Source organism: Acinonyx jubatus, chromosome B4, assembly GCF_027475565.1.
Source record: "Acinonyx jubatus isolate Ajub_Pintada_27869175 chromosome B4, VMU_Ajub_asm_v1.0, whole genome shotgun sequence".
NCBI lineage: Eukaryota > Metazoa > Chordata > Mammalia > Carnivora > Felidae > Acinonyx > Acinonyx jubatus.
In genome coordinates this window covers 108,096,877-109,250,309 of record NC_069387.1, presented here as the reverse complement: position 1 = coordinate 109,250,309, position 1,153,433 = coordinate 108,096,877, and the positions used below count along the sequence as shown (strand labels likewise).

Below are 1,153,433 nucleotides of genomic sequence, written 5' to 3'. Positions count from 1 at the left end.
ATAATTTCTTCTGTTCCCTCTACCTATAACTCAAGAACGTTACAGCCAAACACTCACTGATTTATGCAGTTACTATTACCAAATTGCCAGGCTAAACAATACGTCCCTCAAAATGCTTTGGCTAAGGGGCTCTATGATTATGGAAATCTATTACGGATGAGGGCACTTGTTATTTGCTGTAACAATTGCTGTGATATCCCCAAGACTGCTTCTACACACTGCATAGGCTAGCAGCCTCACTAAATCATGGAATATGTTGGCTGGAGTTTTATCAACACAGTTCTCATTAATAGAAATGGGAATTGTGTGGGCAGGAACCATGGCCCTCCTGGGCGAGCATGTGTGCACCAATGAGAACTTTTCACACAAGATACCATTTCTCTTTCCTTTATCTCAGAAGCAAATTAAAAATTTACGGAAGTCATCATTTCACTTTGAGATCATCTGTGGCTAAAGACGGACCTGGATAATCGGGAAAATTAGCATAGTCCATTTCAGGATGCAGGTCTGAATTTCTTTTCCATCTTTCTCAGCATCTTCCCTTTTGACTCACCGTAAGGACAGCATTCAGGGAGGTGAGTCACACTGGCCAGCTTCTAAACCATTCATCCAGCCTCTGTACAACTTTTCCATTTTTTTATTCAACTTCCTACTCTATCTCCTTTGCTTTTCTCAGACTCATTTGCTGTACACGTATGCAGAATACGAGTGACACATTCCCTCAAAGGTCAGGGGAACTGGAATGAAGAGTCATGATAGTTTTCTGCCTTGATTCTTATTCTTTCATTGCTTTTTCTTTTTTTCAGGTGCACCCATAAAAGGAGACACTTAAGATCAGTCTATTAGTTGGGCTATCGGTTCTGTTGTGAATAACAGGAACCTCCATATATCGTGGCCGACATGCGACATGCGTTTGTTTTTCTCTGATATAAAAGTATAGACATAGAGGCTAAAATGATGGCTTCTGAGTCATCTGGAACACAGACTGCTTCCAGCTGTCCATCTCACCCGGGTTGATGAACTGGATACATGACCATCATCCTCATGGACGGAACACAGGTCTTACTTTCTCGTTCCATGCAACAAGATAGAGAAATGAGGAAAGGCATGTTCCTTACCTTTAAAGACACATCTCAGAAGTTACATACGTCATCTCTGCCTACATCTCATTGGTCACAGCTTAATCACCTATCTATACCTAGTTGCATGTACCTAGCTAAAACTGTGGACTTCTAATGATGAGGAAGGAGTAGAGAATGAATTGAGAGATATTCAACAATTTCTACCATGGTTTGTCCAGGGGGAAACCTAAATAGCTATGTGTATCTCCTCCGCACGCTTAGACTATATTTACTCTCTTTCTCAAGGGATTCTTTCAAAACCCAGTCCAGTTATTGCAGTAAACTCAAGGTTTAGGGTGATAATTGGCCCTTCTATGAGGTCAGACTAGTGTTCCTTTTAGGTCCATAACTTCCTTGTTCCATCTCACCCAATAGTCTTCAGTGGGGTAGTAACATAACAACTGTAGCAAAAACTCCTTTTTGGAAAAGGAGGGAATGCAAATCCATCTCAGTCATGAGGCTGTGCTAGTTATCAAATCCTGCTGGACCAGAATGGGGAGGGGGTGAGGGGGATTAAATCTTGTGTTTAGCATCTGTCAGCTCTTGGTTCTGACTCTCTGGGAGGACCTCTCTTCTTCTGTTATCCTCCCTGACCACATCTGAAGCAGCCCTTGGACAGTTTGCCCTCATTCTCAGCCTCCTTTCTGCTGGTGGGGGATCTGGGTTCCAGGGGTTGCTTTAGGGCTTGAATGATCACAAGGTTTGTCAGGCTAGGCCTGTGGTTTCTTTGGCAATACAATTCCTTTACAAAACTAGTAAGTATCTGGTCTATTGTTTCCAGTTAGTACTCCTTTGAGTAAGCAAAGCCCAAGGACTCATTTACACGTGGTTTTTAAATCTGAAGACTTTGTCTTTTACTTATTGACTGTTGTGTTTTGCTTACTACTCTGCGTACCTATATCCGTTTCCTAGGGCTTCCATAGCAAAGTACCACAGAGAGGGCGGCCTAAACAACAGAAATTTGTCTTCTCTTAATTCTGGAGGCTAGAAGTCCAAGATCAAGGTGTCAGCACGGTTGATTCCTTCTGAGGCTTCTCTCCTTGGCTTGTCAATGGCCATCCCCCTCTGTCTTCACACGATCTTCCCTCTGTGCCTGTTTGTATCCTAATCTTTTCTTCTTATGAGGACACCAGTCACATTGGATTAGGGCTCACACTAGTGACTTTAATTTAATTACTTCTTTAAATACCCTATTTCCAAATTTAGTCACATTCCGAGAGGACTTCGACATGTAAATTCTAGGGAATACAATTCAGTCTATAACACTATCCTTCATGGTTACCTAGAACACGGGCTTGGATGGGAAGGCAACACCTTGAATGTGATCTTTGTTGCTAGGCTGGTTCCCATGGTCTGACAGAAGTCTCATAGGGTAAAGGCTGAAAACTGGATTTCTCTTCCAAGTCTACAATTATACAATTTGCATTTAAAAGCGTTCAGTTTGGATATAGACACAGTTATCTTTTTTGTTCTTAAAAGGCTCCAAATTTAATAGGCTTTTCCAGTAACTTAGATTGCAAACCATAGACAAACTGTATTCACTCCCATTTCTGCAAATGGTTAGTACTAGCTGGAACTAATCTCTTTCATGATTATTTATTAGAGGGGATAAGAAGCAATAGTTTGAAGTTTTAGACATCAGGCCTAGGGCTACAGATTGGTTGGCTGGGTAGGTTGCGTTGGGTTGCTGGTCTCCAGTGTCTACATGCTTAACACTTGGTATCACAATTCTACGCTGATGCTAAACATTAAATGTGTGTGGCTATGACAAACAGATATTCAACGTAAGAGTGACTTAACAAAATAGAAGTTTTCTTTCCCTTTCTCTTTCAAGATGTAGGCAGTTCACTGCTGTTATAGCAGTACTATACTACAAATATCTACAACCCAGAGGGCTTCAACTTTCCACTTCACCATCTTTTGGGTGTAGTTTTTACTAGTCTTAACTGGTGCTCCCACAATTGCATGTTCACAGTGAAGACACTAAGGAACACTAGGATTCTGAATTAGTTCTGAACTTCTAAAAAATCAAACTGTATTCAGAGTCATATTAGGGCATATTCTGTGGTATTTTCATTCCAAACATTCATTCCCAACTCAAAAAAAAAATGACATAGATTATTAATCCACTTTCTTTGAGAAGGAAAATGGGGGTGTATAATTGATATATTTAGGACATAAGCCAACACTTGATGCTACTGTTGAAGTGTTGGGTTATATGGATTTTAAATGCTGCAAGTGCTTGAACACTGACAAGGCAAACTTTCCTCTAAACAGGCATTTACTAAGTGCTTGAAGTGAACAGACCTCATCCTAGGCAATCCAGGTAGAGATGACTACCACTTTTTTACCCATAAGGAGATTATGATTTGTTGCAGAGAAACAGCAAACAAACCAATAGTCCTAATAGGCAGAAATGAAGGGGGTACAATGGAGATTCAGAGACAACAGAATGGGGTGCATTAGGGGTTGGCATGAACTCCCGTGGGCTCACAAGTAGAAAACTTCTCTAGCGAAGACAGTGACGCCTTCCCAGAGAAGGTGAGATTTTAGTCAATTCTTAATAATGGTCGGGATTTACAAGGCAGGCAGCAAGAGAATAGGGAAGGTAGGAAAGGGGGGAAGGGTCCTGGCCACCTGGTCCAAATGTGTAGTATTTTTTTCTGAAATCCTGCACATACTCTACGGCAGCTCTGCTCCCCCTGCAGAGAAGATGATGCCTTTCTCTTTGCACAAAATTCCCTTCCGCTTTCTGAATCTGGCCTCTGGAACTGCATCTGCCTAGAGGGGAGGTCTACTGAGAATTAGCACTAATGTTTCCTTCTAGCCACAAAGAGACCCTGGGACCAACACTTTAGGTATTGGAGGCAGCACTTGCAAAACCATGGAGGAGTGCAGTGATCACGGCATACCTTGCCTTCCATGCAGTGGAACTTGTGGACTTGCCAAGTACTGTCTGTCACCTGTAGTTTCGGAAGGGCCCTGGGGGCCATGTAGAACATGGATGGACTGGCACTGGAGGAGATGAGACTGGAGTCAGGAGTTCACTGTAATGTCATTCTAGGGCAAGTTTAAGTTAGCATAAGTGTAATCAAGACCAATGCCATAATTAGCTTTAATCCTTTGAAACTAACGTTAATGGGGAGCTCACCTGTTATAAACATTTTACTGGCAGCAGGATATGAATCATAAATAATCCAAACTTGGAGGGATCCAAATAATCCAAGTTGGAAAAGGGATCCAAATACCCTCTTGGCACAAAGAATCAATAAGGTGACACATGCATCTCTAAAAGCTAGAGAGCTTTTTAAAAGACAGTTCAGTTCTTTTAACTCTTTTTTCTTTTGAATTTTAGCTTTTCAAGATGGCTTCAGAATCCGGATTTCCCCCCAATTGCTGGGGGGAATTTATCATCACTAAATTTGTGTGTGAAGTAGGAGAAAAAAAAATATGATTCTGTGACATTTGCGATGTTGGAATTTTTTTAAAATTCAGTAACTAGCAGTTTCATAAACTCACGGACTATTAAAATTAGAAAAGACCTTTGAAATATCTTTCAACTTCCTGATTTTACAAATGAGAAATTTGAAGTCCAAAGACATTATGGGATTTGCCCAAGTTCACAGTTAGCTACTGGCTGGCTGATCTGGGACCCAAACTGAATTTTCTTGCTTCTTAGTCCAAGATTTTTTCCATCAGAAAATGATTTTTATTTTTTTACCTAAGAATTGAAAAAACTGATAGTGGTTGTTTATTTTAATTTTATGGCAACTTTCCCAGTTCCTCTATTGAGCAGTTTAAGGGATATACTTCCTCTTAGTTGTATTGATTTTAAACAAGTGATTGGGGCTGATCTTTGGTTTGTTTGTGTTTTGGAGGTTTTCTCTTTGTTCTCGAAAGATCGAAAAAGTCCTGTGTCGTCTCTTGTTCTTGTTGGAGAAAAATGGGGAAAACTCCCCCTTTGCAACGGATGGAGGTGAGTAGTCAAAGAAGAGAAGCAATTGTTAACGAAAACCTTCATGGGATTAAGACAGTCTTTTTAAAAAAGTTAATGGACAAGCACTTAATGATAAAATATTCTGGATTTTCTGCAGGAGTGGAATAAATGTGAAGTTCAGACAATGAGATCAAGTAGCACACTACAGCCTCTCAAGTGGTTTCGAAAAGTTTTCCATAAGATTTTGCAAAATGGCATCTGGTAAACCCATTCTTGACTGCAAATAGGAATTACTATTCTTTGGCCCAAGAGATACTTTCTCACAGTCAAATGGGGGGTGTTGTCACTTCATCTGACCTGGTGTTTCATAAACCATAAACTCTGCGTCAGAGTGGGGCTCTTTCTTCTTTTGGAGTTCCTAGGCTAGCCCAGGCTTGTTCAGGGGGCCCTCCCCATAACTTTTGAATTTTTAAAAGATTGAGGCTAAGTGCTGTCATTGTTCCAACACAGCTCCTTTCTCCAACTCTTTTCTGGGTCAGCATATTCAGATTTTCCCAGATGTAGCTTGGCCTCAACAAGACTCGATGACTCAAGTTTCTGTTGTATAAACAAAAAGGTTTATACTAACTGCCTCCATTTATGTTGCTAGGGTCTTTACTCATCGCACTTTATTCATCCCTGGTACACTGAGTTTCCGGTGAAAAGGTAGATTGTCTGTACTTCCAAAATTTAGATGGTCTTCGAATAAAGAGTTAAATTATCCATACAACTTTCTCTCCTTAATTTTATGAAGCACACACTGCTAATCGTCTTGTTCCCATATTCATTATCCCTCCCCTCCTGAGATTTTACTGGGTGCGTGATTTCCCCAACATCAGGCTGCATTTCCCAGGCTCCCCTGTAGCTGGTGTGGCCACGTGACTACATTTTGGTCAATGGGTTGTGATCTGAAGTATGTGTGACTTATGGGTTTAGCAACTAGAAAGGTATGTGGTATGCTCCCTGGTCTGCCCTTCTCACTGCATGGAAGTTGCCTTGGGCCCAGAGATGGAAGCTGTGTCTTGAGGATGGGAAAGCTTTCCGTTAAACCCTGCATGACTTGCCTCTGAACTACTATATGAGAAAGAAATATTTTCTGTCTTATCTATTACCTATCTATCTATCTATCTATCATTTATCTATTTATTATTTATTTATTTATTTATTTATTTATTTATTTATTTCACCATGATAAGTGTACTCTTCAATCCTCAATCCCCATTTCCCCCATCTCCCCATCCATCTCCCCTCTGGTAACTAACCATCAGTTTATTCTCCATAGTTAAGAGTGTGTTTCCTGGGGCACCTGGGTAGCTCAGTCCACTAGGTGACTGACTTTGGCTCCAGTCATGATCTCCTGGTTTGTGAGCTCGAGCCCCGTATCAAGCCCCTGTATCGAGCCCCGCATTGAGTCCCGCACCGTGCCTTGCATCAGGCTCTGTGCTAGCAGTGCAGAGCCTGCTTGGGATTCTCTCTCCTCTCTTTCTCTGCCTTTCCCCACTTTCTCTCTCTCTCCCTCTCTCTTTGTCAGATAAATAAATAAAACTTCAACAGAAGAGTCGTTTCTTGGTTTCTCTCTCTCTGCCCCTTTCTCTCTCTCTTTTTTGTCTTATTCAGGTCACTGTTTTTGGAGTGTTTTTGTTATGTCAGCTGATCCCTGCCCTAATTAATGTACCTTGCTAGAGTGTTTAACACTATTCCAATCTATTCATACCTGGATGGAGAGAAGGCAGTGGAGACGTTTGTAGCAACCACAAGGAATTCCTGTGACCAAGAATGGGGCTTCCGTCAAGAGTATGTGGAGATAGCAGAACCATTCTCAGCACAGCAGCTGAGTGGGAAAATTTATAAGAAGCCACTGACGGAGCTGAAGTTTGTTTGCCTCTGTCAAGTTCCATCTTTGAGGAATTTGTTACCTAAAATGAAACCAGGCCATATTGTGGCTTTGTTAGGTATGGAGGGGCGCATCTCCCCCAACCGTAAGGGTCTCAGCTGACAATGGTGTGATGATTTTAGCTTCTGGCAACTGGAGTACATTCAGAAGCACAGTCTGGAGGAGACTGAAAATCAACATGGCACACGGTATGCCAGATGCGGAGATTAGCCACCTCACAGACATCTCCTTGCATTCCCCCTATGGCCCCATTCATGTCGATGTTTTCATGACTGTCTGCAGATAATGAAATATACTATCAAAGGGTTTCAGAAGCTTGTTCAAAGTTACATAGTAAGAAGAAGAGTGGAGGCTTGAACTCAGGGCTACAGAGTTCCAAGGCTTATGCTTTTTCCAATAGTAATAGCCATCTATGGAAAGAAAGAGATCTCCTGATGAGAGACACTAAAAAATAAATTTGCTTGATACCCAAGGCAGTCAGCAGGAAAATGACACCTCTTTAGTCTCCACCCCTGACTACCCTGGCTTACATGCTCTATTACTAGTGTTATATTCCTATGCTTTACTTTCATGTAGTAGCTTCTCTCCATGTGCAGAAACACAGGGTTAATTAGGACCTTGAAATATCATTCTTCAAGAACACTGCCTCTAGATAGAATGATACCAAAATGATCCCTGGTCTTTGAAATCCCTCATAGTCTCTAATAGAAAACGATCCATTTTTTTTTTTTCACAACGTTCACTAAATACAGATTTTTCCTTCTGTATGACATGAGTCCTTTATGCTGTCATTTGGATGCATACCATGGCCATCTCACTGAGTAAGAAAGAACAGCAGAAATACTTATTAATCTCTGGGTAACAATCGTGTCTATTTTAGGAATTTGTTGCATTACTGTTTTCCTCACTCTTTGGAATAATAATCCGGGTTCCTTTAACCTGTCCTCATCTGCTTCATTTTGGATCTTTGTGGGTTTTTTTTTTTTTTTTTGGACATAGCACACTAAGTTTTACATTTTTATTTGTAGAACCCCAGACTGGGGCTGTAGCCATTGATAATGCTGGTTACTTTGTCGGTGCACAGCCCTGCACTGTATGTCATTGTGGTACAATTGCTTTATTTCATCCTCAATCACCGTTCTGTTGGCAATGTACTATTATCAGCTCTGTTCTACAATGGAGGAAACAGGTGCTCAGTGAAATTAAGTACTTTATGTGCTAAAATATAAGATGAGATCCTTTTCCAATCCTATCCCTCAGAAAGGAAGGGATCAGCTGCAGTTCAATTTTTGTAAAGTCTCTTGAATTCTGTGACTTCAACTTTTTTAAAGCTACAGAAGCCTGAGATGACCTCAGAAAGTTTGTGTCTAAAGCTGATAGAAGTCACCTTCATAATGCCCAAAAAAGGAGGCAAAAATAAACGACAAAGATTTATTCATTATTCTGGTGATGGGTGGGGTGGAGTCATGACTTCACAATTGCAAGGGTTGGATGTCATCACAAAGAGCCTTTAAAAGAGGTCTTTTAAAAGCAAGGTATCAGTGATTATATTGCATTAAGTGAACACAACAGCGCAAATATTCACCTACAGGATGAATGAACAAAGCAGTTGTTCTAATGTGATGTGAATGGGTAATTGTGGTTTGGGCAACAGTGTCCCGATGACAGCATCAAACAACCCACCTGGAGGTGAAGGTTATATGCCATGAAGACGACGTCAAGGGGCACTGATGTCAATGCTGCATATTAAGAACCTGAACAAAAACAGTTTCCTGAGATGTGAGAGTGAAGAAAATTTTTTCTAAATTGATATGTCCGTGATTTGATGTATGTATGTGACTAAATTAATAAATGAAACACTGTAAGTGCACATTTGGTTAGTTCATCTACATTCCTGAAAGTTACATAACCCTAGTAGGTAGGAAAAGTTTTCAATCTTCTTTGGAAAATGGAGGATTTCCTCATATTCAGGAACCTCCAGCACTTATCCAAGTTTATGGAACCAAAAGTGGGATAGCTGGGCTGCAGCCAGTCTGTCTGATTCATGGGCTCAGAGTGATTGCATGATATGGTGGACTTTTATAAAGGTGTGTTTTTTTTTTTTAATATTTATTAATTTATTTTGAGAGAGAGCGAGACAGAGAGAGCAGGGGAGGGGCTGAGAGAGAGAAGGAGAAAGATTCCCAAGCAGGTTTTGCACTGTCAGCACATGGAGCACGATGCGGGGCTCGATCTCGTGAACCATGAGATCATGACCTGAGCTGAAATCAAGGATCGGGTGTTTAACCAACTGAGCCAGCCGGGTGTTCTGGGATGATGGGTTTTTGGAATCCTGGTTCTGAGGGCAACTTTCTGTGCCCTCACAGAAAGGATGAGAGCATCCTTTGGATGAGAGCTAGGATGAGAGCTCCAGTGTGTGCTCACTAATGAGTGTCGAGATTATTATCCCCTTTTTGTCCTTCTGTTCAATAGCTCATTTTTTATTATTACTTTTTAAATGTGTGTCTTTGAGAGAGAGAGTGAGGGAGAGGGAGAGAGAGAGAGGGAGAGAGAGCATGGGTGGGGGAGGGGCAGAGAGAGAGGGAGACCGAGAATCTGAAGCAGGCTTCACACTGTCAGCACAAAGCCCCATGTAGGGCTTGAGCTCACGAACCACGAGATCAGGACCTAAGCCAAAGTTGGCCTGCTCAACCAACTGAGCCACCCAGGCACCCCCAGGAGCTCAATTTTTTATGTTTAAGGAAAAATACTTTTTTCTAGAACAATTTTTTATAGCCTCGATATACAAGAGGGGAAGATAGATCTGTACCAGACAATTTTACCTCTGGGAATATTTCTGACCCTCTTGATGTGGGCTTAAACAGATCATACAACCTCCCTGCCCTGGTTTCTTCATTCGGAGAACAATGACACTGATGATTTATACCCACTTCTCCTCCATTCTGCATCTCCCCACCCCCAATCTCTACACCCCGCCCTCCCAATAACCTGGAAAGATATTTGGAATGATGCTTTTGCAATATCCATCTCGCCTTGGGATGAGTAATTATACATGATGGAAAACACATGAAAGTATCTTGTAAGGCTGTTAGTTTCCTCCCCTGTCATCCACATAACCCTACCATCCCCCCCCCCCACATCTTTTGTTAAAAGCTAAAAGCAACTGTCAGAAATTATGTGACACAACTTCTTGGTCTAATGCACCAAATATTTTATTCCACTTATTGCCACAGGCTACTGAGGGCTGCCTTTATTTCTTTCTATAGGAAGCTGACTTTTTCCCTTCCCCCTGGTTGAACTCTCCATGAAGGAAGCCAATTTATGAGGCCAGTGGCAGTTACTTGGATGTTGGGACATATGGTTCACAAACTGCTTCATTCTGTTTTAAATCAATTCCTCCTGATGGGCTCCATTCTCTCTGCCATTTATGCCACAGGTGAAGTAATGAAGATGCTTATTGTGGCTTCCTGTTAATATTCCAAGGCCTGAGGCTCTGAACAGCAGGATGTCTGTTCTCCAGCTGTTTCTCCAACAGGAAGAAGGGATAAAGTAAACAAAGCGTACACAGTAGTCCATTGAAACCACAGGTAATCCACAGCTGCAGTAAAAACAATTCAGTGTTACCAGACTGGTCCACTGTCATAGATTCCCATCAACAAAAGCAGTGTCCAAATACTTTCAGACTAGGTGATAGTTTCTTTCAAGTCTTTCATATCCAGAGGGCAGCTAACCAGTAAATCCAGATTTTGATAAATGAGTCCTAACATTTCTGCCTTTTTAATGATTTTTAAGTGGAATTCTATGGGATGGAGAGGGGGCAGTCATGGTATAAACATGCACAAATTACTACCATCTACTCCTTTGATCTTAAATTCAAATTTAAAATATGTTTGATTGAACAAAACCTTCAAAACTGGAGCCCGTGTGACAGTCTTGCTAATATCTTGCTGCTTAATATTAGCGAACATTATTTCCCCCAAATGCTGAATGTAGTCCAGCCTATTGAATATGCAGAGTTCTTGTTATGTGACTTGTCTTTTTTAGTGATATAGAAAATGTGGATAATATAAAAGCCTCATGCGAACATATTTATTGAAGAAAAACCCAGAACCTCATTCCTGAGCCGGTTGCCATATAAATGTGTAAGTTTGGAGTCCAAAGTTAATTTCTCCGAGGAAATATCAACTTACCTCTTAGTCATCTATAAGATCTAAATCCAGAACTTTTGAAATGCTGCCAGTGAATTCCCAAAGACTTTTTTTCTGTTGAATAAGGTGTGTATTTACTCATCTCATTGAAAGCAATCGTCAGTACAGGGCCAAGTATGATTCAGAATGAAATTTAAATTGGATTAAACAAACTAAGCAAAGTCACAGGCTTAAATGGGCACAGACATTTTTAATGAACCCTGGTGGTACTGAAATGGATCTACCAAACGAGTCACTCTTTTCTGACTGATGGTGACCATGGAAAAAGACTCACGTACTATTTTATTATAATCACTTACTATGTTTAAGACTTACTTGCAACCTTTTGGTATTATTTTTATTATTCTTTTCCTATAGGGAAAAATCAGTCTGTGGATAGCATCGTCTGAGAAGTCTGATGGATGCTTAGTTTGACTTAAAGATGAAAGGATGCTTGAAACTGTTTGCCCATCATGGTCTTCAATTCTGTGAGTATTTTGAGACTTATCTTTTGTCAGCCATAACCAAGATTTATGATAGTGATATCAATTTGTTAAGAAAACAAACAATATGCTCTTCAGGTTAAGAAACTGATGACTGGGTTAAAGATGACCACATCATCCCTGCTAATGTTATGATATAGTAAAAAAAAAATGACTGAGCTTGGAGTTGGCAGGCAAAGAGATGAATAGTGCCCTGACCTTCACATAGCACCAACAAATATGGATCAGGAGTCCAGTCTCTAAGAGGTTATTCGTCACTGACTCTGTACCCAACAGTGTATGATATAGGGATGAAAATACACAGTCTTACTAAGAACACAAGCAGGAAAACTAAGGACTGAGCTGTAGTATGATGAGTGAGAGAGGGGTCCAGCATGCATTTCCTCTTCCACTCTATTCCAATTTCTTTTGGGGGAATTTGCTTTCTTCCATTGTGTATTAGTGGGAGAATAATTTCCAATGTAGCCACAGGCTGGTCAGGCCAGTAATGGAACCTAAGGCTGGCCATTCAAGCCTTCTTCTGAGACTTTGACACTAAGGTGGAGGGAATACTGTCTCTGATTTTTGGGTATGAGGCAAGTGTGCGCTCTGCTTCTTGCCTTTAACTCCCTTGGATTTGGGGCATTTTCAAGCCTGCCACTCCAACTACTGTTGAGCCCCTGATGTATCTCCAGGAAGTTCTTTTTTTATTAGACTTTCTTCAAGTCAGTTTCTTTTTTTTTTTATCTTTTTATTTTTTAAGCTTATTTATTTATTTTGAGAGAGAGGGAGACAGCACGAGCAGAGAAAGGGCAGAGAGAAAGAGAGACAGAATCCCAAGTAGACTCTGTGCCGTTAGCAGAGCCCAACGAAGGGCTGGAGCTCACAAACTGTAAGATCATGACCTGAGCCGAGATCAAGAGTCAGACGCTTAACCAACTGCACCACCCAGGCGCCCCTCTTCTAGTCAGGTTTTAATGCTTGCGGCCAGAAATCATGAAGCAGTGTCATAATCTAAAGAGGGAGTAGTAGTAGCTTTGACAAAACATTAACACATGAACTATGTCTTTAAGGACAGGAAGGGGTTTCCTAAGTGAGGAAGTGGGAAGACGAAATAGCACATGTAAAGACTCAGAGGTTAGAGCCGCTGAGGCAAGTACAGTCAGAGGAAATGCAAGCGCTTTGGTGGTTGCTGTGTAGCGTATGTGTGTGTGCGGTGTGAAACAGACCGATGCTGAGAGCTGAGGCCTGCCAGGGATAGGAGACAATCAGCTCTCTCCTCTATTGGAATAAGCTATGCCTTAGTCATTACGATGGTACCTAAAACAGGGGCCGGCCTGGAGAAAGGGCTGAGTAAATGCTTAGTGAAATGTAACAGTTGAGTTCAGTTCCTCGGAGATACTTTCTCCAAACTTTTAGAGTTGGAAAGACTCTGTCAGACCAAGTGTGCTCTGAGTGCCAAAAATCTATGTGCCATCTGGATACTGTCCCTTAAAATTATATTCGGTTGACCCTTGAACAACACAGGTTTGAAGTGCACAGGCCCACTTATACATGGATTTATTTTGATAGATACATTAGAGTACTGTAAGTGGGTGTTCACTTCTTTATGATTTCCTTAATGACATTTTCTCTTCTCTAGCTTATTTAATTGTAAGAATACAGTATATAGTACATATAACCTACAAAGTATGTGCTAACCAACTGTATATGTTATCAGTAAAGCTTCCAGCCAATAGTAGGCTGTTAGTAGTTAAGTTTCTGTGGGAGTCAAAAGTTTTGTGTGGATTTGTGACTGCCTGGGGGGGGGGGGGGTCAGTGCCCCAACTGCTGAGTTGGTCTAGGGTCAACTGTAATTTCATCCTTGCCTGCATGTAGGTAGTTTTGCACATGGAGCATTCCAGACAGTTGGAAATATTTCTTATGTTTCTGTATGTCTGGGGAAGGAAAGCCTGAGGTGTCATTTCTGTTGGATCCTTCAGTGTTTGGCATGTTTTCTTCCAGAAAGTTCCTCCCTATCTAACCCAAGTCTTCTGTGCTGCAGCTCACCTCACTTCCTGTTGCTTTCCCCTTTGAGGGTACGGACATCACAGGCTTGTTACCCTCCTTGGTAATAACAGCCTTTCACATGCGTGACGTCGATTACTAAATTGCCTTTAGCTTTCCCTTCCAGTTCTCTTAGTCTGTTTTCCAGCCTTTAATCATCTCTGCGGGTCTCTTCTCAACCTTGTCCAAGTGCACAAAGTGCCTCTTGAAGCACTTTCCAGTTTCAAAACAAACACCAAAATTTCCAGGCTTGTTCAAACTGGCAAAATGAGATGACTTTCTAAGAAAAAAAATATAAAAAAAAAAAGATATTTCAGATGTTCCTGGAATATGAAATGATACTCCAACCAGTTAATGTAGGGATAAATCTTTCAATATTTGTCTTTTCAAGCTGATGTCACTTTTGGACAGATTCTTGTTCCCTAAAAGAATCAGACAAGGTCAACATAATAAATGTTTATAGAGCGCCTACTATGTGCTGGACATTTTGTGTGGCACTAAGGAGCAAAAAATAAATGAGACATGGTTCTTATTAAAGAGTTCATAGGCCAGTAGTTGAAGGCAGAAACAAACAAAACCCATTCAGTGGGACAGATACAATAGCACAAATAAGAGAATGAGGAAGAGTAGAGGCAGAAGGAAGGAAGATGGCATCTCTAGCTGATGAGGTCAGGCTTGAGAAGATTCTTCTTAAAAAAAAAATGTTTTTTTAATGCTTATTTATTTTTGAGAGAGACAGAAACAGAACGTGAGTGGGTTAGGGGCAGAGAGAGAGGGAGACACAGAATCTGAAGCAGGCTCCAGGCTCTGAGCTGTCAGCACAGAGCCCAACGTGGGGCTTGAACTCATGACCCTCGAGATCATGACCTGAGCCGAAGTCGGAAGCTCAATCGACTGAGCCATCAGGCACCCTGAGAAGATTCTTGAAAGAGGGCTCAGAGCTTTCCGGGCTGGATGGTAGGTGAGGAAGTATGTTCCTTTTCTGGGCAGAGAACTGAAGGTAAGAAGACAGGAAACAGAGGGGTGTGTTTGATAGTCAGCACAGGACACCGGGAGCCTATGGCAAGAGATGAGGGTGCTGAGGATGAGATCACAGAGGGCTCCATTTATTGGTCATAGGAGTTTGAATTGTGTGTGGCAATAGGAGCCATTAAGAGCTTGTAAGTAATGTAATAATTTAGGAAGAGCCGGTGTACGGAGCAATCGCTCTGCTAAGAAGATTGTATGAGAGAGGCATGGGTTGAAGCGGGGTTGGCCTGGAGACAGACTCAGGAGTTAGGAGGTGCTTGCAATAAACCTATGAGAAATGATGTGGGCCCTGGTGGCGTGGGGGGGGGGGGAGTTGTAGCGAGGAGGAGACAAAGTGACTGATTGAAACTCGGCAATTTTGAGGAATTTCCGTGAAAGTTGGGAATGAGCAAAATAAGGCAGATGCTATAGGACATGGTGGGTAAGTCAAATGCCAATCAGTTCCTCCATTTCAGTTTTAGTTTCCAGAGGCCAACTCCACTAGACTTCAACTACGAGTTGAAAAGCTAAGATGTTACCTTCCAGAGCCATTGGGAAGAATATTCCTGAATTCGTGTTAATCTTGGTATCATAGAATCAGACAAGAAACTCAAGAAAATTAGACAATTCAACTGTGACTACATCATCCAAAATGTTACTCCGGGAGGTAGGGGCTAGGCAGGGGAATGTAGCATTTAGTAATCTAGGTCATTTACATACTCAGGGTCTGCATAAGATACAAGATACAAGAGGTAAACTTTAGAAAGTATGTATTTCAGATGCAGTTAGACCAGGTACTTTACTTACCTAAAGAGTGAGAACAGTGGGTGACAGGTGAGTTAGTGTGCAGTTGCTGTGATTGCCAAGTTGGTTGGCATTTTGTCAGATGGTGGCTGCTGTGGGGGAAAAAAGTCCCTTCTGCCTTTCCCCTCTCTGGGGCCCCGGTAGCCGCAGGAATGAGGGCAGGATGTGTTTGAGTAAGTGCTGGGGAACAGTCAGCATGACTGAGGGTGTGTGTGTGTGTGTGTGTGTGTGTGTGTGTGTGTGTGTTGGTGGTGGGAGGGGGTGATGTGGGCAAACTACTGAGAAGAGGGGCAATCCTTGTAAGTGGCCATGACTTAGGCATAGGGACCTCAAAGGGACCGTTCATTAAGAGTCTTGAGGTTCAAAGGGTGAGGGAAAATGAGGGCAAGCTAATGAACTTTCTGCCAGGAGTAAGTTCCTGAAATTCATTTGGAAGTTTTCATTGTCAGTGGGTTTTAGAATGCTTGGTATTGACACTTGATTACTTTCTTGGAAATCTATCATTATGAGAGGGACAAATGAGACTTATTCTAGACAATTAGTGAAGCTGAATTCTTAGGATTGCATTAGGAATGCTGGCTTCACCTCTGTGGTTACTTTCTTTAATTCTCTCATCTAATAATAGTAATAGCACCAACAGCAATCTCTAGGAGTCTGGTGCTTTACATATATTACCGTACTTTCTGACAACAATGCTGTAAGGTAGGTATTATTTTAGAGATAAGGAATCTGCAGGCAGGGAGGCTCATGCTATGTCCACAGCTGCTCTGCTATTCAGCACTCAGAACTGGAGCTGCCTGATTTTGAAGGTTTTGCTCCCCCCACTCCCTCTTTCCTCTCAGCTTAACCCCACAGGGAGCAGAACCGGGTAGATCTATAGGCACAGCTTAAGGCTTTGTCAGCCTTTGTCAGAGTTAGCAAAATGGAGTCTGTGGTGTACCTAGGGGTCCCGGCCAGCAACCGAGCAGTGTTCTTCTGACTCTGGGCTGGCAAGTGATTCCTCTCAGGATTCTGACTGAAGCAGAGGGTGGCGACATCAGGGCCCGAATCGAACTGCTGCCTGGCCTTGACTTCAGAGGCCGGCGTTCCTGTGATTGTTTTCTCGGGTTTTAATTTATGCTCCTGCCAAGTTGCAGACCTGGTGTCTAAGCCAGATAGAAAGGTGCATATTGGGCAACTGGAGCATATCAGGCAGCTATAAAGAAGCCTGTTTGGTCAAGGGCACCTGAGCTCATGTGGGTCAGGCTTTCTTCTTTGTGTGCTCTCTCTGGATGGGCACCTGGTGCCATGTCCTGTCAATCATACATGATATGATGTCCCTGATAGGGGATGAGGAGACTCTGCAGAGCTTAGGCGTTTCTAATTGGTATCGCTTTAAAAGATTGGATTATACGGGAATTTCTCTTGGCTCAAAGAATAATCTTGGATTATAGTCATTTGATAGATAGTTTTTGGGTAGTCAGTATATTTTAAGCACAGTTCTACGTACTCAGGTTATATCATTGATTAAAATAGAAAAAAGTGATTGTTCTTGTTGAATTTGTATTCTAACCGACAAATGTTACTCTTCGAGGGACATAGTCTTTCTCTTTTTGTTTTTTTAAGTTTATTTATTTTGAGAGAGACAGAGCACAAGCAGGGGAGGGCCAGAGAGAGAGAGGGGTATGGAAGATCCGAAGTGGGCTCTTCATTGACAGCAGATATCCTGATGTGGGGCTTGAGCTCACGAATCCAGGAGATCATTCATTTATTCATTTATAAATGAATAAGAAGTTAGACAGTTTGCAGTACTCTACCTAGAATAAAACAAAGCTGCTTGTGAACATAACATAAAGCAGAATAGGATAAATTCCATAATATAGATATTAAGGAAGTGAAGTGGGGGTTCAAAAGCAGAGCACATATTTTGATACCAAAATTAGGCCTCATGGGGAGGGTGGCATTTGAGTTCTGTTTTAAAGGACAGGTAGAGGGGTCCCTGGGTGGCTCAGTCAGTTAGGTGTCCGACTTTGGCTTAGGTCATGATCTCACAGTTCATGGGTTTGAGCCCTGCATAGGGCTCTGCACTGACAGCTCAGAGCCTGGAGCCTGCTTCAGATTCTGTGTCTCCCTCTCTCTCTGCCCCTCCCCTCACTTGCACTCTGTCTGTCTCTCAAAAATAAGTAAACATTAAAAAATTTTTTTAAATAAAAATAAAGGACAGGTAGAATTTTGGCTGGTGTAGATTCATTGGAAAATCATATCAGATGGAAAGATGAACATAGTAAAAACATGGGTGTATCTGGGGAAGATTGAGAAGGCCAGTTTGGAAGATGAAAGCTGGGAAAGTAGCTTGGGTGATATTGTAAAGGGCAAATAAATAACTGGGTCTTGTTTTTGTAGAAAATGATAGGTCATTTGAGGTTTATAAGTATAGAAAGGACATGATCAGAGCACTTTCTTAGGGGACGAGTCATTGATCCTTTGAGCAATTATTTGCTAGGCACTTTAGCTTATATTGTTTTAAATACTCCTGAAATGAACCACCATTTAATGGAGCAAATTGAGGATTAGAGGGTTTGGGAAAATTGTGCAAGATCACAAAATCAGACAGAGATGAAACCAAGATTGAAATACAAATCTATCTGGTTGTGAAAATTTTTCCCCCTAGTAACAGTGTTTGCAAAAATCCAGTTGAGAAGAAACAAGAACTTGTACTATAGTGGAGGCAGAATAAAAGGAGTTGAATGTTTAGGAGGACGGATGGGAATGGTACATTGAAAGTGGGTCTTAGAGAACCTCTCAATGGAATTTAAGAATGGATGGAAGGAAGAGATAAAAGGAGGAAGGAGTCAATGATGATTGAGAATTTTACATAGTGGGAAGAAGGAGTCAATGATGATTAAGAATTTTACGTAGTGGAACAGTGGCACCATTAATAGAAGCTGGGAAGCTGTGTGGAAGAACTGGTTTTGTAGAGGAAAAGGATGAGTTTGGTTTCGAGCATGTTTGCTTTGTGTTGTTGGAGAAACATCCAAATATCTGGCTGGAAGATAACAATGAATGTTTGATCTCATGACCAAAGAACTGGGAGCGATCCATACAGAAGTGATTATTCAATTGGATAATATCACTAGGGGAAGAGATAATTGGACAAAAGTAAAGGGCCAAACCAAGATTAGAAACTGGGTTTCAGAGTAAAAGGAGCCAACAAAGGATTCAATTCTTAATTTTGCAAATATGACCCACAGAAAGGGAAATTAGTAAAGAGAAAACAAGTGTTAGGCACCTGATATCTAGGAAACTTAAGGACGTGGATTCTTAAATACTCCACAGTGACTGCCATGTTATCTTATATTTTGTTTGGATAGCTTTTGTGTCACTTGTATGAGTGATCTAGAATGCCTTCTTGGCATTACGGTAGTGTTGTCCTGAGTTGATGCCTCAGTCCCTCCTGTCTATGGGGCTTGGGGCATTCTTGGATGTGTACTAATAATTCAAACATAGGCACTCTTATTTGGGAATGTTTGAGCAATATCTCCTTAAGCCCTGCCCTTACTGGTTGTTGTCCTACAAAGGAATGCGTATATGGCTGATTTTGTACCTCCATTCCCATCTTTTCCATTTAATTCCTGTAGGAGAACACAATGAAGACTGGGTTCTTGACTGGGAAGGTACTTGGAATAAGCCACAGTTAAGACTTTAATCCCACTGTCCCATGAAAGCGTGAATCTATGTCTTTCTTTTGGTAAAGAACTGGAAAGGCAGGGAAATGCACTTTTGAAAGTTTATGGAGGAAGACCAATTCAAGCAAGTGATTCAGAGATTACAAGTATCATGAAAAACAGGAAATGAGGAAGCAAGACTGTAATGAATCCTTATAAATGGTAAGTAAATTATGCCCTCACATGTGAAACGAATTGGCTGTGAAGATGCATGGTGTCCCTTCTAAAATGTCAACATTCCTGAATTTATGAAGTGCTGGTTCATGTTTCATTTGCTTGAAGTTTGCTTTTATTTTTTTTATCCACATTCTTGTGTCTTTCCTCAATTCACTTGTTCATGGGCTTTGTTTCGTTCACTGCTGAATTACCAGAGCCCAGAGTGGAGCCTGGCATACAGTAGGCATTCAATATATACGTGTTGAGCCCATCATTCCATAAATCCACTTCTTTGTTAATTCATTGATTGATTGATTGATTCGTTGATTCATTCACTCATTCTCTCATCAGAGATCTATTATTTATTATGTACCAGATTCTGTGCTAGGTCCTGGGGATAAAAGGGTAAATCAGAAGTTGTCCCTTTCCTAATGGAGCTAGGGCCTAGTGGCATGACAGTGACAGAAACAGAGGTGCAATTCCACTGGATAAGTTTGATAATAGACCTATGCACACTTTACCCAGGCTGTAGTGAGGAGGATGGAGAGGAAGAGGGGTAGGGAGAGGTCAGAAGAGGCTTCCTGAAAAAGGAAGCCTCCCTTCCTGTAGTTCAGAGATCTCCTGGTATTGATTATTTTTTTGCTCTCTCTTATCTCAAACCTCTTCCTCTCTACTGTGTCTTTCCCACCAACCTTTAAATTTGTTCAAGCCTCCACCATTTTAAGAAAAACAATTCTCCTGAGCCCAGAATCCCTCTAGGTACTTCCCTTGACTGCTTTTTTTTTTTTTTTTCTTTTCTCTCTTGTCTTTCATCTCAAGTCCTTGGAAATTCAGCTCTCATCCTCCCCTCTCCCCCAGATTGCTCTCAGTAAGGGTAACAAATGGCATTTTGGTTGCTAAATCTGATGCAGACTTTCTAGAACTTGTCTTATTTGTCTTCTTGGTTGCATTTGTGTCTGTTGACCCCTCTTTCACAATCCTCCTCCTCCCTTGGCTTCTCTGACTCTCCCATTCTGCTGCTGCTGCTTCTGACTGCCCCTTCTCGCTCTGCTGCAGGCTCTTCTCCCACAGATCATCATTTAGAGGTTGGTAAATGTTGGAATTCCACAGGGACCTTTTCTAACTCTGTATTCTCTTCCTGAGAAAATTGATCTACTCTTATGATTTGAATACTATTTTTATCCTGATGATTCCTGCATAATTTCATCTAGCCAAGATCAATCTTCTGAGCAACTGACCTTCATCCTGCATTTATTCATCTACTTAACAAATATTTACTGGTTGCCTACATGTGCCAAACACTGTTTGAGACAGAGAGGGAGAGAGAGAGAGAGAGAGAGAGAGAGAGAGAGAGATTCAGCAGTGAATAAACAAAGTCCTTGCCTTTCTGGTACTTCTATTCCACTTAAAAAGACAATGACACACACACACACACACACACACACACACACACTCTGTCAAAAAATACAATGGAGAAAAAGCAGAGTAGGGAGTGCTAGAGCGTTCATAGGAGATTTTGCTTTTTATTCAGGGTGATCAGCAATCTCCTCTAATTAGATGATGTTTATTTAAGTAGAGACCTGAATGGAGGGCAGGGTGAGCCATACAGATATCTGGGAAGAAGAGCTCAACTCACAGAGAAAACAGCCAGAGAAAATGGTCGTTATCATCATTCTCCATTATATTTGCCTATATTGAGTAAGAAATCCCAGATGATGAGAATCTTCTCCCTTTGGATCAGAGATGGGTAACTGGGGGAACAAGCGACTGGTGCCATTTCTGTATTTTTCCTTCTGAACCTTATACTCAGCAAGCTGGGCTTCTTTTCTTGCTTAATGTAGCTGAATCATACAGGTGGGCTAGGAAGAATTGAAATAGTCTCTGTAAATTAGTGGCTATCCCAGAAGCCATTTGGCAATAATTATCTTCCCCCACAAAACCACTCTTCCACCCATGTTCTCCCATAGAGACCAGAAAGAGTGGTTAGGAGGCTGTTACATTCCTTCCTGGCTCTGCCTTAAAATATGGTTTTGCATCCCAACTCCTAATATTAAATTTTATGATAGAATTCTAAGATGGCCCCCATGATTTCTGTTCTCTAGTGTTACTTTGTGGTAATGTTGGGTTACATGGCAAAAGAGATTTTTGCCGATGACATTAAGGCATTTATCAGTTTACCTTAAAATAAGGAGATTATCCGGGTTGGACGAGTCAGATCCCACGGCCTCTTTAAAAGCTGAGTTTTCTGCGGCTGGTTGCAGACTTCAGAGAGAATTGAAGCCTTATAGGGATTTGAGGTGAAGGGAATTCTCTGTTGCTGACTTTGAAGAAGCAGGGATTTTCAACAGAAGAAACTGAGAGTATTCTCTAAGAGATAAGAGAGGTACCTTGCTGACAGCCAACAAGGGAACGTGGTCTCAGTACTACAACTATGAGGAAATGAATTCAGCCCACAACCATGTGGACACTAAGGCAGATTATTCTGTCTTAGAGCGTTTAGACAGGAACTCAACCCAGCCCACACCTTGATTTCAGCCTTGTGATACTTGGAGAAGAGAACCCAACCATGCCTCCCTGGACTTCTGAATATATAATTGTGATCTAATAAATGGGCGTTGCTTCAAGTAGTTAAAGTTGCGGGAGTTTGCTATGGAGCCACAGAAAACCATATATATTTCAGCAGGATACTCTTTTACAACTATTAGTTCTTCATGGAAGAGTTTTAACGACATTTTCTTTTGCCTTGGAACAATTCTTTTTAGACTGAATTGTAATAAAGGAAGAGTTAACAGTAGGGCCTCACAGAGTGCCAAACGTGCTACTCAACACTTGACATCTCATTTAAGGCCTACAACCTGCTCATCTAAGAGGCATCATTGACGATCTCCATTCTACAGAGGAGGGAACTGAAGCTCAGAGAAGTTAAGTAACCCATACAAAGTCCCTCAACTAGCAAATGGTAGAGCTAGAACTTGACCTCGCGCTGCCTTACTCCACCACATAGACACACTTGTCAAAAGGTTTAGCGACTCCATTTGTGCTCTAACATTTAGATCTGAGAAGGATTTGTGACCCACGTAGCTCTAGATTGTAAACTATAGGGCTGGACAATAGGAAACATTTTCAGGTACAATTTGTGCACTGTTTGTGGTTGCAATAGATTAGGGAATCGTCTGGGGCACAATATCAATGGACACCCATCTATTTTTTGTTGTAATTAGACAAGGAGAAGGAAAAAGAAAATGAAAAGTAGTTGGAGGGAAATGGTTAGAACTAATAAAAAAAAATGGGCTTGATGTGGGTTTGAAGGTGGTTGGTCACAGATGTATTCAATTTAGCAATCCCCTGTTTCATGTCCATTCAAGCATGGGCAGGTGTCCTTTTTGCATGTGTTGCTCAAAGCTTAAGGCTGTCTGCCTTGTGCCAAGAAAAAAGAAGCAATTAAATATTTTAATATTTCCTGCCTATAAACTGCTCCCTGTTTTATTACTTCAAATGCACTGGATTTAAAAGGAGGTGTGAAAGGCTCCTGAGCCATTAATAAAAGGCTGCAGCCACTTGAGAAGAGTGATGCTATGCATTTTTCAAAGGCATGATTTCGGTCTGAGTACCTCACTCCACAGACTGTTGATTTACGATGGTCCTGAAACTGATACAGAAGCATGAGGCAAACACTTACCGTGCTTCCGGAATATATTTGGGTAGAACACAGACAATGAATTCTTTTCCTTGGGGAAAATATAAAGGAATAAAGGGAAGAAATATGAAAGCAGCAGTTCAGAAGTTATGGTGCAAAGTAGAGTCAGCGTAAAAAAAAGCGGATCTTTTCCTAGACCATTGGTGAATGTCATGTGGTTAATTTGTGAGATTTCTGTTCTTGGATGGACAGAATAAACAGTAGAGGTTTAGTGATTTCTTTGAGTCGTTGAGGGCTTCAGACAGAGACGTGGCCTAAAGTGAAAAGGTAGGGGCCCCTGCGTGGCTCAGTCGGTTAAGCATTGGACTCTTGATTTCAGCTTGGGTCATGATCTCACAGTTTGTGGGTTCGAGCTCCACGTGGAGCTATGCTCTGACAGTGCCATGCCTGTTTGGAATTCTCTCTCTCCCTCTCTCTGCCCCTCCCCCCACCAAAAATAAATAAATAAAAGGTAAAAACCAAGATGTGGTTCTATATTTTCTTATAATCAACTAAAAAGAACCAAAGTTCTAGTTCCCAGAGGTCTTAAACATTATTAAAAAAAAAAATGTTCTCTTTCCCTTTTCAGGGATGGTATGTAACAGAAGCCAAAGCATGAGGGATGTTGGAAATTCAGTTCAACCCAGCAAGCTTCTGTTGAGTGCCACTACATACAAGTTCCTGCTTGGTGCTGGGAAGGTTCAAAGAAAGCCAATGCTCCTGTCCTTTGTCTTAGGTAGACAATTTGGTCTTCTGTATGGACATGTTGAAATCTTTTAGAACATGCTGGAAAGATGTTTCCTAAACTTCAGTCACTCCTCTGCCACTTCTATAATTCCCACTGTGAGCTACCTTTTATTTGTTTGTTTGTTTGTTTTAGCCCAAAGGTTACTTAAATAAATTTAGCTTTATCTTACAGCAATAATATCTGGGAAATCATAGGTGTGATATGCGGGTTAAACCTTTCCAAATGCACCTTCGAATAAACAAATCTTAACAACATCCTACCTGAAACCACTGGGTTCATAAACATTTAGAAATTTAGAGCACTCTTGCACATACTATATGTTGTTTAGCGTCACCATAGGGGTGTAGGCAGCATTGCATAATCATTCATTTCCACAGCGAGACATATAAATATTTGCACTGGGTAGAATATGGAGTAAATAAAGCTATTGAATAGCTTCATATCAATTCAGTTCAGTAGGAAAACTTAGGCTTTCATAGATTTTTGGATTTCATAAGGAATTGTGGTAAGTGCCATTTAAAAAGCCTGTGTACCACAGAAAACAGAATCATTGGTAATGTCCAAGGTGTGAATTTAACCTTTCTTTCAGATATATAGCTGGGCTAAACGTTGTTTTGTTTTTTTTTTAAACAACAAGGTTGTTATTGAAGTATAAATATAAATACATTGAGGAAGAACTTAGAGAACACTGATCTTAAGCACACAGTCCAATGACTTTTCATATATACATATATCTTTTTGAACATGTAGGAATTCATATATATATATATATATATATATATATATATATATATATGAATGATACGGAGAATTAAGAGCTGAACGACCCAAGATAAATTGGAAACTCATTTGCTTGGGTTCTCCTAAAGAGTTGCACTGCATTCTTAGCCAAAACAGTAGCAATGGATGTAGAAACACTCCCTCTCTCTCTCTCACTATATGTGTGTGTATGTATGTATATATATATATATATATATATATATTTCCACATAACCACCACCCATGTTGAATACAGGACATTTCTGGTACCCAGAAGCTTCCCTCTGTCCTTTCCTGGTCAATACTCCTCCAGCCCCCATACCATGAAAACCACTGTTTTGAGTTCTATACATGGGTTAATACAAATAGAATCATACTTTGGCTTCTTTCACTTAGCACAATGTCTGTGAGATTCTTCCACGTTACTGCTTTATTAATGGTTTGTTCTTCATTGATGTGTACTATTCTCGTGGTAGCTTTTATGAACTCTTAGAATGCTACATGCAAATATTTTAAGTTAATACTTTCTTGGGATTGAAGCGTTCTCTTTCTCTTCGAAAGACAATCACATATAGAAAGCTTTTGTTGGGAAATTTTATGGTCCCCCTTTCCGCTGATTTAGAAGACACAACTCATGTTGTGATATTGTATGTACATGGAGGTTGTATTCAATTCCCATCCCGTTTTTACCACTTTTGATGAGTGGATGCAGGCTGCTAGCTTCATCATATAAAAAAAGAGATCAGGAGATTCTGAAGAATCATATTGATTTAATTTTTGGATAGGGTAATACTTTAGAGAAGGAAATTAAAAGCCCATATTGTTATACAGCTCGATTATGATAAGACATGAAAGACTCCTTAAAATAAATTTTATACTAAATTTGGGATGGTGCTTTATGTTCAGGCCAGCTGTTTGTGAAATGGAGTGAGCAGGCATGAGTTGGGAGCGATCACAGGGAGTTTTTTCACTTCCTTTTGCGTTCCTTCACAGCCTGGCTTCATTGAAAACATTTGGGTTGGTGTGGATTACTGGAACATGAGAAGCCCTCGTTCTCAAAATACAAAAACACATTCCAGAAATGAATAGCAAGGAATTGTCAGACCTTTGCCACTTTAGACTGATTTGGAGAATTAAGAGCTGAATGACCCAAGATAAATTGGAAACTCACTTAATCGGGTTCTCCTAAAGAGTTGCACTGCATTCTTAACCAAAACAGTAGCACCGGATGTAGAAACACTCACTAGTTTTACAAAAAGTATATATCCGAGGAGCTAAAATACATTTAGAGCTCTTATACGTGTATTTCACCCACATTATCTGATGAGAGACAAAACAGCAAAATAACACGCGGGTTTTCAGATCAGAGAGACTCGATTTTAGATCCTCTCCCTGTCATTGAGTAGCTAGCTATGCAATCTCAAGGACATGAACACCTCTGATTCTCAATCTTGATTTCTCTCTCTCCCTGTCTCTCTCTTTTTTGTAGTATTTGCAGTATTGTTATAAGTGAACCATTTCAGAAAGGACCATGCCAGTGAATTTTAAAGTAAGAGCTAAAAATGATTAAAGAGGCTTTCATTTCATAATATAAGAAAGCCCAACACATAGTAAACTGACTGATACAGTATGTTGCTACATCTTTATTTAGGTGCTTAAGGCATATATGCTGTGAACCATGAATCTTCCTTTGTTCAATAACAAGGTCTATTCTGCTTAGTGGGAATGATTTTGCCAAGAACCCAGCAAAATGCCAACAGAACTAGCCATATGATTATGTTTCCTGGTCATTATTTTTTTGGTGGAATATGGCCATAGTTCATAGAGAGTAATTGTCTGAAAGGTTGAGTATGTTTTTTTCCCTAAAGGGAGAAAGGGGTGGGGGAAAAGAAATTCAAGTGAGTATTCATTACATGTCTTTGAAAGCTAATTATCTCTTCATGGATAACTACTCTCCAGAAAAAAACCAGCCAAACCACTTGAAACCATCCACAAAGCTCACTGGCCAGTTAGGACAATGATGCTGAAAACGATTGCCATGCTTAATTTATTTGATTATACCTTGTTTTATAGACTGCCTGATGATTAGTGCAGGTTCAAATTCAGAACCAGGATTTACTTTTCAACCAACAAATTATTTTTCTCTGCTCCCTTGCACAAAACTAAGAACATTTATCACAAGAGGTATGTACCGAGGCTTCAAAAGATATCGTTAGGTTGGAAGCAAAATGAGCTTAATCTTGGTCTTTGTCAAGAATTGCTTAATTCTATTGGCCATGGTCTGGGAAAGGCAGGTAATAAAATGACAATCTGATTTTAAGGATACTTCTTGGAGATGAAGGGGACAGCTCCTCCCCTCCCCCACAAATATTTTCTATTTGTCCTGATACCGAAGAGAACTTTTTTTTTCCTACAAACGAGATTAAAAATCCAGATTTTCATTAAAAATTCTGAGAAATTTCAGATTTAGCAAATTGTTTTCTGATGTTGGTAATAAGGACTCCCTTGCTCCCCAAATACTTGGTGACTAATCTTTATTCTGATTCTTATTTCTCCAATGGCAGATCGCTTCACGCCAAATTCTATAAATATTTATTAAAAAATTAAAATATTCAGGCACTGTGATTGGTGCTTCATGTATAAAGATGAATGTGATCAAGCTGTACTCAAGTCCTCGACTGATCAATCTTCCTTTTCTGAATGTTGCTTCCTTAAAACATTTTGCACCTTAGCCAAAAAAACTATGTTAAAAAACCGGGACCAAGGTAAAGAGGGATCGCCTCACTGTCCAGTTTCAAACTACACGAACAACGTCTCCTTTAAAATGTTGAAATGGCAGAGTGACTTTGTTTTTACTAAAGGTATATTTTCCTCTCCTTTTAAAGACATATAACAGTATTGTTTTTGCTGTAAAAGAACGAGTCAGGTTCTGGGCTTTTCATGACCAAGTTAAGTAACTCAGAGCCTTGGTGCTAACAATGAAAGTAAGATTCCCTTTCACGGAAGGGTTGGCCCATTTGAAGTTGATGATTCTAGTCTGGCTGATTCAACAGGTTTTTATTTCTTAAAGCTTTGAGCACTGTGAGTCAGAAGGAGAGGAAGAGGGAGGACATGAGCTCACTACAGAAAAGCTGGTATTAGAGGAGAAGGGAGGGATTGGGTTTTGGACCCAAACCAGAGAAAGGAGTGGCTGTTACTGCAGCATGAAAATATGAGCACTGTGGGGGAGTGGCTGAGCTGTTTGTGGACTTGGCCTCAGGGCCTCGAGGCTAATCTTCCACAGGGAGCAAAGTCATTGGTTACCAGCCTAAAGAGTGAGCTGGTTTTGGAATCTTTTCGCTCTTTGCCTTCCTTTGCCTGGAAACTTGACTTGAGAGGAGGGTCTTGCCTCTGCCCTTGACTCACCTACACCGCACTTCCTTTCGTTTGAATGCTCCCCGAAGTGAGGTCACACTGGTGAACTCATCTGGGTCCAGGAACCGGGAAAGCAAAGAAGAGCTTTCACATGTGAGGATCTGCCTATGGTGCTCACCATACTAGCCACTGGATGCCATGCTGCCTTTGTCATGGTGCCGGAGATGTGTACACACACTTTTTCCTTCCACTTCTTACTCTCAATGTCAGTCGGCTAGTGGTTCAGATTCTCCTAGAACTACTAAACTTTTTGCCAGATTTGCTAATCAAAAGAAAAATGGATGTGGCTAAGATTTCATCTTTCTATCCTACTCTTCATGGAGGGATCGTGAGAGGGTCTGTAGTAAGTAGGACCCTTTTCATACAAGTGACAGAAATGCAACCTGAACTAGCTTAAGCCAAAGGGAAGGACAAAGGATATAGCTGGGTCTCCAGGATCACTGGAAACAGGGACTCTGATATTTTCAAGTCTCTCTTCTAGCTTTCATTTCTACTCCTTTCAACATGTTTTCCTATAGGCATCCTCCACAAGGTCACCAGGATCTTAGATCAGAAGGCTTGACACCACAGAAAGATCGTCTGTCGCTTTTCCTTAAGTTCCAATTTGTGGAAGCTTCGGGAGAAACCAGTGCAGGTCACATGTAGCCTCTCTGGCCAGTGGATGGGCTCCAGGTAGCTTTCACCTGGAGTGTGTAGTGTGGTGGGGGAGGAGTGTTTCCCAAAAGAAGATGGAAATAGGAAATGAGAGTGGGGTTTGCCAAAAAGGGGAAAGGTGCTGGGAAGATAAAAGAATATATCCTTGTAACAGGACATAAAATGGATGGTAAGATATCAGAAGAGAAATTTTAGTTGACCGCTGGGTCTGGAAAATCCATAAACTTACATAATTAAACTTAGAGTTGATGGTATAAATTTATGACTAGATCTCTTTGGTTAACTTTTAGCCTTTCTTCTGGGAGGGAATATATAGCACTGAATGTTCATTTCATGATGAGATGAAAAACAAAAGGAAAAAGACTTGTTGCCCTCACATTCATGCCCCACACCAGAGTCCCAAAGTAAAAATAATTTGGCTGATTTCTTTTGAAAGAAAATGCAGATCTCTGATGACTCAGTGCAAGCTTTGGGTTAATTCCAGAGGTATCTAACGCCCAGAAAAGGAGAGTCTTGCAGCCTCATTGTTCTGGATTCTCTGAAGATGGTTTTACCCCTAGAGGGGTTAATCATTCAGGACTTTTATAAAACTTTACCAAATTTAATCACTTTGAGGGATGCTTAAAACTAACCCTACAAATGGGCAACATAACATTTCATCTCATTGTTTTTTTCTGAATGTTTATTTACCATCTATATAGTCTTTATATATTTTTTTTATTTTTTTAAAAAAATTTTTTTTCAACCTTTTTTTTTTTTTAATTTATTTTTGGGACAGAGAGAGACAGAGCATGAACGGGGGAGGGGCAGAGAGAGAGGGAGCCACAGAATCGGAAACAGGCTCCAGGCTCTGAGCCATCAGCCCAGAGCCTGACGCGGGGCTCGACCTCACGGACCGCGAGATCGTGACCTGGCTGAAGTCGGACGCTTAACCGACTGCGCCACCCAGGCGCCCCTTTATATATATTTTTTAAATGTTAATTTTGTTTTTGAGAGAGAGAAAGAGAGCGGGAGTGGGGGAGGGGCAGAGACAGAGGGAGACATAGAATCTGAAGAAGGCTTCAGGCTCTGACATGTCAGCGCAGAGCCCGATGCAGGGCTCAAACCCAGGAACTGTGAGATCATGACCTGAGCGAAGTCAGATGCTTAACTGACTGAGCCTCCCAGGTGCCCCTAATCTTTATATGTTTTAATGGCTATGTTTGCCTAAAAATATTCCCTAATTACTTCCACTAAAGAAAAACGGTATTGTCATATCCAGGGTTTTCAGTGGGAGGAAAAAGCCTAGGTCAAAGGACAGAGGAAGATTGTTTGAAACATTTAGTTGATTATTGAAAATGTCTAGGTCCAAGAGTGAGAGCAATATTGAGGCCATTTGGGAAAGATTTCTGGGCTTGGATGAAAAAAAGGTAGAATGCAGAACATGGAAAAGTTCTTCTTGTACTGGTGAGCAGCAGTCTCAGGGAGCACTGCCCAATCCAGACCATGTGTGTTCGTGCTTCTCATAGTGGTGCCCTGTGTGTCCCTGTACCTTGCATCTGACCTCTGTGGTCTTGATCATGGCTTCATGTGAGATGTGCAATTGAGAAGCATGTGGCTGACATGGAAGGCAAATTATTCCTAATCCCATCTTCATACCCTAAGGGAAGTGGGTCTGGTTGTCTGAGTCTTGTCAAGTTTAGGGCAAAGTAAATAGTTGGCAAGCTGGGAGGTGTCCCATAGCTATAGAACCTGTGGGTTTAAAGCAGGGGGAGGGGAATATCCATAAAAGTCATGTATGTCTGTGAATTGTCTCTGCACTGGGAGCTTGTTCGACTGGGCTATTTAATAGTTGATTTTGAATGTAGGCATCAGCTGTTTTCTTGTTTTTTTTCTGGTTCAAGCACCTTTAAAAGTTACCAAAAGGGTTATTAATGCAAAATTGTTGATTAAAAAAGAAAAAGAAAAATAATTAGTTGAGAACTAAATGTGCACTAAGAAAATAAACATTAACATATTTTTAGTTAAGCTACACATAGACCCATAGAGTAAATACAAAGAATTATAGGCAGATTGAAGCATAGTCCTGAGGTAATCTTGCCATTGCTCTCCCTTAGGACAGGAGTTAAACCATTAGCAGATTTGTCTAGGATAATGTCTCTTTTCTGTCCTCATGGCATTGTTTTCCTTTGATGACACTAAGACCTCGACTGCTCAATTAACAGCAAATATATAGTATTTTGCAGCAACCCCTAGTCTATCTGCAATTAACTCCAGCTTTAGAGTGCAGCATATTCTGTTCCACCTACTGAAAACAACTACTTTTCCAGTGCCATGCCTTTTTTTATTCTGTTGTCAATTGCTATTACACAAATATATTCAAAATAAGTTGAATTTGTTAGCAATTATACAGGAGCCTTCACACACTGATCCAGCTTACTCTTCCAACTTCTTTTTGCAGTCTTTCACTCATGCAAATGGTTACCTACCATTACACTCTGAAGTTTCACGTTTCCATTCCTGATCTTGGCTTTGTCTTCCTTGTCAGCCTTGTGAACTCATATATGTGCTTCTAGGCTCAGTTTAATTCTCGCTTTCTCTCTGAAATCTCCTTCATGGCTCCCAACATCCCTCAGCTAAATTATGTATAAGCCTTAGAACATTGCACTATATGTTGTTGATGATAATGTAGTGGATTTGAATTGTGGTTCAGAAAGTTATTGTGTAAAAAGCACTAATTTATTCTTTCCTTTCCCTCTCTCCTTCCCTCCCTCCTTGCTCTCTTCCTTTTGTCTCTTTTTTCTCCTTTATCTCTTCCTTCCTTTCTCCTTCCCTCCCTCCTTTCTTCCCTCCCTCCTTCCTTCCTTCCCTCCTTTTGAAAGTTAACATAAACGACAATCTCTTGGCTTTTATATTCAGGGCCTACCCAATACCTCCATTTGAGTGTTTAATAGAAAATAAAGTCAGTATGTTAAACAAGGATGTCTAGATCTCCCCAACCCTTCCTCCCAGTCTGTTTTTTCTTCAGTCTTTTCCAGATATCAGTTGGTGGTAATTCCTTCTGATTGCTCCAGTGGAAAAGTCTGGAGTAATTCTTGACTACCCTTTTTGTCTCACACACATCCAGTCTATCAGGAAATAATGTTGGCTTTACCTTCAAAATGTATCCAGAATCTGACCATTTCTTATTACATCTACTGCTACCACCGTGTTTTCTTGACTAGATTACAATAGCCTTTAAAACATTGTCTTTATTCTTTACTCCATAGCCTTTTGCAACTTCTAACTACAATATAATTTACTTTTTTTTTTATTGTATAATTGTTTATGGCTACCTCCTCAATTTAGAATGTAAGTTCCAGAGGGCTATTTGTCTTTTTATCCCTGCTGAATCTCTAGCCCCTGGCATGTAATAAATATTTGTAAGTAAATTAATAAATCCGATTCTTAATGGAATGAACCTATCTTGTGTGGCTTTTGCTTCCCCACTCCAGCCCTGGGGGAAGGATTGCAGTCTTCATTCAGTGGTGATACAATGGAGGGCAATTCTCATTTGTTGTCAAGCCACTCTAGAACATTTGAGGGTCCCAGTTGGCATGATTTCTTCATGACTCTGCTGCTTTTGTTTCATGTTTCAGACACAGGAGTCCTGGGTGTGGTTAGAGCCTCTTGCTGAGGGCCCAGCCTCCCCATGTGCTTCCTACAACCCTGAAATCTGGCTGTCTTCCTGGGAAAGCACACCAAGGAGTCCCTGATCTCCGCCACCACTCACCTGTTGACATCTGCCCCTTTCCAATGTGCTCTCCTTTCTCTGCCTTCAAGGACACTTCTCCTCTCCAAGAAGTCTTCATCTTCACTTTGGTGAACGCAGTTCTTTCCAACAAGGAAAGCCGCTTGTGTCTTTAAGCCGCTTGTGTCTTTTCCTCTGAAGAAAACTTTGGAAATGAGTCCCTGAGACCCAAAGTATGTGTTTGAAACAGGTCAAGAGAAGCCTTAATGATACACTTTTCACACACAGGGCTAGAGTTTTAATTTTACTGTTCTTTGGCAATTACTGGGTATTAGCACTGCAACAATCCTTGTGTGCCTGGTGTAAATTCTCCTTTTTCATGGTGGATTATGCTTTTCATACATATTTGACTTTTATTTAAGAGTTTTGCATTTATGCTTATTACTATTTGTCCTCAACTGTGTCAGTAGCAGCAGCAACTTGTGTGTGTGTGAGTGTGTGTGTATGGTTTGTGTAATTTTAGTGTCAGGATTATGTCACCTTTATAAGGTAAATGAGGAGGGTTTGTCTTTTTATATATCCTGAAATTGTCTATGTAGTGCGGTATTTCTTAATTTTTTTCTTAATCTTTATTTATTTTTGAAAGAGAGACAGAGTGCAAGCAGGGGAGGAACACAGAGAGAGGGAGACACAGAATCCAAAGCAGGCTCCAGGCTTCAAGCTGTCAGCACAGAGCCCGACATGAGGCTCAAACCCACAAACCTCGAGATCATGACCTGAGCCAAGTCAGCCACTCAACCAGCTGAGCCACCCAGGCGCCCCAATGTGGTAGGTATTTCTTAAAAGAAAAGTAGGTTAACTCTGGAGGTTTGTTTTTTTTTTTTTAGAACTAGTTTTTGAAAAAATAAATATTTCAATTTATTTCAACTCTATTAAGTCTATTTAGACTTGTTTGTAAGTTTTCCATTAGCAATTGATTAAAGTTGTGTATTTCGCTGATATTCTAAAATTAAAAAAAAATAAAATAAAATTTAAAACATTAAGTGGCACGTAAAATTATTTCTAGAGAGTGATCTCCTTTGAAGTCTTTCAGATCAGGTTCTTTTTTCCTATTTCTGCCCTAAGTTATAGACTTAAACTTGGTTTTTCTTTATTCATCCTGGGACAGAGAGAAGTCTCTTTTTTAACTTAGTGTGTATGACCAGTTAGGGTTTGTAGATTGTCTTTGGCTTTCCTCACTGACACTTGGTCCTAGATGAATTCTCCCTTCAGGTCAAAATTGGAGAATAATTTGATTATATTAGGTAATTGATGGGCAAGCCTTCTTATCCATCCCTCACAATCAGTCAGACATTCATCTAGGGTAGTGTCACGTACAGAAAAGGGACTACTACTTTCTGCTTTTCCTAATCTTTGAATAAGCTTTCCTCAATGTGTTTTCTGAAAATACTTGTTATGTAGGATATTAAGAGTTATGTGAGTCAATTTTTAATCCAGGCCAAATAATTTAGGCAATGATGGATACAAATTTAAACATGATGGTTTCCTGTAGGGAATCTCAAAAAGGTTACATGCACTGTGAACATCCGAGAAAGGGTTATGCATCCTTCCTCAAATTCTTTGTTCACAAAGCTTCCTGGAAGGCCATTTCATAGTGCTACTCTTCTGTGAACCTCATGTAGGGAATTCCTTTGTAATAGAGCAGTGTACTTGGAGATTAGCAATGCCAAGAACAAATGGCTGGAATGTTTTCTGTACCTCTTCATTTTAAGAGTGTTCACCTATTTTTCTCTTAGAATTAATCTCTGACTGGTTGTAGAATGATGCCGGGTTAAGAGCTAATTTTAGCTGCCTCAGATGCCATGCAGTAGTGGGACTACGGTCTATGCATCTCTAAGAGTGAAGAGATTAGAGGAGGAACAAAGAGGATTGCTAGGGACTCCTATTATTTTTTTATTCATATTTTTCAGTGGCTGAGATATTGTCTTTCAACAAATGAAGCATGAATAGGCTTCTGAATTTCTTTTTTAAAAATATTTTTAAATTCAATTAATTTTTTTATCGAATAATTTATTTATTTTTTATAATTTACATCCAAGTTAGTTAACACATGATGCAACAATGATTTCAGGAGTAGATTCCTTGAGCCCCTTACCCATTTAGCCCATCTCCCCTCCCACAACCCCTCCAGCAACCCTCTGTTTGTTCTCTATATTTGAGTCTCTTATGTTTTGGCCCCCTCCATTTTTATATATTTTTTGCTTCCCTTCCCTTATGTTCATCTGTTTTGGATGAACATCAAAGTCCTCTTATGAGTGAAGTCATATGATATTTGTCTTTCCCTGACTGACTAATTTTGCTTAGCAGAATACCCTCTAGTTCTATCTACATAGTTGCAAATGGCAAGATTTTCTTCTTTTTGATTGCTGAATAATACTCCATTGTATGTATATACACCACATCTTCTTTATCCATTCATCCATCAATGGGCATTTGGGCTCTTTCCATAGTTTGGCTATGGTTGATAGTGCTGCTATAAACATTGGGGTGCATGTGTCCCTTCGAAACAGCACATCTGTATCCCTTGGATAAATACCTAGTAGTGTGATTGCTGGGTCATAGGGTAGTTGTATTTTTAATTTTTTGAGGAACCTCCATACTGTTTTCCAGAGTGGCTGTGCCAGTTTGCATTCCCACCAGGAGTGCAAAACAGATCCTCTTTCTCGGCATCTTCACCAAAATCTATTGTTGCCTGAGTTGTTGACGTTAGCCATTTTGACAGGTGTGAGGTGATATCTCAATGTGGTTTTGATTTGTATTTCCCAGATGATGAGTGATGTGGAGCATTTTTTCATGTGTCGGTTGGCCATCTGGATGTTTTCTTTGGAGAAGTGTCTATTCATGTCTTTTGCCCATTTCTTCACTGGATTATTTGTTTTGGGGGTGTTGAGTTTGATAAGGTCTCTATAGATTTTAGATACTAACCCTTTTTCTGATATGTTGTTTGCAAATATCTTCTCCCATTCCATTGGTTGCCTTTTAGTTTTGTTGATTGTTTCCTTTGCTGTGCGGAAGCTTTTTATTTTGATGAGGTCCCAATAGTTCATTTTTGCTTTGGTTTCCCTTGCCTCTGGAGGCGTGTTGAATAAGAAGTTGCTGCAGCCGAGCTCAAAGAGGTTTTTGCCTGCTTTCTCCTTGAGTATTTTGATGGCTTCCTGTCTTATGTTTAGATCTTTCATCCATTTTGAGTTTATTTTTGTGTATGAAAGTGGTGCAGGTTCATTCTTCTGCATGTTGCTGTCCAGTTTTCCCAGCACCATTTGCTGAAGAGACTGTCTGTATTCCATTGGATATTCTTTCCTGCTTTGTCAAAGGTTAGTTGGCCATATGTTTGTGGGTCCATTTCTGGGTTCTCTTTTCTGTTCCATGGATCTGAGTGTCTGTTTTTGTTCCAGTACCATACTGTTCTGATGATTACAGCTTTGTAATACATCTTGAAGTCCATGTTTTTTTTAAGTTTATTTATTTGAGAGAGAGAGAGAGAGAGAGAGAGAGAGAGAACATGAGTGGGGGAGGGGCAGATAGAGAGGCAGAACGAGAATCTCAAGCTGGGTCCATGCTGTCAGCACAGAGCCTGAATAGGGGCTTGATCTCATGAACTGTGAGATCATGAGCTGAGCCAAAACCAAGAGTCAGATGCTTAATTGACTGAGCCACCCTGGTGCCCTTCAGCTTCTGAATTTCTTAAAATGCAGCTTTATTCTTAGACTTATTAGAAATCCCTAATAGATTCTTGCAAAAGGCTACAAATTTTGTTTTTGGAGATGTAATAACTTTTGTCTTTGATCATTTTCTGTGACCCCGTAAGTATTTTAACAGGGAGTTAGGGTGGGCTGAAAAATAAATTTTAAATCTATTTTCTTTATAAATACTCCTTCAAGTCCTGTAAATTAGCAATTATTATCTGAATTATCAGAATTCAGGAAACTGAAGGCTCAGAAAAGGAGGATAAACAACAGAGAGAGGGGTAAACTTCCTGCTACCTCTGACGTGGTCTCTGCAGTTTTCACACATCCCGTTAAGCATGCTTTTTCAACTGGACTTGTAGTTTTTTGTTTTGTCCTTCTTCGTAACTCTCTAGACAGCATCCTTTAAAAAGGCAACTCTCTTGCAAACAGGCAGGCTCTAAGCAATATCTTTGTAGTCAGTCCCTTGCTGAACCAGCTTTTGGTGTCAGCATCCATTAGACTGAATACCATAAGCTGCCCATCACCAGCAAACTGCCAACGAATTATCCTCGATCACCTTCATCCACCTTGTTTGGTCCTTGTCGTGAACCTAAAAAACAGAAAAAGTCCAAGAGTTTTGGACCAGTGCTACTCAAAGTGCAGCCTCCAGACTGGCATTGGAGTGGCTTTGGACTATTTGTTTGCAACAAAACAAGTATGGAAATTGAGAACAAGCATTCAGAAACTTTTATGGCAATCTGACATTGCCCTGAGTTCCAAGTGTATGCTCAGTGGGCCCTGCCCTGCTTGCTCTCAATTGTACAGAGACACTTTCCCAATCTCTTTTGTCCTTGTCCCAGAAATGGCCCATGATCTGAATCCCAAATACTCGGAGTCTGAGAAAGACCCATTAAGATGGAGAAACAGGGCTTTCTTCTCCCAGGTGCTCCACCAAGACTTCTTTCTAATGATAGTGACAGAATAGTTCATGTCTTCTCTAGCTCATGCCGAGTTCAGGTTGTGTTAAAGCAACATGAGCATGAATTGAAGCTTCTCACTCAATGTCATAGAAATGCCAAATCTATCTCTAGGTTGCAATTAAATTAGGAGGCCAGGCTGTTCAGTTGTGGCCCCATATAATGTGGCATAAGCCAGGTCTCAGAGATGTGATAAGTTATTTAGTGCCATCTGCTACAATTTCACTTATGGGACTGTTAAAATAATTTTTTTTTTCTGAAATTAGGGAATTTATTTTTTTAAATTCCCCAGTTGAATATCTTTTATGTAATACCTTGTGTGTGCTGTGTTCCAAAGAGTAAGCTAATGCATCCAATGAATTTACTTTAAGAAGAAGACTTACATTGTGTGTGCATGGGTGTGTGTATGTGCTTGTCATGTGTGGTAGATACATTAGTATTAAAGAATACCGGCTGTAGTTCCAGACTTTTGTTAAATTGAAGAACTGAACTGGTGAAGGGCAGGGCAGGGTACAACATTCTTTTTTTTTTTAATTTATTAAATTTATTTATTTTTGAGAAAGAGAGAGACAGAGCACGAGCAGGGGAGGGGCAGAGAGAGTGGGACACAGAATCGGAAGCAGGCTCCAGGCTCCAGCTGTCAGCATAGAGCCTAATGTGGGGCTCGAACGCACGCACCATGAGATCAAGACCTGAGCTGAAACCGAGTCAGACGCTTAATCAACTGAGCCCCCCAGCTGCCACCAGGTGCTCCCAGGCTATAACATTCTTAAGAGACTCAGGTATTAAATACAATCTGTTTCCAAGCTCTTAAAACATTGTGAGATGAATAGTCTTTTCTTCCTGTTCACATATCAAAATCTTTTTGGTTTGGACCCAAACCACTGTTTACAATGTCTAAAATTGTTTCCTTTCTTAGCCCATCTGCCAACACTGATTCTTAGTAGTTCATTTATTTATTCATTTAAGAAACACTTCCAGGGCTCCTATTGTGTGTCCAGTATTGTGCTAGAGGTAGGCCCTTATCTTTACAGGGGAAACCCACAACAAATCAGCGATGATAGCAGATTGTACGTTGTGGTAAATACTTTCATAGATGGGATATATGGGAGCATAGAGGGTGACACATTTAAATCGGAAGAAAGGAAATTAGAAACAAACTTTGCAGGGGAGGTGACATTTGGGTTGAAATTTGAGGAATAAGAAATAGCTGCTCAAAGAATGTCTTCCTCATGGGTGTGTCCTTGCACGTGTGTGTGTGTGTGTGTGTGTGTGTGTGTGTGTGGTTTGCGTCTGTGGGAACATCCTCAGTAGAGGGGTGACAGCATGTTAGAGGGCACAGAATCATGAGTGAGGAAGATATCCCAGAGCAAGTCTAGGTAAGAGATCCCAAATCTCCCTACATCCTAAGTGCCACAAAGAGGGACTCTTTCATTCAGTGATGTACTCCCAGAGCTTGGCTGGCACATAATAGGAGCTCAATAAATATTTGTGGAACAAACGAACAGCCTTGAGTACTAAGTAAGTCCAAACTTGTTTGCAAATATTTATATATATATATATAAATATGTGTATATATATAAATATATATGTATATATAAATATAAATATACATATATATACATATATATATATATATATATATATATATATATATAGTAGCACGATACTAGCAGTTGTAGCTAGCCTTTATTATGCTTTTATGATTTTTTGGTAGTATCCCCAAAGGGAAAGACTCTGCCATATAACAGCTGTTCCCATCCATTTATTCCCATTAGAGTCACCTGTTGTTACTTTGCCAGCAATTACTGATCTGACAACTCTCTGGTTGTGTCAAGCATGGTCAGGGCTCAAAAACTCTCAAATGCTCCTTCAGATAGTAATCCATTGTGACATACCCCTAATAAGAGGAGCTTATAATATTTTTTGAGGCTAAAGCATACACGGGAGGGTCAAGCAAGTAATAGGAATATCTTTCTATGTCAAGATGCTTTAACGTGTATGCATGTTAGAATTAATGGCTAATATCAAGTTAAATCGTTAAGTCACAGCATTAAACCATGAATGTGGATCCTCAGAAAGCTTCTTTGCTCTCATAATTAGACCACAAACTAGGAAATCTGTGTAAGTCCCATAAGGAGAACTTGAGCATGTGAAGGCTTGATTCACTGAAAATTGATAGTTAGCAACTGACCAGAAACTAAAGCGTCAATTGATTTTGGAATTAAAAACGGCAAAACTAATAAAAAAATCACTTTTGTTGAATTGAAGGGAAGGTGGGTTTCAAAGCAATCTAGTAATTATTTTTTTTTAATTTTTTTTCAACGTTTTTTATTTATTTTTGGGACAGAGAGAGACAGAGCATGAACGGGGGAGGGGCAGAGAGAGAGGGAGCCACAGAATCGGAAACAGGCTCCAGGCTCTGAGCCATCAGCCCAGAGCCTGACGCGGGGCTCGACCTCACGGACCGCGAGATCGTGACCTGGCTGAAGTCGGACGCTTAACCGACTGCGCCACCCAGGCGCCCCAGCAATCCAGTAATTAGAAAATCTTTATTCGGTTAGAAGATACTGCATTTAAAATGAAATTAATTTTAAGAATGATTTATTCTGTGAAAGATCAGGCTACTTTATTGGCTTGCTTTGGAACTCACTTTCAGTGGTTTTCTTTTTACATCTCTTTGCAGATATTTTCCTAGATAAATGCCTTTCTCACTGCGGGCAGTGTCTCTCTTCTTTCCAAACTTCACTCGGTTCACGTTCTTCGGGAGGGCTCTTCGGTTAACCTGACCCAGCTCTGATTGCATGACCCAGCTCTGACTGCAGGCTCACTGTGTTTCTCCCAGCCCCACCCGTGTTGTTTTTAGATTGTTCTTTGCCATTATCACACGGATCTGTATTAATCAAATTAATCTCCCTCTTTCATGGTCTTATGTTCAAGGCTTTTTAGTTGCAAGAGGCAGAAGGCCATTCAGACTATTTCTAGTAAAAAGAGAGTTTATGGAAAGGAGACTAGGCATCTCTGAAATATCTGGAGGCAGGGAAAAAAGGACAGTCAGGCCACAGGAAGCCCTGGATTGCAGATCAGTACCTGAGTGTATTCCCTTCTCTCATTGGGTGACTGGCCTCCTGGGTCTACTTTCTCTGCTCATTTGTTCAATTTTGCTTGCCTGTTTACCACTTTGTTGTTGTTGTTGTTGTTTTAACTTTTTGGTTTTTTTTTAATGTTTACTTTTGAGATAGAGTGCCAGTGGGGGAGGGGCAGAGAGAGAGCGCGCGAGAGGGAAACAGAGGATCCAAAGGGGGCTATGTGCTGACAGCAGAGACCCTGATATGAGGTTCGAACCCATGAACCATGAGATCATGACCTGAATCGAAGGTGGACTCTCAGTCGACTGAACCACCCAGGCACCCCCATATTTGCCACCTTCTCCATGGCTGCCCTATTCCCCCTTAACCTCCGCCTGTATGTAGCTTTTGCTTATGGGTCCAGACATGACTTTCATTCTATAGCTGTCAGTATGTCTCTCCACCCCTACCCCAGGCAACTGTCACCTTACTATCTCAGCTATTAAATCTAATGCTACATTCCTATGTCAGAGAATCTGATTTGCTCAGCTGAATTATAGTTGGTTTCTCCTCAGGGCAGCTGTTTACGCATCACGGTTAATGGTAGGTATCATTTGGTACAAACAGATGGATTCTCTGAAAATAGGTCATGGGCAGCAGACAATGATTGATATCTCAAGTCCAGCATCCTCTCTTGGCATACTGGTCAGTGTTCTCGATTGTTTTAAGGGCTACCTGACAGATTGTGACCAATGTTAGTGACTCAGAACTTTTGGGCTCCAGTGGTCTTCACTATTTTGGGTACCTACTTAATTAAAAATATTGCTATTTTATTTCTAACTGCCTTATTTTTCCAGTTTGCTTTCATGCTAGGGTAGGAACCAAGTTCTATGGACTAAATGATTGTTTCTCCAAACTCCCAATGTGATGGTATTAGGAGGTGGGACCTTTGGAAAGTAATTAGGTTCAGATGAAGTCATGAGGGTAGAGTCCCCATCATAAGATTAACACCCTTATAAGAAAGGACACCAGAGAGTTTGCTTCCTTTCTCCCTCTGCCCTCCTGCCACACACAGTAAAGGTCATGTGACAACACAGCAAGAAGGTGCCCATCGACACATTAGGAAGAGGGTTCTCACCAAGAATCAACCCTGCCAGTACCTTGATATTGGACTTCCCAGCCTCTAGAACAGTGAGAAAATACGTGTTCAGGCCATCCAGTCTCTGGTATTTTGTCAAAGCACAGCTTGAGCTAACTAAACCACCAAGCATTTATAGTTTTGCTTCCATTCATAGATATAGCCCCTGTCAGTAGTTAAATCATAGAGTGCTCAGGTCTCCAGGAGACAGGATTCAAAGCCCAACCTCTCTGGACACCAAAACAATGCCCTTCCAGCATTGTTCTCTGCTCTGTGTCTCTCTGCCTTTCACCCCACATTTGTAAAACAAACAAACAAAAAACACCTCTAATTTCAGCCAACCAAAAGTAAGTTTCAAATATTCTCTCTCTTAAAGATTTTATTTTTAAGTAATCTCTACACCCAACGTGGGGCTCAAACTCAACCCCGAGATCAAGAGTCACATGCTCTACTGCCTGAGCCAACCAGGCGCCCCCTTGAATATTTTCGGCACGTCAAATTATAGTGTTTAGTTCAGTTGACAGAGAACCTTAGAAGACTTGTTTCGAGTTTATAAATTAGTCACGGAACTTTTTCTTTTGTATTTTTTCACTGGCAGAGCTTCTATTGTATGCCATAGCTTCAGCCTTTGACATTACTGTTATGAAATTCAAAAATAGGGTTCATTTAAATTTTGTTTTTCCTCAAAATATACCTTGGGTTCTTGCCATTGTCACAGGGAACACATACAAAGCAGCTTGGAAGTGTGCTTTCTTCCAAGTCTCGCCTATCTTTTGTCAAGCTCTTGGGTAACCAGGGGCCTTTTAGAATTTCCCCAATTAGCATTTAACTAGATATGATAATCTGGAATTAGGGTTTACTGACTTTAGAGATGCAACAGAGGAAGGAGATCCTAATGGGAGTCTGGAGACCAGAACTGCAGGTTGGGCTCTACTTCTTAATAAGTTATTACTATGTGACCTTGAGGAAATCCTGTCTGCTTACCCAGCCTCAATTTCTTAACCCATGAAAGGGAGCAATCATGCCTCAATACCTCACAAGAATGTTGTGAAGATAAAATAATGTATGGGAAAGCACTTTGTACACTGAAAGGTAATATAGAACTGTAAGTGGATATTATTATTTATTTTATGAGCCAGTAGAAATCAAAGCCCTGGTTTCATTGCCAGGAGGATTTTCCTCACAGATCTAATTCTTAAAGCTTGGCTTTGCCGAGTTAATGAGTACTTTCCAAATAAAGATCCCTTTTACTGCTTTGATTTTGGTGAACTTCCCTTTACTCTGATTCAAAGTCACATGGGAAGGAGCTCTTGTAAAGCCATTGTTTAATTTAGACTTTTCATACTGCGTGTATGTCCGGCTATTCTCTGGTTTCAGTCTCCAAGGAGCCTTTGAGGGCAGACCGTGCTTCTTTGCCTTACATATAGTTTGGCAGCAAATGAGGTGTTTTCAATAGGGAGGAAAAAAACTCACAGTATGTAACCTGTCACCTCAAGGAAGAAGCACATCCTGTTCTAAAGAAGTTGCTTCAGAGCCGGCCCGAGGACCATACCAGTGTTTTTACTTATGACTCAGGCAATAGCCTGGGATGATGTTTTAAGGAGAGAGTTGTTACATGACATTGTAATAACAATGTGAGAAGCCATCATACAAAGCTCTTTATTTTAGTAACTTAGACTTCTGGTCAATTCTGTTTAGCATGCCTACAACTTTCCATGCTAATACACAGGAGAAGTACAAAAATGACGTTTAAAATATCGTTAGATAAAAGCAGATATGCCTTTAATTTTAGCCTTAGATGTAAACGGATGCAAGCAATGGATAGTTGACTTGCCTTTCCTAAGTTCACTTGAACGGTTCCAATGGAGATAATTGTTCCAAGTTTTTGTGTTAAATCTCACCTGTTAATGATGCTTGAATCCTGTTCTTCCTAAGCTTCTGGCATCCAGTCATTAGCGCTAGGGAATGGAGCAAGAAGGAACTTTAAAGAAATGAATGGCTTTTACAATCTTTATTCCATTGTTATTGTCTGAAGCTCTATAAAATGTGGAAGAACCGAAAACAATATCCACACATCCCCTGTCCCTTGCCTTTTGTGTTGTACTTTTACCAAACTCTGGGAGAATAGTTTTGCTAGTTGAAAGTTTATTCCCATCCAGGCACCTCAGCAGAATCCCACAGTGCCAGGTCAACAGGCGAAGCTACCGAAGTGTCCCAATCTCTTGTGATTTTCTCCTCTTCTCTCCATCCTAGTGCATTATCTGGGGTTGAATTTAAAGTGTCAGGCCACAGAATAGACAGATCGTTCACGTGGTAATATTCACTTCCTGAAACTCACATCTGGGTGGGAGTAAATGCAGGACTGAGATTCTAATATTATAACTCATGGTTCTATTTTCTGCCCCTCATTCAGTGGCTTCCTTTATGAGTTATAGATGAAAGTGAAAATTAACTACAATTTTAAAAATATGAAATTTTGGACCTAAAGCCAAGAAATCTTAGTATGCTAATAGCAATAGGAGCAGGATTTTGTTTTTTTACCGTAAGTCCCAGTTTTCATTAGTGTCATAATTCTGTATCATAAGAAGCCCTGGGAGATGGGGAATGTTCAATAATGTGAAAGCTATCATCCACCAGCCATGCTTTTAATGTGGGTAGCTCTTTGCAAGATCTATTGCCGGAATTTCTGGGATTCTCAGATGGTGTTTCACACGAGTGCATGAACAGGTACAGCCACTAATGAACTCTTTGTCCTAGAACTATTGGAAATATTCAGAGAACAAATGATCTAATATCAGGCTTTATGTAGACAGGGCTCTTGCTTTGAGTGTGAAGTTGGTTCTTAAAATTCTAAATTTGTGAGATCATCAGGAAAGTTCAAGAAATATTTAGGAGATAATAGTCAGTTGGTTTGGCTGGTATAGAGCTTCATGGCACAGAGAAGTTAAGGACAGAGATGGAAGAATGTTTTGGTTTCTTATTAATGTCATATTATTCCTAGAGTGAGTACCATTGTAATCTCTGGATATACTGATGATAGTTATTACAAAAACATTTGAAAAATATGTATAAAAACTTAGAGTCTCATTGCGGTGGGGAAGTTAACAGTGACACAGACTTGTGTTTGAATCCCACATCTGCCAGCTGCTAGCCAAGTGACTTTGGACATGTTAAACATTATTAACATTTCCTGATCCAGAAAATGGCAGTAAAATATTAACCTCAGAAGTTTGTAAGAATTAGGTAATAGTTTATGTAAATATGAAATATATAAACTAGTTCTCACGTATATAAACCATGTGTGGAACATGGTGAACAATAAATTTAAGTCCTCATTTCCTCCCTAGATGGTTGAAGTAGCCTCCTTACTCGTGTCCCTGCTTCTGCTCTGGCTTTGCCTCATTCTATTCTCAACATGGCAGCCAGAATGAGCCTGTTACAATGTAAGTTGGATGGTGTCATTTCTTTGCTCAAAACCTTCTGATGGTTTCTGGTTCACTCAGAGGAAAAGCGTTATAAATGCCTGGTATTTTTTTTTTAAGATGTTATTTTTTAAAGTAATTTCTACACCCAACATTGGGCTTGAACTCACAAGCCCGAGATCAAGAGTTGCATGATTGGAGCACCTGAGTGGCTCAGTCGACTAAGTGTCTCAGGTCATGATCTCACAGTTTGTAGGTTTACCCTGCATCGGGCTCTGTGCTAACAACTCAGAGCCTGGAGCCTGCTTCGGATTCTGTGTCTCCTTCTCTCTCTCCTCCCCTCCCCTGCTCATGCTCTGTCACTCTCTCTCAAAAATAAATAGACATTAAAATAATAAATAAATGAATAAAATAAAATAAAAAAATTGAGTTAGTCCTTAAAAGAAAAAAAAAAAGAGTAGCATGCTTTACCAACTGAGCCAGCCAGGCACCCTGGTATGTTTTTAATTTCACCTTCTTCTCTCCCTTTGACTGTCTGTTGCAAACACACTAGCCCCTCCTTACTGTGCCTTCAATATTCCAGAAAGTTCTCCCCACCACCTAATACTCTTTACCTGTGTCCACTGTTTTATTTTCTACAAATCACTTATCACCAACTAACCTTCTATATATTTTACTTGCTTATAGCATTGATTGGTTGTCTTTCCCTGTTACAAGAGAAGATTCAGTGGGATGAGGATTTCATTTTGTCTGCTTCATTCATAGCTCTATCCCTAGTGCCCAGAACAGAGCTTGGTACATAGAACTTCTCAACACATATTTGTTCAGTTAGTTTTGAAAGACTGAACTAATGGGAGCCATTATTAGTGAATTAGTGGGATCTCTTAGTAATTAGTGCATGTACATGATTATTCACCCATTCAACAAACATTGGTGAAGCACATAATATAAGCCAGCATTACATTAGTTGTTGGAATAGAGCCAGAAACAAAAGACACATGGCTCCTGCCCTCTTGGAGCTTATGGTTTTAGTCCTGCAAGAATTGCACTGAGTAGATACTTCTAATTGTGAGAAGGTGAAAGATTTTTTTTTCATACTACTTAAGTATGAACTTTATTTGAAGTTTTCAGTATCTTTAAACATTACGTTTGAAAACTTCGAAAACTTACTTTGTTTATCATTGTTATTTTCAAAAGGAGTTTAAGGTAGAATTAGAAGATTACATTCTAACTTTTTTTTATTCAAGTGTAATCAACATCTTCTAACTTTGTTTTTAGGACTGTGAAAGAAAAGAGTTCTAGACATCCCCCTGGCGATTGGCTTTAAGTCTTAAATATTTGTTCTCATCCTCATGATCAGATCAGCATTACATTTAAAAGCACGTATGATAACTTTTAGATCCACTGCAATGCACGTGACTTACTGAAATGTTACTCCAGCTTCTACCTAATTTTAATTCCATATTTCACTTCATGATAATTTGATATAGGTCTCTTCACAAAGCAATATTATCTTAGAGTTTGCAATTTTGTTAATCGCTTGGTGATTAGAATATATATTTCAAACTTCTCATTTCATTATGCTGAGCTCTAGCTTAGATTTTAAAAAATGATTACCAGATTTTATTTTAAGATTTTCCATTCTCTGATGAAGAGAGTAAGCTATTAAAGGTCCATTCAATCAGGTAAGTCAGTGTCATGTAGGTTTTTAAATTATTCTAAATTAATTCATCTTTTACTTTGAATTTGTTCAAAATAGTCTCTGCTACTTAGTAGTTTTGATTCAAAAAATCACCCTTTAGCCAGTCTGATGCTGGATATGATTTCAATGAGATCCTCCTTCACAGTATTATTTCTGTGAAGGCATTGCATCAGCTTGCATTGGTCACACTGAATTTGCCATGTTAAATGCAAGTAACACAAGCTTAACCCATGCAAAGGAAACCGTCACAGTTCAGAGTAATCAAGTGGAAGTTTTGAAATACTCCCTTTTCTAATCACAAGAGGTTAACGAAATTGTAAACTCTAAGATAATGTTACTTTGTGGAGAGACCTGGGTCAAATTATCATGGGTAATTCTCAAATGGAATTAAAATTAGGTAGGAGGAAGTTCCAGTTGATTGCGATCTGGCCAATCTCAAGGCTATGATGATCACCTGTTTCGCATTTACTAGGGTCATATTTTGTCCTTGCATGGGTATCATTGAAATCAAGGCCGGGGCGCCTGGGTGGCGCAGTCGGTTAAGCGTCCGACTTCAGCCAGGTCACGATCTCGCGGCCCGTGAGTTCAAGCCCCGCGTCGGGCTCTGGGCTGATGGCTCGGAGCCTGGAACCTGTTTCCGATTCTGTGTCTCCCTCTCTCTCTGCCCCTCCCCCATTCATGCTCTGTCTCTCTCTGTCCCAAAAATAAAATAAACGTTAAAAAAAAAAGAAATCAAGGCCTCCGTTTGGGAAGCATACAATAGTTCAATAGCATCTTCTGCCTATTTTCTTAACAAATGGGAAGCCAGATGCACCACAGAGTGGTGAATAGGAAAAAAAAAATGTAAAAGCCTAACTTGTTAAAAACAAATAATAATGATGAAAATTGATAACACAGGGCTTGAATGAAAAATAAGAAAAGAAATTTTCCTATAATTAAATTGGAAAGGTGAAAGACTGAAATGGAAAAAAAAATATTTAGTTCTAAGATCTAGCCTGCACTTAAATTTTATTTTATTTTATTCCTATAGAAAGAGGAAACCAATCATTCTCTCTCAAGGGGTATAGAAATTGCCACTTTCAAATAAAACTGACACAAAGAACAGTAACTTTTACACTAGAAGACTGTAAGTTAGAAAATACATTTGAAAAGTCCAAGAAAAGGAACATTTTTTGTGTGTGATATGTTCTTGATAAGATCCCAGACAGCCTTTAAATAAGATTCCTCCACTAACTTCAAAATCCTTTAGTGATGAGTATTTGATTTCTTAGTAGCCTGCATTGTAATTCCATTGTATTCAACTAACATTCACAGAGTGCTTATTATGGGGTAGATGCTGAGAACACAAAGACAAATGTGCCCCGATTCTAGATTCAAGGAACTTCTGTAGTGAGAGAGAGTCATGAGAATATACAAGGAGAAAGCTAAAATTTGTTCACCACTGAGCTATCTGGTAGACCTTTTTAGGGCAGTTACATACTTTAGTACTTTTAATCCTTATGGAAAAATTATAAGGTCGATATTATATGGACTAGCCATTTTATTACTGAAGAGCTTGAGGGTCACCCAGTGAGTAGCGGAGCGAGAATTCAGCGTTAGGTCTATCTGCTGCCAAGGACTAATTCTTTCCACCCTGGGATGCTGAAAAGAGAAATATGTATACATATATACAAACAATACATATATTTATACAGATATAGATAAGTGAGTGTATATTTACATATACATGTACATAAACACAAATATATATAAGCCCACATTTCTATAGGAGCCATACATAGACATACAAGGGCCTCCTTTGTTATCTAAATCACATACTATTTTATATTTATATTTTTTAAAAAAGATTTTTTTAGAGCAGTTTTATTTATTTATTAAAAAAAATTTGTTTAATGTTTATTTATTTTTGAGATAGAGACAAAGCATGAGCCGGGGACGGTCAGAGAGCAAGGGAGACACAGAATCCAAAGCAGGCTCCAGGATCTGAGCCCGACGCGGGGCTCGAACTCACAGACGGTGAGATCATGACCTGAGCCAAAGTCGGCCACTCAATCGACTGAGCCATCCAGGCGCCCCTAGAGCAGTTTTAGATACAAAGCAAAATCAAGGAGAAGGTACAGAGATTTCTTATATACCTCCTGCTCCCACACATGCATAACCTCCCCATTATCAACATTTAGTATGTTTGGTACATTTGTTACAATTGATAAACCTATGTTAACACATCATAATCACCCAAAGTCCATGGTTTACATTAACTAGGGTTCACTGTTCATGTTGTGCATTCTACGGGTTTGGACAAATGAATAATGGCATGTATACATTGTTACAGAATCATACAGAGTATTTTCACTGCTCTAAAAAATCCCCTGTGCTCCAACTACTTATTACCCCCTCCCCAACCCCTGGCAACCATTGAACTTTTTACTGTCTTTTTTACTGTCTTTTTACTGTTTTGCCCTTTCCAAAACATCATATAGTTGGAATAATATAGTATGTCATTTTTCCAGATTGGCTTCTTTCATTTAGTAACATGCATTTAAGTTTCCTCCATGTGTTTTCCTGGCTTTACAGTTCATTTCTTTTTAGCACCAAATAATATTTCTTGTCTGGATGTATCACAGTTTATTTATCCCATTCACCTACTGAAGAACATTTTGGCTGCTTCCAGGTTTGGGAAATTATGAATAAAGCTGTTATAAAGATTCATGGGTAGGTTTTTGTTTGGACGAAGGTTTTCAACTCCTTTGGGAAAATATCAAGGAGCGCGGTTGCTGGATTATTTGATGATCAAGTGCATTTTTAATGTGTTACATAAGGTTTTGGTAAATACAGCCCACATTTCATTGTTTTCAATGGAAAAAATAATGCATTACTAGAGTGCATTGTGTTTCTCCAAATAACACTATTGCATTTTAAGTACTTACAATCTCTAAGGGATTTCTTACATAATATAAAGCATTTTACAAAACCGCTGATCTAATTATTTAATAATTAATCAGTCATTAGTGCAAATGTTTGAATGCAGAATGCAATAACAATGTGCAGTATCAGATACGAATTATAATTTCCTCCTGCAATGGCAAGCACTATAGTGTAGAGAAACCATGATATGATGTTTGAGTTACATGAGGAATTCAAATAACAACTAGCAAAATAAAATAAGTCCATTTGAAAACAGTTATTGATTGAAGAGTTGCTGAGATTGAAGAGGTTGCTGGGGTGAAAGGAGAGGAAAAAAATAGAAAGGTGGTCACTATTGCTGTTTGCTGTCGGTGAAGGGGAAGGGGCACTGTGCCGGTAGGGGAGTGAGTGGGACAGGAAATGCCTGAGATTTATCTATGTCCAGGTCCAAGAAACTGGTGGACAGAGACTGTCTTTCTTGATGTTCGAGTCTCCAGCAGCAGATGACTATAAACCACCATCTGAAGCCTTAGCTGAAGCAATGGGACAAAACAACAAACTTAAAATGGACATATTGATATGGACACCCTGCAATACTATTTATAACTGCATTTTGGAAGATGATGCTTTTAACACTTGTCCTGGCCACATTCATTTGCAAGGGCATTTAATTTAATTTAATTATTTTATTTTATTTTTTGTTCTTTTAAAGTTTTGGCACTGAGAGTGTTCATGGCTCTTCTTCCTGTTTCCCCTGTCAACAGCCAATGATGAGCATGGAATTGAATGAGTTCCTTGGGTGTAAGTACTGTACCTGCGATGCTAAGGGTTTCTCATTATCTTCACTGTCCACTAAACCCAACTGCTTTAGCATGGCTTGTGATGTTTGCTTTGTACCACTTTCTCAAAACCTTGCAAGTTAGTGACAAACGGCCAAACCAGTTTGTAAACTTCACTCCTTCTTATTCTGATTTTCATCTCCCAGCCTGACTGATGAATCTGAGAGCCTGATGAATCTGATATTGCATGGGACACATCTCATGTGCCACCTCAGAGTCTCTTGTCATTTCTTCCCTCTCTTGGGATACATCATTCTTCTGCTTGAAGCCAACCAGCCACATGTCTCGATAAGAAGTCAAGACTTGATAAATATGATAAAACGTTATGGAGACGGGTGATGAAACCCAGAAGTCCACTGGGAAGTAAGAGACAGGAAGGAACTGGAAAAAGAAGTTTTAGCTCCCTTCTTCTTTCCAGTGGACTACTCTAAGGCATGGTTTCTCTGTATAGCCTAAAGTTGTATTATGTCATATCATACATACCCTGTGGCCTAAAGGAGTCACCTGCCTACCATCTGCATGTGCCTTCTTGAAATACAGTTTATATCAGCGGCCAGCAAGGTAACACATTATCTTGTATTCCTTCTGGTCCTTCACTATCTCATTTCCCCTTTCCTTTCCTCATGCTTCCCTGGTGTTGTACATTCATTAAAAGTATTAGAGCTTAGTCTGTGCCACAACTTTGTTTTCTAGGTAATCCAGGCCAATGCAGATCAAAGCAGTGTTGGCTGCTTTAGTCCTCTGCACGAGATATTGCATGTTGAGATGGTACATTGATTTGACATTGTTTTTCATCTTAGAGCCATTTTGATGCATGGTGTATTAGTCAGTAGTAAAAAATGCTTCTCAGATATAATCTAGAAGAGAAAGTGTTATAGTATCATCAAATATTTTGGAATTTGGCTTCATGACAAAATTTTTATGACATCATTGAGAAAACAGAATTTTAATAATTGAGAAATAGCAAATGCACTCAGGTTAATTAATGTTTTTGTATATTTTTCGGCTAGCATTTTGACATTGACTATCCTGTTGGTCAATGTTTATGCGTCTGTTTCATCAACTAAATTTGAAGTACTTGAAGGTAAGGAGTGTGAAATAATTGATAAATACTTTGAATTACCTTCCAACAAATGACCATACAAAAATAAATGCAAAAATTTATATACTTTTTAAGTGCTTATGTACATGTATAGTCTACTCATGGACACCAGATAGGGTACCAGGGGGCTCATAAATCCCTCCCCCTAAGAACTACATTTCAGAAGAGACTAATGGGAAGAGAGCTTTGGAGTGTGTGGGTTTTGAAGGGTCTTTGATAACAGACTAAATAGAAGTAGGGGAAAAATAGAAGTGGAAAGATACTCAATTTTAATTCAAAAATTGCCTTTTCCCCTTTGATCTTTTTATCTATAGAACAAGGACAATAATCATACCTTTTAGATTTGAGATGATTAACAGTAATAGTGATATAGAGAATATACTATACAGTGTGTATATATTTATTGCACGGGAAGATAAAAAGCCTAAAGATTTTTAATTAACAAGTAAGATGGTTAAAATGGGATTTTAGAAGAGAAACTCATTGGCAGTTTTCACAATGGAGTGAAAGGAAAAGAAACTTTAATTGCTGGGTATGGAGGAGGGGAGAAATACTGACGTACAGAAATGAGATGAGTGGGCCATAAACAGCACTCTCAGTATGGGTAAGAGCAAGACTTTTTTTAAAGGGAAGAAATGTCATATGAGGAGCAGTTAGCATTTAAAAATATTTCTTCCTTTAAGAGGTCACTTTCACAGGAACTTACTCCCACTTAGTAATTTAGAAATGCGTGATTGCAATCATCATAAATGTTCACTTAAAATATTCAAGAAATAACTATGACTACAGTTGGTAGACTGCATGATAGATTTGCTGAGGGAATAGAAACCTCTTTTGGAGAATTTCGCACTAGATTACGTAGAGAGATGAGTTAGGATGATGTTCCCAAGAGTAATGCCGCATGTTTGATTTCTATGTGGGATGATTGGCTTCTTTCTGTTTCTCTCATCCTTAACCTCTTCCTTATGGCTCATAAGGCAGATTGGTACCAATTGGTCTACAGATCCTAGAACTGATAGGTCTCTCTTCTCTTTGTTTCTACTATACTTAATTCGGAAATTTTATCTTTCCATTTGGATATTCCATTAGCTTCTTAAAGCAACTCTCTGCCTCCAAGCCTTTCTCCATTTAACGTGTTTTCTGAAGTAAAGCCAGAGTATTCTTTCTGAAATACAAAGATGGTCACATCTCTTCCCTGCTTTAAACTCTTCACTGATTCCTCAAGTCCTGCAGAATAAAGTTAAGAGTCCTTAGCATGACTTACAATCATCCTCATCCTATGTCCCCAGGCTTATCTCCAGTCATTCCCACCCACATGTTCAACCTCTGTATACGTGGCAGTTCCAGAGGCTGCCATGTCTGTTGAGAGGCCATTGCTCTTTTTCTTTCCATATAAAATTTTCACTCATTCTACTTTAAACTGAAATGTAATTTTTAATACATGAACATAGATTAATCATGCAAACCATATTACAGTTCTGTCCCTGCTTTGCCCCATGAGCAGGGACAAATGTGTGATTTCCAGAGGCAACCAGATTCGATAATTAGTATTTCTGGTGCTTCTCATTCTTTCTTTATCCATTTGTCTAGCTAGCTAGTTGTTACTTTTCTGATTTTAAAAATTTAGACATTAAGGGTGCTTGGGTGGCTCAGTCATTTAAGTGTCTGACTCTTGGTTTCAGCTCAGGTCATGATCTCATGGTTTGTGAGATTGAATCCTGCATCAGGCTCTGCACTGACAGTGTGGAGCTTTCTTGGGATTCTCTCTCTCTCTCTGCCCTACTCCTGCTCATGTTCTCTCTCTCTCTGTCTCTCAAAATAATAAGTAAACTTCAAAAAAAAATTAAAAAAAATTTAGACATGATCTCAAAATACTACTATAGAAAGTTAGAATTTAGCTCCCTTGAAGTCTTTTTCTGCAATATTTGTTTACTTTCTGTACTGGGTAAAAGTCTTATTTGCCTCCTCAGTTTCCCGGGTGATGTCCAGCTCCCAGACTGTGATACTGCTCCCAGGAGATAATCAGTCATTTGCCCTGGAATCTTGGGCCCTTCCTCTTGGCTGCCAGAAGCACAGTTGGGCCAACTAACACAAGGTTTAACATTTCTGGCTCTTGTTACCACATCTGGATTTAGATGAAATTCCAGTGCTCGGAATGTGAAATTCATCTTCCCAATGGCTGTTGGAGGGACCAGATAACCCAACTCAGAAATGAAGGAGAATTATATCTGTGGGTAAATTTTGACCAATGAGAGGCCAACATGTAACAAATGGCCTTTATTGCTTACCATCATGTTGCATTGCTTTATATACTTCTGTCACTCATTGACCTGGATTTGTACCTCTCCAATAAAATCTCACTATTAAAATTTCTTTAAATATTTTATTTATATTTGAGAAAGAGAGAATGAGGGAAGGGCAGAGAGAGACACAGACAGAATTTGAAGTAGGCTCCAGGCTCTGAGCTGTCTGCACAGAGCCCAATGCAAAACTTGAACTCATGAGCTGTGAGATCATGACCAGAGATGAAGTTGTACACTTAACCAGCTGAGCCACCCAGGCATCCCAAGCCTCACTATTTAAATTCTTTTGTCAGACCGAGACCCCATTTTTCCAGAGCATTCAAGGCTAAGACACTTTCCTTCCCCAGTGTGTGTGTTTGTGTTTATGTGTTTGTGTGTGTGTGTGTGTGTGTGTGTAGACAACTTTTAGTTAATTCAATAATCAGAATTTAAATTATCATGGTTCTATACATGCTACATATCCCAGCAAAACCAGCAAGATTGATTTTACTTTTCTCCCCCTAAAGCTTTCTATTTTTCCTGGAGTTTAAAATAACATAGATTTTTGTTGTTGTTGTTCACTTAATTACTATCCCAATATAGAAATCTTCCCAAACATTAAAGTTCCTTTAATACGAATAAAAATGTTAGGTAACCTAACAGTTCTTTTGTCTTTGAGATTCCTACTGTAACCTTGTGTTGTCTTGTTCCAATTTGAACTCGTTGACCTTTAGACTTGCTGTTCCGCACTATTCTCCAAATTCTCTTTGTATTTTTTTTTTTATATTCTTTATTTCCTGGATCTAATGCCTTACTTTCTTTTGGTTTACAACCTCATGTTGGTGAAGCACATCCTCCAGTAGCTTCCTAAAAAAAGTACATGGGAGGTAATTTATTTTAAAATCTTAAATGCCTGAGATGGTCTTTTTTAACCTTCATATTTACATAATAAATTATTTGGATAAGGAATTTTTGATTAGAAATAAAATTTTATCAGAATTTTAAAAACACTCCATTTTTCTTCTAGTATATTGCACCACTTCTGAAAAGTTTAATGCTAATCTAATTCCCAGTTCCTTGTATATAATCAGTTATTTTCTTACAGGAAGTTTTAGTATCTTTTTCTAAATATCTAACATTTTGGATTTCATAACGTTGTGTCTTATTGTGGGTCTTATTTTGTTAATAAGGTACCAGGTGTCATTTTGTAAACTGAAGTTCTTTTTAAAAAATTTTTAAAAAATATTTATTTATTTTTGAGAGAGAGAGAGAGAGAGAGAGAGAGAGAGAGAGGAGGAGCAGAGAGAAAAGGAGACACAGAATCTGAAGTGGGCTCCAGGTTCTGAGATATCAGCATAGAGCCTGACACAGGACTCAAACCCATGAACTATGAGATCATTACCTGAGCTGAAGTCAGACACTTAACTGACTGAGCCACCCAGGTGTCCCTATAAACAGGTTCTTAAGTTTTAACAAATTATTTCTTGAATTCTTTCTTTAAAATATTTATGGCTCTTATTTCTTAGCTATTTCATTTATCAATAAGTGTCTTTGTGAGATTTGTGAATTCTTTTAGGTTCTTGGGGTATAACTGCAAAGACTAAAAACCCTATTCTCATGGAGCGTACCTTCTAATGGTAGAGATAGATAAGTTAAACAAGTAAACTAAAAAGTATGTTAGATAGTGATAAATGCTGAGGAATAAAAGGCCAAGAAGGGAGTTATTATTTGGGGTGTGTGTGAAATTTGCAATTTTAGATATGGGGTCAGAAAAAGCTTCACTGAGAGAGTGAGGTTTAAGTTAAGACCAAAGGAATCAAAAAGTTACCTAGGTAGATCTCTGGGGGAAAAGCCATTTAGGTAGAAAAAATATAAAGTTTGAAGTACAGATGTATTTTAGGAATAGTAAGGAAGCCAGAGTGACCAAACTAAAAGAAGCAAATAGGAGAGTGGGAGGGAATGAGGTTAAAAGCAATTGGGGCCCAAATTATGCCTTGTAGGTAGAAAGGAGACCATTAGAGGGTTTTGAGCAGAGGAATAGCATTATCTAACATATGTCTTAATGGAATCACTTTGGCTGGTATGTTGGGAGTCTGAAAGAGGGCAAAGACAGAAGCAAATGTACTATTTCGGAGGCTGTTGCAACAAATCAAGAGTGAAGTGATAGTGGCTTGTACCAGAGTAATGGCAGTGAGGATTATGAGATGTGGTTGAATTCTTTATATGTTTTGAAGGTAGAAGTGTCATGTTTTGCTGACAGACCATATCTGAGGTGTGAGATAAAAGGAAGGAAGATGACTCAGGATTTTGGCATGAGCCTAAAAAAAGAAGTTGCCAAAAACTGAAAAGGAGAAAAGTACAGGAGGTGAAGATTGTTTTTATCTTTATTTCTGGGAAGAGGGAGGAAAATATAAGTTAGAAGTTTGGAATTAGGCACTGGAAGTATGAGATGTCTGTTACATACCCAAATAAAGATGTAAATTGTGAGTTTGATATTTAGCTCTGCATGTTGAGGTGACATATGTGGGTTAGAGAGATATAGATGTAGAAGCCTTCGGCATTCAGGTGGTCTGTATGACCATGAGACAGGACTAGATAGCCCAGGGAGTGGGTGTAGATTTTACACTGATTAGAGGGGTGGAAATCTAAAGGTTGAGTCTGGAGGCCTTGCCCACATTTAGAGATCAGGTTGATGAGTAAGAAACAGGAAAGACAGAGAGGAAGTGGCCAAGGTGTAGGAGGAAAGCAGGTATGTGTGTAGTTCCACAAGGAAAAGAAAGTTTTCCAAGAAGGTGGGAATCATCAACTCTGTCAGGTGTTACTGATAAACAAAGTGAGATGAGGACGAACCAGTGAAATTTTTTTTGGTGATCTTGATGAGAATAGGTGTAGGGAAGTGGTGAGGTGAAAACTGGACTGGAGTAGATTCAGAGAGAGAGGAGGGAAAGAATTTCAATTAGTGGGTGAAAATACATTTTTTTTTTCAACGTTTATTTATTTTTGGGACAGAGAGAGACAGAGCATGAACGGGGGAGGGGCAGAGAGAGATGGAGACACAGAATCGGAAACAGGCTCCAGGCTCTGAGCCATCAGCCCAGAGCCCGACGCGGGGCTCGAACTCACGGACCGCGAGATCATGACCTGGCTGAAGTCGGACGCTTAACCGACTGCGCCACCCAGGCGCCCCTAACATTTCTTCAGCAGATTTGCTTAAAAAGGCAATAAGAGAAATAAGATGGTATCTTCTTATGAAGATGGTCCCAAAGGTGAAGATGGAAAACTCTGCCCCTCCCATAGCCAAAGCCAAAACCAAAGCCAAGGCTTTGAAGGCTAAAAAAGTGGTACTGAAAGGTGTCCACAGTCACAAAAAAATATCCATATGTCACCTATCTTCTGATGGTCCAAGACACTATGTCTTTGAAGGCAGCCCAAATATCCTCCAAAAAGCATCCCTAGGAGAAACAAGCTTGACCACTATGCCACCATCAAATTCCCCTGACTACTGAGTCAGTCATAAACAAAATAGAAGACAACACACTTGTGTTGTCAAGGCCAACAAGCACCAGATCAAACAGTCTGGGAAGAAAATTGATGACACTGATATGGCCAAGGTCAACACCCTGATCAGGTTGGATGGAGAGAAGGCATATATTCGACTGGCTCTTGACTATGATGCTTTGGATGTTGTCAACAAAATTGGGATCATCTAAACTGAGTCCAGCTGGCTAAATATAAATATAAATTTTTTAACCACCCACCCCCCCAAAAGAAGAAAAGAAACAAAAAGAATAGAGATAAGATGGTGGCTGGAGCTTTACTCTGTATTTTGGGAACAAAGATTATTCAGATGTTGAATATCCTAGATTGATTCTCTTATTTTCCTTCTTCTATTTTATATTTTCCAATTATTTATCTTCCTGTTCTTGCCAGGAGAGTCTTTGATTTTTGTCTTAAAACCCTCTGTTGACTTTTTTTCTATTGTCATTTTAATTTCAAGAGCTGTTCTTTATTTTTGGGTTGTTCCTTATTCACACGAATTGTGAGCTCTGTTCTTGTTCCTCATTTATCAAAAGTTCTATTGAAGATATGAAAATTAATATAATATAATATATATTAACATACATAAATAATATAATATATATTTTTGTAAGTAATAAAGCTTTTCAATTTTGGTGTAATTGTGTTTTTACAAAAACAAATAAAGGAGATTTAAGATTTATAAATATGATATAAATGATATAAAGTATAATATAACAAAATCCTTATGCTTGAAATACGACTTTTTTTCAGTTACTTAGTTTTGTTTTATAAGTTTAGTCTCATCCCATCTTCCTAAAGTTACTTATTAAAGTTTTTTTTTCCCCTTAAAGCCTTTTCCTGCTCACCAGTCTTCTACTTTTTTTTGTTTGCTTTGGTCTATATTGCATGTTAGAGGGCTTCCTCAAATGTTTGGAGATCCTTGACTGTCCATGTGTAGAGTGGGTCCCGAAAAACTAATTAACAGCTCTGTGTGCCAGGGCAGCACTGGCTGGCCGCCAGCTTTCAATAGAGATGGGAACCAGCTCTTTCCTTGTAGACCTCTATTATCAATGTCTATAGGTCTTCCCCCAGGACCATTCTGTTTTTCCAGAGGAGGATCTTGCAACTTTCTGCTTAGAGAGGTAACTGCAGACTTGAGAAAGGAGTTCAAGAAACCTCACTGGTACAGAGATTTTCACTTAATCTTCTATTTCTTATATGACACCTTGCTCTTGACCTTAGCTGTGTTTGGTGTTTAAGAGTCTCTCAGGTTCAGCTTTTTCTGGAAGGAAGTCTCTTGTCTTCTGTGCAGAGTTCAAAGGTATAGTTCACTGGCTGTGCAGACTGGTAGAAGGAATAGGAGACTTCGAAAAGCTCCAGATTTTTAACCAGTCCTTTTCTTGTTTCATTCTGAATATTGGCTCTTAGAGGCTACCTGGTGGTTCCATTGTCTGAGTCTTTTTGGTATCTTATGGAGCAAATCCACTCAACTCGTACTGGGATGCCGCCTCTGTAGGCAATAGATTTCAGCCTTCTTCCCTCAGCTCAGTCACTTATCACCTCAATAGCTTCTGTCCGTCTCTCACTTCCTCACCAATTCTCTTTGTTCTATTGATTTTAAATTTTGGGGTTAAATATTTACATTATGTAATTTTAAAGAGGTTACTCAGAGGTAAGTATGTATATTCAATGCCCCATATTGACCTGTGACATCACTTACTACTCATTCATTATATTATTCATCATTCACATGTGACCTTCCCAGAGAAGACACTCCTAGACTGAGAGAGCCAAGTTCCCCCGGGAGCTCTGACACTACTCATGGTAAGTCTCCTATGTTATCCATTGCTTTGTCTTTTTCCAGGACTATAAGCCCTAGGAGGCAAAGACAATGATTTATTTATCTTCAGAGCTCCAAAGCCCAGTACAGTGTTGAATGAATGGATATCTGCAGAATTTACCCCATTAGCCTTTTTGCAGATACATAGTGTGGACTATAAGGGCAGCATGTACAAAAGTACAAGAGTGGATAAGTAAAATTATATCACAGAAAAGTGGTTTTCCTATTAAATAGCTCTGTGAAACTAAGCTAATTACCCTCTTTCGGCCTCATTTCCTCAGAATTGTGACAGTAGTAATGGCCACTACAGAGACTTTATTGGGGTAGGGGGACTAATTGCTTTAATGTATGCAAAACATTTAGCCAAGCGTCTGGCTCATTATAAGCACTCAATTAACTATTATTACTTTAATTTAAATAATAATTTTGGGGTATGTTCTTAGAGATGTTATAGGGTTTTTCTTGCTTCCCCTCCCCCCTCCCCCCCATGGAATTGCCATAACCAAAGAATTTTTTTAAATATTTTTTTTAATGTTTATTTATTTTGAGAGAGAGAGAGAGTGCAGGGCAGGGGCAGAGAGAGGGAGAGAGAGAATCTCAAGCAGGCTCTGCACTGTCAGCCCAGAGCCTGACATGGGGCTTGAGCTCATGAACCATGAGATCATGACCTGAACTGAAATCAAGAGTTGGGTGCTCAGCCAACTGAGCCACCCAGGTGCCCCACCAATGAATATTTTTGATACAATATTAAGAACTAGGCCAGGGGAGAAAAGAGCCTATATTTGAAGCCCTGGGAAGAAAAGACATGGTTGGGGGTTGGGTCTGGCCTCTAGAGTGAGCTACTCTTGTTCCATTCTTTCCAAAACTCTAGGGAGATGAGTTCTCCCTTTCTTTCTATCTGAGGACACTGGAAAGTTTCAGTTTTCTTTCCTATGGAGAGTAGTTTGAAAAGGACAGATATTTCCTGATTTGTGTAATTCAAGCTTAGTTCAGCTGAAAAAAAAATTAGAAGGAAAGTCAGAAATAATAATAATTAAAAAAAAGACATTGAGTAAGTTAAGGTGTGGAATCAAGGTTTTTCAAGCTACATGAAGCATGGGATTTTTGTTTTTCTAAACTCTTCAGAGTTTAGAGTGAAGGAGGGGCAGAACTTGTGGCACTGACTAATAAGAAAATATACGTAATCCCTGGATGTTCAAAATTTGCAGGATTTTTAAGCATGTTAATTGCTTTGACACTTAAAGTAAACCATGAAACAGTATTGGTCGAAAAGAATGGAAACTAACTTAAGTGTTGAAATTGGGTAACTTATATATTCATTTTTTGGTGAGGGAGTAGAAACTGAAACTATGATGGCGAGTAAAATACACATAGTTCCTACTATGACTGAGCCTCAAGACTAATGGAAAAATAAATAGTCTTTAAGGAAAACCCTAAATATGTAATTGTAAATTATAGGGCATTTGCGAGCTATTATCAGGGATGGGAGGTTGGTAACACTGAAGGAAAGACAATTTCAGAACACGATAGGAAGGAAGTATTTGGTGGGTTTGGCCACTACAGAGTCCTGTCAGGGTGATGTTTGTTATTAGGAGAGGGTAGAAGAGTTGGTGGCCACAGAAGCCAATGAAGACCAAAAATAAGCACTGCCTTGAGAAGCATATGAAAGGACATTCTATGTTATTATCAGGGCTACTAGGAGCCATTGAATTACCTTAGCCAAGGAACAATTCCATTCAGGTTTAGTAAAAGATTACATTGGCAACTATGAGGAGAAGTGTTTAGAAGAAGGCAAGAGGAGCCTATTGAGAACAGGTAGGGAGCTAATGTAGTGGTATTGCAAACTAGGGTGCTAGCAGTGGAAATAGAGAAAAGAGGTTGCATTCGATATTCACTTTTGGGGAAATCAGCTGGATTCCCTTGACTGATTGGATGTGGGGAAATGAGGGAGAGGGAGATGTCATAGATGGCTTTTGGATTTCAGAGGGCAGCTGTGAGGAAGAAGAGGCTTGAGAAAAGTGTCATGAGTCAGGGAAGAAACATAGCATGGCATAGTCAAGAGCAGTTAATAAATACAGATGGTAGCTGATTTAGGACAATTTGGCTTATGGCTTTTTGACTTTATCATGGTGTGAAAACAATATACATTCAGTAGAAACTCTACCTTGAGTTTTGAATTTCGATCTTTTCTCAGGGCAGTGATATGTGCAGGATACTCTCTGGTGATGCTAGGCAGCAACAAGGAGCCACAGCTTCCAGTTGGCCACGTGACGTCGAGGGTGAACAACAGATATGCTTGCAACCATTCTGCGCACCCATTCTCATTTTCAGTACAGTATTCAATAAATTACATAAGATAGTCAACACTTTATAATAAATTAGGCTTTGTATTAGACGACTGTGCCCAACTGTAGACTCATGTAAGTGTTCTGAACGTGTTTAAGGTAGGTGAGGCTAAGCTATGACGTTTGGTAGGTTAAGTGTATTGAATGCATTTTTGACTTTTGATATTTTCAACTTACGATGGGTTTGTTGGGATGTCACCCATTGTGAATCAAGGAACATCTGTAATTAGTTTTTTCCTGTTAACCAATCCTTCCAGTTCTGGATTATGTCTTGACTTCATTAAAACTTCTCTGACCACCTGAGGCACAAATCAGTTGGCCATCACCTCACATCTTCTGGAGTACTTGCGACTCACCTGAAGTAACATGCTGCCCCTTGCACATGCTGTCCCTTATTCTGCTGACCTTGGTACATGACGGTCTTCTTTTTACACCTAGATTGTAAACTCAGTGGCAGGGGACCTGTTCTTATACTCCTTTGAATACTCAAAATCATTTATTAGCATTTGTACATAGTGGGGTCTCAATAAAGATTTTTTGACTATTTAATAATTGGAAATATTATCACTTTGAGAGAAATTTTGAAAAGGACGTGTTATTGTTAGTGATTCTTCTCTCATATCTCATATCTTCTCTCATATCTTTGTTAGTGATCTTCTCTCAATATCTTTGTGAGGATGCAATATAAAGAACTATAGAAATGGGGGCCTGGGTGGCTCAATCGGTTGAGTGTCCAACTCTTTTTTTTTTTAATTTTTTTTATGTTTATTTATTTTTGAGAGAGAGAAAGAGATAGGACATGAGTGGGGGAAAGGCAGAGAGAGAGGGAGGTTACAGGGAGTCTGAAGCAGGGTCCAGGCTCTGAGCTGTCAGCACAGAACCTGACACGGGGCTCGAACCCACGAGCCGTGAGATCATGACCTGAGTTGAAGTCACTTAGCTGACTGAGCCACCCAGGTGCCCTGAGTGTACAATTCTTGATCTCTGTGCAGGTCATGACTTCACAGTTTGTTAGATCGAGCCCTGCTTTGGGCTCTGTTCTGACAGCATGGAGCTGCTTAGGATTCTCTCCCCCATCAATAAAAAAATAAACTTAAAAAAAAAAGAACTAGAGAAGTATTTATAGCAGCTATAGTTTATTGTAATCTATAAGTTTAGTAAAGAGAGACTGAGGGAATCCTGCGTATTTGTTTTTAAGTCTCTGTATTCATTGTTCCTGTTAGAGGTGATGGGTGCATTTGGAAAAACAAGGTGATGGTGGGGTGGAGGGAGGAGGGGATGAATGAGGGCAGGAAGGGAGGTGAGAGAAGACTTACTAAAATACACACAAAATGTGTGTCTGTGTAATCCATGAAAAATGTTGCAATGAGGCCCAAAGAGTGCTCTAAAATGATGCCTATAGTGGTACAAGTCACACCCACTACCTTCTATGCCTCATGGTTAGTGGTGAATGTAGGACAGGGCATGCTGACCCTGTGGCTCTTTGATGGGCTTCTCCAACTCCTCGTTTGTCTCAGACTGCTTGTAAAGCAGCCTCTTACAACTTCCTTTGTCCATCATCCTTTGGAGTTTTTTAAGTGAGGGTGGGGACAGATGATCACTGCTGCCACTTATCTATAAGCTCCTGCTGTTATTATTAATCATAGTTTGCTCTTTACTAATGTGAGCACTTACATGGAAATAAAAGGCATTAAATGAATAGCTCATGTATGGTAGGATTTGGGGTAGGCAGCTTTGAAGACATAGATATGAAAACAAACCCCAAAATTTATGATCTCAAAGAGCATACAGTAGCAAAGTCCAGTGTGTACATAGACATACAACTTTTCACTATGGTAGTAGAGATTTTTTTTTTTTCTATAGAAAGCTTAGCTATTGGTATTTAAGGCTTTAGAAATCAGGATTAGCAGCTTTATTTCTCCATGTGTTAGCTATGTGATCTGGGCAAGATACTTAATTTTTCTGAGCCTTATTTAATGTTTATTTATTTTTGAGAGAGAGACAGAGACAGAGACAGAGCATGATTGGGGGAGGGGCAGAGATTGAGGGAGACAGGATCTGAAGTAGGCTCCAGGCTTTGAGCTGTCAACACAGAGCCCGATGCGGGGCTCAAACCCACAAACCACGAGATCATTACCTGAGCTGAAGTCATACGCTCAACCCACTGAGCCACCCAGGTGCCCCTCTCTAAGCCTTATTTGCATTAGTCCCGAAATGAAGATAGTGACACCTTCATTCTAGGGTTGTTGTAGAAATTAAATAAAATAATACAGTCAAAGCTTCTAGTGTATGTATTATACATGTTGAGTGCTTAATAAATCATATATATGCAAACATGAAGATCTATTCCACTTGTCTAACAAGTGCTTTCATATTCATTTGTAGTTCTGGTCTTTCTTTTGCAAAGACAAAGTTGATGATAATGATCTATTTCTTAGGGCTGAGTCAGACCAGTTGGCCCAAGGACCCACTGTTTCTTCACAGCCCATGCAGCACCCTTCCATGGTTTAGCCTTCCGCCCACTCCACCCTTCCTTCTCCCTCCTAATTGCTTCCCACCCGCCCTCACAGGACTTTCCCTTTCTCCCACTCCAAATGATTATGTAAGAGTCAGGTTGCTCTTGACAATATATACTTATAAGAGCAAAATTCAGAATAAATACTTGGTTATTTCAAAGAATGAAATGAGGCATCTTGTCTCGCACTTTACCCATGAGTCAAAAAATTTATGGGCATGAGTATCAATATCATCTTCACCGATCTGAAATAAACTTGATAAGTTGTTCGCTGTTTCTTGGCTTCAGCTTTCTTGTTTGTAAAACAGATGATTGTGAAATGGGAAGGTTGGGTTGCCTCTGGTGACTGGAGATGTGTTATGGTGAGCAGCACTGGGAAAGTGTTGGGCGAAAAGATCACTGTCAGAGAAATCAAGAGATCCAGATTCTTGATTTTAGACTGGAAATTAAAGTATGGGAAGAAAAGGAAAGACCTGACTTTTCTAAAATATTCTGACACTAATCCATCTTATACTGGAAATGTTTTGGTGCTTCTTATTCAGTTTAAACATGGAGAGGAGTAAAAGAATGCTGAGAAAGGAATGGGAAGAAATATCAGAGATCCAGGGTGTTGGTGCTGGGGATGGGATGGTCAGAGTTACTGTCAATTCAACCCCAGGACTTTGCTCATATAGGCACCAAAGGATATTGTCTTCCTTGTTTGTCCCCAAGAAAGATAATTTTCCAAAGTTAAAGGATAAGCACTATATTTAGTTGTTCACTAGATCTATTGGACAAGGGTTTATCCATCGCTTTCTGGGATAAATGTGTATTTTCAGCCAATATTATATTTTTGGGTGCTTATTTTCATAAAGCAGTAATTTTTTAATTTTTATAAGGGATAGAGAATTATTATCTCTGAGATGAAGCTAGAATATCACTCCCAAAACTGTCCTCTTCTCAATCCATCTTCCCCACACAAATTTAAATTGCTCAATGTAATTTCAAATCTTAGATTTAAAAATAAGAATACAGACTTCCCAGTCACTGTCTGCCTGAGATATTATTGCCTTGAGATGCTCAGAAGTCAGGAGAGCATGTTATATATAATCATTAGTTCATTAAGCTAGCCCCCTTTTTCCATAAGTAACAAACCACAGTGCCACTTACACTGTCATTCCATTCATTAAAAAAAAAAGTACCGACTTTTCATTACTATCACTGTGACAGGTTTAACATATTTTCTTACCTGCAGAAACTAAAGAAACCATTTCTGACCATTAAGAATAAAGTCATCCATCCAGAACTGAGCTTTTCTCTAAAATGGTACTCGTTAGGCAATCCTCATTTGCAGGGAAGGAAATGAAAGAATTATATGACAGAGAGTGACTGTTTGGAGAAGAGAGACAGGAGAAACCCTACATTCAATGTTTAGGGGAAGTAATATTTGAGCTGAGAACAGAAGGGTAACAATGACAAATGGTCTTTAATCACTACGCATTTAATTATATTCTAGTCATTTACATACATGAATTCACATGTCCTGGGACTCGTGCTCCCAATTCTGCTTTAAAAAGTCTCTGCTCTTGTAGTTAAGTTCCATGAAGAACTGGAGAAAACCATTTCAGAAAAAGCAGTGGCAGGGGGAAAGTCTCTAAGCTGGTATGAAGTCAGGTATGTTGAAGAATGGGAAGAAGTCTAGAGTGGCTTGTGCGGAATAAGCTAGGGGAAAAAAATATTATATATGGGAAAGTGTGTTGGAAACCAGAGTAAAGAATTTTGATTTTATACTTTAGTCTTTGGACTCATTGTCTCAATCACTATTTTAATAATTTGAAGGTCAATTTGCTTTTAATTTGTACTCTATGCAATAATCCTGAGCATACCAGGACAATAGACACGAGAGGTTTTTTTTTTAAAAAAATCATAGTATTTTATGCTCAGTATTATACAGATAATTATTGAGTGTGAGACTCTTTAGGTAACAAATATTTCTACTCCTTAAAATATCCAAGTGTAAATAATTCACCACATTGAATAGTATCATTTCCCATAGTCCAAACCAGGTCTATTGACCACTCCAGCAGATTGTTGCTATTAGGTGCAATTTCCTCCTAGGGCATTCAAGAAAGTATAAATATTTAACATCTTTGAGCAATTTGAGCAATCATAGTTTGCTCTGATATTAAAAATGCAATAGCAATGAAAAGTCTTTCTAACAGAATACAAATCCAGATCTAAATAAATGCAGCATTCTTGTCTATAAACTTTTCAGGAAACCTTGCACATCTTCAATGGCATTGTTTCAGGTTAGGCTTGTCCTTTTAACACACTGAGTCTCTGTTCGGTGATCAGAGCTGTCTGTCTAGCATTTCATCTCACTGGGAAATTGGCTTCTGGGTTTGATCACGCTTAACAAGCAATGTCCACCACGTAAGCAAGGACAAAGCTCTTTGTTGGTACCGAGGAGGTTAACATTCTAAAATACCACGATAGGTAGAAACAGAAATGACTTTTATTCTTCTGTGTAGAATTAGAGAGCTGAGTTCTTTTAGGATGATGGAGTAGATATTTTGGAAGTACCAAATCTTACAAGAATCCTCCTTGACAGAAACAAAAGCAAAAATTCAAAACGGAGGGTAGCCTAACACTTAGGGTATTAAGAACACATGAAAAAGAAGATTGACCATGAGGTTGGTGAGGATTGTTTTGGGTCAGTTACTAAGGAAAGGACAGAAAAAACTTGATTCAGATGTAGGTACTAAGTGTTTATTATTTGAGTCCAGAAATGGATGGGAGTGGGTAAAAGGGGATGTTCCCTCAGTAGGTTGATGTTTTTGGCAACATTACAACTGATGTTGCAAGAAGGGAAATAGTCTCAAGATGAAAATCTCTTACAGGTTGGCATTTGCCCAAAACTGTAATGTTGACAGGGAAGTGTGGGCACACCCAAAAACATCCTGATTAAATTGCAGGTGTTGTGCAAAAGCAAGTGGGAAGAGCAAATATTTTATAACTAGTAAGCAGATTTTGGCAGTTGCCTTATATATAGTGTGTGAGATTATAAAATCTTAAGGCACAAGGTAATTCTTTTATATTTCTGTTGTAAGAGAGTTTTGCTCAGAGACTCATACACTATTTGATTTGGAAAAGACTTTTCAGATCATCTCTTCTAATGGGCTTTTTATTTTTTAGCAGAAATAACTCTTTTCAAATAAAATTTTAAACTGAGCTCTGCTAAGGGCTCCAGTGTGGCTCAGTTTTAAGTGTCCGATTCATAGTCATGATCTCCAGGTTCTTGAGTTTGAGCCCCACATCAGGTTCTGTGCTGACAGCTCAGAGCCTGGAGCCTGCTTCAGATTCTGTTTCCCTCTTTCTCTACCCCTCCCCTGCTCGCACTCTGTGTCTCTCTCTCTCTCTCAAAAATAAATAAACATTAAAAAAACTTAAAAAAATAATTTTAAAAAGTAAATTGAACTCTGCTATATAAAAACAGATGGGGGCACCTGGCGGCTTAGTTGCTTAAGCATCAGACTCTGATCTCGGCACAGGTCATGATCTCACGGTTTCGTGAGTTCGAGCCCCACATCTGACTCTGTGCTGACAGCATGGAGCCTGTCTGGGTTTCTCTCTCTCCTCTCTCTCTACCCCTCTCCCACTTGCTTTGTGCCCCCCGCCTCTCCAAATAAACATTTAAAAAAATTAAAAAATAAAAACGGATGGTATTTTATTAGTAAAAATGACCTTAGAAGTTTAAATTGAACATATTTATTCTTTATATAGTGACCAAATGGACCTAATGGAGTTGTTTTGATTAATACAAAGGCTTGGAATCAGAGCTACTGTGGGGCACTTGTGATTTCATGAAATCCTTAGCTTCTCATTTATTTTAGGATTTTTGTGTGTTTGCACATGATTAAAAAAATCCCGATTTCCGCAGACAGCTAGCTGCAAATGGGAGGTTTCAGCAGATCCCTTTGTAATCTCAGGATATTCTTGGAGGAGAATCTTTTATCCTGAGGTCCACTCAAAAATGAGTCAAACTGGAAACACAAGTTAATGCATTAGTGGTTTCCAATGTGCTGACATCTGGCATATAACTCCTTGGAGTGTTCTAAATATTATGATATTTAAAATGTTTCCACACTCCTTAAAATGCAAATTGAGTCCAATATCTGTTGAGCCCTTTCCACAGAAGTTCTTCCACAGAAACCCAGGGCTCAAAAGTTGTTAGTGGTGGTGTGGTAATTATTTCAGGCTTTCCTGAACTGAAGTGTGTGCAATCCAGCAAAATAAACAAGCTTAACACTGTTAAATAAAATAATTCATGTTCTAGCGAGGAAATGTCACAGTCGAAACTAAACCCTGAGCCTCTTGACTTCCTTCCTGTTTCATGTTTGTGGAGAATGAATTGAACACAATATAGTAATGGTTCACTTATTGTCAGTTTTATTCACTTAGCACTTTAGTTTTATTCATGAGGATATGCCTTATGGGCTCCCATTCCATCTTTTTAATAGGTGTTTCACCGGCTAGATTGAAAGTCCCTTGTCCAAAGGAACTAAGCCACATATTTTTTTATAGCCACCAGTGTCGTGCGTATAGAGTAGGATATTAGTGACCTATTGATTATGCATTCAAGAAAGATATGAACTTATTCTCATATAAACATCTATTATTGATAATTTAGTTGATGGTGAAGTGTTCTGTTGATGTTTCAAGCTGTACCATTTTCAGTGCATAGATGAATCTGTCCACAGTTTTGTTTAAAATTTCATGTAACATTTTTATGTACTGTTAGTGAATTAAAGGGGGATATACCGAATAACCACTATGTCCCCAGCAATTGGTATAATTCCATGGACACAACGGTAAGTCTTTTGTGCAACTATTTCACATATCATAAATACAAACAGGTGTTCAAAAGAAACCATCATGCCAAATTAGCAGCTATCGTTGTTGAGTTTGACACTAAATTGGGTTTTTAATTAGGATGATTGGTATTTTCTCCTTCTTTTACTTGGAATGGTAGCATTCAAAAACTGAAATATCGTCAGATCTGGTTTTATGTTGTGGGAAGATTAAAATTCCTTCTTCGGAAACATCCTGGCTTTGTTTCACATTATTTCTTATCTCGCTCCTCATGGGAGGGTTATTACCCATCCAAGTAGAAGACCTGTTTAGCTCCTTAATGTTCATGGCAAGATTTCAATCTTATTTTTTTTCTAAAATGTTAGATTGAACTCAAAAACTTGATGTTTTGTAGATAAAAAATAATTGAAAATTAGCAGTTTCACGTGGTTCCGCTAAGTGTATGAATTCAACTGAAATCAAGTTGTTTGCTATCCAGCTCTTATCAAAAACTCTATGGATAAAAGTGATAATAATAGAGGTTTGGCTTAAAGCAGAGGTCGACACACTTTTTCTGAGAGGGCCAGTTAGGAAATATTTTAGGCTTTGTGGGTTAGTCTATAGCAACTACTCAATTCTATTGTTGTAGCATGGAAGCAGCCATAGACACAGAGCAAATGAATGGCTGTGGCTGTGTTCCGATAAAACTTTATTTATAAAAACAGGCACTGGGCTGAATTTGGCCTGGAATCATAGTTTGCTCACTTCCTTGGACCATGTTCTTTCGGTATGAATCGCCTTTGCAGAATTACCTTGTGGTGGTTAGCTTTTGTGGGGGGAGGAGTTGGGAAACAACCATAAAAAATTCTTTATTACATTTGCTCTGGGGATGTTACACAAAGATATTATTCATATGATTAGCCAGCATTCCGCCTAATATCTAGCTAATCCCTAGAATAATCCCTAGCTAATATCTAGGTAACGATTTGTTTCTTCTCTTGCCTAAATGGTTTTTATGATAATAAAACTCTGGCTGTCTCCCTTTTTTTGCTTTTGTTACCAGGAATAGCAATCCGAAATGCATGCTTCAGCTACAGCCACTATGTTGACATTTATGTTCTGTAGAGGTGAAATTCCCTTCTTTCTTATAATTAGCCTTGATTTGACGATATATTTAAATTGAATTTTCCCTAACTTTAGAAATTTTGAATTGTAATCTGCTACTCTCTTGCATGCTTCTTTGTTGTGAACAGGCTCAAATTCTTCTGGATCATGTTCGAGAGTAAACATACAGAGTAGGTACCCGATCCATGTTCATATCTGAAAGTCAATTTCCTGTAAGCTTTTAGTATTTAAGGTACACAAGTATATACTATTGAATTATTTTAATCCAACAAATAACTTATGCATATATATTCTTCTGCTCTCAAGAAGTTTATAGCTGGTTGGGGGAGACATACATATGAACAAATAGTGACAAAGCTACAAGATAATTGTCCTAACGGAGGTACATGTACCATGCAACCTGGAGCTCGAGTTTTGGGGAATGATGCTGTTGCAACATCTTCCTCCTTGGCGCGATGAGACCAACTATGCCAAAACAAACCTTTTGTGAATAGTCATTATTTCTTACAGAAAAGCTTAAAGGCATATAAGTAAGATGATGCTTGATGTTTTGATTTCCTGCCTTAACAAGCTTAAAACACTCTTCTACAATTAATTGAGAACTTATGATTTATACTTCAGAAAAACAATAATTTCAACCAAGTTTTATTAAGTGCTTGTTAAAGACATTAGTTCCTTATATCTAAATTAATCCCCGAGCATTTCAAGGGTTTGAGTTGATATTTCAGTCCACCAGCTTTTTTCACCAGAAAAGCCAAGATATCCCTTCGTGTTATTTGAGACATTAGAAGTTGCTCTATCCTTTTTCTACAAGCGTGTTTATGCTCAGTGAACAGAATGAGAATGTTCTCTATCTGGTAATGGACTATACTTGCATGACTGTCCAGATAGAGTGGTGTGAGAATTCGGACAAACACATGGTTAAAAAAAAATTAAAATGCCTTTAAATTTTGTTTCTTAGAATAAATGATCAGAATTGAAATTTCTAGGTCAATTGGTATTGAGTATGTTTGTGGTTCTTAATATATGACTACACTGTTTTCACAAAGGCTATCCTGTCCAATATACTTAGCCTTCCATGAGCATCATTTAAGGTTTATCTTGCCAGCCTGATATTAACAATTTTTTTTAACGTTTATTTATTTTTGAGAGAGAGAGAGAGAGAGAGAGAGAATGAGCGAGGGAGACGCAGAGAGAGAGGACAGAGAATCTGAAGCGGGTTTTGTGCTGACAGCAGTGAGCCCAACGAGGGGCTCAAACTCATGAACTGTGACATCATTACCTGAGCCGAAGTCAGACACTCAATTGACTGAGCCATCCAGGTGCCCCTTGCCAGACAGACATTTAAAATACAATATAAATTCTTGCCTGTAAGCACTGTATTGGAGACTGATTATTTAACTGGCCATCTGCTGAGTCTGTCTAAAGGCACATGCTGAACACCTTCATGGATGATCCAGTCTAAAACCCACAATAGAGCATGTAGCTTCCTTCCCTGGGGCAGCCCTCCCTGTGTATGTGACTATTCGACCAGCCTGTGGATCCTGTATCTTCCCTGTAAACAGATCCTTAGCTTCTAGGTAACACTGGCAGCCACTCTCTGGAAAACTCCTACTACCACTCCCACGCATTGGTTAAATCCTTGATTACTTCCTGTGTGACTGCAGAAGGAAATCTTCACTAAGAGAGTATCAATTGTCTATTGCTACGAATTACCCAGAAAATCAGTGGCTTGCAACAAACAATAAGCATTTATTTAATTCATGAGTTCATGGGCCAACGAGTTAATATGGATGAGTACTCTGGTCTCTGTTAAACTTGGTCACATATGGCAGGTGGCTGGCCGTTAGCTGGGCATGACTGAGCGGCTGGGCTGCTTTCCTTCTCTAGCAGACTATCATAGGTGTTTTCCTTGCATGGCAAATGTACAAGAAGTAGAGGAGCTTCATAAGAATTTGGGTGGTTGGGAGACGTGTAACCTGACTTTGAGGCCTCTGTGTGATTGATAAACAATTGTCTGTTTTTCAAGGGGATCCTTTAATATAATTCTAGACTCCGGAGTCAAAGTCTCTGGATTCAAATCATGGCTCTACTAGGCACTGTGTGTCCTGGGCCAAGTTATTTAACCCCTCTGTGCTTTTGTTTCATAATTTGTTATCTGGGCATAATACTAAATTGTACCATGGTGGGTTGTTGTGAAAATTCAATTAATGAACATACGTAATATGTTCAGAACAATGGATGTAATATGTTCACATAAAAATGCTAAGGAAAATATTACCTGTAAAATACTTCTCTCGTATGTCACTTTTATTGGTTTCCTCAGAGATCTCATTGCTTGGAAACTCAACTCCATTTCTGTTGATTTAGACCAGATCCTTCAACTGTCTGCTTTTGACATCCCTTCAGGGCCTCGGCTTCTCCCAGGTCACCACCCTGCTGGGTGGCTCCACTCATTCAGACATCCTTTTGTGTGGAGTACATTCCAAGATGCTGTGGCACTCACAGTGTGCACTCAGAGGGTCCAAATTTGTGCCATGGCACAGTACTCTGAGAAACAAAGCCTTGGAAACAGCTTTGTGTCTTTGTTCTATTGTTAAGCAGTCCATTCTAGCTAGCCTATTTTTCTTTAACTTTTCTAGCAAAGCCACCTGAGACTGACTTTTTCTCTTAAATCTTTCTGCTAAGGCTGATCCTAGAGCAGGTCAAAAATACCAGGTAAAGAAGGTGTGGGATGTTGAGTGGGGGAAAGAGAAGAAACCGGCCAGGCCCCAGGTCTCCGACACAGGTTTCACAGCCCAAGTTAGGCCTACAGTGGGAAGAGGAAACAAGCTTCATCTGGGATACAAGTTTGGATCTTTGATGTCATACTGAGTTGGATCTTTTTTTTTTTTCCCAACGTTTATTTATTTTCGGGACAGAGAGAGACAGAGCATGAACGGGGGAGGGGCAGAGAGAGAGGGAGACACAGAATTGGAAACAGGCTCCAGGCTCTGAGCCATCAGCCCAGAGCCTGAGGCCGGGCTCGAACTCAAGGACCGCAAGATCGTGACCTGGCTGAAGTCGGACGCTTAACCGACTGCACCACCCAGGCGCCCCCTGAGTTGGATCTTAAAAATTCATTTCAGTTCCTACTGCAAGCAGGCTCAGGCTTCATATGCAAGAATACACTTATTTAACAAAATAAGCATTATCATCTAATAGGAAAAAGACCCTCACACTCATGGTCACCAGCTTAATGCTAAGGTACAAGGGCAACTTTATCGCCTGTCCCCCAGTTTCCACTCTCTGGTCTTCTCAACTGATTAGTCACCTCTCACATAGTAATGATGGGAAAACAGGTTTCAACCCACAGTTTTTGGAAATCACTTAGCACCCATAGCCATGGTAGTTTTGGAATTGTTTTGGATGAATTGTATTGTTGTATTCCTTAGATGAAACTGGGATAATGTGGAAAGTTGCATTTAAAAACCCTATTTCATATATATGCGGGTGTTTTGTGTTTCATTTTGTAGGTTGGCGTTTGCATCAGTATTGCACAATTGCATTATTTTGATTGTTGAAACCATGGGTTTTCTAAGATTTCTGCTTTGTGTATTTCTCCATGTGTAAATTATGTGTGTTTCACCCATTATTGAAATTTTCTATGCACACGTTAAAAACTTAAATAAAAACTTGCAAATGAAAGAATTAAATAAACACATTACTCATTTATCTCAATCTTATGGCATTTTCACTTCTGACTCCAAATGGTTGGTGGGAGAGAAGATAGATGTCTCCTAGTTTAAAGCAGCAATCCCCTGCCATACCCTACCTTACACACACAGTCTCAGTCTTAGAGGGATAATTGTGAACTCTGAAACTACTGTTTTTAATTTTGGGGGGTTAGTAGCATATGAGTGATTAAAATGTTTCTATGACTAGTCCTTGATATATCAATTTTAGACCTCTATGCACAATCTGCTATGGCAGCTAAATCAACCTCTCACTCTTTGCTTTTCCCATCCCAGTATAGTTATATTGTTTTTTTTAATTCCTCTATTTGTGAGTTTGTAAGTTTGAATAATGTATCTTAACATTTATACCTTATTCTATTGATTCCTGAGTTTTGACTTTGAACGATGAAGGTTTTAGCCTCTCCATTCTTGCTTTCATTTCATCTCCTCTTTCGCCTCCTCACTTCAGTCAGTCATGGGTAATTTTTACATTGTCAAGGTAATTGACAACATTGTCAAGAAATGTTGATAATACCTCTTTATTATTTTGTGACCATAATTGAACTGTTAGTGCACTGTATATGGGATGTATTGAAACTTCAAAAGCTGTGGAGACCAGGCAGGCATGCGTTAAAAACTGGTAGACTTTGGCGAGCTGGTGAGTGTATGCTGAGTGTTGTTTGGATGAAAGTGAACCCAGTGATGCAAAATATCCCGGTATTTTAAGAGAAGCCTGATAATCCAGATTTTTATGTGAAATATTCTGATTTAAAAATGCTGAACCTCATTAAATTAAAATACACACACACAGTCAAATAAAACACTTCTGCTGGATGGAGCCCATTGGGCTACCAATTTGTGACTTCTGGTGTATAAATTGTGTCTAAAGTTTATAAATAAGTAAATGTTATTCATATTTTTATAGTTTTCAAAAATCATTCATAGCATATCAAATGCTAATTTCCATTCTTTTTAATTTTTTTTTTATGTTTTATTTATTTTTGAGAGAGAGAGAGAGAGAGAGAGAGAGATTGAATGCATGGGGGAAGGGTAGAGAGAGAAGGAGATTGAATCCGAAGCAGGCTCCAGGCTCCGAGCTGTCAGCAGAGCCCTACTCAGGGATCAAACTTGTGAGCTGCAAGATCACAACCTGAGCCAAAGCTGGACGCTCAACTGACTGAGCCACTCAGGCACCCCTAATTTCCGTTCTTAAATAGATTTTTTTACCCTTGCTTTTCTTAGATTCTAATTTATATTGTCTCCTTTTCATTAAATACTTAAGGTCTTTCAGCTTACTAAGGAAAGTACCAACTTCAAGTCCTTATTTTCTCTGGGTGTCTCTGTTCCATCTAGACTGATCTTTTAGCTTTTTGCAGTTTTCATCCAAGTACTAATTCTTGGTTTAGTTTTGGTTTGGTTTGTCTTTTGTGTTGGCATAGTTCTCCCATTTTTTGGCTTGAAGTTTTTCTTTCTTAGATTCCTCCCTTGTTTTCATGGAAAACATCCTTAAGTAAGTACCTAAGAGAGGATGTGTAGGAAGTAAACATTTTGAGTCTTTGTATGCCTGAAATGTTTTTATTCTACGTTATATTTGACGGCTAGTTTGGCTAGATATGGAGCTGTAGGTTTAAAATTATTTTCCCTAATTTTAAAACCATTTTTCTTTCATTGTGGCTGCTGTTTTTTAAAGCGTTTTGTTAACTACTGGCTTTCAAACATATTAACATGTATAACTTTGCAATGTTTTCATTATTTAAAGAGAATAAGAAAATATAATCATTTATATTAATGTTAGGAGAAGAAAAGCAAATCTAAGGAAAACAGAATAAAGAAAATAAAGTCAGTGGGGCGCCTGGGTGGCTCAGTCGGTCGAGCGTCCGACTTCGGCTCAGGTCACGATCTCGCGGTCCGCGAGTTCGAGCCCTGCGTCGGGCTCTGGGCTGATGGCTCAGAGCCTGGAGCCTGCTTCCGATTCTGTGTCTCCCTCTCTCTCTCTGCCTCTCCCCCATTCATGCTGTGTCTCTCTCTGTCTCAAAAATAAATAAATGTTAAAAAAAAAATTAAAAAAAAAAAAGAAAAGAAAGTCAGTATTGCTTTTGTGAAATCTGATAACAGTCTTAGTCCCGTTTGCATTTTTCTTTATATAGAAACTTTTAGGATTTTCCTTTATCCTTCATGTTCTAAAAAAATTTATCATGATGCGTCTAAGCTGGAGCGTTTTTCCTTTATTGTTTGAGGCACTTAGTAGAAACTTTTTACTGAAATGTTCATGTTCTTAGTTCTGGAAAATTCCTATTATGAGTCTTTTTTTTCTTAATAATTTTAGTCCTTTTCTTTTTTTTTTCTTTCTGATTTCACTTTATAATATTAATGGAAGCTGCAGTTTGAATGTCTTCTGGAATAGTGAACCTTTATGAAACTGAATCTAGAAAGGGACTCGGTTTTACTTTCCCATTCTATTTTACCTGTTTTATAATTGTCTGTTTTCTTCTCTTGACTTTATTTTCTTCATTATGTACATGTTTAGAAAGTCAGTAAGACTTACTTTTAAAAATATCAGTCATCTCCTCAACTCCTCTCTAGCCTGAATTTTCATTTCTAAGTTCTCATACTTATTACTTCTAGTATTTGCTTCCACCATTCTAATAACATGCTTACAGTGACTTTTTTTTTCCCTAAAATGATGCTACTGATTATTTTTTTTTTTTACCCTGAAGCCAAGGATTTAATTTTGTGATACATGCCTCTCCCCCTCAATAGAAACACTTTTCTCCCCCATTTTCCAGATAAAATCTTCTCATTCTTTCACATGAAATCAATATTCAGTGTTTATATTTTTATAACCACGTAGACTTCATTCACAGATGAACTGGGCAATGGACTCTCATTTTGTTTCTTTTCCCATATAAATTTTATTTTTCCTGGAGTCATCACTGTCCAGCTTTTTTCTTTTTGTTTCATTTTCCGAGTACCAATCTCAATTCAACTCCAAACTTTTTGCCAGATTATAAATCCTCTCTCAGTGCATTCAAACTTATCAAATAATTTCTCGGTTTCAGTTAAGAGCATTGAAGCTATTCCTCCTGGATGGGTAGATTTGATGTTCCCTAGTCTAGCTGCACTGCTTTGTCTTTGGGATCCCCCTTCATCATCACCATCATGGAAATTCCCTTCAGCTCTCTCCTGTGTTGGAGACTGTTTCCTGGTTCCCATCTCTTGGTTCCTCTTTCTTGGTTTATCCTTTCCACTAGTTCCAGAGAAAAGGAACATGGGAACTACAGTTTTGAAACCTTTCAAGCCTATTCCCGCTCTTGATGAATAATTTATCTCGGTATAGACTTCAATATTAGATGTCATTTCCTCTTAGAATTTTCAAAGCATTACTTTCTCACCCAGATTGTCTTCAGAAAATCAGGTCTGATGTCATTTTGATTCTTGGCTTCTGATCTGCTTTTCTTTCTGGAAAGATCTGAGATCTCTTCACTCTTGGTATTTTGAAGATTCATGATTTTAAACCTTAATGTGGAGTTTTCTTTATTGTATTGAGAATGTGATTGACACATCATATTCTTGCCTCTTCTTTTCTCCATTCTTTTTATCTAGAACTTCCGTTGGTTAAATATTGGGCATTCTGGACTGTCTCTCTTGTCTTCTGTTTGTCTTTTGTCTTACATTCTAGATGGCTCTCTCCACTTTACCCTCCAATCCCACTACTGCATTTTAAACTTCTAATATCAGACTTTTCATTTCAAGAGCTCTTTCTTGTATTCTTAGTGTTCTGTTAAAACCAGCATCTTTCTCACTGTTCCATAGCTGTAATATCTTTTCTTATCTTTCTGTAGATATTTGTTTGGAGAAGAATTTTTCTGTCTCTACCCTGTCTCATCCCTCCCAGTCTCTTTTACTGTTTGTTTTGGTTGCTGTCCCTTATGCTCAAAGTTTTCCTCAAATGTCTTGTGTCTTCTGGGTGTCCGTCCATATTTACGTTTAATGCACTAAGAAGCTGTCTGGAATCTCTGATGGGCTTTATTCCAGCATGATATGATTTGGATATTTTACTGGGCAAACCACAACCATCAATAGTTGTAGATCTTTTCTCACAGTCTGGTCAGCTGAAAATTTCCTTCCCAGGGATCTAATTTGGATGCTGGTGCATTCTGGGGACTGAGGACAGGAGAGGGACCCCACTCTTTGATATGTCCCTTAAATGCTTTATTTTCAGAATGTCACTTTGACTTCAGCCGTTCACAGTATAAGATTGTCCTGCTTTAATCCCTCTAAAGAATAGTTTTCCTTGGGTGGGGAAGGGAAACTTCTCTGGCTGAGCAGTTTGGGCAAGGTGAACCTGGGCAGGGAATGGGTCTAATTGTTTTCGGCTATGATCCAGAATTTGCTTTCAAATCTGTTTGAGCCACACCTCTATGTCTCTTTTAGATAAAGATGTCTTTGATTTTGAAATGTTCCAGGGTTCAAGCTTATTCCTGACTTTATTCCACTGCTGGCATATGTTTAACTTTTCCCCTTTTTAATGTTAGTCATCTTCGTTTGTTGGCTTCATAGATTCCAAATTTTGATGCTGTCATTTTTTTCTCTGTCCTCATTTTCCTTGTAAATTTATTGCTTTTTTCCCCTTCCATATCTTCTGTGAAGATATCATTCTAGTGAAGTGTGGGAAAGGAATGAAGCTCAAAATGTGTCTTTTGGGGTGCCTGGGTGGCTCAGTTGGTTAATCATCTGATTTTGGATCAGGTCATGAACTTGCGATTCGTGAGTTCAAGCCTTGCGACGGGCTCTATGCTGAGAGCTCAGAGCCTGGGCCCTACTTCGGATTCTGTGTCTCCCCCTTTTTCTGTTTCTCCCCCGCTCACACTCTGTCTCTTTCTCTCAAAAATAAATAAAGATTAAAAAAATTTTTTAAATATACCTTCAAATTGTCATGTTCAAACAGAAGTCTTTTATTTATTTATTTATTTATTTATTTATTTAATTAAAAAAAATTTACATCCAAGTTAGCATATAGTGCAACAATGATTTCAAGGGTAGATTCCCTGATGCCCCTTACCCATTTAGCCCCTCCCCCTTCCCACAACCCCTCCAGTAACCCTCTGTTCTCTATATTTAAGAGTCTATTATGTTTTGTTCCCCTCCCTGTTTTTATATTATTTTTGCTTCCCTTCCCTTGTGTTCATCTGTTTTGTATCTTAAAGTCCTCATATGGATGAAGTCATATGATATTTGTCTTTCTCTGATTGACTAATTTTGCTTAGCATAATATCCTCTAGTTCCATCCACGTAGTTGCAAATGGCAAGATTTCATTCTTTTTGATTGCCAAGTAATACTCCACTCTGTGTGTGTGTGTGTGTGTGTGTGTGTGTGTGTGTGTGTGTGTATCTTCTTTATCCATTCATCCATCGATGGACATTTGGGCTCTTTCCATACTTTGGCTATGGTTGATAGTGCCGCTATAAACATTGGGGTGCATGTGTCCCTTTGAAACAGCATATCTGATCATCCCTTGGATAAATACCTAGTAGTGCAATTCTTGGGTCATAAGGTAGTTGTATTTTAATTTTTTGAAGAACCTTCACACTATTTTCCAGAGTGGCTGCACCAGTTTACATTCCCAAGAGGTCTCTGTTTTTAATTCAACATTTACCTTATGGGATATCAAAGTTTGGGAGGATTTTAAACTAACAAAATCTACAAATTCCATTACTTTATTATAACTACTTCAAAATTTATTGTTCAAAAGCTTACATATTTTATAATCATTTTGCTCATACTATACATACTTGCATTGGTGATTTCATTTAATATTTCATCATAAATATTTTATATTTTCCTATAGAATATTCTTATGTGTGACCTTATAATGTTTTATTGTGCTGATGTCACATTTTTTATTCAACAAGTTTCTAATATTGGGTCCTAAATTTTTCTTATCATTCATAATATCAAAATGAATATCTCTTTACTTTTTTGCCTTCTTGAATTATTTCTCTAAAAATATATTCCTTATCATACAGTGACTGGATCAAAGAGGAGGATCATCTTTATGAGTCTTATCAAACATTTCCATATTGATTTTCCAAAAATTTTATACCCAATTTTAATACCCCTCAATGACTGAGGAGATAATACTAATGTTACCAAATACTACCCCTCAATGACTGAGGAGATAATACTAATTTTTATTAACAACTTGGCCCTTCCAAGTGCTTTCCCAAAACACAGATCTTGTCCAAGAGAAGTGTCTTTAAAAAAAAAAAAATTTTTTTTATTGTTTTTGAATGAGAAATAGACAGAGCCTGAGCAGGGAAGGGGCAGAGAGAGAGAGAGAGAGAGACAGAATCTGAAATGGGCTCCAGGCTCTGAGTTGTCAGACAGAGACCGATGTGGGGCTCAAACCCACAGACCATGGGATCATGACTTTAGCTGAAATTGGTCGCTTAACTGACTGAGCCACCCAGGCGCCCCCAAGAGAAGTGTCTTTTAAACTATCTTTGCTGTATGCATGTTTCTGTGAATCTGATTAAGACTATGGACATTGTCTCCCACCTCCACAGCTGAATTCCCTCAGGTACATGGGGTTATATGCATGTACACACACACACACACCTCTCTACACATAATTTCAGACATTTGGAGGAACACCTTTGAAGTGCATTCTATGGACTCTGGTATAAGACTCTAATCTCTAGAGAAAGCACCTTTCAGAGCTGTGAACATCAAACTCCTTTGTTGTCAATAAATTCAAACTGAGATAAAATTGGAATCACTGAATCACTGAGGACCCCATAATCTGGGATTCATGTGGTTCTTTCCTTTACCACCATGATTATGGCTAAATCTAGGGCCATGGACAGTGAGGAGGAGCTAATTCTTATGACCTTGGTCCAATTTCTGTCCCTGAACTTCTCCACTGCTTTGTATTTATTGGCCAGAAACATGATCACTATATATATCGGGTACACAAACTTTAGTCAAAAAATGAGCAAAATAGGAAGCTTAAGTGGGGATTGGGTGTGAGAAACTTGGAGAAAAATAATAGAAAGAGCATGTGGAACTAAAAGTGGCCTATTCTGAAGCATTGTACAATCTTACATGATAAAATGCATATTGAGGAACTGAAATTAGAACTCTTGGTAACCATGGGAACAGCACTGTTATGGCTCAATTGTTAGAAAAACAGTCCTGGGATTTCTGTGAAATGGAAATGATTGTTTAGATAATGATACATCTCCAGTATGAGGACTGATAGTGAATTTCCAGCATTATTGGAAGTGGTAGGCCAAAATATGAGGAACTTTTCAAACCAAACTTTCCAAAATATTTCTTCTTGAAATAAACACAATTAAGTTTTATAAGGAAATTCTAGCATTTGGCATTTTGCAATGTGATTTTGAAATTTTATAGCCATCATTTTCCTATATGTCCATACTTTTCCATATCCCTCTTTTTTGCATATTCTATACTTAGCAGTTTTGCAGTAGCTGGCTCCTGGAAAAATTTTGTGTGAGAATTCTATTATTCTAGTCTCAAGATCCCAGAGTTAATTTTAGAAAGAGAATTTAGAAGTTAGACGCAGAGTAATCTTAAAAGAGGAAATTTATCTACAAGTAAGGAAGTAGTAAGATCTGTGAGATCTTTGCTATGGAGAAACTATATAGTAATAAAATAATTAACATTTATTTCAAACATAACACGTTGTACCAGGAGCTACACTTCTTGCTTACAAAAAAAAAAATGATGCCGACTTGTTTTTTATTACTCTCAATGTTTACAGAGTGTTAAAGTGAGGCTCAGGAGGATGAAGTAATTTCTCTAAGGTAACAGGATTGTAGGTGACCACATGGTGACTAGACCACACTCTTCATTCTCTATGTCTTTTTATAGCCACGCCTTGTGCTCTTTCTACTACTCTGTGTGGTCAAGATCTGTATCTGCTCCATTTTTGTAAATATAGGGATATGTGTGTTGCTTTCTGATTCTCTGAAAAATTAAGAACTTTTATTGCTGTTCCTAATGATTGATAAACCCTTCCCCTCAATCATTACAGCTACCTGGATGTTCATGGCTCAATTCAAATGCCCCATCCTCATAATACACTTTTTTTTTTAACCTACCAAGTTGTACCATCTCTCCATCCTTGACATTTCCACAACTTTTAATCTTACATTTCTTACGTTCCTTTGCAACCTTCCCCTTCTGTTGTGTCCATGTTTGGTTTAGCTACTTGAAGGTGTCTCACATACGACAAATGTCCACATGCTGCTGCTTCATTCATTGTTAAGCGACTAGTTTTTGTCAAATGACCAATTGCACTGATCTTTGTATGTCTTCAGGTGACTGGACAAAGAAGAAGGTGAAAAGTAGAAGTGTAGGTAATTATTAAAAAGAATGTTTTGTGGGGCACCTGGGTGGCTCTGACAGGTGTCCAACTCTCAGTTTTGACTCAGGTCATGGTCTCACAGTTTGGGGGTTCCAACCCTGCATCTGGCTCTGTGCTGACAGTGTGGTGCCTGTTTGGGATTCTCTCTCCCTTTCTCTCTCTCTCTCTCTCTCTGCCCTGCTCTATTCCTCTCAAAATAAATAAAAATAATAAATAAATTTATTTATCATAATAAATAAAATAAAATAATAAAATATGTATGTTTTGATCTTTCCTTCCTCCTCAGGGAAGTTTCTGTAAAATGGATAAAAGCTTGCCTGAAAAGCAAGCTTTGGAAAAGGACTGAAGATAATTGCAATTAGTTCTTATTTTATTTTATTTTTAAAAATTGTTTATTTTTTTCCCTATAATTTATTTATTTTTTATAATTTACATCCAAGTTAGTTAGCACATGGTGCAACAATGATTTCAGGAGTAGATTCCTTAGTGCTCCTTACCCATTTAGCCCATCCTCCCTTCCACAACCCCTCCAGTAACCCTCTGTTTGTTCTCTATATTTAAGAGTCTCTTATGTTTTGTCCCCCTCCCTGTTTTTATATTATTTTTGCTTCCCTTCCCTTGTGTTCATCTGTTTTGTATCTTAAAGTCCTCATATGGATGAAGTCATATGATATTTGTCTTTCTCTGATTGACTAATTTTGCTTAGCATAATATCCTCTAGTTCCATCCACGTAGTTGCAAATGGCAAGATTTCATTCTTTTTGATTGCCAAGTAATACTCCACTCTGTGTGTGTGTGTGTGTGTGTGTGTGTGTGTGTGTATCTTCTTCATCCATTCATCCATCGATGGACATTTGGGCTCTTTCCATACTTTGGCTATGGTTGATAGTGCCGCTATAAACATTGGGATGCATGTGTTCCTTTGAAACAGCATACCTGATCATCCCTTGGATAAATACCTAGTAGTGCAATTGCTGGATCGTAGGGTAGTTGTATTTTTTATTTTTTCAGGAACCTCCATACTGTTTTCCAGAGTGGCTGCACCAGTTTGCATTCCCACCAGCAGTGCAATAGAGATCCTCTTTCTCCACATCCTCGCCAACATCTGTTGTTGCCTGAGTTGTTCATGTTAGCCATTCTGACAGGTGTGAGGTGATATCTCACTGTGGTTTGGATTTGTATTTCCTGGATGATGAATGATGTTGAACATTTTCTCGTGTGTCAGTTGGCCATCTGGATGTCCTACTTGGAGAAGTGTCTATTCATGTCTTTTGCCCATTTCTTCACTGGATTTTGTTTTTTGGGTGTTGAGTTGGATAAGTTCTTTCTAGATTTCAGATACTAACACTTTATCTGATATGTCATTTGCAAATACCTTCTCCCATTCTGTTGGTTGCCTTTTAGTTTTGTTGATTGTTTCCTTTGCTATGCAGAAACTTTTTATTTTGATGAGGTCCTAATAGTTCATTTTTGCTTTGATTTCCCTTGCCTCTGGAGATGTGTTGAATAAGAAGTTGCTGCAGCCAAGGTCAAAGAGGTTTTTGCCTGTTTCTTCTCTAGGATTTTGATGACTTCCTGTCTTATGTTTAGGTTTTTCATCCATTTTGAGTTTATTTTTGTGTATGGTGTAAGAAAGTGGTGCAAGTTCATTCTTCTGCATGTTGCTGTCCAGTTTTCCCAGAGCCATTTGCTGAAGAGACTGTCTGTATTCCATTGGATATTCTTTCCCGCTTTGTCAAAGATTAGTTGGCCATACATTTGTCAGTCCATTTCTGGTTTCTCTTTTCTGTTCCATTGATCTGAGTGTATGTTTTTGTGCCAGTACCATACTGTCTTGATGATTACAGCTTTGTAATACATCTTGAAGTCCGGATTATGATGCCTCCAGCTTTGGTTTTCTTTTTCAAGATTGCTTTGGTTATTTGGGGTCTTTTCTGGTTCCATACAAATTTTAGGATTGTTTGTTCTAGCTCTGTGAAGAATGCTGGTGTTATTTTGATAGGTATTGCATTGAATATGTAGATTGCTTTGGGTAGTATTGACATTTTAACAATTTTTTTTCTTATTCAGGAGCATGGAATATTTTCCCATTTTTTTGTGTCTTCTTTAATTTCTTGCATAAGTTTTCTATAGTTTTCAGTGTATAGATTTTTCACCTCTTTGGTTAGATTTATTCCTAAGTATTTTATGGTTTTTGGTGCAACTGTAATCCAGCTACTTCTAAAAAACTAAAGAAAACAGAACAACAACAAGAATAAAATAATGAAAACTGGCCTTTACGCAATTTCATTAAGCTGAATATTTTATAATTTAAAAAATGTGCTCTTTTTAGTGGCTGTAAGACCTCAGAAAAGTACAAGTCTATCAATGCATATGACACCAATGATGACCGCAACCAATATGAACCCAAAACATTTAATTTCTCCAAAGGAATTTCTAGATATGCTCACTTACAGATACATTCATTGCTTCCTTCTCTATATTTGAAACATCCTTTTGTGGAAGTGGTCTAACTTATGGCAAACCCAATGCTTAAAAACTCATTTGAGATAAGGCCATCATATACAACATGGATGTGTTTTATTTGAATCAATTATTGATTATTGAACATTTTTTTAAAAATTCTAGCAATAAGGGGCACCTGGGTGGTTGTCGGTTGGGCATCTGACTTTGGTTCAGGTCATGATCTCCTGGTTTGTGGGTTCAAGCCCTGTGGAGGGCTGTGTGTTGACAGCTTGGAGCCTGGAGCCTGTTTCAGATTCTGTGTCTCCCTCTGTCTCTCTCTCTGCTCCTCCCTGGCTTTCACTGTCTCTCTCTTAAAAATAAATAACTATTAAAAAAATTAAAATTCTAGTAATAAGAGATGGCTAAAAGGAATAACAATAATAATTCTCATAATATAGCTTCAACTTGGATAATAGTCTGAAAACTAAAAAGAGCCCCCAAAACAAAGACATGAATTCCAAACAACTAAAACTAACACAAAATTCTCAAGCAATATGCATGTATCAATGTTTATAATAATGGCAATATTAGTTTATTTGGAGTGCACATAATTTATAGTAAGTGTTATCCTCAAACATTAAGTGTTATTCTGGTAGGAGTCTCTTATATGATTTACATGTTTGGTGCCATTCTATAATTAATTAGGCTGCCTAATTTAATGACAGATCATACTGGCTTGTTAGGCTTTAATCGAAGCAAAACAGGACTTCAGGGGGTGGTTTTAAGACCCTTTCCCTGAAGAGTCTTGTCTATTTCTTACTGGTTACTAGCTCATACATTTCTGTTTGGAGAATTCTACAAGGAAATGCACTTTTGGTTAGGTGAATGTTTGTAAGAGCTATTGGATTTTTCTTTTTCTTTTTTTTTTTTTTTTTTGAGTGAGACTGCTACCTCCAATAGGCATAGTTTGTGATTTTTCCCCTAAATTTTTAATTCAATGTTAGTTGAAGAGTAAAGGAATTAGCTCCTTGTGTAGAATGTGTTATATTTGGGAAGTTTTTACATTACAATATGTGCTGAGTAAAATTATAGTGAAATATTGGGTATTATTATCATCAGGCTCCCAAATTTATTGATGGCACACATTGAAGTGGAATGTACCTCCCCAAAGCTGCAGTAGACAGAATGTCACCTCCCTCCCCAAAGATGTTCAGATGGAACCTGTGCATTTGTCACCTTACCTAGGTGGGTCCAGTTTAATCACACGAATCCTTAAAAATGGAGATCTCTTACAAGCTGGGTGAGAGGAAGAGATGTGATGATGGATACATGGTCAGGGAGATACCATATTGCTGGCTTTGAAGATGGGAGAAGGGATCCAGGAACCAAGGGATACATGCCATTTCTAGGAGCTGGGAAATGAAAGGATAGATCCTCCAGAAAGGAAATAGCCTCTGAGACCTTGATTTTAGCTCAGTGAGACTCATGTGGGATTTCTGACTCACAGAACTGTAAGATCAAGAAATTCATGCTCTTTTAAGCCATGTTGATTATGGCAATTTGTTGTGGCAGCAATAGAAAACTAATATAATAGCTGAGATAAACTTTCTCATGAGGTCCCATTCCTCTGGCTAGCAGGAAAAACAATGTGAACCCATCAAGTAAAAGTATTTCAACCCCTTCTGCTTTAAACTGTTGTGTGTTGAGGTCACTTGTTCCTTTTTGGGTAAATGTTTGCTCTGCCAGAGTTATTTTCCCTTTCTCTCTTTTTGCCAAGGGGACACATAGGCCAGTGGTGTGGAAGGGGGCCGTATATCTTCTTGGGAATGAGGGAGAGGGGGCTTATCCATAAGTCTCTGGTTGTGGATCTGTTTCCACTAATCTTTCCTTGTTGGTGTCTGCTAAATGTGCTGCTGTTATAGCTGGTCCTTCTGACCTTTGAGTATGCACTAGGAGAATGGTCCTTTGGGGAAAAGAAAAGTAAGATGCAGAAAGAATTCTTTCCAGAGAGGAGGAAGAAGTAAAAATCTAGTCTCTTCCCTTGCTACCTACAGTAGACACTGCTATTGCCTCTGTCAATGAGGTCCCATCCCTAACCAGCCCTGGACTCTGCTGACCAAGTGGTCTTAGCATTTCTGCAACTTCTGGGTGGCCATGTGAGCACTTCTGCAACTTCTCTATTCTGTGCGAAGTGCATGGGAGGCTATAAACCTTATTTTAGGTCTCCTTTCACCGAAGCTGTGCTACCAGTCTTGGGCTTCTTTGGTCTAAATGGCTCAGCGTTTCTTCTCACAGCTTTGAGCGTTCCACTATACCCAGACAAACGGGGGACCAGTTCTGACATTCTTAGGATTCTTGTGCTTATCCAGATGTATCTAAAGCATTTCCCTCATACTGTGCATAGTGTTTGCCAAGGATTTGTAGAAGCTGGACACCTTATCTCCTCAGACCGCCTGTCTTTATTCTCCTTCTAAATTCTCCTGGGTTTAAAAAGGTCTGGATTTTTATTTCTTTTCCAACTCTGGAAGGTACTTTCCCTGCATCTCACTTGACTTACCCAGAGTAGCCCAACCTCCCTTTTTAACAGTAATTTTAAGAGTACTAATAGAGAAGGATATCCCCTTCACATTATAGAAGAAACTATCATCTGAATTGACCACGTTTGTTTCTTGATCGGGTAGCTTCAGGACAAGGATACATAAGAAACCGTGAAGACTGAAAATACACTGGTTTAATGCATGGATCAGCACAATATAGCCCACAAACTGGCTGACTGTTTTTGTAAGTTAAGTAGGAATACAACTATGTGTAACCATTTACAAATTGTCTCTGACTGCTTTTGGGCTACAATGGCAGAAACGGACGAATGCAGTAGACACATTGCAAATCCCCAAATATTTACTAACTGGCCCTTTAAGAAAAGTGTCTGTTGACCTCCAGTTTGATGTATTCATTCTCTATAAATATGTAACAACCCCCAAATCTGGCAGCTTAAAACAACAAACATTTATTTTCTGATGTTTCTGTGGGTCAGAGATCTGGGCTGCCTTGTGGGGAATTCCTGCTCAGGGTGTCTCCTGAGGTTGCAGTCCAGCTGTTGGCCAGGACTGCAGTCATCTGAAGGCTTTCCTGGGGGTGAAGAATCCACTTCCAAGCTCATACCAGGAGGTCGTCAGCAGACCTCAGTTCCTCACTGGCTGTTGGCGTGGAGACCTTGGTTCCTTGCCACAGAAGGTTCTCCATGGGGCTGCTCCACATGACAGCTGGCTTTCCCAGGAGTAGGTGATGAAAGAGAGAGAGAGAGAGAGAGGATGAAATGGAATCAGCACTCTTTTATAGTCAAGTCTTGGAATTGATACACTATAACTTCTACAGTATTGAATTTGTTCGAAGCCAGCACTAAGTCCAGACCATCCTCAAGAAGGGGGGACCATATGAGGACACGGAGACTAGGAGGCAGAGATCATTGGAAGACATCTTAGAGCCTGTTTATCACATTTCATAACCACCTCCCCCCTCATTTTCACTTTTTTATGTTAGCATGATGCATATGGATTTCTATCCGCGTTGCTCTGGAATTTAGGACTGAGGACTGTGAGAACCAAGATAAGCCAGGTAGTGGTGCTGAAGCCATTTCAATAAGCCATCTCATTCCAAGACAGCCCTAAAAGTTGGTAGTCTGCTTGGAGCTGGTGGGCCATATCCAGGCTAAACTCAAAAGGTTAGAAACACTTGGAAGCCTAATAAAAAAGAAAATGGCAAGGATTTAGAGAGCATCGAGATTGGTTGATTCAGTCAGGCTGACTTTTGGCCAGGTAGGCACTTAAGAGGACACTTCACCAACAATAAGCCTCTTTTCTTTGTTAATTTATTCAGTATTCAACAAATATTTGCTGAACTCCTACTAAGCTCCAGGTGCCGTTGAAGGCTTTGTGGATACAGCAGCAACCTGGAAGCAAAGATGGCCTCAGGCAGGAAACATCTTACAGCACGTGCTTCCTCGGTGTGTTGACAGAGACAACAAGTGACTTCCCAGAATTTGACCCTTTCAGGATTTATGGGCAAGAGAAGATATTTATATAAAAAGATAATAGGTAGAGTGGCCCGCTTGCATCCAGGGACGTGAAGGGAGATCCTGGAAACGTTGTAATGTATTTACAGTCCTTCCTGGTTTGAATGCTTTAAAAATGCTTGTCGCCCCTGAGTCTGTGAGTCCAGACACCGTCATGATGGAGTGACAGGGTCTATAAAAGCTACAGACTGTTGAAAATATCAACATGCTGCCTTTTTTTTTCTTTCCTGCTTTATTTAGCCATTTTTAGTATATCCATATCTCTCACTAGGCTCAAACTGCATATGTGTGTTTAACAATCAGATCTGGAATTGTGCTCAAGAAGCCTCTATCAAAACCCAAGTCATTTTTCTTCCTATTGAGATGGATGTACACAGGAGAAATTGGGGAAGAAGGGAGAGTGTTCTTGGCTGATCCATAGGAAGTCGGGTTCACTTGGGGATAAAGTATAAAGGTCCCATATCTATGCTTGCAGGGTGAAGGAGGTAACCGTGGTGGCCCTGCCTCTAGGACACTGTAAAAGCTTTTGACCTACAAATGAGGTTAATTTCTTCTATGTGTGTCATTGAAGGCCAGTTTTAGGATTCCATTAGACACAAATATTCCATTGCCTGTACTTGTATCAATGGGTTATTGGTGTGGAATTTTTTTTATGGGTCTCTAGAGAGCCTGACGCTAGGGGCTCTCTGGAGCTCGTGAGAATGTTTATTGCAGTCATCCACATTTCAAAAGGGAGGGACTTGGAGGAAAAGATAGCCACAAAAATGTATTGTTTTGAGTCTGAATCTGTGAGAAAAATAGAAATGTAATTTTAAAATGAAATACTAGCAAAGAAAAGATTAAGGTGCAATGGATAGCCACAGTGATTCCTGTGACCATGAGTCCTTTTCCTTGGTGATTGTAATATCTGATGCCAGACACACAACATGTTACACTTACTCAGCAATTAAAGGTAAGAGGTTGTGAAACTCTAAATGAGCCAGAAAAAAAAAAAGGGGGCAAAGGGCTGAGTTTGAGTGAGTAAAGGAAGATAAATCAGATGAGATTGCATGTTGATGACACTGACCAGGGTTGCTCAACAGCAATATCTGACAAACAGCAAGAGAAAAAGGAAACATTTTGGCCGAGTCAGCCACCCCCAGCATCTCTCTTCAACACCCGACGAAGAAATCCCCACTGCTGGATGAGTTATTTCCTCTTTCTGCTGTATGAGTACAATGGGGGGAAAAAAACCAGATCCTAGAGCTGAAATGTGAAGTTAGGAAACAGAGGCATGAGTAATAATGCAATAATGAATGAAACAGAAAGGCCCAGAGGTGTGGATATTCCATCTAGAGGACTTGCATTTGGTCAGGTCTGTTTTGGTGCAGTGGATGTTTCAAATGTCTTATGCTGTCGCACTGGTGTCTTGTTGACAACTGCCTTCGTTACCCTTGTTGTTGTTGTTTTTTAATTTTTTAACATTTATTTATTTTTGAGACAGACTGAGAGAGCCTGAGTGGGGGAGGTACAGAGAGAGACGAGACAGAATCTGAAGCAGGCTCCGAGCTGTCAGCACAGAGCCTGATGCAGGGCTCAAACTCACAAACCGCGAGATCATGACCCGAGCTGAAGCTGTATGCTTACCTGACTGAGCCACCCAGGTGCCCTGACCCTTGGTTTTGTTCGTTCCTTCTTCCTGCCTGGATTCCAGCAGAAATGCACCTCCCCTCACCCTTTCTTTGGCTTTGCCATATCTATCTGCCATAGAAACTCCTGTTTTCTTCAAAACACAACTTAAATCCTTTTTTTTTTTGGAAAAATCCATTCTCCCAGCCCAGAATTAACTTCTTTCTCTTTTCTCCTCCTAATATGTTCAGCCTTTTATTAAATTGGTCACGCTGTCCTTTATACACAAGTTGTTTATACATTTTCTGTTGTCTATATTGAGTTGAAGAGGGCAAAGGGTTTACCATGAACATCCCTATATTTTCTATAATATTACTCAGTGATAGGAGGATATAAAAAGCCAATATAATAAGTCAATGTTTCTTGGCTTAAAGGATAGACTAACTCTTAATAATTTGAACAAAGATTAGCAAGATCCTAGGCAAAAGTCCCTTAACTTTATACTGTAGACAAAACTAATTAACCACTATTTTTGCCTGCCTTGTTATATCACATTCTGATAAAATAAACAAGGCTGTTCATTTTTTTTTAATCCCGGGGAAGTGACTTTATTTTTATTTTAGAATGTTTTAAATTAAAAATTAAAAAAGGAATTGGTTCCATCTATTTTTGGGTTCCTTGGAGACATGATGCCTGTGGTCGCCTTGTCGGCTTCAGATTCGAGCTGTAGAAGGTTCTAGAATATTTTAATGCTTTCCCCCTTTGTAGAAAAATCTTTTAAACAGAGATCCATGTTGTAAAGAAGAAACAGAATGACCATCAGTAGATCCTATGGCTCTCTTCCTTTTCCCTTCTGAGCCTCTCAAAGGTACAGTTTATGCCTGTTTGCCTTCACTTTCTAGACATGCCTTCGTTTCCTAACTCTTTGCTATTAACTGACTTTGATCATCACACATCAGAAAGAGTTCTCTAAACGGTCAGTTGTAACTTCCTTTTTGTCAAAGTCTCTCAGCAGCATTAGTTGTTGATAACCTCCTCCTTGTAACTGCCTGCTGCTGTGGCCTTGACATTGCTCTGCCCTAGATTCTCTCCCAGGGGGAAGGGAAAATGAATTTGTTAAACACACTTGCTCCTGCTAGGAGCCTTCTCTGTATCATGGTAGGTGAGCTTCAGGACAACTTTCTGAGACAGGAGATGTTCTTGCACACCATCACTAGAGCATAGAGGTTTTGTCTTGTCCCATTGGCCAGTTATTTCATACTGGGGTTGGTCTTGTGCACCCCAGCTGGTTGCAGTTTTCTTGAGAGTGGAGTCCACACCTTCTGCCTCTTCTGTATTACTCACAGTGCCTGGCACAGCAAATATTCTCAGGGTTTAATAAATATTTGTTGACTGATTACAGATGAAAGTACTCAGACCTTGAAGATAAAGACTAACATAAACATTGGCCAGTTTTTTGTTGAATCTATGTTTTTCCAAGTTCTGAAAAAGACCTTCTTTTATATACCATTTTAAAACACACACACACACACACGCACACAGACACACACACACACACACATCAAGCCTCATTCACGAAAGGTTTGACACTGAGATTAGAAAACCATTAGCAACCGTCACAGGCCGGCCGGAGCGGGTTTCCTTCCAGTGATAGAAGAACCGCTCGGCTGGGAGTGGCCATGCCTCGGAATTAGATCAGGGTGATTGTATTTATTTATGATTATGTATTAAACTGGACAACTTGGCCCGGTTTCTGAGTCAGATGCACTGAGTTTGTACTTTCTGACACATCACCCTCATCCCTGTGAAATGAGAAGCAGTCGTGGGTGAAACGGGACAGGGTGGGGGAGGGGGGCGCTGGCAAGGCTAGTGGGTCTCACCCTCTCCATTTCCTCCTCACGCCCTTACTCGCCTTTCACTTCCTCCTTTCCCACCAGGTGCCAGAGGGGTTCTGCTTCCCCATACTCTCTCTAGCCCTGGGGGAAGTGGTGGGCACTAACTTCTTTTTAAAAGTGTGCCTACTGTGGAGCCTGCACATTGTTGGGCATTCAGAGCCATTGCTTCATTTGCAGTCTTTTGGCCGCTCCGTGAGGTAGCTTTTATTACTTTTATATCACAGAGGTGGAAACTGAGGCTTTGAAAGGGTAGGAAATGTGTCCCAGTTACACAGTTTGTAAATACAGAGGTGGAATTTGACACTCACCTGTCTGACTCCAAACATCTGGGCTCTTTTATGTTGTACAAGGTTGCCTCTTCAGAAGAAAAGGGCTGCTATAAAATTGGTTCCCATGGAGGGCTTTGTAGTCTATGGTAGAGAGACCAGAGTTTTCCCAATAGAGTTCCAGAAAACTTTCCGTGACCAGAGGGCCAGGGTGTTTGGGGTGGAGAAGGCTGTTTGCTTTACCCAAAGGCTGATTTAGGGCAGGATCCTCTTGTGCTTACGTGTGCCTTGTAGTATTGCACCTGACCTTTCCAACTAAGCATCCTTAGCCACCTGAGGCACCTGGAATTCAATGGTTAGAGACTTTTTTCTTTGATGGATGTTCTTTCATGAGTCCTGGGAAAATGAAGTTAGTGTGTAGGTCCTTCCTTGTAATCAGAGGAAAAGCCTAAGTTACAATAAGTAGCAAAACCCTCTCATCAGCACCAAGTTAATTGACCACGGATATGTGGGAGCAACATTCGGACGACTCCTCTGCACTAGCTGCAGCCATAGCCCTCACCTGTGACTTGATGGGTGATGCAGCCTGGCAGGATTTCAGAAGCTTCTTCAGGACAAGGACCATGGCTACAATAGCGAATGGGTCTTCATTATCCGAGGAAAATTACTAAATATATACATATGCATATTTAAATATATATCTTTAAGTCTCTTGAAAATGAATCGACTTAAAATATTTTTTTATAAGAATAATGAAAAAGAAGTATGATTGGTTCTGTGCCTTCAAAGGGAAACTAGATCTCCTGGTGATCATTTGTTTGTTCTTGCTTATATTTAAATCAATTTAAGTCAAATTGTATTTAGCACTTTAGAAATAAGTCAGAGAAAGAAAACGACATATGATTTCACTTAGATGTGGACTCTAAGAACAGAACAATGACTAAACAAACAAAAAGCAGGATCAGACCCAGAAGTACAGAGAACAAACTGATGGTCGCCAAAGGAGTGGGGGATGGAAAGATGGGCAAAATGGATGAAGGGGAGCAGAGGTACAGACTTCCAGTTATGGCACGAGTAAGTCACAGGGAGAAAAGGTACAGCATAGGAAAGGTAGCCAATGGTATTGTAAGAGCCTTGTAGGGTGATTGATGGTAGTTACCCTTGTGGTGAGCAGAACGTAATATACAGACTTGTTGAATCACTATGTTGTACACCTGAGACTAATGTAACATTGTGAGTCAACTACATTAAAAAAATTTTTTTGATAGATATTGTCAAACTATTCTCCTAAGTACACTGTCCATCTTCCCCAGAACCTTGTTAATGCTTACCATTTTCATTAAGTTTAACATGGCCAGTTGAAGAAAGAGAAAATTGTATCCGTTACTGGAAAAAAACTATATTTAGTATTTTAAGAAAACAGAAAGGAGTCAAATACTGATCATTCTTTTTCAGCCTCATTTTCTAACAAAATGATACTACAGCAATATTGAAATCTTCACTTAATGGATGCATACATTTTTGTATTACAATCAAGGTTATTTTTTTGCCTTAAGTAAGGGCTTTCTCAATTATCCTAAAGGACTCTGTTAATCTCTTTTATCAAATAATTCTTTTTTTTGCCATGCCTATCACACTCATATCTTTTTTGATTTCCTGTTCATAATTTTTTTTAAGTTTATTTATTTTGAGACAGACAGATTCAGAGGAGACTGCACTTGAGTGGGAAAGGGGCAGAGAGAGAGGAAGAGAGAGAATCCCAAGCAGGCTCTGCTCTGTCAGCGTAGAGCCCCACGTGGGGCTGGATCTCATGAACTGTGAGATCATGACCTCAGCCAAAATCAAGAATCAGATGTTGAGCTGACTGAGCCACCCAGGTGCCCCTCCTATTCATTAATTTTTAATAGATTCACCTCTGCCAATTCATTTTTTCTGTGTGTGATCCAAGGAGTTTTCCAAAATCACTTTCACCAATCTTATGAAATACTACTTTTGCAATGTTTGTCATTTTCCTTGGCAATCTAGTGCATTGCATTTGCATTGTTTGATTAAATGTCTACAACATCTAAACTGTAAGTCACAGTTGGTATTGATGTGATGGGTGGAGATATAAGCTAGGGCCAAGTGAAGGGTAAGTGGCGACTGAGTATTACAAGAGATCAGTCTGCCCCTTTGTGAATATTTTTGTGGGATGGTGCCTCTGTGCTTCCCCAAGCGACCAGGTAACTGTGAGATGGGGCATAATGTAGGTTTAAATAATAAGGACTCCCTCGGCTCAAATAATTGTTGAATGAAATGGAACTGACTTGGCCTGGATCTGCTCTGACCCTATAAATGTAGCAGATGTTAGGAGCCTACAGGCTTGGGTTGCACTGAGATGAACTAAATCCTTTCCCAACCATTTTGGTGTGCATGAATAGAGCTGAAAGCATTCCAGAACTACTGGAATGTTAAATCTCAAATTCAGAGATTTGCTTGAAGGCCCATAATTATCTCTATTGTGATGCCTTTCAACAGATCTAAGAAGTTGTGCAGTTTTGATTCAAGGTAGGTTACGCAGAGGGTAAAGCTGAATGAGACGTAGGTTCTAGGCCTGTACTATTATACCTGTATTATGCTTTTTGAGATGGTGGTGGAGGTTATTGGCTTCAACAGACTTCAGTGCTATGATCTTCGTTTCTTTTAACTTCACTTATTATTATATTCTGTGTGCATGTAACTTCATAAATAAGAATAAGCTTTCTTTCTTGTAAGTATTTTAGATTCAATAGGCCAGTGGCAGAGGACGCTTGGTAGCCACCCTTCTCTAATTATGTACGAATGACCATATATTTAAGCAGTATTATTGGCAACGTATCAAAGCATTTCAAAGTAATAATAGTTTTTTTTCCATAAGTAGAGAGGATAAGTCCGTCTTGCATCTTCCTCTTGGCTTCTTTAACATGCTCTTTATAAGACATTTCTTTTTTTTCTTTTTCTTTTTTAACACGTGTTGTAATGGGATGAGGGGGTTGGGGTTAATTCAGTATTTTTCTTCCCAGTGGACTGCAAGTTTCTTGAGGACAAAATATTCATCTTATTTTGCTTCATGTCCCCAGGATCTGACATTGGACTCCAAAAATGTCTGTTACATTGTTCTTTAATTGCAGTAGAAATAGAGAAGCTGACTCAGAAGGAAGGAAATGGTAAATGATGGTGGTAGAAGTGAAGTAGGTTATACTAACTTTGCAAGGACAGGAAATAAAGCAAAGGTAATTGGTGGAAGGTAGGACAGAGGGCAGGTTCTCTGTGGTATGCTATGAAAGGAGGAGAGGGCAAAGTACAATACTTATTCCACTGGAAAAGCAAATAAACAAGCTGGAACATTCTTGCCTGAGTACATATAAACTTGGAGTCTGTGAGCAGCTAGATGCTCTATGGTAGTTCTAGTGACGAGGTTTATGAAGCCATCCGCATTGTCTCTAAGGCCTTTTAGTTTATGCTCTTTCAAAAGTGCTTCCCGATAGGAAATGACACTTTCTAATGAAGTGTCAGTGAAGTGTAGCCAGTGATTAATACAAGGTGATGGAATCTCCTTAAAATGGAGATTAAAAAAAAATCTCCATTTTAAGGAGATTCCATCACCTCAGAAATTTCCAGTGACCAACAGAAAGAGGGCAAGAAGGTTTTCTGGAAACCATATGTCTGTTCAGTGTATCTGCAGACCTGTGAAGAAAGAAGAGCTTAATTAGACAGATGAGCAATTTCCTGAAAAGGCACATGCAGGCGTTGGATTACATCTCATTTCCTCTGAAAGAGGCGAAAACCATGATGATTAGCAACTCACTGTTTTGGAGCCTAGCCATTCTCCAGTTTATTTTCACTTGGTGGGAGTGAAGGAAGGTGATGCTATTGCTTTTGAGTTGGGTTCTCTTAGTCATGAATGTTGGATTTCTTTTATGCAGAATTGTGTTAAATTGAGCTCCAGATTATCGGAGTGTGTGATTCTGCTTTGTGGCACGCCCTTGGTTAAACAGCAATCGCTTTAGCCAGAAGAATGCTCTAAGCCATCCTCCCTTGTTTTCAGTGGCTTAGGAAACAGAAACTAATTTTCATTTCAACTAATCCAAACTTGATTAGGAAAGGAAATATAATGTTACTACATGAAAGCATGAGATTCCTTCCAAAGCCAAACATGTACAGTAGTTGAAAAAAAATATTCCACTGATTCTTTCCCATGTGATGTTTCTGTATCACCTCCATCTTTCCATTTCAGAGTGTGCAACTGAGAGTTTGCTGGAGATTAATAAATTATTTCACCAGTATCAGAAAACTAACACTGATTGGGAAGATCAGAGAGCTGAAAGCCGTTTCTGGATAATATAGAGTTAGCTTCCATTTCTCAGTACTTCTGTTTCTTTGAAATAAGGAAGTTGGTAGCTCTTAGTTTCCTTGTGCTTGCTTGTCTTTCCCCTACCCCTTTGGTGTTGTACAATACTGAGTGATTGAAACTCTTCCCATTTCACCACTATCCAGATGTGGTGTAATTATCAAGAAAAGAAACCCTTTTATTCTTGTAGGCTGTCAGAAATCCAGGTTATTGTCATTTCAGGTCATTGATATGAAATGCTTTGACATTTTTTTTAAAGAACAGTTGGCACTGATTAGGAATGGCTGTTCTTGCTAGAGTTGTTCTTTCGGTAGTTAAGTGTAGGTAAGTATTGGACCAACTGAAATTGAAAAAAGGTTCAGTTAAGTACCAGCTTTTACTAAAATATATTTTTATAAAGAAGAATTATGAACATGCTCCATTTAAGCCAAAAATTAATTAAGGATTTAAAAATGTAGAATGTTGGGAGTGAAATATGGTGAAGATGAGATTTTGATAGTCACCATATGAGGCAATGAAAGCTGAGACGCAGGAAATCAGCAAACTCCCTGGGTTGGCCAGAGTCAGTCTGGTCTGCAACATTTTTACTCTGGTTCAGAAAAGAACCTGTATTAGTCAGGGTCCTCCAGAGAAACAAAGCTAATAGGATATGTTTCTCACGAGAAGTTGGTTCATGTCATTATGGAGGCTGAGAATTTCCATGATCTGCCCTCTAGAAGCTGGAGACCCAGGAAAACTGGTGATGTAATTCAGTCCCAGTTTGAAGGCCTGAGAACCTGGGTAGTGGATGTTCAAAGGAAGAAGATGAGATGAGACATCCCAGCTTCATCAGTGAGACAGGAAAAAAAAAGGGGGATGGATTCCTCCTTCGTCTTTTGTTCTATTCAGATGCTAAATGCATTGGATGATGCCCACCCATATTGGGGGGGAGGGTCACCCACTTCATTGATCCCATCATTTCAAATACTAATCTCACCAAAATACCAAAATATCTGTATTAGACAGGGTTCTCCAGAGAAATATAATTAGGATGGATTTATGTATTTATTTATTTCAGAAATTGGCTCATGGTTTTCCCACTTATATTGGTGAGGTTCTTTCTTTACTCAGTCTACTAATACAAATGTAATCTCTTCCAGAGACACCGTCACAGACATGCCAGGAAGCAACATTTTACCAGCTATCTGGGCATCCCTTAGCCCAGTCAAGTTGACAGAAAACTAACTGGCATAGGACCCCTTCTATCATCTTCTATCAAGTCAAGCAATTAAGCTGGACACCAGAATTGGAGCACACGGAAGTAATTTTGCCAAGTTCTTCTGGTGGTTTTGAGAAGTTTCGAGCCACCAAAACTTTGTTAGATATGATGTCCTAAATTAATAAAATCTATCACAGTCGATTTCATGAAGAGGGGAAGTTACTATAAGAGCTCTGAATGATCTCAATTAATTTATAATTAGAGGTTATAAATTATTTCAACTAATGAAAAGAAGCAAGGCAACATGTGAACTCAACTTCTAGTAGACCTAAACTTTCACATTCTTTTCTTTTCCACTTCTCCTCTCTGTAGGACATGATGCCCTTGATTTCCTCACCACCACCACCTCCAACCAACACACACATACAGACACACAAAATTATTTTAGGGTAGATATTTAGTGGAGGCCCAAGCAAGAGTACACAAGGCACGTCTGACCATCAGATGTGTTTTGTTGGACTTTTCAGAGTGCTTATAATTGGGAAAAAAAATTTTTTTTCTCCAACGCTAAAGCATAAATCTAACTTTCTGAGAAATTGAGAAATGGAGAGGATTGGTCGTGCTGGACCTGTATTATCTGTGACTGGAGTTGAGGAATGAGCTTCCCACGCCACTTCCAAGGGCCATGTGCTGTATCTGACACAGCTCCCTCCACTCTCCAATGTCTCCTTGACATTGGGACTGAATTGCCACTTCGGGTCCAGGTTGGACGGTTGTTTGTCATACAGTAAAGTTAAGGTATAAGTACAATATTTTAAACATCAGTTTCTCTTTCGAAAGCAGGCAAATGACAGGTTGGGTTGAGACTTTGGGATCTCAGTTTGTCTAAAGTCATTTAAGTGGTAAAAATGAATTTTGAACACAAGGCTGAATGGAACACGCCAAACAAAGGTAAGATTGGCCAGACCTGCTTGTTTGTCTTTCCTTTACTTTTTGTCTACTTTGCTCACTTTTGACACAATACCTGACATAGGTTTTCAACAGATATTTGCTGAATAAATGTGAGTGGAGCTAGTGTCCATGTTCTTTCCAATATACCGTGAGGCATTTGGATAAAGGGGCTAAATTATCCTTCCTGTAATGTTATTAGAGAGATTTTTTCCCCTCCAATGAGACAGACAAGGCTTCAGTCATTATTTTTATAATTTAAAATCTCCTGAATGGATTATTGAAGCTTATGCTGGCTGTTGGAGAGAAAGTTCATGAAAGATTCTTTTGCTCTGCTCTGGTTATAAAGCCTTAACGGGACTAAACCAAAAATTGTATATGCTGTGATTTAAAAACAATGAGTATACCGTACTTTTCAAGTTAAACCTTTAAAATGAATTAAGTTGTAGGCTACAAAATTCACTTATTTATTTTAAAAAATTTAAATGTGTACTAAGTACTTATCACTGTGCTAGGTACTAGGAATATTGTATTTGATATCATGTCTCAAACATGAAATGGATTTCAAAAGAATAGTTCAACATATTGTGATACAAAATGAAGTAAAACTCTCCTTGTCAGAAACGTTTGCTAGAAATCTAAAAGCAGTTGCCCATTTAGGAAAATTGCCTCATGTACACACCACTGATAAAGAGTATATTGTTAACACACTTGAGGCAATTCTACTTCTCTGATGTGCTTCTTGAAGACAGTAAGCCAACGGCCAGATGAAGCAACTGTTCTTTTTTTTCTCGCCCCCACCGCCCCTATCTGTTCTTTTCAAGTTTGTTTTTATTTATTTTGAGATAGCAAATGAGAGAGGGTCGGAGAGAAAGAAGGAGACAGATTCCCAAGCAGGCTCTGTGCTGTCAGCGCAGAGCCTCATGTGGGGCTTGAACTCACGAAACCATGAGCTCATGACCTGAGCCAAAATCAAGAGTCGGACATTTAACGGAACGAACGTTAAATGTTCAGGCTTCCTGAAGCAACCGTTGAATAAATGTATTATTCAATTCGGGCTCAGCAATCGGTTTTATTTTCATCTAAGTGACAGTTGGCTAGTTGCTTTTACATCACATCTCACATACAAGTTATTTTTCCTTTATATACTGAATTTAGTGCTCCTTGGTAAGTCTGGTATTCACTCTGAAAAAGACAGGAAAAAGCAAAATAAACAAAATTCCCCGGAAGACGCAGGTCTTTGAACAAGTTCTTTGCTGTGTGTGCAATTACGCAGTTTGAATTGTCTGACTTTCAAGCGTATTCCCTATAGTTATGTACTTTAACAGCATATTTACTTTGTGGATAAGTCTTAGAAAAATTTGTTTTTTTCATAGAGGAGAGAAACCCCCCTAGAAGATGGATATACATGCATGGAATTTGAGAAAGAAACTGAAACAGTTTTGTTTAAGTTTATATCCACCAAATTAGCAGTCTCGAATTCCTTTTATAAAAATATTTTCTAGTACTTGCGAGATTCTTTTTGATTTGTAATAGAAAGACAATGAAAACAGGCAGATTAGGACAATAAACCAAATGATCTAAGAGGATTAAAAGATTAACGCCAGGCACAGGGAGGCTCTGCTCTGTGTGCTCAAGGTTATACAGATACAGAGCAGGCCACATTTCTGCAAAATAGAGACTCTTTCAGAAAATGCTCTTGATCAGTGAGAGCGTAGCTTGCCCTTGACCATTTGGGGCATGTGAGGTAAATAGTTAATGGTTGCCTGTATAAGAAACAGAATAGCACATTACATCTTTCTTACTCTGAAATTGTAGGCCTCTTTCAGTTAGAAGAAGAGAATACTAGTGTTACCCTAAATATCAAAGTCTGCAGTTGCACTCAGAAAATAGAAACCAATTCAATAAGCTACTTTCATAATGCCCTGCATTGATGGATCTTCAGTCCTCAGTTTCTGGGCTAAACAGGCTTCTTTTTGTGGCAGAACAGTTCAAGTTTCATTATTTATCTTTGTACAACTTCACCATGATTAGTTTAAGGACTAGATACAGGCTGGGACTTAAAAACATTTCTTTATTACATTAGGCTGCAGATGTAACGAAAAAATATTTTATCTTTTGCAGGCTGTTTCAATGCCTGGTTAAAACTGAAGCAAATTTGATATGATAGTTTTAACATCATAGTGAAGAAATCATTCCAAAATGATTGGAAAATAGTCACGTTACTGGTTGTGTATGAATGTGAGATGTTGATGATTAAATTAAAAATGAAGGAGGCCAGTAGACCTAGGAAAAGGTGCTCAACCTCATTAGCAATTAGAAAGATGAAAATTGAAATGGTAATGATATACTGACCAGATGGGCTAAAATTAAGATGTAAAATCCACACTGAAAGAAAGCTTAGAATTATAGAGGAAAGCTGAAGATATACATACCATATGGCCCAGCAATTCCAGAATATACCCTAGAGAATTTGCCTATGGGCCCCAGGATAATGGATAAATACAAGGAATGTTAAACAGTAATGTAAATGAACAAACAATAGTTACAGGTAATATCATGGAACTTGTCACAATTATAAGGTTAAACAAAGGAACCATGGCATAGAAAACACCTCCATTATGATTCTCTTCCTATAAAATTCTAAGCCAGACAAAACCAAACTATATTGTTTAGAAATGCTTAAAAAAGTAGTATAGACTATAAGAAAAACAAGAAAATGATTAACACAAGTAAAGATAGTGGTAATCTCTGGGGGAGAGGTACACACAGGGGCTTCTCCGGAGCTGATATATCGTATTTCTTAACCTGGACTGGACTGTTTGTTTAAGTAATTGTCAGGGCACTAGGGTGCCTCAGTTGGTTAAGGATCTGACTTCGGCTCAGGCCATGATATCGCGGTCTGTGAGTTCGAGACACGAGTTGTACCGACAGTGCAGAGCCTGGAGCCTGCTTTGAGTTCTGTGTCTCCCTCTGTCTCTTCCCCTCCCCTGCTCATGCTCTCATTGGCTGACTGTGCTTCAGGTTGGGGTTGTTATCACACAAAAGATCCTGTGATAAAATCCTGCTTGATTCGATTAACCTCACTCAACTAACTCAGAACTACCCACTCAATCTTGCCATTTGGTTTAGAGGTACAAACCATCCAGCATTAGTAGAAGTTAGATGAGAATTGGTTGGGAATCTCTGAGAATTAGTCTGGGCTCCTTTATTTTCATTCCAGTCCTGCTTTCTTTCCAAATGACCCACAAATTCATTTTCGTCAGCCTCCTTTTACCTCAAGTGACACAGCCTGTGTTCCATAGATAGCAAAGGAGAAAATACACTGCACGATTTTTTATCATCTCTAAACACATTAGCAAAGGAATATCTGAAAGGTGTTTTCATCTGACTAATTAGGTTAGAAATCTCAGGAGAACAGTCCTATTTGCTATAGTTTTGATGGAAATGTTTCTGTTTCTGGCTGAGAATCTTGCAAGAACAGATTTCTCCTTTGATATTTCCTGTTGGAACTTCAAGGAGCCAAAAAATAAAGCACTTTTTCTTCCTCTTCAATTGGAAAACAAACTTGGATTGTGAGGGCCTTAGGTACGAGGGCCATGACTTGTGAATTTGTTAAGTGGCAAGGAGTTGTACAGAGTGCCAGGAAATAAATGCTTATTGGTGATTGTTGACATATGTTGCCCGCCCCCCCCACCCCCCAACACAAATTTGGCTCTTTCAGGGCAGTATTCATAAAGCCTTCAGATTTTGGTGCAAGCAAATAATAGAACATAAAACACTTGTCTTTTTACTTGCAACTTTTTGTTAATGGATTATGAATTTGAATACTTGGAGCCAATTGTTCTTTCATTCTCTCATTGCCCTTTATTTGTCTGTCTTGTCTTCTCAATTGCTGGTAAGTTCTCTGATGGAAAAAGCTATTTTTCCTTTGTGTTCTCCATGCCATTTGAACTTAGTGCTGACAATATAGTAGGTGCTTAATAAATTCCTACCACTTTTGATTCCATCCCTTTTTTAATTTTTTTTTAACATTTATTTATTTTTGAGACAGAGAGAGAGCATGAACAGGGGAGGGTCAGAGAAACAGGGAGACACAGAATCTGAAATAGGCTCCAGGCCCTGAGCTGTCAGCACAGAGCCCGACGCGGGGCTCGAACCCATGGACCGCGAGATCATGACCTGAGCCGAAGTCGGACGCTTAACCAACTGAGCCATCCAGGCGCCCCAATTCCATCCCCTTTTAAAAAATAGATGCTTTCAAATGCATTCAAAATCTGTCTTGACACCCATACTCAGCATGATCAGAGCCAGGTAACAAGTTTTAAGAAATGACTCAGTTCTTGGTCTCTCCAAATGTCTTTTGCTACATATTGTAATTGTGAGTGATAATTGATGGAAGTGGCTATTATTAACAATAGGGTTTCTAAACAATTTTTAAGATATATATGCGTGCCCAAGTATCAAGGGATGATGCAATGTCAAAGGATGTAATAATAATGTATGCAATGACAAGTGGAAAATAAAAAACAGAGATAAGCCAAAGGCAAGGAAAACAAAGGAATTATGATTTTAGTCTGCCAGGTTCTTTCCCCCCCTTATCAGATGCCATTTACATTCCATTAGAAAGCGCTATAGATTCCAGTCAGGAACATAAAGACCAGTATTTGTGATAGTGAAAGAAAAGGTGTCCTCTTTAGAGTATTTCCAAGGTTCTAGTGTTTAGTTTTCAATGTTCAATTTCTCTAAATGACTCTAACAGAATGCAGTGGAGACATGCTATAGAAAACAGACCAAGGATTCCTAATCTGCAGTCCATGGAAGGGATTCAAAGGCTCTGGGCCCTTGATGTTGTGTGTGAAATTGAGTCTGTGCACATCTACAGTTTTCTAAGTATTTCGGCCTTTCATCTAGGATTCCCGACTTCTCCCCCGACGTGAAGAGTCACTTCTTATAGGTAACTCTTACATTTACTGTATGTCCTAGAACAGCCATATGAACTTGACTGGACAAATGGATTGAAAAAGATCATTCCCACAAAGACTCAAATGGTGTTTGAAAAAATGACACTTCTCACCATGCTTCAGTTAGGAATGTTCAGGGGATCCCTTTCCAGAGTTCAAGCATTGTGCTGAAAATACCAGAGGCTATTAATACTGCATGTATATTTACTTTCATGACTTGGCAAGGATATGAGCTGCAATATGCGGTCTTCTCAGAGATGATGCTGTGAGGGTTGGATAGCAAGCAGGCAGATGTCTGGGGTTTGGCAAGTAATGCACTCCTCCTCTTCCTCCCCCAAATGGTCCACCTACTGCATTTGTATTTCCATTCTCTGTAGCTCCAGTCTTTTATGAAAAAACAAACAAACAAAACCCCCCAAACAAGCAAACAACATCTTTGTGGAGGTATAATAGATATACCGTAAGATTCAACTTTTTCAAGTATATAATTCAATAGTTTTTAGTATATCCACTGAGTTGTGCAACCATCACCATGATCTCATTTTATTTATTCATTTACTTACTTATTTTTTTTTAATGTTTATTTATTTGGAAAAAGAGAGCAAGAGAGTGCGTGTGTGTGCACGTGAGTGGGGGAGGGGGCAGAGAGAGAGGTTGAAAGAAAATCCCGAGCAGTCTCTATGCTCACTGCCAAACCCAATGCGGGGCTCAATTTCACGGCTGTGAGATCATGACCTGAGCCAAAATCAAGAGTCGGACACTCAACTGACTGAGCCACCCAGCCAGGTGCCCCTCCATGATCTCATTTCAAAACCTTCTTAGGAGTCTTTTCTAATTATATTCTTCTAGCAGCTCCAGAAGAGCACTATGTTTTATTTATTTCTTAAGAAGGTTTCTGCTCTGAAATTACACCTGTCGATAATCGGCAGTCATGTATCTTAAGGGGGGGAGGTGGTGTGGTTCTTGATAACATACAATAGCTCCATCCTTTCTAGTGCCAGGATTCATTCACTCTTTGTGATTCAGTGTTTACAAACACAGTGCTGGTCAGTTTTTAAGATGCAGATGATACCTCCTAGACAAAAAAAGAAAAAAGAAAAAGAAGAAGACCCTTGGGGCCATTTAAATTTGCCATTTTTGCAGGCCAAAAGCAGTGAATCTCTGTAATTTCACAAGGTTCAACATAATAAAACTTCAGTTAAGTGCCACTCCAGTGGCATTGCAAAAATACTATGTTTTAGGTTCATTAAAAGTAAAGCAACTTGCCGCTGCTTAAAATACAGTTAAAATTTGTGTTTCTTTGTAATCATACACAAAGAGTTAAAATGTTTTCATTCTCAGTTTTTATTCATCCCATCTCAACTGTTTACTAAATATTAATATTTATTAAGTGAAGTGGTCAGAAGAAAGATACAGGCTCACCCTTAAGGATCACACATGTTTGCTGTATGCACCCTCCTGGCGTTCTTTATTAATCTACTATTTGATAGCTATGCGGTGTGTTTGCATTTCCATCTTCAACAAATTCATTAACTCATTAACTCTTGGGCCCTGCTGCTTCATAGTTTGGCCAAGCCCTCCCTTCCGTCATGCACTCGAACTTCAATTACACAGATGGCTTTTTTCCTCTGTAATTCCCAAGTTCACTGAGTGGACACAATCTCCTGTCAATGTTGCAATGTTTCCACATTGTTAAAGGATGTAATTTTGTGGTTTTCCCAAGTGTAATTACTACCTGCCTCAGCCGTGGCTGAATGCCAGCGATTCTCGATTCTTAAATTTTGGAAGTAGATTAAAGCATTTAATGAACACACACAGAGGATCTTGACGTGTGCAAATCTAGTCCCTAACGTTCAAGTCCCACATATGATCAAAATCATCAATGATAGACACATACAAGTAATTTGTACATATTTCTAAAATATTAGTAATTTCCAATATGTTGTATATGTTACGTATGGCCTTTCAGATATCTAGAGGATTTCACCAGTCTTGAATTAAGCTGGAGTATACTTCTGGACCATTAACTCAAGGTGGTGAACTGCATGAATCTTTTGGTAATTTTCCATCGAGGTACCGGTCCTAAGTAGAGAAACAGAATGCTAGAAAAGTTCTATCATCAGGTTTATACTAAAAAGCTCACGATACTCAGGAAGCAATATGGTGCTAATCAGGGATAACAATGTTAGTTTTGTCCCGCACTGATAGAAAACAGAATTTGTGAATGTTGGAGAACATCTTATCCCATTACTTCATTTTACAAATGAGGAAATGGAATCCCAGAAAACTTAAGTGATTAAAGTTACTTAATTATTAGTTCAAAATCCCACATTCAGATTCAATAATTTAAATTTCCAGCACAATGCTCTTTCTCCTAATGCTTTCTCCATTTCATATGGGAAAATATTTAAAATTATATTCTGACATGAGCCTCCTTTGTGATCAAAGCTCAGTTTCTTCAATTGTCTTTTTTTTTTTTTTTTCTTACACTGCCACTATTTTTCTTAAGCCTTATTTAGCCTCAGCTAGGGTCAGTCAACTTGTATCAGTGGTCCTCAAACTTGAGCACACATCAGAATTATCTTGTGGCTTTGCTAAAACAGATTCCTGGGTCCAAGCCTGAGATTCTGATTCTGTAGGTCTGGGGTGTGTGCATGCAGGTGAGAATTTGTATTTCTGAGAACTTTCCATGTGCTGCTGCTGCTGGTTGGGGACCATATTTTGGGAACTACAAACTTACACGCAACAGGCTTAACAACCCCTCTGTCCATACGGTTTCTAAGACTAGCTCCCACTGCTTACTCATTTAGCCTCTGGAAGTATAACAAATTATTAAAGCACTACATCCAAAAGCTCAGTTGTGCTCTGTAGTCTCACAGCATTGGTTTCCACATTGAGACCAGTGTGAAAATGACTATGTGTCTTTGCAGAGGGCTAGTGAGTCAATTTGGAAAGAAAGCAGCTATTTAACATTTCTGACTAGCACAAATAGCATCTATGACCCCATCTCCTGACTAGTGCTTCCTTCTCTTTCCCTTATTATTATTAAAAAAAAATTTTTTAATGTTTATTTATTTTTGAGAGAGAGAGAGAGAGAGAGAGAGAGAGCATGAGCAGGGGAGGGGCAGAGAGAGAGAGGGAGACACAGAATCTGAAGCAGGCCCCAGACTCCGAGCTGTCAGCACAGAGCCTGACACAGGGCTCAAACCCACGAACCGCAAGATCATGACCTGAGCTTAAATCAGACGCTTAACTGACTGAGCCACCCAGGCACCCTTCTCTTTCCCTTATTAAAATTCCCTTATTAAAATAATTAATGTTAAATGTGCCAGTAATAAGAAAATAGCCATAGCAAATAAGTTCTAATAACCTCATGTCTTCAATCCTTACAGAGGCAGAGAATTAAAATAAAACCCTGATAGTCAGGATTCTTAGTTGCAGAAGTAGAATCAAGGTTAGCCAGCGTAAATAGAAGGAGATTTAATGTAAGGTATCAGGTAGCTTACAAAATGTGAGTGGGCTTAGAAGAACCCGGGTCCCATGCAGAACCCTCTGGGGAATGTGGGGTTTAGGTTTCTAGCCTTTATTCTACAGGAGGGGAGACTGGAATTGTTGTTGAGTGAACCAGTCTGTAGTATCTGCCACAATTATCATGTCCAAAATGTGGTTCATTCTTCATTCTCAAGCTAGATGCTGGTAAGATACCAGGTATTGGCTTTACGTACTCACACAATGGTTTGTGAATGAGCTCAGTGTTGAAAGAGAGATGTGGCAGTGAACTAACCAGTAAAGTAAAAATTTTGTAAATAGTTCTGTTAGTATACTGGTATCTAGTGATCTCTGGTCCTTGGTTCCTGGGATTTCCAGATTCACAAAGATTATTTATTTGAGTAAATGCTTTTCTAAAGACAGTGTGGTGGGTAATGAAAACCCAACACTTACTTTGTTACTGGTGGCCCTAGTGTTTATATTTTATACCACGTTTTCAGTCTATACCATTTCTGTGAGACCATTTATTACAATCGGAATTCTTAAGAAGTATATTTGGCTACAATACATTCAGGATGAGGATTCATGATACCATTATTTTACAGGATATATCGGATTAAAACACATCATTGGTCTTGGTAATTATCAAGTCTTCTTATGAGCTATGAAACTTGAGATGCCTTAGATTACAATTAATCACTACTGGTCACTACTGAATAGAATCTAAGTCTGAAGCATCCTGCTTGGATTCTTCATTTTTATTCCGTGGCAGCATTCACTGAGGGTTGTACCATTGGGTGAACCATCAAAGCTGTGAAAACAAAGACACTCACAAAGTCATTAGATTATATTTTTCTCTTATGTGCCTGTCCAGAAGTAGGCAGTGCAAAATGGGTATATTAATTCTGTTATATATAACACACAGCTTCTGTCTCAGTCCGTGTTGGCTACAGGGACTCTCCCACAGACATTAGGAAGGAAAAAATAGGAAGTGGAGGACACATCCCTTCCAGTTAAGGGTAAAACCTAGAGGTTATACACACCACTTCTGGCTCATTTGTCATGAGTCAGAACTTAGTCACAGTGCCACACCTAGTTGCAAGGAAAGCCAAGAATTGTCATTGATAGTTGGAAGGCCTTGAACCCAGTGAAAATCTGTGTGGGGGATTTTAATACCAGAAAGAAGAAGTGAATATTGGTGAATGGCTAGCTATCTTTGCTACAATTGCTCACCTGAAATTGTAGGTTGGTTTTCTCCATATCAGAGCTGCTTTGTGAGTGAACTCTACTGTGCCTCCTGTGCCAAAAGTGAAGCTCCTTGAGGAGGTGAGTAAGGGGAGTGTGTTCAACTAACTTCCTGGTAAACAGATCAGAGAATAATAGAATCTCAGTGTTGAAAGGACTGTCAGTCATCATCTCGTTCAACCGCTCACCTGAAAATCTCAACTTCCTTTTAGACTTGCCCAATTTTACATGTGAAAACCGAAGACTTACCCAGAGTCACAGAAAGAGTGGTGACAATCAGGACTAGGATCCAGAGAACATGGTAAGTTTTATTTTCCTTTGACTGCTCCTGGAAGAACCCTTTTGAGCTCTGTTTCTATCACGCTGTGATCTGAGAAGAGATATTTGTGTTAGTTATAAGCTATAACAAGCTGTGTATTTTTAGAATTCTATTAAGTGCCATAGAATCACTGAGCTGCTATATTGAATCGTAAGGCCCCCTTTTAGTTATTGAAACAGTGGAGTCTTGTTAGAACACAGTTCATGATTACACATATTTGGATGCCTATGCAAGTTGGTGAAAAGGGTATTGAAGTGGAATTCAAATGACATGACCTAGTCTCAGCCATCTACTATCTATATGCCTCCAGGAAATCATTTAACTTCTTGGAGACCTGATTTATTTTTAAAATAAGAAATTAGACTAGACAGTAAACTACTTAGCTGTTGGCATAAGATAGGTTTCAAGTAATCAGAATCGATGCCATTCTTAAAAAATTTATCTGGGGGAGCTGGTGCATTCTGGAAGAAGGTCACCCAACTTGTCGCCCTATGAGTTTTCTCTTGAAACTGAATTGCACACAGTAAAAAGGTGCCGTATTAGCCTACATCATTAGTGCTCACCCTCACCTGTGGTACTTACATGACAGAAGGACACACTGAAGCTTCTGTCTGATAACTAGATGTTACTCTTCAACCTCAAGATTCAGATGAATATCAGAAAAAGCAATAAATCTTGGTAAGACTGTTCTGGAACAATGAGCTAGCATTGTGTATTTAGAAAACCCAGAGTTTCCCAGGTCCTCCTGTAAAATAAATTATAAAACAATGTAGAGACTGGCTTCTAAGATGGCAAAGAATCCATTTGGCAGTTTGTAGAGCTCAATTCAAAAGGCTGTCACATTTCATTACATTGGACCTCTGCTCCAAAAAGATGACAATTGTGAGCCAGCAAGTGAGCCTGAATATAATCTTTAGTAAGGTCTAGAGATAAATGTTGCAGTGAGAGCAGTTAGAATGAATTGGACAGAATAATTTTAAATTATGGCCTTGAAATTTCCACTTTACTCATAGGAATGAGATAAGGTAAAACACTGCAGTTAATGGAACATGAACCACAGATTTTGAAAAAGACAAAAGGAGGGGAGTGCATTGCTCTTACATGAAATGAACAATTTTCTTCAGTCTCAATGCTGACATTGTGATACTGTGTCAAAGAAGAAAGTGATAGGAGAGGCAGCCTTAGATCAAAACAAAGAATAAAGGGAAAGGAAACAATGGCTCTTATCAGTTCCAAAGGTGAGTTCACCTTCCTGGCTTTTAACTGTCTTATTCATTGACATGGCTCCATGAGCACAAAATTAAATCTGTTCTCTCTTCTCTGCATGTGTGTGTGCATGTCTTTTAATCATTCGTAAACGGTGTTTCCTCCTAGAATTTTTTCCTGGCTCGTGAGAAAGCAGCGTTTCTCTTCCAAATGCATGAACGTGGAACTATCATCACAATCTCGCCTTATTTACATGAGAGTGTGGAAAACAGACACACGAAGCACCCTGGCTGTTTGGAACTGAAAACAAGTATTCTTCTATGACTGGAAAGCACTAAAGGTCAAATGACTCTCAGAGCTGGGGCAGGCACTCTGATCTCAGAATCCCACAGAGAGGGCGGCGTCCGGGGATGTGGGGCCCTTGTCACGGCAGCTCTTCTTCCCGTCTTCCTAGCAACCTTCACACCACCCCTCCCCCACTTCCCAAGGCTCTTACCAGGCCTGTGCTTCTGTGGCCTGTGGAAGAAGTGGAAGCTTTTGTAGTCAACAAGAGAGAAGGAGGTGATGTTCCACCATGAGCTCTGGCAGCACTTTACTTAGCTTTCTTTTGGGACATCTAGAAAATGGCCACTCGGAAAAATCCTCCCCTAAGAGGGCTGATTTTCTGAGACTTTTTTTGCTCTGGGCCAGATAAAAAGAACTGGAAAAAGAAGACAGGCCTTCGGCTATTATGTAACCAGGGTGTCTGGCCTTGTTCATATCCTGGCTTCCTGAGGGACGTCACTTCCTTTCCCAATATCCTTTGGATGTACCGGTAGATATGCGGGGTCTTGTGTTTCCCTTGCAATTCTTTTGGGATGAAATGATCTTCTTTCTTACTGTCTCCTTCCTGTCCCTCCTTCTTTTCCTCTCTTCCTTCCTTCCTTCCTTCCTTCCTTCCTTCCTTCCTTCTTTCCTTCCTTCCTATGCATTTTTCTGTCAGATTTTCCTTTGTCTTTTTCCTGAACATGCCACCAGGAGAAAGTCATGATTGTCTTGTTGAGTTCCTTCTGCATTTTGGAACAGTCTTGGGAAGATGTGTTTTTATGAAGCAACTCAGGAACTTGAGCTATCTGCAATGACCTCCCCCCCTCCTCTGGAGTAGACCTTCACTTCCATAATCAGGATGGCTTTGGATCCTTTTCCTAGATCACTCTGTTACATGATTCTATACTACATGTGATCCATTTTGCTAGGAATGAACTGATATTATTATTATTATTATTGTTTATTTATTTCTGAGAGACAGACAGAGAGAGACAGAGAGGGACAGAGCATGAGCAGGGGAGGGGCAGAGAGAGAGGGAGACACAAAATGTGAAGCAGGCTCCAGGCTCTGAGCTGTCAGCACAGAGCCCAACGCGGGGCTTGAACTTGTGAACTATGAGATCATGACCTGAGTCAAAGTTGGATGCCCAACCGTCCAATATTATTAACTTGACCTTTAGGTGGTAGGGTAACAATTCTGTAGGATAATGAGGAGAGGCTTTTAGAACATGCACAATGTAGTAGAAGGGTAGAAAGAAAGAGAGCTTTGGGATTATTCCACCCTATGTTCAAATCCCAAGTTTGTCACCTGTGTGACAGCAAGAAGGTCACTATAACTTTTCTGAACATCAGTTTCCATACCTGAAGAATCGAAGCAATAATATTGCTAACATTATGGGATTATTGAAGGCCAAAGTCTTGACTTCAGAAGATGCCTAATGAATGTAAACACCTCAATTTTCTTGCTGATAATAGAAGAGCAGACCCTCCTAATTCTCTTGTAAACATTTTTCCTATTGACTGGACCTACCACTTACTGAGGGCTTACTTTTTGCCAGCTCCTCTTCTTAGCATTTTGTTTCAGTTAATCTTCATTACAATCTCATGACCTAGAGATACTTTGAATTGACCTGTGAAAAGCTGTGACTTTCAAGGGGGCTAAATGACTCACTTGAGGACACCCAACTGGGAAGCAGCTCAACAGTAGAGCTGGATTCAGCTTCCCTCTGTCAGGCTCGTTCCAGAACCCTCACGTTGAACTACCATGCACACTGCCTTCCAGTAGCGTATATTTGGGGCAAGCATTTCCTTTGGTATTTCCAAAGCAGGAAGTCCAATGGGATAGCCAGACCTTTCATAGAGACATAAGAATTAAAATAACTCGGCTGTGATCAATGGGAAGAGGTGTTTCACTGAGACCTGCTGTTGAAGTAATCAAGGACTCATTACTCGAAGAAATTGTTTTCAGCTTGGATTCGCTTTTTGCTGCCGGGTCTGGGCTCGTCATCATGGACAGAAGGCGTACTTGTTAATGCTGGTGTGTTAAAGTTGAACAGTGCCCAGAGCCAGGCACCTGCAGTAATTTCTCCATGTATTAAAGCCTTGAGGCAGGTCTTATGAAAGGTGGTAATAGGCACATCTTGGAAAAGACTGTTTTTTCGCAGATTGAACAAAGGTTTGGAAACTAAAAGCCACTTTCTTTTTTTAAAAATGTAAGATCTAATAATATTTATAAGAAAAATAAAAATGTCATTCTGGTGGGGGGCGCGGGGTGGTTAAATCCTTTTCCTAAACTTTCTCTGCTAGTGCATTTCTTACCCCAACATATGAGCTGATGAAACACAAGGTGTGTACCTAGTAGTTGCTGGCATGTAACACAGTATATGCTAAAAGATCTGATTTCAGAACTACCACCTACATGGGTAAAAGCAACAGCAATGATCTGTAGGCAGCGGTTTAATATGGTTCTTAAGGCAGATCGCCGAAATTCAAGTGGAGTCCAGCCAGCTTCCCCACTGTGCCCCATAGTATGAATTCTCTTCTCTAAATTTTCTTTCCCAGGTTCCCCCAGAACCTCTGTGGGAAGACGGAGATGAATTTCTATGTGGTGTACGTATGAATGTCGTGTATGATGTGGTGTGGATACGTGTGGAGTGCACGTTTGTAAGTGTTTGGGGTGTGCATATGTGTGTCGTGTGTGTGAATGTGTGTTGTGTGGTGGGGTGTGTGTTATGCATGTGGTATGTAGTTATGAGTGTGGTGTGTATATGTATGTGGTATGTGTATGTATGTCGTGAGTGTATATGTGGTTTGCGTTTGCGTGTTGTATTCATATGCGGTATGTGTGTGGTATTTGTGTATTTGTGTGTACCATATGGGTATGTGGTATGTGTGTGTAATATGTATTTGTGCACAGGGTGTATATGCTTGTGATGTGTATATACGCATATCTGCATATGAGGTTTGTGTGTGCGCTTGCGTTGTATGGTTGTGTGTGATGTGTCTGTGTGCGTGGAGGTGTGTTTATATAGGGTGTACAGGTGTATAAATTTAAGTGCACATTTAATTGTGTGCATATGTGTGTGGTAAATTTGTATGTGGTGTACGTATGCTTGTCGTATGGGGCGTGAAATGTGAGATGCACTTGTAAGAGGTAGGGGGGTATGTCTTTGTTTGTTCTGGATGTGCACATGTGTGTTATGTGTGTATATGTGTGATATGTATGTGTATATATTTGCATATACATTTGAAGTGGTGTGCATATGTGTGTAGTGAATTTCTATGTAGTGCATATGTATTTGTATGTGGTGTGTGTTTGCAAGGGTTATATGTTCATGTACATTGTGCGTGCATAGGGGTATGAAATGTATGGCGTGTATGTAATGTGTATTTGTGTGCATTTGTATATGGTATGTGTGTGTAGTGTCTATATGTAGCCAGTGTGTACATGTGTGTGGGGTATATATATATGATGTGTGTATAGGTATGCTTGTGGGGGGCGGTGTTTGCATGTGGGATGTATTTGTGCGTGGTGTCTCTTGGTGTGTGTGATATGTTTGCATGTCGTGTGTGTGTTATGTATACGGTGTCTGTATGATGTCTGTATATGTGTGTGTGGACGTGAGAGACAGGGGTATGTGCCATAGCTACCAGTAGCCATTTATGTGTCTCAGAATCTCTGAAGAGCTATTCAAAACTATTATGGCAATTGGTTCTGTCTTTGAAATAAGCTAAATACAATAGTAATAGAAATAACTGCTCTTTTTTCTCGGTTCTTCCAAAGTGATGATAGGTTGCAGACAGGAACGACTAACCAGTTCCTTCCAATAGGCCTCCTTTGCCCATGATCCTCTGGGGAGCTGTTGCAAGGGACATGGAGGAAGAGGAGGGCGTGTGGAAGCGTTAAAAAGGCGTAAAATCATTCATTGTTCTGTATATGTGTTTCCTTGCAAGTCAGAGACATTAGATCTACATCGGCAATTGCCCTTCCTGCAAGTGGACTCATACTTCAGGTTGACTTTATTTGGCTCAAATCGGGTCTTAAAAATTGGACAAGGTCTTATTTTTCAATATGAAAATAAACTTGTTCATCTGCAAGTGCATCGCCCCCTCCCCACCACATAGCCTCCTTTGAAGCCTCCTCATCTCAGTATTTAAAAATAAAAATCATTTCTTCTGGCAGTTAAAAACTCCACTTTCCATTTTTTCGTATCACTTTTTTATGAGATTTCTGAAAAATCAACCTGTCCTGGATCTGAGGCACAGAGACAGAATCGCTAAACATTCATGCCATGTGTCCCTACATGCACTCTATTCAGAGAGTCGGTCTAAAATGCAATTTGGAAACTGAAACAACAAATCTTTTCTCAGAATCCTCTGGCAGAAGAGCCGAGGTTGCGCCAGTTAAGAAGTGCACCAAATCTTAATTGCTCCCCCGGAGCCAATCATTAGGTGAAAACCTGCATAATGTTCTATCTCCTGCGCGATGCAGACGTTGACATATTTCTCATTTTGTTGTTTCCTGCCATTTGGAGATGTCGCTATTTGTCACACGCCGAACAGGAGGAGAGAACAGCAAAGTGCATTTCAGTTACTGGGGCAATTGTTACAAATAACCGATAGTTGTGGCTGTTTTGAAAGGCTTTCCTCTGTGGCGGTGTGAGGTGAGGCTGCCTGGCATTAGGGCTCTGAGCCTCACTGGCAGTGAGCTGCTCAAAGGGGCTGCAGTGGCCATGCCTGGTATTTGGGTGATGAATGGCTGGGGCTTAAACGCTACCCCCTCCAAGCCCCCCCAACAAGTCCCCCCTACCTTAAACAGAACAATTTCACTTAAATTTTTTTTATATTAGGGTGTTTTATAACATTTAATTAAAGAAAAAAGGAGTAGATAAGCCAACTGCACTATAACCTTAAAAGGGATAGAGACCCTGAGTGATGAATGACGGCCTCAGACACAAGAATGGCAGGTGGCCAAATTTTAAAATATTCTTAACCGTCACCAATCCACCCTGTTCCAGCGTCAACAGCCATTGATCTATAGGAGAAGTCTCTGATTCAAAATCTCCATGCTGCCTTGGTTCTTCCCTATCAGAAACATGATTAACTGACTATGAAACTGGAAAGGCATGCAAGAGACGGACGATGAAACGTTTTATAAGCCAGATTAAAAGGATGGATTTTGGGGCGCCTGGGTGGCGCAGTCGGTTAAGCGTCCGACTTCAGCCAGGTCACGATCTCGCGGTCCGTGAGTTCGAGCCCCGCGTCGGGCTCTGGGCTGATGGCTCAGAGCCCGGAGCCTGCTTCTGATTCTGTGTCTCCCTCTCTCTCTGCCCCTCCCCTGTTCATGCTCTGTCTCTCTCTGTCCCAAAAATGAATAAACGTTGAAAAAAAAATTAAAAAAAAAAAAGGATGGATTTTATCTTCAAAGTCATAGAATTCCATAGATGCAGTTTCAGCAGGTTTGAGTTTTACAGAGATCATTGTAGCTGACGGGTGGGAAATTAAGTGAAGAGTGGGCAAGACTAGAGATGGAGAGACAAATATGATGTGATTGATTTTTTTCTTTCCTCTCTATTTGTGATTAAAAAAATGTATCTCTGTGATGGACAATAGGGTAAGTAAGAACAATGTCAATAGAGCACTTGTGAAATAAAGTCATTTATTTATTCCTTCAGGTATTTAATTTGCTTATTCATTCAATTTGTTCAACAAATATTTGAATACCTACTCTATGCCTGGCATTGTTCTAGGTTTTGAGGATGAAAGCTTATTTTGTGGATCTTATAGTCTATAATGGAGGAGACAGACAGTACACAAGTTAAATATATAGTATGTCAGGGGCTGATAATAATGACTAGGAAGAAAAATAAAACAGATGAGGCAGGCTGGGGAGGTTGGAATTTCTTTTTTCCAAGAAATTTTTTTAAGTTTGTTTTGAGAGAGAGAGCATGCATGCATGGGGGAGGGGCAGAGAGAGAGAGAGAGAGAGAGAGAGAAAGAAAGAATCCCAAGCAGGCTCCATTCTGTCAGTGCAGAGCCTGACGTGGGACTTAGTCTCATGATCTGTGAGATCATGACGTGAGCTAAAATCAAGAATTCGACACTTAACTGACTGAGCCACCCAGGTGCCCCATAGAATATGAAGGCTTAAGGAGGTGAAAGTTCGATAAGGACCCAATAAAGGTGATGTGGGAGAGTTAACCGTGTGGTTACCTAGAGAACATTTCAGGCATTGGGAAGAGCAGATTCAAAAACTCCAAGGGAGCATCAAAAGTGGAATTCTTAAGGAAAAGTGAGAGGCCAATAAGGCTGGAGTTGCATAAACAAAGGGAATGGACTAGAAGATGAGCTCAGAGATGTTGGCAATGAGGCACATAGCAATGTAAACATGGTGGCTTTACCCTGAGTGAGGTGGGAGTTGTTGGAGGGCTTTGAGTGGGTCTAACTTACGGTTTCACATGGTCTTTCTAGCTCCTGTGCTGAAAACAAACTTTTGGGGGCAAGAGTAAGTCAGAGAGAGCGGTTAGGAGGAAGTTGCAATAATAAGGCTAAGAAGTGATGGCGTTTTAGACAAGAGGAAATGGGAAACGGAAGTAGGATTCAGGATGTACATTAAATGTAGAGCTGACAGGATATAGTAAAGGATTGGAGTTAGGGTAGGAGAGGAAAGAAGAGTCAGAAATGGAAGACTAGTGTTGCCATTTATTGAGATGGGGAAGACGGAGGGTGGGTCTGATTTGGTGGTGGGGAGATTAGAATCCAGTTTGGAATGTCTATCAACTTGAGGTTTGAGACATGTTAAGTTTGAGATGTCTATCAGATAAAAAGGCATTGGATATGCTTGACTGAAGTTTAGCAGAGAGGGCTGAGCTAGAGTTATAAATTTGGAAAATCTCAGCATACAGGTGATACATAAAGCCACAGACTGGAGATGATCGCTAAGGGAGAGCATGTGGCCAGAAAAGAAGTAGAAGTGGACCTGAATGATGATCTGATGCAATCAATGTCTCATTTCTTTGATATCTCCAGAAGACCTTTCTCAGGAGCTCCACAAAACTATTTCCTTCATTTTTTCATGGTCTTGTGACTAATTCTTGCTTCAATGCAACAGGTTTCTACTGACTCAAAATATAAATTAATATCATTTTGCTATGTATCTGGCTTAAATAGAATTCACAGGTAACTTAGGAACCTAATTCACTTTTCAAAGATGTTTCTATGGGAACATATATTCTAAACTCCAAATAAGTGTCTTTCAAATTACTTTTGGAATATTATCCAGTTTCAATGCAAACTGCCTATAATTCCAGTGTAGAAGAGAACATACATTTTTATCATCCTTTATATCTCACCATTTGATGATATATTCTTCATGTTTAAACATGTTATCATCATATTTATAATGCAACCAAAATATTTATGTCTTTGAATTTTAATATAGTACTAGTATTTTCATTGTCAGGTTTCTTTTTTTCTTTTTTTAATAATCTCCCTTCCCCTCGGCTTTTGTGTAACCTCACATCTGCCTCCACTGATACATATTAAGTACTTTAAACTTTATTGATAAAATAATTCCTAGTTTAATTGCTGACTACTAATTTTTATGTTATGAAAATATATCTACTTCCTCCTATTACATGCCTTATTTATTTCAAATTAATTGCAGACCAGACATGATCAGGGCAGTCTTAGGGTGATGACTGTTTCCTGTTCTGTCATGAGTTCCAGATTGTTCATGACTGTGGGGAGAAGGAAAGAGGATGAGCACCCATTGAGGTGATGAAAATTGAGTGAAGCAGCAACGTAATTTGTTTCAAATTCTTTGTTCAATTTTCTGGAACTGCACAAAGACACCCCATCATTTCCTCTGGCTGAGATTCTTTTACACAAGCACTAAATTGTATCACTCCCTAGTCTCCACAGGCACACGAGTTCTTTTTGAAACCCTTCATGGTACATTTCAGGGATGACTTTTCTCATCATTGTGACATTTTGCATGGAATGGCCAATCTAATCAAGAGGCTCTTCCAGATTAGATTTTTTTTCTTATTAATCAGAAGCATGCTTTACGCTTATACTATTAGAAGTAATCTCTTTGAAAAACATTGAGTTTCAATATTTGCAAGGCATGTCTTCTAGTCACATCCTTTCCGTTACACCATTCACTGAGTTAATCTTTGGATAGGGTGAAATGTCATCAATTTCACCAGAGGATTTCTCAATCTCTTTCATTTGTTTCAGCCAACAGTTTTCCTCCTGACTGGGGTAAATGATCACTAGGTCCTGCAGTAAAATTTGTTGGCCTTGTGAGCTGGAATGCTTTGATTTCTATTTGCACTTCTTGTTCACATTTTCTTTGTCATTATTCTTTTATATTTTCTGAGTTGGAAAATATGGCATGAAGGTATTATTCTGTTGCAATAGAAAGAACATATAACAAGGCATCTGAAGATTTGGAATGTAGCCCTGTAAATCAATGGACAAATAGCCTCTTCCTGTTTCAGTTTAAGTGGGGTTTGCACTGCTTTCTCTACTCTCATTATGGTGTAGGTTACTTCAGGCAATTCAGTCTCACGCTTGGAAGAGTCTTAGGGGCACTTTACTGAAATCTCCACAGTAAGATCCACTTTAAAACATTTTTCATTAGTGGTTGTCTGCTTTTGCCTGAACGTCTTCAGAAATGAAATTTTCTATTCAGTTTATAAAAAGCCATAATTGTTAATTGCTCATTATTTTGAGGAGGGAAAAACTTAATCCAAGATGGCTCCTCACAATACACTTTGAAATTCTTTGAGAAGCCAACCACCAGTGTAACCCAATACCGTTTTCACTGACTGAAGGTCACCACAGATGGTGGTGATTTGGGGAAGATTTGAATGCTTTTTTTCCCACAGAAAGGTTCACTCTCCACCATTTGTGCAACCAGGACTTGGCAGCATTTTTCTCCCTATTATTGGCACATATACGTTTTTTTTTTTTTTTTGAATCTGTGGCATCATATGGAGGTAGTGGTTCCATTTTCTAAAGGCAGAGATTTCTAAAGTGAGTAAGGAAAATTGCTGGTGAAATTTTTAAAAAAGAGGAAGGAGAAAGGAGGGAGAAAAGGATAACAAAGAAAGAGATGAAGAGGAAAAAGAGAAATATGTGCAAAGAAAAAGAAAGAAAAAAAAAACAGAACAAATAGGAAACAACTAAATGCAATGTTTCACATATGCCAAGGTGGCCCCTTCCGTCAGTGTTGCAATGAGGAACACACAGAAAAGCAGTTTTCTGTTTGACCCTCTGCTTTGAGGGCTACGCCTCTCTGTTCAGTTGTGCAAAACAAACAAAGTAAACAAACAAAAAACAACGACACACACACACACACACACACACACAAAACCCCTTTCTTTCCAGGTTACTAAACCTTGGTATTCATGAATCTCACCTCCTCTTTCTTGGACAACAGGGAGTGAGCTGAGGGACTCTAAGCACATTCTTCTCTGTCTACTCCTTTAAAGATGTTAACCTTCCATAAGCATGTAGCATGAAAAGTGGCTATAATGAAACAAGTCACGTTTTATGTGATAAAAATGAGAAGGCATTTATTTGAAAATGTAATACATACATTCTGGGAAATTCTGCACACTTTTCGTGGTTCCATTGCTAGCCAGAATTATTAAATTCCATAATCACTCTGTCATGAAAGGAATTGGTTGTTTTTTGACAGAGTGTTGATGAGCATTTTACTGGCACTGGTCATTTCTATTATTATTATTTTTTTTATAATTTATTATCAAACTGGTTTCCATACAACACCCAGTGCTCATCCCGGTCATTCCTACTATTGACCATTTCTCTTTTCTGTGAATCTTTGTGGGTGGAAGGGCTATTACATTTCCTATAGCTCACTTTCCTGGGGAAGTTTCAGATCGAGGAGTTACTTTTTCTTAAGCAAAATCATTTAGTTATGGCTTAAGTTACCTGGTGCTATATCTATCCATGAATCATCTAAATTTACTTCTCTCTCACTGCTTTTCAAAAAAGCGTATGACGTCTTTGTTTCTCTAAGCTTATTTAGATATGATTCTTCCATATTTTATCTATAAGGGTTTTATTTACAAGGATAGTCTGCTGCTTCTCTCCTTTGTTAACATGATCACTATATAGTTCAAACTTCTTTGAGAAAGCACGGTTCTTTCTGATAATAAAGGAAAGAAAGAAAGAAAGAAAGAAAGAAAGAAAGAAAGACTACATAGAAGACCAATTTGAAAATATGTTAATGGGAAAATATGTTTTAATTTGTCTTATTGGGTCTCTAAGATATGGTACATCTTAATGCTTATTAGCAAATTCTGCCATTGGGCTGTGTGTTCTAAGACTTCAAGAAGGAATGAATGAAGAAACTAGAGTTTTCGTAACCACTGTAAGAGGTGCTAGGAACCTATAAAGGTAATTACAATTGATGCTTATTATAGTCTTCTGAGATACACTTATTCTTTGACTTTTAGGAATTTGGTCAGAATGATGCTCCAAATTAAATGTAGAGTTAGGAATTAATTTCATGTCCACTTGATTCCAAAGCCTGTGACCTCTCCTCTCTACTATCTTGTCTCTTGTGATTTGCTCCTGTGTCCCTTTTCTTGGCAGATATCATACGTTTATTCAAATCCTTACCCCTGGGGAGAAGATCACATCCATTGCTTTTTTGATACATTAGAAATAAGGTCAGAATGAATTAGAAAATTAAATGTAGTTGTAGTAATTAATGGAGGTATTTACTATATCTCAATAATAAATGAGAGGGAAAAACAGGTAAAAGATATTAGAATGTGTAGGAAAAAACAATGAGCAAGCGGGGTTAAAAGCCCAGTTTACTCTGTGACAGAGGAGGAAGTTAAACAATCTCTCGGAAGTATATCTTCTTAATTGAAAAATTAACATCATCTGAGGTACATGTTTGACATGAAGATTAAATATGATATATATGTGGAAATGGCTGGGTCAATAGATTGTTTCTTTCCTTTTCCTCTGAGCCTTGCCTTCCTTATCTAAAGTTGACAGAAATGAACTAAGTATTCTCTCAATCCCTTGCCAGATCTAATATTCTTTGGAATGGCACCATAAAAATCATCTAAGTAAAAGTAAAAGTGATTTTAGGGATATAATTCAGTGAAAGTTTTGAGCAAGTGTAAAATTTGTGCAAGCTTAAAAAAATACTAATTTTACTTAAATCATTCTTTAGTTTAATATATATTTATTGACTATATTTTATGTCCTAGAAAGCTAAGATACAAAGATGGACAAGGTATGTTTTGTATGTTTAAGGAACTTATTGATTTCATGGGGCAGTGGTGTGAAAATTGTTAGTTATGAAATAATATGATAAGACTATTAAAAAAAGTGAGCACAAGATGCTATGGAACACAGGAAAATAATTAACATGGCCTTAGAGTGAAGATTTTACAGCAGAGGTGACATAGAAGCTGGGATTTGAAAGATGAAGGATTTTCGCTGATGGACCCAAGGCATAAACGGCTTTCCTGGAAGAAACACCATACCTAAAGGTATAGAGGCAAGAGAGAACATGATGTGTGTAGAGAAAGGCAAGAAGGATGTAGTGATTGAAGTATTGAGTGCACATATAGATGAAAAATGAAACCTGGCTTTTTATGCTCTGTTGAAAACTGGAATCTTAATCTTATAAGTAATAATAAACTATTAGAGTAATGAAGAAACATTCTTTTATTCAAGACAATGTCCTTATTAGATCTGTGTTTCAGAAGGATGATAACTGATAGTGTAGAAGATGAAATGATAGGATAGGCTAAATAGCTCATTTATTAGTTACTATGAATGAAAGACATTGAAGACGGAATTAAGGTGGAAGCAATGAAGGTGGAGAGGAAGAGATGGATGTAAGACATATTTAGAGGGGTGGCCTTTTTTTTTTTTTTTGAGAGAGAGAGAGAGAGAGAGATTGAGGGGGGATGGGCAGAGAGAGAGGGAGACAAAATCCCAAGCAAGCTTCATTCTGTCAGCATAGAGCCCAGTGTGGGGCTTGAACTCACGAACCGAGAGATCATGACCTGAGCCAAAATCAAGAGTTGGACGTTTAACCGACTAAGCCACTCAGGCGCCCTGAGGGTAGACTTTTTTAATATAGGTAGTGGAAAAGAGGGAGGGGATGCCACTTGACTACCAGATTTCTAATTTGAGCAATGGGAGTGAGTGGTGAGTAGGTAAATGAAAATAAGAAATACACGTGGGTATAATTGAGGAAGGATAGAGCTGAAGTCAGCCTTGGCTATATTAAGTTCAGAGTGTTGACTGGATATCTAGGTGGAGATGTCCAGGAATTAATAGTTTTATGCATTGCTTGATTGCCAACCCAAGCTCTCTATTCATCTTCTCCATTAGAACCACCCTTTTATCATCACAAACAACAGCAAATGGTTTCTTGGAACTTAACTATTCCTTTTGGTCCTTGATGAGCACAAAGAGGAGGGCTCCCAGAGCTTCATCTATTTTCAGACCTCTTCTCCAGAATGAGGATTAGCAAGGGCTAAAGCCCTATGAAGGGGCCATGCTCAGAGGGCAATATCAGAGTCTAAGGCTTATGTAAGTGTATTCTAGGAATCTGAAGATCTATAAACAAAACATTTATGTAGTAGTTTTAAAGCACGTACACAAACCATTTGAAACTTTTTCTATATAACTGTGAAGTCAAATCTCTTCCCCTTGAATGTAGGCTGGCTTTAGTGGCTAGCTGATAGCAAATAGGAAGTAGCAGAAGTGAAGCTGTAAGCTTTCTGAGGCCAGATCATAAATGGTGATTCAGCTTCTACCAGGATCCCTCTATGTCTCAAGACATTTGTCTTGGGAGTCCCAAATTAATATGTAAGAAGTCTGGTAATCCTGAAACTGCCATATTGGAGAGATCATGTAAAGAGTTCACATAGACAAACAGAAGCTAAAATCCTGATCACCAATTCTGATGTGCGGGTTATTTTGTTCCCCCACACCGCTAAGCAATTCTGTGACATCAGCTGGGTGTCCTACAATTCAACTCAGTCCTGACACCACCCAGAGATAACTTCAGATCCCACAGATTAAGGGCTCACTCCTACAAGATGACCTCTTCAGATGCCAGTCACAAGTCCAGGTTGTTACCTATGCTTCTCACCAATTGGCCATAGATCAGAAGTTCCAATGACTCCCCCTTTGCATTTGGTTAATTTGCTGGAGTGGCTCACAGACCTCAAACATTTTGCCTTCTAGATTACTGGTTTATTATAAAAGGATATAACTCAAGAACAGCCAGATGAAAAAGATGAATAGAGCAAGGTATGTGGGAAAGTGTGTGGAGCTTCCATGCCCCCTCCACATGCACCAGTCTTCCCAAATCTCCCTGTTTACACCAACCTGGAATCTCTCCAAATCCTGTCCTTTTGGGTTTTTATGGAAGCTTCATTACATAAGCCAGATTGATTAAATCCTTGGCCATTTGTGACTGAACTCAATCTCCAGCCCTTTTCCCCTCCCCGGATGTCTGGGCTGGGACTGAAACTTGCCAACCTTTTAATCACAGTTGGTTCCCCTGGCAACCAGCCCCCATCCTTAGGTGCTTCACAAAAGTCACCTCATTAACATAACAAAAGACACCTCTATATCGCTCTCATCACAGGAAATTTCAAGGATTTTAGGTGCTCTGTGCCAGGAAAGAACTGGATGAGAACCAAATACATATTTCTTATGTTAAATTACAATATCACAGAAGCCCAATTGTGCTAACCCTCTCTTTGAGTTTTCCAGCATCAGCCATCAGACATGTGAGAAAGACTATGGATGACTCCAGCCCTTATCTTTTGAATTTTCCCAGCTGATGCTGTGTGGAAATAGAGCAGTTCTTGCTGAAACTGCCCAAATTACAGTTTCATGAGCAAAATAAATTTTGTTATTATTTTAAACTACTAATTTGGGGGTGATTATATTTCCTTTGATAATCAAACTCTACAAAGCCATGATCCATCATAATCTAACTTAAGATGTATTTTATTTTTTTGGTACAGGGTCAACATTTATTTATTTTGCTCTCAAACTTTCAAAATGGTCCAAGATCTTAATCTATTCCAACTCATTGAAATCTCATGTTCTCTTTTATTCTACAGCACTAGCCTAACTCCTGGCTGCCTTTCATTCTTATACTTGCTTATCCACATTGGCCTTTCCTCATCCTTTGGCCACTTAAAAGTGTTTTTAGATACTAGGCATGCTGACTTCTAAAGGATCCAGCCCATATAATATTGAACATAATAAAATGATACAATCCATGCCAAACATCATTTACATTCTGTTCTCAAAAAAGTTGACAGAGTGATCTTTTTAAAGCCTAAGTTAGATGGAATGTTATTAAGAAAATTATAAGGAAAATACATTTATTGCACTGTACTGTATTGAAAAAAAATCCAGTATAAGTGGACTCGTGCAGTTCAAACCCGTGTTGTTTAAAGGTCAACTGTATTTTCTTAGCAACTTTCAAGTAATATAGCATTGTTAACTATAATCACCATGCTGTACATTAGATCCTCAGAACTTATTCATCTTATAACTGGAAGTTTAAACCCTTTGACTAAGATATTCCCATTTTCCCCACCCCTAATCCCTAGCAACCACCAATCTACTCTGTTTCTATGAGCTCAGGTTTTTTAGATTCCACGTATAAGTGATATTACACAGTATTTGTCTTTCTCTATTTGACTTATTTCATTTAGCATAATGCCCTCAAAGCCTAACCATGTTGTCCCAAATGGCAAGATTTACTTTTTTTTTTTAATTTAAATATAGTTGACATATAATATTATATTAGTTCCAGGTGTACAACATAGTGACTCAACAATTATACACATTAGGAAATGCTCACCATGGTAAGTAAAGTAACCATCTGTCATCATATAGAGTTATTACAATATCATTGACTACATCCCCTGTGCTATATTTTTTTATCTTATTTATTTTATAACTGAAATTTTGTATTTCTTTTCTTTTTTTTTTTTTTTTTTTTTTTTTAGAAAGGCAGACTGCCACATGCAGCGCCTCATTTGGATGTGTCTGGAGTCTTGGAAGCTTGACTACCCTACGTTCTCCTACAAATGGACCTTGAGAGATTGTTTGGAGGTTCTAGCAGGGGAGCATAGCTACTCATATACCCTTGACCGAAGAACGGTCCTCCTCTATCAGGGAATGTCATCCTCTTCGAGCGTGCAGCTTCGGGAGGGACGCACATGGAGCGGTGAGGGAGGAAGGGGACACCCACCTAGCCAGCCAGATCAGCCGAATCAACCCTGGAGATCAATGGGGTGACAGATGTCGCAGCCAGATCGCCCTCACATCCTATTAATCACCCTATTTTGCCTATCTCACCACCCCAGTCTTCTCTGGCAACCACCAGTTTGTTCTCAGTTTATGAGTCTATACTCCAGTTCTATTTTCTTATTGTTACTGTTTGTTCTTTTTTTTTTTTTTGAGACTTCACACATAAATGAAGTCATATAGTATTCATCTTTCTCTATCTGACATATTCACTTAGCATATACTTTCTAGGTCTATCCATATCATCATGAATGACAAGATTTCATTCTTTTTTATGACTGAATAATATTACATTTTGTGTGTGTGTGTGTAAACTCTTCTTTATCCATTCATCTATCAATGGACACGTAGGTTGTTTTTATATCTTGGCTATTATAAGGGGGTATTCTGGGCTAAATTTCACACCATCCCCACCTCAAATATCTTGAAGTCCTAAGCTCCAGTACCTCAGGAAGTGACTGTATTCGGAGATAGGTCTTTATCTAAAAACTTTTTAAAAATTTATTCATTTTGAAAGAGAGGGAGAGCAAGTGGGGGAGTGGCAGAGAGAGAGGGAGACAGAATCCCAAGCAAACCTCATGTTGTCAGCACAGAGCCCAATGTAGGGCTTAAACTCATACACTGTGAGATGATGACATGAGTCAAAATCAAGAGTCGGATGCTTAATGGACTGAGCCACCCAGGTGTCCCTGGAGATAGGTTTTTAAAGAGCTAATTAAGGTTAAATGAAATCCTTAGGTTGGGCCCCAATCCAGTCAGGCTGGTGTACTTATAAAAAGAGGAAATTCGGACACAGGCACGTATGGGGGAAGACCAGGTGAAGACACAGGCAAGGAACTAGGTCTTGAGAAGAATCCAGCCATGCTGACATTCTCTAGCCTCTGGAACTGAGGAAAACAACTGCCGTAGTTTAAGCCACCCAGTCATCGGTACTTTTTTATGGGAGCCCTAGCAAACGCATGCAGGAAGAGGACTGGGAAAGTGCTAAGGGTGCTTATAGGTCAATGAATTTGACAAAAGTAGGGTGAATGGACTGTGTGCTGATGAGAGCTGCCAGAAAGGGTGCTCTCTTGGACATCTCTGACAAGATCCTCTTATGCTGTGTTTTGGGCTAACTAATTCTGTAAGGGCCTGTATGTGGGAATAAAGAGTGAGGTGAAATGAAGGAAAAGCCATTGACATGTCTTGGGAGGCACAGACGTGTTTGTGTGTGTGTGTGTGTGTGTGTGTGTGTGAGAAATATGTTGACCTTATGTTACTTTAAGTTAAGTACCTTTTCATCCTGTTTAACATTTTATTTGACTAAGTCAGAAAGGTCGGGTTGAAAAGAAAAAAAACATACTCTCAGGTTTTTGTAGTTAATAGAAAGGAGTATTTTTGTCTTATTTACAGGGGAATATAATTTTAATACTTACGTGACAGAAAATGGATGAAGGCATCGTTGGTTCACAGTAAATGACAACTAGCTTTTTTTTTTCTTCTTATGATCAGATACACATACGTATTCAAAACAAAATTGTGTGTGAAAGGAGGGTGCATAAGAATAATTAAGAAAGAACAGAATACATAACAGATTGCCTTTACATAGTTCCAATTATCTCAAGATTGTCAGACTCTTTATAACTCGTAGTGTTTGTACCACACCCCAATTTGGTTGCAGAGTGGCCCTGCCCTCCACTATCAGTTGGTGGATCTGAAAGATGGAGGTCAGATGGGTTGGACTAGGAAGCAAGAGGGAGACTGTCATTAGGAAGAAAATACATAACTACAAACTCCCAAGAGCACTGTAACCTCACGTTTGAGCTGGAAGGTTATTATCCATCTGGCTGTGTGCTCTGGGAACGAACTGAGAAGGACAGATTCATTTCCCCAATTAAGTGAACACCAACAAAGAGGCAGGGCACTAATATTCTAAAAAAAAAAAGTGATCTCTTGAGCATGTGGACTATTTCCAATATGGACAGGTGTTTTGATAATAATACATCAAGTTGAAGTAGGGGGGCAGATGGTAAGGATAAGGCATCATTATTCCAAAAACTGAATGGCAAATAAAGTGTTATTTTAGTCAGTTGGGCTGCTATAACAAGATGCCATAGACTGGGTAGCTTAAACAACAAACATTCATTTCTCATTGTTTTAGAGACTGGAAATCCAAGACCAAGGTACCAGTATGGTCATATTCTGGTGAAGCCCTTCTTCCTGGTTTACAGACAGCCATGTTCTCATTGTATCCTCATATGGCAGGCAAATGGGAAGAGCTAATTCAATTTAGGAGGGCTCCATCCTCATGACTTAATTAACCCCACAGACCTCATCTCTAAATACCATCACCTTGGGGATTTGGGTTTGGGCATATGAATTTTGGGGGACACAAACATTCAGTCCAAAGCAAGTCTTCACTAACTGAGGCACCTGATAAAGTGTATATATCCTATTGGGTTGCATGGGTGGCTGAGTTGGTTAAGCGACGAACTCTTGATTTTGGCTCAGGTCATGATCTCATGGTTTCTTAGATGGAGCCCCGTGTTGGGGTCTGTGCTGACAGTGCAGAGCTTGCTTGGGATTCTCTCTCTCCCTCTTTCTCTGCCCCTCCCCCTGCTTGTGCTCTCTCTCTCTCTCTCTCAAAAATAAATAAGTAAACATTTATAAAAAGGGTATATCCTGTCAACCATCTACTCTATGGAAATCTATAGATCCCTTAATCTTCTCAGTATCTGCAGTCATTCATGAGTATTGACTATTGACTGTCCCTCCCTCCTCTGTGTGGGGGAGAGCACTATTTAAAGATGCAAATGACAGAATTCTGATCCTTTAAGCACTTTAATTTGGGGAAAGAGCATACTCACCCAAGAAAAGCATTCCATTCTCTTTCCGGATCCTCTCCTTTCTTCCTCCTCCTCTTCCAACTTCATCTCCACCTTTTCCTTTGAAGCGATCAAGGATTATAAGATGCATTTAGCTTAATCATCCAGACTTAACATTATTCATCTAGTTAACATAGATTGGTTAGAAATTGTGTTTTTTCTTTCTAGGCCATTTCCAATAACACAACCTATTGCACCACATTGACTGACAAACCCAGCATGACGAGAGAAACCTGAGACTCACTCTTGATTTGCACTGACATCAGTCAAGAGTCTTAATTTTGTGTTCATGACTTGCTTTGGAATTGCTTTTGAGCCCTGTGCTCATTTCCAGCTCTTCCTAGAAGCCAGTTATTTTACAAGAATGTAATTGCAGGTAAGTAGCTGCAAGAAAAGAACATTTTGGAAGGACTAGGTATACATAAATACCTGAAAGAAGCAGGTAGATGAGGGGAAATGTAGCTGCTATATTTGTCCAGAGGTATGTGTAGGCAAACATCTAGACATTTTACTACTCTGATTGTCTTAATTACTGGAGAGAGACAACTACTTATTTTCTTAGAGGGAACGTGAGCTGGTGGCACACTATTTATCTAAGAACACAGTTCCTTCTGGTGAGTATGGGATGAGCTGCCTGCCATTGGCCTTTCTTGGGCACTGGAAGGCACACATGATAATAATTTTGGAGCTTGTTTCTGAGAATAGAGGTCCTGATCAGTATGTTTTCGAGGATCAGGAAAAAGGATGAGAAGTTAGTGTTTATTGAACTTTCATATCCAGACCCTTTGTAAGGTTTTTTTCACATAGGTTATGGAAACTTCATAATAATACCTCCCAAAATACACACGTTTAGATTCAATCTTACTTTGCTTTTATGTAGGTCAAAAATAGTTGACTACTGGCAATTTTACATGCTTCACCCTAATATTATTTCATTTTTAAAGATGAAAACACATCAATGTACACTTGTTCTGTTTCTTGTCTGCTACACCAGCCCTCTACCCAAGCTTACCACTTTGTAGCATAAAGCAATCGTTCTCAAACTTTAAAGGGCAGGGTTCACCAGGAAACATATTACTGATCCTCAACCTCAGAGTCTCTTGTTCAGTAGGTCTGGGGAAGGACCAGAGATTTTGAATTTCTAACACATACCCAGATGCTGCCCCCCACTGCGGGTCCAAGATCACACCTTGGGACCCACTGGTATAGAGGGACAATATCCCAAGGATGCACCTTTAAGACTTACTTCCCTCCCACTTTGGGTTCCAAAACAACATTAAAAAATTCATATTTCCTTTAAAAATATAGTTCAGGGGTACCTGGGTGGCTCAGTTGGTTGAGCATATATATAAGTAAACACCTAGGTCATGATCTTGTGGTTCATGAGTCCAAGCCCCTCATCGGGCTCCTTTTTGTCAGTACAGAGCCCACTTCATATCCTCTGTCTCCCTCTCTTTCTGCCCCTCCCCTGCTTGCATTCTCAATCAAAATAAATAAATGAATTAAAAAAAAAAAAAGGTTGGTGGGTGTGTGAGATAATGCAATGGAGATTCACACATCCTGTTTGAGGTTTTATTAGAAGGTCTCTCCTCGAGTCCTTCCTCCTCCTGACATTCTGTGAGCCAACTCTTGAGCTGTGAATGATTCTCTCCACTTTATAGACAAGGGAAGAGATTTAGAGGAGGAAAATGACTTTCCCATGGCTGAACCCAGTTAGGGAATGTTAAAAGATAAACTGAGGCATATTACATATTTTAAGAGTTTATTTGAGAAAAGATCGATTCCAATCTGGCAGCCGCACGCTGGAAGTGGTTAGGAGTGTGGTGCCAACAGGAGCAAAGGGAGAGACTTTTATAGAGAAAGTGTGGAAACAAAGAAAGGAAATTATTTGACTGGCTGGAGCTTGAAGCCTCGCTGGCTGTTGGCAATTGGTTGTCCTTAGATTTTGATTTCATAACCTTGAGGCATTTACAGGCTCCGATTTTGGGTTGCTTACATAGGCCACTATGGCTTAATTAATTTCACAGGGGTTAGGGTGAACCTCAGAGTGGTGCCAGATGGGGAACGGAGCATGGGAGATGGGTACACATCATATATTTTGGTCTAGTGCAGAGGAGGAAGTCCTCCTATTCGAATTTCCTCTCACTTTCATCTATATTCAAACATATACATTAGGAGCAAATATAAAACTCCACATTAATCTTGATTCATCAAAAAACTCTAAAATCTTGGTGCGAACAATCCAGGTAGCCATCAGACACTCTTGCTATTTGCTACTAAACCCTTGTGTATTCAGAAACACCACTGGTTTTGCCCAGACAAAAGGGCATCTTCCTTACTGTGTGCTTTTCTGGACTTTCCCAAGGACTCGAGAAGTCTGTTTTTCTTTGTTTCCCTGTGTCCTTGGACTTATCTCTTCTACTCTTTCTTTATCTAGCCCATTTTCTTTGTTCCAGCCTTTATCACACAAGCTTCTTTTTCTACCTGATTTGCTTTAATCCACCCAGCTCCTTTCTCTGTGTGTTTTCCATTTCAATGAATAAGAAATGCTTTCTTCACTCATCAGAACTTTCCCTGAGGGTTTTTAGTAGGCTTTGCCCTCAATGAGAAGGGGTGTAACTGGTTTTGCTCATCCTGAAGAACTCCGGGAAATGGCAAAGAGATATCAATACTATTTAGCATTTACAAAGGACAAAGCAGTCGGAGAAATTTATTAGTAGGCAATTACTTATTTTTTAAAACTTAGACTGATCTCAAAGATCCTTTTTCCTGGAAGAACTGACCTGTACATCCTGGACAAGTTACAGCACGTCTGTGAACTCTGAACTCTGGTTTCCTTACCTATGAAAAAAGGTGATGATGATATCTCCTCGCAGAGTTGTTATGAGGATAGAGTGAAAAGTATGCCTCGATTGCCTGTTATTATGATCCCCCAAGCTCCCCCCTTCATTCGTTCATTGACTCACTTAAGGATGTGTTAGTCACTGTAAACACAATAGTGAACAACACTGGTCTTCGACCTCATGGAACATATAGAAGAGATAGACCACAACAAATAATCGTAAAAATCACAAACTGTAATAGGGATGGCAAAGGAAAATATACAGTGCAACAAATTTAGTGAAGGAAAACTATATTGTGTCACGGAAGTGTGTAACAGGGGATCTGACCTAGCCTGTCCAAGTGGGTGATCCAGCTTCTCCACTGAAGTGACATTTACGCTGAGGTCCCAAAGATGAATGTGGGATTGACTAGACAGTAAATGGGGAAGAGAGGGTTCCACACAGAGGGATTCGCAAGTGCAAAGGCATACAAGCTTCAGGAAAGAAATTGACAAGGGTAGGGAATTCATGAGAGGCCCTTAAGTTTGTAGGTTTTTAGAAAGCAGGGAAAGAGGACCGTGAGGAAACGTTGCAGAAGCACGTGGGAGCAGCATCACCCAGGGTCTTGTGGGCCACCTTAAAGACGTCGTCCTTTCCTCCAAAAGCATTTGGAAGGCTTTGGAAGGCTTTAAGCTGGAGACAATATATATTTGACTCTCGAACAACCTGGGTTTGAACTGCTCAGGTCCACTTATACACAGAGTTTTTCCAACAAATCCAGTACAGTGCTGTAAATTTATTTTCTCTTCCTCATGATTTTCTTAATAACATTTTACTTTCTCTAGCTTGCTTTATTATAAGTATACAGTATATAATACATGTAACCCACACAATATGTGTTAACTGGCTGCTTATGTTATTGGTGAGGTCAACAGTAGAATATTAGTAGTTAGGTTTTGGAGGAGTCAAAGGTAAGTTGCAGATTTTCGACTGCATAGTAGTTACTGCCACTAACCGCTGCATTTTTCAAGGGTCAAATGTAGTAGGTTTTCCTTTCGAATCTGTTGGGCTAGAATAGATTGGAGTAATGCAAGAATGGAAGAGAGATCTGTTAGGAGGCTCCCAGAGTTGTCTAAATAAGATACAGTGTCTTAGATTACAGAGCTGGGAAGCAGGGGGGGATGGAGCTTTAAGATATTTCACAGATATAGTTGTTGGGTTTTTGTGAATCATTGAATAGGAGTAAGATGTGAAGATGAGGATGATTAATGTGATTTCCAGGTTTCTGTTTAGAGTACCTGGTCATTCTAGTACCATTTACTCTTAGAAGGAACACATTTGAAGAGGCAGTTCATTTGTTCTGGTTTAGATATATTGACTTTGAGATGCTTATTGTAAAACATCCCCATAAAAGTGTCTGATGAGCAAACAGTCCCATACATAGATCTGAACAGGACAGATAGTATGAGAGTTGATGTTTTTTTTAGAGGATGTTCGAAACGTGGGAGCGAATGAGATGTCTGGGGGAGAAGCACCAAGCCAAACCAACTAGACCAGAATGATTGTGTTTCAAGCCCATAGTTAACATGTCTGGGGATAGGGTGAACCTGGGGGTTGTGTGAGTGGCCAAAATGGAGGGGTGAATGTGTCTGTGTTTGCAGGAGTCATTTTTGCTTTAAAGATGTCATTTCCGGGCTCACCACAATCCTTTGGGTAGCTTATTTAGGGTAGGGTTCAAAACCTCAGCCTTGAAGGACCCAGACTTTGAGCTGTTAGTTTTCAGATAAGTTGGGGAGAGGGAAATATAATCCTTTCATACTCCCCTTCTCCATCATTATATATCAACACACAAATGTTTGCATATCTTGAACATAGCAAATTTAACATTCTATTTTAAAACAGGAGAAAGGTAGAGTTAAATGTAACCAATAATTGCTATTTAGATACAAAAAATTAAAGAATTTTTTTGTCGTTTTGATTGCAATGGAAAAAAAGGTATTGATTAGATAACCTTCCAGGTTTGCTCCTCACTGAACACATTTATGTACTGAGTGGAAAACTACTCTGATACCTCATGTGTATTTAATCATGATCTTCATGCTTTTTGCATTATTGTCTATGACTACAGATAATGAAGGACAATAATAAATGTAATAACCTACCAATCTACTCACCCACCTACCCATCCAACAAAGGCAATATAATGTGGTAGTTAACAACATGGACCCTGGAACTAGTCTATCTGGTTTCAAAGCCCAGCTCTGCCCCTCACTGGCTATGTATGCTTGGGAAGTTCACTTAACCTCTCCACGCCTCAGTTCCCACGTTTATAAAATGGGTGTCATAGTAATTTCTATCTCAGAGGAATCCATGAGGATTAAATGAGTTCATATACATAAAGCACTTACAATAAAACCTCAATAATACTAAAAGCTTTTTATATTATTAGTATGTACAGTGACTCTGACATCGGCCATATGGGTTGTCCTCAAGGAGCTTATGGTCTGAAGGGGAGGTCAGACAAGGAGATACTAGAATGAGGATAGGACAGGCCTGACGAAGGTACAAAGGAGGGGAAGCAATGGGATTCAAGTCCCATCTGATTTGAGCCCTGAGGGATAATTTGGGGGCAAATAGTTTCCGAATTCCATAGCAACTTTTGGCATACAACTCATTCACAGTCACAAAAAAAATATTTATCTTGTGCTTTGCAATTTTCAAAGTGATCATGCATACCCTAATTTATTTGATTCTTTTATCAGCCTTATGAGATCAATTTTGGAGCACTTTCTCTGAGTCACTTGTGGCGGGGGGGAGTCTTATAAAAACAAGATATATTTCATAATCTCAAAGGATAAAGCTTAGTGGATTTTTTTGGTCACAATTTTATATAAGAAGAAATTGAAGTTTGGAGGAATTAAAAAGGCTTTCCCAAAAGTCAAACAGCTGGTGCCACAAAAATGTAATGAACTCCGGCCTCTGGATTGTGTTAAGGTTTGGGTCCTTTTATCACATATATGGTGGTCCTGAAACAAGATAAAACCATCCACTAACAAGCACAGAATGTCTGAGTTCCTTTCCTCAAAATAACATAAGAAAATTACATACTTTGGTTTTAGAATCCCCAACATACCATGATTATGTGGAAGAAGAATAAACAGGGCTTTCTGAATGTGTTTTCTCTGGCTCTGCAATGCCACAATACATCACTCACATCCTGGTAGAGTAAACGAATCTCTCTGAGCCTCCTTATCCGGAGAGCTTCCTGGGCTACAATGCCAAGGCATTTCATAGAAACATAAAGAGAAAAGGTTGGAGTAAGTCAACTGTGGCACAGGTGGCTGAAGTCACTACTTAGGATTTGGAGCCAAGGGCAACTATCCAAAGCCAAAGGTGAGTGCAGGTGGCAGGCAGTTGGGGCAGGCTGGCGTTAGTCACGGGAGGGAGCAGCCTGGGCCTTGGAAAACCAGAAATCAACTTCCGGGAGAGAGATTAGCTCAAGGGCACCTAAAGTCAAAGAGTCAGAGTCAAATTAAGGCCACAGGGAGTAGGAAAATAAAAGGTGGGTGAGGGATCAGGCGGGGCAATGCAGAAGGACAGATCCCTATCAGGGACACTCTTGAATAGCCTTCCTGTTCCTACTTCTGAGGCTTTCTTCGGCAACGTTTCTGTGCCAGTCAGTCACAGCTGGTCTAGACTGCACTGACCAGAACAAGCAACGAGTCTAGAAGCTGCAGGGAGGCAGGCCAGCGTGGGGGCCAGCTGGGCTCCTGGTGAGTCACTTGCAGACGGAGGCCCTTCAGCCATGGCAGCCTCAGAAGGACGCGTATACCACTGAAGATTTGTACTTGGCCAAAACATCACATTCAAAGGAAAAGACTTTTAAAACTGTTTATGTTCCTGAAAGTGGCATAGCAGATGAACACTAAGTGACTTTCAGCGAGGGGAGGGGAAAATGAAGCAAAGCAAATATCCTTTTCAGCGAGCCAGAAACATTCACTGCACTGTCTTTGAGAAGTGCGTAGGTCTGAAAATAAAGGGCCGAAAGCTTCCAGAAGCTTTTGTAAAACTCAAATATTTGGATTTCTATACCACTCCCTCAACTGGAAGCCAGTTTGAGATGTTAGAATAAGAGTAAATTTGCGCTTGTTACCCTGAATTATGAAAGCTTCAAAGATGATAGAAACCCTCACATGGTGCTTAAGACGTGCCAGCTACTCTTGCGAGCACCATATATGTGCTCATCTAATCCTTTCAGCAACGCTCGCAGTGCTGTTATTATCACTATATTACCACTGAGGTGACTGAGACAGAGTGAAGTAAAGTGACATGCTCCAGGCCACGCAGTCTGAAAATCCTAGAATCCTGCAAAAGACAGAAGTGGTATGTGCATTTCTTTTTCTGCAGTCATGGATCCAGGAGCATTTGGGGGGAATCATAGCTCCTAATTTGTGCTTCTATGTAACTAAGAGTCTGTATCTCCATCCAGTAGTTAGCCTAAAATATGGGCGTACTTCGTGGCTAAAAAACATGATTACTGTGCTGAGCAGTGAAATGTGTAAAACCTTCCAGGCTTTAGTGTCATAAAGGCAGGCATATATGTGTCAGACAGAATAACCCCTGCTATTATTTTGCACCATACTTTCTTCCCACACTGTTACTGGGTTGGAGTCGGGGTTAAGAACAGAGGTTAGAGTCAGACTGCTGGGATTAATTCCTAGCCAAATTTACTTGTTATGCAACTTGGAAAGTTATTCGTCCTACATGGGATTTACGTTTCCTTTTCTCCACAGTGGGGGTAATAATTGTCCCCACTTTCCAGTCTTGTTGGGGAACTTAAATATGGTGCACGCTAAATGCTTTGCCTAGGGCCTTGCACTTAGTATGTGTTCAATACCTGCTAGTTATTACAGTGGTTTTTGTTGCCCTGAAGATGAAACCAGAAGACATCAGGGGGAAAGGATCTTTAAGGTTCTTTATATCTCTGGTTCTCTTCCCTCCGACTTTCAAAATTTCCACTGGGGTGCCTGGGTGGCTCAGTCCGTTAAACGTCCAGCTCTCCATTTCGGCTCAGGCCACGATCTTACAGTTTGTGAGTTCGAGTTCAGCGCTGGACTCTGTGCTGATGGTGCAGAGCCTGTTTGGGATTCTCTCTCCCTCTCCCTCTGCCCCTCCCCCACTTGTTCTCTCTCTCTTTCTCTCTCTCAAAATAAATAGGTAACATGAAAAAAAAATTCACTAAAGACGCAGCTAGCACTTAGACACTGTTAGGATGGGAAAGACCAGTTTAACCTTTCTCTCTTGCCTCATTTGTTTAAATGAGCAGTTTCTTACTGGATTAATGGGCCCACTGACCTTGGGGAGGACAGGAGAGTTGATGAACAGAAGGGACAGGAAAAGGTGCAGTGATTCATGCAATTGAGAGAAGACATTTGGAGGGAGGCTGACCAGGAAAAGAGTAAGGAAGTAGGGACAGTAAGGACTTGCTTTAGAAGCTTAGAGTGGTGTGGGGATAGAATGGCATAATATACGTTATCATCATTCCCAAGTTCACCATGGCCAACTTACCACCTCCCTGATTCCTAGAGACATCCCATAGTGATGTAAAATTCAGTAAACAGTTTGTTAAAAAAAAAAATTAAGATAATGTACCATTTTAAGCAACAGTTTGAAAACAATGAAAAAATGTGATGGCAGCAAATACTGGTAAAGAAGTAATGCAACCTATTCTCATATGTTAGCGATTGGAGTGATAATTAGTATAGCTGATAAGAAAGATCATTTGTTAGTACCTATTAAAACTCAACATACACATTCCCTGTGCCACCCAGATTTTACTGCTGATTGTCTACCCTGGAGAGGCATTTGTACATGTACAGAAGGAGGACATATAAGAATGTTCATAATGGTGAAAAAATTGGGAAACAACCTAAATTTCCATTGAAATAGAAATGTTGAAATTAATTGTGGAACTTTCATACTGTGGAATTCTGAGGAATTAAAAGGGATGAGTCAGTGATATTTGTGGCAACATGTTCAGATGTCTAAGCCCATTTGTTGAGTGAATGACCCAAGTTGCTGAATGGTGTAGAGGGGATGCCATTTATTAAAAAAACAAAGGAAAACACTTTTAACATCCTTAGTGGTAATGTTGCCTCATTGTGATTTAATTTGCTTTTTTCTGGTAATTGGTAATGATGAACATCTGTCGATAGGCCATTGGACTATCTTCTTTTATGCAGAGTGATCAAGTCTTTTGCTCATTCTTAGTTGGGTTGTCTTTTTTTCTTTAGAAAGAAAATAAAAAAAAAAAATTTTTTTAATTTTTTTATTTTGAGAGAAGGCGATAGAGAGTGAGCAGGGGAGGGCCAGAGAGAGAGGGAGACAGAGAATCTCAAGCAGGCTCCACATTGTCAGTGCAGAGCCCAACATTGGGCTCAAACGCATCAATGGTGAGATCATGACCTGAGCCAAAATCAAGAGTCAGACACTTAACTGACTGAGCCACCCAGTTGCCCCTTTTTGTAAAAGTTTTTGATGGTTGAACTGATTTGTAGTTCTTTCTCCAGCAAGTCTTTTGTCAATAACAGAATCTTCTCTCAGTCTATGAAAACTGTTCACTCTTAATGTTAGCAAGAATGTAAACTAACTGGAACCCTTACATGTTGCTAGTAGGATTATAAATTGGTATAGAACTTTGGAAAACTGTTTTGGCAATATTCATAAAGCAAACCATGTATATCTTCTAATTCGGCTGTTCTACTCCTGGATGTATGAGTGGAAGACAAATGAGATTCACTAAAGACATGTGTAAGAACACTTACAATGCTTCAAAAGCTCCAAACTGGAATCAGCTCAAATGTCCAACAGTAACATAATGGATAATAGAATGTGGTATATTTGTACAATGAAATATTACATAGCAATGATAAAGAACAAACAAGTATCATATACAAAATATGGATGGTCTCATGGCTATAGTAAGTGAAAGAAAGTAAAAGAGTATGATTGTATGATTTCATTTTTATGCATTTCAGAACCAGGCCACACCAATCTATGATGATAGAAGTCAGACTAGTGGTTACTTTTTTTTTTTTAATGTTTATTTATTTCTAAGAGGGAGAACATAAATGAGGGAGGGGCAGAGAGAGAGAGAGAGAGAGAGAGAGAGACTGAGAATCTCAAGCAGGCTCCACACTGTCAGTGCAGAGCCCTATGCAGGGATCGAATTCACAACTGTGAGATCAGACACTGAACCGACTGAGCCACTCAGGTGCCCCAACTAGTGGTTACTTTTGAAGAGTTATTGGTTATGAGGAGATAAAGGCACATTTTGGAGATCCAGAAATATTCTGATGTGGGCACATGCATATGTATATAAGTAATGTAAAAAGCTTTTAGGTTGTATACTAAAGATTTATGCAGTGTGCTTTGTAGAATTTATACTTCATAAAAAAGTTTTTAGACTTCTAGAAAAACCTCATGAAATACTATTATTATCCACATTATACAGATGAGAAAACCGAGACAGAGGTTGGGTAATGTCCCAAGTTTACCCAGATGGTATTGGAGGTAGGTTTTCCAACCCAGACTGACCAGAGGAGCAGTGTGCTGTGTCACTCATCAACTGCCACAATAACCCTGCATAAACAACCACATGGCCTCAGTGGCTTATCACAAGGAGCATTTGGTTACCTTACAAGTTTACGGGACTCAGCCGATCTGGACTGGGCACCCTCATGTCAGGGAATTGTTTGTCTTCAGCTGATTTATGATGGCCTCGGTGGGACCACTGAGATAGCACTGCTCCTATTTAGAACACATGTGGTCTCAGGCCATGACAGATGAATAAGAACAGGCAAGCACAGTCGAGGAAGTACTTTTCAAGTCTGTGTCATCTCCTTGGCCAACACAAGACACATGTGTCTGAGAGCAACATGAGGACAGGTGGGAACTGTGGAGTTACATGGTAGGGACAGAGACCTAGGGATGGGTAAAGATTTGGGAGCCATTATTATAATTAATTTATCACAGGCATGAGTTAATCACAAGTTGGAGTTTGGCAGACTTGGCCCAGGGTCCAGCCAAGCCTTACTACTACGTGATTTTTGTAACAATTACTTACCTTTTTGCTTCATGGTTTCTTTTTTTTTTTTCTTTTTTTTTTTTAACGTTTATTTATTTTTGAGACAGAGAGAGACAGAGCATGAACGGGGGAGGGTCAGAGAGAGAGGGAGACACGGAATCTGAAACAGGCTCCAGGCTCTGAGCGGTCAGCACAGAGCCCGACGCGGGGCTCGAACTCACGGAGTGTGAGATCGTGACCTGAGCTGAAGTCGGCCGCTTAACTGACTGAGCCACCCAGGTGCCCCTGCTTCATGATTTCTTCATCTGTAAAATGTCTGTCATGACCATAACAACAATAATAATGCCAACAAATGAGATAGTCGCTGAGGATCAACTGAGCTAATGTATATAAAATAGCTCCTGTGCCTGACCCAGAGTAGATGATCAGTAAATGGTAGTTATTTTGGAACAGATTATGTCCCAGGTGGATGAACGGGAACAAGCCAAGTGTGTGGAATAGGGCCATAGCATGGTGGGACGTTTGGTGTGCCTCTTTTGCTCTCCACTAGAGTTTATGGGCAAACCGACTTCCGAGTTCTGATGTTACACACCCTAACAGTGCAGACCAGGTAGCCAAAAGCAGCCCCTTTCCAGTTCCTCAGGATGCACATGTGATGGATGGAGAGCCCCTAGGCAGTACCTTTTCCTCTCCACCTTTGGCCTCTCTTTATGAGGCTCGACTCTCCCAATCTTCTGGAAACCTACACCTCTCTTTGGGTTTGGGTCAGTCTGGCCTCTCATCTGTGGGTCAGAGAATGAGGGAAATTAATAATTCAGGAAATCTCTATTGCCCAGCTCACCACTTTAAGAAATGACTGAAGGATTTTCTGAACCATCCAAAGTGTCCCACATCTTTTGCAACCAGTCTGTTTTATTGTTCATATTATAATTCTCTGAAAATACCATAATCACAAACACCAGTGATGAGGAGGTTCTTTAGGCCCAAGAGTTGATTCTGATCTTAGACAAAACCAACCTATGGTAACGGAAGTGAGAAATGTGGTTGCCTTCAGGTTGGGAGATGTTGACTTGGAAAGAACTTGAGGGAGCCTTCTGGGGTGTGGAAAGTTTTAATATATTAATTGGTATAGTGGTTGCACATGTAAAAATTCACTGAGTTGAATTCTTAAAATGTTGTCTGTCTTTTTGTATACTGCATGTAAAATTGGGTATACTGCATGTAAAATATACTTTAAATCTAAAACAAAGAAAAAACCGAAACCCAAATAGTAATAAGAAAATAATACATAGCAACAAAGTAATAAAATAATAACAGGTAATGAAAATTATACACCAACCTGGAATAATAAAAATCAAACTTCTAACAAGTTCCCTATGGAGGGGATAGAAAGAGGAAAGAGGACAGAATGTGGTTGGTGGTTAAAAAAGGAGTCTTACCTTCCTAAACTTCCTTGTAGTTTATACTTATTTTCTACCCCCAAGAGAGAAAATACTATGTAACATATATCAAACATGTAGACTTTGTACTGCACACAGGCACGGAGGATTTCCTGATCTTTTCTTCTGTCAAATGCTCAATCACCCTACTGACAACCGCTGACAAGATTTTGTACCCGTAAACACACTTACTCCTCCACGTGTGGTCTATCCCTTAGGCATTTTTCTCAAAACTCCACTCATTGTACTGACTTTGACTTGGTCATGATACAGATATAGGTTCCAAATACAGGCAGGGCATATCTTCAGTAGAACATGTTACTTAAATCTGCCATAGGAGCAACTCTATATCCAGTTCCCCTTCAACACTGGAGGGACACAGAACACAGTGATCTCCTCTGCCCTGCCCTTCCATTTATACAGTAGCTATTCAGCAGGAAGGAATTGATTGAAAGAAAACAACTCTTTCAGCATTTCTTTTTGTCAAAGTTAAAATTTGAGAACAATTATTTTATAAGAAATCAAACCAGCATATGTACATTTCATGAACGACTGCTTTTTAGTAAAATAAATGCCAAGAAGACATGGAGATAATGGAACATATATTCATAGTTTTGAATTTGTTAGTTATGGTTTATATTTGAGAGTTGGCTATGAGTTCTATAAGCCATCTTGAGTTTTGAATTGGAGAATTAGGGTGAGTGTGGAGAACAATACTAGATGCCTTTTGTCTTTTCTTCCCCCAGTGTCTGGAGTTTCAATAAAATAAGTTGTATATATTTTAAATCTGAAATAGTCTGTCTTACATCAGGATGGACATCAGACATTCTACTCTGAGTTTGGGTCAGAAAATGTCATCATGATAGGCATGGAAATAACTAAATTAACTAGATTTTTCCAGATTACCTCTTCTCTGTGCATAAGACAATGTGCGTTAGTGCTCAGATACTTCCTGTATGAGCTATAATAATACCGTAGACAGAGGTCAGGGCTCTCAGCCTATACATGCACGTGGTGGAATGGGTCAGGTTGCCAGCCTGAGCTCCGATGGCCACTAAGGAGGAATGACTGGTTCTTAATTGCACAAGGCCTCTCATGTTCTTTATTCTTCTTTCCCTATCTTTTGCTTCCTCTCTTTACCTTTTCCTGTTTGTTTGTTTGTTTGTTTGTTTTTTCCTAAATAGACTTTATTGTTCAGAGCCATTTTAAGTTCACAGCAAAATTGAACAGAAGGTGCAGAGAGTTTCCACATATCCCTTAGCCCCCATCCCCCCCGCCAGCTTAGTCTCCCCCATTATCAACATCCCCTACCAGAGTGGTGCATTTGTTACAATTGATGAAGCCACATTGACACATTATTAGTGTTCAAAGTCCATAGATTACATTAGGGTTCCCATGGTGGTGTACATTTTATGGCCTGTTTCCACTTAAAAGATCCTCTGGTGCTTTATGCCTTATACCTAATGGCTAAAAAGTTAGAAGATCCTGGTCTTCGACTATGCCAGGTATACTGGAACCAGACACCTTCTTAGAAGGCCATGATGCTTGTGTATGATCCCATTCTGATCTTCTTGGAGGGGCCCCCATGGGAAATACTTGCATTTTGCCACTGCTTTCCCCTGAGTACACCCTAGATCTTGAAGCCTTTCAGAATCTCATTCACTCATTCCTCAAATGTTTAATGGTAATTGGGGGCTGAGGATATAATGGGAAAAAGAAAAACAGACTACTTGGCCAAACGGAGATCACATTCTAACATTCAGGCAGCCAAATAAACAAGCAAATACCCTGCAGAGTGATCAGTTTTAGAGGGTCCTAATTGGTCCCTCCTGGTCTGACACATAACTGCCAAATGAATAAAACACGAGTTCTCCATCAATGAAATGTACAGCCCCAGATTCCCATGTTGCTTGGCAATTCCCTACAGAATGGATATTGAGATTTTACTTGTGTACTGAAATGACTGTAGAGCTCTACAGTTAAACTGGAAGCCAGTGGGATATGGGTGTAAGTCTTTTGCAGACCATCAAAGTAGGAAGATAAAAATGATGCATTTTTCACATAATGTGACTCATTTGCGTCTCTTTCATTTTCAGGGTGAAATGGTTGATCAAATATAAGAGCTATACAAACTTCTGGGCTCTCAGAGGAATTGAAATTCTCAAAAGCGCTATTCAAGTTACATTTACTTCTGTCTAAATTACATTTTGGCTGCTTCCAGGCTGCTTCCAATGATCACTCTTGAAGTTTTGACTGTAAGAGGTAGTCCTTTCTGCTTTCTGCAGTCCATTTTTTTTTCATTGGACCAGCTCATCTTTTTGAGCCAAACATCTTTTAATGGTTTATGACAGGATCACTGGTCATTCTTATATATTCTTTTTGAATCTGAGAACTACCATGGACTCTGGCAGCCCTCTTTCTCAGGACTGGGCTAGAGAATGCTCTTTTTCTTACCTGCCGATGTGCATATAGAGGTGATGTAGGGAGGATGGGAAAAATACCAAAGGATTTGCACTGGGATACAGGAATGGCTGTTTTGTTTTTGCCTTTCCTGGTTTCAGCTGGACAGCCAAGACCAGGATGTTTATGTCTCATTGTTGGAAGGACACATGCATGTTGAAAGAAATGTCTGTGTGTGTGTGTGTGTGTGTGTGTGTGTGTGTTGGGGCGTAGGATTGGAAAGAGTTTTTAAAAGGGAAATTAGAAAAAGTCCTTCAGAATAGTGACATTCTGGGGCACCTGGGTGGCTCAGTTGGTTAAGCATCCAACTTCGGATCAGGTCACGATCTCATGGTTCGTGGGTTCGAGCCCTGCATCGGGCTCTGTGCTGACAGCTCAAAGCCTGGAGCCTACTTTGAACTCCGTGTCTTCCTCTCTCTCTGCACCTCTCCTGCTCATGATCTGTCTCTCCAAAATAAATAAACGTTAAAAAAAATTAAAGAGAAGAATAGTGACATTCTAATCCAAACCATGTAAAGGTCTTTGTAATTATAAGAGGGTCTCCCCAAGGACACATGCACTGAAGGAGGGTCCCAGAAAAATATAGTGGCCTATTTTGACTGTGAAGCTACACTGGTTAAGTGCGTAGTCAGCTGGAATGATCAACATAGCATAGCAGGGGCTGGTCAGCAAGATTAGCTTTGACAGTGAGAATGGCCCAGACTGATGTCAAGCATTCCTTGGGTAGAGAGGAATCCCTCAGTTGAGACCCTTAGCTTATGTGACTCAAGTACAATATCATGCACAGCTCAGGTTGTACATTAATGTTTTTAGTTTCCTGCAACGGAACTTCTTTCTAACAAAATCTCCCAAGTGGTGGCAATTTAAGCTGAGTAAACTCTAGGTAGACTAAGTAAATGTGTGTTTTTTCCTTCCTATTTTCTTCTTGATTTTGCATTTACATTTTGGAGTCAAGCATAATATCAAAGCATCAGGGAGCAGTTCTAATGCTCCCTTACTCCAACCGCAGAGCTGGAGTATCCTAGCCCATTGCCACCACATCTGTGTGGCTCTTGGCTGTGCACCATGTCACCCTGTCAGGGGGGCTTGCAGGGCCTCTTCCTGGAGACTCATCCGCTTCCACATCACTCACAAGCATTGAGTGCTTGCGATCCTCGTGCTATGCTGGGGTAGCTCCTCCTCTGGGAAACAAGGCACCTGCTCTTCTGCTCTCAGAATCCCAAACAGACTTCGTGTTTTTATATTGTCCTCTCACCACCCGGCTTTGGGTTGTGGGAAAGGGCCAGATATGCAGCCTTTTCTCAGAGGCACTGAACAGCATGGAAGCATCTTACTTTTTCTTCTTCTCTTGTACCTTCCTCACTCTGTAGGATTTTATCTCTCATTGGGATGGGGTAGAAGCTGGGATGGATGACTTACCCTCATAAAAAGAATCATTCGCACACATATTTTCATTAAGAGCTAAAAATATCATGCCAATATCATGCCCTATTATTCAGTTGCTTGATTTTTTTCCTTATACTATTGTCTCTGTTGTATCAAACATGCTTTTTTTTCTTTTGAAATTCAGAAGTCAAGAATTGAGTGTTTTGGTTTGTTGAATCATCGTCCACACAAAAGCTTAGAATGCTCCAGTTACTGCCTGATAGGCACTAATAGACATTGCTGGGAATGAACAACACATCCGTGAATGTACCAAATGCAATCATGCTACACAGGCTGTGTGTGTGTGGACATGCACACCTAAATACCGTAGTAAGTGATCCCAAGTCAGTGCTCAGCGAATTACCCCTTATATTCCCCAAACTCTAAGCTGAAGAGCCAACTCATCTATTACAAATTAGTAATGGCTGAATTTGTGCCATTAATTGCCTGGTCACCATCTTGGTGCTTGGATTGGCATGCGGTATTGCCAGTATGCCAGACTCTCAATTGTAAACAGATCTTAGAGGCCAGTCCGGCTGTGGCTCCAGTGTGAGTGCCCTCCACAGTGCTCTCCACTGGTGCCAGAAGACAACTGGCCATCTCTGTGGAACCAGTGTCAGGTGCTTTGGAGAAAACTGGTCATGCACACACAGGTAAGAAACCTCCTCCTGGTGAGATTTGCTTAAAATAGTTTTGTTATGTTTCCTGGTTCTAGAATAATATTTTCCCATTGCAAAAAACAATTTTTAAAAAGTATGACATATAATCACATCGTCCATATACAACCCTGTTAATATTTTGTTGTAGATTTTTTGCCATGCATAACCTGGATGTATGCATGTTTAATATACTACATATGTATGTACATATTTCCATTACATAATGGAAATTTCCATATGTTTCATAATACATATTTCCATTAAACAAAATCCAATCATGTTCTGTGTATTGTCTGCAATCCCCATTTTCCCTTAAACTCTACATTGTGAACATCCTTACATGTCAGTACATAAGGATATATACCGTGGTTTTTTTTTTCATGGGAATAACAAATAACCCAACCAATCTCCTATTGGTGGACATTTAGGTTGTTTTCAGTTTTCACACCGAAAATGGTGCTGTTACAAAAGTCCTCAAACATTCTAAAAGTGGAATTTCTGGGTCAAAGGAATGGACATTTAATATCACCAGTCTCCGGATAGTTTGTATTAATTTTGACTTCAATCAACAAGTCCCAATGGCATGTTCCACACTGTGAAATCTGAAGGTCAAGCCAATCTATCTAAATGTCAGCATAATCATTACCTGGCATGCTCATTTTCCCCAGCAGCCAGGCATTACAAGTTCACTAATAAGGACCTTACCAGGGATTAGAGTTTTCTCCAGGAGAACATGATTGAAATGCATCAATGATCAGGATAAGTGGTTTCAAAATACTTACATAACAAGCCTGCATATGTTTGAGTGTATAAGAGTGTGTGTGTGTGTGTGTGTGTGCACGTGTGCACCCATGTGCTTAGGCACATACCTAAAGGTATCCCTACAGGGAGTGATTACAAGTATGAGTATAGTACATAGGTATTCAAGATTTTTTAAAGACAATCTTAATTTTATTATTTCCTAATAAAATGATTTAATTTTTAATAGATGTATTTATAAAAGATGCATTATAGAATCTATTTATATAATTGCATTTGCCAATTTACAAAGTCTGCCTTTTTAACTCAGGAAATACCATTACTGTGGTACAGCTACTGTCCTGAAAGAGTGAATAATGTCCCATCTCAGGAAGGTTGGGCATGCCCCCCTCCATGAAATGAAATCCCTAGTTCTGGGTCATCTGGAATTTTTTCAGTGGAAACAGCCTCCTGCAGCTGTTGCTTCCTCTCCCACTCTCTGTGTACAAGGATGTGGGCCACCCCGTGAGCCCTAGTCAAGGCTCCATCTTGCTCTGAGAGAGCCTTGCCCCATTTAGTCTCAGGTCAGTCTCTCTTTATTTCTCCCTTTTTAGGGTAAAGTGTGGGAGTAAGGAATTGGAAAATCCACCCTTATCCTGGAAGTTGAGTGGAGACTTGGGGATGTTTTTGTTTAAACTTCACTAATCTCTTCCAAACAGGTGGCCTTAGGCTTTCTCTCCCATATCCCTACCCCACCCTGTCCTGCTGCAGAGTGTGTTTATTGTCACAAATTGCCTGGCTTCTTTCTCCTCTTTCCTTCATTTAAAAAGATATTCATGTCCAAAAAAGAAAGAACCTAAGAAGCTCTTATTGTAGGTGTGAAGGCTGTTGATAAGTCTTGAGATGTCTTCTTATTCAAGACAGACCTAGGAACAGTGCCAACATAACATGGCGGAGCTGTGCAGTAGTGAGAAAAATGAAATATGGAGAGAGGGGGTTAGAATGATGGCAGCTGGGAGCTGGTGTGACTGAGGGGCTGCCGCACAAGTGGTTACGCCCAGGGAAGGAAGGGGAAAGATGACAGTGCCCAGTATTGATATGCAGGATAACGCATGATCCTTGGCAGGGCATAAGGAGTGCAATGAAGAAACAAAGTTCAAAGTCGTTCTCCAGAGACAAACTGAGAAATTCTCTTTGGCTATAATCATTTCCAGAAGTTTTAAGTATCTTTTAAAAAAAATTTCCCCTTTATTTTTTCAACCTACCTACAACAAACTAACACATGAAGGATAATTTCATTGTGTGCCTTAATTTCTAATTATGTCTGCGGTACTGAAGGGAATGCACGGGAACCCCAGTCTGGCTTTACTGCTGAATCAAGGGGCACATTTTCATTGTATCATCGATGAACTGACAATGGGCATATTCTGCTGTTCATTTGTCATAGGCTGCCTGTGTCAACGAAACGAGGGAAAATGGTGATGATTTAGAGCTGAATTTTGAAACTGTGGGAACTAGGATGTGACCTTCCCCCAGAGCTGGACCCTTTCAGACTTGGGAGCTGCTGGAGCCAGTGCTGGGCAGAGAGGGGCCTCCCACGAGGGTCCCAGAGGAAGGTCGAAGAGCTGTTCTGCTTTTCTGTGCTGGCAGCAGCTTTATGGTGTCATCCATCAGTTCTCAGATTGCCCCCTCCTTGCCTTGGTTGCATAGCATTGATGAAAGACAGCAGAAGGAAGGGTCACAGTGAGAGGAAGAGCAACTGTACATACCTTACCATGTGTCATCCTCAAAACAGCGTTCCGGGGGTAGATATTATAGCCTCCCCTCATTTGCTAAGTTCAGGAAGGTAAGTGACAAGCTTGGGGTCACCGAGATCACAAGGGAGCAGACACAGCGCTAAAACCCAGGTATCCGACTTCAAGTCCAAAGGTCTCCAGTATATCACTTGGTGTCACACCAGTTCTTACATACAATTGTACTCAGTTTCTTGGCAATCTAGACTGTATTGGCTTTTGTGCTGTTATATTTCAAATGTCTCCAAGGCAAGTTTCAAAAAAACAAGGAGAACTTGAAAGGGTAAAAGAACTAAGTTTACAAATTCCCAGGCATTCACTATTCTTATCACCAAACTGAGCAGATAAAGACAAAGGGTTTATCATGCATGTAGATTGAAGCACAAACTGGGGTCCAAATTTAAAAAGAAAAAAAAAAAAAAGAATTGAAAAGAAAAGATACCAGTCAAAGAAAGGGATGGGATGTGGTTGGAAGAATATGAAAATTTGAGAATTTCGTTCTGGAATCAGATTACGGTAGACCCCGCCCCCCTACCGCCCCGCCCTTGTCTGAAGTTTCCGTTTCTGGGGTTTTAATTACCTGCGGTCAACGTGTCCCGGAAGCAGATGATCCCCCTGACATATAGTAAGAAGGTCACTAGTAGCTGATACTGTCACAATGGCTGTCATTGACCTCGCTGCATCTCATCGTGCAAGCATTTTATCACCCATATCATCACCAGAAGAAAGAGTATAGTACAGGGAGATATTTTGAGAGAAACAGACAAACCACATTCACATAACTTTTATTAAAATACATTCTAATTATTCTACGTTATCAGTTATTCTTGTTAATCTCTTACAGTGCCTAATTTATAAGCTAAGTTTTATCATAAGTATGCATGTATAGAAAAAGCGTAATATATATAGGGCTCGGTGTCAGGCCTCCACTGGGGATCTTGGAACGGATCCCTAGCAGATTCGGCAGGGAAACTACCACACCTGAGTTTCAAACCCAGCCTCCTTGCTTTCTAGCTATATGACCTGAGGCAAGTTGACTCACCTCTATCAGCCTCAGTGTTCTCATCTGTAAAATTGCGGCGACAATAATAGTATTTACTTTGTGAATATTAGATGAAATAACCCTGTTAGACCTAGAGTTGACTGTGTATACATGATAGGTATTATTTTAATATGAAAGGGCACGCGGGCTCTCTTTGCAAGAGCCAGAGCCCACACCTTCCTTTCCATCTTGGTATATTTGTAGTCTTGCAGGCAAATTCTAAGGGCTTCTCTTCAGGGATGGGGGAAGAAGTCACAGTAGAAGGAAATTCTTGGCTTTTAATGGAAACAGTAAAAAAGAAATAAATCAGATGGACATATGGCTCTGACTTGCCCTGCCGCCAAACAGGTGATGCCCTGGGGTGGGTGAAAGATCTCAGAAAACAAGTCCTTTCATCATTCCCCCTCGCCCCGCCCCAGCAGCTCACCCGGGAGAAAGGAGGCTTCTGGCTGCCACTGTGATCACCCGACCTTCTGGCGCCAGGCAGTTGCAGCCTGTGGATCCCAAGCGTCCTCCCTTTGCCTGCAGTTCATTGAACAAAATCCCCGCCACCTGCAGCTCACCCGCAGCCTGAGGTCTATTTTGCCCTCTGCCCAGCACGGCTTAAGCTGCAACGCCTAGGAGGCAGCTGCTGTTCAAGTGTCTGGGAGGGCAGAGGCCCCCAAACAGCTTTGCTGTGCCAGGTCGATGTGGGGCTGGGGGCGGGTCCGGGTTCCCACCTAACCGGTCACGGTTACCTTCCACAGCCTGCTGGTCTGTCCGCTAGGCATCTGCTCCTATACATTGTGAAGGGGAAAAGGTAGGGGCTAAAAGGCAAGCAGCGAATGATTTCTTCCTGCTCTCAAGATGAGCACAATGCACCCTAGGAAGCCACTGAATTAATTATTCATTAAGCCTAATGGGGTGGTCGCAAGGGAGCATTGCTGAGATGCAATTAAGTGGTTCTTTAATTTTAGAAATATTTGCTGGGGTGTAGTGTAAAACGTTCATTCATATCTTTCTGAAAAACAATTTAATGGTAAATAAGGAAAAGACAAACCCAGAGCAGTTTGTAGAAGAGAAGCCGATTCCGTGATCAGCGTTCCTCAGCTGCTGTGGCTGCTGGCCTCTGCCTAGCATCCTGATGTCTGGGATCGATTTTGAACAAAGCAGCAATAAGTAACATTTGTCAAGGATTGCTCGGGCCCAGAACTGCATTAAGCACCTTTTGCACGCATATCATTAAATACTCACCCCAGTGCCATTATGCAGTCAGAATCTCTACCACGAGACCTCCCACTGGTCTGTTCCAGTGATGTATTATGCTGATTGGACCTGGTAAGAAGTAGCAACTCGTTGGGCCACTTGGTAAACACATTTGCCTGCTAGGAGGTAGGAAGTAAATCCCACAGAAATTCAGGGGCCTCCCAACTCTGAAATTTCTAGGTGCGCAATGGTCTGAGACATGTCAAGTTACCCCTTCTAATGTTAAGTTCTCCGTTCCTGCACCTAAAAAAAAGTAACGTATCATAGGCCTCTTTGGATTAATGGCAGCAAGATATACTTCATTTGAGTGTGCTATAACACCTAAAAAGATGCTGGTTTTGAGTGGGGCCAGAACAAGAAAGGGCTCTGCAACAGGTCTGGACCATTGTGCAAACTTTTCTGCCACTGTCTTCCCAGCTGGACCGTGAGTTCCATGTTGTGTCCTAACATGGGGAGAGATTCTTTCTTTGTCCACCGCTGTATTCCCAGGGCCTCAAACATTACCAGGCACAATGTAAGCACTCAAAAAGTATGTGTTGAGTGAATGAACACCCTTTGAGGTGTCTGCTTCTATCAATCCCATTTTAGTAATTGAGAGACGGAGATTTTGACAGGTCAAGTTGCTCAAGATAGTACAGAGGTAATGACAGAACCAGGTACCAAACCAAGGTCTGTTGGATTCAACAGGACTTTCATTTTCAGCCAGAGAGCAAAGAGAAGCCCACACACCTTCCCTGAGATTATGCATTTACTCAGCTCAGGTTCAGAGTTCATCTTGGCTCTTCTGGATCAAAGGCCTGAATTGAGCAAAACCTGGTATTTCTCCATAACTCATCTGCCCTACAGAAGGTGCTGGATGTAGGCAAAGCTGGAAAATCAATGACAGTACCCGTGATCCTCTCTGTGTTTTACTTACTCATTTTTTTTTTTTTTTTCACCCTGGGCTCCATTTATTTATGTTACGTTGCTTGGTTCTTAACAGAGGTAGGAATTTTCCATGTTGCATTGTTTTCTTTAGAATATTTTTATTCTAAAGAAAATTCTTTATTATTTCCATATATAGAAAATTATTTCTAAAGAAAATTCTTTTTATTCTAAAGAATCTTTTCTTTAGAATATTTTTCATGTGCTTGGTACAGTACTAGATGCTTTCCATATATTTTCTTATTTAATTGAGGAGAGTCCAAATAGGCCAAATAATATTTCCAAACCATGGTGTAATGAATAGTATTAAACCAGACAGGGCTCTGCTGTGTCTGGAGAAATGTGGGTATTAAGGTAACTTGCAAATATGCATCCATGTGTCACACAGACCCAGCTCATGCACAGATGAATACTAGAGAACATGATGGTTACTTGACTAAGGATGTCTCAGGTTTTCTTGTTCCCTGATCCACATTATTTTATTTTAAAATGCAGGTTTGGGGCACATGTCACCAGTTTTATTATCCATACTTGTTAGAGGATTTAATTTCCTAATCACTTTCCCTGATGGTTACTATAATGACTTTGAAAAATCTGTAGTGTATGAATCAACACAGTTGATTTTTATTTCTTTATATGAGAACAGCTCACAACTCACTTTGCTCTAAAAAGCTTTTCCTATTTCTCACCACCAACTTCTTATTAGCATCCCTTTAATACCTACATGCTTAATAATAATAATAATAATAATAAAACAAGTTATTACATAGTGCCAAATACCATTTTACCATTATATTACATATACTAATTCATTTAATACATCTGGCACCTCCGGGATTATAGTTTCTATTATTGTCATGCTATAAAAGAGGAAACTGAGTCATAGATTGAGTAGCAGACTGAGCGACACCTAGGAACTTATGGGAAATAGAAATTCTCCATCCCTGCATCAGATATGCTGAGTTAGCAACTCTGGAGTGGAGGCCCAGCTGTATGTGTTTTAATGAGTCCTCCCAGTGATGTGAAATTAGGCCAGTCACGTGGAACCATTGGCCTGCATGATTTGCTACAAGCCACTCATTTGGCACTCGACTGGTTTCCTAGGGCTGCCGTAACCCAACACACAAACCAGATGCCTCAAACAACAGAAAGGTATAGTCTCACAGTTCTGGAGGCTAGAAGTTCTAGATCAAGGTGTGGCACGGTTGGTTCCTTCTGAAGGCTGTGAGAGAGAATCTGTTCTATACCTCCAGCCTAGCTCCTAAAGGTTTGTGGGCAATCTTTGGCATTCTTGAGCTTGGACAAGCATCACCCAAATCTCTGCCTTCATCTCCACATAGTATTCTCCCTGTGTGTCTGTGTCTAAATCTTCCCCTTTTATAAGGACGGTAGTTATATTGGATTAGGGACTCACTCTACTCCAGTATGGCCTCATCTTAATGTAACCTGTTACACCTGCACTGACCCTATATCCAAATAAGGTCAGTTTCTGGGGCACTAGGGTTGGGATTTCAACATATGAGTATTGAGGAGGACACAGCTCAACTCATAACCCCATTGTTCTTGGTAACTGATTTGTCTGATTGATGTAGAGGACTGACATAAGCCAGCTGTTCTCTGGTAAGTAAGGGTCTTTAACTCAGGCATTCAGACATCTTACCTGATGTCCTATATATAGCCTACGTCTGAACTCATTTTGTCTTACAGATTGTCAATTCTTACCATAAATACGTTTCATCTTTTTTATACTAAATTATAGTCAGATCATAAAATGGTTTAAAAGCAAATATACTGTCAAACATTGCGGATATCCTTGTTTAGAATCTCGATGACAGTAATAACACTAGATAAGATTATTGCGAGCTTGCTATGTTCTAAGAAGTCTATTAAGTATTTTATGCCATCTTTTCCTTATGACAATTTTATGAAGTTATTATATCAATTTCGAGAAGAGGACACTGAGGTTTAAAGTGTTTAAATAGCATACACAAATCATACAGCTATTAAAGAGTATTCCTGAGATTCAAACTAAGCTGATCTATCAACTGTTCATCCAATAACTGGGCAATACAGCTACTGTGAGTAGAATAAGGACATAAAGATGGTCCCTTATTGCAATGTTTTGTGGCTTTTACAATTTTGTGTGGGCGCGTGATGACCCACATTTGAAGTAAGTTGACCCTGTGGTGTTAATTAGAATGTCAAGTGAACATGCTGTACCTGTCTACTTAAAAACATTGCCTCTAGGGTCCAACATTACATTTCAGTGATGCACAATTAAGTGTTTAAAAAGGCACCCTACTCTCTGATTCTAGGAGTTTGACTTTTTAAGATTCCACATATAAGGGAGATCATCCAGTATTTGTTTTTCTGTCTGTCTTGTATCTCTTAGCATAATGCCCTCAAAAAAGCTATAAAAAGTAAAATAAAAAATAAAAAGCCACCCTAACTGGTGGAGATATGATAAAACATATGATGACCTACATTAATTGTGAAAGAAAAGACACAGCTGTTTTGTGATAGTGTTAAAAATATCACAAAAATTTCATTATAATTAGTTAAGGCAAACAAAAAACAATGAGGGAGAGACTTCATTGTATGTTGAATTATGCAAACATCTGCTTTCCCCTCGACTTTAACCACCTAAACCTCTTCACCTTGGCTCAGATCAGCTATCAAGTTGACATCATCCTCTTCCTTCCACTAAAATCAGAAACACTATTAAGTTCTCCAGTGGGATAGTGACACTACTTAAAATTGCTGGGACACACTAAGGAGACTTAGTTACGAAGGTCTTCACTCTGAGGCTTTCCCCAAGGATGTTTTGGCAAATTTTCCAATAATTGGCACTAAGGAGGTCAAATCCTTTGGACTGATTATTTGGGACTGAGTAGACATGTTCTAAGAAGCTTCTAAAATAGTACCTTAGAGCAGAGCTTCTCAAACTTAACATGTGCTTTCCTTGCCTAGGGTTCTTGTTAACATGCAGAATCTCAGGTTTTACCCCAACATTGAGATCTGCATTTCTAACAAGCTCCCAGGGGATGCAGATAGTGCTGATTCATAGACCATACTTTGAGTAGCAATGACTTAGAACAGTGGTTATCAAACCTGTCTACACATCGAAATCTCCTGGACAATAGACACTTCACTCATCTAAATGGTACAATTCAATGGCTTTAGTACATCTGCAGAGTGGTGCAACCCTCAATCACTACAAGAAATTGTAGAGTATTTTAATCACCCTCCCAAAAATCTTGATCTTCATTAGAAGGGCATTCCGACCCTCACATCCCTAAATTTTAGGCAGCCATTAATCGACTTTCTGCCTCTATATATTTGCCTTTTCTGGGTATTTTGCATAAATGGAATCAGACAATAGGTGGTCTTTTGTGACTGGCTTCTTTCACTTGGCACAAGATTCATCCACATCGTGGCATGTATCAGTACTTCCTTGCTTTTTATGGGCAAATGATATTCCATTGCATAAATAGACCACATTTTACTAATCAGTTCATTCTTTGACGGACATTTGTGTTGTTTCCACTGTTTGGCTATTATGAATAATGCAGCTATGAATACTCATACATAAGTTTTTGTCTGGGCATATGTTTTCAGTTTTCTTGTGTATGTACCTAGGAGCAGATTTATGGGTCATAAGGTAATTCTGTGTTTAAACTGCTGAAGAAATGTCACTGTTTTCCAAAGCTGCTATACAATTTTACATTCCCACTAGCAGTGAATGAGGATTTCAGTTTCTCCATATCCTTACCAACTCTTATCTTTTTGATTATATGATAATGGTTGTGACACGGTATGTCATGGCGACTTCGATTTGCATTTCCCTGGTTACTAATGATCAGCTTTTAAAAAACGCTTATTCTTAGATTCTACCCCAGATACACTAGATCAGAATCTCTGAGAATTTGGATTGGGAGAAATCTGTAATTTTTACTAAATTGTTCGGATGATTTTGATAATTACCCAGCTATCAGAATTGTTTCCCATTTTAGCTAATCACCTCAAGGGAACTGTTTTAGTCCTAAAAGAAAGTGATCTCAGTGTTGCAGATTTCAGAATTCTTTGTGTCCCATGCCTTGATAAAGTAGATTAGAAAATGTATATATTTTTTAAGTTTATTTGTTTTGAGAGAAAAAGAAAACGTGTGGGGAGGGGCAGAGAGAGAGAATCCTAAGCAGGCTCTGCACTGTCAGCAGAGAGCCCAATGTGGGGCTCGAATCCATGCACTGTGAGATCATGACCTGAGCCAAAGTTGGATGCTTAACTGATTGAGCCACCCAGGAGCCCCAGAAAATGTATTTCTTTTAAGACACATATTTAACAGATTGTAGATTTCCCAAGTGAAAACGCTGTTAAGGCCACAATTGATAATTTTCCTGCTAGTGTAGGTTTTTCAGCATTGTGTATTCTTGGTAGAAAGTTGATGTAGGGGGTCTTCCTTGAGTATGATTACAGGACTTTATAGTTTATTCATTTGAATGGCTAGTCTGTAGCAGCTATGATTTGGATGACTACAGAATCCAGAAGCAATTAATTGGTAGCAATTTAAAAAAAATAGACAATATCCAGGACACTGGGATTAGTGGATGTGTTCAGGAATTGAGAAATGAGAATTCTTGTCCTCGCTCTAATTTATCCCATTAGGCAAGTCACTCTCTCTTTTGTCAGATTTGCCTCAGCTAGTGAGATAGAAATAAATCACAGAGAATAAAATACTGGCTTGCATAATCATCCTGTTTATGTCCACTTTGGGAAGCTACCACTAAAATAAATACCATTTATTTACTTAGGGTTTGCTCTGTGCTGGATATTCTGTTAAATGCTTCCTACATTTTTCATTTAATCCTTACACTACCCCAGGGTAATTATTATTACATCTACTTTATCATGAAGGAAATTACCTTCTTAGCAGCTAAGAAATTTGCTGAAGTATATAAAACCATTAAGGTGTAGTGCTGGAATTTGAATCCGCTCGTTTTCAGACGTGACTTTTAGATTCCTCAACTTTTCTTACAGAAAATGAAAACAAAAAACAAACAAAACCAATAACCAATCACACAAAAAATACTTCTGAGAAATGTGTAAAGACAAAAAAATTTTATGTAATCCCGCTATCCAGAGAGAAATGAAGTTCACTTTTATTGTCTTTCTGTACTGTCTCTTTTCTATTCTAATACACATCTAGCACCTAGTAGTAAAGCGAGTTGTAACTAAATGGAACCAGTATAGATTTTGAAGTCACATCAGATGTTTGAAACCTGCCTCAGCTTTGTGATTTTGGGCAAATTAACCTCTTGGGGCTCACTTTCCTCATCTGTTAAATGCTGGTCACAATGCCTACCCCACGAGCCTATGTAGCAGTTACAAATAATGGCTAAAACATGTACAACACATAGTAGATATTCAATAACTGGTAGATAATAATGTTTATTGACTGAGATGTAATACAAGCCCTGGTCCATTAGGGACAGGTGACATCCAGTAGCTTAGACCAAAGATCTAGCAATTATAGTTATTTTTCCTAGCAATTATTTTTAATTGCTCTCTTTCCCTCATAACCTGTATTCAATCCATCACCAAATACTGCCAGCTCTGTCTTCAGAATATGTCCCCAGTTGGACCACTTCTCATCTTCTTGGCTAGCACCCTAGAGCAAGCTTCTCTTACCTTTCCCCTGGAATCCCAACAGCTCGGTTTCTAGGCTCTGGTATATTCGCCATGCTGCTAACTGAGAGATCTGTTAAAGACATAAACCAGCTTAAATTGGTTCCTTTATTAAAGTCTTCTAGGGGTTTTCCATTGCTCTTAGCAGGAAACCCAAACTCTTTATCCAGCAAACATGGCCCCACACAATCTCCCACCACCTTCTTTTCTGCCTTCACCATTATCACTTCCTCCATCATGTGCCACCTTTCTTTTTGTTCCTCCCAGGATCACTAGTGAGTTTCCTCTTGGGCCTTTTTGACTTGCCTCCTGGAATGCTGCGCATCCCCACCCTCCCCAGCGTGTGTGTGGCTGGCTCCTTTGTTCCTTTCAAATGTATCCTCCTCCAGGGTGTCTTCCCTGATTGCCCATTTAAAATTTCACTCCCACCCTGCTCTCCCTTTTTATCCATTAACGTGTCTTATTTTTTCAGACCACATCTAATATTTTTTGTTCATCGACGTATTTGTTTACAAACATTTGAGGAACAGTTACTTGTACAGTGCTAATAACTAAGGAACAGAATAGTTTGAAGGGTCAATTAAGTGTACAACAGAAGTTGGAGAAGGGAAAATCCAGTGGTCTAAAGTCTCACATTCACAAGGGGCCAGGTTCTTCAGGCCGATGGGAACTGCAACAGCGAGGGGAGGGAGACAGGTCAAGATGAGCCAGTGAGGCAATAAATTCATGGTTAATGAGAGGCAAGAAGAAGCTTAATGCGTCTGGAGAAGAGGACCTGGTTTGAAGCAATGAGTGCAACACCTAGAAAGGGAGATAGAGACAGGTGGTCAGGAGCCTCAAATGCTGACAGAGGTAGTTACAAGCACCCTGGTAGCAAAGGGCCTTGCTGTTCCCTGTTTCAGCCGTCTTCAGTTATGTCATGGTCAGCTTCTAACACGCCATCCCACAGGACAAGCCTCCTGTTTAGAATTGCTTAAATACCCGGCGGTTTGCATTGGTGATTTTTAGCTAAATGTACTTTCTAACAGTAGGAGAATAGTCCAGCCTGCAGACACAGCAGCCAGGTTGGGCTCCTCTGAGATGGAAAGTAACAAAAGCAGCTGGGAGAAGAACCACAGTGTGGTGTCATGTTTGCTTCCGGACAGGGGATGCCATTCTGCAGTTTATTTTTTATTTTATTTTTAATGTTTATTTATTTTTGTGAGAGAGAGAACAAAGTGGGGAGGGGCAGAGAGAGGGAGACACAGAAACCAAGCAGGCTCCAGACTCTGAGCTGTCAGCGCAAATCCTGATGTGGGGCTCGAACTCACTAACTGCGAGATCATGATCTGAGCCGAAGCCAGTCGCTTAACTGACTGAGCCACCCAGGTGCTCCCATTCTGCCGTTTAAACGAGGACCTTTCCAGTTGCCTAAGGAGACTTACACTTCACAAACACACTTCCATGAATAATGTTATTATCCTAAAGGAAGCGACGAGTTTTCTCTTTGCAGATGTAGGTCTGCAGTGCTTAGCCCAGATTGCTCTGATCATTACGGGATTATTTGTGGTGACAGGAAAACGTGAACATCTTTAACTCCTTCCCTGACTCTCTCCTTTCCCTTGGCAGAGGCAGGTTTATCCTTTTCACATCTAATGTCTTGAAGAACCAAAGTATATGAAAATCCATGTGCCACGGATGAAGTTTTCCAAACTTCCAAGACCAGGTGCCCTTGGGCACGGAAGGAACTGCCTGCCACCCAAATGGTCCCAAGCATGTCCCTCTCCACCCTGGCCTCCTCCCAGCAGGCAGGTCCCAGGCTGTTCAGTGTGTTTGGAGGGCATTTGGGAGCTAAAACAGATGTCTTACCAGAAGTGTTTCTTCCTATTTGGAGGAAGAATGAGGGAACAGCGTGGGTTGTTGAACTTGTATGTTTGGAGATGGAAGGATGTTGGAAGCGACTGCCAAATCATTTCTTTCCTCAGGCACCCGTCTGCCGTGGGCCGGATCAGCTTTTCAGCCTGGCCTTGCAAATCAAGTTTCGACAACAGCCAGCCCTCTTTGCTAGAAACCTGCTCTGTGTTTTTAATTTTAATTCTCTTGAGTCTTTTTGGTTATGCTCTGAAACACTGAAATCAGAGCCAGTATGTGTTGAGTAAAAGGAAGGGCAATATTTGATATACAAATAGGTGTGTGTATATGTGTGTCTCTATATAAAATGTATATATAACTTATAAAATATATGCACCCTCATACATATGTATACATGCATACTTGCAAATATATTTAGAAGACATTATGTGTGTTACGTATTAGGTACATATCTCTAGTATATGTATATGCCAGGTAGGTATTATGTATATGCATATTTAAATGATTCTCCATAACCCTTTGGACTGTCCTGTGGTTTTCCTCTTTCTCCTTCTGTTTTTCCACCAGTTCCACTGAGGTTATTTAAGTGGGGATTCTCCAACTCTTCCCCTGAACAGAAAGAAGGGCAGAGACGACTGAGCTCTGGCTGTTCTCCCAGCGGCAGGGCAGGAGACACTGCAACCTACAGGAAGCTTCCTTGCTGGAGAAAGACAGCAGAGTCCTGTCTGAGGCATTTCCGAAAGGGTGGGCTGGCTGCCCACGAGGCCAGGAACGGCAGCTTTGACTTGGCCTGAGTTCATGGACATCTTTCCCCGGTTACCTAGGGAAGTTCTGCTTCCAGTTCAATTCAGTAAATGACTTATACTCTCTTCCCCCAAACCCATGAGGAGTTGAAGATGGGGATGCTACGTTTTGCACCTGGTTCACTTGCATGGGGTCGGAGGTGTTCCTTTGATTTCTTACACTACTGCGGATGTCGTAAGATCCCCTTGACTGGGTCTCTCTGGAGTTTCTCCCTCTCGGAATTGTTCACGCTGAGCCTCCAGCAGTTTGTCAAATGCAGTTCAGGTGTTTCTGCCCAGCATTGTTTCCCGAGGTGGTTTCTGCTCCAGAATCTCTCTCCTGTAAGCTGTGACTCTGTGTATGTGCCTGTGTGTCTCTCCAGGCTTGAGGGCAGTGGTCTGCCCTATGTCCTCCCCTCTCTTACAAGACGAGAGTTTTCCATCTGTTTAGCTTTTTCTTGTTAGGACAAAATAGTGACTTACAAGCTCCCTCCAAGGAGACCTAGAAACCGGAAGTTTTACCCTGTTATACCTGTACGTTGACTATTTCAGCTCATGGTAGCAGGCTGAAGGGAGACAAGGTTAAACTTAAGCTAGGCATTTTCCTCTAGTTAACAGTGACTGGAAAGTTATTTATGGATGAGGAGGAGGAAACAGTGGAAATTGTTGGCTAAGGGACGCATTTGGGTTAAATTGTGGATTGTAAATTGTGAAATATGCAGAGTTCAAATGTGACTTCAAACCTGTGGATTTGTTCCTTGTGGATAACTGAGGTAGGCAATGACAATGACCCGTAAAAGAACTAAGAGAAGCCAACTTTTGTTATTTCCATTGTCGATTTTTTTTTTCCTCCGTAGCTGATTACTTGGGAGTTACGCAATTCTCCTTGATAATGAGTGTTTTTCCTACAGCTGGTCACATCCTTACAACATGTGTTGGCTGGTGTTCTTTGGTGATGTAAGGATCAGGGAAAGGCCATTAGCTATGTAAGTTGAAGACGACAGATGTCCCCTTTGTCCCTGTTGATTTTTCATATGTGAATCTCAGTGTTCCGGAAGTCTTAGCAGAAAGTTCTGGGAAGTAATTCTGGAATAAAGTAAGTTTTAAACAATGCTCATTGCAAACACAAGCACACTGTAACTAAACCAAGTCTCCCATTTGCTTCCCTTTTAGTCAAAAATCCATTTTTTCCTCTTCTGGATCTTATCGGTTCCCTCTTCTGGGACGTGCAGTCTGTAGCAACCTTGGCTGACTTGACTTATCTTTAGTCTTCAGCTAGTCTTTCTTCAGTCATCTGGCTTTGCTTTCACTCTCTTAGGACATGTATTTCTTCCTGAAATTGAGGAATAGACATAGAGTGTTCTTTCACCACTTTGGGGACAAGAATGGACAAGTAGCAGAGTAATCCACTGGGACAATGGTTCTCAAAGCCAGGGGTGGGTTGTTCTCAATTCTTTTATAGTTGATGAGGCTCTTTCAGGTGACACCCAGGTTTTCCTGGTTTGATTTGTGTGTGCTATATTATACTTTGCATAAGCCATTAGAGAGGAGCTCCCCCAAGCTCCTTTACGAAACATACAACCTACCAGCACCTATGCCTATTTTTCCCAGTTGTTAAAGCAAAGGGGTATTCCTTAAAATTGGGTCCATGGATCACTTGCCTTGGAATCATCTGGGCTGAATGCTTAAAAAAGCCACTTATTAATTCAGAAACCCAGCAGGTAGCTAGGGCATGGGAGTCTGAACTGTAATGAGCATACCTGTTGAATCTCATGTACATTCTCCTGATATTTAAGAACTACCATCCTAACCTATTGATTATACTTTCTCTAGTATATTCATCCCCTTCTCTGTTGTTTGTTCACAAACTCCTTGGGAGCTCCCTGAAACTTAATCTGAATGATCTGAAACTTGTCCCCAAACATAGAGGGCAGAGAGAGATTGAAGAAAGAGGCAGGCCACTCTTTCCAGATTGGTAGGTGGCAGGTTTCATAAACAAGGGAGGTGAGACTTGTCTGGGGTGACCACAAAATGAATAAATCCCTGCACCCATTCACCAAATCTTAAAAATTTATGTAGAGGCCTTAACTGTCTTCATCCAGATGGTCTCAATATCACGTCACTATCTCAAGGCTACATCCTTGGGAGAAGGGAAGGCAAACAGAACTTACAGTCCAAGGACAGGGGAGGGGGTGAGGAGCTTCCAATTGCCAGAGTTCAGCTCACAGGTCAAGTGGCAGTTATGTCCTTGTGATGACCTCCCCCAGTAAAAAGATAGAAATAGGATTCCATACTGGTTAAGATCAAGGACTCTGGCATTTACTATCCGGGCAGTTACTTAAATTTTATGCTTCCATTTGCTTACCTGTAAAACAAGAATAATAAAAATGGCCCATCCCCAGAGGTGTATAAGAAGGATTGAATGAGTAAATATATGTAAAGCATTTAGAATATCGTCTTGCATATGATCAACAAGATATGTGTTGACTATGATGATTACTGAATTCTTCCTAACAACAGTGAAACACGCGCAAGATTCTCCTATTTAAAAAAATCCTCTGTAGACCCTTTGTCTCCCTCTGGAGTCACAATAATATCCTCTTCCTTTTGTATTATTTTCCCCAACAGGTCCTGTTCCATTTCCCCTACAGGGCTTTAAGTACAGGATGAGATGCTTTACTCAACACTACCCTTTAACCTAGCTATTTTCTATTTATTCTTGCATGGTGAACTCCCTGGTCCCTTTTGTAGGGAAGCTTCAGACTAAGTAAATGCCCCCATTACCTGCTTTAAAATCCCACGTAGCATTTATCACAGTTGTAATTTTACATTTATTTGTACAACTATCTGATTAATGCCGATCTCATCCACCGAACTGCTGATTTTTGTCCACAAGTGTTTCCCCAGCGCTGAGCACTGGGCCTGGCACATGGTCTTTGTTGCATGAATGATGAACAAATATGAATATACATGAATATCCTCAAGAGAGAGACATAGCAATGCTGCTGGGAGTACTTCAGCATTATTTCAAGAGTCCAGCTTTGAAGTAAGACAGGCTCAAGGACCATCTTCATTTTGCCAGGTGCCAGCTGTGTTATCTTGGACAAGATTCTTAACTTTCCAAGGTGCTCCCTTTCCTCATCCGTAATACAGCCATCCCAGTCTAGGGAAGCGCAGTATTCTACCATATATAGTTGCTATGCAGATTAAAGAGATAACGCGTATGGAAAATTTAACACAATGCCTGGCTCAAAGCAAATATCCAATCAATATCCATTGCGATGCTGATGATAAGGACCCTCCTCCCATTAACAAAACTCCTTAGAGGTCCCCAGTCTTCTCAGTGGCTGGTTTCAAGAGTGCAATCATTTCCCAACCCATCTTTACTCACAGCAAGGAGAAAAAGGTGCCTCAGATGTCTCCTGCACATGCTGGTCAGAGACTGTTTTACCTCTTTGCCTACTCCTGCTGTCTTCCCCTGCTCTGAGCTGCTCAGTTTTCTCCTGTGAGCACAGGTGTATACCTCCACTTACATTCATCAATCTCCATGGCCTTTGCCAGAGCTACTCTGTCATCTTTGGCGCTGCCCCTGGCACTTCCTTTCCCCAGCAGGGTTGGGATCTCTTTTCTTTTATTGCCTTTGGCACAACAACAAAAAAGAAAATTAAGCTGACCCCCTCAGAGTGAGAAGATGGGTGATCTCTGAGGCATAGCTTTTCTAATATGTCCTTTGTGCTTTGGGGTTCCCTCTCTCCAGGACATATGTGGGAGGGCTGGAGTGAGCAATGTTGTGGTATTCCCACAGATTCTAGATGGTGACCCTCTCACTACATCGGTGAGACTGGGGGCAAGTGACAGTGATACAGACAAGCAGTTGAGTCCAGGAGACTTGGAGCTATATTCTTTCTAGAATACATACCTCTTTTTTTCTCCCTCAAGTTCTTACAAGATTTTTTTTAAGTTTATTTATTTCTTTTGAGAGAGAGAGAGCACAGGTAGGGGAGGAACAGAGAGAGAGAGAGAGAGAGAGAGAGAGAGAGAGACAGAGAGAGACAGAATCCCAAGCAGGTTCCACACTGTCAGTGCAGAGCTCAACATAGGACCCGAACTCCCGGATGCTCAGCCAACTGAGTCACCCAGGCACCCTAATCTTCCTTAACTTCTAAGCCAACTTTTTCTCAGGAGGAAAATTCTCTTTCCTTTTGCAAAGTAGTCTTGTCATGGTCCTTGGGCATTTTCAGATCAGCTAAGACCATTCATGTGTGCCCTGAGCATTTTTAGATAGCTGAGATGACTCCTCCCCTCCCCAACAATAAAATAATTTTCAGGCTATATTTTTGTTTTTTACACTATGGGACATTTTGTTCATCTCTTCCTTTGGCGCTTTATCAGCAGCAATACTCTTTTTTTCCCATTCATTTGGTGAAGTTATTTTTTGTTTTGTTTTTGTTTTTTTCCAGTAGCAATTGGAGTAGGTAAGACAGGTAGATTATATGATCTCTTGCCTCCCTGAAGTGACCTTGAAAAAGCTTGAAAATCATAGTTTGAGGAACATTCCAGGGAAGAAAATTCATTCTTGCCAGTTCTCCTGTGAGGAGTAAATAGAAACGTAAGCAGTTAAATGATCAGTGTTCTAACTAAGCTTTGTTAATCTTTTCCCAAGGTAAAGTACGTACATTTATTTTTTATATAATGTTTTCCTGATTTTTCATTCAAGAACAAAAGATCTGTAGTCTGAGCAGCTGGGTCACTTCCTCCCACTATTCTGTCCTTGGAGACATTTGGCCCATTAAAGGGAGCCCACGGATTCCATTTCAACAGATGCATCTCACATTTATTCAGGATATAAGTGATAGGGTGACTCATTGTATTGCTAATACAATTACAGTCTTTGTTGTTTAAGAATTATATCTTGATTCCACATAGGCAAAGAGATTTATCATTGTACTCTGTTGTAAGAAAAGGCTCAAAGGACAATATATGTGAAACAATGTCAGAGAAACTGGAATGCTCTTACTTGGGAATAAAATGCAGTCTGTCATTTGCCTCATAGCCTTAGGTGAATGCATATAGCATGTGGGCTTCCTGAAATTCAGTAAAAAGTCATGGATTTGTAACTTTGGAAAACCTATCATGAGGTGCTCTGGACAGCTGGTTGCTGGGAAATAAAAAAGAGGGAAAGAACTCTTATATTTTACACAAATTCTCTATGTAAGTAAAAGGTTCTGACAAGTACAGTATTTGAATTTTACTTGTGATCACCTTTGGGACAAGATATACATAAATGTAAATTCTCCAAAGAAAATTTTTGAAAGGACTTGATTACTAAGCTGTTCCTTCTTCAAAAATGTCTGTCCCCTCTACTTTTTTTTTTTTCTTTTGTGCTACTTTCAGCTTCTAGTTTGTGTAAGGTTTCTTCTAGCAGGAAGAGTGAGCAGACTGGAATAGGACAGCTGTTTACTCTTTCTGAAACTCTTTTCCTGGGGTTCAAAAGTACACTCAGGTAGTGATAGAAAAGAAAGTACTACCTCATTGGTGGGTTTGTCACTGATCAGTAGGGAAAATATTCTTGCAATTTTTCTCTAAGATCTGAATTTAGAAATCATTTAAGATGTGAATGTGAGTCTCAGCTCAGCTACCTATTAATTAGATGGTCCAAAGCAAATTGTTCTAACCCTTATTAAGAGAAAGTTTCCATACAATGGAGATATAATAGTACCTATCTCATAAGATTATCAAAGGATTCTGAATGATGTCACTGGCACATACATAGCATGAAGTAAATGTTATGTATTCTGCTTGTTATACTATCAGGCCTGATTTGTAGCTAAATACATGAGAGTTATGAACTATTTGGAAATCAGCCTCAGTTAATTGAGTAAGAAAGGACTGGGAAAAGGTTTTGACATATGGCCTATTCTTTGATTACTGGTAGCCAAGTATCTTCAAATCTGAGGAACTATATTATATTCATAGGATTGGGTTTTGTTTAAGGTCATATTGAATATGACTTGATTGAACCATGAGCAGAGAATAAGATCATGTCATAGGTAAAATGAATTAGGAGGAAGTAAGAGAACTCTTGAATTGAGTTGGGCAAAATACTGGTCTTTTGTGTGCAAGAGGCAGGATTGTGTAACAGAAAGATATATATTTTGGAACTAGAGGGAACTGAGATCAAATTTCCATTCCAAGAGCTACTAGTTGTGTAAATTTGAGACAAATGTTTTCATTTTTTTCTTTCCTGTTATATGTGGCTAAACATACTTTCTTTGAATCACTGAAAAGATTGAATGGATGGCCCATTTAAAAATACTTAATACCATGATTGGCATATACTAATTTCTCAAAAAAAATAGTTCTATATTCCTTCCCTGTTCTCTTCCTTTTAATGATGGATAAAGCTATGATTTCATACTAATTCTAAATTTAGCTCATACACTATCCTGAAAAGTGTTTTCTCTACTGGATCATGATCAGCTTTGGTCATTCCTGAAGAGTCCTCCCTCCTGCTGGTTTTGTTTGCTTAAGCTTGGCATAGCCTATGTTAACTAAGTTTCAGAGGAAGGCAAATTGTTGCCTCAAATAAATTTCTAAGTGATGTCATATAATTCTACCTAGAATTGCATTGGTTAAGGAAGTCTTTTCAATAACACCACGTAAGTGGCACAAAAACAGACACTCAGATGACTGGAACAGAATAGAGAACCCAGAAATGCACCCACAAACGTATGGTCAGCTAATCTTTGACAAAGCAGGAAAGAATATCCAATGGAATACAGACAGTCTCTTCAGCAAATGGTGCTGGGAAAACTGGACAACAACATGCAGAAAAATGAACCTGGACCACTATCTTACACCACACACAACAAATAAACCCAAAATGGATGAAATACCTAAATGTGAGACAGGAAGCCATCCAAATCCTCGAGGAGAAAGCAGGCAAAAACCTCTTTGACCTCAGCTGCAGCAACTTCTTACTCAACACGTCTCCAAAGGGAAACCAAAGCAAAAATGAACTACTGGGACCTCATCAAAATAAAAAGCTTCTGCACAGTGAAGGAAACAGTCAGCAAAACTCAAAGGCAACCTACAGAATGGGAGAAGATATTTGCAAATGACATATCAGATAAAAGGTTAGTATCCAAAATCTATAAAGAATTTATCAAACTCAACACCCCAAAAACAAATAATCCAATGAAGAAATGGGCAAAAGACATGAATAGACACTTCTCCGAGGACGACAACCAGATGGCCAACTGACACATGAAAAAATGCTCAACATCACTCATATTCCGGGAAATACAAATCCAAATCACAACGAGAAACCAGCTCACGCCTGTCAGAATGGCTAACATTAACAACTCAGGCAACGACAGATGTTGGCGAGGATGCGGAGAAAGATCTCTTTTGCATTGTTGGTGGGAATGCAAACTGGTGCAGCCACTCTGGAAAACAGTATGGAGGTTCCTCAAAAAATTAAAAATAGAACTACCCTATGACCCAGCAATTGCACTACTAGGTGTTTTCCAAGGGATACAGGTATGTTGTTTTGAAGGGGCACATGTACACCAATGTCTATAGCGGCACTATCAACAATAGCCAAAGAATGGAAAGAGCTCAAATGTCCATCAATGGATGAATGGGTAAAGAAGATGTGGTATATATATGCAATGGGGTATTACTCGGCAATCAAAAAGAATGAAATCTTGCCATTTGCAACTATGTGGATGGAACTAGAAGGTATTATGCTAAACAAAATTAGTTAGAGAAAGACAAATATCATATGACTTCACTCATATGAGGACTTTAAGATACAAAACAGATGAACATAAGGGAAGGGAAGCAAAAATAATATAAAAACAGGGAGGGGGACAAAACCTAAGAGATTCTTAAATATGGAGAACAGAGGGTTACTGGAGGGGTTATGGGAGAGGGGATGGGCTAAATGGGTAAGGGGCATTAAGGAATCTACTCCTCAAATTATTGTTGTGCCATATGCTAACTAACTTCAAAGTAAAATAAAAATATAAATTAAAAAAAAATAACACCATGTAGGTAAACCTGTATGTGTAAATTCCCAGTGACACCCAGCTTGGGTTCTTTTTGAAATTAGATGAAGCATAAATCATGAATTAATAACATACTCTGACAGTGAAGCTGCTTCTGCATCTGGCTCCATAGGCATGGCTAAGAGAAGTTAGATCACGTTTCAAAAAATTAGTAAACTTTGGCTGTTCCTTCCTTTCCCTCTAAGTTCAGGTAACTTTACATGTTCTAGAGCAGGGATTGACACATTACAGTCTGTAGGTCTGCTGCCTGCTTTTAAAAGAAACTTTTATTGGTGCATGGACACACGCTCATTGACACATCGCCCATGACTCCTTTTAGCCTACCAAGCAAGAGCTAAAAAATTGTGACAAAGACTAACATTTGGCCTGTGAAGCCAAAAGTATTAACTATCTAACCTTTTACAAGCAAAGTTTGCAGACCCCTGTTGTAAACAATTTGAAAAATATGTGTTGACCTATGCTTAGGTTCTCTTTAGATGAGGCCTGGCTTCTAGAATAGCCAACAGAAGGCCTGTGACAAATGTCAACTGAATTAAATACCTACAAAGCATTATTGCTGCAAACTGTTATTAGCAATTCTTGGTGTAATGTGACATAAATATTTGCTTTTTATGCTTGTTTAATTTGTTTGCACTGAACATTTAAGAGTGAACTTTATTGTTGGGGTGCCCTGCGTGGCTCAGTTGGTTAAGTGTCCTATTGTGGCTCAGGTCCTGATCTCGTAGTCCGTGAGATTGAGCCCCGAGGTAGACTCTGAACTGATGGTGCGGAGCCTGCTTGGGATTCTTCCCTCACCCCTCTAAACAAACAAACAAACAAACAAACAAACAAACAAACAAACGTTAAAAAATAAGAGTGATCTTTATTGTTAAAGAAGTGTTGGTATTACTGAAAGTGGATACCTTCATGAATCTAGTTAGGGCAAAGGAGGGGTGAAAACATTACAGCTAGAAATGACCAAGGTCCACCCAACTGGTGTCAGGGCACTCTGAAGAATTTCTCATGAATAGAAATCCATCTACTTTTTTTCTGCTAGCAAACCTTGAAGCTTTCTCTCCTTCTTATATCCAAACATCTCATTTTCCCTAGGATTAGCATGACTCTTGCCCAGTCCTTTTCACAATATTGTGGCAAAGAAATGGAAAAACTATTCAAGTAGAAAAATTATACCAACTTGTATAATTTAGTTAGGTCAGTGCACTTAAAATGTCACACATCTGTAGTTTCGTTGAATGACTTTATTTATCCAGCAGGAGCTCCAGCCTCTGTTCTAATGGGGCTTTTGCAGCTTACTGTACCCGGCCAGAGCTGTCTGTGTGACTCTTTGAATGCAGTTGAACCCTCTCCTGAGCCTGGGAGTGTGGGAACCAGTACCTGGCCAGAGCTGAGCCTAGACCACCCACTCATTTCACACACCCATTAAACGGTTATCATATGATGCTACATTACTCCTCCTGTTGACCTTGCCCTGGATGGCTATGTGTCGAATTACTAATTATCCCTACAGCTTTGCTACATAAATGACATTTAATTTCCACCTCCGCTTTTGGAAGCCACACTGCTCAGATAGCCACAATCTCAGATGCTTGCTGTTGCTTGCAGGACTGGGGGATGATATCTACCACCACTGGTAGCCACTACTACCAAGACATGTTTTCTTAAGTATAAAACAATAGGTAATGAAAAAGAAGAAGAAGAAGAGGAAGAAGAAGAAGAGAAGAAGAAGAAGAAGAAGAAGAAGAAGAAGAAGAAGAAGAAGAAAGAGAAAGAGAAAGAGAAAAAGAAAAAGAAAAAGAAAAAGAAAAAGAGAAAGAAAAAGGTCCCTGAATTTGTCATGAAATTTGCACTGTTCTTTACCATTCTCGTTTCATTCCTGGTCGACATTGGACCCTTGCCTATGCTGTATGGAAATAACAAGCCACCATCTGGGGGTTTCATCATCTTACTCTGCAGCAGGAGTGTCTCTAAGGATTATACTTTGCCTACTTGGCAAGGAAATCCTGCTTTAGCTTCAGTGATTAGGAAACGTAGGCAGTGATTTCCCTCAGTCTAGACCCCAAAGGCTAGCTCAGACAGACATAGGAATTCCCATGAAAACCTTCTAGACTGCAGGCCATTATTTACCTTATGTTGTTGTAATATTTTTGCTAGGTTATTGCTAAGGACGATTTTGCAATTATTTTAATTAAAAATGACCTATTAATCTGGAATTACCAAGTGCTAAAATCTCAGTCATACTTGAAGACGAAAACTCTAGAGTTAGGTCAGACAGGAGTAGGTGATGATGGTGGGGTGGAAGAAAAATTAGAAGGCTGATAATCATTATTTTGATTTAAGTATAGGATTATTTCTGTGTTAAAATTATTTGTAGCCATCAGAAAATAGTGAGGTATAGGGACCTCTCACCAAAGGCTAACTTCAAAAGGTTTTGATTTTAAAATCAGAACCCAGGTTTAATTGATTCTTTGTCAATCAACACTAAAATCAAGACAAGGGTCTTAAACTAAGTTATGTTTGCTGTTGTATTATGTATTTAAATAGAACTTGTATTGGTGAATTTCTTAGTTGGCTTTCAAAGGGCTGACATATATTTACCCACACCAAAAAATAAACAAAAAAAGTTTGTTTTTATCAATATGTAGGATAGTATTACTTCATGCATTTCTTCCTTAAATATTTATGGGGCATCTGTCTCATACCAGGCACTGTGCTAGGCATTGAGAATATAACAGTGAGAAAAATAGATTCAGTTCCCACCTCGTGAGGTTATAGTACCCTTTGAGTATGATAAGTTAAATTAGAATGGATATAAATTCACATATCTAGCAAATAGCAAACACCCTCCAGCTTAAGACTATAAATTGTTATCTACCTTATTGCAATTTCAGCAGCACTTTTTTTCCTGTCAATTTCTTTTCGAATTAGGAAATAACTTTGTTTTTTGGAGAAGATGGAAAACTTTAAAATATTTTCTGTTTGGAAATACACTTCCCATCATTAGCTTTTTTTTTTTTTACTTTTTTTTTTAAGATTGTTTGTTTGTTTGTTTGTTTATTTAGAGAGGCTGCGAGAGAGGGAGAGAGAGAATTCCAAGGAAGCTCTGCACTGTCAGTGCAGAGCCCGTTGTGGGGCTCCATCTCATGAACTGTGAGATCATGACCTGAACCAAAGCCAAGAGTCAGACAGACGCTTAACTGACTGAGCCACCCAGGCTCCATCCCCATCACTAGTCTTTATTTAAAAACTTTTCTATTACTATTTAAGTCATACTTTCTCCTACTTTTCTGGCCTTATCTCTTACTTCTGGCCTACTCTTCTACCTACTTTTCTGGTCTTATCTTTTACTATCCTCCCCCTCTTGCTCAATACTCTACTTAAACCCAGCAGCTTTTATTCTACTAAGATGTGCCACCTTCTCCCATCTCTCTGTATTTGCTCACTTCATCTCCTTTGCTCGAGATGTCATTCCTCCAACATTTCCACCTACCCAATCCTACTCATGTCCCAAGAGCCAGGTTTGATGGCATCCCTTCTATGATGATGTGCTTGTGGAGAAGAGTTAAACTCTCTTTGCTCTTCTGAACAATGATAGGAATTTTAAATACTCTTCAATCTAAGCAGTAATGCAGCGAAGACTATAGTATTTGAATATATATATATATATATATATATATATATATTTTTTTTTTTTTTTTCTATTGGAGTGTTAGCTTACAGAGAGCAAGAATAATATCTGTTTAATGTCCGTGAAGACATGGCGTAAGTATTTCTTCAGAACTTTCTCTGTGTCAGGTGCTATGCAAGTCTCTGGGGATATAGATACCCCCTCTCCCTAGCCTTATAATGAGCATTAAACACATGAATGTTATAAATATGGTACTTGGGAGATATCCAATTCATTCTCAAGTACCCTTCAAATCTGACTCAATTCTTGATTTTATGTTGAACTGGAGGTTCCAGGGGCCATAGGGGGCAGACTTATTTAGGAGTTTACATGCTGTTATAGAGTTTATTGTAAGTAGCATATGGCTCCTTGTGGACATCACATGATAGAAATTTGGTCAGATGAACACTGGATCACAAAGAGAGAAGAATTGGACATCTCTTCAAACTAGCAGCTGCATTTGTGAATAATCAGGCCCAGGAGTTCAGCTTTTTCTCTCTCACAGGTGGTCTGGCTGACTTGTTCAGTCAGGCAGTAGAGTGGCAAAGTGGGAAAAGTTAGGCTGCTTTGGTGTTAGGCATAACATCACCCAGAGCTAGAAGGGAAGCTTTGAAGGGTGTCAGCTTCATCTATAAAATAAGAATAGTAATACCTTTCTCAGTGAGGATAAATATAAAGTCTAGACCAGCGTCCATAAACTATGGCCTTTTGGATAAATCTGGCCTGTTGCTTGTTTTGTAAATAAAGTTTTATTGGGAAGCAGGGGCACCCATTCATTATGTATTGTCTATATATCTGCAATATATCAGCAGAAGTAATAGTCACAATCAAGACAGTATGGATCACAAAGCCTAAAATATGTACTATCTGGCCCTTTAAAGACAAATTTTGTTGTTCCCTGGAATAGAACATAGCCCTGCACCTAGAATACTCAATAAATACTATCACAATTATTCTGTTTCTCACCAGACCTGGGTGAGAGTAGAAAAGAAAGGATGGAGAAGAGTTGGCAAGAGAGGGACTAGGGTGGCCAATGGTGTCTTTCCATTAAATGAAAGCCCAAAGTGTAATTGAACTTGAGTCTATGACTGAAACTTGATAGAGACCTGAAGAGGTAAAATTTCATATTTTTTTCATAATTTAAAACTGTCACTGGTCCAAAACCTTTTTTCCCCCTCCTGGAAAGCGCTATGAGTCACTGTTGAAGTTAATAGTTCATTCTTGATAATGGTTGTTATTGGCAGAGGCCATGAAAATATTCCATCAGAGCACAGTACTGCCATTCCAGGCAGTTTTGCTTGTGTTGGTATTGATTTCAATTAAAACAAGTTATCTGAATCACTGGGCTTCCTGTTGGCCGCTCTCATTGTCCAATGATGCAAATGGAAAGCCTGTTTCAAATCTACAATATCTGGTTACTTACAAGGCCCAGGCAGCTAGGGTATAAACAAAACCCAAGCACCAATCAATGTAGAAGGAAATGATCTTCATTTGTCCTGAATGATGTCATCCATCTTGGGCCTGACAATTTTCTGACAATTATTGACTGTGAGGCCAGGCAAATCTTATGAATTCATCTTATTTCTTATCAGGGCAGGTAGTCAAGCGTATCCCAAAACATTTGATTTGGTTCAATTCCTTGTGTACATATCCTTTCACTTCTTTCCTTCTGTTTCCATTATGTCAGCCTCTGTGGGAGGAGTTTGTGTGTTTGCACAAAGCGTAGCATGATGGTGTTCTGTGTCCATGTGTTTGTTCTGTGGGTGAGCATTTGAATGACTATTCTCTTCTACCTGTTCACTTATAAGTAGCCTAATTCAGGGATCGGACTCCTTAGTTTCAGGTAATGATTCAGCAGTTTGTATCAGAATGGTGCTTTATAATAGCAAAACAGACATTTGCCATTGCAAAGCTACATAGCACTTGAGGACAGATGTACAGAACATGCTGTGATTTGTGATTTTGTAAATTCACATCTTTGAATCATGGACATTAAGGCTTGTGTACTGCATCAAGTCACCTAGCTAAAGAGTGAGCCTAGGTCACTGTGGTACAGATTAACTAGCTTTTTCCCCACTGCCTCCCTTTTGGCACTCAGCGAGACTACATTTCTCAGCCTCCTTTGCAGTTAGATGCAGCTTGGTGTCAGAGTTGTGGTCAGTGAATCTGGTGGAGGTGATACACACTCTTTCCAGGCCTAGGTCTTAAAACTGTCCTAATTGTGATCCTTTAAGCACTTTCTATCTCACATCTGAATGGAGAGGACTCCAAGGATACAAGAGAGTAATGTGGCAAAGCGGAAGGAGTCTGGGCTCCTGAATGAGTATGTAGGGCAGAACTCTAGCCCCATCCCCTTGCCACTATCAACCCATATTTACACTGTTATGAGAACCCCGCCCCACCCCTCACCACCAAGCTTCAATGGATGTGATGAGAAGACGACATAAATATTTCTTATGTTAACTTCTTGGTATTCGGGGTTGTTTGTTTTAAAAGTCTAGCTTGACTTTAGTACTGCTGTCATTCTTCTATGTGACATTGCTACTTTTTTTATTCATCATCTTCACAAATGTAGTTATTTTCATGACATATTTAGATATATTTTATGGAACAGATGATATGCTATAAAGGTGTTTGGAAATTTGAGGATTATTTGAGGAAATTTGAGGATTATTCATTGAGAATATGGAGGCTCTTAATGTAGTTTTTTCCTCCATATCATTCCTGTGTTGGAGGTAACATGTTCAATGTTAAGGTAACAATGAGGGTTTGATATCTTAATTACATTTTATAAACAAAACTTTTTTTTTTTATAAGAAATCTCCACTTTCCCTGGGTGGATTCCCTACTCTATATTAATTGAGCCAACTGTATATGAAACTATCAAACAATTATTGGGTGAAAAATAACAAATGGCATTTTGGTTTTGCTGGGCTGAACATTGGTACATGAGGGGAGGGGCAAGCATGACATTAAGAGGAAAGTATGAAGAAGTTATTTTGCAGACAAGGAATCTGCAAAAGCTTTCATAGCACTGCAAAAGCTTTCAAGCTTTCATACCAGCATGGCCTACATGAGGCTGCGTCTTTAGCCTTAGTCACAGAACAAGGAGATTGCAAAGCGTAGCCTCAAACTATGATGGACATGAACATGAGCAAAAAATAAGCTATTATTGTTAAAACAATGAAGATCTGGGGGACATTTGTGTCTGCTACTTCGTCCAAACTGACTGATACACAAACACTCAGAGTTTAGCTAATTTGCCTAAGATATAAGGGTAATAAGTTCTGGAGCCAAGATTTGAATCTAGGAAGTCTAATTCCAGAACCTATGCTTATAGCCACTGTTGTGTAGGAGGCAGAATTTCCTGGATTTCATGTGCAGGATAGACTGGAAGAAGGAGAGACTAGAGGGGAAAAGACCATTTAGGAACCCTCTAACTACAAGGTTACAAGAATCTGGAAAAGGATGCCTATTTAGGGACTATGATTTATGTAGAGTAGGTGCCTCATAAATAACATTTGAAAAGGTGAATGAATGAGTTTTTCTGACTACAGGTGCCAGTAAGTGTTGCTGTCACCACAACATTCCGAGCAGTCATTTTCTTTACTGTAATTCTTTGCTTAGCCCACACATCATTGCTGGCAGAGCCACTGAGTCACAGCTTCCTTGAGGATGGCTCCCCCCCCCCCCCAAGGGATGGCTCAGTCTGCACTGTCCAAACAGATGGAGGGCAACCTGCCCTTTCACCAGATCCTCAGTCGACATTGTCACAGCTCTTACCGTCTTTCCCTATCCTCTCCTTTTCAGGTTTGCACTGTCAACTGCAATTTTATTCAATCCTCCTTCATGCTATTTATAATGTCCCAGAAGAAAAGCATCTTGGTGCTATATTTTTCCTTGCCCTTTCCCTCACCACCACCACCCCCCGACTTTTTTTTTTTTTTTAACTAAGGATGGTATGGGGGGGGCGGTCATTGAAAGATAAAGAAATTCTCCAGTTTTACAAATACATTTCTTTCATTATTTGGTATCATTTAGGACCTGGGAACACAAGTCCACATTTCCAATCTATATACTACTTGCTGCCTAAGCTCTCATGCTAGAAAAGGATTTGGTAAACTTAATACCCGTGATTGCTCTACGTAGACCTAAGCAAGTCCTATATGTCACTGGCATTTGGAGAATACAAGGGCAATGGAGAAGAACAGAAGAAGGAATAATGGTAGGACAAGAAGATGGGATGAGGAAGAAAAAGTGGTGAGACATAAAATATGTCAACCTTTTTAACTTGCACTAAAAGCATACACTATCTCTAAGATGTCCATTTAATGCCATTTCTTTCTTTCTTTCTTTTTTAAAATTTTTATGATTTATTTATTCTTGAAAGAGAGAAAGAGAAACAGAGTGCTAGCAGGGGAGGAGCAGAGAGGGAGGGAGACACAGAATCCGAAGCAGGCCCCAGGCTCTGAGCTGTCAGTGCAGAGACCGATGTGGGGCTCAGACTCACCAACCGTGAGATCATGACCTGAGCTGAAGTTGGATGCTTAACCGACTAAGCCACCCATGTGTTCCCAATGCCATTTATTTTTCTTATTGTGTGGTGGAAACTAATTCCATTTTCTGTGGATATTACTGGTATGATATTCTTGAATATAATTTTTACAGGAATAAATAATTTTGTAAAATATCTGACGCAGACTTGTATAACCAAGATAAATTTATTTATTTTTTAAATTATTATTTCTTATTGAAGTATAGTTGACACATAATGTTACATTAGTTTCAGGTGTGCCACATAGTGATTTGACAAGTCTGTATGTTATTGCTGTGCTCACCACAAGTGTAGCTATCTTCTGTCACCACTAACCAAGACAAATTTAAAATAAAAAAATGGTGTAGGGGTGCCCAGGTGGCTCAATAGGTTGAGCATCCAACTTCAGCTCAGGTCATGATCTCACAGTTTGTGAGTTCGAGCCCCGTATTGGGTTCTCTGCACAGGGCCTGCTTTGGATCCTCTGTCCGCGCCCCCTCTCCCCCCGCCCCTCCTCCACTCATGCTATCTTTCTCTCTCAAAAAGAAATGAAGATTAAAAAAAATTTAAAAATGGTTTAATGTGAAAAATCTATTTCTGGTAGATATTATTCCTCTTATAATGTGGTCATCTTATAAATTACAATAATTGACCTGGAAAGAACATTCAGGAAGTGTGAGTGAAGTCTGTGAGATCCCCAAAGCTGTAGTGTCCTAATGAACAACAGCTCTGTTTCATACATGTTTACTGAGTAGCTACTAGATTTAAACCCATGCACTAAGCCCTGGGAATACAATGACGAAAGAAATACAGTCCTGCAGCGAACGGGGACTTCATACAGTAATTCAAGTAGAAGAGAGGTAGTGTTGGGAATCCTGAGAGCTCCTGGATGATGTGAAGTATGTAGGGTGTCTTGAGTGACTAGAATTTGGTCCTAGAAAAGAAACATTGCAGTCAGGAGAAAGGAAAAGACTCTGAAGAACTATGGATTGTTCAGAGTTGTAGAGCTTAAAATGTGAAGAGGGGGATGGGGAGTGAGGGTGGAAAAGAAAACAAGAAGCCCTTGCTACATTTACATGACTATTTAAATATTATATTATTCGATGGCAAGGTCCAGCTTCAAGAATATTTCAGATAAAACTCTAAAAGATTCTTGATAAACTATCAGCACGTTTGAGGGCCTATTCAATGCCACCCTTAGCAAATGGTATTTCTTACATCCTTGCATATAAGTGGTGAGTTTTAGTCATTTAAATATTTACTATCTGTGTAGTATTTGCACGTTAGAAAATACAAGAGAGGAAGTACAAGGGTAGTATATATTTAAATATTAAATAGAAACAACTTCCTATGGATTCAAAGGAAGGAGAAAATGTTTGGAGGTTGAGGGATGTCCATTCCTTCCTGTTGTTCTTCCTCCCTTTCTTTAAAAAAAAATCCCCTCCTTCCTTCTTCCCTCTCTTTCTTTTCTCCCACAATGAAGTCCTGGTCTCTGTGTGACAGGATATATGCCAAGAACTGGGAATACAGTGGTTAGCAAAAATAGGCAGCTATTAAACAATTACCCCCCCCAACACAATTATAATAGTAGTAAGTGTTCTCAAGAAAGCACTCCATAGAAGGCAGGACATACACAAGACTGAGCAGCATACAGGAAGGTCTTTCTGGAGAGTTTGTTAAAGCAACACCTGAAGCATGATGAGGAGAAGGATTCCTGAAGGAGTAGGTGTGGGCAGATGGTGAGGATCAGGGGAGGGCATGTGAGCCTTGCCAAGTAATGTGATGAAAGACAAAGACAGGAAAACTCCCAAAGGATAGCACAGAAGATTCATCTGGTCCATAATAAGAGCATCAGTTGCTACAATTTTTCTTGTTCAATTAATCCATATAAAAGTCTTTTCTGACATTAAAATCTATCCTTCTTATCTTTTTTATTTTAGTGATTTCAGTAGGATCTATAGGTGTTTTGTTTTTTCTTTTCTTACTTTCCTTTTTCAGGTAATTAACTTGGGCCCCACTTATTTGGAAATTATTTGATACAATTTAGGCTCACATAGATAAATCGCAGTACACCTGGAAAGAAACACAAGTTCAGTTCTTTCATTTATTCTATCATTTGTCTTTAATTCAGATATATCCTACACTGAATTAATGAGCCTGCACTTTAGCTCCTGAAACAACTTTGGCCTACTAAATATGGTTATTTCTATAGCAACTCTTTCCAATCAGCAGTGCGTATGTGGCTATAAGTCTGTTTCTTACTGGATGCACTGGCTAGTTGGGCCAAGGATTTGGACATAACCTTGTTACTACTGCAAGCAGCTGTCCAGGAACAAAATATATTGATGCTGCTGTTTCTCCCCTTCTATATTTACCAGATGGGCTTATTGAACTTCCTTCAATGCCCACTAGCCAATGAGCAGGAAACAGAAGATGATAGGTCTGGGTTGAATCATAAAGGCTATTATAAGGTTGCAGGACTCTTCCCTGCCTTACCCTTGCCCAAACCCAAGAAGCAACTTTGATGGGGAAAATCACAAAGCCAAGATGACTGATTCAGAATTCAGAAACCTCAAGCATGAACTGAGGATTGCTCAGGAATTCTATTAAATGTCTTCCTCTGTATGAGATGACTATACCATATCATCTCCTTTTTCCTCAAACCTCCCACACATCCTCCTCCTACTGATGACCCAGACTCAGACTTCATTGAGAAAATAGAAGTCATTGGAAATGAACTCACTCATCTTCCCACCACAAAACCTGTCAACTTGGTGCATCTGCGTCCAAATACTTCTTCCTCCACAATGAAGGAAGTGTTCCTCCTCCTCCTCCAAGAAGGGATATCTCTCCACTTTTTCTCTGGATTCCATTGCCTCTTGAGTTATCAAAGACTCTTCTCCTTGACTCACTCATGCTTTCCCTCAGCAGTAACACTTCACTCTTTATTTCATCATTCCCACCATCACATAAACATGCTCTAGTATTTCCCATCTTCCAAGATATTTTTTTTTCACATAACTATACATATTCTTTCAGTTCCTGCCTTATTGTTCTGTTCTCCTATATAACCCTATTCCTGAGTGTCCAGACAAACCTTGTCTGCCTTCTCATCTTTCCTCCACTCTTCGACGCAGTCCACCCAATATGCTTCTACACTTCTATCGGTAACCTTCTTTGGTAAGATCAACAACAACCTTCGGGCTTCCAAAACCAATGCATTTCTTCCTTCCTCATCCTACTTGGCTTTTCAGCAATATTTGTTCAAGTTGACACTCTATTTGCTTTAAGTATACTTATCTCTTAGCTTCCAGGATTTTTTAAATTAATTTTATTCTAACTTTCAATCTCCTTTGTTGGGTCCTCTTCTTAAATGTTGGCTTTTCTCAGAGCTTGTCCTATGTCTCTCTCTCCTGTCTTTTGCCTAACTTCTCTTCTCCCTTACATCCTCCATTTCCACTGTTTTAATTTTATGCATTAAGTTCTGATATCTCCTTTGATCCTCAGAATTGGGTATCTAACTTATTTCTTATACCTTTGCTTGCATAAATTATGAACATCACATATTCAAATGCCCCAAATAAAACACTGAGCTCTTTATTCTCATCTGACTTGAACAACTCTTCATCCAGCTGATAAGATAAAACCTAAGATTTATTTTTCCTTTTTTAAATTTTAAATTCTATTTTTTAAAAAGAATGTTATTTTTCTCTTTTTTAAAAATTTATTTATTTATTTAAGTAATCTCTGCACCCAACATGGTGCTCGAACTCATGACCCTGAGATTAACACTCTGAGCCAGTCAGGTGCCCAGAGATTTACTCTTTCTTTTCAAAATTATATTGAGGTGAAATGTACATAACATAAAATTAACCAATTTAAAGCAAACAATTTGGCAGCATTTAGTATAATCATAATGTTGTTTCTCTACGTGGTTTCAAAATATATTTCCTCACCCAAAAGGAAACCCTGTACCCATTAAATAGTTATTACCCGTCCTCTCCTCCTTCTAGCTTCTGGAAACTATCAATATGTTTTCCATCTTTATGAATTTTCCTATTCTGGATATTTCACATAAATATAAACATATAATAGGTGAACTCTTATGTCTGCCTTCTTTCACTTAGCATAACATTTGGAGATTTATCTACATTGTAGAGTGTTTCAGTGTTTCATTCCTTTAATGCCTAGATAATATTTCATCACATGTATATACCGCAAATTTGTTCATTCATCCATTGATGCAACATTTGAATTGTTGCCACCTTTCAGCTACTTTGACTAGCTTAAGATCCATCCTTTACTTTCTCCTCACTTTCATATCCAATCTTTCAGAAAGTCCAATTTATTCATTCCGAGACTATATCTTGATCCATCTCATTCTCACCATTTCCACTTCTGCCCCCCTATTTTAGGCCTTCAGTTATTTCCCGCCTACATTACCAAATACATTCTCCTGATGGGTTTCCCTGCTTCTACTTTTCTTGAACTTCATTCTTTGTTCACACAGCAGCAAGAGAAATGACCTTTAAAAAGTTAAAATTATTTTGCGGCTTCTGGGTGGCTCAGTTGGTTAAGCCTCCGACTCTTGGTTTCAGCTCAGGTCATGATCTCACGATTGGTGAAATCGAGCCCCACTTTGGGCTCTGCGCTGACAGCATGGATTCTCTTGTCCTGCCTCTTTCTCTCTGCCCCTCTCCCGCTGGTGCGTGTACTCATTCTCTCTCTCAAGATAAATAAAATGAACATTTTTTAAAAAAATGAAACTTATTTTGTATACTGTCTTAGTTTGGGTTGCTATTACAAATTCCCATAGACTGGGTGGCCTAAAAACAAATTTATTTCCCACAGCTCTGGAGGCTGGAATTTCAAGATCAGGGTGCCAACACGGTCAGGTTCTTGTGAGGACCCTCTTCTGAGTTGCATACTGCCACCTGCTCATTGTATCCTCACATGGTGGAAAGGAGAGAGAATTCTGGGGGGTCCCTTTTATAAGAGTGCTAATCCCATTAATGAGGGCTCCACCATCGTGACCTAATTACTTCCCAAAGGAGGAGCACTTAGTACCATCATATTGGGGATTAAGATTTCAGCATATAAATTTGGAAGGACACAGTCAGTCCATATTGTGTATGTGTATATATATATATAGTTTATATACACACACACACACATACACACACACACACACATATATATATACATATAATAGTGTTGTATATGTAACTAATTTTGTCATGTATAACAAAATAATTTTGTTCTATTTAATATATACTATTCATTATATATTATATATAATATATATTTATAATACAATATATATTTATAATATAATATGTATTTTAATATAATATAAATATTATAATATAATATATAATATAATAATATATTATATATGAAATATATTATATATGAAATATACATATATAAATATAAAATATAAATATATATGGATATATATATGAAATATATAATATATATTATATATGAAATAGTGTTTTATATGTAACTAACTGCTCTTGAGTACTTACTATGTCTTAGCCACTGTTCTATGGGTTTCCCATGGAATAGTTCATTTAAACTTCACAATAAGGGAGTAAATACTATTATTATTGCTCTTTGCACAGGAGCAAACAAAGTAATTTGCTTAAGGTCACTCAGCTAACACATGACTGAGCCAGGATCTGAACCTCAGTAACCTGTCTCATGAGCCTGTCTGCTGATATGCTAGATTGTCTAAATCGCACCTGCTTTCTCCTTCTAAAAGCTATCCAGTCGTTTCTATTCTACGAACAATATGAATCATGGCCCTGCATGCGTAGGCTCTTAGCTACTTTTCCACATTCATCTTTGCCTTCTCCCCACTACTCACTCTTCTTTAGGCCCCTGTCACACTCATTTCCCACCTGATTCTGGGTCCCTGCACACATCCTCTTCCCTCAGCTTAGCGCTTCCCTCTATCTACTTTTCATATCTCAGCTTAAATGAGCACTCTTTCAGGTGACTTTTCCTGCACCAGATACCCTTTCCTTGTGATTCTCTCTCATCTTTCTTTTTAAAGCTTAAAGCTATTATTTTAATTTGTAATTATGTTTTGTTGTTGTTGTTTGCATGTGTATGTATTTTGCTGTTTTGTTTGTTTACTTTTTAGCTTCTTAGAATATAAGCCTCTTGAGGTCAAGGACTATGTTTGTATGTTTGTCCTTGTCATAATTATGTCCCCTGAAATTTTCAGTTCCTAGTGAAGTTTGGATTAATGAGTGAATGGTTCCAGTCCTATAGATTATGTAGGGAAAACATGAATTGAATTACCTATAATTTTAGTTTGGCCTTTTTATAGCTTTTTGTATACCCCCTCTGTGCTTTTTTACGGCCTTCTGAGTGGAGAAAAGGAACAAAGAACTGCCCTTAGTTCCAGATGTTGCTAAATAATTGTCAATTTCATTGCCCTGGGCAGGCATTGGTTGAATTCCTCACTCGATCCAGGGAAGATAGGCAGAACTTGTCCAAACAAAATATAGTCTAGCAACATTTGGTCTCTTTGTGGTGAGGTCTGAAGTGCTTGCTGGTTGGTGGCTCCCTGTTTTCCCTCCACATCTCTATTTTTTTTTTAAAGTAATAACATTTGGAATTATTAGAGCAGACACCTGGCACAGTGGTCAGGCGGTACAGCTTTACCTTATAATCAGCCCATCATGGAGATGCAAATAACACCATGCCACAGTGTGGCAATTGTAAGACTGCAGGAAGCAAGACAATACCCAGCCTGTGATGACAACCCACATTCTGCCAACACTATAGAAAATGAGTCCGCAAATTGCCTACTCCAAGCTCTCCCACATGAGTCTGTTCCCAAAGAAATACTCGCCTCTTAATTCTAAGAGAATGCTACTAGGGAGATGAAGCGGCAGAGCTCTGTGAAATGTCCCGATGCGTAGCTTTGTGCTACAGATTTATCTGAAAAGTGCACAGCCACTGCCCCTTACAATAATCAGGAAAACAGAGAGCTCAGAAATAATGACAGGTGTCATTCATTGACTGCTAGAGAATTTATATGAGATTATTACCATCTTGCAAAGTAGGAATTACCTTTTTTCCTCATATCAGATGAGGAAACTGAAATTGCAAAACATTATCCAACTTGTCCTCTGCCATTTAGCAAGTAAGTGGGAAACTAGAATTCTTACCCATATCTGAATGACTATAAAGCCATGGTGATACCCGGATGCCACACTGCTTTCCAGATTAGGGCTATGACTTTTAAATGTCTCAAATACTCAATATATGTATTGGCAAAAGTTAAATTTCAAAATTGGACACGTTGAATATCATTAGCAACAGTCCATTGTGTCTTTCAAATGTGTTTGAGTTCTTGGTTAATTATTTCAATCATGATATTAATTGCATGCATTTATTGAGGGCCTTCTCTGTCCCAGGTGCTGTACTACATATATCATCTTCGTTATCTTTATGAGACAAATTTGTCTCTATGAGACAAATACTATGATTATCTTTCTCCTACAGGAGAGAAAGCTGACTTTAAAGAGGTTAATTAGCTCAACCGACTATAAAGTGGCAGAGAATGGAGAGCTGGACTCCCAAATCATGCTGTTAACTGGCCTTGCATGCATTAACTGTGATCCTGAAGCTTTACACCTACTTTTAGAATTTAAGCAGATGTTATCTGAAGATTTTGGCAGAGTCAATACTGATGGTTCTACAATTTCTTGTCACTCTAGCAAGATCTATACCTCTTTCATCTAGCCACTTCAATGGCAGGCAAGTCGAAGGTAGTGGGATTACAGATAATTTACCACAGTAATGGAATATCTATTGGGTATGATGCACAAGAAGCAATTCACTGACAAACAGAAAAGATTTGGAAATCATGGATCCTATTCTCAAGCAGTTTAGTGAGGAAATACTGTAAGTGTGGAAGACCCGGTAAATAATTAATAGCAAGAACTTAATTTCAAGGGAGTATATGGGACTCCCTTGTTCAATGTATAAAGGCCTACTGAGTGCAAAACAACCCCACTGTCCTCTAGGAGCTGGCGCATGAGTTTTAGTCAGGTGTCTGAAAATTGTAAGATGCAGATTATTAGAAATGGAAGAAAAGTTGGAGAGGAAGCCAAGCGTAAATAAGAGCACAGATGCAGGATGTAGCAACTTGGTTGGCAAGCGATGAGCATGACGAGAACCGGAATCTGTGACAGGGAGCCAGAGAAGGGAAGAGAGCAGGTTTTTGGACAAGCTGGCATGACCTCAGAGTTCTCAGGGGGGGCTCTGTTCTGTAAATGACCCAAGGCATTGTTTGGTGCTCTTGTCGCTGTCTCCCTCTGTGTCTCATCTCAGGCTTTCTGTATGTCTTCTCAAACGTGAAACAGCTTTCTCCTCTGGTCTCACACAACTGGTTTATATTTAATCCACAGCCTTCCTTGTCAGTCAGTAACTAACTATCTTCCAGGTATGCCTTCCCAAGTTCAAAGGAGTCTCTGCACAAAAACTGGTAGATTTCCAAATTATGGAAACATCATGTAATATCAACCAGACACTGTTCATCAGCATTTAAGCCATCAACAAGCCATTACTGAGTTCTTGATGAGCAGGGTATGAGTCTAGGCACTGTTCCTAAAAATTAGGTGTTGTATAAAAGGCACTCACAATGATTCAGAAATTTATTCTTCTTTGACATAAAAAAGAGCTGAGTGAAATCTTTGGGCTTTGTTGAAGATGATAGAACTTGGAACTTTTCAGACAGTGAGTGTGGGTGTTAAAGAGGGTTTTCAATGCTATTTGATTCATCAAACTTATCTTATTATTTTTGTCTTTAAAATTAGTAGGATATTTGCAATGGGGGAACACCTCCTTTATTTTTCAGAGTGTTTTCAGTTTCTGAAAGCAGAAATATCGAAGAAGAGAAAAGAACCAATGGTAATGCTTCAAGTAAGTCAAAGGCACGAGGACTTTATAATGTGGAAGTAGCTAAATACACGTGCCCTCATGATGTGCAGGGGTGATATTTAGCCCAGCAAGTGTACAGAATATTTTCATATTCAAATCCAGCTGTGCAAACTACCACTGCAGCAAGTAGTTCACTCTGACACTTCCCCCCGACCTTAATCTCCAGCCCACTTTAATTTGCGCCGTGATTAAGAGCAGGGCTTCTGCCTCGGTTTATATCCTAACTCTGCTACTCACTAGCATATCTCATAGGGTTGTTACGAAGACTACGTGAATCAACATGCATAAAAGCTGCATAATGCAAGCACTGTATACATGTTAGCTAGTAGTAATCATGAAAGTAAAAATAAAGTAAAATGACCTCGTTCCTCAGCTCTGGAATTATAATACTAACTTTGTCTTTGCAGTAATAGACTGGTATTTTTTTTTTTTTTTTGAGATGCAAGTAATGATGTCAACCATTGTGCCTGTGTTATATTTTGTTTTAATCCTCACAATGAAGCCATCCATGAGTTGGTGCCATCACTGTTACTCTTACATTATAGTTGGGGTCAAGTGATTTGCCTAGGATCACATGGGTGGGCAGTGGTAGGGCAGAATTTGAAACTAGGCAGTGGAATTTCAGAACTTGCAGGAAAGTTGACCTGTAGTCATTCTGCTTCACTGTCTTTCTATTGTTTCTGATTGTGAAGCCAGTTTCTAATGTCCAGTTAGTTATTCTATAAGCTTTGTATAGTCTCCAAATAGCCTGAAAACCCAGGACAGCAGCTCCCACAATGAGCTATTTGTATACTTTCAAAGGGCTGAGATTACTCTGGTTGGCTTTTGCTGGAAACCAAACTTCAAAGATTTGCACTACCTTTAACTTTATCTAGAGATTCACATTAAATATACAGTATACTTCTTTCTTTTACATTTTTTTTCAACGTTTATTTATTTTTGGGACAGAGAGAGACAGAGCATGAACGGGGGAGGGGCAGAGAGAGAGGGAGACACAGAATCGGAAACAGGCTCCAGGCTCTGAGCCATCAGCCCAGAGCCTGACGCGGGGCTCGAACTCACGGACCGCGAGATCGTGACCTGGCTGAAGTCGGACGCTTAACCAACTGCGCCACCCAGGCGCCCCAGTATACTTCTATCAAACTCTAAAAGTTTCACAAAAAGCCGATGGGGTAGGTCCCATTATTCCCATTTTATAGATGAAAACCTGAAGCTCAGAAAAACTAAATAACTTTCCCAGGCACCTGGGTGGCTCAGTCGGTTGAGCGCGCCTGACTTCGGCTCAGGTCATGATTTCACGGTTCGTAGGTTCGAGGCTGGCGTAGGGCTCTGTGCTGACAGCTAGGAGCCTGAAACCTTCTTTGGATTCTGTGTCTCCCTCTCTCTCTCTCTGCCCCTAACGCCACTCATGCTCTGTCTCTGTCTCTCAAAAATAATAAATAAACGTTTAAAAAAACCCAATAACTTTCCTAGAGTCTTATAATTAGAATGCATCAGAAACCTCTTGATTTTGCATTTAGTGTTCTTTCCATTAGAGGTATGACTGAATTAGAATCAAGATTTGCTTTTCCCCTACCACACGTGATCTGGAGTGGCTTGATTGCTCTCATTTCATAGCAACACTCAATTACAAAGATGAACTTTGAATTGATAATCCCCTGGGTCACTGAAAAAGGAAAAGGCCATGCTTAGCTTCTATTTTGCTGTATATTTTTGACTGAGGGAAAATTGGTTTACTACAAGAGCTCTGAGTAGAGCTCTGTGAAATTTACATGCTTACTGTGAAATGACCTTTGAGTCCATGTTCTGGGACTTTGTTTCCCACCTACTTGCAGGGTGATGAAACTGGACAGCTGCTTCCTGGGGGTAAGGTGGAGATGTAGATCATCGGCAGCCCCTTCCAACCACTGCAGAAAAATTCTACAATAGAACCAAAAGACCCCTCAGCCTTCTGTTCCACTGAGGGCTTCTCGATGTTCTGTTTGCACATTCTTTTCCTGCTTGGTAATTAGCACCAGCTGTCTCAACTTAAAAGGAAGGAATCCCTTTGAAATCCTCCCTATCCTCCGTGAAATGTGCTACTGAAACGTGCTAATTAGTAACTGGACTTAGGACAACACAGACATGTGTTTCCTGTGAGTGTTGTAGAAGGAAGAGGAGGAGGGGTATGAACATCTGTTGAGTTGCATATGTGTATATGCTTTTCTAACTTTCAAAATGACATTTTTGATGACAATCTCTCTGCCCAAATGTGATCAGTAGCCAGTAGCTAAGTCCTGGCCCCCACGCCTGCCCCATGCGTTGACTTCTCTTCCTGCTCAAGCTCGAGTGTATTCCCCAGGGCAGAGAGCAGAGCCAGTGGAGCACTCCCCCTCTGCCTCAGCAAATTGACTTTCTGTCAGCAGCCCCTCACTTTTCGCCATAGTAGCAGGAATCAGAGGGCTCCAGGGAAATAAAAAAAGGAACTCCTCTTCCTTTGGAGCCCACTGTCCCAGAGTAAGGCAATAGCCCAGTCGATCTGTAACAATTAGCACACCCCGGAATGTGGGGAGAGAGCATAGAAACATAAGGTAGTGTTGTGTTAAACACACTGAGCTAAAGATGGAGGGGCCACTGGTTTGCTGGTTTAAACCACGATTGTGTGAAAACTCCGCGTCTTCACAAACAATTCTGGGCAGCAGTTCCAGGGTTTCAAGCTGACCTGCTGGTTTGGGAGGCAAGAGCTACTCATGAAATAGAAGATAAGTGAGCTGATTTTATGGGAGCACTTAGGGATTTATTGCTAGGATGAAGGGAGTGCACAGGGTGCTGGGGAAAGGGTGGGAAGGATCTTCCTTCTCCAAGGCCATTCTCCTGGGGCAGTTGCTGCCATCAGAGCGGCGTTTCTTGGTACTGCAGAGGCGGCGGCTGCAATAATTGGCACCCCAATTGTTTTCCCATTTTCACATCACTGGCTCACAGACTAAAGTCTTGGGGTGAGTGTTTGATAAGTGGAGCTTAGGTCACATCACTACTACCTGGCTGTAAGGTGCGGCGGGACAGTAATCCAAAGAGCTGCCCTGTCGGTGGGAAGTTCCGTTGGAGTTTGTCATTTTCCCCCACGTCACATACGGTAGTGGAAGGATAATGCCCATGAGGAAGTCAAGTTATTCTTGGCAATGAAGTTTGATAAATATCGTCCACAGAGACCTACTGAAGGGGGATTCTGCTTGTCCGGTGTCCATGATTTATGGACACATGCAGTTGTGCATGATGGATGCTGTGAGAGGCCTGCCCTGTAGCTCTGAGCACCCGGCCCAGCTGGTCCTGCTCTGGGAAATGATCAATAACTGAGAGCTTCTGCTGCACCCGAGAACGTTGCAAACCTTGGAGATGATGAAGCAAGACTCATTCTAAGCACTCCGTGTGTCTCTTAGGTGCTAGGTCTATGTCAGTTTTTTGATTACCTGTCCAGCACCATGTTCTCGTCCCATTCCCAGATGTCCTGTCCTTGATGTCTGTGGGCTCTTGGGCTTTAGCTTGGCCACCTGGCTTCTCTGGGTCTGTGATTTCAGGCTCTGGCCAGCTGAGTAGGCCAGATAAGAATGTGGGGCTGCTATTTTTTCTCCCAGATGTTTGCTTTTCTGACTGCATGAGGCTTTGCTATTTGGACTCCTACAGCTGTAACCGATAACACCATTCTTTTTCTTTTCTGCTTCTGGATAGGGGCGAAGTGAAGAAGAGAGAACAGAAAAATCCTTGTGTATTTCTTCTGGGGACAGAGCAGATTGGCACATGTGATCTGAGGGCTCCAGATCACTGGCTTACTGTGGCTTACTCCCCAGCTCATAATCCCTAACGATCTCTGCTGCCTTCAGAATGAAGTTCAAACTGTGAGGCAGGCAAGTGCATTCCTGAACCCTTTGCTTCATATTCTAGGCTCAGGCTTTGCCAAGCTACTTTTAGCTTCCCAAGCAAGCTGTGTTCTCTCACGGCTTCAGCCCTCACACAGCAGGTCCGCCTCTAACATTCGTAGGGCTGGGGGCTTGAGTACAAATAGAGGGTGCAGGCTGTATTTCTGAATTCTAACACGCTGTTATATAAAATATGTTCTATCCTCTTTTTTTTTATGTTTATTTATTGTTGACAGAGAGAGGGAGACAGAGCATGAACAGGGGAGGGGCAGAGAGAGACAGGGAGACACAGAATCTGAAGCAGACTCCAGGCTCTGAGCTGTCAGCACAGAGCCAGAAGCGGGGCTCAAACTCACAAACTGCAAGATCATGACCTGAGCTGAAGTCGGACGGTTAACCGACTGAGCCACCCAGGCACCCCTAACCTCTATCTTTTTTTTAAAAAAAATATTTATTTATTTTTGAGAGAGAGATAGAGCACATTAGGCCAGGGAAGGGGCAGAGAGAGAGGGAGACAGAGGATCCGAAGCAGGCTCTGCACTGACAGCAGAGAGCCTGATGTGGGGCTCGAATTCATGAACCACAAGATCATGACCTGAGCCAAGGTCGGACGCTCAACAGATTGAGCCACTCAGGTGCCCCCTCTATCTGTTTTTATTTTTAAGTTTATTTATTTATCTTTATAATCTCTACACCCAATGTGGGGCTCTAACTCACGACCCTGACAAAAAGACTACCATGGTCTCCTGACTGAGGTAGCCAGGCACCCCTCTATCCTCTATCTTTGACAAAAATACCTTCATAACTCCCTGGAAAGCTAGGTTTCAGTTTTGAAATCTCGGACCCTTCCGAATTCCACATGAGAATGTGGCAGCACAGGAGAGCGATCCCAGCACGTAGCCCACCCACCTTCTCGGCACATGCCTTGATCTGTCCTGCACCACATGTTTTGCATGTGGGTGTGTGGACATCCCAGACTGCACATCCGGTGCATCCACACCATCTGGAAATGGCCACTCCTTAGCAGCAAGCACATAAGCAGCTTGCCCCCCTTCTTGGGAGGATGTAAGAAGCCATATAGATTCTGCAAGGGGGTCTGAAGCCCCTGGGGCAAGGGCCTCCAGGGTCTCAGTTTCTAGAGCATGATCTGGACTGCAAGGAGTGGGAATGGGCTGTGGGAGGGCATGACACTTGGCACTACAGACTCCGAACCCGTGGGGAGGGGCCCGGCCGGAGGAGCACCAGAGCAGAGCTCCTACTTCTGGCTCCAAGCTGGTACTGGCACACGTTTTCCCCATCCTCCCAGGATGTGCTTCTTGAGTCAGTTATTGAATTGACTCATGTTCATCTCTCAGATGTCATCTCATAGTCCGCCTCCTTCTTCCAAGTAGTCTTCTTAATTCCCCCAGGGCGGGTTGCTTTTCCTCCTAAACTCGCTAGAACGTTTACTATGTGATTTAGCCTCTCAACACCTCAGATTACTGCAAAGCTATCATGAGGATGAAAGAGTTAAAATACCTGCAGAACTTTAGAATAGTGCTTGATTAGCAATAAATATTATTATATACTCACCTAGCTTGCTGTATTTCTTCCCTAGACATATTTCATACTGTTTTGTCATTGTGTGTTCTCTCATGCCTTTCTTTTCAAGAGAGAGCATGCTTCTATAAAACATGGAATTAATTTTGTTTGATTGCGTATTTCTAGCACAAAACCCAATCTATATAACATAGTAGGTGCTCCATAAATGTGTACGGAGATGAGCTGCCTCAAGGGGGGTTGGGATTTACCACTGGAAGCATTCATGCTGCAGCCTGTTACCATCTATAAGAAAAACCACTAGCAGGCAGAACTCAATTGCTCAGATCCTTCTGACCCTAGGCTCTTAGAAGGTCAGATGTAGATGGTAGAACTGAATCAGAACCATGTCACAGGGTGGCATAGGAAAGAAATATTCAAGTGATGGTCCTACCCAGGAATTAGATATGCTTATACAAGACACTAACCCTATGCCTTGGTAAGATTTACCACCCAACATTCCATTATGCAATAGATGTATCTGTCTTCATAGGAGTCAAAGGATCTGTCAGGCATTCTCCCAAGGGCTTTGGGACCACATGTCTCTCAGCATCCGTGATCTGGGGAGTATGTCCCTGTTTTCTTTAATTGGACCTGTTTATTCTGATGCCTTGAAGATCAGCAGAGTTCAGGAAACATGGCCAGGAGAAAGTCTTTAATGATGTTTGCTTGATTACAAATTGCTTGATGGAAACTGCTCTACAGAATCTTCCCCACTATTTACTCAAAGGTTGCAGAGTAATTTCTTAGCCCGTCTCGCAATCAGAATGAATGGGCCGGGCTGCCGGTTGGTCAGGAAGCTGTTCTGTTCATCACTCATTAGGGGTTGTCCTGTACTGTGATTTGATGTAGAAATGCTTTGCACAGAACCTCCAAAGCAAGAAATGAAGAAAAAGAGAAAATCCTCCTAAGTGAATGAACCTTTTCCTTTTTTTTACTGTTCTAATTACTTATAGAGCCATTGCATGTAATGAAAGTATAACTTTTTAGTGCTTAGAGAACTACAAATAGGATTTTTCAAAATTAATTAAAATAAAAACTGAGCATTGAAGATTTCTCTCATCAAGTAATTATAATTATAACAAAATAATGATTTTTATTGTGACAAACACCTGTATCATGTTAGTCATATGCCGGGCACTCAGTGCTGTGTCTGTATTCACTCATTTGATTCTCACAATGACCCCATGAGGTAGAAACTATGACTGTCCTTATTTAACAAACGAGAAAATGGAGGCATAGAAAGTAAGGGATTTAGACTAAAGTAATATAATAAGTAGTGACACCAAGATCCAAACCCCATCCATCTGTGTCTAGGGTCTGGTGACTTCACAACTTTGCTCCATAAAGGCAGGTGTAAAGAAGATGTTAAGAGGTATTTAAAGCCATGTTTCAACTGGAGAGGTCCTGTTGAGCTAGGTATCAAGAGAAGGACATCTAAAGGGAATAACATTAATATACACATTGTGGTACCTATTTTCAGTTTTATACATATTTAAAAATTTTATTTCTGGGCAGCCTGGTCTTGCTTTCATGGTACGTTGATATAATATAAGGCTGATTGTGATGTTGGTTAGTGAGTTTTCGCTAATGACGTTACTCTCAATATATTGAGCATATATCTGACATTTTGGCTTTTTCAGGATTTAGGACTGACCTCCCCAAATGAAGATTTTTCTGAATGAAATGTAATTGGTTGAAGCTGAATAAAGTGAAGGGTGAGGTATACTCCATGCCCCTGGAACCAGCCGCGTAGTCTGACACAGAGGTCTTGTTTCCATGGCAACAGATCAGGGTATTAACTATTGCGGGGCTGACCTGATTGATGGCAAGATTTAGTTCTGGGTTTGCCCTCCATTCTTCTTCCCTCTCTCATATTCCCAACTTTCTATTTCCTCTTGCATCTGGTCCTAAAACAAGTTAATGATAACCGGTTGTTACAGGAGGAAGAAACAAATTCAGTATCTGGCGAAACTTTCTAGAACCTGATAGTAGGCAAAAAACGTTGTTCCCATTAATTCACTTGACCTTTTCACAGGATGCCTCACAAAGGTTTTCAGAGGTTTCTTCTGGTGCAGAATATGATAATCCTCATGCCTGGCTTGAAGGTTGGTGATTAAGTGGAAAAATAAAAATAAAAAAGAATGATAACGTCTACTCTCTCCCTTGTTTGCACATTTTGCTTAGATCTGTGCTGATAAAAAAAGATGGAGTGAGAGGTTAATGGGGGGATGGAGAGGAAAGGAAAAGAAAAGAATGAGGGGCTGCCTCTGTTAATTCCGTATTTCTTTCCATATTTTTCAAGGTTCATGAAGTCCAATATGTTCAGTCTGTTGCTTTAATAAAAAAGTTTTAGTGATACTTTAGGAAGAGAGGGTATGTCCAATTGAAAATAGAATAGGTATAAATGTTATCCCTTGGGTTGGTATAGCTATTAAAGGAAATGATAATTAACGGAAAACATGCATACAGAGTTAATATGTACCAGGCACTTTTCTAAGTGTATACTTATATTCACTCATGTAATCCCCCTGTCAACCCTATGAGATAAATTGTGCTATGATATTTGTAGCCATTTTACAGTTGAAGTATACACATATAAAATCATATTCCCAGAACTTCAAAGGTATCAGCTGGTGGAGGCAGTTTTCAAACCTAGATAGTCTGATATCAGACCTGTGCAGTTAACCCTATGTAGTATCCTGAAGTCTGATCTTATTTAGTGTGATACCTAAACATTTCTGACCATTCATCTTTATCCTCATTCACTGGATTCGATAGCATCATGTAGCTTTTCAGTTCCGTGTCAAAATACATAGCATTTTTGGTTATGTGTGTGTGTGTGTGTGTGTGTGTGTGTAAGTTAAAGAAACATAGGGGCGCCTGGGTGGCTCAGTTGGTTAAGCATCTACCTTCAGCTCACGTCATGATCTCGTGGTCCATGGGTTTGAGCCCTGCGTTGCGCTCTGTGCTGACAGCTGGGAGCCTGAAGCCTGCTTTGATTCTGTGTCTCCCTCACTCTCTGCCCCTCCCCTGCCTAGGTTCTGTCTCTCTCTGTCTCTCAAAATTATTACTTTTTAAAATTTTTTTTAATTTTTGAGACAGGGAGAGACAGAGCATGAACAGGGGAGGGTCAGAGAGAGGGAGACACAGAATCTGAAACAGGCTCCAGGCTCTGAGCTGGCAGCACAGAGCCCGATGCGGGGGTCGAACTCACGGACCGTGAGATCATGACCTGAGCCGAAGTCGGCCGCTTAACCGACTGAGCCAGCCAGGCGCCCCTGTCTCTCAAAATTAAATAAACATTTAACATTTTTAAAAAGAAAGAAAGAAAGTTAAAATTATTTTTGAACAGAATTTTGCAATCTTTTTAGAGATAATTAGGGACAACTTAGGATGTCACAAGAACAAGGTGAAGCACTTGCACAATATTTGTATTTAAACTTTTGTTAATTTTTAGTTGGAAGGAAAAACAACTGACACTCTGCTCTTTAAGATAATTCTTTAATTCTTCCCCTGCAGAGTTCCCTGTAACTTTTCCTCAGTGTCTCCATTCCAAACCTGAGTGTGTGAGATATATCTAAATATTTATTGATGCCTTAATATTTTTTTTTCAGTCATTCAGGTTTTCCTAATGCAATATTTTCTGACCATGATCATTAATATTTGGTTTGTGTTTGGTTCAGGCTTCAACAAAATAATACTATTTATTTTAACTTGGAATTCATATTTAGGTTCTGATTCCTGTCTTAATTTTTGCTTAATTCCTCGTAGGCAAGATCATATATAAATATTTGATATGATTTAACTCACAGCATAACCAAATCTTCATCAAAGAAAGAATTTTACCAATATGTGCGTAGAATATTATCATAATAGCATCATTCTAATAGTCTCATGTTTTTAATCACAGCACCCATAGTCATTTATTAGATTTCCATTTAATGTATTATATTGAATTAAGTTACTACCATACTTTACAGTTTGGGGATGAGGACAATTAGAATAATACCTTGAATCAGCCCTTTAACCTGTGTTCCTACAGAGGTGTTCAATAAATGTATTTTGGGTTTTTAATTTAGGGTTTAGGGATAATTTAGCATTTTATGAAGATTTTCTTTACTGAGAAAACTGTGAGGAGTCTGGCACCCAACTGATTGGTGGTGTTTCTATACCCTCTAGTGGTCTGATGCAGAACTAAAATGGTCAACCCAAGAATGTCCAAGGACAATTCCCTGGCAATTCTGAGGTCTGGGCAGCAGTATTTGCATCTACCTGGCCATGAATTCTAAAAAACAATGGAAAGAATCGATCGAGGTCAGGTCTCTAGAGTGGGGCAATGCGAGCATAGATTTTAATCTCTAAGCTGATTTTATAGGCATGATGGAGGGAGTGATAGTGACTTTAAAAAAAAAGAAAGAAAAGTTTCCCCTTTTAATTTCTTACTTCTGGAGTGTTGGAGTTTGTAGTATGTTGAAATGAACGTTCTCCATCAGGGTTTTTCATCAGTGACTTTGTTGGCACTTGGGTTCAAGAATTCCTGCTGTAGGGGCTCCCTATCGGTGCTGTAAGATGTTTAACAGCATCCTTCGCTTCTTACCTATGTAGTAATACCAGTTGTGATAACCAAAAACATCTCCAGCACTGCCAAATGTCCTCTGAGGGGAATCATTTCCTCTGACTGAGAATCAATTTAACAATTCCTATTAGGTAATTTGAAAATAGTGTACCAATAAAAAAAAATGTCATTGACTATGATTTAGTAGGAGTCAGGTCATATACCTGTATTACTTCATTTAATCCTTATAGGAATCCTCAGAAGTAAGTCCTGTTATTACCTCCATTTTACAGATGAAGAAACTAAGACTCAGAGATTTGAGTACTTTCATGACACCATGTAGACAAGTGGTAGAACAAATATTAAAATCCGGGTAGTCTGGGGGGACCTGGGTGGCTCAGTCGGCTGAGCATCCGACTTCAGCTCAGGTCACGATCTCGCAGTTTGTGAGTTCAAGCCCCGCGTCGGGCTCTGTACTGACAGCTCAGAGCCTGGAGCCTGCTTCTGATTCTGTGTCTCCCTATATCTCTGCTCCTCCCCTGTTCACGCTGTTTCTCTCTCTTTCTCTCTCTCAAAAATAAATAAACATTAAAAAAAACATTAAAAAAATCCAGGTAGTCTGGCTCTGGAATCTGCTTTTGAAAACACTTTGTTACAAAAGTATAACTCCTTATCAGGCCCCCAAGTGGAGCGAAAAATGGAATCACTGATTTCTAAGTAATAATAATACACAGATGGTAATTTATGATACTTTTCTGACTTGACAAAACAGAAGGGAAAGATAGTATGCTGATATTATCAGAAGATTTATTTGTGTTTTCATTCATCAAGTGCCCACTCTTTCTACACATACATAGATGTATAAAACAAAGCTCTTGCCCTCTGAAGCTTACTTACATTGTCATAAGCAATAAGTGAATGAACATGTCCAATATTTCATATAGCATACGTTATAAAGAAAATAAAACATGCTACAAGGAGGGTAGCATGAGATGGGGGGGGTCTGAGATGGGGTAGAGGGCTGCTATTTTATGTAGGGTGGTCAGCCAGGGTCTCCTTGATCAGGTGACATCTGAGCAGACAATTAAGGAATAAGAGAGTAAGTTAAGTGGAGATGTGATGGGAAAGTGTTCCAGATAGAATGGCAAGTGCAAAGACCCTGAGGTAGGTCTATATTTGAAGTGGGGGCAGGCTTACTAGCACAGTAAGAAAAAAGCAAAGAGTCATTGGAACTAGAGCCGAGTGAGTAAGCAGGAAATGAGAGCGTGAGAGATAATGATGATGGAGGGAGAGGACTGCAGATGTCCTAAGGTCTAGAAGGCCCTTCTAAAAGGACTTCTCGGCTTTTACTTTGAGAAGAAAATTTATTGAAAAGAGAAGTGCCATGATCTGACTTAATTTTTCAAAGGACTATGCCAATCTTCTTTCTTTGTTTCGGGAAGTAGTTTATCATACTGGTTAAGACCATAAGTTCTGGAATAAGACTGACCTCATTTTAAAGGATGTCTGTCTCTAAGAACTCACTCCCCGTGAGCTTTGGGGTCAATAATTTAACTTATCTGAGTCTCTGTTTTCTTATCTATAGTGGAGAGGCGGTAATATCCTAGTTAATTGAATCTAAGTGCCATGAGACATAAGATGCACCATAATTTTATGTACCACTAATAAAATACAAAACAACTCTGCTAATCATGTATGAGTCAGTCAAACTAGGCTTTCCAAGTTTGGAAATGCCCTTAAAATATTCTTGGGAATTTGGCCATTTGTTCTGCCTTTATTTGCATGGCTTGACATGTAATAGGCAATTATTTTGTATAATTTTCAGTGATGAAATAAAGCACAACTTCATCTACTTGTTGGTAGCTTCATTTCTTAGGGTCCCATAAAACATTTGGTTCTTGCTTTAAAAATATATATGGAATCAGGGTCTTTTCTTCCTGTGATGAATATTTGCTTTACTAACAGCAAGTTTAATCTACTTCCTTGCTTGTTTTTTTTTATGCCATTCTGCTCGTATAATAACCTGCTCATATAATAATCTTTAGCTTAAATACCGGGTCATGGCATAAAATATTTTAAATAGCAGTTAAACCATATGCAGTGCCAATGATGTGCATAAGTCAAGTGATATGAGTGTAACACATTTAAAGACAGTGACAGAATCATATCATGCCTGCCCTTTGATTTCTGGTGATTGTAAGGTGACACCAGTCCTGTATTAAATCCTGCATTAAGTGTTTTATATATGTGTGTGCATATGAGATATCTATCTGATATATGATATATTTGTGTGCTATATGTATGATATAATGGTATTTCATATATGTGTATGTGTGTTTTAAACTTAAGTATATAAAATATGTGCATGTTTTATTTTAGAATTGGTGGTATATGTGGTAGTGCCTGCCCTCTAGAGTAGAATTATCACGGGAAGTTCCTGGCACACAGTAAACCCCCAGTAACTGTTATCATTCTCATCTCTATGAAGAGCTCATTTTACATGCCTCTGTCTCTTTCTATAAGATTCCTTAACTTAATTTCATTTCCTCTGTTTTTCCTGAACTCAAGTCTTCCAATTCTAATTACCCAGGTGGCTCCCCCTCCTTCTGCACTTTCTACTCCCAGAAGGAAATAAAATTACGAGTCTCCAACTCCCTAAACATTCCTTTCCCAAGTCATTAATCAATGGCTTATAGTAGGAAAAAAAAAATTGCCCCAAGTCTCTGGAGACCTGTTGTAAGGCATAATAGATTCTTCCTTATTTCCTATCCTCTGAGTAGCTTTTAATTCAAGATAGGTATTTGTCTTGCAAGTTTTTTATTCCCTTCATGATTTGAAAAGCTGAACAAACATTATCACTTTATCTTATCTCTTTCCGTGTTTATTATTCAGTCTGCTTTAATAAAATGTTGGTTGGTCAACCCTTCTCAGAAAATGTCATGGGTTAACTGATAAGCTGCCCCCATGCTCAGCATCCTGGTTTATCATTATAGTTGTAATACCCTATGAGATCATTTTTAAAAAGGCTGAAGGTAACAACATTCCTGATTATTACCTACTCTCCCACCCCACCTTTTTATATCTTCCTGGAACGACGTACTTCTTGACCACCTGCCTCATCAAATTAAAACAAGAATGAAAATAGATGGGGTCGGGGGCCAACAGGCCGGGAGAAGAAGCAGGCGGAAGCTCGTCTCAGGGATCATCTTGCTCTTTGCCCTCTTTGCAGACTGGGAATGGCCGGAGTGCTCAGCTGTGCTGGAATGTCAGGCAAGGCAAAGATGTTGTCAGTGTCTATCAGCCCCAGGTGATTTACAGATTCTGAAATTTTTTAATTGCTTCTAGGTCTTTCGGAGCAGGTGGTGTGCTCAGAGCTATAGGCTTGTGTAAATGTCAGAGAGGGGGACATGTCTATTTGTGAAGGAGGATGGGTAGCTGAAAAGGGCTCTTTATTCTTAGTTGACTCCACTTACTTAATCTGGGTAAAGCGTAATAAAGCCGATGATTGGGTCCCTTTAAAATTACTGACTGTAATCTAAGGCAATATATCTAAACTATCTATGGAAACACATTCTTGATCATTAAAAGTGCTCTGAGCAGTTTAATTCCACTTGTGTTGGCACCTGGATTGGAATGCGTAAAGAGTTTAGTGTCCAGATATTTGCCCCAGAGGTCACTTAAATCCTAGTTGATTTTCCCTGAAGTTGTAAAACAACCTGATATGTTGACCCTCCGATGCTTTTGACAATCAGCTCCCAGCTGACTGTCTCAGTTGAACATGTTTTAGCATATTAGTATTTCTTTGTTTTATTCTCAAAGTTCATATGAAAATGAACCCTGAGGTATTTTAACAGTCCATTCCCATAAGAATGTCTAGAGTCCTGCTTTCCCCTAAAAAATTTCTTTTTTTTTTAAGATTTAGGAACCCAAACACCTGCAGGCTTTAATAGGTCTCCCTCTTTGCTGTGTTTCAGATAATGAAAACAGTTGTGAGGAGGGAGAAAACATTCTTTATGATTTGTGCTGGCTCATTGATCTTATCCAGTAAGGACCTGACTTCAGATGAGAAATCTACAGTCTAGACAGGAAGAGGGAAGTGACAGGTATCAGGAAACAATAGGCAGAGCAGAGGGCCCTGTGGCTCTGTGGATTTAACCTCTAGACAACCACATACTATGGGTGTTGGCATTTGAAAAGGATTAGTAAAGCTGAGGGAACTAAATAAATATTAATGATCACATGCAAACGACCTATCTCTGCTAAGAGTCTGTTATAAGCAAAGCATTCTCTCTAAAAGGAAAGAAGGTTGTATTTGAGGATTCTCATGGCTCGTATGTAGACTTATCTCATACTCTATTAAATCAAATCAGAATTGGATTGGAAGAGACTTAAGCTTTTTTGAGAATCTGGCCTAATTACCTATCTGATGCTACAACCTTTTGCTACTGAAACATCTTCAATTTTATTTAATAAGAATATTCTGGAAAATATTCTGTTAATAGAGACTTTGGGAGGATCTGATTTTGTTTGGTCAACCTAAACAAACCTACTGAATATAATTTTGACATTACTGTTTGCCTAGTTGTTAAGTATGATGACATTATTAAAAATGTGGTAAATTGCATAATTGGCCTCAATTTTTCACCTTGTCCCTATACCATATCATTTGTTGGGTGACTCTGAAGTTCATCTTACTAAGAGAGACATTGAGTGACCAACTGGTCCTGGTTAACCAAGGACTTTCCTGATTATAGCATTAAAATTTCTGTGTCTTGGGAATCCCCTTTGTCTCAGGCAACCTGGGATCATTGGTCACCCTTAGTTAAGTATATTTTTACATCCTTCTACTTTGGGCTTGGCTATGTGACTTGCTTGGCCAACAGAATGAAGTAGAAATGACAGTGTGTCTGTTCTGAGCCTAAGATGTTAAGACTTTGCATGTTTGTGCTGTCTGTGCCTTTGCCATCATTATGAGAAGGACACATCCTGATTACCCCATTGGTCTAAGGAGGATGAGAGATGTGTGGAGCAGAGCCAAACTCAGCAAAGCAGCCCAGCCAACCCCGGTTTATATCAGCCCATCCATGGCAAAGCTATATTTGCATGAGTGATAATAAATGGTTGTTATTTTAAATCACTGATATTTGTCATGCCTTATTACACAACAATAGTTGACCTATATGATTCAGTTTTATTAGTATCAGAAAGTGGGATAAAAGTTTTACATAAATCAGCTCCTGCTTCCATGCCATGATGTAGTGTTATTATTTTACGGTTGGGAACACTGATACATAGAAAGATGGAGTAAATGCCCAAGGCAAATCATGGTGCTGATTCCAATCATGTTTCCAACATAGTCCAATACCTTGAACCTCTAAAAACTTATCAACTGGGGCTCCTGGGTGGCTCAGTCAGTTAAGACTCTGACTCTTGGTTTTTGCTCAGGTCATGAGCTCATGTTTTATGGTTCTGAGCCCCATATCGAGCTCTGTGCTGATGGTGCAGAGCCTCCTTGGGATTCTCTCTCTCTGCCCCTCCCCTGCTCTCTCTCTCAAAAATAAATAAACACTTTTAAAAAATAAAAAATAAAAAATGTTAGCAACTAATATAAGCTCACTGTGAAAGATTGAAGCAAATTAGAAATATAAATCAGAAAAAATCTCATTCTTCCTCTTTGAAGGAATCACTATTAATCTCTTGGCATGAATCCCTCTGGGTGATTTTCTATACATTTTATAAACATATTTCTTTATTAAAATTTTTATGTGAGTGGAAATTACATATTGTTCTGCAGTGTCTTCCCCTTGGATTAACTTGGAGATCTTTCCACACTAATTCACACAGAAGCACTTTCTGCTCTCATAACAACTGCGAATCACTTTGTATAATGGTGAGTTTTCTCTCGACAATAAACATTTCAATTGATTCTAATTTTTCACTATTCGAAACAATTATTCCATGAATTTTCTTTTCATATGTCATTGTGCACATATGTATTTATATATAAAGAATTTTAGAAACTGATTTTGCCCAAAGCGAATTACACATGAGTGTTTGATAATTGTTTTTGTTGTTTAAATGAAATACTGTATGCAAAAACAAATGTAGACCAATACTTGTCCACCATTAGGAAATATTCCTCGGATACGGAGTTCTTTCCTGATTGGACTTCCCTTGCTGGAATCATTTTGTAAGGCATTTATGGCAGCCTGTAAAGTGCATTAGCTGTACCTATTTGTCCCCAGATGAAGTGGGTTGTGTTGCTATCAGCTGTTGAATTTGTTGATCTCCCACTTTACATAGCACGAGTGATTCTTTGGAAGCTTTACCCACCATCTTAAAAGACTCCATCCCCTGCAGGTGTGTGTTGCTTAAACAACAGGTTGGTGATGAATTTCTTTCATGGAAACATGTGTCCCATTAGAGAATGAAATCATGGTATGCACTTGGGATGCAAAGTCACTTTAAGGTAGGTGCAGTCACTATTTCAGATTAGATGGTTTAGACTTTTCAGTTTAGACTGTTCATAAAGGGTCTCATCTGAAAAGACTCAAAGTCTTGTAGCTCATGTAGGTTCCTCTGGCTGGAAGGAAAAACTGGAAGGAGGAGTTTGAAAAGGGGAGGAGAGAAAGGGATGGAGAGGGATGGGATTAACATGTATAACATGCCTCCTATGGGTCAGGAATTCTTTCTTTGACTCAGAGCCATTGAGAATCATTCATGTGCCAGACATAATACAAAGCACTGGGGAGACAGAAATAAAAGAGGCAGTCTCACATAGCCTATGGTACACTGGGGAGATACCCATAAAAGGCAACAATCACTATGAGAAAATACTCAAAGCAACACGAGTACATAGAAAGGGTGCTAATGTTCCCAGGGATTCTGGGTAGATGTTCTAGGGCAAGTGGCCCCTACGCTAAGTTGGGGTGGGACATCCTTAGTGTCCTTCCTATTGAGACTGGACTATATGACTACCATGCTTCATGCATGACTCTGAGGATAGAAGTTGACAACTAGTTGGGGCTCATCGGCTGCTACTGCTCGTTATCTGATGAGCCCCTATGACATGTGGGGAACATCAGCAGGTGCTTGAAACTGGACCGTGAAAGAATCAGGGTTTTACAAAGAGAGCACTGCCATCTTAGGTAATAATGACAGCGACGACACAGCACTTGCTGTGTCGTATTCTGTCCTGGGAGTTTGGTGAATATTGAATTATTTAATCTCCACAACAAGACTATCAGGTAGGTTATGGTTTTTATTTTTTTGAATATTTTTTCTTGAAGAAAAAAACATATATGATACATATAGAAAAGGGCATAAATCCTGAGTGTACATTTCAATGAATTTTCATCAATTGAACATTCATGTGTAATTGTAACTCAGATAAAGAAGCAGAATATTGGTAGCATCCCAGAGGCACCCCTACTTCCAGTTATTGCCCTCCTCCTCCTTGAAGCTAATCACTATCTTGTCATCATAGAGTAGTTCTGCTTGTTTTTAAACTTTCTATAAATGGAATCATATGCTCTTTATGTACATGGGAACCGATACTCTTCTGTATCTGGCTTCTGCAGCCTAATGTTATATTTGCGAGATTTATCCACAGTGTTGCATGTAGCGGTAATTTATTTATTTTCATTGCTGTCAGTATTCCATTGTATAATTATACTGCAATTTATTTATGCACTTTTTTTAAGTTTATTTATTTATTTTGAGAGAGAGAGCACGCAAACAAGGAAGGGGCAGAGAGAGAGGGAGAGAGAATCCTAAGCAGGCTCTGCACTGTCAGCACAGAGCCCAGTGTGGGGTCTGAACCCATGAACTAACTGTGAGATTATGACCGGAGCTGAAGTCAGATGCTTAACTGACTGAGCCATCCAGGTGCCCCTACACACTTCTTAACGTTAAAAAAATATAAGCGCTGTTTCTAGTTGGGGGCTAGAATTAATAGTGGTGTGACTTCAGTCCAATAAGAAATATGTGAGATTATATATATAACTCACATATATAAACTAGTATGTTGATTTCTGTTTGTTTCTATACCTAGAAGTGAAATTTCTAAGTTGTAAAGAATGTTGATGCTCAGCTTTAGCAGATGCTGCCAAACCATCGTTCATAAAGGTTGTGCCAGTTATCCTCGGCATGGGCATGGGGAGAGCTATTCCTTACCCCTTAGTCCAGTGCCTGCCACTCTTCTTTCCCACCCTTGGTCTTTCCTGCATTGAAACAAGCCTAACATGTATATATAGGCTTTGTCGACACAGCCACTCCTTGGCCACCCCTAGGAGATTTGCACCTCCCAGGAATTTGATCTTCTTGAAAAATGGGCTTAAGGAAGAAGCCCATGCAGGCAAGAAATTCTGAAATCCTGGGTGTCTGGACTGTTGTCCAGGGGAGGAGAGGACATGCGTTCTGGGTGGGTATGTTCTTGGGCTCCACAGACTCTTACACCATAGGTAAGAGCAGAGCCAGAGTGCATCCCTCTCAACTAAGTCTGAGGACAGTATTGGGAGTCCCAGTAGTTCCACTTCTTCATCAAGACTTGATCTTGTTAGTCCTCTTTTTGTTAGCCATTCTGCTGGCTAAGTGGTGTCATTTCATTGTGGGCTGAACTGATGATCTGTGAGGCAGAGCATTTTTTCCTTTAATTTTTTTTTTTTTTTTTTTTTTTTTTTTTTTTTTTTTTTTTTTTTTACCATTTGGATATGCTCTCTTGTGAAGTGTCTGTTCAACTGTTTCCCACCATTTTCTATTAGGTAGTTGGTAGTTGGTTATTATTATTATCTGAATCCGAAGCATAGAGAGGAAAAATAATTTCTTCCAAGGTGCCACAACTAGAAAATGGAAACAAAGCTGGGTTTGAATCCAGGACATCTGACTTCACAATCTACTCTCCTAATCCTCTCAGCTGGTCAGACAAGGAGCCCAAATTGGAGTTTTTCATCTGTTATGATCCACCGATATATTGTTAGGACTTCTCCTAGCTGAGGAAAAGAGTTGTACTCAAGATGCCCAAGTGGAGATTACTTTAGATAAGGTAAAATTACCACAAACTCGATGGCTTACAATGACAGACGTTTACCCTCTTAGAGTTCTGGAGCTCGAAAGTCCAAAGGAGGTTTTATGAGATTGAACGCGAGGTTCTCTCTGTGGAGGCTCTGGGGGGAGTCCTTTTCTTTATCGGTTCCATCTTGCGCCTTGCTGCATTCCTTGACTCATGGCTCTTTGCTCTATCTTCAGGGCCAGAATCTTCTAGTCTCTCTCTACTTCTTCACCATCATCTTCTCTGTGGTTACATCTTCTTCTGCCCACTTCCTATAAGGACGTTTGTGATTGCCTTTCAGACCCACCTGGATAATCTAAGGTACTCGTCTCATCTCAAGATCCTTAACTCAGGGATCTCTAAAAAGACACTTTCTCTACACAAGATACTAGTCACAGGTTTCAGGACTAGAAATGAGATCTCTTTGGGGACCATTAGGAGCCTACCCTATCCCTCCACCATTTTAATTCTATATGTTTGTGTCATTTGTTTTTGCCTGTGAAGGTCTGCACTTGGAAAAAAACTGGTTTATTGCCTGATTCACGTATGGTCACTATCCGCCAAACCATTCAGAACACATCTGCTCAAAAATTTCTGTCTTTGTGGTTCCCACAAATCCCTTACTTACATAGGATCTGTTAAAGTGTTCTAGGCAGGCACAAGGAATAGTTATAATTTATGTCTTATCTCAGATATAAATTCTATAGATGATTCATGGGGTTTCTTACTGTAAAATCACCCTTCTTGGAAGCTTCCCCTTCTAGGAACCTAATATGCTTTCAAATTTTCTATTTAAAAAATGCCCTCCTGAGCCACTTCTGTTGTGTTCCTATAGCGAATCCTAGTCAGCAGTGACAGGAAGTTCACTTCCGTGCGAGGGCTGGCTGGTCCTGGGACACCTGTTGTGCCGTTAGCGAACACGAGATGTCTAACAGGTGCTGCCTGGCCCCCTGGGTGTCAGGTGGAACCTCAGCTGCTTCTTAGACCCAGGATCTTCATGGCTTTATCCAGAGGCCTGGAGTTCCCTCTCATCCTGCTTTTCATCTTCCACATGATTCGCATTGTGTGTGGTTTAAATCTGGGTCCCCAGGAGAACATTTTTATTCTGTAGCCATTCATTAGTTCATTCAACACATGTTCGCCAAGTGCCTACTTTGTACGTGCCAATTTGCTGGATGCTGCAAATGTAAGAATGAGTGGAGCATAGATCCTGCCCCCAGGATATCAAGTTTGTTTAGTTCAAATACGACAATTTGCCTATTTTTTTTTTCAACAGCAACTGACAGAAACTAAATGCACACTGACTAAACATTAAAGAATACATTTTGATTTAGATACTGGAAAAGTCCAGGGATGGTACTCTGTGTCAGTCAGAGTCTAAACAAAGAAGAATTCAGTCAGCAGTGGGCACATGTATGCACATATACACAGACACACAGTAGAGGATTTATTAGCAGAATCCAACCAATGCCAATGTAGAGGCTGGTTAAGCCATTTCTGTAAGGCCGTGGTCTTTTCCAGTGCTGGAGCTTAAAGACCTCAGGGCTAGCTCTCAGGCAGGGAAGCAAAGCATAAAGTGGGTTACAGGAGTAAAGTGAGTGCCTGTGACCACGAGCCGGAACTTACCAGAATGGTCTGGAACCCGTGTCAGTCTCTCACTACCCCCAGACCATGCCGGATTTCTGCGAGGGTCCAGCAGAAGGAAACCTGGTGCCCTTTGTTACAAAGCTAAATCTGCACGTGGTCCCGCAGTTGGTGCAGCTGTAGGAGAATGCGGGGGGAACGTGGAACAGGTGTAAATCTGGCTGCCGCCCCACAAAATACAAAGGCAAGTTCATAGATGCTGTGCTGCAACAGCATTTCATGCCCCTGCCTGACCCCTTCAGGCATAAAAACGATATGACTGACTTCGCATCTACCTTCCAAAGCCCATGCAGAATGTCTTCGTGTTACACTCTAACCGAAAACATACAACGAAGGAGATGCTGGGAGATGTAGTTCATCATAGCCAAGGTGACGCATTTCCAAACAACTCCCATCCTGGCATGAGGAATGGCTGGCTGGAGGGGTCCAAACAGTGTCCTCAGAAATCTCTCAGCTCTGTTTCTTTTCTGACTTTTCTTTCTCTTTCACGTTAGCTTTATAAGCCCAGTGGAAAGAGAGCTTGTCTTTCTCAACTGGTCACTTGACTTGTTTTATCAAGTCTTGGCTGTCACTTGTTGTCTGATTACCCCCAGGGAACGTAGCACTCTCACTGGGCAGCCCTGGGTCACTTGCCTTCTCCTGAAGTCAGAGTGTGGGGTCAGACTCATTCTACCTCCAGGCACTAGGGATATAGGAGGGGTGGTTCTCCAAGAGAAAAGCAATGTATTGGTACTAAAAACAGCACACTAAGCCCCAAACCAAAGTTCCCTAACAGAGATAGAAACTTAGGGAAAGGTGTTGCCACGGGACATGATTGCATCAGATATGTAAGCAGCTGGCTACATGAGAGTAAATCCTAGGCTGCAATCTGAAAGCACATGGTGTCTCTATTGTCTCTCTTGTTATCCAGCTGTGTGGTCTCGGGCAAGTTGCTCAACCTCCCTGGAGATAAATTATCTCATTTGACAAGGAGAAAATTTAGCCTAGATTCATTAGTTCATCCATAAAGCAATCATCAAATATTTAATCGTATGTCACACGCTGTGATAAACAGGAAGCCCTTAAGGAAGTTTTCATTTCATGAGAGAGACAGACATGTGTTGTAAAGTTACAACACATATAATGGATGCAGAACAGGGAGAAAAAAGTACCTGTCTGGGGCAGAGGGGGCTGGAGGCTTCTTAGGGAAGAACATCTAAAGAAAGCCTTTTAAAGGACAAGTAAGTTTCTACTGGGGGATAGGTTGAGGGAGCTCATTCAGTTAGTGGTAGATATAAAGGTGCAGAGCTGTGGGGAAGCATGCCACATTAGAGGCAAACTTCAAGCCTTCGGAATGGTCAAGTGCAGGGCCCTTGTGGTCAACTAGCAAAAGATAAGTTCTCTGCTGAGGATGCAAACAAGAAGAATATTCTATGACATGCTAAGGAGCATGGCCTTCATCTTACAGGAGGTGAGGCTCAATGGCACTGTTTTGAGCATGGAGTCTCATGAGTGATATTTAAGAAATTAGGTATCATTGAGAAAGAAAGAAGTGAGAGCAGAACAGGAGATGGGTTAGGAAATAATTTCTAGTATTCAGGTGACAGAGGCTGCAAGCCTGGACATGGGAAGAGGTATTCTGTTTGGAGTTAGGGGGTATTTAGGAGGCGACCTGTCAGGATTTACAGATATTCAATTGTGAAGAGAGAGGGGAAGAGAAAATGCCAATTTCCAGGTTCACAACCAAGATGAAACGGTGGGGCTACAACCATTAAGAATTGGAAAAACTGGAGGAGGAAGCTGGAAAGAGGTGGTGGGTGTTGAGTTCAGTTTGGAGTGTGCTGAATTAAAATAGCTTTCAGGATGCCCACGTGGAGAAATCGATGAGGACCAGAGCTTTTAACTTTAAGAAGCCTTGATTTGATGTCATTTCAGTCATGTAGCTTTTTGAGCTTTTCTTATCTACTCATAAGGATGTAAGGATATATATCAGGAAGATATAAGACCTTGAGAAATGTTTGGTAGATATAATCGGTGTGTCTTAATGTACTATTTCCACTGTTTAGGGGGAATGTACAAGCTGTATTTTATGATTCATACACTAAAAGAACTAAAATAACCCATGTATTCCTAGTTTCCCTTTAATTCCATCACAGAGGAAAATCGTAGAATAAGAAAGAAGAAATCTTTCTTTTTGATGATTCTTCATAAAATGCTTTCTGCACTCCTCATCTGAATTGACAGTCTGTGTGACAAATTGTTTTTGGTAAAGGAATAGATTTTTGTCTTCAAAGTTATGGTAAGTAATGTATTATTACCATTCTTCACTATAAGAATGGAAAAGATACCACATAATGAGATCTTTACACTGCAATAAGAAGACAATCTACAGTCCTGTTTCTAAGTAGTCATTTTCTTAAAAAAATCTTTTATTTATACAATGTTGCATGTAGCTAGAGACAGTATGTTTGTGCTGAGCCACAGGAGTTCTTTCTAGAGTTGTGTCAAACACTACTGCATTTTAAAATGATTGTAAAAGTAAATTTGCCCAACATTTTGGGGGCCCTCTGTTCAATTTCAAGCAACTTGATGAAACACATACAAATGGAACAGATTTGAACATGATTGCACTTTGCCAGGGGTGGGGGAGCGGGGGAAGTTCACTGAGGTTAGGGTTCATCTTTTCTTCTAATAGAGGGAAGTTCAGAAGACTAAATCCAATCTTCACATTCCTGTAAGTTTTCTTTTTTTGGGCTCAGGAAGGCAAAGGAATCACTACAAATGTACTCATCCATGGTAGTGTAGGGAACATCACGTTTCCCCCTTAACTCTTCCTTAAATTGGATTTATTGGTTTAACTGGAGCCAAGGTTCAGTGACTTTTGACATACTGAAAATTTGGATTCTGCTTGTTTATTATGAGCACCCAGAGTAGTTCATGAAATTGGCATTAAACACAGACATGATGTGTTTAAAAATCACGCCTGACCCACTATTCTGCCTACTGCAATGTGTAGCATAATGCAAGTGCTAATTACAGAGCTACTTAAGGTGATTGTTTTTGTTTTTTGCTAAATTAGCCAGTATTTGATTCCTGATTAGGATTTTAATATTGTTAAATTCCCATCACGTTTAATCTGACTGAGAAATTGTCTGTATGAGACTATCAGCTCATTAACCCATCATCTCACTAATTTAATCATTTACTGCCTTTCAAAAGCTATTTGTCTCCTGCAGGAAAGAGATTCTGGGAGGTGGTGGCAGAAGTGTAAACTACAGGAAGGAAGAACAATGCAAGAAGACGAGAACTGGAAACTTCTAAATAACATGAGAACAACCTCATTTCTCATTTATTGAAACTATTTTAGTTATGTGCTTTGGGTAGATTTATATCTTATGCGGTCACTGAAGAGTTGGAAAGAAGTTCCCTTTCCCTCAAAACCTACTTGCTAGCGGAGGAATCTGTTTGGCACATACTATCACCTGTGGTCCAATGACTCCTTTTGGAATATTTTCGAAGACAGGACATCCTGCTCACTGCAAGCTGTCTTCGGAAGGTGCACAGTTTTCTTTCCCTGGAATCAGTCTTCCTGCTATTTCTATTTGATCTTTCTGCTACCCATTGGAAAGACCAGGAAGGGAGTCTCCCTCATACCTTTTTTTCTTATTTTAGCAAAATATCTTAGTTCCTTCAGTCTTTCTCCAAACAAAAACACTTGTTGGATGAACGAAGGTAAGTAGGCCATTAGTGTGCTTATTTTATAGACAAGAAAGTTGAGACTTGGAAAGTTATTGATTTGCCCAAAGTGCATATTTAGTAAAGGACAGAGCTACAGTTTGAGGAAAGACTTGTTAGATTCCAAAGCTCTGGATTCTCAGAAATGATATCTGAATAAATTTAATAAACTATCAAGTTGACTCAGAGTATTGTGGAGAAGCCAGGCCAGATATTAGGTGTGGAACTCCTGAGTTTTGAATATGGAATGGTTTATATATTGTTTTTAAATAAATATACATGGGAGATTTAAAAAAATGATGAAACAAGATTAGGACCTGAGGGATGTGGAGGGAGTGTTTGACGTTTCCCATGTCTCAGAATTTAGGACCTAGAGGAATATGAGAGATCAATTGACCTGAAGTGTGATTTTTTTAATTGCTCTTTATGTACATCTAACCATAGCCCCTTCTCAGTTCAGTTTTTATTATTTTTATAATTTTTTATCTTATTTTATTCCAGAATTCACAGTTTTTAAAAAAATCTTATTATGGAATAGGTATTTGTGATATTTTTTTCTAGTGAAGACTTTGGGCTTGTCATTATTCTCGTTTGGTAATTTCTACCAGATCTTTGTGAGAACACCAAGGTTAAAATGTACTCAATATTGAACTCATTGCTCAGTTGTGTCTTTTCTCAGTACCCATTACAGTGAGATACTTAATTTCTTTTATCTGGACCCTATGTTCCTATTAGTATAGCCTAAGGCTATGTCTGATTCCCTCTGCACAACTTCAGGAGGGTTGGGAGATTACAGTTGGGGTTTAACCTAGGTGGTGGAGTTTTGGTAGATTCAAGACTGACCCAATCTGTGGGAACCATAGGAATTAAAAGGATCGTAAAAAATCAGAGGTTGTGTGTGTGTGCATGTGTATATATGTGCATATTACGTTTTATGTGCTTTAGAAGTTAAGTGAGGTATGTAAGCCAGAGTAGCCAAACAATCTCCAGAAGAGGAAAACTTCAGAAGCACACATGCCAACCTAGAATACAGGCCAAGGGATTGAAGTCCACGACAGATTGTGTCAGTAAAGATGGAGTGGGATAGGGGCAGAGAGGATTCTTTCACATTAATATGTTGTATGCAACATGATGATTAATGATGATTATGATGATTGGACCATGATCCCTGCCAGAGTTCTGGAATAGAAGCCAGTACCTTGGGGAAGGTGCTGCCAAGGTTAGTTTGACTGTCAATTTCCCAGACAGGTGGTGCTGGGACTCAGTGCAGGTTGAACACCAGTAGGAAAATGGGAACGCCAATCCCAAAGTCAAAGCTCAAGTCAAGAACAGTCAGCGCCAAAGGTTGGGAGTTTGGGGAGGGCATAGCTTAGTGCAGTCACACCACCAAGGCCCTCCAGATAACTGGCTTCATGGCCTCACAACTAATGCCAAGTCCTCTCCAGAAAATCCCAATGTGCTTATTTCCCAGTGAAGCCTAGCTCAGTGGAAAAGGTGGACTGATAAGAACTAGCCAGAGGACCTCAGTACCTGCAGTTTGGTAAATGGAGAAGGCAAGATCCATGAACAGAGCCCGTGGGTCTATGCCCAGAGCTGTCTCATAGCTCCCTGGAACCACAACACTTTCACCCTCCTCAACTTCTCTTGTTTGGGTATCTCCTGCCACCACTTTATTGAAATTCCTTCTTTGAATATCGCTAGCAGATTCCTGATAGGTAGATCCAGAAGTTTTTTCTCAGTTCCCACTTTTCTTCCTGCTTTTAACAATTAACTGTCAGTCAATCCCTCCTTCCAATGCTTTCTTGTCCTATACAGCTCTGGTTAATGACTCTCTCTCCTAGGAGAGCTCTTCTTCCTTGTTCTTGTGCAAATAAACTTGGTAGTTCCTATGACTCTGTTCTTGATCACCCGCTCTTCTCCCTTTTTACTGCCTCCTCCATGATTTCAACTATTTTCAGGGCTTCAAATATTTGTTCTATATGCATAATTCTCAAATCTGTATCATCAGGCCTGACTTTTTTGTTTCAGCCCCATATAGGAACTTTCTGTTTGGGAGCAAAATAATGACTATAAAACATGTTGAAATTAGTATGTTCACATTTGAACAAGAGGACCTGATTTCTGGGGAAAACTATGCTCTAGGCTAAAATAGGCACAATGGTGACATTTACAAAGAGACCAGTTCAACACAACTGGTTAAGAGATACTAGAAGATAAGGGCGCTTGGGTGGCTCAGTCGGATAAGAGTCTGACTCTGGATTTTGGCTCAGGTCATGGTCTCAGGCTCGGGTATTGTTCTCATGGTTTGTGAGTTCCAGACCCACGTTAACTGTTCAGTGAGTTTGAGCACCATGTTGGGCTTTGTGCTGACAGCACGGAGCCTACTTGGGATTTGTTCTCTTCCTCTCTCTCTCTCTCTGCCCCACTGCTGCTGCTTCTCTCTCTCTCTCTCTCTCTCTCTCTCTCTCAAAAGAAATAAATAAGCTTTAAAAAAGATATACTAGAAGATAAATATCTGGGCTTTTCCATTTTAAAATAAATGTAATCTCAGAAGCATGATATGTGTCACCTCACAGCAAATTCCCCACAAATTCAGTTTAGTGTTACTTTTATCAGTATGCAAGAGTTTCCCTTTAGGCTCCCCCTTAACCCACCTATTTGGTTTCCTCTGTTAAGGGGCAGGGTATCAAGTATTTAGGACAGTTACATGACAGGTCTACAGGAAATGAGTATGAGTCACGCTCTAAGACAGGGAGGGCATCTTCTGTGCCCTGTGTACTGTGCTGAATCAAGCTCTTTTCCCTCCAAGTCATCCTCCTTGTCCAGAAAATAGCATGGAAGTTCCTCAAAAACTTAAAAATAGAATTACCGCGTGATCCAGTAATTCCACAACTGGGCATTTACCCAATGAAAATGAAAACACTAATTTGCAAAGATCTGTGAACCCCTATGTTTACTAGAGCATTACTTACAAGAGCCAAGATATGGAAGCATCCCAGTGTCCAGCCATAGGTTAGATGAATGGATAAAGAAGATGTGGTGTCTGTATACAACAGAGTATTACTTGGCCATAAAAGAGTGACATCTTTCCATTTGCAATAGCATGGATGGATGTAGAGGGCATAATGCCCAGTGAAATAAGTCAGAGAAGTAAATACCATATGACTTCACTCATATGCAAAATTTAAGAGACAAAAGAAAGAAAGAAAGAAAGAAAGAAAGAAGACAAACAAAAACCAGAATCTTCAATATAGAGAACAAACTGGTAGTTGCCAGAAGGGAGATTGGTCTGGTGATGGGTGAAATAGGTGAAGGGGATGAAGAGTACGCTTACCGTAATGAGCACTGAGTAACGTACAGAATTGTTGAATCGCTATATTGTACACCTGAAACTAACATAACACTGTGCATTAATTATACTGGAATTAAAAATATACATAAAAATAATAAAATAACAAAATAAAATAAAAATAAAATCAAGTTGCTTCTCCGCTTTCTCTCTTCTCCCTAATGTCATCCCACAGGTAAAATTCCAGCCCTGAAACAGTGTGTCTTAGTAGGAAAACTGCATCTGGTGCTGAGGTTGGCAATTCCTTCAAATCTTTATTTCTGTTTCAGTGTTGACTAGGCGTATTAGTGTAAGAGAAAAAACACAGAAAAACAAGGCTAATATTTCAAGGTATAAACCTTCCACATATGTTTTACTTTTACACACACTTGGGAGAAAACTATCAGAGTTATCACCAAGAAGGAACAGCAGGGGAACCAAATAAGACTGCCTGGACCACTGGACCACCTTAACATGTTACAAGGACTTGCAAGTATCCGGAGATGGGGGTGCAGACCTAGTTTGAGCATGGAAGTAGGCGATGTGGTAAAATTGCCCAGGGGGTGGTAGTGGGCAGGAATCTGAAAGGATTCAAAATAACAAATACAGACTGGAAGGAAGAGTTCTGGGTTTTAATTAAACATATAACAAAACTAGCATTAATTGAGCACAGAATGTCAAGCACTGTTCTAAGTACATTGTAGGTATTAAGTTATCTAATCCTCATAGCAATCCTCTACTGGATAAAATGTATCCATTTTACAAAGGAGATATTGAGGCAGAGTAAGTGGCAGAGCTGGGTCTCTGAAACTGAGGCTCCAGAACTCATACTCTTTTTTTTTTTTAAATTTTAAGTGTATTTATTTTGAGAGAGAGAGATAGAGGGAGGGAGGCAGGGAGAGAAAGTGCACATGAGCTGGGGAGGAACAGAGGGAGAGAGAGAAAGAGGAAGAGAAACCCATGCAGGCTCCATGCTGTCAGCAACACAGGCTCAAAGTCACACACCACTGCAGTGGGGCCTGAACTCACAAAGTGTGAGACCATGACCTGAGCCGAAATCAAGTGTCGGACGCTTAACTGAATGAGCCACCCAGGTGCCCAGGATCTCATAATCATAAGCATCACACTATGATGCTTGTAAATCAAAGTATGAAAGTTGGATAACTTTTGGGGTTCTTCGCCCACTGATTCTGGTGAGCGCGCCATCATTAATAAATTATGTGACTTTATTTTCTCATCGTATGATCTATTTTGCATGGTTGGCACCACGGTCTGGAGGACCTTCTGGACAGGGAGAAGTCAGAAACTCAGGCTCATCTATCTGATGCCATAAGCAAGCTGACTCAGAATCGGAGCCATGCGAACAGTCTCTTGCTTAGATTTCCCTCCGTGTCCTTCACATCATCTTGGAGAATTGGAGCCACCTACGGGAGGGAGAAGACTGGGGTCACCACTGCTCTCTTGAAATTTCATGTAAGTAACCAGTAAACTGAACACATATGACTCATGAGAAACTCAAAATGCAACATTCTTTTTATCTTCCACCATTCTTTTATCCTTTATTTGGTGGAGGCGATCTTTCTTTGTTGATGGATGAAAACTCCAGAAGGACACATGGTCTGTTCATTTTTACTTAATGAACTAATTGACTATGGTCCATTTAAGTTGCAAACAGTATAATTTAACTATTTGGAATGTCAAACCCCATATTAGGTAAGACTGCAGTGTATCCCTATGATCTGGAAGAGAACATCTGACACTATCATAAGAGAAGCATTCCTAGCAGCCAAAGACGGGGAAATGGGTATCCCTGTGGGGATGAAGGATCTCCCTTTTGGCATGGGTCCTGGGGATGTAGCCCTTGGGTGCACGCAGCCAGTGAAATTTTTCTTTGATTTCTTAATTTTAATTAAAACTTTACATCAGTCTTTTATTTACTTCCAGAACATATCCATATTAAAGAATGTTAAAATGTTTAACATTATTTACTGGGGAAATCGCTATCCTTCTCTTTTCCCTACCTCTTCAGTCTCTAAATAGAGTTTAAAGAAACACCTGATGTTGATCCCCTGCAACATGCTGCCTGCTTCCAGCTTGGCAATCCCAGGCTCAGCCTCTAGCATCCAGATTCAAACTCAGGCCGTTAAAAAGCGCCCAAGGATCAAGCACATGTGCCAAACTTTAACATTTGCTTAAAGTCTGTGGTGGACTCCTGGGTGTCTGCTATGTAACGTTCTACACTTTTTTTTTATAAGTTTGAAATCTTTCATATTTATGAAACGCAAACAAAATGAAAATTAAAGCAAAATCTAGTCTCATTGTTACCTGGGGACCCAGACTTTTCTCCTTACACGTCTCCTACCATTTCCTGAACAGGATGTACAGATCTCTAATTTCACATCTTAACATATTCCATTCCCCAGCATGAAAATTTATTTTCATTATCTTCTCTGAGTCCCACTCCTTTTTGAGGAGTTTAAATTTCCTCTCCCACAGAAATTCATGCCAAGTATCCTTGTTCTTCATTTAATTACTGCCTCCTCTAAACAGCTGAAATACCTGTGACCTGGCCGATTCTTGCATCCCAATCAGCCTATCATGGTTATTTATCTTTTTCCTGATGTCCCTTTTTCTCCTCAGTTAATAAGTGCCAGCAAAGCACTTAAAAAGTTATTTGTTGAAAAAATAACCAAAAGACATTGAAACGCATTTACAAACAGACTATGTATATGCGTATTCATACTTGCCATGTGTTTGCCAACACATATGTGAAGAATTATAATTGCATGGAAAAACGCTTATGATGTAATGCAGAAAGAAAAGGTCAGGATGCAAAACCTTTCATACCATCTGAGTTCATTAAAATTCTGTACAAGTGCGCCTTCATAACTGCATGATAGCTCATCATTTGGATGTGAACTGATAACCTTTTAAGAAAGAATGGAGCCGTTCTTAATAAATTCAGAAAATTCTCTCTAATGCAGAATGATGGAAGCTTGTCTATTTATTCATTCTCCTCCTTATCATAATGTCATTTCTTTTTCTAGCACTTTCCAACACCCAGAGAATGTATTAAGGAACCTACTGCCTCTATTTACAGAGGCTTTCGGACTGGATCTAATAGTCAATATTCAGAGTATTAGCATCAATATTCTGAAAGAAAAATTGGGAAATGTAGACATTCACAAACTTCTTTCATACAGTTAGAGCTTCAAAAATTAAAACACTTTGCACATTTGTTCTCCAGTGCCTGATAACAATAGCGAGACACCTATCTCTTGGCAATGGCATTAGAGTTATGATTAAATATTATCTTAGTCCTGAGACTCTGTGATTTCCTAAAGCCAGTGCATAGATCAAAGTGGCTGAATAAAGATACCTGGAGAAGCTTTTAAGAAAAACAAGCAAACAAATAAAAAGAAAACTGATTCCAGGGCCCTAATTCTAGAGTGTGGCCCAGAAAACTGTGTTTTATAAATTTCCAAAGAAGTTCTGATAAATAACCAGGTTTGGGAACCACTGCCCCAGGGAGCTGTAGTGTAATGCAATTATTTTCTGGCAGCCTGAAGGAAAGAAGTGAAGGTAGATTGTGATTTATTGTGAGAAACATGGATTCCCCAGAGTCTCTCCCTGGAAGACATTTTAAAAATCTATTTCAAGATAGTTATTTCCCGGGGGTGTTTTGATTGTCATTCTAAAGCCGTGGCAGAGATTTGATGAACTTTGCAGGTCACTTCCAACTGTCCAATTTTATAAAAATGTGCTTAGTTTTGTAAATGTTGCAATGATCTTTAGAAAAGATTTTCCCTCTAGAAAAGAGCGCATTTACTTCACACCCATTAAGCTAAGTGATCGTGACATGTCCACACCGCTGAGCACATTTAGTTCTTGATAGAAAATGAGACATTTACTGTGGGCACATAAAGACATTGGAGATTTTATTACGGCTTTCATTTCTCAAAAAAAAAAAATCTATGTTAAACATAAAACTAATATTTATTTCCTTCATTTTGTAGATAATTTTCTTTGTAAAGAATATAGAACAATTTTCTCAATTTCACACAAAAAATGACTCATTTTCAACAGATGCCTCATTCTAAATTTTTTTTAACGGTTATTTATTTTTGAGATAGAGAGAGACAGAGCATGAATTGGGAATGGTCCGAGAGAGAAGGAGACACAGAATCTGAAACAGGCTCCAGGCTCTGAGCTGTCAGCACAGAGTCCCACGTGGGGTTCGAACTCACAGGGTGTGAGATCATGACCTGAGCTGAAGTTGGAGGCTCAACCGACTAAGCCACCCAGGTGCCCCAACAGATGCCTCATTCTAATCCAATCTTATGGTACTCTCTTTAGTGATTTTTTACAAAAAAAAAAAAAAAAAAAAACCCACATTTTAACCCAAGATTTAATGTATTTTATAACGCACAAAGCACTCTGTCCCAAATTTTTAGCTTTCATAAGATCCTACCTAGAGGAATTATTACAGTAGTGGAAAATTGATATTTTTATCTGGACACCATCCTTGTGTGCTATGGAAATCTGCTATTATCCAATGCAAGTGGTCCTGGTGAGTTGGCCAATGACGATATCTGCTCCTTTAGGCTCAAGGATGAACATGTGATCCCAGGTGGGCCAATTATGATAGTCTGTCCTTCCAGGAGCAGTGATTGACTTAGGAGTGAGCATTTGGCCTAAGAAAGACCACTCTGGGGGCAAATGGGTGGCACAGTCGGCTGAGCATGGGACTTTGGTTCAGGTTATTCATCTCAGGGTTTGTGAGTTCAAGCTTCACATGGGGCTTGCTGCTGTTGGCCTGTCAGCATAGAGCCTGCTTTGGATCCTCTGTGATGCCCCCACCCCCCTCTACCCCTTTCCTCCTCATGCTCTCTCTCTCAAAATATAAATAAAACATTAAAAAGAAGAAGAAGAAGAAAAAGAAAGAAAGAAAGAAAGAAAGAAAGAAAGGAAGGAAGGAAGAAAGAAAGACCAATCTGGTGCTGAGTGGTATAATTGCTGCCTTCCCTTTCCTAAACTGGAAAAATGTGATTCTGGGTCAATTAGAAGTAGTTTTTCCTACCAAATGATGAGGATTTGTTTGCATAAGAAAGTGAATCTTTGGGGAGAGATAGAAAAGAGGGATGGGGAAAGAGACTTAAGACATTCTGGATCTAATTGTGTTGACTCTTGAACTTCTAGAATGTGGAGTACCTGAATTTGTTCTTTGAGCTATCTTGAATTGAGTTTGAAAGCAAAATGAATTGCAGACAAAAAAGCCTGACTAATTCAATTATTTTCTGTGTTTTCCAGATGAGTAAAGTGAAGCCCAGAAAAGTTATGTAACTTGACCTAGTTGCTAAGTAAATCAGACCTGAACTCAGGCACTAACACTCTAAATTCTGTGTTCTTTCTACAAAACTGCCATTCTTAGCATCTATTGAAGAGATCTTACACCCAGGGAAAAAGTGATGTAAGAACAGGTCAAATATGACTGGCTGAGAAGGATATTACACTGAAATACTAGTATAACTAGCTAAATTGCTTTTGGCCCAAATTTACAGAAGTCTTTGCGTAAATTGGGAGTCTAAGGTGTCAAATATAAAAAGTGAATCTACTAAGTACCAAAAATAAAATTAGAATTTAAACCTTATATTACCCAAAGATAAGCACATTTTGTTCGAGTTTGCAAGTATTTTCAGTGAATTTTGTTAATCATGGGGAGAAGCAAGTTCAGACATAAATTCCATCACGATGTACAAATCTACCACAATGTTCTGAAGACAAGCAGAGATCGTCTGTTTCAAGTTAAAATTTTAGAACTGGCAGGACCTTATAACTTAACCTTACAATGGCAGGCTAGATTGAACAACCAGAACCTGTGATTGTTTTCCAATCAAAGTAAAATTAATTTACCATCTAGTGACACATTAAAAATTGTCTCTTCAGAGTCCCATTGTACTTGGAAGGGTTCTTTGATTTTCCTCTCCTGTTCCTATTCTACTCCTGTCCTTCTTTGACAAAATGCTATTCTACGAAGAAGAATCTGAAGAGCATGAGGTCTAAAATCTGTATATTTAAGAAACTACTAAAGAAAAGAACATGGAATACACATGAGAAGCAAACTGCTAACATGCCTGAATACATACTATTCATCTTTGGATTTAATTTTTCTCTTTTAGAAGTTGTGTTTAAAAAAAAAAGTTTTTTTTAAAGATGTAACAAATGATGCATAAAAATCACAGTAGCATCTATATAATCTAGTAGCACAGTACTAAAATGAGTACCTAGGAATCCACCATTGATCTCAAGAACTAGAACTTGATTAATCCTTGTAGCACACCAAATGTAGCAGAGACATTCTCTGTGCCTCCTGCTCAGAGGCTACTACTTTCCTGAAATCATTATTTAATTTATAGTTCTTGTTTTTTTTTTAAGTTGAGGTTTCCAAAGCAACATATTGTTTGGTATTTCTTGAGTCTGAGCATTTTGAGCTGTAGGTAAGCACCTGTGACTTGTTTATTTCATTTCGCATTACATTCTACAATGTAATTCATATAATGTAATTCATATACTTCCAAGTAGCTACAGTTCATTCCCTTTTAGTCCAAATAATATCCCATGGTGTAACTTTAGTAATTCAGTTAGCACTTTCTTATCCCTGGAAATTTGAGGGGGTTTTCCCCCATTTTTTTGCATATGTGAATAATATTGTCTCAAATATTCTTATTCATGTCTCTTGTTGTACATGTACAAGCATTTTTCAAGGACGGATATCTAAAAGAGGAATTGTTTGGTTTGGGGGTATAGAATATTTAACTTAATATGAAGGTGTCAAACCTGTTTCCAAAGTGATAAATCAGTTTACATTTTTACCAGCATTATATGAATATCCATTGGTTCAAATCCTTACAAATATTGATCAACGTCAGACCTGTATTTGTGTACACTTAGTGGTTATAAAATTGTATCTTATTGTGGTCTTAATTTTCATTTCTGTGATTACTAATAAAGTTGAATGTCTTTTCTTGTGTATGTTCAGCATCTGTAATTCCTACCCATAGAAAACTCTTTATTGAGGCCCCTGGGTGGCCCCTGGGTGGTTAAGCATCTGACTCTTGATTTTGGCTTAGGTCATGATCTCACAGTTCTGAATTCGAGCCCTATATCAAGTTCTACACTGACAGTGCAGAGCCTGCTTGGGATACTCTCTATCTCTCTGCCCTTCTCTCACTTGCTCTCTCTCAAAATAAATAAATAAACACTTTTTTAAAAAGCTCTTTATGACTTTTCCCCATTTTTTTTTCTCTTGAGTTGTTTGTCTTTTTTCTTGTTTCTTACAGATGTTTTTAAATACATCCTGGTTCCTATTCCCTTATTGATTCTGTGTGTCAAAAGTATGTTCTTCAAGTTTATGACATTATTTTCCTGAGGTTTTAATATATTTTAAATTTTAATATGGTCAAATTTAGCAACGTTTTCTTTTATTATTCATGCTTTTATGGGGGGGTATCTTTTCAAAGAAAATCTCAAGAATATAATATTTCATGTTATCTTTCAAAATTTTATTTCTTATATTTCAATCTGGGCTCGTTTATTTCTTTTTATTTTTTTCCCTTACTGAGAAGTTGGGGGGGGGGCTCTGGGGCACAAATTGTTTGACCAACCTGCAGAAATAATTATTTATTGTCTGACTAGACCATATAGCCAGTAGTCTGTGAAAAGTCCCAGGGATGAACCTCAACACTGAAAGCTCTCATAAGAATGGGCTATTTCTGGTGTGGAATGCTAATACATCCTTGACATTTACATCAAAACCTAACACATAGTAGACACATGTATTAGTGTGTGTGTTTATGTATGATTGTGTGTGTGTGTGTGTGTGTGTGTGTTTGTGTGTCTGCATGAGAGAGAAAGAGAGAGAGAGAGGACTTAAAACAATTTAGAAAACATAGTTTAAAAAACTTTCCTTAGACATGATCATTGTTAATAATTAGGTATTTCCTTTCTAGACCTTTTCAATATTTCTATGTATTTACATATTTAAATATGTGTACATAAGTATTATGCACATACACAAAGAGAGGTTTTTTTTAAACGTAAATAGTATCTTACTTTTGTTATAGCTCTCTTACTCTTTTCCTTACACTTAATGTGTGTGGGAGATCATTCCATGTCCTTATTTAGAAATCTATAGCATTCTACTTAACACCTGCATAGCATTCTATAGTATGAATGCCTTATGATGTAAAAATCATTCCCCATTAGTGGCAATTTTTGTTCTTATAAGCCATGCTGCCCTGTACAACCCTCGACCATGAATCTTGGTGCAAGTCTATGTCTTTCTATAGGACAGAGTCCTAGAAAAGGGGTATGCTGGGTTGAAAGTATATGTGTATTTAAAGTTTTTGATGAATATTCCCAAATTATTATAAATACAAAAACTTTGTCTTATGAATTAAGGCTAGTAAGAAATTTTGACATTGGTATGTCTGTTTATTTTTGAGAGGGTGTTTGAAATGATTCCAAATTGTGAAGCCAACTGAATTTTCTCCTTTCTAATCAGCTGTTTGAACATCTCACTGATACTGTTTACATATGCTGGCCTGAAACACTGGCAATGAGAAACACATCTGGGGTTGTTTTTCCATTTATTTTTCCCCCTATGGAGAATTCTAAGCAGGAGGGAGGTCCCAGGGCACTATATATCTAAGCTCTGAGTGTACTTCCTCTGTGGATTCAACTGGTTCACAGACTTGCTGTGTCCATATCTGATATATTCCTAGCTTCACACAGTAGTACATGAAAAAGATTTGTGTGTGTGTGTGTGTGTGTGTGTGTCACTAGAAATTAATACATATTTATTATAGAAAATATTAAAAATGTGTAAAAAGTATTAAGAACACTGAAATCAGCTATAGTTTTATGACCCAAAGATAACCAAAATTAATATATTGCTGTATATCTTACCAGATATACAGTTTTTAAACAAAATTGGGACTACACTATAATACTGTTTTGCAATCTGTTTTCTCTCTCCACCTAATAATATATTATGAACTTTCTGCCGTATCCATATAATGTCACTTCAATGTTTCACTTACAGAAAGCATAAGCATTTAAGACTTTAACTGACTCTAACAATTTACAAATACATCTGTGGTGTGTCAAATTCCATGCTGTTAATATGCAGGTAATAGTAATGGACTGCATTTAACTTAAATGCATATGACCCAAGGCCAATAAATCCTATATGTATTTCTATATTTTATCTGTCACCAATTAGAATAGCTAAATATTACTGAGTACCTACTATCTACTAAATGTTTTGCAAAGCACTTGACAAACACATTATTCCTAATTGTTACAACTAACTTTGGAAGAATGTGTTATCAACATTTTGCAGGAGAAAACAGATTCTAAGAGACTAAGCAATTTTGTTAAGCAAGGTCACATGGTTGGAAAATGGTGAGACTGAGTTAGAAATTAGGTCTATCTGCTAGTAAAACTTCTGCTTTTCTACCCATCATTACTGTTTTGGCCCCACTAAAAATTTTCATGTATGACTTCTGTACTCAAAGTTGCTGCTTTATAGTCACTCTTATTTTTATTTTACTTATTTATTTATTTATTTATTTATACATTTATTTATTTTTGTATATACACTTTATGATTAGGCTGTAATTTCTAAGGGAAATTAAGAAACATCAGTCAAAGTTTCTAGCCCCATAACAGAGTTTTAAGGACATGCGTTTAATTTCGTTCTTAATGGAAACGGAGACCTTTGTGTGAGATAGTCTGAGAACTTCCGTTACAATTGAAACTGGAGCGCCATCTGTTGGCCATGGAGTTAGAGACACTTAATCCGGGAATATTATAAAGTTATCATCACTATTGCTTTCCCCCCAAAATACTCTTAGCATCAAACTTGGACCAAATATGAAAGGAAATTAGAAGCTAGTAGTATTATCTCTTATTTTTAAAAAATAATTTGAAGTGAAATTCACATAACATAAAATTAACCTTTTATTTATTTATTTTTAATGTTTATTTTTGAGAGAGAGGGAGAGCACGGGGTGGGGGAGGTGCAGAGAGAGAGGGAGACAGAGGATCCAAAGTGGGCTCTTCCCTGAAAACAGCCCAATGTGGGGCTGAACTCACAAACCATGAGATCATGACCTGGGCTGAAGTCAGATGCTCAACTGACTAAGCCACACAAGCGCCCCTAAAATTAATCATTTTAAAGTGAATAATTCAGTGGCATTTTGTACACTCACGATGTTGTTCAGCCACCACTTTTTTCTAGTTCCCAAACATTTACCTCACTCATAGACAAACCCACTATTCATTAAGCATTCTTACCCTGTTACCCCTTCCCTACAGCCCTTGGAAACCTCCAGCCTGAATTCTGTCCTACGGATTTGTCTGTTTTGGATATTTCATATACATGGAATCATAGAAGATGTGATATTTTGTGTTTGGCTTCTTTTGTGCAGCATAATGTTTTGGAGGTTCATCCATGCCCCAGTGTGTATCACTACTTTATTCCTTTCCACGTGTATATACCACTAGTTGTTTATCCAACATCTATTGATGGACGTTGGGGCTCTTTCGACCTTTTGGCAATTGTGAATCATGCTGCTGTGAACACGAGTGTCCATGTACTTGAATACTTTTAATTCTTTGGGGTAAACACCTCATTAGCCTTGTCATTAGCCAAGTCATTAGCCTTGACTTTAAGATGAAGACGTGTATGAGAGTACCTGACAGTGGAGTGAACACTGTTATTTAATGCAAAATGAAACAAATTATTTCAACAGGAGGAAAAAAAATGATGAATACATCCAAGAATGGACATTTTCTTATGTTTGTCTTTCAGAGGCCTTGCCCACCAGAGTGATTAATTAAAAACGGTCAGAATGACCTGAGGTGCTTGTTTTAAATTTTTTTTTAACGTTTATTTATTTTTGAGACAGAGAGAGACAGAGCATGAACTGGGGAGGGGCAGAGACAGAGGGAGACACAGAATCAGAAGCAGGCTCCGGGCTCTGAGCCATCAGCCCAGAGCCCAACGCGGGGCTCGAACTCACAGACCGCGAGATCGTGACCTGGCTGAAGTTGGACGCTTAACCGACTGCGCCACTCAGGCGCCCCAAGGTGCTTGTTTTAAAATACAGCCTCTGCTTCATTGTCCCCACTCTCATTTAGCACCTTTGGGTGTGGGAAGAATCTGTTCCTTTACGAAGCTCTCTGTGATGTAGTGTGAGGGTCCCTGGAACTACACACTGAGAAGCACTTTCACCACTCGCTAGCTGCATGGTTTGGGCAAATCAGTTGCCCTTAGTAAACCTCAGGTAACTTATCTTTAGTATGAGAACAATATACCTCACTTTATAGATTTATTTTGAAGGTTAAATTAGAAAGCCATGCTTTGCACAGTGCCAACAAATGTCAAGTGCTTGATAAAGGTCAGACTTCTCTTTTGTTCCTATCAGAAAAGCTGATTCTATTCACCTGGGATTGGGTGTGCTTTCACAACAGAACAGTCCCTGAGTAACAAAGGGGAGTTGAATGGAGTGTCGATCTAAGGCGTTGCTTAGTGTGATGGCAACGTTGTACATTTTCTCCTTGGTGGCAGTGAATGAGAATTTAGTGTTTCACTCCTAAAAGGATGATTATATTTTCTGTCTCAGGAGGCACTCCCCATCACTCTGAAGGTGATCTCAGAAGCTCTTCCGAGATGTTTGGTAGAAATTATTTTTAAAAGCACAAATAGGGGCACCTGAGGCGCTAGTTGGTTAAGCACCCAACTCTTGGTCTCGGCTCAGGTCATGATCTTGAGGTTTATGGGTTTGAGAGACCCGTGTCGGGCTCCGCACAGTGTCTGCTTGGGATTCTCTGTCTCCCTCTCTCTCTCTGTGCTTCCCTCGCTCCCGCTCGTGTTCTCTCTCTCAAAAATAAATGAATAAACATTTTTTAAAAAGTACAAATATTTTTTGTCTTTAACATATCAAACTTTCAGATCCCAGTTTTTAAAAATGTAATGTTCATGCAAAGGAAACGCAAAATTGTATTCCAGGTGTTTTTAGTTTTTAAATAAGCCTTTGAATTCTTGCTGTATTAGAAAGTCTGTGTGCCTAAAAGAAATCATATTGTCACAGCTTAGCAAATATATTCTGACCCCAGTTTGGGAAAATTGTAGTTGTAAATGATTAAGGGAAAAGCTTATCTGTGACTGAACTCACTTGGTAAACATTTATTTCCAATTCCAAAGAGAATTAATTTCAGTGTTTCAAAAAAAATATACATATCTGTGGTGTGTGTGTGTGTGTGTGTGTGTGTGTGTTTGTGTGTGTATGTGGTTCTCCATGTATATTTGTGCCTTAAAGATCAGTGTCTTTATAAGTGGCAAATGAGAAAAGCTAACCATTAGTTTAGAAAGAAAGAAGTATACACAAGAGGCTGTAAAGAACATAGGACAATTAAATGAAATTTGATGTATTTTTCTAGAAGGGCAGGGCAAGAGACAAGTGGTTGCCTCCAGAGATGCAACCTTGGCATATACTGGAACACGTGTACTCCACCTTGAACACTAGTCACAATGCATTGCACATTCAGTTTATGCCAGTCACTACATTCTTCACCTTCTTCAGTCAGGACACCACCTAGTCACATAGGTTAGGTTATATTATCCTTAATTTACAGATGAAGAGACTGGGGCTTCGAGAGATTAGCTAGAATGCCTGAAGTCCACAGTTCTTTAGGTGAAAAAGTTGATATTATCAGAGTCATTTTGACTCTTCACCAATGTGTCTTTTTTTTTTTTTTTTTTTTCATGTCAGGGGAAAAAGGAAACAACTGGCCAGTTCCCCTTCTGATCTGGAAAAAGAATCCTTCTTGTGGTTGTCATCTCTACTCTTCCTCCATCAAAACTTTGCTCAAGAGAATCGTAGAAGTGGAGAGAGACTTGGAAATCATCAATTCCTGACTCAATTCCTTCATGCAATTTAAACCTTCTTTGTAAGGGATGCTGCCACTTCTTCTAATAAAGCCAGATTTGAGGAGTTGACTACTTTGTAAAGCAATGCATCACATATTTGCAGCTGCAATTGTGAGGAAATACTTTATACAAGTCTTTAAATGACCAGTTTTGCCCAATAAAAATTCAACAATGCTTGTTAGTTGTTTCACTCATTAATTGTTCCTTTCTTTGTTTACTCATTCAACAATATTGATTAACCCAGTTTTTGTCTTATTTAGCTTTGGAATTATAGTCCTAGATAGGCATGAATGTGTTATTTTTTTCTGAAAAATCCATTGGGGCTAGTTTATATCAAATTTGTAGGTGATTAAAATTCTTTGTCTTTCTACAATATTGTTGCTGCCAGGTCTATTACATTCTTTACCCCTGAAGTTTAACTTTTCCCTTGAGCTACAGCATTGGATTTTTTAGTTTTGACCCTCTCTGAGCGTTTAAGTTCAGATTATCGCCAAAGAAATCATTCCAATTTTCTGGTGTCTAAAAAATTGCTATCTACCTTCTGTATCTTACTTTTAATATTCATTAAAAATATTGGCTAGAAGAAGACAAGTTCAAAACGCTGAGGCTCCATACAGAAATCTCCCCATGATTTTGTTACCTAATGCATTACTTAATGTTTTTTGGGTGAATTTATTCAATAAAAACAAGCCCAAATATGCATCCCTAGCCCACAAGTCTTAATTTTGCCTATAAGTATTCATGAGAAGTGGCTAAATGCCTTGCTGAAATTCCTGTAAAGAAGAAATCTCACCTTCTGGTGTGATAGTTTCAAGGATTTCTTGTTGGCCAAGGATCTAGCCATTAGGCCTGAGCCAAAGAGATAGGGTCAAGTTTAGCGGCTAAAAGGTACAGCATCAGGGGAGATATAAGTAGCTGTCTTCCAAATGGAAATGAAGTTCAGCTCCCATGACTTTATTTTTGATCAATCTGTACTACCTGCAGCTATCCACCATTTCATGTTTGGAATATCCACAAACCATATTTTGGGCATAATCTTCTAGAATTGTCCTTGCAATAAATTACTTTTCCCAGGGAAAATTTTGCCACGTCTTTTCTACTCCCTCTGTGCAGCTCTATGATCCTCAATTTTATTATTAATGCTAAAGCAATAACTCATAAAATGCCAGCCTCCTAGAGGCTAATTTATCTGGGTCAGAAACTTGGACAGATTTTGAAGAGCACATTGCTGTTTATTATTTTATTAGTTCTTTTGAGTTAAAATTTACTCTTTGTTAGTTTTAAGAAGTATGATAAGGATTGATTTATGGGAGCTAAGTTTGTTAATTTGTTTTATCTCAATTTTATCTTGTTTTAATTTGTTTAATCTCTGTCATTTGCAAATAAGAGGACCTCTCATTTCTTTAGAAAAGTGAAGTGCACCCAAAAACGTTCATATGCATTATGAAGATTACATCTCGGGAGATCCGACCTGGCTCTTCCTTGCATGAACATTTGTCATGACCAGTATATGGACATTTTTTTAATGTAAAAGGTAAAAAAATTATTGAGGGAACTCCTTCAAAAAGTTCAAATGACATCTCATTCTACAAATGTCCATTTAGGCTTGATATTTTTTCCCATGGTAAATTACTTATTCTCAAGTGATTGATCCCTTTCCCAAAAGGGATATTTCTTTAACTTTTATTTCCTGGTAACATCAATTCTGGTCCCTTTATCAGCTTAGTCATTTCCTCACTTCGCCTTTCATTCATTCATTTAAGACAAACTTATTGATCAATAACTATGGTGGGTATTGTTTACATGTTATGAATACAGTGTTGAATAAGACAAGGAGGTTTAGGCCTCAGGGAATTTACATACACCCACATATGAGCAAGCTGTGAGGGACTGATAGTGCTGTTTGGGCAAGGCACAGAGTGGGGTGATAAAGATGGACTGGGGTGAGGGTGGGACTATTTCAGATGGAGTGGTCAGGAAAGATCTCTCTGAGGAAATAAAATACAATATAAGCTGAGATCTAAAGGGTAAACCCTGGAGCCATGTGAAAATGCAACCATTTCCATCAAAAGTCAGCCTTAGCAAATGAAGGTTATCATATAAGAAGTGTTTCACTAGTGGCAAGAGTTGGCAGGCCAAGGCCCAGTTCAGACCCAGCCAGCATGTCAATATCATTAAAAAGAGACCGTTCATCAAGGAGGAAGCTATTATGGTAAACCAATGTTTTAAAGTGCCATTTCAAGTGCCAGACTCTCAAAACTGGGAATCACATGGCTCAATGAGGTTTGAAGGCACGTACTGATGCATGACCAAAAACATCAAGTCCCATTTAAGTGGTGTGGTCGTTCCCAATTATTATGGGAGTATCCACAGACTAATTATGGTAGGCATGTTTGTTTTAATAACAAATGCAGCCAACCCACTATCTAGCTATTGAGTAAAATAAATTCATCCTTTTTCTTCCAAAATAACAACGTGCTTGGCTGAAATTAACTGAAACTATTGTTATTCAATTGTGTACATAATGTCCTGAAGATCATTCTGATGAACCTTTTTTAGTTTCCTCTTCTGCTGGCTAGTTCTGTTCCATGTTCATGGGGATGCACATGAAGACACAAACACACACGGCCTAAGAAAGAAGTGTAGTTGATGAGACATTTATGCTAGTATATATATAACTTCAGTGTATCAATCTAGTATTTTCTCAAATAAGCATGTCACTAATATATTAGTGTTTATGCAGAGGCAAGGCTAGCAGGTGTTCTCATCTAAGTCTTACGGACCTAAAGAAAAGGTGGATTTCAGGCTCTTGGAAAGAATGTGGTGGGTGGTGAGCAGAGCTCTAGATGCTCGGGAATATCCTAAATGCAGGGCAATTTTTCTAAGTAGCAACATGAATGACTGTCTTCATGGAGGATGTTCTCCAATGTACTTTTTCTCTTATTCCCTTTCACTTTGCAATCTTGACTCTTGCCATTAAAATATAAGTTTTATATACGTTTTTATAATATGAATTTCAAGACTTGCCAGTTGTCTATATCTAATAAAGGATGAAAATTCTTACAAAAATCTGATCACATTACCCCCTGATTAGAACCTTCCAATGGTTCTCTATTGTTTTTGAGGTGAAGTCCAAGCTGATCAGAATGACCGTGTAGGTCCAGTGCAATCTGTCTCTGCCTCTCTTCCGAGTCTACTCTATTCCTCCAGGAAAAAGTCACATGACTGAGTCCCGCTTGCTGTGCCAATAACTTTACATGGATTTTCTCATTTACTCTTCAAAACCATGTCCCGAATCACCATGCTATTCTCACACTTCCGTGTGTTTGCCCAGGTGTTCTTTCCACCTGGAATTCCCGTCATGCTTTGCCTGGAAAATTGCTTCTGGTCCTTGAAATTTCTGCTTACGAATCTCCTGTTCTGAGAAGCCCTCTTTACTTCCCCAGAAAGAGCTCGTCACTGCCTCCACTGCGGTGCTCCATCAAATGAACCATGAGATCATGACCTCAGCCATTACAGTTCTGCTGTAATGTCACAGCACGTACGACTGTGTATAGTATGATTCCAGTGTCATGTGTATCTTCTCCACCAGGCTGTGACTTGATTAAGGATGCTGACCAGGATTTCCATCATTGTATGATCAGCCTAGGGCAGCGCCTGGTGTGTGCTAAAGGCTCATTATTTGACTGCCGGGTAGAATTAAATTGAAATGAGGTAGAGAGATAGATAGACAGGTAGATAGATGATAGATGTGCGTGCACATATATATATATATGTGTGTGTGTGTGTGTGTGTGTGTGTTTGTATGTATATATACGTGTATATATATGTGTGTATATATATATATAGAGAGAGAGAGAGAGAGAGAGAGAGAGAGAGATACATGTGTATATATACACACAAATACATCTTTCTGTGGATGCCAATGTTCTATAGAGCAGAGTTTTGGATCTCTAAGACTAAAGACTCTTCTGTATTGGAACACAGAATATTTGGAAGAGGTGTAGAGGGCGTTGTTCTAATATGTACACAGGAAACTGCCATGGGCAGAATAAAATGCTTCTTCAAATATCTAGTGTTTGCTTGGCACAGCTTCTGTGGGGTTTAGCTTCGCTAAATCTTCCCCAGGCTGTGTTTTCCTGGTTGCCATGGAGCCAATTCACTTCTAAAGGAAAGCTGGGGCTGAGCCTAAAGGAAACAATTGAGGAATTGAGTGACTGTGCTTGGTCTCCAGGTGGACAGAGGAGAACAGCCAGTTCAGCTTGTAACTTGGAAAACTAAAGTTTGTTTTTGGTGTGCTTCCTCCTCCCTCTGCGGTTATTCTTTCTGCTTTAACCTCTTGGAATCAGTCTTTCCCAATGTAAGTCAGAGCCCAGTGTCTCATGATGTAGCTTGGTCTGGCTTGGTTGTGTAAGAAAGTAAAAGCATCTACAATTGTTCAGGCAAACTTGTAGTCATTTATGCCCAAGGCAAATGACTACTTTCTGGGAAAACCAGAAAGTCAAAGGATTAAGAATCATTTAGAATAAACTGGAATGATAAGTAAATTCTTGGGCAGGCGGTAGGGAAAGGTGTTTAAAATATAAAGTGTGAGAGAAGTGAATACATTTGCAGGATCTAGTTTAGTGGGATTTAATAAGTTTTGCAAACTTTAGAGGATATACTGGGAACACATTATATAATCCAATCTCCTGGAAATCTTTAGATATAAAGAAAAAACTATTTTTTTTAAAGTAGGTTTTCTGCCCAGTGCAGAGCTCGGTGTGGGACTTGAACTCATAACCCCGAGATCAAGGCCAGACCTGAGATCAAGAGTCAGAAGCTTAACCTACTGAGCCACCCAGACACCCCGAGGAAACTATTCTTTTTTTCTTCTTTTAAATTTATTTATTTATCTTGAGAGAGAGAGAGAGAGAGAGAGAGAGAGAGAGAGAGCTCGAGGAGGGGAGGGGCAGAGAAAGAGGAAGAGAGAATCCCAAGCATGTTCCACATTCAGCACAGAGCCCTACATGGGGCTCCATTTCATGAACCGTGAGATCATGACCTGAGCCATTATCAAGAGTCAGACACTTAACCAACTGAACCACCTAAGCACCCCATGAAAAAGCTATTTTTAGTAATTAGGCAAATTTAACAGAATAAGTCTGAAGCTACTGAGAAGAAACGTCTAGAAAATTCTAGAAATGTTATTTCTGCCAATAGCTCAACTGGAAGGATTCCTCATGGTGTGTGGCTACAAAAGGTTATTTTTCTTCCTAAAATTCAAATTATGTTGTTTTGAACCTTAAAGATTTCAAGACTGTTTGCCTTACATTAGTGCCACTCACAAAGAGATCTTGATTATTTCTGGGTACCCCAGATGGGTGTCTCATTTGCTCACAAGTAAGTTGGTCAGCTGCAGCCACCTCATTTGCCTTTTTAATTCTTCCTATTCTGATTTGACTCTCACTTGTCCACATCTTCTGCCCACGAAGCTGAATGGGGATAGCTTTTTAAAAGTTGCTGTATCTTAGGGCACCTGGGTGGCTCAGTCAGTTAAGCGTCTGACTCTTGATTTCAGCTCAGGTCATGATCTCACAGTTGTGAGATTGAGTCTCGAGTCAGGCTCTGTGCTGGGCATTGAGGCTGCTTATGATTCTCTCTCTCCTTCTCCTTCTGCCCTTCTCCTGCTCTCTCTCATATGCTCTCTCTCTCTTTCAAAAATAAATAAATTTATAAGGTTTCCTTAAGGGGAAAAAAACTTGCTATATCTTGATGCACGAAAATGTTTCTGTTTGAAAGAAGTTTCTGAGCACACATGCAAATAGACCTTGGGGTAAATTAAGGAAGGCAGGGAAAGAAAAAGTGAGAAAGAAATGAAGGTATTGGATATATGTACTGGCCTCTAATGCAGCAAATACTGAATGGTTGTTTTCATAATTTATTGCAATCATGACATCATACACATATAAATGTGAACACTCCTTATCCAAGAAGAAAACTGATATCATACTTCTTTCTTTTTCTCCTTCCTTCCTTCCTTCTTCTCCCATCCCCTCCTTTCCTCTCCCCTCTTCTTTTTTCCTTCCTTCCTTCCTTCCTCCTTCCATTTTTCTTTTACACAACAAATATTTATTGAATATTGACTATGTGGCAGGCACTGTGCTAAGTGCAGGGGGGATAGTTAACAAAATAGACAGTCTTGACCCTCACAGAACCTAGAGTCTAGAGTGGCACAAAAACCATTTGTAAACAAAGAATCATAAAAAAATTAATAACAATTTTAAGTATTATAAGGAGATGCTGATGGTATTATTATTATTATTATTATTATGTAAGAACACTTAACATAAGATCTACCTTTGTAACACATTTTTTAACACCAAGCAATATTGTTGACTACAGGCACAATGTTGTACAGCAGATATCTAGAACTCACTCATAGTTTATAACTGAAACTTTATACTTGTTGAACAGCAATTCCCCATTTATCTCCTTTAAAACCTGGAAACCAAAATTCTACTGTTTCTATTAATTTGATTATTTTTGATATCTCATATGAATAGAATTACCCAATATTTGTCTTGTACCTGGCTTAATTTACTTGGCATGATGTCTTCCAGGTTTATCCATGTTGTCGCAAATGGCAGAATCCCCCCCTTTTTTAAGGCTAAATAAATATTTCATTGTATGTGCACCCCACATTTTCTGTATTCATTTATCATGGACACTTAGGTTTTTTTTACATATCTTAGCCATTGTGAATAATGCTGTGAGGAACATGAGAGTGCAGATGTCTCTTTGAGATCCTGATTTCAATCAGAGACCCAGAAGTAGGATTAGTAGTTTATTTTTAATTTTTGAGGGACATCCATACTGTTTTGCATAGCAACGGCATCATTTGACATTCCTACCAACGGAGTACAAAAGGGTTCTCTTTTCTCTACAACCTCATCAATACTTTTTGTTTTGTGATAATAGTCATCCTAATAGGTGAGAGGTGACAGCTCATTGTGGTTTTGATTTGAATTTCCCTCATAATTAGTGGTGTTGAGCATTGCTTCATATAGCTACTGGTCATTTGTATATCTTCTTTGGAGACATGTTTATTCAAGTTCTTTGCCCATTTTTTCAATCATACTCTTAAGAGTATATAACAAGAGGGACAGACCTTATCTGGAAGTATATGTAGTGTTGCCATACTGAGAAAATAATAATACAGAACATCCAGTTAAATTTGAAATTCAGATAGACAATGAATCTTTCAGTGTAAGTGTGCCTCACAGAATATCTGGGATATACGTACACTAAAAGCTTATTTGTTGATTATCTGAAATTCAAACTTAACTGGGTTTCTATATTTTATTTGACAATCCTATGTGTGGAGTAGGGGAGAGAGTAATTAAGGAAAATTACTTTTAGGAGGTGATTTCTGAACTTAGACCTAAAGAGTAATTGATATTGTCCAGGTTCAGAGGTGTGGGGAAGAAAATAGAGGGCAAGGGTATACCAGACAGACAAAAGGAATAGCATGTGTATTGAAGTGGGAAAGATCTGGTAATTTTAGTCACTGTGGGCATAATGTAATGAATAGAGGGAGATCTGGCATTTGTTCATGCCACAAGAGACCACAAGCCAGAGAAATCAGGGAATGAGGCTAAGTATACTGAATATTAAACACATTGGGGATGGATATTAGAAACCTGGGCTCTGGTCCTGGGGCTACACTGAATAGCCTGCCATCCTTGGGCAAGTCAGTTCACCTTTCTGGATCTCAATTTACTACTCATGGGCCAAGTACATGTTAAGCTGCTAACAAATGAAATAGTGGAGCACAGATCTGAAGGGTCTATTCAGAAAGAAAACTCAAGGTTATCTAACATCAAACCCTCAAGGCAGAGATGACTCTGAGGCCTGGGCAAGGTGTTGGCCACAACAATGAAAGGTGCAAAGAACTCTGAGGTCAGACAGTCTGAGATTCAAAGGCCAGTTCTGTCACTTTCCTGCTCTGTGGCCTTGGGTAGGCAAGTCAACCTTGCTATGAGCCTCCACATCTCTCATATGTAGGGCAAGATTAACAACATAGTCCTTCCTAAATAGTCATTAAGACTCATGATAGCATAAATAGAATGCTTGCCACAGAGCCTTATGCATAGTAGTTACTCATCCAATAATTTTTCGCTCAGTTAGGTGGACTGTTCATAATATTAAAGAATTCTGGAAACCTTTGGTGAAGGAGAAAAGAAGCAAATGATTGCCCTAGACACACATTATGTACATTATGTATTTGCCTATGGACATTCCTGCTTTTTGGAAATAGTTAACCTGTCAATTGGGAGGCTTAGGGAATGTGGATTCAAACAACAGACTCTCAAGCTATGAAGTATCAAAGTTCAAGAGACACAGTGGGAGAAACAAAAAAAGACTATGAGTTTTAACATTTCCTTTATTTTCTATTTTCTCATCCTCAATCAATTAATTAAGCAAACATTAATGAACACCTTTCATGAAGCTATTAAGCAGCTTATAATCTATCTAGGGGAAGACAGATAAATTTAAAAAAATTGAATAGGTACATGAATACATGTTTAATGATTGTCCCAGGGGACTGGACTTTATTAGTAGGAATTTCATCTGGTTAGGAAGAAGATAGCTCTGGAGAGACCTTGGAGCATCTCTCAGAACACACAATGGAGGCTCTCCCCGCTCTCCAACAATGGGACTAGGTCCCTTCCCTTGCTCCTGCCCAAAGTGTACAGCTAGTTAAGGCTGCAGCACTTTTTTTAAAAATCTCATTTCTCAGTTCCCTCAAACACACTGAGAACAAATGGTAGGTACTTGCTGCGGTAGGTTAGTATTTGATAAATGTTGGTTGGATTGAATTATTTACCTAACGGCCCAGTGCCAGGTAAATGGCCAAATATTTAGTAGAATCTTTCATATGTTGAAAAAGCAATGGAAGTACATGCTCATTGAGTTGTTAATTTTTTCAGCAAAGATGGATGTGTGTGAATCCATCCATAGCTGACTCTAGTCCATGCTTTTGCAAAGCAATTGGCCATATTAGGAAAGAAGCTGGTTGCTTGGAATAGACATGCTAATCCTTTAACAAAGGTGATGCTTGTGACTCTAATTCTCAAATGTAGCCTGAAAAAAAGAACCTGGAATGAACAGATTATAAGCATTTACAATTTGGGGCCATATGAAACGTTTAGTTTAAAGTGACCAGGGTGTAATGCCTCTCGAAAGTTGTTTGTGTGTGTGTGTGTGTGCGTGTGTGCGTGCCGCCCCCCCCCCCCCCCCCCCCCCCGCCTTTGGAAGATAAGAAAACCATCTGGTATAAAGAATTAAGTTTAAGAAGGTCAGCCTCCCACACCTTTGGCAGTTATGGTTTGGGCAAAGGAAACTGTTGTTCCAGAGGATGTCCCTCAGGCACCAATCTTCATAATCACCAAAGAAAGGTTCAATTGTGTTCAGAATGGCTGCTTTTCCTCACAGGAAAAGGAGTAGCATGTTTTAGAATTATTGCCAACTACAAGAGTTGAGATGAAAGTATTAGGACTCCTACTTAGAATAGTCAACTGATATCCAGCCCTCCAGTGATCACAGATTTGGGTGCTAGGAGCTCAGGGGCAACTGAGAAAACCATGCCTTTTAGGAGGATACAGTCTACATGAAAAGAAAGGACCAATAGTGGTAGAAAATACATAAAACCCAACTACTCAACTAGTGTGAAGATGTGCATCACTTATACACAATACTTTTTTTTTTTCCAACTTAACCACTGAGTTTGTGTTATTACTCCTTTGTGGGGCTACTTCTTTTTTATTTAAAAAAATTTTTTTTTGCAATTTCTTTGTAAATGTGTGAGAGCCACAGTGATGCTTATCATGAGCCTTATTTTCTGACCAGTTTAAGAGTGAAATGTACTTATGACCTGCTTTTTTGGTTCACATCAAGACTTCACAACCATAAAAGTTATGAGGATTCTCTTCTGACCCACGGAAAAACTCTAGAAATCATTGTTTCTGCCTATTGGATTGAAAATAGGTTCAATTATATTAGAAGGCTACTTTTTTCCATACTTGTGAAAATCCTGAAGCAATGGACGCTCTTTGACCCAGTCATTCCATATATAGAAATTTATCCTAGAAAAAAAAAAGTGAGGTTGTTATGAAGAAAATATGTATAGTTTTCTTGAAACAAAATACGGTGACTTACTTGTCCTGACTTTCTGAGGACTTTCCTCTTTTTAGCAATAATTCCTTTACTGCTGGGCAAGTCCTGACCAACTTTCTGGTGGCTACCCTACAGCAGAACCCTCCCATTTGCTGACTATTTTGAGATGCTGCTTGAAAAAAGAGGAGATACAGTCATCAAATTGCCTTCTAAGGCATTGGGGTTTAGTTAACTTCAAGACTTTGGTTTTCAGAATGAACATTCTAAGGTCAGGGTAGAGATGAGTTCCTTGGAGGAATTAAAAGCAATTAGGAGAGGCTAAATGAGGAGAGAATTTTTAAAAAGTAATAGACCGGTGGCCTGTGGCCAGGGAATAAAGTTAAAGAATTTGAACCAAAGAGGGATGTTTGTAAAGTTGTTTGCTATCATGTGCATTTGACCTAAAGTTTGTGTTTCTTCTTCCCATTCTGGCTGATGTTTAAATCTGATTGATGAGCTAGAGATTAGATACAGGAAAAGATAGAATAAGTCAACAGGAAAAGAGAGCTCTGCCCGCTGTCCCTAAAAAACCCGCCTTAAAATGCAGGAGACAAACAGCTAAATATATATATATATATATATATATATATATATATATATATAGCTATAAAAATAAAAAACAAAATAAAGAGAATTAACAACATATATAACTGATCTTAGACTAGCGTTCAGAATTTTTTAAGAAGTCTTTTGTAAATCAGTAAGAAGTCAAGAAAAATAATGGAAGTATAGGCATAATATGGATGGGCAATCATATGAAAGGAAATGTGGATGGTAGTAAACATGAATAAAATTCAACTTCATCAAGAAAATAGAAATACAAATTGTCATACTGAGATATCATTTATACCTAGTACATCGGTTTTTGTGTGGTGGTGGGGGATTGTTTCTTGATTTGGTTTTTGTTGTTATTGTTGTTCATAATATACACCTTTGGCAAAGATATAGATCAATGGGAACTTATATTCTCATAGTGGAAGTATAAACTGATTCAACCATTGTGATCAACTTAACAGCATATATTATGTAATACTATAATATAACCCAGCAAATCCTCTCCCAGGTATATTCCAAGGATACTATAGTACACACTATTTAAGAATATAGGTATAAAGATTTGCATTGCAGCATTGTTTTTAATAGTGGGAAAAAATGGGATGCAATGCATTGTTTATTGTTAAGTTATAAACATTTATACCCTTGTGATAATGTTTTGCTCCAATGGAGCAAACATTAATTAGCACAGCCTCTCATGTTCTCTCCACAGGAAGAAAAACAAATTATTGGTGAGTCTGACGTACGGAAATGAACTTGCATGGCTTGGCTCCTTTCTCTCTCTTTCTTGGGGGTATACCTCCATGCAAAAAGTACACATTATGCTTTGCTTCCTTCCAAAAGATTTATAGTCCTGCACTGCTGGTGTCGGGTAGATTGTGCTAGGTGATTGCTACCTATGACTTAGGTTCTGGGTTTCAGAATTAGGAAGCCCATTTACCCTCAGATATAAGCCATATTCTCCATCCAGTTCAGTTTTATCAGTAAAAAGGTGATATTCTGACCTCACTCTGCTACCTTCTTTTATTTCTTAAATGGGTCAGTATAGATGTATGGTACTTATTGGGTCCTTTGAATATCAACACTGAGAAACACGAAATATAATTTGGGAGCAAAGAACATATGAATAAAGAGGTGCTTAGATGACCAGGGTAGATGGATCTTTGCTTTGAGGATATTATGCTAGGCTGTGGCCATTGGGGATTTTCACCTTAGTGGGTTTCTTCAGCTTACAGTGGCTTTGTACATACCATGCATATGATTGTTTTTAGGAAGGCAGGGCTACACACATGAGGCCTAAAGCAAACATCATCTAGCCCTGCCCTCCATTGAGTAAAAACAACTGTTCAGCAGGCTGTATGCTTCAGCAAAGACAGGCCAGGGTGACATCTTAATCAAATGATGGGGGGACTTGGAAATGCAGATTGCCAGCTTCACCTGGGCCTACACCTGGACCAGGTATCAGAGATCATGGCTCTTCTAAACCATTTTTGAATAGACTGGCTAATTTTAAATTGCATTGCACATGAATTATAGAACACTAGCAGAGATTTGAGCCTTACACTTTTAGCACTAAACCTAGGTAGGTAGCCCCAGATCACTGTTTCCAATTCTATTTTGCTTCCAAGACCATAAGAACTTCAGAGGAGCTAATATTGGATATCTTGGATTTATCTGGAGTGTTCACAGATAAAGGAGCCACCCAGTGGTGTGCTAAAGCTAGCTTATGTAACTCAAAAGAGCTGATTGTTAAATTTTCAGTAATTTTGCCGGGCAATTGATGTCAGATTGGTAGCTTGAAATTGGCCATAGTGGGAGAATTTATGCTTCTGAAATCAGTAATCCCTACATATTAGAGTTCTTCATCCCTACTCCCAGCCAATTGTTACTTTTTCCACCATGTGTTTTCATATTCACTTTGGAGTTGGAAATTACATGTGTTTGGACCTGAATTGAGACTCAATCTGTGGTAGATGCTATTATTCTTAAACAAAAGAAGGATCAGAGTACCAATTATGAAGGAATATGACATTTGGGGGGAGGATCGAAGTAGAGAACTCAATGAAATGATTGTAGACGTAATAATTAGGAAGACAACAAAAGAATACCGTGCTTGGTATAATCTGTCTTTCATAGACTTCCATAGACTGGACTGCATAGGGATTTAAGTTACTGAAGAAGTTTGAAACACAGAGTGTAGTAAACAATAAAAACACAATGAGCAGAAAGACAGGTTGACTAAAGAGAAATTGCTTCAGGAAAATAGTGGAGACTTTAGAGAATAGGCAAACTTTTCTAAAAGGGAAATGACAATTTTAAGGGTGGGACATATAAAATATATTAAAAGAAAGCGAGGATGCATTTCAAACTAAGTTTCTTGGAGGCCATTGGAAGAGGAGGGGGAAACACCACCTTGGCTGTTGCTCTGTCAGAAGCTTTGACTGGGACCCAGGAAAGAAAGGTAACATCTTAAGGAACAAACTGGAAAGGTTGCCCCAGGGATGGCCAGAATCCAGGGCACAGTTAAGAGGCAAATTTTTAATGTTGTTTAGAAAAAGCAACTTCCTATGGTCTTGTCCCTTAGATGGAGTCATTTGAAATATTACTTTGGAAAATTTAAATATTGGATCCCCTTAAAGATTGAAACAGCTCTCTTGAGTGGTGGCAGAAAAATCTGGACAGATTTCAGAGGAGAAAGCAAGGAAGATCAGCATTATATTCAAATAACTTTTGGGAGAGTTTCAAGGGGCCAGTTTCTGCATGTGGAGACACAGGAATTGCTTGTTCTAAGAGGGAACATGTGTGAGAAAATTAGAGAATTAAAACTCTAAAGGAAGGCACAGGAAAGGTAACAGTTTAAAGAAGCAATAGGCAGGCAATGATAGGTTGACTTCAGCCCTAGTTAAAGGTTGAGCTAAAGGAGACGTCTTTCAGCTGACATTATTCAACCAAGAAAGGTGAAAGTGAACAAGGTGTTGAACAGTGGATAATTTTGACAGGCTTAGAACAAACTGATTCTATATCTCTTATTAAGAAAAAAATGCAAAAACAAACTTGGAGGAATACGTTAGAACACCGAGTGTCTGGGTCAGAAATTAGACGGTAAATTTAAGGAAAGAAGACATTCAGGGCTAGCAAAATTATAGTCCTTCATGAGGTAGACCTGGAAAGGGAATAATTAAGACACCAAAGAAACTGCTTACACACCCTGTCGAATCTTCTGCAAAAATGTAGAAGGAAAGTGAAACTAAGCATTATGGGATTATCTGTCATTGCAACACTCACCCCCTCACACACTACACACACACACACACACACACACACACACACGTGCACATGCACAGCAGAAAGAAATACTACCCACAGCTAGAACATTTAAACAGAATAGACAGTCTCTTGTGGACCACATGAGTTACTAAATCTTGCTACTTCACCAGAGGCACAGATTTCAGAATAAGCAACTGTATTCAATACAGTATTATCAACTACAGTCATAATGCTGTACATTAGATCTCTAGAATCATTCATAACTGCAACTTTGTATGCTTTAACCATCTCTTCATCTTCCCCACCTCTCTGCCCTTGGAAACCACCAATCTACTTTCTGCTTCTATGTATTCAATGTTTTTAGATTCTTTATGTAAAATCATGCAGTTTTTTTTCTTTCTCACATAGATATCTTTGTATGTGTGTGTGTGCACGTGTGATGAGAGTACTTAAAATCTATCCTTTTAGAAAATTTGCCCTTGTGTCTCATGTGCTTTATAATGATTAATAATCCATGTGAATTGAATAACTTAACTTGGTCTGTGAGGTGTTTTGTTTGATGGCCTCTAGGATAGCTCTCCTGGTGGTGTACCTGGAGTCTTACAGTGTATTAAGATAATTTACCACGTGATAAAATCAATTCTCAATTGTTTCAACACTCTTTTAGAGAATGGGTGTTACTTCCTGGATTTTTACACCTAAACATCCATTAGTAAATGAATTAAAGTGTGATTTATATCTATAATGATATCTATACAATTATTACAATGACTAAAATGTATTTGTATGTAACAATAGGGATAAATATAAAAACATGCAACATTGAATGTAAACATTTTCATTCGTTTACATAAAGCAAGAAAAAATTTCATTAGGATACATACAACAGGAACAACTTAATATAAATGTTAAAACATACCAGTGACTAATTGTTACTCATGATCCAGTTTACTCTCATTTCTTCTAATGAAAGAACAGCTCCTCACCCAAGATTCAGCAGATTATATGAGCATGTGGCCACATTGCTAGATATTTTCTAGCCTCCCTTGAGGCTAGGTATAGCCATGAGCTAAATTCTGCACAATGTGATGTGAGCAGAAAATGTGCACAACACCATCGCCACATCCTTAAACACGTAAGGCTGCTGGGCTCCCACCACTACCTCTCTTTTCCCCTTCTGATGATTGAAATGTGGAATACCAACTTCAACTATGAAGACACCTAAGACAATGATTCAGCACCAGTAGTAGGGACCTAGGTCCTGGATGACCTTATGGGTAAGACCATCTAGCCTGGGTTGTTAAGTCTATCACTGGATTCCTCACTTAAGCCATGGTATTTTTGAACCATTGCACTTTGCGGTTGCTTTGTTATGGCAGCGTCATATGTATCCTAATTATTATACCACAAAGTGATGTATTTATTTTTAAATACTTACACGATAAAATATAAGATACAGTAAAGCCTTAGTTTGCTGTCATAATTTGTTCTGGAAACACGCTTGTAATTCAAAGCACTTGTATATCAAAGCAAATTTCCCCATAAGAAATCATTGAAACTCAGATTATTTGTTCCACAACCCAAAAATGTTTATATAAAGATCATTATGATGCTGTAACATAATACAAAATAATAAATAAAATACAAAATATAAGGAAAAATAAACAAATTATCCTGCACTTACCTCTGAAAACCTTTGCAGCTGGTGTGAGGGAGACAAGAGAGAGGAGTGTACTGTATTCCAATCACTATTGGAATCACTACTATTTATTGGCTCAATGGAATCCTTTTTCTGCATGGGGGCCATCGTATACTCTCACACAGATGTTGACTACAGTGCAGTATTAATAAACTCTTGTCATGTACTCTATTTCATGTAACTGGCAATAAGGCAGCAGAGGAAAGAGTCTATACCTGCAGGCAGCCTGACCTAGAATGAAGCAAGGCATTCCTAAGCTTACCCTTGTATGGAAAAGCAAAGGACTGTCCATACATGGTTTGAAGTGACAAAAAATACACTAGTGCCAGCTGTGGACACCTTCCAACATTCTGAAAAGTCACTGATTTCTGCTGAACACCATGGCCTGAGATCAAGCAACCGAGCACAGGAGACAATCACCCACAATCCCGCAATGAGATAGAGAGAGAACCATTAGCTTAGTTGTTATCAAGTGACATTTGGCATTAAGTACTATTTGTATTGCAAGACATCGCTAGCTTATCAAGTTAAATTTATTAGAAATGTTTGCTCGTCTGGCAGAACACTAGCAGAACAAGTTACTCACAATCCAAGGTTTCACTGCATTCGTGAGGTGACACACGTCAACTTTAGGATCATGGGGAAGCACATGGGAAGCACAGACGAGAAAGGATGGTGTAATGCAAAGGAGGTGATTTATAATTAGTAATATGAATCCACAAAGTCATAGGAATCCAGGCTCACTCTGTCTTCTTTGCTCACTCCCTATGTGTCACTTCCTTCCTCAAAGTCTCAAGATGTTTGCTGGAATCCAGACATCACATTTTTATTCCAAACAGAAAGCAGTAGAAAGGGGGAAAAGAAGAAAGAGATCCATGCCAAATTAAGCTCAAGTGATGTTAATTTATGTAAATCCCACCCAAAAACATCTGCTTACCTCTCCTTGCAGTCTTCCACCCTCTATTTTATGCTCTATGCTGTAACCAAAGCAATCCTCTACTTTATGTAACAATAACTTCCCAGCCCTTAGGATTTTGTTCAGACCTTAAATCTGCATGTGATTTCCTTCATAATCTATTATCCTCTCCAGCTCCAGCTCCTGCCCTGCTTGCAGATGCTCTAAACGAATCCAATGCTTTTAATTCCTGAAAATCGCTGTGCTCTCTTGTTCTTCTGCCTTGACAACTATACTTCCTTCTGTTTGCAGCCTTTCTTCACATAGCTAACTCCTATTTTTTTTTCCATTAAGACTACATCCTATATGCCCCTTCAACTCTGTAAAGTATTCCTGACCTTGGGTCTGAACCAGGTATGCTATGAATAAGATTCAAAGACAATTCTATGTATATATACATAATATATAACACTTAACACATTCATTTAAATTGCTTATTTAATTTTCTATCTCTTCTAATAGGTATCTAACTCAAGAGCAGATATTTTCTTGTATCTCTAGGGCTTAGCATGCATGAGTTGCTTAATAAATACAATAATTATATAACTTGCCTTCCAACCTGGAATGCTATTCATCATTCCATTGGGACAACAGATGTAAGATGGGCAAGCTGGAACATATGATCTTCCTATTAATAAATGTTTGCTTAATATATACACACCATTGGGTTGGTATGTATACATCATCAGAGTATATATACCATTGCATTGGAACTTGTACAAATTTGGCTCCTTTATTAGACTTTCAACTTCTTAATGACTTCAGCACCCAGAATAGCTCATGGCACACTGTAAGTGTTCCATGAATGTTGAATAAATCGATCAGGATATGCTACCACCTACCACCTTGGTCAAGCATTTACCCTTTTTGTACTAGGGATATTGGTAAAGATTGAGGATTAAAAAAGGCAAAAAGAGTGCTTTCAGTGGCATGTGCAAGAAAATGCTTCAAGAGGTAGTATGGTGTTTTCTACCACCAACCTTTACTCATTTGATTGGCTTGCATGAGGAGGATTCTTTTCCCTCTTGTCACACCTTTGTGATATCTCACAGTCCTTCCATCATAAATAGTAGCTGACCCCTGAATAAAATGGAGGTTGGGGTGCTAACCCCCCCAACACAGTTAAAAAATCTATATATAACTTTCGAGTCCCCCAAAACTTAACTACTAATATCCTATTGACCAGAAGCCTTGTTGATGACATATCAGTTGATCAACACATATTTTGTAGGTTATATGTATTATAAACTATATTTTTACAATACGGTAAGCTGGAGAAAAGAAAAAAATGTTATTGCGAAAATCATAAGGAAGAGAAAAAACACCTACAATAATGTACTGTATTTATTGAAAACAAAAATACATGTAAGTGGACCCTCACAGTTCAAACCCGTATAGTTCAAGGGTAGACTTTATTCATCCCCCAGAGCCCCTGTGTTTGTTGGTTATACCAGAAAAAGGGTCACTGTGGACAGAACTGTTGAGGGTGTATACACAAGAAAATGTGAAATGTGGAACATATTTGAGTAGAAGATCAGAAATGCCATAATTACTTCATTCCCACACATTTCTTGGCTACAAATTCAGTAGCCAGTTCACTTTCAAGAGAATATTTCTTAGTTCTCCTTCCTTTTATCTTTCAGTATAGTTTTTATATTACCTACCTCTAAGAATATTTTTTTTTCTCTTCTGTAGGGGTTTTCTGCCCACAGGACAATTTTGTGTTAAAATTAAGAAATATTTTGATTGAATGATGAAAAGCAAATGCCTAGATCATTTGCCAAGATCTTTAAGTTCTGAATTGAAAACAATTACTCTCAGACATACTCGTTACCCAGTCACTGTTCTAAGTTTCTGAAACACAATTAAATTTATCTAAAAAGTATGAACTTGTTGGTACACAGTTATTCTGAGACACAGGCAAGAGTGTCAAAACTCAGTTGACACTGAGGAATGCAGGGCTCTGGTGACTGGGTTCCTGAGATGTTTAGGTACATGGATAGAAGGAAAGGAGTTTCATTCTGTTTTAGCATCTCAAGTGTCCATCTACTTATTAAATAGTAACTCCATAAGAAAAGTTTCAATGACATAAATGGACCAACATATATACATAACACTGACCCCTTTTCAGAAGATTCAAAACCAGACAGCAACTAAGACAAATCTCTACCAAAATTCTTTAGGAAGACGAGGGTGTAAGGTTCCCAGTGCTTGAGCATACTGGTTATAGTTAGTCTTTGCACAAAGAACCAAATTCTTCTGAACGACACCAAAGGAAACTGAGCTAATTATTTTATACTTCATATCCACAGACAAAGAAAATTTGACCTAAGAGAGGCTACGTATTAGACAGAGACCTGGATCTGCCACTCAATAGACAGGACAGCCCCAGTAATTAGTTCCACTTTTCCTTTTCATGACTTCATGTTTCCTCAATGATAAACCTAAACTAAATGATCTGTAATAAATATAATTTCAAGTATTTGATTCCATGGATTCAAGGCATGAGAAATGAAGTGACGAGTACAGCTTCTCACCACTAGTCGTCCTTCTTGTGCAAACAATGAGGATGGTGGATTGAAGTGCTTTTAGTTTATTGGTCATTTATCAAAAATAGAAAACATTATGCCATCAAAATCCTCAGTTTTGTTTTCCTATTATCATTATGTTTCCCCTAGGTCTTTTTTTGTATATGGATGTAGAGCTCTGTGTTATGAAGAAGAGGATATTTGAGAAAAGCTAGTGGTGGGGATTCAGTATATTAACTGTTTACCTTTTTTCTCAGAGTTTTCATTAATCTCCATGTGAAAGGCTCTGAGATCTTGTAGGGATTTGACATGGGAGACTCTACAGTTTGTAAAGAGAGACGTTTTACAAAATGCTGCCTTTGCTTGGGAACACATGTGCACCCCTTACATCAAGGAGAAAGGGCCAGAATTCTATTTGTATGTGTAGCTGTCTGTAGGAGCAGGGATCAGCCTTGCATTGATATGGTCACAAATCTCAATGCCTCACAATGGCTTTTGGAACAAATGAATGACATGTGTAATAAGGGGCTGTATCTAGGTTTCTGTTTTCAGGTAGTAAGAATTCCTCAACTGCCAGCAGTAAAAATGTCGTGTTCTTTCTGAAGTAGTTTCAAACCAAAGGAGATTCAAATACCTGCAAAATCACAGTGTAAATGTACCTACCACATGTAAATTTAGATGAAAGGTATTGAATGACAATGTATTCTCCTTTAGCTTTATGGTTGAAATATTAAATGTTTGTGATCACTTTACTATTATCACTTTAATTTTTGTACAATCCAAAAGTCAAATTAACAGCTCTCTCAATGTCTCAATGATGTCTTGATGTCATATGTAGGGGTATGAATAAGGGAATTATAGTAATGCTTATAATATTATAGGCATAGTAATATAGCTATTATATACACTATATTATATACATAGTATATATGGTTGTGTACATGGTATATAATATACTATATGCTATATTATATGTATAACATATATTATATTATGTTACTACCATGTAGTAATTGTTATCGTACTAATATCTAGCATTTCCGGGGATTATTTTGTGCGAGGCACCACGCTAAGTGTTTTACTTAAGTTGATTTACTTGATACGCATGTGAATCTATGTGAGTTATTATTCCCTTTTTGCCCACCAAAAGGTGAAAAGGAGGAAACTAAGGACCATAGAGGAGCCCAAAAACACATAGCTAGTATACAGTAGAGACAGTACTTGTATGCATACCGAAATTCCAACTCCTGCACTTTATTGCTAACGACCAAAAGTTTATCAGTGGCCACAAATTTGGAAAAATTATTTAAAAATTAATATCATTTCTGTTTAGCTTTTTATTAGCCAGATATAACTTTTGTTGATTAGAAGTTTAAAAAATCATATTTGCTAAGACTGGATTCTTGTTAGAAAACATTTGTGAAAGTAAGGTTTAACTGTGAAATTGAAACACACTCTATTTTCCTGAGGGTGCACTTAAGGCCACTTTTACTCGTGCAAGCTAACAATTACTCCCAGTAGGTCAGAGGCATTGGCTAATGAGTTATTCGCCACTGGTGGCAGCAATGATGGGGAATCTGGTTTTATAATCTAATCTTTCAGAGATCTCAGGCAAGTGGCAAGAAAAGACAGAGAATCTGTTTTGTTAAACTTTTTTAAAATGTTTATTTTTGAGAGAGAGCGAGAGAGCATGCACACATGCAAATGGGGGAGAGGCAGAGAGAGAGACACAGAGAATCCGAAGCGGGCTCCAGGTTCCAAGTTGTCAGCACAGAGCCCTATGGGGCTCAAACCCACAAACCATGAGATCATGACCTGAGCCAAAGTTGGACACTTAACTGATGAAGCCACCCAGGCATCCCTTGTTAAACTTTTTAAAAAAAGTTTATAGTTATTTATTTTGTGGGGGAGGGAGGAGGGGGCAGAGATCGAGAGAGAGAGAGAGAGAGAGAGAGAGAATCCCAAGCAGGCTCCTCACTCAGCACAGAGCCCAATGCAGAACTCAATCCCACAAACTGTGAGATCATGGCCTGAGCCAAAATCAAGAGTCAAAGGCTTAACTGACTGAGCCACCCAGGCGCCCCTGTTAACCTTTTGAAAATTTGTTTGGCTGTTTGTCCATTTGTGAACTTAAGTTATTTAAGGAAATATTTCAGTCCCTTTGGAAAGGAGAAGACACTTAGATGTGGACAAGTGTGTTTTTGTCTGTCTTTAGTTTTGTTTGTCTTTAGTTCTGTCTTTAGTTTTGACCCACGGCTGATGTTGTGCAATAAGTTCTCTGTGTTTCTAAGTGACTGTGTTTGAGAAAAGCCTGAACTTTTTCTTGACAGACTGTATCTTCCTCAAATGGCCACAACAGTTTCTCTCATCCAACATGTTCTTGGCACTCCTCCTTTTGAGAAGTGAGGTCTATGTTCTGCACCCTTAAATTTGAGCAGATTTGTACTATGGTATGACATCATATGACTTGTAAAGCTAGTTGATAAAAGGTGATATGATATGTTCCTAAAATGGGGCCCACCACCATGCTGTGAGAAAGCCCAAGCCACTCATGTAGAAATACCCACATGAGAGGAACCAATGTCCCAGCTCTCAGCCCTTGTTAAGCTCACAGCCAACCGTCGCTTATCAGCCATGTGAGAAGTGCATCTTCCAAACCTCAGCCAAGCTACCCCAACCAACACTGCCTGCCAAGTTCTGCCCAAATTGTAGATTTGTGATCCAGATAACTAACTGATAGTTATTGTCTCTAGCTGCTATGTTTTATACTGGGTTGTTAAGCAGCAATAAATAAGTGAAGCGTCTCTAATCATATGAATGTGAAGTATCCTCCTGTCTCTAGAGGATAGTAATCAATTAAATTCTAAAGTCTCAAAATAAAAGTTCTCTGTTCTGATTGGGTAATAGAGATCCACGAATGTTTATATAAATCTACTATTCCCCAAGCTCCACATTTTTATATTCTCATATCTTATATTTTAAATAATAATCCAAATTCATATAAATAAGGTGAATCTTAGGACAAAGTATATGGATTTAATCATTTTGCTTTATAAAATGATTTTGGGTAGTGTCTTTTCTGGACTTTATCAATGTGGAGTAGAAAACAAGCATATATTTTATTTCATATGACATTTGCATTTTTTAATTGAAGAAATTACTTAATCTGGACTCCTTAACATTCCAATACTGTTTTACCAATCAGATAAGCCCACATTATTTCCTACTGCTACCTCCATATAACATTGAAGATTTTTAATTTTTTTTAAAAGTTTATTTATTTTTGAGAGAGAGAGACAGCACTCCCGGGATGCTAGTGAGCATGGTGAGGGGAGGGGCAGAGAGAGGGAGACACAGAATCCGAAGCAGGCTCTGGGCTCTGAGCTATCACCACAGAGCTCAACGTGTGGCCAGAACTCACCAACTGTGAGATCATGACCTGAGCTGAAGTTGGACGCTCAACTGACTGAGCCACCCACGCACCCCTACACTGAAAATTAAAAAAAAAAAATGTAAAATCATGTGTTCAACTAAACTGAATTACACTTTTAACAAATGTTTTTTTTTTAATTTTTTGTAACGTTTATTTATTTTTGAGACAGAGAGAGACAGAGAATGAACGGGGAAGGGGCAGAGAGAGAGGGAGACACAGAATCGGAAGCAGGCTCCAGGCTCTGAGCCATCAGCCCAGAGCCGATGCGGGGCTCGAACTCATGGACCGCGAGATCGTGACCTGAGCTGAAGTTGGACGCTTGACCGACTGAGCCACCCAGGCGCCCCAACAAATGTTTTTATATAAATAATTATATTCTGTAGTCTGTCAGCTTAAATAAAATTTCCAAAATCTGTAGTTAATTAAGTATTTTGTCAAAAATTCTTTAAGTAGTATTATACCAGGGTAATTCAAGGAAAATCTTGGATCCATAGATAATTTTTAAGTAATGTAGAATACTAAAACATTGGCCACCAAACATTGTTTTAATACATATATTATTTTGCCATATTTTTATTTTTACATGTCATGGTCATATTGATACATTTTTGCTTTAAAGAAGGTATGAAAGGAATTGGTGTAGGGACACCTGGGTGGCTCAGTTGGTTAAGCGTCAGATTCTTGGTTTCTGTTTAGGTCATTATCTCATGGTTTGTGAGTTCAAGCCCCACATTGGGCTCTGCACTGACAGTGTGGAGCCTGCTTGGGACTCTCTCTTCTGCCCTTATCCTATTACACACTCTCTCTCTCAAAAGAGAAAGGAAGGAAGAAAGAAAGAAAGAAAGAAAGAAAGAAAGAAAGAAAGAAAGAAAGAAAGGAAGGAAGGAAGGAAGGAAAGAAAGAAAGAAAGAAAGAAAGAAAGAAGGAAAGAAAGAAAGAAAGAAAGAAGGAAAGAAAGAAAGAAAGAAAGAAGGAAAGAAAGAAAGAAAGGAATTGGTGTGGCCATAGGGAGTGGTATTATGCTATTCCAAGAGAAACTTTTATTCCTCTCCATTCATGAGGCTTGTTAATATGCTAAAATGCTTGTTTATGACACACAGTTATCAATTACCTATCTCCCAGGTCTTTCGGTGGCAAAGTAGTTCATCTGGCTAAAACTATAACTAATATGGGCAATTGTAAAGGAAAACCTCACTCTTCGTTCTGTGTTTCTCCTATTACTTCACACTCCACCACACTCACACCACTTGTGACACCAGGTATATGGGCTTTTTTTCCCCTACACCGTAGCAATTCTCTGTGATATCAGCTGGGCATCCTACAATTTGATTCAATTTTGACACTAACTGGAGTTGGGATAGACACGAATTCAGCCCCACAGGACTGCCCCACTGGTGCAAGTAGGAGGTCCCCAGGTTACCCACAACTTATGTCTGACTTGGATACAAATCAGAGTTTCCCATGACCTCCTTCTCCCTGGATTTGATTATTTGCTAGAACAGCTCACAGAAGGCAGGAAAACACTTATGTTTACCAGTTTATTATACAGTAAAGCACATGGTAAGAGATACAGATGAACAGCCAGATGAAGAGATACATACATAGGGTGAGGTCTGGAGGGGTCCCAAGTGCAGGAGCAGGAGCTGGGGTGCTCCACTTTTCTAATATGTAGATGTTAGAAGCTCTCCAAACTCCATCTCTAGGGATTTTTATGGAGGCTTCATCACATAGGCATTACAGATCATTAACTCAACTTCCAGCTTCTCTCTGGAGAATGGGGGGTAGGGCTGAAAGTTTCAGGCTTGGTCTTTCCGGCATTCCTTTAGGAGCCCACCAAGAGTCACCTCATTCGAGTAAATGACACTCCTATCATACAGGATATTCCAAGGAATCTAGGAGCTCTGTGTCAGGAATCAGGGTCAAAGACCAAATATTAGAACAAAAAATGCCTTAGTGCTCTTATCAGTTAGGAAATTACAGGGGTTTTAGAAATTCTGTGCTAGGAACCAGTGGCAGAGACCAATATATATATTTTCTTTTATTTCACAGTGATCAAGATGATGTTAGAAACCATAATGACAAAGGAGCACAGCTGTGTATCAATGTAATGGATGTGCCTTGGTTTATCAAGAGTAAAAGAGCATAGTTTTGACTCAAAGTCAGGTTATTCAGAATATGAAAGAGGACAGTAAAAGACAAAATTTGCATGGATATAGGAAGTTATAGAAGGCTTGTAGAAAGTAAATTTTACTTCCTTGGTTTATAATCTCTAAAAATAATGAACCTGAAAAAAAGTAATAGAAATGCTAAATTTCAGCAAAATTTATTTAACTTTGAAGGAGTTATCCAAAAAATAATTTATAAAAATGGAGCTTGTGTATCTTTTACTGCTAAACATTATATTCATGCAACACTAAAATTTGGTTTTCTCGCTTTGAAAATTATGAGTGTGACTTGGCATATTTTACTCTTTGCAGGTGTAATAAAAGTTTTTCCTTTACCTTTCATGCAATTTCCTCCATAGATATTCTGTATCTTGCTATTATTAAAAAGCAAAGAGCTCTTTACTTAAAAGAGCTAATGTTGCTTACAGTTGTGTACTTAAAGTATATTATTGTTATTCTTTTTTTAAATTTTTTAAATGTTTATTTATTTTTGAGATAGAGACAGAGCATGAGTGGAGGAGGGGTAGAGAGAGAGGGAGACACAGAATCTGAAGCAGGCTCTAGGCTCTGAGCTGTCAGCACAGAGCTCGACACGGGGCTTGACGTGGGGCTCGAACTCACGAGCTGTGAGATCATGACCTGAGCCGAAGTCGGAAGCTTAACCGACTGAGCCACCCAGGCACCCCTATTATTGTTATTCTTTATGACAAATAGCCAAATGTTCCATGATTTATGTTTTACATATCCATGATCCTAACTTAACCAAGTGACCAAATCTATTTTTTTCCATGATTCTTTTCATTTTATTTATTTGAGAGAGAGAGAGAGTGCAGGGAGAGGGGCAAAGGGAGAGAAAGAGAGAGAAAGAGAGAGAAAGAGAGAGAAAGAGAGAGAGAGAGTTCAAGCAGGCTCCATGCCCAGCACGGAGCCTGACATGGGGTTCAATCCCATGACCCTGGTATCATGACCTGAGCTGAAATCAAGACTTGGTTGCTCAACAAGCACCCAGATGCCCTGACCAAATCTATTTTAGTAACTCCTTTGTTTTGTCTTCCAAGACAAGACCCTAAATACAGGGCAGGGCAGGGGAAATTCAATATATCTTTTACACTTGAAATTATATTGAGTCCTCCCAGGGAGTATAAGAGCAATCACTAAATTCATTCTTTTACCTTATAAAAAGAGGGATGCTAGAAATGATTAGCTTTGTTCAGTACATTCAATATTTCTTAAGTAGTTCAGTGCTACAGTTAAGAGCTATAAATTGTCTTAGGAGGGAAGAATTATCAACACAAAAGAGAAGCCCAATCCCAGGCTTCTCTACGTCTCTGTCAGGCCGGGAGCATGAACAAATACTGGGACCTTGATGAGAGAGGAATTCATCCATAGGTATAGGTACTGCAAATGAAACTTATAGAGATAAATTTCTCAGGGTTGGTTTTGTAGCCTCTGGATCAAGGGCAAACAACATAGAGGCTTTTCAAAGTACAATCCTAGATTCCTTATACATATTGTCCCATGAAAGGTAATTCTCTGGCATTAGTAATTTTTTATTTTTAAATTAAAACAAAACTATTATTGAAGTATAGTTGACATACAGTGTTGTATTAGTTTCAGGCGTACAACATAGTGATTTGACAATTCAGTAATTTCTTAACACTATATGGCTTTATACATTCAAGGAGGCTAACATCATGTGTTATATCTATGTAAATGGGATAGCCAGAACACAATAAGACCATCATTTTGTGTGTGTGTGTGTGTGTGTGTGTGTGTGTGTGTGTGTGTGTGTGTTGTATTCGTGGCTAATTATGAATGATCTTTGGAGATTATTCATGATCATAAAGGTATCTGCTAAGAAAAATGATTCCAAACTTGAAAATAAGAAAAATAGGGGGAAGCATGTCTGTCTTTTCAATACTATAAGAGAACATTCTTTAACAGGCCTACCCCCAAATCATTTACCTAATATTTAGGCAATTGTTAGACTTGCTATTCACTTTTGATTAAATGTCCAGATTTTGTGAATTTACATGTTCACTTAGTAAATAGAAAAATCATATAATTTGTCTTCAAAACCAGGATGCTATTAATCATTCCACAACAGTGTCCGGTGGTGAAGCAAATGATTTCTGAGTCACAAAATAGAAAATCCCAAAGATTATCACCCTGGAGGATATTAATTAATTTTGTATCTAACTTAGCAAGTGTATTTAAATTTTTTTAATGTTTTTATTTATTTTTTGAGAGAGAGAGAGAGAGTTACAGAATGCAAGTGGGAGAGGGGCAGAGAGAGAAGGAGACACAGAATCTGAAGCAGGCTCCAGGCTCTGAGCTGTCAGCACAGAGCCCAATGTAGGGCTCGAACTCACGAGCCGTGACATCATGACCTAAGCCAAAGTCAGACACCCAACTGACAGAGCCACCCAGGCGTCCTGCAATTGTATTTAAATGAGTAAAAATACCCACTTCAAGTGCTCTTCAAACCAATTTCACCATCTGCTGTTTCCTTAATTAAAGTGTTGAATATATAAACATCATTTTTTTTAATGTTTTGAAATTATGCTTTGACAGACATTTTACAAAGTGTATCCTGGGGTATTCCAATCCCAAGAGGTGTTTTATGGGGAAAATGATTCCATGTACACCCTCTTGCCTCTGAGGACATTTCACACACACACACACACACACACACACACACACACACACACACACCTGCATTTCCTAAATGTACTTGACCCTGGCAGCCCTCTCCTTTCTATTTTTCCCTTTGGTTATTATGTATCCGTCATGTCTTATTGGCATTTTCTCCAAAATGCATGCTGAATCGATCTACCTGTCTCCAATCCCAATAACCCCATCTTACTTACAGTCACTATTCTCTCTTGCCTACGTTCAGCAATGGTCTGAAACACGGGTCTCTGCTTCTGCTTCTCTTCCACACATTTTTCACAGTGGTAAGTGATCTTGCAAAAATAAAATCATGTCACGTTTTTACTTCTTTAAAGCTTTCCGCTTGCTTCCCACTGCACTCAAACTAAAATCCAGGCGTACTCCCTGCCACACCCTGCATGAGGTGCCTGTGCTCGTCCCTCTCTGTCACCCTCTGTACTCTCTGTCCACCAGCCTCCCTCCTCTTCCTAGGGCTCTCTGTGCTTCTTCCGCTGAAAGGTTTTGCTTGCTATGATGGTCTCCCTCCAGATTTTACAGGATGGTTTCTTAGTTTAAAAGTCATGTCCTCAGAGAGGCCTCCCTGACCACCTAGTTCAAAATAGACCCTCCATTTATACAAACAAGCAAAGTAAAAGAAAAGTTAAGGGTGCTGAAAATATGTTGTGCTCTAAGCGTCTCATGTTCTTTACTGTAGGATCACCTGGAAATCCACCATTCAATCTTTTGAAGACTACTTTTGTCCTCTTGAAATACATGAATTCCTAGAAGGATTAAAGTGAAGATGGGTGGGAAAAAACTTGTGGCTGGGAACAGGAGCTGGGCCTGTAGACAGGCTTCATGTGGCCTAAACAAGCTAAATACTTGAATTATTGCCAACATTTAAACATTCAGAGGTTTTCAAGTGACTATCTCTGTTTGTGTTGAGAGCAAGCCGACTTTCTTCCTTAGTGACCATGCTGAGAAAGGACAGCACTGGTTGATTCGTGACACTCTTAGAAGTTCCCTGCCTGCACTTTGCCACCCCTCATGTTAGGCTGCCATTATTGCATATGTAATAATGGATTCACTGAGAGCATTGTGTGCCTAGCAACTTGGGCAAGACTTCTGAGCTTTCTTATAGGTAGGGAGATGGTAATAAAAATAATAGGGTTACAGTTAATTACAGATGTACAATCTGAGTCTTAGAAAGGAATTTAGAGACTATCTAGTTACCCTCCCTCTCAATGGAAGTACTATTTAATCTTTATGATCATGTTTTGAAGACAGTAATATTATTCCCTCCTGGATGAGGAAAGGGGTCCTCAGAGATCACAAAGCTAGCGAGTGGCAGAGTCTGGCCCCTAACTCACAGGAATGCGTTCCTAGTCCAGAGTCCTTTCCACCATATTCCACTGCTTCCCTACATGAATGTGGGTTTTGTGTGTAGGCAGTGGGAGAAGGTGGCAACAGCCAATATGTATCTCTGCTCAGTTCTCAGGGCTCTAGATCCTTTCTCCAGACTTTGACTCCAGGCACACTTCTTGACCCTCTGTGTCACTAGTTTAAGAACCATGTAATGTGCCTGCCCTTGATTTAAATTGGGATCTTCTGGCTCATGTTTCTCTCTTGTTACTGTTATTTTTCATTCTGCTCACTCTATGTCTTTTTTTTCCAGATATTGTTTTAGTCAATATAGATTTTTCATTGATTGTTCCAACTTCATTGAGATGTAATTGACATATAACATTGTATAGGTTTAAGATATACAAATATTGATTTGATATGCATATAATGCAAAATGATTTTCACAGTAGCATTAGTTTACGCCTCCATTCCCTATCATAATTATCATTTCTTCATTGTGGTGAGAACACTTAAGGTCTATTCTCTTAGTAACTTTCAAGTATACAATATTTTTATTTTTTAAATTTAAATTCAAGTTAGTTACCATACAGTGTAGTCTTGGCTTCAGGAGTAGAACCCAGTGATTCATCTCTTGCATATGACACCCAGAGCATATCTCAACAAGTGCCCTCCTTAATGTCCATTACCCATTTAGCCCACACCCCCACCAACTTCCCCTTCAGCAGCCCTCGGTGGGTTCAAGTATATTGTATTTTTAAAGTATTTTTAAAAAATGTCAGTACTTCTATGTAGTTAGCTAATATACAGTGCAATAGTAATTTCAGGAGTAGAACTTAGTGAATCATTACTTACATACAATACCCAGTGCTCATCACAATTAGGGCCCTCCTAATGCCCATCACCCATCTAGCCCATCCCCTACCCACCTCCCTCCATCAACCCTCAGTTTGCTCTCAACAAATATAAGAGTTTCTTGTGGTTGCTTCCCTCTCTTCTCCCCTCCCCCAATTTCCCATATGTTCATTTGTTTTGTTTCTTAAATTCCACATATGAGTGAAATCATACGTATTTGTCTTTCTCTGACTGACTTACTTCACTTAGCATAATATTCTCGAGCTCCATCCACATCGTTGCAAATGATATTTCATTCTTTCTGATGGCTGAGTAATATTCCGCTGTATATGTACACCACCTCTTCTTTATCCATTCACCAGTTGATGGGCATTTGAGCTTTTTCTACAGTTTGGCTATTGTTGATAATCTGCTATAAACATCGAGGGTGCATGTAGCTCTTCAAATCTGTATTTTTGTGTCTTTGGGTAAATACAAAATAGTGCAATTGCTGGATTGAGGGTAGTTCTATATTTAGTTTTTTGAGGAATCTTCATACTGTTCTCCAGAGTGGCCGCACCAGTTTGCACTCCACCAACAGTGGACAAATATTCCCTTTTCTACATATTCTTTCCAACACTTGTTATTTCTTATCTTTTTGATGACAACCATTCTAATAGGTGTGAAGTAATATCTCCTTGTGTTTTGATGTGTATTTCCCTGGTTATTAGTGGTGTGGGGTATCTTTTCCTGTACCTGTTGGCCATTTTTAGGTCTTTGGAAAAATGCCTATTCAGGTCCTCAGCCCTCTTTTTAATTGAATCCTTTTTTCCCTCTTAAGGTGCATGAGTTCCTTAAATATTTTGGGAATTAACTGCTTATCTTCACAAAAATTGTATAAGTTAGATTTTTTTTATTATGCTTTTTTTTACAAATGAGGAAACAGAGGTGCAGAGGTGTTAATTAACTTGCCCAAGGCCATAAAATAAGTACATGGTAGAGCAGGTCTTTGATCCCAGATAGTGTGAATAGCACACCCACGCTCTTAACCACAGCACTGCATGTGGAATCAATGTGAGAAAATGATTCTAGGTATGAGGAAAAAAGGAACTCAATCCATTGTACCCTACAGTCCAGATTACTTAAAACAGTATATAAGAAGTAATGGGGAAAAAATGGGTAGCTATAGAATTTCTACACAAAGGAAAATCTTGGGTGGAAATCTGGTGAAGTAGTTGCTAAGGATTTCTTCTTGATGTCTCACTTACATAGTGAGCACTCCATTTTAACTCAATATATTATATTTGAGGTGGCATGGCAGCAGTGGAAGGGGCAGGCAAGAGCCAATGAATAGGCATGAGTAAGGGCTCCCAAAGCTAGCTCTTTCATTGTCAAATCTGGAAGATTTAGCTGGGGCAAGAGCATGCATGGCCTTAGATGTTGAACTAGCTAAAGTAAATATGACTAATCTGGGGTTTGGGTGCAGAATAAATCGGTATAAAAGGATAATGAAGGGTCATGAGGGGAAGAGAGGGGAATTGGGGATTAACTGTAGTAGACTAATAGGTATTAAGAGCTCAGCTAGAGTAGGGGCCACAAGTATACAAAGGAAGAGACAGTAGAAAGCTGTACCTTATGACTGACATGGGCATGAGGAAGTGGAACAAAGTTGACTCTAACATTTTGAAACTAAGGGACTAGAAGTTTGATAGAATGATTAACAGAAATGGAAGCACATGACACCATGCTGATTTGTCTCAGGGTCTCTCATGAAGTTGTCATCAAAATGCCAGCCATGGCTACAGTCTCTGAAAACTTGACTGAGACTTCCAACCTCACTCATGGTTATTGGCAAGAGGCTTTAGTTCCTCACTGGCTGTTGCTTAGAAGATCATTACCAAGAGGCCCCTCTTGGAGGCTGGCTACCACTGGGTACATGGAAGTACAAAGAAAGAAGTCTTACTCACCTATTTGGGGTGGGGAAGTAGGCTGTGGTAATACATTACATTGTTTTTCTTAAAAATATCCGTGGTAAATGCTTTTAAAATCAGTAGCTTTTGGTGAGGCATCAGGGCACTAGTACCTGAAGGATAGAAAGAAGTCTCTCAAAATATGATGAGTTTTCCAAAATAAAATGTTGTATTACTGGACAGCCCAACAAGAGCTACAACTTAAAGTTATTGCAATCTGGCTTTTAGGCTCTTTGACACACTTGTCATAGATTATCTGATCAAATGTCTTAGTGAGAAGAGCCATTCTGAAATATTTTATTTATGTTTAGTAGAATACAAATGATATATTTACTTATATTATTTCCTATTTTAATGTTATTTATTATATTATTTATCATATATATCTTATATCTTACCACCTTTTTTTTCCTACTCTCCAGTCCAGTATTTCCAAAAGAGTGGCCAAAAAAACATCCCATTAGCATGATGACCCAAATGAATGGAATTGACAAAGTTACTATTTTGGGATGGTGGAACACACACATCAGTATATTAAATATTCTGAAAAGTCCTACAGTAAACAAAGTGACCTCAGTTTATTTGGCTACAATTTTTTTTTAACATAATACATAATACCTTAATATTCAGCTGAATTAGTGTTCCTTAGGAAACTCTTTGGAAAAAAAAAAGACCTAATCCTTCCCCTCTCTTCAACTTTTTTTTTTTTTAATTGGGTGTATGGTTGATACTCAGTGTTACATTACATTGGTTTCAGGTATAAGACAGTGACTCTTCCTTAATTTTTGTTCCCGTTATGTTGCTGAAAACTACCACGGTAGCCTTCCCCCGGGTCATCTGCTTTTATCCTTCCTGCCCAATCCATTTTTTTAATGTTTATTTATTTTTAAGAGAGAGAGAGAGAGGGAGGGAGAGAGCACAGGCAGAAGAAGGGTAGAGAGAGAGGGGGAGTCACAGAATCCGAAGCAGGCTCCAGGGTCTGAGCTGTCAGCACAGAGCCCGACACGGGGCTTGAACTCAGGAACCGTAAGATCACGACCTGAGCCGGAGTTGGACGCTTAACCAACTCAGCCACCTAGGCACCCTGCCCAATCCAGTTTTAAATAATCAACATGGTTGTTCTCCTAAAACAAAATCTCATCATAACTCTCTCCCTTTTAAAACCATCTGATAGCACTTAGGACCAGGTGCAAACTCTTTAACCTGGCTTGAAAGATCTGTCTGTTGCTTCCCAGTCTGGAATCCTACTGTCTTCCTGGGCAAGTTCTGCAACAGCTATATGAATTCCCAGAGCCCCTCAGGTGTAGCATGTTCTCTCACCCTGCCATGGTTTTCTTCCTAAAAAGTCTCTTCCTCTTGTCTTTACTTGGAAAGATTATTAGCTTTTAGCATTCTTTTTTTTTTTTCAATATACGAAATTTATTGTCAAATTGGTTTCCATACAACAGCCAGTTAGCATTCTTTTTTATTTTTATTTTTTTAATAATTTTTAAATTTAATTTGAGAGAGAGAGAAGGGGAGGAGCAGAGAGAGGGAGGGAGAGAGAGAATCCCACACAGACTCCATGCTGTCAGCATGGAGCCTGATGCAGGGCTCAATCTCATGAACCATGAGATCATGACCTGAGTTGAAACCGAGCTGCAAGCTTAACTGACTGAGCCACCCAGGCGCCCCTAGTTTTTAGAATTCTTATATAGTTATCTGAAGTCTTTTTGCACTGCCCTTGCTGGAGAGATCAAAGGTTTTAAACTTTTGCTGAAAGTACTGAGAAAGAGGCACACTTTTTTTTCAGGAGTTGCTAAGTTGGTGAAGTGCACGTCTATGGCTACTGGGATCCAATACACAGAGAGGGTGTATGTAAGCAGGGAGACGACAGTGAGAAAGGAAGAGGTTAGAAATAGCGACTTGCCTGTGATGTCATCTTAGTACCTGTTCTCAATCTCATTTGGGATTTTCAATTGTGTGAGCGAATTACTATTTTTGCCCTTAAGTTAGTTTGAATGTGATTTCCGTCACTTGGCATTAATTAAAAAGACTTAATAACAAAGGAATTGTTTGTATACACACCTTATTGCCAAGTAATTTTTAAAAAATACTTTTCAACCATAGCTCCTGGCATATTATACCAGGTACACCGGTCTTATTTCTCATTGTATGAATCAATGAGCCTCCATCATAAATCAAGTATGTGATTCCCAAGGTCAAAAGACTACTGATACTAAGAATACCATCAAGCATCAAGGTTTTTTTCTTTCTTTTTTTTTTCCTGGAGTAGACAAATTGATTATAAACTTTATTAAGAAAAATAAACAAGTGAGAACAGCCAGGAAAACAGTGGGGAAGAAAGGGAGACGGGGGCATCTCTAGATATTAAAACTTACACAAAGCTTCTATAATTACAAGTGCTATATTGGCACATAGAAAAACAGACTGACTGACGGAATAGAATAGAAAATCCAGAAACATAACTAAATTAATTCCTAAATGTAGTTTACAATAAAGAGGATGTACTAGTTTCCCATTGCTGCTGTAATGAATTACACACATTTAGTGACTTAAAACAACACAAATTTAGTAGTCTTGCAGTTTGTTCTATAGGTCAGAAATCTAAAATGGTTCTCAGTGAGTTAAAGTCAAGGCGTCTGCATGGACGCATTCCTTTTGTAGGTTTTAGGAGAAAATCCACTTCCTTCTCCAGCTTCAACAGAGCTCTTGTATTCCATAGCTTATGGCTCCTGGCTCCTTCCTTTACCTTCAAAGTCAGCAATGTAGTATCTTCAAATCTTTCTCTGACTCAGACTTCCTCTTCAGCCTCCCTCTTCCACTTTAAAGGATGCTGTGATTAGAGGAGCCAACCTGGATAAGAGTAATCTCCTTATTTTAAGGTCAGCTGATTAGCAAACTTGGTTCTATCTGCGAGTTAATTACTCCTTGCCTTGTAAACAAATTCACAGGTTCCAGGCATTGGGACATGGACATCTTTCTGGGGGGGAAGGCATTACTCTACCTACCACAGATGGAATCTCAAATAATGGGAGAAGATGAATTTGTAAAATAAATGATAACAAGGTAGGTTATGGAAAAAGATATATCTGAATTAATTCCCCAAACCATACACTAGGATAAATTCCACATGTATGAGATTTAAATATAAAAATATGAAACCATACATGTACCAGAGGTAATATGTGTGAATTCCTTTATAAATAGAAGTGGATAAATATAAGCGGGTAAAGTCCTAAATATGACTGTACATCCAAAAGCAATAGGGTAGATAAAAGTGTATTTTTGTACACATGTATTACATATGTATATATGAATGCCTGTACATATGTCTATATATATATACATATATATATACACACACACACATATATATATATATATAGAATTTTTTGAGATGCAAGAAAAATGACAAACTTAAAAAAATACTTTCAGTTTATCTCACAACCATTCCTAATATATAAAGACCTAGACAATTAAAAAACCCAACAATTATATAGAAAAAAATGAGCTAGAAAAATGGATAGTTAAAAAATGTAAAAGGTTTTTAAAATATGGAATGATGATCATACTTGGTCATAATAAGAGAATTTTAAAATATGGAATGATGATCATACTTGGTCATAATAAGAGAATTTTAAAATATGGAATGATGATCATACTTGGTCATAATAAGAGAAATGCATATTAAAATTCACTAAGAGGGGGCGCCTGGGTGGCTCAGTCAGTTAAGCATCCGACTTTGGCTCAGGTCATGATCTCAAGATTTGTGAGTTCGAGCCCTGAATTGGGCTCTGTGCTGACAGCTCAGAGCGTGGTGCTTGCTTCAGATTCCGTGTCTCCCTTTCTCTCTGCTCTTCCCCTGCTCACTCTCTGTCTCTTCATCTCTCAAAAGTGAATAGACAATAAAAAATTTTTTAAAAGCTCACTAAGATAAAATTTCTCACCTGTTTTATGGGCAAAAATCCAAAAGTTTATCAACATGCTCTCTTGGCATGGCTGTAGGAAAATAGGTACTCTTATACACTGCCAATGTGAATGCAAAATGATACAATGTTTATGGAAGGAAGTTGGAAACATCTAGAAATTACATATGCCTTTACCCTTTGACCCAGAAATTCCACTTCTAGGAATCAATCCCAAAGTTACACTAGCACAAACTGAAAAAGCATCTGCTCAAAACTGTTGAAAGACTTTTTATCTTATCAAAATACTAGAAATACCTCAAGTATACCTCAAAAGAGGAGTGGTTGAGTAGACTATATCATAACCATCCAATGAGGGCATTAGTCAGCCGTTAAAAAGAATGGAAAAAATCTCCAAGCACTACTATGGATATGTCTAAAATATATTGTGAAGTGAAAAAGCAAGGAGGAGAAAATGTGTATGGTATACATTTATCTTAATATACTATCTAGATAAAACAATGAAGAAAAAACCCATAACATTAAAAAAAAAAGGTTACCTCTAAGGGGAGAAAATAGGGTGGAGAGGACAGAGATACAAACTGGACTTCTTTAATATACCTTATTGGTATATTTGATTTTGGAACTATGTAAGTATTTTACATAATTAAACATTTTGGTTGATTAAAAAAATCTATTCACTGGAAAGACAAAAAAACTCTAACAGCCCCACATACATATATTCAGTTTGTGGTGTAGCCATACAACGAAGAAGTATTTCATTCCACATGACTTTAAAACCCAGGAATTTGAGTGTATATACCTAATGGGGTATGCCCTATGGACAAAAGAAAGTGTAATCAATGAAAAGTTTTTAAAAATCTTAAGCTGTTATCAGTAATAATTGTTAGGCATAGTGTTGGCATTTTATTCTAAGAATATTATATGTTAATAATCAGTAGTTATGTGATGACTTAATTCAACTATCCCTGTGTCCTTTAAAGTCAGATTGTTATCCTCAGAATAGGAGACAGGAAATAAAAATATAAGATAGGAGAGATTAAAAGCCCTACAGTCTCTAATTTAAATAGGAAGATACAGTAGGTATCTTAGTCCATTCAGGCTGCTATAATAGAATACCATAGACTGGGTGGCTTAAACAATGGAAATTTATTTCTCATACTTCTGGAGTCTGGGAAGTCCAAGGTCAATATACTGGCAGATCTGGTGTCTGATGAAAGCCTAGTTCCTTATTTGCAGATAGCTGCCTTCTTTTTATTATTTTTATTTATGTTTTTAATTTAAATTTTAGTTAACATATTGGTTTATATTGTAATATTGGTTTAAGGAGTAGAATTCAGCAATTCATCACTTACATACAACACCCAGTGCTCATCACAAATGCTCTCCTAAGACCCATCACCCATCTAGCCCATTCCCTACCCACCTCCCTCCATCAAAACTCAGTTTTTTCTGTATCATTAAGAGTGTCTTGTGGTTTGTTTCCCTCTGTTTTGCTTCTAAATTCCACATATGAATGGAGTCATATGGTATTGTCTCTGATTGACTTATTTCGCTTGGCATAATACACGCTAGCTCCATCCATGTCATAGCAAATGGCAAGATTTCATTCTTTTTGATGGCTGAGTGTGTGTGTGTGTGTGTGTGTGTGTGTGTGTGTGTGTGTGTTCACCACATATTCTTTATCATTCGTCAATCAACAGACATTTGAGCTCGCTCCATAGTTGGGCTATTGTTAAAATTGCTGCTATAAACATTGGAGTGTATGTATCCCTTTGAATCTGTATTTTTGTATCCTTTGGGTAAATATCTAATAGTGCAATTGCTGGGTCATAGGGTAGTTCTATTTTCAGTTTTTTGAGGAACCTCCATAGTGTTCTCCAGAGTAGATGCACCAGTTTGCATTCCCACGAACAGTGCAAGAGGGTTCGCCTTTCTCTGCAACCTCACCAACACCTGTTGTTTCTTGTGCTGTTAATTTTAGTCATTCTGACAGGTGTGAGGTGGTATCTCATTGTGGTTTTGATTTGTATTTTCCTGATGATGAATGAAGTTGAGCATTTTTTCATGTGTCAGTTGGCCATCTGGATGTCTTCTTTGGAGAAATGTCTATTCATGTTTTTTGCCCATTTATTCACTGGATTCTTTGTTTTTTGGGTGTTGAGTTTGAAAAGTTCTTTTTAGATTTTGGATACTAACCCTTTATCTGATATGTCATTTGAAAATAACTTCTCCCATTCGATTGGTTGCCTTTTAGTTTTGTTGATTGTTTCCTTTGCTGTGGAGAAGCTTTTTATCTTGATGAAATCCCAATAGTACATTTTTGCTTTTGTTCCCCTTGCCTCTGGCAATGCGTCTAGTAAGAAGTTGCAAAAGCCAAAGTCAGAGAAGTTCCTGCCTGTTTTCTCTTCTAGGATTTTTATGGTTTCCTGTCTCGCATTTAGTTCTTTCATCCATTTTGAATTTATTTTTGTGTATTGTGTAAGAAAGTGGTCCAGTTTCATTCTTCTGCATGTCACTGTCCAATTTCCTCAGCACCATTTGTTGAAGAGACTGTCTTTTTCCCATTGGATATTCTTTCCTGTTTTGTCAAAGATTAGTTGATCATACAGTTGTGGGCAGATGGCTGTCTTCTTAGTTATATATTTATGCGGTGAAGACAGGCTAGAGAGCTCTCTGGGGAACTACTAAGGGAACTAATACCATTCTTATGACCTAATCACATATCAAAGTGGTACCCTGCCTAAAACCATCACCTTGGGTGTTAGGATCTCCACATATGAATTTTGAGGGACATAAGCATTCAATCCATAACCATAGCAATCTTGATGTAATTTATCTAAAAACTAAATCCTGGCTTTGTGTGATATTGTAATTTATAATAAGAATATATATTTGGTCTTTGTCTACTGTTCCTGGCACAGAGTTCCTACAACCCTTGGAATTTCTGAAGTGGTAAGAGTGAGAAAGGTGTCATTTGTTGTTATAAAGGTGACTTTTGGACCTTAACTAGGGATGGTGGCTATTTGCCAGGGGAACCAACCTTGTGACTAGAGAGTTGGGACTTTTTAAAATTTTTTGTTTTTAATCTTTATTTTTAAGAGAGAGAGACAGAGTGAGAGCAGGGGAGGAACAGAGAGAGAGGGAGACACAGAATCCAAAGCAGGCTCCAGGCTCTGAGATGTCAGCACAGAGACCAATGCGGGGCTCAAACCCACGAACCATGAGATCATGACCTGAGCCAAAATCGGACGCCTAACCGACTGAGCCACCCAGGCACCCCAAGAGTTGGGACTTTCAATCCCACCCCCTCACCCCAATCCGAACCTCCATGGAGGGGAGTGAGGTTGGAAGTTGAAACAATTGTCAATGGCCAATGATTTATTGTGCCTATGTAATAAAGCCTCTATAAATTCCCCAAAGGACAAGATTTAGAGAGCTTCTGGGTTGGTGAACCTGTGCAGACTTGGAAGAATGGTGTACTTGGAGGGGGCATGGAAGCTCCAAACTCTTTCCTGTACCTTGCTCTATGTATCTCTTCCATTTAGTTGTTCCCACATTATACCTGTATATAATAAACCAGTGACCTAGTAAGCAAAATGCTTCTCTGAGTTCTCTGAGCTACTTTAGCAAATTAATCAAATGCAAGGAGGGGTTGTTGGACCCTGTAATCTTTAGCAGGTCAGTCAGGAGTACAGGTGATGACTTGGGCTTATGAGTGGTATCTGAAGTATTTGTGTTGAGGTGCAGTCTTGCAGTGTAGACTCTGATGCTATCTCTAGTCAGATAGTGTCAGAACTGAGTTGAATTATAGACACCCAGATGGTATCTAAAAATTAATTGCTTGTTAGATGTATAGGGGAACCCACCCCTTACCCCCCTGGTGATATTGTGTGCAGAACTTTTACTTAGTCTAATGGAAAGGCCTAAAAACTATGACTAACCAAAGAGCAATGATGCCCCTTTCACTCAGTCTTTTTTCTTGAAATAGCGTTTCCCACTAAAATAAACCAAAGTACTTGGAACAAAAAATATACCACATGAGTTTGAAACATTTTACCATATTAATAAGCAAGGAGGTTATCAAACACTATGAGGGTCATGTTAAAAGGATTCAGGAATTAACATAAAGAGGATCCTACTGGCAACAGATGGTACAATTCTAATAATACTAGAAAAAAATGTATAGTCGTTTGAGCAGTGTTTCATATATGCTAGTATGTAAACTGTTATTTTCAAAGTTTCTTTATATTTACTGATTTTTGTCTGATTATTCTTTATTTTAAATTTATTTTAGAGACATAGAGAACGTGAGTAGGGGAGAGGGGCAGAGGCAAAGAGAAAGAATCCCAAGCAGGCTCCACACCCAGTGTGGAGCCCAATGCGGGGCTTGATCCCACGGCCCTGGGATCATGACATGAGCCAAAGTCAAGAGTCAGATGCTCAACTGACTGAGCCACTCAGGCACCCTGCCTGATTATTTTTTTAGTTAACTGTGCAAGTAACCATACATAACAGTAAATCAGTAAATCAGTAAAAAATCAGAAAATCAGTAAATCAGAAAAAAAAAGATGAAATGAGTTGATCATCAGTAAGGATGCAAACTACAATAACTTTAATACCAAATACATTTAAATCAATGGGTTCTTAATAATACTTAGAAATAATACTTAACAAAAAATAAGTCAATAGCCACCAACAAAATGTATTGGTCCTAGAATGCTAGGAAACCTACTCTCATTTTTAGAACTGGTTAGAAATAGGAGAATAGAGTGGGTTCAAGCATTTACTGTGCCTTTCCTATTTCATACCTTTGGGTAACCAAGTGGTAGATGAGGGGAAATTTCCCTTTATAGAAATATTCTAGGAAACAAATGAAGGAATGATAGAATTGTGGTGTTATCTTTTTCACTGTCCCTTGTACCCCATTGATCCCCATCAGTGATCCAGACTTTGAGCATCATCGGCAGCTTATAAAATTAAAAGAAAGACTGTGTACCTCCTTTTGTTTTAGTTTATTTATTTAGAAGGAGGGTCAGAGAGAATCCCAAGCAGGCTCTGCACTGTCAGCACAGAGTCCACAAACGGTGAGATCACGATCCCAGCTGAAATGAATAATCAGTCACTTAACCAACTGAGCCACCCAGGTGCCTGAAGACTGTGTACCCCCTGATGGAAAAATACATCACCTATAGAAAAGTGTAAAAAAAATCAAATCTAAATTTGACAGAGAACACGGGAAACTACTAACTATACCACAGGGATACAATTACCAAAATCCAGACTGAGGAAAAGTCTAAAGTCAAATCCCTCAATTTTTCCAACAAGTAAATATTGAGAGACTAAAATGGAGGAGGCTATCAATGAAAATAGATTGAAAAGATTTATCAACCAAATGTAATGTGCCAAACTGGTAAATAAAGGGAAAGAATCAAGCATTAATTTTGTTTTCTATTCAAACTGCGACAGCCCTTTCCCAGCCCCTAGCCACAGTGCCTGCCATCTGATCATCCTTTTCTCTTTAAAAAAATTTTTTTTAGTGTTTATTTATTTTTGAGAGACAGAGACACAGAGTGTGAGTGGGAGAGGGGCAGAGACAGAGGGAGACACAGAATCTGAAGCAGGCTCCAGGCTCTGAGCTGTCAGCACAGAGCCTGATGCAGGACTTGAACTCACAAACTGAGAGATCATGACCTGAGCTGAAGTTGGACACTTAGCCGACTGAGCCACGAGGCACCCTTGATCATCCTTTTTTCAATCTGTGTTTTTGAACATTGTAGGTACTTTATTTTTTAATTAAAAAACACTTTTTGTTTATTTAATTTGAGAGAGTGAGAGAGTACACATGCTGTGCTAGTGGGGAGGGGCAGAGAGAGGGAGAGAGATAATCCCAAGGAGGGTCCTTTGTCAGTGCAGAGCCCAACAAGGGGCTCCATTTCACCAATGGTGAGCTCATGACCTGAGCACCAAAGCAAGAGTCAGATACTTAACTGACTGAGCCACCCAGGAACCCGTTAATGTGGTTACTTTATTATTCCTATTTTACATATGAGAAAACAGAGGCTTAGAGAAGTTGAACGCGTTTTTCATGGTCCAGCAGCCAATGTTTAGCTGGAGGCTTATACCTGGGGACAAGATTCCCTGTTCAAGGCTGTTACTTTCTTCAACCACTTACTTTACAGGAAATGTAAAGGAAGAGATGACCTTTTTGGTTACATGTTCTCTTACACTGTAAATATAGTTAAGTAAGGGGCTCCATAGACTTTACAATGAAGAGCACGAATAGGAATTACATTGAAATTTGTACCCCTTTTATAGCTGAGGGATCGTGCCTTTGCATCTAGACTGGAGTTTTGCTTTAAATGGATTGCCGTTTCAGGATTGCTTCAGGGACCAATAGTGGTATAGATAAATGTTTTAGTCTAAGAATATTAACCTGAATATAAAAAAAAAATGTGCTATCTAGGGACATAATGTACTTTTGCACAGAAAGTAAGAAAGAAAAAAAATTAAAAACTAGAGCAGAGAGGTATAAAGGTGAAGAGGAAAATAGGTTATGGAAATGAGAAGTCGGCTGGGAAATAAGCTTAATGAATAATTAGTGAGAGGGGCTGGGGGTACATTTAAGGTTGGACTCACTTTGCAAACTGCATACTTTATAAAACTTAGAAGGACACCAAGTACTTTGTAAAAAATATTGATGACAGCAATTCAAACATTACTCATATGTCATAGAAGCCTGGGAGGCTACTACATGGATGTGGTGATGATGTTTATCTTATATCTACTTAGCATATGACCTTTATGTTTTGCATTCAATTAGGGCTCATTGAGGACCATCTGGGTAATGCTGGTAATTATCTCACACTGCGTAGAATTTCTCAGTGTTGTACCAATATTCTGTCACTGAATATGACTATTATTATAAAACAGGAATGAGTTGGAAACTTTAATCTCCAAAAGCCATTCTTCAATCTGTGAACAACCTAGCCCCTGAAGGAAGTTTGGCAAATGGATTTTTAAGTTGTGTTTCACAGTATCTAGATGAAGTTTGGGTATTGTTTTTTTGTTTTGTTTCATAAAATTGAATATTAAATCTTATACTCACTGCACGAAGTATAGAATAACAAAGTAATAATGACAGTATTTTTAGCATGAAAAATGCGAGCTCAGTAAACTTTAAAGGACTATGGACTCAAAGTTCAAACAATTTCAATTTAAATCTTCCTTGGGGCGCCTGGGTGGCGCAGTCGGTTGAGTGTCCGACTTCAGCCAGGTCAGGATCTCGCGGTCCGTGAGTTCGAGCCCCGCGTCAGGCTCTGGGCTGATGGCTCTGGGCTGATGGCTTGGAGCCTGGAGCCTGTTTCTGATTCTGTGTCTCCCTCTCTCTCTGCCCCTCCCCCGTTCATGCTCTGTCTCTCTCTGTCCCAAAAATAAATAAAAACGTTGAAAAAAAAATTAAAAAAAAAATAAATCTTCCTTTGTCACATGGCTCACATGAATCTAGCTCCCTCAGTCCACCCCTCTGTCATAAATTCTGGTATTTTCTCATATCTTCCATTAACAGTCAGACTTCAAAGCACAGAGATCACAGAATTGTGTTTCCTTTACCCCTATCTACTTCTTTTCCAATAATTCTGCATTCATTGAAGTCTGGTATGCTCATTATCACAAAGAAACTTGAGTTATTCTTTAGTTCTCCATAAATAACAAAAACAAAAACTGATAACATTCTGTAATATTTTTATTAGTTGTGGATGAGATACTGGTTTGTGTAACTGGTTGATAAAACTACTGATCCCAGGGATTAACAAAGTGCACTGAATATGTCAGTTGCTCAATTAATGAAGTTTAGGACTTGATCAAACATGTGCCCCATTCTCAGAACACATGAAGTTTAACCCAAGCAGCCATTATTTTCATTTTGGCTCTGAATTAAGGCTTGATTAACTTGCCTGGCTTGTTCTGCAGAATAACAGGGCCCCACCCTGCAGTCCTGCAGCCCCTTATAGTATGGGATTTCCTCTCTACAAGGCCAAAAAGTCATTGCATTTGCTATTGTGATGACTTATTACATTAAGAACTCTCCACCCTGTAAACAAGATAATTTAAAACACATTGACGTAAATTAAAAACAAAAATAATCTCATATAAATAGGAGAAACAATAATTTATCAGTCTGTTAAAAAGATCTCTGTTTATTTGTGAACCTGAACTTGAATTTTATACATAGCCTTTACTTTTGTTGTTGTTGTTCTCAAGTTTATTTAGACATTTAATGTATAAACCTCTTTGACTTTCATAAACGGTTGTATTGATGACTATATTTTCTTCCTTCCTACCTGTGTTATAAACAATATAAATATTTAACAATTCATCTATGCTTTAATTATCCAATCTGAGCTATCCAATATGCTAGACATTAGTTATATGTGACTAATGAATACTTGAAATGTGGCTAGTGTGAATCGAAATGTGGTGTAAATGTAAAATACACACTGAATTTCAGATGCAATACAACAAAAAAGATAATAAAATATCATCAATATTTTTGTGTTGGTTATTACATATTTGAATGACAATATTTGGAATATGTTAAGTTAAATAACATGTATCACTAAATTAATTTTGTTTCTGTTTACTTTTTGAAATATTACTACTAGAAGATTTTGAATTAAATATGTGGCTCACTATGTATTTCTATTGGAAAGAACTTTTATAAAGAATACAGATCATTATTAATGTATGCTATAACTGGAGTAGAGAGTTAATGAACAAAAGAGAACTTGTGTAATCATCTACAGGAAACCTTATGGCATTGGCAGGCATAAAAACACGATAAGGATCCAAGTATTCTTTCCTCTAGGAAACTGATGCATTCAGTGATAATCTTAGGTGCATTTCTGATGTCATACATATTCCAATAAGGGAAAGCAGAGTGATTATTTTCGTAAGGATCCAGACAAATTCTTATCCCAAACTGGGGGTACTTAGCATTCTTCCTCCACCTGGAGCACTCTGGCTGGTCTCTCATTTGCTCCCCAACACATTGTGTGTTGTGTTTAGTTTGCCTTTCATTATTGTTATTGGTGTCTTAATAAAAGTGCAACAGTTTGAAGGTAGAGGCCAAGACTCATTCATCTTCATATCCACCACAGTGCCTGGTACACAATAAGTATTTAATAAACGATTGAGAAAGAAGAGAAGAAAGGAGAGAGGGAAAAAAGGAAAAGCACTCACTGGTAACATTTCAAAGGCTGGGTGGGGGACGAGTGAGAGGTGTGATGGATGAGGAGAGGCTATGGGAGTATTTCCAAATTCCTATTCCATTTGAATATGTCCATGTCCTTTATCTCAGTCCTTCCTCCCAACAATCTCCGCCCACCCCAACCAACTCCTTGTTTGAATGAACAAATGTTTTAAAAAATTTTATCATCACTAAACTGTTCTCTGAGCAAAGGGTTTTCTAGATACTGATTCCAAATGAAACTTCCTAGATGCACATTGGAAAATGTAACTAAGTGAAGCACATTTATCAATCCTTTGAGGATACAAATGGGTATTGTTGTTGTTGTTTTACATGTCTGTTTGGTTTTGATCTTTGTACCAGCATACATTCTTTTCTACTGCACTTGTGATATTTACTAAAATTAATTCACACTGAGCCCTAATGAAAGCTTCAAGAGATTTCAAAGGATTGGTATACTACGGGCCACCTTCTCTTACTAAAATACAATCAAATTACAAATCAATAAAAAAATAATTAGAAGTCTCCTAAATATTTGAACATTAGGAAACTCATTTTAAATTAGACATGAGACAAAAAAATGAAAGCAGGAAGTAGAAATATTTAGAACTGAATGGTTACAAACATACTGTATATCAAAACTTGTAAAATACAGTTAAAGTAGTACTTAAATAAACTATTATAACTTGAATTTCTTTAATTAGGAAAAGAGAAGAAAGTGTGAAAAAAATGAACTAAGCATCTATTTTGGTTAGTTTGTCTATGGTAACCAACAATCATGAAACTTAGTGTTCTACAATGATAAAAATTTCTTCCTTTCTCACATTATATGTAGCTTGGGGTCAGCTACTGCTTGGCCCCAGTGTTGCTCTGGCCTCTGGCTCTGCTCCATGTGTCTTCTCATTCCAAGATCCAGGCTGACAAGACCCTCTTTGGGGACCAGTTTGTTATTGTTTTTATGGCTAAGGTGAGGAACCAGAAAGCTGGTGGGAACTCATTTGTACCTCAAAGCTTTTACTCAGAACTGGCATGTTGTCAAAGCAAGCCCATGCCCAAGCCAAAAGTCAATGGATTGAAAAGCATTACAAGAAAATATATTACTGACTGCTATCTTGATAAAAAATATTTAGTTTCCTTCCTTCTGCAGTCCAACTATATTCACCCCCACCTCTAAAGAAGAAATCCTGAATGTCTCATTCAGTCTCAGCAAAAAATCAAGACCTAGTGTCTGATGATAGTCTTTCTATTGGGTGGAGATTTGGAGATCTTTCAAATGAAACGCACTTACCTCAAATATATAATCCTGGGGCAGTGACTGATAGCTCAACAAGCATTCCCAATGGAAGGAAATGTTACTTGATTAGGCCTTTATTTTGCTCAGTCCAATGTTTTCCTAGGTGCTGAAATTGTTTCTCTGAAAAAGCCTTCTTTTCTATTATCCTCCTAGACCACATCTCATAAGAGCACTGGAATAATACGCATCTTGAGAAGCTGAGTATCTTGGTAAGCTTATATTTTTCTTTGTAGGCAAGTGGGGATCCCAAAACTGTTTTATCCTTTAATAGTAAGCCTTTTTTAATCCAGCCTATTGGCACTTTTGGTAAAATATCTCTTTAAAATGTGGGTTTTAAAATTTTATTTAATTTTAATCAGCCACATGTGCAAATAGCTATACTGCTGGTCTTTTGAAATGTGGCTTTCTTTCTAGATTTACAGATAACCTAATAGGCTTTAAGGAGACTATAAGTATCTCTTTTTTACTAAGCCATTTTATTCCCACTATATGATATTCTAGAGTTTTTAACAAAGATTATGAATGTCAATGCTCGTTTTGGGGCATGGATCTTCATCTGAGCCTTAATGATGTCTTTGTTGCTCAAAGCATTTCTGTTTATCTTTTACTAATTAGAAACAGGTCTGTTTTTCAACTTTGCAATTCCTATAATTCCTGGTTGCTCTCATTTCTGTTTTTCCCCTGCTTGTAAAGCAGTCCAGTGCTCTTCTGAGTTCACCTAACAATCCTGGGGGCGAATAATAACCAAGTCATACTAGTAACATTCTATTTTGAAACCTCTTTTCCCAAAGCCACTCATTCTTAAGGAGATTTTCTGTTAAGTTATTGCAGATGAGAGTCTGCTAAATGCTTTGCTACTACACACTGTGGCTCACTACTTTTCCATCCTCCAATGATCGTTCCTTTATGACTTGTCTTTTGGTCCCAAAGTTAACACACAGATTTCTGTTGTTGTTGTTGTTGTTGTTGTTGTTGTTACAGGAGCGCCTCACTTTAAGATACCAGTATCTGTTTTAGTCAACTTTGCTATAGTAACAAATAAGCTCAAAATCTTAGTGCTTATAACAAAAATTCATTTTTTGCTCATGTTGCACAGAATGTTGGGTCACCCACAGTTCAGCTAGATGCTTTAAATAAGACGGGCTCTGCTCTGCTGTCTTCCCATTCTGTGACTGAAAGTTCGGCTTCTGTGCCAACAATTCTCAATGCCTCTTAAAGCTTCCACCCAGAATGGGAAGTAAAAGAACTGGCACCCTGTCCCTTCTGCTCATGTTCCATTTTCTAAAGCAAGTATAGAGTTTAGACTACAATAAGTGGACAAGGAATTACAATCCTTTTATAGGGAAGGGTGACAGGAATGGTTGCAAATAATAACAGAATTTACCACACAATTCCATCTTAAATGATTTGAAACACAGGATAAGCCACCCTCATAAAAATGGAAAGAAAAATTTAAAAAATAGAAGAGAAACATCAAAAATATATTAAGTAGGGGCGCCTGGGTGGCTCAGTCGGTTAAGCGTCCAACTTCAGCTCAGGTCATGATCTCACAGTTCATGAGTTCAAGCCTCGCATCGGGCTCTGTGTTGACAGCTCAGAGCCTGGAGCCTGCTTCAGATTCTGTGTCCCCCTCTCTCTCTGGCCCCTGCCCTGCTCACACTCTGTCTCTGTCTCTCAAAAAGTGAATAAACGTTAGCAAAAAAAATTTTTTTAAAGAATATATTAAGTAAACCAAATCCTTAAAAAAATAATAAGAAAACTGAGAAACCTCTGGAAAGCTTGGTCAAAGAAAATGAAAGAGGCTAGAAATAGAAAAGGAGGCTATAACCAGAGATATAGCAAAGATTTTATCAAACATTCAAGGAACAAAGGCTTTGATCCCATACGAAATATGGTAGAGAATATAAAATGGAAAAAGAAATCTTCCTCAAAATAAATTCTAGAAAGCTAAGTTAACCTTGGGTACCAAACCTGGCAAGAACAGAAAGAGAAAGACAATATTTAGAACCATCTTATTCGTGAACATGATGTAAAAATTCTATGCATAATACTAGCAAAAAATACTAGGAATATATTAAAAGGCAAATATATTGTGAACAATTTTATTCTAGCAATGCAAGCCTTGTTTACCATAAGCAAGTCAGTGATAGTAGTTTTTAATATAAAAGGCTTAAATTAAAAATATTAGTTTATTATCTCAATAGAGAGACAAAAAGCTTTTGATGAAATTGAACACCGGTTGATAAAAACACTCAGTAAGGAATAATAAACTCTAATGAATAAATAGCATCTAGACAAAATACTCAGAAAATATTTCAATAGTAGAATATTAAAAATTTTCCTTTTCAGATAATAAAAGACAAGTCTGTCTTGAAGCACCCCTTCTGTTCAATTCTTTGATAAGGCAAAAAGGCAGGAAAAGAAGTGAGAGGTGTAAGAATTGCAAAGAAAGAAAAAAACATATTATTTGTAACATAGAGCTTATCAATGTTTCTGGATACAAAACCAAATTTAAAAATTACTTTTCTAAGCATAAGCAATAAAGAAGAAGAAAATGTAATAGTAATAATAGTATGGCACGTATAACACCCTCAAGAAATATTAAATATCGAAGAATAGGTATAACATGTGCCAGACCATAATAGAAAAAATACAATTTTATTGAAAGATATTTTTTAAAAACTTGCATAGAGAGATATATCACTTATGAATTCAAAACCTCAATACTATATGAATTTCAAAATCTCAGTGGATATTTTTGTGAAACTTGGCAAATTAATTTAAATTTCAGATTGAAAAGAAAAGCCTGAGAAAAGCCAGACTTCTCCTGAAGAAAAAGATCAATGATTGATCTTCCATTATCAGTTTTCAAGACTGATAAATTCTTAATAATTAAGATAGTGTACATTGGTACAGAGACAAACAAATGAACCATTTGGACAAAAAAAAAAGTATACAGAAACATACCTCTAACAGTATGGAACATTGTTTTATGGTATGGATTGTACTGAGATCCTTGAGGAAAGAATATGTTTTTTATTAAGCAGGGCTAGATAATTGGTTTTTCATATAGAAAAAAAAAAAGGATTTCTTACCCCACAGCTTACAAAAAGTCTTCTCCTTCCAAATAGGCATTAAATTGATAGGGTAAGTTCACTTAATTTTAGATGAATTAAGGATCTAAATGTAAAAGTCAAACAATAAAACATTGAGAAGACCATATAAGATACTCTGACTTAAGAAATATATATTAAATAAGATATTCAAATTATCCCTACTCAATTAAATACAAAGTTGACTATATTATAATTAGAAGTTATGCTCAGTGAAACATGCCATAAGAAAAGAAAAACCACAGATTTGAAAATGTATTTGCACAACACAAAATGCAAAATGGATGTATACCAAAAATATAAATAACTCCTACACACCACCAACCCCAAAAACAATCCAAAAGAAATGAAAAATGGACAAAAGACTTGAGAAGACTTGATGTTACAGAAGAGGAATTATAAATGACCAGTAACTTAAATAATATTTATCCTCATTAGCAACATGGAAAATGCAATTTAAATACTATCTCTAATGAGATAGTATTTCATGTCTAGCAACTAAGAAAAAATGTTGGGTATTGGTGAAGCCATGGAACAACCAGAGCATTTATGCACTGTTTGTGAAAGTATTAATGGGTATAACAACTTTGGGGAAAAGGAAACATTTTTTAGTAGGATGAAAATGTACAGACCCTATGATAGAGCAATTTCACTGTTCACTGTTTGGTATATAATCTAGAAAAATATTTGCATATATTCACTAGGAGATACTATTTATAAATACCAAAAAAAACCAAGCAAATAACAGCAAGAACTCAAATCTAGAAACTAACAAAATACCCATTATTAGTAGACATGGTAAACACATTCTGACATCTTCCTGTTACAAAGTACTATGTACTTGAGAAAAAAATTAATAAATTACAATTATTCACAACAATTTGGATATACTTAGGAACATAACATTTAATGAAAAAATAAATTTAGAGATGCCAGCATAGGGGTGACTGTGTGGCTCAGTCAGTTAAGCGTCCAACTTCGGCTCAGGTCATGATCTGGTGGTTTGTGAGTTCGAGCCCCATGTCAGGCTCTGTGCTGACAGCTCCGAGCACGGAGCCTGCTTCGGATTCGGTGTCTCCCTCTCTCTCTGCCCCTCCCCAACTTGGGAGCATGCGCATACGTGCACGCACGCTCTTTCTTTCTCTCTCTCTCCCCAAAATAAATAAACATTAAAAAAATTAATTAGAGATGCCAGTGTACATGGTAAAACTCTAAAGGTAAGAGAGTGATAAAACAAAATTCAACATCATGCTCCCCCCATGGGAGAATGGGTAAGGTGAAAGGCAAATGGGAGACAACCGTGACAAAAATAAGGTGTAGTTCTTCTTATTGAATTGGGTGGTGGGTAAATTGGAGTTCTTTCCATTTCTTATGTACATATAAATACTTTGTAACTACTCAGTACTCCATCATGAGATAACAATGAAGTATGCACAATACTGAAGAGTTAGCCACACTTCAAGGGACACCAGTATGTTGATGTAGATGATAGACTTTTTTCAGGCCAATGGAGACCCAGAGGACAACATGTGGACAAGAGCTCTGCCCTGACACTGTGAATATAATGAGCTTCTCCTTTAGTATGCCATCTGGGGGAAGAACAAGTCCAGGAAGACCCCTCCTTTTGAGAAGGCAGACACAGCCCTGATACAGAACTTGAGCTTTGTACTGACAAAATATTTTCATAAAGAAAACTATTTTGAGCTGAAAGAGGCTGAATTATCTTCGGTTGACAAATTTCCTCCCATCCCACTATTATCAATAAGAATAGGAATTCCAGAGGTGAATAATATAAAATAAAATGGTATTTTGAGACAGCTAAATCATTGGGTATACTCAGTATTGCCCCCATTAAAAGTACTGCAGGAGTAAGCTCAAGGTGATATTGCAGCCGGTAAGGAAACTGTCCCCAATCCAGACTTGAGAAACAGGACATCAGAGAGGGCTTCCTGAGATCATTGGCAAAATGACACCAAACAGAATAGTCAAGGAAGTTTTCTAGTCAGAAGAAGAAGCGCATGTAAGAACCACCCTCCTATCTTCCACCTACCCCAGTAATCATTGATAGATGTATGTGGTGCCCTACTTCTCTATGAATTAGAGTGATAATCTCTTACTAAAGGCATATTAGGCCCAGGAGAGCTCTGGGCATCTATTTTCTAGTTTCACACAGCCCTGTGAGCTTCTTACCTCATAGCTCTTACCACTATCTATTACAACATTTTCCTTATTTGTCTTCCCCTCTAGGGTGAGAGCTCCTGGAACATTTCTATTACTTTGCCTGTAATGCCCAGCTGGAGGTTGGCACAGAGTGTCAAACAATGTTTAATAAATGTTGAAAGAATAAAAAACAGGACAGAATGATCAAAGGGAAAGGGTGTACCAGTGAGCCGAATACATCCAAAAGGAAAGAAATCTAAGAATGTGCAAGAAACCAGTTCAGAAGCAAACTGGAAATAAGATATGTTTTAATTCAAAGTCCTTTTAGTCTCCATTGACCTCTTGCTATTTAATCCATCAAAGAGCTGTGCTATCCTTTAGTAAATCATTACCAAATGTTATTGGTTTATTGGTTCTGGGAATCAAGACAGGCTTATCTAAAACTTAATCAATATTACATTGAAGTTTGATAATGTGATCTGATTCTAGAGAGGTGATCCAAAAAGGTGATGAATTTTCTATATAGGCTAGCATATTTAATTGTATTAAATTGTACTGTTAAATTGGTGATTCTTATAACTGAATTAAAATTATTGTTACCACATTAAGCAGTTCCTATTGTTGCGGGTGGCACAACTCTAACAAATCTAAATGAAAAAGCACACCACAATAAAATTTTGGATTACCTTCTGGGCTTGTAAAGAGTGATATAATGTAACTCCAGGGGTTTGCAGCAGGTACTATTATAGCAGCTTATTACTGGGCTCTAGCTTTGAATGGACCTTGGGTTTTCCTTTTAAGTAGGAGCCTGTATTATAGGACAAAAGAGCTTTATCTCTTGTGACGGGAAGGCTAAGAATAACTGTTCTTTATGAGTCATGCAAACACATTCCAAAAAGGGCTTTCTTCTATTCAACATCTGTAACAGCTCTTCCTGTCCTTTCCCACCACCTCAGCCCAGGTAGAGCCGACAGGCAATGGATAATGGGCAGCGGTTATTTTTACTCTATTGAATCCCAATAAAGGAACAAAAAAATAATTCACGAGAACAAATAGTATTTCAGTTCTCTGTCTTCAGAGACAAAATGTGGCCAAGAGTGACCTTTGGGGGACCGGAACTATAGAAGAATTTTTTTTTAGCTCATAGTTGGTGCCAATTTCTCACCAATAGAGAGAAATCTAGCTCCCTGGCTGAATACTCATTTTAGCATCTTTTGTGGAGATGATCACTTGATGTTTGGAGAAAATGTTTTGCCTCAGGTAGCCAGTCTTACCCAGGAAGCTCCCTAATGCCATTTTTTCTTCAGAAATGAATCTAATTTGTATTATTTTAGAAAGCTGACATGCCACATGAAGATACTGTTTTCATATATTTAAAAATCAGAAAGGAGCTTTATTTCTTTTTTTAACAAAATCTTAGACTTATCTATTAAAAATTGACCAGACAGACTACTCTTCAACTCCAAATTCAAAGCCAGGGCAGAGGGTAATAATTTTTTTGATGACGCTTTTGGGTGAAGAGTTCTCCTGCCCTTCAGCTGGGGGAGGGAGGAGGCTGGCTCTGATGGGGTCTTAGGTACTCATCTTTGACATAAAACTGCAGAGTACTGAGGAAGGGATATCTGATTTCACATTTCCCAAAAGCCACTGTGTTTGTTCATGTTTGACTTCCTGCACTAGAGGCGGAGTGGACACAATACTGTGTAGCTATATAGTTCAGAAGAAAGATTTGCCTCTCTCTCTCTCTCTCCTTGCTAAAATTCTGAAAGTAAAAAGCAGAGGGACACCTGGATGGCTCAGTTGGTTAAGCATAGGACTCTTAGTTTCGGCTGAGGTCATGATCTCGTAGTTTTGAGAGTTTGAGCCCCACATCGGGCCCCAAGCTGTTAGCATAAAGCCTGCTTGGGAGTCTCTCTCTCCCTCTCTCTGCCCCTCCCCTACTTGTGCTCTCTCTCTCCCTCTCTTTCTCAAAATAAATAAATAAACTTTTAAAAACAGGAGAGAGATGGTATGTATTTATGTGGATTATAAATAAAAACCAGTATACTAGAAGGGACCAGCTGTGAGTGTTTTTCACTTAACTTAGGAAAAAAGAGATTGTCTCACAACAAAGTTTTCTCCGTGAAATGGCAATTGTGCAGAATCATGAGTTCTCTCATAAAGTAGTCAATGATATTTGTTGAATGAATGAACACCCTTCTAAGAAGAGAAACAAATATTCAAATATTCTCCAGCTGGATATTTATGTTCCCTAGTGGCTTGACCTCAAAGTGAAACAAACAAACAAACAAACAAAAAAAACCCCACCTGGCTGGGATATTATAGTTTCTTATATCAATGCAGCAAACCAGCACACTTCGGGCAGCTACTGTGCGGAATAAATAACAACAGCTGCTTAATGAATCCTCAAATTACAGATTTTTTTTCCCCTTACATCGCAGCACGGTGGAGCTAATGAAGGGCAAAATTTACACAAATAATTAAAATGATGCCAGCTTGTACAAGAAAGAGGAGGGGCCCTGACTAGTCAAGACTCAAAAGACCAGCAGCTGCAGATGCCGATTTGAAAAGACACAACCTTTCTCGCTCTTGAGGGGCGGGCTTCTTGTCTGACAGCAACGCTTTCAGGGAATGAAAACCCTCTCAGGCCCAGAGAGTGAGCCAAACATCGGTAGGGCCCTTCCGTGGCAGTTGTACTGGTTGCCATGATTTTCTAACTGGTTCCAGTTCTTTTTGTTGTGTTCTGGTGCTGCAAAGCAACAGAAGGAAGGAGAATATGCCTGCAGGGCTTTTGATGGCGCACAGAGTTTTTTCTCAGAATGTATTTCTGTTGCCATCTGCACCAAAATAACATTTTTTAAACATTAGTTTGAATGCCTTCAATTCACACAAACAATTCACATAAATAGTTTAATGTCCCTCATTTTCCACCTCCTCCAACCGCCCCACGTTCCCCAACTAAACACATATTCTCTTTGAATACTTTATTATTTTTACTTATCCATGTGCCTGCCTCCTTCCCTTCTCATCCTGATGTCCAGCAGAGGGAATCGAAAAAAAAATTTTTTTTTTGCCAGTTATAGGACTGTCAATTTATTTTTAGGCACTGTTTAGGTAGACAGGACCACCTTATAATGATCTCAATTTCCACAAGAACTATGAAATTTGAAAATTGATTGAAAAGTATATTTTTTTCATTATTCTTTTCACCCCATTAGTTCCCATTATAAAGTTGGAAAATACTGCTTTTGGAGAAAATAATCAGTCCTGGAAGGTAATTTTTTAAAGGTCATGAAAGAAGTACTTTTAAAACCAGAAGCATGAAATTCCCCGTTGTCACGGGAGGTATTACCTTGTCTGAAAATTCTTATTGACATAGTTAATAAGATGTTCTCTAGTGTGCTCAATTAAGTACTTTGTTAAATCAGCTATTTGTTTCCTTTTATAGCAGCTGGAAGAGATGGCATTTCAAATGCAAACAATTTTCCAGGCCCTGGGAAAGTTATGAAAAGTAAGTTTAGGTTGTTTGAGATTTTTCTTGCTTCTGGACATAGGCCTATATTGCTATGGTCTTCCCACTGAAGGAATAGCTTTTCCTGTGACTTTTTGTGACCACTGCCATTTTAGGCTGACCCTTACATTGATCTGTACAGTCATGCAGTCCTAAGTGGTGAGCTCACCTAAATGGTGACCATGATAATGAGGGTTGGGTGCAGACTATACCCCTCCATCATCATGAATCTCTGTGCAACATCTACTTGTTGAACATCCACTGAGCTCTACTGAGGCACCAAAATAATATGCGAAAGGGGTGCTCACCTTCAATGTCTAGCTTGACTAAAATATGATAAGCATTTATACCAGTTTCAGTTGCAAGTGACAGAAAAATGCAAAGTAGCTTACACTAGAAATAAATCTATTGATAAATGAATGAAATCTATAGGAACAGGACTGGCATCAGTCTTGGTTGGATTTAGGTCCTCAAACAATATCAGGTGTGTTGAATTAGTTGTACTCTTTTCTATGGGTTGACTTTCTTCCTAGACTGACAAGATGGCAAGATGGTCCAGAAGCTTTCCATATCACATCCTCTTGGGTGGCAAGGAGACAATATTTCTTACTGATAATTCCTGCCCAAATCTGGGAATCCTTTCTGATAGAAACAACTCTGCAGGATTCAGCGCTCTGATTAACCAGGCCTGGGTAAGATTCCCAGAAAGGGAGTTCAGTGGCTTGATTGGCCAGAAATGAATCACATGTTTCACCATTTTCCTCAGAGTTACAAGCCAGTCTCCTGGACTGAGCTCTGGAAAAAGTTATTCTCCAAAGGAAATTCATATCTCTTCAGAAAAGAGAGAAATGAATAAAAAATATACACTATCAGTATTATACTGGCTATTTAAAAGGCATATTTAAGTATTTACGATGTTCTCAACGTAGTGTTAAGCATGTATATGCCTCACTTCATTTAATTTGTTTCTTTCATCAACTTTATGAGGTGGTTACAACTATGATCTACATTTTATATATTTAAGAAGTCAACAGTTTCAAAATTTAAGTAACCTGCCTGAGGTCACACTGTTACAAGTAGGTGAGGCCGGGATCTGAACTGCAATGACTGATTTTGGAGCCTGCACCGTGAAGCACTGGGACATACCATCACTGAGAAAGACAGTGACAACTATAACATCTAATGCTTGTTGGTACTTACTATGCAAAGGGCTTTATGTCAATTAGGAGCAAAGTGCTGCACCCAAGCAGTATACAGCAGCTTATCTTCCTAGAAAGGCTTTACACAAATTCAGAAATGGACACAAGAGTTTACACTCCCCCTAGAGTAAAGTAAGCCTAGGGAAGCAGTTTGCAGTGGGGGAGGGGAGCTTGGGGGAGAGGAAGTGCTATGCCTTGAGGAAGCTGTGTTCAGTAGCAGAAAGATATAAGCATGTTTATAGGCTGAAGAGAAGCCAAGAGAGGCAACACTTGATAACGCAAAACGATAAACCAAAAACAAAACCAAACAGGAAATCGTTTATGCAGCAGAGTCTCAGGAGAGGTGGGAGGGAAGGAGATTCCAAGCTTTGATGGAGGTGTTTAGGTTTGGATAGAAGGGACGACACCTTCTATAAGATAGAGGGCAAGAATGGAAGAGAGGGACAAAGGGAAATCATAGCTTCCTTGTAAAAGAAAATTCATTTCATTACAGCTTACCCAGCGCTTCACATGAAATAAATAGAATTCTACCCTTAATTCTGCTTTTATTCCATCTTCCGTTGGGTCAAAACTCTTTTAATAGTGCCAAATCACCCACTTTGGGGTTAGTTTTATACAGCATTTTGAAGGCATTTAGCATATTCCTTTATGGAACTCCTGCCAAATTTGCTTGCTTGTTTATTTACTAACTTTGATTAAGCAGGTTACAGGTGCTTTCCCTCTGTCATTCTGGTGTTTTTATGGCGAATGTCCACAAAAGGACTAGTCACATAATTTATTATGGAAAAACATATAACTTGTTATTCACAAAACTTATGTATATAAATTAATGTAAATAGGCAAGGAATCTGTTTCCATGAGAGAGATAAGGCTAAGCTAAGTAATTAGCTACAGTTTGCAATGTAGACAAATTGGCAGCTGGAAGGGACAACCCATTACTTTATAATTAATTGACTTAGATCTTTTTAAAATTAATTAGTTGGGAAGTACAGCTGGGCAGAGACTGATGTACAAGGAGCCTTCCGTACTCCCATCAGAAATCAAGGTCAAACAAGTGTTTATGGCGATTTCACCTTTCAACTACTGTTCAGCAGTAATTCAATCAGGTAATTATTGCTTAGATATTCCTTAAGTGTCTTCTCCAGGTTCTACTGGGTCTTTCAGTAAATCCACAGGTAACTGTATTTTCTAAATATTGACTTATCCTAATTATAGATCTATTGTTCTGTAGACATTAAAGAAATGCATCCTGTATTGAGTGCTTACTACATGCCAGGGCCCATGATGAGTCACTTATATACTTTATTTCAGTTTTCCTCATAGGATCCCTATGAATTAGGTGTTCAAAGAGGTGGTATAGTGTAATGGTGAAAGGTGAGATTCAAAAGCCTGACCACCTAGGTTTAGATCTGGCCATTCAATTAACTGCTGTGTGATGCTGGACAAATTACTGAACCTCTCTGTCTCTCAGTATCCTCATCTGTAAGATGGTGATAAGAGTACCTTCCTCATGAGTGTATATGTATTAAATTAGTTAATCTGCATAAAGTGTTTACAGTGAAACCGGGCCTTCACATAGTGCTGTCGTTATTTTTCCCATCACGCTCTGCCAGTAATGATAATAGGCACATTTCTGAGTACTTACCTTCCTCTAAATAGTGTACCTGTATTAACTGACTTAATCCTCCTGAGAATCCCATCAGGTAGACATGACATAAATCAAATGAATCCTCATTTTACAGATAAGAGAACTGAGGCACAGGGAAGACTAATAACTTTCCCAACATTACCTAATCACTTAGTAGAAGAGCCAGGGTTTACTTTCAAAATCCGTCTTCAAAACTCATGCTTTTAACTACTCTGCCATAGTGTCATATTCTTCCAGAATTATCTGGAAGACATACCTAATGGAATGCAGTTCCCAGAAGGAGCAATGTTCATTTATGACTGTCATTATAGGTGCCCTTGGCCTGGAATGCTCTGCTTCCCTTGCCCACTGTTGAACACCCTGTTCCACCTTAAATTGTCAACAACAAAATCTTCAGAGATTCTTCTCTTAAGGAGAAGCCATCTGTGATGGAGTTTTCTGCATCTTCCCCTGTGGACCCACAGAATCCTATGCTTATCTCTTTTATAACATTCTTATACCATGTCAGTCTGTTAGTCAAATAATCAATAGATATATTTATAAGTTCATCAATGACTGATCAATGAGTCCCTTTTCTCAAGGAGCATATGTCCTAGTGGAGAATGATAAATTTTAAACCTGTTGAAAAATTTAAAGATTAAGATAATTTCAGATGTTATGATGGGTTAGTGTAGAAAGGGGCTGGCTGTGCTGGTCCAACTCGGTTGGAGATGAGAAATAATGGCCAGTAGCCAGGCACATACAAGTCAGTGTGGAGAGCATTTCAAACAGAAGGACCAGCAAGTGCAAAAGCCCTTTTGTGGGATCAGTTTTGCTGCATTTGAAGAACAAAATGTGCAACTAAGAATAACATTAAGATATGCATAGTCATTATTTATTTACATGTTTACCTTCCTACCTAAACTGTGAATGCTTTCTGGTTTAGCATTCTGTTTAGCAGATTTCCTGGACAATGGTCTTTTTTTGGCTAATTGGCTGAATAACATCATTGACACAAGTGAACTGTTATTTAAGGTAACTAATTTCTTTTTTTTTTTTTCTCTTCCTCCTGCCTTTTTTAATACTTGCTACTCTTCTGAAATGATTGCCAAAATTCTCTCCCTCTTTTTTTACTAGTCCCCTCTACACATTTCTGTTTTCTTTTGGTTCTAGCCTCCCCTACATCTATTTCTCCTATCTTTTGATTCCCCACCACCCCTTTTTTCCCCTTGATCCCTTTTGTTGTCTCAGGTAATCCCCTCTAGGCTACAGGGGTCTGGAAGGAGGTATACTCTTTGGATGGGGATAAAGCTGCTTATACATATCTTAGCTTCTTTACTCTGAATCCTCTTTTATAGACCTTGAAGAATTCCTTATATTTCGGGGTCAACACCAAAGCTCAAAACATAACCTCGTCCTGAGATCCTCTTTTGGTAAATGAATGCAAGCTGGTTTTCTTTTAAGCCATTGTTCTGGATGCAGCCTTTAGAAGAGGAGAGAATAAGGTGAACCACCTTGATGCTTCCAGCTCACCTGGGGAGAAGTTTTGATTGCTCTTAGAAGCTTGATTGCTCTTAGAGACTGAGGTTAAAGAAGTTTAAAAAGCAAAAAGGAGAGACCAATTTTAATAGTTAACTATAAAGGATTCCTAGAGTTCCTTTTCTTCCATCTGATAGAGAAAAGAAGCAACTCCTGTGCCTTTGTCTTGCAGGAAAGCTTTCTTCTGCTCCCCAGGAGTTTATACAGCTATTCAGGAGTAAAAGATAACCAAGGATGAACTCGGACCTCCCCTGGGGCCTTAAAGGCCATCTCTTTAGTTGCTAATCGGCTGAACCCACACATCTTAGATATATAAATTTTAATCAGCTTCCCTCCCATTTCTCCCCTTGTCTTCCAGGGACTGGGTTCCACCTACAAAGAGTATTGGAATCGATTTTGAAAATATAGGGATCAGCTTCTTCTTGCCTGTGATTGTTCTTGAGATGCCATCTAAGATGACCTACTTCCCCTCACCTTCTTCCCAGGCACTGTGGGGATTTCTGTCTGGCCACTGTCATTTCATAGCTGCAAACACAATGCAACCCCATGACCTTGCGTTGCAAAAGAAAACCTGGTGCTTTTTTAAAAGCTACATTTTAGTGTTTGCTTTAGCTACTAATTGAAATGGCCTAGAATACCTTTAATTATTCTAAGATCTTATACACCAAAGGATCTTGGTGTACAAATGTCTTACGTAGTAGGGTGCTTTCCAGGAATCAAAAGATGGAGAAACAATACTGTACAGATTCTACTCTTGGGCTCTGGACTCAGACTGGGTCAAATACCTGCATCAACGCTTAGAGCAGTGCCATGTTTAGAGTTATTTAATATCTCTGTAGCTCAGTTTTCTTATATTTACAGGAGAACAACAGTTTCTAGGGTTTGGAGAAGGAGTCAATAAGATAATGCATGTAGAGCACTGAGCATAGTGTCAAACCCAATATAAACATTCAATAGAAGTGATGATTATTTTGGTCATTGGGATAAAGGAGTAGAAAGGGAAGAGATAGGCTCTGAATCAGAGTGTATGAATTCTAGTGGCCTCGACTACTCATCCTCAGCTGGATGTCCTTGCTTGTGTTCTCAGCCTCTGTACCTACCATAACCATAGCTGTATAGGCAGCTCCATGAATGGTCCCAAGAGGCACAGAAATTCTAATTGGTGAGATTAGCCATGGTTTTTTTTATTTGCCAATATCAGTAAAATGGTGAATTAAAAAGAAAGCATTCAGAATTACAAGATCATCGATGGGGGCATTACGAGAAAATAAGAAAGAAACCATCAAATCCAATTGAATTGAAAAAGGTGCTATGCATCTAGTATTGTATGGGGCTGTCTTGGGAGACTGGGGGAGGACAGGAGGAGGGGAAGGAGACCTAATCACTTCCCTCAAAATTACAATACAGGAGTAGTCATTAAAAACAAAAATTAGCACGTCATCTGCTGAAGGGCATATAGTTACTGAGAGGAAATGGTGCACCTTACTCTTATGTTCCCTAGACCTTCTGGTGTGCTGTAGAGTGCAGGCACAATGCCTAGTAACATTTACTGTATGGTTGGAGAGAATATGCAATTTTTAACGTGGAGGAAAAGGTAAGTGGCATCACATCCAGACAATGAGATAATTATAGCAAAATAGTCCAAAGCATTGACTCTGGAGACAGAATGCCTAAATTCAAGTCCAGACTCCCTTGCTTATTAGCCGTCTGATCTTATACAATTCATCTTAACCTTTCTATGTGCTTTAATTTTCTCATCTCTCAAGTAGGAACAAGAATAGTCCTCCCCTACAGAGTTGTCAGCATTAAGTGAGAAAATGCACATAGCCCCCAGCTCAAGAACTCAATGAATGGTAGTTTTTATGATTATTAGCAAAGAGTACTTTTGGTTTCATTGGATCTTTCTTTGTAAAAACTCATTTCTTTTTTACCTGTTCACAGGTATGAATGAGATCAGTTTGTCTTCACCAAATCACTTTTAGGTGCCAAGTTACCCACTGAGACAGCAGAGTTAAGACTGACATATTGGATGGGGCTCTTGAAGTTTTCCAACAGAAGTCAATTTTTTTGTTTGTTTGCTTCGAAAGCAGAAGCGGATGTGTTTTGCAAACATTTGACTCATTCCTCACACGAACCTCAGTATTGATGTCCTCACTCCACATAATGTGCAGCCATGAGGAGATGAGAGGTGAGAAGTGTTCATGTCTACTAGTTAAATAGATAACCAGACATTATAAACTGAGAGGCCATTTCTGCCTCCACCGGCTGGCTGGGCAAGTCACCTGACCTCACTGAGACAGCTTTATCCAACTTTAAAATGAGGATAATGGGATTCCTCTACCCACACAGGGATGTTGGGTAGCTTAGTTATTTGATGTTTGCAATATGCTGGGAGATAAAAGGCAGTATGGAAATATAAAATATATTAAAGAAGAACAAAGTGAGATGTTAAAAGTGATGGCCAATGCAATAGAATGAAGAGACTGGGCAACAGAACCTGGAAGATAATAAAGTTGTTGTAACACTAAATCATAATATTGATACTAGGGTTTTGAAGGGCTCATTCAAAATAGCTCTTTTGATATACAATAGTGAATTTCTGACTATTGCAACACTTTCCTTCTATTCCAAATGAACACTGGCTTAAAAGAAATAAAAGGTGCTTATCTCAATCAAGGTTAAATCTTTCCTATATTCTTCCGTGAATTAATATGACCTTGTAATACTAATCCTTGGTGTTGAGCATATCCTCCTAATAATACCTATTTTGTTTTTATGGCATTTGTCTTAGATGAACGGTCAGAGACCGTCTATCCAGGAAAATAAGCTAGATAAAAAATTTTCAATAAATAACTTACAAAGTCATTGTTTCTCATCTCTCAATTCAGTTCAGAAACCAGCTTGACCTTTTTTCTGCTAACGGCAATAAAAGCTGACTGGATCAAAGTGACCTTTTTTCTTCTTCTTCTTTTCTGTTCCTATTTCTGAGCCATCTGGTTTGACAGCCGCACGAGCTGAAATACTTTCTTTTGCAGTCTTTAGAAATGCCCCCTAGAGGCAAATAACCATTTGGCAGAACCAGCAAATACAAAGTATAAAAGAATATTTCCTGCTTGTTCTTTTTAAGGTCGTGTGTGGAGGAGTCAGGGCAGGGGGTGAGAATACCCTCTGCCTGCTTGGCAGGTTTATAGAGCCATTTCAGGTGGGAGATACATTTTCAGGCCCAAAGGAATTTGATCTCATTTCTTTTCTACGGCCAATAATGTAATAGCACCTTGGTATTCAACCATAATGTGTCAGCAACCTTGGATAATTTTAAAAGTTTGCAGAAATCACCCTTCATGCTAAAATACATGTGTGAATACTGACCTAAAGTTATTGCTGAAATCCCAGTCCATGCTTCTTGATAATCACCTTTACCAAAGTCCTTTGGTGATTAAGGACATCCTGAAAAATAGGACTTTTGAGTGGCTGGGGGCTGAGATCTGAGTAGCAAATACAAATCACCTCACTCACTCAAAAATGCAGCTTTGGTTGCTTGGGGCATGATTATCTTGTCTTGATGGCATTGTATAGATCACACATTGTTGTATTTTGTACATTATGTACTGACCATGTCTCATTAATCTTTCACATCAATATCTCAGCGTTACAGAGATCAGGCTAAACCAAAGATTAATCAAACAGGAGATATTTGAGCTTTTGCTTCCTTGGGTTTTGCACAGAAAAATTGGGGATTAGTTGGAAAAAGCAAGCCAACTAGCCTTTCATCAAAATTACTCTGGGTCAATATCAGAAAAAGACACTGGAGAGACAGGGAAAAACATACTAGCAAGGAGGGGTTTCTGGTTTGCCATTCCCTTGGAACAGTGTACAATATATTAAAGTTGTTTTTAAATTTGCTTCAGTAAAAGTGCCTGCCAAGTTCATGTACGAGATCTCAAGTTTGCCATGAGGAGTTAAGTTATTTCCAATTTTTTCAAACAATAAGCTATAAATAGCACAAACAATGACAGGATTGTGTTGATTTCCTCCTGACGTATGCTGGCTAAGGGTTTTGGTCAGAATCCTGAGGTGGACAGCAGGAATTCTGTCTGAGCTACAGGGTGATCCATCGCTTTTCTGAGACTAGCCAAGGAGGCAGCTTTCAGGAAGCGTCCTCCTCTCCAGTCACTTGCTGTGGGGGTTCTGAATTATTTACTGTGTGAGAGGGCTCCTGGCTTTGAGCACAGGGAATGTGCTTCTTCAGGCTGCAAAGGCTTAAAATAGGTGCCTTCTCACTATTTATGTACAACTAAATTATCCATCCCTCCTCCTCTCCCCCAGACATGTTTTTTTTTTTTTTTTTTTTCCTCCTGGTGGCAAGGGACAATAACACTTAATTTCTACTTATTAGGAGTTGCTCTCAGGATGGTTCACTTTCCCAGGGGAGGGCTTGTGTAATGGGCGATGCAGAATCACATTCATAAATTCATCGTGATTTATCTCAGTGCTATTACAAATGGCAGGTGCCCAGAAATTAGTATGGCATTTAAGCACAGCCACATAACTGGAAGATTGCTTCTGGGCATGCTGCATGGCTCGTGATTTTTCCATGTTCCTAAAGCGTGCGCCTTAATGATTCATTAATTAGAAGTTTTTATCTGAACCAGCTGTCCTATCATTAACTGGTGCATGTTTCACCCAGCGAACTGAAGGCAACTGGTGTTTTACTCTGATTCCTTGGGTGAATACTGCATGATATGGACCCTGATTGCCTTCTTTTCCTCATGACTATTCAGCCAATCCTTTCGTCTGGCCGTGTCAATGATGGTAGGCCTGCATGCCCTCAGCATAATGGGAGATCTTAACTGACCTCAAGGGAATCTGGGAGGAAAAAGAACGATATCGTGAGACCAAAGGAAATTATGTCTACTTCCATTTGCCTTGCACAGAGTAGGAGTTTAGTGAATACTTGGTTTTTGTATAGTTTTATTATTATTTTGTCATCAGATTGGAAAGTGGTGAGAGGTCATGGGGAAAAAAGTCTGGGAAAGTTAGTATTTTTCCCTAATTCTGGAAGGAAAAGCTTCAACTCATTCGCTATCAATTCAACAACTCAGGCCAAGGTAGATCCATCTTTGCCCTACCTGAAACCCCTATGTTTAGCTTGGTTTAAAGGCGCTTATTGAACATCTATCACATGCTGTGCCAAGACTTGTGCTGTGTGCTAGGAATGGAAAGATGATCCCTTGAGGATCCCATTGTCTTAAGGAGAGTCAGTCATGAAAATATACAATCTAAATATGCCAGGTGTGCTTCCATTAGTGCTTCCTAGAGTTGCTGAGGATATAGTTTGCTCTTGGATATGAAGAGAAATTAGCTGGGCAAAAATAGCTTTTGCCATGTGTGCTGTTTGGCCTACTTTTCAGACATTATTGGATTGACAGTGCTTCAGAGTTAAGTTTGATTTTTACTTCTCAGTGTTCCATTTGGGCAGCTTCCTTGAGCATGCAGATAAAGGACATCCTTAAGTAAACTTATGTTTACTGACTGCTACACCTCATTCTGTTGAAAGGTAGACTCAAGTACTCTCCGAAAGGAAGAATACCCATGGGTTTAGGGCAGTCTTTGGGGTCCCACCTGGACCTTGTCTAACATGCTTTCTAGGTATTCAAAGTCAACCATGGTCTGTATCAGGGGTTGCCAAATTTTTTCCATAAAGGTCAGATAGTAAGTAAATATTTAAGGTTTTTCAGGCTGGGCAGTCACTATTACAACTACTCAACACTGCTTTTGTAGCCTGAAAGCAGTTATAGGACACATGTAAACGATGGATGTGACTGTGTTCTAGAGTAACTTTACAAAAATAGGAGAATGCTGGATTTGGCCCTTGGGCCCTAGTTTGTTGAGACTATAGCATTAAACAAATATATCTGGCTATTACTTAGTCAAAAAATATTTAAAAATTTTAAGTAAATATCTGAAATTCAGATATTGAACATTAAAACTAGGGATCTAAACTCATTTTTAAGTTCTTAGTGCCTAGTTTATGTAAAAAACTATGTAAGGTTTGAGGATAAAAAAATAAATGAAAGTTGGTGTTTAATCTCAAGGAGTTTATAATTTATCAGGAAGACTTATTTTGCAGATGTAGAAACACAGACCCTCAGAAATGACTTGCTCTTGGTTAAATAGTAGCAAAGCCAGGACTCCGCATCAGGCCTCTGTGAGCTCAGGCATCTTTCCTCAACAGAGCATTTTGTTTGATGGGTGAATATCTTTGGGTCAGAATGAAGTCTGAGGAGGAAGAGAGGATGTATGATTCATCGAGGCTCCCATACTCTTGAATCTTTGCATCAGTCATCTTTTAGAAATAACTAAAGGAAGAGATGGAAGCTATTTTCTTAAGAGTGCTCAGTCACATCACAGCTCATGCTAACCACAGAATTGCCTGACTTTCCTTGATGCTAAGAGCTCACTGTGCGTTCACCATAGGCATCTAATAGACTTCAAAACAGTTTTGTTCTCATTTGGCCAAAGGATCTCATATATTCCTCAGGTCTTTGTAATGCTCATGGGTAGAAAAACAGTTATCATTGCTAAACTGAAGATGTCATTGAATTATTCTATAAATGAAATACAGCTAACAAATCCAACAGTCATTTTGCAATCTCATTCCTAGTGATATCTCTGCAGCATTTGATAGTGTTGTCCACCACCCTCTTTTTGGGAAATTCCATGACATGGAACTCTCTTCTCCTAAAACGAAAAATTTCCCAAAGTACACTCCTAAACCCTCTACATTTTGCATTATTTATCCTCTCCTTCAGGCCTTCCTGCTTTTGGGGCTTTAACTCTTACTTCTAATAAAGAAAAAGGAAAGGAGAAAGAGAAAATATTTATTTGGCACTAAAATGTTCTAAGGATCTAGAGATAGAAAACACAGATCCTTCCTTCAAGGATTTCATAGTCTTAGAGAGAAAAAAAGAAAAGATAATAACTCTATAAATTGTAGATGCTAGTAAAGCTGTGTACTAGGGGGTAAAATGTGAATACTTGGAATGTGGAAAGGTGACTGTGAAGGCTCCTCAGAAGAAGGAAGAATCTGAATATAAATTATCAGGGTGAAGAAGTTTGACCCCTCAAGACTGAATTCGCTGCTTCTGAGTTTCTCCCCAGACTGTGACAACTTGGACTAGCTTGCTACTACCCATTTCCCTATTGCTTCCCTGACTAGAGCAAAAGCATCTGGAGGTCAGGGATGAGCCATGTTCATTCATCATAGTGTTTTCAGCATGAGGACAGTGCCTGGCACCTGATAGGGGCTCAGTAATTGTTACTGAAAGACAGAGATTATTATTCCTACTTTATCCCTGAGAAACTGAGTGTTAATAATTGAAAATGAATTTATGCATCATTCATCAGGGAAATGCAAATCTAAACTAAAATAAGATATCATCTCACACCTGTCATAATGGCTAAAGCCAAAAACACAAGAAACAACAGGTGTCAGCAAGGATGTGGAGAAAAAGGGACCCTCTTGCACTGTTGGTGGGAATGCAAGCTGGGGCAGCCTCCGCTTGGAGGTTCTTCAGAAAGTTAAAAATAGAACTTATGTATGATCCAGTAATCATACTACTGGGTATTTAACCCCCAAATACAAAAATACTAATCCAAAGGGATATATGCACCCCTGTTTATTGCAGCACTATTTACAGCAGCCAAGTTATGGAAGCAGCTCAACAGGCATTGATAGATGAATGGATAAGTGGATTATGTATAATGGAATGTTATTCAGCCATAAAAAAGAATGAAATCTTGCCATTTGCAATAACATGGATTGAGCTAGAGAAAATATAATTCTAAGCAAAATAAGTCAGAGAAAGACAAATACCATATGATTTCACTCATATGTGGAATTTAAGAAACAAAACAAATGAGCAAAGGGGAAAAAAGATAAAGAAAGAGACAAATAGAGAACACACTTAAGTTTGGGAACAAACTGATAGTTACTAGAGGGCAGGGAGGTTAGGGAACAGGTTAAATAGGTGATGGGGATTAAGGAGTACACTTGTCATGATGAGCACTGAGTGGTGTATGGAATTATTGAGTCACTATATTGTACACGTGAAACTAATACAACACTGTATGTTAGCTATACTAGGATTAAAATTTTTGAAAAATGAATTTATATATATGACTGAACATTGAGTATTAGGAGATGTTGATAGTTACACACGGGCCTTGATGAGTCCTTCACCATTTTTGCTTCCTTTCAGCTAATTTAACATCTCAGGTCCTACCTTCATTCCAGAATTTCAATTCCTCCCTCCAATTCTTTTATATATCTATATCTATATCTATATCTATATCTATATCTATATCTATATCTATATCTATATCTATATCTATATATATCTATATATATAGATGTATATATCTATATATCTATATATAGATATATAGATATTCTCTTTGAATGTCCCACCTCAAACTCACATCACAATAGAACTCCTTATCTTCCTCCTGGGTGGTGGTGATTCTCTCTCTCTGTATGACATCAATATATATGATATAAATACCCATTTTCTTGTTGTAGTCTTAGACTCTAGCATGTGGGATTTAAATGTGTAAGAAAATAGAAAGTAGGGATCATTTGTCAGACAGAGCTTTAGAGAATTTTGGCACATGGAAGTTCCCATACAATGATAGTTAGCCCTCAACTCTGAATAAAGCTGACTTCTAGACTAGCACCATCCAATAGATATGAAATGTGAGCCACAAATGTAAACTACCATATGTAGTTTTACACTTTCTCATACCCATATTTAAAAAGTAAAAAGTAATAGTTAAAATTAGTTTTAATAGCATATTTTATCAACTGCTCAATAAACACATATGACTAGTGATTATTATATTAAGCAGTGTAGTTCTAAAGGGCCTTCCAAAAAATTTTAGAAGCTACAAAATAACATTAAATTCTAAGTCTTTTCCCATCATTTGCATCCCATTTTTTATTCAAAACCTTTAATATTCAAATGCAATTGATTGGAAGGCAGGTGGTGGTCATGAGGGCAGGTCAGTAACAATGCTGGGAAGGGAAGCTATCAGGAAAAAGAGATTAATGCTGCAATTATAACCCTTTGTCTTGATGTATATTTGTTCAGAGAAATCTCAAATATATTTGACACACATGTTTACAGAGGTGACATCCTTACAGGAGTGATGTATTTACAAGAATACTGTGGCCCTTAGATCTCTAGTCTAAGATCTAGAGAATATTTATTTAATAGAAGTCTTCTAAACCAATTAGGTGGGAAGGGAAGCCATGATGAAGTCTCTGACCTTTCAGTCACTTTGCTTGGGGACCTTCTCTGGTGGTGAATAGAAAGGATTGGAGAAGGTTAAAAGTTTCCTGCTCACTTTGCATTTACTGCTTCTTCCATTTCACTCTATGTGGTTATTAATCAATGTCCTAACATTACCTATTAATCATTGTCTTCAAGCTATTTCCCATCTCCTAAACTCAAAACCATAATGCTCTCTGAGTCTTTCCTCTCTCTCCAATTAGATCCAAAGTCTGTCAATACCTTATTCATAGAGTTGCTTACATCCTCATCCTTCTATTTTATCCTTAATGTCACTTCTGATGTCTCCAACTCCATCACTTCATAGTTTGACCAATGCAAGGATCTCCAAAATGATTTTTCTCTCTTGAGACTTTTTGCTTCCCATCCCCTCTCACCATCAAATTTTTTTTTCTTTTTTTTCTTTTTCTTTCTTTCTTTCTTTTTTTCTTTCTTTCTTTCTTTCTTTCTTTCTTTCTTTCTTTCTTTCTTTCTTTCTTTCTAAATCAGCTTCTATCAAATTTATTTTTCTAAGACTCTACTCAGAAAGCACTTCCCTCTCTCAAATTCCTCTTTGCCTAATTAAAACGAAAACTAAAACCTCTGATTACCACACTTTATAAATGAAGAAATTTAAATGGATTAATGGTAAGCTATTTATCTAGAATCACACAATTTAAAAATGGAAGAGCTGGATTTAAACCCAGGCTTCCTGACTTTTAATAGTGTATGCTTTCTACTACACACCCTACCTGTAGAATAATGTCCAGGGTCTTTTATCTTTATTCCAGGCTTTGCCCAATTTAAATCTTTTATAACATGTCAATCTTCTCTTTACCTCCCATACTCAAACCCATCAACATGTTATTCTTTAAAGAGACATTCATTTAGCTATTGTATGACTATTTATTAGGCATATCATGTATACAACATCTGTTAGATACCTAAAGGGATTAACCTTATAGGCTATGTGAGGGATAAGGTTGGCAAAGTAGGCAGAGGCCAAAGTACTGACAGTGTTGAAAATCAGTCTAGGAGTGTAATTCATTAGACAGGGTAGTGCAACAGACAGCTTCTGATTAAGAATGTGAGATGACAAATTTGGCTCAGTATGCATAACACATTAAAATCAGAAGAGCTTGGAACAGCCCTGAGGTTGCAAAGTATTAAGAATAAAGGCTACAGATATTTTTTGTCTGACTTACATGCTGGTTGTGTGTGTGGGGAAGGAAATGCACCAGTTTGTCAAAGTAGGAATGGGAGAGATTGGTGGAGTGGAGGGAGATTATTTAAACTCTTTATAGATCTTTGTAACGTTTTAGTTGTTGTACTTGTATGTACTCCATTATAATTCATAAAAATGAAGGAAACTTAAAATAAGTTATTCATTTTATACCCAGCCAGAGTTTCTCACTACTTGCCCCATAAAGCATGAATTTGTCTATTTAAATGAAAGAAATACCTCATCAGGCTTACTGCCTATACCAAGCCTATTTGTTATTCTTCCTATAGTAAATTTCTCCCCTAAATTACCAAACACCTTAGAAACCCTGTCTGGAAGGTCTTACGATGAAGCAACATGTGCAATAATGGCTAAGTGCATGGGTGCTGCCAGTCCTTGCTGCCATTCTCATAACAGACATGGCCAACCTCACCAGCTGTTGCCACAGATCCTGCTGTAATCTCAGAGTGCTTCTCAACACTGGCCTTAAAGTTGTTGCTACCAATCAGCCAGAATGAAAGGAAAAATGATACTCATTTTCCTTTCCTGGTATAGTAAAAAAGAGCACTTATCTGAGTTTGAATCTCATTTTTATTACTGTGTGACCTGGAACAGGTTAATAAGCCCATCTGAGCTTTAGTTCCCTATAAAATTGGGCCTCGTTTTGTTGATAGTTTTCTTATGAAGATTAAGTGAAATCTTATGCTGGCTGAAAGAGCCCTTTATCATCTTTCTATATTTGCTTCTATCTAGCTAAAACTTTTGGCTTAAAATGCTTACTGTTGCTCTTATTTATGCTTGGCCTGGATGTACCACTGAATGAAAGATATTGATTCAGTTTGATTGGGAAATCAATGACTTATTTTCTATCTGTTGCCTCTAAGGCAAAGGCGTGAGGGTCAGCTCTGATGCTTAGTCTCCTCTCCCAAGACTCATGGTCTTGAGCCAGTCTCATCTGCTGTCATATTGATGCCTTTTTCTGGTCAACTGTCATTCAGATGTTATTCTCATATTACTTTCATCTTGGGCTTTCTTAGCAGATTTTAAATTCTTTAAGCCTCTCTCTCTCTCTTTCTCTCTCTCCCTCTCTCTCTCTCTCTGTTTTTGTGTGCACTATATATACAAAGACTTTGGCAAGTGCCTAAAAAATACCATATAGTCTGAATTCTATGAAGGGTATATGCTATCAGGGTTGATCAGGGATATGAACCAGTCCAGAATAGAACCTAGAAAAAGTCAGCTTCCCATCCATCCATCCATCCATCCATCCATCCATCCATCCAATACTTATTGAGCACAAACTCTGTGTTAGATCCTGGAATAGCCATGGACATTTAACAGTGAACAGGCTCTATTCTGTTCTCTCATGGGGTTTCTAAATGAAACAAGATGAATGAAAAATAGTTGTCATCAAATAAATAAATAATATGATTTTAGATATTGCCAAGTGCTATGAAGAAAGGTAGAGAGCGTCTGAAGAGAAGACTGTCTGGAAGCCAGCAGGTGAAATTGCTTGAAAGCACTGGTTAACTAAGAGGTCTAGTAAGCCAACAATATTTGGAGGAGTAATCAGATCTCTGGTGATTGATGATAAAAGAGTGGCCAGCAGAATATATCCAAAAAGGCCAGATGCGAAGGGATGTCTCCCCTTTATCTCTCTTTTAGCTTCTTTCTGGGAAAGAATTTCTCTCAGGAGCTGGGCCAAGTTGGTGGACGTGAGGAAAATGGCTGGATCTAATTAAGAGAAGACTGCAGAAGCAGTAGGAAGGATTTTCTTTCCAAATTGTACTTAACCCATTACATGTTTGGCAGGTTTTCATAATTGTCTTAATTTCAAAGACAGATCAAAGATCAAGTATGATTATTGCACAAAAGTAAAAAAAAAAAAAGAAAAAATCCCATCCTTTGGAGGTGTTAAAATGAAGCCCCCTTACAAAATCTCCACACAGATTACAGACTTCAGTACAATGCTTAGGTGGATGACTAAACTACGGCAACAAATTAGGTGCAATTAAATATTTTCAACTTTCCCACATACCTGAAACCAAAGCTGTGAAAAAAAGGCCTATCTCAGGTAATTAATTGCCATGAAATATTTAATAACCTCTCCTCTGCTACATTTAACATGAGGCATGAGTGCTTTGTTTGGACTTAGTCACAGAGTTCCCTGGAGCCATGGGCATGTTTCCGCAGCACACTAAAGGAAACAACCTCCAAAGCATGGCTTATTTAATTTGCAACTCTTGCCCCACCGCTTCACACCCAAATTCTTTATCCTTCGGGCACACATCATATAACCACAAGGCACTGCAGTAACATCCACCTTATAGGCAGGACTTTCATCTACCCACAGCTTCCTCCTTTTTTGTGAAACCATTTGGCTGTCTCGAAATGACAGTAACCAAGCTTCTCTTTTTGTAGCCTGACATGTCAAGGACCCTGCTGAATTCAGGAAAGAGATGATTTTATGCACCATTTTGCTCTAATAACAGAGTGGGGGCTCCTTTAATGTTAAGATTCTTTAGAGAAGGACATTGAATTAAAAATATTGACCCTTGGGGTGCCTGAGAGGCTCAGTCAGATGACAAGTCTTGATTTCAGCTGGCGTTGTGATCTCATGGTTCTCATAGTTCATGAGATCTCACAGATTCAAGCCCAGTGTCAGGCTCTGTGCTGGGTGAAGCCCGCTTGGGATTCTCTCTGCTCCTCCCCCACTTGCCCAGCACTCTCTCTCTTGTGCCCAAAGTAAATAAATACACTTAAAATTTTTTTTAATTAAAAAAATAAGTATTGATTCTTGAGCTAGGTGCCTGGTGACTTTCGAAGTGTGTAATGCTGTGTGCCAGCTCTCCCCCAGTCCCCCAATTAAAGTATCGAAATATGTAACAGACGGGATGGTGGATAAATGTCGATTGCAGTTGCCAAATTTGCAAAGGCAGATCTCATTGGCTTTGGATTTAGCATGCTAGATGACAGTGGAAATGGGTAGTGTTATTTGCATCTAAGAAAGTATTTGCTGAGCCAGTTGGGTTAGGTCTGAAGGTTTTGCTGGTGAGGAGTTTACACATCCAATTTCTCACAGAAAGGAGGTTAATACCAGCTTCAGGGGTGGGAGGAACCTTTTAAAACCGAGCTTTTCCAAATCTAAACTGAAAAAAAAAGTTGCCTTAAAACCATAAAAAAAAGAGTTGAATTTTATTTTATGCCTTAAGATAAATTGCATTTCTTCATCTCAATTCATTTATGTATAAGTCTGAAAGCTTTTTGTTATCCATTTGACTTAAAATATATAACAAATACAGTTATAATATATATACTTTTCCTTAGCACAGCTGGCCAGAAAGTGACAAATTCTTTTATTTTGCTGGTGTTTTGTTTTCTACTCCATTTACCAGATTTTCTGGCTTTTCATTTTGCCCACCTGCTGTTGCCCTACTGTGTACATACTGAGCCTCTCCTCTCTGTTCTAACACAACTTCTCTCCAGAGACATAGATCTATCATTCCGTTTGGTTTCACAAACCTTCAACACCACCCCGGTTTGTTCTGGTCTTAGCCAGGAACTGATTTTTGTGTTTTGGAAGTACCCCAGCCACGAAAAACCTTCTGCATTCTCCAGAAGAGATATCTTTCTTTCTCATTCCTTCAGAAGCATATCTGGGAAAGTTCAGGGGAAATGATCAGTGCTCTCAGAGCAGAGTATCTTAGAGAATTGAATTTGCAGTCAGTGTCCGTTTCCCAGAATGGGGAGGGGTGGTGGGGTGGGAGGGAGGTCTCTTTCGTGTGTCTTAGGTTGTATGAGGAAAGGGGAGTTTTGTCAGTCAGCATTTAAAAGCTCAGTGAAATGTACATGAAAAGAAGCATGTAGAAGAGCTATTTTTTAAGATGCCAGGACTGCTCTTTGTCATTAAGACTTGAAATTTTCAGGGGCACCTGGGTGGCTCAGTTGGTTGATGTAGGCTCAAGTCATGATCTTGCAGTTCATGAGTTCGAGCCCCACGTCAGCCTCTGTGCTGACAGCTGGGAGCCTGGAGCCTGCTTTGGATTCTGTGTCTCCTTCTCTCTCTGCCCCTTCCCCACTTGTGCTCTATCTCTCTCTATCAAAAATAAATAAATGTAAAAAACAAAAAGACTTGAAGTTTTCATGTCTTCATGGCTTCGCCAGAGAAATCCAACCCATGGGAGCAGAAGGAAACACTTTCTGGAAATTCTGAGGGTTCCCAATTGATATTGAGTTTTAGAATTTGCAGCTTTGTGTTTCAAAGAACACCAAGTAGTCGTACTGGGTTATTTCTTGCTCAGGCTGGCTCTTCTGGGCTTATCAATTTCAAAATCCTGACTGTATAAGGATTACATGGATATTTCTTTAAGACTATAGGTTCCTTGCCCTGCTCCCAGAAATTGTAATTTGGTTGGTCTGGAATAAGGCCCAGAAACTTATAATACAAACAAAAATTAAAAAAAAAATCCCTAGGTGACTAATGCTTTGCACAGCCAGGTTGGGGAGGCCATCGCTCTTGTCACGCTAACCAGCTTGTTTTGGAACTGAACCCTGACCTCAGCTTCATTAGTACCACACACTGGATACCACAGCTAACTGGTTCCATTTGGGAATATATAACCTTGTCTCTGATCTTGCTGGAGGGCACTGATGTGAGGAAATAACCCTTACAGCTATTTGCAAGCATAGCTCAATGTGTGATTTCAATACTGCTCTTTAGTTCCCAACTATACAATTTCAAAAAGTGTTTTAATCTTCAAGAGAATATCTACATTTGGATGGAGAAAAAAGGAAGCCTGAGCTGTTTAAAATGCTTTTTCCCATTAAGAGTGATTTTACACATTTTAATGAATGACCCTCTCAAAAATTTGTATTTAAATCTTGTTTTTTTCCAAGCAAGAATTACATTGCTTTTAATGATTTATCATAATTGTGTTAGAAAGAAAAGTTCTTATTATCTTTTACATTTTTTCCCCTCTAGGTTAGGATGAAGGATAATAGGTCCTGGACAAGGGCTATATGCAGTGTGTGTGTTGTGTGTGTGTATAAATGAAATCATTAAACACTGATTGTTCATTATTTTATTCAAAGGCAGGCAGACCTGATCCACTGCAAGGTCATCTCATTATTTGCGATGAGCATGTTTCGGTATGCCGGGTTTGTTTTGGCATTTCTTTTAACCATTATTAATAGAGAAATTCAAAGAGTAGAGGATTCAGTTTGTACCAACATGAGACTTAAGACCAGGATAACAGGTCAAGAGAATAACTTAAAATTCAAGGGGCGCCTGTGTGGCTCAGTCGGTTAAGCATCCGACTTGGGCTCAGGTCATGATCCTATTGTTTGTGGGTTCAAGCCTTGTGTGGGGCTCTGTGCTGACAGCTCAGAGCCAGGAGCCTGCTTTGGATTCTCTCTCTCTCTCTGCCCCTCTCTCTTTCTCTCTCTCTCAAAAATAAATAAACATTAAAAAAGGAGAGAATAACTTAAAATTCTATCCCTTAAAGAGGGCAAAAGATTTTAATGGGCCAATTGATTTATCTAAGTCTACCTGGAACACATTAACCAAGATGGTTTACTGAGTAATCTCTCTCAGGCAGGAACATGGTAGACATTCTAAAAAGAATTTGGGAGCTCAAGAAATCTCTGTGCTCAGTGAAGCTGAGCCAGGCCCCAAGCTCCAGATGGGAGCAATGCAGACTGATTAGCATCAGTGCCAAGAGAGATAAGGAAATGTACCTAGGTGCTGTTTGGCTGTGCTCTGGGTCATTGGTTCTTCAGTGTGCATAAAAATCCCCTAGGAAGTTTGTTGAAAATTCAGATTCCTGGGTGCCATCCACTGAGATCTTGATTCATTAAGCCTGAAACCAAAATACTACTACTACTACTACTAATAATAATAATTTGAATTAGCTAACTCTGTGATTTAGATCACACTTTGAGTTACACTGCTCTAGATAATTTTTATGGTGAAAATAAAATCAGATTTAAAAGTAAATATTTCCCCTATTTATAAAAGGAATGCCATGATTATTACAGAAAATATGGAAACGTCAGAAATACAGAAGAAAACAACTCTTCAAATGCCCTAACCTGAGCAGAGTTGCTATCTGCTAAGATCTCTTCTTCCCTCTTTCTGCAGACCCCAGTGGGTTCCCCTCCCTCAGCTTCCTGACTTAGCACCTCTGTGTGGAAGTAATTCTCCATTTTATTTTATTTTATTTAAAAAAATTTTTTAAATGTTTTTATTTATTTTTGAGACAGAGAGAGAGCACGAGCAGGGGAGGGGCAGAGAGAGAGGAAGACACAGAATCTGAAGCAGGCTCCAGGCTCTGAGCTGTCAGCACAGAGCCTGACGCGGGGCTCGAACTCACGGAGTATGACATCATGACCTGAGCTAAAGTTGGACGCTTAACTAACTGAGCCACCCAGGCACCCCAGTAATTCTCCATTTTAGTATGTTCAAATGCTAGTTCTCCCTTTAAGTCATATATCTCCTCCTTTGATTAGTCCCACTTAGATATCCTACTATCATTTCAAACTAAACACTTCTAGAACCATCCCATTTTAACGATAAAAACTAGCTCCGTTCCTTTTTTTTGTTAAGAGGAAAATATTCTCCCCAATATATGCTAGAAACTTCTTTAATATTTCTCTCTTTCGCATCATTGTTTTCTAAGTCCTTTTAACTCACTTTTCCCAAATGCTCCTTGCAATCTTCCTTTCTATCCAAGGCACACATCAAGCGGTGTGCACTTGAATGGCTATACTGAGTTTGAAATGTTGAAATATTTTCTTCTACCCCTGCCCTGAATTCTCTAAGTACTCACCACCACCTCATCACCTATCCTTTCTCTTGCCGCCCCCCCCCAACAACCTTGCATGATCCAGCAGCTTCAGATTTATACCTGAGCCTGTTTTAAGGACCCCCCCACAACCCTCACTCAGCCAGCTTCTCTTCTGGCTGGTCCGTAGCCATGCTGCACAGGTTGCTAAATTTGTTGGTTATCACTTTTGCTTTAGTTCATTCCTCTACCCCATCCTAAAAGGACCCTCTGTACCAAAAATACTATAGCCATGATTCATCTACATTTCCTAAATTCAGTCTCTCAGAACTTGAATTGTTTTATGCATCGCTACCACATCCACCTTCCTAAAAAATCTGCTGTCATCGTCAGTCTCCCTTGCTTTGAAAACCTTATTGGAGTGCTTACCTAATTCAATTCCATAAACTCTCAAGAGCTTAGTGTGTGATAAGCACTAACCATTTTAGGCACTGAGAAGTTACAAAGATCACATTACTTGGCCACTAGATAGAAAATTTAGGAGGTTTAATATGAACGCCAATAAAAATTGGAGAAGGCATAAATGTGATAAGAGAAAAGGCACAGGACTCTATAAAATTCAGGTGGACAATTTTGTTCTGAATATTATCTGATGTTCTTGGGGAGATGGGTGCTTGTTTTACTCTACAGCTTGAAAGTCTCTTTCTTATCTGTTTTTCCACGGCCTCATGCCTCCTTATGTCTCAGTAACAATCCTGACTTTCCCTCCTAGTTCCATAATCTGACCCTTTTTTCTCCCATGGAAATGACCACGTTTCAACGACCAATCAAATTTCTTAGACAATAGGGAGGTTAAAATTTTCTTTATCATCAAACCTTCTTGTCAGCTGTAGTGGGTATGCAGCTGTGGTATTTTAGAACTTATGACATATTGAAAAAGGTTAAAACTGTTTTTTACTTTGCTTTCTCCATTATACAAATAAATAATTTAAAATCCCCTTTTTCCCAACAATAAAAAATACTACTTGCATTTTTAATCTATTTTAAATTTTATTTCTATGAGTATTTCTACAGGTATGAGACTACAAGAACATATCTTATTCATATTAAAATTAACATTATAAGAATTTTCCTGTAATTAAAATTGATTTGTAAATGTAATTATTGCCATCATAACATTTCCTCACACTCTAATAACTTAGTCTCTCCTCGTTGTATACTTAGGTTGTTTCAATTTTTGCTACCATTATAAATGACGCTGTATTATCTACAGTAAAAGTAGTACATAAAACTACGTCTCCTATTATTTTCATTATATATATTCCAAGAAGTGGGTTTATGGGGGGCATTTAAATAGTTTAAGGTTCTTATAGAATACAGTCAATTCCATTCCAAGGGATATTTTTAAATCAATTTTTATTACTACCAGTAAAAAAAAAAATACTTTACCACATCCCCTTCACAAAAGTATTACTTTGATGCTAATTTAATAGGAAAAAATTCTGTTTGTTTCTTTGGTTACTATTCAAAATTAGTATTATTTTTCCTGTTTGGTAACCAGTTGTCATTTTTAGAACACTGTAATATCAGTACAAGTGCTAACAATTTTGTCTTGAACCAAGGTTGAAAATGAATACTTAGTGCAGTTGGAAGAGTATGTAGCTCAAAGTCAGGAGACAAAAGTCTTTTTCTTTAATGCCAATTATTAGCTGTTGACCATAGATCAATGACTTAATCTGTCTTTGCTTCATTATAATATGGTAATGATTTATTATTATAGATGTTATGAGGTTAAAATGAAGGAACTGCTGTGGAAGTGTTTGGATGTAAAATTAGAAATGACATAAAAATAGAAACTGATACCCTTTTTGCCTTTTCCATTGGTTGATTACAATAAATATCACTGGCCCATTTTGGATAAGATTTGACAGCCATATTAATTCTGTTTTCACCAACATCTGTTGGTACCAACTACATGCCAGTGACACAGTAGTTACTGATGTTCCCAGAGGTGAGAAAGATAACAGAAATGAAAGGACAAGATACATACACACAGATACATACATATTCATATATATATATACATATACATAAATACAATGTAATAAGTGTTATCATAAGAATATGTAAAAATATGTGAAAGCAGGGAAAGGAAGAACAAAAAATTGGGGGAGGGTTTCCACAAAATGAACATTTATGTTTAAGGTAAATAGGAATTCATTAGGTAAAGAAAGGAGAGGAATGACACTACAGGAATGGAAAGAACAAAATGCAAAATGGCATTGAGGGGTGAGAGAATAGAGGAATAATGACATATTGGTATTTTTGGAGTATATAGGGAGTCCGTAGGAGTGTAGAGACTAAGAAAGCTAGAATGTGGTTACAGAATTTGTACCTAACAATTTTGTATTTATGATTAACACTTCTAATCACTATTTCAAAATGGCAAATATTGGCCAAGACATAGGTATTCCTTTCAAATAATAATTAGTATAATTTCTACTTTTCAGGTGGGAGAGTCAAGATGAATGCTTTATTAATGACGGTCTCTGCTTAAGTTCAAGAAACAATCACTAGTAAATATTGATTCAGTTAGTGTCTGCTACGTACTAAGTACTGGAGATACAGCAAGGTTATCATCTCTTGATGAAGATTACATTCTAGTGGAGAAGACAGTCATTGAACAACAACAGCAACAAAAAGTTAGCAAGAAAGGAACTGTACTAAATTCCATGAATGAAATAGATGGAGATCTTTATTCAAATAGATTTTGAGTGCCTAAGCAGTGTCCTAGGTTCTGGCAATTTAGGGATACACATAATAGGCAAGGGTCCATATGCTCATAGAGCTTTCAATCTTTCCAGCAAGTGATGAATTTAGAGAATTAATAAAATAAATTTAGACAAAGTGTTAAAAGGAGGTCCCTCTACAGAGAGGCTATTTAAGCTAAGATCTGAAAAAATCAAAGAGCTAGGGAAAGAGCATTCCAGCCAGGGGAAAGAGAAAATGCAAAAATTTTGAAGCAGAAAATGGCTTAGCCTACTGGAAGAACAGAAAGGAGGCCAGCATGGCTCTAGTATAGCGAAGGAGATGGAAAGTTTAATGAGATGAGGTAAGAGATGCCAAGAAGTTCACTCAAACTGCTCAGTAGAAAACTGGCTTATAGAGAAGAGTTAGAAGCAAGAAGAAAGTTTAATTTAGTAGGCTATTGCTATTGTCTAAGTGAGAAGTAAGGTTGGCTTAGAGATGAATGGATCTGAATGCATTTTAGATCTATATATGGTGTGATTTCCTGATGAATTCAATATGGGAATTGATGGAAAGATAGAAGACATGGGTGTTTCCTACATTTTTAGACTGAACAGCTGGTGGATGCTGGTGGCATTTAATGAGATGTTGAAGACTGGAGAAAATAATAGGTTTTATAAGCGGTTTAAATACATTTTGAGATGCATATAGATATATATGTGGAAATTTCAAGTAAGCAGTTAGAAACCTGTATTTGTTACCCAGAGAAGAGATTGCTTCTGGAGACATAAATTTGAGGAGTCATCAACTTCACAAGTAAATTTAAATTTCAGATCTAGGAGAATTTTAATCAACAGCTAGGAAGAGGGGATGAGTAGAGAAAAAAAAGGACTCACAACAAAGCTCAGAGTTGAACACTGGAGGTAAAGCCAACAAAGGAGATTGAGAAAGAACAGGTAGAAACATAAGAAGAAAAATAAGAGAAAGAGTAAAATAAGAAAGAGAAAAATAAAAAAAAAATCATTGTTATAGAAGCTATGGAACTGCGTGTGTTTGTGTGTGTGTGTGTGTGTGTGTGTGTGTGTGTGCATTTGAGTGTGTGTGTTTTCTAGATTGACTATTTTCCCCTGCATCTCAGTCAGTTCAGCTCAGTGGGGCTAATTCTCTCCTAACACACCTGACCATCCTCATTAATTTTAGGTTGGAAACGGCACCAGGCTTGTTCAGTTGAAGTTTTCCCATAACTTGCATTAACACTCCCAGGAAAGAAGCATGTGTCCCCCCTGCCATCCAAATTAAGACCAGTAAAGAGAAGGATGATTGACACAAGTGTATAACTGCCAATAGCCTTCTTTTGTTGCCATGTGAGGTGAAACTGCCTAACAAACAAGATAACAGACGAAATATAAGGTGAGAGGTAGAGGAAAATAAACAAATTTCTGATAATATTGTTTGAACTTCTGGATCCAATGGTGTCTTAAACTAGAATTATTCCTTTAACTTCTTGGATAAAGGAGCCAATAAATTCCTTCTGTGTTTAAACAAGTTGGTTTGAGTTATGTTCCTATTACCCGCAAGCAGAAGAGACAAGGCTATTATAGAAGCCTATGAGAGGAGGTGTCCCAAGAAAGGCAGATTGGTAAACTGTGTGAAAAGTCATTGAAAGTTGAAAAAGATAAGAGTTATTAATTGGATTGGGCAAGGATTGGGTGACATGGAGTTATTGGTGACCTGGATGAAAGGTGCTAGTGCCATAGTAAGATTGGAAGTCTATCTGGAGTGGAGAAAACACTAAATTGGAGGTAGTTAGGTGGGGACAGTGAAGGTGATAATTTACTTAAAAAGATATGCAAAGAAAAGCAAAGAAATGAAGTGATGGCTAGAGGGGATTATGGTGCCTAAGGAGAAGCAAGGGATATCTGATATTTATCTCTGATCATTCATTCATCAAATTTTTGTCATAGGATTCTATATGTTAAGCTACCTTGGCCCTTGAAAAAATTTTTAAAAATCTACCATTACCATTCCTTGTTTCCGAACTAGAGTATTGATGGTATGTCTTAAACAAAAATTTTAAAAATAGTATAAGGAAAATCCACACAGGCAGCAAAGATGTATAAAAATAAGGTCATTGTTATCTGACTTATAATGTTTTGTATTCTGCAAAATCTTTCCCCCAAATTGCTCAAAAAAATTTGGGACCCACGAGGCAGACCAGTTTCTTCCAAGGAAAGAAAAGATTTTTGCTTATTTTAAGAAGATACATGTCATAAAGAATTATTTGAAGTCGGTTAGATCTTCTATCAGGTCAGGGTTTTTTTTTTGGTAAGAAATGGCCATAAACGGACATAAAACCTCAGTTCAAGAAAAATGAAAAATAGTGCTTGGGATGTGCCAAATACTATGCAAAGTAGTGAGAATAAAGAAATGAAAATAGTCTTTGATACCTAAGAAATTAGTATCCAGTGTGGGGACAAATAGCAATTTAAAAATTTGATAAGAATCATCACAGAAGTTAAGAAAAGACTTCATAAAAGGGATATCTACATGAGAGTACAGTATGAATCTTTCCAAAAGGAAGTGGAGTTTAACTGAGTCTGGGTTGGTGAGTAGGACTTGGAAAGACAATTGGCCTCTCTTATATGGATTACTTGCTTCTATGAGCATGATCCAGCCTGTTTGCATGCAAAGCTCTTCAGATAGTAACATGTAGTAAAAGCTCAATTAGGGGTGATTTACCTATTATTATTAGTTGACTCCTATCTGTCTATAGACATACACAAGTAATAAATTAATGTTGGTTAGGAAAAGGCAGGAAATTACGAGTGTGGAAGGAGCAAAGCTTTGGAGTTTTGCAGATCAAATTTGAAATGTACCTGAGCTTCTTATTAACTCTGTGATTATATTAATTTACTAGGGCTGCCATAACAAAATACTACAGACTGAGTGGCTAAAACAACAGATATTTATTTTCTCACAGTTTTTGAAGCTAGATGTCCAAGAATAAGGTGTCAGTCTGTGGCTTTGATTTCTTCTGAGGCCTCTCTCCTTGGCTTGCAGATGGTTGCCTTGTTTCTGTGTCTTCATCTGGTTTTTCCAGGGTATCTCGTTGTGTGTCTAAATTCTCTTTTCTTAAAGGATACCAGTCAGATTGGATTAGGGCCTTTCCTAACAGCCTCACTTCAACATAAACATCTCTTTAAACGCCCTATCTCTACACAATCACACTCTAAGGTATCAGAGGTTAAGGCTACAACAGATGAATTTCAGGGGGATGCAATTCAGCCCATAAAAATGACCTTGGAAACTTACCATGGTAATTACTCTGAGATTTAGTTTCTTCATCTATAAAAAAAAAAGGGCGGGGGGATAGAGCAGGGTGTCCTAGCTTATATCTGGATGGGTTTCAGAATTTGGCTATTTGTAGGACTAGTGGGCTGGTGACCACTTCTATTTTCTACTTTCATAAATTGATATGCTTTGGTATTTTCTGGCAAGTGGTGGAGAAGGAGGTTTATTGTTATTTGTTTGGTTTTGATTTTTCAGCTTTGTCATTTAAGAACAATAAAGGAGCTGAAAGCCAGTGTCCCTTTGAATTGACATAAAGTCCTAATATAAGGGCTGAGTGATTTTTTTGAGACTTTGGGTACATTCAGTCCTCCTTTGGGACCCAAGGGTAAAATTCTATGCAGCCCTGGGGAGAAGGTTATTCTTCACACTTTTGTAACCAGTATGACACTGTTCTTTTGTTTCCATTAAATTCTTATCTATTAGTTAGCTTTGTTGCTGTAACAAACATCCCCCAAATCTCAGAGGTTCACAAAAACATGTATTCCCTGCTTAAGTTACATGTCAGCATTTGTGGGTCAACTGCAGCTGCTGTGGCTTTGTTTGGCTCTACTTGGCTCAGCTCCATGTGTTTTCTTATTTCAGTCCCTTTATGGGACATGCATTTTCATAGCAGTGGAAGAAAAGCAAGAAAGCTGGTGGAGACAAGTGACATCTGCTTCTACTTCTGCTCAAATGTGGCAAACATCTGTATACTGCAACAGGCCACTCGCCAGAGCAAGTCTAATGGCTAAACCTGATGTCAAAAAGGCAAGAAAATATATAATAACTACAAAGAGGATAGCAATGAGTTGAAAGAGGGAAAATAGGGAGAGAGGAGGTAGATATTGTAAACAATAATACAACCAATCACATGCTACTGTTTGCTGTTCATTTGAAAAAGCCTAGCCTCTATCCACATAGAAGAATTATGCTAGTTCATGTGGTAAATCATGTTGATATATTTCCCCAAATTGTTGATTTATTGCCCCGGTGATTCTCTTCTTTTTTCCTGTCATTTGGAGCTATGTAAGTGATGGGAATTTTCATAAGGTAGAAATATCGTATCAATATGCCAAGCAATCTTCTTCAGAATCAATGACACATTTACAGTAAAGTTCAAACATAGGCACAGACATGGCAGGAGAAATTTTCTGCCAAAGTCTCAGAAAAGTCAAACTGGCAGCATACATTTATAAAAAGTTGTTTAGATTGTCTTGAATTTTGATAAATAATGCATTTGTGTGTTGCATTTTAAAATTAATTTTTGGAGAGTTAAACACTGAATTTGATTTTTAAGGTTTCATATCATTACATGTTTAAATTACATGACTGACATCTTCTGCTTTCTTTTTATGTTCACCATGGAAATTCTCAGTTATTCATTCACATATGCATTCATTCTTTCATTCATATATTATTGAACATATATTAAACACTAAGTAGGCACTGACTGTATTTGGTGTTGGAGAGACAAAGATGAGTAGTCATATTCCAGTCTGGAAGAACTCACAGTCTGGTAAGGCATATAGACATGTAAAAAATAATTACACTATGTAAGACTAGTGCAAAAGGTAGCCGAGTGAAATGGAAAAGAATGTTCTCTAGAGCCCAACAGATCTGAGCTCAAATCTCAACAGTTACCAGGTGTGTGACCTCAGGCACTTTATAAAAGCTCCCTGTCCCCCAGATTGCTTATCTTTAAAGATTATTGTACCTACTTTATTGGTTTTTATGAGGATTAGGCATAACATGTATAATACAACAGCTATAGTTTCAGAACATAATACATGCACAATAGAGGTGATGTTTATTATATTATGATATTTATTGGACAAGCTACAGGAATGCAAAATAACTCGGTTTTGAGTGAGACTACATCTGGAAAAATTTTTCCAAAAAGGTGACATTTGAGAAAGAAATGTATTCAAGGCAAGGGGCAAAATAGCTTATGGGAAGATATAAACAAAATGCATAGGGGTAGGAAGAAACAGAAGAGCTGTGACAGATCATGACAGGGGCAGGACAGATCATGAAGTTTATGTGCCATAGTAAAGAATTTGAACAGATGGGGTCTTTCTTTACAGCTATAGTCACCAGACTGTCTTCCATCCCCCTCCTCCACTTCAAACTACCACCTATAATTTGTGACAAATAGTTTCAAAAATCTTTTACTGTGGTCATTAGGAGATTAAATGTTATTGTCCCTCTCCCTTCCCCCACCCCAAACATTCCTACCCTCCAGTCCTACCCACATACATCTCTTGTCCAGGTTCTCTCTCACCTCTGCCCTGAGAGTTCACACTATCTCTCCCAGAATGATACATTCTTCATGACTTCTCTGTTTCATCTTGAGGTTTCTATTTCCAGAAGCTAGTTAAAGATCTTTTTGATGAGCTCATCCTAAAAACCAATTATTTTTATTTTGGAAATATAGACCTCCTTTGAAATTGTTTTACAAAATATTCTGTCTCTTTGATGTCTTCCATTGTATCATTTCCTTCACCACATTCTATCTTGGAATGGCTTATTTCCATTTCTGAACATTTTTTTCTCTTCAGCGAAGCATTTCATTCCTCCAATCCTTCAACATGGGCAGGTGGAATTTGAAGCTTGTCTTTCAGTGAGCATTTCCTGCCTTTAATTCTGAAACAACCCCCAAACTCACTCAACTGTAAAAGTACTAAGCACTGTTTTATAATGCTTTGTCCCCTTCTGGCACTGGTGGAAAGAAGTGTTCTCTAAAGTGCATCCTGCTGTTTCAGGAAAGCTCAAGAACTGTGCACATCAAGGAATCAATACCCTGCCTCTGGAATCTTGCATAATTAATATGCAAGAAAACAGCTTTAGAAGCAGCTTTGCAAACCTCACTATGTGATAATGCTGAGATCCCTTTGTTCTCAACATTATCATATTCTCCCTCATATTCTCATCCTTTGTTTTCCCCATTTCTACTGTTCAATCTTTCTATCCCTTCTCTCTCACTATTTAAAAAAGTTTTTTTTTTAATTTTTATTTATTCTTGAGAGAGAGAGAGAGAGACAGACAGACAGACAGGCAGACAGAGCATGAGTGGGGGAGGGGCAGAGAGAGAAACACAGAATTTGAAGCTGGCTCCAGGGTCTGAGCTGTCAGCACAGAGCCAGACTGGGGCTTGAACTCATGAGCTGTGAGATCATGACCTGAGTCAAAGTCAAATGCTTAATCAACTGAGCCACCCAGGCGCCCCTCTCTCACTATTTTTTAATTGTCCTACTGCCAAAATTTCCACGTGTTTAATTTTCCAACTGGAACTTTTCTATTCATGTAATTTTCCTTTGTCTCACATTTTTATTTATATGGTCTTCCCATTATGATGTCTCCAATATTTTTGGAGACCTCAACATTTCAATAGCCTGACATTTCATTTTAGACAATCTCAGGAACTTTTAGGTAGCACATTTATTCTTCTTAAATTCAACTTTTTCGAGGCATAGTTAACATAAAATAAAATTCAACATTTTAAATAAAGGGTATAATTTGATGAATTTGGACATGGGTATACATCTACGTACTCACCTGTGAAGAGGTAGAACATTTCCATCAACTCAGAAACTTGCCTGCTGTCCCTCTACTATCAATCCTGTCTCTCTGTCAATGACGTGTGTTTTAATTTTGCCTTTTTGAAAGTTTTACATAAATGGAATTTACTGTGTATGTTTTTTGTGTCTATCTTCTTTCACTTAAACTAATACTATTAAAATTAATTTATTTCACTGCATGTATCAGTGATTTATTCTTTTTTATGGCTGAGCAGTATTACATTGTATGGATATACCACAATTGATTTATCCATTTGCCAGCTAATAAACATTTGGGTTGTTCTGAGTTTGAGGGTAATATAAATAAAGCTGTCACAATCATTCACATACAGGTTTTTGTGTCACCATATATTTACATTTCTTTTAAATAAATATGTATGAGTGAGATTGCTGGGTCACATAGCATGTCAGTTATATATTTGACCATTTTCTCCCAATTTCTAGCTAATCTTTCCATTTTCTCAAAAATGTGTTTAGAAAATACTTAATTTGGGGAAACATTATTTTTTTCTTTTACAGTTTGTGCTTTTTGTGTCTTATCTAAGAAATTTTTGCCTAACCAAAGGTCACAAAGACCTTTTCTTGTATTTTCTTCTGGCAGTTTTATAGACTTTGTTCTTGCATTTAGGTCTTATGCTCCATTGTATAATATGGATTATTTTTCTTTAATAAATATAAGACCCTTCAGAGTTTCTATTTTTCCCTCAGTAAGCTCTGATAGTTTACATCTTTCAAGGAACTTGTCTGTTTCTTTTAAGTTGTGAAATGCATTAGCATAAAGTTGTTCATGATATCCCTTTATTATCTTTTACTATTTATAGGATCTGTTTGGATATTGGGAATATATGACTCTCTCTTTTTTCCTTGATAATTCTGCCTAAAGCTTACCAATTTTACTGCACTTAACAGTAAGAAATCCAGCTTTTGTTTTTGCTTATTTTTCTCTATTTTTACTGATTAGAAAATCAGTTTCACTGACTCTTACCTATAATTGTAAAATGTGAAAAATTTGAATTAATATGATAGCTTAACTTCCTTTTGTTCCACTTGGTTTGTTAATTACAAGGGCAGTTTAGACTTAGCATATTACTCTTTAGACCTCTAACCAACTCAACAATTTAGGTGCTTTTCCTCATTACTTAAGTGGTAATAAAACTTGCAACTTACAGCAATTTTTAAGATGGTATAAATTGCGTTACATCAAAATAATCTAATAGATTTGGCATAAGAGCACATGCCAGCCTTGAGCATGAAGATAACTTTATAAGCAAACATTGCTACTTTGATCAATTCTAACTAGAATTTTACAGGCTTCAGACCCTACCAATGAGGTTCATAAGAAAAGTGTATAAATACCCTAGAGACATTCTTGTCTTACAATTTTTTTTCCAATTGATTCTTATCTGAAGGACTCAATTTGTTTCATAGACTCCTGTTAACTTACTTGTGGTCTCTGGTTAGGTCTGATTGACAAGAGCAATATTATAAAGTGGAAAGTGGGACACATACATTTTTCTTAGCTTTACTTTGGTAAAGAGATTCTAAAAGGTAATAGAATGACAGATATGTGGATCTTCAGGGAATAATGGAAAAGCTGAAATATATTATTATCACAGAATAGATTTTGTGTCATTTTTGGTTCTCACTACAAAGAAAAGATGTAAAAATGCGATTTGCTAACTTCAGTCCTTCATAGTGTAAGACATTCTATGTTTTAAACCCCAGAGAGGGTTTCTTTCTTTCTTTCTTTTTTTTTTTTCTTTTGATACTTATTTCATAGACTCTGAAGCCTAAGTGATTATTAGATGAAAACTACCTTTGATCTATTATATCAGAATCTCAGGAAAAAGCCACTGACATATACTGTCATAGGCTGCTGAATTCAAAATGCTATTTAAATTGTTGCTGAGTAGGTTAATTTCATAAAGTCAATTTTAAGTTGTGGCTAGAGACAAATCTTGACAATCTTTGATTGATATGTCTTTTTTTCAAAACCCACTTTGCCCCCAAATTAGCCTGTTTTATAATTGATAGCTGTATCTCAATCACTTTTAAATGGTATGCATGAATTTTTTAAAGATGTTATATCTTTTATCATCATATAAGTGCCTTTCTTGGGAACACTTTGGGACCATAGTATGCTTTTTACTTCAGGGATATGTAAAGCAATACTTCCCATACTTAAATATCCAAATTGCTGTTACTCAACACATATTTGAAGTAACCCTTAACTGGGCTTGTGTGCTTTTGAAGAATAGATCCTAGGCAAATAACATTTACATTCTATCTCAGAGTTTGGAGTCTAGATCAGTGATAAACAACCCAAGACTCACCTAGCAAATTTCAATTGCAAACTTTTATCTCATATAATAAAAATTCCAGAAATTAATTTTATGTTTTTGTGTTTTTTTTTCAAGAAGCTATAGATTTCAGGGATTACCAAGTAGGAGAGTCAGCCCCATACTGAGTCCTATAGCATGTTGAGGATTCATTGAGCTAGGACAGAGTGAATCAACAGTGAATCAGTAGAGTGAGTCAGGATGGAATGAATCTCTAGCTATCTAGGAATGTAGTGACCCTTTGTGCAGTTCTGGGTTTAGAACTTCCCTGCCCACTGTGGGCAAAGCAGAGGAAAAATCCTACTCCCATGGGAGGAAACTAAGATGATGACTGGCAGAGGTCCACACCTCATTTGTCTTTGTCTCTGCCATAGTTTTACAGGGTCACGCACAGAGTAACATTCAGTTGTGGTGAATGGAATGAACTAATTCTAGCCCACCTCTAACATTAACTATTACCCCAAGACACCCTGGACAACTCAGTTCAGCATATTGAAACCCAGTCTGAATGGAACTGGAAATAATAATTCCTACCTTAAGAGGATATTTTGAGGCACTAAAACATAACACATTTATAAAAATTTATCTTTCTAATGGGACTCAAAATACTTTTATTTTATGAAAAGAAAAGTTTTGGGGCCTATACATTGTATTTATCTTGATTTGGACTACACACACACACACACACACACACACACACACACAATCTAATTTCCAAAAAGTATAATCCCTAACAATACTCTCTTGCATTTTTTACTACCCTTTATTTTTTACATAGCTGTGTTTTACGTATGTATCTTAGTTTTATCTCTCAGTAGCCTTGTGATATAAATAAAACCAAGGTGTCTCTGTTCTCCAAAAGATAGAAAAACTAATGCTTTTTTTTCGGGAGCTTCAGAAAAAGAAATGGTTACAGGCTGGACAGATGAACATGTTAGGCTCTTTAAGCCCTATTTGCACCAGTGGCCACAGCTGGCGTATGTGAGAGGACAGGTCTGGAAGGGAAATGGTGCTCCTCAGAGTTGTGTATCCTCTGAAAATATTCCTGCCTCTCATATGTAGCAGACAAGAGACAAGCGTAGGGGCACAGAGAAGTAACCTCAGAACTAACCTTAGTGGGGTTAAGTACCTATTAGCTTTAACATATCTCGTGTTTCCCTGCAATCTAGCCTCCCCTCTGTAGCTGGAAAGTGATCTAAAACTCATACCTGACAGTATTGCCCACCTCTGTCCCCACTCTCCCTCCACCCAGGGCTTAAGACTTCACTTTCTTATTGTCCACTTAATGACATCTAAATTGCCTGGCATGGAATAAAAAGAACTTTATTACCCAACTCCTGACTCAGCCTTGCAATTTCCAAACCCCACCCTATCAACAAACATACCCACACTACCCCAAGCCAATTTATGCTCATGCATATTGAATTATTTTTAGTTTTGGGAAAACTTCCTTCTCCATATATTCCATATACTCCACACACTCACTTAGTCCTTTGTTCCTTGGATCAGACCTATTCATCCTAAAGTTCCAGCTCACATGTCATTTCCAACTGGAATACTTTCTTGATTGGCTAGGACCCAGTTAGATGTCCCTCTATGTATTCCTATAATTCATTGCACTTATCTTCCTCATACGGTCCTTTCCTACTATATGGAATGTTTCCGTTTATATATCACCTTCCTCCAGAAATGTAATCTTCCTGCAGGGGAGGATACCATTGTATCTTAGAAACCTAGAACTGTTCCCGGTTGGTCATAAATGCTTAACTTGTGTTGAGCAACGGATGGATAACTGAATGCATCATTAGTTGTAAGTGGTATCCTTGGAAAACTGTGAGTCTGTGCTTATAGGTCAGCAAACCAAGGGATCAATTTTAAATAATTTCTTAATATCCCATAGGTTGTACAAAAAGCAAATTATGTTTTATTTTTTGAATGATTTCAGGTTTCAACGATAAAAATAGTTCTGTATCTTTATGGCTACACATTCTAAGATACATCTTGGTGAATTCAGAATTAGCAAGAAGTGCTACAAAACTGGATAAAATATGAACATGTTCAGTGAGACTGTCTCCTGTGCCCCCCATATTTCCTTTCATAGAATTAAAAGGCTTTATCATAAATATTTACTAGAATTCTAGAATTTTTGAGCTGTATTATTTGGAACTGCATTAGATTAAAATACTTCATGTTGAAAGTAGGTCTTTCCCATCACTTATGAACTAAATCCAGCTGACAAACGCTGTTTTTCAAGAAAAAAAATATGACTAACACTTCAAGATGTTCGAATCAGAACAAATGTGTATGAAAAAAATCCACAAAATGGTGTGTTTGAGTAGATACTGACAAAAATTAAGAGAACACAGTTTGCTTAGTAAAACTCATTCAACACTAATAACCTGTAGAGGTTATTAAGAGAAATAAATTCTCAAGAAAATGATAGATTATAGAAATATTCGTCAATATTACCATGACTGAAAATGTCTTGTGAGCCAAGAAGCTGTTGAGTCCCAAAAGGGAGTATTCTCTGAAAGTATCAATATGAGACCAAGAATATATTTACTAAATTGATTCAGGGGCAACCAGAGATAACCTGATTTTGGCCTCAATTAGAGAAGAAAATAATTATGGAATTTTGACCCAATCTATAATTTGCTAGCTAGGTGCTTTGAGTTGCACATATAAAGGCTCAGTGTTATCAGTACCATGGATATTCCCAGAGAGCTTTCTTTTGGGAAGATGCAGTACATTCAAATAAGTGCATGTAAAATTATAGATATACCAGCAAATTCTTTAATGGGAAGAGTCAGAGTACTTTGCTTATGGAACAAGTTGTCTTCTCTGCTAATTGCATGCTATTTATGTTTGTTTTAATGTTTCCTACCTGTTAGCTCTTCATGATCTACTCATGAATAGAATCTCCCCAGAGAACAATCAAGGAATATGAAATCCCCTGGATATTTTGTTTTAAGGGTGACCAGTGACTCAGAAGAGGAGTTTGAGGGTATTTTTTCAAAAGAAGTCTTTGTAGACTAATGATGAAAGGACAAAAGCAACCCCATAAATTTTAAACGGTGATGATCATACCCCATGAGGACACAGGGGAGTTGACTTGCTAGGTATTTTAATAGAGTCCAGAACAGGACTATTCTAATCTCTGAAAATTTGGAATGATTATAGCAGAAAATTTTGAAATTAACTCGAGAAGGTTATTTTTTTTCCCAGTCCCAATTTGAATTGGGTGTCTAATAATAGTAAACCAAGGCCCCAACAATTACCATTAAGCATACACTTTTAGAGTTTTAATTAAAAAGAAGAGGTATTGTAAAAATAAGATAGCAAATATATGCAATACACTTTTAAATAATTGGAATCTCATCAAGTTAAGATAATTATTTCATTTCTGTATATTCCCTATTAAATTTTTTATTTTACTTAGGTGCAGGTATTTCTCATTCTTCTTTTTAAAAAAAATATATTGGGGCACCTGAGAGGCTCAGTCAGTTGAGTGCCGACTTCAGCTCAGGTCATGATCTTGCAGTTCGTGGCTTCGAGACCCGCATCGGGCTCTGTGCTGACAGCTCAGAGCCTGGAGCCTGCTTCAGATTCTGTGTCTCCTCTCTCTGTTCCTCCCCTGCTCATGCTCTGTCTCTCTCTCTCTCAAAAACAAATAAAATTTTAAAAAAATTAAAAAAGAAAACCATATATTGATCAGGGGCGCCTGGGTGGCTCAATCAGTTAAGCCTCCAGCGTCAGCGCAGGTCATGATCTCACAGTCCATGAGTTTAAGCCCTGCGTCAGGGTCTGTGCTGATAGCTCAGAGGCTGGAGCCTGCTTCAGATTCTGTCTCCCTCTGTCTCCGCCCCTCCCCCACTCACACTCTGTCTCTGTCTCTCAAGAATGAATAAATGTTAAAAAAAAAAAACTTAAAAAAAAAACATATATTGATGGGCCACGTGATTGTGTGTGTCAGATACTATTTTAGTCCCTAGATTTACAGTGCTGATCATTCAGCAAATGCCTTTTCTCATAGTTATACACCAGTGGAAAGACACAGACAATGAGAAGTAAATGAATAACAAGATAAACTTAGATTATGAAAAATAATATAAAAGAAATTAAAAGGGTGATACAATAGAGTGATGAAGAATTAGGTTTGGTGATAAGAGACATACCTTCTGAGGAGCAGCCATTTGAGCTGAGCCCTGAAGAATTAAAGTAGCTGATTATGCAAAGACAGTGGAAGAATGTTTCAGGCCTAAGGGTGTCTTGGGAATGCATTTGGTGTGACTGAAGAAAAAGAAAGAAGCCAACGTGTAGAGTTTTTTCCTAAACCACTCCTCAATTTTTGGATTTTGAGGTAATTCTTAATTTGGAAATGTTATAAATAATGCTGTAATGAACACCTTCCTATATACAACTTTTTGCTGTTGTTGGACTATTTCTTTAGGTTCAAATAATTGAATAGGTTTATGATTTTTCATGTTAATTTTTAAAAAGAATTTCATTATTGTTCCTGAAACTGCTAGTGGTTATTCAGATCACTATAAATTCCTAGTAAGTATAGGTTTAGCCATATTTCAGAACTGAAATATAGAGACAAATTTATCAGGGTTTTCTTTTAACAACACAAATAATGCATATTATTTCTTAAAGAGCTAGAAGATAAAGATAAACACAAAAAAGCCACAATCTCACCATCCATATATAGCTAACCACAGGTAAATATATGTACTTCTATTATCTCTTTTTCTGTGTGTATGTCTCTCTGTCTTTCTCTCCTTCTATTTATTGATGATTGTAGACAAATTTGTCCACAAATTATATATTCACATAAATAGAACATTTGTTTGGTTTTTATACTGAAGTGCAAACTATTTGAGCACAGAAAATATAATAATTTTTTGATTCCTAAAGAGATTATCTCAGTGTATCAAAATATCTATTTTTAAACTATCTAGACATTGGGCATGAACATTTGGAAATGCAATATTGTGAAAGGAAAATTATTTTTATTAAGCACATAACCATAGACTTTAAGCCTTTCAAATACTCTAATATTTCAACGTATTTGGAGAACTATTCATTTTCCTAATTGTTAAGAGCTTTATTCAAGGGTAAAGCAGATGAAAATTTGGTAGTATCAGTCTCATTTATTATGACAACCTTACGGAGCTCTTTATTTTTATTTAGAAGTTATGCTGATGAGCATATATGTTGTCAAATTCGTGAATATTGTAGGTAATACACACACACACACACGCACACACACACACACACACACACACACACACATTATGCTAAGTGAAAGAAGCCAGACAGAAAAGGTCATGTACTGTATGATTCCTTTCACATGAAATATCCAGAATAGGCAAATCCATGGAGATAGAAAATGGATTAGTGATTGCCAGAGGATGAGGGGAATGGGGAATGATGAATGATTCCATAAGAAGTATGGGATGTTCTCCTGGGGTGAAGAAAACTTTGAAACTAGAGAGAGATAGTAGTTACACAATATTATGAATGTATTGAATGCCCCTAAATTTTACACTTAAAAATGGTCAGTGTATGGTACGTGAATTTCTCCTCAGTTAAGAAAAAACTCTAAAGAAATTCCAACGTGCCGGTTCTACTATTTAACAGTAATACAATCAGTGCAACAATAGATTCTGTGAAGACTAAAATATATAAGTCAGTCTCAAGAAGTGCTTTCAGAATATTCAATCAGATGATTAGCAACCTCTGCTCTAATTTCAACTCAGTCACAACTTAGACATCTGACATTGAGAAAAATCTCAATTTCTCTGAGTCCATTTTCTTTTTCATAAAATAAATTGAGTGAATCAGATAATTTCTAATAGTAAACTTCAGAAATCTATGATTCTTTTATTCTGCATGTATCAAAACCACAATGGGATCTTACCTCACATTTGTTAGGATTCTTTAAGAAGACAAGAGATACTAACTGTTGGTGAGGATGGGGAGAAAAGGCAACCTTAGTACACTTTTGTTGGGAATGTAAATTGGTTCAGCTGCTATGGAAGACACTAAGGAGGTTCTTCAAAAAATTGAATCTAGAACTACCATATGCTCCAGTAATTCAACTTCTGGGTACCTACCCAAAGGAAATGAAAATAGGATCTCAGAGAGATACATGCACTCCCACATTTATTGCAGCATTGTTCATAATACCCAAGATATGGAAACAACCTAAGTGCCCATGAGTGAATGAATGCATAAAGAAGATGTGGTATATACATATTTACAAGATAATATTATTCAGCCACGAGAAAGAAAATCCTGCTATTTGTGACAACATGGTTGGACCTTGAGGCCATTATGCCAAGTGAGATGAATCAGACTGAGAAAGACAAATACCATATAATATCATTTTTATGTGGAATATTAAAAAAGCCAAACTCATAAAAGCAGAATGTGAAATGGTAGTTACCAGAAGTTGGGGGATGGAGGAATAGAAGTGATGCTGTTTAAGGGCACAAACTTAGAACCAATAGATGAAGAAGCTCTGGAGATCTAATGTACAATATAATGATCATAGACAATAATATTGTATAAACATCAAACTTCCTAAGAGACTAGATCTTAGTTGTTCCCACAACCAAAAAAAAAACAAAAAACAAAACAAAACAAAAAAACGATAACCATGTAATGTGGTGAAAGAGTTTGCAAAGATTACAATGGCAATCATATTACAATATCTGAATGAATCAAGTCAATACGCTGTATACTTTAAATTTACACAATATTACATGTCAAATAGACTTAAATTAAAAAAAAAATTCAGTGATTCTGAAAACAAACCCCAAGCTCTCTTCCTTTGAGTTTATCTGAATTTGCCCCTATTTGTCTTATCCTGCCGCCAACTGAATGGTCATGATTAATGCACCTTTAAACAGGAGCTTCTTGAAGCTCCTTTTCACTACCTCAGGGGCAGCTGCTCCTCAGTGATGTCATACTTCCTTCCTGACCTTGCGAATGCCATTTAAAAGCAACCATTTCCAGGGAGTAAAAAACACAGCTTACGAGTCTCAAGTCATGCTACCAAAATAGTCCATTAAAGTGTGCTTTTCAGCTTAGTTACCTCATAATGAATCAGTCTCTTCTCTGGACTGTGTTGATGACTTTTCCCCACCTTTATAAATTTCAGTATAAACGTGCACCCGCCAAAGGCATTAGGAGGGAACTAAGGAAATCCTATAGCAGAACAATGACAGGAAATTGACATAGCCATTAAGAAGTCTGGAAAAATTAAGTTAGAAGAAAGTGGGGCCTGGCTTATTGCCATTTTTGGAATAAGGAAAGAATTGCAGACAGGAGTGGTTTTAGAAAAATAAACATAAAACTTGAAAAAATTAGCATGGGTGTGACTAAGTGTATTGAAATAAAGGTTAATAACTTGAGAAAATAAGGAAAATGGTAGAAAATCACTTTTCGGGGTAGGTCATAACCATTGTAAATTGAAGTTCTAATTTTTTTGGTGTTTTTAAGACAAGGGGTTCCCTGGGCTTGGGACCAAGGGATGGTCAGGTTTCTCAGCACAGAGCTGATTCACCAAATCAGGGAATTAATGAAAGGAAAGGTTTGTTTTTCTTAAACATCTGTAAGGAAATATGTTGTTAAATATTTATGGGTCTAGAAGCAGTCTATAATCACAAATCTTAGATAAATAAGTGCAATGTGTTAGGATCTGACAACTTGGAAAAAATGACCTCATTCATGGTATGATACAATGGGAAATGATTTTTACATTTATTTTAAAGGAAATTCATCAATGATTGTTTTGACCTCACCTCCATGTATCAGATGCCCATATCTAAAGTCAATTAGGGAAATGAGTAATAATGAAAGAAAATCCTCATGAATGACTGGATGAGGCATGTGAAAACAGATCATGCCTAAATTTATCCTTGTGTTGTTAAAGCTCTTTCTTGCTTTTGCCTGTTCATTTTCAACTATTTTCTGCCAGACTGAAGATTATACATAACAAAGCTTTATCTCATTAAAGAGTACTTCATACAATAAATCAGAGAGATTGTTAACTTCATAAATTTTCAGAGTTGGGAGAGACCCTCAAGTCAATCAAACACAAGTCTTTTCTGCAGTTAAGAAGCCGAGGCTGAGAGCACTTATATAACTTACCTGAAGTCACACATCATTAGAATAAACAGGCCTACATACCAGGTTTCCTGATGCCCTGTCCAGTGCTGCCAGAGAGGACTTATTGGATCAATAAATCTTTACATTTATTAATTAACTTTGAATCCTATAGTCAAAGAATGTGAGTGAAACAGCCTATCATTTATTGTCCCCAAAGCTATCGTGAAATACACGCTTCATGTTAAGCAGACAATGGCTAATTCTCCAGAAGCGGAAAAAAAAATGCTGCAAGAGACATATTCTTGAGACTGATAACCATTACATAGTCAGATCGTCAACCCAATGGACACTGGCCATGATCCCTTGTCACGGATTCTATGAGCCTTGGAGCAGTCAACTGTTTCTGCCTGATTCTTTAGTCAGCTGCCTCTTCCACTGTCCAAGCCTTTATTTAGATTTCAAACATGTATAACATAAGTAAAGAGAAAGGTTGAAGTCCAGATTAAAGAAAGGGAACCCTGTAATATGTTAGGTTCACCCATCTGCCCCATGCAAAAGGGAGAGAACGAGGTCATTTTTCTCATTTTCTGTGAGATGAAGAAAGACCCAAGGAGCTCCTAGTAGTGGTATTACTTTATTCCTGCATCTAGAACAGGAGCATTCCTTATCTGTTTTTCTTAGGGTCAGCCAGACCCAATTTAATAATTGAGTATCTGACTGCATAAGTTCATGCATTTATGCATTTATGGATTGAGTGTAAGATATTTAATCTTTTTAAGTTCTGGGTTCCTTCCCTAAAATAAATTAATAAATTTACTGAAATAAAATAATAAAAATAAAAAGGGACATTGTTAGGACTGGCTTCAACCTCATGATGGTTGGATGAGCACTTGGATGCAAAGCTTCAGGCACAGTGCCTGGCTCATAGGAAGTGCATAAATATCAGTAATGGTGATACTGAAGAAGAGGAAGATGAGGAGGACAATCACCAAGTTCTATTCCAGTGGCTAACAGAAGCATTTATGACCTTTGGCCACAATGCATTTTCCATAAAGAAAGCTTCTTGTCATGGCAGGAGAAGGGCAGAAGTTTTTTTGATTATTTAATTTAGAAAATCTTCACAGCAGACTTACTGGAGGGGGTCTGCCAATAACTGAAAATAAATGGATATGAATTTTATAAAATAGTTGAGTCCAGGATAGATCTTATTATTAATAAAACACCCATTTCCAAAAAAGGATTTGAGGTAACCTATAATAAAAGATACAGGTCCATGGCATCATTACAACAAAGATTCAGGAGTGAAGGCCAAGTGATGTGGAAAGATGCTTGAACCAGAAAGCCTTGGTTAGGGATGATTACTACAGTGGCACATAAAACTTACCACAGTAGTTCCTGGCAGTTAAAATCAAAGCACCCAAATAATTCTCTTTATAAATAAAATGAAGCATGTCAGTTTATATTGGATACATTTTTTTCCTGGCTTTCTGCTGTGAGGGGAAATTGATCATGTACACATTGTCCACAAGAGTAGTTTTTATTAGATGAAGGTATCTCTTTTATAAATTTCCATAAAATTTGAGGACTTAGAATTTAAGATTTGCATTCTTTGAAGGCATTCTGTGTTTCCACAGGGAACAAAAGTAATCAAAAGTGATACAGTCCAGGAATTTGGCTTTCTGATAATTTAAGAAGAAAGGTTTACACTGATTAGTGAGAATATCACTTAAGCAGTACAGTCTCTGTTGGGTATTTATTCACTAATAAATCTTAGATTTTACTTGAATTAGGAGAGCAACCAACTTGAGACTGAAGTCATCATATGTGCTTAAAATGTAGGTATTCTTAATTGCTTGTTAAAGGACATCCATCGGCTTTAGATAAAATGCTTGGTGTGTGTTTGACCAAGTCACCTATTTTGTTATGAAAATTAATTAGAACAAGACTTGATTCTTAAATAAATTGAAAGGTGACCTTCACAGGTGGGTTGCAGGTAGGCAAGTGGGCCAGGGAGAGTAAAGAAGCCTCCCAGGAATCTATCTGAATCTCAAGTGCTTGAAGCTCCTTCCCATTGAGCAGCAGTTCTTACCTAGGGGTTCACAGCAAAATCACTTAGGGAATTTTTTCAGAAGACTCTCTTCGCCTACCCACCAAATTTGAATCTCCAAGAATGTGGCCTGGATATGAATATTTAAAAACAAAGTCCCTAAGAAATGTTGGTGCAAATCCTCTATGGGAGCTCTGGCCCCTAGAATATCAAGAGATATTTGGTCTGAGGGGATAGATATGTCTACTGTCTAAAGACTCCTAAGGTGCTTTTTCTAGAATATTTTGTTTTGCAGAGAATAGAACTTCAGTAGTTCTAATAATGTGAATTAGTTGCAACATATACTGCAAGACAACTAAATGGATTTTCTGTAGAATGAGATTCATTTAGAATTATTAATCAGTTAATTAATTAAAATGTATTAATTAATTTAAAATATATCCTTCTGTATGTCAAAATACGCCAAACACCTTTGGTTTGATAAAAATGATATTAAGCTTGGTAATAAGTTTAGGTTATATTATTTAAGGCCACTCGTAGAATGTACAGTCATATCACATAATTGGGCCAGAAAAGATTGTTTAACTTCCCACTTGGCAAGGCAGGAAGGCACACATCCTCTAACAGATGACTTACATTATATATTGAAGACCCATTCCACTAAAAAAAAAAAAAAGAAAAGAAAAAAAGACGTGCAGTGGGATACAAATTCTTCATAACAACTTGAATAGGAGAAAGGCTGGGATAGAATATCCTATTTTATCCCATTTCCTTTTGGTATTTGATCCACCAAAGGTACACAAAAGGTACATTTCTATCCAGTTTAATTCCTGTGCTGGTTTGAATAGGAAAGCCTTCTAGGCTCTGTCTACACTCCTGACCTTGGGATCTTAGCTAGACTTTCAAATTTACATCTTCTGCCCCCAAACTGCTTAAGATCTCCACACAGATATCTAATAGGCAAGTTAAACTTAACATGTTTATGACAAATCTCTCGATTCCTTACTTTTCCCACCAACCCATTCTTTTTCTACTCTTACACATTTTAGTTGTTCATTCTTTTTTTTAAAAAACTATTTTATTGAGGTATTATTGACATACAAAAAGCTGTACATATTTAATATATACAACTTGATGAGTTCAGAGATAATGTATATATACGTGAAACCATCACCACCACCTATGCCATGAATATATCCATCACCTCCAAGATTCCTCCCACTCTCTTTATTATTATTATTATTATTGTTATTATTATTATTATTTAACAACACTTAACATAAGATCTACATTCTTAGCAAATTTGAAGTATATAATATATATTATTCACTATAGGTGCTATGCTATACAGTTGAACTAACTTACTTATCTTGCATAAGTGAAGCTTTGTACACTTTGCCTAATATGTACCTATTTCCCTCTAGTCTTGGCCCTTGGCAACCATAATTCTACTCTCTACCTCTGTGCATTTGACTATTATAGATTTCTTATATAAGAGTTTTCATGCACTGTTGGTCTTTCTGTGTCTGGTTCATTTCACTTAGCATGGTGTTCTCCAATTCATCTATGTTGTTTCAAGGGCAGGATTTCTCATTCTAAAATCTTCATATTTGTCCTACTTCTCTCCATTTCCTTGCCACCACCCTAGGCAAGCCACTACCATTTCTCACTTGGTTCATTCTAATAACCGCCACACTAATCTCTCTGCTTGCATTCTTTCACCCTAGAATTCATTCTTTACAAAGCATCCCTGGATATGCTCTCATTAAAGCCCTGTTGATTAATAGCCTTTCACCTAGAAGATCCTTTGAGAAAATCTTTAGCTGCTACACTCATTCAAATGCATTAAAGACTAACATACCCCAGTATTGGTGAAATAAAAAAAATACATGGGAGGTAAGGCGAGTTTTGTAATCAGCAAATCATAGGATGAATGGAACAGATCAACAAAATTGACATTTATGAGTAGCCCACTTCAATTCAAAACTAATGAGAGTTGATTTGCAAACTTTAAATGGAGGTCATCAGTGTAACAAAATGTGTAAAATATTCTGCCTCATTAAATCACAATAGCACCATAATTTTTCAAGAAGGGTTGAAGGAAATGGTTCAGAAGAATAGTTGTTTGTTAATTCAGTCTGTTCTAGAAGAAAACGTTTCCTAAAATTCCTCTTTGCTGTAGTGTATGTATTTAATATCTTTTTATTTTTTTCCCTGAATCCTTTATCATACATGATACCTCATTTAATCATGCTGCCTTAGATGTGCCAACCCCAGTATTTGTAAGGAATGAAGCTCCTGGGTTGGTGCATGGGTTTATAGTTCCCTATGGCTTGCAGGTGAAGTGTGAAATGGGGATTGGTGTCAGGTGGGGCAAGGGTTAGGTCACATACCTTTGAAACTACCTTAAGGAGTTTAGAATTTATCCTGAAGGCAAGGAGAATAAATGGACTCCCACTTCACTTTAATTTATTCTTAAAAACCTTGTTGCTAAATGAAAACCCATTAACTGAAAAGAGGAATTCTATTACTTTTAATCTGGACATGTTGTTATGTGTTCCATCCCAAATCAAAATACATAAATGATTTTTATATGAGATAAATATATATCACTTGAACACTGAAGATTTTCTGTAAGCATATAAATGGATAATTCTGATTCCAATTTCCAATGTGTGTTCCTTACACTAACAAACAGTGCTCTGACACCAGCTAAGTGTCCTACAATTTAACTCAATTCTAACAGTGTCTATTCAGAGATACCATCAGATCCCACAGGTTAAGGGTCTGGCTCTATAAGACTGTCCTGTCCCCATGTCAGATGCCAATTGCAAGTCCAGGTTATCACCTGTGCTTCTTACCAACTGACTATACGTCAGAGGTCCCCATGACCCCCCCCTTTGTTTTTGATTTTCCTAGAGGGGCTCACATAACTCAGAGAAACATTTTATTTACTAGATCAGCAGTTTATTATAAAAGAATATAATTCAGGAACAGCCAGATGAAAGACATGAATAGGGCAAAGTATGTGGGAAGGGTACAGAACTTCCCTGGGTTCACCAACTTAGATGCTCTCTGAACCCTGTCCTTTTGGGTTTTTATGGAGGCTTCATAACATATACACAATCAATAAAATCCTTAGCCATTGGTAATTAAACTCAATTTCCAACCTCTCTCCCCTCCCTGGAAGTTGGGGGTGTAGGAGTGGTGGAGGACTAAAAGTTCCAACTGTAATCACAAAGTTGGTTCTCCCGGCAACCAGCCCCATCCTCAGGTTACCTAAGGGTTTTCCAAGAACCATCTCATTAACATAATAAAAGACACACCTGCCCCCATCACTGGAAATTCTGAGGGTTTTAAGAGCCATAAGTTAGGAACTGTGGGCAAAGATCAAATATATATAAGGAATATATTTTGATCATCTGTATGACTAAATATATATTTCTTATAAATCATAATATTATAATATGATAATAAATATAATCTGCACATACAATATATAATACAATACTCTGAAGATTGATTGCACTTGCTAAAGAAAGGACTTGCATGTGAGTGGTGGAAGAGAATGTGAAGGGGCATAAGATTATCTTGTAATCAAGCTACACTAATAATGAAGTTTTCACACACACATACACATGCACACATGTATCAGCTAAAAGCTAAAGTAAAGGCTAACATGAAAATGATACATACTCCATACCTCTTCATCTGGCTTATGTAAACAAAAAAACATATTTTAGATTTATCCAAAACTTGCATTCACATCAGATTTGTCATCCTGTGTCAAGTAAATGTGTAAATGTAAATGTAAATGTGGTAAATGTGTCTTTGCCTAAAATTGTAATGTCTAAATACTACCCCATATAGTGTATTCATTTAGTGTGTTTGGGGGTAAAAAATAAAGCTGTTACATTGAAAAATAAGTTTTCTGAAAAATAATCCTAACTCTTCAAGAGCCATTATGGCAAATAGTCATTAATAGTCACCGTGGGATGTACATCTTTAGCAATGACAGAGGAAGGAAAGGACCTAATCAGACTTGGTTGTTATGAGTAGAACTGATTGTAGGCAAGCACTTATATAATTGAAAGAAATGAGACAGAGAATGGATGGATTGTAACCCTTGCTGGATGATAGATTTAACAGGACTTGCTAATGTGTGAAAGTGCAGAATGTCAAGAGAAAAGATTTGATGGGTGGTAGGTAGTGCACAGACTCTGAAAGCATCTCAGGAACAGAAGCAGCATCAGGGTACAGAAAGAGCTGACAAAATCTACTTCAGACTTGTTGGTTTTGAAGTCTCCAGAGGAAATGTAAGTGGAGATGTCCAGTAGGGAGTTATACAAGTTTGCAACCCAGGAATGTGATCTTGGCTGAAGCTGGGGGTTTGATAGTCATCATCTCAAATGGTATCTGAAGCCAGATGAGTAAATGGGATTGCTTAGGGAGACAGAAGAAAAGGGAAACAGGGGAGAACCTGAGGGCCACCAAATTGTAAGGGATGGGAAAAAACAGAGTTGACAAAGAATATTGAGAAACAGCTGCTAGAGATAAAAAGAAAATGTAGAGAGTGTGAGGTCACAGAAGTTAAGGAAAGAGAGTTTCTCAATGAGGAAGGGTCAAATATTGAGGGGTCAAATATTGAGAGGTCAAATGGGATAAGACTAAAAAAAATGTATGTTGGATTTGCAACAAGATCACAAGTTATCTCAATGAGAATGATCTCAATGGGATGTCGGGAAGAGAAACTATTTGAAATGTGTTAAGGAATGTGTTAAATTGGGGAAAAACTTGAGAAAATCACCTGTAGAGCTGACATCCTTAAATACAGAAGTTGGAATATTTATATTCAGAAATTCCTTCGGGAAGATTTCATAGCACCAATTATTCCTCCACAAACTCCTTAGTTGCACACTGAGAGATGAAAATAGCTCCTACATTTATCTGACTTCCTCTTTTATTTCCCCCTATAAACAGAGACTAAAATGGACTTTATTTTGCAGTATTTACTTAAAAATTAACTTGACTTTTGGCATATTCTAGATTCATGTCCCAATTCAACAAATCTTTTTGCATGATTGGAATATTTTAATTTTAATTTTAATAATTTTAAGTTTAAGTTTAATATGGGGAAATTGGCCCTGTCTTCTGATAGCTTCACACAAGTTGATCCTGGGGGCACCAGGAATTTCTTAATCATCCAAAGTCATGTTAGTGGTCATTTGACCAGAATTTAAACAAAGATGCCAAATAGTTTTTAAATCAGTTCTAAAGAGTCTTAACAAAGACAGAAAGTATAGATTTAAAACAAACTGTTGTTTGGGAAGACTTACTTTTTGTTGTTATGGTGGTTTGTTGGTTTTCTCGTTTACTATCAAGATCATGTTCCTAGATTAATTTTGGCTGCTTTCCAATGTAATTTATAGATCACTCTACCATCTGAAAAGTAAATTTTGTTATGCTACTTTATTTTATTCTTTCAACAACTATGTGAAGTTGATGTTATCTTAAGTAATTTCTCCATTAGTAAGTGGAGCCAGAATGAAAATCTGAGTCTTCTGATTCCAAGTTTTCTGATGTTAAATTTAGGAACACCTGGACTTATAAATAATAGCAAGATAAAATAATTCAAAATAAATAAGAAAGAAGATGAAAGGAGAATTAAGGGCAAAAATGTTTACAACAATTTTAGGTCATTATATCAGCAAACTTCAGTTTCCTGTTGAAGAAAATGAGGTCAACTGTTGAATAATTTGCCTGAGGTCAGACTGGTGCTTGGTGGTGTTATCGAGGATGCCAGCTCTGTTCATTTCAAAAGGTAAATCATTTTGTTCTGTATTACTTTGCGCAACCAGAGTTACTCTGACTACTCAAATATCTTATCCCCCTGGAATTACATGCTTTTATTAGCCCATAAAGTTTTAGAAGTGACTTTATTTGTATTTGCATTCTATTTTATATACTGACTTATAAAATCCAACTGCTATTTGATCGAGACTCACTGAAGTTGCCGTGGAAAAGTTCTTTCATAGGTGGGGGTAGTCTAATTTTCTGAAAAGCAAGTCATACAAAACAAGACACAGAGAGACAAAAAAAAACCCACCCAACTATTATAATAAGTGAAGATGAGAAAGAAATTACTCCCAGGTATATGCTTAAATTTGGTCTTCAAAGTAACACCATCTAAATTAGCCCTACAATTAATCTCATAAATTCACTTCCACTAATCATCTAATAAATACTTGGGGAGAAGAAGAAAAGGAAGCAAAGATAATTATGCCTAAAATATTTTAGAAGTCTGTGCTCCTTTGTTTCTTATGTTTTCCTTGTTTTTAGTGGTTTTGTTTTGTTTTGTTTATTTTTGTAATTCAATGAACAAGCCTTTCCAAGGCAAGCAGTTTGTACTCTTGCAAATTGGTGCCTATATCCTTAAAAGTCTTTGACTTTCACATTCATTAGCCAAAGCAATAGCTTTGATTGGTATCATGCATTAAGATTTGCAAAATCCCTTAGGTATAATATCATCTTTGTCCTTTTAAGAGCCTTGGGTTTAGAAATAGAGAAGTTAGGAATGAGGTTTCTGCTACCAGATTATCTAGGTTTGATTCTATCCCTTGTTAGCTGTGAGACTAAAACACTTATTGTCTTTTTGCCTCAATTTCCTGGGAAATAGGGATATAGACATGCAATACCTATTTCACTAGTTTGTGTTTATATAGAATGTAAGTGAGTTAACACTTCATATTAAAAATTACAATGATCATCTAATTCTGATCAACATTTTAGAATATTCTAAGTGAAAGATATGATTTCTCCTCATGTTGTAGATTTCAACTAGGTAGTGAAGTTTTTGTAATCAAAGTATTGAACTGCCTCCTCACTTCCTAATAAACATTAAGAAAAGACTCCTCACACAGGGATCAGTTACTCTGTATGGAATGGGGGCTACTGGGGAAAGTTGCCCTGAAGAAAGTTGCCCTGTGAAATTTTATTGTGTGCTTCACTAATATGTATTAATTTTTGTCACTTCTTCATGTGTTTTATATACCCAAATGATAGCATAGTTTTATTTTAAAGCACAACAAGCAGAATATTGACTAATGATTTCTTTGGAAAAATCTAATGATGACTGCTCTATGGATAGCATATTATAAGTTAGGATTTGCTCTCAAATAAATTATTTTATATACTGTACATAACTTGATACATTCTTCTACATATAAGGAAAATAAGATCCATAAATTTATTGATCTCTGTAAGTTTATACAAGGCATTTTCATACTCATCACAGGATATTAGTTAGAATGTAGGTCCAGTCATTGGCATTTGTAAGTCCAAATTTCCTTGTCTGTAACTAGGGATAAAAAATACCCACCTACTTAGTGAATTAAATTGCATGTAATGAGAACCATTCTAGGCACATAGTAGATGATAAGTCAATGTTAGTTGTGCTAATTTCGGATAGTTGAAAGAAATTCTTTTTCATTTCAATGGAACATTAAGTATATATCACCGATATATTAAGCTGTGGCTATGATTTTAAAATAAGTAATCTAAGTTTTTTTTTTTTAATTTTGTATTGGTAGCCCAATGAGTTTTACTAACATTTTTTTTAAATATGTCTTTCCCAAAATTGGTATTTATGATAATTTCTGTCCTCATAGTTTATGTGACACTTTATCAGAATCCAAAACAAGCCCCCCACATCCATTTTGAGCTATAGTAACCTGATTTAGCAAGAAAATTTGCATGAGGTAAATTTCCTCTTTTGGGGGAAGAACCAGTTCATAAAAAATACAACAAAGCAATACCTTCACTGAAGTAAGCAACAATATGCCCAGGTTAGAAATACACTGCATTTTTGGGGGGGCACCTGGGTAGCTCAGTCAGTGAAGCATCCAACTTCAGCTCAGGTCATGATCTCACAGTTCACAGGTTCAAGCCCTGCATCCGGCTCTGCACTGACAGTAAGGAACCTACTTGGGATTCTCTCTCCAACCCTGCCCCCACTCAAAAATAAATAAATGAAACTTAAAAAGAATACATTGCATTTCAACCTAATACAGAAAGTGTGAAATATAATTTTGAGTTACCTTGGCAAGATGTGACTGGATAACTCAAAGATAAAAGGTATAAATGGCTTATAAAATGGTTCAAAGGGATTATGGAACATCAAAGAATTATTGCCAAATAAAACTTGATTGAAAATGAATCAGAAACTTCAGAGCTAAAGTTACTTAAAATGAACCAGGCTGTGAATTTTTTTTTTAATGGCAATGGTGAGAAGTGAAGATTAGACTGGTTTTTTTAAAAAGTTCAGAGTCAAGGACTTGGTAAATACAAACCTAGATTTAATCCAATCCTGCCAGTGTTAGAATGCAACAATGAGGTTATATGTAGTATCATTTCTAGGGGTGTCAGGTGAAGACTGATTTTGGTCCATGATCTAATATGTGAAGTTGTGTGAGGTCAGATAGGGTTGAGTAGTCTGAATTAATTGGTATGTGCCAAACTAGGAAGACACTAACCAAGAGGAAAAGTTAGGTTCACAGATTTGAAAATTCAGCTGCACAGAAATGGAAGAGAATCTCATAGAAATAGTTCCAAGGGTGATCTGAATAATTCTCTCAATTGGTATTTTTTCAGCCTGTTCATAGTTTACGTACTAATAATTAAGCAGCATCCATTCAAAAACACACATGCAGCACTCACAATGTTTCAAGCACCATACTACACCATGAGGATACAAGGTCAAGCAAAATGTATTAAATAAGCAATACTGTTGTACTGAGGCAGAGGGGGGCAGGAGACAGCATTGCACTGCATCATGCTGGGTTTTGATCCCGGTCTTGAGCTTGGGTGGATTAGGTGCCCTGAGCTCAATTTCCTCATCCAGATAATGAGGATGATTATATCACTTGCTCTGCTTCCTTTGTACGGAGTGGATGTCAGGATTAGAGGAATACATTAAAAAATAAATCCTGAATTTTAAGATGTTCCATAAATGCTAGATAAATGGGAAACAGCAGTTAAATAACACTATATGTTTAAAAAGAATAATACATTTCGAGATTTCACTTAAAACAAACAGAAAGTAAGTTGTATGTCTTTGGAAAAGCATGTGTATTATCTACTAACTACTGCTATCTATTATTTATTGATACATAGCAAACTGCTCCCAAATTTACTGGTTTAATTTATTCTATCATCATTCCATGGGTTAGTAATTTTGTCTGCATTCGCTAGTACAGTTCTTCTGCTGTTCTAACCTGGAGTTATGCATGCAACTGCAATCATCTGGAGATTCAACTGGAATTGGTTGGTATAAGATGATTGTGTTTTTGGTGGTTACTACTGGTATTAGCTAGTGGGTCTAGGGGACTTCAGAGGGTATTCTTGCTCCATAAGGTCTTTCATCTTCTAGTTGGCTAGAGCAGGCTTGTTCACATGGTGGTCTCAGCATGGTGGTGAAAGAGAATTAGAACAGGAGCTATAAGGTTCTTTGGAGCCTAAACTGAAAAGTCCTCTATCACCATTTCTGTTGCATTCTGTTGGTCAAAGCAAGTTTCAGACCAACTGAAATTTAAGGGCTGGGATGATAAACCCTGTCTCTTGATGTGAGGAGTAACAGTCATATTACAAAAGCCCACAGGGATGGGAGAAAATATTGTGGCCATTTTTGTAGATAGTTTACCACACCATTAATCTGCCGTTTGATACTAATCTTTTATTTTTATTTATTTATTTTTTTTTGAGAAAGAGAGAGAGATAGAGATAGCAAACACATGCACGTGAGCAAGGGAGGCATAGAGAGAGAAGGAGAGGGAATTTCAAGCAGGTTTCATGCTTAGCATGGAGACTGATGCTAGGCTCAATCTCACAACCGTGAAATCAAGAGTCAGATGCTTAACTGACCAAGCCACCCTGGCACCCCTGATTACTGATCTTTTAAACTATTGATCTGGGAAGGATAATCCTTGAAGAAGGCTCAAAGGCACAAATCCCAAAGAAAAAGTCACATTTTCATTAAAGACACTTCATTAAGAGTGGTGAGTCAATAGCAAAAGTGAATTCACTGGAAATCTGTGAAGGAGTTCATGTAACAAATACAGGAATGAGTTAGGAAAAGGCAAGGCAGAAATCATGATCAAGACAGCCATGACTAAGAACAATGTGATTAAACCAAAGGAAAGTAGCATTTAAGCCATGTGATAGAAATAGTCATTTCAGGGTAGAAATTTAGAAACCATAGAAATGGGCATCATTGGAAAGAGTTTTAGAGGAACAGATAATATAGACAAGAGCTCTCTCGTCTGGTCCCAAGTAAGATTAAGCAGGGTGTGAGTTAGGGTATATGTGGCATCATTTCCAGAGGTGTCATGAGAAGGCATTGAATTTGGACCATGATCCAATACATGAAGTTATGTGAGGACAGATGGGGTCAAATAGTCTGAGTTAATTGGTATATGCCAAACCAGGAAAATGCTAAGCAAGAGGAATAGTTAGGTTCACAAATTTGAAAAGCTACACAGGAATGGAAGAGAATCTCATTAGAAAGAGTTCAAGGATGATCTGAAGAATTTTCTCAGTTGGTATACATTCAGCCTGATAGTAGTTTATACACTAATAATTTAACAGCATCCATTCAAAAATACATATTCAGCACTCATAATGTTTTAAGCACCATATTATGTCATGGAGATACAAGATCAAGCAAGATGCATTCAAGGGCCCCTAGACATGATCAATACAAGTAATAACAGTTATAATAACACAAAGTCTAGGAGTCACAGAGGGGAGATCTCACTCAGTCTTCAATACAGGGCTGGCTTCCTGGAACACTGATATCTAAACTAGGACCACAAACGTGGGAAATTATCATACTGGGGACAGGAGTGGTGGGCAGAAGATACAGTATGCCTAAAGGAAACTCAGGTCAAGAAATGGTGGGAACATTTATAGAAATCTATTGCCTGACAGTTTTGCTTTCAGAATTATAATAACCACAATTACAATTGTTATCAAATACTAAATTCCTCCTACACATGCTGCATATTGTACTAGGCACTCTATATATTATCATTAGTTCAAAAAAACAAATTACATAGAGTATTTGTTCCATTGTGTACCCCCCCACCCCCAAACACACACACGGTTAATTAGGTTACCAAGATATAGAAAGAAGTTGGTTTCTTTCCAAACCATAGCTTCTTACTATAGGGTACATAGTCTTTTGAAAGACCATGGCAGACAAACCAGGAATTGTATTTACAATCTTTGCTACTCTCAGAAAGCCCATCAATTAATTCCAGCTAAGGGACTACCTATTTCTAAAAACTTAACTTGTGCCTTATATTTGTGTCTCAAATTTTCGGATTTTTTTGACAAGGAAGTAATGGTCATATTCAGGTACTTTCAATAAATAGGTAGATGTGGCTATTTAATAATGTTTTCTTTTGAAAATTGAAAGCAGTGTTTTTCAACAGGAGTGTGCATATTTCAGCGTCTCTGAAGGGATAGCTTATTAGTTTGCAAATAAGCTATTTTTCAAATTAAAAAAAAAAGCAGACTTATTGTTTTTACACTGTTAACAGTAGAGCACCACAGAATTTTCTGTGCTGATAGTGGATAAGCAGATGATATTGATTCTGTGAGGGTCAGTGTTTGGGAGAGGAGAATGTGTGCCAGTGTATCAGAATTTCAACATAGTGGAAAAGATGAACACTTAAAACACGCACACACAGAGTCCTTAATAGAAGACAGGAAATATTTATCTTGCAGAAATAATGGGCATATCTTTTTGGATATTTTAGTATCTGCTGATTGTATTAGAGTAGGAATTAGTTGGGGTGCATTTGAGTCCTGATACGGATCCTTATCTCCATTCCTAAGCTTTGCAGCCAATCTTTCAAAATATAGTACTGACAATTTATGAGACTGACTTTGACTTACAGTGGCCCACTTAGTAAGAAATCTTAAACTAAATTATCCTGATAGCAAATTTATACATTCTTAGTCTTTGATAAGTTGGATATAAGAATCTTTTGGATTTTAGCCTTTATTTGTAAGGTTGCACTTGAAAACATTGTAATGAAGACAGTATCTCTGAGAACCTGAGTATATTTAATGAGAACAAAAAAATCTGTAGTTCACTTATGCAAGCAAAGTCCCCAAGATAGAATTCTGTATCCAACAAGAGAATAACATCAGAAAAATTTCCCTCATCCTTGGTGCTTTGTGAAAGAAGCGACTTTCCCACTGAGAGTCTCTTCTCATGCTTTTTATGAAAGCATCTGTTTCACCTGTGCCCCCAGATATAGTCTATTAGATCTCAACAATGGCTTCTGAATCTCCAGGAGTCACACTGGTCTCCATTTCAAAAGTATATTGTAAGCAGGGCAGTTGGTGGCAATCTGCAGAAATAAATTGTTATGGAGCAAATCCATTTGGCTCATTTTTTTTATCTTGTCAAAATATAAGTCTTTCTTGACTATCTGTTTCTTTGCTTTTTATTGTGGAAAAACTATGCATAAGAAGTGAATTCTGAATTTTAAAAACTCATGATCTTAGAAGTAATATGTGCATGCATCATTGCAATATAATATCCATTTAAAACAATGCACATGGAACATATAACAAACCACCATACTCATAATAAAGTTTCCCTATTATTATTATTATCATTTTTTGTCCATGATACAAAATGCACATAAATATTTTTGTGCAATCATTTGTTTTTAAATGTTTTCTTCTGCAGGTATATATTCTTATTAAGAGAAATGAAGAGGGGTGCCTGGGTGGCTCAGTTGATTGAGTGTCTGACCCTGGATCTCAGCTCAGGTCTTGATCTCAAAGTTGTGAGTTCAAGCCCTGCTTTGGGCTCCATGCTGAGTGTGAAACCTACTTAACCAAAAAAGAATAAGAAGAATTTTCTCTATATTTGACATTAATGAATTTTTCACTTGTGTAATATGACAGCCAAATACAACAATCTTCAAGCGGCTGACTAAATTGTTTTTGTTGTACTATACTGTCTAATAATAAACATTGTTTGAAAGAAAGGAATCACAGTCTGTGAAATAATTTTGCCCTTTGCCATGCTGTAATGTATAGTATTTCCCTGAGGCTAAAGTGAATAAAGAAAGGGGAGGGTTAGACACTGAGGATGATAAAAGATAGCATGAATTTAACAAATTTTGAAAATTATCCATTAAAGAAGAAAATACAACCTTGGAGATAAAACAAGTAACAGTAGTCCCTTCAGTTTAAAATGACAAAAATAAAAACACTATAAAAAGAGAATAATTTATTCAAACCTGTCACATGATAGCTATAGTAGATAGTGTCAGTGGCAACCCCCATCTCTCCACTTCCTACTTCCCACTTACCCCCAACCTCCTTGTAGGTCCCATTTGCCTGGCTGTATAAGCATTAGCTGCTAAGGGCTCCTACCTGTATATATCTCTGAGGCGTGCCCTCAATTGATGAGAGCCTCCTCACCAGGAGAAGCTTGGAAGACCATAACCACAGATTGATGAGTCAGGGATGTAACAGCCCTCTAGGCAAGATAGTCTGTAGGATGCAATCTAAGCTCCAGAACTTCCTACAAGGTTAAGAGGTTAGACATCTAAAGCGCCATTACTGCCTAGCTTTGTCCCTATCTTATCTTGCTCTTCTCAAATTGTTACAGGTTTCCTATAAAAGCGGTTCATCAAAAAATCGCTTGTATAAGAGTCCTCATCTCATGTTCTGTTTCTAAGGAGCCCAACCAAAGACAATTACCAGTATCACACAGTTATCCCGTTGTGTAGACAAGAATTTGAAAGGTTTAGTGTTTTTTTTTAAGTTTATTTGTTGATTTTGAGAGAGAATAGGGCAAGAGCATGAGTGGGGCAGAGGCAGAGACAGAGAGAGGGAGAGAATCTGCGCTAACAGTGCAGAGCCTGACATGGGGCTCCATCTCATGAACTGTGAAATCATGACCTGAGCTGAAATCAAGAGCCGGATGCTTAACCGACTGAGCCACCCAGGCGCCCCATACACTAATCTTGATTCAATCATTTATTAGCCATGTGATCTTGGTCAAATCACATAAATTTTCTGAGCCTCTATTGAATATTTTTTAAATCATTGTTGTGATGAGTAATATCATGATAATGTAGACAACATGCTTAGAGTAGTATCTGGCATAGTAGGTGCTCAGTGAATGATATCTTTAGCAATGAAAAATGGTTTAATGACATTTGCAGATGTCAGAAAATCAGTTAATTAAGCCTATGTTTGCATTCACTCTGCTTCCAATATCTTGGTCGGTTTTCTTAACTGATGATGGATGTTTTCCAACAGGACCTGCTTAGAAGTTTTCAAACTGGACTTGTTTAACCTGGATCATAGTATGCATGTGAATATCCTAAGTGGAGCCTGACATTACAACTGTAGCAGATAAGAAAAGGCTGGTATTGAAGCCCCAAATTGTAGGAATTCTAGGCCAAAAGAAGTTGTAAATTGATGACCCATAGAAAAATCTGTCATCCAGACAAGTTTTTTTTTTCCTGTGAAGTAAATAAAGAGAAAAAAAAGACAGTTGAGCTAATGTTAAATACTGGGGGCTTGTACCTAAAAATCTAAATCCAGCTTCCTTTTAAAAAGCACAGATTGGGGCGCCTGGGTGGCTCAGTCGATTGAGCGTCCAACTTCGGCTCAGGTCATGATCTCACAGTTTGTGAGTTCGAGCCCCACATCAGGTTCTGTGCTGACAGCTCAGAGCCTGGAGCCTGCTTCAGATTCTGTGTCTCCCTCTCTCTCTGCCCCAACCCACTTGCATTCTGTCTCTGTCTCTCTCAAAAATAAATAAACATTAAAATTTAAAAAGAAAGAAAAAAAAGGAAAAAGCACAGATCTTCCTACATGACAGTAATCGGCTGGAATCAAGTAGAAGCTCCTTTCTTTAGGAAAACATGTGCCCTCTATTTTCAGGATAGCCATATAATTTATCATCAAAGCCATCATACTTTGAAGTGACAGGGGTAGAATCAATAATCGTGCCAGAACAATAGGCATAAATCGGAAGTGACCTTGGGCAAACTGGGATATAATCTTACCATAGCTGGTGTCCCTTTTACTCCCTACTGCTTCTCATACTGAATCCCTTTATTCTACTGGATCACTTGACTTTCACCTGTAGGTATCATGAAATTCTCTTCGAGAGAATTTTATCCTTTGAGTGAGTCCAAGAATCAGTAAATTAATTGATCTGGTTCAGCATTCTCATAAGTAAAAAGAAAAAAAAAACCTAAAATGAAATCTGATTGGTAACCCCAAGATGATATATACTGTTCAAATATTTATATTTTTATTGACAGTTTTCCGTGAATTCAAAATACTTCATAACTCAAAATATATTTTTAAAAATGTATGCAGACTTGTACCTAATGAAAGTAGCAAGAAAAAAATGGCTATTTTCATGTCATTAGAATATCAATCATTTCCCCAGCTCAAACAGTTTTGTGGATATTATCAAAGAACACATTTGCTGTGCATGGAGAAACATCTTTTGAAAAGAATGATGGGTGACTAAAGAAAAACAACACATATGGAATACAAAGTTGGAGATATGGACACGGCCAGCTTATGCAAGTGTATTTCGAATGGACAGCAGGCTTTGCAATCTGTTGCACTGGAGTTTTAGGGACTTACCACAGACAGTGTTTGTTATTGCAGAACATTTTGCTTCCCAAGAGGAAGGAAGATTAACCAAAAGAAATACAACATTAAAAAATACACAGATGATCCAGCAAAATAAAGTCCTAGATTATAAACCACAAAAGGACCAATATATTTCCTTGGGAATTACTTGAGTGGCCCAAAATCTAATGCTTCCATCCTAAGGATGTTTACTGAAAGAGAAGATTGAGTAATGCGTGCATTGGTGTTTTGGCAAAGCCCCTGCTACCACCCCGCACACTCCCCACTCTCCTGTGGCTTCTTGGACAGCTATAATTTCCTTTTGGCACACTTGACTTTTTGTCTCCTAAAATCTGGCTTGCCTGTGGAATGTGGGTCAAGAAGCAGGCCTTATTTACTCATTGGGAAACTGACCACTAGTGTAGATTGAGTTGAGCATACCTGATGAGAAGAAAGACAAAAGGGCCACATTCGCATCCACCCACCATACGGGACAGCCACTTCTGGGTAATGGGCCATTTTACTCCTAACATCACAATGAAAAATGCATGTTTGGCCAGTTGGTGTCTCATGCCTAGAGTAAGCCGGTTAATTGGTCTTCTAGCCAAAAATCTTCTCTAAGTTCCAGAAATTCCTTCTTTGTATGTTAAGATGTCTGACATTCTTCTCTCTCCCTTAAGAGGACAATCCCTTAGGGTTGTTTGAGAACAATTTTGCTCTTTATTTCAACCACAGTTGAGATGGTTAAGTTAGTGTATAAATAATGTTTTCTATGCCATTTAACCTAGTTTCTTAACTCAGTAATATTTTCATTTTTATGTATTCTTTCTGGTATAGTAATTCTATGATGGAAGGATAAAATATAAAATAGCCTTATTTCATTATGGCTGAAGGAAATAGTGTTATTTTTCTTTCAGATTCTTATTTTATAATCTTGAATACTATGATGGTAAAAACTGGAACCTCATCTGTTGAAGTTCCTACATGTAAACTAGCCATTCCCATACTTCCATCTGGCTCTCCACAAAAACAACAACAACAGCAGCAATAATAAAAAATATATCAAATGAAAATAATAAAATTGAAAATTCTAAATGGAAAACTTATAATTCCTCATTGAATAGCTTATTATTGGCCCCTGATTTGTTATTATGCAGCCAGTCTTTATAATATCAGTCAATACTTATTGTGGGTCTACTTTGTACCAGGTGGCTGACTAAACATTTTACATATATTTTCACATTTAACCAATATGACAGCCCTTTGAAGTAGTACTAATAATATCTCTATTGTATAGATTTTAAATTGATGTCTTAGAAATAATTTATTGAGGTCATGTAGCTTACTAATGACAGAACAAGGATTGCAATTTATATTGCTGTTTGACTCTAAAATCCTTAAGTTCCTCAGCCACTGTTATTTTGCCTCTACCATTCTTAGGCTCTTGGACAAGATAGTTTCTCTGATAGGTTCTCTTTGATTTTAAGTTCAACTAAATTCTACTAATACCTGTTGAACACTTACACAATCACAGGCATACTTCTCTTGAGAGAAGTATCTTTGGATTTCTATTTTGAACTTTCCTCAGTGTAAATAAAGATAAGAATACTTACCTCATAGGATTGCTGAATACATTCTCAGTAAAAGATAACTATTAATATTATCATTATTTAAAAATAAGTTCTTGGCATAAGGTGGGTAATGAATAAGTGTTGGATCAATGAATGAATGAATGAATGAATGTGGAAATGAGACAGGGTCTTGTCTATAAGATGTTAATAGTTTCATAGTAGCAGCAACAGAAATGCCTAGCTATCTGTGCTTCGATGGTATAAGTTTCATATTAATGGAACACATAGGTTCTACTAGTGCAAGAATGAGCAAGTAATTAAACTTGGGCATAAAGGATAAGGCAGTAAATTCACAGAGGCTTTGCAGAAGGAGGAAAGGGAAAGAAAGTAGGAAGGCAGGCAGAGAAATGTGAGGGTGGCTCAGGGGTTAGAGTGGGAGAAACAAGAAAAAAGAAACACAAGGAGGACATTATTCAATTATTGTAATTCTTACCCCAAAAGTAAAAAAAAAAAAAAATTGAGCTTGGCAGTGACAGAGAATGAAAAGATAAGAATGAATTCCAGAAGCATTTGAGTGGTTGGCAAGGCTTAGTGACTGATTAAATGCAGGAGGTGGAGAAGGAGAAGGAACTAGGTTTCTGGCTTGTTCAACTGAATGGATAACACTGATGTCATTGAAATGAGAAATAGAGGCAAGTTATTATCTTCCTAATCTTTATTTTCCTGATCTGTAAACTTAAAACAGTTGTAGTCCTTATCGCATATAGTTTGGGTGAGGATAAAATGTTACAACATATGAAGAAGAGCCTAGCACAATGTCTGGCACTTAGTAAGTGCTCAATACATAACTCTCTTACTTTGTGTGGGATTGGCAGTAGGAAGGGGTGGAACAGAAAAGAACTAATATATTTAGTGTTGGAGTATTTGAATTTGAGTTACTTATAAGTCATTCTAGGTCAGTATGTGGAAGTCCTGAAAGAACATCTGGTAACTTGTAAATTTAAGGAAAGATACACCCTATTGGTTGAAATCTGCTATTTTTAGTGATGTTTTAAATTTAAATCAAAGACATAACAAAATCACCATGGTCCTTCCTGACACATGGTGATAGGGTTGGCCAATAAGGAATGACTAGGGAGAGTCTGTCAATCCCAGTAGAAAACCAGCTTAGGACTCTTCCAGCCACTTATAACTTTGTGACTCCATCTTTGAAAGCAGACTGTGACTGCATGTTTCTTGAATTCACCAGTCATCACCCAAACCCAGAAAACTACCTTCCTTCCTCCACATTGCACATAAAGGCTCATAATCACTCTTGAATTACTTTATGGGGGGGGCGAGGGGGGAGAGTTGATCTACTTTTAATCCAGATTTAATTTGTTATTAGCCATGCTCAACCTATTGCTATTTAATATTTGAGCACAGCTATTTGGTATGTAATCATTTCTCCTATTTTCTGCGTACATATTTTTGAATGCTTGAAATTGACTTCTTAGTTTAATATTAGCAATTAAAATTTTCTCATGGTGTTGATTTTTAAAACAACCTATGGTCTTAGGCTCTTTATGGGTAAGATACAATTATATCTAGCTTATTCCTTAGTGAAACATCCTCTAATCAGTAACTGGAGTGGAAGGTGGATATTCCTGTCTGTACTTTATGGGATTTCTGGTGGCTGAATATATTTGAAGAGTAAGTGAATGGGAAAGATGAACTCTGTCCATACTAAATCTAAACATTTAGCACTCAGCTTCCTAAGAAAAGAAAATCCATGATATCTAATAGCACTGATCCAAATCAGTGAAATATCTGGCTCTAGGATTTTTATGTCATTTTTTATGACAAATAACTACTTGTATATTAACTTCAATTCCGAAGTTATCACATAGAAATGTAAATGTATTTTTTCATTGTTATGCAGACTAACTCAAGTTACAAAATGCATATAATTCAGTTTCTTTATGAGGCAAAGTGGAGCACAGTTTAAAAAATATATATATGAACTTTCTGAGGAAAGTAAAGCAGAAATATTTCCATGTTAACAGAACACTTACCAAATACAAAAAAATAATTTGAAGAATATTTTTGGCTAAGGACTTTGGGGCAACAGATTAATAGTACAGCTTGTTGAGTCTTTGCCTGACATGTATTGTGTATGCAAAATGTTGCCAGTGGACTCATATCTTAATTCACCCAACACCAAATGCAGCACAGATTGTTTATATAACCTGAGGATGCACTCTACAAGTGACTTTTTTTCTTGAATTAGCATTTATGAAGCAAAGTACTCAACTATTCACGGTAAATAAGTAAACAGACGTTTGAAACCTTCCTTCGATATGGAAACTATTTAATTTAGAGAATCGAATAAGCTTCAAATTTGTTTATGAAAAAGAACATCATTGACTTTCTTCTGCAGTCTTTACTAAGGCACAAGAGTAGATTTCTGATTAGACTTCACACATTTTGAATACTTAAGAGTGCTTGTTCATTTTTATTTGTCAAAATCTCAATCCATTTTTTATGTTGCAAGATACCTCATTGAAGATTTATCTTGTAGATTTTTTCCCCCTTTTTCTTTCTGTGACCAGAAAGCCACCTTGTTGTCTTTAAAATGGTAAGCCATGTTTGCGAGAATAAATCAATTTCTTTCTGACTCTGTGTGTGTGTGTGTATGTGTGTGTGTGTGTATGCATGTGGACAGGTGGTAAGGGGAAATTATAAGGTTCTCAGAGGCCATTGGAATTACCACTCCATCTGGTTAAGCAGGTTACCCCCACAGCAGTGTTTATTTGCTGTAAGTGTGATCCCCTTTATTTTTCAAGAATAGCTAACTGAGACTTGGTGGTGAGACACAGCAGTGAAAGAGAGGGCACAATGGTTTTAAGTTTGCAGATGAACACATCAATTAATTCTGACACTTTTGAGGCAGCTGGCATTTTTAGAGATTAGCTTGAAAGAGTCATCAGTTGAAAGCACCAACCTGAAAGGCATACACCAGGCTAGGCTGAAATTGGCTTGGGAGAAAATTCATGCTTCTCTACAAGGACCTGGAACTGGTGCACATCAGCATCATCTCTGTGACTATAAACAGAACCAAAGGCAGTATTAGGCTCCTCTCCTTCCGGGGTGGAGGTCAGAACCTCTCCCTATTCAGGCTCCTTGAACCATGGGCTTCCTATTAAATCTGGTGGGTGAGATTTTGACTGGTTTTATGTTTTGTTTGTTTGTTTGTTTAGTAAGTAACAGTACCTTAATTTAAAATTGGCATAGCAGTTCACAGTAGCTTTATTTCGTGTGACTTCAGTATTTTTGCTTCTTTTGCAACATACACAAGCATTAGACACTATGCTCTAGAGTTGGAGCCAATCCCATTTTCAGACATGGCCATGAACTGTTTGTTCACTACAGTATGAACTTGATCAGGGATGATTTGGGAAATCTGCAATGGACTGTGAAGAGACTGAGCTTACCAGGAGGGTATGGAATGCTTTGATATCTGGACAGCAGAGTAGTCAGATGGAAACAGGTGACAAATTCAGATTAATCACTTGTTTTCTACAATTCTAAATCTGTTTTGTCTTGAGGAAACTACCTAAAAGAGAGGCATTGAAAGTAATTTGCAGACTTTATATTTATTTTTAAAAAGAAAAAAAATATTAAACTTCTTTATGGACAAAAATTAGGGTTATATCCTGTCAATCATCACCAGAGTGGGCAGTCCTAGGGTCTAAGAACAACCTTAGTGGCCTAAGACAAAGAAAGCCATCAGTGATACAAGTACCAGGTTAGTGTATGGAAATACAAAATAAGGAGCAGAAACTAAGGACATTTTCTTTCTTCCTTTCTTTCTTTCTTTCTTTCTTTCTTTCTTTCTTTCTTTCTTTCTTTCTTCTTTCTTTTTCTTTCTTTCTTTCTTTCTTTCTTTCTTTCTTTCTTTCTTTCTTTCTTTCTCTTTTTCTTTCTTTTTTTAATGTTTATCTTTGAGAGAGAGAGAGAGAGAGAGAAAGAGAAAACGTGAGGGGGGAGGGGCAGAGAGAGATTGGGAGACAGAATCTGAAGCAGGCTCCAGGGTCTAAGCTGTCAACACAGAGCCTGATGCAGGGCTCGAACCCATGAGCCACGAGATCATGACCTGAGCCGACGTTGGGTGCTCAACCAACTGAGCCACCCAGGTGGCATGAAGGCATTTTCCTGAATACAAATTCCCACCTCACCAGATGATAGATTTATCCCTTGGGTAATCCAGACTGCTAAACTGTCTCTAGAGTGGCAAATAACAGAATAAAATAAAGATAGCTAGGTGATAGCTTATGTGGTTCTGTCCTGGAGGTGACTGAACTGCTTTGAGAGGCAAGGCCACAGCTACTATAGCAAGAAGTTTCAAATACAGGTCATACTGGTTAAATTTCTTAACCCTTACCAAAATATAGTGAAATAAAAAATATATATCCCCTAATCTAACATTTCTACTATTGAACATGTATCTTAAGTACTGATAGTACTATTATATGAAAAGAGATATAAATATAGGGAGAGATGAAGATAGAGATTTGTATATTAATTTACTGACATAATTACAGAGATGTTTATGACAGAATTGTTTGTAGTGGGAAAAAAACTGGAAAATTGAGAACAATAATCAGGAGGGGAATATTTAAACACATTTTGGCACATTTGTGCTATGCCAAAATTAAAACAGTGAATTTTTTACTTTATCAAGAAAATGACATTAAAAAATATATATCTACTATCAACATTTTATAGAAGAAAAGATATTAGATACAAAAAGGAAGGATGTAGAACACCTGGGTGGCTCAGTCGGTTAAGCGTCCGACTTCAGCTCAGATCATGATCTCACACTCTGTGAGTTGGAGCCCAGCATCAGGCTCTTTGCTGACAGCTCAGAGCCTTAAGCCCGCTTCAGAATCTGTGTCTCCCCCTCTCTCTGCCCCTCCCCTGCTCATGCTCTATCTCTGTCTCAAAAATAAATTAAAAAACATTAAAAAAAAAAAAAAGGAAGGATGTAAGCCAGATGTGTTCTTTGCAAGAAAGGACAGCTGGAGATATATAAATAAACACATGTAATGTTACTCTTATTTTCCTCATTTCAATACCAGCCAATGAAAATCTGATCAGGGACCAAGTTTATGACTCATTTGTTTAGTGGAAAACACTATGCTCAATGTCAGGTCACCCACATTCCAGCCACTCACTTCTTCATCTGTAGATAACTTAACCCCTCTGGCCTACCTCATCAGGAAGGTACATCAGATAAGTCTAAAACCCTTTTGCCTTGTAACATCCTATTATTCATGATGATTTCACTTCTTAGTCTCCATAATTCCTCTACTCCTTGTTTTCATTCATTTATTTAGTAAATGCTTAATCAGACACCTATGTATATATCAGGCATGGTGATCACCAAGGGAAGGAAGCCATGAACACAGTAGGTGAGGTCCTTCCTTTTGCAAAGCTTTTGTTTTCTGGGGAGACAACAATAAGCAAGCCAATGAGTACATGGAAAGAGAATTACAGATTGTAGCAAGTGTTAACGAGGAAATAAATGGCCTGATGGAATGTGAAAGTGGAGAGTTTAGGGAAAGGTAATCTGAACTGAGTTTCCATGGAAGGCCTTTTTGAGGATTGGAGCTGAGACTTGAAAAATCGGTAGGCAACAGCCTTACCAGGAACTGTGTAAAAAGAATATCAGACAGAGATAACAGCAAGATTTATGAGTTGGTAAAGCACTTGGTTACTCAGGGCTAGAAAGGGGTCAGTAAGGCTGAAATATAATGAGCAACTGGGGGTATGGTGTGAAGGAGTAGGTAGGTAAAAAGAGGATAGAAAAATAGGCAGCAAGATCATGGAGGGAATGGCAGGTATTTTAAATTTAATATAAATGCAACAAGAACCCATTAAAAAGTTCTAAGCAAGGGAATAATATGATCTGTGTTTTAAAATGACCACTGGCTACTACATGAACAATGGAGGGTAGGGATGCAGGAAGCAGGGAAACCATTTAGAAGCTATTACAGCAGTCCAGGTGAGAACTAATGCTACTTTGGGTTAGGACTGGGATGGGGAGAATGGAATGAAGTGGAAGAATCAGAGAAATATTTTGGAAGTCAAATACGCTGAATTTCTGGATTGAATGCAAGGGATAAGGGGAAGGAAAGAAGCAAGGCTCACCCCATTGTTTTTGAGTTGGAAAACTAGATAGAAGGTAATACCATTGGTTGAGATGGAGAGCACCCAGAATGTAACAGGATTTTTTCCCCCTTATTGGGAGTTGGGTACAGGAATCAAGAAATGTGAAGAACTGAAACTGCTGAGTAGCCATCCACATGGAGATGTCACCTAGGTGGTTAAGGGGCTCAGGGGAAATGCCAGGGCCAGAGACACTGTTTTGAGATTTATCAGCATATGGGTGGTGCTTAAATTCATTTAAAGAGGAAAAAGAGGGTATTGAACATCAAGCCCTAGGTAGCTCAACATCTGTAGTTGATTTCAGGCCTATCAGCCAAGCTAACTAAGAAACAATGACTAAATAAAGTAGGGAGAAAAATCAATAGCATGCTACAAAATCAAAAATTTATTTTAAAATACCTCAGTGTAGACATTGATATCACATCATGTGTCATCCATTGCCTTAATCAGGAATTCACAGGGAATAGTAAACTCAACATTTAACCAGAAAGGTCACACTCTAGGACGTCTTAACTGACATAAGAGGCTTTACTAATATGGACATGATGTCTCATTGGTGGGTTAGTAGTTTTTTAATTAGCATAAGGAATGTTTAAAAGTGGATTTTCATTATTGAAATTAGTTTTACTTAAAATATATGAGACTTACATTTATAAGGAATTTGTAAATGTGTTTGTAAGAAATACATAATTTGTAACTGGCACATAGAAGGTATTCAGTAATTGCATTGTGTTTGATTCATTAGTTTGAATCCAAGATTTTTCCAAAATTCCTGATTTGCCTGTAATGTTTAAAAGTGTTCTTCAACTGTTACAAAACTGAGAACAAACTGAGGGTTGATGGGCGGTGGGAGGGAGGGGAGGGTGGGTGATGGGTATTGAGGAGGGCACCTTTTGGGATGAGCACTGGGTGTTGTATGGAAACCAATTTGACAATAAATTTCATATATTAAAAAAAAAGTGTTCTTCAATTGCTCTCTTACTCTGGTACCCCTACTATGTTATTCACCCTCTTTTTAATGCACTTAAAACAAATAAACAAACTTTTGCTCCAAGGCTGGCACCAGAATGGTTGCCATATGGTTGACATATCTTTATAAATCACTAGAATTTACACAAAGTGTGTATATGTATATGTATACACTATATGTATAGTGTATTTTTCCTCCCAGGAGTCTATTACTGAACATTTAAAATACTGAAGGAATGTTTAGTGTTGACTGTGGGAGAGAAAAACTTAGAACAAACTTAAAAGAGTGAAATAGAAGGGGAGGAAAAAAAGAAAAGAAAAAATAGTTTGAGGGAGAAAGAATAGAGGGCATAACTCATGTGCGTGCCAAATATGAAGTATTTCTGTCAATGGTCATTTTTGGTACAGAGCCACAGAAATGGACCACATAGTTCCCTGGAGATCTTTAGCCGGGGTAAGGAAGATGATTTGCTGATATTTAGCCACACTAAAATATTGTCCCAGCAGAGCTTGTTTTTGAAATTTGTAAGAGATCCAATCACACTGTGGTTTGTGATTTGAACAAGCTGCCCCTAAATGAGCTCCGAAACAGCCCAAGTATTGCAGCCTAATTCATGTTCTGGCTAAAGTACTAACAGTAAAAGACGAGCAAAGTACCCCAAATACCACAGAGTGGGCCCTTCAGATAACACTATTTTACTAGTGGAAAATATAAACACGTGTTTGTCCAAATTTCCATTGTGATCAAGGAAATTTGCTGAGGAAACAGAACTAATCCACAGAGAATTTTGAAACTGATGAGAGATTCAGATTACCCACAATTTGCCTTTGAGCCAAAACAAATGTGGTTATTTAGAAGCTCTTTCCCACAGGTACCTAAGGGAAAGGGGGAATTTTCACTGTGATAGAAATATTTCCTTTAGGAAAAGGATATCATGATCCCGATAAGAGAAAACATGTTCTTAGTCTGTGTAACTGGAGTACTTAACATGGGATGAGCACACTAATGAAGTATTTTTTTCAACCTAAAATAACTCTCTACCCCATATCAACTATCTGCAGGTTTTCTAATTAAACAAACTGAAACAATTACTTAGCCATACTCTGTGCCCAAGTATTTTACTGGATCTCTTGGCAAGAATTTCTGTGCAACAGCGTGGTTAAAGAATCATGTTAAATATTTAGGCCATAAAAATAAAACTACTGAACCTATATGGGCATTCTATGTACCAATATAAACCTATCTGCTTCTCTTGGAAATGATCTTGCTGCCTTATAGAAATAGTCTAAGGGTAAATGTATGCAAAGTTTTATACGAAGTTACAGGTTTATTCAAAAAAGAAAGGATACAGTTTGTTTGTTGACACTGTTGACATTGGACAAGCGTTATAGGTTCAAATTAACACAGACAAACCCAAAGGCAAATAAAAAGCAAATGCTCTTTTTAAATATAGACTTTGAGGAAGACTTAGTATAAATACCTCAAAACAATTTTAAGATTTATAAGATATTGTAATTCACACATATATAAACATACTTTATAACAGAGCAAATATTAGGGTTCGTTTTTACAGTACTCTTCCTGGAGGTAGTTAGTGAGATGGTCACATTTCTAAAGAGAAATGCAGCCTGTGTGCAGTTTTAAGTTTGTGTGGAATCTTTTTCAAAACTATTTTTTGGGGTGAGTCCTTTTGGGAAGCAGCACAAAGTAACAGAAGCACAGACCTTGAATTCACACTGTCTTCCTATCCTAGGTCTATCACCTGCTCACTGTGTGATATCGGTCATTACTCAATCTGTCTGTGCCTCTGTGTCTTCTTATCTATACAACCAGAGTTACAATAATATCTAGCTGTTAGAGCTGCTTTGGGATTAAAGGAAGTCCATCCCCTGAGGAAATTTTATTTTTAGAGCAGATTTATGTTCACAGCAAAATCAAGAGGAGGAAGGTACAGAGATTCCCCATGTAGCCTCTGACCCCAGACATGCAACAGAGCTTCTCCCATTTGTAACAACTGATAAACCTACATGGACACATCATAATCACTCTAAGCCCATAGTTAACATTGTGTTTCACTCTTGATGTTGTACATTCTATGGGTTTGGATGCATGCAACATGTATAATGGCATGTATCCATCTTTACAGTGTCATGCAGAGTTGTTTCATTGCCCTAAAAACCCTCTCTACTCCATCTAGTCAAACTTCCCTCCTCCCAATGCCTGGAAAACACTGATATTTTTATTGTGCCACAGTTTTTCCTTTTCCAGAATTTCACACAGTTGGAACCATATTGCATGGAGTCTTTTCAGATTAGCTTTTTTCACTTAATAATATGCATTTAAGATTCTTTTGTATCTTGATAGCTAATTTCTTTTTTTTACCTCAATAGCTCTATTGAGGTACAAATGACAAATAAAATTGTAATATATTTAAAGTGTATAAGATAGGGGGGCCTGGGTGGCTCATATGTTAAGTGTCTGACTCCTGATACCGGCTCAGGTCATGATCTCACAGTCCATGGGATCAAACCCTGCATCCTACTCACACATCTGATCAAACTCACACTCTGTCAGTGTGGAGTCTGCTTGGGATTCTCTTTCTCTGCCCCTCCCCCACTTGTTCTCTCTCTCTCTCTCTCTCTCTCTCTCTCTCTCAAACTATAAATATTAAAATTTTTTTTAAAAATTAAGTGTATGAGATGATTTGATATACGTACACATCGTGAAAGGCTTCCCACAAGTTCATTAACACATCCATCATCTCACATAGTTACTTTTTTGTGTGTGTGAGTACACTTAAATTCTACTTCTAGCATAAATTATATGTTACAGTATTATCAACTATAGTCACCATGTCATACATTAGATCTTCAGATCTTATTCATCTGATGTAACTTTAAGTTTGTACCATTGTACTTGGTATTTCTATGAGTTTGACTATTTTATTTTTTCTTTTTAAGATTCCACATGCAAGTGATCCCATGCAGTATTTGTCTTTGTCTGGCTTAGTTTACTTAGCATAATGTCCTCCAGACTCATCCATGTTGCTGCAAATGACAGGATTTTCATTTTTCTCATGGCTGAAAAGTACTGCATTGTATATATACCGTATTTTCTTGATTCACTCATCTGTTGACAGACACTTAGGTGGTTTCTATACCTTGGTGATTATGAATAATTATCCAATGAACATGGGATGCAGATATCTTTTCCAGGTAGTGTTTTCATTTTCTTCAAATAAGTACCTAGAAGTGGGATTGCTGGTTCATATGCTGGATCATATCTATTTTTAATTTTCTGAGCAAACTTTGTGCCATTTTCCACAGCAAATGTACCCATTTACATTCTACCAATGGTGCACAAGTCTTTCTTTTTCTCCACATCTTCTCCACATCTTGTTATTTCCTCCTTTTTTTTTTTTTTTGGCAACATACATAGTGCGAGGTGATATCTCATAGGTGTTTTGGTTTGCATTTTTTGATGATGAGTGATGTTGAGCACCTTTTCATGTTTCTGTTGGTAATCTGTATGTCATCTTTGGAAAAATATCTATTTAGATACTCTGCCCATTTTTTAAAACATTTTTTTCTCTGCCCATTTTTTATAATGGATTTTTTATTTTTGTTTATTGATTTGTATGAGTTCTTTATATATTTTGGATATTAACTCCTTATCACTATATGATTTACAAATATTTTCTCTCATCCCATAAGTAGCCTTTTCATTTTGTTGACAGATTTTTTGCCATGCAGCAGCTTTTTAGTTTGACATCGTGCCACTTGTTTATTTTTGCTTTTGATGCCTTTGCTTGTAAGTCAAATCCAAAAAATTATCCCCAAGACTGATGTCAAAAATATTACCACCTATATTTTCCTTTAGAAGTTTTATGGTTTCAGGTTTTATGTTCAAGTCTTTAATCCATTTTTGAGTTACTTTTTTATATAGTGTAAGATAGTTGTCCAGTTTCCTTCTCTTGCATGTGGCTCTCCAGTTTTCCAAACACCATTTACTGAAGAGACTATTCTTTCCCTATTATATATTCTTGGTTCCTTTGTCATAAATAAACTGACCATATATGCATGGGTTTGTTTCTGGGATTTCCATTCTATTCCATTGATATGTATCTGTTTTATGTCAATACAATACTGCTTTGATTCCTACAGTTTTGTAAAATGGTTTGAGATCAGAGAGCATGATGCCTCTCTAGTTTTGTTCTTTATTAAGATTGCTTTGGCTATTCAGAGTCTTTTGTGGTTCCATAAAAATTTTAAAATTGTTTGTTCTAGTTCTGTGAAAAATGTCATTGGAATTTTGATAGAGCCTGCATTGCATCTGTAGATTGCTTTGGGTATTATGAACATTTTAACAGTATTAATTCTTCCAGCCTATGAGCACAGAGTATCTTTCCATTCACTTGTGTATTTCTTAATTTCTTTCATCAGTGTTTTATAGTTTTTAGTGTACATGTCTTTTACCAAATTGTTTAATTTTCCCTTAGGTATTTTGTTCTTTTTGATGAGTTGGAAATGGAGACTCTTTTCTTAATTTCTCTTTCAGTAGTTCATTATTAATGTATAAAATGCAACTGGTTTTTGCATATTGATTTTCTATCTTGCAACTTTACTGAATTCATTTATTAGTCCTAACAGTTTTTTGGTGGAGTCTTTAGGTTTTTCTTTATAAAATACCATGTCATCTGCACATGGTGACAGTTTTACTTCCTCCTTTCTGATTTGAATGTCTTTCATTTCTTTTACTTGCCTAATTGCCCTGGAGAGGAGTTCCAATTCTATGATGAATAAAATTGGAGAGAGTGGACAGTCCTGTCTTGTTCCTTATCTTAGAGGAAGAGTTTTAATATTTTCACCATTGAGTGTGATGTTGGCTGTGGGCTTATCACATACAACCTTTATTATGTTGGAGTGCATTCCTCGTATATGCACTTTGTTGAGAGCTTTTACCTTCTTCCTCTGTGCTAAGCCTGGGTGTACAGCTTGGGGGAATGCCCCCATGCCCACTTGAAAAACTGATTCTTTGTTTGCTATCATATCTTAAGACTCATGAATGCAAGCCCCATGGACTCTAAGAGCTATGAGGTTGAGGCCTGTCTGTCAGGTGGTAGTCATAAAATTTAGGACACTAGATGTGTGGACAAGCTCCTTCTAAGCGAAACTGGAAACTTTTGTTGTTGTTGGAGCAAGCCAGAGGGGGAAGGTGAGGGAAATGCCTGCCAACTCTTTCAAGCTCTGGGAAGGATCCCAGTCAGCAAGTAGATATGGACTAATTAGAAACCTGACTGTCAGCAGCAGCTGGGAAAATTTGCTATCAAACCCCTCCAGGGCTGACTAGTGTGAAATAAAGAACCTAGTAAACTGTATATGGCTAAATAGTGCCATGTGATGATGACAGAGGCAATAGTAGCCAAAGAATAATGGAGGGCTGCATTTCTTACTGATTTTACTGAAAGTTCTATACTTCACTCTTATTAATGCAGATCAACATTAATCCAGTGCCACAGTCTTTCTTTCCACATAATAACTATTAAATCACAGTACCTGTTACCTAAGTTTTCAGAATACCAATACATTCACCGAACAGAATTAGAAGAAACCAGAAGTTCCAGTTTCTGCCAGTTTATTGTCAATCAAAGGAAACTGAGAACATTGGTATTTGCTTATCTGATACAACATGCACTAAAACATCTGCTATATAGAAAAGAGAACTGGGGTTGGATTAATATTTTGTCTAAATATGGAAACAAATAATTTTTGGGGGAAAGATAATTCCTTAGTTTTTATTTGGAATAATAAAATGAAAATAAGGTGTTATATTCATGAACTTTTAACCCATCAACAATATAGGTATTCATATAAACATATCAATAGCATATGCATTCATATAGCATCCTGATTCTAAAATACTTTCCAAGTGGCTAGATATCATTTTTTTCAAATGTTAATAGTACAGTTACCCTATATTTTAAACACACTTACCGATTTCCAAAAATTATGGGACAGCTATAACAGTTTAAAATCCCCTTTCAACTGGGTTGATAAAAATTTGTTTCAAAAGTTCATGTGAAAGTGTATATAAATTAGAATACCAAAATATTTTTAAAAAGAATGTTTGCTATCTGGATATCTAAATGTATTACAAAATTATAATATTTCACAAAGAATGGCACTGACATAGAAATAGACTGATAACTGTTAAAATAGAATAGAGAAACCAAGAAACAGATCCATACATATTCAGGAATATATTGACTGACATATTCAGGAATATGCTGGCTATACTAAAAGTTGCATTACAAATCAGTGAGGTACAGGTGTGTTATTAAATAAATAGCATTGGGAAAATTGAATATTCTTCAAAAAGGATGGAATGTTTGACCAATAACTCATACCTTATATAAATATGTCCCACAAGATGGATTAAAAAGCTAAACAATTTTTAATTGAACAAATGTGTTAAAGGATATATAGAAATCCAATGTTATGATCTCTAGGAATGAAAATATCTCCTAGGCAAGACACAAAACCCAAAAGCCAAAAAGGAAAATATCAGTATGTTTGCCTAAATATAAATAACTCTTTATTTAAATAAAGCTACCATATATAAAGACACCATAAAGTTACATAATGAGCAGCAATCTAGAAAAAATATTTGCCAAAAAATAACTGAAAATAATTAATATCCCATATATGTAAAGAGTTCGTACAAACAAAAAGAATAAGAAAAACCCTTTACAGAAAGTTTGGCAAATCACACAAAAACAGATGAGAAGAAGAAGAAGGAGGAGAAGGAGGAGAAGGAGAAGGAGAAGGAGGGGAAGGGGGAGGGGAAGGCGGAGAAGGAGAAGAGGGAGAGGGAAGGGAAGGAGGAGGGGGAGGGAGGAAGGGAGGGGGAGGGAAAGGGGAAGTAAAGAGAAGGGGAAGGAGAAGAAGAGAAGGAGGGAGAGGGAGGGGAAAAAAGAAAAAAAGTATTGTCAGCATTACTTGTAATTAGGGATAGGTGTATCAACATATCTATTCAATTAGAATAAACTTAAAAATCGGTGAAAACCTGTATTTCTATGGACATAAGTAAGTAATTCCTGTCATGTACTCTGTGCAACTATAAACTGACTAAGCTTTTTTGCAGGGCAATTAGGAAGTATCTTTCAAAATCCAAATAACATATATCATTTGCCCAAGAATTCCACTTCTAGGAATCAAACCTAAAAAATAATGCTAATAACATGCACACAGACATATTTCTATGAAGACATCATTATTTCTTCAAACCTTTTTTTGCAATTCTAAAAATTTAGAAAACACCTCTATGAAGACAGGATTAGATCATCTGTGATTGACAGAAAAAACCGAAACAACAGTGTAACACTGGTTTAAACACAGTTACTTCTCTTTCATGTAAATGTTTGGTATAAAAACTCAAAGATTATCAGAAATCTTTCTCTCTTGTTGTGGTGCCATATCCTCAATATGTGTATTTTACCTGTGATCCAATGGAACACATTCCAGCTGGAATGTGATGATCCAGCTTCAGTCATCTGGTGCATATTTGGGTAGGAAAGAAGGGAGAGAGGAGCATGTCCCCTCCCTTTAAAAACATTTATTAGATGTTGTTTATATCACTATCATTTACATGCCACTGGCCAGAACTTACCCACAGCCATATGGCCACACCTAAATTCAAGTGTAATTATAGGATGTAGTTGTCATATTGGAGTCTATGTCCCCAGATAATATTTGAAAATCTATTCCTAAGCAAGAAGGAAAAATTGAGTTTGCAGGACAACAGTAGCTTATCCCTTAGTCTGGCCATTCGTCCACCCAAATGTTCGCTCATAGCCTTCTTTTGACACATAGAGCCTTTTCCAAGAAAGATAGTCCCAAAGTTCCAGACAGTGATGATTGCATGACTGCAGTATCTCTAGATTATGTGTAATCTCATGGTCTGTCAATTGCTAAAATAAGACGCAAGCTATCTGCTCCCAAACACATGCAGTATATCATAGTGCAGTAGGAACCAGGTAAATATAATAAATGCCCCCGTTTGGAAAAGAGGAAAACAAGAATCACAGAGTCATTGGACCAGAGAAGCAATAAAATCCTCTGTGACAGCAGACTCTTGGCTTCCTGCTATGGCTGTTGTTACTTTTCTCTCTTGCTATGGCTATTACTTTACATTCCCACTAACTGCTTCAATTTTTAGGTTAAAATAGTCAGCCTTCTTAACACTTCAAGGAACCACATTACTGCACCTTCAGTCAACCTAGACTGTAGACCTAGGCAGAGAGCACCTCCTGGGTGTATTGTATCCTCCTGGGTGTATCAGTCCCCAAAGGGATTGTATTTCCTTCCATCTCTGCTTGCAGACTGGCTGGTTTTAGACTGCGTACCTGACTTTCCTGTAGAACTCTGTTTAAAGGTGAAAGAAGCAATCAACACCCCTAATATTAAGTGCCTCTACCATTTCCCTAATTGCTATAGTCATGGTCAGCAAATTGTACCACAGGAAATAATTTTATTATTTGTTATCATCAAATAGCAAAATGTATCATTCTTTTTAGAATGCAACAGCGGAGTCCTTCCTATCTTCCATGATTGCTAAATCAATGCCAAATATATGGCTTCTGTCACACGCAACCTTCAATTTCAGTTTCTAAATTCCTTTGCACTTAATGTTTAGTTACAGATAACAGAAACAACGCTAGCTAGTTAAAAACAAAAAGGGTTTAGAACAGAGAATTAGGCATTTCAAAATTATTGGAAAGACTAAGTCGGCAATCTTTATGCTGAATCTCTAGAAAGGACTCCCAGAATACCCCCACAGAATTATGCTAACAAGCAAGTTTCTATCTCCATCATGATCAGGAAAATCAGGGAAACATGTTGTTACAAAAGTGTTTTGAGACTCAACTCCCAGTGTGTGGTGAAGAAGGATTCCCCTGATGTTCCCCTTGAATAAACAGTTCTTGGGACGCCAGCTGGGTGTCCTATAATTCAACTTAATTCTGACACTATCTTCCTGAAGATAGCATAAGATTCCACAGGTTAAGGGCCCAGTCTTATAAGAGTGCTCGCTCCCATTGCAGATGCCAATCACAATGTCAGGTTGTCACCTAGGCTTCTCACCTACCAGCTATAGATTCAGGGTTCCAACAACCCTACCGCCCAGAACTTCAGATGTCAGTCACAAGTCCAGCATGTTACCTGCACTTATGACCACCTGGCAATAAATCAGAGGTTCCTATGGCCCCGTTCTTGAGTTTAATTAATTTGCTAGAGCAGTTCACAGAACTTGGAGAAATATTTTACTTAACTACATCACTGGTTTATTTTAAAAAGATTTAACTCAGAAACAGCACAATGGAAGAGATAAATAGGGCAAGGTATTTAGGAAGGAGTGCAGAACTTCCATGCCCTCCTGGAGAGTGACATTCTCTCCAGACCTCCACATGTTCATCAACCCAGAAACTCTCTGTACCCTCTCCTTTTTTAATTTTTTAATGGGGGCTTCATAATATAGGCATGATTGATTGAATCATCAGTCATTGGCAACAGATTCAATCTCCAGCCCCTCTCCTCTCCCCTTCCCAGGAAGTCAGGAGATGGGATTGAAAGCTCCAACCCTCTAATCACATGATCTATCTCCTGGCAACCAACCACAGCCCTGAGATGCAGTCCAAGTATCACATTATTAACATAACAAGAGACCATTTTTGCTTTCTTCACAGGAAATTCCAAGAGTTTGGGAGCTATAAGCCAGGAATTATAGATGAGATCAAATATGTATAAGAAAATGTACTTTGATCATCTAAATGACCAAATACATATTTCTTACAAATCACAATATTGCACATGTCCCATGTCCACATTTCTTCTACCACCACTACATCCAGTTCTAGAACTGCTCTCACTTAGATAAGATTTAGGCCAGCAAAATGATGCCAAGCACCCTGCTTTACAACACCCATGCACAGGCCAATAACTACTGTTCCATGAAATCAAGCACCACTACAACTGAGCTCACTAGCAGAAACAGCACAAGTACCAGACTACATTTCCAATATATGAATGTGTCTGCTCATTGAGAGCTAAGCCCATATGGAACCCAAGTTGTTTGTTAAGCGAGTCTGAAAAATGTAGTCTGTAACTGTTCAGTCCCTGTCACTCAGTCAAGCATGCTCCAAGGTACTTGAAATGGATTGAAGTGAGTCAATGTGTAATACCTACCAGAGGACCTAAAGTCCATCAAGGGAAAAAAGAGCTAAGTCAACTATGGAACATTTATGCTAATAAATATTAACATGCTGCTCAAAAGAATACAAACAACAAAATAGAAATTTTATAGTCTTTCTTTTAAGGCTTATAATAAAATCAAGTGTCAGAAAAACTATTACATTATACTTAACTATACATATATATACTATTATATATATATATATATATATATATATATATATATGGGGTACATAGTTATATGATGTATAAATACAATTGAAAAAATTTAATTGTGTAGAAAAAGACCAAGGTTTGCATGACAAACTGTTTACAGTGTTGCCTTGAAAAAGATGGTATAAGAGGGAAAAAAGTGGCCAAAATGACAAATGCACATTTTTCTATCAATATTTCTCTATTATTTAATAGTAGGTATAAAATAATTGTTTTTAAATTATAATTTTAAGGAGGGAACCTGTTGGGATGAGCACTGGGTGTTGTATGGAAACCAATTTGCCAATAAATTTCATATTAAAAAATAAATTATAATTTTATGATGTATATCTATGTACTGACATGAGGAGATGTTTATAATATATTGTTAAACCAAGAAAAGCATACTGCAAATTATTATATTCAATACAATATCATTTAGGGGAAAATCATATCTACTTCCAGTTATATTTGTGTGTTATATTTCCAGTTATATATTCATATATGTGTATAAATATATATTATATATGCACACATTTGTATGTACATATATGTGTACACACATATACATATTTATATATACTTAAATATTTGTATATACACTGAAAAAATTATGGAAGTATACACATCATTTAACAGTGGATATCCCTAGAAATTGGGTTGTATTGAATGAGGAAAATTTCCACATTTTTCTACCTACACCTTCATGTTATTTGTCTTTTTACAAGCATGTAATTTGTTTTAGATTATGGACCATTAGTTTCATAAAATAATACAAGCTTGTTATTTACAAAAAAAATAAAGCAATGCATAAAGGAACAAAATGAAAAGTAAAAATTAGTTCCAAAGTCTATTCCAATTCTTACTCCTCAGAAACAAATAACAAAATTTGGTGGATACCATTCCAAACATCTTTATATGCCTTCATCCATAAAGGATAACCATATGGGTGGGTAAAAAGGTAGGAAAAATGGACTCTATTTCTGCTGTTTAAATAATATGTTCAATTTTGCTTTACTTGATTTAGAGATGAAAATTAAGACTTAAGGTAAAAACCAAAGTAATTTTTATACTTCTCAGGTAACTTTATCCATAAGCATCACTCTCTGAATAAGACAATACTGCATTGGAAGTTATAGCCAGTCCATAAAGACAGGATAAAGTAAAGACTGACTGACTGGCTTAAGGATTGGAACAGAAAAAATGAAAATCATTATTCCTAATGTATAATATGATTATCCATATGGGGAGCAGATTCTCATCTAAATAACTAGAAATAATCAAATTGGGTAACTTTGATGGATATAGTATCAATATAAAAGTCAATTAATTATTTGTTTCAGGCTATAATAAACAAACATGGACCATAAATACTCTTTTACCATAAATAATTAGAAAACTGGACAGATGGAGAAAAAATTGTTTTTATTTAGTTTTTAAATGTTTACTTATTTTGAAGGAGAGAGAGAGACAGTGCCAGTGGGGAAGAGGGGCAGAGAGAGGAAAGAGAAAGAATCACAAACAGGCTCCTCACTGTTAGCACAGAGCCTGACATGGGGCTAAATCTCACAAACCACGAGATCATGATCTGAGTTGAATCAAGAGTCGGACACTTAACCAACTGAGCCACCAAGATGCCCCTCCCCAAATTGTTTTTAGATATTGAACAACAGGCAGCACTAAGCTGTTATCCATGAGAGAAAGGAAACAAGGTAAGCAACAATCACCCTGCCTTTCTGGCTGGAAGTAATAACCAGACCACGGGTGCAAGAAAGGAGAAAACACAGCTTGGCACTCTCATTTAGTTTAGCAGATGGAGAAGGGAATTCAGGAAAGTTGAGACAAATGGAAACTGTGCAGCAGAATTTTACAGAAGAAGGAGATATTAAGAAAAACAGTTTCAAGGGGCACCTGAGTGGCTCAGTCAGTTAAGTGTTGGACTTCGGCTCAGGTTGTGATCTCGCGGTTCATGAGTTCCAGCTGTGCTGACAGCTCAGCGCCTGGAGCCTGTTTCAGATTCTGTGTCTCCCTCTCTCTCTGCTCCTTCCCTGCTTGCCTGTTTTCTCTCTCTCTCTCTCTCTCTCTCTCTCTCTCTCTCTCTCTCTCAAATAAATGAACATTTAAAAAAATGTTTTTTAAAGAGAAAATAAAGAAAAGCAGCTTCCAAAATTGTCATTGAGGCTCCTTAGTCCTTGCTATGTACTAGGCTGTGCAAGTGAAATGTAAAACTCAAATGAAAACCAAGCAAAGGGTTGTAAAATGAACAATTCTCAGATTTTGCACAAGGCAGGCAGGCATTTGAGCTTTGACCAGCCAGTGTAGAAATTTGTTAGTCATCACTAGGACATTCAAGAGACTTCAGAGGGTCATATTTTGGTAAAGGAATTGAAGTATGCCTGCAATGAAAACTACTCTAGACATGCTACAGAAATGCTTAAAAATAGGAATTAAGTGGATCAAAATAATATTCAAGTAAGTTAATTGCCTACCAGAACAAAGCACAATACTCCTTAAACTTAAAGCAAGACATCAGATTATAAATACTCAACAATTTAACTGCATGTCTAGCATATGATAAAAAAAATTACTACACATACAAAGAAGCAGGAAATTATAGCACATAACTAGTAGAAAAGTCAGTCAGTAGAAACAGACCAAGAAATGCCAGGGAAGATAGATTAGAAAACAAAGACAGTTACAGTAAATATGCTTAATATGTTCAGAGATTTAAGATGATGAAGAGTGAAATAAAAGATACAGAAAGTAAATGAAATGACTAGAGATGAAAAGCAAGGTATGTGAAATAAAAAAAATTCATAGGATGGGGTAAAGAGCAAATTAGAATACAGACCCAGCAAATAGTATCAATTCAAGTTGAAGCACACACGGAGAGAAAAAAAGACTAAAAATCAATAAATAGAGCTTCAGTGACCTCTGGAACAACAGCAAGCCATCTGTCTAGCATATCTACATTTGGAGTCTCAGAGAAGCAATAAGTGAATTAGGCAAATCACAAGATACAAAGTTAAGACAAATTCAATTTAATTTCTCTACACTAAATGGTTGGGTGTTTAAGTTTAAAAAATTATTTATCAAACCATAAAAATGTGGACTACTTAAAAATATATTTAGCAAAAGATGGATACACATTGCACATTGAAAGTTATAAAATATTGCTAAGAGATATTTAAGAGACCAAAATAAATGGAGAGGCATGCCATATTCATGAACTGGAAGATTTAATCTTATTAAGATGACAATTGTCCTCCATTTTCTCTACAGATGAACTCCATTTATATGCAACTGGAGAAAAGACAAATTTATTCAAAATGGAGAAAGCCAATCAATGATTATGAAAATTTGGTAGGACTTTTGGCAAAGGGCATAGGATCTTATGGTTACATGGGTATGTGCATATATCAGAACTTATAGAACTGAACACTTGAAATGGACACATTTTCTTATATGGGTAAATTATACTGGGTTTTTATTTCTGTAATAAATTTTCTTGTCTTCAGTCTCTTTTTCATAATTTACAATCATGAAAATCCTTTCAAATATTCTTACTGTCTTATCACATTTTGGCTACTTTATTCTTTGATATTCTTTTTACTCAGGTTAATATGTTATTTTGATGTCTTTGATTATGGAGAACAATGTGTGGGAAATCAAATAGCTATGTCCTGGTTAAGGAGATTATAGGGACTGCATTACACTGCTTTCTGGCCCTGCTGAAAACAGAGGACCAGTATCTAGTTAGTGTGTTTATAGGGGTTGAGTCCTGCCTGTGCTCATTAATTCCTTAGACCATGTTATCTATGGAATATCTTATCTCATTCTCCCCCATGCTTTCGGCATCTGCTCTTTTGTAGTCTTGGGAACTACCTGTTTTTTTGCATGCTTTCTATACGTTTCTACTGGCATGTAGCCACTGACATATTGCACAATGTTTTCCCGATAATGTATGCCTAATAAATACGGGAGCTTGATGAGACTTCCCCTCGCTTTCTATCACCTCTCTGGACTTGCATGGAGTCTTGAGTAATCCTTTCTGCCACCCTCGGCTTTGCTGGACAAAGCCAAAAGCCGAATCCACAACGATGGATGTGAACTATTTTTGTCTTTATTTTTCTGGGTAAATATTTACATGATATAGATCTTCCATTTCCTTTCACTTTTGTACACTTCTCACATTTATTTATAGCATTTATGTTTAGGTACTGTGTTTTTTGGGGGGAGGGATTATTGCTTATTTTAAGATAAAATACAAATTATGTATTTATATTTACAATATATTTTATTTATATAATTATAGTATATTATAGTATAATAATTGTTATATATTATATTATAAAACATTAAATAGGGTAAGTGGCGTGGGGCAAGTAAAAAGGGGTAGTTCATGTTTTTTTTCTGATTTAGTATTTTGAAACCATCTCACCAAATGTTTTATCTCCTTTGCTCTGATAGCTGATTTTTCCTTAGTGCTTGATGTTTAAGAGTTTAAATAGCTTAAAACAAAGCCCTTAAGTGACAGGATTTTGATGCTAAATTATAGCAATTACTGCCCCACCTCCATAATTTAGCCCACTTCTTGTCAGGAAGTTTCTCTTGTCTAGGGTTATAATTCATAGAAGACGTAAATGAAGAATAAATATAGTTTCTCTTCCAGATCTACATCCTCTGCCATTATGCTATATCTGAGTTTATATGATACTCCTTACTTTTGTCATGATCCAATCACACCTCAAAATCTCATCACTTTAATCAACATATTTGGATAGGACTGAACTTTTAGGGAACTTGGTTTCCTGCTCAAATTCTGAAAAAATATATTCCAGCTCTCTGTTTTGTCGGTTCAGTTCAATTTCAATATAGTTGGACAAATTATTTTATACATTTTAGTATGTAGCTAAGTTCATACTAAAATGTATAAATAAGGGTGCCTGGGTGACTCGGTTAAGCGTCTGACTTCAGTTCAGATCATGATCTCCTGGTTCTTGAGTTCGGGCCCCAGGTTCTGTGCCGACAACTCTGAGCCTGGAGCCTGCTTCAGATTCTGTGTCTCCTTCTCTTCTGTGTCTCCCTCTCTCTCTGTCCCTTCCCTGCTCATGCTTGTCTCTTTTTCTCTCAAAATGAATAAACATTAAAAAAATAAAAAATAAAATGTATAAAGAAACATATATATATATATATATAAATGTATAAATGAATAAATGCCTCATTCATTGATGACAACATAAATTTTCCTTCTACCTGTCATTCATTTTTTTGTGTCTGAGAAAAGTAAGTGAGATAAAAACGTCTCTTGTAGTATATAGTAATTAAAAAAAATAACCAACTTCATAAAAAGAAAAAAGTATACCAGAAATGAATTTACACATTAAATATAAAGAAAGGGAGCAGTCTTTCCAAATTAAATTAGTTTCTCTTAGTTGTATCTATCTCTAGATTATACTGCTTGGAAATGAGGTTCTTATTTATACGTACTTTTTATTTAAAAAATTTTTTCCACTTCATTCTGCTCTTTATTATTATTATTATTATTTTATTTTTTAATTTACATCCAAGTTAGTTAGCATATTGTGCAATTATGATTTCAGGAGTAGATTTCAGTGATTCATCCTTTATGAATAACACCCAGTGCTCATCCCAGCAAGTGTCTTCCTCAATGTCCTTTGCCTATTTAGCTCATCCCCCACCCACAACCCCTCCAGCAACCCTGTTTGTTCTCTATATTTAAGAGTCTCTTATGTTTTGTCTCCCTCCCTGTTTTTATATTATTTTTGCTTCCCTTCCCTTATGTTCATCTGTTTTGTATCTTAAATTCAATATATGAGTGAAGTCATGATATTTGTCTTTCTCTGACTGACTTATTTTGCTTAGCATAATACCATCTAGTTCCATCCACGTTGTTGCAAATGGCAAGATTTCATTCTTTTTGACTGCTGAGTAATACTTCATTATATATATATATATATATATATATATATATATATATATACCACATCTTTATCCATTCACCCATTGATGGACATTTGGGCTTTTTCCATACTTTGACTATTGTCAATAGCGCTGCTATAAACATTGGGTGCATGTGCCCCTTTGAAAGAGCATATCTGTATCCCTTGGATAAATACCTAGTAGGGCACTCGCTGGGTCGTAGGGTAGTTCTATTTTTAATTTTTTAAGGAATCTCCATATTGTTTTCCAGAGTGGCTGCACCAGTTTGCATTCTCACCAGCAGTGCAAAAGAGACCCTCTTTCTCCACATTCTTGCCAACATATGTTGTTGCCTGAGTTGTTAATTTTAGCCATTCTGACTGGTGTCAGATGATATCTCATTGTGGTTTTGATTTGTATTTCTCTGATGATGAGCAATGTTGAGCATTTTTTCATGTGTCTGTTACCCATCTGGATGTCTTCTTTGTAGAAGTGTCTATTCATGTCTTTTGCCCATTTCTTCACTGGATTATTTGTTTTTTGGGTGTTGAGTTGGATAAGTTCTTTCTAGGTTTTGGATATTAACCCTTTATCTGATATGTCATTTGAAAATATCTTTTCCCATTCCATTAGTTGCCTTTTAGTTTTATTGATTGTTTCCTTTGCAGTGCAGAAGCCTTCTATCTTGATGAGGTCCCAATAGTTCATTTTAGTTTTTAATTCCCTTACCTTTGGAGACGTGTGGAGCAACAAATCACTGCAGCTGAGGTCAAAGAGGTTGTTTCCTGCTTTCTCCTCTAGAATTTTGATGGCTTCTTAGGTCTTAGGTTTAGGTCTTTCATCCATTTTGAGTTTATTTTTGTGTATGGTGTAAGAAAATGGTTCAAGTTCACTTTTCTGCATGTTGCTGTCCAGTTTCCCCAGCACCATTTGCTGAAGAGACTCTCTTTATTCCATTGGATATTCTTTCCTGCTTTGTCAAAAATTAGTTGGCCATACATTTGTGGGTCCATTTATGGGTCCTCTGTTCTGTTCCACTGATCTAAGTGCCAGTATCATACTGTCTTGATGATTACAGCTTTGAAATACATCTTGAAGTCTGGGATTGTGATGCCTCCAGCTTTGGTTTTCTTTTTCAGGATTGCTTTGGCTATTCAGGGTCTTTTCTGGTTCCATACAAATTTTAGGATTGTTTGTTTCAGCTCTGTAAAAAATGCTGGTGTTATTTTGATAGGGATTCCACTGAATATGTATATTGCTTTAAGTAGTATCAACATTTTAACAATACTTATGTTTCCAATCCAGGAGCATGGGATATTTTTCCTTTTTTTTTTTTTTTTTGTCTTCAATTTCTTTCATAAGCTTTCTATAGTTTTCAGTGTATAGATTTTTCATCTCTTTGGTTAGGTTTATACCTAGGCATTTTAAGGTTTTTGATGCAAGTGGGAATGGGATTGATTTCTTGATTTCTCTCTGTTAAAAAAAATTAAGTGTTTATTTATTTTTGAGAGAGAGAGAGAGAGAGAGAGAGAGAGAGAGAGAGAGAGAGAGAGAGAGAGACGGAACATGAGTGGGGAGGGGCAGAGACAGATGGAGACACAGAATCCGAAGCAGGGTCCAGGCTCTGAGCTGTCAGCACAGAGCCCAACTCGGGGCTTAAATCCACAAGCTGTGAGATCATCACCTGAACTGAAATTGGATGCTTAACCAAGTGAGCCACCCAGGTGCCCTGATTTCTCTTTCTGTTGCTGCATTATTGGTGTATAGAAATGCAACTGATTTCTGTGCGTTGATTTCATATCCTGCGATTTTGCTGTATTCATGGATCAGTTCTAGCATTTTTCTGGTGGAATCTTTGGGTTTTCCACATGAAATATCATGCCATCTGTGAAGAGTGAAAGTTTGACTTCTTTGCTAATTTGGATGCCTTTTTATTCCTTTGTGTTGTCTGATTGCTGAGGCTAGGACTTCCAACACTACGTTGAATAAAGTGGCGAGAGTGGATATCCCTGTCGTGTTCCTGACCTTAGGGGTAAAGCTCTCAGTTTTTCCCAATATATACTTTAATGAAAAGTTTCCACACACAGGATATTCCTTAACAATGGGCAAGAGCAGTGACCAGGTGATCTCCAGAAAGGAACTCTAGCAGAGACACATGACAGTCAAACCAAATTGAGAATAAATATTAAAACCTCCATATTTATTTGAATAGAAACCCACTCTACTTGTGTTACTTTTATTTCTTCATATGTTATTACCTGGAGTGATCCTCAAGAAAAATTTTCTTCATCAATATGTGCCAAAATAAATGAGTATACCCTTAAAATGATATAATTCATTTAAAAAATATTTATAAATGTTCTATATAAAAAGGAGTTAATGTCCAAAATATATAAAAACCACATACAACTCAACATCAAAAAGACAATCAGTCCAATTCAAAAATGGGCAGAGGATAAGAATAGATATTTTTCCAAAGAAGACATACAAAAAGCTAACAGACACATGAAAAGATGCTCAATATCACTAATCATCAGGACTACGTGAATCAAAGCCACAACAAAGTATCACCTCACACCTATCAGAACGGTTAATATCAAAAAAGCAAGAAATAGCACATGTTGGTCAGGATGTGGAGAAAAGGAAACCCTGTGCACTGTTGGCTGGTGCAGCTACTATGGAAAACAGTATTAACGTTGCTCAAAAGATTAAAAATAAGGATGCCATACAATCCAGTAATTCCTCTCCTGAACATTCACCCTCCCAAAAAACAAAAACACTAATTCAAAAAGATAAGCGCCCCTATGTTCATTGCAGCATTATTTACTATAGCCATGATGTAGAAGTAATCTAATGTTCATCAATAGATAATGGGTAAAAGAGTAAAATCTTGCCCTTTGAGACAACATAGGTGGACCTAGAGGATTTATGCTAAGTGAAATAAGTCAAACAGAAAAAGACAAATATCTTATTATTTTACTTATATATGAAATCTTAAACACAAAAGAGAAACTGATTCATAAGTGAGAGAAAGAACTAGTAGTTGCCAGAAGAGAGGTGGGTGGGAAAAACAGGGGAAGGGGGTTAGGAGGTACAAAGGTCCAGTTATAAAATAAGTAAGTCACGGAGGTATATAGTATAGCATAGAAAATATAGTCAATAATGTAATAACAGTATAGAGACAGATGGTAACTACATTATGAATTATGAATATTGTGTAATGTATAAAATTATTGAATCACTATAGTGTACACTTGAAAATAATATAACTTGTATGTCAACTATACTTCAATTAAAAATAAATAAATTATAAAATAAATAAATACATTCACACAATGGAAAATTATATAGATGATAAAGAGGAATAAAGCAGCTCCATAAGAGTGTCTTTGGTATGGTCTCCAAGTTACAAATAAATGGAGCAATGCTATATGAGTGGGTATGGGGAAATTTCCAAGGTATAATATAAGAAGCAATACGTAAAATCATGTGTAAGTATAATACTACAGTTTTAAAAAAAATTGCTTAATGAGAAAAAAAAGAAGCTGAGCAAACAATCAGATGCAGTTATTTACAAATCTAGATAATTCACATAAATTCAATATAATTCATTTTTATAAGAAATAACTGATGTTACCATCGTTAGCATCTATTTTTCCCTTGTGGACCCCCCTACTTGCCATTTATAGGCATTCAAGTACCCAGACTGAAAGAGTAGCCAGCATCTGTAATGCAGCTGGAAAAAAAAACAACAACAAGAGTTTCAGAGGATTCCAAATTAGCTATTAAACGTTTGGTCCAGAAATTACACACATCAATTTTGCTCGAAAATCACTGACCAGAACTGGTCACATAGTCTCATACAACCATAAGGGGAGCAAGAGTTTAATCATACCATTGCCCACAATGTTGAAAATTAGCCTTAATGAGTAACACAGAGTAAATACCCCAGGAAAAGAAATTATATGAGATTATTCAAATATGGTGAAATAATTAGCAAAAATAATGCATTCCCTAAACTTCCTGAGGAGACTAGTTATTATCACACTGAGTCAGTATTATAAAAAATAGGAAATAGTAACATAAGACAGTTACATGAGTAAGTAAAGCTTTAGATTTCCTATGAGGACCATTCAAAAACTTAATTATTTTTGGTTATATTATATATTTTATGTAAAAAAAAATTCATTGGCAGAGGCAAACACTGCTCCCTGATGTGTTCTGCCAAAGTTATGACCAAGTTAAAGAGGGACAGGGACTCTTGATTGTTTGTTATTTTTGGTGACAGTCATTCTGGAAAGGTACTTCCACATTGAAACCAATGAAGATTTATTTTTATTGTTATTTTAAACTTTTATAGCTTTAGGCGATTTGATCTTTGGTCAGTCAATTTCTCCTTCACAAATGTCTTTCACAAGTGAAACTTGTTTATTTTCTGGAGTTTATAAGATATCACATTATTTAAGTTATTTTTTTAAAAATTTGTTTGCTATGCCATGGTGCTTTTAAAAATTAACTAATTTATTTGAAGTTTCTGTTGATAAGTAGTTTTATACAGATAAACATGGTTCTAATGACTTTGATCACCACATTTGTTTACTCCAGTCCCTGCAGTCAAGTCACCCTCTGGTGTGCCTTCGGGAGCCTTCTCAATATTCATACAATGTCCAATGAAGAGAATTTGAAGGCAACACCTGAACCCTGAACTTTCATAAATGTTGGAAAACACATCGCCACTTTTGGGACTTGTTTAAAAACAATCCAAATGTGTAAAAAGATAGTCATCATAAATATTAGCAAGGTAGCATAAAGGTGAAGTTCTCAAGGGCAAAGTCTATGTCTGTTCTATAATTACTCTATGCACATAGCAGACATACAACAAATATTTGTTTATTAAATGAATGGTTGAAAAGTCCAGCTATAGCATAGTAGTTGTTGGGCTGTTTGCAGAGCTCCAAGACAGATCAACTCTCTCCAATGACTGTGAGGCCTGTATTTGTCATAGCTAGCATGCCATGGAAGGAGGGGGTAGGCACGAGAATATTCTTAAAATACCGCCCTTTTGTTAGTAAAGTTCAATAGCTTTTTTTAAACATTTTCTATTTTGTAGTAGGCCTGTGGTTAACATCTAGAGTTCTGAAATGGTTCATTTTGATAATTTTTGCTACTATATTTTTGTTGCTCTTATGGAGATTTACCAAAGTTCTCACTCTGCCATTCTGGAGGTTCTGCTTCAGGCAATTATTTTTATTGCTTTGCTTAGAAACTAACTCTTGTGGCCACAGCCTATATCTTTCTTCACCATCATATTGTGCTTATCTTATATATCTTCCCTAGTTAAACAGATAAACTAACCAATTTTAATATAGTCATTCTTTTTTTGTTTATTCGATAGTTTTTTTTTGAGCAGCCACGGCATACACAATTCTTTGCTATTTGCTGTGGGAGATATTAAAGAAACCTTCAGACAACTACCTCACCCTTTAGGACCCTGCAACTAAATTGAATAAGATAGGTATAATATGTATGAATACAAAACCTTGAATTATGTAGTAAGTTCCATAAAATAATAAAAATAGTTAACTCAAACAGCTCTAAGGAGTGATAGTTTACCTATAGGCATCATGAATGCTTCATGAAGTCATGGCATAAAAGTTAATATATTCATGGATGATAATATCTCATTCTAGTTTCTAAATGTATATTTTTAATAGGTCAACTTATCCAAAATTTTTTATGAATGTAGTTATTTTAATCACTAACACAAATCAGTAAGGAGACATATTGGAGAAAGCAGGTTTTTAATGCCCCTCAAATCATACTATATCAGTGATATTCTATTCCAACTGTTCTATGGCATAATCATCATCAGTTATTTTCACTTTTTTTTCAAGTTTACAAAACCATGCACTATTTGCCTGTGTCCATTATTATCACCCATTTGAAAGTTATAATGGGAAACACATTTTTGTTGGAGGAAAGGTTAGTATCCCATATAACTAGAGAAAACTAAAAGCACAAAGTCCTAAATTAACAGCCCAACACTGCAGATATTTACATGATAAGAAAATGCTAGCTTTTATTTCATCTGTGAGCAAGCTGGTCGTGTCCATATTTGGTACACTAAAAGATGTTGAATGAACGACTGGGGCATCTGTGGACGCCCAAAGAGAACTAACATCTTCCAAATAAATGTCTAGGCAAAAATAAACAATCAAAGAACAGGTCTGTTCAATTCCACTGTTGGCTCTAAAAATAGTTATATATGAAAATAGAGTCAAGTGTTTTACAAAGTACCTTGGCAATAAGAAGTGCTATTCCAGTGAGGTGTAAGTCTTAGGAATTCAAAGAGTTGAGCACAGCAACTAAATGGCTAAGTTATAAACACAGGGAGAAGCATTAGTAATAATGACATGCATGGTGGGAACCCCTGTACAGAGCACCATAAATCTGACTAACTAACGTCAGCAAGACACAAAACAGCAGCTGAAACAAAAGGTTTGAAAAACTTGCTGAGAAAAGGTCAGTGGGGGACTGTGAATAACTTAGCAGGAATAGTAATGGACAATACCAGCCAGTCTTTCTACATGATCAGAGCATTACAATTTGAAAGTACTCAAATAAAGATGAAATACTAGATGTTAAAATGCATTCTGTGTGTTTACTGGAAGGTTGTTCATGTTAATCCTTTTAAATCTCTGCTCAGTATTAAAGCTTAGAGAATCCTTCATACGGCAGCAAGGAGTCATTTTTCAAAGAGGTGTAATGGAAGGATAATCCTAATATTTGTTGCTTGATTTTTAGTCCTCATTCAGTTCATGTGAAAATGGGACTCGTTTTGCAGGTTGATTATAAAACTTTATAAATCTCAAAATTTAGCCAAAACATACACAATTGAGTTCCAAATCATCCATCAAGTGAAGTAGGGCTGTGGGGATGTTGAAGTTTCAGCTCCATTAATGATACTGCCATTTTCTATTGATGTGCTACTTTCTGGACACCTTACGCTATAAAGAATTTTTTACAATAACATTTATTAGACAGAATAAATCTGAATACCACAACAAAGAATACTTCTTGAGACTTTGACTTCTGCATTGTTCCCATGGGGACACTTTGTGTGGAACAAAATGGCTCAGCAGCCTCCAGGTCACATAATATGGTACAACAGCACTTGAATTAAAAGCCAAGACTATTGATGCTAATCTGTAATTCTCCTAAGCATGCCAGAGGTAGTGGCTAATTTAATGTGTTGACTAGCCTGAAGCAATGAGTCTTTTTTGGTTAAAAAATCAATCTAGGTGGGGCTATGAAGGTATTTCTTTGATGTGACTAATATTTAAATCAGTAGACTTTGACCAAGGAAAGTTACCCTCCATAATGTGGTGGGCCTCATTTAATAAGTTGAAGATCTTAGGAGAAAAGACTGAGGTCATCAGAGGAAGAGAGAATTTTGCCTACAGACTTCCTTTGGATTGGAGACTGCAACATCAACTCTTTCCTCAGTCTCTAGCTTGCTGGTTTGCATGTAGATTCTGGATTTGCCAACCCCTACAATCACATGAGCCAAGTCCTTAAAATAAATCTCTCTACTCTATCTATATACACACATATGTTATTGGCTCTGTTTCTCTGTAGGACATAGATTAATACACCATGCTAAAGAGGAACCCTCTGACCTCTTCCATGTTTGTCCATCAGTGTGTCTGAATACCCATAAAGCTAAGCATTTCCCAAGAAATGCTGAAGACTGTGGTATAGACACATGTTGAATAGAATCCCTATAGCTATTGACTTGAAGTAATAGGCTTTCCCTTAACCTTGGGGTGAATAATATACCTCTGAATTCTTGTGTTTTCCAGTTGCCTAGTAGAATTGAAAGCAATTTATTATAAGCACTGAAAATTGAATTGCAACATAAACCTGCTGGCTTTTTGCACAAAAAAATGATGAGTTTATTCCAAAACCAGCATGAAGTATTTTAATATGGTTTCCTATTAGTGGTGATGTCTTGAGGTATGCTGTGTCTCCACATTTCTTAGATCCCATTTTTTGAGCAACAGTAGACAATAAAAATATACACAAATTCAGGGCATCTGGGTGGCTCAGTAGGTTAAGCATCCAACTTCAGCTCAGGTTAGGATCTCAAGTTTGGGAGTTCAAGCCCTGCATTGGGTTCTGTGCTGACAGCTCAGAGCCTGGCCCCTGCTTCAGATTCTGTGTCTCCCTCTCTCTGCCCTCCCCCACTCACTCTCTCTCTCACAAAATAAGTAAACATTAAAAATATTAAAAAATATATATGTATATAAAAATTCAACCCACTTCACCTCAATTCAAAAACATTTGCTGAAGGCTCACTATGTTCAATGGTAATGATAAAAAGAGGAAGCACAACTCTGCCTCAAAAGAGGTCACTACTCAGTAGGAAGACAACATATAAACAATTTTTTTAAGAATGAAAATGTCTGATTAAGGGAATGGATTCAAGACATTTTTAGTCCACCCTTTTACTTCAAACCCCATCAAAAAAAGAAAATAAGTAAAAAGAGAATCTTCATTAAGACAAAGAAATTGCTGTAATTCCCAATCTTACATTATGACACACACCTGGCCCGACAGAAGAAAATATGCTTAGTACCAACACATGTTATTTCAGATTTTGAGCCAGAAACAAATCTCCCGCCCCCAACTGTCACATTCTAAAGGACACATACAATAGTGTATATTTTTATTAAAATGCCCTGTTAGACTGACTTAGCTCAGAATTATGAAGCAGGCACGTTAAAGGAAAAATCATGGTAGTGCACATGTCATTTCTATTGTCCATGACCTAGCTTCTCTGCCAAAGGAGACAACTCAATAGAAAGGAAGATTGAAGAATTAAAAAAAAAAAAAAAAAAGATTGTTAAGGCCAGGTTGCTATACTTAGCAGTCTAAGAAGACATTTGTTCCTCAAGTAAAGGAAATAACTTGATGAGAGCTGTGTTTGTAATAAATTCCAAAACCATCCTTCAGCAGATCACACCACCATTCAAAGCCCAGTAATATTCAGAAAAGATATTATCGTGGGAATATGCCTGAAAAGAATAGAGAAAGGAAAATAGACTAGAAGCAAGAAGGAAAGAGGAAGAGAACATGAACAGAAAGCAACTGAAAACCATAGGCATAGTTAAATCACATAGTTCTACATGTAGAATTGTAGAGAATGATTTATCCTTTCTAAAGGAAAGGGGTCAAAAAAGTTCAAAATAATCATAGAAGCATATGAAAAGTAATCACAAGACCATGGAAAGAGATGAAAAGCATTTTTTCCCTTTTTAAAAAAAAATTATTTAAATCCAAGTTAGTTAACACATAGTGTAATAATGGTTTCCGGAGTAGAATTTAGTGATTCATCACTTACATACAACACTTAGTACTTATCCCAACAAGTGCCCTCCTTAATGCCCATCACTCATTTAGCCCATCCTCCCACCCAACACCCTTCCAGCAACCCTCAGTTTGTTCACTGTATTTAAGAGTCTCTTACGGTTTGCCTTCCTTCTGTTTTTATCTTATTTTTCCTTCCCTTCCCCTGGGTTCATCTGTTTTGTTTCTTAAATTCCATATATGAGTGAGATCACATTTTTGTAAAACTTGAGAATTAAAGGAAGACAAACAAAAACATCATAATCATGAAAAGCATTCTAGAAACAACCCCCAAAATGGGATAAATGTAACTGAAAGAGTCAGATGAAGAGTAAGTTACAGAAAATGTCACAAAAAGAAATGAACAAATAATATATGAGGAATTTCAGAGAAAATAATTGTGGAGATCAAACACACACAAGATGGTTGTTTCTGAAGAAGAGAAAAGAAGTCAGAAGGGCTGTTCACATAGATTCTGATTCTCCACTCATTCCAGGAACATGACATGATGGCAATTCCTCATTCCTTTGATAGCCATGTGACTAGATTGGGCCAAAGAAATGTGAACGATAAGGGCTTTAGGAGTTAGTGTTTAATTTACTACACTTCCTGTTCTTCACATTTGGCTCAACAGGAAAAGCATGTATCAAAAAGGAGGCTTCAATACTTCCTGGTATTACCTAAGTATGATATCTTTAAAGAAAAAAAAGTCTTAACTCTTTTAAACAGAAAGTAGAAAAGTGGTTGCCAGGGGCTCAGGGTTAGGGGGAAACAGGGAGAGGTTGATAAAAGGGTACAAACTTTCAACCATAGGATGAATAAGGTCTGAAAATCTTCTGTACAATAAGGTGATTATAGTTGGTAACACTATTATACGACTGAAATTTACTAAGACAGTAGAACTTAAATGGACTTATAAAAAAAAAAGTATCCTTTCACAATGTATATGTATAGCAAATTACCATGATGCACGCTTTAAACACATCTTGCAATTTTATATGTCAATTATACTGCAATAAAGCTGAAAAAATAAAAATGAAAAAGAAGGGGGGTTCATTACCTTGGGTTCTTCAGTAACAATAATAATCAGACCGCTGATGACCCTTGTTACACTTGTAGTATTAGCAAGAAATAAACTTTCATGTGTCAGGCCACTAAGATTTTAATTCTTCAGCATAACTTATACAAACTGGTATGGAAAAATCTTTCAAGAAAAATAGGCTATCTTGAAAGTTTTAGAACAGTTTCAAGCTTAAATAAGTTCAGAAGTATGAATGATCTCAACTTATTAAAAAAACAGTATTTGAAAGTTTAATTATCGACATTTCCTCTATACTTATTTATTTTTGTTAACCTTACTAATACATTTATTTTTGTTGTTTCTTTCAGTATTTCCCAACTTAAATCAGAGGTAATAAAAGACTTAAAACTATAAACTTTTGTTTGAAATTCTCAAAACTAAATAAGCATAAAAACATATAAGTGACTTTCAAATGATGAAGCTGGTGAGGAGTTATTTGCTTCTCTCTCACTAGTTTGTGAGCTACTTGAAGCAAGACTGTTTTTTCTTCCTCTCTCTGTCTCTGTCTCTCTGCCTCTTTCTCTCCATCTTTCTTCCTTTTTATTTTCTTTTAAATATTTTTTTGAATGTTTATTTGTTTTTTGAGAGACAGAGGGCAAGTAGGGGAGAAGCAGAGAGAAAGGGAGACACAGAATCTGAAGCAGGCTCTGCGATGTCATCATAGAGCTGGACGCGGGTCTCAAACCCACAGACCGTGAGACTATGACCTGAGCCGAAGTGGGACCTTAACCAACTGAGCTACCCAGGTGCCCCCTTCCTTTTTTTCTTTCTACCAAATATGTTGCTTGAAATTGTATAGATGTTAAACTTTCCTGGAACAGAATGGAATTATTATTGCTTTCAATATTGGTGTGTAGATCGTTCAGGCTGATTTGTTTGACTAAGAATTACGATTGGAACCATTTGGAATCTACATACGTATGCATGATTAAAAAGATTTCTAGAGGTTCCTTACTTTTGATAGCATGGCTTTTATTTAAATCAACTTAGCTGAATGTATTGTAAGTTAAGTTTGGGATTGAACAATTGTAAAAGATGATTGATAGAAGTCATTATATAAGTATGTCAAAGTAATTCTTCATAAACTGGCTTAGGAATGACATAACAGCATTTTACAATTAAAATGAAGTTCAAATTGAGACATCTGAAAATGTAACTGACAGGGTTTTACTCTTTCTGTCTTTGAAAGCAAAGTGATCAGTCATGTTCTGGCAAATTAATTACATGCATGAGACTTATCTTTAAATATTTAAAATATCTCAGTTTAAATCTCTTTTTAAAATACCGTAATTCTTCTCCACTACACAGCCAACTCTATTGAGATAATATATGTGGTCCTGAAAAACCTTTGAAGGTCTTTCACCTCTATCTTTAATACAGAAGAGAGGTGGTTAAAGGAATTTGTTTCAGGTAAGTCATGTAAGTACAAGTAACTATAATCCCCTCTGGCTCACTCTTTAGTTCCACTCCTTGACTAAATACTTGATGAGTCTGTCCTAGATCTCCCCTATGTCTCCTGTTATTACTTACTTTCCTAAGCTGACTCTTCTTTCTCCTCTTGTCCTTTGATTGTAGATAATTTACTGAATTCAATTTTGAGCTCTACAGTTTTGCTCCCCTTAATTTCTTCAACTACTATGACCTAAAATATCATCCCCACACTGAGGATATCCAGCTTAATCTCATAAACCCTAACAAATTCCTGAACTCCGTATCTTCTTTCTCAATTTCCTCCCAGATGTGCCAACTGGAATTCTCTGCAAACTCAACATCTCTAAAAACTGATCTTACTATCCCCCCTGGGCATTTCTTAATCAGAGTATATATCAATGGTTCTCAAGTTTTAGAGAGGGAACTTGGGGTTGTTAGGAGGTGAGGTTGAATCAGAATCATGTCTAGAGGCTTGATTTTCTGGGGCACAGAACTGAGGAAGTGGACATAGAGCAAACAAAGCTTATGGGTGATTTTGCCCAGCCTTAATCCTCCATTACCTCCAACTGGCAAAGGCTATTGAGCTTGTGGATACGCAAACTCCTTCTTCCTTGTCCATCCTTGCAGTTGCAATTGCCATCACCATAAGTGACTGAAAGAGAGGAATTTCTTATTTACACCAGAAGGGGAGAAGAGAAAGAACAGGGGCTAGGGAATTCTGTGGAATGGTACTAATTCTGAAATATTTCCAACATCTGTTTCATGTTCGTTACTCTCATTCCTTCTACAACTGCCTTTCTTAAGGATTACCAGGATTACTCTGACTTTTACAATGACCTAATAAATGACTTCTCTACCTTCAGCCTTTTTTTCTAATCCCATCTACTCTATATACTGCTACCAGATGTATAAACATAAGTTATGTTGGTGTGTGCATATGTATTATATATACATATATTTATTATACTTCAATAACATATATATTTATGCTATAATTACATATGTAATAGATAATATATTATTTATATATTAAATATATTATTATATATTTAATGTATGGTATTTAAATGCAATAAAATTAATCAATATTTGGTGCACAATTGGATGAATTTTAAAACTGCATAGTCATGTAACCACCATGACCATCATGGTATAGAACATTGCCATCACCTAAAGAAGTTGTTTCTTCATGCCTCTTTGCAGTGTATCTCCCAACCTCCAGCCCATGTACACCACTGATCTAATGTAGTTTAATTTTTTTATAGAAGCTATTTCAAATAGCTGGAAACATACATCATGTACTGCTTATGTCTGGCTCCTTTCATTGAGTACGGTGCTTTTAAGATTCATCCACATTATTGCATTATCAGTATATTGTTTCTATTTATTGCTTAATAGTTTTTTCAAAGTGTACCTATATCACAGTTAATTTATCCATTCATTGTTTGTTGGGCATTTGAACTGTTTCCAACTTTCATTTAATTTTAATTCTACTATTAATGTACACTTATTTTTACATTCTGTTAAATAAATATATAGGGGTAAGATTGCCTTTTCCAAAGTAACTGTACCATTTCATATTTTCTCCACCAATGCTTGGACATTTGTTCCGTATCCTTGCCAACATTTGGTATTGTTAGCATTTTAAAATTCAGCTATTCCAGTGGATGTGCAGTGGTATTTCACTGGGGTTATAATTTTCAATTTTCCTGATGACTAATGATGTTGAACACTTTTTCTTTCTGCGTTTATGACACTTATGTGTCTTTCTTTGTGAAATCTCTGTTGAAATCTCTGTATTTTTCAAAATTTTGTCTTCTAATTATTAAGTTGTAATAGTTATTTTTATAACCTGGATACAAATATATTTCAGATATGTTTTATATATATTTTCTCCTACCCTTTTCATTTTCTTAACAGTGTCTTTTGAAAAGAAAAAGTTTTAATTTTAATGAAGTCAAATTTAGCCATGTTTTTCTTCCATGGTTCATCCATTTTGTGGCATATCTAAAAAAATCTTTGCCTAACCTAAGACCACAAAGATTTTCTTCTTTTCTTCCAGAATTTTTATAGTTTCAATTCCTACATTTAATTCTTACAATCCTTTCAGATAATTTGTGTATATGAAATAAAGTAAGGACCAAAACTCCTATCATTTGCATAGACATATCCAATTATTCTAGCATTATTTGTTGAAAAGATTGTTCTTTGACTATTAAATTACTCGGGCTCTTTTGTCTTATATGTCGATCCTAATGCCAGTATCACACTGTCTTGATTACTAAAGCTTTATGGTAAGCCATAAAATCAGGTATTATAAGTGTTTTAATTGTGTTTTTTCATCAAATATCCTATTTTCATCAAGAATCATGTTGGCTAGTCTAGGTACCTAGTATTTCCATTCAGATCTAACAATTACCTTGTCAGGGCTCCTGCACAGCTCAATTAAGTGCCCGGCTTTGGCTCAGGTCATGATCTCGCTTCTCATGGTTTGAGCCTTGCATCAAGTTCTGGGCTAAAGTTCATAGCCTGAAGACTACTTCGGATTTTGTGTCTCCCTCTCTCTCTGCCCCTCTCCCATTTGTGTGCATGCTCTCTCTCTCCCTCTCTCAAATATAAACTTTTAAAAAAATAGAAAAAAACTGCCTTGTCAAGTTCTACCAAAAAAAAAGCCTGATGGATTTCTGATTGAAATTACATCAATTCTATACATCATATTGGGGAAAATTTGAAGTCTTCATACTATTAACCCTTTCAGAAAATTGAATATCTCATTTATTTAGATCTTATTTAGTTAATTTCAGCAATCTTTTCTACTTTATAGGATTTGAACACATTTTGTTAAGTGTGTTTCTAAGTATTTCATATTTTATGCTATTTTAACTGGTCTTTTAAATGTCATCTTCTAGTTATGCCTTGCTAGTATATAGAAACACAATTGATTTTGTATGACTTTGAATTTGCAATCTTGTTAAATCCATTTATAAAGTTTTGTGGCTTTTTGTAGAATACTTAGGATATTCTATGGAATCAAACATGCCTTCAACAATTAGGATAGTTTTATTCTTCCATTCCTATTTATATGTTTTTATTTGTTTGTTTTATTTGGTTTTTGCCTTATTCCCTTGGCTACATCTTCCAGTACAATGTACAAAAGAAGTGGAAAGAGGGAACATATTTAGCTCTTTCCAAACTCAGGGGGAAAATATTCAGTGTTTAATATTAAGCTATCATGTTAGCTGTAGGTTTCCTGTAGCTGTCCTTTGTCATATTGATGAATTTCTATTCTATTCCTGGTTTACTGAGAGTTTTCAATCAGGAAATGATATTAAATTTTGTCAAATGCTTTTTCTGTATCTATACAGATAATTATGTCATTTTTTTTCTTTATGGTCTATTAGTAGGTGAATTTCACTTAAGAGTTTTCAAATGTTTGAACCAACATTGCATTGCTCAGATAAATTCCACTTGGTCATGTTCTATTTTTCTCTCTATAATGCTGGATTATGTTATTTTTGCTAAACTTTGCAAGTTATAATTCAATTCATTTGATCTATTTCCTGTCCAATAGCTTGCATTGTTTCTGACAGTGCTATCAGTCTTATTTTTGTTTCTCTGTATGTAATTTTTTTGTGTGTGCTTTTAAGATTTCATCACTCGCATTGATTACTATGCACTTTGGTGTAGTTTTCTTCATGTTTTTTGTGTTTGTGGTTTGTTGAGTTTCTTTGAACTGTGGGTTAACAGTTTTCATCAAATTTAGAAAATTTGGGCCATTACTTTTTCAAATACTTTTTCTATCCTTTCTTCTGTCTCCTACCCTCTAGGGGTTCCAAATACGTGTAGATTAGGTTGTCTGAAGTTATCACATGAGTCTTTGATATTTTTTTTCATATTTTATATACAAGAACTCATATTTCTTACCTTTACTAAAGTTTATTATTCAGCAAATATTTTTAACCATCTAGCATTATGCTGGACACTGGGGATACAGAAGTAAATATGACATACTCCCTGATTTTTTTAAACTTTTTGTTATTATAAAGAATTCCAAATATATACAAAATCAGACAAAAGAGTATAATAAGCCCCTCATATCCATCACTCTGCCTTAGTAATTATTAACTAGTGACCAGTATTATTTCATTATGTCTTCACACAATCCCTTTTCTAGCTACTATATACATTTTTAACATTTTATTTTGAAATTATAAACTCACAAGAAGTTACAAACATAGAGAACGCATGTACCCTTCAACCCAGCTTTCCATAATGGTTATATTTATAAATATATATTTTGTAATGTTTATTTATTTTTGAGAGAAACAGAGTATGAGCTGGGGAGGGGCAGAGAGAGGGAGACACAGAATCGGAAGCAGCCTCCAGGCTCTGAGCTGTCAGCACAGAGCCTGACGTGGGGCTCAAACTCGAACTGCAAGATTGTGACCTGAGCTGAAGTCTGGCGCTTAACCGACTGAGCTACCCAGACACCCCCATAATGGTTATATTTCATATAACCGTAGTACAATATCAAAATCATTGACATTGATACAATGTGCATATGGTGTTTTGTTTGTTCGTTGTAGTCACATATTGTATTCATTTAACTATCACTGCAATCAAAATACAGAACTGTTTTATCACACAAAGATCTCACATGTATTATCCCTTTATGGGGTAAAACACTCATCATCTTCCTCCCCACCATCCTAACCCTTGGAAATCACTAGTTTAAACACCATCTCTATTATTTTTTCTTAAAACCATACTAAACTGACCACAAATGGATTTCTTTTTTTTTTTTAGTTTTTTCAACGTTTTTTATTTATTTTTGGGACAGAGAGAGACAGAGCATGAACGGGGGAGGGGCAGAGAGAGAGGGAGACACAGAATCGGAAACAGGCTCCAGGCTCTGAGCCATCAGCCCAGAGCCTGACGCGGGGCTCGAACTCACGGACCGCGAGATCGTGACCTGGCTGAAGTCGGACGCTCAACCGACTGCGCCACCCAGGCGCCCCAGACCACAAATGGATTTCAAAACTGGTACAGGGGTGCCTGGCTGGCTCATGCAACTCTTGATCTCAGGATTGTAAGTTTCAGCCCCACATTGGGTGGAGAGATTACATAAGAAATGAAATCTTGGGGCACCTGGGTGCCAGTTAGGCATCTGACTTTAGCTCACGTCATGTTCTCATGGTTTGTGGGTTAGAGCCCCGTGTCGGGGTCTGTGCTGACAGGTCAGAGCCTGGAGCCTGCTTCAGATTCTCTCTCTTTCTCTCTCTCTCTCTCTCTGCCCCTCCTCCACTGTGCTCTTGGTGTCTCTCTCTCTCTCTCAAAAATAAATAAATAAACTTACAAAAATCTTTAAAAAAATGGTACAAGTCAACAAGGACAATGTACACAGGAAAAGGTAATAACTCTTAGAAACTGAAAGTGAAATGAATAAGTTATGACTGATTTAATAGACCAGAAAAAGCTAAAGCTTATTCAGAAAGGTGAAAGTCTCTGAGGCAAGCTAGTCACAATGTGTAAATCCAGCAAAGCTTGAAGTGGGAAACACCAGTTACACTGAATTGGGGTAGGGCACAAGAGAGTCTGAAAATGAGAAGACTGTTCAAAAAGCCATATAAATAGTAGCTCAAATCCCAGATCCACTCCCATGCTATGCTCAGGCAGGAAAGACTCTATGCCCCAGCAGAGGATTAGAGTTCATCTTCTAGAAAAGTTGAAAATGGGGGACACCATTACAGATGAAGACAAATATATCATTATAAATATAGAAAAGCAAAGTAAAAGTCTGCATATCAACAGTGGGCCCTCTTGGCTCCTTTAATTATAAATGCATAGTTAGTAACACATCTTTTATACTCTCCCGACAGGACAGTGTAGGATTACTCTCTAGAAAACTGACCAACTTGAGAAAAGGAATTTTCAGATATTGATAGTCTTCAAAATGGTTCTCCAAAGAAACAAGTCAGCCAGATGACACTACAGTGAAATCCAGAAGTGGAGAAATATGCAATCTGCTTTTCGCTCTCTTTTAAGATGAATGGGAGAACAACAATCACCAAACACGAGAGGAAATCCTCTGATATGAAAGCAGAGATAAAAATAAACAATAAAATCATTGAAACAGAGATGATGAAAGAAATAGGAGAAAACTTTCTGTAAAATTTATAAAGAAATAAAATTGCATTATGTAAGAATAAGAGGCAGTAAGATTCAGAGAACAAAGCTAGCCTTGAAAATTAAAAAGATAAAGGAGCAGAAATAAGAAATTTAAAGGAGAATTTGGAAGATAAATTTGGAGAAAAAATATTAGATAAAACAAATATCTAGGCTATGGGAAGTAATAAAACTGATTATCCTTATAAACCTTTCACTTTTTAAAGTATGTAACAGGTTTTTAAAAATTGAATGTGTAAGAACCAGGCTGGAAATTGCGGATTAAACCAACCAGATCTGCAACTTCTTAAGAAACTGTACTACTTCCTTGGAAGAGAAGAGAGTGTGTAGTGGGCAGATGGTAACTGATTAAGGACTACTATCTTGACTCACCTGTGGAGATAAGATTCTATCTAGACTATGCTGGTGAGGCTGGTTTTCAAGTGAGCATTGATTCTTTTATTTGAGGCCATGTGCTATCAGGTACTAGAGATATTGCAGAGAATGATAAGGCAGAAAATCTGTAGGAAGGTTTCAAATTGTGGTTATAAAATGCCAATAAAATGTAAGAGGGCTGGTATCCTGCTGAGATGGGCTACATCACCACAATTATAGAAGGTTTTCAGCATATAGGATTAGTAATTGACATGGTCTCCAAGTTGTCAGTGCATGAATTTTGGTAGCAGAAGGATATTTATTTATTTTTATTTATTTTATTTTAGAGAGAGAGAGCGTGAGTGGAGGAGAGGGGCAGAGTGGAGGAGAGGGAGAGAGAGAGAGAGAGAGAGAGAGAGAGAGAGAGAGAGAGAGAATCTCAAGCAGGGTCCATGCTCAGCATGGAGCCCAATGCAGGGCTCGATCCCACGACCCTGGGATCATGATCTGAGCCAAGATCAAGAGTTGGATGCTCAACTGACTGAGCCACCCAGGCACCCCAGAAGGATATTTAATAACATAGACAAAAACAGTCAATTAAAGATGTCCATATTCACATTAAACTTTAAGCAACATTTTTAGTGAGCCATGAGACAACAAAATGCTATGGAGCATAGCTTAAGAAATTAGCCATAATTAGAGCTGGTTACTGCCAAAGCAATTGACAACAAAGCTTTACTGAGTGGTCTTAGCTGATATTGAATTATATACATGTGTAGTCCCTTTTCTCCTAAATTATACACTGATTCATTCAACAAGCATTTATAAACCACCAGCAGTTATTAGGTACTGTGATAGGTACCAAAGCTGCAAAGAAAATGACCAGATACAGTCTTTGACTTTGTATAGTTTATAATTCAGTGTGGCAATTGATAAGCACTTCCAAGAAAGGTCATGGTCACCGGAAGGAAGTGGCTAGGGTAATAATGACTTAATCCACTCATAACTCAGAGAAGACTTCTTTGAGAAAGTGAGATTTGAACTGAGAACTAATGGATAAGTAAATAGAAGGGTGGGTGTCAAAGTGTTTTAGGCAGAGGAACAGTATGTGTCAAGGCCTTGGGACAGAATAGAGCATGATGCCCTCAAGGAAGTGAAAGGTCATCTATGGCCAGTATGTGTTGATAAAGAAAAACAAACCTGCTGCAGACTGAATAGTAGGTAGAAGTTGGGTTGTACATGACAAAGAGGTATATTGTGGATCAGGGGCTTTATCCCAAAAGTAATGGGAAGATGTTGAAGAGTTTGAAGCAGAATCTGAGTTTTCAATTCTTGAAATATTTCTCTGACTTCTTTGTGATGAACTGAGGATTGGAGAAAAGAAAAAGTAAATTCAACTGACTGGGTGGCTCAGTCAGTTAAGCGTCTGACTTTAGCTCAGGTCATGATCTCACGGTTCGTGGGTTCAAGCCCCATGTCGGGCTCTGTGCTGACAGTTGGAACCTGGAGACTGCTTCAGATTCTGTGTCTCTGTCTCTCTCTGCCCCTCTCCTGCTCATTCTCTCTCTGTCTCTCTCTCTCTCTCAAAATAAATAGATATTAGAAAAAAATTTTTAATTGAAAGTAAATTCAGGAAAGCCTGTTGGGAATTTCTGCAGTTTGCTAAACCATTCATTGAATTTGTTTCTTATGTTTGGTTCTTTATTTTCCTTAATAGGAAATTAGGTATAGGAAATAGAAAATTTCCTTGATAAGCTTTTAAGATTTAAATAGTTGTTTCTTAGGTGGTCAAGAAACCCAAATCGCTGCAATCTGAAATCATACTTGGTAACCAACAAATCATGGGTGAGGATCAGGTGTGTGTGTGAGCGCGGGCATGCGTGGTGAGGAGAGGTCAGGAAGGGCAGGAAGTGTGAATGCTGGTTCACTCCAGCATCCTTATTTCTCTCGCTATTTGTCCTCCTGTCCTCAGGGATCTCTTGCTTGAGGCAAGGGGCTTGTCATCTCTGATGTTTTGTGTAAAGCACTCAGCTATCACAGAGCAGCAGAACTTCCTTCATGAACTATCAACCTGTCTCTTTTGTAATTTTATTATTTTAAGCTTAAACATGAATATGTAACCTGGGGTTGAAAGGTCCAAATTTTGACAAGAAAATGGATTCGGAAAGTTAAGGTCATGCCCTCATTTTCCCTGATATAAACCGTTTGCCTAATTTTAAGTGTATAATATCAATCAAATTAGTTTAGGAAGTGAAAAGTTTCAAATAAGATCTGAAATTCCTCTACCAGAAAATTGCAAATATATATATTTTTACTTTTATTTGAGACTGACCTACTTAGAATATATTGGAGAGAGGCTTATATAGTTATATAAGCAGAAAACTCAATCTATGTCGATTCAATGTCCATTGTATTCAATCAGTATATGACTGATGGTTCAATCACTGCCTATTCATTCATTTACACAAGGAGTTATGGAGCAGCACTGCTACAAGAGATCTTTGCTCTCAAGAGGTTCTTTCAGGTTGAGTGATACAAATTGCCAATGATAATGTAAACGGCAATTACAGTGGGTAAATACAGTTTAGAAGCCAGCAGGACACCAATAAAGGCATTTAACTCAGACTTGGAAGTGATCTTAGAGCCCTGAAGACCTGAGAGAAGGGTTCCTTTGGGTGCATAGAATTCTACCAGCCACTGCAGGGGAGAAGAGTATCTAAAGCAGAGTATTCTAAAACAAAGAGTGCATGCCCCATTTGAAGGATTAAGAGTAGTTCCATGTGAGAAACTGTGAGGGTTGAGGAAATAACAGGGACTGAGGCTGGAGAGGTAAGCAAGGGCCAAATCATGATGGCAGCCATGGTAAGGAGTTTGGGGTCTTAATTACTCTGTGGGAAAAGGAGAGACATACAAAATCTTAAATAGATTACTATAGTCAGATTTGCACCTTGGACACACATCACCCTGACTATAAGGCAAAGGATGGACTGTAGGTAAGCAAATCACCTAGGAAATGATTAAAGTAATCTAAGAGATAGCGGTGTCCACTATCCAATGGGGAGAAGTCGATGGAATAAGGAAAAATTTAGGAGTAAATTAATAGGACTGAATGATTTATTTGGATGAGGAGGTAAGCTAAGGGAGAGGAAAGAGTCAAAGATCATGCCCCAGATTCCGGTTAGAAAACTGGGTGGATAGATTTGGGAGTGTTGAGTGTTTGGTGTCAGGCAAATACTTAAAATGAGATTTCTAATAGAAAATTACATTTACTCAGTGGGGATGGGTGAATAGGTGAAAGGGGAGTATTTTATCATCAAAAACTCTTTCATTTGTGAATGATATAAAACCTCACTCAAGCAATCAAGGAAATGTATTGGCTCACATTACGGAAAAATCCAGATGTATATTTAAGGTTTCAGACCCATCTGCATCCAGATCCAGAGACTTAAATGAATTAATCAGGATTCCATTTTTATGTGCTTTCCACAGTGATAGCCTCATTTTTCTGACCCCCAGCAACCCTGTGCTTATATCATTTTCATTGCCCAGCAACCTCAGCAGACAGAACATAATTATTCCTTGATGGCTTCAACATAAGTCCTAGCAAAGAATCTCTTGGGCTCTATTTGACCTGATTTAGGTCATGTGGATATCTCTAATTTAACCCCTGTGGCCAGATTGAAGGGGTGAAAATGTCTACTGCAGTGATGTAAGTCACACTTTTGTAAGATAAACATGGGAAAACTGAGAAAAATAGCCAGGCAGGTGGTAGGAAATTAAAGCACTGGGAAACAAACGTGACTATACTCAAGAGGGAGGAAATGGTCAGGTGTGGCTAATGACAGAGTTCAGTCAACTAAGAAAAGAATTTAAAAGATTAGTTTGGTTTAGCAACAAAATGATGATTTATAACCTTGGCAAAGAAGTTTCAATACGCGGTAGGTCAGAAGAGAAAACAGAATGACACACATGAGAAACTGGTAAAGTGGGGGAGGCTGGGAGAATAGACAACTCTTTTGACGGTGAGGAAGAGGTTAGCAGCGGGATGGTGGTCACGTTCACAATTGCAGCTGCATTATTCTGGGAGCAAGTAAACGACCACTGACAGTCAAAATAAAGAGTGGCTGCCACCACCACTCTCAGCATCTCCTGGCTCTGCCTCTGCATTTTTGCCATGCAAGGCTGCTGTCTCATTTTGAGGCAGAGGAGAATGACACTCACCATCTTGACAATAACAACAATAAAAGATAGTCAGTGACAGAAACAATGGCCACATTAACTTCTAACATAGCAGGGCAGAAGGGATTTGAGACTATTTAAGAATGAAAGAATGAGGGGCACCTGGGTGGCTCAGTCAGTTAAGTGTCCAACTGTTGATTTTGGCTCAGGTCATGATTTCACAGTTCATGGGTTTGAGCCCCACATCGGGCTTTGTGCTGTGTCAGCATGAAATCTGCTTGGAATTCTCTCTCCCTCTCTGTCTACCCCTACTCCACTCACGCTCTCTCCCTCCCTCTCTCTCCCTCTCTCTCTCAAAATAAATCTTTAAATTTTTTTTAAAAAGAATGAAAAAAGTATATATGACACAGTAATGACTTACCAGGATTTTTAATGAAGCCTATTCATTTCTAATTTATGAGAATCCATCATTAAATTTTTTAGGTCCATTTATAATATTCATGTGTGTGTCAAAATGGCACTGTAGTTATTAAATGGGCTTTGGAATTAGAGAGATTCAAAAGTGGCTCTAATGCTACCTACTTGTGATTCTTGGAAAAATTATCAAAGTTCTCTATATCTTGACTTTCTCATTGGCAAAGGATGGCTAAGAATAATAATATCCACTACATACACATGCTCTGAGGATTACATTACATAATTTAAGAAAAGAACTTATCACCATATATAGTATTCAATCATGACACATATAAAGTATTCAATCACATATAAAGTATTCAATCATGTTACTACTATGGCTGTTGTCATTACATCTTTTATTTAGTCCCTCTTCACTGTGCATTAACTAATTAGTATATTTAAATGGTAAGTTTTGTTCAACAATACATGATAATAAGTACAGTGAAAAGTTTTTATCCATTTGTGGCATGCAAACTACACTTTTAAAGTTTATTTATTTATTTTTATTTATTTGAGAGAGACAGACAGTGTGAGTTCGGGAGGGGCAGACAGGGAGAGAGACAATCCCAAGCAAACTCTGTGTTGCCAGCACAGAGCCTGATGTGGGCAGGAACTCAGGAAACCCTGAGATCATGACCTGAGCGGAAACCAAGAGTAGGAGGCTTTAACCAGCTGAGCCACCCAGGCGCCGTGCAAACTACACTTCTATATTTACATTCCAGTATATTATTTGGTCATCATTAACTACAATAACAAAATGCAAAAGAGAAAAAAAAAGAAAGAAAAGAAAAAAACAGGATGCCCATTTTCTTTGTCCAATCAGATAACATTGCTTTTATTAACTTAAAACTCAATTTCTATAGTTATAGCATCTATTAGCACTCACTCATTTTTAGCTCTTTCGCTAAATGTAAATCCATGGTGTCCTTGATTCATGTCCCAGTGAATCCTAGATTTGCACTGGAGCTTGGTCTTGATTTAGTAAATGCCTTCAACTTCTTTGTTTATAAAATGACAACCAAAATATTGGCACTTTAGTGATAATAATGAGGTTCTTTTTCTCACACTATAATTTTCTCCTGATCTGTATCAAAAGACTATTAAGTGATTGCTTCGCCAGTACATATACTAAAATTGGAAGCATACAGAGATTGGCACAGCCTCTGTGCAAGGATGACACACAAATTCATGAAGCATTCCATAAAAAAGACAAAACAAACAAACAAACAAAAACTACTGATGAAGAAAAAAAAAACCCCAAATTATGGTTCTGACCGCTAATGATGAATTTACAGCATAGTAGCATCTCACATGGGAATTAGTTTTAAGGTTAGTACTTAAGGTAAAAATGAAATAAAATAAATAATGCCCTTGCAAATGAACTTCCAGTAAAATATCCATTAAATCCAATACAGTTTTCCCTCCGGTCTTAGAATAGAACTGTTTTTTTTTGTTGTTTTTTTTTTTTAAACATTTATTTATTTTTGAGACAGAGAGAGACAGAGCATGAACGGGGGAGGGGCAGAGAGAGAGGGAGACACAGAATCGGAAACAGGCTCCAGGCTCTGAGCCATCAGCCCAGAGCCTGACGCGGGGCTCGAACTCACGGACCGCGAGATCATGACCTGAGCTGAAGTCGGCCGCTTACCCGACTGAGCCACCCAGGCGCCCCGTAGAGCTGTTTTTTTTGGTTAAGCAACAGGCGACAGTTGGCATTAATGTCTCAGAATAAAAGTGTTTACTGCATGTTTAAAAAATGAGGATAACAGTTACTGCAGCAAGATGCTTACACTCAGGTAGCTGAGAAGGAGATAACTGGGGAATTGCAGATTCGTATCTTCCATTTCATGCTTACTGGGGGCTGTAAGCTCATCCTGTGGACAGTGGATACAATTAGCTGATCTCTCTCTCTGCACATGTATAATTGAATTTATTTAAGTTACGGAAGCATACCATGCTACTTCTTTATCATGTTTAGCAGATGACATCAGTATACTAGATCCTTTAACATGTTTGAGCAATCTTTTCATAACCATATATGAGAGTTAGGCAGTATCACTAACAAGTTTTTTTTTTAACGCATTGATTGAAACCAACCAACCAATAAAGAAAAAATACTAACAATTTGGCAGAAGTATTGGCCAAAGTATGCTACAAGTATAACAATGACAAAAGATAAATCATAGGATCAAAATATTTAGACTAGTTGTTTGCTGGGCGCTCCCAGTGTAGCTGCGATGCACAAGAATCTGGAAACATCTTTGTCTTTTTGATATGGGGGTGGAAGAGCTTGGGAAAAGGGGTATTACAAAGCTATATGACCACATGGAATGCACTAATTGGTGCTGCATATGCTGAAGTGAAATTATCTTGGTAATTGAGATAGAAGTATTGCCTGCAAAAGCAGAATTCTCCTACCAATACAGCTTTAGAAGATATCCAAGCACACATTTTACATATTGTACCACTAATATTCCTTTTTTTTTTTTTTGCTAGGAGCAATGTTATTTAACCTATACAAATATACTACAGATGAATAAGTGGTGTGTTGGACTCTACAGTTAAAGTTGAAAGATTAGCATTTTTTTCCCTTTCGGAGGATGGACTCACTCTATGGTCATATATGGATAGACTCATGGGCTTCTATGCAAATAAAATAACAAAGAGTATGTATGTATGTATGTATGTAGGCAAAATGGAGAAATGCATTCTCTTTTTTCTTCCTAGGCCTATACTGACTTATGTTATCTTGATAGGTCCACTTTTTTGGCTATCATTTTAGATAGTTAACATGCTGTTGCAAAAATTTATTTGAGGAAAATGTGTAGACTAAGATTCAAAAAAAAGGAGAAGGGGCACCTGGATGGCTCAGTCGGTTGAGCGTACGACTTCAGCTCAGGTCATGATCTCACGGTTTGGCTCCTGGGTTTGAGCCCGGCATCAGGCTCTGGGCTGACAGCTCAGAGCCTGAAGCCTGCTTCAGATTCTAGTGTCTCCCTTTCTGTCTGCCCCTCCCCCACTTGTGCTGTGTGTCTCTCTCAAAAATAAATAAACATTTAAAAAAATTAAAAAAAAAAAGGAAAAAGAAGGAGGAGGAAAAAAGGAAGAAAGGAAGAAAGAAACAATTAAGTATTAAGTATATTACTTTACTTATGAAAGTTGTAATAAACTGACAGTGAAGTAAAGTCATATGGTGAAATAAACTACAAAATTTAAAAACCACAACAAATTAAATCTAAAATAATAACAAACACCCATTTTTGTCTCTCTGTGTGTGTTTAGAAATGTTAACACTTACTAAATAGAGTAATATTTTGAGGACATCAGAGTTGAGTTTATTTTCCTTTGTAAAATATATGTTTCCCTTACAGAGATGTCTGGAGTGTAATAAATCAGTGTTTGATTATAAAAAGCCCTCAATTCAGAGTAATTTAAGTAAGTCTTAAATGGCAAGTACATAGATTTTTCATGCATTTCTAATTCTGATGTTAAGGCTGAATTATGATGAATCGGGTTTTAATTAGGCATTTTGTAAATAAAGCACTAAAATCTTTTTCACATAAATAAATGGTACAAAAAAATCTCACTACCCAGGGAGTTTTAAAGTACAATACTTAATACATACTCTCTGGACTAGCATACTTCTGGACTAGCCTACTTCTGAAGGAAGGAAAGAAGGAAGGAAGGAAGGAAGGAAGGAAGGAAGGAAGGAAGGAAGGACGGACAAAGGAAGGAAGGACAAAGGAAGGAAGGAAGGAAGGAATTTAGGAATATTTTTTAGAAGTATTCTTCCCTAGGAACTTCACTGAAAATTCTGAAAAACCAAATAAAGTACATTCTGTAATGTCAGTGACTCTATACTTCTTATCTACATTCAAATAAAAGTTGTAATCAATAAGAAATAATTGTTTACTTAAATAGTGACTTATTTGAATATTGCTTGTGTATATATTCTCTCATTTGATATTAAAAAAATTTAAGCTAGTATTACTTTAACCTTCCTTCACCCCAAATATGTAGATGAAACTCTGTTTCAGAAAGTTAAGTAACTCACCAAAGATTATACACTTTTGGAGAGGGTGTTGAGGGAGAGGCCGGTCTCTGATTACAAAGCTCTTTACTCTGTACCACACGGAAACCTTGTTATTTTTAAAAACGAACCATCTCTAGGATTGGTTTCTAGAAGTCTAGATTCCATACTAATATGTCAGTTTTTCCAGACAGATTTCATGGGTTGGTTGGAGGTGGGAAGACAAGAGAAGATGAGGTTCTTGGATTCTTTTATGTTCCACTGCTTCTAGTGTTAGCCACAACAGAGACAAACAATGAAAGTAACAAATAGAAACTGTTCCTGGACCCTGATTTTAAATTGCATACTAGTTGGAGGGAGCACATGTTTTCCGTTTTCCCAAGTTCTTTCCTTAGTCTTTTCTCTCTTCTTCCACTGGCCTGTTCTTACAAGAGGAGGGGGAGGAAGCTGGGAGAGGAGGAGGAAAGATACCTATCTGTGAGAGTGGAAACAGGGATCACAGGGCTCCCTTACTCAGATTCCACGTGGCTTTTCAGGATCTGCCTATCCTCAGGCCTCTCTCACCCGATTCGGTTCCCCTTCTGTTCACCAGGTCAGAGCTGTCTGCCGCACAGAGGCAGGTTGGGACCTTCCTTGTGATCAGTTGGGTTATAGTGATGCACTGGAAGTCAATAGGTGGCTTCTAGATCTAGATTGGAGAGAGGAAGTACCAGAGGCTCATTTTAACCCACCAGCTTGCGTTGTGTTTGCCAGTATACGACTGCTCATTTATCTCTGCTTCCCAGTTCAAAATTCAGGAGGGTTGCCTAGACATCTCCAGAATCCCAAAATACTTGTTTTATTGTCATTGTTGCTACTAAGAAAGCAGAATATTCTGAAGAGAATATATTAATAAAGTTTGGTCCCTTGAAAGACTCTAAGATAATTTTAAGAAAGTAAAAAAATGTGTTATGTTTTCGATTTTCTCCAATGACTGCAATAACTAAAATGGGAATATTTCCAGACCTTGCTTTTGGGAACATATAAATCAAAGGCAGTAATAAAAAAAAACTGGATAATTTTGTAAGTTTCGCAGCCTGACAGTATTCCTTTAAAAACTGCAAATCTTTGACACATTATAGTTTAAGAATATGCTTTCACATGTCTAATTGCTAGCTGATAGAAAGACATGAATCTGCTTGGAATCCAAAGTTTCCATCTGTCTAGCTGATCGCTTCAATGTGAGTTTGCTAATAATGAATTTTATTTTAAAAAATGAACATACTACATTAGCATATGAAAATGTGTTTTTCCTTTTTTCTGAAGGCTTTAGTGTGATTATAACCTGCAAATCACCTAATCCCAGATTCTTCAGCCTAGATTGCTTTCCCTGGCCAGGCACTCTTGCAGCAGAGTGAACCCTCTGCTTTTTCTTTTTTTTTTAATGTTTATTTTTGAGAGAGAGAGACAGACAGAGCGTGAGTGGAAGAGGGGTAGAGGGAGAGGGAGGCAGAATCTGAAGCAGTCTCCAGGCCTTGAGCCATCAGCACAGAGCCTGATGCAGGGCTTGACCTCACAAACTGTGAGATCATGACCTGAGCTGAAGTCGGACACTTAACCAACTGAGCCACTCAGTCTCCCCCAGCATCTGCTGCTTTTATTGCAGAGCCATTATTTCAGTAGCAGTTGGAAAACTACTGGTGTAATCATGGTTGATGGACTGCATCCCTCAGTAGATTGTTGGTTCCATGAATGAAGGGATCACATCTGTTTTGTTCACCATATTTCTGTCATCCAGCATAGAGCCCAATATATGACAAGTAAACTTCAGGCAAAATCAACATATCACATTTACAATGCAGATATTAGAATCAACTCTGTTTAAACCAAACATTAAAGAAATTTGCAAGGGTGGAGGGGTGCCTGGGTGGCTCAGTCAGTTAAGCGTCCGACTTCGGCTCAGTTCATGATCTCACAGTTCATGGATTCGAGTCCCATGTTGGGTTCCGCACTGACAGCTCAGAGCCTGAAGCCTACTTCAGATTCTGTGTCTCCCCCCCCACCCCATCCTCCCGCCTCTCTCTCTGCCCCTCCCCCACTCATGCTCTGTCTCTCAAAAATAAATAAACATTTAAAAAACATTTAAAATAAATTTGCAAGATTGGATAATTTAATCATTTATGTTTAAAGCAATTATCGTTAGGTATAAGAACTTACTGTTGTCCTTTTGTTACATGTTTTCTCTTGTAGATCCTTTGTTCTTTGATTCCTCTTCTGTTGTCTCTCTTGGTGATTTAATTAGTTTTCGTGGAGGTATGCTTTGACTCCTCTATCATAACCTTTTGTGAACCTACTACAAGCTTTTCTTTTGTGGTTACCATGAGGCTTACATAATAAGCTTGGTATAGCCTTTTTGAGGTTCAACCTATTTGGGAATTCAGGAATCTGGATACCTACTTCTCTCCCCATGTTTGCAAAGTTTTCATCTATTTCTTTAAATAGACTTTCTGTCCCTTTTTATTGTCTCCTTCCAGGATTCCCATAATGTATACATTGATTCTTTTGATCCCATGCCATCAAAAAAAGGTAGACTTTATTTTTCATTCTTTTTTTTTCCTCCTAACTAGGTCATTTCAAATGATCTGTCTGAATTCATTGATTTTCTCCTGTTTTGTTGAGTATGCTATTGAAGCTCTCTATTGAATTCTTCAGTTCAGTATTCTTCTTCAGCTTTAGAATTTCTGTTTGTTTGTTTGTTTTTTTACTTCTTTGTTGAACTTCTCATTTGGCTCATGCCTTGTTTCCCTAATGCTGTTTAGTTGTCTGTGTATTCTTGTAGTTCACTCAATTTAAGAAGACTATTCTGCATTCTTTGTCAGACAGTTCATAGATTTCTATTTCCTTAGGGTCACTTACTGGAGCTTTATTAGTTTCCTTTGACAGTGTCATGTCTACCTGATCCTTTGTGATCCTTGTATCCTTGCATTGGCATATGTGCTTTTGAGTATAGAGTCTCCTCTACTAGACATTATAGGTTTGTTGGCAAGGAAAGACCTTAGCCAGTCCTCTTAGCTTGGAGTACTATATGGATCAGCTGGTAGTGTCTGTAAGTCAGCAGGGTTTGCCATTGTGGTCTCTGTGGGCAAGGCCACTGCCCATGCTCTGAGGTCAGGTGAAGAGTGCCATGGTTGGGTTCTGCAGTCAGGCATGATTGCTGTTTGGACTCCCTGACTGAGTGGGGCTACAGCCTGTGCTCCATGATTGCATGGGGTCACTGGCTGGGTTCTGTGTCTGGATGAGGCTGCAGGCTCTGTTCAGCAGTTGGGCAGAGCCGTATGCTAAGCTTCACTGCTGGGTTGGGTGGTAGACTGGACTCCATGGCTGAATGGTACTATGGGCTATACTCTGAGGCTGGTCAGGATCATTGTTCAGGCTCCCTGGTTATCTGGGGCCAGAGAGTATACACAACAGTTGGGCATGGTTGCTGTCTTGTCTCCCTGACCATAAAGCCCATAGGATGTACTCTGCAGCTGCTGAGTATGTGTGACCACTCTTCCCAGAAGGGCTGTCTATGTTCAGCAGTTGGGATGAAAGGCAAATTTGGTCCCCAATCTGGGAAAACACTATTGGTAGGCATGTAAATTAATACAGTTGCTATGGAAAACAGAATTGAATTTCCTCAAAAATTTTTAAATAGAACAATTATTTGATCCAGCAATCCAATTTCTAAGCATATGTCAACAAATAAAGGAAAAAAAATGAAATCACTATCTTGAAGAGATATCTGTACCTCCATGTTCACTGCAGCATTAATTTACAATAGCCAAGACAGAGAAACAACCAAAGTGCCCATCAATAGATGAATGGATAAAGAAAATGTGATACACACACACACACACACACACACACACAGGAATATTATTTATCTGTGAGAAAGTGGGAAATCCTGTCATTTGTGACAACATGGATGAACCTCAAAGGCATTACGCAAGTAAATTAAGTCAGATTGAAAAAAGATAAATACTGTATGATCTCACTTATATGTAGAATCTAAAAAGAAACTGAAATCATAGAAATAATACATTGGCAGCTGCCAGAGGTGGGGCTACATGGAGAAAATGGATGATAGTAGTCAAAGGCAAAGTCAAAGTAGTCAAACAAACTCCCAGTTATATGATAAACAAGTTCTGGGGATCTAACGTACAGCATGGTAACTATAGTTTACAATACTGTATGTTTACTTGGAAGTTGCTAACAGTTCTTCCCACAAAAAAAACGTAACTGTGAGGTGATGGATGTGTTAACTGACCTTATTATGACAATCATAAATATATGTTAAATCACCATATTGTACACCTTAAACTTACACAACGTTATATGCCAATTATCTTTCATAAAGCTGGGGAAAATTACAATAATTTAAAACATTGCTACTCTTCTCACTTTTTTTTTTATTTTGGAAAATATGCTTGCTTTTCATAGTTGTAGGTTAGCTATGCTAACCAGAGAGAATCAAAATAAATAGTATAGTGTCTGCAACAGAGTAAGTGCTCAATAAAGTATTTTTTAATATCACTATTAATAAAATTATTACTATATGCCCATTCTTGGGACAAATGTGAAAATCTACCATCCAAAGTGATTTCAAAAGCAATATGTTTTTCCAGTCTTGTCTACAGCCCCTCTATCTCATTCTCTGCCTCATCCACAGAAAGGTTTTTGAGATTCCTCCAGAACACCAAATCCATTTGACTTTCTTAGTTTTGCATATGACATTTGTTCTGCCAGGAAGGTTCTTCTTTTCCTAGTTATTAGCACACTAGTTATTAGCCTTCCTAGTTATTAGCCTTGAGTTCAACTTCAAGGCTTCCATGTCAGAGTTAATCTCTGTCTTTTAAAAAATTTTTTTCAACATTTATTTATTTTTGTGAGAGAGAGAGAGAGAGAGAGAGAGAGAGAGAGAGAGAGAGAGAGAATGAGCAGGGGAGGTGCAGAGAGAGATGGAGACACAGAATCCAAAGCAGGCACAGGCTCTGAGCTGTCTGTACAGAGCCTGACACAGGGCTTGAACCCACGAGCTATGAAATCATGACCTGAACTGAAGTCGGATGCTCAACCAACTGAGCCACCCAGGAACCTTGAGTTAATCTCTGTCTTTTGGCACTTTGAACATAATACTTTCAGCATATTTTACTTCATATTTTATCTTATTTATTTTTACCCCTTTCAAGTCTCTAAAGCAGCGTCTGGCATATAATAAGCACCCAAGAAATGCTTATTGTGAGAACGTGTGAATGCAACTGAGTATGTTTTCTTTTTACACAACATGTATTCTTTAAATGGTTCTTTAAATTTGTTTCAATTTTATTTTTCAGGATGGTAGGGCTTTATTTACTAAAAATGATTACAGATGTTGTTAAGGATACCCGTCCTATTTTCTGCCAGACTTCACCAGTGAAGGTGTGCCATAATCTTTGTGTTTTCCAACAGTTGCTGCTAGAACTGGCTTTTTCAAGTACAAAAAGATTAATTAGAGATGCTTTTCTCACAGATTATCTAAGGATGAGGCCACTCTCTGGGGTCCCTTGACAGAAAGTCGTTGGTGACTCCCAGCTCAAACTCTTCACAAAGTCCCTTAGTAAATGCTGGCTTTTGCATAGTATGGTAGAGAGGGGTAAAGTCAGAAAGAACTGATGGGACCAGTGGTATGTTTCTTTCTTATCAGCGATAAATTCCTTAATCTCAATTCAGTTTTACTGAGTCCTTTCTAGGCACGAATATTTGGCATACTGAAAGTTACGAAGTTGCTAAGTGTTAAAACAAGAGCCTTAGAATAAGGTTTATTTGCCAAGCTTCCAATGATGGATGTCTTAATTCTCTGCATGGTAACCTCCAGTTGAAATTGATGTTGGGGCAAAGCTAAGGTACCAAGTAAGCAATGTTCATGGTCCACACTGCTATTACCAATTGTCTTGTTCAATCTAGAACTGAAGGATTGCGGGGGATGTGGGACTGACAGTGATGAAACTGGGGAGGTACTGGGCAATATGGGAAGGGTTGGTCTCTCTGGCTGGTTTGTTTATGTCATACTTAGCTTCAGCAGCCAGGAGTGCAAGATTTTATTCGTCTTAATACCAGCTGTGTTCTATTATTGAAATAAGGTAAATAAGTTGTTGTTATGAGCTAGGTATTAACAATATCTATATCTATTTATATTTTGCTTCTGGATAGATGGTATAGCACAAGGCTTAGTGGCTTTGATATTGAAGCCAAGTGCCTGGGTCCAAATCTCAGTTGTACCATTTATTTGCTAAGTACCCTTGGGAGGTTTTTTAAAACTTCTCTGTGCCTCAGTTTCTTCATGTATAAAGTCTCTAATTGTGGACCATACCTCATTGGCTTGTTATTGAGAATGAAATTGGGGTAATACGTGTAAAGTTCTTACAATAGTGCTGATTATACTCACTTTGGCAGCACATATACTAAAATAGTGCTTATTATTGTTGTCATAACTTTTGTTACCACTATTAATTAGCTATTAATTAGATGTTTAATTCTTCAGTTTCTTTATCTGTAAAATGGAGATAGTGTTTCATATGGTTAATGTGAGGATTCAGAGGGAAGAAAGAATATTGGAAAGCACTTAGTACAATGACTAGCAAAATGTATACTCTCAAGATTTTATTCAGGGTCATTAATACTATTATTATTAAAAGTGTATTATTATTATTATTATTATTATCATTAGCTTTCCTTATTCTAGTTCCTAAAGTAGAAAACAGTACTCATGGTTATAGGTAAATTCCTTGGATTCTTGGAAAGCTTTCAATTATCTAATATTTCCTGGGATATTGCCTCATATTATAGCTCCAGAACCCAATAAACTATCCCATAAGGACAACGTTCACAGATGATAATACAACTGGGACAAGTTACGGGCTTCTCCAGGATGATTTGCCATAAGCAGAGGACAGGCACATGGACCAATGCCATTGACAATGGACTGCTGCTTTGTTTTCACGGTGTAGTTGTCAGGGTCCTGGAGAAATTTTACACAAGTGATGTCTGGGGCAGATTACTCCCCTGTTTTGTCACCTTTCCCAAAGTTCTCAGTTCTTATAGTTCAGGGACTGCACTTCTCATAAACTCAAAAAACAGATTAGATTAGATTAGAACTGCATATCCATAAATGTTTCTTGGGAGAGGAAATGAAAAAACTGGAAACCATTTTTAAAGCACACATTTCTGATTAATAACAATGCAAGTGCCATGTTTGAGTTAAGGAAGAAAGAAAGGGAGAGATAAGGAGATGGGAATCGTAAACTAACTGGTAGAGCTTAGCTAAGCCTTTGAGGCTCCCAGAAATGCATTATTAAGCATACATTCCAAGCCTGAAATGTGAATATAGATTCTTTATGTCTCAGTATGGCATGCTGGGGTATAGGCTTTTGTAGCTAAGGGGAAAAAAAACCCAAAAACCAAAAACAAAAGATTGGTTTAAGTATTGAGATTATAACACCAAAGCTTACACAAATACAAATCAATCTTAGAACAACATTTGATATTATCAGACCTATGAACAAGGTAACCATATCCAGCCTCTAAAGTCTCTGAAAAGGTGTGGTATTGAGTAAGAAATGTCTGTCCTCACATGAACTCATTGTACAGTAGAAGGATTTAAAAGTAGCTCTATTTTTAAGAAAATGGGCAAACTCACCAAAGAGAGATATCAGATACTTTCAGGTGGCTTAAGTCCTGGCTCTTACAAATACATTTCAATGCTCAGTTCAGTGACATCGTATGGTTGGATTTGGAAGGCTTTTGCCCAAAACCAAAGGAGTGCAGCCAATATGTGCAACAGGATCAGTTTTACTTCATTTCTGTAATTCAGCCCTGTTCAGACTGACAAAAAGAAACCTGAAAGGTTTAGGCTTACAGTTAAAGACAGGGTTTTAAGCTTGGCTGTCCTATAGCTTGTGATGTGATAGGAAAGTCATAGCGGGCATAGGAAGTGTGCCAAATGAAAACCAATGTGCACAAGTGAAAAGGGACACTAAGCCAACAATAAGGGATAGGCACACTTTTATGTAGGGATCATTTCAGTCTTTCTGAATGCTATGGAAGGTAAAGAAGATTTTCAAGATTTTAGAAGGTAGGTAGACCCATTCTCTTAGTGAGAAGCAAACATGCTTTTAGGAATTCCTAGAAATGATTTTATGAAAGTAATCTTATGAATAAAAGATGATTTCTAGAATTCATTATGAGTTCAGAGAACCACTAGTTTTTAGGGTGTGTTCAGGAAGTTATACTAAAATGAGTACATACACTCATGAGGTAAATTTAAAAAAACATGGATTTTTCTTTCTGAGGAGTAGAGAGTATTTTCTATGAGAAGAGCTGTTAGCCCTTTTAGCTGACATGGAATTCATGAGGACAGGTAGAGCAGTGGTATGCAGAACCTCATTGCTTGTGTCACTTTCCAGCATGTATTCACTTACTTCTCTCTTAGTTTCTCTCAAGCCTGATGCGTTATATAACTTATGCTATTTTACAATAGCTCAACCAGACCTACAAAACAGGACCACTTCTGAAAGACTTTCTCTTGCTATTTATTCACCAGGTTTGGCTGCTTGTAATATTTTACTAAGACACTCAGACTAGCTTTTTTTTTTTTTTTTTTTTAGTATGATAGGCCATGTTTAATGACCCATTGTGTCACTATTTCACTCCCCTCACCAAGGGAATGAAATGGATGTGAAAATCTGGCCAACAGGACTTCATCGTCAAATAATATTTATTAATCCTTTCATGTGTTTGGGGAAGGTGTTCAATATCTATTTTTCAATAATTGATTGATATTTACTATGTCCTTACTACATTTTCAGGCACTTCTAGTAGCTAATCATATGCCTTTCTTTAAATTACTAAGCAATTTATCATCATAATATCTCTAATATTCATTTGTCAAAAACTCATGCATTTTGTATATTTGAAAATTTTTCTCCCATGAGCCAGATATTATGCTAAATGTTTTATGTACATAATTTTTAGTATTCCTCAAAACTTCTTCAGAGTAGGAATTATCACCCTTTTTTTAGAATGGAGATATTGAGGCCCATAGGCACTGAGGGACATACCTTAAGCCACAGATCTACTAGTGGGGAAGGGGCTTTCCAAATCTAAAATTTTGAGGCCCCAGCTCACCTCCTTTTACTAGATCACAAGCTTAGGAGTTGTTGTCAACCATTATTGAAAAGTCTTCATAGGGAAACATAGCTTGGGATTTCACTGACTAGTATGGTGCTTTCCAATTCATTCAACATATTTTTACTTGGTCTTTGATTAAATTAAGATGTTAGTCATTGATTTTAGACAATGAAACAGCAGGACTATGGTCTGGACAAAGAATGGAACTAAAAAAAAAAAAAAACCCAGAGGAAGGAAAAATTATCTGGCAATAAAATCTATGTGTATGTGAAAAGGAAGACCTGTAGACAGATAATACTTGTGACCTTAGAATTTGAAAATTCTCCTTAGTAGGGGAATTATCCAAGGAGAAATTAAATGTTCACAAAGTGACCTGGATTTTTTCCTCTTCCTAGTCTCCTTTACTCCCTGCCTCTTTCTCTCCTTTTCTTTTCCTTTCTTTCCTATCACATTAATTAATTACTGATATGCAAGGGTCTATGTTATATGCTAGGACTATAATGATGAATCCTGGAAGACACACATGTAAAAAGATAATTATAAAATGTACGTGCTAAGGAGGCAAAAAGGCAGTTAAAATTGCCAAGGTAGAGAATTAAGTAAAGAGAATTGAGCAAATTAAATACATAAATATATAATTCATATATATACCTGTATATCTATATCTATATATATAGATATCTCCAAAATTTTAATTATATATGTTGTACATATGGACACGTATAACAAGAATACACACACACACTATTTGCCTTAGGAAAAGAAGCTCCTTGAGAGCATGGACCATGTGTTATATTTAACATTTTAAAGATCGTCCACTGAATTTGTCTCATCCCTGATAACTGATCCTCAATAAATACCTAAACTACTCTCTTTGGTGGATGCTTAAGCTGACAACTTCTTATTCCCTTCAGTTTCATTTTATCTATGAGTTTTAAACTTTTAATTTATGATGAAATTCTACTCAAGACCTCTACTAACAATACTTATATAATGTCTATTGCTTCACAATTTTCAAAGTATTGTCACACAGTAATCTCAGTTTTTTAATTTCTTAAGCAGTCTGGGTTATCATTTTTCAGATGAGTAGACAAAGGTCATAAAAGTCTTTGTGGCTTTCTGGTGGTCATTCAGCTGAAAAAGGGACATCCAAATCCCGGGTTTCCAAGCCCAGAGACTATTACATTAAAGTGACTCTATGAGAAAATATTTAAAGTGAGACCCTCACATTTCATAAGCCTAAATGAAAACAAAAACAAAAACAATTTTCCTTTCACACAACAGAGTAAGTGGCAGTGTGGGCTTTATAGATAGTCAGACCTGGAGTCACTATTTACCAACTTTAAGTCTTTGGTGGAGTTAAAATTAAACTTCCTGAATTTTATAATCTCCATATTTCGAAAAGTGAATAATAACTACCTCAGAAGATCTGTTGTATGGATGGTATGAGATCACATGAGGGACTGGATCACACTAGGCACCCCAAAATGGAAGGTGTTATTATTATCAGAGAAATAATCTACATGATTAAGGCAAATCAAGGAAGGACAAGTTTTGTATATTTAATCTGCTCAAGGAATCATCAAGGAAGAAATGGAAATTAAACTGGCTTTTAGAGAAAGATTAGCTCTATGTTGGCCAAAAAGAGAATTCCAGACAGAACTCTGTCCCCAGAGGGAAAGAACAAGTAAGACAGGAAAGATAATGGTGAAAATGGAGGAAAATGAGATGGCTATTCCAACCAGAGAATACTTATGTTGGGAAATAAAGGAAATAAAGCAAAATAGTGAAATGAGAGGCGCATGTGTCACTCAGCTGGTTAAGCATCCAACTCTTGATATTGGCTCAGGTCATGATATTACGGTTTGTGGGATAGAACCCAGGATCAGGCTCTGTGCTGACAGTGTGGAGCCTGCTTGGGATTCTCTCTCTCCCTCGCTTTCTGTCTCTGCTCTCTCTCTCTCTCTCTCAAAATAAATAAATAACCATTAAAAAAATAGTGAAATAAAATCAGTTTAAGGGGCTTGGATTCCATGTTGAGAAAAGGTGACTCTTAATTTGCCTTCTATTAACTTCTGAGGCAGGGGATAACATAACAGAAGTGATGTTTTAAGGAAAAGAGTTCTAAATCTTAGTACATGTTGGGTGAAAGAGTTCAAACGAAACCATGTCAAAGGTTATTGCAATTGGTAGAACAAATGTCAAATGGTCAGCTTAGCCTAGTGGAAAGCAGACAAAATATTTTCTGGTGTGTTTCCTCAGATGTCCTACTGGAACTTCAAGATCAGCCTTCCCACAACTGCCTCAAATATGACTTCTATCCTTTGTCATCTCTCCTTGTCCCACCAACCACTTTGTTACCCAAATCTAGGAATTATCCTTAATCCTATATTATCCCATCAAGTCAAACACTCAGTCATGCAATCCTGTCAGTTCTGCTTGGTAAATAACCTCTCTTTCAATTTCATGGCCACTGTGAGTATTCACTGAACATCTACTCTGCAGTAGGCACTGGGATACGGGGGGACAATATGGCTTATGGCATAGCACAGAAGGCCAATATTGAGCGGGTATTCTGGGTGTGATCATTGATACAGAGAAGTGTAACATCTTATTGTGTATTTCAGGGCTATGAATCCTGATCTGAAGGGTCAGTGAAACCTTGTCTGGAGAAGTAATATTAAAACTAAAACCTAAAAGATGAGAAGAAGCTAAGTAATTAAAGAGAAGAAAAAAACATCCAGAAAGAAAGGAGTATCATCTGCAGTGGTCCTGACTCAGTAAAGGATATGACATCTATGGGAAAAACAGAAACTTTCATGGAACTGATAGATTGCCTGTTCTGTGTATCTTTCACTGAATGACCAAAATAATTTTCTCATTTTCTTTGCTTTTCTCTTGAACTGCTTTCATCAGTTTTTCAACTTGCTGCTAGAATGACCTTTCTAAAATGCACAAATTCCACAGTGGTTCCCCACTGCCTATTCAATAGAGATCAAATTCCCAGTAAGGTACATGGGGTCTTCCAGTTTTCTTCCCTGTACCTTCCACTGCCACCAACCCAAAGGGCCAATAATACTATTTTTGTCTTTTCAAATGAGTAACGCCTGTTCACCTACATATACTTTTGCTAAACACTATTTCTCCAATCTAGAATGCCTTAGTCTGTTTGGAAATCTCCTACACATCCTTTAATGGAACTCATGTGCCACATTCTCTACTTTTTCTGTTTGTTTGTTTGTTGTTTGTTTTGAGAGAGAGAGAGAGAGAGAGAGTCCATGCACACATGCAAGCAGTGGGAGGCAGAGAAAGAAAGAGAGGGAGAATCCTAAGCAGGCTCTGCACTGGGGCTCAATCAATATGGGGCTCAATCTAACCACTGTGAGATCATGACCTGAACCAAAATCAAGTCAGACGATTAACCAACTGAGCCACCCAGGCAACCTTATGCCACATTCCCTAAACCAGAGGTCATCAAACTATAGTCCATGAGCCAAATCCAATCCTCTGTCTGTCAATGTATGATCTATTAGCTAAAAATGGCTTTTACATTTTTTTAGAAGTTGAAATATATTTAAAGAAGAATATTTTGTGATATGTAAAAATTATATCAAATTTTAATGGCCATTCATGCAATTTTATTGGAATGCATCCATGCTCATTTGTTGACAGATTGCCTGTGGCTACTCAATACATATTTATTAAATGAACAAATGAATGAATGTAATGGGGTCATGGCCATGGAAGATGAGAATGACTGTGGATTGTGTTGAGCACTAAACTGACATTTAATACACACATCACAAATTTGTGATGCTTTCCTTTATGATTTTCAGCTGCATTTTTAAAATGTAATAAAACAAGAAATTATTTGCATTCAAATGCCAGAATATATATATGTAAGAGATATTTGACTAAACAGGAAAGGCTACATTGCATATTAAGGTCTTATAAGCTCCAGTAACTAACTCTGAACTTTTATTACCTGGAGACCATTTCTTGACTTTCATGGGAGCCATTCTGGGCAGTATATTCACACTTGCTGATGCCTTTGTGTGCTCTTGGGCCAACTTCTCATTTCATCTTTTCTTACAACTGACTTATTTGCCTTCTGCACATGAGGCTGCATTTAATTAGGCTGAAAAGCAAGAATAGATATTATCACAATGTAAGAAATGTAAAACAATCCCTACACTTAAGCGCACACACACACACACGGTCCACAGAATATGTAGGGAAGAAATTTTTCTCAGCTGTGAATGCAATGGAGACCTCAGCCTTAATCTAGGAAATATCTATTGCTAAGATTTAGACCAGGCTAGTTATGTTCATTGAAATGCTGAAATGAGATCTCCAGAAATTTCTCTCCATGAAGGATTTGTGAAGCCCTCTGGGAATTAATTCATTCTGAGCAAAAAGAGAGTTGGAAAAACAAGTTTAAGACAGTGGCAGAGCTTTGGCAGTCAGAGAAGAGATGATTCTGAGAACAGGCGGATACTGGCCCTGTCAGCCAGACCAGGCTCCATGGTCTCACGTCCCTAGATGTGAATGTTAAACCCAATAGCATACTTTCTTAGAATCTCCATATGACGTGGAGTCATAAGCAGCACTGCTTTAGTTTGTCTTTAGACAATGTATGAAAAAAAGTGGGTGTGGAGAAGGAGAAAGACCTTTTTCTCTCACTTGGCAGCCTTGAGTCTGGAACATATCCATGCCTCAGTGGCTGTGACAGAGGCACAAGAAATGGTCCTGGCCACTCAAGGAGGCACCTACAGAGAAGTTCTGTGGAAATAAAGTTGTACCTAGTACAAGCATTAGCATAAAGTCAGCACCAGGGCCTGTAGAAACACAGAAGAGTGCTATAAAAATTTGGAGAGTTAAAAGTTTCCTAGAGGGTGGACTAGCTAACCTGAGACTAAATGAAAGAGTGGGGAGGTACAGGAACATCTACTACAAAGGCTTGGCCATGATGAAGGTCATGGCCCATTTGGGAAACTGCAACCCATTTAATTCTGACCACAAAGCTTTAAAGTGGGTACAATTATTATCTTCATGTACAAATGAAAAACTGAGACATAGAGAAGTTAAGAAGCTTACCTTAAGTTACACAGCTTAAAAGTGGCAGATATAGGAGCTAAACTCAAGCAGTATGACCCTAGGTCTGTCATCCTAACCTCTACTGTATAACATTACTTGTCCAGTCCAGGACCTCATTACATAGTAATTATACTGAAGAGAGGTAGTTTTGTTGACTTTTGTTCAGCTAAATTTCAAGTATGCAATTCTTTCCCCCAAATCCCCCTTTAAGAGAAAAGGATATTTAAAAGTACACCAAATGGTTTTAGGAATTTGGTCAAAAGCTAATGCACTCCATATATATAGACTCAGTCCTTTTAAAACATGTGTATTCTATACCTTTTACATTTACTACTTTAATTCTAATTTTTAAGAGCCATTACTGGCATCTCTCTTAAATATAAGGAAGCTAAATGTTAGAGAGGTTAATTATTTTTTCCATTGGTCCCTCAGTGGCAAAGCTCAAAGCTCAGACTAAATCCAGGATACCCAATGTCCTTGTTTGCTCCACTTTTTTCCACTCCATTTACTCAAAGAGCAAGAAATATTAATGTGATTATTGGAAAAGAACCATTCCTTAATTAATAGAAACAGTTTTTGGGTGTGCACTCTGTGGACGTGCCATGCTAGATCCTGGCAATGTAAAATGAATGAGTCACAGTCATGGTCTTCAAAGATAGACATGTGGAAGGGGATGTGAGCACAAATAATCTCCATACCACATGAGCAGCCCCTCCCCGAACAAGATAACCTGTGGAAAAAAGTAAACCCAAATCTAAGGGAGGGAGTCAGGGTAGTTTCTTAAAAAGAGGTAACAGTTGAGTTGCATCTTGAAATGCTATTCATTTCACCAGAGAGTAGGATTCCAGACAACAGAAACAATACAGATCAATCATCAATTGCTCATTTAAAAACCACAATGGGCCAGGGCCATATGCTGCATACTGGAGTACAAGAGTGGGCAAGATAATAAGGTCCTCTGCCTGGGTGCCTCTTTTATTCCACTGGGAAATTTGAAGGGTTAACTATGGGTCATTTGTCTTTTAAAAGCACAATGAAAATGTCTGGTAAGAAGATTTAATTTGGGGAGAAGAGGGAGGCAGAGACACTTCTCAGGAAATGACACTGGAGTTAGAGCCTGGAGGATAATAGAATTATCTACTCTAAGTGGAAAGCAGAAGAGAGAACATTAAAAGGCAATGACTATGCCGTGTCTAGTGGCCCTGGGGCAATAATCAGCTATGCACGAAGATGAGCTGGCTTGGACATAAACAGTAGGTACAGAAGTAGCCTAAGATGGCTCCAGATAGGTAGGCAGGGACAGGTCAAGGAATACCTGTGGGCAACATCAGTGAAGCCATTGAAGAATTCAAAAAGGGTTTGAGTGAAATGATTAAATTTGTTATCTTAAGATTTACTTTGAGTCCATGGACAAAGCCACAAGGCTGTGAAAGACACTGGATACTCAGGAATCGAAGATAATTGTCCGAGGCTGGAATTTAGGGCCTGAGGTGGAGAGTCACAGGAAATGCTGGCTGGAGTCAGATCCTGAAAAAACTCCTTTCTGCCTCAAGATAAGACATGCATTTTATCCAGCAAGGAATGCAGATATCTTGATGGTTCATATGCAGGAGAATAAAATGTTCAGACTATAAGAATTATTCCAAGAAGATTCATGTGCATCCACAATATGGTAATTACTGATACACATAATGGATTGACAGATTTTAGAAGTATTTTATAAAAAGATGGAAAGAAAAAAAAAACTGTGCATTTAAACTAACCCGAACTGTGGGCACCTGGGTGGCTCAGTTGGTTAAGAGTCTGACTCTTGGTTTCGGCTCAGGTCATGATCCCACAGTTCATGAGTTCGAGCCCCACATCAGGCTCCGTGCTGACACAGCAGAGCCTGCCTGGGATTCTCTCTCTCACTTTCTCTCTGCCCCGCCCCTACTTGTTTTCTCTCTCTCTCTCTCTCAAAATAAATAAATAAACTTAAAATAAAAATTTAAACTAACCAGAACTGCCTAGTTAACCTTTCCAGTTATTTGAAGTTTGTTGGAAGTCTTCAAATGTAGAAAGAGACAGACTGAGACATGGCAGAAAAGGGCAATTAAGACCTTGCCATACAATGCCTAGTGGGATGGACTTACTGGTAAACCTATGTGAGCTCCCCAAGGAACTGCCTGGGCATATACCAGAATACAGCCTGCCTATGTGATGCAACCTAATGCTGCCTCTACTTGCTACAATTTTGCTTTATGCCTCTGGGTGGTAATTATAGATTGTTTGATCTTAGTCAGTAAAATACTCTTCAATTTCCCCTGAAGACATCAGAGATGTATATACTACAGTAAAAATATTTTCCCATGCCACTGTTTGAATTTCAAGCATAGATTTCTACTCATTTAATTTCTAGCTACTTACACAGGCTTTTTTTTAACATATAAACTGAGTGCAAATCAAAAATATAAGAACATTACTCATGTTGCTGAAGGTAACGATGGATGGATGTCCAGTAAATACACCTACTCTTATGGAAGTGGCTGTTGATGAGGTTCATGAAGGTTAACGTCTTGGCCAGTCTATACTGCCTGTTTCCCATGACACAGTCTATTTTCTTTAAATTAGATTAAACAGATGATGCAACAGACCCCTACGTTCAGAATTTGAGAAGTAACTGAAAATTCAGTGGAATCCTATTGTAATAATTTTCTCAATCACGTATCTCATACATAACATGGTCCAAATTCTGCCTTTCAATTCACTGTAACCACTCATCTTAGAGTTTCTCTAAAAAACTGGAAGTGATCCCTTTTTTACACCTCCTGTGTCAACATGAAGAGGTGCCATTCTGTCTAACAACTTATGAGGCTGCTGTTGGTAAATGCACTAGTGGCAGTGGTAGACTCAGGACAGAGTCAAAGATCTTGAAATTGTCCAATGATTAAATAATTAAACTTCGCTGATTTATTCACAAGGAATAGGAAAGGAAATCACACCCTGAACTCAGTGTCATTGACACCTTGGAAATGCGAGTCGGTTTGCATCCTTGTTAATTTGATGAAACATATAGCTTTAAATTTGGAAGTTGCATGTTTTCTGCTTACGTCATTATGCTGTATTATGTGGCATTGAATAGCAGGCTAAATAAATACGATTTTTAAATGTGCATGAAACCATTATTGTATATCCATTAAAAATGTCTTTGAAATAAGTGAAAGGACTCATGTTTTGTGTCAACTGTCTTCAGAACACCAGAATCTCTCTATATTATGATGACACGATGTAGGTTTAGTAACGAATATAACTGAAACAGTTTGTAGTAAAACTTGAAGTAATACTCTGAAAATGCATTAGTAATAGTGTTAGGATTTAAATTTGCTCATCAACATAAAAAGCATTAAAATGCTTTGTTTTGTTTTTTTTTTTTTTGGAGAAATATAGAAATAAATCAAGAAGTATGGCAGCGCTACTTTCAAATGGCACATAACCTTGAGGAGAATAGATATGTGTAAGTTAAATAATAGAGGGGTTGAACAGTTTTAGAATAGAAAAAACCACAGAAAAATTGATGTCATGATGCAAATACGTGATTGAATAGGAATCACATTAGCAATAAAGACATCAAATGCTATGAGGTCATATGCTACAGAGTGCAGTTCGTTGGTGTTGTCAAGATTTCATAGGCAAGTTAGAGGTTAAGGGGCACTAAAACACTGCTCGAAAGAACTAGAAAAAGGAGTTTAGGAAGGGAGAGGTGGAAAATAGGGGGTGGACATGAGTTAATAGACACAAGGGTGAAGAGGGAAGGACATCCAATATTAATATCAGGCAATGACTAAATGAGTGGGATGCAATTCTCTAGATTCACATATTTATGAAGGTGAATAGCAGGAAGTAGCCTGAAATGTTAGGTAGAGGGAAGCGTGGGACTCCTTTAGTCAAATTCTCCTTGAAAATCTCCATTGGTAGTCTTCCACTTCTCCCAGTCTTTGGTGTCTGGACTTCTGGTAGATTGTGATGGATGATGTGAATTCCCTTGTTCAATTCATCTTCTCATATTCAGACTCAAAATATGGAGCTTGGTACAAATTGGCTTTTCCAAAAGAAGAATGAAGATGAATGCGAAATCAGCTTCTGGAATGTGCATCTCAGTTTGTCTTTTATCTTAACTGTCTGTTGGGCATTTACACTTTGAAATCCTGCCACTGCTCCCTCTAATCTCCCAAAGTGAACTTATTCCCCATCCCAGATGCCCATCTTCCCTGTATTTGTCAGAGGCACTGCAAGGCAGTTTCATCATCACACCTGCCTGGTCAAGAAACTGTTCTCCAATATATTTAAGATGAGACTATAATTTATCATCCAAATGAAAGAAGTGTTATCAATAACTACACAAGTATACCAGATGTAAATTAGATGGTCCTGAGGAAACCAGGATTAACAGTTACCTTATTTAATCTTTCTATCATTAAGTTCTGTCAATTCCTTATTTTAACTCTCTTAAAGTTTCTGCCTTCTTTTTCATTGCATCTGCACCCATCCACACATTGAATGCTGTAGCACCCTCCTCACTTCCTTGCTAGTCTCAGTTCCTTTCCTTTGTGATGAATATACCTGAAAACCTATTTCTGGAGTCCACCTTGCTTGAGAATCTTTAGTAAATCTTCAGCATTTCTCCCCCCGCAAAAACTAAGCTCCTCTTTCTTGATCTGCATCCATATACCTGTTGTTGTCTTCTACTACTCCTAGCCATAGTACTGAATTCCCTGGAAGTATTCTTTGTGTTATGTTATGGTATGTTATGTTATGTTATGTTATGTTATGTTATGTTATGTTATGTTATGTTATGTTATCTTACGTTATGTTATTTTTGACTTTTGCTAATGAAACTTGGACAGCCTAGAATGTCTACATCTACCCCACCACAACTTTTTATGTTTTCCTTCTAATCCAGCTATATATTCTTTAAGAATTAAATATATATTTTTAAGAATTAAATCAATCCTGCCTTCTTAGAGCCTTCTTTGATACTAAATTCTCCTCCATACTTAATAACCTTGTATCTAATCTTTGATAAACCACTAAGCTTTTGTGTTCACACTCACTTTTGCTACCACTATTACAGCTTTATGTTCTTAAACAAATTTCTGTAGCTAAATTGGTAACTTCTTGAGGATAAAGAATAGGGTTTCATGTACCACTGACATAAAGTGTGTTTTCAAATACTTGATGAAATGTGTCTTTCTCATCAAATACTTACTATTCCCCTCCCGACTGATTTTGACCACTTCTAGAAACAAAACAAGATTTTTAAAAGAAGCTTCTGTTTTTTATTTCATAATTATATACTTGATAAAATCTAAAGTAATGGTATCCTCTTCTTACTAAATGAACTCAATAAAATCTAATACACAGTGATATTGGTAGCCTAAGTCTTCAATGTCTATGCCCAAATAACCAAATCATTCTAGGAAAGACAAATAGCTTGCTTTCTTAGGCATAATGGATTCGTATTTAAAAACTTCCTGAATGGGATTATTCCTGGAAAGATAAATAAATGAAATGAATAAATATGGCATTGTTCCTGTCCTCTTATATCTTTCTATCTTTTGATTTGAGTGCCTTATGTAAACCTAAAGCCAGCAGTGGGGATTCTGCTGAGTCCTCCATTTGGTTCAATGGCCTGACTGTTCCCTCCACCTCAGTTGACCAGACATAGTGGTTCTTGAATCAGTGTCTATGATACATGGAACTGAGGGTGGTTCAGAAACTCTACACCTCAGGAAAGTGGGGGCCACCATTCCAGATTATTACAAGACTGTCACCAACATAGTTTCTACCCAGAGTTGCAAAGGTACAGGGAGGAATACCTTGTTTTGTTCTTTCTCTCAATTCCTAGACCTGTCCTTCTGAGTACTATTCAGGAAGAGAGGAAAACTTAATTTCCTACTTCTGGTTTCCATTTTATTTTTCTTGCTATCTCTCAGAATGAAGAGGGGGTAAGCTCTTTTCTCTCGCTGTCCTCCCTCTTCCTGATTTTAACAGTGGACTGGTTACTCTAAGAGCTGCAGTCCTCAGGTTTGGGCCTGGCATGTGTTAAAAGAGAGAGTATGTCCTCCTTATACATAAAGCCAGCCTTTTATTGCTATTATCTTGCAAAGAAGTTAGTCTTACCCTTCTCTTATTCTAAACTAGACATTGCAGAGAAAATTAAGACCCATCACTTTAATATAATTGAAAAGTAAATATCTGGATTATTTTAATGAGTAAGATAAAATACCTCTATTTTTTTTAACTGATAGAAAAAATTCCTTGCAAAATGTACTCCTTTGTGAAGGCACTGGTTTTCATAGTTAAACCCTAGTAATACATAGCTTTAAAATTATTTCTTACAATTCTACAATCATGGGTAATATATGTGGTTACAAAAATGCAAAGTTTGTGTTTAATGCTCAATGAAATTACCCCACATATCTTAAAAGAAGTTAAAAATACCAGCTTCCTATATAGCATCATTTTGAGCAAATAATTATTATTACTGTTTTTTATTGAAGTACAATTGACATACAATATCTTATTAGTTATTGTTGCTGTTAATTACTTATCTATTGCACACTAAAATTATTCACTCAGAAAAATGACATTAATAATATACTGCTAGAATTTTAAGAGATGAAAGGAGCTTTCTGACTCTTTGGATCTTCTCTCCTTTCCTTTTAATTCAATGCTCATTCATTCGGCATTTATTAAAAACCTATTTTGAACTAAACCCTTCATGCCGTGCAGCAATAGAAATGAAAGACAATAAAATTGGGTCCTCTACCAGAATAGCTCATATACTTATTGTGTGCTAGACATTTTCTTTCCTATATTACTCCTACTTTCATTTAATTTCACGACACAATAATTTCCCAAACATATGGTAGTTATTTCTCTGAATGAGAAGAAAAGAATAGCAGAGTCTAATTGAAGCTGCTATTTTACCTAAGAAATTAATGCTCCGTTCTTCATTCATAAGTTCAATTGGTTCATTTAAATTTTTGTATATTCATTCATTATTCCATTCATTCCATAAACATTTATTAAGTAGTTGCCGTGAGTCAACTGCTGTAGTTGGCCTCTGGACATAAACCATCTATCTTGGCCTTAAAGTGATTTCAGTCTACTGACTTAGTATACACAATGGTGCTATAACAGAGTGCTGTGAATGTGAAATGAGGGCGGGTTGCTTTGGTGGCATGGGAACACTTCACAGGGGAATGGATAAATTGAATTGATGTTAAGGAATAGAAGTTAGTAAAACAGTAAAGTGGGAAAGGGCAATCTTGTCTGGGTAAACTGTATATACACAGAGGCGTGGAGGCTGAGAAAACATAATTTCATTAAGCCTGCAATACAGAGTATGCCAAAGACCCTATTGCAATTTTGTTGGGCCTAAAAATGTGACCAGTTATAACATGACATTTCATGGCCTTCCTTGTAAATAAAGGTGAAGAGTAATGTAGCCCAGGCCTGGCTAATGAGTTAAAGTGGTTGTTGTGGAGGAAAGCTTCCAGGCAAATTCCTTCAAAGGGGAGGAGGCTCAGCTGGATGGGCCTTTGCCCTCTTCCCTTCCTGTTCTTCCGTCCTGGAATGTGCAGATGACGCTCAGAGGAAGAACAAGGCAACAAGCCAGTGGTGGCTAAGGATGGCTAAGCAAGGAGCCTGCAGCCCCAGGGCTGAATAGAAAAGCTCTGTGGATCCTCCACTGGCTATCTCAGACTTACTACCAGAGGGTAAAGTTCCTTAATTAGTTAAGCCATTGTTTTTCAGGTTTATGTTACTTGGGCAACTTGGTGGGATGAATCTAAACAGACTGGGCAAAGCCACCCACAATGAGCTGCCTGCAGTTAGAGTTTGAACTGTATCTGCTAGAGGTTCTTAAACTTTACTGTTTTTGAGAATCACCAGAAGTACCTGTTAAACATGTGTGTTTCTAAGCCACACCCACACAGATTCTGGTTCTGGTTCCAGTCATCTGGGTGGCACATAAACATTTCCACTTTACTTTCTGATGCTAGTTCTAAGACTACATTTAAACAGAGTAAACGTAACAAATAACAAAAAATAAAAACTCTCAGATTTACGGATGTTGAAGCAATTGATGTGTTTGCTGTGGTAAGTGAGGCAGATATTTTTTTGTTTCTCTTCTTCTTCCTTCCTATTTTCCCCACACATGGGAAGACAAAATCGCTGTCCACACTTTACACAATCCAAATCTGGGACATCTATGTTTGGCCATAAGGCTGATGAAGAAAATATTTTGTGTTTAATTTAACAACACTTAAATGGTGTTTACTATACTACAGGTACTGTTCTAGGAACTTAACAAGTATTAATTCATTTAGCTTTTATAAGAACTGTATGCAGTGGGAACTACTATTGTCCCAGCTCATAGATGTGGAAATGAAGGCACAGAGATGTTAAATAACTGGGCCACACAACTATCATGCTGCATCTAATCTTTGGCCATCATAGATTTATTTATACTTCCAACTACTTATCAGGGAGCACCAAAAAAAAATTGCATGATTTATTCAACTATAATGAGAATAAAGACATAAGCACCATATGGCTATTCTGAGACATAAACATCTGGAGAAATGAAGATCTTGTAATAAAAGCATCTAGCATGAATTTGAATCTCCTGGGCTGTGATATTATTTTGACAAGCAAGTTACTTTGCCAGCCTAGCTAATTCCCAAACATCTGTTTCTTAATTCCTTAATTTCTGGGTCTTATGAATTTGAAAATACTCTAGGGTCTGGAGCTGTAACCAATATAAATATTATGGGTCTCCAGAAGCACTTCCTCAAATATTTTTTTCCTTAAACAGTTGTTCTACAAGATGTCAAATTTAAAAAGGCTTCCTGTTTAAATAAATTTGGGAAATATTAGGTTAGCAAAGTCCTTACATGCAGGATTTATCAGAACCTTAATATGAAAAAGCCCCCTATAATTTTCCAAGAGAGAAATATATGTAGTCTTTCCCAAAAATTTGACCTTGAAATCCCTTTTTACTGAGTTTGCAGTGGTAGTATTCTTCCAAAGAATGTAATTTTAAAACTGACAGCTACTGTGTATTCAAATTAAAAATTTTTTATGTTGTACAACTTGAAGTAATATTTTTGGCAGAACTGTTCATAAACGGTTTTACGCAAGCTGCGGGTAACTCATTGGCATGTACAGTTATGTAGATGATTGAACAGAGCAGGAACAAAGAGAACTGAAACACTGCTAAATGTTAACTTAATTTCCTTTGCACACACAGAAAAGCACTGTTTTAGAAATAATTTCTAAATATTTGTATTAGTCTCTTAATCCCTTTTAATGTATTGTAGCATTTTGTTCTCATTTTTTTCTATCCCTGCTTTTGAGAACTTCTACTGTTTTCCCTTTCAGCTCTGCAAGCTCAAGTGTTTTGTGTATTGCCCCGTTTCTTTTTCTTTCTCTAACCATAAAGCTGTAGCTATAAAATGTTACAATGAAAGATTCATATCCATCCACCCAGTAGACATCTTTTTTCATCATCTGAAGTAAGTGGGAGAAGTAATATATGCAGGACAAAAATTAAATCATATCTTTCTTAATGAGCTAAATAAGCTGAGAAATGTTATGGAGAAACTGTGTGGTAAACTGTAAATAAATATGCCTGAACTTCTCTACTAAGGAAAATGCTCTCATTAACGTTGGTGCTCTACTGTTTTGATTTCATTAAACATGAGACAAAATTTTAATAATCTGATTATGTAAACTCAAGTCTCTGAAAGGATTGTTGGATTTCAAAAGGGACACAATAAAGCATTCATTTCAGATATTTTTCAATTAAATATTCCAGCTGATGAAAAAATAAAAACTCGTCATTTAAAGGTGACAAAGAACTGATTAAGCCAACCAATTATCAAAACACTTACTTCTCCTACATTCTCAGTAAAAATATTTCTCAACCAGGGGCACCTGAGTGGTTCAGTTGGTTAAGCATCCAATTCTTGATTTCTGCTCTAGTCATGATCTTACGGTTCATGAGTTTGAGCCCCGCATCAGGTTCTGCACTGACATTAAGGAACCTGCTTCGGATTCCCTCTCTCTTCCTCTCTCTGTACTTCTCCTGTTTGTGAGCTCTCTCTGTCTCAAAAATAAATGAATAAACTTAAAAAAAATACTTCTCAATTGAATTCAGGTTTTCTCTTCTCTGGGGAATATGCATTTCTTAGGGAGTGAATGTTTTGGAGTATTATCCTCATGTTGCTTACTCTGCCTTGTGTGTGGTCGTGTTGTGACTTTTCTTTCTTTCTTTTCCCCACATTTTCATTATTAGAAGTCAGGTCCTTTTTTAATATGTGAGATTTGTGTTTGTTATTTTATTATTTTAAGGAAGGAGATAGCTACATATTAATATGAGTTGAGACTGTTATTCACCAATTCCCAAATATATTATACAAAGAGCATACAGAGGTGAATGAAAGGCACTCCAATTTGCCCAAATTAATGTCCTATCATTTGGGTAGAGAAGCACTAACAGAATTATAAATCCCATCAATAAAATTATAAGATTTCCTCTAATAAAGCAGAGTACTCACTTCCACACTCCCCTCTAACAAAAATTTCCAGTCCTCTTAATTTTTGTGATGGAATAAAAATTAAGTAAAACCTGAACATTGGCATATTTTCCAGGTATCCTATTTCATTTCTGCCTCATATCTTTGTACAGATTTTGCCAACCTGTGGTTTCCAAACAAAAAAATGGTAATCTCACACGAATAATTAATCAGTCTATCAAAATTTTTCAGCATCCTATTGGAAATGTATCCAAGACCACTGGGTAAATCAGAGAATAATGTTAAAAGATCAAAATGTTATAATCCCAATCAAAGGACAACAACATATGAAATTTCTGCTATGTACTTGTCACTAGACATAATGAGTAATTGATGATTGAGGTTAGTTACCATTTTGCTTGACCTTAGTTTGGATTTCTAACCAGAGCAAATTGGCTCATAAATGGACACCCAAAGAAATACAGGGCAAATCATTGTTTTTACCTGGATTTTTTAAAAGGCTTAGATTCATAATCTATGCTTTAGATTTTAAATCTATGTGGCTAATTACCAGTATCAGAGTTGTTAGTGTCTAAAGCTATTCTTTTCAATATACTAGGCACTCGTCATATGTAGTTACTGGACATTCAAAATGTGTTTAAGTCCAAAGTAAGGTGTGCCATAAGTATAAAATATACACTAGGTTTACAAGACTTAATACAAAAAAGAATGTAAAATATCTCAGTTTTTTATTTGATTAAATATTGACACAATATTTTGGATATATTGGGTCATAAATAAAATATACTATTAAGATTATTTTCACTTTTTTTTACTATTTTGATGAGGGTATTAGCAAATGTAAAGTACATATGTGGCTTGCTCACGTTATTATTACTTTAATACATTTAACTTCCAACTTAGAGCTTTATATTTTATCAGTGCTATTCTAGAGCAGTGCTTTGTTTATAAAGTATTTGAAATAATACTATTTATTACTAATGTTTAAGAGGCTAAAGAGTGTTATATGATGGATAACTTTAAAGAGACAAGAAAAACTCAGAATTTTGAGTTTACATTGGAAGGCTTTAATTTTTAATAAATTCTCCCATTTACCTTTGAATTGATGCATACTGAAAAACATTTTTGTTAAATCATCATCTCTACTTAGTTACAATTAAGTAAGAACTTTTCCCTAAATTATAATAGATAAGAAGCAAAGCACACTTTTTCTATCCTTGTATACATATCCAAATCGCTCAAATTATTGGAGTATCTGTTGATATAAAGGAATATTCAGAGAGAAAAATCAACCAATTACAGAACTATTTTGAAAGAAATCAAAGAATTGTATTTACCAATTGCAAGGGAGTCTTCCCCTTGCTACATGATATATTTAGGATGTCTGATTATAAAACCTGCTTTGAAGGCATGCTGTGAAAATTACATGACATGGTGACGAAAACCAAGTAGCATTATGCTCTTCACAGAGTTGATGGCAAACAAATGTTGAGTAGGACAATATCATCTCTAGTCCAATTGCTATTTTACTCTTCATCAATGCTAGTGTCTTCCTGCACTTGTGTGAAGTTGCTACCACCACCGCATGGCCTGGGGGCAGGAGCAGCGAAAAATCAAGATGCGGTGCCAAGGAATACACTCTTCTCCCCAAGATGTCTCTCCAAATCCCAAACTCCGCCTAAGTGTCTGAGAATAATCCCTACTTGCCACGGTCTGTTTACATGAACCATTTCTCCATTAATTTTAGAAAATAATTCATCTAATTAGTGAATAAATGTTGGTTTTATGTGAGCTACTTTCACAGTGGACCAGAAGTGAACTGACAAACTCAATGGGGCACATCGATATTCTAGATCCAAAGGGGAATGGGCAGCTTAATAGGCAGAAAGCAAAAACTGAAGGTGTTCAAAAATATCTTTTTCTGTTTCTGAAAGAAAACTGAGGATAAGGTAGGGTAGATGCCCCTGAGGTTCTTCTCCAATCTAAACATTTTGATTCTATGCTTTTCACTTTGGTATGTGATTAAGATTTGTAGACTTTATAATCACCATTTCCATTAGTTATTTATACACATACATAAGATTTTTATCGACATTATTACTTTTTGTTGTTTTCCTCTTTCACAATGCTGTGTGCCTTTGTGAGCTTTCTTTTTCCATGCTTTCACAGCTCTCCCATCTGACTGGTAGACTTTTCACTACATTAATATCCTTAGTGTGATGATAGTCAAATTGTGGTGGTCTAGAAGCCATTTTTCCTCTTTAAAGGATCTTTTCATGTCCCTCTGATGTGGACCTAACTGCTTGATTCTGAGTAGGCAATCTGATTTTCCTCATTTGCAAGTGCTTAGCAGACTGAGCCTGTGATACTGAAAAATGATAAATTATTGACGAACAAATAATGGCCAGACATTCAGTTACTGTGTTGTTGACTTTAAAGTCCAGACTTAAAGATGACCTATCTTTAAAGTGTTAAAATTTATAAAGTAAGTTTTGACATTTTTTCCCTTAGATATGAACATTATGTAGGCAACAGAAATGAATGTATTTAGTTTGATAAACTTGTTCACATTTGACATTTGGAGCCTTATAATTTATTTTTGCAGTATAAGTATTAGAGCTAGGGGAAGAAAGGAGTTTAATTTAGTAGTCAAATGCCAAAACATTATGTAAAGCTCAGATTAGAAATAGAAAGGTTTTCTTGCCTTTCAACAGCTGGTAGAGGCTCACATGGAAGAAATCTTGGCAGATTTTTATGCCAAGACTACAATTAAGAAGGAAGAAATAATAAATACGGTCCCATATCTCACACACACACACACACACACACACACACACTACACACACACACATACTACACACATACAAATATACACTCTCCATACTTCCTCTGTCTCCTAAGTGATTCAGATTTTCAAAAGAAAAAATAAAACATGAATATAAATGATAGAGCATATTTTCCTCAAAGGTACTAAGATCTGATACACGTTTAAGTACTCATTATAGAACACAATTTTAAAAGCAATTGAAGTAGTGAGTGCTAGAGTGGCACAGTCCGAAGAGATAGTCCTCTAACTTTCCATCTTGCCATCCCTCTACTGAGTTGCTATTACCTTCAGGAAGCCATCTGGCATTTCTGCACAGAATGCTTTTTCCCCCACCCTCCTTTCTTGGATATAGTCATCTAAAACTTGGACTATGGGAGAGAAAGTGGGGGTACTCAAGCACCTACAATTAGGCATCCCTACCTCTACCTTTCGTGTTTTCTCTACTCACATGGCAGTAGGATAGACACTGACAAACCCAAGGAAATGTGGGTGAGAGCAATTTACTTTTACTTTTATTCTTACATTGGAATCAGTTTAGTTGTATATGGCACCTAAATAATTTTCCTTTAGCACCTTGGAGACATTGTTTGCTAGCAGCCTACATTATAGCCAAAAAGTCAGATGTCATTTTAGTTCTCACTTTTTTTTTTAAGTTTATTTATTTGTTTTAAGAGAGAGAGTGTGTGTGTGAGCAGGGGAGGGGCAGAGATAGGGAAAGAGAGAATCCCAAGCAGGCTCTGCATGGCCCATGCAGAACGCAACGGAGTGCTCAATCTCACAAACCATGAGATCACAGCCTGAGCCAAAATCAAGATTCTGACACTCAACTGACTGAGCAACCCAGGTGCCCCCATTTTTAGTTCTCACTCTTAAGCAATCTCTTTTTTCCCTTTGAAATCATGGGAATATGTTTATTATATCTTTTACTGTTTGTTCTCCTATATCTTCTATTCTCTTCTTCAAAAACTCTAATAGGAGAGATACTGGCTTTTCTAGATCTATTCTTTACGCCCCATCAAACCATATAGATGGTATTATGTCTGAGTTATTACTTATATAAAAAGGTTGTAAGAAATTGGTACAATCTATAGAGAAATATCTGGGCATTAATGAATAACATTTAATTTTTTTTTTACATTTATTTTTGAGAGACAGAGCATAACTGGGGGAGGGAAAGAGAGAGGAGACACAGAATCTGAAGCAGGCTCCAGGCTCTGAGCTGTCAACACAGAGCCCAACGCGGGGCTTGAACTCACAAACCGGGAGATCATGACCTGAACCGAAGTCAGACGCGAAACCGACTGAGCCACCCAGGCACCCCAGTAATTAATAACATTTAAAATAAGCTTACAGGGGCTCCTGGGTGGCTCAGTGGGCTGAGCATCCGACTTCGGCTCAGGTCATGATCTCACGGTCCATGAGTTCGAGCCCCGCGTTGGGCTCTGTGCTGACAGCTCAGAGCCTGGAGCCTGCGTTGGATTCTGTCTCCTTCTCTCTCTGCCTCTTCCCCAGTTGTGCTCTCTCTGTCTCTCAAAAATAAATAAGTGAAAAAAAAATTTTAATAAATAAATAAAATAAGCTTACAATTAGATCAACAAATTATCCAAAAGAACTTCTGCCAAAAGAGCTATAAGAATATATGTACAAATATTTAAGCACTTTTTTCTGTCTTTTTCTTACTTTCTCTCTTTCTCTCTCTCTTTCTTTCTTTCCTTCTTTCTTTTTCCCTTTCTTTCTCTTTCTTTCAATTGCAAAACAATGAATGTTCACCAATATAAGGATGGTTAAAAAATATGGCATATATATTCTGTGGAATAGTATATACTCATAAAATGAATTAGATTTAAACTACTGACTACACTACTTTCCTTTTAATACCTATAAATACATTCAGTGATAATGTTATTACTTTTACTTGTTTTTAAGGAAAAAAAAACATTAAAGAAAGAAAAATGGAGGTGCACCTGGATGGCTCAGTCAGTTGAGTGGCTAACTTCAACTCAGGTAATGATCTTACAGTTGGTGAGTTCGAGCCCTGCGTCAGGCTTGCTGCTGTCAGCGCGGAGCCAGCTTCAGATACTCTGTCCTCTCTCTCTGCCCTTCCCCATCTTATGCTCTGTCTCTCAAAAATAAATAAACATTAAAAAAGAAGAAAGAAAAATGGAAAAAGTAAAGGCAAGAAAGAAGAATGTGGAAGAGAAAGATTAACTCACAGTCATATCAAACTTTGACTTTTTCTGATGACAAAGGTTTTATCTGGTACTTTTGTGCCCTATCCTTGTGGGACCTAGTGTTTACAGAGTTTCAAGCTGCTTTCATAGAACTACACAGGTAGGAGAAATAAAATCCTTCAAGATAATTATTAGAAAATTCTATTTCTGTAACCTCCCTCAACAAACCTATTCAGTAGGTGATTATCTCCCTAAATTGGCAGTCCTTGTTTTTCCAACAGCCAAGTTCTGGAAAAACTGCCAAAACTATTATATTTAGGTTTCTGAGATGTGATAAGAGGTTTAAAATAGTATTTAAATGTTATTAGACTCTTAAATAGTTTCTTTTTGGTGCTATTTTCCATAACAACTTGCTAAAATAGTCAGGATTATTATTTTTTAACATCTAGTAATCCTTATCAACTTGGGGCTTAAAGGAAGAAAGGAAAAACAAGACTTTATTTCAGAATACCAACTTGTTGATAGGAGCTAAGAAGAGAAATATCTCTCAAAAGGCACAAGGATGGAGTTTCAGGAACTCTTCATATCATAAGAGACTATTTTTAAGTTTGTAGAATCTTTTATAACAACTCAGTTATATTTAACATTTCAGAGGATTGGACAAGGAAAAATAATCAAGTCCAGGATTATGCAAACATCAGAGGGACACTAAGTATTTGCAGGGGGGGGGCGTATCTTAAAATGGCAATATTAGTAAAGTTAACCTATGAGAAAAATATTAATTTGAACAGGAACATTCCACTTAAAAGAATGACCCATGAGGGAACAATCTTCATACTTGAAAATGAGTCCAGGTAAGGTTCTGGAAAGTCTACCATCTATTGTGACATTCAAGTTCACAGCAATATTTATTTAATCTGCTAGATACTTGGACTAAATGGAATTCACAAGATTGTTGAATTATAGCCATACATCTAAACAAACAACTGGTACTTTGGCAGGAGTATATAAACATTAAAAATTTTTGCATCCATCTTATTTGGGAGTTCCACCGAGACCAAAAGAAGTTCTGTCTACATAATACTGGGAGGTCAATAAGAATCTCTTGATTATAACTGAAATTATAATAGCCAGTGTGCCTTTATTTCTGCCTTTCTTGACTTTCAGCTGTTGGGGGTAGTAGAAAGCTGAAATCATTTTTCTAGGTATAAACCATTAAAACTTAGAAGAAAAAATCCAGTAGAATTGAACTGCTAAAATTAAGTCCCTATTCGGCCACATTGCAAGAGAGGAATCTTGGACCTTGGAAGCACACCACTGGGAATCTCATGCAAGGGAAAATATTCCATGTGGCATAGAATTAAGTGGAGCATAACTGTCAGTTGAATGACTATCAAAACTGGTTCTGTCCTAGGTTGTTGAAACCAAAGTACAACTAATCATAAGGAAAAGTCTGCAGGTTGCTGGATTTGAGCCATCATTACGAACACTTACGCTCAAGCTGTGAAATACATCACAAAACATGGTAGGAAATGCTAATGATCAATTTCAGGAACAGGTATTTGGGTATCTAGTTTGCTTGCAAGATGAGGTTTTGAAGAGGGCAAATTGGGGAGTGGGGGAAGATGATGTGGACAATTAGTGAAGAGGTCAATTGTATAAGTCCCAACAAAAGAAGTGATATCTTAATAAGGTTTTTGCCACATAGTGGAGAAAGCATTAAGTTCTCTTTATCATAGGGAGGAAAACAGAGTAATTCAGGAGCCCAGAGCATCCCTGGCTTATATTAAGATGCATCATAGACTGATAGGGAAAAAAATGAGATAGAGGCCACATTCTCATGAAACTGACATTTTCAGCAGACCTTACGTGTTTTGAGGAGAGGAGTCCAGCCTTAATCAATTTCTACCTAAATCAAATAATAAGGAAAAATTCCTTTTATAAGAGGATTCTCCTATTAGTCTGTCTGCAATGTGGGTGACTCCAGTAGCTATAATTAGAAATCAACTCAATTTTCATTAGCATTAGCATTTGTCCTTTAAAATAAATAAATCCATTGGCTGCCATATTTAAAGCCTATTTTCAAAGGGGGGACTGTCCTCTAAAATGATCAAACCATTCAATCTTTTATTAAACAAATATTTATTAAATACCTACCATGTGCCAGGCATTATGACTCCAATTAAAACTGTCCTTAAGGGTGCTGGGAATATTGTACTCAGGATAGATTAAAAACTGGAGCAGGTTACCCAACTTCTGGGGAAATTACAGATGTCTCTGTGATGTGGGCAAATCTATTGGTCCACTTTTCAAAACAATGTGTATATGCTTAGAGTGGGTTGTACTTTGTCCCTCAAAAACAGTCCAAGTCCTAACCTCTAGTGCCTGTAAATATGACCTTATTTGGAAATAGTCTTTGCAGGTATAATTAAGTAAAAAAAATATATCATGATGAAATCATCCCGGGTTTAGAGAGAAAAGAAGACACAGAGACACAGAGAAGAACATCATGCATAGACAAAGGCAGAGATTGGAATTATGTATGCTACCACAAAGTAGGAAATGTTTAAGGTCGCTAGAAGCCACCACAGGCTAGGAGAAAGGCAGGGAAGCCTCGGAGCCTCCAGAAGGACTCAACCCTGCTGACACTTTGATTTCAGAGTCCTGGCCTGTGAGAGAATAAATTTCTGTTGTTTTAAGCTACCTAGTCTGTGGCAATTTGTTACATCAGCCCTAGGAATCTCATATAATGCTGTTACATGCATTATTTCTTAAAATATCACACCCTATGCATGGGACCCCCCCAAAGGGTCCACGAAGCCTGATAACAACATCTAAATTAGAAAAAGTCCAGGAGACTGTGGCCAAAGGGGATTAAGGGAAACTTGCGACTGTGTCATTTGGGGTAAAGATCAACCAGGAATATTAGCCTGCAAAGGAGATACATGGTAAGAGACTTGATGATTCTCCTTAAATATTTGGAAAACTTAAATCTTTATGGTCTCATAGATGTGTGAACATATAATTTATCATCCTAATAGGGCATTTCTGAGAGTTAAAGGGAGATATTGTTAATAATTATGTTAGGACAACAGATTTAAATAATCCAAGACTGCCCTGAGCAAAGTAGGACATATGGCCACCCTACACAAGGGAGGAAACAAAGATCAAAAGATAGGGTAGAGAAAGAGAGAGAGAGAGAGAGAGAGAGAAATTTGGCTCAAAACTAGAATGAATTTCTCAAGAAAATAATGCAACCTTTTACTAGATTTGTCTAGGCAGAAATTTTTGGAGGAGCAGCATTTTGCATTAAGAAGACCTCTGAAGCCACTCCCAAGTCTTAGGTTATATGTTGTATGATTCTGGCCCAGATCTGAATTTTACCATTTTCAATATATACTCCTAGAATGACAAAATATTGACTTTGGAGTCTCTCAAGAACTGATTTTGAGTTCTGCCTGTCAGTTTTCAATTATGAGGTCTTAGCAAATATATTCAACTACTTTGAGTTACAGTAATATACATTTCAAAAGGTGGTTGTAAAGTTTAAATGACAAAATATATGTAAAATTCAGCACAGAGTCTGACATGTAATAGGTGATTAATAAAATATATTTTTACCATAGTAAATAATAAATATATATAACTATATGTGTATTTCACTACATATGTAACTATATATTTATTATTTGATTCATTGAGTTAATGCTAACCCTTGAATTCTTGAGAAACTTATTGTTTAGGTATTTTTTAGAGCTTTGGGAGTAGAAAATGATGTTTTTCACATTCTTGACGGAAGGGAGGTAAGGAGGAGGGAAGACAGAAAAGAAAGAAGCAAAGAATGAGGGAACAAATGAATTAACAAATAAACAGTAAGAGAAGAAAGGAAGAAAGAAGAGAGGAAGAGGGTGAGAGGAGAGGAAAGAAAGAAAAGAAATTTTAAAAACGTTGACAGCGATCCTTTTGTTACACAAGAACTTCACCATGAAGATTTTGACTGGCATCAAAGGGATACAATCTAGTTCAAAATGAAGTGTATAACTCATGTCCTTCAGTTCCCACCCCTGACAATTCCTGTAATGTTTTGCAAACATTAGTATGTGAATGCCTCAGATACTCTGCAGTGATTTATCCTCAGCTGAAATAAGACATGAATGCCTTAGATACAGTTCATTCTTGTTATGTGGAGTATGTTTTTTAGCAACTTAAACTTCTATCAACAAATCTTGAATCAACAGTACAGACACTAAGGGCTCTAATCAAAACTAGAGTTAGGAGGCATAGATGATAACATTTGTCCTACTTTGCAGGATTCTCATGAGGATCAAATGTGATAATGAGTGAAAAATCTTTAAAACTTTAATTGCTATGGAGTGGAAAATTCTTTTAATAATTATGAGTTAATAATGACAACAATTCTGTTGGAAAAAGTCAGCTCTGTTTGGCAGCAGGGACATGGGGTATACCCTTCTGACCCAGGAGTACATGGAAAATCCAGCTCTGCTCTGAAAATGTAGGGCATCTGGAGAACACATGTAATAACTTTGAAGAAGACTCCCAAGTGGAAAACCAAAAGCCCTGTGGCTACCAATTTGAAAAAGACAAAGGCACTGGGGATTTGAAGTACATAAAATGTAAACCCCCAAAACAGACTGTTTTCAAGAACTAGCAAAGATAACCTGCACCAGGCCTTTGAAAGGCTGCAGGCAAGATAATGTTAAGCATTGTGTAGATGACTACAAATGTCCAAGGTACCGTGACACTTTTTCAACTTAGCTAACTGGGACTTACCTCCTTCCCCTACTGTTTCCCATGGACGATGCCCTTAATGGCAGGATAATTTATTGAAAGGTTAAATTGTGCATGTTGTGCCTATATACTCCTTCCCCTCCCATTTGTAGCAGGCAGCCAGCTTTGTAATTGTGGCTTCAAGGCTTTGAGCAAAGCCAAAGCAGAAGCAGTCAAATATTAAGAGCTCCTTTTGCTTTTCTTTAAAACAAAATCTCTGGAAGGATTATGCCAGAAAGGGAGAAAAAGTGAAGAAGACATTAGGGAAGCCATAAGAACTCCAGGAATGATTGGAGTGGAGAAGGGAGAGGGGTCCAAAAAGCCAGCAAGAAATAGATTCTGCTCTGCAGGACCTTGTAGCATCCCAAATAGGGGAAAGATTTCAAAAGAAGTGTGGGACTTTTAGAGACACATGATCTCAGGCACCAGGGCTCTTAGTCTCTCTGAAGACAGAGATATTTGTGTCCAAGAAGCAGAGTGGCCCAACCTGGGGGGGGGCCATGAACTCAGAAAATTGATATCCTCATAGAAAGTAGCATGGACATAATATCCAATAACTTGAAGATTCTCCACAGCCTTGGGTTATGTAAGATCCAAGGACTTTGCTCAGCAAAGAATAAAGAGCTTCAAAAATTACTGAGATCTAATTTTTACCATTCTCATGTGTTGAGGTTTGGATTATGAATTCAGTTGGTTTAAATAAAAGATTTTACATGTGATAATTTTTGTACATGTAACTGTGTAGATGGAGAATTTTATCTCTTTACATTGATCTCTGACTTCTAAAGGTCATGACCCTGCTTGGGGATTTCACTAAATCCTACACTTCCTGAAGTGTGATCTACTGACCCTTCCCTTGTCTTTGAATCAGAACATAGATATCTCAATGTGGCAGATTCCAGCATGAAGATAGCAGTCCAAGGGACTCTACCATAAGATGAGAATGAATGAACATGAGGTTGAACTTGCTGGAATTTGTGAATCCCTATTCACTTACATTTTTATGAAGAACTTGCACTAGTTTTCTGGAAGCATCTCATCCATCTTCTCTCAAGCTTCCTTTATTTCCTAATGCCTAGTTAGGAATTCCCTGTTTGTTATTCCATAGGAACTTGTGACCATTCCTATCATGAAACCTACCATTGTATGCAATTATCTATTTGCTTCTTGACTTCTCCATCTCCTTACAGGATAGCGTGTATCCTGAAGTTGGGAAATGGGTCTAAACACTGAAATCTCCAAACAATGTCTCAACATAATAAAGTCTTACATTGTATGTGAATATAACATGAATGGTACCTCTTGCCTGACGAGTCAAGCAAACACTTGTGAGAGAATATTGATTCATGGATTAGAATTTTGAATAAAATAAGACATTTCACCAAATGGATCTAGATAGGAAGTCCTGTTATTAATAGCATCTCAATTTGAGGAAATGGTATTTGTCTTTTTGCCTCACATGAAAACCAAAGTCAGACTTGAGGAAGAAAAATTCACCAAGTTCATTCTTTTTTATTTAAAAAAATTTAGGTTATTTCTATTTATTTTGAGAGAGAGAGAGAGAGAGAGAGAGGGAGAAAGAGAGCTTGGGAGGGACAGACAGAGAGGGAGAGAGAGAATTCCCCAATCAGGCCTCACACTCAGTGTGGAGCCCTGATGACTCAGGGTTCGACCCCATAACTGCAAGATCATAACCTGAGCCCAAATCAAAAGTTGGAAGCTTAGCCAACTGAGCCACCCAGTCGTCCCTCATCAGGTTCATTCTTAAACATATGTTAAGCTCACTAAATGTTCCAAAAAGAAGATTAAATAGAAGGAAGATGAATGGGAGGAGAAGGGAAAATGCACAGTATTATTCCAAAATTTTGGATTTTGAGTTTCCGTTTGAAATCAAAATTACATATTGAATTGCAAAGTCTTTAATAAAAACCGTTTGTAGAGCTTCAATAATCAAGCTACCAATCAAATATAATTAATCTTATAACTAAAACATTTGTTTTAAATTAAAAGAAATTTTTTCTGGTGTGAATTTCAAATTTCCAATGAAATTTAATACAAGGAAAATACTTGAAGTCTGGGAATTGAATCAGAATTCAATGATTTTCTTCAGATTATAACATAGTTTTCTAATGCTTATTTTTGTTACTGAATTTTTAGTTCTTATTCAATATGATAGGTATTTTAAATATGTTTTATTGGCATTCACATGTTACATGGATAGTTCGTCTTCCTTTCAACACTAGTAAACTATGGAAAAGGCAACTGATTCTCACACCATATTTGTTGCTATTGTTAAAATTGTTCATTTTCACAGCATTAAAAAAAACCAAAGTGATCCAAGATGAAACCTGGCTTGCAAAGTCACAACTTACAAATGGATTTAAACATAGTTTGGAAGAATCTATTCATTCCTTTATAACATGCGATTCTATGAATCAAATATAGATGTGACAATTTTTAGACCCTTTCGCAATTGCATCACCAACAAATGGTTTGTTTAAAAATATAGTTGTAATTTAAAAAGCACATGTGCTTCCATAATATTTTATCACCCCTTGTCTTGTGAGATGGTGGGGAACCAAAAGAGAGGTCTTTTTTTTTTTTATTTTTCTGAAAAATGCATTCTCTATTTAAACCTTTTTTGTTACCGACCCTTAAACTTTTGCCTAAGCCAATGGTTTTCAATATTTTTTAGGGCAGTGGAAAATCCTTTCAAACTGTGTTTTCTGCAGAAAGGTAACCCCCACAAATCAGATGGAAGCACGGCCACTCAGGTGAGGCTGTCATCAGCATTCACTGCCTCCACCCTCCTCCTGAGGCCTCTGAAGAGAATGAAGAAGGTGCCCAGGTGCTTCCAGGCAATCCTGGTTTCCACTGGTTGTTCCAGCATAATTATTAATACATCCCTCTTTCACATGCACAAACTGTATGGTCAGAATGCCCTGAGGCACTGCCAGATAATAATAAAGAGCTCTGTAGAGCCCACTCTACTACTGGTGGTAGTAGAAAACCACTGGTCTAGAATTGTTATAAAAGATGACAGAATTCTCTTCACTTTTAATTAATATTTTTCTTTTCCTTTTTTTTAAAAAGAGCTTATTTTTAAGTACTTTTAAGTTCATAGCAAAATTGAAAGAAAAATACAGAGATATCTCAAATACTCCCTGCCTTCACATGTGCAGAACCTCCCACATTATCAACATCCCCACCAGAGTGACTGATACCTTTGTTACAACTGATGAACCCATATTGACACATCATAATCACTCAAAGTCCATATTTGCATTAAGATTCACTCTTGGTGGTGTACATTCTATGGGGATATCTCTCTTCTCCAGGCATCTACTCCCCTTATGCCTTGCTGCAGGTGGTAGCTAGTGTTCCACCAACAGCATCAGTATAGTCAGGTTCTATTACATTCTACATCTAGATACACGTGATTTTGACTGTCCAATAGGTAAAATGGAGCGTGTCCAAAATAAAAGTCCATCACCTTCCCTACCAATGTACTCCTTCGGCAATTCAGTGTTTCTACTAATTTTACCAACTTTCCACTCATTGACACCAAAATCCTAGTGAATTTTTACTTCTCCTTCCTCCTTATGTCAAAATCCACTTAGTTGTCAATTTCTATCAGTTCTGTCCCCAAACATCTCTCTCCTATGTGCTATTTTACCTCTATTGTCATTGTTAATAAAAATGTCACTGTTAATGAAAATTTATGTTTGCTCTAATATCTTGAGGGCCAAGACATACTTCCTCTCCCTGTTCCAATTCCTATTTCAAACACGTTCTCACCAATTCCCCTTCCTGCAATCTGCCATTACCCCCACCAAACTTTCCCAATTCCCTTCTGCTTGAAGCAATCTTTCCTTCCTCAGAACATCATTACAACTTCATTCATGCCTCACTTGTGACTCATGCAACTTTTTGCTTTCAGTTTTATGTGTTTGCTTATCTTATTTCCTCTATTAGTTTATCAGTTCTTTGAGGGTGAGATTTATGGTTCATCTTGGTGTTTTTGATAACACCTTGAACTTTGGAGGCTTATGAAATGAATAACAAATACATGAAATGAAATGAATGAACAAATACAAAAACAGGACTTGCTTTCAATATTTTAATTCCTTCAGCCTTCACACTCTGACCTGAATAATGACATGCTGTTCACTCTTTTCCCTATTCCAAACAGGGAAATCTCCCTAATTTGCCCCAAGTATAAGCCACCTTCTATCATTGTTTTCACAAATGACCTACATACAAAGCTTTCCCCTAATTCCTGCTACTCCTGCATGCCCTCCAGATTTTCAAAATTCAACTCAAAATTAAGTGTCTCTTCACCAATAACCTAATTAGCTAGCCCTACCGAGCAACCCTGTTATTTTATATTATTTAACCAATCCCTATTCCCTGGTATCATCAACTTTTAATGATGCAAAAAACATAAAGAACAGGGAAAAATAATTCACATGTCTATATCATGCATTTCTCCCACATTTCTCCCAAGTTTTTGAGTACTTACTACAAACTGGATATATTTTAAGAGTTTTCCTGCAATGTTTCATTAATTTTTGCTAAATCCCTCATAAAACAGGCAATATCCCCCTTTTATGAATTAGGAAACTGAGACCAGAGAGACACGTTGCAGAACTGGGCTTCACATACAGGCAGTATGGCATTATCAACCCCCATGCTTGTTGCTACTACATTTCCCCTTCTCAGAACTTTGAACTCACTGAGCTTAAGGTTAATCATATGGTGTAATAAAAAGCCTTCAAAGTCACGCAAACTGAAATTCAAAGTTTGTATCTGGTACTCAATAGTTCTGAGCCCTGAAATGTGATATATAACTGAGGCCTCTGTTTTCTTATCTCTAACGTTGGGAAAATTTTAGTATTGTGAAAATTGAATGAATATGGATACATTTCATCAAAAGTATCCAGCAGAAGACTTAACATATAGTCTGCTCAATACAGAAAATAAATCAAAATGGAAATTTGTAGCATGATGACGATTCAAACAGAACCAACGGGCCAACTGTCATATTGTTTTCATCCTGGCCCTATGGTCTCCAGCCTTTGCCTGTTCTCTGGAGTTGTTTTGTCTGGATCTAAACCCCAGATCTACAAAATGCTAGCTCTGTGAAGTTAAGCACATTTCTTAACCCAAGTAAGCTTCAATTTCTTCAACTGTCAAATAAGAATAGCAATAGCACTGTATCAAGGATTTTGTGAAGGTTCTGTGTTTAAAGCATAAACAGGGTCTAGTGCATACCAAGCAGCTGGTATTAACTAACTAGACCTTTAATACCTCAGCTCAAATTGCTAAAATAGTTCCTGAGTTGCCTTTACACATCTGGGAACTTCCCTTTACTAACCTGTGCAATACTGACAGAATTCTAGATGGTCCTGTGAACTTAGCCTTTTAGTGTTACTCTTGTGATTGTTTCCTTACATGGCAAAAAGGATTTTGCAGATGTAATCAGGGTAACTAATCAGCTGACCTTAACTTAGGGAGAATTTCCTAGTGGGCCTAAACTAATTACACAATCCTTTAGAGCAGAGCTTTTTCTCAGACTGATGGCAGAATAAAAGAGAGATCTGAAAGCATGAGAAGGCCTCAGTGTTCTGTTGTTGCCCTTCATGTTGGACCATGTGAGAAGGAATGTGGGTGACTTCTAGGAGCAGGGAGTAAACTCCACGTGATGGCCAGCAAGGAAATGGGACGTCAGTACCACAGCAGCAAGGAACTCAGTTCTGCCAACATCCTAATGAGCTTGGAAGCTTATTCTTCCCTAGAACCTCTGGATAAGCACATGGCCTGACCAGCATCTTGGCTTCAGCCTTGTGCAACCCTGAACAGTCACCCTGTGCTGTACATCTATCTTAGAAAACGGAAATAAAGAATGAGTGCTGTTTTAAGCTACTCACTTGGGGTCAAACTGTTATGCGGCAATAGAAAAATGAATACAATCATCTCTCTAGGTGATTGATTCATCATTATCAATGGAATCTAATTGTTTTAACCTGCTATACATGGCCTTCCAAGTGTTATTCTAATCTTTCTAACTGTATCTCATTTTCACTTATTGCTTACAAGTAACAATCACTCACATCAAAAGAGACCATCAAAAGAGACCATTAACTAACTTTGTTGTGCCTTTCATTTTCCAACCTCCTGCTCTTAGTTACTGCTCTGACATCTGGAGAACCAAGACATACCTTTCCTAATACTTTCCATTTCTGGTCCCTTCACAATCAATTTCCTGACTCCTAATGATGAAAAAATTTGGTGATGAAGACATTGACGGTCATGATGATAAAAAGGATCTAACCACAATAATGCCAACTATAATAGCAATAGCACAACCAGTGTTTTGTTTAACACTTAGAATGCCCTAAGCTCTGTGTTGAATACTTTACATTCTCATACTCCCTTCCATCAACTCTGTAAGATAGCTTTAAAGAACCTTAGTTTGTAGGCCAAAGTTTGAACTCAGGTGGTTCAAATAACCTGTCTAAGATTAAATAGGTAGTAAATGATCTATACTTCTATCTATTTGACTCAAAAGTCCTTACTATTAATAAAATGTTTGTTTTCAGTTGGTTTTCGCAGTAGGGGATACCAGGGAATTGAGGAAGGATTCTGAGCTCTACAGTGCCTTGCAAAACAACTATTTTTAGTTGAATTTAATCAATGCTTATTTAAAATGTACTTGTATCAACCCCTGTGCAAGGCACCAGGAACACAAAGATGAATAAGCTACAGTCTCTTCAGAGATTCGCAGTCAACTTGAGAGAGAACTCTTTAAATTGGGACTTAAAGAATGAGGAAAGACTGTTAAATAGGAAGGGTGTTCCTGGAAGAGGAGACCACAGGTGTAATGGTGTAAAAGACTTGGAAGAGCTTGGGAAACAATGAGTACTGGGGTAAAGATGGACAAAGTGAGAGAGGCCCACGTGGCCAACTTAGGACAGAGTACACCCTGCCCAAAGATCCCACTCAGCCCTGAAGCAATAGGGCATCTCTATTGACTAGATGCAAACAGAGTTAGTAATATTAATAAGATAGAGAGCATTTACTGCATTCTTATTGTATACCTGGCATTGTGATCTATGTTTTACATACTTTATATTTACTTATCTTTATAATGACTTGTGATGCAATATTTTAAAGCCCATTTTATAAATGAGGAAAATGGGTTCTCAGAGATTGATTAACTTGCTCAAGTTGAGAGCTACTAAGCGGTTGATTCAAAATTCAAACCCAGAATTACCTGAAACCAAAGCCCATAATCTTAACTGATGGATTTGGCCAGGGCTCAGTGGTAAAGTGGGAATCTGAGGTTAGGACATGTTTTAAAATTAGAGGGACTCATTGGCTAATGAAATAGTTTTGTTTACATATAATGTGTTGTTCATTAATTATATATATATATATGTATATGTATATATATATATATATATAAAGTTTTTACTTTATATTTATTTTGAGGGGGGGAAGGGCAGAGAGGGAGAGGGGGAGGGAGGGAGGGAGGGAGGGAGAGAGAGAGAGAGAGAGAGAGAGAGACAGAGAGAGAGAGAGAGAGAGAATGAATCCCAAGTAGGCTCCACACTACCAGCATGGAGCCCGATGCAAGGCTCAAACTCACAAACCATGAGAGCATGACCTGAGCTGAAATCAAGAGTCAGAGGCATAACCAACTGAGCCACCCAGATGCCCCTGTTCAGTAATTATAAACATTTGCTCTTTTGCCTAAAGTTTGTTCTTATGATATTGCAGTACCAATGAGAGAGTGAGAGCAAGACAGAAGAGAAAGCACTTACTTTCCCTTTGTATTTAAGGATGAATCTGAAATTCCTAATTGTTACACTTCCCCATTATCTTGAGCCATTTAGTTTGAAGATAACATTTTTTAAACGTCTTTATTTATTATTATTATTTTTATTTTTTGAGACACAGAGAGAGAGAGAGAGAAAGAGAGAGAGAGTATGTGCATACAAGCAGGGGAGAGGCAGAGGGAGAGGGAGAGAGAGAGAATATTAAGCAGGCTCCACTCCCAGAGCAGAACCAGAGACTGATGATGGGCCCGATCTCAGGGATCTCAGGACTCTGAGATCATGATGTAAGCGGAAATCAAGAGTTGGATGCTTAACAGACTGAGCCACTGAGGCGCTCCTTAAAGTCTTTAAAGTGATTCACCTTAAAAGCTCATTGTGCACTCAAATATGCATATTTGTAAAAAGTTCCCTTTCAGAAACATACCCTTCCCTAGTAACTTTATGGGTTCTAGATAAATTTAAAAAATGGAATATGAGTTTATCATTAACTCTTTTCAATAAATTAAAAGAATAAAATGTTCCTATCTCATTTAGACTATTCCATACACTGCTTGCTCGCTTTTCTTTGTCAGGTAGAATGGTTCATATCTCAAATACGATTTATTAGGCTGAAAGGAACATAGCTAGAGATTTGATTGAGACATAAGTCATGTAACATTGTGTGTCAACTATACTTCAATTTTAAAAAATACATAATTCCTGCCTTTGGTTGATTTAACTTCCAGATGGGAAGACGCCACACAGTCTCATAAAAAAATTGAACTGAAATGTCATTAAGTAATCACTTAATGAGATCATTAGTGTCATCAGAATGGAGACAAAGAAGAGATTTGAGGGTGATTTTTGAAGAGATGGAGTGGGTATGTGGTCTGGGGCTTGAAAGAAGGATCAGATACAAAAAAAGAAAGAGAGGAAGGAAGGAAGGAAGGAAGGAAGGAAGGAAGGAAGGAAGGAAGATCAGATAATCATGATTTCCTTTGAAAGAAAGAAAGAGAACATTGAAGGGAAGATGATAAGGCATCAGCAAGAGCAGGGAGGTTAGGAAACTGATTTTTTTCTAAATAAAGACAGGAGACCGGGGCTCCTGGGTGGCTCAGTGGGCTGAGCATCTGACTTCAGCTCAGGTCATGATCTCACGGTTCGTGGGTTCGAGCCCCTTGTCTGGCTCTGTGCTGACAGCTCGGAGCCTGAAGCCTGCTTCAGGTTCTGTGTCTCGTTCTCTCTCCGTCCCTTCCCAATTCGTGCACTGTCTCACTCTATCTCTCAAAAATAAATAAATGTAAAAAAAATTAATAAAGACGGGAGACTAATTGTTTAGAGATAAAAGTATGCCTTGAAAAGTAGATTTTAATACTTGGGTGATCACTTATGTCTCTGAGACTCTGATGAAAGCTATAAACTCACTTCAGAAAAAAATGTACAATTGCAAGTAAAGTACATTATCCTATTATACAGAAACAACTAGCATTTTGGCATATATCATTCTAGAGCTTCATCTCCAGTCAAAGGCATATAGGCATATGTATATAAAACTATCTATCTAAAATAAAAAAATAAATAAATGTTCAAATATACATACAAGAAAATGGGAAACATATGGTGTATAAAAAAAATCTACTGGTTTTATGTGTGAATACTTATGTGTATTTATATATATTTCTCTCCCTCCCCACAGTGACTGATACAGAGTTTGGTCATTTGCAGCAACAAATTCAAGTGCAGAAACTGGTATTCATTTTGGAATCAGAAATGCTATTATATTCAGAATTATTTTGTTACAACAAATATCTAGTCCTTTGAACATTTTTATCTTTTCAAAATAAAAATAGTTTTATTCTTAATTATATTTAAGTAAAACTACAAGCTTATAGTAAACATTTCAAGCAATACACTAAAGCCTAAGAAAGGAAGTGACAGTCAGGTGAAAACCTACCAAGAATGGAAGGGTTTTGGAGCAGCAGAATAACATAGTTAATATAGTTCTTCAGTTGGTAATGCTACGAACGATGAGTAGAAAAGAAAAAGCCTAGAAGCCAGAGAACTAGGTAGGTAACAATGCAATCATCTGACAAATAACTAAGGCCAAGAAGAAAACTGTCACCAGTAGTGACAATGAGGGCCAAATGTGTTGAGCATCTAATTTGTGCAAAGCAATACAATGGACACACTGAAGAAAATGTTTAAAAACATATTACCTGTGCCCTCTAGGAGCTCAAATGAGTGGAAGAGACTAGTTCATGTGTAATGGGGGTTCACAAAACATGCTTGGGCAATTTTTGTGAATAAGATTAATTCCTTGAAACTAATATAACACTGTATGTTAACTAACTGGAATTAAAATAAAAACTTAAAAAAAAAGGTTAATTACTGGTACACGTCCTTTTCCTGTGTGCTGTTGTGCTAGGAAACATTTCAAATATGTATTCTTAATTTAGGGTTAGGAAACTGAGCAACAGAGAATTACCATCTCAGGGTTATGGTGATAACAAAGTTTGGAAAACCTTTCAATCAGCATGAATCAGTTGATCTGGGAATGCAAAGAATGATAGATTTGCAGGAAAGAAGGGCTCCAGAGTCAAAGTTGCCTAGAGGGCAGAAGTAATAAGCCCCTTTAAATGTGGAACCTTATAAAACATTTATCTCTTGGTGGCCGTCTGACCAGAAAGGTCAGGCTGGTGTGACATTTGTTAATGATTACTGAGTGTAGAGTTGTTTTGGAATGTATCTAAAGCTAATTTTTAAATCAAAAGTAAGATATGAGAGTGATTAAAAAGACAGCACGAATTATTTAAAAATAAAAGGAAGAACAAGAGAGAAAATAAACAGCCCTACAAGTAGTAGCTGGGTTCTCCCCCTCCCCCAATAACATGGATTTTGTTTTCTGATTATATGGAATATTTCTCATTGAATCCACTTTTTTGCATAAAGCTTGGAGACCCAAAATAAATAGTGTAATTCTTTTATTTTTCATGCATCTGATAAAGATTAGAAATGATATGTCAAAAGAAACAGAGTTAGAAATAAACAGTTAAATCTATATTATTTTGACTTTATATGGTATTCCATTATACTGTAATTTTCAAATGCAATTTCTCTTTTTTGATTATATAAAGAGGGAGAATATTAAAAATAAACTTTGAAAATACACATATAACAATCTTTTCATACTACAATCTGCATCTGATTCTTTTATGGTTATTGAGGCCAGATCAATTTTTAATGTCTTATTAGACATTATGCAATTGAAATTGCATAGTAATATGCAATTGAAAAAAATCTTAAAAGACATGCAAATAAATCCTAATGTAGAACTTACATATAGAAGCTTATATAGATTTTAAGCTGAAATGGCACTGTATATTCCCCATTTTAATTTCACTAGCACCAGACAAATCCTTTTAATAATCTAAACACAACTCCTAGTCTGGGAGGGGCTGCCTTTCAATTTTTGATTCAATTCCAAAGTTCCTTTCAGAGTAATAAAAACATTTTCTAAGGAAGCAGAGGACGACCTTGCTTCATTATTTAAGCAGCTTAGTCTGTTTTTTTCCAAGCTCACATAGAGTTGTCTTCAAGGACGTTTTTCATAAAGTTCTTACAGGAGGGATGATGTCACCATGAAAGTTGTCAAATGTGTTTTCCCAGAGACATTGCTCTATGTTCATTAGGAAGAAGGGGCCAAAAGACAGAAATCCCCAAAGACATTTCTAGGTTTAAATCTAGATCCACATCTTTTCTTCCTTAGGAAAACACTCTGCTTTGAAAGCAATTCAAAGGGACACAAACATTTAGAAGCAGTTACAGTACTTTTTAATGTAAAAAGTACTAAGATAATAATTCATCACATCAATTTAGAAAGAAAACTAGGTATCATTAAATTATATTCCTATTTTTACTTTGTATTTTTTCTTCTGGTAAAGACATCAAACTCACTAAATAATATAAATTAAATATGTTAAAATTATATTGAAAGTAAATGGTCAAATAGTATGCTAGGAAAGGTCTTTAAAATAAGCATATAATTAATTTCCCTATCTTGTCCCAAGTTGATGGATTACATCTTCTAAATTCTGTTTAAATTTCAAGTTATGAGTAAATTGAAAAAACGGAAAGTATAAAAAAGGGCTTTTGCCATATAATTGGGAAAAAAAAGATGACAGTATGGTTTGGGTCTGCATTCTGCACAATGTACTCAAATTATTTGGTTCAGGTAAGCTCCTCCAATTCCTGAGTATTCCTCATTATTTTTATTTTAAAGAATCAGACTAAATTGCCCTCAGTCTTGTCTATTGCTTTCCCAAACTATTCCAAGACACTTGATTATTATTTTTCTCACCTACTCACTCCAGGTTTGCAAAATAATCAAGGGTCTCCAACTGCTTCTGAATTTCTCTCTCTTCCAGTTACTCACCTTCAGACAATTCTGCTCATGATCTCTTTGTACGACTTTCTTAATGTCATGACCTTTGGTAATTCTCCTTGGCCCTCAGCCTAGTGCACCCGTGATCTTCTCAGGCATACTTTACCTGACCCTTCTGTTATGAGGCCCCCACATGCCCCTCAAGTTTACTCCTCCAGAAAACTTTTATTCTAGTTCACTATCTAAACTCTTAATAGCTGAGCTAAGCTAAAAGTTTATTTAGGCTTAAAACCAGTTGCACTTTTTCTTTTTTCATAACCCTCACTGTCAGTATAAAACATCGAAAGGCTTCTGGCAAAAACTCAAACAATAACCAATTCTTCATGTACTTATTTTGACTTAAAATTTTTAAATATCTTAAAAACAATCTACACAGCAGCAGTCACTAAAGGGTCTTTTACCTCTCCAACTTTTCTACACTCACAAAAATTCAGAACTACATTTCAAACTCAATGTCTTCATAAAATAAAAACTGAGAGAGATGAAAAGTCAATCTGAATTTGAAAAGGTCTTTATTTTTCAAAGTGTTTTAAGGTGGATCCTCAATTATGTCATGTTGAGAAGAATTTCATTGTAGATGGTTAACAGAAGAACTTTTGTCAGTACAACTGACAAAATGTGCCTGGAGAATGTTCAGCTATTTTGAAAATAAAATGTCAGGACGTCAGCTATCCATTTCTCTTGCCTCAGGCTATGATTATTTGGCTATTTAACACCCATTTGCACTAGCCTGTATATTTTAACTGCATCAGAAATGTGTAAACAAATTGGAACTGAGTTTCTGCTAACCAACTTCTAATTCTTTAACGTCACACATAAAACAATTTAACTTTGTTTTTCTTCCTTAAGGTTATGTTTTCAGATTGAGCGATTTACTATAGATTTATATCCATAGTCATATAAAAAACAATGAAAGAAAAGTAACTATCACTTTTCAATCATTAATGCTGGTCATCTAAATATGACAAATATAGAGGAGAATGGAGGAGAGATGAAACTAGCAGTCTTAAAGCCTTTTGTATCTCCAGTCATGTTTACATCCTGAAAGTCTATCACTTGCTGTCTTCATTTTGTGGTATTCCAGTGCATTCATAATTTTAAAGTAATCCTAGAATGTTCAAGAGCAAATAACTTTATTTGTATTTTTTAACTTAAATTATACCCTGCAGTAGCATAAAGAAAACGGAAAATACATCCCCAAATCAAATAGTCAATACCTATATAAGATCTCATTGTCCTTGAATATTAAAATTATTCAGCTTAATTTTTTAACCTGCCAGAGAAATCTTTTGGAGGATAGATTAGTGCATATATGTGGAAAGAGGGAGAGAAGTAGAGGTGGGAAACACTGTTTATTTTCTAGCCATGCATTCCTTAACCTATTTATGCAGCTACATATCTAAACTCCATCTTCAAAATTTCTCTAAGAATGTTTATCATGGCATTGTATACAATAGTGAAAAAGTGGAAACCACTTGAATGTCCTACACTAAAAGATTAATTGATCAATAAAGATGATGTAACATAATGTTATATAGCCCTTAAAAGACACTGGAAGATATAATTATAAGAAAATAAGATCAGAGGGGCCTGGGTGGCTCAGTCAGTTAAGCATCCAACTTCAGCTCAGGTTGTGATCTCGGGGTCCATGAGCTAGAGCCCTGGGCAGGCTCTGTGCTGACAGCTCAGAGGCTTGAGCCTGCTTCAGATTCTGTGTTTCCCTCTCTCTCTGTCCCTCCCCCCCCCCCCCCCCCACCGCTCATGCTCTCTTTCTCTCTCAAAAATAAACATTAAAAAAAAAAAAGAAAAGAAGATAATAAAATATTATCTTGTGGTTATAAGATAAATATGTGTATCTATTTATTGTGCATAACATATTTCTATAGTAAATTACGTACACATAAGTATGGAATGCCATGTACAAAAGTAGAAACATGGTTTATCTTTGTGTGATGGGATTATAAACAATGATTAGTTTCTTCTTTTTCTTATAATCATTGTTAAAATTCCCATACTAAACATGTTACAAATATTACTTTTCTAATATAAAGGTAATAAATATATTTTAAGTAAGAATGACAAACCTTAGGAAAAAAGATACAAAACATAACATGCTTACAATGAACATATAAACATATATATGGCTCTGTGTGTATGTGTAGTATATATAAATTATACACGTATATATAATTTACAATTAGATATGTATAAGTTAAAATATAACATAGAAATGTTTCCTATTACAAAATTGCTTCTGATCCGGGATTGATAGGATTGCAAAGATATGATCAAAAAAATAATTTTCATTTCCATTTTTGCATTCAAGCTTAGCAAAAGCAGAAATGAGCTGGTACCTTAGAAATTTGAGTTCCATAGTCTTGCCCTAATCTTGTAGGCATTAATTCAAGGTTGGATACATTTTCAGTTTTCCTTTTTATCAAATCTATGAGCCAGGAACCAGGAAAAGAGATCATACTGAGCTGCAGCTGTAGACCCTTACCTCCAAAACTGAAGATCGGGCGTATCAGGAGGACAAAGTTTATTTAGCCAAAAATAAGAAAGAAAAAAAATCATACGATACAGCACACATAGTCGCGCGCCACACACACACACACACACACACACACACACACGCCCCAGTGTTTCCAAGATGCAGTCAGAATTCTTAGGAAGTATTGTAATGTGAAATCATTTTGTTTCCACTTTCTTTTTTTTAAATCATGTCACCAGAAACTTCTTTTAATGGAAAACAAAAAGAAAGAAAAAAAATTTCCATAGTTCTACCATTCTAATAAAGTCACAGGTGAAATTAGAAAATATTTATGTGTAACTATGATTATCAAAAAACATAAGCTCCATGACATGAGTTTATATCCTCATTACCTCATCATTATAAATCTGAATATTCAAATATATATAACAGGTAAAATCCTTTGAGGTTTTCATTATTTTAAATTTGTCCTCCTATAGCAAATGTGAGTCCATATCCCCTTATTATAATTTCATAGGCCCCATACTTTTCAGGTAAAACATGGATCACAGTTAATATATGTGATTGCATAATTTTAACATAATTGTATTGTTATCTCTCCTCAATAAGATCATAAGCAATTTGAGTACAAGGACTACTCTGGCTTCTGCGCACTGTGGTACCCCTGGCACCTAGCTCAGTGGCACCTGCCATAAACTATCACTACATTATATAATTATCAGCAAATGAATGGCAGTTATCCAATAAATGAATGAAAGCCTCTTCCCTGGATCACATAATTTGATTCACTTTGGAACTTCTATTCTTGAATTAAACATCATTTTCAGTGTTTCCTTTCATTTTTGCTTTGAGTAGTAGTATCTATTTTACAGTGTTATTTTAAAAATCATGCATCCAACAGGGTGTCTTTCTATGAGTGCATAATACTGGCCATTATTGGAAACTCCATCCTTTCTGGAATAAAATTAACCTGGGTTCAAATGCTTATTCAATTACATATCTCTGTGATACTGGGAAAGCTATCTTAACTTTATCGAGCGTCAGCATAAACATCTATAAAATCAAAATGTGTACAATTTAACTAGCCAGGGTTGTAGCTGTGGATAATAAGTAACATGCATAAAGCATCTGGTATGTAGAAGAAATTTCCATATTAGTTCCAACCCCTAACATACTTATAGACATTTATACTAAATAGCAACCAAGTGACTTTGGCTATGCACTTTGTACAGGATTTCGTACCTTATACCTCGTTTAAAAAATAATCAGTCTGAATTAACAGTCCATGAAATTAATGCTGACTATGAAATTGCCTTAGGATCATAGACTGGCTTTATCAAAACAACAGATAATTGGCTCCTAGAAGAATCTTTTTTGTGGAATAAGATCACTTATGCGAAAAGCACTATCTCCAGGGAGAAAAGTGGGAGGCACAAAGAAACTATAGACCCAATGAAAAATCATTAATCGTGGTAAAGATAACTTAGCAAAGCAACAAAGTCCACGTATAATTAATGTGTGTCTAAAGTTTGCCATTCAAAGCAAATGGCCAAGATCCTGGAGTCACCATACAAAGTAACAACATGCTTGCCCATTTTTATGATAGTGTGCTGCCACATCTTTGAATCACTAGAATAAAACATGATTTATTTAGCAACACACTTTGTGACGTATCCAATTGTTCTGTCCAGAATCAGCAGAGATTCATACTTTACAGGTTTTCAACTGAAGTTAATTGGGGTCTCAGTATAAAAAGCAACATAGGGTTTATGTAGCAATTAGACTACACATGTGGCTTCTATAATCATTGACTAAACTTACTTACTTTATTTATTTATTTATGTATTATATGACTATAGTGGACACATATGTTACATTAGTTTCAAGTATCCAACAGTGATTCAATAAGGTTGTAAATTATGACTAAATTTTATTTTTAAAGTAATTTCCTCTTTTACTCTGGGATAATATGAAAGAACATATAAATAATAAATGAAATTCACACATAAAAATCCAAATATCTGAAGCTGAACATCTTTTCCTGCAAAATTAACATAAATAATGAAGCAAGCAATGCTTACTAGTCAATAAATGTACACCACTTTACATGCAACCTCATTTAATACTTAACCACAAACTTATGAGCATGGTTGTGCTATTAATCTCAATTTATAGATGAGGAAAGCGAGGCTTACAGAAGTTGAGAGACTTAACTGAGTTCACATAGTTGGTAACTGGCAAACTCCAACGAATGTACTATTTATCCATCTCCAAGGCCTGCTGTTAACCATTCTCATCCAGGAACTGCTAACAAGACATCACACTAAATGATGAGACAATATTTGCCTATTTTAGCACATAGATGACCAACAAAATGAGTAAAAGGCAGTGATTTGGAGGAAGAAAGGTCAAAAAGCTGGACAGTATTAGATTTTAGAATTAGAATTTTAGAAAAGGTAACTGTGGAGACCACTTTGCCCAGTCTCCTCACAAAAGAGTGAGGCCAAAATAGCAAGATAGGGAAAACTAAGCCCAATCTGGCATCTTTTCATGATATCATTGTGTCAGTACCTTAATAGTATTTCTCCCTAATCTAATGGGAGAAGATTCTCTGACCTCTACCTAGATTTTTAAGAATTCAACAATTTAGACAACGTGCTATGTGGTTTTCCTCTTGCTATTCTGAAATAAATTGCCATGTCAGCAGGACCTATGCTTTAGCGATGGGCTCTGTGGACAAGGAAATGAAACATTCTACAAATGGAGTAATTTTCTTCTCTAATGGAGTGAAAAAATAAGTAGTTGATGAACTGATGTTTAGCATACTCATAGGGTCATTTACATATTGCTTTTGAAAGAGACAACAGTATTCAATCTGCTTGTGGCTGCACCATGGTTTAAGAACACAATTGAACTCTATGATCGACTTTAGTTCCAAAACATCTAGGTGTTTCAGAAAGGGAAATTATGGGATTAACACTTTGCTCCAGGAAAGAAAGATCTCCAGTTTTGTGTTACTCTCACCCTGAGAGCATCCATACCCCCATGCTCTCAGCAATTGGATATTAAGTTCATCTCACTTGTCATCTCTGTGCTTTCTAAATAGACACTATTTTTTTTCCATGGGTTCATTTATTCTCCAAACTGTTATGCCTCATGGGATCAGCCATGCCTGTTCCTTCTTTAGGATATTTTCACTCTTTCGTCCCTTGCTGCAACATTTTGCATGCCCAATTCTAACCTAATTCAGAACAATTTGATATGTAGGTTGCTCATTAGTCCATTTATTTAACAAAGAGTTACTCCGTGGCATGTCCATGAAATTGTGAACAGAGTGTAAAGTATTTGAGAAAAAGGTATGTGCAGTGTGTTACAGAAGAAATCAGCTCAGTTTGTTTGCCACAGATGTCTTCTTTAGAGAAGTAATCCTGAGCTGTGACTTGAAACATTTGTAAGAAAGTTTGTCCATTGCAGGATTAGGAGGAAATAGTGTTCTAGCCAAAAGCGGTAGCATGAATTCTCTGCATATGTAAAGAAAACAGTACCAAAGTGCTGAAGGACAAGGCATAGCTTTAATTTATAAAACTAACAAAATTTTGTCTTGCAATTATTGTCAGCTAAAGTGAGCAATGACAATAGTTTTCAAATCGTAGCACTGCCACATATTGCTCTGAAACCTTGCCCTGGTCTTAGCTTCTTTACCTGTAAATGAGATATACTACCTCAAACCACACAGAGTAGTACGATGGTTAAGTGAGAAAAGCCCATGTTGCACATGAAACATAGTATCTTGCAAAAGGTAATTTAGCTATTAGTAATTAATTTCCAGGCCTAGATCAGGTCATACTGGCAGGAAACTGGAACAATCTGCTAGTGGAAAAGACAGGAGGTCACTTAAATTTTTAAATATATTGAAATACGTAATTATTGGTATGTTCATATACATTTACTTGTCTATATATCCCTGAATACAACAGTTTAGGTTGGCATAAAAGACCAAATAAATGAACCAAAGTCACAATGGTGAGAAGTTAAAATAGGTAAGAAGAGCACTAAATGAAGGAATGCCACTTCTGTGTTTGACCATGACCTGAAATTACTTCTGTTCTTAGAACTTGTTATTTCAAATGGCTTGAAGAGTCGAAGAAGTTGGTATTCCTTTTGTGCCTTCTGCTAAACCCTGGCACTCGTGTCATTCTTCTAGACCCAACTGTATGTTAATGAGTCTGGTCTGAAAAGCATAAGTCTCTGATCAATCTGCATTAGACTTATGTTAATGATGCCCCTCCTAATCCAAATACAAGCAATGTTTCCTTCAAAAAGCCACTGCCCCAGCTGAAGACTGATTTCTTACTCCTGCAAAGGAGTTTTGACATTTTTCTTATAGTCTAAAGAGAAATGTTATTTACTCAAGTATGAGGTAGTTTAGTAATTTGTTTAATGTTTACCAGAATCTGACTTTTTTTTTTTTTTAAGTGAGCTACTCTGCAATAGGCCCAAGTAGGGGATACTCAATGGTTCTGTGTAATCTCATTTTTATATTAACTTACTTATGGGAACAAGTCTTGAGAAGGAAAGATCAATAAGTAAAATGTCAGGTAAAGCTGTTAACTTTATGCAAGCCAATATCTGCAATGCTTTTCCTTTATTTCCTTGGCGTCTGTCAGGTAATTTACTGTGTTACAGAAATAATGAGCTCTTTTAAACTCTGAGCCCCTTAAGGAAAAGGCTGTGTCTTTTTCTACTGATTCCTCTGTGCCTGATACCAGGCCTACCACTGATTATTGGATGGATGAAAGAATAAATGGACAAAGACACACATACATGTATGAACAAACATGAATTATCACTATGCAGTACATAGTTAAATGTGAAAAAATAAGTGGGTAGATATTGTGTCTTTAGTTCTTAGGAAAATACAACTGGCTGCTGATAGTTTGTGGACTCCAAAATAGTATTAACTTGAAATAAGAGTATTATTTAAATTAAAATGGTTGCTTCAATAGAATGGTGTTTACATCAAGGAAACTTAAAATAGCACTGTTTCTATCAAAAAAATATCAACAATGTTATTACTTTTCTATCCTAACATCTAATTTAACAAACACTTATTGACCAATAACATGTCATGTGATTGTTCCTTGCAATTGGCTGGAATTATAGCAAATTTAAAAAAGTAATTCTAGATGTCTCATGCTTGCCAGAAGTTCTGAATCACATAAATGAAATTAATAAAAAATGGAAAATATTTCACTACCTAATAGTGTCCAGACTTTCTAAATGTGGGGTCCACAAAAGGAAGAAGGAGTAATTGATGGTTAAAAAAAAACAACTGGGGGGCACCTGGGTGGCTCAGTCGGTTCAGCCTCTGACTCTTCATTTTAGCTCGGGTCATGATTCCAGGGTCATGGAATTGAGCCCAGAGTTGGGCTCTGCGCTGAGCATGGAGCCTGCTTAAGATTCTCTCCCTCTCTCTCTCTCTCTCTCTCTCTGTCTTCTACTCATGCTCTCTCTCTCTCTCTCTCAACAAATAAAGGCAAGAAACAACAACAACAAAAAAAACAAAACTTAGAATCATGTATTGAATCTAAAAAATTATTCTCTAATGATAAAAATTTCTCTTTAAAAATTTCTATTGTTTTCTGTTTATAATAGTACTGCATACACATTAATTGTTCAATATCCAGTCTAACACTTAAAACATGTAAAATACGATTATGGATTTCCAGAAATGTACAAAAATGTATGCATTCTTATTTCAAAAAGAAATTAAAAATTAGAGAAGTGCATTATGGGAAAGTCTCCATAAAATTGTAGCAAGTCCTAATGCTATGGCAAGAGAGAGATTTGGGGACCAAAAGCTTTCAAAGGGGCTATCCTACACACCTATGAGCGCTGAGTAATCCAAACAAAACACTTATTCCATTATTTCATCCAATCTATAAATGCAAAATTAAAAATGGAATTTCCCATTCTATTAGACATAGCCATCTGATTGGATCATAATAATTGATATGATTAGATCAAAAGTCAAATTAGCTAAAGCAACCCATGCGCTGACATCCAAGATCTTAGAGAGGCTATGATTTTGTTCATTCCACTATTCCAATTACCTGTTGCTGGCACTCAAGAGCACAGAGTAATTCAGCTCCTTCAGAGGCAAGTCCTTTTGGGGAGGCAGCCTTAACGGGAACACCACCACATAGGCTGTAATAGCTCTTTCCTCTTTCTTTGAATATAGGTTTGGCGAGTTTTAATTCCAAGACTGATGTCTTCAAATACCCTAGAACATACTGGAATAATTTGACTTTATATAATATTTCCTCTTGTACAAGACTCATGCTCTCTGCTCCTCTGATAAATGAGTGCTGATTGATCCATGACCATAGTATCATTTTCCTTAATTATCTTTATCTTGCTAGAAACCATACTACAACACTGTCTACTACTACTTTTTTACTCAGAAAAATCCTGTCCTTTTATCCGCAAATCTCAAATCTTCACTTCTAGTTATTCTCCCCCCCAAAATTCCCTTTTTGTTTGTAGTATCTAAAAGAAATCTTTCTTTCATTAAAATAGTCTAAAGATCTCTTCTATTGTCTTTCATAGAAGTTTGTTCTTCTTCTTTAGCACATTTCTCCCAACTTGCAGTTGTATTCTTATTTGTATGTTTATTTGTTTTAATTTCTTTCTCTCAGAATAGAATGGCCTTTTGTCTGAGGGCAGAAACCCAACATGTTTGGCTTACCATTACATACTCATTGTCTTGAAAAGTGCTGTTGCATTGTGGATGCTTCAAACTTATGATGAATTAATTAATGAAGATGCTATTCAAGAAGGAAAGCACAACTGAACTGAGAATTATTTACATGCTGCAAACCAGAACCTCATACATATTATAGGATGAATACCAGTCCAGCTTTCTTGCAATAGTGGGGTTACCCAGGAGCATGGGATTTTCACTACTGAAACCAGGACAGTCTAGAAAATGAAAAGGATTGGCCATCCTTGCACATTAGCAGCATGATTTGCAAGACAATGGAGATTGTAATGTATGACTAGAATAGCACTAATAATAACCTCTACTTGTGTCATGCTGTTCAGTTTTAAACAGAATATTCAACTACATTATCTCCCTGTTCCTTCACACTTCTCTGAGATAGGAAGGTAAGAGACTACGACCCATATGTTATAGATGAGGATCCTGATACTCAGAAAGTGTAACAGATTTCTCTAGTCATTTGACTAATAAATATAGCCATGCTACTGGAAGCAATGCCTTAGAAAAGATGCCTATTACTCCTATGCCTGACCTAACACATCACTCTGTCTTAACAACTCACATAGGAATTAAACCTGTAACTTTGGCCGAATCAACACTACATTCCCAGTAACTAAGAAATCTGACGCAAATAAATATTAACAGTCAACAAACCAGATAAAGACAAACTGTTATCATTTCTATAACATGCATAATATTTCTATGTCAGGGGTATTATCTCTGAACTGGTATTTTATCCAGGTATTTGAAATTTTTTTAGCTGTATGTTTTTAATTTTCAATGTAATGTTGTTATGGTTTTTAATTGTTTCCTGACTGCTATCTCATTATATGTGTGATATGCATACTCTTTGAAGCTCACTTTATCATTTTGTGGCCCTTGTGTACAGAAAGAGCTTAACTAATGATAGGAATATTTTCCTTTATTCATTGTTCAGTTCTGACAGATCATTAAGAAACAGTCAACTGGAAGTAATTAGAAGTTACTAAAATATAAGAAAATATAACCAGCAGGCAATAATATACAATGGCAAGAGGACAGTCTTCAATAAATGGTGTTGAGAGACCTGGACAGTCACATGCAAAAGAATGAAACTTTACCATTACCTTACACCATCCACAAAATTAACTCAAAATAAAGACTTGAATGTAAGACCACAAACCTTTAAACTCCTAGAAGAAAATATAGATGGTAAGTTTCCTGTATTTGCCCTGGCAATAATTTTTTGAACCTGATTACAAAGGCAAGAGTGACAAAAACAAAAATAAACGAATGGGACTACAGCTCTTCCTTGATGTATGTCCTCATAAAACCATCATCAATTGAAATATTGTAAGTTAAAAATGCATCTAATATACCTAACCTAGTGAACATTATAGCTCAGTCTAGCTTACATTAAACGTGTTCAAAACACTTATATTAGCCTACAGGTGGGACATCAAACACAAGCTTTTTTTTTTTTAAGAAAGAATGCATGCACACAAGTGGGGGTGGGGCGGGGGGGGAGAGGGAGAAGGAGAAAGAGAGAATCTTAAGCAGGCTCCATGCCCAGTGTGGAGCCTGACACAGGACTTGATCTCAAGATCCTGAGATCATGATCTGACCTAAAATCAAGAGTTGGGCTCTTGACTAACTGAGCCACCTGGGTCTTCTTATAATAAAGTATTAAATATCTCATGGAATTTATTGAATACTGTGAAAAACAGAATGGATGTGTGGGTATGGAATGGTTGTAAGTGTACTGGATGATTACCCTTGTGATAAACTAGCTGACTGGGAGCTGCGGCTCACTACCCTGCCCAGCATCACAAGAGAGTATCATAGTTCATATCACTAGCCTGGGAAAAGATCAAAATTCAAAATTTGTTTTCACACCGTTGTAAAGCTGAAAATTTGTACACTGAACCATTACTGGTCAGGGACCAGTTTGTACACCGAAGTAAAAAGCTTCTGCACAGCAAAGGAAACCATCAATCAAAAGGCTACCTACTGAATGGAAGAAAAATTTGCAAACCATATATCCGACAAGGAGTTAATATCCAAACTATATAAAGTACTCATATAACTCAATAACAACAACAACAAAAACCCCACAATATTATTTAAAAATGGGCAGAGTATCTGAACAGACATTTGCCCAAAGAAGATGTACAGATGGCCAAAAGGCAATGAAAAGATGTTCAATATCACTAACCAGGGAAACGCAAATCAAAACCACAATGGCATATCACCTCATACCTGTTAGGGTTTGTACTGTCAAAATAACAAAACAAAAACAAAAACAACAACAACAACAACAACAACAACAACAAAAACAAGAAATAACATGTTAGCAAATATGTGAAAAAAAAAGACACCCTCATGCACCACTGGTGGGAATGGAAATTGGTCATAGCCACAGAAAACAGCCTGGAGTGTCCTCAAAGATTTTTAATTAGAACTACCATATCATCTAGCAATTCCACTTCTGCATATTTATCCAAAGAAAATGAAAACACTACTTTGAAAAGATATATGCACTCCTATGTTTACTGCAGCATTATTTACAATAACCAAGATATGGAAGCAATCAAAATGTCTACCAATAGATGAATGGATAAAGAAAATGCTGTATATATACACAATGGAATATTACTCAGCCACAAAAAATAATGTCATCTTGAGTTCTGGTCCAAGATGATGATATGGGAAGACCCTGAACTTACCTCCTCTATGGATGCACCAGATCTATAGAGCAATTTCTCCTGAAGAGCTGAGAGCTAAGTGAACAGCTTCAGCACAACAAAAGCTATAGAGACCACCCAGAGAACAACAAAAAAGTGGAGATACAGTAACAAAGGGAACCACCACTCCTAATATGAACTACAGTGGGAAGGGACAGTACAGGGAAACTGTGAGCAGATCCATCTGCCCTGGGGCACAGAAAAAAAGCTGCAGTTCAAAAGAGCAACTAGATTATAATTTCACCAAATGGCAGAAGAACTGCCAGAACCCTGTCTAGGTTGGAGGGGCTGAGGAGTGCCATGGTTTATGTTTGCCCTCCACTGTGATAGTGCAGTTAACAGCAAGGCTCTGGTTGCCTCCCCAGTAGGTCCTGCCCTAGTCCTGCATGCCCTGGGTCAAAGAAAAAAAGCTGCAGTTTAAAAGAGCAACTATAATATAAAAGAGCCCCAGAACTCCACCAACAGTGGGAAAGCTGCTAGAACTCTCTCCAGGTTGGAGGAGCTGGTGAGCACCCCTGTTTCTGTTCTTTCTCCACCTTGATACCCTGGAGGGGAGCAAGGTCTGGGCACTATAGTGAGATGACTGCCTCAGTGAGCTCTGGGTCCCTAGCCCACACCAGCCCTAGCTGTCCCACCACAGCAACCCCAATGCAGCACATATGAGGACACCCCTGATCAGTGCTCACCATAGCTCCAGCCATCATGCCACGGTGACACAGATGTAAAGCACATTAGAACACTCCAGGCTCATATCACTTCAGCTCCAGATGGCTTGCTAAGGCAGCCCCAGTGCAGAGCACTCTGGGACCTCCTGGTTCATGCTTCAGCTGCAGCCACTCCACCAAGGCACGCACCCTGGTGTGGAGCACCCTGGGAATGCCTGGCCCATGCCTTCTTCGGTTCTTCCTGTATGGAGCATGCCAGGATCCCTGGCTCACATCAGCCTTAGCTCCAATCATCCCACCAGGGTACCCTCTGAGAGGAGAGCCCTTGCACCACACCAGCTCATGCCCACTTTAGTTACAGGTATCCTTCCAGGGCACTGCCTTTTGAGGAGTGCTCCAGGACCCCCCAACCCCAGCCTGTGCTCTACCTTGACTGTAGCTGCCCCACTGAGGCAACTCCTGCACAGAGTGACCCAGGACCCCCTGGCCTGCCTTGGCCAGTCATCCCACCAGGGGCCCTTCTGGCCCAGGACACTCCAGCCCATTTCCACTTCAGCTCCAGCCATTCCATCAGGGAAGTCCTAGCATAGAGTGCCCTAGGACTCCCAACCCATACCAGACACAGCTCTAGCCAGCCAGCCAGTCACCAGGCACATAATCTACACAGGAGGTGACCATACACAAAGCCACTTCTTCAACTTTAGAAGTTCTTTGACCTAATTCAGGGAAACAAACACAGAAAGTCAAGCAAAATGGGGGAGACAGAAAGATATGCTCCAAAAAAAAGAACAGGACAACCCCCCCCAAAATAACTAAGTAAAACAAAGTTAAGCAATATGCCTCATAAAGCATGGGCTGGTGTGGTGCTAGGGCTCTCCTAAAGTAATGATCATAAAGATGCTCACCAGACTAGAGGTAAGAGTGGAAGACTCAGCAATAACTTCAACTGAGAGAAAGAAAATATAAAAAAGAACCAACTGGAATTGAAGAATACAATATCTGAAATAAAAAATACCCAGCAGGAATCAATAGTAGATTAGCAGATGCAAATGAACAGATCAACCATCTGGACAACACAGTAATGGAAAGTAACCAACCTGAACAAGAGAAAGAAAAAAGAGTTTTAAAAAATTAGGATAGGTTAAGGAATCTCTTGGACAACATCAAGTGAACAAACGTTCATATTATAGGCGTCCCAGAAGGAAAAGAGAGAGAAAGGGTCAGAAAACTTACTTGAAGAAATAAGAGCTGAAAATTCCCCTAACCTGGGAACAGAAACAGACATTCAGGTTCAGCAAGCACAGAGAATCCCAAACAAGATGAATTTAAGGAGGTCCATACAAAGACACATAAAAATTAAAATGGCAAAAATTAAAGATAGAGAATTTTAAAAGCAGCAAAAGAAAAAGATATGAACAGAAGAAACCGCATAAAACCATCAGCTGATTTTTAGCAGAACCTTTGCAAGCCAGAAAGTAGTGGGATGATGTATTCAAAGAGCTGAGAGGGAAAACGAAAAACGCTACAAGCAGGAATATTCTACCTGGCACGATTATCATTCAGAATTAAAGAAGAGATAATGAGTTTCCTAGACAAATTTTAAAGAAGTTTATCACCACCAAACTGGTCTTATAAGAAATATTTAAGAGACCTCTTTAAGTGGAAAAGAAAGGCTATATTTAGCAGTAAGAAAATTATCAGAGGACCTGGGTGGCTCAGTTGGTTGAGTACCCCACTCTTGATTTCAGCTCAGGTCATCATCTCATGGTTTTGCCCCTTTCCCACTTGCGCTCTCTCTCTCTCTCTCTGTCTCTCTCTGTGTGTCTCTCAAAAATTGATAAATAAACACTTAAAAAGTAATAAAATCAATAAGAAGATAAAATATGACAACATATGCCTAAAACATGGAGGAGGGAATAAAAAAAAGTTCTTTTAGAATGTATTTAACTTAAATGACCATCAACTTAATATAGATTGCTATATACTCAGGATCCTATATATGAACCCATGTTAGCCACAAACCCAAAACCTATAATAGATACACAAAAAATAAAGAGAAAGAAAGCCAAGCATAACACTACAGAAAACCGTCAATCATGAAGACGGAGAGCAAGAGAAGAAGAAAGGAGCAGAGAAAAACTACAAAAACAACCAGAAAACAATGAAAAAAGTGACAAGTACATACCTACTATCAATAATTACTTCAAATGTAAATGCTCTCAATGCTCCAATCAAAGGACAAAGTGTAGCAGAAGGGATAAAAACCAAGACCCAGTTGTATACTGCCTACAAGACACAGTTCAGACCTAAAGACACATATAGACTGAAATTGAGAGGATGGAAAAAGATATACTATGAAAATAAACATGAAAAAAAACTGGAGTAGAAATACTTATATCTACGAAATACTTATATCTACAAAATAGACTTTAAAACAAAGACTGTAACAAGAGACAAAGAAGGACAATACATAAAATAAAGGGATGGATCCAATAAGAGAATTTAACAAGTATGAATATTCACCCAACTTTAGAGCACCTAAATACATAAAGCAAATATTAACAGATATGAAGTGAGAAATTGATAGCAATATAATAATGTAGGAGACTTTAATACACCACTTATATCCATGCATAGATCATCCAGGCAGAAAAATCAATACGGAAATAGTGTCTTTGAAAACATCTTAGACCAGATGGACTTAACGGATGCATACAGAATATCCCATCCTAAAACAGCAGAATACACACTGTTTTCAAGTACACAGGGAACATTCTCCAGGATAAATCACATATTAGGCCATATAATAATCTCAATAAATTGAAGAAGCCTGAAATCATATCATGCATCTTTTCTGACTACAATGGTATGAAACCAGAAGTTAATAATCCTCATAGAAAAACTGGAAAAAACACAAATGCATGAAAGCTAAAAAACATGCTACTAAACAGCCAAGGAGTAAATGAAGAAATCAAAGAGAAAGTTAAAAATACATGAAGACAAATGAAAACAAAATAGTATAAAATCTTTGAGATACAGCAAAAGTAGCACTAAGTGGAAAATTTATAGCAATATAGGCCACCTCAAGAAAAAAAGAAAAATCTCAAATAAACACTCTAACCTTGAACTTAAAGGAACTAGAGAAAGAATAACAAAGCCCACGATTACTAAAAGGAAGGAAATAATAAAGATTAGAGCAGAACTAAATGGAATAGAGGCAAAAAAAAAAAATAGAAAATATGAATGAAACCAAGACCTGGTTCATTGCAAAGAAAAACAAAATTGATAATTCTTTAAGAAAAAAAGAGAGAGGACACAAATAAACAAAATTTGAAATTAAAAAGGAAAAGTAACAATCACCATCCCAGAAATATAAAGAATTATAATAGAATGCTATTTATAAAAAGTATGCCAGCAAATTGGATAACTTAGAAGAAAGGGACAAATTCCTAGAAACACAAATCTTTCAAAACTGAATCAGGAAGAAACACAAAATCTGAACAGACAAATTACTAGTAATTAAGTTGAATTAGTAATCAAAAAAAAAAAACAAAAAAAAACTCCTAACAGACAAAAATTCAGTACCAGAGGGACTAGATTTACCAGATAAATTCTACTAAATATTTAAAGAAGAGTTAATATCTGTTCTTTTCAAACTATTCCAAAAAATAGAAGAGGAATAAAAGTTTCCAAAGACCCTATAAAACAAATAAAACAAAACAAAATGCGCTATAGGCCAAAATCCTTGATGAATATAGCTGCAAAAAAATCCTCAACAAAATAGTAGCAAACTTCATTCAACCATACATTAAAATAATGATTCACCGGGGCGCCTGGATGGCTCAGTCGGTTGGGCGGCCAACTTTGGCTCAGGTCATGATTTTGCAGTTCCTGAGTTCAAGTCCCTTGTCAGGCTCTGTGCTGAGAGTTCAGACGGTGGAGCCTGCTTCGGATTCTGTGTCCCTCTCTCTCTGCCCTCCCCACTCGTGCTCGGTCTCACTCTGTCTCTCAAAAATAAATGTTAAAAAAAATTTAAATGATGATTCACCATGATCAAGTGGGATTTATCCAGGGATACACAAATGGTTCAATATTCACAAATCAATCAACATGAAACATCACATCAATAAAACAAAAGATAAAAATCATATATCATCTCAATAGTTGCAGAAAAGCATTTGACAAAATTCAATATCCATTCATGATTTTAAAAATCTCAACAAAGTGGGTTTAGAGGGAAAATCCCTTAACATAATAAAGGCCATATATGAAAACATACAACTAACAACAAACTCAGTGGTGAAAAACTAATAAGTTTTCTTCTAAGATCAGGAATAAGACAAGAATGGAAGAAGATAGATAGTACTCAAAGTCCTAGCCACAATAATCAGACAAGAAAAAGAACTAAAAGGCACCCAAAGTGGTAAGGAGGAAGTTAAACTGTCATTATTTGCAGATGCTATGATAATATATATAGAAAACCCTAAAGACTCCACCAAAAGTTGTTATAAATAATGAATGAATTCAGTAAAGTTTCAGGATACAAAAGATACACAGAAATCAGTTGCATTTCTATACCCTAATAACAAAGTCAAAGAAAGAGAAATTAAGAAAACAATTACACTCCTGTATCCCTTGGGTAAATTCTTAGCAGTGCTATTGCTGGGTCATAGCGTAGGTCTATTTTTAATTTTTTGAGGAATCTCCACACTGTTTTCCAGAGTGGCTGCACCAGTTTGCATTCCCACCAACAGTGCAGAGGGTTCCCATTTCTCCACATCCTCTCCAACATCTATAGTCTCCTGATTTGTTCATTTTAGCCACTCTGACTGACGTGAGGTGATATCTGAATGTGGTTTTGAGCGATGTTGAGCATCTCTTCATGTGCCTGTTGGCCATCTGGATGTCTTCTTTTTTTTTTTTTTTTTAACGTTTTTTATTTATTTTTGAGACAGAGAGAGACAGAGCATGAACGGGGGAGGGGCAGAGAGAGAGGGAGACACAGAACTGGAAGCAGGCTCCAGGCTCTGAGCCATCAGCCCAGAGCCAGACGCGGGGCTCAAACTCACGGACCGTGAGATCGTGACCTGAGCTGAAGTCTGAAGTCTGACGCTTAACTGACTGAGCCACCCAGGCGCCCCCATCTGGATGTCTTCCTTAGAGAAGTGTCTATTCATGTTTTCTGCCCATTTCTTCACTGGATTATTTGTTTTTCAGGTGTGGAGTTTGGTGAGCTTTTTATAGATTTTGGATACTAGCCCTTTGTCCTATGTCATTTGCAAATATCTTTTCCCATTCCGTTGGTTGCCTTTTAGTTTTGATTATTTCCTTTGCTGTGCAGAAGATTTTTATCTTCATGAGGTCCCAATAGTTCATTTTTGCTTTTAATTCCCTTGCCCTTGGGGACGTGTCAAGTAAGAAATTGCTGCGGCTGAGGTCAGAGAGGTTTTTTCCTGCTTTCTCCTCTAGGGTTTTGATGGCTTCCTGTGTCACATTCAGGTCCTTTATCCATTTTGAGTTTGTTTTTGTGAATGGTGTAAGAAAGTGGCCTAGTTTCATTTTTTTGCATAGGGGCACTTGTACCCCAATGTTTATAGCAGCACTCTCAACAATAGCCAAATTATGGAAAGAGCCTAAATGTCCAACAACTGACGAATGGATAAAGAAATTGTGGTTTATATACACAATGGAATACTATGTGGCAATGAGAAAGAATGAAATATGGCCATTTGTAGCAACGTGGATTGAACTGGAGAGTGTGATGCTAAGTGAAATAAGTCATGCAGAGAAAGACAGATACCATATGTTTTCACTCTTATGTGGATTCTGAGAAACTTAACAGAAGTCTATGGGGGAGGGGAAGAAAAAAAAAGAGGTTAGAGAGAGAGAGAGCCAAAGCATAAGAGACTCTTAAAAGCTGAGAACAAACTGAGGGTTGATGGGCGGTGGGAGGGAGGGGAAAGTGGGTGATTAGCATTGAGGAGGGTACCTGTTGGGATGAGCACTGGGTGTTGTATGGAAACCAATGTGACAATAAATTTCATATTAAAAAAAAAGAAAAAGAAAACGATTACATTTACAACAGCATCGAAAAGAACAAAATACCTAGGAATAAATTTAACCAAGGAAATGAAAGATTTGTACTCTGAAAATTATAAAACACTAATAAAAGAAATTGAAGAAGACACAGACAGAAAGATATTCCATGCTTATGAATTAGGAGAATTGATACTATTAAAATGTCCATACTACCCAAAGTAATCTACATATTCAATGTAATCCCTATCAAGATAGCAACAGCACTTTTCATAGTAGAGTAAGTAATCCAAAATTTGTGTGGACCTACAAAAGACCCCGAATACCTAAAGTGATTTTTGAGAAAGAAGAACAAAGCTGGGAGTACCTCGAAACCCCAGATTTCAAGATTTACCACAAAGTTGTAGTAATCAAAACAGTATGGTACTGGCACAAAAACAGACCACAGATCAACAGAACAGAACAGAGAGCCCAGAAATAAACCCACACTTACATAGTCAATTAGTCTATGACAAAGGAAGCAAAAATATACAATGAGGAAAAGATGGTCTTTTCAATAAATAGTGCTGGGAAAACTGGATAGCTGCATGTAAAAGAATGAAACTGGACCATTTTCTTACACTGTACACAAAAATAAACTCAAAATGGATAAAGGACTGAATATGAGACCTGAAACCATAACATTTTTAGAAGAAAACATAGGCATTAATTCTTTGACATCAGCCATCATGACACTTCTAGAAATGTCTCTTCAGGAAAAGGAAACAAAAACAAAAATAAATGATTGGAACCATACCAAAATAAAAAGCTTATGCAGAGTGAAGGAAACTATCAACAAGACAAAAAAGAAATCTACTGAATGAGAGAAGATATTTGCAAATTATATATCCAATAAGAGGTTAATATCCCATATATATAATGAACTTATGCAACTCAACACCAAAAATCAAATAATCCAATTTAGGGGTGTCTGAGTGGCTCAGTCGGTTAAGCAGCTGAGTTCGGCTCAGGTCATGATCTCATGGTTCGTGAGTTCGAGCCCCACATCAGGCTCTGTGCTGACAGCTCAGAGCCTAGAGCCTGTTTCAGATTCTGTATCTCCCTCTCTCTCTGCCCCTCCCCTGCTCCTGCTCTTTCTCTGTCTCTCAAAATATAAACAAATGTTAAAAAAAAAATTTTAAATAGGCACCGGCCCTGAATAGACATTTTTCCAAAAAAGACATGCAAATGGCCAACACATGAAAAGATGCTCAGCAACATTAATCATTAGGGAAATGCAAATCAAAGCCAGAATGAGATATCACCTCATACCAGTCGGAATGGCTAGTATCAAAAGGCCAAGAAATGACAAGTGTGGGTGAGGATACGGGGAAAAGGGAACCCACATACTATTTGTGGGAATGTAAATTGGTGTAACCACTGTGGAAAAATAGTACAGAGGTTCTTCAAAAAATTAAAAATACATCTCCCTCTCTTCTCTCTCCTCTCTCTTCTCTGTCTTTCTCTCTACCTCTCCCCTGCTCGTGCTCTCATTAAAATAAAAATTAAGTGAAGTAAAAAAATTAAAAATAGAAACAGCATATGATCTAATAATTGCACTACTGGATATTAACTCAAAGAAAATAAAATACTAATTCAAAAACATATATGCACCCCTATGTTTACTGGAGCATCATTTACAATAAGCAAGATATGGAAGTAACTTAAATGCCCAGCAACATAGGAGTGGAAAAAGAAGTGATATATAATGGAATATTACTCAGCCATAAAAAGTATGAGATCTTGCCATTTGTGACTACATAGATGAACCTGGAGGTTATTATGTTAAGTGAAATCAGTCAGACAGGGAAAGACAAATATCATGATTTCACTTATAAATGTAGAATCTGGAACATAAAACACATGAAAAAATTAATGAAAAGCAGAAAGAGACCCACAGACAACAAACTGATGGGGGTTTGGGGTTGCGGGTGTGTCAAAATAGGTGAAGAAGAGTGGAAGATACATGCTTTCAGTTATGGAATAAAGTCACAGAGATAAAAGGTACAGTATAGGGAAAAGAGTCAATAGTATTACAATAGCATTGTAGGGTGACAGATGGTAGCTACACTTGTGGTGAGCATAACATAACTTACAGACATATTGAATCACTATATTGTACACCTGAAACTAGTGTAATATTGTGTATCAACTACACATCAATTAAAAAAAAAAAGAACGCAATTTTGCCATTTGGGACAACAAGGATAGACCTTTAGTATATTATACTAAGTGAAATAAGTCAGACAGAGAAAAAGAAATACCATATGATGTTACTTATATGTGAAATCTGAAAAACCAAACAGATGGGCAAAATAAATCTCATAGATACAGAGAACAGATTGTCGATTGTCAGAGGGGAGGGGGTTGGGAGGTGGGCAAAATGGGAGAAGGGGATCAAGAGATACAAAGTTCTCATAAAATAAATAAGTCATGGGGATGTAATGTACAGCATGGTGACTATAGTCAATAATATTGTATTGCATATTTGCAAGTTATTAAGAAAGTAGACCTTGTAAAATAAGAAATTATAAGAAAAAATGTTTTGTAATTATTTATAGTGACAGATGACAACTAGACATATTGTGGTGATAATTTTGACATTTACACAAATATTGAATCATTATGTTATACACCTGAAACTAATATAATGCTATATGTTAATTACACTTAAATTTGTTTTAAAAAGTAACCAATAAAAAGGTATTAAAACAAAGAAATAGATCTTAGGTCAAGGATCTAAAAGGGTGGTTTTTAACCAGTCACAGTACACCAAATAGAAATAAAAGTAACTATTTAAAGATTGTGGCTATTTTCTTTAAAAATTGTGTCCTTTGTGACTGCTTAGGAAACCATTCCTCTTTAATTGTCTTCTGAGTGAGATAGTCTGGCAAGGAAGACTAGAGGTCAAAAATTAAGATCTATAAACTGCAAAGAGATGAAATATTAGAATGAGTCAATGCTTACTTGTCTTCATGTTAGAGAACTTTAACCTCTAGTTCACTTGAGGAAGATTCTTACAGTGGATACAAAACCCATTAGGAATTAAACCAAAGCATACAGTGTATGGAGAGAAGAAAATCTTCCACAAATAAATTGGTTAGAGAAGATCTATATCATCTTTTCCCGAATTTAGTTGGAAAAGGAAAGACAGGAAGCGATTGACCTGAAACTGAGAAATTACATTACCGTTGATCTCAAATTTTAGGAAGAAGAAATCTACTTGGATAATCACAAACTGTGAATAAGGAAAATAAAGTTTCTTTCAATGGTCAGCATGCTTGCAGCTTTGGCTGACAAGTGTAATAAAGGTTTTCCAAACAAGAATGAGCCTCTGACCTTGCCCACATTTTCTGTTTTATGCAGATCTGAAGGAGTGAGCCACATTTGGAAAGCAGATGGGGTAGAAAGAGCAGATAACTCCCATTCTAATCCTCTTGTTTAGGACACTTCTCGCTTTTCATGGACTCTTACTTATTTTTATTTCAAAGTACTAAATGTTCTTTAGCTTGCAAAATGATCATTTTTCATACATGGATGAAAAGAAAACAACAAGAATTCTTGTCATCAAGGTGATTTTATGTCAAGTCTGTGAAGAAAAGTTGAAGAATGAAAGGCCTGCTACTAATAAGTGATTTTAACAACCCTCCACACACATTAATCTTACAATTAATCAAAATCAGAAAGAAACAGACTTTTGAAAGGACAACAGCTAGAAAGTGCTTAAATTTGGATAAAGGTCTAGATATCTTCAGATATGGCATGTAGTAACACAGCATGTGAAAATCAGGGGAAATATGTGAGTAATGAGTTAGATTATGCAAGGAGAGAAACATTCCTAGTATAATTTGTAAAGATGATCATAAATGTGCAAGAAATACAGCAGTAAAGAATTAAACTCTCCAAATAAAGCAAAAATAAAAGTATTAACATTAGGCAAAGTCAAACATACAAAGTATTAAAGTAAGGTCATTATTGATTGATAAAAGGCAGCATCAAAACTGAAAGCAAAATAGATGCACTATTACAGATGAATAATATAGCCACAAAAACATCAATAAAAACACTACTAGACATAAGAGAAATAGATATAATTACTATAGTGATAGAAGATTTTAACAATCCATCTAAAAAATGTGATAACCTACAATTATAATTAATTTCATGGACTTAAATATCTCATTAACAAAGTAAATGAATAAATAGAACTCATTAAAAATTTATATTCTTAAATGTTTATTATTTTAAAATAGAGAAAATAAATCAAAATAATGTCCAATTCAAGAATTTTATTTTTTAATTAAGTTTTTTTAATTCCTGTACAGTTAACATACACTGTTATATTACTATCAGCTGTATAATATAGTGATTCAACAATTCTGTACTTCATGACTCAGTTCTTATCATGATAAATGTACTCTTAATCCCCTTTACCTATTTCACTCATCCCCCCCAACCACCTTCCCTCTGATATGCTTTATTTTAAATGAGTACCCTCAGTTAAAAGTATTATTTTTTTCAACAAGAACATTTTTCACTTGAAGCATATTTTAGAAAACATGGTTCTAAAAGATATATATAAAACATTCCATCCATGAAAAATAGAATACACATTTTCTTCAAGGACACACAGAAGAATCCCCTGGTTAAATTGCATAAAAAGAGACACAACAAATATTACAAATTTAGAAGACTGAAATCATACCAAATATACTTTCCAATTGCAATGGTACAACACTAAAGATCAAACATAAAACAAAGCTGGAATATCTTCAATGTAAATATTAAATATTTAATATGTAAATATTAACACACTACTTCACAAGCAATAGGCCAAATAAGAAATCAACTGGCAAATCAAAATATGTCTCAAAACAAAAGGAAAAGAAACACAATATTCCAAAACTTATGGGATGTTAGAGTGAAATTTATGCTATAAATGCTTGTATTAAGAAAAGAAGTTCATATAGACAACATTACACCACAAGGAAGTAGAAAGAAGGATCTTAGCTGAAATTTAGTAGAAAAAGGAAATAACAAAGAAAAATCAGAAATAAATAAAATAGAGACCAGAATAAACAATAACATAAAATTGAAAGTATCCTTTGGATAGATTCCTATTAGTACTATTTCTGGGTCATAGGGTAATTCTATTTTTAATTTTTGGAGGAACCTCCACACTGTTTTCCAGAGTGGCTGCGCCAGTTTGTATTCCCAAGAACAATGCAAGAGGGTTCCCCTTTCTCCACATCCTTGCTAACATCTGTTAGCATCCTGGGTTGTTTATTAGCCACTCTGACCAGTGTGAGGTGGTATCTCATTGTGGTCTTGATTTGTATTCCCTGATGATGAGTGATGAATGTCGAGCAATTTTTTCATGTGTCTGTTAGCCATCTGGAAGTCTTCTTTGGAAAAATGTCTATTCATGTCTTCTGCTCATTTCTTCACTGGATTTTTTGTTTTCTGGGTGTTAAGTTTGGTAAGTTCTTTATACATTTTGGATACTAACCCTTTATTTGATATGTCATTTACAAATAATTTCTCCCATTCCATTGGTTGCCTTTTAGTTTTGTTGATTGTTTCCTTTGCTGTGCAGAAGCTTTTTATCTTGATGAGGTCCCACTAGTTCACTTTTGCTTTTATTTCCCTTGCCTTCAGAGATGTGTCAAGTAAGAAGTTGCTGTGTCCAAGGTCAAAGAGCTTGTTGCCTCTTTTCTCTTCTAGGATTTTGATGGTTTCCTGTCTCACATTTAGGTCTTTCATCCATTTTGAGTTTATTTTTGTGTATGGAGTAAGAAAGTGGTCCAGTTTCGTTCTTCTGCATGTTGCTGTCCAGTTCTCCCAGCACCATTTGCTAAAGAGATTGTCTTTTTCCATTGGATACTCTTTCCTGCTTTGTCGAAGATTAGTTGGCCATACATTTGTGGGTCCCAATTCTGGGTTCTCTATTCTATTCCATTGGTCTATGTATCTGTTTTTGTGCCAATACCATACTGTATTGATGATTACAGCTTTGTAATACAGCTTGAAGTCTGGGATTGTGATGCCTCTAGCTTTGGTTTTCTTTTTCAACATTACTTTGGCTATTTGGGGGTCTTTTGTGGTTCCATACAAATTTTAGGATTGTTTGTTCTAGCTTTGAGAAGAATACTGGCACTATTTTGATTGGGATTGCATTGAATGTGTAGATTGCTTTGGGTAGTATTGACATTTTAACAATATTTGTTCTTCTAATCCATGTGCATGGAATGTTTTTCCATTTCTTTGTGTCTTGTTCAGTTTCTTTCATAAGCTTTTTCTTTCTTTCATAGTTTTCAGGGTACAGATCTTTTACCTCTTTGGTTAGGTTTGTTTATTCCTAGGCATTTATGGTTCTTGGTGCAATTGTAAATGGGATCGATTCCAGGGGGAAAGTCTCAGTTTTCCCCCATGGAGGATATTAGCTGTGGGCCTTTCATACATAACTTTTGTGATGTTAAGGTATGTTCCTCTATCTTGACTTTCTTGAAGGTTTTTATTAAGAAAGGATGCTGTATTTTGTCAAATGCTTTTTCTGAATCTGTTGACAAGATACTATGGTTTTTATCCTTTCTTCTATTAATGTGATGTAGCACATTGATTGATTTGTGAATACTGAACCAGCCCTGCAGCCCAGGAATAAATCTCACTTGGTCATGGTGAATAATTCTTTTAATACACTGTTGAATTCGATTTGTTAGTATCTTGTTGAGAATTTTCACATCCATGCTCATCAGGGGTATTGGCCTGTTATTCTCCTCTTTAGTGGGATCTTTGTCTGGTTTGGGAATCAAGGTAATGCTGGCTTTATAGAATGAGTCTGGAAGTTTTCCTTCTGTATCTATTTTTTGGAATAGCTTAAAAAGAATAGGTACTAACTTTGTTTTCAATGTCTGGTAGAATTCCCTGGGAAGCCATCTGGCCCAGGACTCTTATCTGTTGGGAGATTTTTGATAATCTATTCAATTTCTTTGCTGGTTATGGATCTGCTCAAGTTTTCTATTTCTTCTTCCTGGCACATGTATCCCAATATTTATAGCAGCACTATCAACAATAGCCAAATTACGGAAAGAACGCAGATGTTCATCAACTGATAAATGGATAAAGAAGATGTGGTGTGTGTGTGTGTGTGTGTGTGTGTGTGTGTATATATATATATATATATATATATATATATATATATATATATAGTGGAATACTACTCGGCAATGAAAAAGAATGAAATCTTTCCATTTGCAACAACGTGGATGGAACTGGAGGATATTATGCTAAGTGAAATAAGTCAGTCAGAGAAAGACAAATATCATGTTTTCATTAATCTGTGGAAGTTGAGAAACTTAACAGAAGACCATGGGGGAAGCAAAAGAAAAAAAAATAGTTACAGAGAGGGAGGCAAACCATAAGAGACTCTTAAATATAGAGAAAAAACTGAGGGTGTAAGGGGGTGGGGGTCAGGGAAAATGGGTGATGGGCATTGAGGAGAGCACTTGTTGGAATGAGTGCTGAATGATGTATGTAAGTGATGAATCACAAGAATCTACTCCCGAAGCCAAGAGCACACTGTATATGCTGTATGTTAGCAAACTTTTAAATAAATTATATTTTTAAAAAATGTAGAGAGAAGGGCACCTGGGTGGCTCAGTTGAGCATCTGACTCTTGCTTTCATCTCAGGTCATGATCCTGGGGTTGTGGGATCGAGCTCTGCATCCAGCCCCATGTCAGTCTCCACACTGGGCATAGAGCATTCTTGAGATTCTCATTCTTAGGAAGGCACTTGTTGGGATGAGCTCTGGGTGTTATATTTAAGTAATGAATCCCTGGATTCTTCTGAAACCAATACTACACTGTATGTCACCTAACTCAAATTTAAATGAATTAATTAATTAAAAAAAGAAAGTAATGACTAATTTATCCAAAAAAATAAACAAAATAGGCAATACCTTAACTAAGTTGACTAAGGCCAAAAAAGAAAACTCAAAAACCAAAATGAGAAATGGAAGAGAAAATGCGACAGATAACCACAGAAATACGTAGTATGATAGCAGATTACTATAAACAATTATATACTAACAAATCAAATAACTTAGGGGAAAAAAGAGATAATTCTCAAAAAACACACAAGTTGCCATAATTGAATCATGGATCTTGAATCCAAGAAACAGGAAATCTTAGACTAATAACAAGAATGCAAGTTGAATTAGGAATCAAAAATTTCCCAGCCCAGAAAAACCCAAGACCATGTGGTTTCACTGGTAAATTCTACCAAACATTAAAGATAATAATAATAATTAATGACAATGTTTATCAAAATCTTACAAATGATAGAGGGAACGCATTCAAAATAATATCCAATTCACGAATTTTAAGATAACAAGAAAAACAAGCAGAAGGACGTAATTAACATAAAACCAAATTAAAAAAAAAACAGAAAAAAAGAGGAATTATCAAAAACATAGCCTTCTTTCTCATTTGTCCTTCCCTGCCACCCTTTCTCCTCCACTGCTACTGTCCCATGTTGAGATGGGTAACTAAAAAGTACCCCCACAGTTCTATGTAAAAGGCAGGACATCTACTTTATGGAGATTCACCAGCTGCTGACTCTTAGAAGGGACTGACTATTGAGTAATCCTCAGAAACCCAGTACACTGAACATTAAAATCTCCTTTCTTAGGACACCTGGGTGGTTCAGTCGGTTAAGCATCCAACTTTGGCTCAGGTCATGATCTCATGGTTCATGAGTTTGAGCCCTGCGTTGGGCTCTGTGCTGACAGCTCACACCCTGGAACCTGCTTCAAATTCTGTGTCTCCCTCTCTCTGCCCTTTCCTCACTCACACTCTGTTTCTATCTCTCTCAAAAATAAATAAACATAAAAAAAGAAAGAAATCTCCTTTCTCTATCCCTCTAAACAGGCCCAGAACGCATCATATTGGGATCAACCCCAGATCTCCAAAGAATTTTTAGATCTGGTATAGTGTTTAGGACAGAACAGAGGACTTTAATGGGATCCCAAATCTCTCATTGTCATTCTCCAAACAAACGTATGATTTGGAAACATTGACTCATTTTTTTTTAATTCCCAGATTATGTAATCATCACTTCAGAATGCATAGGCAAAAGATGGAGAAAGGAAAAAAAATATTAACTGAATTGGCAGTTAATGCCAAAATTCTCCTTTTTATCAACATATTAATTTGTTTTTCTTTCCACCTTCACAGTATGAATGCATGATGCTTGATCACTAAGTAGTCAAGGATGTATAGAACACACATACCCAGCAACCTTGCAATTTTAAAAGTAAGTGGAAATTTTAGTGACTAGAATTGAGGAATCATTTCTTGGCTAATTCATTTAGTTTAAACACTGGAACAGTTTGTTTGGCATCTGAACTACTCTACTTGTATAATGAATACAATTCAGACTAAAAAAAAACCCTCCACAATTAATCACTTAAAATTGTAATGATGAGTGTGTTAGTCAAAGAGAATATGCAGCTGATTTAGTCATATCACATAGACATGCTCTTTCGGAAAAAAACCTATGAAATGCAAAAAGCTCCCAGAAACGTCGAAGTCATCTTAAAATCCTCCTTTTCTCTCAGTCTCCTCAACCTGTCATTTACCAAATATTGTCAGTTCTACCACTTTAATATCTTTGCCCCCCGCCCACTCTTCAGTTCCTACAGCCTATGATTTAGTTTAAGCTGTATCACTTTTTAACGTCTACCACAGTGGCTTCATACTTTATTTCTCTTCCTGCCTTCACCTCCAATTCAATCTCCACACCTGCCAGATATTTCTGATCTGATCTGATAATTTTGCAGCTTCCTATTGCCTTCAGAATACAAAATCCAGACAGCTTAGGATAGTATACCAGGAGCTTCACAACCTCATGCCTGCAACTTCCCCTCCTCACCTCTCCCTACTATCTCTTCATTTTATTCTGCTGGCAGCACCTGTGGCCCCTTAAAATTGTCAAGCCTTCTTCCTCTTAGACTTTGTGCATGCTTTTGTCCTTCTTCCTAGAACATCCTTGCTCTCTTTCCTCCCTTGACCTTGCTGCTTCTTACTCATCTTTCAATTTGCAGGGTCAGTAGCTTTTCTTCTTACCACCTCCCATCCTATTCCATCTGAATTAAACTGCTGCTCTCCAGTGGGTTCTCATGGAGCCCTGTGGATATCTCCTCTACTGAGCACTAAAATTGTTTATTCTGATTCTCCTCAGGCAATAAATCCCCACAGGACTGAATGTGTCTTTGTCGTCTTCCTAAACCCAGAGGCTAGTACAATGCCAGGCATAGTAGCCATTCAAAAAGAATTTGTTGACTGAGTCATTCAATAAATACAGAGTTAGTTATTTGGTGGCTGTGTAATATTGAGCAAAGTTCTTAACCATCTCGGTTTCTTCATCTATACAATTGGTGTAATATTACACTTTTCTTCTGTGATTTGTAAACAAAAACAGAAAGAAAGAAAGAAAGAAAGAAAGAAAGAAAGAAAGAAAGAAAGAAAGAATCTCACCTAAATGAGATCATACCACAAAGCTCTTTGTTCAGGAAATATTGTCTAACAGATTTATGTTAATATCCCTAGTCTCCCACTTTTATTGGTAGTGTGACCCACTTTCACTGCATTACCTAGAGCAAATTTAATGATCTTTCCAAACTGCATCTTTCTTATCTATGAAGAATTTAATATTAGTGCTTCCCAATGATTTAATGGCATATGCACATAAAGATATAGCAGAACTTAGTGTATAGTAAATGCCTAATAAAAGTTTGCTATGATTATTATTGCTATTAATTTCTGGTCTAATAATATTAATGGCATAGGTTATAAACAATGCTGACTTTAGAAGTCAGCATCAGGGGCGCCTGGGTGGCTCAGTCGGTTGAGCATCCGACTTCGGCTCAGGTCATGATCTCACAGCCTGTGGGTTCGAGCCCCGCATCGGGCTCTGGGCTGACAGCTCAGAGCCTGGAGCCTGCTTCTGATCCTGTGTCTTCCTCTCTCTCTGCCCCTCCCCCCACTCTCACTTTGTCTCACTCTATCTCTCAAAAATAAATACATGTAAAAAAAAAACTAAAAAAAAAAGAAGTCAGCATCAGAAGGTTCAAAACCTTCATTAGAACTGTAAAGGGATAAACTTTCTCAGACAAAAATTTAACACTTTCAGAAAAACAACATAAGTAATAAAAATTAATTAATTATTGTTATTAAAATGTGGGATTTACTTGACCCTAATGTTAAAAATTATTCTCAAGATTTATATCAGGTTTCTTCCTAGAATTGAAAGAACTTCGATGACAGGGCATAATAATAGCTAGCAATGCACATATCTAGGGCAATATATTTTTGACATTCTTCAACTATTTCAGAACATTAAGCATCAAGGGAAGCAGAAATAGCACAGACAAAAAAGAAAAAGAAATTAAGAATGACTTTAGAGAAAGCAAAGGAAATATGATTTTCATTTGACCTACATTTATACAGGGAAGTTCTGTAACAGAGAAATAATGAGGAAATTTTGGGTGCCCTCAATATATATTATTTAAGTTCAATTTTTGCTATAAATTAGGAAAATTATTAGATTTTTAAAAACCTTTAATTTGACGACTAGTTTTAAAGATCAAAAGGGTCTATTGTAAGAACAAATATTAAAGATTTGCTTACTCAAAAAGGAAGTTCATCTGAAATTGTTGCTTATGATCAGTTTTGACAGAGAACATGTCTGTTAACTGCCACAGCCAGTCTGAGGAATCATTATTTCCTATTTATTTATTTAACATCACTGATAAAGTTGGTATTGCATCAACCAGAGACAGCTTGGTGCCTGCCCTAAGGGTAGGGAATTTCAAAATGGAAAGAGGACACAGCCTTAATAAGTACATTATATTCATCTTTTGACTTCGGCTATCTTTGGCAGCTTCTCAGTGCAAATGTCATTTTTTTTTTTTTTTTTACTGTAGTATCAACTAAAATACTGTAGAAAGGTTAGCAATGTTACTTCTAAAAGAAATTAAACAAGCCATACTGATAAAGCTTTCATTGTTCTCCATTTACCTAAGTAGCTTGAAACCTTTTTTGGAAGAAGCTAGGGAGTGAAACATAAACATTTTCCTTAAGCAAAGCACATTCTTTTCAGAGCAGCACTAGTTACACTGAGATCTAACTTATCTAGATATAATTTTGAGGTTCTTAGATTATGGCTAGAGGGGCAGCGCAGATATATTTTAAATATTTCTTTTTGTGACAAGATTAGGGAAAACCAAAAATGGTAAACCATTGGCAGAGGGCTTGATTTGAAACCGAACACACCTTAGAGAATAAGCTTCTAGTTTTATGATCAGAGCTACAGAAGAACTGGTCATTCCACTAAACACAATCAGGAGGGGTGTATGTGTGTGTGAATGGGGGCAGGGGAAGGCCAGACAGAAAGGACAGAATTTGAAACATAAGCAGAAAGTGGAATTCACTACAGAGACAAATCCTGCATGAGAAAGGTAAGAACGATGAAGAAAATACCATGAACAAAATGGTTGCCTCCCACCCCAAATAGGTCTTCATGCAATTGCTCAGGAACTAAGAAATAGACTTTCTTTTCCTTCACATTTGCATCTCACAATGAGTTTCTTAGTTTTTTACAAATAAAAAAAAAGTCACTTAGTAACCCCTTGGTTATTTTGTATATTTAAATTCCTTTCTTTTATTTTGGAAAATACACTACTGTCTATGAACTTTTCATTTTACAACATCTAAGCATTAGGCTCAGAAAGCAAACTATTTTAGTCATTAGGTATTTCTGTTTCCTGACATTTCATCATTTTTTTTGGTTTGAAACATTACTTATATCTTTTCTTAGCATTTAACTTTTCATCTGCTAGTCTTATAACCCTAACAAGATCGCAAATCCTTGTGTCTTAATTCCCCTGTGTCCTCCATAGGACCGACCCAATGTCTTGTATGTAGATAATAACTAGTTTTAATTTGATCAAATTAGAACAATTTTAGGATGTAAATCAGAAATAAATAACAGCTTCATTTTAAAGTTAACATGGACCGGGGCGCCTGGGTGGTTCAGTTGGTTGGGGGACCAACTTTGGCTCAGGTCATGATCTCACAGTTTGTGAGTTTGAGCCCCGCGTCGGGCTCTGTGCTGACAGCTCAGAGCCTGGAGCCTACTTTGGATTCTGTGTCTCCCCCCTCTCTCTACCCCTCCCCTGCTCATGCTCTGTGTCTCTCTCTCAATAACAAATAAACATAAAAAAATTTTTAAAGTTAACATGGACCATCTAGAAAGAAAATAAGAAATGGTACTAGGAATAGATGGAAAATTAATACTCATTCAAAAATACTGGAATACCTTTCATGTGTTAAGTACTATTTGAGATTTTTGGGACATGCTGATGAACAAAACTGACAAAAAAATTTGCCCTCCATAAATAATATGTATGTCAGAAGGTAGTAAATGTTACAGAGAAAAATAAAGCAGAGGTGTTAGGGGAGTACCAGGGGCAGAAATGTGGGGGAATGGGTTAGAGTTTTAATACGGTAGTCAGGGAAGGCTTCACTCAGAAGGTGGTATTTGAGCAAGACCTGGTGGAGGTGGGGAGTGATCCAGGGGAGTATCTGGGAGAATATTCCAGACAGAAAGAACAAGTCTAAAAAGCCTTGAGATAGAAGCATGTTATGTGTGTTCAAAAAATTGCAAGGCAGTCCCTGTGGGCTGAACACTGTAAATGGCCAGAGTGTTGTAGGAGATAATCTCAGAGAGACAGTAAGTTTGGAGGGAGGTACAGATCATGAAAGGTGTAATGGGCCATTGCAAAGACTTTTTTATTTGGCAGGGAGCAAGATGTGAACTTAGAAGAATTTAACAAGGGAAGTATTATGATCTGGCTAACTTTTACTTTAGGATCACTGTTTGCTTTATTGAAACTAGATTATGAAAGTGTAAGGGAGGGGCGCTGGGTGTTTCAGTCAGTTAAGCATCTGACTTTGGCTCAGATCATAATCTTACAGTGGCTTATGGGTTTGGGCCCTGTGTTGGGCTCTGTGCTGACAGCTCAGAGCCTGGAGCCTGCTTCAGATTCGGTGTCTCCCTCTCTCTCTGTCCCTCCCCTGCTCATGCTCTTTCTCAAAAATAAAAAAAAAAAAATAAAACATAAAACATTAAAAAAAAGAGAGAAAGAAAGAAAGAAAGAGAGAAAGAAAGAAAGAAAGAAAGAAAAGAAAAGGAAAAGAAAAGAAAAGAAAAGAAAAGAAAAGAAAAGAAAAGAAAAGAAAAGAAAAGAAAAGAAAAGAAAAGAAAAAAGGAAAGAAAGTGTAAGGGAAACCAGTCAGGAAGAATGACAACAATCTAAGCAAGAAATCCTGCTGGTCGGGACCAGATTGATAAGCAGCAGTAAAAGTAGTAGGGAGTAATTAGATTCTTACTATAGAAGTTAGAGTCAACAAGATTTGATGATATACAGTGGGAAAATAAGACAGAAATTATGGATGGCTAAACGCACTAAGAAACACTGTCTAAAACTTGGAAATAAGACAAAGGGATGACTATGTGTCCTTTCATATTAGGCCATTACTTCACAGGCCCTGACAGAGATGACTTAAGGCTATATAGGGCATGCACCAATGTTGTTGATTCACTATTTATTATTTTGAAATAATTTCACTACTGTGAAGTTACATGTTCACTTGTAAATTTTTGTCCAATAAAGATGCAAACATTTTCTATCCAGCAGAGAAGATAACCTCAACAGATTTATTGTCCTAAAGATTATTAACCATTATTTTTTCCAATTTAGCAAACTTACTTTTCTTGCTTTCCTGACTACATAATTTCTGTTTTCTTTGAATCAGTTTTATCTCTGTTGAGTTTTTGATTCTTTTTGAATCAGCTTTACCACCCTGCTGTTTCCCACATATGTGAGCTAATACATTTTTGGCACATACTCATTTTATATTTGTATGAGTCATGTTCCTATCTCCTAAAAATTATATTTGATAAAGATTTTTGGTGTGAGCAATTGGAAGAATGAAACTACCATTTACTAAAGTGGAAGTCTTGAAAGAACAAAGTTTAGAGGGAAAATGATAGTTCCATTTTGGGCAGATTAAGTTTAAGGTGCCTATTAGGTACCTGTGTCAAATGGAGATGTTGAATAACAAGCTGGATGGAAGCATTTGAAAAAGGAAAGAGAGCTGTATTTAAGATACAAAACTGAGTGTCATCAGTGCTGCAGATGGTCTCGAAAGTTATGAGACTAAATGAGATCACTAAAGGAGACTAGCTTGAAAAAAACTTTATTTTCCCCTAAGGACTGAGCCTTGAGGCATGCCAGCTTTTAAAGTTCAGGCAAACAGGATGAACAAGAAAAAGAAGTGGCTAGGAAATTCAGGGGTTTATGCTGTCCCAGAAGCTAATTGAAGAAGGTGTTTCAAGTAGGATTTAAGAATCTATTCTGTCAAATGCAGCTGAGTACTCAAGTAAGATGAAGACTGAGAATTGACCACTGACTTCAGAAACATGCAAGTCCTTGGAGTCCTTAACCAAAATACTTTAGATGGAATTATGGGATTAAAAGCTTACTTGGAAAGAGTTCAAAGGACAATGAGAACAAAGCAATGGAAGAAAATAAATATAGACAATTCTTGGGTGCAATTTTGCTACACATGAAAAAGGAAGATTTCTATTCATTTATATGCTTATGTGAGTGATCAAACTGATGATGAAAAGTGGATGGTGCTGGAAAACGAGGGGAAAATGCTTGGAACAAGTTCTTGAGTAGGTGAGAAGGAAGACAGCCTAATGTACAAGTTATAGACCACTTATCTCTTAGTATGGATTGTTCATGCATAGTAAGAGGAAAAGAGGCAAAGTATGTGGGCACAGATCCAGGCCTAGTTTCACTGTTATGCACATGAAGTAAGACTAGTCACCTTGACTATGTGCCTTTCTTCAGTCACATTTTGCCGTGAGTCACAGGTATAGGGTAGGCTGAAAGCTTAAGTGAAGAGCAGTTGGTTTTTGTCAGGAGATCGTGACGGAGCAAAGGGAGGCTCTTGCTTGACTTGAGCTATACAAAGAAGTAATTATAATGATGGACCACAGAATTATACTGGAGCAGAGGAATTAAAAGTACATGAGGGAGTGATGGATAGTGAAAAAGGAAATAATAAGATCTAGTGAAATTAATGTTGAAGTTTGAGAACTCTAAGGAGTAAGCTATAAAAATCAGAGAACTCTTGAGAAGTCTGATTGCAGAGACTGTGCTCTTAATGATACCTTATAATGTCATGCAGTCGCTCAGCTGCTTATAAAGTTGCAATGCTTTTAACTGCCTTACGTTATAGAAATGGAAAGCACTGTAGAAATATTTATTTTGTATACTAGACTGGATGGTCTTCTAAATAATCCTTTAAAGTAGTCATCTTGTCTACTCCCCAAAACAGCATTTCCTAAGTGAACAATACTCACCTTTTTGCCCTTTTACATGAGAAGAGGAATACAGAACAAATCAAGTGGTGGGTGCAAAGAGAAAGGAAAGTTTTTAAAGAAAGTATCCAGGGAAGGGGGGAAAAGTGTGTTCAGGAGAATGAGAAAATAACCTTACATGGCTTTGCATAGGGATCAGAAAGCCTGCATACAGTGATGGAGTACCTCATGGAAAGAATTACTCAAGAATGTATACTACAAGAGAACAAAACAAGAGACTGATGAAACAATACAGCTAAGGTGTACTTGTCCCTCCTGGTTGGTAACTACTACAGATATCCTGGGACCAGGGGAGATTTGGGGTGTTTAAAATTACTTGCATTAACATCATTTACTAGAAAAATATTGCCTATTTGTAATTGATTGTGTAAAGTTTAACTATTGAATAGATTTATTAATCATTCTGTCTACATCATAACTCACGAATAATGAGTTTGTTTGTTTAAAACTTAAGTGCTACTTGTATTAGTAATGCCTGAACCCAAATGACCCTTGGGAACATAAAACTAAGCAGACAGCATCCAGGCTGGGATGGAGGTTCTCAAAGTGGTTCTGCTGATACCTTCTTTCTACAAGATGGGGTTATAGATTTAGTATCTGAATATGTTTGGTTATACAATCATGCCTCTCTTGATATAAACCAAAGTGCTCATTCAAGAATTTGGCTCAACTTTTTTTTAATAGAGCATTAAAAAGATAGCAATCACACCTAGATTAGTATCATGTAAATTTCTGTGATGACAGAAGTGGAAGAAAAATCCAATAAAAACAAATAAAAAAGAATGGCTACGATTTATATTAAATCTGCTTGTGAGGTGTCAGATAACTTCTTAAAGACCTGTCCACACCCTCTTCATGTAAAGGTAATCCCCTGTCACATTTTTCATAGTTTTAAAGGAAAAATATACTGAGAACACATGTTAATTGCATAATGTTCATTTTTTAATAAAGACAAAATGATTTGGGAGTGAAAGGTATTATTTAAACAATTCAATTAAGAAATGATCTTGAGCTGTCCTTAGTTCAGCAAACATGATTGAACATATACACCTTTGTCCTGCTCATTTAACTGGCAGGAAACATTGTTCCTTAATTCCAGTTTACGCATTCCTAGTCATTTTCGTAACAGCAGTGAGAAAAACCAAACAGTACATTTCTAGGGGATTATAGCATTTCTCAGGTACTCCTAATCACTTGAAGAGCATTACTAGGTGCAAGGCTTAAGGCCAAAATATGCTAATTATGCACAATTGCACTGTCTATCTTTAAGGAAGGCATCTGAACAAGACAGAACAGTATCTCCACATATGTTCTATCCTATAAAGATTTTAAGGATTTATAGTTATCAAATAACTTGAAATTTTAGAAAGTATTCTTGATCACTGGTAGAAGAAGCCTTAGTCAAATTACAGTTTCATGACAATGATACTAGAAAACTAGAGTTTGTACTACTCTTTTACCTCCAAAAATGTAGTCCCACTGTCTACCTTGAAGTATAAAATTTTGCATTTCGGACAGTTGAAGGATCTAGGCCCTTAATTCCCTGCATTCTCCACATATGCACACATCCCTTTGCCCACTCATCACATCCTTTGTAGTGTGTCTACTGTTAGTGTGTCTGGACTGTACTTTATCTGTAAATTCTCTAAATCTTGATGAGCATGTGAGAATGCCTTACTCCTAGGCAGAAATCTCCATAAGTCATTTTCATTTCAGGGGCAACTAAGAATATTGGTCTGTTTCACAGACCTTAGAATGTGACCATGGCTTATGCTTGCCTCCTGAATTATAAAGCATCTTAGTATTTCCTTATAGAAAATGTCTGTTATTGCCCTTATTTATGTTTGTCAAATGTTTTAGATACTCCACATTACTTCACATCAATTATTTCTCTTCAATTAACTTTGCAAAAGGAGAAAGTGACCACAAATGTCACTTGAGTTCTCTTTGTTCAGGTGTAGTCTTTGATAATATCTCTTCTTTACTTGATACACAAGTGGTCAGAACTCTGGCAATTAAAAGTGAGCAATGAGCCACTAACACATATTTAAACAACAACGAGTGTGTGCTGAGTGAAGAGAGTTAGTTGGCTTATAGAAACTGGGCATTAACTTCAGATGTGATTAGATACAACAGAATCTGAATTACATCATTAGTGCTCAGTTTCTTTTGATCTCTAAACTGTTTTCCTCCCCTGTCCTCTCCACTCTTAGACCACCTCAGCCCTCATCATGGCAAGACAGCTGCCAGAAGTCCCAAGTATACCATATTTCATGGGACCTACATCATCACTGATTGTAAGAAAATACATTTATGTATCAATAAGAAAAAATGCTGATCCTTTAATAACAGAATAGCTTGTTATGATGTTAATTATAAAATGTACCCCAATATCAGTGATGTTAAAATATGGATGAAAATAGGGCACCTTAGAATCAATGAAATATAAGCCATTTTCTCAGCAACTCCAAGGTAATAGTAGAATTTGTAACCCTTATCAGGTAGAGCTGCTTTTAAATAGGATTGACCCTGGGGCACCTGGATGGCTCAGTCACTTAAGCGTCTGACTTCGGCTCAGGTCACGATCGTGCATTCTGTGAGTTCAAGCCCCACATAGGGCTCTGTGCTGACAGCTTGGAGCCTGGAGCCTGCTTCGGATTCCGCGTCTCCCTCTCTCTCTGGCCCTTCCCTTCTTGAGCTCTCTATCTCTGTCTCTCTCAAAAATAAATAAACATTAAAAAAATTTTTAAATAGGACTGAGCCTATCTCTGAATGGATTAGAGTGGCTGGCCAGAAAAATAGTATATAGTGATCAACCTTATTCAAGTCCCTTGGGCTAAGAGTGGGAAAGGGGTAGTTTCCACAAGAAAAAAGATCTTTTTCAGAAGAGATTGTGACTTCCAGGAGGACAAAATATGACAATAAACATCCAATATAAACCTCCATAATAATAAAACCATGGAACATCTGACTCATTGAATAATTATAAATGTTTTCACTAAATATTTGATTTCTATTGCAAGAAGAATATTTAGAACTCTAGGCATAGAGAAAGAAAGATTACATTTTGGGAGCTGAACAGTGCCTGAAAATATTCCACCTCTTTTTCAAAATGTTTCTCTTTTTATACCCCACCCCTACCCCCAGTTCTTCCTTTAATTGTTTTCACAAAAGATACCACCTACTGTTGGCCCTGAAGCCTATAGCATAAAGGATACAAATAGTTCTCGTTGATGAAACAACATTATGATATTATCCTTCCAGTAATATCTTCATTTGGATAGTACCCAAAACTTGAGCTAAGTTTCACCTTATGTTTTAGTAATGATGCAATTTATAAAGTAATTTAGTATCTGCTGAATACCATATACAGCCCTTTCATCACCAAAGGGAACAGACAACAAAAAGCTCTTCTGCAGCTCCCTGTATCTAAGAGAGTAGCTGGTTACTTTTTACTCAAATCATAGGCAAAAACTAAAAAGTACCATAGATAGGTAATCTGAGATTCTCAGCTTGTTTTTTCTTTCCAATGGATAGGACTGACAAACCTTTACTAGGGACCCAGGCCCTTTTTATTTCAAAAGATGAAACAAAAGATGCTCCCCAGTCTGGCCAGCCAGGATCAGGAAGAGAACTGACTGCAGATCCACCAGCATACAGCTACTGTGCAGCACTCAGTGGGGCAGTGAGTGGAACACCAAGGGAAACTCTGAGTGACAGGCAGCAGAATTTAAGGGCTATTTAAGATTCAATCATTATGCATTGAGTTTCTACTCCGTAGACATTAAGGTGCTTTTGCAATTACCATTCTGAAAATAGACATTAATTCAGTAACTAAAGCAGCCAGAGTGGCAAAAGAAGCAAAATAACCAAGAGAATGTGCACAGACAACATCAGGATATGTGTGGCTCCAAAGAACTCAATAGTGAAAGAACTGTGAGAGGAGAAACAGATTCTTTAAGGATTTGCAGAGAGGGCAGCAAAGTCTGAGTAGAAACATTAAAAACCGAGCACTTTGCCACTCCTAAGAGGGTAGAGTCCTTGATGACACATGTAAAAAGATGACTAGGGGACCAAAAGGGAAGGCGGTGAATATAGTTAAGCAACTATTTTATATATGAAGCATGAAACTAGACACAATTTCATTAGGACTCCACAATAACTTTAGAAGGTAGATATTATTGTTCTGTGTTATAGATAAAAACTAAAGCAAAGAGGAATTAATTTCTTCAAGGAAACACACTAGAAAATTGAGGAAAGCAGAGCTATCTACTAGGTATCCGTCCATAAATCCAACAAATATTTTTTACTGAGTACCTTCTATGTGCCAAGTTACTTATACTCACTTTATCATAAACAAAGTGTTTAAAAATTATTAAAGATATGAAAAAAGAATCAAGAACATAAATTTATGTGAAGAAAGTATAAGCTTATTTAGAAAATAACTAAATACAACTTGCAGAAATGAAAAATATGGCCATTGAGATTGTTTTAAAAATGCAGTGGACAGCCTCAAAAAAATAACTGACATTTTTTGGCACTTACTGTGTACCAGACTTTTCTGAGCACCCACTTTTTTGTCCTTACAATACAGCTTTGAGGTGGGTAATATCATTATCCACATCACAGTTGCACAAAGATGTAAAGGAACTTGCCCATACCCACATGGCCAATTGGAAATGCCAGTATTTGAACCTGGGCGTTCTGACTCAAGAGTCTTGAGTCTTCGTCATCATTTAAATGGCTTAATAAAGATATGAAGATAGAGCTATAATTCACGTATGATACAATTCATCCATTTACAGCATACGGTTCAATGGTTTTTAGTAAAATTTGGAGTTGTACAGTCACCACCATAATCTAGTTTTAGAAATTTTCATCACCCACAATCTATTGACTATCCCCTCCCACAACCGCCCCCAGACCTAGGCAACCACTAAACTACTCTCTAGTTTTGCTTGTTCTGGACATTTCATACAAATGGAATCATACAATAATACAATATGTAGTCTTTTGAGACTGGCTAATTTCACTTAGCATAATGTTTAAGAGATTCATCCATGTTGCAACATGCATCAATACTTCATATTTTTTTATTGTCAAATAATATTTCATTGTGTGGATAGACCACATTTAATTTATTCATTAATTGGTTGATAGACAATTGGGTTGTTTCCACTTTTTGTCATAAGCTGAATAATTCTGAATGAATAATGCAGCTATGAATGTTCATGTACAAGTTTTTGTGTGGACATGTGTTTTCATTCCTCTTTGGTATATAAAAAAGAGTGGAATTACTGTGTCGTATGGTAACTTTTAAGTTAAACATTTTGAAGAGCTATCAAACTGCTTTCTAACGTGGGTACACCAGTTTACATTCATTTATATCCTAGTGGGTGTGAAGTGATATCACATTATGGTATTGATTTGCATTTCTCTATTAACTAATGATACTGAACATCTTTTCATGTGTTTATCAGTTATTTGTGTACCTTCTTTAGAGAAATGTCTATTTAGATCCTTGGCCTATAATGTGGATGCATGTCATTTGTTGCCTTCAATTAGGTCTTAGCAAGGAGTCTCTGGATGGGGTAGTAAGATAAAACAGGAAAAGGGAGATATTCATCGTTAGATGGAAAACCATAAAGCTGGTTGATAAGGAGTTGTCTGCTGTGAGACTTGCCAGAACACCAAAACTGATGGAAATGTCATAGAGGAGACCAAATAAAGGACTGCATGAAAGGTTTTTAAGACAGGCAAACAAAACTGAAGCTCAGACTATGTTACCTCATCCCTCCCCTTCTACAAATAACTCTTCAGCAAATAAGTGGCCTCTACATGATAGTAGTAAGAACCGATAAAACGTCTTTGGGCAGATACAGCTCTCCCCCCACACTCCCTCCCCAACAACAAAAAAACATGGACTAAGTAAAGGATGACTCATAAAATATACCAAGGTATAATTACTCTTTCTACCCATTCCTCCAAAAATGTTAGAAGTCCTACCAACTACTTCTACTGGGTTCAAAGAAATCACAAATAACATGGTCTTTTAAAATGATTTTTTTTAAAAAAAGACAAATATTTAAAGAAATAATTATTGGATAGAAGGAAATGAAAAACAGAAAAGGAGAGAAATGTATAAGAAAAATAGAAATGTTCCAGAGTTGAACGTTACTACAGAATAAAAAAAATAAACATGACTATATAGAGTACGAGACATGGTAGGCAGGCTAGAAATAATCACCCAGCATGAAACAAAATAAATATGTGAAATATACCTTTATGTAAAAGATTGTGGGACCAATGAAAATAAGCATATAATTGGCATTCCTATAAAAGAGAATTTTGAGAGTACAAAAATTATTTAAATCTTTAAGAGCAGGAAATTTTATTTAATAAATAAAACATGCTTCTGGTCCAGGAGGTGTTAACACAGAACTATGAATACAAAAACATGTCTTAGTAAAATTACCAAATGTGAAGAGTAAAAGAGAAAAAATAAAACTCTCCAGAACAGTAAAAGTGACACGCAATAAGAAGTACCCAGAAAGACTTTTCTATAGTTACACTCCATGTCTGAAGATAAGAAAAGCTGCCTATAAAGAGCTGAGGGAAGGACAGGGATGTGACAGTGTTAAGCACAACGAAGTGGTCCATCATAAGAGCCAAAGGGAGCACAGCATTACTGAGCCCTACTTGTAAAATTACTGGCCAGTGAAAACTAGCCCACTGATACATGACTGAAAATAATAACGGGGAGAAGTCATGGTCAAAACACTGACAAAGAACTCTGAATCTATTTAATTTTAGAACTCAACATGGGAATTACAGACAGAATTCACATGTTATCAGCATTAGAAATATATAATTAATAAAATAGTATTTCAAATATTGGTGTTCAGGAAAAGGGAAGCTGGTAATCTGTAAATGCATTTTATATAGATTCTCTTAACCAGTTATTTTTAAAAGAAATGTAAAAGAATTTAAAATAAACTTTAAAGTTAAATTTTGAGAGAGAGAAATAATTCAATTTAGGGAAATGATGACAGTTTCATCATGTGGTATCAGGTATAATTATTGGATTTGAGTAAATATATTTAATTGAATGTTTGTATCACTATTCTATTTAGAGATAAAAAATTAGCTATGGTGATTTAATCAGCATATCTCTTTAAGTATGCATTGATATCATATATTGTTTTCCCCTTCAATTTAATTCAATTGTGTTAATACCTTTCTTGATATTGAGCTGTTTTCACCCTCCTTGAATAATCCAGCTCGAATCATGGTATATTCCTTGATGGTTGCTCAGTTCCCTTGACTTACAATTGTTTAGAATTTTTATATTTATATTCTTAAATATATAAATAGTTTGGGGAGTTTTTTAATGTTATTTTTATTTAAATTTTATTAAGTCAACACACAGTGCTACACCAGTTTCAGGAGTAGAAATCAGTGATTCATCACTTACATACAACACCTAGGGCCCAACAAGTGCCCTCCAAATACCAATCACCTATCTAGCCCATCTCCCACCCACCTCTCTCCATCAACCCATAGTTTGTTGTCTATCATTAAGAGTCTCTTGTGGTTTACTTTCCTCTCTTGCCTTTCCACCCACACCCCACTTCCAATATGTGCACCTATGTTGTTTCTTTAATTCCACATGAGTAAAATCCTATGGTATTTGTCTTTCTCTGATTGACCTATATTGCTTAGCATAATTCATACTAGCCCCATCCATGTCTTTGCAAATGGCAAGATTTCATTCTTTTTGATAGCTGAGTAATATTCCATTGTATGTATGTATATATATATATATATATATATATATATATATATATATATATATATATGCCACACCCTTATCCATTCATAAGTTGATGGACATTTGGGCTCTTTCCATAGTTTGGCTATTGTTGATAGTGCTGCTATAAACATTGGGGTACATGTACCCCTTTGAATCTGTATTTTTGTATCCTTTGGGTAAATACCTAGTAGTGTAATTGCTGGGTCATAGGATAATTCTATTTTTAGTTTCTTGAGGAACCTCCATACTGTTCTCTAGAGTGGCCACACCAGTTTCCATTCCCACCAACACTTTTTTCCCCACATCCTGGCCAACACCTGTTGTTTCTTGTGTTGTTAATTTTAGCCATTTTGACAGTTATGAGGCAGTATCTCATCATGGTTTTGATTTGTATTTCCCTGATGATGGGTGATGTTGAGCATCTTTTCATGTGTCTGTTAGCGATCTTTAAGTCTTCCTTGATAAAGTGTCTATGTCTTCTGCCCATTTCTTAACTGGGTTATTTGGTTTTTGGATGTGGAGTTTGATAAGTTCTTTATAGATTTTGGATACTAACCCTTCATCAGATATGTCATTTGAAAATATTTTCTCCTTTTCTGTAGGCTGCCTTTTAGTTTTGTTGAATGTTTTCTTCATTGTACAGAAGCTTTTTATCTTGATCCCAATAGTTCATGTTTGCTTTTGTGTCCCTTGCTTTTGTTGACATGTCTAGTAAGAAGTTGCTCCAGCTGAGGTCAAAGAGGTTAGTGCTTATGTTCTGCTCTAGGATTTTAATGGTTTCCTGTCTCACATTTAGGTCTTTCATCCATTTTGAATTTAATTTTGTGTATGGTATAAGAAAGTGGGCCAGTTTCACTTTTCTTCATGTTGCCATCCAGTTTTCCCAATACCATTTGTTGAAGAGAATGTCTTTTTTCCATTGGATATTCTTTCCTGCTTTGTCAAAGATTAGTTGACCATATAGTTGTGGTAGTTTTGGGAGTTTTTTACTATCTTATTAAGGAAATAACCTCATAAACCTCAGCCGCATAAACCCAACTAGAGATTTTTGTCTTTTTTCAGGCTTTAAAATGGTTTAAACAACACTGTACTTATCTTTTTTTAAAAATTAGCCTTTTTTAATGGTATATCTTATGTTACCTTCCAAATCTCTCCCATTGTTATTGTCTTCTCAGGTTTTCTATTTTTATTTAAGTTACTTTTGGTAATTTCCTCAAAAATCATCCAGTTCCTTTTGTTAGAAAATCATCCAGTTTCTCTTGTCTTGCAAATTTATTGCCACAGAATTGCAAGTAATATTCTCTCAAACTTCTAATATCTTTCAAATCTTTTGCTTTATTTCCTTTCCTACATCCCATCCCAACACATAAAGATAAAATCTTTAGAAGTCTTTTACTGCCCTACTCCACAACCACCATAAGATCATTAGAATAAGAATTCTTTAATCCCTGGTTTGGTGATCTAACATGGAGGTGCAGTTCGTTCAATTTAGATTTCAAGTCATGAAATTGCATGCAGGAAAATTATCTTTGATCATCCTTGACAACAAGATGAAGCCATTGCTTTGATTTGACTAGCCATGCTGTTGAAATAATATGTATCCATAAGCACTAGAAACCTTCAACAGTAGAGAGACACACTGTCAGAAGCATGTGCAAAATGCTGCTGATGGAAGGAAGAACAGGGTCATATATTTCATTTCATATTCACTCAGAGCTATCTGCTTATTAAGTGAAATGAGGGATGAAATTAGTAGCAGTATTAATTCTCTCTTATGCTCTTTCTCTCCCTCTCTTCCTCCCATTTCTACACCAAAAAAAAAAAAAAAATAGCTCAAAGCAATTGCTGAGTTTTTCCATTGCAGAATGAATATATCATTTATTTCAAACTTAATACTTAAAATATATATAGGCAGAACATGACCTTCACTTTACTACCTATCACATTTTTCTTCTTGAGATCTTGAGTTCCCTGGTTTTCATTCAGCTAGAACACAGATTCGAACATATTTTTCAGATAAGATATAAAGTGGTATATTCTCCGACCTCTTGAATTCCTGGAAATGGTCTTTCTTTGTCTGGTTAGAGAGATGATATCTTGGCTGGGTATATGATTCCTGATTGCAGTCTCTCAATCATGTATTAAAGTATTCCCACTGTTTTCTATCATCCAATATTGCAAACAATATGCTCAATACTGGAAAGCTGCTATTGTCTTTCTAAGTTATCTATTCTCTGTAAACCTGTAAGATTTCCTTTTTATTCTTGAAATTATGAAAAGTCACCAAAATAAATCTTGGCATTTGGCTTTGTAAATAACAGATCTTCCTTCATTTATGATGGGGTTATATACCAATAAACCAATAAGTTGAAAATATGATAACACAAAAATGTGTTTTTTAAGTTTATTTATTTATTTTTAGAGAGAGAGGGGGGCAGAGGGAGAGAGAGAGGAGAGAGAGAATCGCAAGCAGACCCCACACTGTCAGCACAGAGCCCAATGCAAGGCTCGAATTCATGAACTGTGAGATCACGACCTGAGCAGAGAGCAAAAGTTGGGCACTTAACCAACTGAGCCAACCCACGTGCTCCTCAAAAATGCATTTAATATATCTAACATCATAGCTTAGCCTAGCCTACCTTAAATGTGCTCTGAACAGTTACATTAGCCTACAATTGGGCAAAATCATCTAACACAAAGCCTATTTTATAATAAAAGTGTTGAATATCTCAAGCAGTTATTGAATACTGTATTGAAAGTGAAAAACAGAACTGTTGTATGGGTCCAGAATAGTTGTCAGTGCATCAATTGTTTATCCTTGTAATCATGTGACTGGCTAGAAGTTGCAGCTCACTGTCACTGACCAGCAGTGAAAGAGAGTAATGTATCATATATCACTAGCCCAGGAAAAGATTAAAATTTTAAGTATTGTTTTACTAAATGCATATTGCTTTTGCACCATCATAAAGTGGAACATTTTAAGTCAAACCATTGTAAGTCAGGGACCATCTGTAATTCTTCCTAGTTCCACGAGGGTTTTCCAATCCCCAGACTTAAGTCCACTTTCAACCCAGTCAATTCTTCTTGAATTATTTAAGTTATTACCACTATGTTTCTTCATTTTCCTCCTATGGAACTCCTATTATTCATATGCATGTTTTCAGGATATGTTCTCTAAGACTCTTACCTTTTATTTAATGATATTCATCACTTCATATTTTTGTTCTGTGCTGTTAGAATTTCCTACCACTTGAAATTCAGAAAAGGAATTTATTTCTTCTCATTGACTCTTCATTTTAGTAGACACAGAAAGGTTTTTTTGTTTGTTTGTTTTTGGCGTGTGATTTGTTTGCAACTACGGATTTGTTAAAATTGTCTTGTAACTCTTCTATTGATTCTACCACAAAGGAAGTCACTTATTCTTCCTCTCAGTAACTGGGTCTCCTTATTAGGTTGCTATTATTCTTGTTTTTGCTTATAGATTTATGTCCACATAGCACATGTACAGTTCAGGCAGTGATGGTATCTTTATCAATGCACATTATCAAGTTAGAACTATAGTACAGAGAGTGGCAAAAAGCACAACATTTTGCACTTGATGGTCAGTACTGAAGGTGTTGGTAGCTGTTAACACTCTGATGAATCACAAAGGAGCAATTTGGCTTCCAGTCTCCTCCCAGTGCCAGCAGGAGCTCTGTCCAAATTGCAGAGCCAGGAGAAATCAGTGGACCGTGCAGTTCACCTCCAGGCTCACAGGAATTCCCAGGTTTGTGTGGGCTATTCCCAGAGAAAACACAGGAATTGGAAAGGTGTTGCTACTATCCTGAGCAAATGTAGGTGCTCCTTTAGTGACCCTGTTAGAATCCAGGAAAGCCAGGTCTTCCTCCTAGGCTCCATACTTCTCTACTACCATTACACTCTGGACAAGGACAAGTAACACCTGTACCTGCATAGGCTATTTGACAGCTACTAAGTATTTGTTAAATTAGTTACTTAATATTACATGAAATGGTCTGACAACCAGAGAAATAAAAATGTTCTCTCTGCTCTTGGTCAAGTGACCTTTTCACTACAGGCTGTTTCTTCTTTTTTCTTTAATTTTTAAATTTTATTTAAATCCAAGTTAGTTAACATATAGTGTAATAATGATTTCAGGAGTAGAATTTAGTGGTTCATCACTTATATATACCATCCAGTGCTCATCCCAACAAACGCCTTCTTTAATGCCCATCACCCATTTAGCACATCCACCCACCCAACACCCCTCTAGCAGCCCTTGGTTTGATCTCTATATTTAAGAGTATCTTATGGTTTGCCTCCCTTTCTCTTTTGATTTTATTTTTCCTTCCCTTCCCCTATGTTCATCTGTTGTGTTTCTTAAACTCCACATAGGAGTAAAATCATATATTTGTCTTTGACTTATTTTGCTTGGCATAATACACTCTCGTTCCATCCACATTGTTGCAACTGGGAAGATTTCATTCTTTTTGATTGTCAAGTAATAATCCATTATATATATATATATATATATATATATATATATATATATATATGCGCCACACCTTCTTCATCCATTCATCAGTTGTTTGACATTTGGGCTAACAACAATAATCCATTATATATATATATATATATATATATATATATATATGCGCCACACCTTCTTCATCCATTCATCAGTTGTTAGACATTTGGGCTCTTCCTATAATGTGGCTATTGTTGATAGTGCTAGTATAAACATTGGGGTACATGTGCCCCTTTGAATCAGCATTTTTATATCCTTTGTATGAATACCTAGTAGTGCAATTGCTGGGTCATAGGGTAGTTCTATTTTTAATTTTTTGAGGAACCTCCCACCAGCAATGCAAAAGTGTTCCCATTTCTCCACATCCTTGCCAACATATGTTGCTGCCTGAATTGTTAATTTTTGCCATTCTGAAAGTTGTGAGGTGGTATCTGATTGTGGTTTTAATTTGTATTTCCCTGATGATGAGTGATGTTGAGCATCTTTCATATGTCTGTTAGCCATCTGGATGTCTTCTGTGGAAAAATGCGTCTGTTCATGTCTTTTGCTCATTTCTTCACTGGGTTATTTGTTTTTTGGGTGTTAAGTTTGATAAGTTCTTTATAGATTTTGGGTACTAACCCTGTATCCAATATATTATTTGTAAATATCTTCTCCCATTCCATAGGTTGCCTTTTAACTTTGTTGATGGTTTTCTTCACAACAAGCTGTTTTTTCTTAACGCCATGCTGTTGTCCTCATGGTTAAGGTCATTAAACTAACTCTACTTGCTATGCTGTGATCTTTCTTTGCACACGTGTTGACATCCATTTGTGACTATTCAATTGATTTGCAGTCACCTCTAGAAATAGGATTCAGCCTTCTTGTGCCTCAGTTTTTCAAAATAAAATGATTATAAAATGACATCTGTTTATTAAGGCTTTTGATCTTATAAATGTGTGAAATGTCATTACTTTAATATTAGGCTTTCTGGTTGTTAAAAATATAATAACACTCTATACTCCTTTAGTGCCTTTCATCTGAGAATGTCAAAGTGTTTCATAAACTTTTACTAATTAATCAAGCCTCCTAGCACTATTGTAAGGTAGGCACAGTTTTATTATCTCTATTTAATGAGTTGAAAACAGATCACTGGGCTAGAGAATGAAGGATGGACTCCAATCAGGGAAATGGCAGAGCAAGAGCAAAGGTGGCCTTTTCTGGGCTTTGTTCTTAAGGATGCCTAGGCCATTTGAAGGACCTCTCTCTGAATGACAAATAATTATGCACTATACAAATTCTGCCCTGAAGGCAGAAGAAACTATTTCCTACTTATTCTTCCTTTCTCCTAAAAGTAATGTTGGCCAAAGGAAAAGAAGTGGAAGACTCTCCTCAGCTCTCTGTATCTCAGGAATACAGATCTTCTAAAACTGCAAATGAGAAAACCATAGAGAAGATGCTCACAGATTTTTGAGTTTTTATAGACATAGTTTCTGTGAAAACTCATTATAAAGCAATATATCTTAGTAATATATTATTTTTTAATAATGAAAATGCTCTCATACATTCATTGATTCAATATTGGCATCTACTGTGTGTTCTAAGCAATGGGGATGCAGCAATGAATAAAACGAAGTCGTTACTTACAAAAGCTCATGCTTCAAAGGGAGTGGAAGTGCAAAGAGACAATAAACAAAGAGCCACATATATGGTAAAGAAAAGAAAGAAGAAAAGTAAAACAAAGTAGGGAGACAGAGGAACAGGAAGGCCAGGCTATTTTATAAAGATGCAGGGGAGTTGGCAATTAACAGAGGCATAAAGGAGGTATGGGGACAGTCTATGGATAAGTGAGAGGATATTTTTCTGGCAAAGAGAACAATAAAGGCAAAGGTCTTGAGGAAAGAATGTGCTTGGCATATTTCAAGATTAGCAAGGATGCCAGAGTGCCTGGAAAGAAGCAAGCAAGGTAAAGAGATGAGACGAGATTAGAGAGGTGGGGCACAGAATAGAGAGAGTAACACTCAGATCACATAAAGCCTTATTGGTCAATGGGAAAGGTTTCCACTTTTATTCTGTATGATCAATAAAGCAATTTGATGCTTTTGAGCAAAGGAGTGACATGATCTGTCTTAACATTTTTTAAAAGTCACTCTAGATACACTATAGAGAACAGGCCACACGGATGGAAGCAAGCGGTTGTTGCAATACTCTAGACTTGAACCAGAGTGTAGCAATGAGATCCGAGCGGGAAGATTAAGGAGCAGTTGAATAGATGACTCTTGAATGACAGATGGAGGGTCACGCTGGGCATATAGATGTGGGCCTGAATGAGATCACCAAGTGAATGAATGCAGAGCGGGTGAGGAGTGCAAAGCGGAGGTCTGGGCACTTCAATGTGTGTAAGTGGGAAATGGAGGAAATCCCACAAAGAAGAGGAGTGCCCAGTGAGGTAGGAAATGAATCAAGACAGCAGTTTTCTGGAGGCCAAGTAGAAAAAAAAATGTTTCAAAGAAGAGGGAATCACCAATTGCATGAATGCTTCTGAGTAAAATTAGGCTTGAAAATTGAACATTAAATAATGTAACATGGATCTCACTATAGATCTTTAAAAAATGATTTCAAGAGAATAAGAATGAGTCTGTACCATGACAAATTTTCTCTGAAGAAATTTCTTTTCTCTATGTTATTAAATTCTATAGTACTTTGGTCTCTTTCTTTCTTATCAGAGAAATTTTCTGCAATGCAGTATTTGCACAGCTCTTATACTCCTTATGATCTTTTTTCTTTCTTTCTTTCTTTCTTTTTTTTTTGCCTACTGGCAAGGAGAATGTTATTTTACATTTCACTCATCATTCATTCAACAAATACTTATTCAGTGCTTGAAAAACACTTTCTTGAAGGGTTGTAATGAATTTTATAAGACAATATTTGAAAATTACTGGCAGATAATAGGTATTCAAGAAAAACCTATTAGTAGAAATGTAATGCAAAATATATAAAATGTCATAAATCCTTTTTCTTCAGTTATTATTCTAGTTATATTATTATCTTGATGTGTTATTCAATCCTATTGTAGATATTAACCTCTGGAAGCACAATTTATTGCAATCAAGTGGCTACAAAACACTCTTGGGTTGAGCAAACTTCGACAGCAAAAAATCTGTATGGGCCATATAACCTTTTCCTTCTCAACACAGATTTACACATTATAAAACATATGTATTAGGTGATAGGAAAATCAATCTCCCAACCCTTCTTCAGGTACTTAACTACTATGTAAAACAATTATGGAAGAACTTAGCCAGGAAACTCCTACTAAAAGATAGTAGAATGTCATGACTCTTGAAGCCATACTGCTGAGTTGAATCCTGGTTCAATTACCATCTGGATGAGCCTACATAAGCTGTTTAAATTCTCTGTATCCTAATTTCTTTATCCATAAAATGGAAATAGTATGTATGCCTAATTTATAGGGTTAAAGACTGGTTTTAAATCAGTTAATAGATATAATATCCTTAGAACACTGCCTGGTACATAGTAAGTGCTCAATAAATACTGTATCTAAGAAAACGGTCTGGATAAAATTGGAGCCGAGATAAAAAACACTGACCAATTTTCCAATAGTATGTGAAATCAGATTCAAAGATTAACCCTTCTGATGAAGAAAATATTTTTTTTAATCTTTCAAAATGAACTTAACCAGCTGGAAAGAAATTAAGGAATTCCCCCACCCTCGCCAAAAGCAAAGCAAAGCAAGAGCCCAAAGGGGTAAGTGGAGCACAGAAGCTGATTTTCTCTGTGTCTTAGCTCAGATTCCCTAGACACAGAACCTGAGCAGGAATCTGCCTGCATGGATATAGTCTCAGTTAAAGTCTAGTCTAAGTCTGGTAAGGGGACAAGGAGGGGATGGGAGGTAGAGCATAAATTTCACTGCAGTATTATTCCCCACCTTGAGACAGAAGGGCAAGATTTTCGAACCCCTGTATCAATCAGTTATTGTCTATGGGCCAATGGAGGCAAACTTCTGAATGAGTCAGCTTCCATCAGCCCTAACTGGGCAGGTAGCAGCAAACTTGCATCAGCTGGGAGATGGAAGCACGAGCCCAGTAAAGAGATCTGAAGAAGTAACTCTCTGAATCACCACAGAGACTATTACAGCTCACTGCTTGCCCCACTCAGCTGCAATTGCTTTTAACATTAAGTTCTCTGTGTCTTTAGAATATTATGATCATAGTTCATGGAAAAACTTAGGAGGGATGTATTATTGGAACGAATAGAGTCTGCACTGCTGTAGTTGCTCTCCAAGACAAAACTGATACTTATCTTCTAGCATTCCATCATCCTAGAATAGCATTTCTATAATCTAATATCTTGCCTAGTGAGGTGACCCAGACTCTCATCCCTGTAGTTGAACGAACCCCTGGTTATCATGGCCTTATCCATGCCATGATTGTTTTGCATGCCTATATATAATTAAAATGGAACACAGATACCCCAAAATGCCCCAGTGGTTCACCTTTGTACCAAACATTCTATCCAGCCTCCATACAAAAAAACCAGTCATACCTGCTCATGAAGATCGGGATTGAGTATACCCTTTCTGTGCTTGCTCTTCCACAGACAAAGGAACCCACAATCATCAGATGGCAGCTGCATCTTTAAATTTAGGCAGACTTTTACTCTATCCTTTCATGGAAGCACCTATCCCCACTACTAACCAATACCTCCATATCCACTGAGCCTAAACATGTGGTGATAGGAAACACAACTCCTCCCAAGTAGCTCACTAGGAAGAAGAGTAAATAGGGCCACTTCTATTTTTACCCCTTGGGTTTTGAACCTATTTATTCTATCTATTTGAGACAAATCATAAATAGAGATTGTTGGTTTATGGAGTGTACTGCATCCTATAGGATAGCCCTATAGTGGAGGCCTTGGTGCCTTGGCCAGATCTTGGCTGATTACAAATCACATACGCCCCATCATTAGAGAGTGGTCTTCCACTAATAGGAACCACCTGACCCAGGAGGCTATCCTCTATCTTGAGGAGTGGGAGTGGACCTTAGCCATTGACTGACTGACACAATGTATAAGAGGTCAGCACCCTTGCTCAAAATAGAACTAACTCGGTGATACAATCTGTGCTCCAGATCTCTGTGAAATCATTTCTATGCATACAACAGATGTGTCTTTAAGAAGCCAAACCACAGCCTCAAGAGCACTGAAAACACCACTGACATGGAGAACAATGGAAATATTAAATATGTGGATAGATATAAAAGATTAAATAAAGATTATAAAAATTTTTAAAACCCATTATCTATTTAAAGCAAAAATTAATATTTATAATGTATTACGGGGTTTATATATAGAAGAAATATCTGACATCAATAACACAGTGGATAGAAGAAAGGTAGTTAAAATTATACTGTTGTGAGATTCTTATCCATGGTAGTATAATGTTAATTCAAACAGACTTTCATAACTTAAAGATGTATATTGTAGTCTCTAAAGCAGTCACTAAAATAAAATACCAATAAGTATAGCGAAATATCTATCAGAAGAGCCAGAATGGAATCCTAGAAAGTCATTGATTAAATAATTGTCAGACTAGTTAAAAATCCAAGGCTCAATTAGATATTTATGAAAGAGACACACTTTATTTTTTTAATATAATTTATTGCCAAATTGGTTAACATACAGTATGTACAGCATGTTCTTGGTTTTGGAGGTAGATTCCCATGATTCATCGCTTACATACAACACCTAGTGCTCATCTCAGTAAGTGCCCTCCTCAATGCCCATCACCCATTTTCCCCTCTCCCTGCCCCATCAACCCTCAGTTTGTTTTCTACATTTAAGAGTCTCTGATGGTTTGCCTCCCTCCCTCTCTGTAACTACTTTTTCCCTTCCCTTCTCCCCATGGTCTTCTGTTAAGTTTCTCAAGTTCCACATGAGTGAAACATGTGATATCTGGTTTTCTCTGACTTATTTCACTTAGCATAATACCCTCCAGTTCCATCCACGTTGCTGCAAATGGCAGGATTTCATTCTTATTGCCACATAGTATTCCATTTATAAACCACATCTTCTTTATCCTTTCATCAGTTGATGGACATTTGGGCTCTTTCCATAATTTGGCTATTGTTGAAAGCGTTGCTATAAACATTGGGGTACATGTGCGCCTATGAATCAGCATTCCTGTATCCGTTGGATAAATTCCTAATAGTGCTACTGTTGGGTCGTGGGGTAGTTCTATTTTTAATTTTTTAAGGAGCTTCCGCTCTGTTTTCCAGGGTGGTTGCCCCAGTTTGCATTTCCACCAACAGTGCAAGAGCGTTCCCATTTCTCCACATCCTCGCCAGCATCTGTTGTCTCCTGAGTTGTTCATTTTAGCCACTCTGACCCATGTAAGGTGGTATCTCAGTGTAGTTTTGATTTGTATTTCCCTGATGATGAGTGAAATTGAGCATCTTTTCATGTGTCTGTTAGCCATCTGGATTTCTTCTTTGGGAAAGTGTCTATTCATGTTTGCTGCCTATTTCTTCACTGGATTGTTTTCTGGGTGTTGAGCTTGGTTAAGTTCTTTATCGATTTTGGACACTAACCCTTTATCTGATATGTCATTTGCAACTATCTTTTCCCATTCCGTCAGTTGCCTTTTAGTTTTGTTGATTGTTTCCTTTGCAGTGCAGAAGCTTTTTATCTTGATGAGTTCCCAATGGTTCATTTTTGCTTTTAATTCCCTTACCTTTGGAGATGTGTCAAGCAACAAATTGCTGTGGCTGAGGTCAAAGAGGTTGTTGCCTGTTTTCTCCTCTAGGGTTTTGATGGTTTCCTGTCTCACATTTAGGTATGAAAGAGACATACTTTAAATATAAAAGTGCACACAAGTTGGAAATAAAAGAATGGAAATAAACATACTATTCAACCCAGAAGTCTAAGAAATTTAGTGTGACTAGATTGTTTCAATACAAGAAGTATTACCAGAGATAGAAGGTTATTTTATTATGATAAAAGGATTTATTCATCAGGACAACATAATTATAAATGTGTACTTATTTAATTACAGAGCTAAAAATATATGAGGCAAAAATGGACAGGACTAACAGGAAGAGTAGACCAATCCACAATCATTGGTAAAGATTTTATGTATCGAAATAATTGATAGAATAGCCAAAAAAATTAGTAATGATATAGAATATTTTACAGGAATACTAGTGGGCACATCAATATAAATCCTGTGGATATTAAATAATAATAAATAAGTATTATGAACATCTGTATACCAATAAATTTAATAACTTAGATAAGCTGGACACATTATTCCTTAAATAATATAACTTTCCAAAACTGACACAAGTAAAAGTGAAAATCTGAATAACCCTAAGAAATAGATGTAATTAAACACTTTCTCAAAGAGAAAATTCCAGGTTCTAATGACTTCACGGTTGAAGTCTATCAAATATCAAAGGAGATACCAATCTTTGCAAGCTCTTTAAAAAAACAGAGGAGACAGATGCTTCCAAGTTTGTTTTATGAAGCCAACAAAACCTGGACACAATATTATCAGAAAAGAAAATTATAGACCATTAGCTCTCATGAGCATAGACACAAGAATCTTTACAGATTATAGCAAATTAAATCTACCGCTATATAAATAATAGAATACATCACGGCTAAGTAGAATTTACTCCAGGAAATTGAAAACAAAATTATATGGCATTTCAATAAACACAGAAATCATTTGATGTAGTAGTACAGCAACTATTTATGCTAAAAATACTTGGAAACTAAGAAGAGAGAATTTCCTCAACTTGATATAATATCATATTTAATAGTGATTAATCCCCCTTGATATTGAGAAAGGCAACAATGTTTGAATTCACCACTTCTATTTAACATTGCACTGGAAATCTTAGCCCTTAATAAATCAAGAAAAAGAAGTAAAAAGCATCCACATTGCAAAGGACAATATGACTCCTTATTTTCAGACATCATTGTTTATGTATAAAACCCTAAGAAATCTACCAAAAATTCATTAGAATTAAAAAAGTGAATTTAGCAAAGAGTATAGAATATATATATATATATATATATATATATATATATAGAGAGAGAGAGAGAGAGAGAGAGAGAGAGAGTCAAAGAATATATATATATATATATATATATATATATATATATATATATATCACTTAACAGAGAGAGAGAGAGAGAGAGAGAGAGAGAGAGAGAGAGGGAGAGAGAAATATAGAAAGGCCAATCAGAAAATTTAATGTAAAAATGTTTTACAATAGCAACAAAAACACAAAATATTTGGAAACACATCAGAGAAAAGATGTGCAAGTTCTCTACTTTGGAACTATAAAAACGTTGCTGGGAGAATTTACAGAAGAGCAAAATAAATGGAGGAATATACTAGTCAAGGACTGGAAGATTCAAAGCTATTGTCAATTATCCTTAAATGGATGCACTGGTAGAGTGCAGTACCAATTAAAATTCCAGAAGACTTTTTTAAAAGAAATTTACAAGCTGATTCCACAATGATTAGGAAAATGTAAAGTACTTAAAATAACAAAGTTGGAGGACATATGCTATATCATTTCAAAGTATATGGTAAAGCTGTATTTGTCAAAAAACGTGGTATCAGTATAAAGACAGCAGAATAAAGAGTCCAATAGACAAATATTTATATGGTCAACAGATCTTTTCTATAAAGCAGCAAGGCAATTCCATGGGAGAAGGATAATTTTTCTGTAAAAACTTTGGAGCAACCGAATATACATGGAAGAAAAAGTTCAACTTCTACCATACTAAAAACTAATTCAAGATGTGAAATAGATCTAAATATAACTATAAAATTTCTACAAGAAAACATAGGCAAATGTCTTTACAATATGGAGGTAGGCTAAGGTTTCTTAGGACAAAAAACCTCTAACCATTAAAAAAATTAATAAATTATATATACTCTGTGAAAATTAAACTTGTGCTCCTAGAAAACATCATTAAGACAATAAAAAGGCTAAGATAATAATTCACTTTATATATTCCAGTTAAATAGAGAATTCCTCCAATGCAATAATAAAAATACAAACTAACAAAAATTTGCCAAAGATTATACAGATACTTAAGAAGATAATATAGAAGTTTCCAAAACATACATGAGATGATACTCAACATCATTAGTTTTCAGAAAACTTCAAATTAAAAACATATCACTTCACACTAAATAGGATGACTAAAATTTAAAATAATAATACCAACTGTTGAGAATGTGGAATAAATAGATGTCTCATAGGTTGCTGGTGGGAGTGTATAATGAAACAGCCACTTTGGAAAAGAGTTTTCAATTTCTTATGTAAGTTTAAACATACACATAACCTATATACCAGCAATTCCATTTCTACATATTTACCCAAAATAAATGACAATACATTCACAAAAATGATGTGTACAATGATGTTTGAGAGGTTTTATTCCTAGTAGCCAAAACCTAAATGATTTATGTGAAAAAATCTATATGTTCATCAACATGTGATTGGACACATTGCGGTATATTAAGAAAACAGAATACTTAATGACAGAAAGGAACAAACTACTGATATACACAACAACAAAGATGAATTTCATAACCATAAAGTTAGGTGAAAAAAGCCAGACACAAAAGAGTACGTTCTATTTGATACCATCTATATGAAGTTCTAAAAACAGAAAAATTAATGCTATGGTTTTATTTTTTTAATTTTTTTGACATTAATCATTTTTCAGAGGGAGAGAGACAGAGTGTGAGTGGGGGAGGGGCAGAGAGTGTGGGAGACAAGAATCTGAAGCAGGCTCCAGGCTCTGAGCTGTCAGCACAGAGCCCAACACGAGGCTCGAACTCATGGACTGCGAAATCATGACCTGGGCTGAAGTTGAACACTTAACCAACTGAGCCACCCAGGCGCCCCTAAAGCTATGGTTTTAGATACCAGATTATTTCTTGGTGTGAGTGGGGGGTGAGATATTGCAAACTGCATTAGGGAACTTTCTGGGATAATGGAAATAATCTATCTATTAATTGGAATGCTAATCACACAGGTGTACATATTTGTCAAAACTTAATGAAAATTAAAATGTGTGCAAACTGTTATGTGCAAAGCATATTTCAATATACATATTGATTAAACGCATGTTCAAATTAAGAATGACACTTTTTCCATTTGTTTTCTCTATCAATCAACAGCAATAACAACAATAATAAAACTAACTCTTATCGGGCACATGTTCTGTGCGAGGCACTATGATGAATGCTTCATGCATGTTAACTAATTTAACCCTGCTAAGAATTCTGATACTTCATATAATAGGTATGATATTTTCTATCTTCATGTGACATATAAGGAAGTTGATATACAGAATATTGTGTTAGTATGCTCAGTGGTTCACAGTTAAAAGCTGGTGGAGCCAGTCTATTAATCCAGGTATCTTAGATCCAGAGCCTGTTTTCCTCATCACCTTGCTGTATTCCCTTTATTTTCTCTACAGCTGTAATAAGTGAAAGACAAAGGGTTAATTTTTTTAGCGGTATTAGATGACACGAGGTTGAAAGCTCCTGAGGACTACAACACTAGGAACCAGCTAAGCATGTGTAAATCCAAATTAACTTCTCTAGGAGTCTGTGTAACATGAACTCCAATAGGTGTACATCCATCATTTCTCCAGGTGTTGCAGACAGGCAGCCAATTCCTCAAAGCTGGCAGCGTTACCGGCAGCTGGTCAATCAGGTTTGAGCAGCATCACTGTGTGGTCCACCAGAATACTTCGGATGCTTTCTATTCTCCTTCCCATTCCTGGGTTTCACTAAAGGGTCTCCAGGTGTGACCGGTCCCCAGGTGCTGCCAGAAAGGGCCCACTATCATCTTCCCCTTCAACAACTCATGAACTGAACTGAACTAGGAAAGGATATAGGCCTGTGTTCGATTTATCAGTGGAGGAATATCAACATTTATGCTAGAATGGTAGGCGTTTCGCCATCTCTTTATGTAGTGTATGCTGACCTGACAGCCAACAAGTTGGAACATACAACAGAATCTTACTTCTTAAACTAATCTACACTATAATCTATAGGTTTATCTCTACCAAGACTCTTTTTAAGAATTGGATTTCATGACATACAATCAGCTCTTATGAAATTTCTGTGGTGCTTTGAAATCAAACCAATGGGGTAATTTGCTTTTCCATTACATATTTGTGCATAGCACTCATAGTTCCCTTGGAAAGCAAGGTAATGGTACTTCCTTTTAAATCTAATTTTTTTCATGAAAAAAAATGTGGGGCGCCTAAGTGGCTCAGTCAGTTAAGCATCTGACTCTGGGTTTTGGCTCAGGGCGTGATCTCACAATTTGTGAGTTCAAGCCCCACATTGGGCTCTGTGCTGACAGCCCTGAGCCTGCTTGGGATTCTCTCTCTCCCTCTCTTTCTGCCCTTCCCCTGCTAATGCGCGCACGCTCTCTCTCAAAGTAAATAAACTTTAAAAAGAAAACAATTCACTGTTTTGTTTTTGACCATATGGAGTAAACTCATCAATTAAACCTATAAAATATCTTGCAAAAAAGCTATCTAGAACACTTATGTTCACTTTTTTCCAGAATTAGTTTAGGCTAGTGTTTTTCTACACGATCCCTGCATCAGGGTCAACTGAGTAGTCACTTGAAAGGTGGGTTCCTGGGTCCCACCCCAAGTCTCCTAAATCAATGTATTAGCTGAGAATCCTAGGAATCAACATTTTAGCAAACACGCCAGGTGGTTCTTATTTACCCTTAAATTTGGCAACTTCTGCTTTAGGCTTGCTTTAGGAAGGGAAAAATAGCCATCAAACATTTTATTTGTAGGAAGCAATTCCTAAAATGAATGGAGAATTAAACCACAGCCAGAAAAAGAAACTTTTCACATCAGCACGACAGCTACTCTCTGCAAAGGGCTGCTTGCTGGCTTTAAAACCCAGATCTTTAAAACCTATAGCACACTATGCCATTATCTTCAAGTTCACAAAGAGGTTTTTAGATCTGCTACATGAAAGATGTTGTAATAAACCACACAAATGCTACATTGAGCGAAAGCAAATGCAAGGGGAGAATTTAATACCTACAGATATAAAACCTCAGTTTGTTTTTAAAGATCCTTTTCATCTTGAGAAGAAAGAGAGATTTAATCAATCCTTTTGCAGAAGTTATCCCATGTCAGACTTGTGCCTGCCTTACTTTAGTTCAAAGGGGACAAAGGTAGTTTCTTCTTCTAAACCAAGTTGGGAAGGGTCAAGAACTAAAATAAATGAGGACCTACCTTTATTTCCATGGATCAAATGATGTGTAATATAAGAGGCTTTTCTATTTTGAGGAAAATGAAGAACCTGGATCCTATAGAAACCTAAATGTAGTTGAGCTATGGTTTCTTTTCTGGTTGTTTGTTTTTTACTTTTCCATGAAAATGAAAATAAAAATTAATGAATGAATAAGTGAACACATATTTTTAAATGATCTGATTGAACTTGTTTTATGTATTTCCTGTTCCTTGCATGATTTTTCACCTGTGACCGGAGGTTGCCTGAGTATTACAAATGGGTTTCTCCTGCCTCCTGAACCCTGGCTGGCCTCAGTAAACCTGACAAGCTAAAGAGCAAGGGAAAGGTCTTTGGAAACAGGTGGCTCCAAGCAGGACTTTGTCCTCTCAGAGCAACTCATCCACTAGCATCTGTAAAAGACTGGATCTCAGTGTGTTACTTTCTCCCTCCAGGCTATTGTTATCCTTGGTAGCGGGCTTTACACCAGCTTCTTGTCTTACTCTTTGTTCCTCTGCACACAGCTGGAGAGTAGCTCTTAAATCAGTTTTGCAAAACTATGATGCAAGACCAGAAAAGAAGCAAACTAGTTTTTGTTTTTTTTTTACAAAAACAAGTACATTCATTGAAAACCTATTTAATAAACATACACACTTAGCACAGACTGCAAGTTCTGGAAGAAAAGAAGAGGTATTGAACTTTTTCTTAGAATGGGAGGGCCATATGATGAAGTATTGAATGTAATTAATATTTTTCTTACACATTCTAAATAAGATGGACACTTCATTTATATGCTGATCACTTAAGTAGATATTTGGGGGTCAGTCTTGGGTGGTTAAAAGTATTGTTGTTGGAAATAAATAAGCTTTTTGGAGAGATGCCGAAAAGAATTAGAAAGCAATTCTGGATTCCTCACTTAATTCGCAAGAGTTTCTAAATTTGCTTTCATTGATATTATTTACTTCCTCTTCTGCCATACCAGGAGCCGTTTCAATTCTCTATCATCCTGAATTTTTTTTATTTATGATATTGACTACGCAGCAATCACCCACATTTTCTATTATTTTAAAATAATTGACCATCAAAATTCCCATGAACATGACATATAGGATTTACATGGATTGGTTTTCATCTAATCTAATTGCGCTGCTTAAGAGGAAAAAAAAAAAACAACAACAAAGCCTATACTAAGATGCTGAAAAAAGTCCCCAGCTACTTGGAATCTTACCATTGTTCAAGGAAAGGTATTTTATGTCATAGGAATTAGAGAATTTCATAAGAATATGTGTGTTTTTAGGACTGAGGGTGATTTGTTCCTCCCATCTCCCCTGTTAACACTTGTTACAGTGATGGGAGTGGAGAGTTACTGAGGCAAAAGAGTCTATGGTATGTTGCAATTAAGAGAAAAATGTATGATTTATGAGGCTCCATCAAATGTCCTTACTTGAGCTGGTTTTAAAGTCCTCCAAAGCCATAATCCCACAACTCCAGGAGGTATGATGGTATTTATAAAATCTCAGGATTTAGACATACTATAATCTGTGTCCTCTGTTATCTCAGGACTTGAAGGGCCTACAAAAGGTAAAAGAAATTAGAGCTGAGGTAGTAGGCTAGTATAGTTAAAATCACTAATATCACATCAATGCCAATAATGGAGGAGCATAGATGATAGGTATAAAATATACCCTCTAAATCTGTAAAGTGAAATATGGATCATCATTCAATGAGTATTCATTGAGCACCTAACACAATCAGTACTGTGCTAAATACTGTGGGGACAGACGCATAAGGAGCAGAAAATATGATGTCTGACCCTGCAGGAGTTTGGATCCAAGAAATGTACTGTGATAATGCTTTATTTCTTCTACCATTCCATGGATAATTAGCTCCTTTGCTGGTAAAAACTTGAATGTATTATTTGCACAGCCTGTTTACAGAAATTCAGTCCCATGAGTGAAACCAAAGAGTTTATCTAATTCCCTGTAGCTTGTTTGTTCTAAATTCACTTCACAGATAATCAAAATTCTATGCATCAAAAAAACAAACAAACAAAAACTTATGCACTGGTAAGAATGCTAAAGGAAATCAGCCAACTGAATATTTGGCTTCTCTCCTTTCAACACGTTCTTTCTGAAATATAGAGTTGTAGTTAAAAACAGTCTCTATAAAGCATACCACCAGTTATAGATTTGAGATTTAATTTATCACTCTAGCAAAGCTGGCTAAGCCATGATGAACATTTTTGGTGTCAGCTAACTTTATATCCTGACAAAATTTGCTAGAGCAGTTGATTAGATCTTAGCTATGTACATACAAATTCGATAAAATCTTCCTAAGATCAAGATTTTTGCTTTATTGTATAAGATGTCAGTTATTTTTCACAAATCCCATAATGGACTAAATTTGTGTCATCTTTTTAAATTCATATAAATATGTACCTCTTTACATTCCAGCCGACACTAATCGTGGCATTTATCTATTACCCTTCACTCTGACTCAATTTTTCCAAGTTTCTGTAAGGATAGAGGCCTTTTCTCATTTGTCCTTGTATCCCTAAGCTTAGCACACAATTTGTCACAAGGTAGATGTATAATAAATATTCACTGAATAATTAAATGATATCTACCCCTGAGAAGATCAAAATTTAGTTAGGTTGACAAAAATGTATATAACTAATAATAATGCAAAGCCAAATATGACAAAGGAGCCATTACTTAAGATTAGAGAGATATATTTGCTCTATCCTTTTACAGAAGATCAAATTATTTTTGCAAATAAATTATAATCACTAAATAAGACATTTGTTGGCAAAATTTCATATAGATAATTTCATTGTACTCTTTTTTCTAAGTATGTCATTTTCCTGATATTTATTCCTTTCCTGAGAAAATAAACTACATATTTCAATTTTAAAATACTGACTTTATATTTTACAATAGTTACTTGCAGAATTACAGTGAACTTAAAGAAAATGAAGAGTTGTCTTCTGTTTTCTCTCTGACTTTGGGTATATTGGGGGAAATGGGTATATCTAAGCTTGACCATAAGTAAGACAAAACTGTGTCATTTATTTCCCAAGGAAAAAAGGAAAGAAGGAAGGAAGGGAAGGAGGGGAAAGGAAAATACAAAAGAAGAAAGGAAGGGAGATAGGAAGGAAGAAAGAAGGAAAGAGGGAAAGGAAAGGAAAAAAAAATTCACGTAGAGTCATGGAAAAGTAATCTCACTGTATAGAAAAGAGCAGCTTAGTTAAATATTTGCCAGATATTAGTGCTTAAGCTCTTCAAAATAGTACTTTTTTTTCACCATAATGATGCTATTATTAAAATAAACACATGTGATTTTTATTTATTTTTTAATATGTACCAAAGATATTTACTAAGTACAATTAAATCTTCAGAAGCTAGGGAATTTTTCTTAATCTTGAAAAACTTGTTTTTATTTCCATTTCCATCATTTCCTCCTATGATTCCACAATCCTGTCTGGTTAATTTTAAACCAATGACAGCTAAGAAGGCCAGGTTTTTTGCTATTTAACGAATATGAATTTAATCCTGAATATTTTAGTATAAACCATTGGCTTCATTTTTATAGAAAATAAAAACTTCCTCCTTTTAAAACAAACCAGAAATAAGATTCTTTTCCAAAAGATTTATTACTTTATTGCTTCAACCTATTGGACTCAAGCCTTCTTTCTTAAGAAAAGTTAAGTTTGCATGTGGTTGATGATTCATGTGACTACTGTGCTTCAAGTTTCATTTGTGCTTTGGAAGAATTCCTTATAATGGTTACTATTGTCCATGGTCAATATACAATTACTTTTTAAATAAAACAAAATCTTTATTTCTACTTATCGTGAAACTTTCAGCAACACAAACCAATGCCAGTTAAGGTTCACAACAAATGAGATATAAAAATAATACTATTTTACAATAAATATATATACTCTGAGAGGACCTAATTTTTTAAATAAATTTGCAATTTGGGGGGACTTTCTCCTGAGTGATAATTAAAAGTATTGACTTTAAATCCTGACTCCAATAATTACTAGTTATGGGACCAAAGTAAACTGACTTAGAATCTTTAAGCCTTAGTATCTCCATTTATAAAATGAGGATGATAATATAATTACCTCATAGGGAGAAATGCTGGCAGGATTACATTAATACATAAAATTATTTGGACTTATCATTGGCACATAATTACCTGACAACATTCAATAAGATGGCAGTAATTTTTATCACCATTATTATTTTTCTTTCCAATTGATACCTATAGATATGAATGCTGTTTGCCTTATATATTTTATCATGTAAATTCCAATTATGAATACCTATGTCTTAGGTTGTTTCCTTAAAATAGATCCTGGGGCAAGAATTTTAGTAGAGTTTATTTGGGAGATGATTTCAGGAATTATCAGTAGAAGGGAGGGAAACAGACAATGGGGAAGAAAGAGGAAGAATCTTGAAAATGTCAACCAAAGCACGTATGAGCTTAAATAATCTGCACATCCTGAGATATTCCTTCAAGTTAGCTTTAGTATACACAAGGTCCAGACTATGAATGGTGTACCTCAAAAGACAAATTAAATGACTAAAAGAGGTACATCTCTTCTTCAGAGATACTATCCTAGGATAGATCTCTGTTTAAAACCGTATCTAAGTAAGTAGAGCTACAGAAAATAATTTAACAATTGCACCTACTAATAAGGTGTCATTTACATGTCTTACTTATTATTATTTAATTATTGCTTAGCATACAGGAAACATTAGGGTGGTCTTATTGAAAGGCTTGTTAAATGTAGAAGCTGAACATCCTAGCCAGCTACTTTTCACATCCTTAAACTCAAGAAAGAAGTGTCACCCGATGCTCTGTTTATTCATATGCAAAATATAAGTTTTCCTATGATAATTATCACTTTATTTATAGAAAACCTGTAACTGTGAGTAACAAACTGCATCTGCTTTGTCAGTTTTCTATAAATATAATAATAATTATTGTTAAAACCAGTGGTTAAGTTTTGAAAATAGCTGACGATGATAAATAAGGGTGCTATTGACATGCTTAAAATGCAAAAGGAGAAACTATTCAGTAAAAAGTCTGTAATCGTGATCTCTTTGTTGAATTCAGCCCATAATTTCCAATGTCAGAATTCTATATCCCTATAGTTTGTGACAAAGCTCATTTTGTTATATTGTGTGCATTAAAACAACAACAACAACAAAACAACAACAAAAACACTCTAATATGACTGAATGAATAAGGACAGGTCTGAAATAATGGAGTTAAAACAGTATTCTCTACTTAAGGAAGTACTACTTAGGTTGAACTATGAGTAGTGCTTTTGGAATGTTGATAGACTTCTCTTTTAAAATATTTAAGAGAATTTTATGGCTCCAGAAATGTATTTTATATATCCTTGCATCTGAAAACTTGGAATTTATTGTTGGTCCCACCACTGGTTTAGTGACAATAGACTAGACACATGTATTCTCTTTTTACTTGTCCATACTCACTTTTTCACAGAATTTTTGGTAAAGGCAAAACAGAAGTGAACCTACTCATCAGTCTCATTTTTAATAAATACAAAATCAGTAACCAAGTAAAGCCTTTTTTCAGGCTTACTTCTAATTTTTAAAACTGATTGACTCAAACATGCTGTGACCTAGTATTACTGTTTTCTATGTGGGACTTTTCACTCACTATTAGTTACCCAATCTTGTAGGTTTCTGATACTACTCATAAGTTATTCACTCACCAAATATGTTTTAGCATATACTATGTATCAGGTACTGTTACAGCTGCTGGGAATGAAAAAGTGAATAAAATTTATACACTAAAATAAATAAAACAGTTTGTCATAGAGCTTACACATTTATTCATTCCTACAAGATTCCAAGATAAGTTCCAAGTCATTGCTAAATTAAAGCAATTTCACCAGGAAATGGTGAATTCTTTGACTTGCAAATGGCAAGTAATAAAATTGAGTACTTGAGAAAGGAAAGTAATTTATAAAGAAACCACACAGTTTCTTGATTATGCTGCTAAAAGTCACGATCCAGGGATAAAGAGCTTTGTTTAATCACAACTCAAGAATTAATAAACATACAAGAATTATACACTCTCTCTTTATCAATGTCTATTTTCCCTTCAGCATACAAATATGCTCAGATTTTTTTCCAATATCTCAAAAAAGAAAACTCACTATAGCCTTCTTCCTTCTCATTCTATACTTTCTTATAAGTATATTTGCAAAAGGAACTGCCCATTCATTTTCACTTCTCATCTCTTAACTCTTCAATTTGCTGCAACCCTCCCTAGTTCACAACTCCTGACATAATAGCAAAGGTAACTTTATTTTTTGTCTCCCATGGGTAACTTTCAAAATCATTTGGGGTACTATCCCCCTGCCTGTTGAGGAAAACTTTGGCCAATCCCATGGCTTCTCTGCTTAGTAGAAGTCATGGATGGCTGTGCTGTAGTTTTATGTCTCAAACTCAGTCTCTATTCAATAGTTAGAATGTCCAAGATAGTAATCAAAATTCCAGATTTTATTTTATTATTAAATATTCTCTCTCCCAGCTAACACCTGCTTCAATCCCTCTTCTTTCTCACATTGTTCCTGAATGTAAGAAGGAAGGCATTGATAGGAAAAAGGAAAAGAGATGGCAGAAAAAGTCTTACTTGAACTTGAACCATCACAAATTATTTTGCACTCTCTAGACTAGCTTGTGTGAAAGCCAATTCAAAGATGGCTTTCACCAGAGACCTCTCCTCTTGCAATTCCCACTATCCAAGCTGATGCCTCTTGATTCTGGATAGTTACTTCAGAGATTACTTGATAAATACTCACCATTAGACCAAGCATCGTGAACACAGAGGCAAGTATCTCTTTTGCTAATATGGTGTCCTCAGTGTCTTGCATTGTACTTGACACATGGTAATCTCTCATTAAATATTGGTTGGGTGAATAAGTGAAAGATGGCTTGCATATAACCAAATTCAGTGATCACTTTCTGTCTTCAACTAAGTTAACCTTGAAACACATTGGTTTCTTGAGAGAGAGAGAGAGAAAGCAGAGAAGTGTGCACTCACTCCTGTGGGGGGGGGCATGCATGCAGGCAGAGGAGGGGGAGAGGGAGAGGGAGAGAATCTTAAGCAGGCTCCACACTAAGTGTCAAGCCCAACATGGGGCTCAATCTCACAACCATGAGATCATGCTCTGAACCAAAATCAAGAGTTAGACACTTAACCAAGTAAACCAAACAGACACCCCAAGAAACACATTTTACACTATGGGTCACACCTCTCTTATGAAATTCTCTCCTCCTTTTCTTCTCTCTGGTTACACTCTCAGTCTTTATGAAGACTTTTCTTCTTTCTTTGACTCCTCCCTAAATGCCAGTGTTCCCTAGGGCTGAATATGTGGCTTTTCTTATTTTTAGATACAGTTTCATTAACCATTTTCTTGGCTTTGTAACAAATCCACAGTTCCAGCCCAGAACTCATTCCTCAGCTCCAGATCCACATATTCAACTGTCTACAGGATATCTGCCATCTCACAGAGATGTCCAGATTTAAATGCATTACCTTTTCTCTAAGATCTATCTAGTCCTTGATTTCTATAATGTGGTGAACAGCATAATTACATGCTCAGTCTCTCAGATCAGAAATCTGGAAACCTATCCTAAACTACAGCTCTCTTATTCAAACTCACATCCAAATGGTTCACCAGGTCCTTTGCATTTGATCTTATAAATAGGTTTTTAATCCATATCTTCCTCTTAACTTCCACAGCCTTGTTTGGGGCTCTTATCATTTTGTAATTCAATTATTGCCAACAGCTTCCTCCTAACTGGTTGCTCAGCCTCTTCCTGTCTTCTGCTGCTAGTGTGATCATCCTAAAACTCAAATTTACTAACAGTACCTTTCTCGAAATAGCTTCCTGCATAGCATCCAAGATAAAGCACAAATTCCTTAGCCTGGATCGGAAGTTCCTTTATGATCTGTCCCTGACCCATCTTCCCATGCTCAATTTTAACCCCTTCCTACGATGAGAACCACACTCAAATATTGTGTAGTTCCCTCAAAGCAGTCACCTATTTTTACAGTGGTAGGCCTGCAGATTTTTTCCCCCTCCTTCACCTTTTTCAGCTTCCAAAATTTCAGAGAACTTACCATTTTATTCATTCTAGAATAGCAAATAGACTTTAGGCTAACTCTTCTCACACTTCAAGGCTTAAGTCAAATACTTCACTGAGAAGCACGCTCTTTTTTTTGCTTGGAGGTAGTTTTTGTTTTTTTGTTTTTTTGTTTTTTTTGTTTTTTTTCCTGTATTGCCACAGCTCCATCTGCATTCCTTTACTTTAGGACTGAGAACACTACATTAGCTCTTTTTTGTTATTTCCCCATATTTCTGGGTCTTCATTGTTGAGCTCAGTAAGGTAACAAGTTAGTGCTTAGAGGTATATAGTGTGAGTCAGACTATGGAATGGAATTCTTTCATTATCACTTCCAAACTGCTGACCCAAGTTAGGCAAGTTATTTATTGTTTCTCAGTTTCTTCATCTGTAAAATGAGTATAATAATATTTTCTGCCTCATAGAAATATTACAAAAATGAAATAAGCCTATATATATATAAAGTTCTTACAACAATGCATGATTCATAACTGCTCTCTAAAAGTTGTCTATTATTTTTATTTTTATACTTATAGAGACAATCTTCAAGTATTAGTTGAGTGAATGGATGAATTAGTCAATGAACATTAAAAATGATTAACTTTTAAGAAAATTATAAATGTTTAAAATACACCCAAATATTTCCTTGAAGAACATGTTCTTGAACCCCTCCACAAAGTAAAATAGGTTACTCCTTTACTCCCGCTCACATAATCCAGGGCTTCTCTTTCATATTATTTATTAGAACTTATAAGAATATATATTTTTAGGGGCACCTGGGTGGCTTAGTCAGTTAAGCGTTCAGTTCTTGATTCAGTTCAGGTCATGATTTCACGATTCCTGAGATCAAGCCCCACAGCGGGCTCTGCACTGACAGCCCTCTTTCTCAAAATAAATGAATAATCATATTAAACAAAAGAATATATTTTTTAATTACAAGTTGCATTTTATTCATTTCTGTATTTCTTACCCAAATTGACTTGATGTCAAAGCATGTCCATTTTCCTTCTCACTGTTAACTAGAACATTGTACAAAATATCCTAAGTGTTTTATATATGTATGTGTGTGTATATATATATATATGTATATATACACATATATACATATGTGTATATGTATATATACACACACATACATATATATATATGTATATGTATCCACATAATTTGAGAGAAAGAAAGAGTGCATATACGCTCTCATGAGCAGGGAAAGAGTAAAGGGAGAGAGAGAGATAGAGAGAGAGAGAGAGAGAGAGAGAGAGAGAGAAAGAGAGAGAGAGAGAGAGAGAGAGAGAGAGGATCTTAACCAGGCTCTGCACCCAGCCTGAAGCCTGACATGGCTCTGTTTCACAACCATGTGATCATGACCTGAGCCAAAATCAAGAGGCAGACACTTAACTGACCGAGCCACCCAGGTGCCCCAATATATTTTAATTGAATGTGTGAAGGCACAGTTACATGAGTAGAGTGCATTTTTCTTAGATGAATTAGAATTCCCAGAAACTGTCAGTGCTGCTGCATTATCCTAATAAGCAGCAGTTATTGTACTACTCACATCGAGTTCTACAATCCAAAGTTTATTCTTGGTTTTAGTGTTATCCATATTAACTCTCAGAATTTACTTAGAATTCAGTTTTCATTATTTAAACTTCCTTCCATTTCTGTTTTGTTAATCATAATGGACATATTTTACTTGCAACAAGTCTCAAATCTGTTTTCAAAGGAAGGCAGGAAAGAAAAGATGAGACAGAGAAAGAGGGGAACAGACTGTTGTTGCTCACAGTGGAAGTGTGAAGCTATATCATTCATAACCTTAGGGACAGCTCACCAAGAAAGCTGCCCTGAATCCAAATGTAATTATACTGTTACTACTACTCGTCAAAGACATTTAATGTTTTACAATAGAAAGTAGTTTTAATACATATTTTCTCTCATCTAATGCTCACAAAAGCCCCAAGGGACAGTCATGAATTGTCATCCACATTTCACATGTGGATCAATTTAGGTTCTGAGAAATTGCCGGACTTGCTCAAGTTCCCATAGCTGTTGAATTGGTCAAGCTATGACTCAGATATAGGTCAGCTCTGCCACGTCCGTTGCTTTTTATAGGATACCGCTGCGCTTCCTTCAAAAGTGAAATTTCTGTGATTGAAAAAAACTAAACTAAACTAGGAATAGAGTTTTAATTAGGATTTCCTTTAGCGTAATAGGCTCTGTTCATTACATTAAATACCAAGAGGAATGGATTTATAGGTACTCATACATTTGAGCTTATTTAAGCTACTGACACAAGCTGTATCAGGAATTTCTGAAATAAGTGATAGATTTTTTTTAATTTTGCATTTTATCAGATGTAGATACAGTGTTTACTATAGCGCTTCCCAAGTGATAATGTCTAAAGCAACTCATTGTTTAATTACAATGAAAGCTGGAGTAAACAACTTGAATGATTTCTGAAAACCTAACCACTGAAAACCGCACCCTTTGGCAACTCTCCTAAGATTCACAAAAAGGAAATAGGGTAGATTGTGTTTAGAGAAAATTTTAAAATAAGCGTTAAGTTCTATGTCAAAACATGGCAAAAGATAGAATCCTAATGGAAACTAATGAAGAAAAGTATGTGAAGTTACATAAAGGACCCTTCTTTTGTTTATTTTTTCAGTTTTTTTGTACACCTTCAACATTTCCACATGTTTTATGATTAATATGTAAAAGACAAGAATCTAAGCAAGGAAGACTTTTCAGCTAAATCCAGTTTAATATTTTTTTACAAGCATAAACTTGAGTCATATCGATGTGAATTTGAATCATACCTGTTAATTATTACTATTAGCTATGAAAATCAAAGCACACAACTTAAGCTTTTTGATAACATCACATAACAGGTTATTATCAGGATTAAACATTTTTTCATTCAGAACCCACTGTGTCAGGCACTGTGTAGAGCACTTAAAATACAGTAGTTAACAAAACAAAATTCCTGTCCACATAGTTTCCATTCTAGTAAGTGCAGTGTAAGAAAGTTTCTACTACAATGGGCGATACATAAAAAGATACACAAAAAAATGCTGACTTTCTTATTTGGTTGCCTCTATCACACCATCTAAAATTCTTAATTCTTTGTTTAAGCCTACAATATTTAACAATACTTAAGCAGTACTCACAGTAGTTACCTCTGAAAGTAGAATAAAGATTCTATTAAAAACAGTAATAGTTAAATGTGTGTTTAAAATGATTCCCACACAATGTTGCACTATATGCTAACTAATTTGGATGTAAATAAAAAAAAAAAGATGATTCCCACCCAGCCAAGCTTATTCCTTTAGGTGTCCTTATGTTTAGAGAAAACAACAATAGCAACAACAAATAGCCCACAGAATGATTAACTCAGTCACCCAGGTTTGACTAGCCTGGTCATCTACATGGACTAAGGGACCATACTTGAAGAGAAGTAATATTGCAAGTAATTGTCAATTCTGTACATTTAATCTTTAATATGAATATGAATCAGGCTATTTCTAGTAATCCATTACCAAGTTTCTGTCTCAAAATGCATTCTTCCACACACTACCGAGGGACAAAAAGAAAAACAAAGGAGGAGTAAGTCTCTGTAGATGTCATAAAGAAAGAAGAGCCCAAATTTGGAAGCTACTTGAAGATATAAAGAAAATAAAAAATAAATATCATGTAATTAGTTAAGAATCTTGGGCTTTATGTTTAGGGTGGGTTTATTTTTATACTCCTAGAGGGAATTTAAGAGACAAGGAGGGGCGCTTGGGTGGCTCAGTCAGTTAAGCGTCCAACTCTTGATTTCAGCTCAGGTCATGATCTTGCAGTTCATGGGTTCGCCCCTGGCCCAGAGTTTGATTCTGTGCTGACAGTGAGGAGCCTGCTTGGGATTCTCTCTTTTCCTCTCTCTCTGCTCCTCCCCCACTCGTGCACCCATGTATACATTCGCTTTCTCTCTCAAAAAAAAAAAAAAAAAAAAAAAGAGAGAGAGAGAGAGAGACCAGGAAAATAACTCTGGGAACCTTAGAACTGCAGGACTGGTTGTGAGAATCACTGAAAAGGGGCTAGGAAATTTAAAAGATGAACTGCAAAATAAAGATGAAAAAAAAGGAAAATTTCTGCCATTAACCTAGAACCAGCAATCAGAGCATGAGAAACAGAATCTGCAGTGTATGGGTCACTCACATTAACCAAATTAATGTATGGTAAATCTAGTAATCATTTTAAAGACTGATTTCAAAGACAGATTATTATTAAACATTTAAAATATCTCAAACTTGGATCAGTTTTCTTTTGGCTGATTTGATTGTTTTATATCCAGATATAAACCCAGAAAGTAAACCAAGTAAAAAGAAGATGTGGGACCAAGGAAACAGGGAACAGAATAAGGAAAAAGGACATTTGAATATCCAATGTGATGGGAAAATATCCCAGGATGGCAGTTTTGTAGCAGACGGGGAGAGCCACCACTCTGATTTGAGCAAGAGAACAGAAACCTCTACAATAGATGTGTCTAAGAAGAAAATATTAACAAAATACCTGCTCTGTTGATCAGTTTGAATGATTCTTGGAGGTCATATGGCAAGAGACACAAGGGAAAGTAAATAATTAGAAATGTGACAATAACTAAATCCATGGAAAATAGAAGTTGTACCAGAAAGAAATGTAATCATAATATACAATATAGCTTATCTGTGAAGGTGTTTACATGGTAATAACAATGTAGGCACCACAGACTTGCCTTACCCTAATTAGCTATATTGAGGGGATAGGAAGAGACATAGGATGTGTGTGTTGTGGGGCAGGGGGCAGTTGGAAGTGGAATGAGGATAAAAGAGACCACTTCTCATCCTTCATATCAGGAATTGCCTACAACTGAAAAACCTACAAGTGTTAATTTACAAATGTAATTTATAGATTTAGGGGTACATAAAAACAGGCATGGTGGGAAGCAGAGGAACCTAAAAAGAGAGCAGGTTACTCCTTGTAGACCTATCTGACTTTTTAAGCAGTATGTAAATGTAATTTAAAAAAATTAAAATCAGAAACAAAAGCAAAGACAAAAGCAATTGAAGATTTGACTACCACTGCTATCGAGCTTATCCAGGTGAAGAAAAAAATGTAAATCTAACATAATCTGGTAAGTATTGTATCAAAAATGACTTTATAAGAACATTGTTATTTGAAGGTATATTTTCCTAAAATGCTTCTTTACTAAATCGTAAACAATGCTATTAAATCATAAAAGTCTATAATGTGAGACTAGCATGTAACCCTAAAATAACACAGTAATAAGTATACGTGTCATTTTGTGATACATGTTCTTATCTTAAGACAAATACTGAGAAAGGCAAAAGACAATATGAAGAGTTTTAAAAGTTTGTGTCAGAGCTAACAAAATGATTGGGCAACTCCATTCTGTCTTTCTCTTAAAGCTGTCCACTATAAATGAGTCTAAGCTAAAATAGATGTTTTTCTCTCACTACCCAAGCCCACTACACAACATTCCCTACTAGATATGCCTATTACTAGGTATACACATATTACTAGGTATACATTAGATAAACACACAAATTTGCCCAATAGAAAACACTTCTATTATGTATAAGTGTTAATGATCCTCCTGAAAGATGAAATTGGGGAGAGGTAGAAACTGCGTAAGTCTTCCCAAGAGGTCTGTCATTTTCTCACACTATGGTGTCTACTTATGAAATATCTGCAAATCTTTGACATCCACAGGCACTATCAATATGACTAATAATAACAGTATTGAAAAATTCTCCTGCACAGCTACATGTAAAAAGATGCATTAATATGATATCTTTTGAAAATCAATAAAACTCTTATTTCTATAGTTTATCCTAATAATAATCAATACTTTGATTTACCTGCAATGCAAATGATATTTTATGATGAGAAACCACACTCTAATTTGTATTCAAAGAGTGGTAATACCCCTAAAACATTCTATTCCTTAAATATAGGTATTTTTATTTTCAATTGTCACATTGCATAGTTAATTACAAAAGCATGGTAAAGTACAAAAACAAAATTTAAGCTTTGTAAATTTTAACAGGGCTGATGGCAACTTTCTACATTTAAAAAAATCAGAGAAGCAAATGTCTTATTCTTTGGAATCCATGTTTTTCACTTTTTTCAATAGCTGCAATTTTCCATTCCTAATGGTGCAATTTTGTTTTTCATTGAAAAACTGCAATCACAGAATCTGAAATGACTCAAATATCATCTCTCAAATTCCATATCTACTAAGGTAAGATGTGAAGGATAGTGTTTGTATCTGAGATAACACTTTCTAAGTAATTTAAAATATTTTATTCATCTATCTTCCCAACTAGTAAAATGATGATGAGAAAAAAAAAAGACTGGTTACAGCATAATGAAATTGTGTGGGCATACCTCCCAACCTTCATAAAAGTAAAAAACATTTATTCATTCATAGCTTTTTTGTTGAAAGTGTTTATTGTTTGTTCTGCTCCCAGTACTGTGAGTGTTTTGGTATTAGTTTCTGATTTCCACTTTACTGGAGCTGTCCTTTCTCCTGTCTTTTGAGACCTGGTTTTCAATCTTTCCTGTCTGTCTATCAATCCTCTCCAAACCCCTACTTCTCTCTTTCTCTCTCTCTGCGAGTCTCTCAGGCTAAATTGCCCAGGTAACAGCATTCTCATTATCCGGTAACTCTATTTTAAATTCTACTCTTTTCACCTACACCATCTCATACACGTTTTCCAATTCAGTCTGCTGGTCTATTGAGCATGGACTTATAATTACCATTTCAATGGACAGAGGAAATTTTACCATGTTGAGAGAACAATTATTAAAATATTCCCTTAGTGTTGGCTTTTTATTGTTTCATTTGTCTGTTCTTTCAGTTTGGCTTCTTTCGATGTTAGTAAATGAAAGAGAAGACCTATCTTTATTACAGCTTCCTTCGAAATTCCATCTTCAGTGTCCACTCTGCCATCTGTTACCACCTGACCTTGAGCAACCTCCTCTTACTGTCTCTGGATTCGTGGCCTTTGTCCTGGATTCCAGATGTACCCCAGCCCTTTTATCAGTGGAGCTGTTTCCATCATAGTTAGCTTCCTAAGGTATAGGGGTGATGGAGCACTTGGGTTTTATGTATGGAGGCATAAGAGCAGAACAGAAATAAGCAAATACAGACAAGACAATAAGCTGTGCACTTTTTTTTCTGGGGAGGAAAAATAATATAGTAACAAAGTTGACCTAAAAACAATTTTAAAAAAATAATAGTGGGGATAAGGATTCTATTGACAGCAATACAGAAAGACATTTTATTTCTTCCAAATGAAACTTGGAGCATATCAACTTGCAAAAACTGAATAGGTTACAATATGGCCAACATTTATTTTTAGAAACTAAAGTATTAGTTCATTTGTCTGAATATCTATTTGGCTGTGATGATTTGGATCAATCAGAGAGAGAGTTAAAATGAATGCTTAAGCTATAGTGCAGTTTGGTTCAGCCACCACATAAAGATATAATCTTCATTCTTTGTGTTTTAACTCCCTTCATTTAGAGCACTATAAAATTTTCAGTGAATTTTCAAAGACTAGGAAACATGCCTTTGGAGATCAATCATTGAGAAATATAATTTGTTCCAACAGATTCCCACTGCTGCAGCTGCTACTATACTACCTGCAGGTATTAAAAAAGACAACAGAGAGTGACTCTTACATTGAGGTACTTTAATCGCCTCTTGGAAAATCAGAAAGATTTGTTGAATACAGTTTAAGGTCCATATTCTTTCACACAATAAAGATTTACTCATTTAGTATAGAAAGATACTTTCTTATAAATTACTTTGGTCTTCTTGGTAAGAGTTTTCATCCTTAGGACAAAGAGTCCATAGGGAAAGTATCCATTTACTAATGAAAATTGCCCAAGGCTACCTTCCTGCCATAGGGTCAGAGTCCGTCTTTCTGAGACATTTGGTGGTATACCGCGTTCCAATATTGGTGACCAGCTACTCGCTAAATGGCTGACTCCCAACAATCCTGCAATTCTTTTCCTCTTTGCTTTTGAACTGGCATAACAATTCTACCTTCTTGCACAAAGGGGAATAATAACATAATAACATAATAAACCCTGTATTTGAGGCCTGGGTCCAAAATCAACTACCCACACAAAATCTTTTAAATTGCTTAAAATCTCTGAATTAGGTCATAGATTAGTCCCTTCATCTGTGAAATGCAGTGTTGATGTCTACCTAATCATGTTGTTATTAAGACTAGGTGAAATACCTTAGCAAATAAATATCCCATAAATTGAGTTCTCCTCCCGTCTCTTCCAAGAAAATAACATTTGTTTAAGCCAGAAAGAAATGTCAGGCAACTATCGAAAATATAAATAGCTAACTTTGTATGTAGAAGCCCAGATAATAAATGTTTTAGGTTTGGTGTACCACAGAGTCTCTGTTACAACTACTCACTTCTGCAATTGTGGTGTGAAAATATCCACAGACAGCATGTAGACAAATGAGTATGGCTGTGTTCCAGTAAAACTTTATTTATAGAAATTGAAATTTCAACCTCAAATTACTTTCACAAACATGAATTAGTATTTTTCTTAGCTCCAGGACCTACAAGAACATGGGGCATGCTGCATTTGGTCTTTGGGCCATAGCTTGCCAATCCCTATTCTAGAAAATCAACAACAAATTAATCAGAAGATTGCTCAACATCAAAAAAGATCCAGTTCAAATAAGAAAGGTAGGGCATGAGGTGAATTAGCATTGTTTAGCATCTCTCCTCTATTTCCATGGTTCATTTTGATCCATAATCATCTCTTCTTTCCCTGACCTCACATAGTACTCATGTTCTGTATTGTCACATGCATGGAATATCCTTCTGCATTAGAACAAAACACAATCCTCCAATATAAGAGCAGAGATATCCTAAACAGAATTTAGTTAACAAGGGCCCATGTGCTTCTAACCATGGTATTTTCATCCTAAACTCCTCCCTAGGCATACTTAGGAGGATTTTGTGTTTAGTTTTTATGTAAGAATGAGAAACTGTTTGGACACTAACTATATTCTCTCTACTGACATTCTATAGTTACCTCACTCACAAACCTCTCAGCTTCCCATGAAGATGGGAAGGACAATGAAACCAGGAACCATACCATAAATCGCTTTGAATTTTTTACCGCAAAAAAGATGTATACAACAACACAAAGGTGGAATGGGACAGGAGGATATACATACATACATACATACATACATACATACACACACACACACACACACACAACTCAGAAATACTTAGGATACTATTGGACACATTTAAACAAGTTTGTGCTTTATCAAAGTTTCCCAGTAAAATATTTTGTGGAATCACAAGGCACTGAACTTTTGTGTGACCTCAGTAACACATGTTTTACTTTGTTATTCCCAAACTTATAAGATTGCAAAGAGCATCCAAATTCATTCTTTTTATTTTTTTTTAATTTACATCCAAATTAGTTAGCATATAACGCAACAATGATTTCAGGAGTAGATTCTTTAATGCCCCTTACCCATTTAGCCCATCCCCCATCCCACCACCCCTCCAGTAACCCTCTGTTTGTTCTCCATATTTAAGAGTCTCTTATGTTTTGTCCCCCTCCCTGTTTTTATATTAGTTTTGCTTCCCTTCCCTTAAGTTCATCTGTTATGTGTCTTAAAGTTCTCATATGAGTGAAGTCATATGATTTTTGTCTTTCTCTAATTTTGCTTAGCATAACACCCTCTAGTTCCATCCATGTAGTTGCAAATGGCAAGACTTCATTCCTTTTGATTGCCGAGTAATACTACATCATATATTACATCATATATATATATACATAGATATAGATATAGATATATAGATATAGATATAGATATAGATATAGATATAGATACAGATATAGATATAGATATATACACCTCATCTTCTTTATCCATTCATCCATCAGTGTACATTTGGACTCTTTCCATACTTTGGCTATTGTTGATAGTGCTGCTATAGACTTTGGGGTGCGTGTGCCCCCTTCAAAACAGCATACCTGTATCCTTCAGATAAATACCTAGTAGCGTAATTACTGGGTCACAGGGTAGTTCTATTTTTAATTTTCTGAGGAACCTCCACACTGTTTTCCAGAGTGGCTGCACCAGTTTGCATTCCCACCAGCAATGCAAGAAAGATCTTCTTTCTCTGCATCCTCGCCAACATCTGTTGTTGCCTGAGTTGTTAATGTTAGCCATTCTGACAGGTGTGAGGTGGTATCTCATTGTGGTTTTGATTTGTATTTCCCTGATGATGAGTGATGTTGAGCATTTTTTCATGTGTTGGTTGGCCATCTGGATGTCTTCTTTGGAGAAGTGTCTATTCATGTCTTTGGCCCATTTCTTCACTGGATCATTTGTTTTTTGGGTGTTGAGTTTGAGAAGTTCTTTATAGATTTTGGATACTAACCCTTTATCTGATATGTCGTTTGCAAATATCTTCTCCCATTCTGTTGGTTGCCATTTAGTTTTAGAGATTGTTTCCTTCGCTGTCCAGAAGCTTTTTATTTTGATGAGGTCCCAATAGGTCATCTTTGCTTTTGTTTCCCTTGCCTCCAGAGATGTGTTGAGTAAGAAGCTGCTGCAGCCAAGATCAAAGATTTTTTGCCTGCTTTCTCCTTGAGGATTCTGATGACTTCCTGTCTTACATTTAGGTCGTTCATCCATTTTGAGTTTATTTTTGTATATGGTGTAAGAAAGTGGTCCAGGTTCATTCTTCCGCAAGTCACTGTCCAGTTTTCCCAGCACCACTTGCTGAAGGGACTGTCTTGATTCCATTGGATATTCTTTCCTGCTTTGTCAAAGATTAGTTGGCCATACGTTTGTGGATCCATTTCTGTGTTCTCTATTCTGTTCCATTGATCTGAGTGTCTGTTCTTGTGCCAGTACCATACTATCTTGATGATTATAGCTTTGTAGTATAGCTTGAAGTCCGGGATTGTGATGCCTCTAGCTTTGGTTTTCTTTTTCAAGATTGCTGTGGCTGTTCGTGGTCTTTTCTGGTTCCATACAATTTTAGGATTATTTGTTCTAGCCCTGTGAAGAATGCTGGTATTATTTTAATAGGGATTTCATTGAATATGTAGATTGCTTTGGGTGTTATTGACATTTTAACAATATTTGTTCTTCCTATCCAGGTGCACGGAATATTTTTCCATTTTTTGGTGTCTTCTTCAATTTCTTTCATAAGCTTTCTATAGTTTTTAGTGTATAGATTTTTCACCTTTGGTTAAATTTATTCCTAAGTATTTTATGGTTTTTGGTGTAATTGTAAATGGGATTGATTCCTTGATTTCTCTTTCTGTTGCTTCATTATTGGTGTATAGGAATGCAACCAATTTCTGTGTATTGATTTTATATCCTGCAGCTTTGCTGAATTCATGAATCAGTTCTAGCAGTTTTTTTGGTGGAATCTTTTGGGTTTTCCATATAGAGTATCATGTCATCTGCAAAGAGTGAGAAGTTTGACCTCCTCCTGACCAATGGATGCCTTTTATTTCTTTGTGTTATCTGATTGCAGGGGCTAGGACTTCTAATACTATGTTAAATAACAGTGGCAAAAGTGAACATCCCTATCTTGTTCCTGACCTTAGGGGGAAAGCTCTCAGTTTTTCCCCATTGAGAATGATATTAGCATTGGGTCATTTGAATATGGCTTTTATGATCTTGGGGTATGATTCTTCTATCCCTACTTTCTTGAGGGTTATCAAGAAACATTGCTGTATCTTGTCAAATGCTTTCTCTGCATTCATTGAGAGGATCATGTGGTTCTTGTCCTTTCTTTTATTGATATGATGAATCACATTGATTGTTTTCAGATATCAACCAGCCCTGCATCCCAGGTAAAAATCCCACTTGGTTGTGGTGAATAATTTTTTTAATGTATTGTTTGAGCCGGTTGGCTAATACCTTGCTGAGGATTTTTGCATCCATGTTCATCAAGGAAACTGGTCTATAGTTCTCCTTTTTAGTGGGGTCTCTGGTTTTGGAATCAAGGTAATGCTGGCTTCATAGAAAGAGTTTGGAAGTTTTCCTTCCATTTCTATTTTTGGAACAGCTTCAAGAGAATAGGTGTTAACTCTTCCTTAAATGTTTGGTAGAATTCCCCTGGAAAACCATCTGGCCCTGGACTCTTGTTTTTTGGCAGATTTTTGATTACTAATTCTATTTCTTTACTGGTTACGGGTCTGCTCAAATTTTCTATTTCTTCCTGTTTAAGTTTTGGTAGTTTATATGTTTCTAGGACTTTGTCCATTTCTTCCAGATTGCCCATTTTATTGGCGTATAATTGCTCATAATATTCTATTATTGTTTTTATTTCTGCTGTGTTGGTTGTGATCTCTCCTCTTTCATACTTGATTTTATTTATTTGGGTCCTTTCCTTTTTCTTATTGATCAAACTGGCTAGTAGTTTATCAATTTTGTTAATTCTTTCAAAGAACCGGCTTCTGGTTTCATTGATTTATTCTACTGTTTTTTTGGTTTCAATAGCATTAATTTCTGCTCTAATCTTTATTATTTCCTGTATTCTACTGGTTTTGGGTTTTATTTGCTGTTATTTTTCCAGCTCTTTAAGGTGTAAGGTTAGGTTGTATATCTGAGACCTTTCTTCCTTCTTTAGGAAGGCCTGGATTGCTATATACTTTAGAAACTCTTATGACTGCCTTTCCTGCATCCCAGAGGTTTTGGGTTGTGGTGTTAATCATTTTCATTGGCTTCCATGAACTTTTAAATTTCCTCTTTAACTTTTTGGTTAGCCCTCATTCTTTAGTAGGGTGTTCTTTAGTCTCCAAGTATTTGTTACCTTTTGAAATTTTTTCTTGTGGTTGATTTCAAGTTTCATAGCACAAATTCATTCTTATTTTATGACCAATAGCATATATTATGATTCAGTTTGCTAGGACAGGTTGCTATGGAACAGAGGATGTTGTTTCATTTTATTTTTATTTTTTATTTAATTCTTGTGTGAAGTATGCTAGCTGACAGAGAAATCAAATGCACTGGTGTGTACTTGGTAGCAATACCACCTAAACCATTGGTCTCCCAAAAGGAGGGAGATGCTTACATTAAAGGCTGCCAGGGTGATCCACTGATGTATAGGGAAAAAATAACAATTTATACTTACACTTACTTTTAGTTGAAACAATTAAGAAGTTAGGGTTAACTAATTTGTAACATACACTTGAAATCGTATCATCACTTGCTATGTTTGTCAGGTAACCTGATGTCAAGTTCATAAGCAGGGGATCCTATGAAAGGATGGGAGGGAATTCTGCAACACAGTCCTTCATTCACTTGCTCACTTCCAGCTTTTGTAGTTTAAATAGGTTTACCGGATTTGCAGATTAAATTATTTACATTTAGTTAACCTAACTTTACAAAATGGACAATTGGCTTAATAAGATTCCAGCAAATAAATTACAAATTGAGAGTGTTGCTACTAACACAACCACAAGCAAACTACAAAAAGAACAGCAGAGACAACAGATACTCCTACTCCTAGAATAGCTGCTCATCATGTAAAATACGGGATGTTTTTTAGAACAGTTGGTTAAGAATAGGTATTAACTCTTCTTTATATGTCTGGTAGAATTCCCCTGGGAAGCCATCTGGCCCAGGACTCTTATTTGTTGGGAGATTTTTAATAACTGATTCAATTTCTCTGCTGGTTATGGGCCTGTTCAAATTTTCTATTTCTTCCTGTTTCAGTTTTGGTAATGCGTGAGTCTCTAGGAATTTATCCATTTCTTCCAGACTGCCCAGTTTGTTGGCATATAATTTTTCATAGTCTTTCTCATGAAAGAATTAACATAAGTAAAAATACACTAACAACTCAGGGCAGGGGGGATACTTGCAATATATGTGTGTAACAAATGACTTATATCCAAATTGTTTAAAGAACTTCTTACAATTCAGGGGCACCTGGGTGGCTCAGTCAGTTAAGTCTCTGACTCTTGGTTTTGGGTCAGGTCATGATCTCATGGTTTGTGAGATCAAGCCCCACGTCAGGCTCTTCACTGACAGTGCAGAGCCTGCTTAAGATTCTCTCTCTCCTTCTCTCTCTGCCCCTCCCCTGCTTGTACACACATGCTCTCTTACTCTCTCAAAATAAATAAGCATTAAAAAAAGAACTTCTCACAAATCAATAATAAAGAAGCAAACAACTAATTAAAAGTGGTCAAAAATTTTAAATATTCTCCCCATAAAAGATATAAATGGCCAACTAGCACAAGAAATGTTCTTCATATCATTTGTCATCAGAAAAATTCAAATCAAAACCTAATAGGATACTCCACACTTACTAGAATGGCTAACATTAAAAAGAAGGCATTACCAAGTGCCAATAAGGATGTGGAACAACTGAGCCAACTCTCACATATTGCTGGTGGGCGTGCAGAATGGTATAGCCACTTTGGAAAATAGTTTGTCAGTTGTGAAGCATACTCCTATCATATGGTTCAGCAATTTCACTCATATATTAAGAGAAAAGAAAACATAGACCCACACAAAGGTTTGTATAAAAACAGTCATAGCAGCTTTGGAAATTGAAAATAATTGAAATACTAATTAACAGGCAATTAGATAAATAAATTATAGTATATACCTAAAATAGTTTATTATTCAGCAACACAAAGGAACAAATTACTGATCCATGCAAATACATGGATAAATCTCAAAAATATCATGCTGAGTAAAAGAAGCCAGAAACAATGAATAGAAGTTTTCATTCACATAAAATTCTAAAACAGGCAAAACTAATCTGAACTAATAGAAAGCAAGTAAGTGATTGTTTGCAGTGCTTGGGATTGAGGAAGAAATTACTGACTACAGAGAGTTCAAGGGAACTTTCTGGAATTATGAAAATACTCTATACTTTGATTAGACTGGCCATTATCAAAACTCATCAAACCATAGAATTAAAATGGATGCATTTTATTGAATATTAATTATACCCCAATAAAGTCAATTTAAAAAATAATCTCTTATGTTAGTCATAAAAAATGCAGACTTAGCATATTTACTTGCTACGTGTTCTTTCGAAACCTCAGGAGCTTCCCTGGTGAAATCTGAAACTGGCCCCTATGTATGAAGGGCAATGAGACACAGAAGAGGCAGACCACTCCAGACTGGGTAGGTGGCACTTTTAGTAAACAAGGGAATTTACATATGAGGCTTGTATTGGGCGTTCACAAGACCATTAAATCTCTGCACCGACCTGCCATAACCTTGGAAGTTTATATAGAGGACTTAAGTAGGTTTAGTCATGTACACCACCCAGATGGTCTCAACAATACATTGCTCTCTGGATCCCTGAAAACGTCTTCCACTGGGGGAATGGTGGGCAGAACATACATTCCAAGGACAGGGGAGAGGGTCAGGAGCCTCCAATTCCCTGGGTCCAGCTTGCGGGTTAACTTGCAGTCACATCCTCACAAAGACCTCCTCCAATGTTAGTTTTCTCATTTATTATCTGCTTCTCTCAGCAAACTGGAAATTCCATGAAGAGATGGGCCATGTCTTTTTATTAACTGTGTATCCAGGGCATATTGTACTTTCCCTGGTTCAAAGAAGGCACTCAATAAACATTTCTTGAATGAATAAATCTATGAATGAGTAAATAAGTAGTCATTTGTATTTCATTGCCTCCCACGCATCCACAGTTTCCTTAACTACACCCACATTAGGCAATTCTGTTAATTTCTTTTATTCTTGAATGCAATCCGTTATAAAATAAATAAAATCTGGATGTCTTTTGGGAATGACTGGACTCTGAGATCTAGACAGAATCAAGGGTGAAAACAATTCATAGGCAAAATAATACACAGTCCAGACCCATCTTAAGGTCTGTTTTATGTTTAGAAACCTACCTTAATTAGATAGGTATCTGCTTCCACAGAGCCTTCTAACCCAGGAACTCTCCAGCCCCTCCTCATTTTTGAGTGAGGAACGTGCTGATTTCCAGACAGAGACTAGTTGATTGAACATTGAATATGCAATAAGTCTAGTCCACACACAAGGGGCCTTGTACGAACATTTTTTTTGATGGAAATCTAATATAGGAGGCTATAATCCATTTCAGGAATCAAAAGTGGTTGCATAATTGGAATAGCAAAACAGCCCATAAACTTACAGTGAAAGCATTGAATCTATGGTTTAAGGAGTAAACAATCAGAAGTGTTTAGGACTCCATCTTGCTCCCAATACCACTGGAGAAATGGTGAAGACAAGAAGGCTTCTGCTATAAATGGTTTGTAGTTGATACGATGGCATATAAATCCCAAAAGTCAGGGCTTCAGCAAGTCTCTGGGCTACATCAAGCATAGTAGATTGTAAGAGAGAAGCCTACTCCTATAGACAAAACCAATGGAAGAGTAAGAAATAGGAACCATGACTCAAAGCAATGTGGATAATTCAGGTAGAAGCAGAGGAGGTCAAAAATTCTGCCTGAATCCTTACATTTAGGTTCTGAAAGGGTGACCCTTAAAAAAATTTTTTTTGGCTTTTATTAAGATTTCATTGGGGCACCTGGGTGGCTCAGTCAGTTAAGTGTCTGACTTCAGCTCAGGTCATGATTTCACTGTTCGTGAGTTCGAGCCCTGTGTCAGGCTCTGTGCTGACAGCTGAAAGCCTGGAGCCTGCTTCGGATTCTGTGTCTCCCTTTCTCTCTGTCCTTTCCACGCTCATACTGTCTCTCTCCGCCTCTCAAAAAATAAATAAATGCTAATAAATAAATAAATAAAAATTTTATTGTTGGGGTGCCTGGGTGGCTCAGTCAGTTAAATGTCTGACTCTTGATTTCAGCTCAGGTCATGATCTCTTTGTCGTGAGATCAAGCCCCACATCAGGCTCCACACTGGGCACAAAGCCTGCCTAAGATTCTCTCTCTCTCTCCCTCCTCCTTTCCTATACAAGTGTGCACTCTCTGTCTCTCTCCCTCTCTCTCTCTCTCAAAAAAAAGATTTTATTGTTTAGAACAATTTTAGATACAGAGATTTCCCATATACCCCTGTCTCCACATATACATAGCCTCATTCTTATCAGTATCTACCAGAGTGTTATATCTGTTACAAATGATGAATCAACATTGACATATCATAATTACCCAAGGTCCATAGTTTACATTATGGTTCATGCTTGGTATTGTACATTCTATAAGTTTGGACAAGTGTGTAATCACATATATCCATCATCTTGGTATCACACAGGTTATACTCACTGCCCTAAAAATCTGTGCTCTGCTTATTCACCCCTCCTCTTCTGCACCCCTGGTGACCACTGGTCTTCTTTTCACTGTTTCCATAGTTTTGCCTTTTTCAGAATGTCATATATTTTGACACATACCACATAGATGCTTTTCAAATTGGCTTCTTGGTAACTTATTTTTTTAATACCAAAGACTGGCAAAAGTACAGTATTAAGTGATACAGGGATATTTTCTGTTGAGTCAAAGTAGTCTTAGGAAATGGGATTAAGAATCAATGAATCCAGGGGTGCCTGGGTGGCTCAGTCGGTTGAGCGCAGACTTCGGCTAGGGTCATGGTCTTGCGGTTCGTGAGTTCGAGCCCTGCATCAAGCTTTGTGCTGACAGCTCAGAGCCTGGAGCCTGCTTCGGATTCTGTGTCTCCCTCTCTCTCTGCTCCTGCCCCACTTGTGCTCTGTTTCTGTCTCTCAAAAATAAATAAACAATAAAAAATTTAAAAAATAAAGAATCAATGAATTCAGGGATACCTGGGTGGCTCAGTTGGTTGAGTACTGACTTAGGCTCAGGTCATGATCTCACGGTTTGTCAGTTCGCATCCCATTTTGGGCTCTGCTCTGACAGTGTGGAGCCTGCTTCAGATTCTCTGTCTTCCTCTCTCTCTGCCCTTCCCCCACGCTCTCTCAAAAATAAACATTAAAATAAATACATTAAAAAAAATAGAATCAATGAATCCAGCTCTGAGGACTTGGGAAAAGCAACGGCCATTTAAACAGGGGCTAGGCAGGAACACCTAAGGGTAATATTTACCATGCTCAAAAAGAGGGGCTTTGAGAGTGAGCAGTGGAACCCGCAGAGGGAAGGAGAATGACAAAAAATTAGGGGAGGTTATAAGGATCCTCAGTGTGCAGTAGAACCTTAAGATTTCAACTGAGAAGCTTAATAAGAACTTTTTTCCCTTCTTCTAAATTCTTTCCTGTCACACATTTCAATTAAAACTAAAAATGGCTCTAAAGTAGTTTCAGGTGTGATGATGACATTTGAAGGAAGTCAGCTGTTGTGGTCTTAAGGCAGAAAGAGAGGCTTTCTCAGCTGTTTTACTATATAGTAAGTCTACTAAAGGTGATTACCTTTCAGCAATAAAAGAGTGACCTAAATTGCTCTAATCAAGATCTTATTAGATTTTGTTGCTTTCAGAGAGCTGACTAACTCTTAGGTCGATTCAAATTTCCTACTTCAAGATGAGCTGGCCTCTTTCTACTAAGCACATAAACTGAATCTTCTACCAAACACCAGGCATCTGGTTAAAGATTTGCTATTTTTAACAGTGAAAATATTCAGTGGATCTACCTATAACACGGGTTTACTAAGTTAGCATTTTAAAAATGCATGACTTCAATAAGGCATGACTTTCAATTAGAAAAATGTAAGAGCCAAGGGCAATAAATATTGTGAGGTTGAAATAAGTCTTTTGGAGTGAAGCAGAAATTGATTATGAAATAGGCATAATTTTAGGAAAAGGTGATCACTCGACTTCAAAATCTATAATAAAGACACAGTGCAAAGTAACAAATAGAATGAATATACGGAACTTACATATTCACAAGCACATGTACCTGGTATGTAATCTTTTCCTTCTGCATCAATACAACTATATGTAAATAGTCAGTAATTGTTTCATTGCCTGACCATAAACTCTACATGCATAAAATCATAATTACGCAAGGTCATCAGCTGTTTGTAAGAGTCATTTTGTTCTGGTTTGGTTTACTCTGTTTGGTTTGGGTTGGTTTGGACTGAATTTGGACAGATGAGCTCTGGAAACATGTACTTTTGTCAACATGAATCAATGTATCTCTGAATTTCACAAGACCGGAGGCAACATCTAAGATTTTCTCTACAGATGCCATTAGCACTATTAATATTATCTTAAATGTAGGTCTGACTCTGGACCTAGACACATTCCAATTATCCTGACTGTAGTCGGGTGAATATGGTCTTTTATATTATCACTTATAGGTTAACAGGTTGTGGATAACTTAATTGCTTTCGAGAGAAAATGAAGTACAGAAGTTCATCTTTTCTGCCCTATGCCCTGGGGTGGAAGTGTGATAACAATTCATTGGATTTAAGCTACTGGGTCATTTCACTCTTAGACCCACTAAAAATAATAGGAAGTACTTGGCCTTTGTAGACCTGGGTTCAAATCCTAATTCTACCACCAGGTGTGTGCCCCTATGCAAAACATGTGACTTCTCTGGGATCCAGTTTCCTCCTCTGTAAAATGAGAATGATATCACCTACCTCATAGAGTTTTGCATGAATTAAATAAACTAGCATAGGGGCCCCTGGGTGGCTCAGTCGGTTAAGCGTCCAACTTCAACTCTGGTCATGATCTCACAGTCTGTGAGTTTGAGCCCCGTATCAGGCTCTGTGCTGACCGCTCAGAGCCTGGAGCCTGCTTCAGATTCTGTCTCCCTCTCTCTCTGCCCCTCCCCCACCCCAACTCTCTCTCTCTCTCTCTCTCTCTCTCTCTCTCTCTCTCTCTCTCTCTGTCTCTCTCTCTCCCCCAAATTAATAAACATTAAAAAAATTAAGTAAGCTAGCATAGATAAAGCACTAAACACAAGTTTTGAAAAATAGAAGGTTAAAAAAAATGAGAACTCTCTTGCCACATTCAAGAAGAATCTTGTGTGATTTCATTCTAGGTTGGTAGGGCCAGCACCTACTATGTTTCTATTTGTTTCTATTCCTCATCTAAATGTTTACTTATTTTGGGGGGGGGGGGCAGGCAGAGGATTTGAAGCTGGCTCTGCACTAACATCAGAGCCCAATGTGGGCTTGAACTCCTGAACCATCAGATCACCACCTGAGCCAAAGTCAGATGCTTAACTGACTGAAATCACCCAGGTGCTCCCCTATTCCTCATCTATAAGAGAGTGTAGAGACAGTTTTCAATGACTGTTTATATTTTGCAGGAGTGGAATTTTAGAATAAAAGACCACAGGTTATGGTATGCACATCCCCTCTGACAGTTACTGGTTCCATACATGTGGAATCTTCTTGGTTCCTTAAGGCCTCCTTATACAAGATTGCTTAAGTTGTGCCCCATTTTGATTTTCAGCTTTAGGCTGTTGGCTTTTCCCAAATTCTCAAACCCTGTAAGCTTCCATTATCTCTCCTCCTCATAAGCCTGTTCTCTTTAATCTCAGAAGGCCTCCCGTTGCAGAACTTCACATACTCTGAGGGTTGATATGGCTCATAGAACATGGCAAACACTTACCAGATGGTAACTTCTTGACAGCAATTTTCCCGTTTCTTAATATTATTTCAGAATATAAAAATGAGATTTTTCAGATATAGAGGCTTAATTATTTCTGATGTAATTTATTTGGAAGTAATATAAGCCATAATAAAGTTTTAGTAAACAAAAATGAATATAATATGTATACATAGTTCCCCTCATATTAGTATAGTAACTGAACGTTTGGTCTATTTTACTTCATTTTTTTATTTAAACCATGATCTTTTTCTCTTTTAACATAATGATAGTCACACATGGTATTTTATATTCTGCCTCTTCACTTAACATTATATTGATTTTTGTAAGGATTAATAACCATACTTTAATATCCAAATTGCTAGCCTAACAAGTAGATATAATTCTATTTATCTAGTATTTCCTTTTTGAATGAAAATTTAGGTTGTTTCCAGGTTTGACTATTATAAACAATACTGTGGTGAACATTTAATGCATGAAATGTATTATTTTCATTTTACAATTTATTTTTTTAGGCTTCTTAGTAGTGACATTAGTGAATTAGAGTGGGCACATTTTTAAAGCTCACAGTGTAGTTGCCAAACTGCTTTCCAAAAGGGATATAAAAGTTAATGCCAGGAGACTAATATGCCTATATCTCAGCTTTAAGGAGCTTCAAGCTCCACATGGAAATTGGAATTAAAGGACTTTTTAAGTGGCTTTTGCTTCCTCCACTCTCTTTCTCTTGGGAATAAACTTGGTGTACATTCCACTCAGCTTTGTCAAGTCTGTTCTGAGTCATTGTTATAGATGCATTTAGCTATCTCGAAATATTTTCTGTAGTAAGGTACAGTATAAATAAATAAATAAATAATACATTTGCCAACCAAGCACAAGGCATGTTTTTGAAATTGTTTTAAAGTTTTGGGGGAACATAGTATTCTGGGTCTGGGCATTAAACTCTAAATTCCAGTTGGTGTGTAACCTCAGACAAGATTAATTTTTTTTCTATCACACCCCTCCCAGGGAAATTTCTACTTTAGTGTTACATACAGTTAGCCCAGTTAGCCCTGTTCATCATAGTACAACCATTTTGAAAAACATACAAAAATAGATTATTAAAAAATACTAATATATTTGGACCCAATAATTTTGTTCTTAAAAATTAATTTTAGGGGTGCCTGGGTGGCTCCATTGGTTAAGTGACCGACTTTGGCTCAGGTCATGATCTTATGGCTTGTGGGTTTGAGCCTCGCATCAGGGTCAGTGCTGACAGCTCAGAGCCTGGAGCCGGCTTCAGATTTTGTGTTTCCCTCTCTCTGCCCCTCCCCACTCACACTCTACCCCCCTCTCAAAAATAAAATAAAAACATTAAAAAAAATTTTTTTAATTAATTTTATAAAAAAATGCCCATTGGAGCTAAATGCTCAAAAACAACTTAAAGATTCAAATGTAGAGAAATGGTTATGTAATTCATGAAGCATCAGGTGAATAAATAATAGTAAAAGTGGACATTTATGATATTTTCCTGCCCAATATCTGTAACCTCTTTTTTTGGTAACAATTCCCAAATTAGCCTTTCCCAACAATTCTCAAATTAGCCTTTCCCGTATCCTGAATGTTTCAGTCAAGTCTTTCCAGACACTATAAAGATATCCTATGCTACATGGAATAAAGGTGTTAAAATGGCATCATTTTCAAAATAGCCAGGAGTAATTGTTATAAATATACACCTAGAAAGAAAGACTTCTGACAAATGTATTTTAGTAAGAAAAAATATTTAAGTATTGAAACTATGAACAAGAGTAGCTGCTCATCCTTTTTATGTCTTGATTCAATATCAAAGAGCATTTGAGCTGAATAAAACTGAGTTAGAACTGAAGCTTCAAAATTACTTCGGTAGAGACTAAAATACCCTACACACTGTTAAAAAATATAGCCCTATTTTCTTATATATTACCTAGGTAAATTCAATATTCATTTAACATTCATAACATAATGTTTTAAAAAGTTTAAATAATTATATAGATATACATATACACTTAATTATTACAATGGAAAAATAAATAGTAATATACCATGATGAAAATATGAAAAATATGATATATTCTCAATTAACTACATTAAATATGTTCTTAGTGATATCTGATTAAACTTTTTTTTAACTCTGATTTTTTTAAGGGCTTCATTCAGCAACATTGCTTCATTCACCAATTCAGTCAGCATATATTTACCACCTACTATCTGTAGGTATTGCTCTATGCTACTTTATTTGTGTGTATTTCCCAATATGTATTCTTCAGGAAGGAAACTGAATTGAATGTCAGTTCAATAAAAAATATAATTGGGAAAGCAAGACTGCAATAAGAAAATCATATAGCCACAAAATCTAAAGTTTAGGATTTAGATAGTCATTTAAATTCCATATATTATTGGATAGTAAATATTATGAATATGCATGAATAGCTATGTGTGAATATGTATGAATAAATACGGATGAATTCCATATATTACCAATGCCCATACCAGCTTCTGAAATTTAATTTTTATAAGCAGTGCTCAAAGACAAGGGGGAAAATACATCACAAAGAAAACTAAAAATTTAAGAAACATTTTAACCCAGGACAACAGAAATCAGGGAAAGAAACCATTCCAAAGAAACGAAACTTAACTATGACAGAAAACAAAAAATAGATCTTATTTGAAATCATATACCACAGAGTGGATTCCTGGCCTAAAGGTTATCCATTTCTTTGGAAAATATTTGTAGAAAAGGCAATGGTGTGACTATACTGAATCCATCTAAACATACATTGCTAACAGATAAGACATTTGTGGAAATCATTGTCCTTGATTTTCTTAGGTCCTAAAATATGTTTACCCCAAAGCCTAAGCACTTTTAATATTATTCTTTTGAAAGAAAAGTTTTGTTTGGTGTTCCCAGACATAAACAGTTCATTAGAAAAGAGTAAAACTCTCAGACTTGTAATACAATGTTATATGGAAGTGCAGCCTCCCCCCAGCCCTCCAGAAGCCTTAGCCAGGCTTGCTAACATAATCTCCCAGTTTATCCTTCAAAGCTGCTCTTATCTTGGCAATGTTTCTTCAAGCAGCTGTGGGCTTTGCTCTTAGTGCTTGGGACCTCCCCCATCTTCATTACACACAGTGAATCTTTGACAAAGTGCCTAGAAACTTTGGCAAAAGTCTCTGTATATGTACTTAAGAGAAGGGGTCAACACATTTCTAGAAGCCTAAGAGCTGATTACCTTTGTATTTGAGCACAGGCAATTAATTGGCGGTAGAGACGGACCAGAATGCACTGAAACAGACAGTAGCCTGTGGTTTAGTCCAGTTCACTCCTGCACAAAGAACAGGAGAGATAAGAAGCTACTTTATGTGATTAGGGGAAAGAAAAATCCATACTTTCCATATGGGAATTTCTCATCTGTTTTCTTAATGACACAGAGAGAAGTTGAAAGAGACTTTTAAGCTGTTAAAACTCTTAACATATTCTCTTTGGGGCTGGGAGAGTATGAATTTCCTAATTTTATCAGAACCATTAATGACTTCAGTTCCTTCCTTTTTCAACAAAGGAAGTGAAGGGATTCTTCACTGCACTATGATTTTGAAAAGCATTAGACAGCAGGAGAAATTATTTGTAAGCATGCTGTGGAAAGAAACAAAATTTTTTCTTCTCACTCTAGAAGTGATTCTCATTGTTGAAATTCTAAAAGCTCTTAAAGGTTAAATAACTTATTGTAATGGAAGATACTTATAAGTTAGCATTACATAATAATTGGGGTGTCATCTTTTCTCCCAGGTTTCTTTCTATAAAGGATGCCTTAGCCTCTATGAAGAAGATTGCAGGTTTTATTTTGACTACAAACTTAAGATAGAATTAAGCAAATGTCAAGAGGGGTACCTTCTCTCCCATGCCCTTCAATTACCATGATTTTTTTAAAAGAATCTTTTCCTTACCCAAATAACTGAGATCAAGAGAAGTAAGAAGTGAAATGTCAGATATATGGAGCAGAACCAGGAGACAACTACTGAAAGCAAGTTAAGGAAGATTGTTCAAAACCCAGGTAATTTGAAGGGAAGCAAAAGGAGGAAAGGACAACAGGGAAAGAAGTACAAGATCCTGAAACCAGAAAGAGCAAGGAGCTACAACCTTGGACTCAAAATGTAGGGCTGCAAATACTTTGTAGGGCAGGAGAGAGAGTGAGCAGAAGAAAGCTGCAGCTATTGTGTGTGCCAGCAAAGCCAGACAGAGACGGATTTAAATTAAGTGATACAAGTACTAGGAATATTTTTTTTTTAAGATTTAGGTATAATTTATTTGAATAAATTAAGTAAAATGAGGCATTTGTTTAATTCTGACCACCTTTGCAATTCATACACATACATGTCTTACAGATATAGGTATATAGTTATAGCATTGAAGAGGAGACAAGCCCTAACATTGTAATGAGATGGGCACTGTTTTACATGGATAGTCCATAAGTAAATCACTCTTTAAACAACAATATACTTGGCTACTTAGATGCTTACTCAAAAACAAAAATCAAATTATTTACCTTAGGGACTTAGATTCATTACATCATAATTATTTATAATAAAATATAGATGCATTTTTCTGTATAGTAATAAAAGTCAGAATGAATAAAAATTTATTATACTACAAAAAATATGGAACTTTGAGTTTTTAGTTTATTTATTGTAGTTGGGATTTAGTAAACTCCAAATAATAGTATCTTTACAATTATTCAAAAAACTAAATCAATGGGTCAAGGAAGAAGCCTCGAGAAAACTTAAAATATTTTGAATTAAATGTAAATAAAGATTGCTAAATTTGTAGGATCCAGCAAAAACAGTGCTTAGAGGGGAATTTATAGCACTGAAACCATGTATTAGAAAACGGGAAAAATCTAAACTCAGCACTCCTTGCCTTCACCTTAAGAAAATAGAAAAAGAAGAGCAATATAAGCTTAAGGCAAACAGAAGAGGAATATTAAAAATTATAGCAGAGATCACTAAAATTGTAAAGAAATCAGTAAAGAAAATTAACAATATACACTGATTCTCTGAAAAGATCAGTAAAATCAATAAACTCCTAGCCAGGCTAACCAAGAATAAAAAAGACACAAATTACTAGTATCAGAAATGAAAGGGTCATTACTACTAATTCCATTAACATAAAAAGAATAATAAAGGAATTTATGAATAGGTCCGTACTCAAAGTTTAATAACTTAGATGAATTATGCCAATTTCTTTAAAGACACAAATACACAAAACACAAAAAACAAAACACACAAAGGTGAAAGATAATTCAAATAAATGTATATCTATTAACAATATTTAATCAATAATTAATAATATTCCAAAAAAGAAAGCAAAGCCTAGATGATTTTTGTGGCGAATGCTACCAAATATTTAAGGAAGAGGTTATACCAATTCTCTATAATCTCTTCCAAAAAATAGAAGCAGTGGAACATTTTCTAACTCATTCTTTAAGGCCAAAATTACACTAATACAAAAACTAGTTAAAGACATTACTATAAAAGAAAAACCATAGACCAATATCTCTTATGAACATAATTATAAAAATATTCCATAAAATACTAACAAATTGAAACCTAAAATGTATTAAAAGAATATCCACAATGACCAAATGGGATTTATTCTAGGTATGCAAGGCTAGTTGCAAAATCAATTAATGTATTATTTCAATAGTACATGTAAGTCAAACCACTGTGCTTTATACCTTAAATTTATATAGTGATGTATGTCAATTACATCTATAAAACTGGAAATAGAATCAGTTAACGTAGTCTATCACTTCAATGGGCTATAAACAAGAAAAGTCACAGGATTTTATCAATAGATACAGAAAAAGCATTTAATAAAATCCAACAACCATTCATGATAAAAATTAAGCTAACTATGAATAGAGGGGAATTTCCTCAATTTTATATGGAATATACACAAAAAAACAATAATTATACTCAATGGTGAGCTTTCCCATTAAGATCAGATACAAGGTAAGCATGTTGCCTCTTATTATGCCTTTAAAACATCATACCTGTAGTCATAGCTATTGCAATAAGAAAAGGAAGTAAGAAGAATATATATTGGAAAGAAAGAAATAAAACTGTCTTTGTTTGAAGTTGATACGACTGTCTAGGCACAAAACCCAAAATTATCAATATTCAAATAATAATAATAATAATAATTCAGAATAATCAACAATCAAACAACAACAAAAAACCTCCTGGAACTGATAGGTAATTATATCAAGTTATCAGGATACTAAGTTAATAGACAAAAGTCAATTGCATTCCTATATATCAGCAATGAACACATGGAATTTTAAATTAAAAACAATTACCATTTACATTACTACTCTCCAAAAATGGGACATTAGGTATAAATAACAAAATATCCACAAGGTATATATGAAGAAAACCACAAAACACTGATGAAAGAAATCAAAAAAGATCCAAATATTGGAGAGAGATTCCATGTTCATGGATAGGAAGACTTAATATCAGGATGCTTGTTCTTGCCAACTTGATCTCTAGATCCAATGAAATCTCAATAAAAATTCCCAGCAAGTTTTTTCATGGATTCCAAAAATTAATTCCAAAGTTTATAAGGAAAAGCAAAAGTTCATAAGGAAAAACAAAAATATTGTGTTACTAACACAATACTGAAGGAGAAGAGCAAAGTTGGAGATCTGGCACTCCTCAACTTAAAGACTTATTATAAAGCTATTTTAATCCAGACAATGTGATACTGGCAAAACAGAAAGAAAGAAAGAAAGAAAGAAAGAAAGAAAGAAAGAAAGAAAGAAAGAAAGAAAGAGAGAGAGAGAGAGAGAGAGAGAGAGAGAGAGAGAGAGGGAGGGAGGGAGGGAGGGAGAAAGAAAGAAAGAAAAGAAAGAAATCAATGGACCAGAACAGAGTCCAGAAATAGATACGCACAGGAGAAAACCTAGATGACCTTGGGAATGGTGAAGACTTTTTAGATAAAACACCAAATATGCATTCCATGAAAGAAATATTTGATAAGCCGCACTTTATTAAAACCAAAAGCTTTTGCTCTGCCAAAGATAGTGTCAAGAGAATGAGAAGACAGGCCACAGATTGGGAGAAAATATTTTGAAAAGACACATTTGATAAAGGACTGTAATCCAAAATATGTAAAGAACTCTTAAAACTCAATGATAAAAAAATCCAACTAAAAATGAGACATGAATCTTAATAGACTATTCATCAAAAAAATTATATATATATACAGATACAGATAAGCATATGAAAAGATGACCCACATCATATGTCATCAAGAAAATGTAAATTAACAAAAACAGACACATAGACCAATGGAATAGAATAGAAACCCCAGAACTAGATCCACAAACGTATGGCCAACTAATCTTTGACAAAGCAGGAAATGTAAAAAAGACATCCAATGTAAAAAAGACAGTCTCTTTAACAAATGGTGCTGGGAGAACTGAACAGCAACATACAGAAGGATGAAACTAGACCACTTTCTCACACCATTCATAAAAATAAACTCAAAATGGATAAAGGACCTGAATGTGAGACAGGAAACCATCAAAACCCTAGAGGAGAAAGCAGGAAAAGACCTCTCTGACCTCAGCCATAGCAATCTCTTACTTGACACATCCCCAAAGGCAAGGGAATTAAAAGCAAAAATGAACTACTGGGACCTTATGAAGATAAAAAGCTTCTGCACAGCAAAGGAAACAACCAACGAAACTAAAAGGCAACAAATGGAATGGGAAAAGATATTTGCAAATGACATATCGGACAAAGGGCTAGTATCCAAAATCTATAAAGAGTTCACCAAACCCCACACCCGAAAAACAAATAACCCAGTGAAGCAATGGGCAGAAAACATGAATAGACACTTCTCTAAAGAAGACCGGCGCCTGGGTGGCTCAGTCGGTTGAGTGACCGACTTTGGCTCAGGTCATGATCTCACAGTTTGTGAGTTCGAGCCCCGTGTCGGGCTCTGTGCTGACAGCTCGGAGCCTGGAGCCTGCTTCCAGTTCTGGGTCTCCCTCTCTCTCTGCCCCTCTCCCTTTAATGCGCTGTCTCTCTCTGTCTCAGAAATAAACATTAAAAAAAAATTAAAAAAAAAAAAAAAAGAAGACATCCGGATGGCCAACAGGCACATGAAAAGATGCTCAACATCGCTCCTCATCAGGGAAATACAAATCAAAACAACACTCAGATATCACCTCACGCCAGTCAGAGTGGCCAAAATGAACAAATCAGGAGACTATAGATGCTGGAGAGGATGTGGAGAAATGGGAACCCTCTTGCACTGTTGGTGGGAATGCAAATTGGTGCAGCCACTCTGGAAAACAGTGTGGAGGTTCCTCAAAAAATTAAAAATAGACCTACCCTATGACCCAGCAGTAGCACTGCTAGAAATTTACCCAAGGGAGACAGGAGTACTGATGCATAGGGGCACTTGTACCCCAATGCTTATAGCAGCACCCTCAACAATAGCCAAATTATGGAAAGAGCCTAAATGTCCATCAACTGATGAATGGATAAAGAAATTGTGGTTTATATACACAATGGAGTACTATGTGGCAATGAGAAAGAATGAAATATGGCCCTTTGTAGCAACATGGATGGAACTGGAGAATGTTATGCTAAGTGAAATAAGCCATACAGACAAAGACAGATGCCATATGTTTTCACTCTTATGTGGATCCTGAGAAACTTAACAGAACCCCATGGGGAAGGGGAAGGAAAAAAAAAAGAGGTTAGAGTGGGAGAGAGCCAAAGCATAAGAGACTCTTAAAAACTGAGAACAAACTGAGGGTTGATGGGGGGTGGGAGGGAGGGGAGGGTGGGTGATGGGTATTGAGGAGGGCACCTTTTGGGATGAGCACTGGGCATTGTATGGAAACCAATTTGACAATAAACTTCATATATTGACAAAAAGTTGAATAAAAAGAAATACAATATCCCTTAAAAAAAAAAAAGAAAAAAAATTTAAAAAAATAAATAAAAAGTCACCTTTCTGGAATAAGTTGAAACTAAAAAAAAAAAAATGCAAATTAAAAGAGCAATAAAATACCACTAAACACCAATCGAGAACACTGTCAACACCAAATGCTGGTGAGAATCTACAGCAATAGGAACTCTCATCAATTACTGATGGGAATGCAAAATGCTACAGCTGGCTATCTTGACTGATTATTTTCAGATTTCATATTTAATTATTTTTGTTCTGTTTTCAAAATGCACTTTTATAGGTCTCCCCCTTTCCCTTTAATTAAACTCCTCAACTAAAGAAGAATTTACTAGATGCGATGGATAAATTATTGATTTTTTAAAGTGAATCAACTTCTCAGAGTGCCTGGATATCTCAGTCGGTTAAGCGTCCCACTCTTGATTTCAGTTTTGGTCGTGATCTCATGGTTTGTGACTTTGAGCCTCAAGTTGGGCTCCGCGTTGACAGTGCCCAGCATGCTTGGGATTCTCTCTCTCCTCCTCCCCACTCTCTCTCTCAAGCACTGGATCTCTGTCTCTCTCTCTCTCTCTCTCAAAATAATTAATTAATTAGGGGCGCATGGGTGGCTCAGTCAATTAAGTGTCTGACTTCAGCTCAGGTCATGATCTCACAGTCCCTGGGTTCTAGCCCCGCATCTGGCTCTGTGCTGATGGCTAGGAGCCTGGAGCCTGTTTTCAGACTCTGTGTCTCCCTCTCTCTTTGCCCCTCCCTGTTTGCACTCTGTATCTCTCTCTCAAAAATAAATAAACATTAAAAAAACTTTTTAATTAATTAATTTTAAAAAAGAGTAAAACAGTTTAAAAAAATAAAGTGAATCAACTTCTCTAAGTAAAATATACAGGGTGGCCATAAAGACTGGCAACATAAATAAACACGCATACTAAATAGTTTATTGCTGTTCTATTACAATATGTAATCTGTCCAATATGTTGTTCCTCATCAACAGTGAATGCGGTACCTTAAGGGAGCATTTTCATCAATCTCTGCACACGCATCTGTGATGTGTTGCTTTAGATGGCTTGTATATTAGTTTGCTAGGGCTGCTGTAAAAGGATACCACAACTAGTTGGCTTAAACAACATAAATGTACTGTCTCCAGTTTTGGAAGTAGAAGTCTGAAGTTCTGGAGACAGATTAAGGGGTTAGCAGATTTGATTTCTTCTGAGGGCTCTGAAGAGGAATCTATTTCACGCCTCTCTCTCAGTTCTGGTATTTTGCTGGCTTTCCCTAGCCTGTAGACACATCATTCCTATCTCTGCCTTCATGTCCAGGTGGCATTTTCACTGTGCCTATCTATGTCCAAATTTCCTCTTTTTATATAGACATCAGGTGATTAGAGCCTCACCCTACTCTGCATAACCTCATTTTGACCTAAGTAAATACATCTATGACAACTCTATTTCTAAAAAAAAAATCATTTTTAAGTACTGGGGGTTAAGATTTCAACATATGAATTTGAGAGGGATGTAATTTAACCCATAACAATTGGTATGTCTAATTGTCATTGAAGAAACCTGCACCTTAAGCATATTTCAAAAGAAGCAATCAAGATGTTTCATCTATTTTTTAAAAAATCTATCTTCCTAGTCTTTGTGGCCATCCTGACTAGTGTGGCAGCATTGAGCACAGGCTTTGAATGTGTGGATTTTAATAGCATCTCAAGCACTTATAGGCAATTTAAATTTTGGCAAACCACGTAAGTGTTTTCCATTTGTTTCCTTATTATAAAATGGGACTAATAATTTATAATTGAACACAGAATTATTGCAAATATTAAAGAAAATAATTTACATATAGCATTTATGACAGTGCTATCATCATTTTAATCATCTCGTCCCAGAAAAATTCCTGATAGAATATAAGTTCTGATTCACAGCTATACCCCAAATCCCAATGCCAATTACAGTACCTACAACACAATCGTGTCCTGTAAAGTCTTTTTGGGATGAACACCTGATTTTTTACTTGACTAATTCATACTGAATTATTGATATTTTCACATATAAACACATACAGACACACACAAAATCTATTCAATCTAAGAGACTTCTACACACAAATCCTAGGATGTCACTGTTTTATACCAGGAATACTCAAGCATTCTCTTAGAAGCCTCTAATACCATTCAAATAGAAACCGTTACTAAACAAATGTAACAGAACAATCAGGGATGAAGTAAATTGCACTTTCTTTTTCAGCAGGCTCACCAGGAAAATAAGAACCATTTTTCTTCCTCCCTCTGTAGAAGGAAGATTTTTGTGTTCTAAAGACTTTTGCTCTTGAATTTAACTAAAAAGAAGTTGGATTATTTTAGAGGCAGAAGGCCTCACAGAGATTAAAGAAAGAGGAGTATTGTAACTTCAGAATGAGATAAGATTCCATGGGACTAGAAAATATTCTGGAAGGAAGCAGTAACCTAATGTCAATAGGCCTGGAATGTTTGGGGACTAAGGCATAAAAACCAAGGCCTTGGAAATGTTATACAAAGTCTGAGAAGCCAAAAATGCATGCTGTCAGCCTCAGAGCCTCCAGCCATCCTATAGGCCATGTAAAACTGACAACAGGTATATTTTGAGGTATATCCCCTCTTAACTCTAAGGGAAGGGAGAATTTAATTTAGAAAAATAAAATCAGTTTGTTTTGGAACAAACATATCTGGAATAACAATGTAACAAATCCAAAGCTACTGCTTGACCGAACCTATTCTGAAACACCATTCTGTTCCCTTTCAAGTTAGATTTACAAGTCAACTGGAAATTTCCAAGGATTCCAGGTTGTCTCTCTTCTGAAAAAAGAGTAAAGAAAAATAAATACTAGGATCTGGTGGTTAGATGGAACACCATCTTATTTACTAAACTGCAGAATTATAGAAAGATGGCATTCTTCAGCATTTAGAAAGGTGGTTTAATATGTTGCCAAAATATTTGATATAACAGGTGGTAAAGCAATGTTCTTTGCTTGGTATATTGGGGATGATTCAGGTAAAAAACAAACAAACAAACATAAAAACAAACAGGAAAGAAAGGAAGGAGAAAAAAAGGAAAGAGAAGAAAAGAAAAGAAAATCAAAACAAAACAAAACAAAACAAAACCCAACTTTGGATGGTACTGGATAAATTCATGATACTAAATGGGAATTTTTGGAAATAAGAAGATAGATGTTTTTCCATACCAAAAGCAACCATGAAGTGGTAGGGAACCTCTCTCTCAATCTGAAATCTCAGGACAGGATAGGCAACTGGACCAACTGGAAACAGCACACATTTCCTATATTTTTGTATTAACTTCTAAGAGAAGATGAGATATATGCCCTCTTGTGGTAGGGAATAAAAGGGAAAAACGGGGGAAAAGCCTTTAGGAATCTTAATCTATTCAGTAGATTGAATCTGACATTGAGAATTTATAAAATATTTAGACATTCTGTGGGGGGAAATTGTGTTTTATATTAATAACAGAAAAAAATGCTGAATGAATAATGATGTAGAAGAAGAAAGAGGTCAGGGGCACCTGGCTAGCTCAGTCGGTAGTGCATGTGAATCTTGATCTCAGGGTTGTAAATTTGAGCCCCATGTTGGGTGTAGAGATCAGTTAAAAATTAAAAAAAAATCTTGGAAAAGTGTCTATTCATGTCTTCTGCCCATTTCTTCACTGGATTATTTGTTTTTCAGGTGTTGAGTTTGGTAAGTTCTTCATAGATTTTGGATACTAGCCCTTTATCTGATATGTCATTTGCAAATATCTTCTTCCATTCCATTAGTTGTCTTTTAGTTTTGTTGATTGTTTCCTTTGCTGTGCAGAAGCTTTTTATCTTGATGAGGTCCCAATAGTTCATTTTTGCTTCTATTTCCCTTCGGAGACATGTCAAGTAAGAAGTTGCTGTGGCAGAGGTCAACTTGCCTGTTTTCTCCTCTATGATTTTGATGGTTTCCTGTCTCACATTTAGGTCTTTCATTCATTTTGAAGTTATTTTTGTGTATGGTGTAAGAAAGTGGTCCTGGTTCATTCTTCTGCATGTTGCTGTTCAGTTCTCCCAGCACCATTTGCTAAACAGACTGTCTTTTTTCCATCAGATACTCTTTTCTGCTTTACGAAGATTAGTTGGCCATACATTTGTGAGTCCGTTTCTGGGTTCTCTATTCTATTCTATTGGTCTATGTGTCTTTGCCAATACCATAATGTCTTGATGATTACAGCTTTGTAGTACAGGCTAAAGTCTGGGATTGTGATGCCTCTAACTTTGGTTTTCTTTTCAACATTACTTTGGTTATTCGGGGTCTTTTCTAGTTCCACACAAATGTTAAGATTGCTTGTTCTATCTCTGTTAGGAATGCTGGTGCTATTTTGATTGGGATTACGATGAATGAGTAGATGGCTTGAGCAGTATCGACACTTTAACAATATTTGTTCTTCCGTTCCAGAAGCATGGAATGTTTTTGCATTTCTTTGTGTCTCCTTCAATTTCTTTCATAAGCTTTCTATAGTTTTCACCATACAGATCTTTACCTCTTTGGTTACATTTATTCCTAGGTATTTTGTGGTTCTTGGTGCAACTGTAAATGGGATCTATTCCTTGATATCTCTTTCTGTTGCTTCATTATTGCAACCGATTTCTGTACGTTGATTTTATATCCTGTGACTTTGCTGAATTTATGTATCAGTTCTAGCCGTTTTTTGGTGGAGTCTTTTGGGTTTTCCATGTACAGTATCATGTCATCTGCAAAAAGTGAAAGTTTTACTTCTTTGCCAATTTGGATGCCTTTTATTTCACTATGTTGTCTGATTGCTGAAGCTATGACTTCCAACCCTACATTAAACAACACTGGTGAGAGTGGACATCCCTGTTGTGTTCCCGATCTTAGGAAGAAAGCTCTGTTTTTCCCCACTGAAGATGATACTAGCAGTGAGCCTTTTATATATGGCTTTTATGATGTGAAGTTAATGTTCCTTCTATCCCAACTTTCTTGAGGGTTTTTTATTAAGAAAGGATGCTTTATTTTCTCAAATGATTTTTCTGCATCTATTGACAGAATCATATAATTCTTATCCTTTTTTCTATTAATGTGATATATCACATTGATTGATTTGTGAATATTGAACCAGCCCTGCAGCCCAGGAATGAATCCCACTTGATCATGGTGGATAATTCTTTTAATATGCTGTTGAATTCACTTTGCTAGTATCTTGTTGAGAATTTTTACATCCACGTTCATCAGGGATATTGGCCTGTAGTTCTCTTTAGTGGGGTCTTTGGTTTGGGAATCAAGGTAATGCTGACTTCATAGAATGTGCTTAAAAACTTTACTTCTGTTTCTATTTTTTGGAACAGCTTGAGAAGAACAGGTATTAACTCTGCTTTAAAGACGCATGAAAAGATGCCCAACATTGCTCATCATCAGGGAAATACAAATCAAAACCACACTGATTTGTCAGAATGGCTAAAATTAACAACTCAAGAGACAACAGATCTTGATGAGGATGTGGAGAAAGGGGAACCCTCTTGAACTGTTGGTGGGAATGCAAACTGGTACAGCCACTCTGGAAAACAGTGTGGAAGTTCCTCAAAAAATTAAAAATAGAGTTACCCTACAACTCAGCAATAGCACTACTAGAAATCTATCCAAAGGATACAGGAGTGAGGATTCATAGGGGCACATGTACCCCAATTTTTATAGCAGCTCTATCAACAATAGCCAAATTATGGAAGGTGCCCAAATGTCCATCAACTGATGAATGGATAAAGAAATTGTGTCTCTGATATTTCAGGAAAGTGCCAGTCACTTTATATACATCTTTGTCATTTAATCCTCTCAACAACTCCACAAAGAGTATAATCTTCCCTATTTTAAAAGAAGAAAAGGAGACTCTGAGAGGCTGAAGAGCTTGGCCAAGTTTCCCATAGCTAGTAAGTAATACTAGAGCAGAAAACCAGGATTGAAACCTGTGTCCACATTCTTTCCAGAATGAAGTACTGTTGCTTCTTCCTCCTATCTTTCCTAGATGAATAAATAATACCCCTATTCATTCTATTTCCCAAACGAAAAAATTAGTCATTTAGTACTCTTCCTCTTCCATTATGTCTACCTCTTCTTCTCTCCCTCATCGGCCACTAGCTCTTGTCAAGTTTACCATCTCCAGACAGTTCTCATATCCCACCTGTCCTGTCTCCTTCCATTGTAAGTACTGCATCTGACGTGCTCAAATTTGCCTCTTAATTACTAACTTGCATTGCTGCCATTGCTCTCTCTTAGAAAGGACCTACTCCCCTTTCTGTTATCAAGGTGATCTCTCTAATACATGTTGTTCCTTTTTTCTGCTTAAGTGGTACATAAACCCTTTCAACTGTTGTGTCCCCAGCCTTGTTCCCAGTCTCACTTCCTGTCCCATAGGACTTCTTACTAGTCCTCCTGCGCTACACTCATGATGGTGCTTTCAACTCAGATACTCTTCTCCTTATGTCCCCAGGACATTTCTCAAACATCCTCTCCCCTTGGTAACCTTTCTGAGCCATCTCACCTCTCCCTAAACAGAATTTAGTGTTTCATAATTGGTGAGTTTCTGATACTTTATGCATACTTCTTTTATAGCACTTAACTAATTGTACTATGATTCTTTGTCTCCAAGCTTATTTTTCCTCAAGACTGTGTTATAGGTATTGAGCACAATTATCTTTTATAGGTGCTCAAATTTATTGTGTTTTTAAACAGAAGTTTCAGTTACCATTAAAACGGCAAAAATATCTACACAATCAGCTGGCAAAGAAACTATTAAAAAGAACATTTAATACGGGGTGCCTGGGTGGTTCAGTCACTTGAGCGTCCGACTTTGGCTCAGGTCATATCTCATAGCTTGTTAAGTTCGAGCCCCACGTCGGGTTCTGTGCTGACAGCTCAGAGCCTGGAGCCTGCTTCGGATTGTGTGTCTCCCTCTCTCTCTGCTCCTAACCCACTAGCATTCTGTCTCTGTCTCTCTCAAAAATAAATAGACATTAAAAAAATATTAAAAATAACACTTAATACTGGAGTTTTGAAACAACAAAAATTTATGGTAATTGAAGTGTTATTTAAATAATTGCGCATAAATGTCTTTGAATATACTTCCTCACAAAACTATTCAAGAATAACCATCATCTATAAAGACACAAAAAAATAAAGTTCTGATACTTTATTCCGATAGAGGACTAGATATTTCACGAGGTTCTGACCAGTAATTACAAAAGTTTGAAAATTTTAAATCAAACTTCTCCTAGAGTGATCCTTTGTAAGGAGTGTGTTAATGAGTCCAACTCATAAACTCTTGTAATAAATCAAATCACATAGTAGCTGGCAGCAGTTCTGTTCTATAGAAAGCACTAAATTGTTTCCTAAGAGAATAAGTATATATTAGATAAAGTATACAAAATACTCCATTAACTTGGATAAACAGAGTGCCTATGTACAAAAAGAATAAATTTAATTCCAAAGCAAAAGAAAAATTACTCCATAAAATGTTTTCAATTGTTGTTTAAAATTAAAACTAATAAAGCATTGAATGCATGCAGTTGTTTCCCTATCTAAAAAAAAATTGGCACAGAATTTAAAGACGTTGCTTAATAGGAATGCTTAAATACTCTAACTCAAACAGTAATTGTTTTCTAAACATTAGTTTAAGAAAGAATGCCTCTGCAAATTTTTTCAAGTCTTAAAGTATTTTACAGTCATCAGATCTCCCTCTTTTCCCTTCCCACTGGTCCTGTGGCCAAATTATATTCATGTCAAGACCCAAGAGAAAAATCCCTCAGTAGCTTTTCCTAGCCCTCCCTGACCTGCATGCGTGAAAGCAGAGTTAATTGCCCCCCACGCAGCAGTTCCATTGCACTTTGTAGACACCATTATTATGGTTGTCGCTTTTGATTATCACTATTTATTTGTGAAGCTTTCTCCTGTTGAACTGACAGCTCCATGCAGACAAGGACCAGTCCTACTGTTAGGTGACAGGAACATAACTAAGAAAAACCTGTTTCAAGAGATCATGGTAGAGCAGCAAATTGGCAGAACATGAATGTATTGCATTGTTCGTTTACTCAGGGAAAAGTTATGACAGTGACTTTATCCTGTCACTGTAGCTTACAACTATAAAAATCTAGGCATTAAACGAACAGCGGTATCCCAGAAGTATTTGTTGGAAATCATTGAAAACCCTAACACTGAACTCTAGTGCCCTGAAATAAAAGTGCGATGAGGGGAGGGGACATGTTGGAGGAAGCAGGAAAAATACGTCTTTTGCTAATATGCATGCTTAGGAAACATGAGGTATCCTAAAATTTGAATAAACACTGAACTTGTATATGTCCTGAAAAGCTTAGCAACTACAGGATTTCCTTGAAGAAGTATATAGTTGGGTTTAACCTTGAGCTATTTTTCTCACCCTAAGAGAGCTGCAAATGCTTCATATGTCCTTCTGAGAAATAAGTATATGCAACTTTTTCCGTCAATGAGGGGGCACTTAGTTAAGAAAGTGCTAAGATACTGCTGAACTTCTTGGGCTCAACAAAGCAATCAATGCTTTGACTGGTATCTCTTCCCTGGGAAGGAAAAGAAAAGAACCAGATATATATATCTGGCATTCCAAGGTCTCTAAAACCCATCCATCTATATGAGAGTAAAGACCCCTGAAGAAGTCAGAGGCAGCCCCCAGTAGAAGCGACCAAACTGGGGGGCTTTGAAAATAACAAGAGCAAAGATGAACTTCAGAGGATGGGTATAATCTTCCAGAGGCCAAGTGAGTCCTCTAGCAGCTAAGCTTCAGCAGTTGAGAACTGAGCAAGTGGCTGCCAGATCCTAAAAGCACTTTGGGTCTCCAAGCCAGAGGAAAACAGACCTAGAGCTACATGAAATGAGCTTGAGGTAGGTGTTTCAGAGCAGGACTCTGCTTAAATGGGGTTGCCCTGGGACAGCATCTAGCCCCATGAATAGGAATGGCTCCCCTTTGCTTTTCTCTCTTGGAGCTCTCTCTTTAAAGAGACTTTGCAGAAAGGAGTGAAAATCTTTGAAGCTAGTGTGTTTATGGAAAAGGTTAGCTCCTTCTGATGAACTCATGAGAAAGGTAAACAGGTGACTGCATTGGTCAGGATTCTCCAGAGAAAAAGAACCAATAGAATATATATACATATAAAAATATTTATTATAAGGAATTAGCAATGCAATTATGAAAGTGGAGAAGTCCCAAGATCCGTAGTCGCAAACTGGAGTCTCAAGAGAGCTGATGTAAAAGTTTGGGTCAGAGTCTGAAGGCCTGAGAACCAGGCTAGCTGATGGTGTAAGTTCCAGTCTGAGTCTAACTCGAAGGGCCTGAAAAGATTGATGTCCCAACTCAAACACAGTCAGGCAAAGAGAGAAAATTCTTCTTTACTCAGCCTTTTTGTTCTCGTCTAGCCTTCAACTATTTGGATGAGACTTACCCACACTGAGAAGAGCAATCTGCTTTATTCAGTCTGCCAATTTAAATGTTGATCTCCTCCAGAAACACCCTCAAAGATACATCGAGAATAGTGTTTAATCAAATATCTGGGTACCCTGTGGCCCAGTCAAGTGGACACACAAGATAAAACAACATAGCGACCTCAAATGGAAAGATGACCAAAGAAACTTTTAGGAGAACCAATCACAGTCCAAGGCAGAACAAAAAAAGACTTCAGATGCTAATGCTATTATAAATATGGTTAACAAAGGCAGTCAAGAGGGCATAGCGGTATTGTACCACTTCTCTGTAACATGAGCAAACTAAAACAACACAAACATATGAGCTGCTTCTTAGATCTTATCTCAAAATATAAGCAAAAATATTTATATTCCATTTAAGATAAAGTATGTATTAAATGTCTATCAAGAATGCATTGCATTGACTGCCTTGCTGATCATGCTTTCTGTAAAGGACTGTTTTCTTTTTATTTGTTGTAACTTTACTTCTGGGCCATTATAATAGTTCAGGGGCTTACACAATATTTATCTTGGATGAAGTGGCCTAATTTTTGCAAAAATGTATACGTAATACTCTAACCCATCATAAGTACAGAAAATTAGAAACTTTTGAAACTTTGAAACCATATATATATATAGTTTTTTTTTTAACTATTCCTTGGATTTTAAAATGAGGTCAAGAGTGATTCTGAGAAAATATCAAAAGTTCAGTCATTTAAGAATGCAACTATCAGTGATTTTATAGTACTTGATAGTCTTCTTATTTATGAGTTCCAGGCACCAGAATTTGGTCAATTGGCAGTTAACTATACTAATGAAGAGGAGTAATTTTAACAACATAAATAATCTCAAACCATAGAAGATCTAAAGCATACCGTATTTGATTTTAGACATTCTGTATGTTTGAGTTGTTGGGTTTTTTTTCACATCCAGCTTTCCTATGTTTCGCTGACACACACCACAGCATTCTTCATGACTATATATCAACTGAACAATGGGAGGAAATTCAGACCCTAAAACCCTACTTAATATTTGGATATTTTAAAAGGAGTCTTAGATAATCTGTGAAGTAAATAAACCTTATGCAGTTAATTTAAAATTGAATATATACAGTAAATCCAGCTTGAGAAAAATGCTGATGGTGACTTTAGTAAACTAAGGCCATGGGAACAGAGGCGAGCAGAAATATTTTCACTAGCATCTCCCCAATAAGACTCTTATGTACTCTGGTCGACTGCCATGCAAGGTTTTAATGGCAGAAGAGAAGAGGAATTTTTTTTTTTAATAATGACTTAAGGAAAATCCTCTGAGGCCTTTCTTTATTAGGTTCTGAAGACTAGAGGAGGGAAAAAGGAAATTCAATTTTTACATCTAACAATTGAATTTATTTTTATGAACTTTTATAATATATATCCTTACACATATTTAATTATTTATTAGGAATACCTCTGCTTTGAAGGCTGTTAAATTACACAAAAGTTCTCTTCCTAACCAGCTCCTTCTTTTCCTTCCCATTCTGGCTCCCTTTCATTTTTAAGCTATGATGCTTTCTTTCCCAGGTAACACCCATATGTCTGTCCCTTTTTGCCATGACATTCTTTGAGAAAAATCTCTCATCTGTCAAGTTTTCCTGCTTGATATCTTCCCCCTCCTAAGATTCTCCTTATAACGTCCACATTTTCTGAGGTTGTGCTCCTTCAAGTTTCCTGCAACGGGGGGCTTCTTCTTTAACTCCATTTCAATCATGGTCCCTCAGTCAACCTCTCAAGAGTCACTTTCCAGATCATACTCTTGTAACTAATGATGAGCTAAAATGAAGAAAGGGAGGCCAGAGAAGTAAAGGAATACAGAAGCAAAAAGACAAATTAACAGCAAGTTTATTCAATACTGGCTCTGCTTCCCAGGGCAAGGGAGCTGGTAATAGGTCGCAACATCCAGAAATCACTTTGACAGTGCAACACTGGTCATGACTGAAAGCCAGGCCCTGTCTGTGCCTGGCGCCAAGTCTGTAGCACCAATTTGTATCTCCCTTTGAGGCCTCTGACTCCTGATATAATCACTGATGTAGGGAGTGCAGTGTCAGCCACAATTCATACCCACATTCACCTTCCAATCCCAGGAACTGGACTACTGACTAGTAATAAAGATTCTTTTTCCCCAAAGATTAAAACTAACTATGCTTAAATAATATTCTATAAAATCTTTACTGTTTGGGCTAGAATGAGGCCAATATGAATCAGATGATTTTTAACTTGATGACAACAAAATAATTTAATCTTACCAGTAGTGTCTCAATTTATTTTCAAACTGAAAAAGCTCAAGGAAGAGAAAACAAATTTGGAGCTATAAAGGACTCGGGATTGTGAATTTTTTATTGATGAATCACTATTACTGAGTGTGGTTTTGTATTTCTTAATCTGAAGAGAATTTTGGAGAAGAAAGCAGTGATTAAGAAAAAAACAGATTGCAAAGCAGGCATTGTATCAATGGCAGAATTCCAGGGTGATTGTGAAAAACAACACTGTGACTGATTACAAAGTCAGACTGTTTTTCCATCAAAATTCTCTTTTATGAGATCTGTCAATCAAATAAACTCCATTCATCATTTTAAAGTTAGATGACCTCTAAGAGGTCCTCCAACATTACCCATCTTTTTTATTGCCATCAAATTGTAGTCTTATGTGGACAAAATGTAACCCTCACCCCATCACATAGGGTATAATATTATATAAAATTACTTTTAACAGGATATCCCTAAACTTAGGAAAAATTTTTAAATGTTGACTTATGGAATGTAAAAAGTATGATATTCATGTTTACAAAATGTATAATCCTAAATATAGAGCATTTAGAAAACACAATATACCATGACTAATCTGAGGGTCTCAAGTTTGCAAGACTTTGGAGATTCCCTTTCCTTTAATATCCAAATATAAATCATTCAACTTTTCATCTTGCATGATTGCAGATATCCATGTCATTTTCATATTCCTGTTTCTTAATTTTTCAGTCAACCTTGAAGAATACTTGTGCATTCTACTGGTGAATCTTGGGTGTCACTAGTCATTTCTTGCTCTTTCATGAGCCACTTTCATTATTGCTGACCAATTCATAGAATTCACAAACTGATGACATCTATTGGAAGGATGTTGTTACCTTCCCATTAACCTCAGGGAAAAACAAACAAACAAACAAACAAACAGCTACTCTCATGTCATGAGCTCAATACAACTGTGATCAAAAAATTGTCTCATAATTTCTCTCAGCAAAGTTTAATCCAGACACTAGTGATTGATAAAGCTTAAATATAAATTTAAGTATAAATAAAGAAATGAGAATAAGGAAAAAATTAACAACAGATATTATTTGAGCTCCTAAAGTTCATGGGTCATGCCCTTCCATGAGAAGTTCCCTACTTATAATCTCCCTGCTTTTTCCCTTATTCCCTATGGTGAGCCTTAGACAACAATTCAAGGTCTTTTACTCTGTTTCTCATCATCCCCCAGTGACCCCTATCTCCTGTACCTACCATCCACCAGCCAGCAGAAGCAGAATCAGTTAACCTAACCATCTCTCAGAATTGCCTGCTTTCTCAATGAATACTGCCTTTTTGACTAGATAGCATAGCAGTTTTTCTTCTTTGTGCAAACCTCTCCCAACATACTCTGGACTTTGATTTTTCATACTAATAGGGTGATTTTTCTAAACAACAGGAGAGTCTCCACTCAAAATTGAATCCTGCTCCCTTTCAACCTTCCCTTACCATAGAATTCATAAGTAGTTGTACTTTTAAAAATATGACCTCATTAAAAACTTTATTAAAAATGAATAAAATATGCCTCCACTGCATATATTAAATCACTGCAGTCTATGAAAAAATTCTATTGGGTCTCAAATGTATTAGACATCAATTTTAAAAGGAAGAAGGAAGAGAGGTTGAAATTGAGGGAAAAAGGGAGAGAAAAAGGGAGGGCAATAGTTCTAGGACTGAAAAAGGAAACATAGCCAAGAAGGGACACAGAGTCTTACAAAATACAACTGGGACTTTGGTATCCTAAGTACCATTAGGAAATTTCAGGATATTGTGTGTGTGTGTGTGTGTGTGTGTGTGCATGCATGTGGTTATTTTTGTTGTGGTTATGATATACTAGGCTATACCAAATTCAGTAGAGTGTTACACATACCAGGGAAACCACATTTTTATGTCCTTAACAATTGTAATTTTAAACAAATATAAGAAATTCTCATGAATTTCTGTACAGTGAAATACCAAAAGTATATCAATCCTTCTTCCTTTTTTCTTCTCTAGGTTGGAAGCAGAGGAAAGGTCAACAGAAGAGAGAGTCTCTACCCTAATATTCACCAACCCCTTACTCTAGCTTTCTCACTTTAGGGTGTAACTCCAAGGTCATTTCACCAAGTTAACTCTCAATCACTGTTGCCAGAAAATGGGGAATCTGGTCCAGAGTACCAGAACAAGGCCAAAACAAGCTTGTAGGAGACCTAGTTACCTATTTAATCAGCTAATAAAACAAAGACAGGAGGTGAGAAAGATCATACCCACACTAAAGGAAACACAGAATTTCAATAACCTCCAACGTTAAGGAACTAAACTTCTTTATGTTTGCAACACTCCGTCTGTTACCCATGCCTACTCCACCAACCCCATTTCCCGTCCCAGCCACTTTACAGACACTTCACATCTACATATTTACAAATCAGGAAGAAATAAGGGAAATTTTAATGACTGCTGTATTATGTCAGCAAGGATTCCCCCGATGACTGACACCCAGTGGCAGCAGGAATTCCTATCGCAGAGAGGCACCTGAGGGTTTGGTAAGCCAGGATTTTAGAAGTTTGAAACAATAAACACAATTTCACCAGAGGCATCTTACTTGGTAGGCCCAGGAACAAACACACACATGACAACAAGGAGATTTATTTAAAGGTAAGTTTCTTCTTCACAGTGCCACATGATGCTTACAGTCATACATATCATAGAATCCTAGAACTGGGAGGGAATGCCAATTGTCCGATGAGAAAATGAGTATCAGAGAAGATGTGCCATTTGTGCAAGGCCACCTAAATGACAAGGATTAGAACTAAAACTCAGGCCCTTGGGTTCTCAAGTTAGTACTCTTTTCAATGTACCAATGATCCTCAAAAGTTGGTATAACTGGGGTGCCTGGATGGCTCAGTCAGTAGAGCATGTAACTCTTGATCTTGGGATTGTAAATTCAAGCCCCACATTGGGCGCGGAGCCTACTTAAAAAAAAAAAAACATTGATATACCTGAGAATCACCAACAGTGTTCTTTAAAAATACAAGCTCCCAGGTATCACCCTCAGAGCATCCTATTTGGTAGATCAATAGTGGAACCTGGGTATCTGTGTTTCTACTGAGAACCTTCCCCGCCCCCCACCCCCGCCGCACCGTGAGTCACATGCAAGAGGTCTACCCTCTGAGAAACTGTCCTGTACCATTTGCCTGCTGAAAGAACACCAAATTTGGTTCACCATATTTATACACATTTTTATTATATCCTTGGTTAGCCTCTCTCACATTGTTCCCTTCACCAATAGGCTCATCAAGACTAACTTGTCAACAAATAGATGTTTAAACCCTCAATGCATTATACACTCTAGTATTTTGTGTGGGGGTAGGTGTAGAAAGGAGTCTTCCACATCAGGAGATAGTACTTCTTTTAAAGAATTATACAAGTAATCCATGAATACATGTTGATTGAAAATTTTATGTAGTACAGGAGAATATAATTAAAAAGCAAAGTTCTGCCTTTATGCCTTCCCTAATCTCACTCCCCTAACCAAAGCTTTCACTGACAACTATTGGTATGTACTCTTCAGATTTTTCTATATATTTACACATATAGATACATAGCTATATATGTCCTTTCTTTCCTTTTGCTTTTGGACAAAAATTCTGCTTATAAAATGATCTCAGCAATTTTTTTCATCATATAGGTGACAGAGGCTATTATCATGAGCTCAGAAGCAATCAAACCTAAGTTAAGGACACGTCAGGATAGGTGACTACTATTGATAATCAGAACATCCACTCTTGATTCTTTTAGAAATGAAGACTTCCTCACCCACCGCCTCAAACACATTTTGTTCAGTAAGTGATATTCCTCAGTCATAAAAAGTATCCGTGAGGGTGCTAAAGGAAAAGGAAAGGGCTTGCAGTCACATTGTACAACTCGTGAATACTATTATAGAGTTCTCATGTGAGCACAAGGTGCTAAATTAATTCAGCTCATTGCAAGCCCTGCATGACTGAGAATCTGTTTCTGTGGAAAAGGTTGCATGGGGCAGGGCCAAGGGTGCAGTATGGGATGCTGCTATGCATTTATATAAAACGTACAGCATTGATTTTGCTTTCTCATATTTCAGGCCTCACAATCCAGCTGTCACTTCCATCACCCAACTGAAATGTCTCTTTTTAAGGTCACCCCAAACTCTTAACTGGTCATTCTCTTGACTTTTGCAGCATTTTTTGGTTGATGATTCTTCCTTCTGCAGATTCCCCTTCCTTTCTCTCTCCTCTGGTTCTGGTGAAACTGAGTATTTATTCTCCATCTTTACCAATTCCTCTTAAATATTCATGTACCTCAGAATTCCATCCTAGGAGTGCTTGTATTCTTGCTTTGTACCTTCTAGCAGAAGGCACCCATAAAATCCTATAGCTTCAGCAATGACACCCAAACCTGCCTCTACAGCCCCATTTTATTTTTTTTATTTTTTTTTCAACGTTTATTTATTTTTGGGACAGAGAGACAGAGCATGAACGGGGGAGGGGCAGAGAGAGAGGGAGACACAGAATCGGAAACAGGCTCCAGGCTCTGAGCCATCAGCCCAGAGCCTGACGCGGGGCTCGAACTCACGGACCTCGAGATCGTGACCTGGCTGAAGTCGGACGCTTAACCGACTGCGCCACCCAGGCGCCCCTACAGCCCCATTTTACACTGAGCTCAGGGGTCATCTTCTTAATAGCATCTGGCAACTCAAACATGGCATGTTTAATAGCAAACTGGTGTCTCCCTCCCCTTCTTTCTACCAAGCCTGCTCCCTCTACCCATGTATTAGTCATACTAGTTAAAGATAAAACAATATATCAGTTCCCTGAATTAGAAACTTTTTCATTCTTTGTTCCTTCCTTTACCTTATTCTTCTCTTCAAATCTTATAGATTCAACCTCCAAAATATTTATTTACTCTATCACCTCCTCTCTGCTCCCACTGCTATCACCCTAGTCCTTATCACCTTCACTTGGACCAAAGTCATGGCTCCCAGCATGCATCTCTATATGAAATCTCTTCCTCCGTTCCCAAACATTTTGCACCAAAAATGTTTATGTTTCTGAAACATATAACATATATGTCACTCCTCACTTAATAACCTTAAGTAGTTTCTCAGAGCCTACAGGATACAAATTAAAAATTCTTAAGATACTTTCTAATTCTGCCCCAACCTACATTCCCAGTCTTATCTCTGGTCACAAATAACTTGGCAATTCCCCCCAAATGCCATAAGCTTCCCCATTTATGTTTCTGACCATTTAGTTCCTTCAGCTCAGAGTAACCTCTCTTAAAAACTCCTTTGGCATGTAAAATAAATTATTTTTCCTCAGTAGATCCATGACTGGCAATATCTCTTCACAACCTCCCTAAAGGCACTCACGAGTTTTTCTGTGCTCCTACTTTATATCTACCTCTATCAGGATGCTTATTCTAGCATTCATTCATATATTCTTCCAGCCAGCATGTAAGTAAGCATCCATACAGTATATCATAATAATACACATCATTTCTAAACCCTACTTGCCTTAGCAAACCTGCTAACCTAGAACTCTGTATCAACTCCATCATATAGAACAATGCCTTTACGTAAAAGGTTCTCAGCAAATGTTTAAGTGAATGGATGAATGAATGAAGCATATATTTATACTAAATAATAGTCCTGCATGGAAATTATGTTCATCTTCTTTCTTATGAACCTGGCAACTAGAAAGCTGGCAACAGCTTTGACCCTATTACCAGCTCTGAACCCTATCCTCAGAATTTGTTCATTCATTATTTTATTTACTCATGAATTCAATAACTATCTACTACCTACTGTGTACTATGTATGGCTCCATGTGCCAGGAATACAACAGTGAACAACACAGATAAAATCCCTGATATTATGCAATTTATATTCTAGTGGAAAAGAAACAAACTATAGACAAATATAGAAGTAGAATATAAGGCATTCCAGTCAGTGATGAATATTAGGGAGGAAAAGAGAGCTGAAAAGGGGATAGAGAGTATGTGGAGCATGGTTAAAGGTTTGAGGGAGGGCAATTCTAAGTAGAGAAGTCAATAAATGACTTCGCGTAACATAATACAGGCTTGTACTCCAGGGGTGGCTTCTTACAAAATCCAAGGGAAATGGAATACCAAATCTACCTCCCCAGCCCTTCTCAGGAAAGAAAAAAAAAAGAAGTTATAAACAGTACATAATGGTATGGTAAACAAAGAAACCTACAACTCACAAAGAGGCCTATAGCACTTCACCATTCTGTGGATTCATAAGGAGCAGGACAGAAATGTTGTTGACCCAGGCATACAACTGTAAGTGCATACCTCTCCTGGGAGAGCCTCTGGGCTTTATGAGAAAGAGAAAGCTTAAAGCCTAGTAGCTTTGGGAGGACACTGTGCTGTCAGTGCAGAGCCTGCTTGGGATTCTCTCTCTCCCTCTCTTTCTGCCCCTCCTACCAATCAAAAGAAATAAACAAGAAAAAAGAAAAAATTAAAAAATGGTATGTATATAGTTAAATATATGAAATTATGTAAAATCATTGGAAGTCGTGGAATTGGAAGCAGTTTGTGGTTGGGTTCTCTATCTCTTGCGAAGGGGAAAACAAGATATATAAACAAAAATTTTAAATATTAATTTAAAAGTCACCCTACCCAAGCCTACTGCCCACTTCATTTCTCCTTCCATAACTCTTAACTGTAGGCCACTTCTACTTTTCCATGCTACGAAGCCTGCCTCTACCTGATTAGAGAGTTCAAGTCCTAGACTGTCTCTGATAATGTACCTGTGCCTCTTCTCCAAAGTCCCAATGTGGAGCTCAAACCCACAAACCACAAGATCATCACCTGAGCTGAAACCGCACCCCATTATATATACCATTTTTTTAAATTGTGTCAACAATTTTTATGGTGTAAAGCTGATGTGTATCTTTAGAAGACACTGTTTCCACAATTATTTGCATAAGGATATTTAGTACAACTAACAAAAAACATTTGAAAGGAAAGGGAATAGTCTAATGAAATTTTTAGTTTCATTAACAAAATTTAGATCCTTTAAATACCATATTTAATTGTTTTATTGACATTCTGGACTTCTCTGGGCTTCTCTAAACTTCTAGTTGGCAGAAGTTATCAATGGGGATACCATTACTAAAACTGTACACAAAGGTTAACTCATTAAAAAAAATGGTATGCTAGAACAGCTATTTTTAAAAGATTTATTAAGTGATGGAAACTACAGTCGTGTCATTTTGGAATTCTTTTTACTATTATTTAGGTTGTAAATTTCTTCTGGAAATAAAATCATTTCACAGATTTTTTTAAAGTTTATTTATTTTGAGAGAGAGAAAGAGAATGTGTGTATGTGCACAAGCTGGGAAGGGGCAGAGAAAGAGGGAGAGAGAGAATTCCAAGCAGGCTCCATGCTATCAGCCCAGAGCCCAATGTGGGGCTGGATCTCACCAAAGATGAGTTCATAACCTCAGCAGAAATCAAGAGTTGGATGCTTAACTGACTGAGCCACCCAGGCGTCCCTCATTCCACATATTTAAACACTGAAACTCATCCTAGAATGTGAGCTAAAGAATATTTTTATAGGGGCGCCTGGGTGGCTCAGTCAGTTGAGCGTCCGACTTCGGCTCAGGTCATTATCTCACGGTTTGTGAGTTTGAGCCCCGCGTCAGGCTCTGTCTGTGCTGACAGATCAGAGCCTGGCGCCTGCTTCAGATTCTGTGTCTCCCTCTCTTTGCTCCTCCCCCCCACTCAAGCTCGCTCTCTCTCTCACTCTCACTCTCAAAAATAAATAAAGCTTAATAAAGTTAAAAAAATAATATTTTTATAATACCATATTTATGAATGGTGTTACTGGGAATGATAGCTTGCTTTAAGCAAGACAGAACTTAGCGTGTGGGACAGAGGGAGGGAGGGAGGGAAGAAGAGAGCAGCTGAAAGACTTGTAGAAATTATCTCATTTATCTCATTTTTAAAGCTGGTTAGAAGCAAGCAACTCACTAGCAGATGGAGAAATGCTTTCCCTCAGTGACTACTTTTACCTTTTCCATACTTGTCAAGCTGTAGGCTTGAGAATGAAGCTTCTAATCAAAAGGAGGAGGCAAAGCCTTACCAATGACCCAGAAACCTATCATGTCTATCCAGGAGAAAGAAGACAGTGACTGCCACATTCTTAGGTTCCTTGCTCACAACTCAAGCGGATACTCCAATTTGCCTCCACCTACCTCTGACCTACCCTCCCGGAGAGGTGAAAGAAAAGAACAAAGGGAGGCCATTGCTCATAAAATTTTCAATAATATAGCCAGCTTTTTCTTGCTGGTGATATTGGTGCATATTACTCAGATGCTTTGCCTGGATTCAGACAACTTCTCATCCAGTCTGTCTGCCTAAGTCCCTGATCCCTGGTCCATTATCCCTGCCTACGTTACAAATCTCTGTGGCAGCACTGGTAGTATGCTGGAGCTGGCCCCATGATGGCTCACGAGAATGGACTGTTTAAATTTCAAAAATTTTGTGAGCCTATTGATCCCATTTTGGTAGTTTGAAATTGGTTGTGGTAGAAACATTTACACCAGGGAAGCTGGTACATGCTACAAATTCTCCTCTCCTCCCCTCAACTCCACACCTGCCTCATGACCCCTTATAACCACTACTAATCCCCTGCCTAGTTTAAACTTGCATGCTGATCCCTGTTTTACCTAATTTCCAGATGTATCATTATACTTACCCAATACTTTCTGTCTGCAGGTTCATAGTCCTGACTCCTAACTCACCTTGTCTTAGCAAGGCCGTATATTCTGCCAAAAGCTGCCCCATCAGGGGAGACAAATATCCTTCTCATCCAGAGTATTATCTGGTATGATCAGTATGATAGAATACAAGTAAACCCAAGTCTACAGGTGGATTGTACAGTTACTAGCTGTTTAATCCATCCCATTTCTTAAAAGCAACTCTTCTTTCTTGGCATCCCTAATAAAGGCAATGTGATATGCTTAAGAAAGCATCTTTTGGCAAATAGGTGACCATTTCAAAAATGAAAAACTATTAAAGCAGAAAATTTTTTTTCTCGTTCCTTCAAATTCTCCTACACTCTACTGTCACATAATTTGCTTAAAATATAGATCTTATCATGACATGAAAATGCTCAACAACTTTGATGGTTCCCTCTTGCTTACCAACTCAAATCTAACCAAATAGTGTTTGAGATCTGATCTGATATCAGTTTACTACTCCAATTATACTCCAAGTACTGGCCTTCACAGAGTAATGTACCAGTCAAAATTTTCTACAGGCATCTGGCACTTTTAGCCATCTGTTTTTGCACACATAGTTCCCTTCATTTGGAAAATTCTCTTCTCCAAACCCAAACCTAACGTTCAGATTCTATCCTGCCTTAAAATGTCATCTCAAATAGCCTTTTACCCATTAGACATCCCTGGTCTTCTCAGACACAAGTGATCTATAGGAATGCATTACATATCCATTGAGAGTGATGAGTTGCCCCGCCCAGAAATTCATGTGGGGTGGATTGTGGTTTTATTTTTTATTTTTATTTTTTTGGTAACTCTTCACTTTTTTAACAATCATTTTTGTAATTCTTTAAATGTATTTATCATTTCTCTTAGAGTTGCCTGAGTCTTCACTCCTTTATCTGATTTCAAAGTTTGTCCAATTCGTATATATCATCTCCCTACCCACAACCTGTATCATAATGTGGTTCAAACATTTATGTTGAGTAATTGAATGGTAGTAAATCAGGTTAGAAAACCACAATTTTTAGCAAGACAGCAGACTGAACATTGCTGCAGCAATAAATTAACATTGGTTACACCTGAATTTTTAAATTAGGCGTTATTATTCATTATGGGCATAGATGTATATTAATCGTTCAAGTATCCAGTTTCAAATGCAAACTCATTATAAAAAATATCCCCAAACTACATAATTATCAAAACTGGAAACTGAAATATTCATCATGCCATTCAGTAGAAGCACAAAAATTCTTCCAAGAATTTAATAAAATGTCCCATAGATGCTGTACATTTAAGTCTTAAAATTTTCTTTGCATAGCTCTCACATACCTTTTGTTCATTTTTAAAGATTTTTTATATTATTTTAGAAACTATTTTCAGGTATTTAGCATACAAAAGGGACATATTTAATGTGTACAATTTGATAGGTATTAATATATGTGTATACTGATGGATCCATCAGACTAACCAAGGTAATGAACATATTCATCACACCAAAAGTTTCCCATGTACTTTTGTGTCCCTCTTACCCACCCTCCACTGGTATCCCCAGGCAAAAATTGATCTGGTTTTTTGTCACTATAGATTATTTTTCACTTGCTAGAATTTTGAATAATGGAATCATACAGTGTGTACTTTGACTGTATTTATTTGTTTGACTTCTTTCACTCCATATAATTATTTTTATAGAGATTCATCCATGATTTTATGTGTATCAATTGTTGGTTTTATTGATTGTTGAGTAATATTTCATCATCTGTATATAAAATGGTTTGTTTATACATTTACTTATTGGAAATTTGGGTTGTTTCATTATTTGGCTACTACAAAAGAAGCTGTGAACATTTGTAGCCATGTCTTTGTATGGACATATGCCTTCATTTCTCTGAGGAGTGGAATGACTGAATCATTTGAAAAGTGTATCTTTTAAAAACTTTTTTTCCTGGAACTGTATATGGTTGATAAGGATCCTAAAATTAATATTAAATTTTATATCTCAACAATAAAGAATAATTAGGACTATATAACAATAAGCAAAATTATGTAAAACTCACTTGAAATCCAAAAGTACAAAATCTGGGATTTACTTACACCCCCTTGAATTATTAGCATCTTGCTCCTATTATCAATGGTGATTAAGAATTAAATGTAATTCTACTGAGTTTGAAATCTTCCTAAAGAATTGCACAACTACAAATTACTCCAAAAACTTTCTTAACCATAGAGTCATATCAAGGTCCTGTTAAAAAAAATTCTCTCAATTTTAAAAAAGTCTTCTGAGCACTTCTCCAGACCTACTGAATCTCTACAAGGAGGGACTCAGAACATTATAACAAATGTCTTAAGTAATTTAATGATCATATACTGATTTGTTATAACCTCCCATTTTTTAATGAGAAAACTGGTCTAGAAAAGCAAAATGGGTACAGCTCATGACAGTCAACTTATTAATGAACATTTCACTGGTTTATGTCATACTTGAAGACAGTAGACAGAATAATCCAAGATTCATAATATATTACTTCCACAATAAAAACAGATGGCTATTTTATATAGAATGACAAACAAATGTATTAGATGAGAACACCGATATTATATGAATCACGAAAAAGAAACTAAGTAAAAGTTTGAACTATAGGCAGCATTAAAAAAGCAAACATATTTGAAGAACTTGCCTAAAAATAGTCAAATAAACAAAAATAACTGTTACATCATCTTTTATGACCTGTTTTCAGATGTCCCATATTATCCCTTCTGCTGCGTTCCATTTATTGAGGCAGTCACAGATGCCCACCAAGTTTTAAAGGTGTAGACGGGGGGAAGGCAGAGACACAGGCTCCACCTCTTGACTGAAGGTTGCAAGAGCCTGTGGTATTGGAAATGCTGTTGCTGCCACTTTTGGAAAATTCAGTTGAAAACAGCAAGACCCTTGTTGAATGTACTCGGGAAGACGTTTAACTCGGTACAACCGCAGATAATTTATTTTAGTCTATATAAACATACCCCAAAATCAGGCTTAATATAGCATGAAATTGTGTTAATCTAAAAGAGAAACTCAGCCAAATGCATTTTTAAAAAGAATGCTTCTAGCATGGTAAGAATATGTGATTCTTGCTACTCATTTGGTTATGTCTAATTAATAAATGGATGCATACTTTTGGTTGTAAATGTGTGAGTGAATACAAGGTAGCTATAACCACAGCCGTCTCTTTGCCTGCTAGTGTGTGCATACGTGTGTATTTATATATGCACACACAGATATATAAAATATCCTACTAAAGCTAATTCAGGAATCTCTTTTTTTTTTTTTTTGAAACTGTTTCTTTTCCAGCAATCTCATTTCCATTTTCCATGTAAGAGTGCGTGGAAAAAGAGGGACGCCTGGGTGGCTCAGTGGAGCATCCAACTTTTTGGTTTTTCACTCAGGTTATGATCTCACCGTTCGGGTCCGTTGGCGAGTTCAAGCCCCGCATGGGGCTCCGTGCTGACAACGTGGGGCCTGCTTGGGATTCCCTCTCGTTGTCTCTTTCTCTCTCTCTCTCTCCCTCTGCCCCTCCCCCTCCCACCCCGCCCTGTGCGCGCTCTCTCTCTCTCTCTCTCTCTCTCAAAGTAAATTTAAAAACAAGAGTGTGTAGAAGAGCTTAAGACCACGCAGTGGTTGTTCCTACCCATTCAGTAGCTGGAGCAGTGTCGCTGCAGTCTTGAGGGGCAGGCTGGGCGCTGCACTCCAGCAGGGAACCACGGAAGAGGCCAGAGGACACCTGCAGGCCTTCACTCTCTTCTGTGACCTCAGGTTGAGTTACAGTAAATTTGGGAGCCGGAGCAGTCCACTCACCCTGAAATTCTTCCTTGGTCATGGTCATTTCAGCAGCGGCCTGCTCTTCCTTTCCAATCCCTTCAGGATCTCTGCAGACACAGAGATCAAACGTGACCTCACACGGGCACCCACGCAAGACTGTGGCGCGCATGCGTAGAACTTCCCACAGCGGTAGCCACCCTATCACACCCGCAGAGAAAGACGGCAAACATGCACCTGGTGCGGAAAAGAGTCTGTTCTACGGAGCCAAGGCGGGCGGGTTAACCTAGGAGGCCACCGTGAGCAGATGGTGCTTAGACCTGGGATCAGTAACCACAGGAAGTCGCGGCTCCCAGAACCTGCCTGGATCTGGTTAGGGAAGGTTCCTGGAGCTACGGGGCCAGCCACAGGAATGGCTCCAGTGGCAGCAACAAACTTCAGACTCGCTGGCCAGTATTCCTGGGGGCTATGACACTGACATTGGTCAGGTTTTCAATGGCAACAATGGCACGAACCACCAGCAGAAGCATCTCTCAGGTTCTCTGCAGATTTATGAGGTAATTCCACGGCTTTTTTTTTTCCCCTTCCCATAATGTACTAAGCTGTTTGGAAGTCAAGGCTGGTGCCACATCAGTGGGTTCCTGCTTCAAGGAAATTGAGCACATCCTCCTCCTTCATTTGCAGGACATTTAGGGCTCCAGACATTGTGAAAATTTCCCTTTAAGTTATGAAGGAAACCCAGACAATGTAATAGGGATCTTCTTCTCTGCATAGCACAGAAAAACGGGAATGTCATTTTTAAAAAAGAAAAGCATTTATATAGTAAAATTAGATTGTGGTCAATTTATATGCAGTGAAAATTTTGTAGAAGAGACATGGAATTCTAGATCTGGAAGAACTCTCAGTTCTTTACAGCTAAAGGTCGGTGTTAGGGGCTGAATTGTTTTCCCTCAAAATTCATACGTTGAAGCCCTAATTTCCAGTAGCTTGAATGTGATTGTGTTTATAGAGAGAACCTTTAAAGACGTAATTAAGCTAAAATGAGGCCAATAGCATGGACCCTAACCCAATCTGACTGCTGCCCTTACAATAAGAAATTTGGACATGCAAAGAGATACCCAGGGCCTGTGTGCACAGAGGGACACCCTTGGGAGGACACAGCAAGAGGGCAGCCATCTGCAAGCCAAGGAGAGGCCATAGAAGAAGCCAGCCCTTCCAGCCTTCAGAACTGTGAGCAAATAGATTTCTGTTGTTGAAGCCACCTAGTCAGTGGTAGTTTGTTATGGCAGCCTGATAAACTAACACAGCCACTCAATCTACTATTTAAATGCATGAATGGATGTAGAAATCTCTACTTTTCTAAATATTCTACCAAGAGTTTTCTATATGCAAATTTTAAATAAAATGGGGGGGGAGGAGTCTATTCTTTTTTTAAAACTTCATGTTTCTCTGAATTTCCTTCCTATACATGTGCCCCTCATGCACACATGTCTGAGGTTCTCCAGCCTTGTGTGTTTGGGATCCTTTTAGATGTATATATATTTTTATATGAAATTTATTGGGATCCTTTTATAAAAGACAGTTCTGAGTATATTCAAAGAATGCTATTACCATAATTCTGTAGGAAAAACACAAATGTGGTTTAAGAGGAGAAGTCTTATTATGAAGTCAACTGAAAATTTAAATATCATTTTGGTTATAATTTGTCTTTAAAAAAATGAACAAAGTGCAGTGGTAGGGCCAGAGTATTTGAGACTGGAGTTAATAGCCATGAAAGGCTTTTGTGCTCCTCTGTTATTATAAACACATTGCCCTTTCTGCATGATAATGATGACACTATCACACAGTCATTATTTAAACATAAGCTGGCAGGAGAAATAATACTAACAGAAAGAACACCTCGGCTTCAATTAAAGAAGAAAAAGTATATTCATAGTTTTTTTAAAGTTGCAAGTATTTGTGTCTACTTATGTAGGCATGTTGGTTTGTGTCTGCATATCTGTGTTAATATATTAATTAGGTGAATAAATTAAGCCATTTATGAGCTGTGTGTCCCTGGATATATTCCTTAATCTAAGCCATTTTTCCCTTATCTATAAAATGGGGTTAATATATCTTCAAAGGATGTTGTTGGGGTACTAAATAAGAAAACATGAGCAAAACTTAGTGGTGTGGCTGATACATGCAAGAGATCAATAAATTTAACTATATGCTTTTATTATCATAAAGCTCAGACAGACACTGAATTCCTCAAAGACCTTAGTTATCTTAGGGCCAACAGTATGCCCTAAAGGGTAGACTCTTTATGGGTATTATAGGTTGAATTAAATTATTGTAGGTTGGACTGAACTAAAATAGATAGTATATTACATTTACACAATGCTTTATATTTCTGATACTTTCTAGAAGTATTCTAATAGTGCAAAAAAAACCTATCGAACATTATTTTCCCGAGCAAAATAAATTACATTAAGGAATTTAACTCAGTTTGGGCTTGATTCTTATAAACCCAATGCTTTTAAACGATGTGTGGTAAGTAGTCATGTACTGTAAGCAGACATGTTTCAAAGAAAATTAAATAATTTTGTTGATATTCCAGTTTTCTTTGTTGGTCAAAATATGTTTTCCTTAGCTATTTAAAGCTGATGAATTTGATTTGTAATCTTAAAAAGCTTCAATCTTTGTTTCTGAAAAATGGCAAAACATTTTGCTAATTTTCAAGTTTCAAGGGTCTGAAATCAGGTCAAGGCTCAAAACTGATAGTGGCACGAGTCCACTCAATTTAGCAGAAGTGTGTTCTCTCTGTTCTTCTCTAAATGTTAGAGAATTCAGTATCTTTTTTTTTTTTACATTTAAAAAACTGAAACAATAAGCCAAGGATATCAACACATCATGAGCTCATAAGAGGAAAGCCTATTTTAATTATTTTTGTCTTGCTCTTGCTGTTTACCATAACAGAGGATTTCTAGAAAGGTGTGCCATACCCACAGAACAGAGAGACTATAATGTAGTGAGGAGATCACTGGGATGGAATTCAGGAATTCAGAATCCAAGCCTAACTTCCTACTTAAAGTCACATCATCTCTGGTAAGTATTGCTAAATTTCTCTGGATCTCAGCCTTCCTTTCCGGAAGATAAGGGGTATGATATATGTGTGTCCTTCTCTAGGAGGATATGATTATGCTTTGGAAAAAAATGGAAAACACAATTTAAATATGAGAAATTTTTATCTCATATGTCATCTACTATGGCATTCATTTTTTTTGTGTGAAAGCAAGTTTTGAGTAAGCCAATGCCTATAGACCTTGTATACCTATAGACCTTGTATAAATTTAATAATGTAGTTCTAATATTTACTGCATACCTACTATGCACCATTTATAGCCTGGCTATCATAAACTAGAAATCTGAAAGAAATTACTGTATAATCTTTAAAATGCCACTACTAGGTAGTCATTATTATTCTGGTTTGACAGAACAAAAGCCACCAAGGGCATCAGTCCTGTATGTTTGGTCCACATGTATGGGAAAAAGTTCTCTAGTGGGACCAGGGAGCATTATTATTCCCTTTTTAAAGATGGGACTTCTGACACTCAGTAGGGTGATTTGCCCGGAGTCAAAAACAGACGGCTAGTGACAAATACAGACTCCAACACAGACAGATACTGGAAGCTCCATTTAACCTCTGGAGAAAGTGAGGCCCAGAGAGGTTAAAGAATGTGCTCTAAACTTCCCAGGTGGAAAATGGTAGAGCCAGCTTTAAACCCAGGTCTGTTTACTGAAAAGTTAATATTCTTTCCACTAAAAAATGAAACATGTTAGATAAGTGATATGTGCCTCTTCCTTTCATCTAATAAACAGCTGTAAATAAATCATCTTGTGTTTTACAGCTCTCTGGTTCACTTTCCCCCACCTCCTTGGCTACAAAGCCTCTCTCTGCTCGTCCATCTGATTTAGTTGGTCTCCAAAAGTCAAACCTGTGCTATTTTCTTTCCAGAGAGGAAAGCTTATGTAGCATTACACTTTTTTTTTTTGCCAGCTCTGCTTATATTGCTAACAGTTCTTAGGATTATCTTCCTTAATGATGCCAGATCTTTGATGCATTAGATTTAGAACTGCTTCAGCATAAGGGTGAATTGACAAAAACTCTTTATTGTAGTTCAGATAGGAAAACTTTGTACCATTGCAAATCAAGATTTTAGCCAACCCTCTTTGTTCGCAATGTCCTACGGTGCCAATATCCTTTAGTGAACCTTCTCCCTAGGAAGTCTTCCTTCTTCAAATACCTTCTTTAGATTCACTGTTAGGTGCTTTAATACCTTGGCTACTTTATTTCTGCTCAATGTAAACTTTTTCGTTTCTCCTTTTCTAGTTAGCACCCTTGGAAACCAGATGAAAGACAGCTTCTCACTTTGCACTGATAGTTGATCAAGATAAACCGACAAACACAAAGGTTACAGAGATGATATTGTACAACCTATACTAAGGTCAGGTAACCAGAAACCCAGTAACGGGGATTAGGGTAAAAATCAGCACAGATAATCTTCAGCTTCCAATGTTTGCCCTGAAAAGACTCAATGCTAACCTAACTATTTCCTTTGGTCTACATAAAAGAACCTTGTTCCGCTTTCAGAGTCCTTCATTGTCATGAAATCAGTCATTTGAACCAGAGTCCTTAAGGACATTTTCCATGCTGAGCGTACTCCTTTGAAAGGTATCTAATTATCCTATAGTCCTGACAGCTACCCAGCATGCCCTAGGATTTGACAAGTTATTTTCCACCTTTTGACCACACAAGAAAACTCTACAGTGTAAATACTGTAGTATCAGAAATTAACTTACTTCTTAGTACCTAAATTCTTCTTTTTAACAGCAAAGAATCATTAACAGATGCAGTAAATCATCATAATTAGAAGGATGGGTTTTTAGAGTCACTCAGGCACAAATTAAATCCAAAATTGGTCACTTTCGAGCTCTGTGACCTTGAGTAGTCACTTAACTCCCTGTGGCTTAATTTCCTAATCTGTAAAACAGGGTAATTGTACCCATCTTTAGCTGGATTTGATCATCTTGATTCTCTTTCTCCAAATAATGGCAATGATTAGCAACACCCTATGCATAGATGGTTTACCAACCAAAAAGTAACAATTGTGTTAGGAGTATTGCGAGGATTGTTGTATAGATTACTATGAAGATTAAATAATATATGCAAAGTACTTAGCATTTGGTAAGTGCTCCATAGATAATCATGAACTGACCTCAAGCCAATTTAATATGCTCAGCTTTTAGGTTCTTTGTGGTATATTATGTGGCCACCAGATCATACTGAAAGCGAATTACAAACCAAATTTTGTAACACATATAGACCACTGTATTGACAAATAGACACAACTCAGGTCATATAAAATATTCTTTAAAGTTTGATAAAGTCCTAGCTTTTTGTACAGTTAAGTGCTCTCATTAACATCTTGCATGAAATATTTACTCAAGACAAACACGTCATTAGAAATCCTCCCACACCGGTAACTGGAATCAGTCTGTTTACGGCTCAAGTCTCACGCCTCATTTCTACTGCCAAAGGCTTCAGACTTCCTTGAATTCTTATACCCTATTCCTGTCCATGCCTCTAAAGCAATTTTATCCAAACCACGTATCCTGAAGAGCTTTAATTTTACCAGTGAGCCTTTCTTACATTAATGGTGTAAGTCAATAAGCAAACATTTTCCTGCCTATTTTGCCATATAGTATGCTATTAATGGGTGATATCCGACATTCTTATTTCTAACATATTTCCAACATCTATGAATAAGGTAAATGTGGATGGTATAGATATAGATAATAGAAGTACTGGCATTGATATCTTCTAGAGCATGTAACTTCTAGTTAGAAAGCTAGCTAGCCAGCCCTGGACTGAAATTCTTAAATAGAATACTTACAGCACCTGGGGGATGCACTTTCAATGATATAACACACACAATATCATCCTACATATTTTAAGGCAAAGGAAAGGTATCATAGAAATAATCAGTCCAATTTAAGCATGCCTTCTTTATAAATGAAAAATAAAGTACATATTTAAAAATCAATTGTTATGACAACAATCATCTTACTTTTATCTACTGTCTCACACTGTCTCACCTAGAGTTTAGTTTTCAGAATAAGAAAGGTGGTATCTGGGATTTGCCATGAGAGCCTCCATAACATGGAATGGCAGCTTTGAATAGAAACAGAATAAAGCAAAGGAAGGTGGGTGAGGGTGGCTGGTGTATGTGGCTAATGATGACAATGTCTAGGGCTTAGTAGCCATTTTAAGGTTGAATCTCTAAATTTTGAAAGCCCTCTCTTTCCTCAAGGCCTCTGAAGCATAGGTTGAAAACTGGTCAAGATCCCCATAACCTCTACAGATAGGGTCATTGCAAACAGTTTCTAATTGAGGGAAAACACAGACAATGAGGTACATTGTGAACAAATGTCTTTTATCCAAACTTGATAAATGGTCTTTGATAAATGGTCTGATGATGCTGAGAGAGACATGAAAAATCTGCTACTTGCCTAATTAAGTGGCACATCCACTAAAAAAAAAAAAAAAAAAAAAAGGAAAAAAAAGTATCTACAATGCTTATTTCAGACTGTGGAACCCACAATAGTAAAGTTTTCTGTTGCCTAGCCAGCTTAATGTCAGACCCATCCTTTATCACCTACCACTCCTTCAAAAAAGAAAGAAAGAAAAAAATTCCAAATATGTGAGTTTCTCCAATATTTCCTGTTTCTAGTTTTTATAGAAAGAGATAGCAAGGGGAGTTGAATTACATCTTGCCATAGAGCTTTGCAAAGTAGTATATTTATCTATTTCTCTACATTCTATTAACTGTGCCATTCAAGAGTTGTACAGAAAACACTTGTCAGTTAGGAAATAAGCCATGTTCAAAACTTCTCATTTAAGTGATTTGTGAAAGAACACACATTTCAAAAGAAAAATATAAAAAAAAAATATTGCCACAATTGGAGCCATGAATCTCTTTTAAAATCAGATAACTGAAAATGATAGCGTCACTGCCAAAAACACAATGTAAATTAATTTTTCTTATACACATAACAGTTATGAGACACATATGAAAGTCATAACCAGGAAAATTATGCAAAAATGTACAATTAGATGATATATTTTTTAAATGTCATGGAGAAGAGGGATCTCTGGCAAAATATTTCAAGTTGGTAGGTAATATCTCATGGTAGTTAAGCATCTAAAATATATATATATTCAGTAGACCCCTATAAACATAGAATATGTAGAACACACGTATCATTTAAAAAATCAATTTCAACTTTTCTTCTTCTCTAGAAATCCTTCTCTGAATAATCTTTAAATCATTTGCTTATTAATAATAAATCACTCTTCAAAAAATAAATCACTTTTTTCATATTTTTAAAGATCATTTATTTATTTCAAGAGAGAGAGAGCACGAGCAGGGGAGGGGCAGAAAGAGAGAAAGAGAAAGAATCCCAAGTAGGCTCCGCATTGTTAGCACAGACACTTGAACTCACGAGCCATGAGATCATGACCTGAGTGGAAATCAAGGGTTGGATGCTTAACTGACTGAGCCACCCAGGCGCCCTGATAATAAATCACTCTTTACTATAAACAAAAGTGGAATATTTACTCTTTGATCTTGATTCCTTAGAAGTAGTGCTTTTGGACTAGCCCTAAAGTGTTTCGTAAGTCAGTTCTGGAGATATGGAGTCTACCCCCTCATTCAAATTAGCCCTTTGTGGCCTCAGTTTCTTCATCTGTAGATTAACTGCGTAAACTACATTTATCAAAATTGCCTTATAGTTTTAAAAACTATGTGTTCACGGGTCGCCTGGGTGGCTCAGTCAGTTGAGTATCCGACTTCGGCTGAGGTCATGATCTCGTGGCTCATGGGTTTGAGCCTTGCGTTGGGCTCTGTGCTGACAGCTCAGAGCCTGGAGCCTGTTTCAGATTCTGTGTCTCCTTCTCTCTTTGCCCCTCCCTTGCTCGCACTTTGTCTCTCTGTCAAAAATAAATAAACATTAAAAAAAATTAAAAACAATGTGTTCATGAAATAACAGCTTCTGTAATCTCTCCGAATTAGAAAATGACAAGCAAAATGTTGATATAAGTTGATTGAAATAAGTTTTCCTCTTTTATTAAAAAATAAATTTTGAGTCAAAAAAATATTTGTTAAACTTTTAGTAGCCAATATAATGACATGAAAACATTGTTAACTTTTATCAAGCCCTATTTCATATTCTCTCCCAAGAATGTTCCATCAAATGCCCACAGCTTACTTTACTCTTTTACTCATCACATTGTGACCAATATCCTTTTCCCTTTCACTGAGTGAGGACTCATGTATTACAAATTAATTTTCCCATTAATTGTAAATGTAATTAAGGTTATAAAGAATGAATGGCACTCTGCTTCAAAGAGGAAGTGTTATTTGAACCAGGATTTGAATGATGAAAAGGAGATTTCAGGCAGAAAATAGGAAAAAAGCTACTCCATGATCAAGGAATAATGTGAACACAGGAACAAAGGTGTCAGAGAAAATGTTAAGTCCAACATGGCTAGATGGACAGAAGTGGCTCATACAATAGATGAGTCTAGGGAGCTATAAATATTGTGGCCAAACTGTGAGGAACTTTGGATTTCATTCTCTAGATACTGAGAATCAACATACATTTATAGACAGTGAGGTGATATGACCAGATTATTACAGATGCTACTGAAATGTTGGCGCTGAATTTGAAATGGACTGGAAAAAACAAAAACAAGGAGGACCATTGGTGTATCTGTTGAAATAGTTTAAGTGAAATTCTTGAGACTCTGAAGTAGGGCAGTAGATAACAGAAATAGATAATATGTTTTAAAGAAAATTATTAGTCATTTGGAGGTATTCAAAAATATTTGTTAAATTGATTAATGAATAGTACACATGAATAAACGATATGAGTTATCTCCATAAAATTTAACAATTTTAAATATGCCAGGAAATTCCTTCTCTAGGATCCATTGGATTTCTTTTCTCTCATATTCGTAACAGAATGTTTGAATAAGTTTATAACTTTAGAATTTCTTGGGGCACCTGGATGGCTCAGGCAGTTAAGCGTCAGACTCTTGATTTCAGCTCGGGTCATGATCTCATGGTTTGTGGGTTCAAGCCCCGTGCCAGGCTCTGTGCTGACAACATGGAGCCTGCTTGGGATTCTCTCTCTTCCTCTCTGTCCCTCCCCTGCTCATGTTCTCTCTCTTTCAAAATAAATAAATAAACTTAAAAATATTTCTTGATAATCTCAATTTTTCTTTGAATCATATGGTTAATAGCTTCTTGATTACTTGATAAATGTAGAGAATAATGATCTATCTTTATTATAATTATCTCCATGGAACACTAATTCTTTTATTTTGTCAATTTCAAACTCCATTTGATATATGATCAATTTTTATTGACAACATTAAACAACATGCTGAGTTAATATTATAAACATTTCTAGAATTTCACAAGAGTTTAAACAATTTTTTTTATGTTTCACTCATTTTGTGTGTGTGAGAGAGAGAGAGAGAGAGAAGAGAATGGATGAGGGAGTGGCAGAGAGAGAGGGAGACACAGAATACAAAGCAGGCTTCAGGCTCTGAGCCATCAGCACAGAGCCTGATGCCGGGTCGGAACTGCAAGATCATGACCTGAGCTGAAGTGGGACATTTAACCTACTGAACCACCCAGGTGCCCCAAGAGTTTAAACATTTTTTTTAACATCCCTCTGATTTGGTATTACCCAGGCTCAACTCTTTTCAGGAATGTAATTATTTACTGTTAATTTTTAAATTGGACCTATGATTCATTTTTAGGCACAGTGTAAAGGGAAAAAATCCAACTACCAATAATTTAAGTATTTAGTATCTTTGGCAATATTTGCTAATCTTTGTTCTATAACCAAGAAAAACAATGAACTAAACAAATGGGTTTGATGATATTCCCTGAATACTAAAAAATAGGGTTACTCAAAGAATACTCCATTAACTGATGCTTTTCATCATTTTTAGGGCTGGTAAAATCATACACCTAGAAGGATAAAGGAGGATTTACATTTTTGTAGCTTGGCAACTCCACAGGAAAGAGTTGATCTTTCCAATTAACTTTAGCAGCTAAGTCTCACAGTGGATTTTGATTGGTCCACCTGAGGCGATGTATCCCTACCTCACCAATCTGGGGATTGGACAGGCCTGGGTCATAAACTCACCCCTACAGTGGGGTTGCAGATGAGGGAAACAGACTTGTGAATTACAATCCATCCTGAAAGACATGGAATCCATGTGAATTCTACAAAAGAAAGTAGGGTGCTGCTAGCAGAAGAGGAATAGCAAGGTGTGCTGGGCAGATAAAACATGCTTACCATAGTCCACATGCCTGGGTTAGATCAATGCTTTTTCTACTTACTGATTGAGGGACCTTTTAAGAAACTACTTTATCTTGTTGTCCTCGGTTTCCTTATTTATCAAATCGAAAAATTATCTCCCTTACATGATTGTTGTAGGAAGTTAGTGACATAGTATAAGCTAAGAGCCTGGCACAGTCCCTGACTCAAGCCTGGCATCAGCAACTTAATTAGAACAGAGATTCACTATGTTCTGCTCACTATACTTGACACCGAAGATAAAAAAATGAGTGAGGACAGTCATAGTCTGTGACTTTAATCAAATAATCATACAGACAAATGTTAAACTGCAGCTACTTTGTAAGTGCTACAGAAGAGAAGGAATTCACACTTGAGTTTATAATAAAAGCAGAGCTGACTAAATCAGAAGTTAAGGAAAGCCTGCCTAAGGAAGAGAATATAGAGGATATTGAATTGAGATCTAATGAGAATGAAAAGTTATTTAGGCAAAGAGGAAAGGGTTGAGCAAAGCGATGCAAGTGGAGTCTAAAGGAAGGAGATATGCAGAGGCTCTGAAAGGGTAAGGAACTATGAGGAACAGAGAGAAGGCCCTTGCCTCTGGAGCAGGGGAGCACAAAATGAATGGACTTTCGAGAGGTAGCAAGGGGCCAAACCCTGGAAGCCATGAAGTCTTTGCTAAGGTATGTACTGCTTTATCCCAAGAGCAATGGAAAGTCACCAAAGAGTTTTCAGCAGAGGAAGTTGCATGATCAAAGAACAATTCTAATCCTTCTCCATTTCCACCTCCCCCAAAGATGGGAATGGATGGCAACCCTTTGGTCCAGCCTGGTCAAACAAAGAGGTTTTAGTTTGGGGTGCCATTTTTGTAAAGAAAGGTACTGAAAATAACATGTGTGTCTAACACAGGGCAGTCACAAAATGGTGAGTGAACAAGAGATGTTTTACATGCATGAGACAAGATTTACAAGACTTACTTGCTAAATGAAAGTTGTTTCTTAACAACAAGTGTTAAGCTCAAAACCAAAAACTGTTTCCAACAATTAATCAGAAACAGCATGATGGACAAAGTAGCAGTGAAAGAATGCAAGCATAGATGAGATCATCATGGAGAGACTTTCTTCCCAATGTACTGAAGTTGAACTCCCTGAACCCTGTAATGGGAAGCTACTATTTCTACAAGAAAATATTCCCCATGTCTTCTTTTCCACTTGGAGCATAGCTCTGCCTCTTGTTCACTTTTAAGTAGCTCCTAGTTTTCTTCTGCTAAGGGACTGGATACTGGCCTGTGTCTCCTCCAAAGGCCTACCTTAAAGGAAGACCTCCATCTTTCTGGCCCACTTTGGACTACCTCATGAGCTTGATGGAGAATCTTCAAATTTTATATGAGCTCTTCCTAATCTCTTTGAGATATGCTTTTTTATTCTCTTGACCTGATTTCAAATAACATGATTCTACAGCAAAACTGTGATGCAGCAATATGAAGGAAACAAAAAATACAGTTATGGATAAGAAAGTCAGTGATGATATTAATGTAGCTAGGGCCATTGATTGAGCTGTGCAGGTGGGAGGAGGAGACAGAATGGAGAGGGAAAAGAAGGGAAGGAGGGAGCGAGAGAGCGGGTGAGAGTGTACACTATAGGAGATGAATATATTGAGTACTGAGATGAATGACTTAGTTGAATAATAAAAAAAAAATTGACCTGAATTTATGAGAGTTTTACCCCCTGGGTTCCTTAAACCTGGTCTAATTTATTAGCCTTTCCTTCCTATTGATTTCATAAAATTAATATGGTTAGATTGATGTTTACTGAGCTTTTGTAATTCTACCGACTTCATGATTTTTGTCACGAACACCCTCCTTTAGTACTAGTTATTATTTATTTAATATTATACATTAAACTGTCTTTAAATTGACCCTTCACATTTTTTACTAAGAAACTACTTAGAGTCATCTGATGTGATATATATGTGTATTATATATATACACATTTAAAATGTATACATTTTGATTCATACTCCTCTGATAAAATAAAAATACTAATCTGTGTACCATCCTGGGAACCTTTACAGTTATGCATGTTACACTCTTATACCTATGATTTGAGACAAGGTCATATAGTCTGCAGCACAATCGGAAACAACCTTGTTCATACTCATTTCCATTAGAGTATAATAATACATTTCAGGAGTGTAGATCCTTTAGACATAATATATATGCAAGTGTTTGGAAGATTTTTTGGCATAGCAAAATTACCCCGAAGGGCTGGTTGTGTTAAGATTGGGATTACCAGGGAGGAGTCAACAATTAAATGATTGTCTAGTACTGTCATACTTGCTTCTGTTTTCAGGCTTCTTTCCACTTCTGCTTAAAATGATTTGCAGCACTATTCTGATTGAAAGTAAAAACGATCATTTAATACTGTGAACTTTTCTTGTGTCCTTTTTTTCAAACATTTATTTTCATAATTATGGAGGAGTAAGTAGTCTTCTCAGTGGGAGCTCTAGCCTCCTGGAGCAAAGCACTTGCTGAAGGCTGCATAATGACATACGAAGTTCACATTTCCAAGTCCCCAGAGTCCTTTGCCATTAAGTGAATGCAGTAGTCAGAATAATGACCCCCCAAAGATGTCAAATCCTAATTCCTGGAACTTGTGCATATGTTATGTTACATGGCAAAGGGGAATTAACATTGCAAAGAGTATTAATGTTGTTAATCAGCTAACTTTAAAATAGGAAGATTTTCCTAGAGTATTCTGGTGGACATAATGTAAGCACAAGGTCTTTGGAAGTAGGAGAGTCCAAAGGGAAAGTCAGAGTGGTTTGATGTGAAAACTCAACTCACCTTTACCGATGAAGATGAAGGAGGCTATGAGCCAAAGGATGTGGACAGCTTCTAGAAGCCAAAAAAGGCAAGACAAGGGATTTTCCCCTAGAGCTTCTGAAAGGAATGCAGCATTGCCAACACTTAGCCCAGTGAAATCCATCTTGGACTTCTGACCTTCAACGTGTCAGATAATAAATTTGTGTTGCTTCAAGCCATTAAACTTGTGGTTGTTACAGCATCCATAGAAAACTAACACAGTGAGCCTCAACTTTTTTAAAAATTTTGTTTAATGGTTATTTATTTTTGAGAGAGAGAGAGACAGAGTGTGAGTGGGGGAGGGGCAGGGAGCAAGGGAGACAGAATCTGAAGCAGGCTCCAGGCTGTCAGCACAGAGCCAGACATAGGGCTTGAACTCACAAACTACGAAATCGTGACCTGAGCCAAAGTCAGATCTTAACCAACTGAGTCACCCAGGCACCCTGTGAGCTTCAACTTTTACCTAGTTTCTTGATCTCTAATGGTTATAAGTTTGGCATATCATTTTTTAACAAAAGTACACTGAACTAATTAATGCAAATTTGGAATCCTCTCATTAAAATACCTAATTCCTAAATTTATACATTATTCTTGTTCCAAAAAACTGTTGGTGTTATGTCTGGTTACCATTTTCTTTTAAAAAATTAATAAAATGCTTTCTAATGGTCTCCAGTTATAAGAACAAATATAGAAGGGTTTTGGAGAGGCAATAAAATATTTGTTCTAAGTATTTTTTTTAAGGGCTATATAGCCAGAGGGCTCTGGATTCCAATTAACCTGTACAATTTACTAGATGTGGTTTGGGAAAATTGACCTAAGCCTCTGTTTCATCACCTATAAAATGGGAATAAAAATGACAGGACCTACACAATAGGTTTGAGAAAAGATTTAACAAGATAATCTACAAAAAGTCCTTAGCATGGCACCCGGTATATAATTAAGTGCATTACATAATGGTGTTAGCTATTATCACTGTTTTTGCATTATTTTTCCTACTTCAAAACTCCCTAACAGCTTTCAAAAAGTACAGCTTTTCAAACACTTGCTATTAGAGACCCGCACATTTAATAATCTATCCCTTCTCTTTTAATGTTAATTTATTTTATGTTTATTTTTTTGATTTCTAAAGAAACAACAGCAAACCATCCTGAAAATAGCATCTCCCTTAGCAATACTTAACCCTGAGTCAACAAATTTTTTTTAATTATAAATATTCATTCATTCACTGAAGAAATTGTTAAAGCAAATAGAAGGTAAGACAATGGCCTGCTACAGATCCCAATTAAGCTTTTTTTTAATTTCCCTAAGGCGGGGCGGGGAGGGGGGTGAATTCTTTGCTAGGCACCCAGCGAACTCCTCTCGAACCGCCTGTGTAAAAGGGGGGCCTCCCAGCTCTCTCCAGCGCGCGTCTATCCCCGGGCGGTGCCAGGTGAGCCCCGGCGGAGCTGAGAGGCCGAGCTGGGACTCGCCGCGCCAGGCACGCGGCGCGAGCGGCGGCTGCAGGTTGTTAAGCTCGCGGAGGGAAGCGCCCTCGCGGCTTCCCTTTGGTGTGCGCCCGCGGCTGCCACGCCAGGGGAAGCGCCTGGCCTGATTTGTTCAACTTCGGGGGCATTCGCTGCGCTCCGGCCTCCCTCCCGGGTCTCCCCGCCGCGCCCCTGCCCCGTCTTGCTTCCCCGGGGCTCCGGAAGGGAAGGAGGCGTGTCCGGAGCCGGCGGGAGGGACCTGTATAAAAGTGCTGGCGGCGCGCCGGCCGGGGCTTCACTCGCCGCCTTGCGCCGGGACTGGGATCGCTGCGAGAAAGCACGGGCCGGGGAGAGGGCGCTGCGCTCGGGCTACCCAATGCGTGGACTATCTGCAGCCGCTGCTCGTGCAATATGCTGGAGCTCCAGAACATCTAAACGGAGTCGCCACACCGCTGCCTGGACTGGATCACAGCGCTGCCTTTCCTTATGAAGAAGACACAAGTGAGTAGGGCGCGCCGGGAGCTCGCCGGGTCTCCCAGGAAATCGCTCCCGGAGCTCGCGGGAGGCCGGCTTGTCTCGGCACCGGCTGCCGGGGCGAGTGGGGCTCTGCCCGCCGCACGAGCCAGGAGGGTGCGAGGGAGGCGGGCGTGGCGTGCGCGTCCGAGCGGCTGTGGCGGGTGAGCCAGAGAGAGGAGGAGTGGGAACGATGAGAGAGAGCTGGTGTCAAGTTTGGAGACGCAGCCGTTAAGTTTGGAGCTGTCAGTCGGGAACGGCAGTTCCTGTAAAATGGAAGGATCTGCTCTTTGGCCGGAGAGGTTTGTTTTTTTTTTTTTGGTTTTTTTTTTTGTTTTTTGTTTTTGTTTTTTTTAAGTTATCACGAGAAGGCATTTCTTTGCACGGGAGATGTTTTCCCGTGGATTCCGGGAGATTGCAAAACAGCTCCCAGCGCACCACGCTCGCTCTCGAACCCAGGTTTTTGTGCAGCCCCCCAAGTGGGCGTGGGGCTCTTGTGGACTCGGGTGCAGCCGCGGGAACGAAGCCAACGGGAGCTCCTTAGCAGCTGCGCTCGGCGGGGCGGAGAACCTGCCCTGCCCGGCCAGCCCGGGAAACTTCGCTCTGCGAGGCGTTTCCAGGTTTGCGGCTCTGGGTGAGTTTCCAGAGAGCCACAGATGGGGTAATACCACCACACTGCACCCACCTTCTTCCATTACAAAGGAGAAGGGTTTTTTTTTTGTTTTTTTTGTTTTTGTTTTTGTTTTTTGTTCGTTTGTTTTGTTTTTAATAGGCACCTCTAATGATAGTTATTGAGGTAATTCCCAGTGCTGCTCAATTGTGCATTATACATAAACACTGTGGGTAAAGCACCGCCCAGGGGTACAATTAGACTTTTTTTTTTCCCTTGAAGCAAATATTTGACTTATCGTTTGGAAAGGACTGCCGAGGTACTCCCACCCACAGTTCGTTCTGCATTATGGTTCTTACCTCTTCTCACTTCTCCCCTTAGGAATCTATCTGCGTAACTGCCGCGAGTTGGGTAAAACTGCCCTTTCACCCCCAAGAGGATCTCTCAGAGACTGCACTATCTGAAATGTGTTCAAGGGGTGGAAGTGGTGGGGAAAAAAGGAAATTGAGAATTTGTCCACATCCTCAGTTTAGAATGAAGGCATCCGTGAGCAGAAAATGCTTTACTGAATGAGTTGCTTTGTATCCTACTTAAAATTGATGTGTAGGCCTGGGAAATGTACACATTCAGAAGGAAGTAGGAAGAATTGAGCTTAGTGCACAGGTGTGGAAAGGTCGGCAGGGGACGGGGGGAAGGGATGCTGCCTGGCAGAAAGGAGGTTTGTGCAGTCTCCAGGGCAGCCGCCCAAGACTAAGCGGAGCGCGGGTTCCTCTGGAAAGCAGGTTCATAGGCAGAGCATTGAACGCCGCCACACCTGAGATCTGCACACTGTGATGTTGAAATGCAAATGTTAAAGACTGACAACAAAAGTTATAATGTAATTATTTGACTTGTACAAGCCTTCTGCTTTGTGGAATGTAAGGGCGGGGGGGGGGCGGGGGGGTGAGGACCAATTCCTTGTTATAGTAGCATCTCTTCAGGTGGATAGTAGTGGTGGGATCTGGTGGAGAAACCGTTACCTTCTAGTTCAGAAAGAAAAAAAAAAAGCCTAAACTTTCCTATTTAAACAACACAGGAGACAGATCAGGTTAATGACCAACACTCCAAAGGGGGAGGATGTACTATCCTGTCACTTTGAGAGTCAGTAGGATTGATGATCCTTGCACCCTTGCTTTGCAAAACAAACGTGAGCTCTGTAATCTCCTTTCTCACTTTGATTAAATGGCTGTGTAAATCGGATTACATGGAATAATTCCATTGAAAACCTGAAAGAGGTCGATCTAGGCTGAAACGCTGTGGCGTCAGTGACTCAGTGCTGCCGACCAGGGACATTTGAGAGGGCTAAATATTTTAGAAATGTGACCTGCTCCAACCAAGTTAAAGTGCAAGCCCTCTGGGGATCTTGCTGATGTTAAAGGGTTTGCAGGCAAAGGAGGGCAGTGCCCTTTGTTGAATGAAGGCATTCATTGCCAGGGATTTGATGACCTTCAAGGTTTCCTTTAAGGATACTTCTAGCAATTCCACATTCTTGCCACTAAAAAAGAAGACACTTGGAAATAGCAGGAAATCGATAAAATAATCCGTGGAAATGGGGGAGGGGAATTAGATTCTCCTTCATATTGTTAAATTTCCTAATCCAAAAGTTAGAAGTTTTCTGTGCAACTGTATGAGGATGGAGAATAGTATAAGGAAATTAGACATTAATATGTAAGGTCATTTGTTCTGCATCTAATGTTCTTGCCAGGGAGGAATATCTATTAATGCTTAACAGTTTAAATGATCATTTATAAAGATGGCATCGATACCAGAGTTCTAAGGCATATGGTTCTATATGTTTCCATTACCCAATACCTAAAATGATAACTTATTAATTGTAATAGTTTTAACTTGAACTACAAGCTCTCCAAGAATCCCAGGGACACCAGACATTCTGGCTTTTCACTCAAACCAAGTAAGTGTGGAAATTCCATCAACAACCACTTGGGGTTTGATAAATTATTCTGTCATTTAGCATGTGTGATAAGACTTTAGTATTTGGAAAATAATTACATGGGCAGTAGTCCTTAGGAACAATTGTAACAAATTCAATCAGCCTATAGAAATGAATGCACTTTGCATTTTTCCTATTTCTGATTGTATTTGTGTGGTTTTTACAGTTTCTGAAGAGAATTGTGGCTCTGGCTTAGAAAGAACATCTATTTCAATGTGTAATCATTTTTTTTCAATGTAATGCTCTGTTATACTGGTATATTAAATAACAATTGTGCAGCATATTTGGTAAGACCAATTAGAAGAGTGCTGTCAGTTTAATGGGCCCGGTGCCATGTTTATCGACGTTGTACTTGTATTTTAGTTTTGAGATGGTTTGTGAGAGTTTTTGTGACTGCTGTCAGTTTTAGAAATCGTAACATAGGAAAAATTCATCTTGCAAACAGTGTAGAAAGGCCATTTTAGGCACATGTTAGTTCTCTGAAAAGAAACAAATAGAATTCTTGTTAGCTTATGTTATTCCAAAGAAAATAATCCTCTTTTGTTTGTATGAGTTTGCATCTGGGTGATAATGCAAGTTTATAGAAAATAACATTTATGAAGAGAGCATTTTAAAATTTTGCCTTTAAAATCGCTCAGTTTGGATTGTGTGCTTTGAATAATTCTAATTTAGATAGCTTTTAATTGATAGATTCTGCCAAGACTTTAAAAGTCAAGTGCTAAGTCAATTACATTTAATATGAAACAAGGAAAGAAACCATATGGAAATCTGAAGGCCTGAGCCAAACCAATTAAAATTGCTAAATTTTATGTCTAACTACTGATTTGAAGATAGCAATTGTGAGTCACATTTTTTCTTTAATGGTAAGTGGTTGAAATTCTTCCATCACCATAAATAACATTGGAGAAAAAAAAAATCCCTGCCCAAATAGCTAGTCTAAATATTGGAGGATATTTTATTGCGTGGTCCATTGAACCCCACTGCATGTGCCTTCTCCATCCATGTCTGGGGAGTGCCTCAACTATAATGGAAAGATCCTAGGATCTTGCTTTTGAAGACTTAAACTCTGATTTCTGTTTTACCACTGGTAAGACAAATGACTTTAGGCAAATGGTTAAACTTCTTAGGATTTCTGTTTTATAATCTGTATGATGATAAACTAGTTATAAAGATTCTTTTCCTGATCATTGTAAAGGGCTAAACAAAATTTTGTATAGGTCTTTATCCCAGTACTGTGACTTCCTATAGTTACAGTCAGAATTTATTATCCCCCAGAAGAGAATTGCCTTGCTGGCAACTTAAAAACCAAAGAAAAACTGGCTATTGCAGCTAAATGATGCTTACCCAACAAAGCAGACAGACCAAAATTTTATAAATTTGGATCTGTGGATTCAGTGCCTCTCATTATACATGGTTATATTTTTATAGACTGTAATTAATACACCTCAAATAGGAATGTGTGAAGACGGAGGTTCTATGTGGCATGAGAGATGTTAAATTCTTTGGAATTTTTCTTTAGGGCTACCTGGGTGGCTCAGTCGGTTAAACATCCAACTTCAGCCCAGGGCATGATCTTGCAGTCTGTGAGTTCGAGCCCCGCCCATGTTGGGCTCTGAGCTGACAGTTCAGAGCCTGGAGCCTGCTTTAGATTCTGTGTCTCCCTCTCTGTCCCTCTTCTGCTGTGCGTTCTCTCTCTCTCCTCTCTCTCTTTCCCAAGAGTAAAGCCATAAACATTAAAAGAAATAAAAATAAATTGTTTCTTTTAAAGGTAAACCTGAATGAGGGAATTAGAATTGAAAATAAAAATAGAAACTGGAAGTATTATTACCATATCTGATTCATATCCATATTTCACTTACTTTCTGAGTTCCCCTGGTAGGATTCTGAGAGTTTACTGTAGACTGAATATACTTGGTCAGCTTCCTATCCTTGATGTTCTTTCTTGCACTTGCTCTCCTGAGGGAGGCCATGCATTCGTTTCTGCAGAATGTCTTTACCGGGCAACATGCAGTGACTTTTTTTTTTTTTCCATTATGCAAGTTTTTGAGACTTCCCCCCTCCCCCTTTTCTCGATTACCTTAATGTTCCCTTTTGTAAATAAGGGTGTAAAGCATTTGGATATAAATCTGAGGAATGATCTTTTATCTTTGTTTTCTACATGAATCATGAGCAGCTGCAGGAGACCCTTTTTTGGTGTTTGTCACCTGCGTAGTTAGACCAATTTATAAAACAAATGGAGGGAACACTGGGATGCTTTTATAATAAATGCTGTTTTCAGTTATTTTGTGTAGACTTTGTCTCATAGAAACCATTGACTATACCCTTACTAATTTGTAGATGCAACAAGATGTTTTTGCCTTTTCACTTAATTATGGGTATACTAAAAACTGTTTACAAGGGCCAGGAGATTGAGAAACTGTCATTTCATCTCTACCTATTTCCTTCTGCGCAGAAAAAAAAGGAGATGGGCGGGGGTGGTGATTTTCTTATAATTAGGCCTCATGGTTCTTTTTTTAAAATCACAATGTGTGTCATCTAAAGAAAGACTGTTCTTTATGTAGCTCTCTTTCTCTTTTGGCTACATTTTACTATGTTTCTAGGCTGCCACATTGACTTGGATATTAGGGGATAGAGTTCTCTTATTAGCCCAGATAGAAGTTGTATGGCTTTGGGAAGGTATTTTAGTCTCTTTGAACCTTGATTTCCTCAACTGTAAAGTGAGAAAGTAGGACTAGGTGATTTGTTTTTAAGTTTATTTATTTTTATTTTTTGTTTTGAGAGCGAAAGCATGAGCAGGGGAGGGGCAGAGAGGGAAAGGCTGAGAATCCCAAGGAGGCTCCACACTGTCAGTGCAGAGCAGGATATGGGGCTCAAACCCATGAACCAAGAGATGATGATCTGAGATGAAATCAAGAGTCAGAAGCTTAACCGACTAAGCCACCCAGGTGCCCAGGACTAGGTGATTTCTAAGTGCCTTCTAGTTCTAAAATTCTCTATTTCTAAGATCCTAGTAAAATAAAGGTTTGAACCACATGACTCTTGAGCTTTGATTCTGAGATTTATGTAACCATTGCTTTGGTTTGGTGTGAATACAAATTATAACCATTGGTTTATGATTATGAACTAGCCAATGGGGAGAAATGAAGGTTTAAGTATAGACTGTCCTACTTTTAGCCATTTCACCTACTACATGCAATTTCTCTATAATAATAATAATGGTATTTACGCTTTTCCTGTTTTAGCAATATCCACAGTTGACGGGGTTTTTTTTCGCTTCTAATCTTTAAATTCTCCAAGTGAAGAAGAATCCTAAGGCAAGGTCAGACAGCCAGAAGAGGTAAATTTACAAAAGGTAATGAAGGCCTCCCAGTATTTATTTGCTTCTCTTTGCTGCCTCTGCAGCCCCCCACATCTGTGTGCAGGGAGTGGAGTAGAAGGAGCATTTAGTGGGCAGAATCAGAGGAATGGGTCCAATGTTCACGCTTGCTCCACTGCCCATCACTGAATCTTAGTAGTCTTGGGCAAGTCTTGGGCAAGTCAGGGGCAAGTCATTGGCAAATCATGGGCAAGTCACGGGCAAATCTCTGAGTGGTAGTAGTATCTGTGCATCTCACTCAGAGTTAATCCTGAGAAGATCACGAAGTGGAAACCTGTAGCTGGAGGCACTGAAGCTGGAAAAAAGAGGGAACAACCCTTTTGCCGCAGGGAAGAGACCTTTCCTGCGGATAACACTTAGGACACTTGCCACTTGCAGTGGCAGAGTCTCTCCTTGCCCTGGCTTTTTTGCAGTTCTAATGTGGTCTCAGTTTCTGGAACACCTCTCACCTATCTCCTTTCCTTAGCTTTCCTTAAGGACTGATACTAGCTGAGAGTTGGGGCAAGCCCAGTAACAGGCAGTCGGTTTTCCTTAGCAGTCAGAAGCCATGACTGTCTTTTTTTCTTATTGTTGGCATGAATTCTCCTATTCTTCTTGTTGACCACATTCTTAGTCAAAGGTCAGTTGGACCTCTCCTCCAGCAAGAGAATGTGGATGCCTCAGAACATAGAGCCGAGACAATGATGGTAATGCTCTTCTCAAAATGCCCGCAGAGTCAAATGTGCTACCCATGAAAACAAAGTCAAAATTGAGTGATCCAGACAGTTAAACTAGCAGTTACCTGGATGCAGGAATTCAGTACTTGACTTTGCAGGTTGCCTTGAGGCCTTGAATACCGTGGATTAGAATGTGGTCTTAACAGGGGCAGTTAGGGTGCCTTTTCTGTGTTCCTGGTACATAGATGGCAGCTCAAAAACCCCGCAGTTGCCTTGCAAAGAATGCCTTGCTCCCATGGAAAAGGGCGTAAAGGGCGAGAGCAAGAGCAAACCCACCATCAGTGCTCACTTGAAAAAGCAAGCCTCCCTCTGTTTCACCTTTGAGGAAAGGGCATCCCCACTGCATAATAGGCCTCCCCTGTGGACCTGGGAGGAAAGAGCACAGCCCAGAGCAGGGCCTTGTGTTTGTCTTGGATACTATACACATGCTGTTGCTCTTTGAGGAACAGAAGTTTATCTTCTGAACAAAAGCCCTGTGGGTGCTGAGAACTTTCGCCTCTTTTTCACCTTGACATAAAATCTCTGAAGCCAGTGACCTTTCCATTGAAGTGCCTTGACTAAACTCCAGGACCAAAACTCCTCTCCTAATTGCCTTGTTTCTCCTTAATGCACGCATTTGAATGGTTGTAAACCAGGGCACTGATAGAAATGACCATTTAATAGTAGCTGTCTATTGTGAGGGTCTCTCTTCTGCTGAGTTTTCCACTGTTTCCTTGGGGGTCCCTTTCTAATGCCCTCCCAGGCAACTGCCTTGTGAAAACACAGGTTCCTTGATTTCCAAGAAGAGTGTTGCAGAGAAAGCGGGTTGTGTTATAAAGGTCTTGAACCCCCTCCCGGGATGTGCTGTCCATAAGGATGGCCCTCAAAATTTATATTCACTGCGGAACTTCAGATGGGGGGCAGGGTGGAGAGGTTTCATATGAAATGTGATTTTGAAAACCCAAGGATTGCGAAACAAACCTTGGCAGTCACACATCATTATTTATGGTTCTGTGTAAACCTGCAATTTAACGCTTCTGAAACAGTCAACACATTAGGGATTTACGTTTTTCATGACCAACTAAAACCTCCTGTGATTGCTTTAGTTGGGATCTTCTGGTGATTTTAGAAAACTGCTTTATTTTTCTGGCCCTGCCCAGACATCTCTGATGTGTTCCATTATGCAGAGGCCTAACACATGTTATTCTATTGTTTGTTAGATAAATTATCACAGTACAGGGGAGTGGCCTCCAGGTGGTCCAAAGTGGACACCAAAATGCCAAGGATGAAAGAGGAACTAGAAAACATTCATGAAAAATGAACAGGAGGTCATTAGCATAATGTGTTTAATATTAGATGAAATAAATTCTATGTAGAAAAGCACAGAGTTGCAAAATAGGGTTTATATAATCCTTGTCTTCACAACAATTCTAACAGGCTTGTTTTTTTCATTTTTAAAACTTTTTATTTCTTAACCCCTGCCCAGGAAAATAGTTTTTAAACTTCAGTACGTGTTTGTTTATAATGTTCCATGGCCATAGTGCTGTGTCTTAACAACATTCAGAAAGTGGGCTTTTCTTCTCCCATTTGAAACTTAGATCTTTTTTTACTTCTGATCAATTCTATGCACTTTTAAATCCCAAACTGATTTGACCACTGTTTGTACCTCTGTACAAATGTCACACATAAATGATTCATCTTGGGGGAAAATAAAAAGGAAATTTACTGTAGTTAAGTGTTAAATGTTTGACATTTAAATGTGTAGCCATTTTAAATAGCTCCCATCATTGTTTTTTATAAAATCAAATCATCCTGATACTAAGATCATGCCAAAATGACACTTAGTAGAACACTGATCCAAGATTAATTAATTCATAGAATTTTTCATCTGGGAGGTAGGTGCTGTTTGTTGGTTTTGTTTTTTTTTTTTCAAATCCCATTTCACAGATGAGGAAATTAAGATAAGGTCTTTTCTCTGCCAACTCCAAGTGTTGATTGCCAACACTAACACCCAAAGATAGTTAGCTGGCACAACCACAGTGCATTCGTGAGGCTAATTCAGTACCTCAAAGATGCATATTCTGTTATAGAAACATTGAATCCAAAAACAATTGCAATTCAGATATTAAAACAGCTGCCAGTGATACTAATTTGAACAACAAAAATTTCGTGATTCTAGTTCCTTAACCGAATGGTTTATACTAGATGCTTAATAAATACATATTAAATGTTGTGGAATGAATAGATACCTGATTCAGGTTGTTAGGTACTGATATATTCTTAAGAATTTTTTTTTTGGTTTTTTTAACAGAAGGCAAATTTTAACTACTATATTGAGTCTATTATACAAACACATGTGTTTGGTTGATGATTGTAAGGGTTACTCTGTTCACCATTTACAGCATTAATTTTCAGTATATATGCAATATAATTTACTAACCAAAACTGGAGACCATGCAAGAAAATAGAAAACATTGGATTGAGTTATAGCTCAGATGTGTTATTGGTTCTGCCACTTATTATTTATATGACTTTCAGTGTTTCTCTCTGAACTTTACTTTCCCAATCTTAAAATAACTGCCTATTATACTACTGAAGAGGTAATGATTAAGTGAGATCATGTCTAAGGGCACAGTGACTTGTACTTACTAAATAGTCTTCTGATTCTCTGCTAGAATAGTGAACCACAGAACATTACAGCAAACCCACATGCTATAAGAAATAAATTCATTGTTAGCAATACCTGGTTTTGGCTATAGGGCTTGAATGAATAAATGAATTACAATAAATCTTAGAGATTAATTCCTTTTTTATATATTATCTACCTTCTTTAATACTCAAGTACTCTTAGCAAATTCAGCAAAACTTCCCCCCCCTCCCCCCCAGTTTTATCTTTTACCTTTCTCCCCTTTCTGAGAAAGGAAACAGTTGTATAAAATAGGCCAAAAGACAAGCTGGTTGAGAGACAGCAGCTAATAGAATATGGAAGTAAGACTAGTTAGTAAGTTAATAGTGTTGATTATGTACCGTGGATGAGGCATCATGCCACAAACTGCACAGGTGGATCTCATTGGATTCTTGGGGGGGGGGGGAGAAAATTTAAGGAGATAGTGATGTTTTTTTGAAAAAACGAGGAAACTAAAGTTCAGAGAGATAAAGAAAATTTGCCCAAGATTAAGAGGAAAAAAATGCAAGTAAGTGGAAGAGCTTGGTTTGCAAGACAAGCCTGTTTAATTACAAAGACTAGATTCCTCCTAACCGCTGCAGTAGAATGCACCTGTATTTTAAGTATGTATATACACATGTGGTCCAGAGGATTTGTGTGTGTGTGTGTGTGTGTGTGTGTGTGTGTGTGTGTGTAGATTATGCCTTTTAATCTAATGTGGGCAAGACTGAGACTGAGAGCAGGTGGGGCTGAGTTTCTGCTTAAGTGACCTGCTGCTTTTGACCCAGGAGTATAAATAGTTGTCAAGGCCAACAGGAGCCTCAGCTTGGTCCCCAGCCTCTCCCCCCACCCCCAGCCCCCGCCCCCGTCTCCTTAGCCATCAGATGCATCCCTCATGTGTTGTAAGGGAGGCCCCTTAGAAACTGTAAAAATGCCTTTTACTTTACAGAATTAAGAAGTACTGCCAAATCCTTGGTGTCTTTCAAAGAAAATGGTTTTTGTTTTTTGTTTTTTGGCAGAGGGAAGATTTTAAAATATTTTAAAATTGTGTTTCAAAAAACTTCTTGGAGGAACAGGGAGGCTTCAGGGATTACTTTAATCAATTTGCTTTGACCTTGTTTCGTGCTATTTTTGAAGACAGTTTTAAGTGGTTCTGATGATACTAGAAAACTATTTCATAATAATGCCCTTATGCTTATTATGTCTGGCTTTTAAAAGTACCAGCCATTTAAGTTGTGACCTTTGCATTGTCATTCTTTGCCCAAGTGCAGGAGTAGTAAAAATTCATTTTCTGCATTGATGTTAGGATTGTTTAAATAAATGACAGTCACAATACCTTTATCAGCCGCATCAGTATGTGACCTAGCAGCACTTTATTGGAAATGAAAGTGTTAACTAGAAGGAATCATTTGAGTACAGGTGAAGGGAACAGAACAGGGGTGTGATGAACCAAACAGACACCAAATAGATGGCCTACTTTGGTTGGCTAAGCACATCATCTTGAGCCTCAGTTTCCCCATCTGCCAAACAAGGGGACCAATAGTGCATTTACCCAGGGTGGTAATGGAGATTACATGAAATCCACAAAAAGCCCTTAATCCAGTGCCTGGCACATTGGCAATAATACATGTTTGCTGTTATCGTGAGCATTAGAGACGTGGTAAGTTTATCAGTGTCAATGACTTCTGTCTTAAAGTGACTTTAATTGTCAGGTCTCGACTGTCAGAATGAAAGGGAGAGTTGAAGCAGTTCACCCAGATAACTCAGGCTTCAGACTCCCTTTAGTCCTGAATAATTTGATTGTTTTCATTCCCTACTTTAACAAAAACTGAAAAAGAGCTAAATGTGCATGATTTATAATCGCAAGATAGTTTAGGAGCAATTACTTCTTTCTGTCGTGTGCCCAAGGCCACAGAGCTAATCCGAGGTAGAGCTGCTTCATGAACCAGCCAGTTCAGAACCAGAGTCTCTATTCCTAAACTCTGTGCTTGGAGCTGGAGGCACAGAGTAGGAGTCCTTCCCCTGAATTGGTGAGTGGTTTCCTACTTTTCCCCATCCAGAAGGAGAAGTCGTTTTCAGCATCAACAGAAATACAGCCACCTGTCCAGGGAGAATGGGAAGAGCGTTTGCGTTAGAGGACCTAGGCCTTCCCTCCAGCTCTTGACTCCAGCTTGCCAAGGGATCTTATACAAGTTATTTAACTCTGCTTAACCTTTTCTTACCTGGAATTTCCTCCTCCATTTAAAAAACAATTTTTTTACATTTTATTTATTTTTGATAGAGAGCATAAGCGGGGGAGGGGCAGAGAGAGAGGGAGACACAGAATCCCAAGCAGGCTCCAGGCTCCGAGCTGTCAGCACAGAGCCTGACGTAGGGCTCGAACTCACAAACCGCGAGATCATGACCTGAGCTGAAGTCGGACGCTTAACGGACTGAGCCAAGCAGGTGCCCCAAATTTCCTCCTCCATAAAATAAAATAAGAATACTTAGAGGCTTTCTTCCTCTTTCCTCCCTTTTCCTCCCTCCACCCCCCCTTCTTTTCCTTGTTCCCCCCCCTTTTCTTTTTAACCGAGAAAGAGTATGTTATGTACCTGCTTTGTGATTGTCACTCATGGAATTACACTACTATAAAAAATAATTGTCAGGCTTAACACATATTTTCCTACTATACTGTTAAACACAAAATTATATGTTTGTGGAAAGTGCTTGACTCATTGGCCTCAAAGACACTTGAAGGAGGATGGACTTTGGGATTAGAAGGAGGCCCAAGTTCTAGCTCTGTTACTCACCAAGACCGTGTGCATGTTGTTAACATTCTTTCTCTAGGCCTTGATGTTCTCATGTGTATAATGGGTTAATATAGGTAATAGTACACAATTGGAAGAATACGAAGATTAAATGACATAATCTATGGAAGTTGGCTGATGCAAAACCGATGTTTGATAAGTGGTATCTCTAATCTTTGGGGCTATATTTTACCAGCAAAGATAAGATCAGTATATGCCAGACTGTGTACTCTGTGGGTTTGTTCCATTTATGTGATGGCTATAATAATTTAAAATCTGTTGTTAAAAAGCAGAGGTTATGGGTGATGTGGGAAATGGGATTGTGTATGGTAATTGGAGATGAGTAAGGGGTCTGGCTCAGGATCCACATCCTCCTTTGTAACTAAGGATGCTGACATACGTCTTGGCTACCTCACAAGCTGTGTGTGTGTGTGTGTGTGTGTGTGTGTGTGTGTGTGTGTGTGAGAGAGAGAGAGAGAGATAGAGAGAGAGAGAGAGAGAGAGAGAGAGGAGATAATTGAGCAGTGAGTGCTCTGTAGACCATGCTGTTCCACTCAGGGGTCTAGGTCATGTTATTCTAACTCTTGAGTGATTAAAAAATGCAAACTTTCTAAATATACAAATGCTTTGTATTAATGTCTTCCAAAAATGAGCCTCAAACAACCTTATGTGTAGTATGTATTGATAGCTTTGGAGATTCCTAAATCTGGAGTCATCTCTTCAGAAGGATGACCTTCACATCCTTCTGATATGACCTTCATATCCTTCACAATATTCTGATTTTCTGATTTGTAAAACGAGGTTTACAACAGTTCTAATTCCTCAGATGGTTGTCAGGATTAAACGAGCCAGTACCTGCAATAAATTCTAGGTGCTTTTAAGCAAAGTGTGTTTTTGCTTTCAAAGCTTTTTTAAGTTTTTTTTTTTAATTTGACTTAATTATTTTGCAAGTACTAAATTTAATAAGTGTGTAGGGATCAATAATTTGGGAGTGTTTTCCTTGTGAATTCAGGTTCTATTTTCCTGAAGGTAATTGTGTTTAGAGTGTGAGGGCTTGATTGTCCAGGTTAATCTTCAAGTAAGTTTGTATCAATCAAACAAGCTACTTTTATCAGTCTGTTACTTCAGGTAAACAAGCATTCCATTCTTTGACGGAACATTAAACTGTTGTGTTCCTTTTGATGGAGTGCTGACTGGTTCAAAGCACTTGTGAAAGAAAACAGCTCCTGTTTCCTGACATTGTATAATCTAAAGAGCCTTTCTAGAGGTTTCTTGACTAAATCTCTTACCATTGCTACCTCGGTGATTAAATTACCAACCTAGAAATGCACGATGTGATTTTTGGGTTCAGTTCAGAGTAGATTTAACAACAACAACAAAAAAAATTGAACCAAGACTGTGAAACCAAGAAGCGAAATTTCTTTTAAATGTTAAGGGGGAAAAAAAAGTATAAGTCCATTATTTTCAGACCCAAAGGAGAATGGGATGGAACATTGTCACATATTATTTTTGTTAGTGGTCTAGGAGGAGAGTTGGAGTACAAGGGAGCTTAGTTTTGCATCTCTACCCCAAAATTTGTGTCCTGACATTTGAAGGGTTCTGCAGGAATGTCAGAACAAGAATTTGCCCACACAGGAGATCCATGTCCTGAATACAGTTATGTGGTCTTGATGTTTTAGTCTTTCCAAGGGTGTCCATTTCATTATCCAACAAAACAAATGGTGATTTCTGTAGTTTGAAAGAGTCTAGTGCACACAATCTAGAGTGATTAGAGGGAGTCTCGCTGTGTAACTATCCTGGTTTAAAATCCTCCCCTGCCTTTTCATTACCCGCAGGATAAAGTCCAAACCCTCAGCACACTATACAGGGTTCTCTGTTGTCTGTTGCTTATTCCCTCTGCTCCCTGAGTGGTAAATTTTATTATGGTGTCATCTGACACTGTAATAAAGGTGTAGTGATGCACCTAGCACACCAGACTTGGTCTTCTGGCCCTGTCAGCCCTTCTCCATCCTCTGAGTTACTTCCTCTTCCAAGAAGCCCTCTGTGACGTTTGTTTGCTCTTATTCTTCATCCTTACTCCCCGGATCTACCCTGTGCTTCCGTAGCATTTAAAAAAAAAAAAAATCACATAGGAGCACCCTGGTGTCTCAGTCGTTTAAATGTCCGACTCTTGATTTCCGTTCAGGTCATGATCTCACGATTCGTGAGTTGGAGCCCCACATTGGGCTCTGCACCAGTAGTGCAAAGCCCGCTTGGGATTCTCTCTCTGTCTCTCTCTGCCCCTCCCCCACTCATGCTATCTCACTCTCAAACAAAACAAAACAAAACCAAAGCAAAAAATCATAGAATGAAAACAATGTACTGAAATTATCTTCTTACCTGTCTGCCTGTCTAAATTGCCTCATGTTGGTATCTCCAGTTAGTGGCCCAGCACCAGAATCTTGGTAAAGATTTTCTGAACCAAACTCTGATCAGATGCCGCATTCTGAGCTTGGATCTGGGTATTTATCATTTTTATGCCTGCTGACCTCAGTTGATATATGGGTTGGCACTAAGGAGACTGATTTAGTTAGGAGGTAAGAAGAACACTTTAGAATAGTACTATTCTGCGTTGGTATCAGTAAGAAGTACGTATAACCATGCAGATAACACTGGCCCACACAAATATATGTTGTTCAAACATAACTCTGTTTGGAGAGAGAAATGGGCCAGTTGGGCTTGTAGAAGAGAATGGAGACCATGGATTAAAACAGAGAGGAGGGTGGGAAAGTTCTGGCCATCTTTTTTTTTTTTTTTAAGTTTATTCATTTTGAGCGAGAAAGCGTGTACACATGAGAAACCGTGTGCATGAAGAGGGGAGGGGCAGACTGAACAGCAGACAGAATCCCAAGCAGGCTCTGCACCGTTGGCAAGGAGCCCAACACAGGGCTTGAACCCATGAACTGTGAGATCATGAACTGAATGGAAATCAAGAGTCAAATGCTTAACTGACTGAGCCACCCAGGTACCCCAAGTTACTGGCCATCCTTAAGGAAATAATACAATAGGTCGAATATCAGGTGCCAGCAGTGTTGCTAACTAAGATGTATAGAAGGTTTAAGAGCCAGAAAAGATTTGAGGCATAATACTGTTGCTGATGAAAAAAAAAAAAATACATGCTTTATCTCCCCTGTCTCCATCTGTGAGAGTGGTACTGTGGATGTTCCTTTTGACAGAAGAGGAATGTGGGCTTGGGGAGGTTGAGCAAGTGACTTCGCATCTTCTATCTAGTCAGTCTTCAGACCTGATCTGTTTGCTCCTAAGCCTTTGCTTTGTACTGGTATTTGTCATCTTCTTGTATTGCCTGGATAACGTGTTTTCCTTGATATACAATACAATTAATAATCATATATAATATAATGAATACGATTGTTGTAAGTAAAGTAGGTTTACTCCACAGCTTACCTACATTCAAGATGCTTCCTTTTAGATTTTCTTTTCATAATTTCTGTTACTTAATAGTTAGCCAGTGCAGTAGACAGAGACAGGGTGTTCTATACATTCTGATACTGATGTGTATAATCGCTATCTGGAAAGTGATAGGAGACAGAAATATGACAATATGAGAAGTATTAGATGGCTCAATTTGAGTGACATTTAAGAATTTAAGACAGATGTGGTTAAGGAATTTAGCAAAAAATGATGTTTCAGTACTTAAGATCAAAGATCTATTTACATGCAGAGGAAGAAGGTTAGAGGAGGATTAATAAGAGATGTTTTCAAGTTTCATCTGTGATTAGAATACACCATGTTAGTGACTCAGGGAAGTAATAATGCTGCTTTACCATACAGTGCTAGAGTAACAATATAGTATAGGATTCGTATACTTTAAAAAATTCATAAAACTCTTTGGATGCCAAGTTTTCAAAGTTCTGAACTTTTTTTTTCAAAGCTTACTTTGAGAGAGAGTGTGAGAGGGGCAGAGAGAGAGAGAGAGAGAGAGAGAGAGAGAGAGAGACAGAGAGAGAATGAATCCCAAGCAGGCTCCGTGCTGTCAGTGTGGAGCCCGATGCTGGGCTCACACTCAGAAACCATGAGATCATGATCTTAGCAGAAATCAAGAGTCAGATGCTCAATTGACTGAGGCCACCCAGGCGCCCCAAAGTTCTGAAATTTTAAAGTTAGGCAACCTTATAGCATGGTCTGTCTTTTTTTCTTAATCAGGTAAGCTCCATTTGGGGTGTAGAACTAAAATGTTAACATTTCTGGAACCCATAAAACTTCTCAGATATTAAATAATTATTACCTCAAAAAGAGCAAAGTCTACCTCCTGCCCTGATTGGAAAATGAAAGCTCCAAAAAGTACCATAAATGAGAAGAGGAGATAACCTACAAAAATGAAACCATGAAATAGATGTGCATAATTATCTGTGCGGATTTGGCACCTAAATCATAGAGCAGCTGAAGCATATCTTTTAAATTTCACTTAACTGGAGGTGCTGCCCACACAGGCCTCTCTCCACGTCCCGAGGAAGTAGATCCCCATTCTCCCAGCTATGGTGAGAGAGCCTCTGTGCTACCCAGGCAGTCCCCTGTTTACATTTATTCCCCCCAGCTTCCTTTAATTCCTCAGCAAAGCAGCTGCTTTGAAAAGAAACTCTCCCCCCCCACCCCCCCACCCCCCCCCACCCCCCGCCAAGGATTATCTTGCATGGCTACCCACTCACCCTCTTTCCTGATTCAAGAAGAAAGTTCGTTTTTTGTTTTTTGTTTTTTTCCTCCCGGACTTAGAGTAAGAACTTGAGGGTTTTAAAGTACGTTTTTCATCTTCTTCTTTTGTTTTTTTAAACCAGGGAATATTATCAAGTAAGCTTCCAAGTCCAACTTGAGAAAGAATTTCAGAACACAAAATAGTTTACATTTACTCTGAAGACTGTTAACTCAGAATCTTTTAAAAAATTTTAAAAACCTGTGATGCCTGTACTGGTATCCTGATACACTGTAAAAGCTCGGCCTTTTAATTTCTGTTGTTAAGTCTTCTTTCTGTACTGAATTTGGAGTCTTCTCTTCCATAAGTGATATCATGGAGAATGCTAAGTATAACTTCATGAATATCATGGTGAAAAATTGGAATAAAAGGGCTGACCACTTACTATTGCATTTTCCTACTGTTAGGCATGACTGAAGCCTATGGGAGTGGGGCGGAGAGTGTCATTTGAGTTGGTGCATGAATTTTCCAGCATGCTGTTTTATTTCTTGCATACAAGTCAAGGGAGAGGGCAGCAGTTAAAGTATGCCTGTCTTACTCTCCTGAAGAAAAGGGAGCTTTTTATATCTTCAATCATACTAGAAATAGGTCTGGATGACAAAAAAAAAATAATAATAATAGCTTAAGAGCTTGTTTTTGCCTGCTGTAGTAGGTCTCTAGGGATGACCTAGAGCTAAGTCAACCCATGCTTTGGGAAGAGATAAGATTAGCATTTAAAAGCTTAACCTGTGTCATTGCTTCTGAACATATCTGCTCCCAAGTGAAGTCCTAGTCTCTGCAAGTGTTCCCAGTGCAGAAGCACCATAAGTAATTTTTTTTTATTGACTGCTTGAGAAATCTTGATGGATTGCAGCTCACTGGGGAGACAGGGAGAAATTTACAGTTGTTGTATTCTGAATTCTAAATGAAGTGCAGAATTGTAGGATTCTCAGAGATTTCCCCTGAACTTAACATAGGAAAGTGTCTGCATTCCAGATCTGTGGGGTTTTTATTGTTGTTTTGTTTTAATATGCTCCTGTTGGGTCAATAAAGGAAAGTAACTCCAAAATTATACTTAATCTAGGTTCTTTAGAAAGGGAATTCTGAGGGGGGTGCCTGGATGGCTCAGTCGGTTGGGCATCCATCTTGATTTTGGCTTGGGTCTTGATCTCCTGGTTTGTGGGATTGAGCCCCGCATCAGGCTCCATGTGCTGACAGTGCAAAGCTTGCTTAGGATTCTCTTTCTCCCTCTCTGTCTCTGCCCCTCCCTTGCTTATGCTGTATGTATGTGCACACTTTCTGTCTCTCAAAATAAACTTAAAAAAAAAAAAAAGAATTCTGAGGATTTTACAGGCAGGTCAGCACCTTGGCTTAATGTTGTGCTTTGGCCACATCTGCCAGGAAAGGCATTTTCCAGTAGTTCCTTATTCATTAGTTGTTTCTGTAGCATTTACTGTAAGGCACTGTGCTAGAGGCTAGAAATACTGTAGTGAAAAAAATCACCTCATTGCTGTGCTTCATGGAGCTTACAGTCTACCCCTGGTTTTATATCCCAATTTACTATTTTCATGGAGCTAGAAAAGTACTTAAAGGTACAGAGATAATGGTTAGAAGTTCAAACCAAAAAGCAGTTAGCTAATGTCACACTTTGAATAATTAAGAGAATGTGGAATATTACTTATACATGTCATTAGGATTTAGCACTCACCGGACCCTCGAGTGAGAAGTAGGACAATGGTTTATGGCCTACTGATGAGCAAAACTCTTTTGTTTGTCCTTCCTGTGTTCGTTCATTTAAAAAATATTCACGAGAGGCTTCCCAGTGCTCGTCACGGCTCTATCCATTCTGGACAAAATGGTGAGACACCGCAAATACTGGCCGGTGGTGCTCAGACCCCAGTGCAAGAGACAGATTATAAGCAAAACTGGTGGATGATGTTGCAATTCAGTTGTGTGAATCTGGACACTGGCTGCTGAGAATTGAAGCCTACATTATCCAGACTTCATCTGTACCCCAGTTCGTAAACCCGCGTTTGCACTCTAACCATCGTGGTCTGTCCCGTATAAGAGAAGGTTTGCGTTTTGTGGATACTTCAGTAGCAGGTTGCACCGTGTGCCACGCACACATAAGGATCCTGTGCTGTGAGTGAGGAGCAGCTCCAGGTGCTGGAGGTAAGAGTGAAGAGCAAGAACAATAGACTTCTCATCTTCACACCATTGACATGCTTGTCAGTAGGGACAGGTGATAAACAAGTAAACTAACTGGGTAAGCAGGAGAACTTTCTGATGAAAAGTGATTCCGTGGAAATAAAACTGTGATAGGAGGTTTGGAGCTGCTGAAGACGGGTCACCTTGGGAAGGTTTCTCTGAGCAGGTGGTATTTGAACTGAATCCTGAGTGACGAGAAGGACTTGCCTTTGCAGAGCCCAAGAGGAGAAAGCTCACGGCAGCGAGTGCAAAGGGCTAATGGCAGGAATACATTTCAGGTGTTTCCAGAACAAAAAGGAGGCCGGTGGGGTTGTGGTGAGTATGGTGGGGAGAGAGGGCATGCTAAGATGGGAACATGGAAGTAGGCAAGTTTATATTAAATAGAGCCTTTTAGGCCTTGGTCAGCAGCTCACATGTTGTTGTAAATGGAACGGAAAGGTATGCAGAGATTCGAAGCAAGCAGTGAGTACTGTCGTGTATTCCCAAAGGGCCACACTGTTGTAAGTAGCAAGCGTGAAAGTAGAGAAGGCCATTTAGAGGCCTTTGAAGGCTTCTGGGCAAGCGTGGAGCCTGTACTGTAGCCGTACAAGATGAGACGGAGAGAAGTGAATGTTGCAAGATTTATTTTGCTGGTAGAACTAACAGGGCATAAGAGACTGGATATGGAAATAGGGGAAGAATCAAGGATGGTGCCCAGAGTTTTGGCTTGAAGTTTGGAAATAACATTATCTGGGATGCTTGTTCTAAGTGTCGTTGTTAACAATGGTAACTTTTACAGGGGTGTGCCTCCTGTCCAGTACCGTACCAAGTGCTTTGCATATTAGTCCTCAACAGGCCTGGAAAGTAGGTTCTATTAGGCCCATGGTACAGGTAAGAAGACTAAAGCACAGAAAGATAAACTTTCCATAGGCCACAAGGCAGGTCAGTGGCAGACTGGGGATTCAAAGTTGGGCAGTCTGATTTTAAAATTTGTTTATTTATAGAGTGGGGAAGGGGCACTTTATATTTGTTTATTTATAGAGAGGGAGAGACACCAAGCAGGCTCCATGCTCAGTGGAGAGACTGATGCGGGGCTTGCCCCCATGACATGAGATCAAGACCTGAGCCGAAGTCAAGGCTCAGACACCCACTTAACTGAGCCACGTAGGTGCCCCTTGGTAGTCTGAATCACTGTCCCCCAGGCCCTACTCCACACTGCTTCTCTGTGCATGAGTACACACATTCTGTTTTCGAAAGCGGTCTTGAATTTATTTATTGCTGAAGCTCAAGCTGACTTTTGAAACTCTGCTGTTTAGATTAACATTCACCCATGGCCCAAACAGTTCAGCCTCACTTTTACACCAGGTCAAGATGGCCTACCTGCTTTGGGAGAGCTGATCCAAATCCAAACCCAGGGCAGTTTCACAAACTCTTTATCATCTTCCTGTGCTGATCTTTAATCTACAGGGAAGCAGAACATAAATGGAATGTGAAATTCACTATTAGTACAACTGTTAGTTTTGAATTCAGCATCTAAAGGAGTAGTAGTAATGATAAAATACCTATAGCATTGGCAGTCATGTCATGATCTGTTCCAGGCCTCTTGTCGGTGCTTTACATAATACTGTCTTAATTAATCTTTTCAAAAATCTAAAGAAATGCTATTCCCTCCCCGCCCCATGAGAAAACTGAGGCTCAGAGAAGTTACATAATTGGTTCAAGGTTATAGCATGTCAGTGACAGAATCGGGATTTGAATCCATGTCTTACTTTGCTGATGTTCTTCTGTTCTAAACATTATCTCCTGCATCAATAATGAACTTGCTGATGAAGTGTACTGTTACCAAAGGAACATGTCCCGGGCATGTCAGAGATGGATGCTTTGCTGTGCTTTAGGTGGTAGAATTACATTAACATTCTCCGGGGTTGACCATCAAAAATTTCTCTTTTTTTTTTTTTCTTAAATTTTAAAGTGATCCTTATCTTACAGTTTCAATTTTGAAACACTAATGGAAAATTCCTACAGAAAGTTTAGACTAACCTTTATAAGAAGTGCTTAATAACTTGGGTTCTTTTTCTCCAAGTATTGCTTAGGGGTTAGTTGCAGATGGGATAAACCGTTCCAGCTAAACAGAGTGGGGGATATAATGAAATGTATTTGATGGCTTATAAAACCACTGGAAGGGCTAGAAGAGGAGTCTGAACTTCCGGAATACTCTGGTTGCCTGGAACCCAGTTAAATCCACCACTGTCTGTAAAACTGTTACAGCTAATGCAGGAAGCTCTTACTGCTACTGATGGCAGGGAGTTTCTGCCCGCATTACCACCCAAGGGAGCAAAATGCATGCCCAACACCCAGCTTCTTTTCTCAAGAATTTCCTTCCCACATCAGTCTTGCAGAGTTGTGCCTGATTGCGAGAACCTAAGTCACATCTGCAATTGTAGCTGACTACAAAGGAATGGAAGTTTTGCAGCCACCACAGTGTAGGAGAATATGCTAGGAGAGAGATGGAGTAGGAATTGAAAGAGCCAATCCGCAGTATCCTCGACGCTCACTACTCCTACACTGTTCATTACATTTAGCTTTCCTTTTTTCAAGTTGCTCTAAATCCAGAGCATCTAATATGTAGCCCTTGAACCAAATGTAAACTCATTTACCTTTTTAGACCTTTTTGTTTTCTGTAATGATATAGCACCCATGAGCTAGTACAGCCTAAAATAGCATGTCTCAGATTTTAAAGAATACCTAAAAATCACATGGAGGGCTTGTTATAAGTGCACATCTTTGTGATGCACCCTCAGAAATTTTGATTCTGTATGATGCTTAGGAATCTGAAATCTTCATAAACACCCCGGATGATTACATTTTCTTCTAAAGGTAAGACAGCCAATTCCCCCCCCCCCCCAACGCTGTTTCCGGTTAGGGCACCTTCAGTGAAAGCAGGTAACATTTGAACAGTTTATTCAACTCCACCAAAGCAGTTGGTGTATCTAGCACACGTTGCATAATCAGGAATGCTTATGCCGTGACCTTTGCAAACTGGGCTTATCATCTGATGTGATGGAGAAAATGATCAAGATTGTGAGTGTTCTTTGAGTTTGTGCCTTTAACTCCCACTGGTTTTGATGCTGTTGGAAGCAGTTAAAGCAGAGTATAAAGATTTGGTTTATTTTAATGTGGTAAAAAAAATAAAAAAATAAAAAAAGCCCAGGTGAGAAGACCTTCAGAGATTTTTCTGAGCTGCTTCCTCAGATTAAGTTCTTAAAAATTAAAAGATTAAAAGTCCCTTAGAGACCCAACTTGTAAGACTCCTGGTAGCTGATCTGACAACACATCTGAGCCCATTTAATTGCAACCATAGGACAAAACAAAACACAAGAAGTTCTATAGGGGAGTCATTCAGTCCAAATTCAGCACATGGGATCAGATAGCAGCTGGAATCTGCATTCATTTTCCATCTCTCAGTTGTTGGGAGTGCAGAAGATTTTACAAGTTTTCAAAAAGTGCAGAGCTTTTGATTTACATGCATCCCACTTTCAGAAGTGAGTCACATAGTTGAGAGAGTATAAATTATAATTTGTGTTTTTGTAGCTGTTTGTTGGAAAGCTACGACACTGGGAGTGCATATTGTGGTTTAATTTTAAGAGCAGCTAATTGACATAATAGTGAACAAGGTCCTGTGCCTGTGGAGTGTTTGAAGGTGAATATCTGAATTTCAAAACTGCCCTAAAATTTTTTTTCTATGTTCCTATACTTTTGCCGATTTGGGGGCCTGTCTCTTATTTCTTTGAAAATGTATACTTACATCAAAAAAAAAAAATCTGGCAACAAATATGTACATCTAGGTTCAACATTAAACTAGCACCTAGCAATTTTCTAGCATAGTTTGGTTTGTTACATATCATCCTCATAAAATTGATTAGAATTAGTCATCAACCAGCATTTCCCTAAAATACGGCAGATTATACTGCTTGGGGGAATTCTTTCCTTCTGTTTTTATATAACTGCTGTATTTATGAATAGCTAATGACTTACATTACCATGTTTCTAATGACGTAATGTCTACTGCTGGCACAAATGCTTCTGCCTTGTACATGTCTATTCCAAAATAGTAATAGCAAAATTTGAACACCTAGGCCCTAGATTCTAGCCTGAGGTAGTTCTTTGCAGGGATTTCCACAGTGGCCAAGCCTCGCAGCTCACTTGGCTGTCATGGACCACAGGGGAGTTGTTCCCAGGCACAGACCCTTTAAGAAAGAAGAAAGCTTAGCGCATCATTACGGCTCCACTCTTTCCAAGCTGTCTTTGCTTCTACCCAGACTAAAGTGAACTCTCTAGCCTTTCCAGATTACCTGTTCTCCTTCCTTTTCAAGCTGTTGTAGTATATCGCCTTGAAATTTCCCCCTGGCTCATTTACCACTGTGGTTTGATTCCTAGCTCTGTCACTCCGTGGAAACTATCCTTAGCAGCGTCAACCCCATTAGGTATTTTTCAGCAACCATCAGGTTGACCTCTTTCAGTGCCTGTTTTATTGCTCACACTTGCCCTCTTGTGCTTTCCTTTTACAGTGATTGCAGATCCCACAATCAACAGACTTGCCTCTCGTGCTCCGCTTCTCATTCTCTCCTCTCCTATACAGACAGTTCTTCTCCCCCTTACAGGGGTTATCCCCCAAGGTTTTCGGTGATAACTTCCAATAATCTCCAGCTACCACTTCTCCTACATATCCTGGCTCAGTGAATAGCTCTACTTTTTACCCCGTCACCTAAACTGGAACTGGAGGTCATTTGTGACTCCTCCTCCTTTTATCCCACACACTTTCTGCCCATCACCCAAGTCCCATTCAACTTCATATCCTCTTGAACTCGTCCATTTCCATTTCTCTTCACTCCCACTGCATCTGTCCTAGTTGATGACTTCAGTGACCTCCACAAGCCCCAGTCTATCCTTCATTCTGATGCCTGATAAGCCTTCCTAAAATCAGATCTTGATCCTCCCCTGCTCTAAGATAAAGAGCTCCCCATGTCTCTAAGATAAAATCCACACCAGTTAGCAAAATTGGGAGGACCTCTGCCTATCTCTCTAGCTTCCTCTGTTTTATTATTTATTCCTTGAAATTCATTTTCCAGTCATGTCATCAATGTGAAGTTCCATGAAAATGCCCTGTCTTCTCAATGCTATGGGCACTTCCTACTTCCTCTGCCAGGTGTCTTCACCCCTGCTTTCTTTGATCTGGCTACCTGCTATTCACCCCTGAAGAAGAGGTCATCTCCCAGGAGCTATCTCTGAGCCTCTCCTTCAGTTCCCCCAAAGTCAGGTTTAGCTGTCCCTCCTGGGCCAAAGAAGACATCTGCTGTGTCTTTATCTTACATACCTATCAGGTACACCATACGTTTTTTTAAATGTTTGTTTATTTTTGAAAGAGAACACAAGAGGGAGAGGGGCAGAGAGAAAGGGAGACGCAGAATGTGAAGCAGGCTCCAGGCTCTGAGCTGTCAGCATAGAGCCCATCGCGGGGCTCGAACTCCAGAACCACGAGATCATGACCTGAGCCAAAGCCAGACGCTTAACCAACTGAACCACCCAGGCACTCCCATACATGTTTGTTAAATGAATAGGTAGCTCTTAGAAGTCTGAAAGCACTTAATTTTGTTTTTATCAGAAGGAACAACTTATCACTTTGTTTTTTTTTTCCCCTCCCTCTAGCTATGCAATTTTTTAAAAACCTACAGTGAAGTGTAACTTGATTTACCTGTGCTACTTGTTTACCCAGCCTAGTAATAATTTGATATGGTGGCTTCAATCAAAAACTGATTCAGCTAAATGGACCTATACGCCATCCACAGCGTAGGTATTTTCGAAAAAATTGAATAGTTCATTAAATATAAATGAAATCAGTTTTATTATGTGACTAGCCCAGGATTTTCCTTCCTAGTATAGTGTAGATACTGGTTTAAACCCAGCTCAGGGGTTTACTAGCAGAGTGGCCATAAACAAGTTACTTAATCCCACTGAAGCATGTTTTACTAACCTGTAAAATCTGATTGGTGGGAAGGTTATATGCAATATTTGCAAACTGTTCCTCCTGTGTGTGGCCCTTAGTAGAAGTCTATACATGTGAGTCATTTCCTCTTTAAATAGCATTTACCTTTAGAGTAAGGACTATCAATAGTGACTTTTCTCATTTTTTTCCATATATTGAATCCACTGAAATTCTCAAATTCCCTGTTTACATTAAAGCCATTGTTTGTCTTTTCATATTAAAAAATTCATTTCTAGGTTGTTCGGTTTTTGTTACTAGAGCATATTAACATGTTTTAGCGATCACCAATACTTTAGGATCTTTTTTAGTGTTTTTTTTAATTTTGAGAGACTGCAAGCGGTGAAGGGGCAAAGAGACGGGAACAGGGGACCGGAAATGGGCTCTGTGCTTGACAGCAGCTAGCCCACGTGGGGCTTGAACTCCCAGAACTATGAGATCATGACTTGAGCCGAGGTCAGACACTCAACCGACTGAGCCACCCAGGTGTCCCTAGAGTATTTTTATTTCACTTCTTCACAAAAGCATCTGCATGGAGGGATATGGAAGTAGATCTTTACAAGATTCTAGTGCACCAATCTGGACTTGAAGCTGGCTTGAGTTTCACTTAGCTACCCTGTTAACATCTGCTTTCCTGAGAGGCTTGTGCTAAGTGTTTACTTTGCCCCTTGAGCTTACTGGATGATTACTAGAGAAGAATTTGTGTAGGATGATTCGGTATTTTCTCTAGAATGTTTAGTGGTATATTACTTAAAGATTAGAAATCAAGGGGCACCTGGGTGGCTCGGTCGGTTAAGTGTCCAACTTCAGCTCCGGTCTTGATCTCATAGTTCGTGAGTTCAAGCCCCACGTCGGCTCTGTGCTGACAGCTGGGAGCCTGGAGCCCACATCAGATTTTGTGTCTCCCTCTCTCTCTGCCTCTCCCCTACTCATGCTCTGTCTCTCAAAAATATACATGAAAAAAAATTTTTTTTAAATCTGAAGGAAGAAGTTCTGTAGAATTAAATGGTTATTCACCGAACCAGAGTCTGTTGGTAGTTTACATTACGATTATTTTTGAAGGATATGGTTCATATGACCTCAAAAGACCTGAACTCAGGACTAATTACTATACCTGTATCTTGGTAACTTGCTTTCCTGGCTCTGGGTAGCTAAGCCAGTTGGCTTGTTTCCAAAGCACATTTGGGCTACAAGGGAACTGCCTGCTTCGCTAGCTGGCATTCCAGATTAAAGAGAAGATGAATGTTGTTTTTGGCAGCAGCTGGTGTTTTGTTCGGGGCAGACCCAATACCACTTTGTAGGTCTGTGCACAAAGAAAACGAGCTACGCAGACACCGCACTACCTTTTTGACTTTGAGAGGTCTGTAACGTGGGCCCTGGCAACACTTATTTTAAAATCGCTTCTCAAGTTCATAGAAAAGTTTGCGGGATTTTTTTTTTTTCTTTAAGTTTAGAAGCTAGGAATCTTCTGATTTCTCAAACAGCATATGTTCCCCTGATGTTCTTGGGCTGCAATCATGTTAGTTTCTACCAAAGGAAAGAAGTTTGCAAAGCGACTTCTGTGCCATAACACATGTTCAGATCAAGTAAATAGTTCGCTTTGGGGGGATTTTGCAGCTCCTTTTCCTGGCATGTGGCTTTTTATTGTAAGGAAGATTCTTATATTCGGGAAGAATTAACGAGCAGATGAATGTCCCACTGGGATCTGCTGAGACTGGTTCTCAACAAAAATGAGACATCGGTCTCAGGTCTTCAGGGTCTCTGGCCTCTTCCTGCAACTTTCCCCCTCTTCTTCAAAGGATCTTTTCAGTATGATCTGCCACTATAAAAACTCCCCAGAAAAAGATCTGCTTTTCTGTCATTCATAATTAAGTGTGAATGTTAATTCCCTATATTTCCCTCTACCAGAACTATTTCTATCGTATGGCTTAGTTCTAAGAGTACATACAGATTTCTCATTTTTTTTTAATCATGTAAATAATTTCAAGGCAACGATTAGCAATGAAAGGGTTAGTGGAATTCTGCGTGATGTGGGGAGTATGTGGGGGACATTTTTGACGCATGCCTCCAAATAAAAAATCTAGAACTGCCGACAATAAGATTAATGTGTCTGTGCAATGAAAGGTTATCATGAAATGAGAGGTTATCACATAATGAGCGTGACCTAGAGAGAAAAGTTGTAGGATGCTAAAACAAAGTAGCCAAAGAAAAATGTCATACGCAGAAGCAGAGAATGTTACAGGAAAAACAAAACAAAACAAAACAAAAAACCAGTGAGATGATTGCCCAAAGTGAAAAGATACATTTTAGAGCAGAAGTCACAAACACAGGGACATTTTGCTTCAGCATTCTATCTCCAATAGGGTGTGTGTGTGTGTGTGTGCGTGCACACCCCCACATTTAGGTACCCCTGGACCTTTGTTAGGGTTTCCAGAAATTAGAGAAAGAGGAAGAGTGTGAAACCAAAGATGGGGAAAAACCTCACTTAATTGGAAGTGCAGCATTAACTGAAGCTACTCTCAACACAGTTGAGAACTAAGAAATACATTGAAAAACACGTGTGAAACCAGTACTGGTGTCAAAATATCCATACCAAAGGTCCTATTCTTTGTTCATGAAAGATTGACTATGTAAAGTCCTTTCCCTGAGTATTCAGTTTGAAGCCCTTCTTTCCCTGGTTTCCTTGACTATCTAAAACCTACAAACCGCACAGCAAATAACTGCACAGCACCTGTAGTTGGAAAAGTTTTTATTTGATCCCCTCACCATTGCTCCATGAAGTGCGTGAGGCAAAAACTATTGTCCTCTTATACACTACAGACATTTGGAAGAATTAACTGGCTTACTTGAGGTCACACGGTAAAGGAGTTGAGAGGTTTTCTGGATTCATGTTCTGTTCTCTGCCATCACACCACTAGTTTTCAAAAGCATGTGTTTTTTTGTGTGTTTTTTTTCTCTCTCTCTTACCCTTGGAAACCTTTGTTTAAACAAAATCTTACCCAGAAGCATGAACAAATAAAGCAGGAAAAAAGCTGAGCTGCTTTGCTTAAAGCAGGGGTTGGGGGCCCAGAATACTGACAGAGGCAGCTTATTTTCCTTACCAGAAAAGCTTGGGCATTGCAGCACTATACCATTCATGCATTGATTCATTCAAAAAGTGAGTTTCTTAAGCTCTGATTTTTTTTCTGTTGCTGCTATAACAAATTATCACAAACTTAGCCACTTAAAACTATACAAACTTATTATGTCACAGTTCTGTAGATTCAGAAATCCAAACTTGGTGGACTTACTGAGCTAAAATCAAGGTGTCAGGGCCACTGTGTTCCTTCCTGAAGGCTCTGAAGTCGACTTTGTTCCTTGCTCTTTCAGCTTCTAGAAGCCACTGGTATTCTTTGACTCCTGGCCCATTTCCAGAAATGGCAAGTAAAGTCCTTACCATGTCACATCTTCCGCCTCTTCCTTTATTGCGGCTCTCTCACCAGAGCTGGAAAACATTCTTAGCTTGTGAGGAGCTGTAGCACTCTCTTGGACCCAGAAGATACGGGGTAGGCTCTCCATCTCAAGGTTCCTAGTTTAATCACATCTGTAAAGTCCATTCTGCCATACAAAGCAAAAAATTCACAAGCTCCAAGAATTAGGGCATGGCCATCTTTTTGCCAGAGTTCTGACTACCATAGGCACCCACTGTGGTCCATGTGTTGTGTTTTGCCATTGAGACTGCAGGAGGCTAGAAACAGGCATACTAGCAGTAAACTGTGTTGCAAATAATGACCTGACAGACTGGGAGAAACTGGTAAACTGGGAAGCCAGCCGACAAAAACTAAAATAACATTTTAAAAACAGTCATTCAGTCAAATACAGTAATTTGGAGCTACTTAGGCAAAGGTTGTCACAACTGCATACCTGGAATGTTTTTTCCCCTCACCTTTATTGAGGTATAACTGACAAATAAAAATCGTATATATTTAAGGTGTACAATGTGATGGCTTTGATATAAGCATACGTCATGAAATGACAGCAAACTATCCCCTCATAGTTATCCTTTACAATATAGTATTAACTACAGTCCCCTTACTGTACATTAGATCCACAGAATTTACTCATTTTATAACTGGAAAGTTTGTATCCTTTGATCTAGATATCCCCCAGTGTCTGATAACCACCACTCTACTTTACTCCGTTACCATTATTATTTTTTCTTTCTTAGATTCTGCATGTAAGTGAGATCATACCATATTTGTCTATGTCTGGCTTATTTCACTTAGTCACTCTTTTATTTGATGAACCTGAATCATCAAAAAAAAGTAAAGCTTAGTACTTCTTCCCACTGTTTAAGAAGTCAAGGAAGTGTGTGTACTATATGTTAGAAAAATGTCTGTATTCTCTATAGAATAATACTGAAAAATTACTTTTCCATACAAAGAAATAGGCTTTGCATTTCAGCGCTCTCACGAGAACACTGATGAGGGACATTTCTCTATGATTTCTTCTCTATTGTAATGTCTAGTTTTGCCAGAGTGAACTGTTGAATTTAACAAAAGGTGACTATTCCTTACTACTAGCTAAGTATATACAAAGTTAAATTATAACATAAGTTTATTTAACAGCTTTAAAATAAAGTGCTTCAAGAAATACAAGTTTGTCAGAGATGTGTGAATGTATTAACAGATTTAATTTTAGCCCTGACCAAATAGGCTTTTGCTCATTTTACAGGAATCTATCTTCACTGGTATTTGTATATAACTGATGCAAAAAAAAATATTTTGACGCTGCCTTGGTGACATTATTTTGCAATTGTTATAGAAGTCTGTATTAGTATATTTTTAAAAACTAATAGAACATATTAAAATTATGGTAATCTGAAAAACAGAGTATTCAACTGACATGGATTATGGAACATGCTTGTCTTGATATGCTCAATATTTTAAAAATTATGACTGTTTTAGAACTGTGCTATTTGGAATTCTCACCAATGATGTGACAGCTTTGTGGGAGTACTGTGACAGTATTGGGTGGTGAAGAGCACAGGATTTAGAATTGTGGACAGACCTGGGTTTTTACCACTTAGAAGTCACCAAATCTCTCTGTAGCTCAATTTCTCCATCATTAGAATTAGAATATATGAAACTTGAAATTTGTTTATGATCAGATATACAAAATGCTTGGCACACATAGAGGGTAGCTGTCATTCACCGTATTGTTGAAAAATCACCCACATCTGCACTCACATTTTCGGACATTCTGTCTGATAGCACTGGTAAACTGTATGTACTCTTACGTAAGGCCAGCCCCTGTGCTTGACGCCTCGATCTCCCCGCTTCTTGCCTTCTCAAGAACATTGCTCCAGCAATTAGTTGCCTCTCTTCTGACCTACGTCGCCCAGTTGCACCTTCCTGCTGGATCAGCCCCAGGGGCATACACACTTCCCAGTGCTCCTACCAGCTTGCAGAGAAAACTCTCCCCTCCCTCAAGTCCTTGCCAATTACTACCCCACTTGTTTTTATTTATTCATTTGCTTATTGGCTCCCCTTTGAAGGACAGCTCTTTAAAAGAGCTGTCTACATTCACCATTTCTAATTACTCCCTCATGTTCTCTGAAACCCACACCCCACTGGCTTTTTCCTGCACCTGCCTCAGTAAAACCGTTTTTGATAATGTCACCAGTGACCTGAACTCTGCCAAATCCAGTGGTCAGTGCTCAGTTCTCATCTTACTTGACCTGTTATGAGTATTTGACGTAGTTCGACCTCATTCTCCTTAACCTAACTTTTCTTTTTTTAAACTCGGCTTCCTCCTACTCCTTTGGCTTCTCCCTGAGATTCTTTTGTGCTTTCTAAATCTTCTGCCAGACCTTTTACAGTTAGAGCACTGTAAGACCCAGTCCTTTGTTCTTTTTTTTTCCATTTGTACTTATTCCCTGGATGGACTCAGCCACTCTTTGCTTAAAATTCCATTTATACATCAGAGGCTGTCATTTATGTATCTAGCCCAAACTTACCTCCTAAACCCAGATTCAAATATCATGACCTGGTATCATCAGTAAGATATCTCAAAGACATTTCAAACTTCACACGCTCAAAATTCGACTCCTAATCTGACCTCCAGACCTTCCCCACCATCAGCCTTCCCACTTCAGTTGATGGTAGTACCATCTTTTCATTTGCTCAAGCCAGAATCCTTGGGGTCACCTTTGACTCTTTCAAATCACACTCCAGCTATCAGGAAATCTTATTGGCTGAGCCCGCAGGAGACATCCAGAATCAAACCAATTCTGGTCAGTGCATTGCTACAGCCCTTTCTTGCTTGGGTGATAACGATAGCCCTTAAGTGGTCTGTTTCTTCTACCTATTGCTACCCTAAAGTTTGTTCTCACCACAGTGAAGTGATTTTTTTTAATGACTTTTTTTTCTTTCTTTGAACAGTTTGAGGTTCACAGCAAAATTGAGAGGAAAGTACAGAGATTTCCCATATGCTCCCTGCCCCTACACATGCACAGAGTGGTATGTTTATTACAACTGATAAACCTGCATTGACACCTCTTAATCATCCAGAGTCCATAGTTCATGTTAGCGTTCAGTCTTAATGTTGCATTCTGTGAGTTTGGACAAATGTACAGTGGCCAATATCTACCATTATAGTGTCATACGGAGTATTTCCACTACCCTAAAAATCCTGTGTTCCACCTATTCATCCCTCCCCCTACAATCTCTGGCAACCGCTGATCCTTTTACTGTTTCCATAGTTTTGCCTTCTCCAGAACGTCCTAATAGTTGGAATCATACAGTATGTAGGTAGCCTCTTTGGATTGCCTTCCTTCATTTAATAATATAAATTTAAGTTTCCTCCATGTTTTTTCATGGCTGGATAGCTCATTTCTTTTTAATGATTAATGATTAATATCAGTTAATATTTTAATAAAAATATACGATTGTCTGATATGCCACAGTTTATCCACCTGCTGAAGAACATCCTGGTTGCTTTCAGGAAATCATTTGCACAATTTAGTCTTCATTTCAATCCAAGGGAGACAGTGCTATGAACAGAATGACCCCTCAGTGTTCAAAGTAGCCTTAACCAAACTTAAACAGGATTACTGCTAGAATAGGTCACGATGCTAAAACAATGAAAAGGCTTAGGTTTTGTTTACAAGCCACTCTTATCTATGTAGGTAGCGTTGTACTCTCAGAAATTTTGTAAATGCTGATGTTCACTTGGTCCAGTGTGACACCTAGTTAGTGTGCAGATATTAGTTGAAAATAATCCAGTGTTTTTAAAAAGTACCTGGCTAGTTACATAAATAGGAAAGGTTTCTAGTCATGTGCACATGGACTTTGTGTAATTGTAAGATGCCATAGACAAATGTTAACTCCTAAAAGATTACCGTCACATTTTAAAATGTCTTCAGATATCCATGCCTTTGCTCATGCTGTTTATTTTTCCTGGAATGCGTGTCCCTTCTTTGTCCACTCTTGCAAGTTCCTCCTTGTCCTCCAAAAGCCAGCCACAGTCCCATTTTTTTTTTCTGGCTTTTCTTGGCACTGTCTTCCTGCCAAGGGGTTCTCCTCCTTTAAGGTTAATTGATTAATTGCTTCCTTCTTTGTGTTCTCAAAGCATTTGTCATAGAGTGTGTGTGTTCTTTATGCACCTGCCTCTGAGTTTCAAGGGCATCTTCATCACCTTTGTTTCTCTAGTGACTGGCACAGTCCCTGTTTCATAATATGTGCTCAATAAATTGGATTTGAATTTGAAGCATTAGACAGTTTTTACTTTGGTCACTGATTCATCCAGCCAATATTTACATAAAGAGCTCTTAATGTGCAAGGTGCTGTGTTGTGTGTTATAAGGATAAAAAAAATAAAAAAAATAAAAGAGAATCGGGTGCCCAGGTTCTTAAAAACCTAGAATCTAGTGTAGTAAGAAAAAATAAGTCCTGCATAAAAGTAACTACAAAACATGGTGGGATTTTCAAGGAGAAGTGTGTGTGAGCACACATGTGGTGTGTGTGTGTGTGTGTGTGTGCGAGAGAGAGAGAGAGAGATCATGCTAGGGTTCAGGAATGTCTTCCTCTTCACTAAGGGAATGTTTTTCCTTATTAAGTGGTTTAAAAGCTGTGATTAAAAACGATGATTCTTTTGATGTCTCTTAAATGAGGTTAAATTCTGTCCCAGATCTAAAAATACATCTCTCTCCCTCACTTGGAGTACTATCATATACTATCGGATTTAAAGCACTGCTCAGGGGTTGCTGCTACTTGCCAAACAGTCTACACTTAAAGTATAGAAAGCCTTTTTTGGTGCCTTAAGGTATGAATTTCATACATTCCTAGTTTAAAAAAGAAAACACCTTTAGTGGTAGATCGTTTATAAGTTGCTACATGTTCATTCCTAATTGCCGTTAGGAAATTGGCCTTAGAAAGCTTTTGACAAGAGTTAGCAATAATGTTATTGAAATGAAAATCCAAACCACATTTTAACAGACAATTTTTTAAAAATTTGGTCAGCATATTTTGAACACTCAGCATTTAAGTTATATTTAAGGCAGTAGTTTTTTGTTTGTTTGTTTGTTTGTTTAATATAGATTGTCCTTTCCACCTTAAGGTATAAGATGCAATCGTTTGAGTGATTACAGTTTTTCACTGGTCATCACCAGCAGTTTTTCTGTTTTCATCTAGACTTGGATTGTCACTTGCATTTATCTTCAGCTGCTCCTATTTAACCCTCTGGTCAAAACTAAAGGGCTCTGCAGGAACCGTGTGACTGATGATGTGAAAGACGTTACAAAATTGGTAAGTAAAGAATGCTTTCGATAGCTGTGAATTTTTGTTTCTTGTGGTTTTTGAAAAAGACTTCATTTTTTTCCTGTCCCAAGTTAGTATTTTTCTAAGACAAGGAGAGAAATCCTGGAGTTATTCTGAAGGGTTTATAGAGAGCAGGTAGGGAGATATTTAAGGTCATGGAGAATCTGTGGGTAAAATTGGTACATCACTGCGGTGACTTTGTTTCTTTGCTCCTTTTTTCATCTCCATCACAGGCAGTGAAGGACACCAAAGAGTTCTCTTTGTGCTGATGTGGCAGCACCAGCTTGTTCCCCATTTTCTCTTTTGTGGGTTCCACAGTGTGTCTTATCCCCCTCCACATGCCTTCCTACTATTCTCTAACAAGCCTAACAAAAAAGATTTGAGATGGCCATTCTCCCCTTTCCAACAACACAAAGACCCTGTCACATGTGGGTGGGTGGGTGACCCGTGTGAGAACATAGCTGGAGGAGTGGTTTGTTACCCAAATGTTGAACGACTTCTCTCCCACATTTGCCACATTGGAACTCTTCTCTCAGCAAAAGCAATCTTACACTGGTGCCCCTTGGTTACTGCCAGTTTCATGCCACCATTCTCTTAAAATGCACACCACAGAGAGGGAGATAATACAGCATCTGGAATGGATTCTTCCCAACTCTCCTGATGTAGGGGAGATTTTATGTGCCCACTTGAGCGGCAGTATGTGATTTCAGGATGAACAAACTTTGAGAAGCGTTTTTCACAAATTCCTGGTTCAAAATAGCCAAGTGGCATTTTGTTACTTGAAAACTGTCTAGAGAACAGAGATGATACAAGAATAAGGAAGAGATAAGGGTTGTGATATGGAGAAAAGAAAGTGCTATTTGTTGAGATACTTCCCTACTCTTTATATGCGTTTCCTGGTTTATATTTTATTTGGGGTTCATAGCCAAACTTCAAAAAAAAAAAGTTTAATACTAGGGTCAGAGTCTTTCTGGCTTAGGCTCAATGCAGAATTAATAACACACACACACACACACACACACACACACACACACACACACACACAATTTATGTGGATTCCTTAGAAAGATGCCCTGGGGTCCAGGCTTAAAAAGTATTCTCTGATGCAATACCTGAAGATATATCAACACACTTTATTCAAGGGGCTGGTGATCAAAGCAGTGCACCATTTTCCTGCTATCTGCCCTGCTAGATATTGGGTATAAAGATGTGGTAAGGAAAGTTGATTTTGTTTTTTAAAGAACATAGAGCATGGACCTATTCCTCAAGTTACTTGTTAATTTGTGATCCAAGAAACTACACTAAAAAGAAAATATATGCTTATATTCTAAATTTTATATCAACAGAAGGCACTCATTAAATGTTTGTTTAGTGAATGAAGACCTGATGAGTTTTGCTGTGATAAGCATCGTGATCACCTGTGGTGCTTATTAAAATTACAGGTATCTGGGCAGCACCCCAAAAAACTGATACAATGATCAGTCTGAGGAAGGGCTCCAGGCGTCTATATGTTAAAGAAATTTCTGAAAGATTTAAGAACTCCTGTCCTAGATGATCTGTTCAGTCAACATTTGGAAACCAAAGTGTCTTGATCCTAGTATGTCCCAATTCTTACTATGACTAGCTTTATCTGTGTTACGTGAATTTATATGGATGTCAGATTAACATGAGTCTCAAAAACATGCTTAAAGTAGTTCATAGCTGGGAAATTACAGTTCTCCTGGGGATGCTGGTATGACCGTGGAGCTGGGGATGAGCAATGGAGACCTGCAGTGGTCTTAAGGGGCAAATGTCAAGTATATTGGCAATGAATCAAAGTTGGAAGATGATTGTATATTTGACCATAGGCCACGCACGTCCGAGATTAACGTGGTATTCAAGGAAAATTACTAAGCATTATTACTTGCTAAGTGTTTAAGGAATACTACTCACTAAGCACTACTTCCTGTGAAATGTCAAACTAGTATTTTGAAGTGGCCTAAGTAGGTGTTATGAGCACCTTCCAGGATTTTCCATCCTTGTCTTTAAACATCTGCTTATTCTCCGTCTGTTACCTGTCAGGTGATACAATGAAAAATGGCAAGAAGCATTACTGAGAAAAGTACCTGGAAAAGGGATAACTTGTTAATGTTGACACTAAAATATAGTTCCTCACCCCAAGGGCAAATGTGAAATCCTAAGACTGAAATAAGGTGTTTGTTTTGTTTTGTTTTTAACCCCTTCCAGCAACTGACTTGGGAAATATTTTAATTTCAATAGTTGATTTAGTGAAATTAGTGTGTTTACTTTGGATTAATGAAAGAAATCAAGTTAATAAAAACTTGGACTCAGATTACTCCTAACTAAGTACAGATTGACATGATTCACAGCCCATATTTCATAGAGTAGGAAGTAGAAAAATAATCCTTGACCTCAAAATGTTCATAATCTAGTTTGGGAGATAAATCATCTCCATAAAAATATGAATACATACCATTAATACCACAATAATAAGACATGCATGGATGCCATTTAAAAGATTTCGTGGTAGGAATACCTGGCTGATTCAGTAGCGTGTGAGACTCTTGATCTGGGGGTTGTGAGTTCAAGCCCCATGTCGGGTATAGAGATTAGCTAAAAATAAAATCTAAATAGATATAATTTATTTTGTGATGTACCAACCTGTGCTGATATATTGGTTAAGGAATGGATTTTGGAATTGGTGGTAGACCTGAATTTTTTTTTATAAGTTTGTTTTGTTTATTTATTTAGAGTGTGTGTGTGTCAGAGTGAGCAAGGAGGGGAGGGGCAGAGAGAGAGCATCCCAAGCAGGCTTCATGCTGTCAGTGTGGAGCCCGACACTGGGCTCCATCTCAGGAATCGTGATATCATGACCTGAGCTAAAATCAAGAGTCAGCCCCTTAACCGACTGAGCCACCCAGACGCCCTGGTAGACCTGAATTTAAATCCCAGTTTTTTGACCTTAGATGAGTAACTAACTACCTTTCTAAATCTCAGTTTCTATTTCCCAATTTTGTCTTATAGATTAAATAAGAGAGAACGTATGTACAGATTTTTAAATATAGTTATTGTCAGATAACTTCTTTGGGCCTCAGTTTCCTCATCAGTATTAAGATTAATAGTACTTCACAGAGTGATTTTTAAGGATTGAATCAATTAGTAGAACAGTGTTAGGAACACAGCAAGCACCTGCTAAATATTAGCTATTAGTGGTAGCTATTAGCTATTAGTGGTAGTTGTGGTGTTGTGGGATCATAGGATACTGGAGCTGAAAGAGAACTTAAGAGATAATCTAGACAAACTGTTTCATAAATAAAGAAACTGAGACCCAGGAGCAGGGAAGCACGGCTCCTGGCCCCATTTACCAGTGATGTGCCTTCTACAACATTGATTTTCAAACTGGCTCCTAGAGCCTGCTCAGCCACTCTGCTTTTGTGTATCTGGACTCCCAAATAAGACTTGATTTGAAAAAAAAAAAAAAAAATTGAGCTTCTGAAAAAAATGTTGGAAAGTCACTGCTGTAAACCAGCATTTGTAGGATATCATCTGAGAATCATTCAATCGTACTTTTTTAGGGTACTTATTGAAAGTACAGCTATCAGAGCTCTACTGCAGAAATACGGAGTCTCAGCTGGTGGAGATGGGGTGTAGGAACAGTAATGTTGCCAAGTAGCAGCCTAGGTGATAGGGTGCCAGGACTGCTGAAGCCATAATACTTGTTAAGGTTGGGTTTTTTCCATCTTTGGGCAGGGGGAGAAAGGGTTCTCATCCTTACTCATGAATTTCACTAATTCAGACAGCAACATGAGTGACTTCAGAGTTGTATGGATACAGATAATCACAGCCTCACTCTAAAGTAGAGTGGGGCGGAGCATCTTGAAGTCAGGCGTACTGGCTTGTTTAAGCGTCAGCTCTGCTGTTACTTTGCTGTGTGATCTTGGACAAATAAATCCGGGATTCAATTTCTGGATTTTAAAACGAGGAACAAGGACATGATCAGTAGTTCTGAGTCTAGGATTCATAAACTTCGAACTCTTACAAGTGGAGCTCCAGACTGTGCCTCTGTACGCTTTATGCACATTTCTGGGAACAGGGTATATAGTTTTAATTTCCCAGAGAAGCCTGTGATACCCCTCCGCCCAAAGAGAAGCACTACAAATCTTCTTGGAAGCCCTCTTCAGCTCTGCAATTCTTTCATTTCATAATGATACTTTGTGCGGTTGCACCTTTCAGAATAATTCAGTAATGCCTGGACTCCAGGAGGTTGCATAGAACAAGAGGTAATTGTTCTGCAGGCCTAACCTTGGTATATTCTATTTGGGAGAAATAAAGTAGGTTGACAGTACCTTTTTACCTTTGCTCACAGTAATTGCTTTTTACTGAACTCATTTCTTCACAGTCTCTACCGATTCTGCCTCGGCATTAGGTGGCAACTTGCGCTGGGGCCCACCAACCTGAAGTCTGTTTGCTTGGGGTGATTCTCATGTCACAGAAGCACATGATTTACGACCTTAATGTCATTTTTTTTTTTTTTTTAATTTCTTCTTGGATCCTTTGTGCTGTCCCTACAGTCCCTATGGTTTTCATTTGAAATCCTTCTGGCATGTTTGCTCAGCATAATAGTTCATCTATTTACAGAACATTTTGCTTTGTTTCTAAAAAATGTTGCAAGACTTGTTTTAAATGGCAAACTCAGACCTACCTAAAGAAAAGGTCAAGTGTCTGGGAAGAGGATGAATCAAACTTTAAAAACTTGTATCTGTGGGATAATTAGGCTACAGCTTTTAACAGTTGTGTTAATATAAGGAGGCATACAAATATTGAAATAGTTCAAATTAGTTTCTCCTTTTGTTCTTCCTACTGTTTCTTTCATTTGCGATCATGGTGTTCTTCCATTTGGGGGTATTTGATTAAATGTGACTATGTTGCTTTTTAAAACCCTATTTATTTTTAAATATCTTTTGAATAATGTTTAAGGCAGGCTGCAGTCCCAGCCCCATCTTATAAAGGTGAAATTACTCTGTCTTTCAAGGTCAGTTTACAAATCAGTGTAATAGAATTAAAATACAGGAATTTATGGTTTTCCTGGTCTTGTGATAGGCACTTATTTTAACATAATAGGAGTTCAGCATAATGGGAGATCATAAAATATCTTAGATAAATTTCACTTCGGACAGTTTTGAATAATTCTGACTTTTATTCTTCAAATGCAGAGTTCTTCAAATAGAATTCTTGCCACATAGGTTTTTGTTTTTTTGGAGCTTTGAAAAACAATGGTTTGACAACTGGATAGTTTTTAAATTTTATTAGTTTGCTATATTTAGCATTTTAATTTCTTCTGTGGGCAGTAGAAATCTTCTTTTCCATTTAAAACTAAATTATGGACTTTCAGTATTCAAAGAAAGGACAGAAGTATATTAGAAATAATATTTGTAAAACTAACAAGTATGTGGCCTGCTATATTACCAAGCATGTCCAACTTACTGTGAAGAAAAAAAAAATATTTTTTCCTTTGTAGGATGACCCACTTAGGTACTATGTCTCCTACTCCTTGACTTTTTAAAGCAGTAGTTACTGTGTGAGTATCCAGGTATCATGCAAAGCACCTTGTCCCCTTTAATCATTACAACCCTAGGAAGTAATTATTTTTACCCCCTGTTTATTGATTAGGAAGCTGAGACCTAGTGATAAGTGACCTGATCATCCTTATCTGGAAATAGGAAGCTGAGTGGAGAGGTTTGAACCTGTAACTGTTTCTGGAACACAAGAACCTAGTTAATAATGTATGATGTCTTAATTTAAGCTGTAAATGTCAATAAACTGAGGGTTGATTGGGGGGCGGTGAGAGGGAGGGGAAAGTGGGTGATTAGCATTGAGGAGGGTACCTGTTGGGATGAGTACTGGGTGTTGTATGGAAACCAATTTGACAATAAATTTCATATTAAAAATAAAAATAAATTTAAAAAAAGTTGTAAATGTCAACTGCAGTTTTAAGAACTGTCATTGTAACCTCTTGAATTTTACTTCCTAAGTAGTAGTCACATGATGAGGGAGTGAATATAATCTAGATGTTCTTTTAATCTCTCTCTCTTTCTCTCTTGTTTTTGTTTTTGGAGGGAGAAGAGTCTTCTAACTTTTAGGTATTCTTCACTGAGAAACGATGACTCAGAAAAGTCTTGTAAAATTGCCATCTTAACTTTGTTTTAGTTGCTAATTGAGTTATTATCAAAAAACAAATACCTGTGAAAACCGAAGACAGTTGTCCTGGTGAATTAGATTGTTAGTATTAACAGGAGATGACTTACAAGGGAAAATTTAAAAAGCAAAAAGCTTCCTCCTGTGTTATTTCTGAAAATCAGCATTACACTAAGCTGTACATGAGTAGGCTGTGATATTTAAATATGAGCATAGATTTTCCCCCCTCTACAGCAGCAACTCTTTAACTTCTCTGGGTCTGAAACTCTGGAAACTGTGGACTCTTTTCCCAGAGGCTTTGTTATGTGCAACATTTTATGTACAGTGTCAAGGGAACCATGAGTTACCACTCCTGTATTTTGATTGTTGCCTTGAACTTGGGGAGAACAATGGAGACAAGTATGTGTCTCAGCAAAGACATTTAAGAAGCCACTATTTCATAAGATTTAGAGACCTCAACGACATTTGAATTATGAGTTCCAAAGATTTTAGATTAGCGATCTAGAGAGGGCATTAAATGTTCTAACCTTGAGTTCTTTTTCTCCTGAGTCCAAACACCTTTAGGGCCTGCTATGCAGCCAGTGACAATTTGGCATAAAAAAAACTTTTTCTTGGCTGAGTTTTCAGGATTTCTGCATGCTGCCCATTATGCATTTTTTTCTTTGTTCTTCCCAGTGTCACTGAGTATGGTCAGTCCTCAAGACATCCAAAAAATACAGCCAAAGGGGCCCATCTAGTAGAGTGGGCCCATCATAAAGTGACTTGTGTTGCTGTTTTATGCATTTTACAATCTGGCATAGTACTGACATCCTCATACTCCAAATCACAAAGCTCACTGGGATAATTTGGCGTTCAGTAAAATTTTTAATCAGTTAAGTTCCATTTCATTATTTTATATTTTGCCCTGAACTTATTTTAGAAACTAGAATAGATTTGCTTTCAGAATCTACAGTTTTGATTACTTATCTGTTTGACCCTACCAACGGGCTACTTCCCTAGATTCTAAGCCTCGTTCCTGGGTTTTGGTTTTTGTTTTGTTTTGTCTTCAGCTTCCGGTCTCTACAGGAATATTTAATACATGTTGAGCACTTTCCTAGTGGTCTTCTAAACTGTTCCTGGTCTCTCTTCTGTCCTTGCTGTAATCCATCCTTGCAGACCAATCTTTCGGAATTTACTGTGCCATCCCTCCCTGCTTAGACATTTAATGCAGCACACTTCTTCTGTGAGAAAGTTAGATCAGACTCAATTTTCAGTAACTAGTTTGTTCCCTTTATTTTAGAGACAAATAGAGGTTCTATAGAGAAGAAACGATGTGTCTAAGGAAGAAGTGACTTGCTGTACGGTTCTGGTAAAATGTGTCTTACCAAACCTCACTGTCTCCTAGTGGGCTGCCTTCACCCAACACTCAAGTCCTTCTCTCATGTGGCTTTCCTGGCATATTTCCTACCTCTTACCTGCTGGAGCTTGATTTATCTGTCCACGATTTCCCAAACACACCTTGTGCTTTCCCATTTCTTTGTCTTTGCATACGACCGCTCCTGTAGGTAGGAGAAAATTGAGGCTAAAGTAGATTAAGGAACTTGCCCAAGATCTCTGAGTTACCAGGCTGAGGGCCTGGATCCAACCCGAACAGCATTCCCAGCACCTGTGCAGTGACTCCTACATCAGACTAACTCAAAGGAACATCTAAACTCCGGGCCCAAGGCTCCCTCTATACTGTCACACTTCCTATAATGATCCATGTATATCAAACTGAATTTATCACAAGGTTATCTGTGCTGAGTGCTCTTTAACACACTCTTGTGTGCTTAGAAGGTAATACAGTAACTCATGAAGCAACCATAAGAATCTACAACTTGACTCCCTAAGTTCTCCCTAAATTCTCTTCCAAATATAATTGGAAAGGAACCAATGTAAGCTGAGAAAATAATAAAGGGAGACTGCCCTATGGATGACTTACTGAGCCCAGCACGTGGGGCCAGGTTTGTATCCTTCCTGCATCTGGAACTCTTGAGCTCTGCTACCTGGAGACACCAATTAACCCCTCTGGGCCTCCATGTCTTCATCTATAAAATAGACATAATAATATATGTCTCATGAAGTTGTGGCAGACTGTACGTGAAAATTTTTTATGGATTATGAAGCATTTTTAGAAATACTATTACTTTTCATCCTATCAGAAATTAAATATCAGCAAATCAGTTTAATGCAGAATTTATTATTATATACCCCTTCCCCCCAAGTAATAAGGTATAGAGATTTCAGTGTGTTGGTCAGAGAACTTCTTGTAAGGTTTCTTTGACTTCTTTGAACCAATTTATATATATAAATTAATAATAAAATTAATTGACCATATCCCTTATATTTCTTCCTGCTTGTTAGGAGTATGTATATATATACTCAGGTCCTAAATTTGCTGAATATGAATTCTGTCAATTTTATAAAGATGGTTAGAAATAGATAATGTAAATTATCCTGAAGAAGGGGCTAGCAGGCTGTGTTCGGAACACCTGCCACTTCTTGTCCAGTTTTTCCATCTGGAATGGCTTTCATTTACAAGGTTGGTTCATAACATAATAGAATGTTGTTGCTTAGTCTAATTCCAGTTTTTACACATGTGGAAGTGTCCACTGTTTCTTTGCCAGCAGGGCTTACATAAAATGACTGGGTAATTTTGCCTTTCAAACATGGGGATGAAGATCCAAAAGACAAAAGAAATCATGGAAGCATGGGGAGAAATTTGAGAGGAAGAACGTACCCAGGACAAATGTGCAGATAGTAGATGAAATGTGTAGTAGAACAAAGAGGCAAGGGAGGCACTGCTGTCCAGGATCTGAGTTCTAGTTCTCGTCCATGCTCCTCACGTCATAGCTGTGTGACCTCTTTGAGCCTCAAGTTCTCCGTCTGTTAAATAGAGATAATGTGTCACAGGGATCGGAAGACTAGATGTGATGAGGCAACATAAGCCCTTCATGAGCACAGTGCCTGGCACATACTACATATTCAGAAAAGGTTAGGCTCCAGACTAAGGTGAGTGTAAAACGAGTAAGATGTACCCTTGGAGGTAGAATGGTGGTAAGCACGAGGGAACAGTCGCTCCCTTGGCTCCCTTCTGACTACTTATGCCTGTGCCTAGATTCTTTTCTCACCAAATTTTTCTCAGATTCTAGAAGCTATTGGCATGGCCAGGAAGAAACATACAGATTGTGTTACGGGAGACTTGTCGGAGGTGACCCAGTCCAGCAAACGTGAGCAAGATCCTAGCTTAATGTGGGGAAGAGCAAAGTTTTGGGATGTATTGCAGACGTAATAGTGCAAAGCCACACTTTTCCACCATATGTTGTCTTAAGACTCCATGGTCTGAATCAGTTGTTGGCTGTATTCAGCTGGAAATGGTAATAGTGGTGGCACGACCGAGCTAGTACTGTTTGTAGGAAAGGAGATCAGGGAATCTAGAACTCTAAGACACCAGGATATATATTCTAGAAGTCAATTGCCAATATATCTCTCAGTAAAGAATCTAGATTGTGTTTATGATGTGTTTGGCACATTCAGTTAGTTCGTACATTGACTATTTGGGCATGGGTACTTTTATCTCCATTTTATAGATGAGAGAAACCAAAGTACAGAATTTAGCTTTGGTTCCAGATCAGGTATTTGGTCAACATATGCCACAATGACTGATAAAAATGTGTTAGATATTTTTTAAAAGCCTGTGAAAGAAGCTAGGTAAACATTTGAGACCTTTCTTAAGTCCTGGGGAAGCAGATTAAGCTCTCTCACAGAACTGAATCTTTACAAGTTAGGTTAGAAAGCACTTGGATCTCATAAGTAGTAGTTCTTTGGAAGTTTCACTGACATTTTTTTCTAGGATCAATAAATCCTCAAACTTGCATCAAAGTCATCTAGAGAATTTGTTAAGTAAGATTCAGTAGGTCTGATGTGGTCTGAGAAGTTACATCTCTAGCAGGTTCCCTGGTGATGTTGACACATCGCTTTGAAAACCACTGGCAAAAGAACCCAAAACAAAGAAGACACGTCATATTATTGATTCTTTGGTGAGACAGTAGGAAACTAGTCCTGGGAGGGAATTCCAAGACCACAGGTAAAAATTGAAATTTAGAGGTTTCCAAAATTCAATGGATTATACTTAGCCACTCATTATTGAATTTGGAGTCCAAAAGACTTGTATTGTCACTTCTTTTTTTTTTTTTTTTTTGAGAGTGCCTGTGATTACAAAGGGAAATCAAGAAAGGAAAATCACTATGTAAATATTGAAATTCAGTGGTAACTTAACAACGATATGACACGTGTGTATGTGTTTTCCTCCAAACCATTAAAAATAATGATTAATTGATATATATGAATTTTCTCATGGATTTTTTTTCCTTCTTTGTTTTTCTTCTGGTCTTTGTAGGTGGCAAATCTTCCAAAAGACTATAAGATAGCCCTCAAATATGTCCCCGGGATGGATGTTTTGGTATGTAAACTGTACATTTCTGTGTTTCTTTTTCAGAGCTGACAAAAGAGATGAGAACATTCTATTGAGACAGGAAATTATCTGCCATTTAGGAGTTTACTGATTGTTAGTATTTGAAGAAGGTATTTTTGGAATTTGACTTGCATAGTTTTGTTTTTGGCTTTTTTTTTTTTTTTTTTTTTGAGCAAACAACAGCAGAGGAGGGCCAAAGAGAGAGAATCCCAAGCAGGCTCTGTGCTGTCAGCAAAGAGCCCAGTGTGAGGCTCAAACCCATGAACCATGAGATCATGACCTGAGCTGAAATCAAGAGTTGGGCACTCGACTGACTGAGCCACCCAGGCGCTCCATAAATATGTATTTTTAATGAAACATTATAAATACTACCATGCCTCTTTCCTATCTCCAGTGGTCCCCACTTTGTCTCGTACAGGCAATTTGACTCTTAGGAACAAGTATTTTGAGCTGGAATCTTTCATTCTACCATGTGTTTTCAAGTCATGGCCTGAAGAGTTGTGTTGAGTGCAACAGTGCATAGTAACTCTGCCTGCTCTTTCATATTTACGGCAAACTATGCACCCAGAAGATACTGTATTTTTTGCATATTTTCATATTTATGTTAATTACACTGTAGTACATATACCACTTTGCAACTTGCTTGTATTTTGTGACATGCCTTTGACCTGTAATGTGCCAATCCACGATGATTCATTTTAACTACTGGATTGTGTTCCTTGACTTAATTTAAAATCGTTTGGGTTACTCTGCAAGTAAACATCTTTCCACGATTTATGAAATGCTTATTATAAATCCACCCTGTGCAAGTTGTCTTAGGCTTTGAATACTTTTTGTGGCTTAGTCAATCAAAATGATGACCATTTTAAGTGTGTTACATCACTAAGTGCTTGTGCTTAAAAAGTCATTCAAAGACTATAAGGTTATTTTCAAGAGAATGTCAAAGGCCAATTTTCATTAAGAAAGTAAACATTTTAGCACGAGCTATCTAAAGTTCCTTAGAACTCCTTAGAATGTGTTTCTTCATGTTGAACCAGATACCCTCAAGTTTAGGTTAGTGTCTGTTCCACTGAATTAGGGGGAGTTCTCTTCAAACAGGAATGTAAAATCATAGCAGCTTGAAAGTTAATTCATCTATTCAGTCAATCACTCAGGCAGCAGGTACAGTATTTGTTAGGAAAAGTTCTGGAGCCAGCCCTTTGGCAGACATTTTAAGGAACAAACACATCAATTAGCTTTATGTGCAAAAATTTTAATAACTAGGTGAGGGGGACTATCTGGCCTTTTCATAATGCTTTTTTTTTTTTTTTAACTTTCATGATGATTTCACATATTTATTTCTTTGGATGGTTAGAAAAACCCTTCAAGGAAGGCAAGACAGCTTCTGTGATTTGTATGGGTTCTTGTTTTACAAATGACACACTGAGGTTTATAAGCATTTTGCCCAGGGTTGTCCAACTAAAAAGTGACAGTCTTCAAAAGAAACCTCTAGTCATCAATAGCAAGGGAGGGTGTTCTGAGTGAAACGTGTAAGTAATAAAGGTGCACCCTGCTCCTGGCAGAAGCATTTAGGTCTGTGATTGCCAAACTCAAAGAAATCATGCAGCTTTTCATGTTAAATTGAAAATAACAAAATAGATTACTTTGTGCTGATAAAATCCTAGGTTGTGCTCAGTCACACATTTTAGTATGGGCTGTGGTAGCAAGAGCCAAACTTGCAAAAATAAAGCTGATTCATTGCCACGTTTTTTTTTCTTGTTTCTGTAATTGAGAAAAGTCCACTATTATTTGATCTTGGCACACCGTCCTGGCACAACTGGAGAAACTTTGTTCTTGGCTACCACAGTTGGCAAGAAAATAAGCTCGTGCATAAGGCTTTGGGTAGAAACGGGGTCTTACACTTTGTTTTACCTTTATTTTAAAATGTTAGTTTCTGCCAAGACCAGAGGAGTTTCCCAGTGGAGAGGCCAGTGATTATTTGTCAGTGGTCAGAGACCCAGCTGCATTATATTTTGTCTTTAAACAATAAAGGGTGGAGTAGGAATCAGAATGAGCACCAGAAAGATTCTCTGGGGCCACGGCAATAAAATTCCGTCTTGAAGCACCGGGCAGAAGGTGGCTCTAGAATAGAATACGCTTTATTGTTGTAGTTTTGCTTTAAAATTCTGCTAAGTACTCCTGAAAATGGTGGGGGGAGGGGAGGTACTTTTCTAAGGGACCTCTTAGAAAATTACCTAGCAGTTTCCTTGTCACAAATAGCAGGGTGCTACCAGCCAGTTGGTATTTAAACCTGATGATAATCACCAATTCTGTCTTAAGCTCTTGAAACTGTAATATTGCCAGACTGTTAGGATTTTAAGTCACTAACCTTAAAAATCCTAAACATTTCTGATCCTTTCATTTACCAGTAACGTTATTGCAGAAAGACCAAAAATTGGATTGCTGAATTTGTGCCACACATCTGCTGTTATCCCAATGTTTATAAAATGATATATATTTTGATTTGCTTATGGTATTTGAGTAAAAAGAAGATTTATCCATTTTTAATTATAGATTTATCAGCTTTAACTTTTTGTTTGGAAATAATTCCAAACTTACAGAAAAGTTGTGAGTATTCCAAAAACACTCACAAACTCTTTAATGCATATTCGTCTACTTTTAACATTTTGCCTCATTTACTAAAGTAAATGTGCAAACGTGTGTGTTATTGTTTTCCTGAACTCATTGAATCACTTGTATATATAAGGGATGTTTACCGCTACATACTTCAGTGTGTGTTTCCTAAGTAAAGGCTCTTCTTCTTTGTAGCCACAGTATGGTTGTCAACTTCAGTAAATTTACCAATAACTAAAATACTTAAATCTATTGGCTGTATCTTTTTAGTATTTTCCTCTAGTACAAGATCCAGTCTAGGATAATGGCTTGCATTTTTACATCAGGTGTGAGACGGCCAAATGTCTCCCAAAGATGTCCCATGCTGTGACCATATCACCTTACATGTAAAAAGGGATTTTGCAGATATAATTAAATGCCCCATCTCTAAGTCCTTAAGCTATCTGAAATTATCCAGATTGTTCTATTCTAATCACATGAATCCTTATATGAGGGAGGCAGAACTATCAGAGCCAGAGAGAGTGATTAGAAGATGTTACGCTATTGGCTTTGAAGATGGGGAAGGGGCCACGGGCCAAGGGATGCAGGTGGTGGCCTCTAAAGGCTGAAAAGGGCAAGGAAAATAATTCTCCTGAAGAGCCCCTTTGAATAAACCAGCCCACATGCACACCTTGATTTGAGCCTAAACAGCCTGGAGTTGGATCTGACCTCAACAATTGTAACATCATAAATTTGTACTGTTTTAAGCCCACCAGTCTGCTTTAAGAGTTCCTCAGCCTGCCTTTTGTCTTTATGACACTGAGATTTTTGAGTAACTCAGCCCTCCTCTTTAAGTAAAACGTGTGTCTCTGAGACACTTGATTGGTGTTTCTTGATGACTGTTATATTCAGGTTATGTGTTCCAAGCCATGAATGCTATATAAGTGATGAAACATCCTCAGGTTATCATACCCAGAGGCACACAGTGTCCATCTTCCCCCTTCATGGTGCTGTTTGGATCACCTGATTAAGGTGTTACACTGTTTCTGTGTGTTTACTCATGAGCAACTCAGAAGCAATATTTGGGGAGATGTTTTAAGACCATGTACGGTTCTTCATCAAAGTTTATCCCATAAATTGAGTATGTATTGACGATTCTTACCTGAACCAGTCTTTGCCACATCAGTTTCTATTTTCAAAGGCAGGGTTAAACAAAGAAGCCCTTGGCAATATGTAACAATAAGCCTGCAGGCCACCTTCCCTCTAGCGCCTTCACCCTCGTGTCCAGGATTCCCATTCTCAATTCTCCCCACCTTTCTCTAGCCGGCCCTGCGGCCTCTGGGCTCTTCCCATCTCCCTCGCCATTTCAGGACTTCTCATTTGAGGTTTTGACTCTTCTTGAGTAGACAGAGTAATTAAAAAAAACAAACACACCTGATTATTTTACCCCTCCTTCTTCATACACTTTGATGTCTGTGTGCCTGTTGCTCTTAGGAAACAGAAAAAGGAGCTCCTTAAATAACACCTTCAAGATTCTCATGATCTGGCCCCTTTCCAAGTCCTCTTTTAGCCGCACATCCTCACGTGTTTCCTGTTGCCACTGTTCCTCTGCACACGGCTTTCTGTGTACCTGAGCAGTCCTTTGATTCCGGCAACTTCTGACTCTTGCTTTCAATTTCACTTCTTTAAGGGAGCCTTCCCCTTCTTCCTCGAAGAAGCCAAATCGTCCTGTTGGAAACTCTTTTTGTAACCTCCTTCAAAATTGCAGTTTTCCATTTATCTGCGGATTTAATTGATAACCTTCTACTTAACGCCTGTAAACATCTGTAAGGCAGGAATTTGTCGATGTTTGCTCTTATGTCTTCAGTGCGTGATGAACAATAGGCACTTAATAAATCCCTGCTGAAAGTGAAGAAGGAAGAAGTTCCCATGTCATCTCATGTAATTTCTCTACGGAACAAATTTGACCTGAGTAGAGTCCATGAGATTATTGTGTTGAGTGCCTGTAACTCCTCACACAATACCTGCACTTCAGTATTATTGCTGTCTTTTTTTTTTAGATAGATGTGTATTTTATTAAAAATCTTAGATATGAGGTATTCAATTTTTAAGAGTTTTTTGTATGTTTACTTTTGAGAGAGAGGGAGAGAGAGAATGTGAGTGAAGGAGGGGTGGAGAGAGAGGGAGACACAGAATCTGAAGCAGGCCGCAGGCCCCAGGCTCCAAGCTGTCAGCACAGAGCCTGACACGGAGCTCAACCTCAGGAACTATGAGATCATGACCTGAGCTGAGTCGGACACTCAACCAACTGAGCCACCCCACGTATTATGCAATTTTTAGGAATCATGGTTTTCTTGAGGCTTCTGTCCAACCACTTTCACTGAGTCATTTCCATATTCAAGAACATTCTCACTGTTCCCAGTAACTAAAGGCTGAAAGCCAAATTCCTGAATCTAATGTTCATATTCTTCCTAATCTTGCCTCCTCCTAACCACCTCATCTTAATACCTATTTTTGCCCAACACAAACCAGCCACCCCAGCTAGATGCATCCCTGCCTCCTAAAATTACCTTGCTTATTCTCAACTCTGACTTTGCTCAGTGCTACTTCCCTTGGCCAGGGATGTCCTTTCCCCTTCCATCCAGCCATCCCAATTCTACCTGTAGAATCCTGCAGTGTCTCGCAGCTAAAAGCATCTTCTCCATGGCCTCTTGTCCAAGATCAGGGTGAGATCTACCTTTCTCACCAGGGCTAGTTCCTACTGTTCCATGCTCTCTTCCCTGCATCATCCAGTAAAACTGGCTTCACCCCTACTCTGCTTGCCTCGGGGGATGCAGTGGTCAGGAATACCAAGATGGTGTCTGATCTGTAGACTTTACCTTTTAGTTCATCATCTCTGAATTTTTATAGAACTTGTCCAGAAACAACTCATTTTGGGTACCTGATCATATTATTTCTCACCTAGCTATTTAAAATTGTATGTGTTATATATTTGTCTCTAAGTGTTGTGAGAAATAATTAAGATAGGAAAAGCCCAAGATATAAGATCTATACATTGTCAGATGCTATCATTATTATTTTCTTATGTTTTCTCTTTTTACTGTATTTTATTTGTCTAATGATTAGGGATCAAATCTTTCACTCCTTTATATTTCCTCACCTTTCAAGCAGATAGTAGTTACTCAGAAACTGCTTACCAGTTAGCATTTAACTGTGGCAAAAAAATGTCTTGATTTCCAAATCTTGAAAGGTCCATCTTCATTTGTTTAGAGTTCTTTGGTTCTCACTAACAGTAATGAATTCAAACTTAATTCTAAAGAGGAAAGAAAGAAAGAAAAAGTTCCAGTTATAAGGATACTGAAGAGTAGCATTACAAATTAAAGGACAAGGATGCAGCCAGGCTTCATGAAGGGACTCCAGCCAGTTGTCCAATCAGTTATGGCCACAGAGCAACTTCACTAGTTGTGAGTATGATTCCTGAGGGGTGACCCTGTGGTTAGAAGTACTTCCTGTAGAAATAGATGAAATCAGCCAAGCAGACACTGTAGTTATCTACTTCTATCTCCCATAGAATAAGTATTTATTTAAAAAGAATAGGTATAAAATGTTAGTCAAATGAATAAAACATAACATTAAATACTAATTCTAAGAAGATTGTCTTTTTTTTTAATTTATTTTTATTTATTTTTAGAGAGAGCACATAAGTAAGGGAGAGGGGGAGGGAGAAAGAATCTTAAGCAGGCTCAGCTGACTCTGGAGCCACCCAGGCATCCCAAAACTATTTTTAAGTGACTCTTTTGTGTACTCAAACTACAGGCAGGGTCCATCTTTAGTGATTATGTTAAGATGCTGTTCAGAATATCTAGACCACTGCTGTCTAGTAGAAACATGAAAGCTATATATATAATCTTAAAAATTGTTCAGTAGCCACATTTTAAAAAGTTAAAGGGGGGGGGGTGCGCGTGGGGCACCTGGATGGCTCAGTCAGTTGAGCGGCTGAGTCTTGATTTCAGCTCGGGTCATGATCCCAAGGTCGTGGTATGGAGCCCCTCATGGGGTTCCGGGCTGAGCGTGGAGCCTACTTGGGCTTTCTCTCTCTCTCTCTCTCTCTCTCTCTCTCTCTCTCTCTCTCTCTCTCACCCTCTCCCTCTCCCTCTCCCTCTCCTCTCCTCTCTCCCCCCCCTCTCTCTCTTTACTACGATATATCCAAAATATCATTTTACCCTATCAATATAAATTAATGGAATTTTACATTTTTTCATGTTATTCAAAATCCACAGTGTATTTCATACCTACAGCACATTTCAGTGCAGACGTTAAATTTTCATCAGAAATATTTACTCCATGTTTAGATTTTCATAACGTTTACAGTTGAAAGTGCAGATTCACAAACCTAAGATTTTCTAAATATACTTAAAAGTTTTTCAGTCATTGAATCAAGTATTGATTTTTAAATGTAAACAAATTAAAAGTAAGTAAAATAAAATGTTAGTGCTTTATACTAGCCACATTTTGAGCGATCAGTAGCCACAGGTGGCTAATAGCCCCTGTATTTTATGACCCCTTTATGAGCCTTTATGAGGCTCTGAATAGATGGAGTGACTTGACCGAAATCACAAAGTGTGTTAACAGTTAAGACTAAACACCGAACCTCTAGTTCATCCTTTCTGCCCTCACCTCTCTGTGCTGTTCCTTCCTCACTGTGCTATTTTGTGTCTGGCTCAGGGACCATTTATAGGCCATGGGAAACAACACGTATTTATAGTATGTGGGCTGATTACCATCTTAATCAGGTTAAAGTTTCTACATCATTTTAATTCAAGCAAGAAAATGCAAAGTTAGGTGCCTAAAGTAAATACTGAAGACCCGAATTGTTCAGGAAGAAGACCAAAATAAATCCTGACAGAACCCGGCTCCTCCAAAAGGGAGTTAAGATTTTAGAGATTCCACACTACTAATGTGAGCACACACTGCTTTTGCAAAGTGCTTTTATAGAAATGTTTGAAATTTGCCTGCTGTGGAATGTTTGTGAGTAGCAGGGGAGTGTCAGTTCTCTAGCCTTTAAGAGTAAATACCAGAAGGAGGATAAAGAAAGGCCACTAAAGGCAATCGGCATTTGCTGTTTGGTTGTGACCCTTGGCTCGCAGAAATTTATTTTCATCAGTAGACTCTGAATTCATTGAAATGAGACGGGACCATTTCCATTCCCAAGAGATCTCTTAATTGAGTCCAAGGGCCAGTATAGTCCGGTCTAGATGTGAGACCGCAAGACTCATAGACAACCTGGCAGAAGAAATGCTGCAGCTGTATGTGCTTTGTACCCCTGACAAAAGAACTAAGTGAGTGCTTGGGAGTCTCGGTTTTGCAATGTTTCTGTTTTAAATTTATTGTACAACCTTGGACAAATCACGTCATTGCTCTAGGTCTTGGCATTCCCATCTGTGAAATCATGGGGCTGGACCAGGTGGTCTTCGGTATTCCTTCCAGATCCAAACTATTGTGATTCTAATGGCGTGGCTCTAGGTTCTTTTGATTTCTCAGAAGGGAAATGCTGGAAACAGGAGAGGAAACAAAGGAATGCTTTGTGCCTTGGGCATTCATACCTCTAATACTGGCGCACACACATTAAAGAAAAGAAAACAAAAACAATCTAAGCGGGCGGTAATGCTAGTAATTAGATTAGTTGGAATAGAAGACTGAGTGCATGCTTCTTGTGAATATTCCTCAGAGGGCTCATGGTTATGAGCCAGTGCTGTTTCTCTGTAAGAATCCTAACAGATACATTACCCCAGCTCCTTTGTCAGGAACTCTCACAACGCAGATACCAACCTTAGACCCAGTAAGGAAGCACACAGGTATCTGTCTTCAAATAGCAACAAATGGAAAGAAGCGCCAAGTGCTTGCATGAAGAAATTTACAGTACATTGTGTCCACTTTCACCTTCTGATTCTATAAAGCTAATGGTGACTGCTCTTAGAGACTCCCTCTGCATCCAAGATTGATGCAGAATAATGTGTCAAGTTCTTTCAGCTAATAAAGCAGAACAATTTCTTGAATGAAGCAGAGGACAGAAAAGAGAAAGTATGGCAGACTAAGTCCCCAGGATGTTTGTTTTTTCAATTTTTATTTTTTTAATGTTTATTTTTGAGAGAGAGCTCATCTGCAAGTTGGGAAGGAGCAGAGAGAGGGTGGGGAACGGGATCTGAAGCAGGCTCTGTGCTGACAGCAGAAAGCCCTATGTGGGGCTCAACTCGTGAACGGTGAGATCATGACCTCAGCCCAAGTCGGATGCTCAACCGACTGAGCCACACAGGCACCCACTAGGATGTTTTTAAAACACACAATTTCAGTCAGGGTCTCAAATGTATCAGTTCTGGGATTGCAGAGGTGTTATATCACATATCATATGTTATCTATTTCATATATTCATATATTATGTATTTTAAATATGTGTGGTGTTAGAATGTGCATGGATTTTTTCATTATTGATCTTTAGAAGCAGTAGTGTTCCTAGTTATGTTTAGAATGCTTTTAATAGTTTTTATATCTTTCATTTAATCATTTAGTTAAATCATTAACTTAGTCATGATGCTGTAAACTTTAAAATCCCTTAGGGGTACCCAGATGGCTCGGTTGAGCACCCCACTCTTGATTTCACCTACTGTTGTGATCCCAGAGTTGTGGGATGGAGCCCCACATCTGTATCCGTGCTGAGCATGGAGCCTGCTTAGGACTTTTCTCTCTCTCTACCCCCCTCTCTCCCTCTCCCTGTCCCTCCCTTCCTCTGCCCCTCTCCCCAGCTCACACACTTTAAACCTAAAAAAAAATCACTTACAGGAGGTTCACAGTTTTTAAGCAAATCTTCAAGGGTAGGGGCATAGTAGCCCGTTGAGGATGTTGATGCATTATCATTGACTAACTTAGCATTCTAGAATGATATGTGTTATATAGGAATTGGAAGCATATCTTTCCAGTGGTTTTATCCAGAGTTGCTGTAATTAACCCAGAAAATGTAAGATGGAAGCTACCAAGAAAGAAGATAAGAAATTGAGAGTATGGAGTTAAGGAAAACCCAGATAGATTTTCCCTTTCATTTTTATTTTATTTATTACTTTTTTAATTTTTTTTTTGATAGAGGCGGACTACAAGTGGGGGAGGGGCAGAGAGAGAGGGAGACACAGAATCTGAAGCAGGCTCCAGGCTCAGAGCTATCAGCACAAAGCTCCTTACGGGGCTCAAACCCATGAACTGTGAGATCATGACCTGAGCCGAAGTCAATCACTTAACTGACTGAGCCACCCAGGCGCCCCTAGATTTTCCCTTTCAAAGCAAGGATTGTATTTCTTTTTGTATGTATATAGGTGAGTCGAACATTAAGGTATATGTACTTTAAGAATTTGAAAGGTACTTTTTACATCACTTCATTGAACTCCTCTGTGGCTTTATCAACTTTCCTAATTCTTCACATTCTTCTGTTAGTAAAATAGAGAACATTATTTATATCTTACATTCTTCTGATGCATGTTGTGAGTTAATATTTATATGGAACTGTTTGAGCTTAAAATTGTCTCTGAAGGCTAAGAAAGTGTGACAATAATGCTTGTTACTAAGGCAAAAGAAAAGATTACATTTGGGAACCCCATAGCCTTAAATCATCCATTTCCTAATCATAATCTTGGAATCAGTCAAAAAAAAAAAAACAGGTCTGTCATCTCACAATGAAGTATTAGCTTACTGTATTTTGTTCTCTTTTGCAAATCATTGACTATATTTAATTAAAAAGAAAATATGAAACTGCTTGATGATATAGTCAGAACTGTTTTTCTTTTTTGCAGGGAGACAGGTCAAAACTGGCCGATATTTGATATATTTTTTTTAACCTCAGATCTATCTTTAATAAGTCCAAGAATCCTGGGGTGCCTGGGTGGCTCAGTCAGTTAGGTGTCCGACTTTGGCTCAGGTCATGTTCTCACGGCTCGTGGTTTGTGGTTTGAGCCCCATATTGGGCTCTGTGCTGATAGCTCAGAGCCTGGAGCTTGCTTCCAATTCTGTGTCTCCCTCTCTCAAGCCCTCCCCCACTCACACTCTGTCTCACTCTCTCTCTCTCAAAAATAAACATTAAGAAATTTTTTTTTAAATGAATAAGTCCAAGAATCCTAAAATCCTAACATGTAACTCTTTGAACAAATTAATGAAAAGATAGAACTCTGAATTGTACAGTTTTTTCCAAGAAAATTATTGCAAGAATGAAAATGAATGAAATACAACTTATAAATGTTTAGAGATGTGTTTTTCAGCAGTGTAGTACAGAAATTTCATATTGGCTATCGATGAATTCATGTTAAAGGGGCAGATTTGGCTAAGATTAGATTGTTGGATTGCCATGATTTCACTGTAAGAAATTACAAGTTTAGGCTTGAGGATTTTCCTGGAAAAAGTTGATTGCCTCAGCTGTTGATTAGGTATGTGGACAGAACGTGGGTGGCCATGAGGGAGTCGTCATAGCTAAATGAGAACTTGAATGCAGAATGCAAACCTAGAGTTCAGCTGAAAATAGAGATAAACAGAAGTGGTAGCAATAAGCACCCCCAGAGTTCCCTGGTTTAAATATAAGAAACCTATAAACAAAATTTTTTTTCTACTTTAACCACAAAAAAGAAAAAAAGAAAAACCTGCTCACTTAAGGCAAAGATTGCAGAAACTAAATGAATACCTTATTTCAGATTAAGGGAACTTGATTTTGGTTCTTCCACATCAGAAGATCTGAGGGGAAGGATAGGCAAGAATATTTATAAAGCGGAATAATGACAGAGTTTGAAGAGACCCAACACCTAAAATCTTCTTGCCACAGTAAAATTTGCACAATTACAACAGAATCAACTAATTGGGGAAGGCTTCCCTGCCCTATAAATACCCTTCAAACAGTATTTCCAGGATATGCTGTGTCCTGTATCCTAGGAAATCTGCCCCTTGCTGATAGGGCTGGCTATCTAAAAGGGAATTATCACTGCCTAAATGGTGGGAGACTTGGAGAGTGATTAAGCCCCGTAGGAAAGACTGACATCTTGGAAAAAGACGTGCGAATGATGTGAATGTGAACTTGCATGTGCTTGGGATAAGCACTGAGTAAACAAAACAAAGAATCCATTCTGAACATTCTTTGGAAACACATAGTCTTTGAGAACTTGGTTGATGAGTTGAGTGAAATGGCCTAATTGAACTAATTCCCATTTGGGGGTTTGTTTATTCTACTTTTCTGAAGCCAGAGCCAACACTCCTGAAAGTTTTGAATGTCATTTAGTGCTTCCAGGAATTGGGGCTTACCATTCTGTAGATAAACCAGTCTCCTTTTTAGCTGTGTTCTATTAATTAAAACTGTTCTGTTAAATGAATAGATGGCCCCCAAATATCCTAATTTAGGATAAATTACTTGGCCTTCCCTTAGAGATATTCTGCTGGTAGAAATTGGGTTTAGTGGTTTGATTCATTTTATGTGGCATCAGTTACTCCCTGTGATTATAATATATTTATTACAGCAGAAGTTATTTTAAATAATTTAGGATCACATAAGCTATGGCAATTGTAGCCATTCCCAATCTTTTTTCCCTCGTTTGTTACATTTTAGCAGATTAAAGAAAAAAATCAGAGCTTCTACCTAAAAGATCCTTGTGAGAAAACATAACATTAAAATACAGAATATATATGAACTTAAGTAATTATTTTAAGTAACGCTGCAGTAATTTAAAAAATCCTGAAATCCATTTTAATGTATCAAGGAGGTTTTTCCTAATAATCTAAACCTCTACTGGCCCAGAACCATTCATAGCCAAGGTTGGGAAACTATGCCGTGTAGGTCAGATCCAGTCTGCACCTGGTTTTATATGGCCAGCTAACTGAGATTAGTTTTTACAGATGGACATTTGTGGTCTGTTTGATAATAGAGAATGCTGTGAGGCCCAACCACACCAAATGCTGACCCAAAATAAAGAATTCCATTAATTTTATTGGTAGACCTGTACTAAAAAAGATTAAATTTGGTTATTATGCAAAAGAAATTATATTCGATTATATTTTCTGTAATAAAAGTTTTGTAGAAATTTTCTTTCTCTCTATATATGTACCTACATAATATCCTTTATTTTTGCCTCTTAGCATGCCAAGTCTAACATATTATCTGGCTCTTTACATAAAGTATAGATCCCTGACAGAGTAATTTTTTTCTCATGTATTTTTTCTTCACTCATGCATCTGTTCAGCAAATAATTTCTGAGCAACTTTCACATGCCAGACACAGTTCTAGGCCATAGGGACACCATGGGGAACAAGCTTTTATAAAAAAAAAATACTGCCTTCATAAAACTTACAAATTATGTACATTATCTCCCCATAACTACCTTGTTCCATTATTCCCATTCCCATCCAAGAGAGGTTCAGAGAATTTACGTGGCTTGTCTGGAGTTTCTCAGCCCAAAACAAACCCAGTTATACCTGACTCTTAAGATTTGTGCTTCTAACCAATGGGCAGGGCTAGCGTCATGGGCAGGACTCTGTGCTTGGTTTAATGCTTTACTATCACCATCTTGTAATTAGTCAGCTTTGAACAACTTTTTGAACAATAAATGTATTTTCATTTTGTCCTTGGACCCACAAATTATGTGGCTGGTCCTGCTGCTAAGGCAAAAGTGCTTCTCTCTCAGACCACATTCCTGCTATGATTGTTGTTTGATTTTTAAAGACCCACATGAATTTATGTGTAAAGAAACCTTGAAATCTATCAAGCAGTTTGGAAAAACAGGCTATTTTTAATCCATTGCTTATTATTTCAGTTCACCAAAAGACTGCAAGTTCCTTGAAGGCTAGGGCTCTCTCCTACAATTTTTTTTTTTAACTCCCTCTGTGCTAAAGCTTTTCTAAGAACAGTGAGTAAACCTTGTCAAGGGTAAGACTTGGCTCTGTCTTAGTTTACTTCCATACGAGAGCAATATTGTTCATCATCAATATTGGCTCTGATCTTTATTAATTTGCAAATTTTGAAACCGATGTTAAATTTGAGGTAAACAAAACATCTGACCTGTTCTGATATAAGGAAATTCTTTATCCAGCAGTGACTAAAACATTGATGTCTTTGAGGGGTGACTGACCATAGAGATTTTATCTTCCTTTCTTTCAATTTCTTTCAGCCTAGTCATTGTTGGATAAGCGTGATGGTGGAACAGTTGTCAGTCAGTTTGACTGATCTTCTGGACAAGTTTTCGAATATTTCTGAAGGCTTGAGTAATTATTCTATCATAGACAAACTTGTGAAAATAGTGGATGACCTTGTGGAGTGCGTGGAAGGACACTCATCTGAGGTAACTTTGTATTCCCTGGGATTCCTTTTTTACTACTTTTCTCCAAAACGTATGCCCTTTGGCAGTGGCAAGAGTGGGGTTGTCTCTATTTGTGAAGTTTTTAATTTAAAGACTTTTAATTAAAAATTATTTTCACATGAGCACAGTGAATAGGTGTTTGTAGTTACCCTGCAATGCTGAAATCTACATTAAGGCTTAAATGTTGTTACTTAACATAAAAATAAAATTTATTCACACCTCAACGTAAGAAAAAAAAAAACACCTTTATTTCAGAAGGGAGTGAAGTCCTTCTAACCTACCTATTAGGTTACAAATGTTCATTTATCTTTAAATGGAAAATTACCTATAATGAACACTCTTACTTAACCTTTTATCCATAGTAATCCTGTCACAACAATGAAGTGCATTTTCACATCTCCAGTCCAGGGCATCTGATGATTCGTTGTCACCAGCCTCAGAATGTGGTCATGGCAGTGTTTTCAGATCTAAGTATATTGAAGAGGCAGAGTACAGAGATTAAAAATGAGGTGTTAGGGTTCAAATCCTGACTCTGTCACTAATTAGCTTTGTGAACTTAACCTCTCTGTGCTCACTTTCTTTATGCCTAAAATGAGGACAATGACAGGATGCATCTCACGGAATTGACATTGGATGATTTCTGATTAATGCCTTAGTACCATGTCTGGCAAAATAAATCCTAATAAATATTTCTTATTCTTATTTTAGAACACCTCATCTATAATAAGATAGGTCTTGGGAGGCCTGCTTTGGCATAGAGTTTACAGTTCAGGGTTTATCCTACAGGCCTTCTAGATGCTTAAATCTAAGGTTTTAAACATGGTTCTGTACTGTAAAACTCAAATACTACCTTCTCATCCATCTTCCAGTCACTCTTCAAGACCCAATGTCAGTCCCATTTGTGTTTCAAACTCAGAGTTCTTACCATACTAATAGCCTCCTCACTGTATTTCATCACTTCTGTGCTTTACTTTCTAATTTCTGAATAGTGTGTCTTAAAATCTATAGCCTCTTAGAGTTAACATGTCTTTTCATATTGTTACTACAAATAGTGTTCTGAGGGCAATGATACAAGGTCAAGGACCCCAAAAGTAGGGCATATCAGGAACAGTGTCACGGAGGAAATAAGCTCCCATTGGAGCTTGAAAGATGGAGTTAGGTGCTAGGTAAATGGTGATGTCGAGAAGAGTACCCCAAACACTGGAGAATGTACACTTACTAATCATGGCACTTTGGCAAGAACCCAGCTGGTATTTCTCAATTTTTTTGACGATTGAGTTAATCTATATAAAGCACTTAGAGTGGTATATAGCAAGAGCTACATAGGTGTTGTTATTACCTGCTTTTCTTTATAGGTAATCATGCATTTACAAATTCCTAAACTATAGTGTTGGTTTGCTTTCTTGGGGGACTTCTAGAAATTAATCATACTCTTTATTCTTTCATAACTTGGTTCTTTCACTTAGCATTGTTTATAACTTATATTCACTTTGATGCATACAGCTGAAACTCAGTTTTTTTCCTGCTTATAGAGTTGATTCAATATACCAATATTTATTAAACCACTCTTCTGTTGTTTGATGTAAGGGTTATAGAATACTGTTGCTAAGAACTTTCTTATATGTCTCCTGGTGCATATGTGCAAGAACTTCACTAGAGTATTCACCTAGAAGTAGAATTGCTGGGTTACAAAATGGACACATGTCCTACTTTACCAGAGGATATCCAATGTGCCAGTTTACATCATTCCACCAGTATATGGGTCCCCTTTGTTCCATATTCTTGGCAATATTTAGTATCATCAGAATTGTTAATTTTGGGCTATTTGGAGAATGTGTTATGTAAGGGTATTTTTTTTTGAGGAATAATTATTTTAAAGCATTTCTAGTCACCTTACTCATCCCCACCAGCACCCCATTCCTTTTATCTGGAGTTGAGCCCCAGACCTAACTGGATGGGGATCACTACCTTGCAGTACCAATTGAATTATGTGTGTTAAAGCATTTGTCTAAAAGTATCAATTTTACTTGAGTCTTTGGAGGACATATTTATAATCTATTACCTTGACGTCAGTTAAATCTGTAAATTATCTGAAAAACACAATCCTTTTTTTAATTTTTCTAGAATGTAAAAAAATCATCTAAGAGCCCAGAACCCAGGCTTTTTACTCCTGAAGAATTCTTTAGAATTTTTAATAGATCCATTGATGCCTTCAAGGACTTGGAGATGGTGGCATCTAAAACTAGTGAATGTGTGGTTTCTTCAACATTAAGTCCTGAAAAAGGTAAGACATGTAAGCATTTCTAATTTAAATGTCAAAAGCAAGCTTGAATCTTGAATGTTTAGGTAAGAATCTACTTCTGACTCAAATATATGTGTAGCTAGAGAAAGATGTATGTGTATATGTGTAATACAAAGACCTATATCAATGGCATGAAAGAAATGATCAGTTAATTTGTTTGTTTTCAAGCCACAGCAACACTCCTCATTTTCAAATATAAGAATTGTGTGTGAGTAAACAATATAGGAATTAGTCACTCATATTTTTTATCTGGTCTTTGCTAGCATTGTGCAAGTATATTATTCTTCACCTCCACTCTTCTTAATGTACCCTTTTCAAATCTTTTCCTTAAGGTCTGCCTCTGGGTCATGAATTCTGATCTTCAGTAGTTACTCTGTATTAAGAACCTTTTTTCCCACTGGGTCCCAGTATTACAAAATCTAATTTCATTGCTTTTTCTGTTTTGTTTTGTTTTGTTTTGTTTTTAAGACCAGTTACCAACAATTTGTGTTACTCATACTTATTAACCTATGTAAGCAATGAATCCTTGTTCTATAATGTGATTGTGGTGCATTTAATAAAAATAGAACAGGACTCAGTATGAAATAAATAGGATCTTAATAATCAAGATTTGGGAAGCAGACCTAGAAAATATTCTGGTATTGCACTTCAGGCTTTTGCGGACTCTGTAATTCATTAAATCGCCATGCAACACTGACACATTATTGCTTTCTATTTAGATTCCAGGGTCAGTGTCACAAAACCATTTATGTTACCCCCTGTTGCAGCCAGCTCCCTTAGGAATGACAGCAGTAGCAGTAATAGTAAGTACATATATCTGATTTAATGCATGCATGACTCCAGTTAGCATCTATAGGAGTATTGCATGGGCTTTAAAGGAAATTTCTGCAATTACTACTATTAATACTGTTCTGTTACTGTTCTTCCTGTTATGGTCTTCCTCAGAATTAAATATTAGGCTTGTATAAGTGGGTTTCCCTATAACTGGAAATAATTTTTAGAGAATTGGGTCAAAATCTTCTAAAATTATTTTACATAAGGCATGTAATTAATTTTAGATACTTTTAAGCTTTATTCATTGTCAACTTATATTTTTATGTGAAATTTGCCTGACAAAAATGGAATTTAAAAATTGAAAGTACAAATGTTGGTTATATAGAATTCCAAGGATATTTTCAGTTTTGTTTATATTTACTATTCACAGTATTTACTATTGTGTGTTTGTACATTTGATGATTTTATTTTACTATAAAATTATTTTAGAGGAGAATATGCTGCTTTGCCTGAAATTTCTTTCCTTTTAACCAAGAACCCAATTTTGTGCAAGTCTAATGTCCTCTTTTCAAATACAGGCAAGGTCATTATAAAGATCATTGGGTTTTACTAAATATTCTGATCCTCTAGTTTCATGGAAGCTGTAGGAGGAAGAACTTCATCCTGTGATCTTAGCTAAGAAAATCATCCCTCAAAACTTTGTAATGGGGCACTGTCATATGATCAGGGACATAGAAGAACTACCTGTATAAATAAGAGTAATCAATTTAGTACCAATCCACCATAACAAATCTGCAATTCAGAAAATTTTTAAAAACTTCTAAAATCCGTTTGTTTAGGAATTTTGGCCACCAAAACTGGACCTGACCCGTGATAAGGCTATTTATATATAGTATTTTTCCTTCCAAAAGTGAATATTTCTTGATTTCACTACAGAAATACTGTGTTTGATTACAGTGTGCTACCCAGACCTCAATGAGGATATTATATACAATATTTGTAAGACAGAACTTTGTAAAATCTGAAATTTTGAATTACATAACACGTCAGATCTGAAAAGTTTTAAGAACGGACTACATGGGTTAAGATCTCTACTACCAATTTTATTAATCTTTTCAAAGATGCAACTTTTAGCTTCTTAGTTTATATTATGTCATTTTTTTAAAAATTTTTTTAATGTTTATTTTCGAGAGAGAGAGCACGAGTGGGGGAGGGACAGAGAGAGAGGGAGACACAGAATCCGAAGCAAGCTCCAGGCTGAGCTGTCAGCACAGAGCCTGATGCAGGGCTCGAACCCATGAACCATGAGATCATGACCTGTGCCGAAGTCAGATGCTCCACCGACTGAGCCACCCAGGCGCCCCTATTTCATTGATTTCTAATCTTTCTTATTTCCTTTTACTTGGGGTTGAGTTTGTTCAGCTAACTTCTAGTTTTCTTCAAGTAGAAAAATTTAATCATTGATTTTTAAACCATTCTAATTTTCTAATATAAGCACTTAAAGGTATAAGTTTTCTTGTAAACAACTTTAGTTGCATCCCATACACTTTGATATATTGTGTTTCCATCATTTCCTCAAAAATATTTTTTAATTATCCATGTGATTTATTCTTTGATTAATGGGTAATATTAAAATGGGTTGCTTGATGTCTAAACATATGTGGTTCTGGGTACCTTACTGGTTTCTAAATTCTGTTGTCAGAAAACATACACTGTAATCTTTCAAAATTTATTGAGACTTATTTTATGTGTATCATTCAAATATGGAGTGTAGCATTCTCAAATTTGATCAAAATGGTTATAGTGTTCAGATCTTCAATATCTTTATTACATTTTTTTGTCTAATTTTTTATCAATTACTGAGGGGTATTAAAAATCTTAAGATTGTGGATTTGGCCATTTGTCCTTTTGGTTATGAGTTTTTCACTTCATATATTTTGAAGCTGTATTATTAGGTGGTTATATATTGATTATTATTATGGGTTTCCTGATTAACAGACCTTTATATTGTTACTGAAATATTCCTCATTACCTCTGCTAGTATTCTGTCTTGAAGTATATTTTATCGGCATTAGTAGAGCCAGTTTTTCTTATCCTTACTTTTTTCATGGTATGTTTTTTTCTTTCCAATCTATTGTCTTTATTTTTAAAGTACATCTCTGGTAGACAGTATATAGTTGGGCCTTGCTGTTTTAGCAAGTCTTTGACTTTTAATTGGAGTGTTTAATCCATTTATATTTAATACAGTTATATTATTATTATTATTATCATCATCATCATATCAACATATGGTTGGATTTGGGTCTACCATTTTGTTTCCTATTTGCCTCATTTCTTTATTTCTCCTTTCCAGGTTGATTTTGGGTTAATTTTTTTTATTATTTTGTTTTCAATAAAATTTAAAATTTATTATTTTGTGGTTGTTTTAGGAGTTACAATATATATCTTAACTTGAAATGTTCTACTTAGTTAATATTGTAGCACCAAGAAAAAAATAGGAGAAATATCTTTTGTGCTACATAGTATATTTAATCACACACATGCCAATAACACATATATTAGGTAGGTTAATATTATCTCAGATGTTAGAGGTTTTGTTCATTGTTTTCCCTTGCCCCGATCTCTTTTCTCTATTCATCAAAATGTATAATTTCTACTTACCTGTTTTCAAGTTCCCTGACTCTTCTGCCGTTTGTAAGCTGCTAAACTTTTCATCCAGTACATTTTTATTTTTTGCTATTTTTAATTTTTTGTAGCAGTTTATGATTCATACAAAATTGAGGAGAAGGTACAGAGATTTCCCACACACTCCCTGCCCCCACACATGTGCAGCCTCTCCTATTATCAGCATCCCCTTCCCCGCCCGCCCTCCCTCCCCCCCCAGAGGTACCTTTGTTACAACTGATGAACTTACATGGACACATCATAATCATTGGAAGTGCATATTTTACATAGGGTTCACTCTTGGTGCTGTACATTCTTTGGGTTTGGATCTAGTGCATTTTTTTCATTTCTAAGTTCGTATTTTGCATTCTAGTATTTCCATTTTGATTCTTATTTTCCTGCTGAGATTTGCATTCTGCATATTCATTATGATAATATTTTCTTTTTTGGCCCCTGGAACCATGGAACAAGATGGGGTTGAACCACATGGGTCCACTTATACATGGATTTTTTACAGAACTATAAATGTATTTTCTCTTATAATTTTCTTAATATATTTTCTCTAGATTACTTTATTGTGAGGATACAGGATAGATATACAAAATATGCGTTAATCGATTGTTATTGGTAAGGCTTCCAGTTAGCAGGCTATTAGTAGGTAAGTTTTGGGGGAGTCAAAAGTTATATATAGATTTCAACTGTGCAAGGGGGTCGTGCCCCTACCCCCACATTGTTCAAGTGCCAACTGTAGTTAATAAAGCTCTAAAAGATCTTGTGTCCTAATCTCACCATGTAGGTCATCTCAGGGTTAGTGTATATTGACTGCTTTTTTCTCCTGATTATGGGTCACATTTCCCTTTAAATAACTAGTAATTTTTTGAATATATGCTGGATATTATGGATACTGTGTTTTTGAGAAAGCAGATTTTGTTTCATTCCTTTAGAGACTTTTGAGTTTTGTTCAGGTAGGCAGTTCAATTACTGGCAGACTATTTTCCTTGTCAGTCTTGTTTTTAAGCTTTCATGGAGGAAAGAGGAAGAGTAGCCTTATTTCTAAGGCGTGAAATTTCTGAGATATTGAGTGCTTAGAAAATCTCTCCATTCTTGCTTGTCAGAGCTCCTTTGTCTCTGAATGCCAAGGTCATAGCTTCCCAGGTGTTGTTTATTGCCAGGTTTTGTGAAGTCTCTTTCTGTCCATGTACAGCTTGTTTCTTAACTGGTGACTTAAGGAGATTCCTCCAGAGATTTCTTTTCGACCCTGCTCCTTTCCCACAAATAAACCTGCCCCACAAACTGTGGCCACTGCATCCCTGAACTTCAGTCTCTGATACCCTATCTCAAGTGAGACCATTGAACTTTCCTTGGGCTCTATCTTCCATACCTCCTAGCTAGAAAATGAAGACAATCGTGGGACTCACCATGTGTGTTTTTACTCTCTTAGGGAATACATTCTTGTGCTATCTGTTGGCTAATGTATGAAAGTAACTGCCGCCTATAATCTGTCTATGATAATAACTATTTAGGTTGGGAGGGCTAATCTGCTATTATCATGGTTGGAAACAAAAGTCTTTTCTACTTTCTCAAAAAACAACTGAATATAAAACACCTATTCAGTCTTGTGCCTCTGAGTCTGAAGGTATTTTTTAAATTACAAAATGAATGGTCAGTGTTCTTTTTTCTTTGTTTTGCTTTTTCTTTTTTTTTTCTTTTTTGTAAAAAATATGGATCTTGCATAATTTGCTGCTGTCAGATGTCACTCATCAATATAGCACTTAGATAGCCATGCACAAAGACGAGCTCTTGTAGAGCTTACATCTTTCTAAAAGACACATACATAAATAAAATACTCATAGTATTTTATCATATATACCATGTATGGATTACAATATGTATCATAATAGAAGTATGTAAACATTTTTAGTTGTAGCATAAAGGAGGTAAGACTTCTGGGGGGAATATGGCCAGAGAAATTTGAAGTGATCACACCAGTTTTCCGGATAAGAATCAAAAAGTGGCCATGCTAGCCGGAAGACCAAAGTCTATGAAGGAGTCCTGAGATATGAGTGTCCTCTCATATCTTGTATTATCCCATGATTCTCCCTTATAAAAGTGTTCAAGTTACCCAAAAGGAATTGGGTTTTCACAGTAAAAGTAATTAACTTTATATACCGAGCTAAAAGGATGTTTAAGATCCTTGCAGACAGTATTTAAGAAGAACATTGGAAGAAATTCTTACTTTGACATTACCTTATACATCTTCTAAAAAGAGAGTCTTTGAGTCAGACCTCCTGGGCTTATATCCCAGCATTAGCCCTTGGATAACTGTGTGACCTTGGGTGAGTTACTTAATTTCTCTAGACTTGCCAGTCAAATGAAGGATAATAATACCTCCTTCAGAAGGTTTCTGTGAGTTTTATATGTGTTAAGACACATGAACTTGGAGCCTTGCCTGTGAGAAGTAAGGGCAGTATTTTCAGAAGTACCAAATAAAAGCTGTGCTATCTATGTATGGGGTGCCTAGGTGGCTCAAGTCTTGATCTCACAGCTCATGAGTTCGAGCCTCGCATCAGGCTCTGTGCTGACAGCTCAGAGCCTGGAGCCTGCTTCAGATTCTGTGTCTCCCTCTCTCTCTCTCTCCCTAACCCACTCTCATTCTGTCTCTGTCTCTCTCAAAAATAAATAAACATTAAAAAAAAATTTAAAAAAAAAAGCTGTGCTATCTAGTTAACAGGTTTACAACCTATTGGAAATAAGTACGAACCCACACACACACACACACACAATGGAGACCCAAACCCTTAGACATTTCACTTCCTGGTTCTTCTTACCCTCTCTGTTTTTCAGGCTTTGCAATGAGCATGTGCCCAAGAGCAAAGGGAGGAGGGACTGAAAGTCTCTGTGTCACCTCAGGGAATGTACATTTGTTCCAGTCAGACTGCTTTCTGCTTGACATGGGCCATAGGCATTGTCTGTGTCCCAGGCAGTAACCTCTATTACTCAGCCAATGAGGAACCAGAGGAAGGACTTGCATGCTAGGAAAAAAATGGTTTGCCGCAACTTCCCTGAGCGTGCCTGTCCCTCAGACACCCAATGTTGCAAGAACGTTGATTAAAGCCTCACTTCACTGTGCTCCGAGTCTCTGTGTCCCTCCTTTGATTGGGCCAGTGGGCTTATTTCTCACAATGCCTTATGTATGTGTTCATCATTAATTGTTAGAATTGTCAGGTACACCAAGCCTGTGGGTCAGTAAATGTGGCAAGCCTACAGTGAGCTTTGAATCTGAATCATGGAGGGACACTGAGCTACAGGTTTTCTAAGCACCAAGAGATCCATGTTCACAGACATGGTGATGCCCATAAGCAGAATCATTCGAAATAGTAGTTCAGCAAAATTGTAGCACAGTTTTTTGTGTCCTGTGTTTGAACATATGTTGTGTATTATAAGTCAAACCAAACAAATCAGTTCCCATAAATTTTGGACAATGGACCCTTTTCATAATAACGAGAGAACCATTATAACAACAACCCAGGGATTTGGGATTACTCAAATCCTGTCCAGATGAGCCCCCTTACCTCACAAGTTTTCTGGGACAATCTTTACTAAAAGCAAAGCCTTGTTACTAGCTTGGGCTTTGACCCCAGACACCCACCATATGGGCCTTGAGGCAGACAGTTCAAATCTCATTGATCCCACATAGATAGCAGCAATAGAAATTCTTGGGAGCCAACCTATGAAGGTGTGAACAAGCCTTTTCTTACAACATCCTTTTTCTTTCTCTGCAAGAGGGATGGCAGTATCAGTGGAGAGAACCAAAGGCTGGCTATTAAGCTCTTTGCATTAATGAGAAATAACAAAAGCAAGGTAACATTGACCCCTTAAGGAGGTGAAGCTCTCAGTTCTCCTGGTCCCTTTCTCCTCCCGGTCTTTACCAGGCCCCTCCCTCTGGCAAGTGGATTGCTTCTATGTCTTAGATGCTAAGACTTTGGGGCCAAAGTCCAGGAGCAGGGAGGGGAAGGACTTTTAAAATGGTTAAAAAGTCACAATACTCTGGAAGCATGAGGTGAGTTCTCTTTAATTAGATCTCTCCTCCAGCATGGCTTTGTTTGGAACACCTTCTTTAGGGGCCGTCCTACCTGAGAAAGATTGTGAGTGGGGAATCCCAGAATGCCTCTTTCTCTAGTAGCCTGCTTCTGCTTGTTGCTGTAGTGGGCCTGGTCCTTCCTGTGGTCTGAATGGCTCAATTCAAGATTTGGCTTTTTGAAAGAAGGGGAAAAACAGGGTGTTTGGCTGCCTTGATTCCAGGGCATCTGGCTATCCAAACATATGTAATGGAATTTTCCATAGCACCATCCTGGCTCATTAGTTTTCCATTGGAGTCGGGGGACAAAAACATCAGAAGCTTCCTCTGTTCTCTCTGGATACCTTCATTAGGGGATCCCTCCAGGACGTCACGTGGTCAAATCTGTCATAACTACACAGCAGTCCCAATAGACACTGTGGGCCGTAGCAGAATGGCCCCCTGGGAGAAATCAAACTTGTTACTGGAATGCAACCACAAATAGCCAAGTTATTTACAGACAGTGATATTAAAATGCCTAAAATGGCAAAAATTGCTTATAACTCTGAATCCATTTTCTAAGAGAAAACTCTTTTATAAGTGGTAGTCAAATCCCAGACTAGCACACATAATCTTCTGTAACCCTTAAAATAGCTATATTATCATAATGACAGTAGTACTACTTCAATTCTACCAAATCGCATTTTGTAACTCTGGCTTACTTTGCTGAAAGAATCCATGTTGAACTCCACTTTAAAACTCCTGAAACTCCTTTCCCATGGGGCTGTAGGATGGGGGGTGGGCCAGAAGATACAGTAGTTGAGTCTTAAGGAAGTGATTCAGGATAGATGACCCAACTTCCCTATCCAGATAGTCTCCCTGTTCCTTATGTGTAAGGGGTACCCATGACTCACTAACCCTCCCCTTAACACACACACACACACACACACACACACACACACACACACACACTTCCTATTAGAGCCTTTGGGAAACAGGAATCCTAGAATTGAACTTCCTGCTCCCAGTTTACAAATGGTGGGGAAATGGGCAATTCCTGTTCTCCCTGCAGTAGATAGCATTTGTTTCTTGCCTCTCAGGTTAAATCTGTAAGTTCATTTTCTCCTTGTAAATGTTTATACACGTAACAGTGGTTTGGTTCTCTTACATTATACACTTTAGGCACTTAATATGTTAAATAGGTGACCTTAGGCTGACACAGTAACCCAGATCTTGTGCAATATTATAGCCCCAAATGGTCACTTTACCTTGGATTAGTTTACATTTTGTTCTTATAATTGCTGAAAATGCATAAAACCTTTTCAGGTTTGACTCTTACCAGTTGGCATGTGTGTCCGTGTGTTCTAACAGCTAAGCTGTTCCTTGTAAGGAGATACAGGAGAAGAGACCCTTGTGGGAGATGTGTTTTGTTTAATTCATCGATCATTCTGCCAAGCAGGATCAAAGCTGAGGAGGACCAATTTAATCTCACACGTTTTCTCTCTCACGCTGTTACTTTATTTAGAGTAAGCAATGAGAGGACACTGGTTCTTTCAACCATTCTTAGTGTTTGGTACTCTGGGGCTTTCCAATGTAAGTCTGAAAAATGAAACCTTTAGTCCTTAGCACCGTGTTGGGCATTCTCTGGTGTGCAGTAAATGGATACCGGAGATGTGGTGAGGCAATGCCATGACTCTGAGGGTGAGGTACCTAAAAGGACCCTAACCACAAAGTATATTTAATGACTTAATATATGCAGCAGGCCAAACAGCATAATGCATACTGACCTTGATCCAGAATGCAACACGTCCTCTAAAATTTCTTGGCAAGATGTCACGAGTGAAAAAGTGAAAAGGTTTTAGATTTCCTTGACATTGTAAATAATTTTTCGGAAAATGTCATCTGTGGTCCATATGTGTCAACATTAACCAAGTCAGATAACCTTCTGTGGGTTTTCTTTTCTTTTTCCTCCTACCTATTTTGGAGACGACACGGACTTGTATTGCTGTCCCAAAACAACGCTCAGCAGAAAAACCAGTTTTCCAAATATTCCAAACAGAGATAGGTCAAGAGTACGTTATGGCAACAGGTGGGGCCAACCACACACAGCATGAGAGCAAACCTCTAGCATGGATATGCCGTGTTCACCACTGTACTGTTTTCCTTACAGGGAAGGCCACAAATCCCATAGAAGACTCCAGCATACAATGGGCAGTCATGGCATTACCAGCGTGCTTTTCTCTTGTAATCGGATTTGCTTTTGGAGCCTTCTACTGGAAGGTAAGGGTTGCTACTCTTTTTATTTCTTGATCAAAACTTCCTGAACTTCAGATGTTTATTTGCTCATACTACATTTACATAAATGATTAACAAGCCACCCCTTTTCTGAGAAAAGATCCTACCTTAATTTAGTCTCAATAAAATCTAAATCTTAAGGCTTTGCCCTCATTCCTTATCATGCTTTGGAGAAAACCCCTCTATCTGAAAATGTACATCTAAAGGGCTCCTGTGTGACTCAGTCGGTAAAACGTCCGACTTTGGCTCAGGTCATGATCTCATGGACCTTGAGTTCGAGCCCCGCGTCGGACTCTGTACTGACAGCTCAGAGCCTGGAGCCTGCTTAGGATTCTGTGTCCCTCTCTCTGTCTTTCTGCTCCTCCCCTGTTCACACTCTGTCTCTCTGCCCCTCCCTCCCTCCCTCCCTCCCTCTTTCTCAAGAATAAAGAAATGTTAAAAAAAATTGTTTTTAAGTGTACACCTAAGAAATGATAACTGGTTTTAATAGCCTGAACTAAATGTAAAAAGGAAGAAATAGACTGAAAAACATATGATGCACTTAAAGCCAAACAGAAATGTCATTTGTATTATCTGCTATTTTGGATTTTTCTTCTTTTGTTCTCTTCTTACAGAAACCTGTCTCAGATTTTAAAATGTGCTAAATCATTACGATTCAACTTTTTGAAATGTCTTTTGAATTTGATTACCATTTAAATCTTTGTTTCTTCGTTGCTTTTTCACCTCCAGCACCCTGAAAATGTTAAGTCGCTAATACGGTGCATTTTTCATAACTTTTTATTGTAGAAATATTTTACATGCTGGGAAACAAAACCCTGATGTTGGAGTTATTGACATAAAGATCAAAGTAGAGACCATTTACCTCTTGAATATTATACTGTCCGTTGATGTTTCTACAATCTATGTCCTTGTTCTTTTCCCAGAAGAAACAACCGAATCTCACAAGGACAGTTGAAAATATACAGATTAACGAAGAGGATAATGAGATAAGGTATTTTGTTTTGCTAAATATGTGCATAAGTAGGATTGACATTGCCATTTCACTTGCCCTGCACGTGCTTATACATCTTTTAACAAGTTGTTTGCTCTCAGTGGTAGCTCCCAATGCATATCTGCAGTCTTTATCCACACTTCCTACCTCTCACACTTGCTTCAGTCCTACATCTCTGCTTCCCTATAGAATATACCTTCACGTGGTCCTCGTGACTCCTCTTAAGGTATCAATATTGGCTGTCTCAGCTCTATTTCTGTACTCAGCAGAATCTTGCTTAAACTGCCCGTCATGGGGCTCTGGAGGCACACTTGTGCATAATCTCCATGTCCACACTAGCAACCAGGACATGCTCATTCCTCTGTCCGTCTCTTAGCGCTTTGGAAACCTCTTCATCCACCCCTTTATGATGTCTTTGCTGAGCTGCGGCAGGATCTTCCCCTTCGCCCTTCTAAACTGCACCTGCAACCCTGGTTCATAAGGTTACTTCCTAGTCAGGATACTTGAGTGACTTTTCTCTTGCATACTTCATGTATTTGACTTCCCTTACCCCATATTGCTCCAGCACTAGTGCCTTGATTTACCCCCCGTTTATAGTTTTCGTTTGGCATGTTACTTTCTCTCGTATCATGCCTTCGTATATACAGATACACCTATGAAGTACAGATAGGCATGTTTAGTATGTGTATTTGCATATGCGAGAGAGAGAATTTTTTTAAACAACTTGGGGAAGACTGTGTTGAGGTCTTCCTTCTTCCCTTTAGAATTACTGATGAAGATAAACTTTCCACTCAGTTTTGCCATCTTTTGTTACTGTATTTACAGAAAAAAAAAAAACCTACCTTTTACAATGCCCAGATCATGGTGTACCTCAGAATCTCTGTCCAAAAGCAAATAAGCATTTTTCTTGTTGTTTTTCAGTATGCTGCAAGAAAAAGAGAGAGAGTTTCAAGAGGTGTAATTGTGGCTTATATCAACACTGTTACTTTTGTGCCTTGGTAAGTTTTTAGAATTTAAGCTGAAAGATTAAACAAGAACCCTACAGAATCTTAGATGCCAAAATTTAGAAACAAAATTTATTAAGTTGACTATTAAACTGATGTTGGTGTGGTAACTGAAGCTGTTACAATGAATTAGATGTGCACAATGCAGTCATGTGTGTTCTTACATTTTGAAAGGCAAACAGTGATTAGTCGTTCTGATTACTGGATTCATCCTGTGTGGAAGGGATACAAAAAATTAACAGTCAAGTGTTTACTATTTTTGAGGCCAGAAAATAAGTTAACCAAGGGGAATAGAACAAATTAGGACTAAAATAAGATAATATTAATAGAGGAAGTAAAAATAAGACTAATTTCAGTTAGGCGTGACTACCATAACGTAATAGAAAAAAGTAACTCATTTGTTAGATGCTGTAAACAAGTGCATGCCACAAATCTTTCCTTGCTATCTTAAGGAAAAGGACAAATGATCAAAATAGCTTGTAAATCAGGAGAAGAGAGTTGTCAAGGTAAAGGGCCACCTGCCCCATGACTGTCCAGAGCCAGGATGCAGTAAACCTACACCAGAAACAGATACCTGATGTTCATACCTCCTCTCCTATCTACTCTCACAGCTGCTGAGTGGCAGACCCTGGATTAGTGTGGGGGACGGGGAGGGCACGGGGGAGGGCACCCTGAATGGCACCCACCTGAGCCAACGTCAGTTCTGCCCTTCTCATTTCTACTTGTGCTAACAGGCTGTTAGTTTTGTTACGGCCACCGGATCTCGACACATTGATCACAGTGGTGTATGAATGTCCTCTCATCCTCCTGAGTCTTCAGTTCTTTCCCTGCCCTCCCTCATGGTCAGAAGATCACCCACTTTCTGGGGTTATGAGATACATGGTCTGTGGTGAGCTTCGCCTTTTCTTTGTAGATCACTGTCCTTCCAGTTTCATTTCTGTCCCAGATTGAGATTTCTCTCCAGAGAGCTTTTTAATAGCCTTCTCCAGGAGCTCACTCTGATAGTTGGAAAACGTTTTCCAACAGTCCCAAATAAGATGATACAATAACAATGTCGCATATTTCTCTAACATTTTAACCCTGCTATTACACAGACTTCATTTCAGCCTTTAATTGTGCTCTGGATCACCATATCCAAACCATAAATAGCACTTTTTTCCCCCCTGCTCACGATCTTACCTCCTCTCTAAGGTCATGTTTTCTGTCAAATAATGTTAATGAATAGACCTTTCATTCAATACTTTTTATTTTCTGGAGCAGTACTCTCCAAGTTGAAATCCTAGCTTTCTAAGAAAAATAATTCCTCTGCCCTTCAACCCCAACATGAGCCTGACTGTTGCTTTCCTGTCTGCCATTTCAGTTCCCTTAAGCTAGACATCCAGAAACCACACATTAAATAGTTAATTGAGTCTTAAAGGCTCAAGTAATGTCCTGGTTGGTTTTGGATTGCATCGCTGGGATCCTGTTTTGGCACACAGGTCTTTAATCATGTGGTTTTTAATTGTGGTATTTGCCCTATGACGTTTGGAGAATGGATTATGATGGGAAAACCCAGGGCACCTGTTTAGGAGGGAAAAAAATGGCATTTGAAAACAACCATGGTCAAGCAATTTCTGCATATGTCTGCTAGTCAGGGAACATTCAGGGATAGGAATTGAGCCTGTTCTGCTGTATCTCCTCATAGCAACTCAGCTTGTTGCCTATGTGTTGTAGACTCAAACCAAATACTTGTTGAATGACAGAGTGAATAAATCCTGAATGAAAGTTTAACCACTGGTAAGGAAGATAGTTCTTCTGAAGTAGGGTTTTTTTATGTGCAAGATGAGTAAATTGTAGAGACCTGCTATAAAACATTATGCCCCTAGTTAACAATGCTACATTGTGTACTTAAATAGGTGGTGAGAGGATAGATCTCACATTAAGTGTTCGTACCTCAATAAAATAAATTTTTAAAAATCTTTAAGAAGGGGAAGTAGGATTTATTTTTATCATGTAGGTGTGTGTGTGTGTGCGTGTGTATTTAACTTATTGATTTGGGTCAATAGGAAAGTAAAGCGTCCAAAGGGGAAATACAGTCATGAGAAATGACTATTTTTCTTAAAATGTAAAATGTTATTCATGTATACATTCAATCACATTAGGTTTAAAAAGAAGCTCTGGATCATTTAGAAATAAACTCCTCACACATTATTGAGTAGTCAATGTGAAATGGATAAGGAATGAACTGGCATTCTCCTTCATAAATATCTTACTCATCAGGTGTGCAAATCTCTCCAAGACTCAGATACCACTATCTCCAAAAAGCTGACTTCCCAAATTTATAGCCTTCTAATCCTATGTCATATGACATGTAATACTCATGTAATATTAACACATTAATAGGACTTCACAGTTACTTTTATAGTTATTTTGTGTCCACTGCTAAACCATAAGCTCTTACAGGGCAAGGTTTGTTTCTGAGTTTCATTTTGGAATCCCACCAAACTCTATAACATCTACTTTGTGCATACAGTAATGAATAAATATTTGTTGGAGGACAAATGGAGAAGATGAGAATCTCAGAAAATTGCAATGATATGAGAATAAAATTTATGAAAATAAAAACAAAAATAGACCTGGAAAGGATAGGAAAAAGAAAGACAAAAGAGCCAGGTTTCATCATGAATCTGCAGACTCCAAAGTGTGAATATGTAGGTATCATTTGTTACCATTTACTGAGTACCCACTGTGTAGAGTAAAAGCCTTTTGCTTGTCCCTATACCAACAGAGGTTTAAGGCCTGATGAAGAACTTTGTAATTTGGGGAGAGGATTGTGGTGAAGGAAAGGTTTGGGAGAGCAGAATAGGATGCAGTAAGAGGAAATTTGCTGAGAAATAAGAAAGCCGTAGTAAAAAGTACCAAGATAGAAATGTAATATGCAGTTGTTGTTATATATTTTAAATATTAGATATGATTTGGATTATAGTCATTTTCTTGGTTAACAAGGAAGGGGAAATTACAGGGAATGACTCAGATTTATTGCAAGGATTTCTCCCTCAAGTGGAAGTTTCACCAGCTAAAAAAAAATGAAGACAAATATTGGAATACTAGAACAAAAAATAGAATAATTAGTTCTTCAAGTGAAATAACCTGTAATTGGAAAATGAAAAGAGGAAAGGTTTGATATTTTGAAAACAAGGAAATAACATGGAATATAAGGTAATGAACTAGAAACAAAAGAAACCGGTGCTAAGAGAAAATATACTAATCTATATAAATAGTTTAAAATCGACTTAGTTGACTAGCTGATGCCAAGTATTCATAAGTGGCATTCCACAAGAATTTTTCATTTATTAGCTTGTGTGTAGCAGTTTGAGAAAGAAAGAAAAGAGTATATTATAGGAAAATTTTCACTCTTAATTCTTCCCACAAATGTGATTTCAACACACTCTAGTAGATACATTGTTGGATGCAAAGCTTAATATAGCCTACTTGTGTCCTTAAATTGCTTATAGCCTACCAAAGGAAGTAAGACATATGCATAATAACCTATTTTTAAAAGCAAACTAGAAGTTTGCAAAGTTAAAACAATGAAAGGAGCTTACAAGGAAAATGCAATAAGAGATCAAAGGCACTGATTATGGTTGTACAGGATGTGTCCTTGACTCAGAGATATAGATGGTGATATGTATGGATAGACCTCTTAGAACTGTAGTATGCAGGGGCGCCTGGGTGGCTCAGTTGGTTAGGCGGCCGACTTCGGCTCAGGTCATGATCTCACGGTCCGTGAGTTCGAGCCCCGCGTTGGGCTCTGTGCTGACAGCTCAGAGCCTGGAGCCTGTTTCAGATTCTGTGTCTCCCTCTCTCTGACCCTCCCCCGTTCATGCTTTGTCTCTCTCTGTCTCAAAAATAAATAAATGTTAAAAAAATTTTTTTTTAAAAAAACTGTAGTATGCACACCCATAAACAGTTGCTTTATCTGAAAGGAGAAAGAAATCACTAGCAATAGGAGAAAGGCTTCATCATGTAGGTGATGGAGGTGGCATTTATACTGAGCTAGATCTTGGATGACTGGTAACATTTTAATAGCAATAGGGAAGGGGAAATCCAGACACTGCAATTGGTATAAACTAAGAGAGGCCAAAAGTACAGAGAAAGTGTTCAAGAGTCCATTTGTACAGTTGGACTACAGTGGGAGGTCACACATGAAGGGCTGAAATGCTGAGAAGGATGTGGGCATCAGTTTGAAAAATTACAAATACGGACGTGTACTCTATTGAGTAATGTAAGGAGCTATGGGAGGGCTTCAAAAAGATGTGAGTAATACAGTCAAAACCGAGTATTATGAAAGTAATGAAATGTTGGTGTGGCCGGATGAATGGAAGCAGTGAACTGGAGTCAGGCAGTCCACCTAGGAGGCCAATCTTCCAAACAGATGTGAGAGAATGATGACGTAAACTGGGGTGAGGGCCATGGAAATAGGAAAGCATGGATCTGTTTGGAGATATGCAGTGAAATAATCAACACATTCTAGTTACTGATGGAATGTGAGGCTTGACATCACAGGTAGTACTCAAGGATAATTTGGAGCCTATGAGACTAACCAGATGGCGGTGCCATTAAAAGGAAATAAGAGAAGGAGTTGTTAATAAATATTGATGGGGGCAAATGTCTTAGACTGGAAATTCAAAGAACAGTCAGGGCTGGAGGTAATAGATTTGGGGTTTGGGAGTCATCTACAAAGAATTTTAATTGAGACCTTGGAAGAAGGACTGCATCACTGAGAAGGCCCTGTTTGGTTGACAGTAAATAACATGAGTTTGTAGACACTCATTTGTCAGTGTTATTGAGACACCCCAGCATGGTAAGTGTTGAAAGTAATTTTGGGAGGTCCTGGGTGGCTCAGTCAGTTGGGCATCCGACTCTTGATTTCATCTCAGGTCATGATCTCATGGGTCATGGGTTTGAGCCCTGCATGAGGCTCTGTGCTGCCAGTGCAGTCTGGGATTCTGCCCTTAGCCCCACTTTCTCTCTCAAATAAACTTAAACTTATTACAAGTAGGCTGGTGGAGAGATTCATAAAAGAAACACAACCTGGACATTTCCTGCAGATCTGGGCTAAGATAGGTGATAATAGATCCTAGATTTGGAATATGGGTAACGTTGAGTCAAATTTTTATCATTTGGCACAGACAGGATTTGCCAAGATCTCTGACTCTTTACCAGATATTTCTTAAGAATTTCAGAGGATTTGCTTTTGAGCTCTTTCTGAGGACACACACATAGAGGATAAGAAGGGATCAGACTTGGGTTCAGGCCATGGCTCTGCAAATAGTTAAGCTGTAGGTTATTGGATGGGTCAGTTGTCTTTTAACCCCTGTTTTTTCAAGTTCTAGTAAGGGGATAATAAGACTCACCCTGCTTATTTCATGAGGTGGTTGCAAGGATCCCAGGGTATCATTATAAAAATTGTTGTTTTGTTTTATGGGAAAACTGTTGTCAACCTTCAAGTTTATTTTCTTTGCTAAGAGACCTGGGAACAAAACTAGAAATAGATTTCCAATCTTCTCTACTTAAGTTTAGAATTTCAAGCTATTCCTTTTTTAAAAAATATATCCTTTTGTATTCTGTGTGATTCCCTTTTGGTTTTTTAATCAAGGCTTATTTTAAAAATATCATCTACTTATATATTTTGGATTTCTGAAGTTTTCTCTTAATTGTTTCTTAATTTTCCTCTTGGGATTTAATTCTCCTTTCCCAGATGCAGGTTCTATAGTTTCTAGAGTTCTCTGTTTGATAATTTGTCATAGTACAATTTGTAGTAAATTCATTTAGAGAGAGCGGAAAAAAATAGTGCACTTCTTACCATTTATACTGTGGAATTTTATGCAGTTTATATATAATCTTTGTGTTGATGTCAAATATTTAAAAACTGAGATATTTGAATTCAGGAAATAAGGACGAAGGGTATTGAGTAGGGAAGAAAAAGCAACATACACGGTTATTTAGGGGTGGTGATTGAAGATATTGTGAAGATACGATCTTTGAAAAAAATAAGTAAGTGGAGAGACTTAATGTGAAAGTTGAAAATCTAAAAGCTGAGTCCAAAGCTCAGTGGATTAGCACCAGCTCTGAAGAACTGAAACAATGCCTGGCTTTAATGTTTCAACAAGTATAAGTTATGTTAAGGCCAAATGAACCTCCCCAGAGACTTTGTCCAGATGTGATGCCAGGATTTCTTCCTTTTCTTGGCTGACAGTATTGAAAGCCCTCTTGCTGCTGCTGTTTCCTCAGTTGGGAGAAGTGATGGCTTAGCAGTTGAGATACTGGCATTGCTCAGTGACCAGAAGGCTGCTGTTTGTTGATGGTCTCTTATTAGCTTCTCCACCGATGCCTCCTTAATGCTACTGCATTTCTCTCTAGACACTGTCTTTGTCTTTCAAAAACCCTCTCCCCTCACCATGTATATACTACCTTTCCATAGCTTGGTTAGAGAAATTCAAGGCTGCAAAATAACCCTCTTACCACAAATGGAAACAATCTATAGTATGCAAATGGGTGTGAAGGCCACTGGGTATTCATTCATCCATCCTTATGTTCCAGGAATATTTACTGAATATTTCCTCTGCCAGGTATTATTCTAGGTGTTGGAGTACAGCAGTAAAAAAGATAGACAAAGGTCTCTGTCCTCATGGAGCTTGCATTTTAATGAGAGGAGAGAGTCAAACAATGAGTAAGATCATTCAGATAATGTTAAATGTTACCAGGGAGGTCACGGAGAGTGACTAATCATTGCATCTAGGAAACGATTTGTCAAGTTCTTGTAGCTTGTGTAAGTGAAGCTTGTATTTTAAGTATATTACTCATTCTGTAGTCCTATGAATTCAGCTATTGAGAATGGAAAGAAGGCAGAAAGCAGATACACCATAATCTCTCTCTTTTCTTTCCTCTCTAGGCGGGTAACAGTTCATGTTTGCTTCATAAATGAAGCAGCTTTAAACAAATTCATATTCTGTCTGGAGTAACAGACTGCATTTTTATCTGTTCTTGCTACCCATGACTCTATATGGATGATTCACAAATTGGAACAAAGTGTTTTACTGTGAAACTGGCACTGAATTAATCATCTATAAAGAAGACCTTGCATGGAGCAGGACTCTATTTTAAAGACCTGGGGGACTGGTGGTCTCATTTAGAACTTGCAACTGACGTTGGGAGAGAAAGCACGTGTCCCAGATTGCATGCACCATTTTGCATGCCTCCAGAAGTGTCTAATTGCTGAAAAGTCACATAGCTTTATTTTCAGTTACAACCTGCAGTTCATAGTAATCTTGGTCTTTGCAAGTAGATTTCATCCTGTATAGTGGGGATAATTTTTCTGAAATGAATCTAGAAAAAATGTTAAAAACAAAAACTCAACAGCATCAGCCAGTCTACATTTAGAAAGCAGTAGGAACAAAATGATTGGAGTAGGCAACATGTCAGCCTTGTAGCTGCTAATTAGTGGTCTGGGTCTGATCTTGGTCTCTTCTTGACATAAACCTATCTCCCACTAGACAAATGGACATGGTTAGCTGGATCTATCCATGCTTGGGAGTCAGTATTGTATTAGAACAGTGATGACATCAATAAAGTGGAAAAAAAAAAACCTGAATGGGAGAAAATAATTGCAAGTCATATATCTGATAAGGGGCTAATAGCTAAATCTACCAAGAACTCCTACAATAATAGCAAAAAAAAAAAAAACCTCTAACTTAAAAATGGGAAGATCTGAGTAGATGTTTTTCCAAAGAAGACCTGCAAATGGCCAACAGGTACATGAAAAGATGCTCACCATCAATCACCAGACCAATACAAATCAAAACCACGATGAGATATCCCTCATACCTGTTAGAATGGCTGTTACCAAAAAGATAAGAATTAAGAGGGAACCCTGTGCACTGTTGGTGGGACTGTATATTGGTGCAGTCGCTATGGGAAATTTTGAGTTTCCTCAAAAAAATTAAAATAGAACTGCCATGTTATCCAGCAGTTCCACTTCTGGGTATTTGAGGAAAATGAAAACACATTCTAAAAGATGTATAAGCCCCATGTTCATTGCATTATTATTTATAATAGCCAAGATATGGAAACAATGTAAGTGTCCATCAATAGATGAATAAAGAAAATGTGTTACGTGTGTGTGTATATAACACACGTATTATACATACAGTGGATTCCGCTCTAAAAATGAAATCTTGCCATTTGTGACAACATGGCTGGAACTTGAGGGCATTATGCTAAGTGAAATAGGTCAGAATGAGAAATACCATATGATCTCTCTTCTATGTGGAATCTAAAAAAAATTTTTAAGTAAAAAAATTAAAAATACCAAGCTCATAGATACAAAGGACAGATTGGTAGTTGCAAGGGATGGGGGGTGGTTGGGAGAAATGGACGAACTGGGTTGTTTTGGTTTTGGTTTGCTTTGGTTTAAGTAAGTTGAATAAAAATGTAAAAAAAAAAAAAAAAAAAAAAAACCACCCCCTAAAAAAAACATTGATGCCTTTGCAGAGAGGAGACTCTCCAAAGGAGTTATGGCCCAAAGAAGCCATGAACACTGAACAGCTCGGTCACTGAGGAGGACATTTTGCACCCCTTTCCCCTACCACTTATAGAGTGTATAAATTGTGCTTGCAAAATATATTATGAAATGTTTATATTCTAAAACTATTACAGAGTTATGTAAAGGGACTTAATAGAAATTGCTGAATGTATGAAGGTCTCATTTTCAATTTACATCATGAGAGAAACTAAAAATTATATTTAGTATCTAAGATTAGAAAACCACACCCACATGGTAATATGGGTATTGAAAATTAGGTTACTTGGCTTTTATAAGAATGAAAGGAATCAGGAAATTTTAGCTATTTCTCATATAATCACCATTATCAGTTTAAGGGATCCATTTATTTAAAATCAGGCACTCTATATTAATACTTATGAATTTAAAATAGCGAGCTTTATGTAGTTATGCATGTCAGTTTGCTGTTTAAAATGTGTGACAGCATTTGTTGTATTAAGAGTGAATTTGGTAAGAATTCTCAAGATGGACATCATGCTTTTAAACTAAAACTTGTAAGACATTTTGTGAATTTCCCTTGCCATTTTTTTTAATAGTCGAACATTTGACTAAAGAAATGGTTTCTTGTGGTTTAAGATTCTTTCAGTAGATCATGAACATACAGATGAAGGGATCCAAAGCTTTCTATTATAACTTAATTCTTGTTATAACATTATTGTCATGTTCTACCCCCTCAGATGATCATTTTCAATGTAGTGATACAAAAGGGCATGAAAAACTGCTAGCTTTCCTTTATTTCAAAAGTCCAAGAATTTCTAGTATAGTTGGACTTCATGTTAAAAGAGGATCCAAATACAACTCCAGTGAAGCGGCTTTTGCGCTTTTTTGTACCAAAAAGCCCAGATGATTTCTACGATCCCTTCCTTCTCTAAAGTGCTGGGCTTCCTCAGATGGTAGTCATTTCTCTAAGATACAACCCAGGTGTTTTGGGAAGCTGCATTGACTTACTCAGGCCCTTAAATATCCCATGGATCAAACGTTTAGTAATAAAACCAGCGATCAGTTTAATTGCTGAAAGGACCTGACTCTCAGTGTGTGACTGATTTTTTTGAAGAAACTAGATATAAGTTAGTATGAGTTATGTGTGTAGGTCAGGTGTAGATTGAGAAGATTGATACTTCTCAATTTAATAGTTTATTTCACCAATGGTTTTGATTTTCTTAGCCATGAGAAAATGCTGTTTAATGAGCTTGAGAGTACAATAAATGCACTTTTATTCTCAAAGGCAGGAGCTGGGTTTTAACACTCAAGGACATGGTCCTAATCAATAGAGTTAAATAACAAATTCAGCAAGTTATGAAATCTGGCATCATAGGCAAGGGGTAATATATTCTACCTAATTAAATGTATTAGTTCATTGAGAGTTACGTGAATTACCAATTTTTAAAACACTAAAGTTCAATAAAATGCATGAACAGTAGAAAAAGGCTGAACATGATTTTGGATGCTGGCTGCTTGGGAATTATATGTCATATCTGCTTTGAGATGAATATGTGTGTGTGTATGTGTGTGTGTATATATATATATACACACACATACACACACACACATTTGCTTTATTTTATCTGATATGTGTGCTGAATATCCTTCAGAAATCATGGAAGACTCACAACTGATATTATCAATCATGAAATCACCTTTTAAATTGGTGCCATGTATCTGATATCTTTTGAAATGTTCCAGAATTGCCTTTTAAAATGATCTCAGAGGTCTGCAGATTCTAAATTATACTAAAAGCTTTGCACCTCTTTGGTAGAACACAAGTCTATAAAGAAACTGGCTCTGTGATAAATGGTGCCTGCCCAGTAATATCAAAGTGTTGCCGGATTTTGTATTATAATCTAACGTGCTTACCACACTGCCATTTTTTAATGAGTCAGAGACAAATTTCAGTTTTTTTCAATATGATAATAGAATAAGTACCCTATTCTCTTTAAAAAGAATTAAGTATATGAAGAATGAAAACATGTGTTTTTTAATGTAGTGTTTGCTTTTAGTAAGAATTAACACATTTAATTGAGTATGAAAGTACTTCGGGGAAACTTTGTGGCATATTTTGGTATTCTAATTCAACTGAGGTTTGAAATTAACAGAAAAATCCATTCATGATTCATGATTCATGGATATCTCAATATTTTTCTGCAGCTAGGTTTTGGTTTCAAAATGTAATTCCAATATGAGGCTTTTAGCCATTTCCCACGTATTAGAAATTTTTCAAAAGACAGTTTGGCATAGTGAGGCAGATGTTGGAAAAAATTGTGAGAAACTTCTCTGCTGTTAACTGATATTGGTAACTCACCTCTTCTCTTTGGATCTCCATGTTTTATTTATGGTGAAGTTGGAGGTCACACCTTAGGTGTGAAACCTATTGATATCTGACTGACAAAGACAACAAAATAGATCTGAAACTATTCCATATGAGATATTCCATTCTAATCTGTGAATAAGCAATTTGAACACAAAAAGTCATTGCTATTCTTGTTTGTAATGTAAATAGGATCCATTAGTAAAAGTAAAATTCAATCTCCTATAGGGTGAATTGGGTAACCATTTACACAAGAGATGGCTTTTTCCTTTGCTTAAGTAAACATTTTTGGATCACCTCTGAAGAATGAAAACCACAAGTGCATTTTAGTCAGGAAGAGATACTATAAGATATGTGCAACATTTGGAAATGCACCAAATTAAGCATTTAAATGCTGTCATTTTATTAAAAGCTTAGAACAGAATTGTAAGATGCTTAAAGTTTTTGAGTGCCAAAAAATAATTTATAATCCATTTGGAAAGGGGTCATCCATAAATTTCATTTTAAAATTAGAAGGTGGGATAAGAATTTTAAAGTAAGCCAGCTTGTCTTTGAAACAGTATTATTTTGTAAAATTGGCATTAAAATATAAACATTGAAATTCTAACTAGTTAATTTATGATATTTTATTGCACAAATTATGGTTTTGCTGCTTTTCATTAAGTCTGGAAATGCCTTTGTTACAAATAAAGTAATGGTACTTTTATTTCCTAACAAGATGTTTTAGAAATAATTTAAAGTGGATATTCATAATCCTAAAATGTTTCCTAAGCATTGTAAATTTATAACTGCCATCTCCAACTACATCCTTATGATGTTTTTAAAAATAAAATTGTTTTAAAAACATAGTATTTTCAACTACTTGATTTCTCAGCTATAAGGCTCAAAATTTTTCAATAAAAATATCCTATATTCTAAGGATTAATGTGTGATTATAGTGTCCATTTGTCGCTATTTTTTAAATTGATGGACTTGAAAAGTATTCAAACATTTAGATGGATGCATAGATACATTGCTAGTTCATTCATAGATTGGAGTTTGCATATTGTAATGTAAATGTATGTCAACACTATTCTAGTTTATTATGACTGAAGTGTAATTAAATAAAAAACGTTGTAAAATGTGATGTGTATGTGTATATACTATATGTGTACTTTTTAAACTAGGTATATGTCCTGACCCTTTTTTATACAGGTTTGAATTTGAAATTACATTATATATATACATATACTTTATTGTTCTAAATAAAGAATTTTATGCACTCTCATAAGTTTGCCTTGTCATTTGATATCAAGGTTATCACACATATTTAAAAAATGGTTGAGCATATAAGCTAAAATCTAGATTTTGTTATAATATGGACGTATTTACCGGTTACTAAAATAGGTGAGGTAATCGAAGAAGATAACACTGTTTGACCTCAAGAGGTTTCTAACTTGGTTGGGGAGAAGATCTGAAAACGACTATAATATTTATAAAACCACACTGAGGTTATTACCTAAGTATAAAGCTGAGGTCCAGTTAATGTCCTTAGAGCATGCAGAAAGGAGGAATGGATATAGACTACATGGGATTATGGAGGAGTTGGGTGTTTGGGCTAATAAGACTTACAAGGGTGAGACAAATTTTGACAGAGGAGAATTAGGCCCAGTCTGAGCAGCACCTTCCAAAGCAAGAAGCTATACAAGTTCTTATTCTATCAGATCAAATCAGTGCACCCAGAGTATATAATGCAAAAAGAGATAGATACACAGAGAGATGAGAGCATGACCTTGAATGTCACAACAAGGAGGGTAGACATTCTTAGGGGCCATGGGAAACCACTGTGTGTTTCTGAGAAGAGGAATGGCAAGATCAAACACCATGGTGGCTAATGTGGTTTAGGCAATAAATCCTTATCCTGCTAACCTCTGGTCGGTATTTGACTTTTCAGACCCTAGCTTTATGACATAATATTTATTCACCCACCATTTCTTTTCAACTTCTTTGCTTATTCTGCCTTTCCTGTTCAGCCTTTGTATTGCAATTTCACCACTGTAAGCCTAGACAATTTTAATAACCTCCTAACTGATCACACATACCTAGCCCTTTTTCAATCAGTTCCTCAAGTTAGAACAAATAATATGGAGACATCTGATATTTTTCTCTGGTTGGAACACTTAAATCATTTCTCATTATTTTCAAAGGAAAACCCAAATGCCTTAACATGGCTTACAAGGCCCTCCTTGGTCCATCTCATAATTTTGGGGAAGGAGAGGAGATTGCTAATTGTTTTTACTTTTAAGCCATAAACAATGTGAGGGGTAGGACCATGAATATTTATAACACTATGTTCCCCAAATTTAATAAAGTGTGTAATGAAACAAAATTTTAACTGAATAGATACTACCTATTGTAAGGTCTGATAAGTTATTTTCTATAACATTTTATTATGAACAGTTTGAAATATGTATAAAAATACAGTAGTGTAATGTAACCCCATGTAACCATAGCCTAGGTTCAACTTTACTCAACTACAGAATGATCTTGTATCTAAGTCTCCTATCTATACTCTTTATCCACTCCCCCTTTCATATTACTTTTAGGCCAATACCCAAAAATATTTGATCTGTAAATATTTATTTCTAAATTAAAAAAAAACCCATGATATACTTGCCACACTTAAGAAAAATGAACAATTCCTTAATATTAGAGTCAGTAAGTATTCATATTTCAATTGTCTCATCATTATACATTTCAATATTGCACTACAGCAGGCTATAAAATAAAGGCAAATGTACCCCTTCAACATTCATTGTATTTAGATCCCCCCCCAACACACACACAGATGAACACCACTACTTTGTGTTAACTTTGAGAACTTTTTGGCTTGAGCAAACTATATACATATATGTGAATGTGTGTGTGTGTGTATATATATATATACACATATATATGTATATAATGCTATTCTGTAGCCTTACATTTTTCATTTATTAGAAGAATGTGTAACATTCAATAGACCTCTATTCACTGTGCCACAATAGCCAGGAAATTATAGATGGACACTGAGACTGTAATATAATGTGTGCCCTTTGGAATTCCAAAGCCCATACTTTGCAAAATCCAATGTATTTTCAAAACTTTTCCTTCATCTTACTCAAAATTAAAATGAGTCTGTCTTCTGAGGATGTATCTATCTCTTCAGCCCTCTCATTTGGTGGCTGTGTTTCCTCCGTAACAATCACAGAGTCCAGAAGTGAGTTATCTGTTCTTACCGCTTCTGTATTACTTTCTCCTCCCTCCTCCCTCCCAGATTTGAATCTCATTAGATTTTCCACTGCCACTCACTGTTCCTTCCATATATAACTCCCAGGCTCTACGGCCTCATTTCTTGATGGTGTTAGCACCTGGTTCACCGTCACTCATTTGTACTCCTGTCTTCATTCTTGGGATTTTGATATGCACATAAATGATCCTTTCAACATCCTGTCCCTTCAGGTCCTCGAACTTTTCTCCTAATGAACCAGTCCTCAACACCATCCTAGTCCCCTAGTTTGATGGTCTTCCTGTAGCCTTTGTCATTGCCATTAATTGCAATCCATTCATCGCTTCAATTCCATGTATTCCATCTCTGACCACCACTTTGTATCTTTCCAGTTTATTCTCTTTGATCCAGTGGGCCTGTCAATCTATCGATTCTACCATTTTCCACTGATTGTCAAACTTGATGTCCTCTCTTCTCTCCTTATACAGGCTAAAATCCACAATCCAGCATTAATAATCACTCTCCTGCATATACCTTCTATTTAATCCCTCTCATTTCCTAATATTTGCTTGTTAAATGACAACCCTGCTCAAATCCAGTTATCCATGCACTCTCTGTCTGCACTCATATGGCTAAACACGTCTGGTGTACAACACGCCATCATGCCTACTAATTTCTCTGTAGATTCCTTCCCATCAAGTGGGTCTTAATGCTGCTGAACAATTCTATTTCTCTAGTCCATTGCTTTTCCATTCTCATAGCTATTTCATACATTATTTTCTCTTCCAAACCACCCACTACATTCCTCATTCCCACTCTTAGCCGATAATCTTGATTGCTATTTTACCTGCAAACTGAAAGAATAGAAGACCCCTAATGCCTGGAGGCTGATTTTCTGTGAAGCTAAAGAAATTCAGATTTCTGGTCCTCACTTACACAGGCCCTCTATATGTCATAAAGAGGAGCTAGCAATGTATTCATATAGTAATATATTTTTGTAAAATTTGCAGCCACTTGCATTTATCTTTAAGATATTAAAGTACCTCTCATGTGGGAATGGCTTCCAGAAACACTCCCACTGGACACTGTGCCAATTTACTAGGACACCATGACCTAAAAGTATATGTGAGGTTGTCTCATGATGTCCTAGTGAATGTGTCTTATGGATCTGGCACCAGAAGTATGCAGGTGATGGATGAGAAATGAGTTTTGAAATGAATGGAGGCAGAATCCAGTTTGTGGGAAATTTTCACAATCATCACAGTCTCCTGATACGTAAAACTGTAAGTGGAAGACTAAAGTTTCATTAATGCCTGGTCAAAATAATAGCTTTCCCCAATCACAAAATGCTCAGTAATACAGAGTATACAATTATAAACAAAACCATACACTTTTTTTTCTCTTAGTGGTGAGGAAATACAATAGAATTTAATAAAATTGCTGTGTTTATAGAACCAGAAAATCCGTATGTGAGATAACATGTTTTCGGCTTCTCAATACACTGGTCTCAACAAATGTGTAGTGTTGTATATCCACTATTATAGAACATACAGAATTGTTTAATTGCCCTAAAAAAAAAATCCCTTGTGCTTTACCTATTCAAAATCTCTTCCATTCCCCTGTACCTCTAGAAACCAGTAATTTTTTTTATTGTTGTTAACACTTTCTATGTTTTCCAGAGTATCATATAATTGAAATTACATAATGTGTAGCCTTTTCAGACTAGTTTCTTTCACCTAGAAATATGCATTTAATACTCAACTATGTCTTTCATGGCTTGGATAGCCCATTTCTTTTTATCATTGAATAATATCCCTTTGTATGAATGTGTCACCCTTTGTTTATCTATTTACCTATTAAGGACATCTTGGTTGTTTCCAGTTTTTGGTGATTATGAATTAAGCTGCTATAAACGTTCATGTTTTTGGAACACAGAAGTTTTCAAATCAGTTGGGTAAATGCCCAGGAGCATGATTTCTGGAGCGTATGGTACACCTATGTGTAGATTTGTAAGAAAACATAAAACTGTCTTCTAAAGTGGCGGTGCCATTCTGCATTCCTAGCAGCCAGGAATATAAAGTTCTGCTGCTCCACATACTCACTAGCAATTGTTATGGTCAGTCTGTTGGATTTTAGCCATTCTAATAGATGAGTACTGGTTTATCATCATTGTTTTAATTTGCAGTTCCCTAATGACAAATGATGGTGAGCATTTTTTCATGAGCTTATTTGCCATCTGTTTATCTTCTTTGGTGAGGTGTCTTTTCAAATCTTTTGTCCATTTTTAAATTGGGTTATTTGTTTCCTTACTGATGAATTTTAAACGGTTCTTGTATATATTTACAGGCAAACCTTCTGTCAGATATGTGTTCTACACATATTTGCTAGTTTGTGGCTTGTCTTTTCATTCTCTTAACATTGTCTTTCATAGAGCAGCTTCAAGCATTTTTTAACATATTTTAAAACTTTCTAAAAAGTTTTTGTGTAACAAGATGGTCTCCCTAACATAAGGCTGTTGGGACATAATGACATTTTAAGGACTTGGAACTTGTAATGACTTCTAACATAGTTTTAAAGACTCCAAACAAACAAACAAACACAAACAAAACATTAGAAGAAAAAAGATAAAACTCAGACATTTAACTCCAGTCTGGAAAGATGTCTTGGAATCATTCATAAAAATAGTTGAGAAATTATAAACTAATTCAAACATATAAAATGGATATAAAGGATCCCTTTCTGTAATCATTGTATTTATTTATTAAAGACCTAGGAGTTTTAAGAAGATGGCAGAGTAGGAGGATCCTGAGCTCATCTCATCCCATGGACATACAAATATAACAGTTGCATCCATACGACTAACTCTGAAAAACCACCTGAAGACTGGCAGAACAGACTTTTCACTGCTAATCATAGAAAAGGGTAGAAGAGATAGAGACATAGTTGCGAGCCAAACCCCTGGTCAGACTAACCAGAAACAGGAGGGACATCACAAGTATGGAAAAGCAAGAGGATCAGACACTACACTGGGCATCTCTGGCACTGGGGACCTCCCCTGGGAAGACCGTTCCCATAGCATCTAGCTTTAAAAACCAGCAGGACTTTATTCCAAGAACTTTAAAAATCAGTGGGGCTTAACTCCAGCAGCTTTAAAAACCAACAGGCTTAACTTCAGGAGAGCCAGAGGATGGTAGAAAACTGAGACCCTGCCCTTAAAAAAAGTCAGCATTGTAAATAATTTGGCCCAAGACACAGATCAGAAGCAGCAGTTTGAAAAGCGTTTGGGGTATATGTGAAGGAGATTCATTGAATAATCTTAGAATGTGTGTAAGAGGGACAGGGATCTGTAGGAGATTTCTCCTGGAACAAAAGTTCTGGTGGCTGCCATTTCTTTTCCCATCCCCCAACCTAGATAGCCAGACACTTTTCTGGAACCAGTGCTAACACCTTCCATTTATCTTGTTAGAACTGCACGACTTACCCCAACGTTCCCCTGTGAACCCACTGCATCCCAACTGCCTGCTTCCGCAGGCACCCACCTCACCTGGAGCAGCCCCCGCCATGACTGGCACCACACCAAAGTGGCTCATGCCCTGGTGAGGCTGGTGGCAGATAACCCCACACACCAGTGCACCTCTTGGTCCTACAGCTGTGCCCTGCCCTTTGGTGCACCTGCTGCTGTGACAGAGAGGCTAATTGCAGAGAGCTAGGGTGAGTACCTGCCCCGCTCACCAATAAGCCCAAGTGGGCCACAAAGAAGGTCCTTAATAATATGGGGAGGAAACCCTGCCCAGTGTGCCCACAGCAAGCAACACAGATCCTTGCAACCAGCTGGGCCAAAGACAATCACAGCTCAGTCACAAGAGGAGGGTGCATTCAGCCCACAGGGGACACCCTTGGAGTGCCTGGTTCTGATGACCAGAAGGCATTGTACTACAGGACCTCTTCTACGCAAGGTCACTACTTTCAAGACCAGAAGACATAACTGGCCTACATAATACACAGAAACAAGCACAGAGAGAAAAAACGAGGAGGCAGAAGAACATGTCCCAAATGAAAGAACAAGACAAAAATTATAGCTAAATGAAGTGGAGATAAGCAATATGCCTGATAAAGAATTCAAAACAATGGTCATAAAGATAGTCACTGGACTTAAGAGTGGATGAACTCAGTGAGAATTTCAATAAACAGAAAATATAAAAAAGAGCCAGTCAGAGCTGAAGAATTCAATAACTTGAAATAACAAGTACACCAATTGAATCAACAGGGGATTAGAGAATGCAGAAGAACATATTAGCAATCTGGATGACAGGGTAATGACAAGTAACCAAGCTGAACAGCAAAAAGAAAAAAAAAGAATAAAAAAAATGAGAATAGGTTAAGGGAACTCTGTGAGATCAAGTGTAATAACATTTGCATTATAGGTAACCCAGAAGGAGAAGAGAGAGAGGAGGAGGCAGAAAACTTATGTAAAGAAATAATAGCTCAAAACATCCTAATCTGCAGAAAGAAACAGAGATCCAGGTCCAGCAAGCACAGAGAGACCCTAAAAATATGGACCCAAAGATGTCTACACCAAAACACATTATAATTAAAATGGCAAAAAGTAATAATAAAGAGAGAATTTTAAAGGCACCAAGAGAAAACAGTTTCATAGAAGGGAAATCACACAAGGGTATCAACTGATTTTTCAGCAGAAACTTTGAGGGCTGGAAGGAAGTGGTATAAGGTATTCAAAGTTCTGAAAAGAAAACACCTATAACGAAGAATATTCTACCCAGCAAGATTATCATTCATCATAGAAGAGAAAAAGGGTTTCTCAGACAAACATAAGTTAAAGGAGTTTATCACTACTAAACTAGCCTTACAAGAAATGTTAAAGAGAATTCTCTAAATCGAAAGAGAAGGTCATAACTAGAAGTAAGAAAATAATGAACAGAAAAAATTTCACAGGTAAAAGCAAACCTGTAGTAAAGGTACTAGATTAATCATTTATAAAGCCAGTATGGAGGTTAAAATACAAAATTAGTAAAATCAATTATATCTACAAAAAATTAGTCAAAGGATATACAAAATAAAAGATGTAAAATATGACATTATATACATAAAATGTGAAGTGCTTCTGGATGTGTTCAAAGTTAAGAGACCATCAACTCAATAGACTACTATACACATAACAGGTTATAATTGAACCCCATAGTAACCACAAGTCAAAAATCTATAATACACAAAAAACAAAGAGAAAGGAATACAAGCATAACACTAAAGAAGGCCATCAAACCACACAGGAAGAGAACAAGAGAAAAAGAACAGAGAAGAACTACAAATGGGCATTAAGAGGTAGAAATTTTCAGTTATAATATAAATAAGTCACAGGGATGAAAAGTACAGCATAGGGAATATAGTCAATGAAATTATAATAACACTATTTGGTGACAGATGGTGACTACACTAATTGTGATGAGCACTGTGTTATGTATAGAATTGTTGAAACATTATGTTGCATATCTAAAACTAATATAACACTGTATGTTAATTATAATTTAAAAAGTACCTACAATTAACAGAATGGCACCAAGTACACACCCATCAATAACTACTTTAGAGTTTTCTCCAGCTTTTGGGTGGTGGCCACTTCTGGGCTCTGTCTTCCGGTAGGTGGAGGGCGAGGCGGCATGGACAGCAGCCCTGGCACCCCGCACCCCGCCACCCTCAGCCACCCACCCACCTGCCTGCCTGCCTCCCCTGAGCCTGCTGAGGCCCAGCAAGCGGCCCAGATGCAGGCCATCAAACGTGTGGTGGTGTACTACAGAGCTGTAGTAAAATGTGCCTACTGATCAGTTACACAAGCAATGCATTTCCTGGAGAATATATCCCACTGTCTTTGACAACTATTCTGCCAATGTTATGGTGGATGGAAAACCAGTGAATCTGGGCTTATGGGATACAGCTGGACAAGAAGATTATGACAGATTACGTCCCTTATCCTATCAGCGAACAGATGTATTCTTAATTTGCTTTATCTTTTGTGAGTCCTGTGTCATTTGAAAATGTTGGAGCAGAGTGGTACCCTGAAGTGCAACACCACTGTCCCAACACCCCCATCATCTTGGTGGGAACTAAACTTGACCTCAGGGATGACAAAGACAGGATTGGGCAACTGAAAGACGAGAAGCTGACTCCCATCACCTACCAGCAGGGTTTGGCCGTAACGAAGTTGGATGGGTGCTGTAAAATACCTAGAGTGCCTGGCTGTCACACAGAGAGGCCTCAAGACAGTGTTTGATGAAGCTAGTCGAGCAGTTCTCTGGCCCCCTCCAGTCAAGAGGAGGGAAAGAAAATGCCTGCTGTTGTAAATGTCTGGGCCCCTCTCCTGCCCTGTCCCCCTCAGAACCTTTGTACACTTTGCTCAAATATGGTGGAGCCTTCACACTCAATGCCATGTTTTTGTTACAGATTAGTTTTTCCATAAAACCATTTTGAACAAATCAGTAATTTTTAGGGTTTATTTGTTTAAAGTTTAAGACTTCAAATTTTCACATTAAAATGTATCCCTAAAATGGCAAGCTTTCTTAAAGCCTTATTTTTCAAAAGCCCTTACTCTTGCTCAGATTAAGAGTTGCCAAAATACCTTGTGAACTAAGTTGCACTGTTGTGCTGCGAACCTTAAGCACTAAACTGTTTGAGACCTTTGTCTTTGAGAAGAGACTGCAGCCTCTCAAGTTCAGAAATGCAGACACCTGCTAACTAGTCTGACAGGAGACCCATACAGGCTCCTTTCTGAAAATTGCCACCTAGCACAGCCCATGTCCACCCCCAACACCGTGCTGTGTGTCCTCATGGATTGAGGGTAATGACTCAGCTCTCTGGACCAATCTTTTTTATTTTGTAGTGAGATTTTTGTTTTTTTAAGTTAGTGTATTAGCTTTGGCTGAGATTTGGAACCGCCCTCTGACTCCCTTCCCTGTGATGAAGGCTCCACTGTGGTCGTGGGCACACGGGGGCGGGTGTGTGCTTCACGGGAGGCCATCAGAGGACAAGACAATATTCTTACAAAATATGGAGGTTAATTTACACGACACTGTGCGCATCATTATTAAACTGAGTGAAAGTGTCACGAGTAAAATCTTAAAAAGTTAGTTTCTGTCAGATGCAGTGAATGATGAGAGGTCAGTATCATCACTTTTTAAGATTTTTTTCTTAGACCTGCCATCCCTCCTAAAATCGGGCATTTAGTTCATCTTTGAACTGGTCATTCCCATAGTTGCTAACTTAGTGCTTTTATTTTAGAACCCCTTCTTAATGAACAATATGCCTCCTTGTATTATAAAATCTTTCTGATAATGCATTAGATTATTTTTTAGATTAGTAAAAGTGCATTCCTGTTCCCTTGTTACTTTATTCAAAGCTAATAAGTGTTTTCCTTAGTTTTCTAGTAATTAGGCAAAAAAAATCATGTGTTGCAGCTTTATAGTTTTTGAGATATTTTAGATATTCCTAAACTATGAACTTTCTTAACATCATTGTCTCACCAGATCACCAGTACTGTACCTTGACTAATGCTGACCCTCCTCCTCACTTCACTCCCCTGCCCCCAGCCCCCAGACACACACAACCTTCCTGTTGCTCTGCCTAAGTTCTTTTGGGTCTGTGCGGCTCTGTAAGCCCCTGCTGCTGCTAACCAAGTTCTGTACAGTTTACCCACCAGCAAGAATATAAGGTTGGGCCTTTCAACCACTAGAACAAAATTTTTTAAATTGACAGTTTCAGACTTGTGGAGTGTTTTTACATTGATCTTTTGCTAATGCAATTAGCAGTATGTTTTGCATGTATAACTTAATAAATCCTTGAATCATAAAGAAAATTACTTTAAATGTAAATGGACTAAATGAGCCAATCAAACGATATAGGATGACTGCATGGATAAAAAACAAAACAAAACAAAAACAAGAGCCATCTATATGCTATCTAACAAGTGACTCAGTTTAGACCTAAAGACACATATAGACTGAAAGTGAGAGGATGGAAAAATATTAACCATATAAACAGAGCAAAAAAAAGGAAGCTGAGCTAGCAATACTTACATCAGACAAAAGAGAATTTAAAACAAAGACCATAACAAGAGACAAAGAAGGACATTACATAATAAATGGTTCAATCCAACAAAAGTTTATAACAATTATAAATATGCATTCAACACAGGAGCACCTAAATATATAAAGCAAGTATTAACATACATAATGGGATAAATTGACAGTGATATAATAAGAGTAGGAGACTTTAACACCCTACTTATATCAATGAATAGATCATCCACACAGAAAATCAACAAGGAAACAGTGGCTCTGATGACATATTGACCAGATAGGCCTAACAGATATACACAGAACATTCCATCCCCAAACAGCAGAATACGAATTCTTTTAAAAAAAATATTTATTTTGTGAGAGGGAAAGTGTGTGTATGTGCAAGCAGGGGAGGGAGGGATGAGAGAGAGAGAGGGAGAGAGAATTCTAAGCAGCCTTCACACTGTCAGCACAGAGCCCACCGTGGGGCCCGATCTCATGAACCAGGAGATCATAATCTGAGCTGAAATCAAGAGTCGGACACTTAACCTACTGAGCCAACCAGAAGCCCCAGAATATGCATTCTTTTCAAGGGCACATGGAAAATTTTCCAGGATAAATCACATGTGTCGCCACAAACAAGTCTTGATAAATTTAAGAAGATTAAAAACATATGAAGTATCTTTTTTGATCATAATGGTATAAAACTCAAAATCAATTACACAAAAAAGGTAGAAAAAACTGAAACACGTGGAGGCTAAGTAACATGCTATTATAAACCAATGAGTCAACAAAGAAATAAAAAAAGATACATAGAGACAAATGAAAATGAAAATATGTGGACTAAAATCTGATACAGTAAAAACAGTTCTAAAGGGAAATGTATAGTGATACGGGCCTACATCAAGAAACAAGAAAAATCTCAAACAACATAACCTTACATCTAACGTAGCTAGAGAAAGAAGAATAAAGCCCAAAGCTAGTAGAAGGAAGGAAATAATAAAGATTAGAGCAGAAATAAATGAAATAGAGACTAAAAAGACAATAGAAAGATCGATGAAACCAAAAGGTGGTTCTTTGAAAAGATAAACAAAACTCATAAATCTTTAGTCAGACTCATTAAGAAAAAAAGAGAAGACTCATATTTTAAAAAAATCAGAAATGGAGAAGAAATAACAACCAACACCACAAAAATGCAAAGAATTATAAGAGATTATAAAAATCATATTAAAAATTGGAAGAATGGATAGAAGAAATGGATAAATTCCTAGAAACATAGAGTCTTCCAAAACTGAATCAACAGTCTTCCAAACATATAGTCTTCCAAAACTGAAGAAATAAAAAAAAATGTGAATAGATGAGTTATTAGTAATGAAACTGAATTGATAATCACAATATTCCTAACAAAAGTACAGGTCCAGATGGCTTCACAGATGAATTCTACCAAACATTTAAAGAAGAGTTAAGGCCTATTCTTTTCAAACTATTCCAAAAAAGTAGAAAAGGAGGGAAAACTTCCACATTTATTCAACAAGGCCAGAATTACCCTGATACCAAAACCAAACAAAGACACTGTAAAAAAAAAAAAAAAAAAAAAAAAAAAAAAAAAACACAAAAAACTACAGGCCAATACCTCTAACGAACATAATTGCAAAAATCCTCAACAAAGTATTAGCAAACTGAATCCAACAAATTTAAAAAAAATCATTTGCCACAATCAAGTGGGATTTACTGCAGGAATACAAGTGTAGTTCAATATTTGCAAATCGATCATGATATATCACATTAACAACAGGAAGCATAAAAGTAATATGGTCACCTAAAGAGATGCAGAAAAAGCATTTGGAATTCATGCAATATCCATTCATGATAAAAACTTTTACCAAAGTGAGTTTAGAGGGAATATACTTCAACTTAATAAAGGACTTATATGGAAAAACCAATGGCTAACATCATTCTCAATGGTGCAAACTGAAAGCTTTGCCTCAAAAATCCTCAAAGATCAGACACATGACAAAGATGCCCATTCTCACCACTTTTATTCAACACAGGAAGTCCTAGCTGCAGCAATCAGAGAAGAAAACGAAATAAAAAGCATCCAAATTGGTAAGGAAGAAGTAAACCTGTGACTATTTGCAGTTGACATGATACTATATATATACACATTTACATATATATGTGTGTATATATGTATATACACACTATATACATATATACACACTATACATACTATACATATATATACTATACATATATATGTATATATACTATATACATGGCTATATAGTATATATACATGTGTATATATGTGTATATGTATATATGTATAGTGTGTGTGTGTGCATATATATATGTATGTATATATATATATGTATATATATATATATATGTATGTATATATATATATATATATATATGTATGTATATATATATATATATATGTATGTATATATATATATGTAAAACCCTAAATACTTCACCATAAATCTAGTAGAACTGAAATGTTCCAATGCAAAAAGTTTCAGGATACAAAATATACAGAAATATGTTGCATTTATATACATCAACAATAAAGTAGATGAAAGAGAAATAACAACCCCATTTACAATTCTAGCAAGAAGAATCAAATGCCTAGGAATAAATTTAACCAAAGTGGTAAAAGACATACACTCTGAAAACTGTAAAACATCAATGAAAGCAATTGAAGATGACACAAACAAATGAAAAGATATTCCACACTCATGGATTGGAAGAACTAATATTCTTAAAATGTCCATAATACCCAATGTAATCTACATATTCAATGCAATTCCTATGAAAATACCAATAGCATTTTTCACAGAAGTAGGACAAATGAACCTAAAATTTGTACTGAACGACAGAAGACTCCCAAATAGCCAGAGCAATCTTGAGATTTCAAGATGAACTATAAATCTATAGTCATCAAAACAGTATGGTGCTGGCACAAAAAAATAGACACATAGATCAATGGAACAGGATAGAGAGACTAGAAATAAACTCACACCTACAAGGTCAATTAATCTATGACAAAAGAAGCAAGAATATACAATGTCGGCGGGAGGGTGAGGGGTGGCCTGTGCCTGGGTGGCTCAGTCAGTTAAGCATCCAACCTTGGCTCAGGTCATGATCTCATGGTTGTGAGTTCGAGCCCTACATCGGGTTCTGTGCTGACAGCTCAGAGCCTGAAGCTTGCTTCACATTCTGTGTCTCCATCTCTCTCTGTCCCTACCTTGCTCGCACTCTGTCTCTCTCTCTCTGTCAAAAATAAATAAATGTTAAAAAAATTTTTTTAATAGAAGAAAAGAATATACAATGGGGACAAGACAGTCTTTGCAATAAATGGTTCTGGGAAAACTGGATAGCTACATGTAAAAGAATGAAACTGGACTGCTTTCTTAAACAATACACAAAAATAAATTCAAAATGGATTAAATACCTAATTTGAGAACTGAGACCATAAAACTCTTAAAAGAGAACACAGGCAGAAATCTCTTGGACATTGGCCTTAGCAACATATTTATGGATATGTCTCCTCAGGCATAGGAAACAAAAGGAAAAATAAACTATTGGGACTACACCAAAATATAAAGCTTTTGAACAGTGAAGGAAAGCATTGACAAAATAAAAAGGCAACCCACTGAATGGGAGAAGTTATTTGCAAATGATATATCCAATAAAAACTTAATATCCGAAATACACAAAGAACTTATACACCAAACAACACCAAAAAATAACACAATTAAAAATGGCAGAGGACCTACATAGACATTGTACCAAAGAAAACATACAGCTAGCCAACAAACACATGAAAAGATGCTCAACATCACTATATGTCAGGGAAATGCAAATCAAAACCACATCTGTCAGAATGTCTAGAATTAAAATGACAATATATAACAAGTGTTTTTGAGGATGTGGAGGATATGGATCTCTGAATATGTTTGTTTTATAGATATGTTTTAATGTTTGGGTCCTTTTGCACTATTGGTGAGAATGTAAATTGGTGCAATCACTGTGGAAGACAGTATAGAAGTTTCCTCAAAAAAATTAAATATAGAAATACCATATGACCCAATAATTCCACTACTGTAAATCCAATAATCTACTCAAAGAAAATGAAAACACTAGTTCAAAAAGATATCTGCACCCCTTTGTTTATGGCAACATTGCTTATAATAGTCAAGATAAGGAAGTAAATGTCCATCAATAGATGAATGGATAAGATGTGAAATGTATATATAAAACAATGTTAGCCATAAAACGAATAAGATCCTGCCATTTGCAACAACATGGATGGACCTAGAGACTATTATTTTAAGTGAAATAAGTCAGACAAAGACAAATACTATATGATTTCATTCATGTGGAATGTGAAAACAAAACAAACAAAAAACAGATTATTAAATGCAGAGAATAAACTGGCGGTTGTCAGAGTGGAAGTGGGTTGGAATGGGTGAAATAGATAAAGGGGATTAAGAGATACAAACTTCCAGTTATAAAATAAATAAGTCATAGAGATGAAAAGTACGACATAGGGAATATAGTAAATGATATTGTAGTAATGCTGTATGTTGACAGATAGTGACTACATTTCTTGTGATGAGCGGTGAGTATTATACAGACTTGCCAAATCAATATGTTGCACACCTAAAACTAATATAACATTGTATGCCAATTACGCATCAATATAAAAATGAAAACTATTTAAATAAAAAAATAAATACATATGAAACAAAGTCAATAAAGATGTGAAGAAATACATTTAAATTACTCTGATGTTAAGAATAAAACTGTAACAAAAATATATTACATCAAAAGCTGTAGAAGAAAATGTAAATATGCTATTATTTATCTTAAAAATGGGAAGATATTGGGGTGCCTGGGTGGCTCAGTCAGTTGAGCGTCCAACTTCAGCTCAGGTCATTATCTCATGGTTCATGGGTTCGAGCTCCATGTCAGGCTCTGTGCTGACAGCTCAAAGCCTGGAGCCTGCTTCAGATTCTGTGTCTCTCTGCCCCTCCCCTGCTCGTGCATGTGCTGTCTCTCTCTCTCTCTCTCTCTCTCTCAAAACTAAATAAATGTAAAATATTAAAAATTTTTTTAAATGGGAAGGTATTATGAATATAAGTATGTGTGTCTTTGCTCATATTTAAAATATGGAATGCTAAATCATAAGACAAATTAATTGCCTATGGGGAAAGGAGTTCCTGCCTCTTTTGGAAGGAAAAAGCAAGAAGCTAAACTTCTCTGAATATGTTTGTTTTATAGATACGTTTTAATGTTTGGGTCCTAATGTTCACAATCTGACGAGAAAAAGTCTTTGAAGCAATTCAGGAAGGTAAAACTCAAGCTGGAAAATGGATTCTAGGGTTGTCTTTTTTTTTTCCTCATGGAGTGATAATGGTATTATTGGTATATATTATATTCCTTGTCTTATGTTGCCATAACAAAATACCATAGGCTGGATGGCTTGAACAATACAAATTTATTTTTTCACATTTCTGGATGCTGAAAGTTTGAAACTGGTGTACCAATATGGTGAGACTCTGGAGAAGGCTCTCTTTTTGGCTTGCAGACAGCTGTCATGTTGCTCTATGCCCATGTGTCCTCTTTTCTGTGTTTACATGGGAGGAGAGAGAGAGAACAAGTTCCCTGGTATCTCTTGTTAGAAGGGCACTAATCCCATCATGAATGTGCACCCTCATGACCTCATGTAACCGTAAATACCTTCCAAAGGCCTCATCTCAGATACCATCACACTGGAATTTAGGGCTTCAACATATGAATGGGGCGGGGGGACACAAACATTCAGTCCATGACATATTAAAAAAAAAAAAAAGATTATCTTTTAGAGATATATGCTGAAATACTTACAGGTGAAAATTGTGACAATTTCTTAGAATTCAGTGGTGGTAAACAGGATACATAAAACAAAGAGTGTTTATGAATTAATATTGATTGTTATCCCTGGGAGATATTTAGAGTGGTGTTCATTTTTCCTTCTATCATGTCTATTTTTTCAATTTTTTTTTGTATGTTTGAAATTTTCCATAAGAAATTTAAAAATATAAAATTCATCAGATAATTTCATTGTGTCATGTTTCTTTTAATTTTGATCTCATTGTCTAACCTCCTCATGTACCTGATTCTTTTCAACCTCTCATTAGATGTTAAATAAAACCAATTATAGATACAGCTTGAGTCCCAGAATAGCATTATTTTTCTTCTAAGAGGGTTGTGTTAGTCTCCTAGAACAGCTAGGAGCACTAGGAATTCGATGTCCTTAATCCAGGGCTTCCGGACCTAGGCACTAATGACACTGTTAACTGAATAATCTTTTATTATGGAGCTGCCCTGTGCATTTTAGGATCTTTAGCAACATCCCTGGCCTCTACCCACTAGATGCCAGCAGCATCCCCCAGGATAAAAATAAAAATGTCTAAGATATGGTCAAATATCGTCGGAGGGGTAAAATCAGCCTCCCCCCCCCCCCCCCCGCCATTGATTGCCTTAACCTAATCAGAAATTGAGATCTTTCGACACTAATTTGGGTCACTGAACAGTCCATCTGTTCCTTCTCACACCTTCAAGACCCCAATATAATGCTTGGATTTTTTTTTAAACCAGAGCTCATACTCCTTGGCAAGCAGTGAGTCCAATGTTTGCCTACCAGCCCTGAGAGTGGTTGGAAGTTTTACTCAACTTCTGAACCTTTTAGCTGGCCATTCCATTATCAGTGGATAGCCCTGAAAATGAAAGAAATATGTGTCCCTGAATGCCTTGCTATCTCTCTGAGGTTTTTTGATGTTGTTGTTTCCTCTCTAGTACCCTAATTTTTTTTTTTTTTTTGCCATTCTTTCAAGTTTGCTTTCCTTATCTGGAGGGTTGATTCAGTTTACTTATGGGATCCTCTATCTTATCTTACATTCTTTGTTAAACTCACTGGGGTCTTCATTTCCACTGAAGCTACTCTTATCAAGATTTTTTATGGAATGAATTCTAATGGTCATTTTGAAAGCTTCATTTGCCGTACATTCCCTGCTACACTTTTAAAGTCTTATTTTGGCTTCTTTTGTTGTTGCTCTTTCTTACTCTCTTCCTTCTTCATCTTCCTATCCTGTCACTGAAGGAGTATTCCATGGCTCAGTCTCTGGCCTCTTCTGTTAGAACACATGCGTTTCTTAATGATCCCCTTCAGTACACTCTCCTTAAGTAACACAGATGCAGCAAGTACACCCAATTAATTTTTCCAGCCCAGATCCCTTTCCTCTTAGACATCTGAGTGTGATCTCAAATTTGGCATCCCAAACTGAACTTCTGATCCGACTGCAAAAATACAAACACAAAATAAAACCCATAAAACCTCTGTTTAACTGGACATTTTAGAAGGAGTTCTTTGCAGCTATTACCCAAATGAAGTCTTGGAAATATTAAAAAGTTATGCCCTAGGTTTATACTTTTATTAACTGGAGTTTATTTAATGACTAGTATTGATTGCTTGCTATAGTAAAAAACTATTCAATAGGATAATTTTGACACAAATAATATCTTGGCTGCCACTTAAGTACATTCATACACGAAGGTATATTGTTCTCTGAATATAAGCAGTGATTTTAGTACCTATTTTTTGTAAATACCCTAATTCTCATTCTGAAATAAATTCACTCAAATATGGTATTTATGTTTGGTCATAAAGACTCTCTAGGATTTTAATCTCAGAAGAAAACCAAGTATGTAATTAAATATATTCATGTAATATTCATATATTTATCATTTGAAATATTTTATTTATTTATTTTTTAAAAATGTTTACTTATTGGGGCCCCTGTGTGGCTTAGTCGGGTAAGCATCTGACTTCGGCTCAGGTCACAATCGCACAGTCTGTGGGCTCAAGCCCCCTGTCAGGCTCTGTGCTGACAGCTCAGAGCCTGGAACCTGCTAAGGATTCTGTGGCTCCCTCTGTCTCTGCCCCTCCTCCGCTCATGCTCTGTCTCTCACTGTCTCAAAAATAAATAAAACATTAAACATTTTTTTTTGTAAATTCTTTACTTATTTTGAGAGATAGAAAGCAAGCAAGGGAGAGGCAGAGAGAGAGGGAGACAGAGAATCTCAAGCAGGCTCTGCACGGGTAGTGCAGGGCTCAAACTCATGAACCGTAAGATCAAGGCATGAGCCAAAATCAAGAGTCGGAGGCTTAACCAACTAAGCCACCCAGGTGCCCCATCATTTGAAATATTTTAAAATGTGTTAGCATAACCCTCCCTCTAAAGGCTTTCAGAAAATAGTGTAACCTTAAAGAATACTGTTCAAAAATAACTCATTAACTATTTATAAGTCTTTAGATGTTTGATGGTGAAACTGTCAAATAAATTATCTCCCTCTACTCTTTATGCATAAGTGTTTTTAAATTTAAGATTAGGTACTGCTGGGCTTAACTGCTGGAAGTGTTTCTTTTGTGGGAGAAAATGGGATGGGGAATGAAATGTTTATAGTTTCTGACAATTTGAAGGACAACTTTTACATTCTAAGCAATAATGTTATTACGTGATTCACTTCAAAGATATAAAGCTAAGTTTCTAAAGACAAAAAGATATATTTATTTTAAAAAATGTGAATTGTAAGATATGTACAGTAATGGTTCAAACTTTATGTACCTGAACTCTATCTCTGGTGTAGAGTTTATTGAAATATCAGAAGTCTAATATAAGTACTTATTTTTTAACTAAACTATTATTTTGGAATGTAAATATATTAAAACACTTATATTAAAATGCAATAATTTTGTATTTCTCTCTGAGCAAAAGTCAAAGTTCTATAATTGCTGCTATGACATGCCTACTTGACCCCTACTTGACCTTTCCCTCTACCATTTTCCCTGGCTCATTCTGCTCCTAGCTACACTGCACTCTTTGGATGTTCTAAGCTCTCTACCATATTGGGGCTTTTGCACTGGCTGTACTCTCTGCTTGTAACATTCTCCTTTCAGGTATCCATCCATATGGCTCACTTCCTCACCCCTTCAAGGCTTTGTTCAAATGTCACCTTCTCAGTGAAGTTCATCCTATACGCCCTATATCAGAAAGCAACCTGCCCCCTTCCTACCCTCAGCACTTAGACCAATTTAGTGTGTTCGGCATTTTTTTCATAACATTTATCACCCTCTAGCATAGAGGTTCCCAAACTGCATCAGTTCATGGTTCCCTTAGTTTATTAAAAAATGTTCACAGCACCTCTAGCCAAAACAAATATCTAACAATTCCATTAATTAAACAGAAAAGTCCGAACAACTAAATAGTATTTATGTCCAAACAACTTACTATTCATTTTAAAAAGTAATAATAGGATGTGTGTGCCTGTTGGACTTTGAATGGCTTGTCAATACTTGGAATCATAATGGACAACACCATCCTCATTTCTTGATGCACACTGATTTTTGTAAATAGTATTTGTTATTACAGCAACCACTGAAAAGCTGAGTTTAAAAAGACATGATGTCACCAAAAGAAATTTAGCACCATTTCATGTTGAAACTTTCAGCTACCTCAGCTAGTAATTTGTACATTGTCTGATAGATGTTGCCATGCTTCCCTTAAAAATTTAGATAACCTGCATCAACTTTTGTAATTCCAAAAGTTTGGAAACCATGGGTCGATCTTACTATGTAACTATTTTTTTAATGTTTATTTATTTATTTTGAGAAAGAGAGAGAAAGAGGGGATGCATGTGAAAGTGGGGGAGGGAGAGAGAGATTCCCAAGTAGGTTCCTTGATGAGATCACATGAATGAACATGCAATCATGACCTGAGCTGAAATCAAGAGTCAGATGCTCAACTGACTGAGTCACCCAGTCACTGGTGCCCCTTATTACATACTTTTTTAAGTGTATTACTTATGGTCTTCTCCACCACCATCCCTCATGATAGAATGAGCTGAAGTATAAGACTTTGTGTCTATTTTGTTCTTTGATATATTATAAACACCTTGAATAATCCTGGCCATGTAGGTTTTCAGGACACATTTATGACACAGATGATTATTGGCCATTTATGTTTTTCTATGAACACTGTTTATATTTTTGTCAATTTTCTTTCAGGTGCTGTTTTTGGTTTAGGAGTATTTTTTGCATATCTAGGAAATCAGCCTTTGCTTATTGTATATTCAGCATATATTTTTCCAGTTTGTTTTTCTTTTGACATTTTTATGGTACTTTTTGCTGCATAGTTTAAATTTTTAAATTTTTTTTCAACGTTTTTTATTTATTTTGCGACAGAGAGAGACAGAGCATGAACGGGGGAGGGGCAGAGAGAGAGGGAGACACAGAATCGGAAACAGGCTCCAGGCTCTGAGCCATCAGCCCAGAGCCTGACGCAGGGCTCGAACTCACGGACCGCGAGATCGTGACCTGGCTGAAGTCGGACGCTTAACCGACTGCGCCACCCAGGCGCCCCGATATTTTAAATTTTTATATAGTCAATCCTTCCCTTTCCTTTATAGCCTTTAGGTGATGTTTTATGTTTAAACAGACATTGCTCATTGCATCATCCTAAATTAAATCAATCAATCAATCAATCAATCAATAAAATGTTGTATCCATTTTTTCCTAATTTATTAGGATTCCTATTATTATTTTACTAAAAAATTATCAGGACTCTAGTGTAGAGATCCAACTTGATCTTCTTCCAAATGGCTACATGGCTGCCTCAACATTGTCTGTTAAATAATTGATCTTTCCACACTGCTTTGAAATAACAGCATTGCCACACACTAAATTCCTATGTGTACTTTGGCTCTATTTCTAGAACTGTCAACTCTATTTTAGCTATCATTTTGTTCCTTCTCAAGCATCAACCTTTTGACTTACTGTGATCTTGAAAATTGTTTTTAGTTTTGTTTCACAAACTAATGAATCTTTAATTTTGGGAGGCATAAAATACTATCCTTTGAAACCATTCAAAAGCTGATTCCAACCACACAACTTGGCAAGAGTTAGAAATCATAATTCAAAGAGGACCTAAACAAAAGTTCTCCAGGAGACTTCTTTTTTGTCCATTCAAGTATTTATTACAGTTCCGGACATTTTGTGGGCACACAGAATTTCAATGAATCCAATACCTTCCAGCACTGGAAACAGGGCACCATGAATGAACTTTTTATACATAAAGCAAAAACTAGAATTGACTGGATTTTTCTGTACATGACTGGCAACCTGGTCAGTTATCCTGTCATGATCTTTTAAACACAAGAACAGTGATGTAATGAATTGATATCTTGTTCTTAGTGAATATTCCAAAACCTCACAATATGGAATTAAAAACACAGAATAAAACATTAATAACCTATTTAACGATATTTTTGAGTGGGTCTTGCTCATATCAATATATTTAATGTGAATTTCACAACTAAAGAGCATCATTATCCTCAAAAGACTTGACAAAACCTTCATGCATCTACTTGAATTCAAAGAAGACATATATACATATTTACATATGCAAAGAATTTAAAATAGCTTTTGGCAATTTGACATAAACTTACAAAATGTTAAGACTGGCTTAAAAAAGGTTTCAGTAATTTCAACAAGTGCTCTCACCACTAATTATATCTCCTTTCTGCCTGTCACTGTATACAAGTCCATTACAAGCAGGCAAGAACTAAAATACAGATTAGAGAGGTTTTTGTTTTTATTTTGCTCCTTTATATATATGGGAGACATAGGCTCTTAGCCAATGAAAAATACAAGGACAATTTTCTTCACTCTTGGAAATGTAACATGCTTTCTTGAACTGATGGAAAAATAGTCCTTGGAAACTGACCACAGCAGTCTCTTATTTATAACTAGAGGCAAACAGATTAAATGTATAATTGTGCAAATGGCACAATTAAGGTAAAGAGCAAAGCAACACAAAGTCACTCTGTGCGGTTTTTTATCAAATTTAAATAACTATATCCCAAGCACACAATTTTTTTAGCTCCTGATTTTGGAGGACTCTTGCTTGTAACCACTTATTCTGTGGCATGAGGCTGTTTAAGAGTAACTAACTGTATTATGTGTTTTATTTTATCTCCAAAGTTATCATTGAAATGTCTGCGGCATTCATACCATTGAAAATATAATTCTGCCAGCACAGTGAGTTAGAAGTATTTCCAACTTCTATAGAAAATAGACAAAGCTGGGATGTTTCCCGTGCCAATTAGCAGTGTCGCTGAGCAAGAAGGAAGTGTGTCTAAAGATGCCTGAATGAAAACCCAGCAAGCTCAGTATTTGAATGAGAACAACCCAGCAAGCTTTCTTGGGCTTTTGGCACCCAGGGAGGCCACAGTAAAGAGTTCCCAGGAAGGTCATCCAATTTCAATGAGCCACAGGGATTATGTGGGAGGGAAGCAGTTATATGGCTTGTTCCCTTCAGCACATGTCCAGAGAGGACATTTGCCAATGCCTGGCACCATAGGGCTTATAAACATTTTCTAGCTGAACTTGTGAATACAGCCTTTCAAATACCAGACAAATGATGGTGCAAAAGAATACATTCAGGGAAACCTAGGAATTGCCTGAAAACTGAATGAAGTTGCAAATTTGTATTTGCATCAAATACATAATTTGACTTAGATTCAGGGGATAAGTTTATTTAACTATGGGATATTTATCTGATGATTTGTCTATGCTGCCGTTACACAGCCATGTGGAAATGACTAACGTTCCAACATTTCACCAATACTTGATTTTACTGGAGCCATATACCATTATGGTTTACACAGTGTCATTTTAGATGTTTAATATATTTGGTTAAGCTATAATTCTGCATTCCATTAGCTCTTAATCCATGTAAAAATCTAAAAACAAATTGTTCTTTATTTTAGACTGCACCCTATGTTTATTTACCTATGCATAGGTTTATTTAATTCTCTTCTCTTTTTCCCTTTCCACATTCTATTGCCTTTATCAATTTAGTGTTGCTTTTCTATGTAATTAAATTTAATGTAATCTTTTCAGATGAATTGAATATAAACATTTCTCTTATGCCTGATGAAGGAAATGGAACTAATGCAGCAAATATATGATTACACATTAAGTCTCTCAAACACTTACAAGTCACAAATATAGTAAGATAACATATATTTTTTGCTTTCAAAGGGAGAAGAGATCCTAAAGATGAATAAACAATTTATAAGTATATTGTGTGATAAATGTTTCCCAAAACTCTGTTCTCAGTCCAGCAACCAGAATGATCTTTTAGAAAGGGAAGTATTAATAAGTCACGGAGATGACAGGCAAAGCATAGGGAAGATAGTTGATGGAATCATAATAGTGTTCTACGGTGACAGATGGTAGCTACACCTATGGTGAGCCTAGCATAATGTACAGACTTACTGAATTACTAAATTGTACACCTGAAACTAATGTAACATTGTGTGTCAACTACACTTTGATTAAAAAAAAAATGAAACCACACACATATTAACTGGAGAGAGAGAAAGGGGTGGAGTTGGGGGAGTCAGCAATTCTCTGCCCAAACTATCTACTCAGAGTCAATGATTTATGGCTTACAAAGTCTTATATGATCTGGATTTTATTTTAATTTGCACACTCTCACCCCCTCTTGGCTCCTGTCCCACCATGTTGGTGTACTTGCTCTTCAATAACAGAATGTCACTTAACATGATACATACATTCCTGTCTTACTTTCCCTCCAGATAACCACCTATTTTCTTACTTCTTTTAAATCTTTGCTCAAATTTCACTTCTTTAGTGAGACTTTCCCTGCCCACCCTATTTTACATTCCAGTGTTTCCTAGCACTCCTTAGCACCTTTGCCACAATTTATCTCCATAATACTTTATATCAGTCTACACCTTACCCTTTTATTAGTGGTTAGTTTTTGTTTTGCCCCCACCCTAGAATATAAGCTCTCAAGAGCTGAAACTTCTGTCAGCTTGCTTATTTCTGTGTTTTCAGTGCCTATAAAAGAATCTGGTAGAGAGAGTTAAGATGGTGGAGTAGTAGGTGGACTCTATGCTTGCCTTATCCCTTGAAAAGAGCTAGATAAATATCAAATCATTTGGAACACACAATAAATTGAGGACTGAGAGAACAAATTGCACAACTAGAGGGAGAAAAGGTAGAAGGTAGGAGGTGTGGAGACATGATTTTTGGGAGAAAAGAATCACGAGGGGCACCTGGGTGGCTCAGTTGGTTGGGTGACCAACTTCGTTCAGGTCATGATCTCACAGTTTGTGAGTTCGAGCCCCGCGTCAGGCTCTGTGCTGACGGCTCAGAGCCTGGAGCCTATTTCAGATTCTGTGTCTCCCCCTCTCTCTACCCCTCCCCTGCTCATGCTCTGTGTCTGTCTCTCAATAATAAATAAATGTTAAAAAAATTAAAAAAAAAAAGAATCACGAGTGCTCTGGAGGGGAGGGAACCCTGATGACAGAGAGGAGAGAGAGTGAGGGAGAGAGCAGCATGCAGGGGATTGCACAAGAAAAACATGTCCCCAAAACCAATGACTGGGGAAATGAGAAGGGCTGATTATCACAAGTCTTTACAAGCAGCGGAGCTCAAAGACTGAAGTTTTAGAAGTCCAAATCATTGCTGGGATGCTGCCTGGCAGGTGTAGTGGTGATCCTGTGAAGAAGGAGGGCAGAGGCCCAGGAATGGACAGCATGGTCTGAGGATCTTCTGGGTCACACTGAGAGAGACAATTCCTCTTCTTGGAGTGCATCTGGGAGAGGTGGCACTGCCTCTCTGGGGACAAAATTGCTGGGGGACACCATTTTGTTGCTATTTATTAGTGTAGGAGCTGCTGAGGGCAGCTAGCTCAGATGCCGGCTCTTTGCTGCACTTTACCATGAACTTCAAGCCCCTGCACAGTCATGTGACTGACCTTCTGGGGCAAACCAACACCAGCCATAGCATGGTGAGACCCTCTCCCAGAGGATCAGTGTGGGTCCATGATGCACCAGGTCCCTAAAACATGGAGTTTTGAAACCAGTCAGTGCACCTGAGATAAAACACAAAAGCACCACATTGCCATGTGGGCAGACAGCCTGGACACAGGGTGAAGGCAGGGATTTGGGGGAGGCCAGGATCACAAAATGTTTGCTCTTCTGCGAGGGCTTCCTGAACAGCAGCAGGTACAAACTGCCTCCTCCAGAGACTAGAGAATGAGCTGATACCATTTCCTTCCCACTCCCACCCTCCCCTGCCCAGCAGCATGAGGAGACTCAAGTGAGCAATACAGCACCCTCACTGGAGGCTGGAGCCACTTACACCAAGCCCCACCCTCTTGTGCTCTATAGGTACTTTTTTACTAGGGCAAGTATGCCTGAGAGCCAGAGTAGCAGAGCTCCTCCCCCAAAAGACCAGCAACACCCACCCCAACATGCACCAAGTCTACGAACCATAGAAAGTGGCAAAGCTTCAGCTTTAGTCGCAATAGGATCTAGCCTGTTTTAACAAGCTGACCAAAACACACCTAGTTAAAACTTGCCACACAGTGGACAAGGTCCAAACACTTCCTACCACAGGCAAGGAGAACTCTGCAGAGGACTGACCAGTGTGAAAGAGTAGCCAAAACATAGCAGCAGAGTACGTGTAGCATACACCAGAAATGCTTCCTGAAGCGCCAGGCCCTGGACAGTATATGACCTCTTCTTTATAAAGCCATTACTCTCAGGAACAGGAAACATAACAGGCTTTCCTACACACAGAAGAGACCTAAACCAAATGCAAGCCTAAAGAATTCATTCCAAAAGAAAGAACAAGGAAAGGTCATGGCCATGGACCTAATTGAAACAGATATAAATAATATGCCTGAACCAGAATTTAAGACAATAATCATAAGAACACTAGCTGGGCTAGAAAAAAGCATAAAAGACACCAGGGAGTCCCTTACTGCAGAGACAAAAGACCAAAAAAAAAAAAAAAAAAAAAAAAAAAAAAAGGCCAAATAAACGCTATAAGCAAGATGCAAAACTGGTTGGTTGTAATGACCACAAGGATGGAACAAACAGCAGAATGAATAAGTGATATAGAAGATAAAATTATGAAAATAATGAAGCTGAAAAGAAGACGGAAAGAAAAATATTGGATCATGAAGGTAGACTTAAGGAACTCAGTGACTCCATAAAGTGTAATAACATTTATCTTAGAAGTTCCAGAAGAAGAGAGGGAAAATGGTGCAGAGGGTTTATTTGAGCAAATTATAGCTGAAAACTTCCCTAATTTGGGAAAGAAAACAGACATCCAAATCCAGAAGGCACAGAGAATTCCCATCAAATTCAACAAAAGCAGGCCAATACCAAGACATATCATAGTAAAAATCTGCAAAATACAGAAATGAAAAAGTCCTGGAAGCAGTAAGAAAAAAGAAATCCCTAACTTACAAGGGAAGACAAATAAGGTTAGCAGCAGATCTCTTCACAGAAACTTGACAGGCCAGAAACTTGGCATAATATATTCAACATGCTGAATGTGGAAAATATGCAGCAAAGAATACTTTATCCAGCAAAACTGACATTCATAATTGAAGGAGAGATAAAGAGTATTGTAGATAAACAAAAACTAAAGGAGTTCATGACTACTAAACCAGCCCTGCAAGAAATATGAAAGTGATGTCTTTGGGAATAAAGACCAAAAAGCAACAAAGAATAAAAAGGAACAGAGAAAATCTCCAGAAACAATGGCTTTACAAGTAATACAGTGGCATTAAATTTATATCTATCAATAATCATTGTGAATATAAATGGACTAAATGCTCTAATCAAAAGACATAGGGTGTCAAAATGGGTTAAAAAAATAAGACCCCATCTATATACTGCTTACAAAAGACTTATTTTATACCTAAAGACAGCTGCAGATTGAAAGTGAGGGGATGGAGAACATTTATCATTTTAATGGATGTCAAAAGAAAGCCAGAGTAGCCATACTTAAGTCAGACAAACTAGATTTTAAACCTGTAATTTAAGACTCTAATAAGAGAGGAGGAAGGACATAGACCATAATAAAGGGGTTTATCCAACAAGAAGATTGAACAATTGTAAATATTTACACTACCAACTTGGAAGCACCCAAATATATAAATCAATTAATAACACTTAAAGACTGAAATCATTGTTGTATTATATGCTAACTAATTTGGATGTTAATGAAAAAAAATTTTTTTTAATAAAAAAAACAAACTTAAAGAAATTCACTGATAATAATACAATAATAGTAGGGGACTTTAACACCCCACTTACAGCCATGTACAGATCATCTAAGCAGAAGAACAACTCAACAAGGAAGCAATGGCTTTGAATGACATATTGGACCAGATGGACTTAACAGATATATTCAGAAAATTTCATACGAAAACAGCAGAAAACACATTCTTTTCGAGTGCACATGGAACATTCTCCAGAACAGATAACATACTGGTTTACAAATGAGCTCTCAACAAGTACAAAATGATTGAGATCATGACATGCATATTTTCTCATCACAATGCTATGAAATTTGAACTAACCACAAAAACAAATTTGAAAAGACCATTAATACATGGAGGCTAAAGAACATCCTACTAAATAATGAATGGATCAACCAGGAGATTAAAGAAGAAATTTAAAAAGTACATGAAAGCAAATGAAAATAAAAACAAAACAGTCCAAAACCTTCGGGAAGCAGCAAAAACAGTCATAAGAGCAGTATATAGCAATACAGTTCTACCTCAAGAGGCAAGAAAAAAATCTCAATTACACAACCTAACGTTACAGTTAAAGGAGCTAGAAAAAGAATAATAAATGAAGCCTAAAGCCAGCAGAAGAAGGAAAATAATACAGATTAGAGCAGAAATTAGTGATATAGAAACAAACAAACAAACAAGCAAACAAACAAAAAATCAGAACAGATCAATGACACTAGGAGCTGGTTCTCCGAAATAATTAATAAAATTGACAAACTCCAGTCAGACATATCAAAAAGAAAATAGAAAGTACCCAAATAAATAAAATCATGAATGAAAGAGGAGAGATCACAACCAGCACCACAGAAATACAAATAATTATAAAAGAATACTATAGAAAATTACGTGCCAACCAATTGGGCAATCTAAAATAAATGGAAAAACTTGTAAAAATATATAAACTACCAAAACTACAATAGGAAGAAATAGAAAACCTTAATAGACTGATAACCAGCAAAGAAATTGAATCAGTAATCAAAAATCTCCCAACAAACAGGAGTCTAGGGCCAGATGGCTTCCCAGGGGAATTCTACCAAACGTTTAATGAAGAATTTATACCTATTCTTCTCAAACTATTCCAAAAAGTATAAATGGAAAGAAAACTACCAAACTCATTCTATGAGGTCAGCACTACTTTGATTCCAAAACCAAAGACCCCTCTAAAAAGAGAACTACAGGCCAATATCCCTGATGAACATGGATACAAAAGTTCTCAACAAAATACTAGCAAATTGAATCCAACAGTACATAAAAGAATCATTCAGGGTTGTCTGGGTGGATCAGTTGGTTAAGTGTCTGACTTTAGCTCAGGTCATGATCTCATGGCTTGTGAGTTTGAGCCCTGCATCAGGTTCTGTGCTGACAGCTCAGAGCCTGGAGCCTGCTTCAGGTTCTGGTCTCCCTCTCTCTTTCTGCCCCTTTCCCACTCACACTCTGTCTCTTCCTCTCAAAAATAAATGAATGTTGAAAAAAAATTTTTTTAAAAAGAATCATTCACCATAATCAAGTGGGATTTATTCCTGAGTTGTGAGGGTGGTTCAATATTCTCAAGTCAATCATCTTGATATACCACATTAATAAAAGAAATTATTACAACCATATGATCCACTCAATAGATGCAGAAAAAGCATTTAACAAAACACAGCATCCATCCTTGATTGAAAACCCTCAACAAAGTAGGGATAGAGAGAACATACTTCAACATCATAAAGGGGATATATGAAACATCCACAGCTAATATCCCCCTCAATGGGAAAAAAAACTGAGAGCTTGTCTACCCTCGCCACTGTTATTTAACATGGCACTGGAAATCCTATCCTCAACAAAAAGAAATAAAAGCATCTAGATTGGCAAGGAAGAAGTCAAACTTTCACTCTTCACAGATGACATGATACTCTATGTAGAAAACCTGAAAGACCCCACCAAAAAATTGCTAGAACTGATACACAAATTCAGTAAAGTTTCAGGATACAAAATCAACATACAGAAATCTGTTGCATTTCTATATTCATTCAATAATAAAGCACAGGAAGAGAAATCAAGAAAATTGATCCCATTTACAAATGCTCAAAATTAGTAAGATACCTAGAAATAAACCTAACCAAAGAGGTGAAAGATCTGTACTCTGAAAACTATGGAACATTTATGAAGGAAATTGAAGAGGACACAAAGAAATGGAAAAACAAACCATGCTCATGGATTGGAAGAACAAATATTGTTAAAATGTCTATACTACCCAAAGCAATCTACACAATTAATGCAATACCTATCAAAATACCACCAGAATATTTCACAGATCTGGGCAAACAATCCTAAAATTTGTATAGAACCCCAAAAGACTCTGAATAGCCAAAGCAATCTTGAATAAGAAAAGCAGAGAGGCATCACCGTTCCAAACTTCAAGCTATATTACAAAGCCATAGTGATCAAGACAGTATGGTATTGGCCAAAGGAAGTCACACCGATAAATGCAACAGAATAGAAAACCCAGAAATGGACCCACTACTATATGGTCAACTAATCTTCAACAAAGCAGGGAAGAATATCCAATGGAAAAGAGTCTCTTCAAAAAATCGTGTTGGGAAAACTGGACAGCAACATACAGAAAAATGAAACTGGACCACTTTCTTACTCCATATGCAAAAATAAATTCAAAATGGATGATAGACCTAAATGTGAGACAGGAAACCATCAAAATCCTAGAGAAGAACACAGGCAGTAACCTCTTTGACCTCAGCTGTAACAACTTCTGACTAGACATGTTGCCAGAGGCAAGGGAAACAAAGAAAAAATGAACTATTTGGACTTCAAGTTAAAAACCTTTTGCACAACAAAGGAAACAATAAAAAAAACTAAAACTCAGCCTATGGAATTTGAGAAGATATTTGCAAATGACATATCTGATAAAGGGTTAGTATCCAAAATCTAGAAAGAATTTATCAAAGTCAACATCCTCCCCCAAAATAATCCAGTTAATAAATGGGCAGAAGACATAGACATTTCTCAAAAAAAGACATACAAATGGCTAACAGACACATGAAAAGATGCTCAACATCACTCAACCTTAGGGAAATAGAAATCAAAACCACAATGAGATACCACCTTACACCTGTCAGAATGGCTAAAATTAACAACACAGGAAATAACAGATGTTGGCAGGAATACAGAGAAAGGGAACACTCTTATACTGCCTAGGGGAATGCCAACTGGTTCAGCCACTCTGGAAAACAGTATGGAGATTCCTCAAAATGTTAAAAATAGAACTACCCTATGACCCAGCAATTGCACTACTGGGTATTTACCTGAAGGATTAAAAAAATACAGATTCAAAGGGGTACATGCACCCTGATGCTTATAGCAGCATTATCAACAATGGCCAAATTATGGAAAGAGCCCAAATGTCCATTGACTTATGAATGAATACATACATATACATATATACATATATATGCATACATATACACAATTGAATATTACTCAGCCATCAAAAAGAATGAAATCTTGTCATTTGTAATGGCATGTTGGACCTAGAGTATATTATGCTAAGCAAAATCAGAGAAAGACAAATAACATATGATTTCACCCATGTGGAATTTAAGAAACAAAACAGATGAACATAGCAGAAGGTAAAAAACAAAGAGAAAGGGAAACAAACCAAAAGAGTCTCTTAGTGATACAGAAAAAGCTGAGGGTTAGTGGAAGGAGGCAAGCAGACGATGGGATAAATGGGTGATAGGTATTAAGGAGGGCACTTGTTGTGATGAGCCCTGGGTGTTACATGCAAGTGTTGAATCACTAAATTCTACACCGGAAACCAATTTTACTATATGTTAAATAACTAGAATACAAATAATAACTTAGAAAAAAAAACTTTAAAAAAGGAAAAAAATATTATGTTATTGTAATAGTCTATGATAGGTTCAGGTGAGGCAAAGAGAAAGAAACTTAATTGGAGAGCTATTTTTCACATAATATCAATAAAACTTTAACATCAATTAGTTTGATGATGGTTGATAATTCAGAGGAAAAAAGACAAAGATTACTCTGAAATCTAAAATTTGGAGGAAGTGCACATATAATAGTTTTCAACAGATAAAAAGAGGACCCAGTATTAGAATGAGTATATTGGAGAAGAAGGTTATGACTAAATCCTACAAGGGATTGAATCAGAACCCAGTGGGAGAATTGGGAAATGTAGAACAAATTATTTCTCAGAGAAAGGAAGAATAGTGGATTTCTGTTGTGTTTTAATGGTTTAGCATTCACTCTTCCCTTCCTCATAGCATCCCAATTCCCTTTGGGGAAAGTATTGCTTCTCCACTAGTTACAGTCAGATGGATGTGTAATTCAAGGTCCTACTTCCATTTAGCCAAGAAACAACTTCTGTAATCCAAGCCAAGCCACTTGGATGTTCTCTTCCCAGGAGTTTAATAGTTGGCAGAGTAACAAGAGACTAGAAACATCTGGATTCATCCCAGAGGTCAGGCCTGGAACACCAGACTATTTTTGCCATTCTTCCCTCCAGGGCTTCCTTGGTTCTCACAAATTTACAAATCCACATTTCTAAGCTTCCTTTTGACACTATGTTCTGGCATATGATATGACAATATCCTTCTGGTAATTTTCTATTTTTCCTTAAGAGACTCCATTTGTGTCACCCTAGTCAAACAACTTTAGCTGATACAGAAGGGAGAGAAAGATGATAAAAGAATACTATGTTAGAAAGAATAGTGAAATTGAAGATGTTCTTATAAGACATACAAATTCTAGGTTCCATAGAACTATGTTAATTTTTTTTTATTTGAGAGAGAGAGAGAGAGAGAGAGAGAGAGTACGAAGGGGAAGATGGGCAGAAGGGGTGGGGCATAGAGAATCCCAAGCAAGCTCCACACTCAGGGCAGAGCCTTGGGATTGTGACCTGAGCTGAAATCAAGAGTCAGATGCTTAACCAACTGAGTCACCCAGGTGCCCCGGTAGGTTACTATCATTATTATTATTATTATTATTTTTATTATTATTATTATTTTAATCAGGGGCTTGAAAAGAACTATAAGGGTTTTCTTTTTTCTTCTTTTTCTTCCTTCCTTCCTTCCTTATTGGAATAGTTATTAAAATGAATGTGTAAGGAATTGACTAAGAATGACTCAAAGAATTGCTTATCTCATTGAAGCTGAAAAATGAAAAATTCTAATGGAGGCTAACCAACATAATTATGCAATTTTCTTTAACATTATTTAAAAATCTTGGAATAGAATTAGACAATGTGAATTGGTAGGGTCATCAATATTTTGGCATTGATGTATAAACTCCACAAACAAGTTAAGAAAGTAAAAGAATGAAGAGGGTTGATGATTATATACTTGACATGATGAACCTTGGGATTCTGCCTGTATAGGGAGGTACCTAGATCATATACATGGGGATGTGTGGAATCACTAACAGCTTTGCCTGTTCAAGATTGAACAATTTCATGGAAGATATTTATCCAGATGCCTATAGAGAGTACAGACCAAGGGAAAATCCAGTCTTTGATCCAAGAGGAAAATATGATTATAACCCTAAATGCAGTGCTGAACCACAATCCCAGAGAGTAATAAAATGCTATAAATGTGAAAAATAGTGATAAATTCAGAAATCTTGGGGCATTAGAGCAGAATGAGATATGGTGTGATCCAACAAACTTGGAGGATGTTTACAATATCAAGAAACAGGGGCATACCTTCTTGTTGAAAAGCAATAAGCAGGGAATGAAGCTTAGATTAATAAACTTAGATTAATAAACTGAAAGTTAAAAAAATTGAGAATAGGGAAGATCACAACAAAAGCAAAAATCAAACTTACTGAAATTGAGGAAGTAAAAGAGGCAGAGTGCTCATTCAGAGAGAGAAATCTCAGGGTTTAAAATATTAGAGCTGTAGACAGACATGTGAATTGTTAGAAGTGAAGATTATTAACATAAAGGTCAAGGAAATGGAACTGGGATATTAAATGAACTATAACCATAAAAATCAATTATGGTTGTTGGAAAATTATTAGAAGAAAGGGTGAATAAAGTGTCAACATCTGCATTAAAAAAGGGAAAAAAAGTTACTAATAGATTAGTCAGTGATGAAGGGACAGATTGAGAGATAATAACCAAGAGAAAAATGAAACTGAATAGCATATAGACTATTAGCACAAAAGGATTGTACGAAGAATTGTAAGAAGAATCCTGATTTTGTAGTAACTGTATCTGTCCTCTGTTTTTCATTCCCTTTACTGGATCTTCAGGTCAACCCTATCTACCGGAAATGAAATAATGTGCCTGCTCATATGAGACTCACAACATCATGGAGAGAAATAAACCTCCATACAGACAGGTCCCTTCCACAGGGCTAGTTTCATCATCAAACCTTCTCCCCCAAAGGCTTAGGAGACAATGGGGAGGACACTGAGTTCTCTGGCCCGAGAGATGGCCACAGACAAAGGTAATACAGACCTCATGATAGGCACAGCAAAGGTGCTGGACACAGCAGCTATATGAAAGGACAAGAGACTTGGGTGAGATGCCTGGGTTAAGGGTAATTGCATTTTGAAGGCAAAATTTGGATGTTTCATGGGGAAGAGGTGATTTGTAAAAATAAATTTTTAAGATGATTCACAGTAATAAAGAACATGGATTTTAGAATCAGAAAAAAACTCAATTAAAATGTTGGCTCTGCCACTTAACAATTATGTGACCTTGATCAAGTTCCTTCCCTCCTGAGCCTGTCTCATCATCTTTAAAACAGCTAATAATACTCCTTCGTTACGTAAATTAATCTATATATAAAATAAGGCCAACAATTCTTCCATAATTAGTTATGTCCAGGATGTGAGCAAGTGTTGAGCACATAAGTTCTCGTTAAATGATAGCTGAAAACCAAAATTTAACCAAGTGGCTCTAAGTAGCTTTGAGTTTCCAATTCTTACTGCTTTTCTATCTTCACATCATATTTTCCAAAATATCTTCTAATTTACTTTGTCTGCATTTTTTTTAACCTGGCCCATTCAACCCATGGTCATATCTTTAGTCGTTTTATTTCTTGTTGTTAAATCTGTGTCATAGTATATATTGCATAGTATACTCTAGTCATAGATTTTTCCATGCCAATGTAAATTCAGTGGATATTATGAATTGAGTAAAACCCTCACATAGCAAACTATATAAAAGCATTCTTTTGCTCTCAACTTTCCAATGACTTCCTATTATACTAAGTATGACAATGGAAGTTCTTACCATGTACTACAATTTTATCATCAAAAAGTCAGGACCCTCCAAATGGTTCTGACGGACTCTAATGTAATTTCCTCCAGTCAATTCTACCCCACCCCACCCCATCTCTGCCTTAGCTCACTCTGTTTCAGTCCCTTATTTTTTCTAGAGCAATAAAAGTACATTCTCCTGTGAGACTATTCGATCTTGCTCTTCCCTTCTTCTGGAATGCTCTTTCCCAGATACTTTGATGGCCAACTCTGACCCAACTATCTAAAAGGGAATACCTGCTTCCTTATCCATTCCCTTCCCTGCTTTTTTCTCCTCATGACACTTATCACTACCAGACATCACAGGTTTATTTATGTATCTATCTTCTCCACCAGAAGGTAAGCACCATGAGGGTAGAGAACTTGTATATTTTTATTAATCAAATATTCCCTAGTGCCTAGAACACCATTATGCATATAGTAGACACTCATTAAACATTAGTTCTAATTTATTATTATTTTCTTAATGGGCTTATGTAGATCATGTCAATTTCCAAAAGCAAACTAGCCTCCTAGAACTAATAAGCTATTATAACAAAATTACAGGATAAAACACATCTTAGTCTGTTGCAGCTGCTATAACAAAATACCACAGACTAGATAGCTCATATACAACAGAGATTTATTTCTCATAGTTCTAGAGGCTGGGAAGTCCAAGATCAAAGCACCAACAGATTCAGTGGCTGGTGAGGGTCCACTTCCTGGCTGGTAGATGGCCATCTTCTCCTTCTGTCGTTAGAAGGTACAAGGAAGGTCTCTGTGGTCTCTCTTATAAGAATACTAATCCCTTTCATTATGGCTCCATTATCATGATCTAAGCACCTCCAAAGGCCCTGCCTCCTAATTCCAATCACTGTGGAAGTTAGATCTTTACATATGAATTTTGAGGAGACACAAATGTTCAATCTTTGGCACCGGGCTGATATACAAAAATTAATCACTTTTCTATACAGTAGCAATGAGCAGGTAGAGTTTGACAATAAAAACACAATAACATTTATATTAGCCACCCCTAAATTACTTAGGTATAAATCTAACAATGCATGTGTAAAATGCATGTAAAACTCTGACGAAAGAAATAAAAAAACTAAATAAGGAGAGGTATTCCATGTTCATATATAGGAAGACTCAATATTGTTATCAAGATTTTGGTTCTTGATTTGACTTGACTCAATGCAATCCAATAAAATCCCCACAAGTTATTTTGTAGATATGGACAAACTGATTCAAAGTTTATATGGAAAGGCACAAGGCCCAGAATAACCAATTCAATATTGAAGGAGAAGAACAAAATGGGAAGACTGGCAGTACCTGACTTCAGAATTCACTACAGTTACTGTAATAAAGACAATGTGATACTGGTAAAAAAAAAAAATAGACAAATCAGATCAGTGAAACAGAATGGAGAGCCCAGAAATAGACCCACGTAAATATAGCTAACTGATCTTTGACAAAGGAGCAAAGGCAGTTCAATGGATTAAAGATTGTTTTTCTAACAAATGTTGCCAGAATAACTCATCATCCACATGCAAAAATGAATCAAGACGTGAGTCTTAAACCCTTCACAAAAATTAACTCAAAATGGACCACAGACCTAAATGTAAAGCACAAAAATTATAAGGCTTCTGAAAAATAACATAGGAAAAAACCTAGATGATCTTGGGTATAGTGATGATTTTTTAAAATACAACACCAAAGGTATGATCCATGAAAGTAATAATTAGTAAGCTAGATGTCATTAAAATTAAAAATGTCCAGGGGTGCTTGGGTGGCTCAGTCAGTTAAGTGTCTGACTTCGGCTCAGGTGATGATTTCATGGTTCCTGAGTTTGAGACCCACATCAGGCTCTCTGCTTCAGATCCTCTGTCTCCCTCTCTCCTGCCCCTCCCCCCTCGCATGTGCTTGCGTGCACCCACGTGCTTTCTCTCTCTCTCTCTCTCTGCCTCTCTCAAAAATAAACATTAAAAAGAAATTTTTAAAAAATTAAAAACTTCCAATGGTGCCTGCGTGGCTTAGTCAGTTAAGCATCCGGCTCTTGTTTTAAGCTCAGGTCATGATCTCACAGTTCGTGAGTTCGAGCCCCACGTCAGGCTCTGCACTGCCAGCATGAAGCCTGCTTGGGATTCTCTCTCTCTCTCTCTCTCTCTCTCTCTCTCTCTCTCGGCCCCTCCCTCCCTCTCTCTCTCTCTCTTAAAATAAACAAATAAACATTTTTTAAAAAATAAAAACTTCTGCTCTGTGAAATGCAATGTCAAGAGAATGAGAAGACAAGCCACAGAGGGCAAATATTTGCAAAAGACACATCTGAGAAAGAGTTACTATCCAAAAAGGGCCCAAGACATGAACAGACACCTTACCAAAGAAGATATAAAGATGGTAAATAAGCATATGAAAAGATGTTCCAAGCATATGTCATCAGAGGACTACAAATTAAGACAACAATGAGATACTACCATATACCTATTAGAATGGCTAAAATCCAGAACACTGACAACACCAAATACTGGTGAGAATGTGGCTCAGTAGGAACTCTCATTCATCATTGGTGGGAATGCAAAATGGAACAGCCACTTTGGAAGACAGCATGATGGTTTCTTATAACATTAAACATATTTTACCAAGTAATCCGTCAATTGTGCCCCTTGGTATCTACCCAAAGGAAAACTTATGTCCACACAAAAATTGGCACACAGATGTTTTATAACAGCTTATTCATAATTGACAAATCAACCAAGCATGTCCCTAAGTAGGTGAATGGATAAACCGGGGTATATTTAGACAATGGAATATTATTCAACACTTGAAAGAAAAAAAAAAAGAGCTATCAAGTCAGTAAAAGACATGGAGAAAAATGCATATTGCTCAGTGAAGGAATTCACTCTAAAAAACTCTATATTGTGTGATTTGAAATATGGTATTAAAGAAAAAATTTGGAGACAATAGAAAGATGAGTGTTTGTCATCACTTTTAGGGGAGAGGGAGAGATGAATAGGCAGAGCACAGGGGAATTTTAGGGCAGTGACACTACTTTGTTTATACTATAGCAGTGGCTATATGTTATTACAAATTTATCTAAACCCATGGAATGTAAAACACCAAGAGTGAACCCCAATGTAAACTACACACTTTGGGTGATAATGTTGTTTCAATGTGGGTTCATGACTTGTAACAAATACACCATGTTAGTGGGTGAGGTTGATGAGGGGTATTGCATACATCGGGGTAGGAATATATAAGAAATCTCCATACCTTCTGCTCAATATTGATATTAACCTTAAATTGCTCTAAAAATAAGGCCAATTAAAAAACAAAAAGGCAGACTAAAATATTCAGGAAGTAATTTTCCTGATTTAATAAAAAATTGGATCTTAGAGATCAGAATGACTTTCTTATCTATAACCTTATACTATCAACTTAAAGAGTTGTTGCTTAATTAAAATTTACTAGAGATATTGAAAATAGCTGTACCCTTTCTAAGTATAAATGACCTATTTCCAAATGTACACAGTTTTGATACATGACTTGGATATTTCTAATCTTTAAGATTGTAAAATTCTTGGCATACCAATACTCCTCAGAGACCTTGTGCTCACATACAACAGTTTTCCTCTGTAAAGTTTTAGAAATAATCTGAGTTATTTGATGGGGTAGATATCATAGACTTTGGAAAATAAACTTGTTTCACTTCTTGAAAACTAGTTAACAAAGCATTACCGCTGCAAGGAAAAACTGGACTCAACTGTTTTCAACATTACCACTAGCTAACACTTATTTAGCAATTATTTTGTGCCAAGCAGTATGCAGAACATTTTATGTAAGTTTTTTTTAAATACCCTAACAATTTAGGAGATAGTTACTATTATCATCTCCATTTTACAGATGAGGAATAGAGAAGTTCTTATTTAAACTAATGTAACTAGTAGGTGAACGTACTGGGTTGAACAGTGTTGCTCCAAAATTCATGTCCACTCCGAATCTTAGGATATGACCTTATTTTCAAATAGAGTCTTTGCAGTTGCAATTTTAGAGTGGGACCTGAATCCAATGACTAGTGTCCTAGATGAAGGCCATATGACGACACAGAGACACAAAGGGAATAAAGCCATGTGACAGTAGAGGAAGACATTGGAATGAGGCATCTACAAGCCAAGAGAGATCAAAGATTTTTAGAGCACAGAAACTAGAAGAGGCTCAGAACTTCCAGAAGGAAGTAACTTTGCTGATACTTTGGTTTCAGATTTCTGGCCTCCAGACTGAAAGAATAAATTTATCTTGTTTTAAGTCTCCCAGTTTGTGGTAATTTGTTACAGAAGCCCTAGGAAAGTACTACAGTAAAGGACTGTCTTAAATCCAGGTCTGTCTGACTTTAAAGGCTAAGCTTTTAGTCATTTTATTGCATTACTCTCAGAAGGTTTTGTACCAGTGTCTATTACAACACTAATCACTCTTTATGGCAATTATCTATAACTAAGAGGAAAGACTATGTCTTATTCGTCTTTTTATTCTCAGGCCTAGCATGATGCCTAACATATAGTACATATTGTAGGTGGTGGAAAAAATGAATATTTATTTCTATAAACAAGCAAATCCTTCCTTTGTGGTGCTTTCATTCCTAACACATAGCGGGGACATGCTTTGGTTAATATCACAACAATGAAGAAAATTGCAAGGAAATTAAGTTGGTAAATATACTTCTATACTTTATGAGCTTATTGTTACATTACTCCTTCATTCTTAAAGTCATGTTCTGCCTATTAATGATCTTATATTTGGGTTTTTACTTCACTCTTGAGCTCATGCCTTGTTACAGGCAGAGTTTAAAGCAATTACTCCATAACAATGAAATAAAATAAACCACCATAAAATAATTGCATATGAAAGTGGGACACAGCACAGAGGAAAGGAAAAGTTAACATGAAGGTAGGAGTGAGATTTGAATAAAAAATTTGCATAGAGTAGATCTTCTAGCTTGTTATTGATGGTCCACAAATTTGATGCTAAGGATTGTAACAGGAATCTCAGAATGCGAAGATATACTCAGAATATCCTCAATTTAAAACATACCATTTGCTCAGAAGGCTCTTAAAATGTTATTCCTGGCTAGAGACAAAGAAAGATATTTCTCCCATGTCTCTACATAAAGAAGGAAATCTTGTGCATTGGATCTTAAGTTATACTGTCTTGTTGGGGAATAGGATGCTGTGCTGTTGTCTTAAGAACACAAATTTCAGAGTCATACAAAGCTAGGTTCAAATCTGGGCTCTACCACTTACCAACTTGGAGAATTTCCTTGAATTGGTTCTATTTTTGTTCCATTGAAGATAATAAAAGTTACTTCATGCAATTTTTATGAGGCTTAAAAGAAGAAAGATCTGTAAAACATTGGCAGGGAGGAGACGCACCTCATTAGTTCTCTTCTCCTAATAAATGATCACCTCTTCCCATAGATCTCTAAGCAATCATTTACTGACTAATTGCTTATTACCTTTTCTTCTTCCAGATCTAAATTCACACTTGTTTTTAGCAACCCACAAGCTATTGAGTTATATTTTCAGTCATACACACTAGTTTATATTTAGCAGTGTGGCATGTATACACATTTAACTATGTATATTTTATTAAGAAGAATTTACAAAGAAAAAAGACCAAAAAATAGTGATTCTGTACACTATTCTCTTCAATAAACACAGGCCTCAGATTGAATTTGATATGGGAGATTGGATGCTGGTATTTAATCCTCAAAATCTACCTTGATTTCTGTCTTACTGTGCATGTGCTTCACAACAATGAGCATGATGTGAGTTTGTAAAGATAGCATTTGTTAACAATCATGGCCCATAAACCAAAGACAACTACTTCATCCAGCGCTAATCTGAGAAATCAAAAATTCATTCTAGTTTTGGAGGCAAAACTAGTTGCATTGGACTATGGTGATACAGCTGATTCCTAGTGAACTGTGAACCACAATTTTGATTCTTTGTGATCATGGTACAATCCTGAGGCAGATTTGAAAACCTAGTTTGTACGGAAGATAGGACGTCGTCTTATACCCTATTGTGCCAGATAGAAAATAGGTGTTCAATAAATACATGGAGGTGGGGAGAGGGAGGGAGGGAAGAGACAAGTTTAGAATTTTAACAGACTTGCTGGTTGCATAAAACCAAACATTCATATCTATGTTCTTTCTCTCTTTGTTTATGATGTAAAAATCCTTCAGCTCTGGTCCTCTCTTCCTAGCTAGGAGGTTGGACTATCCAGGAAATTTCTCTAATTTTCTGTCTCTTCTCAACAAAAATTAAGACAACTCACTACATATTACTTTTTCCAGATTATTGGGCTTTCTCAGCCTCATAGGGATACAGATAAAAGAACACTAGATTGGGGTAAAGAGGTCTGAGATCTAGTTCCACATCCCCTAACAATTGAGGAACCTCTGGCAACATGCCTAACCTTCTCCCTCTGGGTCTAGTCCTTTCATAACTGCAAAGAGGAGGACTAGATGATCTTTATAAGATCATATTCATAGTTTTTGGATTTGTATTCTACTTATTTTAGGTCTTTCCCAGATCATGAAGACAGAAACACGATCCCCTGTGTTCCTTAAGGATTTTATATTGAGGGAAGCCTGGATGGCTTAGTAGATTAGGTGTCCAACTTCAGCTCAGGTCCTGATCTCATGGTTTGAGGGTTCCAGCCCTGCATCAGTCTCTGTGCTGACAGCTCAGAGCCTGGAGACTGCTTGCTTTGGATTTTGTGTCTCCCTCTCTCCCTCTGCTCCTCCCCTGCTGACACACACTCTCTCTCTCAATAATAAACACATAAAACAATAAAAAATTAAAAAAAGGATTTTATATTGAATTTCATTTGACTCATGCAGTGGAAAACTCTTTCTGCTTTCCAAGATTGAGAGTGTTTAATAACAATCTGGGACTAACAATAGATTTTACTGCATCTTCAATAAAAAAAAAAGGGATTTTATGTGCTCCTACTTTATATTCATATCCAAAAAATATGCTAATATATAAAAAACCTGTATTTCATAATCACTTAAATGGTAAGCAAGTCAGAATTATATTTTACTAGTATATCTTAGGTTGGTATTTTCAGAAGGACCTGGTGATAGACTGATATGTTACATTTTAATGTAATTGGCAAACAGCTGTGGCCTATTATGACAGAAACCATCCATTGTCTATACACCTACATGCCTCCCTCCTCTTCCCTTCTAATAGAACCCTGGTGTGTTCAGCTAACATACATGGTTGGTCCTACTGAGAAAGCTGGTGCCTGTCCCAGTTTTGGAAGATGAATAAAAAATGACCTGAATTAATTATAGTAATACCATCCCTCTTCTCACTTCTCCTGCCCCATCAGTCATTTATTTCTGGGGCATCATGTGACTCAGTTCTGATCAAAGTGATAGAAGAATGGTGTGGTGAACAGAAGCTTCTGAGAAATTGTGCGGTCTTTAAAAAAAAAAAAAAAGACAGACTCAGTTGGTGTGCTCTATGATCTGTGCCCCTCTCTTCATGCTTGTAGTGATATAAAACCTCAACATCCTGTAACCATCTTGTGACAATAAGACAGTAAAGAATGGAAGCTAATATGCCTGTGATTGTCCTTGCCGACATCAGTGAACTGTCTTGCTGCTTTGGGCTGCCTCCCTCTTTATCTCATGTTATCTGAGATGAATGGTTATAGCAAACTCTGCTTTTGCTTTATGTTCCTTGTAGCTGAATGTACTCCTAAATGACACCACAACCAACACAGACAGAGATACTTAACCATGATAATAAGGCTGGACTACTGAGAATTTCCAGATCTTTGAATGTCTATATTAAGACGTTTAAAGGTCAAAACCCCACAAATTCAACACATAATAGTTTGACACAATTGATTGCAGCTACAAGCAGAGAGCAAGAATATATGGCTTTGGTAAACTAGTATGGAAAGGACAAGTCTTACCGACCTACTCAATTCAGGAATTTTTAATCAGGCTGAAAGCACATCTCTGACCTTCAGTTATTGCATAAAAGAAAATGTTAGATCATTCTAATGATATTGATGATGTTAAAAAGGTAATAATATTAACTTTTATTAACTGTTTACTAAGTGGTGAGCACTTTGCTAAGCTATTTACAACCGGTCTCAATCCTCACAAATCTATAAAGTACTACTATTCCCATTGTAGACAAAAGAACTGAAGTTGAAATGGGTTTAGTGACGTGCACAAATTCACACAGTAAATGGTGGAGCTCACACCCAGACAAACTCAGTATAGTCAGTCTTATTTGTTACTAAACTAGTTCAAGAGAGTTTATTCCTCTACTTTGTTTCTAATTTTGCAGCAGCCTCAACTTATAAAAAGATCACAAGTACAATACAAATAACTTTTGTCCCAAACCATTTGAGAATAATTTGCCAACATGATGTTGGCAAATCCTAATCCTTTAGTGTCAGTGGTTTGAATAGTGACCCCCTCCAAAAAAATTGGTCCAGTCTTAACCTCTAGTACCCATGAATGTGACTTTCTTCAAAAATAGGGTCTTCGCAGATATAACTAAGTAAAAGACCTTGAGATGGGATCACTCTTGATTAAAGGTGAAACCTAAATTCTATGAATAGTGTTCATGATAAAACAAGAGACAGGGAGATTGGAGAGACACAGATACAAAAGAGAGGCACAGGCAAAAGCCAAGTAAGGATGGAGGTAGAGATTGGAGTGATGCATCTATAAGCCAAGGGATGCCAAGGATTGCGGGAGCCATGGGAATTGAAGGGAGAGGCTTGGAATGGATTCTTCTTCAGAATCTCCAGAAGGAACCAATCCTACTGACATCCTGATTTCAGACTTGTGGCCTCCAAAACCGTGAAAGAATAAATTTACACCACCAGTAAATTTTTTTACACCACCCAGTTTATGACAATTTAATTCAGCAACCCTAGGAAACTAATACGGTGTATAATTCTTACAAACAGGGACATTCTTCTACAAAATCACAATACAGCCATTAAAATCAGGCAATTAACAATGATACACCATTACTAGCTAATCCATTCAATTTCACTGATTGTCCTAACAATCCCCTAAAGAGCAGAAGATCCAGTTCAGAATCACACTTTGCAGTTCAATGTCACTTTTCCTGACTCCTAAATCTGGAACAGTTCCTCAGCCTTTCCTCAACTTTCATGACTTTGACACTTTTGAAGATTACGGGTTAGGTATTTTGTAGAATTACTCTGAGTTTGGGTTATTCCAGCGTTTCCTTATGATTAGAGTCAGATTGTGCGTAAGTGGTAAGAATAGTAAAAAAGAAATGTTGTGTTCTTCTCATTGCAACCTATCAGGTGATATACAATTCAACTTGACCTTGCTGATCATGTTCTCTGATCACCTGGCTAAGATGGTAGCTTACAGAATTCTCCACTGTAGAATTTCTAATTTTTCCTTTGTCATTCATAGGCATTCTGTGAAGAGTTACTTTGAGACTGTTGATATCTAAGAGTATGGATTCATGGTTTCCTATTTTATTCAAGATTTATACTGTAACTGGTATTTTATGTTCAAATTGTCCCCCATTTGCCCAGTGTGAGACCCTTCAAACTGGCTTTTCTCTCCTTTTAATGTGCCCACATCACTCTGTCAGCACTTTCTGGCACAAACAGATGTCCCAGAATTATTTTGTTCTTTTCCCTGCCTCAGCCTTGGAGTCAATCATATACTGAAGGGTGGTATTTAGAAACCAAGATGCAGCTCTTAAGTATCTTTGAGCCTATGAAATATAGTTGCTACTCAGCCCTAGCAACATGCATGTATGCACACACCTACATTAAAACCTAAGTATTTCTTTATCTACATATGTTGAAAACCATGAGTTCACATTAATATATCAAATTCCAAGCCAACAAGACAGAGCTCCTTCTAGTTTATTTTTTTCCCCATACTTGGAATTCCCCTCTACAAAGGTGAGAAATGTGGCTCCTATTATCTTCGTGCATTTACTTATTTGTTCAGTGCCTCAGTAAGTAATATCTCCCATTGCTTGTCTACCCTCTTCCCCACATGGATACATTCTTCACCCCTTTTGAGCTCTGATTCATTATACCAGACCCCATCCCTGTATGGACACCCTGCTCACCTACCTGGGTTCTGACACCCCTCTCATTAGGGAAGCTTCCTCACCTTGTTGCGCTGCAGTACTTTCCTGTAAGGATATTCCCTCATCCTACTTAGGTCCTGAAACCAGATCTGTCTGCTCCTGACACCTGCATGGACACTCTATAATGTCAGCTGGTTCCAATATCCCCATGCCAGGCTGCCTGCACAAGTAGACAACTTTTTTTTTTTAATTTTTACCTCACCCAAATTCTGATGCACCTAAATTGAGTTGTTCTGCCATGTGAATGCCTTCCTCATCCCACCTAGGCTCTGACCACTTATACCATGTCTGACACTCCCACCTAGCCTCTGGCATTAAATGCCTGAACACTCCCCACATGGACACCTTCTCAAATTGTTCATGCTCTGATACCCTATTCTGGGATACCCTCCTGTGTGATGTAATCTCTCCTGCTTGGGGAGCCATTGTAGCTCCCCTCCCTCTGGTATAAAGAATTAACATCTATCTTGATCAACCTCACTTAATGGCTTTAGGACTGAACGTTTCAGGAAGAGAAAGAAAGAGAAGGAGAAGATGAAGGAGGAGAGATTATTTCTCCAATAAAGATAAAAATCTAACTAGAAATTCAACTTGTAATATTGAGATATGCTTAATAAACTGAGGTTACCATTTTAATCCTGATCTGGGAAGTGAGGAGAGTTTGGGGGTCTACATTGTTTTCCTTACCATGATGGCAGCACTGTTTTATTTTTTTTAGTTCTCAACATATTTATAACATCTTTAATTTATATTTTAATAGAGTATAATAAGATAGAACTGTCTTATAAAGCTATTGCTTCTGACTATCACATAGGGTTGCTATTTTAGACAACTCCAGCATTTTCACCTTTCCATTGCCATGATGTGCACCTGATGATTGGGGTCCCTGCTCAGTTTTCAATGGTGCATCACGTTGAACTTTGAGTGTATTGCCCTTCTTAGTTCACTTTTTCCATAGTCAGCTATTATTGATCAAACTATAACCACTGGGACAAGGTAGTTGAGATCAAAGGAAACTTCTAGTATTAGCTGTATACTGTGCCAGTCTGAATTTAGGAAAACCTATTGGGGTGGACAAAGGCAATCATAAGTTAGGCCCGATTATGACTTGTGGCCAAACAAAATACTGTGGCTCCAGAAAATTAAAAAAAATAAAAGCAGTAGCAATGAGCAAACATACCCACATGCACACACACACACTCTAAACTTCAGGAAAGGGTGATCTTAGGCTGCTGATCCAGACTCAACACAGAGACCTGTACATTCCTAGCCAAATAAACAAAAGTTAATGAAAGCTAGAGGGTCTTCTCTAAATCACTGTTTTTCAATTAAAAAAAAATATTTTTTATATAAATGTAAGAATCTCGATTGCTCTCCAGTCTGTATTCTATATTTTAAATTTTATAATCATTTTTCCTTTCCCAAAATATGATATTAACCTATGTGCTGAACATAATTTTTCAACCTTGTAAGTCTCCTAGAGATTCAGAGGATTCTAACTCCACCTTATGTTCTCCCCCAACTCTTGGTATTATTTCTCCTTCTGCTGAAAATCAATGTGCTGGTTATCAGATGGAAAATAGGATTACTTCTGTACGTCAGCAGCCATAGCTATGTATTAATTGAAAGTTAATGAGTGTGACCATTTAAGAAAAACTAAGAATTCATGATGCAAATTACTCAGATACAAATGAATTCCCTAAGAAGAGCAAGTATATATAATTTTAAGTTAATGATGCTTTCTCAGATCAGCACGTGTAATAATTGCATGATTCCTAGTTCTACATGGTGTGTTGCCAAAAGGTACTTAGCCCTCATTTAATCCCTTATCCCCTCCACAGGTTTTTTTTTTTTTTAACAATTCCTAATTTACTCCTATTCTTACCCCTCATCATAGCTATTCTAAATCTTACTCTTTATATTACACCACTGCCTACTTTGCTCTCCAGGGATGACATAATCATTTACTTCTTCATGGAAATGAAGGCTGTCAGGGCATTAACACTGTGGTAGGTAGAATAATGGCGTCCTAAAGATGTCCATACTCTTATTCTTGCAACCTATGTTACCTTAGACAGCAAAAGGGACTTTGCAGATACAATTAAGAATATGGACCTTGAGATGAAGAGATTATTCTGGATTATCTAGATGGGCCCAATGTAATTACTACAGTCCTTAAAAGCAGAGAACCTTTCTAGCTGCAGACAGAGAGGTGTGGTGATAGAAGCACAGGAGATATTTGAGTCATGAGAAAGACTTGCCCTAATATTTCTGGCTTTGAAGATGGAGAAAGATGGCCACCAGCCAAGCAATGAGGCATTCTGTAGAAACTGAGAATGGCCTTCAGCAAACAGCCAGTAAGAAAACAAATATTTAATTCCTAAAAGCAAGAAACTGAATTCCATCCTAGAGCCTCCAGTGAGGAACACAGCTCTGCCAACACCTTGCTTTCAGATTTGTGAAACTGGAGCAGAGGAATCAGATGAGCCATCAGACTTCTAACCTACTGTGAGATCATAAATTTATATTGCTTCTGTCACTAAATTTGTTATGGCAGCAGCGGGACACAAACACCAATATACTCTTTGATATGTTTTGGTCTCATGCTTGACTGTTTTCAGATCATAAACATTGCAATGTTCTAGAGGCTGGTTTTTAAAATATAACTATAGAGTTTCAGCTCTCTTCCTTCTAAATTTCTAACTAGTTTATTGAGTTACACTCAGAAGGGCTCAAGTGGAAGGCAACTTTAGTGTTTCTCTATATCCTCCATTAAACTTACTCTCTTAGCTTCTTCTCTTACTTTCTTACCCTTGATAAAATCCCCAGAGAATGCCAGAGCTTTCAGGAGCCTATCGGGTGTGAAAACATAATCTCATTTTTTAATATAATTACAAGTGCAGTTCAGCCCATAATTAAAACGTAAATTCCTTGTTCTTATCTGCTTTAGGTCTTTGTCCCTTCCTCAACTTACTCCAGCCTGCACAGTGGAGTTGTCACCGTCTTCATCTCTTCACTTTGCTCTTCTATTCATTTCTCTTAGCCATGGGCCTCCAATGTTGGAGCAGGGGGAAGGAGGAGATATAAGCGGATGGACAAGTTCTTACTGGACTTGTTTGACTATAATCAAGTGTTGGTGTCTTCTGGACATGTCAGATGACAATCTGCTTCTTTAGTGAAATGCTTCTGTGGGTCTCTTGGAGACTATCTTGCTGGGATATCCAGTTGCTGGTCCCTGGCACTAGTGATATTTCCTCTAACCAGCTAGATAGGATACGCCAGTGGAAAGGAAACACAAGCCTATTTCCTGAGTGAGGCTTCCAGGGAAAGTTCTGCTGCCTAAGGTTGACTATGTAGGCAAACTCTTGTATAATTTTAAATTGTTTTAAAACCTAACAGATTAAAGGGGTGCCTGGATGGCTCAGTCGGTTAGGCGTCAGACTTCAGCTCAGGTCATGATCTCGCCCTCTGTGAGCTCAGCCCGGCATCGGGTACTGTGCTGACAGCTCAGAGCCTGGAGCCTGTTTTAGATTCCGTGTCTCCCTCTCTTTCTGCCCCTCCCCCGTTCACGTTCTGTCTCTGAAAAATGAATAAACCTTAAAAAAAATTAAAATCTAACGGATTAGAGAAATATTTGATACAATCACTCTTCCAAATACATGGAATTTGCTACTATTCACTTAAGAACTTTTCTTTTTCGGTATAAATGTCATACAGATTCAGGAGGTTTAAATTTTCAGTTCTTTATTCAGATTAATGATTTATTGAACCAGTGAACTGCTCGCAAAAATGAATAATTCATGTCTAATGCACATGTAGAATCTCATCAGATTGAGAAAACAAAAGGGATTTTTTCTTTCTTTTTGAAATTTATTAATTGTTTAATTTACATTCAAGTTAGTTAGCATATGGTGCAACACTGATTTCAGGAGTAGATTCCTTAATGCCCTTTACCAGTTTAGCCCATTCCCCATCTCACAACTCCTCCAGCATCCCTCTGTTTGTTCTCTGTATTTCAGAGTCTTCTATGTTTTGTCCCCCTCCCTGTTTTTATATTATTTTTGCTTCCCTTCCCTTATGTTCATCTGTCAGAAGGGGTTTTCTGATTGAAAGGCTAAGATCAAAATTAATAACAAATAATGCTATATATCTTTTCTACATATGTAATATGAAGTTTCATACACAAGGGATTACTTAAACATTTGCTTAAACCAATTATTCTTTATTAAATGGTTAAAAGGCACAGAGTTGGCAGGTATGAAGTAAGACTAGAGGTTGCCTATTACCCAGGAATACCTAGTTCAAAGGCTATATATCTTGAAGCAAAATTTTGATTCTCACAGGAGCACCTCAGTATATGGACAAACTTTGATGTTAACAAAAATTGCTGAAGCTAAGTCCTATATACTAGATTCAGCTTTCCCATACTATAAAATTGGAGCTTATTCTTCCAGGTAACAAAAATCTGTCTAAATTATACCTATTAACAATACCTTTTAAAATATCCAGCCAGACCTAAAAGAAATTGCTGGTCCCAAAGATCTGATTCCATGTGAGATACGGAATCTAAGATAAAATACATATATTCAAAATCAGGCACTTTCAGGTGAGATAGGATTGGCAAAGCAGCACAGAATACTTTGGTGGTAGCACATTTAAATCCTTTTTATTTTGTCCAAATTTCTGATCTGTCTTTTCTCCCTTTTCTTTAAATATCCTGTAGTGTAACCATCCTACTTGGTCTTTCTTTCCTACTCTTTCAACATTTCATGACTTTATCTTCCCCAACATCTCAAAATTCAATGTGCTATCTTATTCTATTTTCTCAGGAGTCTGTCAGTGGGTTATGGGCATTGAGGAGGGCACTTGTTGGGATGAGCACTGGGTGTTGCATGTAAGCAATGAATCATGGGAATCTACTCTCAAAACCAAGAGCATGCTGTACACACTGTACGTCAGCCAATTTGACAACAAATTATATTAAAAACATTAAATTAAAAACATAAAAAAAGAGTCTGTCAAGGATAAGTTAGATTTATCTGATAAACTATATCATGCTAAAATATTAATGGTTGGTTAGAGCTTTATGTCACTTACCCATATGACGCATTTGTGTTTTTTGTTTTTTAGTTCTTCAAGTACCTTCTGTAAAGATTATGACTAAATAATAAGCATTTCAGTCACTTATGCAAGCTGGCAAGGGAGGTGTTTTGGGAATGGTGCCTTGGATAGATGGTAGAGTATATTTTTTTGTGAGGTATCAACTCTACTTGTAAGATCTTCAGTAATAAGCATTATAGTGTGAGGGCCTAAGATTATAGATTCTGGAGTCAGAACATCTAAGTTCAAGTTCTTACTCTGCTTGCTACTCCCTTGCTGTGTGAAGGCAGAAGCTATTTCTCTTTATGCCTCTGTTAGGGTAATAAAGTACCTACCTCATAGAGTTCTTGTGAGGATAAATAAATGAATACATATTAAAGTGATCTGAATGGTACCTGCCACATCCGGAACACTCTCTGTATTTGCTATTATTGTTATTGTTATTATTATTATTAATTATTAAGTGAGGCAATACCATCTACAGTTCTTAAAACAGAGACAGGTACACAGTCAACACATAATATAAGCTACTGAGCTCCACTTTTGTATGTATATTCACATGTATGTTTGTATAGATAGCCATGGTTCCACCTGAAGGATATTTAATGAACAGTAAGATTTCCTAGTGGTTATCGTGATCTTTAAAACCATTTAGTATTTATTTATTCAAAAAATTTACAGAATATTCCACATATGCCAGGCACTATGCCAGCTATTGGGTATTCAAATATATTTTATATTAACAACAGGAAATGTGGTAAGGAGGAAAAGGGAGAGACAGAGAATAACGAACAATAGAAAAGAAAAGGTAAACTAATGAAGTGATAGAAGATCTTGAATAAAATCTCTGAACAAAACTGCCTAGAAAATGAATTAGAAAGCTCAGATGATCCAATAAATTCTGTTTAAAACATTACAAGCTGTAGATTATGTAAAGATAGGAAAGAACTAGGCATATCTATAAGAAGAGGCAGGTAATTGGCTGGGAGAGAGTATAGATGCCCAAATGATTAAAGAGACTATTTGCTTCAGGAATTCAGGAAAAAACATCAAGAGGGGACACTTTATTTTTTTTTAATGCTGGAGAGGTAATTGAGAGAAGACACAAAAAAGAGACACAAAACTCAGACTCAGCTTGAAAGATGTCAGCTAATTGCTGAGTGAGTATGTATTATTGAGCTAAGATGAAAGTTCAAGGAGAGGCAAGGAGAATGCAGTGGCCTTTGGGGAAGCTTAGTTTAGAAAAAACACATGGATTGAGAGTCAGGAGGTCTGTCTTCTAACCTGAACTTAGTGAGATGGCTCTTGATTAGTCATGTCTGCTCTCTGAAGCTTATTTTCCTCTAATGTAAAATCCACTTATTGAGCTCAGACACTTCTAAGTCTCCTTCCAACAGCAGAATTCTGCTGATTAGAGAAGTTCCACAAAACAGCAAGGCTTCATTTGAAGTTGATCAGTATGATTTACATTAAATAAATAAGTGCCAAAATAAATGTACTCATCAGCTAGTTTGAAGTTCCTGTAGGAAATGCGTATGGATCTTTGGTGAGTTCAATCACTTTGGTGAGTTCAAAATCACTCCTCCAGCTGTTTTTGAGAGTAAGGCTGGCAATCCTTCATAAACTCCATCTATCTTGACAGGATGCTGACCAACACTGCACTGACTGTGGTTGAGCTAGCAAAGTGGCCCAGAAAATGCAGAATATCATTTGAGAAGCCTGGCCGACATGCATGGAATCCTGTCCCACTTGGAAGGCATGTAACCTGCAATGCCTGCATTATCTCATCTACACTGGATAAAGCTGTAGTACTATGACTTCTTTGTTTGAAAGTGAGGAAAAATGCCTAGATTTATGAAGGATGTTGCCCCAATTGATAGAGTTAGTCAGTGGTACAGTCCTGGCTTATAAGTAATTACAAGTAGATATAATGCTTCGTGCCAGCGAAAATAAGATTCGGTGGTAGGAAATAAAGATCTGAAAATAGTGACTCATACAGGTTTATTTCTCATTCATAAAAAATAAACCCAGGGGTAGGCTTTTCAGCAAAATATGGAGGGTTCACATTTTTACACACCCGGGCTCCTCTACCTTTTTTATTCTGTTGAATGTGGCTTGCATTTTAAAACTCACCTCATAACCCAAGAAAGCTGCTGGAGCGTCAGTCTTTGTATTTGCATTCCAGGAAGCCTGAAGGAGGAAAGAAGGTGAGAGCACCTCTTTTTAAAGATACTTGCTAGCAATGAAATATAATTTCCACCTATATCTGATGGCCAGTATTTAACATAATAACTCTATCTAGCCAAAATGTGGACTGGAAATTTTAATCTTCTGGCTGAAAAGTAAAGTGACTGACAAAGAGGATTGGTGTTTTTATGACTAAGGTATAAATTCAGAATGATACTGGAAAATAACTAATATCCTGCTAGTCTTCCATTTTTCCAGATCTATTGTGGATCAGCTTAGGGCTCTACTTCACCTTATATCCATGCAGGAATGCAGTGGACAAAGCCTCCACGGTCTAGAGTGTATATGGTTCCTGGAGTCCGGGAAGGGAGAACACATGACTTCCAATCATTTCCATTGGCCAAAGGAAGTCACATGGCTACATCTGATTTCAAGGGTGCAGGGAAATGCAATCTTATCTTGTGCTTTGGCAGAGAAAAGCCAGAATTTTTGTGGACAAGCTTACTTACTACCAGAGGAGCCTTTCTCAAAAAAGCAAAATGTTAAAGAAACATATAAATGAGTAGTCCAAAAATATGAGCTACAGCAAACACATGGGGAACTCTTCTGAAGACAAACTTTAGTGCTCTTCAGAATCACAATCTAATTGTTAGTGTAAAAATGCAGATTTCTTGACCCTAGCACAAGTGAGTTTGATTCTGTAGGTTTGTGATGAGGCCAGGAACACTTCGTTTAAACAAATGCTTAGGCATGTGACCATGTTTGACTAAAAGTGCATAATAGGTATCAGAATGGCCAAAATAAAATAAATTTACTAAAAAGTACAGCCCAATTGAATAGTAACTCAAGGCATGCTTAATATTATGAGGATGGGATTGCTTTTCAGATTGGGAAATGATAAATTAATATTTTTCAGTTGTCCAAACATAGGAATAAAATTCCCATTCATTCTAGATTTGAGAAGATTGTTAAAAACAATAATTTTTTATTTCTGGTTTCTTTCTGCTTACCATACTACTAACTCTAAAAGATAAGTAGTAGTTATGAACTATAGCTTTCTGTTAGCAGACTCAGGTTTGAATATCAGATCCACCAGTATTTCTTTTTTTTTTAATTCTTTCAAGTTTTTATTTAAATTCTAATTAACATGTAGTGTAATATTAGTTTCAGTAGAATTTAGTAAGTCTTCACTTACATATAACACCCAGTAGTCATCACAACAAGTGCCCTCCTTAATACCCGTCAGGCATTTAACCCATCTCCCACCTACCTCCTTCCATCAACACTCAGTTTGCTCTCTGTAGCTAAGAATCTCTTATGGTTTGCCTCCCTGTCTCCTTTTTTTCCCCTTTCCCTACGTTCATTTGTTTTATTTCTTAAATTCCATAAATGAGTGAAATCCTGTGGTATTTGTCTTTCTCTGATTGATATATTTTGCTTAACAAAATACAATCTAGCATCATCCATGTTGTTGCAAATGGCAATATTTCATTCTTTTTGATCACCAAGTAGTATTTCATTGTATATATATACCACATCTTCTTTATCCATTCACCAGTCTACGGACATTTGGGCTCTTTCTATAATTTGGCTATTGTTGATAGCTTTGCTATAAACACTGGGGTGCATGTGCCCCTTTGAGTCAGCATTTTTATATCCTTTGGATAAATACCTAGTAATGTAATTGCTGGGTTATAGGGTAGTTCTATTTTTAACTCTTTGAGGAACCTCCACACTGGTTTCCAAAGTGGCTGCACCAGTTTGCATTCTCACCAACAGTGTAAGAGAATTCCCCTTTCTTGGCCTCTTTGCCAATAGCTGTTGTTTCCTGTGTTGCTAATTTTAGCCGTTTCGACAGGTGTGAGGTGATATCTCATCATGGTTTTGATTTGTATTTCCGTGATGATGAGTGATGTTGAGCATCTTTTCATGTGTCTGTTTGCCTTCTGTATGTCTTCTTTGGGAAAATGTTTATTCATGTCTTCTGCCATTCATGCCTTCATGTCTTTTTTTAACTGGATTATTTGGTTTTGAGGTGTTGAGTTTAATAACCTCTTTATAGTTTTGGATACTAATCCTTTTTTAGATATGTCATTTGCAAATATCTTCTCCTTTTGTATAGGTTGCCTTTTGCTTTTTTTAAAAAATTATTTCCATGGATGCAAAAATTCTCAACAAAATACTAACAAATCGAATTCAACAGTATGCTAAAAAAAATCATTCATCATGATCAAGTGGGATTTATTCTGGGCTGCAAAGGTGGTTCAATATTCACAAATAGATCAATGTGATACACCACATTAATAAAAGAAAGGATAAGAATCACACAATTCTCTCAAGAGATGCAGAAAAAACATTTGACAAAATACAGCATCCATTCTTGATAAAAACCCTCAACAAAGTAGAGACAGAGGGAACATACCTCAACATTATAAGGGCCATATATGAAAGACCCACAGCTAATATCACCCTCATTGGGGAAAAACTAAGAGCTTTTCCTCTACATTTAGGAACAAGACAGGGATGTCCACTCTCACCACTATTATTTTCACATAGCACTGGAAGTCCTAACCTCAGCAATCAGACAACAAAAAGAAATAAAAGGCATCCAAATCAGCAAGGAGGAAGTCAAACTTGCATTCTTCACAGATGACAAGATACTCTTTATAGAAAATCCAAAAGACTCAACCAAAAAATTGCTAGAACTGATACACGAATTCAGGAAAGTTGCAGGATACAAAGTCAACATAAAGAAATTTGTTGCATGTCTATACACCAATAATGAAGCAGCAAAGAGGTAAAAGATCTGCCCTCTGCAAACGATAGAAAACTTATGAAAGAAATTGAAGAGGACACAAAGAAATGGAGAAACATTTCATGCTCATGGATTTGAACAAATATTGTTAAAATGTCTACACTCCTCAAAGCAATCTACACTTTTAATGCAATCCCCATCAAAATACCACCAGTGTTTTTCACAGAGCTGGAACAAAAATCCTAAAATTTGTATGGAACCATAAAAGATCCTGAATAGCCGGAGCAGTCTTGACAAAGAAAAGCAAAAATGCACTTTTGGGATTTCATTGAGATATAAAATCCTGCACAGCAAAGGAAACAACCACCAGTTATTTCTAATGTGAATTTGGGAAAATTTATACCTTGTCTAAAGCTCAATTTCCTTAAGACATAGACAATATTGCCTTCCTTAAAGTTTTGTTATGAGAATTAAATGAAATATGTGCGCAATACTGAGTACAAGTGCTTGTTTAGTACAACTAAGCAAAAGGAAGAATTAGAAATTGAAAAGCTTCTTCCAATGGCCATTGTCAACATATTCAATAATTTAAAGATTCTCTGAGTGCCAGTATAAAAGAAATTCATTTTATTTAATCCAATGTTGATAATTTAAGTGAATTTCAGTGCTGCATGAAAAAACTTTATATTAATTTAGAATAACCAAATACATTTTTAGACTGAAGAGAAAGAAGATAGTCAGAACAGAATATCACTAAAAGGCAGAAATTAATTTATTAAGTAAACATTTCCTCCCTGTAGTTATTATTCTTCTGATAAGTGCTTGTAAAATCCACGGTAAGCACAAATGTATATCATATTAGTGAGTAAATCTACATTATGGAGTGAAGGGAAATAAAAGCTCTGAGTACTTTCTAAAGGTATAAAATAGAGTCAGGAGTCAGCACAAATAAATAAAAGCAGTTCTGTCTGGGCAAGTGATGAATTGAATCTGGAATTGTGTAACCAGAGTGAAAACTGAAAATACTGCTGTTGCATGTGTATCCATAGAGACTTCACGCTATTCACTAGCATCAAATCTACACCAAATGGCAAGAGCAAGCCATTAAGGCCTTGAAGCACAGCCAGTCTGACAGTATCAAAGCTTAATGGCTGCCTCTCAACTGTGCTCAGCTGGCCATCTTCTAACAATGGTTGATAACAAAAGCAAGACACCTCACCAGCTGCTGTCTGCTAATCTAAAATGGGACATCCAAGGGGCAGGCAGATGAAATTCTATAAAAAGTCACTGAAGGAAAAACTTCAATAATGCCGCGTAGATCGTTGACTGTGGGAAGACAGTCACAGCTGACAAAAGAGCCAACTGTAGATGTGCGCAGTGTTTTGACAGTAATTAGAGATGAAGAGCTCACTTCCAGAAGAAGCGAAATGCAACCAGTGAGGCCTAATAGGAAGCAGAGGTAGGTTTACACAGATGCAAATGAAGCTTGCAGCAATGTCTTCCCAGGCACCAGAAAAGGAGTTAACACTGGGGTTTATATGATCATTTGTTTTTGTGAAATTTTCTGAAGGACAGTAATTAACAGCAGGTGGTTGAGGTCACTCTTATTTTCCACCCCACTATAGTCATTATCATACTTCTTGTGTGGAGGGTGCTGGAGCCATCATGGACATTTTTGAGATCCAACTAGAGGGAAGTTGAATTGGGCATTCGTTTAGTTTCGGTTCAGTGGGATATATTTAACACTTCTGTTTGCATTTAAGTTCTTGCTAGCCTTCCTGATGCAGGAAAACCAGGAATACTCCTCTTGCCTAGTGGGTAGACTCACTTAGCATCTTAACACAAAGATGTTTGCATTATAAACATGCCCTGTGCTCAGGGTCTGCAAGAATATAGCCAGTGATGACAGAATAGGTTAGTCTATGGGAAATTCTTCCTGGTTGTTCAGTAAAATCTCAAGTGAAGATTGACTTCTTAAAAATTCCTTGTCAAACAGAAGTTCTCTGGTGTTGGGGATATATTTTATAATGCAGGTATAAAATTATAAAAGCACCACTCATTTGTGTGGGAATTGCAAGAAATAAAATGTATCAGAATTTCTGCATTTGTAGAACATAAGTTTGTAGCAATGCAACACTCAGCAAATGTCTGTGTGTGAGATCTCTTTTAAATTAAAAAAAAATTGGATCAACTATATTAGGGGAAAAAATCTTTATAGTCTCCCTGTAGGAAATATTACAAACCATATCATAGAAAGAGGCAAAGACTTTGCAGTTATAACATGTAGGAAAATAAGTTTCGTAAATGTGTTTGGGACAATTAATAAAAATGGTTTATCATATTTTGTGATTTTTTTGTTCCAAATACTCAACTTGTGCCTAATTTTGTATTTTGTAAGTTAAAGAGAGCTCCCTTCAAAATTTAGTAACTGTTGCTGTTAGGATTTTCAATCTGTTAAAATTTCAGTTTCCCCTATTTGTCTGTTAAAAGCCTGGTCTCCATATGATAAAACAAGGAATGCTAGTTTTCTTAAAGGAATATTTATATATGTATAAAAACTATGTATTATGTTATCATGATCTATCTTTGAAATGTTGTCAAAATACAAGATATATATTCAAACTGCACAGACCACAAGGATATATATAGCATAAGGAGATATCCCAAGTTTCACAAACTGAACCAGCCCACAGAAGAATCCCGATTCATTCTGTCATGGTACACTGAAGTCTCTCCATGCCCCGTTTATCCATTTTCATGACTTCTAATGCTGGAAATTAGTTTTGCCTCTTTCTGAACTTTATATAAGTGGAATCATACAGTATGCACTAATTTGTATCTGGCTCCCATATCACTGGGTGAAGTTATGGTTTGTTTATCCTCATGGCTGTATAATGTTCCATTGTGTGAAGAGATCATAATTTATGTGATCTACTCTTGATGGGAATTTGGGTAGTCTTCGCTCTGGGGTTACTACAGAGAGCACTGTTGTAAACACTCTCACACAGATATGTAAATATATATGTAAATACAGTAGCTAAAAGATGATATATTTAAAAACTCAAGGACACAAATAGCCAAGAGAAATGGAGGACTTAGAAACAGAACACAAAATTCTTAGCATGGAGTATTATCTCCTATATGGATGGTCAGGGAGACTTCAGGATTAGATGGCATTTGGAGTCACCCTGTTTATACCTATGGTCTTGGCATACTTATTATTAGCACTCCATTTACTATAAGGTCATTTAGGATAAGAAGAAATACATGAATATCTAAAATTACTACTAAAATGCCAAAGGCAAACAGATTTGTTCTTAGCCAAGAGAGTAAACAAGAAACATTTTTGGATTTTGGAACTGAAAGCTAAGGACTATCAGTAATTTTTATTAGATTTTTAAATCCATCTAGTCTGCTGTTTCATCTTGGGAATGGTATGCACATTCTGGGGTGAGAGACGCACAGTTAACAAATAAGAGAGAAAGCAATGAAGCAGTGCCCAGACACAAGATGAACAGATGTGGACATTCACATGGATAAAAGGACTTGAGTGAGGAGGAAGGAGCGAGAAAATAAAGATTTGGAGCGTGGAATTGTTCACTGGTGATGGAAGAGATGAGTCATGAAGACATAGAAAACAGAGATATGAAAACAAACTAAATAGCAAATGACAGAATCAACTCTTGCTCCATTCTTGGGATTTTGATTGTCTATAGGACAGTAAATATAAGAAAATTAATTCAGTTAAATCCCGTGAAACAGTAGTCTTTAATAAATAGAGTAGCTGTGGTACTCAAGGAGTTAAAATGACAAAAGCTTAAGGGTTTCCTATCTTAACATCACATATCCATGGTTTATAGTCCGATATAATATTTAATTTGGGGCCAATAAACTTTAAAATAATCTTTAAAAATATTTATAGCTACTTGCATAATGAGTTCCAGCTCTTGCTTTTTATTGTGATGGTTAATACTGCATACTGAGAGAGTACTTGCAGAATTAAATGTTGCTATCAAAAGAAAAAAAAAATTCTATGTTGTGTTAACAGCCAAGAGATACGTATTGTGTACCTACTATGTGTTGGGGTTGTTCTAAGTAGGCAGTACTTATTTTATGACGATGAGGATGAAGAAGAAGGAGAAGGAGAAGAAAAAGAAGGAGGAGGAGGAGGAGGAGAAGAGGAGGAATCTGAGCAAACAGTTTAAATAATGCCCATATTTACACAGTGGAAGTAGAAGAAGCTTTGATTCAAAACTACACATCTGAGACCCAGAGCCTAGACATTCAGCTGCTAATTATGGAGCTCTGTGAACTAAGCTGCAGCAAGTGGGGACTCAGGTAGTCCCCACAACAGTCAGGTGGTTATAGAAAACAAGGTAGGAGACTTATTGGAAAGAGTGTAGGCATGGGATCCAAACTGAATCCACTTCTTCCACTTACTAGTTAGATGAGCTTGGACTTTTAACTTCTTGGGGACCTGTTCCTTCTCCAGTAAAATGGAATAATAGGGTTTTCATGAGAATTAAATTGTATAGTTCATGTAAAGTGGCTACTGCAGTAGACTCTTGTATCCCATGGTATTCCCCCTCACTCTTCTTAGGCAAAGAAACAACCTCAAGATGTCATCTGTTCTAAATTCTTGCCTCAAGATGGATGAAAACTATGCACCCCAGCCCAGGGATTTGTCTACACTCTTAAGCATTCTCTAGGAACAGAGCTAGTATTTTATCATCTGACAGTCCAGAGAGTCTTCCTCAAGACTAATCAAATTTCCTGATTAGGTTTAAGCCCATTTTCTAATACTGATTTTCACCTTACATAGAGGAAAACTGGCAATGGTTCTCTCATAAAGGTTTTTCTTCTATACCGATTTTGAACTAATGGAAATTATTTTCATTCAATAAACATCTAAAATACTTTATTTTCTCTTACACGTATTTTTCATAAGCTACATTGGTTTGTATTTTCTACTTTGAATCCTTAAATAATAACCTGTTGCAGTTTCTTCTAGGTTCAGGTCAAGTGCCATCTCTAATTTGTAGGTTCCCAAGATCCTCCAACCAAACAAATCTTATGCACTCCTCTGTGGGCAGGTGACACATCAGAGAATTTGTTTATCGATAGCTTCCACCACAGGATTTTGAGCAACTTGAGGACAAAGACGGTGTGGTATTCATGGACTTTGTTGGATTATGACCAGAGTCTAGTGTTGAATTTGGCCCATGGTAATGGCACCAATTTGTTGAATTAACTTTGTTACATTGATAAACGACCATATTATAATTTAAAAAAATACAATTTAAGTTTATACTCTAGATTATATGTACCTCATAAATCCTCTTGGCTCCAATATTAATAACTCTACTCAAATTAAAGGTTAATGTTAAAATTTCCCTTTGGTTGATACTATGTAGACAGTCATAATAGTATGTTATTTAAGGTACAGTGAGCTACAGTAACAAGGAATTCAATAATAATTTAATGGCTCAATGAACAGAGAATTTTATTCTCTCTCTTGTTACAATCTACATTAGGTGTTCCTTGTCTTTTCATACTGACAGTCAGGAACCCAAGCTGACATAGACTGTAGCATCTTCAACCTTTTATTTTCCAAGGTTGCTCTCTTCATCACCATTTTAGCCTAAAGAGGAAAGCACGGAGGAATATACTTTTATGCAATTTTTTATGAGATTGGCTAGAAGTGTGGAAGTGAAATTCATCACTTCTGTCCACATTTCACTGGTGAGATTTCAGTCAAATGTCCATGTCTACCTGCAAGGGAGGCTGGGAAATGTAGTCCATAACTTTGTAGCTCTATTCTAGCCACAACTCTATTACTTCAAGTTATGGGTTAAACTGTGTGGCTCCGAAGCTTGTATGTTAAAGTTCTAACCCCCAGTATCTCAGAATGTGACTATATTTGGAAATAAGGTCTTTAGGGAGGTTATTAAGTTAAAATGAGGCCATCTGGGTGGGTTGCGACTGATGTCCTTATAAGAAGAGAAAATTGGGACACAGGCACAAATAGATGAAAGACTATATAAAGACATACATATAAATAGCACCTTACAAGCCAAAGGAGAGTCTTCAAAAGGAACCAGTTCTGCTGATACCTTGGTTTTAGGCTTCTAGGCTCTAGAATTTTGAGACAATAAATTTCTGCCATTTGAGCCATCCAACCTGTGGTACTTTGTATGGTACTAGCATAGAGATACACTAAGGAAGAAGGACAGATCTGAGGAGACAACCATCAATGTCTGTTGCATTCTGTGAATTACAAATTAATTACTGTCTTCATTTGGACTGCTAAAACAAATTACCCTAGACTGGGTAATTTAAACATCAAACATTTATTTCTTATAGTTCTAGAGGCTGGAAGTCTGAGATGAGGATGCCAGAATGGTTAGGTTCTGGTTAGGTTCTCTCCTGTGTATTACATAGCTGACTTTTTGTATTCTCACATGACAGGAAGAGAGCTAGGTACCTCTCTGGCCTCTTCTTATCGGCACTAATCCCATTCATGAGGGCTCCATTCTTATGACCTAATTACCTCCCACAGGCATCACTTTCCAAATACCATCATATTGACATTAGGGTTTCAACATATGAACTTGGCATGCAGGAGGGATACAAACATTCATTCTATAACAATTAATGTATCATCCATAAATTTAGTTAGGAATTATAAACAAATTGTGTAAATAAAGTTCTTTAGAAACAGAGACCTCCTGATTGGTACCCCCTGCCCATCAATAGTCAGTGATCATTTTAAAACATAAATTAGATTATTTTACTCTTATATTTGAAACCTTAGAATGATTTCTCATTTCTTCCTGAACAAAACTAAATGTGCTTCTTGTGCCTCACAAGAAACAACATGATGCCCTGTACCAACTCCAGCCTTAGCTTTTGTGACACTTCCCATCATTCATTTTGCTCCAGACATATTGGTTTTCCAAACATGTTCCCACCCAAGGGCTTTCTATTTCCTTTCTAGGAATATTCTTTCTCAGGAGAGCCATATAACTCCGTTTATTACTTTGGGTGTCTGCTTATAAGTTATTTTATTAGAGGGGTGCCCGGGTGGCTCAGTCAGTTAAGGGTGTGACTCTTGTTTTCGGCTTGGGTCATGAAGTTGCAGTTTCATGAATTTGAGCCCTGCACCAGGCTCTGTGCTGGCAGCATGGAGTCTGCTTGAGATTCTCTCTCTCCCTATATCTCTCCCCTCCCCGACTCATGCTGTCTCTGTCTCTCTCAAAATATGTAAATAAACTTAAAATTTTTTTTTAAAAAGCTACTTTATTAGAGACCTTCCCTGACTATCCTATTAAAATAGCAACCAACCCCATGTCTGCAGCATACTTGTCACCCTTTCCCTGCTTTCTTCTTCCCCACAGCATTTGTTGTCACCTATTAGCACATCACATATTTATTTTTGCAGTCTGTCCTGCTTTTTGAGGATACACCAAGATTTCATAGAGCTTTGTTTGTTCACCACCATATTCCTGACATCTAGAACAGCTCAGAAAGACCTCTATTGATTGGACAACTCAAGCAGGTATTTTCAAATATCTATACAAGGATTTTTTTTCTGTCACAGAACAACATGAATTATGAGCCAAAAGATAAAAAATATTAAGTAGACAAAGAAGAGAAACCAAAGGAATGTGGGGATGATTATGGGAGGAACTTACTCTTAGTATTTCCAAATATAGATCTTCCTTGATTTATGATAGGATTACATCCCAGTAGATGGATTATAATTTGAAAATATCATAAGCCCACTGTACTTAATATATGTAACCTACTGAACACTATAACTTAGCCCTGCCTACCTTAAATATGCTCCAAACACTTACATTAGCCCACAGTTAGGCAACATCATCTAATGCAAAGCCTATTTTATAATGAAGTATTGAATATCTTATGTAAGTTATCAAATATTGTACAGACAGTGAAAAACACAATAGGTATATGGGTAAAGAATGGTTGTAAGTGCATGGTCAGTTACCCTCATGACTATGTGTCTGACTGGGAACTGTGGCTCACTGCTGCTGCCCTGATTCACCAGATTATTGAATTGCATATTCCTAGCCAGGGAAAAGATCAAAATTCAGAATTTGTAAAATGAAAACACTAATGCAAAAAGATATATGCACTCCTGTGTTTACTGCAGCATTATTTACAACAGCCAAGATATGGAAGCACCCTAAGTGTCCATTGACAGATGAATGGATAAAGATGTGGTATATACAGAATATTACTCAGCCATAAAAAGGATGGGATCCAGCTATTTGTGACAACATGGATGGATCTAGAGGGTATTATGCTAAGGGAGATAAGTCAAACTGAAAATACGAATGCCATGTGATTTCACACATATGTAGCATCTAAAAAAACAAAACAAACAAAAAGCAGAATCAGACCTATAAATACAGAGAACAAACTGATGGCTGCCAGAGGAAAGGGACTGGGGAGTGGCAAAATGGGTGAAGGAGAGTGGGAGATACAGTCTTCCATTTATGGAATAAACAAGTCATGGAAATAAAAGATACAGCATAAGGAATAGAGTCAATGATATTGTAATAGTGTTATAGGGTGACAGATGGTGGCTACACTTGTGAACACAGCATAACATACAGATGTTGAATCACTATGCTGTACACTTCAAAGCAATGTAACTTTGGGAGTCAACTATACTCAGTTAAAACAATTTTTTTTTCAATAAGAAAAAACTTAAAACTCATAGTACAAGTTTCTACTAAGTTTGCATAGTTTTGGCAACATCATAAAGTTGAAAAATCGTATGTCAAATCACTGTAAGTCAGGGTTGATCTGTCATCAAAGTAGGTTTTCCAATCCTTCTGTCTGCACTGTAAGTCAAATGAAAGGCATCAAAGGGTGAGGACCGTTTACTCAATTTAGTTTATATATAGGATGTGCTCAATATATGTTTGTAGAATAAATAAATAGTACCAGATCTCTGTGAATTTCTTTTTCTTTAGTCTGCAAGAGTCTTTCTTTCCTGGTCTTTCTGTTTCCCTGACTTCATTTTAAAGATTGTCTTTATTTCAAGTTAATTTTTTCTGTTTTTTGGGCTCATCCCTTTTGATTGTCTTCATTTGTTTCAGATGATATATTCTCATGAGTTAGACTGCTTTTCCCTTGTGTGATAGCTTCCAAATCTATAAACCCGGCCTGATCCTTCTCTTTCTAAACTGCAGACTCACATATTCAACTGTTGGGTATTTACATATGGGAGTTCTCCAGTCACTCAACTTGATCCATTAATATGACTTTAAAAGTTGTTGCCCTTCTCAATTCCCTATTGTGGACTTGGGTACCACCACTGTCCTAGTAACTTTGGCTCTAAACCTTGGAAACCTCCTTACTTTGGTGTTTGTTACATTCAATTTAGGAAATATTTTACATCCTGGCCTATTTAGGATTAGGGATTTGTAACCCTAGTATAATTTTTTCTTTTTTATTTCTTAAAATCTATAGTGAAGGAGTAGCCCCCTCTCAAAATGTCTGCAAGAAGCTGAGAACATATTTAAACATATCAGGTAAATTATGTACTGATCTATCCTGGTAGTTTATTCTAGTGGCACCAAGGACTACTGCTAATTCCTTTGAGAAATGAAGTCCTTGAAATGATCACATCTCAATAATTGAAAGTATGTTACGTACCATTCTATTTGGAATACTGGCAAAGACTGAAAATTGTCCTCATATCTCCAGCCTGACTTAGAAATTCAGCCAATGTAAGTGTAAAAACAACTTTATATCAGTTTTGTTAGGAAACTTCTAGCCAATTCATTAAGCCACTCCTCAAATTCTTGGCCATAGCTCCCCTCTTCTCATTCCTGTTCTGATTCCACTGTATCCTCTGAATGCCTCCCTCCTCACCCTTGCATTCCTCATATAAACTCTTCTTGACCTTGGAATATTACTCTTTTAAGTCACGCTGTATGTGATTTCTTATTATTTATAACTAATAATACATGAATTTGAGCTATAAAGTATCTTTGTACCATCCCTACTCGCATTTTGCTAACATCATTTAATAATTTTTCAGACTTTCCTTCTTTTCTAATGACTTGGACATTTTAATATAAGTATCTGTTTCTTGAAGATTTGAGTTAATACACTCATAAAACTGTATGAGCCCATGCCTTTTTAATATATTCCAATGCTACATTGTTTCAGTTAATTAAATCTTTTGTAGTTAATTGAGCATAATGGCCAATTTTTCCCAGTGTTTGTTTTTTAATATGTACCTTGGAAATCATCAATTTTCCTGAGTGTCTATATCAGACACATATTCTGTGGCCCCTTAGATACTTTCTCCCTCTCCTGCTGCCCAGACCTTTAGCATTCAACAAAGAGTCCACAGTCAGATGTCCCAACAAGACAGAATGTCCACTGAGTGAAGAAATATTTCATTCTAGATATACAGAATATCATTGGATTTTTCATTTTTTTTGTTTTCGTTTGAGTCATTATTAATTTGAAAATTTATCCACTCATTTATTGTGGCTTCTATATATTTTACCCTGCCATTTTATATTTATAATTTTATGCCATCTTTTATATGCAATTTACTTCTTCCTATCCTCTTCCTCTCTCTCTCACTGTCCTTTGCCTTCTCCTTTTCTTACCCGTCTTCTGCTAAATGAAACACATTTTATGGCTCCTTTTTTAACTTTGAGCAGCTTGGAAGTTCTAAATGCTTTTTAGATTATTTTCATTATGTATTTTAGGTTCTTAAGATACAAATACAAACTATATGTTTCAGTGAATATGAAGAAGTAGTATCTCTTTTCCCTCCTCTTAAACAGAAATGCTGTTAACATGCCTTTATTTCACTTTTTCTTCTATCTCCCATGTATTGTTTTTTTAATTACTAGACTTTATTTTTCAGAACAGTTTTAGGTTAACAGAAGTGGTTCTTATGTATCCTACATCCTACTCATAGTCTCCATCTACTATTTTTAAATCATTTACACTTACATTTATTCATTTATTATATGTAATGCCTTTACTATTTTAAAAATTATTTTGGTAATGAACTACACTGAAATTTATGGCCAAATTGTTAGTAACTACTTAGGCTTAATGGTATAGTCAATTGATTTCTATATTTATTTACTTTTATATATACCATGTCTTCTTTCTGGGTTAATTTTAAGCAAATGAAAATATCTTGAGTAATTTCTTTTTTCCTGAAACTCATCTTGAGTAATTTATTTCCTGAATGATCTACTATAACTTTTAATGTCCAACAAAAATCTTTATGGTTCTCAAATATTGCAAATGAATTGGTTGGTTATAGATTCCTAATTATAAATCTTTTTTCCTTTAGCACACTGAGACCATTACTGCTACATTTTTCTAGCATTTAGTGTGAAGATTGAGACGTTCCATACCTATTTCAGTCTCAATTATATGCTTTGGTTTTATTCCTGTGGGAATTTTAAAAATTAATTCTTTATTCTTGGGATTTAAAAATTTCATCAAGATATGTCCTAACATGCCTGTGTTTCCTTATTCCTGATCAGTACATCAAAGAATTTTTCATGTGAACACTTGGATCTTCTTCAGGAAATTTTTCTTCTATTAGTTATTTCTATCTATTTTATTCTTTTCTCTATTTTTTTAGACAGTTATTGAATCTTCTGGAATTGTCCACCATAGCTCTCAAGTTATCTATCTTTACTATTTTCTCTGTCTTTGCCTTCTCTATGCTCTGGGACATTTCCTTATTAATTTGGCCTTCAGCTCTACTAGTTTTCTTGTTTGGCCCATATGTATATGTAAATATGTGTGCTTACTTGTTTTTGTAATCACATTTTTATCTTAGAGAATTAAAAAAAATTTTTTTGATGGTATCTCTTTCCCTAGCAGCTTATACTTGATTCATGACTTTAATCAACTCTTCAATCTTTCTGAGAATTAAAATGTTTACATTTCGTGCAGGTCAGCTCTTCTTTTGATTCTCTTTAATGAAAATGCATAGAAAATTTTTGCTCTTATAGATTTAAAAATGAAAGACTACCTTGATTCATATATGAGCTAGTATAGGTTTTCTTAAAAGTTGTATATGTCTGATTTCTTATAAGAAGCCCATCCCACCCCAAATAGTGGGAAATTTTATTAGACTCTGAAGTTAAACAGGCAAGATTATGCTGTGTGATGTGTTTATGGGGGGAAAGCTGGCAAATGAGGCAGGGACCCCTTTCAAATCCCAAATGAGAGAAGTGGGAAACTTGAGTATATTTCAGTTCTGTGCTTAGCCAATTATCCCCTCCCACCCTTATTTCATATCTGTGTGGGTTTAAAGTCACCGAGGCTCTGCATTTTTTTTGTTTGTTTTTAGCATCAAAACCATGTTGAACTTTCACTATCCCTTCTTAACACCTTTCTAGGGATAGAAGATTCTCCATTTTGTTTTGAAAGCTTTTGTCATTAGCCTTATATTCTGGAGGCAATCACTTAAGCCAGCTCCCTATACAGAAATGATCAGGGTGTTTCATAATTCTTTAAGTTAAGCATGACACTAGTCAATCTATGGTGAGTTTCTATTCCTACACCATTTATTGTGACTTGAATCCTGCAACCTTCTCTTCTGCCTGTTTCGGGTTTCTCAGTTTTGATTCTTTATCAATCAGATCCTAAAACTTTTTCTAGTCTGCTGATTCAGACTTACTTTTTCAGCATAGTCTGCTGTTTTCATATAATCTACTATTGTAGATTTTTAAAAACATGGCTCTTCTGTCTTTTAAGAAATGCTGGAACACAAAGAAAGTATATGTATGTATTTGCCCATTATCTTGAACCAGAAAACTTACTTTTTTTGTACTCAGTTGTAACTAATAATCCCATACTCCACCACACCCATATAACAAAGGCAGTTATGAACGTTTCTGAGTTTTTTATTTGTAGTATCTTTGTTTTTCGTTAACTAATATGGCTACAAACTTAGTCAAAACCTGTATTATCTCATGCATAATGATTTTAGTAGTTTCCTAACCGTTTTACTTATGCTTAGTCACTCCCAATTCTAGGTGATTCAGCATAATAACCAGGGGCACAGTATGACTTTTGTGAACCATCGGCACTTTTGCCCTGTTCTCTACTAAAATATTTTTTAAGTTATATTTTCTGACTATAGTGTTATAAAGATGAATATAAACCAAACTGTTTTCATTATAGACTCATTATATATATGATTTCCTTCTGATTTAAAATAAATTAAAATTAAAACAGTTTTGTAGGCTCCTGAAAGAACTATGGGCTCTAGCCACTGCCTACTGTCTAACACATAAGATGGTCCTGATAATTCTCTATCTTAATCTTCACAAAAAATTATTTTTTTCCTGTTGGAGTGTGTGTATGTGTGTGTGTAAAAATTGTTGACTCTGTAGTACATATAAGCTAAAGCTGAAATTCCTTTAATAGTCTTCCCAATTAATGTGTAAAACCCTTCATAATTCTTTCTAAATTATTTTTCTAGACATTCCTCCCATAGCTTTAACCCAAGTCCTCTACCCTGGTTAACTTCCTGACCCTTGGACAAGATTGGAACTTTGTCACCTTTGTTCATCTGCCCTGTTGCTCCTTGGATCTACTCCCCCCACCCCTCTCCCAATTCTGCCTTTATTTACCAATCTTATTGATTCCATGCAATATGGAGTGTGGTTAAGAGCATGGACTCTGGAGTCAGTGTCTGAGTACACAATTATTAGTTCTATGTCTTCTACAAGTTATATGACCTTGATGTGCCCCTGTCTTCTCAACTATAACAAGGAAGAAATAATTGTTCCTATTGGAAGGAATTAGACACTAGTTCCAATTAGAAGGAATGACACTAGTAAGACTATAACACTTTGAGCACGTATCATGTGCCACTTGTCTAAGAATTTTACACATAACATGTGTAAAGAGCTTAAAACAGTGCCTGGCACAAAGAATGTATTCAAGGATTCTATTATTTTCCAATAATATTACTCAAGAGGGCAAATACCACTATTAAAAAAAACCACCTTTCTGGACAACATCAGCCACAGGGATTGCTTTCTCCTCTGACTCCTTTAGCATATATTGTGCACATTCTTGATAGTTATCATATGCTACTTAAAAATAGGGATATCACTTCATAAATCACCTTTATATCCCTGTACAATTTGCTACAGAATATTTCAGATTGTAGAAGTCCATTACACATTTGTGGATTGATTGCTTCATTGATTATACTATTTCTTCATGTCCAGCAGTCAAAAGTCCACTCAACTGACACATACTGGCAGAAAGCAGGGAGGTCAGCAGCAAGGTCAGCAGCAGCACACTCTTAACAAAGAGCCACTTTGCAAGTTTCCATTCATCCTGCTCTGATGTTAGCAACACTTCAGCCTCTCTATTTGTGTTGAACCAAACTGGGATTGTGCATTTCTTCACCTGTGGCTAGTGGAAAACTGTTTTCCTATCATCTTTGGAGTGCTAAATCTACCCAAGAAGGGATGTCAGGTGATTGATTTAATGATGCAATTCGCCTCTCAAATGGTATGATTTATCACCAAAATAAGTCACTTAACCAGGAGCCACAGCAGTTGAAATACCACTGTTAGTAATCTCTATCACTAGAGATTTATTATTTTGAGTTACTCCCTTTGGGGTAACTACAAACTCTCAGACTAATTTTTCTGAAAGCATTAGTGATTTATTCTCTGCTGGACACTTAGAGCAGAGCACTAAGAGCCAGGGTAGGGGGAAGTGAGGAGGAGAAGGGACTGTAAAAAAGAGGAAAGGGCTTCATAAAAGGGAAGTGAGCAGAACAAAAGACAAGCTTTGTCTACTTCACCACAGTTCTCCTCAGAAGTCACATGCCTTTTTGGAGTAGAATGCAATCTAGCAGTTTTTAAATGCAGACAACAAGCCAGAACTTCCAGGCCAAAATTACTGAATATGACCCCAAACTTCTCACTTTCTATGAAAAGAAAAAAGTATGTGACTCTGGCTAACATAGATTGTAAAGGTCAAGAATATTCAGATGTCTTACTCTGAATTTCTTTCACTCCTATCTATAACATTTTGGCTAAATTTATCATATTTTCAGAAGATACAGATAAACAAATGATTGTTGTTGACTCTACTTTATAAAATGTTCACAGGCATTTCTAAAGCAATAGACTATATATTTGGCAATGCTATTTACCTCTGTTATCTCAGTAGCCACAGATCCTGGCTCTGCTCTGCTATGTTTAAGTGCCTTCCCAGGGCAGCCTGACCACCAGAGGGCTTGTAGGATTGGGTACAGTGGAAGGAGACAAACTCAGCAAGAGCCACCACTGAGAGGTGTCATGTGAAAGAGACATGCTATACTGAAAGGATATAAGGCATGAGATGCCTGGATAGAACTGTAGTCCCATGCTCTGCACCTTTACACAAATCTCATAATTACTTGGATCCTTGATTGTTTGGCCCTTAAAATGGGAAGATAATAAATTAGTGTCCTATGAGCTTTGAATGAAATCATATTCGTGCAGCCCCCAGAGCCATGTCTAGGGTGGGGTTCTTATGTTTAGTGGTGATGGTGGTGTTAGTAGCTCCTTCTAAAACTCTGCTAGGCCCCATGGGATGGCAAAATATGAATAAGTGCCACTGCTCAAGGAGCTTCTAGACTACCAGGGGATATCAGAAGAGGATGTGAATGAGTATACTACAAATCAGTGTGTGATAATCAGCATAAGAGAAACATACAGAGAGACACTGTTTCCAACTGTAATGATTGGAAATGGTTCTACAGAATTATTCGTAACTGATCCGGAACTCAGCAGATTGCCCATTGTCTCATAGACTTTAGTTTCTCTAGACTGAATCAAGAGGTGATTGTAGCTTCCAGGGATGTTGAGGGCCATGTCATTAAAATGGTACTTCCAAGAATCTCCAGATGTGTCCAAATCTTTTCTATGTGTGATAACAAATAGTCCTGGTGAACCACAGGCACTGGTTCTCCACTGTGGCACCATGGCACATTGGTGGACAACATTCGCTTTCTGGAGTCTCATAACCAATCTGTTAATAAAGCAGTTGAAGTAGAATGAATGATTAGTTTTTCTGTGTGCATTAAAACAGATTCAAGGCTGCCAACTGGGAGCAGGTAATGTTTTGCGGTATTACCAGGTTTCTTCTTCTCACTCTTATTACCCCTATAACAGCCCTTGGCATGTAGGCAGAGAGTTCACTCACTGCCCATGTTCACTGCCGTGTGGAGGATGGCTACAGCAAGATCACAGAAGTCGCTGCTTAGTGTTGAGTTCCTAAAGGGAAAGTTTTAAGCTTATATCAGAAACATTGATCTGGCTTGAAAGCCAGATCCTGGTGGCCCAAGAAACATAGGAAGAATGTGTATCTTGCTCTGAGGAGTGTGGCCTGGGGAGAGTGGACATTTCTGAGTAGTAGAGAAGCAATGGTGGAATGAAGTGTCCAGAAGTCCAGAAGACTGGACTAGCAGCTGCACCATGGAGTCCTGGTCACCACAGTCCAGAAAAACTAAAAAAGTATTTCTAAAACCCCCAAGGGAAGTATAAAAGTGCTGACTGAGCTGGTGGTACCTAATGAAGACAGAAGACAAAGTCTGCAGCTGCCTGATACCTTCCAGTGCCTGTGGCATGGCCGGGACAACAGCAGAAGATGTAGCAACAGCAGAGACTATCACAGACAGATAATGAAGGTGTTACTCATGTAGGGTTTAGTATGTGATGAGTACTGTATTAAGTGCCTCCTTAAGTTATCTTAAAAATCCTCACAATAATCCTTCAAAGTTGCTCCTATCAATATCCTCATTTTACCAATGAGGAAGGAGAAGCACCAAACCAAAGGTAAGTAACTAGCCTATGGTGACAGAAAAGTGATAGTAGAGTTAATATTTGGATCCAAGCATCTAGCTCAGAAGCCTGCCCTCCACTGACATCAAGACAATGTCCCAGGAATTATGCATCACTTCCAGTGAGGCATCAAGAAGAGGGAAAAGAAGACTCCCAGATTGACTGATTTGAGTGTGTGTTTTAAATTTAACATTTTTATTTATTATTGAGAGACAGAGAGAGATAGAGAATGAGCATGGGAGGGGCAGAGATGGGGAGACACAGACTCTGAAGCAGGCTCCAGGCTCTGAGTTATCAGCACAGAGTCCAACACAGGGCTCTAACTCAAACCGCAAGATCATGACCTGAGCGGAAGTCGGATGCTTAACCGAGTGAGTCATCCAGGCGCTTTTTGAGTGTGTGTTTTAAACAGGAGGTGATGAAGATTCCTTCAAATGGCAAAACTTGGTCTCATAAGCTAAGTAATTGACAAACAAGTATATTTTCTGAACACTTGTTTCTTGATTATGAAGGTTCATTTCTCCTACACTTGTAATAATTTTACCCTTTCCCCCATTTTATCTTGTTTTTTGGCTTATAAGGTATAACTCTTTTGTTGTTTAGTGGTGGCTTTAGGATTTATAGAATACATCATTAACTGATCACAGTCTACCTTCAAGTAATATTATACCATTTCACATTCAGGATAACAACCTTATAAGAACATAGTTTCATCCTATTTTTACATGTGTTTTATCTCCCATAATATATTGATGCTCCTTTGCTTTAAACAGTCAAATAGCTTTTTAAAATTTTTTTTGAAGATTTATTTTTGAGAAAGAGAGAGCACGCATGAGTGTGAGCAGGGAAGGCACACAGAGAGAGGGAGACACAGAATCTCCCTCGAGAGATCATGACCTGAGCCAAAGTCTGACGCTTAATCAACTGAGTCACCCAGGTGCCCCTAAACGGTCAAATAGCTTTTAAAGAGATTTATTTTTAAAAAGTCAGTGGAACAGACTAGAAGATCAATGGAACAGAGAGCGGAGAAATAAACCTGTACTTATATGGTCACTTAATCTTTGACAAAGGAAGAATGAATATACAGTGAGGAAAAGACAGTCCCTTCAACAACTGATGTGGGGAAAACTGGAGAGCAACATGCAAAGCAATGAAACCAGACCACTTTCTTTCCCCATACACAAAAACAAACTCAAAATGGAGTAAAGACCTAAATATGAGACCTGAAACCATGAAACTCCTAAAAGAAAACATAGGCAGCACCCAACAAATCACTTCCTCTTCTGGTGACATTGGAATTGGGCTAGGGAGAGAATAGAGAACTCTCATTTTTCAATCCATATGTTTCTTTATTATCTGCAATTCTAACAAGAATGTACTGATGAATAATTTGAAATTGTGAAATATGTAATACATATATAAAGATTAGCACAAGAGTGATCCAACTGTGAAGGATAGCCCAGAAGCTAATATGAAAGACAGGATAATTGTAGAGCGATCTCTGGAAGCAGCCTGTCCTTCTGCCACTGTGTGGTCTTCAGAAGGTAATCAACTTCTTTGTCTCAGTTTCTTCATGTGTGAAATAGGGATAGTTAATGGGATATTATGCAAGCAAAAATGTGTAAAATCCTTTAGTCCAGTGTCTAGCATTTATAAAGCACTCAAAGTATATATAAAAATGATGTTAGCTCTTTGTGTTAAAGTCAAGGGAGGAGCATTTTCCAAGAAGAAATCCTTGCTATTCTCAAACTGGATATGGATAAGAAATAAAGGAAAATGTATGAGAAGTTATTTTCATATTTGAGTGGACTGAACCAAAAACAAATAGTTGAGTCCTAATTTTAAAAGAAATGAAAAGTGAAAGCAAAAAATATACTGGTAACTTAAAACACTATACAAGAAGAGAAAGCAGTAATGACAATGTGGATTAATTTGTGGGGACAGGCTTAAAGAAAATGCTTTTAGAATAAAAGTATTCGCTATGACCATAGCATTGTAAAAAAGGAAGCAGTGGACAAATGATTGAAAAGGAGTTGGGAGGTGAGAATGATTAATGAAAAATGATCCCAGAGGGGACAGAAGGGGATGGAATCAGTAGCACAAAACAAGATGGTAGGAAATTGTTATTTCCAAAGAGAAATTGAAGCATGGATTTGACATTCTAAAAAACAAAACTAACACAGAATCATAACTCTGGAGTTTGAAATCTGTTTTGTACTGAGAATACTTACGTAGTTTATGTAGATGAAAGGAGCAGTTGCCATGGTGGCTTAGGAGATGGCTATAATACTGAATGACAAATTAGGGTATTAAAGGACAGGAGGAAATTGCAGAGCATCAGTACTATTGATGAAAGTCTAAAAGAATTGTGGAGATATGAGGGAAAGTTAAATCTAAGTGTGGAAGCTTAAGAATGAGTGTGCTAAATCAATCAGTCACAAGAAACTTGAAAGTTTTAGTGAGATTTTCAAACATTTCTCTAGCACAGGAAAAAACGGACTTGGTAAAATGAACTATCTACATAAATATCTAAGGGTTGTACACATGATATTTTTGGGGTGATCATTTATTTTGGCATTTTGGTAACATTTTGAATACCATGTATTTAATTTGTATTAAAAGACTTTCCATCATAATACACTGAATTTGCTATGTTTTTAAATAAAGTTAACATTAAAAAAAAAAGAAAACATAGGCAGCAGCCTCTTTGACATTGGCCCTAGAAACATTTTTCTAGATATTTTTATTTCAGGCAAGAGAAATAAAAGAAAAAATAAGCTACTAGGACTACACCAAAATAAAAGTTTTGCTTAGCAAAATGAAAAGGCAACCTACTGAATGGGAGAAAGGCGAAAGATATATCTGATAAGGGGTCAATACCTGAAATATGTAAAGAATTTATACAACTCACCACTACCCCCACCAAATAATCCAATTAAAAATTGGCAGAGAACCTAAATAGACATTTTTCCAAAGAAGACATACAGATGGCCAACAGACACATGAAAAGATGCTCAACATCATTAATCATGAGGGAAATACATATCAAAACCACAGTAAGATATCGCCTTATACCTATCAGAATAGCTTGTATCAAAAAGACAAGAAATAATAAGTATTGATAAGGATATGGAGAAAATGGAGCCCTCTGCACTACTGGCAGGAATTCAGAAAACAGTAATGAGCTTCTTTTAAAAATTAAAACCACAAATACCATATAAATCAGTAATTTTGCTACTGGATATTTACCCAAAGAAAATAAAAACACTAATTCAAACAGATAGGTGAACCTCTATGTTTAGGACAGCACTATTTACAACAGTCAAGATATGGAAGCAACCCAAGTGTCCATTGATAGATGAATAAAGAAGATGTGACACACACACACACACACACACACACACACACACACACACACACGTATACAATGGGATATTATGCAACCATGAAAAGAATGAGATTGTGCCATTTGTGACAGTTGAATAGACCTAGAAGGTATTTTGCTAAGTAACTCAGAGAAAGGTAAACACCATAAATGGAATCATTAAAAACAAAACAAATGACAAAGCAGAAACAGATCCATAAACACAGAGATCAAACTGGTGGTTGCCAGAGGGGCAGGGAGCAGGGGGTGGGCAAAAAGGGATGAAAAGGAGGGAGAGGCACAGGTATCCAGTTACAGAATGAATAACTCACAGGGTTGAAAGATACAGCATAGGGACTATAGTCAATGATATTGTAATAGAGTTCTGTGGTGACAGATGGTAGCTACACTTTTGGTCAGCACAGCATGATTATTTCTCAATTCGCTATGTTATACACCTAAAACTATTTTAACAGTGTGTGTCGACTATACTTCAATAAAAAATACCTTTTCTATTTATCCATATATTATCATATGTTCTTTAATCCTTTGTGTAAATGCACATTTCCATCTAATATCATTTTCTTTCTGACTGGAGGAATTCCTTCGATATTTGTTGGTGATTAACTCATTTAGTTTTTCTTTTAAAAAATTTGTTTAATGTTTATTTATTTTTGAGGAAGAGAGAGAGTGTATGAGTAGGGGAGGGGCAGAGAGAGAGGGAGACACAGAATCCGAAAGCAGGCTCCAGTCTCTGAGCTGTCAGCACAGAGCCCGACACAGGGCTTGAACCCAGGAACTGTGAGATCATGACCTGAGCTGAAGTCAGATCTTAACCAACTGAGCCACCCAGGCGCCCCTCATTTAGTTTTTCTATGCCTAAGAAAGTTTATTCTGCCTTCCTTTTTCAAATATGTTTTTTGCTGAGAATAGTATTCACTATATATTGGGTGTTTTTTTGTATATTTTGTGCTTTTGTTTTTAGTAAAAATGTGTCTCTACTATCTTCTGGCTCGCATTATTTCCAACAAGACATGTGTTTCTTATATTTTCCCTTTATACATAATGTGAGTTTTTTATTTTCTCTGCCTGCTTTTAAGATTTTTCTTTTGGGGCGCCTGGGTGGCTTGGTCGGTTATGCGTCCGACTTCAGCCCAGGTCATGATCTCACGGTCCCAGGTCATGATCTCACGGTCAGTGAGTTCAAGCCCCGCGTCGGGCTCTGTGCTGACAGCTCAGACCCTAGAGCCTGTTTCAGATTCTGTGTTTCCCTCTCTCTCTGCCCCTCCCCTGTTCATGCTCTGTCTCTCTCTGTCTCAAAAAATAAATAAACGTTAAAAAAAATTTAAAAAAAAAGATTTTTCTTTTTATTACAGTTTTTAAATAATATAGTTAAGGTGTATCTTGTATTGTTTTCTTCTGGTTTCTTGTACTTTGGGTACATTGAACTTCTTAGATCTTTCTGTTTACAAGCATACCTCAGACATATTGTGGGATTCTACTCCCAACCACCACAATAAAGTGAATATTGTAATAAAGCAAGTCGAATGAATTTTATTGGTTTCTCAGTGCATATAACACTTATCTTTATACCATACTATAGTATATTAAGTGTACAATAGCATTAGGTATAAAAAAAAAGTACATATCTTAATTAAAAAATACTTTATCCCCCAAAATGCTATCATCTGAGCTTTCAGTGAGTAGTATGATCACAGATTTTCATAACAAATATAATATAAAGAGTTTAAAATATTATGAGAATTACCAAAACGTGACATAGGTACACAAAGTAGGCAAATGCTGTTTGAAAATGGTACCAATAGACTTGTTTGATGGAGGGTGGCCACAAACCTTCAATTTGTAAAAAATACAATATCTGAAAAGAACAATAAAGAAAAGCAAAATGAAAAAAAAGGTATGCCTGTATACCTTTCATCATGTTTGGAAAGTGACCATGATTTCTTCAATTTTTTTTTTCTGTTCCCTCCTCTCTCCCCTCTTTCAATGACTCCACAATCACTTGTATTTGGCTGCCTAAATTGTCCGACAACTTCCTCATGTCTGTTCATTTGTTTTCAGTCTTCTTCTGTTTAATTTCAAATATCTTCTATTGTTTTCAAGTTACTAATCTTTTCTAATGCAATGTGTAATTTGCTATTAATCCCAGTAAGAGTGTAAGTGTATTATTTTTTAATCTCAGACATCTTTAGAACTTCAATCTGGGTCTTTCTTTTTTTTTTTAACTCTTTCATGTATCTAACTTAACATACTCAATCTTTCCTCTAGCATCTTAAACATAGAGAATATTCCATAACTACATGAACTATAATTAAAATAACAGTTTCATTGTCTTTGTCTAATAACTCTATCATCTGTGTCATTTCTAGAAGTTTTTCTAATTGATTGGTTTTTCTCCACATTGTGAATTTTTTCTACTGTGATACTGCAATTTACAATAAGAAATACATATTTGGTTTTTGTCCCCATTTCGGGCACAGAATTCCTAAAACCTTGGGGTTTCCTAAGTGATGAGAGTGAGGGTAAAGGTAACTTTTTTATTCATAACAAGCCCCTTTCAACCACACCTGATTTATGTTAATGAGGTGATTTTTGGAAGGAAAGTGGGGGCTGGTTGCCAGGGGAACCAACTGTGTGATTGCAGGATTAGAGCTTTCAGCTTCACCCCCCTCCCCCAACTTCAGACCTCCAGGGAGGGGAGAGGGAATGGAGATTGAGTTTAATCACCAATGGCCAATGATTTAGTCAATCATGTCTATGTAATGAAGTCTCCATAAAAATCCAAAAGGACGGGTTCAGAAAGCTTCCAAGTTGGTGAACATGTGGAGATTCTGGATGAATGGCATGACAAGAGAGGTCATGGAAGCTCCAAGCACCTTTGCAAATACCTTGCCCTATGCATCTATCTCTTCCACCTGTACACTCTTATTCTGAATATTTATTTTGCCAGAACTATCAACTAAATTCATAAATCTGTCATGTATGAAGCTCAATACCTGAAGACTTCTGTACATGGATACATTTCTTTCTATTTCTCAATATTTGAGTTCTCAGTGTCATTATGTGCTGTATACTGATATTCTTCCATGTGATATATAGATACGGATATAGATACAGATATATTTATTTTTAAATACATAAATCCCTGAATTATCCTATGAATTGGCTACTATTAGTTAAAGTAACTAAACAACATCCTAGCAAATGTCAATATCTGGGCTTGAATGTTGGCCACTGACATTCAGTGTCCCTGAGCCTTTAGCCAGAGTAATACTAGCTGATCGTATTGAACACTTATCCTGTGTTAGGCACTGTCCTAAGTGCTTTCTGTACATCAACTCGTCTAATCTTTACAACAACCCCATAAGGTAAATGAAATTATTTCCATCTTACAAATGAATAAACTGAAGTCCCAAGAAATAAAGTAACAGTCCAAAGACACATTGTTGGTTAGGGCCAGAGCTCCACCACAGGCAGCCCTACTCTAGGGCTCCTAGGTGCTCTCCACCACCATCCTTTCCCTGAGCTCCCTGAGCTCATTTCATCTTCTAATGGCTAATGTCCCTTTTACCACAAGCAATCTCTGGCTTTTCTAATTTTACACTATTGGTGAGGTCAAGGTGTGAGTTAAAAAGCACAAGTGATCTGTTCTCATTTATACCCAAGCCAGTCCCACAAAAGAACTATAAAACCTTAGATATTTTGTAGTCCAATCTCCTCATTTTACAGATGGAGAAACTGAGTCTTAGAAGTCTTGTCCAAGGTTAAATATAGATTTCCAATTTTTGTCAAAGCAGGGCATTTGGCAAAGTACTGAGTTCTCTTGTACAACAAATATTGAGTGCTCTTGTTCAACAAATATTTGTGGAATTGAATTGAAAGTTGAAATCTTTCTTGAGATTAGATTAGTTCAAAGCACCATGGTTAGAAATGCTTTGCAGATCCTGTCCACTTGACTGGTTTCTCTGCAAAAGTACTGGTCTTTCTAGAAATATGTTTCATAACTAATAGAGCCACATTACCTATTGTTGTACTTATGTTCTCACATATTTTCCCACTGAGTTAGGTTGGGATTACTTTACTTTTGTACTATAGCCTTAAAGCTCCTTAAATCTCATAGCAGAGAGGCTATGTTTTCAAAACAGCTTCTCCCAGGTTTAACAAATTAGAATCTATTGATTTTCTTTGACAAAGTAAAGCGTATTGCTGTAAACTCAAGACAGACATGGTCTACATGGTAATGTAGAAGATATGTTTCAGGAAATTTGGGTAAGAAAAGTCATTCAAACAACCTAGCAATTTGAAACAACCTTAAAGCATTTAATAGGAAAATTTTCATCACCACGAATCAATATCATAATTTTCTTATATAATTAACATGTATTGATCTGAATGTTATTTTTTTCCTTCTTGATAGAATTTGGAAATTCCTCTACTTCTATTTCCAGTAAATGTCAAGTATTTTAGAAAGGTTTTTAAAAATTAGTATAGTTATATCACTTTTCCCCTATGTATTTTCAAATCTTTACCTAATGAATAGTATTCTAGCAGGGATTGCATTCATATACAAACTAAATAGATTGAATGTAGTTACACTGGTTTATTTTTGTTTGTAGACTGTAGCATTAATAGGGTATTAGATATAGCTTTAAAAACTGAAATTAGAGAAAAGAGTCTTAGTAACTCAAACACTATAAACTCTCTTGTTTTCTTCTTATGAAACATAGATTATAAAGGTATTGTTCCAACACTTGAAACATATATCCAGATTATAGTGATTACAGATTTTTTGGATGACTATATTATCCAAAAATGTATGATTTTATCACACAAAAAATATGAAAATGTCCACTCTATTTAAAGAAGTTTTTTTACAGCTAACATTTTAAAATCTGAGAGTATAATGCTTTGATCCTAAGGTTCCTCGGACAAAGAATGCTTTACAATTCTAGGAATAAAATTTTATTTTTCACTTTCTCCCCCAAAGATTTGTTTTGGGTTTACTTGATTTTTCTTTTAAAGATAAATAAATAATTTTGAACTGACCTTTTGTAAAAGAATATAGTATTATTTTTTACAATAAAGTTTTAAATTTAATTTGTTTGCCTAGATTCATGCATATAATGTCTGATATTTCAAAACATGTTGGTAAAGCATATCAACTACTTGGTAAAATGTATAAATCATATGACAAAATATGATTCAGTAACTTATCAGTACAAAAACACTTCAAACAAGTTTTTTTGTTTTTTGTTTTTTAAACTTAGAATGCCGATTACACACCCCTGTGGCTCTGGGTTCACAGGAGTGTATTGTTTATTTATCAACGTATGATTCAGTCAGCTTGTTTTCTATAAATTACTGTGATAAAGTACAATGGAGACATACCTTTGTTAAATTTGAAACTCGAGATAAAATAAATGTTAGCCATTTCTCCCTCCCCATTCCTCCAGAGTGCTCAGTATCAGGGAAGGTGGATTATTCATCTTCTAACAGCAAACAATGGTGAGCAAAAAATAAATAAAAATGCTTTATCAAATGGATATTAACAATGACCTTTTGTTCAGCATAACACATTTATAATAAAACAGGCACACTGGGAGGAAATGCTTATTCATTTACTAGGACCAAGATTAACAACAACAACAAAAATATCACCAAGGATTGAAAAACAACTTCTTCAAGGTGTATAATTCATAAGCTATGCAAATTTACAACCCTTCCTTAAGATGTGCTTCTTACTGATCAACCTCTAGCAATAAGCTATTAGGCAAAGATAACTGTTTTGATATGTCAGTTTTTAAAATGTTTAATTAACTGATGACTGGTAGTTTCACTAAATTTATGTACTACACAAACATAAAAGAAAACAATAAACTATTATTTTTGTGAACAAAGAATGAAATATACACTAATAATTTTCAGTTCTCAAATAATAAAGTTTAAAGGTGATCATGTGCCTTAATCAAGGATCAAAAAAACCCACTAAATAAATAAATCACTACATTACTAACAGAATGGCTGGTGTAATTGCTGATCTTGATATGTTTAGAACTTAATTCATATCATTCAAATCTAGTGATAAAAAAATTAAAATGCAAAAATCTCTATTTCTTTTAGCTTTTAAATTTTTTAAAATGGTGTTTTTAAAGATAGAAAAATATTTCAAAGGAAACATGATTTAAAAATTTTAACTACACGGGTGCCTGGATGGCTCAGTCAGTTAAGTGTCTGATTTTGGCTCAAGTCATGATCTTGAGGTTTATGAGTTCGAGCCCTGCATCAGGCTCTGTGCTGACAGCTCAGAGCCCAGAGTCTGCTTCAGATTCTGTTTCTCCCTCTCTCTCTCTCTGTCCTTCCCCCACTTCTGCTCTCTCTCTTAAAAGTAAATAAACATTAAAAATTTTTAATTAAATTTTAACTACAAAATGATAAAGATTATAAATATATTTAACATTTTTTAATTCCTCTTTTTCTAAAATTGATAGAACTGAAGGGGATCATTAAAATGTGTTTTTCTCACAGATATGGACACTAATATCTAAACTAATGAGCTGAAATGACACAACCAAAGTCACATCTACCTCTTGGTGGCATGAGAGTGTCTAACAGCAATATGAGTTTACATGTATAGATGTTTACTCTATGTAGGCACATCCTCAAGTACTTTCACAGATTATCTATAAAATAGGTACTATTGTTACTCCATTTTACAGAGAAAGAAGCTGAGGTACTGAACAGTACTTGCTTAAAGTGTTCATAACACTTTAACACAGGCACCATAATATCTTGTTTGGTCTCTCCCAAATGCATTGTTAGTGCTTTTAGGGAAGGAACATCATCTGGTATTTTAACATGTTTTGAAAATTGCCTATCCCTAAACTGGTGCACAGTAGATGCATAATAACAATTCATTAATTGATATTAATGTCATCTGGGTATATGAGCAAAAAATCATTTCAAAGATATTTGTCCAAAATTTAATTGCTAAAAAGCTGCCTCACTGAAATGTAACTATTACATTATAGTGTTATTTAAGTTTGCTTCTTTGATGTATCTATGGGGAGCTTTAACAAAGATCCTTGAAAATGTAGCTACACACCAGCAAAGTCCCAGGAACACTGAATATAGAACTTGTTTTCCTTCAGAAATGCAGTAAAGCATCACTGACTAAATATTCTAAGTAACTCAAGAAAATTAAATAAAGAGTAATTATTGAGTATTATTATTTTATTATAATATTGACTCAGTCTAAATTAAATGTTTGGCATCCAAACTACATTGAAATGGATGCCTAGAATGTGTCTGAAATTTGAGCCTCTTGAAGTTTGCCATGTAGTGTTAAAGAAAAAAATACCTTCCAACATGATAAAATCATTGGTGCCCAAATCTATTCCCCACTATTCTACTGTTGCCACACCTACCCCCTGGAACCAGATTGAAATTCTCACTATCCAATATAACTAAAAAATTCCATCATAGAGTTAGCGCTGGAAGGGGAAAGAGGCATGGAAGTCAAGAGATAGGGGGTCAGTAGTCAAAACATATACTTTGTCAGAGAGCACTCCTCTTGCCCTTTTCCATTACAGCACTAATTTTACAAGAGAAGCTAGAATAGAGCTTGAGATGTCAAGAAGGATCTATTGGTCAGACAAGTTACTATGGACCTTAGAAGTATATAATATTCCTGCCCTGGAAGGTGGAGCTAGGACAGGAGCTCAGCGGGGGGGATGGGAGTGGCTTGAGTTTGCTAGTGAGTGTGGCTTAACTACAGCCAGATAATTTTTACCTATTGCATTACTTAGGTCACTATTAGAGTTTAGTTTGCATGCGTCTGAGGTATTACAGATACCTATTTTAGGTATTTTTTATGAATAGACGGCTCTGTTCTTTATGGAAGGAGGAGGTATAAAAGAATGTGACACTTTTTACCTATTTACTTATTAAATATTTATACCTCAACTGCTTCCAAAATATTGTATAATATGTAAGCCATTAATTCAAACATAAAAAAGACAAGAGCTGAGATTAGGGTTAGAGAAGGAGAGCAGGGAGGAGGGAGAGGAGAACCACATAGTTCATGCCAAGATCAGCATGAATTCACACCTGAGGCACTATTGATATGTATTTTCTCCAGTCCTCAGAGAGGTCACATGGTAGGCACTTGCTCCTGGTACTATAAACGAATCAGTGCTCTAGGTCAGACAACAGCTAAAGAGAATTGTCTCATCTGCATCCTTCTATTGCATCTGGAGAGAACTGTTTATAAGTTCATTGCAACAGATATGAAGTGGTGCAGTTTCTAGTAGAAAACTGGAAGGCCAGCTCTAAACTGTCTTTTACATGTGAAGGAAAGTGGTTCTGAGCCTCTGTCCAGATACCAAGGGATCTACAAGTAGACAACAGATAGAGAGGTACCCATAGACACACAGTCAACTCTCAGCAACTTCCTCCCTGAGCAGATTCCATAGGGTTCTATCTTTATGTCAAAGAAGTGAGGAGGACCTTCTGCTTCCCATATTCCCTACTATAGTTGGATTCAGTTGGTGGAGGCAGTGGTGGGAAGTGATGATCATACAAATAGATATTAGGAATCACCATCATCAAACCAGCTGCTAAAAACTACATCTCCAGAAACCTCTACTAATTGCCACGATTGCAACATTCAATTGGAGAAGCACCACCACCAAGTCTCTGTTTATTTGGACCATGAAGTAATAGTGTCAGACTAGGGTATCCAGAGGTTTCTGGCCTTTTCTCCAGTTTAACATGAGTAACTGTTAATAACTGTTGGAAGGGTAGAGAATATTGGTCTTTCCATACATTTATGGTATGAATCTGATGGGTATTGAGCCTTCCATTTATATATAGCTGACATATTTGGAGTCTCCAGCAATTAACAGAGATATGAGGAAAATAGAATTAAGATAGCTTCAAAGGCTGTTTCCGAAGGCAAGGTGGTCAGTTCAATGTCCTTTATTTAGATCATCAACTGACCCAGCCTGATTGATATCTGTGCCTTTAGGAGAGAAAGAATATATTTAAAGTTTTACTAAAATCTCTGTGGGACAAGAGTTTCAAAGCAGCCCTGATTTGTAGCCTAGCTGAAGCAGCAAGATGGCTAGGAAAGAAGACATAATATTCCATGGATACCAAATCCCGATGATGTTGGTGACTCAGTAGTGGAATAAACAGCTTCACAGAAAACAGTCCTTGGCAGCTTTGGGGTCTCTTCAATGGGTAGAAGCTGCCTCAGCAACAGGCATTGTTGCAGGAAGCAACAGCAGGGGAGAAGGAAAAAGGGATAAGACAGCTACAGAATAGTACTTGTGAGTACAAGTTCATGTACTCGAGAGATGCCCAGAAATAGTTAAAGGTCGACTGTCAAATGAGTGAGTTCGTGGAATTGGTAGTGGGGCAACCCAGAGACAGGACTCATAAAACCAAGGTGATAGAAGCTGTACACACTTCAGAGGTGATGAAGGATGCACATCCACACACACACACAAACACAAATTTTTTTTATCAGTTTTTAAAAATTCAATTGTTTTCCAGACCTTGGATTTTTATTAGAGTGTGGCTCAACAAAGAAGAATATACTGTACTTTTTAAACTCAAAGGGTTTAGGGGGGACATTTTCTAACTGTCAAGAAAAATTTAGCAGTGCCATTACCCAATTTTTTAAAAAATTTATTTTAAATATTTCAGCCTTCTATTATAACAACTACCTCAAAAGGTATTGACTGAAGACAACAATATGAATGATTTTTCATGACTCTGTGTGTTTGCTAGGCTCATATGGGTGATTCTTCTACTCCTCATGGTATAAGCTGGGTCACTCATGTGACTGAATTTTGCTGGTGGCCCAGCTGGGACTGGAACATCCAAGAGGGCATCACGTACAATGTGTGGCAGTTAATGCTGGCTGTTTTCTGGGGCACCTTGCATTTTTTCCATGCAGTCTCTCATCTTATGGGGCCTTACTTTCTATGTTGCTTTTTCAAAAGGATAACCCAGACTTCCCTACATGGTAGTTGAATTCTAAGAGGTCAAAATCGAGAGCCACAGTGCATATTAAAGACCTGGCCCAGAAGTCACTCATATCCCTTCTACATTTTATTAGTTGCAGTAAGTTACAGGGCTAGCTCAATTTCAAAGGGAGTTGGCTTAGAGGAGTAGAAAAGTCACTCGAAAGGGGACTGCAGGGTGGGAAGAATCACTGTATCTATCTTTGATTCCAAAATCCCATACCAAACAAAAAATCTTGTGTAATAAATTTGAACTCTAGTTCAATACAATGCGTGACTGTTACTATGGGGAATAAAATGATTAATGTTTCAGTCAGATAGCATCTGTTTTCCATTGATACTCTTGATTTCATTATGTGAATTTAGTGAAACACAAATGATGCTCTATTAGCCTCTGAATAAAAGTCTACTCTGAAGAAATCAAATGACTCACTGAAGACTTCTCAATTCACTCATTTATCATTCTAGTAAGTAAGTACTGATAAATCATAAATCAGAGTCCATATCAAGAGGAAAATGGAGATCTGGCTAAAATTTTTATTACCTTAATGTATAAACTTTCTCTAACAAAAGTCATGAAATAAGCTAATACCCTTATTCACATCACTGGGAAATTTTAGAAAACATTAGTTAGAGAAAAACAAAATTCAACAAATGAAAGTCACTTTCTATTTATAATTGTGGATTTCGTTTGTTTGTTTAGTGTTTTCTTCTTTGGCTGCCCATGATCCAGATCTGGTCCTATGCCAGGGAATCCCTTACTGTATACATTTTTGTGGGAGGCAGAACCCAGGCTCCTACTTGGCAGCTAACTAGGGTTACATATTGTCTTCCCTGGCCCTTGACAGCTGGTTTCTTGACTTGTGGCCTAGGAGGCTGCACCCGGCTGGTGGGCACTCCAGAACTAGAGGAAGGGTTGCAAAGATACGGGGACAGTTAGAGATTGCTGACAGCAGCAAAGACAGAATGAGTCCACGGCAACACTGTCGAGTTCTCAAGGCCTGGGTGTTCCACCACCCACCCAGCCTTCTTGGTTTCAATCAGTATCTGAATCTGGTGTTTTGGCCTTCCAATCTCATTTCAATAAATTATTTCTCTGCTTAAATGACTTAGAACCAGGCGATACCGTAGTTTTGCCAACTACAATCCCTGGCAGAATAGGCAGGGGAGAGAATTATTTTATAAATATTTATCGGATATAATACTGTACCATGCACTATAGATATAACATTTCAACAACAACAACAACAAAAAAAGACAAACTTTCTTACTCTCATATAGCTTGCATTCTAGTGAGGGGGCTGGGGGAGCACAATGAGAAGGTGACTAATAAACAATCCAAGCAAGTAAAATACATGTTACCGTCGCTGTGAAGTGCTACAGAGGAAAATGAGGCAGGGAAAGGGACGAGACTGCAGAGGAAGGGTGTCCAGCCAGTGGAGACTTGCAATTGTGAACAAGGTGACTATGAAACTGTCACTGAAAAAGCAGCATTTGATCCAAGAAGACAACTTAGGGCCTGAGGCAGGAGTGTGCCTGAGGCTTGCTATGAACAGAAGGAAGCCAGTGTGGCTACAGTGGCAGGAGAGATTAGTAAATGAGGGTGAAGAAGAAGTCTGGTGAAAGCAAAGTAAGGCCTTAAACCCACTGTCAGAGCTTCATCTTTTATCCTGGGTAAGCAGGAGAGACACTGGAGGATTTTAAGCAGAGGCATGTCTTGGTTGGATTTAGCTTCTTCTTTTTTAAGTGTGAAAGAGAGACAGCGCAAGCTGGGGAGGGGCAGAGAGAGAGAGAGAGAGAGAGAGAGAGAGGGAGGGAGAGAGAGAGAGAGAGAGAGAGAGAGAGAGAGGGAGAGAGAGAGAGAGAGAGAGAGAGAGAGAGAGAGAGAGAGAATCCCAAGCAGGCTCCACACTGCCAGCACAGAGCTCCATGCGGGGCTCAGACTCACAAACCACGAGATCATGACCTGAGCCAAAACCAAGAGTTGGACGCTTAGCAAACTGAGCCACCCAGGTATCCCTGGATTTAGCTTTTCAAGGGATAAGTCCAGCTGCTATTTTGAGAAGAGACTTAGAAGTGGGGATGTGTACTGGTGACAATAGAAACCAGATACTAATGAATTGTCTCATCAATTCCATTTAACAGATGATGGTGGCTTGGGCTAGAAGCAGTGAAGACTGAATTTATGTTTTCCACTCTGGCTGCTTTCAGTGTTCATATGAGTGTAGGAAAATATCAGTGCAGCCTAGCTTTTTTCACATTATTATAAAGTCTTTCTTAAGTCAATGTTTTTCAAAAGCTATGTTTCCTGTTGAAGAACGTGCTATTGTAAGTATGTGCTCTATTTGCTTGTTGGCTGGTTGGTTCCAGAGGCAGCTGTCCATGTGGCATGATTCTGCTTGCCTTAGAGGAATCCTCTGACTCTGGCCAAAATTCCATACTAGAGAAGTTACTACACTCTGTGTTAAAGCTTTGTAAATATATTACTTCCCACATGGACATGATATAATAATTTCACTTTGAAATGCCATTAACCATTAGTTTGGATTAATTTACCAAGAAAACATTAAAGATAAGGTTTAGGAAGAAAAATTCCCAAAGGAGGAATCCTATGCAATTAGGATAGGGCTGGAACAGATAAAAGAGGCCTGGGATTCAGACTCATGAGGACAGTGATCCCTTATCTGAGAAAGCAAAGAAAAGGTGACACCAGTAAGATAATCCTACATCTTTCAGAACTAAATCTAGAAAATGGCCCATCACTAAACACATAAATAATTGGGTTCCACCTTTCCAGGGCCTCAGAGAATTTGTTGAACTAAACCCCTTTAAAAGTCCAGCAGTATTGAATAAGAGAAAAATAACACACCCTGACCTTTGTTCTTAGTCTCTCTCCTACTTTACTGTGGGTTTTCAAATGGGAGGATTTGAAAACATCCATCGTTTGTCAGAGGCGGTTCTCCAAATCCTTGCAGTTAAGTTGTTGGACTTGTAAGAAACTAGAGGACTAAAAATCGGGCGAGAGCCCTCCAGGGATGATGGAGAGCATGGTGGAAAGTCTTGCACTTGTGTAGTGTCCAAAAGATATCTGCAAAGCTAAGTTTCTATTTATGACCCAGTATCTAATTATATCGAAGGATATATATGCCTCAGCCCTCTTGCCCTAAAGAAGGACATTATATTCACTTTTTAAAAACTGTCACACAATAAAAACTACCTTTTGTGCTCAACCCTTTACCTTGTTCATGCTTGCCATGGTCTCGGAACAAAGACACACCTGCCTACACCCTCCCTGCCACGCTCAAATACTAGCTCCATTAGTAAATATTTGCTGTTCCACAGAGGCAGTACGAGGTGACAGAGGGCAGAAAGTGAATGAGAATTGGAGATGCACATGTGCTTCAGGAACAGGCATACAGATTCAAACCTTGCCTTCTGTCCTTTAGAGGTTTGGGACATTGGGCAAGATCCTTCCTCTTTATGAGCCTCAGTTTCCTTGTCTCTGAAATGGGGGAGGGGTATAATTCATAGCTGGCAGTATGATTATAAATATCAAAAGAGATCAGATGACAAGCATCTGGCCCAGTGTTGTTCAGTTAGGGTGCATGTGGCTGCCAGAAACCAAATACCCAACTAAAAGCAGTTTCAATGCAAAGGGTTAGTTTTTCTCAAAGAACAATAGACACAGAGGTAGGGATTCCCTGCGCTGGTGCACAAGCCCAATGGCAGTAGAGATCTCAGTCATTTTCTCTGTGGTTCTCTGGGCTGGCAGAGTTCTAGGTATCATGTCCTAACATGACAATACCCAAAGCAGAAGGGTAGGCATTTTTCTTTGCATGCCTCTCATCAGGGAGAATTCTTCACAAAAGGCCCAGTAACATCCCTTCTGGTCCCATTAGCCTACACCAAATTACATGCCTGTATCTAGGCTACAAGCAAGGCTGGAAAAGTGAATATTCAGCATTTTCCTTCCTGTGAGAGCAAAAGAAAAACTAGGAGGGATGTGGCAGTTGGGTAGAAAAGTGATGATGTCTGCTTGTGGTGCTTAGCTTAGTAAGCACTTATACACATTAGTTCCCTTCTCACTTCATTGGAAGCGCAATACATCTAGCAGGTGCTGGCCTACATTTCCAGACCCCTCTACTGTCTGTGAATACTGCAGTGTGCTAGCTCACATCCCCAGTTTCTTACCAAGGTTTCTTCCTGACTCACTGCCTAGGTTTCTATTTTTAAAATATAACTAAGATGCCTATTATAAAAACAACAACAATAGCAAAAAAGCAACAAAAGAAAACTTCCTTTTCTTGACAGGCTCACCTCTACAGGCACATGCTGTGATGAGACAAAGGTACAGACATGAAAAGACCAGGGTTCCACGCTATTTCTGTCTTGAATAGAAGTGCATGGCTATCTCAATGTTTTTTTCCAGTTGGATTTATCTTTGGTATGGAAAGTGTTACTCCTTGTTTATGCTGGCCATATTCTTTTGCTCAATCTGTTCCACACAAGGAGTGAATTTCAAATAAAAAAAAAGGATATTAAATAATTTTAATACATTCCCTTTCTCTGTTGCCACAGTAGCAGCAAAGGGCAGTGGAGAATAGTGATCTGGAAGAAAGAACAGAGCTAGTGAAGAGAAAAGAACCATGGACCAGTTAGGTTTGGAGGACAGCACTGAAGAGCCAGCAAAATCTAGAAAATGAAGCAGCCAGTATATTGTAAAGGCCATAGGAGGAAAGAGAGGCCTTCACTAAAATTAATTAAAGATGCAGGTCTTAGAAACTGTACTTTTAAGAAAAGTACACAGATATATTTAGACGTAAAACCAAAAAAATAAGATGTGGACTTAGCACAGCCAGCATGGGTAAATAAATGTATAATGGGGTAGTAAGAAGGTAATATAGACCAGACTCAGAACAGGGACTACTTCTCTTGGCTGTAATGGTTCAGTTCTTAGTAATGTTTAGTGAAGGGAAATTGTACTCCTAGGACCGGGTATAACCCTGTTATAGTTAGTTATCCATGAATTAACATAGGAAAATATATAAATAAAAGCGTGTGTTTGTGTGTGTGGAGGAGAGAGAGAGAGAGAGAGAGAGAGAGAGAGAGAGAGAGAGAGAGTTTTGTTTTAAACCATTTAGAATAAATTCTTTAGCTACTGTGATACCTGCACTAGATCAACATTGCTTGACTATAACCGGTTTCTGAAAACCACAATGGGAAAAGCTGGAGTATCTCAATTGTTTTAAGCCAGGTTAAATTCTGTGTCAGTGTGCTTTTTATTATAGTAACTAAAGGCATTTATAGTGTTAAGAGAAGATATACTTTAAATTTTTAGCATTGAGAAACTTGAATTTATTTGTAGGAAGGAGAAGTTTCATATTAATTGGTGATTATTTTAGAAATGTTTTCTGCATGTTTGGTTGGTTCCTCCAAATACATTACAAACACCTTGGGTTAAAAACTACTTCTTGTTTGTTACCAAAATTCTAATTCTATATAGCTCCTCTTGAAATAGGTTGCACAAAGATTTGATTAATACATTTTTGGAGTGTTTGTTATTGCCCCGGTACAGTTTTTAACTCATTCTTACTCTTCAGCACATTCAAGAATAATATATAACTGCTTAAATATATTGGTTTTATATTAACTGAGACACAACAACATTAGCTCATTGCTACATGCTGTAAGAATGTTCATTACAGTGAAAATGTACTAATTAGCTCATCCATTAACCACGTGGCCTGAAAATCCATGGTAAGCAACTTTGCTCATGCAATGGTCCTTTAAGAAAAACACCAATGGCCATGATTGTTTGTATGTTATTTACTGTATCTAAACATATACAAAAAGTAAAACCTTTGGGGGTTCTTGCATGTGTTTTCCACATTACTTTAAAATAGTGTATGTGTATGTGTATGTGTATGTGTATGTGTATGTGTATGTATGTGCATGTCCAGATTTTTATTTCCCTAAGTGAACATAAATTTTGCCTGCATAAGATGTATAAACTCAGCTGCTCATGGGTGGATCAGTTTAGCATCAGACTGCAATCTAGAAATGCTGATGTTGACCACCCATACCTGTAGGATGAGACATGCTGGGAGTTGTTCTTTCTCTCTGATCATTTAGGATAGCTGAAGGCTGGGTACCATATTGCACCACAACCGAGTGATGAGAAACTCAAGTTTAAAGCCTTGATCATCCCAATTTTTAAACAAGGAGGATCCCTGTTAAAACCTTTGCAGATGTATCCATAAACTTAGCAACCACAGAGTTCAAAGTCAACAGCTTAAAAGAGAAAGAGAGGAAGATCCTTGTTTGTTTACTCTTTCACCATGTACTTTCAAAACACAATGGTGGGAGAAGTTTTGTTTCAATTTTTCCCATAGGTACTCCTTAGGGAATACATTTATACAGAACAAAATAGTCTTTCTATGACTCAACAGAAATAGAATCTTTACTATTATTTCAGCTTAAATGTGATTAGGTGGGAGCATTCCTTTGTTATTTGTTTCCTGTACTCTAAAGGTAGCATTTAATGTAATCTTGTTTCACTTGGATTCTGACAAGTGGCAATTATTAATTTCTCTTTAACAGTTACTCATACATCTCCAAGTAGAGTACTATTTTTATTAATAGATGAAAATATTTTGCTTCAAAGAACTAAAAGAACTTAGATATTCTGTCGTTGTAATAGTCTTGTCAGGTATCTTGGGCAGGCATTTGGCAATATTCAGCCCTTTTCTACACAGAATAAAGATAGGCAGTACAATGAATTCCTGAGCACTTTATCTATATTATTGTACACAGGGGTAGAGGATCAATTACAAGTTTAGATGCTCCCAAATATGGCTTCTTAAAAGCATGTAGCATAGGTAAGAGAGATCGAGAAGCACAACCTTTAAGAAGATATATGACTGGTGACTTTTAGCAAAAATGAAGAATCATCAAAATTTGTGTTTAGCTCTTCTATTCTTGCCATTTTGTAGTATTTTATCCTGCAGATACTCCACTATCCAGGTGCTGTGTTTCTCCTAGTCATCATAATCTCTTTCAGTAGTTCAAGTTCATCTGTCCCAGGGACGATTCTAATGTTAAGTTTCTACAATAAGTAAGAAGATTTGCTATAGGTTAATGAAATTATAAGCATGAGATGACATGCAAGGCCTCAGTTACTCTTAAAGTCATAAAATCACTTTCATGTATTCCATCAAACATAAAGCAAGCTTTCACGAGAACCATATCCTTTCTTTATATGCTACATTTTTATACTGTCATTCTTTTTTCATCCTGTTGTTTTCCTGATAATTATTTAATGCCTTTCAACAAAATGTATATAAAATTTTATATTAAACCAAAATAAAGAGCCAAGAGTAATCATGGTCTTAGGAAAAGGGACTTTCAAAAGGTAGTCTAAAATTAAGATTGGCTTTTTTCCTTGGGTTATTAACATGAATGCGAAGGGATAAGAAAGTAGTAGTAGTAGTAGTAGAAGTAGTAGTAGTAGTAGTAGTAGTAGTAGTAGTAGTAGTAGTATAAGACTTCAGAAAATATCCATCATGGGGCATCTGGGTGGCTCTGTCAGTTGAGCATTGGATGCTTGCTTTCAGCTCAGGTCATGAGCCCAGAGTTGTGGGATCAAGCCCCACAACTGGCTCTGTGTTGGGCCCAGAGCCTGCTTGAGAGTCTCTCTCTCTCTCTCTCTCTCTCTCTCTCTCTCTCTCCCCCTATGCTTTCCTCCCCCACTCACTCTCTGTCTCTTTCTAAAAGAAATAAAATGAAAAAAAGAAATATTTTTTTAAAAAAGAAAATATCCATCAGTCTACCAGCCATGTGTGCACATTCCACAGTACACACTGCCAAATCCTGAAGACCTGAAGAAATACATATGTCTCTCTAGAAATTTCTTTAGCTCCTTTTTCAAAAAGACCAGCAAATAAGGGCATTGTTGATGCCACCAAAGTGTAACAAGGCACAAAAATTCCCTAATATTAAAAGAAAAATAATAATGTCTCTACTGGGAAGAGAATCTCACTACTCCTTTCATCTTTCAACCTTATTTATTTATTTTTATTCTGTGAAAAACCTCAAACTATACAAAGAGCAGAATGTTAGTGCTTATACATAGACCTGAGACCAAATTGTCATACAGAAAAGATCATACACTAGAATATGAACTTTTAGACTTCCTCCAAATACCGTTTATGCCAATGGAATTGCTTATAGAACTGCTGGAGTTGGCACTTAATGTGTGTGTTCAGTGATCAGCAACTAAAACTGTAATTTTTATCCATTGCCACCAGGTGGTGGTGGTGTCCTACCCACAGCTAACAAAGTCACTATTAATGCATCAAGTTCAAATGAAAAAAAAAGTGTGCTATTCCTTTTTCTAAAGAAATCATGAGATATAGCTTCTTGATAGAATATAATATAAAAATAAAATAATTACATCGTGTTCCAAGTAAGATCATCTATCATGTAAGTCAGTGTATAGTGTAAGTGTATAGTAATAGTAACACTTGCTGGAAGGCATCAACTACCTTTGGTTTTCAATGTTCACATATTTCACCCATAGAGCAAAAATGTAGTTGTGAGTTTAAAAACAGATTTTTAAAAATTATGATGAAAACCTAGATGCAGTGTTGGTTGGTTTAAGCCACTCTTTCTCAAGATGTGGCCCTAAAGCCATCTGTACCCCTTGTAGTTATTAAATATACCTCCCTTCAGACCTACTTTGGGAGCCAAAGTGTGTGTGTGTTTAATGAAATATAATATATAAACATATGGAGGGGAAGATGGTGGTGTAGGAGGACTCTGGGCTCACCTTGTCCTGCTGATCACTTAGATTCTACTCACATCTGCCTAAATAATCCAGAAAACCACCAGAAGACTAGCAGAACAGACTCTCCAGAGCCAAGCATAGACAAGAGGCCCACGGAAGAGGGTAGGAAGGGCAGAGAGGCAGTGTGTGCTACATGGACTGGTGGGAGGGTGCTGGGGCAGTAGAGGGGCAGCCCATCCGGGAAGGCAGAGCCCCTGAAGTCTGGCTTGCAAAAGTGGAGGGGCTACACTGCGTGAGTTCTGACAGCCAGCGGGACTTAACATCTGAAATGTTAAAAGTCAACAGCTCTGCCCTCAGAGAGCGGGGAAGGCAAGAGGATGCCAGGAGGGAGAATTGTTGAGCCCTGGAAGACAGACCTCAGCCCAGCTGGGGAACAAAGGCACTGGCAAGCACGATCTCCCTCTTCCATCCCCCAACCGAAATTCCAAAGGGAACCAGTTCCCATCACTGAACTTGCCTGCACCGTGCAATACTCAACACTGTACTTCTGTGGATCCATCCTTCCAATGGGCCTGCCTCCCTCCTGGTGCTTCAGGGCCCCTCCCACAGGGACCACCCATGGCAAAGCAAGCTAAGCCTGCCCCTCCTGCACCTGTGCACCTTGCGGATCCACCCTGCTTAATAGGCCCTTGGCCAGATCCCATCAAAGCAGCACCACAAGCCTGGCAGTGTGCAAGTAGCCCAGACAGGGGCCACACCACTCCAGAGTGAGTCCTGCCCCTGAGAGAGAGGAGGATAAGGTATACACCAGTCTGACTGCAGCCCCGCACACCAACCCAAGTTTCTCCAGACAGCACAGGAGAGGTGCCCTGCAGTTTGGAGCCACTGCAGGGACTACCAAAAATGACGAAATGGAAGAACTCTCCTAAAAAAGAAACTCCAGGAAGCAGCAACAGCTAACGATTTGATCAAAAACGATTTAAGCAATATAACAGAACAAGAATTTAGACTAATAGTCATAAAATTAATTGCTGGTCTTGAAAAAAGCATAGAGGACAGCAGAGAATATATTGCTACAGAGATCAAGGGACTAAGAAATAGTCATGAGGAGCTAAAAAAAATGTTACAAATGAGGTGCAAAATAAAATGGAGGCAACCATAGCATGGATTAAAGAGGCAAAGGAGAGAATAGGTGAATTAGAAGATAAAATTATGGAAAAAGAGGAAGCTAAGAAAAAGAGAGATAAAAAAAATCCAGGAGTATGAGGGGAGAATTAGAGAACTAAGTGATGCAATCAAACAGAACAATATCTGTATCATAGGAATTCCAGAAGAAGAGAGAGAGCGAAAGGGGCTGAAGGTGCACTTGAACAAATCATAGCTGAGAACTTACCTGATCTGGGGAAGGAAAAAGGCATTGAAATCCAAGAGGCACAGAAAACTCCCTTTAGACGTAACTTAAATCAATCTTCTACACAACATATCATAGTGAAACTGGCAAAACACAAGAATAAAGAGAAAATTCTGAAAGCAGCTGGGATAAACAGGCTCTGACTTACAAAGGTAGACACATAAGAGTAGTAGCAGACCTATCTACTGAACTTGGCAGGCCAGAAAGGAACGGCAGGAAATCTTCAATGTGATGAACAGAAAATATATGGAGCTGAGAATCCTTTATCCAGTAAGTCTGTCATTCAGAATAGAAGGAGAGATAAAGGTTTTCCCAAACAAACAAAAACTGAAGGAATTCATCACCACTAAACCAGCCCTACAAGAGAACCTAAGGGGGATTCTGTGAGTGAAATGTTGCAAGGACCACAAAGTACCAGAGACATCACTACAAGCATGAAACCTACAGACATCACAATGATTCTAAACCCACATCTTTCAATAATATCACTGAATGTAAATGGACTAAATGCTCCAACCAAAAGACATAGGGTATCAGAATGGATAAAAAAACAAGACCCATCTATTTGCTGTCTACAAGAGACTCATTTTAGACCTGAGGACACCTTCAGATTGAAAGTAAGGGGATGGAGAACTGTCATGCTACTTGAAGTCAAAAGAAAGCTGAAGTAGCCATACTTATATCAGACAAACTAGACTTTAAAATAAGGCTGTAACAAGAGATGAAGAAGGGCATTATATAATAATTACACAAGAGCTAACAATTATAAATGTCTATGTGCTGAATACAGGAGCCCACAAATATATAAAACAATCACAAACATAAGCAACCTTATTGACAAGAATGTGGTAATTGCAAAGGACCTTAATATCCCACTACAACAATGGATATATCATCTAGACACAGGATCAATAAAGAAACAAGGGCCCTGAATGATACATTGGATCAGATGGATCTGATACATATATTTAGAACTCTGCATCGCAAAGCAACAGAATATACTTTCTTCTTGAGTGCACATGGAACATTCTCCAAGATAGATCACATACTGGGTTACAAAACAGCCCTTCATAAGTATAAAAAAAATGAGATTATACCATGCACACTTTTAGACCACAATGCTATGAAACTTGAAATCAACCACAGGAAAAAGTCTGGAAAACCTCCAAAAGCATGGAGGTTAAAGAACACCCTACTAAAGAATGAATGGGCCAACCAGACAATTAGAGAAAAATTTTAAAAAAATATGGAAACAAATGAAAATGAAAATGCAACAATCCAAACGCTTTGGGATGCAGTGAAGGCACTCCTGAGAGGAAAATACATTGCATTCCAGGCCTATCTCAAGAAACAAGAAAAATCCTAGATACAAAATCTAACAGCACACCCAAAGGAAATAGAAGCAAAACAGCAAAGACACCCCAAACCCAGCAGAAGAGAAATAATAACGATTGAGCAGAAACAAACAATATAGAATCTAAAAAACACTATAGAGCAGATCAATGAAACCAAGAGTTGGTTTTTTGAAAAAATAAAATTGACAAACCTCTAGCCAGGCTTCTCAAAAAGAAAAGGGAGATGACCCAAATAGATAAAATCATGAATGAAAATGGAATTATTACAACCAATCCCTCAAAGATACAAACAATTATCAGGGAATACTATGAAAAATTATATGCCCATAAACTGGACAACCTGGAAGAAATGACAAATTCCTAAGCACCTACACACTTCCAAAACTCAAACAGGAAGAAATAGAAAACTTGAACAGACCCATAACCAGTGAAGAAAAGAATCAGTTATCAAAAATCTCCCAACAAATAAGAGTCCAGGACCAGATGGCTTCCCTGGGAATTCTACCAGACATTTAAAGCAGAGATATCTATCCTTCTCAAGCTGTTCCAAAAAACAGAAAGGGAAGGAAAACTTCCAGACATTCCATGAAGCCAGCATTATTTTGATTCCTAAACCAGACAGAGACCCAGGAAAAAAAGGGAACTACAGGCCAATATCCCTGATGAATATGGATGCAAAAATTCTCAATAAGATACTAGCAAATCGAATTCAACAACATATAAAAAGAATTATTCACCATGATCAAGTGGGATTCATTCCTGGGCTGCAGGGCTGGTTCAACATTTGCAAATCAATCAATGTGATACATCACATTAATAAAAGAAAAGAAAAGAACCATATGATCCTGTCAATCGATGCAGAGAAAGCATTGACAAAATTCATCATCCTTTCTTAATAAAAACCCTCAAGAAAGTCGGGATAGAAGGAACATACTTAAAGATCATAAAAGTCATTTATGAAAAGCCCACAGCTAATATCATCCTCAATGGGGAAAAACTGAGAACTTTCCCCTGAGATCAGGAACACGACAGGGATGTCCACTCTCACCGCTGTTGTTTAACACAGTGCTGGAAGTTCTAGCATCAAGCAATCAGACAACAAAAGGAAATCAAAGGCATCAAAATTGGCAATGATGAAGTCAAGCTTTCACTTTTTGCAGATGACATGATATTATACATGGAAAATCTGATAGACTCCATCAGAAGTCAGAACTGATACAGAAATTCAGCATAGTCACAGAATACAAAATAAAGGTACAGAAATCAGTCGCATTCTTATACACTAACAATGAAGCAACAGAAAGACAAATAAACTGATCCCATTCACAATTTCACCAAGAATCATAAAATACCTAGGAATAAACCTAACCAAAGATGTAAAAGATCTGTATGCTGAAAACTGTAGAAAGCTTATGAAGGAAATTGAAGAAGATATAAAGAAATAGAAAAATATTCCGTGCTCATGGGTTGGAGGAATAAATATTGTTAAAATGTCAACACTACCCAAAGCTATCTACACATTCAATGCAATCCCAATCAATATTGCACCAGCATTCTTCTCAAAGCTAGAACAAGCAATCCTAAAATTTGTATGGAACCACAAAAGACCCCGAATAGCCAATGTAATTTTGAAGAAGAAGACCAAAGTGGTAGGCATCACAATCCCACACTTCAGCCTCTACTACAAAGCGTTAATCATCAAGACAGCATGGTATTGGCACAAAAACAGACACATAGACCAATGGAATAGAATAGAAACCCCAGAACTAGACCCACAAAAGTATGGCCAACTAATCTTTGACAAAGCAGGAAAGAATATCCAGTGGAGAAAAGACAGTCTCTAACAAATGGTGCTGGGAGAACTGGACAATAACATGCAGAAGAATGAAACTAGACCACTTTCTCACACCATGCACAAAAATAAACTCAAAATGGATAAAGGACCTGAATGTGAGATAGGAAACCATCAAAACCCTGGAGGAGAAAGCAGGAAAAAACCTCTCTGACCTCAGCCGCAGCAATTTCTTACTTGACACATCTCCAAAGGCAAAGGATTTAAAAGCAAAAATGAACTATTGGGACCTCATCAAGATAAAAAGCTTCTGTACTACAAAGGAAACAATCAACAAAACTAAAAGGTAACGAACGGAATGGGAAAAGATATTTGCAAATGACACATAGGGCAAAGGGCTAGTATCCAAAATCTATAAAGAACTCACCAAACTCCACACCTGAAAAACAAATAATCCAGTGAAGAAATGGGAAGAAGACATGAATAGACACTTCTCTAAAGAAGACATCCAGATGGCAACAGGCACATGAAAAGATGTTCAATGTCACTCCTCATCAGGGAAATACAAATCAAAACCACACTGAGATACCACCTCATGCCAGTCAGAGTGGCTAAAATGAACAAATCAGGAAACTATAGATGCTGGTGAGGATGTGGAGAAACGGGAATCCTCTTGCAGTGTTGGTGGGAATGCAAATTGGTGCAGCCACTCTGCAAAATAGTGTGGGGGTTCCTCAAAAAATTAAAATAGGTCTACACTATGACCCAGCAATAGCACTGCTAGGAATTGATCCAAGGGATACAGGAGTACTAATGCATAGGGGCACTTGTACACCAATGTTTATAGCAGCACTTTCAACAATAGCCAAATTATGGAAAGAGCCTCAATGTCCATCAACTGATGAATGGATAAAGAAATTGTGGTTTATATACACAATGTAGTACTATGTGGCAATGAGAAAGAGTGAAATCTGGCCTTTTGTAGCAACATGGATGGAATTGGAGAGTGTTATGCTAAGTGAAATAAGTCATACAGAGAAAGACAGATACCATATGTTTTCACTGTTATGTGGATCCTGAAAAACTTAACAGAAGACCATGGGGGAGGGGAAGGAAAAAGAAAAAAAAAGGTTAGAGAGGGAGGAAGTTAAACCATAATAGACTCTTAAAAGCTGAGAATTAACTGAGGGTTGTTGGCGTTGGGGGGGGAGGGTGGGTAATGGGTATTGAGGAGGGCACTTGTTGGGATGAGCACTGGGTGTTGTATGGAAACCAATTTGACAATAAATTTCATATAAAAAAAAGAACTTGTAAAACTCAGCACCCTCAAAACAAATAATCCAATACAAAAATGGACAGAAGACATGAAGAGAAATCTTCCCAAAGACATACAGATGGCCAACAGACACATGAAAAAATGCTCCACACCACTCATCACCAGGGAAATACATATCAAAACTACAATGAGATACCACTTCACACCTGTCAGATTGGCTAAAATCAACAACACATGAAATAACAGGTGTTGGTGAGGATACAGAGAATGGGGAGGAACCCTCATGCTCTGTTGATGGGAATGCAAACTGGTACAGACAGTCTGGAAAACAGTGTGAAGGTCCCTCAAAAAGTTAAAAATAGAACTATTCTATGATCTAGCAATTACACTACTAGGTATTTACCCAAAGAACACAAAAATACTAATTCGAAGGGATACGTGCATCCTGATGTTTATAGCAGCATTATATACAATAGCCAAAGTGTGGAAAGACCCAAATGTCCAATGACTGATGAATGGATAAAGAAGAGGTGGTTTATGTATATATATATATACACACACACATATACATACAATGGAGTATTACTCAGCCATCAAAAATAATTAAATCTTGGGGCACCTGGGTGGCTCAGTTGGCTAAGCTGACCATGACTTCGGCTCAAGTCATGATCTCATGCCTTGGGAGTTCAAGCCCTGCATCAGGCTCTCTGCTGTCAGCACAGAGCCCACTTGTGTTCCTGTCTCCCTCTCTCTCTGTCCCTCCCTAACGCGTGCTCTCTGTCTCAAAAATAAATTAAAACATAAAAAAAATTTAAATATATATATATATATATAAACATATAAGATGTGTAATTTTATATAATATATATAAATATATATTTGTGAAACCCTACAAGTAATTTTTTTCTCTTTTTATTTTTTAAATGTTTATTTATTTTGCGAGAGAGAAAGAGAGAGCAGGGGAGGGGTAGAGAGAGGGAGAGAGAGAATCCCAAGCAAGCTCTGTGCTGTCAGGCTATCAGCACAGAGCCCAATGCAGGGCTTGATCCCATGACCCATGAGATCACAACCTGAGCCAAAATCAAGAGTCAGACACTTGACTGGCTGAGCCACCTAGGGGTCTCTCCAAGTAACATTTATGCACACTAAATTTTGTGCACCTTTAATTTAAAGATTTCAACAAGTTTCATATACTGTTTTAAATGTTTTCCCCTGATATGTTCTCTTCCTCTATTCATCTTTGAATAACATCCAAAATAGAAGACCAAAATACAGATACATACTTTTTACAATAGCAACTTCATAAACGTATACAGGTATATAAGCATATATTACAAATGAATAGATTGGTTTTTCTGATGTTTCTGTACAAGCTTTAATTGTACAATCATCATTTTTTTTGGTAGTAGGGCACAAGGGCTATGACACAATTAGTTGGTAAACAGATTAGACAAAGGTGGAATGGAAGCTGGAGATGACATAAAGCAAACTCTTGGAAAAGTCTTAGTAGTAGTAACAGTCTGGCGACATTTTCAAAATGTGGAAGCCTAGTCCCCAGCCATGACCTCTTAAAAATAAATCTGCTGAGGTATGGCTTAGGAATCTGTGTGTAATAAAATATTCACAGCTCACTCTGATGAGTCTTAGTTGAAAGATACTTTTCGACAAGGATATTGGGAACAGAATATTATGACAGGAATTTAGGCAAAAGACAGAATCAGGCATTGGACAGATCAGTATTAGACTGGGGTACAAAAGAGTGTATTGGCTAAAAGGAAAGAACTGTGATTTGATCACACACACACACACACACACACACACACACACACAAATAGTAAGATTGTCTTCTTATTGAGAAATAAGTAAGTTCCCTCTGCTAAGAGTAAGATTTGGTTTAGATTGGAGGATAGGAATGAGCCTCCAGATATAGGATAACCATCCCTGATACAGGATTTGGCATAAATTTGAATATTAATTATGGAGTTGAAGAGATTATTTCAGTAGCCCTGGAATTTTCATTTCAGTATAGAAAATTCAGTTTTTTATGAGCTTGAAAAATCACTAATGAGTGAAGTTAGCAGAAGATTGGGAAAGGATGGGCAGGTTTTTATTTATAGCTTATGTTTGGAAAATATCCTCATTTTAACCTACACTGAATCAATATACAGGAATTCAAGAGGCAAGAAACCACTACTATCTTTTCCTGTTATACACTGCAGTAAGTCACAGATCATGGTCCACATCACTCTTCATGCCCTTACACTTTGTACAGTTGACTAAATATCAATGTCAACAAATGCCTATTAGGTCAATATTTAGACAAGCAAACCCAAAATTACTACCTCTAAGTTCACCAGTGTTTATAGTAACTAAAGCAGCAAAGTGCATAAAATAGGGCATTATGAGTTCTGTTAGTTGTTTTTCCATTAGGAAACACTTTATGTTGATTATAAACATAATGTGTCCTGCTTGGATGCTTAGATACTGGCAGGCAGTTTGCTGCTGTTTCTCAGCTAAATCTAAAAGAATCACTGGATTTTTGGATTTTATCTGCTCCTCGAAAAAAGCGTAACCCTGCACAGGAATTGTATGTTACTATAACATGTATCTATCCACCAACAACACATGTCCTTTCCTTTTTGGCAAAGCACATTTCCTATTTATTTCTGAATAAAATTAATAGGGAAATGAATAAAGTTCAGTGTCACACATAGCATTCCATTCCCATATTTACTGTATAGTGCTTTGGAGTGGTAAAAATTTCACAGACAAAATACACTGATCCAAGTCACCCAAAGGCAATGTCAGTGCATTGGAGACTCTTGTTGGGAGTTCTCTTTTGGTCAGGAGGAAACAGCAGAGCAGTGGAGGCATAGCTATTTTCTGAATGCATCAATTATATCACTTTTATGCATTCATCTACATTCACACAGAACGCTTGTTCATAAACACTAACTGTTTGGGTAGGGAGACAGTAAGAGTAAAGAGGAAGAGCAGAACGGCAAAGATGGGTGCCCTCAAGTTATGCTATCAGTCAGTATTGTTGGAAAGAAAAAAAAGAAAAGAAAAGATGGATGAGCCCCCTAGAGACAATTATCCTTTATGAACTCAGAATGACAGTATTAAAACTCGGAAAAAAATTTAGTGCTTATAATTTGCCTATAATTTGGCTTATGTCCTTGGCTATATGAGAGACTGATAAAGAAGAGTCAAGCCTGAAAGAAAAGGTTAGCCTTAAATTACATGTTTTCTTGTTCTCCCAGTGTTGCAAATCTCAATGTTCTGCCCTATCTATGCATGTCTTGCCACCTCAAAAAGATTGAACATTCAACTGCAGAGCTGGCCTTGAAAGAATTGCCAAATAGCTAATTACAAAGACAAGGAGAAATTGTTTTAATGAGCATTGGCAGAGGCTTTTAAAAACACCTTCCCCCGATAAATGATGAAAACAAAATATCTTATACCGTTTTCACTTAGTTTTAAAAACTAAGTAATAATAAATTTTAAACACATCAACCATATGAAATATGCAAGGACATGCTAATAACCTTCTTCCCATCTCATCTCCAGTTCTAACTTCATGAGTGTATTGTATACCCATGTAGTTTAGTGTGAGAAATTCCATGCTACTGTATTTTTATTTGAATTTCCCTGACCACTAATAAGAATGAATATTTCCTGATGTTCATTGGTCACTTAAAACACTTCCAGAATTTTCTAGAGCAGGGCTCTCTAACAAAACTGTTCCACCATTTTGGAGATTCTATGTGTGTTGCTGCCCAAAATGGTACCACTAGCCGCACAACATTACTGAGCGAGGAAATGTGACTATTGAGACTGAGGAAATCAATTTTAAATTTTATTTAGATATAATTAATTTAATTATCATGTGTTCTCTATCTACCATATTGGACAGCATGACATCCACAATCTCATTATAAAAGTGAAGTCTATTATAAAAAATACTCTGCAACCTAATTTTGTTTGCCTCATTAAAATTAGTCATAGACAGGGGCGCTTGGGTGGGTCAGTCAGTTAGGCATCTGACTTTGGCTCAGGTCATGACTTCAAAGTTCATGGGTTCGAGCCCCACATTGGGCTCTGTGCTGACAGCTCAGAGTCTGGAGCCGGCTGCAAATTCTGTCTCCATTTCTCTCGGCGCCTCCCCTGCTCATGCTCTGTCTCTCTCTCTCTCTCTCTCTCTCTCTCTCTCTCTCTGTCTGTTTCTCCCTCTCTCTCAAATATAAACATTAAAACAAAAGTTAAAAACAAATTATTCATAGACTTTTATCCAGGTCACTACATATAGATCTATTCTTTTTAAATAGATGTATAAATTTCAAATCCATAATTTATCCAGCCATTCTCCTACTGATGAAAAATTTTTAAATTATTGCTGTTGTTTTGCCAATACAAAGTATTATTTTAAAAAACCTCTCACCTTTGTGGCTATGATTGTATAAACATTATCAAAAGTATACACATTTTTAATTTCAATAGCCAATAGATTTCTATCCAATCTTCCAAATATATTGCAATATTGCACATTCCTATGAGTAATGAATTTCTGGGCCCAGTTCCCTTACTCTCTTGTCAGCACTAGATACTATTCAGGGCTTCTTATTTTTTGCCAATGTCAGAGGTAGGAAATTCCATGTTGTAGTTTGAACCTGCATTTCCCTGACCACTGACAAGAAGAATTTTTGTGTTTATTTACTGGTCACTTAATACATGTTGACAATTCAAAGCCATCATCTGATTTTCCCTTAAAACAGAAGCTAAAGATCCTAAAGCATTTGTGTCATAAGTAATTTGGGGGGTTCAAAGAACTACTTTTAAATATATAGGTAGAGTTCAGATCCAAATTTAGTTATATAGACAATTATATGACTTAAGATTATGGTTTGTTATAGAACTAGTTTTTTTTTCTTTGGTTTTTTTTTTGTTTTTTTGTTTTTTTTACAATATAAAACTAAAGTACAGGTGTTGAATTACCCACATGTGCCTTGTACCTATCATGTTAGACAACACAATGTTTAGAGTCTCAGATACATATGGTAAAGCTTGCTTGCTATGTTATCAAAAATTAAACATATTAGTGCAAATTGAAAAATAAAATTCAAGAACAATGTTTCTCAAAGTATGGTCCAAAAATCAATTGCATCAAATCAATTGGGGTGTTTGTTAAAGAAGCCAATTTCTGGTTTGCATCCCAAACTCAAGAATAATCATATTCTGAGAGACACCCTGGAATCTGCGTTTCAACAACCTATGTTATTTTTATACAACTAAAGTTTTAAAAACAATTTCATTTGAGGGACTGAAACAATGTGATAGTTTTTTTGTTGTCATTTAAATCTAACCAATTTTGCATTAAGACAAAAAGTCATCTAATAGGAAAGCTAACCTAAAAATAAACTCCAAAATACTTTAAGAGTAAATGAAAATACTTTTTGCTACAAATACCAGTCTATATATATTATTAACTATTAGTGTTTGTAGGCATCTGATGGTTTCTTTTGGAGGATCATCAACAAAATAAATATTATATTTTAAACAGACTTTAATGTTATTAAAATATAACCACACAGAATATGTTTTCAATCTTCTAATTTTAAATTACTATCAAAATATATGTTATCCACTAGGAAAGCATTGTAAATTTAAAAGCATTGTTTTACATAACAAAAGGACTAGGATTTAGACTTGGGTTTTGTGTTAGCTATATGAGGCATTAGTCTTAACTTCAATTCTATGACTCTGTTAAATAATCTATGGAGTGAGAATTATAGTATCTATTTCAGATAGTTGTTTTGAGAATTTAATCAATTGTAGTCCATGAAAGGCACTTTGTTAACTGTATTGATTACTATTATTATTTTAGCAATTTGGGAACACTTTTAAATAGGCCTTTACAGGAAAGGTATCAGCAAGATGATAGAATAGAAGGTTCCAGCTCTCATCTTCCCACAGAAACATCAACTTAGCAACCACTTACAGAAAAGAAAACCTTTGTGGCATTGTCCAACCAAGTATGGGTACAGCTCAGGACCAGAAGATGCTCCCTTGGCCCATAATTTCCCCTATGGAGGAAAGCAAGAGCAAAGTAAGCAAGGTTTCCCCAGCCTTTTGAGATTTTGCCTAGGAAGCCCCACTCCACAACAAACAGTGAGGGGATGGGCCTGGCACAATCATCTGGGGGCAGCTAGCAGCACAAAGAAATAACTCACAGGAATGCACACATAGATCTCAACAGTTAGATGTGGATCCTGCTAACCAGTTCAGGAACTCCACCAGGAGGATAATCCATGAACTCTACAGGATGACTTGCCTGCAGAACCCCCATCAACCCACCAATGTGCACCCCCAGAATTCCACATGCCATTCCATGGCTGAACCCCACAAACCATGCAAAGTTCCTCATTACCTCTGAAGATGCCTGTGCAAGTCCCTACAGATAGCACATAAATTTCAGTATTAGGTGCAAATCTTAGCAGCCAACTTGACTCTGCAGGAATGGGAAAAAGATGTGTAATCTTGAACACTTAGGGGAAATAAATGGGAAGCTCTCAGCACTGGCCTGACTTAGCAGGATGGAAAGGAGGCACAGATTCCTCAGACATTAGGATTCCCTAAGAGGGTACAAGAGGAATGGTCACATCCATACGAAAAGTCTGCTACATCCCCAGAATCTCTAGCTGGCCTGAGTAGTGAAGGTCTTTTTCAGCTAAAGCCAGGCAGTAAAGACTGGAGGAGGTGACCGCTTCTTCAAATGTGAAGACAGTAATGCAAGTTTTCAAGGAACACAAAGTAAAGGAACAATTTTTTTGTTAATCTTTACTTTCAATCCTAAACAATCTCTTTCTTTTTCATAACAAAAGTACAAAAAAAAAATGGACAGAGGAAAAATGACATTTGCAAATGATGTGCAGTCAATAAGCATTTCAATAATCTCATCACCAATACCCATGTGCAAAGTATAGACCAGATGGATAATTGTCAGCAATCAGAACTATAGCATAAATCAACAATCTTAAAATTTCACATAAAAAGATGAAGAAATGAAGCAAAGAATATCACCCCCCATCCCCCTGGGAAAAAGTCATCAAATCACACAAGAAGACAGCAAGAGAGGAAAGAAGAAAGGAAGTACAAAACAATCAGAAAACAATGAACAGAATGGCAATAGTAAGCCCTTACTATCATTAATTACTTTAAATGTAAATAGATTCGATTCTTTAACCAAAAGACATAGAACAACTGAATGTATAAAAAAACAACCAAGATCCTGGGGCACCTGGGTGGCTCAGTCAATGGAGAGTCCGACTTTAGCTCAGGTCATGATCTCAGGGTTCATGAGTTCAAACCCCACATCAGGCTCACTGCTGTCAGTGAAAAAGCCCGCTTTGGATCCTCTGTCCTCCCCCTCTCTGCCTCTCCCCTGATCACACTCTCTCTCACACATAAAATAAATAAATAAATAACCTAAGATCCTACCATATGTTGCCTATAAGAGACTCATTTTAGCTTTAAGGACACACATAGTCTGAAAGTGATAGGAGAAAAAAAATATTCCATGTAAATGGAAACCAAAGGACTAGAAGTTAGTCATATTTGTATCAGACAAAATAAACAATAGTAAAAAATTGTCACAAGAGAAAAAGAAAGCCATTATGTAATCATAAAGGGGTTAGTGATCCAGGGATATAACAATTGTAAATACATATGCATTCAGTAACAAAGCACCTAAATATATAAAGCCAATATTAACAGAACTGAGGTGAGAAATAGACAGCAATTCTATAATAATAATAGGGAACTTCAATACCCCACTTTCATTACTGAACAGATCATCCAAACAAAAAAAATTAAAGAAACAGCAGACTTGAACACTATAGACTAAGTGAACCTAAAAGATATATATAGACTGTTCTTCTCAAAAGCAGCAAAATACACAATCTTCTTAAGTGCATTTGGAACATTATCCAAGACAGATCATATATTAGGCCACAAAACAAGTTTTAACAAATTTAAAATTGAAATCATAGCAAATATCTTTTCTGACCACAATGGTATGTAAATAGAAATCAATTAACAGAGGAAAAATTAGAAAATTAACAAATATGTGGAAATTAAATAACACACTCCTGAAAAACCAATAGATCAAATTAAAAAAAATCAAAACTGAAATTTAAAAAATATCTTGAGGCAAACAAAAGAAACACAAGATACAAAAAAATTATAGGATAGGCTAAAGCAGTTATAAGAAGGATATTTATAGCAATAAACATCAACAGTGAAAGAAGGAAGGAAAGAAGGAAGGAAGGAAGGAAGGAAGGAAGGAAGGAAGGAAGGAAGGAAAGAAAGAAAGAAAGAAAGAAAGAAAGAAAGAAAGAAAGAAAGAAAGAAAGACAACCCAATTTCACACCTCAAGGAACTAGAAAAAGAACAACCTGAGCCCAAAGTTAGAAAAAGGCAAAACATAATAAAGGGTAGAACAGAAATAAGTAAAATACAGACCAAAAAAATAATAGAAGAGATCAGCAATACTAAGAGCTGGTTTTTTGAAAAAGTAAACAAAATTGACAAACCTTTAGCTAAACTAATTAAAGAGAGGGGATTCAAATGAAATTACAAATGAAATAAGAGACAATATAACTGATATCCCAGAAATGCAAGGATCATACGACTCTTCTATGAACAATTATATACCCCCAAATTGGATAACCTAGAAGAAACTGACAAATTCTTAGAAAGAGACAACCTATGAAGACTGAATCATGAAGAAATTGAAAATCTAAACAGACCAAATAAAAATAAGGATACTGAATCAGTAAATCAAAACCTCCCAACAAAGAAAACTCAGGGCCAGATGATGTTACAGGTGAATTCTACCAAACTTGTAGAGAAAAATTAATACCAATCCTCTTCCAACTCTTCCAAAAATTTGAGAGGGGTGGATGGAATACTTCACACTCATTTTAAAAGGCCATCCTTACTCTGATGTCAAAGCTAGATAAGAACACTACAAAGATAAAAATATAGAAAATTACAGGTCAATATACCTGATGAACATTGACTTGAAAATCATCAAAAAATACTACCAAACAGAATTCAACAGCTTATTACAGTATCATACACCATGATCAAGGGGGACTTATCTCTGGGATGTGAGATTGGTTCAACACACACATATATGTGATTTACCATATTATCAGAAGGATAAATATTAGATAATCATCTCAGTAAATGTAGTAAAAGTATTTGACAAAACTGAATGCCCATTCATGATAAAAACTCTCAATTAAGTGGGTATAGTAGCAAAATACCTCAACATAATAAAGACAATATGTGACAAGCCCACAGCAACCATCATACTCAATGATAAAAAGGTGAAAGCTTTTCCTCTAAAATCAAGAAAAAGACAAGGATACCCACTCTTGCCACTTATATTCAACCTAGAACTGGAAGTCTTAGCCCAAGATATTAGGCAAGGAAAAGAAATAAACAGCATTCAAATTGGAAAAGAAGTAAAATTGTCTATTTGCAGATAGCATATTATATATAGAAAATCTTAAAGATTCGACCAAAAGCTATTAGAACTATTAAATAAATTCAGTAAAGTTGCAGAATACAAAATCAGTATATGACAATCAGTTGTGTTTCTATACATTAAAAATGAACTATGAGAGAAATTAAGAAAACAATCCTATTTAGAATTGCATCCAAAAAAGAAGAAAATACTTAGGGATAAATTTAACCAAGAAAGTGAAAGATCTGTATGCTGAAACTATAAGACACTGATGAAAGAAACTGAACACTGAAATAAATGGCAATATATCGTGTATCCTTGGACTGAAAGAATTAATGTTGAAATGTCCATAACTACCCAAAGTGATCTACAGATTCAATGCAACCCCTATCAAAATTCAAATGGCATTTTTCACAGAAAAAAAATTGAATTTGTATAGAAACACAGAAGACCCCAGAAGGTCAAAGCAATTCTGGAGGTATCATGCTTCCTGATTTCAAACTATGTTACAAAGCTATAGTAAACAAAATGGTATGGAACTGACACAAAAGCAGACACATAGACCAGTGGAACAGAATCAATACTCTAGAAATAAACTCCCACATATACAGTGAACAGATATGACAAGGAAACCAAATATGTTGAGGAAAGGATGGTCTCTTCAATAAATAGTGCTGCAAAAACTGGACAGCCACATGCAAAAGAATGAAATTGGACCCCTATCTTACACTACTCATAGAAATGAACTCAAAATATGGGGTGCCTGGATGGCTCAGTTGGTTAGGCTTCCGACTTCGGCTTAGGTCATGATCTTCAGGTCCATGACTTTGAGCCCCGTGTCAGGCTCTGTGCTGACAGCTCAGAGCCTGGAGCCTGCTTCGGATTCTGTGTCTCCCTCTCTCTAACCCTTTCCCGTTCATGCTCTGTCTCTCTCTATCTCAAAAATAAATAAGCGTTAAAAAAATTTTTTTTAAATAAAAAAAAAAGAAATTAACCCAAAATAGATTAAAAGCTTAAATATAAGACCTGAAGCTATAAAACTCCTAGAAGAAAACATAGGGAAAAAACTTGACATTGGCCTTGGCAATGATTTCTTAATATGACACCAAAAGCACAAGCAACAAGAGCCAAAATAACAAGTTTGACTATATCAAACTAAAAAACTTCTGCACAGCAAAAGAAATAATTGACAAAATGAAAAGGCAACTATGGAATAGGAGGAAATATTTGTAAACCATACATACAATAGGGAGTTAATATCCAAAATATAAAGAATTTGTACAACTCAATAGCAACGAAGGCAAAAAAAAAAAAAAAAAAAAAAAAAAAAGGAAAGAAAGCAAGCAAGAAAGCAAGAAAGAAAAGGAAATTTCAAATAATCCAGTTAAGAAGTGGGCAAAGGACCTAAATACATGTTTTTCCAAAGACATACAAACGGCCAACAGATACATGAGAAGATGATCACTATCAGGGAAATGCAAATCAAAAACACAATGAGACTTCTGGGAAGATGTCAGAGTAGGAGAATTCTCAGCTTACCTCATCCCAAGAATACACCAAGATAACAGCCATATCAGTGCTACCAACTCAGAAAACAACCCAGAGACCGGAAGAACAGACCTATCATGGTTGATTGCAGAGGAACCCACATCAAAAAGGATAATAGAGGGGCAGAAATAACTAGGGAACCAACCCCTAAATGAGACTAATCATAAATGGCAGGGACACCACAAGCACAAAGAAGCAAGAGGATCGGACTCCACACCAGGCCCTTCAGGCACTGGGGGGATAGGGAAATGGGGATTTGCACTGGAAAGATGTATCCCCATAACATTTGGACTTGAAAACTAGTGGGGTTTAATTTTGCAAGTTTTTACAGTCAGTGGGCCTTAATTCTGGGTACTTTAAAAATAAGCAAAATTAATTTTAGGAGAGCTAGAGGGTGATAGGAAACTGAGTTCCCATGCTTAAAGACCCAGCATAACAAATAACCCAACAGGACACAGAATAGAAGCAGCAGTTCAAAAATTTGAAAAGCGCCTGAGGTATATGTGAAGGAGATATATTTGCTAATCTCAGCTCATGTGCTGGAGAGGCAGGGATTTTTAGACTTCTTCAAGAACAAAAGAGCTAGTGGGTGCCATTTCTCACCACCTGTAAGAGTTAAATTGTAGTGTAGGGCTAACCTGTAGCCTTAAGAAATAACAGCTTTGTTTTAACACTATAGGTTAAGAGATAACAGCCTTATCCTATCAATCAAGGGATGGATTAGCGCTTGATTGGATTAGGGCAAGGGCCTGTTTGAACTCTTTCCACCTGGGAACTATTCCTTTGTTCTGTTCCCGGGGGGAAAATAAGACGACTTGGTCAGCTCTAAAAACTCTGTACCTCAGCTGTTCAAGACTGCACTCTGGTCAAGAGCGTCTGTCCTGATCGATTGGTTTGCCTTACCTCTCATTGCAATAAACTTTGTTGTGACTGTCACTGGTGCCCGTAGCATTCTGTTTCAGGAGTCCTGTGGATGCAACACACCCTCCAGCCTAGATAGCCCAAAACTTGTGGGAACCAGTGGAAACATTCTCCACCCATCTTACTAACACTGTGTGATCCACTCCCTGTGTTTTCCTATGGATTTGCCTCATCCAACCAGCTCAATTCAGCGGGTGTCCCTCCAGAGTGACTTTTGCCAGAGTACAACCTGCAAGCAGCCCCAGCTGAGACTGGCTCCACTCCAAAGTGACTCCTGCCCTGGGGAGATGGGAAGATAACCACACACACCAGTGCTCTTGCAGCCCCAGCAGTCAAGCCTTATAGCTGGCAGTGCAGAGAGAGAATCCCCAGCAGATGGACTGGAGGCAGACATCTGCATTCGCTGCCCACCAACAAAAGCCTCTCAGGGGACAAGGCGGAGAACACCCTGCAGGCAGATGCTGTTGCAGCCCTGGAAGATATGCTGAGGACAGGCATCCAGGCTGACTGATGGCACTGCCAAATTGCAAGGTCCTGATGGCTCCCTAGATTCACCCCTTACCAGCACAGGGACCAAATCCCATCTGGTATACACACAACAAGCAAAGTGGGCCACTGTAGCCAATTGGACTAAAGGCAGATGTAGCTCAGCCACAACAATAGAATGCATGAATCAGACACAGGAGACACCTCTGAAGCACCTGGTTCTGATGACATTGTGCTACAGGGTACTCTAAGGCCACTATTTTCAAGATCAGGAGATGTAGCTCACTTTTCTAATATACAGAAACAAACATAGAGTTAGACAAAATGAGGAGACAGAAGAATATGTCCTAAATGAAAGAATAAAACAAAACCACAGCAAAAGAGCTAAATGAAATGGAGATAAGCAATATGCCTAATAAAACATTCAAAGTAATGGTCATAGAAATACTCACTGAACTTGAGAAGAATGGAAGATTTCATTAAGACTTTCAGCAGAGAGATACAAATATAAAAAAGAGCCAATCAGAGATGAAGAACTCAATAAATGAAATTAAAAATACTCTAGATGGAATAAATAGTAGACTAGAGGAAGAAGAAAAATGGATCAACAACCTGGAAACAGAATGAGTAATGGAAAGCAATCAAGCTGAACAGCAAAAAGAAAAAAAGAATAATAAAAACTGAGAATGGGTTAAGGGAACTCAGTGACATCATCAAGCATAGTAACATTTGCATAACAGAGATCCTAGGAGAAGAGGGACAAAGGGCAAAAATGTTATTCAAAGAAATAATAGCCGAAAGTTTCACTAATTTGGGAAAGGAAACAACCAACCAGATCTAAGAGGCACAGGGAGCCTTGTCCCCCTGGAAGTCAACCCAAAAGGGTCCACACTAAGACACATAATAATTAAATTGACAAAAAGTAGTGATAGAAAATTTTAAAGGCAACAAGAGAAAATAGTTGCATCCAAGGGAAACCCCACAAGGCTATCAGCTGATTTTTCAGCAGAAACCACAGAGCTGATGGAAGTGGCATGATATATTCAAAGTGCTATAAGAAAGAAAAAAAAGCCTGCAGCCAAGAATACTCTACCCAGCAAGGTTATCATTCAGAATAGAAGAATACATAAGGAGTTTTCCAGACAAACAAGTTAAATGAGTTTATCATTACTAAACCAGCCTTACAAGAAACATTAGGGATTTCTTTGAGTGCAAAGAAAAAGCCATAAATAGGAGTAAGAAAATTAAGAAAGGAAAAAAAATTATAGGTAAATATATATATAATAAAAGTAGTAGATTAATCACTTATAAAACCAGTATGGAGATTAAAGCAAAAAAGCAGTACAATCAGTTATATATATAAAAATCAGTCAAGAAATTCACTAAATAAAAGCATGTCAACTATGACATCAGATACTTAAAATGTAGGGGTGTATGTGAAAATATTTAGAGTTTCCAGAATGAGTTCAATGTTAAGTGATCATCAACTTAATATAGATTGCTATATGCATAGGATGTTACATATGAACCTAATGGTAACCACAGATTAAAATAACTGTGATATACAAAAAAATAAAGAGAAAGAAACTCAAACACCTCACTAAAGAAAGCCATCAAACCACAAGGGACAAAAGCAAGAGAAGAAAACAGAAAGAGAGCAGAACTAAGAAGAAATAAGTAACAAAATGGCAATAAGTACATACCTATCAATAATTACTCTGAGTATAAATGGACTAAATGCTCCAATCAAAAGATACAGGGTGACTGAAATGGATAAAAAGGCAAAACCTATCTATATGCTGCCTATAAGAGACTCACTTCAGACCTAAAGACACATGCAGGTTTTGAAAGTAAGGGATGGAAAAACATTTACCATGAAAATGGAAGCAAAAGAAAGCTGGGTTAGCAACACTTACATTGGATAAAATAGACTTTAAAACAAAGACTAGCAAGAGACAAATAAGGATACTACGTTATGATAAAGAGAATAATCCAACAAGAGGATATAATAATTGTAAATATTTATGCGCCCGACATGGGAATACCTAAATACATAAAGCATCTATTAACAGACATAAAGAGGTAATCAAAAGTAGTACAATAATAGTAGGAGACTTTAACACCACCTTCCATCAATAGATAAATCATCCAGACAGAAAATCAATCAAGTGTGCATTGAAGGCACACTTATCCAGATTGACCTAACATATATATTAAAAAGATTCCATCCCAAAACAGCAAAATACACACATTCTTTTCAAGTGCACACAAAACATTTTCCAGAATAGATTAGATAATAGGCCACAAAACAAATCTCAATAAATTCAAAAAGATTGAAATCATATCATGTCTTTTTCTGACAGTAATGATATGAAACTAGAAATCAATCACAAGAAAAAATCTGGAAAGAACACAAGTATATGGAAGCTTCTAAACAATGAATAGGCCAACCAATAGATCAAAGAGGAAATTTAAAAGTACGTGGAGACAAATGAAAATGAAAACACAATGGGCCTATCTTTGGGATGCAGAAAAAGCTGTTTGAAGAGGGAAGATTATAGCAATACTGTCCTACATCTAGAAACAAGAGAAATTTCAAACAACCTAGCCATACACCTAAAGGAGCTAGAAAAAGAAGAACAAACAGAACCCTAATCCAACAAATGAAAGGAAATAATAAAGATTAGAGCAGAAATAAACGAAATAGAAACTGAAATAAACAGATCAATGAAATCAAGAGCTGGTTCTTTGGAAAGATCAAAAAAATTGATAAACCTTTAGCCAGACTCATCAAAAAAGCAGACGAGGGGAGGAGAGAGAGAGGTCTTAAATAAATAAAATCAGAGGGGTGCCTGGGTGACTCAGCAGCTAAGTGTCTAACTCTTGATTTCAGTTCAGGTCATGATCTCATGGTTCATGAGACTGAGCCTGCATCAGGTTCTGCACTTACAACAGAGACTGCTTGGGATTCTCTCTCTCCCTCTTTCTCTGTCCCTCCCCAACTCATGGTCTCTTTCCCTAAAAATGAATAAATAAACTTAAAAAAATAAAATCAGAAATGGGGAAGAAATAACAACCAACACCAAGAAACACAAAGGATTATAAGAGAATGTTATGAAAAATTATATATCAGCAAATTGGATAATGTAGAATAAATAGGCAAATTCCTAGAAACATATAACCTTCCAAAAGTGAATCAGAAAAAAATAGAAAAATTGAATACACCAATTACTAGCAATGAAATTGAATCAGTAATCAAAGAATTCCCAACAAAAGTCCAGGACCAGATGACTTGCCAGGTGAATTCTACCAAACATTTAAAGAAGAGTTAACACCTATTCTTTTCAAACTACTCCAAAAATTAGAAGAGGAAGGAAAGCTTCTAAATTCGTTCTACAAGGCCCTGATACCAAAACTAGACACAGATGCCACAAAAAAAGAAAACTATAGGCCAATATCCATAATGAACACAGATGCAAAATTTCTTAACAAAATACTAGCAAACCAAATCCAGCAATACATTGAAGAAACCATTCACCACAATCAAGTGTGATTTATCCCAGGAATGCAAGAGTGGTTCAATATCAGTAAATTAATCAATGTGACACATCACATTAATAAGAGAAAGGATAAAAAATAACATGATTATCTCTATAGATGCAGAAAAAACATTTGGTAAAGTACAGCATCCATTCATGATAAAAACTCTCAACAGAGTAGGGTTACAGGAAACATACCTAAGCATAATAAGGGCCATATATGAAAAACCCACAGCTAAATTGAGAGGTTCTCCTCCAAGATCAGTAATAAGACAAGGATGTTCACTCTCATCACATTTAGTCAATATAATACTGGAAGTCTTAGCCAGAGAAATTAGGCAGGGAAAACAAACAAAAGGCATCCAAATTGGTAAGGAAAAAGTAAAGCTGTCACTATTTGTAGCCGACATGATACTATATGTAGAAAAACCTAAAGACTCCAAAGACTCCACCAAGAGACTACTATAACTGATAGATGAATTCAGTAAAGTCACAGGATACAAAATTAATACACAAAAGTATGTTACGTTTCCATATACTAATAACAAAGTAGCAGAACAAGAAATTAGGAAAAACAATCCCATTTACAATTGCACCAAAAGTAATACAATATCTAGGAACAAGCTTAACAAAGGAGGGGAAAGACCTGAACTCCGAAAACTACAAAACATTCATGAAAGAAATTCAAGATGATGCAAGTAAATTAAGATATACCATGCTCATGTATTCAAAAAATCAATACTGTTAACATTTTCATATCACCGAAAGCAATTTACAGATTTAATGCAATCCCTATCAAAATACCAACAAAATTTTTCATAGAACTAAAAGAAATGATCCTAGAATTTGTATGGAACCAAAGAAGACCTTGAATAACCAAAGTAATCTTGAGAAAGAAGACCAAAACCAGAGGTATCACAATTCCAGATTTCAAGGTATACTACAAAGCTATGGTAATCAAATCAGTCTTGTACTGGCACAAAAACAGACACATAGATCAATAGAACAGAATGGTGAGCCCAGAAATAAACCCATGCTTATATGGCCAATTATCTACAACAAAGAAGTCAAGAATATGCATTAGGGAAAGACAATCTCTTCAACAAACAGAACTGGGAAAAATGGACAGCAACATGCAAAAGAATGAAACTGGACCACTGTCTCACATGATATACTTGAAATGGATTAAAGACCTAAATGTGAGACCTGACACCATAAAACTCCTAGGAGAAAGCTTGATAATTTCTTTTACATCAGCCATAGAAATGTTTTTCTAGATATGTCTTCTGAGGCAAGGAAAGCAAAAGCAAAAATAAACTATTGGGATGGCACCAAAAAAAAAAAAACCAAAAAACTTTTGTGTGGTGAAATAAACTATCAACAAAAAGAAAAGGCAACCTACTGAATGGGAGGAGATATTTGTAAATGATATATCTGATAAAGGGATAATATACAAAATATGTAAAGAACTATACAACTCAACCCCCCCCCAAAAAAAACAAAACAAACAAACAAACAAATGATCTGATTAAAAATGGGCAGAGAACCTAAATAGACATTTTGGCAGAAAGCCAGGTAGCCAGCAGACATATGGAAAGATGCTCAATATCACTAATCATCAGGGTAAAGCAAATTAAAACCACAATGAGATATCACCTTACACCTGTCAGAATGGCTAAAATTAAAAAGACAAGAAATAACAAGTGTTGAGGGGTATGTGGAGAAAAAGAAACCCTCATGTGCACTGTTGGTGAGAATGCAAATTGGTGCAGCCAGTATAAAAAACAGAATTGGGGTTCCTCCAAAAATTAAAAATAGAATTACCATATGGTCCAGTAATTTCACTACTAGGATTTACCCAAAGAAAACAAAATCTCTGATTCAAAAATATATATGTATCCCCATGTTTACTGCAGCACTGTTTACAATAGACAAGTTATAGAAGCAATCCAAGGTCCATCAGTAGATGAGTGGATAAAGAAGAGGCAGTACTTACATGAAATGGAATATTACTCAGCCATAAAAAAGAATGAAACCTTATCATTACCATACATGGATGGACCTAGATAGAATAATCATAAGTGAAATAAGTCATTCAGGGAAAGGCAAATAGCATGTGATTTCACTCATATGTGAAATTTAAGACATGGAATAAACAAAGACTAAAATATACAAACTTAAAACCAAACTCTTAAATACAGAAAATAAGCTGGTGGTTTTCAGAGAAGAGATGGGTGGGTTATGGATAAAACAGATAAAAGGAATTAAGGGTACAGTTATCTTGAGAACTGAGAAATGTATAGAATTGTTGAATCATTATATTACACACTTGAAACTAATATAACACTGTGATAATTATACTTCAATTTTAAAAAAGCACAATGAGAATATCACCTCACACCTGTTAGAATGGCTAGTGTCAATAAAGATAAGATATAAGTGTTGAAGAGGATGTGGAAAAAAGGAACACTATGCACTGTTAGTGGGACTGTAAATGGGTACAACCACTATGGAAAACAGTGTGGAATTTCCTCAAAAAAAAAAAAATTAAAACTAAAACTACCACGTGATTCAGCAATCCTATTTCTGGGTATACTCCTGAAGGAAATGAAATCACTATCTTGAAGAGATATCTGTACCTCCATGTTCATTTCAGCATTATTCACAATAGCCAAAACATGGAAACCGCCTAAGTGTCCATTGATAGATGAATGGATATAGAATATGTGATATACACTTAAAATGGGATATTATTCAGTCATGAGAAAGAAGGAATTATTGACATTTGTGAAAAATGGATGAATCTTGAGGGTATTATGCCAAGTGAAACAAGTCAGACAAAGAAAGACATATGGTATGATCTCATTTATATGTGGAATCTAAGAAAGCCAAACTCATAGAAACAGGGTAAAGTGGTGCTTACCAGGGGTGGAGGAGTTGTTGATCAAAGGGTACAAACTTCCAGTTATAAGATGAATAAGTTCTGGTAATTTAATGTACAGCATGGTGATTATAGCTAACAATACTGCATTGTATGCCTGTTATGTTATGAGAGTACATCTTAAATGTTCTCACCACCCACACACAAACAGTAATTGTGTGAGCTGATGCATATGTTAACTTTCACATTGTGGAAATCATTTCACAAAATATACATGTATAAAATCATGTTGTACACTTCAAACTTACAAATTGTTATATATCATATATATTTTAGTAAAATTGAGTAAAAAATATTTCTGAAGAAAATACACTACTTTAAAGTTCTTGGGGGCGCCTGGGTGGCTCAGTCGGTTAAGTGTCCGACTTCGCTCAGGTCATGATCTCACGGTCCGTGAGTTGGAGCCTCGCGTCGGGCTCTGTGCTGACTGCTCAGAGCCTGGGGTTCTGTTTCAGATTCTGTGTCTCCCTCTCTCTCTGCCCCTCCCCTGTTCATGCTCTGTCTCTCTCTGTCTCAAAAATAAATAATAAACGTTAAAAAAAATTTTTTTTAAAGTTCTTGAATTACAAGTAAACGTTGAAAGCAAAATTTTCATGTGTATATTTTAAGTGATTTTCCTTCTTGAGTTTCTTAAACCTAGGATAGAGATTAGAAAGTGGGTGTCCACTAAGCATATATCCTAAGAGAGTATGTAGATAGATGTTTTTGTTGATAACTGTTCTACTTTTACTTTCAAAATCACTGATTCAAACATCTCAGATTCTGACCAAGACCGCCAATCTTTTCAGCTTGCTGGTCCATCTCTTTCTACCATGACCTTAATTGTGGAGAGCTATTGTCTTCTGTATTTTCTCCCTATCTATAAACCCCTTCTCCTGGATTCATTTATCCCCCAGGAAATTTGGGTTTCAGTGTTTCTCATTTCATAGTATCACCAATTCTCATGTCTTCTTTGTTCCTATCTCCTTTTATTACATCTATCTGGCAAAACCTTAGCTTTATTTCTATCTGAAATGATATACCTGCCCTATCTGCGCTGGACACCAGACAACTGGGTGCCCTGGAGCAAACTGCACAAAGGGTATCATTATAAAGTAATGGTCATGTACGTCAATCATGCCCTGAATACCGTCAAGCAATTCTATTGCAGTATTTTATTCAACTCTTGCTACCACACTGCAAACACATTAGCTTTTCACACCTTCTCTACTCTCCACAGGCCATAACCCCTTCACCTCACCCCCTCATTCTCAGCAAATATTCTCACCTCCTTCAGAGAAAATACATCAACAGATTGAAATGACCTTAACTTTCCATTGCAAATATCCACATCTACTAGCAATTGTGCTCCTATACCCTCTACCCTTGTGGTTACAGTTGTTAAGGTGCCCTTTCTCCCCTTTACGGCCCAATGCCTCCTGTATTCTAGATTCTACCCTCTGCCACCTTTTCAGAAGACTCGTCCCTTTAATTATACCTTCTCATTTTTATCTCTTCAATCTCTCTTGCCCTGTCAGATATCCCCATGAGACATATCCCAGTCTCTCCCACCTTAAAAAAAATGCTTTGAGCTCATATTTCATTCCATTCATGGTCCTTACTTTCTTTTATAGTCACACTTCTTTCAAGAAATTATCTACCCTTAAGGTCTCTATTTTCTCACCTCCTACACATTCCTTAATCCATTCAAGTTTGACTTCTGTTCCTATCATTCTACTGAAATGACCATTGCTAGTTACCAATGACTAGGAAGGCCACATCACTGAAACACATTCAGTGGGACAGCACGCTTCAATTAGGACGCTTCAGGGCAAACTGGAACATAAGGACTCCTTATCCGATTATCTACCTAGTGCTAAATCTAGTAGCATTTTGTCCCCATCTTACTTGACTACTTAGTAGCATTCATTTGGCCACTCCTTTGTTTCTAAAATACACTCTTCGTTAATAATCATCTGGGAAATCCCTCCTACCTGTCTTCCCACTTCTTAGTCAATTTCATTCTCATTTCCTTGAACATAAGATACTGGAGTTGCACAAAGCTGTTTCAAACATCGTTTATTTCCTAATCTGTACTCTAATTTATATAACTCCACCAATTCCCATGGCTTAAATTTTCATCTCTACATCAATGACTTTCAAAGCTACCTGTCTGGCCTTGAATTCTCTGAGCACCACAGACACAGAAAACTGATTGACTGTTCCAATGGGAATTTTCACGTGTGTACTGAGACAGGAGGGTGCTCCAGACAGGCAAACAATTTGGCACTCCTTTCAATTACTGTTTTTAAAATATTTGTTAATTGTATTTTTTGTGGGAGGAAAAACAAACTACTGAGTTTTATGCTAAAACATTTATTTACTAAATTATTATAGCTCAAGGTTTTGAAAAAAAATTGACAAAAACTCTCCCATATTTTTGTCTTTTTTCTCTTATAGCTTTTCAAACATCTTGTTAAAAGTAACAATAAATTTAAAGAGCTTAAAAAGTTTTTTTTATTTACATTTCAGGGAAAGAGCAGGGGAGAGGGACAGAGGGAAAGAGAGAGAATCTCAAGCAGGCTCCATGCTCAGCACAGAGCCTGACACGGAGCTTGATCTCATGACCATGAGATCATGACCTGAGCTGAAATCAAGAGTCAGCCACTCAACCAACTGAGCCACACAGCCATCCCAGAGAGATTTAAATACAAGTATTAGCATTGGAATGAAGCTTAGAAACACTAAGATTCCCAGTGGCATTGAGACCAGATTCTCATTATTGCTTCTCTATATTCATTATTAATTGAAAAATTGAAGTACTGTGATAACTCTGTCAATTTCTTTACATAAAAAATACTTGAAGAAATATTTCAAGAATATTTAGGAATTTAGGATAACAAAAATAAGAAGCAATGACTTTAGTGTGGTCACCTACCAATGTGAAGACATCTGAATCTAAAAATCTAGTTACTATGAGATAACAGAGAAAAAAATCTTTACTTCTAGGAAAATACACACACACACAGAAGTATCTACTCCTATTGAGTGTACACTCTTGCCCAGGTACTATACCGGAGGTTTCATAGAAGTATAAAGATCCCAAGTTTTGGTGTCACTAAGATCTGGCTACAAAATCCCAAGTTACCACTTATTAGTGGTGATACTTTGGTTAATATATATATATTTTAATTTCCCCAAGGATCATATGCCTTGTGTAGATGGAGAACAGTGTATTGTATAAATGGGGTTGTTGAGAGATTTAAAAGGGTATATGTAATACACTTGATACAGTGCCTGGTACATTGTTCATAATAATAGGCTTTATCAGCAGCAGCAGCAGCAGCAGCAGCAGCAGCAGCAGCAGCAGCAGCAACAGAAGCTGATATTACCTTTGGACCTGCCTTAATTTTCACTTCATTTCACATGCATCTTCATATCACTCCTGTTTCACAGATTACAATCATCCCCATCTTGAATGAGGAACTGAGGCTCAAGATAATCTAGCTAATAATTGGTAAAAGGGGTAGTGGAACCAATGTGTATCTAACTATGGAGCTTCTTTCCACAGTACTGTGCATATTCAGTGTAATTTGTTCTGGAAATTACTGACTTTTATAGGAAACTGACTTTTTCCCCCAGAGCAACTTGTACATACCTTTACTCATATAAATTCCCAGATCCACTGACTCATTTGGACAAATGAAGAATTTTATGTGCCAATGTAATAGAGAATTGGGACCAGAGAGATAGATGTGTTAAGATATATGTACTGGTACCTCATTCAGAAGGAAGCTACTGATACACGTATATGCATATCTGTGGCATTAAGTCCATATTAAAGTATAGTTTATAGTATTAACACATCATTCAAACACCAGAACCAATTACCATGTAAGTAGAAAGACTTCTTTTATTATTTTGCACATTCCTGCAATCCTTTTTGAGGTTCTAGTTTTAAATAGTTTTTAATCTCTGTGCAATTTCAAATTTTCCTAGAGAATTAATCTGTAGTATAAAGTTGTTCTGCTTTGTTGAAAAATAAAAGAACATTATATAATTGTGGTATCATTTATATAACTGGAGTTGTTGGAACTTGCCTCTAACAGGGCAAAGCCTCAAGTAAGTCTTTTGAAATATGCACCAGACAGTATTATCAATAAAGAAATGGAGCAGTGCCTACAATATCTTCCTACCATGGAAGAGTCCAGATGATTCTACTTCCCCTGAGCTACATAGATTAAGATCCATAAAACAGTATTTAATGCCACTTAAAATTGTAATGACAAGGTTACAGTGCATAATTTTGTTGTCACCAGTCCAAAAGGTAGTTAAAATTTTCCAAGGTAATATCTATGTTTTCATATATATATATTCATCTCGTATAATCTGAAACATTGGTGGATAAATGAGAAATGAAAGATTACTTATGTTTATTTCATGTCTGGACACTCTGTTTAAACATCTGAGTTTCATTGGTATGTTGGTTTAATAAAAATTTCAGTGCATGATTTTTTCTGCGCTAAGGTAAACTCTTTCAAACAATACTGAGAACATAGGCATTAGCAGACAAAACAAAAGAGTCTTTTGCTAAGCAATGCCAAATCTATTCTTGCAATGCAAGTGGTAAACATACAGCAAAGAAGAGTACCTTCCAGCCCTCCTGAAGTTATTCTTAATTACGTATTAAAGCTCTCTGCATACTTCGTCACTTTAGTACTTGCCTAGAAACTTATAACACCATCAGAGAGTAACATTTTGCAAATCAAAGGGAGAAAACTAAGGCATGTTACCTCAAATCAAACTGTCTTGCAGCGAGCTGTTTTTGAAAGGTAAGGTTGCAACTTTTCATATTAAAATGCTCAGCCATCCTCCAAATATGCTGTGAAAATGCATATTTGGCAAAATGTATGATGCAGGCTTCTGAGATTAATGAGACTACTCATACCTTTTACACACATATATACACATAAAAATATTTATCTCGCTATTTTGGTGCTCTTTGCACACAACTGAGAGATAGCATTGCTCAGAGTTTAAGAACACAGAATCCGGAGATAACGTGAGGATGAACCTCAGTCCAGTTCAGCTCTTCCTCTCCCACTTGTGTGGCCTTGAACAAACTTTTCCCTTCTCTAAGTCTTACTTTCTAGTAGCTGTTTCTTATTCAATGGGGAAATATAATAATATTATCTACCTACTAAGATTATCATGAAGAACATGAGATAATTTATCAAAAGCTGTTAGTGGAGTCCCAACTATATAGTGCTCTATAAATGTTTGTAGAAAGGAGGAAGATAGAGAGGAGGGAGAGGAGGAGGGGAGGGGAACCTGATTCTAAGTTTAGGTATAACAAGAGGGAGTTGCGATTGGAGAAAGGATTGTTTGCAGGGGGTAGGCATGAAGAAGCAACAGGAAAACACAAAATGACTTTTGCAACAAACGGGCTTAATACTTCATACTCTCATAAAAATTACATAGTTCAGCTATGATGTTTCAGTTGCTGGACAAATTTATGTAACTTTTATACTTTATCTTTTCTTTTTTTTTTTTTTTTCCTGCTGTCAAGCTGATCTAGGAGATACTAATCAATCTCAAAGTTGCAAAAAGTAAGCTGGAAAAGGTGGGCTGATTTTATTAAAGAACAAACCTAAAAGGATGCTAGGTTTTCCTCTGGCTGGCACAATTATAACAAGGTGTGTCTGGCATCAGTTGCCTATACCCTGTTACAATTCAGTACCAAAGGAATCCCCAAACATCTGGGTACTGGGTACTGTTTTACTTTGCTCTGACAACAGTTGAGGTTTTGGCGCCTCCTGTTTCTTCTCAACTGGAAAGGACATTCCTTTCTGCCCAGCTCAAAGTTTATCTCCCTTGCACTAGAATGTGCATTCTGCCATTAAATCTAGAACTGCTTTGACGTCTTGTTATAATACCTCATGGATGTAGAAGGTTTATTGCGACCTCATGTGAAACATGGGAAATGGTATGATCTGGTTGCCCCTTGTGTGTTCTTACACGGGCACAGCAAATCCTACTTTCTGTGTTTGGACACTATAGCCAAGGCATTTATTAGCTGCTTTTCCCCCTACCATCCTCTCATATGCTGCTAAGTTGTATTATCACTTTTGTTTAGAAATGATTGGGCTTGAGAGAGATTTTTGTCCTCAGTCCTTCCGGTACAATTGAATTCCACAGTGGAATTACAACTCTGGGAGAGTGACTAAAGATCTCATTTGATACAAAAAATGTCAGCAGGAACATTTTAGCTTTTTAGGTTTTGATATTTGTATAGTGCTACAAAAGATATTCAGTATGGTAACCATTGAGGACTTACTAGACAGCAATATCATGCTTGCTATTTTACCTAATTATATTTGATCTCCAGGACCCTATTAAGGAAGATGATATGATGAGAAAAATAAGTTAAGAGATGTAACTTACCCAAGGGGATAGATAAAACAAGAAGTAATTCTGGGTTTTTAATTTTGTTTGAGTAAAACCTTTGAGGAATGCATTTATTCAATGATATTCTCATGACCAAATTCTATACTTCTTCAGGCAAGTTTTGGACACCTACACTGAGGGCAGTATTGTTCTGGCACTGAGAATACACCAAAGAAGAGGTCAGAGACAAATGTTAAGTGTTCTGACCAAGGTTACGACAGGATAGCAATCTGTGAGAGATTTCTGCAGAAATTTAAAAAAATAATAACGTTTACTTATTTTTGAGAAACAGAGAGAGAGAGAGAGAACACAAGCAGGGGAGAGGCAGAGATGGAGGGAGACACAGAATCTGAAGCAGGTTCCAGGCTCTGAGCTGTCAACACAGAACCCGATTAGGGGCTCAAACCCACAAACTGTGAGATCATGACCCAAGCCAAAGGTGGACGCTTAACCAACTGAGTCATCCAGGTGCCCCGATTTCTTCAGAAACTTAAAGCAGGGTCAGAGTGAGTGGCCAGCCCAGTTACTCTGATTCAGAAGCTGAGAGCAGATAAAAGAAAATGTTCTTAGCCTAAGTAAAGTTTATATAACCTAGTAAAAAAACAAAAACAAAAACAAAAAAAACCTGATCTTAAGTCCTAGCTGATGCTGAGATCCCATCAGAAACCTATCTATCCACTCATGGCATGGAATAAGTTATTCAACAGGATTAATCCATATAACTACAACATTAGAGAAAATATATACTAAAGCAACTCATTTAAAAATTAAGGAAAACATGGATGATTGTTTAGCTGTTATTTTCAACAATTCAATCATAGGTATTTAAAGGCTGTTTTATTTCCTACCACAAAAAAAGTTACTGTTTTATGAATAAACAGTTTAATCTTCAGCAAGCTCCTTTTCTCTAATTTATGGCACCTGGTCTAAAAAAAAAATTCCAAGGCAGCCACAGAGATTAGTCACAGATGTCAGCACTGGTGGTAGCAAAAGTAAAGACCTCAGACTTCAAAAAGTTAGGGATTTGCCACAATGCAATAAAAAGAACGGATGTTGTAGACATCATAAGTGGCAGAAAGGGCCAGAAACTCAGAAATGAAAATGTGGAGATAATTCAACTTCTACGAGTGTTGTGTTTTCAAAGTTCCCTTACTTTTCAGCAACTATTGAGATGCCCAGATATACCCTCCTTTTCTGTGCCTGTGACCCCAAATCAACTTTATCTCCGATAACCTCTCCCTCCTACCATAGTGCCTCTCTATTGTAAACTCCCTTTCAGGAAGCTGGATAAGACAGGCTTTATAGTTTGATAGTTTTTTGAGTTGGGTTGTGCTTTGCATAACAGTGCTGTCTTCCCACATTTATTCAAGAGCTTTTAAAAATATTATGAGGTCTCTTTTACGTTGGTCTCCTTTGATGTTGGCCCCACTCACAGACAGGCTTCTTCCATAAAGTGGCCCCCAGCAGGCACAGAGTTGCAGAGTGTTTAATGGCCACAAGTTCGAAAAGAGATTCCTCTCTTCCCAGCATCCCTAGTAATTCCAGGAAAAGGATGCTGATTGGCTGATACTGCGTTTCTCATTCCTAAACATCACTGCTGGAGAGGAAGGGGGGGACATGCTTCAATTTGGGGCACTACTAGGGAGAGAAAGAACACCTTCTTTAACAAAAGAGGGAGGTAATCTGTTACCAGAAGATCAAGGATGCAGGCCTCAAAAAAAAAAAACAAAAAAAACAAAAAAAAAAAAACAAGCCAATTTCAGGAAGCAGTTTGAAAGGAAACTTTAGAGAGCTAAGAACTAATAATTCCCTCAGTGACCCAGATCTCAGGCAGGCAATAGGAAGATACCAAAGTATTCTGCAAACGATAGTGCTTGGTAACTACCTTTTACCAGGTGGTTATTTCAGGGATAAAGAATTGTAAGGCCACCATAATGTTAAAAACATCAGAAAGCTACTATTAGCCCTGAAGCTGATGGGAACAGGTGGTATTACTGGAGCCTAGAAGCCAGTTCGTTGAACAGGAATTGAGACCCATGCAATTCCCATGTGGCAGGAGCTGGTGCCAGGGAGGAGGTGCAGCCACACCTGGGATGCCTGCTGCGGTGGAGAGATGGGGACATGCATGCCGCTTCTCTCTTTCTTCCTCCCTCCCATTGCTCTCCAGTCTATCCCATTGGCTGAATGGAATCAGAAGTAATTGACAAATGCATAAGTTTATGTCCTCTGGGAAGTAAATGTCAAGATGGATTTAGATGTGCAAGAGATTGATTGGAGCTAACACCTATGAAAGATAAAGGGGAGAAGGCATAGCAGTAGCAGAGAAAGCCTTCAGATCCAATACTAACAGGAGGCTAACATGAGGCAGATCAGAGCTTTGGGTAGTAAAGGCCTCAGACCATCACAGAGCTTCAGAAAAGACTCCTAAATGGAAGCACACCCTGAAGACACCTCAGCTGGATGCTCTCAGCTTCCCAAACTTCCTGTGGCAAGTTCTCTCTTGAAGGAAGGTATGGGCATCTTATCCTCAATAGTTGCTGTCACAAGGAAGCCTGAAAACACAGATTTCCATGTTCAACTCCTGAAATATAGATCAGAGCAGGAGGAGAAAGGAGCAGGGATCTAAGGCAGACAGGCTAACGACAGGCACATGGATAAACAAAGAAGGCTTGAGTAATTACATGCAATAATTACAGTGTATAATGTCTTACCATGCTTAGATTTAAATGCATACATCTAGAATTAAAATTGTTGGATTTTTTTAAGAAAACAACATTACCAAATAAAACAAATCTTATGTTTAAGAATATTAAGAAGTCATATGTGTTAAAAAAGAAAGCTATATTATGGACTAAATAAAGGACACAAAGCTGGAGCGAAGCTCACAGCCCTTGACTCAGCCAACCCTTTTGTAGATATTCAAATAGCCTCAAACAGATTGGGTGAGATGCTTGTGACAGAATCAAGGCCAGAACCCCAATTTCTTGACTTTTGTACAATGCTCACATGAGGGAGCTAATCGTGTTTAGCTTAATTTAAAAGCTACTGCTTGATAGTTCTACAAAACAGAAGCTAGACAATTTTGTCTTTAAGTATACTGCTGTGTCAAATAGGAAAAAAAAAAAAAAGAAACCCAGCCTCATTGACAATTTATTCTTTATGTCAATTTTATTAAAAGTGAAATTAAGGGGCGCCTAGGTGGCTTAGTCAGTTAATTGTCCGGCTCCTGGTTTCAGCTCTCATAATGTCACAGTCCATGATTTCGAGCCCCAAGTCAGGCTCCATGCTGCTTGGGATTCTCTCTCTCCCTGTCTGTCCCTCCCCTGTTGGTACTCTCTCTCCTAAAATAAATAAATAACCTTTTTCAAAAAGTGAAATGAAAAACAACCAGCCCCCAGAATAAATAAACAAATCTAAACCATTTTTTCACGTTTAACAAATCCCTAATAAGTTATTAGGTTGCAATGTGTCAACCTAGGTACAATCAACTAATTGATTTTTAATGTCTGTAAAAGTGTAAATATACTGTAAGTAGTTTTCTCCTTAAGAACAATGGCACAACAAAGGCATGTTAAAAAAAGTCTCATATTGAGAGTAATTTGTGTAAATAGTTGTAATGACCCTTGAATTGTCTCTATTGGGATTGCGGGAACATCATCCAATTACAGCCTCCTTGAAGATTTCTAAATACATGCCAGGTTACTTATGCTTTGCTGAATAAGCACAGTAGTTTTATTACTGCTTAGCTGTTATAAGAGGTTGGATTGTAAAACATCAATTTTATAATATATTTGCTTACAGATAGTTACATCCTGGAATGGTGCAGTTTCATCTCTTAGTCCCCTAAAGACAGACTATGGGACATTATATAAATACATGTTAGAAAATCTGCCTTCAGAACATATTCAAACACACATCTGCATCATTATCTGCAAAATATAAGTAGACCTTGTGGAAATCCTGCTGCATTAAATTTTGCTACAAAGGGTATGAAAGGACATAAAAGGTTAAAGCTACCAAACTAAAAGATTGGATCGGTGTCTCTGGAGCAGTGTTATTTTAACTCTGTTTTATTTTTTGAAGGATAACTTGCAGGTGTTGCTGAGAGAAATTCTTGAGAAGTCCATGGACACTAAAAGAAAATGACAGAAAAATGTAGACACAGTTTAAAGTCCTTAAGAAATTCAGAAAGAATTTTGCAAAAATATAGCCACTGCAACCCAATGAATAAACATGTATTAAAAGATGATCAATTTATGAAAACATTTTACAGACTCTCTGAGCAAAAGCCACACAGACAGACCAGAATGACAGTTTCTCTATCTTAAAGGCTGATGAAAGTTAAAAGCAGTGCATTTGTTTTTCATAACAAATTCAGAAAGTTGTAATATTTAGAATAACAGCCCTGGAAATCACACCATAAACTGTTCAGTAAGATTAAAACTGCATCAAAATGAATTTTCACAGTAACTTCTAAATGCATATGCTTTCAACTAAGGCTTTAAGATATCTCAATGTTAAAAATGTATTTGGTATACCAAGATACGAGTATCTGGTCACGTTTCACCACAAGTATTCAGATCTTGGATTGTACTGTCAGCACACAAGTTTTTATTTCAAAGACTATACATAAAATTCTGGGCATCTGGTAGGTTATTAGGGAAACAATATTTATAGGAAAAATAAAGTTTTTAGTTATTTATGAATCATGAGAATTTTTTTCAATGGTCTATCTAGGGAAAATGTATTATACAGTTTTAAATTCCACATTGGGCTCTACATAGCTCTCCTGAATATCCAACAAATCATAATAGAGTTTCTGCTGTCATAATGTTTGAAAAAATAAAATATATTTTAGTTTCACTAAGATTCTGCACTGAAAATAAACCTGTTATTTCCTTCCAACTTATAATTCGATTTATTCATTTCCAGATAAAGTGTTGCAACTATACTTTTATGTAAGTGATTTTATGTAACATTTTCATCCTTTGATGGTTTGTACTTTGTGTCATTGAATATGTATGTATTTTCTCCCTTTTGATTGAATAAAAGCCAGGTGTGCCAGGGGGGATCCTAGTCCTATCCTAGCCCTTCCCTCCCAGTCCCTTGATGCCAACCCTTAGAGGGAAGAGTGCCACTGGGATAGATCAGGTTTCAGGGCATTTTATTTTTTGTTGTGTCCAAAGAGCTAAGGGTGAGTAGGCAGTTGCTATGTCAAGTTCAATGTTAGCAAGTTAACATTGGCAGGCAGACGTGAAAATTTCAGATGATCTCATAAGATAAGGAAAGATAACGCTAGCAGCAGCTCTCTCCTGGGATTTGGCACTCTGTACTTAGGCACTTGAAGATTGCAATGGTAGGGTAGTTGTAACAATTAGGAAAATCTGAGTTACGATGCAATAATAAAAATCCCCCATATCTCTGTGTCTTAAACAACAGAGATGTGTTTCTCACTCATGTTACATGTGCATGACATTTGGGGCCGGAAGTAGATGGCAGTATCACAAACACTCAGAGTTATATAACCAGAGCTTTTAGCCACTTACTATGCATGCTGGTATACAAAATTGCTTCCGTTTTATTAGGAATGTCATTCTATACTTTAAGTGTCAGTATACATGAGAGTGGACATAAAATGGTTAAAAAGATAGTTATTGTAGTAAGAAGCAGCATTTAATAATATCAACCATGAAGTACAAAGACATCTTTGATATTCTCCAGCAGAAATCATTTTGTTGGGGGTTAAACTGAAAGTTAGTTTTTCTTCCAAAAGGAGTTGTGATAGAATACAACATACTACCTCAGGATCTGTAAAAACAGAGGCAGTAGTCATAGGGTGCTAAGTTTGGGTGAGAAATCAGTAAAGCTCCACATATGCAGATGACAAGATCATTCCTGGCTAATAGGTAATTGACAGGAAGCATTTTGAAGACTTGAGTATAGTAGGCAGTTATAATAAGGATTTGATGGCATTTGGTTATTGTTATTGTAGGATTATTTAATTTTTTCTTCTTATATATTAGTATTTTTCAAGTATTCTAAAACAGAAATGTATTTTGAAATATGGAGAACAAACTGAGGGTTGCTGGAGGGGTTGTGGGAGGGTGGATGGGCTAAATGGGTAAGGGGCATTAAGGAATCTACTCCTGAAATCATTGTTGCACTATATGCTAATTTGGATGTAAATTTTAAAAAATAAAAATAAAATTGAAAAAATAAAAATTAAAAAAAAAGAAAGAAATGTATTTTGTAGGAAAGAAATGAAATAACCAGTTGATGAGTCCTCTTATTTAACAATTGTAATGCCCCAATAGTTCATTTTTGCTTTTGTTTCTCTTGCCTCTGGAGACATGTCTAGTAAGAAGTCCCTATGGTTGAGGTCAACGAGATTGTTGCCTGTTTTTCCCTCTAGGATTTTGATGATTTCCTGTCTCACATTTAGGCCTTTCATCCATTTTGAATTTACTTTTGTGTATGGTGTAAGAAAGTGGTCCAGTTTTCCCAGAATTATCTCCTGAAGAAACTGACTTTTTTCCATTGGATACTCCTTCCTGCTTTCTCAAAGATTAGTTGGCCATTCATTTGTGGGTCTATTTCTGGGTTCTCTAGTCTATTCCACTGATCTATGTGCCTATTTTTGTGCCAGTACCATTCTGTCTTAATGATTTTATAGCTTTGTAATACAGCTTAAAAGTCCAGAATTGTGATGCCTCCAACTTTGGTTTTCTTTTTCAATATTACTTTGGCTATTCAGGGTCTTTTCTGGTTCCATACAAATTTTAGGATTGTTTGCTCTAGCTATGTGAATGCTGGTGCTATTTTGATGGGGATTGCATTGAATGTGTAGATTGCTTTGGTTTGTATAGACATTTTAACAATATTTGTTCTCCAAATCCATGAGAATGGTATGTTTTTCCATTTCTTTGGGTATTTTTTAATTTCCTTCATAAGTTTTCTATAGTTTTCAGCATACAGATCTTTTACCTCTTTGGTTAGGTATTTTATGGGTTTTGGTGCAATTGTAAATGTGATTGATTCTTGATTTCTCTTTCTGATGGTTCATTATTGGTCTATAGAAATGCAACTGATTTCTGTACATTTTATGTATCAGAATTTATGTATCAGAATTTCTGTACAATTTATGTATCAGCTCTAGCCGTTTTTTGGTGGAGCATTTCAGGTTTTCCATGTAGAGTATCATGTCATCAATGAAGACTGAAAGTTTGACTTCCTCTTTGTCAATTTTTATGCTAGCTCATCAAGATAAAAATATTCTGCACAGCGAAGGAAACACTCAACAAAACTAAAGGGAAACCGGTGGAATGGGAAAAGATATTTGTACCTGACATACCAGATAAAAGGTTAGTACCCAAAATCTATAAAGAATTTGCCAAACTCAACACCCATAAGACAAATAATACAGTGAAGAAATGGGCAGAAGACATAGACTTTTTTTTTCCAAGGAAGACATCCAGATGGCTAACAGACACATGAAAAGATGATCAACATTACTCATCATCAGAGGCATACAAATTATAACGACAATGAGATAACACCACACTCCTGTCAGAATGGCTAAAATCAACAACTCAGGAAACAATAGATGTAGGTGAGGATGCAGAGAAAGGGGAACACTTTTGCACTGTTGGTGAGAATGCAAACTGGTGCAGCCACTTTGGAAATAGCATGGAGGTTCCTCAAAAAATTAAAAATAAAACTACCCTATGACCCAGCAATTGCACTACCAGGTATTTATCTAAAGTATACAAAAATGCTGATTCAAGTGAACACATGCACCCCAACATTTATAGCAGTGCTATCAACAATAGCCAAATTATGGAAAGAGCTCAAATGTCCATTGATTGATGAATGGATAAAGAATATGTGGTATAAATATACAATGGAATACTATTTGGTGATAAAAAAGAAGAAATCTTGCCATTTGCAACACCGTGGATGGGGCTAGTGTATAATACTAAGCAAAATAAGTCAGTAAGAGAAAGACAAATATTATATAATTTCACTCATATGTGAAATTTAGGAAACATAGCAAATGAACATAGGGGAAGGGAAGGAAAAATAAGATAAAAAGAGAGAGGGAGGTAAACCATAAGAGACTCTTAAATATAGAGAACAGACTGAGGGTTACTATAGGGGGAATGGGCTAAATGGGTGATGGACGTTAAGGAGAGCACTTGTTGGGATGAACACTAGATGTTATATGTAAGTGATGAATCACTGGGTTCTACTCCTGAAACCAATACTATACTGTATGTTAACTAACTTGAATTTTAAAAAATAAAAAATAAAAGAGAAAACACTACATTAAAAAAGCAGCCCAAAATTGTTTTTTAATAAAAATAAAAATTTCAATGCATTTTAAGGATCTTGATATAAAGAAATAATTTAAATACATTATAGCATGGGGGAACAATGAATAGGGTCTATAGAATTTGGAGAGCATGCATGAGAGAATTCCTTTATGCAAACTACAAGTGTCCACAAAATCCTTGGTGGACTTGGAATAGAAGGTTGTGTCAGGTGGCTCAGCTGGTTGAGAGTTTGACTTCGGCTCAGGTCATGATCACATGGTTTGCGAGTTCAAGCTCTGCATCAGGACTCTGTGCTGACAGTTGGGAGCCTGGAGCCTGCTTCAGATTCTGTGTCTTCCCTCTCTGTCTGAGACCCCTCCCCTGCTTGTGCTCTGTCTCTCTCAAAAATAAATGAACATTAAAAAAATTTAAAAAAAAAAGGTTGTATCAGATCTCCACCATATATTATTTGTGGTAGACTATAAACATTTATGTTTCTATTAACAATGTAGAAAAATGTCAATAACCTCAATTCCATATAGTTGGGTCCATTATTATTTGCAATAATAATTTGTCGTCTTTGTAAAATCATAAAATAACAAACCCCATCCAGGTATTGTTACACATTGTGCTATGGATATCATTTCTGGAGCTTTTCTGGGCTCTGTTTTTTAAAACTACAGAAGTTATCACATTCGGGGTGTTGATCTCTAGTGTTTTCTGATTATAGTGGTGAGAAATGCACTCATAGACACTTTTCAGTGTATATATATACAGCTCCAAGGGTGGTTTGGCCCATAGATCACTGCATGTCAAGGTTGGCCTTGGGAAGTTGACTGCCGATATCCCCTCTCTGAACTCTCCCTCTAGAATGAAGGTTGTTCACTGATAATGTTCTGTACCAGAGTTTTCTAATTTAAGTATTAAAAAAAAAAAAAAGGAAATTTGGACCCAAATCTTAATTAGCCAAAGTCTAAAGCTCAGAATAGGATGACAAAGAGAAAGAGAATAATCCAGCACATGCCCCTAGGAAATGACAAATTTTCAAAGGGAAATTGCTGGAAGTCCATGAAAAGGTGGGACCCTAGTCATGAAGCCTCACAGTGTCAGCAAAGATTCCTTTACTCCGGCTTAGCCTGAGAGCAGCAGAGTGGCCTCTCTGCAAGGGGCAGTGCAGCAGTAAAGACATCTGTAATTAAGTTGAGAGCTGACGATAAAGGTACTTGCTCTATTTTATAGGTACCACATGAACCTCAAAGATTCTTATGTGTTTTCTAGAGACAGGAGACTACTTCCTTCAATAATACAGGAGTCTGAATTTCCTAACTCCACAATAAGAGTTGAGATCTCAGCAATAGATTTTACTCAATAAAAGCAACTGTGATTACTTTGTGTAAGAAGGGGCCATTTGTTTTGTCTCATTTTTAATTAAAATATATTTGACATATAACATCATATAAACATAAGGTATACAACATGTTAATATTATTAATATTGTTACACTTATGTATTATATGATTGTCATTGTAGCAATAATTAGCACCTCTATCATGTTATATAATTATCTTAAAAAATAAAGGAAAATGAGGTTACTACCCTCAAACCACTTTTGACATTCTGCTTCCAAAGTTGCTCTTCCTGAATTTAGAACACTAAACTGTTAGACCCTTATCTCTTAAGATTCTTTCCAGTATAACTCTCATTTCTTATTGTTATTTTTCATTTAACTTTTCTTGCATATTATTACCACCACCACCATCCCTGATTAATACCGAAAACCCTAAATAAAGCTAGATATTTCAGTAGACAAAAAAAAAAAAAGTGGTATTCCTAACACACTTTATTTCAGAGTAAAATTTACTTCCTTTTTTATTATATGGATATTCACTTATTCATTTATTCATGTAAAAATATTTCCTGAGTACTTCTATGTATTGGGCATGCTGTTTGGTGCTGGGTATATAGCTGTAAACAAATCAGCCATGTTCCTCCCTTTCATGGAGGAAAAGAAGTAATGATTAAATAGTAAATTTTAAATATATTGTTTCTTTGAAGGAAAAGAGGATGAAATCATGGGAAAGAAAAAGAAAGAAGATCTATTTTAGAACAAGATATGGCATCCATGGATATCTGAGGCACCACTGATGTGAAGTAAGAGGAGGAAAAATGTGTAAGTAGAAGGAAGAGCCATGAGGCAGAAAAGAGCTTGTCATGTTGCAGAACTTAGCAGAGGCCAATGTGACTGAAAAATAGTGAATAATGGGCACAGTGACATGAGATGTAGTTGGAGAGGAGGCAAAGCCTGAATTTTGCAGGGCTTTGCAAATCATGCTAAGTATTTTGGTCTTCATTCTAAGCACAGTGGGCAGCTTTTCAAGGATTTTTAGTAGAGAGAGGTGATGTGATTAGAGAGAGGTTCCTAAATGACCATTCTGGTTGCAATGAGAAGAATGGAAATGAGGAAGATGAAGAAGGCAAGTTGACCTTCTAACAGTGCAAATTGTAACACAGATGGTGGTCTAATCAGGAGGTGATAATGGTGTGGACTAGGATAGTGGTCAGGAAGAGGGAAACATATAGTTTGGAGATAAAGTTAATCAGGGTTGGTAAACGTCTTAGTATCAGAGTTGGGCATGTGGATTGGGAAGAAGATGATGTCCATTTTTTCACTTGGCTAATAACCCATAGTGCCATTCACTGGGAAAGGTGGATTTGGATAGGAATTGGAGTACTTGGGAGTAGGGCAAAGAAGATTTGGTTTGGACATGTTACAATTAACTTTAAGTTTAAGAACTTTATGAAACTTAGCATTCAAATATCAGGATGACATTTAGACGTACTAGTTCAGAGCTGAAACAAGATTTCTAACTACAGGGGCACCTGGCTGGCTCAGTCAGTAAAGCATGTGACTCTTAAACTCAGGGTTGTGGGTTTGAGCCCCACCCCCTCACGGGGTGTGGAGAGACTTAAAAATAAAATCTTTAGAAACAGAAGACTTCTGCCTAGAGGTCTAATTCTGAGAGCCTTGACACAAAGAGATATTTACAGCAATCACTTAAAGAATCCAGAGGGAGGAAAAAAGGAGTAAATGTGCAATGTCAACAGTTGATATGCAAACAGATCTGAATTCCCAGGGAGACAGAATGCAATTTGGGGGTCTGTTATAATTCATTTCAATATAATTCTTATAAATTAAGCCAAAAAAATTGGAATAAAACAGGGAATCATCAACTGCTAACCTTGGCTCAAAGGTTTATTTAATCACAATACTTCTTTTGCCATGAATGTCAATGTCATTAACAAAATTCCAAAAGATTTTCTAGGAATCAGTGCATTGAAGAAGCAACTTGATTAGCTGACCCCACTGGGGAATAAGTGATAATTTACCTGGATAACTGCTCCAAATTGATGATTACTTTCTTGTGCATTGTTTAATAAGCTGTTAAATTAAAATTTCCTTTGCAGATTAAGAGCGGTTAGCTCTGTTTTGTAGCTCTAGAAGGTTATTAGCTATGGGAAAGATTTTATTTTCAGATTAGAAGCAAATCAGATATTGTAGGAGAATTCATCAGGCCAAAAGATTTTTTGAAAGAAGTGAAAGCATTATGGTTGAGTATAAACATTATTATTATGTTAATTACTGCCTTAAATATTTAATATCCATAAAAACCTTTCCAAGTTTCTCAAGGACACTTCCAGACAGAGCTGTATATTTTTGAGGAAATATTAGAAAAACTCCCTCTACATTTGTCATATTGAAATCCAATTATGCACATAGAAAAGATAAACAAAATAAATTGAAAAACAACATGTTTAATAAAGTACACATATTACAAATAGGCTTAAACATCACATACTGCTTAAAGCTTTCACTTTTTTCTTAGAAATTTGAAGAAAAGCATGCAGTGAAAGTTTAAAAGAAAAAACTTGGAGTCTTAAAAATGGATTCTAACTCATGAAATATAAAATCAGCATTATCTTAATTGATAAAATTCGTAAAACATCACCTTCTCTTATATAATACATATTCTACCTAATTGCCACCAAACATAGGACTACTATGTGATGGGCATTTAGGTATTGTAAATAGTCTCAAGCTATATCTCTGTAAAAATCCAAAACTGAAAAGAATAAATCAGAATATGTAAGTGTTAGCAAAGTTCTTTTTAAAGTAATAAATGTGGGTGGAGTGTTCCAGTCAAATCTATGTCTTGAAATGGCTTGTTTTGTTTTGCTTTGTTTTGAAGACAATGGAAGTTTAGCAAAGTGACAAATTAAGACAATTCAGTTTGCAGACCTTTAGGCTTTACAAAGGAACTAGAGAAAGAGACAGATTCTCATTTGACAAATGCCATTTTGATTTTACAAACAAGGTGAAATGCCAAGGACACACTGTTGAGTATCATACCCTAGAAAAGCTAGATCTCAGACACTATATCTAGGCTTAAACAAACACCTGGCCAAAAGTCCAAGCATAAAAGATGAATGTGCCAAAGTCCTGGGTCCTTCTTAGCTCTCACCTGGCTTGTTACAACAGCTTCATAAGGAGCTTTTCATTTTCCCTAAGAAGAAGGCTTTTTTGAGAATTTACCCCTGCTCACGTGTCTTGAACTTTCTGATCCTGCTCTTTTTTTCATCAGGTAGCTCAGCAAGGAATGATCATGTCCTAAATCTTTACTTGCTGATGTCTTGTTCAGCCTTCAAAGTTCTGCACAGAGAATAAGTGTCCCATATTCCTCACTATTTAAAACAATTTTCCTGGTGCTTTCATGTACATGACTACCAACAACAGCAGCAGCAGGTGTTCGACACCTACCTTGTGCCCAGCACTTTGCTAGCTACAAATGTTGAATGCTTTTTCTAATTGACAAAAAACTCTGCAAAGAAGATATTATAATCCTCATGTCATAGGAAAAGAACACAGAGTCGTGAGGTTATAAATCATGATATTTAGAGAACTCTAACTTTATGCCCAAAGTTATTTGGTTAGTATAGAGTGGAGAAATACTTGGAACAGGCCTGCCTCCAAATCCCAGCTATTTCCCTTTGTAATGAGCCTGGGCTGTCTTTGTATGGGATTATAAATTCCCTCCAGGCAGAAATCAAGCTTCATTTGTCTCTTTATTCTCTAGCATTTAGTATAGCCTTTAGCCTTGCACTAAATAAAAAGTGGTTGAATGAAAAAGTTTTTTTATCCTTTCTACTAATTAACATGGTAAACTACCAAATACTCACCCAGGATAGGCAATATGATAAGAGATGCAAAGTACTTTAATAGCAGTTTATTTGTCCATAACTGGGCATTTGAAATCCTTGGAGGAATAACTTTTGGAGGTAACTAATTATCAAGAATTACATGTGGCTCTGTTAGCTAGTTTATAGCTGGATGAGATCTGTTAGCTGATAGGAAGAATGTATAACAGTGACGTTGCATTCCGGGCTGTTGGATAAGTATCATTATGATTGCTAAAAGTAGATTGGGGATGAGACTGGAAGTCCAACACTCTAATCATGAGTCTGGTTCTCCTGGCAACCAACCCCCCATCCTCAGGTGAGGTCCAAAAGTCACTTCATTACCAAGACACTTTTATCACTCTCATCACTTAGTAAACTTCAAGGGTTTTAGGAGCTCGGTGCCAAAAACAGGATGAAGACCAAATACATATTTCTTATTATAAAGCACAGCATCACATATGCTAAGACATACTTTGAGCATAATGTTCAGCATAGAGTATCAAAAAATAGATCAGTCTCCCCTCTGTTATGTAACATCCCAAACCAGTTAATCATGTGTTGTTGAATATACAAAACAGAAAGCAGTTTATTTGAAAACCACAGAAAGAAGCAGTGCATGCTGATTAACTTTAATTTCCCATGCATTCTTCAGCTTCACAGTTATTTACAGATCTTTTCCAAGAATAATTTATGGTTAAAGTGGATAAAGTTTAAAGCTATGTAAAGTTGCTTTTAATATGTTTTACTGTGAGGTTGTTTTTTTTCCCCCGCATCTATTTAAGTAAAAAAAAAAAAAAAAAAAAGGATATGACTAAAATAATGCAGCATTTGGATGGTGATCCTCACTATTAAGGACCCCAGAAATACTTTTATACTTTTACAACAAATTATGTTTTTGCGTGTATTACCATAATCATGTTCAGAATCAATGCCAATATGTAGTGATGATCAAAGAAAGAAAGAATCTGCCTTCTAAAAAAAAATGTCCCCCAATCCATCAAGATTTGGGTAAGTAGCTCAGATAGAAAAATCCTCTGATGGGAAAGGATGATCAAAAACTAATCTCTCCCTCCCCCTTAAGAACATTGTTGTTGTTGTTGCTGTTGTTGTTTGGTTCTTTCAGCTGGACTGCAATCTGCCTGGCAAGGCAGGAACTAGGGAGACTACATATAATTTCCAGAGTGTTCTCTCTGACATGACCTTGCTCTTTTTGACCCGAGTAAGAATAACCTTATGTGAAAAAGAGTTTTGCAATTAAACTCTAAACAAACAAACAAAAAAATAGATCTGGCATAAAAGCTACCGAATTTCCAAATCTGTAAGTGAAAGATGAGAAGCAAATAATATAACAACAACAAAAAATGACTTTTACAAAGCCCCTTACCCTAACAAACCACCTTCTATTGTGTCAATACAACTTTGCAAGAGCCATTGCTGATGTTTTCTCCTCCTCAGCCACTGGTCTCCTTAAGATTTTTTGGTTTGACCTGTACTCTCTCTCCAGTCTCATCTTGAGGAATGCTTCTTGTTCTCTTTTTGTGTCATAAGCCATCTTGCTCCAAGGCCATGGAAAGAAATATCTGGTATCATCTTTTTTCTCTTTCCATCATGTATTCTGGCCTAGTTTATTTGGCTATGAGGCCAAATGCCCAATCCCTTAGGGAGACATTTCTCCCTCACCCAAACCTAAGCCTAACTCCCTCTGTAGGACTTTCATAACCCATACACCTTTATATATTTACTGGTAGAATATTTAGTTAATGCATTTTTCCTTCATTAAACTGTATAATACATGAAGAATATAACCATGTCTATTTTCCCATCATTGTATCTATAAAACCTAGCAAATGTACATTAAATAAATGGTTGAATGGATGATTCGGTAGATGGATGGGTGGAGGGATGGATAAATAAAAGAGGGATGGATGAGCTGTCTCCCAGTGGATATGTTCTCTAATCTCAGATATGTGAGGGTACCCTAATACTGTAGAACAAATTATCCAATAGAAATGTGAGTCATATATATCATCTTAAACTTTTTCAAAGCCACATTAAAAAAATAACAAGTGAAAATTTAATGTTATGTTTAACTAAACATTATCAGGAGATTATAATTTAATCATGTAATCAATGTAGAATATTTTAATGAGATATATTACTTTTTTTTTTTTTCCATACTATGTGTTCAAAATCCTAGGTGTCGTTTACAGTGCCAGCACACCTCAATCTGGACTAGGAGCATTTCAAGTTCTCAATAGCCATGTGACCTTGCAAAATCTGGAGAGCTAGTAAAGTAGATCTGCCAGAAGTTTGTGTGTGTGAAGAAATATTTTGGAGTGAAAGGTATTTATCTTAGGCAAGAACGTTGAAAATACACTTTTGTTCAAGATCATTGGGTGAAACAGAAGGAAAGATTTGAAAATAGATTGTATTTTTCTGTTCAGCCTGCTATAACAGAAATATCATAGACTGGTGGCTTGTAAACAACTAAATTTATTTCTCATAGTTCTAGAGTGGGAAGTCCAAGATCAAGGCTCTGGTAGATTCAGTGTCTAGTGGGTTTACAGATGTGCTTTCTCATTATAATCTCACAGGGCAGAACAGGCAAAGTAGCTCTGTGGGGTCTTATAAATTCCCTAATCTCATTCATGAAGCCTCCATCTCATGACTCAAGAACCTCCCAAAGGCCCTACCTCCTAACACCATCACATCGAACTTTCTTTCAAAATAAAATTTTGCAGGGGAGACAAATATTTAGTCTACAGCCAGATGAATACTTTTGCTAATTTTATTGTCTGGTCCTGACCTTCCCATATTTTCTTATAAGGTACTCAGAAGGAGAGGCTTTCACACAAAATAAAATCATTTCCCATGAAAATCTCTGCAAGATAAAGAGAACACATAGCAGTTGAGAGAGGACCACATGAGTAGGGGTAAAATAGAAGGGGACTGTGGTGGCTTAGGAAGGGGACCAAAAAGGAAACCGGCAGCTGTGACAGCACAGACAAGGAACAAAAGGGAAGGAGGAAAACAAGGTGGCATCATTATGGTGGCCCAGAAGACCATGTCACTGAATTGATACAAGACTCCCTGTGAGTGTCCTACCTAAAACAGTTTAGAGAAGTGTGAGATGTGGTGAGAGGACCCAAATTTTTCTTGCTAGAGCCTAAATTAGACATACTATTTGTCAGTATTATTTTCCTGCTAAGATAATGGGCTAGGTGAGAAGTGTGATATTTAGAAAATCTATTTTAAAGCCAGTCAAACGTATTTCAATATTTGATTTAATAGTTGCTGTTTCATTAGATACACTGTGCCTGGATTCTCATCTGTAGAAGAGAGATAACTATACCTAAATGAATGGTCCAGTGAGTGTTAGATGAGATAATGCCATGTTACCTCAAATATATTATATTCATGTTGGTCACCATCCTGGTCTATCTGACTGTCTCAATTTTAGCACTGAAAATCGCCTAGTCGTGGGTAAGTTAAGATGTTTAGTTAACCTCATGTATATTTGAGAGGGTTTTTATGGGAATATTTTCAATTTTAATAATTATATATTTATAATAATTTTTATTTTAAAATGTTTCAATGTTTAAAATGTTCATGTTTTACACATGAAATATGATAGTTATTATGTAAGTTAGAGTTGAATGGGTAGGCCTATGAGAATCCAATTTAGGCAGATAGAACAAATTACAGGCATAGTGTTTGAGCATACCTGTGAATATTTCAAACCTTCAAAAACAAAATTCAGAAAAGCTCTTCAGAAGTGTTAATAATAGATGTGATTTGTACCATTAGAGAAGGTTTTTATATACTCAACTTCCATGCACATTGTTGAGGGTTGTTTGTTTTTGTTTTCGCTTTATTTTGCCTTTAAAAAATAGGCAAAATGTTAGTTCTGGTGGCAAAAATTTTGATGGTAGATGAATGAAGTTTGGGAAGCATTGAGAAAATGTATATATAAAGCATTTTTTTCAAAAGGCCTAGCATATAGTGGTGCTCCCAAAATGTTTTGTTTTGTAATTTTCTTCCTTTTTATTTGTTGTTGTTAAGAGAATTTAGTATAAAAGACATTGGAATTAGACAAATCAAAGTTTGAGTCTTAGCATTGACAATGACCGACTGGTAGACTTTATCCATGTTATGTACTATTTTCACGTCTCTGTATAATAGAGAATGGAGTGCACTTCAAAATATCATAAGCATTTTTAATATTGTTAGGATATTGCTAAAATGTCTGTTCTTTCCAAATTTATCACTGAATCTATAGACTCAATGCAATCCCAGTCAAAATCCCAGCAAAAAGTCCCAGCTTATAAGTAATTTTAAGGACATATAGTGCTTTGTACCAGAGAGGATGAGTTTCTGTGATAGAAACAACGTTCTCAAAAATAGTGACTTAATGTGTTTATTTTTCATTCATATAAAATAAATCTATGGATATGCTTTCCAGGGAAATATAAAACTTCCCAGTTTTAGGGAGGACACAGGCTCCTTTTATCTTTTTGCTCTACAAAATGTGGCTTGCATATTAAAATTCAGTTCATAGCCCAAGGGAGCTTCTAGAGCTCCAGACATTACATTTGCATTCCAGGAAGCTATAATAATCAAAACAGTGTAGTGTAGGCAAAAGAATAGGTAAATAGACCAATGGAAGAGACGAGAGTGTACAGAAATGGACCCACATAAGTATAGTCAACTGGTCTTTGACAAAGGAGCAAAGGCAATACAATGAAACAAAGATAATTTTTGCACAAATGGTGGTAGAACAAATGGACAGCCACATGCAAAAAAAAAAAAATGAAGTGAGGCACAGACTTTTCACACTTCACAAAAATTAATTCAAAATGGATCACAGACCTAAATATAAAATATAAAACTATCAAACTCCAAGAAAATAACATAGGAGTATCTAATGTATCTTTAGATACAGAAACAAAGGCATGATCCATTTAAAAAAAAAAAAGCTAGACTCACCAAAATTGAAACTTCAGCTCTGGAAAGACACCATCAAGAGAATGGGAAGACAAGCCACACACTAGCAGAAAATATTTGCAAAAGACACGTCTGATAAAAGACTATTACCCAACATATACAAAAGATTTTTGACACTCAGCAATAAGAACACAAAACAACTCAATTTTAAAATGGGCTAAATAAGTTAACAGACACCTCAGCAAAGAAGATATACAGATGGCAAATAAGCATATGAAAGGATGTTCCAAGTACATACAATCAGGGAAATGCAAATTAAAACAACAATAAGATACCACTACATGACTAGAATGGCCGAAATCCAGAACATTAACCCCACCAAATGAGGGGGGGCAACAGAAGTCTCATACATTGCTAGAAAGACAGTTTGGCATTTTCTTACAAAACTTAACATAACCTTACCATATAATCTAGAAATCATACTCCTTAACATTTACACCCCCCCCAAAAAAAAACCCTGAAAATGTAGGTGTGCACAAAAATCTGCTCAGGCTGTTATAGCGGCTGTGTTCATATTTGCCAAAACTTGGAAGCAACCAAGATGCCGCAGTGGGGGAATGGGTAGGTAATCGGTGGTACATCCAGGCAAGGAAATATTATTTAGTGCTAAAGAGAAATGACCTATGTTCTAAGCCAGGAAAAGACATGGAAGAACTTTAAATGCATATTACAAAGTGAAAGAAGCCAATTTGAAACGACCATATACTATATGATTCTAACTATAGAACATTCTGAAAAAGGCAAAACTGTGGAGATAGTAAAAATATCAGTGGTTTCCAAGGGTGGGGAGGGGGAGATATACATAAGTGGAGCACAGAAGAGCTTTAGGGTAGTGGAAATACTCTGTATGATACTCTAATGGACATTATACACTTGTCCAAATTCATGGAATGTACAACACCAACCATAAGCCTTAATGTAAACTATGAACTTTGGGTAACTTTGATGTCACTGTAAGTTCAGCTGTAACAAACGTACCACTCTGATGAACCATGTTGTTGATGAAGGAGTCTATGCATGTGCAGGGACAGAGAGTACAGGAGAAATCTCTACTGTCCTCTCAATTTTGCTCTGAACCTAAAAGAGCTTTAAAAATAGTCTTTTCTTTAAAAAAAATAATCTTGAGGATTCAATGTGACAATTGCTATAAAGCAAAATGTCTGTACAGACTAGGCACTTGGTAAATTTAGTCCCTTTTCCCTGAATCTTCATTAAATAGAAGAATCTGTGTGTATTTTTCTTCATACTCTGATTCAGGGAAAATGTCACACCATTTTAATTTTCACCTGACTATCTTCAAGCATTTGTTCAGGTATAGTAGCAAATAGAACTGTTGGAATAAATCTAAACCAAACAACTCAAACATGTGATGTAAATCCCAATACAATTATGGCAGGTATTAGCTTGGAAAAAAAAACTAATATATTCTAGTTGCTGGGATAAAAACATATGTTTATATGTCTTGGGACAATAACATGCTTTCCAAGCAATTCTAGAAAAGCTACATTTTCTGAACTTTCATCTTTTAAAAATCTTTTTACATATAAAAATACACTCTCATTAATGCCTTTCTGAGAAAAGAAGGAAAAGATGGAAGAAAAGCAAAAAAGAAAAAAGTTAAAAAGGAGGAGGAAGAGGAAGAAGATGAAAAGAAAATATTTACTGAGTACCTTCTTTATAACAGGCACTGTGTTAAAACCTGATATGAAGCATTTGAGCTGCAATGACTTTGTAAAATTTAAATTTATATAAAATCAAGGATATTAGTATGTATCTGCTCTTAGAACAACAACAAAAAATGTTCCAAAACCCTTACAACAAGCAAACTCTTCTAGTTCTAAATATTTTTTAAAAGTATTTTTACCCTTATTCCCAAAGGTCTGTTATTTTTAACTTTCCAGTACTAACACTCTTTTTAAAATATTTCTCTTCATTAAAATTATACACTTCGAGAGAAATGTTAAAACCACTGCCCATGATGCAGTTAAAAGGAAAAGAAGAAATCTCATGCATTTGAAATCCCAAAATAAACATTTAGGTTCACAGCTGCATACTTCTATCATTAAATATCAAGATAAAAATCTCATGGTTCTATTTCAGTAGGCTATGCCTTTCCCAAGAAAAAAATTTGAATCCCTTGGCCAGACTCCAAAACTGGGCAGAATTAAACTCTAATAACCTAAGATTTCTATCACAAGCAATGTATTAAGTCATCTTCTATGCATTTAGAATGGTACTGGCTATGTAACACCTATGGGAGAATCAAAAATAGTTATTCCAATAATTTTCCCATAGTATTTAATCCTCTCAAAGAATACCAGCTGAGAAAGGCTATTAGTTCTTTGCCTAATAAATATGTTCAAAACCATGTTGCCAGTAAATAAGAGATGTGAATGAGTAAAAATGGATGTCAATTAATATGGAGAATTCATATAAACAGAGAAGATAGAAATCTAAAATATTTGTGTACAATTGGAAGCTCTCTTTTCAACCAAACAGCACTGAATCATAGAAGAAAAAATACAAATGAAGATTGCTCAGAAAGAAATTTCAGTGGCTTTTAGAAAAAAAATACTAGTATGTATGGCTATATTGCTGGATATTTTTCCTTTCTTTAATTTAAAAAACAAAATTTAATGTTTTTTATTTTACTTTTGAGAGAGACACAGAGCGTGAGTGGGGGAAGGGGCAGAGAGAGAGGGAGACCCAGAATCTGAAGCAGGCTCCAGGCTCCAAGCTGTCAGCACAGAGCCCGCTGCAGGGCTCAAACTCATGAACTGTGAGGTCCTGACCTGGAGCCAAAGTCAGACGCTTAACTGACTGAGCCACCCAGGTGTCCCCAGATATTTTCCTTTCTTAAAGCAATCCTCAATAATAGTGAAACTAAATAACATTTGAAAAGCAATAATGAACAAGGAATAATATAGCAATCAAATATCAGTTTCAGTATATGGGTGACCAAAGAGAGAGAAAAAGACAAGGGTAAAAATACCCTCCACAAATTTCTATATATCTGCACTCTGATTCCCACCCACTGTCCATTCTACTGGAAAAAGTTGTCACCCACCTAAGCATCAAGTTCATCAAAGGGTAGTCTAACTCTACATTGAGTGTAATATTCTATGCACACTTCCCCTACCCAGAATCATCCCTCAGAAACCTCATCCCAGTGATCTGCTACACTTGACTCAGCATAAGAAGATCAATGTCCAAATCCCAACTACGTCCGTTATTGGAGAAAGGACATCAGCGATTTACTGAAAAGAAACAAAATTGAGAAGAGAACTTAAGATGTTCTGTGTTTTATAAACAAAGGCATGACACTTATAAAAGTGCATGAAAATATAGTCCAGTGAAATTAAATTCAGAGATTGTTTAGTAGGGTGAGGACAAACAGCCAGATACTTATTGAATGGATGAAAAAGGGGATGTGACTATCTTCTCTTGAAACCAATTATGCATACATGGTAGACAGACTGGTAGTTTTCCCGAAAATCTGTTCTTGCCTCCTGCAGCCAAGAATACTCTATCCAGCAAGGCTTTCATTCAGAGCACAACGAGAGATAGAGTTTCCCATACAAACAAAAGTTAAAGGAATTCATGACCACTAACCCAGACCTACAAGAAATATTAAAGGGGACTCTTTGAGTGGAAAGGAAGACCATAAGCAGGAGAAAGAAAAGTAGGAAGCACAAAAGTAATAAAAATAAGTGTATCTATAGAAATCAGTCAAGGGATTTACAAAATAAAAGAATGTGATGTATGGACACCATATACCTAAAACATGTTGGAGGAACGAGTAAAAATTTAGCACCTTTAGTACAAATTCAAATGTTTAAGAAAAAAATTTAAGTATTTATTTTTGAGAGAGAGACAGAGTGCAAACAGGGGAGGGGCAGAGAGAGGGAGACAGAGAATACGAAGCAGGCTCCAGGCTCTGAGCTGTCAGCACAGAGCCCAACATGAGGCTTGAATCCAAGAACCATGAGATCATGACCTAAGCTAAAGTTGGACACTTAACCAACTGAGCCACCCAGGAGCCCCAGTACAAGTTCAAACTTAAGTTTGAACAACGTAATACAGATCGCTATATGCATAAGATGTTATATAAACCTAATGGTAACTACACATCAAAAACCTGCCTTAGATATGAAAAAAATGAAGAGAAAGGAATGTAAGTACATTACTTAAGAAAGCCAGCAAGCCATCAGAGAAGAGAGGTAGAGAAGAAAGGAACAGAGAAGAACTACAAAAACAAACACAAAACAAGTAATAAAATGTGTATAAGTATATTCCTATCAATAATTACTTTGAATATAAATTTACCAAATGCTCCAATCAAAAGATTTAGGGTGATGGAATGGATAAAAAAAGCAAGACCAATCTGTAAGCTGCCTGCAAGAGACTCATTTCAGACCTAAAGACACATGCAGATTGAAAGTGAAGGAATTAAAAAGCATTTATCATGCAAATGGAAGTGAAAAGTAAGCCATGGTAGCAATATTTATATCAGAAAAAAAAATAGACTATAAAACAAAAACTGTAACAAGAAACACAGAAGGATACTACATAATCATAAAGGGAACAATCCAATAAGAAGATATAACAATTGTTGATATTTATACACCGACATGGGAGCACCCAAACACATAAAGCAGCTAATAGTAATATAGATATATATATTTGCCAACACAAATTTTATATCACATTTTAACTTAATTTTTGTCCAAACACTGTAAGTATAGATCAACTTCATTATTAAAACATGATGAGCATATAAATGAGTTGTCAAAGCTAATCCTAATGGTCAAGGCAGCCAACCAATTCAGATCTACTTTTTCTATAAAATGCCTCACTTACTATCTGATACAATGAATGATTTAATATGACTTCTTACAACATCTATCCACCAAGTGATTGTAATATCAGAGTCATTTTGTTTCTGTATTGTCTGATGATTCTCCTCATTATGAGACATAACTTCCTGTTTCTTTGGAAGTTTGTAAATTTTTTATTGGATTCTAGACATTGTGAATATTATGTTGGGTGCTGGCTTTTATTTTGTTTGGGCAAAGTTTAAGTTATAGTTTTTGTTTTTCTAGGACACAATTAAGTTACTTGGAAGCAGTTTGATCATTTCAGGACATGCTTATAAGCTTTGTTAGTCATTCCCAGTCTTTAGTCTAGGGATAATTTGGCCTCACTACCTTTGTATGAGGCAATACACTTCTGAGGACTCTATTCAATATCCTGTGTGGTAGAAGGCGCTGTTTGGAGACCCCCTCTACTTGTCCTATGGCCTCAAAACTCAATCCAGGCAATAAGATAGGGCAATTCTATTGTACATTTGTTTCCTCTTCTGAAGGAAATCGCTATCACTGTCCTGCACTATCTTTTGTCCAATGTATGAGAACCATTGCTTCAAAAATTGTTTTTTGCTGATGGTGGTGTTTAAGGAGGGGTAGGGAGATCTGCTTAGTCTCTCATCACCAAACATGGAAATATCACTTCCCTACTCTTGAATATATCTTAACACAGAAAATCTCAACATAGGCCAAACACTGCTTCTAACTTCATATGACATTCTTAGCAAAATTTATATAAGATCGGGTAAGACATGAGATCTCACCCCGGGTTAATATTAACATACCAAGGCTTTATGTTTTCTAATACTGCAAATTTTCTCCATTTTTTGGCACCCTGAAGGTTTTATTCTTGACAGTAATGTACCATATAAGTATTTTGTATATTTAAATAGTTTAAATAGTGTTCTGTATCATTCAGAATCCAATCAGAAGAAAAAATACCACTCAGTAATCTGAAGAACTACAATATGAGAAAAGAAGTGTTAACTATTTACAGGAAACTAGCTACTAAAAAAAAATGAAAGAGAATTTTAAAGAATGCTGTAGGACTGAGGGAGAGTACCAAAGGAAGGGATAAATGTGAAAAGAGGTCCCTTTCCCAAAGCTGAGATTCAAAGCTCTTTGGAGAAGAGAAGGCTTCAGCCTGCTGGATGGAGGTAAAGTTAGGGTTATCAACGGTCAGAGTCGGTCCATGTCCACAAGGCCAGTTTTGAGAGACAGGAAAACACACGCTGATACTGGCTCACTTGAAGGTGAGCCTTCGTGTGCCCTCCATCTGCTGGCTGCAGCACTGCAGGAGTAGGCTGAGAATCGTTGTACCTGAAGCTACAAGACAAGCCCTTTTCTCCTGTAGTCTTACTCCACAACTCTCTACTGGCAGAAAAGAAATGTTTAAAAGATTGAGCTCTAGGATCACAAACAGCCTCATCAATATTGAGTATGGACTTAAGAAGCAATAAACTGATAACTGACCCGTACTCTTCTTTCTTTCTTTCCTTCTCTTTGTGTCCCAGTTGGATAAGTGTGATTATGGAGTGAGGTAGGAAATAAGAACCAATATGAGTCATTTAACTACAAACCATTCTCGGGCTGATCAATTTTAATATGAAAGTCAAAGTTGTCAAAATTAATGTGTTTGGAACAAACTGTGTCTGGATGCCCCCGAGAAAGTGTTTGTGCACATTCAGGATAAAACTTCTCCATCTATAATATAGCTTGTGCCTACTTCTCTGCACCGCTGTTCCTCCCTGCTCCAGCAATATCAAACTATTCTGTCTTTTTTCACCACTGTAAACTTAATGACAGTGTCTTCCCTATATAGAATTCTCTTTTTCCTCCATATTATGGCAAGTATTATCTTAACTAAAAGGCCCTTCCCTGACTTACTTAACTGGACTGAATTAAATGCCTCTCATTAGTGCTTTCATAAGATTATCTGTTTATCTCCATCAGCACTCATCAACTAGTCATTTTCATTTCACTATTTATTGTTGATCACATGGACTGTGGTTATTAATCTATTTATGTCAAAGATGTGACATAAATATGATTTTATGTCATAAGAAAATAAATAATGAATAAAGGAGACAAATATAGTTATCCAGGAAAGATGTTATAGGATTTTTGAGGAAGAGCATTGTAAAAAAAAATAATCAAGCAGAGATGTAAAATATGTGTTCTATAAGATTTTGTGATAAATTAGATAAGGAGGTATAAAAGAGAAATAAGGCAGAAATGCTTATATGCTTTCTAATGTTTTAACTTAGGTAAATGGATAGGAGTAATATTGTTAGAGCTAGTGTATGCAGGAGTAAGGACAGATTTGAGAGCCTGGGTAATACCGGCGTATAATGGCAGTATATAGCTGTTTAAAACAAACAAAAAACCATTGGCTTAAAATAAGAATTCTTTTTATGTAAAGGACCAGATAGTAACTATTTTAACTGTGGGTCATAAGTCTCTGTCACATTATTCAACTCTACTGTTGTGGCACAAAAGAAACAGAAGGAAATGAATGAATGAGCAGTCAGCTGGATTTAGTCTACGAGCTCTACTTTGCCATCCCATGTAGCTGTGGTCATTCTAACTCAACCAGGGTGGAGACTGCCAAATGGCCTATTCATAGGCCTGGAAGTTGGTTCGTGCTTTTGTTTTCAGCACCTGTTATTCCCCCATGTGTCCTTTCTTCCGCCAATAGGCTAAAAAGGTTTTCTTACAAAGTAATATTCCCAAGACCGTGAAAATGTTAACTGCAAGGCCTCTTATGGCCGAGTGCCATAGTTGCACACCATAATTTCTACCATGTTTTATTTGTCAACATGAATTTCAAGGTCAGCCCAGATTCAAGGGACAGGGGAAATAGATTCCAGTCTCCTGATGGGAGGAGCTAAATAAAAAACATGATGGCCATTGTCTTCAATCTACCATAGGGAGGCATAGGATTTGGAATATAGGAGAAAGCTGAAATTATAAATATATTTTGTAGTTATCAGTATATATGTTATAACTGAAATTATGAGAATGAATATTTATTGAGAAAACTAAATGTACCTACACACATATATTTATTTATTATCATAACATTTATTATATACTATTTTATATATAAATATAAAACCACAGATATCATAATGAACTATTCTTTAAATACCAACATGAATAGAATATTATATCAATACTGAATGAAAAAAGAAAATTTCAAAATTGTATGCAAATACATTAAATCTATATATTGCTTTTTGGATGGTTAATAATAATGATGGTTAACAAATATTGCTCCTATATGTCAGCCCCCCTTCTAAGCACAATTTATATACTAAGTATACAATTATTATAAGAAACTTTTGAGATTGATACACTAGTAAAATAATCCTTTTTAATATATCATAAACTTGATCCTGTGAAAGGGGAAATACAATGAAGTCACTTATGTCAAGAGATTTTAAAATGGAGCTAGGAGGTCATTAAGGTAGGCCCCATGCATGTCCTTACTGGATGGAACAATAAATTTGTGAACTGGACCAGACCTAAAATATTCCAAGGACACTGACAACACCTACAACTTGCTACAGTAATGGACTTTTGCTTAGTGACAGACTTAGCAACCAGTTATGTTTAGCCAAGTTTTAGGCAACCAAAACCAATCAAAATTCTTTGTAAACAACAAATACAAGCATTATCTTTTTGTGTTGAAAAATCCCTGACTTTTGTTCCCTAGTAAGACCACAGTTTAGGTTGCTGCCCAAATTGGTGCTAACCAAATTGCAATTCTAAGACCCCAAATAAATGATTTTTTTTTTACTTCGGTTTTCTTTACCCAGTCAACAATCCAAAGATAGATCTAGTAACTCTTCCAAGGTCACACAGTTAAGTACAAAGCTAGGATTTAAACTCCATTTTAAAACATGGACTGGATATAGATCAACTTCTGGATAGCTGTTGTCTTTTTTATTTTTTTTAATGTTTATTTTTTGAGGGGGGGGGGGCAGAGAGAGAGAGAGAGAGAGGGAGACACAGAATCCGAAGCAGGCTCCAGGCTCCAAGCTGTCAGCACAGAGCCCGCTGCGGGGCTCAAACTCACAAGCTGGGAGATCATGACCTGAGCCAAAGTCAGACACTTGAGTGACTGAGCCACCCAGGCACCCCTGGATAGTTGTTGTCTTACGGTAGGGAGTAATGAGAAGGAATTGTAATTTTATCAATAGATAGGTAGTCTAGCTTTTCCAGTGAAAAAGCCCCAAAACAATTACCAAATAACCTGTTTAGTCTCAAAGTTTAGTGGTGAATATCCACTAAATATTCAGTATCCTGTGATCTTAAAATATATTCCTCATGAAAATAAGCAAAATGGGTGATTCCCAATTCCAGGTTTGTATCAGGAAATGTGTAAAATCAATATGAAATAACTTGATGTACAGGAAGCAAGGACTATTAAGTCATGTGAAAAAAGGAAAGAAAAGCCCAAGCCCTCCCAGCCAAAGAATTGAATTTGACTGAGGATAATAACTGAAACTGATTGAATACCACCAAGTGCACTTAATCCTTAAATTCATAATGATAGATAAAATGTGTACATCATTTTAGAATGCTTGAGACCCAGCTCATATTCTTGAAAAGTGGTAAATAAAGGGAAACAAGGCTTTTTTCCTGCCTTTTCCTGTTCTACTGTATCTTAAGGTAACCAAATAGCTGATAAGGGAAGATGACTTTTTAGAGAGCAAATCAAATAACAAACACAAAAGGCAATGGAATACTATTATTTTGCAACTCCAAGTGAAACAATGAATCCATGTAACTAACAATGGTGGCTAAAATCACAAAAACAGAGCTATCCAGATAATGGATACCTCCTTAGCAAAATATATATACCATCTGTAAGCAATCTTGTCAAAAACAAAACTGAATCAGATCAAGCCTCTACCTCTAATGACCAATTTTCTGAGTACAAAGAAAGATGTTCAGTGATACTATAAGAACAGAACCAGCAAAATCCAAGAAAATTCAGATAGATAACACAGGACTCTATACAGTAAACTGATTAAGAAAAAAGAGACTCCTGATTTGTTCTCCAGTCTGGCGTGTAAGAAGCTAGAAAGGTAAACAAACTGAAAAATCAACAACTCTTCCTAGCTGCATAAGAGAAGTGAGGCCACAGGGCAAACCAACGTTCCCCAAATTTGTAGAGACCAAGGACCAAATTTAGAGAATCACAACTTACCAGAGCAAAGACCCAGGAGCACACATCTCTGCAGGAACCAGGGAGATCTGAAGTGTAACTGATGAACTACTGGAAGCTCAGCATAGACACAGCTGAGAAATAAAAACAAAAGGGAGACACAATCATAGGGGGGACTGCATACTTTTGTGTATTTTACCTCCAAAAGTTCAACTAAGTTCTCACAGTGAATATTACAGGAAAAGTTGCCTTCTGTCTCTGGCTGAGGGACAGGAAAATGAGCCACATTGAAATATGCCAGAGCACTCTTCTTAACAGGGTATCTGCCCACAGGAAAAACTATTTAACTGCAGCCTAATCTGCTGGGGTGTTATCAGACCTGGGGGAAGAGACATACCCAACTTCAGCTGCCTTTAATCATCCTATCCCATTTAGGGGCAGGGGGTTGGAAAATAAGAAACCAGTGTGAGGTTTACAACCCAGAGGTATAAGTCCACTAAAAGGCAGACATACTCATAGGACTATAGGATGCTTTCCCTCACCCCACACCTTACTACATTACCAAAGACTTATTTAAAGTAGCTCCTTTTAGAAAGTGTATCATTTCCAGCTATCAGAAAAAAATTATAAAACATACTAAATGGCAAAAAACTGTTGGAAGAGACAGAGCAAGCATTAGAATCAGAGTCAGATGGCAGACATGTTGAAATTTATAGATTGGAATTTAAAACACTATGATTAAGACGCTAAGGACTCAAATTTATAGAAACAGAGAGTAGATTAGATTGGTGGATGTTAGGAGCTAGGGGGTGGGAGAAAGGAGGAGATGTTGATCAAAGAGTACAAACTTCCAGCTATAAGACAAATAACTTCTGGCAATCTAATGTATAGCATGGGGACTATAATTAACAATACTGTATTGTATTCTTGAAAGCTGCTAAAGAGTACATTTTATTTAAAGTATAGTTGACATATAATGTTACATTAGTTTAGGGCATATAAAAGAGTAGATTTTTAAAAAAAATTGATAATGTTTATTTATTGTTGAAAGAGAGAGAGAGAGAGCAAAGTTGGGGAGGGGCAGAGAGAGAGGGAGACACAGAATCTGAAGCAGGCTCCAGACTCCAAGTTGTTGGCACAGAGCCCAACACGTGGCTCAGACTCACTAACTGTGAAATCATGACCTGAGCCGAAATCAAGAGTTGGAGGCATAACTGACTGAACCACTCAGGCACCCCCAAAAAGTTAAATGTCCCAACCATCACAGTAACTTAAAAAAATGGTAATTATGTGAGGTGATAGATGTGTTAACTAACCTTACTGTGGTAATCATTTCACATATATATCAAATCATCACATTGTCCACATTAAACTTATACAATGCTATACATCAAATATATTTCAATAAAACTAGAAAAAGGATGCTAAGGGCTCTAAGGGTAAAGAAGGCAGCATGTTAGAACAGATAGACTATGTAAGTAGAGAGATGGAAAACCAAAGAATCAAATAGAAATTGTAGAGATCAGAAACACTGTAACAAAAATGAAGAATGCCTTTCATTAGCTCATTAGTAGACAGGACACAGCTGAGGAAAGAATCTCTGAGCTTAAGGATATCTCAATAAAAACCTCCAAAACTGAAAAGCAAAGAGAAAAGAGATTAAAAACCAGAACCATGGATGCCTGGGTGGCTCGGTTTGTTAAGCGTCTGACTCTTGGTTTCGGTTCAGGTCATGGTCTCATAGTTTGTAAGTTCAAGCCCCACATCAGGTTCCACGCTGTTAATGCAGAGCCTGCTTGGGATTCTCTCTCCCCCTCTGTATCTCTGCTCCTCCCTCACTCATGCATGCACACAAGTGTGTGTGCATACTCTTTCAAAAATAAATAAATGAATAAATAAATAAACTAAAAAAAAAAGAACCAGATATCCAGGAATTGTGGGAAAACTATGTATAAGATATGTGTAATAGGAATTCCAAATGGAGAACAAAGAGAGAAATGAACAAAGCAAATTGAAACAATATAATGACTATTTCCCCAAATTAATGTCAGACATAAAACCAAAAATCTAGTAAGCTCAGAGAACAGCAAGTAGTATAAATGGCAAAACAAAACAAAAAAGCTTAGCCTAAGCATCTCATTTTCAAACTACAGAAAAGCAAAGATGAAGGAAAAATCCTGAAAGAAGCCAGAGGAAAAGACATCTAACTATAGAGGATCAAAGGTAAGAATTACATCGGACTTCTCTAAGAAACCGTGCAAGCAAGAAGACAGAGTGAAAGATTTAAAGTGTTAAGAGAGAAAAACAAACAAACAAACAAACAAACAAAAACACCAACCTAGAATTCTGTACTATGTGAAATTGTTCTTTATTTTTTTTAATGTTTATTTATTTATTTTTGAGAGAGAGAGAGAGAGAGAGAGAGAGCGCGGGTAGGGGCAGAGAGAAAGGGAGAGAGAGAATCCCAAGCAGGCTCTGCCCTGTCAGTGGAGAGCCCAAAGTGGGATTTGATCCCATGAACCACTGGATCATGACCTGAATCAAAATCAAGAGTTAGTGGCTCTACTGATTGAGCCACCCAGCTGCTCCATGAAGTTATTCTTTAAAAGTGAAGGAAAATTACTTCCTCAGACAAGCAAAAATTGAGAGAATTTGTTTTCAGTAGATCTGCATTGCAAGAAATGTTAAAAGAAATTCTTTAAACAGAAGATGCTATAGGACAGAAACTTGGGTCTACATAAAGAAAGGAAGAGCATCAGAGAAGAAATAAGTGGAGGTAAAATAAAAACTTTTATTGTTCTTGTTTTTTGATGGTCTTTGAAGTTAATTGTTTGTTTATAATAGTAAGAGCAACAACATATTCAACTTAAATGCATATTACCAAGTGAAAGAAGCCAATATGAAAAGGCTACATACTGTATGATTGCAACTATATGACATTCTAGAAAAAACAAAACTATAGAGATGGTTGGAAAAAAAAAAAAAAGACCAGTGATTGCTAGGACTTACAGGCGAGGGAGACACCAATAGGCAGAGCACAGAATTTTAGAGCAGTGAAACTATTCTGTATGACACTATAATGATAGATACATATCATTATACATTTGTCCAAACCTATAGAATGTACAACACTAAGTTTGAAACCTAATATAAACTATGGATTGGGTGATTATGATGGGCCAAGGTATGTTCACCAGTCATAACAAAGGTACTCCTCTAGTGGGGGATAGTGATAATGAAAGATAGTGTGGGATAATGCATGTGTGAAGCAGGAGATATATGGGAAATCTCTGTACCTTCTGCATAATATTGCTGTGAATCCCAAATGGCTTTACAAATAAAGTCCATTTTTAAAATTAAAAAAAAAATAGAATAAAAAATATAAGAGAAACTGCAGGTTAAATATACGGTTGTTCCTTGTTTTGCTCCTGAGTAAGAAAATAAATATATAAAAACTTTTAAGAATAATAAAATAATGGGAAATTTACATTCAAACACTGGATTTGTGATAATTCTAAGAAACTAGTTTTAATTTTTTCTTTAAGTATGATAATGGAATTGTGGTTACTTTTTAAAAATAATCTTTTTTTCAGGGTTCCTGGATGGCTCAGTCAAACATCTGACTTTGGCTTAAGTCATGATCTCATGGTTTGTGAGTTCGAGCCCTGCATCAGGCTCACTGCTATCAGCACAGAGCCTGCTTTGGATCCTCTGTCCCCACCTCTCTCTCTGCCCCTTCCCTGCTGTTTCTCTCTCTCTCTCTCTCTCTCTCTCTCCCTATATATATATATATATATATATATATATATATATATATATATTTCCTTCTGTCTCCCTCTCTCAAAATAAATAAACTTAAAAAAATAATCTTTTTTCCTTCAGACATACATACCAAATATTAAATAAATGAAATTATATGGTGTCTATACACAAAAATAAACTCAAAATGGATGAAATACCTAAATGTGAGACAGGAAACCATCAAAACCCTAGAGGAGAAAGCAGGCAACAACCTCTCTGACCTCACCCACAGCAATTTCTTGCTCAACACATCTCCAAAGGCAAGGAAATTAAAAGCAAAAATGAACTATTGGGACCTCATCAAGATAAAAAGCTTCTGCACTGCAAAGGAAACAGTCAACAAAACTAAAATTCATCCAGTGGAATGGGAAAATATATTTGCAAATGACATATTGGATAAAAGGTTAGTATCCAAAAATCTATGAAGAATTTACCAAATTCAACACCTGAAAAACAAATGATCCAAAGAAGAAATGGGCAAAAGACATGAATAGACACTTTTCCAAAGAAGACATCCAGATGGCCATCAGACACATGAACAGATGCTCAATGTCACTCCTCATCAGGGAAATACAAATCAAAACCACACTGAGATACCACCTCATGCCAGTCAGAGTGGCTAAAATTAACAACTCAGGAAACAACAGATGCTGGCCAGGATGTGGAGAAATGGGAACCCTCTTGCACTGTTGATGGGAATGCAAACTTATACAGACGCTCTGGAAAACAGTGTGGAGGTTCCTCAAAAAATTAAAAATAGAACTACCCTATGACCCAGCAATAGCACTACTTGGAATTTATCCAAAGGATACAGGAGTGCTGATTCATAGGGGCACATGTACCCCAATGTTTATAGCAGCGCTTTCAACAATAGCCAAATTATGAAAAGAGCCTAAATGTCCATCAACTGATGAATGGATAAAGAAGATGTGGTATATATATATATATATATATATATATATATATATATATATACACACACACACACACACACACACACACACACACACACACAATAGAATACTATTTGGCAATGAAAAAGAATGAAATCATGCCATTTGCAGCAACATGAATGGAACTGGCAAGTATTATGCTAAGTGCAATAAGTCAGTCAGAGAAAGGCAGATATCATATGTTTTCACTCATATGTGGAATTTAAGAAACTTAACAGAAGACCATGGGGGAAGGGAAGGGAAAAAAATAGTTACAAACAGAGAGGGAGGGAGGCAAACCATAAGAGACTCTTAAATACAGAGAACAAACTGAGGGTGTGAGGGTAGATGTGAGGGGGGGTGCATAGGGAGAGGGGAAAATGAGTGATGGGCATTGAGAAGGGCACTTGTTGGGATGGGCACTGGGTGTTGTATGTAAACAATGAATCATGGGAATCTACTCTCAAAACCAAGAGCATGTTGTACACACTGTGTTGGCCAATTTGACAATCAATTATATTAAAAAAAAAAAAGAAATTACATGGTGTCTGAGATTTGCCTCAAAATTATCAAGGGAATAATGCAGGTGGGATATTAGATTAAACGGAATTGTTGATCCTCATTGATGCTGGGTGATAGGAACATGAAGTATATTGCACTGGTCTCTCTACTCTTGTACATGATAGAAATTTTCCTTAGTAAAAAGTAAAATTCAACAATATTGTACATGCATAAAAAATATATTAATGCTATGAATTATAGTGATGAAATTAACACACTTGACTCCAACACTTAATTTAAATTGTAATACAAATAGTGTTTTATCAGGGCGCCTGGGTGGCTGAGTTGGTTTGAGTGTCTGACTTCAGCTCAGGTCATGATCTCAAGGTTGCACCCTTGTTGGGCTCTGTGCTAACAGCTCAGAGCCTGGAGCCTGCTTCAGATTCTCTCTCTCTCTCTCTCTCTCTCTCTCTCTCTCTCTTTCTGTCTCTCTCAAAAATAAATAAACAATTAAAAAATTGAAAAAAAAGAAAAAAGCAAATAGTGTTTTATCTAGCTGGTGTTTCTCTCTGGTCTCTTCCCTTTTAGCCATTGTCCTGACTTCTTATTATTTCCTAAAAGTTTCTTCATAATCATCATCATCATTGTTATTATTTCATTGTGTTCCAGAGTTATATCTAAATATTTGGTTATGCTTGGTTTTTTGAATTTTACAAAAGTATTGTTGTATATAGTTATATATAGTTTATATAGTTATATATTGTTATATATAGTTTAAGTCGTCTACCGAGATTTACTTTTTTCACTCAATGTTATGATTCTAAGATTCATTTACTAGTTCTTTATAAGTGCACTTACTACATAATTATAATTAGCATTTTAAATAATTAGCTCCCAAGTAAAGCAAAAAGTTGTGACAAACAGAGATCATGTTTTCTCATCAATTTTCTCAACTTCTGCCAAAGGTAAGCTACATGGTAAGTATTTTTAAAATGCACATTTATGAATAAGTGTTAATGAGTAAGTGTTTGCATGAACAATATAGCTACAAATGTCCTTCAACAACAACAAAAGAAGTATAAATGACTTCCTTGTAAAGATAATATTTTTTCTAAATTTTTAAGACACTTTATGAGAATGGCTATGAAAATGCAGAGGTTAGGAATTCGTGTACTAGATGAAATTGAGCATAGGTCCTTCAATTCTTGGACTCAAAGTCCCCCATTTATAAATTATAACATAAAGCATTAAAATATATATTTGCTTACAGAATAAACTTCCCATTTTTTTTTAGAATTCAATTAGATAAAATTTAAATGGTGATTTTAGTATTCAGTACAAAAAAAATTCAAAGACCCCAAACATCCATCTAACGAATGAATATAATAACATTTTATTTAATTGAAAACTGACATATAGCTGGCTCTGAAACTGATTGATGTCATGAAGTCAAAGCTGATGCAGAAAGATTCATCCTCAAAAAAAAATGTGAAATATACTGTGGTATGTCAATTATACCTCAATAAATGGAAAAAAAAAAAAAAAAGAAGGCAACTTAAGCTCAAACATTTCTCCTTGTCATGTAGGAAGGATTTTCACCTGGGATAGAGGCCAGTGATTTATTAGGTTAAGTTTTCTTTCAGTAGCATTCTGATTACTCTCCATATTCAACCACAGCAGCTTCATTTTATAAACCCAAGCATCATTCTTTATTTTTATTACTCCTAGGAGACTGTGATAATATTTAATTTAGAAAGAGAAGACTAATATCCTTGTTGACATTATTGTTGACCAAAGGACTTCTTTGCAAGGAGCATGAGTCTTTGCCAACAATGGCTATTGCTTGTTTAGTTAAAGTCTTGTAAAAAGTTCAGAAGGGAAATGATGAGGTACACTTTTAATCCAGCAGCTGGAACCATTCATTGTTCAGTATTACTAAGAGCTATACTCTCTGTAAAATCTGATCAAACTTAATATAAAGAAAGGCAAATTTGTCTGTTAAGTATATCCAGTCTTCTTTCCAGATGCAGTTATTCAGTGTTGTTATATCATTTAAGTTCTCTTTCTGCTTCTTTTAGAAAAACTTTCTTTCAATGAATTGAGAAAAGAAAAAAATGTATAATTATTACTCTGTAGGCTTGGGATTTTTATCTCTTTCATTCTGTTATAAATCCACTTTTTTTTTTTGTCAGATGCAATCATGGACATAAGGATATGCATGAGTCCCAGAAATTATCAGGTATTGACCCTATGACAAATTATATTCTGCCTTTGGTAATTATTCTCATTTGACTACTATTTTTCTATGGTACTTATGGTTGGAGCATTAAGCCTGCCAACTTTAGATAAAAATTGTGTTACAGGTTAGGCTGTATGACAAAAAATGGTAAGGAAATGTTAAATTAAGGTAGAATAAGGCTGGATGGTCAGTAAAATAACCACACTGAAGTGTGATTAATGTGGAATTTCTCAGGTCAGAATTATACTGATATTTATACTTACACTTCTTGGGTGACTTTGTGAAACCAAGGATAATTAGAGCCCCTGGAGCCATGGAAAAACTCAGTATACTTTAGTATATCACAGTGATATGATTGCTTTCTGTATCTGCCATAATATGAAAATGATTGTAAAGCACTAGCCTAATGTTTTAAAAATTAATCAAAGGAATTCTGTCTTTTTTTAAAAAAATTTTATTTATTTATTTTGAGAGAGAGAGAGAGAGAGAGAGAGAACATGAGCAGGGGAGGGGTAGAGATAGAGGGAGAGAAAGAGAATCCCAAGCAGCCTCCATACTGTCAACACAGAGCCAGATGCAGGGCTTAAACTCATGAATGGTGAGAAAATGACCTGAGCCAAAACTAAGAGTCAGATAGATGCTTAAGTGATGGAGCCACCCAGGCATCCTAAGAATGCTTTCTTAATAACTACATTGTCCAATTTCTATATGTTCCCACTGGTATTAATTAAATATAACAATTATCATTTTTGAAATAAGTATACTGTCAGTATAAGAATTCCAAAAATATTTTGTAATTCAATCATTATTAATATTCAAATATAAATCCTTCACATAAGCTCAAGAGACAGAGGTTATATTTTATTATTCTTACTTACTTTTAAATGATTGAACACATCTTATTTATCTAATTAATTTATTATAAATAAATTTGGATCCACAAAAAAGAATAAAGAGTGCTAAAAATGATAAATACCTGGGCAATTATAAAATATTTTTCTTGCTATATAAATTCCCTTTAAAAATAATCAACTGCTTAAAACAATAATAATAATGTAACATGGGGTTTCTGACAAATGTAGATTAAAACAAATGACAACAGTAACACAAGGTCCCAGAAGAGAAAAATGGAAATGTACCATAATATTTTAATGCTATTTGAAAGTAGACAATATTAAGTTAAAGATTTATGCTCTAAGCCATAGAGTGGTCATTAAGTAACACAACATAAAATTATAGATAACAAAGCAACAAAGAAGATAAAGTAATATCAATACTAAATTAATACCAAAAAAGGCAGAAAATGGGAAGAGAGAAAAATAACATATGAAACAAATAGAAAATAGTAGCAAGATTATAGATTTAAACTTAACCATATCAATAATCATATTGTATGTAATCCAATCATCTCAGTTAAAAACCATACATTGTCAAATTGGATATTTAAAAAAGCAAGACGCATGTTATAAGTTGCATTATGTCTCCTCAAAAAAGATACATTGGAATCCTAACCCCCAATACCTCAGAGTGTGGCTTTATTTGGAGAAAGGATCTTTACAGCAGTAATTAAGTTAAAATGAGGTAATATGATGGGTGTCCTTCTTCCTAGGGGACACTTGGAGAGATAGAGGACAGACATTCACAGGTGTAAAACAATGTGAAAACAGAAAGAATGCCAAGTGAAGACAGACAATTGAAGTGACGATTCATCTGCAGGCCAAGGAATACTCCCGGCTGCCAGAGACCAGAATAGAGGGACGAAACAGTTTCTTATCTAGCATAATAAAAGGAACATGGCCCTGCTGACACTTGATTTAGCAATTCTGGCCTTCAAAACTGTGAGACAATAAATTTCTGTAAAATCAACACTTCTTTATAAATGTAATTTTTTTTAATGTTTGTTTATTTTTGAGACAGAGACAGAGGGCAAGTGGGGGAGGGGCAGAGAGAGAGGGAGACACAAAATCTGAAACAGGCTCCAGGCTCTGAGCTGTCAGCACAGACCCCGATGAGGGGCTTGAACCCACGAACTGTAAGATCATGACCTGAGCCGAAGTATAACGCTCAACCGACTGAGCCACCCAGGCGCCCCTCAACACCTCTTTATAATGAATTGAACAAGTAGAGAGAAAATTAACAAGAATATAGAAGACTTGAAAATAATACTGTTGAGCAACTTGACACATTTGTAGTGTTATAGAACACTACAGCCAACAAGAGCATGCGTATTCTTTTTAAGTATATATGGAAGAGGGATGCTATTCTGAGCCATTAAAATGAGTCTCAAAAAATTTAAAATGACTCATGCCATACAAAGTATGTTCTCTGACAACAGTGAAATTAAATTAGAAATCATTTATTGAAAGATAAAAGACTCCACCAAAAAACCACTAAAACTGATAAATTAATTCAGTAAAATTGCAGGATACAAAAATCAACCTACAGAAATCTGTTGCATTCCTAATTTTTTTTTAATGCTTATTTATTTTTGAGACAGAGACAGACACAGCATGAATGGGGGAGGGTCAGAGAGAGGGAGACACAGAATCTGAAACAGGCTCCAGGCTCTGAGCTGTCAGCACAGAGCCCGACGCGGGGCTTGAACCCACCGGCCGCGAGATCATGACCTGAGCCGAAGTCGGCGGCTTAACCGACTGAGCCACCCAGGCACCCCTCTGTTGCATTTCTATACACCAATAATGAAACAGCAGAAAGTGAAATTAAGGAATCACTCCCATTTACAACTGCACCAAAAACAGTGAGATACAAATTAATAAACCTAACCAAAGAGGTGAAAAGGCTGCACTCTGAAAACTATAAAATACTGATGAAAGAAATTGAATACAAAGAAATGGAAAGACATCTCATGCTCATGGATTGGAAAAACACATATGGTTAAAATGTCTATACTACTGAAAACAATCCATACATTTAATGTAATCCCTGTCAAAATACCAACAACATTTTTCACAGAGCTAGAACAAACAATCCTAAAATTTGTATGGAACCACAAAAGACCTCAAATAGCCAAAGCAAACTTGGAAAAGAAAAGCAAAGCTGGAGGCATCACAATTCTGGATTTCAGGTTATATTACAAAGCTGTAGTCATTAAACCACTATGGTACTGGCACAAAAATAGACACATAGATTATAGAACAGAACAGAAAACCCAGAAATGAACCCAAAACTATATGGTCAATCAATCTTCAACAAAGCAGGAAAGAATACCCAGTGCAAAAAAGATAGTCTGTTCAACAAATGGTGTTGTGAAAACTGGACACCTGAAACGAATATTACATTGTATGTTAACTAATTGGAATTTAAACAAAAACTTTTTTAAAATCCCCAAGTATTTGGAAACTAAATAACACAATTCTAAATAACACATGAGTTAAAGAAAAAAAATCAGAAATCAGATAAAGTAGTTTGAGCCAAGTGAAAATGAAAACACAATATGTCAAAATTTTTAGCATATAGCTGAAGTAGTACTTAGACATTTATAGTAGTAAATTCCTATTTTAGAAATGAAAAGATCTTAAACGAAGGGCTTCAACTTCTACTTTATGAAACACTTAATGCGGAATCAACATACTTGAATGTATTAAAAATAATTAATAAAATGACACGGTTACCTCAATAAATGCAGAATAAAAGAACAAATAAAACCTTATGTGAGTAGAAGGAAAAAAAAAGAAAAAAAAACAAAGATCCATGTGTATATCAAGGACCCAAAGAAAATTGAAGATAAGGAAATCCAATATTACAACCAAAAACGTTAGTAAAAAAGAAAACCACAAACCACTATCCTCAGGTTCTTAATAAAATTTTATCAAATCAAGTCAGAGAATGAATAAAAAGGTAATATACCATGATTAAATGTGGGTTAATCCTATAAATGCAAGGTTGGTTTAACATTAGAAATTAACTAACATACTTTACTGTATGAGTAAAAAGTTAAAACCATATAATCATTGCAATAAATGCAGACAAAGCTTTTGACAAAAATCTCACACTGATTCTTATAAAAGTTGTCAGCAAACTAGAAATATAAGGGAACCTGATAAAAACTGATAAAAAGTATTGTTTTAGTTTTCTATTGCTACTTTAATAAATGCCACAAAGCTGATGGCTTAAAACAACACAAATATATTATCTTATAGTTATGGAAGTCAGAAGTTTAAAATAGTTTGGCAGGACGGTGTTACTTGTGGAGGTTCCAAAAAAGAACCATTTTCTTCCTTTTTCAGCTTCTAGAGGTTCCCCACATTCTTTGGTTCATGATGAATGAATAAATACATTGTGGTATATCCATACAAGGAAATACTACATAACAATAAAAAAATAGGTGAATTACTGACCACATTAAAAACATGGTTAAGTCCTAACATAAGTTTTCCGAGTGACAAAAACCAAACCAAAATGAATACGTGTACTGTGATTTACTTTTCTAAAAAGCCTCGAAATTACCAAGTAATCTTTAATGACAGAAATTAAATTAGTGATTGCCTGAAGACGGTGGGGGTGGGGTAAAAGGAAGATTAAGAAGGAGATCTTTCAAAGGGGCATGAGAACACTTTTGGGGGAGATAGATAATGTTTATTATTTTGATTGTGGTTGTGGTTTAGTGGCTGTATACACATGAGAAAACTTCAAACTGTGCACTTAAATATTTGTAGTAATTGTGTGTCAATTATAACTCAATTAAGCTGTTTTAAACCAGGTTAACCAAATCCTTGAATAGTTTTTGGCCTTTCACGTTCTCAGAACTAAAATTCATATTTCAATAAACAGTAAGTGTGCTAGTTGAGCTTGATCTGAGAATTTGGATACATATTTAAGATTTTTCACTATGTCAACTATCATGTCACCAGATGTTAACTGTGGACCCATTCCACAGAATTTAAACCCTGCAGCACTTCTGAGGTTTGAGTCTGAAATAAATCAGAAAGAAAATCAACTTAGTGATGCTCAAGAAAGAGCTCAGATCTAGATGAATATTTAGGGATTCTTAGATGTTAAAAATCTCTTAGATGTCTAAACACATCTATATTGTGCTTTAAAATTCAATAAACAAAAATAAAAAGAAGAGCTCTGTTGCTGGGAAGGGGAGGGAAGAGAAATTAGGATAAGAAGGAAGAATTATGGCGAAGATTAGTAATTTTATGATCACAAAAAAATAATGTTTCAGATAGTACTCCACCATAAAGATTCTTAGCCTGTCATGCAAGAAAACCCCTGAGGTCCAGGAACGGGCTTAAAGACATGTAAAAATGTTTCTTGAACACATGTGCATTTTTCCAGAGCAGAGGGCCCACAGATAGGATCAAAGAATGGAGAGTCTTCATTACCCAAAATATTGATGCCTACTCAATGATCTATCTTAAGAAAATATTTATGGCAAAATATCATGAAAACGTTCCAGTCTGTTTGATCTCCTTTTCTCTGTTTAGACGGCGTTATGACCAGCTGGCTTATTTTTATGAGCTTTGTAATGCGTAGTGTGACTCTGAGATTCTTCTGAAATGAAAAAAAAGGACCCGGCCAAATGTGTTATTCAAGATTTTCCACATTAAATACTCATTTGCTGAACGAGAGAAAACTGAATCAACCAAATCTTTCCAACAAATTCTTTCATCACATGGACAGATTTACCAGATATAGTGGAAACACTCAGAAGTTTAAACTGTTGTGTCAGTATTTTTGTTGCAAATGTCTGATTGGGACAGCATTCTGTAAATTAATAGAAGCCGGCCAATTTTATTAAAGGTAGTTAAACAACGTGTCATACAGAACCACCTGTATATGTTTTCTTAAATCATTAAAACATTTTAACATCAATTTTTTGAAACATTTTTTAATGGTGATGATAAAATACAGTATACTCATGCTGTGTGTTAGGAAATGTACACATATCTGAGTAGGCCTTCAGAAGTCTTCTATTACTTCAGTTATCTTCTTTCACATTTTCTCTCTCAACTATTATCGTAATCTATAGCTATCATGATCTTATCTTTTCTGACAAAGCCTTGTGATAGATCAGTCAGTTAAGTAATTGAACCATGAACTGTTATGGAAACTCCAATCAATCAATCAATCCTATTTGTAAATGTCCAGATGCTGAGAACATATTCCTCAGTCCTATTATTTGCATGTATATTTCCATCTATCTTTTCTATCCTAAGACATTCTAAGCTATATCTTGGAAATGAACTGAAAAACTGATAAGAACCCAGTTGTAATGGTACTGCTTTCAAATATTTATACTCAATATAGTCCTCTCAATATTCTTTGAATTATTCTCCATGTTTTAACTATTAGTTTTCTCCAGTTTTAGTTCTCACCCAATGCTGATATCATTTTTATTATTTTTAATTTTTCTTTGTGAGTCTACTTCTTGGCAACCAGAGCCCTCTTCCACTCCCTCAGCCATAATTCTTTCTCAGCTATACTTCTATTTACCTTTTTTTCAATATCAATAAGCATGCTTGTCTCATTCGTTGTTTTCACTTACCCTATCTCTTTCACCTTGAGAGCCAAGGAATGAGGTTCTGCTCAGCTGCAACCTCATTTGATGTGACATTAACATGCGTTTCTTTTTTATTCATTGCCAAGTTCAAAAACATTAACACTGGGGAAATAATTTGCCAGTTAAATTATCTCAGAGTAGGGAGATGTGAGGATTATAGCAACTCTCTTCAATGTGTGAAAACAATGTTTACCAAAAATGAACAAACAGATAAGCAAACTCTGAACCCAAACAAACATCTCCTCAAAGATAATCCTGGAAAATTATTTTTCTCATTTGTTAAATATTTCAGAGTGTTCTTAATCTTTCATTCAATGTCAAAAAATATATATTCATTTTGTAGCATTTCATTCAACCACACATTGTATATTCCACTGGTCTGTCACTGGACTCCTTTTTCCTGGGTCATCTAAATAAGTGGATGGTGACTTGACACCATTGATATAGTTTACAAAGATGTAATATTGGTGTCTTGCATCTATTTATATGAAACTCTATATGTTCAAGGGAAAAAAAATGACATGATTCTATCTCAGGAGCAGTAAAGGGTAGGCAGCCACTGCTGCTCTGCAGGCTGACTTGTGGAAGAAATAAGCAAGAAGTAAGAAGAGCGTAGCCTGACTCTATTCCTAGTCTGTTACAAAATGACAGGACAGACCAAGGGGACTTTCTGCACCTAAGAAGCAGTTCTGGATTTAGAAATACAAAATCCGTGGTAAGATTCTTTTCAAAAGATCTATCCAGCTTAGATACCTTTCCATAAAGTTAAATAGACTCCTCTTTCTTACAAGTATGTTCTGCTAAAAACAATTTAGCTGTGTCCTGAATTTTAGATCAAAGGCATTTTCCCTTAGGTAATATAAAGGTTGCACATTACAATATAAAGAGCACATATTTTAGAATCAAATAAACATAGGTTAGATTTCAATTCTACAATTTTCTGGCTATAGGATCATGGTCATGCTAATTGTCTGAATCTCAATTTCCCCAAACGGGGATATATTACTCATCTTTGAGGCTGTTGTTTTAATTAAGGAGATAAAATGCGTAGGTATGTTATATGCATCAGGCTCTCAATTAAATGGTAAATATGATTATTTTTGGATGTTGCTTATTATTCTGATACTTAGTGTTGTATAAACAGTGAATGTTTCTTAACTTTAATTTCTGTTGTAAGGTCAAGATTCAGTTGCTTGTTTTCTGTATTCTGTACAGAAAGAGGACTTTTAATTTATGATTACAACTCAAATATCACACCAGGATATATCTAAATGTTTCTTTCTTTTTGTTGCTTTTTCCTGGAATGTGATGAGCTCTTTGAACGCATATGCAGGTCTATTTTCAGTTCAGAAAATTGTTTTTTATTTATATTTTCATTATTATTTATTCTGATTTGCTGGGGATTTCTTCTTTTTTTGTCAAATCTACAATCTAGATATTTATTCTCTATTTTTATTCCATGTTTTCATTTCCCTATCATAATTTTTTCATCTTCCTTCTTTCCGACTATGTCTGGAAAAGCTTTGGAAGTTTCTGTATACCACTGACTTAATTTTATGTAATATTATTTGTTTCTTTTCTTTTGCAATGAATTTTAACAATGCTATTTTTTTTCTTTGTGTCTTGAAATCCTTATTTAGTCACCTCCCTTTAGCTAATCATATTTTCCCCTTACAGTTTTCTGCTCCTGTCTCAAAGAGGCCAAGACTTCTTGCATGCCATTAAGAATGTCTACTCATTTTCTAAGCTTTAGAATGATTATATATTAGGTTATTTTCAAAAATATTTTCTTCCTCTGAGTTTTTAGTTGCTGTTTCTTTCCCCATACTCTACAGTCCTTTCACATTGCTCCCTCTTGTTCTTGTTCTTTGGTCATCACTGAATGAAGCCAAATCTTTTCAGGTTTTGTATTTGTCAACAGACAAATTGTGTGTCTTGCCCTTGGCCCAATTCATACATTCTTAGATAATGGTTAAGTCTCTTCCAAATCAATAGCTGAAGAGAAGGTTGATGTAAACTGTTCCTGAATCACTTCTCATTTTCTTACAAGGCTATCCCTCATTCAGTTATGTACCACTATGGCTGCTATTAATCCTACAGAAAATATTCTGTTCTCTTCTGAATGATAAGCTGTATAAGTTACTGCAATTCTCAGGACATATTCTTTCTAGGAATTTCTGATAGTGTTAAATTCTTGCTATAGTGTTTGATTTGTGGAAACTACATTTCGTTGGTGATAGTGCTTTTCTTCATTACTAGATCTACACTGTCCCACTGACTTTCTGGGATTTTCTTTCTTTGACTAGATAAAGAATAGGAGTCAGGAGACAAAAAATGGAAGTATACTCATGCTATTCTGGCTGTCCCGAAACACAATAAATGTTTTGATAATAGATCCAATAGATAATAAATGTTAAGCATTTCTTGTCTATTATCAATTGTCAAATAATAGAAGGACAGTAAGTTAATATTCTGATTGCTACTGATGTTGAGGATCCAACCTTCAAAACTTCAATGGGACAGGTGTAAAGTATTATCTCTATTTATGAGGTGAAATCTGGATCACTTATGAGGTGACCTGTAGCTAGTTTTTGTTTTTCCTAATCATACTAACTCTCACATACTTAATAAAGACTCTTTCCAAAATCTAAGTTTAGGTGACCTATGAACCTTAGTGTTCAGTGTTCTTTTTGTAACATTTTTTATAATTGTCTTCATAGATATTTCAGTGGGAAATAAGGGAGAAGTAACTGGGAACAACCAGCCAAGTTCTATTTTAATGAAATGTCTAGGTGGGGACAGGTTGCTTGATTTTATTGTTAAAAGATATTAAGAATCAGTTCCATTATTGGTGAGTTAAACACTCATTCAATTGTTTTATTCATAAACATCTGTAATTTGCTGATCTTGAAGTTTCTCAGGCTTCTTTGGTGTCACTTTTATGTCCTCATCACATGTTGCTGCCAAGAGTTATATTGCAGAAATGAAAAGGAAATAGAGAAATTCTAAAGCATTTATAGACTTGTTTCATATAATTTTCCATATTGATAGGTGGAATCCATTATTAATAATTTGGGGGAAACAGTCCTCCCTATAGAAGGACATTGAAAGTAAATTTTTGGGTTTATTCCCTATCCTACCACCTGGAAATGCTAGGGGCCCTACTTCTTTGTTATATAAGTCTTTGAATAGTCAACTCTAGATCCCAGCAAGGTGCTATACCACTATGCTCCGATGACCATAAAGCCTGCTAGGAAAAGTATCAAGTTTGCTGTAGTACAATTAGTGTGAATTTGTGGGCAAAACACGGATTGAGGCCATAGCCCTAATTGTGGAGAGGAGGCAACAGTGAGACTATCTCCAAGGAAACTCAAGCAGATACAGGCTATTTATGGGCTAGATGGAAAGAACTTAGGGGACATAAAGTGAGCTGCAGAGCTAGGAATTCCATTTGAAAATAAGACATGAGAGAACAAGGATGGGGTCCAGTTCTGGAAGATAGACACAGGACAAGTGCAAATGGACACAATTCAAGCTAACCGGTTGAGTCAGACAACATCATGTCTTCCTACCACAAGTGTTCAGGGTTGGAAAAACAAATAACCCTGGATAATAGGATGGCCCAGCACAAAAGAACCTATATTACTTCCCAATCCCCACCATCACCATCATATGCACATATAAACAGGCAAATATATTTTGCAGGAAGGTGCCCATCTTTTCACAGTTTTAGGACAGACGCAAAACAGGTCAGGTAGCTTGATAGTCTTGCCAATATACATCTTGTTCAGGCAGTGTTTTATCAGAAAATCAATTTCTTGTAGAATTTTGCATGCTGACACTTAAGATAATTGCAAATTTCCTCTGGATCTTCTTATTTGAATACTTTGCTTTGAACAATAGCTGAAAGGGGATCTTTGTCTATAGATTTAATAAAGATGCAGTTTTATGAGTGAAAAGGGCAATCCATATTACAGAATTAATTTTAGAAGAATAGAGAGACACTGATATATATTAATGGTCTCTTAAATGTAGAGTAACCATACAATTACATATAGAGAATATATATTATTTAATAAACATCTAAAACTTGGCCATAAATTCACATCAAAATACTAATACCTTAGAGTTTAGAATATGATGATTCTGGTGTCAACAATCAACTGCTCAAAAGGATAAGTGGTGACACCCTTAATTATCCACTGCTCCTCATTTACTTCTCACATTACTCACAGAAATAATCCACCCTGGACTGGCCAATTCATTTTACTAGAGGTGATATACAAATCATAACTATTCCTATGTCTCTAAGTTAAAGCTGAGTGTTCAAATTTAAGGATAAAAACTACTTCATTAATGGTGGTTCTCTTGCTTTACTTGTGTATTTCTTAGATACAGCACAGATACTTGCAAATAGAAAGATTTCACTAGGTTCCCTTCCTTCTGAGTCACTTTCTGGAAAATGTCTGTAACAAAATAATTTCTCAAAGCTTCCCTGGCAAGTTGCTTAAAGACATTTTTGACTATTGAGGCTGACCATTAAGGCTGAGATGTAGAAAAGACTCTGCCTTCTCCATCCCTAAAATACTTTATGATTATTTACTTTTATTTAAAATTGAGTATATCCTTAATAGTAAAAGCTCTCCAAACCAGGGCACATGGGTGGCTCAGTGCCAGTGCAGCATACAACTGCAGCTCAAGTCATGATTCTGTTCATGAGTTTGAGCTCCATGTCAGGCTCTGTGCTGACAGCTCAGAGCCTGGAGCCTGATTCGGATCCTGTGTCTTCTTCTCTCTCTCTCTTCCCCTCCCCCACTTGTGCATTCTAGCTCTCTCTCTCACACACAAATAAATGAATAAACTTAAAAAAAAAGTTATCCAAACAAATCTTGTTGTGATTTTACTATTTAATAGTTCCATGCACTCTGAATTAGCTATGGGAATTGAGTGATATGGAAATATATCAACATTTCTCATTAGGAGTTATTTGACAATAGACATCAAATTTTTAATTTGACATGCACTTTTGTTTCTGTGGATTTTGTTTCTAGATATTTATATGTACAGATCCTTAAAAATATGCACACACATTTACTGTAGCATAACTAACACACTGGAAACACTTTAAGTGCTCACAAGTAGACGTTTGGTATAGTAGTTATAGCATCCTTACAATAGAATACTATGCAATTTTTTAAAGAATAAAGTAGATTTTGTAAGAGTCATTATTAAAAACATACGCAAAATATATTAGAGAGAAGAAGGCATAGATTATTGTGTAGAATACAACAATAGTGTGTAGACATATATGACTTTGAAGATGCTTGTATATACATAAAACATTTCTAAAAGGATATGAAAATATGTTTTACGGTGCTTTTCTCTGAAGGGTATGATAGATGTAGGAAGAGGGAAGGATGCTTTTCACATATAAGCATATGCCCTGTTTGGCAGTGTTAATTATACTGTTTTTATAATAAAAAGTTTAGTATATATTTTCCACCAAATGACCAAAGAGTTTGATTAAAAGTAAGTGCCCCTAAACCCAAGCCTCTAAAAATGGTAAAGATGTCTTTTTAATGGATATAGTAATGCAAGAAGGAAATAGTGGCACCAATTTACCATCCTCCTATTCTTCCAATCTTAATTCCATGAGAACAGGGATGACTGTGATTAAAAGTGGAAATCATGTAAATGACATCTTTTGATCTTGACTTGTGTCTCATGTTTCCTAGAATGACTACAAGAAATTACTACAAACTGAATGCCTTAAAAGAACAAAACTTATCCTCTCACAGTTCTGGATATTGGAAGTTTAAAATTAAGGTGCTAATAGGGCCATGCTCTCTCTAAAGGCTCTAGGGGATGGATATTTCCTTGCCTCTTTCTAGCTGATGGTAACTGCTGGCAGTCCTTGGCATTCTTGGCTTGCAGTTGTATCAATCCAATCTCAGTTTCCATCTTTACATGGCCTTCTCCCCTGTGTCTGTCTCTTCTCTTCTCATAAATCAGATAGGATTAGAACCCATCCTAATTCGGTATAACTTCATCTTAACTTGATTACATCTACAGAAACCCTATGTCCAAAAACCTGCTTATATATGAAAAAAACCTGCTCCAAATAAGGTCACATTCACAGGAACTGGGGGTTAAGGTTTCAACATATTTTTGTGGAACATAATTTAATGCACAATTTGATTTTTTTAGATCCTCCAGTTTATTTTTTTAATGTTTATTTATTTTTGAGACAGAGAGAGACAGAGTGTGAGCAGAGGAGGTGCAGAGAGAGAGGGAGATACAGATTTCAAAGTAGGCTCCAGGCTCTTAGCTGTCAGCAAAGAGCCCAACACAAGGCTCGAATTCATGAGCCACGAGATCATGAGTTGAGCCAAGGTCTAATGCTTAACCACTGAGACACCCAGGCATCCTTAGATCCTTCACTTTAAATTGCTTATTCCATGAGACTAATCCTAAGGGATTGTATGAGGATTGGTGTAGCAGTTGAATTCAGTGTCAGTCCGTCAGCAATCACAATTTCTGATAGGGCTCAAAACCTCTTACAGAGCTCCTCTCCATCCTTATCATAAACATTTCTCTTACAATGTATTTATATCAGCAATGGAGGTGAACTGAAGAGTGAAAGACCCAACTACGCTTGGTTCAACTACTTTATATAATTTAGGATGATAATACTCAGGAATTAAAACATTTTAATGGCTAAAACTTGCCACATGGAACAAATGATTTCTGATGTAATGTGTATTAAAATATACAATTGACTCTTGAGCAATGTGAGGTTCAAGGGCACCAACCCCCTGTGTAGACAAAAATCCATGTATAACTTTTGACTCCGCTGAAACTTAACGACTAGTAGCTTACTGTTGACATGAGGCTTTAATGATAACCTAAACAATCAATTGACACATATTTTTTATGCTTTATGTATTATATACTGTATAATACTTTATTATATTAAGAATATACTGTATTCTTACAATAAAGTAAACTAGATAACAGAAAATTTTATTAGGAAAATCATAAGGAAGAGAAAATACATTTATAGTACTGTACTATTAAAAAAAATGTGTAAGTGGACCCGTGCAGTTCAAACCCATGTTGTTTAAGGGTCAGCCGTACTCATTATCTGAATATAAACACACAGAGTAGGACTCTAGGACTCTATCAACAAGGGGAAATAAGCATAACGTCATATTTCAAAAGTTTCATGATATATACAACCCAATATTGACTTTCATTTTTATTTACCTCTTTAAGAAGAGATGATCACAAAGAACCAATTGTGTTATCTCCCACCCATCCACATGGGTAAGCCTTGTATTAAGTTTGCAGTTCAAATCATTCTGCTCTTTGACTTTTGAGAAATCTTTTTGGCTGCTTAACCCTGTGGATATCCTGGGCCTCTAGCAACCTGGGAGCCAACACACTGGAGACCTCTCCTGCGGCAATCATGATAATGTTCGATAATACTTTTTTTTTAAATTTTAAATGCATTGGTGAGCTCACAATAAAAAAAAATAAGAGACTCTTAAAAACTGAGAACAAACCGAGGGTTAATGGGGGGTGGGAGGGAGAGGAGGCTGGGTGATGGGTATTGAGGAGGGCACCTGTTGGGATAAGCACTGGGTATTGTATGGAAACCAATTTGACAATAAATTTCATATTAAAAAATAAAAATAAATACAAATAATAAAAACATAAAAATTAAAATTGGGGAAAAAACAAAAAAAAATTTTTTAAACCTTCAGGTTTCAGAAATCAAGGAAAAAATTTAAAGCCAGAGTTATAAGCACCTGAGTGGCCTTAGGAAGTCTTTGACTTTATAAAGGCTTTGACAGCTAGGGGCTATGGTTTGTTGTTATTATTTTATACTTTATGTTTGAATGGATGATGCGTCTACCTGGTTTAAAAAATAAAAACTATATAATAAGTTTTACTTTTACCTCATTTCCATCCACAAATTCCCCTTCTTTCTATCAACAATGTATTTTATTAGTTTATTATGATCCTTCCAGTGTTTCTTAGACAATGTAAGTACATTTGTTTCTCCTTTATACCCAAAATGTAGGCCACCTTTTGTATGTAATCTTAATGAGATTTGATGCTGTTGCTTTCAATGAACAGTGTATCTTGGAGATATTTCCATATCAGTACATAAAGATTTCCTTTGTCTTTTAAAACACCACACAATTTTGATGCCTTTGATTTCCTTTTGCTGTCTGATTGCTTGATGCTAGAACTTCCAACACTATGTTAAACAACAGTCATGAGAGTGGACATCCCTGTTGTGTTCCTGATCTCAGGGGGAAAGCTCACAGTTTTTCCCCATTGAGGGTGATATTAGCTGTGGGCTTTTCATAAATGGCTCTTATGATCTTTAAGTATGTTCCTTCTATCCTGACTTTCTCGAAGGTTTTTATTAAGAAAGGATGCTGAATTTTGTCAAATGCTTTTTCGGCATCGATTGACAGGATCATATGGTTCTTTTCTTTTCTTTTATTAATGTGATGTATCACATTGATTGATTTGCAAATATTGAACCAGCCCTGCATCCCAGGAATGAATCCCACTTGATCATGGTGAATAATTCTTTTTATATGCTGTTGAATTCTATTTGCTAGTATCTTATTGAGAATATTTGCATCCACATTCATCAGGGATATTGGCCTGTAGTTCTCTTTTTTTGCTGGGTCTCTGTCTGGTTTAGGAATCAAAGTAATACTGGCTTCATAGAATGAGTCTGGAAGTTTTCCTTCCCTTTCTATTTTTTGGAACAGCTTTAGAAGGATAGGTATTATCTCTGCTTTAAATGTCTGGTAGAATTCTGAGGCACCTGGGTGGCTCAGTCCGTTGAACATCCGACTTTGGCTCGGGTCACGATCTCACAGTCTGTGAGTTCAAGCCCCGCGTTGGGCTCTGTGCTGACAGCTCGGAGCCTGGAGCCTGTCAGATTCTGTGTCTCCCTCTTTCTCTGCCCCTTCCCTGCTCATGCTCTGTCTCTCTGTCTCAAAAAAAAAAAACATTTAAAAAAAATGTCTGGTAGAATCCCCAGGGAAGCCATCTGGTCCTGGACTCTTATTTGTTGGGAGATTTTTGATAACTGATTCAATTTCTTCACTGGTTATGGGTCTGTTCAAGTTTTCTATTTCTTCCTGTTTGAGTTTTGGAAGTGTGTGGGTACTAAGGAATTTGTCCATTTCTTCCAGGTTGTCCAGTTTGTTGCCATATAATTTTTCATAGTATTCCCTGATAATTGCTTGTATCTCTGAGGGATTGGTTGTAATAATTCCATTTTCATTCATGATTTTATCTATTTGGGTCATCTTCCTTTTCTTTTTTGAGAAGCCTGGATAGAGGTTTATCAATTTTATTTTTTCAAAAAACCAATCTTGGTTTCATTGATCTCCTCTATAGTTTTTTTAGATTCTATATTGTTTATTTCTACTGTGATCTTTATTATTTCTCTTCTTCTGCTAGGTTTGGGGTGTCTTTGCTGTTCTGTTTCTATTTCCTTTAGGTGTGCTGTTAGATTTTGTATTTGGGATTTTTCTTGTTTCTTGAGATAGGCCTAGATTGCAATGTATTTTCCTCTCAGGACTGCCTTTGCGGCATCCCAAAATGTCTGGATTGTTGCATTTTCATTTTCATTTGTTTCCATATATTTTTCAATTTCTTCTCTAATTGCCTGGTTGACCCATTCATTCTTTAGTAGGGTGTTCTTTAACCTCCATGCTTTTGGAGGTTTTCCAGACTTTTTCCTGTGGTTGACTTCAAGTTTCATAGCATTGTTGTCTAAAAGTGTGCATGGTATGATCTCAATTCTTGTATACTTATGAAGGGCTGTTTTGTGATCCAGTATGTGATCTATCTTGGAGAATGTTCCACGTGCACTCGAGAAGAAAGTATATCCCGTCACTTTGGGATGCAGAGTTCTAAATATATCTGTCAAGTCCATCTGATCCAAAGGCATCAAAATTGGCAAAGATGAAGTCAAGCTTTCACTTTCTGCAAATGACATGATATTACACATGGAAAACCCGATAGACTCCACCAAAAGTCTACTCAAACTGATACATGAATTCAGCAAAGTCGCAGGATACAAAATTAATGCACAGAAATCAGTTGCATTCTTATACACTAATAATGAAGCAACAGAAAGACTAATAAAGAAACTGATCCCATTCACAATTGCACCAAGAATCATAAAATACCTAGGAATAAACCTAACCAAAGATGTAAAAGATCTGTATGCTGAAAACTATAGAAAGCTTATGAAGAAAATTAAAGAAGATATAAAGAAATGGAAAAACACTCCGTGCTCATGGATTGGAAGAATAAATATTGTCAAAATGTCAATACTACCCAAAGCTATCTATACATTCGATGCAATCCCAATCAAAATTGCACCAGCATTCTTCTCAAAGATAATACAAGCAATCCTAAAATTTGTATGGAACCACAGAAGATCCCGAATAGCAAAAGTAATATGGAAGAAGACCAAAGTGGGAGGCATCACAATCCCAGACTTGAGCCTCTACTACACAGCTGTAATCATCAAGACAGAATGGTATTGGCACAAAAACAGACACATAGACCAATGAAATAGAATAGAAACTCCAGAATTAGACCCACACAAGTATGGCCAACTAATCTTTGGCAAAGCAGGAAAGAATATCCTATGGAAAAAAGACAGTCTCTTTAACAAATGGTGTTGGGAGAACTGGACAGCAACATGCAGAAGAATGAAACTAGACCACTTTCTTACACCATTCACAAAAACAAACTCAAAATGGATAAAGGACCTGAATGTGAGACAGGAAACCATTCAAACCCTAGAGGAGAAAGCAGGAAAAAACCTCTCTGACCTCAGCCGCAGCAGTTTCTTACTTGACACATCTCCAAAGGCAAGGGAATTAAAAGCAAAATGAACTATTGGGACCTCATCAAGATAAAAAGCTTCTGTACTGCAAAGGAAACAATCAACATAACTAAAAGGCAACCAACAGAATGGGAAAAGATATTCACAAATGACATATCAGACAAAGAGCTAGTATCCAAAATCTATATCACCAAATTCCACACCCGAAAAACAAATAATCCAGTGAAGAAATGGACAGAAGACATGAATAGACACTTCTCTAAAGAAGACATCCAGATGGCCAACAGGCACATGAAAAGATGCTCAACATCGCTCCTCAACAGGGAAATACAAATCAAAACCACACTGAGATACCACCTCATGCCAGTCAGAGTGGCTAAAATGAACAAATCAGAAGACTATAGATGCTGGCGAGGATGTGGAGAAACAGGAACCCTCTTGCACTGTTGGTGGGAATGCAAACCACTCTGCAAAACAGTGCATCCACTCTGGAAAACAGTGTGGCAGTTCCTCACAAATTAAAAATAGATCTATCCTATGATCCAGCAATAGCACTGCTAGGAATTGACCCAAGGGATACAGGAGTGCTGATGCATAGGGGCTCTTGTACACCAATGTTTATAGCATAACTTTCAACGATAGCCAAATTATGGAAAGAGCCTCAATGTCCATCAACTGATGAATGGATAAAGAAATTGTGGTTTATATACACAATGGAATATTACTTGGCAATGAGAAAGAATGAAATATGGCCTTTTGTAGCAACGTGGATGGAACTGAAGAGTGTTATGTTAAGTGAAATAAGTCATACAGAGAAAGACAGATACCATATGTTTTCACTGTTATGTGGATCCTGAGAAACTTAACAGAGGACCTTAGGGGAGGGGGAGAAAAAAAAAAGGCTAGAGAGGGAGGGATTCAAAACATAAGAGACTCTTAAAAACAGAGAACAAACTGAGGGTTGATGGGGGGTGGAAAGGAGGGGAGGGAGAGTGATGGGTATTGAGAAGGGCACCTGTTGGGATGAGCACTGGGTGTTGTATGGAAACCAATTTGACAATAAGTTTCATATTAATACAAAATTAAATAAAATAATAAAGTGAAAAAAAAAACACCACACAGTATTCATTCGTGTGAAAAGCAATTGTTTATTGATGGACACAGGTTGCTGCAGTATATAAACATGTAATTAAATCATAATGTATATATGTAAATATATCTGTAGGATTAATTCCTAGAAGTGGTTTCCTTGGATTATAGAATGAGTTCATGTTTTATTGTGAGTGATATTGCCAGATTGTCCTCCATGTAGGTTGTACCATTTGATAATCTGAACAGCACTGTAAAGAATGTTTATTCTTCTGCAAGCTGATGCACAAAGCACATGTCAAAACTTTGGATTTTTTCCAATCTTCTAGATGTGAAATTGCATGTCACACTTTATTTTGTTATGCATGGCGATTAGTATCTTTTCATACATTTAAGAATCTTTTATATTTCTTGTTCTCTGAACTCTATTTTTGTCCTTTTCCCATCTTTCTATTGGGCTTTTGAAGTTTTTGTTGCTGATTTCTTAGAAAATTTTATACATAAAAAAAGTTTATCTAGAAACTAGTATTTTGTACTCCACAACAGAAAATATTACATAAATCCTGTACTCAGCAAAAGATGACTCGGAAAAAAAAAAGATTAGAAAAAGAAATGATTCATGAACAACTACCTGGTAGGTAGGTCAGGGAAGAGACAAGAATTTCGAGTTGTTTCTGATAATTTCTGGTTATTTATGGTTGGACTCTGGGGAAGAATAAAAAGTTTTCTGTGAGAAGTTTTTGTGAATCCATATTAATAGTACTTAGCATGGAGATTCTCAAGCTTAGAGAGTAACATTAAAAACTCTGGCTTAGAGCCAGTGAAACTCTAGAATACATAGAGGACATGGCCCTTGGTACATAATTTGTGACCTATATTTCTGTCATAATTCCCGGAATACAGACATGAAAATGAACTAACGAATGGGCAGATTACTAATATATGAAATGTAGTTACAAAGCAATTATGCCTAAACATTTCCCAAGTGTTTTATTGCAGGAATTATGGCAAAGTAACAGTGTCTCTCTCAGAATACGGCCCAGGGCAAGGATCCTGAGACCAGAAACCAAGCACACTAATTAGTAACCCTCTATATTAAAGCACATAGAGAAATTGAATTCAAGTAAGGAAAATAAAAGTGCTTTTAGTGGGCTATTTTCATAGGAATTTGAATTAAATATGTGAGGATATGCTTTGCAATTTTGACCTAGGAACAAGTTTTTATGTTCAAGCCTGTAATTCCCTATTCCTTAAAATAAAGCAATATATGTGAACATGAAAACAACATACTTTTAATATTATTCTTAACTTAAATTTTAAATATTATAAAAGATTCCAAACATACCAAAAATATGTAAAACAATATAATAGAAATCCGAGTAGTATCATGAGTTATAACAAATGTTAATATGTTGTTTTAAAAGTCAAGATAGGCTAGTTATGTTACGAAACAAATACCACCCAAGTATCAGTGACTAAAAGTAACATAAAGTTATTTCTAACTCATACTGCATATCACTAGGAGTCAACAGGGAATTTCTACTCATTGGAGCCACTCAGGGTCTCAGGCTGACAGAGTCCCCACTATGCCCTCTGTCTCAACAAGCAGCTTCCGCATGTGCCACAGAAAGAGAGAGAACATGAAGATTTACACATCTGGAAGCGACATGAATCACATAGCCTCATGTTTCATTGGCAAGTGCAGTCACATGGCCACACTTTAACCTCAAAGTGTGGGTAAGTATAACCCCTCCTCACACCTGCAAACAAAGAACCCAAAATATGGGCATTTTTTTAACAAAACACCCAATAAACAGACTGAAAAGAATAAAATAAATAATAGCTCAAGTTGTTAAAAAAACACAAAAGCAATACAAGTAAATAATATGTATGAAAAGAGAGTATTAAGTTTGGAGGACATTTTTTAAAAATGTAGCATGAACAATATAAATACTAACTGGAAGAAGCCCATAGTAATATTCATCAAAATCTTCCTGACACAAATGGGTAGGAAAAGCACCTATAAACATGAAAAAGAATGAATTATTTACTTAATAAATAAACTCCATTCAAAGAAAATGCCATAACAGGGGTGCCTGGCTGGCTCAGTGGGTAGAACATGCAACTCTTGATCTCAAGGTCCTGAGTTCAAGCTCCACATTGGGCATAGAGCTTACTAAAAATAAATAAATAAATAAATAAATAAATAAATAAATAAATAAATAAATACAATAATATTAGGACTTCTGGTTTCTCACTCCGTTAAGCATCCAACTCTTGATCTCAGCTCAGGCCTTGATCTCAGGGCTGTGAGTTCAAGCTCCGTGTTGGTTTCCAGGGAAATGGAGCCTAATTAAAAAAAAAAAAAAAAGAAGGAAAAAATACTGTAACATCTAACTCCAGTTTTACACAAACTCTTCCAGAGAGTAGAGAAAATATCACCATGAATTTTAAATGGCTAGTGGAACTTTGATAGCATAACCAAACAAGGACAGTAAAAAAAAAAAAAAAAAAAAAAAAAAAAAGAAGAACATTGCAAACCAATATAATTAATTAAATATCTTAAGAAAAACATAATGAACCAAAATAAAAAATCTAGGCGTGTGCTTGTGTGACTCAGTCGGTTGAGCATCCAACTTCATTCAGCTCAGGGCATGATCTCACAGTTCATGGGTTCAAGCCCCACACTGGGCTCTGTGTTGAGACCTCAGAGCCTGGAGCCCTCTCCAGATTCTGTGTCTCCCTCTCTCTCTGCCCCTCCCCTGCAATACTCTCTCTCTCTCTCTCTGTTTCAAAAATAAATAAACATTAAAAAAAATTTTTTAACAAAATCAGAAATGTATATAAAAATAATGTGTAATAACCAAGTTTGCTTAACCTTAGAGAATCTATTAATATAACTCAGCATGAAGTAATCTTTTTAACAGATTAAAGGACAAATATCATACAATTATTTTTACCAGATTAGCATCAGCTATAAGGCAACATACATCCATGTGAATAACTCAGCAAACTAGGAATAGAAGAAACTCCTAAATTAATAAAAAGTATACTCAAAAAAGTCTACAGCAAACATTAAGCACAATAATGAAATGTTAAGGCATTTGCTAAAAAATTAGGAACAAGACTAAGATGCTATTGCATATACAAATATTATACTAAAGTTCCTAGCCTATACTATTAGAGAAGAAAAAAAACTGAAAATAATAAAGCTTAGAAAGAAAATGAAAATATAAGTATCAACAAATAGTCTGATTCTCTAAATATAAGGCCCCAAAGAATACAGAAAAATTATCAAATTATTAAGAGTTTAATCAAAATCAATATATAAATACAACTAAGTTTTTATATCCCAGCAACACACATTAAAAAACACAATTTTTATACACTAAAAATATATGAATTAAGAAGATAGTAGTGCTGCAGAGATAAAACTTTGATCAATGGAAAACAAATGAGAGACCCAAAACTAGACTTATGAAAATCTAGAAACTTGATTCATGACAGAGTTGTAAATGCAAATTAGTAGGAAAGAAAATACTAATTAGCAAATGCTGCAGAGCCATTTTGTTATTTATATGGGGGGAGTAGTAAATAAATATCTTGTTTCACAAAATCAATTTTACATAGATCAAAGACTTAAATAGGATAGTGGAGGAGTTAAGATGGCAGAGTAGTAGGGGGGCCCTCAGCTTGTCCAGCCCCTCAAACACAGGTAGATCAACATCAAATAATTTTGAACACCTAGGAAATCAATCTGAGGATTAAAGAACAATCCACATAATTTGAGGGAGAGAACATGACAGGTATGCACTATGAAGTGAATTGGGGGAGAGAAAAGCCTCAGTGCTGTAGAGGGGAGGGAGCCCTTTTTGTGGAAGGAAAGAGGGAGAGAGAGCACCGCATCAGGTTCACACAAGAAAAACCCACCCCCCAAACCATTGACTGGGGAATCAGGAGGCACTGACTATCTGAAGTTTTGGAAGTCTGTGCCATTCACTGGAGCAATCTGGGAGGGCAACAGTGCTCCTGAGGAGAAGGAGGGGAGGTCCTGGAGAGGACAGCAGACAGTGTGGTGTGGGGATTCTCTGGGTTGCACCGGGAAAGAAAGTTCCCCTTCCTGGAGTGCATTTGGAAGATGGTATATTGCCTCTTCAAGGATAAAAGACCCCCTGGGGCCTTTGAATGGCTGCTCAACAGCAGGGGACAGAAGCAGCACGGTGGGCAGATAACCTGGTTGCTGCTTTTCACTCTGCTTCACCATGAACTCTTGGCACCTGCACAGCTGTGCAACTGCTTTTCTGGGACAGAACGGCACCACGCACAAAGTTGCAAGGCTCCCTGGAGGAGGAGGAGGAGGAGGAGGAGAAGGAGGAGGGGGGTTGGTCTAGGCCTTACCAGGTCCTTTTAAAATTTGGTTTTGAATCCCAGTCACAAGCCAGAGATAAAACACAGAAGAGCTGCGGTGCCAGATATGTCAAGGGCCCGGCAAAGAAAGGTTGAGGGCAGGGACCTGATGGAAGCATGGGATACAGGATGGGAGATTGTTCACTTGTCTGTGTGGTCTACCTGAACAGTGGTGGGTGCAAGGTCCCTGGGGCAAGAGAGCTGGGTGACACCAAGCTCCTTCCCCTCCCCCACCTCTACCACCAAGGAAATGGTACTTCAGCAAGCAACCCAGAGCCCCTAATGGAGCCACTTGCCCCAAACTGCTACCAGTTGCACCTTTCAGGTGCATCTTTACTAGGTGGATCTGACTGTGAGCCAGCACAGTGGGCCTCTCCCCCAGGGGACCAGCACAGCCTCCCCCACATGCCCCGTCTAATGATAATAGGTGCTCCAAAGTGTTAGCTTCAGTTCTGGCAGAAGTAGGATAGCCTTTTTCTTTTTCTTTCCTTTTCTTTCTTTCTTTGTGTTTGTTTGTTTTTGAAACCAGGCTTATAGTTTTTTGCCCATTTGTTTCTTTTTTTCATTTGTCTCATTTTTTAGATCAGGCTTCTTTTTTTTTCCCCCTACATTTTCTTTCTTGCTTTCTTTTTCTTTGTAATCAGGCTTATAGTTTTTGTTTGTCTGTTTGTTTGTTTTGTTGTTTTTCCTTTTCCTTTTCTCTTTTTTTGGATCAGCCTTTTTTTTTTTTTTAATCAGGCTTATTTTAACAAACAAATCAAAGTGTACTAGGTTAAAGGTCCAAACACTCACCACTGCAAGCAAGGAGGAACTATGCAAATGAAGGACCTGGGGGAAAAATCAGCCAAATCACAACAACAGAGTAAAACACAGCATATACCAGAAACACTTCCTCAATGTATGGCCCCTTCTTAATATAGCATTACTTTCAGGAGCAGAAAAAACATAGCAAGCTTTCATAACATACAAAAGACAGAAACTCAACAAAATGGCAGATGGAGGAATTCTCCCCCAAAGAAAAATCAAGGAGAAACTACAGCCAGGGATGTGCTCAAAACAGATATAAGTGATATATCTGAATAACAATGTAGAAGAATAATCATAAGAATACTAGCTGGGCTTGAAAGAAGCATAGAAGACACCAGAGAAACCCTTGCTGCAGAGATAAAAGACCTAAAAACTAGTCAGCCAGAAATAAAAAACGCTATGACTGAGATGCAAAACTGACTGGTAAAATCACCATGAGGATGAAAGAAGCAAGGAACAAATAGGTGATATAGAAGATAAAATTATGGAAAATAATGAAGCTGAAAAGGAAAATAATGAAGCTGAAATGAATAGTAAAGGAAACTATTAGATCATGAATGTAGATTTAGGGAACTCAATGATTCCATAAAGCACAATAATGTCTGAATTATAGGAGTCCCAGAAGAAGAAGAGTGGGGAAAGGAGCAGAAAGTTTATCTGAACAAATTATAACAAATCATTCCCTAATCTGGAGAATGATATAGGTATTCAAATCCAAGAGGCACAACAATGCCTCTCAAAATCAACAAAAACAGTTCAACACCAAGATGTATCATACTGAAACTTGCAAAATACAAGATAAAGAGAGAATTCTGAAAGCAGCTAGGGATAAAAGGTCCTTAACCTACAAGGGTAGACACATGAAGTTAGCAGTAGACCTTCCCACAGAAACTTGGTGGGTCAGAGGGAGTGGCATGATATATTTAATGAGAAAAATAGGAAAAATATGCAGCCCAGAATACTTGATACAGCAAGGTTGTTATTCAAAATTGAAGGAAAGATAGAGAGTTTCTAAGACAAAGAAAAACTAAAGGAACTTGTGAATGTCGGAAATCAAATAGCTATGTCCTGGTTAAAGAGATTGTAGGGAATGCATTACATTGCTTTCTGACCCTGCTGAAAACAGGTGGCCAGTATCCAGTTGATGCATATTTAGGGTTTGGGTCGTGCCTGTACTCACGAATTCCTTAGACCATGTTATGTATGGAATATCTTATCTTGTACCCCAGCCTGCTTTTGGCATCTGCTCTTTTGTAGTCTTGGAAATGCCTTGTTTTTTGCAGACTTTCTACATATTCTTACAGGCACTTAGCCACTGACATATTGTGCAATGTTTTCCCTATAATGTATGCCTAATAAATAGGGGAGCTTGAGAGCAGCTGAGGGAGACTTCCCTCAGCCTCCCTCTCACCTCTCTTGACTCATGGAGTCTTGAGTAATCCTTTCTGCCAAACTTGGCTTTGTTGGACAAAGCCAAAAGCCGAACCCACAGTTGGTGACCCGGATGTGATAGTAACAGCTTCGAGAGGAAGATTTTCAGGTGGCAGAATCCACCCGTAAAGGAGAAGAACGTGAAACCATCCGGAATTCAGACAGACAGACCTCATCCCGGTAAGGGACAGCTATACCTGCTTGGGATAGCTGCCATCATGTCTAGTTTTCAGTGAGTATTTCCTTTCTCTTTCTTTACCAGGGGCCAAAAAATGACATAGGAACAGCTATTATATTTAAAAACTTCACAGCAGATTTTAAAGGTGGCTTATTGTACTGTTAAAAAGATCAATTAAGTAAATTGTTATGAACAATACGAGACTCCTGCTCCTGCTTCCCCAACCATGGTACAGTTGATTTAGATCTATGGGAACAAGTGGGAAAAATTTTTTTAAAGAAAACATGAAAAAGGAGAGAAGTTCCTGCTTCCATTTTAGTGACCTGGAGTTTAGTCCCCACATCATTATGTCCATTACATATATCTCCAGAGAAGGAACAAATTAAAAAAGAAAGCCGAACACCTGCCTCTCCCACGCACCCCCTACAATGTAGGATGATTTCCCTCTGCTGCCTGCTCCTGTCCTTATTCCTCCCGATGGCTTAAAACTAACACCTATATCGGAAGGATACAAGCCATCAGTTATGCAGCAATATTTACAAGAGGGATATGCTGCTGGGGAGTTTCATACATTCCCCATCATTACCACTGCTGGACATCAACCTAGACATGAGTCACTCCCTTTTATTGTTTTATTGTCTTCAAGGAATTGAAACGAAGTGTTGCTGAGAATGGTGTCTAAATTACTAAGGGGTAATTGAAACAATAGGAAATGGATATAAAATGACCCTTGGGATTGGAAGGCATTAACAAAAAACATACTTCTCCTGTTTAGCATGCTGTGTGGACTTTAGAATATCAAGAGGGTTGTGCCGCACGGGCAATTCATAATAAGATTAGGGTATTCTGATAGGAGTAGAAAATGCTACAGGTCTTTGTCTAGACATCAATGGAAAGTATTACCTCAAGGAACAATTAATTGTTTAACTATCTGTCAATAATTCATTCAACAAGCCTTACTGCCCACTCGTAAAAAATTTCCATCCTGTCTAATTTATCATTATATGGATGATACTCTTCTTGCTGCTCCTACGTAGATTTTACTTCTCACAATATATCAACATTTACAACTTTCCACGAAGGAACGTGGGCTTCAAATAGTTCCTGAGAAGTTTCAAATGCAGGAGCCTTGGCAATATCTAGGACACATAGTCTTTGCTTGGACAATACGGCCTCAGTGCATCTCCTTAAATACTACTCATTTAAATACCTTAAATGATTTTCAAAAAATTTTAGGAGCTATTAATTGGATTCATCCCACTGTGGGAATTACTACAGGACAACGTTCTAATTTATTTAATATTTTAAAAGGAGACACTGCTTTAGATTCTCTTTGTAGTTTAAACCCTGAAGCAGAAAAACAATTAATTATTATTGAGCAGGCATTTAAAAACAGGCAACTGTATCACCGACAGTTGGCTTACCCCATTTATCTATTTATATTCCCTACCCTCCATATGCCTGCTGGACTTCTAGGCCAAGTTGTAAAAGAAATTCACTGTTTAGAATGGCTTCCCCCCCCCCCCACTCATTTAAGAAAACCTTCACTCTCTATATACAACAAATTATAGAATTATTATTTAGGGGCAGATATTGTTGCCAACAACTAACAGGATATGATCCTGATTCCATATATCTTGGGGTGTCTTATGAAGGCTTTCAATGGATTCTTAATCTATGGAACTGCAAAAGTGCTATGGCAGATTTTGTAGGCCAACTTGTTTACTCTCTGCCATCAAATTGTTATAATTATTGTAACAATTGTAATAATTTTAATTATTGTAATAATTTCCTCTGTTAAATATAACTTTACCAAAAAAAGGTATTTCTACAGCCAATTTCACAGGCAATCACTGTTTTTATAGATGGCTCTGGAAAACTACTAAATCTGCTATTGCTTGGTTTGACCAACGATGGCATAAAGTAATCTCCAAAGGACAAACATCTACTCAAAGACCAGAACAATTTCCTAACCCATCTATTTCTATTGTAGCAGATTCTCAATATATAGTTTAGGTGATACAGAATATAGAACAGGCCTCTATTGGGGAATTAAAGGATTCTTCCTTACTATTATTATTTTTAACTTTACAAGCCTTACCAGATGAACGAACACACCCTCTTTTTATCACTCAATAAAATCACATTCAAGCTTACCTAGACCCTTAACAGAAGGAAATGAGGTTGCAGACCAATTTGTTGGCTACAATATGGCTTTTAAAACTGCTCAATTATCTCACGACTTTTTTCATCAAAATTATAAGTCCCTTATTAATTACATCTTACTGTAACTAAAGCTAAATAAATTACTCAAGCTAAATAAATTGTTGCTGCCTGCCCTGATTGACAACAGCAATCAGGAGGATTATTGGGAATTAACCCCAGAGGTCTAAATGAAAATCAGCTTTGGCAAACTGATTTTACACATTATGCCCATTTGGGCATCACAAATATATCTACATGTCTACAGACACCTTTTCAGGATTTATAGTGGCCTTTATCCACATCAGAGAAAATGCAAAAAATACCATTCATCATTTTTTACATGGCAGTTTCAAAAGCTGGTAAACCTCAACAAATTAAAACAGACAATAGGCCTGGATACCTTTCCTCCATGGTAAGGGAATTCTTCCAAATTTGGAATATACAACTCATTATAGGCATACCATATAACCCTACTGGACAAGCTATTATAGAACATACACATGCCACTTTAAAACAAATGCTTCACAAACAAAAAAGGGGAACCTACATAATGATTCTGCTTGGAATTCACTATATAAAGACTTATACACACTAAATTTTTTAAAGTGTGATTCCCATGGCCTCACAGCTGCCAAACAGCATTTTGTGTCATCTCCTGGCTCAAATATTAGAGCCAAGGTTTTACTCAAAGACATACAAGGTGATAGTTCATGGAAAGGGCCCTATGAACTAATAACATGAGGAACGGAATATGCATGTGTTCTTCTCCCATCAGGACCGCAGTGGGTGCCTGCCCGTCTGATTAAACCATACGATGAGTTGGAAGGATCAGCTCCTTAACCCTCTTCCTCAGATGGCCAATGTGTCCTTACAAGGTCAACAGGGATACCATGCCCACGAATGATGAAGGCAAATGAGATCACCTGGGTACAACTTAAGAAGCTCGATCAACGTGTCACCAAAATCATGCACCATGTTTGAATGCCACCAACCCCAGAAAATAGGCTTTTAGCATATTTCCCTATGGTTTCTCAAAGCCTGGCTAAGCAAGATTTGCTTAATCTTTTTCTTTATCCAGGCCACTACTGCTTTTCCATCACTGTATTGGGCTTGTATCATAGACCCCTCCCCCCTTTCTTTAAGCTGGTTAATGTAACATTTGACAACCCATATTATGTTTTTGAAGTACCTCCTCTGGCTTGGTATACAGACTGTATCAGCCATTACAATATCAACACACTTTTCTTTATCTTAAAATGACAGCCTCAAATTTGGCCTTCAGGAAATCTAACAAGGCCCTGGGAAGGGTCCAATGGTCTTGCAGAACTAGCCCAAGCCATTTCTATGTAGAGACCTAAAAGATTTGTTGGATGGCTTATTGCCTTCTTTATCTCATTGGTTGTCATCTTAGCCACAGCCTCTGTTGCAGTGGTCTCCCTGACAGAGTCTACCCATACTGCTAAAGTAGTCAATCACATAATGACTAATATCACCAAGGCAATGATTACTCAAATGCAGATTGATAACAGTATCATGCAGAGACTGCAAGCTGCAGAAGCAGCCCTGGATTAGATGGGGTACTGCCAACAGGCACTTGTTCATATTAAAAATACATAATGTGACTGGCAACATGACAAAATTTGTCTCGCCCCCTTACAATATAATATGTCTCAACACTCCTGGGATTTAGGGGGAGAAAACACCCACAAGGAGCTTTTTTTTTTTACCAATTTACAATCTGAGATTAATGCTCTGTCTTCCCAGATGCATCAACAAGTGTTAGATATTCAACAGGAAACACAGATACAAGTTGAACAGGAGTTATTTGACAATATGAAATGTTCCAACCAACTGTTCCATGGCCTCAATTTACATATTTGGATTATTGGAACTCTGTGCTTGTTAATCTTTTTTTGTATTTTGCATAGCCCTTTGAATGATCTACGCCATAGTGGCCTCCTCAAGATATCATGAATGATGACTGATTACCCTCCTCAACTTCCATGAACAAGAAGACTTTTCAAAGAAAAAAGGGGGTATGTGGGAAACCAAACAGGTATGTCCTAGTTAAGATTAGAGGGAATGCAATACACTGCTTTCTGACCCTGATGAAAACAGCTGACCAGTATCTAGTTGATGCATATTAGGGGTTGGGTCCTGCCTGTGCTCATGAATTCCTTAGACTATGTTATCTATGGAATATCTTATCTTGTACTCCAGCCTGCTTTTGATATCTGCTCTTTTGTAGTCTTGGGAATGCTTTGTTTCTTTGCAGGCTTTCTATATGTTCTTACTGGCAGGTAGCCACTGACATACTGTGCAATGTTTTCCCTATAATGTATGCCTAATAAATAGGGGAACTTGAGAGCAGCTGAGGTAGACTTCCCTCAGCCTCCCTCTCACCTCTTTTGGCTTGTGGAGTCTTTAATCCTTTCTGCTGCCCTCATCTTTGCTGGACAAAGGAGAAGGCTGAACCCACACATGAACACTAAACCAGCTCTTCAAGAAATATATTAAAGGGGACCTTTGAGCAAGAAAGAGAGACCAAATGCAACAAAGTCTAGAAAGAAACAGAGGCAATCTACAGGAACAGATTTTTGACAGGTAATACAATGGCACTAAATTCATGTCTATCAATAATTATTTTGAATGTAAATGGACCAAATTCTCTAATCAAAAGACATGGGGTATCAGAATGGATTAAATAAAATAAGACCCATTGATATGCTGCTTACAAGAGACTCATTTTAGATCCAAAGTCACCTCCACATAGAAAGTGAGGGGATGGAGAACAATTTATCATGCTAATGGACACCAAAAGAAAGCTAGAGTAGCCATACTTATATCAGACTGACTAGATTTTGATCCAAAGACTATAATAAGAGATGAAGAAGGGCACTAAATCAGAATAAGGGGTCTACCCAACAAGAAGATCTAACAATTGTAAATATTTATGCCTCCAAATTGAAAGCATCCAAATATATAAATAAATTAATAAACTTAAAGATACTCATTGATAATAATACAATGATGGTAGGGGACTTTTACACCCCACTTATAGCAATGGATAGATCATCTGAGCAGGTAATCAATTAGGAAAAAAATGGCTTTGAATGACACATTGGACCAGATGGACTTAACAGATATATTCAGAGCATTTCATTCTAAAGCAGCAAATAGACATTCTTTTTGTGTGCACATGGAACATTCTCCAGAATAGATCACATACTAGGTCATAAATCAGGCCTCAACCAGTACAGAAATTTTGGGATCATAGTATGAATATTTTCAGACCACATCACTATAAAACCTGAAGTAAACCACAAGAAAAAATTTGGAAAGACCACAAATACCTGGAGGTTAAAGAACATCCTACTAAGGAATGAATGGGTTAACCAGGAAATTAAAGGAGAAATTAAAAAAATACATGGAAGTTGATGAAAATGAAAATATGATAGTCCAAAACCTTTGGGATGCAGCAGAGGCAGCCCTAAGAGAGAAGTATATTGCAGTGCAGGTCTTCCTCAAGAAGCAAGAAAAAATCTCAAACACACAACCTAACCTTATATCTAAAGGAGCTATAAAAAAGACCCAAAACCAGCAGAAGAAGGGAAATGATAAAGATTAGGGCAGAAATAAATGTTATTGAAATCGAAGAAACAAGATTAACGAAACTATGAGCTGGATCTTTGAAAGACTTAATACAATTGATAAAACCCTGGCCAGGCTTATCAAAAGAGAGAGAGAGAGAGAAGGAGGAGGAGGGAGGGAGGGAGGGAGGGAGGGAGGGATGGGTAAATGGGGGGAGAGAGAGAGGAACCAAATAAATATAATCATGAATAAAATCTGGAAGATTTTATCTGGAACAAATCTGGGCAATCTGGAAGAAAAGGACAAATTCATAAAAACTCACAAACTACCAAAACTTAATCAGGAAGAAATAGAAAATTTGGACAGACCCATAACCAGAAAAGAAATTGAATCACTAATAAAAAAAATCTCCCAATAAACAAGAATGCAGGTCCAGACAGCTTCCAAGGGGAATTCTACCAAACAATTAAAGAAGATTAAATACCTATTATTCTCAAACTGTTCCAAAAAATAGAACTGGAAGGAAAACTTCCAAATGCATTCTCCAAGGCCAGCATTACCTTGATTCCAAAACCAGACAAAGACCCCACTAAATAGAATTATAAGCCAATCTCCCGATAAACATGGATGCAAAAATTTTTAACCAGGTACTAGCAAATTAAATCCAACAGTACATTAAAAAGAATTATTCACCATGATCAAATGGGATTTATTCCTGGGCTGCAGGGCTAGTTCAACACCTGCAAATCAATCAACATGAGATACCACTTTAATAAAATAGAAAAGGATAAAAACCATATGATTCTCTCAATAGATGCAGAAAAAGTATTTTATAAAATACAGCATTCTTTCTTGATAAAAACCTTCAAGAAAGTAGGGATAGAAGGATCATACCTTAATATCATAAAGGCCATATATGAAAGACACATAGTTAATATCATCCTTCATGGGGAAAAACTGAGAAATAGAACAGAGATTTCCACTATCACCACTGTTGTTCAACATAGTACTGGAAGTCCTAGCCTCAGCAATCAGACCACAAAAAGAAATAAAAGGCATCCAAATCAGTAAGGAAGAAGTCAAACTTTCACTCTTTGCAGACAACAAGATTCTCTATGTAGAAAACCCAAAAGACTCCACCAATAATTGCTAGAACTGATACATGAGTTCAGCAAAATTGCAGGATATTAAACCAGAAATCTACATTTCTATACACCAACAATGATGCAGCAGAAAGAGAAATCAAGGAATTGATCCCATTTACAATTGCACCAAAACCATAAAATACCTAGGAATAAATCTAACAAAAGAGGTAAAAGATCTGTACCTTGAAAACTGTAGAGGATGTATAAGAGAAATTGAAGATGACACAAAGAAATGGAAAGACATTCCATGCTCATGGATTAGAAGAACAAATATTGCTAAATGTCTATACTACCCACAGCGATCCACACATTCAACATAATCCTTATCAAAATAACACCAGCATTTCTCACAGAGCTAGAACAAACAATCCTAAAATTTGTATGGAGCCAGACAAGATGCCAATTAGCCAAAGTAATGTAGGGGGGAAAAAAAAAGCAAAGCTGGAGGCATCACAATTCCAGAGGCATCACAATACCGGACTTCAAGCTGTATTACAAAGCTGTAACCATCAAGACAGTATGGTACTGGCACAAAAACAGACACATAGATCAATGGAACAGAATAGAAAACCCAGAAATGGACCCACAACTATATGTTCACCTCATCTTTGACAAAGCAGGAAAGAATATCCAATGGAAAAAGACAGTCTCTTAACAAATGATATCGGGAAAACTGGACGGCAACACACAGAAGAATGAAACTGAACCACTTTCTTACCTCATACACAAAAATAAATTCAAAATTGATGAAAGACCTAAATGTAAGACAGTAAACCATCAAAATCCTAGAGGAGAACACAAGGAGCAAACCCTTTGAACCTCAGCTGTAGCAACCACTGACTAGACATGTCTCCAGAGGGAAGGGAATTAAAAGCAAAAATGAACCATTGGGAATTCATTAATATAGAAAGCTTCTGCACAGTGAAGGGAACAGTCAACAAAACTAAGAGGCATCCGATGGAATGGGAGAAGATATTTGCAAATGACATATTTGCATTTCGGATAAAGGGTTAGTATCAAAAATCTATAAAGAACTTATTAAACTCAACACCCCAAAATAAATAATCTTGTTTATTTATTATGGGCAGAAGACATGAATAGACACTTTTCCAAAGAAGATAGAAATGGCTAATAGATACATGAAAAGATGCTCAGTGTCACTCATCATCAGAGAAATATAAATCCAAACCATGAGAAGATACCACCTCACACTTGTCAGAATGGCTAAATTAACAACTCAGGAAACAACAGATGTTGGGAACACTTTTATCCTGTTGGTGGGAATGCAAACTGGTGTGGCCACTCGGGAAAACAGTGTTGAGGTCCCTCAAAGAGTTAAAAATAGAACTACCCTACAACCCAGCAATTGGGGCACAATCAAAGGGGCACAATCATTCCAATGTTTATAGCAGCACTATCAATAATGGCCAAATTACGGAAATAGCCCAAATGTCCATTGCCTGATGAATGGATAAAGATGTTATATATATATATGAAATTTTGCTATTTGCAACAATGTGAATGGAACTAGAGTGTATTATGCTAAGTGAAATGTATCAGTCAGAGAAAGACAAATATCATATGATATCAAACCATAAGAGAATCTTAACTAGAGAACAAATTCATGGTTGCTGGAGGGATGGTGAGTGGGGGGATGGGCTAACTGGGTGATGGGCATTAAGGAGGGCACTTGTTGTGATGAGCACTGGGTGTTATATGGAAGTGATGAATCTCTGGGTTCTATTCCCGAAACCAATACTACACTGTAGGTTAACTAACTTGAATTTAAATATAATCTTGGAAGAAAAAAAAAAAGACTTAAATAAGATAGAAAACTTTAATGAGAATTTTTAAGGTAGAGAAAGATATATTAAACAAGACAATCACAGGGGCACCCGGGTAGCTCAGTTGGTTAAGCATCTGACTCTTGATTTCAGTCAGGTCATGATCTCATGATTCATGTGCTGGTGGCACAGAGCCTGCTTGAGATTCTCTCTCTCTCTCTCTCTCTCTCTCTCTCTCTCTCCCAATCTCTCTGCTCCTTCCCCACTTTCTCTCTCTCACTCTATCTCTGTCTCTCAAAATAAATAAACATTTAAAAAAAAACAAATGCCAGTCATAAAGACAAAGATTGGTAAGTGTGGCTACAAAAAACTTAACAACTATTTTCAACTCAAGACCCCTATAAAAAGAGTAAAAAGAGAAGTAATAGCAAGATCTTGATCTTGAAAATATTCCCAAGGATGAATAATTTCTTTCCTAAAAATATAATGAAGATATCGCATACAGAATCACGTGTATGACTTTTTAAAATTTCTCAACTGTGGTAAAATACACATAGCATATAATTTACCATTTTCATCATTTTTAAGTGTACAGTTTAGTCATATTAAATGCATTCATATTGTTGTGCAATCAATCTACAGAACTCTTTTCATCTTGCAAAACTGGTACTCTATTCCCATTAAACAACAATTCCCCATCCTCACTCCCTTAGCCTCTGGCAACCACCATTCTACTTTAGGTATGTAAAATTTGACAGCTTTAGGTATGCTGTATAAGTGGAATCATATAGTATTTGCCTTTTTGTGACTGGCTTATTTCACTAAGCATAATATCCCCGAGGTTCATCCATGTTACAACATGTGTCAGAATTTCCCTCCTTTTTAAGGCCAAATAATATCCCATTGTATGTATATACCACACTTTGTTTATCCATTCATCCATCTGTGGACACTTGAGTTGCTGCCACTTTTTGGCTATTTTGAATAATTTAACTATGAACATGTGTGTACAAATATCTCCTTGAGATTTTGCCTGCAACTCTTTTTTTCTTCACTTTATTTATTTATTTTGAGAAAGTGAGCAAGAGAGAGAGCACAAGCAGGGGAAGGGCAGAAAGAAAGGGAGAATAACCCAAACAGGCTCATCAGACAGAACCTGATATGGAGCTCGATCCTATGAACCATGAGACCATGACCTGAGCTGAAACCAAGAGTCGGACACTAAACCAACTGAGCTGCCCAGGTGCCCCACTTTCAGCTTTTTGAGTATAGACCTAGAAGTGCAATTGCTGAATCATATGTTAATTCTACTTTTATGCCATACTGTTCTCCATAGGGAACATTTACATTCCCATAAATACTCCACAAGTGTTCCAATTTTTCCATGTTCTTGCTAACATATGTTTTGTTTTGTTTTCATAGTGGCCTTTCTGACAAGTATAAGGTTATACTTCAGTGTAACCTTGGTTTGCATTTCCCTAATGCCAATTTTTAAATTCGTTTGCTTTCATTTTTGTTGTCACAGGGATGACTTCTAAAATCCATAGAAATGAGCAAATAAGGGTATCAAGGAAACTTTATGCATTATAAATTTAATATAAAGCTTGAAGCAGGCCAATTTAAATGATGTGATGTTTTATAATTACGTACACATTTGTTAAACTATAAAGAAAAATAAAAAGGTAACAAAATTCAGGCTGTTGGTTACCTCTTGAAAGGGAGATAGAAACACAAGATTGAGAGCACATTGGAGCTTCATTAACATGAAGTGTTCTACTCTTTAATACATCATTCACATGGACGTTTACATTATTGTCATTTTTATTTTTATTTTTTTTTAATTTTTTTTCAACGTTTATTTTTGGGACAGAGAGAGACAGAGCATGAACGGGGGAGGGGCAGAGAGAGAGGGAGACACAGAATCGGAAACAGGCTCCAGGCTCTGAGCCATCAGCCCAGAGCCTGACGCGGGGCTCGAACTCCCGGACCGCGAGATCGTGACCTGGCTGAAGTCGGACGCTTAACCGACTGCGCCACCCAGGCGCCCCATTATTGTCATTTTTAAATAGTTCATAGGTACTATGTACAATTCATTTCAAAATAAAAAGTTTTATAATGGGGAAGAAAAATATGGGGAGAGCATTGGTGAATAGGAAGCATCCGGTTGATGAATCCTTTATTTAAAGGAAAAAATTATTAAATGAAGAATTTTATGACGAGTGACATTGAAGTTGTATGTGTGTGTGTGTGTGTGTATGTGTGTGTGTGTGTGTGTGTGTGTGTGTGTGTGTAATGTATAGGAACAGAAAATATAAAATCTAAATATCATTTATGCCTGAACACAATGGGTGAAATCAAATGAAGAAATCAGCAATGTAGAAATCACTGCTTGATATTTTAAAATTTATGTTAGAGAGAAGGACAGAGAATACAAGTGGGGGAGAGGGGCAGAGGGAGAGAGAAAGAATCCTAAGCAGGCTCACACTCAGCTGGGAGCCGAATGTGGGGGTCAATCTCACAACCCTGGCATCATGACCTGAGCTGAAATTAAAAGTCGGATGTTCAATGGACTGAGCCACCCAGGCGCCCCTCAAGATTGTTTTTTAAGTAATCTCTACACTCAACATAGGGCTCAAACTTACAACCCAGATATCAAGAGTCATGCTTTACCGACTGAGCCAGCCAAGCACCGCACTGCTTGATATTATTAAGAGTAAACACTGAGGGGCGCCTGGGTGGCTCAGTCGGTTAAGCATCCAACTTCTGCTCAGGTCATGATCTTGCATTTGTGGGCTCAAGCCCCGTGTCGGGCTCTGTGCTGACAGCTCAGAGTCTGGAGCCTGCTTCAGATTCTGTGTCTCCTCCTCTCTCTGCCCCTCCCATGCTCATGCTCTGTCTCTCAATAATAAATAAATGTTAAAGAAAAAAAAAGTGAACACTGAAACCAATGAAACACAAATATATTTGTAAACAATATTTTAAATAGATTTACAAAACTGAATACAGATTTTGAGATCATTTTTTAAAATTATTTACAACTCAGTTGTTAAGAATAAAAAGAAAAATGGATAAACAAATATTCTCCACATCTTCATCTTCACCTGCCATGAAAAGAATTTAAAAACCATTTACCAAGATATGGAAACAATCATATTATATATACATACTATATATATGTATATTGTGTACACAGGCACACACACACACACACACACACACACACACACAATGGAATATTTCACAGCCATGAGAAAGGAGGGTATCCTGTCATTTGTAACAACGTGGATAGACACTGAGAACATTATGCTAAGTGAGATAATTTAGAGAAAGACAGGTTCTGTATGATATTACCTATATATGGAATCTAAAAAGTCAAACCCATAAAAACATAGAATAAAGTGATGGTGATTGCTGATGGTAGTTCAAGGGATAAGATTGATATTGTTTAAGGTATAAACTTGCAAAGAGTAGTAAATAGGCCATGGAAATATAATGCACAGTATAACAAATGTAGACAATAATATTGTACTACTTGCTAAGGAGACTAAAACATAGTAAAACAACTAAAAAGAAAAGATAATTATGTAATGTGATAGAGATGTTAATATTGCTATAGTGGCAACAACATTACAATATATATGTGTATCAAATTAACAAATTGTGCACCTTAAACTCACACAATGTTATATGTCAAATATATTCAAAAACAACAACAAAAAACCACTTACCACTGATGGTTACTGGGACACCATTTCTCTTGCAAATTGATAATTAAAGAAAAATGTTAAGACTTTATCCTTCCTTTCTAAATGTACTGTATAATGCAGAAAGCAAATAGCCCTGGTAGATGAAGGAAATATTTTTCCACTGAAAAATTCCACTTAATATGAGCAAGCAAATGATACAACTAGAAAATTACCATTTTTGCAATCCTTTAAGAAGTAAGTGACTCAGGAAAAGATCATCAATGGTTTGTTAAAACAAAAATAAATGAAAACTTCATGGGAAAATCTGACGTGAAGAGATCAAGCTCTCACCATTTGAACTGAGGTGAACAATCTCAGCTTCATGAAAAGCCAGAAAGTAAATGCTTCCCCATATGAAGGGATATGATCAGCACAGAATGACCTTTGAAGAATTTCCACTTAAAAAAAAAACAGATTGGGGGCGCCTGGGTGGCTCGGTCGGTTAAGCGTCCGACTTCGGCTCAGGTCATGATCTCACGGTCCGGTCCGTGAGTTGGAGCCCCGCGTCGGGCTCTGTGCTGACAGCTCAGAGCCTGGAGCCTGTTTCGGATTCTGTGTCTCCCTCTCTCTCTGCCCCTCCCCTGTTCATGCTCTGTCTCTCTCTGTCTCAAAAATAAATAAACGTTAAAAAAAAATTAAAAAAAAAACCAAAAAACAGATTGGGGTACCTGGGTGGCTCAGTGAAGTGTCCAACTTTGGCTCAGGTCATGATCTCATGGTTCATGAGTTCCAGCCCTGCATCAGGCTCTCTGCTATCAGTGTGGAGCCCACTTCAGATCTTCTATCCCCCTTTCTCTCTGCCCCTCCCTGGCTCTTTCTCTCTCTCTCTCTCTCAAAAATAAACATTAAAAAAAAAAAAACAGATCAAGAACAAAAACATACTTTAAATCTAATCAAGGCTTAAATCTAAATTCTCTGGAAATATTGGAGTATTCAAGTTAGGAAATAACATAAGGAAACATTCCGACAGTCTAGAATGTGGAAAATTACACAGAACAAATGGTATGATTAAAAAAAAAAGTTTATTTATTTATTTTGAGAGAGATTGAGTGGGGGATGGGCAGAGGAAGAGAGAAGAAAGAATCCCAAGCAGGCTCCATGCTATCAGTGCAGAGCCTGATGCAGGTCTTGAACCCATGAACCATGAGATCATGACCTGAGCTCAAATCCAGAGTCAGACACTTAACCAACTGAGTCACTCAGGCTACCCATTGGAGTGATTTCTGTATCAAATCTGTGTATTGCTTTCTCACTAGAAGATTGTAGTTCCTTCTAAAATGATTTTGCTCTGTCTAAAATTCTTATTTTTCTGTACCATATAGTCACACAGATAATATCATAAAATTTCCTGGCAAACTATAAAAGCAGAATCACTAGGTAACCAATTAGTAAGCATCTACTTAGCTAAACACTATGGGTGTACAAATAAAGACATGTAATACATAAAATCCCTTTCATACTCAATTTAGCCCTCTACTTCTTCCAGGGAAAAGCAGATAGCATTCCTTTTTCCTTTTCCATATTTTTATTTTTCTTCTATTTGCTTTTCATTTTTCTCTTCTTTAGCTAGCTAAAATGTTGTGGATTTTTGTAGTTTCATTGTTATATCTATTATTCTAATTATTCTAAATATTGTTTAAATTAATAAGCAAAAGTAAAAAAAATCAGAAAAAAATTTTAAATATCTAATTCACATAATCTTCATAAAAATTATGAGGTACGTGTTGCCAGTATTTTCCCAATTTCAAAAAGAGACTCAAGAATACAGCATATGCTTAGGAATACATAGAGAAGCAAATGTTAAACTTTGTATTTCTATGATAAATTCCCCTTGTATTGTAGTTATAATGTTTTCCATATTTCCAAGCCAATTCTCAAAGTTTAGCTGTAAATATGGATTAGTTGAAAAACCTGAAGGTGGTTTTATCTGATCAGAACTACTTTATCCACAATAATTCTATAGTGGAGAACAAAATACTTGCTGTATATAGCTTGCTAACATTTGGAAATTTTAATAATTTTAGTAATTTTATTTTAGTGTTGTGAAACTCAACGTACCCACCATGCTGAGAAAAAAACAATAAAGCAAATAAATCTAAAATAGGAGAATCATTTATAATCCTGGAGTTAAGATCTTTAAGATTTTTTTCAAATTTAATAGAATGTGTTTTATTTAATCTCAGGCATTATGCCCTTATTATAAGTGTAGGCCTTAGGGTGCGTGGGTGGCTCAGTTGTTAAAACATCCAACTTCAGCTCAGGTCATGATCCATGGTTCATGAGTTTGAACCCTGTGTTGGGCTCTGTGCTGACAGCTCAGAGCTTGGAGCCTGCTTTGGATTCTGTGTCTCCCTTTCTCTCTGCCCCTCCCCTGTTCATGCTCTCTCTCTCTCTCTCTCTCTCAAAAATAAATAAATGTTAAAACTTTTAAAAAAATGTGGGTCTTTTCTGGAAGTAAAGACTTTATCCAACTTTATTTAAAGTTCTAAAAAAACTAATTGTTTCTAATTAAAACTATTTGCTAGATTGAAGGGATATGCCTAATGCATTCAGAAAGTTCATAAATAGTAAAAATGCAAATATTTCAACTTGTCACTAGCAAATTCTATTAGAATTTTAAGGAATAGAATGAGTTGCTACTATCTAAACTATTTCAGATCAAAGAGAAAGAGAGAAAGATTCTAAAGCCTACATAGCAATGAATACAAAAAAGAAAAACTATATCTCAAATACAATATAATTGCAAAACTTAAATAACATATTAGCAAAGAGAACTCATCTGCTTATTACAGGAATAATACAGTACAATAAAGAGGACTTAATTTCATAAGTGAAATAAATATTTAATTTTAGGGTATCTGTAAATATCATTTCCTTAATAATAGGTTAAAGGAAAAAAAAACCTTTAATCATCTTCACAGAGGTCAAAAGGCATTTGATATGTCCTCCAACCATCATTAATCTTTAAATATTATTATATTAGGTCTAATAGGTCTAATGGGTCTAATTACATTAGGTCTAATATCCTTGACTCTATATTTAAATATATATCAAAACAAAAAAACTTTCAAAAATTATTGCTTTTCTAACAGGTGTTAGATGTGTTAGGTGATATCTCATTCTGGTTTTGATTTGCATTTGCACTTGACTTGATTTGCATCATGCTATGTGAAATAACTGAGAGAAAGACAGATACTGTATAATCTCAGTTATATACAGAATCTAAAAAACAAACAAACAAACTCATGGAAACACATCATATTTGTGGTTGCCAGAGGCAGAAGTTGGGGGGGGGGGGAAATGGGTAAAGATAATCAAAGGGTACAAACTTCTAATTATAAGATAAATGAGTCCCATGGCACGCCTGGGTGGCTCAGTTAGTTATGCGTTTGACTCTTGATTTTGGCTCAGGTCATGATCTCATGGTTCATGAGATTAAGCCTGCCATCAGGCTCTGTGCTGACAGAGTGGAGCCTACATGGGATTCTCTCTCTCCCTCTCTCTTGGCCCCTCTCCTGCTTGCACATGCATTCTCTCTCTCTCTCTCTCTCTCTCTTTCTCTCTCAAAATAAATAAAGTAAACTTTAAAAAAGATAAATAAATCTTGGAGACATAAGGTACAGCATGGTGATTATAGGTAATAATCCTGTATTATATATTGCTATATATATAATATATTATTGCTATATATATATATATTGCTTATGTATTATATATATTGTCAAGTTGCTAAGATCTTAAAAGTTTTCATCACAAGGAAAAAAAATTCTAACTTTATGAAGTGATGAATATTCACTATTTATTATGGTAATAATTTCACACTACATGCATACATCAATGCATTAGTTTGTACACCATAAACTTATACAATCAATTATGTACCAATAAAATTGGAGAAAAAAGTCATTATAACTCTAATAAACACTGTCATGAAATTCAGGAAGGGACAAGAATCCAGAGTTTTTCCTTCTTTCTTATTTGGTTATGAGGAAACCCAGAGGGGTGAGCAACCTAAAGTAGACACACTGTTGTAATAGGTGATTGCTCAGGCCCAACGCCAAAGAGACCATTTCCATGGATTGCTCCTGCGTTCCCCCAGGGTCAGATGAAAAGGAGTTGTTGCATCATGACTTGCTATCCTACAATCCCCAGGAGCATGCCAAGAGTTACCTATTGAATATTGAATGGGTTCTGCTTTTTATGCTATAAAATGTATGGACTTGCTCTAGAACCCTAGGTATCTGGTCTACAACTCTCCTGTCAGGACACACCAGAGATTCTCTATCAATTATACTCTTTATTCCACAAATGGTACACACATGTTGGAATCTAGAGAAACATAATGTGGAAAAAACACAAATTATCAAAATTTGTCTAGCTAAAAATAAAAAAAAAACATGAAAGATCAACAATCATTAAAGAAATAGGAGCAATAATCAAAAGTCATGTTCAAAAATTGCAAATTTTAGTATTTCAAACAGACTTGGAACTTTTACATAGATTGGGTTGTAAAGTAAATCTTAACACCTTTCACAGTAAAGGTTTTCCATAGTGACATTCTCTGGCCACAATTCAATTATGTTAGAGGCTAAAAAGATAAATTTTCAAAATAAATGTATTTGAACATTTTATAATGTTATATATCTCCAGACAGCTCATGGTTAAAAAAGAAATCATTATGAAAATTAGAAAGATTTTGAACTGAATGATAACAAAAACCCTTCATATTTAAAACTGGGGAAAATGGTGTTTTGAGAAGAATTTGTAACTTTAGGTACTTCTCTTAGAATAGAAGACACCCTGAAATTAGCTACATATGCAATTGAGTATGTTTTTAAAAGAACACAATAAACCCAAAGAAAGAAGTAGGAAGGCAATAAAGGGCAGAAATCAGTGAAACTGAAAACAATACAAACCAACTAAGTAGATAAGCCTCTGGTGAAATTAATCAAGAGAAAAACTAGAAAATGCAAATATATAAATCAAAACCATCAATAAATGCAAAGCTAAAATGAGAATAAGATTATTTTATCAACAACTCTAAACCAATAAACTTGAAATCTTGGATAAAATGAACAATTTCCTATAGGAATATATCTTAGAAAAATGGAAAGATAAAGAGAGAATCTAGGATGATTAATAGACTGAAACATTTGATAACAAAAGTACTCCATATAACTGGTGAATACAGTAAAAATAGTGTTGTAAGAGAAGCCTGAAGTAAGGGAAGTGCTTTATTGGACAATACTTGGCCTTCTCCAGATTCGTCCCATCTTGTCTCCTGGGGTAAAACTTAGCACAACCAACAGGGAAGTGTTGTGGAAGTCCTAAGTGAAGAAGGGAATTGTACTACTTCACAGTCTATTTTCTACTGAAATTTTTCTGAGGAGTTAAAACGCATTTGGAGGACAACATCTATTAATTTAAAGGTTTAAATAAAATAAAGTATACATCACATATGCAAGATATAGGTTATCACATTTTCTTTACTCAACTGCTGTATGTGCAGCAGGATTCCCTTTAAGTCAAATCTCATGTCTAAAGTGTTAGTGTAGTTACACAGTTGAGGTTAAACCCCTGAGTTAAACCGAAGATTCAATGGTAAAACCAGATATTTGAAGCAGGTTTTTATATTAGGACAAGTAATGATTTTTATCACAATGCCTCAAATATATAATGCTTATTAGCAAAATTTGTGCTTTAACTATTGAAGCATATGCTCTTGGCTAAATAAGGATAAAGGGAAGTACAAAGGTAAATTGATTTATGCTTGGTTGGTTAGGAAATAGGATTTAAGAAGTGTGAGAAGGAGAAAGATGGAATTTCAGTGAATTTAAAGATTCTATTCAACCAAGGAAGATAATGTGTTGAGGTAACTAACCAAATGGTTCTGTAAAACAAAACAAAATACAACACTCCACTATTATTAATCAGTTATCTAAACTTTGCCTGAACAGGCATTCAACTTCAGGGTTTTTTTTTTTTTAATGTTTATTTATTTTTGAGAGAGACCGGCAGAGCATGAGGGGGGGGGGGAGGAGGGGGGGAAGAGGGGCGGGTAGAGAGAGAGAGGGAGACATAGAATCCAAAGCAGGCTTCTGGCTCTGAGCTGTCAGCATAGAGCCCAATGTAGGGCTCGCACTCACCAGCCATGAGATCATGACCTGAGCCGAAGTCAGATGCTTAACCACTGAGCCACCCAGGTGCTCCAGGTTCAGTTTTAATTAAAAGTATCAAATAGACTAAGTTTGCTTTCAAAGTCCTCCTATTCTTTCTTTGGGTACTTCTCTCTGCTTTTGCTTTCTTTTTCAGACATCAATCCTGATATGCCCTCTTTATTCTCTTCTCCCAGCTTGCCTCATTCAGGCACTGTCCCATGTTCCAAAATAACTTTCATACTTTTTTTTTTTTCAAAGTTTAAGGATTCCCACTTGTGACTTACAGCATCTTCAGCTGTGACACATCTAGCAATTGACGTTCACATCCGCAGCCAATTCCCATGGGCATTCTAACCATGAGCGCTTCAACTCTTTTTTCTCTCACGAAACAATTAGAGGATGCAGAGGTCTTAAAAGGGTATTGCTCTAAAAAAAAAAAAAAAAGAATCCTCTCTGGTGTTTAAAGTACGTTATTAGCATTAATATTAGTAGTATTAATACTAGTAATAAATTTGTGACACTTCTCAACGGATCACTACATCATTGTGTGAAGATAGCATAGTTAAAGGTGGTGTGGGGAATATAAAGTACAGCTTAGAGAATGTAGTCAATAATACTGTAATAACATTGTATGGCAACAGATAGTAACTATAGTTACTGTGATGAGCATTTCATAATGTATGTAATTGTTGAATGACTCTGTTGTGTACCTGGAGTTAATATAATATTATTTGTCAGCTATACTTCAATTAAAAAATAAAAATTAAAAAAAAAAGAGTGGTGAATTAGAGGAAGAAATTCTTGTTGGGCTGATTCACCCTAAGGCAAACAGTTCTGATACTCTCTCTTAGGAAATCTATAATTTTTTTCAACCATTTTTATTTCTAAAGATCAAGTTGCAAATTATGAAATTTCACACCAAATGAAATTTGTCTCTTTATATCTATGTGCCTTCCTTTCTTCTCCCAGTTTAGACCATATTTAATCATAAATAGAGAGATAGTCAACTTTTTATTGGCATAGGATTTTCTACCTTGCCTATATGACCCATGGGAACGAAATAGATTTACCTAGGTGACCGTTTATTTCCTTCCATGGAACTGAAAACAAGTGAAGGATTAGATAGAGACTGAAGGAGTTAAAGTAAATTATTATGATGTCCTGAGGATAAACACTTGCTAATACACAAATAGTTTTCTATTTGGAAGGAGAAGGAAGAATAAAAAAAGAGAAAAAGAAGGAAGAAGGAAGGATGGAAGGAAGAGAGAGAAATGTAAAGTAAGAAGAGAGGGAAGGAGGGAGGAAAGGAAAAAAAATTACAGCAAGACATTATGTCTTCAACAAAACTATCAGCTCCTTGGAAGTGACCAGGGACTAAATTTTGTATGGCATTGCTTTTGAATCTTTTACAGCAGTGGGCACAAGGTAAGCATCCAAAAATATATGCCTGCAAATATACAAGATACATGGGAAATTTTTGTTTGTTTTCAAACAAAGGGGGAAAAAAACTTCCTAAGCAATTTAAAAGAAAAAATGTATTTCTCACAAAGTTGCACAATCTACAGCATAAGGGGGTCACATTTTTCCAATGAGCTGGTTCCATTTTATGCTATACAGCTTCATCAGCCGGCTGTTATTCTGCCAAACTCAGGCAACTCAAAGGTCAGGCTGTTGAGGGGAGACCTTCAGGAGCTGGAACAATTAATAAAAGATGTGAATGACTTTTTCTCCTGTCCTTATTTTCTTGTTGTTTAACCTCTTTTAGGTATAACAATTGCTTTGGGCCATGCATTATTTTTAATTAAGTGCTCATAGAAATTTTTGTGTCTGAAATGACTCAAAAAGTGGGTGAGAGCGTATAATTCTAATCTAGTCAGGCTTTGACTTAGTAAATTAATAATAATAGCTCAATGACTCTAAAAACAAGAGATTGTCCTTGGGAAAAGACTCAGAAAAATTCAGATGCATAAATAAACGTAGAGTTCACCAAGTCTAATCAATGAGAATATTTTTTCTCATGTCTTTTACCTTCTATGTTAACTATCACTCTTTCTCTGAAAACCAGCTAAAAGAAATGGATTTAGAATATAACCATAAAGAATTAATTATAAGCATGTATGAATGCATCTTATGTGGCAGGCAAAATATTAGATACTAGGAAAAAAAAGAAGAAATGACCTCTCTTCTTCTCTAGTGAAGGATGGAAAGGAATGAGTGGATGTTTTTATTACACAAACATATTTGGACATTTACTATGTGCTAAACATATGACTGGTTCTGGAAATAATGAAATAAAAAAGATAGATATAGACCCTTCTTAAAGAAGTTTGACATCTGGTGGGGACATAGAGTATAAAGAAGTGATTACAGTATAATTTGATAGACATTAAAGAGGTATAAACATGATACCATGAAAAATAACTGGTTATTGAAACACAAATTATTTGCAATTCAAAGTTGAGTACAACAATAAGTGTATAAATGTGTGATATGGGACCATAAAGGGCTCAAAACACTGAAGAAGTCAGGGAAGTGTTCACAGAAAAGGTATATTTCAGCTGAGGTGGAAAAGCTGAGGAGGGTACACCAGGTGAAAATATTCAGGTTGGGTGAAAGAAAGAACAACATATCAGACCATAAATTTGTCAACAAGCCTGTCTTGGGTAGGAAACACTAAGAATTTTCCTAAGAAGAACAGTAGGGTACTTATCAGGGAGTGATGTAAAATAACACCAGAGTAAGAGATTAGCTACAGAAAGTGAAAGGTGATTTGGAGTAAGCCAAAAATTGAACTTTTTCCTGTAAGCAGGGAGCCAAAATAACTTTTTACAAAGAGGAAGAACATGGATCAATTTTTAAAATTTATATCCAAGTTAATTAGCATATAGTGCCATAATGATTTCAGGAGTAGAAATCCAGTGATTCATCCCCTACATATAACACCCAGTGCTCATCCCACCAAGTGTCCTCCTTTACGCCCATTGCCCATTTAGCCCATCCCCCCCCACAACCCCTCCAGCAACCCTCAGTTTGTTCTCCCTGTTTATGTTTTGCCCCCCCCCCCATTTTTATATTATTTTTGCTTCCCTTCTCTTATGTTCATATGTTTTGTATTTTAAAATCCACATATGGGTGAAGTTTTATGATATTTGTCTTTCTTTGACTAGTTTCACTTAGCATAACATACTCTAGTTCCATCCACGTTGTTGCAAATGGCAATATTTCATTCTTTTTGATTGCTGGGTAATACTCTATTGCATATATAGTCCACATCTTCTTCATCCATTCATCTGTCAATGGACATTTGAGCTCTTTCCATACTTTGGCTATTGTTGATAGCACTGCTATACACATTGGGGTGCATGTGCCCCTTTGAAACAGCACACCTGTATCCTTTGGATAAAACCTAGTAGTACAATTTCTGGGTTGTAGGGTAGTCCTATTTTTAACTTTTTGAGGAAACTCCACACTGTTTTCCAGAGTGGCTGCCCAAGTTTGCATTCCCACTAGCAGTGCAAAAGATTTCGTCTTTCTCTGCATTCTCGCCAACATCTGTCTTTGCTTGAGTTGTTAATTTTTGCCATTCTGACAGGTGAGGTGGTATCTCATTGTGGTTTGATTTGTATTTCCCTAATTATGAGTGATGTTGAGCATTTTTTCATGTGTCAGTCATCTGGATGTCTTCTTTGGAAAAGTGTTTATTCATGTCTTTTGCCCATTTCTTCACTGGATTATTTGTTTTTTGGGTATTGAGTTTGATAAGTTCTTTATAGATTCTGGATACTAATGCTTTATCTGATACATCATTTGCCAATATCTTCTGCCATTCCATCAGTTGCCTTTTAGTTTTGCTGATTGTTTCCTTCACTGTGCAGAAGCTTTATTTTGATGAGGTCCCAGTAGTTCATTTTTGCTTTTGTTTCCCTTGCCTCCAGAGATGTGTTGAGTAAGAAGTTGCTGTCGCCAAGATCTAACAGGTTTTTGCCTGATTTCTCCTCGAGGATTTTAATGGCTTCCTGTCTTACATTGAGGTCTTTCATACATTTTGAGTTTATTTTGTGTATGGTGTTAGAAAGTGGTCCAGGTTCATTCTTCTTCAAGTCACTGTCCAGTTTTGTAGCACCACTTGCTGAAGAGACTGTCTTTATTCCATTGGATATTCTTTCCTGTTTTGTCAAAGATTAGTTGAGTTGGCCATACATTTGTGAGTCCATTTCTGGGTTTTCTATTCTGTTCTATTGATCTACATGTCTGTTTTTTTGTCAGTATCGTACTGTCTTGATGCTTACAGCTTTGTAATACATTTTGAAGTCTGGAATTGTGATGCCTCCAGCTTTGGTTGTCTTTTTCAGGATTGCTTTGACTACTCACAGTCTTTCTGGTTCCATACAAATTTTAGGATTTTTGTTCCAACTCTGTAAAAAAATGTTGGTGTTATTTTGATAGGTATTGCATTGAATGTGTAGATTGCTTTGGGTAGTATAAATATTTTAACAATATTTCCTCTTCCAATCCATGAGCATGGAATGTTTTTCCATTTCTTTGTGCCTTCTTCAATTTCTTTCAGTGTATAGATTTTTCATATCTTTAGTTAGGTTTATTCCTCAGAATTTTATGGTTTATGATGCAATTGTAAATGGGATCAATTCCTTGATTTATCTTTCTGCTGCTTCATGTTTGGTGTAAAGAAATGCAATCGATTTCTGTGCATTGATTTTGTATACTGCAACTTTGCTGAATTTAAATATCAGTTCTAGCAGTTTTTTGGTGGAATCTTTTGGGTTTTCCATATAGAGTATCATATCATCTGTGAAGAATGAAAATTTGACTGCCTTCTTGATGATTTGGATGCCCTTTGTTTGTGTTATCTGATTTTTGAGGCTAGGACTTCCAGTTCTATGTTGAATAACAGTGGTAAGAGTGGACATCTCTCTCATGTTCCTGACCTCAGGGGGAAAACTTTCAGATTTTCCCATTGGGGATGGTATTAGTGGTGGGTTTTTCATATATGGCTTTTATGAACTTGAAGTATGATCCTTCTATCCCTACTTTCTTGAGGGTTTTTCTCAAGAAAGGATGCTGTATTTTGTCAAATGCTTTCTCTGCATCTATTGAGAAGATCATGTGGTTCCTGTCCTTTCCTTTATTAATGTGATGTATCACATTGATTGATTTGCAGATATTGAACCAACTCTGCATCCCAGGTGTAAATCCCACTTGATCATGGTGTATAAATCTTTTAATGTATTGTTGGATCTGGTTGGCTAGTATCTTGTTGAGAATTTTTGCATCCATGTTCATCAGGAAAATTGCTCTATAGTTCTCCTTTTTAGTGGGGTCTTTGTCTGGTTTTGGAATCAAGGTAATGCTGGCCTCATAGAATGAGTTTGGAAGTTTTTCCTTCCATTTATATTTTTTGGAAAATTTTTCTTTCTTTCTTTCTTTCTTTCTTTCTTTCTTTCTTTCTTTCTTCCTTCCTTCTCTCTCTTTTCCTTCCTTCATCCCTTAATTACTATGTAGAAAGTGAACTGGAGTAAAAGAAGACATTGGTGGAAGAAAACCCAGTTAGGAGATAGTTGCTAAAGTTCAAAATAACAGCAATACACATCTGGAAAAAAGCAGTGACAGTGGAAATGAAGAGGTAAGGATAAAATTGAAAAGCATTTCTGAGGTAGAATTTGTAGATTGGTTCCTACACAGGTGAGATTGTGTGGAAGGTAAGATAACAGGAGCAGAGACAGAAATGTAAGAATCGGGAAAGCTGGGAAGATTTTTAGCTTGAAGCCTAAGTGACATCATTGCCTTAGATGGACCATTCAAGGAGACAAGTAGTTTTAGGAGAAAGAAAACATTTCAGAAAAGAAAAAGTGATCTACTTTGCAAATTTAATTTCTAGGTATCTTTATAGATACTAAAGACATGAAAAAGGACATTTGAAATGGTTGATTTTTCAATGTAAGATCCAGTTCACAGGGAGAAATTGTATATAGTTAACCCTTGAACAACACAAGGGGTTAGACATGTCCCTCCATCTAGAGAAGAGAAAGTGTTATTAAGAAAATCATAAGGAAGAGAAAATACATTTACAACACCATACTGTACTTACTGAAAATAATCCCCATGTAAGTGGAGCCATGCAATTCCAACCCATGTTGCTTAAGGGTCAACTAGAAGCCCAGAGATAGTGAAAAAGTAAGTGGAAGGGATTTTCTAATCAACTTTCCTTTCTCTAAGAAGAGTCATTGTTACCTGCTGAGTTCAGGGTGAGGTCAGGCTGAGGATAAGAAGAGTGAATAGAGATGGGGGAGACCAGAAAAAATTGGAAATGAGAAGGAAAACTTAACAAATACAAGTGAAAGGTTTAGCATGGAGCCAAAGTCAAGATGAGATTAAAAACTCTAAATTTATAGTTCTATAATGCTCTATAGCAAGAGAGGAAAAAGAAAATGATTGGGTTATTCTAAAAAGGTGGAATTTAGTTCCTCCTTGGAAAGCCGCAATAGGAAAGTTTGTAAAGTTTTGGCACAAGCTAATAATACATGTACTAACATCTCTGGAATGTGGAAGCATGTTATATTTGCTTAAATACCTATGTGTGTGAGAGAGCTGTAGTGCATTCTTGTCTGGGAAAAAAACCAACAGATTAAAACGAGCTCTGTGGTGCCTGGGTGCTCAGTTGGTTGAACATTTGACTTTTGATTTCAGTTCAGATGATGATCCCAGGATGGTGGGATTGAGACCCCCTTTCAGCTCCAAGCTAAGAGTGGAGCCTGCTTAAGATTCTCTCTATATATACCTCTGCTCCTCTGCCCTGCTCTATCTCTCTAAAATAAAAATAAATAGGGACGCCTGGGTGGCTCAGTAGGTTCAGCATACAACTTCAGCTTAGGTCATGATCTTACAGTCTGTGAGTTTGAACCCCACATCAGGCTCTGTGCCTCTATGCTGACAGCTCAGAGCCTGGGCCCTGCTTTGGATTCTGTGTCTCCCTCTCTTTCTGCCCCTCCCCCACTCATGCCCTGCCTCTCTCTCTCTCAAAAATAAATAAACATTGAAAAAAATAAAAAATAAAAGTAAAGAAATTGGTTAATTTTAAATATGAGCTTCCTGGTCATTAAAATATTATTACCAACATTTAGCAAACTGCTATACTAGACCATCTTGTGTTACTTTATCCATTTTAGAAAGGTGAAATTCATCTTATAAAAAGCTTAATTAAATATACAAAATATTTGTAATTTTCTTGACTAACTATTCTTGACTTTTTAATGCAGTGATATCCTTAAAGAGTGTTCTGTTTTCTTCCATTCCCTAAATAAAAACATAGTTGCATCATGACTTCTGATTATAACCAAAATGATACTTTATTCTTCTTGGTCTTTGACCAGTTTCCTCAGTAGTAGATAATATGATGCATACTAACTGGTTATTGACCTTTTGCTGACCTTGCTCTGATGAACATTAAATTCAGATGGAGAATCTGTAATGAATAGCGAAACACAAAGGCAGCTATTTTATTCCTCTGTCCCTTGACTCTTTGAGCTGAGAGAAGTGCCAACAAAATATAGCAGAACACAAATATTCACTGCTTGATATGCATCAGCTTATCTTGTTGTTGGCTATGCATTACCTTTTTCTGAATGGCACACAAGAAATTGTATGAGATACTAAGGCAAAATATTCATGTTCAAGTTTGTCTATGAACATGAATCTCCTTACATCACAAACAATTTAGTTTTCTTTTGAAAGAGTTCCTTTAAAGGGTAAAAGGATGTTCTATGAACAAGAAGATTCCAGGTCATTACCCTCAAACCTGGACGGCTGAAGTGGAGGGGCATAATACAAATGTCATATTGAAATTGACTTAAGTGACTTGATCTGTTTGAAGTTATCCAAATTCCAGAGCTTCCTTTTCCAGATCATAAACTCAGAATTGCCTCAGAATTCATATATATAAGTCTCCCACAGGATTCATAGCTTTTAGATGGTATTTGTTTTGACCTTTAAGGCCATCTGCATGCTTTTACTATTCTTTCTTGGTTATTCCAAAGATTAAAATGTGTATGTTGGACTTATATGAAATATTAACTTATATGCTTCCCTGACAGCTCTAGAACTTTAGAATACTTCAATTCCATTTCCTTTAATGGTAAATTAGACCATTTCCTCCAATTTTTCAATTCTTCCCTTGTGATAGAAACATACATCTATAACCTTTGATTTAAGGCTGGAGTGCCCCCACTAGAGCAAGCAGAGTATATTTCCTTGAATTACTGATATTCAGCCTAGCTGAGCACCTGCTTCATCCAATGGCATGTTAATGGACATAATATGAGCAGAAGTTTTAAATGTGACTTTTAAGTTTATTTATTTTGAGAGAGAGAGAGAGAGAGCGAGCTCACACACGAGCTGGGGAGGGGCAGAGACAGAGGGAGAGAGAGAGAATCCCAAGCAGGCTCCATGATATCAGCTCAGAGTCAGACATGGGGCTCAATCTCACCAAGAGTGAGATCATGACCTGAGTCAAAATCAAGAGTCAGACACTTAACCAACTGAGCCACCCCGGCGTCCCAAGACTATGTTATCCGATTCCAATGATTAATCTTAATCTAAGTTTAATAGATAAATCCTGTCAGATGCTTGGGCTGTCAAGCATTTATTTCATTTAACTGACTTGGTAAAGCTATAGATAGAAACATAGCAAATCAGTTAGGAAGGCAAGTTCTAAAATAAGACTAACTTGGGTCTTAATCCTATTCTCCCATTCAACAGCTGTTTGATTTTAGTTGTTAAATTTCTCTGTGCAATTTCCTCATCTATAAACTGAAAATTATAATGGTAACTTCTACATGGGATTGGTATAATAATTAGCACATATAAAATACTTAGACCAATTCTTGGTACTAAGTAACTACTAAATACATGCTAGCTATTATTATTACCTGCTTCATCAGGGAGATTTGTGAGCCCTCCCTTGTTTTCTTCTCCTATCCCCCTAAACCAGGAATACCATAATAAAAGTACAAAATAGTGGGAGGAAAGACAAGACGTGACCCAGTTATAAATTCACAATACTTCTGCCTTCATTTGTGCTTGCTTGAATGTGTTTGGGGGGTAATGGAGATACCTCTCTTCTTTCCTTCTCCTGGCCACAGCCTGGGAAATGAGTAGAGAAGAATGCAAAAATCTCACATTGCAGAAGAAAGAGAGAGATGATAAAATTATCTTGGTAATGCCCTGGCTCCTGGATGGGTGGTATGTTTGTCTTTCTCTTTATTCTTACTTTGGGTGTTGGCTGCTTTTAGTTCAGATTTAATACATTCAATCTGGAATAAACATTACTAAATTTGGAAGAACAGTTTGAAACTAATGGAAAATGGCCAGTGAAAAATGCTAAACCCAAATTACCAATGTTTGTGGCATATGGAAAATAAAAAGTATGAAATCAATTCATAATACAATGCTGGTGTGTAATTATTTCTAATTTTAGAAATAATCATGGGCTAGATGAGTTTCTATTAAGTATTAAATGGATACAAATAAATGAAAAATTTATAACAGAGATCAGGTCTTGCAAGGAACTAGAGGTTACCTGCATAAAATTCTGTAAGAACAAAAAATGCAAAGAAAACTAAATGTGAGGGTTGAGTAAGTAAATTATGGCATAAATGGTGCAGCCATTTACAAATGCTATAGATCTATTTTTTTAATCTAATCGCTCCTCAGCCTTTTGGCTAAGATCAAGTGAAATCTAAATGTGTCCAAGATATATTTTATGTGATAAAATCTAATTATAAAGTGGTCTTATACCATGAAATAATTTTAGTTACTTAAATTAAAAGGAGAGGGAAAAATTGCCTGTGTCCCTGTAAGTGTGTGTTTGACTATGAAACATTTTAGAAAGATGTACATAAAAATGTTAATACTGGTTACCTTTGGATGATAAAATCAGCAATGATAATTTTCTTTTAAAATTATTTGTTATTATTATTATCTAAAATTTTATAAATATTTTTCTTATATATTCAAGGAAAAAATCTGTAAAGCTATTTCCATTTTCAAAAAAGTTTGATTGAAAAAGGTTAATCTTATCCATAAAAATTTAAATCTGAGTCTGCATTCATATGAATCATTTTTGAAGAGCATTTGAAATAGTGACCAAGATAGGCAGCAAAGGAATGCTTGCCATTCACTTTTTCAATGTGCAAATTTGAATCAAATTAGATTTCCAGTAAAGATGATGGTATATGACTCCATGTCTGAATATCACACTAAGCAAAATAATAAGCACAACAGAAAACAGTAAAGGAATTTCCATTTATAAAGACATTAGTAAATTACCAAAATCTCTTACTGTATAATCTACTATATATTTGCCATTTTTAAAATATTTGATCTAAAAAAGGGAAAGATACTCACCTTTGACACATATCTCCCATAATCAAGAGTGGGATGCTATTTGGGGATAGAAAGTAAGCAGTATCCCTAAAAATCCTTTACTTGGAGATTGGGCCCCTTGTAGTTTGGATGGGTTGCAGGAGAAGTATGGGTCACCATTTTGGATACCCTAGACCACAAGACCACAAGCTTTGTGAAGTCTCGAACTATAATTTTGTTGTTGTTGTTGTTGTTAACAATCTTAACCTCAGTTTCTGGCATCTAATAAGGGCTGAATAAATATTTGTTGAATAAATGCCTGGAGTTGTTTTCCTTCCCACATAATGGCAGCAATGGAAGGAGAAACAAAGTGGTAATGTCATTTTAATTTAACCTAACCAAGTTTCATAACCAGGAGGAAACAGCTGCTCAGCCACAGAGAAAAGTTAACCAAACAGACATAAATATTCATCCATCAAGTAAAAATCCTGTGAGCCTTTGACCATTACACTGATATGGAAATCTGCCAGGATAATCTGAATCAGAGTCTCTAAAATGGAGGAACAGCTGAAATCCAAAAAACTTAAGATTTGAAATAATCTTATTATTTTTTGCTTTTAATCACTGTATTGCACTGTGTCTTTTTCCAAGAAAGATGCAAGTAATCTTCCCAATGATTAAATTGTAATGATAGAGTTGTAAGATAACATTAGACTAAAATACTATCTTGTCCTTCCAGATGGCTCTAAACTAATTAGAGTAATAATAGAACTTCTCTGATGCACCTTTAAGCAAAGATTTAGTAATTCAGAACACTTCCTGAAAGAATGCACAAAAGCAACATGACTCAGAAAGTCCGTGTGCTACCCTACCAAGATCTGGTCTCAAGCTGTGTCCTATTCATCAAGGGTTCACAGGGTTCTGCTGGGTTTTAGAAAGGACTTGAGGTTTTATGGTTTTGCCTTCAAAATGTTTAAGTGTACAATACAGTAACATTAACTATAGGCACCATGGTGCATAACAGATCTCTAGGACTTCTTCATCTTGCATGACTGAAACTTTACACACACCAAACAGCAACTCTTCATTTTCCTTTCCCTGAGGCCCTGGCAACCACCATTCTATTTTCTGCTTCCATGAGTTTGACTACTTTAGATACCTCATGTAAGTAAAATCACAAGCCATGTGTATATATCACTCCATATCTGTAATTACATGTATGTAAAATTATAGAAGTCAAAAAAAATAAATAAGAAAAACAAATGGGAAGTGTTAACTGGAATTGTAGAAAAACTTACCAAATAGACACTAAGTAGAAATGCCTTAATTATTTTTCTGTATATCCCACATATTCTGGCTTTCATCAATCTACAACTATAATAAATTTATACTTATTTACTCAAAAAATCATAACCAATTTGGCTATAAATCTTAAAGCAGAAGTTTATTTAATAGGGATGTAGTATATAAAATAGATAGGTCAATACATAACTGTTAAATAACTGAAAATTACTCTGGATAACTCAAGCAAAAGAGTTAAATTTATTAGAATATTAAGATAACACACAGAAGTGAAAAACATTGAACCACCATCCTGCCTTGACAGTCTCAGGACAAAGACCGTTTGTGGGTCTTTAACATCAGAAACTATTGAACCTTCTCTTGTGTGTTCATATTAGCTATCTTTGTGCTAATAACCTTCATTCTCTCTGGGGCTCTGATCAAGTTTCATGTTTCCAAGAAAGAGAATTGGATTTGCCTAATGCCAGATGTGAAGCTATCCAACCAGCCTGATGGCAGGGCCTGGGCGGTGGACGGATCGGGACTGCATGGCGGCCCACCGAAAGTAAAGCTTCTTGTACTCCTGCTTTTATGTAATTTGGCCTTAGCGTTGGTCACGGCAGCCCCCCTACCAATGAAAGTACCTGGGGATTTGTCGGTTGGGGAATTGCCCACAACAGGCCCCCCAGGAAAAGAACCATTGGGGAAAGAAATAAGATTCCACAGGGAAATTATGCAGCCCTACATCCAGCCCTTGAGACACCCTATAAAGACTTCTCTACCTAAAGGAAGGATAGCCCCATATATTTCCCAGCCAAGAGAGGGACAAATGGGTTCAAAATCCCCACTCTGGCAACAAACGAATGTATCTATGGATACAAGTTACTCCAACCCCTAGGCCCACTTGGCCCCCAGGAGGCATTCCAGATGATAACTGGACCTGGTGGGTTAAGGTACAGAATGGTTCATTAGTTCCTACGTATACATTGTCTCTCCGGGAGCACATAAGGCGTGGGTTCCCAGGGCCCTCTTGGCTCCCTCCGGGAACCCCAGACCAAAGCAAATACTTTTGTTCTTTATACCGCAAATGGTTCAAAGACACAATTAAGAAGTCAGGTCCCTATAAATGTTCCACTTGAGGTGTTGAGAGCTAGATGACCTTTCATGAAAATAGCAAAGCAAACGCTTTATAAACTATAAATAAACATAGATACAAAATGAAAGTAGTATGAAGAAATTAATCAATAAGCAAAAGGCAGGAGGGAACATTACAAAGAAATAACTATGAGGTTCCTTAATGGGTGATTACACAAAGGAACATTTTTAGAATTAGGTAAAGCCGAGAAACATAGATGACACACGCTACAAGGAAATTGCTAACAAATAAAATGCCACGCTTGCCACAATAAAGCGGCCAGTCTAACACACTGCTGTTTTCTGTGTCCATTTGTTATTTTTGTCGATGCCATTCATCCTTCGGGAACCCCTGGACCTGCTGGGGCTGGACTCCGGCAGCCTAACTTAGATTAAGGTATCTAGGTCCTTGATAAATCAGCCAGGTAAGTGTTTGGGGGGCAGAGGATGTTGACATCAACAAGGTACAGGGTAAGAAGTGAAAACAAAGACATTGTCCCAATTTGTATCACTGTAATGGGTTATCCTTATGATCAGAGCAATGTTCTCTTGAGGTAAAAATAGATGGTGATGCATGAAGAGTCCTCTCAGAATGTGGCTTGACCACATTTGAGTTTGCTCTAGGACTAAAGCAAGAAGTAGAGTTATATATCTTAAATTGATTTAAATAAGCAGAATGTAGTATGCCAAATCCTATATCCCTGGCCTACTACTAGAATTTAATGTCAAAGTTTCTCTCTGCTTCCCTTTCCCCCAGCTTCTATTGATAGACAGTAGCCGTTATTTTCTTTGCTTCATCTTTCTCAAGATTGCTCCATAATAAGTGAGAGCTGATTTCTCATGCACTTATGTAGCTCTGTGTTTAGCTCATTAGACATGGGAGGAGTGCATCTTGTTGGCTCATTGATCATGCTAAGTAGACAATATCGCAGTAATAATATGCTAGAAAATGCAAGATTGTATCCAGCTTTTTTAACCAAAATTATATATTCTGAACTTAAACATAGTCCAGCATCTTGCAATTCTCAGATTTCCACCCTTTTTAAGGTAAAATAATTATAAAAATATACTTGTAAAGCTTCCCTTATATAAGAATATCAGAAAACCATATGGCTGAGTATTTTAATTATCTATTGCCTTATAACATATTCTTTCAAAATTTAGCAGCTTAAAAAATGGAACATTTATCTCACTGTCTCTGTGTGTCAGGAATTTAAGTGCGGCTTACCTGGGTGTCTCTGGTTCAAGGTCTTTCATGGGATACAACACCCATTTGGGGTGTTGGCTAAGACTGTGATCTCACTTGAAGGCTCAGCTGGGAGAGGATCTACATCCAAGCTCCCTCAATACGGTTGTTGATAGGATTTAGTTCCTCATGGGCTGTTGAACTGATGACCCAAGTTCTTTACTAGCTGATGGCTAGAGAGAGACTTCCAAGACAGAAGCCACAGTCTTTTTTGTACCCTAATCTTATAGGTGACATCCCATCAACTTTGCTACATCCTGCTCCCTAGAGAGGAATCGCTAGGTCTAATCCACACTTAAGACAAAAGAATTATTCAAGGTTCAACTCCCAGAAAGCAAGAATCATTGGGAGCTCTCTTAGAGTCTGCATTTAACACCAAGGAAACCCAGATCTATGATATTTTAGTATTGGAACCACAGGTATATTTTGATATTTAGGAAGTAGAAGAAAGTCACACAGCAAAGCACAATAAAGGAACATTAAGACTAAGAAGAGACTTTGGTTAAAAATGAAGGGCATTTATGATTATGGTTCTATAAAACAAAAGGAAAAACGGCTCAGTTGCTAAGACAGATATTCACTGACGAACATGAAGACTTTTATACCAAACATTTACCTCAAACATTTACTAGGCCACATATTTCTGTACAAATTTTAAGTGTATGCCTAGTTACCCTCTACAATAGGTATCTGTCCATCATGACTTGTGGTTATCAGTACAGAGTTAGGCAAAGATACTGGCAAGCTCTAGACAGCTTATAAAGGAAACCCTTGTCAATGCAAGAAAAATGAAAAAAAATTAAATAATTTTAACAAAGTGTGCTTTGTTAAAGCACAAGAAAGACACATAGAAAGAAAAAAATGCAAAAATTTAAATTTCTTATGTTAATACAAAAGCAAAATACTTTGAGGCAAAACAATTCAAGAGCTGTGGGCTTCCTTTAGCTCTATAGGAAACAGGCTAATTATACCTCCTCGTATGAAAAATAAGGAGGATAACCAAATTCCCTAACCAAAAAATAAAAATCAATAAATTTAGATATTTTAATCTTAATGAACTATGAATACAGATACAGATACACAGAATTAATGCCATATGGGATGGGTAGAATAGCTGAGACAGAAAAATAGAAAAAGAAATTTAACAGACATTGGAAGAACAACTTAAAACACACAATTTGGCTATGTTAAAATCAACATGGCATGTTTTACTTAGGAAATAGCTGATGGTCTACCTTACTAATCACCCTATGGTTTTATTTCTCAGATAACAGGAAGCTCTCTTTTATGTTTTTTTTTTTCCAAGATGAAGAATGGATAGGTGAAGCCAATAATGATACATTGGTGCCCTATTTAAAAAGCTGGGGAAATAATTTTAAATACACATTTTCAGATTAACTCACCAGACAATTTAGGAACACAGTGATTGAAAGCTTTAAAAAGATATAAAAAAAAAAACCAGTGGCCCTAATATTCCTAGCAGTTCACCAAGATTTATTGAATGTCAACAATATGAAGAACACTCTATACCAGAGGTAGGAAGCCAGTGTACCATAGTTCACATCATTATTTTGTTTTACAATAATATTTTTTCTAATATTTATCATTTGTAAAAAGTCCAAAAGCATAAAAAAATATAAAATCACCCACAATAAACATCATAAACATTTTGGTATGTTTCCTATTAAAAAATATGTTTTTACATATGGATGTGTATAGATAAATTTTAAATATTGACATATAATTTTTAGAAACTATTATGCAAATTTAATTTTTCCCACCTACAATGTCAGTGTTTTTTAAAATTATTATTACTGAATATACTTTAAAAACATGACTTTTAGAATGTGTGTAGCATTCCATCGTGGTTGTAATACAATTCATCAGATCTGCTTGTATAACGGATATTAGATTGTTTCCAACCTAAATATTTGTTTTGTTTATTTTTTGTATTCATGTAGTGATAAACATCCTGAAGCAAAAATGTACTGGTCATTTATCATGCAGCAAACAGTCTGTGCTTTCATAGTTCCTACTCTCATGGGGGAAAAAGAGGTATAAATAATTACATTTTCATTAAAAGAGGTACAAACAATTATTGGCATATGGTAAATTCTAAAAGACAAATATCAATTTCAGGGCAAGTATAGGCAATGCAGAACTACCTGCTTTCTGTCCACGGACCCAGCTAAGATCTCACAGAGCTCACACTTGCCTGAGCCTTGAAAGAGAAATATAAGCTTGTCAGACTATGAATTTAAAAGTGTCCAGGCAGGGAGGATCACGTGCAAGGGTAGCATTTGAACTGCACTTAAGTGTTTTCTTCTTCTTTTTAAAAATATTTTCTTTTAATTTTTTAAATGTTTACTTATTTTTGAGGGAGAGACAGACAGAGAGAGACAGAGTGTGAGTGGGGGCCTGGCAGCAAAAGAGGGATAACAGACTCTGAAGCAGGCTCCAGGCTCTGAGCTGTCAGCACAGAACCTGATGAGGGGCCTGAACTCGCTAGCCGTGAGATCAAGACCTGAGCCAAAGTTGGTCGCTTAACCAACTGAGCCACCCAGGAGCCCCTTAACTGTTTTCTTTTTGAAACACTCTCTTAATTTCCATGATTCCAAACCCTCTTCCTCTCCTCTTCCTCATGTTGGTGGAGGAATACACATATTTGCCTTTTCTCCTGTTTCCAGCAGTTGGGACTCCCTAACATAAACTCCTGGCCTCTTGCTACACTCCTCAAACGCTCCTCTACATGCAGAAGACAGTAGGTTCTGCTGTGGCTGAAAGTCATTGGTTTACATTTTATGTCAATCATCTGCTATCTCTGAGGATTTCAGTATCTTTTCTCTTCTTTCTACTGGACCGGTGGGAACAGAAAGCTTAAGTTCATTTTTGAACACTAAATTTACCTACAGAACTTTCTTAAGACACAGATGGAAGTATGAGAGGAAAGAGGGGCTACCATGACTTTCTAGTCATTTAACTCCTCTACGACTGACTTCAAGCATTTAGCAGTAATTTTAGGCAATATTATCATTTCTGCTTTCTGACACTGTTTCTCAATTGGTTCTGCACTGACCAAAGAATAGGGGGTACTATGTATTTACCACCTAAAATCCCAGTAATTTGTATCCTATTTGTAATTTCTATGTCTGTTTGCTCTGAGAAGAACTGGTGTTTGGTTGGATGTGGGAGGTTAGGGATAGAGAACCAGATGACCCCAGATGCTAGAAGAAAATCTCTACCAAAGAAGGGAGAGAATGGGTGAACACAATGATTTTGGTTTTTGAGCTTAAGGCATCTGTGGGGGTCCCTAATGGAGAAGTCAAGTAAGAAGTTATAAGAAGAGTTACAGCCTTGTTATGTGAGATGTCAAAAGTTTACTTCAGAGTATGTCATGAGTTGATCATATATCAATAAGAAAAGAAAGTCAATTTGCAGATTATTAGAGGCAGTACAACATAATCATAAATAACAATAGCTTCATAAGAAGATGATCATATTGCAGAAGAAAAAAGTTTAGGAATCAGAAATATTGAAATAATTTCATTAATTTGAAATTTTATATAATGTGAAAAGTATTTGCAATGATAATAAATTGTTGGTATCTATATTTCTTTAAAATGAAAGTATGACAGCCTTTCCCATTTCTTTCTTTTCCTCTTCTGTCTTAATCTTAACAGCATTAATGTAACATGATTAACTGGAAAATGTCAGTGTCTTGGAGGCCTAACTTAAATCTTACCAGGCTAGGTAAAGGAAATGTTATAGATTATCATTTAATGTGTAAACTCTGACATTGGGAACTATGCCAGCTTTTAAAGAATAATTTATGACTCAAAAGCAAGCAGGAAAGTACCTAGCAGGTATGTGTAAGTATTAGCTACTAAGATAAAATACAGCTTCCGAGAGGAATATATTTGTAGTGGGTGACAAATTTCCTTATTATTTTTCTTTTAATAAATATGTGTATGGTTGTAGCACTTCATCATTTAGTTCACTAAAAGTTACATACAATGTGTCACATAAGGGGTCATAATATATGTCAACCTAGGCTTCTGTGAGTTTTCAAACCTGAAAGACCCGTTTGCTATTTCACTGTGCTTACAAATTTGTATTCTTTACAAACAATATAAATAAAACCTGCAGGACTTTAAAGGAAAAAATAAATCTGATTGGAGGACTGAAAAATATTTCAGAGAGAAAGTCAAACTTGAACGAGACCATCATGAGTTGCACAGATGATAATGTGGCAGAAAGAAAAAGACTAGAAACACGGTGTTTCTCAAAGCACATTAAACATCCTAAAATTTTGAAATGGGATATTTTGAAATAATATTTTTCTCTCTCCTTGCTACTTTAACACTATGCAATCAAGTCAGCCGGACCTCTTGAAAGCCAGAAATGAAAATGAAAATGAGCCCCAGGTCCTTTTTGGGAATTCTTCAATTCCTTCTTAACTGACTTCTATTCTCATCCTTTTTTTTTCTATCTGGCTCTAAACTGAAACTATATATTTTACTTTTTGGATTTGGGTGTCTACATTCGATTTCTCTCACTTTTGGCTATTAATTATCCTTACTAATTCTTTGACTTGTACTCAACCCTGTGCTGTGACACTTCCCATGCTAGGCTATTTCTGATATGATGGCTCTCCTTGGTTTTGGCCCTTTGGTACCCACTCCCAGTGCCAGGAATGGTTGGCACCCAGGAAGCCTAATATGGATCCACATGAGGAAGGATTTGGACATCAACCATGGAAGTTACTTTTGTTTTATTGCTATTTTTTTTTTCTGGAAATACAAATGTTGGAGGAAAGTATAAAAAAGAAGAAAAAAATTACCTGCAACTCCACTCCTCAAGATAAACACTATTAACCTGTTGATATATTTCTTCCTCATCTTTTTTCTATTTGTTTATATACATATTTTAAAAAATAAAATTGTGTTAATAGTACATATACATTTTGTGTTTTGATTTTACATACTTATTTTATAATAATAATTCCCAGTATCATTAGTTTTGGCAAAAAATGTGTTTTTTAATGGCTTGTACATTTACATATAAATAAAACACGATGAAACTCTATTATTAATTAATGTTGTTTTTAAATTTTTCACTATTGTATAAGAAACCCTAATATCCTGTGGTCTATATAGTACAAGTCACAATCAAGGAACTATAGGTATAAAGCTAGATGTAAGTACAAATAACACTAATTCTATACTTGCTCATGGAAAACATTCTTAAGAAACCCATTCACAGACAACTGAAAATTTTTGTAATATACCTTAATCATTTGAGTCTATGCAAATATCCTGTTTCTCCTTAAAGTCTGCCCACCAAGTATAACATTCATCAGTAGACTGTGTCTACAGCAAGTATTACTGTGATGTTCTAATAGTGATTTTCTATTTCCCTCATTTCTTCTATGTCCGTTAGCTGAAAATCTTCAAAAAGGAAGACACATCTCTTCCCTCTCCTCAATTCATTCATTCATTCATTCATTCAATCATTCACTTATATCAGTATAGATTTATATATTGGGGGAGTGTATAATTCAATAATATTATTACTTTGTTCAAATTGTTATAGCACTGGTTCTTGGGAACTTTTTTATGTAGGCTCCTTTGTTCTTCTGATATAACTCCATCTATGCATCTCTCTCTCTCTGAACATTCCCTTACTTTCTAGTATCACACAATGCTTTACACTAATTTTACATTTTCCATGACCAGCCCTGGGATCAACCATTTCTCTAAGGAGCCCAGATCCCTTTTATTGGATAACTATATTGACAAACCAAGATCTGGACACTAGGTATACTCACTGCAAAAAAGACATCATTGCTTACAGGCCTTTTCAGCAGACAGAACTAGGAAATATGTGTGTGTATACTAATGACTATGCACACATAAATATGTTTACCTCTGTATCTATCTGTATGTATAATATAGTAAATACGAGTTTATGCTATTATCTCCAATTCCAACCCAGTACCACAAGGTTCGTTCTAGTCTTCCCCCTACTGGCTTATTTGTAAATTCCTTTTTTGACAGTGAGAAAACATATCCACTACAGCAATACCATGCAGAACAGTTCCATCACCCTAAAAATGCCACTGTATGGCTCTTATATAGCCATTTCCTCCTTTCTTTCCTAATCTTCAGCAACTAATGATCTGTTACCCATTCCTACAGTTGTCTTCTTCCAGAATACCATATAAAGGAATCATACAGTTGACACATTTTTGGGGTCTAGCTTCCTTCACTTAGCAAAATGAAGGCAGTATTTTAAACGCACTTCTACTAAACCTCAAAGGAAGTATTGCAAAAGTCCCAACAGGAGGTAATATGGATATAAAACGAATAGCACTTTGAGTCTTCCACTTCTGCTTGAACAGAACAAATGTGCTTTTATCTGTTATATATAGGCTTCCATATGCCATTTGGCTTTTAATTCTTTTTCTACTGGTTTAAGAAAGTGTTTATGCAGTAGTAGTAATAATGGAGGACTTTGGAACAATTGGGAAAGATATTAAAGATGAATAACAAAACATGGAAACTTGTTTGAATATGTTGAATAAGTGCACTATGAAAAATCCCAGGTATTTGTGTTGAAGAGTAGATATATGTAGACATCTCATCAAAACAGATTCAGAAGAAGAGAAGATCTGGAAGAGAAGCTAAATTCTGTTTTGAAATTTTTCTAAGTGAGAGGTCTATACTAATACTTTGAAGCTCAGTAATTAAATCTGAGTTAAAGATACAGAGTTGGAAGTTATTGCCTCATACACATTAATAAAATACATGGATATGAGTGAGTTATCTGAAGGAGAGTATAAAAAAAGGGAAAATAATAAAAGCTCAGGATGCTGGTATGTGAAACACTCATATTTAATAAGTAAAATATGAAAAGACCATGAGGAGACAAACAATCTACATAAAAGAAAGTCCAGGAAAGAATGATATCACAGGCTTCAAGAAAATGGGGTCTTTCAAGGATTTAGGTGCTTAACAATGTTAAAGATCAAAAAAGAAGAAGTAAAAGACATTAACAGAAAAACAAAAATGTTCCCCCTAGATTTGACTGTTAAAGGTTGTTGGTGATGACAAGTTTCAGTGTGTCAAAACTGAAGTATATAGCAATTGGTTAGTAGCAAAAGAAAATAAAGGCATAGTAAAAAGAGTAGGTACAGCGTATTCTCTCTAAAAGTTTGAGTTAGAAGAGATAAAGAATTAGGAGAGAAAAAAATGTGACCTGTGGGATGTACAGGGTTGGTAGGCTGCATTAAAGCTCCTCTTTAGGTTTAGAAAAACTTGGTTTTTCACATGTTTTAAAAATAATTGCTATCATTTATTCTCAAAATTACTCTTTTTGGTAAATATTCCTAAATGTGCTTAAGCTAAATTTTAGTTAAATGTCATATAAGATAAATAAAATTAAAAGAAAAAGTGTTTAAGAAATATAAAAATTTACTTTTTGGAGTTAAGATGGAGAAGTAGAAGCAGGAACCTGGACTTACCTCATCTCTCAAACACAGCTAAATTAACATCACATCATTATGAACACCTAGGAAATCAATCTGAGGATTAAGAGAATAATCTGCATGCATAATGAGAGAGAGAGAACATGGCAGGTACCGGCGCAGAGACAAAAACTGGGGGAGAGAAAAACCAAAGTGCCACAGACGGAAGGGAGCCATTTCTATGGAGAGAAGAGAGAGAAAGAGAGAGGGGGAGAGAAAACTGTGAGTCAAGTTCATGCAAGAAAAACACTTCCTCAAAAACAATGACTGGGAAATCGAGAGGAACCGACTATTGCAAGTTTTCACCTACAGTGGAGCTCAAATTCTGAGGTTTTAGAAATGCATGGCATTCGCTGGAATCAGGGACAATGTTGCTCCAGGGGAGAAGGAGCAGAGGACTAGGAGCAGACAACAGTGCTATGAGGCTCTCCTCCAGAGGAGAGGGGATGGGGCCTACACCATGCCAGGTCTTTTATGATTTGTTGGAGTTTTGAATCCCTGCCACGCACCAGAGATAAAATACAGGAGAACTGTGGTTCCAGGAATGCCAACTGCCCAGGCACAGACAGAATGAGGGCAGGAATCTGACATAAGCCTGGGATACAGGAAGGGAGATTGTTTGCTTTTCTTTGAGGACTTCCTGAACAGCTGCAGGCTGAACTCCCTTCTCCAGGGAGGAGAGAGTGGGGTGACGCCATTTACCACCTCTAACTCCCCCACCTCCAACTCACCAGCATGGTCAGATTTCAGTGAGCAACACAGAGCCCCCACTGGAGCTTGGGGCCACTTATACCAAACCCCACACCCCTGTGCCCTGCAGGTGCATCTTTACTATGGCAGGATTGACTGTGAATCAGCCAGTGGGCCTCTCACCCAGAAGACCAGCATAGGCCCCACTGCATGTACCAAGTCTACTGATCATAGAGTGCTTCAAAATGTCAGCTTCAGTTATGGCTGAAATAGGACTAGGCTTCTTCTTTATTTTCTTTCTTTTTCATTGGAATCAGGCTTATTGTTTTCCTTTTTTTAAAAAAATTTTTTTAAAATTTTTATTTCTGAGACAGAGAGAGACAGAGCATGAGTGGGGGAGGGGAAGAGAGAGAGGGAGACACAGAATCCAAAGCAGGCTCCAGGCTCAGAGCTGTCAGTGCAGAGCCCGGCACAGGCCTCAAACTCACAAACTGTGAGATCATGACCTGAGCCGAAGTGGGTCGCTCAACCGACTGAGCCACCCAGGCACCCCTCCTTTGTTTGTTTTTGTTCCTTATTCTTTTCTTGTTTTTGGATCAGGGTGTTTTTTTATTTTAATCAGGTTTATTTTAACAAACAGATCAAAACGCACCAAGTTAAAGGTCCAAAAACTTACTATTTCAAGCCAGAGAGGCTCTGCAGATGACTGACCTGTGGGAAAGAGCAGCCAAAACACAACAGCAGTGTGTTCACAGCATACACCAGAAACACTTCTTAAAGTGCCATGTCCTGGAGAGTGTATGACCCATTTTGATATAGCATTACTCTCAGGAGCAGGAAAAACATAATAAGCTTTGATAACACACAAAAGACAGAAACCTAGACAAAATGACAAGATGGAGGAATGTGCCCCAAAAGAATGGTCAAGAAGAAATCACAATCAGGGATTTATTCAAAACAGATATAAGCAATATATATGAACAAGAATTTAGAACAACAGTCATAAGAATACTACCTGGGCATGAAAGAAGCATAGAAGATACCAGAGAAACTTTTGCTACAGAGACAACAAACCTAAAAATTACTCAGGCAGAGGGGCGCCTGGGTGGTGCAGTCAGTTAAGCGTCTGACTGCAGCCAGGTCACTATCTTGTGGTCCGTGAGTTCGAGCCCCGCGTCAGGCTCTGGGCTGATGGCTCAGAGCCTGGAGCCTGTTTCCGATTTTGTGTCTCCGTCTCTCTCTGCCCCTCCCCCGTTCATTCTCTGTCTCTCTCTGTCCCCCCAAAAAAACAATGAATAAACGTTGAAAAAACAAATTAAAAAAAAAATTAGTCAGGCAGAAATAAAAAGTGCTCTAAATGAGATGCAAAACTGACTGTATGTAATCACAACGATGATGAAAGATGCAGAGGAATGAATAGATGACACAGAAGATAAAATTATGAAAAATAATACAGCTTAAGAGGAGAGGGAAAGAAAACTATTAGATTACAAATGTGGACTTAAGGCACTCAGTAATTCCACAGAGCACAATAATATCCATATCATAGGAGTCCCAAAAGAAGAGCAGGAAGAAGGGGCAGTAGGTTTATTTGAACAAATTATATCTAAGAACTTCCCTAATCTGAGGGAGGAAGCAAACATTCAAGTCCAAGAGGCACAGAGAACTCCCCTCAAAATCAATAAAAACAGGTCAACCCCAAAACATATCATAGTGAAACTTGCAAAATACAAAATAAAGAGAGAATTCTGAAAGCGGCTAGGGACAAAAAGTTCTTAACCTACAAGGCTATACACATGAGGTTAGCAGTAGACCTTTCCACAGAAACTTTGCAAGTCAGAAGAGAATGGCATGATATATTCAACAAGAAAAATGGAAAAAATATGCAGCCAAGAATACTTTATCCAGCAAGGCTGCTGTTCAGAATAGAAGGAGAGATAGTTTCCAAGACAAGCAAAAATTAAAGAAGCTCATGAACACCAAACCAACTCTACAAGAAATTTATTAAAGGGGCCCTTTGAGTGGGAAAGAGAGACCAAAAGCAACAAAGACAAGAAAGGAACAGAGATTATCTACAGGAACAGTGACCTCACAGGTAATACAATGGCACTAAATTCATATCTGTCAATAATTATTCTGAATGTAAATGGACTAAATGCTCCAATAAAAATTCACAGGGTATCAGAATGGATAAACACACACACACACACACACACACACACACACACAAGACCATTGATATGCTGCTTACATAACTCATTTTAGACCCAAAGACACCTCCAGATAGAAAGTGATGGGATGAAGAACCATTTATCAGGCTAAGGACATTAAAAGAAAGCTATAGTAACCATACTTATATCAGACTAACTAGATTTTATGTGAAAGACTATAATAAGAGATGAAGGAGGGCAATAAAACAAAAAGGGGCCTATCCAACAAGAAGATCTAACAATTATAAATATTTATGCCTCCAAATTGAGAGATGCCAAGTATATAAATCATTTAATAAGCTTAAAGATACTCATTGATAATAAAACAACAATGGTAGGGGACTTTAACACCCCACTTACAACAATGGATACATCATCTGAGCAGAAGATCAATAAGGAAAAAAATGGTTTTGAATGACACATTGGACCAGATGGACTTAACAGATATATTCAGAGCATTTCATCCTAAAGCAGCAAATACACATTCTTTTTGTGTGCACATGGAACATTCTCCAAAATATATCACACACTGGGTCACATATCAGGCTTCAACCAGTACAAAAGGATTGAGATCATAGCAAGCATATTTTCAGACCACAATGAAAATCTATGAAATCTAAAATCAACCACAAGAAAAAATCTGGAAAGACCACAAATACATGGAGGCTAAATAACATGCTACTAAGGAATGAATGGGATAACCAGGAAATTAAAGAAGAAATAAAAAATAAAAAATACATGAAAGCTGATTAAAATGAAAACATGACAGTCCAAAACCTTTGGGACACAGCAAAGGTGGTCGTAAAAGGGGAGTATATAGCAATTCAGGCTTTCTTCAAGAAGCAAGAAAAGTCTCAAATGCACCACCTAACCTTACATCCAAAGGAGTTGGAAAAGAGAATGAAATAAAGCCTATAACCAGCAGAAGAAGGAAAATAATAAAGATTAGAGCAGAAATATATGATATGAAAAAAAAAAACAGTAGAACATACCAACAAAACTAGGAGATGGTTCATTGAAAGAATTAAAAAAAATATATCGATAAACCTCTAGCCAGACTTATCAAAATGAAAAGAGAAAATAACATGATAAATAAAATCGCAAATGAAAGAGGAGAGATCACAACCAACACCATAGAAATAAAAATAATTATAAGAGACTATCATTAGCGATTATATGCCAAAAACTTGCACAATCTGGAAGAAATGTATAAATTCCTAGAAACATATAAACTATCAAAACTGAAGCGGGAAGATACAGAAAACTTGAACAGACCCATAACCAGCAAAGAAATTGAATCAGTGATCAAAAATCTCCCAACAAACATGAATGCAAGTCTCGATGCTTCCCAGGGGAAATCTACCAAATATAGAGTAATACTTGTTATTCTCAACTATTCCAAAAAAAGAGAGATGGAAGGAAAATTTCCAAATTCATTCTACAAGGCCAACATTACCTCGATTCCAAAACCAGATAAAGACCCTATTAAAAAGGAGAATTACTGACCAATATCCCTGATGAACAGCAATGCAAAAATTCTCAAAAAGATTCTAGCAAATTTAATCCAACAGTACATTAAAATAATCATTCACAAGCGGGATTTATTCCTGGTCTGTAGGTGTGGTTCAATATCTGCAAATCAATTAACATGATATACCACATTAATAAAATAAAGGATAAGAACCATATTATTCTCTCAATAGATGCAAAAAAAAAATGTGTTCAAAAGGATACAGCATCCTCTCTTGATAAAAACCCTCAAGAAAGTAGGGATAGAAGGAACATACCTCAATATAATAAAGATCATATATGAAAGACCCTCAGCTAACATCATAAAGGTCACATACAAAGAACCACAGCTAACATAAACCTCAATGGGGAAAAACTCAGCTCTTCCCCTAAGGTCAGGAACACAACAGGGATATCTACTCTTACCACTATTGTTGAACATAGTACTAGAAGTCCTAACCTCAGCAATCAGACAACAAAAAGAAATAAAAGGCATCCAAATCAGCAAGGAAGAAATCAAATTTTCACTCTTTGCAGAAGACAAGATACTCTATGTAGAATACCGGAAAGACTCCACCAAAAAACTGCTAGAACTCATGAATGCTAGAACTCATGTTGATACATGAATTCAACACAGATGCAGGGTACAAAATCAATGTATCGAAATCTGTTGCATTTCTATATACCTATAATGATGTAGCAGAAAGAGAATCAAGGAACCAATTCCATTTACAACTGCACCAAAAATAATAAGACACCTAGGAATAAACCTAACCAAAGAGGTAAAAGATATGCATTCTGAAAACTATAGAATACTTATGAAATAAGTTGAAGATAACACAAAGAAATGGAAAAACATTCCATGCTCATGGATTGGAAGAGGAAATATTGTTAAAATATCTATACTATCCAAAGCAAGCTACACATTCAGTGCAATCCCCATCAAAATAATACCAGCATTTTTTACAGAGCTGGAACAAACAATACTAAAATTTGTATGGAACCACAAAAGACCCTGAATAGCCAAAGAAATCTTGAAAAAGCAAAGCAAAGAGAGAGGTATCACCATTCCAAACTTCAAGCTATATTCCAAATCTATAGTGATTAACACAGTATTCTACAGGCACAAAAACACACACATAGATCAATAGAACAGAATAGAAAACCCAGAAATGAACCCACAAGTGTATGCTCACCTCATCTTCGACAAAGCAGGAAAGAAAATCCAATGGAAAAAAGACAGCCTCTTCAAAAAATGGTGTTGGGAAAACTGGACAGCAACGTTCATAAAAATGAAACTGGACCACTTTCTTACACCATATACAAAAATAAATTCAAAATGGATGAAAGACATATGAGACAACATCAAAATCCTAGAGAACACAGACAGCAACCTCTTTGACCTCAGCTGTAGCAACTTCTGACTAGACACGTCACCAGAAACAAGGCAAGCAAAAGCAAAAATGAACTATTGGGACTCATCAAGATAAAAAGCTTCTGCACAGTGAAGGAAACAATCAACAAAACTAAAAGGCAACCAACAGAATGGGAGAAGATATTTATAAATGACATATCAGATAAAGGGCTAGTATCCAAAATCACTAAAGAACTTATCAAATTCAAAACCCAAAGAATAAATAATCCAGTTAAGAAACGGGCAGAAGACAGGGACAAACATTTCTCTAAAGAAAATATACAAAGATATACAAGACACATGATAAGATGCTCAACATCACTCATCATCATGGAAATAACAAATCAAAACCATGAGGAGACACCTCTCACCTGCCAGAATTGCTAAAATTAACAACTCAGTAAACAACAGATTTTGGCGAGGATGTGGAAAAAGAGGAATCCTCTTACACGGTTGGTGGTAATGCAAACTGATGCAACCACTCCGGAAAACAGTATGGAGATTCCTCAAAAAGTTAAAAATAGAACTACTGTACAGTCCAGCAATTGCACTACCAGGTATTTATCCTAGGGATACAGGTGTGCTGTTTCAAAGGGACATGCACCCCAATGTTTATAGCAGCACTATCAACAACAGCCAAAGTATGGAAAGAGCCCAAATGTCCATCAATAGATGAATGGTTAAAGAAGATGTGATATACATACATACATACATACATACATACATACATACATACTGTGGAATATTACTCAGCCAGCAAAAAAGAACGAGCTCTTGCCATTTGCAACTACATGGGTGGAACTAGAGTATGTTATGCTATGTGAAATACATCTGTCAGAGAAAGACAAATACCACATGATTTCACTCATATGTGGAATTTAAGAAACAAAATAGATGAATACTGGGGAAATAAGATAAAAACAGAGAGGGAGGCAAATCATAAATTTTTAACTATATAGAACTAACCAAGGGTTGCTGGAGGGGAGAGGGGGATGGACTAAATGGGTGATGGGCATTAAGGAGGGCACTTGTTGTGATGAGCACTGGGTGTTATATGTAAGTGATGAATCACTGAGTTCTACTTCAGAGACTAAGAAAGAAAGAAAGAAAGAAAGAAAGAAAGAAAGAAAAGGAGAAAAAGAAAGAAAGATAAAAAATTAGAAGTGGTTCACTAGTCCTCCTCAGCAGCCTGAATATTAAAGACCAAATTATAAATGTGTTGGATAAGAGTTTGTTGGATGAGTCCATTTTCAACTAAAAATAAAAATTATCTTAAACAAACACACAAAAAAATTAAATGCTGAATCCTGAAAATTTTGGAGTCAGAAAGGAAACAAAACACGACAATCCAAAGCTAAAACTAAGTCTGGTTGACATAATAAATTCAATCATGTTGGATTTAAGGAGAAAAAATACATATAATTCAATGACAAGAAGCAGTGGGATAACAGGGACAAAAAAAACCATATTGGTTATAAATTATTCTAATTAGAGCTCTTGACTTCAAACCTATGTAGTCAATAGATGCAGTTAGCTCTTCCCCTTAAGAACTGGAAATTTAATCTCTTGGAGCCTCCAGGGGACTGGAATAATAACAGCATCCTACCTTAAGGTTGCTTGAAGGGATTAAATGATGAAATAAAATGATGCTGTGATATCAAGTTCTGGAACAAAGTAAGTCCTCAACAAAAGGTTGATGATGACGATGGATTACTTCATTTTCTCAGTCCAATATAAGTTCACCTGGTATAAGACAGTAGGAAAAATCAAACAGGATTTCTAGAGCTTCTTTCCAAGTTTATATCATTTTCTAACTAAAAAAGTTTCATGATGAAGTCACTTGCACTGAATTTTCTCACACTTTTGATATATCATTAGCCCTCAAATGCTAAAGTATACCATACCTCTTTTATGAAATAAAAAATTAATGGTCAATTATGTCCAGAAAGCAATAAAAAAGAAAAGAAAAAAAATGATGTGGCAAGAATCTCATTTTCTTCCATAAGTAATAGAAAAAGTATAGTTGGAAACATCTTCTGTAAACTATTTTTAAAAAGGAAAATCAGAAAATTTCATTTTTCAATGATTTTTATTTTATTTGGCACACTTAGGTTGAGTCACATGAATTTGAATAGTTTACCCATATGATCAAAGTTAAAATTTGTTTTGACATTTTGCTGGCCTACTGTCTGGAATTTTTGGAGTAATTTGTTTAAAACTCTGACAGGAAACAATTGTTTTGGAGAACATTTTAATTCACAAAATTTCAATAAATTATATCAGCAAGTATATTTGCTTTCAAAAACACTTAAAAATACTTACTTTAATTATGTATTAAGAAAAAGAATTCAATTGGAAAAATGGCCCAGGAAAACCAACAAAATGTGGAGAGTTGTCTCAAACAAACTTAGAGAAAAAAAATGTTTTTAATGCAAACTAAACACTGATTGAAAGGTGACAGACAAAAAAATGGATGACACACCACAGTTTTTGTCTTGAGGATTTTAAATATACCCTTAACTGGGATATAGAATAAGATGTATGGACAAGAGTATCTAATTTCTTAGAAAATATTCAAAGAAACATGAAAATCTTGTATGTTTCCTCTTCTTATATGTTTGAAGTACCCTCTAGGAAAGCAGTTTAGGAATGTTAATTTTACTTAGAAAATTTTTAATTATTCTAGTACTACTATTTTTATTTTTAAAGTCAAAAATTAAAAGGAAACATGAAAAAGTAAAAAGTAATAATTTTTATCATAAACAGTTTCTATTTGTATCATTTATAAATTATGCTACACCTTTATTTTATAGAATTAGTTGAATATCAGTAATAGCACTTTTTTGTTGTCGTTTTTTTTTTTTTTAACAGACAGAGCACAAGTAGGGGAGGGGCAGAGAGAGACGGAGAGAGAGAATCCCAAGCAGGCTCTGTGCTGTCAGCATGGTGCCTGATGGGGGCCTTGATCCCATGAACCATGATATCATGACCTGGGCCTAAACCAAGAGCTGGACATTCCTGAGTCACTGAGGAATCCCAAAGAGAGAGAATCTTAAGCAGGCCCCATGCCCAGTGCAGAGCCTGATGCAGGGCTCCATCTCACAACCATGAGATCATGACCTGAGCCAAAATTGAGTCAGATGCTTAACCGGACTGAGCTACCCAGGCACCCCAGTGGCAGCATTTCTATTGCCTAATTTTTATATCACTAAGAATATATTGATTTATAATTAAATAGTGAATAACATAAATATCTCATTAAGCAAGGTATACATTCATTAGTAAATATAAAGAAGTTCATCTTACATGAAAAACTTATTTAAAGGAAGATTTTCTCTAATTGAGAAAGGATTGGCACTAGAGTAAGTTACTGAATTTGGCTAGAGAATATAAATTTTTGGAAATATTGATGTGTGAAATAAATGGTGATGTGACTTGCATATCCTTCACTTTCCTTGTATTCCAATATTATAAAATAAATTTGTATTTATGTATTTATGTTTCTCACTTCATTTGGGTTTTTGCTCAGATATAATCTTCTCAGAAAGGTTTTCCCAGATCATTCTATTTAAAATAGTCTCATTTCCAGCATGCCTGGGTGGTTCAATCAGTTAAGCATCCAACACTTGATTTCCACTCAGGTTATGATCTCATGGTTTGTGGGATTGAGCCCCCTCTCTCTCTCTCTCTCTCTGCTTGGGATTCTCTCTCTCTTTCTCTATGGCCCTCCCCTGTCTCTCTCTCAAAATAAAAAAAAATAAACTTAAAAAATTAAAAATAAAATAGCCTCATTACCTTATTTTTGTTTATAGCACTTCCACTACCTAATATTATGCATTTTATTATGCATTTATTTATATGCTTATTATTTTTCCTCTCTTTAATAATTTCCATGAGAGCAGGTACTTTATTTTATTTACTGGTGTATCTTAGAACATATTTAAGTGACTGGAGTAAAAATGTGCTCAATAAAAATTATTTGAACAAATGAATGAATTATTGTTTGTCTTCCCTAATAGACATTGCTCTTGAGGGCCAGAATATCACTCTCCAGCAGAATAATGTGCTTTAATATGGTTGCCTTATAGCAGAAAACTAACAAATTTTATTTTAATCCTATAAAAATCCTTGGAGAGTTCAGGAAGTTAATGTAGGATTTGTGAAAAAAAATTAGAGTACTCACTTTCTAAAATGTCACCCACTTAATTTGGGCATGTTGTATAAATAACATAACATTCAAAATTCTCCTCCAAATTTATACAAATTGGTTTTCCAAATGATGATTTACTATAAGCAAAACTACATAGATTGCAACTTCTCAGAGCTTAATTTTGCCTGTAACTGAAACTCCTCCTTGGTGGGATTATCTGCATCTGGTCCCTACTCACCCCCACCCCACCACCACTTCAAAACCTCAGGAAGGCTGGATAATGTCTCATGATCCAACTTGGATTACCAAATTTACTCTCTCTGCTACTCTTTTTACAGTTTTGCATTATAGATCTGATCAGTTCCTTAGCTTACATTTGTCTCTCTCTAAATTAAGAGGTTAACTAGATAGAGGTTAACAAAGTTCTCTTTCATATCTTTCTATGATGTATATATCTGTTAGAAATTCTAATTGGTATATCAGAGCGATAAAACATTACAAAATACTTTTATTTAAAACAACTGCTTCTAAAAATAACTTTAAAACAGAAGTCATTTGATCATAAATTAAAATCACAAATATGACCTGCTACGAAGAGGTAATACTTATTGACCTACTGACACTCTAAATAATTACTTGGTTATCAGAGCAAAGCTAAATTAGAACTGATGTTTCTTACAAATGGGTTAACTCTTATAATAATTTTTATTTGTCTAAGTTATATTATAACAGAGTATGATCTACTACTCTGAATTTCTCTTCCAAACTGAGATGTAATTATTATTGTATATATATGCCTTGTTTTCCATGTACCAGATTTATTCTGTCTGTTTTTAATGGTAGAGTAAATACTGAGTGTTTTCTTTTACCACTAGGATTGCCCGCTAATTGTAAAAAGTATAGAGATTTAGGAAAATTAGTTATTCAACTACTGGTAACATTGTATTTCCTTCTAGTCATAAAATTATGAAAGGCCAAGATGATTATATAATAAATATATATTTATATATGAATGTATATGTACAAATATATATGTAATATATAACATATAAATATATATTTGTATATATTAATATATATTTTTATGTTTATATATACATGTGTACATATACCTATTTCCTTATAGTCATACAATTATAAAAGATCAAGATGATTATATCATAATCATGGTCATATATCATATATCATCATATAAATGAAGTACTAACTGAAATTGTTTTTACCACAAGTTTTTAAACAACATAGATCACACTTTGTCTCTTTTTGCATCTGTTTTAATGTTAAAATCAACATTTTCCCACATCATCAGTCTATTTTGTAATAGTCTTTACTTTCTAACAGTTTTTATTTTTATTTATTTTTATTTCTAGCAGTTTTTATTAGTTTTGTCAGTTATCTGCTACTGCATAACAAAGGAACTCAAAGCTCATGGCTTAAAAAAACTACTTTATTATATCTCATTATTCTGTGGTTGACCAGGCTCAGCTGGGCAGTTCTAATTTACTATATCATGTTGACTGGGGCTGCAGTGATCTGGGGGCTCATTTGGGTTGGAATTTGTCCAAGGGAGCTCACTCATATGGCTGGCAATTGATGCAGATTGTCAGGTGCTCTGGCCTCTCCAAGGGGCTTGGGTTTCTCACAGCATGGTGGCTTTGTTCTGAGAGAGAATGTCCCTACAATGAGCATTCCAAGAGACAGGAAACAGAAACTGCTATTCCTTTTAACAGCTAGACATGGAATTAGCACAATGTTGCCTCCATTGCATTTCATGTGATAAGCAGTCACAGGACTTTAATTAAGGGGAAGTAAAATAAACTCCACCCCTCAATGGAGAGAATGAGAAATTTGGGTCCATATTTAATCCACAAGAATAGCTGCATAATTTCTACTTGTGTAGGGACCATAACTTAGTCAAAGTTAAAAATAATCTGCTAAAAACAACCACAAAAGGAGAATGTTTATTATAATTAAGGCTAAGACACATCTGTGCAACTTTCTTTGGGTTTAGCCTGCTTAGGATTCACTTAGTTTCTTGAATTTGAAGGTTATGTTTTTTTCTGAATTTGAGACATTTTCAGCTATTACTTCTTTAAATACTTTTCAGCCCCATACTATTTCTACTCTCCTTCTGGACTCCAATTTTATTTATTTATTTTTTTTGGACTCCAATTCTAGATCTTTTATTATAGTCCTTCAGGTCTCTAGGTTTTTGTTTTTATTTTTCAGTCTATTTTCTCTCTGTTGCTCAGACTGGGTAATTTTTACTGTAGTATCTTCTAGTCCACTTATTCTGTCCTCTGTCCACTTCTTTCTGCTATTCAGCCAATTCATTGAGTTTTTGGGGTTTTTTTTTGTTTTTTTTTTTTGTTTTTTTGTGGTTTTTTTGGTTACTACATTTCAGTTTTAAATTTTCTATTTGATATCTTCTATTTTTTGAGATTTTCTAATTTTTCATGTTTCAAACTTGATCATAAATGGTGCTGAAGTATTTTTATGATGGCTGCTCTGAAATCTTTATCAGTTAATCTCAACATTGGTGTCACTTCAGTGTTATCATCTATTAATTATCTTTTCTCATACAAGTTGAGATTTCCTGGTTTTTGCTTTGGGGGGGTGCTTTTTCCTCTTCCAGGCAGTGTGGTGTCATCAGATACTTCATGGAGAACATGAAATACCACTTCTGCTTTTGGCTATAACAAGGTTTTCCTCCCTGTTAGGATGTCAAAGAAGGTTGAACAAACCACCAAGACTTTCATCCCTATATGTCAGAGGCGGTCTGCTACAACAGGTATTTCAATGAGGTTCATAGTCTCAGAACATAATACATAAATTTTGCAGGATATGATAAAAAAAAATCCTATGCTTCCTGCATGACCTCCACTGACATTGCAGTTGGAGGAGGGCTTCTTACCATTAGATCATGATGAATGTTCTGGTTTTTTGCTTTGTCTCCTCTCACAGTAGTGGAAAGAAGGAGGGTGTTTAATATGGGTGGGTGGCAATAGAAATCCAGAATCTTCATGTGGCCTCTACTGAAACCATATGGTAAAAGGCCTGCTTATCACCAGGCAAGAGTGAAAGTCCTAGCTCCCTACTCAACCTTCTCTGATAACACTCTGGTGAAGAAGTTGAGAGTCTTTGTTATACTCCCAGGTAAGGGTGGAGGTCTAGGCTCCCCTTGGGGCTTTTGCTGACTGGGATGCCTACTTGCCTACTTGATCCAGAACTGTGTTTTTAAATTCTGATTATTTTCACTTCACATTTCATGAACATTTTCAAATGTTTTTAAACTCATCGAGAAATTGTTACACAGACCTCTCGAACATCATTTTTAACAGCAATCATCTAGACTAACTTATGACAGAAATATCTTTAGATGGTGGAATTGCATGTAATTTTTATTTTCTCTGTCTCTTCTTGTCTGTAGTGTCTACATTCTCTTTTGAACATATATTGCTTTTGTGGTAGGATATCACTAGGTAATTTTTAGTAGTAAACAAGTATTTTTTTTCTAAATCAGACTAGCATTACATATATCAATAAAAATAAATGGTACAATATTATTAGAGGCAAATCACAGGAATTCTATCCATAGTTTAGAAGATTTGACAGAAAAAGTTTAGGAGTGCTATGTTCTTTAAGTAGCATTAAACTTTGTAAAAGTTAACTCCCCAATTTCTATCTTATAAGTCAGTAATATTTAAGGCATGTCCCTTTGTGTTCCCTCCCCTCCTCTTTCTCCTTCCACCCACTTAGTTATCACACAGAAAAACATTTCAGTGCTTCTTTTTTTTTTATTCTCTGCTTTTCCATTGAAAAGATAAAAGTTAAGAATATCCTTAATAATCTAACTAAGGGGCAGATGGTCGTACAAAAATAACCAAGTTTACCAGAATCATGGCAAAAAAAAAAATGCCACATTTCTCTGAACATTGCCACTGAGCAATATGAATAAAAGTCAAGATTTTTATGCTTCCCTTCCTCAGAACTGAAAAGTAAGGTAAAATAACACCAACAGAATTAGTTAAAAGAATACTTCCCTTATTTATTTCACTTTGATTATTTAACCTAAAGCCTAAATCAGGAATACTTCAATCTCTACCTCATCTAGCCATTGAAAATCCACAAGGTCCACAAGGCTGTGTTCTCTTTTCCTCTGTGCTAGACAAAATAGGACCTCTTAAACTGCTTTATCTTTCAGCTTCCTCATCTGTAAAATAAGGAATTACATCCTCAAATGTTTTCCAACTTTGAAATGATTTTTACTCCATAGATGAGAGTGTCAGTGACTGTGCTTTCCTGGGAAGTCTGAGTCCTTGCTCTTAGCTCTGCACACCCCCCTCACAACACCTTCCACACAATGTAACCCAACATCCTTTGTTGACTGTTAGTAAGCTAAATGGAGTTTTTACCTAAGTGATAAACTAGTTCACTAAGCACTTGATTGAAAAGAAAATATTATTTTAATAACAGTATTCAGTAATTTTAAATCTCCAGTGGAAGACTGGATTCCATTCTTCTGATTTTTGTCAGACTACCTCCAAACATGCAGGTAAGGCAGCTAGTGGCATCAAAAGAGATTTCTCCATTTATTTCTTTTTTTAATGTTTATTTATTTTTAGAGAGAAAGAGAAAGCATGCAGGGGAAAGTCAGAGAGAGAGGGAGACAGAGGATCTGAAGCAGGCAGCACACTGACAGCAGACAGCCCAATGAAAGGCTCTAACTCACAAGCCATGACATCATGATCTGAGCCAAAGTTGGACGCTTAACCTGAGCCAACCAGATGTACTAAGAATACTCCATTTCTAAATTAGAATCAAACTGGTAGAAACCTCTGGAGTCAAGAGAACTGTCTTTTAGTAAAATGATTAGGAAATATAAGCTTAAATGTCTTTTTTTTTAAAGCACTGCTGTGCCATTTTGTTCATGTGGATGAAGTCCAAGTCGCTAAGCTCTTTTCATTCATTCACTCATATATTCAACAGGCATTGAATTAAGTAATAAAAATTGTATTAACTACTAAAATATGGAAGACATACTCATTATGTTTGTGAATCTTAAGATTTCATTTATACTGGAGTGTGTCTTCAGAAGATGTTAGTAACTTGGTCTGTTTCTTAACGATGATAGCTCTGAAATGTGCTAATAGATTTACAAAGCCCTTAAAAAAGGGTGCCAGCAAAATAGAGATAGAGATAGGAGCCATTTACCTTGTCCTAAAAAGTATTTCCTATATTGAGAGTATTCTCAATGAATATAGACAAGTATTTATTGTCTATAAAAGTGATTGGGGGAGGGTGGAGGTGGAAGAAGAGAGAATTTGTACAGACATGCTGACAAGGGATCATTTCTTTCAGATCCTGTGTTACATTTCACTTTCTCTGTTGAAGTAATTGCCTTTGTTCCAAGATATTAAAGCTCCCTTCCCGCACTGCATCTATACCCTACTGGGTGGCTTGCCACTAAAGATGGCTGAGCTATATGACACTAGCTACACTTCAGCAAAAAGTGTGTACATTATTCCTTGCTAGCATTATTTCCAAAAATCTCTGCTATAATGAGTTTGGCTGGAAAAGTCATAAACATCAAAAATCTTTCTCACTTTTATATCTATTCCTTAAAGTTTAATACACAGCTAATCTACCCTCCCTTGATCCTTTTTCCCTTGATTCTATGTGGGCCCCCAGATTGTTTTGTAATCCTATAAGAAATATTAGTCCCCTATCACAGAAGTCTTTCCCAAGAAAAAATTGCCAATCCAATCATAACATTCTGCTAGGAAGGTAAATCACAAGGATAAAGACAATTCTGATTCCTCTTTCTTCCCATAAAAAGCCCCAATCCAGTATGGAAATCTCACTGTGTATAGATTAGCATCCACTTCATATCATTAGCCACTCTGAAGCTAGAGTAATGACAGTGTGGGAAATAATTTTTACTGAAAAGAATAAGATTACGGGAAATGTAGCATTTGAGAAAATTTTAGTCACGGCAATGTTGAGCCAACTAGAGGGAAAAAAAGACAGATAACCTAATCAAAAGAAATTCTTGGGCAATAAAAAGCTGATTTTACAGAAAGATTTTACAAAAAGGAGACAGTCTTAAATTCTATATTCATTCCTATCTCTGAGATAAATAATGTTGAGCAACAAATGAAATGCTGAACAATTCTGCATGGGAACATTGACAGTACTGGGCAATTGATTTTATTTTATTTTATTTTTTTTGCAATTGGTAGCTTTTATTTTTATTTTATTTATTTATTTATTTATTTATTTATTTATTTATTTATTTATTTATTATTTTAATATGAAGTTTATTTTCAAATTGGTTTCCATACAACACCCAGTGCTCATCCCAACAGGTGCCCTCCTCAATGCCCATCACCCACCTTCCCCTCCCTCCCACCCCCCATCAACCCTCAGTTTGTTCTCAGTTTTTAATAGTCTCTTATGGTTTGGCTCCCTCCCTCTCTAAATTTTTTTTCCTTCCCCTCCCCATGGTCTTAAATTTCTCAGGATCCGCATAAGAGTGAAAACATATGGTATCTGTCTTCTCTGTATGACTTATTTCACTTAGCATAACACTCTCCAGTTCCACCCACGTTGCTACAAAAGGCCATATTTCATTCTTTCTCATTGCCAAGTATTATTCCATTGTGTATATAAACCACAATGTCTTTATCCATTCATCAGTTGATGGACATTGAGGATCTTTCCATAATTTGGCTATTGTTGAAAGTGCTGCTATAAACATTGGGGTACAAGTTGGGCAATTGATTTTAAATCCCTGATACCCCTTCCTGATACAAGGGAAGTGGCCATTTCAATTCAGATGAGAATCGACACAGACTTAAAAGAGGGAGAAATGAATTTAACGATTAAATAAAAAGAAAAAAATCAAATAGTACTGGTATAATATCTTTAGAGATTTTCCTTGGCCACATATCCCAAGGGTTTCAGCAGGTAATTCAGTTTAGTTTCCTAAGAACTGCATTCTTGACAGCAGGCTGTATTTATAGTTATTCTTAAGGTAATTGCATGGTAATGCATTATTTTGTCAAGTCTTAGTATATATTTAGTTATTTTCAAGATATTCCTACATTATCTTTGTAAAGTCCCAAGTAAAATAACTCTTTAAGCTTTTATTAAAGGCAATGATCTAATCCAATAAATACAAGATAATTGCTAATATTCAGAGTCCTGAATGGCTAAGGAAGCACAGCCATCAGAGAGAGAATAGTGCTATATTCTATACCATATAACTGATTCCCATTGAGATGTGCAAAGAGCTCCTGCATCAACCATGTCATAGACCCTGCTACTAGTTGGCAGGTAGGAGAAAACCCTTACAACAATTTGTATTGCCAGTGATCTGAAATGTTTATGTACCTCCATTGTCAATGAGAGCATTCTTGGTTTCCTAACCAAAACTATAAGGAATAATAAGTAGCAATAAAAATGACCACTTAATGTAATCCTAAAAGATACAGATTCAGAATATAGATTTAAAAAGGCACTTTAATAAAATATTAACTAACTCAGTATTGGAACTGGGAACTTAATGCATCTTAAAATTTATTCTAGACTTAAGGCATGTTTTGTTTTCTTCCAATTTCAGATTTACTAGCCATGACTATTAACTTCTTTAAGTTCTATTTCAAATACCATCTCTTTAGTGAAGCTGTCTTTGACCTCTATCTGCAAATAGGGATACTTTCTCCAGCAGGACTCACTGTTCTCCATATGGGCTCCTAGAACACTTTGTATTTAACTCTGTCATAATTTGTTATTAGAGTTGGTTGTTGTTACGTATTCCTTTCCCACTAGCTGTGAAATTATCTAAGGACAGCATTTTATTAGTATGTTTATCCCCAGTGCTTAATACAGTGCCTAAAACTGAGTGGTCACTTATTAAATATGGGTTTGGTATATTCCATGTGCATCTTCATTTTCAAAATTCTCTGTGGATTATGTTCAGCCAAAAGACAAAAGACCTACTGACTTAAACAGACTTCCCTTCTGTTAAGAACTCTTTAAGCAAGTCTCAGAATTTGATGCCTTTATACAGCTATGGACATATATTATGAAATGTATTATCAGATATGTCTGGATCACGTTTTTAAACTACATTTTATTTAAAGTCTATATGATCCATCCAGAGACAATTCAACTATTAAGAAGCAAAAAACTCTAAGCAGCTACTGAAGAACATTGTGTGATAGATCAACTTCTTCTGGGTGCCTGATAAAAGGTTTTAAAAGGCTTCTGATTGAATTTTTAAAGGAATTCATCTTTATAACCCTTGTAAGAATAAAATAATGTGATTAGTGTCTGACTGACAACAGGGTGTCCTGAATTCTTCTACTGATGTGGGTTTATTCTGAAGTATCCCAAGTGAAGTTGCTTTCAAAAACTTAACTTACTTACAGGAAAATGTCAATTATCATGAGCACATGGTAATCATTAGACTGATGAGTACATGGCTTTCCTGTTTTGTGTTTATAGCCATTTGTTTCTAGTACACTTACCATTGTGTGTATCCTCCTTGTAGTGTTTTTACTGGTGTTGATTTAGATTGAACTATGAAATTTTTGGCTAAGTACAGAAGACAAGAATTTCTTCAGTCCAGGTCACACACAGAAGACAACACTGTCAGTGCCAGTTTCATGTCCTCAGCACATGAAAGGATGACTGAATTAGCATGGAAGTCTAATTTAACAAAATCCTGTAATGTTCAGCAATTAAATAATTACTCCTATTAGGAAAACTAGGGCATTCCTCATTCACCAGCGAGACAACAAAGATAGCATCAGTCCTAATCTCAATTCCAGAGGGCTTTTTTTTTTTTTAATATATAGAAACTAACAAGCTAATTTTAAAATGTATCTGGAAATGTTAGAACCCAGAATATTCTACATAGTCATGAAAAAGAAGACTAAGGTTGGAGAACTTATATTACCTGATTTCAAGACTTGATATAAAACTATAATAACCAATCAGTGTGGGTCTGGCATACAGATCAACAAATAGATCAATAGAACAGAATAGGGAGCTCAGAAATGGACTTACACTTAGTTATTTGGTTTTTGATAAAGGCTGCAAAACAATCTAATGAGAAGCAAAAGCCTTTTGGCAAATGGTGCTGAAATAAATGTTCACATGAAAACAATAAACTCTGGCCATACACATACCACACACAAAACTAATTTGATATGGATCACAGATGTAATCCAAAATTAACATCATGAAAATTTTTAAATGAAATATAGAAAAACCATTGTGACCTGGGGGGGTAGCCAAAGTTTTCTCAGATAAGAGAAGACATTAAATAACAAAACAAAAAATAATAGAATTCATTAAAATAAAAATTTACTCATTAAAATACACCATTAAGACAATTAATAGGCAAGTAATAGAGTATGAAAAAATATTTATTAAACTTATATGTACTAAAGGACTGATATCCTTTACTATACATATAGATATGGTATGTCAACAGCATGGTTATTTTGTTGGCTGTTTATAGGTAGGAACTAATGAGAAACTGTAGCCAGATCAGCATTGGTAAGAGGAAGTTCAGATTGCTGAGCCCATGTATAGCTTCTATCCTGTCACCATGGCCAGTCTACCTATGAGTTCACTGAACAACTACTAGATGGAGAAAGAGATATTTGACATTTTGGAGAACATGTCCTTTGGTACGCTTAATTGTTGAAAGAGTTCTCTATAGTAGATGCCATTTAGTGAGGACTCACGAGACAATTATTTTCACACTAGATGTCAAGCTTGAGAAGTTCATCCATATGCATTTTTCCAAACCTCCTTGCCACTACACTTTCAGTCCTGTTCTTCCTAAGTCCCTGGTCATAAAACCAAACCACTAGCAATTTCCCATAAGTCAATGTAGATTCATTCTTCTGATCATCTTTTTTTTCTAGACACTAAAATGTCCCACTCAATGTTCTGCCTACTAGGGTGACTTATATTCCCTCTCTTCCTCCAGACCACCCCTGAGTGAACTTGTCATGTTACAGCAGTGCAGCTACGGTTGGTGCTAGCAAATTGTGTATACCTATCTATAAACCAGGCTTTTTTTTTTCCTCCTCAACTGACTGGTCATAAGGAGCTCTCCATAAGATCACAGGTATATACTGAAAGCAGTGAGACAATGCAGCAGCTGGAGTCAGTGTCAAAGGAGCCTGAGCCTATATATACTATTTCCATTTGATGACAGAGTGCTGTTGTACGTGTCCAACTTAATGGCAGGTCAGAAACACCCAGTTTGAGATGGAAAGCTCAGGTCACATGGTCACTAGATGTTCCATGGCTAGGCATTCAGTCTCTACCAGGACCCAATAGGAAGTTAGGATATATTTCTCAAAGGAGGAATAATAATCTGCAGAAAAAGGCAAAGGTTTACTCCAAAGTTCTGGAGGTCTGACATTCTCCTACTGGTGCTTGCAAGCAACTCCACAGTACATCAATATTTGCCATAGACACTCTGAGTATCATTGGATCTGCTAGGTCTTGAGGCCCAATTAGCAGAGCAACCTGTATTTGATGCCTTAACTTGCTGCACAGACTTCTCTTGCTCTGGTCCTTACTCAACATCAGGACCCTCATGGGTTACTCAGTAAATGGTTTCAATTAATACATTCAAATAAGGTGCACATTGTCTCCCAAATCCATAATGGCTATGTAGCATCGAGCCCCATTTAGTGCTAGGTGGTACGGCACAACAACCTTTGAGGGGATATGTTCATTGGTTCCAAACCATTGGGCTTGAAATTTCAATGATGTGGCAGACCTCTGAATCTTCATGTGATTTCTCTCCCTTCCTCTGCTTTGCAAATATTGGGCCAATTAATGCAATGTGAGTTGTGGTTTATCTTATTCTTTTTTTTTTAATATATGAAATTTATTGTCAAATTGGTTTCCATACAACACCCAGTGCTCGTCCCAAAAGGTGCCCTCCTCAATACCCATCACCAACCCTCCCACCCCCCATCAACCCTCAGTTTGTTCTCAGTTTTAACAGTCTCTTATGCTTTGGCTCTCTCCCACTCTAACCATTTTTTTTTTCCTTCCCCTCCCCCATGGGTTTCTGTTAAGTTTCTCAAGATCCACATAAGAGTGAAACCATATGGTATCTGTCTTTCTCTGTATGGCTTATTTCACTTAACATCACACTCTCCAGTTCCATCCACATTGCTACAAAAGGCCATATTTCATTCTTTCTCATTGCCACGTAGTATTCCATTGTGTATATAAACCACAATTTCTTTATCCATTCATCAGTTGATGGACATTGAGGCTCTTTCCATAATTTGGCTATTGTTGAGAGTGCTGCTATAAACATTGGAGTACAAGTGCCCCTATGCATCAGTACTCCTGTATCCCTTGGGTAAATTCCTAGCAGTGCTATTGCTGGGTCATCGGGTAGGTCTATTTTTAATTTTCTGAGGAACCTCCACACTGTTTTCCAGAGCGGCTGCACCAATTTGCATTCCCACCAACAGTGCAAGAGGGTTCCTGTTTCTCCACATCCTCTCCAGCATCTATAGTCTCCTGATTTGTTCATTTTGGCCACTCTGATTGGCATGAGGTGATATCTGAGTGTGGTTTTGATTTGTATTTCCCTGATAAGGAGCGACGTTGAACATCTTTTCATGTGCCTGTTGGCCATCCGGATGTCTTCTTTACAGAAGTGTCTATTCATGTTTTCTGCCCATTTCTTCACTGGGTTATTTGTTTTTCGGGTGTGGAGTTTGGTGAGCTCTTTATAGATTTTGGATACTAGCCCTTTGTCCGATATGTCATTTGCAAATATCTTTTCCCATTCCGTTGGTTGCCTTTTAGTTTTGTTGGTTGTTTCCTTTGCTGTGCAGAAGCTTTTTATCTTCATAAGGTCCCAGTAATTCATTTTCGCTTTTAATTCCCTTGCCTTTGGGGATGTGTCGAGTAAGAGATTGCTACGGCTGAGGTCAGAGAGGTCTTTTCCTGCTTTCTCCTCTAGGGTTTTGATGGTTTCCTGTCTCACATTCAGGTCCTTTATCCATTTTGAGTTTATTTTTGTGAATGGTGTGAGAAAGTGGTCTAGTTTCAACCTTCTGCATGTTGCTGTCCAGTTCTCCCAGCACCATTGGTTAAAGAGACTGTCTTTTTTCTATTGGATGTTCTTTCCTGCTTTGTCAAAGATGAGTTGGCCATACGTTTGTGGGTCTAGTTCTGGGGTTTCTATTCTATTCCATTGGTCTATGTGTCTGTTTTTGTGCCAATACCATGCTGTCTTGATGATTAACGCTTTGTAGTAGAGGCTAAAGTCTGGGATTGTGATGCCTCCTGCTTTGGTCTTCTTCTTCAAAATTACTGTGGCTATTCGGGGCCTTTTGTGGTTCCATATGAATTTTAGGATTGCTTGTTCTAGTTTCGAGAAGAATGCTGGTGCAATTTTGATTGGGATTGCACTGAATGTGTAGATAGCTTTGGGTAGTATTGACATTTTGACAATATTTATTCTTCCAATCCATGAGCACGGAATGTCTTTCCATTTCTTTATATCTTCTTCAACTACCTTCATAAGCTTTCTATAGTTTTCAGCATACGGATCTTTTACATCTTTGGTTAGATTTATTCCTAGGTATTTTATGCTTCTTGGTGCAATTGTGAATGGGATCAATTTCTTTATTTGTCTTTCTGTTGCTTCATTGTTAGTGTATAAGAATGTAACTGATTTCTGTACATTGATTTTGTATCCTGCAACTTTGCTAAATTCATGTATAGTTCTAGCAGACTTTTGGTGGAGTCTATCGGATTTTCCATGTATAATATTATGTCATCTTCAAAAAGCGAAAGCTTGACTTCATCTTTGCCAATTTGGATGCCTTTGATTTCCTTTTGTTGTCTGATTGCTGATGCTAGAACTTCCAGCACTATGTTAAACAACAGCGGTGAGAGTTGACATCCCTGTCGTGTTCCTGATCTCAGGGACAAAGCTCTCAGTTTTTCCCCGTTGAGGATGATGTTACCTGTGGGCTTTTCATAAATGGCTTTTATGATGTGTAAGTTTGTTCCTTCTATCCTGACTTTCTCAAGGGTTTTTATTAAGAAAAGGTGCTGGATTTTGTCAAAGGCCTTTTCTGCATCGATTGACAGGATCATATGGTTCTTCTCTTTTTTTTTGGTTAATGTGATGTATCACGTTGATTGATTTGCGGATGTTGAACCAGCCCTACATCCCAGGAATGAATCCCACTTGATCATGGTGAATAATTCTTTTTAAATGCTGTTGAATTCTATTTGCTAGTATCTTACTGAGAATTTTTGATCCATATTCATCAGGGATATTGGCCTGTAGTTCTCTTTTTTTACTGGGTCTCTGTCTGGTTTAGGAATTAAAGTAATATTGGCTTCATAGAATGAGTCTGGAAGTTTTCCTTCCCTTTCTATTTCTTGGAATAGCTTGAGAAGGATACGTATTATCTCTGCTTTAAACGTCTGGTAGAACTCCCCCGGGAAGCCATCTGGTCCTGGACTCTTATTTGTTGGGAGATTTTTGATAACCGATTCAATTTCTTCGCTGGTTATGGGTCTGTTCAAGCTTTCTCTTTCCTCCTGATTGAGTTTTGGAAGAGTGTGGGTGTTTAGGAATTTGTCCATTTCTTCCAGGTTGTCCAATTTGTTGGCATATAATTTTTCATAGTATTCCCTGATAATTGTTTGTATCTCTGAGAGATTGGTTGTAATAATTCCATTTTCATTCATGATTTTATCTATTTGGGTCATCTCCCTTTTCTTTTTGAGAAGCCTGGCTAGAGGTTTGTCAATTTTGTTTATTTTTTCAAAAAACCAACTCTTGGTTTCATTGATCTGCTCTACCGTTTTTTTAGATCCTATATTGTTTATTTCTGCTCTGATCTTTATTATTTCTCTTCTTCTGCTGGGTTTAGGCTGCCTTTGCTGTTCTGCTTCTAGTTCCTTTAGGTGTGCTGTTAGATTTTGTGTTTGGGATTTTTCTTGTTTCTTGAGATAGGCCTGGATTGCGATGTATTTTCCTCTCAGGACTGCCTTCGCTGCATCCCAAAGTGTCTGGATTGTTGTATTTTCATTTTTGTTTGTTTCCATATATTTTTTAATTTCTTCTCTAATTGCCTGGTTGACCCATTCATTCTTTAGTAGGGTGTTCTTTAACCTCCATGCTTTTGGAGGTTTTCCAGACTTTTTCCTGTGGTTGATTTCAAGCTTCATAGCATTGTGGTCTGAAAGTATGCATGGTATAATTTCAATTCTTGTAAACTTATGAAGGGCTGTTTTGTGACCCAGTATATGATCTATCTTGGAGAATGTTCCATGTGCACTCGAGAAGAAAGTATATTCTGTTGCTTTGGGATGCAGAGTTCTAAATATATCTGTCAAGTCCATCTGATCCAATGTATCATTCAGGGCCCTTGTTTCTTTATTGATTGTGTGTCTAGATGATCTATTCATTTCTGTAAGTGGGGTGTTAAAGTCCCCTGCAATTACCACATTCTTATCAATAAGGTTGCTTATGTTTATGAGTAATTGTTTTATATATTTGGGGGCTCCGGTATTCAGCACATAGACATTTATAATTGTTAACTCTTCCTGATGGGTAGACCCTGTAATTATTATATAATGCCCTTCTTCATCTCTTGTTACAGCCTTTAATTTAAAGTCTAGTTTGTCTGATATAAGTATGGCTACTCCAGCTTTCTTTTGGCTTCCAGTAGCATGATTAATAGTTCTCCATCCCCTCACTCTCAATCTAAAGGTGTCCTCATATCTAAAATGAGTCTCTTGTAGACAGCAAATAGATGGGTCTTGTTTTTTTATCCATTCTGACACCCTATGTCTTTTGGTTGGCGCATTTAATCCATTTACATTCAGTGTTATTATAGAAAGATATGGGTTTAGAGTCATTGTGATGTCTGTGTGTTTTATGCTTGTAGCGATTTCTCTGGTACTTTGTCTCACAGGATCCCCCTTAGGATCTCTTGTAGGGCTGGTTTAGTGGTGACAAATTCCTTCAGTTTTTGTTTGTTTGGGAAGACCTTTATCTCTCCTTCTATTCTAAATGATAGACTTGCTGGATAAAGGATTCTCGGCTGCGTATTTTTTTCTGCTCAACACATTGAAGATCTCGTGCCAATCCTTTCTGGCCTGCCAAGTTTCAAAAGAAAGATCAGTCACGAGTCTTATAGGTCTCCCTTTATATGTGAGGGCACGTTTACCCCTTGCTGCTTTCAGAATTTTCTCTTTATCCTTGTATTTTGCCAGTTTCACTATGATATGTCGTGCAGAAGATCGATTCAAGTTACGTCTGAAGGGAGTTCTCTGTGCCTCTTGGATTTCAATGCCTTTTTCCTTCCCCAGTTCAGGGAAGTTCTCAGCTATGATTTCTTCAAGTACCCCTTCAGCACCTTTCCCTCTCTCTTCCTCCTCTGGGATACCAATTATGCGTATATTATTTCTTTTTAGTGTATCACTTAGTTCTCTAATTTTCCCCTTATACTCCTGGATTTTTTTATCTCTCTTTCTCTCAGCTTCCTCTTTTTCCATAACTTTATCTTCTAGTTCACCTATTCTCTCCTCTGCCTCTTCAATCCGAGCTGTCGTCGTTTCCATTTTGTTTTGCATTTCGTTTAAAGCGCTTTTCAGCTCCTCGTGACTGTTCCTTAGTCCCTTGATCTCTGTAGCAAGAGATTCTCTGCTGTCCTCTATACTGTTTTCAAGCCCAGCGATTAATTTTATGACTATTATTCTAAATTCACTTTCTGTTATATTATTTAAATCCTTTTTGATCAGCTCATTAGCTGTTGTTATTTCCTGGAGATTCTTCTGAGGGGAATTATTCCGTTTGGTCATTTTGGATAGTCCCTGGAGTGGTGAGGACCTGCAGGGCACTTCCCCTGTGTTGTGGTGTATAACTGGAGTTGGTGGGCGGGGCCGCAGTCAGACCTGATGTCTGTCCCCAGCCCACCACTGGGGCCACAGTCAGACTGGTGTGTGCCTTCTCTTCCCCTCTCCTAGGGGCGGGATTCACTGTGGGTTGGCGTGGCCATCTGGGCTACTTGCACACTGCCAGGCTTGTGTTGCTGGGGATTTGGCATATTAGCTGGGGTGGGTAGGCAAGGTGCACGGGGGCAGGAGGGGCAGGCTTAGCTCGCTTCTCCTTAGGTGATCCACTTCAGGAGGGGCCCTGTGGCAGCGGGAGGGAGTCAGATCTGCTGCTGGAGGTTTGGCTCCGCAGAAGCACAGAGTTGGGTGTTTGCGCAGAGTAAGCAAGTTCCCTGGCAGGGACTGGTTCCCTTTGGGATTTTGGCTGGGGGATGGGCGAGGGAGATGGCGCTGGCGAACGCCTTTGTTCCCCACCAAAAGAGCTCTGTCGTCCAGGGGCTCAGCAGCTCTCCCTCCCTTTGTCCTCCAGCCTTCCCGCTTTCTGAGCACAGCTGTTAACTTATGACCTCCCAGACGCCAAGTCGTGCTTGCTGTGGGAACACAGTCCGTCAGGCCCCTCCGCTTTTGCCAGCCAGACCCGGGGGCTCTGCTTGGCCGGCGAGCCGCCCCTCCGCCCTGGCTCCCTCCTGCCAGTCCGTGGAGCGCGCACCGCCTCGCCGCCCTTCCTACCCTCTTCCGTGGGCCTCTCGTCTGCGCTTGGCTCCGGAGACTCCGTTCTGCTAATCCTCTGGCGGTTTTCTGGGTTATTTAGGCAGGTGTAGGTGGAATCTAAGTGATCAGCAGGATGTGCGGTGAGCCCAGTCTCTTCCTATGCCGCCATCTTCCCCGTCCTCTCGTGGTTTCTCTTTTTCAACAACACTAAGATAACTCTGTGAACTATTCTAAACTGTCACACTGGATGGAGTTTTACATAATCCTGTGACTTTACATAGCATATACAATATCTTCTGTATTAGTTTCCCATTGCTGCTGTAACAATTGCCACACGTTAGAGGCTTTAAATAACATATACTTATTGTCTTACAATTCTGGACATAAGAAGTTCAAAATGTGTTGGCGGGTCTGCATTCCTTCTGGGGGCCCTCAGGGAGAATTGATTACTTTCCCTTTTCTAGTTTCTAAAGACTATCTGAATTCCTTGTCTCGTGTTCCTGTATCACTCTGACTTTGTCCATGGTCTCATCACCTTCTCTGACTCTGACCCTCCTGCCTTTCTCTTATAAGGACCCTAGTGATTATTTTGGGCCCACTTGGATAATACAGGATTAATCCTTTATCTCAAAATCATTAACTTTATCACATCTGCAAATCCTTTTTACCGTGTAAAGTAGCATTTTCACAGGTTCTGGGGATTGGGATGTGGACATATTTGGGTGCCATTATTCTGCCTGCCACATCCTAAACTGAGGGCTGCCTTGAAAACATTTCAGAAGAATTCCAATCCATTTTTTCTTTCTTTTGTGGTTCTTGCCCAGAATTTGTATAAAAATCAAAGTAAATACTTTTCCTTTGGCTGACTTCTGACTGATCCAATTGTTGTCTGTTTAACCCTTGCTTTGGTGTCTTGGAGCAAAGTGGAGAGAGATGGTGTTTCAGAGAGAGAGTGTGGGATCTGAGTCTTGGCATTGCTACTGACTATGGTGGGTTTGGTATGTTTTCTTATATGTAAAGTAAAAGCACTTTTACTCTAGAGATTAAACTGCATGATGTAGGTTAAACACCTAGCTTGATATTTGACACAGAGAGGAACACTTCACAGATGGGGGTGGTTATTATTATAACAGCTACAATTACTCATTTAGATTAGACATTCTTAACTCTAAGTGTCCATGAGAATCATTAACAAAACAACAACGTCCAGGAACCACCCTCAGAGATTATGATTTAATTGCTCTGTGATGGCTTCTGGTCATCAGTATTTTTTTAAAAAGCCCCCCAGATAATTCTAGTTGACGATCAAGGTTGAGAAAACACTGACTTACATGAAGTTGGCTAGGATATTAACCAAATCTTTTCTTGTATTGTGGCACATTTAAAAAACTCTTTCTTTTAAAGTCATTATTTAAAAACATATTTTGCAAGGGGGTGCCTGGGTGACTCAGTCAGTTAAGCATCTAGCTCTTGATTTCAGCACTGGTCATCATCTCACAGTTCATGGGATCATGCTCCGCATCACTTTGGGGCTCTATGCTAACAGTGAGGAGCCTGCTTGGGATTCCCGCTTCCCCCCCATCCCCCACCTCTCTCCCTCTCTCTCTTTCTCTGTCCCTCCCCTGTTTGTGCTTACTCTCTCTCTCTCTCAAAAATAAATATTAAAAAATACATATTTTACAAATATAATTTGACTGAAGCACACATGTGGTGAACAGATGTACATTGATTGCAAAAGACTCTTTTTTCTCTAATGTGTTTAGGCTCTAAAAAGTATTATAGTTTTATCTTTTTGACAAATAATGATTTTACTTGAAAAAAATTTATTTCTCTATTGAGCATCCATAAGAGGTTTTCAACATTTTAATATAGTTTTTGAATATAGTGGGAAATAGTGACTTGTTTAAAAATTATCATTTAATATTTAATGTCAGTATTTTAACATAGCTCAGAAATTATTTCCAATATGTCTGAGGTTATGTTCTTGCTAAAAACAATCTCTATGAATTTTGTCCTGTGGCTTCAGAATAAGCATTTGTCTCAGATTATCTGTTGAAGATTCTGATTGTGTGTCCATAAAATTAACAAGATGATTTAATGAACTCAAAACAACCAAAGATAATTTTGAAGCAAACTAACTGAATGAATTGACAGGTTATTTGAATTTATCTACCTTTATAAGTATCATCTATAGATTTAAAAATTAAATTATTGGTAATGTATAGAAAAGAGATGTATACCATATTCCAAATTGCAGGGGTTTGTGTTACTGTTATTTTAATTTTGGAATCAGTATTTTAAAGATAACTTTTAGTGAATTAAGCCTTTTTTCGGGTTCAAATAGACTCTGACCCAGACTCATGTTTAGATATCTTTGTGAAGAACAAAATAAAACTGTGTATCCATATCAAGTTATTTTTGGGAATAGCTGGAGCAAATATCCTTCACAGCCAACTATTTTTCTATAAGGATAAATAATGAGAAACAGAACATATATTTCAGTATCAAGCTAAGCAAAATAGGCAAAAATCAGTGCTTTCTCATTCATGAAAAAACTATCATATTTCCCCTTAATAACATAGTGCGTTAACCCCAAATATTTTCAAGAGAATAAATAAATCCTCTTGCTAAGAGTATCATTCAAGTAAGTATCAAAAGAAAACTAGCTTTCCTTATATTCTTTTCTACCAATTACTTACCATTTGCTACAAGTATTTTTTTTTCTAGATAAAAGGAATACATTCCTTTTGTGAAAAGGCTTTTTTTGTTGTTGTTGTTTTTTAAATAAAGGTAATCGTAGGTCCCTCCTGGTCCTCTCTGTTGCTAAAATTATGGTAGAACAATAGTCTGCAAAATGAGATGATCCCATTCCACTAGTTGTGCAAAGCAATCCATTGGGGAATGGGAAGAAAATATTCACTTACCTCTATTTATTATGTAGCATTCATACAGAAAGAAATAAAACACATTCAGATTTAAAATACGAATTGACAGTAGTATGTGTATATAATTTATAAATGAATTGCTATATATTGGGACTGTATACAAAATTATTTTTCTCTGAGTGATGTGTGATCAAAGGAGTGTGAAGATTTGCTAGCATTGGTGCCCTTTTTCCAGCTGCATCCATGTGAACTCTGGATATGGCTGCAGAGTGCTGGATTTAGAAGAGTCTGAAAAGCGTGAATTTCTCTACATGATAGAATGAGAAGATATTGGAATAGGATGGAGTGAATGGCACATTTCTACACTCCTAGTGGGAGGGATGAGGAAAAAAAGGTGAGGAAAAAGAAAGAAGGAAAAAATGGAGAGTCCAGGTTATTGCCTGTAAGAAGACCACATTTAGAAGTGTTATAGGGTAGTTTTGGGGTGCCTGGGTGGCTCAGTCGGTTAAGCGTCCAACTTTGGCTCAGGTCATGATCTCACGGTTTGTGAGTTAGAGCCCTGCATCGGGCTCTGTGCTGACAGCTCAGAGCCTGGAGCCTGGAGCTTGCTTAGAGTTCTGTGTCTCTTTCTATCTCTGCTCCTCCCCCACTTGTGCTCTGTCTCTGTCTCTCAAAAATAAATAAATGTAAAAAAAAAATTTTTTTTAAAGAAGTCTTATAGGGTAGTTTAATAGCAAAGATTTTTTAAAACAGGGGCTTCTTTTACTTAATGTTACACAATTTAAGTGTTAGTTGATGACCTTTCTCCCATGATTCCCAAATCTCCAGTAAAAGTTTTTCCATCTGCCACAGCCTTGAATATATGGTGACTGGGAGGAGGAAATAAAGAGGAGAGGCCACATTCACGTCATTGCCATGGCAGCAATTGCATTATCTGCTTCCTAGCTGTGGAATCATGAGCATCATGTAACACTGAGGCTTATCAAGTTATTTCTAAAACTCCTCTTCCAGCCTTGCCCTGGAACCTTGACCCAACACTATGCTGCCTAACCTGGATTTCACCTTTTTTGGGTAACTCTGTTTATTTTTTTCTCAGTTACAATCCTTGAGTCAATACTGGTAAACTATAGTTAGTGTATTTGATTAAGTTACCTTCAGAATTTTGACGTATTTTCAGAAACATGGGCATATTAATGATGGTGAGAGTGTGAGTGTTAGTAGAGGAAGAAAAGGCAGTATTCCCAGGATACGACAGGGGGTTTTCTAGCATATAAAAGGAATAGCACAGTCTCTGGAGTTTATCCAAGAAAAGAGGGCTTAAATTCAATACCAGGACCTGCACTAACAATGGAAATTTGTGCTATGATATAATGTCTTTGAGTCATAAGTTCCTCATTTAAAAATGGAGATAAGAATACCTACTTACCTAGAGATGTTTAAAAAAAAAAGAAATGTTAAAGAAGTTAATTATATATGCATATAAAATGTCTGGCACAGAATACTCAGTTAATAGTAGCTGTTGTTGTTATTATTATAATAATAGTATATATATAATCAAATCTGATCATCTAAACATTTATTAACCTCACAGTATAACACAGGATAACTTGGGCAGGCAAACTACATAACTGATGTCCCAAAGTGCTTCATTCCTAACTGATTAAGTCAGGCAAGTACCCTCTCACATATACACTGGATTTGTTTTACTCAAGCTATTATATTTTTCTCCTTATATGTTACATAAACAAACTACAAAATAAAATAGTACTTCAAAATCTCTTATGTTTATTCTTTTTTCATATAACCTTACCTTATCCTTATTTTATTCTTTAAAATGTTTATGTTGCTGGCTGGCAAAAACGACCTAAAGACTTAAAAAAAATCCATGCCATATAAGCAGGGAAAAGTTTAACCGTTTCTCAGAATATGTGTTTTCTCTGTGTATGTGTGTGTGTTACAATAGGATCTTGAAGAAAAAGATTTTATACAAATCTAATAACTTTTTAATTATTGATGTGTTTTTCTCTTTTCCTTTCTTTGTCCAAGTTATCTTGAAATATCTGTTTAACAGGAAGGAGATAAGAACTTCTTACTAGAGAAATACAAGAAGTGAAGAGGTTGGATGCAGCCACTAATATGCAAACTAGCGCTCTGTGTAACCAAGAAACAAGATTACAGTTAAGAGAGCAAGAGAGAAAACTTTCCAGATTACTTCATTTTCTCCATTAAAATATCAAATATGAAGGGCTTGAAGGCTTAAAATATCCTCATTATTTTCTGGAACATACCAGTTTCCTAAAAGAGTTTTTTGGGGAGAGGAATGATCTCAGGTACCTGAAAATGTCTTTATAATATTATAAGTATTATATTACACATATCCCTCAATTAACAGTTTTAGTTTATTTCTGAGAACCCATTGCTAACTCAAAAGTTGTTAAAAAAAAAAAAGAATAATTCCATCAGTTTTAAGGGGGAAAAATATATTGTATTTCTTTCCCAACGCAAAATAATACCCAAATGATTTTCACAGAAAAATATATCAATTGAGCAAATAATTACTTATATAACTAAACTATAATAATCTGAAAATAAATATACATGGTTTGTAGGTAAAAATTTAATAATAAATCTTTATTGTACTCATCAAGAGAAGAGTCATCTTGACAGTGGGTTGTGGTTCGTGGAGGAAAATATAGGAAGCAATTCTTTGAAAGAGTGGAAAATGTGATAGATAATGAACTTTTAGGCAGGCATTTGGTATCTGAAGCAGGTATGCTTTATAATTTTGTTTTCTTTGAGACTGTGATCAAATAAATGCCATGCATGACATTTTTAAATATATACACATAATATTTATGTACTAAGGGCCATAGAAAACCATGTGTTTTCCTCCTTGGCTATTTATTCATATTTAAGAATGGGGCACTAAAATGCTGACTGGACAGTGTATGTTCAGAGGTTAGATGTGTGGACTGGGGGGTTGAGACTGTGTGGTGACTGAAAGGGGACACAGATGCTTGCTTTAGAACCCTCAAATTATAGAAGCTGTAGGATTTTCCTTTTAGACTGGTTTGTTTCTCCAGAAAGCACTGCTCCAATCTTTAACTAAGGAATGCATTTGATGGATGGCATAGGCTTAGCTATCAGTATTCTCAAAGCTGAATATGAGAGGACGGCTAGGGTCTCCTAGTTCCCTCCATATACTTTCAATTAATCAGGTCTTCAGTATATGTCTCTAAGGCTAGTGCCAGGCTGACTCAATTTCTCCAGAGAACAAATTTCTTTTATACTACCAGCATGCAGGAAGGTAGATACTGGCAAAAGGATGGAATTAAGATGCCTAACAGACTTTCAAACAATCTTTCTGCCCTCTTTGGTACCTAATGCTTCTGATTCATGAATGTTTATGGTTCTCTGATGCTTATCCTCTTGTGTCATTTGACATCTTTGTCTATAAAAACTTAGATTTCCATTTTTTTCTTCTTTGCTTACATCAGTTACTAATTCGTTCATTGGCTTTCCCACTTCAAAAATTTGTTGACATCCGTTATATAACATCATCTCCCACCCTTTTGCCCCTTCTAGTTTATACATTGTTATTCATTTACAACAGTTTTGAAAGAAAAAGGGCAAACATGAGTTCCTCTATAATATTTAACTAAAAATTTTCTTCTCTCTCTTTTTCTCAGGAAAAGACAAAAGTTTGCTCATTCAAATGATTTTGAACTAAAATTTTCAGACCAAAGAGTAAAATTGAAGGACTATAATGACAAAAAAATGAGAACTTAGGAAGTGTTCTAATTGACCTGGAAGTGAAACTTGGGATAGTGTGGTATGGGGAGTTTAATTATTAAATGGTACCACAGTCATTAATGTGTAAAAGAAAAGACTTCAGTGTTAAGTAAACCTGGATTCAATTTGGGACCTGCCATTTATTAGCTGTCACCTAGAAAAAATTGCTTTGGCTTCCTCCTTTGTAAAGTGAAGACAGCTAATGTCTTTCGTGAGGCTTAAGAAGGTAATATTAAGTGCTTAATCTAATACCTCACACAAACATGGTGCTCTTTGATAGTTATTACATAAATTTGGCTACCCATCATAATATTTTGTACTCCTGAAGAGTTCTAATTTCATAACACTATTATTTTTTTTACTGTTTTTATATAGGATTTATATGGTATATATAGTAAATACATCATATAGAGTATGAGCATATTATATCGTATAAAGTATGAGTGAGCAAGTTGAAGAGGCACCAGCAGAAGAGGGATGCAGAAAGAAACATAAAGAAGAACCAGAATCTAAAGTTTCATCTTTGAAACCACCTATTCCCATTCTACTCTACGTGCCTTCCACATTGTAAAGACATTTCTACAAGTGGTGGTTGCTCAAAGTTATCCACTGAGCTCTCCTGTGGATGTTGAAAGGATTCGATCTATTCCAGGAAAAAGGAGTAAAATTTACAGGTGAGCTAAACCTCTGAGTGTCACAAAGCGTTGAAGGTTATGAACAGACACTTCACCTGGCTTCTTCCACTGACTCTATTCTCTGCTTCCCTGTGGTCTTCTTTGGGATTTTAGCATAAGTCTATCTTCAGAACCACAGGCAAACTTCCACCGGAGTTGTTGACCAGGGATCAAATGTGCAGTATCATGTTTTGGTATTTGTTTGAAGTGCCCAAGGATATCAAATCTTGCAAAGAAAACCTGGAAAAATGCATGTGTTGGTCCTTCATTAAAATCAAACTTCAGATTAAGGTCTAAATCTGAAACTTGAACTGCTTAAGGAAAATTATAAATATTAAAACCACTTTTCAATCATTTTCCAAGCCAGGCAAATTTCCCTTAACCCAGCCTCTAACATATCTATTTCATTTGCAGTCAGAGTTTGTATTTGGGACGATGTTAAGTAAAATAAAGTATTCTGTGAAATTACTCCTGATTCTTCTCTGGGTCAGGAGGGTTTTGATATTAAGCAGGCTAAATGGTTCCAATTCTTCTTTTCTTGAAATTAAATAAACCAGAGCTGCTTTTTGACTGTTTATTAAAGAAGAAAATGAGCTGCCAAGATACAGTTAATAATATTGTGTATCTTTGAATTTGTCATGGAGGGACTTTTAACAAGCCCTAGCATGACATCTTGTTTTTGCATACCCCAGCCAAATAACTTCTCAAATTTCTTATTCTTAAAACTGCTCATTAGTACAAGCTGGTAATCTAACTACAGCAATAGCCAAGAAACATTGCTTATTCAGCCACTAGAACAAACTGAGCTGCTTTAAGTGATTTTACCTACTGACTCATTAAAATGAACCATCATAATCCAATCTTTTTATTTATGCTGAAGTAGCTAATGGCTAAAGGTGTTTTAATTTATCAACAAGAGCATATACATAACTTGCCTATGAGGAAAAACATCATTTTAGGATGTTATCCAAGAACATAGACCCTACAAGAAGAGACAAGAATCAAGAAATAAAAAGGCAAAAGGGGAAAGTTTATACAGTCCTGCAACTTTTAAATTCCCATTATTGAAGTGTTTCAGAGGTTGATCTGCCCAGAGATGGCCATGGCTCTTCCCTCCCCAGCGCCCCCCACCCCCGCCCCAATTCCAAAGTACATCACAACCTCTGCTTCCATTGTTAATTTCCCTTCTGCTGCTTTTTTAAAAAAAAAAATTTAAAGTTTATTTATTTTTGAGAGAGAGAGTGAGGGAGGGGCAGAGAGTGAGAATCCCAAGCAAGCTCCACACTGCCCTTGCAGAGACTGATGTGAGGCTCAAACCCACAGACTGTGAGATCATGACCTAAGCCAAAACCAGGAGTCTGATGCCCAACTGACTGAGCCATCCAGGTGCTCCAAGGACCCTTCTGATTACATTGGGTTCGCCCAGACAATCTAAGAATAAATTTTTATCTAAACATCCTTAATTTAATCACATCTGTAAGAGCACTTTGCCATTTGAGGTAACATATTTACAGAGTCCCAAGATTAGGATATGGACATCTTTTGAAGGCCATTATTCAGCTTACCACAATCACTATACCAGGGAACTCATAACTAACTGGAAGAGACTCTCAGCTGATTCATGAACTTCTTTAATTATATCTAACCTGCTACTTTTACAAAAATTTTTCACTGTATAGATGCACATTTGGGAAAGTGCCAGTTCTCTAAACTTTGTGTCTTTCACCTATAAAATGGAATTAAGGCCTACTTCCATAATAGGGATGTTCTAAGGATTAAATGACATAGTGGATAAAGAGCAATCCCCACTGTATCATACAAGAGTGCTGTGGCATTGCGCTAAAAAGTGAGTCTTCGGTGCAGAGGGGACACATTCAACTTACTGTTGCATTTAAAGTACACTGGAATTTCATACTAGTCACACTGAAACAACTTGAATTAAATTGCATGCTTGATGAGAGAAAGAAATAATGTAAAAATATATACCATGCTACCTGTCATTCTACCCAATAGACATATGAAAGAGTGAGTATGTAATGGGTTACCTGAATCTGCTCTTCCTTGGTAAGGTTCAGTGTTCTCAGTTGCCCATCCCATGTCTTACTCCTGAACTTTGTGTGAATATCAAGGGCTTCTTTGCCTTTTTCTGTTTGAAGACATGAATAGAGACTACCTGCTCCCTTCCCACTTGCCCCTCCATGGAAATTCAGGCTACATTTCAATTTCTCATAATTTCAACCATTCATTAAGGTCACGAGTAAAATGTCTACCTCACAGACTCCATCCTCTGAGCTACACCTTGGCCATACTTGACTATTCAAGATTTTCAAAGACCTTCTGAGAAGTTGCTCCTAGATATGATCCCATATATGAGCCATCTATGAAGAGAGATAACTAAGGAAAAATAAATATCAAAAGAAAACACATCAAAAAGAAGAAAACACAACACAGGCAACTATTTAAAAAACATATTTTACAGAATCATACCCTTTACTCCACTCCCTGAGACCTGCACAACCTGCCTCAATTACCCTTGTATGTGCTGACATTAGGTACATCCATTCTAGGAAAGCTGTGCCCTAAACAGTGAACTTGAAGACAAGACCTCCATGGCAATTACTTCAGCTGCTCTTTAAAATTTTTAATAATTCTCTTTCAAGGATTGGTTTTTCTATTATCAATGTTCTGAGCTATAATCAATTGTTAGCTTTTTCTCAGCTCTTTACCCTTATGCTTTCTTTCTCATTGCATTTGGTGTTCAATTTTGAGAAGAAATCTAAAGGATTTAGGAACCCATATGGCTACCTGAAAGAGGAGTGTTCTATGACCCAGCAATTGCACTAGGAATTTATTCAAAAGCTACAAAAATGCTGATTCAAAGGGGCACATGCACCGATGTTTATAGCAGCACTATCAACAATAGCCCAACTATGTAAAGAGCCCAAATGTCCACTGACTGATGAATAAAGAAGATGTGATATATATATATATATATATATATATATATACACATACATACATACAATGGAATATTGGTGATCAAACAGAATGAAAGCTTGCCATTTGCAACAATATGGATGGAACTGGAGGGTATTATGCTAAGCGATATAAGTCAGTCAGAGAAAGATATACAATTTCATTCATATGTGGAAATTTGAAAAACTCAATAGATAAACATAGATAGGGGAAGGGATGGAAAAATAAGATAAAAACAGAGAAGGAGGCAAACCATAAGAGACTCTTAAATACAGAGAACAAACTGAGGGTTGTTGGAGGAGAGGTAGTTAGGGTTAAATGGGTGATGGGCATTAAGGAGGGCACTTTTTCAGGATGAGAACTGGGTATCATATATAAGAAATGAATCACTGGATTCTATTCCTGAAGCCAAGACTACACTGTACATCAACTAACTAGAATTTAAATTATATAAATTTTAAAAAATAAACTAGGAAGAAGAAGGAGGAGGAGGAGTAGAAGGAGGAGAAAGAAGAAGGAAGAAAGAAGGAGAAAGAAGAAGAAAGAAGAAAGAAGTGTTCTAGACAAAGAATGAGAAGTACAAGGGCCTTGAAGTGGGAGCTCAGTTAAGAAGACTGGCTGACAGGAAGTGAAACAGTTGAGAGCGAGAGAGGTAGGAGCTAAGCCAGAAGGATAATGTAGGTTTTAAAAGCACATTAGTCAGACTTATTTCTTGCAAAATTTTCAAAAGGATACAAAATCCAGAAAATGTGAAAAAAAATTCCTCATTGTCCCCACTGTTGTGCAATTTTATCAGTTCCAATCTGTCTTTCATTAATGTCAGACTGACTCCAGAGAAAAACGTTGCTTTGAAAAAATTTTTTCTTGGATTATGAAGCATTGAAAATTTAAATGCTTAAAAATTGTGTATCAGATTTTTTTATAGTTTCATGTGACAAGAAACCCAATCTAAAAGGGATTAAGAAGGGTTTAAGAACAAAGGGAAAGTAACTGCTTCATGTATCTGAAAAATCAATTATTTGATGGGTAAAGCGGAATGGGAAATTTAGGCTTCCAATTATGGAAAGAATAAGTCACAGGGATAAATGTACAGGTACAGCATAGGAAATGTAGTCAATGGTACTGTACTAATATTGTATAGTGTGACACATGGTAACTACACTTGTGGTGGACATAGGATAATGTAGAGAGTTGTTGAATCACTATGTTGTACACCTGAAAATAATGTAACACTATGTGTCACCTATGTTTGAGCTAGTTGTTCTAACTCTAGACTTGGATTGTTCCTCAATCAAATCTAATGGAAAAAGAATGAGAGATTTTGGGAAGTTCCAGCATGTTACCAATTTTTATTATGTCACATACAAACTCCTGAACTTGGCTACAAATGGCCATATCCAAGGGGATGGAATATGTTTATTTCTCTCAGTTCCTATCCAGTAGAACATCCCTAAATGAATCTCCAAATGGTGGTACCAGAAATAGGGTGACTTGATGTTTGACAGCAAATAGACAACCGAGGAAATAAATGTTCACTTATTTGTCTACCCCATCTTTTCATCCAATCATCTTTTAAAATATCTCTATCTACATAAAAAAACTTATGCTATGTCCCACAGAAAACACAATATCCTCACCTTTCCCAAAGCAGTAACAAGTCTCATTCACTTACTGCATATATCTGTTAAGTACAAAATATCTTCTCAGTGCACAGTCTTTTCAGACCCATCTCTAACTCCTCTCAGCCCACAGAACTAATGCTATATAATACGCTTAATGAATACCAAAACATCCAATAAACCTTTCCTTGCTAATCTGACATTGGGGAAGAGATACAACATACAGCAGTTGCTCTACATAACTCATCATATCTTGCACATAGAGAAGGCAAAGACACTTCAACTCAGTAGTGAAATGTGGTTCCTTGGTCAACAAATCTAGTTGTCCTGTGCTCTCTAGAAGGATCTTTATTGCATTGTTGAGAAGGAAATGATTAATGACAGGTTAATAAACCACTTACTAGTGGGGATAATGGGGGGAAAGAATGATGTCCACCAGATCTTCTTGCACATAGGGATTCCCTAACTACAATATAGGATATTTCTGATCCATCTATTTTTCTTATTGTAGAAAAACCTGACATTTACAGATTTTGCCTGTATCTGGTGTCTGTAACCTTTGAAATATTAATAAAGTTTGATGTAAAGTGAGATCTATGATTTTAGTGGGTGTGTTTTGATAATTCAATCTAGTGAGTTAACACAATTGTTTTCCATGACCATAACTGAGATGAGTAATGTAATTCTTTATCAGTGTTCTTTGTTTATCCTCAAGTTCTGCAGCCTGAGGATGATTTTCAGGTTTGAGACAACCCTAGCCTCTTGTTTGTAAAGAATGAGATTTCTCTAATAGTAAAATTTATTTAAACTCTTGATATAATTTTAATCTATTTTCATTCACTCTATAGCATGGGGTAGTAAACAAAGAGAGATATGAAGAATCAGTGTTTAAATCTGAAAATCACCCTTCAATTTCCTGTCTTCTAGAAACTGACTATGACCACTATTTGGCTTTAATTATGTGCTCCTAAAAATATGTTGAAATCCTAACTCTTGGTACCTCAAAATGTGACCTTATCTGCAACCAGGGTCATTGCAGATATAATTAGTTAAGATGGGATCATACTAGAGTGGGCCCTAAATCCAGTATTACTGGTGCCCTTAAAGGAAGACACATAGACACAGAGAGAATACCATGTGAATGGAGGCAGATTCAAGTGATACATATACAAACCAAAGAATGTAAGAATTGTTGACAATAGTCAGAGGCTATGAAGAAGTCATGGAAGAGATTCTCCTTCAATGCCTCCAGAAGGAACCAACACTGCTAACACCTTGATTTTAGACTTTAGCCTCCAGAAGTGTGAAACAATAAATTTCTGTTTTAAGCCATCCAAGTTTGTATTTTGGTGCAAGTTGGTACTCTGTTATAGCAGCCCTAAGAAACTAATACAGCCACAATGCACTGCTAATGACATTAGGCCTGGGCTGAATGTGTTTTGTTTTGTATCTGTGCCCCTGGACTGCATATTCCCAATGGGAGTAATTTATCCCCTTCTTGGGCCATGACTGCTTAAATGGAAATATGTGTGAGAAGTCGGAGATACTAGAATCTCTTCTCAACTACCATTCTTGCTAAGTTGTCCCACCTCTGATTTTGCTTGAGTCAACAGTAGCCTGGGGCAGAGAACTTGGCTTTTCCAACCCTGTCAATATACTTGCAGCTATCTCAGATTTCAGACTGCAGGTAAAGGACCATCATACAAAACAATATTCTCTGATTTGTTTTCAGATGGAACAGATCCAGCTTAAAACTTCCTCATTCTGGTTTGACATTACTAATGACTCTATTTTGCTGAATTTTTCAAAACAAGTTCCCTTGTCCTGTAGTCTTGTTCAGCACAAGACACAGAGTGGACAATTTAACCAGTTATTTTGCTTATGCTTAATTAAAATTCTTTTCAAGTCTGGGATTGAGAGACCTGCACTGCCCACCATGGGACCTCATGAGCTTGGCCAGACAACATACACAGTATAGTTCCTGCTCAAAAGCTGGCACAACCAAATATGGCTCAAGATTCTTCCACTTTGGTTTACTTTATTGCCTTTCCAAATGTAGTTAGACCAGGTTTCTAACAATATCCACTGTGACCTTTTTGTCTCTATAATCAACTACTTTGTCCTGGCTATATTCTCACATAAGATCTCTCCATATGGTGAGATGGTTGTCACAATTTTAAACTCACAGTTTCTCTAAGGTCATTGAAGTGTTAGCAAAATCAAGGGTCATTTCATTGGCTTTGATCTGGTTACATTCTCATTCCTAAATGAATCATAGTAGATGGATTAATACCAAATGCTTAATGACAAGTCTGAGTCATATGCTCTGGACTCCACACCTCCAAAAACATGTGGGCTTATTATGAGGAAGGACTAAATCCCCAAATGGCCATTTGCAAAAGTGGAGGACACTGAATATCGACAGTCAGAAAATGTGTAAATAACAGAATTAAAACTTTTTTTTAAATTTGTATTTGAAAAATATATAATGTCTACAGGAGAAAATAAAAACCACTGGACCAGTCGACTGATGAATGGATAAAGACTATAGCATATCCATATAATGGAATATTACTTGGTAATAAACTATTGATGAATGCGTCTAAAATTTTTTTTTAGTGTGTCTTAGCTTGGGTTGCTATAACAAAATGCCACAGACTGGGTGGCTTAAACAACAGATATTTATTGCTGATAGTTCTGGAGGCTGACAACAAAGAGCCAGCAGGTACTCACGCCCAGTGAAAACTCTCTCCTTGCCATGCAGATGGCTGCCTCTTGCTGTGTTCTTATCAAGTGGGAAGACAGAACTCTGATCTCTCTTCCTCTTCTTATAAAAACACTAATCCCATCCCATCCCCACTGTTATGAACTTATCTAAACCTAATTACCTCCCAAGTGCTCCATCTCTGATTATATTAGGGGTTCAGACTACAACATATGAATTTGTAGGTGGGGCACAAACATTCAGTCCATTGCAAGAGTGGAAAGCCAGACAAATAATGTATGATGCCCTTATATATAACTGTAGAAAAGGTAAACTAATCTACAGAGGCATAAAGCAGATCAATTGTTTTAGGGACAGGGCTGGAAAGGAATAGTGGGACTGGAGGGACTACTCAGGGCATGAGAAACTTTGAGAAGTGTATATGTTCACTATCATGATTATGGTGATGGTTTCACAGGTGTATATAAGGGTCAAACTTAACCAATTGTACACTTTAGATGTGAACAGTTCACTGTATGTCAATTATCTCAATAAAACTGTTTTAAAAATATTCTATGGTACATTCTTCCAGTCATTCTCTGTATTTGATATTACTAAACTGATTGTAGAATTCTTTTATAAATGGTTCACCTAAATTTTTATTGTATTTTTCCATATTCTTAACACATCTTTTAATATTACACTTCTTTTTGAGGTTTATTATACATCTGGAAAAAAGCATGTATCATGAATTGCCAAAACTTGAACATATCTGTGCAAATATCCCTCAGACCAAGAAGCAGACCAGAACATCAATGCCCACCTCACATTCCTTTCCAATAAACATTCTATTTTCCTTCCTAACAGAACCACTATTCTGACTTGTAACAGCACACATTCATCGTGCCAGTTTTGAGTTCCATATTAATAGAATTGTAATAGTAGTATCTTTTGTGTTTGGCTTTATCCAGTATTATATATGCGAGACCCATCCATGCTGCTTCATGTAGCAGTGATTCATGCATATTCATTATATATTCTTAGCATTTCATTGTATGACTATATCATAAATATCTTGTCTGTTTTTCATGAGTATTTTGGTTATTTCAAGGTTGGAGCTTGCACAGTTAATCCCAAGATTATTCTTGTATCTTGTGGAGCATGTGTAGGTATATTTTTGTCAGTACACCTCAGAGTAGAATTGCTGGGTCATGAATATTTGTATCACCCTAAAAAATTCCTTTGGCTTCCTTCGCTCCTGACCCATACTTTAGTACTAGAAATTTACAAATAGTCCTCTCTGGAATTGCATATAAATGAAATCATATGTGATGTACTCTTGTATATGGCTTCTTTTTGCTCAGAGATACAATTTTTTTTTTTTAAATTGCTGAAGAGTGTTTCATTTGAATAGATTGCACTTTGTTTATCCATTTATCTGATGAGCATTTGGGCTGTTTCCAGTTTTGTTACCATGAATAAAGCTACTATGAACATTTGCATTATGATCAAAGAGCACAGTCTTGGAATTTACTGAGGTTTCCTTTATGGTCTGATACATAGTGTGGTTTTGTAAAGATTCCTTATGTGCTAGGAAATAATGCATATTGTGTCAAGTGAAATTCTATATAAATTTAATAGGTCAAGGTTATTTAGATCTTTATCCACTTATTTTTTTCTCTGCTTGACCCCTTAGTTTCTGAGGATTTTGTTAAAATCTCTAGTTACAATTTCTGATTTCCCTGTACTATTACTCCTTAAAATCTCTAGTTACAATTTCTGATTTATTTCCCTGTACTATTACTCGCTGTTGCTTATTTTTAGATTATATTGTTGATGTATGTGTTTATGATGGACATGTCTTGTTACATTGTTCCTTTTACTAGTATGCATCATTCATTTTCTCTTCTCTTTTGGCCTTGAATTTTGTTTTGTCATGTATTAAAATTGTTACCCTGGCTTGCTTTGGTTCATATTTACTGGTAGGCTTTTTCTCATACTTTTGCTTCTATATAAAAGTGTTTCAGGGACAACATGTTGTTGGACCTTGTATTTATAATTCAATGTAATTATATAAAACTTAGTTGAATATAATGAAAACAAAAGAGAACTCTAACAGCTTATTTTTTGTTAGGTTTAACTTATTTTACATTCATTTGAATTACTGCTACATTAGTCCTTTATATCTTAGCATCTTTTTTGTACTGCACTTTCATTTGCCCTGGCCCCATTACTAAATTCCATTGGGCTATGGTGAGTTTTCTTCTGATGGATTAAAAGTTACACATTTTTCGTATATTTGTAGTATTTGTTTTTAACCTAAGCCCCATAATCATGTTTAATGATGTCTTAAACTTTGCCACCGTTTTTGAGTAAATAAACCATTAGTAAGCTCTCATGTTCTTTTGGTTTCTCCCCTACCTCCTCCTTCCCTGCTTTAAACTGGATATACTTTCTTTTTCTTTTAGTTTCTCTTTCTTAAACTTATCCAATAGGCATGGGGTTTGGAAGAAAGGATGGGAGGAATGAACACCTCTGGATGTGATGTTTAATAGATCACTGGGTTCATGGTCCTGAAGTTGAGAGAAACTCTAGGCTGGAAGTTTGGAATCCTATAAAGCTGAAACCACTGCTCAAAGGAAACAGGGAAATAAAAGGGGTAGAAGAGAGAACATGGGTATTTAAGGTACAGGTATAAATTAAAAAGCTTGCAAATGACACTGCAGATCCATCACCAAGGGAAATTGCGGTGTCATATAAAGAGATCATGTATTAAAAATGTACACACTACAAAAGGTTCCCAATTTACAATGGTTTGACTTATGATTTTTTGCCTTTATGATGGTGTAAGAGATATACATTCAGTAGAAACTGTATTTCAGTTTGAATTTTGATCCTGTCCTGGGCTAGTGATATGCAGTATGATACTCTCTAGTCAGTGGTGGGCAGGATCAGCCAGCCATGAGATAATTAATACACTGACAACTGTTCTATACCCATACCACCATTGTTTTTCACTTTCAGTACAGTATTCAATAATTACATGAGACATTCAACACTTTATTATAAAACAGGCTTTGTGTCTGATGATTTTGCCCAATTGTGGCTAATGTAATTGTTCTGAGAACATTTAACATAGGCTAAGCTATGATGTTCACGAAGTTAGATGTATTAAGAACATTTTCAACTTACAATATTTTCAACTTCAACGGGTTTATTGGTATGTAACCCCATCATAAATCAAGTAAGATCTGTATATTCACTACTCAGGAATTAGTTTTACAGATGTCACTACTGAGCTTAAGTCCAATTCTGCTGACAGTTTGATTACTCTGATTCCACTCCCAAAAGGCAGTTACCTGGCCTGCCAGTGCCCATCAAAAACAGGATTCTGGTCACAAGTGGCCTTCTTGCAGTTACAAAGATTTTCTGTGGTCTTTCGCAATTCCTTGCTTAGATAGGCAGAATGGTGGAGAAACTCCATATCCCTCAAATAACTCCCACTGTATTGCCTGCAACTTTATAAAGAAAGAAGTTCATTTGATTTAACTGTTAAGATGACTAACAAGACCTATCATTTGTAGTTTAACATGGATTAATCAGATGACTTTCCTAATATCAGAAACTAAATCCATGGGGGAAGGAAGGAATAAGGACAATGGAGTTTAACCACTAAAGTCTTTAAGAAAGGGAAAACTAGAATGGTTTGGTGAGAAGTATTTTGCTTAAGGTAAAAACTGAAGGCATCAGGTTCCTATACAATAAAAACACGACTTGATGGGAATTATGCTATCCATTGGCAGAGTCACAGAAATGTTACTTTGAATAAAGTGGGTTCCAAAGAACATGAATTTGCCTGAGATTAAGTCTTCAGAGACTTTTAGGAAAGATTTTATCTTATGCTACCTTCCTAAAAGCAGTGAACAGCAAAAGAACAAGTTCCTTAGCTGGCTAAGGAACCGGCATTAAATATCTAATAATCTGTTTGCTATATGACCATCATTAACATTATCTCTGCTAACACATAAAGCAAATCATATGTATCAAATGCAAGCCTAAGCCTTGTGATTACATTAATGATTAACATCTATTATTTACTACATACCTAAGCCTTATGATTACATTAATGATTAACATCTATCATTTACTATACCAAGAACTATCCTAAACAATTTAAATATATTAATATTTTTAATATAAATATATAGATTTTTCCACTTGCTGAATTTATTTCAACAAATCAACTTAGAAATGCCATAAAACTTCTGACATATAAACATACTGCCATGTTATGAAACAGATGTTAACACCTGCTAAAAGTCAATAATCACTTGTTAGGAAAGCTGTTCATTAATAAGGCCAGTCTTTAGCAAAACTAAAACCATTCTGTTTCTTTAGTTTTCCCAATCTAATAAAATATTATCAAGCCACAATCAAATAAAATAAAGACAACACTGGATGGACAGATCAGTACTACTGGTTGGTTACAGCTGTAAACAGATTCATGTTGATACTACGTGAAAAAAAAAATTAAGCCAATTACATCAAATAAATCATGGCTTTTCTTTAACACAATTTACTACGTGATGTTAATTATGGTCCTTATCAAACGTGTTTGGTAAAGACTATTTACAATGCACATGGCTAAGCATGCATTATTTATAGTTACAAAAATACCTGCCAGTTTATACAATAGGATATATACATATTAAACCTATATAAATGTAAACCAAGGACATATAGGTTAAACATTCCTTTAAGTTATATTAGTAAGGGTGGTACCAAGATTTGAATCCAGGCAGATCCATAACTCAGACTCCTAATTATTTCACCACACTGACTTCTACTTATGTGTATAAAATTCCATATTTGAATTTGTCTCATTTTCTTTAGTTTCTGTCACTAAGGGTTGAAAATGTATCACTGTTCTTGAAGCAATTTAACACATCTTTCTCATATCACTGCTAATAAAAACTACCCACCAGCTCTTCTGTCTTTGTGGGGCAGAAATCTGTTGATACACTATTGTACTTCTCATTTGAACACTGAAAGGCAATTCAGGTGAAGGTTTTAAAAAGCATTTTATACTGAATATTTAGAAATATGGTACACACAGACACCACCATAATATAAAATGCATATAATATTAAACTATTTTCTTATAAACCCTTAACATGGATGGCTGATAGCTTCCAAGAGACAAAATTTTGGACAAAGGTACCAGATATTTTGGGGGGTTCATTTTAAATATCATTTAGTCATGCAAACAATTAGGAAGTTTTTAAAAAAATAAATATGACAAATATATGGATTTCTGAAGTAGAAACTGACATACAAATCTATATATTTTCATAATAGTTCTCATTAAAGCATCTTCAAAGAAGTATTCTGCAACATGAAGTTGAGAGCTCAAATTAGATATAATGAAAACGCATGAGGTTTTATTAGAATTGTGTAATTCACATACTAAATATTTACATAAACGTAAACACAAAATTGCAAACATATTTGTTTTATCCTCCAAGTCATGAGCTTCATGAAATCACTTACTGGTATAGTTACAAGATAAACCTCCCAATTCTGAATGTTAACAAGGAAATACCATAGGAGCTATAGGAGAAAAATGTAATTCTTTCTTCTGAGAAGCAGTGAAAAAGTAACATAACTGCCCCTTCGGGATTGTCAAAGCTTTCCTAGAACTCCTGGGGGAATATATTCTTTTGTAAAACAGTGAGAACTAAAACTACATCGCTTTACCAGCACACAGACCTATGATAAGCTTTCTTTTCCAAACATACAGATGCCTACAACTATGAACCATAGGTTAGTGAACTGGACTAAAATGCCCCTAACCATCCATATCCCCATAAAGGCAGTTCCAAAGAGGTCGGAAAAAATCTATTACCTTTTTTCACTTGAACAGCTTCAATAAGATTTCTACTATGAGTTTAAAGAGAATAATCACCTTACACATAAGCAAGCTTGACAGTACTTAAGATGAAATAAATACTGGTTATCAGAAGAGCATAATTATTAAAACATCAAAACTTAACCGGGTTATGTTACTAAATTAAAAAGTTAACACAGAAGAGATAAAGAGGATTTTCTTGAACTAATTTAGAATTTCCTGAACTAATTTTGAGCAGTGGTCATTAACCCTGACTACAAATTAGAACCTGAGAACTTTAAGAAAAATAGAAGCATGGCCCCCTACCTAAGAAATTCAGATTAAATTGTTGTGGGGTGGGATTCATATTTAAGAGCCCTCCAGATGATTCTAATATGAAGTGAGGGTTGAAACATTAATTTGGAAAAATCATTAATTATTCAGGGTGGATTTGACTTAAATAAATTATTTAAAACTCAAATACATGAGCACTTCCTACATGATAGGCATTGTTCTAAGTAAAAATAAGGAGGAAATTCTTTTTTTCTACAAAAATCATTGGATAACAATATATTTTTTATCTTTTCAATAGTTATACAATTTTATTAAAATATTACTCAAAGCTCTTATTATAATCTGCTGTCATGAAAGATTCTCTTTACTTTTCTGAAATATCTTTGTTTGATACTATATAACAGAAGAGATCAAACTCAGAAACTTTTTCTCAAGATACGTGGAGAGAACATAAGATTAACATAGATTTTGTTTTTCAAGTCATAGTATATGAGGTATTCTCCATCTTATACCTGGAGTCACAAATCCATAATTTAAAAACTGAAACTGGGTATTGCTTTAAATCCTGAATAGAATCTCCTAAATCAAAAATGAACTATGATTGGTGTCAGTGCTTGATTTAAATTGCCTAAAAAATAATCTATGACACAACCTCAGGGAAGCTAGTAAGAGTAGGTCTTTAATGTAGACTATGTTTCTTGTGACCTATTTAGAAAATATTTCTTTATAAAAACTTACAGTAATGATTTTTGAAACAATTTAGTTATCTCAGAGGAACAGAAATACAGTTTTTTAAATTCTATATAATTAGAAATCAGTTACTATCTCAGGATGATAGCTTCAGCTTTAACATTTTAAATTAAAACCAACTTTATTCGGTACTGTAAAACTCATTTGAAATGTATTTTAACTCAAAAAATCAGATATAAATTAATAAATTTGATTTATATCTACTCTTCAACCTAACAGTTTTCAGGTTTAAATTTGCTAAAATTAACTATTAATCCTATATGAGGCTAACTACCTTTTATAGCTGGAAAGTATGCCAAAGATGATGAAATTTTGGTTAAACTGTAATATATGCATTTATAGGAAAATGCAACAGCAATTTGTTTTCCATAGTTGATGGAATTAAAACAGCTTTAAATTTTTTATGAAAGCTCAGTAGTCGAAATAAATATTTAATAAAAATATACACCATAGGAAGATATCAAGAACTTAGTGTTTAAAAATAAAACTTTGTCACATTGTTTTGCCTTCAGTTAAATAAAGAACTCAATTTAGTTGCTTAAAGTATCTAAGAATGATTAAGTATGTTTTTGGAACAATTAAAATTCAAATAACACTAGAGAGAAAACACTAAGATGAAAGAGAATCTTATTATGTTTTAACTCAAAAGTTTAAATGAAGTTACAATTACTGGAACATTTTCAATCTGACTAGACTCTAATAAACCTGAACAGTTTGGGGAGTAAAAAATCAAAGATAGCTATGATTTATGTGGGGTTCATGCTGTGAAACTCTCAGTATGTAAAAAAATAAAAATACAGTATATATGAGCACCATTAGAAATGTGTGTATTTAAAACTTTACCTGATTAAAAATTGCATTTCAGAGTAAAGTTAAGGAAAAGCACACAATTATGAAAAATACATTCTTAAACTAACATGTCATAGGACTTATTTTAAAAAGTTTTACCTGGCAGTCCTTCTAAAAATCAACCAAAGAACATAACCTAAAAGAAGCCAGTATTCTTTTGTGGTGCCAAGTTCCTTTGTTAAACAGAAGTTACCAAAGAAAAAACAATGTGTTCATTAAGTGTTTTCAATCCACAGTCAGATTCCAAAGGTAACAGAAGGTAATGAAGTCAACTAATAAATGCAAATTCATAGAATAAACTAGCATATGTTGAATCTGCCCCCAAGGGTTTATTATTCAGGCTTTAGATTATTTTTGAGAGTAGTCAAGATTACTCTGCAGGTAGATTCTTCTACATAAAAGATACAAATTTGCCAACTGTAATTTAGTATTTCTGCTATATTTGCCAAAACTCAGAACTACTGTCATATCTTATACAATACATACCCTAGAGTAACACAGGTATTTAATGAAAATCGTATTTTGATCCTATGTAGAGGCAGCTCATGATAGACTGTCACATGTACACTTGTTGTTTTTTCAAAGCTCCCAGTATAAACAATCACATAAGATAGACTGAAGTTCTTTGAAGACATTGTCACATGATAAATAATGCTATTCACCATTTAAAATACGTTCAATCTCTTCTAGTCTTTTTAAAGCAGCAACTCTTTTTTTCTCAATTTCTTTGATTTCTTTTGTTGTTTTATGGGGTGTCTCTTTGTCTGTACTTTTTCCTAATAGTTTGTTGGACTTAGACTGACTTTTATTACCACTTGGTTTTATGATCTGTGTAGGTCTGGGTTCACTTCTTACTTCTTTTACATTTTCAGTTGGAATTTTGTCTCCTTCTACACCTGAAGTCTTACCAGCTGGGGATACTGGCTGTTCTGCAAAACTAGATGAGGATATTTTATCCCTGACTATATTCAAATGGCGTTGAATATATTCTTCATGTGGTGCTAATGCCAATGTTTCAACCAGGCATCTTTCAGCTTTTAGTAAGTCCTTCTCTTCAAAATAAACAACACAAAGATTGTGTTTTCCTTGCACATTGTTTGGATCCATCTCCAAAATTTTTTCAAAACATTTTTTTGCTCCAAGTATATCTTTCTTTTGATTCATCAGAATGTCTCCCTTTAAAATGAGACCCTTGATATGGTCAGGATAGTATCTGAGTAACTCTTCCAAAATGGGCAAAGCCATTAATTCCTTTGCAGTCTGAGAATACAGGAGAGCCAGATTAAACAAAGCACTTCTAAAATCGGCTTGCAATTTTATGGCTTTCTTCATCCACATCTCTGCTTCACTGTCCTTTTTGTCATCCATGGCAAGCATTCCCAAATTGAAATAACCATTAGCATCTTGTGGCTCTTCATTTATGTAGCTAAGAAGGCGTTTTCTAGCTTCAGGTCTAAGTTTAACCTCACCTAAGAATAATTTTTTTAAAGAAAAAATACATATTGTTAACAAATGAATTAATAAGCCTGAGGAACAAAAGCCACTTTCAGTATTTATCTAGTTAAGATTACAAAAAGACAGCATCAAAACAACTAATTTCTGTACCTACATCAAAAAGTGGAATGAAAAAAACCCAAAGTTTTCACAGGAAGGACAGTTGTGTTTGAAACACTGAGATGATAGCCTATTTCTTTTCCTTTAAAGCAGAAAGAGTGTCTCAAAAATCAGAAGGGATGACATACCTCCTTAGTTAAGAATCTAACTGGTAGTAGCAGAGGAAGAATACACAATTAGGGGGAAGAGGCCTGGGATTTGCCAAAAATGACATGTATTCTAATCTTGACTCTATTAACACTATGACTTTATACATTAAACAAATAACTTCTCTGGGTTAGCCTGCTGAATTTTCTAGGCATTACATGGGATATATGTAAAACAGCTCAGCAAATAGTAACTACTACTGGATAAACAGAATGTTTCAGTCTTACAAAATCAGATTTTTAATTACTTCAATTTTTTCAAGATTTTCAAAGGTAAAAATATACCATTAAATATAAAGCTTATAAATTTAAATATAAATTAGGATGCAAATATTTGAGATAATTTCTATTGCAAATAAATAGAAAAACTTCAAGTTCCTCAACTACAAATCTTAGGGTGCAATCTTGTGTTGAATACTGGGCATTTTTCATGATTGCCAAGGTTAGCTCCTTTACAAAAACATTAGCTTTTCTCTAAATTTATGTTTTGAATACCAGGCATAAATATCTCCCTCTATACTTTTATTTGACAGTAAGATGAATAAAAAACATTGTAAAATAAATCAGTCAGCTTAAGTTCTTATCTTGAACTAGTTTTACTAAACTAGCCATATGACATTTGGGGTAGTTATGAGATCTATTTGGTCCTTACTCTAATATACTAAATAGAACAATGGCAAAAGTAAATTCAAATACCCTCTTTAACTCAAATACTATGATTTTATGATTCTTTCATTTTTTGTAAAAGTTTTTAAAAAGTATCTAAGATTAAACTACAAAAATCTAAATGTACAAATTTTTTCCAAATTAAAAATTAAGATTATAAATTATAAATACTGCCTTTTGTTGTACTACTAAAATACCCATGTATCAAAGATCCTAATTTACTGTCACGAATGATTTAGTTTTGTTAAATTACAAAAAATAGTAAATTACAATAATACGTCAGAAAATAAAACTAGATATAAAATGATACCAAAAGTACTTGCTCTTACAAATCAAGGTAAAATACATTGTTCTGTTTTTTTTCTAAAATAAATAGAAATATAATGCTCGTCTTCCTAGAAATAATTATATAAGAATTTCTGCAAGTTCTGATTATTTGGATGGTATATTTAGGGGTAAGAAATTATATATTTCTGTGCATAAAATTGACAAAATAGATTAAAAAGGCACTGCTTAATAGACTGCTTGAATATTAAGTCTTAACATATACCCAAAGAACTAATAATTGTGTTAAGGCATATTACTTGAAAACTTTACTTCAAGCATTTTAAATATTCTTATATTTATCTGCAGTTTTGATATAAACTATTCATAAAACGTTTGCTACTCATAATGTAATTTAAGTTCAGATTTCATTATACTTCAAACTACAATGTGTTTAAATATAGAACTATTTTCAGAAAACATACCTGATTCTTGCATTAATATAGCAGAATTGAATAATGCTAGCTTATGCTTTGGATTTAATTCTAAAGCACGATTAAAATTTTTTAGGGCTTCATTTGGTTCTTTAAGTTCAATATGAACAATCGCCAAGTTGTACCAAAGATCTGCATTATTTCTGTCCAGCTCTAGTGCTTTAAGATATGCTTCTTTTGCCTTAAGAGGTTTATTCATTTTTAAAAGCAATTCTCCTCTGTGGAAAAATCAAACACAAGCTTTACTTACAACATTACCATGTCAATGTGTAGATACTATTTTTTGTAAGTTTCAACTTTTTCCACATATTCACAGCTTTCCTTTTTCCTTTTAACCCAGGCTTTTAAAGTTTTCTACCAAAAATATCTGAAAATGTCCTCAAACCTGAACTCATTAGTTTAGCAAATTTGGTTTGTTAGGTTCTCAAGTATAATTAAAGAAAGAAACAGCATACCTGACTTTAAAGGGTAAGATGCGGGGAGGTATCCAAGAAAGAGTAACAGAGAAAATATATTCTTTAATTGTATCTTGAAAGAAGGCAGACCAGACTACATCATAAAATTGGCAGCAACAAGAACTGGAGATTAAGTTTTCAGGGGACCAAGTAATAGCATTTGAAGAAGGAAAATAAATATGGTAGTGATGGGGAAATTCCAGTATTCAAATCTATGTTAGAAGTCTCGTTTATAAAGAGCAGAATGAAAATTTTGCCCCTTCTTATATTAATTTAGTATTCTACAATGTATTCTTATAAAATGGCCATTCATTAAAACGAAAGAAAAAACTCCCCAAAACAACAAAAAAAGTTTTTAAAAAAGCTGACTAGTAGGCAGGGTAGGAGGGCACTAGTGCCACCTGCAGGTACCTTTGAGGAACACATGTGGAACGGAAGATCACAGTTTGAAAACCATTTTACAAATCCTTCTAATACGGATCTATTATCTGTTAGAGCTTTAAAAAGACATTTTGTTTAAGCACATATGTGCAAATAAATTTAGGCAGTAATATGAGAATACTTTTATTATGATACCATTATTTCCTTTAAGTATAAGCATAGGAATGAAATCAAATGACTAATATTCTCAATTAAAGCAACTTCTAGAAAGAGCATCTGCCCAAGATGTTATTTTTTAATGCAGATCGTTGAATAATTCTTCATAGATTAACACATGACAGATTCTATTTATATATGCAACCCCACTAAACTTAGCTAATTTCAACAACTACTGGATAAAACTGAACAAAGACAGCCTCCCAACTTATGAACAGATTTTATCTCAAAAACTAATGAAATTCTGAATGCATTTTCCCCATAAGAACAATGTTAAAAATTATGATTAGGTTTCTGGGCCAGCAGATGAAGCAGAGTTTAATATACAATTTTACCCAAGTATAATACAAATGATAATCCTTACATGGTAAAACATATTAAGTTCTAACACGTGCGGCCAAAAGTTTTTGTACTGACAACTAAAAAGTTTCTTTGTGATAAATAAAAGGCATAATAACCAATCAGTTGTCAGTATTTAAGAAAGCTCTTGAGAGTTGTATATTAGAAATAATTATTAGTGGGGCGCCTGGGTGGCGCAGTCGGTTAAGCATCCGACTTCAGCCAGGTCATGATCTCGCGGTCCGTGAGTTCGAGCCCCGTGTCAGGCTCTGGGCTGATGGCTCAGAGCCTGGAGCCTGTTTCCGATTCTGTGTCTCCCTCTCTCTCTGCCCCTCCCCTGTTCATGCTCTGTCTCTCTCTGTCCCAAAAATAAATAAACGTTGAAAAAAAAAAAAAAAGAAAGAATTATTAGAAAATACAAGTTTCAAGTGCTTTAAGTAAAAAAGAACGTGACAATAAGAAGTAAATGAAACTAACAAGAAGCTTCTACTCTTTCTTCCGTATAAAACCTTAGTTTGCTACTACAAGTGACAGTCAATTTCAAATCAAATCAATTAAATTTGATTTTAAGTCTAAACTAGGGTATGTTTCTATGTTTCTATGCTCTTGGTCGCCAAATAAGATTACTAAAAGAAAAAAAAAGGCAATTTAGTTCAGACAGTCAAAATGTACATGCAGATACAGCTTCAATTCTCTGTAATACAACTTAAAAGTGAACTACAAATACCTGCTAATATAAGCCTGCTTGAAGTCGGGTCTCATGCTTATTGCTTGCCGGTACAGCTGATCTGCTTCTTCCAGGCGGGACTCATTTGCTCTGATCAGATTGGCCAGATTAATATAAACATTTAGGTGGTTAGGGGCAATTCTGGCTGCATATTTTTTACCAGGAATAATCTGTTCAGAAAAACATAATTGGATGTTTCAGTACCACATAAAAATAAAAAATAAGTATTCTTAGTAGCTTACTTCAAATATATATGACATAAAAAGGTTATGGTACCAGTTTGTATTGCTATACTGAAATAAGTCATAAAAACGTGAAAGTACCTACAGTATTTATAAAATGTTAATAAAATAATATTTTGTGGTATTAAAGGAGATAATATTTTTTCACTCATGCCAGCTCAATGGAATATTGTTAGCTTTTAATTTACATGCATCATTTTATAAAATCCTAACTAAATCTAAACTTTTGAGACTAAGGTCTGTTAGCATATTTGTATCAGACAAGGAATAGAAAGAACTCGGGTCTCTTTCCTCTCAGTCTAGTGTATTTGTTACAGCATGTCAGCTTCCATGTTGTCAGCAAAGTACTTCCTGGTTGTGACAGGGTGGTTAATTTGTTAAGAGTTATTATACTAAAGCCTCATTTGGTAGAATTAGGAAATAAAATTCCCTTGTTAACTGATTATTCAGGTTAAGTAAAGATTATAAAAGATATATAGACCCAAATTTTCAATGAAAGTAATAAATTATATCTGAAAAAAGTCTATATTGAACACAATATAACTTTAGAATCTTAGGACTGAAACAATGCTTAAGATCATGTGGTCCAACTGTTTTTGAAACATTTTAATATTATATTTACTATATTATTTTAATATTATAATTATTTTATATTATTTTAATTTAATATTTTAATATTTTAATATTATTTTAATATTATAATTATTAATATAATATTAATATATACTACCATTGAGAAGAGTGTAGTGCAGTTTTTTTTTAATGTTTATTTTTGAGAGAGAGAGAAAGAGAAAGACAGAAAGAGAGAGAGTGCACCAGTGGGGGAAGGGCAGTGACGGAGGGAGACACAGCATCCATAGCAGGCTCTAGGCTCTGAACTGTCAGCATAGAGCCTGACATGGGGCTTGAACTCACTCATAAACCACAAAATCATGACCTGAGCCAAAGTCCGACACTTAACCAACTGAGCCACCCAGGTGCCCTGCAAACTATCTTTTCTGATGAAAGACAGGATCTGACTTTCCAACTTTCATGCTATATTATAATATCCAATGAATTTTCTGCATGTGTCATTGTTACAACTGAACACAATACAGCAACAGAGGTGTATCCCCTCATTTTATTAGTTTTTTATTCATTTATCTTTTGATAGGAATAATGTTGCATTTAGTGCTTAATGTACTATATAAAAATCTCTTCACTTAAAGTTACTTAACTCATTGATAACTTATAATCAAGAATATCTAAAATTCATAACTTTATAACATTTTTTACAAACATAAGTTTAATCTTTGCCTTTTTAAAATTTATTTATTTATTTTTGAGAGAGTGTATGCACACAAGCATGTGGGAGGGGCGGAAAGAGAGAATTGCAAGTAGGTTCTACACTACCAGGCACAGAGTCCAATGCGGGGCTCGAACTCACCAACTGTGAGATCACGACCTGAGCCGAACTCAAGAGTTGGATGGTTAACCAACTGAGCGACCCAAGCTCTCCTAGAAATTTTTTTTTAATTAAGTGAGCTAGAAAAGTAAATATAATCCTTTATAAAACTTGTAGTACTGTGCTCAGCAAAATAAGTCAGAGAAAGACAAATACTATATGATTTCACTCATGTGGAATTTAAGAAACAAGCAAGCAAAGGAGAAAGAGAGGTAAAACAAGAAACAAACTCCTAAATATAGAGAACTGATGGTTACCAGAGGGAAGATTGGCGGGAGATGGGTGAAATAGGGAATGGGGATTAAAGAGTGCACTTGTATGAAAGTGTTGAATCACTATATTGTACACCTGAAACTATTATCACACTATATGTTAATTAGAATTTAAATAAAAACTTGTAGTAATAAATGGTTTATTGGACACTTTACATTTGTATCAACAAATTGAAGAAAAGATAATCTAGGTAATTCTATTCAATATGGACATCTAGTAGATATGACACAATAGAAATAAATTATGACAACTTACTTGGGGCATCAGGGACTTAGCCATCATGTAAGATTCTTCAGCTTCTTTGGTTCTATTTAAATTTTTATAAGTTCTTCCTACATTCATGTGAGCACCGATATCATCTAAAATTTAAAAAAAAATCATTTGTTGGCAAATATACTAAATAGTATTCAATGTAAACCCAAAGTTTCTAGCAACAAAACACTAGGCAAAAAAATACAAAAGCAAGCAACAGGTCCTGCATCCTCCTTAAAGTTCTTCTAGCACAGAATGATCGATGCTATACTAGAAAATTATGTCATAAAGTACTCTAAGGACAGAAACTGCATATATGACATGAAAGGGGAGATATAGAGGTAATAAAGAAATCTGTATCATTTCTCTTCAGATTTTTCTATACTATACTAAGGCTTGTTTCCATTTCCTTGATGCATAGCTCTGGAATTCACTCAAAATGTATGGCTCAACTCTAAAAGTAAAAAGATCTACAAGTGAAAAAGATCATGATTCCTAGAATTATTTCGAGTGTTATAACTAACAAATATACATGCATGGTGGGATGGGGCAATGAGACTGTGAAAAAACTCTGCAATTTTGTTTTTTAAAATTTTTCTGAATGTGGTCAGAATGCAAGTATAATAAAATATTAGGATTCTCCAGTACCACTTAAGATGCAGCAGCCCATCCTACATAACATATTTATAACTTTTTAAAAGGCTGTGTTACTATCAGTATGTCAGAAACTTTTCTCTGATTTTCTGGTATGGAGAATCAAACCCACAGCAAATTTTTTCAGAGAAACAAAAAATATGTTATTTAAATAAGAAAGATATTAGGGCCCACTGCATACTACTTTTAGGACACATTTCCCAGTAAATATTTCAAAGGTTTGGAATAAAGATAGAAGAGAGAAGATCTTAAATCAGACAAATGTTATTGGATGAATCTCTCGCAGACATGACAAGGTTTCACATTATGATTTCTACTTGCCTATCACACCAATGATTTTGCCTGCTGAATAGTTTTCTGCCTGCACCTCCTAGGACACATAGGGGCCAAGCATATATATCTTAGTCATTCTCTTAGGACGACAGTAAACAGTCCTAAAATCTTGGTACATTATGTTTCAGGCTGGTAATTGTGCACACTGCACAGAAAATGTCATATGCAGCACAGGTTTGGTTAAAGAAGTAAGGGACAAGATTGGGAGGAAAGGGCTGATTTTTTGTTTTTTGATGTACTGCTGAGTCTTTAAAAAAAAAAAAATTAACGTTTATTTATTTTTGAGACAGAGAGAGACAGAGCATGAACAGGGGAGGGTCAGAGAGAGAGGGAGACACAAAATCCCAAGCAGGCTCCGGGCTCTGAGCTGTCAGCACAGAGCTCGACGCAGGGCTTGAACTCACTAACGGTGAGATCATGGCCTGAGCTGAAGTCGGGCGCTCAACCGACTGAGCCACCCAGGCGCCCCAATGAGTCTTAAGGGGTTTCAGGAGAGGTCAAGAGGGAAATAAAAAAAAAAAAGAAAAAAAATTGCTTAGGCAAACCATTCCCAGTCCTGGCTGCAAATTAGGATACCTATGTACTTTCAAAAAGTCAGATAACCTCAGCACCTCCTCACTCTATCAAAATAGAATCTATAGAAACATGATCTGGGAAAATGTTTTTACAAGGTTTCAAAGGAGGTTCTGATGTAGAACCAAGGTTGAAATTCACTGCATTACCAAGAGCATATAAAAATAGAGTAGGTAGTATTTGCTCTTACATAGCTCTTTTTTTTTAATTTCAAATAAATCTGTATCATTTATTTTTACGTATTTTTAATTTTTTAAAGTTTTTATTTTTTTAATTCTTTTTTTTTTTTTAATATTTATTTTTGAGAGAGAGAGAGAGAGAGAAAGAGCCTGAGCAGGGGAGGGGCAGAGAAAGAGGGAGACCCAGAATCCAAAGCAGGCCCCAGGCTCTGAGCTATCAGCACAGAGCCCGAAGCAGGGCTGGAACTAATGGACCATGAGATCATGACCTGAGCCGAAGTCAGATGCTTAACTGACTGGGCCACTCAGGCTCCTCAAATCTATACCATTTATTATAGAGATCAGAAAGTTACTTAGAAAAACTAAGTTACTAAGAACCTGAAAAAAATTAATTATAAAGTGAGAATTTAAGGAAAGAACAAAGAAACTGGTAGTTTAGATAAACAAAATTCAGTGAAGTATTTACAATGTTATTGACATCAGCTCCAATCGTAGAAAGGAAATATGTTGGGGCGCCTGGGTGGCTCAGTCGGTTAAGCGTCTGACTTTGGCTCAAGTCATAATCTCATGGCTCATGGATTCAAACCCCACATTGGGTTCTGTACTGACAGCTCAGAGCCTGGAGTCTGCTTCAGATTCTGTGGTCTCCCTCTCTCTCTCTGCACTTACCCCTTTCACACTCTACCTTCTGTATCAAAAATAAACATTAAAAAAAATTTTTTTTAATAAAAGAAAAGAAAGAGGTTACCTACTTGGATGAAAGACAAGGCAAATTAATACCCACGGAAATCAGGTTCTTAAAATTATGGCAAGGAGATATTGTCATCAACGCAGACTTCAGACACTAGAGTAAGGCAGCCCTACTTTCTCAAAGAACTATGGTAGCAATTAGATATCCTACAAGAAAGCTAATAAAATGAAAGACAAAATTTCTAAGCAGTTTCTTATAAGTTAACAGAGTTTTAAGATTTCAGAGAAGGAAATAACCATTACTAGAGTAAAGTAAATTTAAATTTGAAAACAAACAAAAAGGGTTGGAAAAGAAGACAAGATATAAAAAGCAATGACATTTAAATGACTTTTAAAAAGCTATAGGTTTTCAACAGACAGTCCTGCTATTATAAGTGTGCTATCCAAACCAACAATAGCATGAATCTAGCAGTCTATCTTTAATTCAATGTAAATGAGAACTGACAAGTACTAGGCAACTTTGTACCTAATAATTCCTTTTCCACCAATAATGAAGCTAAGCAATCTCACACTGGTGGCCCTGGCATCTATGTTGCTTTCCAGTATTTCCTATCTACAAATTATCTGTCAATTCATCTAAAGAGATAAACTTAAAAACACCTAAAAACTCATAAATACTCTTTAAACATTTTCATATTGACAACATCAAAGTTGAACTACAGGTCCATGATTTTTTTCTCGCATGAATAATTTCAAAGGTTTGGACTTAGATAAAAATGAAATCAAAACAAACCTTATAGAATTCTGGTGTTCCTTGACAAAAATCTATCCTTGTCTTGTAAAGATGTTTATGGAAACTGCAATTCCATTTGTAAAAATTTTATCTTTGTGAATTGGAATTTTTTTTTTTAAACACTGGTAACCATCAAAACAAAAAAACCACAATTCTTCGTTTAACACAACATGTGTGTCACCTTCTCAGACCACTGCATAATTTATAATCTTACTCTGGTTAAGCAAGAAAAGCCTTCAGACTCAATGTTTCATTTATTTTTTTAAAGTAATTTTAAAATGTTATGAATCCCTACTTATGTGCTCAACTGTTCCAAGGTTTTAAATATCTAGATACTTGTTACCCCAAATTTTTACCTCTAGTCTCAATATCCCTTATCTCCAGTCTTATGAATCTATCTGTGTATGTGTAACACTGACAAAAAAGGACTCTTGATGTCCCTCCATATATGCCATTTCATCTATCAAATCTATGAAGAACACAACTAAAAAACAAAGAAAAAGCTAGGATGCCTCTAAATACCAAATTCAATGTTTCTAACTTTATGTACTTTTTCAAGTACTTTACGTACATAGAGGGGAGGGACAAAGAGAGGAAGAGAAAGAATCCCAAATAAACTGGTTTACCTATTTTCTTAGCCCATGGCTAATTAGAAACAGCAATTTTGAGAATATTGTAGAGAAGTCATACTAATGGAAGTATCAGCAATTATCTCAAGAAAGGCAAACAGTGACAACTGACAATGAGGGGAAAAATTATTTTAACACCAAGTACTTGTACCTGGCAAAGCTATACTTCACCAAATTGATTATCAGTACCACCCAACAACTCTGCTATATCAAAATAAATTCCTTAAATGTCTAAGTAGCTCTAACATATAATCCAACTCAAAATAAGCCATCATCGAGCACTATAGTTTTCAAGTCACCTGGAATGAACAAACCTCTTACTTTTATTTTCCCAAATATAATTCAAGTTTTAAAAACAAGCTATCCAAATAGTTTTATTAATTAATAATGCTTACCTGGCTGAACATGAGTAGCCTGTAAGAAGTATTTCAAAGCTCTCTCAAAGTTCTTTTCATTTTCCAGAGCATGACCCACATTATTCCATAATTTGGCATTATTTTTATTTACCTTAAATACATAAGCATAGATAGAAATTAGTTACAATTAAGAAAATACAACTCCAATTAACACAGATATTTATCTGGTATACCATTAGGAATGGAGTATTCTACAGAGATATCCACGAATGGGTGAAGGTGGTCAAAGATACAAACTTTCAGTTACAAGATAAATAAGTTCTATGGATGCAAGGTATGGCATGGTGATTATAGTTAACAATGTTGTATATTTGAAAGTTTCTGACAGTAGACCTTCAAAATTCTCATCAAAAGAGAAAAATTGTAAATACGTGACAGATTTTAACTTGTTGCAGTAATTATTTTGTAATATATCCATAAATTACATCGTACACCTTAAATTAACACAAAGTTATATGTCAATTATACCTCAATAAAACTTGAAAAAGTAATTGAGACTTTCTCCCAAAAAAGAAAAACTTGTGGATCTATATCTATATCTAAATATATATATATATCTCCAATTAACATAGATATTTGGTATATTATTAGAAATGGAGTGTTTGACAGAGGTGTCCCTGGAGAGGAGAAATGAGCAAAATGAACACAGCTTCACCAATTTACTCTCCTTCCTTTTAACATCAACATACTAAAACCATAACAGTCTGACTTCATCTGTTTTATACATTAGAATTTTACTAAAACTTTTATTTGATCAAAGCAGCTTGGACTGCTGGCTGGCTCAGTCAGTAGAGAATGTGACTCTTAATCTCAGGGCCGTGAATTCAAGTCCCACATTGGACACAGACCTTACTAAAAAGAAAACCAAAAAACAAGCTATAATGTTGTTTGAAAGCTGCTCTATTTATATTCTTTTGGAAGAGAAGGTATTTGAACATGAGAATATATTTAACACTTCACTATTTATTTTTTAGGCTTATTATAAAGCTGTTTATGTGGTCTATTATGGTAATGGGAGCCCTGGGATTAAAGTTCTAAGTTGATCTGTGCTTTCAGAGTTCACTGATGGGCATGGTGTTCCTGCAGGAAGAGGATGGTAGCTGGCCAAGGAACTAGCTTCAGTGACTAGGACTGTGGTTTTGAGATTGTCCTAGGAGTAAGGATAAGCAAAAATCTTGAAAATTATGGGGCTCCACTGGTATTTTAGGAGTGCAGATTAAGAGGAATGGTAATGAGGTCTCTTCTATTTATAAACTTCTGAGCTAGAGGAAAGAGTGGAGCTACTGAGACTAAATGATAGTCATGTGATCTTAAACTGATGTCAAATCAAGAAATGACATTGACTACTGGAATGAAGCAGTATTCTAGTAAAGCCAGGCAATGGGAGTACAGAAATAGTCAAAAAGAATAAGAATTTACAGATTTGAAGAGAAGCACCTGAAAAACAAAATCATTGGTTTTAACTTTTACAGAAACCAAATTTTATGATTTTTAAAAAGACCTTATTCCTAGATGTTGTCCATTCTACAGAAATGCTTTATCACTCCTTCCTGCCAGTGCATATCTTAACTACCATACTGTAACCACCGGTTATCTTCCACATAGTAAAGTGCCACTTTTGTTATGTATTTTATTTCATTGAATCTAAGATGCTATTATTTCTAAGACTCACCATTAAGAAAAAAATAAGCCACTAGGGGCGCCTGGGTGGCTCGGTGGGTTAAGCATCCAACTTTGGCTCAGGTAATGATCTCACGGCTGGTGAGTTCAAGCCCTGCTTCAGGCTCTGTGCTGGCAGCTCAGAGACTGGAGCCTGCTTTGGATTCTGTGTCTCCCTCTCTCCCTGCCCCTCCCCTGCTCCTGCTCTGTCTCTCTCTCTCAAAAATAAACATTTAAAAAAAAAAAATTAAAAAAAAAAAAAGAAAAAAATAAGCCACAAATTGTTAAGATGCCTCTCACTCTAAGATTTATTCTGATTTTAGAGATGTTAAAAGGTAAAAATAAAAAAAAAAGAAAAAAGAAAAAGTGCACCTTTAGAACTAGTGAACTATATGTAGTATTCTTGAATTTTTTTTTTTTTTAATGTTTATTTATATTTGAGAAAGAGAGATAGAGCCTGAGCAGGGGAGAGGTAAAGAGGGAGACACAGAACCCGAAGCAGGCTCCAGGCTCTGAGCTATCAGCACAGAGCCTGATGCAGGGCTCGAACTCATAAGCTGTGAGATCATGACCAGAGCCGAAGTCCAATGCTTAACCAACTGAGCCACCCAGGCTCCCCTACAGTATTCTTAAACATTCTATTATCATTTGAGCTTCTAACAACTATATAGTATTTAGAAAATTATTCATATATGCTGTAGACATACAACTAAGTACTATTCAGAGCCCTGGTTATGGTATATATTATATAAAGAACAAATTTTTATTAATCTTTTGGTGAAGTACTTAAAATTGACAGTTAAATGTCTAATTAAATGTAAAAACATCTTAAACATGACTATAAGAAATAATTAATGACATACTTTCCTGTCATTCTGGGTAATACTTTACCTTCAAGGCTGACATAAACAATGTATATTCAGACTCCCAATCCCAATTTCTGTGGAGTGTTTTTAAGGCATGAGTGAATATCACCATAGACAGACAAACCCAGGATAACTTTTTCAATACACTGTTTAAGAGAAAAAAGCAGAACAAAAACAACATTATCTATATCACCAGAAGCATTTTACCTTTTACAATAGAGGTATGAAATATGTTAAAATCCCCAAATATCATGTTTGAGTTTATTTTAAGGAATGAGGATCCTTCTAACAATCATCCAACTTCAAAGGCAACACCAAAAAATTAAATATTATGCACACTGCCTTCTACTTCAGTCTTAAATTATATTAAATATTCCACTATTGGTCTCTATTTCAAAAAGTCTGCTTAAGTTTAATGACAAAAAACCCGATAAACCAATTTTTAAGTATGACTTTTTTTGGGGGGCTTTTACTTACAACTTGAACATTCTTAATTGTGTTTATCAAGGGTCAATTTTATCATTGGCTGTATTTTAAAAAATTTTGGCTTACCCAGACTGCATCTATACCACAGATTATCATGACATTCTTTGAATATTTTTACATTCTAAAGCTAGAGTTATTTATGATAAGTCATAGTAAAACTAACTCTTTATATAATAGATACAATATAGCTTATATAGCTTTAGGCTAATTATTTGGGAAACAATTCCTCATGTATAAAAAGGTTACACTTCAATAATCCCTATGATCACATTCACTACTAATGTTCTCTGAGTCTATTTTTTTGTCTCAGTAACACAGTTCAACTTCTTTCATTTTGACAGATCCACTTAATCAGGATAAGAGTGCATGGATCAGAAAGAAAATGGACACTGGAGGCAGTAAGATGTAAATGTGAATCAAGAGTCTACTATTTACTAGCTGTGTGATCTTGAGGTAATCTGGTTCAGTAACCTGTATGAGCTTCAATTTTCAAATGTGCACACCAGAGTTAAGGAAAGTTAGATTAAATGAGAAAACAAATCTAAAAGGTCTATCATGGCTCTTGGCACCTGGGAAGCACTCAAAAACTGGTAGTAATTATAACTGGATAAATGGGTAGAAGTTAAGAGAAAAGGCTTGGTAGATGTTAGCAAAAATTGTAGACATGGATGAGATCATCCAGAGAGAATATGCAATGTGATAAAAATGGCTGTGAATAAAACTCTGAGAAATAAATAAAGAGCAGTTATAGCAATAAGAACCTGAGAAGAGTCTGAACAGAGATGAAGAGACATGGAAGAGAATTAGGAGAGGCACTTTTTACAGATGCCCAGGAAATAAATTTTAAATACAAGCACTGACTGGATTTAGTTACTAGAATGCAATGATATAGAGAGAAGTCAGAATTCTGTGTGTTGAAGGATGACTAGAAAGTGAGAAAGCAGAGTCGGTGACCATTTCTTGCATATATACAATGTGAATATTCTGTTCCTTAATTGTTAGTTTGAGGCCTCTAGGACATGGTAGTTATGATGAAGATAGTGATATCATTACAGACTGCTTACTATATGCATTTTACATATATTAAATCAACATGACTCACTTAAATAAGAAGCCTATATCTTAGTTCACTGCATGTGGAAGTGGCAATGGTAATTTGTAACTGTAGTCTCAATAATATCCTTGTTTTCATTTGGGTCTAACTCAAAGTGTGTTAGGTTTCAGGCTTACAACAAAATTATATAAATAAGAGAAAGAACATAGGGTGAGGTGGGTGCCATGGAGCTTTCTTAACTTCAATTACAGAAATATGAGGAAACGATCAAGATGGAAAATAAAAAGGTATAAAAATACGACTTATAAAACTAAACACTTTAAATACTTAAATGTATCACACTTAATTCTATAGTTTGTAAGCATTAAATGAACTAACATTTTAATTCACCTTTTGTTTGATATTTTCTGCCATCCATGGGCTACCAAAATACAGAACCCCATGCTAGGAACATATAATACTCGCTCAGCAACAACAAATCCCACTGGGAAGAAAAGGTTTGATGCAGGAATAAATGGTAATGCCATTAGACAAAGTGCCTACAAAGAAAAATAAGATATTTTATTTAAAAAATATGTGGACATTCAATAGCAAAATCCAAATATTGTATCATTTAACTTGAATGATAAATGACCATTAATTTCAATGGTTCACTGTACTGGTGGACCATTTTTAATAATACTCTAAACAATACTAGTTTAAACATAAGGAAGGCAACTTAGGGATAGTAATAACAGACATCAGGATTATGTCACCAAAGTGAGATCAAGCTAGAACTTATAACCAGAGATCATCCAATTAAATAAAAAAAATTTGGGGGGAATATATATAAATAAGACAATTTTTAAACATCCAACTAAAGTACGTGTGGTAAAAATAAACTGATAAAGATGTTAACAGGTTTTAACAAAAGAAAACCAACCATACAAGTTTTTATAATTTTACTACTGTAACTATTCAAATATTGGAAACTGAGGAAATGACATAAGGTACACTTCAGACAAGGCAGTAGACTACTACTTCTGTACCCCAGCATTACTTGCATAACATTCTGATGGATCATATACATTTAACAGTGGCTTAGTATATACACAAAAATAAAACTGCCCCATTAAATAGTAGTCTTTTATTCTACAAGAATTTCTAAAATTCTAACACTGTACATTGAAATAAAACATCATAAAAATGCTTAGATTGTTTTTGCCATTTTGAAAACGAGTTAACATAAGGTTGCTAGATTATAAAGCCATTAAAAAGATAGGATACAAACAGCTAGCACACAAATAACTTGTGAAAAGAAGTTGGTTGTTATTAAGACACCTGTTTCTATGGATATCTGCTTCCACAATTTGTTACCCTAATTTGTTTTATAGTATCTAACTGAATAACTGCAAATTGTTCCTTCAGCTTCAGAAGTTTGAGTCTTCTAACAGTTTGAGAGGAAAGATTGTTTTTCCTTTATTATATTTTATTAGCAAAATATAGATACAGAGATGTGTATTTCTCCATCACACAAATTAATGACTTGTAATAAGGAAATAACTCTAAAGCACTACCAAACTGCTCAGTATCATGCTAATTTATAGATCTAAAATTTTAGTGTTTTCTTTTTTGATCAAAAAGGTAAAACATTCAGAGTACATAATTCACTTTCCATTTCCCAAGAGTGCTTGATAAAAATAACCAGCTAGCTGCGAAAGAGACATTCCAAAATATGTAGTCCTTTTCTAAAAACAAACAAGCAAACATTTTTTTTTAAATAATTCATGGCTTCCTTATAGCAATTTTATTTAAAAGAATTAAAAGTGTTAAATTCATTCAAAGATGCATTGGTTGTGATGCATAAGCTGCATACACAAAAAACAATCTCACAAAAAACCTACCGGTTCCTAGATAAGGAATGCCTCTAATTAACTTAATGAAAAGTTCTAATATGTTCTCTACTGGTATATGCTAACCTAGGTAACTATGGCTACCATAAGTTCCTTCTTCAGTAACATAAAATTCTCTTTAAAACAACAGGTGTTAGGAGTGCCTTGCTGGCTCAGATGGTTAAGTATCTGACTTCAGCTCAGGTGATGATTTCATGGTTTGCTGGTTCGAGCTCCATGTCAGGCTCTGTGCTGACAGCCCAGAGCCTGGAGTCTGCTTTTGATTCTGTGTCTCTCCCTTTGCCCCTCCCCCACTTGCACTCTGTCAAAAATAACATTAAAAAAACAACAACAACAGAAAAGAAAAGGTGGTAGTGGAAAGCTCACAGAGTTTGGACAAATCTCTTTGACTTCTTATTTCTTATGTAACATAATAAGGTAAACCACTCAATCATCTTGCCAATCAGTGTTTCTTCATAAAAAGGGATTAATAACTGCTTATATTGTTGATACATATGGCATTTTATTTAGTAAGTGCTTATCATGGTATCTGGTACTTGGCAGGTACTCCTTTGATCTACTCAGTCCCTTCCATAGATCTTCAGAAAATATCACCATAAAAAATAACCTGTTTAGTACTCTCTTAAGGCAGTACTTAAGGTCACAATTGTTCTTTTATACACATAAAATAAAATTTATGTAAATCTATGCTTACTTCACCGGCACGATCCTCTCTTTATTTTTTATTCAGCTTACATTACATAAATCATTACTTTATTTGCCCAAATTTTAAATTCACCCAACCTTCCTTATTTTTCCTTTCTTTTAGCAGAACCTCGGCTTTGGATGTGTTCTACCATATATCTCCTTTGTATTTACCTGAGCAACAAAGCACTACTAGAGACAGTCCCAAAGCAGAACAGACCAGTATCATCAAAAATTCATGGTCAACTTCAAAATGATTCTTAAGACTGCTCAGAATTTCTAGGTTTCTTTGGTAGGCTCATTCCCACTCTCCTAGATTTTAAATCTTGATTACTTTAAACTTCTGATCCATGACATTTTCAGCAGGTGACTATACTTCCAAACATACAGAGAAAACTACACTCATAAAACAAGAATTCCTTCAATTCCCTGCTCCTATACCAACCAACATCCACATTCACATGTATTTCCATCCATTCTGAGATATAAGAGGCATCTCCATCTGTCTCAGGCCAAACCTGAGCTGTATCTACATGGCCCTTGCTCCGCACAAATCTCACAATTAGCCATCCCTTCATTTACTCAGCCACTTTCTAATCAAATGTATCGTTCCTATCCATATTTAAATATGCTCTTGTCTCCCCAATCTTAAACATGTCCTTTGACAACATATATTTACGTTACCATTATGTAACGTTACCATTCATTATGTACTTCAGGTGTAAATCAAGTTCCCACACTCTTACGAAAGCACTTTTATAGTGGGGGTATGAAGTAGCTCGTTTTAACCCCACTTAATCAACAATTCAAATCAATGAGTATGTTTTTGCAAATCAACCCATTATTGACATCCCCTGCTTCTAAAAGTCAGCCAACTGAGTACTCCAATGAAAGTGATTCTCCTACTTCTGAAGGTACACCAAATCTAGATCTTCATGCTTCCTCCAAGCTCTACATGAGATCAGTCTGTGATACTTGAAGTCGGCATAGTATTCTCTCACTTAGGTAGTAATAAATTCAAGTTTGCTCATCCTTTGAAATATTCAAAGTTGAGTTACCCTATGGGTTGGTTATCTACACTAGCAATCTTCACGTCCTCATCTCCTAATCAAATTTTTCCACAGAAATAAATTTCATTTAAGTAACTAATACACCAAAAGAGGTAAAATATGACTGATCTCACTTTTCTGCTTCACAGCATCTGTTAGTGATAACCATTCCATCTTCCTTAAAACATTTACTTACCTTTCTGTCCACTTGGTCTAGCTCCTACTTAGGTTCATTCTCTTCTACACAATATCTAAATACAGAAGGTCTTTTTTTTTTTTTATTTTTATTATTTTCTCAAGTTAATATACAGTGTGGTCATGGCTTCAGGAGTAGAACCTGGTGATTCATCTCTTACATCTGACACCCTGTGCTCATCTCGAAAAGTGCCCTCCTTAACGCCTGTAGCCCATTTAACACACTCCTCACCAACCTTCAGTTTGTTCTCTGTATTTAAGAGTCTCTTATGGTTTGCCACCCTCTCTGTTTTTATCTTATTTTTCCTTCCCTTCTCCTATGTTCATCTGTTAAGGTCCTCAAATTCTACATATAAGTGAAATCACAGATCTTTCTCTGACGGACTTATTTTAAGCAGGCTCTGCACTCAGTGTGGAGCACAGCGTGGGGCTTGAACTCAGGATCCTGAGAACAAAATCTGTATTGAGATCCAGAGTCAGATGCTTAACCAACTAAGGCACCTAGGCACCCCCAAATATAGAAGTTTTTTAAAGACCTACTTGTAGGTTTCTTTTCTTTTCACTGTATCCAGCCCCTTCAACTATCTACTGAGGAAGAATTAAGACCAAATACTCCAAGGCATTAATTATGTGTATGAATTATCTTCTATTCCATGCATCTACAATGGTAATAGCTGATTACTATCTTTGAGAACAGTGACAAAACCCCAGGTGAGAAACCTCTAAAATCGCCATAGACTTTCTTAATCATATCCTGGTTTCAATTACTATCTCTATGCCAATACTGCAATCAATTTTTTATGTGTAGCTTAGGCGTCTCCTCTGAACTCCAGGCACCAGGTGCTATTCAAATTCCCCACTAGGATCAAATTCAACAGATCAAAAAATAATAGTAAATATGATCTTTCTCCCAAACCCTATATTCTTTCAATTGTCTCTATATATCAGAGATTAGCTTCAAATTTTTCCAAAATGCCAATTCCCTGGTAATCGGGGCCTTGTATTTATCATATCCTCAGTGCCTAAAATGCTGCCTGGTACACAGATCACAACAAAAAACTTTTAGTGAATGACTAATCTAGTGACTGCAGCCAGGTATGATGTATTTGTAAAGTATTAGAAACACTTTCTGGCATGTAGCAAATGCTCAAGAAAATGTTAAAGATTATTATTGTCTTCAATAATTTAAAGGAAAACAAAACTGTTAGAAGTGACAGCAAAGTAAGAAAATTAAAAAGAAATACATCCTGAATAAGAAGACTTTGTACATAATCAGAGTCCTCTGAACATAGTAAAAAATAACTCATAGAATAATGAAGTCTTACTAATGAGAACTAAAGAGCTAATATGTTTCTAGCTGTCTACCTTACATGACATTCTTCTCTGTGTCAAGAAAACAAAGTATATAATATGATCCATTTCCTCAAAAAAAGTGTATAATCTACTTGGATAAAGAAGTAGAAGATAATGATGCCAAAAGGGATGCTTCATGATTTCAGAGTTCCTACCAAATAGGGAAATTTATAACCAGTTTTTATTTTACATGCTGAATATATATGCCTGCATATGAAATTCTGATATATAAATTAATAAATTAGGGTGATGTTGAATAAACAAAAATACTGTTTCTAAGAAGATGCTTTGACAAATTAAAGGTGGTCTTTAAATCAACTGAATGTCGTTATCAATTGAAAAATTAAGAAAGTTTTCTTACCATTAAAACAGTCTTGGAGGAATCACCAGGGTATCTGAGACTGAATACCCCCAAAGCCCCCAAAAAGCAAAAGAAAATAAATGTGGCAAGATTTCGAATATCTAGAAATGATTCTATAAGTGGTATTGTTCCCATGGTCCAATCACAGCACAGTTCCGAAGGATTTAATAGAAGCCAAGCATTCAAGGGAAGGAGGTAGTTAAAAGTTAGCTGCCTTGTAGGAGTTGGGCTTACAGCAGCTGGGTTATCAAATCTGTAAAAAGATTAAAAAAAAAGTTATTTAATCTAAAACACGTTTCAAACACAAAATTAATATGTAACATATAAATAAAATACCAAAAAGCAGTATTTCATATGTAATCTCACTTAAAATGACAAAGTATTTTTTATGAATACCTCAGTCTTCACTGGAGTTCAAAATGTCCAACCCTTATGAAATATCTAGTTGAGAATCTATGAGGAATGGTTGGAAGGGCAACTAGATCAGACATGTGTACCCTGCAGAAGTGCTTTCATTAAATTATAACCTGATTAAAAGTAAAAAGAACATTTTAATAGACTCGTTGTAGGTGCTGTACGAGTGCTTTGGAGAACACTAACCAATATTTTCTTCTGCATGAGATGCTTCTTTCAGCACTAAATGCTAATAAAAATTATGCTTCCTAGAAAGAAAGGTTTTCTTTTGTCATGGACAGAAAAAACTGTATCACCTATGAGCTTTTCCTCTTTGCTTAGACTTTTAGGAAGCTGAAACCAAATTTCCAGTATAGAATAGTAGCTGTATTTCCCTATGTAACATTTTATTTGTGTTCTACTTTTTCTCCTACTATATACTAACATAAGCTTATACTTTTTTTCCAAGTTTTTATTTAAATTCTAGTTAACATACATGGTAAAACATATGTGGTTTCTCTGTAGAATTTAGTGATCCATCACTTATATATAACTTACATATAACATATATAACTTATATATATAAGTGCTATCCCAAGTGCCCTCCTTAATGCCCATCACCCATTTAGCCCATCCCCCACCCACCTCCCTCCATCAACCTTCAGTTTGTTCTCTATAGTTAAGAGTCTCTTACAGTTTGCTTATATCCTATTTTATATTTGTCCAGGCCATGATATATTACATGTACGTTTCATTAATTCAGTCTGCTTCTTGCAAACTAAGTCAAACCATAGTCAAATCATTTTTTAAGAATATTTCAAATGAATGGCTTCAGATACTCATTTCTTTAGGCTACATTCAAAATTTTATTGGTTTTGTTAATATTAGTCTTTAAAAGCCCAATTTCTCATTTTATAATGAATGAGTTAATAAAAAAAATCAACCTCTACCATTTATTTGACTTGGTCTTCTTAAAAATTCAAATGGCTGGGAAATAGTAAATACTATTTAAACAAATAACATCATTTTTAAAACTTTCATATTTGAATGTCTACATATATGAAAAATAACAAATCTTGAGTCAAGGCTTGAATTATCAAATAACGAACAGAACTGAACACAAGGCTGTCTTTTTTCCTATAATCCACTATTCGAAGTTCAGTTTTATAATTAATAGTTTATTTAGAATAGCTGATTTAATAACTGTACTATAGAAAAAGAACATGTGGCAAAGCATGTGAAACCATATTATAGTCAACTTCACCGATAATTTAATACAAGAAATTTATATATACGCATACTTTTAAATGCTTATATTTGGAAAATATATATTTATATGTAATATAATCCATATAGCAATCCACACATACACAAAATACATTAATACATATAAACCACATTATCATACTACAGAAATGGAGATAAAAACAGTTGATGCAAATTCTCTAAAAGGAATAAAAACAGTAACACTGAATATGAGGGTAAAGAAGGAAATATAAAATATTTACAGTTTAATCTCTTTTCCATATTTTGCTATTTAAATAAGTTGGTTCAGTTTAGCACAGCTAGACTCAGAAGTAAAAATTCATGAAATTAGAAAGTAATTATTCTTCAAAGAAAAAAATGCTACTGAAAGGAATATTGCGTGGAAATGTTAAAAGATCTTGCATGTAACATTAGTCACTTAAATAAAATTGGGTAAGAAACGGTATAAATTTCATTTTATTTTTTTTTAACTTTTTTATTTTTTTGAGAGAGAGTGTGAGTTGGGGAGGGGCAGAGAGAGAGGGAGAGAGAGAGAGAGAATCCCAAGCAGGTTCTGCAATGTTAGGGCAGAGCCCCAATGCAGGATTCAATCTCACAAACCATGAGATCATGACCTGAGTCGAAATTGAGAATTAGATGCTTAACCGACAGAGTCACCCAGGTGCCCCTATAAATTTCATTATAAATTTTACCCTGAAAAAGGTGAAATGGGAAAATGCTAAATGTTAGAGCAGGAAAACAAGATATGTAGACTGTTAAATTCAGTATAACTTTTGCTTCTAGTCTTTTTTTTAAATTTTTTTTAACGTTTTTATTTTATTTTTGAGAAAGAGACACAGAGTGCTAGTGGGGGGAGGGGCAGGGAGAGAACGAGACACAGAATCCAAAGCAGGCTCCAGGCTCTGAGCTATCAGCAGAAAGCCTGATGTGGGGCTCGAACTCACGGACAGTGAGATCATGACCTGAGCTGAAGTCAGACACCCAACTGACTGAGCCGCCCAGGCGCCCCTTTTTGCTTCTAGTCTTAAAGGAGAGAAGAACTGGACAAGACATAACACAGTTGGGTATCAGGCAAAGAAAGACAATGATACCCAAGAGAAGGAAAACAAATGAGGGAAACCCTACCTGGAAAGTTCAATACTTGGATACAGTTCTTAGTCTGTGGAGCATTGAGGGAGAACCCAGTGGAGCCTAGGAATATCCCTGAGTTGTGAAGATGGAACTGGGATCCCTAGGAGCCCAGGTCGATAGAGTCAGTGGGGGAGAATACCAGAGAGAAGAAAGCTGCTGAGAAAGAGAACTCAGATCTGTAGAGGGTCTCCTTCCAGTTTGTAGTACTGATCAGAACCAATCAGCATATATATATGGAAATACTCAAGGTCAGTGTAGTGGGTTGAACCATGTCTCTCAAACATTCATGTCTATCCAGAACCTCAGATTTTTTTCCTTATTTGGAAATAGGTTCTTTGCCAATGTAATTAGTCAAGTTAGGATGAGGTCACACTGGATTAGGGTGAGCCTTAAACCAAATGTATAATCACTGCAGTGATACAGCAACACACCAAGGAATGCCAAAGACTGCTAGCAACCACTAGAAGCTACTAGGAAAGAGGCATGAAACAGACTTCTTCCTGAGAGTCTTCAGAAGGAACCAACTATGCCTGACACAGTTTGGACTGTGGCCTCCATCACTGTAAGAGAATAAATTTCTGCTGCTTTAAGCTACCCAGTTTCTGCTAATTTGTTACAGCAGCAGGAAAAATAATAGAAATAGAAAACTACCTCTCAAATGAATTAGATAAAAATTCTCAAATGCCATACAGAGCTAGGAATAGTTCCTCAGCAGCCAGAATAAAAGCTCTCATAAGTCACAGTCTATCAGACAGAATCAGTAGTGGAAGAAAATTACCTCTATCATAAATGCTGCTGTGGTCTCATATAACAAAGCTTAAGAGCAAGACTAGAAGATGAAACATCTCTCAAATAACTTAAATGCATCCCAAAATAAAGCTCTAAAATATTTATAGGAATATATTAAAGTAAAACTCACATATGGCATCTACTAAAAAATTACTGGGCATGTGAAAAAGTAGAAACATATAATCTATGAGGAGAAAAATTATTCAATCTAAACTAAGAAATGACACACACAAGAAAATTAGTAGATGAAGACATTAAAGTACTAGAACATGTAAAGACATGAAACATAGAAAAAAGGCTTAAACAGAATTTCTAGAGATGAAAACTGTCTGAAATGAAAAAACTAGAAAAAATTAAAGGGAGACTCGACATTGCATAAAAAAGACCAGTGAACTTGAATTCAAAGCAGAAGAAACTACCAAAATGAAAACGGAGAAAATAGTTTTGGGAGGGGAATAAACAGAGCATTAGTGTGACAACTTCAAAAGGCCTAATTTACATGTAATTGGGGTCCTAGAAGAATAGAAACAAATTTCAATGAGTAATGGCTAAAACATTTCCAAAATTTACATACTAAAACATATAGATTCTAAACTCAGTTAACCTAAGCACAGTGCACATGAAAATAAAAGTAAGGGTAACCAGAAGTTTGTATCATTTGACCACCTTCACCCAAATTTTGTTATATGATAAGTATGTCCTACAGTAGTAATATGCAGCATGGGGACTACAGTTAATAATACCATATTACATATTTGAAAGCTGCAAAGAAAGTAGATTGTAAAAGTTTTCATCACAAGAAAACAATTCTCTGTAATTATGTGTGGTGATGGATGTTAAGTAAATTTATTGTGATAATTTCTCAATACGCATATACTAAATCATGACACTGTATACCTAAAATTCATATAGTGTTATATATCAGTTATGTCTCAATTTAAAAAATAAAATAAAAAGAGAAACAATGGTGAGGAGAAAATAATAAAAGCAGGCATAGAGAAAAAGACACACTATATGCAGAAGCACAAAAATAAAGATGACAGAGGTTTTCCCAGTAAAAACAATGCAAGCTAGAAAATAGTAGAGCAACATTTTTAGAGTGCTGAATGCAAAACAGTCAGTGTAGAATTCTAAACTCAGGGAAAATATTTTTCAAAAACAAAGGTAAAATAAAGATATTTTTATATACAAAAGCTAAAACAATTTGGCATCAACAGACCTACAGGTCAAGAAATGATAAAGTCCTTTAGTCACAAACAAAAATGGTACAATACGAAAATCACATTAAATGTAAATGGCTGAAACACCTCATTTAAAAAACAGATTATCTGATCAAACAAAAAAGGAAGACTCAATTATATGCAGCCTGTAAGATATCAACTTCAAAGATACTGATAGTAGTGCCTGGATGGCTCAGTTGGTTAAGTGTTCAACTCTTGATTTCAGCTCAGGTCATGAACTCATGGTTTGTGGGATTGAGACCTGCCCTGGGCTCTGTGCTGACAGTTCAAAGCTTGCTTGGAATTTTCTTTCTCCCTCTCTCTGTCTCTCCCTGCTCTCTCAAAATAAAAAAAAAGATATTGATAGATAAAAAGTAAAAAGATGGAAAAAGATAAACCATGTAACTCTAACAAAAGAGATATAAAGTGAATTTCTGAGTAAAGATTATTACTAAGGATAAAGAAACTCATTAATAAAGGTAAAGGGATTAATTCATCAAGACATTATAATCCTAGATGTTAACCACTTGAAAATAGAGCTTTAAAACACATGAAGTAAAAACTACAAGAAGAAATAGACCAATCTACAATTATAGTCAAAGATTTCAACATCCTCTACTTAATAATAGAACAAGTAGATAAAAATCACTTAAACTATATAAGACATCACTTAATAACCAATTAAGTTAAAATAGGTTAAAGTTTCATTAGGTTAAAATCATTATTTTCATTCGTTGGTTTTATGAGTGTACTCAATATGTCAAAATTTACTGATTTGTACATTATAAATATATGCAGGTTTTAAAAAAATATTAATTATGCAAAAAGCTGTTAAAAAAAAAACGTCAATGTAGGGGCGCCTGGGTGGCTTAGTCATTTAGCAGCCAACTCTTAATTTCAGCTCAGGTCATGATCTCATGATTCATGAGATCAAGCCCCACATTGGGCTCTGTGCTGACAGCGTGGAGCCTACTTGGAATTCTCTCACCCTCTCTCTCTGCTCCTCCCTTGCTTGTGCTCTGTTTTTACTCTCTCTCAAAATAAATAAATAAATAAATAAATAAACAAACAAACAAACAAACATGAAAAAAGAAAAAAAAACTCAATGTAAATCAAACACTTCTATTATAATCACTGAACATCAAGAGTTAAAGAAAGGATGAAAACAAAACAAAACAAAACAAAAAAAAAACAAAAACAAAAAAAAGAACCAGAATTTCCATACCTGGTGAATACTGGAAGTTGGGACTGAATGACCTGGACTCTAATCACAACAAGTAATAGTGTACTGAACATCAAAACAATGAGTTTTATTAGTGTCTGCAGCATAGAAAATGGAATATTACTCTTCCCACGGAAAAACTGTCTGGCAGTAGTACATAATAATGGCAAAGTATACTGCAAAAGGAAAAAAAAAGTTTTAAATAACAATATACTACAACGTTTTCAACAATGCAATACATTCAAAATGCAAGATTAGATATAAATTGACTGTAATTATAAAATCAGTATGGAGCAATGTGTGGAACTGATAAGGAATAAAACTGAGTCCAATAATCTTACCCAATAATGAATCATATTGGATGGTATTACTGTGTACATTTCCAAATTACCTAATGGTTCCATTATTAAAACTGAAACAACAGTCTTAAAAAACTGAAGGAGTTATAAAATGTTAAGTAATTTTCAGTGGCTACAAGGACAAAATATGCCAGTTTCTTGCAAATTTTTGGTAACATTATTGGTAAAGAGAATAATTTATAATGACACATTTAGAAACCAAGTTTATTATCATCAAATTCAAATAGGATAAAAGATAACAATAAAAATTGTATTTCTCCTTACCCCCTGGGCAATAAATACTTCATACACACAGCAAATTCCCACAACTGTTATTCCTTGTTCTTTACACAATGTTGCAACAGCAACTAAAACCACTGTCAAAGCAATTGGAGTCCATACTGCAATTTAAGAACAGAAAAATATAAACTACACAAAACAATTTTATAGTATCATAAATGAATATTTTAAGTTATACAACTGCTGGACATTACTAAAAAACTCATGATTCTATATTCACATTTGTGTTATTTCCCATTAACCTATACTTCATATTTCAAAATGTATTTAAATGTTGTGATTTTATATACCCAAAACAAAACATCGAAATGTATAACTTAAACTAAAATTTTGTAGAGAGGAAAATTATCTAATGAAATGTTTTTAAAAAGTTTATTTAGTTTGAGAGAGAGAGACAGCATGCACGCATGCATGCACGCACACAGGGAGGGGCGGGGGGGGGGGGGGAGAATCCCAAGCAGGCTCCCTGCTGTCAGCACAGAGCCCAAAGCTGGGCTCAATCTCAGGAACCCTGAGATCATGACCTGAGCTGAAATCAAGAGTCAAATACTTAACCGACTTAGCCACCCAGGCGCCCTGAAATACTAATTTTTAAAACAAAGGTAGGGTGGCCAAATTGGAGAAGGGAAGCTTAAAGGCTGGAGTGTTGTGATTAATGAACCATGTATGTGAAATGAAGGCAAATTCTTTAAATTATTACACAGACATCTATATGTTTTATTATATCTGTCATTTATTAAAAACTTCAAACTGAAAACTACTAAGCAAAGTAGAATAACATTCTTATTTTAAAGAGTATAAAAACTGAAACAGATAAATAGAATTTAAATTAATACTATTCTTTTAAAAAATCTGCATTAGAGGGCACCTGGGTGGCTCAGTCAGTTAAGTGTCAAACTCTTGGTTTCAGCTCAGGTCATGATCTCATGGCTTTGTGGGTTCGAGCCCTGCATTGGGCTGTGCTGGTAGTGTTCCTCTCTCTCTCTGCCCCTCCCCTTCTTGCACTCTCTCTCAGGATATATATACACACACATATATATGTACATATATATATATATATATATATATATACTTAAAAATACTATTAATAGAATATTCATAAGTCCTACTTAAATAGAAAACCTACTTCATCAACTTTAAGCAATATCAACTAGTTAGTAGTAATAATTTGATTCAAGAAGAATGAATTTTGAGAATAATTCCATATCTACTAACTTGCTTTATGACTTTGAACAAGTTTTCTGAGCTTAAGTTTTCCTACTGTAAAATATGACCTCCAATTCTTTTCAAGTTAAAAAAGCATATTGCAGTATAATTGTGTGACCTCAGGTTTATTTATTAAGAACATTAATCAGAGGAAAATCTCAAATAATTGACTTAAATCCAAGTATAAATAGAAAAATAATTCATGAGTTTGATATATCTTCTTTTGTTGTTGGGCTTACTACAGAAATTCATTTATTTTTGAAATTGTTTTCAACTTTAAAATACTCTACTGATTAAAATTACTGAAAGAAAAACAACTCAAAAAACCTTCAAACACTATTGGAGATACCCAGTAAAACAGTATTCCTTTCCTCAAAAAAAAAAAAAAAAATCTCATATTCTAGTCAGATCAAAACCATCAATACAAAAGTACATTATACCAAGGAATGAAACATAATGCTAAATTCCGTAAGAAATTCATACAGGAAAGAAATCAGTAGATGATTATTTACAAAACAAGCTGAACCTAAAGTTGAACCTTGAAGATATATACATACAAAAACTGGGGAAGAGGTATGCATGCATAGAGAGGAGGAGGGAATAAGCTTAGCAAATGAATGATACAGAGAATAGTATGAATGGAAGGGTATGAATATAATAAAAATTAGTGGGAAATAACGGCCTTGAAAAGATATTTAAAACAATATATCAAATGGCTTGTATAGCCAGTTTAGCATATATTATTTGAGTCTCAAAATCACTCTACTGTGATATAAGGGAAGATGTAATCATGTGCATTTTTAAGATGAAGAAAGAATTTTAGAGGTCCAAAAAACAGTCATGCACAATAAAGAAATCAGGACTTTAACTTGGTTCTTCTGACATTAAATTCAGAGCTTCTCCTAGTTTGTAATTCCACTCCAAGACAGAAAGCAAACAGCTGCATTCTGTAATGCTGGATTCAATCTCAGCAACTAACAGCTCTAATAAAGGCAAAAGCTTTATTGAAACCAGTCACTTCAGTTCTTCAATTTTTGGTGATTACATTACTGTATGAACACATACTTTGATTTTATAAATAGATCTCTGGGGTTAAAGTTAACCATGTGTAATTTTGTCCAAAACAAGTCCCCCTGCTAGATACACTAACAACACTTAAAAATATACACGTATAAATACAGAATCCATTTCAATCATTAAAATTCATTCCAATTTCAAAATATAGGTTTCTAAACTGAATTTTACATGTATAAAGATACAAACCTTTAGCAATCACATATATTCAAATAGTTATTTTAAGTATCTACTACATTTTGTGGAGGAGAAAGATAATAGTCATATAAACAAGATTTATCTGTTAACTGATGATCTAAGTGTTAATAAAGAAAAACAGAAGGTGAAGGGAAATAGAAAGGAATGGGAAGATGAGTGGTGCTGCTAATGGCATCTGAGCAGAAACCCAAAGTAACAGAAAGAAGCAAAGGCCCTGAGGTGGATCATGCTTTCAAAATGGGTGTGGGTCATGAATAACCTAGAATTTAAAGTGATCAAATAATTACAAATTGGAAACCTTTGCAAGGACACATACGTTAAATAGTGAATACAAAAGATGATGACAAATCTGTTTATGGTCTCAAGTATAAAATTATGTAATGTGAAATAGGACTATGGGAGTTATTTGGACAGAGAGAGGTCCAAAGCAGGTTCAGCACTTTTTTTAATTATAATTTAATCGCTGACTTGGTCATTTGCTCAACAAGTATATACTGAACACCTACTGTATACCAGGAACTCCATTCCAGGAAATGGAGATAGAAACCTACCTATATTACAAATCTAAGACAACACTAAAGGTGTTTGGCTAAATCACTTATTTGTTGAAACTTAGTTTCCGTTAATATAAAATTAGGCCCCTTATCATCAGTACTTTGGGTTTATAGTGAGAAAATTCTCCAATGATGTAGGGAAAAAAAAAATAGAGTTAAAGTTTAGATCAACCAAATACAGGTTACTATTATGTAAAACCTCTTTCAGGTCTACTGTTCACACAAATCATTTTTATTGCCTGGAACTTGTTTTCTGATAATACCTGGCATAACTAGGATTAATGAGCTAATGTGTACAAAGCATTTTCCAGGGTGGGCCACATGGTAGGGACTCCATAAATAGCTGAACTATGATCAACACCTAATAAAAGTTATATTCTAATAGGCTTTCAACTTTATCTAAACAATACAATTCATGGCCTTCATAGGTGTTATTACAGAAAGACAACTGAAGTATTAGTACTTGTATCTTTGATAGGTAACAACAGATGGAACTAGGAATGACTCTAAAACTCCTATACTCTAGGGTAAATTTTTTAAGTTAAATTAAATACAGAATCTGTTAGTTATGATAAAATATAAACTGCATACAAAAATAATTTTTACTATTGACAATGTTGCATATCATGTTCGTATGTCCATACGTGCTGAAATAGTAATAATATATAAAGATAAACCCAAGTGTGGCATATATTTTATAACAAATAGAGTAAGTAAAAATTACTTAGCAAGTTTTATATCTATAGAAAAAAAAATTAAATGTTAGACACTTACCTATGGAATTATCTGGTCCTTTTGATTTGGTATATGACAAAAATGCAGCTAGAAAAAAGATAGATGACAAAAGTTCTGCTCTTCCTACAACACCGGTTACCTAAAAAGGGAAAGGGAGAGGAGTTCGTATTAATGAAGAGCCTCTTGAAAATTTAACTACCATATATAATAGGAACAGCACTTTAGAAATTAAACTGCCATAATTTTTCAAGCATATTTCAGTTTCTTAGACATTCTTTGAGTGCCCTCGTGTGGTGAATCTGTGTATCTTCCATAAAAATATATTTTCCAGTGACTCTACAATAGTTCTATTATCATCACTATTTTGAAATAATTACAGACCCACAGGGAGTTGCAAAAATAGATACAGAGAAGTCCTGTGTACGGTTTACCCAGCTTCCATCAACAGTAACATCTTATATAATATTAGTACAATATCTAGAGTAGGTCTTAAAAAACAAAAAGCTAAGACCTTACATATTTTCTTAAAATACAAGTGTTCTTAAAATATAAAAACATCATAAATTCAGTAAGGTTTATCTCAAAATAAACTTATAAACTAAAGACAATGAACTTTAAAAAGCCCTTTTAAATTCTAAAAAATTAAATATAAAACCCTCAAACCTCTTCCTTTAAAGTATGCCTGAGTGACTGAATCAGTTAAGCGTTAACTCCTGATTTCAGCTCAGGTCATGATCTCTGCTGTCAGCATAGAGCGTGCGTGGGATTCTCTCTCTCCCTCTCAAAACAAATAAACTGAAAAAAAAGAAAAAAAAGAGGCCAGTATATAAAAAGTTTGGGGGCGCCTAGGGGGGCTCAGTCAGTTAAGCACTGACCCCTGATTTCGGCTCAGGTCATGATCTCTGCTGACAGTGTGCAGCCTGCTTAGGATTCTCTCTCTGCCTTTGTCCTACTCATACTCTCTCTCAAAATAAATAAACTTAAAAACAAAGTACTCTTGTGACACCTGGGTGGTTCAGTTGGTTAAGCGTCGACTTTGGCTCAGGTCATGATCTCATGGTCTATGAGTTCAAGCCCCGCATCGAGCTCTGTGCTGACAGCTCCAAGCCTGGAGCCTGCTTTGGATGCTGTGTCTCCCTCTCTCTCTGCCCCTCCCTGGCTCATGCTCTGTCTGTCTCAAAAATAAACAAACACTTAAAAAATTTTTTTTAAATAACTAAAAAATTAAAAAAAAGAAAAAAAGTACTTTGAATTCACTGTAGAATTTAAAACAACCTATCATTTTTATAAACATATGGAAAAATATCTGTTCAATTAGACATAAAAAGGTTCAAGACAGTGAGAGACACACACACCCCTTCTAATACACACAGACATTCAAACACTTGGAGTTTAAACATACACATTTTTGCTTACAACCAAAAGCTCATAACAAAGCAATCGAACAGAGTCCTCTTTGCTCTGTTGTGCGCAGTTTTGGGGTTTCACGGTTTTCAAGAAAAATAAAGTATAGTTTAAGTATGTCTTAGGAGGTACTGGCTGACAGACATATTGGCAACAGCAGAGACAGCTAACAATTTTGAAACACATGGCAAGAGACAACATGAAAGTACTGGGTATCATCATTTGTTAGGATGTGTTTATGTTTACATATATTTTGATATATTTCCATCCTTTACTTAAATTTGCCTTACTAAATATTTCCTATCCTTTGAAACGCAATGCCAAGTTGACAAATATTTTAAATCTATATTCATAAAAAAATTAGCAAAAAAGACCTATATTCATTTATATTTTACATTACTAATCTTGAGCAATTATATCTTATACCCTTAAATAATAAATGCTTGTTTCAAAACTTCTTTTAAATTTAAAAATTTTATGTAGCCTAGAAAGTTAAGACTTACACTAATTAAAAAATCTTCAAATATTTGATTTAAAGCCACAGTTAAATTTTTTCTTAAAAACATATACCATTATAATCATTATGTAGGCTCTGCTAAAAAAAAAAAAAAAAAAGAAAAAAAATTGATTCACAGTTTTACTTACTGCTTCTGTGTGTATTGGATGCACTGCAAAAAGTAAAGAAGCAATGACACTACTCCTGTTGTCCAGAAAAAGTTTGCAGACTTTAAGAAATATCACACTAACCACAGCATGAAAAATCATATTTAGGAGATGATATGACATTGGTTTCAGCTCACTAAACAGATAATTTAAGCGAAATGTCAATACTGTTAAGGGACGGTAAGACTTGTGGCTTCTCTCCTGAAAGGAAAAAAACAATCATCATCATTAAAGTACCATGGTCCTTCAGGGCACACAAACTAATTGCTGTATTTACTGTTGAAACTAGCAATAAAATAATGAAATGAATGCTCCAAGGATAACACAAACATAAAATATAGCTTTATAAGCTGTGTTTTCCTATTTCCTTAGTCCCACAACAAGGCAATTTCCTCTCCTAAATATAATGAAGAATCAACAGCAGAGGAAGAACGTTTGACTTTTAACCCTCTTTAACACACAAATTAAAAAAAGAAAAAAATAGGGGCACCTGGGTGGCTCAGTTGGTTGAGTGTCCGATTCCTGATTTCAGCTCAGGTCATGATACCAGAGTTGTGGGATCAAGTCCTGCATCAGGCTCTGCACTGAGGGGTGGAGCCTACCTAAGGTTCTCTTTCTCTGCCCCACTCTGTCCCTCCCCCCACTCTTGTGTGCTCTCTAAAAATAAAAATATAAAATAAAATATAAAATAAAAATATAATAGCACTGATCAAATTAGACCAAAAGATTCCTTCCAAAGCCTATATCCCCATCTATACCAATACCAGCATTTATATAACTGCTGGCTAGCTCTTCAAAAGGAAATATAAGAATTAAATGTTTACCAGCACAGTTTAAACGGTGAACTCTCAAAATGATACTGTCTAGTTGTTTTATGAAAAATGCCTTTGTAATGTATACACCTGAATATATTAAGCCAAAAACTCACTAAATACTACACAGAGGATAATACAAAAGCAAAAACTTTCTTAGAGAACAGAAAACTTTGTTATGATAGTCTACTGGCAAGAAATCAAATTTTATGTGAAGTTGCTGAATTTCTTTACAAACTGTAAGGTTGACTTAACCAGAAAAGTTTTACTGTAAGACAAAATTAAAGCCGATTTAAGAATAAAACATAGGTCAAAACCACATAAAATATTATCCTAGCTATTTTTAAAAATTTTAGCTCAGGAAGATGGCGGTGTAGGAGGACACTGGGCTCATCGTGTCCTGCTGATCACTTAGATAGATTCCACCTACACCTGCCTAAATAACCCAGAAAACCGCCAGAAGACTAGTAGAACGGATTCTCTGGAGCCAAGGGCAGACAAGAGGCCCACGGAAGAGGGTAGGAAGGGCGGCGAGGTGGTGCGTGCTACATGGACTGGCGGGAGGCAGCTGGGGCGGGGGGCAGCCCGCCGGCCAAACAGAGGCCCCAAGTATGGCTGGCAAAAGCGGAGGAGCCAGTCGGAGTGTGTTCTGACAGCAAGAGGGACTTGACATCTGGAAGGTTATAAGTTAACAGCTCTGCTTGGAAAGCTGGAAGGCTGGAGGAAAACAGGAAGGAGAGTTGTTGAGCCCCTGAGATGCTCACCAGGGCCATCTCCCTCACCCACCCCCCAGCCGAAATCCCAAAGGGAACCAGTTCCCGCCAGGTAACTTGCTTGCACTGTGAAACACCCAATGCTGTCCTTCTGCGGATCCATCCCTCCGGCAGCAGCAGCGGCAGCGGGTCTGACTCCCTCCCAGTGCCGCAGGGTCCCTCCCATAGCAGATCATCAAAGGATAAGCGAGCTGAGACTGCCCCTCCTGCCCCTGTGCACCTTGCCTACCCACCCCAGCTAATATGCCAGATCCTCAGCACCACAAGCCTGGCAGTATGCAAGTAGCCCAGACGGGCCACGCCACCCCACAGTGAATCCCACCCGTAGGAAAGGGGAAGAGAAGGTACACACCAGTCTGACTGTGGCCCCAGCAGTGGGCTGGGGGCAGACATCAGGTCTGACTGCGGCCCCGCCCACCAACTCCAGTTATACACCACAGCACAGGGGAAGCGCCCCGCAGTCCCGCACCACTCCAGGGACTATCCAAAATGACCAAACGGAAGAATTGCGCTCAAAAGAATCTCCGGGAAATAACAACAGCCAATGAACTGATCAAAAAGGATTTAAATAATATAACAGAAAGTGAATTTAGGATAATAGTCATAAAATTAATCCCTGGGCTTGAAAACAGTATACAGGACAGCAGAGAATCTATTGCTACAGAGATCAAGGGACTAAGGAACAGTTAGGAGGAGCTAAAAAATGCTATTAATGAACTGCAAAATAAAATGGAGATGACCACGGCTCGGATTGAAGAGGCAGAGGAGAGAATAGATGAACTAGAAGATAAAATTATGGAAAAAGAGGAACCTGAGAAAAAGAGAGATAAAAAAATCCAGGAGTATGAGGGGGAAATTAGAGAACTAAGTGATGCACTAAAGAGAAATAATCTACGCATAATTGGTATTCCAGAGGAGGAAGAGAGAGGGAAAGGTGCTGAAGGTGTACTTGAAGAAATCATAGCTGAGAACTTCCCTGATCTGGGGAAGGAAAAAGGCACTGAAATCCAAGAGGCACAAGAACTCCCTTTAGACGTAACTTGAATCGATCTTCTGCACGACACATCATAGTGAAACTGGCAAAATACAAGGATAAAGAGAAAATTCTGAAAACAGCTAGGGATAAACGTGCTCTAACATATAAAGGGAGACCAATAAGTCTCCTGACAGATCTCTCTACTGAAACTTGGCAGACCAGAAACGAATGGCAGGAAATCTTCAATGTGATGAACAGAAAAAATATGCAACCGAGAATCCTTTATCCAGCAAGTCTGTCATTTAGAATAGAAGGAGAGATAAAGGTCTTCCCACAGAAACAAAAACCGAAGGAATTCGTCACCACTAAACCAGCCTTACAAGAGATCCTAAGGGGGATCCTGTGAGACAAAGTACCAGAGACATCGCTACAAGCATGAAACCTACAGACATCACAATGACTCTAAACCCATATCTTTCTATAATAACACTGAACGTGAACGGACTAAATGTGCCAACCAAAAGACATAGGGTATCAGAATGGACAAAAAAACAAGATGCATCTATTTGCTGTCTAAAAGAGACTCATTTTAGACCTGAGGACACCTTCAGATTGAAAGTGAGGGGATGGAGAACTATTAATCATGCTACTGGAAGTCAAAAGAAAGCTGGAGTAGCCATACTTATATCAGACAAACTAGAGTTTAAATTAAAGGCTGTAACAAGAGATGAAGGAGGGCATTATATAATAATTACAGGATCTATCCCTCAGGGAGAGCTAACAATTATAAATGTCTATGCACCAAATACAGGAGCCCCCAAATATATAAAACAATTACTCACAAACATAAACAACCTTACTGATAGAATGGGGTAATTGCAGGGGACTTTAACACTCCACTTACAGAAATGAATAGATCATCTAGACACACAATCAATAAAGAAACAAGGGCCCTGAATGATACATTGGATCAGATAGACTTGACAGATATATTCAGAACTCTGCATCCCAAAGCAACAGAATATACTTTCTTCTCGAGTGCACATGGAACATTCTCCAAGATAGATCATATACTGGCTCACAAAACAGCCCTTCATAAGTATACAAGAATTGAGATCATACCATTCATACTTTCAGACCACAATGCTATGAAGCTTGAAATCAACCACAGGAAAGAGTCTGGAAAACCTCCACGCATGGAGGTTAAAGAACACCCTACTAAAGAATGAATGGGTCAACCAGGCAATTAGAGAAGAAATTAAAAAATATATGGAAACGAAAATGAAAATACAACAATCCAAACGCTTTGGGATGCAGCGAAGGCAGTCCTGAGAGGAAAATACATTGCAATCCAGGCCTATCTCAAGAAACAAGAAAAATCCCAGATACAAAATCTAACAGCACACTTAAAGGAAATAGAAGCAGAACAGCAAAGACACCCCAAACCCAGCAGAAGAAGAGAAATAATAAATATCAGAGCAGAAATACACAATATAGAATCTAAAAAAGCTGTAGAGCAGATCAATGAAACCAAGAGTTGGTTTTTTGAAAAAATAAACAAAATTGATAAACCTCTAGCCAGGCTTCTCAAAAAGAAAAGGGAGATGGCCCAAATAGATAAAATCATGAATGAAAATGGAATTATTAAGACCAATCCCTCAGAGACACAAGCAATTATCAGGGAATACTATGAAAAATTATATGCCAACAACCTGGACAACCTGGAAGAAATGGACAAATTCCTAAACACCCACACTCTTCCAAAAATCAATCAGGAGGAAATAGAAAGCAATGAAGAAATTGAATCCGTTATCAAAAATCTCCCAACAAATAAGAGTCCAGGACCAGACGGCTTCCCAGGGGAGTTCTACCAGACATTTAAAGCAGAGATAATACCTATCCTCAAGCTGTTTCAAGAAATAGAAAGGGAAGGAAAACTTCCAGACTCATTCTATGAAGCTAGTATTACTTTGATTCCTAAACCAGACAGAGACACAGTAAAAAAAGAGACTATAGGCCAATATCCCTGATGAATATGGATGCAAAAATTCTCTATAAGATACTAGCAAATCGAATTCAACAACATATAAAAAGAATTATTCACCATGATCAAGTGGGATTCATTCCTGGGATGCAGGGCTGGTTCAACATTCACAAACCAATGTGATACATCACATTAATAAAAGAAAAGATAAGAACCATATGATCCTGTCAATCGATGCAGAAAAGGCATTTGGCAAAATTCAGCAAACTTTCTTAATAAAAACCCTCGAGAAAGTCGGGATAGAAGGAACATACTTAAAGATCATAAAAGCTATTTATGAAAAGCCCACAGCTAACATCATCCTCAATGGGGAAAAACTTGAGAGCTTTTTCCCTGAGATCAGGAACACGACAGGGATGTCCACTCTCACCGCTGTTGTTTAACATAGTGCAGGAAGTTCTAGCGTCAACAATCAGACAACAAAAGGAAATCAAAGACATCAAAATTGGCAAAGATGAAGTCAAGCTTTCACTTTTTGCAGATGACAGGGTATTATACATGGAAAATCCGATAGACTCCACCAAAAGTCTGCTAGAACTGATACATGAATTTAGCAAAGTTGCAGGATACAAAATCAATGTACAGAAATCAGTTGCATTCTCATACACTAACAATGAAGCAACAGAAAGACAAATAAAGAAACTGATCCCATTCACAATTGCACCAAGAAGCATAAAATACCTAGGAATTAATCTAACCAAAGATGTACATAATCTGTATGCTTAAAACTATAGAAAGCTTATGAAGGTAATTGAAGAAGATATAAAGAAATGGAAAGACATTCCCTGCTCATGGATTGGAAGAATAAATATTGTCAAAATGTCAATACTACCCAAAGCTATCTACACATTCAATGCAATCCCAATCAAAATTGCACCAGCATTCTTCTCAAAGCTAGAACAAGCAATCCTAAAATTCAATATATGGAACCACAAAAGGCCCCGAATAGCCACAGTAATTTTGAAGAAGAAGACCAAAGCAGGAGGCATCACAATCCCAGACTTTAGCCTCTACTGCAAAGCTGTCATCATCAAGACAGCATGGTATTGGCACAAAAACAGACACAAAGACCAATGGAATAGAATAGAAACCCCAGAACTAGACCCACAAACGTATGGCCAACTAATCTTTGACAAAGCAGGAAAGAACATCCAATGGAAAAAAGACAGTCTCTTTAACAAATGGTGCTGGGAGAACTGGACAGCAACATGCAGAAGGATGAAACTAGACCACTTTCTCACACCATTCACAAAAATAAACTCAAAATGGACAAAGGACCTGAATGTGAGACAGGAAACCATCAAAACCCTAGAGGAGAAAGCAGGAAAAGACCTCTCCGACCTCAGTCGTAGCAATTTCTTACTTAACAGGTCCCCAAAGGAAAGGGAATTAAAAGCAAAAATGAACTACTGGGACCTCATGAAGATAAAAAGCTTCTGCACAGCAAAGGAAACAACCAACAAAACTAAAAGGCAACCAACGGGATAGGAAAAGATATTTGCAAATGACATATCGGACAAAGGGCTAGTATCCAAAATCTGTAAAGAGCTCACCAAACTCCACACCCGAAAAACAAATAATCCAGTGAAGAAATGGGCAGAAGACATGAATAGACACTTCTGTAAAGAAGACATCCAGATGGCCAACAGGCACATGAAAAGATGCTCAACATCGCTCTTCATCAGGGAAATACAAATCAAAACCACACTCAGATATCACCTCACGCCAGTCAGAGTGGCCAAAACGAACAAATCAGGAGACTATAGATGCTGGAGAGGATGTGGAGAAACGGGAACCCTCTTGCACTGTTGGTGGGAATGCAAATTGGTGCAGCCACTCTGGAAAACAGTGTGGAGGTCCCTCAAAAAATTAAAAATAGACCTACCCTATGGCCCAGCAGTAGCACTGCTAGAAATTTACCCAAGGGATACAGGAGTACTGATGCATAGGGGCACTTGTACTCCAATGTTTACAGCAGCACTCTCAACAATAGCCAAATTATGGAAAGAGCCTCAATGTCCATCAACTGATGAATGGATAAAGAAATTGTGGTTTATATACACAATGGAGTACTACGTGGCAATGAGAAAGAATGAAATATGGCCCTTTGTAGCAACGTGGATGGAACTGGAGAGTGTGATGCTAAGTGAAATAAGCCATACAGAGAAAGACATATACCGTATGTTTTCACTCTTATGTGGATCCTGAGAAACTTAACAGAAACCCATGGGGGAGGGGAAGGGAAAAAAAAAAAAAGTGGTTAGAGTGGGAGAGAGCCAAAGCATAAGAGACTCCTAAAATCTGAGAACAAACTGAGGGTTAATGGGGGGTGGGAGGGAGGGGAGGGTGGGTAATGGGTGTTGAGGAGGGCACCTTTTGGGATGAGCACTGGGTGTTGTACGCAAACCAATTTGACAATAAATTTCATATATTGAAAAAAAATAAATAAACATTTTATGTAAGGGTATTCAAATTCAGCTTCTTTGCTCTCTTACCTCTTACCATATCTTGCTGGGACCCTGGTATTATACTTGTAAGCTTTTCATTCCTACCAGGGAATGTTAGGAACCACAAGGAACAAATATTTCTCCTTTGAAAATAGGAACATTTTAGTATCTCTATACTGACTACACACACCATGAGTGTTGTCTACTTAGAATGTTCTTTGCTGCTTAATTTCTGTACATCATTGGCTTTAGCTCAGGCAGACAAAATTATTTTTAAGGCACTATACTGAACTGACATGATTTGTATCCAAAAGCAAAAAAAAGGTTCTAGAAACCTTTTGAGAGCCTAAAATGTTACCATAGTTCCAATGGGACATATTTGCCAGCTGAATGGATGAAGTCTGAAAATGCAGGGGGAATAGGTTATTTTTAATTGCAATATACATGACTTTTTTTTGTTAGGTGTATTAGAGAGCCATAGGTAACGGCCAATTAAAAAATTAATTATTAACATAACTAATTATAGTAAATCTTGGATTGTAAAAGTAACTCGTTCTGTAAGTGTTCCACAAAACAAGGAAATATTTCTAATAAATTTTAACTTGATAAATGAGTAACGTCTTACATACAATAGTAGTATGTGAAACAAAGTCACATGATCACAACTGAGCCAATGGCTCACTCTCTCCCTCTCTCTCTCGCTCTGTCTCTCTGGCTGTGGAATTGTGGGTGACTATCTCCCATGGTCACATGCTTGATCTCAGGCTGTGGCAGAAATCGGTGGTTTCAGAACTGTGGAGGGTGCCCACAACTGGCACTAGTGTCTTGTTTGTCACTTCAAACCACCTATGTACGTACTTCACTTTTCCACACAAGAGTAAGCTAAGGAATGTTTTGTTTCATTTTAGGTCAGACTGCCTTCAGATATAGACTCTTTCCTCTGCTGTCTTACTGTCAGTTTCATTAAATATGACAAGAATTTATTAATATTGTATTGTAGTATCTCTGAAAGCGTATATGACGGCCCCCATGCAGAAAAAGGTTGAAAAGAAAGGCAGTGAGAAGGAGATGATCATGGTGGATGTTAAGAAGGAAATCATTGAGCAGTACAAACAAGGCATGCAAGTGGCCGAAACTGCAAGATTTAATGGGAAGTCTACATCTACATCTCATCTGGAGAGGAGGAGAAAAAGGTAGAGGAATCCCTCACTTGAAATGAGATTAGGGAGATGTGTAAAATGTGGAAACGGTGCAAAATTTTATAGAAATGCACCACCCAAATAAGGCTCTGGCAGTGTGAGTGATGAATCTATTTAATGGCAATGCAATGTCACATTTCCAGAAATCCTCAAAAGGAGGCAAAAGCAAGTGCCAGTGGATAGGTTCTTTGTTTAAGTTGCATAAAAAGAGAAAGATTCCATGGAGTCTATAGATAGCAGTGATTCCGTTAGCGATGGTGAAAGTTGTCCTACACAATAACCCTCTTCTCTCTTGTCTCCCTCACACCAGCCACTAAAGTTTTCAAAGGTAAGTGCAGATTAATTTTTCTTTATATTTTGTATTTTCTTAATTTTATGTTATATTGCAGTGTGGTAATGGAATAAGCTTAGGAATTCCCTGAGCCTGCACTGATGGGTTAACAAGGCATAAAGAATTAAAAAGCCATAGGATACTCACACCCAAATTTGGGTAAACAAGATTAGGTAAATAAGTATAGAGAGGGTGGGCCAATGCCCCAATACAAAAGTATATGAGGTAAATAAGATTAGGTATTCAGGGAAGATACCACCCGCCCCCCCCCACCCCCCCAACTCCCCAACTTAGTATTATAGCAGAAAGCTGCTTTTGCAGAAGGACCAAATTAGGTAAACAGGTAAATAGGGCTATAGACCACTACAGGGCAAAGCTGCCCAGAGCAGAGCTAGTTAACAAAAGAAAGGTTCCTAGTTGACTCTGAGGTTACATGTTCCACCTTTCTTGTCCCCAGACAAGTTTAGGTAAACAGGTGGTGCCTGCGGTCTGCTGTAAACAACCTTCCTCTGGGCACCAGGATTTTTTGTTTTGTATTAACCCAAACCCCTAACCCCGCATATCTTCAAGATCCCCTTTCCCATGAGTCCATGAGTTAATGTTTACAGTTTCATTGTCTCTTTCTGCACGTTCATCACCATATTTGTAAGCCTTCTGATCCTAATAAGAAAGGAGCAAGGACCCTTAATCAGGGGCTCTTGTCTTCTCCTGGACATTAGCCATCTTTCCCATTTTAATCCTGCATCCCGCTTTCTTGCTAGACAAGAAAGAACTCTAGGCCCAGAGTCTATGACATTACAGTATTGTGATCATTTTTATATGAATATTTTTGGGTTCTGGAACAAATCATCTGAGTTTCCATTATTTCTTATGGGGAAATTTGCTTTGACATATAAGTGCTTTGGATTACAAGCATGTTTCCAGAACAAATTATGCTCACAAACCAGTATTTTACTGTATTTACACAATTCATTAGTAATCTGAGACTCTGCTATGACAAATAATCATTAGCATAGCAGATAACAGGTTTACTCTGTGAAAGTACAGTAAAACAGTTATATTACAAACAAAATAATATAGATCATTATTAAATTCAGGTGTATTAAAAGAAAATTTAATTACTCATATTATTAGGTGGCAATAGAAACATAGGCATGAATATAATGAGTGAATTAGCTGACAGTTCCCTGCTAATGTGAATCTCCATATAGCGGAGGCAATATCTAGTGCAATGGGATTATTTGCAAACGTTACCTTAAGATAGATATATTGTAGGCCAAATGCCAGAAGAGAGTGGCTCATTACAGCTCAGTGGTTCTCAACCATGGCTGCACCAGAGAATCACTTGGATAACTTAAGAAACACCCAATCCTCTACCCCCCCAAAATCCTACAATAAAAAAAGCGAACACACACAAAAAAGAACAAGACAAAAATATTGATGGTAACATCCCATTCTGAGCTAACTGTAACTAAAAAGTTTGAGTAGAGCCTTGGTAACATTTTAAGTGCCCCAGGCAACTGTAATATGCAGCCAGATTTATAATACACCGAATCATTCAAAAACAGAGTATTACTATCTAAAGAATGGGTTTATAAAAGAGATGATCTAAACACTGAGAAGCCAAAAGGAGTCTAAAGACCCCTAATGTGCCAGTATTCATACAGTTCAGGAGAATGTTCTAAGCCCAAAATGTGTCTTTAAGCTCTATACTGGCACAAAAATCCTTATAAAGGTTTGGTGATCTGCACACAGGCTTCTAGCCTATCAGTACTTATGGACATCAACCATTAGATCTTTGTGCTAATTCCAGGCTTGTCAAGAAAACATATAATACCTAAATACTATTCAGAACAATTTTTCCCTAGTGGCATGTTTCCCAACAGGAAAAGAAGATGCCCATCTGAAAACAGGAGGAAGCAACAATCTCCACCATATATTGTTATTCTAATTTGTTCATTCATTTTGTCTGAGTCTATTATTATGAGTATTTTCTTAGTGTGCCCACTTATAGGTGCTTTGAACAAAATCAAATATTGTATTTGTAAAGCTGAGGAAATCATATTGACACGAAGGTATAACTTTCATGAGACCTTTAATCTAGCCAGCTAATCTTTCAGTTTAAAATCTCAATGCCATGATTAAAATCACAACAGATACTAGCTTCAGTTGTAGGAATGGGTTCTAAGGGTCTCTGGGGATAAAAGGTAGGGGTAGAAGGAAATAAACTGACTAGAAAATAATGTATCTTATTATAGAACCATATTTTTTCCTCATTATCAAATATGTATTTTTTTAAAGGCTAGAATTAGGTGAGAACAGGAAGGTTTAAGAAAATAAAGTCTGCTTTTTAACAAGAAAAAATACTTATGTGCTGTGACTAAAGGAATGACAGACTTCACCCCCACCCTTGAGAAACTTCCATATTTAAAGCCTGCTTGGGATTCTCTCTCTCTGCCCTTCCTAAACTCATGATCACGTGAGTGCTCACATGCACTATCACTCTCAAAAAAAAAGTCTAATCTATTTATACTGAAGTCACATATTTTCAGATGGTTAAATATATCCAAAGTGGTCATCTCTTTGGCCTGAATCATGGAAAAAGAGAAAATTAGCAAGAAATAGATTTGTTTACACTTACTCATATACTAATGTTTGGTTTTCAGACACATATATTATTTTTAAAAAGATTAAACCAAGGTATACATCTAAGGAAAGAACCATGTACTGCTTTAAAGATGATAACCACATCTTCAACTTCCTATCTAACATACAAATTTTTGGGAAACAAATTCATAAATGCTATGATGCCAATGTTGATAAAGAATTATGAGTAATAAACTACTAGAATTATTTAAAATCTGAGATACATATAAGCAATAAATAACTACTTACCTCAGACATAGGGGTTCCCCAGAAGTCATTCTGAAATAAAGTTTTTAAAGGTGTAGATGGATGCAGGTCTTTATTATCCAGTATTGCTGAAACATCATCAAAAACAAAACCACAAAAGAGGCTGTTCCAATAGCAGGCAGTAACCACACCTACTATTAAGGTTACTTCTTTGAGGTTAATATCAGCCATCTTTTCCACAAGCACTTGTGGATAAAATCTAGGAGGGAAAAATCATGAAAATAAAATAAGCATCATTTTTTTCAAGTAAGTAAAATTTTAGTAGAAGGATAAGTAAAATAGCGAATGCTAATTCTCCTTGAGAGTATTTCAAAGCTCAGCTCAAATATCATCCACCTCTAAAAAGCATTAGCTGCCCACTCTCTTCAAATTTCTAACTTAAAATGAATTGCTGCTTCATGAATTTCATACCTCTACTACAATCACACCACTTAATCTCTGGATTTATATCTCTAGCTAACTAGATAGTGAATTCCTTATAAGTCGTCACAGGTCAGATTACTCAGGGAAACAGATATACATACAAAAAACTTTAAAAAAAAACTAGTATGGTGTACTCAAGGAGTAGTAAATAAATCTTAGTGGGAAGGACAGTAAATTTTTGTGGGAAAACAAATATTTGAAAAAACATTGAACATGGATTTTCTGAAATGTATCTTGAAACTTCTATTTTAGTACTTAATATACTAGAAGATCAACTATTACCTAAATCAGGTGTCCAAACTTGTAGCCCACAGCCTTGGTTTGGTTAAAACCTTTTAAACATATCTGCCTTAAATGTCTCTATAGGAATTCTAAGCCTAAGCTAGCTGTATACTAGCCATTTAAGTATCGTCTCGTCTTTAACCCTGACTTGTTTGACTGATTTATGTTATCTGGCCCATATAAGCTTAAAACCCAGTTCTAAATAGTGTTTCTTTTTCTTTTTCTTTTTACCACAAATGGTTTTAATATAGGGAATGGGCTTCACACATGAAAATTCATAATTAAGTCATTGTTTTAGAGAGGATTCAGTGAGGGGTACCTGGGTGGCTCAGTCGGTTAAGCATCCAGCTCTTGATTTCAGCTCAAGTCACGTATCTCAGGGATGCAAAGGATGGAGCCCCGTGTCTGGCTCTGCACTGACAGCACAGAGCTTGCTTGCAATTCTCTCCCACCCCCTCCCACCCCTCTGCCCCTTCTCATTGGTGCTCTCTCAAAATAATTTTTTTTTTTTTTTTTTAAATAAAGGATTCAGTGAGAAAATGGTTTAGAGTAAAAGGCACTATAATTACTGGATGATACTGAAGAATCAGCCCTATAATTAAAATAAGGGTACTCTTGAAAAACAAGCTGATGATATACTTTTTTAGCTTGAGTAGTATCATTAGTATCATTTTAGGCTCATCACTTGTGGAAGATAGAACTATGCCCCTCTCCCAAACTGTCCACATCCAAATCCCCTGATCCTGTGAATATGTTACCTTACATGGCAAAAGAGACTTTGCAAGTTGTGATTACATGGAGGGTTTTGAGATGAAGAGATTATATCCTTAATTATCTGGTGGGCCAATTCAATGACACGGAACCTTACAAAAGGCAGGCAGAAGAGTCAGAAAAGCAGAGATGAGAGTGATGTGACAGCAGGCTAGGGCCGTAAGGCAAGGAATGATGGCAGCCTCTAGAAGGTGGAAAGGCAAAAAAAACACTTTCTTCATTAGATTCTAAAGGGACCACAGCCCTATTGACATTTCAATTTTAGTCTAGTGAAACCCATTTTGCATGTCCATAGTTATAAAATAAATTTGTTGGGGCGCCTGTGTGGCTCAGTCCATTATGCGTCTGACTTCGGTTTAGGTCATAATCTCCCGGTTTATGAGTTTGAGCCCTGCATCGTACTCTGTGCTGACAGCTTGGAGCCTGCTTGGGATTCAGTGTCTCCCACTTTCTGACCCTCCCCTGCTCATGCTCTCTCTTCTCAAGAATAAGTAAACAGTAAAAAAATAAATAAATAGAATTTTTGTTACTTTAAGCCAGCATGTTTGTGATAATTTGTTATAGCAGCAAGAAGAAACAATACATCACTCACAGAGCCAAAAGATCTAAGGCCTGATATACATCTGGCCTAGATGTAGAGAGGAAGAATACAGTAGGGAGGGCAGAGAGAGATTTAAAATCAGATGTACGTTTATATAAAGATACACACACAAGCCTATTAAAGTGCCTTTAGAATTGGATAGGAAAACCTTAGAATATATTACACTTAAAGAAATGCAAAATCCAATGCTACCAATCACCAAAGGAAATTAGCTGTACCTTTTGAAGGATAGTTTTAACTAAAAGAAAAATTATCTAAGGGTTTATCTTGAGTCCACAAGTGATTTATCATCTCTAAAGAGTAAGACCTTATACCTTATTATCATAGAAAAAGCTGATAGCACTTGTTTAAAGATTGGAGACTGACCAGGCATTATTTGCCTCACTCATTCTCAACTACACACTAAAATGACAAAGTATTAAAAGAGAAAAGAAAGGGGGGTATAAATTCCCAAGGATAAACACCACTGGAGAGGCAATCATAGCAAGTTTTGGAAGCTGGAAAAACAAAATTTATCAAGTGACCTAACAGAGCTCAGGAAAGTGAATCTAAAGCTTAAGGTGGAAAACTTAGAAAGTTTTTTGCATCCCTGCCAGCATCAATCTCAAAACTGGTGACAAGATCTCAAGAAATAGGTTGGAACATATGGATTTGTTAGAATTTAGACCCCTTTCCCATTGGGTACAGGCAAGTGACCTCTTCTATAGCAGGGGAGAAGATCAGAGACTTCCTCTCTGAAATAGGTGAAATACAAGGTGTCTGACACAGAGACACAAGTCAGAAGGTAGCAAACTGAAAATGAGGGTTAACCAGAAGTCTGTCTATATACATTTTGAGACACTCCAGCTCTTTTTTACAAACTGGTATAGAATCTTATAAAATATTACAACTCTGGAAACAAACAAAAAGGACTCTAAAAGCTTCCACAAAGAAAACAGGTTCCATACCAAAGATTATGAATCCAAACAAATCTTTTTTTTTTCTTTCACTAATACTGGAAGCTAGATGCAGAAGAAAAAGGGAGTAATGCTTCAAGTTTCTGAGGGATAATAATTTCCAACCTAAAATTCTATGTTAATAAACACAAATTACCCAACTAAGAAACTAGAATAAAAATATTTTAAGACATTCAAGGTCTTAAAAACATTACCTCTGTCTCCTCTTTTCAGGAAACTAATAGAAGATGTATACCAGTAAAATTAGGGAGTATACTAAGAAACAGAGAGAGGGAAATCAGGAGACAGGGGATCCAATGCAAGATAGCAACAAAAGAAATACCCAGAAGAAAACAAAAACTAAACAAAACAAAGCAAAAAAAGAAATACCCAGAATGACAACCATGCAAGCAAGTCAACTAACCACTTCATACTAGAATAGGTCAGAAGGTTCTTGAACAACACTCCCAAGAAGGTATAAACAGAGCACCTAATGGTGAGAACCATGTTACTCTTACAGTGTGTGTGTGTGTAATTGAAATTTAGGAAAACAAAACAACTCAGAACATCCACCATGGTATAGATGAAAATCAGGTCTTGTGTATCGGTCAGAAACCTCTCTCCCATAAATAATGTCAGGTCCCTGACCTGGTGACACTTGGAGTTCTTACCCCAAACTGCTGTTAAACTATTTGGTTAAACATTCTCACCACAGGAAAAATTAAAATAAATAGAGGAAATAGGAGTAAATTAAACCCGTGGTTTTACTACTTCACAGTTATATTTGGGAATTAACATGTATTTGATTATTAGAGTACTTATAATGTTCAGAATAATCTTATACACTGTAGACTCTTGATATATTAGCTTCAAAAATAATTTAAAATGCAATTTTATATGACACAATGATATGTAAAATATACATAATATTAAATTATTGGCCATGCAGTTTGTGGATTTAGGCTTTTTAGCTGAAAAGTATACTAATTTAGCCAAGTTTGCAAATATATTGGAATTTTTGTAAAGACTTGGGAGTTGCTATAGTTTTAAGTTTAATTTATTAGGTGTATACAAATTGTTTTAAGTACTGAGAAAATTTTGCTTTTTAAGTCAGGTGTCTTGAGTCCTTGAATAAAAATTAGGCTCAGTTGGTTAAGCATCCGACTTCGGCTCAGGTCATGATCTCACGGGTTCCTGAGTTTGAGCCTCCTATCTGGCTCTTTGCTCTCAGCACAGAGCCTGCTTCAAATTCTGTCTCCCCCTCTCTCTCTGCCCCTCCCATGCTCATGCTCTCTCTCAAAAATAAACATTAAAAAAATAATAAAAATATATTAAAATTATAAATGCAATTTTAAATTAAGGCAATTTAACCAAGTTTTAAATGTAGCTTATGCATTTAGTCCTTTCAATTTGAGTTATATAAAAAAGGGGGTGGGGGGGCGTGTAAGTTTACAAACATAATAAGACTTTTAGGTTGAATTTAAAGGTTTACAAAACATAAGGTTATAAAATGTTACTTTAAAAAACGTGGACAGTTCCCAGGATTTCTAAATATAGTTAGGTAATTAAGAGTTATACAATCACATTAAGTTGCAAACAGTTCCATTCAGTAATTGACGTGCTCAATGCCAACATAATAATCAAAACCCTCAACTTGATTTAACTTTAGGGATTGTCTTCTGCTCCAAGCTCAAGCTCACTGCAAATGAGAAGCCTTGTGACATGGAGAGAGGGTTCAATGCTTCTCTTTCTTTACCTAGAGATGATAGTACCTTACATGCTGTTAAACATAAAGAAAGGAAAGCAAAAATGCTTACTTGACCATTATATCAAAGATGAGATTCTCATAGGTGTTTGTTACCATGTACCCCTTTTTCTAAAAATCCAGTAGTACAACTGTGGAAAAAATAAACCTACAGGAAAATTTTGTATGAATTTGTGACTAACCTGGAAAGTAGAGTTCTCTCAGTTCAATAATTTCATGATCTTCTTCAATAAGAATAATCTATATTTTATGACTACTTTAAAGTGTATAAAACTTTGGCCTGCAAAGTTTATGAAGTATTTACTCTGACTCTTCCTAATCTTTCCAGTCTCATGTCAAGAGACAAGTGTCAGCTTGCTGCACACTGAGTCTTCTCTACTAGAACAGACAAAATGAAATGTTTTATACACAGTGGATACTAAAGTTCTCATGGTTATGCTTTATTATAGATGCTGGAAAATAACCTACCATTCATTTTCTTGACAAAGCAGCAAAAAAGGGAATGGAAGTAACATCTGAACAAAATAAGTTGACTGATACAGGGAACAGAGGTAGCAATTACAAAAGGGAAAGTGTTTTTTGTGAAATGATTTTGATTAAATAAAACTGCTCATAAAACCAGAGAGAAGACAGAAGGCAGGTCCAGGCAAGCGTTCCTGTAGCAAGGACATTTATGAAATTATCACATCTCTTGGTATCACTCTTCTCTTGGTAAAAACTGACTGATGCAGAAAATATGATAAAAAAAAAAATAACAGTTTTAGTGATTTTCCTCAAAATTAGAGTGACTGAAGTAGAACTTGAGTTAAATTTGATTCACAGCTACGTACATACTATAATGCATAAGGACCTAGACCATAGCAAACTTGTTTCCTGTTGTATCGCCCTTGTCTAGCTGTTGGGGAAGGTCATTGAAAAGATGTGACTGACAGGGGGGCCTGAGTGGGCCAGTTGGTTAGACCTCCAATTTTTGATTTTGGCTCAGGTCATGTTTGTGGGATTGAGCCCCGCATAGGGCTCTGTGCTGACAGCACAGAGTCAGCTCAGGATTCTCTCTTTCTCCCCCTCTGCCTTTTCCCCACCTGCACGCCAAAATAAACTTAAAAAAAAAAAAAAACAAAAAACAAATGTGACTGCCAGCTGATCTATAAATTGGGCCCAAGTGATCTGTCCCCTCCAGTTGGAATGTGGGTTGTTTGCTTTTCATGCAAGCTTTGCTATCCTAAAGGCTACTGCAAGGACATAGCCTTGAGATAATGATATGGTGTTGAGAACACCTGCACAATATACTTGACTGAACCCAGTTAAGGCCTGTCTATATAAGCTTTTCAGATTGGGTGGGTGCAGGGGTTCATTAGTCTTTCCACTATGCAAGACAAGCCTCATAGGTAAGTACCCTTTACTTAGTGAAGCTGCCACCTACCAACCTGGAATGGCCTTCCCCTTTGTCTCTCTGCCCTCCATGTTCAGAAGCCAGTTTCGGATTACACCTGGAAAGCTCCTAAGGAGGTTATAAGTCAATGCTAGGACAGTGTACAAGCTCAAAAATATTGTTAGAGTAAAAAAAAATGAAATTTAAGTAAGATTTTGCATTTTGTCAGGACTGTAATTGAGATCTGGGTAACAGTCTTAGATTCATTAACTATTAGGAAATTACTTAGCTTCTCTGAATTTATTTTCATTTCTGAAAAGTGAAAATAAAATTTACCATTAGACCAGGTACCTTGAGATGCTGGCAATATAAATGTGAACAAGAGGATGAGGGGAACTAAGGGTAGTAAAGATGAAAACAGACAAACGAAACTAGTAAATGAATATACAGAATAGTGATAATGAATGAAAAACAAGAAGAAAAACAAGAAAAAAAACAAGGTGCTACAGAAAAATCAGATTCCACGAAAATAAATATGCAGTTTTAAGCACATGATTAGATCTCATCTCTTCCCTTCCTTGCTAAATTATGAATTAAAAACTGAACATGAAAAACGTAATTCAAATTCTTGAGTAAACAAAGTTACATCATTAGAATGTGATATTTACTACAGACAGCAAGACTGAAGAAGAAGCACTCCACAGATACTGGTTCCAGCATGCCTGAGGAGGTAGTATGGCAGTCAAGAGAATGTCCTCCAGCCAGAAAGATCCATGCCCAATATCACACTATTTAAGCACAGTACTTAACTTCTCCAAGCTTAAGTTTTTTAACTTAGTTGGAAAATGAGGACAATATAGGCACCTACTCCACTGGACTGTGATGAAGAGTAAGTGAGATAGTGTGACAAAGTTATAGTATTGGCATTTGTATAGTTATGGCATTTGCATAAAATATACAGATTAATGGAACAAGACAGCCCAGAAATGAACAAAGGACCAAAAATACATAACGAAGAAAGTAGAGTCTAATAACTGGTGTTGGGAAAACTGGAGAGCCACATGTGAAAGAATGAAAGTGCATAATCTTACAGTACTCACAAAAATCAATACAAAATGGATTAAAGACTTGAATGTAAGACCCGAAACCATAAAACTCCTAGAAGTAAACATAAAGGTAAGCTCCTCGACACTGACCTTGACAATGATTTTTTTTTTTTGGATTTGAAACCAAACGCAAAAAGGAAAAATAAACAAGTGGGACTACATTAAACTAAAAAGCTTCTGCACACCAAACTATTAACAAAATGAAAAGGCAACTTATGGAATGGGAGAAAATACCTGCAAATCATACATCTGATAAAGGATTAGTATCTGAAATATGTAAGGAACTTAAACAGCTCAACAGCAAAAAAAAAACAAAAGAATCTGATTTAAAAACAGGCATAGGCACCTGGGTGGCTCAGTCAGTTAAGAGTCCAACTCTTGATTTCGGCCCAGGTCTTGACCTCACAGGTTTGTGAGTTTGAGCCCAGAGTTTCTTTTTTTTTTTTTGTCAGGGCAGAGCCTGCTTGGGATTCTGTCTTCTTCTCTTTGCCCCTCTCCCATTCTTTCTATCAAAAATAAACATTTAAACAAACAAAAAAACAAAAGAACTTCTTCCAAAGACTTACAAATGGCCAACAGGTACATGAAAAGGTGCTCAGTATCACTACAGCAGGGAAATGCAAATCAAAACCCTGAGACACCACCGCACACCTGTCAGTTTACTGTCATCCTAAAGACAAAAGATAACAACTGTGGTCAAGGATGTGGAGAAGAGAGAACCCTCGCACACTGCTGGTGGGAATGTAAACTAGTGCAGCCTCTACAGAAAACAGCCAGGAGGTCACTCAAGATTTAAAACAGAACTACCATATTATCAAGCAATTACACTTCTGGATATACATCCGAAGCAAACGAAACCACTATCTGGATGAGATATCCATCGCAGATACCCCCCATATCCATTGCAGAATTATTTACAATAGCCAAGACATGGAAATACCTTAAGTGACTACTGGCAGATGAATCAAGAAAATGTGGTATATACATACAACGGAACACTATTCAGCCATGAAAAGAATGAAATCTTGCAATTTGGGACAACATGGATGGACCCTGGGAGCATTATGCTAAGTGAAGTAAGTCAGACGGAAAAAGACAAATACCGTATGATCTAACATGTGCAATCTAAAACAACAACAACAACAACAACAACAAAACCAAACCAAAACAACCAAAAAACAAAAACGAACTCATTGAAACAAAGAACAGACTAGTCAAAAGGTAAAACTTAGAGTTACAAGGTACGCAGGTTCTGAGGATGTAATGTAAGCATGTGAAAAAGATAATGAACAGTATGTGGCATATAATCTCAGTAAAGGATACAACAAAATCATCATTCCTACATTTTAAAGACATTCATCAGATTTGTATCTTACGAAATCGGTATGTTTTTATTTTTTACTGAGCTATTTGTTTTACCCAAACACGTGGTTTGGAAAAAAATCTGTATATTTTCAGAAGGAAAATATACCAATTACAATTAAGAAAAAGTCCTAAAAAGAAGATAATTGTAAGAGGCAATGGTCCAAACAGTTGAAAATGTCATTTCAACTTTAAGGCGTTTTGAGAAAGTTACCTACTAGTATATTATATTTCAGAATGGCTGAGCGCAGCAGGATGGGGAAACTTTGTCCAAAAGAACTGTAAACACCTGAGAACACTTTCATATAAGGGCATCTTCGGTAACCAAGCAAGTGACAGTTTCCGGGCTGGTGAGCACTGAGGCCCTTCTCTCTCCACCCCAGCAGTAGCCTGGACAAATTCTAAACTCCCCTCTCGGGAGCCTTCACTCTATGCCAGTACCTCAACCTTCAGGTCCTCCGATCCACGAAGGCTACGGTGCTACAGGTAAGGCGGACAGAAAAGAATGTGTCCTTTTCTCGATTCTTTACTCACCCCGAAATCACGATCTTGGCGGCGCGGCCCCCACTCCACTGTACTGAATGGATTCTGAGAGCAAAGAAAACTAAAACTTTTTCTTCTTACAGAGGGTACCACCCCGGGAACGTTTGCAACCCCTAAGGATAAGGGTGCTTCCCACCTCTTCAGACCTGGACCGAGTCCTTCCGCCCCAAAGCACGAGCTTCTTTAAGCCTGGACCGCTCCCCTCAACTCCTCCCCCGCCGCTGACCCGTAGCCCGACCTCACCTGGGAGCAGTTCCACCAGGGGATGGCTTAGGGAAATCTCAGGAAAAGCGGCCCAGCGAGTGACGCCACCGAAGGCACAGTCATGGTCTATCTAATTCTGGTCACCGGCGCACACGCGCCTCAGCCACTGCGCCTCCCGCCTCCGGGTCGTTCCCCCACCACCCCAGCACCGTCGCAGCCTCCCGCATTGCACGCCGGGAACGGCCTACCTCCACATCTCAGAAACTTCATTTCCCAGCATGCATAAACATTGCATGCAGAACTGCACTCTGGGATTTGGAGTCCTCATCCCTCACCTTCTCCCAGTCTTTAACAGAGAGTACAAGGGACCTTGCAGGAGAATCTAAACGCAAAGCATCACCCAAGGTCGTGAAATGTAGGCTCCCCTCGCATCCGGGGCCTTGTTCCGTCTTTTGCTGGGTGGGGAATGGTGTCGCCTAGCAGCCGCTGCCGCTCTTGATTGCACTGGACCAGTTGGCGGGATCCAGAGACCCGGTGGAAGCGCGCTGTGGAGCGGTCGGGCGTAGCGGCGGGACCAAGCTTGGTCCGTGCGGCAGATGAGGGGACGCTGCTGGTTTCCATCCTTGGTTAGGTGGGTGGATTTTGGTGAGAGGGAGCAGCCAGTTTGTTTCCAAGCAGGTTCTTTAAGCCTCAGGGCCCGTATGTAACAGCCTAGCTTCCCTGCTCCCTAGTCTTTGCTTGGCAACCCATTTGTCTTCTAGCTTCGGCCCTGGTTTCCTCGGCCTACCTGCGCCCATTTCAGCCGTTTCCGCACCCTTTTTACCCCCAATTCCTGCTTCTCCGAATCAGAATTCATTTTCAGCCTTCCAGGCAGCCCCGCGCTTGGCACCATTAGATATTCGAGCGCCTCTAGTGGTAAGGGGGGGCGTAGAGGAGGAGACGCAGAACCTTAGTTCTGATCTAGATGAGTCTTAGGAAGGGAGCTTGTAGTTTATTCAGCTGGTGCAGCATCTGCTGGTTTGTGCCAGCTGTAATTTTGATCAAGGCTATATATATCTGTATATATGTATATCTGTCATACAATTAAGGAGCCATTGCTCTTTGCTAACATCTTAGAGTTATAATGATGTAATCTACAAAAACAGTAATGTTGTTTACATTGAAAATGCTAATACCCACCTGTTTTGTTACAGAAGGTAAAAGCGCAGTGAAAGATTTCACGATGCCACCTAATATAAACTGGAAAGAAATAATAAAAGTTGACCCAGATGACCTGCCTCGTCAAGAAGAATTGGCAGATAATTTACTGGTTTCCTTATCCAAGGTGCTTAACTGATAAACAATACATAGTTGTTTGTGTACATACACGCACAACTATGATTAAGTTGTCCACGAAATCAATGAATGTCACAAATGGAAGAGTTCTCATATTTTGACTAAGGGTTATAAAATATAAAATAGTTGCTTTCTCTTTACTTAGGTGGAAATAAGTGAGCTAAAACATGCAAGTCAAGAAAATGTGATACACCTTTTCAGAATTACTCAATCACTAATGAAGGTTTGTATGCTGTGGGTTTTAACAATGGTTTTGACTATTAGAGGACGTTTAAGGAACTGTTCTTAAATAAGTTAATCTTTATGAAAGTACCAAGATCACTGAAAATGAGATTGCTTCAAATGTGGATTGAGGATTTTAGTGTGCAAAACATTGCTAGTTTCTGCTCTAAAGTTCCTAGAAGAATGTATAAGGGAAACAGGATGGGGGTGTTTAAAAATAACATACGGAGGTCCTTTGTTAATTATGTTAACATAATTCTGAAGTCAGAATGAAAAATATGAATGACTTCTGTAGGGATTTGTTAGGAAGGGGAGAGATTTTGGTGTGAGAGGCCTCATAAAGGGCAAAGGCCAATGAGTATACTGCAGGTAGAAATCACCCTAAATAAAAACTGGGACTAGAAAATGTGCTTATTCTTTACATTTGAGGAGACAGGTGCAGAAAGTTAATAGTAAGTTGTAGAGAAAATAAATGTTGGGTATAGTTTACAGTAGTCTAAGTATGTTTTATGCTATCACCTATGAGGAGCTGTTAGGATTTTTGAGCCACGATTGATTCAAAAGTATTCCTCAGGAAGGCTGAACTAGGTATGTTAAAAGGACAGAATGAAGGGAATTGAAGCTGTTTAGACAGAACGTTGTGAAGGAGGTTAAACATAAGATTCTGGACTAGAATAATTACAATTGGAATAGGAAAAGATAGTAGAAAACATTACGGAAAAATTAGAACATTAGAAAAGTTACATTACCATGTATGAGATTGAGGAGAAAAAGAGGAATCAAAGATATTTTGAAGCTGTCATATCCTTAAATAAGAAAGTCATCTATTCAACAAACATTTACTGAAAATCTCCATATCCCAGGTACTGAAGGCATTAAATACTAGGAAAGCAAATGAAACAAAGTCCTTGTTTTCAGTGCTTTTGTAAAGGCATATTGAAATAACTTTTCTTTTTAAATGTTTAGATGAAAGCTCAAGAAGTAGAACTAGCTTTGGAGGAAGTTGAGAAAGCTGGAGAAGAACAAGCAAAATTCGGTAATGCCCTGGAAGAAGTTTATCATAGTGTCCAATAGGGGACTCCGTTTAACATATTCTATAAAATGTGTGTATTCCCAACTTACTTTGAAAGACATGTCTAGAACTCCTGTTTTATGGATGAGGTATAGAAGTTACTTTCTCTTATGTTACCTTATCACAATCATGATGGAGTCTTTAAAAATAATTTTATTACTTTATTGAAATTTATGTAAAAGTTTGTTTTGAGATAAATCTGACCAATTGAAACTTTTTTTTTAATAGAAAATCAATTAAAAACTAAAGTAATGAAACTGGAAAATGAACTGGAGGTATGTCCTTTTGTATTTCCCTAGGGTGTAATTGTTAATTTTATTACTTTGAATTAATACTTTTACAATTTCCTACTGTCTGGAAAATCACAAGAGTGTTATTGTGTTCATAATTAATTGTTCAACATATATTTTATATATTTATTACATACCTTAAATTCTAAGAATTGAGCATTCAGTTGTGAACAAAATAAAAACATTAAATATCCTGAAGTTTACAGACTAGAGGGTTATACAGAAGATTACTAGTAACTGAGCTGGCATGGAGGCATATGGGAATTTGAGGAATAGTGACAGAAGAATATGGCAGAAGAAGTAGCTTTTGAGAAAGCTAAGAGCCAAAATATGAATGTAGTGTTAAGGAACCAATACATTGAAATTCCTGAGAATGTGGGAAGGAATGTGCTATTAAAATTAGCCTTTAAAAGGGAGAAAAGACCTTCTTTTTAATAGGAAGAATGGATGTGTATAGAAGCTTTTATGTTTGTAGGTTTAGTACCTGGAAGTGGAGAGATTGGAGGGATTGCTAAAAATAAGAGGGGAAGATGTATGGTCAAATTTTAAGGAAGATTAAGCTTCAAAAATAGTGGAGAATGAAGTGGAGATTAGGAGATATAGAGTCAGATGATTTGCGTTCAAATCCTGATTCTTTTACTTATTAACTGTGAACTAGGAGGAGTTATTTTTTATCCCCTACTGTATATCCATCTCCTAGAAGAATATCAGCCACTCTCAGTTAATACTTACTAAATTAATTCTGAAGTTGGATTCATTCTGTTAGTGTTTAGCCAGGTACCTGCTGTGGAATGGAAGGATAGGGCTGTGGGAGATACTAGTAAGAAACTGGTTGATGTGGTGATTATGAAATCTCAGCTGATGGGTAAAGAAATCAAGATTTGATTGGTGGGAGAGGTTAGAGAGGAGTCCAGGGATTAGAAGGTCCTGTGAGGTCAGAGGGCAGGTATACTAGGAATCATGAGAGAATGTTTCTGCTGGCACAATGTTCTGGTGTGGGCATGAAAGTGGGAGGCTATAGTGAATTCAAGAAGCATGTAAAAAAAAAAAATAATAATGAGAGAGAGACCAGAATGAGAGTTATATGGATGTGGAAACTGCTTAGTGGGGCTTTTTGTGGAAGACTAGGAGCCATGTGCCAAAAATTCTCAATGAATTTTGAGAGGGAACAGTTGGGAAGTTAGTAGTTTGCTACTACCCTGAGTAGGTAGGGATTAGATAACTGGATATCATGTGGAATTCAAAGCAGCTGGAGTTTTCACAAAATGGTGGAGGAAGGATAGCCTGGAAGTTGCAGATTGAGGTAAATCAACACCATGTCTTGACCCTGAGGTCTATGGGATGTGAAAGAATGAGCATCTCCCAATTAAAAGACTTCCAAAGGAATTAGTATATTAAAGGAACCAAATTGGACCTAAGGCAAGGAGATGGAGAGTATGATTCAGTAAAAGGGCTGGGGGTATAAAATATTAATTTATCTTGATTTTTGAGAGCACAATGGAAGGTTTTCTGAAGGAGGAAAAGAGTGAGAAAAGTATTATATAGGATTAATACAACTGTATTGTAAAGAGATGAATGTGAGACAGGTAGATGACAAAAGGATGTTTTGGACTATGAGTCCAAATAACAGGAACATGAAGTGAAATGGATTTAATTTGCCATAAGATTTTTTTTTTTTTTTTTTTAATCCCCTAATGTGAGGCTGGAACTCATGACCATGAGATCAAGAGTTGAATGCCCTACTTACTAAGCCAGCCAGGTGCCCAATCTGGCACAACATTTTAAAGATGACCTTAGTCTAGGCCAATCTAGTACAGTAACACTAATCACTTGTGGTTATTTGCAAGTGGCTACTTAAACTTAAATTCATTACAATTAAAATTAAAAATTCAATTCTGTGGTTGCAGTAGCCACATTTCAAGTGCTCAAAGCCACATGTAGGTAGTGGCTGTAGTACTCTACTGTGCAGAGAACATTTCCATTATCCTAGAAAGTCCTGTTAGACAGCAATGGTCTAAAGAGAGTCTGAGGGAAAGGGCAGGTTAAGAGCACCAGAGGTCAGCGACTGGGTGGAGGCCCTGGTGAGTTGTAGCCTGGTTTCAGAGCTCTGATGCTCAGGAGAAGCCTTCATAGCTCATTGCCTGTGTTCTCTGCCTGTGTAGTTTAGTCTGGGGTCTGTGGCTCAGTGATTATAATAGAGCCTGAATGATTGACAGTCCATTTGTAGCTGTGGGTGGCTCAGAAAAAGCTTAAGGGCTTGCCAGTCTGCAAACTAAAGCTTAAATAAACAGTTTTAAAAACAGGTTCTTAAGCTAACATGATTTTAAACATCTGGTGCTAATTATAATACACATTTAAAGTCAGTTTGTTGTTGATTCTCCAATTATAATGAGATTGATTTATAGTTTTGGTTTAATTTAAGATGGCTCAGCAATCTGCAGGTGGTCGTGACACTCGGTTTTTACGTGATGAAATTCGCCAACTTGAAAAGCAATTGGAACAAAAAGATAGAGAATTGGAGGACATGGAAAAGGAGTTGGAGAAAGAGAAGAAAGTTAATGAACAAGTAAGGAACATTTTTTCAATGAATCTTAACCATTTAAGTTACGTAAAAACACCTGATTATGCATTTTATAGTGGTAAGTATCAGTATGTTTTATGTGAGAATTGATGTACTGTATACTTATCTCTAAGGTTTTACATCACTGTTCATGTTGTCATCACATCTTTAAATCAAATTCCTTGTCTTCAAGAGTACCTCAACTTTATGCAATAAATAGCTATCCATAAAAAAGTAAAGGTTCTTAAGTTGTGTTAATGCCAGCATTTTGTAAATCAATGCATATTTTAAATCATAATATTTCATCATTTATACAAATATAGTCATTACCTTTTAGGTTATTCCTTGTTATTTATAAAATAATTCATGCAGTGTACACTTAAATTTAGTTTGAAAGCAAAATTTTTGGCAGATGAATTTGTAAATTCCTGTCGGAAAACAACACGTTTCCTAATTTGCCTCACCTGTCAGTCAACTTATACAAAATCTGCTGCCCAAGTGTGGTAACTGTCCCATCCCAGATTCTCAGAGGCTTTCTCTACCTTTGTGTCCTTTAAGTGAATGGTGTATTACATCCTGAGATCTTATTTTGTCCATTGTTCTCTTAGAAATAGAAGGTGGTAAATTTTATATAAACAACAATGATTATAAGGTGATGTTGCTATTTAAAAGAATCTGTTATAAATTTATTTGTAAGGAAAAACATCCCTATTCTTGCTGTATCCATTTTCTTATATAATTTAGAAGATTTCATATAAGAGTGAGCTATTTATACCCTTGTTGCAGTGGAAAAAGTATGGATTAATGGTACCTAAAGATTAGAAATAAGTTCTTAGAGGATTGTCTGTTTAGTTGACTCAGTAAAACATAATAGACCTATGGCTTTCTTAATAATCATAAAGGATTTGGGGGTGCCTGGGTGACTCAGTCGGTTAAGCATCCAACTTTGGCTCAGGTCATGATCTCACAGTTCGTAGGTTTGAGCCGCGCATCCAGCTCTGTGCTGACAGCTCAGAACCAGGAGCCTGCTTCAGATTCTCTCTCCGCCCCTCCCCCACTCATGCTTTGTCTCTTTCTGTGTCTCAAAAATAAATGTTAAAAAAAATAATCATAAGGGATTTAACCTATGATATACAGTAATGGAATTGCTTGTTGGGATGTTTGTGGTTTTCTAGACCATTGTTCTTCTGTCTAGCCCATGTATTAGTCAACTTTTTGTCATTCATACCACATACCCTTAGCGAATCACAACTACCTTGCCCATTCTTCTTAGACTACTATTGTTATTCATAGGTACATACACAGAAAGCTTGAATACATAGGCTATATACCATTCCAGTTGCTAGATTCTTTGAGATGGAATATGAGTATGAGTTGTTGGCAATTTCTTCTTTGCCCTTAACCAGTCATTCAGTTTTATTGAGTATTCACAGCTTGCCAGAGACAGGGCAATAATATTCTGCTTCTTGATATTCATTGTCAATAACAAATGTAACATGGATGATACTCGGGTGGGATATCTAAATCAATCTTGAGGTTCAGGAAGTGATTTGTAAACTGAGACTGAAGTAGGAGTTAGTCTGGCAAGGGAATGGGATGGCCTTGGTGGTGAAAGAAATGGCATTCCAGGCTGAAGATACAGCATTTGCTAAGATCTAGAGGGAAGAGATGGCATGGTGAATTCAGGGAACTACAGTTACTCATTCTGGCTGAAATATAAGTAAAATAGCTAGTATAGAATCCTTACTAATTGCCAGTTACTTTATATGCACTCATTTGTTATTCCTCATTTCATACTTACCATATAAGATAGGTAACATTTCCCCATGCTATAGATGAGGAAACTGAGGCACAGAAAGATTAAGTAATTGTCCATGGTTACAGAAATAATAAGTTGTAAGACCAGGATTTAAATCCAAACTTACTCAGTGAGTCTGTGTTCTAAACCACTATACTATCCTGCCTTCCTAGTTCAAACATTTGTGATCCTCTGGAGAGATAAGCACAGGCCAGTTTCTAAGGAGTTTGCTCCTTTTCCTAAAAGGAACCAATGAAGAATTTTGAATCCAAGAATATCATGATGAGATCTATATTTTTGAAATTTATTCAGCTTTAGAGAGAGTGGATTGAAGGGGACTAAGAATAGTAAGGAGACAGGTGTGGTAATTCAGGCAGGTGCCAATGATGGACTAATTAAAGTCATAACTCAAGGGATTAAGGGCTGGAGACACGTTTAGAGAGGTAGGTGTAATTGGATGTAGTGAATGATTGATTGTCAGACAAGAGGGAGGAAAGGAGAGGGGCCCCACTAAGTAGGGATGCAGGAGGGGTTTAGAAGGTGTGCAATTAGTTTTCACCTTTATACATGTTGAGTCCAAGGTCCCGGTGGGCATATTCACAAAAGAGATCTATGGATTTGGAATTCATGAAAGAAAGTGTGGATGATGATTTGTGAGTTATCAACATAGATATTGAAGCCATAGAAATGACTGTAAGGAGATCTCTGAGAAATGTCTAATGAATAGGAAGAGGTGCTTCAAGGAACAGCACTTTAGAAAGGACAAAAATAAAAAATGTGATGTTTGACAAACTAAGAGAAAAGAGCATGAGTAGTGTTAAATGCTTCAGTGTTCTTTACATCTCTGTCCTTGTTAAAATTTTCCAATTCATAAACGATGGGACTGTTTCTTACCTCCTAGCTGATGATGATGATGAGGATGATGATGATGGTGATGATGATAGCAGTAGTAGTAGTAGGTAAACTCCTCAAATTTGTGTAGCATTTTGCATTTTGTTATAAACTTTCTCTAACCTTTTTATTTTGAAAACTATCAAATAAACATGAATATACTCTTCATATAGATTCCCCAATTATCAAAATTTTACCACATTTATTTTACCTGTCAGTATCTTTGTTTTAAGAAAAAATCTTTTTTGAATGTTTATTTTTGAGAGACAGAGACAGAACACAAGCAGGGGAGGAGCAGAGAGAGAGGGAGACACAGAATCCAAAGCAGGCTCCAGGCTCTGAGCTCTCAACACAGAGCCTGATGTGGGGCTCAAACCCACAAACTGTGAGATCATGACCTGAGCCAAAGTCAGACTCCCAATGGACTGAGCCACCCAGGTGCCCTTCTGTCAGTATCTTTGTAAACACATATCTCCCTCTCTTTCTCTTTGCTGCGTCAGTTAAGAGTTGACTGCAGACAAGATGATACTTCACACTGAAATATTTCTGCATGTCTCTCCTAAAAAGTGTATTCCCCAAAATAACCACTATATAATTACCATATGCAGGAAATTTAATATTTATTCAATACTCTACTATCTAGTCTATAAACATATTTTTTCCTATTGGCCTAATAATGCCCTTCACAGTCCTCCACCCAATATCCAAGGTTCCATCAAGGTTCACATACTGATTTGGTTATTTATTAAAGACTTTTAAATGTATTATAATTGCAAACCACTGATATTTTATTTTTTCCTTGAATAAGAGGCAAAAGCAGAAAAGTGAAAGGTCATAAGAGGGCTGGGGTTTAGACAATGGATGAAAAAAATCTATGATAATGATTATAATATTTGTTTTGGGAAACAAAAAGTCATAACTGAAATCATCTATATGAGGAGAAGGAACACTCCATAATTTTTTTTGTTATTTCATGTACTGAGCATTGTGCTGATGACTTTATATACAATGTACTTAATTTTTACATCAACATATGAAACGGAAAAATTGAATTTAAGAGATGGTAAATGATTTGTTCATATTGTACTAGAGATTGGTGGGCGAAGAATATAAACTTGGGCCAGTCTGATTTCAGATTGCTTCTTTTTAACCATTATGTTGTACTGCCTTATATTTCTAAGTAATTTAATGCTCAACAGAACACAGAATATTCTAGACCTGACATAGAAGAACTGCAAAATGCTAAAGATTTTGGACAGAAAATTACTGTTTATTAGATTTTGGCAGGGGTGGGGGTGGATAATCTGTATACAAAACTTTGGTTAGAGTTTTGGTTTTAGTTTGATTATTGAAGATTTTAAACTTAACCTGTTTTACTTTTCCCAATCCTTAGATTTCACAAATTTTGGATTATTGTTCATGTCTTGGATCAACGTGAAATCCTTAACAGTTAATCATTCTCTACTTCATTAGAGAGGATTTCAAATTTAAATTGATCGGCTGAAAGCCTGGTTTTATATTGAATCACTGCTGGATTTTATTATTATTAATCTTCTTTTTTTTTTTTTTTTTTTGCTATTTTAGTTGGCTCTTCGAAATGAGGAGGCAGAGAATGAAAACAGCAAATTAAGAAGAGAGGTTGGTAAAAAATTTTAGTAGTTGTGGCAGTTCAACAAAGATACTTGTTAAAAAAGTTTTCGTAAATTTATACTCTAACTAGAACTGTATTCTTCTAGTAATGTTTTCAAGCTGGCTGATTTTATGATAGGAATTTGTCTTAGGGAAATAGAAAATGAGAGTTGAAGCCATCAAGTACTGTATTCATCTCTTACTTTACGTGGGTAAATTTTGCTTTGTTTTATAAGCCATTCTTTGTTTGCTAACTGACTGTACAACTGGATTTCTGTCTTATCGCTCTTCTTTTACCTACTGTTCTTTTAAATGTTTTGTTTTTTCATGAAATCTTAAAAGTTCTTTATTATTTGGCTTTTCTGAGCCAAATAATATTTATGCATTGTTTACCCTTATAGGAGTTCTTATCTTTTTAACATAATCAAAATATTCTTTGTTTTGGTTGATTATGAGTATTCTTGCTTTCTTTGATCATCCAAAATAATATCTCATTCTCCTATAATTTCTCATTTTGGTTTTAATTTCTAATGCTTGTTTTTTAATTATATATTTCCTTTCTCGTTTCTAATTACATTTTTCCTGTTCTTTTCTGGAGAACAAACGTCTAAAGAAAAAGGTGAGACTGTAGGGTGGTGATACCTTGGGAATTTCAAGATCTGTTTTGAGATCCCTATTTAGAGGATGAAATTTTTGTTTCTCTGGATAGTTTCTTAATAGAAAATACTGTATTTGGTCTTCTTCCAGAATGAGCAACTTCGTCAGGATATTGTTGACTATCAGAAACAAATAGATTCTCAAAAAGAAACACTTTTGTCAAGAAGAGGAGAAGACAGTGACTACCGATCACAGTTGTCTAAAAAAAACTATGAACTTGTCCAATATCTGGATGAAATTCAGGTAAAATAGAAGTCGTTTCAAGGCAATGATTCTTGTAAAATAATCATGTTATAATGTAAATCTAGTGTTTGGTCCTACATTTAAATCCTTTAGTAGAAATCTTCAACTATGCATATGTAAACGTGAAAGAAATTACATCTTTGAAGTTACAAATGTTGCAAATTCATTCATTTTATATGCCTATTTTGGGCATCGCTTAAAAAGAACTAAACTTTTTTAGGTGGAATTTGCTTTATATTTAATTGGTCAAAAATAATTGGTATTACAGACCTAGTAGAAAGAATTCTCTTGATCTAATAGATCAAGTGGAAAGAATTCTCTGCTCTCCAGCAGACAGTTAAGACTCTGTTTAACTTTAATTTAGTTTAAATTTCAGTTTCTTAAGTTAACTATTACTTTTTAACTTTATTAGACTTTAACAGAAGCTAATGAAAAAATTGAAGTTCAGAATCAAGAAATGAGAAAAAATTTAGAAGAGTCTGTACAGGAGATGGAAAAGATGACTGATGAGTATAACAGGATGAAAGCTATTGTACATCAGACAGATAATATAATGGACCAATTAAAAAAGGAAAATGATCATTATCGGCTTCAAGTAAGAATTGCTGTTAGATTAACTCATTTGTGCAGACTTCATATTGTATCATTACTATTTGTGTGAAGCTGAAAAGTACTTTAACTTTCTAGGATGTGTATTTTTGTCTTATGCTGTAATGTATTCTCTTACACTGTAATATGTTGCCATGCTGATCTATTTGTCCATATGTGTTTCTCTAATGGGACACAAGGTATCCTTTATGTATACCTCATTATTCTTGCCATTTAGGATATATAGTTGATACCTGAATGAATGTGTAGACAGCAATCCGGGAAGCTAATAAATGTGGGGATTTTCCACTAAAGACTCTTAGAAGCCCTGTGGTCCATGAAGTTAAATTTTACACCTTAAAATAAATATAAATATCCTAGAAAAACAATACATTGCTCATTTTTTACATGGATTAAACTAGTGTAAAACATAGAATAATGCTGAAACATATAGTTCTCTAGTAATGACAAATAATTATACCATTGTAATGAGACAGAAATCATTAAATATTGCCTCTAACTATAGAATTGCTCCAATAATGAATGTGCATTGGTAATGTATACGTGTATACACGTATGAGGATGTATAATGTATATATGTAATGTATGTGTAAATGTGCATATATAACAAATATGTATATATTGTGCTATTTTGCAACAATTCTTGAAATAATTGTTGCCTTTTAGGTGCAGGAGCTTACAGACCTTCTGAAAGCAAAAAATGAAGAAGATGATCCAGTCATGGCTGCTGTCAATGCAAAAGTAGAAGAATGGAAGGTGTTTTTTTCAGTTGACATAAGGGGTTTTGCATTTGTATTTTTGATTTCAATTTCTTAGTTTTCTTTAAAGGCCTTTGGTAGTTAATGACATTTTTATTAGGCAATATTTAAAGTACATCAAATGTCCTGGTTACAGGAGCACTAAGTGCTCTCTCTTGTGGAATCCTCTAGCATATTTGTTAGTAAATGAGTTCTTCCACATCAGTGAGTTAAACTTTAAGCTGAACTTTTTGATAGAAGTCTAAGTCTAAATCATAACATATTTGTCCTCTAAAATAGATAATTCTAAGTAAAATTAAAATTTTTCAACATAACTCATAGTTACTTTGCATATGTATTATAGTTCCAGGTTTAATTTTAGTTTTTTTAATTCTCACGTCAAATCAAACTATTGGTTTTCAGTGGAAATGGGAGAAAGGAAAGGGATCTTTTAGAGTCATCTGAGTTTTTTTCCAAAAAACACCTTTCAGGCTCCTCCCCACTCTCCAACCCCAACCAAATCCCCTGGCCTTACCATATCAGAAGCTAAGGGTTATGATGACTATATATTTTGAAAAAAGTCTGAAGCTATTCTGAATGAGTAATTCTAATTTTAAAAGCTGTCATTTCCATAGTTATTGTTTTTTAACAGTTCATATAAATCTTGTTGGCTATTTGGAATTGGTTATCTGGGAAGCTCAGATAACCTATATTTTAAACACAAGCAGTAGGAGTGGAAATGAGGCCCAAAGAGTCCATTGGAGATTAGTAAACTTTCTGTAAAAGTCCAGAGAATAAATATTTTAGACCATCTGGTCTCTGGTATAACTAAACTCTGCTATTATAACATGAAACCAGCCACAGACAATAGATAGATGCATGAGCAAGGCTGTTTCCTAATAAGTCTTTATAAAAACAGTCAGCAGGCCAAATTTGGCCTTTGATTCTGTTTTTTCATCCCTGGATAAAAAGTTTTTACATTATTTTAATTTGGGGGGGAGAGATGGTAGTATATAGTATTCTACTGCAGTTTACTTTGTTTTCACTTAATGCCTTTTAAGAATGATAGAGTACTGGTTTATTCTTTTCAATTGCTTTGTAATTTTTCTTTATAGATAAGTTATTTAATTGATTCCCTATTGTGTGACACTTAGCAAGGTTCTGGTTTTTGATATTAGAAGCAATGTTACAGGGGTGCAAGGGTGGCTTTGTTGGTTAAATCCAACTCTAGGTTTCAGCTCAGGTCATGATCTCACGGTTTCATGAGTTCCAGCCCCACATCAGGCTCTGCACTGACAGTGAGGAGCCTGCTTGGGATTCTTTCTCTCCTTCTCTCTGCCCCTCCCCCATTCATGTTGTGTGTGTGTCTCTCTCTCCCTCCCTCAAGATAAATAAATTTAAAAAAAAAGAAACAGTGTTATAATTAATTCTTTATGTATTTGTTATTTTGCAAATATGCAGGTTAAATTGCTACAAATTGTGATACATATCCAAATACATACCTCCAGTTTGACACTTGCTTTAGGCTTTATGGTATTTTTTGCCATGAAGTATTTCTTTTTATAATATATAGTTTATTTTTTTGTGCCTTTTTATCATAATTAGAAAGGGTTCTGAGTATAAAATTGTTTTCTCATACTTTCTTCTAGTGGCTCCTAATTTCATCTTTTACATTTAAGTCTTTGAAGCATGTATAATTAATTTTGGCATGAAGAATGAGGTATGGATGCAGTAGACCTACTCAGTCATCCAAACATTATATATTGAACATTTTATCTTTCCCCTACTGAAATAGTTTTATTTTTAATATATACGAAACTTCTGTTGAATTTGAATTTATTTTTGGACTCTCTCCTTTATATTGATTGATATGTTTTCTAACTATGTATCTTTGTTTTAGTTATTGTTATGTATAAATATTTGTAAAAGCTGTTCATTTTTCAGCTTTTACATGCTTTCCTATGAACTTATTTTTTTTAATATAAATTTTAGAAATAGTTCTTAAAAATCTCATTTTAGAGACATCAGGTTGGTTCAGTTGGTTAAGTGTCCAACTTTGATTTTGGCCCAGGTCATGATCTCACAGTCCTGAGATCAAGCCCTGTGTTGGGTTCTGGGCTGGGCATGGGACCTGCTTGGGATTCTCTCTCTCCCTCTCCCCCTTCCCTGCCCTCTATCTCTTTCTCTCTCTCTTTAAAAGAAAAAAAGAAAGAAAGAAAGAAAGAAAAGAAAAAGAAGAAATCTTATTTTATTGGATATGTGATAAATTTATAAGCTAATTTATAAGTTGATTTTGGTATTTGGTTCTTCTAGCAAAGAACACAAGACATCCTTAATTCAAAATATTTTGTGCCTCTTGGTGGCATTTTAAAGTTTTCTCCATAAAGATTAATTGTGCAAAATTTTTTTGTAGTTGTATGAAGGTATTTATAACATGGATAGGTTTTGGAAGCTTGTGATGGTTGAAAGATTGAATTTCTAAAACAACAAAAATTTTTTAAAATGTTAAGACAGCAACTAAATGTATATTTTTGAATCATTTCTTACTTGAACTTAAGATTATACACACAAAAGGAACAATGATATGCAAATAGTTGCTGATACTTTGTTACTTCAAAGTGTATTTTATTTCCTGTATTTTCTTGAAATATGCTAATGGTATATATTAAGAGTATTTATCATAAGTGAAAAATGATTTGTCAATTTTCCTCTTATGTAACAGATCCTGTGTTGTTTATATCTAGTTAATTTTGTCTTCTAAAGATGATGAAATTATTGAATATCAGCAAATGTTACATAACCTGAGAGAGAAATTGAAAAATGCCCAGCTTGATGCTGATAAAAGTAGTGTGATGGCTCTACAACAGGTAAAACCTTCTCAAAATTTGGTTTATTAGTCAACGTGTCTAACTTAGTGGCTTGCACTATTGGGTATATAATAAAGTCTTTTAAAGTCCAGTCCCAAGAAACAATTAGAATTAAGTTTAGAGTTAGGAATAGAATTATTTTGTGTATTTTTCTGTGTTGATGCAGATAATACCCATATTGTTTTGATTGAGAATTATTTAATAAGAAACTTAAAAACTTTTAGAAACTTAAAAATAGCTTCGTACTCTATTAACATTTATTATATCGTATGTTAGTGCTGAAATGTCCTGTATAATGTGAAAAAAACTGAAAGTGCAGTTGTAATTTGTGCTACATAATTTACTTTTGGGACAGCTAGGTGGCTCGGTTGGTTAAGCATCTGACTCTTGATTTCAGCTCAGGTCATGATCTCATGCTTCATGGGATCAAGCCCCATGTCCGGCTCTGCACTTACTGTGCAGATCCTGCTTGGCACTCTGTCTCCCTCTCTCTCTGCCCCTCCCCCACTCATGTTATCTCTCTCTGTCTCTTCTCTCTCAAAATAAATAAACATTTTAAACTACATAAAATAAAAAATAAAAAGATTTTTCTTTTGGTACAAATATATTCATGTAGCAGTTATACTTTCATCATCTGGGCTCTGTGGTCATAATCCAAAAGAGGGAAATTTGAGTAGTATTTGGAGGATAAAAACAATTGCAAGAGACAGTATTTTGAATGAAGCACTGTAAGGTAAAAGATGGTAATGGATGGGTCATGAGGAATGGTAGCCTGAAAGTCCTATGAAGCCATTAATATTAGAAAGTTCTGGAACTCCCTTTGCCGGGATGTTAGCCATTATATCCATCTGTGTTAGAGTGACAGCAGTGTACCTAACATTGTGTAGTGCAGTTGAGGGTCTAAAAATAGTAGAAGACATAATTTGGTTCCATAAAAAATATATTCTATAGTCTTGTTGAAAAAAACACAAGACCTACTTTTTTCCTTACTTTTAAAATCTAGGTTAACATTCATGAAGAAATAACATTCATTATTCAAAAATATTTTATAGGGTATACAAGAACGAGATAGTCAAATTAAGATGCTCACTGAGCAAGTGGAACAATATACAAAAGAAATGGAAAAAAATACTTTCATTATTGAAGATTTGAAAAATGAGCTTCAAAGAAACAAAGGTAATTCAATGTTGAATAAGTATATAAAGTTATTTTATGTACCATCCAATTTTACAAGTATTTTTATTATGTCTTGTCATTATATGTATTATTGATTTTTCTTTTTGAATTTTATCATAATTTCAAAAAATTATACAGTATGTTATTACTACTTTACATATATTGCTAGTGTTTAAATTTTTAAGTGATGGAGATATTTTCAGTAATTTTTCCCTGATGAAAATTACATTAACATTTATTACCAGATTAGTTACATGAAGAAATGAAAAATGGTGATATAATTAATTATACTTATTTATCCCCTTTTTTTATAATTAACAAAGAATAGAAGAGAATAAAATTGTGATGCATGTAGCAGCATTGTAGATAGTTTTCAGAAGTTCTTTGACTCATCAACATTTGAATTAACCTTACCCAATTTAATGTCTTATCTTATTCTCCCTACCCTGGGTCATACTGCTTTGCCTAATACATCTAAGTAGAAGCACATGCAACATCAATGGTCTTCTGTTTCCACAGCACTACATGCCATAGTTATACCAGGGCACATTAATGCAAACTATTCATGATAAATTCATGATGGATTTAACATAGTTGCTGAAGATAAAAAAATAAAACACAAAGGGAAATAGCTAGGGAGTGTGTATGTGTGTAAGTGAAATAATGGTGGTGGTGGTGGTTGGAGTTGTGGTTGTAATTTTTTTTACATTTTTTTTTGTTTTTTTGTTTTTTGTTTTTTGTTTTTTTTGGGAGAGAGAGTGTGTGAGTGGGGGAGAGGGACAGAGGGAGAGGTCTCAGTGTGAAGAACTACATGGGGCTCGATCTCATGACCCTGGGAGTTGGAGGCTCAACACACTGATCCACCCAGGTGCCCCTGTATGTTGTAATTTAGATAGTGAGGCAAAAGCCTCATTGAGGAGATACTTGAACAAACACAGCAAGTGAGGTAGTAATCCAGGCAGATATCCCTAAACAATGGGAATGAGTGTAAAGGCACTGAAGCAGGAGTGTACCGAGCATGTTGAAGAACAACAAAGAAGCCTTTGTGGCTGGACCAGTGGGCAAGTGGGGTAATAGGTGATGAAATCAGAGAGGTAACCAGGGACCATGTCATATGGGGACTTACAGTTCACTATAAGGACTTTGACTTTTATTTTAAGTGAGAAGAAGCACCAAAGAAAGTTTCTGAAGATGGGAGTGATATAATTTGATCCATGCTGTATCTGCAATAGACCATAGGGGTGTTAAGGACAGAAGTAGGCAAACCTGTTTAGGGCTGGGTTTCCAGCAGGTTCAGAAATGATCAGGTACTTAGTTAAATAGGACATGTTAAGTTTGAGATGCTTATCAGACAGCCGACTGAAAGTATTAAATAGGCACTTGTATTTATAGAAGTCGAGATGGAGGACAACAGTCTCAGGCTCAACATATAAATTTGGGAACCATATGTGTAAAAATGGTAGTTGGAGTCATGAAGCTGGCTGAAATCATCAAAGGAACAAATGTTAAGAAAAATAACAAAGATTGAGCCCGAGGATGCTTTTAGTTAGAGGCTAGGGAGATGAAAGGGAGCAACCGAAGGAGGCTTAGAGATAGGGGAAAATCAGGAATGTGTGGAGTCCTGAAAACCACATGAGGAAAGTCAGCAAGGAAGAGAGTAAGCAACTGTGTTCAGAGCTATATCCAATGCTGCGGATAAGTCATGAGGAGCACTGAAAATTGACTAGTGGATTTAGCAGTGGTCATTTTTGGTTTAAGAGAAAGTAGGTAGAGATGAAATAAAACAGTATGGAAACTCTTTTGAAGACTTTGTATGAAGGGAAGGAGAAAAATGGAATAGTAACTTGCATGAGGAAAAGTGTTTTTTCTTCTTAAAATGGAAGAAACAATCATGCTTCCAGGTTAAAGGAAAGATCCACTAAAGAAAAAAAAATTGATGCATTGATGAAGCAGGAGAGAGAGAACTTCTGGAGCAATATCCTTGCGAAGGCATTGGGATGGGAGCTAGCGTTCTAGTGGGGTAGTTGGCCTTAGGAGCACAGAGAACTCATCCATAATAACAGGAAGGAAGGTGGAGTGTGTAGATACAGAAGCAGGTAACTGTGTAGATGACCTGATGGTGGGAACAGGTGGAACTGTATTGATTGCTTCTCTTTTCTCAAGCAAGTTAGGATTGGGGAAGATGTGTTAGTTTGAGGAGAGAAGAAAAAAGAAGGTATATAATGGCTATCTGGAAGAGTGAACAGACTAGGGAAATGTAATATGATTGTTGAGCCAACAACAAAGCCCATTTGTTATACTTATTTCTATGTGTGTGTGTATTATGTATTTATTAGAATTATACTTTGACAGTAGTTTAAACTGCTTTAAAAGGGTGACTGATACCATGGGTTTTGCATATTCCAGCCACCAGGAGAAAAAGAGGCAGTTGATCTCTGCTATCAAATAAGAAACAGGTCTTACCTAATGACATTTCAGTCAGTCCACAGTCATATGACCCCTAAAGTCACAGAAGGTGTGTCTACTAATATATCCTGTATACCTGAAGTGAATTTGTAAATTGACCGAGGTTTTCATTGGCCAGCATTAGGTTTAGCTATTAGAAATAGAGATTTGGTAAATGGTGGCAAAATCAAGACAGAAGTTTATTTTTCTCCTTGTGTAGTGATGTAGAATTAGGCAGTCCAGGGTATTGCCCTCATCTGTTTCATCCAAGGTGGACCTTTCCCCTCCTATCCATATCCCAAACTGCAAGGTAGGGGAGGCAGAGCAGGAGGCATAAGACACACACTGAAGGTTAGTCAGGTAAGTATGTTGTGGAGAGCCATGTGGAAGAAGGAAGAATAGATACTGGGGAGGAGTCAGCCTCTGTTACATTCTCCATCTAGGCTTTTTACTCCAGAGAGCAGGGCTCGTTTCTTATAAACATACGTGATCTCCCACACGAATCCAGTACCACCTACTTTTAAGTATGTGCTCCAAATCAGTGGGTGCTCATGGATAAGAATGATTTGTGTTGATCATAGGAATACGATATTTACCTCAAGCAACAGTTTGGTAGGGAAATCTAGGTGGAGATTTTGTAGCTATGAAGTTTAGCTGCAAGTGGCAGAAAAAAATCAAATGTAATAGTGTTTTAAACAGGACAGAAATATATTCTTCCATGATGTAAACAAAGTTGAAGCAACTAGTTTGGGGTTGGTATGATACCTGTTCAAATATTGGGTATTGGGCACCCTGTTACTTGTTGTTCTGCCTATCCTAACATGTAGTATCCATTTCATGTTCTGAGTGTTTGAGTTCTAGACTTAATACCATATTCCAGATAGCAGGAAGGAAGGAAGAGGCATTCAATCGTCTCCTGTAAAAACAGTTCCTGAAATACACATATGGCTTGTTTACTTGTATCCCGTTAGTCACACAACCACATCTAGCTGTTGGGGTATAAGAGGAAATTTAGTCTGTATTTCAAATGGCTGTGTGTCTAACTAAAATTGCAAAGCTCTAAGGCAGTGGACAAAGGTTCAACAGTAGGAACAGATAGCTCATGGTTTTTGCCACAGTGATCATTCTTTGAAAACAGTGTTTTACAGTCTTTTATAATCCATAACCTTTCAGCTAAGATTTTATTGAACTTTTTAACTTGTTTTATCATGAAAATAAAAACAAATTTTATTTTAAAGATATAAAATTATAAATTAATATTAAAGGGATTTTTCTTTAGTGACACACCTCTTTTCCTGCTTCCCGTATTGGAATCAAGGATTTAAAGGAAGAAGTAGTCAATTCAATTCTATTAATTCATGAATTCTTTTTTCCCCCTGTAGGTGCTTCAACTCTTTCCCAACAGACTCATTATATGAAAATTCAGTCAAAGTTTCAAATGTTAGAAGAGAAAACTAAAGAGGCTGAGAGAACAGCTGAACTGGCTGAGGCTGATGCTAGGGAAAAGGATAAAGAACTAGTTGAGACTCTAAAGCGATTAAAAGATTATGAATCGGTATGTATTTTTATCTTGTCCATCAAGGAGCTTACAATATTCTTGCCACTTACAGTGAGACTGCTCTATGCTGTATACTGTGTTCCTTTAAAAGCCTTCAGAAGTGCTTTGTGTTCAAGGTTCTCTTACTCAAACTTTTGAGTAGCATTTACTTTTCAGCAAGAGAACTGTTTTCTAATCATTTGATCAAAACATTTTGCCCAGATAAGCAGCTTTGGTGAGACAGCAAGTTTAGTTTTCTTGTCTAGATGTGACACCATTGGTTTATTTGATAAAAGTTATTGCAGGGACAGTTTTGCTGCCTACTGTGCCGACACAGTGCTTACTCTGTACTTTTGGTATTTTTAAATCTAATTACCACTAAAACAGGCATCTAATGGCTTACGTATTCTAATAGTGTCACTGGTTTATTATTCCTTTCCTACATTTTGTTATGGGTTTTATATGTCATTTTCTGAGTCACTTTGTTATTAGGATGCTATACTGGGAAGTTTCAGCTGTTCCATTTTCCATCATTATTGCTGGATTTGGTTTTTGAAAGAACAATAAGCATTTTATGACACAAACCTTACATATATGTGTACTTCTGCTTAGACTTAATAAGAAAATAAATTCATGAATTTGATAATTTATTCAAATAAACCATGTTATACTTAAATTAGATTGGATATTTTTCAGGGAATATATGGTTTAGAAGATGCTGTTATTGAAATAAAGAATTGTAAAAACCAGATTAAAATAAGAGATCGAGAGATTGAAGTATTGACGAAGGAAATCAATAAACTTGAGTTGAAGATCAATGATTTCCTCGATGAAAATGAGGCACTTAGGGAGCGCATGGGTGAGTCATCTTTTCAGTCCATAGTTTGATCAACCCTAATTGTCAAGTCACTTTTTTGTTTTCCTTCTTGTTTATTCAGTATTACTTTAAAATAGGTGAGTGTGGTTTTTTTTTTTTTTCTTTTCCCAAATCAATCCTCTAAAAATATTTAAAACAAAAGTGGAGCTGCTCTGATTGAAGTGGGGTTGAGGATTAAATGGGGTTGGAATGGTGGGTGGTCAGACCTGGAGCAGGGTTTTATTCATTCTGGATCTCTTCATTAATAATTGCTTGTTTAAAAATTGAAAGTCTACTAAGTTAATACCACACGTTAGAAGTTAACCACCCCCCATCTGTATGACCCATGTTCATTTGCAAAGTGCTCTTGTTCAGGTAAATTCATGAGGACATTTAGAAGTACTGGTTAAGTACTTGACTTTTATATTTATGCTGCTTAATTTTTACTTTGGTCTAGTATTTTAAGGTTACTATTGATTCTAAGAAGTAATTGGTAAATTTGGCTTGAAAGTTTATTGATTTCAGTAAATAGTTCATTAATGAGTATTTTTCATTTGAATGTTAAATTATGACAGCGCAATCTAAATTGCTACTTTGAAATGAAAATAAAAACCGAAATATTGATTTCATTATACTTGGTGAATCCCAGTTAATGCTTTCTTAGAGTTAAAATGATCATCTGGGAAAACTATTCTCTAGAGGAAGGAAAAGTAAATATTTATAAAGATGATTTATTTGTAAAATGTATGTAAGTATGACCCAGAATCATGCCAGTAACCCAGGTTAGCCTTCTGATCAGCTTCAGATCACAGCCAACTTTAAACTAGAGGTCGCTAAAGATGACTGAGCCAATTGGACAGCTGTCACAAACACCAGATTGTCTGTATTTGAAAGCCTCCAAATCTTGGTTTATACTGCTTGAGACGATCTTCATGTCTACTCAGTAATAGAAAGTTAGGCACGCTGGGGACATCAGACTAGTAATGATAATGTAATTTATATTGATATTAATAATGACTACTGTGTGCCAGGCATTGGACTAAGTATGTTATATGGGTTAATTTTTTATACCCTTGACAACAAGCCAAAAAAATAAATACTATTATTCCTACAACTTAGTTAATAAATGACAGTGAGAATTGAGTGCAAGTCTGTTTTATTCCAAAGCTTTTGTTCTGAATTAACACATTCTAGGACTTTCATGATAACCTAACGTGGAGAAGAAGACTGATCCTGAAATATATTGTCAGGATTTCCATTAATAATTGTGATAAAATATTGACTTGTAAGGTTATAGTTCAAATATCTGGAAATTCTTGCACAAAAAGTACCCCATTCTCTAGTGATACTGGCTAAATAAGTGATAATCATTTGCTTGATGATAACCAATTGCTATAGGAAGTTTTTATAGTTCATTTGATTGTTGATAAGGTTTTAATTGTATTGCTTTCTATTTTAGGCCTTGAACCGAAGACAATGATTGATTTAACTGAATTTAGAAATAGCAAAAGCTTAAAGCAACAGCAGTACAGAGCTGAAAACCAGATTCTTTTGAAAGAGGCAAGTGTGATGGTCAGTTAGTTATTTTCTGGTTGAACTAAAAAGAAATACTAATAATTTGTACTTTGTAGATTGAAAGTCTAGAGGAAGAACGACTTGATCTGAAAAAAAAAATTCGCCAAATGGCTCAAGAAAGAGGAAAAAGAGCTGCAACTTCAGGTATATCCAAATCTATATTTGCAGATATATTCCAAATCTTTAAAAGAATCATTGGAAAATGAATTGTCTGGAGCTGAAATCTTCTGTATTTTAGAAATATTAACATGGGTCTTCTACAAGTTTAATAAATGAAATGAAATAATGGCCTGATGAGAAGTATTTGAGTATCATTAGTTTCTATCCTAAATCTGAAACAGGTAAAAACAGAAAAATAAATAAATAAACAGAAAATAAGTGAAAAGAAAACTTTAGAATCATCAACTTTTGAAAACTTCACAGTTGGTCTGTTAATTTCTAGGCAATTCCAATACATTGTGATCAATAATAGAATTTAGTAATTTCTACATTAATATATGTGGCTGTTAATATTTTTTCCTTTCCTTAAGAGCAATGCATTGAAAACTTTTTGCAGATTATTCTTTTTAAGTAATGTTTTATTGAATAAAAATTAACTTTTTTATCTTACTTGATATCAGGAGAATAATTGGTTTAGTTTTCTAATAGCCATCGCATTGCCTTTTTTTCAGACCATAGAGAAGGAATTTTTTTTTAACTTCACCCAAGTCCACAAGTATCTGAATAACAGAGGGTTTTTTCATTGGTTGGTTTGGTTTGGTTTTGATTTGTTTCGATTTTTTTAGCATCATGGTCTCTATATCAAAAAATTTCTAAAAGGAAAAACTCCATAATTTATTAACATATTAACTAGCTTACTCATTCATGGTTCTTAGCTATTTTATATGTCATTACACTATTTTAGCAGTTATTAACAAACACTTTAATATAGAACAGGTAAAGAATGATAGAGAAGCTAAAAGTCATATTAGTTTCTCATATTATTAATATTAAAAGTGAGCTGTGGGGTGCCTGAGTGGCGGAGTTGGTTAAGGGTCTGACTCTTGATCTCGGCTCAGGTCATGATCACACAGTTCTTGAGATAGAGTCCCACAGTTCTTGAGCTCTGCACTGACAGCTTGGGGACTGCTTGGGATTCTCTCTGCCTGTCTCTCTGCCCCTTCCCCACTGGCACACACTGTCTCACAAAATAAATAAACTTAAAAAGAAGAATTAAAAGAAATAAGCTAGATTAGAAAGTTGTATAGGCTACATGTGGATCAAGGATTTTGGAAATAATTCTTTTGTTTGAGTTAGAACTTGATTTTACTTTTTAAGAATTAAAGGATTGGAATAATGGAGAACTCTTTTATGTTTCTAATTTGTTAATTCTTTTATGTGTAGGATTAACCATTGAGGACCTAAACCTAACTGAAAACTTTTCTCAAGAAAATAGAGTAGGAGAAAGGAAATTCGATTTTACAAGCCTCAAAAATATAAGTGAAACACAATTAAAGGTAAACAGTATAAAGTGTTGTTATGGCAAAGAGAACGAAGAAAAATGTTATTATCAGTGCTTTCATTTCTGCCTCCCATATTTTATTTTGGACATTGCATCTTTTTGTAGTTGTTAAATAAAAAATAAAATGAAACTTTTTAAAATTTAAATAACCTGTTAATCCAAAGATTGATTAATGAGACCTTATTTACTCTGAGTATAGATTATGAGTTCAGATAAAATAGAGCTGCTGCATAGGAGACCTTCATTCAGTATTCCACAGTTATATCAGAATGGGCCAGAAGAGAATGTCACCATAGGATCATTATCAAGAATGTTATCTGAAATTCAACATAGTGTAGAAAGTGAAGTGGATCCTTTGGTCTCTTTAACTAAACATTCTTCATCTGTACAAGTAAAAGATAATAATTCACCTCCAGAAATGATTACAATAAAGGAGATTTTTAAAGCACCATGTCTACAGTCTTTAAGAAATCTAGAATCATTAGTCATTACCTTTGGTAGGAAGAGCCATGAAGAAATAGATGACTACTTATACTCTCTTTCTGACAACTCCATGAAGAATGTGTCTAGAAGCCATCAGGTACTTGAGAAAACTAGTTTCACACAAAACGGTTCATCTTTACAAGCCCTATCAACAGCTTCTGACTTGATGGAGAAGTTATCACTTAGGCAAAAATCTGTGATATTTTGTGAACAAATTCATGATAATAGGGCTGACATGGAAAAATCACAAGTAGCAACAGCAGAAGATGAACGGGTTCATACCCAGATAAAATATGCTGATACCAGTTTGAAAGAAGGTATAAGAAAGAGTGAAGTACCTTTACAGACAGAGGTTTTGAAAAGTGAACTTGAAGTTAATCTTCCAGATCCTGTGCCTATTACTGCACAATCAAAATCACCTCAGATAGATCCACTTGAAAATCTTATAGAACAGCTACGGAGAGAACTAGTATTTCCTAGATCTCAGGTGAGCTTCCCTCCAAATTACATTCCTGGGATCATTTTTTTATTAATGCCTTTTTAGTGGCTTCTCTAACAAAGTTCTATAAAATAATAATTATAATAAGAATTTTTTGTTTGCATATAACACTAATTTATGCACACACATTCTGTTTTTAAAAAATCTAAAAATGCGGGGCGCCTGGGTGGCGCAGTCGGTTAAGCGTCCGACTTCAGCCAGGTCACGATCTCGCGGTCCGTGAGTTCGAGCCCCGCGTCAGGCTCTGGGCTGATGGCTCGGAGCCTGGAGCCTGTTTCCGATTCTGTGTCTCCCTCTCTCTCTGCCCCTCCCCCGTTCATGCTCTGTCTCTCTCTGTCCCAAAAATAAATAAACGTTGAAAAAAAAAAAATCTAAAAATGCAGTAAGTTTGATATGAAATCATTGACTTGCCTAATTTATTATTTCTTTAGAATGAAGTGCTAGCACAGGATTTATTGATCAAGGAAGCACAGAATAGAAATGCAGAAATAGAGCTTGAACGTCATAGAAGCCAGACAGAACAGGTAGTATACAGACCATTAAAAGAGTAGATTGTGGTACTAAAGACAAAAACTTCCATTATATTTTTCTCCCTTTTGTTGTAGGGGCGGGGATCACCATCTGTTTTACCTTTCAGATTTTATTTTTATTACTGCTGCTAGGTTTCTATAGCTTGTTTCTTGTGTGTTACACCTCAGCTGATCAAATTTTCTTAACTTGGAAACTATAAACTATTGGGATAGTTTGTAAAAAATAAATAAATAAATTTTATTCTTTATGTTCTTTACAGAATGAATTTCTTTCAAGAGAACTAATTGAAAAGGAAAGAGATTTAGAAAGAGGTAGAACAGTAATAACCAAATATCAGAATAAATGTGAGTTACTGTTATCTCTTATTTTTCGGTACTTATTTATCCTATACTGAAAACCATGGATCTAAAAGGATTTTAATACATTCTCTGTTTTCTAGTCTGTTTTTAACCTTTATTGTCTCCATAATACATAGACTTCAGTCTCATTCATCTGTTTGGTTTGCCTTGCTGTATTTGTTGTCAGAGAAAGTTATTAATCTGAATTTTTTGTAATGACAAATAAGTCAGTTTTTTTGTTGTCCAATAAAAGTTAAGTGAGAAAAACAAATTTAAAAGATTTTTAATAAAGTGAAGGCAAAGTATGTTCATGATTTCTTTCTTTCAACTATGAAATACAAATATGTATATATTTATATATATGTGCATGTAATTTAATAAGGTATATCATTTAACTCAACTATTCATGCATTGGATTTTAGTTAAAAAATTTTTTACATTTATTTACATTTGTATTTCCAAATGGGTATTTTTTCTGTATATGAAATATTTGTTATTTGTATAGAATAGCATAAACTGTGAAGAAGGTAGTCACTGAATGAGAAAAATATGTCCTTTTAGTAAAAGAATTAGTTGAAGAAAATAAGCAACTGGAAGAAGGTATGAAAGAAATATTGCAAGCTATTAAAGAAATGCAGAAAGATCCTGATGTTAAAGGGGAAACATCTCTAATTATTCCTAGTCTTGAAAGACTAGTTAACGTAAGTTTTTTCATGTTAGTTTTGTTTTGTTGTTTTGTATTTTTAAGATGTTGTTCCACTGTTCTCCAGTCTTCATAGTTTATGATGAGATATTTATGGTCATTAGAGTCATTATTCTCCTGTTTGTTACATGTGGTTTTTCTCAGGTTGCTTTGAAAATTTCCTCTTTTATTTGGTTTTCACTAGTTTTACTATAATGTGCCTTGGTATGTGGGTAGGTATGTGAGTGTGCACATATATCTATGTATGTATGTGTATGTTTGGGGTTTGCTGAGCTTCTTGAATCTGTTTACTTATGCCATTTGTCACAATTGGAAAGTTTTCCGCTTTATTTCTACAATATTTTTTCTGCCCCATTGTCTCTGGGACTCCAGTGACACATTAGACCTTTTGATATTGTCTCATAGGTTTTTGAGGCTTTGTTCATTTTTTCTTCTAATTATGTATCTTCTCCTGATTGGGTGATTGCTATGTGTCTTTTTTTAAAAATTTATTTACTTATTTACTTTTAATTTACATCCAAGTTAGTTAGCATATAGTGCAAAAATGATTTCAGGAGTAGATTCCAGTGATTCATCCCCTATGTATAACACCCAGTACTCATTTCAATGGGTGTCTTCTTTAATGCCCCTTACCCATTTAGCCCATCCCCCTCTCCTGCAGCCCCTTCAGCAACCCTCAGTTTGTTCTTTGTATTTAAGAGTCTCTTATATATTTTGTCCCTCTCCCTGTTTTTATATTATTTTTGCCCTCTTCCCTTATGTTCATCTGTTTTATATCTTTAATTCCATGAGTGAAGTCATACGGTATTTGTTTTTCTCTGAGTTATTTCACTTAGCATAATAGCCTTTAGTTCCATCTACATTGTTTGCAAATGGCAAGATTCCATTCTTTTTGATTGCCGAGTAATACTCCATTGTGTGTATATGTATGTATGTGTATATACGTATATGTGTGTGTGTGTATGTATATATACGTATATATGTATATATGTACATAAATACACATATATATACACACCACATCTTCTTTATCCATTCATCCATCGATGGACATTTGGGCTCTTTCCATGCTTTGGCTATTGTCAGTAGTGCTGCTATAAACATTGGGTTGCATGTGCCCCTTCAAAACAGCACACCTGTATCCCTTGGATATATATCTAGTAGTGCTGGGCTGTAGGGTAGTTCTATTTTTAATTTTTTGAGGAACCTGCATACTGTTGTGCAGAGTGGCTGCACCTGTTTGCATTCCCACCAGCAGTGCAAAAGAGATCCTCTTTCTCCGCATCCTCACCAGCATCTATTATTGCCTGAGTTGTTAATTTTAGCCATTCTGACTGGTGTGAGGTGGTATCTCATTGTGATTTTAATATGTATTTCCCTAATGAGTGATATTGAACATTTTTTCATGTGTCTGTTAGCCATCTGGATGTCTTCTTTGGAAAAGTGTCTCTTTATGTCTTTTGCCCATTTCTTTACTGGGGTGAAGAATTTGTTTTTGGGTGTTGAGTTTGGTAACTAACTCTTTGGATTTTGGATACTAACCTTTTATATGATATGTCATTTGCAAATATCTTCTCCCATTGCGTTGGTTGCTGTTTACTTTTACTGATTGTTTCCTTCGCTGTGTAGAAACTTTTTATCTTGATGAGGTCCCAATAGTTCATTTTTGCTTTTGCTTCCCTTGCCTCCAGATACCTATTGAGTAAGAAGTTGCTGTGGCCAAGGTCAAAGGTCACTGATATTTTCCTCTATCGTCTCCATTTTTGTTTCAAACATCAGCCTGAGACTTGTCAGACTTTTTAAACAGAATTTGGAGTTCCCTTTGGCTGGTTATTTTCTTTCTGGAATTCCCATCTCACTTTCCTATGACTTTGGGCTCCATCTCTGGTTTTCTCAGCCAGAAAGATCACAGGTCACTACAACGAAGCCTGCCCACCCCACACCATCCCCTTCCCCCCAAAAAAAGGAATATTCACTTTTCATTGGTTCTGTCTTCCAAGTTTTAAGTCCTCTTCAAAATCTATTTGCCTTTGTTTATCTCCAGAACCTTTAAATAGTTGTTTTTTGTATTAACTTGTTAAGCATGGGGCTTTTAGGACCTTATACCACAAACTTAGAAGTATAATAGAATGTAGTAAGAACATTTTAAATATTCCAGTGCTTACACATTGCTACAGGAATAATGTTAGCTATCAAATAATAAGCTATTTATATTTACTATGTAGAGATTGGAGAATTCTACAGTATTAATGAATGTTACATAGACTTGAATAAAATATACATTTTAAATTCTTAATATTTAAGGGGCGTCTGTGTGTTTCACTTGATTAAGTGTCCAACTCTAAATTTCAGCTTAGGTCATGATCTTTTTAATGTGTATTTACTTATTTTTAGAGAGAATGAAAGCGTTTGAGCAGGGGAGGGGCAGAAAGAGAGGGATTAGGACAGAATTCCTCTGCCAGTGCAGAGTCCATTTCAGACCTTGAATTCACAAACCCCAAGATCGTGACCTGAGCTGAAATCAAGAGTTGGACGCTCAACTGAGTGAGCCACCTAGGCGCCCCTAAGATCAAACTGTTTTCTGAGGGAAGCTCTACTTAGTAACCAAATACAAACAGAACAAATAGCCCAGGAAATTCTAATTTCGTCTATTTCAGTTGGCAGCTTCTGGTCTTCTCAGGACCCCTACTTCCAGAGATTTCATCTGCTTCTATCCTGGGTTGTCATTCTTTTTTCTGATTGGTATGCCCTCTGTGCAATTCACATGACCTTACCTGCTGTAAGAAATCTTCAGAATCAGTGATATGTTAGATATCTCTGCATTATGTACTTAATGTCACTTTCTATAGCCACAGGATATTCTTCAGTGCCTCTAATTACCATCTATTTTGACCTCATTTTACTAAAAGGCCATGTAGACAACATGGTGCTATTTGTCAGGAAGACAGTTAACTAGACTACCTTGTCGTCTGTCACAATACCTCCTTGCACCTACTTCTGTCTTCCTGGTATACCTTTTGAATTAGTATTAACTTATTTCTATAAGGCCTTCTCTGATCTCCTTGGGATAAAGGCTTGCTTTTATAAAACTACTCCCGCAAGTTAAACTCTGGATCACCCTCCTGAGCAGAAGATTGCACTTGGTTTTACTCATCTTAATCTTCCTTGTCTTCTGCCTTCCTTTGTGAAGCTTTACTTTGCAATTAGCAGTTTTGTTATGTATAGTTTATTTTTTTATTTTTATTTTTTTAAGTTTATTTATCTCAAATTTATCCTGAATCGTGAGATCATGACCTGAGCCTAAATCAAGTGTCAGATGCTTAACCAACTGAGCCACCCAGGCGCCCCTAGTTTCTTTAAAATGCAAATATATTTATATGTATGTACTGTATAGATGTGTATGGGGTATATGTGTATTTATGTGTGCCATTGTTGGAGAATTAGGACCAGTGAAGCCTCTTGGAAAATATTTTACTATTTGACATGTTATTTTTGTTTATCCAACACTCTTAGATAATACTCTGTTACCATACTTTGCATTTTTATCATCTGTGCTTCAACTGTGTGGAGAGGAGGCAATAAAAAGTCATTTAATTAAATGTAGTAACTATTTTATTCTTTTGCTCGTGCTTTAAATACGGGTGTTGCATAGTTTCAAAGTATTTGCATGTAAGTTATCTCATCTTGACTGTATAAAAACTTTGTGAAGCAGACAGATCTAACATTACCTCTTTAGAGATAAGGAAAGTAAGGTATAAAGAATTTAATTCACTGCTGAGCTAGTAAGAGATTGGTTAGGATTTGAACCCTAGTCCTCTTATTCCCTTCCAGTTTTTCCAGTCTACCAGTCTACTAAAATTAGGTAAATGTTTGTTAATTGTTTTAATGAGGTAATTACTATGCTTGGTAAAGCGTATGTAAGTTAATCTAGAGTTTTGTAAATTTAGGTTCCTAAATAAATGGATTTAGCATATTTTTTTATACCTGGCAGTGGGAACAGTAAAATGCTTAAATGTGAATTTTATTTAAGGGTAATTTTTTAAATGATGATTTCAGTATTTTGCTTCACATTTCTTCAATATAATCTAAATATGTTAGGCTATAGAATCAAAGAATGCAGAAGGAATCTTTGATGCAAATCTGCATTTGAAAGCCCAAGTTGATCAACTTACTGGAAGGAATGAAGAATTAAGACAGGAGCTCAGGGAATCTCGGAAGGAGGCTATAAATTATTCTCAGCAGTTGGCAAAAGCAGATTTAAAGGTAAAAATTTTCTTAAATAATAGAAAATGCTAAGCATTATGAACATAGGCTTAATATGAAACTTTTAATTTTTTTAAAGTCACTGAGAAATGCCTCTTAAATTAATTCAACAATAAGAAAACTCCTTTTTGGAGTTTTCTTAATTAAGTGGGAAATAACTACTTTTATAATAAAAAAGAATACAAAAATTCTAAGTCTATGCCTAGGTGTCTAAATAGAATTTGAAAGTATAATTTAATTAATGCCTTGTAGGGCATTCATACAGTTCCTTTTTAAAAATATTCTGTACGAAGTATAAGTTACTGCTTTTAAATTTGTCTTTGGGTGTAAGAGGTGTGTTTCTCATTTCTGAACTCTGTCTTTCCAGATAGATCATCTTGAAAAAGAAGCCATTCTTTTACGGCAATCAGAAGGATCAAATGTTGTTTTTAAAGGAGTAGACTTACCTGATGGGATAGCACCATCTAGTGCCAATATTATTAATTCTCAAAATGAATATTTAATACGTATCTTACAGGTAGTAAAAATTTTGCATGTGAATAACAAAAGTAATTGATAATATGTTTTTCATTTAGTCTTCATACATTCTTTTGAGTTCTTAGAATATTAGCATTGAGGTATATTTTTATAGATTTTGATATTAAATGAAGTTTGTAAATAAAAGAAATTTATTCTTCATCTGCATGAGAAGCATGTTGACATATCTTGTGCACATAGAGGTCATATGAAATATATGATAGTAGAATAACATGCAGCAGCCAAAGTAGTAGTGTATTATTAAGGGGAGACTTTTTATTTAGTGTTGGTTGGATAAGCAATTCAAGTGAATAAATTCTTGACAGAGCTTTTTGGTGAAATGATTAGAATTGTTCCTTTTTTGTGTTAACTACAAGAAAAAGGTTTTAAACCCAATTGTCTTTAATGTTTTTCTTCCCTTTATCTTGTAAAGTGTTAGTTAATCCATTAGTGAATTAGGAAGGGAAGTGCTTGCCCTGTTTGTCATTTTTGCTGTCTATATTGTGGTCATTGTGAATGGCCTAATGAGAGGTGCTTTTCATTATTTCATTTGAAGTGTAAATACCCATAACATTATGTTCATTAAAAATATAATTATAGGGGTGCCCGAATTGAACGTCCAGCTCTTGGTTTCAGCTCAGGTCATGATCTCATGGTTTTTGAGTTCAAGCTCTGCATCAGGCTGTATGCACACAACGCAGAGCCTGCTTCAGATCCTCTGTCTCCCTCTCTGCCCCTCCCCTGCTCACACTTGCACTCTCTGTCTCTCAAAAATAAATAAATGTTAAAAAATTTTTAAGGAAATATAATTACAAAAATGCGTTTGAAATCAATGAAAATGCATTTTTGATTATAAGCACTACTGTTTCCATCTCCTAGATGATCCATTTGTAACTGTACTTGAGTTCTGATTATCAAATACTTGTTTCTGTATTTGGAAATTAATCTTTTTTTGAAAATTAGAATTTGTGTGTTATCTAAGTCAGGGAGGGACAACCTTACCACTTATTAGAACATTACTTTATAGTGCATGTTATATTACTACTTTTAAGTTTATAACTTTAGCAAATTTTTTTAAGTTTATTTATTTTGAGAGAGACGGGCAGAGAGAGCAGGAGAGAGAGAACCCCAAGCAGGCTCCATGCTGTCAGTGAGGAGCCCGACATGGGGCTCGAACTCATGAACTGTGAGATAATGATCTGAGCTGAAATCAAGAGTCAGATGCTTAACCAACTGAGCCACCCAGGCACCCCTTAGCTCTTTATAACTTATTCTCCTGCAGTATAGGACACTGTCAACAAGTAATGACAGTATTGTCATGTTGCTTGAGATGAAATTCATTTTTTTTTATCTTTATAGAAAAAAAAAAACACGAGAGGTATTGTGGTAGATTAGGGAGCACGTATTGGGACTCTGAAAACCTGTTCATAGTGGCAAAACAGGTACTTGGACTCCCATACCTAAGAGTGATGGACATAGCCAAAGCCTTTAGAGTCATGACCTGATTTCAGGTGTTCGATCTGCATGTAAATGTAGCATCTGACACCAAGTTTGCCATATTATATATTCTTAGAAATGATTACCATGTGTAGTGGTGATGAGTTTTTTAATGTTAAGCTAATCTTTCCAAGTCTCTTTCTTCATTTATAAAATGAAATAATTGGAAAGGACATTTGAACAGAGGCATGAACAGTTCACAAAAGGGTCTGTGAGGCTGAGTGGACTGGAGGTAAGTTTGTAGCCATTGTATCTGATAATTTATATGGTTACAGAAACTAACAAATATGATAAAAATAATGTTACCAATTTTATAGTACTTCTTTTTAAACATATTGCCTCATTCCATATGCCTTAAACTAAGATGTTCAAAATAGTATAGAAATTATCTGAGCTGCTAATGGATTTGGTAACTATTCTCTTCTATATATTTTTCTGTAATGTTGTCAGATTATGAATTTATCCTTTCAAATATAAAGTATATTCTTATTCTTTTTTAATCCTTATTTCTAAACCAATTTTTAGGAACTAGAATATAAAGAAAATAAATTAAAAAATTTAGAAGATTCTCTTGAGGACTATAACAGAAAATTTGCAGTAATTCGTCATCAACAGAGTTTATTATATAAAGAATATTTAAGGTATAATGTTAACAAAACTTTATAATTTGGTTGCAGTATGTTCTTATTAATGATGAAACTAATGTAAGGGAACACTTAGGTATTTCGTTTTACCCTTCCCTCATACCTCTTTCCTCCTATTTTATGTCTTAGTTTCCTTATCTATAAATTTCTGAGATAGTAATGCCTTTTTCATAGGGTTGTTATAAAATTTAATTAAACTGTTATATGGAAATGCTCAGATATGAGCATTTGGTAAATGTCCTGGCACATGAATATTTTGTAAATGTCAGCTGTTAGCATCATTCTTCATCATCACTGTCAGCATTATTGATATATATCCATTGAGACTATTACATTTCTCCGTATCTCTGCTATTTCATCTGTATCAACAGAAAAATTTTCTTATTAGTCATTAGAATACCTGAGCAAAGGTGATTTAAACATGAAGGGTAATTATTATGTGATCTAACAAGAAACCCAAAGCTAATTATAGGGTAGGTCATGTTTAGGGGTTGTTATTATCTCCTATTATGGTTTATAAAACAGATGCAGGAGTTCAAGAAAGATGGAGTCATGCCTGCTGAAGAAGAGGCAATTTTTTTTCCACATGAGTTTTCATTTTTAGGTAAAACATTTTTTCCAAAGTCTTCTAGCAGAGCAGATTTTGATTCAGATCACTTTAGCCAGAGTTGGATCAATGAGCTGTCCGAGTCCTATGTTCAAGTCCAAACCTTTCAGTAGCAAAGAGAATGAACGATGTCACTGTAATTTGTTTATGCTGACTGGATTTCTGGTGACTGGAATGTCTCTTGGGTGGGCAGTAGTATCTTACACACCTTTTATTTAAGTCAGATGATTTCTAATAATGTTTGTATTCTATATTTCGCAAGTATTTAAATTAACACTGAAGCTTAAGACTAGGGTCTGAAAATTGAGACCTAATTTCCAGAATTACTTTGGAGTATTGATTATCTTCCTATTTTCTATTTTCAATAAATTGTTTATAAGATCCATCATCAGTTGTTATATTGTAACAGTTATAGGTTGTGATTCATGGAATAATGAAAGTAACTTGATAATTTCTTTACACTGCATTTATTTAATAAAAATATAACTTACAGGCTAAATCCTTTTGGAATGGAATTTTGAGTTATTCTGTTATCGGATACCAGTAGCTATGATGTCTGTTATTTCATGAAAACTTTAAATTTCCATAATTTAAAGTTATCTTTTTCTGTAAGTATTAGGTTTATTATATTGTCATTTTTTATTTTAAGTGAAAAGGAGACCTGGAAAACAGAATCTGAAACAATGAAAGAGGAAAAGAAAAAACTTGAGGATCAAATCCAACAAGGTGCTATAAAAGTAAAAGAATATAATGTGAGTAAAAACCCTTCAAAATCAATATATACTATTGTACAAATTAAGATAGCTACGTTCACTAAGTAATGTAAACGTGTCTTTGTGCAGAATTTGCTTAGTGCTCTTCAGATGGATTCGGGTGAAATGAAAAAAACACTTTCAGAATATAGTAGAAAAATTACAGTCTTGCAAGTGAATGAAAAGTCACTCATAAGACAATATACTACTTTAGTAGAATTGGAGCGACAGCTTAGGAAAGAAAACGGGAAACAGAAGAATGAATTGATATCAATGGAAGCTGAAGTTGGTGAAAAAATTGGACGTTTGCAACGATTTAAGGTACATCTTTTTTTTTTTTTTTTTTTTTTTTACTCTATGAAAACTTTCAGTTATGAGGAAGAGAGGATCATACAATGAACAGCCATCACCTGGATTAATAGTTAACATCTATTAACGTTCTGCCATAATTGTTTCATCTGTTTTTTATAGGAATAAATTGTAGACATTTCTTCCCTAAATATTTTAGTGTGCATTTCTAAAAAAGCCTTTTTGTTTACATAACCACAAACTTTATCACATCTAACAAAATTGGCAATAATTGCCTCACATTATCTACTGTCCCGACCATATTCACATTTCCTCCATTATCCCAGGATCCAGTTAAGGACCCTGTGTTGTATTTGGGTATTACATGTCATAAGTCTTTATTTTTTTTCATATCTTCAGTATTCATAGAATCTCCCCTGTTTTTCTTTTTCTCTTTGTGAAAAATGTTGAAGATTCGTGATTATTTTCTTTTGTAATTTTGTTTGTTCCTCTATTTGTTATTTACTAAAAGCTTTGAAGCCTTGTTTATGTCAGATTAAACATTTTTTGACAAGAATACTCCATCAGTAATGCTTTGTACTTTAGAAGTAATTATTTATATTGCATCACTTCAAGAGATGGAATGTCTGGTAGTCCCGTGTTTAATGAGTGATTATTATCTTAAGGGGGAGACAGCCATATATCTCTGTTATAAAGTGATTTAGTTAAGTGGTGATATTTTGGTCCATGCAAATAACCAATTCTTTGTCAGTCCTCATAATGGGTTTAGCATCCACTGATGGTTGTTGTTACCTGACTCAGTTATTTCATTAGAGTTGCAAACATTATTTTTCTAGTTATATTATACTTTTCTACACTTATTAGCAGATATTCTTTTGTAAAGTATAGAGCTTTTCTTCATTAGCCCAGCCTATTCGGTTATTTTGAAGTATAGTTCCTACTAGAAATGCAAGACAAAAGCTTCATCCTTTCCGTTTAATGACTAGTCTTCAGAAATCAGAGTTGATATACTCTGCTTCTTCTACCTGTTTGCCCGACTTCCCCATCTTTCTCTTCTTTCAGTAACATTACAGACTAACACACTTAGTCATTATTTGTCTTCATTTTGGCCAATGGGAGCCCTTTAAAGCTAGTTCTTGTTTCCTTTTGACAAGTATCCAGTAGTCTTTGAACCAAGCCTCAAATGTTGGTTTCTTTTCTGGCACAACAGGATATCCAAGATTTACATTGTATACTTTAATCCAGACTTGGAATAAACCATTTCTCTAAAGAACCCTGGTTATTTTTAGTGGTAAAGGCATTTAGATGCCAAAACTGGTCACTAGGTGCTATTGCTCTTGAAATGTCATTGCTACTAGTCCTTTTCAGTGAGCAAGTTAGGAAAATATGTGTATATTTAAAACGTGAGTTCATACTGTTATCTCCACATTTCAGATTTAACATAGTGGGGTTTAGGAAATAGTATGGAGTTTTTACTAACATTTGATTTTATACTCATATTACTTTTTTCTTACATGGAAATCTGTTATTAATATTAAAATAATTATTCTGTAATATTTCCACATTAATTTGAAGATAATCTTGCATTGGTATTAGCAATAACAACAGCAGTGCTACCAGATTTAGTTTAAAATATCTTTAGAGTTCTTGGGGTGCCTGGGTGGCTCAGTCTGTTAAGCATCCAACTCTTGGTTTTGGCTCAGGGCATGATCTCACGATTTTGTGTGTGCAAGCCCCACATCAGGCTCTGTGCTGACAGTGAGGAGCTTGCTTGGGATTCCCTCCCTCCCTCTCTCTCAGCCCCTCCCCTGCTCACTCTGTCTCTGTCTCTCTCAAAATAAATAAATAAACCTAAAAAAATTTTTCTAATTTCCTTATAGTTCTTATTTTCCTTAGAATATCTTTCAATAGGATGTATAGTCAAGGTAATATATTCTACAGTAACTTGAAATAATTCTCCTCCTTTTGAGGTTATACTATAAATTTGATGTATAATTAGGCTCATTTGTTTTGCACTTGTCTTCAAACTCATAGTTACTTTTAGTTTCTTTTTTAAAATTGATTTGAATATATGAGACATTTGCACGTTTTAAACATGTAGTCAGAGAAATCTTGCTTCTGTCCCTGTACCTTTGACTCCATTCTGCCCTAACTGCTACAGGTAACTGATCATCTTTTTAATGTTTCTTTTTGAAGATATTAACAGACACAAGAAGTTGCATGCTGTGTGTACTCTTCTACACCTTGCTTTACATCTTGTCTTATATAGCTTATTTTAAGCATGTACATGTTCAGTTTACATGTCCAAATTTACATAGGATCATATAAACGCATAAGCGTTCAAAGTAAAATTAAAATGAAGTTGAGTTCCTTTTAAGGATAGTAATAAGTGAAATTGTCATGCTAACAAACTTACTTTCAATATGATCTTAAAGCTGAATCCTGATGCAAAAAGGAACTTGTTGAATAATGAAAGCTGTTTTTATTTGGACATGTGATAAGGACATTTTGAGTCTTTTTAAAAAAGTTTTTTTAGTGTTTATTTTGAGAGAGAAAGAGAGAGTGTGTGAGCGAGTGGGGGAGGGGCAGAGAGAGGGGGAGACACAGAATCCGAAGCAGGCACCAGGTTCTGAGCTGTCAGCACAGAGCCCAACGCGGGGCTCGAACTCACGAACTGTGAGATGATAACCTGAGCCGAAGTCGGACGCTGAACCAACTGAGCCACCCAGGTGCTCCAGGACATTTTGAGTCTTAAGAAATGTACTTGTTTTTTACTTTTGTGCTTTCCTGAAGTATTGCAAATATAGTGAGTGTGTGAGATAGAAGGGGAAAAAAGAACTAGAATGTTCTTCTGTTCAACCTGACTGTTCGACCTGGATTTGGGGAGATAGTACACAACAATTGGAAAGCTGAAAATTGGATATTTTTAGGAGATGGGAAATAGGAAACCCCTCCCCACACAAAGAATGTGTGAAATCAGATTCTAAGAGTAAGGTAGAATTATGTGTATTTACTTAAATGGAAAAGAAGCTATCAAAATGAGATATGAAGCACTACCACAAGTATTTCTCCCTCATCGCTATCCTTCACAAGAAATTTTCACTGTAGTTCTTAATCTTCCTCACTTTATAAATTTGGTTATTCCTTGCACTACTTCATCAACTTTAGAGAGAAAAGTTCAGATGTTTCTTCTTAGTGTTAATACAGAGTCTTCGAGTAGTGAATTTTTATAATTGTATAGCTGATGAGTAGAATGTAAAACAAGTAACTAAAGTCATTGGTATTAGTAGAGATAGCTATTTGAGAGAAAATTTTTCTCACTAAGTATTGTTTCTTTCATGTGAATAAAAGGTTTTCTCTTTTATTACAAAACTAGTCTGTGTAGCTATAATAAGCAGAAATAGGTAAATTGTAATGTGGTAAATCAAATTTTGCCATTCAGCTAACTAAAGGCAAGTTATTTCTAAGCTTATGAAATTTAGAAAAGCCATCCAGAGGTACATTCTTTTTTTTTTTTTAATATAATTTATTGTCAAACTGGCTAACATACAATGTATATAGTGTGCTCTTGGTTTTGAGGGTAGATGCCTCTGATTCATCGCTTACATGCAACACTCAGTGCTCATCCCAACAAGTGCCTTCCTCAATACCCATCACCCATTTTCCCCTCTCCCCCACCCCCATCAACCCTTAGTTTGTTCTCTGTATTTAAGAGTCTCTTACAGTTTGCCTCCCTCCCTCTGTTTGTAACTATTTTTTCCCTTTCCCTTCCCCAATGGTCTTCTGTTAAGTTTTTCATGTTCCACATATGAGTGAAAACATATGGTATCTGTCTTTCTCTGCCTGACTTATTTTACTTAGCATAATACCCTCCAGTTCCATCCACGATGCTGCAACTGGCAGGATTTCATTTTTTCTCATTGCCAAGTAGTATTATTCTGGGTGATACATATTTTCTTGCTGCTGTGTATTATGCTTTTCTGAAATTGAATTTCATTTTACTATGATAGTTATGAAAGGATTTCCTTTTTTTCATTTTTATTATGATTTAAAATTTCTAAATAGTACTATTTCTTCTACTAAAGAAATGAGTAATTATTGTAATATTTTTAATACATAAGAAATCTTTTCTTTAGTGATTCTAAAATCTGTTTTGCTTTCAGCTATATTATCTTATCCTTCTAAAAAGTGGCTGGTACTTCACTAGGAAAAAATACACCAACTTGACTCAGTGTGTCTTTGTTTACATAGGAAATGGCCATTTTCAAGATTGCAGCTCTGCAAAAAGTTATAGATAATAGTGTTTCTTTGTCTGAGCTAGAATTGGCCAATAAACAGTACAATGAACTGACTGCAAAATACAGGGACATCTTGCAAAAAGATAATATGCTTGTTCAAAGAACAAATAACTTGGAACACTTAGAGGTAAGTGTATATAGTCCTTGAACCTTGTAATATTAGCTATTCCTCTTGGGTGCTATCTGTAGGTGCGGAGTGACTTCATCCTTCCATCCTCCTTAGTCCACTTGCAGAATTTTATTGAATCAAGCTGCTTAACACCAGGCACTTAAAAAAGAAACAGAAGCATGAACCAGACAGGTTACAGATGATTGTAACCGAAAGAGGAGGCATCATTAAGTACCCATCCTTCTCTCTTCCCCCTGATCCCAGTGCAACTTATTTTCTTGTACCCCTTGGTTTATGTTTCTTGGGATGGATATAGCCGAGAATGACTCTTCCTGATCCTGGATGAGCTCTGGAAATCCCCATCCTTTCTAACTGTACAGATAAGAAAAATAGGATGAAGTATCACATATTCATTCAAACAGTCTGTGGATATGGCCCAGAACCCTTGTCGTCCTCTTCTAGCCACTTGACCTCCATACCTTTAACGCAAGCAAAACCATCTCCTGATTTGTTCATCTTCCTCTTCAGAAATAGGGGCTTGTGTCTTTTGACATCTTCTCTTTTGTGATCTTCTCCTAGGAGTGGAATGAGGTCTGATTTTGTTAGCTTCATAGATTTTACTTGCTTAGAGGGACACATTCAATAAAACACCCAAATGTTATTTTGAATAGCTGTGAATGACTCCTATAAAAATATCTGAGTGATTTATTAATACTAACTAGCAATAATCATGATCAGTTTACTTTTTACTGTTTTGCCAAAGGAAGAGGATTATGTTAATTTTTGTAGAAAATTTTGAATATTTAGGTATAGTAATAATTTATTTTATTTTTCCCCATTTTTCATGTCCTTTGCACTCTTCCTCTGTATGATTTTAGAATCCATGTAAGAAAAAAAAAAACAAGAAAATCCATGTAAGAAATATATTATGTAGATAACAGCAATGAGTAATTTTTAACTTATCTATTTTTCCAAAGAATATTTTTCATCTTTCCTTAAAATTAAAAAAAAAAAATGCATTTGTGTTATATTCTTTCCCGCATCTCGATTATAATTCTGAGTATATTTGTATCCCTATTGACAATGTGTCAGTTTTATTCTTCATTATGTGTATTGTGGTAGCCCTTACTCTATCCCTATCTCCTGTGTAACCCCCTTCTTACTTCCACCACAATGGTCATTCTAAACATGAATCTGACCTCGGGACAACGCCTTTGCTTCACACCTATCAATCACTGTCAGCCACTTAAAGAATAAAAGCCAAATTCCTTTTGTGATTAGCCCCCACTTACCTCATGTCATCTCCTATGGTGCTCTAAGTACTTTTACAATTTGTTTTTGAAATTGAACTACCAGTTTGCTGGGACAGTGTTTTTTCTCATATATATATTCTTATGTACCTGCTGTTTCCTTGTCTCGAAAGCCCTCCCAAGGCTCTCCACTTATGTGCTCAGTGAATTTCTATTCATGTTTAAAACTTTGTTCAGGGGCACCTGGGTGGCTCAGTCGGTTAAGCATCTGACTTCGGCTTAGGTCATGATATCTCAGTTCGTGAGTTTGAGCCCCACATTGGGCTCTGTGCTGATAGCTCGGAGCCTGGCGCCTGCTTTGGATTCTGTGTCTCTTCCTCTCTCTGCCTCTCCCATAATAAATAATATAAATAAACATTAAAAATGTTATATATAACAAATAAACGTTAAATAATAGATAATAAACATTAAAATAATAAACTCAATAATAAATAAACATTAAAAAAAGAAAAACCTTTGTTGAGACACTATCTTTTTTTCTGAAGCATCTTTCTTTATAGAACAAAGTCTCGCTGTCTGTATTCTCTATCTTGTACCTGTTTCTGCTATTTATATCACATCATACTAAGAGTGTTTGTATGTCTCCATCCCCTACTGGAATATATTCTTGATATCAGGAATTCTATTTAATTCACTTTTATGTGTTTAGTACTTCCTCTTTGGCACACAGAACTAATAAATGTTGACCTTGAGAGAGTTATTAATGGTGTAGAGCCATGGTGCAAAGGTCATCAGATGTGGTGATTAGGAAATTGTTGATGTCTTTCAAGAGTAAAGTTCCTTTTTTCTTTTTTTTAAATTTATTTATTTTGAGAGAGCGAGAGCAGGGGAGGGGCTGAGAGAGAGCAAGAGAGAGAGAAGCCCAACCAGACTTCATGCTCAGTGAAGAGCCCAATGCAGAGTTCAGTCTCACAATTGTCAGATATGACCTGAGCTGAAATCAAGAGTTGACCACTTAACTGACTGAGCCAACCAGGAGCCCCAAGGGTAGACTTTATTGAGAGTAAAAGTGGTAAAAATCAATTTTCAGAATATAAAGAGAGTGGATGATAAGAAAATGCAAAAACTGAATGGGTGGGTGATAAGGCAACAGAAAAACTAGAAATCTGGTGATAGAAGTAAAAAGAAATTAGATACAGGTTGAAGTAGGATCAAGAGAAGGATTTATTTTATCAACTGTTTTTTTTTCTTTTTTTTTTTAAACAGGCCAATGAAGTTTGAGGGTAGAGGGAAAGAAAATTTAGAGCAAATAGGGAGAGGTCAATTGAAGATTCTAGAGGTGGGTGGTAAAAGTGTGGGTGCAGGGCACCCCACCGAGGGCAGGGGAATAAGAATGGCATCTGGAGCAAGACCAGAGTTCTTGAAAGTCTGGAAGTAAGAGGGAAAAAAAGGTAGAAAGATGTTAAAACCTCTAAGCCCTCTTTTTTTCCCCCTATGTATTTATAGTATCTAGAACGGGGTTGTAATTGTGCACATTACCAGAAAGTCACATTGTATTCCCTTATCTTCCTTTCTTTTTTATCATAACGTCCCCTTAAAAAAAAATAAATAAATAAAACCTCATTATCCTGTTATTCTTCATAATATGTATTATGTAACATTGTATTATGTTTTGGCTTCTTTTCCAACTACCCCCTGCCCAACACAAGTTCTAGGACAGAATTTCTTTATCATTCAAGGGCTTAGAATACCTGGCATATAGTTAGTATTCTGTTTGTTAAAACAAAGAGTAAATGAGCATATTAAATTTATGTGCCAACTCCTACATTTTTGTGTCCAGTCTGCCTTTTCGGTACTGTAATGGGATTATCTATTTTACAACTCCTGTTTCAAGGGGATCTCAAATTTAACATCCAGAATGTCTGTTTCTCTCATAGTTGTTTCCGTTTCAATAGGTGCTGCTGTTACCTACTCCATGAAGGCAGATACCTTAGAGTTACTTTCTGTCATTCCTTTCCCCTGTCATTTTTATTTCCCAAATGTAATTCATTCATATGTGTGTCCTCTTTTCTCCATCTTCACTGCTATGACCCTACTCATCAGGATTTTATATTTTCTTAATTTTGATTTCTCTGCTTACCCCTTTATTTATTCTCCACATTGCATTCAGAATGGTTGTTTAAAACGTCCTCCTTAAAGAAGCACCTGGGTGGCTCAGTCAGCTAAGCATCCGACTTCAGCTCAGGTCATTATCTCGCAGTTCGTAAGTTCCAGCCCTGCTTTGGGCTCTGCTGACAGCTCAGAGTCTGGAGCCTGCTTTGGATTCTGTCTCTCCCCCTCTGCCCCTCCCCTGCTCATGCTCAGTCTCTTTCTCAAAAATAAATAAACATTAAATTTAAAAAAAAACAAAACAAAAATACTTCCTCCTTAAGATGTTTAAATGATTTCCTATTATATATTAAGTTAAATTCTAGTTCCTTATCTTGACATACCATGCCTTGCCTGGTATGACCCCCTATTATCTCACTCCCAAGTTTATCTTATACCACTCGTCGCTGTTATTTTTGCTGTCTGTGCTTAAGTCCTCTAATGCCCCAAACTCAGTCCTCCATCAGACCATCAGGGTTTATCAGCACATAGCTCTTCTCTCTGGCTGGCTTCTTGTCAACACTGGCTCCTTAAGCCCTTGGGTGGCTCAGGTGGGTAAGTGTCCAGCTCTTGATTTTGGCTCAGGTCATGATCTCACGGTACATGGGTTTGAGCCCCACATGGGACTCTGCACCGACATTGTGGAGCCTGCTTGGGATTCTCTCTCTCCTTCTCTCTCTGCCCCTCTCATGCTTTTGCTCTGTCTCTCAAAATAAATACATAAACTTAAAAAAAAAAGACTGGCTCCTTTTCATACCTTAGCTTTTGACGTAAATACCACCTCCTCAGTAGTTAATACCTTCTTTAACCTTTCTATCTTGATATGGTTCCTTTTATTTTGCTCTGGATCCATACTCTGTTTCTTTCTAGATCTTTACATTCTTAGAGTTTTTGGTTTGCTTACCTGTTCACTGTCTTCTGCCTTCCATACCCTCCCCAACTCCTGCTACACACAGATACCCACAGATGCTAAATGGTGAGGCCTGTGAAGGCCAGTATTTTGTCTGTTTCTTTTCACCGTGGACATGAAGTACAGCACCTGAAATGATGGTGTGCTAGTGATGCTCAGTAACTGTGTGAGAAACTCTAAGCATTCCAGCTTGGCCAAAGTGAACATAGCAGAAGCTAATATTCGGAAGTCACATATTGGATATATAAGATTTTGATTATTTTAACATACTTTCTTTATATATGTGTGTGTGTATATACGTGTGTTTGTATATGTATGTGTGTATATATTACATGTAGGGGAGCTCCTAATTTTGTTTAAAAAAAACTGGATTGTGAGTTTTAGGAGATATTATATAAGGTTAAGTCAATATCACATATCATATTAGTCTGAATTATAATGTAGTTTCTCAGTGATGTTTCTGTTTTATTGAGTGTGAAAATGCATCCCTGAAAGAACAAGTGGAGTCTATAAATAAAGAACTGGAGATTACCAAGGAAAAACTTTACACTGTTGAACAAGCCTGGGAACAAGAAACTAAATTAGGTAAGTATGATGACTCTGATAATGTAAAATGATGAAGATCTAATAGTGAATACGTTATTCATTTATAGTTCCTTTTCTATATCAGATGAAAAGGAAGTATTTTGATAAAAATGAACTCTGCCTAACAGTTTAATTTAGCAGACAGTTGATGAATAGTATCTTATGCTAATCTCTACCAAAATTTGGTTTTTAGTTAGTAGATGAGATTAGTTCCTAGTTGAATCATATATGTTAAAAAATTATGACAGAGCATTAACTATTTTGAACCATTTAACCATAAAGACTGGTGATAATCTTAAATACCTATATTTTAGTGGTAGTATTTAGAAGTTTTCCACTGCATGTAATATGTGTAAAGTTATATTAGGAATGTACCACTTAATACATCTAAATTAAAAGGTCACCATAAAACATCAAAATAATTTTGAAAAGAGTTTACATTGCCTATAGTTTTACTATTATTATTTTTTTGTATTCCCTTATACATGTTTACATGAGCACTGGGTGTTGTATAAAAGTGTAGAATCACTATACTGTACACCCAAAACTAATATTACACTGTATGTTAACTAACTGGAATTTAAATAAAAACTTAATAAAATAAATAAAATGTAAATGACTCTAATAGTAAACATACATATACTTTAAATTATAATGAACATTATATAATGTATTCATTTAGTAGATATTAATATATTTGCTTTATTCATCATTCTTACACATACAAATATCCATGTAATATCTTACTGTTTGAGTGATTAAATCACGAGGCCTTCTTATTTTTGCTGTTGTTTATGGTTCTCAATGAACATCTTCATGTATATCTAACAGATATTATGACAGATATTAAAATCTTTGTGGGTCCTGCTAGGATTTGCCTTATTCATTTTTCAAATGGTTTTCCATATTCATTTTTTAAATGGTTATCTTAGTTTATGATGTTTAAATAATTTTATCTTACTAGCATTGTGCTTTATAATTTTCAAATAAATTTGCTCCTTTGGATAAAGTGTTTTTGTATGTTTGTTTTCTAGATCTTAGAGCTCTAATGTTATTCAAGGTTTCTGTTACAAAATAGAGCTGTTTATTAAATTGGTAACTGGAACATGTAGTAGTTTAATGAAGCCTAACATTGGGCCTAATATTATCTAAAATAAGCTATTTTTAGAAATGTGATTTTTAATTCTTTAAGAAATTAAAACTGAATTGACTTCCATGTAACTGCTACCTGAAAGAAGGTACCATTTAAGCTAAAATATAAAAAAAAGAGTATTACATACAATTGTAGTAAGTTCTCTGTTCATTTTACTCTGTCTTTTTTTTTTTTTAATTTTTTTTTTCAACGTTTTTTGTTTATTTTTGGGATAGAGTGAGACAGAGCATGAACGGGGGAGGGGCAGAGAAAGAGGGAGACACAGAATCGGAAACAGGCTCCAGGCTCCGAGCCATCAGCCCAGAGCCTGTCGCGGGGCTCGAACTCACGACCGCGAGATCGTGACCTGGCTGAAGTCGGACGCTTAACCGACTGCGCCACCCAGGCGCCCCACTCTGTCTCTCTTAAATAAGTTCTGGATTCCCTGTAGAAATTCCTAAATTTCTATAAGGACTAACTTTTATTATCATTTGACTGATGAAGAATATAAGTTCCCAAGAGATTAAATGGGATAGGCAGTTTCTAAACAGTAAGTAACAGAGCTAAGACTGGAATCTAGGTCTCTCATAATTCATAAGGCTCGTGTGTTTTCTGTGGAACCATATTATTGCATCCTTGTATACAGCGTCCAGGGGTGCCTAGGTAGCTCAGTCAGTTAAGCGTCTGACTTCAGCTCGGGTTATAATCTCATAGTTTGTGAGTTTGAGCCTGCATCAGTCTCTGTGCTGACAGCTCAGAACCCGGAGCCTGCTTTGGATTCTGTGTCTCCCTCTCTGTCTGCCCCTCCCCTGCTTGCACTCCGTTTCTCTCTCTCCCTCTCTGTCAAAAATAAATAAACGTTTAAAAATTAAAAAAAAAAGTTTCTAAAATATTTGGCATCTAATTTTGATAACAGCTTGTGATTGACTTAGTATTGTTGCATATAGGAAATGAATCAAACATGGATAAGGCAAAGAAATCAATAACCAACAGTGAAATTGTTTCCATTTCAAAAAAAATTACTATGCTGGAGATGAAAGAATTAAATGAAAGGCAGCGGGCTGAACATTCTCAAAAAATGTATGAACACGCAAGGACTTCATTAAAGCAAATGGAAGAACGTAATTTTGAATTGGAAACCAAATTTGCTGAGGTTTGATACAATTTTTATTATGCATTTGGCATAAAGGATTAGTCATGTTAGACATTTTATATTGTAAGAGATTTTTTTGTATTTCTGAAGTAATGTTAATATAGTGTTGTGTTTCATAAAAGATGTGTTTTAAATCTGAAACGTTTAAAAAGAAGACAGGTATTTCTGTGAATGAGTTCTTATTTTTCATCAGCATTACATTATTAGATTTAATGTAAAAAGATATTATTTGCTTAGTAATGATAATTGCCTTCCACTACCATCCATTCATTTAACAAATATTTATTGAGTGCCTGTTACATGCCAGACGCTGTATGGGGGCTAGTTTTATCACAGGAAATAAAATAGGCAGTACTCTCTGCTCTTGGGACTTTACATTTTAGTAGTAAGTTTTAGACTTTTTTGCTACGCTCAGAAATATTAAAGTGGTTGGCAATTAAAACAGTTTGCAAACATTCAACAATTAATGATGAAGCGGCACGTTTATAATGTTTACCTTGAGAATTAGTATACTTTCAAAACATATTTGTCATTTTGTTTATTTTAACTCAGTCACTAAGTATATGTTAAGATTTTATTAACTCATTTATGTTTATTTATAGATGATATAATTGAAGTCAAGCATAATGAGTATAACTACGTTTCAAACAAATGTTAAAAAAACAGATTCAAATATTAGACTATGAGTTGTCTAATATAAATGACTTTTGGTGGGTTGGCATATAACCTGAGTTCTTATAATCTGTTCCTGACTCTCTTTACCCTCTTCAATCTATTCTTAATATTTCACACTCAATTCATTATCCAGACTAATGCTAAGTAAAGAGAACTGTGGTAATATCTAAGTTGAGAAGAAAATCTCACCAAAAACTAATATATCTGAACATTTTTGTTGTTTTTCTTAGCTTACCAAAATCAATTTGGAAGCACAGAAGGTGGAACAGATGTTAAGAGATGAACTAGCTGATAGTGTGAGCAAGACAGTAAGTGATGCTGATAGGCAACGGATTCTAGAATTAGAGAAGAATGAAATGGAACTAAAAGTTGAAGTGTCAAAGTAAGTGCATGAAAACTTTTTAGTCATTAGGTGCATCTACTCTAATTGATTTTTAAGAAACCTAATTACAGTGGTTCGGGGTAATATTCTTAGTGGAATTGATACTGGTTGTTTTTATTTTTGTTTTTTTGTAAGAATAAGGTTAAATACTAACAAGATTAGTTTTTAACAGGCATGAATAATAATACTGAAGAGGAAATAACTTTTCAAGATTCATGTTTTTCAGAGTCCTGGAATAGTATTGCAGAAAGCACTGAATTTGGAATCAAGACCCTATGCAGTCGAGTTCTTCCACATACTAATATTTTTTTGGAGGGAAGTGGGGTGGTCATTCAACTTATTTAAATTTAAGTTTCTTATATCTGATAAAAAGTTAGTATCCAGAATATATAAAGAAATTATACAACTCAACCCCCAAAAAACAAATAATCTGATTAAAAATGGGTAGAAGAAATGAACAGACATTTCTATAAAGAAGATATCTAGATGGCCAATGGACACATGAAAAGATGCTCTCAGCATCAAGGGAAATGCAAATCAAAACTGCAATGAAAAAACACCTCACACCTGTCAGAATACTAAAATCAAGCCATAAAAAACAAGTATTGGCAAGGATGTAGAGAAAAAAGAACCCTCTTGCACTGTTGTTGGGAATGCAAATGGTGCAACCACTGGAAAACAGTATGGTTGTTCCTCAAAAAGTTAAAAATAGAACTACCCTAAATACTACTAGGTATTGACCCCCCAAAACAAAAACACTAATTCAAAGGATACCTGCACCTCCATGTTTGTAGCAGCATTATTTACAATAGCCTAATTATGGAAGCAGCCCAAGTGTCCATGATAGATGAATGGATAAAGAAGTGGTGTGTATATGTAGGTATATGTATATATATAAAGGAATATTATTCTGCCATAAAAAAGAATGAAATTTTGCCATTTACAACGACATGGATGGAGCTAGAGAATACAATGCTAAGTGAAATAAATCAGTCAGAAAAAGACAAATACCATATGACTTCACTCATATGTGAAATTTAAGAAACAAAGCAAAGGGAAAAAAAAGAGAGAGGAAGAGACACAAACCAAAAAACAGACTCTTAACTATAGGGAACAAACTGATGGTTATCAGAGGAGAGGTGGGTAGGGGGATGGGTTAATTAGGTGATGGGGATTAAGGAACGCATTTGTCAGGAAGAGCCCTGGGTGACGTATGGAATTATTGAATCACTATATTGTACACCTGAAACTAGTATTAACACTGTATTTTAACTATACTGAAATAAAACAACATAACATAAATGTAAATAAAATAAATATATTAAGAAATTGCTATAGTCACCCCAACTTTAAGCAACCACTACCCTGATCAGTCAGCGTCATTAGGGAAGACCCTCCACCAGCAAAAAGATTATGGATAGCTGAAAGCTCAGATAGATAGATGATGGTTAGCATTTTTTAGCAATAAGATAATTTTTAATTAAAAAAAAATAAAGGGGTGCCTGGGTGGCTCATTCCAGTAAGCATCTGGCTCTTGGTTTCGGCTCAGGTCATGATCTCATGGTTTGTGAGTTCGAGCCCCGCATCCAGCTCGGTGCTGACCTCATGGAACCTGCTTGGGATTCTCTCTCTCTGCCCCTCACCCCTTCTCCCCATTTCTCTCTCACTCTCTGAAAATAAATAAACTTAAAAAAAATAATGAAATAAACTTGTTTTTTTCTCCTTTTTAAGGGAGCACTAGTATCTCTTCTACTTGTTTCATAAGATTGCTGTAAAATGAAAAATTCAGATTTTGATTCAGTTTACAGTTTTTGAGTACTATATACTGTGCTAGGTATTAAACATGTATTAACTCGTATAATTACATTTAATAACCTTAAAGTAACATTGTGATTTTTATTTTACATGTGGAAATAGTTTATTCACTTGGAACACAAAATATATCTAAGGAGTAAATATTGTGTGTGAGGTAGATGCTATGTACTCATTCTCATGGGTGATTTTGTGTTACTTCAGTAGAAACGTAATAGGAGCCGTAACATAAGTTGATCTGTCAACCACAAAATAATTTGTAAAAATGGTTTTATGATTAGCGTATTATAAAGTAATACCCATTTTTTTGGAGTATTGATAGTCCTTTGAGAATGTCCATCATTTTCAGCCCATTTCACTATGAAGGACTCCATTTTGTATTCTTCCTCTTACCTCATAGACCTCACCTTTTGAGATAATTTAATTTATAATTATGCATTTTATCATATTTTAATTTTTAAAACTTATATAACTGGTAATGAGCATTTATAATCAATATAAGGGAACCTTATTTATATGTCACAGTGCACTAAAATTATTCTAGCCCAAAGTAAAATAAATTTTTGCTTTACCTGTGTGATCATATAATAGTCTTGGAGAAAATTTAATAATTTACCATCAAGCTTCTCCCATTTTTTGTAATTGTAGTAAGCATATAATCTTTCTTTTTTTCATTTCTGATAGTTTGTAAGTTTAAAGCATATATTAATCCACCTAGGGAACCTAGGAATCTTAAATTTCTGTATCCTTAACTGTACAATTATGTCAAATAAACCTACCTTAAACCTTATTCTAGCTCTTTGAAACTAGGGTAATAAGTATCTTATGAAAAAAGTATGGGAGACTAGTCCTATGGCCATATGCATTTGGAAATTGCTGTATAGATAGATAATTTTTTACTTTGGAGGTTTTCAACATTTCACACAATACTATGTATTACAAATTTTCAACGGGGAGGGATGTTGGGAATGGAGTTTTTTTGACAGAACTCTCATGGAATTATTTCATTAAATGGTTTAGGAAATTTTGCTTTAGTATGTCACACCAAGAAGAGATGCTGGAAATTAGTGGCTTTTCCAAGAATCTAGAAATCTGAAATACTAGTATTTACTTAGAAAATGGACTTAAGGGGCGCCTGGGTGGCTCAGTCGGTTGAGTGTCCGACTTTAGCTCAGGTCACGATCTCGCGGTCCATGAGTTCGAGCCCCTAGTCAGGCTCTGGGCTGATGGCTCAGAACCTGGAGCCTGCTTCCGATTCTGTGTCTCCCTCTCTCTCTGCCCCTCCCCTGTTCATGCTCTGTCTCTCTCTGTCTCAAAAATAAATAAATGTTAAAAAAAAAAAAAATTTTTTTTAAATAAAAAAAAAAGAAAATGGACTTAATTGTTCCTGAAGTATTTTTTCATTTCCTAGACTGAGAGAGATTTCTGATATTGCCAAAAGACAAGTTGAAATTTTGAATGCACAACAACAGTCCAGGGAAAAAGAAGTAGAATCTGTCAGAATGCAACTGTTAGACTATCAGGTAAGTACAGTATTGGCTCTTGTAAGTGGATTTTTTTCTTTTTCCTAAATCCACATTAGATATTGGATAATTTTATGGTTTTAATTAGAGGCTGTATCAAATGGAAGCTCCTGTACGTGTTCATTGTAACCTGATTAGAAAACTCTTTAATTTGAAATATCTTTCATGATACAGAAAACATTTACATACCTACAGGTACATTGTGCTGGCCGCTAATTAAAGTTAAGGTTTGAGGAGAAAGTCTTTCAGAACTGTATTTTCTCTTGTATTAATATGTAGCTTTTTACATATTCTCCCATTATAAATTTTTTAAGATTAAAAAAATTGTCAACATTAGTGTTGTCCCAGCATTGTTATTTACATATGGAAGTTTAAAAAAAAAAAAACAAAACAGTAATATGCCAACTGTTATTTAGTTGGATACTAGATTTAGATTTTAAGTATGTTTGATTCTGGGGTTTTTTCTTTGACAAGGTTTTGGTAATCTGTATTAAAGCCAGGCTAGATTTTTATAGGATCTCATATAGCATACTTTTTTAAATTTTATGTAGTAGGTTGTGGTTTTAAATCCATGAAAAGTGTCATTAGAAAAACTTGAAACTTCTAAATATATGCTCTTTATATCAGGCACAGTCTGATGAAAAGGCACTAATTGCCAAGTTGCATCAACATGTCGTCTCTCTTCAAATCAGTGAGGCTACTGCGCTTGGTAAGTTGGAATCAGTTACATCTAAACTGCAGAAAATGGAGGCCTGTAATTTGCGCTTAGAGCAGAAACTTGATGAAAAGGAACAGGCTCTCTATTATGCCCGTCTGGAGGGGAGAAACAGAGCAAAACATCTGCGCCAAACAATTCAGTCTCTCCGACGACAGTTTAGTGGAGCTTTACCCTTGGCACAGCAGGAAAAGTTCTCTAAAACGATGATTCAATTACAAAACGACAAACTTAAGATAATGCAAGAAATGAAAACTTCTCAACAAGAGCATAGAAATATGGAGAACAAAGCAATGGAAATGGAATTAAAGTTAAAGGGGCTGGAAGAGTTAATAAGCACTTTAAAGGATGCCAGGGGAGCCCAAAAGGTAAAACATTGGTTTTTGGTTCAGTATTTCCAAAAGAGTTACAAAGTAGTTTTAAGTTTTTAATAAATAGCTATCTGAAAAAAGTTTTGTATAAGACAAAAATTCCACTTACGTTATTCATTTAGGTTTTATAAGTTAAGACTTGGCTATTTGAATGTCTAATTGTAAAAATAAAATGAGACTCTTCTAAACTGATTTTGGTAGAAATGCTTAGATTGTATACTATCAAAGAACTTTAAACATTCTAGAAAAGTTTATATATATTAGCTAAATACTAATTTTAGTTATTCATAAACATTATAGTGGTTATCAGTTGAATTCTACCCTTCATAATTATTATCTGTTTAAAATTATTTACAGGTAGTAGGCCCACATTTACTTTTTAATATAATTTTGTTTTTACCTTCATTTGGTATGCATTAAATGAAAAGTAATTACCTTGCTACTTAATTTTAATCTCTAGGTTAGAAGTATTTAGGATTTCCATTTTTGAAAGTAAAACCAATGTTTCAATTACATATATGAAAATAATAAATGAAAGTGTTAGTATTATCCATTCGCACATAATTTGAAGAATGTTTTATGTTAAGATGGCACATATTTTTATAAAAGTCTATGAAAATTCTAAATAAACTTTGCTGTGTGGCTGAACCAAGAATAATTTTTATCTCAAAGAATATGTATTAATTTCAATGAAAATTATTAGGATCAGTGGAGAAATAATTATATGGACAGTGTTTACATTTGTACATGTAATTTATAAATGTTTAGGTAATCAGTTGGCATATGAAAATAGAAGAACTACGTCTTCAAGAGCTTAAACTAAATAGAGAATTAGTCAAGGATAAAGAAGAGATAAAATATTTGAATAATATAATTTCTGAATATGAGCATACAATCAGCAGTCTGGAGGAAGAAATTGTGCAGCAAAACAAGGTTTCATTTTATATTTATTTTGTGGTCTTGTTGCTAAGATACTAAACATAAGAATATTGTATGAGTGATTCCATTATTCTTTTTTTTTTTTTTAAGTTTATTTATTATGAGAGAGAATGTGTGCGGTATGCATGTGTGCGAGCTGGGGAAGGGGAGAGAGAGAGAGAATCCCAAGCAGACTCCGGGCTATTAACCCAGAGCCTGATATGGGACTCCATTTTGTGAACCTTGAGATCATGACCTGAGCCGAAACCAAGGGTCAGATGCTTAACCGACAGAACCACCCAGGCACCCATGCATTATACTCTTAATTGATTGTAGCTCTCATTATTATTGTTATAACATATTCGTTGTCTTATTTTTGTTAATACTTATTTATTTATTTTGAGAGAGAAAGTGAGCAAGCATGAGCGGGGGAGGGGCAGAGAGAGGGAGAGAGAGAATCCCAAGCAGACTCCAGGGGGCTGTCAGCGCAGAGCCTGGCGCAGAGTTTGATCTCACATGAGGTCATGACTTGAATGGAAATCAAGAGTTGGATGCTTAACCCACTTAGCCAGCCACGTGCCCCTGTTTCTTATTTTCTAAGGCATTCAAAAATTTGTATTTATTTACTTATGTTGTAATAGTAGTTTTAAACTTAAAAGAAATAATACATAAATTTATTTGATAATTAATTTTTATTTTGACATTAGTTATGTGACTCTTCACAGTTACGAGTCTCTACTGGCTCTCATTGATGGAGTAGGAGAAGGCAGCTTGGTGTAGAATAAAACACATATACTTTAAAGGCAGACAAAATTCCCTAAGCTTATGCTTGCTTGCCTCAAAATTTGTTGTTCCCTCCACTTAAAGTGTTCTTAGCCCAGATCCTTGTATTGTTTATGCTTTCATTGCTTCTGGGTCTTAGCTCCAATGTCTTACCTCATCAGTGAGGCCTTCATTAGCCACCCAGTATACAACAGTAAATTCTACCATCAAGATTCCCTAACTAGGGATTATCTAAGTTCATTTTTCTCCAGCACTCATCATCCTCTAACATATTACATGCATATTTATTTATTGCCTAGAATAGCGCTTAGCACATAGTTCATGTCATTAAATGTGATGGATGGATGCATGCATGGAGAGATTGAAATCCTGACGCCACATTTTCTATCTCTGTGATCTAAGGCAAGTTACTTATCTCTCTGAGTTTGCATCCTTTTTCCATAAAATGAGAATACAGTGACCCCAAAGGGTTGTTGTAAGGATTAAATAAGAACATGTATGTAAACTTTTTTGTCATATGCTTGGTGAATGTCTGTGTGTCTGATAGTTTCATGAAGAAAGGCAGATGGCCTGGGATCAAAGAGAAGTTGAGCTAGAACGTCAACTAGACATTTTTGACCATCAGCAAAATGAAATACTAAAAGCAGCACAAAAGGTATGAATGATTAACTCTGTTTGCTACTCTATAGCATGGCCTATAGTGTTAACTCACAGAAGTGGTTTTATTTATTTATTTATTTTTCAACGTTTTTTAATTTATTTTTGGGACAGAGAGAGACAGAGCATGAACGGGGGAGGGGCAGATAGAGAGGGAGACACAGAATCGGAAACAGGCTCCAGGCTCCGAGCCATCAGCCCAGAGCCTGACGCGGGGCTTGAACTCACGGACCGCGAGATCGTGACCTGGCTGAAGTCGGACGCTTAACCGACTGCGCCACCCAGGCGCCCCCAGAAGTGGTTTTAAAGTCCAATCAAATTTTATTGATATTGCCTTCTTTTATTTCAAATATAAGTGAGGTTTAACCATGTTTTGTCCTATAGTTGTAACAGTATTATTCTTAGTGATGTAACTGCTTTTTCTCAAAAATGCTATTTCTTAATAGTTTGAAGAGGCGACAGGATCATTGCCAGACCCTAGTTTGCCCCTTCCAAATCAACTTGAGATTGCTCTAAGAAAAATTAAGGAAAATGTTCGAATAATCCTAGAAACACGGGCAACTTGTAAATCACTAGAAGAGGTAATAAGAAGAATTTGCATTTTTATTAGTGTATTGGATATGTTTCTAGAATTTTCTAAATATTTTTTAACAGGGCTGAAGCATAGAATCATGAATCTGTTGCTGATTCTAATCTTCTTTTCTACTCTAGTATAATGTTCTTAATAAAGAGCATTATTTTAAGGAACACCAGATAGGGTTAATGTGAATCATTTCATCACTACTTGTCACTCACTGATGAGTAGTAGTAAACATGAAAGGAAACAAAAAGCATCGTGTAGTTTTATGAGCAATATATTACCTTTTCTCTATATGATCAAGAATTGTTTTCATACTTGTTTATTTTTATGTTTTATTTTGAAGTGCATGCTGTATGCTCTGAATCAGTTTCAGTTCATTCCTTTTATGGGTGGTTAAAAGGTTTGCAAGAGAGCTAGAAATTATTTCTTTTTTTTTTTTTTTTCAACGTTTACTTATTTTTGGGACAGAGAGAGACAGAGCATGAACGGGGGAGGGGCAGAGAGAGAGGGAGACACAGAATCGGAAACAGGCTCCAGGCTCTGAGCCATCAGCCCAAAGCCCAACGCGGGGCTCGAACTCACGGACCGCGAGATCGTGACCTGGCTGAAGTCGGACGCTTAACCGACTGTGCCACCCAGGCGCCCCAGAAATTATTTCTTTAATCTGGGTCTTAAATTTGATTAGTATGTGATCAAATCTCTTTATTACATCATACAGAAAATATAAACTGAAGATGATTTTCATTTTGGTTTGCATCTAAACATAGTAATGGTAAATACATTTAAAAATTTTGTAAATAGTAAAAAAAAAATGTAAATAGTACATTTTTAATCAGTTGAAACTTAGTTTTTTTCAGTAATTGTAGGATTTGTCACTTATGCGAATTGCCACTGAGTTATTTGATTTAAAATATCTGCCTTAATCCTACAGAAGAGTAAACATTTTTCCTATTTTAATAAGGTACAGACTTTATAATGGTGATTCATTGACCTAGGCCACTAAAGTTTGAATTTTTTTATACTCAGCTGACTTTTATGGCTTACTTTTCTGGGGCTCTGATAGTTATTGGGCCAAACTAAAAGAAATGATTTATTACATTTCCTTTCTAAATCTACTACCACCACACACATTTCTAGTTCTAAAATTACAAGAGCTAAATAAAGTGAACAGTGAAGTTTATAACACATTATAATCTTATAAATAAATGTGCATGCAGACAAGTGTGCTGCCACATGGAAATATAAGAAATATAACCTTATTAATATCAGTATATCACTAATATAAGTATGATGTGAAAAATAAAGTGAAACTCCTTTTTTTTTGCTTATAATTAATCTGACCAAAATTCAGATGAAGCATTCTAAAATGAAAATGTATACTTTAATAATTTTATTATGATTTGATCATTGCAGAAGCTAAAAGAAAAAGAATCTGCTTTACGGTTAGCAGAGCAAAATATTCTGTCAAGGGACAAAGTCATCACTGAACTAAGGCTTCGATTGCCTGCCACTGCAGAACGTGAAAAGCTTATAGCCGAACTAGGCAGAAAAGAGGTAGAACCAAAATCACATCACACGCTGAAAATTGCTCAGCAGACCATTGCAAATATGCAGGCAAGGTTAAACCAAAAGGAAGAAGTGTTAAAGAAGTACCAACATCTTCTGGAAAAAGCAAGAGAGGTATGTTATTACATTATGCTTTGCTCTTTTCTTTATTATGTTTTTTTAGTCAAATACCAAATACTGTTCTTCCCTGAAGTGGTAGTTTGTTTCTTGTTTTCAAGTGATTCTATTTAGGAATTTTTACTTTCACATGATTGGATTAAAGCTCTGTCAGTAAACCTGGCAGTTTGTAAATGTGTATTTTTCTCTTATGACTGACTAAACCAGGACTAGCTGTCATGGTGAAACCGTTACGATTTTGAAAAATATCAATGGAGTTTATAGGTAAAGATTGAGGCAATAAGTTAGAATGAAATCTATCACACTAGTTAGCAGTCAGTGGAAATCTGATTTGCTAGAATGTTGATAGAAAAATCTATAACATTTAAAAAATTCTCTAGAAACAAGTTAAAAGATGATGGATACATATTATTCTAATATTAAGAATAAATTATGATTTAAGGCTGGATTTGCCAATATGAATATGTACCAGGGGAATAAATACTGGTGTAAATATATTTATATGTACGCCATACAGGTAATGTTCCTTCCCTATCTCATAGGGATTTTGGAAGATTAAAGGTAATAAGATATTTAAGATCTTTAGAATGTGAATTTATTTAATAGTTTATGACACAATTTTGATTTGCTATAAACAGGAGCAAAGAGAAATTGTTAAGAAACATGAAGAAGACCTTCATATTCTTCATCGTAAATTAGAACTACAGGCTGATAGTTCACTCAATAAATTCAAACAAACAGCTTGGGTAAGATTCTGGGAACTTTGTTCTATCCTTTTTTTTTTTTTTTCTTTTTTTTAATTTTTACTTATTTTGGTGGAGGCGAAGGGGCAGAGAGGGAGAGAGAGAATCCCAAGTAGGCTTCACACTGTCAGCACAGAGCCTGATGTAGGGTTGATCCCACGAACCATGAGATCATGACTGGAGCTGAAATCAAGAGTCAGATGCTTAACAGACTGAGCCACCCAGGCACCCCTGTTCTATTCTTTGTTGATTTTTGAGACCATATAATTGAAAATTTAGCTCTCATGATTTTTTTTTTTTTTTTGAGTAGAAGCCATCCTACCTGTGTTGGAATAATCACAGCTCTGATCATTTTTCTCCCTACATCCACGTCTTTAGTAGCTCACCACTGCCTACAAAATCATGTTTATATTTATTAGCCATGTACTCAAAGCCTTGCATGATCTGACTTCAGTCTTTCTTTTCAAGTTCTGTTCACCGTAAGTTTACCAATATCTAACTGCTTTTCATGTTCTGAATTCAATTAATACTTGCTTCCTTTGATCTTTGTCTTCTATATATGTGAACTGACCTAACTTTCATCTCCTAACATGGAAATCTTACCATTCTTTTTTTTTTTTTTTTAAGTTTACTTATTTTGAGAGAGAGAGAGAGAGAGAGAGAGAGAACAAACATGAGTAGGGGAGGGGTGAAGAGGCAGAGACAGCAAATCCCAGGCAGGCTCTGCACTGTCAGTGTGTGTCTGATGCGGGGCTCAAACTCACACGTGTGAAGTCACGACCTGAGCTGAACATATCTTAGCTTTCTTAAGCCTTAGCTAATGAATTCAATCAACATTTATTGATCATCCACTACATGTGGATGCTTTGCTCAATATTGGGACCACAAAGAATAAGATCTGTATTTCTTGTCTTCATAGGCTAGTAAATCATTAAATTTAAATTAGAAATCATATTTTGATCATTTGAGGAACCAAATTAAAATTATGGAATAGGTATGGCATTGGGTTGTACATGCTCATGGCTAATTTATTCATATTTCCTAGGATTTAATAAAACAGTCCCCTACTCCAGTTCCTACCAACAAGCATTTTATTCGTCTGGCTGAGATGGAACAGACAGTAGCAGAACAAGATGATTCTCTCTCCTCACTTTTAGCCAAACTAAAAGAAGTATCTCAAGATTTAGAGAGACAAAAAGAAATCACTGAATTAAAAATCAAAGAATTTGAAAATACCAAATTGCGGTAAGTTTTAGGAATGTATTATAAAAACAGGCAAATGGTAATAATGATAGAAGGATAAATGTAAGCATTTGCTGTGTCATGCATGGTCTAAAACCTTTATGTGTATTATCTCATCTCATTTTATCCTCAGGACTATTATGACATAGATATTCTCTCCATTTTTCATATAGGGAACAAGGCCACAGGAATGCTGAGTAACATGCCTTAGGATGAGACAGAAAAGCCACGATTTGAATCTAGTTAATCTGGCCCAAGAGCCAACTCATGATTCTTGTTCTATACTCTCATTTTTAACTTCTTTAATTAAAGCATCCATTTAATCATCTATAAAATAGAAATGTCCTTTTCTCCTTCTATATGAAGGTCAAATGATACTGTGTGGAAGTAGTTTGAAAATTGTAAAGTAACATATAAATATGAAACTTTTGTTTACACACCTGTAACAGTTTCTAGCACATAACAGAGGTTCAATATTTGTTGAATGAAAAATTATTTTTTTTAATTAATCATAGTGATAGCATTCATTTGCTCTATTAGAGATTTTAAACATTGTTCAACCAGTTTATCAGAATATAGATTTTAGATCTAAAATAGATTTATAGTGTATTTTGTAATCATTGTAGAATGTTAGGAATGAGAGAGTGTCTGCATTGTGCGAATGGCAGCCTAGGTCCTTGGATTGCCCGTGAGAAGATTTACATGGGGATCAGTGCTCAGAATAAAAACATCCAGAAGGAAAGTAGCAAGCACAAAGCAGTTTATTAAAGCAAAAGTACACTCCAAGGTGGGAAAGGAGAGTGGGTAGGTTCCCTGAGGTGGAATAAGCCCCTAGGTTGTTTTGGAATTAGATAGTATTGGGTTTCTCTGGGCTGGGAGAAGCCCCATCATTTGGGAAACTCCTCCCACAGTTTGGGAGGGGGAGTCTGACCCTGTAATGTTTGCACCAGAACCTTCATGTGGCAGGTGGGTCGAGGAAGAGTAGAGGCAGGTAGGGGTGTCTATGCATTATAGTGAGTCTAAGGGTTACCCTGGGGCAGAGGTGGAATAGGAGAGTGCATGTTCTCTGCACCTGTGGCTCTTGATCTGTCAGGCCCAGGGTCTTGAAGCCACAAAGCCCACATGTTGAACTCTGGCTTATAATGTGTGCTTTTTTTTTTTTTTCTTGTGGTCCTTGCCTCCACTTCAGGCCTCTGTCATTCCCTTTCAAGGACTTGGGACTCTGCCTCAGGGTGTTCCTTCCACTGCTCTTGTCTAGCCTCTACCTAACAGCTGTCTCTGTGGACCTCAATTTCTCATCTGAAAAAATGAGAAAGTTGAACTACTTGACTTTATAATTCCATTCCAGCTCTGAAAGTCTTACAATTTTATATTCTTAACCTACTTATCCAAGATGTCTCTGACAATATTAACACTACTTTTGCTTTATTAAGAAGCTACCACTTTTAAGAAATTATTCTCTGAAAGAAAAAGAGAACCAGCAATAGTATTTGGTATCTTTTCAATCTCATTTCCCCCATTGCATTAAATTTTCTACATGAGATGTTATTTTTGGTAAGTTTCTGTCATGTTTTGGAGTATAAAGTTGCTTGTGCTTTTGAATCTAATTCCTGAGTGTAGAAAATAATCATCTTTTGAAATACCTTGTATATATATAAATTTTTGCCACATGAAATCCTTGAGTGGTTGTTTTGTACCTTACCATTGTCATTTTAGACTAAAACTGTACTTTTATTCTGTGTGCACATGGATATGTGTATTTTAATGTGTCTTAAGAAATTATAGACCTGTGTGTTTACTTTAGTAAGACCTCATATTTTCATAATTTGATGATTATTTGTAGTAACTTCAGTTTTTGTTACATCTTGCAGGAGACATAGTATTTAAAGTGCTATTTTGTTCCTTATATTGTCTAGAGGTACAAAATTACTTGATGCAGTTGTTGCCAAAAATAGTAAATAACTACAAGGAAAAGTCTATTTTATGTTAAGTTTAAGGGTTAAGTGGAACAAAGAATTGTTCTTGTTTTGATTTGAATTAAGACTTAGGTTGTAGGGATACTTAGGACCCAATATTTGCTCTTTACAAAATTCCTATCAATCAAAGTGTTAATTGCAGCAACCTCTCCATTAAATACATATGTTTGCTTATATTAGGCTCCAAGAAAACCATGCATATGAAGTGAAAAAAGTGAAAGCAGAAGTAGAGGATTTAAGGTGTCTTCTGGCCCAGTCACAAAAAGAGTCACAGAGTTTAAAATCTGAACTTCAGGCTCAAAAAGAAGCAAATTCAAGAGCTCCAACAACTACAATGAGAAATCTAGTAGAACGGCTAAAGAGCCAGTTAGCCTTGAAAGAGAAACAACAAAAAGTAAGTAACAACAGAGTATTGTCAATATTTAGGAAATATATGTGGTAATAGATTGCTTTTAGAGAAGACTTGTAAAAGATTATATATATAAATCTGTTGTACTAAAAAATATGAGCTTTGTCTTATGCTATTAAGTAGGATATTCGCCTTTTGGTGGGGTTTTAAAGTACAGATATAGCCCAGTTTCTTTTAATGTTGTCATCAGTTTGATTTGTGGGTTATCTGTAGGAAATAAGGGGAAATCTTAATCCCATTATTTTCTCTCCTTTTCTAACTGGGATTTTATGCTACTGAGGCTATTTTGAATAATATTTTGAGTGATTGAACAATTTTGGGGAGTATGAGGGAGATAATGACAGTGAGGAGGAAAGTTTAAAGAAGGAAGTCACAGAAATAGATTTTTGAGAAGCAGTTGGTCAGCGGATTGTCTGAGGTATTTTTAAAATCTATCTCAGGTTTGAGATACTCAATTGTTTTAGAAGGTACCACCGTATTTCTGTGCTAGCTTGTGAAATTTATTGGCAAATTTCAAGTCTCTTCTAATCCTATCATTTTACTTGTCTATATAAATTCCGTTAATTTCACTTGTACTAAGTAATTCAGATAAATATCTAAACTTGGATATTGAAGGGGGGCACCTGGGTGGCTCAGTCAGTTAAACATCCAACTTCAGCTCAGGTCATGATCTCATGGTTCGTGGGTTCAAGCCCCATGTTGGGCTTTGTGCTAATAGCTCAGAGCCTGGAGCTTGCTTCAGAATCTGTGTCTCCCTCTTTTTCTGCCTTTCCCCAACTCCTGCTCTGTCTCTCTCGCTCTCAAAAATAAACAAACACTAAAAAATAAATAAATAAATAACCAAACTTGGATATTGAAAACAAAACATACGGCTTTTATAGCACAAATGGCTTGATTTAATATTGGTTCTCAAAATTAGTGTCAAGATTTTGAACTCACACGCAGTTTGAAAAGAATTGAGTGCAATTATTATAGAAATTTCATTTGAAAAAGTTGGACTCTTTGTGAATTATGTTTGCATAAAGACATGGCATTTTATGAAAATAGTTAAAAGTGATGCATGTTAATTTTTTTGTATTATGCATTGTTTATATAAAATATTAATTCTAAAAAAGTGTGTATGTTATAATATTCAGGCACTTAGTCGAGCACTTTTGGAACTCCGGACAGAAATGACAGCAGCAGCTGAAGAACGTATTATTTCTGCAACTTCTCAGAAAGAGGCAAACCTCAATGTTCAACAAATGGTTGATCGACATACTAAAGAGCTAAAGGTGAATGTCAACACATTCATTAATATAACAAAATTCCTTATAATTACTATTAGAAGAGGATCTACTTTGATATATAGCAATTTTGATAATAGAGAATTTATTCTAGTGAATTACTGATAGATAGATAAACACACATTTTTGAGTAATAAGAATCTTCATTGTTCTCACACTGATGGTCATCTTGGAAATTAGCAAAAATAGACCATTATTAGCTACTTCTTCCTAATAGAATTAATGAAGATTTTACTTAGAATTTTTGTTTCTGTGTTGATGAGATATGTATGTAGATTTCCTTGTTTTATTTCTTTTGCTTCATCAAATTTTCTTAATTTTTACTAGTTCATAATATGAGTTAATTAGCTTTCCTTTTTTTCTCCCTGAAATAGTTTATGGAGATTATATAGTCCTTGACATTTAATCCATAGAGCTGTGTAACTCTGAAGGCTTTTTTGAAGTTAAATATGTATTTTTTTGGCTATGTATTTTATTGTTTTCAAACACGATAGAGCCTTAGATTTGGTGATTTAAGATAATTTTTACAAAACACATGTATTTCATAATGGTTTTTAAATTTCTTTACATAAAGTTTCATAGAGTATATTCTGCATAAAGTGAAAAATATAAAAATTGTGTTTTATTTTGTAATTTTGATTTACTCTGGACTTGTGTGTGCTCTTCACCACCATTAAATTGTGTAGGGACTGGATTTTACTTAGGTGTTTTTGTTTTGTTTTGTTTTGTTTTTAAGTTTATTTCTTTAGTAATCTCTCTACCTATCATGGGGCTCAAACTCACAACACTGAGGGGCACCTGGGTGGCTCAGTCAGTTAAGTGTCTGACTTCGGCTCAGGTCACGATCTCACAGTTCATGAGTTCAGGCCCCCGGTCAGGCTTGGTGCAACATCTCAGAGCCTGGAGCCTACTTCAGATTCTGTGTCTCCCTCCCTCTCTGCCCTCCCCTGCTTGCATTCGCTCTCTCTCAAAAATAAGTAAACAGTAAAAATTTTTTTAAAAAACCTCAGGACCAAGATCACCATCAAGAGTCACATGCTCTTCTGACTGAGCCAGCCAGGCATCCTTCTGTAGCTTTTTTGAATCTCTCATTGTACCTATCAAGATTATCAGTATAGTTGACAGTAAAAACCCATTAAGTAAATAAATATATAAACAGGAATACCCCTTTGTTGATTTCTTCCTCAATACCTCTTTGCCTGAAATGTCATCTTCTCTGAATGCTTAACAGTCTTAAAGTCCTTTTTCTTGAAGCCTTTTCTGACTTCTCCTGGACAGTGTATGTCTCTTCTAACTGTATTATAATAGTGCTAAATTTCTTGTTAGTGTTATTGGTAATAATTTTGACCTGTAGTAGTTTATCCAACAAAACCTACTAAGTACCAGTATTTTTATCGCTGTTACTGTATGGGACAGCTGGGGACTCCTATGTAGTGGGTGGCTTCAACATACTGTCAAGCACTGCAAGTTACCCTTTTATGTCCTGTCTTTACAAAGTGGGTTAGTACTACAAGTTAGAGATTTTGTTTTATACTGGCATTTTAAATGCCATGTACATTCATATGTCCTTGTTCCTTTAAATCAGTTCCACTGTAATAAAACCTTTGCTTATTTGATAAAATTTTGTTTCTGGGTGTTTGCTGAAGCTGAATTGCCTTAGACTGTTTCTTCATGTTTTGTTTTTCTCAAACATGAAGATAAAAAAATATATGTAGTTAGTGGGGTTTTTTTCCCTGCGACCTTAAAAATTCAGATTGAAACTTTACTTTTAGTAAGTTTTAATTTTATAAGCATTAACTAAACCTTTTTTAATAAGTGTTATTAAGAATAATTTGTTTCAATAAAAATTTAGATCCACTTTCTTTTTAATAAGTAATAGATGTATTATATTTTATTGTTGATACTTGATGAAGATTCATGAATTAAACCTCTCTTTGTTTTAGTCACAAATTGAAGACTTAAGTGAAAATCTTTTAAAATTGAAAGAAGCTCTTAAAACAAGTAAAAACAGAGAAAACTCATTGACTGATAATTTGAATGACTTAACCAATGAACTGCAAAAAAAACAAAAAGCTTATAATAAAATGCTTAGAGAGAAAGATGGAATTGATCAAGAGAATGATGAACTGAAAAGGCAAATTAAAAGACTGACCAGTGGATTACAGGTAATTTTATGTTTAATTGTGATAATGTCTTTTATTTAAAATATGTAGGTAGTAGTTTATTCCCACTTTTTAATTTCACCTATTTGCTGAAACAACTTTCAGATCACTTTGATTAATGTGGCTAATTCCTTCAGTGACCTCTGTTGTATTTGTTGTTTTAGAGTAGCCTATCTTTAAAATGCAGAAGCATCCATAGTGCGTCAGTAGTGCATTTAGAAAATGTGGTTAGCTATAGCCTCAAAAGTTTCTATAATTGGACTATTTATTGTGTATTTTGTTTGATACTTTTTTACTTCTAAAATGTAAAAATACATCTTATATTTTAGGGAAAATCTCTGTTAGATAATAAACAAAGTTTAATTGAAGAACTCCAAAAGAAAATTAAAAAGCTAGAAAGCCAACTGGAAAGAAAGGTGGATGAGGCAGAAATAAAGCCTATGAAAGAAAAGGTATGTGAAGAAACATACTGATATAATATGTTTAACGTAATGATAGCCTCACTTAAATTATGTAATTGATGAATAGGTAATATACACTAGAGGCTCCTGGGCTGCTCATTTGGTTGAGAGTCTAACTCTTGATTTTGGCTCAGGTCATGATCCCAGGGTTGTGGGATTGAGCCCAAATTCGGCTCCATGCGCATGGAGCCTGCTTCAGATTCTGTCTCTCCCTCCCTCTGCCTGACCCTCTCCCCAGCTTGTGCGTGCGCACGCTTTCTCTCAAAAAAATACTGTATTAATTTGAGGACCTAACACGTAATATAAATAATATAGAGAAGTCTAAGATGAGTTTCTGTCCTTTAGAAATTTAGTGACCCTAGATCATGACCTGAACCAAAATCAAGATTCAGACACTAACCAACTGAGCCATGCTGGTGCCCCTATAATGTAATTCCTGCTCAGAAGTGACTACAACATCATCATGTCCTCTTCCTGACAAAGTACCTCTAAAATCCCCTCACACCTTACATATCCAGCTTTTCCCCAATATAGTTGTTTATGCAGGTAGGTGCTTTTGACCTTTGGGAAAGAAAGTTGGGCGTTTTTAGTCTACTACCTTGACCCAAATGTGTCCTTTTTATCATCCAGTAGAATGGACTGTTAGTTCAGGGTAAACAAAGTGATTTGGAATTCAGTATTGGTAGTAATCAATAACGAAACCACTCATAAATTGATTCTGTAATGTGAGAAAAGTTGCTTAAAATTTTCTAACAGGTTAACTAGTCAACTATTTTGTAATAAATATTACTGATAGAAATTATCAATCCTCCAAATCCCTTCAATTGGCTAAAGTGCATATAATTAAATTTGTTACAAATAATAAAATGAAGACTTATATCAGTAGCACTGAAAATATCAATAGAGACCTGAGAAATATTGGTGTTAGTAGTAATGTTTGCCCCTGCAGAAAATCACAACAGAGAAGCTAAGGTTAGCAAAAATTTTTATTGTAAAATTTGTGCAGAAAATATTCAATATCTATAAAATAATTTCAATAACATGGACATAAAAAAGAAAATTAAGGAATTTTAATGCCACTGAATAGAAAATAGTAATGGGATTAAAATGTCTTAATAGAGTATATTCCAAAAAATTTTTGTCCTATGAAAATTCACCAGTGTTAGTATAATTTTTATTAAAATATTTTCATTTATATACATTGAACCACAATACTTGCTGTCTGAAGCTTTTCTGATAAAAACTGCAAGATAAAAATGTCCTTATTCTTACAGTTTGCTTTCTTTGCTGCCTCCCCACTTGGACGAAGGTCTAATCCTCAGATAACAGTTCCTAACCTGATTCCTGTCAGAAAGCCTTGTGACTTTGGCTGGACTCCTAATCTCTGTTTCAGTTTATTTCTCCTTAAAATAGAAATGATACTATTTGCATTGCCAATTTCCCAAGATTATTTTGGCAGTCAAATGAGACAATATGTGCAAGTCTTTTGTAAGCCATCAAGTCCATACCACTGTATGATATTATATTATTACTAATTAGAAAAAGAGGACAACACATAGAGCAACACTAATATTAAATTTTCTATCCAGGAATCTAGCAAGAGTATTATTTCAAATTCCACAGTGTTGGGCGTTTCTAATTTATGGATGTTTTTATATTCAATGATTTCATGCTGAAATTTCTATACATTTTTCTGTCAACCCACCCCCATGCCTTACATTCCTGTGTTTTTTATGCTGTTATACTTTTCTCCATAGCATTTATTATTATCTGACATACTAGAGATTTACCTTTCTATGTGTTTATCTTTTGGACTATAAGCTTTAATGGCAGGAATTCTACCTGTTTATTGTTGTATCCCCACCACCTACAACAGACCCTAGTCCCTAGCATGTATTAGATGCTCAGTATTTGTTAAATGAATGAAAAATTTTAAATGCAGTCACATTATTCTGAAATCCATCCTAAGTGGCTCTTGGTACACAAACCATGAAAAAAGAACTTCTCCCTGCATCTTCTCTTCTCCCCCAGTCAAGAACAGATCTGTGGTGATGTTTGCCTTTGTTATTTTTTTCTTGTGGTTCATTTTTAAATAATTCCAGCCTTGTTTCCCTCACTCTTACTTCAGAGGTTGGTATCAGAGGGTAAATGCTCAATTCCATGCTGCAGAGTTATTTACTTCTATACCATTATGCCCAAGCTAATATTTACATTCCTGGAAGTACACAAAATTTCTTGTATATATTTCAGAAAAAAAGTTAATAATTATTAAACATTTACCAAAGTTTTTATGTTTTTTTAAAGGATAGTTGCTAACTGAATTAAATAAATAAGGCAAAAAATTGGCCAGTATCAAAGAAGATAGTTTTGATAGGGCAACGTATCTTAGATGGGCATTTGACTTTAAACTATGGCTTTTAACTTTTTCAGCCCTGACATTGCCTTTTGTAATAAACAGTGTTTTATAATATCCACATGAAATTTATGGTTAATACAAATTACCTACATGTGTAATTTCAAAAATATCATTATAGGGGCTCCTGGGTGGCTCAGTCGGGTAAGCGTCTGACTTCGGCTCAGGTCATGATCTCACGGTTCGTGAGTTCGAGCCCTGTGTCGGGCTCTGTGCTGACAGCTCGGAGCTTGGAGCTGCTTCAGAGTCTGTGTACCCCTCTCTCTCTGCCCCACCCCTGCTTGTGCTCTGTCTCTCTCTGTCTTTCAAAAATAAATAAACATACGAAAAAATTTTTTTTAAATATTATTATAAATGCCCTAGTTGAAATATACAGGAGAAACAAAATAATTCACAAAAATAATATGTTTCTACATCTGTCATGTTTCAACATGAAGATGCTCTGGCATATTACACTAGAAAACATAATGAAATAGACTTATAGCATTAAGGTGAATTCAGAGCTACAAGTGCAAACTGATGGAAATGTATTCAGTGGCATTACTAATGCCATTAGCTATTTCTCTTCCATGCTCAGCACTTACCAGCAGCTAACATGCTACAAAATATTTTTTTTCTTGCTTTTTTTCTGTATTTTGCTCCCCTTCCCTGATCTACCCAACCAACATAAATTAGACTATAATGCTTTTTCTCTGATTTTTCTCTGATCAGAGAGTGCTTCTACACTTAATGCCGAGAGTGGTATGGCAGATGATTAGCAGTATATAACCATCTGTTGGATAAGATTTGAAGAGGCTGTGATACTAGGAGATTGCTATTTTGGTCAAAATTGGGTTGGTCATTTGTACATACATATTTTTGTTAGAAGCTTACGTTGGTCATGATCATCTTTATTAGAATCTTTACTTAAAGACTTTTAAGTCTGTTGACATTAGTCCAAACTGTTCCCTAGAATTTTACCCGTCAATAATAGAATACAGAACCTTTAAACTGAAGGGCATTTTTGTTAGTAGCTTGGCATGTCTAAAGATTCTAGACATTATATAGCAAAATGAATGTATTCACATATTCCCTAGGAAGTATTGGTTTACCATTGTTCCAGTAAATTGTAATTAATAAATCTTGAAATTAAAATATTGGTAATTTTCTCCCCCGTTATTGTTTACAGAGTGCCAAAGAAGAATTAATTAGGTGGGAAGAAGGTAAAAAATGGCAAACCAAAATAGAAGGAATTAGAAACAAGTTAAAAGAGAAAGAGGGGGAAGTGTATATTCTAACAAAGCAGTTGAATACTTTGAAGGATCTTTTTGCCAAGTGAGTTTAAATTTAACCCTAGTTAATTATTTGTGAAGTCTTTAATTGATCTGGAAGTTACATAGTTTTATTGTATTTGATAGTACATATTTGATGTTATATTTGAGAAATTTCATAGTTTTAATTATGATTTATTATCTGTGATTCATTTTATTTTCTTTAAAACATGTTTAAAATTATTTTAACAATTTGTAAACGGAGTTTCCTACAATTTTGAAATGTTAGCTCATAGCAAATACAGAAAGATCTAGTTTTGGGGTTTTTTTTATGATGTTGTTTAATTAGTAGTAAGCTTCAGTTTAATAAATTGAACAAGTAAAACAGTGAATTTTATATTTTCATGGTGCTATATTGAATCCCACAGGGCTGACAAAGAGAAACTTACTTTGCAGAGGAAACTAAAAACAACTGGCATTACTGTTGATCAGGTTATGGGAGTGCGAGCTTTGGAGTCAGAAAAAGAGTTGGAAGAATTGAAAAAGAGAAATCTTGACTTAGAAAATGACATATCATATATGAGGTAAGCTGTTATGTGAAATGTGGGACCTATTACAATGAAGAAATACTGGCTGACCCATAAAAACTGATGTAATGAATGTGTATTATTTTATTTAGGCTTGGGTTCTGTTCTCTTTTCCCGTGGGAATTAAGATAGGTTCTTTGTATGCCACATAATTTGGATTGTATTCTTGAACTTCTGAATATCATGTTGTGAAACTTTGGATCTTGGTTAAATTCTATGGAAAATATAGTATTTTTGTTTTCACAGGCAGGCATTCTTGGATAGGTTCAGGCCCCGAGTTCCCACCTGCTTTCTATGGGCTGTGGTTCTAATATCAGTTTTGTTTTCAAAGCCTTTATAGTCTCTTTGGTTCCGTCCTGCCTGTGCACCTCCCTGTTGGAAGTCTGGTATACGGGCTGCCTTCCATCCATTAGTTGGTTCTGTGAGTCTTGGCTACTGTAAGATCAGATTCATGCACACACAGCTCAACGTTGAGGCCAGAAGTTCATGAGCGACATTATAGGATCCCTTCCTTGAGTTCCTCCCTTTCTGCCATGTCCCTGACACTTTCTGTTTCCCCAGGGCTCCCCCTGTTTGTATTTCAGATGAAATCTGGGGCTCTGGTTACCCTGTTCTACTGTTTACTTTAGCAATTTTGTGTATGTCTGGAGCCAAGCAATAGGAGGGCAGAAAGGGGAATGGGGAGGGAGGGGGCTACTTCCCGTCTACCCCTTTAGTAATCACAACTCTACCAATTTCCTAAATATTTTGACTCCTGTGGGTTCCCATGCAGCCTATGCCACCAGTAGCATGGGATTGCTTGAGGGTTGGAGTATGAGAGAACGGAGAGAACAAAAAAATATTGGGGGGGGGGGATGGGATTTTTTCTTGGAGAGTATCGTAAGTGCCCTCTCTCCTTGCTGGAGCTAGAACTCTAAGGCTTCCCTGAAGCTTTCTCCCTCAGTGCTAACACTCACCTTCAGGTTTCAAGCAGTGTTGTATTCAGCCCAAGACACACTAGAAGCAATGGAAAGGTAAATTGCTGCCGTTTGCTGCGCCTTCAGATTCTGGTATAGTGTCCCACTCTGTAAAATATTTACTTTTCAGAGTTCTCAAATAGCTGTTCCATGCATTTAGGAGAGACAAGATTGGGTGTGTTTACTCCACTCTACCTAGAACCAGACCCCCTCCCTGCCCCCATTGTCATTTCTTTAGCAAAGCTTTTGAAATTGGTTTCATCATCTCTTTCCAAGCTATGTCTTCTGATAAAATCATGTCTGAACACCCAAAACTGTAATTTTCTGCTTTATTCATTTCTTCTTAGATGAACTTAGATTAGTTTTACAAAATTTGTTACTTCTCCTTCTAAGTACTTACAAGCATCCCAGAATCATATTAATGATTATTTTCTAAGTGTGGTACCTGCCTGTTATATTTGGACATGGGGACACTTACTGTTCTTAATTTTTTTTTTAATATGAAATTTGTCACATTGGTTTCCATGTTCTTAAATTTATCATATGTTTTTCCTCTCCATTGATCTTCAAAAATTACCATTAGTGTTTCTTTATTAATGCCTGTGATCATGTCTGTATTAATGTAATATGAACTTCTTTAAAGAAGTACCCATGAGTTTCTAGCCTACATTCGATTCCCTTTTTTTCTAAGTCATTGTTTCTTAAATCCTTCAGAATTTTCCTTGATGGAGAAGAAAAAAGTGATTAAGAATTCTTTCTTGCAACATCTATTTTGTAGTTACTGTCTGATCCCAGTAGCGGCTCCTTCTCTTCTTTGTTTTTCTTGATCTAAACATGTGTTCAAAACAATGTTAAACCCTTTTTTTCTCCTTTGCAGTTTTCACAGGATCGAATATTTTCATTTTGAAACCTAATACTTTTAGAGGTTTAATTTGTTTTTTCTAATAATGTGAACCTGTATGGGCTTAAATAATTGGAGAAGATTTGATAGAAGAGATTGAACTGGCCTTCTGTCTCAGTTCAGCTGTGAATTTCTAAATTTTATGAATCAAATCTAGATATTAAAGGGAGGAAGGACATTCCAAGAAAGCAGAACCCTAGCAGAGACATGGTGGCAGGGGTGAAACTTTCATGTTGGGTAAGGGCAGATTTTTTTGCCTTACTAAAGGTGGACTCCTGGACAATTAGGTTGAATAGGTATAGTGGGGCCAGATTATGAAGGGCCTTAGGCGACACATGTGAGACTTGGACTAACAGATTGTTATCTGGCACCACTAAGAGCCTTTTTTATATTGTTGAGCTTTTGAGAAGTATGTCATGAAATTATTATATAGTGTTTTAAAAATAGTATTTTGATTCATCTTACACAATTCCATATAAATAGATGCATGTTCTTGAAAGATGTTAATGTATTTCTATAAATCTAAATACACTTGTTAACTCATAATTCAAAAGAGCCCTACAGTGAATCCTCTGTAATATATATATAATTAGACTATATAATTAGACTATATATATATAATATATATATGTTATATATATATATAATTAGACTATAAATAGTCATGTCCTAACTTTTATAAAATTTGCAAGTTTTATAGAAATTAAAATAAATACAATGTTAACAAATACATTATATATTTTCTTTTCTGTATTTTAATACAATAAAGCTGTGGAAAGTTGGTGTTTGAATAGTAAAGAGTCTCTTGTTTTTTATCATAGGACCCGTCAAGCTCTTCCTCGAGATTCTGTCATAGAAGATTTACATTTACAAAATAGATACCTCCAAGAAAAACTACATGTTTTAGAAAAACAGTTTTCAAAGGATGCATATTCTAGACCTTCAGTAAGTGTACATCTTTTTATTTTTCTGTTTTTAATAAAAGTGATATAAACTTTTACCTTTATCTGGCCCAAAACCTTAAGCTTCTTCTTATTAATATTAATGTACTAAATCCAACTTTTATTTTTGCCAGGTACTGATGTATATTAACTTCTTTAATCCTTCTTACATAAGTAGACCTAAGATTCTTAGACTTTGCATAAAACTGTATTCCAGAGATTTTAAAGAAGTTATTTTGAGTTTTGCTGTGGCAAGAACATACAATTAAGTAAATTAGAAAAATACAGCATTGTTTCCATTCAAACGTGTGATATATTTCTAGTTTTCCTTTATAAAAAAACATTAATGTAGAATTGTTTGTTGTATATTACCTTAAAGCAATAGTGTATACATTTTTGTTATTTTTTTCTTCTTTTCATGTTTCTTCTCTTTCTTCTGCTTCAAGCAGAATCTGTTATGTGACACAACTACGCTTTCTACCCTTGCTACCAGTGTTAATAAATATAGGCATAATATTTATCACAAAAAGAGCACTTTCCACAAGAACAAAAAAAAACCCATAATGGTGTTCAGAATTAAAAATGGGAAGGGAATAGATGCCAGTAACAACTTACATCATCAGGTACCTAAAAGTATTCTACGGCATTACAGTAATGAAGAAAGACACACAACAGAAGATACTGTAGATTCTGCGGAGTTAAATAAATCTGAGGCAAGACCAAAAAATGAATCAAGTCTGTTTAGGTCAACTAATGGTACCATGGCAGATGTTAAGTCCAATTTTGAAAATGAACCAGATCCTGAAATTGAGAAAATTAATCAAGACTATCATGAAAATAATAAACAGGAACATGAAAACAAGGAAGAGAATGAGCTAGGCAAGAATGTGAAAGGAAAGGGACACACAGCTGAAGATGTGAGTCACGACCACCACATGGATCCAGAAGGATCTGCCGGAGAAGACCATGATTGTGCCACAGTTGCTGCTGCACTGACTGAGAGTGCTGAGGAGGAAGCACAGGCAAATTCTGAAACCGATGTACCAGTCCAGCCAAGAAATGAAGTGTCCCAGGTTTGAGTCCATGGCAGTCCTGTGTTTGTTTCTTATAGCAAGTGGTATACAGTATGTGGTGCAAATGGAAATCAATTGCGTGGGATTTGTAAAAAAATATTAACTATTCATGAAGTGTGTATTAAGCTCTAATTGATGAGTTCCTATAAAAATTAATGGTTATGCATTTCTTATTGATTTTAGTACTCACTGTTTTACCACTGGTACTCACTTAAAAAGTGTTAGGTAACAGGATAACAAAAACCAGGCTCTTTAGAGGTGTGCATTTTGCCTTAGAAATTTCTAACTCAAGGTGCTCTGAAATCTCATCACAAACTTTTATTACAGTGAATAATATCAGTAAAAATGTGTTAGGATACTGTGTGACATTATTTGGTCATCTTTTTGCCACGTATTTTATAACATACTTTTTTATAATGAATAAAGAGAGTTTGCATGTGTTGCTGTCTATGTTGTATTAGGCTCGATGCTGAGGTATAATTTTCACATATTTGCAGAGTATTGTTTCTGTTTTACATGGGAAGCTTGGAGCATGAGTATCATCTCTAGTGATGCAGAACCAGGATCTAAACACAGGTCTAACTTCACAGTTGATGATCTCTCCATGTACACACTACTTTTGGTCAGTTTACAATGCAGTACAGACTAAGACATGTTTGTCTCCACTTGAAATCAAATAGAATATATCTTTTTTTTCCCCCCTTATCCTTTCCACCTAGATATGCCAGTCACCTAAGTCCTAAACACATCAATAAAAACAAACATTTAAATCTTAAGAGAAAATGGGGGGGGGGGGGGAGGGGGGTGCCTGGGTGGCTCAGTTGGTTAAGCATCCAACTCTTGATTTCTGCTTAGGTCATGATCTCATGTTTCATGGGATCAAGCCCTACATCAGGCTCCACACTAACAGTGTGGAGCCTGTTTGGGATTCTCTCTCTCCCTCTCTCTCTGCCCCTCCCCCACGCTCTCAAAATAAATAAACATTTAAAAAAATAAAAATAAAGGTTAAGAAAACATGGATGAAAGTGACTTGATTCTTATTTCATATCTTTATCCAAGTTCATAATGCTTCTCTTTTTTCCCTTGATAATAAGTAACTGTAAAATTGAGGCTCCCACTGTGTGTTTCTTAACTCCCATCCACTAAGAATTTGGTTTCTAGCACTGTATTCCTTTCAACAGGATTCCTCTTCCATAAAAGAATTGGAAATCTCATAAAATTCATTATGCAAGAATTTTACTTATATTACTTTTACACAATACAGAGTTTCATTAGAATTTGTTTTCCAGAAATTGGACGATTTCAACTAGTACTTTTTGTTTTTTGAGAATTGTGGGGAAAAAACGATCTGTATGTACTTACATAATTGCATCCATGTTTTAGGAGAATGTGTTAAAAAAAATCCTCATGTGAGATCATCAGATAGAATTACTCTCTTCTGTGGTTGATAATTAGCAAATATTATGTCTGTCAATCAGTGGTACCCATAAGTGTTTATCACTTGTTAAATCGCTACCACAGACAGAAGAGATGAAGTGAGGGTGACAGAAGAGCTCAGGGACAGGACATTCATTACAGATTTCCATGTCTGAAGAGGCCTTAAAAATTACCCCATCTTGTGCCTTCATTTGTAAGATGCAGAAACTGAGGACCTTGCAGGTGGCATGCTTTGCCTAGTGTTAGCCTAATAATAGCAGAATCAGAATGGATACTTGGGTTATTTGACAGAGAATGAGCATAAGCACGGACATATTCCACGGACATTAACAAATATGTCTGTCTTTTGCATACAAAGAGATGCACACACATTCCTTTGAACAAAGACAAGTCAGGTTGGACACAGGCAGTGTTTCTGCCAGGGTTCTGCACCCTCAGGTCAGAATCAAATAGCCTAGAATTTCTTTACTTTTCTATATTCTATGTTTTAATGTCTTTAATTTCTTTTGCTTTTATTACCCAAGGGTAAATATATCAGAATATGAAGTATTTAACCTACTGCTAATTTAAAAGCTATTATAGAGCCATGGATATATTTGTATAACATTGCATTTTTTAAACTATAATGTCTTTAGAGTTATTGACTTGATAGCCCATCAAACCACAGAGAGAGAATGGGATGAGGGAGGAAAAACTAAAGCTATGCTGAGTACTTGCACAAAATGTTTCATATGATGCTCATAACAATCATAGGAGGTGGGTGGTTTTCTACCCCCTTTATAGAAAAAAAGAAATCAAGCACATATTTCTCTTTCAAATGACCTGTAGTTTAGAATGAGAAGTAAGAATGAACATAAATAATAGCCCAAGGTAGATTCGTGCCAAGAGAAATGCAATATAGTGTTACTGGATTTCAGAGGAGGAAGTTATTACTTGCACTTAAGGAACGAAGAAGAGCTTTCCGAAAGAGGAAAGAATTAAGGCACTTCTTTTTGGAGGCTCGTGTGTTAGTTTGCTAGGGCTATTGTAACAAAGCACCACAGATTTGGTGACCTGACAAATTTATTCTCACAGTTCTGGAAGCTATGAGTCCAAAATCAAGGTATTGGCAGGGTTGATGACTCTTTTAACCTGTGAGGGAAGAATCTGTTCCAGGCCATTCTCCTTGGCTTGTAGATGGCCAGTTGTGCCCTCTTTACATTATCTTCTTTCTATGCATATCTCTGTATCAAAATTTCCCTTTTTCATAAGAACACTACTCATACCGGGTTAGGGCCAACCCTAATGACCCTAACTTGAGTACCTCTGGAAAAGCCCTATATCCAAACAAGGTCACATTCTGAGGTACTGGGATTAGGACTTCAACGTATGAATTTTGGGGTGGGGTAGGATTTAGGGCATAATATAAACCATAACAAAAATAGTCATATTTTACTTTTGGACAGGAAAAATTAGCACAAATTAGTTTTAGAAGAGCATACATGTAGACATTATATGTGTGGATGTTTTTAAGACATACTTCACTGTGCTGTCTATATTAAACTGTATTACCTTTTCTCCTGCAACTTTTATATTCTGACTTCTTTAGGGTCATTTTTTTTTTTAGAGTTCTCTAATTTTTCTTATTTTTTGAGGGAAAGTGTACCGTTTTAGGTTTTCTTATCCAATATGTCCTATATAACTTTTATTACTAACATTTAAAAATATTCCTAACTTTATTTTCCTGAAGACTTCAGGAATAGAGTCAGATGAACACTGTCAAAGAGAACAAGAGCTTCAGAGGGAAAACTTAAAGCTGTCATCTGAAAATATTGAACTAAAATTTCAGCTTGAACAAGCAAATAAAGATTTGCCAAGATTAAAGGTAAATTTAATGTTCTTTAGTTAAGAAATCTAATACCTGAAAACCTTTTCTCCCTCTTTGTATTAGTTTATGAAGATGCCAGAAACTCATATTCATAAAATATTATGGTAGTGGTATATTTTCTACATTTGTTCATGTAACAATTATTTATTGAAAGCCTACTTTGTTGTCAAGTACTCTTCTAGGTGCTGGGAAACAGCAATCAAAATATTTCTTGCACACATAGAATTTATATTCTAGTGGGAAAGGCTGATAATAAGTAATATGCAGTATGTCAGCTGATGTTAAGTTGATGGTAAGTGGTAAGGAGAAAAGCATGGTTGGTGTGAAAGGTGTGTGTGGTGGGGGGAGGGTTGGTTGGGACTATATGGAATTGCTATTTAAAATAGGGTAATTAAGAAGGCTTTCTTAATAAAATATTTTATCAGAGAGCTAGGGCAGGAGGTTAGGAAGTGGGTCATACAAATACTGGAAAGAGAGTTCCAGACAACAGAAATAGCAAGTTCAAAGTCCTGAGGCCAAGTGGATGGTTGGTATATTTCAAAAACAATTATCACTCTTAATTAGGATATTTCTTTAAAAAAATTAAGTCTTTAAGCTTAAAAAATTAGGATAATTATCTCTTCTAGGAATTTTGTTTTGATGTTTATAAGAAGTTTATCTTTGGTTTTCCAAATCTCATCCTATTTATGGGACTCTCTCTTTCTTTTTGCTGGTTAATTGTTTCAGTTCTGTTTTCTAACCTGGAATATTAGCAGTCTGTTAATTCCACTGGTAATGATATAATTAAGTTATTCCTGCTTCTAGAACACTTATTTTTACATTATTAGAACCCATACTATTAGATCAGCTGTTGCTCTCTACCATCTGGATAAGGATCTATATATGTCATTTATGGGGTGGTTAAAATCAGAGTTCTAAAACTGGAAGGGTGCCTGGGTGGCTCAGTCAGTTAAGTGTCCTACTCTTGATTTTGGCTCAGGTCATGATCTCACGGTTTGTGAGTTTGAGCCCCGCGTGGGTTCTGCACTGACCACGGGGAGCCTGCTTGGGATTCTTTCTCTCCCTCTCTCTCTGCCTCTCCTCCACTTGCATGCACATGCACATACACTCTCTCTCAAAATAAATAAACATTTACAAAAAAACTACATTTATATAAAGGCAGTAATGTGGAAAATATTTCTTGAAATTTACGTATAAAATATTCTTGTATCACTGCACTTCAACATATGTCTTAGTTCAAAGTCCTTATTGCTGTAGAGACCTTGTTCAATTAGGCTATATAGTTGAAGAAATTGATAGTTCAAATGAATTGTTTTCCTTTCCTTTTCAGTGGCTATAGCTATGTTAAACTGTTATGTGTTTGCTTTAATCTTTCAGAATCAAGTAAGAGATTTGAAGGAAATGTGTGAATTTCTTAAGAAAGAAAAAGCAGAAGTTGAGCGGAAACTTGGCCATGTTAGAGGGGTGAGTGTGTGAGAATATGACATACATTTGTGTTGATTTCAGCAGTGATAAGCTGGAAATGAAAAACAAAAAAAGTTTGGATACATCAAAACAGTAGTGATATACCTTTACTTACCTGTAGTCTTGGTTTTTATTCTGCAGATCTACAATGTAAAACATCATTAAGCTTTTCTTTGTGTTTCAAATTAATGTATTTTAACATTAACAAGCTGTAACATGTCACATATAACAAGCATTTTATTTCACCTGGACACCACATCATCTTTTTTCATTGCATTTCCCTTCACACCTTGAAAACCTTTAACTTCTAGGAATCTTCCTTCTGTTCATTAAGGTAACTACTCACTGCTCCTTGGTCCAATTCTAACATTTTGTGACTATTTTTTAATGATTTCCATGGCAACTTCTTAGTATAATGCTCTGTAAATGTTTCCTAGGTTTTTTATTCTGTTTTTCTTCTAATGTTATTTTGTATTCATTTTTTACAATGAATAAATGCTGTTTTTGAGGCCCAGGCCGAAGATTTAAACCCCTGTTGTTTTCATGTTAGCAAGGGACACAGATAGAAGCAATCAATTTTAAAACTTATTCAAGTAATAACATTAAATATGTGACAGATTTGGTGAAAATACGGAGTTGTTATTAGAAAAAAGTATTCAGAACAAATATCTAGCTTGACAGGAACATTCATTTCATAAATAAAAACCTGGGGGTACCTGGGTGGATCAGTTGGTTAAGAATCCGACTTCCACTCAGGCCATGATCTCACAATTTATGAGTTTGAGCCCCCTGTCGGGCTCTGTGCTGACAGCTCAGAGCCTGGAGCCTGCTTCAGATTTTGTGTCTCCCTCTCTATCTGCCCCTCCCCTGCTCATGCTCTCTCTCTCTCTTTCTGTCTTCCCAAAAGTAAATAAACATTAATAATTTTTTTAAATGGGTTAATTTGATTTTTAATTATGATAGTATGTATTAAAATTATGTATTATAAGGTTATTCATTATATAGTGTGAATACTGACTAAAATGCAAAAAAAATAAGCAGATTATTTTACTCAGCTATTTATTTTATTTTAAAGCATAAGCAGTTGAACTTCCTAATTGGTGACCTATCTCTGTTGATAACTCTACACTAGGTTTTTTTAATTGCAGATATCTCTTGTATTTATACTGGACAGAAACTGAATTTCTTAATCAGTGGCCATTGTTAGATAATCACCTCTATTCTGCAATTCAAATTTGGTAACTCATGAGCTCTTTAATGACACAACTCTTCTTTTGTGGGTTTTTTTTTTCCCCCATGTAAAAAGAATTCTGGTATACTGGAAAGAACATTAGCTAAATCGAGTATTTAGGTTCTTAGCTTTATTCATTTGGAACAGACATCAAATTTAGAGTATTTAAGCTGTTACTCATTAGCTACATGACTAGGAATATCAAATTCTCTGAGTCTTGATTTGCTTGTATGTAAAGTAAGAATTATAATTCCTATTGCATAGGGTTATTGTAATGATAAATTGAATACAAGTTTTGGCTTCAAATGTTAGGAATCAGAAATGAATGTAATAATGAGTGTGTTGTGTTGTTGGTGTTTGATATCATACTCTTTCAGATATTTGATTGAATAAAAAGTTAATATATTCTTTTGTAGTCTGGTAGAAGTGGAAAGACAATTCCAGAACTAGAAAAAACCATTGGTTTAATGAAAAAAGTAGTTGAAAAAGTCCAAAGGGAAAATGAGCAGTTGAAAAAAGCATCAGGAGTACTGACCAGTGAAAAAATGGCTAATATTGAGCTGGAAAATGAAAAGTTGAAGGTAATATATTGTCAAGTTGGCTAAAATACAGTGTATACAGTGTGCTCTTGTTTTGTGGTAGATTCCCATGATTCATCGCTTACACAACACCCAGTGCTTATCCCCACAAGTGCCTTCCTCAGTGCTCATCACCCATTTTCCCCTCTCCCCCTCTTCCCCCTCCCATCAACCATTTGTTCTCTGTATTTAAGAGTCTCTTATGGTTGCCTCCCTCCCTCTCTGTAACTGTTTTTTTATTTCCCTTCCACCATGGTCTTCTGTTAAGTTTCTCAATGTGATAATTTGCATGGAATGTTTTCACCATTATAATTTCCATTTTCTTTTAAATTTTTTAAATGTTTATTCATTCTTGGGGGGGGGGGGGGGGAGAAAGCAGGGGAGGGGCTGAGAAGGAGGAAGACACAGAATCCAAAGCAGGCTCCAGGCTCTGAGCTGTCAGCACAGAGCCTGACACGGGGCTTGAACTCACAAACCCCGAGATCATGACCTGAGCCGAAGTCAGACGCCCAACTGACTGAGCCACTCAGGCACCCAACATAATTTCCGTGTTTTAAAGAAAATTTTTAAATATATTCCTGCTATTTAAAACGGTTTTAAGAGATGCAGTAACTGTTTTACATATACAGAAAAACTTGTCGGAGACAAGGCCAAGAGAAATTAGAGTAGCTCCACTCGGGCATTTTATTATTTCAAGACCAATGGTTCTCACTCTGGCATTCTCACTCACTAGTGTCTATTTTCAAATATGCAGGTGCCTAAGCCCCCAAGCCTGACATTGATTAGATTCTTTTGGGGTGGGTCCTACCATAGGTGTTGTGATTTTAAGTCATCAGCTCATTCTAATGTGTAGCTAAGGTTGGGAACCTCTGCTCTAGATGACCAGTATGAAAGGGAAAACTTTAATTCTATCAAAAATAATTTCTAAAACTGTTATGGATTAAGTTTTACGAGTCTATAGGATCGTCTTTTATTTCCTTGTTCCGATAATGTATAATTTATCTTTTACTAGGCTGAATTAGAAAAACTTAAAGTTCATCTTGGACGTCAGTTGAGCATGCACTATGAATCCAAGACCAAAGGCACAGAGAAAATTGTTGCTGAAAATGAAAGACTTCGTAAAGAACTTAAAAAAGTATGACTTTCTTTACTGATTATAATTACTTTTTTATCTTAAGTAATATATCTTTGAAAAAGTGAATGAAAAATTTGATGAGAATGTCTATTCAAAGTAGATATTCAGAGACTTAGGAATTGTATCTTTTTGGCTGCCATCCTTTCACTATGAGGAACATTGAAAATACAAAAATTAAGAAGCAGTATAATGTAGAAGCCACATGTCTGGGAGTCAAATCCTAGCTCTATTACTAACTGGCTGTGGAAACAAGGACAAGCTACCAGCCCTCTCTAATGCTCAATTTCCTCGTCTATGAAGTTGGGAATCATAAATATCTCTTTCACAGAACTGCTGTGGGACTTAAGTTGAGTTAATATTTGTGCACATGGCCTAGAACAATGATTGGTATAGAGTAAGGAATATATGAAACGGTTATGTTAAATAGTAAGATCCCTTTCTATTTAAGTCGTAAAATATATTCCTTGCCCCAGACAACTAGGTGTTGTTATTTATATGGATGATTCAGTGAATAAACTGAAATTGAGATTTTTAAACTGGTTACAATAGTATCTGAATATATTGTGAGGCCGTAGTGGTAGTGTGCTTTGCATGGATGTTTACTAGTGGAAATAATTTATGGTACTTACACATAGTTTGTGCTAATAGCTAGGTCTCTCAAATATTGGTCAAAACAAAACCTCTTTTAAGTGTGTTAAGACATTATCCCATTATTCTATAAATACTATGACAAATGTAAAGTAACCAAACAAAACGACAAATTTATTGTTTTTATTTTTTTTAATGTTTTTTGTTTTATTTTTGAGAGAGAGAGAGAGAGAAAGCACGAGTGGGGGAGGAGCCAAGAGCGAGGGAGACACAGAATCTGAAGCAGGTCCAGGCTCTGAGCCATCAGCCCAGAGCCTGATTTGGGGCTCAACTCACAAAACACGAGATCATGACCTGAGCCAAAGTCGATGCTTAACTGACTGAGCCACACAGACACACCAAAAATGACAAACTTAAAGCAACCGCTAGAGTAAAATACTTGCAAATGTATTTTTTTAATGTTTATTTATTTATTGTGAGAAAGAGTACGGGTGCATGAGTGCGGGAGGGGCAGAGAGAGAGAGGGAGAGAGAGAATCACAAGCAGGCTTTGCACTGAAAGTGGGGCTCGATCTTAACAAATCGTGAGCTCGTGACCTGAGCCAAAATCAAGAGTTGGACGCTTAAGTGACTGAGCTACCCCATGTGCCCACAAATGTATTTTTCTAACCTGGTTTACATCATCTGTTGTTCTAATTATTATGATTATACTGCTGTTTTAGAGTAAAGGAAACATTGGATTTTTATTAGAATTTTAATCAGCGTTTAGAGCTCCAGGTTACTTTTGTTTTCTAATTTGTGGTGGTAATTTTGAATATATTGCATCTATGAGAACAATATTGTTTTGTCATCATGTACTAATTAGCCTTTAATGATAGGAGACTGAAGCTACAGAGAAATTGCGGATAGCTAAGAATAATTTAGAGATATTAAATAAGAAGATGACAGTTCAACTAGAAGAGACTGGCAAGAGATTACAGTTGGCAGAAAGTAGAGGTCCACAGCTTGAAGGTGCTGACAGCAAGAGCTGGAAATCAATTGTTGTTACAAGGTAGGAACAAATAATTTATCATTTGCACAAAGTTTAATCAGTTCCAATGCTGCCTTTATTGTTTCAAAAGAATAGGACACCACTCTGATTTAGTTCTTTCCTGATGAACTATTTGGTTGTTTGCTTTAATAGGATACTTTTGGCAGTGCTAGGACAGAAAAAAAAAGTGTTTTTTTCTTCCTTCAAACATTTAATGAATGTGGGTGGCAGGATATGGACACACTGGGGCTGGGGCTGGGCTGAGGGTGTTGGAGCTGGGTCCTTGGTTCCTAACACAGTACTGAGAGCACTCAGAATCCACTCCCCTGCTTCCCAGTTCTCTCTTAACTCTGTGAGAAGGCTAGTGCGAGGGGGTAAAAGGAAATAATGTGTGACAGCAGGGAAAAGGGGTCTCTTTTGTCTGCTTGCACCCCAGCTGAGGTGCTCAACCACCGACTCTATCCAGTAGACTTCTTGGTTGGTCCTTTATTTTCTTCTACAATCACACGTAGACTCAGAAGGGATTTTGAGTTACTTTGAGATTTTTTAAGCAGATAATATACTCAGTACATACTACATGCCACACACTCTGCTTCACGTTAGATGTATCTCTAAAAGGCCGACTTTGTCTGGTTCCTGTGGAACCAGGTGGTTTCCATGACTTTGGAATACCTAATTCTCACTGTGACCTTAAATAAATTACATCTCTTCTGTGAGTTCAAGTTTTGTTGTTGTTTTTTTGATCTATAGAGATGGTCGTCTTTCCTTTTCTGAAAAGGGTTCTGTGAAGCTACAGAAAAGATTATTAATGTGAAAAGGGTTTATAAGCATTTGAGAGGGGTGATACTTAACCATAATTGAAGAGGACTTTGCCTTATACATAATTCGTGTGTTTTTAATCTGTGCACTGTACAGGTAACTGAGCACTGGGTAAGGCCTTCAGTAAACTCCTGAAAAAGTTATGTAAATTATGTAGAATCCACTTGACAGAGTGAAGGCTAATCCTGTCTGATCCTTGACCTCAAGAACCTCCCTAAATTCAAAAGAAAAAAAAAAAAACTTGTTTAAGATCTGCAGCTGGGATTATACACCCACCTCAGTGAAGTGTTTAGAGATCTCTTCTGGGACACTTGACACATTAGATCTCTCCCATGCTGCAGTCTTCATAGATGTTCTATTTACTCAACAGACCAATGCCATCTGTTGTCATCAGTCCTTATACTGACTGCTAAGACAGGCCAGGTGATGCCATAGCTATTATATATGGGGTGATCAGAGAAGATTGGGTGGCACTTGAGGAGAGAATTGAATGAAGTGAAGGAGTAAGCTTCTGGTATTTCATCCCTTCGGTGGAGTCTGTCAGGTTAAGAACACTCCTCTCTGATCATGGTTTCTCAGATTTACCAAAAACTATTTGAGGGGTGCCTGGGTGGCTCAGTCGGTTAAGCGTCTGACTTTGGCTCAGGTCATGATCTCACGGTTAGTGAGTTCAAGCCTCGCGTCGGGCTCTGTGCTGACAGCTCAGAGCCTGGAGCTTGCTTCGGATTCTGTGTCTCATTCTCTCTGCCCCTCCCAACTTATGCTCTGTCTCTCAAAAATAAATAAATGTAAAAAACAAAAACAAAACCATTTGAATGTATTGAAATAATAATTTCTGTTCCTGGTAATGTCCTTACCTGATTTTGTTGCCAAAGCATTCTTTTTCTTTTCTGTGGGAAACTTTGAATATTATAAGCATTGTCTCCCTTTAAGGTGGTATGATATGTTTTCAAAATCATTTTGGCTCAATGTTTTAAAATTTCCTTTTGGAGTCTAGATTTTTTTAAATTATCGGTCATTTCTTTAAAGGTTACAGATCTATTCAGATTTTGTCATATGCCATTTTCTCACCCATGCTTTTGCATATTTTTCCTCTCCCAATAGTGTCCTTTTGGTTTTGCTCTACCTGGGTACCTTTTTTTGTATGCTTCTATGCAGGTATACATAATAGATGTATGAACTGCTTAGTTTGTGATCTTTAAGTATATTTCTGAGACTACCCAATAATACAGAATTTGATAATCTGATGAATTGCAGTTTTTTGGTTTGTGACTGAAAAAGAAAAAAAACTAATTGTAATCTTTTTGCTAGTGATCAAACAGGCTCCATCCTGGTTTATAACCTCGGGAAACACCTAAATCCTCTATTTTAATTGGCTTGTTAATTAGGGGTACTTATCCCTTGTTGTCACCTAATGCTAAGTAAATATGCAGCAGTAAAAGATTTGAATAGAAGCAGTGTAAGATACTCTGTTATTTTTAGTGCAATGACTTGAACTGGCTTTTAAATCAATGAATTATTTCCATGTCTACACTATTTTTTCTTTCCTTTTAGAATGTATGAAACCAAGCTGAAAGAATTGGAAACTGACATTGCCAAAAAAACGCAAAACCTTACTGATCTTAAACAGCTTGTAAAACAAGCAACAGAGAGGGAACAAAAAGCTAAGAAATACACTGAAGACCTTGAGCAACAAGCAAGTAATTTTTCTTTATGAGAAAATAATGCATTTCATATCAAGCCACTTCTTGGCATTATCTTATGTATATAAAAATGAACTCTTGGGGCAACTGGTGGCTCAGTTGGTTAAGTGCCTGACTTCACCTCAGGTCATGGTCTTGCAGTTCGTGAATTCAAGCCCTGCATGGAGCTTCTGCTGTCGGAGCAGAGCCCGGCTTCAGATCCTCTGTTCCCCCTTCTCCCTGCCCCTCGCCTGCTCAAGCTCTCTCAAAAATAAGCATTTAAAAAAAATTTTTTTTAATGGAACTCTTAATTCCTCCCCTAGAAGGCCCCTCTTAAGTGAATGGCACCACCACTCAACCATTTGTTTAAGCCAAAAGCCTTAGATTATCAATTCCTTCTTTCGCACCCCATCTTTTTCATTAAATAACATCAGCTCTTATTTTCAAAATAGATTTCAAATTTGACGTCTCCACACCTCCAACACTGTCAGTCTAAGCTATTCTCTTACATGTGAACTGTTACAATTTCCTAACTGGCCTCCCTGCTTCCACTCTTGCCTTGTTTCACTTTGTCCCTATTCCTGATCTCTTCTCCACATAGCTGAAGAGTCAGCTGTTTAAGTATAAAGAAAATCCTAGCACCCTGTCCTCAGAGTCTTCTGGTGGTTCCCCATTACCCCAGAGTAAAATTCTAAAGTACTCTGCATAGCCTATAAGGACCTATGTGGTCCGGCATCTGGTTTCCTTTCTAGCCTCATCTTTGCTTTCCCTCATTCACACTGACCTTTGAGTCCTCTGAATTGGCCAAACTCAGGCTTTGGGATCTTGCACTTGTTTGCCTCTGTACCGAAATATTTTCATAGCCCCCTAGGTCTCTGATAAAACAGAGGCTCCTCAGACCTTCCTTAGCCCTTCATCTACCTTCCATGGCTCTCTATCCTCTTACCCTGAGTTATTCTTCTTGATAGTCCTTCCTTCCTCTGGCACATTACTATATCCTCAGTGCCTGGGCAAGCAGTACTCAGTAATTATCGAATGATTAGTAAATAGAACACCATAGATAAGTGCTCATATGTGCTTTTGGAAAACCCCACATTCAAGATGCTTTACTGAAAATATGTATCGTTCTAAAACTCTAGTTCCATATCAAACTTTGCTCTCTTTTTATTGTGCCCAAAGATTGAGATTCTCAAACATGTTCCTGAAGGTGCTGAGACAGAGCAGAGCCTTCAACGGGCGCTTCAAGTTCTAAGGTACATTATCTGTTCATATGACTACCATTTAAAAAAAAAAAATCTTTTGATATAACCAGGTTTGCTATATCTAGAGATTAGGATTTTTCAAACTTGATGCCTAACAGGCTTATCAGTCTTATTTCATCCTTCTAACGCCAATTACTCTTTTACATAATAGATGCTGAAAAAAAACAAAACAGGGTCAACCAGATCCTAATTTGCCCAGAGGCAAATATTAATTAATGAAAAAAAATGATTTACTTTCCGGATTCTGTGTGGAATACTCCCATGAGGTTTCTCCAACAGGAAAGCTCTTAAAAATGATATCAGATCAGACTTTACAAAACATAAAGAATTTTCATTTTTTGACCTCAGTTTGAGAATGGTAGCATTATAGTAGTGAGAGTAAATGAATAAATGTTTACCTTTATAACTATCAGCAAGTTATAAGCAATGCACATCACACAGTTTATAAGAAATACTTGTATTTTATGAAGCAATGTCTTCATAAAATTTTTTGTTTTTGTTATTGTTTTAATTGTTTTTTTGTTTAATTGTTTTTTGTTATTGTTATTGTTATTGTTTTAATAATCATTGTGTTCTAGATTAGCTAATAGACAGCTGGAAAAAGAAAAGGCAGAATTAATCCATCAGTTGGAAGTTAACAAAGACCAAAGTGGAGCTGAAAGCACCATATCTGGTAAAGTATTTTATAACATACTTATAGCATGTGTGCTAACCCAAGTGTTTTAATTAGGGTTTGCCTTTTTTATTTATTCAGATTTTTGATGACTGTCTTCGTATAAAGTCAAATCGCTGGAACAGGTTTTTAGAGCTCTTTGCTTCTTGCAACAATAATGTTCCTATTGAGTCCTTTAAGTTGTTTATAATATTGAGTAGCAGGTGCTCAAGTGTTTTTCTCTTTGTGTTCCATATGGTGTTAACATTTAATCATGATACAATGCTAAGCAATGAATACTAGGTCTCTTGATTCCATTTTCTAAGTATAGGCCCTTTTAAACCCTCTGAACGTTATCTTCTAAATGTTGTCATCTTATTAACTTAAAACTAACTACATATAGTAAACATTGCCTATATTTTTTTATCCTTTTACAAAGTAAAACAAAGTCTAGCCTTCTACATGCTTCTATTCAGAAGTGATTAATCATTCTACTGCTGTGTGCATATGTATACATATATACATATGTGCATTATGTATACATACACACACAATTAATGGTTGATCCTCATTATTTTCAGATTCTGTATTTGTGAATTCAGCCACTCACTAAAATTTACTTGTAACCCCCAAAACCAGTACTCCTGGTGCTTTTGCAGATACACAGCACTGAAAAATTTAACTTTTGACCCGTGTTTTTCAGATGAGATGCAACAAAATGAAGCTCTGCATTCTTATTTCAGCTCTCATATAGATGAGAGACAGTATGAGGTTAAGGAGACAGTATGAGACAGTACAGCATAGGGTGATAAACTGGTTCTGGAGCCAGTTGGACAGGGTTTAAATCCCAATTCTGACACTTACTAGTGGGGCAGCCTCAGAAGAATCACTTGATACTTCTGAATTTTTTCTGAACAATTTTTTTTAAAACACAACAGAATTGACCAGGGGCGCTCAGTCAGCCACTGGGTGGCTCAGTTGAGCATCCGACTTCAGCTCAGGTCATGATCTCGCGGTCCGTGAGTTTGAGCCCCGCATCAGGCTTTGTGCTTGACAGCTAAGAGCCTGGTGTCTGCTTTGGATTCTTTGTCTCCCTCTCTCTCTGCACGTCCCCCACTAGCACTCTGTCTCTCTCTCTCAAAAATAAACATTAAAAAAAAAAAATTGACCAGGATGAGTTGTTTCCAGGATTTAAAATTTTAATCTATGTGAGATCTGAGTATGTATATGTATGTACGTTTTCCCTATAAGTAACGGTTTAATATTCACTAATTCATTGTTCACGTTGACTTTTTAGAACATCGCTGTAAACAAGAATCATTTGTTCATTATGTATATTTGATAGCCTGATGGAAATGGCAAATTCTGTTCCAAAGGATTATACCAATTTATATCTGAACAATCTTGGATTATTTCATACAGCTTTTTCAGTATTCCACCACATATTCTTGTTACTACTGTGTATGAGCTATCATGTAGGAGTTGTACCAGATACTATGCTAAGTGCTTTAACAAGGATTTCATAACTTTGATAACCCTGTGTGGTGGGTACCATTGTCTTCATTTCACCTGTGATCTTTACCTTAAAGAGGCTAACATGGTCACAACAGCTAGAAAGTGAGAGAAGTAGGATGAAACCTAAATCTGAAACTCCAAAGCCCCTCACTGTTCTCTGCTATTGATGACAGAAACTGTATTACTGCCAAGAAGCAACTAAAAATAGTCAAGTCAGTCTCTCTCAACAGGATCTCTTAAATTTTTTTTTTAATGTTTGTTCATTTTTGAGAAAGAGCATGAGCAGGAAGAAGGGCTGAGAGAGGAGACGAGGAGACACAGAATCTGAAGCAGGCTCTAGGCTGAGCGGTCAGCACAGAGCCCAGTGTGGGGCTCAAACCCACAAGCTGTAGGATCGTGACCTGAGCCGAAGCTGGACATTTACCCGACAAGCCACCCAGGTGCCCCACAACAGGATCTCTTATCACAGCCAGCTTAGTGTACTAGACTAGCACAGTACCAAAGACTTGTTAATACTGTTGACATTAGGCTAGTTCTCTCTAAACCTCACTTTCCTGAGAGGAAATTTCTGAACCCTATATTCTTCATCTATTTAAAGAAGATAGATAAGGATACCTGTTATATTTCAAAGACTGTTAAGGTTCAAAATCAAACCAAAACTGTCTTGGCAATCCTAAAGCACTATTTAAATACAAAGTAGCAACAAGAATGTGTGGGAGAATATTGAAAAAGTTGTATGAAATAGTCAAGTATTGTTATTAATTGGTATAATCCTTTAGAACAGAATTCACCATTTCTATCAAGCTATCAAATATCATTAAGCTAACTTTCAGGAAGTGCTATACATAATAATCACTTTTGCTGCACTATTTCATTACTAATCTTTGTAACATATAGCATCCCGGTGATTAAGAACCAACTCTATAAAAAATCATTAGCACTTTCTACAAAGGTGAGTGAAATTTTGAAAAATATTTGCTCTGCTTTCCAAATTAATATGGGTTCTGCTAACTATTCCCAAAGGAAAGGATGAGGAAAATATTTCCTGTCTTCAACTTATAACTAGGGGACCATTCCAAATGATCCTTAATAGAAATATGCTTCCTATCTCATTCATGAAAATGTCAACTGCCCATTATATTTTCAAACTTGAGCATTACTTTTAAAATTTTACCCTTCAATGGCTGCAAAATATGACCTATGTAGTGTTTAAAGAAAATGGTTCTAGCAAAGAGGGCAATTAAATAAATCCTACATGTCCACTGATTCTCATTATAAAATTAGAGATATGTTAACTCCAGGTGAGGGGGGTGGTAAGAATCTAATAAATTAAAGCCTTTGTGCTCTATTTGTGTACTTAATGTTTTCCAACCACGGTATTTAGGGTGTATTATTCCACACTGCCTACCAAGTTTTTCACGTAGTAATTACACAGTAAATGTGTATTGACCGATACGGAACAGCCAGTACTGTTGGATATCGGGAGCCTTGGCCGATACCCAACTTGGGTTAGAGCCCCTTCCCTAACAAACAGTCTACTTACTCTTTTGCTGTACTTTGAGTACTTAACAATTTTTCCTGGCTCTATATTTTTTCTCTGGAAAATAATTTCTCCCATGTAAAAATTAAACTGATTCTACACATTTAATACCTAGCATATTCCTTTTCTCTTGGTCTGCTACAGAATTACCTGAGAGGTAGCATTACAGTATTCACATCCTGAAAAGTGTTCCAGTCATAAAACGCCATATTTTTCCAGGTTCTGGTTTCATAAGTTTTCTACTTATGTTCTCTAAAATAAATCCTTTGTCAGAGTGGGGAAAAGTGGAGTCTAATTTTTATAATTTTTCTGGCAGATCTTGATCAACTAACGGAAAAGGTAAAAGATTTAGAGACACAGCTCAAAACCTCAGATACAGAAAAGCAGTATTTGAAGGTAATTAATTTTGTCAAATTATAATATTATAAATGTTTTGTGAAAATAGCTGTTAAAAACAAATTTTATGAACACTATCTATGAGTTTTAAGTATGCATCCTAAAAACTCCTGGGGTTACATAATATACTTAATATTTTGACCTTAACATTTCAGAGTTCATTATATTTATCGATGTTAAAAATACTGAAGAGCTACAAAAAAAAAAAAGACAAAACAAATAGGATTAAAGAGTATATTTTTTAATTTTCACAAATATAGCTCATTATTTTAATATATTTTCTTAAGTTTTGGGTCACACTGGGAACAGTGCCTTTTATTTCCTTTTGAAATTCTTTTCAAGAATAGCTCCCTTAAAGAAAGATACTTGCTATGCTTTATCTCTTAAAGAATCTATAAACAGAACGAGAGAGCATGAATTGGAGAATTAACTAGTAATCACTGGCTATTCTAAATGGTCACTAAAGTTCAAATGGTCCCTTTACCAGAGGCCTCTTATCCAGGTAGAAGTTCTAGAGTTTCCCTAATCCTAAATATATATATACACACACACATATATATGAAGTCGACTATTAAAAAAAATAGGTATTTGTAAAAATATAAATGAAGCCTAAACCAAAGAATCTTAACCAACATAACTTGTATAGTGAATAGCCAAGTCTTTGATTACCTCAGTGAGAGTATCTGATATGCTTTTGGATAAAGATTAAATATCCACCCCCTACACACACAATTTAAGAACTGATAAATTCCAAAGACTAGGACATAATTTACAGAACAGTTTGATTTGCCAGTTAACAAGTTTGTTACTTAAAACCTTGTACAGTGATACCTTATTAACAGAATCCTAAGAAAATACTTCTGCCTATATAGTTTCTATTTGATTATTCAAGTTACTTTGGATTTTATGTTTGCAATTACATCTCTTTAGTTCAAACCTAAAGAATGTATTTTATTCCTACCTATACCTTTTAAAGTTATCATGTTTCTATTAGGAGGAAATAAAAAAGCTGAAAAAAGAACTGGAAAACTTTGATCCTTCATTTTTTGAAGAAATTGAAGATCTGAAGTATAATTATAAAGAAGAAGTGAAAAAGAATATTCTCTTAGAAGAGAAGTTAAAAAAACTTTCTGAACAATTTGGAGTTGAATTAAGCAGTCCCGTTGCTGCTTCTGAACAGTCTGAAGATAAAGAGGAAAGTCCTGCTAATTTCCCCATTTATTAAGAACCACCTATAACTGTAGTTTTATTTATTTATTAACTTTGTAAGTTAAAACTCCATCAGGAAATCAAGTCTCTGACCTACATGATTTCCATCTCCATATCCTGTACCTTGGAAGTTTTAGTAAAATTTACTAGATATCCAATTTAAAATTAAATTGGAAATTTACTAAAATTTAGTGAATTTTAAATTTAGTAATTTAAAATATGAAATTTTAAACATTAGAAAAGTATATTTTTGAAGATTTTTAAATTATGTCTATCAAATGAGCTATGATGAATTTCTGTACATTCATAATATTTAAGTTTTTTAAAGAGTATGAGGGTGAACTTTAATAATTTTAACATTTAAAATTGGACTTTTACATATATTTACTTATATGTGTTAAGACTAATTTTATATATATGTACATGTATATAAACATGTTATGAGGTTACAGCTATATGTTTTGTTAAGTGTCTAGTAAGATTAAATTGTTTTTTAAATTCTTTAATCCTCAAAATTAATGATCCAGAATTGTTTAACTGCTGTTTTTAAATTACTACCCAGTAATGGTAGAATCCAACCTTTGTACAAGGTGGGAGATTACTATTACATTTTTTTAAGTTTAGTGGTTGAAATTCATTTGCTGCTTCTAAATAAAATCTTGAATAGACATTTGCAACTGGGAAATTCATTTCCTGAAATGCTAGAAGATGTATTGCTATATGAGACACTGAACCTTGAGATTTTTTACCTTCCCCACATGGCAGAATATTCAAGGTTTAAATATAATAAAGCTGTTTTTTAATTGCATTTCTAGTTTATACATCAAGTATGATATCTCTGAGTCTGCCAAATTTCTGATTATCTATTTTTGAAAGAAGATTAAACAAACTCTTAGTATCAAAGGCATGGTCATACTTGTTCAGGTTCATGTTGATAATAACGGGTTTTGAATTCATGTAAGTATCTGGAATTGGCCAGCATAAACCAAGATGATGGCGATGAACCTAAAAAGAGAAAAAAGGGTATTTAGATTTTAGATTTTATTACCTTCATTCACTTACAAATATTTGAGTGCCCACCATCTGCCAGGCACTATTTAAGGCTCCACTTTCTTACCCTTGTTTTCATAGCTGTTCTTCTCCTGACATATTATATATTTACGTGTTACTGTCTATCTTCCCCATTAGACTGTGAGCTTCATGAAGGCACAGACATTGTTTTGTTGACTCTGTATTTCCAGCACCTGGAAACCTGCCAGGAACATAATCAGGGGCTCCATAAAAATATAATGGAGTCTGTTGCTGAGTGCAGAAGCTAGCCAATTGAAAAATATGGGTGGAGAGGCATTCTAAATATCATGGGATAGAATGGTGCTTTTTGCTCTGATTGCAGTTACTTAAGTATGGTTAGGGCATATACAGTATGGGTATGCTTGGCAGCTGGGGGTGTACAAGCAGTTCCAGAAAGTGAAGCAAGGGTCCTGTCATGAATAATCTTTATGCCACTAAGCAGTTTTATGTAGCAAAGTAACATTTTCACTTACTGTGAAGAATGGACAGAAAAGGGAGAAGACTGAAAGATAACATTTAGGAGGGTGATATAGTAAATCAAGCATCAATTTTGGCTTAACTTAAAATTAAATGCCAACTGGTTGGGGAGAAGTATATATTCAATAGATCAGAATCTTTAAGAAATAATTGTATGTAATGGAGAGAGGGGTTAAAAACGCTATCTAATGTTTTGAATTGCTGGGAGTCGGGGTTGGTATGACGAAGGTCCAGTTTTGAACATTACTAATTTCAGGAACCTGTCCAAAATCGAGTAGACAAATCCAAGAGACAGAAAGGGCACAAAGTATAAACAAATTGATTCTGTAAATATTAACTGTCACCCTGGCACTTTTAACTCAAATTGTATAATCAAGTTTGGGAAATGTGGAGTTACACTATGCTGATTATCTCAGCATTCATGTGCAACATCCACAAGAAGGGAATATGTAATGTGCAGTTTTTCCAGACATTTTCATCACCTTAATTCTGAAGGCCATGTAGGACAACCAAAGCCCCAGAGAATGAATGCACATTGGGAAACATTATTTTATCATATAAAGAATGGTGGCATGTGAGATGAGGAAATTAAATTTCTTTACAACACATTAGAATTAACTGCAATTTGTACAGAGTATTCTCGTGCCACTTCTACTTTGTTTTAGGAACAAGACGAAATAATCCCACAAGCTATTTTTTGCCATTACCTTGATTAAACAGCCATCATTGCAATGCCATACTATTCCTTCAATTTTACCCTCTCTGCAACCTTCAAACCAGGATAATAGATCATTGTGCTTCAAGGTTGGTAGATTTCTTATTTGAAATGCCCCATGTGGTATAAGAAGATGTAATGGATGCTTCTTGCTTCCTAACCCTAAATGGTAAAAATTTCCATTAGGCACATAAAGGTTTCAAAAAGAAATGAGAACATTTACTTCTCCAAATAAAAAAGCCTTTTAGGGGCGCCTGGGTGGCGCAGTCGGTTAAGCGTCCGACTTCAGCCAGGTCACGATCTCGCGGTCCGTGGGTTTGAGCCCCGCGTCAGGCTCTGGGCTGATGGCTCAGAGCCTGGAGCCTGTTTCCGATTCTGTGTCTCCCTCTCTCTCTGCCCCTCCCCCGTTCATGCTGTCTCTCTCTGTCCCAAAAATAAATAAACGTTGGAAAAAAAAAAAAAAATCTTAACTTTAAAAAAAAAAAAAAGCCTTTTAAAACATTTAGGAATAAATTTACCAAAGAGTTTAGTTGGTTTCCTGGAAGAGAGAGATACCACAAGTGATCTCATTCAGAAGTGTCACCTTACCTCATTAAATCTAAATTTCACCTTCATATACTCTATACTAGGGGTCAGCAAGCTATGACCTGTGGGCCAAATCCAACCGAACACCTGTTTTCGCAGTTTCAGTGGAACACAGTTATACCCATTTTTTTTTAAATTTTTTTTAACGTTTATTTATTTTTGAGACAGAGAGAGACAGAGCATCAACGGGGGAGGGTCAGAGAGAGGGAGACACAGAATTTGAAACAGGCTCCAGGCTCTGAGCTGTCAGCACAGAGCCCGACGCGGGGCTCGAACTCACGGACCATGAGATCATGACCTGAGCCGAAGTCGGCCGCTTAACCGACTGAGCCACCCAGGCGCCCCTATACCCATTCTTTTAAGTGCTGTTTATGGCCTTGTTTCAGAGGTATAGCCTACAGAACCTAAGTATTTATTATCTGTACTTTTACAGACGTCTGCCAACCCCTTCTCTATACCATTAGCCAAGTTCACTTATCATTCAATGTTTGCCAAACAGCCACACTGGATCTCTGATAACTTGTAGAATTACTATCGTAACTTCTTTATACCTGCCAATCAGTCAGCTTCTGATCTCTATACAGGATTTTCCTATTCCAGCTTTAATGTCCTTGAATCCAGCTTCATCTGCCTATCAACAATGTACTCCCCAGTGCCCTCTGGACTTCGACTCCATTCGTCATAGTACAGATTCTAATGCTCATTATGCTATTCAGTGTCAATTCTTTAATTTATTCTTAGCTATTAATACTAAACTAATTACCTAGCCATGAAAAACACATAATTTTCATTCAACTCAGTTCACATAAATTTTAAAAAACAAAAAGTTACACTTGAATAATTACCTTTCATAAATAGCTCTATAATGTTATCATAGGAAAGAATGAGAAGTTAATTCAACCTTTTGAATTAATGGTTAGAGTCATGAATAAATTTCTCCATGGACATAAATAGAAATGGCTATAATTCTCAAGGCTATTTAACTCTTATTAGTCATTTCTTTAGTGTGTGTGTTTTAAGTTGAACCCAGGAAGTTCTTTATAAGTGACAGTTACTGTAACTAAATAGGAAAAGGCTTCACTCACCATATGGGTTTCCATTAATATTTGTTCCAATAAGCTCTAGTGTTTGTTCTAGGAGATCTGATAGCGGCACTGCACTAATTTCCAAAAGACCAGGATCATCAGGATGATGCTTCAGTACCAGGGCAACTTCAAATTCATAATTAACTACAGAGGAGTGCCAGCAATACTGTTTGTTGTTTTTCTCCACTGGTACCCAACCTATCAGGCAAAGAAAACACTATTACTACATTGCTGTTCTTTGGATTTAGACGTGAGGTAATTTTTACTTTTGTTGTACATTCTCAATGTTTTTTGGATGTTTATCACACACAGATTATCATTTTTTAATCAGTGGTAATGTTAACAGTTTTACTACTCAATCACAATCATTTTTTAATAATAAGGTTATTTTTTTATTCTGTTGAGGAATTAACCTGTTTGGTGATTCAGTACAGAGCACTCAGCATTCCTTTACCAGAAAATTTACCTTTTCAAGAACTGAAACTTATTTATTTTTTTAAGATTTCTCTCCACTTTATCTCCAGTTTCAAGAACAGACCATGTATTAAGTGTTCCACAATTCACTGCACTGTTCCAATATTTACTGAATAATGTATTGATTCCACATGTATTGAACGTTATTGCTTTCCTCACCCAACTCCTGTTACCAGAATAGGATCCTTCATTGTGGACAATTCTTTATCAATCACTAGGCTACATATGCCATTGTGACCGTCCTATCTTTGGCCTTCAGTAGTCATTCAGGTGACTATAATAATCTTTACTGGTCCATTAGTCTCCAGGGAAACCCAACCTACTTTTATCATAATCCTGCTTTAAAAATTTAAATTTAGTTCTGCTGCACCCCTGCTTAACAATCAACTTCAGGATGAACTTCAAACTCCTTTAAATGAAATATAAATCCCTTTAAGATCTGAGCCCATTCCACATCTCCAGCCTCAACTTTTATAATGTCCTCCAGGGTCATACACCCTAAACATTCCAGCCACAGAGAAGCATTACATAAAACTTCCAAGACTCCAAATCTCTGCTCTTCATGGGAGTTTGCCTAAGCTGACCTTCTCTCTTCCCTGCCAGCTAACTTCCTGGTTCCTAAGCTTCAGTACAGATGTCCTCTCCCCTTAGAAGCCTCCTCTAAACACCACAGGCTGATCTAGAGTTCTTCCTGTTTTCTCTGAATATACCCTGTGGATGCTTTCCTTTTAGTTCTTAAATCAGACCAATATTGCATTTCCTCTGGTGTCTAAAAGATCAAGGTTCTGATCTTCATTTTTGTATTACTAGAACCTGAGTATTCTGCACATTATAGGTACTCAAGACATGCCTGCTGAACTAAACCTTAATCTGGGGTATCTTTCCATTCAGCACACTTCTGCAAAAATTTTCGCATCCCCAGAAACTATAGGTAGCAAACTAACTCAGAGAAGATTCTAAACCTGTGAGGACATTTTTAATATAAAACATCTTTATAGATTATTAATATAAATTAGATTCAGAAATTTTGTGTTATACAGATAAATACTATAAAGAACCAGATTAAAATTAAATTATGCAATTTCTGGATCTTTTGTTCTTTTTACAAGTAAAAACAAAAGCACATTTTAGAAAAGTTTTCATGATACCAGGAATGTGTCCATTTTCATCAGGCATCGGATTCCCATTTAATTGTTCTATTTCCTTCGCTGGTATCCAGCACTCTGGAACAGGTTTGAAGTCTTCCTCAACATTCCAAAAAAATTCTAAAATAGTTCAATAATTTTATATGTGGTGATGCTTTAAAAAAAAAAATTAAAAAGACTGAATAAATTCAACGTGGGAACAGGTAGTAAACCCCATTCAGGTATCATAATTATTCTCCATCATCAACACCATGTGACTGCACTTCTCAGGGTTAGAGTATACTAGCACTTTAAATTTTCAATTTTGAACCCACCACCATAAGTAAATAGTGCATAAAACTCTAAAGTAGCCAATGTTCCAGTATGTGTAGATTTATGATAAATTTTTAATACACTATAAGTGTGTATATATAAATATATACATGAAAGAGTGGATATATAATGATTAATGTATGTATCTACTTATAAAATACTTAGAGGCATTTTAACATAATAATTAAAAATACTGATAATCCTTTGAGATTTGTACCTGATTTATAAAATTATGGACTTCTCTCTTAGATAACAAAACCAAAATGTGTTACTCTTTATTATATATATATATATATAGAAATATGTATGTTTTAATATCAACATACTCTAATGAGTCATAAAAATGTTAGGAAAACAATTTAAAATATTTTTCAATAACAACCTCTTACATATAAAGATACTCAATTACAATTTTCTTCTTTTCCCTAAGTGCTTAAATTTTAAGAAGGATATAATGTGTAGAATACCACAGCAAGAAATAAGCCAAAAACTATAGATTTAAATCAGAAAAAAATGAAAAAAAAAAAAAAAAAAGGAAAAGAAAAGCTCACTAACCTTTTGAGTTTTGTTTTGAATGTAGAAAATTTTTAAATCTTTTCTCAGCTAATTTGTTAGGTTTTCTATCTAGTCGAGCCCAAAGGTATGGCTGACCTAAAAAAATGATATTAATAATAAAAGGGAAAAGTATAAGAGGCAAACAATAAAACTTATCTTGGAAGACATTTCAGTATAAAGTTTTTCAATAAACAGTAGGGTGACCTTCCCTAAAAGCAGCAATCCTAGATAACAAAGGTAAATATGTATTCTAACAGACACCGTATGTGATGTATTCTTACCAGCAGTACCTGATGTAGTAAGACTGAAGTCTTTGGTTGAAGAATGGTAAACCTGAGATAAAAGTAAATATGTAACCCTGTCATAAGGACATTCCACTGCCATATTTTATTAGCAACTAGAATTTGTGAGCAAGCTACCTCTATACTAAATGGAAACATATCCAGATTATCATATTCACACTTTTCCTGAAACGTAACCGTGTGCTGTAAGGGTTAGTTCCCAAAAATCTGTAATTAGGCTGAGCTGTTTTGCATGGCTCTGATCCCTGGTCAAGGCATGAAACAGTGATTATTAGTGATTTGTAATCATGGACCTAAGAAGTTTCAGGCAGTGTGCCTGCATTCTTTACTTACAGCAGTGAGACTAATGAGTCTTCTACCTGGTTTTAGTGAGACTCCTGGAGGGCTCTGCGGTTGAGGCTGGTTACTTAGCAGGAAGATGCCTCTGTGACCAGCAGAATGTAAAATTCCTCAGCTGAGGGGAGCCTGAGTGGCTCAGTCAGTTAACCAACCGTACAACTCTTGATTTCAGCTCAGGTCATGATCTCAGTTTAAGCCCCACTTCAGGCTCTGCACTGACAGTGTGGAGCCTGCTTAGGATTCTCTCTCCCTTCTCTCTGCCTTTCTCTCTCAAAATAAATAAATAAATTAAAAACAATAAAAATCCCCAGCTGAAACTCCATTTTGGATTCCATTACCGAAGTGTGTTCTCTTCATACATCATCAGTGGTTCCTGATTTGAGAAAGTGTGTCCCATTAGGACCTTGGGGGCTGGGAGCAATGGAGAGGGGGGTCGGTGGGGAGGGTACCAATAGGTGCTTTCACCTGGTCTTCCCAGACCCTTTGCTGTGATGTACATCCTTACTTTTCATGCCCTTGATAATGCTGTGTACCCTTTACCTGCAATAAACTGAGGATTTGCAATCACTGTCATTTGGGGTCCTGTCCTGAGTTTTCTTTAATAATCCATTCATGCTTAACTGCCACTATTATACATCATACATAATGATGCATATTTAAGTTTTTTAATGTAAATATGAAAGCCTGAAAAATCTTTTAGTTTCTTCAAATATACTTTGAAATTACTGATTATAGTTTGTTTCAGACATTACGTATTACCTATTAACTATCCCAGTAAATAATATGAAGAACCAGGTTAAAATTATATTGTCATTTCTGGTTGAATGGACCTTTTGTCCTTTTTACTACTAAATATAAAAAACTCATTTCACTCATACCCATTAAAATGGCTACTACTACCAAACAAACATTTGTGTTGGTGAGGATGTGGAGAAACTGCAACCCTTGTGCACTGTGGATAGGAACATAAATCATGCAGCTACTATGGAAAACAGTACGGCACTTCCTCAAAAAATTAAAAACAGAATTACTGTATGAGCTAGCAATTCCACTTCTTTGAATATAGCCCCAAAAGAATTGAAAGCAGGTCTCAAGGAGATATTTGCCCACCATGTTCACAGCAGCATTGTTTATAACAGCTAAAATGTGAAAGCAGCCCAAGTGTACAATGAGGGATGAATGCCACATACATGAAACTATGTGGCACACACACAAAATTATGTGGTATATACAAACATAATGTAGTATATACACACAGCGAAATGTTACTCAGCCTTAACAAGGAAGGGAATTCTGACAGGAATTACACCGCGGATGAACACTGAAATCAGCTTGTCAAAAAAAGACAAATACTGTATGATTCCAGATGTATGAGGTATCTAGAACAGTCAAAACCATAGAGACAAAGTAGAATGGTGGTTGTCAAGGACTAGATGAGGAGGAACGGTGAATTATTTAATGGGTACTGAGTTTCAATTTTGCAAGATGAAGAGTTCTGCAGATAGATGGTGGTGAGAGTAGCATAATGATGAACTGTACACTTAAAATGGTTAAGATAGTAAATTGTGTTATGTGTATTTTAATCACAATTAAAAATGGAAAAATATGCACTTCAGAAAAGATTTCCTGATAACAGGAATGTGTCTAGTTTACATTTAACTGTTCTGTTTCTCTTGCTGGAATTAAGAGGTCATTTCACTATCCTCAGGAAATCACAAAGATCATTCTCCTTTCAATGCATTTTTTTTTCCTTAACTGACAATTTCTATTTTAGTTTCTAGCTCTTAAAAGGCATTAAATTGAAATCAATTAGATATTGCCAATAGTAATAAAAACTAAGGAGTTGGCAGCAGAATCAGTGGCATAAGAACAAGGTTTAGGATTAAACATAGGTTCCACCACCTATTCAGTCATTCATTAATTATATGGTCTTGGACAAATTATTTAAGTTCTCTGAAGATCGGTTTCCGTATCTGTAAAAAATGGAGAGGCTACTGTGCAAATTAGAGATAACATGTATAAAGCATTTATCACATTGTCTGCCTTTAATGAGTATTAAATGTTAATTACCTTTTCCTCCCTCAAGAGAAAGATAAGTGTAACATTTGTGACTTTATTATTGTGCTATTAGAGTGCGAAGGGTTTATGAAGGGTAAATGCCCCATTTCAGATATATATAGTTTGTAAAGTGATTAACGATATTTGTAGGGGTGCGTGGGTGGCGTGGTCAGTTAAGCGTCCAACTTTGGCTCAGGTCACAATCTCGCGTTTCGTGGGTTTGAGCCCCTCATCGGGCTTAGAGCCTGGAACCTGCTTCGGATTCTGTGTCTCCCTCTCTCTTTGCCCCTCCCCTACTCGCACTGTCTGTCTCTCTCAAAAACAAACGTTAATAATAATAATAATAATAATATTTGTAGTAGTTTTATTTTACCTTTATAGTTAGTAATATAACAACATGTTCCATCCACTTTTTCTGTTGGAATTGCACTGTATATATCTGCATCTAATGCCTTGTGACTTATAGTTTCAGTTGCCAAAACCTTAAATGGCTTAAAAAAGAGAGAAAGAAAACTGGTTTAAGATCAACAGTCTCTACACCTTCACACATACTCCCACCTGAAATGTTCTTAATTTCACTATTTCTAAAGTATAATCTCCTGCTTACCTTTCAAGACAATTTAAAAACATTTGTCCCATGAAATTCTCATGAATCACCCCTTCCTTTCTATCACAGCAATACCTGTTTTCCCACACAGATTTGCAATTACTCATGTTTCTTTATCCACCATAATGAACTGACACCAGGAACCGTGTCCTATGCAGCACTGTATCCCTAGCACAGACTGTTCCATCATCCACTTGACAACTTGACAATTATTTGCTAAATGCCTTCTATGGGTCAAGTAAGCATTGTCCTCCACACTAGGAAATATAGAGGTTAATAAAAAAAGAATACCTGCCTTTGGTAGAACTTTCATTTGAATGAGTGGGAAAAGTGTAACAGAATGTGTAATACAATGTCAGGTATAATTTATAATTGATGCTAAGAAGAAAAACAAATGGGACTCTTTCAGCTTTAGCAGTAGTAAACTGCAAAACTTACGGTTTTCCTACTGTCAGGAAGAGCCGCCAAGACCAACAAGAATGGAGGAAAAGACAGTTTCTGCGATTCCTACCAACTTTTTATCTGTAACTTATTTTTATTACTGAGAAAGACTTAAGCCACCATTTTACAGTACAAATTAACATTCAACTTTCATGTGAAACATACTGCACAATACTGGTGTGTACAGGTTTAAAACTAGTATGTGGAAGTACTATTTCAGAGTCAGGTAGACTTAGGAAATTAGCACCATTCTGTTCCTGACTCAGTACTTTCAAGATAAAACAATGATTGGGGATTTATCACTAACTTCTACAATTAGTAGCAGACGATATCAATTTAACCTGTGGTAGCAGAAGAGAGGAGGTTTAGCCCAACAGCAATGTTTGTGTGTTTTCAAATTTACCAAGGATCCTACGGAGGAGATTACTCTGATGGAGCTCTTGATGAGTCCCCAAATATTTCTTCCATAAGAATCAATTTTCAACCACTCTTTGCTAGCAACATGTCCAAAACACAATATAAGATACCAAAGGGTACACAAAGTTCCCCGTCTCATTGAAGTCTTTAAACTGTGACTGGAAAAACAAGGCATGTATGTTTAAAAAGTAATAGTAAATGTCAACTGAGTGATCCTCTACAACTTCTGGGTGGAAGAACTCACTGGGATAACTAAGATGATCAAAGATTTCAGAGGTCTGATTCGAAAATCCTGAAAGTAATCCAGGCAAAGTGCACAGCCTGAGCAAAAATAGACAAGACTGTGCCCGGAGTGTTCACAGGATGAAACAGACTTTATTCAAATAGAGACTTCCCTTTAAGGAAGCAAGTCTGTCACAAACACACATGGCATTTTCTGCTGCACTGAGCCCAGGCACCTCATGGTAGGTCCAACAGGCACTTCAAGAGTAGAAAGGACCTGACTAATGGGAAGCCTTGAATTACAGTTAAGGATTTGGATATTATGCTATAAATAATAGTGTAAGCTAATCTTAACTACAGAGGGACATGAACAGGGGCTTATTTTTCCGGGTGTAGGGTCCTTTTACAAACTACACGCCTCCACCCCCAACGTACAAAGTTGAGAATCACAGCTAGAGTGAATCACTACTTGGTTTGTTGTGACTAAAAAAATACAAGTTTGGCAACTACTGCTACAGACATTTACTAGTTAACTGCAGGGTTTTGACTAGGGAAGACCCTAACAATGATCATTCTGGGTGGCAATAAAGAACGATTAGGCAGTGCCATAAACTGTGCATAAACTATTAAGAACTATAACAGCAATGGCACTAAAAAGGATATTATAAGGTAAAAAGTGTCAAGGTGAATGGAAAATTGGCACAAAAAGGTTCCAAGGTTCATTCTTTAATTCAACAAATATTCACCCAGTGCCTACTACACGTCAGGTCCTAAAAATTGGGACTAGAAACAACAAGGCAGTCTCAAAACAAGAACACATGTGCAAACGATGTAAAGGGGGGTGGGAGCCTATGCCAAATGCACATAATGAATTTTGTATGATAAGTTCAAAGTACTCAATATCTGGGGATTCTGCCATCAAGGACTTTCCTACATATTAAAGAATTACCTTGATACTGGCTACTAATCATTCACCCGTACTTACTAAGGTCCCTCGATGTGTAAAACCCAGAGCTGAGAGAAACATCCAGAGATGGGAACACTAGTTAGAATCAAGCAGGTAATTACTGGTAACAATACGTGAGATCTGATCTTTAGTGACCTAATTAGGCTAGTTGTCAACACCACCATCGTTCCTAGGTTAGAACTGGCAAAGCAAGTCTTCTACAATCTCCACTTTGTCACCACATTCTTGAAAGTAGAAAGTATGGACTGCGGTGATTATGCGAATCTTAAAGGGTCTTCCCCAAAAAGGTGGTAACCTGAGAAAAGGGACACTATTTAAGATGTGGGCTTTCAATTTCCATGAGACGGCAAGTTTGAATCGCCTCATCAGAAAACTTCTCTCGTAGATTCCCTCCCTTGCAACTAACAAGGTACGAGAACCTGGAGCTCGGGGAGTAAGAGACCCGTATACCAGACCTCCCCAGCGAAAACTGCAAAAAAGCTCCCGACCTGCAGGGCGGCTCTATAGCGCCCGGCAGCCCCTGCGCGGCCGCTCCACGGGGCCGCACACCTCGGTACCTGATGCTCCCTTTTGGTGGAGGGCTCCTCTTTCACCTCCGTCACAAACACACATGGCATTTTCCGCTGCACCGAACCTAGGCGCCTCATGGTAGGCCCAAAAGACAGTGCGAATGCTGAGCTCGTTTCCAAATCAGCACCCCTGCCAGGAAAGCGTCCCCTGCAAAACGCCGCCGCGGTCAAGCCACGCACACTGCGCGCACAAGCACGGCGGCAACGCCCCCACGTCACCCAACACCAAGCGTGGGGCGGAGACGCACGCGTAGAAGCGGCCACCTGACCACGGCGCCTTCTGGGAGTTGTAGTTTGGAACCCAAAGTATCTCCGTATGCACTCCCGCGAGCATTGGTCCGGTGTTACCATGACCGAGATCCGTTTTCTGTGTTGTGTGTACTTAACCACACTGATGATAACTGATGTAACTGATGATATTTATGAAAATTAAATGATATCAAGTTATAAGTAAAGAATCATTTCAGATGGCGATTTAACACCATTCTGGTGAAAGCTAATTGCTTGTTTTCTTTAATAAGTTCCTCATTGAAGCATTATAGAAGTTTAGAAATATCCGGAGACATTTCAAGTCCTAATGGAAACAGATTTCCCAAGAGGAGTGCTAGAAAACGCTACAATTAAAACACCTGGGAACCCACCCCTCATAGTAATACAGTTTGGATTACGCCTCATTGTGCAGCATAGTATGGTCGAAATTGGTTCTGATGTTCTTTCCTGAATGCAAAGTTTAGCATTAGACTAATCCAAAACCCGATTTCATTCTCAATTTTTTTCATAGGAATCTCATTTATCTTCAGTATGAGCTCCAAAAGAATCCAAATGGCTTGAGTTGTTGGGAGTCAGTCAGCTGCAGAGCTAAAAACAGCTTTATTTGACTTAGTGCTTAAAAGAATATTGGAGGGTAAGTGATAAATTAATGATTGAATAAAATATTAAATATTTAGTAATAGTAGCCTTTCTGTCTTGTTGAGGCTAGTAGTCTTTACCAGTGAAGTTTTGACTACTGCCATTTTTATTTGCTTGGACAAGACCCACGTCTCATTTCTATAATTGTGTTATCGGCAAGAACCGTAGAGTCCAGCATTTTCCTGACTTAGCCCTTGGAAAAAATATCTATATATAAAAGAGGGTTTCCAAAGAATAAAACATCCACCCCCACCCCCAAAAAAGCGCTATTTTTTTTATTACTGGATTCACAGAGGAAGAGAAAAGAGATTTGCCACTTCAAAGTATTTACTTCCTCTTCTATCTTTTTCTCCTAGGAAAACACAAAATGGCCAAATATATGTAAGGGACAGGGGCGAATAGAACACCTGATGCTGGCTGTGAGCTATTGGGACCAGACACTTAGTATTGTATAGTTAAGCACCAGTGATTTTCTGTTCTTCCAGAGGAATCCTAACAAGCAGCTTGTTTCATGGGTCTCAAGGGAACAACATTAAATAACCCTCACAACTATCAACTGCCATTTCCCAAACTGCCACAGAATCTTCTAGATCCAACATTATGTCATTTCTGAGAGGGATCATCTTCTAAAACATTCTACTTGCTGTTTGAATAGTGGCAGCAAGGCTAACCATTCCTCAGGAAACACTCTATTTCCACTGCTTTGATTTTATCAGTGCTTGGAGCAAAGCTTTTGGCTGAGACAGAGGAGCCCAGGTTAGGGGAGAGACACAGTTCCAATTCACAGTTACAAATGGGGCTCCTATTCTAATGGGTAGCAGCCAACAGCTTTGCCTGATTCTCATAAACCTGAAGAGCCAGCAAGGAGTTACTACCAGCCCCTGTACTTAGAGTGGTATTATTGGATCACAAACTGAAAGAAAGACTTTCTTCTCTGACTGATGTGTTAGTGTTCTAGCAAGCACCAAAGATGAAAGACACTCAATGTGAGTCTGCCTTGGCCAACACAAAATACTTACAGGATTTTCAGGCCTACTCCCAGTGGTGGAGACAAATTTCCCATCACTCTTCATTACAGGGAGTAAAAATCCTCTTGAGTATGGTCACAGCTTTTCCTGAAAGACTAGAGTGAATTTCACATCAGGAAAGAAGTGAATAAGGGGTAAAAAAAAAGAAAAGAAAAGAAAAGAGAGTTTTGTTTAAAAAAAAAGAAGAAATTAAAGCTCCATGCTAAAGACTACCAAAATATACACATCTATTTACTGTTCTTTGCAATAACAAAACAAAAATTCCCATCATGGTTTGACCTGTTTTTGCTGTGTCTAATGGAAATGTAATTGTCCCCAACAAACTCTAAAAGGTAAAAACCTTTTTTTTTTATCCTTTCCCCTATGTTAACTGTGATGTTGCATGTAATCATGCAATAATGGTGTTTGGTAACAGTATTTGGAAATAATCCATGCAGCTAAAAGCCCATAGGCAGAGAGAGAATTTATCTGGAGGAAAAGACCACTGAAAGATATTTCTTAGAGATGCTGCTCTCAGTAATTTAGGTGCTTAAAATGAATACTTTGTTGTTCTAGAGTTAGAAAATAGAGCAAAACAGAAAGCAAGATATTAAGGTTTTTTTTAAATATATATCTTTGCTAGTATTTTCAAGGGTTTAGCCAAGTCTTTATTCTCTACTTCTTCACTTAAATACTACCCATTTATTTTTACTTTTTCTTTTATTTACAGTTATAGGCACACAACTCTTTTCTAAATTTTAGTTTATTTTATTTCTTAGATTTTACCTTAAAGTATTAGATTCAGAGAGTTCATACCAATTAGTCTGTTTTACTTAACGAAAATGGGAATCCATATATCTTTATCTTATTAATTTCCAATTCAAAGTACCTTACATTTTAAAAATGCATTTTGATCTACTAAACTGTCATCTCTATGGCATCTTCTACACCACCTACTATGAATGATTTCATTAAATTTTGCTACGTTTTAGTTCTTTTAGTAAAAAAACTAAGATGAAGAAAGACCTCTAACTGCTGATTTAAATGTCTCATTCTGGGAATCAGAGTACTTCACCTTGTCTTCAACAAATTCTCAAAATTTACAGACACTCTGGAACCTTTCTGCTATAGGAAGAAGTTATTCCTCCTTTTATGATGGATGAAAAATGAATGAATATAGCTACAAGATGAATAAATAGTCCAGCTTATTTCCAGGTACCTATTAAAATAACACAATCTGAATGATTTTTCCCAATTCATTGGATAGCAGTAAGTATATATTTAAATAATTTTATTTATTATCTTGGAGTATAGATAGTATATTTACATATTTTAAAAATGTGGTTTTTTTCTAAACCATATATAGAAATGAGAATTTAGAAAACAGCTATTTACTTGTGAAATACTTAATATTTTTTACTATGAAATTAGGAACTAGTTTAAGTCCCATATTCAATCAGAACATTAAAAGATAAATATTTTATTTTTACTAGCCTATTTGGTTAATATACTAGAATTGAGAAAGAAAGACCATACAGAATTCACTAAGATAGGCTGGCCTGCAGTTACGCGTGAGGTCAGTTATGATGAGCAAACAATGGATTAGGTAACAATGAGGAAAATTCTGGAAGTTTCAGTTTGTGTGCTTACTAGCAACCACATTCAACATTTCTGCAAAGCTAGAGAAGGTATCTTCTAATTTAAATTTCTTTAAGAATTATCTATTGTGTAATATACTGTCAACAGGAGGTCAGTTTTAAAGGAATACTACTGATAGCCTGAAAGACTGTGGAAAAGAAATTTTCCCCCCCTTACACACTTATAGTTCTCATATTTGCATTCCTGCAATTCTTATATTAAAAAACATTGGATTAGCAGCAAGAGAGTTGAAAATGGCAGAAGTTGGGAATGACTGCTATTTCTTTTTTAATTCAACATGCATAAAGGTAAATATTGTACAATTTATGGTACTTCACATGCTTAAGCTTTTTAGTAGAATGAAGGAAGATAAGGCAATAATTTGTATTGCTGAGTCAAAATTTATTATTTTCCTGTAAAATATTATACATATTTTCAATCTGAAGTAAAAGCTTATCATGTATTTTTGACATTGAATTTCTCTAAGGAAATTAAAATTATTATTTGTTTATAATTGTTAAACGCCTATGGATTTTTTGTCTTCATGTCTCATTTTGCCTATATAATGGCTCATTGAGACATCAGATTTTTAATACTGAAACATATTGAAACATTGTATGATACATCATATTGTTATGGTTAGTGTGATTCCAATCATATAAATTCAAAAAGTTAAATTCACCTTACTATCAAACTTAGTTTAATAAATCTAATTGATTTCCTATTTGAAATTTATTAACCCAATTACTGAATTTTTCCCTGTTGACATTTAACAGCAAATATATGATAACGTGGAAAAAGGAAAAGAAGTAATATAAACAAATTAGCTAAATATGAATTCAAGTTTTTAAGGCTAAAGGGGAAAAATATTTAAGAGATTAGAATTAATGGATCTCACTGAAACCAAATAAATGTAGAAACTTGGAGCTTCATGTTCATGCCAAAATGAAAGACACAATGAAAGACACAATGAAACACTGTGATTTAAAGTGTTTCATCTCTGCTAGGAAAACTGAATGGGTTCAACCTCTTTGACCATAAGAATTAAATCCACTTCAATTGCCTGTCCCCTTATAATTAAACATAGAGATGATAAATAATAATAGAATTTCTAGTCCATATGTGCAGAGTTTTGTCTGTTTTACTGCTGTATCCTCAATAACTTAGCACAGTAATTTATGGGTGGTAAATTCTTACTAAATAATTAAATTATTAAATAACAATAATAATAGCAACCACAATATCTTCCTCACATAATTTTTACAATCTGTGAAGAGGGCATTTTATTCTTTTCATACAGATAAGGAAACTGAGGCACAGAAAGGATGAGTAATGTATAAACTTTGTAACTATGGACAAGTAATGGAACCAAGAGTTCAAATACTGGTTTATCTAGCCCCTGTCCACTATCCTATACTACGAGATCCACAAATCCACTTTTAAAAAAGGGAAATAGTGAAGACAGGAGTAGGAGGGTAATAAAAGATAAGAAAAAAACATATATATATGTATATATTCCATATATGGAATATTTTTGTTGTATGTGACATACCTCTCTGTCAAGAAGATAATGGCCTGCAGTTTTTCCAACTGTGGACCTATGTGTAAAAGATGCAGACTAAAAAAAGAAAAAAAAAAAAGGCAATAGCATCCCATTAAAATGATCCACATTTGCTTTTGTTGATATATAAAGATGTTTATATATGTATTGGCACAATTGTTTATCTCTGTAGACCAAGGGCATAAAGCACAGAGATCTACTGTAGCATAATGTGGTAATTCCCTAAAATTCCACAATAATATAAAGTTTAAGCTCCATTCACTTCCCCTGTAGAAACACACTTAACAATATCTCCATAGACTAAGAAAATATTATCTAATAAAGGGATTGATTAATGGAGATCATCTTCACAATTAGAATATGACTAGCGTTTCTTAAAAACAAGACAAACAAAGAACTGGCTTTTTCCAGAAAGAGAAATTAAATTGTTCTGTCATTGGATTGTGATTAAAACTATCACTGCTCTCATATATCTATTCTTAGTGAATCATATGGACTAACAGATAACAAAATGTAGCAATTTATCAGTGACTTGTGGCATGTTGTACTATTTAATCGTTATATTATCAGTCTCTCACTAAAATTAAACACATTTGCTAAAATTTAGACCTATGACTTTGTTTTGTAGTATTTTTTGTGATTCTAATTTGATCTAGTCATATTTTCTTTAATTAATCAGCAACCTACTGTTGTTGAACACTAACGCCAGTATGTTGAGTTTGCTATACTGTTTACTTGTTTCTTTTAGGGTTCCCAGTGCCGATTCCGACACTGTGAAGAGGCCCTTGGCAGTGACACTGTGTGCTCATTATGGAGAGAGGGAAAATGTTTAGATCCACTTTGCAGATTTAGACACATGGAAATGCAGGTAGATTTACGCACCATCATCATGTTTATTAAAAGGATCTCCCTTCAATAATATTGAAATGTACACTCTTACAACACAATAGAGAAAAAATGATTCTTTCTTCCACTACTTAATTTTAGGCACTATGCATGTTGCTCAATTTAAATTATTATAAAAATGGAGGACTATATTTTAGAAATATCCATTGCATCTTTTAAATAGCAGAGTTTAGAAACACTGAAAGCCAGAAAACACACATGATCCTAAATCAGTAATCATGATAGTTTTGTCACATGTAGCACGTTGTATTTATTTTGAGTATGGCACCTGATCATTACATTTCCCCCACATCCTTTGTCTAGCAAAACTGCAGCATTTCATGCTTCTGGGAAACTCAACCTCTTGGTTGTGTGAAGATCAGTTGTATCTTTTATCACAGCAAACCTCGAAATATCAATGGATTATTTTTGCCACCAAGTAGCAGTGAGTATATATTTTTAATAACATGGACATATACCATATTATAATCTGGTTTTGGATTAGCAGTGTAGAATGACAGATTAAATTAAGTATGGCAAAATGAATGTGATTTAATAGCCAATGGATAATTTGGGATGACTCTAGAATCGTGAGATAAGACTTAGAATGAACCATCAAGTAACTGATGAAGTTAACAAAATGCCAAGATGAAGTGAACAAAGAGCAAGTTAAACTTTCTCGGTGCACGGCTAAAGTGGACTGGATTCACCCGAAAGTGAAATGACTACTGACCTCACTAGGCAGAAGGAAATTGTGTCTCAGCAAAGCATCTTTCAACTGGAGCCAAGCTTGGCTATCATACCTCACTGTTGCTCCCTGTGAATGTGCAGAAACCTATCTTATAAGGGGGCATGCTCTGGGCTGCACACTTCAGCTTCTAAAAGAACAGCTGTACATGTGGTTCTTCTTAAGCTTCAGTTGTAGAGAAAACTCAATCCCATTGCTGCAAAAGCTGTGGCACAATTCAATCTACATAGATGATACTGAGACTGCTTTGTGGTGAATGTCAACATAAGCTCTGGGAAGGGGATACAGAGGACATGATACCCCAAAACAGTTAGTGGCAAGAAGCTTGCCTAAGGAGTTGGGATAGTCAGGTTTCCCTAGTGCTATAGCTCTACACCAGTCTCCTGCTATGGCCAATGGAATCATTTTAGAAATGAGCTTATAGGTTATCAGTCCTTTAGGATTTGAAAAATTGGCTTCAGATAATCCTTGGCAAATGGTAAAAATTAGGTCCTCTACCTTCTTTTGGAAAACTCTGACCTCATGGCATTCATCATATATACAATACCTTGATCAACAATTCTCTTCCTCACTAGACTGCAAACATCATAAGGATGGAGATCATAACTAGTTTCCTCACCAGTGCTCTCTGCAGTGTCTGGAGCACAGATATTCAGTAAAATTGGATGTATAGATAGATGGATGGGGGATGGACAAATGACTGGAAACTACTGGGTACCTACTGTAGTGAAAGTTACTGTACCTACTAAGTGATCAACTTCGCTTCATTGGTTTACACAGAGTATGATTTTATTTCACCAGGAATGTTGTACTAAATTCTTTCTACATAGTTAATACTCTGCTTCTTAGTGGTCTATGATAAAATTACTATTTTTCAAACCAGTTCTTTCAGGACTAGAGGAAAACAGACTGCGTCTCTGTACAAAAGAAGGGTACAACTGACAATTATTGGGCTCCTCATTGTTAGAACTGCCCTGAGCTAAATTCTGTAGGGATTACATGTTTTTTACTCTAATTTTTAGACATAGAATCTGGTGGCTAAAGGTAACTTCTGGCTTTTCTGGAAGTCTTAATTTCTTCAACAGGTATCAAGACTGAGTCTGACTCTTAGAGTAAGCTTTCCTCTCTCTCAGTAGAATCAAGACCAGATCCATGCACTGGGACCAAAGCCTAGACATTATACCTTCATTGTAAGAGGGATAAGTGAGTTTCATAGGCTGCTAATACCCTGCTTTCTCATACCTCCTTCCTCTATAGGCACAAGAGGGAGCCCCATACACCCATAACACCCTCCCACACACCCTCAACACACAACCCTTATCTGTTTTGAATTCACCAGGACCAATTTCATTCTGCCCTTTATTTCCATTTATCTGAGTTTATTTTTGAACAATAAAACACTCCTGTGTGTTTATTATTTGCTCTCATACCACTACCATACAACACTTTAGATGTTGTGGATTTTTCCCACATCAATGATTTTTTTCCAAGCAACACTCTACACCACCATCTGGTGTCCTACAATTCAGTTCTAACACTACTAGGAGTTAACACAGAGCCCATGGGTTGAGGGCTCCCAAAAGACTCCCCCACCCAAAACACTACTTCAGATGTCAATCAAAAGTAGTAGATCCCCAGGCTACTCAAACTCCTAACTGGGCTACAAATTGGAGGTTTCCATTATCTCCCTCCTCAGCTTCCATCATCTGCTAGAATAGTTCACAGAACTCAGGGAGCTAATTACTTGTGTTGACCAGTTCATTTTATACTATAGGAAATCATAAAGGATACAGATGAACAGTCAGATGAAGAAGTACATAGAGTGAGGTCTGGAAGGATCCAGAGCACAGGAACTTCTATTGTGGAATTGGGGTGTGCTGTCCATATGCAGATGTGTTCACCAATTTGGAAGCTCTTCTAATCCCATATTTTTGGAATTTTTGTGGAGGCTTTTATTGTGCAGACATGATTATTAACTCACTTTCCAGCCGCTCTCCCATAGGGAGAGGATGGGGAGGAGAGGGCTGAAAGTTCTAAGCCTCTAATTATGGCTTGATCTTTCTGGTGACAACTCCCCTTCCTGAAGGTATTAGGAGCCCACCCAGAGTCATCTCTTTAGAGCAAAGGACTCTCCTATCACCCAGGAAATTTCTGAGATTTGAGTTCTATGTCAGGAAGCAGTGTCAAAAGCTAAATATTAGAACAAAAGATGCTCCCCCCATACTGTTGTTATTTATGAAATTACAAGGATTTTAGGAGCTCTGTTCCAGGAACTGGGGATAGAGACCAATATATATGTTTTCTATTATTTAATATCAGTGAATACCAGAAAGCCCATCTCTCAATTGACTCATGTCTATCCTTATTTGGTCCCTTGCATCCATGCGTCCCCAACTTTCCATTATCAGCAGGATTCTTCCTCAACTTCCTCTCTGAACTTTCCCTTCATCTTCATATCTAACGTAAGCATAATTTTCTTCTCCAGACCCTACTTCTCCTGCAGCACTTTACCAAGTGGTGGCTGTTTTTTTTCTCCCAGCTCTCAAGTAGCATTTGACCTGGAGGTGAGGTAGAAGGTTTCCTTGGTCCTTACTGCCAACTTCAAACTGCTCTCTGTCACTTCTCCCTAAAGCCATCCAGCTTGTATTTCATGCCAACAGATTATTAACAGCCAACAGTGTTGCTGGTTTGTTGTTGTTGTTGTTGTTGTTGTTGTTGTTTTTGCCTCTGTTTACATCCATCCAGGTCTCTCCTTGTTTTTCAGAAGTCTGAACTCCTGGCTCATTGTCCTCACATTGTACTCCTGTGTCAATTCTTGGTGATTTCAATATATAAAAATATGATATGCACATCACCCTAGCCTCTCAGTTCCTTGAACTCAATTCCTCCACTGATCTTTTCTTCCCCATCTCAGTCACTCTCTCTTAGTCATAACCAAATGCTAATTACCACCACAGACCCCATGATCTCGATTACATGCATTTCACCCTATGACTTGTTTTCTATTTCAGTCCTTCCAGAATCTTGAGGTAAACAATGCTTCAAGTCCACTGGGACCTTCAATTCATTGTTTGTACCATCTTTTCACAATCCCTTACCCCCCGGATATCTTCTCGAACCTCAATCTAGTAATCTGTCCCTTGCATACAACTTCTACTCTCTTGCTACTTTCTGCCTTCACTGTACTTGCTTAGCAACCATAAACACAACTTGCCACCTACTCAGTTCCTGAATCTATCACAGCTGAACATAGCTTTGGTAAAATATGTAGGTGTGCTTATTGAATTAAATTCATGACCACGGACCTCAAATGAGACCTTAATGCTGACTGCCAATCATACTACACAATACTTCCCCAGTTCTTCTACATTCTCCTAGACCTTCGTTTCATACCTTCCTCCTTCCTTAAACCTCCTATTCCCCCACCCACCTTAGGTGATGACCTTACATCTGACTGAACTGAGAAACTTTAAGTAATGAGGATAGCCTCCACAGATTTCCATCACTATGCTCCTCTATTAGAATGTGTACTTGCCTTTTCCCTGCTCTTACCAAAGATGAGCGCCTAGTCAAAGGCTAGCTTTCCATTTATTAACTACATCTTATCCACTCTGGTCTACTCAAGAACACTGATGCAACAAGTCTTTCCTCTGTCTTCTATATCATTTTTTTTTCATTTTTATTGGATCATTCCTATCAGCATACAAGTATATATTTACTTCTCTAATTATTAGAAAAAATACTCCATTCTCTTGATTCATTCTCTCACAAGCTACAACCCCATATTTTTCTTTCCCTTTGTAGCAGTTCTCCTCAAAACGGTTCTCTATTCCTGCTTTTATCAGATCCTCCTCTCCCATTGTCTCTTAATCCTGTGTAAAAAAAGCTTTTCAGCCCCTTTCACCAGTGTTACACAAATTGTTAAATCCAGTGGTCAATTCTCAGTCTTTACATAACTTGAACCATTAGCAATATTTGATGCGACGCTATACTTAAAAAAAATTTTTTTTCTAACGCTTGTGTACCTAGTGCTCTATTTTCACTCTCCCTTGTTGATTTTTCCTCAACTTCTTAAATGTGGAATGTTCTAGGAGATAGTCCTTAGTTCTCTTTTCTGTCGATTCCCTTGGGAATCTCATATCTCACATCCAATCCATACAAAAATCCTGTTTACTTTCTTAATATATCCAGAGTCTGCCTTTTCTCATCATTCCTGCTACTCCCACCCTGGGCCATGCCACTACCATCATCTGATGCCTGAATTATCGCAACAGCCTCTTAACTCTTCAACTCTTGTCCTTCTATGTCTGTTCTAAGCACAGGTGCCAGAGTGATACGCTCAGATGTCATACTTCCAGTGGCTTTTCATTTAATTCAGAGTAAAAGCAGAGTCCTTAACAGAGGCTTACATGACCCTAGTTGATTTGATGCCCTGTTGACTCCGAATTTATCTTACATAACTCTTTTACTTGCTCACTCTCTCCAACCACACTAGTTCCCTTGCTTTTCCCTGCTTTAGGGGCTTTGCATGAAATTCTCTTCTGTTAATATCTTTATGGCTAATTCCTTTACCTCTTCAAGGCTTTCCACAAAAATGACCTATTAATGAGGTCTAATCTAAACACTCTTCTTGGAATGTAGTCAGCCTTATCACTTCCTCCCTACACATTTCCAATATTCCTGGCCTTGCTCTCCATTCTTTTTGAGATACACACACACACACACACACACACACACACACACACATGTTTCAGATACAGTAGAAGTTCCTTGTTTACTACATCTATTGTTTCTAGTCTGACTCTGCCCTATAGAGTGAAAGTTCCAAATCCCAAGCACTTAAAGAAGGAACATAATATTACCCTTCACACAGTTGCCAATTCCACCCTAGGATGTCCTGAGCAGTATGGATTTGTGTTAAGTAGGCAACTATTTTCCCTCTGCCCAGACACATTTCTGTTCTATAGGAAAGAAGATTTAATTTCCAGAACTGAATTAACAAATTTAAGAAATTAACATACTTGCTTGAGTTATGTATTGAACTACCACATCATCTGTTCTTTTAAAAAATATTTCAACTCCTCAATAAGAATAATTTGATTTTCTGTAAACCTAATCTTTCCTACAGTATTTCCAGGAACACTTATCTACCAAGGTTCACATTAACCCAAACTAGGACCATAAATCTTCTTACCTTACACAAAATTTACAAGGTTATACCTTTATTACAATCCACCTTTTTATGTTTCAGTAAGGGCATATTATTAATAAATTCAGGGTGGGATTATGACAACTTTTTATAGTAAAATGTAAGTATCGGCTCACACATAGCACTGTGGAGTTTATGTATAATGTTGTCTCTTAGGTTAAAATAAGGGAAAATTTAGATATTTATTTTTAGGAGCAAGAGAGAGAGAGAAAGCCAGCGCAAGCAGGGGAGGGGCAGAGGGAGAGGAGGGAGAGAAAGAATCTTAAGCAGCCTCCTTGCCCAGCACACATGGCACTTGATCTAAGGAACTGTGAGGTCATGACCTGAGCCAAAATCAAGAGTTGGGCACTTAACTGACTGAGCCACCCTGGTGCCCCCAAATTTAGATATTTAAATGTGCAACCTGTAAAACTTTCTAGGGCTTCTGCTTGAGAAATTGAGACCCATCATGGGTTGGAGCCACGGCCATACTATCTAAGTCACCATCTGTGCTCTTCCAGAATGAGCTGCTTGCCAAAAGCAATTTTTCAATATGTGATTTGCCATTGTATATCTTTAAGCACTAAGTGCAATTATCAAAAGTTCTACATATTTTGCCTGAGAATATAAAACTGCCAGTTAGTCTTTTGCAATTTAAAATTTAACCTGCTAGCAAATTAAAAAACGTTTTGGACTCTTTTTAAAGAGACTTCATTTAAATGTTGCTAAACCAGACATTTAAAAAAGAGGTCTAATCCCTCTGGTTACCATCCTCAAATTTAAAAGCAAATAGCTAATAAACTAAATCATAATGCTAAGAAAACATAATTCAGTTGATATTTGCTATAATTATAAGAATTTTCTAGGCATTTCTGAGTACATATTATATTTTCTTTGCAAGCATGGTATGTATGTGCTCTTTCTTCCATGGTATACATCAGAGGTGAGCGTATTCAGACAAACCCTTCCCCTTAAGAAATTCTCTTAGTTAAGGGATAATTTGCTCAAAACACAGTGGCTCAAACACTGAAGCACCTGCTCACCTCCTTGGCTAATTGCCACATTATTCTATGATAGATAATTGAATAGAATAATTTGATTCTTATTTTTTCTAAGTTAGTGTCTTAGAGGTGCCTTGGACAGCTGACTATCTGACCAGTTGAAATGAACTTTAGATCAGCTCACTTTAGAAAGTCTCTAGCTTAGGGGCACCTGGTGGCTCAGTCGGTTAAGCATCTGACTTTGGTTTGGGTCATGATCTCGCAATTTGTGAGTTCAAGCCCAGCGTCAGGCTCTGTGCTGACAATTCAGAGCCTGGAGCCTGCTTCGGATTCTGTGTCTCCCTCTCTCTCTCTGCTTCTCCCCCACTTGTGCTCTGTCTCTCTCTGTCTCTCAAAAATGAATAAATGTAAAAAAAAATTAGAAAGTCTAGCCTATTCTATATGTGTACCTGACCTTTTTATTCTAAGCATTGGCAAACCATTGTAATTTATATGGTTCTTAAATAGTTTAATAAACACTTTGACTTGAATATTTGACTTGGCAAAACAGACTAATTTTGTGTGTGGGTTGGGGGGAAGAACAGTTGTTAATGGTTATAAGAAGAAAAGAAACGTGTTCAACTCCGTTCTTCCTCTTTTGGGAAGAGGGGGATGGGTAGTGTAAATGCCCTAACCCACACAGTGGTGATGCCTGGAACAATTTGTGGTTGGATGGGGGACTCTTCATCCTGACTGGACACTGTTTATGTTCTCATCTTTGGTCCAAAGTGTTTGTAAAAGTGCAACAAAATAAAGGCATGTACTCAAATAGGAGTTCTCTAGGCCTAACATTTGTTAGTTACCTTTGCATTTGAGACCTCCACCGATTTGTTCTTTAGGATTATGTAAACTGAAACTTTAATTATGATTTAAAAAAAAATGAAGTCAGGTGACGAGAAACAAGAAAAATCTCATATTCAGTGCTTTCACATAATTTCTAAAATTAAGTATTTTCTTGTGGCAGCACTATGTTGGGCACTTTGCATGCCTCTTCACAAAAACCTGCTAAATAGATACTATCAACATCCCCATTATAGATGAGGAAACTGAGGCCTAGGAAAGCTAAACATCTTAGGCAGGATACCTGGTTCTGTTAGACTCTAAGACTGTCTTACAAAAACAAAACAACAACAAGAAAACCAGAGATGGCATTTCAAGAATGCTCCAGTTCTTTTGGTCATTTGAGTGGACTCACCCACAAGACTTCTAACCCGGCTTCATCCTTTTGAGAGGCTAATTCTACCCTACACTTCCCTACCCCGTAGCGTTCCTTTTAAAGCTTTTAAGATCCTTTACTTTAATAGAAAACTCCCTTTTTTTCTTTATATTTACAGTAAACAGTGAACTACATCTAGCATTTCTGAGTTATGTATATTTCCATTAAATAAGGTTTCCTCTTTCTCTAAGTTTATTTTTTCCGTTTATTTGTGGCAACACATCAGTGAAATTTCTTCCCTTTAATCATCTGAAGCCCAGAAGTGAAGGTACCCCGTCTGGTGTTCACCTAATCCAGAGGTTCTCAACTCTAGCTCCCAATTAGAATTACTGGGGGAGTTTAGGGGCGCCTGGGTGGCTCAGTTGGTTAAGTGTCCGACTTCAGCTCAGGTCATGATCTCACAGTTCCTGGGTTCAAACCCTGCATTGGGCTCTGTGCTGACAGCTCAGAGCCTGGAGTCTGCTTCAGATTCTGTGTCTCCCTCTTTCTCTGCTCCTCCGCCACTCACAGTCTGTGTCTCCCTCTCTCTCTCAAAAATAAATAAAACACTTAAAAAAAATTAGAATTACTGGAGGAGCTTAAAAAAATAATAACCAAAAAAAAAATAACCAACAATGACAACAAAAAATTTCCTAGTCACCACCTAGACCACCAATTAAACTGATAAGTGTTGAGTCCAGCCTTCACTGTATGTTTTCCTCCAACATTTCACTTCAAACATTTTCAACAGAGAAGCTGCAAAAATAGTTCAATGAACAGCCATCCATGTACTCTTCAACAGATACACAAATAAACATTTTGTCAAATTACTCTTTTCCCTCTATTGTACTTACATATATGTAAGTATAATATTTACCTATATGCATATAATGTACCTATACTTATTTATCCCCTTTTTAAGAACCATTCAATTACCTGGAGATCTAATGAAATTGCAGTTTGATTCAGTGTGTCTAGGCTGGGACCTGGGTCAGTATTTCTTTTTTTTTTTTTTTAATATATGAAATTTATTGTCAAATTGGTTTCCATACAACACCCAGTGCTCATCCCAAAAGGTGCCCTCCTCAATACCCATCACCCACCCTCCCCTCCCTCCCACCCCCCATCAACCCTCAGTTTGTTCTCAGTTTTTAACAGTCTCTTATGTTTTGGCTCTCTCCCACTCTAACCTCTTTTTTTTTTTTTTCCTTCCCTTCCCCCATAGGTTTCTTTTAAGTTTCTTAGGATCCACATAAGAGTGAAACCATATGGTATCTGTCTTTCTCTGTATGGCTTATTTCACTTAGCATCACACTCTCCAGTTCAATCCACGTTGCTACAAAAGTCCATATTTCATTCTTTCTCATTGCCACGTAGTATTCCATTTGTATATAAACCACAATTTCTTTATCCATTCATCAGTTGATGGACATTTAGGCTCTTTCCATAATTTGGCTATTGTTGAGAGTGCTGCTATAAGCATTGGGGTACAAGTGCCCCTATGCATCAGTACTCCTGTCTCCCTTGGGTAAATTTCTAGCAGTGCTACTGCTGGGTCATAGGGTAGTCTATTTTTAATTTTCTGAGGAACGTCCACACTGCTTTCCAGAGCGGCTGCACCAATTTGCATTCCCACCAACAGTGCAAGAGGGTTCCCGTTTCTCCACATCCTCTTCAGCATCTATAGTCTCCTGATTTGTTCATTTTGGCCACTCTGACTGGCGTGAGGTGATATCTGAGTGTGGTTTTGATTTGTATTTCCCTGATAAGGAGCGACGTTGAACATCTTTTCATGTGCCTATTGGCCATCCGGATGTCTTCGTTAGAGAAGTGCCTTTTCATGTTTTCTGCCCATTTCTTCACTGGGTTATTTGTTTTTCGGGTGTGGAGTTTGGTGAGCTCTTTATAGATATTGGATACTAGCCCTTTGTCCGATATGTCATTTGCAAATATCTTTTCCCATTCCGTTGGTTGCCTTTTAGTTTTGTTGGTTGTTTCCTTTGCTGTGCAGAAGCTTTTTATCTTCATAAGGTCCCAGTAATTCACTTTTGCTTTTAATTCCCTTGCCTTTGGGGATGTGTTGAGTAAGAGATTGCTACGGCTGAGGTCAGAGAGGTCTTTTCCTGCTTTCTCCTCTAGGGTTTTGATGGTTTCCTGTCTCACATTCAGGTCCTTTATCCATTTTGAGTTTATTTTTGTGAATGGTGTGAGAAAGTGGTCTAGTTTCAACCTTCTGCATGTTGCTGTCCAGTTCTCCCAGCACCATTTGTTAAAGAGACTGTCTTTTTTCCATTGGATGTTCTTTCCTGCTTTGTCAAAGATGAGTTGGCCATACGTTTGTGGGTCTAGTTCTGGGGTTTCTATTCTATTCCATTGGTCTATGTGTCTGTTTTTGTGCCAATACCATGCTGTCTTGATGATTACAGCTTTGTAGTAGAGGCTAAAGTCTGGGATTGTGATGCCTCCTGCTTTGGTCTTCTTCTTCAAAATTACTGTGGCTATTCGGGGCCTTTTGTGGTTCCATATGAATTTTAGGATTGCTTGTTCTAGTTTCGAGAAGAATGCTGGTGCAATTTTGATTGGGATTGCATTGAATGTGTAGATAGCTTTGGGTAGTATTGACATTTTGACAATATTTATTCTTCCAATCCATGAGCACGGAATGTCTTTCCATTTCTTTATATCTTCTTCAATTACCTTCATAAGCTTTCTATAGTTTTCAGCATACAGATCTTTTACATCTTTGGTTAGATTTATTCCTAGATATTTTATGCTTCTTGGTGCAATTGTGAATGGGATCAGTTTCTTTATTTGTCTTTATGTTGCTTCATTGTTAGTGTATAAGAATGCAACTGATTTCTGTACATTGATTTTGTATCCTGCAACTTTGCTGAATTCACGTATCAGTTCTAGCAGACTTTTGGTGGAGTCTATCAGGTTTTCCATGTATAATATCATGTCATCTTCAAAAAGCGAAAGCTTGACTTCATCTTTGCCAATTTGGATGCCTTTGATTTCCTTTTGGTGTCTGATTGCTGATGCTAGAACTTCCAGCACTATGTTAAACAACAGCGGTGAGAGTAGGCATCCTTGTCGTGTTCCTGATCTCAGGGAAAAAGCTCTCAGTTTTTCCCCGTTGAGGATGATGTTAGCTGTGGGCTTTTCATAAATGGCTTTTATGATGTGTAAGTATGTTCCTTCTATCCCGACTTTCTCAAGGGTTTTTATTAAGAAAGGGTGCTGGATTTTGTCAAAGGCCTTTTCTGCATCGATTGACAGGATCATATGGTTCTTCTCTTTTTTTTTGGTTAATGTGATGTATCACGTTGATTGATTTCCGAATGTTGAACCAGCCCTGCATCCCAGGAATGAAAACCACTTGATCATGGTGAATAATTCCTTTTATATGCCGTTGAATTCGATTTGCTAGTATCTTATTGAGAATTTTTGCATCCATATTCATCAAGGATATTGGCCTGTAGTTCTCTTTTTTTACTGGGTCTCTGTCTGGTTTAGGAATGAAAGTAATACTGGCTTCATAGAATGAGTCTGGAAGTTTTCCTTCCCTTTCTATTTCTTGGAATAGCTTGAGAAGGATACGTATTATCTCTGCTTTAAACGTCTGGTAGAACTCCCCTGTGAAGCCATCTGGTCCTGGACTCTTATTTGTTGGGAGATTTTTGATAACCGATTCAATTTCTTCGCTGGTTATGGGTCTGTTCAAGCTTTCTCTTTCCTCTTGATTGAGTTTTGGAAGAGTGTGGGTGTTTAGGAATTTGTCCATTTCTTCCAGGTTGTCCAATTTGTTGGCGTATAATTTTTCATAGTATTCCCTGATAATTGTTTGTATCTCTGAGGGATTGGTTGTAATCATTCCATTTTCATTCATGATTTTATCTATTTGGGTCATCTCCCTTTTCTTTTTGAGAAGCCTGGCTAGAGGTTTGTCAATTTTGGTTATTTTTTCAAACAACCAATTCTTGGTTTTGTTGATCTGCTCTACGGTTTTTTTAGATTCTATATTGTTTATTTCTGCTCTGATCTTTATTATTTCTCTTCTTCTGCTGGGTTTAGGCTGCCTTTGCTGTTCTGCTTCTATTTCCTTTAGGTGTGCTGTTAGATTTTGTATTTGGGATTTTTCTTGTTTCTTGAGATAGGCCTGGATTGCAATGTATTTTCCTCTCAGGACTGCCTTCGCTGCATCCCAAAGCGTTTGGATTGTTGTATTTTCATTTTCGTTTGTTTCCATATATTTTTTAATTTCTTCTCTAATTGCCTGGTTGACCCACTCATTCGTTAGTAGGGTGTTCTTTAACCTCCATGTTTTTGGAGGTTTTCCAGACTTTTTTCTGTGGTTGATTTCAAGCTTCATAGCATTGTGGTCTGAAAGTATGCATGGTATAATTTCAATTCTTGTAAACTTATGAAGGGCTGTTTTGTGAGCCAGTATATGATCTATCTTGGAGAATGTTCCATGTGCACTCGAGAAGAAAGTATATTCTGTTGCTTTGGGATGCAGAGTTCTAAATATATCTGTCAAGTCCATCTGATCCAATGTCTCATTCAGGGCCCTTGTTTCTTTATTGACCGTGTGTCTAGATGATCTATCCATTTCTGTAAGTGGGGTGTTAAAGTCCCCTGCAATTACCACATTCTTATGAATAAGGCTGCTTATGTTTATGAGTAATTGTTTTATATATTTGGGGGCTCCGGTATTCGGCGCATAGACATTTATAATTGTTAGCTCTTCCTGATGGATAACCCTGTAATTATCATATAATGTCCTTCTTCATCTCTTGTTACAGCCTTTAATTTAAAGTCTAGTTTGTCTGATATAAGTATGGCTACTCCAGCTTTCTTTTGGCTTCCAGTAGCATGATAAATAGTTCTCCATCCCCTCACTCTCAATCTAAAGGTGTCCTCAGGTCTAAAATGAGTCTCTTGTAGACAGCAAATAGATGAGTCTTGTTTTTTTATCCATTCTGACACCCTATGTCTTTTGGTTGGCGCATTTAATCCATTTACATTCAGTGTTATTATAGAAAGATACGGGTTTAGAGTCATTGTGATGTCTGTATGTTTTATGCTTGTAGTGATGTCTCTGGTACTTTGTCTCACAGGATCCCCCTTAGGATCTCTTGTAGGGCTGGTTTAGTGGTGACAAATTCCTTCAGTTTTTGTTTGTTTGGGGAGACCTTTATCTCTCCTTCTATTCTAAATGACAGACTTGCTGGATAAAGGATTCTCGGCTGCATATTTTTCCTGTTTAGCACACTGAAGATCTCGTGCCAATCCTTTCTGGCCTGCCAAGTTTCAAAAGAGAGATCAGTCACGAGTCTTATAGGTCTCCCTTTATATGTGAGGGCACGTTTATCCCTTGCTGCTTTCAGAATTTTCTCTTTATCCTTGTATTTTGCCAGTTTCACTATGATATGTCGTGCAGAAGATCGATTCGAGTTACGTCTGAAGGGAGTTCTCTGTGCCTCTTGGATTTCAATGCCTTTTTCCTTCCCCAGTTCAGGGAAGTTCTCAGCTATGATTTCTTCAAGTACCCCTTCAGCACCTTTCCCTCTCTCTTCCTCCTCTGGGATACCAATTATGCGTATATTATTTCTTTTTAGTGTATCACTTAGTTCTCTAATTTTCCCCTCATACTCCTGGATTTTTTTATCTCTCTTTCTCTCAGCTTCCTCTTTTTCCATAACTTTATCTTCTAGTTCACCTATTCTCTCCTCTGCCTCTTCAATCCAAGGTGTCGTCGTTTCCATTTTGTTTTGCATTTCGTTAAAGCATTTTTCAGCTCCTCGTGACTGTTCCTTAGTCCCTTGATCTCTGTAGCAAGAGATTCTCTGCTGTCCTCTATACTGTTTTCAAGCCCAGCGATTAATTTTATGACTATTATTCTAAATTCACTTTCTGTTATATTATTTAAATCCTTTTTGATCAGCTCATTAGCTGTTGTTATTTCCTGGAGATTCTTCTGAGGGGAATTATTCCGTTTGGTCATTTTGGATAGTCCCTGGAGTGGTGAGGACCTGCAGGGCACTTCCCCTGTGCTGTGGTGTATAACTGGAGTTGGTGTGCGGGGCCGCAGTCAGTCCTGATGTCTGCCCCCAGCCCACTGCTGGGGCCACAGTCAGACTGGTGTGTGCCTTCTCTTCCCCTCTCCTAGGGGCGGGATTCACTGTGGGTTGGCGTGGCCCGTCTGGGCTACTTGCACACTGCCAGGCTTGTGGTGCTGGGGATCTGGCGTATTAGCTGGGGTGGGTAGGCAAGGTGCACGGGGGCAGGAGGGGCAGGCTTAGCTCACTTCTCCTTAGGTGATCCACTTCAGGAGGGGCCCCTCTTCCGTGGGCCTCTCGTCTGCGCTTGGCTCCGGAGACTCCATTCTGCTAATCCTCTGGCGGTTTTCTGGGTTATTTAGGCAGGTGTAGGTGGAATCTAAGCGATCAGCAGGACGTGCGGTGAGCCCAACGTCCTCCTACACCACCATCTTCTTCCCCTCTCTGGGTCAGCATTTCTAACAAGCTGTCAGGTTCCCAGGACAATGTGTTGAATAGTGTAGCCTTATAGTTGTTTTTGTTTTTTTCAATCCAGGATCCAATTAGGCACCATTTATTGCAATTAGTTGTCATGTCTTTTTAATATCTACATGATTTTTTTTTCTTTCATTTGACATTTTAAAGAGTTCAGGCTGGTTGCTTTGCAGAATATCCATTTATTTATTTATTTATTTATTTATTTATTTTAAACAAAAATAATTTGTTTTATTTGTTTTAATTTTTTGTTTAAACAAAAATAATTGTTTTATTTGTTTTAATTTTTTGTTTAAATTTTTTGTTTATTTATTTTGGAGAGACAGAGAGAGAGTGCGAGTAAAGGAGGGGCAGAGAGAGAGGGAGACAGAGGATCCAAAACAGACTCTGTGCTGAGAGCAGAGAGTGCCATGTGGGGCTTGAACTCACGAACCAACCAGGAGATCATGACCTGAGCTGAAGTTGGATGTTTAACCGACTGAGACACCCAGACACCCCCAGAATATATTTTAAATGGGAATTTGTTTGTTTGTTTTATCCTACTTAGATTTAGATTAAACATTTTTGGCAAGAATACTGCAAAGAAGATGAATCAATATATTTTAAAAACTATACAGATGTTTCTAATGCCCTAATCAAATCATTCCATGAGGTTTTTCCTAACGAATTATGAAAAGTAAAGAAAAAAATTGAAAAGCCTCTACTCTGGGAGTTATACAAAAAAATAATCATCTTTTTTACTCTTTCAAGCAAAGGGAAGGATAGTACCCAATTCCCAAAGAATATGAATAAAAACAACTTATTTGTCTAAAAATAACTGAATTATTCAAGCAAAAGATTCTTATAATCTACCTGTTTTGCCTTTGTATTTGTGTTCTAGTTATCGAAGGAATTTATAGCAGGGAATATTGCATTATGATGACAGCATGCATGACATCTGAGTGAAAGGAATTGAATTTGTTTTGAAAATAGATTAAGCACAGAAAGTAGTTGTTCATTTTTGAAATGTCTGGCCATGACACAGTGGTCTATCATATATACTAAACGAGATTCTGTTGGTTGAAAACCACTGATGTCCTGTTAAATGTTTAAAAACTTATTCTCCTCCCTGTCCCCACTCTACCAAAAATAAAAACAAAAGCAAAACAAAAGGCAGAATTTGCTTATTTCCATAGAGCAAATATTCTTATCATCGATGATTTCAAGTTACCAATGTAACATCTATCAGCTTGCAAAATAACAATCAGTTCTCATTTGCTGATCTGAGTCTACTCCAGTACACCACTGATTTTAAAAAGACAAACCCACCTTCATCAGATTTGAGGGAAAACTGGAAATTATTGGCTCATGTACCTGAAGAGATTAAGGACAGAGCTGAACTTAGACCCAGATGTATCTAGGGCTTCCTTTGCCAACCCTTGGCTCTGGGCTTGTTGCCATTCTCCGCATACTAGAGTTGCCCCCAGAGCCCAAAGATGGAGAACCCTGAGTCAGACTGGATTAAAATCTCATTTTGCCACATACTTCCCACCATAACCTTGGGCAGCTTAATATCTCTGTGGCCTAGTTTCTTCATCTGTATAGTAGCGATAGTAATAATACCTATATCATGGGGTTGGTTTAGATATTTAATGAATTAATACCTAATAGTTCAGAAGAATCTCTGGCAATGAGTAAACACTCATTATTGTCATAATTACCATTGTCATTCCAAAGTAAACTCTGAAGGAAGAAATCTTTTTCAAGTAAAGCCTTAACATTGAGCCTCATCTAATGATGTGGGAAACATATTCATCCCTGATAATTGTTCAGGCCAAGGGAATAGCTAATCCTTGGGTCTAGGATGTCATTGTCACTCAAATTAAAGGAATTGAAGATGGGGAAAAGGTGATTCCCTGAAGGAAAACTAATGTCTTTTGCCTAAAATGAGGGAAGGAGTGACTACAAAAACAGTGATGTTACTACATGTTATAAAAAAAGTATGTCTTTTTCCAAAGAGTTAGATGAAATCGATCTGATCACACCAAAATTGATTTTAGTGGTATGAAACCATGCTATAGGTAGAAAAATCAAGGTGATGAAAATGATCTATTTGTGTAAATTCATGGAAAGTACATTACAGTACTTCTTTAAAATGCAAATCCCATGGGAAAGTTACTGTAAAACAACAAAGATATAGTAATATGTATCAAAACTGTTAGTACACCATTGTTTTAACCACTATAAAGAGGGAAAATTTAACTGTCTAAATGGAATTTTTTTGTTTTTGCATTACTTGATTACCAACTAATTCACCTGAATTATTTTATTCCATAATTTAACTGGGTAGTTTCTTGTCACCAAAATTGCTGTTTTTCCTATACTGTAACTTTCTCCTTCTGATGTATATTTTAATACACTCAATGGCAAGGTTATCATGTACATTGGTCTTTATTTTTGATGAACTATTCCTTAAAACATTTTTGATTAAACTCATCATAAATTTAAATAGTTGCAAAAGTTCCAAAATTTTATCAATACTGACATTTGAAAATGAAAATCGATATACTCTTGTAAATACATCAGATGACATTTGAATTGCCATATGATTTGATACTCATGATATACTTTAAAAATATAAGAACAATAATCTCAATCAAAATTCAAACGAGTCCTAAAATTTATGTAGAACTGCAAAGAGACCAAGAACAGTGAAGACTGCTTGAAGAACAACAAAATGATAGCACTTGTTCAACCATATTTCAAGGCCTATAAAGTGATACAGATTAGAATAGTGTTGTATTAGCCAAGGGCTAACCAAACTGACAAATGGGATAGAATAAGAAGCTGGAGATCCCTGCAGAGATGGATACTTGATTTGTAACAGATGGCATGGCTGATCAATGGGTAAAGGATGATCTTTTCAGTTAATGAGTTAAGGGTGGACTACTCTGACACCATACATAAAAATTAATTCTAGGTAAATTATAGACCAAAATGTAAAAGGCCAATCTTTAAAGGTTTCAGAAGGTAATAAACACACAGAAAGTATTAGCTATTAAAGAAATGATGAATAAATTTGGGTGCATTAAAATTAAAATCTGTATTCACCAAAAACACCATAAAAGAATGAAATGATAAGCCATAGAATGGGAGAAAATATGTGCAGCATATGTTGTTACATGACTTCAATAAAAGACTTTAACTCAATTGTTTGAAGAAAAATCAAGACAGAGAACCTGATGGAACAGGTTTCTCTGTAGGCATTATTGACATTCTGGCCTAGATGGTTCTTTGGTGTGGTGGGGGTGAGGTGAGGTTGGGGGCGTGGGGGTAGGGACTATGCTATGCATTATGGGATTAGCAACATTTTTGGCTCATACCCATGAGATGCCAACACAAAGTACACTCAGCCATTGCCAAATGTTCCCTAGGGGAAGGAATAAAATCATCCCCAGCCAAGAACCACTGTGGTAGAAGAATTAGCAGAAAGCATAAACAAGATTTTGAAAAAAATAGGAAATCCAAATGTCAACCAACAAATGAAAATGTGATCAATTTATTAGTAATCAAGGAAATGAAAAAGGAAATCACTTTGAGATATCAAGTTACACTCATTGTATTGGCAAAAAATTTTAAATCTACCAACTGTTGGTAAAACAAAGAGCACTGGGAATTCTTGGGCACTGTAGTTAGTATAAACTGAAACAAGCACTTTGGAAACAGTCTAGAATGATCTCGAGGAAAAGTTATACATAACTTAGTTCAAGTAACTCCACTTTCGGAGCATATATCCTAAAAATATTAATTCCCATGTGCATCCAGATATATGTAAAAGAATGTTCACGGCAGTATTTTTTTGTAATGCCTGAAGGCTAGAAATAACATAAATGTTCAATAATAGTGGGATATATAAAGAGATTGTGGTACATTCATTCAATGGATACCATACAGTAATGAAAATTAATAAAAGAAATATTCAAGCAAGGATACATCTCACAGTTATAATGTTGAGTGGTGGGAAGACAGAAAAAAGAGTGCATACTCTTGAATTCCATTGATAAAATGGAACATTTATAAAATTAAACTTTATTTTTAGAAATACATACTTAGTAGTGAAACTATAAGAAAAATCACAAAGTGATTATTATAAATCACGATGAACATACCTAGTGTGGGTAATGGAGAAGGAAAGTGATATGAATAGGAGAGGACACAGAGGGGGCTGTTATTTCTTGACTTAAGCATTGGCTTTGTGATGTTTATTACATTACACATTTTATGATTTGTGCACTGTTCTGGATATGTGTTATATTTGACAGTTTTCAAAAGGTGATAAATACTTCAAAAATTTCTTCAAAAATTAAAAAAAATCTTTCCTTCTCCTAAAACTATTATTTCCATTTTCTTCCTTCACATTTTTATCCAAATCTAATATTTTTATGCTTGAGTTTTATTGAGCACCTATGAAATTTAAGTATAATAAAAATGTATATATAAATTGAAATCTAAATTTTTGTTTTATTTTCTATGACAGCAAGTCTCTACACTATGGATCCTCATAATCATTAACACATTTTTAAAATAAATTTCTTTAGGGTTGTTATTATTACAATTATTATTAATACATAATTTGTAAACAGCATAATTACATTGCACACTTTGATAAATTATTATTGCACATAAAAATAGACTTTTATGGGAAAATTATCTATTAATGAGATAATGATCAAAATTATTCTCATCTGTTTATGAAATAAAAAGGCATATAGCTAAAAGCCAATATCCAGCACTAGCATGTTATTCTAATTCTACCAAGAGAGTTAGGAGATAGTTAATATTTTATAAGCTGAAATAAAGTGAGGACTGATTTTAATAAGAACAATTCATAATATTATTTGATAAAATGGGTCTTAACTACCTCATGGAACAACACTCAGTTAGAAGAAAGTCATTTCAAAATATTTTTTACCCATTGGTTTTATCTAAGATATCATGAGTAATTTGGCAACCCTGTAAATAATTACACCTGAATTAAAAAAAATTGTGATTCTAAGGTAACTTTCAAAAATGCATCGTAAAGGGTTCCATGGATCTACTCCCTAGTAAGGCAACAATAGTTGATGAAAATTATATTAAACAAAAAGTAAAGTGTCTGGAAATTGTCCTAAGGACATATAGCGAGTTTATTTATTCAAGAAATCTGTTAAATATCAGTAAGAACAGCAAGTCTGGTATTCAAATCACCACCCACTCCTCTTTCCATTCCTCAGTTCACTGTGGCAAAAGTTCTACACCAGGTGGTTCTACCAAGAACACAGGGGGTACTCTGCCTCCAGCTCCCTGCTGAGGACTATGGTATCTTCCTAGGAGGAGCAGGCTGCTACCATTTCTCATACTCCCTCACTCACAGCTTCATGTTGAAAGAGCTCTATTTTTCAGGCTGAGAGTTCTGGGTCTTCTCCTATCCAGCCCCACTCATGGGGCAGTTCTATTACAGAGGTAGCAGGCTGAGAATAAGAAGCCCTAAATTACCCAATTGCAAGAAGGGACAAACCAAAAATATCAGAGGCTATCCCCCTACCTAGTGCCTGCTTATAAAGCAGGGGTGTCATTCCAAGAGAAGTGAGTGCCTGTCCCTGTTCCCAATAGTGGCACTAAGGTTTTGCTTAGGCAGGAGAGGTAGGCTGTAAGAGCAGAGAGCTCTGAGGCTCTCCAAAAGAGATCTGAATTTATCTGGAAAAGAACAGAGCATGGGAAAGTTTATAATTATGACACTCTGGAAAACAATGGCGAGTTTGGGGGTAAGAAATGATGAAGAGACTGGTAGCTCTATGAGAGCAACAAGCTAAACTGTAAACCAGATTTGACCAAAGACAACCAAGGAAAGAGTTAAGAAGAGCTCTCCTGGGATTGGAACAAACTTGAAAGACTGGACTCAAAGACTACCTCTGCAAAGGGATCAGAACTTAAGTGAATCGAATGGTGAAGCAGATTATGCCCCAGTGCACTAGTGAAAATAATAGAGCAATCAACCAGCAAGGAATGGAGTCTGACAGCTGTCAGAGATACCAACAGAGGTAGATAGCTTAACAGAGAAACCAAGGAAAGAGACAAAGAGAGTCCTGATAAAACCATTGTCATTCCCGGATCACTGTGGATATGTCAAGGCTGCATCCTCTGAGGAGTGACATCAGGGGCTATATAGAGTGGGAGAAAATAGGTTTTGCTAAAATAGTTTGACCAAATCACTAAAATATTAAAAATAAACAACAACAAACCCTTGGGCTGGGGTTGAGAAATCAAGATCCAGAGTTGCTACAATATATTGTCCAAACTTTCCAGTTTTAAGAAAACTATAAAAAATGTATAAGACATGGAAAGATGCAAGAAAGTGTAACTCACACATAGGAAAAAAATGTAGGCAACAAAATGCCTTGAGAGGGCTAAGATGTTAGAGTTAGTAGATATAATTTAAGCAGTTATAATATTTTCAAAATTCTACGGAAAATAGATATTGTGCTTAAAGATATTAAGGTAGGTATAATGATAATGTCTCAATAGAGAATGTCAATAAATAGATGCAAACTATGAATAGAAATGAAATTGAAATTCTAGAGTTGCATAGTATAACAATTGAAATGAAAAAAAATATTAGAAGGGCTCAACATATTTTAGCTGACAGAACAATCAGGAAACTTAAAGAGATTATACAGTCTGAAAAAGAGAGAGAAAACAGAAATAATGGTTGAAAACTCCTCAAATTTAATGAGAAATATTAATCTACATATTCAAGAAGCTCAACAAATTCTAAATAGAATAAGCCCAAGGATATCTGCATCCAGACACACTGCAGTTAAAATGTTAAATGTCAAAAACAAAAACAAAATTTTTGAAAACAACAAAGTAAACATAATTTGTCACATATAAAATAACCTCAGTAAGATTCAGACACACTGTAGTCCATAAGGCAGTAGAAGGACACAAAGTACTAAAAGAATAAAAAAAATATATATGCATATGTATATAATTGTATCTTTGAGCCCGTAACATTTAGAAATGTAATATATTTGTGAATAAGAGCATAACGGAGGCAGGTGGGAGAAAATCTATTTAATAGTATGGAAATGATACCAGGTGGTAACTCAAATACATAGAAATAAATGAAGAGAATCAGAAATTATAAATAAGGGGCACCTGGGTGGCTGAATTGGTTAAATGTTCAGCTCTTAAGCTCATGATTCATGAGTTTGAGCCCTGCATCAGGCTGCGTGCTGACAGCATGGAGCCTGTTTGGGATTCTGTATTTCTCCCCCTCTCTCTGACCCTCCCCTGCTTGCACACACTCTCCCTCAAAAGAATAAACATTAAAAAAATTATATAAAAAAGAAATGAGAAATAAAAAAGTTAATATGACAAACCCTATAGATATATATTTTCTCTTCCTTTTCCTTGAATCTCCTTTAAAAGATACCAATTTAGGGGTCCCTGGGTAGCTCAGTCAGTTGAGCATCTGATTCTTGATTTTGGCTCAGGTCATGATCTCACCAGTTTCATGAGTTCAAGCCCGACATCAGGCTCTGTGCTGTTAGCCTGGGATTCTCCCTCTCCCTCTGTCCCTCTCCTGATTGAACTCTCTGTCTTCCTCAAAAATAAATAATAAATAAAAAACCTTTTAAAAGATACAAATTTAAGCAAAGTAAATAATTATAACAATGTATTTTTGGGTTTGTAACACATATAGATGTAATATAACAACAATAGCACAAATTGGGAAGGGGGAAAAAGGAATAGAGCTATATAGGAATAACCTTATTAGTTTTAGCTGAAATTAAATAATATAAATCTGTGATTTATACACAGGTGATTATGGTAAGTTAGGAAGTATATGGTAAGCTCTAGAGCAACTCCCAAGAAGATACCTTTAAAAATAGGGAAAACTCATAAAAATAATCAAAATATTGCACTAAAAAATATTCACTCACTACAAAAGAAAGCAGTGGAGGAAGAGAGGAATAAAAAAGCAAACAGGAAGTAAAATGACAGATAAATATCCAATATATCATTAATAGCATTGAATATGGGTAAAAATACAGAAACAGCAGACACTGTCAGATTAAAAATAAATATTCAACTATATGTTATCTACAGGAGACACATTTTAGGTTCAAAAACTCAAGTTGAAAGTGAGAGGATGAAAAAGATGTACTATGCAAACAATTATAAACAGCAAGGAAATAGAAGTCTTGAATAACTATAAAACAACACAACTGAATATATCTGTAGAACATTCTTTGCAACAATAGCAGAATACATATATTTCTCAAGTGCCAATGGAACAATCTCCAGGATACAGTATATATTAGGCCATAAAACAAAGCTCAATAAATTTGAAATTGTAGAAATCATACAATGTCTGTTCTCCAAACAATGGAATTAGAAATTAATAGGAGAAAAAAATAATGGCAAATTCACAAATATGTAGAAATTAAACAACACACCTGCAAACAACCAAGAAATTACATGGAAAATTATAAGAGAATTACAAGGAAAGTTAGCCAATGCTTTGAAATGAATGAAAATGAAGAAACAGCATACTAAAACTCACGAGATGCACCTAAAGCAGTACTTAGAAGAAATGTCACAGTTGTAATGCCTACATTTAACAATATGATCTCAGGGGTGCCTGGGTGGCTCAGTTGGTTGAGTGTCCAACATTGTTGGGTCAGGTCATGATCTCATGGTTAGTGAGTTTGAGTCCTGCGCGAGGCCCTGCGCTGATAATGCAGAGCCTGAGCCTGCTTCACATTCTATTCTCTCTCTGCCACTCCCCTACTTGTGTGTGCACTCTCTCTTTCTCAAAAATAAATATAAAAATTTTAGTAAAAAAATGAAAATATGATCTCAAATTAATAACTTGATTTTACATTTTAAGACTCTGGAAAAAGGAGCAAAGTAAACCTAAAGCAAACAGAAGGAAGAAAATAATACAGAGTAAAGCAGAAATAATGAAATAGAGAGTAAAAAACTGACAGAGAACATCAATGAAAGCAGTGATAAGATCAAGGAAATTGAAACTCTAGCTAGACTAACCAAGAAAAAAAGGAGTAAGACTGAAATGACTAAAGACTGAAATGAAAGAGGGGACATACTGCCAATCTTACAGAAATACTAAAGATTAGAAAGGAATACTGTGAACAAATATTATTTTACAACTAATGAAATGGACAACTTTCTAGGAAGATACAAACTACCAAAACTGACTCCAGAAAATAAAAATTGAAAATCTGAACAGACCTATAATAAGGAGATAGAATAAGCACTTAAAAATCTTCCTACAAATAAAAACTCAGGTTCATATGGCTTTACTATTGAATTATACCAAAAATTTGAAGAAAAATTAATAACCAACTCTTCACACTCTTCCAAAAATATAGAAGATGGGGGACTATTTTCCAACTCATTTTATGAGGCTGGTATTTACTCTTATTTTAAAACCAGACTAAGACATCACAGGTAAATTACAGACCAATATTCCTGGTGAATAGAGAGACAAAAATATTTAATAAAATTATAGAAAATGAAATCCACCAACATTTAAAAAAGGATTATATTCCATGACCAAATGAGATTCATCCCAGAAGTTCAAGGTTGGTTTAACTTTTAAAAATCAATTACTGTAATACACCACGTTGATAGAATAAAGAGGAAAAAACATGATCATAATGAAGAAAGTGCATTTAACCAAACCCAAAACTCTCTTGTGACTAAAAAATAAAGAAATAAAACACTAGCCAAACTAGGAATAGAAGGGTACTTACTCAACCTGCTAAAGGATATATGAAAAATCTCCAACTAACATCATACTTAATGGTGAAAGACTGAAAGCATTTCCCCTAAGATCAAGAACAATCACGTTCATTCTTGGCATTTACATTTAAGCCAAGGATGTTCATCCTTGTCACTTGTATTCAAGCCAGAGGAATTGGGCAATGGTAACAAATAAAAGGCAATTAGCTTGGGAAAAAAAGAAATGAAATTATCTCTATACATATGGCATTATATTTTATTTTAAAAATTCTAGAAATCATTAAAAAACTATTAGAACTAATAAATTCACCAAGGTTACAGGGTAAAAGACTAATATATGATAATTGGTTAGATTTCTATTTATTAGCAAGGAACACACAATTAAACAAAAATTAAAGGAAAATTAAAGGAAAAAATTAAAGGAAAAAGCAATTACACATAATAGCATCAAAAATAATAAAATATTTAGGAATTAATTTAGCACAAGAAGTACAAATATTACACTCAATAGAAAGAATAGCTCATGTTCATACATTGGCTATATTGTTATCATAGTAATTCTCCTCAAATTGATCTATAGTTTCAATGTCACCCTTGTCAAAATCCCAAATGACTTTGAAGAATTGACAAGCTGATTCTAAAATGTATATGGAAATTCAAAGGACCAAGATAGCAAAAACAATCTTGAAAATGAAGAACAAAGCTATAGAGCTCAGTGTTAATAATTTCAAAATCTAGACATTATTACAAAGCTATAGTAATCAAAACCACCTGATACTGGCATAAAAATAGGTATATAGATATAGATCAATGAGATAGAACTGAGAGACCAGAAATAAACCTTTATATCAATCAACCTAAGGTCAATTGGTTTTTGACAAGGATACATAGATCATTCAATGGGGAGAAAGAGTATTTTCAACAAAGGGTGTTAGGGCAACTGGATAGCCACATAAAGTTATTTTGTACTTCTTCCTCACACCTTACACAAAAAAATTAACTCAAAATAGATAAAAAACCTAAAGAGCTAATGTTATAAAACTCTTATAAGGAACCTTAGGTTATGCAAAGCCTTCTGAGAGACACCAGAAGGGCAAGAAACCAAATGAGAAATGGATTAGATTTTATCAAAATTAGAAACTTTTGTGTTTCAAAGAATACCATGAAGAAAATGATCAGACAACCCACAGCATGGGAGAAATATCTGCAAATCCTATATCTGACAAGGGGCTTGTATCCAGAATATATAAAGAACTCTTGTAACCCAATAATATAAACATAATCCTATGAAAAATATGGGCAAGGAATCTGAAGACATTTCTCAGAGACTTACAAATGGCCAATAAACTCATGAAAGATGTTCATCATGTATCATCAACCATTAGATAAATGTAAATTGAAACCACAATGAGCTACCACTTCATACCCATCAAGATGGTTTAATCAAAAACATATAGTAAGGGTTAACAAGGATGTGAAGAATTTGGAATCTTCATACATTGCAGGAAGGCATGTAAAATGTCACAATTGTTTTAGAAAACATTCTGGCAGCTCCTCAAAATATTAAACAGAGTCAGCATGTTTCCCAGTGATTCCACTTCTAGGTATATATCCAAGAGATGTGAAAACATATGTCCACATGAAAACTTGTACACAAATGTTCATACCTACATTATAACAGCCAAAGCAGTGGAAATAACCCACGTATCCACCTTCAGATGAATGGATAAATTGTGGTATATGTCTACAGTGGAATATTATTTGTATAAAAAAGGAATACAGTATTATTACAGGTGACAGCATGACTAAACCTTGAAAACACTATGGTAAGTGGAAGATGTCATGTACAAAAGACCACATATTGTATGATTCCACTTACATGAAATATGTAGAATAGGCAAATTCATAGAAACAAGGTATGTCAGTGCTTGTGTAGAGGTATGGGTGTTTGAAAGACATGAAGAGTAACTGCTAATGGGAACAGGTTTCTTCTTTGGAGTGATGTCCTAAAATTAGGGCAATGGTTGCACAACTTTGTAAATATACTAAAAACTATTGAACTGTATATTTCTATTGGTGACTTGTATGGTATATGAATTACATCTCAATGAAACTTCTAAAAATGTGACTCTAAAATTTACTGTTTAGAATGTTCAGTGAAGCTTTTCTTTGCAGCTAATGACAAGTCTTGGGAATATATATTGAGAATAGCTAAAAAGCTTTATTTAAAGCCATGTTTTTCCTTCAGAGTTTTTACCAGTGCTTTCCTTCCATTGATGTCAAGAGACTTTCCCCTCAAGAGTTATATATTATATAACATTAGTCCAGAAATGGGAGAGGCAGAATTTTTCAACAAAAATTCTTAACTGCTGCCATACTCTACCATGCATTTGAATTTAGAATGTTCCAAAACGGACACTAGTAGCACTTTTTCTAATACTTTGTGTATTCATTTTCTGTTACTGCTGTAACAAATTACCATCAACCAAGTGGCTTTAACGACCCATTTGATATCTTGTAGATCTATACTCTAGAAATTCCATGAAGACTTTCTGATTACAATTAAGCTGTCTCCAGGGAAGCATTTCTTCTAAAGACTCTGGGAGAGAACCTCTTTCCTTGCCTTTTCCAGTTTCTATAGGCCTCCTGTATTCCATGGTTCATGTCCTCCTTCTCCCATCTTCGATGAAAGTCAAGTCCTTCTGACACTGCATCACTTGACATAGTTTCCATTGTCACATCTCTTTTCCTGGCTCTCTTTCTCTGCATCTCTTTTCCATTTGTAAAGATCCTTTTGATTACTTTGAACCCACCTGGATAATTCAGGGCAAAAAATCTGCCAATTTTAAGGTCACCTGATTATGTCTACCTGTAGCCTCAATACCTCTTTCTCATATAACTTAATACATACACAAGGTCTAGGGATTAGGACATGGACATCTTGGGGGGGGGTATTATTTTGCCTATCACATCATGATTTTATCCTAGTAGAAATGTATATAAATTAAGGTAATGGAGAAAGCCCTATGGGTTTATGGTAGTTTGGTTTATCACTAACGGAGGATTTCTCTTTTGAGCATGTGCTATAGTAAATTCTGGCATGAGTGAAGGGTAGGCCTTTATCTTGTACAGTGGAGGAAAGGATATTGTGAACTTAAGCCTGTTCTTAGGCAAACCAACTTTAGGGGAAAGATAAATATGGAAATTGAGGATCTGGAATTGTATTCCTTGCTTTCAAATAATTGGGATATGGCATACCCACCTAAAGACTTTCTCTAATCTAGAACCCTAGTTAGATGATCATTCATTTGGGGCAGTGGTTTCCAAATTTGGCTGATGTCATAATTACCTGAGACTTTTAAAAAATAAAATTAGATTTCCAGGATTTAATCTAGACCTGCTAAATCAGAAGTTCAGAAAGCAGAGACTTAAAAGATGTTTTGAATAATTTCTTTAGTTGATTCTGGTAATTAGCCAAATTTGATAACCACTCATTTATAAAACAAAGGGGGTTGAATTGATGATGAAAGAAGATTCATATGTTCACTAGCTTTTTCTAGTAATTGCTTGTTAGTTTTGGAGGTTATAGAACATTTAAATATGACCTAGAACTTTGGACAGTCTGACCGATGTGTAGCCAATAGAGGAATGTGAAAGTTTCACTCTTTCTCACTTCCAAGTAATCATGCAGCCACCGAAAACTAGAACAATTGGATTATTCCTGTTTTGCTGTATATACTCTGCCATTATAAGCTATGCCATATTTGAATCTGCTTTCATTAATTTGTTGTAATTAGTTAAGTTATTCTTATTCACACATATAGTGTAAGAATACAGTGATACTTATGATTACTATGCATTTATACCAAAAGTGTGATATACCAAGTCATGGTTATAATTCCTATCTAAAATCTATGAATTGGCATATTTTCTGCACTTTACAGGCAAAATGTTGATCTTTTTTAGTTTGATAACCTTTCCAGAAATAAGACGAGATACCTCTTAACAAAATGCATAATAAATCAGGAGGTAACTGTTGATCATTAGACATGTATATAATATAGATCTTAAAAGGACAGAAATTTTGTATTTTCTCTGTAGATATCACACCACAGAAAGAAACTCAGGAAGGAATTCCACCCCTGACCCAGAGTCAGGAACCCCTGAAACCTCAGGAGAATATATCACGACCCATTCATCATCCTTTAGTTTTAAAAACTAACTTTGAGGAAGAAGAGGAGGAAGGAGATGAACAAAATGGTTAGTAAGGCTTTTCTCAGATTTACAATGAACATTCAAAACCCTATCATGTTTTTTAATTTATTTTTTAACTGTTAGAGGTTTATAATGTAATAAATAGGGCAGAATTTGGTAAGAAAATAGCTTCAATTTTATTAAGTATATTAAATTCATTATGTTCTAATTTGTTCTATGTCTATATATGATCATTTGGATTGGAGAGTTTTTGTTGTATGATGGCTGGGAGATAGACCTCATTTAAATAGGGACAGTTGCTTACACTGATTTTTCTAATATGTGAAATACGGCAATTTGAGACATTTACTAGTATGCAAATTACTGATTTTAAAAATTTCAAAAAATCCCACCTGTGAGAACAATATTTGGGATTCTTAATTCTGATTTGTATATTTTCATACCATTTGGCTTTGGGACAATTTAATTAAAAAAGATGTACATATATCCTATAGATGCATCTAGTTTGTGGACAAAGACTCCTGAAGAAATTGAAGAAAAAAGAGCAATAAAGGAGATGTGTTATAAATCTGGTAAGAAATCAAACATTTGTGGATTTTCTAATGTTTGATGTGACAAATATACTAACCACTAGCTTTCTCATGGGAGATTAGGTGAATACTACAGATTTCATACTCCAGATATTTCATCATCAAAAAGCATAGCCTCTGCAGCAGACAAAGAGTTAGAAAAGCCTTTGGAAAATGGCAGTGAATTGCAAGAAGGTAAGGCATGAAAAGGCAGCATTTCAAGGTGATGTATAAGAGATACTTGGTGTGATAGGCTGTGAATTATTTAGTAAGATGTACACTAGAGCTAATGATAAATAATACATCAGAATTGAGAGAGAGAAGGAAATGCTTTTATCAGATGACCTAAATTTAATATGAAAAGCTGCTATTAATTATGCTTTCCCAGAGGAGGTGCAGAATGAAAAGACTACATAAACACATGGGGGCATTACACCCTCGATGCAGTAATTCTATAAATAACTTGCTTTTACCATCTTTTTTTTCTTTGCAAATCACTCTCCCTGTGAAGTAGGCACTATTTTCCTCTGTGAATAGAAAGGACAACCTAGCCCTAGAAGGACAAAAGGGAGATCACAGGATGACGTTAGTGGCAGAACAAGGATACATTTGTGCATTGAATGAGTGCCTTATGTGTACCAGGCAATTTCAGAGGCAATGCAGCTGGATTATTCCAAGGCTGGACCTTTCATGGATCTTATGCTTTGGTGAATCTGATTTCAGTGTTGGTAAACAATTTGCCCTTAAAGGCAAGATAAGAAGAACATTATTTTCTGGATGTAAAACCAGAAGCTCAGAGAAAATCCATGGGTGTTACGAGTTTATATGGTTTTCCTGCCATGAGGATGAGATGAAAGGCAAGTTTTGCTGAAGTAGGAGATTTGAATCCTCTCCTCTCACTAAAAGTAAAAAATGATAATTGGGAAAATCTCCCAGGATCAAGACAAGGGTAGGATAAAGTAGAGGATAAAGAGTAAAATGCCTGCCAGTCAAGTACATATGTGGTAAACTATTTAAACATATGGCAGTAGGTGGCAGCAACATACCATTAGATGTTAGATGTTAAAATGATAGGAAAGACTTAACTGATAGGCGAGCACCACATCTAGAGAAGGGCACATTGCCCGCATTACCTGGACAAGAAAGCAAAACCAATAATACAAGTCAGCAATGAATATAAAAACAGTAGATTACCATTAGGGATTAAAGATAATTACATGTACTTTTGCCTTAAATTATGGTTTTAAAAGCTTTTTATATTTAAATAATTTCAGTTAATTCATGAATAACCTTCACCAGATTTTCCCAAATATCAGCGTTTTACACATTTGATTTTTCACTCTTCTTTTCTCTATGTATATACATTGTTATTTTTTCTAAACTGTTAGTGTAAGAGTAGGTTGCAGGTATGATGCTCCTGCATAACTCTTACATAACTTTAGTATAACCATCAAAATCAGGAAATTACCACTGATCTGATATTATTTTCAGAATTTTAAACAAATTTCACCTGCTGTGCCATCCATGTCCTTTATGGTAAAATGAACTTTTTTTTTTTTTCTGGTTTAGAATCCAATCCAGAATCACATGGTGCATTAGATTATCATGTCTCTCTTTATTCTGCTTTTAATAGCTTATTTTAGTAAAAAATTATCTAGAGACGTATAAGAAAAATTCTAAGAATTATTTAATTATCACAGTATAATTACCATTTGTCAGTGGTAGACTCTAATGCTTTTTACTCAATTTGTTCATGATGAATAGGTATAATCAAAATAAATATTATAAAATTCATTATATGAAGAACATAGCAAATAAGTTAAATATATTATACATACATAGTAATGTTAGATTGTTTAAATTTTTAAATTGCCATTTAATAAATAATACATATAGGAAAACAAACTTGCTTGCTATTTTCTTGATAATTATAAAATATGCTTAAAATTCATATATTTATAAATTTATTGTTCATCATATCACTATGCAAACAATAATTGCACTAACTTTTAGGCTTTTTACTATCATCATGAATTTTATGTAAGTACCTAATGGCCTTGTGGTGATTTTCTATTTTTTTCTTTTTTTTTTTCTTATTTTTACTTAATTTTTTAGGGGATGGTCTTACAGTTCCAACAAAATTTAGCCTATCTGAAAGGCAAGGTGAGATAAAAGCATCATTGGATAGGAAACCAAGGACTGACATTGCTGCTTTTGAAAATGGAGGTGAGTTAATTTATAACTGGTTGATTCTGAATATATCACCATATAATAAATGAGTCAAATTTCCTCTCTCATAACTAATTTTGTTTTTTCAAAATCTTTTTGACATTTCTATTGTTGGCTTTGGGTAAGACACTTGAGGCCTGGAAATGTATATAATTAATTGCTATATATGAATCCTTATTAGTAGAATGTCTGACACATGAGGTGCACTCTGTGAATATTTGTAGAATAAACGATTTTATGTTTAAACAATTGAATGGCTAGATGAATGAGACATGTTTATAAAATTGACAGATGTCTAGAAGTTAATATGCTGGATCAATGAGCCAAGTTTAAACAAGGTAAAGTCAAGCTGTGATAAACATAGTCTTGCATTTAAGTTCAAGACATTAATGGTAGATTTTCTTCAAGTCGGGAAAGACTCGACATGATACAGATTGTGAAGAAAAAAATAAGTGTTTTTGTTGTCCACAAGGTTTAAAAATTATTCAGTAATTGGTGATTGCTACCAAATAGCTCAGGTAAACTCACATTGAATTATTAGGAGTAGTATAGGAAGATCATTAAATGTGATAAATCATTTAAAGTACCCAGTGGAGTGTCTGATACATAGAAGAATGCTGCATAAATGTCAATTATTATTATACCAGTTCCACTGATTTCTGTACAGGGTAGTCCACATTTGTGTGTCATTTTTAAAAAAGGCTACTTGAAACAAATATTTTATGTTACAAAAGTGTAACTTGTATGGTGAAGAATCTGGAAATTAAGTGTATAACATTTAAAACAATTATGGATGTTTATCTTGGAAAATGGAGGAACTTTAAGGAACATAAAAATTGCTTTCGTATATCTGAAGATGTTATATTGAAGATAAATTATATTTATTCTGAGTACCTCTAAAGGGTGGTACAGGGTAGAAATAAAGATTTCCGTATGTTAAAGGAAAATTAATTTTGTTGACTATGTGAATTTTTTTGCAATTATCTGTATGTAAGTGTATATACTGTATATTCATATACATATATATGCACATGTATTAATTTAAACATATATGATATATATAGAGATGTGGGTGGTATCACTAAGAAGTGTTTAAACAAAACTGGCAAAGGTATATTGTAGAGGATAATCCTGTATTGGAAGATAGTGTTTTACAACTTTCTGCCATCATAGCCACTGACAGTAAGGTATTGTCATAGGAGGTGACTGTTATGTTCCACAGAGGATCATATTCCTTGGAGTAGATGAAAAGGAAGCTGTAACTGAAGAGAAAGAAATTACCGTGTCAAAATGTTCAAATACTAAAGGTAATGAACCATCCTATAGTTTTAATCCATTCATAATTTGGATTGAGAAATGTAAATATAAAGCTCGACACTTGAAACCAATATAAGAGGCAAGGTCATAAATTAAAATATACACTAAATCCAGTGATTCGGAGTCAAGAGCCCTAAGGTTTCAGTCCTGGTCTGTCCCTAAGTGTTTGACCACGAGACTTCATCTCTTTTAGCTTCAGTCTCCTTATCTGAAATATTGGCCTGTTGGACTACATAATTTCTAGGAGTCTTGCTAGATCTACAGTTATTGGTTCTTTTAAATGGTAAAACCAAGTCCTTTTTAGTTTCTTTTTCCAACTTCAAATACTCCATGTGATTGAATTTTCTTAAAAAGCTTTGTTTGTGAACACTGTGAAGAGTATTAATTTCATGATGACTTCTATGACTTCCTCATTTTGTAATTATTACCAACTATAGTCTGTGAATAATCAAGAGATATAATAAAATCATAGTTTGTACTTCATAGTTTTGTACTCCCCTTACCATGGTTAGCAGCCCCAGCTAGTACCTCTCTGCTGGGCAGCTCTCTTAGTCACAGACTAAAAGTTTAGCTGTCCTGTAATTAGAGGGCTTTACATATTCTGCATCCAAATGTTAAACAATTTCATCTACTGTTTGGCCCACCCTTAAATAAACATTTTCAAGAATAGGTTAAGGCACTTGTGATCAAATAATTCTTATGGGAAATGATATGTAAATCTTTTCTTCTCACTCAAAGATGGAAACCTTTTGCTGAATCGATCAAAAAAACAAAAAAATTCTAACTACAGTAATAACCGTTGCCACTCTTCACATGTGGCTGTTTAAATTTAAACTAAAATGAAATTTTTAAAAATTCAGCTCTTCAGTTGCATTAGCCATATTCAAAGTGCTCAGTATCTACATATGACTAGTGGCTATCATTTTGTACAGTATAGACTGAGAAAATTTCCGTCGTTGTATAAGGCTCTGTTAGACAGTCCTGCTCCAAAGCATAGAACACATGGAAGTTGTTCCACTTAAATTATTTCTGGAACCTATTTTTAAATCAGCACATTTGATTTAAAATTGATAACCTTCTGATTGTTTCTTATGAAATTATTAAAAATATTGCCACAAATATATTATTTATATATTGAAGATAATGTCTGTATATCAGATATTTAATGTTTTGTTAGTGACAAATTTTGGGGACTCAATGTAGTGGTTAGGGGATTTCAGTGTTGTAAAAATTAATATATATATTTTAAAGAGGTATACCCATCATATAATGTTTGAAAAGTAAAATACCAACTGAAACCTTCTTTTACTAATATTGATATTTTATTTTTTTAATTTGCTTTAAAAGATAACAAGGACAGCCCTCATCCAAAGCGTTCCCTAACTACCCGACTAGTACCTACAACGCATGTATTAAATGCTACTGAGAATATCAGTATGAAGTGCAGAGAGGACCCCTCTTCAAGTAAGACATTAGCTCTATCACTTTTTGGCCTTAGATATATTTGTCTTATCATGGATTTGTTTTGCTTATTTGAAATAGAATTTTTAAAATGAAAGAAAAAAGGATGTTTTGAAAATTATTCAGGATTAAGAATTAAAAACAATATTCTTCTACTAACTCAGACAATGAATTGTGATGTAGGTCCTAGTTAATTATATACATACCCACTAGTTTAATTTAGGTATTAAAATTAATGATATACTACCTTCTTGGAAGATTCATTAGTACACCCTTTTAAATTTAACCCATAGTGGGATACATTGATTAATTTTTATTATGTGTTGGATTTTTTTTCATGATTTGGCTTTACCATGCCATTCTGTATTCTGAGCTACTTCTCTTGATACAATTAAGACTCATGAATCTTCCTTCCTTCCTTCCTTCCTTCCTTCCTTCCTTCCTTCCTTCTTTCATTTATTTCATTTACTGAAACTATAATGTTCTTGGATCCCAGCCAGGCATTGAAGGGAACCATGATGGTTTTACTCCTAAGAAGCTTAGTAACATTTGTTAAAAATATGGTTTCCAAATCCTAGGAGTGGGAGCTTGAGAAACATGATGGCTTACTCCTAAGAAGCTCAGTTTAGTGACATTTGTTAAAAATATGGTTTTCAAATCTTAGGAATGGGAGCTTGAGGGTAAGGGTGGAGCATGATATTTGGAGAGGAGGTGGTGAATCAGAATTCAAACTTAATGCTTAAGCTGAATTTGAGAGCTAGGGCAAAGACAGATTTAGTAGTCCACTACAGAGAGCTAATGTAATCTACATAGTGAACTTGATGTTCATTTTCTCTGTTCAATAGTGAATGTTCAGGACCTCCACACAGAGAAATAACAAAGAATGGCCTGTATACTAAATTGTTTTAAGAGTCTCTGGAGAAATGTACCTTAGAAATTCCTAGAAGATTGAGCCTGTATATAAATTTTTCAGTGTAAAAATATGCCAGTAAAAAGTGAATAATTTAGTACTATTAGCACTTACAATTCTGACTACTTAGTCTTGTTTCACCAAACTAACCTTATACTCAAATTCTTAAAGCTTAAAAGAATAAAGTAGTATTCACTAAAAGTATTTTACATTAATCTACCTTCTTAAGAAGTAGATTTATGTTCAAAATAACAATTCTAAAACTACTTAAAAATAACATTATAATGAGATATATAATTATATTTGGAATATAATTTTGTATTCTTTTAAACAGTCCACAAATTCTTTTTGGGGGGAAACATTTCCTCTGAGGAATGCTACGTATCAAAAGTTTTCTCATCAATCAATTTTCAGGATAGGCTTTCTCTTGAGGGTGGGGTGCTTTAAAAAATAAGTCACACTTTGTTCTAGAAAGTAAAATATTAGTGTAGTGCATTTATTTTTTTCTCTTGACGTGTATGCACAGATATGTAATTATCACCTATAGTAATTTTCAGATGAAAGCATCTCTTAAAAACCTGTAAAAATTTGTATCTTCTTCAAGTGAATGATGTCCAGCCAGTGAGGAAGCCTCACTTTAAAGGTGTGAAGAAAAGAAAATGGATTTACGATGAACCAAATAATTTTCCTGGCCCAGGAATGCAGAGAGGTAAAGGATCTATGTATTTGATATTTCTAAATTATAATTTGAAACAAAATTAAACATAAAATAATATTTTCTACCTGAAAAACAAATCACTGTTGTGCAACATGTTATTTTACATGTCAACCCAAATCCTATAGATTTAATTCTCTTAGCACACATTGTCTTCCATAGTGCAAACATTTACCATGCAGTATGTTATTTATGGGTATGAAACCAGCTTGTTTTATCCCTCACTCCCCTCCTGCTTTCTTTTACAGCAGTACAGGCCCCAAATCCCAAAAATAAAATGAGTTACCATCGCAATAATAAAAACAGAAGTGCTGAGAATGCATCCTATATCCATGTTCAGAGAGATGCTATCAGGACTGTCTCACTGAGTGCACCTCCCCGCAGCAGGCCCACAAATAGGTCCTACAATAAAGTCGATGTTAACAAGGAACCCAAACTCAACCTTTGTCCAGGTGAGGCTCTTTCCTTACATGATTTACTCATGCACGTGGTTTGCAATCCCATGGAATCACCTGATGGTCCAAGTAATCTTCATCCCTATCCAACCGGTGTTCTGTTTCCAGCCCATCACTACCACCATGATGTCTTAGAGAACTAGTGGGAAGATTTCTTCCACAAGCAGGAGTGCACACGGTTTAAAGGATATGTTAGGGGGCACCTGGGTGTCTCAGTCAGTTAAGCTTCCGACTTCAGCTCAGGTCATGATCCCATGTCTCGTGGGTTTGAGCCCCATGTCAGACTCTGCTGAGAGCTTGGAGTCTGGAGCCTGCTTCAGATTTTGTCTCCATCTCTTTCTGCCCCTCCCCAACTCACACTCTGTTTCTCTCTCCCTCTCTCTCTCAAAAATAACATTAAAAAAATTTAAAAGAAGGATATGTTAAAAATGTGTTGGGTGCAGATGACTAGACATTGAACCTCTCTAGTGTTTTGTCTCACACCATCACACTTTGTTCCCCCTGGATAAGCTTTATTTCACTCTTGAGGATTGTTTTCAAATGGTTGACATTTTCTTGTTCCACTAACCACATTGTTCAGTCACCACTTTCAGGTAGTGCCTTGGCTTTTCTTTAAGCCTTCATGATTGCTTTCTGAAAGGGTTAGTTTGGGGGTTAACTGAAATATTTTTGACAACCTCTCATCTCTCCCACCATGCGCAGATTGCTTCTAAATCATTTCATCATGTAATAGGCAAAGTCATAGTATATGTCAGTAAGTACAAGGTCACAAGGGAGGAAGGAACCATATCTTTTCTTCCTGTCTCAGATGAATTTTGCTCTTTTGAAGTTGGGTTTCAGTTTTCTCAACTTAACAAAAGGCCACTTAATTCCCTCTAATTTTGTGTTTGTATTTTCCTGTGTTCACAGTCTAGTTAGTGGAGTTTTGGATGTTGTGTACTTTCTGAAACATAAGTAAAAATTCAGTGTCTCTCTTAGGTCCTAACTTTTATAATTTAAATAGAAGTTAGCTTTATTAAATTGTTTTTCTTCTATTTGTCTTAGAAATAAACGATATATGGGTTTATATGTAAAATAAGAATATTCTTAGGTGAAACAGTCTTAATTTTATTTATTACTATTGTTTTATTATTAAATTTATTATTTTACTGTGAGTGGATGGCTGTCTAGATCTGTGTTAAGGTGGTCACAGTTATGTTCACTATTGCTTTTGGGCCATTGGTGCAAATGTCAACACAGGAAAAAAAGCAAAGAAATTCCTGGTATTATTATGAACCATGCTTTTAGAATCATAGCTGCATAGTAATACTTAAAAACACAAATAGAACATTGTTAGATAATCATTCAGATATAAAGTTGCCAAAGGGAAATGAGGTATTTATAGACCGAGTCAGTATATAAAGGCTTTGGTTTCCTTGGGACAGTGAGTTGGTAGTACGGTAGAGCAATCACTGCCATCATGGGAGTCACCTTATGGAAGGTAAAGGGAATTGGCGGTGCCTTCTAGATCTTTTCTTTCTTCTACAAGTATTAGCAGAATTGTATGTAAAATCATGGTAAAGCAAGGCAATGAAATATTTTGATCACATCCAGATATTACAGTCCCCTTTAGCTTAGCCTCATGGGGAGAGCCTTATTTGAAGAATTGGGCAGCCAAATAATAGGGACATAACCATGTTCATTGATAACATATATGGTCTTAATAAACTCACTTGGGTTCCTAATGCCTTAGCTTTGAAATGCTAAAATAAATTACTCAGAGAATAGCTTCACCTCTGACATGTTTATAACTTTGAGACACTTTTGGAATATGATTTTAAAGTAAGAAAATATTTAATTCTGGTCTTTTTTTTCTCAGATAAATATATGTCAACATCATATAATGGTTCAGCTTGGCGAAAAAGGATTCCTTTTTCAAAAACATACTCAAAAACTGAAAACATATATACAGGTAAATATTTACTAGTGATTTTAATGTATCATACAATTCTAAAAAATGAATGACAAGTTTCTAAGGTCAGGAAACATATTTTAGAAAAATTTAGAAAATTTCCATGATATTGGAGTTTAGTAGAGATCATGTAGTAGCAATTTAATTTCCTTTTTTTATTGTGTACTCCTTTGTGTTATCAGAAATCTTCTGAAAAACCTCTCTCCTTAGATACAAGCTTAGCAGTTGCAGCAATTATGTGCTAAAATGTATTCTTTGTTGAACTACAAAGTGAATATATAAAACCATATCTTAACACAAAATATCAAAGCCCTACTATTATCCACCATACACAAATATTAGCTGATGCAGTCTGACAGGGCACCTAAGATGAAGTTTCCAGGCCAGGATGCTCTGAGTGACTGTGGTGTTCCCCTTGTGCTCTGCTCTCTGGAAGAGTGTGGGGATCCTAGGAACCTCCCCAGGATGAAGTTTGAGGCAGACCCAACCTCAGGTGATTGTTTTTCTAAAAAGCTTAGTAGCTTCTCCGAGCTGATCTGGACTGGCACAGCAGATTTGGAAAACCACACAGGATAAAACAGTTGCAGTTACCAACTTTTCAGAAATTTGAATCTTTCAGAAAAAAATAGAGAGTTCTTACCTAAATCATTAGCCTAGAACTTTCAGAATCATCTGAAATCCATAAACTCTTTACAAGAGCTTCCCAGAATGAAAACTGAACATATCCAGGTTAGAAACTGTCCACTTTCCAAAAAAACAAAAACAAAAACAAAAACAAAAAACAGCTGAGATCTTAAGTAGTATCTCTCAAAACTCTTGACTTCAACTGTGCAGTCAATTGTTTTTCTTTTTTGGCCCAGATCTTTCAAATCATATTATACTCCAAGAGAACTCTGCTGTAGCGCTATTTAATCAGCTATATTTTCTCTTAGATTTCTGTACGTTTTCACATGTAATTGCATTTACTTTTGGGGGAAAGGACGTGAAAAGCTGGTAAAAATCCTGGATAAACCTACACATTGTTGAGCCATATCTTTTTCTCCTGTGGTTTCCTTGTGGGTGTGATATTATTTGGAGTATTAAAGGGCATGCTCCTCATCCCCTGTCCCTATCCCAGTGACTGCTCTTGTTTCCTGGCATCCTTCTCCTCTCCCATCCTAGGTAGTTAAACATGAATTACAGAAGGATTTGGGGGGTGGAGGGGTCACATCAGAGCAAGAAACATGTACCATCCATGTATGGCACAGGAAAAAGGATGTGCAGGGGATGTAAGCTTATGAAACTTTTTCCCATTCAATTTGTAGAGCAAGGAGGAGGGTATGGAGAGGCAGCAAGGAACCAGGTACAGTGGGGGGCCACTTATTACATACTAGTCCCCTTCTGCTCTTCTCTCGTCACCTCCAGCTATGCCAGGGCTCAGGGGAAGAAAGTCAGTGATGGATTTCCCTTTGAAGTTTATAAGAATCTGAACATAAACAGGATCTGCATTGTACATCCCAGATGCAACCCAGGGAGAAAAGCTTTGGAGAGAATTTATCAACGCCATCTGGTGGTGGGAGTGTCTAACATGAGACAGGGCTGGAGACAGCCTCTGGAGATTCCCAAGCTCCAAGTTTGCTTGGGAGGGCATCATGTATTCTTGTGAGTTTAAGTGAAAGTGAGTTCTCCAGGAGAGGGCCAGAGGGCTACACAAAGTCTCCTGGCTGGGACTGGAAGCATAGCATCAAAAGATGACTTTGTGGTCAGGCCCTATTAGAGGAGTGGACTCCAATCTCAAATTATTACGAGAATCTCAAAAGATTGTTCTGCCAGGGAGTGGATTATAAACCAAATTATCCACTTGTTACTTGTGATTGAAATATTGTCTGAGGGCAACCAGCAATGATACCACCTGGGAATTCGTTACAAATGTAGTATCCCCATATCAGACATCCTGGATTAGAATCTGCATATTAACAAGTTCCCCAGGTGATTAAGAGGCACATTAAAGTTTGAGAAACCATAGGCTATGTTGTCTGGACCACCATTCACCAGCACAGGACCCAGGCCTTGTGGAGACCCAAGATTGCTGAAATAATATTCTCTTCCAAGCTGTCATAATGAAGCAAACATTCTCCCCTGTTCCAACCCTAAAAATGAGGATAAGCAGCAGAGAGGTGAGGGAGGGAGGGAAACAAATCCTGAGAAAGAATTTCAAATCGAATGTGGTTGAAATATAAATGTGAAATGACTAAGAAATCACTGAAATTGACTAAGTTTATGTGAAAAGGACTAGCTAAGTTTTCTACATCGGGCAGAATGGGGACATAGAGTCAAGAAATTAAATAGAATTATAAAAATAAAGTTTTCTTATTTACCTGAGCTTTTGACTGGGAAATTTGTAACCCCTAAACTCCTATCCTTTCCAATTGTTGTTGTGATTCTCAGACTAGAGAAAGACTAGCTTGTGTTTCTTCCCCTGAACTTCCTGCTAGGGCACAGAGGAGCGATTTCAGCATTTCCCAGTGGACAGATGGGCTGCTGGAGAGAGGAGGCAGAAAGCACAAGCTGCCACTAGTCTATTCCACTAAGGAATATCTCAGAGCCAAGGCTACAGAAGTGTAAATGGGCGAGAGGAGCCTTTTGGGAAAATGCTGTCTGATGCTATGAGGATAATGCAGTAGGAGAGAAAAATGTATGGGAACTAAGGAGAGGAGCAAAAGGCGATTAGAGATGTCAGCCCTCCCTTGAGGCTGCATGTCCTTTCTGATCAGGATAGAGCTGGTGTGACTGGAGGTGCCTGTCTCTGTAGGATAGAACATCCATTCTGTTCATTCTGGGTGTACCAAGGTACAACCTTATATGTAGTATTGTTTCCATTCCTTTTCATCCCTCCATCCAAATGCAAAAGCTTTGGAAAGAAATGGAATTAGTTTGTATGGTGTTTTGAAAATTTATGAATTAAGACAATGAGGTTAGTTTTTGTTTTGCCTTAAGATTTATGGTAAGTAATTAGCCAAAGAAATGCAGAATGATGGTGCCCTGAAGAATGCTGAACAAGAAAATAATTGAAGAATTTTCTGTGTTTTATTATTAGAGCCAAGAAGAAATGGGAGCAAGTAAATCTGGAGGTTGAGAGAAGAGAAAAATGAGAAAAGAGAAAAGTGCCAGATATCATCTGATTTACAATCAAAAGTGAAAATTCAAAGAATGAGATATTCAAGTACTCCATACTATATACTGGGTAGCCAAAGATGATAAAATGCAAATTCTGAAAATAAAATGCAGGAAGTACATTGTGCTCTTTCAAAACTGATAAAAATGCAAATTACAAACAGCTGCCTGTGTATTTATATAGGTCTGGAATTCATTCTATGTATTGCCACAAACATTTAATAAAATTTAAAAGTTTGACAATTAAAATCATTCTTTAATTGTAAATAAACTAAGTTAGATTGCACACATTGAGAAGTGAAATTGTGCCTTTGATCTCTGTTTTGCAATATTCTTTACAGAAGAAACCTCACATTTTCTTTCTTTACTTAGATTTTAAGCTGAGCCCTCAGTGACAGTAACAGATAAAATGTAAACAAATTCAGTGAAGTCCCAGGGTTACAGTTTGGTGATGAGTATGTTAGAGGAATTCCAATAGAAATGCACTTTGATGTGTTGTAGAAAGGGAAAAAGAAGATTGTTTTTTTAGGCAGGGCAGTGCTGAACAATGTCTTTTAATTGGCAACTACAAAATCTATCTGCCGAGATGGGCTACCTTCAGAAATGAAAAATAAACATTTTTCTACTGAGAAAACAAAAATCATACAATAATATTAAAGAAAAGGACTTGTTAAAGGAAAAAAAAGTGAATTACTGAAGCGATGTCTCAAAAGCATTAATGAGATTTTAAGGATTTAAATAACTCTAGAAATATAAATGCTTACAAATGAAAGACATCACTTGAAAACTTATTTCCATTTCTTCCGCACTTGTTCAGAAGAATAAGTTATTAACTAACTTAAAAAATCCAACTGCAGAGTAACTAAAACCAGAACTTAAAATTAAGAATTTATTCTTCAAATTTAAAGATCAGGATGAGAGCAATATATGTAATTAACCTTTCAAAGGGTGTTTTTGTAAGTTTGTAGCATTTATACTTCTGAGTTTATTAAAGCTCAGAACTTCTCTAAGACTTTGGGACACCCTGTATTTATATTTGCATGCATCTTGTGAATATTAATAGACTCTTGTTCAATATCTATTGTGGAGTTCATCAGAGTTTAAGCTTAGAAATATTTTAAAACATTCTATAAGATACAATTCCAGCATGTGGAGTAATAAGTCCTAGTTTCTAGCTTCTAATGGTTCTCTGTCTACCCACTTTCAAAAACATGGGGGTATAGTCATTTTGTTTTCACAAATAGTGTGGACAGAAATGAAAACTGTGCCAATAAAATATCTTGGTGAGAGAGACAGGATGCAAGAGAGCAGAGTTGAAAACCTGTCTAGACAGAGGCTGATAGGAAACATCCATAATTCCACTTAACAAATCCTCATGTCCTTCTAAAACTTCATCTAGTGCTAAAGAAGGAAGCATTCTAAGAAGGAAGTTCAAGTGTTCTTTCTCAACATACAGATTCTCAGTGTGTACCTTTATTACATGCAAAATGCTGAAGACTGGATGAAGAAAGAGAAAAATCTGAAAGAAGACTTGAATGTCATTCTCTTGAATGTGTATGTGCATTATTCCCAAACAAGTGGACATTTTTGTTACGATAAACTTTGTCTAAGAGGACCAAGTGGATACATAAACCAACCCTGTTTTTATATTTGTGATTTAGGGAAAAGGCATGACTTTAATGCAGTAAACGATTAGCCAAGAAAGAAGACAGCAAGCCCCCCAAATAAGGATAGAGGATAACAAAGATAAGTGGACCATCCAGAAATGTACTAAGCCAGTGAGAAGTTATGCCTGCTGACTCCTACACATAAAAGCAATGCATTTAAGCCTAAGTTTATGGAGCCAGCAGAAGGCAGTTGCTTTTCTGGCACATACAAAAGCTTTCAATGAATTTGATGGATGTAGTATGATTCTATTCTTTTCAAAATGCATCAGTAATAAAAATAATAAAATAACATTTATTCAATGTTTAGTATATTCGTTTTCTAGGGCTGTCACAACACAGCACCATAAACCGGGTGGTGGCTCAAACAATAGAAATTTATTGTCTCGTAGTTCTGGGGCTATAAATCAAGGTGTTGGCAGCATTGATTCCTTCTGACGGGTGTAAGGGAGAATCTGTTCCTGGCCCATCTCATTGGCATTGTAGATTATATCTTCTCCTTGTGTCTCTTCATACCACTCTCCCTTGTGTGTGTGTGTGTGTGTGTGTGTGTGTGTGTGTGTTTATTCAAATTTTCTCTTTTATAAAGACATGAATATATTAGAAACCACTCTAATGACCTCACGTTAACTTGATTACCTCTGTAAGGATCCAATTTCCATAGAAGGTCAACTTCTGAGGTACTGGTGGTAAGCATTTCAGCATATTAATTTGTGGGGGGGCACATAATGATGTCTCCTGGATCTTCCCAGCATGGGGAGGTAGGTCTTAAATGACAAATCAACTCTAACATTTCCATCTCTCTAGCCTTTGAATTCCTTCCTTTACAAGTAAACCAAGGCAGATATGGCATTTCTAGCTCACTCACTCTGGGCCCTTTTTAGCCCATACTTAAGCCAACCAAGTAGAACCACTGCTTAGTGTGCCATACCAACAAATTCATTGGAATTCAACTTCATGCTACTTTCACTATTATTCCACATCTTTAATATCCATTTCCACACATAGTCCCAGGATTTTTCTTTGTATAAATTAGCAAACTCAAATAGTTTTTTTAGAATGTATTATACGTCTCCATGGGTCACACTTTTTACCTCATAGTTGGTGAGGCCTGGGGGGACTTTAGTCTAATTATAGGTCTACTAGCAAAGAGTAGTGGTCAGGGTCAGTCCTGAGGGGAATCAGCATTAGTTTACATGGCAACTGCCTCAGTTAATCTCAGATGTGGGTGGTGTGGCTGCTTCTGTTGGGAATGGAGAGGCTAATTCTACTGGCAAAGACTAATCAGAGTTTAGAGGCTAACGTGTCCTCAGCTTCATGAGGGTCTTCCAACATGTCTCCATTCCAACTTTCAGGACAATGCTCTTTCCCAATCAATACCCTTACTGTAACAGTAAATAACCTGTGAGCTTGGGAGTTTAATTTGCATTTCAATTCAGTCACTCACAGGATGAGATTATAGATTTGTTTTTCAGAAATCCCAGCCCTGTGTCTGTGAGAGAAAGGGGTCTTTTTATCAGGGCAGCTTTCAGATTGTTTATGTGATGTGTGAGCTAGGAATTCAAGATCCTTGCTTCTCATACGTGTTTGGCTGTGAGTATACAATCGTGATATTTTCTGTATTTCTATTGCCATATCACACCGTGCATGATCAGTGCTCTCTTTACTACTAAAATTAGAGTCATTAGCGTCTTTAAATCTAATCATATTAGAGAGTCAGTTTCAGAATTCCCAGAACCAACTCAGAAAACTCACCTCTAATATTATGTTCCTGTAGACCACTCTCAGCACCAAAATCTGCATTAGGGTTCTCCAGAGAAACAGAATCAAGAGAGGAGATCTATATGTAATTTATAATCTATAATTTATATAGAGAGAATAATTTCAAAGACTTGAATTACACAATTTTTGAGACTTTGCAAGTCTAAAATCTGATGGGGGAGGCCAGCAGACTGGAGACTTACTGGAGTTTAAAGACAGTCTGATAGAGAATTCCTTCTTACTTGAGAAGGTCAGCCTTTTGTGCTATTCAGGATGAGGCCCATCCATACTATGGAGAGCAATCTGTTATACTCAAAGTCCACCAATTTAAATGTAAATCTCATCTAAAAATATCCTTGCAGAAACATCTAGAATAATGTATGACTAAATATCTGGGTAATGTGGCCTAACCAAAGTGACACATAAAATCAATCTACCAGGATAACCCAGATGGTCCCACTATTTTAAGGTCAGATGATTAATAACCTTAATTCCCCTTTGCTATATACTCTAACATATTCACAGGTTCTAGGGATCCAGGTGTGGGCATCTTTGGGGAGCTTTTCTGCCTACCACAAATACCTTTCTTATGCACAATAAAACTAATAGTTGTTACTACATCACAGGCACTATACTACATGAAATAACTCATTTAAACATTAGTACTCCATCCCATAAAAATAAACTATGAGCTAGGGATTATTATTGCCCCCGTTAATGAGAAAATTAGACACTGAGTAGTTAGCTCATTTGTAATTGGCAGAAGCAGGATGGTACCATGTGTGCCTGTGACTCTAGCCTATTCTCTACACTCCACTAGACCTGTTGCATATCTGATTATACTTCCTTTCCTCAGGGCCCAATTTACTCTAAAGCCATACTGGACCACTTTGGGCCAGTGATAAAAACTTTGGAGTCATGACAGTAAAACTCATAGTCAAGGTTTCTTCCCTATTACCTCCCTTTTGTCCTCCCTTAATAGTGGTGTCGATATGTTGTCCATAGCCATGTCTTTTCCTCATAAAATAAGGAAAAAGCAAATATCAGAACATGTATATTGTATTACATTTGAGTTTTCTGACAATCAAGGCAAGAAGAAAACACAGCTGTATCAGAAAACAATACTAGTGCCCCCCTCAAATTAATTTTTCACAGTACTATATTCTAAATGCAATTCATTTTATGTGAGCATACTGTAACTGTATTAGTTCATTTGGGCTGCTATAATAAAATACCATAGACTAGGTGGTATTAAACAACAAATATCATAATTTTGTAGGCTGGAAAGTCCAAGATCCAGGTACTGCAGATTTGGTGTCTGGTGTGGGTCCACTTCCTGAGTCATAAATGACTTCTTGCTATGGCCTCTTATGGTGGAAGGGAAGAGGGAACATTCTGAGGTCTCTGTTTCAAGGATACTAATTCCATTTACGAAGGCTCCACCCTCATGACCTTTTTGGCTCCCAAAGGCACTACATGGTGGCGGGGGGTGGTTAGGATCTCAACATAAGAATTGGGGGGACACAAATATTCTGTCTATAGCAGCAATTCATTCAATAAATGTTGAAAGAACACCCTCTGAGGTTAAGCCATCTGCTAGATGCTATGGATACAAAAATAAGCCAAGTCTTTCCCTCTAAATGTTTCTAATGTGTCATGCAAAGAGTGATTTATATAATATGTGTGCCAAAGTAGAGGTATAGAATAGGTACTATGGGAATAAGGAAAAGGCATGCTTCACAGATATTTTAAGTGAAAATCTAGCTTGGCATTGACTGGTCACAGGATCTCTCAAAAACTTCCTTGCTGCTAGCATTCCTTTTTATGAGCAGGAGTGCCAATTTATAGCATGGCATGAGGTATTGGCCTGCACCCCATTCTGACACCATTATGGGATAAATGATGATGTTAACTTTGCAGGAGCAGTTACCTTCTACTTTAGGTTGAAGAGACATTCTTTGTGCTCTCCAGAGAGGTGTTGGTGAGAATACGGGTTTTACAGAGAACTTTTTTTCTTGGACACACCTACTTTCTGTTATGCAGTTATATTATGTATAGTGATTAGCTTATTTCTTCTATTAGGTAATGAGTGTTTATAAGGAAAGAACAGTCTCTTTCCTTCTTTATATCCCTTCCATCTGGAATATAATAGTCACTTAATATTTGATGAATGCTCTAATGCCTACCTCTGAGAATCCTTTTTCCTGCCTCAACCAGTACAAATTTTAACAAAGGAATGTAGCACCATTGCTAAGATTTTTGTGTTTTGAGAGACTTATCCTAGGCAAGAACTCCACAGGCCATGGAAACATATCTATATGGAGACATGCTCCTCCCTCTAGAGTATGCTCTAGTATCACAGAAGTCAGATTTCACTGTTCAAATCATCTTGAGCCCATTTCTTGGACTGTATGAGTCTCTCCCCTAAGACATTCCTCCAAAGGATGAACCTATTAAAGAGTTGGAGAAGCAAACCTATTTTCAAGGTGTTAACGGAGGTGGAAAGTGTGGGTTGTCGTGTCTATACATATACATATGTATATGTGTATACACACACACACACACATATATATATATATATATTATATATACACATACAGATACACATATACAAGGTGTATATGGAACACAGCAGGGAATAGGAAGAAAAGAAGGTGCACCTTGTTCCAGGAGATTGAGGTTCTTCATGCTTCTAGTTTCTAGTGCAGAACTCTGAATTTTCCCAGAATTCTAAATACAAACCCAAGCCTTCTAGCTACTGTGCAGGGTTATTTGTCAGCTTGATTTATAATTTTTAAATATTTAAATATATAGTATGTGAATCTTCATATCTATTCTTCCTCTAGGCTCAGCAAATATTAGGGATAGTCTTAGCACCCACATGCCAAAGAGAAACAGTTTCTATCTATTTTTCATCTTTTCCTATTAATTCTGTAGCAGGTGGGATCTGAACACTAATTGTTTCTTTTATGCAAACTGTGGACAGAACAAGAAAGTCTGTATTAACTGTAACAGGAATCTAGATTTTTCCAGACATTTGTCATCACAGTTAAGGAGCTAGGCTGAGCAGAAGGGTCAGTGTTAATTACATTTTTTAAATATATTTCAGGTGGGGAATGTATTGGACAAGTATGTGATTCCTAAATAATTTCTAATTCCTTGATTCTACACTGCCTAGGTAATTCAGAGGCTTATTGTTGTGTGGAGCTGTTGTGGATATTAAGAAAGCCTTAGGCAAAACCAGAAGTTCTATAAACTATTCTGTGAAAAGTAATGCATACCGTTGTTCTTTGCTATTAACCAAAGAGTGATTAGGGAAAGTCATTTGATCTTGTTTAGTCCTTCTTCTAATCTTTAATATTAAGACTCTAAAGCAAAGTAAGCCCAAGATTTAGAATAGCTTCTAATTAAAGACAGTACTAGAATGTCTTAAGTGGTCATATTTTCTCAAGCATTTCCATGCTACTTTGCTCTAGTATTACATTATTAATTGTTGTAATAATAAGGTAATAGATTGAACTTAGTATAGTGCCTGCAACATAGTAACTACCCAGTAAATTGTAACTTCTATGAAAACATAATTAATTGTAAACAATGAAACATGAATACTCAGTTTCTAGCAGTATGGTAAAATATTTATTCAAAGAATAACATCCCTTTTTGGAAGAACATACCAAAATATGCCACATTTAGAAATAACACACTCTAAAACAAAAACATCTCTTTCAGTGCATGTTTCAGTGCAGTAAGGAAAGAAAAAAATGCCTCAGAAACCAGAATGACAAGAGGGGAGTCCAGAAGAATAAGGAAGCATGAGAACTGGTGTTTGCCTTGGGGTATCTGCAGAATCTTGGTGCCACAGAGTTTGAACTTTAATGGTCCACAACTGGAGAATGAGAAACAATGTCTAAGGCATAAAAAGAGTTGGGGACAGGATGAAAAACTTCACAAAAATCCAGGACCCATTAAAGATGATAATGTTCAGAGAGGAAACTAGAAAAAGAACAATTACCTTGTAGACAGAGACAGTGTGAATATATAACCTCTTCTCTTAAAATTTCTAAAGACCTAACTTTTTTTTCAGGTGAATATTGGGTTTGAATCAACATTATCAAAATGTCCCAATACACTTCAAATGCAAAATATAGTACAAAGTGTTGTCAAATTGGTAAGTGCCCCAGGCACTTGGATGAAGTAAAAGTAAATCATTTCTGGTTTCTGGTCTCTAAATTCAGATACTGAGGAATTGCCAAAGAAAAAGTCCCAAGTAATGCAAATTTGTAATTAAAAAATTAAACACATAGAAACAACCATTGGTCAACTGTAGCAACAATATATTAAATCAGACCTGCAAAAAATATGAAAAGTGTTTTTAATAATTAAAAAATAAAATAATGCATTGAAAATATGAAGAATGACAAAAAACTATCAATATTGACCAGAAATATTGAAAAGAAGGTGGAAAAAATAAAGGATAGAGATTAGAAATTGCTGAAGAAAGTATAAACTGAAGGATATATTTGAGGTAAGTTATTCATAATAGATCACAGAGAGACTAAAAAATGTAAAATATAAAAGAAAGATAAATAGAGAAAAACGAAAGGTAAAGAGATAAAGCATAATTGGAGTTCAGAGAAGACAATACAGAAAATTATAGAAAGGCAAGATAATGATTGGATTTTTCAGAATGGCTAAAAAACACCACCCTTAGATACAGTAAGCCCACTGGGTCAAAAGAGAATGAACAAAAAGAATCTCATATCTGTACCCTCTGACTGGGACTGTAGTATATCAAAAATAACATCTTAAATCAAATTGAAAGAAAAGACAATTTGCCAACAAAAAAAGAAATATTATGTCCATATTAGAATTCTACATATCAGCAGATCCATACAATAATGAAAAAATCAATGCATTGAAAGATAATAATCTAGACAAGAATGTGCTGCCACTTTTCAAGAATATGAAAGAAACAAAACTCTTTTAGACAAATCAAAACTGAAATCTTTGCCAAGTTACTAAATTTACATCTGAAGGAAATTCTTCATGAAGGAAAGTGATTTACAAAATAATCTTGACGACCAGAAAGAATTGTTAACAAAGAACACTAATTTATGGCTTAATTTAATAAAACAATGACTGTATAGGCAATAACAATGTTTTCTAATTTGTAAGTTCAAAAAAATCATGATAGAACTAAAATCTTAGACAATAAGTATACATAGGTTATAAGAATGGGTTATAAGAATAGATTATAATCAGATTTAAGGGAATATATAAGAACATAATCTTATATGTTCAACTGAGTTGAACATATAAGATTGTGTGGAATATACTTTATACGTTGAAGGGGGCACCATGCAAATCATAATCCAAGTACAAATATACTGTACTTGTATAAAAGAGTAAGAAATGGCATAATCTTAGACACTATGCATGCTAAAAATTTGTAGAATAACTGCAAGAAAAGAGAAACCATATTATTGACTAATTGGTGGAGAGAATTAAAGGGAATAAGAAAAATTTTTTAAAGTGAAAAGCACGCACGTGAGAGAGAAGTTCTACAAAAAGCACAAAATAAATCAGCAAAAATAAATTCAAACATATCAGCAATCACAATGTAAATGCAGAGAATTCTAATTGATTAGTATTTTTATAAGCTGTAAATATTATCCAGCTGTCTAATATTTCAAACATATCCACTTAAAACTTCAGAACACAAAGGGTAAGATGACAGGGTAGGAGGATCCTAAACTGACCTCATTCCATAGATACAACTAGAAAACACCCACATCAGTGTAAATAACCCTGAAAATGACCTGAAGACTGGCAGAACAGACTCTCTACAGCTAAATGTAGGGAAGAGAAAACAGTGGAAGAAGGTAGAAAGGGTGGAAACATAGTCCAGAGCTAATCAGATCTCCAGGACTATCCATGGAAGGGAGGGAAACCACAGGCATGAAGAACGGAAAGAAACGGACACCACACCAGGTATCCCAGGCACGAGGAACCTACAGAGAGAAGATAAATTCTCATAACACCCCCTCCAACCATTCAAGGCAGGAGTTTCCTAAAGTGGCTTCAGGTCCTCTCCCACAGCAGACCCACATATACCTTGCTAACACAGTGTGCCCTTACCTCTTATTATGTTGTGGACCTGCCCCCTCCAATATGTCCTTGGCCAGAGCCCATCCAAAGTGGAGCCAGAAGCATGGCAATGTGCAAGCAGCCCCAACAGGGAGACCACCACTCTAAACTGACTCCTGCCCAGGAGTGAGAGAAAGATAATTACACACACCAGTCTCACTGTGGCCCTTGCAGTGGTCTGAGGGCAGACATCTGGTCTGACTGCAGGCCCTAACCAACAATGAAAGCTTCTCAGGGCACAACACAGGGAAAGTGTCCTACTGCTCAGTGCTGTTACATTTCTGGCAAACAGATGGTCTCTCTCAATTCAAGCACAAGGCATCCCCAGACTGGACCAGTAAAAACACAGGGACCAAATCCTGGCTACAATAGGCAAAGAGAACCATTGCAGATGATTAGACTGAAGGCAAAAGTGGCTCAGCCTCTTTCTGATGAACATGGGACATTGCACTGCATGGCACTACAGGACCTCTTCTTCATAAGGTCACTACTTTCAGAAGCAGGATACATAGCTGAATTTCCTAACACACAGAAACAGACACAGAGAGTTAGACTAAATGAGAAAACAGAGGAATATGTCCCAGGTGAAATTACAGGACAAAATCACCAGAGAGCTAAATGAAACGGAGGTAAGTAATATGACTGATAGAGAATTTGAAGTAATGATCATAAAGATACTTGTTGGACTTAATGAAAGAGTGGAGAACCTCAGTGAGACCACTGACAAAAGGACAGAAGACATAAATAAGAAATAATCAGAGATGAAGAACTCAATAAATGAAACTAAAAATACACTAAATAGAATAAATAATAGACTAGAGGAAGCAAAAGAATGGATCAAAGGCCTGAAGGATGGAGTAATGGAACAGAATCAAGCTGAACAGGAGAGAGGAAAAAAAATAAAAATAGACTTAGGGAATTCAGTTACACCATGAAGCATAATAACATTCACATTATAGGGATTCCAGAAGATAAGAGAGAGAAAAGGGGGCAGAGAGTTTACTTGAAGAAATAACAACTGAAGACTTACAAATCTGGACAAGGAAACAGACATCCAGATCCAAGAGGCACAGAGAGACCCCAACAAAATCAAGACAAAGA

The 1,153,433-nt window shown here is 36.9% G+C and overlaps 5 protein-coding genes, 4 long non-coding RNA genes, 1 other non-coding gene and 2 pseudogenes across 42 annotated transcripts in view; 7 read left to right on the top strand and 5 right to left on the bottom strand.

The window, feature by feature from the left end:
- The window catches only part of LOC128316453 (uncharacterized), a 24,550-nt gene extending 4,783 nt beyond the window's left edge, over positions 1–19,767 (top strand). The window contains exons 2-4 of the long non-coding RNA XR_008300385.1: positions 10,428–10,578; positions 11,557–11,666; positions 19,252–19,767. This is a non-coding gene — a long non-coding RNA (uncharacterized LOC128316453). The remainder of the gene's footprint in view (positions 1–10,427; positions 10,579–11,556; positions 11,667–19,251) is intronic.
- A 36,941-nt stretch (positions 19,768–56,708) lies between these two features.
- On the top strand, positions 56,709–57,324 carry LOC128316452 (60S ribosomal protein L23a-like; annotated as a pseudogene).
- A 177,763-nt stretch (positions 57,325–235,087) lies between these two features.
- Positions 235,088–560,979, bottom strand: LOC128316451 (uncharacterized). Its single transcript, XR_008300384.1, has 3 exons — positions 560,717–560,979; positions 405,122–405,274; positions 235,088–235,400 (listed from the first exon to the last, which is right to left on the bottom strand). It is a non-coding gene; the product is annotated as an uncharacterized LOC128316451 (long non-coding RNA).
- On the top strand, positions 389,025–389,128 carry LOC113602962 (U6 spliceosomal RNA). The gene has a single exon (XR_003424473.1). It is a non-coding gene; the product is annotated as a U6 spliceosomal RNA (small nuclear RNA).
- A 2,823-nt stretch (positions 560,980–563,802) lies between the features above and the next one.
- Positions 563,803–660,883, top strand: KITLG (KIT ligand). 7 transcript variants are annotated; one of them, XM_053226582.1, is made up of 10 exons: positions 563,803–563,931; positions 609,846–609,959; positions 620,584–620,646; positions 634,431–634,601; positions 636,744–636,903; positions 637,641–637,724; positions 646,587–646,696; positions 647,635–647,702; positions 648,624–648,700; positions 657,239–660,883. In XM_053226582.1, the coding sequence occupies exons 1-9, from the start codon at positions 563,872–563,874 to the stop codon at positions 648,661–648,663; spliced, it is 870 nt and encodes a 289-aa protein (XP_053082557.1). In that variant the 5' UTR covers positions 563,803–563,871; the 3' UTR covers positions 648,664–648,700; positions 657,239–660,883. The 7 variants fall into 7 exon arrangements, with proteins under 7 accessions (XP_053082557.1, XP_053082556.1, XP_053082560.1 ...); XM_053226581.1 differs by having other exon boundaries at positions 655,641–660,883; XM_015073991.3 differs by lacking the exon at positions 563,803–563,931 and adding an exon at positions 575,948–576,087 and having other exon boundaries at positions 655,641–660,883.
- LOC128316450 (uncharacterized) lies at positions 620,795–627,022 on the bottom strand. The gene is made up of 2 exons (XR_008300383.1): positions 626,448–627,022; positions 620,795–625,152 (listed from the first exon to the last, which is right to left on the bottom strand). It is a non-coding gene; the product is annotated as an uncharacterized LOC128316450 (long non-coding RNA).
- On the bottom strand, positions 647,137–895,853 carry LOC128316449 (uncharacterized). The gene is made up of 3 exons (XR_008300382.1): positions 894,979–895,853; positions 814,592–814,683; positions 647,137–648,627 (listed from the first exon to the last, which is right to left on the bottom strand). It is a non-coding gene; the product is annotated as an uncharacterized LOC128316449 (long non-coding RNA).
- LOC106976679 (ras-related C3 botulinum toxin substrate 1-like) lies at positions 668,520–669,394 on the top strand (annotated as a pseudogene).
- Positions 895,854–931,114: 35,261 nt separating the features above from the next.
- Positions 931,115–991,559, bottom strand: TMTC3 (transmembrane O-mannosyltransferase targeting cadherins 3). Of its 5 annotated transcripts, XR_003424320.2 has the most exons (16): positions 991,358–991,559; positions 981,937–982,153; positions 970,442–970,660; positions 968,432–968,531; positions 964,611–964,726; positions 963,991–964,163; positions 957,967–958,219; positions 952,823–952,971; positions 950,918–951,038; positions 948,347–948,458; positions 944,104–944,207; positions 941,890–942,059; positions 939,763–939,989; positions 937,074–938,056; positions 933,790–933,852; positions 931,115–932,325 (listed from the first exon to the last, which is right to left on the bottom strand). XR_003424320.2 is itself a non-coding variant. In XM_015073956.3 (14 exons), the coding sequence occupies exons 2-14, from the start codon at positions 982,123–982,125 to the stop codon at positions 937,242–937,244; spliced, it is 2,748 nt and encodes a 915-aa protein (XP_014929442.1). In that variant the 5' UTR covers positions 982,126–982,153; positions 991,358–991,559; the 3' UTR covers positions 935,268–937,241. The 5 variants fall into 5 exon arrangements, 1 of the variants encoding a protein (XP_014929442.1); XR_003424321.2 differs by lacking the exon at positions 933,790–933,852; XR_003424319.2 differs by lacking the exon at positions 931,115–932,325 and having other exon boundaries at positions 933,007–933,852.
- Positions 991,560–991,580: 21 nt separating this feature from the next.
- CEP290 (centrosomal protein 290) lies at positions 991,581–1,083,616 on the top strand. Of its 7 annotated transcripts, XM_053226568.1 has the most exons (54): positions 991,584–991,963; positions 992,527–992,642; positions 992,799–992,876; positions 993,842–993,911; positions 994,176–994,222; positions 996,660–996,803; positions 1,001,071–1,001,124; positions 1,001,863–1,002,015; positions 1,002,428–1,002,610; positions 1,003,291–1,003,380; positions 1,006,106–1,006,228; positions 1,007,281–1,007,404; positions 1,011,232–1,011,404; positions 1,012,083–1,012,245; positions 1,013,702–1,013,802; positions 1,013,874–1,013,961; positions 1,015,201–1,015,313; positions 1,017,091–1,017,175; positions 1,017,731–1,017,870; positions 1,021,971–1,022,135; positions 1,022,503–1,022,652; positions 1,024,674–1,024,789; positions 1,026,049–1,026,151; positions 1,026,242–1,026,472; positions 1,030,712–1,030,885; positions 1,035,649–1,035,760; positions 1,037,840–1,038,045; positions 1,038,951–1,039,102; positions 1,042,326–1,042,437; positions 1,043,065–1,043,520; positions 1,044,292–1,044,456; positions 1,045,772–1,045,879; positions 1,046,328–1,046,462; positions 1,047,875–1,048,141; positions 1,048,783–1,048,890; positions 1,049,933–1,050,132; positions 1,052,286–1,052,499; positions 1,053,651–1,053,788; positions 1,055,744–1,055,965; positions 1,056,292–1,056,414; positions 1,060,005–1,060,150; positions 1,060,515–1,060,670; positions 1,063,352–1,063,475; positions 1,063,921–1,064,544; positions 1,067,711–1,067,845; positions 1,069,226–1,069,312; positions 1,070,960–1,071,124; positions 1,072,134–1,072,256; positions 1,073,722–1,073,894; positions 1,076,247–1,076,388; positions 1,077,554–1,077,627; positions 1,078,215–1,078,309; positions 1,081,660–1,081,739; positions 1,082,734–1,083,616. In XM_053226568.1, the coding sequence occupies exons 1-54, from the start codon at positions 991,915–991,917 to the stop codon at positions 1,082,962–1,082,964; spliced, it is 8,106 nt and encodes a 2,701-aa protein (XP_053082543.1). In that variant the 5' UTR covers positions 991,584–991,914; the 3' UTR covers positions 1,082,965–1,083,616. The 7 variants fall into 7 exon arrangements, 5 of the variants coding, with proteins under 5 accessions (XP_053082545.1, XP_053082543.1, XP_053082542.1 ...); XM_053226567.1 differs by having other exon boundaries at positions 991,584–992,642; XM_053226571.1 differs by having other exon boundaries at positions 991,588–992,642; positions 1,064,320–1,064,544.
- On the bottom strand, positions 1,081,943–1,095,513 carry RLIG1 (RNA 5'-phosphate and 3'-OH ligase 1). Of its 7 annotated transcripts, none has more exons than XM_027071141.2 (7): positions 1,095,209–1,095,508; positions 1,092,440–1,092,557; positions 1,089,368–1,089,463; positions 1,088,504–1,088,620; positions 1,086,882–1,087,079; positions 1,085,204–1,085,373; positions 1,081,944–1,083,953 (listed from the first exon to the last, which is right to left on the bottom strand). In XM_027071141.2, the coding sequence occupies exons 1-7, from the start codon at positions 1,095,365–1,095,367 to the stop codon at positions 1,083,765–1,083,767; spliced, it is 1,047 nt and encodes a 348-aa protein (XP_026926942.1). In that variant the 5' UTR covers positions 1,095,368–1,095,508; the 3' UTR covers positions 1,081,944–1,083,764. The 7 variants fall into 7 exon arrangements, with proteins under 7 accessions (XP_026926940.1, XP_026926942.1, XP_014929449.1 ...); XM_015073963.3 differs by having other exon boundaries at positions 1,081,945–1,083,953; positions 1,095,278–1,095,506; XM_027071138.2 differs by having other exon boundaries at positions 1,081,945–1,083,953; positions 1,095,270–1,095,484.
- CB4H12orf50 (chromosome B4 C12orf50 homolog) lies at positions 1,095,445–1,143,046 on the top strand. 11 transcript variants are annotated; one of them, XM_053226576.1, is made up of 15 exons: positions 1,095,445–1,095,603; positions 1,096,071–1,096,193; positions 1,098,312–1,098,420; positions 1,101,153–1,101,272; positions 1,101,614–1,101,734; positions 1,129,887–1,130,045; positions 1,130,495–1,130,572; positions 1,130,654–1,130,764; positions 1,132,685–1,132,795; positions 1,133,998–1,134,105; positions 1,135,463–1,135,579; positions 1,137,091–1,137,195; positions 1,137,450–1,137,653; positions 1,139,515–1,139,607; positions 1,142,684–1,143,046. In XM_053226576.1, exons 4-15 carry the CDS (start codon positions 1,101,261–1,101,263, stop codon positions 1,142,707–1,142,709), a joined length of 1,245 nt encoding a protein of 414 aa, XP_053082551.1. In that variant the 5' UTR covers positions 1,095,445–1,095,603; positions 1,096,071–1,096,193; positions 1,098,312–1,098,420; positions 1,101,153–1,101,260; the 3' UTR covers positions 1,142,710–1,143,046. The 11 variants fall into 11 exon arrangements, with proteins under 11 accessions (XP_053082551.1, XP_053082549.1, XP_053082550.1 ...); XM_053226574.1 differs by having other exon boundaries at positions 1,095,550–1,095,663; XM_053226575.1 differs by lacking the exon at positions 1,095,445–1,095,603 and adding an exon at positions 1,095,705–1,095,938.
- The last annotated feature ends 10,387 nt before the right edge of the window (positions 1,143,047–1,153,433 follow it).

Bases quoted from the DNA above. Each gene is read 5' to 3' on its own strand.
- KITLG (XM_053226582.1), top strand. From the start codon at position 563,872: ATGGAATTCAGGAATTCAGAATCCAAGCCTAACTTCCTACTTAAAGTC. The intron at 636,904-637,640 runs GTAAGACATGTA...CTTTCTATTTAG, and splicing joins AACATTAAGTCCTGAAAAAG to ATTCCAGGGTCAGTGTCACA. The intron at 646,697-647,634 runs GTAAGGGTTGCT...TTCTTTTCCCAG, and splicing joins TTGGAGCCTTCTACTGGAAG to AAGAAACAACCGAATCTCAC.
- TMTC3 (XM_015073956.3), bottom strand. From the start codon at position 982,125: ATGGCTGATATTAACCTCAAAGAAGTAACCTTAATAGTAGGTGTGGTT. The intron at 970,661-981,936 runs GTAAGTAGTTAT...TTTTCCTTTCAG, and splicing joins GGGGAACCCCTATGTCTGAG to GAGAGAAGCCACAAGTCTTA. The intron at 939,990-941,889 runs GTATTTGTAGTT...ATTTTTCCACAG, and splicing joins AAGCAGGCTTATATTAGCAG to AGGAGAATTGCTTTTAAAAA.
- CEP290 (XM_053226567.1), top strand. From the start codon at position 992,466: ATGTTGTTTACATTGAAAATGCTAATACCCACCTGTTTTGTTACAGAA. The intron at 1,013,962-1,015,200 runs GTATATCCAAAT...TTTTATGTGTAG, and splicing joins AAAAAGAGCTGCAACTTCAG to GATTAACCATTGAGGACCTA. The intron at 1,050,133-1,052,285 runs GTAAGTTTTAGG...TGCTTATATTAG, and splicing joins TTTGAAAATACCAAATTGCG to GCTCCAAGAAAACCATGCAT.
- RLIG1 (XM_027071141.2), bottom strand. From the start codon at position 1,095,367: ATGAGGCGCCTAGGTTCGGTGCAGCGGAAAATGCCATGTGTGTTTGTG. The intron at 1,092,558-1,095,208 runs GTCGGGAGCTTT...CTCTTTTTTAAG, and splicing joins GCTATAGAGCCGCCCTGCAG to CCATTTAAGGTTTTGGCAAC. The intron at 1,088,621-1,089,367 runs GTTAGTGAGCTT...GAACTATTTTAG, and splicing joins TTCAAAACAAAACTCAAAAG to AATTTTTTTGGAATGTTGAG.
- CB4H12orf50 (XM_027071134.2), top strand. From the start codon at position 1,099,098: ATGGCAGAAGTTGGGAATGACTGCTATTTCTTTTTTAATTCAACATGC. The intron at 1,101,273-1,101,613 runs GTAGATTTACGC...TCCTTTGTCTAG, and splicing joins TTAGACACATGGAAATGCAG to CAAAACTGCAGCATTTCATG. The intron at 1,134,106-1,135,462 runs GTAATGAACCAT...TTGCTTTAAAAG, and splicing joins AAAATGTTCAAATACTAAAG to ATAACAAGGACAGCCCTCAT.